This window comes from Phymastichus coffea, unplaced genomic scaffold, assembly GCF_024137745.1.
Source record: "Phymastichus coffea isolate CEN01 unplaced genomic scaffold, Cenicafe_Pcof_1.1 PCOF00004, whole genome shotgun sequence".
Lineage (NCBI taxonomy): Eukaryota > Metazoa > Arthropoda > Insecta > Hymenoptera > Eulophidae > Phymastichus > Phymastichus coffea.
This window is the reverse complement of record NW_026706815.1, coordinates 3184528-4337960: the sequence shown is the minus strand read 5'-3', so window position 1 is coordinate 4337960 and position 1153433 is coordinate 3184528. Positions and strand designations below refer to the sequence as shown.

At 37.7% G+C, this 1153433-nt stretch overlaps 3 protein-coding genes across 8 annotated transcripts in view; 2 read left to right on the top strand and 1 right to left on the bottom strand.

Annotated features, from left to right (window-relative positions):
- Positions 1-374232, bottom strand: part of LOC131666815 (large ribosomal subunit protein mL45) — a 417745-nt gene extending 43513 nt beyond the window's left edge. The window contains exons 1-6 of one of the 4 annotated variants that reach the window (XM_058939791.1): positions 373997-374193; positions 341218-341324; positions 234561-234866; positions 177651-177802; positions 70821-70869; positions 5135-5284 (exon numbers count right to left, since the gene is read on the bottom strand). In XM_058939791.1, the coding sequence (XP_058795774.1) occupies positions 5135-5284; positions 70821-70869; positions 177651-177802; positions 234561-234857 (648 nt within the window). In that variant the 5' untranslated portion in view covers positions 234858-234866; positions 341218-341324; positions 373997-374193. The other 3 variants (XM_058939763.1, XM_058939774.1, XM_058939782.1) reach the window with 3 other exon arrangements.
- Positions 374233-376273: 2041 nt separating this feature from the next.
- On the top strand, positions 376274-377722 carry LOC131667004 (uncharacterized). Its single transcript, XM_058940157.1, has one exon. The coding sequence runs from the start codon at positions 376274-376276 to the stop codon at positions 377720-377722; it is 1449 nt and encodes a 482-aa protein (XP_058796140.1).
- A 121767-nt stretch (positions 377723-499489) lies between these two features.
- LOC131666716 (alpha-1,3-mannosyl-glycoprotein 2-beta-N-acetylglucosaminyltransferase) lies at positions 499490-1151032 on the top strand. Of its 3 annotated transcripts, none has more exons than XM_058939578.1 (11): positions 499490-499771; positions 563600-563720; positions 635931-636036; positions 706503-706651; positions 776111-776326; positions 822888-823023; positions 919838-920066; positions 920146-920250; positions 1036467-1036557; positions 1036633-1036803; positions 1150675-1151031. In XM_058939578.1, the coding sequence occupies exons 2-11, from the start codon at positions 563616-563618 to the stop codon at positions 1150786-1150788; spliced, it is 1422 nt and encodes a 473-aa protein (XP_058795561.1). In that variant the 5' UTR covers positions 499490-499771; positions 563600-563615; the 3' UTR covers positions 1150789-1151031. The 3 variants fall into 3 exon arrangements, with proteins under 3 accessions (XP_058795561.1, XP_058795569.1, XP_058795577.1); XM_058939586.1 differs by lacking the exon at positions 1150675-1151031 and adding an exon at positions 1142402-1142509; XM_058939594.1 differs by lacking the exons at positions 1036467-1036557; positions 1036633-1036803 and having other exon boundaries at positions 1150675-1151032.
- Positions 1151033-1153433: the final 2401 nt, after the last annotated feature.

The following is a 1153433-nucleotide window of genomic DNA, read 5'->3' as shown; positions in this document are numbered from 1 at the left end:
AGGATCACCTGTTTTGCTACTTTCATATTTTAAACATAAAAGATTGTAACAAGTTATACACACATTATCAAACGGTTCAAATTTTTTTCTGCCAAACTTCAATTTCAATTTGTTAGCTAAGTCACCAAGGCTTTTAAATCGCTTGTTTTTAGTTTTATATACACATGATTTATGCCTTTTTAAAAAGTCACAACACTTAACTCTCTTATCTGAATATGTACTATGTGGAGTCATAATTATAAACACAGAAATAAAACACTCAGTTATGATCTAAAGTGATTTTTGTTATAACGTACACTTGCTTTAATATATAATATACATCTAGAAAGCATGCATGCTTCTCTGTGTATACACAATTTACGACTGATAGAATCTGAACTATGTGCTATCAGCAATGCGAGCACGTGTATATTTATAAGCTATTTATAGAAGAAGGAATGTAATTCTATCAAAATCGCAAGACTACTATCAAACGTACAATTCTTGTATATGTATGTATGGATGTATATATATATATATATATATATATATATATATATATATATATATATAAACACGTTTCACATGTTAAAACTATAATTATCAATGTTTTGGTCAAAAAAAAAACGAAAAATCGATATTTTATCACTAAAACGTAAAAGTACGCGATCACTCCTATACCAATTTAAAGGTCTTGTAATGCTTAATCTATCATAAAAATTTGAAAAAAAAACGATGGCTTTTTTGAGAAAATTGAGTTTGAAATTTTTTCGAAAAATTGAGTTTTTCCCGCCAATTTTCAATATTTTTTTATTCTGCATGGCGCATTCGAAAGAGTATAAGAAATACAGTAAAATAAGCTATAAATAACATATTAAGTAAAAAAAATTAGATAATATAAAGCATTTTTTTAAATTTTAATATTTGATTTTTAGAAAATTTATTTTTTAACCACTTTTTTAAAATACTCGTAAAAATGATGTAAAGGTCTAATCGAAAAAAAAAAAAAATACGTGTCGGCTTATTTTTGAAGTAGAATAACACTCCACAGCCGAGTCAATCGGAGATATCATTGCCGTAGGCCTGCCCGATCTGAAATGGATCCGGTCATTTATGTATTTTGCTAACTATGTAACTTATGTACTAACTCTGGTAATAAATAAAATAAATAATTAAATAAATATTCACGAAATAATACAGGAAATAAAAACGCACGCAGTTGCAACTAATAACATAGTCAATGAAATCGCGAGAGGAAGGAAAAATAATACGCAACAAATAATGATACTTTGCCCATTACTCGCGCATTGCACAGTTTGACAGCGATGGCGCCGACATGCCGCACCACGTATATCGTGAGAAAGAGAAAGGGGGGGGGGGGAGAAGAGCGATCTATCACTTCAGAAGCGAGAGATTAAGAGATTAGTGACAATGAAAAGCGGCCCAGTCGATGTAGATGCTAAATGGCAGGCAACGATTCTCTTTGATGGGTGGTCTACTTCACCTAATACAGCAAAGTTGTAGGATTGTCTCTCTCGGCCTTTATCGATCCTCCTTACTTCTACTTCCTTTTCACTCAAGACAACAATTGCATTTTTTTAAGTTTTATTGCGTGCACGTAATTGATTCAGTGCCTGTACAGTTTAACCTGACTCTTTTTTTTATGCACCCCTATGAACATGTTCGGAACCATGGTCGCCAAGGCTTATACTATCTCTTTCTAATCATGTAAGATATTAAGACAAGCAATGCGGTTGCAGTCGGATTTGGACCAACCGACAGGACTGTCAGTTTTCAACCGCCATGGCATACATTCGTCGTTCCTCAGTCAACAGTTAGTCTCGGCTGATGACCGTCGTTAGAGGTGTCGGAAGAACCACAGGTGGAAACGGATCAACGAGCTGGCCGTGTCACTGATATCACTCGTGGAGAATTCTAGCTCATAGCCTTGTACGCTCTAGGTTTCCGTCAGCCGAGACTAAATCCTACTTTTAGAGGTATCATATTTGGCCACAGCCTTTTCATGCTGTTCCTGATACAAGTATTCGGCCGGTGGATACTTACCCTGGCTATTACCCTTTGTGGAGTAGGCAACGCTGAGTTTGGGGCTTTGGAGAATCAAACTTCAAGGGTCGTGTTAGCGCTATAGATAGATATGAAGGAGACGGAAATACGGCAGAGCAAGATGTCTTTTCACAGAAGTAAATCCATTAAGCAAAGCATCGTTATTATATCATAAGGGTACTGTGCCGTACTATCTATTCGGTAATATAATAGGACTTTCCACCGAATGCACAAACTGGTTCGTGCGACCGTTTACCTAAGTGAAGAGCAGAAATGGTCAGCAATCGCATGCGAGCGGTAGGAGCAATAACAACAGCAATGGTAGGAGTAACAGGAAGAGTAGCAACCAAAAGGTGGTCGTTGGACTGTGGAGGTCGGTGTCCGTCTCTCTCTCTCTCTCTCTCTCTCTCTCTCTCTCTCTCTCTCTCTCTCTGTCTCTTTGCCTCTGTATATCTGGGGTCGCGTACACATGTGTGTGTGACCGTACATTTCTACTGGCCCCCGCGTCTGGAATAACAGTTGGTTGCGTGTTTATCAGGCTAAGAGGAAAAGGATTACCAAGCAGCCTGTCTATAATCCTATTAATGCATTTCATTTCATTTCAAGATCATCGTCAGAACTATGTTTAATCCTGTTTTGAATTTTGTATACGCACCAATGTACTTCATTTTTGGACTTTTCTTTTTCCATTTGCGTGAGCGTCGATTATCATGCGCCGTGAGCCGACCTCTCCTAATTAATTAACGCAGATAACTTCGGTTAAGAGAACAGGCGCTGACTCTCACAAGGAACTACACGCAATGGATATTGGTAGAGATGAAAGCGGAAAAGAATGATCCATTTACAGTACAAATTGGCGATCCCAAAACTTACGCCGTTTATTGATACATATGATTCTTAATGCTTGATTTACAATAATAAAATATTGCAAGTGAGCGCGTTCGCTCAAACTTGCGTTTAACGCAGCGGAGACTTGAGCGAGTTTGCGACGCTAATCACGTGGATTAATACAGAAAGGTATGCTGTGTCCGAGTGAGAGCTGGTATAAGAAAGAGAGTAAACCTAAAGACGACCCACCGTATTCTGCTAACTTGCTGAAGGAGAGGTAACGTCATTGGAAACGAATTCCTCTTGGCAGTTGGTATTGGCCAACTAGTGGCACGCGATCGACTAGAACCTCGTGCCGCGGTATGATGGTTGATGATTTTGACCACACGTGGCCCACGAATGACACCGGACATCTAGCTAATTGTCAATAATCCAAATCTTGGGCTATTCTTGATGAAGTGCGTAACTGTGGCTTTATTACGCCAGTCGACTTTTTTCCTTCTTCTCAAAACGTTTACAGGCTCAGACAACCAATCTACTCTTTAGCTTACGTCTGACTGCTTTTTTCTTTTTTTTTCGCCGCACGCGCCGCTCTCCTTACTCCTCATCAGTCAAATTTTCTCTCTTTCTTTTTCTCGCTCTTCACATTCTCTCCTTTGCGGCATTGCCTTGCCAGCCGCAACTCTCCCTTTCTAGATCCTGCAATGACACGAACATATACACTCTGTTGACAGAGTCATACTCGATCGCTGTGTTCGTACGAGAAGAGTGCCGTACACAGAGCCAGTGAACTCGCTGTAACCCTGACACATATTTATTTTTTTAAAAGAAGTATTATTAAACTGAAAGTCATTGTAATTAGACTATCAATTCTCATTGTCATGAGTTTCGTGCACGATTAATGTACACACCCGGTATATTATTCAACAATTGAACGTTCCGAATCCATTCCTTTTTCAATAATTTACGTTAATTATATTTCTCTGTTACATTTTGTATAACAATTTTTCTTGTCTTACCGCTTGGAATAGCATCATGATATTTCTAACAGCTACCTAGCAGATAATTTCAAACTAAAGGAAGAGAAAGAGAGTCGAATCTCACGTGGATTTTCTAGCTACGTACTTTCCCAGATTCAATAGGCAACTTGGAAAAAAGTTTATGCTCTAGCGAGTTGATGTACATTATATGAACAAGTCACCATAAAAATCCCACACGGTTACTTTTTAGTTCTCAGGTGGAACTAAGTCTGTAATTTAAAATGTCCACTTACTGCATCTATTATGATGTCTGTGATTTCAAATATAGTTTTGAATGAAGAAAAAATTTTAATGTATATTCTACAATTTTATTTGTATATTGGGTCTAAAACTTAATTAGTACGATTTTTTTTTAAATTTGAACATTTATTTAAGAAAAACATGTACAATAGTATTATTCAAAGTATTGTCCATCTGAAGCTATAACTTTTTCCTATCTTTCTGGTAATTTGTGGATCCCATCCAAAAAGAACTGTGCTGACTTGGCAGCCAAGAATGAATCAAGCCAATTTTTGATACTCTGCTCTGATGTAAATTGTATTCCAGTGAGGGCGTTCTGCATCGACCGAAACAAATGGTAGTCAGAAGGGGCAAGGTCTAGGCTATAAGGCGGATGGGGTAAAACTTTCCATCCACTGTTTTCCAAAGAGTTCTTAACCGGAATAACAACATGGGGCCGAGCGTTGTTATGCTGGAAAATTATTGCCTCGTGTCTGGTCGCATATTCCGGATGATTTTCGGCTATTGCTCTCTTCAAACGGATTAATTGTGTTCGATAGAGCTAGAGCATATTCAGCTTAAACTTCAACTAAAATACGATGACTTTTGGCAGCAGTTTTTTTCATTATAAAGTAATGAAGAAGAACTCCCCACAAAAACACTTTTTCAGGCACAATTTTCGACATATTTGAGTGAAAAAAAATTATTGTTGTTTACGCTTCAAATGAATGACATATAATAAAAAGACGCACAATGGCAGTAGCTTTCCAACGCAAGTTCGGAATATTGGAACGATGGAATAATACAAGTTACTTCATCTCTCAGCAAACCGCACGATTAAGTTATAGACCCAATAGTTGACGCTTTTTCTCATTCCTAAAATATGACGATGTCCATTCTATGCACAGTTTATTGAGTTTAAGTTATTGTGTTTTCTGCTCTATGACATTCAAATCAACATGAATAAATAATACAAATGAATGTTAAGATATTTTCTTTAATACCTGTTGAGTGTGAAACCTAGTAGTCACTTGTGCAAATATATTACTTTCTGTGAATAATGAGGTACATCTTGCATGGACAATTTTTGCTGGTTCTAATAGTTTCACTAATTTCCATATGAGGGTTTTATTCTCCAAATCATAGAGCATTTCCTAAAATAATTGTAAATATTAGTAACTTTATTATATATTATAATAAAATATAAAAAAGTAAAAAAATAAATAATATACTAATATCTAATATATAATAATATATAATATATAATATATACTGTAGTAAAACAGTAAGTAATAAGAAATAATGTACTAATTTCACTACCAGTGGAATTTAGTTTGCGATCATATATTCAAAGTTTCAATGCAATCGACCATATGCTTTTTAAGATATAATTTATTTAGTTCTTTTCTTTCATATGATTGATATAAGACAAGGCGTAAAAATAAAAGGGTTATTGTCGTAATATTTTTAATAACCATTTCTTTTGCAAACCTAAACATTGCTAGATAAGGCTATTTAATAATAGCTATTAGAATGTTGCAAATGAATGATTTACTATAGTTTTCCATTTATCTTTATATCATTAAATGTTTGTATTTCTGTTGCCATGATTTATTGATCAATTATTATGATAATTTGTAGTTGTAATAATTATCATTTCAATTATGTCTTTTATAATTATATTTTTCGATTTATGTTTATATTGTACAGTATTATATAACTACCTTGAAATGAGCAGTGATGCACAGGGTGATCCATTTTAGTTAAAGGGATTGAATAGCGGATTACTACTTTATAGTGAAAAATGACTTACACTAAATTTATAACAGACGGAAAAGGTCATCAAATGGTGACCTTGAAGTTGAGCTTGAACTAATTTTCAAGGCCCTTTGAAAGTCCAAGTAGTAACCTTTATTATTAATCTTATGTTCAGAATGGACAGAGTTTTTATCGTTCAGCTAAGGTATTGTGTACGAAGTAAGCCTACTTTCTGAGGTCGTTTAGGGATGATTTTAATAATGTTAATTTTTTCGTTTACATTTGATGAGAGTAAGGTTTAATAAAATTTACAATTATAAGTGGTTTGACTTATATTATCTTTGATCTTTTTGCTCATCTTTGTGTTTTCTCCATAGTAAATATTACATTTTATGATCAAAACTTTTATTTTTGATATCGGATTCAACATTTTGCATGTACAGTGCAAAATTTTTTCAATGAAGAATATCATCATAAATGAATTGGTCGCGCAAAAATAATTACCCCGCACTGGTTTGTCTGATATGACTTTTCCGGATTTTTATTTGTAAATATATTTACAACATCCATAACAAAGTCATTTTTTATTATTTTTAAATCTGAAATAACCATTAAAAAGGGCTACACTTCAGCTTTTCATACCACTATTTATATGTATGCTTGTCATTTTGAAGCCAGAAATATTGTCGATTGAAAAGAACTAAATTACAAGTTTCACAATGACGAATGGGGAGTGACGATTATAAGCCATGTATGCTTGTGATAAAAATGCTCATCAAAGTATTTTTTATGTAGTCAAATGGAGTTTGTCCTACACGTACAGGAATTCAATATTTCCATGAACAAATTTGTGTTCAAGAAGATTGCTATCGTTTCCAGAGAAGAAAATGCAATTCCTGAAGTTTTTCTATTCAAACTACCTTATCTGCAGAGGTAGTTATTGGTAAAAAATCAGTCTGAAAATCGTTGTTTGTTTAAGTAGAACATTTATAGCATTCCGCGGGAATCTGGTGATTTATCTTACGACAAGCTTAGAAAAAATAATACGAAAAACTCTTTGGAGCTACGAATTTTGTCAAGTCTCTGAAAAGTAAATTAGTTAAGGTCTTTGCTGATTAAAGTAGGCAAAATAAGTTTTTTCTTTTTCACATAAAAATATATATACATAATTATGAAATGAAATCAAACTCGTGAAAATATTTTTTCATAAATGCAAAGTATTGTACATAAGTAATAAATTTTGTAATAATGAAAAGAAGGGAAATAGTGAAAGATGGAAATTCACTTAATTTTAATTATATTCAGCAACGTTTCGTAAGCACATTTGCTGACCTCTTTAGGCTTTATTAACATAAAAACAACAAATTATTAACAATAAAATTGCAAATGTAATTTTAATGGCATATAATTATATGTATATTGTAACGGAGTAGATATCCATCTATTTAATTAAGCGCGCTATCGCATCGAAGAGCGCGCGGGATTCCCTAAACGTTCAAATTCCGTACGAGAGATTAGTTATTGACAATTATATAACAATCGCGAAATTAAGCTGGCCAGCTTACCTTATTAGCAGTCGCACAGAGAACGAGAGAAAAAGTTCGCACTCTAGTTGCGGGAAAGTCTGTCTTTGTCACGAGGTATCTCGCGTTTTCGGTTTCGCCCTCGATGGCGAAACCCCTCGCTCACGCACACTAGCACGTACTCGCTCTGGTCTGGCTCAGGCACAGCTCCTGTCGATCCTTATCAGTTGACTCCTCTTAGCACTCCAAGAAAACTCGGGAAAAACTCTAATTGTTACTAGCAGCAGCTGAGTGTGCGGGTTCTAATCTTCAAATGGTTCATTTTCATACGCGCGCGTTCCGTCCCGTCGCGTGCCGAATTCCCTCATTACATCTTTCCCCAACCGATAGGTGCTGCCCCCGCAGGCAGCCGCATGATTGGGCTGTCAGTGCTAATAAGATGTTTACCGTTACAATATGTGTACCTGATTCCTCTCGTAGTCAAATTATTATAGGCTGAAACGAATAGCTCGTGGACAGTCACGTTACAATAGAGTAAGAAATTAAATATTTCAACACATATATATATATATATATATATATTCTCCATCTATCATCCCTTCCTCATCGATATTAATAAAAGCTTATAAATATGACTAAGATATTGTATATCCTCTTTTCTATTTAAAGTGTTTTTATGTAAGCCGATGTGTAACATTTCGGATATTCTGCGTTTCTTATAATTCTTTTCATAATCCAATATCTTAGCTTTGTCCCAGTCAAATTCGTGTGAGAAAGTTCTTCTATGTGTAGCTACTACTGTATCTGAGTCAATGATTTTTTTTTGTGTTCATTTAATCTAATTTTTAAGGATCGCTTACTTTCACCTATGTAGACCGCTGAACATTGTTTGCAGTTAAAATTGTAGATAATACCAGTGTTGTCTAATAAATCAGATTTATCTTTTCCTAAACGGATAAACTCCTGTAATGGTTTTTGTAATAACGGGATAGGCATAATGCTATGTTTTTTTAACACAGATGAACATTTTCTGAAGATGTTGCAATTATTAGGAATAGCGACTGTAGGTAATTTTTTAATTTCTGTTTTAACTGTTCACTGTTTAAAATGTGAGAGTTCGGTTTATTTATTTATTTTTTTTATTTAACGTCGCTCTATATATGCTCCATCAGTGCTAATCAGCGACGGAGGCTTGCAATGTGTTTGAGAACAAAGCACATGAAACTTTTTTCAGTGGTGCTTGTATCAATCAGCAGGAACTGGGAATCGAACTCGGGCCTACCGGGTGCGAGTCTGTCGCCCTACCGACCGAGCCATTGCAGGCCTCTAGTTCGGTTTATTTATAACTGTTTTAAGAGCACTATATAAGAATTTTGCTACTCGTAATTTGTGAGTAGGTCTATTAATTGATGTAATTATTGGTTGTAGTGGCACATTTTCTTTATGTATTTTTGGTAATCCATAGCATTTTGCTATAGATGTGACGGTTTGAGTTAAATCATTATTATACTTAGAGTCAAATCATTATTATTATACTTAAATGAAGAATATCTATACATATGTGTTGAAATACTTCATTTTATACTGTATTGTAACGTGACTGGATACGAGCTATTCGTTTTAGCCTATAATAATTTGACTACGTGAGAAATCAGGTACACACATATACATATAATTATATGCCATTAAAATTACATTTGCAACTTCATTGTTAATAATTTGTTGTTTTTCTGCTAATAAAGCCTGAAGAGGTCAGCAAATGTGCTGACGAAACGTTGCTGAATATAATTAAAATTAAGTGAATTTCCAACTCTTACTACTACCCTTCTTTCCATTATTATAAAATTTATTATTTAAGAATATTATAAGGTGATCAAGACAGTATGTTACGTAATCTAAACTAGTGTGGGCCTCAAAAGTTGATCAAAGTAATTGGCAATATTTTTAGATACTTTATAATTATTCCAGGTTTTCTTGAAATGGCAATGAACAGTTTCCATTGCCTGCTCAGAATAGTATCAAGCATTTATTTTACTGCACGTCGCTATCATTCGCGCGAATCGCGAATTCAAAATCAATAGATCTTCTATCGGAAATTAGTAAAACACAGTGGAAAATTTTGACGGTTTCCCGCACAACAGCTTCGGCTTAACTGAAAAATGAACACTTGCGCGCTCCCCCTCTCTTACAAGGGAACCACCCCAACCCGACCTCATCGATTTGAATGATTTTGGGATATGTTGTAGTACTTGAAAAAAATTAGATACGGGTTTTTTTATCGGACCATAAGGGCTTTTAAGGGGTGAAATACACCCTGAAAATCAACCACTAAAATCAGTTTTTTTTAATTTCTCAGCATCAAATGAATATTTTTCCGTAAACTCAACGTTAAAAAATTTCTTATAAAAAGGCGCTTTTAAGGACATAACATTTATACCGAAGGGTTGCAACCCCCTTTTTAATAGGGTAAATATACTATTTTTTGTACTGTTTTACGACATGTAATATAGTAAATCAGCTTGAGTAATTTAAAAATCGCACTGATAATGAGAAAATACCAAAACTAAATTAACGTGTTTCCGGATTTTAAAAAAAAACATATGTTTAAGGGGTGTTTCACCCCATAGAAACCATCCCCGTTAAACTATCAGCAGGTTAATCTACCTAACCCTGGGATAAACAAGTTTAGTCGTTTGTTATTTCTTGAAATAATTTAATCCTATGCATGAGCAAGCTACCTCAACTTCCCAACCTGCCTCTAACCCATCAAACCCCCATAAACCACCCTTACCGAACCACATGCAGGCTAACCCACCTAATCCTGGGAAAAGCAACAATAGTGGTTTGTTATTTCTTGAAATAATTGAATTTTTCACCATAAGCGAGTCATCCCAGCTCAATCATATACCTCTTATCCACCTACCCCTAACCTGTCTAACCCCCCACCCTTATAAACTACCCTTACTGAACCACATGCGGCCTAACCTTATATATGTTACGTCCTGAGACGTAAATATTTCTTCATTTTAATTTCATCAGCAATCGATTGAAAACGAAATAATGTAGAAACGACGAACGGCATTTTTACGAAATACAAACTCAGCGAAATTAAAAGATAAGTAGTCCAAAAATTTGGGGCGCCCGACATTTTGATTTTCTGATTACTCAACACATTAATACGGGCCAAAGAGTTAATATAAAAACAGAGACTCGACTTTTCGGCAGCGGATTCGCGACGCGCGACTACTCAATAGCATTAAAATTTGTTAAAGTTCTTACGAGCTGATTCGTGAAGCGCGACGGCCGAATAACGTACAATTTACCTATTGTTATTTTTTTGAGAAATCATTTCTGTCTTTGAATAAATAAATAATTACTTGAATCGAGTGTTCGTGCATCATTACCGACCGACCTCACATATACTTCATCGAGATAGAGCTAAGCAGCCAATTTAACTCGAAATAATAACCCAGGTAAGTTTCTGTCACTATAATAATTTCTAATAAATGAATGATCATACATATTCTAAAACTACACGTCACGGCTACGTAGTCGCGACATAACAATAGGTCCCGGTACTAAATGGGTGTTTGTTTCATATAAAATAACATTCTAGATGAAATTACATTTTAATGAGTAACAAAAATCTCTCTAGCCCTATTGAAGCAAAACGACTCACGCGGCTTTAGGTAAAAAATAAACCAGAGTTAGAATGTGATATAGTGCAACCGAGCACATCCGTTATATATCCTTTCAAACGATCAAGGAAACTGGTACACTCTCCTCCTAAAGGAATTAGTAGGGAAAATACGGAAAAAACATTAAATAATATAGTAACACCTAACGAAAGCACGGTACAAGAAGTTCAAGTATTTAATACGTTGGACGTAAACAACTCTGTAGAAAATCCACTTCAACGATTAACACAAAATTTTGAACACTCAAATTCATTATTAGATTTGGACTTTACTCTTGATCAGAATTACGAATTTTCATTTAATAATAACGAATACACAGATATTGGTGGTATTTGTAACGAAGAGAGTATTTGCAAAGATGCGAAACGTACAATAAATACGAACGGAACGGACAGACAAGTAGTACTCTATAATCCAATCATTCAAACAAATAAATTTGAACAAGTTATAACGACGGTGTAGAAACAAGCAACAAAATGACGCAACCGTTACGTTTACCGCTTAAATATGTTGCAGATTTAGTTCCAAAGTTCGATGGAAAAAATATGACAACTAATGAATATATTGAAAAATTGAAACACGTAAAAACAATTGTTTCTGAGTTAGAGGAACCAAGTTTAATATCAATTCTGAAAATAAAATTGGGCGGAGAAGTTTACAAAGCATTAGTAAACATCAAAATAGATAAGATAAATGATTATATCAAAGTGATAAGGCAGCTATTTCCCTCCTTTGACAACATTCATAGTTTATATGGGAAATTTACAGAAATCATCCAAAAACCAAATGAACCCGTCTTAGCATATGCAAACCGTTTACAGGAAATAGTTTTGCAAATTAAAAAAATGAAAAAGTTAGAAGCAAACGTAACTGACGAAGATTTCAAAACGTACGAAACAGTATTAAATGCTGACGCGTTAAAAATTTTTAAACAAGGTTTACAACAAGACATTCGTTTAGAATTAGGAAATCACATTGATTTGGGTACTGCTTTACAAGACGCTATTGAAATTGAAACAAACTTAAAAAAACAAAGATTATTGAGGGGTGATATCGCTAGTCCTTTTCATAGTAATGTAGACTCGATTACTGCTTCAGCAAATGTTACTCACATATATAATTATCAAATTTGTCAGGACTATAACCATGAAGCCTTATTTTGTTACAAAGGAGCTTGTGTATATTGTAAAAACAAAGATCACCTGTCAAACAATTGTAAGATTGTAAATAAAAAAATCGAATTGATATGTAAATTCTGTAATGCTCAAGGGCATTCTATAGACGGTTGTAAATTTAACAGAGTCAAAGGAAATCATTGTCAATATTGTCAGGTGATGGATCATACGGTTACACAATGCCCGTTTATTATAGAATTTGAAGTATGTTGCAAATGTAAGGAAAGCGGACACGTCCCGCACAACTGTTCAAAATCTTTCAAATCAGCGAACTTTTGCGCTGCTTGCGATAGCAGCGACCATACGATACGCAATTACCCGAATGTGACATGCAGGCGTTGCAATGAAATCGGTCACTCAGTAAAATATTGCCTAAACGCGGACGAAACGAAAGAATGTAGATTTGCAATGTGTTGTAACGGTCTATTTATGAGCTATTTATTAAATCACTGAATTAATGCAACTAGTCTAACGTATCTATCTGCGGCGCTACCTCACTGTTTACGCGATTGTATACAAATAAGAGTCTAATTAAAATAAACAGCTTGACGTCACAAAGTAATAGATACAGATATAATGATTTTGGATATTAAGAAAAATATGTTAATCAGAGATAAATTTAATATAACAAAGTATTGATTATATAGATTTTAGCATGTAGATTCATAATAACAAAAATTACATTCAATTATGAAATAATAATGAATATCAATATGCAAAGTTGATTTATTTATTACGTTAACATATGAAATATTAGAAAAATGTAAATAATTCATATGCAAAGTGAATAAGCATAGAACATGAGTAAGAATTGGTTTCATTAATAACAGCTGAAAAATAACTGTTATTAGTAAATAAACAATTAATAATTTATTTAAACAATAAGCTATATATAGAACGAAAATATTAAGTTTATACTTGATAATGATAACTTTATGATTTAAAAATCTTATATAATTAATCTAATAATTGCATAATAAGATTATAAAAAACCGTTACAAATATGAAAAATTAGTCATAATTCAAATGTTATTAATTAATTTAAATAATTAATTTTGGAGAATACTTCCACAATTAATTAACTATAAAGTTATATGAAAATTTAATAATTTTCTATTGTGAATATTGTAATATCACATTAATTAACTTTATTAGTTAATAACTTTTGACGACACTATTGGCGATAATTGTATATTGTATAAAATCAACAAATAACAAATTCTGTAAAGTTCACATCTGTTAAAAACTTAATATTAATGGTTATTTAGTTGTAAATTAAGAAAACTCATTTCTCAAAATTCGCGAATGTCTCTCGAATTTTCGATGAAATCTCTCCTGCAAAAATAAGCGGGAAAATCTGTGTATAAATAGGCTTACCTCTGCACAGGCTAGCATTCACTTCTAGCCTTGCAAGGTGAGCGCATGAGTCTGAATAAACTTGGATTATACCTAAGTTCTTTCTCTCATTGTAATTAACTGAGCAAGACTGTCCCTTCCTTATAATTTGAGCTCGACTTATAGAACATCTCGCGCTATAAGAAACTTGGGCCGAATTATATCCTATCAAAGAAAGACTTTAGCTCTGCTTATGGGACAATTCGCACCATAAGAAACTAGGGCATTGTCTGACTTTCCTCGAAATATTGTACTCGTTTATGTATATTTGATTTACTTATTGATAACATTTGATTTATTTATCTCTTTTATTGACAATTAGAGTAAAATCATTGGAAACAAATTCTTACTCATTAGCTAGATACGAGAGTTCGAATTATTTTATTTATAAGTGATACGAACATCACAGTGTACAATCTGTAAAGAAAAAGGTCATGAAGCCAATAATTGTGAATTGGCAAGAATCCTGGTTAGCTATAGTAAGAACAATAGAAGTAACGATAATAAAATCAGTTCAAATACAAATTCTAGTGACGATAAACGCAGAAATGGAAATTTTAATCACGATAACGGACCTTCACGATTCAATAATTTTGGGAAAAGAAATAATAACACTAAGTGTGATTATTGCCACATGAATAATCATGTAATTGACAATTGTTTGAAATTGAGAGCTTTAGAAAGAAACGTAAAAACTACTAGTATTTGGACTTATTGCAAGGAATCAGGTCATAAAGTCGAATCATGTCCAATTATAAAATCACTAGAAAATAAACAAGAAAAATTTTGTACAATTTGTAAACGTACCGATCATACAGAGTCGACTTGTTTCAGACGTAATATTCAGGGAAACGAATAGATTCATCCGAACATGAGTGCACGGAGGAAATAAATAAAAAGTCACTGGCTGCAGAATTAGGAGACGAAAAAACGACAACACGAAACATGGACATTAATGACCAAAATGAAACTCACGCATTAAATTCAATAGGACAATATGAGTCGCAAACCAAAACGGAAAAAAATAATAAAGTATGCCTCCAAAATGATAAACAAAAGAAACTTTATAATGAATATAATGACAACATAGAACTTACAAATATTATTGAAACTAAAATGCCAATGTATTTCCTAAAATTAAAAAATTTGTTACAATACATACAGGTACCGAATCCGTTTTCGGGTGTTAATTTTAATTTACTTATAGATAGCGGAGCTCAAATCAATATCATAAAAAGCGATTGTATACCATCAAACGCTATTTTGGACTCAGAAAAAATTTCATTATCCGGTATTACTGATAAAACAATTCAAACATTACGTTTGATAAAAATAACAATTAATGGGTTGTTAATTGATTTTCATATTGTACCAAGAGAATTTTCAATCCCTTATCACGGCATTCTTGGTATACCTGTTCTGAAAGAAAATAAGTTAAGATTAGATGAAGGTTATTTGGAAATAAATAGTAAGAAAATAAAACTTGTATCAATACCGTTGACTCAAATGAACTCAATCGTTTTTACCGAAAACAAAAAGAAAGAGGAATCAAGGATAACAGAAGAACATAAGGGATTTTTAAGTCAAATTTTACATGGCATTAATAAGGAAAATAAAACAAAAAACGAAAAAGAAAAACACTACGAAGAATCGAAAATCATTGAGGAAAATATCAAATTTCATCCACTAGAAAGAGAAAATATACTAGAGGACCCCGAATCTGTTACATTTCCTTGCACAACAACAACGGATAAAATAAATAACGAAACAATGACTGTAAAGGATTTAAAAGTAGAACGCGAGATCGAAAGTTGTAAAAACTCATTACTAATACCTTTTTCTTCCAAGGGAATAACGAACTTGGAAGCTGAATTAGAGAAAGACCCTTCCAAAATAGAACACATGATTACCGATATAAATGTAGCAATGATTACTGATGAAATGATCAACACAAAGGATGATTATGCAGACAATTATGATTATAAACAATTTATATCGGTTATAAAAGAAAATATAGGAATAGAATTCCTTTCGGAAAATACTGTTTCAGAAGAAATCCTAACATATCAATATTTATCTTTCGACTTAGAAAACTTTCCAAGCAGTATTGAACGAACGGAAAACATAGATTTCAATGTAAATGAAAATGAAATTGTATACGCGGGTAGCATAAACCTTTTAGGAGAGGAACAAAATAAAATTGAAGGAAATCAATTAAGCCACAAGGAAAGAGTATTAGAAAAAATAAATTTGAGAGATTTAATCGGAAACAACTATAAGATAATGAAAGAACTTATTGAGGAAAACGAAATGTATTTTGGGCCGATGGCGACAGATTAGGTACATGTAATATAGAACAACATGAAATTAATTTAACAGACAACAAACCGATACACGTCAAACAATTTCCCTTGCCACACAAATTACGAGATATTGCTATTGAAGAAGTAAAATCATTAATATCTAATAATTTAATAAGGAAATCGAAAAGTGCTTTCAATGCACCAACATGGGTAGTGAAGAAAAAGAGCTTAGCAGACGGGAAAGCTAGATGGCGATTAGTAATTGAGTACAGGAAATTGAATGAAAAAACCGTTCCTGACCCATATCTAATTCCAAACATAACAGAAATATTTAATCAACTCGAGAAAGCAAAATTTTATCATGTTGTCGATCTAAAATCCGGCTTCCATCAGATAGCAATGCACCCGAAAGATATTTTCAAAACAGCGTTTAGCATACATCCATTAGGAAGATTTGAATTTCTCGTTTTACCATTCGGATTAGTAAACTCGCCTAGAACATTTCAAAGAATTCTTAATACAATTTTGGGGGACTTAATCGCCAATACATGCTTTGTTTTTATTGACGATATAATCATCTTTGGAGAAACAGTGGATGAGGTCAATAAACGTTTTTCTGAAATAGCTCAAAAACTAAGAGAAGCTAACCTAAAACTTGAACCTCAAAAATGCGATTGGCTCAAAACAGAAGTATCCTTTTTGGGACATATTATCAGTGAATATGGGATTAAACCAGATAAAAAAAAAGTACAAGCTGTTGAAGCTTTTCCAACACCGACAATTACGAAAAACGTTAGAGAGTTCTTAGGGCTGTGCAACTATTATAGACGTTTTATTCCAAATTTTGCAGAAGTAACAAAACTATTAACTATACTCTTACATAAAAACACAAAATTTTTCTGGAACAATGAACAACAGGAAGTTTTAAATAAATTAATAAAACTACTATGCGAAGCACCTATCTTACAATATCCACAATTTAACAAACCTTACATCGTTAGAACAGACGCATCGAATCATAGTTTGGGCGCAGTCCTTTCCCAGGGAGAATTAGGGTACGATAGACCCATTGCATACGCTTCAAGGGTTTTGAACAAAACAGAACAGAATTATATGACTTATGAAAGAGTGGCTCTTGCAATAATTTTCGCTATTAAAACATTTAGAACATACTTATTCGGAAATAAATTTACGGTAGTAACGGACCACAAACCTCTACTTTCATTAAAATCGGCTGATAATAATAGTAGAGTACAAAAATAGCGACTAAAACTAGTTGATTACGATTTTGACATAATTTATCGCCCAGGCAAAGAAAACGGTCCAGCTGACTGTTTATCGCGGATTGCGGTAGAATCAAAAATTTGTGTTATGTGTGGCATGACACGAGCACAAAGAAAAAGAACCTTAGAAGAGGTAGTACAGACAAAATCATTAAATATTGACAAAAAGGAACAAATTACAAATTACGCATGCATTCAGGAAAAGAGCAAACGGAAACATACATACAAATCCAACAATATAGATAAAAAATGTATCAAAAATAGTAGCATTAATTATGATTATAATAGAGGTCATGTCATTTATAGCAAAAGTTCTATACAACTTCGTAATGATAACATTATCCACTTAATCTCTGAAAAACATGAGGGGCTGGACAAAAATACGAGTAACATACTTGCAGAGAAAAATTTGAAAATAAACAAAAATTTATCCAGTAATAATTTGGAAACATTAAACTACGGTAAACGAAAAATATTTATCTTGTGCCTGAACACTGCCGCAGCGACGGAAACAGTAAAACAAAATTTAGCAGAATTGTTCAAAAATTTGAAAAGACTTCTATTACAAAATAAGATCTCTATGCTGAGTATTTCAAAAAACATTGACATAAGAAACATACAATGGTCAGAAATAGAAGAAATCATAAATGATACTTTCATAGGAACTAACATCAAGACTATTGTTTGTATGAATCATGTTGAATATATATGTGAGTTAGACCAGAGAAATAAAATTTTTGAAATATATCATTCTTCGAGATTAGGAGGTCATTCGGGAGTGAATCGAACTTACAATAGAATTAAAGATAAATATTGTTGGGAAAACCTAAAGAACGACATACAAAAGAGAATTTCCATGTGTATAGAATGTCAAAGAAACAAATTAAAACGTAAACCTACACGACAACCAATGATTATAACAGATACACCTTTCAAAACATTTGATAATGTTGCCATGGATATAATCGGGCCATTTGATATTACAAAAAGTAATAATCGGTACATACTTTCAATTCAAGACCAACTTTCAAAATTTATCACATTAGTAGCATTAAAAGACCAAACAGCGGAAGCTGTAAGCGAAGCTTTTATAAAAAGGTTTATTTGTACTTTCGGAACTCCAAAAATAGTACTAACCGACAGAGCACAAAACTTCAGAAGCAAAATGTTAAAACAAATTGCCAAAAGATTTCATTTCGAAAAAATTGAAACAACGTCGTTTTCACCTCAATCTAATGGATCTGTCGAAATAGCTAACTATCCGCTTTGCGAATACATCAAACAATTTACATAAAAAAAATGTGATTGGGACGAACTCCTAGAGTTGGCCCAATTCAACTACAACACCAGCGTACACACTAGTCACAATTTCACACCACATGAATTAGTTTTTGCTTTTTCAGCTAAACTACCATCTAGTGTACCATTAAAAAAATCCGAACAATTACCAACTTTTAATGGATACCTAGAGAATTTAATAAAAAACATGAATATAATATCACACATGGCTAGAGAAAATCTAATAACCTCAAAACAAAAATCAAAAAATTATTATGACCGATTTACAAACCAGTAAATTTAAAAATTGGAGATAAAGTATGGTTCATGAAAGAACCAAGACCGGGGAAATTAGAGAAAAATAAATATTTAGGACCTTTTGAAGTATTAAAAATAACTGAAAAAGGCAGTGTTGTAATCGATTACAATGGAAAACCAAAAACAATTCATGCCAATAAATTAAGCGTAGCAAAACAAGCATAGTAATCTTATTCTATTTCCAGGAAACACAATGGCGCAAAAATCAATGACTATCTTAATGGGTAATATCCAGCAAATTTTTTTTTTTTTTTCCATTTTATTTTATTGGCTTAAATCATGCTATGCGCGTCATTGGCATAGGCATCAACGGTATAAAAAAGTTTTGTGCGATGATGGATCTCGCAAAGCCTGTTTTTCAAACAACTTACAGTATGATCTGTCTGCTTGTAAGTTGATTCAATATGAATCAACTTACACAATGATGATATTTCCAATATCGCCACTGCTACTTCATCTGTTAAAATTATTTCTATGAAAAAATCAGCTAAAGAACTCAGCTCTGACAACCTTCTGTCACGCTGCTTGGGTGCGTATTCACAAAATAGTAACGAGTCCTTCAATGCTGTAGTGTGGTCAATTGCTCCAAAAACGATATCTAGCGGTAAGACTGTAGTTAATATTGCGACTGATGTAGCCGTTATTACCTTCAACGATGGCTTGTCGGGTCTGTTTGCCGTTTACGATGCTCTTGGGTTAACCGTTGGACCGAACATGTACGAGTTTTGCGTGAGATCGGACGCTAATCGCGTCAAAGTCGCTGAGCATCGTATGTCCGATATCGCGAAAGAGGCTAGGCGCAGCCTTACATCAGACAAAAAAAAGGAAGAAGAGGAATATAAGGTCCGGAAAGGACAACTTTACGGCGCAGGGATAGCTGAATGAAGGTAAAAAAATTATTAAGGACTATATTATTGCGATTCTTAAGATTTATAGCATTTTGAAACTTTAAACGCGTTTTTCTCAAAACCATTTTTTCAAAATCGGCGAGCAGTAGAACTGAAAAAGTTTACATCCAATTGACTTGAAATTTCAACTGTAGCTTCTTAATTAGATTATCTAGTAAAGTACACACGATTTTAGCGATTGATTAACAACAAAAAAAGTTATAAACAATTAAAGTCGATTTTTTTGTCGAAAAAAAATATTTATTTTCAAACCGTCGCCATTTTACGAAAAAAAATTCTAAAAATATAATCATGTGTACTTCACTAGCGACACTCATGTAGATAATGAAAAAATTTTTTTTTTGTTATAGGTGGAGTTGTACACGACTTCTACTGCTCGCCGCGGAAGAACTTTTTAAAAAAGCGGTTCACGGCAATCGCTGCAGAGCCGCCATTTTGTAAAAAAAATAACAATAAAAAATTTTTTTCTATTCTCTAAGAGTTACTTAATCCAATGATATATTATTTAGATACCTTACATCTCAAATGTCCTTTAAAAAATATCATGAAAAAAGCCTTGTTTTTTTAGCATTTGGTGGATATTACCCCTTAATCATAATCACCTCCTTTTCAACAAGCAAAGGACTTATTGGCTTCAATTGCGGCTCAACGAACCCTACCATTACAACATATTCACTTTTGGATGCAGGGGAATGCAACTTTCAAGAAATTCAAGTAAATAGCACACAAGCCACTATCGAACTATTACAAAAAACGGAATTCAAATCAATGAAAATCATACAATGTAAAATAGAAAGAAGGCGAACAATTTTTCATTGCGGTATGTTTAGTCATTTAGGCCCAATCGAAAATGCAATCCAAGAATACATTTACGAAATATCACACGACAACTGTAAAGCTATACATGATACGGGTATTTTTAAATATGATAACGCACACACAATAGCCGACCTAAGGATTAACTCGACAAAAAGTGTAGGTTTAGATCTAGCAGGAAACGTTAAGTGAAAAACTTGTTCAGGGGCAGCCTACGCCGACCGATTTGGTACGTGGAGCGATGTTCTCGTACAGGGACTTATAAAAATAACCTTGTTAGAAAGCTATGCAGCAGTCGAATTAAACAATGATAGATTAAGATTAAATTCGGGTACAGTATGTAAGTTTTCGGACCAACATTGTATCGATATGGAAGGGGCTTACACCTTTTGGTCATTACTAGCGCACGAGGACTGTTTCGAGAATCAATGCGATATACTGTATAGAGGAACGGTCACTAAAATAAGCTCACCCGATCATGAAACGATTTTTAGCATAAGTACGAACGAAGTATCCTTTGCATTGTTAACTAGAGGGAACATGAGTTTTTGCAACAGAATCTTAATCACAACTGAACATCCAAAACTTTTTATATATGAACGAACCCAATTCAATATTTTGTACGACAATGATATTCAAACGAAGCAAGGGATACTTAGCTATGATCTATTCACGTATTTCAATAGCAAATTTGTGTATGTAGAGAAACATTTTAGGGTCGAAATAAAAAGCCTCTATATAGATATATTGCAACAAAAATGTGAATTGGAAAGGAAAGTCCTATATAACTTCTTATCCCTGGCGTCCCTCTCACCAGATGAATTTGCGTACAACATCATGGAGAAGCCCGGGTACATAGCTCGCCTGGCAGGGGAAGCCGTACATATTATACAATGTACGCCTACAGAAGTTCAACTACTTCATACAGACAAATGTTTCTCGCAACTTCCAGTCATTTCAAGAAACGAAACATTTTACCTCACACCAAAAACACACATCTTAATGAAAACAGGAACAGAAATAAACTGTAACACAATCATTCCCCAATACTACAAAATAGGAAATGAATGGGTAAATTTGACACCAACACCGAGAAGAACATCCAACGTAGTTCTGATCTTGAAACCGACCACCAAAATAACATGGAAACCGACGGAACTAGAATCATTGGCGACCAGTGGGATCTACTCCCAAGAAGACCTACAAAAACTACAAAATCACATCCTATTTCCCATGGAGAAAGCATCACTCCTCAACGTAATCGCGAGAAGTATGCGAGGCGATGAAAGTGTAGAGGGAGGATTAGTATCAAACCTAATACTGACAGAACAAATACTAACCAACATCGCTGGAAGCACATGGAACAAGTTCATCACCAAACTAACTAAATTTGGTTCTATAAGTTCTGCCATCATAATGACCGCCATTATATTTCAATGCGGTAAAAGTTTAATCAATGTAATAATCAGAGGCTACACTCTACACTCTACATATGGAATTTCTGCATATTTGCTAGGAGCCATATTTAGTTCAATAACACAATTACTGGTGGCACTGAACAAACCACTGCTCAAACAGAGAAACCAAACTCCATCAAAAGATGAAAAATATGCATTGGATGAAATAGTAATAGACAAATAAAAAAATGAGAACCCACAAACAATAACCCCATTCACGAATCAGACCTCAAACACCACACCCCCCGTCCCTACTCCTAAAGAAATTTCCACCAGAAAGAAGCAATATATTCCAATTTTCACATTAGAATCACATTAGTTAAAAACACAAATCTGTTATATATATACATATCGAATCCTGAAATGAAGCTCTACTATACCACGATACGGAGTATTACTGTTCGCGTAGCATTAAAAGTACTATTAAGGCAAAATTAAAGCGTATTCAATTGATTGCCGAATAACCAAGAGTAATGTACATTTATTTATTTATTCTGTTTGTTTTGCGTTGATATCACAGCAATATACAACGATCTAGCCACGGAGGTGTTACGTCCTGAGACGTAAATATTTCTTCATTTTGATTTCATCAGCAATCGATTGAAAACGAAATAATGTATAAACGACGAACGACATTTTTACGAAATACAAACTCAGCGAAATTAAAAGATAAGTAGTCCGAAAATTTGGGGCGCCCGACATTTTGATATTCTGATTACTCAACACATTAATACGGGCCGAAGAGTCAATATAAAAACAGAGACTCGACTTTTCGGCAGCGGATTCGCGACGCGCGACTACTCAATAGCATTAAAATTTGTTAAAGTTTTTACGAGCTCATTCGCGTCGCGCGACGGCCGAATAACGTACAATTTACCTATTGTTATTTTTTGAGAAATCATTTCTGACTTTGAATAAATAAATAATTACTTGAATCGAGTGTTCGTGCATCATTACCGACCGACCTCACATATACTTCATCGAGATAGAGCTAAGCAGCCAATTTAACTCGAAATAATAACCCAGGTAAGTTCCTTTCACTATAACAATTTCTAATAAATGAATGATCATACATATTCTAAAACTACACGTCACGGCTACGTAGTCGCGACATAACATATAAATAGCGATAAATAAATGTATTTTTTGAATAACATTCATGTTGCATAACAAAATGTCCCAACTATTACAAATTTTATGTAATAATTATTATTTTCTTTTCATTGTAAATACAAAAAAGATAAAAATAATTAATAACGGCTTATAAATATAAGATTTGAGACTAAAATAAATTATAAATAATGATTAACTATTTTGTTTTCTCGAAATTAATAATAACAGTTATAGTATCAGTTTTTTTAAAAATATTATTTGCATTGTATTACATATAGCTTATAACGAATTTAATTCATTCGTTATGTCTCTCTCTTTTCCACACATGCATATACATAATTCATGTACTTATACTTGGATTCACATTATATTATACAGCAGCCTGCAGCAGCCGACTGCACTGTGTGGTCGCACAGCCGAAAAGCGCGATGAAAGAGTGGGGATGCCTCTCGCGGTAATTGACTGGCGGACGTAACACGGGCGACACGTGTTTGAGCGCGCGCTAAAGAGTTTGCCTTTTTTGCGGATCCGGACTTTCGATCTGGCGTTGCCTTGACTTGTTCGCGAGTGCGGTGGTGGTGCGGCATCTCGACACGACGGTGTGTGTGTGCAAGGGCATAGCGTTAGGTAGCCCACGTTTATTCAACCGGCGTCCGGGAACGCCGTTCAGCGAGCGAGCGTTTACAGTACGGAGGGCCTGGTCATTGTCGCCTCATTGTAAGTACCGACTCGATTAGCTCTCTCTTGCCTGCTTGCTCGCACCTCTCTCTCTTTACCGCTTTACCACTCTGTACGCTTTCTTTTTGAGGCCTCGTATAAATTATTTGTTTTTCCTTCTTGTTCTCTGCGTTTCTTTGACTTTACGCCCGACTCTCACTCCCAATCCTTGGCGAATTCTCTGCGCTCGTCACTACTTTTCGGGCTTTTCAGCCACTGCTACCTGCGACGCTCTACGCGGGCCACAAGGCTGCTTGATGTCGTGGCTGGTTAAAAAGGCTTGGCCACACAGGTGCCAGTGCACCAGTCTCGTGGCATTAGCTGTTAATTAAGCCGAGCTGTCAACTAATCCATCCTCTCGATTATAACGGCGGGTTAGCTAAAATCCCGTTATATTGGCGCCCAACCTCTGATTTGGCAATTTTTCTTTGTGTGGCAGATAGCGCGACGAGAGGAAATTTTCGTGAGCGCGGACGTTTTTCGAGAATTCCAGCGTCTATAGCGTCAGGAATTCGAAACTCGGCGCGGACAACAACAACGTGCGCGCCTTCCCCCCTTTGTTTACGCGCAAGAGTCAGGCCGCGCAAAGTAGTATATACGCAGCGAAGTATAAGCCGCGCTATACTTATAAGCTCCGAGCTTGGCCTTGAGGCATTTAGAAACAAAATTTTATATACTGAAAATTTCAGTTGTACGTCCTCAAGGCTTGGCCGAATTACGAGTAGAGCACGATAATCGACTCTACCGAATTTCGTTCGCCGGCCAGTCAATTCATACGGCGTGCGCACGGTTATGTGTATATATACATATGGGCAAATCCACCGAACCTTTCATTTTTTTGAAAAATGGAATTTAATTTTTTTTTTTTAAGCACACTTGTTAAACTTATTTAGACGTAATTGTAGACTACTAAAAGTGAAAAATTTACCCGCGTAACTCAGTTCTATAAAGACTTTACTGAGTTATCATAAAAAAATGAAAAAACTGACTATTTGGCAAAAAAGTTTTTTTTGACATTGCATTGTGATAATAGTTAGTAGTTTAATACTTGTTAAGAGGATACCAATGATTAATAAATTAGTTAGCATCCTCTAATAATTATTTATGAATATCAAGCAAGAAATTCTATGGAAATAATTAATTAGAACCTTCTACTTTAAATAAAGAACACACCTTTCATAAAACACTAAGATGTTTATTAACAACAAAATAAATGTAACATATAATTATTGATAGAGTAATGTATATCTATTACATAATAAACAAGAAAAACAATTTACTTAGTAAATATTGTATCATATTCACAATAAAAAAAAAGTAATATCTAACGCATTTACGACTTAGTTTTACGTACAGGACGTTTTGAAATTTTCGGGGCATTTGTTTCCGTTTTCGTTTTTTGTATACAACCTTTATTCTGCATACCTCTTTTGGTTTTAGTTACATTTTTTCTGCTCCCATTGACTTCAACTACATTTTCTTCACTTTCTTGACTATTTTTTTTTCTTTTCTGTCTATTAGTTTTTATTCGAGTTTGAGTTTTATCAATCTCTGAAGATTGATCAAGTTTTCTTTTCTTCTCAGTAGAATTTTGTTTCGGGGCAGTTGTAGGGCGTTTCCTAGAGTTTGGAGTGTCTATTAATGTGTAACTGTTTGGTTGAAGTGGAAAGTGTTTACAAGGCGAATCATATAATTTGTTAGCGAAGCAATATGAGCATGAAAATTCGTTCAAAAATAATTTATTCATGTCAGTTTTCAACCACGTTAATTGAAAAATCTTCTGAGTATTAGGAGCAGCTTTCAGTGACTCAGGAATCTTCGAATCTTTACGTTCAATATCAGAAGGTAATATTAGAAATGCTTGAATTTTAGAACTGTTTGAGTTAATGATCTTGACCATATCTTCAGCACTAGTAATATCCGCACCTTGAGCCACTGCTCGGTCGCACAACCCTTTGACTGATCCACCTACTCCATCGGCGATACTTTTGCCATGTCCAGGTGGAGTGATGCCCCAAATGGCAATATCGTATTGTTCATTACGACAATGTTCTTTGAATAAATAAAAATTTGTCTTGTTCTTATATTGAGTAGATGGCCCGTCGCTTTGAAAATGCACAACCTTTACGTCAGGTACAGTATCCTTAATAAGCTTAAAAACAGGATCTAGGTGTGCCCATACTGATGCGGCATTGTGTCGAAGACATTCAGAAGCAGAACAGAAAGATTGACACATTCTTGAGTTGGTTACTTTATCTTTATAAAAAAAAGCTCCAGTATGCAAGGATAATTGCTTTTTTGATGCACCAAAGTGCGCACTTTGAATTTCTTCGTGGGACTTGCAAATATAGTTTTGTGAGTAATCAATCACTAAAGAAACTTCATTTTCTTTTATGTCTTCAGATATACATTCGAGTGCTTTAAGCTGATGAGTAGTGAGGTAGACATGTTTAAAGAATTCAGGTATTTCTGAATTAACCTCTGATATTAATTCATCAATGGAGCAGTCAACTTTAACCTTTGAAGTTATTTTGACCTTATAAGTAAGTCCTTTTGAACCAGGTCGAGTTATTTCTTGCGTCGTCCATTTGTAGTATCATGTCGGTTGTTCACTGGATTTCGCTAGTACACTTTTTTGTTCGCATTTTTCACACTCATCATAAAAACATTCTTTAGTAGACATAGTGCAAACTCTTGATTTTACAAATGCAGTAATAGATCGACTGGGTATTAATTTTAGTTGAAATAGTTTTTGCAATAACAATCCCATATTAGTGTGAGACTTGCAGAGACAAGTATCTCTTCCAGTAACTTTTCTGTGTAACACCCAGAAGGGCTTTACTGTATAAAAAAGCGAACGTGAAATTTTAAGCTTCTCTTCTGTCACAAATTTCAAATATAAGTTTTCCATTGTGTCACATAAATACCGTTTTCTTTTAGTGATGCCATTTTTGGTTATTGTGTCTTTAACTCCTGGGGAAATCGAAGTGTTTTCGTCTTTTTCCAAGAAATTCTGAACCTTTTCACTAATTTGATTGTGGAATAATTTTCTTTTAGGACTGCATCTATTGAAATGTATGTTATTGGAATTCTTATACTTTCTCAATGCATAATTAGATACGAAAGGGGACAATTTTTTGATTCCTTTATATTTTTTTATTACTCTTCCAGCCAAACATTGAGTAAAAACGGATTTTTCTTTTTCATTTCTTAACAAAAGTCGTCTATCACGTATTTGTTTTTTCCAAATTCCAAATTTCAAATTGCAGATTTTTGTGTACTTCGTGACATCCTGCATTTTCTATCTTTTTTACATTTTCTATAATTTCATCAGGTTTAGAATACTTTTTCAAACATCGATAATATTTCATTTTCCATTTTGAAACTTGAGTATTATTTTTTTTTATTTGTTTTTGTAACTGAATTTCTAATTTTTTTACTTTTCTACGCAACTTAGCTTCGCGTCTTTTCAAACTAATAATTTGTTTTTCTAGTTTTGAAAATCTATTGTCAGAGTTCTCAAGTGTCCTTTCATCATATAACTGTTGTGTATTTACTGTCGGTTCCTCAAGCTCCTGTATATTACTTGTATTCTCGTCAGTACTAATAATCGAAATTGGCGTGCTTACCGACTTTTTTGTTTGTTTTGATGTTGAATTATTGCTTTTCTGACTAGGAGTTGTATTTTCTTTCGCTCTCAGTGAATATATTCTATTTGGACGAGGTTCTGTTGCTGATTGGCATCTATAGAATAGAATTTGTGGAATATTTAGACAGTATTTATACAATACAAAATTAAATACGTTGTAAAATGCTTACAAAGTTTTATTCAACTCTCGTGTTGATTTTTGACTTTTATTATATGCAGCCAGTTTAAGTGATTTTATTCTACGTTGTTCAGCATCACTCGCGCGTTTCTTTTTCACCTTTTGTTTTTTCAACTGCAATTGTGCATCTCTGATACTACTGTTACCACTTGTCCAGAAAAATAATCTTATTGAAATAAAACTTTACGTTAAAAAAAGTTACTCATACAATCCAACTTCAATTATGCAAACTTTTCACTATTATAGTAAAATATACAATAACTTACTCATTTTCTTTCATTGCCATAATGACATAAAGTGAAAAACGTGACCACTGTTATACAACTGACGCTATTTTCGCAGTCCGCAAATTATACTACTGTATATTTGTATTCATCGGTTCAAACGGTCACATATGTAAACAAAACTCTTTTTTTACTATGGCATAAAATATTACAAAATTTATTCATCGAGTAAAGCGTTGTAACTATAGTAGTTTTAATAATCTGATGTAAATATTTTAGCAGCAGACTCCTACAATGAGCATACATGAATTACAAGATGTTTTGGTATGTAAAATAAAAAATTCGAGTTGTGCCGATAGAAAAATATGATTTTGAAAAAAAGTTACGCAAGCATATCTTCAATATTTTCCATTCTAGCTTCACGGTTTTTGATGGTACATAACTTTTGAAATCACAGTTTTTTTTGTTTTTCAAAAAGCTATTATACCATATATTCAAAATCATAAATTTTGATGACTTTAAAAAGTTATACGTGAAAAAGTAAAAAAATTCTTAATGACCAAAAACAGAGTAACGCTTATATAACTGTAGACCATGATGAGGCATTGGACGGCACACTAATAAAGGAGTAAGTAGTTTAACTGTCTTATGTAGAGGAATATTTCCTCAAATTTTCAAGTCGATTGATGACGACTTTAAAAAATTACAGGCAAAAATCGAAAAAAAAGAGATCAGAGTAACACTTGAAATCAATGCGATTCTTAGTAATTTTCTTTTATTAAAGTCCTTTAAACGCAGCAGAGAATTTTTCGGTGGCTAGATATCATTAAATTGATTAGTATAGATGCTATACTTGAGGACTAGATGGTTTATATCCAGTTACAAAAATTATTTCTGACATAAAATAGCGAGTAACAGAAAAGTTAAAGGTTCGGTGGATTTGCCCATATATGCGTAGACACACATAACAGGTATAGTTTGTAAGTTGCAGCGCTCAGCCTTTACAACAGTTAGAATTTTTTTTTCTTTCTAAAAGTAACTTGTTGTCATTTTCTTTTTTTTTTCCTCTCCTTCGCTCTCTACTATTGTTGTTGTTACGAGTGCGTTCAGATACAAAACCTCCTGCGCATTAGATTTTTTTGTTACACTGACTGTACCGTATAGTCTAGTTGTCTTATAAAATCCACGTTATTTTGGCACTGCCTTTTTTGTTCTTTTTTTTTTCTTTTCCTCTGTTTTGTTTTATTGTTGCAAATAGCATAACTCTATTCTATAATAATGGCTTCCAATTGGTCGCTGAGCGAATTAACAATATTTAAAAAACAAATTGACGAAAAAATTTGCAAGTGGATAAAAGACCTTTCTAGTACATACGTGGATTGTATGCTAACTCAACTGGAACTACACACGAACGGTACACTATTCGAACGCGCGAACCGCTTGTATCGTAGATTGAACAGCGATTATACCGCAGAAGATTTTGTAGCGATTGAAAACCAGGATGAAAATATGGCGTACGAAAGACGCGAAGACCTCACCCGTATATTCTTCGAGTCAGAGGCCTTGCCAAAGGAAGTCCGCGCGGACTTGCGCGCGGCCATGGAGGTAAATGAACTTCTCGAGTCTTTTGAAAATTCAAAGCTCGAGACGGGCAATTGCGCTCGAGAGAATATTCAGATGAGTTCGCCAAAAAGTACACAAGACGATATGTCACTTACGTTAGGCGCGAACGCTACGCGCAACATAACAGATATGATCCAGCAACAAGAATCAAAGATAACACAGACTATCGGTTTGTATGAGCGCAATGCTTCAGCCGACCCGGCAATCGCAACATCACACGGCGCGCAAAAAGTGATTTTTATGACAGGCGCGCTGGCTTCAACATATGTGTCGACTTACACACATACAACGACGACAGCAACAACCGAACACAGCAAGACAGTACGAATAGGCTTGCCAAACGGTGCAGTAGAATATGCCTCCCCGGCCATTGCGCGCGAGCTAAACAGAACTTGGCGGAAAGAAGCTGAGGCCAAGAGGCATATAGAAGCTCAGGATATAGAAAGAGAGAATTTAAAGGCGCTGACCACTTAATACAAAAATTTAGCCACTGGGTTACAAGCTAACCTGGTCACGCTACAAAAAGAAAAAGAGATTGAAGTTGCACTCAATAAAGAGTTGCAAGAGCAGTTAAGACAAGTAGTGGCCACAACCCGACAACCAGCTGCAGAGCAGGCTAGGTTAGACGCTAACCAAAATAAAAATGTTCAGTTCGCGGATACATTCGAATTAAATTATTACGACGTATCAAACCAGCTCGACGGCTCGGAGAGATATAACATGCCGTTGTCCCTCGATCCTCAAGCGCCGATTTTTCATTCGACAACTAAACCTTCATCGGTGACTGCATCACAGCCGTCGCCGAACTTTTCGTCGGCCTTTTGTAGCGTCCCTGGGCCCTCTTACGCAAGCTCGCTCACCCCCGTAAGCTCGTGCTGGGGGAGGGAGGACTTGCCCAGCGCTACACCAGTGCCGCCGACACAGCAAGGGCCAAGAGGCACGCCTGCTAATGGCACAGAGGTCACGACATTCAACTCTTCGTCTCGCTTTCTTCCTAGCAAACATCTAGGAAAAACAGTCAGAGAATGGAAAATTAAATTTTCCGGAGGCGAAGGCCTTAGTATTGAGGAGTTCTTAGAGAGGATTGAGGACAACAAGCGATTAGATAAAGTAGCGGACGAGGAATTACTCGATTCTATGACTCCTTTATTCGAGAAGTCAGCTCTCTTTTGGTACCGTGCCATGAGGCCTGCGTGGTCCACATTTGTCGATTTCAAGGGAGCGGCTCTCACCGCTTACAGCAAGTCCAAGAGAAATAAAAGGACTATGACAGTGGAGGCTCACTTGCGCATCCAAGGCGCCGATGAGCCTGTACTGGAATACGCAGTTTCGCTACTCACCATACTAAGAAGGATGGATCTGCCTTGGGACATTCGGGATCAAATCAACCTCATTATTGACAATATGCTCCCTCCACTCAAGAAGAAGTTAAAATACTTCAGGGACAATCTCACTGACGTACAGCTGCTACTGACCCGGACCCAAGAGGCCGAAAACGATGAACAGGGGCAGTGGAAGCCACCGCCTGCGACAGACCAAAGTATGTGGCCCGAAGCGGCTTATAGGCCACGGACCAAATCTGCTAAGGCTAAGCCAGTGAATCTGTCGTCTTTGAACGACAAGGCTTCACCAGCCCACGAAGCCGAGCTGGAGAAGCTAATGTCAAAATTTTTTGATAAGAAAGCCAAGGAATTTGGCCTCAACAGGCCCTCCTCGGCAAATGCCGAGAACTCTGGTGAAAAATCAGAGGCGGCGACAAAGAAATCGCGGAACGGTCCAAGTGGTAACCCGTCTCGAGGTAGCTACCGTGGCCGCGGCCGAGGCGGCCAGGGAGGCGAAGGACGGCCATCGGGCAGTCGTGCTCTGACGGTCACCCCCAAATCAGATAAAAACAAAGATAAGGCATCTGGTCCTGACGCTGACAAGGTTTTCTGCTGGGAGTGCAGTTGGCCAGGCTACACCAAGTTTACCTATCCCGAATGCTCGCCCAAGCAGACAAACCAAGGAGAACCAAAAAACGCCAGCGGGGGCCAGTAAGTGAGGTCCAGACGGCTCCCCCTATCACCCGGACCTTTGAAGTCAGTGGCGTGACAGGAGTAGCGCAGGCGCTGTGCAACACGGTGGGCGACTCAATGCTAGCCCCGGTTAGCCCTTCCGACGTGCAGCCAGCCGGCGATGGAGGTACTGTCTCAAGCGCCCTGATCGATAAGTCACCTAGGTGGTGGCTGACAGTAAATGTTGGCGATTATAAGTTTAGAGGTCTCTGGGATACCGGAGCTTCCCGTACTGTCCTCGGCCCGAGTGCCATTTCGATGGCTGTAGCCTTAAATAGGCGTGTACATCGGTACGTGGGCCCTGGGTCAAGAGCGGTAGATGGTCATTACGTGCCCATTGTTGGTGGCGTAAAGTTACCCTTCACGATCGGAGGGGTGACTCATATTGTCGATGCTCTCATTCTAAAAGAAGTCGACACAGAGTGCACCTTTGGCGCCGACTTCAAACGCGCCTTTTCGGCTTATTTGTGTCCAAAAACAAATAAGCTGATATTTGATGGCTGCGAAGAAGGCGTGCCCGCAGTTCTCTCGTCGGAGAAATCTGAGGAGGCAACGGCCTTAGCCTCGCTGGGGATCGAAGATCTCACGGACGAGCAGAGAGCAGAGATAGAAAAAGTTATGCACGAGTTGCTCCCGGAGCCCTCCGGTGAACAGTTAGGCTGCACAGGATGGATCGCGCATGACATAGATCTCACTAGCACGCGCCCTATAAAACAAAAGTACTACCCAGTATCTAAGAAGATAGAGGACGAGATGCACGCTCAAGTGCACAAAATGTTAAGGATGGGAATTATCCGGAAATCCACGAGCGAGTAGTCAAGTCCAGTCGTTATGACTCTAAAGCCCGATGGTTCGTATCGATTCTGCATTGACTACAGAAAAGTCAATGCAGTGTCGAAAATTTCGGCCTATCCCTTGCCCTTTATGGATGTTATTTTGCGCAAAATCCAACACGCAAAGTACATCAGCGCTATAGATTGCTAAGGAGCCTTTTGGCAAATACCTCTCACGGAGAGATCAGTACCGATTACGGCTTTCACGGTTCCTGGCATGGGCCTGTTTGAGTTCGTGCGAATGCCATATGGCTTGGCCGGAGGCCCTGCCACTTTTCAAATGCTGGCAGATAAAATTATCACGCCAGAAATGGAAACTTTCGCTTTTGCATATTTAGACGACCTGATTGTAGCAGACGGTTAGGTAGAGCTAAGCGTGAAAAATTAAAATACATCTGACCGATAGATGTCGGGCGCGCTGGGAAAACTTCTAAGCAATCCCAATGTTTTCTACAGCAGATACCGACAGGTCTCGGGGTAATTATTAAGTAATTATATTGATATCTCAAAAAAAAATTAAGTGTAAGCTGTTTGATTTGACGTGGCAAGCGTTTGCCTGTTGTTTTATAAAAACGTATTAGATGCGGCATGCCTCTTCAATGTTCGCTCGTCTGGCGGTGTGGCGATTAGCCAGGGCCGCACGCAACAGCTTGTGTGAAATGAGTGCCGCGTTTTATGCAAGGCTGTCTCAGCCTCTATCAGTCTCGACTGCGATTCGGGGATAGCCAAAAGTTATCTCGAGATCGCTCAGCGACCCACGAGCGAGACAGAAGCTAAGGTAAAAATAAAAATTAAAAGGCCTCGCTTTCATACGAAGAGGGTGAGAGGTCCAGGTAAAAGGCGCTTGTGGCGAAGAAACAAGCAGCCAGTGAGTGGTGGTGTACTTTAGCCTGCGTACCGAGTTTGTTTTTTCGTTTTTCATGTATTTTAGCCTGCGTGCCGAGTTTGTTTCCCGGCTTTCATGTGTTTCAGGCTGCGCTCTGAATTTGGCTTTTCTTGCTTTTGGCCTGCGTGCCGAGTTTGTTTTCTTGTCGATATAAGTTCAGTCTGCGTGCAAGAACAGTGCGAAGCGGATGTAGTGCGAAGTGCGTGCGTACAAATTAATAAAATAAAATTTATAAAAAACCTGTTTTTGCCTTCATTATTACTTGCTTCCGTCCCCAACACTGATCATCGCCACCGAGACATTTGCCGACCATGTGAAGTGGCTCACGTTGATTTTAAAAAGACTCAACGAGGCAGGCCTTACGATAAATCGTAAGAAGTCAAAGATTTGCATGTCCGAGATTCGCTATCTCGGCGTGCTAGTTAATCGTGACGGCTGTCGCCCTGATCCTGAAAGGGTACAACCCATTTTAGACTACCCTGCGCCGAGGAATTTGCAACAATTACGTCGTTTTCTTGGCATGGCCTCTTGGTATCGCAAATTCTTAGGAGATTTTGCGACCTTGGCCGAGCCTCTTACTTCACTTACCCGAAAAGATTCTACTTACGTGTGGACTGACGAGCACTGGCGGCTTTCGAACAAGTAAAAGCCTTACTTGCGTCGGCACCCGTTTTGGCCAGGCCCGATTTTAACGCGCCATTCATAGTGGAGTACGACGCCAGTGATACCGGCCTTGGCAGTGTTCTTCTCCAGAAAATTGGCGGAGAAGAACGTCCTCTTTGTTTTGCTAGTCGTGTCCTCACAGCCACTGAACGAAGGCTATCGGTGACGGAACGTGAATGCCTCGTAGTTATTTGGGCGATAGAAAAATTTCGACCATATATTGAAGGCTATCACTTCACCGTCGTTACCGATCACCATAGCCTCGTCTGGCTGCAAAATTTGAGAAGCCCAAACGGCAAGCTAGGCCGATGGTCGTTGCGCCTGCAGGCCTACGACTTTGACATCGTGCATCGAAAGGGCAAAGACAATGCTCTGATGCTCTGTCTCGTATGTACGAGACCGACGAGGACGTCGAAACTTCCCTCGCCTCACTGAATGCCGACGAGCCCACTAAAGATAAGTGGTATTTGCGCAAGTTCAAGCAAATATCCGACGAGCCGCGGGCTCATCCCTATTGGAAAATTGTCGGCAGCCGCTTGTTCGTTTATCGGCCGGACCCTATCGTCGACGACTTGATGGGCCACGACGAGGAAGCGTGGAAGCTAGTGCTTCCGCGGGAACAGCGCGAGCAAGTTGCCGGATGAATGCCATGATGAGCCTACGACTGGCCATCTCGGCCGCTATGAGACTCACCAAAGGGCAGTGCTCCGCTATTATTGGCCGGCCCTTTACGAAGACGTTGCACATTTCGTACGCAACTGTCAAGTTTGCCAGCAAATAAAAGTTAAGCAAAAGCCGGCCGCTGGACTTATGGGCAAACATATTGTTACCCGTCCATGGGAGGTTGTCTGCGGCGATCTGATGGGCCCTTTCCCTCGTTCGCCTCAAGGCCATGAACATCTATTGATTTTCATGGATGTTTTCACTCGGTGGATAGAATGCATCCCAGTGCGTAAGGCCAATGCCAAGACAATTAAAAAGGAAATTAACCATCGTATTTTCTTACGTTTCGGGATTCCGGAACGATTCCTGTCTGACAATGGCACGCCTTTTAAAAACACGATGGTTGATTCGTTTTCGGAGGCTCATGGAGTTGTCCATGGGACCTGCGCTCCGTATTCACCAAAATCAAACCCGACAGAGCGGGTCAATCGCACGGTCAAAACCATGATTGCTGCATTCATCGAGAATCACACTTGATGGGATGAGCTGATTGACGAGCACGCGTTTGCTTATAACACGGCCATCCATGAAGCTACACGCTCTAGCCCGGCTTTCCTTAACTACGGGCGGCACCCAGAGCCGCCAAGTAATGCTCGACGCGTGGAGGAGCGCGCGGCTGTCGAACAGCTCGAGGCTGTCGCTCGAACCGACTGGCACTCCCGCATGAGCAAACTCGACGATTTTCGAGCAAACGCGCTCGAAAACTCTGGGACTGCTCAAGCCAGGCAGGAGAAGTACTATAACCAGAGACACCGCGACATCGATTATGGTGTGGGCGATAAAGTATGGGCGAGAAATCGCGTGCTCTCCTCGGCTGCCAAGGCCATAGCCGCTAAGCTTTGTCCTAAATACGCAGGGCCTTTTGTTGTAACGACCCGTCTAGGCATGAACTCGTACCAACTCCAAACGGAAAATGGGGTTGATATCGGAAAGGTGGCCGTATGCGACTTAAAGCCTTGCTTCGATGACGAGCAGTTCCCTACAAATGAGACATTTGACGGCGGAGACGCCTCTGAGAGTGAAACCGAAAAGCTCTTGGATGACCAGGCTGCTGAGCAGTCTAAGGCCAATGAATCAGTAGTGGCCCCTTCACCTTCTCCATCGGCTGACACCTCAATTCAGCTTAATAAGAGCCAGGCCTTGCCAGACCCGATAGTAGCCGTTCCGCGTAAGCGAGGACGGCCACTTGGCTCAAAAAAGGCGGCTCCGCCACCTGTCGCGGCTTTGCCCCGACGCTTACGTGCGAAAAACAAGCGCGACGCTTAAGTTTTGTTTTTTTTTCTAGCCGCTCCCGGCTACTCTTGCTTCTGCTTTTAACCCTTCTCACAGCCTATGCTTCCTGCTGCTTCTGCCCGCTTGAGCTTGCCGCTATATTTTCATTACTATGCCCTATAACGCTCCATCATTCCAACGCTTTGCAGAGAATGTGACCTGCTAAGAAGAACCAGGAGAGAGTCACCCTCACCTTGGAGGGACCGATGGAAGCGATGCTGAGGCTCCAGAATTGGGTCGCCCAGCAGCTCTTGTCGTTGGGCGATCCCCAAGACGCTCCCACACCCGGAGCCCCCAGCATCAGCGATCTTCTGCAGTGCTGGACACAAAGGCAAGGCCAACCGGCGGACAACAATACTCCCGCATCAGCCCCAGTCGGAGGGCATATGCTGATGGGCGGCACTGCCTCCTCCTCGACTCCAGAGGCACTGGCCCAGGGAGTCCAGGACGTAGAAGACATCAGCTGGTCGGACCGCTGGGCCGCCGTGGAGGCTGCTGCGCGCAGCGCCCGCAGAGCGAGGCTGGCTGCCGAGCAGGCCGAGTGCCTGGCATTTCTGGACGTTCTGAACTTTACAGAACATCCTGACGCACGCGTCAGGGCTTGCGCCTCCTCGGATTCTGTCAGGAAGGTCGAAAGAGAACTCGAGAAGAAGGCCTTCCTGGCAGAGGCAGCCACTCGATGGGTAGAGGCAAGAAGGGCCCAAGATGAGAGCGCCCACCTTGCGGCTGAACAGGAGCAAAAGCGTCAAGAGCTTTTGGTCCTTCAAGAGAGGATCGAGGCCCTCAACCTTCGGGCCTCGACCTTACTAGGTGCTCCCAGTTCTTCTGGCACTGCCTCTAGCGACCGACGATCCTCTTTCGGCTCGGCCTCCCAGAGGATCGCCCGTCCTTCTGGCACTGCCCCGAATACAGCAGGATCAGCTGCTCAGAGCAACGGGCCATGGACCAAGGAGCAGCGCCTTGAAGCGGCCAGGGCGGCCCAAGACGACCGCCGGACGTACTGCACGGCCAATGGAAACCTGGTCCCGCAGTACTTCGCCATGCTGAACCGTTTTAAGGAACAGCCTTGCGGCAAATTCGAAGGCCCTACTCCCACAAAATACGGGGTACGCTTCTGCTCCGGATGTAATCTGACTTCAGTGTCAAGGTCAGACAACTGCCCGAATTTCTTCCAACATTGGAAATTCGAGCAGGGCCTGGAGCAGAAGTACGATTACTCCGCCGAGCTAGGGCCTCGAGGCGTTTCCCGCTAAGGCCATTCCACCGCCGTCTTCTCTTCGTCGCCAAAAAGGAAGAAAGTAGATTGCGTCTTCAGCGCCTAGACTTTGACACGGCCCTGCCTCAATCAAAAGAAGAAAGAGAAGATTGCGCCTTCTGCGCCCGTTTTATTTGTTTATGGCCGTGACTATTTAGTTCCTTTTCTTTTGCGTTTTGTACTCTTATGTTTTTCCCCGCGCCGTTGCGCGTATAAACTATGCTTTAGTGTAAAATTGCTCTTGTAAAAAGAGAGAGAGAGAGCAACATATTTATGTACTAATTTTTTTTTATTTTTCAATAGACTTTATGAAATAAAATGCTAATTTTCTTCACAATTGGAGTTTTCCCTTTTTCTCAAGAGAGAGACTACTTTTCGAGTTGGTACCGCTCCCGCTACCAACGTCTGGGGGAGGGGCATATAACGAATTTAATTCATTCGTTATGTCTCTCTCTTCCCCACACATGCATATACATAATTCATGTACTCATACTTGGATTCACATAATATTATACAGCAGCCTGCAGCAGCCGACAACGTCGAAATATAAGGTAAGAGGGAGAGCGCGCTACGTCTATTAACGAGCCGATAAGCAGAGAGAGCCGCGTCCGCGTGTATGCATGTATGCGTGTGGTCGCGCTGCCGAAAAGCGCGATGAAAGAGTGGGGACGCCTCCCGCGGTAATTGACTGGCGGACGTAACACGGGCGACACGTGTTTGAGCGCGCGCTAAAGAGTTTGCCTTTTTTGCGGATCCGGACTTTCGATCTGGCGTTGCCTTGACTTGTTCGCGAGTGCGGTGGTGGTGCGGCACCTCGACACGACGGTGTGTGTGTGCAAGGACATAGCGCTAGGTAGCCCACGTTTAGTCACCACTGCAACCGGCGTCCGGGAACGCCGTTCAGCGAGCGAGCGTTTACAGTACGGAGGGCCTGGTCATTGTCGCCTCATTGTAAGTACCGACTCGATTAGCTCTCTCTTGCCTGCTTGCTCGCACCTCTCTCTCTTTACCGCTTTACCACTCTGTACGCTTTCTTTTTGAGGCCTCGTATAAATTATTTGTTTATCCTTTTTGTTCTCTGCGTTTCTTTAACTTTGCGCCCGACTCTCACTCCCAATCCTTGGCGAATCTCTGCGCTCGTCACTACTTTTCGCGCTTTTCAGCCACTGCTACCTGCGACGCTCTACGCGGGCCACAAGGCTGCTTGATGTCGTGGCTGGTTAAAAAGGCTTGGCCACACAGGTGCCAGTGCACCAGCCTCGTGGCATTAGCTGTTAATTAAGCCGAGCTGTCAACTAATCCATCCTCTCGATTATAACGGCGGGTTAGCCAAAACCCCGTTATAAGCTGTGTATAAAGGAGTAATAATAATAGTTATTATTTTTTAAACGTAGAGTTAATTCGTAATAAAGAAAAATAACAAGTAATAACAGTTAAAAATTATTAATTTCAAAAGTCGAAGTTTAATATAGTTATTATTTCTTTTTTAATTATTTACAATTTGTCAATGAGAAAAGAAATTATAATAAATAATTGATTATATTAATAGTTATAAATAGTTATTATAGTATCAATACCTATACTTATAAACTGTTTACTTTTTTCAATTTTCACTTGTGGTTTAGTTTACTTTTTGTTGGTACTTTACTTTGCTGTACACTTTATCTTATTTACAATTTTGTCTTATCAATGGCTCGAAGAAGATAAGTTATATCAAATCTACGCCCCTTACGATAATGAGATATCCGATACATATTTCATTATTCATAGTACTTGAAGAAAAGTCAAGTATTTAAAAAGTTAAAGTTTTTTATAGTGCTGGATTTATAAATAAACTTATTTCTATATTTACATACAAATTTCCCGAACACGAAAATATAGTACATAACAAGAAGGAAAATTTTTGTCTACTACGTAAGTATTTATGTCACTTTCATATATAATTTTATTCAAATATTTTGATTTGCAAACGTGTGAAATATAACTGTTAAAAACGTCTGATCGAATTCTATCTATAGACTAGGTTTTCTTTTGTTTTGTGTAAAATTATTCAACTGCAAAAAAGAGTATTTACATCTTGATTTAGTTTTAGATTTAAACATGAAGATCAATCCTTTGAACGTAGTCAATTTATTATTAGCATATTTTCAAAGTTTACAAATACCAGATACCGAGATTAATTTCAAAGAAATTAAATTGTCAGAAAAGCTGAAAGAAATATTAATAGATGCCGTGTATGAGTTTAATGATATTCATATGATTGTTGAAGAGACGTTAGATTTTCATGAAGATTATAAAGATACTGATACTAAAATAATTGAAGATGAAGTTCAACATCATTTTCCTGATCTTGATTTTGCACCAACAAATCAGTGCACAAATGATGAAGAAATTACATTTAATTATAAACCAAGAGCCGTAGAATTTTGGAGGAGCGGAAAAAACAAAAACTTAAAACTGGATACTGTACAACATAGATTCCAAAATGTTTCATATATAAGTTAACTTAAACGTTGGGCGAAAACAATTAATAAAAATGGACTTACCGAGAAAAAATTTCGCAAATTTGCCAATACACGTTTGATAATTTAAAAGCCGCTATTGCAGCTGGTACGATAGTGCATGATCGAGATATATGGATAAGGGCATTGCAAGCTCAAAAAATTGTTGGTCACGAAGATATAAGATTTAAGGTTTCTCAAAATTGGTTACTAAAATTTAAAAAAGCTCATAGAATAGTATCTAGAAAAATAAATAAATTTAACACCAAAAAAACATTAGAAAGTAAAGAAGAACTACAAACTAATGCTGATGCTTTTGTAGCTGATAATGAATCATGTATACCAGAAATCGGCATTGCAAATTTTATAATTCAGATCAGAGTGGTTTCCAATTAGAAATGCACTCGGGAAGAACATTAGCAGTTAAAGGAGAAAAGCAAGTGCAATGTCTGGTACAGTCGGTTTCATCGACAACGCACAGTTATACAATTCAGCCAACTATATCAGCAACCGGGAAAATTTTATTACTATTTTTTATAGTATTAATTGTAACGGGGGCAGCGCCTTATTCGTCACTGACGTCACTAATTTATTAAGGGGAGAGTAAGAGAGGCACTTTCGCTCTTTAACAATCGGGGAACGAGAGGATAGGTCGAACGAATAAATAATTTTCTTTGCTTGGAACGTACAACTTAAATCTATTCAGACAAACAAATACAAAATCAGTTACAATAACGTTTACATCACGCGCACATATACAGAACAACTTAAACTAACGCGGGAGGACGAATGGCCCGGCGACTAAATCGCCTTGGCCATTTACCTCCTTACAAAGGAAAGAATACGTTGAAACCTCTCTACCGCATTACCATGAGCGTAGCCGGCAAGTGATCGCCTGGCTACCTATCGTTCCTACGCGGCCGCGCATCACCATGAAAGAGAGAAACACCGGGGGAGAGAGATAACCTGACCTTTGTCCTTGGCGATGAGCCGGCAACGGGGAGTTGACCTGGCCGCTGGCTGGATGTCTTCCTCGGCATAGCCCGTGGTGAATCCCCTGGAAGTCATGCCGTGCATGGCGGCGAGGGCGACACTGAATGCCCTGCTGCAGGTGTTGCCTCCACACGTTGCCTCGGCTCGCCCTGGTCTGGTCACTGCTGCTCGTGTACTTCTTCTCTCATTGCGCTGCTACTTCCAACTTCTCTCCTCAACTTTCTTTCGGGAACTACCTCACTCTAGTAAGGCTCGGCTGCGACTCTCTCACGCACTAATTCTTGCGCGCATCTTGGAGTCGCTCAGCGGCGCTCGCTCCTCTCCCTACCTTGACCTATTAGTTAGGCGGCACGCGACGCGTCGCTTATCGGTCACGCGTTGCGCGCCTGCCAATCCCTGCATAGGCCTAATACTCTCTTTCTCTCTCTCTCTCTTTCTCACTCTCTCTCTCTCTCTCTGTCTCTCTCTCTCTCTCTCTCTCTCTCTCTCTCTCTCTCTCTCTGTCTCTCTCTACCTCATAGTCGCTGCGCTCTTGTTTCTTCGGGCGCTCTCAATCTTGCTCGGCAATCTTCGGCGGCTGGAAAAACATAAAGGCCAGTGGTTAGGCGCAATAAATATATGCGCCGAACGCTGACCACGTCGCCATGCCGAGCGATAAGAGGGAGAGAGAGAAGAAGGGCAGACGAAGAGCAAGCGTACTGCTTGCTCTCGTCACATAATAGAAAAAAGTGGTCAATTCGGTCCCATAGTGGAATCTTCATTATTTAGACCAGAAAATATGCATATGGAAGCATCTAAATCTGGAAAATTAACGACAAGTTAGTATATTTTTGTTTATTATAATGCAATGGCATAAAAAAATTTTGACATTTTTTTAATTTAGATCATTTTATTAGGTTGGTGCGTATGAAATGTCGGATTCTTAAGTGATTGTATAAAACTGCATATCTTTCTTCAAAAGCTGTTTATTCAATCAAAGTATGCTCCATTCCAATACACTTTTCCCAACGAGATTTTAAAGCGTAGATGTCTGTCTTAAAAAAATTTTGGTCTTTAGAATTAATAAACTCTGATATCGAGTTTTTTAGACTGTCTTCATTTTCATAGTGTTTGCCCCTTAAAAACAGCTCTAAATGCTTGAAAAAATGAAAATCGGTCGGCGAGAGATCCGGTGAATATGGTGGATGTTGCAAAACTTCATATTCCAGTTCGTTCAGTTTCGCAATTGTTTTGTGCGATGTATGCGGCCGAGCGTTGTCATGGAGCAGTAGCGGGCCATGCTGATTCACAAGCAATGGGCGTACAATTTTTAACTTATCGTGCATCTCATCAATGTACTGGCAGTACTTTTCGGCCGTAATTGTCTCCCTAGGTCGAAGGAACGAATAATGGATTACCCCAGCCGCGTTCCACCAAACTTTGAACAAAATCTTCCGTGGATGAAGCGATGGCCTTGGAGTATGGGCACAAACCTCATCCTTGTTAAGCCACCGAGCACACCTCTTTCTATTGTCATAAAGAACCCATTTTTCGTCACATGTAATGATCCGATCGAAAAATGGCTCTCGGTGAAATCGGGTTAGCAATTATGAGCATACGTTTAACCGATCCAGCTTATTTCGCTCTGTCAATGCGTGCGGTACCCACTTGTCCATCTTCTTAACCTTGCCAATCTCAGAAAGGTGTCTCAATATCGTTGTATGGTCAACTTTCATCCTGATAGCAAGTTCCCTCGTGGATACGACTGGATCCGCTTCCACTAGAGCCTTCAGGTCATCATTCTTCACAGATGTTTTGGGTCTTCCGCGCGGCTCATTTTGCAGTGAAAAATCGCCAGTCCGAAATTTTTCGAACCAACGCTGCACTTTGCGATCGTTAACTATATTCTCCCCAAACGCTTGGTTTATGTTGCGTGCAGCTTTTGCAGCACTATTACCAAGTTTGTACTCATATAAGAAAATGACGCGAATGTCGGCAGAATTCATATCAGCAATAAACTCAAAAGAAATAACAAAAGGGAAGACTTTCGAGAAAACCTATTTTGCTGAAATGAGTCTCTGGCAATGGACAATACGGCTATGAATGAGGTTATGCCAAAGACAAAAGTATAACGAAAACAGGGAGATAAACGTCCGCATGTAAAGAGAATCCGACATTTCATACGCACCAACCTAATAAAATTTGGTTGAAAGAAGTTTTTTACCCAAATGTTGGACCTCAATCTGTACTTTTACTCGACTCTTGGAGTGGACATTGTGATAAAGCTGTAAGGAAAATGATGCCGTCAAACAAAATTGTTAATATAAAAAAAATTCCCACAGGAACGACAGGGAACATCCATCCACTCGATGTTTATGGATTTCATATCTGGAAAAACTTCGTTCGACGTTTATCAGATCAAGTAATTTTGATGGACTATGAAATGAATCTACATTTAAGAAATAACATCATAAAAATGCAATCTCTTGTCCATAACCAGCTTTCTTCACCAAGATATACAAATATTTTTAAATACGCTTGGTATAAAAGCGGCTACATTGCTGAAAAACCAGCTAAAACAGATAACCCTGTTGATTTTAGTTTTGGAGATTCTTGCAATATACATTACGAAGTAGAAGCATGTAAAAATGTTGCTATAATACGGTGTGGTTGGTGTAAAAGATCATTATGTTTGAACACTTTTTCGATGATTATCATTTCTGTAAGGAATTCGTTGAATGATACATTTTAATTTACCAATAAATAAAAAAAAGAAAAAGATGAAAATTATTACGACAAATCAAAATATATATAGTATGGCGTACGATGGCTCTTACGTAAATATATTTATGTATCTACATACGAATATAAATACATATGTATAGATCTATAAATGATAATTAGACCTCGTGTTATTCTCGTGTTTATTTTTAAGAGATATTTCTCACCATTTTAGTACTATTAAAATAAAATGTATTAAACATATTTTTATTTGTCATAAATTATGTTTGAGCTACAGATATATTTTATCAAAAAAGAAATGGGATAGCCTACGTACGGTGTAGAAATCAATTATTTTAAGAAAAAGCAACTGACAAACTTAATTCTTCCAAAGTTAGTTCTATTAGCCTACATTTGGTTGGGTAAGGGTGGTTTGTGGGGGTTTGGTGGGTTAGAGGCAGGTTGGTTAGTTGAGGTAGCTCGCTCAGCCGTAGGATTAAATTATTTCAGGAAATAACAAACGACTTAACTCGTGTTTTCCAGAGTTAGGTGGTTTAGCCTGCTTGTGTTTCAGTAAGAATGGTTTATAAGGGTGGGGGTTAGATAGGTTAGAGGTAGGTGGATAAGAGGCATGTTATACAGCTGGAATAACTCGCTTATGTTGTCAAATTCAATTATTTCAAGAAATAACAAACGCCTAAAGTTGCTTTTCACAGGATTAGGTGAGTCAGCCTGCATGTGGTTCAGTAAGGGTGGTTTATGGGGGTTTGATGGGTTTGAGGCAGGTTGGTTAGTTGACGTTGCTCGCTCATGTATAGGATTAAATTATTTCAAGAAATAACAAACGACTAAACTTGTTTATCCCAGGGTTAGGTAGATTAACCTGCTGATAGTTTGACGGGGGTGGTTTCTAAGGGGTGAAACACCCCTCAAACATATTTTTTTTTTAAATCCGGAAACACGTCAATTTAATTTTGGTATTTTCTAATTATCAGTGCGATTTTTAAAGCACTCGAGCTGATTTACTATATTACATGTCGTAAAACAGTACAAAAAATAGTGTATTTACCCCTATTTAAAAGGGTTGCAACCCTTCGGTATAAATGTTATGTCCTTAAAAGCGCCTTTTTATAAGTAATTTTTTAACGTTGAGTTTACTGAAAAATATTCATTTGATGCTGAGAAATATTAAAAAAACTGATTTTAGGGGTTGATTTTCAGGGTGGATTTCACCCCTTAAAAGCTCTTATGGGCCGATAAAAAAAAACACGTATCTAATTTTTTTTTCAAGTACTACAACATATCCCAAAATCATTCTAATCGGTGAGATCGGGTTGGGGTGGTTCCCTTGTTAGACGTTAGCTCTAGCATCGTGAATGCTACCGATTTGCGAACGTATCGATTGATCGAATCGACTACCCTTGCATTATATACTTCAAAAAATTCATTAAATAGATAGGTTTTTTTCTTAATTTTTTTCTGAAAAATTTTTCAATTTTTATCAAGTCATTGCTCTCAGAAACAATTGCAGCTATACAACTCATGTTCTTTCTGATTCGTCGTGCCTGCGGAACTGCTCCGCACTAATGATCTTTATCTTAACTAACTTGATCACTAATTACTCAGCTCCACAAAAATAAAATCACCTGCACGCGAGATGAGAATAGATATACTATATGTTTTTGAGGTCGTTGCTCACGAATCTATACTCAGAATTTTTAGATGCATCAAAGATATCAGAAAAATGCAAAAAAAAAAGGTTGAAAAATCGATATTTTGCATCTATTCTAGACATTACATAGATATAATGGTAAATACAAATACATAAGAGTTTCTATCTTGAATTGTAGCTTGTATACTCACACACTCTTTACCTGTGGCCCCTAAACCATCAAATTCTAACTTAAAAACACCATAAACCCTACTCACCTCAAGTTCGTTCACGTAAAATTTTAACCAAACGGCAAACCTCAAGCTCACTCCACTCTTCTCACCTCAAGTTGAATCGATTGAACTTTCAACTTATTGTTGAGCATTCAAATCCACGAAACCATATTCATCTCTAGCTTACTCAAGTAAACTTTCAATCTAACCGTGCATCCTATTCTTCATATCTTTAAATCTTAACTATATCATCTGCTTTATTCTCCCTGAGTCTTGTACTAGCGCCACCGTTAATTTTGCGGCCAAATCTGTCTTCATGCTACTTGTATATGTATACATGGAGAGCAATACCAGTTAGAGGGCGCTTTTTGTATTTTTTACTTATTACCTATTCAGAAACTCAAAACGAATACCTACATATCTTATTGCAGAGTTTTGGTTTCTTTTTAAATCCCAATTGTATTAACTTCTAATTAAATTAGAGTCTGCTATATCGGCGAATAAAATATATATTCAAATTTCATTGTGACATGGGTTACCGTTATCCATCCTAAACTGCCTGGAGGTATCATTTCTTTTAGGACTTACACGAGACTGTTGGGGGCGCCTACCCTCGACCATTTTTCCTATTTCCTTTTAGCCATCTTCTTTCTCTCATTGCCTTCCTCCCTCTTTCTTTCACGTATATACCTCCTTCAATTATTAATCTTTTATTTTCTACCATTGTATCTAATCTTATCTCGCTTTTATCGCAAATCTTATTTATTTTTGTCTGTATCTTCAACATGAGTCAGCGTTTGATCAGTGAGGTGTGCAAACATGCCAACTCTGCACTCTACCCGAAAAGCTAGAGTATTAGCCACTCAGTAAAGTGACAGTTAAATTCAAAATTTGATTTCATAAACTCAAAAAAAAAAGAAAATAACGGTCAAAGTGTCCACTCAGTCAGGAAATAAGAAGACTATTCCTAATAAAAACAAATAAAACTGGAAAATCGTAAACAATAAAAGACAAAAAAACAGCTCAGAAAACCGAAATCAAAACAAAAAATGTCAAACACAATTATTAGATTACTGGTAAAATAACACAAGCAATAGATACGAAATACTTCAAAAAAATAGAGAAAATCATAGTGAAGAAGAAAACAACGAAGCAAATAAGTTGAAAAGTCAATGTTCTCCGATCTTAATTTACTATGTAGAGAATATCAAACCGTTAGAAAATATACTGAACACAATAGCCAAAGAAAATTATACCCCAAAAGTGATAGGACTAAACAAAATAAAAATTCAGCCAACAATTTTAGAAAAATATTTACTATTTACCAATTATTTTTGCATTGAAAGAAAAAAACACGCAATTTTACACTTACCAGTGCAAAGAACAAAAAGGTTTAAAAGTTATATAAAGAAGCATCTGCCTTTCAGTTGATACAGATGAATTAAAAATAGCCATAGAAAAACGTGGACATAAAGTAATAAGTATTCATAATATAAGGTATCGTATCAGAAAACTACCATTGCCGCTTTTCGCAGTTGAAATTGAGCCTTATTATAAAAGCCAAGATATTTATAAAGTAAACTGACTATCAAATGCGGTAATTAAATTCGAGCTACCGAATGTTGAAATAGAAATTCCTCAATGTCAAAACTGCCAAGAATTCGATCATACAAAAAACTTGTTACAAAAGTGCTTTTCCTAGACTACGAGAAAAAAACATTAAATCAAAACGTATTCAAGTTCATCAAAATGACATCCTTCTTGCTCCTATGTAGGATATTTCCCCTGATTCATCTCCTGCTATCTTTCTATTTTCTATGCTTAACTTTGTTTCTTTAGCTATTTTAGCATTGTCTCACCTTCCCTGTTTACCATTGTATCCTTCACCTTTATTTCTTCCGTTTTCTCTTTTAACTCATATACTCTTCCTTTATTTCTCATTCTCGCATTAAAGGCTCCATCCATTATCAGTCTACTGTATTTGTTCTTCTTTGCCATTTCACTTAATTCCTCGTAATTTTCTATCTTTTTCTGCCTCATGTATACTGCCGCTATTATGAATTCTTTATTGCCTATTATTATTTCCCCCCCTATCATCTCTTCATTTTTTTATTTCTATTTTACCTTTATTTTTTCCTTCCCATTTTTAATTACCATTATAACACCTCCTATTTTCCGCCCCCTTGTTCCTTCAGTTCTTGAATTCCTCCATTCTAAATTATATTTACTTAACTTCTTTTTAATTATACCGTCACTTTTTTCTTTCCTTGCTCATGTCTGCATTAGTCCTATTATCTTGTGCCATTATATAAATTCCCAGTCTTCGTTTTTCTTATTCCTCATTCCCGCCACATTCCAAATTTTAATTTTTTCTTCGTTTTTCTTTGCATTACTTTTCCTTTCACCCACCCTTTCCCTCAATCTCTTACCCTTTTCGAAATATCTTTGAGACCCTCTTTACTAACTTCTCTTCTTCATTACATCACCTTTTTTCTTTCTGTGTCTTAAATCTGTTATGCCATTGCTTAACTGTTTTTTCTCTATTTCTTAGCTCTTTTACTTTTCTTCTTATTTCTTTTATTTTTCTCTGCTTCAATGTCTAATCTTGATCTATATATATTTTCTTATCTCCAAATTTATACTTCTCTTTCATTATTCCCTTTCTGCTCCCAAGTTTCACATTTGACTACCTATATCTTCTTATTTCCCCTTTCCCCTTTTTTACCTTCCTTTAACTAACTCTTTTGTTTTTCTTTCACCCATACTCCTAATGTACACTATTTCTCCCTTTATTCCTGGTTTCTCTTCCAGCAACACCTCTGCGTCTTTTTTCCCCTTCCAGCACAATTCCCTTTTGAGATCCGTTATTAATATGTTTAACTTTCTATCTTTTCCATGACACTCGCAATCTGTCTCTCTCTCTCTCTCTCTCTCTCTCTCTTTCTTCAACTGCAGCGATTTCTTACGTTTTCCTTCGGCTTTCTCGGCCAAGCCTGGCGATTTATAGCGGATAAAAAAAAAAGACTTACAATATTAGGCACATAAAAAAAAGGTGCGCCCAATCTCTTTTTCTCAAACCTTTCAATTTTCTTCTTGTGTCTTCCTTTATTTTTCCTAATTCCTTCTCCCTCTTTTTATTGACATGTATCATCATTTTCATGAATTCTCTCATTTCTCTTCTTCATTCCTGCATTTCGTACTTCGAAGTCTTAATTTTTCTAATTGCTTCTATTATGTATTTCTTAAGATCTTCTTTCCTTATTTACCCTCCTCCTTTCTCTCTGTTTCTCTTATTGTTTCATCTAAATCGTCACTTTTCGTATCTATTCCTTAAATCTACTATCACTGTCACTCTTACTCATTTTTCTTCTGTACTCCACAGTGTTATTATTCTCTCTCTTGCTTCCATTCGTTCCACTTCCATCTTAGTGTTCTTCTCTTCCCTCTCCCTTTTCCTCTTAATTTTATCTACAAGGGTGGTCCGATAAGTACTTAGCCTCACCGCCCGATGGCGCCACTCTCGCAAAAGAAATATTATATCACGTAGTACAACCTTCTCGATGGTTACTGTCAAGATTTCAGCCGGATCTGAGTTGTAGTTTATTTTTGAGAGCGTGTGAAAGCAAGTGTGTCCGTTGATTTTGGAAAAATGGAAAAAGAGCAGTATCGGTCGGTGATTCGATTCTTGTTTTTGGAAGGGAAATCCAGCAGCGAAATCAAAAAGCGCTTGGATGCTGTGTACGGTGACTCTTCTCCTTCGATGGCGACCGTCAAAAATTGGTTTAACGAGTTTCAACGTGGTCGCACGTCGATTTTTGAAGAGCCACGTCCAGGTGCTCCGAAAACGGCTACCACGGAGGATAACGTGACAAAAATTCACGGTCTCGTATTGGCAGATCGACGATTGAAGGTGCGCAAGATAGCTAAGATCGTAGGCATGTCAAATGACCGCGTGGGTCATGTCCTGCATGAAATTTTGGGCATGAGAAAGCTATCGGCGCAATGGGTGCCGCGTTTGCTCACTCCGGACAACAAGCGCAACCGTGAGACAACTTCAGAGCAATGTCTGATGCTGTTTAAGCGCAATCCGAAGGAGTTTCTGCGTCGTTTCGTGACAGTCGACGAAACATGGATCCACTGGTATACACCAGTGACCAAGGAACAGTCGAAACAGTGGACTTTACCCGGCGAAAGTGCTCCGAAGAAGGTGAAGATTGCCCCATCGGCCGAAAAGGTAATGACCACCGTTTTCTGGGATTCATAAGGTGTGATCTACATCGACTACCTGGAGAGGGGCAATACGGTCACAGGGCTGTACTATACCGAATTATTGGGCCGATTCGACGTCGAATTGCAGAAAAAACGGCCCCATTTGGTGAAGAAAAAAGTGCTCTTCCACCATGATAACGCACCGGCTCATACCTCCGCCGTCGCCATGGCCAAATTGGTCGAATTAGGCTACGAACTGCTGCCCCATCCACTGTATTCTCCAGATTTAGCCCCGTGCGACTTCTTTTTGTTTTCAAACTTCAAAAAGTCACTCGCCGGGCAGAAATTTGAGTCGAATGAGGAGGTAATCGCTGCCATGGAAGCCTACTTTTCAGACCTCGAGGAAACGTATTTTTTAGACGGGTTAAAGAAGTTGGAGCATCGCTGGGCCAAGTGTATCGAACTAAAAGGAGACTATGTTGAAAATTATGTTGAAACAAAAGAATATCTTCTTTTGTAGGCTAAGTACTTATTGGACCACCCTCGTATTTCATCTATTCCAAATTTTTTGTTTTTCTTTTCATTTTTGTCTTCTAAGTCATTTTTATCCTTCTTCATTTCTTCCCTTTTATGCCTTGTTTCTACGGCAAACATGTATAGTTCTTCTTTTCCTTTCCTCTCCTTTTTCCATATTCTCCTGCAGTCTTCTCCTACGAACTCCTTATTGTATATTTTTACTTCCCTGTTTCTCTAATCCCTGCCTTAAACCTCACTCTCACTTTAGCGTCTTTCCTCTCTCTCTCTTTCTAACCTCTCCTTGCTATTCTATTCTTTTTTCTCTTTTTCAGGCCTAATTTTGCTGTTTTTTCCTCACCTTATCCAGCCTCTCTCTCTCTCTTTATACCTCTGCTCTTCTACTCTCATCTTTTCTCCCTTTTTCTCCTGATTTTTCCTTAAATTCCCTACTAATTGTTTACTGCTATGAAAACACGACCGACTTATCACACAAGCTTCGAATCAAAACTCTCATTACATAATTTATATAACATTATGTTTAAAATTATAAAATGTTTACAAGTATTTAAAATTTGAAATCTTCGAAACTCATTTTTTTCTATTATAATTTCCAATATTATTTACTATCTGTCTATTAAATAATGAGTAAATGGTATTGCAATAATAAGCGATTAGTAACAATAATATTTGTAATATTTTATGTAGGTACTTCACCAATTGCTGTACCAGTGCGTTAAATACTTTATGCTGTGTTAGTTTTTTATAAATAGTAATTTTTTATTTTTTGAATCTTGAAGTTGTGGTTGTTAAGTACATTAGTTGCTTGGTTAGGTGATTTGAATGCTCAGCTTCTATTATTTCTTCTTTTACTGCTTTTAAGCTAAACTCGATTGGAATGAAGACCTGCCCACGGTTTGGCACAACAAGTGACTTTCCTTCCAAACCAGCGTCCAAGGACCTTGAATTCTCGATCGTACGCTGGCTCGATTGTGGCCCTGGCTAAAGGAGCCAACTACACGTCTTTGCTAACGCCAGCCGATGCATCCTCGCTGCTGTCATGTACTTCAGAGTGACCGTCAAGGAAAGTGAGTTCATGACCACTATTATTCTCGCGAATTCCAATCTGGCGTCTATCAAGAGTCTTCTTCCGGTTACCGGCAAACAGGCACAGATGTCTATACTGTAACTTGAGCTCCAAGCGGCATTGATCGCGGTGCAACTACTTCGAGATACTGCCGCCGCCCTACAAATATCCATGACGGATTGTCATTTGTGGAGTGACTCGCAGGTCGCCCTCTACTGGCTTCACTCAAAGGACTTGGTCGACAACGACATCATAGACAATTACAGCATCCACATCCAGGAGCTCGCCGGCGAAGTCACTCTTCACCACGTGCCCACCAATTGCAACCTGGCGCCGCTTAACCTCTCCGCTACATGCCTCATGACTCGGACCACCAAGGAACCGCCGCAGGCCGAGCTGACTCAAATCTCAAGGTTCTCCTATTGGAAGCAGAGATCGATTAAGGCGCCGTCGAGGGAAAGCTCGCCATGAAAAGGATCACACGGAGATTCATTCGGAGGTCTGTCGGAAGCTGGGGTCAAATCTATAGATATCTCCAGTGGGTTATTGCTCCGCACCGCCTCACTTACTAAAAGTTTTCGACTTTCTTGGTCTCCGTAGAAATGACTCTTAACATCCGACCTCTCGCTCCTCCAGCCGGCGATTTGAAAGACCTCGAGTCGCTCACACTCATAGTCAGTCATTTCCGCATCAGGACGTTTGCCACCTTTATTCCCCAACCGGCCTCTAGTTCGAGTCATGGCAATTCATCTGGATCTGATGGTTTGGTCTGTGAAGATATACCCGACCGATAGCAAAATTACGCGACTGCCGGACAAAGATGACGAAACGCAGAGGATGGAGGGACAAGACACTCGACGTACGATATCGTTCCCGGAACGAGGTGGGCAAATGTTGGACTGAATCACGCTGTCGCACTTAATTAGGAAATGGAGGAGAGTAGGACGCAACGTCTCTCTAGGTAGAGAAATTAAAGCATCGTCCAAAAAATCTGAGCCTTGTTATTTGATATACCTATACTAAAAGAAACATATCGAAAATAAAGTAGCAGAGCAGCCAATATCATTAAAAAGAAAGAACCCCAAGTGATTCTTAACATTATAATTATTTACATCAACATAAATATATTTAAATTTTAAACCGTACTGTTTCAATAAAAATTTATTTATTCCAATATATATATGTCACGGTTACGAAATCGTGACGTAACATTATATTGACATTTTTTTTAATATATTCGTTTATGGCATTATGGTGCGTAGTGGAGCATAGTGTTTTATTTTGGAATATATCTATTATATCAACATTTGATTTTGAGGCAGTACCCTAGAGCTGTATGCCATATATCCTATCGGCTTAATTATGGATTTATATACCGGGTGTCCTATTTTAACTTTCACAGCTGATCATCTCGGAAACAAGCCAGGAAAACTAAAAAATGATTCATATGAAAGTTGTTCAGGATCGAGAGGGCCATGTGTTGATAAACTTGGATTCGACATTGAACGCGATCCATCAAGGTCATTTCAAGGTCAATGTTGTTTTTGAATAAGAACCCCAATTTTTTTACCACGGATTCGGATTCCTCGTGAAATTTTACATTGAGATCATGTAATATGTGTGGGGTCCCGGGGCCGCCCACCCCCTAATTGTCACTCTAAAAGGTTATTTCCAGGTCAATGTTGTTTTTTCAATAGAAACCCCTATTTTTTATCACGGAATTGAGTTCCTTGTCAAAATCTACGTTCAGATAAAGCTACATGTGTGGAAGCTACATGTACGGATGATCTCCCCCCCCCCAGGTCATTTCAAGGTCAATGTTGCGTTTTCAATTGGAACCCGTATTTCCAACTGGAGATTCAAATTTTGCATAAAATTCTACGTTCAGATGATATTTCAAATGATATGTATCAAGATAATATAGAAAGTGCTTCGGTTGCGCCTAAATAATATGGCTCATCATTAACCGATCAGAACCAAAAGTAAATCAACCTAGACTTTAGTGAATCTAAATCGGAGAATTCTCTCGATAAAATTATAGATGGAAACTAGCCCCGCAATAATCCATATATTCTCAAAATGAGCGAGAACGATACGCAAGGGGCAATGCTCGTCGTTCACGGATAAGTTGTGTCTTTGAAAGATACACTCAATGTAATTCCTCGACTTGATGGAAATCCACCAATGGACTCGATTTGCAGAAGAATGTAAAGAAGCCTTGGCAGTGATCCCGAACTCAATAGAAGGTAACTTAGTAAAATTGATAAGATCAAAATTAAAAGGAGAAGCTAGGGATACACTCATTGGAATCAATTTTCAAATACTTAATAAATTCTTAGAACATTTAACGGTCATTTTCAGATCTGCTCAAATGCATAATCAGCTCTTCAGAGAATTAGGAAATGAATTTCAATTTAATGATGAAAAAGTATTAACCTTCGCTAATAGGCTGCGATTACTATCAACAAAAATCATTGATGCTAAGAAAACAATAAATGAAATCAAATCAGTTACAAATGAATATAAGCATGATCTCGAAGACAATATCTTTAATGTTTCAAGAGAGGATTGAAATCCACAATTAAGTTATATTTTGCACCTGGACTAACCTCGGCGAACATACGACGGGGTGTCAATAAGTCTTCACAAAATGAAGGAAAAAAAAGTTTTGCGTATGTAATTTTATTTTATTTTTCAACATAATCTCCTTGAAGGTCGATACATTTTATTAAACGGCCTTCCAATTTTTTTAAGCCATCAGAAAAATATGATTTCTGAAAACCCTCAAAATAGGCATTTGTTTTGGCGATGACTTCTTCATTCGACGTGAATCGTTGTCCGGCAAGCCATTTTTTGAGGTTAGAAAATAAGAAAAAGTCACTGGGAGACAAATCAGGCGAATATGGTGAATGGTAAATTAATTCGAACTTAAAATCGTTAATTTTTGCCATCGAAAATGCACACGTGTGAACTCGAGCATTGTCTTGAAGAAAGAGGCATTTTTTTTTGTTCAAGTGAGGACGTTTTTCTCTGGTTTTTTCTTTCAGCTAACCTAATAATGACGCATAATATTGTTCAGTGATGGTCTGGCCCTTTTCCAAGTAGTCGATGTAGATGATTCCATACACATCCCAGAAAACCGTGGCCATAATCTTGCCAGTTGACTTTACTGTCTTTGCCTTCTTTGGAGCTGGTTCTCCTGCTGTAATCCATTGTTTGGACTGTTCTTTGGTTTCAGGAGTGTAGTGGTATACCCATGTTTCGTTTACAGTTACGAGACGACGCTAAAAGTCTTCCGAATTACGACGTATGCGTGATAAAAGAGCCTCAGAGGTGACGACGCGGGTTCGTTTGTTGTTAACAGTGAGCAAACGCGGTACCCATCTCGCTGATATTTTTTTCATCTCCAATTTTTCATGCAAAATTGAAATGATTGTACCCTTTGATACCCCTGTGGCCTCAACTAATTCTCGCAATTTTAATCTTCTATCACTCAACATCATATCGTGGATTTTGTTGACCATTTCGGACGTACTCACTTCTACGGGACGTCCTGAACGAAGTTCATCTTTTGTTGTTGTACGACCGCGTTTAAGTTCATTTACCCAGTTATAAACAGTCTTAAACACAGGAGCAGACTTGCCATGAACGGCGTTCAACTCAACTGTGATTTCTTTTAGTGTAAGGCCTTTCAAATGAAAATGTTTTATCACCGCTCGAAACTCTGTTTTTTCCATTTTTCAAATAAACCAATAACTTTTTGTTCAACCAACGCTCACAAAAAAACGACTTCATGAACCGAGCTGAAACTTTGTACGATATCTAGTTAGTAGTATTGCTTGCCAAGAACATCATAGTTTAAGCGTGACGAGCGCCATCTCTTGGATTTTGTAAAGACTTATTGACCCCCCCCCCTCGTATTCAAATTCGCTATAAATGCAGAAAAAGAGAGATACAATCGGTAGTGAGGTCAGGATTCAGGACTAAAACGTTAAAAGAAAAGGTAATAAGTTTATCCCAACTTTGTAATAAGGAAGGACATAAAGCGCTGAGTTACCTTAACATTTCAAAGCCTCCTAGAAAGCAATGTACATACTGTAAGAAGACTGGACATGAAGTAAATAATGGATTTTCTAAAAAAGAAATGACAATATTATGTGTCAAATTTGCGATAAGAAAGATCACAGTGCTCGTAAATGTAAATCGCAATGTAACCCTTAACTTGCACACCTCATTTTTTCCACGTAACTGCTCGGTGGGGTAAATCTACCCCAGCCCGAAAAAACATCGAATAAATTAGAGAATTTCAGATATTCTGCTATGAAAATTTTTTCTAGTATATTTCAAACCTTTTACTACAAAAAAAATATTCAGATTAACAATTTTTAATGTTACACACACTGAAAAAAAATTTGAAAAAAAAATAAATAAATTTTATTTATTGTTAAAAATTGTCTGGGGTAAATCTACCCGACATAGCAGTTAAGGGTTAAATGCCAAATTTATAATAAAACAGGTCACACAGAAAAAACCTATATACATCGCGCACAAGTTAACACAATCAACGAAACAGTTAGTCAGTTGTGCAATCAAGTCGGACATACTAGCAAACAGTTAGTGTATGCGTTGTTCATACTTTTCCGTTTTGAGGGTCGCAGAGCGTAATCAAACATTACCACCCCTCTCTCTGGGCGCCAATCGGTTGGCATAGCCCACTGTCTTTCACTCCTTCGCTTTCAAGTACTTTGGAGATCCGGAAGTCAAGTTTGCTACGACATCCCTGACGCTCACAGTGAGTCGGAGCCTTTTTAATCTAAGGCGGCGACCTCCTCGGAAGGAGTACCGATCTTTTCAAAGTTCGACGGTTAGGGAGAGCGAAACTAAAGGCTTGACCCTTGGTTTGGGCGCGACGGGATTCTAGTTGTCTTAACGTCTACCGCGTCGGAAGCACGCAGCATACAAATCTTACGAGATTTGCTTGACCAGGTACCACTGCCCCGCAAAGGCCAACCCAAATAGGGATGTCAGAAGACAGACTCTGCTAGTACAGCCAGAGGAAGTTTCTAAGACGATCAACCAGCTAAGCCTCCCCTCCTGGGCTCACGTTCGAAAACATCCCACCCTGCGTACCTGTATTAAGGGATTACTTCGACTTGCGTACGTTTTGGAAAAAAATGCCAAAGAGAAAAAAGTTTCATTTTGTGTCCAAGAACACGAAAATAAAGTCAAAATAAAGAAATAGAGAAAAAATTTTTTTTTGGTTTTTTAGCGCTTAAAACAATAAAGGAATTTAACTTTTTTTTTACGCTTCGTTTTAAAATGTCTAGGGACGTAGTAAATCACAAAAAAACTAAAACTAAGCGTAAAAAAAAGGTAAATTTCTTTATTTTTTTAATGCGCTAAAAAACCGAAAAAAACTTTTTCTCAACTTCTTTATTTTGACTTTATTTTCGTATTCTTGGACACAAAATGAAACTTTTTTCTCTTTGGTATTTTTTTCCAAAACGTACGCAAGTCGAAGTAACTGAGGATTGGAAAAAAAGGTTACTTTTTACAAAAAACGCCGTAACTCGGTTAAAAAACATCGGATAGAACTCCACGGGAGCTCATTTTAAAGGGAAAGACATTACCCTCCGAACCCCTCAGGTCGATTTGCCCTCCACTGCCTGGTTCTAAATTGGCATTGATTTAAGTCCAGGTTAAAAAAATTGAAATTTTTTTAATCAGTTTTTTTACTGTAAAAAACACATATTTTCATTTTTAAGACTCTATACGTTGTAACGGTTGTGATTTATCTGAATAATAAATCGGTACTCGTTAACAAAATAAGTCACCGCCACTCCCACGTTGCGAAGCTAACCGTCGCTTCTTTGAAGGAAGACTTACCTCCCGGCTGTGGTGTCGACTGCTTCGTCGAATGAGTGCTCGACACACTGCTTGCGCGGGGGAGCCGGTGGGTTCGGATGGCTAGGCAGAGGAGACACGTGTGCTTCTGCCCACGTCAGTGAACAAGGCGGCCGATTAATTGCAGACACCCTTTATTCATTCAGCAGTTTGTTTACATTCCGTAGAGAAAGAGGCCGAGAGCTTTACTGGGTGACGCGCCGCTGCGTCGCGCAATGACAATACGCGAGGTCTTACCGCAAGAGAGAAAGAGAGAGATAAACGGACCGATTCTCGCACGCTTAACAAAATGCAATGTTTTCGCAGATAATTGTACGCCGGTGAGATTACTCACTCCTTCTCGATGTAGTCCTGCGCAAAACCTAGCTATCAACTCTTCGGTTGCCGGGCTCGTGCGCTGGCTTTCGTCACCCAGGAGATGCTTCCTTCTCTCACTTTGAATTTCTTCAACACTCGTTGAACCTTTTGTGATTTGGGCGACGGCACTCACTCTTGACGCACTTAACTCGATGCACCTGTTGGATCCAGCTTCCAATTCTCGTATCTTTGCACTCCTTAGCTCTCCTCCTAGGACTCTCTTTTCTTTTAATTCTCAGTTTTCTTTCTTTCTTTATTCTAATCCTCTCGGCAAGCCGGTTCACACGTGAATGTCTCTCGCACCTCCTCCCGCCCCTCACGGTCCTCTCTCTGTTCTCTCCGCTCGCGAACAGTTTTCTGCGCAGCTGGCCCGCGCACGACACGCGCTGGCCCTCTATTAAGCTGATTTTTCCTGTAACGAGCCGGCTCGTTACAACGTCTTAAATGAAAGCTTTTGCAATTACCTTTAAAATGCCTTGCGGTTTTGTGTGATACGATGATTTTCGACCGAGATACAAAACTTTCAAGTTTGCCTAATTTTGAGGTAAGCATGGCAAAAGTGATTGACGGGCAGTGTACATTCGAATCAAGCTCCGATATTAAGCTAGATCGGGTATTCTAACTCGCGTTCAAATTATCGAACTTCGGAGGTTAATTCTGAAGTTCGATGCTCAAAAATTATAGTTCAAAGTTCAAGCTTTGTTAGCTTGCCAAAGTACAAAAATTAGATTAGTTATTGTGCGAATTTTTGTCCTTTGGTTAAGACCTTGTAAGAGGCGGCGTTTTTCTACCGTAGTTTGTAACTACTTTTCTGCGCTTTCTATTTCTTATAGGTACTCCTTACCTGGGCTCTATAACTTTTCTAGCAAAGTCTTCAAAGACTTTGTAGATTTTCCTGCTAGATACTAGAACTGTTTCCGGGCAAGGCCATGTGTGGCCCTCCTCTTCAACGGCCTCTATTAACCCATTAATACCCAAGCAGAATCTGGTAGAGATAGCCTTGAAATCACTATTGAGTTTATGTTATAGCTCAAAAATAATTTACACGTGTTTTTTCTTTTTGCATTTCCAATTGTTCATAAAAAGTTATTTAAACAAATTGACAAAAGTTTTAGTTTGTTGAAAAACTATTTATGGCAATCGTTTCTACGGGAAAAACCAAGGCGAAAACCTCTGTAGCGTTTTTTCGTCAGACTCGATTTTGTTGGTGTAATTTCGTTATAAACAATTTGAAACTGAGAAGTGATTCTGACCTCATTGTATCCCAAGCCGAATCTAGTCGAGATAGCCTTGAAATAACTATTGGGTTCATGTTATAACTCAAAAATAATTTATACGTGTTTTTTCTTTTTGCATTTCCAATTGTTTATAAAAAGTTATTTAAAGAAATTGACAAAAGGTTTAGTTTTTTGAAAAACTATTTACGGCAATCGATTCTACGGGAAAAACCAAGGCGAAAACCTCTGTAGCGTTTTTTCGTCAGACTCGATTATGTTGGTGTAATTTCGTTATAAACAATTTGAAACTGAGAAGTGATGCTGACCTTATTGTATCCCAAGCCGAATCTAGTCGAGATAGCCTTGAAATAACTATTGAGTTCATGTTATAGCTCAAAAATAATTTACACGTGTTTTTTCCTTTTGTATTTCCAATTGTTTATAAAAAGTTATTTAAACAAATTGACAAAAGTTTTAGTTTTTTGAAAAACTATTTACGGCAATCGATTCTACGGGAAAAACCAAGGCGAAAACCTCTTTAGCCTTTTATCATACAATTGTAATTAGAAATCATAAAGCAGTTTCCATCATTTGAATTTTACGAACCGAATGTGAACTAAAAATAACTTGAAAAAGATTTTCTACGGTTGTACTGAAATAATCACACCGTCAGTAGAAATTCCTCATAATTTTATAATTCTTTCTAATTTTCATTCCTATCTTCATTTCAAATGTAAATCGACTAAATAGTTCGGTGTCATATACTATTTCGACGATAGCTTGTCACTCAGTGAAATAAAAGACCATTCTATTATATTGAAGAAATTACTGATTTTGTTCTTTTTATATACTTCAATATAAAACTATAATACCATGACGAGGCGAAGAATTGCTGATTTAAATGAGATGGTTGACGGTGATGATAGATGGTGACCATCATGTTGATATTACATTTCTTCCAACAGAACATGAAAGCTCAGATGAAGGTTCAAGTAATAAAGAAGAAGAATATACTTCACTTCGGCCGCTTCCTACAGGATCGTACGAACATATAAAGAGTTCTTATACTAGTGACCAGAAGTTACTAGAACCGAATCATAAGTATGATTGGCGTGATAATGCTTTGAATTATGACGATCTTCCAGATGATGACTATAATCTTTCATCTATTTCATCATTTTACTCAAAAAGTTCTTTGGAATTGTTTGAACTCATTTTTTCTCAATCAATGAAAAACTTTATTATAGAAGCTACTTGCGAAAACCACTTTGAATTGACCAATGATGATTTAGACCGATTCATCGTGATCATTATGATTACTATAGTCAATTCTAGGAAAAAGCAGTCTGACTATTGGTCCAACAAACGACTTTTGCAGTGTCCAATAATAAAAGAACTTATGCCAAGGGAAAAATTTGTAAAAATAAAAAAAAACATTAGGTTTTATAAACTTCAAGACAAAGATGAAAAAGATAAAGTTTGGAAAGTCAGATATTTATTTGAATTATTTAGGGAAAATTGTATGAGATATGGATTTTTTGATTATAATTTGTCAATTGACGAAGTTATGGTCAAATATTTTGGAAGATTCAGCATCAAGCAATGCATTAGGAACAAACCTATAAGATTTGGGATAAAGCTATGGGCACTATGTTCTTCAGATGGATATATATATGATTTAGATATATATACGGGCAAGTTTGGTACTGAATCTAAAAATCCTTTATCTTCTGTTTGTTCGGGATCGAGAGTGGTTATCAAATTACTTCAAAGGTTCCTGGAGACGGTTAAAAATGAAAATCTGGCAAAATATCATTTACTTGTTGATAACTTCTTTACATCTCCAGATCCCATGATTCACTTAAGAAATATTAGATTATTGGCTACAGGAACTGTTCGTCAAAATCGCGTCAAAGCAAAAATCGATATGTCAATGAAAGCTGATAGAGAAACCACTATCTCAGTTCATGAAGCCAATTCAAAACTGAATTACATAACGGTGATGGACTCAAAACCCGTATCAGTTCTCTCAACTAAATATGGAGATGAACCGAAAGTTGACATGAAAAGATGGCATAATAAAACTAAACAAAAAATTCTCTTTCCTCAAGCTTTCTCAATGTATAATAGGCACATGGGTGGAGTAGACTTACACGACCAGCATTGTAATGCACTTATGCCTACAATTCGAAGCAAAAAATGGACGTGGTGTCTCTTTATGAGACTTATTCAAGCTTCATTAGCTAATGCTACTGTTATTTACAATAAACTCCAACCAGATGAGAAGAAAGGTTCAAAAGATATTGTGGAGGAAGTTTGTGAATATTATATTCGAAAATACTCATCGGCCCAAACGACAGAAAAAAGTTGAAACTCCGACAGAGGAACATCAGATAAAGATTGGTAAACGTAAAAAGTGTGATAACGAAAATTGTTCAGTATTGACTGAATATTGTTGTTCAACATGTGATATTTATTTTTGCAAAACTCACAGAGAAAATCATTCGTAATTATTTTTAAGGATCTGTTTTCAAGAAAGTAGTTCTTTTACCCATAATGATTAACAAAAACAGTTGGGTCGAAAAAAATAATGTTAGAGAGGTTTTTGTCAGCATCACTTCTCAGTTTCAAATTGTTTATAACGAATATACACCAATAAAATCGAGTCTGACAAGAAAATCTTACAGAGGTTTTCGCCTTGGTTTTTCCCGTAGAATCGATTGCCGTAAATAGTTTTTCAAAAAACTAAATCTTTTGTCAATTTGTTTAAATAACTTTTTATAAACAATTGGAAATGCAAAAAGAAAAAACACGTGTAAATTATTTTTGAGCTATAACATGAACTCACTAGTTATTTCAAGGCTATCTTTACCAGATTCGGCTTGGGTATTAATGGGTTAATGACTTTCTTAGTTCCCTTAATTCTTCGCAGTTAAAGAGAATATGACTTTCGCTTTCTATTTCTCCACAACTACATAGTTAGTTTTTGCATAATCCTCTTTAATGGAGGTATGACTTAAAAGTACCATGTCCAATCATGAACTGTACTGTGTAGTGATTGTGGTTTAGCCACCGCTTCTTTAATCTGTCCTTGAATACTGGGAAATAGCAGTACGTTCTCCTGCCATTTGTGGCTGATTGCCATCTCTCCTGCCATACCCTTTCGATTTCATCGTTGATGAGTTGTATGGCTTTCGAGATTTTCAGTCTGCCCGATCGAAGTTCCTCCGATTCTATTCGGATGCCGTGCAATGTGATCGATTTTCCTTTCCTGACGCAGTACTTTGCAACTCTCGCGTCGAGTTCGATAGCTATTGGTCGGGCGGCTGCAAGCACGTGCGCCGCTTCATGAGAAATCGATTTGTAGGCTTTGAGTGTTTTGCAAAGAACTGATCGCTGCAATCTTTCTAAAGCAGATTGTTGTTTGATGTTTAACCTTTGCCACCAGCCCGCAGCGGCATATATAAATTTCGATAGTAGGAAGCCATTATATATCTTTTTCAAAGAATTGAACTTTAGGCCCCAGTTCGCTTTTGCTATTTTACTTAGCTCGAAGTAGGTGTTGCTGCAGTCTTGAATCACGTTTCGAATGTGTTCTTCCAATCGGAAGCCCTTCAAGATCGTGATTCCTAGGTACTTGACTGTTTTGTGCGTTCTAATGTTGTCTTTCCCAATTTTGACTGTAGGGCTCCTGTTGTCGCTTAGTTGGCCTTTTAGCCATATTAGTGCTGACTTTTGTACGGCCAAGTTCATTTTGTCAGATTTGCACCAATCCGTCATTATATCAATGATTTCTTGGGCTTGTCTTTCAAAATCAATGCGTGTCGTCGCCTTTATGATGGGAAGCACGTCGTCTGCGTAGGCTAGTACTTCATATCCTGCGTCCCTGATTGCCCGAAGTAGTTTGTCAAAGATGACATTCCAACCTACCGGTCCAAATACTGAACCCTGATGGCACCCCTTTGTCACTGTTATTAGTGTTTCTTCGAAGTGAGCATATACGCCTACTTCTCGATCACTGAAGTAACTCTGGAGGAGCTTGTAGATGTTCTTCGGGTAATTTCTTTCTTTCAATTAGGAGAGCAGGCTTGGCCACCATAAGGCATCGAATGCTCCTGAGACGTCTAGTGGAATAGCGGCTACTTGATCGACGGATCAGATTCTGCCTCTTCTACTATTCCATATAGTCTTCTAATGGCATCCTCTGTGGATCTATTTGCCTTGAAGCCAAATTGATCCTCCGAAGACCAGTCCGAGCTGTTTAGAATATTGGATATTCTTGGAATCACAAGCCTCTCGAGTGTCTTCCCAGCTATGGGGAGTAGATATACGGGTCTATATGATTTAATCTCGTTCTCTGGTTTTTCAACCCCTTGGAGCAACGTAATTAGCATTCCACTTTTCCATCTTCTGGGGAACACTCCACATTTTAAGCAGGCGTTGAAAAGTCGCGTCAGTTCCTGGTGTAATGGTTTTGCATTAACAAGCATTTCTGACTCTATTCTATCTTTGCCTGGTGATTTCCCTACCCTATTCGTTTTAAGGGCCATTTCAACTTCTCTTGTTAGGAAAGGCGTTACGTCGCCGGTTACTGGAACCTCCCGCATATCTCTGCGAATCTTTGCATGTGCATCATTTTCGCAGTTTGGGTCGTCATCAGGCATTAGTCCTTCTAGTAGAGCCATGCTTGTTTCTTTCCAGTCTTTTGTAACTGAACCATTACGGTTAACCGTGCACATCGCTTTTGAGATTTCGACTTTGTTGGATGCTCCTTTGTATAGATACGCCCAAGCATTCTTTTCGCTTTCAATAGTGCATAAATCTCGCCAGCTTTTGCTTTTGGCTCTTTTAATAGCCGTTGCATATTCAGAATTCAATTGACTCAATTCTTCAAGTGATCTCTGGAGGGCTTTTCTTTGTTTTCTATTCGGCCCTTCCTTGTCTTTCACAGTGACGATTTTGCGTTGTCTTTGTATCGCTCGCTTCTTACTTCGCAAGTCAGGATTCCACCAGGGTTGAGAGCACATTCTTCTCATTTTTTATGGAATGGAGTCCTTTGCTGCTCTTATTAAAATCTCTTCAAATTTAGAAACATATGTTTCGATGTCTTCAGAGGTTTCTAAAGGGAGCTTAGATAGGTTCTCTTTCTCGAATTTACAAAGTCTCCTAAATTTCTCCTAATCAGCTTTTCTCATAATGAACCTTGGTTCTATTATTTCTACGGTTCGTATGAGTCTGGCTGGTTGTAAGGCAAAATCCAGTTCGATCACTATGGGCCTGTGGTCACTGGTGGTCCATTCTTTCACCGTCTAGCTAGCCAAGAGGTTCGACAGATTTGATATATGCAAGGTTACATCGATATCCGTCTCTCCCCTTGTACTACGGCAGGTTGGAAGTTGGCCCTTCCTGTTAGCCACTATTAGCCCGTATCGGTCTATGAATTCTTCAATGACTATTCCATTCTTATCCTGTGTGTTAGACCAGATCTTTGACTTGGCATTTGCATCCATTCCAACCAAGACTCTTTTGCCTTTCAATTGCTTCAGAGTCTCAGCTAGTTTGTCAAGATAGGTCTTCCTGCTGTGGCTGAACTGGCAATAGATGCTTATGAAATAAATTTCACCAAAGACTCCGACTACCTGTGCACAAACACAGTAGGAGTCACACAGATCAGAAATCTTGGTAGCTGTGACCTTGTGCGGATTGTAGAGTGTCGCAGCTTGAATCGTTTCGCCTTTCTCGGCTCCGTGAATGGCCCCGATACTGCCCATACCTGAAATCGCGTTATTCCAGTGGTATGGTTCTTGCACTAGTGCCACCTGTATGTCTAGATTTCTGTCTGTCATGATCTCTCCGAGCTCATCGTTGGCTACTTGCTTTTTGTTAAGGTTCAATTGTATGATCCTCAGTTTCTGGTCCAGTTCGGGGTTTTGTTGTGCGTTCCAGTTAAACCTCTTAACTGGTGGGCAATCGTCTTTGCTTTCGTCTAAATCGGTTGGTTGCGAAGGAAACTGAGTTGACGCCGGAGTATTAGAGCAATGCTCTGATTTCTCGACTGTCGCCTTCTGCTTACGTTTCCTCGTCCTTCTACGAGGTGTGTTCAAAAAGTAACGAGAATTTATAAATATCGCGGGTTTGGAGAGTCCGCTTGTATAAAATTTTTTTTTTATTATGTTGGTACACATGCCCCTGAAGTACGATAAAATTTTCAGCAATATTCATTGCTTACTTTTTAAGTGGCAGCCGCTAACGTTAGACGTGTTTTTCGAGCTCGGCGATTTTCGTTTGTGAAAAAAAATGGATCAAAGAATTTGTATTAAATTTTGCGTAAAAAATGAAATAAAGTGTAGTAAAGTTTGTCAAATGTTAACAAAGGCATATAGTGAGTCTGCTATGAGTAAAGCAAGGATTTATGAGTGGTATAAGCGTTTCCAAGATGGCCACGAAAACGTTGAAGATGACGAACGACCCGGACGCCCAAGCACATCAACAACCGATGAAAAAGTGAAAAAAGTGAAAGAAATGGTTATGAACGATCGCCGAATCACAATCAGAGAAGTCGCTGATGATGTTGGCATATCAGTTGGCTCATGCCATCAAATTTTTTCGAATGTTTTGGGTATGAAACGTGTGGCAGCAAAATTCGTTCCAAAATTGTTGAATTTCGAAGAAAAACAGCGGTGAATGGAAGTTGCTCAGGAGTCGCTAAATAAAGTCAATAACGATGCAGAACTACTAAAACGTGTTATAACAGGTGACGAAACATGGGTTTACGGATATGATGTCGAAACTAAGGCTCAATCGTCCCAGTGGAGGCATTCTGGATCGCCAAGACCGAAAAAGGCTCGACAAGTGCGGTCGAATGTGAAGGTTATGCTCACTGTGTTCTTCGATTTTAATGGCATAGTGCATTATGAATTCTTGCCACAAGGTCAAACAATCAATAAGCAGTACTACCTACAAGTTCAACGTCGTTTGCGTGAAGCAATCCGAAAAAAACGCCCGGATTTGTGGCAAAATAATTCGTGGCTTTTGCACCACGATAATGCGCCTGCTCACACTTCATTGCTCGTTCGTGAATTTTTGGCCAAAAACGAAACTGTAACGATGCCTCAGCCTCCATATTCGCCAGATATGGCTCCATGTGACTTTTTTCTATTTCCAAAAATAAAGAGAACATTAAAAGGCCGTCGTTTTACAAGCATAGATGACATTAAAAGCGAATCGCTGAAAGAGCTAAAAGCTATTACAGAGATCGAGTTTCAAAAGTGTTTCGAGGATTGGAAAAAGCGTTGGCATAAGTGTATTGTATCCGAAGGGGACTACTTTGAAGGCGACAACATTAATGTAGATGAATAAATAAATATTTTTTTCATAAAACGAAAACTCTCGTTATTTTTTGAACACACCTCGTATATCTAGAATGGTTGACAATATCGCTTTCGAGGTACAACGCAATGCCTAGTTATATTTTGTCTCCTTGGAATCGCTAATGGCGTTTCTGGAGTGTGGCGTTCGATTATTAGTTTTAACGTTAACGTGCGCGTTCAAATTAAGCGAGTAGCGTTCGAGTGCGAGCAGTGAGTGCGTTTGTGCGTGTTGACTTGAGCTTCGTTACCTCATCGAGTTTCCCCATGGTTTTCCATGGCTCTATTATTTACAATTGATCGAGCTAGCTATTTACCTAGCTTTTCTAACTTATTGTTAGTTAATCTATTTTATTTTTGTTTGATTTTGATTTTTGATTTTTGATTTTTGATGATTTGATTTGATTTGATTTGATTTTTGATTTTTAATTTTTAAATCTATAATTCTTTTTCTTGATTTTTTAATTTTTAATTGGTAACTTTTATTCTTATTCTTATTCTTAATACTATTGCTTAAATTACTGCTTAAATTACTGTTAACTGCTTAAAACTAATTTGATTATAATATAACTTAAAACTACTTACGAATGTACAGGCGTGTTTGTTATCACGCTAGATTTGATATTAATCAAACCTGGTTTAGGTCAGGGTTAGGTGTTTTGACGAATTGCAACCAAAGTAGCAGTTGAGTGAGCATATCGGGTTTTCTCCTTTTCTATCGTCTTAGTCTGTGTTCACTTTTAGCAGCACTGGATTTGATAAATATTTAGTGTATGGTTTTCGCTTTCAAAGAAAGCCGACAGCCACTAATTTCGCTTTCAATTGTAAAATTGCTTCGGCTATTAGGGCCTAAACAGTTCCTTAGCAGTAAGGATGCTGCCCTTCTGTGAAAATATTTTTCCTGAGGGTTTTGGCATCCATAGTGCGTTCTAATCATCGAGAGTTATTCGGCCCAATGGACTGTTTTCTCGCACAATGGTGTCGGGCCTTACTCCAGGAGCTCGAGGTAAAGAACTTTGGGTGGCTGCTATGACCACGACCGCGTCTCTTTACCCACAGTAGTGGCACCTACCGATTGCCAGTCGTTAGGGAGTAATTTGTTATCTCCCCGAATTATTTCCGAGTTGTTTATTTCGTTTGGCTGGTTGGCCTTTTGCCCTAGGGGCAAGCGTTGTGTTTTGCCTAGTGTTTCTTTACAGAGCCAGCGTTTTCAACCCCACCACGTGAAGATACATACATCCGCACTTGTGATTGCAAGTCTTTGTTCAAATACACATTGCATTCACTTCGGATCGACTAGCATTAGCTGCTTGTCGAGGGCAATCGGTGACGCATTTTGTACTTCAACATTTGCATTTGCATATGCCCGTACAGGAAAGAGAAGTTTACGATATCCTCTCCCAAAACAACGAATTGTTTGTTTGAGAAGTCTTCATTCTCTGTTGAGGAAGACAATTACTATCAGCCGCTTTGACAAAAATATTTTTGCCCAAAGTGACCTGGCCAGCCTCGCGGCTGGCCATGCGGTGCACTATGTGCATCATCTATGTTTTTGCTAAGCGGACCATAATCGAACTTCCTGAGAGCGTCGAGATTGCAACCGCCACTAGCAAACAATGTAAAATATTTCTGGTTCAGAATCCACCAACAATAGAGATTTCAAATATGATAAGCCAAATATTATGTTCTTACTGAAAAAAGCCGGGAAATAGGATAGCCGAGTTCTTAAAATGGAAAGCTAACTAAAATAAAGCCCGCAATCAAAATCAGACAAACGAATCATGATCCCCACAAATGAGTGCAATGCCAAGGACCAATACATAAGTGCGTCAATTGAATAAACACAACGAGATGTTGCTCAGCCTAGTTCGTTAAGTCTAAAAATCTTTGCAAAAGTTCCTTTAATAAACTTTCTAGGAAATAACCGTCTGAAAAATCATGATTTATACTAGGTCAGAAGCTAGGATACTTAAAATTAGTTTACTACAAAACCATTTAGAATATATCGATAATTTAAAATGTACTTTTCTGAAAGGAATTGGCTTGAAAACTATACCCACAGTGTGCACAATTACCTTATTGATTTTTAGAAAACTTACCGAATTTCAAATTGTCATAAGTAACTTTGCGATACCTTCTGAAGCAGTACTTCAAGCCGAAGATTCTCTGGACAATAAGGCAATTATCGATTTTTCCACCCATCAATTGATTGTTGTCGATCATAAACTCTACTTTGAAAAAATAAACTGTTCTGCTCGTACTAGTTCCTGTTTTGTTCACAATACCACAATAAAAGAATTTGATAAAGTATCGCTTAAAATCAGGATAATCAACCCACTTACTAATACCAAAGAATATTTCCTATTAGACAGAGGGTTAGAAGACAATCTTATAAAACAATATTAATTACCTTTGGGAAATAAGATAGATACCATTAAAATGATACATATAAGAAAAATCGTAAGCAACCTATAAATGACACTAGGAATTACAGAAATAAAATTATTTAGGACTAATACAGTTTTTCATGTTAATGATGATTTTGGTATGATAAGTGAAGGTATATTAGGCTTATTCTTTTTCAAAAATTCAATCGCTATACTCGATTTTAAAACATTCAGAGAAAGAAACTTTGTGGTACCGATGATACTTACCGAACATGAATTTAAGCCCGGACAGAATAAAGGATTGACTAATGATGAATTCGATAAACTTCTACAAGAACTCGTGCCTCTTAATCCACCTTGCAGTATGGTCGTCAAGCATGTTTTTACAATGGCATCAAGAGAAGTATGTGATAATCTCGACTTTCACTAATTAGACGAATTAAATGACTCTTATATGCCGAATTTATTTTTTGAAGACAAAAGTGAAGGGTCGAACGCCCAAATAGAAGAACACTTGGATTTAGATCATATGAACGAAAAAGAAAAAGAACATGTTGTCGAACTAGTAAATAAGTTCAGAAATATTCTACCATATTTACCTAGAGATGACCTACCTGGCACCAATTTAGTCATGCATGAAATTAACACTGTGGACAAAGTGCCTATTAATCATAAGCAATACCAATTCCCACATACTATGAAAGATAAACTAAATTATCATGTTTATAAGCTCTTAAAAGCTGGAATAATTTATGAATCTTATTCATCATATAATACACCGATTTGGATAGTACCAAAAGCTACTGATGAAAATGTTAGGATGGTACTTGATATGAGGGAGCTCAACGAAAAAACCATCGCCGACTCTTACCCAATAACAAACATCTGTAACATTTTTGATCAAGTTAATGGTACCAAATGGTACACCATTTTAGACCTAGCCATGGAATTTTTTCAAATTCAGATGCATTCTAAACACGCACATAAAACTGCTTTTAGCACTCCATTCGGTCATTACGTTGTTCGTATATGCCGTTTGGATTGAAGAACGCGCCCGTGACTTTTCAACGATTAATGGATATACTGTTTCACGGTCTACAAGAAATAAATCTATTCTTATACTTAAATGATATCCTGATTTATTCTAATACTATTGAGGAGCATGATCGTAAATTAGAACAATTAGCAGATAGATTAAGGAAAGCAGGACAAAAACTGCAAGTTATGGAATGTAAGTTTCTTAGACGTAAGGTTACATATTTAGGACATATTATCAGTGCAGAGGATTTAGAAGTTGATCCAATCAAAGTCATAGTTGGTAAGGAGTTTCCTAGGCCGAGAAACATTAAAAATTTTCGTTATTTTTTAGGTTTAGCTGGATTTTATAGACGGTTCATCAAAAATTTCGCTAAGATAGTTAAGCCCCTCACGAAACTTCTACATAAAGGAGTCCCATTTGAATGGAACGAAAAAGTCGAAACAGCATTTTTTGAGTTGAAAGACTTAATCTGTAATGCTTCCCTTCTACAATTTCCAAATTTGTCTAAAGGATATAACATCAGGACTGATGCTTCTGGCTATACCATTAAAGGAATTCTTTGCGAGAATTAATTGGTACCGATCGTCCTATCACAGACTTCTCACGGGTTTTTCGTAGACTTCATAATTCAGAATTGAATTATGAAGTCTACGAAAAGGAAGCATTAGCAGTAGTATAAATATATTTTTCTCGAAAGATGGTTACTGGGTTTGATTGAGACATTTAAATGTGGCATGAACTTGCATGTATTTAACATATTTTTTTTATGAAAGTACTGATCAATTCCTTTAAAATCAAGCAAAAATCAACTCAATTTGATGAAAAATGACAGAGTTACATGCATTTTAAAAAAGGCAATTTTTCAATAAAAAATTTGGTTGTGATTATTTTGTTGCGTAGTTTATTGTAGGGTCATTATGAACATTAGGTTCTATGAAGAATGTTACTTCCTTACCATCTTTGAGAGAAAGATCATAAAGAATCTAAAATTAATAAAAGAACAAAGTTACATGAGAATATATTCAAAATCAGTATGTTTTTCTACATACGTATTCAACAGCTGTTCAATATATTACAATATATTTCGGATTGGCAATTAAATTATCTTAGAAAATTAGAAGATAAAAATATGGTTAATAACATTGGAGTATTGCAATTTTTATGGGGTAAAAAGAGGCAAAAGAGGACAAAATGGTAAAAAAAAGGCCTGAAGGAATAACGGGCGCTTATATATATATCATGAAAGTATATATACTTCATAAAATATATGAAATAGCCAAAAGACTTAATATCTATTTATTATATACATAAGCGCTGGCATAATCATCTGCTCTATCTGTAGAAAAAAGTTGCAAATATATTGCAATAGCTTATATATGCCTCTATTCATCTACATAGATATTAATATTAAAAATACAATTAATACATACCGGAAAGACTTTTTCAGTAACATTATCAATTAGTTCACTCTTATCCTTTCTGCAAAAAAAAGTAAAGCCATATTAGTCATAATATTTATCTTTTATTACTCAAATTTAGAGAAAGTGTATATTGTGTACATAGTTTATAGATATATATACGGAAATATTATGGAAAAAAATAAGTACAAAAGATAAAAACGAACCTCATCATTTATCCAAATCATTTATGTGACAATAATTATTACAGGATAGACAAATTTTTAAATAATCTAGTCATTTCATTTTTATCACTGAGCCACAATTATAAATATGTCAATATCGAAATTATTTAGCTAATAAATCATTAACGAAACCTGTTAATATTGAATTTTTAAAAAGGATAGTGTCATTTGTTGTATCGAAAACTACCACTTATGTTAGTGCTAATTTGATAAGACTTTGAAATATAAATATTATATATGGGTGTATGTGTGAAGGAGGGGAGTGAAAAATAAGGTACATGTTTTATTTATATTATTATAAAAATTTGTAGTTAGTAATAAACTAAATCTTAGCCATATACGTCTACTATGTAAAGCACTACGAAAACCCTAGATTTGGTTTTTATCGTTAGATATCAAAAGCAATTCTAGTGATATTAGTAGTGGTTTACATAGCAGGAAGCTGAAAAGGCAACATCCTCACCTTTGGATTGTGTTTTTATAGTTAGTAACGTTCGAATGATTACTACACTTTGTAGAGATGCTTGTGTGACCCGAAGTATGATGCCGATGAAAACGTCCTTCTAGTCACTATCGCAAACTTTTCGTGATAAGCCGTCATGTTGGTGGCTACGGAAAGCTTTACCACTTTGATCTCGAGCGGTTTTTTTCGCAGCGGTAGACACATATATAATTGATGTACGGGAAAACTTACGTACTGTATACTGCTCTATTATAACAAAAGAAATCGAAATTTTTTTCAGTTCCAATAATGCTAGTCTTGCAGACAGGGAAAGAAGTTTTTTTATACTATATTATGAGATAATTTTATATTGAATAGTTTATCTTTTTCAGGTAAAGCGTATTTTTTTGTATTTCATTTCAATTTCTAATCTAATCTTCGCATCACTGTTTCATTCAGTTTAAAAAGTTTTCAATCATCCCTTACAGTTTGCAAGATACTTAAATATTCACATAGGCTTTCAGAATATATACGGAAGTAGAGAATGTAAAAAATTATGGTTATGAAATGGTAAAGCAAGGATATAAAAATAAACAATATTAAGAATAAATAGGATTACATTAAATTAGCTCACAAAAACAAAATAACTAAAATGATATTTGTGTTCGAAATTAAGATTAAAGAATAAGAAATGATGAAACTGCAAATTTTTTTCATAAAGTAACATGTAACGGTCCTATGTACGAGCGTGGTCCAATAAGTACTTAGCCTACAAAAGAAAAACTAAAATTTTGGAAAAGTGGCGTTTCATTTTTCATCAGAGTTTCCTTTTGAGTTCGATACACTTGGCCCAGCGATGCTCCAATTTCATTAACCCGTCTGAAAAATACGTTTCCTCGAGGTCTGAAAAGTAGGCTTCCGTGGCAGCGATTACCTTCTCATTCGACTCAAATTTCTGCCCGGCGAGTGACTTTTTCAAGCTTGGAAACAAAAAGAAGTCGCACGGTCCTAAATCTGGAGAATACGGTGGATGGGGCAGCAGTTCGTAGCCTAATTCGACCAATTTGACCATGGCAACGGCGGAGGTGTGAGCCGGTGCGTTGTCATGGTGGAAGAGCACTTTTTTCTTCGCCAAATCGGGCCGTTTTTTATGCAATTCAACGTCGAATCGGCCCAATAATTCGACATAGTACAGCCCTGTGACCGTTTTGCCCCTCTCCAGGTAGTCGACGTAGATTACATCTTGTGTATCCCAGAAAACGGTGGCCATCACCTTTCCGGCTGATGGGGCAGTCTTCGCCTTCTTCGGAGCACTTTCGTCGCGTAAAGTCCACTGTTTCGACTGTTCCTTGATCTCTGGTGTATACCAGTGGATCCATGTTTTGTCGACTGTCACGAAACGACGCAGAAAATCCTTCGGATTGCGCTTAAACAGCATCAGACATTGCTCTGAAGTTGTCTCACGGTTGCGCTTGTTGTCCGGAGTGAGCAAACGCGGCACCCATTGCGCCGATAGCTTTCTCATGCCCAAAATTTCATGCAGGACATGACCCACGCGGTCATTTGACATGCCTACGATCTTAGCTATCTTGCGCACCTTCAATCGTCGATCTGCCAATACGAGACCGTGAATTTTTGTCACGTTATCCTCCGTGGTAGCCGTTTTCGGAGCACCTGGACATGGCTCTTCAAAAATCGACGTGCGACCACGTTGAAACTCGTTAAACCAATTTTTGACGGTCGCCATCGAAGGAAAAGAGTCACCGTACATAGCATCCAAGCGCTTTTTAATTTCGCTGCGCGATTTCCCTTCCAAAAACAAGAATCGAATCACCGACCGATACTGCTCTTTTTCCATTTTTCAAAAATCAACCGACACACTTGTTTTCACACGCTCTCAAAAATAAACTACAACTTCGATCCGGCTGAAATCTTGACAGTAACCATCGAGAAGGTTGTACTACGTGATATAATATTTCTTTTGCGAGAGTGGCGCCATCGGACGGTGAGGCTAAGTACTTATCGGACCACCCTCGTAATGTCTCCCCGGAGTTGCGTGAACGATCCTAACAAGTTCTGCAACGTATGTGGACTTTATGCTACTAAAAACTAAAGGAGAAACATTACGCCTTCAATCGAAACTGCTTACAAAAACTATTTCGGCTATTTTATCGTGAATATAGACAAATGTTGGGTGCCAAACACAATTTGTCTAAGTTGCCATACAATATTAAGTCGTTGGAATAAAGACAACTCTTCGCAAAAATTGCCTTTCAGTTCTCCGATGATCTGGCGTGAGCCACGTGATCATAATGACTGTTACTTTTGTTCTATTGACCTGAAAGGTTTCAACAGTAAGAATAAATCTGCAATTCTGTATCCTAATGTCTTATCTGTTACTAAACCAGTTTTACGGGGGACTCTTGTCTGTGAGAAATCATCACCCCTCAAGAAAGCAGCATGTTTACCTACTACTTCCAGGAGCCCAGACGAAATAAATGATATCGAGGTGGACGACGAAGATCCGCAGTCAGATGATAGTGCACATTTCGATACAACCGAAAGTGCTCAATTGTTTACACAAGCTCGAAGAACTTTTTCTTCGTACAGAAACAGAGAGCAAGAATATATCAGATATTTCGCAGAGAAAGATGGATTGACTTACTGTCATGACATGACTGGCTTAATGACAAAATTAGGCTTGATATACGTCGCTATTGAATGGCATCTCTTCATCGATTCGTCTAAAAGAAGTTTGAAGACTGACCTCCTTCACAATGGAAATAAATATGCTTCGATTCCACTCGCCCATTTAGTGTATCTAAAAGAATCTTACGAGAATATGCAGATAATTCTTGAGAAAATTAAATATGAAGATTATAAATGGCATATATGTGGTGATTTAAAAGTTATAACTATACTTCTTGGACAGCAGTCGGGGTATACCAAATACCCATGTTACATTTGTTTGTGGGATAGTAGAGCTACTACACGTCATTGGGAAGAATCTAAGTGGCCACTTCGCGCGTCTCTGAAGCCAGGATCACACAATGTTCTCAAAAAACCTTTGTGTGATCCAAAAAAAATACTTTTACCTCCCCTCCACATAAAATTAGGATTGATTAAGCAATTCATCAAAGCCCTTGATCAGAATGGAAAATGCTTCCACTACTTATTGGATAAATTCCCAGGATTATCTAATGCAAAAATAAAGGAAGGTATTTTAATTATAATATAATTATAATATAATATAATGAATGTAATTTTCACAGGTCCGGATATAAGAAAGATGATGAAATCGGTTGATTTTCAACAAACGATGACAAGAAAAGAGAAGGCTGCATGGGTGAATTTTGCAGCGGTTATAGAAGGATTTTTGGGTAATAAAAAAGTAAAAAATTATCACGTAGTCGTTCAAAATATGCTTACCAGTTTCAAAGAGTTGGGTTGTAACATGAGTTTAATAGTACACTTCCTCAATTCTCATTTAGATTCTTTTCCTGAGAATCTTGGAGCCCTAAGTGAGGAGCAAGGAGAAAGATTCCACTAAGATATCCAAGAGATGGAAAGAAGGTATCAAGGTAGGTGGAATGTTAATATGTTAGATAACTACTGCTGGGCTCTTAAACGTGAAGATGATGGCCTACAGCATAAGAGAAAGTCAGGAACCAGAAGCCTAGACGAAAAAAGGAAACGATTCCACAAATCAGATAATTGATAACATTGAAGCATCTGACATAATGTGGTTAATAGCATTGCTATTTGGTAATTAGGGGGTTGCTAGCATTCTCATTGCGTTATTAGGGGCTTATTAGTTTATTTCATATTCGAGGGTTATTAGGGGAGAAGTATATAGACAGAGACAAGCTTGTATATGGATTGAGGTAATAGAGAGAGATAACATTAAGCACAAAAATCATTGAAATCGAAATTATATTGCGACTATGAAAATTTATGACTAGAGGAAAGAGGGAGGGGGAGAATTAGCCGGAGTTTGTCGATGGCTTTTACCCGATACAGATGTACAGTTCTGAGTCCTTGAAGTACTTTGCAGATTTTCCCCGTGATTTTCCTAGTATTGGAGTGCATTTATTTTGAAGCACCATAACTCACTCGTGATCACCGTGCCTGATTTGGAATTGTATAAAAATCATGTTGCTAAATACAAAAGCCGCTAAACTGACGATAGAAAATTGAGATTGAATAAAGATACCAAATCTACCCCAGTCTAAAAGTGAGTACTGCACGACTTACTGTTAACCAGAAATTTCACGTCTATTCATTTCACTGCATTGCACATCAGCGAAATTAAGAGTTAGGTAAATAGTGCAAAGAAGAGTACGTACTAACGCGTCAGCGTTCGAAACTCGTTGTACGTGTACCTAATTTCAAAGTTTAAATTTTTTATATTGTTATTAGCCTTAAGTTATGTGTGCCTCACCAAACGGTTATTCCAGTTGTTAATAGTTTTACACAAAACAATTACATAGATTGTTATTTAATAAATCGGCACAATTTTATACCACTCCAATTACTTTACTTATTTCACTAACCTGCTTCCTCTGTCTATCCGACCTTGAGTATTATTCAAATCCCACAGAGAACAAAGAAAGATAGTAAACATGTTGAGCTGAATTTTCTCCGACTGTTTGCTATCAAGGTAAGCCACGACCCAGCATCAAATTGAGCTTAGCTGCGGATACGTATCGCGGTTAATCATATCTATACACCTATTAATTCGTGAATAATATTTTGTCAAATTCATAGTTCAAATGGATTAGTCTGCCGAAATATTAGACTGCTTTATATAAAATCACTTGCAGTGTTAGCTAAAATTCTGAACACCAATTATTATTCAGGGCGGCACTTCCCTAAAAAATTAATTATACCCAATTAATTAGTAGTAGTGCCTGGCGCCCAAAAATCTGATAAATTAATTATCGAAATTTGTTATTTATATTACGCCAAGTACCGTGGTGATTGTTAGTCGGCAAAACACCATGTTACAAGTTGTTTACGTTTTTTATCAAAAATATATTTCATACTTGAATAACATTACTTAATATTATTACAATTATTATTATTATAACTGTTATTATTATTTTTTTTACAAATAGTTGCGGAATGCTTTTTGCGGATTTTCCTTAGTCTTGCGAACTAAGGCGTTATGTGATATCTCGTACGATATCTATCTATTTTTCAGGTAATCCTCCACAACCCGGACCAGGTATGGTGGAATTCCGAAGTTGCTTTTCAGCGTCTCCAAGATATCTCCCCATCTCGCCGAGTTGAAAGCATTCCTAATGTCGAGCGTCGCAAACAACACATAGTTCCAGGAAAGAGTCGACTACCTTTTGGATCGCTCCAATCGTCAATCGACCCTTCCAGAAACCGAACTGCAAATCTGATAAACCCCCTTCGGCCTGTATCACGTCCATCACTCTCGGTCTCAGTAGTTGTTCAAAGAGTTTACCAGTCGTGTTAAGTAAACTCAACGGTCCGTAAGTCGACGGCGTGCCAAGATCGCTCCTACCTTTTGGGATAAGAACGAACCTTGCCACATTCCACCGGTCACTGAACGTTCCTGTCGTCAAGCACGTGTTGTACAGGTCGAGGAGTATCTCCGGGTGTAGACGATCGACGAGCCGGAGGATCTCGCCCGGCACTCCATCTAGTCCCGGCGCCTTGTACATCTTCATCGTATTCATTGCTTTGGTAAGCTCCTTAACGGCGAGGGCGGGGGCATCACCCATCCACGTCGTCCATCACGTTCGTCCTAATCGGATGCGTCGGAAACAATCCGTCAACAATCCGTCCTATTATTTCGGGATCTTTGAGTTCCGGTGGAACTCGGGCCCCAAGTTTGCCGGTCACGATCTTGTACCCACTTTCCCAGGGATCCTCGTTCACCTCTTCGCAGAGCTTCCTCCAGCATCTCGTTTTGCTGTCCCGTATTGCTTTCGTCAGCGCCTTCGGTGCTGTTTTGTATATGGCCTGGAGGTTTTCCTTTCCTGTCCACTCTCATCCCTTGTCACTCGTCGCTGATTTGCCAGGTATGTCCTGCGTAGCACGGCTATCTCGTTCGTCCACAAGTAATGTGGTTGTCATTTTGTATCTATCGACGTTTCAGCATTGTGCTTTTGCACAAGCTATCTATTAGTTTGGCCGTCTCGTCTGTCAGTCCCTCAGGTCTTCGCCGCCCCGTCAGGGAAGAATTTTCTCTCCTGGAGAGCTGCTGCGGCCATCAACTCCTCTGAAAAGGTTGTCCGTCGAGTTTATGCAGGTTCCACCGCGGGAGTCGTGGGTTCCCCTTCGTCTCGTTTCCGTCAGTACCACCACTTCGAAGACGATGTAATGGTGATCGCTGGCTGTGTAGTGTTCAATTACCCGTCATCTCCTCAGCCGTGGCATGATTCTGTCCGCTGTTATCCTGACGTCGGGCATAGAGTCTCCGACACCTGGCGTATGTCCCGTATTTACCACTCGAGCCTTGCGGCCATTTCCAGCAGTAGTCGTCCGCGTCGATTCGTTTCGTTCGTTCCCCTCTCGGTTGCCCTCGCGTTAAAATCCCCCGCAATGATGACCTCCCCGGGCAGGTCCCTAGTCCCATCTTCTAGGTGCCGCCTTTTTTTCCAACTCCATCGCGGTGCAGTTAGGTGTCAGGTAATAATAATAATAATAATAATAATAATAATAATAATAATTATTATTATTATTATTATTATTATATGAGTAGCAACAACATCAAACAGGTATGCTGACAAAATATATCTGTTAATTTATACCTGCAATAAACTAGAGAACGATGTGAAATCACTCATCGACTTCAGACGAGTAGACTGATACGATTAATAAGTAACTGTTATACATTGTCTATTGAAGTGGTTCCTATATTCCCGCAATCAATGTTGTTGCTTTTAAATAGTAGGAAAAAAAATGTAAGGTACATATATAGTTTTATGCGTCTTGCATCATCGCTTATGTCGCTTATTTCTAACAAGGGAACCACCCCGACCCGACCTCACCGATTTAAAAGATTTTGGGATATGTTGTAGTACTTGAAAAAAAATTAGATACGTGTTTTTTTTTATCGGCCCATAAGGGCTTTTAAGAGGTAAAATCCACCCTGAAAATCAACCCCTAAAATCAGTTTTTTTAATATTTCTCAGCATCAATTGAATATTTTTCAGTTAACTCAAAGTTAAAAAATTTCTTATAAAAAGGCGGTTTTAAGGACATAACATTTATACCGAAGGGTTGCAACCCCCTTTTTAATAGAGGTAAATACACTATTGTACTGTTTTACGACATATAATATAGTAAATCAGATCGAGTGATTTAAAAATTGCACTGATAATAAGAAAATACCAAAATTAACCCATTAACGTCCAAAATGTCAAAATTTCTTGCACGATTTCAAAGTGATTTTTTCTTATGTAATTGGCGTTGAAAAAATTCTTGAACCACATATTCTGATGTAAAATTGCATGCTCTTTCAGAATCCGTTGCCAGAATCATGATAAAACTCACAGGAAAAGAGATATGCTCGATTGAAACATAAAAAATACCTAAATTTTCGAAAAAAAAAATTTTTAGGATTTTTTTTCGAAATGTTACGGTGAAGATATCACCTTGCGACCCTGATCGAAGGTGATCATGGGATTTGAAGTTTAACAGAAAATTTTTTTGTTTACCTTGAACCATCGCTTCTTTACAAAATGGCGAAAAAACGAATTTTTTTTTTTTCAATCTTCATCAACTTTTTTCTCAAAATCTATGGTCTTTAGAAAAAAATTCATAAAAACAAAAATGCCTTAGAATCGCTCGAGGAACATTCTCAAATTTTTTCAGAATTTTTTGAGACAATTTTTGATTTTCCGGGAAACTGGGGAAATGGAATTTTCAAAAATGTCTCCAAAAATTTTTTCAGAATTTTTTTTTCAGAATTTTTCAGAATGTTTCTCGAGTGATTCTAAGACATTTTTGTTCTTATGAATTTTTTTCTAAAGTCCATAGATTTCGAGAAAAAAATTGATAAAGTTGCGACGGGGGAGAGGGAGGGGAAAAATAATAGACGGTTATCTTTCCGGTCTCGCACTGTCGCCAGCGGCGCGCAGTCAGCCGAGACAACGTATGCAGCTTTATTTAGTTTTCGTTGGGCGCCAGCTACCGTGCTATCGCGTTAGGAGAGCGTGGTAGCGCTGCAACGTTGGCTGGTTCTCGGCAAAGTCCTGCTGCTCGCTGTGAGGTCGGATGGTTCCCCGTTGCCTCCCTCCTCGTCGCCGTCGGTGTTCTTGTGCGCGTGGCCGACTATCACCTGTGAAGAATGGAGCGGGAGCGCGAAGTCCTAGGCGACGATTCGTTCGAATCTAGATTGTATCGAGCGAAAGGGAAAGAAGGGGGCAACGGGTGGTTTACAAGGCCACCCACGGCTGCGGCTCGTTCGGCTAGCTAGATGCGGTTCGGGGCATGGCGGCTCCTAATCCAGAAGCGGGTACATCGAGGGGGGGCGTCGCAGGGGCGCCCCGGTTGACGGGCTAGTGGTTCAGGGGGGATAGCTCCTTCCCTGGACTGGCGGCGTAGTGGCTGCGACGGCGGCTATCGGCTGGGTGATAATCAGGGCAGTCGGAGAATTCGCGCACGCTCTTACCGATCTCAGACCGATCGCGGAAGCTACGGGGGATGAGGCGATCAAGTGGGTACAGTCAATAACAAGTCGGATATAAGATAATTCGAATTTATTATGTAAAAGAATTTCCCAGGTCAACCCCAGTGGTCTATCCCTCGCGATGGTCAGCCTGGTCTAGGTTACTGGGGGACGCGAGTGGCGTACTACGGCGCGAAGTCGGCTTAGACAAACAATAATTCGGTTGAATGTTTCGGACTTCAGATACGATTCGGATACACAACGTCGGTTTGTTTATTCACGGCGAAAATTCCAGCTTGATGGAAACAATTGCGCTCAGGAATTCGGTCGGTCGCGCGAAGGTTAACTACTGTTCGCGGTGTTGACGGTACTTGTAGCGACGATCGCGAACAAAATAAAGGCGAATATGTATCCGAATTCTACCGGTCGAACAAAGGTCTAGCACGATTCGTGTAATGTTTAGGTCGGCTCAAGAGAGGAATTCATAGGCGCACACTAAGGGAAACTCGTTCCTCGGATAACAACAGAACGGCGACACACAAAACTATGCTCGAAAGGTCGGTGGCGAAAACATGTACAGCAACGGCAACGGGCGCGCGAAAGGTCATACGGCATACCCGCGCGCGAACATTCGGCGGTCATGCGATGATTTCAGGTGCGGGACAAAGAAACGACGTAACAAAGAAAAAGCTCGGAGACAACGACAAACATGGTCGATCACGAGGCGTAATGCGCGCGAAGGTCATGCGGCACTCCCGTTCGGTAATTACGCGACAACTTCGTTTTGTGGACAATGATCATACATCGGCTCGACAAAAGGATTTTCGGTGGTCCGCAATAAATGGGCGCGAATGTTATTATCGGACGCGCGAAGGTCGTACGGCACTTCCGAAACGCGGCGGTCAGTAACTGCGCGGCAATTTCGCGATCATCGGTCATGCAACAAAAATCAGTAGTAGGGAAAGGTACTTACTTCTGATAAATTTTCGGCTAATTACCGTTGCGGCTAAGGTCGCCAAGGCCGCTGTAGCAGCCGCTACTATGGCTATCTGTCCTGCCGTTGTTGCTGTCGTAAATCCGCTATTATTATCGGCGGGTCCGTTGATGCTATTCTAATATCTTTCTCTCACTATCTGCTTTTCTCTCACGATCTGCTTTTCTCTCACTATCTGCTTTCTCTCACTATCAGCCTTTTCTCACTATCTGCTTTTTCTCTCACTATCAGCCTTTTCTCACTATCTGCTTTTTCTCACTATCGGCTTTTCTCTCACTATCTGCCTTTCTCTCACTATCTGCCTTTTCTTCTTTTCTAATTCTCACTTCTGCTTCTATCGGCTTTTTCACTTCTATCTGCTTTCTATGGGTACCGCGCGTCAGCGAGGCTCGGCGGGTCTACACACCGTCGAGGCTTAACGGTTACTGGCACGCCGTTTTTCGGCGACGCGCCGCTTCTCCTAGTTTACTTCCCCTTCGTTATTGTCGATTGGCTGGCTTGTTGCTAAGCCAGGTCTCAGCGCCGTCTATATTAATGCTTTTTGCCAGCGCAATTTGTTTATTGGTCGGCCCTTCGCGCCTAATTTGCCTACTGGTCGCGAAGATAGCGTCGGTTTTCACTCATAAGTCCAACCACCCCTAAGCTGATAACGATTGGCTGGTCAACTAGCGTCGCTTGTCTATCCTCTTCTATCTACCGCTCGTTGGTCTTACCGATTCCCCTCGCTCGCTTCCGATCGCTCTAGCATCGGCGGTCTCGCTTGCTCTCACGCGCTCGGCCGCTCCTACTTCTAGTCTAGCTAGGCCTGCCTAACTAACGGGGGCTTGCGATCAGCTGATTGCGGCTGGAAACTTAAGGGGCTTCTAGCTCCCCGGGGGAGTGTCGGATCGGGTCGTGAGTGCGCGAGGGGTTGTACGCGAGCGTAAGGGTCGTGCGAATCGGTCAGGGGGACTTCCAGAGGTCATAGTTCGCGAGATCCGGGAGTGTGTGGGCGGGTGTATGCGGTCATGGTTGTTTTGCCGCAAGTGCCGGTAATGTATAATTTTTGTGTGATGACGCATCATCACAAAGTTGAAAAAATAAAAATTCGTTTCGGCCGCTATGTTCACTTTATCAATTTTTTTCTCGAAATCTATGGACTTTAGAAAAAAATTCATAAGAACAAAAATGTCTTAGAATCACTCGAGAAACATCCTAAAATTTTTTCAGAATTTTTGGAGACATTTTTGAAAATTCCATTTCCCAAGTTTCCCGAAAAATCAAAAATTGTCTCAAAAAATTCTGAAAAAATTTGAGAATGTTCCTCGAGCGATTCTAAGGCATTTTTGTTTTTATGAATTTTTTTCTAAAGACCATAGATTTTGAGAAAAAAGTTGATGAAGATTGAAAAAAAAAAATTCGTTTTTTCCGCCATTTTGTAAAGAAGCGATGATTCAAGGTAAACAAAAAAATTCCCTGTTAAACTCCAAATCCCATGATCACCTTTGATCACGGTCGCAAGGTGATATCTTCACCGTAACACTTCGAAAAAAAATCCTAAAAATTTTTTTTTTCGAAAATTTAGGTGTTTTTTATGTTTCAATCGAGCATATCTCTTTTCCTGTGAGTTTTATCATGATTCTGGCAACGGATTCTGAAAGAGCATGCAATTTTACGTCAGAATATGTGGTTCAAGAATTTTTTCAACGCCAATTACATAGGAAAAAATCACTTTGAAAACGTGCAAGAAATTTTGACATTTTGGACGTTAATGGGTTAAATTGACGTGTTTCCAGATTTAAAAAGAAATATGTTTAAGGGGTGTTTCAACCCCTAGAAACCACCACCGTCAAACTATCAGCAGGTTAATCCACCTAACCCTGGGATAAACAAGTTTAGTCGTTTGTTATTTCTTGAAATAATTTAATACAATGCATGAGCGAGCTACATCATTTAACAAACTTGCCTCTAACACATCAAACCCCAATAAACCACCTTACCGAACAACATGCAGGCTAACCCACCTAATCCTGGGAAAAACAAGTTTAGTCGTCTGTTATTTCTTGAAATAATTAAATTTTACACCATAAGCGAGTTATCCCAGCTAAATCACATACCTCTTATCCACCTACCCCTGACCTATCTAACCCCCCACCGTTGTAAACCACCCTTACCGAACCACATGGGGGCTAACCTTTTATAAATAGCGAAAAATAAATGTATTTCTTGAATAACATTCATGTTGCATAACGATACGTCCCAAATATTACAAATTTTATGCAACAATTATTATTTTATATTGTAACGAGCCGGCTCGTTAAGGGAAAAATCAGCTTAATAGAGGGCCAGCGCGTGTCGTGCGCGGGCCAGCTGCGCAGAAAACCGTGCGCGAGCGGAGAGAACAGAGAGAGGACCGTGAGGGGTGGGAGGAGGTGCGAGAGATATTCACGTGTGAACCGGCTTGCCGAGAGGATTAGAATAAAGAAAGAAAGAAAACTGAGAATTAAAAGAAAAGAGAGTCCTAGGAGGAGAGCTAAGGAGTGCAAAGATACGAGAATTGGAAGCTGGATCCAACAGGTGCATCGAGTTAAGTGCGTCTAGAGTGAGTGCCGTCGCCCAAATCACAAAAGGTTCAACGAGTGTTGAAGAACTTCAAAGTGAGAGAAGGAAGCACCTCCTGGGTGACGAAAGCCAGCGCACGAGCCCGGCAACCGAAGAGTTGATAGCTAGGTTTTGCGCAGGACTACATCGAGAAGGAGTGAGTAATCTCACCGGCGTACAATTATCTGCGAAAACATTGCATTTTGTTAAGCGTGCGAGAATCGGTCCGTTTATCTCTCTCTTTCTCTCTTGCGGTAAGACCTCGCGTATTGTCATTGCGCGACGCAGCGGCGCGTCACCCAGTAAAGCTCTCGGCCTCTTTCTCTACGGGATGTAAGCAAACCGCTAGACGAATAAAAGGTGTCTGCAATTAATCGGCCGCCTTGTTTACTGACGTGGGCAGAAGCACACGTATCTCCTCTGCCCAGCTATCCGAACCCACCGACACCCCCGCGCAAGCAGTACGTCGAGCACGCATCCGACGAAGCAGTCGGCACCACAGCCGGGAGGTAAGTCTTCCTCCAACGAAACGGCGGTTAGCTTCGCAACGTGGGAGTGACGGTGACTTATTTTGTTAACGAGTACCGATTTATTATTCAGATAAATCACAACCGTTACAGTGGCGCCCAACTTAAAGTGACTGGGCACAGGAGTACAAAGTCTCCTACGAAAGTGTCAAGGGCGCGCGTGTTTTCTAGCTTTATTTTGATTCTGAGAGAGAGAGTCGCGGCGACCGACACACGTGTACACGTGAGTGCGAGTGGTAAACACCGCGAGGTAAGCGAAGCGTTGTTCGTCGCATATACTCTGGCCTAGGCATTTTGAATTTTATAAAACTCTTGTAAGGCCGAGAGTAATACTAATGAAGTGATAGCCAAGGCCAGAGGCGAACAGCAATCGGTGAGGCAAAAGCTGCGCGCGACAGACGGAACGTAAATACTGCTGCGCGCACAATTAGTCAGAAAGACGCACCGACACATGTTTACAAAAATAAACACACAAGTCAACAGGTGCCCATTTACAGATTTGATGAAATTACAGGGCTACTTGCGTTTTTTTTAGGCTACATTAAGAAAACGAATTAAAGAGTAAAATTTTTTTTCTATAATTTTTGTTTGATTGCAAATAACATTGGCAAAATTAAGATAACAAATTTCTTTATATTTTTTCGTATTTTTTTCCCCTTGCGGATAGTTCTCGCGCTAAAGTGGAAAGTAAAAATACAGGGAAAAACCTCAATTAAACCTACTGCTAAGAAGCGACGAACAATAGCGAAGAGGGCGCGCCCAACAAAAATTAACACAGCTTTACTAACAAACAGTATGATGATGAAGAAATCACATTTGATTATAAACAAAGAGTCGTAGAATTTTGGAGGAGCGGAAAAAACAAAAACTTAAAACTTGGGTGCCAAACATAATTTGTCTAAGTTGCCATACAATATTAAGTCGTTGGAATAAAGACGGCTCTTCGCAAAAATTGCCTTTCAGTTCTCCGATGATCTGGCGTGAGCCACGTGATCATAATGACTATTACTTTTGTTCTATTGACCTGAAAGGTTTCAATAGTAAGAATAAATCTGCAATTCTGTATCCTAATGTCTTATCTGTTACTAAACCAGTTCTACGGGGGACTCTTGTCTCTGAGAAATCATCACCCCTAAAGAAAGCAGAATGTTTACTTACTACTTCCAGGAGACCAGCCGAAATAAATGATATCGAGGTGGACGATGAAGATCCGCAGTCAGATGATAGTGCACATTTCGATACAACCGAAAGTGCTCAATTGTTTACACAAGCTCTTCTAAATAATTTGGTTAAAGATTTGATTCTGCCAAAAAATAAATCAGAATTGTTAGGTTCTAGGTTGAAAGAAATGAATCTGTTGGCTCCAAAAACAACTTTTTCTTGGTAAAGAAACAGAGAGCAAGAATATATCAGATATTTCGCAGAGAAAGATGGATTGACTTACTGTCATGACATGACTGGCTTAATGACAAAATTAGGCTTGATATACGTCGCTACTGAATGGCATCTCTTCATCGATTCGTCTAAAAGAAGTTTGAAGACTGACCTCCTTCACAATGGAAATAAATATGCTTCGATTCCACTCGCCCATTTAGTGTATCTAAAAGAATCTTACGAGAATATGCAGATAATTCTTGAGAAAATTAAATATGAAGATTATAAATGGCATATATGTGTGGTGATTTAAAAGTTATAACTATACTTCTTGGACAGCAGTCGGGGTATACCAAATACCCATGTTACATTTGTTTGTGGGATAGTAGAGCTACTACACGTCATTGGGAAGAATCTAAGTGGCCACTTCGCGCGTCTCTGAAGCCAGGATCACACAATGTTCTCAAAAAACCTTTGTGTGATCCAAAAAAAATAATTTTACCTCCCCTCCACATAAAATTAGGATTGATTAAGCAATTCATCAAGTCCTTGATCAGAATGGAAAATGCTTCCACTACTTATTGGATAAATTCCCAGGATTATCTGATGCAAAAATAAAGGAAGGTATTTTCACAGGTCCGGATATAAGAAAGATGATGAAATCGGCTGATTTTCAACAAACGATAACAAGAAAAAAGAAGGGTGCATGGGTGAATTTTGCAGCGGTTGTAGAAGGATTTTTGGGTAATAGAAAAGTAGAAAATTATCACGTAGTCGTTCAAAATATGCTTACCAGTTTTAAAGAGTTGGGTTGTAACATGAGTTTAAAAATTCACTTCCTGAATTCTCATTTAGATTCTTTTCCTGAGAATCTTGGAGCCCTAAGTAAGGAGCAAGGAGAAAGATTACACCAAGACATCCAAGAGATGGAAAGAAGGTATCAAGGTAGATGGAATGTTAATATGTTAGCTAACTACTGCTGGGCTCTTAAACGTGAAGATGATGGCCTACAGCATAAGAGAAAGTCAGGAACCAGAAGCCTAGACGAAAAAAGGAAACGATTCCACAAATCAGAAAATTGATAACATTGAAGCATCTGACATAATGTGGTTAATAGCATTGCTATTGGGTAATTAGGGGGTTGCTAGCATTCTCATTGCGTTATTAGCTTAGTTCATATTCGAGGGTTATTAGGGGGGAAGTATATAGGGGGGGGGCTATTAGAGTGTTGTATTGCCCTTTAGAGTAGGATTGCCATTGAGTCATTAGGGGCATTTTAGCATTGCCATTACGCTATTAAGGGGTTCATAGAACCGTTTATATTAGGGGGTTATTAGGGGGTTACTAGGGCGGTGATAGCACTGTCATTGCGTCATCAGGGAGTTATTAGCATAGTTTTTATTAGGGGGTTATTAGGGGGGTGAGTTATTAAGGGGTTGATAGGATTAACATTGGGTTTTTAGGGGGTTCCTAGCATAGTTTATATTAGGGGGTTATGAGAGGTTTATTAGGGGGTTGTTAACATTGCCATAGAAATATTAGGGGGTTGTTAACATTGCCATAGAAATATTAGGGGGTTATTGGTCAGATAAACCTTAAATTCAGGTTCATTCAATACAATTTTTTGGATTTTACCTTGACCTAACCTTGACTTTGAGCCGACCAGGTCAAACGCACTCCAGATTCGAATTCAGCGACCTCAAAAACCTATAGAAACAATACCTGGACCAAGATTAATGGGATAATCTTGATTTGACCTTGATCTGAATTTGACTACTGAGCTAATTGGGTCAAATGAATCGTGGATTCGGATTCAGTGACCCCAAAAACATAAATGTAATGGTATTACCTTTTGCACTTTTGTTCACATATGACTTTTTTGTGGGGCTGTCATATTTGTATTGTTGGTACTGTTGTTATGAAATGACTAAAGTGGTGAACTTCATTCGATGATATCTCAGCGAAAAAAAAAAGATTTGTTAAATTTGAAAAATGTGTTGGAAAGGGCAGAAGCAATACTTTCAGATGGTCAGATTAGTATTTAGTAAAAAAAAATTTTTTGCGGTGTAATATAGCTTCTAAAACAGCATAAATACGTGTTTTTCGCACTTTTAGGTTAGAATATCTCGAAAATGTGACGTGATAGAGCATTTTTGATGCCAGGTTCCTGTTCAGCGCATCAAAAAACTTCGGAATATGTTGCTCATGTTCGTGCGATATAAATCATGTTGACCTGTGTAATTAGACCACGTGTTATTCTCGTGTTTATTTTTAAGAGATATTTCTGGCCATTTTGGTACTATTAAAATAAAATGTATTAAACATATTTTTATTTGTCATAAATTATGTTTGAGCTACAGATATATTTTATCAAAAAAAAAATGGGATACCCCACGTACGGTGTACAAATCAATTATTTTTAGAAAAAGCAACTTATAAGCTCAATTCTCCCAAAGTTAGGTCTATTAGCCTACATTTGGTTGGGTAAGGGTGGTTTATGGGGGTTTAGTGGGTTAAAGGCAGGTTGGTTAGTTGGGGTAGCTCGCTCAGGCGTAGGATTAAATTACTTCAGGAAATAACAAACGACTAAACTTGTTTATCCCAGGGTTAGGTGGATTAACCTGCTGATAGTTTGACGAGAGTGGTTTCTAGGGGGTGAAACACCCATTAAATATATTTTTTTTTAAATCCGGAAACACGTCAATTTAATTTTGGTATTTTCTCATTAGCAGTGCGATTTCTAAATCACTCGAGCTGATTTACTATATTACATGTCGTAAAACAGTACAATAGTGTATTTACCCCTATTAAAAAGGGGGTTGCAACCCTTCGGTATAAATGTTATGTCCTCAAAAGCGCCGTTTTATAAGAAATTTTTAAACGTTGAGTTTACTAAAAAATATTCATTTGATGCTGAGAAATATTAAAAAAACTGATTTTAAGGGTTGATTTTCAGGGTGGATTTCACCCCTTATTGACCGATAAAAAAAACACGTATCTAATTTTTTTTCAAGTACTACAACATATCCCAAAATCATTTAAATCGGTGAGGTTGGGTTGGGGTGGTTCCCTTGTAAGAGATTGTACTTTCGTTCAATTTCGTTTTTTAACATTAACAACCTCATGCGTTGAAATCTTTCCAATGGTGGAAACAAAGTTGGAATAAATTTTATAAAAGTACTCGTCGGGCCCGTCCAACTGAAAATCAAGATGACTAAAACGATATGTATAATTATCCTAATATTACAAATAAGAATATTTTATTCCTTCTATCAATACAGCATAACATGAAAAGGTACAATAATATCTCGTACAGGAAATATCGTGTTTAGCTTTATAAATTGAGATATGGAAAGATTGTAATTGATACTTGTATTAGGCACGGTATCAATTCGGAATAGTCATAGCTATGTACGATTTTGTATCTTTATTGATTTTGATAACGATAGGCCCGACGAGTACTCTTATAAAGTTTATTCAAACTTTGTTTCCATCATTGGAAACATTTCAACGCTGGAAATTGTTGATGTTGAAAAACGAAATTGAACAAAACTACAATCTCTTAGAAATAAGCGACATGAGCGATGATGAAACACGCATAAAACTATTTATGTACCATACATCTTTTCTATTATTCAAAAGCAACAGCATTGACAGTGGGAATATAGGAACCAATGCAATAGATAATGTACAGTATATATAACAGTTACTTATTAATCGTATCAATCTACTCATCTGATATAGATGGGTGATTTCACATCGTTCTCTAGTTTATCACAGGTACAAACTTACATATATATTTTGTCAGCATACCGGTTTGTGCTCGGTGGAAACATCGTCCGTCGCCATTGATGTGCCCAACCATTAATCACTTACACATACCTACACTCACACATTACACAAACACTTACACACGCCTCTTGGCAAACCGGAATGAATGAATGCTCCGCAACACTATAAACGGGGCTTACCGAAAGAAGGAATGCCGGGGACCCCTATAAAGCGAGCCACCCGAAAGCGAATGAAGGAGATCCCTCTAATCGGGCTCTCCCCGTGAACGAAGCCCGGTTTTGCCACCATGGACACTCACAATCACGCACACTCTACAAGGGAAACACTGAAACACAGGGTAGAGGAGGGGGGACCTCAGGGGCCGTGCGTTGTTCCAGCGCGGTTCGTAGATTCGCGATCACGAGGGACCTTTAGTACAACGCAATGAAACAAAAATATGAACATGCACAAAAAAAACATAGATGTTACAGATGCCTGGGCTTCGTTCATGTGAAAGCTAAATGCACAGGAAAGGACAGGACGAAATGCTGCCGCAAGTGTGGCACATCCGGACACTACGCGACGGAATGTAAAAATGAACCGGTCTGCCCACTGTGCTGAAAGGCCGGGCACAAGGACATCGCCTACTTTGCCAGAAGCGGCAGGAGTGGCATGTTCCGAGTCGCACTGGAGGAGTGCAGGAGACGGGCCGGACGTCGGGCAGAATAATTGAGGGAAACGTGAATCGAAGTAGAACTGCAGACATAGTCCTACCTTATATAGCCGACGAATATGAAGCGGACATTCTGATCCTGAGTGGAGCATACAGGAGAAGGACGACGCAGACATACATCACAAACGAGACAGAGACCACTGCTATCTGGGTAAGTGATGGCACCCAATCTAGAGTCTTCAATCGAGGTGTCGGGGACGACTATGTCTGGGTCACAGTTGGCGCTGTAACTTATCTCAGCGTCTACCTGACACCCAACTGCACCGCGATGGAGTTGGATAGAAAGGCGGCACCTAGAAGACGGGACCAGGGACCTGCCCGGGGATGTCATCGTTGCGGGGGATTTTAACGCGAGGGCAACCGAGTGGGGAACAAACGAAACGAATCGACGCGGACGACTACTGCTGGAAATGGCCGCAAGGCTCGATCTAGCAGTGGTAAATACGGGACATACGCCAGGTGTCGGAGACTCTATGCCCGACGTCAGGATAACAGCGGACAGAATCATGCCACGGCTGAGGAGATGACGGGTAATTGAACACTACACAGCCAGCGATCACCAGTACATCGTCTTCGAAGTGGTGGTACTGACGGAAACGAGACGAAGGGGAACCCACGAACCCCGCGGTGGAACCTGCATAAACTCGACGGACAACCTTTTCGGAGGAGTTGATTGCCGCAGTAGCTCTCCAGGAGAGAAAATTTCCCCCTGACGGGGCGGCGAAGACTGGAGGGACTGACAGACGAGACGGCCAAACTAATAGATAGCTTGTGCAAAAGCACAATGCTGAAACATCGATACATACAAAATGACAACCACATTACTGGTGGACGAAAGAGATAGCCGTGCTACGCAGGACATACCTGGCAAATCAGCGACGAGTGACAAGGGATGAGAGTGGACAGGAAAGGAAAATCTCCAGGCCATATACAAAACAGCACCGAAGGCGCTGACGAAAGCAATACGGGACAGCAAAACGAGATGCTGGAGGAAGCTCTGCGAGGAGGTGAACGAGCATCCCTGGGGAACTGGGTACAAGATCGTGACCGGCAAACTAGGGGCCCGAGTTCCATCGGAACTCAAAGATGCCGAAATAATAGGACGGATTGTTGACGGATTGTTTCCGACGCATTTGATTAGGACGAACGTGATGGACGACGAGAACGAATGATGCCCCCCCGCCCTCGCCGTTAAGGAGATGAAGATATACAAGACGCCGGGACTAGATGGAGTGCCGGGCGAGATCTTCCGGCTCGTGGATCGTCTACACCCGGAGATACTCCTCGACCTGTACAATACGTGCTTGACGACAGGAACGTTCAGTGACCGGTGGAATGTGGCAAGGTTCGTTCTTATCCTAAAAGGTAGGAGCGATCTTGGCACGCCGTCGACTTACGGACCGTTGAGTTTACTTAACACGACTGGTAAACTCTTTGAACAGTTACTGAGACCGAGACTGATGGACGCGATACAGGCCGAAGGGGGTTTATCAGATTTGCAGTTCGGTTTCAGGAAGGGTCGATTGACGATTGGAGCAATCCAAAAGGTGGACCACTCTTTCCTGGAACTAGACAGACACTGCCACGCGGGGCGACCTATAGTGTTATTTACGACGCTCGACATTAGGAATGCTTTCAACTCGGCGAGATGGGGAGATATCTTGGAGGCGCTGAAAAGCAACTTCGGAATTCCACCATACCTGGTCCGGGTTGTGGAGGATTACCTAAAAAACAGACGATTAAAGTACGAAGGACAGGTAACGAAACAGGTCACCGGTGCCGTAGGTCAGGGGTCCAAACTGGGACCTGACTCCTGGAATGGCTTATACGATAGCTTGCTTCGACTTTGGATGCCGCTTGGAGTAACCCTCGTCGCCTACACTGATGACGTGGCGGCGGTGATAACGGAGAGGTCCCCCGAGCTAGCGCAACTGGCGTTGAACCAGATCATGAGACGAGTCAGACAATGGATGACAGACCACGGACTACAACTCGCAACAGAAAAAACGGAAGTGACGTTTCTCACGAGAAGAAGCATACAGACGATACTGCACATAAGGGTGGGAACATGCGAGATGGAGACCAAGAAGGAAGTCAAGTACCTTCGGGTAGCCCTCGATAATAAGATGACTTTCTGGCCTCATATACAGAAAACAACCCGGAACGCGGCAGAGAGGATAGCATCCTTGAGTCGCCTGATGGCAAATACGACGGGACCGAGATCGGGGAAACGACGACTGTTAATGGCGACAGTTCACTCGATCGTTCTATACGGTGCGGAAATATGGGCAAACTCCGTGAAGACAAAGAAATATGGTAAGACGATGATGGTGGCACGGAGACAGGGCGCACTGCGAATCGCTTGCTCCTACCGAATAGTCTCTGCGCAGGCTGTTTTGGTGGTGGCTGGCGTAATACCCGTGGATCTTCTGGCCTTTGAACGCAAAAGGATCTACGGGAGTAGCGCGGACAGAGCACGAAAGAACGCGGCAATCGCCGAGCGTGACAGGACAATTAACATATGGCAAGGCCGATGGACAGAGGAACGAGGTGGTAACTGGACGATACGACTGATACGGGACTTGAGGCTGTGGCTCGGAAGGAAATTTGGCGATGTAAATTTTTACGTCACCCAGCTCTTCACGCGTCACGGATGCTTCCGACGGTACCTTCACAATATGAAAAGAGTACGAACACCCGACCGCAAATACTGTGGAAACGAACGAGACAATGCGGAAGACCCGCTTTTCGCGTGTGACCGTTGGACAAGACTCAGACGAGAACTAGAGACAACGGTCAAGAACATTACCCCCGGTAACATTGTGGAGGTGATGCTGCATGAACCCGAATGGTGGCGCTTGGTCGCTACCTATACGGAAACTATACCGAGTCGTAAGAACGCGAACGACTGCCTGAACCACACGAACGGACAAACACAGACAGAACCTCTAGCCAGAAGTAATATCAACATAGTCCCTCGCTAGGGGAAGGTCATTAAGGAGGTGGCGGTTTAGTGGATAGGCCTGTTTTTTCTTGGGAGTCCCACATAACCCCTTAGTTCGCAAGAATAAGAGGAATCCGTAAAAAGGAGTCCGCAACTCCTTGTAAATAAAATGTATTGTTATTCAAGTACGAAATACTTTTTGATAAAAATCAAACAATTAGCTATGAATTTGATTTTCCTTATGATTACAGCATTATATTCAACAAAAAAGATTGGATTAATATTGTTCAAGGAAACCAATTTAGCATGCAAAACTATTGAAGATTGAAGAGTAAATTTGAGTATAATAAAAAAAATTGTATGATGGTCATGCCTACTGGCCTGCAAAACTTACTTTTCCTTAAAGTTGTAGGGGTTCCCTTTACATTGTTATTTGAAATATTTAATTTTCAAGTTATTTGTTTGATACCAAATTTTCTAGGAAATTCTAATTTTCTCTTCTAATTTTCTTTCTAAGTTCTCAGTTTCATTTTAAAAATAAACCGACTACCAAGGACCATATTTATATTTGAGATGTTTCCTATCAAAAGAAATTTATTATGAACTATAACTATTTTCTTGCGTTGATGTCTCACGAGTTCTGTTCAAAAAGTATCAGGAATTTTGTATGTTTTCAAATATTATTTATTTATTCACGAATATCTATTTTATCTCCTTCAAAGTAATCCTCCTCGGATATAAAGCACTTGTACCAAAGTTTTTTTCCAATCCTCGAAGCACTTAAAAAAATCATTTTTTGTGATCTTGTTCAGCTCCTCCTTCGATGCCATCATTATCTCCTCAATCGTGACGTAGCGTTGTCTTTTTACGGGCCTCTTCAGTTTTGGGAACAGAAAAAAGTCACAGGAGGCCAAATCTGGGGCTGCGGCACCATTACTGTGTTATTTTGGCCAAATATTTGCGCACAAGCAACGATGTATGAGGAGTGGCGTTATCATGGTGCAAAAATAATTGTTTGTTCTTCCACAAATCCGGACGTTTCTGGCGGATTGCTTCGCGCATATTGCGTATAACTTGCAGGTAATATTACTTATTGACCGTACTATCCTGTGGCAAGAATTCATGATACACCACGCCCCTGAAATCGAAGAAAACTGTGAGCAAAACCTTCACGTTCAACCGAACTTGGCGCGCTTTTTTCGGTCTTAGCTCATGTGGCAGCTTCCATTGTGATAATTAAACTTTGATTTCCACATCATAACCATAAACCCATCATTTATCACTAGTTATAATCCTCTGGAGTACATTTGGGCCGTCACGGACCGAGTCCAACATCTCCTGAGCAATATTAACGCGATGTTGTTTTTAGTCAAAATTTAGCAGTTTTGTCACGAATTTCGCGGGGATCCGACTCATGCCTAAATCATTGGTTAAAATCGAATGGCATGAGCCAACCGATATGTTTAGATCCTCAGAAACATCTCTAACGATGATTCGACGTTTAGCCCATACTATTTTCTTCACTTTATCAATGTTTTCGTCTGTTGTTGACGTGCTTGGGCGTCCGGCACGTTATTCGTCGTTCACATCTTCTCGGCTCTCCGAGAACATTTTGCACAACTGATAAACGTAGCTTTGCTTCAAGGTAGCTTCACCATATGCCATAGTCAACATTTGGAATGCGTCCGCGCACTTTATTTTGTTTTTTACACAAAATTTGATACAGATTATTTGATCCATTTTTTAGAATAGGCAAAAATCAAAGACGAGCCAAAACACATCCAAGAAAAACAGCTGTCAAAAATTAACTAAACATTCACAATGGCCGACCTTGTCAGCATAAATAAGGGACATGAGTACCAACATAACGCTACAGAGAAATCGAAAATCAAATTTACGTAGCCCGCAGAAATTCAAAATCCGCAATACTTTTTGAACAGACCTCATACATTGTTAAATAGAATATTATATATTGTTAACATGTGGATATTGTGTTCGTGGTAATACATGTCATTGTAAATTTGTAGATAAGTTTATAATTAAATAAAAGTAACTTTACTTACGCTGCTATATTTTTAACCTGTTAACCGAGCGGGACGTATAAATACGTCAAAAGTAAACAATATCGGGTACGGGTAGGACATATAAATATGTCCTCGATATTTATATTGCGTCCTGGAACGGACGGGACGTATATTTTATTACTACTATGGTAATACGTCATTCATACACGTCTTAGTGGAAAAGGACGCGCCCGTTATGTGTTGCGTAATTAGAAAGGGATTTCCCCGGTTAACAGGTTGATGTCATTCATCTGAAACATTTTTATTATTTAAATTTTTGGAATTTATAAATGATGCATATGATCGAAACGATATTTGCTCAAATTTATCATAGTTGGTTTAGCTTGCTAAACAAAATAAAGGAGATGAGTGACCTCTAAACCAAAGATTTCAAACCCGTGATAAAAAATGGAGGTTGTCAGTAAAAAAACAAAGTTGACCTTGAAATGATATTGAAAGTAACCAGGCTGTCTATATGCCACTTGGAATCGGAAAACTTGATTTTTTATAAATTTGACATATTTCAAAATACTTTTTAAGTCGCGTGCGTGTACACACACACACACTAAACGTTTTGAATTTATTATTAGATTACTTTCAAAATAAACACATACCTGAAAGTAAGGCAAATTATAAAGAGATAGAATTGTCGGAAAGTATTTTAAGATAGGCAGTAAATGATTTTATTGAAATTGATAAATATTGGACAAGTAGCGGAAAAAAAGAAAAATTTAAGCTCAGAGTCAACAATTTTAGAATAGTTAGATCTTTGTGTTAGTAAAAATAATGGGCTTACACATTTAATAAAGGTGGTAAATATAGAAAGAAAATGGCAAGATTTTGTCAATGCACTCTTGATAATTTTAAAGCAACAGTAGACGCAAACTACATTATTTATGATCGCAATATACGTCGATGGGCATTGCAATCTCTAAAGGATATAAGCGAGTATATTTTTTCCAACTGACTTTAGTGTGATTGTTTACAGCATTAATTATCTGAGAGGTTAGAGTAATTAATATCGGTGAGTGACCTGAAGTTAAGTCTAAACATGATGAAACTTCAAAATAATTTTTATTTATTCCTTTTATTATTGCAAAATCAATCAAATCCGAAAGCTTGTTTAAGTCTGTTGGTGTCTTGTTTAAGTGGATATTGGAATATAGTTGTTTGTTTGTAATATTTCGTATAGTACTTTGCTTCTGTATGTTGGAGTTGGTGATCTTGAACCCCACGACAAATGCTTGGCATTATCGCCTCCTGCTATAAAGCGATTTCCTAATGTGTTGAAAAAGTCTGTCCAATTTTCTTATGTAATTGTTTTGTTTGTAAGACAGTAAACAGCTGATATTGTTTTTTATCCGTCTTTATCCTTGATGATTACACTGATTGCTTTAAGTAGATTTCACTAGTGTAAGTGTGAATATAATGGTTTTTTGGTTTGATTATAATCGCAGTATCTCCGCGTGCTTTATTAAACGGGTGATTGGTATTGGTAACAAATACATGAGGAACCATGAAGAATCATGAATCCATCGAGATCCGTGAAACACCATAATACACTATAAAACACTATAAAACAATATAAACCACTATAAAACAATATAAAACACTATAAAATAATATAAAAGACTATAAAACACTATAAAACAGTATAAACACTATATAATACCGTGGAAGCCCATGGATTACAATAAGGAATAATGGAGGACTATGATCAAGATGCGTCGAACACCATATGTCTGCTTAGCTCTTCTTGAACAGCTGTTTGTTTTGTTATTTCTATTTCACTCTGATCATTTTGTTTTGATGTTATCTATGCATATGGTATGTTTGGTCTAACTTTATTGCCGCTTACATTTAAATTTCATTTAGAATTTTAATGAGTTTAAACATTGTTTTGATTTAACGTTTTTTCTCGTAGTCTAGAGAATAGTTTTTGCTGCAATTGCTTTCGAACTGGGATTCTTTATAGTTTGCGACATGATTTTCTTTGTAGTTTGCGCATGTTACGTTTGATATTTTTTGTTTAATATGACATTCTTTAGGTTTGTGAAGTTCAGCACATTTCACACACACAGCACTCTTGTAACAGTAGTTTTTGTATGCCCGTATTCTTGGCACTTTTGACATTGAGGAATTTCTTTCTTCACGTTCGGTGGCTCGAATTCGATTACCGTGCTTAATAGTCGGTGTATAGTACTTTATAAATTTCCTGGCTTTTAAAATCATGTTCAATTTTGATTGTGAAAAGCGGCAATAGTAGTTTAGTGATGCGATGCCTTATATTATGAATACTTACAAGGAAGGTACCCGAGGTGTACCTCACCGATTTTCTTGAAATTGTGATATGTTGTAGAACATCAAAAAATATTCGACGCGTATTTTTTTATACGTGCCCATAAGCCCATTTAAGGGGTGAAACCCACCCTTGAAGTTCACCCCTAAAAACAAATTTTTTTTAATTTCTCGAATACAATTCGTAATTTTTTACTGAAACAAAGTGGGTAACACTTGTTATTGAAAAGCACATATTTATGCATTGTTTTTAGTCATCAGACTCGTAACCCCCGTTTTTTATTAATGAAAAACTATATTTGATGACCATTTTTTTCACTATACACATTCCAAAATCTGTTAAATCTTGACAAAATTAATTGTTTTATGCACAATAATCAAAAATAAAGTTGACCTGTTCCGGCATTTTCAAAAAAAAAATCCCTTGAGGGGGTGAGCTACCCCTAACATTTATACTATTATATTTCATTATTCCATTACGATATCATGGTGTAAATCTCTTGGATACTATTAAAATTGTTAAGTAGTTGATGTAGTTTGAAATTTTCTGAAATCAGCCCTTACAAATGAATTCATCCCTAAAACTCAATCTCAAGTATTATTTTTTCATTACTTGAAAATACCCTAGGACTATTCAGTGGCGTAAAACGTGTAATAATATTAGTTCACATCCTTGGTATTGAATTAGAATTCTTCACCCCACTAATGTATCAACCCCTATTTTTCAATAAAAAAATGACACCCTTTTCCATATGAAAATACTAGTTTCTTGAGTTTGACGAAAAAAATTTTGGCAGTATGCACAATATTCAAATACGAAATCGACTGTTCTCACCTTAATAAAAATAACCTATAATAAGGGGTGTACCAGCCCCACAGGAGATATTGTCGTATCTCTATGATTTTATTCTTTTTCTATGGGACTTTCAAAAGTAATAAAAAATTAATGATTCAAAGTACAAAAAAATTTTAAATTTAATATTTCAATAGTTTCGAGTTTTAATGTTACTTTTTATAATCCTGGCAATAACGATAATCATTAAAAAAATGTTTGAAGCATAATGATTTCTTACACCAAGAGCATCTTACAATTGCTGAATTAGAGCAACCAGGAACTTCACAACGCTCATTACAATCATTACCTAAACTAAAATCTACGGGGTTATCAAATTTATCTGGCTTTGATTCAACGTAGCCACTTTTATACCATGAATATTTGAATAGGTTATTGTATCGAGGAGATGACAATTGATTATGTACCAAGGATTGGAGTTTTATAATGTTATTTCTTTTATGAAGTTCTATATCCTCATTCATTAATGTTACACTGTCCTCGAAGCGACGGACGTAATTTTTCCACACTCGGAAGCCGAAAGCATCTAGTGGCTGAATTTTGCCTGTTGTTCCTTTTGGAATTATTTTTACATCAACAATTTTGTTTGGAGGTGCTGCTTCCTTTACAGCATCAGGGCAATGCCCACTCAACGAATCAATTAATAAGACACTTGAATGCCCAACATTGGGAAAATACACATCCTTCAGCCATGTTTTGAAATGTTCTGTAACCATTGAAAAAACTCATTTTTATTCATATGACATAAGTTAAAAACTGTAATCATCAATAATAAATATCATACCTGAAGTCAGTTTGCCAGAAGCGGAAGGCATCACGTAAATATTTGATGGCTTGAATAATTTGGATTCTACTACCGGTCCAAAGGTTCCTTTACTTTCTTTTAAAACAATGAATAATGGGGAAAGCAGTCTCCTATCACCTGAAATGAGTGGTTGAATTGTGTAACTGTGAGTCGTCGAACTTACAGATTCTACAAGACATTCAATTTGCTTTTCGCCTTCAAGAGCTAGTGTTCTTTCCGAGTGCATTTCAATTTGAAATCCACTCTGATCTGAATTGTAAATTGATTCCAAACCTTTGCTTTTAATTATTTTTTTCACATCTGAAACAAAATCATCAGCTGTTTTTTGTAAATATTCTCTCCCTTCAACAGTCTTTTTTGTTACGAATTTATTTATCTTTCTGCTGACTATTCTGTGAGCCTTTTTAAAATTTTGTAGCCAATGACGTGACGCTTTAAACCTTATATCTTCATGTCCAACGATTTTCTGAGCTTGTAATGCCCATTTTTGTAAATCTCTATCGTGAATTATATAACCGGCATCGGAAGCCGACTGAAAATTATCTAATACAAATTTATTGATTCTTCCAATTTTTTCTTTATAAGTGCCTCCTTTATTCAAAGTATGCGCCCATCGTTTCAACTGTGTAATTGATTGGACTTTTCGAAATCTATGCTGCACAGTTTGCAGAGCGAGATTTTTCGTAACTCCACTTCTCCAATAGTCCACAGCTTTTCGTTTGTAATCCCAAGATAGATCTTCTGTATCCGCTGTACATACTAGTGAGTGTTCATCAACATCCGCTGACCAGATTTTATCAATATCTTCAACAATATGCATTTCAGTATCCTTAAATGGTTCTTGAAAAGCTAATGTAGATTCCACAATGAATTCTGGATCCTCAAAGTTATTTATACAATCAAGTAATAGTTTTTCTATATTATCCTTCAAAGCAATTTCATCTTTAGTAATGGGACTTTCTTGTATATTCATAGCTTGAAAAGATAATAATAATAATTGTATAATATTTATACGATTAATAGTCATTTTTCCAATACCTAGAAATAATAATTATTATTTGTTTTTTATATGATGAAATCCGAAGCGCATTAATTTGAATATTTTTTTACAAAGTCAGGCAATAATTTTTAATATCATTTAAATCAACATTACACTGACAATTACGTATCAATTTCATTTCTAATTTCTTCGAACGATAATTGAATATTGAAAATTCCAAAATTTCTTGTCCATCTTTGATCCCTCATTAATTCTGGAAAAAGACCACATAAAAATATGAAGTATTGCATTTTATAACTCTTTATAAGCTATATCTAAATCACTAATTAAAAAATTATTTTCGTCAAATACGATGTGAGTATGAAAATTTTTGAGCTTTTTTCTTCGGAAAAATATTTAATTCAAAAATGTAGAGTAAGTATAATGATGAAAATAATTTTTTATGGTTTCTTTAGATAGGGCTTGAAAAGAGCTGTAAAATAGAGTACTTTCAATTTCTGTGCGTTTTTTGAAAAATGGCGAGGGCATGTATACAATATCTATCAATTACCGCGTTAAGAAATTTTACGCAAAAGGAAATTTTACTTACAATCAGGAAATAAGTATTGACCAAAAATTATATGGTAGAATTAATATGTACGAATTCCAAAATACTATGTTATACTTTGATGAAATTTGAAGTTTGAAATTTGGTTGCACATTTATTGGATTCCAATGTAATTTCTTGTAAATTCAACAAACACTGCACTCACAATTAATATACTGATTCAAACGAGCTCGATGAAGCTCTGACTAAAGACTGATGATGAGAGGTAATATCGAGTATTCGAGTGTTGTTTTGGCGAGCTGATTGTGAGTTCAAGAGTGTGATCGCATCGTCGAAAAAGGTCTTATCTATCCAAAACATAGCAAGACGATAATTTAACCGTTGAGGTTTTTCCCACCGTCCGATCTCGACAACAACAACAAGAAAATGATAAATTTAATCTTATCTTGTTATTTTAAGCTGTTCACTTCTCTTAATTTGTTTTCCAAGCGTTTATACGTTTATTCTTCGTATGCATTTATTCGATAATTAGTTAGTTCTTCTTGCTTTGAATCATTAATTTTTTATTATTTTGAAAGTCCCATAGAAAAAGAATAAAATCATAGAGATACGACAATATCTCCTGTGGGGCTGGTACACCCCTTATTATAGGTTATTTTTATTAAGGTGAGAACAGTCGATTTCGTATTTGAATATTGTGCATACTGCCAAAATTTTTTTCGTCAAACTCAAGAAACTAGTATTTTCATATGGAAAAGGGTGTCATTTTTTTATTGAAAAATAGGGGTTGATACATTAGTGGGGTGAAGAATTCTAATTCAATACCAAGGATGTGAACTAATATTATTACACGTTTTACGCCACTGAATAGTCCTAGGGTATTTTCAAGTAATGAAAAAATAATACTTGAGATTGAGTTTTAGGGATGAATTCATTTGTAAGGGCTGATTTCAGAAAATTTCAAACTACATCAACTACTTAACAATTTTAATAGTATCCAAGAGATTTACACCATGATATCGTAATGGAATAATGAAATATAATAGTATAAATGTTAGGGGTAGCTCACCCCCTCAAGGGATTTTTTTTTTGAAAATGCCGGAACAGGTCAACTTTATTTTTGATTATTGTGCATAAAACAATTAATTTTGTCAAGATTTAACAGATTTTGGAATGTGTATAGTGAAAAAAATGGTCATCAAATATAGTTTTTCATTAATAAAAAACGGGGGTTACGAGTCTGATGACTAAAAACAATGCATAAATATGTGCTTTTCAATAACAAGTGTTACCCACTTTGTTTCAGTAAAAAATTACGAATTGTATTCGAGAAATTAAAAAAAATTTGTTTTTAGGGGTGAACTTCAAGGGTGGGTTTCACCCCTTAAATGGGCTTATGGGCACGTATAAAAAAATACGCGTCGAATATTTTTTGATGTTCTACAACATATCACAATTTCAAGAAAATCGGTGAGGTACACCTCGGGTACCTTCCTTGTTAGTACTTTTCTGATGATGCGTCATCACGCGAAAAGCCTGACCTACAGGGCTCTCGCGAAATCCTCTTCCGACAACAGGACGCGGACAAACGATCAGCTGATGACGTTTAGCTCACATAAGCGCATATAAACAGCCCTGAGACCTCACGAAAATACATCTCAGGATCCGCCCGATTGATGCGTACCACCCTTACACCCCCGCACACAAGCTTTGACATACAGGAACCCGAACAAGCGACTTCCAGACCAGGATGATGAGAAACGTCGCAGCCGATGCCAGCTGATCCGAGACACTGGCAGCAGACTATGGGAATATCATGAACACACACATACTCATGATCCGCACCGTCCCCTGCACATACCGCACTCAAACACACACGCACACGATTGACCACGCGCGACCAGGAAAGCGATAGGAACAACACCAACGTTGCGCGGCGCGAACGCTAAAGCGGAGCGGCAGCCATATGAGATCGCGACCGATAGAAGAGTGACCGAGTGCGAGAGAGGGGTGATCGAGCGTATGAGTGCGAGTGAGATAACCGATAGGAGAGTGACCGAGCGTTAGAGGGAATGAGGTAGAACATGCGTATGAGCGACATAGGTGCTACCGATACTCTCGTAGGAGAAATCGGTAGGACTGGAGAGTGCGCGCGTGAAAGAGATAAATGATAACGACGCGAAATTGACCGATGTGCGCGACTTCACCAGCCAATCATAGAGTAAGATAGGAGTAGACAAATAGAGATATTAGGCACAAAATCCCGACCAGTGATAAAATTACGAGGACTACTCGACCAAATAGACGGCGCTGATGATCGGCTTGAAGACAGTTTCGACCAATCAAAGAAAAAATCGCGGCGAAAAGAGGAGATATAACGGAAGAGACGCGACGCGATGCCACGCAAGCCGCGGCAGTATTATCTGAACAGCAGTGCCGTGCAGAAAGAGAGGACCAGACGAACGGATAAAGAGAAAAAGGATCGAGAATAGGAGTAGTGTGTGTGTGTGTGTGCCAGGAATGCGGAGCAGTATTAGGGATGAGCGATTTCGGAGAGCCAATTCGACGAAGAGTATTACTGCAGGATAAAGCGAGAGGAACCGCGAGGACGGTGTTCCCCCCTTTTCTTCTCATTGTCCATCTGTACCGATAAGAGTGAGTACCACCCTTTCTCTTCTTTGCTTCGCGTCCATCTGGAATCCAGACCGCCACCAACCGACCAGTGCCGCTTGACCTTCGCGATACCTCCGATTACATCCGGTTAACAGGAGTATCCGTTTAACCGCTCATCACGAGCTCCGCGACGTTGGCTGATGACCTGCTAGTGTACGGGAGTGCGTGAGGCCTTTCCGTGGCCATCATTCGCTTGAATCCTTCTCAATTTCCTTCTCTATCCCTCGACTTCCGACCCGAGCCGCGCTCGCCGCAAAGATAGATCGTGATCGCGTCGCGGTGCGTCATTCGCGGAATTCGCGGTGGAATTTGAACGTCGGGTAGACCAATGAGGGTGAAAATTGCCGCGTCTAACAAAGGACAGTTCGATCCCTATCGGGACGCGACGACTAGGCATCTTTAATATTTTCCTCCCGTGAGTTATGACGTGACCGATCTTGGGCTGACCTAGGGAAACCGGCTATAACTAGCCCAATAAAAAATAATTTTCGTGATAACTCTCGTGTTGTCATTGATTTAACCTTTTGCCTTGAGACTCCGAATTCACCCGTAGCTAACGATCGGATTACGCGGAGCCGGCTAGCGCATCAACGCTTTGACGCCATTTTGTGTATATGTGAAATCGAGCCCATTTATTCTTTCAATGCAGTAATAATTGGCAAATATTTTTCCGAATTTGTCAGCTAAATTTTAATTTTGTTTTGTGCCATTACCTTCAGTGTATAGTTGTCTTTTGCTATTTTATTTAGTAGATTTTTTAGTCGTCAAATATTTTCTACGTTATAGACGAAAATCGGCGGAGATTTGAGGTTTATTCTATTTAAATCATTTTATACTATGTTTTCGTCCTTACTTTGATTTTCTTTATTATCTTGTAGTAGCTCGTATTTATTTCTTGTGTTACTTAACCAGTAATCTGATAATTGGGCTTGCCGCTTTTTGTTTTGAATTTGGTTGTCTGCCTCTTCGTCTTTTGCTGCTCACGATTTTCTAATTTTCGTTGTTTTTATTAGGAGTAGACATTTCATCTCCTGACTGGGTAGCAATTTCGACCGTTATTTCTTTTTTATGTAATAGTTTGAGTAGATGAATTAAAATTTAAAATTTAATTGTCACTTCACTTGATTAGCTTATACTTTAGCTTTTTAGGTAGAGCAGAGTGTTAACACGTCTACACACCTCGGTGATCAAACGCTAACTGCTGTGGCTCAAATATCATGATAAAGTTTTCACAAAAATTACATATTGTTATGTATTTTTACTTGGCTAGATATTGAATTACGTTGCAGTTATCCCAATAACGAAATTCCCTTTATGACGTTTTTTAGTATACTAGAAGAAGAATATTCGAGAAAAAATGAATAAGCTTTCATGAATTTGAAATTTTTGCCCTGTTAGTAATCACGTTTTAGTGGGAGGGATGATGGTCAAAATTGCGTGGTCATAGTTTTCACTTTATGAAATATTTTCAATTTGATTAGTTGAATAAAAAACTCGAGTAATTTCGATACATCAGAAGATTTTGGCTATGTTAAAGATTACGCTTGAGTGAAGAGCTAACGATTGAAGTAACAATTTTCATCAATCAAAAATAAATGATTCTGAAGAAAAATATGAAGAAGATCAAATACCAACAGACAATGAATCTGTCGATCGAAATGACATCAGCGATGATGAAGGTTCTGACATGAATGTAGGTTTAGAAGACATTTTGCTAATTACACAGGTATACATGATTTTATATCACAAGCGAGCTATAGTATTCCCAAAGAATTTTGGTGCACTAAATCCAAATCTCGGCTTAGAATTGTTCCATAACGTCAGGTTTTTGAGATATCTTAACCCTAAAAGCGTAAAAACGCTGTTTTTTACATATTTGAGGTTATGTAGCATCGTAAATAAATTTTTTCACAAAAAACTATTTAAAGCATCTTAAAGTACAAATCATCTTCTTTTAAATATCGTTGAGTTTGCCCAAATATCTTTTTTTTTCGTCGAGATATTGCATTTTGAAATTTTTATATTTATGAATTTCTCAAAATTCGAAAATCCATTAACCTTTTGTTGCACGAATTTTTCTGTTCAGTGAATTTACTCAAACATTGTTACTCGGGGGTTTTTAGGGTTGCTCATCACGAATCTGAAGTCAGCACACATGCAGGCAGGCATATGCACACGCACTCGCACGCATTTTTTTTTTAATTCTAATAGCATAGATCCAAAGTTCAGACAATTTTATGTCAGAAATGTCTATTCCTGATTTCTATTCCTGATAAAAGATCAGTTGAAAAGTGTAAAAGAAAATCATCCACTTAGGACTTAATGGGTTAATGGATTTCCGAATGTTAAGAAATTCATAAATATAAAAATTTCAAAATGCGATATCTAAAAAAAAAAATATTCAGGCAAATTCAAAGGCATTTTGAAGGGAAAGATTTGTACTTTAAGATGCTTTGAATAGTTTTCTGTGATAAAGTTTATTTATGATGCTACATGACTTCAAATATGTCGACAAACAGTGCTTCTTGCACTTTTAGGTTAGGATATCTCAAAAACCTGACGTAAGGCCAGATTTGGATTTAGCGCAACAAAATCTTTCAGAAATACCATAGCTGGGTTGTGATACAGAAAATGATCGATTATTTGTATACCTGTGTTATTCTTGTAGGTCCGAAAATATTAGAGTTTCAATAGATAAAACTTGGTCAAACCAATCTTTACCTTTTAATGACTACCTTTCACGGCAATCCTTGGTCCAAAAAATATTCCAGATACTATCAGAACATCTAGAGATATTTTCTTAAATATCAGGATCATAGTTTAACAAATGAATCTATATTATCAACAGAATAAAATTCAGAATGACATTCCCGTGATTGCAGATGAAATGCAGAAATTTATTGGAGTGAACATAATGATGGGTGTCAAAGGTTTATCGCCTTATCATGATTATTGATCTTCAAATCCTTAGTTGAATGATGCTTTCTTAAGTTCGTCTTTGCTGGTCAAAAAATTCTCTTTCTTTCTTAATAATTTGCATTTGAATGACCAAACTGAAGAATTTAAAAAAGGAGAAACTAACTTCGAGAAATTATACAAAATAAATCCATTCACGATAAAACAATCCAACCAAAAAGTAATCTATAGATGAAAGCATGGTAAAATTTTACATTAAAATCACCTTAAAAGTTAAAGGTTCAAGATCAAAAGTAAAGAACCAATTGACCTCGTCGAAAATTAGTAATTGACTAACATTGAGAATATTTCTCATAAGTAATCCTGCATGATTTTCAGGGATACATTTATCTGTACAAATTTGAATTTTGTTTGATTTGTAGATGATCACCTTCATCTAGAATTTTGATAGGTATTTGAAAATATAATTTTTCGTTTGTTCTATTACTAGAGTCAATAAAAAGGTTTACAATTGAAAAAAAAATTCACATTGAAATAACTTTCAAGGTAATTTTCAAGGTCAAAATAAAGGTCACAATCGGATTTCTCGTTAAAAATGATTTAAAGTTGCAACTCAACACCTTCAAAAGTTAATATACCTCGTGAGTTCCGGGTGTCTCGGGACTTTTGAAACGCTTTGTAAATAAAGTACACAGATTAATAAATACTAAAGTTTAGTTCGGAACTACCGAATGAGAGAAGAGATATCCCTCAATGTCACAAATATCAATAACAGATAGAATAGATGCATTCAAATAGATATTAACATCATTAGAAATATACACACTTCCTCAGTGAAGAGTCTAAAGTGAATAATAAAGTATAATACACATACTAGCTTATCGATAGACTAGAATTAGACTAGAATTTTATAAAAATTTTATAGGAAATCACAGCTCTTGCTATGATAGCAAGACTAGAGTATCTTGGCTAAAAAAGAGTAGTGCAGTCCAAATATATACTTAAAAAGATTATTTTGTCAAAGTGAAGCAATTTATTCCAGCAGCACACCCGAAAGCCTATGCTTCTCGTTAAAAAAAGAATTCTCTCGTTAAGGAAATTACTGTAGTAAAATACAGTTTGTGTTTCATGTGCAAAACAAAACGCAATTAAAAACTGTCCGAACAGAAAAAAACATTAAAGTATTAAAGTGCGCAAATTGACAGGATAACCACAGTGCAAGTCATAAAAGATATCCAGTTCGCAAATAACTTTAACCAAAGTGATTTTCCACATCAAGAAAAAAAATAATAGACGTTGAAAAAAAAAGAAGTGATCATAATGACAATGAAAAAAAAGAAAGAATATATTTCCACAGAAAAAATATCACAAAACGACCGTTCAATCAAGGTGATCTGTATGACTTACAAGGGAACCACCTCAATCCTCCGCCTCCGCTTTTTCTGCAATTGAGATATATTATAGTTCATATAAAAATAAAAGACCCGTATTTTTTTATCGGCGGAAAAGCTATCTAAGGGATGAAACCCACCCCCAACAAACAGCCCCAAAAGCAGTTCTATAGCAATATCTTTAGTTGTAATGAATATTTTTTTATGAAACAAAAAAACAAAATATGTATAAAAAAAGTAACAGACACACATGAATTTCGTCCCCGGGGGTCGCAACCCCTACGTTGTATAAAGGAAAAACTGTATTTTTAAGTGTATTTTTACCTTACAAAATCAAAAAATTTTGTTAAAAAAACTTGAAAAATGGTATTCTAGTAGAAAATGATAAAAAAAATTGACGTGTTTCGGGGTTTTTCTATTGTCTATTATTTCGAAGGTGAACTACCCCTTAATAGTATTTATACAATATAAGCAGTTGTTAATCGCAGATTATGCTGGTTATTTCATGTTCTATGACGCTCAAAAAAGCCTAACACATGTATACTTTTGTTCTGCCGAATAAACTATTTAGAGGGTGAAAGCTACCCCAGAAAGTTACACCTCAACACTATTTTATAGCGAAATTTTCGTATTTTTTGCACAGTTTTCGACGAAACACACTCTAAAAAATTCATTTAACAAATTTCAGCTAAATATATGGATTTCGTCTACAGGGATTGCAACCCGAACCCAACCCCCTAAGTCGCCTGAAAGAAAAGCTATGTTTTCAAATATTTTCTTGCAAACTTTTTTCAGAAGAAATGAAGTTTATGACATTCGGTTTAAAATCTAACACAAAAGTATACAGTATTCGTCACCAGGGGCTGCTACCCCTTCATTGGAGAATGAACAGAACATTCATTTGTTACTCTGATTCCCTACTACCCTGAACTCAATTTTCCTAAGCCTCGAGCTGGTTACCTTGCCATGCTCTAACCCCCAACTCCTACACCCGAATTTCATCAATCCTCGAGTTGGTTTCCCTGCCACGCTCTAACCCCGAACTCCTACACCCGAATTTCATCAATCCTCGAGTTGGTTTCCCTGCCACGCTGTAACCCCAACTTCCTTAAACGTCGAGCTGGTTACCCTACCACACTGTAACCCGTAAATCCTAAACCCCAATTTCATCAATCCTCGAGCTGGTTACCCTGCCACGCTGTAACCCGTAACTTCTACACACGAATTTCATCAACCCTCGAGCTGGTTACTATGCCCTTTCCAATTTTCTAGTCCGAAACCCGGTTCTCTGTTATTCATAATCCTAATTTCGACATCTTTATAATATCTCTGACGAAAAGGACATAGGCGAAATAATTGTAGAAGATAACGTTAAATTTATTTTATTTTTATGTTACATTTACGTTATATTAATTTGTCATTTCATCTGATATTAAAATTACATTTTTTGAATATAAAAAGACGATCCGCGCTCATTATCACTGTACATATTGTAAATAATAATGATACTCTATAAATAAATGCTGTAGACATATTAGTTTCTTGCACCATGCACATTTTATAACAGCTATTTTCTCACAAATCTCGCAGATAGGCTGTTCTGAAATTTCGAAGCAATATTCAACAGGATTGTCGAACGAATCAGGTTTTTTATCCAAGTACCCACATTTGTACCAAGCATATTTAAATACGCATTTGAATCTAGGTGAATATAATTGATTATGTGTGATAGACTGTAATTTTGTAATATTATTCCTCTCATGTAAACTGATGTCTAATCCGAATAAAATAATGGCATCAGATATTTTTCTTACAACGTTTTTCCAAAATCGAAAACCGAATACATCCAGTGGTTGAATTTTGCCTGTCGTAACCTTAGGAATTGTCATCAATCGAAAATTTGTATCTGCTGGTGTCACTTCTCTTACAGTTCGTTCACACTGTCGACTCCATGAATCTAGTAATAAACCTGCTGTTTTCCTACAGTTAGGAAAAAATACATGTTGCAACCATGTTTGAAGTAATTCACTCGACAGTTTTCCTGATGCACTTGCTCGCAAAAATATATTAGGTGCATTGAATAGTTTTTTTGAAACAACGGGTCCAAACTCTTCGTTTATTTCTTTTAATACCATAAAAAGGGGTGATAGCAATGTACCTTCTGCAGATATTGTCGGTTGAATCGTATAACTATACGTAGTCGATGATACTGATTGGACTACTGATTCGACTGTCTTTTTACCTTTATCGCTCAATGTTCTGCCAGTATGCATTTCTAAATTGAATCCACTTTGATCTGAATTATATATGTTACTTTCACTTTTGGTTGATAATTCTGTTTTTATGAGGTTGATAAAATTTTGACAATCTAACTTTAAACTAGCCTCATTTGCAACAGATACTTTAGTCACATACTTAGTTATTTTACGCGATACAATTTTATGCTTTATTTTGAATAGTAATATTCAATTGGGTAAAGCTTTAAACCAAGGCATATCTAACTCATACTTTATTTGTAAAGCCCATCTTTTAAGATCTAAATCATGCACTGTTAACTTTCGATCGAAAGCATCTTTGAGTTGTTGTAAAGTACGCGAGTGATCCGATAAGTACTTAGCCTCAACGCCCGATGGCGCGACTCTCGCAAAAGAAATATTATATCACGTAGTACAACCTTCTCGATGGTTACTGTCAAGATTTCAGCCGGATCGAAGTTGTAGTTTATTTTTGAGAGCGTGTGAAAACAAGTGTGTCGGTTGATTTTTGAAAAATGGAAAAAGAGTAGTATCGGTCGGTGATTCGATTCTTGTTTTTGGAAGGGAAATGGCGCAGCGAAATCAAAAAGCGCTTGGATGCTGTGTACGGAGACTCTTCTCCTTCGATGGCGACCGTCAAAAATTTGTTTAACGAGTTTCAACGTGGTCGCACGTCGATTTTTGAAGAGCCACGTCCTGGTGCTCCGAAAACGGCTACCACGGAGGATAACGTGACAAAAATTCACGATCTCGTATTGGCAGATCGACGATTGAAGATGCGCCAGATAGCTAAGATCGTAGGCATCTCAAAAGACCGTGTGGGTCATGTCCTGCATGAAATTTTGGGCATGAGAAAGCTGTCGGCGCGATGGGTGCCGCGTTTGCTCACTCCGGACAACAAGCGCAACCGTGAGACAACTTCAGAGCAATGTCTGACGCTGTTTCAACGCAATCCGAAGGAGTTTCTCCGTGTTTCGTGACAGTCGACGAAACATGGATCCACTGGTATACACCAGAGACCAAGGAACAGTCGAAACAGTGGACTTTACCCGGCAAAAGTCCTCCGAAGAAGGCGAGGACTGCCCCATCGGCCGGAAAGGTGATGGCCACCGTTTTCTGAGATTCACATGGTGTGATCCACATCGACTACCTGGAGAGGGGCAAAACCGTCACAGGGCTGTACTATTCCGAATTATTGGGCCGATTCGACGTCGAATTGCAGAAAAAACGGCCCCATTTGGTGAAGAAAAAAGTGCTCTTCCACCATGATAACGCACCGACTCATCCTCCGCCGTCGCCATGGCCAAATTGGTCGAATTAGGCTACGAACTGCTGCCCCATCCACCGTATTCTCCAGATTTAGCTCCGTGCGACTTCTTTTTGTTTCTAAACTTGAAAAAGTCACTCGCCGGGCAGAAATTTGAGGCGAATGAGGAGGTAATCGCTGCCTATTTTTCAGACCTCGAGGAAACGTATTTTTCAGACGCGTTAAAGAAGTTGGAGCATTGCTGGGCCAAGTGTATCGAACTAAAAGGAGACTATGTTGAACAATAAAACGTAACTTTTCCAAAATTTTCGTTTTTCTTTTGTAGGCTAAGTACTTATCGGACCACCCTCGTATATTCTGGAACTTTAAACAGATTCTCTCGTTTGGTCCTGCCTGTCAAAATTTGCTGTTTCCATATTTTCAACTAACGTTCTGACGAAACTTGTGTATATTTATTCTGGACGGAACTTAAAGACAGTTTCTTTTTCTTACCACTTTCCCAGTATTCAACAGCTTTTCTTTTATATCCATCGTCGAGTACCGTATTTGTTACCGTACAAGTAGGTACCTCGGCATAGTCTACACCATGTATTTCTTCAAATTGATCGTCAATTAGTTCTGGATTAATATCAAAATCATCATCCAGGAAACATAAGTTCTGACTTGTCTCACATTCAATACCTGAATTCGTTTCAATTCTTTTTGTGAATATATCTTTAACATAATTGTATAGCTGCTTTTCTGCATCGTTTAATATAGGTATGCTTTTTACAACCGCACTTATATGGAATATTTTTAGTAATTTTTGAATGATATTGTGAATTCAAATTGCCGTTCTAACACAATTTTGAAATTCAAGAACGTAGATGTAAAGCAAAGTTCTATTACTAATTTACTGAAGTATTCTGATCGAATATGCTTATATATACTGTAAGTGAACAAAACATATTTTGAAGTTGGCATCACACAAACCGATATCAAATCAAGGTGTCCGAGGTTCCTCCACTGTTAGATCTTGGCTTATCACATACGTCAACGATTGCGATTTCTATCAAGGAAAAAAACAGTTGCAGTTCCAATCTTACTATTTGAACCACATAAACCGCATTCGTTGATTGTGGTTTCTATTAAGGAAAAAAACAGTTGTAGTTCCAATCTTGCTATTTGAACCACATCAACGGCATTCGTTGATTGTAGTTTCCACGTCATGCCACAGTTTGACTTTGTTTTGCCACGCACATACTCGAGTGTGTTTAAGGTGGAAAATAAGAGTAACATTATCTCATGTCAGTATTTTTATATCGGCTAAAACCACCTCGCGAAATACGTACATATACCTATTAGTATGGTAAAATCAGTTTGTCTAATGAATATTTTCGTAATAACATAATAATCGAATTTCCTTAGGGGTAGTAGTAATATTTGTTGAACATAATGATTTAAAAATGAAACTCACCGCAGCTATTTCGAACTTCAAAAATTTACATGATTTCGTAGTTGCATTTGCTATTCCCTACCTATACATAAAGAAACGTAATTAATTAAACGTTATCTTCTACAAAAAATGTGCATATGTCCTTTTATTTGAAGATACTATAAATATTTCGAAATCGGGATCATGAATAACAAGGAGCTGGGTTCCGGATTTCAGAAAATTGGAATGCAGAAGTTACGGGTTACAGCGTGGCAGGGTAACCAGCTCGAGGATTGATGAAATTGGGGTTTAGGATTACGGGTTACAGCGTGGCAGGGTAACCAGCTCGACGTCTAAGGAAGTTGGGGTTACAGCGTGGCAGGGAAACCAACTCGAGGATTGATGAAATTGGGGTGTAGGAGTTCGGGGTTAGAGCGTGGCAGGGAAACCAGCTCGAGGGTTGATGAAATTCGTGTGTAGAAGTTACGGGTTACAGCGTGGCAGGGTAACCAGCTCGAGGATTGATGAAATTGGGGTTTAGAATTTACGGGTTACAGTGTGGTAGGGTAACCAGCTCGACGTTTAAGGAAGTTGGGGTTACAGCGTGGCAGGGAAACCAACTCGAGGATTGATGAAATTCGGGTGTAGGAGTTCGGAGTTAGAGCGTGGCAGGGAAACCAACTCGAGGATTGATGAAATTCGGGTGTAGGATTTCGGGGTTTGAGCATGGCAAGGTAACCAGCTCGAGGCTTAGGGAAATTGAGTTCGGGGTGGTAGGGAATCAGAGTAACAAATGAATGTTCTGTTCACTCTCCAATGAAGGGGTAGCAGCCCCTGGTGACGAATATTGTATATTTTGTGTTAGATTTTAAACCGAATGTCATAAACTTCATTTCTTCTGAAAAAAGTTTGCAAGAAAATATTTGAAAACATAGCTTTTCTTTCAGGCGACTTAGGGGGTTGGGTTCGGGTTGCAATCCCTGTAGACGAAATCCATATATTTAGCTGAAATTTGTTAAATGAATTTTTTAGAGTGTGTTTCGTCGAAAACTGTGCAAAAAATACGAAAATTTCGCTATAAAATAGTGTTGAGGTGTAACTTTCTGGGGTAGCTTTCACCCTCTAAATAGTTTATTCGGCAGAACAAAAGTATACATGTGTTAGGCTTTTTTGAGCGTCATAGAACATGAAATAACCAGCATAATCTGCGATTAACAACTGCTTATATTGTATAAATACTATTAAGGGGTAGTTCACCTTCGAAATAATAGACAATAGAAAAACCCCGAAACACGTCAATTTTTTTTATCATTTTCTACTAGAATACCATTTTTCAAATTTTTTTAACAAAATTTTTTGATTTTGTAAGGTAAAAATACACTTAAAAATACAGTTTTTCCTTTATACAACGTAGGGGTTGCGACCCCCGGGGACGAAATTCATGTGTGTCTGTTACTTTTTTTATACGTATTTTGTTTTTTTGTTTCATAAAAAAATATTCATTACAACTAAAGATATTGCTATAGAACTGCTTTTGGGGCTGTTTGTTGGGGGTGGGTTTCATCCCTTAGATAGCTTTTCTGCCGATAAAAAAAATACGGGTCTTTTATTTTTATACGAACTATAATATATCTCAATTGCAGAAAAAGCGGAGGCGGAGGATTGAGGTGGTTCCCTTGTTAGTAAGACAGCTGGAACTCTTAAAAAATGAAGTAGATTTGCTAGCTCTGAGACTAAAAGAAAGAAACATGTTATCTAAAGAAATGAAAGTTTCAATTTATCGTACGACTAATAGAGATGAACCTTTCCAAAAATACTTTAGTGAAGAAAGGGACTTGATGAATTATAATGATATTTATGGTTTCATGAAAGAAATAACAGAGAATATATACGAATCCAATGACGGGATACTATTCACAGATTCCTTTGAACGGAGCCTCAAAGTGGTGATATCACATAATACAAATGTATACGAGTATACTTCAAAACCCGTAGCCCATTCAGTAACGTTGAAGGAAAAATATGAAAATATTGAGAGACGGTTTTAGATAAGATTAAAAATATATAATACATTTGGTGGATTTGTGGTGATCTTAAGATACTCAAAGGACAATGCTTTACATATTAAATTAACCCATTAATACCCAAGCCGAATCTGGTAGAGATAGCCTTGAAATAACTAGTGAGTTCAGGTTATAGCTCAAAAATAATTTACACGTGTTTTTTCTTTTTGCATTTCCAATTGTTTATAAAAAGTTATTTAAACAAATTGACAAAAGTTTTAGTTTTTTGAAAAACTATTTACGGCAATCGATTCTACGGGAAAAACCAAGGCGAAAACCTCTTTAGCCTTTTATCATACAATTGTAATTAGAAATCATAAAGCAGTTTCCATCATTTGAATTTTACGAACCGAATGTGAACTAAATATAACTTGAAAAAGATTTTCTACGGTTGTACTGAAATAATCACACCATCAGTAGAAATTCCTCATAATTTTATAATTCTTTCTAATTTTCATTCCTATCTTCATTTCAAATGTAAATCGACTAAATAGTTCGGTGTCATCTTCATGTTTCGGGATTAAATCTGATTTTTTAATCAATAATGACTGCAATGCATAGATACTATCATTCGCATTTTTTTCTTCTGTAGTCAGTAAAACGTTACAAATGTGTTGAAATATTTCGTCAATTTCAACAAGATTTCTGCACAATATTAATAAACAAATGCAATCTAACAAGAAACTCTGTACGTTCTTTTTTTCTTTTTGGTCGTGCATTTTATTATGTACAAAACGTGAAAAATTGACTTTCAAGGATCGTGAAACTGCGTGTGCAAAGTGGGCACAGCACATTTTTACAATAATAAATCCTTTAGGTGGTAATACACCTTCTGCACAGAAAGTATACAAAATGTCTATATACTTCGGTAATAGAATATTGTTCCATTCTAACAGCAATGAGTGAATGAATAACCATGACCAATCAGTAACTATACATAGTAAAATTGGCCATCTTTTTAACTTTTCCATTGCAAAATTTCTGTATTCTTTTAGCCATTTACTAATTGATGAAACGCCATGTTCAGATGTGATCATATGCGTTATTTTGACTATTGCTGCATCATGTCTTATTAATATTGTAACGGTGCCGGTGGATTTGACCTGCACCGTGCGTTCCTTATCTCTCCCCACCATCGGCAGAGACTCATGGCACACCTATAGCACATAATTCACGTGCCTGATGCCTGCTCTTATGTTTTCAGCATCGTCGCCGCAACGAGCAAGAAGAAGAAAGATGGAGAGAGAGAGGCAGTAGCATTGGTCGACAAGGGCGCATAGTAACAAGCGCTCTTATAAGAGAGAAAGAGAGAGAGAGTGAAAGAAAGAGAGAGATAAGAGAGAAAGAAAGAATCTGATTAGTGCAGGCAGGCGCGTGACACTGGTCGCACTTGACGGTGCCGCGTGCCGCCGATTAGGCAAGAGAGTGGGGAGAGCGTGAGAAGCAGTCTCTCACGCACTCGGAAGTATGCTCGCGTCAGTCAGAGTAGTAGAAAGTGACCATTAGCAGAGAGAGGTGCACGGACCCCCTGCAGTCAACCGCAAAGAAAGATACGGGGAAATCGAGACGGCATCAGCATCGGCCCGAATCTCGCCTATCTTCGTCGAGTCTTCTGACCACGGACAGATTTGCCTGCAGCTAGACGCTAATACCATCTTCGGCGAGGCCCTGTATCGAAGATCTTCAATCGTCAGGTCATTTCTCTTAATCTCTTTCTCTCTCTTTAATTCTCACTCTAAGGCTACTCACGGCTTGTGCGCTGCGCCAGGCTCTCACGGGCCGGCGCGGCTGGTTTGGTTATTAGCCTAAGTTAAATTATATCGAGTCGGTATCGAGGTGGCAAGGCGCTAACGTGCCGGCCATCTCCTTTCAGCGATCGTAGATTGTAGTGTAGATAATAAGACGCGTGTTTAATTGTCCGAACTGTATGCTCAGGGTAGCATGATGTAATAAAGGATTTATTAAGATAAAGGGAATGATTATTGCGTCCACCTTTCTCTTTACCTTGTCAGGAGCGATATACCGCCTCCCTTGCCCTCCCCCTTTTAAATAATTGGTAATAGCGATAGGTGCATCGGCGTTGCAAGCCGACTCTATTACATGGCATCCCTTGTGGGGAAAGGGGCAAGGTAAATGAGAAAGAGTGATTTTGAGAGTGCCCGTAAAATTTAGCTAAGTGTGTGCAGTGTGAAAGTGTCGCGTTCTTTGTGAACAAGGGCAAAGTGCGTAGATCAATGCTTCTTTGTTCAGAGGTGTCGGGTAGCGGCGTGTTGGGTCGTTCGAGCTGTGGCGTGTTCTTGTTGTGGAATTCGGCTAGTTGAGGTGTTCGGTTACACGCGTACGACGCATTCCTTTATGTTCTTGTGCGAGGCGATAACTTGCCAGCACATGACTCAAGGAATGCGCGGCTAGTTCAACTTACTGTATTTATCAGTATTTTTCTTTTTTTTGTATGTTATTTAATTCCTAGCGTTAGCTACCGCGTTCCGTGCGTTTCGTTGATTGTCTCTTGCCATTGCATCTGCGCCGTTGAGAGGAAGGGAATAACAAAATAATTTTTCTTTCTCTTTGACAACATGCCGCTCGCGTGCAAAGATCGGCTTGCGATGCGCAGATTGCAGATCCGCATCGATTCGACGGAGCCGGTTGCCCTACTTGAGTTGATGCGTTACCGTGGGTTAGCGTTGCACGACGACATGGACAAACTTAGGGAAAGGTACTTGCGCTTCACGATCGCGTCGGAGAGGCCAGAGCTTGGGTCGCCCTTACAACCGGGCGATTTTGCGTCGGGTCGCGTGCCTGATGTAACGCGCGACGAGTCAATGCATAGGGTAATTAATAGCGACGAGAGCGAGAACAGGACGGTCGAATCGGCTAAGGTCGCGCCGCCAAAGGCGGCAGAATGGCGATCACCAGGACAGGCGACACGATCACCCGACCGCGTTGCCGTTCTGCCTGAGCCAATTCGGCCGCAGGGCGAAAGGGTTATCACTCCCATCCCAGAGGAGGAAATTTTACCCGCCACCGCTACCGCTAGTGCGATAACACCAGAGGTAGGCGTACGCGCTGCGACTGCGCCCGACTTAGAAAGACGCAGCAACGGTACTCTTAGTCAGGTTTGGGACGCGATAACAGCTGTCCCACGATGGATTTACCGGCGGGAGGTGCAGCAAGGTATCACTGACGGTACTAAGGCATTATATAGGGTAGAGAGAGAAGCTGTGCAAGGAGGAGTGGATCAGGCCTTGCAACAGGCTCAACGGCCGTTTCAGGCCGATCCGTCGGCCGGCCGCGCGGCGCTGAACGTGCCAGCGGCCGCCGGCCTCGTCTATCAGATTCACCCAGACGTTCCTCCGCGGGGAGAAAGGCCGATGAATCAGATATTTTTCCCAAACGGCTCTCTCGAAACTATCTATAGATCGCCCCCGCAACCTGACACAGAGACCTGGGTTCGTGAATGGGAAAGAGCTGTACGCGCACCCTGTAGTGAATACGCGCGCGCATCAGGTTTAGACAAAGTAGGTTCGGGCTCGGAGTCTAGAGCTTCCACGAGAGTGTCAAAGAGCAGGCCGGTCAAGGCGAAAACAAAAATTTTGCCGGACCATGGCAGCACGGTTGACCTCTCGAGCTCCTCCGAGTCAGAGATTGGGGATCGCAAGGAAAGCGTGTCGCAGCATAGCGACAGGCCGATTAAAACCAAAACAAGAGGAAAAAGCCCGAAACGTGTTAAGTATATAAACGGCGTGCCGGCCGATGGTGTTAGTGCGTTGACAGCATGGTCGCTTCGTTTCTCGGGCGATGACGACATGAACGCGATGAGTTATTTATCAGGGTTAGAAGACTGTCAGCGCTACTATGGTATTTCGGACGAAGAAATGCTAAATGCTATTGGCACTACCTTTCGGGGCAAGGCGCGCTCATGGTACGAACTTAATCGTAAACAGTGGGCAAACTTCATAGAATTTAGAAAGAGTTTTTCGGCTAACTTTTGTCGTCGGCTTACTCGCGAACAGCTGTACCGAGAGCTGAGACAGAGGTCGCAAGGAGAGCGCAAACGCATTTCGGATTATGTAGCTGCTTTCCAATCAATTTTAAGACGCTTCGATCCTCCGGTATCCGATAAAAGACAGGTATCTATAATCGTGGAAGGGCTACACCCCCAGTACAAGCGCTTTCTAGAGACAAAAAGCTTTAAAAATTTAAGTCAATTTAAAGAGGCAGGATTAGCTCTAGAAGACCGTATGGCGGGCTGGAAAAGGTGGCAGCGCCCACCGAGCGCGGACGTTACGCTCGTGCCGGAGTCCGCTTATTCCGAGCCTAAGAAGCCGGCTGGAAAGAAAGCGATCGTGGCAGTAGAACAGGTCGCGGGCGAATTAGAAGAAGTTTTAACGCTAGAACCGGTTAAAGATACGCGCGCTAGCAGGAAAAGGGCAAAGGCCAAGGGCAAAGGCCCGAAAAACGAAGTTGCCGCGGCTAATGCCCAGAGCACGAAGCCGCAGGCCGCGCAACCGAACGTTGCAGCGCAACCAAATGTTGCAGTTCAACCGAACGTTGCAGCGCAGCCGCTGGCCGCCCAGGTGCCGATGTTCTCCGCGCCGAGCTTGATACCACAGCAACGTGGGCAAGCGAACGGTCCCCTAGTAGGCAACGCGAGAGGACAACGTCCCTTTGCTGGCGCGTGTTTCGCGTGTGGTCTGGTTGGCCATCAGAGGTCTCAGTGCCCGGCCGCGCAAAATGCGCAGCCGATTGTCTGCTACAAGTGCAGACAACCAGGGCATTATGCAAATAATTGCCCACTGAGACCGACGGAGGCCAAACCAGTATGTCAGGTGTGCGATACCGTCGGGTTTGTCTTCCGAAACTGCGCAGTCTGCAATCAAGTAAGACAGGGAAACTCGGGTGCGGGAGCCGCCGACCGCTCAGCGACTCCTGCTTAAAGCAAATCGAACGGGCGGTTTGGATAGACGAGTTGCTAAAAAGGAAGAGTAACTCGGTTGCTGCGTCGAAAATAAGGAATTTCGATCGCATTATTGATGTAGGTGAGAAGTTAGAGTCGGATGCAAACGAAAGAAAGCAAGTCGTTTGCAGGCCGGTAGTATTGGATGTAGACGAGGGGTTAGAATCGGGTACAAACGAAAGCAAGCAAGTCGTCTGTAGCCCGGATAGTGAAGTCGTTTACGATGTAGCTGACGAGAAGCTGGAGAGACCAGATCTCGCAGTTAGTCGAGAGTCTATTTCCTCGGCGTTGGACGGGCCCCTAAAGCCAGAGAACCAAAAATCGAGCATTTCGCACGGCGGAAAAACCTCGGTTCAACGTGTTAGTGCTAGGGCCGGTCGTGAACAACGGGACGAGGCGACAAGCGGAACTTTGTTTAAGTACGATGCGTGGGATGCGGTCGGAAAGAACAAAACCCAGCTGAATGTGGACTCTTCCACATCTGACGACACGGCGGGCTCAACAAATTCGCGCATAGATAATGCACACACATTTGACGAATCCGCCAACTCCGTGGTTTTGGGCAAGCGTCCGGTTGTCTGTACAGACGCACCGTCCGTTTCGGTGAGGGGGGAGACTGAGGATAGCTCAGTACCTTTGCTTAGAACGGAAGAGTCGGATCAAGCGTTAGTAGCCGTGACAGAAAATAGGTTTTTCTTGAAGGTGAAGATAGGCAATGAAGTCTATAACGCGCTGCTGGACTCAGGTGCTCAAGTATCAGTTATAGGACCGAAGCTTGCACAAAGGTTTGAGGAACGTATAAGGCCGCCTACGATATTTATTCAAGGTATTTCAGGTGAAAAGCCGCGAATATTAGGCGACCTTAGACTGTGTTTCGAAATCGGTGGTAGATTCGCCTGGCTAACCGTGACGGCCGTGTCAACTTTAAAACACGACCTGATATTAGGCGCGGATTTCTGTAAGAACTGGCAAATCAACATTGATTTCGGGAATCGCGCTTGGCGGTCAGGTGATCAGAGTGATTGGTGTCAATTTGCCGACGAAGGTAGTGAAGCAGTTGACGTGTTTGTTGAATGCGCAGGTTTGAATAGGTACGAAGAGACTCAGCGCGAGACGATCATGGCGCTTGTTCGCCGGATCGTCCCCGAGTCTGGTGATTCACCGGCAGTCACTAACGTTATCGAACATATTATCGATGTCGGTGACGCGCGCCCGATTAAAACGCCAATGCGTCGAATGTCGCCGAAAATCTTGGCCTTCCTGCAGGAAGAAACAATGCGCCTGTGGAATGCAAAGATAATCAGGCCGTCGAACAGTCAATGGTGTAGCGCGCCGGTAGTTGTACGGAAACAAGACGGAGGTTACAGGTTTTGTTTAGACTTTAGGCCGGTAAATAAAGTAACGAAGGTTGATGCGTATCCGATGCCGAGCATGGACTCGATTTTGGATAGGTTGCGTGGCGCGGTTCACCTTTCGAAAATCGATCTAAAGTCAGCATTCTGGCAAATTCCACTCTCGGAATCGAGCAAGCAGTATACGGCTTTTGCAATACCGGGATTAGGTCTCTGGGAGTTTGAAAGGATGCCCTTCGGTTTGGTGAACGCGCCAGCAACGTTCATGAGAGTCATGGACGCGCTTTTCGGGCCTGAATACGAACCGCATGTTTTCTGGTATCTTGACGATTTACTAGTGGTTAGCGCAGACTTTGAAAGTCACGTCTATTGGTTAGAAAAAGTGTTGAAAAGGCTAGTTAGCGTGGGTCTAGAAATCAATCTCGAGAAATCAGATTTCTTCTGCACAGAAGTGACGTACTTAGGCTATCGCTTAGACAGTGAGGGTTTGCGACCGGACGACAATAAGGTGCAGCCGATCGTAGATTATCCGGCTCCGAGCAACGTAGCTCAGTTGCGTCGCTTTCTCGGGATGGTAGGCTGGTACGCTAGGTTTATCGAACACGAAAGTGATATCAAAGTCCCTCTGACTAAATTGATTCGGAAAGATCAACCATGGGAATGGGGTGAGGTTCAGCAAGTTGCATTTGAGAGGTTGAAGCGCGCGTTGACTGAGGCGCCTGTTCTTGCGCGCCCGGACTTCGCGCGCCCTTTCTACTTGCACTGCGACGGTTCATCTTTTGCGGTAGGCGCGTGTTTAGTTCAAATATTCGACGATGGCGAGCATCCTATATGCTATGCCAGCCGAATGCTTAACACTCATGAGCGTAACTACACGGTTAGTGAGATAGAGTTTTTAGCCGTTCTATTCGCGGTAAAGAAATTTAGACCGTACATAGAGGGGTCACACTTTATAGTAGTTACTGATCATAGCGCGCTTACGAAAATTTTGAATAAGAGAGAACTTACAGGTCGGTTAGAGAGGTGGGTACTCGAGTTTCAGCAACACGACTGTGAGATAGTACATAGAAAAGGGGCATTACACCATGTGCCAGACGCGCTATCTAGGGAATTCGAAGATGAGTTTGAGGTATGCGCGTTTGAGGACACGAGCGATAAATGGTATCTGCAACGAATTCAGGATGTGTTGTATAGGCCGAAAAAGTATAGGACGTGGAGGGTAGAAGGTAACATGCTCTATAAGTTCATGCAGAACCATTTGCTCGATCCGATCACTAATAGAGAAGAGTGTTGGCGCATGGTAGTGCCGGTAGAGCATAGGGAACGCGTGTTGCGCGACGCTCATTGCGAGCCCTCCTCTGGACATTTAGGCCGGGAAAAGACTTACGATAGGATAGCACGTGAGTACTACTGGCCGGGCGTTTGGTACGACGTTAGTACCTTTACTTCCGAGTGTAAAAAGTGCCAGGAGTACAAGACTGTACAACAGGCGCCGCTCGGTCTGATGGGAAAGCGTGCAGTAGAACGCCCCTGGGCCGTAGTAGCCACGGACGTAGTCGAGCTACCGCGTAGCAAAAACAGGTTTCGGTACATGGTCGTGTTTCAAGACCTGTTCACCAAGTGGATAGAGCTGAAACCGCTTAGGTCGGCAGACGGGCCTGCTCTCGCCGCTGCCTTGGAAGAATTAATTCTATTTAGATGGAAAACGCCAGAGTATTTGATAAGCGACAATGCGAAAGCATACAAGAGCGTGATCTTCCAAGGTATGTTGTGAGAGCATGGCATTGAACACGTGTTGTGCCCTGCATATCATCAGCAGAGCGATCCGGTCGAACGCGTCAATAAGACGCTGAAAACTATGATCGCTATGTTCGTTGATAAAGACCACCGAAGCTGGGACCGTTATTTGCACGAGTTTAGGCACGCTTTGAATACCGCGACGCAATCGTCAACTAAGGTATCGCCGGCGTTCTTAAACTTTGGTAGAGATCCTCGGCCGGTTAAAAGTCTTAGAAGAGAGTTGGAAAAGAAGTTGCCTATCACGAAGATTGATACGCAAGCGTGGACGGATCGGTTAACGCGATTGAATGCGCTTCGAGACCTAGTGGCGAAACATATTGAGGAAGCTCAAGAAAGGCAGAAGCGTCAATATGATAAAGGTAGAAAGCAAGTACTTTTCCAAGTAGGCGATCTAGTCTGGCGGAAAGTCCACACGCTTTCTAACGCTGCCGCGGGTAAGAACGCGAAATTAGATCCGAAGTATGACGGTCCGTTTAAGATTATTAGCGTAGTTTCACCCGAGATTTACGAGTTGCAAACAGATAGCAAACACCGTAGTACGAGAGTACATGTATCGGAATTAAAGCGATACATACAGCCTCGCGGACTCAGAGGTTGTGAATAGACTGTATACCTGTTTATTTCAGTTGTTTAACGTATGTGCTGTTTTATTTCTTTTGTTTGTAGGTTCTATATTATTGTGGTACTATGGAAGGTACGCCGATGGAGTCAGGAGCAGCCGCACCCGTCGAGCCTGATCGCTCCGCGCAATCCGTTGCCGCGATCGGGTTGAGCGCCACGCTTCACGAGCGGCGTTGAATCTCGGTCGCCCAACGGATCAAGTTCGCTCTCGGCGGAAGTTGCCCCGATGGAAACATCGGAGGCGACCCCGCCGGTAGCAGCCGTCGCGAGCGGTCAACGGCTCAGTGGTGCTGGCTCCCTTACCCCGGTGGCGGAGGAATTAAGAGCCCTCCGCCTCAAGTATTTGGAGAGGAGAGATTAGTCTCCGAGCCGTAAGGTATGGTATTCTTTGGGGGTAAACACGTGCACGGTTCGACTTGGCGCGTTGTCGACCCGATAATTTAACTTGTTTTTCTTTAAACCATGTGGACTCCGCGTTTGCCCTTGTGATTAACCCTTGTAAATTTAGTCGTTATTATTAAGTTAAACCTTAGTTCGTTCTTATGCTAACCTAGAATTAAGCTAGTCATAAGCTTGTTAAATTACGTTAAGTTAAGCTATTGTTGCGCCGGGCCATGTCGTGAGTCTGTGCCGAGAGGGGAAGAGAGAGAGTCTGGAGGTTGGAGTAAGGCCTTGTTGTCCAGGGGAGAACTTCGGCCTTCGGAGGGGCTGTAACGGTGCCGGTGGATTTGACCTGCACCGTGCGTCCCTTATCTCTCCCCACCATCGGCAGAGACTCATGGCACACCTATAGCACATAATTCACGTGCCTGATGCCTGCTCTTATGTTTTCAGCATCGTCGCCGCAACGAGCAAGAAGAAGAAAGATGGAGAGAGAGAGGCAGTAGCATTGGTCGACAAGGGCGCATAGTAACAAGCGCTCTTATAAGAGAGAAAGAGAGAGAGAGTGAAAGAAAGAGAGAGATAAGAGAGAAAGAAAGAATCTGATTAGTGCAGGCAGGCGCGTGACACTGGTCGCACTTGACGGTGCCGCGTGCCGCCGATTAGGCAAGAGAGTGGGGAGAGCGTGAGAAGCAGTCTCTCACGCACTCGGAAGTATGCTCGCGTCAGTCAGAGTAGTAGAAAGTGACCATTAGCAGAGAGAGGTGCACGGACCCCCTGCAGTCAACTGCAAAGAAAGATACGAGGAAATCGAGACGGCATCAGCATCGGCCCGAATCTCGCCTATCTTCGTCGAGTCTTCTGACCACGGACAGATTTGCCTGCAGCTAGACGCTAATACCATCTTCGGCGAGGCCCTGTATCGAAGATCTTCAATCGTCAGGTCATTTCTCTTAATCTCTTTCTCTCTCTTTAATTCTCACTCTAAGGCTACTCACGGCTTGTGCACTGCGCCAGGCTCTCACGGGCCGGCGCGGCTGGTTTGGTTATTAGCCTAAGTTAAATTATATCGAGTCGGTATCGAGCTGGCAAGGCGCTAACGTGCCGGCCATCTCCTTTCAGCGATCGTAGATTGTAGTGTAGATAATAAGACGCGTGTTTAATTGTCCGAACTGTATGCTCAGGGTAGCATGATGTAATAAAGGATTTATTAAGATAAAGGGAATGATTATTGCGTCCACCTTTCTCTTTACCTTGTCAGGAGCGATATACCGCCTCCCTTGCCCTCCCCCTTTTAAATAATTGGTAATAGCGATAGGTGCATCGGCGTTGCAAGCCGACTCTATTACAATATATTATAGTAATAGATCTTACAATTCAGGTCCTGTGGATTACGTACTACAGATCCCGTCGCATCTATATGAAGTATTGCATTTTTTATTTCTGCTAATACATTCAACTCTTGTTCTGCATGCATGATAGCAGTTAATGGCAGTTGTACTATTCGCAAAAAAGGATCTTTTAGTTTTGCATGTTCCATCCACAATTGAAAAAGATCGGATAAGTCCATTGACTCCAATTTACACCGATTTTTTGTTTTTAATTCAGATACGGCCTTATAGACTGTTGACGTTTTTCTTAATTCTTGCGAGTGGCCGTCTTCGTACAGACCTGTGTCAATTTTGGTAATTATTTTATTCATATGATCTGAAATGCCTCCTCTTCCACATATTTCAGCCCATTCTTTGCGCAGTTGTTTTCTCAATGATTTAAAACATCGTGTCATCGGACTAACTTGATGAACTACTTTCAGTTCTTCTGTACACGATACTTCTAAGACAGCTACGAGATCATCCGTGTGATGAAACCTGAATTTATACTGTGCGCTGTGTTGAGCTTGACCACACTTAGCATATGCAACTATGTCTCTTTGATTATAACGCACACCTCCATAAAATTGTAATCTACATGTACATCTCATATCTTCGACTAGACATTGTTCAATGGCTACTCTGATTTTGTCATCGTCAAAAATCCCTATATCATCTTTTAATACTGCTGACGGCATTTGGACTGAACCTATATCATAAATAAATTTTTCTTTCTTCTTTGGTTTTATTTTAGAAATATCACTATTGACGCTTTCACATTCATCGAACTCAGACAATTCAAAGTCGCTGTCTATACTTTCTGACTTACGAAAGAAATTTCTGCGTGAAACTGGTTTTATTTCTCTCTTCCATTCTCTTGCCTTCATTTCACCAGTCGGGAATTTCACAACACTTTCTATATTAATCTTATTATTTTTATATACAAAGGAATAAGGATCATCAATTTCCTTTTCACTTGTATATTTTTCTATTTATGTATCTTCCAAAATTGCTGCAGGATCATCTTTATTTTCTTCAATAGTAAGGGTGTCTTTCAATATTTTATCCAAGACAACCCAATGACCTTCCACCAGATTACCAAGCAATGAAATATAGAAGCAAGGTTGATCTTCAGAGTCAGCTGTATTTTCATCTACTTTAGTTATATACAAGTCACCTGGTTTTTTAATAAAAACCTTCATATTAACTCCATATATCTTGATAAAAACTCCTATTTCATACAAAGTCCCGTATTCTCCTAATTTTCCCATTACGTTTTTATAATGAGTAGCATCACTATATTTAACGATACTAGGATTAGAATATATGACTGACGATAATTCTGATTCCCAGTTTTTCGTTGTGTAATCAACTATACATTGTCTCACTTTTTAATGATAAGATTGATCATCATACAAAAAGTCAGATAAACATCTAAATAAACAATTTCCATCACCAATAATATTTTTTTGTCTGTAATGGTGCAAGCCATCAGACTCAACGATATCTTCTAATTTATTTTCTATTTCATCACTTGAAACTTCACTATTTTTCATCACTTCACTTCTATCTTCAGCAAGTTGTTGCTCCTTATTAATATTATTAAATGAGTTAAGCTCATTATTAGATGAATACTGTAATTTACAGTCATCATCAAACTCTTTTCTATGGTCTTCAGTTACTCTACCGTTTTTACTTTTGTTTAAACAAACCGATTCTTTATTATTAACTATATTACATTTATCTACCATAAGATGTTCGACCTCAGCACGTAGTTCTGAGTTTGGTTTTGTCCATAGATACTTAATTTTTTTCACAAACCCGCTGTCACCTTTCTTCTTTATACTCTTACAAATCTACAGAGAAACAAAATTAAATTTTCCTATACTTCGTAATATATATCAAAGAGTGTAAGATTTCTATTTTAGCGATAAATTCAATTTATGAATAATTAACATGGATAATAAACTGCAAGAATAGAAATATGTTAGTAAATTGGTTTAAGAACATAATACGTTATGTTTTGAAATTATTTGTATAAATTGTTAATTTTATAACCATCTCCTATACTACAATCAATATCTTTGTGTTAAAATTTGGTAGAAAAAAAAGAGAATGAATAAAAATAAAATAGAGACTACATATTTATCTTTTATATATTTTAAATTAAAACATATGCGAACAAAGGAAATTAATTATCAAAATATTAAACCCGTTAAATTAGAAGAATATTCACGGGTGTTTTCATAGTGGCAGCAAAAAGTACACGATGTTAAATGTATTACTTATACTAATATAAGATTGAAGCCATAATCACTACTATTGAATATGTAAGTTTAGTGTTGTATAATAGCATTATTGATCTTAGGTCAAATTAATCTTTTGAATAATTTTTCCATTATATCTTGAAATGAGTAAAAGTTCATCGATTTTTGAGAAAAAATGGGTGCATTTTCTATTTTTATTCAGCAATAAATATTGACGTATGTAGTCTATTTTAAACAGCATGACTTACGAGGTGTGTTCAAAAAGAAAGGTGACTTTTCAAATCCCACGGGCAACGTACTTTCGATTATCGATTTTTTTGTTTTGTTATGTTGGTACACTCCTCCCGAACATCTGTACCAAGTTTCAAGTGTATAGCATTTTTTGTTTGGTTGTGAGAGGTGTAAAGGTTATAAGTGTTTTGCGAGCTCGGCGACTTCTTGCTATTGAAAAATATGGATCAAAGGATTTGCATCAAATTTTGTGTAAAAAATAAAATAAAGTGCTCCGAAACATTTGAAATGTTGACGGTGGCATACGATGAAACTGTTCTGAGTAAAAAAAATGTTTACAAGTGGTACAAACTCTTCCAAGATGGCCGGGAAGATGCCAATGACGAGCCTCGCTCCGGACGTCCAAGCACGTCAACAACTGATGAAAACGTTCATGCAGTAAAGAAAATTGTTCTGGAAAATCGTCGAATCACTATCAGAGAAGTTGCTGAGGATGTTGGTATATCGCTTGGCTCGTGCCATGAAATTTTTTCTAACGTTTTGGGCACGAGACGTGTGTCAGCGAAGTTTGTTCCGAAATTCTTAAATTTTGACCAAAAGAACCGTCGCATGAGCATCGCACAAGAACTGTTGAATGACGTCAACGACGACCCAAATTTACGCAAAAGGGTCATAACTGGTGACGAATCATGGGTATATGGTTATGATATCGAAACCAAAGTCCAATCGTCCCAATGGAAGAGCCCAGATGAGCCAAGACCGAAAAAAGCATGCCAAGTTCGATCAAATATCAAAGTTTTGCTCACTGTTTTCTTCGATTTTTTCTGTTTTTTTCATGATGTATTATATACTGCATGTATGTATAAGAGTTTATAACGGGGTTTTGACCCAGCGCGGGTCACTCGTTATATAAATTACGAGGGGAATAAACAGCTCGGTGTGGGCCTCGTAATAGGCTGCGCAAAGCCTAGCCCAGCGGCAACAGGAACGTCGTGGAGCAGCGTCTGTTACCTTGGCCCGCGGAGAGCGTCGTGTAGTCCTATGGGCGCTTTGGAATAATCACGAAATTTAGGTGCGAAAGCCGGACGGAACGGGATTGATTACGATAGGTAAAAGGAAGCATAAAAGAAGGAAACAGATATACGAATAACATCGAGTTTACTACGGAGTGTAATACAAAATTAATACGCAGCGTAAGCGGGAGAGAGAGCGGCGAAAAGCTAGCGAGAGAAACATGTATTCGAGAAGGTACTTACAATAACGTCTCGGCGTTAGCCCTGCAGGCGATATCCTCAGCCTCGCACGTGGCTCGCGATGACGCGCAGTGTACAGCTCGGGTGCAGTCAAGAAGCGGGCGGCCTTAAGGGCTCGCACGCGCGGTCGCAGGAACTAGCCCGCCAAAGGCACTAGGGGCAATCTCGGCACCGATATCTCACACCGAGTGGACACTCGCGTATTCGCAGGCAACCGAATGTCAGAAAAATGTCAGTCACAAGAGTTAGTCGCGAAAAGTCGAGTAACAAAAGGTCGCAAGCACAAGTATAGCCGCTCGTCACACGTCCACGTGCTTCGTAGTCGCCGGTACAAGAGCGAGTCCTTATCACGCGCCTCTCCGAACTCTTCTCCTCGCGCGCGTCGCGCCGGCCTCCCGAATTCTCTCTCTCTAGCTCGCCCTCTATTAGCGCTCTCTCTGACTTACCTTTGGCTGCCATACATGTGGGATAATTATAAGACAATTATATATATAAGAATAATTATAATTATGTATGGGGAGAGAGAGACATAACGAGGGTCTGGCCGCTCGTTATAAGTTATGCGATATTATTGTTAGGACTGAAAAAATACAGCTTAAACCTTATAATATATTAAGTGATATTACTCATGATTAAACGTTACTTGTAAATAGATTGAAAGTAAACGCTGTTTGATACTATATTGCAAAAATGTTTACGATAAACAAATGAATCACAATAACCTAAGAATCATTATGAGTAAAATCAATTACAATAATTTACTTCTAGATGAACTTTAATAGTTATAGAGATAGTGTTTTAGAACATTTTAAAATTAGAATTTTCAATAAACTATTATAGAGGGTGAAACTTTTAAATATTTAGGTATAACAATAGATTTTTATTTGGAATGGAGTTATATAAACATATAAACAATATAGCGAATAAAACCTAATGTCTGATATTTATTTTCTGCAAATAAACAATCATTTCCTATACTAAATTACTACTAACAATATATTACACTTACTTTCATAGCTTATGATATAATTCTATGAGGCAATGCAAATTTAATCCGTATTTTAGATCTGTACCATCTAATAAATCAAAAAAATTAATTTATACCCTTGTAGAATTTGAATTATACAATATTTTATGTTCAATTATAATAAAGATAAATTTGACTGGAAAATTATTTAATTTTTGAAAAAATATACTATCAGCGTTTCCTTAATCTGTACCATTGGGAAACATTTATTTTATAATTTGTATATCTTCCCAAATTTAATTAGATAAGTAAATAAGCAATCTCATCTTTTAAAGTATGTTCCTAAAGTTTCGCATCTATGTGAAGTTAGCTGTATTAATCGAATTTTTTAATTAATTTTTAGGGAAATAATCGATACATTATCGTGTACATCAGAGATGAATCTTTTATTTCTACCAGAGAATAATAAATAATAGAATGTAATAATAAATAATAGTAATAAATAATAGAAAAATTAAAAAAAAAGCGCGCGCAGCGCGCTAAATAACATTAGTTTTCATGAATTTCAATGAACGAGAGAGAGAGAGAGTTGACCGAAGAAGAGCGCGCACGCGAGTAATAGAGTGAAAGAAGAGAGAGAGAGAGAGTTGACCGAAGAAGAGCGCGCACGCGACTGATAGAGTGAAAGAAGAAAGAGCGAGAGTGAATTGATCGAAGAAGAGCGCGCACGCGACTGATAGAGTGAAAGAAGAAAGAGAGAGAGAGTTGACCGAAGAAGAGCGCGCACGCGAGTAATAGAGTGAAAGAAGAGAAAGAGAGAGAGAGTTGACCGAAGAAGAGCGCGCACGCGAGTAATAGAGTGAAAGAAGAGAGAGAGAGAGAGAGTTGGCTGACGAAGAGCGCGCACGCGAGTAATAGACAAAAAGAAGAGAGAGAGTTGACCGAAGAGCGCGCACGCGACTAATAGACAGAAAGAAGAAAGAGAGAGAGAGTTGACCGAAGAAGAGCGCGCACGCGAGTAATAGAGTGAAAGAAGAGAAAGAGAGAGTGAATTGATCGAAGAAGAGCGCGCACGCGAGTAATAGAGTGAAAGAAGAGAAAGAGAGAGAAAGTTGACCAAAGAAGAGCACGTACGCGAGTAATAGAGTGAAAGAAGAGAGAGAGAGAGTTGGCTGACGAAGAGCGCGCACGCGAGTAATAGACAAAAAGAAGAGAGAGAGTTGACCGAAGAGCGCGCACGCGACTAATAGACAGAAAGAAAAAAGAGAGAGAGAGTTGACCGAAGAAGAGCGCGCACGCGAGTAATAGAGTGAAAGAAGAGAAAGAGAGAGTGAATTGATCGAAGAAGAGCGCGCACGCGACTGATAGAGTGAAAGAAGAAAGAGAGAGAGAGTTGACCGAAGAAGAGCGCGCACGCGAGTAATAGAGTGAAAGAAGAGAGAGAGAGAGTTGGCTGACGAAGAGCGCGCACGCGAGTAATAGACAAAAAGAAGAGAGAGAGTTGACCGAAGAGCGCGCACGCGACTAATAGACAGAAAGAAAAAAGAGAGAGAGAGTTGACCGAAGAAGAGCGCGCACGCGAGTAATAGAGTGAAAGAAGAGAAAGAGAGAGTGAATTGATCGAAGAAGAGCGCGCACGCGACTGATAGAGTGAAAGAAGAAAGAGCGAGAGTGAATTGATCGAAGAAGAGCGCGCACGCGACTGATAGAGTGAAAGAAGAAAGAGAGAGAGAGTTGACCGAAGAAGAGCGCGCACGCGAGTAATAGAGTGAAAGAAGAGAAAGAGAGAGAGAGAGAGAATTGACCGAAGAAGAGCGCGTACATGAGTAATTGAGTGAAAGAAGAGAGAGAGAGAGAGAGAATTGACCGAAGAAGAGCGCGTACATGAGTGATTGAGCGAAAGAAGAGAGAGAGAGAATTTAAGAGAGAGAGAAACCGAACACAGTGCGCGCAAGTGAGTGAGCGAAATAGAGAGAGATAGAAAGAAAAACCAATACAGTGCGCGCAAGTGAGTGAACGAAAAAGAGAGAGAGAGCGCAAGAGCAAGTGAACCATAGAGAGAAAGAGAGAGAGAGAGAGGAACCGAACACAGTGCGCGCAAGAGAGTGAGCGAAAGTGAGAGAGAGAGAGAGAGAGAGAGAGAGAGAGAGAAACCGAACACAGTGCGCGCAAGAGAGTGAACGAAAAAGAGAGAGAGAGAGTAATCGAGAGAGCGCAAGAGCAAGTGAACGATAGAAAGAGAGAGAGAGAGAGAGAGAGAAACCGAACATAGTGCGCGCAAGAGAGTAAGTGAGAGAGAGAGAGAGAGAGAGAGAGATAGAGAGATAGATAAGAATTTATTCACCGTGATGGCAAAACATAAAATACAATAATATATAAATATATACAGTAATTGTCACAGCTTTAGTTTACATTATGCCGTACCGGCATCACATTTCATCACAGTTCGATTACAACTTTAGTTCCTCAGTCAATAAATAAAATTATGATTGTAGTTATTACGTTAAAATAAATAGACTAGGATTTGACTAGTTCACAGTTCGATATTCCAGAGGAAACAATAATTCTTATTACTACAGTCTAGCTTGCTTATAACTAGTAATGCAGTCAAAAGTTTAGGCTAGTTTTCGTCATACAGACACAAAACAGCACAAAAAATAAATAAACAAATATAATTCACTACAAACACGTAAATAAATAACTGTACAAACATTTATACAGTAAACTAATAGAAATAAGAATACTCCAGTGGTACCACCCTACGCCCTCAATGACGCAAAGTATCCGCGCGCCCCCCTCTTAAAGCTGCTAAGCGACGGCGCGTGCCGCAGGTCAGATGGAAGAGTGTTCCAGAGATGGGCACCCATCACCTGGAAAGACCTGCGAGCCGTCTCCGTTCTAACCTTAGCAACTCTAAGCTCAGCCTACCCCGCCCTACCCGGATACCTTGACTTGTGCCCTATGAAGAGCTTTAGCCAGGTAGCCAGGCTCGCGCATGGTCAAGCATCTGTACATTAGCAGGGACATAAAATATTCCCTGCGTACGTCCACGCGAAGCCAACCCAACCGCGACCTATATGGAGAGACCGAGACATCACGCGGGATACCATAGATGTATCTTACGCACGCGTTGCTCAGTCTCTGCAGCCGCTCCCTCTGCTCCGCCGAGGCCCCCAGACACACCACGGTGCAGTAGTCCAGGTGAGGCTGGACCATCGACTCCACCAGTCTGCGCCGGAGCAGCTCCGTAGTACACGGCCTAACAAAACGCAGGCCGTACAGAGCTCTCCAAACCTTCGCCGCGACCCGGTCAATGTGCGATCTCCACGACAGCTTGCTATCGAGAACGACCCCGAGACTGGTCACTTCATTACTAAAGGGAACAAATACTCCCTCTTGCACCTCAACACCAGGCAAGACCTCAGCGTAAATGTCATTGACATGTTTGTTAGTTCCAAACATGATAGCTTTGGTCTTGCCCGCGTTCAGGCGCAGATCCGAATCCCGGGCCCAGTTCGCCACCAATCTCGCAGCCTCCGTCAGCATTCGGATGCCCTTTGTCAATTCATTTTTATGTATATGCAGATAAATCTGCAAGTCATCCGCATAGAAGAGGTATGAAACCTCATGTCCACAGAGCACATCTTTTAGATCGCCGACATACAGGCAAAACAAGAGCGGTCCCAGCACCGAGCCCTGTGGAACCCCCAGATTCGTCTTCCGCCACTCCGAGCCCCCACCCCCAGCAGTAACCCTTTGCGAACGACCACCGAGGTAGGACCTCAGCCATTTGAGAGCAGAACCAGAAAAACCAAGAGCACGGAGCTTGCGCAAAAGTCTCGAGGGTGATATGTTGTCAAACGCCTTGCTGAAATCGAATAACAGCAAGAGCATCATCATCCTTTTGTCAACGCCCATTCGGATGTCATCCGTAAACTTTAATAACGCTGTCTGAGTACTGTGGCCCCGCCTAAAGCCGGCCTGGAGGGGATCAAAAAGATTTTCTCTATTCAGATACTCCGTGATCTGGTCATGGGCAAGCTTCTCGAGAACCTTTGAAAGAAAGCAAAGCAAAGCTATCGGACGAAAGTCCGAGGCCGAGGAAGGGGTGTTGTTCTTCCTCAAGGCAATCAGCTGTGCGCGCTTCCAGGCTCCTGGGAACTCCCCCTTAGCAAATGAGGAATTAAATATTAACCTCAGGTGCTCACCTATGACTGGAAGAACCTTCACCACCACCCCATGGGAAATCCCGTCCACGCCGCTCGCTTGTGATGTAAAATGGGAGACAGCTAGGATGACGTCATCGATGCCAACAGGTTTGAAGGTAAAACCTCGCTCATCCGCGACATCAACTCCAATCATCCCACTATCTATATCCTCAAGCGGCGAGGCCGAAACCCCAGCGAAGTGGTCATTCAGCTCGTCCAAGGTAAACCCATGAAGGCCATCCCCACCCGCCCCTGGCAAGAGGCCGAGGTTCCGCATTTCCTTCCAAATATTTTTACCTTCATCAAGAGCGCTAGACAGATGATTTTGAAGGAAATTAACGCGCTCCTGTTCCAAACGAACCTCGACCTCCTTGCTAAGCCTAAGAGACTCCTCTAAGACATCCGCCCGCCCGGTACGCTTATAGCGTCTTCGCGAGGCATCACGTCTGTCGACAAGCCTCCTCAGCTCTGGACCAAACCAAGGAGCATACTTTTTCCTAAGGTATATTGTCTTCTCAGGTGCAAATTTATTTATGGCCTCAGTTAAATTATGGTTGAGGCATTCCAGCGCTCCCTCCAAATCCGACTCAGCAGCGCCAACAGATGCCCAATCGCAGCGTGTCAAGAAGTCTAAAAGCATATCCGGGCGAATGCCACGAAAGCTGCGATAGGTAAAGCTACCCGCCGAAGGAGAAGGCACACGGATGTCAATCATGACCTCTATAATCGCGTGCTTACCGAATTCGGGGAGCAATTCGTTCTTCTGGTCCGTGATCGTGTCGCATGCGTCGGTCAGCATGACATCAATCCATGTGTGGGAATCACCCACGTGATGAGTCGGGCCATGCCGAACCAAACTCAGCGACAACTCCCCACCCAAACGCGCAATGGAGAGAGCATCATCCGAGCCCGAACTCATATCGGCATTAAGATCACCCATGATGATCTTATGACTGAAATCATCACAGAGATCCCTCAACACCTCAAAAAGATCCGAGCCCTGCTGCAAGGGCACCTTAGGCAGACGATAGATGACGCCTATAAGCACCGGAGGAGAATTGCCCGTCTCAATACTGCAAAACAGGTACTCTGGTATTCCCGGTTTCCCAGGCCCTTGAGTGGTGGATGAAGCCAGCCTTGTAAGTTTAAATTCTTCACGAGAGAGAGAGAGAGAGAGAGAGAGAGAGGCGTTTTTGAATGTAAAATAGCCACTTCTCCTGTGCTATGTTAGTTCAAAAGATTATATAATATTATAATTAAACTTTTCCTACATACCTTTTTAATTATTGAATCTCTTCCAACATTGTCAAAATTCACTTCTATAGTGGATTTATAATTATCTGCAATAATTTTTGCAGCAAGCTGAACGAATTTTTTATCGATCATTTGCCCTTCTCACTTTGTAAACTTGCACTATTATAAATAACAGTTTTTGTAATTTAACAAAGATGTAACATTCAAAACTTGAATATAGCACTATTCAAACAAAGTAAATTAAAGTAAAATTAAAATAATGAAATAAATAAACGAAACACACTGAATTGAAAATTAAAATCAAATTTGAACAATGAAAAAATCCACTGTGCACTGTTGTCGTGGCAAAAGTCACTGAACAACTGACTGCGACTATCGAGAAAAGACTATGTGTTGACATTATATACTATATGAACACATAGTTACATCTAGAAAACATAGGGTTTGAAAGACGATATATTTTTCAAACGGCGAATTCTTTGTGCCCGTACTACAGTCAATTGTCAGAAATCAGTCAGAGGCAACGGTTGTCGCGAGACTAAAAAGTGTAGTTAAGGTAAGTAGTTTACTATTTCGCTTCTTTATCTTAAAATTAAATTATTAATTTCATTAAATTTTAATATTGAATTTATGCAAAATATAGATGGCAGAATATTCGGACAGAGGTCAGATGCCCCCTGGCATTGATGGTGACGACATTCCCCAATATATGCCGCATGGAAGCGCCGCATCCTCACCGCCAGCACCACCACCATCACCACCATCAGCACCACTACCATCACCCCCACTACCACCACCACCACCACCACCATCACAAGTACCAGCCTACGGGTACTGGGGGACGGATAACTCCGCGGGACCTTCCGCATATCCCCAGGTACCCTACGGGCCACCGCCGCGTCAATCGCCAGCGCGCTGGCCACACCAGCGTCACCAACATTACGCATCACGCCAAGAGTAAGTTGACATATAAAATTGTTAAAGAGGAGAGAGAGAGTGAGTGAGAGAGAGAGAGTGAGAAAGAGAGAGAGAGAGAAATCGAACACAGTGCGCGCAAGAGAGTAAGTGAGAGAGAGAGAGAGTAATCAAGAGCGCAAGAGCAAGTGAACGATAGAGAGAAAGAGAGAGAGAGAGAGAGAAACCGAACACAGTGCGCGCAAGAGAGTGAGCGAAAGAGAGAGAGAGAGAGTAATCAAGAGAGCGCGCAAGCAAGTGAGCGGAAGTGAGAGAGAGAGAGAGAGAGAGAGAGAGAAACCGAACACAGTGCGTGCAAGAGAGTGATAGATAGAAAGAAGACAGAAAGAGAGTTGGCCGGAAAACAGCGCGCACGCGAGTAATAGAGTGAAAGAAGAGAGAGAGAGAGAGTTGATTGAAGAATAGCGCGCACGCGACTGATAGAGTGAAAGAAGAGAGAGAGAGAGAGAGAGTGTAAGAGAGAGAGAGTTGACCAAAGAAGAGCGCGCACGCGACTGATAGAGTGAAAGAAGAAAGAGAGAGAGTGAATTGATCGAAGAAGAGCGCGCACGCGACTGATAGAGTGAAAGAAGAAAGAGCGAGAGTGAATTGATCGAAGAAGAGCGCGCACGCGACTGATAGAGTGAAAGAAGAAAGAGAGAGAGAGTTGACCGAAAAACAGCGCGCACGTGAGTAATAGAGTGAAAGAAGAGAGAGAGAGAGTTGACCGAAGAAGAGCGCGCACGCGAGTGATAGACTGAAAGAAGAAAGAGAGAGAGAGTTGACCAAAGAAGAGCGCGCACGCGAGTGATAGACTGAAAGAAGAAAGAGAGAGAGAGTTGACCGAAAAACAGCGCGCACGCGAGTAATAGAGTGAAAGAAGAGAGAGAGAGAGTGAATTGATCGAAGAAGAGCGCGCACGCGAGTGATAGACTGAAAGAAGAAAGAGAGAGAGAGTTGACCGAAGAAGAGCGCGCACGCGAGTGATAGACTGAAAGAAGAAAGAGAGAGAGAGTTGACCGAAAAACAGCGCGCACGCGAGTAATAGAGTGAAAGAAGAGAGAGAGAGAGTGAATTGATCGAAGAAGAGCGCGCACGCGACTGATAGAGTGAAAGAAGAAAGAGCGAGAGTGAATTGATCGAAGAAGAGCGCGCACGCGACTGATAGAGTGAAAGAAGAGAGAGAGAGAGTGAATTGATCGAAGAAGAGCGCGCACGCGAGTGATAGACTGAAAGAAGAAAGAGAGAGAGAGTTGACCGAAGAAGAGCGCGCACGCGAGTGATAGAGTGAAAGAAGAGAGAGAGAGAGAGAGAGTGTAAGAGAGAGAGAGTTGACCAAAGAAGAGCGCGCACGCGAGTGATAGACTGAAAGAAGAAAGAGCGAGAGTGAATTGATCGAAGAAGAGCGCGCACGCGACTGATAGAGTGAAAGAAGAGAGAGAGAGAGAGAGAGTGTAAGAGAGAGAGAGTTGACCAAAGAAGAGCGCGCACGCGACTGATAGAGTGAAAGAAGAAAGAGAGAGAGTGAATTGATCGAAGAAGAGCGCGCACGCGACTGATAGAGTGAAAGAAGAAAGAGCGAGAGTGAATTGATCGAAGAAGAGCGCGCACGCGACTGATAGAGTGAAAGAAGAGAGAGAGAGAGAGAGAGTTGACCGAAAAACAGCGCGCACGCGAGTGATAGACTGAAAGAAGAAAGAGAGAGAGAGTTGACCGAAAAACAGCGCGCACGCGAGTAATAGAGTGAAAGAAGAGAGAGAGAGAGTGAATTGATCGAAGAAGAGCGCGCACGCGACTGATAGAGTGAAAGAAGAGAGAGAGAGAGAGTGAATTGATCGAAGAAGAGCGCGCACGCGAGTGATAGAGTGAAAGAAGAGAGAGAGAGAGAGTGAATTGATCGAAGAAGAGTGCGCACGCGAGTGATAGACTAAAAGAAGAAAGAGAGAGAGAGTTGACCGAAGAAGAGCGCGCACGCGAGTGATAGAGTGAAAGAAGAGAGAGAGAGAGAGAGAGAGAGAGAGAGAGAGAGAGAGAGAGAGAGTGTAAGAGAGAGAGAGTTGACCAAAGAAGAGCGCGCACGCGACTGATAGAGTGAAAGAAGAAAGAAAGAGAGAGTTGACCGAAAAACAGCGCGCACGCGAGTAATAGAGTGAAAGAAGAGAGAGAGAGAGTTGACCGAAGAAGAGCGCGTACGCGAGTGATAGAGTGAAAGAAGAGAGAGAGAGAGAGTGAATTGATCGAAGAAGAGCGCGCACGCGAGTGATAGAGTGAAAGAAGAGAGAGAGAGAGAGTGAATTGATCGAAGAAGAGTGCGCACGCGAGTGATAGACTAAAAGAAGAAAGAGAGAGAGAGTTGACCGAAGAAGAGCGCGCACGCGAGTGATAGAGTGAAAGAAGAGAGAGAGAGAGAGAGAGAGAGAGAGAGAGAGAGAGAGAGAGTGTAAGAGAGAGAGAGTTGACCAAAGAAGAGCGCGCACGCGACTGATAGAGTGAAAGAAGAAAGAAAGAGAGAGTTGACCGAAAAACAGCGCGCACGCGAGTAATAGAGTGAAAGAAGAGAGAGAGAGAGTTGACCGAAGAAGAGCGCGTACGCGAGTGATAGAGCGAGAGAGAGTAATCTAGAGAAGAAGACAGAGAGAGACAGTAAGCAAAAGATAGAAAAATGATAGGACAGGAAAAGCGCGCACGCGAGAGTGAGAGAATGAGAGAATGAGAGAGAGGAAGAGATAGAGAGAGAGAGAGAGAGAGAGAGGGAGAGAGAGATTGATTGATTGATTGATTAAACGTTTATTGAGCCATGGGGTATGACCCCGTTAGCTTAAGGAAGGATACAGTGCACGCAGGTAATATAATAGATTTACATGATGTAGGCAATTGAGTATGATATGTTGTAGATAAGTAATACAGTTTGTGTGAATAAGGCGTTACATTTCTAGTAGAGGCGAGCACGCTGGTTGCAACTAGAGGCGCCTCATAAAGAATACAATTTATACTTAAAACTAACTTAAAATTTCTAAACTTAGAGTAAGCGCAATGCAACGAGGGTACGCAGCGGGTGGCGCGGGGATGGGGGATGGAGACTTAGGCTAGAGCTTAGTAGACAACGCTGAGTTCGCATGGGCAAGAGCTTGAAGGTATGCGGAGGTTAGAGTTTAGGTGCGAGGGTATGTTGAGGTTGGTGGGGTAAGAAGTTGTACTGAAGATAGCGACCTGGAACAAGTAGGTAGGAAGGGTTGGGGGCGAAAGCCGATACATTATAGGGTCGCTGGACTTGTGGGAGAAGAGTAAGGGCATTCGTGTTGGACATATTCTCATGATTAGCACGTTGGGTGAACTCGTCAAGCTCCAGGAGAAAGAGAAGCTCAAATAGCCAGCGTTTGTATTCGGCGAGTCTGTTGAGGTCAAAGTTGGTGACCGCAAGTTGGTTCAAGAGGTCCATACCACGAATTGCGAAGGAGCATTTCCAGGCTTCAGTGCGTGGGGCTCGGAATTGAAAGGCGGCTGGAATGTTGCGGAGGGAGCGCCGGGTGCAGGTAACGTCATTTAGTTTAGTGATATGGGGGGTAAGGTAGGCAGGACCGTTATTACAGACAACTTTGTAGAAGAGTCTGGCTAACGCAAGAAGGCGCGAAGAAGACAAAGTAAGCCAATGAAGTCGGAGTCTGTGATAAGTGACGTGGGTGGTCACATCGCTGGTTGGGATGAAGGGTATGAAACCCGTGACAAAACGCACGCAGGCATTTTGCGCTACTTGGAGGTCATGAGTCCGCGTTTTGTCAAGGTCCATAAAGACAGTGGAGGAGAAGTTCAGAAGTGGGAAGACGAGAGCTTCAACTAGTGACTTGCGGAGGGAGAGCGACATGGACTTGCGGTAGAATTTCAGCGAGCTGAGTGAACCGTAGACCTTCTTCACTATCTCGGTAGTGTGGGCTTTCCATTGGAAGGTCGGGGAGAGAGTGACACCGAGGCTCTTTGCTGCTGCCACGAAGGGGATGATTGTAGAATTGATGGTGATGTGGGGCAGGATGGTGAAATCAAGGGAGGAGATAAACAGCTCGCTCCCCAGGATCATAGCTTTCGTCTTGGCCAGGTTCAGGTCGAGGTCGTTTTCAGTGGCCCAATCGGCGACGGCCTGAGCATCACGCTGGATCTGGGCAAGGCCACGCTCAATTTCGTGCGGTGAGCAGTGGAGGTACACCTGTGTATCGTCCGCGTATATTATATAGTTGGCGAAAGTCAGCACGGATGGGAGGTCATCAATATACACGGCGAACAACAGGGGACCAAGAACACTGCCTTGCGGGACGCCAGTAGCCACACGAAGCCACTCTGAGACGGCTCCTCCGCCGTCGACTACCGCTTGTGTGCGATCAGCCAAGTAGTTGAAGAACCACCTCAGAGCTTTATTAGAGACGTTCAGGTCACGAAGCTTCCGAATTAGGCGAGGGTGGGAGATGCGATCGAAAGCCTTAGAGAAGTCAAAGAGGATAAGGATGGAGACTTGCCTCTTATCGGTGGCGTAACGCACATCATCCAGGAGGCCAAGAAGCGCAGTCTCCGTTGAGTGGCCCTTCCGAAAGCCAGCCTGACGTGCGTCAAGTAGCCTGCGGGACTCAACATAGCCTGAGAACTGCCGGTGGACCAAGCGCTCAAAAATTTTTGACGGTTCACAGAGCTTCGCAATGGGTCGTGTGTCAGAGAGAGAAGAGGGCGATTTGACCTTTGAGACCGGGACGATTTGCGTCCGCTTCCATAGTGACGGGTAGAGCGAGCTGGTGATGGACTGATTGAAGAGTGCAGCGTAGTATTGAGCAACCGAGTCAGCAACCATAGAGAACATTCGAAGCGAGATCCCATCCTCACCTATGGATTTTGAGCTTGCTGCGCTAAGTGCATCGCGAACGTCTTTTGCAGTGACAGGATGGAGAGCAAACTGGGGGAAATCAAACTGCCGAGTACGTGGGGTTGAGAGGATGGTATCAAGGGTGCTGGCATCAATAGGCGGTAGCAGGTTTACTACGCGGGCAAAGTGTTTGTTTAAGCTCTGAGAGGGGAAAAACAATAGCGGTGAGGGCGTTTGCTTTTGAGCGATGCCAATAGAGCGAAGCTCACGCCATTTTGCTTTGGGGTCTGTAGCGGTGGCGAGTCGAGCTGAGAGATACGTGTTCTTGGCCGTGTCCAGGTTATTGGAGACTCGGTTTCTGAGATCACGATATCTCTGAATGTTCCCTAGGCATGGCGAGATTTTTGCGCGCTTGAAGGCAGCATTTCTGGCGCGCATAAGGATGCGGATATCGGCAGAAACCCAGGGTTTAGCTTTTTCAGATAGCTTAAGTGTGCGTAGTGGTGCCAAAACGTCGAACGCGTGAAGGACAGAAGACGATAGAGAGCGTTCAAAAGCATCGATGGAAACTTGAGAGATCTCCGTGCTCACTAAGCTTGAGGGGGCAACGCTGAGGCAGGCAGAGGCTAAGCAGCCTGCAACAAGCGAGTTCAGACGTAAAGGGTCAACAGCTTGAAGGTTCCTGGAGAGGATGAGTTTGTCACCGTCAGGGGGAACAGTAGCGTAGATTGCGAGCTCGATGAGATCATGGCAGTCAATGAAAGGAGCCACAGTTTTTGAGAACGAGTGAATGTCCGTGGTGTGCTTTACCAGGAAGAGGTCGAGAAGTGTATGCGACGAGCGATCTTCCTGAAAACGGTGGCAGGTAGGCAGACGCGACACTACCTTGAGGCCGAGAAGGTCAATGTGATCCTGGAGTGCTGCAGCGTAGTGTAGCGTGTCAGATAGCAAGTTCGTGTTCAGATCACCAGTGATTATCACGTCATGGTAGTTCGGGAGCAAAATGGGGATAGTCTGGAAAAGGTTATGGGGAGCAACGGCAGATGGGCGACGGTAAGCGACTACAACGAGGAGTGAGTAGTGATTGTGCTTTATTTCGGCCGCAAGGAATTCACAAAGATTGTAATCACACGCTTGTGATTTCGCAAGGATTTTAACATTGAATACATCACGTACATACAGAGCGACGCCTCCGCCTTCTTTCAGCGTTCTATCGTGTCGATAAAGGTTGTAGCCGCGAAGTATTAGGTGCGAGTCCGATATAGAGTCATTGAGGAACGTTTCGGAGAGCGCTACGACATCATAGTTAAAATTTGAAAGCCTGTCCTCGAGTAGCGCGAAGTGGCCGGAATGGTTGAGACGGTTTACATTTGCATGGGCAACAGTGAGAATTGGGGGTGGGTTAAGTGGCGGAACGCAAGGTGTCGTGGGTCATGGTGCTGGTGAATGGCCAGTTGAGACATCAAGACGCGATGCTGAGGGATCAATGGTGTCCATAGCAGAGGGCTCATTCTGCCCAACAGTATTAACGCTCAGAGTAGACAAGGAGTGTGGCGCGGTGGTATGTGTTGGCGACTTCCCAACAAGGGGTAATTGTGACTGAAGTGAGTTCGGTGAGGATTGTAAGAAAGGGGGTGGCGGTGGAAAAAGGGCTGGTTGGAGCGGGGGGGCAATGGGTGGTGCAAAGTAAGCTTGTTGGCAGCCGTGTGCTTTCTGTTGTTGCTCGTTTATTTGATGAGGGGCAAGATTCGGTTGTTGCAGTGGTGGGCGCCATTGGTTGACTGGATTTTGAATGGAAGGGTTTTTGTGATGTTTTTGAGCTGGCGGGTAGGCGCGAGCTTGCTAAAGGTATGGCGGATTCAAGAGCGAATGTTGGAGGGGATGCGGCGGTTGATGCTGAGATTGTTGAGGTAGTAGTTGAGGTTGTTGTTGAATGTGATGCTGTTGCTGTTGGAGTTGTGGTTGTTGGTGCCAATACTGTTGTTGTTGATTAGTCAGTTGTTGTTGCTGTTGGTTTTTGAGTTGATGTTGTTGTTGCTGCTGTTGTTGGGGGTGTGATGGTGGGAGCGAATACTGTTGCTGGGAGTGGGATTGTTGAGGTTGCAATGGTTGCGGGTGGAGCTGTGAGAGAGGTAGTTGCACGCGAGGCTGCTGAGCTTTAGATCGATTATGAGCGCGCTGGGATTGGCGGGGGATACGCGGCCTAGAGCCACGTGTGGGGGTGACAGCATTCAGGGTGCCAGTTCCATGGTGGCTAGGGTTTGGCTGAAGGTTCTGCAAGTCTTCTTCGGTGATGATGGGGATGAACTCCGAATCCGAGTTTTGGCGGACGAAGACGCGGAGGTTCCGAACGACTGGGCGAAGATAGCCAAGTGCAGTGCAAGTGAGACGAGCTTTGGTAAACAGCTCGAAGATAGGTTTCGGATAAATAGGGCGTACGTAGATAGGAGCATTTCCACCGCACCCAAAGATCGACTGAGCAGAGAGTTCTCGGAGGCGACCAGAGGCAGCGATGACGCGGTCACGCGAAGCGGTGGAGGAGAGGCAGAAGGAGAAAATGATTGAGGAGTCGTGAGCTGAGGGAGGGTGGCCATTTACGGCGTCAACTAGAGGTTCAGAGTTTTGGGAGTGGGCAGCTAGGTTCCATTGACGGGTAGCTTCGACGGTGGGCATGTCATGGCCATGGCCGAAGCCGAGGGCGCTGAGCAGAAAACGAGCAGCGTCATAAAGTGAGCCATTGAACTGACGGGGCAGGCCGCCAACCATGATCTCGGGGTTGTCAGTATGCACAGCGAGCCTTTCGACAACCTTCGAGCGCTGTGTGTAGCGCTGCATATAGTCCACGAGCGAGACGTAGTGCTCATGCGCGGTGGCTCGATCAAGGTCCCTCTCTTTTTTACCATCGTTGACATAGTCACTGAACCAAGTAGGGGGTTGATCAGACATAGTGGGGGAAGGTGGACAAGCGAGGTATTCGGGTGACGTGGGGGCAGTGACTGGTACGTGCGACAACACAGACAGCTCTGAGTGGTGCCCAGTGGGAGTGGTAAGGGTATGTCCAGAGAGAGGCACAGGTGACGAGTTGCAACGGAGTTTGGAAGCGCGAGAGGTGGCGAGGCTTGGTGATGCTAAGCGCTTTTTGGAGGCAAGCAATAGCAATATCGGCGTGGTTTCACTATTGGAGGGCGTTGCCAACAGGGGCGTGGTCAACGACAGGGGAGGGGCTGCTACGACAGAGTCAGGGGAAGAGTCAGTACTGCTGACCAGCACGTGTCGGCGACAGATGAATGACTCAGATTTCTTTGGGCGAAGAGGAGGCGAGACGCAATCAACGTGATAAAGAGCGTTACAATCGGTGCAGAGCAGCGTGTTATCGGCACGACGAAGCAGGTGATTACATTTAGCACACGCGGCGAACATAGAGATACTGTACGTAAGCGAACAACAGGAAGTTTTCCACTGTAGAGAGCTTGACAAAGAACAAGAAAGAGCGGATCTGCTACAGCCGAATTTCAGGTTTCAAAAGTCGCGCGTGGATTTATGCGTCTAGCGGCATCTGGCGAGAGTAGCATTTACCGACTGGATAGATGAACAGATCGGTGAACAGAACGCGAACATAACCTTACATGCGCATGACTCAGCAATAAAGCTATGTGCAGCACAGGGTGTATTTATTGAACATGCATAATGCTCCGGATATGGTCGAGCGAATAAATGTAAGCGACACCCAGGGAGTCCCGTTAAACATGCACGGGATATGATCAGAATTTCACTCTCTCTCTCTCCCTCACCTACATGTAGGCAAGGTGCAGTTGACGACGGCTACGGCGACTAGGAGACTAGTAGGATGCGTTGTGGTGATGTGGTAGTGTCAAGGTGCAGCCGATGCAGCGGGTAGAGCAGAAGTCACGACGTGTAGAAGCGAAGGTGTGCTGAGGCGCAGGCGTGTTAGGCGTTGGTTGTGTTGGTGTGTAAGACGGTGTAGTGTTTGAGGTTATGTAGTTGTAAAGCCGGTATTAAATCGCATCTGTGGCTCGAAAATGGCAATAATAGTTGCAATTTGTTGCCCACATATGAGAGCCGCAGATGACGATTCCCCTGCAAAGTTTTGTTTTCACTCCGAGGAGGAAAATGATGTGAGTATAGCAGATATTAGGCAGAGCGAAAAAGGTAGGTGTGATACGTACCAGAGAGAGAGAGAGAGAGAGGGAGAGAGAGAGAGAGAGAGAGTATAAATTTGAATAAAGATACTTACGAATGAAACTATTTATGAAACTATAATTAATGAAACTAATATAATTAATGAAACTATAATTTTAAATATTTACAGATCAATGGTACCGTATAGTGAGGTCCAGAAATTAAAATATGTAAATAATTGAAACATGGAAAACAGCTACCATAACTATAATTATAAAAATCTAAATATACATTTTTTTCAGAAACTGGCAGCTGAGCGACGTAAAGTCCGAAATCTCCAGGACGAGAATAAATCCTTAACAGCTCAGCTAGAGCTGTTAAAGAAAATGATGCCGTAAGTAAAAATCAAATTATTTCAATACTATCTGCGATAAACATTATTTTTTAATATTAAACTTTTTTTGTTTCAGATATAAGTTATAATTAATTAAAAAAATTAATATTAAATAATAAAATAAAATAATTTATAATAAAATAAATAAAATAATGTTCAACAAAAATTTATGTCTTTAATCAGATAATTTTTTAAACCTTTTAAATGTCAACTTCAAAATTTCCATGAACACGAATAAGTCATGCTGTTTAAAATAGACTACATACGTCAATATTTATTGATGAATAAAAATAGAACAAGCACCCATTTTTTCTCAAAAATCGATGAACTTTTACTCATTTCAAGATATATCGGAAAAATTATTCAAAAGATTAATTCAACCTAAGATCGATAAAGCTATTACACTATTATACAGCACTAAATTTAACATTCTTAATGGTTGTGATTATGTCTCCAATTTTATATTGGTATGTATAATAAATTTAACATCGTGTATACTTTTTGCTGCCGCCACTGTAAAAACACCTGTGAATATTCTTCTAATTTAACGGCATTAATATTGTGATAATTTCCTTTGTTTGCATGCGTCTTAATTTAAAATGTATAAAAGATAAGTATGTAGTCTCTATTTTATTCCATTCATTCTCTTTTTCTTTTTACCAAATTTTAACACCGATATTGACTCCAGTATAGGAGATGGTTATAAAATTAACAATTTATACAGATAATTTCAAAACATAACGTATTATGTTCTCAAACCAATTTATCAACATATTTTTGTTGCAGTTTATTATCCATGTTAATTATTCACAATTTTAATTTACCGATAAAATATAAATCTTACACTCTTTGATATATAACAATAGTAATATTTCAACGTATAGGAAAATTCAAAATTTCGGGCTCTATTTTTGCATCAACCAATCTCAACGCTGAATATCGGCGACTCATCTTTCCTTAAAGATAGGATTAACATTAAAATAAGATAGAACCATACCATCATTCTTTTAAAAAAGGATAGGAAGCGGAGAAAGAGAATAAAACGTGGAAAAAATATAAAAATCAAAAATAAAAAAATATAAGAGAAGGATAAAGATAGAATAGAACCGTCAGTTGTGCCTAACAATTTAATTTTGTTTATTTTTAACATATTGGTTCATGATATCAAGCTTTCCGTAAAAGGTGTCTGCATTTCAACAAATATATTATTTTAACTGAACTGTTTTTTCAATCGTTCATCCGGAACCATTCGGAGAAATTCTTAAAAAATTCCAAAATTTATTTAAAATAAATTAACGATGCCGAATACACCCAAATAAATTCACAGAATTAGATCACTAATGAAGTTACTTCAATTAGCATTACTTTTTCATATAGGAAAATAAAAATATATAGTATTAGATATATTTTTCACGCTCTTATCTTCTTTTTTATTTCGTACTATTATATTAATAGTAACAAATTTAACATAAATTCCTTTTTTCAAAGGTAGATATTTGAATTTTTTTACAAAACACTTGTCACAGCGGAAAAATGCGCATTAGTTGCGTAACACGTTTTTAAATTCATGATTTATTAGATTAAAAACTACAATAAATATAATCTTATACTAGTTGTTTTATCGACGAGTTAAATTATTATAACCTTTTATCCTACTTTTTGAATAAAAATTGCAACATTACAAACTTTATTTTACACATTCAAAAATCAGATTTTCGATTATTAATAGAAAATATTTAGAACAATTTCAACTCATATTATTTGAATGAAACGATTTCTTCGTCGTTAGTTTCATGATATAAGTGTATAAACAATAATAGTGCAATCTACTTTTTTTTACTTTTATAATCTTATAATTCAACTTAGGGGTAGTTGCGTATCGTTCCGATCGCTCAAACTTTGTACACCAGTTCTTTACATGACATTCAACAAGTTTATGCAAAAAAACTATAAAATGGAGTGGCGAATAACAAATGGCAGCCCGAAAACTGCGTATTCCCTATATGTGTTTAGTTGTTTAATTAACTTAGGGGTAGTAGCGTATCGTTCCGATCGCTCAAACTTTTTAAACCAGTTCTTTACATGACATTCAACAAGTTTATGCAAAAAAACTATAAAAAGGAGTGGCGAATAACAAATGGCAGCCCGAAAACTGCGTATTCCCTATATGTGTTTAGTTGTTAAATTAACTTAGGGGTAGTAGCGTATCGTTCCGATCGCTCAAACTTTTTACACCAGTTCTAAACATGACATTCAACAATAATATACAAAAAAATTTAAATATCGAGTGGCTAATAACAAATGGCAGCCCGAAAACTGCGTATTCCCTATATGTGTTTAGTTGTTAAATTAACTTAGGGGTAGTAGCGTATCGTTCCGATCGCTCAAACTTTTTACACCAGTTCTTTACATGACATTCAACAAGTTTATGCAATAAAACTATAAAAAGGAGTGGCGAATAACAAATGGCAGCCCGAAAACTGCGTATTCCCTATATGTGTTTAGTTGTTAAATTAACTTAGGGGTAGTAGCGTATCGTTCCGATCGCTCAAACTTTTTAAACCAGTTCTTTACATGACATTCAACAAGTTTATGCAAAAAAACTATAAAAAGGAGTGGCGAATAACAAATGGCAGCCCGAAAACTGCGTATTCCCTATATGTGTTTAGTTGTTAAATTAACTTAGGGGTAGTAGCGTATCGTTCCGATCGCTCAAACTTTTTACACCAGTTCCGTACATGACATTCAACAATAATATACAAAAAAATTTAAATATCGAGTGGCTAATAACAAATGGCAGCCCGAAAACTGCGTATTCCCTATATGTGTTTAGTTGTTAAATTAACTTAGGGGTAGTAGCGTATCGTTCCGATCGCTCAAACTTTTTACACCAGTTCTTTACATGACATTCAACAAGTTTATGCAATAAAACTATAAAAAGGAGTGGCGAATAACAAATGGCAGCCCGAAAACTGCGTATTCCCTATATGTGTTTAGTTGTTAAATTAACTTAGGGGTAGTAGCGTATCGTTCCGATCGTTCAAACTTTTTACACCAGTTCTTTACATGACATTCAACAAGTTTATGCAAAAAAACTATAAAAAGGAGTGGCGAATAACAGATGGCAGCCCGAAAACTGCGTATTCCCTATATGTGTTTAGTTGTTAAATTAACTTAGGGGTAGTAGCGTATCGTTCCGATCGCACAAACTTTTTAAACCAGTTCTTTACATGACATTCAACAAGTTTATGCAAAAAAACTATAAAAAGGAGTGGCGAATAACAAATGGCAGCCCGAAAACTGCGTATTCCCTATATGTGTTTAGTTGTTAAATTAACTTAGGGGTAGTAGCGTATCGTTCCGATCGCTCAAACTTTTTACACCAGTTCTGTACATGACATTCAACAATAATATACAAAAAAATTTGAATATCGAGTGGCTAATGACAAATGGCAGCCCGAAAACTGCGTATTCCCTATATGTGTTTAGTTGTTAAATTAACTTAGGGGTAGTAGCGTATCGTTCCGATCGCTCAAACTTTTTAAACCAGTTCTTTACATGACATTCAACAAGTTTATGCAAAAACACTATAAAAAGGAGTGGCGAATAACAAATGGCAGCCCGAAAACTGCGTATTCCCTATATGTGTTTAGTTGTTAAATTAACTTAGGGGTAGTAGCGTATCGTTCCGATCGCACAAACTTTTTAAACCAGTTCTTTACATGACATTCAACAAGTTTATGCAAAAAAACTATAAAAAGGAGTGGCGAATAACAAATGGCAGCCCGAAAACTGCGTATTCCCTATATGTGTTTAGTTGTTAAATTAACTTAGGGGTAGTAGCGTATCGTTCCGATCGCTCAAACTTTTTACACCAGTTCTGTACATGACATTCAACAATAATATACAAAAAAATTTAAATATCGAGTGGCTAATGACAAATGGCAGCCCGAAAACTGCGTATTCCCTATATGTGTTTAGTTGTTAAATTAACTTAGGGGTAGTAGCGTATCGTTCCGATCGCTCAAACTTTTTAAACCAGTTCTTTACATGACATTCAACAATAATATACAAAAAAATTTGAATATCGAGTGGCTAATGACAAATGGCAGCCCGAAAACTGCGTATTCCCTATATGTGTTTAGTTGTTAAATTAACTTAGGGGTAGTAGCGTATCGTTCCGATCGCTCAAACTTTTTAAACCAGTTCTTTACATGACATTCAACAAGTTTATGCAAAAACACTATAAAAAGGAGTGGCGAATAACAAATGGCAGCCCGAAAACTGCGTATTCCCTATATGTGTTTAGTTGTTAAATTAACTTAGGGGTAGTAGCGTATCGTTCCGATCGCTCAAACTTTTTAAACCAGTTCTTTACATGACATTCAACAAGTTTATGCAAAAAAACTATAAAAAGGAGTGGCGAATAACAAATGGCAGCCCGAAAACTGCGTATTCCCTATATGTGTTTAGTTGTTAAATTAACTTAGGGGTAGTAGCGTATCGTTCCGATCGCTCAAACTTTTTACACCAGTTCTTTACATGACATTCAACAAGTTTATGCAATAAAACTATAAAAAGGAGTGGCGAATAACAAATGGCAGCCCGAAAACTGCGTATTCCCTATATGTGTTTAGTTGTTAAATTAACTTAGGGGTAGTAGCGTATCGTTCCGATCGCACAAACTTTTTAAACCAGTTCTTTACATGACATTCAACAAGTTTATGCAAAAAAACTATAAAAAGGAGTGGCGAATAACAAATGGCAGCCCGAAAACTGCGTATTCCCTATATGTGTTTAGTTGTTAAATTAACTTAGGGGTAGTAGCGTATCGTTCCGATCGCTCAAACTTTTTACACCAGTTCTGTACATGACATTCAACAATAATATACAAAAAAATTTAAATATCGAGTGGCTAATGACAAATGGCAGCCCGAAAACTGCGTATTCCCTATATGTGTTTAGTTGTTAAATTAACTTAGGGGTAGTAGCGTATCGTTCCGATCGCTCAAACTTTTTAAACCAGTTCTTTACATGAAATTCAACAAGTTTATGCAAAAACACTATAAAAAGGAGTGGCGAATAACAAATGGCAGCCCGAAAACTGCGTATTCCCTATATGTGTTTAGTTGTTAAATTAACTTAGGGGTAGTAGCGTATCGTTCCGATCGCTCAAACTTTTTACACCAGTTCTGTACATGACATTCAACAATAATATACAAAAAAATTTAAATATCGAGTGGCTAATGACAAATGGCAGCCCGAAAACTGCGTATTCCCTATATGTGTTTAGTTGTTAAATTAACTTAGGGGTAGTAGCGTATCGTTCCGATCGCTCAAACTTTTTAAACCAGTTCTTTACATGACATTCAACAAGTTTATGCAAAAAAACTATAAAAAGGAGTGGCGAATAACAAATGGCAGCCCGAAAACTGCGTATTCCCTATATGTGTTTAGTTGTTAAATTAACTTAGGGGTAGTAGCGTATCGTTCCGATCGCTCAAACTTTTTAAACCAGTTCTTTACATGAAATTCAACAAGTTTATGCAAAAACACTATAAAAAGGAGTGGCGAATAACAAATGGCAGCCCGAAAACTGCGTATTCCCTATATGTGTTTAGTTGTTAAATTAACTTACGGGTAGTAGCGTATCGTTCCGATCGCACAAACTTTTTAAACCAGTTCTTTACATGACATTCAACAAGTTTATGCAAAAAAACTATAAAAAGGAGTGGCGAATAACAAATGGCAGCCCGAAAACTGCGTATTCCCTATATGTGTTTAGTTGTTAAATTAACTTAGGGGTAGTAGCGTATCGTTCCGATCGCTCAAACTTTTTACACCAGTTCTGTACATGACATTCAACAATAATATACAAAAAAATTTAAATATCGAGTGGCTAATGACAAATGGCAGCCCGAAAACTGCGTATTCCCTATATGTGTTTAGTTGTTAAATTAACTTAGGGGTAGTAGCGTATCGTTCCGATCGCTCAAACTTTTTAAACCAGTTCTTTACATGACATTCAACAAGTTTATGCAAAAAAACTATAAAAAGGAGTGGCGAATAACAAATGGCAGCCCGAAAACTGCGTATTCCCTATATGTGTTTAGTTGTTAAATTAACTTAGGGGTAGTAGCGTATCGTTCCGATCGCTCAAACTTTTTAAACCAGTTCTTTACATGACATTCAACAAGTTTATGCAAAAAAACTATAAAAAGGAGTGGCGAATAACAAATGGCAGCCCGAAAACTGCGTATTCCCTATATGTGTTTAGTTGTTAAATTAACTTAGGGGTAGTAGCGTATCGTTCCGATCGCACAAACTTTTTAAACCAGTTCTTTACATGACATTCAACAAGTTTATGCAAAAAAACTATAAAAAGGAGTGGCGAATAACAAATGGCAGCCCGAAAACTGCGTATTCCCTATATGTGTTTAGTTGTTAAATTAACTTAGGGGTAGTAGCGTATCGTTCCGATCGCTCAAACTTTTTAAACCAGTTCTGTACATGACATTCAACAATAATATACAAAAAAATTTAAATATCGAGTGGATAATGACAAATGGCAGCCCGAAAACTGCGTATTCCCTATATGTGTTTAGTTGTAAAATTAACTTAGGGGTAGTAGCGTATCGTTCCGATCGCTCAAACTTTTTAAACCAGTTCTTTACATGACATTCAACAAGTTTATGCAAAAAAACTATAAAAAGGACTGGCGAATAACAAATGGCAGCCCGAAAACTGCGTATTCCCTATATGTGTTTAGTTGTTAAATTAACTTAGGGGTAGTAGCGTATCGTTCCGATCGCTCAAACTTTTTACACCAGTTCTTTACATGACATTCAACAAGTTTATGCAAAAAAACTATAAAAAGGAGTGGCTAATAACAAATGGCAGCCCGAAAACTGCGTATTCCCTATACGTGTTTAGTTGTTAAATTAACTTAGGGGTAGTAGCGTATCGTTCCGATCGCTCAAACTTTTTACACCAGTTCTTTACATGACATTCAACAAGTTTATGCAATAAAACTATAAAAAGGAGTGGCGAATAACAAATGGCAGCCCGAAAACTGCGTATTCCCTATATGTGTTTAGTTGTTAAATTAACTTAGGGGTAGTAGAGTATCGTTCCGATCACTCAAACTTTTTACACCAGTTCTTTACATGACATTCAACAAGTTTATGCAATAAAACTATAAAAAGGAGTGGCGAATAACAAATGGCAGCCCGAGAACTGCGTATTCCCTATATGTGTTTAGTTGTTAAATTAACTTAGGGGTAGTAGCGTATCGTTCCGATCGCTCAAACTTTTTACACCAGTTCTGTACATGACATTCAACAATAATATACAAAAAAATTTAAATATCGAGTGGCTAATAACAAATGGCAGCCCGAAAACTGCGTATTCCCTATATGTGTTTAGTTGTTAAATTAACTTAGGGGTAGTAGCGTATCGTTCCGATCGCTCAAACTTTTTACACCAGTTCTTTACATGACATTCAACAAGTTTATGCAATAAAACTATAAAAAGGAGTGGCGAATAACAAATGGCAGCCCGAAAACTGCGTATTCCCTATATGTGTTTAGTTGTTAAATTAACTTAGGGGTAGTAGCGTATCGTTCCGATCGCTCAAACTTTTTACACCAGTTCTTTACATGACATTCAACAAGTTTATGCAATAAAACTATAAAAAGGAGTGGCGAATAACAAATGGCAGCCCGAAAACTGCGTATTCCCTATATGTGTTTAGTTGTTAAATGAACTTAGGGGTAGTAGCGTATCGTTCCGATCGTTCAAACTTTTTACACCAGTTCTTTACATGACATTCAACAAGTTTATGCAAAAAAACTATAAAAAGGAGTGGCGAATAACAAATGGCAGCCCGAAAACTGCGTATTCCCTATATGTGTTTAGTTGTTAAATTAACTTAGGGGTAGTAGCGTATAGTTCCGATCGCTCAAACTTTTTACACCAGTTCTGTACATGACATTCAACAATAATATACAAAAAAATTTAAATATCGAGTGGCTAATAACAAATGGCAGCCCGAAAACTGCGTATTCCCTATATGTGTTTAGTTGTTAAATTAACTTAGGGGTAGTAGCGTATCGTTCCGATCGCTCAAACTTTTTACACCAGTTCTTTACATGACATTCAACAAGTTTATGCAATAAAACTATAAAAAGGAGTGGCGAATAACAAATGGCAGCCCGAAAACTGCGTATTCCCTATATGTGTTTAGTTGTTAAATTAACTTAGGGGTAGTAGCGTATCGTTCCGATCGTTCAAACTTTTTACACCAGTTCTTTACATGACATTCAACAAGTTTATGCAAAAAAACTATAAAAAGGAGTGGCGAATAACAAATGGCAGCCCGAAAACTGCGTATTCCCTATACGTGTTTAGTTGTTAAATTAACTTAGGGGTAGTAACCTATCGTTCCGATCGCTCAGACTTTTTACACCAGTTCTTTACATGACATTCAACAAGTTTATGCAAAAAAACTATAAAAAGGAGTAGCTAATAACAAATGGCAGCCCGAAAACTGCGTATTCCCTATATGTGTTTAGTTGTTAAATTAACTTAGGGGTAGTAGCGTATCGTTCCGATCGCTCAAACTTTTTACACCAGTTCTGTACATGACATTCAACAATAATATACAAAAAAATTTAAATATCGAGTGGCTAATAACAAATGGCAGCCCGAAAACTGCGTATTCCCTATATGTGTTTAGTTGTTAAATTAACTTAGGGGTAGTAGCGTATCGTTCCGATCGCTCAAACTTTTTACACCAGTTCTTTACATGACATTCAACAAGTTTATGCAATAAAACTATAAAAAGGAGTGGCGAATAACAAATGGCAGCCCGAAAACTGCGTATTCCCTATATGTGTTTAGTTGTTAAATTAACTTAGGGGTAGTAGCGTATCGTTCCGATCGCTCAAACTTTTTACACCAGTTCTTTACATGACATTCAACAAGTTTATGCAATAAAACTATAAAAAGGAGTGGCGAATAACAAATGGCAGCCCGAAAACTGCGTATTCCCTATATGTGTTTAGTTGTTAAATGAACTTAGGGGTAGTAGCGTATCGTTCCGATCGTTCAAACTTTTTACACCAGTTCTTTACATGACATTCAACAAGTTTATGCAAAAAAACTATAAAAAGGAGTGGCGAATAACAAATGGCAGCCCGAAAACTGCGTATTCCCTATATGTGTTTAGTTGTTAAATTAACTTAGGGGTAGTAGCGTATAGTTCCGATCGCTCAAACTTTTTACACCAGTTCTGTACATGACATTCAACAATAATATACAAAAAAATTTAAATATCGAGTGGCTAATAACAAATGGCAGCCCGAAAACTGCGTATTCCCTATATGTGTTTAGTTGTTAAATTAACTTAGGGGTAGTAGCGTATCGTTCCGATCGCTCAAACTTTTTACACCAGTTCTTTACATGACATTCAACAAGTTTATGCAATAAAACTATAAAAAGGAGTGGCGAATAACAAATGGCAGCCCGAAAACTGCGTATTCCCTATATGTGTTTAGTTGTTAAATTAACTTAGGGGTAGTAGCGTATCGTTCCGATCGTTCAAACTTTTTACACCAGTTCTTTACATGACATTCAACAAGTTTATGCAAAAAAACTATAAAAAGGAGTGGCGAATAACAAATGGCAGCCCGAAAACTGCGTATTCCCTATACGTGTTTAGTTGTTAAATTAACTTAGGGGTAGTAACCTATCGTTCCGATCGCTCAGACTTTTTACACCAGTTCTTTACATGACATTCAACAAGTTTATGCAAAAAAACTATAAAAAGGAGTAGCTAATAACAAATGGCAGCCCGAAAACTGCGTATTCCCTATATGTGTTTAGTTGTTAAATTAACTTAGGGGTAGTAGCGTATAGTTCCGATCGCTCAAACTTTTTACACCAGTTCTGTACATGACATTCAACAATAATATACAAAAAAATTTAAATATCGAGTGGCTAATAACAAATGGCAGCCCGAAAACTGCGTATTCCCTATATGTGTTTAGTTGTTAAATTAACTTAGGGGTAGTAGCGTATAGTTCCGATCGCTCAAACTTTTTACACCAGTTCTGTACATGACATTCAACAATAATATACAAAAAAATTTAAATATCGAGTGGCTAATAACAAATGGCAGCCCGAAAACTGCGTATTCCCTATATGTGTTTAGTTGTTAAATTAACTTAGGGGTAGTAGCGTATCGTTCCGATCGCTCAAACTTTTTACACCAGTTCTGTACATGACATTCAACAATAATATACAAAAAAATTTAAATATCGAGTGGCTAATAACAAATGGCAGACCGAAAACTGCGTATTCCCTATATGTGTTTAGTTGTTAAATTAACTTAGGGGTAGTAGCGTATCGTTCCGATCGCTCAAACTTTTTACACCAGTTCTTTACATGACATTCAACAAGTTTATGCAATAAAACTATAAAAAGGAGTGGCGAATAACAAATGGCAGCCCGAAAACTGCGTATTCCCTATATGTGTTTAGTTGTTAAATTAACTTAGGGGTAGTAGCGTATCGTTCCGATCGCTCAAACTTTTTACACCAGTTCTTTACATGACATTCAACAAGTTTATGCAATAAAACTATAAAAAGGAGTGGCGAATAACAAATGGCAGCCCGAAAACTGCGTATTCCCTATATGTGTTTAGTTGTTAAATGAACTTAGGGGTAGTAGCGTATCGTTCCGATCGTTCAAACTTTTTACACCAGTTCTTTACATGACATTCAACAAGTTTATGCAAAAAAACTATAAAAAGGAGTGGCGAATAACAAATGGCAGCCCGAAAACTGCGTATTCCCTATACGTGTTTAGTTGTTAAATTAACTTAGGGGTAGTAGCGTATCGTTCCGATCGCTCAGACTTTTTACACCAGTTCTTTACATGACATTCAACAAGTTTATGCAAAAAAACTATAAAAAGGAGTGGCTAATAACAAATGGCAGCCCGAAAACTGCGTATTCCCTATATGTGTTTAGTTGTTAAATTAACTTAGGGGTAGTAGCGTATAGTTCCGATCGCTCAAACTTTTTACACCAGTTCTGTACATGACATTCAACAATAATATACAAAAAAATTTAAATATCGAGTGGCTAATAACAAATGGCAGCCCGAAAACTGCGTATTCCCTATATGTGTTTAGTTGTTAAATTAACTTAGGGGTAGTAGCGTATCGTTCCGATCGCTCAAACTTTTTACACCAGTTCTTTACATGACATTCAACAAGTTTATGCAATAAAACTATAAAAAGGAGTGGCGAATAACAAATGGCAGCCCGAAAACTGCGTATTCCCTATATGTGTTTAGTTGTTAAATTAACTTAGGGGTAGTAGCGTATCGTTCCGATCGCACAAACTTTTTAAACCAGTTCTTTACATGACATTCAACAAGTTTATGCAAAAAAACTATAAAAAGGCGTGGCGAATAACAAATGGCAGCCCGAAAACTGCGTATTCCCTATATGTGTTTAGTTGTTAAATTAACTTAGGGGTAGTAGCGTATAGTTCCGATCGCTCAAACTTTTTACACCAGTTCTGTACATGACATTCAACAATAATATACAAAAAAATTTAAATATCGAGTGGCTAATAACAAATGGCAGCCCGAAAACTGCGTATTCCCTATATGTGTTTAGTTGTTAAATTAACTTAGGGGTAGTAGCGTATCGTTCCGATCGCACAAACTTTTTACACCAGTTCTTTACATGACATTCAACAAGTTTATGCAAAAAAACTATAAAAAGGAGTGGCTAATAACAAATGGCAGCCCGAAAACTGCGTATTCCCTATATGTGTTTAGTTGTTAAATTAACTTAGGGGTAGTGGCGTATCGTTCCGATCGCTCAAACTTTTTACACCAGTTCTTTATATGACATTCAACAAGTTTATGCAAAAAAACTCAAAAAGGAGTGGCTAATAACAAATGGCAGCCCGAAAACTGCGTATTCCCTATATGTGTTTAGTTGTTAAATTAACTTAGGGGTAGTAGAGTATCGTTCCGATCACTCAAACTTTTTACACCAGTTCTTTACATGACATTCAACAAGTTTATGCAATAAAACTATAAAAAGGAGTGGCGAATAACAAATGGCAGCCCGAGAACTGCGTATTCCCTATATGTGTTTAGTTGTTAAATTAACTTAGGGGTAGTAGCGTATCGTTCCGATCGCTCAAACTTTTTACACCAGTTCTGTACATGACATTCAACAATAATATACAAAAAAATTTAAATATCGAGTGGCTAATAACAAATGGCAGCCCGAAAACTGCGTATTCCCTATATGTGTTTAGTTGTTAAATTAACTTAGGGGTAGTAGCGTATCGTTCCGATCGCTCAAACTTTTTACACCAGTTCTTTACATGACATTCAACAAGTTTATGCAATAAAACTATAAAAAGGAGTGGCGAATAACAAATGGCAGCCCGAAAACTGCGTATTCCCTATATGTGTTTAGTTGTTAAATTAACTTAGGGGTAGTAGCGTATCGTTCCGATCGTTCAAACTTTTTACACCAGTTCTTTACATGACATTCAACAAGTTTATGCAAAAAAACTATAAAAAGGAGTGGCGAATAACAAATGGCAGCCCGAAAACTGCGTATTCCCTATATGTGTTTAGTTGTTAAATTAACTTAGGGGTAGTAGCGTATAGTTCCGATCGCTCAAACTTTTTACACCAGTTCTGTACATGACATTCAACAATAATATACAAAAAAATTTAAATATCGAGTGGCTAATAACAAATGGCAGCCCGAAAACTGCGTATTCCCTATATGTGTTTAGTTGTTAAATTAACTTAGGGGTAGTAGCGTATCGTTCCGATCGCTCAAACTTTTTACACCAGTTCTTTACATGACATTCAACAAGTTTATGCAATAAAACTATAAAAAGGAGTGGCGAATAACAAATGGCAGCCCGAAAACTGCGTATTCCCTATATGTGTTTAGTTGTTAAATTAACTTAGGGGTAGTAGCGTATCGTTCCGATCGTTCAAACTTTTTACACCAGTTCTTTACATGACATTCAACAAGTTTATGCAAAAAAACTATAAAAAGGAGTGGCGAATAACAAATGGCAGCCCGAAAACTGCGTATTCCCTATACGTGTTTAGTTGTTAAATTAACTTAGGGGTAGTAGCGTATCGTTCCGATCGCTCAGACTTTTTACACCAGTTCTTTACATGACATTCAACAAGTTTATGCAAAAAAACTATAAAAAGGAGTAGCTAATAACAAATGGCAGCCCGAAAACTGCGTATTCCCTATATGTGTTTAGTTGTTAAATTAACTTAGGGGTAGTAGCGTATAGTTCCGATCGCTCAAACTTTTTACACCAGTTCTGTACATGACATTCAACAATAATATACAAAAAAATTTAAATATCGAGTGGCTAATAACAAATGGCAGCCCGAAAACTGCGTATTCCCTATATGTGTTTAGTTGTTAAATTAACTTAGGGGTAGTAGCGTATCGTTCCGATCGCTCAAACTTTTTAAACCAGTTCTTTACATGACATTCAACAAGTTTATGCAAAAAAACTATAAAAAGGAGTGGCGAATAACAAATGGCAGCCCGAAAACTGCGTATTCCCTATATGTGTTTAGTTGTTAAATTAACTTAGGGGTAGTAGCGTATCGTTCCGATCGCTCAAACTTTTTACACCAGTTCTGTACATGACATTCAACAATAATATACAAAAAAATTTAAATATCGAGTGGCTAATAACAAATGGCAGCCCGAAAACTGCGTATTCCCTATATGTGTTTAGTTGTTAAATTAACTTAGGGGTAGTAGCGTATCGTTCCGATCGCTCAAACTTTTTAAACCAGTTCTTTACATGACATTCAACAAGTTTATGCAAAAAAACTATAAAAAGGAGTGGCGAATAACAAATGGCAGCCCGAAAACTGCGTATTCCCTATATGTGTTTAGTTGTTAAATTAACTTAGGGGTAGTAGCGTATCGTTCCGATCGCTCAAACTTTTTACACCAGTTCTGTACATGACATTCAACAATAATATACAAAAAAATTTAAATATCGAGTGGCTAATAACAAATGGCAGCCCGAAAACTGCGTATTCCCTATATGTGTTTAGTTGTTAAATTAACTTAGGGGTAGTAGCGTATCGTTCCGATCGTTCAAACTTTTTACACCAGTTCTTTACATGACATTCAACAAGTTTATGCAATAAAACTATAAAAAGGAGTGGCGAATAACAAATGGCAGCCCGAAAACTGCGTATTCCCTATATGTGTTTAGTTGTTAAATTAACTTAGGGGTAGTAGCGTATCGTTCCGATCGCTCAAACTTTTTAAACCAGTTCTTTACATGACATTCAACAAGTTTATGCAAAAAAACTATAAAAAGGAGTGGCGAATAACAAATGGCAGCCCGAAAACTGCGTATTCCCTATATGTGATTAGTTGTTAAATTAACTTAGGGGTAGTTGCGTATCGTTCCGATCGCTCAAACTTTGTACACCAGTTTTTTACATGACATTCAACAATAATATACAAAAAAATTTAACTATCGAGTGGCTAATAACAAATTAGAGCTAAAAGATATCAATTTTGTTTTCTTACCTGTTTAAATGAAATTAGGGGTGGTTCGGGGTAGTACCAAGCGCTCAAAATTTTCAGTCATGATTTTACATAAGAATAAATAATTGTTGTTGAAAATAATTAATTATTTTGTACTAAATAACATATAACAATATTCGACAATGTCTTAATTTTTAAGGGTATTTTTTAGAGGGTGGTAGGTGATTCCAATAGTTTTGTTTTGGCTTTTTATCATTATTATATTGAATTTCAGCGATTTATTTTGATAAGAAGGCATTTTTCTAAATTTCGTTTTTTTCGTTCAAGTTGAACGTTCCAAACTTCAAACTCATGAAAATTAGCTAATTTTTCGTGTTTTTCTTTGTTTGTTCTGCAGCAGTAGCCAAGGCAAATTAAATTTCTCAAATTCAAAATTTGGCATATAATAGCAAATTATAATTTTAAATAATAAATTTAACGCTTTAAAATATTATTTCCTTGTATTTTATCGTACATATATGCATAGTTTACTAGTAAAATCAGAAAATATGTTGAATAATACACAATTTTTAGTACTTTTTTCATTTGAACATTTATTATAAAAAACGCAATGGGAAATTCGAGGTCGGGTGTTTTCTATCATATTCCTGAGCGATGCCATCAATAAAATACCTTTCTCAACTCACATCTATCTTCAATGACAATGGTACCGGACTAGTATATTTATCAGCCGTGGCAGCATTCGCACCTCCAAAATATATCCCTCTCTGTTTAATTATTATTTATTATCATTTTTACTGGCAGTTGCGGGTATAATCTTTCAAATTGCCTGTCGTATTTTTCTATTACAAAACAAATCACGAAAAGATTCAAAGTCGATAAGATAGAAACTAATTCATTCTTTTCGTACTCGAATGGTTCTATCGAAAGAGTAAATAATCATCTTTGCGAATATACGAGGCGGGGGGGGGTCAATAAGTCTTTACAAAATCCAAGAGATGGCGCTCGTCACACTTAAATTATAATGTTTTTGACAAGCAATATTATTAACTAGATATCGTACAAACTTTCAGCTCGATTCATTGATTCGTTTTTTTGTGAGCGTTGGTTGAACAAAAAGTTATTGGTTTATTTGAAAAATGGAAAAAACAGAGTTTCGAGTGGTGATAAAACATTTTCATTTGAAAGGCCTTACACCAAAAGAAATAATAGTTGAGTTGATCGCCGTTCATAGCAAGTCTACCCATGTGTTTAAGACTGTTTATAACTGGGTAAATGAATTTGAACGCGGCCGTACAACAACAAAAGGTGAACCTCGTTCAGGACGCCCCGTAGAAGTGAGTATGCCCCGAATGGTCGAAGATTAAAATTGCGAGAATTAGTTGAGATCACAGGGGTATCAAAAGGTATAATCATTTCAATTTTGCATGAAAAATTAGAGATGAAAAAAATATCAGCAAGATGGGTGCCACGTTTGCTCACTGTTGAAAACAAACGAACCCGCGTGGTCACCTCTGCGGCTCTTTTCGCACGCATACGTTGTAATCCGGAAGACTTTTGGTGTCGACTCGTAACTGTAGATGAAACATGGGTACACCACTACACTCCTGAAACCAAAGAACAGTCCAAACGATGGATTACCGCAGGATAACCAGCCCCAAAGAAGGCAAAAACAATAAATTCAGCTGGCAAGATTACGGACACGGTTTTCTGGGATGCGTATGGAATCATCTACATCGACTACTTGGAAAAGGGCCAGACGATGACTGGACAATATTATGCATCATTATTAGGTTAGCTGAAAGAAAAAAGCAAGAGAAAAACGTCCTCACTTGAACAAAAAAAATGCCTCTTTCTTCAAGACAATGCTCGAGTTCACACGTGTGCAGTTTCGATGGCAAAAATTAACAATTTCAAATTCGAATTAATTGACCATCCACCATATTCGCCTGATTTATCCCAGTGACTTTTTCTTATTTCCTAACTTCAAAAAATGGCTTGCCGGACAACGATTCACGTCGAATGAAGAAGTCATAGCCGAAACAAATGGCTATTTTGAGGGTTGTTAGAAATCATATTTTTCTGATGGATTAAAAAAACTGGAAGGCCATTTAATAAAATGTATCGACCTTCAAGGAGATTATGTTGAAAAAAAAAATTACATACGCAAAACCTTTTTTTCCTTCTTTTTGTAAAAACTTATTAACCCCCCTCGTATTCAACATTTCACGTAAAATAGATTAAACTATGTACTTGAATTAGCATGATTTACTACATAACACTACGTACGAACACTATAATGCAGTTCGTACAGACCATAACTTTATACCACATGAATTTGTTTTTTTTTTCACCAAACTACCTCTTAACACATCATTAGAAAAAAGAGAACGTGATCTTGTTATTAAAAAATCGAAAAAACAATTCAACTATTACGTCATAATAGATTGGTACACGCAAGGTCAGCATAGGGACACCGCCAATTCGCATGTCTTTGTTGCTGACTCTGTGAGAAGGCTTTTAAAAAGGTCTTCTCACGGAGTCGGACAGCAGGGGCAGGCGAAATGAATTTCTAAAGTGAAAGTCATAATTGATTCACGAACGTGGACTAGACTCCGTCTCCGTCTTCGATTCCGTCTGCAAGAACGTCGGAAAGAGCGGAGCGTACTCTCTCCACGCGCAAAATATCACATTTCCCTAACTCGCGATGAGCCAAGGTGAGGAAATCAGCATTCTCATGAGGCATTTTCTGTAGAACGACGGGTAGTCTAGCTCGGACCTCGCTCCTAAACAGCACAACTCTTTTTTGTCAAGTAGAATCTAAGATATAGTTTTGTTTCTAGTTTATCTTTTATCATTCTCTTATTGATGAGAAATAAACGTCTCCATCTATAAAAGAACAACGATATTTCCAGGTGTATTTATTTTACAATTGCAATTTATTCCACCAATCCCTCGACGAACTTGTGCTGAGTGTGACTGACTGTGACTGGCACACTCGTGCAACCATTGTCACCTACAGGAGGAACCACTTGGTATTCACAACATTTCATATAAGGAAGCTCGAGTGCAGTAGCAGATGAGAGGAATACAAGAGCCAGTACAGTGATACTATCGAACCCCAACTTATGGAATTTGTAGAAATCAACGATAGGTATTGAGGGCTAACATCTCTCATTACCTGAGGTTTAATTTGTATTTAATTTTTCATTACGACATTAACTTTTTTTTAATTTTGATGCATTCTACACCGCATTCTTTCAACATTTCATAATTTGCGCGTTCACGCGAATCAACACTAAATAGTAAGACGTAACACTGAAAAAACCATAAATCCAGTAGACTTTAAGATAGGAAACAAATTCATGTTTATAAAAGAATCTAAACCGGGAAAACTGAACAAAGACTGTTATTTGAATCCGCTTTAAATTTTAAACATTACTGATAAAGCTATTATAATAATCAATTTTAGTAGAAAATCAAACGGTTCACGCAAATATATTAAACTTAGTAAAATAAACATAATGTATATATATAATTTATTTACAACCTATGTTACATTTGGTTTACAATTCTTCTTTACTATGTGTGTCTCGTGTCTAGTTTGTGTAGTTGTTAATGTTTTGTGTGTGTACATGCGTGTGTGTGTGTTTTGTGTATATTGTACGTATGTAGGTAGGTCTCTTGAGTCTCTGTCTTCTGCGCCTGTCTGTTCAGCTTTTCTTCTCATTTTTCTGTTGCTTAATCATCTCTTCCTCTCTCTCTCTCTCTCTCAGAGATCGACCTTTTCCGCTTTTCTGTTTTTCTCTTTCTTACTTATTTTCTTTTTTTTCGACTTCTTCCTTTGCTACTTTCTTTTACCCCGTTACCTTTGCCTTTCTTTTCCTTTAGCTTTCCTTCTTGCTAATCATTTCTCTTGTCTTTCTCCTTATTAGGGCTTTGACACCTTTTTCTCATTTCGTATTGCTCCCTCTGTCTTTCATTTTCTCAACCTCACTTATTTTCCTTAGTGTCTTTTAATTTTATCTTCTTGTTTTCCTTTTTCCTTCTCTTCTTCTTTTCTTCTTCTTTTCCATTCTTGCTCCGTCGTCGAATACCTGCTTGCTCTCGCTTGTGTAGTTGCTATTACTTGTGTTTTGTGTGTGTGTGTGTGTGTGTGTGTATGTGTATGTGTATGTGTATGTTTGCGTGTGTGCGTGTTTTGTGTGTATGTGTGCGTATGTAGATGTGTTTGCGAGTGTTGTGTCTCTACCTTCTGTTTCCGTCTGTCCTTATGGTCTTGTAATTTCTTCTTCTTGTTTTTCTTTTTCTTTCTCCTCTTCGTTTCTTCTTCTTTTCCATTTTAGCTTCATCATTCACGCTATCATTTCTTTGCTTCTTAGTATTATTGTTTCCCATTTTTCCCCTTCGTTTTTGCTTTTTTCACATTTTTCTACTATGTGATTCCAATTTTCTTCCTCTTTCATACACATTCTACATCTCTTATTTTCTTCTTTTTCCCAATACCTGCTTCCTCTCGTTGCGTTACCTAACCTAAAACTTTCCCTTATTTGTAGGCTTTTTATTCATCCCTCTCCTTGAATTTCCTTTAACCTATACTTTTTCATTTCTTCTTTCAGTTCTTTTCACTCCTTTATGTATCTTACCATTTCTAGCTTTTCTTCTAGTTCTTTTTCTTCTTTTTTCTTTAGCTCTTTTCTTATTTCTTTCCAAAACTCTTCTCTCATATCGTATCCCTCTTCCCTCTCTCTCCTCCTTCTTACTCTTTTTATCTTTTTCATTTCTTTCCCTTTTCATTAGTTCTCTCCATGCTTCTTTTCTTATCGAGCTATCTCTTTCTTCTCTTATTTTGTTTTCATACCTCATTGCACTTTCTAATGCTGTTTCTTTCATTTCTTGTCTTCCTGTTTCCCATCGTATTAAGTAACTTGGCGTGTTTCTACCTAATCCCAATACCCTCTTTAATGTATTTTAGTTGTAATCTCTCTATTTCTTCATATCTCTTCCATCCCCAGATTTCTGCTCCATACATAATGACTCTTTTCACCAGTGCGTCGAACACGTTCATCCTTAACTCCCAATTTTCTCTAAATAGCTTTTCTCCTAGCCCCCATAATCTTCCGAGTCCCATATTTATTTTCCCTTCTACCTTCATTATCTGCTTTTTATTTCCGTTATTTCTGCTTATCACATATCCCAAGTAGTTGTACTCTTTAACCATCTCTATCTTCTCACCTTCTCATTCGAATTCCTCTTCCTTCCCCCTTTCTCCTCCTCACCTGCATTTCATCATATTTGATTTTCCTACATTTAGCTCTAATCCCCTTTCTTCCAGGTATCATTTTAATTTTTTCAGCATTGCTTCCATTCCACTTTCACTCTTTGCCATCATCACTATATCATCTGCATATCCTAATGTCCATATTTTCTTCTTTCCTATCACAACCCCTCCTTCTTGCACCTGTTTGATCTTGACTTCCAGGTCGGCGAAGGCAAGATTAAATAGCGTGGTGCTCAAAGGGCACCCTTGCCTTACGCCTTTAGAAGTCTCGAACTCCCCAATTATTTCTCCTCCAACTTTTACCTTACTCCGTGTTTTCTTGTATATTTCTTCTATTCTTTTCCTAATTTTTCTATTTATCCCTTTCTCTTTCATTGTTTCCTATATTTTCTTCTTCTTTATATTGTCAAAAGCGGCCTTTATGTCGGCAAAGAAATACAAACAGTTTTCCTCCTTTTTCCCTTATTTCCTTCCCTATTATTGTTTTTAATACATATATTGCGTCCATTGTTCCTCTTTTTTTCCTGAATCCCACCTGCGTATCGCTTTGCATTTCTTTAGCTTCTAGTTCTCTTTCCAGCTCTTTCCTCAGTATTTCCGCATATATTTTATATCCCGTGTCCATCAGCGTTATTCCTTTATAGTTTTCTACTTCTTCTTTCCTCCCTTTCTTATATATTGGTACTATTATTCCCTTCCTCCATTCTTCCGGATATCCTTCACCGTTCCATATTCCGTTTAAGCATTTTGTCATATCTTTTAACAAGCCTTCCGTGCCTTCCATCCACGCTTCATTCGCTATACCATCATCTCCTGTTGCCTTTTTTGTTTTATTTTTCTTATTACCTCTTTTACTTCTCTTACTTTGATCTCTTCACCTTTCTCTCCTTCGTTGTCTTCGGTTTCTTCCCCTTTACTTTCTTCCTTTTCTTTCTCTCCTAGTTGTCTCTTGAAGTGCTTTAACCATTCTTCTTTTCCTATATTTTCATCTAATCCAATTCTTTTCTTCCTATTGCAATTCACTTTATCCCAGAATTTTCTTCTCGTTTTATCTTTTTTTCATTTTTCTGCCACTCTTTTCCCCTCAGCTTCTTTCGCTTTTCTCATTTCCTCTCTGTATTCTCTCTTTGCTTCTAGGTATTTGCCTCTGTCTCCTTCCACTTTTCTTACCTTATTCAACTCTACCCTTTTTATCCTACATTCTTCTCTCCACTAGCTTTTTTTCAATCCTTTTTTTTTCCTTATCTTCTTTTTTACGACTGCGTTCCTCACTCTATTTTTTATCTCTTTCCATTTTTCTGTTCCCTCTATTGCATCTATCTATCTCTGATACTCTCTTATACCTTCTTCGCTCCAGTCGTCTATCATTCTTTCTTCCTCTTCTTTTCTTTCTTCTGCTCTTTTGTCTCCCAATTCCACTTCTACAGGTAAGTGGTCCGACTATACCCTCTCTTTTATTTAAACCATTTTTATTGCCTCATCACCTTCCTCGTTATCTACTACATATTCTATCGTTGACATTCCTCTCGCTCCTATATATGTTATGTCTCCCTCTTCATATCCCTCTTTTCTCCCATTCGTTATCACTGAGCCCATTTCTCCTAGCCATTTTATCATTTCTTCTCCCTCTGCGTTTAAAATTTTATCCTTGGCCTTTATTTCTTCTTGATTTTCTTCTGTCTCCCATTCTCTCCCTTCATTTCCTGTTCTTGCGTTGAAGTCTCCTCCTATAATTAATGTTTTTCCTCTGTTTTCCTCTATCTCTTCGCTTAAATATTCATAGTTTTCCTTTTTCTCATGTTGCATATACTCCGTTGCTATCATGTATTTCATTCCTCCGATCTTTATTTATCCTGCTATTATTTCTTCCATTCAACCTTTCTCATCCCTTTCCTCTCTCTTATCGTCATTATTCCTCCTCCTATTTTTCTCCCCTTCTTCCTTCCCTTCTTGAGTCTCTTCATTCTATGTTATACCCTTTCAGTTGCTTCTCCACCCCAGCTTTTGTTCCTTGCCTCTTCACCCAGGTTTCGGTTAGTCCTATTATATCAAATTCCCTAACATATTCCCAGTCGTCTTTCTCCATGCTCCTAATCCACGCCACGTTCCAGAATAGTATCTTTACTGCCTCTCTTCCCTCTCTCTCACTCCCCCTCTCTCTCTTTTCCCTATAGTTTTTGAAACCATTTGCCCTTTTTCCGACCATTTTTACATCTTTCTCGCTCCACCACCATTCTTCTTGCTTTGACTTCACCCCGTTATGCCACATCTTTACTTTTTTACTTTACTTTTTATTTCTCTCGCTTTCCATCTTACTTTCTCTCTTATCTTCCTCTGCCTCTACATCCAGTCCTAATCTATGTAGATCTTTTTCTGTCCCAGCTTCTTTTTCCTCTTCATAATTCCTTCTTTTTGTTCCCATGACGCGCATCTTATTTGCCACATGTTTTTTCTTCTTTCTCTCCGCTCATCTCTCTCCGTTGTTCCTCCTATTCTACTCAGATTCACTATCTCTCCTTTCATTTCTAGTACCTCCCTTAACCAGACCTCTGCCTCCCCCTTCTTTTCCCATCGTAACTCCCCCTCTAGGTCTGTCACTATTATATTGTTTATCCTACTTTCTCTATCCATTTTTTCTCTCATATGCTCTAGTTCTTCCTTATTGCCTACTTCTGTACCTCTTTGCTTCTTGTTTCCTCCTTCTATGCTTTCTTTTAGTTTCACGCATTCCTCTTCCAACTGGTCCATCTTCTCTCCCCATTTTTCCTGCAGTTGCTTTTCTCTACGTTCTGCTTTTTCTCTTTCTTCTTTCATCTCTTTCTTTCTTCCTTCTCTCTCTCTCTCTCTCTCTTGTTCTTTCCTAACTTTTCCTATTTCCTTCTCCCACCTTTCTTCTCTTCTTTTCCCCTCTGCCTCCATTCTTTCCATTTTTCCCATCATTTCTTTAAACATTTCTGTCTATTCTCTCCTTTCTTCCTCCCATACCTCCCTTTAATCCTTTATATCTGCCTGTATTTTTTTCATTATATCTTCTTCTCCACAACTTTTTCTCACTTCTCTTATCGTGTAGTCCAATCCTTCTCCCCCCATCCCTTCCATCTCGCTCCCCTCACTTTCACTCTTGCATCTTTTTGCCTCTCTCATTTCTCCTCTAATATTCTCCCTCAGCTCCTCTCCGATCCCTCTCCCCCTCACTACCTTTACTCTTGTCTTCTTTTCCTCCTCTGGGCCTTTCTTATCCATCCTTCCACCTTTATCTCTTAATTTTTCTGTTGTCACAAATCTGTCCATCACTATCCCGTACGCCTTAATTCGTCTCTCTAATTCTACTCGTGATCTCACCTTTATTACCTGTCTTTCCTTTTCTGTCTCCACCTTTACTTCTTACCGCCCCTCCTCTCTGCTTGCCTTTCCCGCTTCCTAATTTTCTCTCTTAACCTCAACTTTTCTTTTTTACTTTCTTCCCCTCTCTCTCTGCTTTTTGCTGTTCTTCTCCAATCCTCTCTCTTTCTCTCTATTCCACTTCTCTTCCGTCTCCACGCTTTTTCACCTCTGTCTCTCTCCTTAAACACTTTTCCTCTCAAACTTTCTCACCAAAACTCGCACTCATAGTCAAGACACGTCTACTCCCTTTCAAGAGTCGAAACCCACTCTCAATAAACATAGTGTATTAAAAAGAGTAAAATAAATGAGCAAATCTATAGAAATAGGCTAAATTGAAAATAAAAAAAAAAAAATTTTTTTTTTGGAGCACCGTTCTGAAAATTTGTATCGGAGTACAGTTTCGGCTTCCAAATGAGAACGTACAACCATAACTCATTTTTTATATGGGCACGGGGGTTAATTTCATGGAAATAAAAAAAAGACAATATTTTAAATCAGTAGTTTTGTAACGATATATTTCTTTTGAAATAACATAAATAACAAGTAACAATTGAAAATTGCAACATTTAACTATAATATAAATAGTAAATAATAATCACCAGTATTTATAATACTCATAACTCATTTTTTCCACTTGTTGATTTTTTTTCAGTACGAGCTTTCTCCTTTGATTGTCTTGTTGCTCTTGTACTTTTCTTAGTTGATTCCAATTTTTTTTTCTTTTTCGGCATTTTAGACGCAGATTTCATTTGTTTTTTCCCATTATTATTTTTACGTTTTTTCAGGTTGGTTGATTTTTTTAGTTCTTTTGACACGGGACGTTCAGCTTTTGTTTGCTTTTTTTTATTTTGATTCTTGTTAGATATTTTTGGCTTCGCGTTTTCTGCATTAAATTCAAATCCTTTACTAGATAGAGAATAATGGATGCAGGGTTTAGTTAAACATGACAGACAAGATAAATAATTAATGAACTGTGATTCTTCATTGTCTTTCATCCAAAATAACTGAAAAATTTTCATTGTGTTTGGAACTGGTTTCAAATGTTTTAGTAACATTGCGTCTATTCTATCAATATCTTCTGTAGTCACCACAAAAATCTTAGGTTTTCTTTCGTTAGAATTTTCAACAACTTTTACGACATCACTTGCAGACATTACATCTTGCCCATGCAGTACGGCAGGATCGCATAAGCCTTTGATGCAACCACCAATAGCATCCGCAGCACTTTTTCCATGTCCTGAAGTCGTAAAATTCCACGTTGCATTGTTCAATTGTAATAATTTATTGTGTTCTTTAAATAGAAAAAAATTACTTTTATTACGATACTGGGATGTTGGGCCGTCAGTCTTGTAATGCAAAGTTGTAACATGCGGTACTATTTCTTTTATTTTTTGGAGTATTGGTTGCAGGTGTGCCCAAATGGCTGAAGCATCATGACGTAGGTTTTCAGAAGTGGTACTGAAGGAATAGCACTGAACTTTTTTATCTGCCAAAGATTTATAAAAAAAGCACCTGTATGCATACTTATTTGTTTACTAGATGCCCCAAAGTGAACGCCTTGCACTTCTTCTGCATATTTCCCATTATAGTTTTGTGAAAAGTCACCAACCAGCATAACTTCATTCTCAGATAAATTTTTACACATGTTAGTGAGAATTTTGTATTGGTGAGTTGTATCAAAAACATGTTTCAAATAGTTTACTGTTTCTGAATTTAATTCTTTTATAAGTTCATCAATAGTGCAGATGATTTTTGTTTTACAAGTAAATTTAACATGATACATTAAACCTTTAGCTCCAGGCCTATTTTCAGTCTTCATTATTCATTTGTGATACCAGGTTTTGCTACTATTATTTTTTAATCCTACTTTTTTATGTTTACATTTGGTACATGTTCTCGTCATACACTCCTGGTTTCCTAAGTCGCAAACTATGGGTTGAATGAAATTTATAGAACTATTAGGAGACAATATTTTCAAACTTGAAGCTCGATTTAACAGGAATTGAAAATTACTGTGCTGTTTGCAAAGACAAGTGTCGCGCCCGCTTAATTTTTTCGTCACTATCCAGAACGGTTTTAACCTATAAAATAAAGCTCTAGATAATGTTACATGACCTTCACTTTTGTACTTTAAATATAGATTATCAACTGTATCGAGGATGAATCTTTTTCTTTTTTTATCTCCAAACTTAGTGATGGTATCTTTAATACCGGGTGCTATTACTGAATTCTTATCATCTTCAAAAAAACTTTGTACACTCATCCTCAACATTTTTTCATTAAGTTTTCTTCTCTTTTTCAACAGATCGAGGCATCCAAGTGTTTCATTTTTTCTTTGTTGCTTAGCAGAAACAAGGTGGGAGAGTGCAGATGATAATTTGTATGTTTTAATTATCCTTCCGCAAACTATTCGTGAAAACACAGTTTTTTCATGATCACTCTTCAAACAACTCTTATTTTCAAGCAACTGTTGCTCTAAAGCTTCAACAAATATATTAATTTCTTTCTGATAGCAGTTTTTCCTAATTTTTCTGTTTGTAAAACTTTATCTAAAATGGGATCACTTTTTTTCTTTTTAGCTTTGGATCTTTGTATTCTCCTTTGTAAAGTCTTTACTTTCTTTTTTAGATTTTCAATAACATTATTCAATTGTGCTTTTTCTCTGCGAATTTTGGCTTCCCTAATTTTCACTGCTTTCAATGATTTTGATAGTTGATCGACTTTTTTCAGTAACTTTGCCTTCTCATCTAATAATTATTTGTTCTGTTTTCTTAAATTTTCATTTTCGGTATAACCTTGCAATTCAGAGTTATCATTTACAACTGACGAGCTATTGTCTCTATTTAACAATTCTTTATCATTTGAGCTATTAGTATCAATAAATATCATATCGGTATTGCAGTTAGTTGTAACTGACTAGCTCAAATTGTCTACTTTGTTTTTCTTTGATGGAAAATAATACATTTGCCAGTTCAACGTACGTTTGTTTACATCTCTATTCGATACATTTTCTGTTCGAGTACGTCTAATGTCATGAGACGTTAGTTCATTTGATATATCAGTCTCTCCACAACTTGAAATCTCTATTGATAACTGATGCGGGTTAGCATTTACACTAAAAATTTAAATATTAATATTATTTTGAATGAATTCAAAGTATAGCATATATAGTTTTAATAGTTACGTGTTTCCTGCAAAAGATTTCGAAGCCTTATTATTTAATCTCCATTCTGTAGTAGATATTTTTTTTCTTTCTCGCTCCTGTTTTTCTCTTTCCCTTTTTTTTCATATGCATTCGCTATTTTCAAGCTTTGAATTTCTGTCGTTAACTGGGTCACTCATTTTCATCACTATTCACGCTTTTATTCACAATAGAGCTCCATTCCGACGATGTTGCTTGGTCAACTAACGTGGTAAGACTGATTTGTTTATTTACATTCGACGTAAGACCTATTACAATCGCGTATTATATGATACAATCAATCTATGGCCAAATACTCGTCATTTTGAACATCCAATAATTTTATTTTATCAAAGTATATCAGATAATACAATAATTTATGATTATAGAATGTTATGGAAATTTACATGAAAAAATCATTTTGAAAAACTATTTTATTTTACTATTTTATTTGACGCAAACAAGTGTACCAATGTTTTTATATCGTAATTCCATGTTAGTATAAGATTACACTATGTTTCTTGAATAAATTTTCAAAATTCGAAGTGTGCCATCGTTAAAACATCTTTTTTTTTATGAGTTACGCAGCAACACAATTTGTTAGAGTGGCTCGCATTTCGACCAATTGAAGAGCACATATTTCGAATGAAGCCCATTCTCTTCATTTTTTGCCGTAGAATACGATCCATTTATTTCCAAACTGAGAAACTGAAGGCACGAGGTTTAAAAAATCAGAAAACTAAAAAATAAAAATTTTCGTCAACATTGGCGACACAAGTTTAAGTCCCTATCACACCTTCAATATTGATTGCACCTATTCGGGATAGCGAGAATCGGTTTCAGCGTAGCAAAATGACTTAAAAACAATCTTGCACATATAATTTTTCTATGGGCACGATACTTTAAAACATTTGAAAAGAACAAAAAAATCGTTGGCGACATACTGTTTTTTCTAAAAATCGAAGGTTTTCACGTGTATTTTCACAAATTACTCAGGCATTATTAACTTGTAATACCTGAAATTCATAGTACACCCTCGATTTGATATGTATGTTCAACCATTAATGGTTATAATAACTAGAACATATTTGCATTGAAGAAAAATACTGGCGACACACGATGGCCCATTTCTGTAGATATGCTCAAATACACTATTTTCTTAATTTTAGGAAACATAATAAGAAGAACAGTGCTATTTTTACTCTATTTTACTTCTTTCAAACAATTGATAGCATAGTGGAATTCGACTGCGGCCCATCACAACATACTTTCTTCTAAACACAGCAAACTGCGATTTTTATGAAATGCAAATCAACTCAACAGTAGCTATAATAGAGCTTTTAAAATCAACGGAATTTAGATAAATTAAAACTCTACATTTTAAAATAAGAAGAGGCACAGCTTTTTACATTGCAAAATATTTTATTATTTAGGGCCTACATAAATGCGATTCAAGAATATATTTATAATATTTCATACGATTATTGTAGAAATATTCGTAATATAAGAATTGTCAAGTATCATAACATACATACAATAGCCGACTTGAAAATTAATTCAAACAAAGTGTAAGGTTAGATTTAGCTGGAAAAATTAGAAGAAAAATCTTATTCAGGAGCCATCTATTTCAACAGCATTCCATACAGCAATCCATTTCTACAAAATATTATAAAATTAACATTATTAGAAAGTTGTGTAGCAGATAGCCTAAACAGTGATAAATTACAATTAAATTCAGGGACTAATTGTAAATTTTCTGACCAACACTACATTAACATAGGAAATGGTTATTCCTTTTGGTCACTGTTACCACAGGAAAACTGCTTCCAAAGTAAATATGATATAGTAGACAGAAGGTTTGTTACCAAAATAAATTTGCCCGATCAGAAAACGACATTTAATATAAATACTGACACGGTATCATTTGCGTTATCAACTAGAGAAAACATAAGCTTTTACAATTGTGTTTTAAATAAAACAGAACGCTAAAAATTGTTTACATACAACATGGACTTCGCACGCACATCGTTACCGATATCAGAGATCGAGCAATAACAATCAGAAGCGCTCGCGTTGACAGTTAGTCCTATGCTCTCTCTCTCTCTCTCTCTCTATCTTTTTTTTATGCGCGTATTGGCGACCAGCCGAGTGTGCAGGAAAAGGTGCAGCTATGCCGTCGATCTGTAAATTCGGGACCAGTGGACTAGGGTGTGCGTGTGTTAAAATATGTGCGAATTGTTAGAGTGGAGCAGCATTGAACGTTACCCAATTCTCAGGTCTATTGCGCACTAGCATGTCGCCATTTTGTACATACGTGACAATATTGTACTCGAGATGAATAAAGCGTTTGTATCTTTAAGAAGTGCACGTCTATTATTGATCATCAGCTTACCTTTTTCTCACTATCTCCGAAATCGCCCGTGATACTGGACCCCGCAGTAGTCTAATAGCGAAGGCGTATTCGTGCAACCTGGGCTTGCGATTTAAATAATTTTGTACATATCTTATCCAAGGAAAACAACCCCGGACAAACAAAGACTTTAATCCGGAGAAAATTATTACAGTATGTAAATTGAAGTTGTATCAGTCGGAGCTTATACCGAATTTATATTACAGGGTAATCACGTTATATTTATTTACTGACTATTGCGTAATGATTGACTATTTTGAATTAATTATTGAATATTATTTGAGTTAAATAAAATATTTTATCAGTGTTGGAAATCGTGTATTCGTGTGAAATTATTTCTGACTCTCGACTATCTAATCGAAGCGGAGTCTACTGACAAAAACTGAGTTAATCAGTATGAGCAGACCAGAAAAATCGAGTTAGTAACTAACGAAGAGCTGTAACGACTAGGCAAGTTTTGCCTTAATGTCATACTAAGTAAATAATCGTTTTTTTTACAATTCTAGAGTAATTATGGTGAGAATAATTATACAATGTAAATAACATTACCTAGATAAATAAATGAACAGTAAGTCCTGATCATATGATCGGGATTTAATATATCAGTACTGAAGCTTTGAGTATAGCCAAAAATAAACTGAATGAATATGCGATTATTAAGGCTTTTTCATATGTACAGAGACATGAAATACTATTTTAACGTGATACACACACAGGTTACTAAAAACGATTGTGAGTTTCTTATTACGGTGAAAATATGTCATAAATTTTAATTTAAGTAATTTCAAGTTTATTTAGAAATATGTAGAGATTTGATTGTGACCAAAATATGAGAATGTGCAATTTTTACAATTTTTTCAGTCTTTGCCGTCTGAAAAATTATTTTGGTACGATGAATCTACACTGCCCGTCAATCACTTTTGCCATGCTTACCTCAAAATTAGGCAAACTTGAAAGTTTTGTATCTCGGTCGGAAATCATCGTATCACAAAAAACCGCAGGGCATTTTAAAGGTAATTGCAAAAGCTTCCATTTAAGACGTGCAGAGACTTAAAAATGAAAATTTGTGTTTTTTACAGTAAAAACTGATTAAGAAAATTTCAATTTTTTTAACCTCGACTTAAATCAATACCAATTTAGAACCAGGCGGTGGAGGGCAAATCGATGGGAGGGGTTCGGAGGGTAATGTCTTTCCCTTTAAAATTAGCCCCCGCGGGGTTCTATCCGATGTTTTTTAACCGAGTTACGGCGTTTTTTGTAAAAAAATAACCTTTTTTTTCAATCCTCAATTACTTCGACTTGCGTACGTTTTGGAAAAAAATACCAAGGAGAAAAAAGTTTCATTTTGTGTCCAAAAATACGAAAATAAAGTCAAAATAAAGAAATAGAGAAAAAATTTTTTTTCGGTTTTTTAGCGCATTAAAACAATAAAGGAATTTAACTTTTTTTTACGCTTCGTTTTAAAATGTCTAGGGACGTAGTAAATCACAAAAAAACTAAAACTAAGCGTAAAAAAAACGTTAAATTCCTTTATTTTTTTAATGCGCTAAAAAATCGAAAAAAATTTTTTTCTCTATTTCTTTATTTTGACTTTATTTTCGTTGTAACAGACTGTCGCTTAGTCGATAATCTCTAGAAAATACCTTTATTACGACTAGACGAAGCCTTGTTATCTCTGTGCTTAAAGCACAGTAACCTACCTTGTCTCGGAGTGCGCCTGCGCAGAGTCTCTTACTATTCCGAGTTGGGTTCCCTCAACTCACCGCTTGGCGGCGCTGTCGCCCCTTGCTAGTAGCGCTCGTGCGGCCGCCGCTGGAACTCGAGTTGTCGATTCGCGTCTATCGGTATTCGCACGATTCGTGCTACGCAACCGGCGAATTCGAATCCACTGAAAATAAACACTGACGCGACCTCCGGACAAAGGAAAGACTAAATAACCGAAACTCGTTTAAATAAAAATGATGATTGATTTATTCAACAAAATCAATGACACGGGGAATCTGCCGAGAGACTTACGCACGCTCGCGTGAATGACAAGACACGCTAAAATTGAGAGAGAGAGAAAACCGCGATCACCGCGAACTACCTGCTCGCACGCAACAAATAAATTCTTCGCGCTCGCTGCGCGGATTCGCACGCTAATTGTAACAACAATTAAAAAGGGGAAGAGGTGCACCTACCGCTAGAACGACGAGGATACGGTGGCCAACCGTATCCGAACAACAAATTGCTAAACGCCGCTTCGCTGCTCGCTGTACCGCCTTGTATACTGTTGCTGCGGTTGCTACTGTTGTTGTTGCTGCTGTCGCTGCTACTACGGTTGTTGCTGCTGTTTCTGCTGCACTCACTGCTGCTGCTGCTGCACTTACTGCTGCTGTTGCCGTTAGCACACCGCACGCAAGTTCTCAAAGTCACCAGGAAACGAAAAAACTCACGAAAATGGAGGTTAGCGCGACGCTGACAGACTGAATAACACAGTCATACTCCCGGTCGGAGCCTCCCCTCCCGGTCATTGCCCCTACGCGCTCTCTCTCTCTCTCTCGCGAACCGAACGCTCTCGCTCTTAATCCGGTACGCGGATCTAAACGATTTTCGATAACCGTTGCATCGTATTCTTGGGCACAAAATGAAACTTTTTTCTCCTTGGCATTTTTTTCCAAAACGTACGCAAGTCAAAGTAATTGAGGATTGAAAAAAAAGGTTATTTTTTTACAAAAAACGCCGTAACTCGGTTAAAAAACATCGGATAGAACCCCGCGGGGGCTAATTTTAAAGGGAAAAACATTACCCTCCGAATCTCTCCGATCGATTTGCCCTCCACCGCCTGGTTCTAAATTGGCATTGATTTAAGTCGAGATTAAAAAAATTGAAATTTTTTTAAACAGTTTTTTTACTGTAAAAAACACATATTTTCATTTTTAAGTCTCTGCACGTCTTAAATGGAAGCTTTTGCAATCACCTTTAAAATGCCCTGCGGTTTTTTGTGATACGATGATTTCCGACCGAGATACAAAACTTTCAAGTTTGCCTAATTTTGAGGTAAGCATGGCAAAAGTGATTGACGGGCAGTGTATGTAAAAACAATTTTCAGTCGCTTATTGAATTAAAAATATGGAAAATATGAGTAGCTTGAAGGTTATTTGAAAACCTTTAATTTTTTTATATTTTTTAAATATTTTTTTATATTAGAAAGTATAAAAAATAATTTAGATATATTTACCTCATTAATGCCGAATGGGCCATTATATAAATTTTCATAGCTTCCTCCGGAAATTCATTAATGTCAAACTCTTCTTCATATTTTTTAATTTTTTTATAAGCTCTATATGATTTGGTTTTTTTCATAAAAAATTCAATATTTTGTTTCGTTCCCTAAAACAGTATCAACATTTTATAGTATTGAATATAATATTTAATTATATTAAAAGACACAAAATTGGGGCTTTAAAATTAAAACTGTATTTTTTTCATGGCGTTACGGTATATATCATATTTTAGTATTTGAATGACAGTGGCTCAGTGAGTAAGAGCTCAGGCTTCTGCGCAAGAATCGTAAGTTCAAGACCCAAGTATGCGCAAGGGACCCCACACAATCCTGACGAAAAATAGGTTCCGGTCAATTTGTATGAAATTTTGCAAACTGATAGTTCTCAACACGCTGATTAAAAGTCTCAATGGCAGCAAAATTCGAAAACCCCTCAACCCCCAAAATAACCCCAAAAGGTCACGGTGATGCATCTGACCTGTGCATTATTGTTAATTGCCTTATGGAAATATTCAATGTTGCAGTCGAACCAACAGTAATGCCTACAATCACAAGGCCCAAAAGTTAGATATCAAAACACTCGGCCTCCCTACCCCCTTCCCCGCTTCCTATTTACCAGTTATTATTTGATTGCGAATTTCATTTCATGGCCAGCTACACGACTACTGTCCAAAGTCGTTGATTCCATTAATTAACTTTCTTTTTGAATTAGGACCTCACCCCTACACCCATTAATTAAGCCAGCAATCTAGCGAAATCACTCACCAGAGGCTGAACTCTTCTCTGGCCGAGGTGGTTTCGGATCAGCTTTCAAAGGGATGGCGCTGGTCTCGAACACAAAATAGTACCGGTGATTTTCGCTGAGTAATGGTGGGTTTCAAGCGTAGACAGTAGCCTTTGAAACCGCAAATCCAGTAACATACCTGCTTATGGTTTTGATGCACATGTTACGTCCCGAGACGTAACTATTTCTTCATTTTGATTTCATCAGCAATCAATTGAAAAACGAAATAATGTATAAACAACGAACGGCATTTTTACAAAATACAAACTCAGCTACGTAGTCGCGACATAACACACATACCTGACGATTCGAGTCCGTTAATGAACCGAACCCTTATTAGGCCGAGTCTCACAGGAGTAGAACCATTCCTAGGAATGATTTCACAAGTGGGTGACTGAGTGCGACGGTAGCCGGAAGACTGAAACTCGTCTGCCTGATCTAAATCGGCGTAGAGAGGGCGAATTACCAAACCAAGCTCCACTGAGCTTGCATGATGAAAACCAACCATTTTGAGGGGGAAATTCTGTCTTGTGGAAGTGACCTGGTGAAGAAAATATCTAGAACTCAAATGAAATAGGTAAGCAGCCCCCTTTCTCAGTAGGTGTTAACTAGCATCGTTCGGGGGTAAGCTCTCGAGCTCTGACCTAGGAGTCGAAAAGGAGACAGGGTGTTTCCCAAGCTGGCCACTCACTGCGGACCCTGAATAGGCGCAGATGAAAACTAATCATGTAAGTAAATGGAGACTGTTGGATGAGGAAAAGAGCGAAACAGCTAATGAGTGATCACCTTACGCTTGGGCAAGGGTTCTGTAGGGTAGTGGTACGAGGAACGAGAGCACTTCGAGCATGCGCTGTATGCTCTGAACGTTACAGTGTATCACAGACATAAATGATGTCAAGGACGCACTCAAACGAGAAACAGGATAAAACATGAACTTTAAAATCTATATTTCCAGATCGAATAAGAGCGATATTTGCTTAGACGCATGTGAAGTGAATAGAGACACAGGTCTATGACTACTCAAGAAAGGCAGAATCAAAATCGGATGGACCTATTGCTGGGTCAGCAATAGACTGACAGCTCCGAAATGCTACTGGTGACTTGGATATGGATACAAATGAACGGACTGCCAAGGACCGAACAGAGGACAGTGCTGTTAGAAATGAGGCTTGACCAGCTATGTCGGGTAAACCTGGCCAACTGATATATTTCTTATGCTTCGAAGTGCGGGGGGAAAGAACTGTTCACGTACCGGGAATGGTGAAGTGTGCAGTATATCAGGTTGGAATGAAAGAGAGTAAACCAAAAAGATAAGAATCCTACAACGGAACTTACGCAACTGTGAGACTGCTCAGTTATTGATTCCATAAATAGTGAAAACACGAAACGCAGACATACTGATACTAAGCGAGCAATTGTGGGACTTACGAGCACAAGACGGTTGGTTTTAAAATATCTCTGGCGCGTTTCCACATGGGTAAGGGAAAAACTAGCAAGAAGAATACGGACATTTGCAAAGAGGAAGGATTACGTGTGGATAAGGATGGACATCATCACTTACATTAGTGTATACCTGACACTAAACTACACGACAGTAGTGGTCGAAGAAAAAATCGGCAAACTGGAGGATGCCCTTAAAGACTTCCTGGACTATCTTGTCGTTGCGAGCGATAGAACTCCAGGGCGATGGAGTGGAACATGACCATGAAGAACAAACGTGGTAGGCTACTACTAGAGATGGCTGCAAGGCTCGATCTGAAAGTGACCAACCGAGGAACGACGCTGACAGACGGACGACCATGCTGCAGATACTTAATACCCGATGTAACAAGGACTTCAGATAAGATCTCATCATAGATAAGAAGTTGACGAGTGATCGAAGACTACATAACTAGCGATCATCAGCACAGTCTTTCAGGCGATGGATCAAACAATGATTCAACGTAACAAACAGACCAGATATAGGATCCCAAAGTACTGAAATCTATAAAGACAAGACAAAGTATGCCTTGAAGAACTGCTACAGGAAGCGACGGCACCCTCTGAAGTTGTTCCGGCAGGACTCGATATGCAGGAACGAACAAACTAGATAACGGATAAGATGATAAACCTGATGACACAACTATACGATACTACGATGACTCGACGCAAAGACAGAGTGAACAAAAAGACAATGTACTGGTGGACGGACAAAATCAAACTTCTCCACAGAGTGCATTGTCTGCTGCACGAGAGTATATCATGCGAAAAAAGGGGAAACCTCGACGGGGATTGAGTAGCGACTGCATACAAGACGGCGTGATGGATACTGATCACCGCAATCAGAGACAGTAAAAACCGATTAGCGCATCGATTTTAATTGTTGTTGAAACCTTAATCGGTTGAGCATGTAACTTGCGTCTTTCTATCTCTCTTTCTCTCCTCTTTACTTCTTGTGACTCTGTTACTCCACTCTACGTTCTCTTTTGCTCTGTCACCACTTTTGGCTTCGTTAATCGCATTGCACGGCATTTCAAACAAATAGAAAAGGCATGAAAGTCTGCACACATATGCACAATCACAGCATGGCACGACGCGCCCAACAAAAGCCCAACGATAGAATCGGCTGAGCTGTGATTATTTCTTACAATTGAAAAAACTCAGGAAAACTTCTCTATTATTGCTCACTGCAGCTAGGCTCTCGGATTGCTAATCCGCGACTCCTTCATTTATATTCGCGCGCGTTCCATCCCGTCTCGTGCCGAATTCCCTCGTTACTTTTTTCCCCAACCGGTAGGTGCTGCCCTCGCAGGCAGCCGCGTGGTTGGGCTGCTAGCGCTAATGGGACGTTTACCGTTACAATGTCGAACAAGAGTGTCACCAATTTGACTACCTCTCTTGCACATTTTCTAAAATTTTCTATTGAAGAATATGTAAATGGAGAGTCGGTTTTATTAAAATCAATGTTTGCCCGTGACTATATTTACTAAATTATTTACGCAGGGATTCGAAAAGTAAAAATGCTTTGGCTCTCGAGTAACCTGCCGGAAATGCCGGTTGCGACGTTCGCGCGCGAGAGAGCTTGGGATGGAAAGAAACGGAAAATTAAGAGTAAATCCAAATCTACAATTATAAATCACAATATTAACAATTTGTTTGATTACAAATAAAACAAAATTACAATTTTAATTAAAGAGAAAAAAAAACATTTTTCGCGGGCGGGTCCTGCCCGGACAAATGCCTGGGGCGAATCAGCGTTCACGAGAAGACGCTCAACCACCATAAATCGGCAATTCTGTACGGGATGTGGTGATGAGCCTCTTCAGTCGGCTTCGACAACCAAAGGTTGCTCAACGGTTGCATTGCTGCTCACCGTGGAGCACCAGATCGTCTGGAGTCCACAATACCGTAGTTGTCATGCGCACACCGGTGATGAACGGTGTAACTCAGTGCTATTTCGCGACCGTTCCCGATTTGGGTAGCTCGCCGCCGTCTATATAAAATTATTTAAATCTTCCATTCCTGACACTCTTCGATGCTCAAGTCCTCTCAAAACTATGGCCGCTTACGTGTGCACACCCGTGTCACCACACCGGAAACCTCACGCGCAGCAGTGTAGGTGGGTTTCTGAATAATACGTGGCTGGGAACCAATCTCCACTTCTCCACTGGACGATACTCCCGCACACTAAGGACGTATCGAACTTCGGTGAAAAATGGCGGAAATCAGTGGAATCAGTGAAATCAATGGAATCAGTGGAATCAGTGGAGCGCGAGCAACTTTTTTTCTTCTCTCTTCTGTCTGTTCTCTCTTGTGCCTGTCTGTCTGTCTCTCTCTCTCTCTCACCCTCTTTCTCTCTCTACCTGCCGCTTGTGCTCTCCTTCGCCGCTGCTCTAACACCACACCTCGTAAAAAGAAGACTTGCATAAGTGTGTATTCGCAACGCACACACTCGTAGCCTGGCGGGGCGCGCGGACCCCAACGAAAGCTCAACGACAGAAACGACGACCATGCACATCAATCCTTTCTAGAGGATCGGGAGCTGTTCTCCCGCTCTTGCCGTCCAAGCGTCTTGCCTTGGCTGGGATAATCTGCCTGTCCACACCCATCAGTGGTAACACCAAGAATACAGTCGGCACCTCGCCGTGCGCAAGAGGAATAGCTAACAGAGAATAATAAGATGAAGAAAAAAAAAGCTTAAGAAAATGAAAAACGAACGAAACAAAAACCCAAACAATCCTGTAAAATAAAAAAATCCTAAACCACTGACATCCCCAATGTTGTTGGCGACGCCAAAGTCTCTACTGGCAGTGGAGCACAAAGGGGCATACTCCCCGCTATCTTTGGGGCATGATAATCTGCCATCCGCGACCTCCAATACGCCCACCTCAGCGCTCCACTTAACCCGATTTCGGTCTGGCGGTCTGTCCCTGAGTAGAATGTTGCTGCCGCATTGGGCGGTGGCCTCGTCTGCTGGATGGTGGGCTCTTGGATCCCGGTGAGCGAGGCATCCGTGCCATCGACGTTGGAAGTTGAGGCAGTCTTTTTGCACCCCGGAACGCGTCCTACGCCGGTACACGTCTTTCGACGCCAACAGCCGTCTGGGTATACTTTCCGGACCATGCCGTCAGTGTCGGAGCCCCCGCCTCCGCCAACACCTCACTAACCTACTCTTCTCGTCCGCACTTCGCCATTGGAAGGTCTTCCATCTCCATCGAGTCAGACCGTCTCGCGTCTTTCTTGCCAGAAGAACCCTCGCTCGCCCTCAAATCCTGGGACTGTCCAACCTTCCCGAACGTGCCTCGGTCCGTTTTACATTGGAGTACCGATTCCTGCGCCGCATCAGTATCTTCCTGCAGAGCAGGGCCGTCTCCAATGAAACGGAACTCTAAGCCTCTGGAGAAGTTGCGGAGGCGTCCAGCATCCTTGAGGGCGCAGGGACCTTCTCGTCGTCGTAACCTGTTGAAGGAAAAAGATCCCGACCACTGGGTCGTATCGGCGGAAGTCAACTACGTGGTTTTTACTCCGTCTCGGCCGACGCCGGAAGGAACTGCACCTCGAGGAGGAGCAGTTCCTTCCTAGCACGGGCCCGGAGTTCACGAGACGCCGTCGAGCCAGGGTCTGCTGCAACGGGAACGACTGACGAGTTAGGCCTATATATGTGCTTATCCCATTCAGCCAGGCCACGAGCAGGAGCCGATTCTACCGGGACGAGACACGATCTTAATAAGTCCCTCTCCCAGCGTTCCTATGCTTTCTATCCTAGGCGTGGTGGAAGGCGGGCAACAGCCTGCGACGCCAAAGGCGCGCCACTGTTTTTCATCTTGCCCGCATCCCCAGATGACACGGAAGAAGAACAGGTTTCAATCTCGCAGCCTTGCCTGTTAGACCCGGACAAAAGGTTGGGCTCCGGCTCTTATGAAGAGTTCTCTACTATTGTAGCGGCATAGCTGCCAACCACAGCAACACTCAAAATCTTCGCTGTCCTCACAGGAGATCCCTCCTCCTGGCCCCCGTTCGGCCCCACCAAGGTGCGAAAACACCCGATTTCCTTCTCCATGTTCATCGCGTCGGAACTATCTGAAAAAAACCTCATAAAATATTAGGTCTCACGCCATTTCCTTCCTCTACAGAGTTAGACGTGTTAGCGGCCCTTATATATGGTTGTTCCCTCCACCAGGTTGTGATGTTAATATCACATATTATTTATTTTGTTCGTACTCTCGTGGTCTGTCGCGTTAATGAGTAAGACTTCGTTTTAACTTTGAAAATATTTATGAATATTGGGTTTGAAATAAAATTGTAAATGAAATATCTATGATTATTTGAATTGGGCTTAAGGAAAGATAGACTTTACCCTAGTTTCTTATGGTGCGAGATATCCCATAAGCAGAGCTCAAGTCTAAATCACCCTTCTGAAATTGGACAGACCGAAGGCCGCGATCATAACGCCTCTGTTGTTTCTCTTACGCCTACTCAATATGTTTTACAACAAGGCTTCACAGCGGGTTGAGGCATTTCATCCGGTCTGCCCATTCTTCAGTTTAGAGTCACGCGAATAGCCCTCGCTTCTCGATCTCTCTAAACAAGTTCTTCGCTTCATGCAGATCCCACAAAATTCAGAAACTCGGGCGACTCTCTCGTACAAGATTGTATCGTGTTTATCGCATGCCGAAACTCGAAGGTGCTCAATCTAGTCGCGGTTATCATGATCCACGAAAATCAAAATCACTGTCTTTAACGTTTTGGTTGCCTGTTGGTGGTAAGGTCGACAAGGCACATGTTCGATCCCGTATTTCTTGAGGATACCCTTTAAACTATGCCCCGCAGTAGTTCCTACGACTGTCACTAATGAAATATTCGGGTTCGACCTCGCTAAACAAGATCAACTCTTCAAGGGTACTCCCAAAGTCTTTCCCGTAGGGACCGTTAGTGGCTTGAATTCCACCCACTTGGTGAACAGGTCCTGGAATACTGCCAGGTATTTGTACCGATTCTTACTACGGAGTAATTCGATCACATCTGTGGCAATGACTTCCCACGAACGCTCAAAAACCCGCTTACTCATAAGGCCCTCTGGTACATACTGTTCAACCTTGTACTGTTGGTATAGTTGGCATGACTGTACAAATTCCTGCACACTGTACTACATACTTGGCCTGAAATACTCGTGCACGGTGCATTCATACATTTTTTCAAGACCAAAATGTCTAGACGGCGGCTCATTAGCTGAAGGTACCACTGGTCACTAATTGACTCAACTGCTGCAACTTTCTTCTGATTCCTGATTCCACGAGATAACACATCAGGAACATGAAGAAATGCCCTTTTGCGATACAACAACTCGAAGTCCCACTGCTGTAGCTCAAAATTCCAACGAGCCAGCGGATCCGTTGGATCTTTCTTATTTTTAGCCAAGTTAAGGCTGTATGATCGGTCACTGCGGCAAATTCCGCACCTACTATGTATGGCCTGAACTTCTGAATATCAAATAACAATCCTAGACAATCAAGTTCCAACACCCTGTAATTTCACTCGTGCTCATCAAGGGTGCGACTTGCGTAACATACCATGTGATCGTACCCATCGTCATCCTTCTGCATCAAACAGGCATTGGACGATGCAGTGCACATAGAAAATCTTCGTAAAATCTGGGCGCACTAGTACTGGAGCTTTTGTAAGAGCTCACTTCAACGACTCAAACGCATCCTGCTGTTCATAATTCCAGTCCCATGCCTCGTTCTTGTGCAACAGCTTTGTAAGGAGTACCTTCAGATGCAACTCATGCTGGATGAACCTGGAGTACACATATCCCCAGAAAACGCTGTTTGATGTACCAGGGAACTGGAAAATCTAAAACGGATTTCACGCGGTCGGGATCTGGCCGTAGCCCATTATCGTCGAGGAGGTATCCCAAAAACGTAACACTCGAGCACCCAAACTCACTCTTCCTAACGTTGATCTCCACCCTGCTTGGACCATGCGCTTCAGCGCCTTCTCGAGCAACACCAAATGATCCTCAAACGTCTGTGTGACAATAATCATATCGTCGAGGTACTTGAATATGTGCGGCACGAAATCTGATTCAAAAAGCGTATCCATCAAGCGCATGAAGGTTGCAGGAACTGTGACCAGACCAAAGATCATACGATTATAATCTCATAGACCACAGCCCAGCGCCTCAAACACCGTATACTTCTCGCTGTCCTCTTGTAAGGGCACCTGGAGATAGGTGTTCTTGAAGTCGATTTTGAAAATGTACCGAGCTGTCCGCAATCTATCGAATACTACATGCACTCCTGGCATTAGATAAGCATCGATGCGAGTGGTTTTGTTTCAGATATCGCAGATCGACAAACAGGCGATAGCTCCCATCGTGCTTCATGACGACTACCGGTACACTATACCTCTCGCTCTGAGATGGACGGATCAGTCCCTTCTTGTGCCAATCCTCAATCTCTTGGCGAATTAACTCTGTGACCTGCGAAGAGTACGTGCGCATAGGCGTCTTTATCGGTCTTGCACCCTGCACATCAATTAGGTGCTCCATCAAGTCAGTCTACGCAGATGACTCCTTCAGCACTACTCGCCACAAGCTCCTCAATCTGAAATCGCTGGTGTTTCCGTAGCGCCGACAGTCTCCCTACTTCCGCAGTTAGGCTGAGTTCTGTTGGCCAATCGGGAAAGTACACTCGATTTCCCGCTCTGAGGGCAAAGTGGTACTACATTTCCCGACCATCGAAATTCCATGCGTCTCCCATGGCGTCCATCCGAAAGCCAAATGAATGGATGAAGTCCTATCTGAGAAACATGTACTGCAAATCCTGTTCGCACGCATATAGTATGCTTCGATTGACCAGACATTCCCAGCATGCTAATTGGTGTCCGTAAGAAGTCATTCATCACATCAGAGACATTCATCTCCTTGACATGAACTCGAAAGTCTTACGTGATTTGGCAGATTACTACCAATACCTGTACACCAGTGTCGAACAGTACACTGTATGATCTGCCGCCGATAAGCAATACAAGTAGTAGACCCAACCCCATCCACAATAGGATTGTCACTGCCCGGCAGGATATCTGCTCCCACCGAAACCGTCGAAGCTTCCAGCATTGCGTTCCCAAGACCTGCGCCAGTCTCATCAAACAACTGCGAAAATCCTATTGTTTCACTCGTAAGAGCTCCTGGAATCTGCCCGGTGCTTTGCTCGAAAGGGTAACCCGTTGTGAAGACTCACTTACGGGCGCTGCCACGCATGGCTGGCACTTATAGATATCTGTCTATCACGCACCTCCAGGCACTCTTCGCCATTGTCCCCTGCAAGCGTCTCTAGTTGCCTCGTGAGCTCCTGCCAATACCTCTCGTTCATCTCCGATCTTCTTGTTTCCTGGGCGCTGATCCTTAAGTCGAGTTCGTCGTGCCCTGTGCCGACAGCTAAACCCGAGCCATCGCAGAAAATGTCGGGCCTCCACACCCTGCTAGCCTGTTTTTCACCCATCTGCGGACTGACTCGCAGTTAACACATGTACTAAGGGTACAATTTGGGGTCTGACAAACCTGGCACGACTCACTCTACCTACCCAGGGGACAACCCGGGGCGACACCGAAAACAGACTGGGCTTCTCGGTGCTTGATTGCCTTGGGCTCGACTAACATTTGGGTTCTCCGAAATCCTACGGCCCTTGCCATTGCAATCATAGCACCTACCCCTAAACGTTATCCAGTCTTGCCCATCCCGTGGGCTTTGTTGACGTTGCGCAGTCTGCGCGGGTGCCTGCAAGAATAGGGCTGCAGGCAAATTCTCGCTTGGTCTCTCACTGTTCCTTTGGGTCTTAATGTTAGGGTATTTTTTTAAATATGAGCTGCACGGTACTGCTTGTCACACAATGATCCACTCCCGAGTCGTTGCTCAACGAACCCCTAATAGGAATAGTACCAGATGCTATTCCCTTCTTCTTTTTTTTGATTTTTGACTTTCTCGCCGAAGGCATGTCCACCTGGGCAACCACGGGACTTGCTGCCACCTGGCTCTTCTTGCCCTTGCTTCCTATATGCTGCCTCTTCAATCGGCAGGTTTGTAATGGACTATTTTCAAAGCAATAATTTATTTATAAATGTAATTTTAATTTTGCGAAGCAGTACAACTAGCTAAAGGCTAGCTCGCTCCGCACTTCGTATTGCACTAGCGTTTCAGCTCTAAGAACTTAGTAATAATTATTTTTATATTTTCTTTTCATGTAAACGATGAGCACCAGCGTATCAACCATAAATTAAAGTTTCTCCGAACTGCTCCTCCAAATTTTATTGCCTTCAAGCCAACAGTAACTGCTCTAAACCTGCAGAAAATCATCAATAAAACAATTTGTTTTATTGCTATTACGCTGGATATCTTCATGAAGAAATACCCGCTAAATTAATAACTAAAAATCAAAATTATTAATTTTTACGCAAGAAAAATATATATCGATATCTCTAATTATTAATAATTGTAACATGCATAATATTGCTTTCAAATTAAAATATTTATATGCCTGTATTGCGTAGACCACGCGCACTTAAGAACATCAATAGTCTAGTTAGAAAGGGATAGCTCAATAAATTGTTGAGGACAGCGCATACACTTAGTGGGCCTAGACGAAATAATAGACAGAGTTAAGTAGATAGAGTAGAGGGATGAAAGAGATAGATAGCATTCCGTACCGAATTCAAATAAAATTGATACTGCTTGACTACAAATGTTAATGGCTAAGAGGGAAGTAAGGGAGGAGGAAAAGCCGGAGTTTGCCGTTGGCTTTACAGCTTTTGAAGAGAGTAGATGCATGAGTTCACTCATAAAATTTTTTAATTGCACTGCTCTGTAAATTTTCTCATTTTCCAATTAACATACCTATGTACATGTGTGCGATAACACTTTAGATTGCTTGTGTTCACCGTGCCTATAATTGCTGTTTAATTGTAATTTAGATTATAGCTTGATTACCATTACTTGATTGCCTATGCTTGAATTAACACAGGGAATTATTTTGGACGACTTGCTAATAATCAGCTTTGTTCACTTATTTAATTACTAAACGCACTAAGTTCGTGAAAGTATAGCGTTCTGGTAATTAATTCATTTATTTCTGATTTTCGCTAGTTTAATATTTTATTTAATGGTGCAATGCGGAGTATGTTGTGGCCTACTCGTTCAAACAGACATATACACAAGACATAATTTTGATTTTGTAAATTATAACACGTTACATCTATAAAACAGCTTAGATTTCATTTTAATTATTGCATGGAAATTTCTACAATCACCTTGCCTAATTCCTGCCTTACCTTGAATTAAAATCCCTTTATATGCAGAACCGTGTAGAGCAAGGTGAGTGTAATCAAAATATTCAAATCCGACTATATGCTATCGTGATAATCCGCGACCTAAAATGAAGTGGCTGAGTTTAGCTGAAATTCTGACCTCGACAACAGTGATGTCAACTTGATTTATCCTAGTCAAAATTATTAACTGTGGATTTATTTTCTTTCGGAATGGCACTCCTCCGATATTTAAATTGTTCTAAAATCTAATAATTTGTAGTGTTTGGCACCCATAATTCCGCAGGTTGTATCTAAGTTAGTCTTTCTACCCTATTTAAAAATTTCTTGGACGACTCAGCTCAATTAAACCAAATACTTAGTTTTTTACGTAATACTTCGTAGATACTTTGTAAATACTTCGTAATTTTATGAACGCCGTCACCGCATCAGCCCGCTTTCCATTTAATCGACCCCGATCACCTCGCTGGGGTGATTCATAGGAGTTCGAACGCGCCCTACTGTTGCGACATAACCTGCATCGGCGGCGGACACGCGGCCTCTCGTATTCACTAGTTGAACCAGTGTCACTTGCCTCACCAGAATCCGACGAACTCGCGTATCTGTCACGCCACCTTCTGCCTGGTCCCCGTCCGCCATGTGGTCTCGTCACCTGGTCCGTGTCACTCGACGACCTCGTTGACGAAGCAGGTAGGCCCAAAGTTGTCACTGGTCTTCTTCGTCGTTTCCTGCCACTCGCAACTGAAGCCTCAATGAATTGGTTCAGCTTTTGCGATAGACCATAGGGGGTCGTTCGCTCCCGAACCTCGGACAGCTTCTTCCGTTGCTGTGACACCAATCCCATTCGCGATACTGTCCCTTGGGAGGTAAGCGGTGCGATAGAAACCGCCACCGGCGGGGTCAGACACGTCGAATCCGCCTGGGCCCCCGCGCCGAACCCAAAACACTGCAGGACCAGCACCAGCTGATCAAGCAAAGCAGAGTCTATTTGCGAGATGGCCGGTGGCAAAATTAGATTCGACAATCCCGCCGCTCCCCCAACATCTCCACCCACTAAATCTGCTACACCACCCCGCGGCGCACCCGAGATAACCACGAAGGCCTCATTTCCCCTGTCTACCTTCGACTCCGACGACCGACTCTCAGTACCTCTTCTAAGAAGGGTGTGATGAGCATTATTCACTCTGTTGGTGGACCCACATGTCGACGGGGAGTATGGCTCTGTCTAACAAGTTATGGACTATATTACGTTTCTATTGTAGATTATGATTTAAAATAAAATTTAGCACTCTGCCTGAACTAGTTGGCTTTTGATACTAGTTACTTAAAATTCTATTATGAACTATAGATAATGACAAATTAAGAAAAAATAAAAACTGGATATTTTTTGTGAATATACCAGTAATTTAACCAATTAAGGCCCAAATGTCCTAAATTTTCAACGAATCTTCATGCAGTTATTTTTCATATTATCTGCAACAAAAAAAATTTCCAACACATCATATCCGACGTAAAATTTGATGTTCTTTCAGAATATGGCTTCAGAATTTGTCTAAAGTCACTGCTAAAAAAGTTATAATTAAATCTTTGCAAAAGAAAGCGATTTTTTCAACTTAAAAAGATTTTTTATTCAAAATTTTTTTAAGAAATTGATAAAGATGCACATCTTTTTACAGCTAGAAACGTGTCCTCGAGTCCTAAATTTTAAGACATATGGGGTACAAAATCGAAAATCCAACATGGCGGTTCTTAAAATGGCGTCCGAAGTGATAATTTTTTTGAAAAATTTCAGGATGCTATAACTTGAAAACTATGAGCTTTTTTGAAAAAATGCTTAGAATGAAAAGTTCTCAGAATTCATCAAGAAATACACTGGAATTTTTTCAGATTTTTTTTCATGAAATTTTGAAAATTTTTTTTTTTGGATTTTTGAAAATTTTTAAAAATTTATAAAAAATTCTGGAAAAATTCCAGTGTATTTTTTGATGAATTCTAAGTATTTTTTGTTCTTTCTAATTTTTTCCAAAAGTTGATAGTTTTTGAGAAAAAAATTTCAAACGTTTTGCATGCTGTATTCCGTAAATCCAAATACAGAAATCTGAAAGCATATATCATTAATTAGGAAAAATGAGGCGTTTTGTAAATTCCGTTAGCCGTTGATAAATTTCAACGTTGCCTAATCCTAACGGCGTGGAGGTGGAATCACAAGGATCTTTTATTTTGTTTTTTTTTCATTTGTTTGTTTTTTTGTTTTTTTTCTTGTGTTTTATTTCTTTTGTGTTTTTTTTAGTCCTTTCAGGTTTTTTCGATATTATTTTGTTTTCTCCCGTCATTACTTTCTCATTTGCTTTTTCTTTTCATATGATAATGCTAACATAAGTTTTGCCTTTCCGCGAATTATTCACCATAGTTTTCGAATAACTAATCACTTCTTATGTTTTGCTGTAAAACAAGATAAGCATTGGTAAGTATTACATTCAGTACATTTTTTTGTGGTCCTTTTACCACAACTTTTACTATTGGTAAAGTATTTTTTTCCCGGGGCTGTTTCATATCTATGTCTTTCCAAATTGCAACTTGATTTTGCTAAGTAGCTTTCAGCAACAGCCAGTGCTTGTCTTTCGTTCCTATTTTTTGTCATGAGTTACCAAATTCTTCAGAACAGTAGCATTCGTTATCGAACATTGAATGAGTCTCGTAAAAATAACCCACGTCCATTTTTTAGATCTTATAGGACTTCTCAAATTACTACAATGCGAGTCGTGAAGATCAACACCGCCCATATATTGATTGTAGAATGTGAAAGCTCTTGGAAATTCTAAGGTTTCTTTCTTTTTTTGCTCTTTAGAATATCTTCTCACCGTTCCGAAAGGCCTTACACTAGCACAAGTTGAAAGAACCGAAACGGGCTTCGAGTCCATAACGGTTATATAATTCAAACCACTGTTTTTATCATATTTTGAAACGAACGTTCCTCTCTTGGATTTTTTATCAATTTCATTCCTAGTTTTTATTCGGTTTGATCTCACAGTTCCTGTAGCTCGTAATCCTATATTTTTCAAATGTACCAATAAATCTGGACCAGTAAAGAAATTATCAAATGTAAGATGATATTGATACAATTTTCTTGGAGTGACTGTCAGAATCAAGTTTTGAACCATTTGAAGAACTACTCGGCTACCTAAAGCGCATTTACTAAGTTTTGGGTTCGTCTCTGAAGCATAAATATTCGTCCCTTTTCCGCAATAAATATCGCAGTCTAAGAGAAACCCATTGACTGTACATAAAGCCCACATTTTTATCCCAAAACGATCAGGTTTATTTTGTATGTACTGCTTCAAGACCGTTCGACCATAGAACTTAATCATCATCTCATCAACGGATAGAGCTGTTGAAAAGTAACCAAAGCATTTTATATTCTTTCTAAAAATCTCTAATGGCTTTCGGACACGCCAAGCTCTGTCATTTGAGTTACCATCGCTATCTTTAGACATTTTAATTTTTTCTTTGATAGTGGAATATTTATTTCTTGACATAGCAGCAGCTATAGGTTCACAACGTAAAAGTGGCAGTCTGGACCAATAATCCTTTTGGGATTTTCTGCCATTGAACATAGATGTAATTAATATCCCAACAAAAACATCTAGCTCTTCAATCGTAAGATCATATCCATTTTCACGAGTAGCATCAACAATAACTTCCTTCAACTCTAAAGAAAAAAATAGTTGAAATAGATCTACCAAAGAAGAATCGCGAATTTTATTTTGAACATTTGTTGGGAGCAATAAAGCATTATCAGGAGTATCATTGATAACACATTCACCATCCACCTATTCATACTCATGGTCTGGTTCTAATTTTCCTTGGTTCTCACCATAAGCGTCCAAAACTTTACGATAAGATATACCAGGAACATCACCCCATAATTCTGAGTACTCGTCTAATACATTTTCATCCTGAAAATCTGTAATAGCAACATGATCTGCGACACCTACTTCTTCAGATTCAACATCCGAATCTGACTCGCCGGAATAATCGGCAGAAGGAAGAATGATTATTCGAGAATTTTCATCTTCCTCAACACATACATTTGATTTTATTCGAGACGATTTCCTTTTTTTTGCCGTACTCGACATATTTTTTACACGGCAATGTTCAAAAAATTACGATAAAAAGGAAAATCTCTTTCAACTCCTATGAGCAGCACTGTTCAAGAAGATAAAAAATGGAATCGACTTATGCGTACTCTTGTTATTTTCGGAAATAATAAAATGAAAATTTTTCAAAGAACATAGAAAAAACGATAATGATTTCGCAATTCTATTCTCTCAAAGAAAAATGTAGTAAAAATCACTATTTAACGATTAACGGTCAAGTGACTTTAAAAGAATGGGTCTACTGTATTACACACTGTACCCTTTAGTCAAACTCATAATCTTATTGGGTAACTCGCTTTTACTTACAGAGTAAGCTTCTCTGTTCTGCTCATGGACGGCGACCCAGCGGAAGCCGATTAACATACTCGTATGCATGTATATTGCAACGGTAGTCGATTCAATTAATCGAACCGTTCGCGATTCTGATTTTCGCGCGTTAATTCTAAGTATTGAGAGAGAGAGAGAGGGGGCGCGCGATCTTTTGAATTAGCAGTTACGTCTCAGCTGTTACTTGTGTAGTACCGCCAAAATAGTTTAGCACAGTGTTTCACCGATTTGCCAATAAATAGTTTACTTGGATTTTGGATACGTGTGCAAGGGTGAGCGAGGAAGCAGCGACAGTAGCAGCATCACGGAAGCAGCAGCAAAAGCAACATCTATTATACAGCAGATTTGCGATCGAGGCAGCACAGCTGATTCTGATCTGAGGAGCACCTTTAATTTGCTTCAACAATTACGGCTGATCACCGTAATTGCACCACAGGGTAGGTGCACCTCCCTTAATTATCGCGTGACAAAATACATTTCGTATTTTGTCCAACCGTGTTAGCGTTAATTTTTTGTATTCGCGTCGAGCGTTAGATCGCGCCAATATTCGTATCTTCTCTCTCTCTCTTTCTCACCGAAAATTATTTAATTGTAAACCCTATTCGCGTGCGTCAGTCTTTCGGCCCGACAAAGACTGTAGAGATTTTTTATTAATAAAATCTATTAAACTTATTCGCCGATTTCGTCATATAATTTTTCCTAATAGTTTAAACAATTGAAAAAGGCTTAGGTTTTAATCCGATTATAGCTAGGGGATTAAGTGGATTAGGAGCAAAGTCGATTACACTTAAAACTCATCGAGTATCACAAGGCACGTGACTTAAGGTGAGTTCAACTCTGCTTGATCGAAGACAACTAAGTTAAGTCAGCTGACGTTAAGGCGAATACACGTATTGACATACGTGTTAACGGAGCGGCGGTTTGCTCTGCATCGTGGGAGTTTGTTCTTAAATAAATTTCTCATTTTTGCAGATTTACCCCCCCGTTACAATATACATACAGGGTGTCCCATTTTAATTTACCACCCCCTAAAACAGGTTAATAATTTGCTCTGAGAAAAAAATGTTTCAAATGAAATTTGTTGGGTTCGAAGGGGGGCATCTTTTGGCTATTTCAGCTGCGACCTTGAACATGACCTTCAAGGTCATTTGAAAGTCAAGACCAAATTTTCATATGAAATGTGCATATTTTATGGCGGATTCGGATTCTACTAAAAAAGAGAAACACTTTTTGTCTGAATCATTTTTTGATCATCAATAGGTAGGTAGCTCTCCCTTTAACTGAAAAGAGAATTTGTTCTAGAAATAAGATGTTTTAGATGAATGTTACTAGCTTCAAACAAAGACAGAGGTATCCTTTGGATCACTTAAGGCAAGACCTTCACGTCCAACCACTTAAGGCAAGACCCCTTCGTTCAGCTAGTCACAGAAATTTCAATGTCTCAAGTGCTCTATCAATTGCCCATTTTGTTGAATGCACATTTGTATTCTCTGCTGAAAACTTCTTTGGACATCTATTAATGTTTGTGGGGTTAATGCCTGGAATGCTGCAACAATTCTCTCCATCATATTTTGTGCCGTCGTCGGGGCTTCCGCGTAAACTCTCTGCTTCACGGCCCCCCACAGAAAGAAGTCCAATGGGATCAAATCTGGCGATCGCGCAGGGAATTCACAGATTGGACTACCAATTCCAATCCAACTATTTGGGTATGTCGCGTTCAGATATCTCGTGACAAGTAGTCGACGATGAGCGGGAGCACCATCTTGCTGGAATCACATGTCTCACCTTATTTCTAGCGGAATGTTTTCTAGAAGAGGTGGAATTTGGTTCTCGAGAATATCTAAATAAAGTTCGCCGTTTAAATTACGGTCATAAAAAATTGGACCCACAACGTATTCCCCAACTATGCCCACCCAAACATTAATTGACCACCGTCTTTGTGTACGGGGATCTCGCTGCCAATGTTGATTTTCTTCTGCATAATAATGCGCGTTATAAAGATTAACTCCTCCCATATTGTCGAACTTTGCCTCGTCTGTAAAGAGAGTCCGATCAAAGAAAAATGGATCTATGCACATTCGTGTTTCCGCCCATTGACAGAATCTAAGTCGCCTAGCAGGATCACCAGGCTCAATGGCATGTGTAAGGTGCAAGTGATATGGATGAAATCTAAAATGACGCAATACACGGGAAACTGTTGATCTGGGTACTCCATGCATTTGCTGAATTTGTCGCGTCGAAATATGAGGATCTTCAGCAATTACAGCACGAACCCCAAGCGCAATATGCTCTCTTGGGCCCGTCCGTCGCCTCTTCCTTCTTAAGTAACCTCCTTGAGCTCTTATCGTTAGAAGTTTAATATTCCTCCTAGTAGGATGACGAGCGTCCGGATACCTTTCAGCGTACAGCCTCGCTGCAGCCTTGTAATCGTGACATTCTCCCAGAATCTTGATCATGTTGACTATCTCTACTGGCGTGTAGTCAGCCATTATCTGTTGTAGGTAGATTTTTTAGGGAATATTTAATCTTAAATTAATAATTTAATTTTTATTTAATCTGAAATTCAGAAAGTCAATGAAAACCTAATGATGAGAAGCTTTGAGGAGCTGTAAGAATTTACAAGCCTTACCAATAGAACGATAACGAAGCAAAAAAATGTCTTTTAGCGAGAAATAAAGCATTTACGAGAAAAATATTCTAATTCTAATATTCTAATTCCTCGGATAAAATGTAATGGTTACCTGTAAATAAACATTTGACCTTCAAAAAATCTTGATGACCTTCAAATGACATTGATGGCTCTTAAGCAAGTTCGTGGTGAAGGTCACTACAGTATGTCCCTCATTGAATCTAGTAACATTCATCAAAATCATTCTTAACTGTGGGAAAAATTCTAACCTCAGTTTAAGGTAGAGATATCTAGTGATTTTTTCTACTTTTTTAAAGCCGTTTACAACAAAAATTTGGGATTTTTTCAAAAAATGATTCATACAAAAAGTGTTTTTCTTTTTTAGTAGAATCCGAATCCGCCATAAAATATGCACATTTCATATGAAAATTTGGTCTTGACTTTCAAATGACCTTGAAGGTCATGTTCAAGGTCGCAGCTGAAATAGCCAAAAGATGCCCCCCTTCGAACCCAACAAATTTTATTTGAAACATTTTTTTCTCAGAGCAAATTATTAACCTGTATTAGGGGGTGGTAAATTAAAATGGGACACCCTGTATATATAACATGTTTATGATTTTTTTTCTCGAAAACTATCAACTTTTGGAAAAAATTAGAAAGAACAAAAAATACTTAGAATTCATCAAAAAATACAGTGGAATTTTTCCAGAATTTTTTATAAATTTTTAAAAATTTTCAAAAATCCAACAAAAAAAAATGTTCAAAATTTCATGAAAAAAAATCTGAAAAAATTCCAGTGTATTTCTTGATGAATTCTAAGAACTTTTCATTCTAAGCATTTTTTCAGAAAAGCTCATAGTTTTCAAGTTATAGCATCCTGAAATTTTTCAAAAAAATTATCACTTCGGACGCCATTTTGAGAACCGCCATGTTGGATTTTCGATTTTGTACCCCATATGTTGTAAAATTTAGGACTCGAGGACACGTTTCTAGCTGTAAAAAGATGTGCATCTTTATCAATGTCTTAAAAAAATTTTGAATAAAAAATCTTTTTAAGTTAAAAAAATCGCTTTCTTCTGCAAATATTTAATTATAACTTTTTTAGCAGTGACTTTAGACAAATTCTGAAGCCATATTCTGAAAGAACATCAAATTTTGCGTCGGATATGATGTGTTAGAAATTTTTTTTGGTGTAGATAATATGAAAAATAACTGCATGAAGATTCGTTGAAAATTTAGGACATTTGGGCCTTAATGGGTTAAAATTTACACATGAAACAGCTATTAATAATACAATGCATTTTTGGATACGTCATCAATTTCACTATCTTCGCCTTCTTTGAAGTTGGTTTTTCTTCATCTTCATCTTCTTTCACAATTCACTGTTTTGACTGTTCCTTTGTCTCGGGAGTGTAGTGATATATTCATGTTTTGTCTGCAATTATGAATCAGCGTATGTTCATTCAATGAACGCAAACTTCAAATTACTGTCATACTTATTAAAAATATCTAAAATAAACTGTGAATGTTTTTCTTTAATTCATATAATTTTATCATCCACATATCTAAAGTGAAAAACTGAAATGCAATTGTGTAGTACTTTCAATCTGTTAAGGCAATAAGTGTCTAAGTCATAAATCACTATATCTACAATCAGAGGAGAAGTTGGAGATCCTATTGGTGTTCTAAAAAGGGTATAGATGACATAGTTAGTCAAATCGCCCCCCTCCCCTAGATATAAAAAAAGGGACTTAGCCATTATATTTGTATGTAGAAACTCCCTTTTTTAGATTTCCAAATATCTAAATCCCTTTATAAATCTCTGTCAATTTTATAGATAGAACAAAATTGTTCATATGAAAGTAGCAGAAACTTAAAGAAACTAAAAAATACCGTGTCCTCATGCCATCACTGGAGAAGAAAGGAAAAAAACAGTTGTCTTCAAAAGATGCAAATCACTCACGACGGGTTACCATGATTCGCTGAATCGTTGAAGCTGTGCATGGTATTGAATCATAAAAATATCATTTCTTCCATGAACAGTTGAATAATAGACACTTACCTCAAGCAAGTTTATCTCGTAAGATTGCTTGTTTTTTGATTAACGAATTTGGAAAGCGACTGATCTCAACTGCATCTTTGAATCAAGACATAATTGATTCTATATTCCTAAGAGATAAAAGTAAAAATAGCTTAGCTGACGACGTGACATGAGGGAAATGGAGCAAAAGAAAAAGTTTGTTCCAAAAATTGAATTCGTCTGACTTAGAGAACTTTCTTGAAATGACAGAAGCGTATTTGATTATATTTTTTTGGAACGTCTTAATATCAACAAGCAATATTTTACTTACAAATTATTCCATTAAATTATTTTCGTACTTGAATGGCATCTATAATGAATGAAAAACTTGGTTAATTTACACTTGCAAAAAATTATAGAAAAAACTTCAGTAAAAATAATTATGGAAGTTTTATAATAATGTGATACATGTTTTCGACTGTGTTTTCTTGTGCAAAACTCAGTCGTACTACTAATTAGATCCTAGGATTAACTTGGAAGAACCCGAAAACAAAAGCCACTGAAAAACTCAGTTTTTTGCTTCTAGCGCTTTACAGGTAGATCCTAAGATAAAGCCAATAACAACATCGTATTCTACGTAAAAAAATACTTGGAAAACATGTCATACTTTTATCATTGGTACATTATATGACAAGAAATCAACGATTGTATTCTGACCATTCCATTTCCCGAGTATTACATGAAGGTCGTAAATACAATTATCAATTCGTCATGATGTAATAGTGCTAATGATAGTGCTAATGATAAAATTTCCTCCCATTATGCCCTATAGTGGTCTAGGTGTCTGAAAATTTAAGAATAGGAATTTCTTTACATGCCAAACATAATGACCAAATCACTTTTTTTATATTTATGGAGATTGATTTTACTATCTTATTCAGCTAAGCCCTTTCTTAAAGTTTCATACAAAGGTAAAGGTTCATGAAATACTTTTCCCATGAGTTTATCATGGCGCTTGTAATAAGGTAGATTTTTTCATTACAGTACCTTTTTTCTGAAATACTTGCACGTTTAATTAAAATTTTTTCATATATATTCAGATATTTCAATTCATTTGAAATAAGTTATAATAGAGATTACTTAGAAGACACATTGAAGATATAATATACTTTTTAAGTTTCTCTAAACAAGTTTTACTAATTTTACCATTAACGAATGATTCTATCGAATTATTATTTTTATAATATTATACTAATTTATTTGGTTCGTTATTTTTAAAAAGTACTAGATTTTTTTCGTAATATAATCGTTCGTAGGAAATATAAGCAGTTAAAGATAGATTATTTAAAATTTTATAATAAATTTTATCATGTTCATAAAATTTATTTAATATTTCATTTTCATCTAAGGAAATTTCATTGTTATTTTTGAATGAGCAAAATGAAGAAGAAGAACAAGCATTTGATGCAATATCATTTAATTTTTCCAAATTACCATCACTCAAGACCTTGTTTACTTCTTCAACATCTCTGTAACACTTTTACAACGCATACATTATACCTATGATTGTTTGTAAAGTAGGAAAATAACTAAATACACTATAAAATATCAAAATATTAAATTACACAAGAAAATTCTAATGTGACCAATAATAGGATGACTAAATATTTTAGAATTTCGTGATTCAGCACAGCAAACATTAATAAATTTAAAAAAATCATAAGCATCAGCATAAGCTAAATCAATCAATTTTTCAAAAAGTTCTCGGGCCTACCTTGATATCTCCAAGCTAGCGTTATTCTTCATCATCAGGTAGCATGCTTCAAAAGAATCCCCATTTAATTGAATAACGCGGTTCTAACGATTTTTACATTTCTCTAAACAGTCCTGGAACTCACTTTTAAGAATGGCTTTGAGTACACTTGTCATATTATTTTCAACCGTCGTTTTATCATCGAAACGTTGTCTTTTTAGTGGGTATATGAATGTTGGAAACACCCAAAAGTCACAATAAGCTATGTTGGAACTGTACAGAGGTTATCGAAGCAATGTGATACTGCTTTTACTCAGAAGCTACTACGCAAGATTCAGTGTATGTACGAGGGTCGTTTGAAAAGTCCGTGCAAAGTCAGAGAGATGGCGCTACTAATGCGTATCAAGGTTATTTTCAGTTAGTGGCATATCTTGGAAGAGCACACACCAAGTTTCAGCGAAATCGGCCAATTACTTTGCGTTTTACATACGTTTCAATCAAAGAAATCGAGTGGTTGTAAAAAAATGGACGAAAAAGAACTTCGTGTATTGATTAAACATTACTTTTTCAAATGCAAAACGCCTCAGGAGATTAAACAGAAGCTTGAAAAACAGTATGGTGATTGCGCACCTTCGATTAGAATGGTTTATAAGTGGTTTCAAAATTTTCGGAGTGGCCATATGAGCACAAAAGACGCTGAACGTTCTGGACGCCCTGTTGATGTTACCACTTCAGAAATCATCCCCTTATAACAAAGTGACGGAAGCCATGTTGTAGCCTTTTTATTCGTAATCTGATTGGTTGAAACTGTCGTCATCTGTTAGTAAGTGAGTGAGAGAGAGAGAGAGAGATAGAAAAAGACGAAAAGTGACACTTCAGATTTGAGTTCAACAAGGTTGTACGATTAATGACACGAGGGATAGGTAAGTTGATTAATCCATTATTAATCTATCGTGATCTGAGTGATTATTAATTGAACGGAGCTTATATTTATTTAAATATTGTATTTAGAAATATAGAACAGTAATTAATCGATAATATTTTTGCATAATTTTTATAATAAAGAAAAAAATATTCCATAGAATGCTTTGCCGAACTAAAGGTTATGTTTTGTGTGCATTTCAGTGCATACATAATTGCTTTTAATTTGTATCAACGTAATTTGAAAATCATTAGAAATTTACACGGTAATCAGTGACGAAAGAAAGAAAAACACGCACAACTTTTTTTATCTTGTAATATATCAACTGTCTTTTATATCGCAGCTTTTTGAAATAACGACAGCATTCAATTCAACATGTAGGACAACGACGCTTCAATTTCATACACAACAGACGAAGAGTTTCTAGAAATATCCAACAATCACAAGAGCGTGTAAGTTCTTTTTTTATTTTATTTCGCGACATTTTCAACTTTTGACTTTTCTTTATTAGAGTTAAAAGTTTTAAAGTGCACGCTCAGTGAATATTTACAGAGTATTTTATGCTCTGATTTTTTTTTATAACCTTTAGTAGTTTGTTTGATTTTAAAAACAAAATCAATTGCATCAATTTTATGCTCTCATTTTGTTTTTTTTTGAAATTTTCAGTAGTTTGTTTTATTCTAAATATAATAATAATTATTAATGGTATTGAAAAAATAATATTTTTATTACCTGAAAAAAATACTATATATGATTATAGTACATACTATATGATGTATAATGAAAAATATACTATATATATTACTCTGCGTAACTCTCTTAATAAATTGGTTTCAGTGAAGTTGTTGGCTATGTGGAGTCTATAGTTGCTCCAACTGATGTGGGTAGTGGATATAAGAAGTTCAAATTATTCAAAATAAACTTAAGCAACGGCAGTAGAAAAATTACTCTACTTTTTTGGGGTCAAGAGGTGATTGATAAACACCAATCTAAAATTGATTTGAATCGTGTAAGTGTAAAAAAAAATAAAAATATTAAACTCTTAAAAATATGAATGGAACTATATTTTTCAATTTCAGATCCTACATGTTGAACGATCTACCTCCAAGGTTGTGAATCTTAATTAACACCAGGACGATTCATTTGTCCTTGTGTGTCCCTTCGAACTCATTGTTGGAAACGCAACTAGCATTGAATTCCATGGGTACAACGGTCAACGAAATGGTGAAGCAGCAAAGGTGCCTCCAAAAAAATTGGATTTTGTGGGTACGGTTGGTTATACAGGACCGATAAGTATGTACTTAATATTCAAATACTTTTAATTAATTTTCTTTTTATAATCATGCAACTAATTTTATGTCTGTTATTTCTATTTTTAGTGATCGAAGGATATTTGAAAACCGAATTTGCTTTGGTAACGAACGTCAAAAAAAACATCAAGTTGGGGAATCGGAAACACTGATGGTGTGTTTAAAATAAACATACAAATTACGCAATTTGAGAAGTGAACAATTAAGAAAGGGACCAAAATATCTGTTAGTGGTTTCATAAAAGACATTGGTAAGAATTGTAACGGGGGAGGTTATCTGAAAAATGGAAAATATTTTAAGAACAAACTCCAACGATCCAGAGCAAACCGCCGCTCCGTTAAACACGTATGATAGTAGGTGTATTTGCCTTAACGTCAGATGATTTATCCTAGTTGTCTTCTATCAAACGGAGTTGAACTGACCTTAAATCATGTGTCTTGTGACGCTCGATGAGTTTTAAGTGTGAGCGACTTTACTCGTAATCTTCTTAATCCCCTAGATGTAATTGGACTAAAATCTAAGCCTGTTTCAAATACTTAAGCTGCCAGGAAAATCAAATGACGAAAACGGCGAATAAATTTAACAGACTTTAATTAATGAAAAAATCACTACAGTCTTTGTTGGGCCGAAAGACTGACGCACGAAAATAGGATTTTACAATTTAATTGTGTTCGGTGAGAAAGAGAGAGAGAGAGAAGATTCGAATTCTACCGCGAACTAACGCTCGACGCGAATACAATAAATAACGCTAACACGATTAGACAAAATACCGAATGTATTTTGTATCACATATAATGACGGAAGGTGCACCTACCATGCGGTGCAATTACGGTGATCAGCCGTAATTGTTGATGAAAATTATCAACTGCCGCTGCCCCTCGATTAATCAGCTGCGCTGCCTTTTACTATCTCCAATTAGCTACGATACTTCTTCTGCACTGTTGCTGTTTTTTACCTCGGGAATACCGTTGCACTCACGCACGAAATTATCCCAGAAAACTATATATTCGGCGAAAGCAAAGTGCGACACAAATCGGCGGTAAATTCGCGTTCACAGCTGAGGCGTAACTGCTCATTCAAAACATCGCGCGCCCCCTCTCTCTCTTAATTGTTAGAACTAACGCGTGAGAAGCAGAATCGCGTACGGATCGATTAATTAAATCGATTAACGTTGCAGTATATAATCTTTTATTATTTATCTTATTATCTACAGAATATTTTACTAATATATTCGATTTTATTTAGAACCACCCACTACAATCCATTGCATGAGCAAGGTAGATATCTCTGCCCTTCTTGGTGAAAACCCAATGACATCGGAACAGGTGCGTAAAGGTGTAAAATCTCCTCGTCGTCCATTGACCCTTTTGCAAGAGGTTAATTCAGATAACTTGCACAATTTAACAAGGAAATCTGCTAAAATGGACTTCGAGAACACCGTTGACCGCACAATGAAGGATGATTAATGAAGTTCAGATTTATTTATTTCTTTTTACTATTTATTTATTAAGGTTAGATTTCACTCGAGGGGAGTGTGGACGTGTCTTGGATGTGAGCGCGAGTTTTGGTGAGAAAGTCAAAGAGGAAAAGTATTTGAGGAGAGAAATAGAGGTGAAAAGAGCGTGGAGGTGGAGGAGGAGTGGAGAAGAGAGAGAGGCCTGGAGAAGAGCAGGAAAAAGCAGACACGGTGCGCTGGAAGTGCCTTTGAATCGAAAGTGAAGAGCACATCCAATTTTATTGCATAAATAGATTCTACGGTACTTACTGAGTAACTCTCTGCAAAAATTAAAATAATCCCCAGGGCCGTTTTTATTTTTTTTTAGTTTTAAGCTTAGAAAATCAAATATTGAGACGTACACAAAAATTTGACGGAGCGTGGTCGGTGAAATAATTCGATGATGTAGAAAAAATCGTATAACATTTTATTAACTGAATAATTAACATCTGCGGACTGTATGTGCACATCTATATCAAATCTATACATATATACATATGTGTGTATATTTGAAATATATACATTAAATATCCAATAACAAACTATAACAAACAAAGAATAACGAACTATATATGTTGACTATTATATTCTTGCACCGCTTCGAGTAAATTTGCAGCATAATTTTCGTGGGATTTGAAAACACTTGGAAGAAATATAAGTTGAATAAATCCCACGAAAATTATGCTGCAAATTTACTCAAAGCGGTGCAAGAATATAATAGTCAACATATATAGTTCGTTATTCTTTGTTTGTTATAGTTTGTTATTGGATATTTAATGTATATATTTCAAATATACACACATATGTATATATGTATAGATTTGATATAGATGTGCACATACAGTCCGCAGATGTTAATTATTCAGTTTGTGACGGAGAATTTCGGTTTGCCGGCTTCTCCTTTGTCTCTCTCTCGTCCGTTCGTTGCGCCCGGGCTGAGAGTGTGTTTGTATACACTCTCATGCCTGCATTTTCTTTGTTTGAGGTGCGGTGAACGGGCATTGGCGGAGCTGGAGGCGGCCGACGAGGCGATGATCCGTTGCCAGGATCGTCATGCGGGAGGGCGAGCGGGATGGAGAGAGCGCGGGCTGCGCACGCATCCGACGCGTGCGCGGCCGGGGGGGGGGGGGGGGGGGGGGGGAATCGGCAGTATCGTTTGGGCTGGCCGATCGCGTGCGCGCGTTGTTTTCGTTCGTCGCCGATTTTGTTGGTTTTCCGTTGGTTTTGGAAGCGGTGCGGTACTTCGTCGTCGTTTTGTTTGTGGATGCGCACCCGGTGTGTGGGCGCGCATCGAAGGTTTTGTTTCTCGTGCGTGGAGTGAGTGGCTGGGTCGCGCCCAGCCAAGCCTTGCCGCCCAGCACAGGTGTGCGCGGGTAACGGCGAAGCCCGTACCGCCGGCGCGCGCGCGTTCGGCGAGCAGCTGGGGAACAGCCGACGGCAGCGGCAGCAGCGAGCAGCAGCGGCCGGTTGGCAACAACGGTCGACAGCAGCAACAACCAGGGGTAGCAGCAGCCGATTGCCAACAACAGCAACAACAGCGAGTAGCAGCGGTAGTAGCAGTAGCGAGCAGTAGCCGGTGGCCGGGTGCGGCCATTTTTGTTACAGTCTCCGTCGGCGAGGTCGGTGCCGGTTTTTTCTCTCTCTCCCTCTCCTTCTCTCGCTCTCTTGCATGTCCGGGGGTGTTCGCGGGTGCAACGGTGCAGGTCGGGCAGTGATGCCGGCCCCCGTTGCCGGGTTTTGAGGTCACGGGTGCGTTCGCGAGCGAATAGGCTTAGTCGGATTATCGGGCAGTGATTGCCGATAATCCGATTGAGCGGATTAAGCGGATTAGCGAATTTTGTGTTAGGCCGATTTGTGAGACGGAGCGTGCGTGCTCTGTCTATTTATTAATTTGTGTTTTTTTTTCCTTTTATTTTCTTTTATTGTGTTGTATTAATAAATTTTGTTATATATACATGTGTCATATGTTACTGCGTCAACCCGTTCGTTTTCCGACTTTCCTTTAATTCGTGCGCGATTGGCACACATGCTCGGTGTGCCATTCAGTCGTGGGAGCATTCGTGCCTCCCGAGTCCTCCTTTTGATAAATACTGTGCGGATGGCCGCGAGCAAAATATTCCCTTGAATAGTCGGCTTAAATAATTCCGTTACAAGTTAATAAAATTTTATACGATTTTTTCTACATCATCGAATTATTTCACCGACCACGCTCCGTCAAATTTTTGTGTACGTCTCAATATTTGATTTTCTAAGCTTAAAACTAAAAAAAAATAAAAACGGCCGTGGGAATTATTTTAATTTTTGCAGAGAGTTACTCAGTAAGTACCGTAGAATCTATTTATGCAATAAAATTGGATGTGCTCTTCACCTTCGATTCAAAGGCACTTCCAGCGCACCGTGCAGAGAGAAAGGAATAAAGAAAAAAAATAAAAGTTGAGGTTAAGAGAGAAAATTAGAAAGCGGGAAAGACAGGCAGAGAGGAGGGGCGGTAAGAAGTAAAGGCAGAGACAGAAAAGGTAAGACAGGGAATAAAGGTGGGATCACGGGTAGTTCTAGAGAGTCGAATTAAGGCGTACGGGATAGGATGGAAAGTTTTGTGACAACAGAAAAATTAATAGATAAAGGTGGAAGGTTGCAGAAGAAAGGCCCAGAGGAGGAAAAGAAGAAAAGAGTAAAGGTGGTGAGGGGGAGAGAGAGCGGGGAGGGGCTGAGGGAGAATAATAGAGGAGAAATGAGAGAGGCAAAGAGATGCAAGAGTGAGAGCGAGGGAAGCGAGATGGATGGGGAGCGGGGAGAAGGATTGGACAACACGATAAGAGAAGTGGGAAAAAGTAGTGGAGCAGAAGAAATAATGGAAAAGATACGGACAAACATAAGGGAATTAAGAGAGGTATGGGAGGAGGAAAGGAAAGAATGGACAGAAATGTTTAAAGAAATAATGGGAAAAATGGAATGAATGGAGGCAGAGGGGAAAAGAAGAGAAGAAAGGTGGGAGAAGGAAATAGGAAAAGTTAGAAAGAATAAGAGAGAGAGAGAGAAGAAAGAAAGAAAGAGATGAAAGAAGAAAGGGAAAAAGCAGAACGTAGAGAAAAGAAACTGCAGGAAAAATGGGGAGAGAGGATGGACCAGTTGGAAAAGGAGTGCATGATACTAAAAGAAAGCATAGACGGAGGAAACAAGAAGCAAAGAGGAACAGAAGTAGGCAATAAGGAAGAATTAGAGCATATGAGAGAACAAAAATGGATAGAGAAAGTAGGATAAACAATATAGTAGTAACAGATTTAGAGGGTGAGTTAAGATGGGTAAAGAAGGGAGAGGCAGAGGTCTGGTTAAGGGAGGTACTAGAAATGAAAGGAGAGATAGTGAGTCTGAGAAGAATAGGAGGAACAGCGGAGAGAGATGATCGGAGAGATAGAAGAAAAAACATGTGGCAAATTAGATGCGCGTCATGGGAACAAAAAGAAGGAATTATGAAGAAGAAAAATAATCTGGCACAGAAAAAGATATACATAGATCAGGACTGGACGTGGAAGCAGAGAAGGATAAGAGAGGAAGTAAGAAGGAAAGCAAAAGAAATAAGAAGTAAAGGTAAAGAGGTAAAGATGTGGCATAACGGGGTGAAATCAGAGGAAGAAGAATGGTGGTGGAGCGAGAGAGAGGGAAAAATGGTAGAAAAGGGGGTGGAAGGGTTTCGAAAACAATAGGGATAAAAGAGAGAGAGAGAAGAGAAGGGAGAGAGGGGGAGAAAGGCAGTAAAAATACTATTATGGAACGTGGCGGGGGTGAGGAGCATGGAGGAAGACGACTGGGAATATGTTAGGGAATTCGACATAATAGGGCTAACAGAAACCTGGGTGCAGAGGCAAGGGGCAAGAACTGGTGTGGAGAAACAACTGAAAGGGTACAGCATAGAGTGGAGGGACTCAAGAAGAGAAGGAAGTAGGGGGAGAGAAACAGGGGGAGGAATAATGGCGGTAAGAGAGAGGAAAGGGATGAATAAGGTGTAACGGAGAATTCCGGCCGTACCCGTCTGGGTTGCTCGCGACCGTCCGCACAAATTATTTATTCGGGGATTCGGGAAGCGAAAGACGTTCCCACGACTGAATAACGCGTCGAGCACAAACACGTTAAGCGCACAGATTCGAAGTCGGGATGAGGAGTGATACAGCGGCGAATAAACACAACAGCGGATTAATACGCTAGTCTTTAATTGTCAACAAACGATTACAATACGGCAACCTCGGACTTACACACTACGAGCGGTACAATAACAAACGCGAACGCGACGGTGAATCGGTGGCTGGTCAGCCTGCCGATTCCCTTATAAAAACTAGATATTATACAAATGCCCGACAAACACTTTTCGCTGATAGGCGATTAACGGGTAGCCAGCAGGTCTGCTGTGCTACCAACCATAGACTGACGCCCAAACATGCAAGAGAGAGAGAACCAAGAGAAAAATACGGCACCGACCTCGACCTTCAGCCTCTTCGACGGCTGGAGCGCTCTGCACCGTGACGTCACTGCTGTGCTCCTCGCTGACCGTATCGCTGGTATATCCTTTTGTCGTCGCTATCTGTCTTCTCGCTCGTCTCCTCGCGTGCTCCACAATATAGCTGTCTCAATCTCAACCCGCTCGTTGACCGTTGTTGCTGCTGTCTTCGCCGCCCTTTTATTGTCCTGGACGACAGCCCGTCCTGACTGCTTGCGCGCGCATCCGCGCACCTCGCCGAGAACTCACACGCACCGGTGCCGGGTATACTTCGGGACACGGCTGGGCGCGACCCAGCCTCACTCTCCGATACTCGTCCGCGCACCAGGCGTGTCTCCAAAAACGAATAAAACGTCGACGAGGTCGCGAGACCAACTCGAAAAAACCGTGGCCTTTTGGTTTATCCGCGCACGCGACTTTCTCTGCTCCTCGCTTAGCAGAGACTCCCCGAATTTTCCGCTGCGATCCGCAATTCGAGCGCTCTCTCTCTCTCTCTCTCTCTCTCTTTCTCTCTTCTTCTGCGCCATCTGCGTCGCTCCAGTCGTCAGCTCAGCCCGTGTTCAGCACCTCGCAAACAAAAGGTCCAAGCATGAGTGTGTGTGCCAAACGTACACACTCTCAGCCTGGCGCGGCGCGCGGACATTTGCGAGAGCTAAACGGACGAGATCGGCCTAGCCGAGATTCTCCGTCACAAAGGTTGAATGGAAGAAAGAAAGGATAAGTGAGGTAATAGTAGGAGAAATGAAGATCGGAGGGAGGGAATACATGATAGCATCGGTGTATATGCAACATGAGAAGAAGGAAAACTATGAATACCTAATTGAAGAGATAGAGGAGAGCAAAGGAAAAACAATAATTATAGGAGGAGACTTCAACGCAAGAACAGGAAACGAAGGAAGGGAATGGGAGACAGAAGAGAACCTAGAAGAAATAAAGGCCAAGGATAAAGTGTTAAACGCAGAGGGAGAAGAAATGATAAAATGGCTAGGAGAAATGGGCTTAGTGATAACGAATTAGAGAAAAGAAGGAGATGAAGAGGGAGAAATAACATATATAGGAGCGAGAGGAATGTCAACGATAGACTATGTAGTAGGTAACGAGGAAGGTGAAGAGGCGATAAAAAAGGTTTAAATAAAGGAGAGGGTAAAGTCGGACCACTTACCAATAGAGGTGGAACTGGGAGACAAAATAGCGGAAAAAAGAAAAGAAGAGGAAGAAAGAATGATAGACGACTGGAGTGAAGAAGGTATAAGGGAGTATCAGTGATGGATAGACGCAATAGAGGGAACAGATAAATGGAAAGATATAAAAAATAGAGTGAAGAACGCAGTTGTAAAAAAGAAGATTAGGAAAAAAAAGGATCAAAAAAAAGCTGGTCGAGAAAAGAATGTAAGGCAAAAAGGGATAGGGTGATGGCAGAGTTAAATAAGGTAAGAAAAGGGAAAGGAGACATAGGCAAATACTTAGAAGCAAAGAGAGAATACAGAGAGGAAATAAGAAAAGCGAAAGAAGATGAAGGGAAAAGAGTGGCAGAAGAAATAAGAATAGATAAGACGAGAAGAAAATTCTGGGAGAAAGTGAATGGCAATAGGAAGAAAAAAATTGGATTAGACGAAAATATAGGAAAAGAAGAATGGATAAAGCACTTCAAGGAACAATTGGGAGAGAAATAACAGGAAGAAAGTAAAGGGGAAGAAACCGAAGACAGCGAAGGAGAGGAAGGTAAAGAAATCAAAGAAAGAGAAGTAAAAGAGGTAATAAGAAAAATGAAAAAGAAAAAGGCGACAGGAGAAGATGGTATAGCAAATGAAGCGTGGGTGGAAGGCACGGAAGGCTTGATAAAAGATATGACAAAATGCTTAAATGGAATATGGAACGGAGAAGGATATCCGGAAGAATGGAGGAAGGGAATAATAGTACCAATATATAAGAAAGGGAGGAAAGAAGAAGTAGGAAACTATAGAGGAATAAGGCTGATGGATACGGGATATAAAATATATGCGGAAATACTGAGAAAAAAGCTGGAAAGAGAACTAGAAGCTAAAGAAACGCTAAGTGATACGCAGATGGGATTTAGGAAGAAAAGAGGAACAATAGACGCGATGTTTATATTAAAAACAATAATAGGGAAGGAAATAAGGGAAAAAAGGAGGAAAACTGTTCGTATTCTTTGTAGACATGAAGGCCGCTTTTGATAAAATAAAGAGGAAGAAAATATGGGAAACAATGAAAGAGAAAGGGATAAATAGAAAAATTAGGAAAAGAATAGAAGAAATATACAAGAAAACAGGGAGTAAGGTAAAAGTTGGAGGAGAAATAATTGGGGAGTTTGAGACTTACAAAGGCGTAAGGCAAGGGTGCCCTTTGAGCACCACGCTATTTAATCTTGCCTTCGCCGACCTGGAAGTGAAGATCAAGCAGGTGCAGGAAGGAGGGGTAGTGATAGGAAGGAAGAAAATATGGACATTAGGATACGCAGATAATATAGTGATGATGGCAAAGAGTGAAAGTGGAATGAAAGCAATGTTGAAAAAATTAAAAAGATACTTGGAGGAAAGGGAATTAGAGTTAAATTTAGGAAAATCAAAGAAGATGAAATGCAGGAGAGGAGGTGGAAGGGGGAAGGAAGAAGAATTCGAATGGGAAGATGAGAAGATAGAGATGGTGAAAGAGTACAACTACTTAGGATATGTGATAAGCAGAAATAACGGAAATAAAAAGCAGATAATGAAGGTAGAAGGGAAAATAAATATGGGACTTGGAAAGTTATGGGGGCTAGGAGAAAAGCTATTTGGAGAAAACTGGGAGCTAAGGATGAACCTGTTCGATGCTCTGGCGAAAAGCGTGATTATGTATGGAGCAGAAATCTGGGGATGGAAGAGATATGAGGAAATAGAGAGACTACAACTAAAATACATAAAGTGGGTATTAGGATTAGATAGAAACATGCCAAGTAACCTAATACAATGGGAAACAGGAAGACAAGAAATGAAAGAAACAGCATTAGAAAGAGCAATGAAGTATGAAAACAAAATAAGAGAATAAAGATATGACTCAATAAGAAAAGAAGCACGGAGAGAATTAAAGAAAAGGGAAAGAAATGAAAAAGATAAAAAGGGTAAGAAGGAGGAAAGAGAGGAAAGGCTGGAAAAAAGTAAAATATACAGAAAGAGAGAAGAGGGAGATGAAATGAGGGAAGAGTTTTGTGAAGAAATAAGAGATAAGCTGAAGAAAAAAGATGAAAAAGAACTAGAAGAAAAGCTAGAAAAATCAAGATACATAAACGAGTGGAAAAAGCTGAAAGAAGAAATGAAAAGGTATAGGTTAAAGGAAATTCAAGGAGAGGGAAGAATAAAAGGCCTGCAAATAAGGGAAAGGTTTAGGTTAGGTAATGAAACGAGGGGAAGCAGGTATTGGGAAAAAGAAGAAAATAAGAGATGCAGAATATGTATGAAAGAGGAAGAAAATTGGAAACACATGGTAGACAAATGTGAAAAAAGCAGAAAGGAAGGGGAAGAATGGGAAAAAATAATAATAGGAAGCAAAGAAAAGATAGCGTGGATAATGGAGATAAAATGGAAAAGAAGAAGAAATGAAGAAAAGAAAGAAAAAGAAAAGCAAGAAGAAGAAGCTACAAGACCCTAAGGAGAGGCGGAAACAGAAGACAGAGAAGCAAGACTCGCAGACACATCTACACACACATACATACACACACATACACACAAAACACAAACATACGCGCAAACATAAACATACACATGCACACACACACACAAGACACAAGTAAAAGCAACTACACAAGCGAGAGGAAGCAGGTATTGGAGGATGAAGCAAAATGGAAAAGAAGAAGAATCGAAGAAGAGAAAGAAAAAGGCAAACTAGAAGCCAAATCATAAGATACTAAGGAAAAATAAGTGAGGTTGAGGAAAGGAAAGGCAGAAGGAGCAATAGGAAACAAGAAAAAGGTGTCAAAGTCTTAATAAGGAGAAAGATAGATGAAATGATTAGCAAGAAGGAGGGCAAAAGCAAAGGAAAGGCAAAGATGAAAAGGTAAAAGAAAGTAATAAAGGAAAAGCTGAAAAGAAAACAGAAGAGCGGAAAAGGCACATCTTGGAGAGAGAAAGAGGAAGAGAAAATTAATCAGAAGAAAAATGAGAAGAAAAGAGGAACAGGCAGGCGCAGAAGACAGGGACACAAGAGTTGCAGACACACCTACAAAGGCACATATTTACACAACACATACACACACACACACACGCACGCGCGCACTCACACACACACACACAAAACACTTACATAATCAACTACACAAACTGGATACGAGACACAAATAGTAATTTAAGAAATGTAAACCAAATGTAACATATAAGTTGTAAATAAATAAACTAACTAACTACTATTTATTTATTTTTTTTTACTATTTATTTCTTTCTTTCAACGTTTTAAAAGTTCTTTTTTTTTAAGATGAAACGTTCTAATATATATTAGAATATATTTTGCTTCTTAAAGTTGAGCAGTATTAACTTCGTTATGCTATTAATCAGTTCCAAATAAAAATATGTGATGTTAATTGTAGTTGAAAAGATTGATATTATTATTGGAAAAAGATTATAGGCCAATTCCATCTCAGATCATGCAGAGCTCCCCACACACCTGTCACCAAGCTACTCCAAAGTATTTTTTTATTGTTCTAGGTCAAAAATAAGAGGACCCGTATTTTTCTTTTTTCTCTCAGATGCATAGTTCCGTCAATAATGCAATCGGAAAATGCACTGCTGAAAAGGGAAAATTGAGAAAATTTTTCCAATTAAATTTGGTTTCCTCAATATTTTTTTTATTTTTCGATACAATTAAATAATTTTTATGTCATCTATAGTAGAAACGAAGTTCTTCAAGTCTAATTTATCAAAAATATGAATGTATGCATTTTTCGGGAGAAAATGCATGTTTTCGAAAAAGTGCATCTTGGAGAAAAAATTGTGTATCTCAAAAAGGCCATAATTTTTTGCGCTCAAATTTTTTTTATATATTCTTAGTACCAATACCATCAAATCCATTCGATCAAAATTTGCTGTTTTTTCGTTATATCGCTTAAAAAAATTAAAAAAAAAAGTTTTACATTTTCAAGTCAAACGCGATAAATACATTCAGGAATTCATGTTAGCGACTATGTAGGTTAATAACTGAACTACAATAACATGTAACTCAAAGAAAAAGCTCACTTTTATTCAATCATATCTGCAAGAAATGTAAAATTACACGATCATTTTTTTCTGTTTGAGTTGATTACTTTTACAACTCTCTTCACTTTTTTAGATACAACTTTCACTTTCTTGCCCTTATTTACATTTTCGTTTTTCTTCTTATGAGTACTTTTCTTTTTTTTTTTCATCTTTTTTCACTTCAATCCATGACATGTGGCTTCAGAAAAAGATGAGACAAGTTCCCTCTTTTTTTTTAAAACATATCTTGCAACATTTGTATTTTTGAGATTACGTTTGCTACGTAAAGGTGATACTGGATATTCTAACTGACAGATTATTTCATTGTTGAATTCGTCAACACAGACTGAGGTATCTGGTACAAAATCATTATCTGGGCTTTCAACTTGCATTTCTTCGGGTTCATCTATTTCTTGTTTATTGTAGTTATCCAATTCTGTTATTTTGTAGTCATTGACTATAAGTTTATAACAATTGCTACACACACGATCAGTTGCATCAATATTAGTATTTTTGAACTTTATTTGCAAATAGTCAGCATAATCACCAATTTTTTGAAAAATCACATTTCGACACTGATATACACTCTTTTTGTGAACATTGAAATAATCTGGGCACTTCACTCTCTTTACAGAATAAATAGCTGACATGCTGACAACGAAACAGTCAAGCATACACTAACGCTGAATTCTAAATAAAAGCGGTGAAATTTTACATATTTCACGGTCTCTATTCGGTTATATATTCGATCGTCTGTGTTTATGAACTACGTACGTAAACACAAATGACCGAATGAAACAATGTTTTATTGATAAAGTACATACATATACAGAAATATTTGCTTCTCAATTCACTTAAATAGTCGCTAACATGAATTCCTGAATGTATTTATCGCGTTTGACTTGACAATGTAAAACTTTTTTTTTAAATTTTTTTAAGCGATATAACGAAAAAACAGCAAATTTTGATCGAATGGATTTGAAGGTATTGGTACTAAGAATATATAAAAAAAAATTTGAGCGCAAAAAATTATGGCCTTTTTGAGATACACAATTTTTTCTCCAAGATGCACTTTTTCGAAAACATGCATTTTCTCCCGAAAAATGCATACATTCATATTTTTGATAAATTAGACTTGAAGAACTTCGTTTCTACTATAGATGACATAAAAATTATTTAATTGTATCGAAAAATAAAAAAAATATTGAGGAAACCAAATTTAATTGGAAAAATTTTCTCAATTTTCCCTTTTCAGCAGTGCATTTTCCGATTGCATTATTGACGGAACTATGCATCTGAGAGAAAAAAGAAAAATACGGGTCCTCTTATTTTTGATCTAGAACAATAAAAAAATACTTTGGAGGAGCTTGGTGACAGGTGTGTGGGGAGCTCTGCATGATCTGAGATGGAATTGGCCTATATATAAATTTTTTTTTTAATTTAAGAAAACACCATATTTAAGCTCAACGTATAATATAATGTTTTTTTCTAAACAGTTGTCAAATAATTTATAAATTTGATAGTTCATTATCTATGTAATTTACTATTTTTAAAATCGAACGATTTAAGATTTCAAAATATGATTTAAATGATGCTGCATACCAATGTTAATTTAATTTTGACATGTAAAGTATAGTATATGTTAAAAATAGTATGTGCAAGGATTTGATACTAAGGTGTAATAACTAGAATTTAAAACTTCATCATATGTATCTCATAACTCATGAATAAAAATCTCACCTTCTCCTTCTTTTTTCTTTTAATAAAAAATGAATAACAGAAAATACGAGTATTGAAAATATTTTTCTAAGAAAAAAATATTACTGACATTTCTTTTCCAAAGTTATACTCAAACTTATTGTTTTTTTTAACAATAATTTTCCATTATTTCATCGAAATTCTTACGATGAATTCTTTTTTTTATCGTAACAAGAAAATCTATTGTAACGGTCCTATTTATGAGCTATTTATTAAATCACTGAATGACTGCAACTAGTCTAACGTTGTTGGATAGAGGAAACTCGGGGGAATTTCTTCGGCTTCCGGGCTCCTCGGCCAACGAGTGAGAGCGTTTCCCCGACTTTGTGAAGGGCGCCAGACAGCCGAAAATCGGTAGTCGTCGGGGAAAACGTCGGTAAGGCGAGCTTTTCGCAGCTCAAGCCAACCGACGTGAGTGGTACGCTCCACTCTTCCACCACAGCCTAAAAAACACCACAAACCCTTATCCTTGGTCCACGGCTAGCTCCACGCATGTACCTCGATCCAGGGGTAGGTATCGGCCTCGGCTATAAATCGCGAAAAGTGATGTCGGAACAATTAGCGCACGCACACAAGATGTCCGCCGGTCGTCCGTGGTTTTGGCTCCTTCCTAGTCCTGCTAAAGTCGGAAAAAGGGAAAGGTTGACAACAAAATCACGGCACTTTTGTCAGAAAATACTTTATTCCACTTGCGTTCCTTACAAACCGGCGCGACGGTTAACGCCTAAATACGCGAGGGGTGATGGCGGCCCAGCGTTCGCGCGAATTTGCAACGGTCGCGACGACGGAATTCGCACGTCTCGCGAACTGATAAATAACGCGCGCAACGCACCAAAAACACACTCGCGTTACACAATTAGGCGGCACTCGTCACCGCAAAGTCAGCCCTGCAAAGAAAATGTCGGCAACTTACAAAAATCTCTTAATTCCTCGGCGAATTGGTAGGGAGAGAGAGAGAGCTCTGTCGTGCTGTTGCTGCTGCTACGGCGGGTGACAAAATGGACGAGTCTTTTCGCTACTCGTCCTTCCCGGAAATCTCTTCCAAAATCGCGGATTTTCCCCCGCTATCGTCTGTTCATCATAAGAGGCTATGCAAATCAGCCTACCCCTACCGCGGGTCCTTTATCAGAGAGAGCGGAACAAACAAGTTTCAACGCCCTCTCGTCATGTACAAATTTTCACTTAAGTCAGCGGCGCTCGGTCTAAGTATAAAATTTCGCATAGTCTGAATCATTTGTCTAATAGTTGTACGTTTCGCTATACATCATTATTTCGCAGTTCTTGATTTATTATTTTTTTTCGCATGTCAGTTACAATGTTTTTGTCCAATTGTCCATTTATTTTGCCTGAATTAACAATAAATTCGCTCGCAATAATTTATTCAAGTTGTCAGCTCATTCAAATTTTCGTCAGTAGCGCCCCTGTAATTGATTTGCATATGTATAAGTCAGTGTGTCTGTTTTATCGGTATTCTCGGTAGTGCGCATGGTCAGTAATTTAAAATAGTCGTCGGAAACTTCGCGCCGCTAGCGCCTTTAATTAGTATTTTCCTTTATCTCTCTCTATCTCTCTCTCGCTCCCTCTCTCTAGTGCTATCTCGCGCGCTCCCCTCCTTGTCGGTCTCGCATACGCGTGCGCTCTCCTACTCTATCTCTCGCTCTCATACACGCTATCGCGGCACATGTGCGGCGTCCAAAATGGCCGCGCCCGCTCGCACACGTGCTCGTCGCGCCTCGCGTTCGTCGTTCTCGGCACCTCCTGGAGCGCTCGCTCGCCGTCCAGGTCCGCGTGTGTGTGTGTACGGTTGTTCTTCGTTGGCGACACCTGTGGCCACAGGTGTCGTCATCCTCAGCAGTGTCAGTATGTGTGCGCGCCACCGGTAGTAGCCGGCTGATCAGCTGATCGCCGGCTCCCGGTGGACTGTCTTCGTCGGCGGTCTCAGCCTCGTCCTGGCCAAGGGCGAGCTACGTCGGTGTGTGTGTGTGGCTGGAAGGCCACGTGTGGCAGCTTCTCGGGTACGTGCCTCGGGAAGCTGCACGTTTTGCATGTGTGTTGGTGCGGCCTCCTCGCGTCTGCCGTCGGACGCCGTCTGTGTCCTTGCAACGCCCGTATCTCCGGTCGTGAGCGTTGCAGGGAGAAGAAAAGGGGCGCGCATTAGAGGGTGGGCCTTGCCGCAATTTATGCGGCCGGTCGCGAGACAGGTGGGCATAGGGCAAGGGCGCGCACGGGCAGCAGAAGGTGCGAGCTTCTGCTGCGCGCCTCATTACAACGTATCTATCTGTTTATTCAAAACAATACATTAAGCGGTGCTACCTCACTGTTTACGCGACTGTATACAAACATAGAACATGAGTAAGAATTGGTTTCATTAATAACAGCTAAATAATAACTGTTAATAGTAAATAAACAATTAATAATTTATTTAAACAATAAGCTATTTATAGAACGAAAATATTAAGTTTATACTTGATAATGATAACTTTATAATTTAGAAATCTTATATAATTAATCTAATAATTGCATATTAAGATAGAAAAAAACCGTTACAAATATGAAAAATTAGTCATAATTCAAATGTTATTAATTAATTTAAATAATTAATTTTGGAGAATACTTCCAAAATTGATCAACTATAAAGTTATATAAAAATTTAATAATTTTCTGTTGTAAATAATGTAATATCACGTTAATTAACTTTATTAGTTAATAACTTTTGACGACACTATTGGCGATAATTGTATATTGTATAAAATCAACAAATAACAAATTCTGTAAAGTTTACATGTGTTAAAAACTTAATAATAATGGTTATTTACTTGTAAATTAAGAAAACTCATTTCTCAAAATTCGCGAATGTCTCTCGAATTTTCGATGAAATCTCTCTTGCAAAAATAAGCGGGAAAATCTGTATATAAATAGGCCTACCTTTGCACAGGCTAGCATTCACTTTTAGCCTTGCAAGGTGAGCGCATGAGTCTGAATAAACTTGGATTAATACCTAAGTTCTTTCTCTCATTTTGATTAACTAAGCAAGACTATCCTTTCCTTATAATTTGAGCTCGACTTATAGAACATTTCGCGCTATAAGCAACTTGGGCCGAATTATATCCTATCAAAGAAAGACTTTAGCTCTGCTTATGGGACAATTCGCACCATAAGAAACTAGGACATTGTCTGACTTACCTCGAAATATTGCACTTACTTATATATATTCGAATTACTTACATTTGATTTACTTATTTATTTGATTAACATTAGAGCAAAATCATTGGAAACAAATTCTTACTCATTAGCTATATTACGAGAGTTCGAATTATTTTATTTATAATTGATACGAATATCACACTATTAATAAATAGGATACGTATATTAATTTATTCTAATGATCATTAGTTATAACATTTGTGCAGGCGTATAGTGATCTATATGAGCCAACCTATATTGTATATAATATCAACGAATATAGACGCATTCATCGATAATATAGATTATATATGGTATAGTAAGGCTGATGGCGGCAACCAGTCAACCACGCTATTTTACATTGATAAAACGTTGTTAATTACGTACATTATTAAAATATTGATCTTAGCTTAAATAAAAAAAGAAGAAATACAATTCTTCAATAGCTATAGCTTACAGTGAGTATGACTCGGTTTTACTGAGTAGCATGAATAACCTGCTTGATCAACTATATATAATTTTATATTGAAAAAAAAGTCTAACCTGCTTTGTAATAACTAAATCAATCAATCAATATTCAACAATAAATTTAAATTGAAAATATATTAAAATCATAATTGACGATGTAAATAATTATTTTTTGCGTTATCTAAATATTAAGGGGATGTCATAATAAAATTCACACCTCAGTAGTTTCCGTTATACGCTAATAATTTATAGTTTACAATAAATATCGCCGTCATCCGCACTTCTTCAAATCAAGCCAAAACGCGGATAGTCCTTATTCGTATTAAAAACTGAATAATAAACACGCATAACGAAAACTATAATTGATTTTTCATTTTTAAATGAACATATATTGACCCAGCATCACTCTCCTAGATTATCTAATAATTTCCGCTGGAGCTTGCGACGCAGCTTGCAAGCACAGCTGAGACCACCTAAAATTCAAGAGATTTATGCTCGTGTCATTTCTGGATATATTCTTACAAAAAAATCGTAGAAATGAAAATTGAAGCAAATCTTATGCTCTTGAAGGTTATAACGAATTTAATTCATTCGTTATGTCTCTCTCTTCCCACGCATGCATGTACACAATTTATATACTTGTACTATATTTGAATTCACATTATATTGTACAGCAGCCTGCAGCAGCCGACAACGTCGAAGTGTAAGGTAAGAGAGAGAGCCCGGCATGTCTACTCACGTGCGTACAAGCAGAGAGAGTCGCGCTCGTATGTATGCGTGTATGCGTGTGGTCGCGCTGCCGAAAAGTGCGATAAAAGAGTGGGGACGCCTCTCGCGGCAATTGACTGGCAGACGTAACGCGGACGACACGTGTCTGGACGCGCATCGAGGCAAGGGCTTTTCCGTCCTCTTTTGCTTGGGCAATCGCCGCGATTTAGCGTTCGTCAACTTCGTCCTCTTTACCGGAGAGTTTGGACTTTCGGTCTGGCATTGCCTAGAAGTGTTTTGCGAGTGCGTACCGTAGTGCGGCGACTTGATAGAGTGGTGTGCGCGTGCTGGGACCTAGCGCTAGGCGGTCCCGCGCTTCTCCACCACTGCAACCGGCGTCCGGGAACGCCGTTCGGCGAGCGGATACTCTTTGTACGGAGGGCCTGGCCATTGCCATCGTATTGTAAGTACCTACTCGTTTGGCTCTCTCTTGCTGGCTTGCCGCTTCTCTCTCTCTCTCTTTGCCGACTTACTGCTCTGTGTACTTTCCCTTGGATGCTTCGTATAAATTATTTTTATCCTTATTCTCCGTGTTTCTCTAATTTTGCGTCCAACTCTCACTCCTTATCCTTGGCGAATTCTCTGCGCCCGTCGCTACCTTTCGCGCTTTTCAGCCACTGCTACCTGCGACGCTCTACGCGGGCCACGAGGCTGCCTGATATTGTGGCTAATTGAAGGGCCTGGCCACACGTGCTACAACGCACCCGCCTCGTGGCATCAGTAACTGGTTAAGCCGAGCTGTCAATTAATTTATCCTCTCGATTATAACGACGAGTTAGCTAAAACCCCGTTATAAGGTGACATAAATAGTTTTTTCAAAAAAAAATTTTTCGATCTTAAATTTTCAAAAATTATATTTTTGGCTGGTAATTATAAATAAAATATTAATATCGAGGTCAAAACATGGATAAACATAGAGGGAAAACTTCTAAAAATTTACATTTTTTCAGATTTGGAAAATTCAAAATGGCGGCTGCGCAAATTGGAAACAAATTTTTTTTTTCAATCGCGTCAAAATTTATGAACATTAACGATATTGAGAAACGGTTTGTTGCAATCGGCAGAGTCAAAGTTATATTTTTATAAATAACATAAACAAAATTTAAAAAATTTTTTTTACATAATTTTTTAAAACATTTACCGAAAATAAAAATTTTTCCATCTAGTTTTGTCTCATTTTGGCGTTGAAAAATTTGTTTAAAATAACTTTTCACGATATAAATTTGTTTGTCTTCGAAAGACGAGTATTTTGAAAAATTTTTTTAGATGCGACTTTTACAAGCTGAGATAAACAAATTCGAAGTCTGTTAGATACTGTGATAATATTGATTGAAATTTTCAAATTTTGATCACTTCGCTAGGTTTTCGAATCCCAACTCAACTTAAACACAAATTTTCATTTTTCTACCGTCAATTGGTCCATTCAAAAGAGAATAGTAATCCTAGCTCGCTCGGCCAAACGGTGCGGCGGCAGCTACTTGGCGTTGTGGTAGTGGGTCAGCGCTCGTTCGTAGTTAAACGAAACTCAAGCTTTTATTCTGGTTTTCTTTGTAAAAATTTTGCATTTGTGGTTTGCTAATAGTATGGTTATTATCAACCATTATATATTGCTAGAAATAAGGTACAATGATATTTATAATTTATATCTATAAATCCATTTATTATATATATTATACATAATTCGAAACGTAGATACTAAAAATAATATTTATTTACAAATTCACATCTATTTTCTACAAATTCTCGCCCTTTTTGGTCTCTGAGGAAGTGGCTCTGTACAATTTTCCTCGTCATTATCATTAGCAAACAAATCCTCATCGATATTATTGCTACTATCAATTGCAAGTTCACAATCGAGTAATTGACTCATATCAAAATTCGGCTTATCACTCAGAGCTTCATTATCATCCTTGTCATTGTCAAGTACGGTACTTACAATTTCGATGTTACAACAGTTTTTGCCTTCGCAATTTTTACATAATATCGTGCAATGTATGCCAACTTTTTTACAACCACACCTGGAAGTAGAGCACCCTGTGGTACAAGAACACGAAATAATTTTCAATAATTCGTCGGGTACAAGTACGTCGTCAGTCATTTCTGGTTTGAGGCCATAATTATCAATGAATTTCCAACCCCAGTCGGTAGGCTTCATTTTGTCAATAATGGTTTTATCCTTATCCCACAACCGGAGTTGATAAAACACTCTAAAAGAATGAAATTTCATTGCAGCTTCCGTTGGTGGCAAAGTTGCTAAATTAAAAGTTTTTTTAGCTGAAGATTTTAAAAAACATGTAAATCGTAGCATGTTTAACGATTCATTATGATTTGGTTTCGACACATATGCATATTTTATAAATTCTGTTCCAGCTTTTTCGACTTCAGCTTTCGTTGCTGTACTGTTGTAAAATATTTTTAGTTGATCGAGGAGTTGCATGTTGTTCCTAAGAAGATCTACGAATTTGAGTTTACCTTGGTTATAAAAAGCAGACGTGGTATCACAACCGCTAAAGGCATGTAATAGTGACACGTAATTTTGAAGCATTGGGTATTTGAAGCTGTCGCATCGATAAAATTTTTTCGCGTCTTTACCTTTGCCTAGTTGTAGAAAGTAAATATTAGTTTTTTCATGAGCCAGCTGACTTAATATAACTATAACGTCTACATCCTCAGCAATGATGCAAGCAAATGGATAGTTATTGGAATAGTTTATAGCCGACCGAACAAGCTCTGCATCGACATTTTCTTCTGCTTGGTTTACCAAAAATCCAGCATTGGTAAGTTTTCTTTTCAATAACTAAATAAAATTGTTCTTATTCATATCATTGCTTAAAAAGTTGCGTTGGTTAATTGTTGGACTATCATCAGTAACAGCATACGCAGGTGATGTACACTTTTTTTTCGCCGGATTCGTTCTACATTTTTTGTTCCCCGGTCATTTACACTTTTCCGTAGCCTTTATCGAATTTATACCTGCGCTCGCTTTCTTGCGACGCCACGCTATTTAGTTGTAACTGCTCCAAAAGTATTCTCTAGTCTCAAACTGAAAAAATATAAAAATGATTTTCATTCGCAGATTGGACAAGTACAATGAAATTAAATTACGTTAACTTGTAATACAAATTTGTGTTTATTATTTGAATAAAACAGAATAAATGGTGAGAATCTCCAAATCATTACTCGTATAAAACTGTAGAAAAAATACTATTTGGAATAAACTTTTTACATTTAACCCTTATGTAGGCAACCAGCTTTCTCCGCGTTGTTGGGCAACCGGGTACCCGGGTACCCACATCTGATTTTTCATGACTCTTGACTTCTTATATGATTGAAATCAATCCAAGTCGATTCCATTCGATAAATAAACATAAATAGAAACTATTTAGGATATTTTCACGGCATATAGATTAGTAGAAATATTTTAAAAGAAGATCGAAGCAGAGTTTTCGAGTGCACAGTGGGGAGCGCACGGCCGCTTCTCATATTCGGGGAATCGCAGCTGATCGAAATATTAGTAGTAGGGATAGCAACGTTGCCTACCTACGTTACTGTAGCACTCAGGCCCTTAAGGGCAGCTGCAGCACTGGTTGTACAGCTGTGCTTCAGTAGAGAGTGTATAGTCAGAAAGACAAGACGCACATAGCAACGAGAGCTGACTGTGCTGTTCGCTTATTCGCAGTACATACACCGACGCCTAACGCTATTTTTATTTTCATAGTTTACTTAGTGTATCTACGTGTGTTTTATAAACAATTTCAAGGAATATTTCATCATGCAGAATCATCTGTCACGTCCTGAGTTTGCAAGGTAAAATTTATTTTTTAGTACGATTTTGGAGTAATATTTTTTACGATTTTTGCCTGTCAGTAATAAAATTATTTTTTGTTCAATGCAGATTGACTAGAGCTAGGAAGACGGCTTATCTGAATAGTTTACTTGGAGAATCCGCTAGTGATAGTTCGGATTACGATGACGAAAGTGAAGACGACGACTGGCTGCCGAGAGGCGTTTTAGAAGCGGTGCCTGAAACCGACGCCGCCGAAGCGTCTGCGGGGGAGGGAGAGTACAGCTCCGATTCACAAGAAAGTGAAAGTGAAGATTCAGCATCAGGTATGGCGGATGAAAGGGGGGCGGAAGGAGCAGCTACAGAAAGTGCGGTAGAGTATATAGCGAAAGATAGAACGGTTTGGAAGAAAACTCCGCCCGAAGTCGGACAAACGGCTTCTCACAATGTTCTTCGTCAAAAAAGCGGTCCGGCAAAATCAACAGAGACGCTATCGGTAGGCGATACTTTCAAAAAAATCATTACCGTTGAAATGATTGATCAAATAATTCGATACACAAACCAGAAAGCGAAAAAGGTTTATGATGATTACAATGCAACAAATCCGGATCATGCTCGGTCGTGGCGGCCCGTGTCTACATCGGAAATTTACGCATTTATCGGAGTTTTAGTTTGTTCTGGAGTGAATAATTCGAACACCGATCATGCAAGTGAAATGTGGAAAAGTACTTCCTACCCTCTCTATCGTGCTGCAATGGGTCTAAAAAGATTTCGCGCTATACTGCGTTTTATTCGGTTTGACGATGCGAATACGCGCGAAGCACGTGCAGAAGAGGATAAAGGTGCTCCTATTCGAGATATATGGACAATGCTCAATGCCAATTTGAAAAGTGCTTACAAACCAACGGAGAATTTGACAATCGATGAGCAGCTTTATCCTTTTCGTGGACACACCAAATTCACGCAGTATATTCCTTCGAAGCCCGCTAAATATGGCATAAAAATTTGGTGGATCTGCGACGCTGAAAATGCGTATCCTCTAACGGGTATTATTTATACCGGTAAAATTGGTAACGTTCGTGAAAAAAATCAAGGAGAGAGGGTTGTAAAACAACTTGTTACTCCATTCAAAAATAGTGGCAGAAATATCACAATGGAAAATTATTTCACTACTTTACATCTTGCTAAGCATTTGCTATCATGGAAATTAACTATCACAGGAACGTTGAGAAAAAATAAACCCTACATTCCAAAAAAAATGGCTGCTAATAAATCTAGAGCAGAATACTCCTCTCTCTTTGGTTTTCACGATCGTTACGTTACCATTTGCTCGTATGTTCCCAAAAAGAAAAAAGCTGTAATCTTACTTTCTACAATGCATAACGATGCTGCTGTCAATGACGACGAGAAAAAGAAACCGCAGATGATTACCTATTATAATAAGTACAAAGCTGGGGTAGATACAATGGACCAGATGGTCGGTCGTTATACTACCCACAGGCGAACTCAAAGGTGGCCACTTGCCATGTTTTTCAACATTATCGACGTTGCTGCACTTGCCGCGTATATAATCTATTATGAAAATAGTAGTATGCTCAAGAAGCACACTCATGAGCGTCGCGTTTTCCTAAGACAATTGAGCGAAGAATTGTCTAAACCTTTCATTGAAGATCGATCTACGAATCAGCAAGTAATGCGCCACCGTTACACCAAGAATGCAATCGAAGACGTTCTTGGCGTCGAACTCGGTGCTGCTCCTATCGTAGAAAGAGATATGGAGCCCCGTGACAGCACCGGTAGGATAAAGGTCACTGGTTCTTGTCACCTGTGTTATCGATCTCAAATCAAGCGGCGTAGAAAGACTAGAAAAAGTTGTAACAATTGCGAAAAACCTGTCTGCGACGAGCATAGCACGAAACATGTTGTGTGTTTTGATTGTAACAAATAAATGAAAAATTATGATTTTTAACTTAAAAACTACAAATAAATCTCTTTTTTTTAACTTTATAATATGTTTATAATTAATTTATTTACCAATGTTGTATTCTCCTCATATTTGTCAAAAAATACTCATTTTTCAAGAAAAAAGTCATTTTTCATCTAGTGGGTACCCGGGTACCCGGTTGCCCCCACGGCCAACTTTTTTTAAACAGCCGAAATTTTATTGAAAAAAAATTTTTTTTATACGTTTCATGTAGCTAATGGCTTCTAAAATAGCCAAATCACGAGGATCCGGGAGCTCAGACCGGAAAAAAATTTTTTGAAGGAATAAACAACAAAATAGTGGCACGGTGGGTACCCGGGTACCCGGTTGCCTACATAAGGGTTAATATAATTAATGACTGACCATTATACATACCTTCCAAATTTCTTGTTTGCGTTTCCATGACAAATTATAAATGTATTTTTTTTTAGTTGTTACAAACTGAACGATGTGATGCTGACTGACTGTAGACACAAACTGAGCCGACCTTACAATTGCGTCTACCTGTTTCGGCTTTGCAATGCCAGTATGCAGGTAGAAAAGGTAACCGAAAAGTCTACGTGTGTTAGTAAGGGCCGTTCGGGCGCTCTACGAGAATGAGTGCTGACCCCCCACCACAACGCCAAGCAGCTGCTGCCGCACCGTTTGGCCAGGCGAGCTATAGAATTACTGTTCTCTTTTCAATGGACCCATTGACGGGAGAAAAATTAAAAATTGTGTTTACGTTGAGTTGAGATTCCACAAACTAGCGAAGTGATCAAAATTTGAAAATTTCAATCAATATTATCACAGTATCTAACAGACTTTGAATTTGTTTATCTCAGCTTGTAAAAGTCGCATCTAAAAAATTTTTTTTTTTTATAATACTCGTCTTTTGAAGACAAACAAATTTATATCGTGAAAAGACATCTTAAACAAATTTTTCAATGCCAAAATGAGAAAAAACTAGATGGAAAAATTTTTATTTCCGGTAAATGTTTTAAAAAATTATGTAAAAAAAATTTTTTTTATGTTATTTATAAAAATATAACTTTCACTCTGCCGATTGCAACAAACCGTTTCTCAATATCGTTAATGTTCATAAATTTTGACGCGATTGAAAAAAAAAAATTTGTTTCCAATTTGCGCAGCCGCCATTTTGAATTTTCCAAATCTGAAAAAATGTAAATTTTTAGAAGTTTGCCCTCTATGTTTATCTATGTTTTGACCTCGATATTAATATTTTATTTATAATTACCAGCCAAAAATATCATTTTCGAAAATTTTTTCAATTTTTGGAAAATTTAAGATCGGAAAATTTTTTTTTGAAAAAACTATTTACGTCACCTTCATGAGCATAAGATTTGCTTCAATTTTTATCTCTACGATTTTTTTGTAAAACACATCCAGAAATGACACGAGTATAAATCACTTGAATTTTAGGTGGTCTGAGCTGTGCTGCTGAGCTGCGTCGCAAGCTCCAGTGGAAATTATTAGACAATCTAGGAGAGTGATGCTTGGTCAATATATTTTCATTTAAAAATGAAAAATCAGTTATGGGAAAGTTTTGATAGTTAACAGATTTTTCGACCTTACTTTACCGGACTATAAACCGGACATTTTTCTTACAATGACTTACAATCCTAGATGGAAAGAGATACAAGAAAATCTTTTGGCTACATGCGCGTCGTTCGTGCATGCTTGAATGCGTACGAGGAGTCTCGAGAAAAGGTTGGTCGCAGTGTGAGCTAGCCAGGCTCACACTCAGGCGGTCGGTAAGGAAGAAAGCGTTTCGTCCCGATGCTACCGGCTGGACTCGTCAGTGAGGCTTGACGGCCGGTAACATCTGCCTCATACGCTCGAAGTGCGTGAGTCGCTATGCAGACTTATATATTCAACGAGCGTATGTCTTGCCGCTCGTGGCTGACCGATGCCATCTCGATAGGGATGGTCGAACCGTGGAAACGCCACAATCTTTTACCTGGTCAGCAGGCATCTGATAGACCTGATATTGTAGCTCGCATATTTCATTCGAAAAATAATCGTTTGCTTGATGTAATCATAAAGGATAGAAATATATGGAGAAGTAGCATCTTATCTATGTTGTTGAATTTCAAAAGCGTGGACTACCACATATGCATTTATTGTTAACTTTAATACTTTCTTATAAAATAATCACACCTGAAATTATTAACAAATTTATATCAGCTGAACTTTCCGATATTATATGGTATCGTTGTAAAAAACATGACTCATGGACCTTGTGGTGACTGGTGTATTACAGATAACAAGTGTTCAAAGAAATTTCCAAAAGATTTTCAAACTGAAACAACAATGGATGAAAACGGATATCCTCATTACCAAAGGAAAAATGACGGTGTTACTCATGAACTACCTAATGGTCACGTTATTGATAATCGATGGATTGTACCGCATTGCCGTGATTTATTAAAGATGTTTAACTGTCATATAAATGTGGAAATTGTTTCAAGTATTCGAGCTGTCAAGTATTTATATAAATATATTTATAAAGGTCGTGTATAAAGTCATGACGCAGCTATTGTAACTATTGGAACTGAAAATTCATCTAAAATTATCAACCATGATAAGGTTTCTAATTTTGTAGAAACTCGATATGTTGGACCCGTTGAAGCATGTTATCGAATTTTGAGTAAATGATTACACGGTAAAAGTCATATTGTAGAAAGATTACCAGTTCATTTACAAAATCAATAGAGTGTTATAATTTTTAATGAAGACAACTTTGTAGAAAATCTGAATCAAGCAAGTAGTAAGTTACTTGATTTTTTCAAATTAAACATTGAAAATGAAAATGCACGCCAGTACTTCTATAGCGATGTTCCATCTTTTTTTACTCATAAAAAAATAAAAATTAATGGGATCATGACATCTAAATGGGTTCCACGTAAAAAACAGTTTAACTGTATTGGACAAATGTTTCTGTCAGTCCTACACAAGTAGAGCTCTTTCACTTGCGATTATTATTGTTGCACGTAAAAGAAGCTACAAGCTTTGATTCATTAAAAACAGTTAATGGCATAGTCCAACCTAAATTTACAGCAGCGTGCTTAGAACTGGGCTTAATAGAGGATGATCATGAATGGGCTAAAGCAATGGAAGAAGCAACAATGTGGATGATGCCATGTCGACTTAGACAATTATTTACTAGAATTTTAATACACTGCCAACCGATACACCCTGAAGAATTGTGGGATAAATTCAAAGATGTATTATCTGAGGATTTTGCACGGACGAATTGACGGACGAATGCCATTTGATGACTCAAAACGTGTTTTGAGTCATCAAATGGCATTCGCTGAGATAAATAATTTACTAAATTATGAAGGTAAAAGTTTGTCTGATTTTCTTTCCATGGATCAAACAGTGATTACACATTATTAACAGAAAACGATAATAAATTATCACAAACAGAATTTGGAGATATCGGTAAAAAACAATATGAGCTGTTGAATGAACAGCAAAAAAAAATGTTGATATTGTTTGGGATAAAGTTATTGATACTAATAATCACGATACTAATTGTATATATATCAATGGCCCAGGATGATCCGGAAAAACTTTTATTTATACTACTATTTACAATTTATTATGCTCACAAAATATTAAAGTATCTTCAATGGCTTTCACTGGTATTGCAGCAACATTACTTCCAAAAGGAAAAACAGTCCACAAAACATTTGGTCTTCCTGTTCCAATGTTTAGCGATTCATCATCAAACATAACAGCACAATCTACGGAAGGTCTTCTACTCATGGAAACAAAAGTTTTTATTTGGGACGAAACACCTATGACTCCAAGATATGCTCTAGAAGTAGTAAACAGAACTCTACAAAATATCACGAACAAAGACAACTTTCGGTGGTAAAATTATGATTTTGGGCGGTGATTTTAGACAACTTCTTCCCATCAAAATTAATGCAACAAAAGCTGAAACGTTAAACCTTTCTATTAAATACAGTGCATTATGGCGGTATTTTATTAAATATAATCTTACCACAAATATGAGAGTCTTACCTCATGAAATTGATTTCGCTAAATTTTTATTATTAGTTGGTGATGGAACTCTGAATGACCAACACGACAATTTATTTTCACCTGAACATGGTATTCTTAAAAATAATGATATAGTTCGTACTGTGTTTCAACAATTGATCATAGACAAGAAATTCGATACAATGAGTAAATTTGCTATTTTGTTCGCCCGAAATATTGACGTAGATGAATTAAATAAATCAGTTATTTATTTGTTAGATAGATCTACTGAACATATTTATACCGGCATTGATAGCACCTAAAATTGTGACAATGGTGAATTTGACAAAGTACTTTTGCGGGAATACTTAAACTCATTGAATCCTTTCAGTTTGCCTCCACATGAATTACGATTAAGAAAAAATTGTATTGTAATGTTAATTAGAAATATAAGTATTCATAAAGGTTTGTGCAATGGTACACGTTTAAGGGTGTTAGATTTTTCTAATCATTTGTTGAAATGCGAAGTTCTGACGGGAGACAAATCAAATAATATTATATTCTTGAATCGTATTTCATTATTTTGTACAAATGAGTATCCATTTACTTTCAAAAGAGGCCAATTTCCCGTTAAGTTAGCGTTTGCAATGACAATCAATAAAGCTCAAGGTCAAACGTTTGAAAATATTGCTGTTGATCTTCGTAGGGATGTTTTTAATCATGGTCAATTGTACGTAGCAATGTCGAGAGTACGCTCATGGGATACACTTAAAATTGACCTTGGAAACCAACAACGGAATTAAACAATAATTATAACGTCAACAATCATGTTTTCAAAGAGCTCTATTCGTGAAAAGCTTATTGTCTAGCTTTACGCATGCACATATCTATATAATAATTTAATGAATTTTAAACAAAATACTCATAGCAATCATACTAATCTTAATTAGCAATGAAAATGAACGCGCGCGAAGCGCGCTGACTGGTTCTAGTTGATGAAATCCATGATATCGTGATGGCTGACAGAAGAGTGAAGGCGCGTGAGATTGCTAGTACTGTAGGCATCTCGAGCGAATGGGTACATAATATTTTGCACCAACATTTGGACATGAAAAAGCTATCCGCTAGATGGGTGCCGTGATTGCTCACGATTGACCAAAAACGAGATCGTGTGAAGTGTTGCAAGAATGGTTTGCAGCTGTTTCAGCAAAATCCGCAAGACTTTAAGCGTCGATTCATCACTGTAGATGAAACATGGATACATCACTACACTCCTGAAACCAAAGAACAGTCTAAACAATGGATTAGCAAGAGGGAATCTGCTCCGAAAAAGGCGAAGACAATTCCTTCGGCCGGGAAGGTTATGGCGACTGTCTTTTGGGATTCGCAAGGAATAATCTTCATCGACTATCTGGAAAAGGGTCAAACCATTATAGGCGAATATTATTCATCGTTATTGGATCGTTTGAAAACCGAATTGCTAGAGAACCGTCCACGATTGGCCCACAAAAAAGCCCTCTTCCACCACGACAATGCGCCAGCTCACGCCTCAGCAGTTGTGGCCGCAAAACTGATGGAGATAGGGTTCCAACTCGTTTCATATCCCCCCTATTCTCCAGACTTGACTCCGTCGGACTACTATTTGTTCCCTAATATGAAAAAATGGCTGGCGGGGAAAAGATTTTATTCAAACGAGGAGGTGATTGCAGAAACGAATGCCTATTTTATAGACTTGGACAAATCCTATTATTTAGAAGAAATTAACAAACTAGAGCAGCGTTGGATGAAGTGTATAAGCCTAAAAGGAGACTATGTTGAAAAATTAAAAAGATTTATTAAAAAAAATCAAGCAGTTTTTTATTTTGCACGGACTTTTCAAACGACCCTCGTACTAGCGCATTATCATGATGAAGCCAGTCACCACTTGACCAAAATTGCAAGCGTTTTCTTCTCACTGTTTCATACAAATATTTCCAAATTGAAACATAATATTCTTTATTAATTTTCTAATCCGTCAATGCTTATTTGTGGTACATAACACCTTTACAATTGAAATAAACAATCAACATTGACTTAACATTGCTCCCACTTTAACGTGCTCCTTTTGGTCTTGACTTCAACTGTGAAGACTATTATTTTGTTTCAGGATCATAATCATAACCCTATAATTCATCACCAGTAATAAACTTTTTAAACACAGTATCATTATTATTGACCATTACTAAGCTTGAAACGATTATACTAATCTTTTTTTCGTGTTTTGTTCATACAGTTATTCTTAAAGACCTTCTGTATCATCTGAACAGTTTCGGAATTCGTTTTTTCCGAGGTGACAGCTAAATTTAATGCAAATTCATTGATCTTGTTTTCCAGTCATTTTTAGCAATCAGAAAATCCAATCAATAGGTTTGTGAGGCTTTACTCCAGTGATGAAAATGCGATGACACTACAAAAACTTCATTTTCATAAAGTCGTATCGCTCTATATCATATATAACTATGCCCAAGATTGACAGTTGGCAGTGCCGAGCATCTTGGACGTAGGTGTATACGATATAGATCCAATATGACTTTATGAAAACGAAATTTTTTATAGCGTTATCGAATTCTCATCACTGCTTTACTGTTGACGTTTATGCTCCGCAGAGTTCACTCGAACACTAGTACGGAAATATAAAGGTTAGTCTGATACTTTCTGGATAAACTACGTATTGGTTGCGCAACCAAAAATTAGAATTCTTTTTTCAAGTAAAGGTATGAAATTAATTGCTTATCCACTTTCATTTAAGACTATAAGATTTATCATTTTCAGTGGAAAATTGTTTCGTCTGCGAATTTAGTTTAATGTTTTTAACTATTGGACCCTCAGAATCTACATTGGTAAAGTAATGTCTTCTTACACGTAGAAATTTCATATTATTACTGAATATTACAGTTTCCATAAATTAATGGTGCAGATAATAGTCACTCTTATTTAACTTTTGAAAAATGAGGTAAATATTAAATAAATAATTTAGCGTATTTCGTTTAATTATGTTAAAATTTTAAGAATCATCTTTATGAAGAATTACATTATTTACTGAATAAACTAAATTATTGACATAAAGATATCTATTAATGTTTTACAAATTGATACGAGATTATCAATTTTGATTACTTCTGTTCCATTAAATGTAACAATTTTAAGTTGCATCACTATAACTTCATTATTCCTAATAAAATTAATAAATTCATTAAATTTTACAAAATGTATAATATAGATAAGTGTGTGTGTGTAAGATTCAAGATTAGCATTCTATTAAATTGATTCACAATAAATAACATTAAAAAAAATCGTAAACCTTTTATTTCTACGTTTGTTGTAACATAACTAGACTGCAATATAAATTGTGGCATTATTCTAAACAATTGCAATATTTGTATTCAAGTTTCTTCTGATTGTATTGTAACGTCGGATAACTACTGTTAATTCTGAACTTTATTTTTACTTATTTTACGACTAAAGAGCATCAAATTGTACAAAATTTGAAACACTATTGGAAAGCGAAAATACGTTGGAAAGTTTCTCTTCTCAAGATTCCTTCAGATACCTAGAGAAGACAAGCTGACTAAATAGCCTGGAATTTGAAAATATCTATACAGAAAAAATCTAGTACTTCGTTACGCGCATCCATTCACTTAAACCCTATGCGGAGTACAGAGAAAAAAAAAGAGATAAAACTGTTCTCATGCGTTTCCTTTAAACTTTTCACTTTCCCGTTGAGCACTATATAAAAATTTAAGATAACAAAATTATGAATTTGTTCATTTAGATGAATTCATTTTATAGGTAAAAATAGTCGTAATAATAAAGTTAGAAAATTATTTTTTTCCAATGTATAGTTTTGCGTAAATAGATAAAATTAAGTTGTAAAATTTTAAGTTTTCAGCTAATTTCCGTTTAAGAAACGATTTCCATTAAGCAATAACATTTTTATTTTGTATATTCACTTCTGTTACTAAAATTAAGCAAAATTAAAGACGAAAACAAATCAATTTTAAGTTAGATTTTAAGATTATAAAGAAATAACATTTGAAAGTTAAAAATAACTCTCAAGTTATTATTTATATATTAAACAATAAAAATAAATAATAGTTAAATAATAAAGAATTTTTTGTTAAATCCTTGCACGTTAAAAGTTTAAACAATAGCGTATTATGCACACGATTTGGTATGAGTAACTCCATCTGTGTTGGAAAACTCGAGAGAAAAGTGCACTCTACAGTGTCTTTCACTCTTACGGGAAAATTTCCACCAATCATTTTTGGAGTTTTCATTCCCAAATCCTTCAGAGCCTCTTGCGGCCTTATTTTGAAAAAGAACGCATTCTGAGGGATTGTGTTAAGTAATGCACGAACTGTTTGCCACTGCTACGCCATCCACAATCAGGACTGTCACGCTCCCCAGACCGCCTCTCTCTCAGTGGCAAGGACTATTTTTGGGACAAAGATAATTTAATTTCTTTTTAAGTTGTGAGCATGCAAGGCTCAACTTTTAAAGTTTTAATTTTCATTTCAAATTGTGAGGAAGGATTTCAATTTTAATAAAAGTAAGTTCAAATTTAATTCATAGAACACATAATTTCCTATTAGTAACCTTTCTTTAAATCAATTTTCCCAATTTCGTATCGCTCGGTCCTCTTGTTGCAAAACAAGTTGGATAGAATTGATACTTAGTTTAACACTCAGAACTTGAATCAATAGGATCTTTATAGGTTTGAGTGGAATGTATAATTAAAAATTCTCTGTGCCTTCTGAAAAGATTGGTGCTAGAATAATTGATTTAGATTCAGGAATTAAATAAGCACCGGTGCCGTGCACGTCAAATTTTCTGTATTTTAGCTAACACCAATCTTTCCTTACCCGGGTGAAGTGAGAAATCACAGCCCGAAAAGGAATAAAAATTCCCGCCTCACAATTAGTGAGACGTAATAGTATAAAATACACTTGGTAAAATTATTAAAACAAACTAATACTTACGCCTGTGACAGTTGTAAATTTACCATCGCCTTCTGGTGGAACATATGATTCGAAAATATTCCCTGTACAACTTATATATGTTGGTTTTTCCAACCATGGCTTTGAAGGAAAAATTCCCTTTTCTTTCAACCTCAGACGCTTTTCATCCTCGGAAAGTTCTTGACTATTTTCACATTCTATAACTTTTTCTCGTCTTTCTTTTTTAAATTTGGGATTCCAATGTTTTGTATGACGATGACGTAAGAGCTGAGAGCCATAAAATATATTAATCCTCTTCAATAAGATAATGAACATCATATTATAGTACTGTAAAATTGTAAAATTTATCATTAGTAATTTTTTATTGTTATTAGTAATAGAAAACTAACACATGTTTATCAACATTTTTTCAATAAAATGAATAAAATATATACGAAAATTTAGATTTTGTCAGAATAAGTTTTATTAAATTTTTTTTTGTAAAACACATTCTTGTATGAAATTAGTAATGAAAGACACGTTGAAAACATTGATTAGTGCATTACAATGTTAATTAGTTTGTTATTTTTAGTTTGATATTATGTTGGAACTACTCATCAGTTTGATAAAGGCCATGTTTTTTCGGTAATAAGAAAAAGATTCTAATTCGGTAATATCAGCAAGTAAATATTTTATTTTAAGCGAGAATATCAATTATAAATCGTAAAAAATGCTTAAGATTTTATATTTAAAATACCGCCTATTACGCTTAATGATCAGAATTTTATTGATTTATTTAGCTTAAATAAATCCATACTATACCTAATGTTTGAGTAGAGATTTTATTGCTCGCTAAATACCGAGGAAAGAGAAAGATAAGAGTAAGCTTACTTAACCCATTAACGATCAAAATGCTCAGTTTTTTTGTCGATTTTCAACGCGTTTTTTTCGGTAGTCATAGGCCTAAGACATTTTTGCAAACACGCATTTGGATGGGAAATTTAACGCTCTTTCAGAATCTTTTTTCAAAATTGCAATTGATTGTGTTATAAAAAAGTTATAGCCAATTAAACAATAAAAATCTGAAAAATTTTGCAAAAATTCAAGTTTGCGATTTTTTTTAGCAATGTTACCGCTAAAAAATCATCAAACAAATATGATCAGAGGTGATCACGACTATCAAAGTATCTCCAGGAATTTTGGTGGAATTTTTGAACCACTTCTTCAAACAAAATGGTGGCAAAACAAAAAAAAATACATAAAAAACATTTCTCGTTTTTTATCTCGGAAACCATTAAGTTTAGATGAAAAGTTCATTCAACAAAAAAGTCTTAGAATTAAACGAGAAATACGCCTGAATTTTTTCATAATTTTCCGAGGTGATTTTTGAATTTTCGGAGAATACGGAAAATCCATTTTTCGAAAATCATCTCCAAAAATTCTAAAAAAATTCAGGCATGTTCCTTGATGAATTCTAAGACTTTTTGTTCTATAAACTTTTCCTCTAAACTCAATAGTTTTCGAGATAAAAAACGTTCTACTCTTAGCATGACCCAGAGACAACGACGAGGACGTAGTAGAATTTTGTCTCCTTTGGGGTGCTTGATTTGAGTGACTCCCCTTGCCTCTCACTTTTCGAGGTGCTTGATTTGAGTGAGTCCCCTTGCCTCTCACTGCAATACGAATTTTTCAGTGTTTTTTTTGAAACATTCAACACAAATCGATAAATCACATTTTTCACAGATAATTGTCGTTCTTACGGGACAATAAGAACAAAGTTTGAGTTTTGTTTGTTTGGACATATTGTGTTTCTCTTTTTTGCATTGTCTCTGCGTCATGTAATTTTTAGCTATTGAAAGTGCAAAATCTTTTGTTCCAACCCTTTTTTTCTCATCATTGACAGCATTGAATAGTACAGTAGCATTTACAATCAAAGCTTAAATTAGTCTTAAAAAAACTACCCACGTCCACTTTTTTGAACGAATACTCGGAAGTAAATTGTTACAATGTCCGTCGTGGACATCATTGCCACCCATAAAACTGTTATAGACGCTAATAGCCCTCGGAAAAGGTATTTCAACTTTTTTTCCTTCTTGCTTACCGCATCTCTTTGAAAAGGATAATGGAGTTACCCCTGCAGAAATAATCGAAACTGGTTTTGAATCCATCACAGTGATGTAATTTATACCACTGTTCTTATCGTGCTTCACGGCATACTCACCTCTTTGAGCTTTTTTATTTAGAACATTTTTATCTTTTACTCTATCTGCTCTAATAGTATCTGTACATTTTAGCCCAAGCTTCTTCGAATGCACAGCGAGATCGAAGTTTGTGAAATAATTATCAAAATAAAGATGGAACATAGATATTTTGACAAGCTTCTGTGTACGTTATATTAGAAATTTCATCATCCAAATCAGTATCGAAATCTGATTCATCAGAACCAGAATTGTCAGGATTTGGAAGGGTAACTATATCATCGTAAGTGTTCTTTGAAGTATCAATTTCGTACATTTCATGGGAGCAAGTGGAACGTCTTTTACGTTTTTGCGACATGTTATATAAAATAATAAAAATACCCAATGAAAATAATTACTACAGTTTTTAATGCTTCTTGTTAAACCTAGACTTTAGAAAGCGAAAATAATCTTTTCGATTCGATTTACTGTATGGTCTCAAAATAACAAGAGACTAGTAAGTAATAAAAATGAGTTCACATAAAATTTTCTGAATTGCTTTTTTGATATGTGTATATTAGTATACGCTATACAAACTGCACTTGTATACACATAAAAAGGCAAAACATTATTATATTATTGTTGAATAGCTGTTCTTTATTCTGTATCAAAAATATTAACGCTGCTAGGATTATAACCTAACTCACTTTTTATCTCGAAAACTATTGAGTTTAGAGGAAAAGTTTATAAAACAAAAAGTCTTAGAATTCATCAAGGAACATGCCTGAATTTTTTCAGAATTTTTGGAGATGATTTTCGAAAAATGGATTTTCCGTATTCTCCGAAAATTCAAAAATCACCTCGGAAAATTGTGAAAAAATTCAGGCGTATTTCTCGTTTAATTCTAAGACTTTTTTGTTCAATGAACTTTTCATCTAAACTTAATGGTTTCCGAGATAAAAAATGAGAAATGTTTTTTATGGATTTTTTTTTATTTTGCCACCATTTTGTTGGAAGAAGTGGTTCAAAAATTCCACCAAAATTCCTGGAGATACTTTGATAGTCGTGATCACCTCTGATCATATTTGTTTGATGATTTTTTAGCGGTAACATTGCTAAAAAAAATCGCAAACTTGATTTGTCGCAAAATTTTTCAGGTTTTTATTGTTTAATTGGCTATAACTTTTTTATAACACAATCAATCGCAATTTTGAAAAAAGATTCTGAAAGAGCATTAAATTTCCCATCCAAATGCGTGTTTGCAAAAATGTCTTAGGCCTATGACTACCGAAAAAAACGCGTTGAAAATCGACAAAAAAACTGAGCATTTTGGTCGTTAGTGGGTTAAACTGTGGGCTATAATCCTGTAGGTTGCAAGATAAACAGTTTGTTTAAACATATTTTAAATAGTAAGATAATAATAATAGCATTTAGAGAAATAGTTAGATCAGCAACGCAAATTTGGTAATCAATAGAAAATATTAATCGCATAACATAGTGAAAGTACAGTTTGAATCAAATTAATTTAATTAACAAATAAAAAGTAATATAAATTGAGATCAAGCTGAGCTTAATCGAAACAAATGTGTCATATTGCAATATTAGCATTATTAACGAAGAAAATTAGGTGTAGATACAATTATTAAGAATGGAGAGCTTGCGAGCATACCTTAAAACTAACTTAAAAACTAGCACCCTACAATGGCCTATAAGTTGGTGAATTTGGCAAATTTCTTATGTTCATAGATACTTTTGATTGGAAAAACTCTCTAGGAAGGAATAAGCGACTTCAAAAATTTGATTACAGGATGGAATTTTAGGTAGAAGTAGAGATTGAAGGTGGAAAACACAGGCTGGGAATGCATGAGAATGAAGAATAATAGTTTTATGAGAAGGTGGTATTGTCATGGAGGTTAATTGAAAAGGAGGGAGCGATATTATATTTGAGGTAGTGACTAGGGATTTCAAGATATTCTGTGGTAGAGGTAAAAGCACTGATGTTAAGAGAGAGAGACAGATGGCAAGAGAGATAAAGCAAAAGAGTTGGTGAGTTTTTCAGTCTCTATTCGCGTATGGAAGTGGTGAAGTACATGTACTTTAAAAAGGGAAAAAAGCCAGCGTTTGAGTTCCCGTATCACCTCAGCTTTGAAATCAGTGACTAAGAGCTGATTGAGAAGATGTATGCCATTTATGGTAGCAGATTGCTTCCAAGCTCCAGTCCTTAAAGCAGCATACTGGAAGACCATAGGTGGATTTCTGCTCGATTATCTATAGGACAGTTGATTTGATTTCTCTGAGACTATAGGGAGAGCCAGCCCAGACGTAATCTATAAAAAGAGACATGAGATTTTATGTTTTCTGTAGGAATGAAAGGGGTGTAGTCCGTTATGAAATGAACGCTGGTGTCAGAGAGTAACTGTGGTGTTTTAACCTTAGAGAGAGGGCAAATTAGAGTCCTTTTTCGCATATTTGGGAAAGTGTGTGTATGAATGGACTTGTTTATGATTACTTTAAGTTGTGGTGCCAGAGTTGAATAGCTAAGATCTAGCATTCTCGCAGTCAGCTCGTCTAAGGTCTCTGATTTCCCAATTTAATCTCATCCTGGACTTTTCTTAAAGTAACATTTCGTAGATAGAAAGGTGGAAATGAAAAGATATTTGATGAGAGGAGGATACAAATATCGTCAAATTTTTCTTGCGTTGTGGGTAGAAACAGTTTTGTAACTTGTGCATAGTGGTTGTTTAGATTTTCAGCGGTGAAAAATAAAAGTAGGGAGGGTAAAAGTTTGTTAGTAATCTTAATATTACGTAGTGTAGCTTAGCAAAATTTTTAAACTTTTGACACAACCGATAATTACCAATCAAAAACCAAAGATCCTTGATCATTAGGAATGTTGAATAAATTTTTGCTATTTTTGTATTGTGTTGTATCAATGTATTCCGACTACAATTATTTATAAAGTTAGGTACATAATTCTGATGCAAGTCTTCTATTGCCAAATCTAATTAGTTAGATATGATTCGTTCAGATTTTCCAATTAACAATCCCATTTTTTGATTAGTAAGAGATGTTCGCAACTTACATAAAAGTGTTGCTACATGCTCGGGCTTGCACTGTTGCATATAATTACAAATTTTATTACTGATTTTTGTCAAATCTAAACCATGCTTTACAATCAGTATCATAGAGTCTATTTTTTCAATATCAAATTCAGGCTTATTATTTTTTAAGTTTTAATGATAATACTCAAACATTAAATCACTTACTATCTTTTGTCTGTTATTTAGATCTTCATTTTTGATTGGGTTTACTAATTATCAGTAATTATCAACATTTTAATGCCGAGTACACACACGAGCATCTTCGAGAACGAGGCATTTATATTCCATCAACAGTAACTGGCGAATATTTCTAGGAACAGTTATCAAATTCTCTTGTTGCTTACAACCGAAAGTGCAATGAGTATGAGAATTAATTCCTTCTGTATAAATATTCAAGTTTTAAGTTTCATAATATACGGAAACTTGTGGATACCTTCTTACTTGATCGTGATATGATTTGCAAACTTTACTATTTAATGAAATATTATCAAGTTCTTCAAATAATTTTCTTTTAGTATTATATTTTTGTCGAATACTATTTATTCTTGTTAAAATATTGAGGATATTTGTTGAGAATAAAAAATATCAGACTTGCTTCGTGTATGAGTATCGCAGCTTAACCATTTTGTTAAAGGCATTATGATCCAACCTTAATCTAAATTATGTAAGAAATAATTAAAGATTCTTAAGTTTAATACAAACTTGCATAAATATTTTATTATAATCACCAATTAAAAAATAAAATAACCTATTCTTTTTTAATATTATAAATATTATACAGGAATAGTATTTGCTTGAATCAATATATTGCGGTTATGACCTGTACATAAAAGCAAGACTATATTAATTTAATTACGGTTAGTTATGCACTCCTATCGGTGAATCAAGTTACTACGAGGTCTGTCCGGAAAGTGTCGGGCCTATGTTTATATCTTCGCGCCATAGTGTTCGAGCGACCTCTACCGGACAGAAACGTCAACAGTAAAGCCTCACGAATCTATTGGTTACTTACTGACACCTGCCGGACGTATAGTTCATGGGCAGCGTGTCTTTGTTTACAGTGCCTTTTTCGCGTTCGTCGGATTTTGATATTATCAAAAATGACTGAAAAACAAGATCAACGAATTTGCATCAAATTTTGCTTTCAACTCGGAAAAACGAGTTCGGAAACTATTGAAATGATGCAAAGGCCTTCGGAAGCGAGTGTATGAGACAAAACACGAATAAAAGAGTGGTATAAACCTCTCGATAGTGATTCTCGTTCCGGTCGACCTTCGACGACAAAAACCGCAGATAATATTGAGCGAGTGCGACTTGCAATAGAACAAGATGGTCGTATGACTGTGCGAGAACTAGAAGAAGATCTTGGGATACCAAAATCTATCATTTCAGAAATTTTAACCGAAAATTTAGGAATGAAACGCGTGTGTGCGAAATTCATCCCAAAATTGCTCACAGCAGAGCAGAAGAACATTCGCTTAGAAATCGCTCTGGACAATCTGGAAATGGTCAATAATGATAATAATGTGCTTAGAAAAGTTATTACAGGTGATGAATCATGGGTTTATGGTTATAATCCTGAAACAAAACAACAATCTTCACAGTGGAAGCATTCTGAATCGCCGAGACCAAAAAAAGCACGTCAAAGTCGGAGCAATGTTAAGTCAATGTTGATTGTTTTTTTCGATTGTCCCGACATAGCTCCTTGTGACTTTTGGCTGTTTCCAAAACTAAAAAAAACACTCAAAGGACACCGACTCGATGACAAAACAACGGCTGAAAACAATGCGACGAGTGTACTTAAAGCTATCCCTAAAAGTGAGTTCCAGGACTGTTTTGAAAAGTGGAAACATCGATGGAACCGTGTTATTTAATCAAGTGGAGATTACTTTGAAGAATGCCACCCACCAGATGATAAAGAATAACGCTAGCACGAAAATATAAAGGTAGGCCCGATACTTTCCGGACAGACCGAGTACATTATTACAAATTGGCGATTGATGATAGTTCAAATTTCACAATAATGACATTGAATAAAAAAAATTATTAAATTATTTATAATTATTCAATATTTGGGGAAGGTTTGACCCCGTCAGAGGGTTTATTCTTTTTGAATATAACGTATTTGAAGTGTATAAGTACATGTTTATATACCTGTACATATCAGTTCTATTAATATATTCTGAAAAAGGATTTTTAAAATCCATTATGATTATTTCACGTACTTTCAAGTAGTTGAATGAAACTGTTTTGGTTTATTTGTCTTTGATAGATAATAACACCCCTTTAAACATATCCTTTAACATATCCTTTGAGTGGTTTTTTTAGTTTTGGAAACAGCCAAAAGTCACAAGGGACTATGTCGGGACTGTATGGAAGTTGTCGAAGCAATGCGATATTGTGTTTGCTCAAAAACTGCTGCATAAGATTAGATGAATGCGCTGGCGCATTATCGTGATGGAGAAGCCAGTCACAAAAAATTTTTGTTTTTCTCTTTGTATGAATAATTCTTTTTTATTAATTTATATGTAATGTAAGTTTATTTTTGATATTGTCTCTTCAAGTTATTTTCTAGTTACATTTTTTATGGAGTACATGCGTAAATATAATATTCTTCATCGACTAATTATGAGCCTAGATAAGATAAGTTGAAGATTTTTCTTGTATTTATAATTATTTTTACCAGCATTTCATGTTTAGTTTAGCATTCAAAATGAAAATCAAACCTCTAAACGTGATAAATATAATACTCGCTTATTTTCAACAACTATCCATTGAAGAAAGTAATTACAATATTAAGGAAGTGGAAATTAAAGATCTTTTTCAGTCAATATTATTAGATTTGATGGACTCAAGTAATAACGTCAATTCGATTATAGAAACTACTTTAAATTTCCGAGAAGAATTTGAGGAACCTAATGCTATTATTGTTGAGAATATTGATCTATATACACTTCCTGTTGATCCTGAATTCCCGACAGATGATTGCAAGAGCCAAAGTGAGCCATTGAGTTTTGAATACAAGATAAAAGCTGTAAAGTTTTGGAAGATTGGAAAAGGAAAGCGAAATTTGTCTCTTAAAATAGTACAAAATCGGTTTTGTAAAGTCACATCTGAAACACAGTTACATCGCTGGGCTCACCAAATTAACAAAGGTGGTACGTACCGGGAAAAAATTGAAAGGATTTGCGATTATACCTTGGAAAACTTTAACGCGGCTCTTCAATCTGGATTTATAATTTATGATAATGACTTGACAAGGTGGGCTTTCCAAGCACAAAAATTGATTGGGGACGAGGACGTGCGATTTAGAGCTTCTAAATGTTGAGTTGCAAAATTTGAAGAAGCCCATAGAATCGTTTTTAGAAAAATTAACAAATTTGTAACAAAAAAAGCATAGAAAATAGAGATGAATTGCACGGAAAAGAGATGGAATTTATAACAGACGTCCATCAATTAATAAAACAAATTGGTCTTGCGAATACCTTTAATTTAGATCAGAGTGGTTTTCAATTTAAAATACATTCTGGTCGTACTTTAGCACTTGAAGGAGAAACGCAAGTCAGTGTCTTGTACAATCTGTCTTGTCAATTACATACAACTATACATTACAATCAACGATATCAGCAGAGGGACAGTTATTATCACCTTTATTCTTAATTTTACAAGAACGAACCGGAGATTTTGGACCAACTGTCTCACAAAAAATATTTAAGCCTCCGAATGTGTATGTTGCCGCTTCAAAGTCTGGAAAAATGAATTCAGGTAAAATCATGTATCACGTACTTGTAAATATAGCAATTCAAAAAGGACAAATTTACAGATCTCTTCAAAACATGGTTGAGGGAAATATATTTTTCAAATGTTGGATCTACCACAATGCTATTACTTGATTCGTGGAGTGGACACTGTCCAGAGGCTCTGCATCATGCCACGCCACGTGATAAAACGGTCCATCTGAAACGAATACCTACAGAAACCACTGGAAATATTCAGCCATTAGATGTTTTTGGGTTCCGTGTTTGGAAAAATTTTGTCAAGCAATTTTTAGATAGTATTATGTATATAGATCACGATTTAGAGTTGCACAAACGAAATAACATTATCAAATTACAGTCACTAGTTCATAACCAGTTTTCATCCTCACGTTATAAGAATCTATTCAGGTAGCGTGGTATAAAAGTGGGTTTCTTGTAGATAAACCAGAGGCATTTGAAAATCCCATAGAATCCCTGAAATCCCGTAGATTTCAGTTTCGGAGATTCATGTGGAACGCATTGTGAAATAGACGGTTGTATAAACGTGGCTATTATTCGTTGCGATTGGTGTAAGAAATTTTTGTTTCAAGCAATTTTTTTGAAGAATATCATTATTGTTTTTCTTATAATCCATAAATTTATATCGATATTCTTAATGCATTTTGTAAGAATTTTTTTTATTTAAAAAAATTAATAATGTTGATAGATAAGTTTCCCAACAATAAGAAGTAATATGGAATATCAGCTAGTGAATTATTAAAATTTAATTCTGCTTGCTTATTGTAGCTATCTACTGTAATAAAAATAAATATTCAACCGGAGAGGATGGATAAGAAATAAATGTTCCAATAAAAATTTAACTCTTCACCCTGTAATATACAATTCAAAAAGAATATTCAAAATAGATTATCTGTAGTTTTCAATGTCCTTCCGAATAAAAGAAGTTTCATTTAGTTTGCAAGAATAAAATTAAAAAAAAAATACTTTCATCCTTGTGAAAAATAAGAGATGCAACCCCCTGGATCCGTGGTATAACTTATAACATTGTGCCATGGTAAAAATTAATTTTCAGTTGGTTTCAAGAAAAACTTTTTTATAGAAAAGGAGATATACTGAAAGAACGATTCTTGGGGGTAGTGATGAGTAGTTTCCACTCCTTAAAAGGTTTCTTCGCCTCACGAATGAATACTTCTCGTTTCTTGTTAGTCGTGCATAGTATATTTAACAGATTCAATGTTAGTTACATCAATTTCATTTATATAGTCAACTCAAAGCACTTAGTTTCAACGAAAATAAAAAAATTAATTTAAGGGTAGTTTAACCTTAAATTAGAAAAAATAGAAAACACGTCAACTGTGATTCTTAATGCCCTTGTAAATAAAAAAAATTAGAAGAGGATTGAATTAAATTAACAATTTTGGCAGACAAAAATGTAGGAAAAAAATGACTTCCACCTTTATAAAATGTATGGGCTGCAACCCTCTGGAGCTTTGGTACGCTACATGACACTGTTATTGAGTAACATAGAATATCCAGTTGGTTCCAAGAGAATATCTAATTTACAAGAAGAGATATATCCAAAAAAACGATTTTCGGGGGTGAACTTTAGGGGCAATTTTCACCTCTTTAATCCACGTATTAGTACATAAAAAAATACGTGTCGACTATTTTTCAGTCCTCTACCACATATCAAAGTTACATCGAAATCGGTTACTTACATTTGGTGTACCTTCCTTGTTAGAAGTTGATTTTTCACCAAAAAAGATAATAAGACGTAGTTCAGTTTTGATTACGATCTAAAACCTCCCTATGATATTTTATTGTTTTTTTAAATCTGATTTAGTTTCTATTTATGTCCAAGATAGGACTTTATCCCTTTACGGATTTTAGGGATAGATTTTCACATTCAATAGATGGTTACTTTATTATTTGTAATATTTATCACTTTCTAAAAGTATTCAATAATTTTTTATCGTTTTCGAAACTATTCTGGTTTTTCTTGATATTTGAGGGATGATTACCTCTTTTCAAGATTTTAAAGAAGGAACTGCCTACCGTCGCTTCTTTTCAGATATGAAAAGACACGCGGGAAATCGTCCTTACTCCTGAGGCCCTTGCGAATATCCAATCGGAGCCTCCTTTTAATAGTCAGAGCGGAGACGGCCCCATGGCCCGGGTTTACTACCTGCGCTCGTCGAACACGTGCACTTCTTACGTTAAAACGCTGTGCCCGCACGTCCTGACTCTTAGGTTTTCTCTAGGCATACTGAGAGAAAGTAATTGCTGGATCAGTGTAAACTTTTACGCTGACCGTACCCTTCTCATATTTTCTTGAGGAACAGGAGTTATGGTAACTAGGAGGCGCGCAGAGGTACAATAATAGTTAGTCGCAACACTACATAATGAGATGAAATACAAAGCAACACGTACGTAGAGAAGACAGTTCCCAGTATAAACAGTGATTTATTAGTGTACTACCGCACATTGTTCACTCTTTCACACTTTCTCCCTTTTTTTCACAAATAAAAACATGTGGAGCGCAAACAGCGCGAATAATAATTCAATAAGGTTTAAATCGGGCTATTAGGGTGATCACTGCATAACTTTCAACTTTTCTTGTTTTTCTAAATTAGGCAAATAATTTTTACACAATTTTGAGATATGCTCGACATCATTATCCTATTGGCATTCAAAATGTGGTTCAATCAATCGCAATCTTGATATTACTGCATGCCTTTGTAAAATTTTTTTGTAACTCTATTTTCAAGATACCGTCATTTTTAACGAGACCGCCTACTCTTCAATCAGCAATACATGAGTTTGAAGTTCGGAACGATTAACTATAAAGAAAAAATAAAAATTTCGAAAAATGTCTTCTATTCAAAATTAATTAATTTTTAATGCTAAATATGCATTCCAATAATAATCAAATGCCAACAAAAAACTTTTAGAATAACCTACCACCCTCTATAAATTACCTTAAAAAATTCTAACAATGTCGAATAGTCATGTGATATTCGATACAAAACAATCAATTATTTTTAACCATAACTATTTAATCTAATGTAAAAACAGATATCACAAATTCGGAGTTTTTATGACCCCCATTTGTTATTAGTCATAAAATTTACTAATTTTTTTGCATAGAATTGTTGACTGTCATGAATGGAGTTCGTGTACGCAGTTTGATCGCACGGAACCAACTGCAACTATCCCAAACTTAATTCAACAATAATCGCAATTAAGAGAATTTGCAGTTTTTACGTTGCCATTTATTATTAGCCACTAAATTTTTTAATTTTTTGCATAGAATTGTTGACTGTCATGAATGAAAGTCGTGTACCCAGTTCAAGCGCGCGGAACGACATGCAACTATCCCTATTTTAATTTAACAATAATCGTAATCAAGGGAATTTGTAGTTTTTACGCTGCCATTTATTATCAATCATAAATTTTCTAATTTTTTGCATAATTTTTTTTTTCATTCAGAAACGGCTTTATAGACTGTTGATCTTTCTCTTAATTCTTGCAAGTAGCCATCTTCGTAAAGACCTGTGTCAATTTTGGTAATTAATTTATTCATATGATATGAAATACCTTCTCTTTCGCATATTTTAGCCTATTCTTTCCGCAGTCGTTTTCTCAATGATTTAAAATGTCGTGCCATCCGACTAACTTGATGAACCACTTTCAATTCTTCTGTACATGATACTTCTAAGACGGCTACCAGATCACCCATGTGATGAAAACTGAGTTTATATTGCGCGTTTTGTTCAACTCGATCACACTTAGCATATACAACTATGTCTCTTTGATTATAACGCACACCTCCATAAAATTATAATCTACATGTACATCTCATATCTTCAGCTATATATTGTTCAATGGCTACTCTGATTTTGTCATGAACATAAATCCCTATTTCATCTTTTAATGCTACTGGCGGATTTAGATTGAATCTATGTTATGAATACATTTTTTTTCTTTTTTGGTTTTATTTTAAGAGTATCATTATTGACGCTTTCACATTCATTGAACTCAGACAATTTAGAGTCATTGTCTATACTATCTGACTTACGAAAGAATTTTCTAGTTGAAACTAGTTTTATTTCTCTCTTCCATTCTTTTGCCTTCTTCTCTCCAGTCGGTGATTTCACAAGACTTTCTATATTAATCTTATTATTTTTATATACAAACAAATAAGGATCATCACTTTCCTTTTTACTTGTATATATTTGTGTCTCTTCCAAAATTGCTGCAGGATCATCTCTATTTTCTTCAATAGTAAAGGTGTCTTTCAATATTTTATCCAAGACAACCTAATGACCTTCCATTAGATTGCCAAGCAATAAACTATAGAAGCAAGGTTAATCTTCGGAGTCAGCTTTATTTTCATCTACTTTAGTTATATTCAAGTCACCTGGTTTTTTAATATAAACCTTCATATTAACTCCATATAACTTGATAAAAACTCCTATTTCATACAGTTCTGTACTCTCCTGATTTTCCTATTAGGTTTTTATAGTGTGTAGCATTCATCACTGTATTTGACGTTACTGGGATTAGAATACATCACCAACGATAATTCTAGTTCCCAGTTTTTCGATTTGTAATCAACTATACATTCTCTCACTTTTTCATGATAAGATTGATCATCATGTAAAATGTCAAATAAACATCTAAATAACAGTTCTCATCACCAATAATATTTTTTTATCTGTAATGGTGCAGGCCGTCAAACTCAACAACATCTTCTAATTTATTTACATCACTTGAAACTTCACTATTTATAATCACTTCACTTCTATTTTCAGTAAGTTATTGCTCCTTATTAAAATTATTAGATGAGTTAAGCTCGTTATCAAATGAATACTATATTTCACAGTTATCATCAAACTCTATTTTATGGTCTCCAGTTACTCTACCGTCTTTACTTTTGCTTAAGCAAACCGATTCTTTATTATTAATGGTATTACATTTACCTACCATATGATGTTCGACCTAAACATGTAGTTCTAACGTTGGTTTTGCCCAGAGGTACTTAATTTTTTTCACGAACCTGCTGTCACCTTTCTTTTTTACACTTTACAAATCTACGGAGAAACGAAATTAACTAACATAAAGAACTTTTACATTGTTTTAATTTTTATGGACATCTACATTTAATCGGATGTCTATCTACATAAAATTGTTTAATAAAAAAATTTGTAGTTATATTTAAAGTTGATCGCATATTAACTGGCTGTTAAGTACCTATAATTATATAGTAAGAATGTAGGAAGAGATAATATTTTTCTGTTGATTATTAATGGAAATAATTTTGACGATTTCGTATCGATTAACAAGAATCTAACGAAAAAGGAATATGAAACATGAGTTTACCTCGTGGAAGGAAAATATATTAAGGGGTAATATCCAGCAAATTTTTTTTTTTTTTCCATTTTATTTTATTGGCTTAAATCATGCTAAAACTAACCTAGAATCAAAATCTACAACGCCTAAGTACTGATCTAAACTCATAATTCGTTTAAATCAATTTTTACCGAACAACTTTTATGCTCCAAAATTACATTTTTCGCTTATTTTAGCGTGTTTTGAATTTGAAGTATAGAGGTCGCCGCATCAAATTTCGACCGTTACAACGTCTGTACAGCACGTGTTTACTCACAATTTCCCTTTGTTTAGTAGATCAGCCGTTCTCGTTGTGTACGTTCTTAGTTTGAGTTTTGCTATACTTTTTAACTGTGAATTATAATCAAAAGTTCTTAATTATGAGTGACAAGGTGTACAGTGGCCAAAAAGGCAGTAAAACAAGAAGTACCAGAACAACCCGGAGTAAAATTAGTAACCGACACCCGCCTAACCGCCATGCGTTCGAAGACGATTCGGAGTACGTTAGTACCTCGGCGAAAAAATTAAAAACTTCTGATTTAAACCGTGATCGCGATGTTGATAGGGATTTCAGCTACTGTTTCATACATTTTTTCGCTGTATTTACTGCTCTTTCTGAATTATTAGTGTGTAAAAAATGTAATAGTGATGTGCAGTTTTCACAGTCGAGCATGCGTGGACTAGGCTTCAAGATTGTTGTGTCTTGTTCGAACTGTGGTGATGCCGATATTTTTAACTGTCCTCTAATACATGATCGTGCTTATGAGATCAATTGCCGTATTATTTTTGCTATGCGCGTCATTGGCATAGGCATCAACGGTATAAAAAAGTTTTGTCCGATGATGGATCTCGTAAAGCCTGTTTTTCAAACAATTTACAGTATGATCAATTCCAATATCGCCACTGCTACTTCATCTGTTAAAATTATTTCTATGAAAAAATCAGCTAAAGAACTCAGCTCTGACAACCTTCTATCACGCTGCTTGGGTGCGTATTCACAAAATAGTAACGAGTCCTTCAATGCTGTAGTGTGGTCAATTGCTCCAAAAACGATATCTAGCGGTAAGACTATAGTTGATATTGCGACTGATGTAGCCGTTATTACCTTCAACGATAGCTTGTCGGGTCTGTTTGCCGTTTACGATGATCTTGGGTTAACCGTTGGACCGAACATGTACGAGTTTTGCGTGAGATCGGACACTATTCGCGTCAAAGTCGGTGAGCATCGTATGTCCGATATCGCGAAAGAGGCTAGGCGCAGCCTTACATCAGACAAAAAAAAGGAAGAAGAGGAAAATAAGGTCCGGGAAGGACAACTTTACGGCGCAGGGATAGCTGACTGAAGGTAAAAAAATTATTAAGGACTATATTATTGCGATTCTTAAGATTTATAGCATTTTGAAACTTTAAACGCGTTTTTCTCAAAACCATTTTTTCAAAATCGGCGAGCAGTAGAACTGAAAAAGTTTACATCCAATTGACTTGAAATTTCAACTGTAGCTTCTTAATTAGATTATCTAGTAAAGTACACACGATTTTAGCGATTGATTAACAACAAAAAAAGTTATAAACAATTAAAGTCGATTTTTTTCTCGAAAAAAAAATATTTATTTTCAAACCGTCGCCATTTTACGAAAAAAAATTCTAAAAATATAATCATGTGTACTTCACTAGCGACACTCATGTAGATAATGAAAAAATTTTTTTGTTTGTTATAGGTGGAGTTGGGCACGACTTCTACTGCTCGCCGCGGAAGAACTTTTTAAAAAAGCGGTTCACGGCAATCGCTGCAGAGCCGCCATTTTGTAAAAAATATAACAATAAAAAATTTTTTTCTATTCTCCAAGAGTTACTTAATCCAATGATATATTATTTATATACCTTACATCTCAAATGTCCTTTAAAAAATATCATGAAAAAAGCCCTGTTTTTTTTAGCATTTGGTGGATATTACCCCTTAAGTAATGTTCATCACCCTATCTAAAAAACATACTTGAAATCTCAAATGATTGTGATTTGTCACATGACGGATCACGTGATGTAACAACGTAAAATTAGCGAGATATTTAAAGTTTTTCATAAATATTTTTCAATTTGAATTTGAAGTAAATTATTATAATGTGAATTAGTACTATTACTTACTAATATTCTAATTATAATTACGTTACAGATGGAACATTACATGATAATGAAGATTGTCTAAATATTCCATTACGTTGTTTGCTTACAGTTTAATCAACTATTATTAAAAATATTTTAGCAAACTTATTCGTGAAAAAAACAATGACATGAGCTAATGTGTAGTATTGTCAACTAAATATTGATTGATTGCGACATGAATTGACAAAGGCGACTTGAAAATAAAAAATACCAGTTTTTAGACACTACAAATGAATATTTATAAAGTACTATTGACGCTATAGTAAAAAATAATAATGGTGAAATATATGATGTTATAATGCTTAAACACTTAAAATTTATTTATTAATCCACCATATGAATCTACCGAATTAACCATCGTACATAGTTTCGAATATCTCATCAAAAGATAATATAATCGCGAATAGCTTAATGAGTCTTAAGTTCGCAACGTTGTTAAGCAACAAAAAAATAAGATATATATAAGTTCGAATAAGAAATTTTTATTGGTTCCTATTGATACTACTAATATAGTAACGACAAATAAAAAGTTAATAAACTTATTTTAACCCTTATCAAAATCCGTGTAGTGTATACGTATAAAAGTTCATTGATAATAATTTTTTATTAACTAACAATTATCAAAGCAACGGTGTTTTATACTTAAAATATCATCCAGTAGAAGTTACGACAAAAGATTCGCGCATCACATACCTTAAAAAAATAATGGACACGATTTCGTCGCTGACATCCAGCGTCGTGATTGGTCGGGCGTTCAAAAAGCACGAAAGTTAAAATGGTTTTTTATTTTAGTGTATAAATAATCAAATTTTTATTTTTTTAAAATAGAAAATAATAAATATATCATTTTAGATGGATAATGTATGAAGTAAGAATGACACGAACTCGATGTAATTTATTTTATTTATTTTATCTTAAAAAAGTCATGAGTCGCCAACATTCAGAGTTGTGATTGGTTGATGTTAAAAAAAATCACGAAATTTCATATTTTCCTATACTTTAAAATATTATTTATTAGGAGTGGGAGATTTATATTTCACCAGTAAATTCAATTTTTGAATAATTAACATAGATAATAAACTACAAGAATGGAAATATACCGTTAATAAATACGTATGAGAACGCAATATGTTATGTTTTGAAATCAGTACATTATCAGTACAAATCGTTAATTTTATAACCATCTGTAATACTGAAATTAATATCATGTTAAAATTTGGTAGGAAGTAAAATAAAATCAATAGAATAAAATAGAGATTACATATTTATCTTTTGTATATTGTAAATTAAGACGTACGCAAACAACGAAAACTAATTATTACAATATTAAATCAGATGAAATATTCACAGATGTTTTCATAGATGCAACAAAAAGTGCACGGTGTTAAATGTATTATTCATACTAATATAAAATTAGAGCCATAATAACTTGCAACGGTAGTCGATTCGATTAATCGATCCGTTCGCGATTCGGTACACTCGCGATGCTCGAACGAACGACTAAGAGAGAGAGAGAGGGCGCGCGTGGGTTTGAAATATTCAGTTAAGCCTCACCTGTTACGTGTGTAGTACCGCCAATTATTTTACACAGTATTTCGCCGTTGTTTGTTATAAAGTTTTCTGGAATTTTTAATATGTGCAAGTGTAGTGAGGAAACAACACAGCAGCAGCATTTACAACAACAGCATCTAAAGCAGCAGCAGATTTGTGAGCGAGGCAGCGCAGCTGATTGATTCAAGGAACACCTTCTACATTTTTCTTCGACAATTACGGCTAATCACCGTAATTGCACCGCAGAGTAGGTGCACCTTTCTTTTATTGCGCGACAAAATACTATCGAAAGTATTTTGTCTGTCGCGAGCGTTAATTTTTGTATTCGCGCCGAGCGTTAGTTTTCGCGGCAAAAGTTCGAATTCTCTCTCTCTCTCTTTCTCTCTCTCTCTCTATCCCTCTCTCTCGCTCTCCTTCGATAGTAGGGCGCTTAGTAAGCTTATGCTAGCTGAGTGTGGGCCCTCGGAGAGGGGGTAGCGTCTCTAGCTTGCTAGGCGCAGCCACCACCCACCCACCCCCCACCTCCTACCTTTCGCCTGACTACTCCCTCTTCAACCTACAGCGCCGAAACCGCTGCTTTCAGCGCCACCATAGTGCTTAAAAGCCGTGCTCGATGGGAAAAGAGCGCAGTCTTGCGAGACAGCCCGCTTCACTAGCTTTCTTAGCAGTTACAAGCAGTAGTAGTAGTAGTAGTAGTAGTAGTAGTACTAGTAGTAGTAGTAGTATTACTAGTTGACCTACGTGCATTTTCATTACAATGGCTTCTATTTCTTATTTTGAAAATACAGTACGCGATTTATGGAAAGCCTTTTACAACTCAGACGCTAATAAGGATGATTTTATTAGATGGAAAAATATAATAATTACCGCTTTGCATTCTCTTGAAGAATACATGTTACGGCCTAACTTAAGTAGAGCAATACGACAGAGATGTCAAACATGCGCTACTCATTTGAATTCAATCGAAATTAATTTAAATAATTCCATAAAAGTCGGAGGAAATGTTAATTCATTACGAGTAATTCCAAACCAAATTGAAGGGGACGGAGTTATTTGGCGTGAAATAAATTCAGCATTTGAAAAACGTATCATTACTGCATTCATAGCCAATCAAGAACATAGAGATATAAAGTCATTCTTAAAAGCAGCAAATAAATTATTACAACTACAAATACCAAAATATCTTTCAATTCATAATGCTCTAAAAATAAATATAGAAATGTCAGCTTAATTTACCGTAATAAAAGATAATGTAGAGGACATTCAAGTAAAGTATTTCAACACCGAAAATGTTTCTATTTATAAAACGACAGATCTTAAATTATGGTTTATAGAAAATATTGAAGATGTTATACTTAAAAATTTAGAAGAATTTCAAGAAAAAGATTCCGGTTGGACATTAAAAACTATCATCGGTATTACTGTTAATATAAATAAATTTAATCCTTTCAAACCTGGCTCATATATTCAACTACCAAAACAAATAGCAGATAAAAAAGTAATTATCAACGTTCAAAATACAGATAATGAATGTTTTAAATGGGCTGTGCTTGCCTGTCTTCATCCAGCTAGATTTCATAGCGAAAGAGTTCAAAATTATATGCCCTTTGCGAATGAATTGAAATTCGATGATATAAACTTTCCTGTTGAGGTAAAGAATATTCCTAAATTTGAAAAATTAAATAGTATTTCAATAAATCTATACATACTAAAAAAAATACGGTTTGAAATTCGAAGTCTCACCATATTATATATCAACTTTAAAACAAGATAAGCATGTAAATCTTTTGTTACTACAAAGCGATTATATTGATGAGAATGAAACAGAAAAATCTAATAGATCAAATAACAGTGATAATTTCAAATTAAAATTCCACTATGTATGGATTAAAAACTTATCTGCTCTTGTTAGAAGTCAAGTAACGAAACATACTGCACAAATTTATCTCTGTGAACGCTGTCCCCACTATTTTAATAATAAAGAAAAATTGAATATTCATGAGACAGATTGTTCAAAATTAAATAAATATAGAGTTAATCTACCTAATTTTCCTCTTCTGAAATTTAATCATTATGATCGAAAAGAAATGGTTCCGTTTATTATCTATGCTGATTTAGAGTGCTTATTGAAACCAGTAAATAACGGACGATCCTTCCAAGATCATGAAGCCTTTAGTGTGGGGCTTTATATAAAATGTAGTTATGATGATTCCAAATCAGTCTTTAAGATGTATAGAAAAAAACTGAATGAAGAACAATCACCCGCACAATGGATTATCAAACAATTTCAGATTTTTTTAGACGAAATGAATCAAATATATAAGAATGCAATAGAAATGAATCTTTCATGGCGTAATCAAATGGATTTCAAGATGAGCAAAATGTGTCATATTTGTAGAAAATATTTTCAACCTGATGAAACAAGAGTCAGAGATCATTGTCATTTGACGGGTCGATGCAAAGTCTACAGCCGAAAAGGCTGCGAGGGCTGCGAACGAAACGACAGCCGTAAAAGCAGCCAAGAAAAAATGTCTAAACACTGTTCCGTTAGCAGCGTTTACATCTCTTCCACCAAAGAAGAAATTTCTTAAGGTAAGATTATTTATTATAGATAAATACATTTTTTTATTTAATAACTAAATTTTTTTTTAAATAAATATTATTTTTAGATGAATGTTGCTACTGATGCTGTGGATCGAAATGAACCATCGAGATGCCCCATGAGTAGCATCGAAAATGCCCTTCCACCGGCAGTCATCGCTACCAGCAGTAGCAGCAGCAGCAGCAGCAGCAGCAACAGTATAATTTTACCTACCACGAGCAAGCAGAAAGTGGTACCTAAGGTAAAATGTATTAAAATAATCGAGGACCCTAGTGTATTTTCTTGTTTTAACAGGAAACCAACACGACCTACCAAACCATGTGGTAGGAAAAATAATTGAAAATTAAAAAATTTTTGTAATCTAATTAAATTTAATGTAATGTAATAAAATTAAATAAATTGATTTAAATTTAAAAAAAATATCTCTCTCTCTTTCTCTCCCTTCCTCTCTCACTCTCCTTCAACGGTAAACATGCTGACTAGATGCATGTCCTAGGAGAGGGGGTAGCGTCTCTAGCTGCTTGCTAGGAGCGTGCGCCGTATAGCCCTTGAAGAGGGGGATAGCGTCTCTAGCTTGCTAGACGCATACGCTGTATAGTGTAGATGCTGCTCTCTCTCTCTCTCTCTCTCACTCTCCTTTAATAGTAGGGTATTTGGGCCCTTGGGGAGAGGGTAGCATATAGCTTGGTAAGCTATATGCTGCTCTCTCTCTTTCTCTAAGCAAGCGCTATAGTATTTTCATTAGATTTCGGGAACCTTTCAACCTCGATTATTATTTTATTCGAATATTAATTAATAAAACTTATAGAATTTTCGTTTAATTATTAATTTATTGTTCATTCAACTATACATTGAATATAATACAGTCTGTCTATAATCTTTATTTTCAGTAGTTGACATCGCTATATTGAAATATTGAATTGAATTTTTATATGTAATATTGTCCACTTCATCAATACCTTCCATTTCAGATTGCTTCAGTCTAGCTTTTATCCAGGAAAACAATCTTTGTGCATTTGTAACGGCACATACAAAGTTAGCTGGTTTATTATAATGATATGTACATATTGTTTTTAATGGGTAAGGTAATGCGCTCATTGGCGGACATCTCATCTCGCTTTCAAGTTCTAAAATTTTTCTAAAAAAGGAAAAAAATTTTTAATTAATAATGATCTTAATTTCTAACAAAAAATAAATAAATAAAAATACTTACTTTTCAGGTAAAATTTTTTGTAACCATTGTTTCTTTGTTAATCCTTTTACATAAATATTTCTAGAATTATTTAAATGATTGTTTAGTACACGTGCTAAATTTTTATATGGAATAAGACCGGATCTCCATAATAAACCATGATGACACGTTTCTAAGAAATGATTCACTTTTTGATACTTGATAGGAAGTTGAAACCAATGATATGGTGGTTCGAAGAAAAACACAGTTGGAACAGTATCTATATCTAATGGTAGATATGCGAGTTCTTTACAAACAAAAGTCTCGTTTAAACTTTGAAAGCCTTGAAAATCTATTACGAAATCCATGACCGGATCCATTTCAGATCGGGCAGGCCTACGGCAATGATATCTCCGATTGACTCGGCTGTGGAGTATGTTATTCTACTTCAAAAATAAGCCGACATGTATTTTTTTTTTTTTTTCGATTAGACCTCTACATCATTTTTTATGAGTATTTTAAAAAAGTAGTTAAAAAATAAATTTTCTAAAAATCAAATATTAAAATTTAAAAAAATGCTCTATATTTTCTAATTTTTTTACTTAATATGTTATTTATAGCTTATTTTACTGTATTTCTTATACTCTTTCGAATGCGCCATGCAGAATAAAAAAATATTGAAAATTGGCGGGAAAAACTCAATTTTTCGAAAAAATTTCAAACTCAATTTTCTCAAAAAAGCCATCGTTTTTTTTTTTTTTCAAATTTTTATGATAGATTAAGCATTACAAGACCTTTAAATTGGTATAGGAGTGATCGCGTACTTTTACGTTTTAGTGATAAAATATCGATTTTTCGTTTTTTTTTTTGCCCAAAACATTGATAATAATAGTTTTAACATGTGAAACGTGTTTATATATATATATATATATATATATATATATATACATATATATATATATAGTAACAGGCTGCCGTTTAACCGTTAACCTATTAAACCTATTTGTTATTTCGGTCAAACGACGCCTTGTTATCTACGTGCCGAAAGCACGTCAACCTACCTTGTCCGGGAGTGCGCCTGCGCAGAGTTTCCTCGCCAATCCGAGTTGGGTTCCCCAGCTCGACACTTGGCGGCGCTGTCGCTCCTGCTTAGCAGCGCTCCTGCGGCTGCTGCTGGAAACCAGGTTGGCGATTCGCTTCTACCGATGTCCGCGTGATTCGTGCTACGCTACCGGCTTATTTGAATCGAACGTCAACAAACCCGAACTCCGGACAAAGGAAAGACAAAATAATGATTCGATTTAGCAATAACTATCGTTCACTTTATTTAAATGAATCAATTACACGGGGGGATGTGCCGAGAGACTTGCGCACGCAAATACAGTTGACAAGATAAACGGATGGAGAGAGAGAGAGAGAAAACCTCGCGATCGCCGCGAACTAACCGCTCGCACGCAACAAATTATCTCTTCGCGCACGCTGTGCGGGATCGCACGCTAACAACAATAAAGGGAAGGTGCACCTACCACGAGACCGATGAGGATACGGTGGCCAACCGTATCCGATACACAAGCCGCTGAGTAACTGCTCCGCCACTCGCTGCACTGCCACTGTTATTGCTGTTGTTGTTTGTGTTGCTGCTGTTATTGCTGTTTCTGTTGGTGTTGCTGCTATAGGCGATTCCAACTGCGGTTACGGCCGCGCACGTTCACCAGTGCACGCACCACTCGCTCACTTATCGTCAATTGTTTGCTGCACCCTTGGCTCTCGCTCGCAAAACCACAAGAACAACGTCTACACCACGTTCACGCACTTGGATGCTACCGGACTGGGTGACACAGTCGTACTGCTTACCGAACTCTCCCCTCCCGGTCATTGCCCCTACGTGCCCTCTCTCTCTCTCGAACCGATCGCGGCTATTCCGCTCAGCCGCTTGTTAACCTACGCGAGTCGAACGATTTTCGGTAATCGTTGCAATATATATATATATATATATAGATATTTATATATACATCCATATATACATATACAAGAATTGTACGTTTGATAATAGTCTTGCGATTTTGATAGAATTACATTCCTACTTCTATAAATAGCTTATAAATATACACGTGCTCGCATTGCTGATATTGCAAAATATGATTTCAATAAATATATGTTTTTGAAAACTCTATTCATAATATAATATTTTTAAAACGAAAATGTATTACTTTACAAAGATAAATTATTAATTGTGTGGGTATCTTACCAGTATCATCTTGCTCATCGCTTGAAAAAGGATCACCTGTTTTGCTACTTTCATATTTTAAACATAAAAGATTGTAACAAGTTATACACACATTATCAAACGGTTCAAATTTTTTTCTGCCAAACTTCAATTTCAATTTGTTAGCTAAGTCACCAAGGCTTTTAAATCGCTTGTTTTTAGTTTTATATACACATGATTTATGCCTTTTTAAAAAGTCACAACACTTAACTCTCTTATCTGAATATGTACTATGTGGAGTCATAATTATAAACACAGAAATAAAACACTCAGTTATGATCTAAAGTGATTTTTGTTATAACGTACACTTGCTTTAATATATAATATACGCCTAGAAAGCATGCATGCTTCTCTGTGTATACACAATTTACGACTGATAGAAACTGAACTATGTGCTATCAGCAATGCGAGCACGTGTATATTTATAAGCTATTTATAGAAGAAGGAATGTAATTCTATCAAAATCGCAAGACTACTATCAAACGTACAATTCTTGTATATGTATATATGGATGTATATATATATATATATATATATATATATATAAACACGTTTCACATGTTAAAACTATAATTATCAATGTTTTGGGAAAAAAAAAACGAAAAATCGATATTTTATCACTAAAACGTAAAAGTACGCGATCACTCCTATACCAATTTAAAGGTCTTGTAATGCTTAATCTATCATAAAAATTTGAAAAAAAAACGATGGCTTTTTTGAGAAAATTGAGTTTAAAATTTTTTCGAAAAATTGAGTTTTTCCCGCCAATTTTCAATATTTTTTTATTCTGCATGGCGCATTCGAAAGAGTATAAGAAATACAGTAAAATAAGCTATAAATAACATATTAAGTAAAAAAATTAGATAATATAGAGCATTTTTTTAAATTTTAATATTTGATTTTTAGAAAATTTATTTTTTAACCACTTTTTTAAAATACTCGTAAAAAATGATGTAGAAGTCTAATCGAAAAAAAAAATACGTGTCGGCTTATTTTTGAAGTAGAATAACATACTCCACAGCCGAGTCAATCGGAGATATCATTGCCGTAGGCCTGCCCGATCTGAAATGGATCCGGTCCCATTTGAAAAGATGCTGAAGTTAATGTGAACTCTACTAGTTCCCAAAACCGTTATGAGAGTAGAGGCACGTGTTTGTTCTATATAAAGCCTATACCTCACTATTCGAAAGTAGAGGGCGCCATAGTCACCATACCTCACCAATCGAAAGTATAGGACGTCATAGACACTATATAGTATGGTTATAGGTAGTTTTTATTAAATTCCAACAATATATATAATTTATTTTCTTTTTTATTGAAAAGCATTGTATACATTGATTACATAATGTCTTGTTAATTTCAAACTAATTTTTTAACATCACCACTAATCGGGTTATATTGTACAATACGATCGTGTAATATTAAGCAGTAGGCTGCAGTATCTTCAGGAAAATTAGTCCGAGTTTCAAATTCTAGGCGAACATCGACTGGCGCGCTTTTTAATGTTTCATTTTGTTTGGAGCAGTCTATAACTATTAGCGGCACTTTATTAATGAAATCTTTTTTATTGAGTAACGGCTCGTTTTCTTTACCATAATAAGCATTTTGAAAATTAGTATACATATCCTAGAGAACAGCATACTGATTTTGATTGATATTCAAATTGAGAATTCCATACGGATAGCATTGTGAATTGAGGAATAGCTTCACATTACTAATATTACAATGATCAAAATTACTAGAATTAACACTCGCTGAACTTTTACGTTTAGTTTGAAAAGCTAAAATAACAAAGCGAGGCTTTTCCAATTGATTGGAAGTCTTAACACTCCAAACATGCTTTGATGTACGTGGTAATTTTGGATACTCATACATTTCCCAAGTACGATAACTCATTGTAATTGCACGATCTCGTCCGATCTGATTGAGTAATTTGATTTTTTCTTTGTCTGCAACCAACACATATGGCATCAGCCATTCAACCTTAGTTAAAGTAATTTTTGTTTTTTCTGAAGCAGCAGGATTCCCAATTGGAGCAGACAAAATAGCATTCAAATCATCTCTTGATCTTGTGAGAATAAGTTCATGCTTGACATTGACTACAATTTTCCGATAATCTTCAGCAAAGCCCATCAACATACTGAGAGGTATAGTCACATCAAAAAAACCTTGAGCGTTACATATTAAAACTTCATTGTTATCACCATTCCATCCGGCATTTTCAGCGATAGAGCTCTGACATGGATTGAGTGAAAGCCAATTTTTCATGAGAGTTGTTAAGCCTACATTTTTCACTTTATCAATTTCAATAGCATTTATTTCATATCGTATTTCCTCGAACAAATGACAGAGGGCGTTGTCGACTAATAAAGTGTTCTCCACTGGCGTAGTACCGTCCGGCTTGGTTAACCTACCACAAATATGAATCATACTGCGCGATGGAAGCAGAGATAAATCTTGATGTTGAATTGCTATATGAATTTCATCGCTATTATTGAAATATGATAATGAATAAGGCTGATGCGCATGAACTTCATAATGAGCTATAGACTCATCGAAAGCGACAGCTGAATGAATGTCTAGAATTCCCTCCATATTGTTGTTGTTGTTTTATACAACACACTAATATGCACAATATTTTCTTCCACGATTTTCGACGACTTCTAGTCTCAAGCTTTTCAGGAATTGAATGTTCTGAGGTGTGAGCAGTCTGATAGCTCGCTGTTGACTGATTGCTGTTCGACATTTTTGTCTTTTAATATAGCCTCGGCCGCTCTTTATATTGTAAATGATACCCATTACTAAGATATGGTCTTTATATGCACTCGAACTGTGATGACTTCTCCTCGAAAGTTAACTAGGTTTCCGTCTTGATCAACTATACGAATTTGAAAATGATCAATGCTCCTCACAGCGACTGGAAGGTAAATGACGTGAGAGGGAACTTCTATAATCTTATATCCAGGTGGGACTGCTGGGAAAAATTCATGTATAGTATGTACTTTGCGATCGTTTATGTAAGAGCCTGTAGTAATATTACACTCTACACGTAAAGCATTGACTTTGAGTATAGTGACGGGTAAGTCAGAACTATGTGTTTCGTTTTCAACGAGCATGCGTTTAGTGAAGCCTAAAATTGATCCAATAGAATCTTCTGGTTCAAAATGTATTTTTTGACTGCACCGAATGACACTACGTAAAGTATTATTATTTGGTTTTAGGCTAAACGATATACCTTTAGGTGCTAATTCGTCTATGAGAAAGTTTTCAATATCTTCTATTTCGTAGCTACCAGTCGGTAAAGTGATAGCTTCTTGACCTTCAATGTAAAATTTATTACAACCAACGTCAATGTTTGGTATTGAATTAAATGTCAATAGCTCAACTAGAGCAAGAACGTATTTTTTGTTTGCTATCAATTCGATCGGTGGAAAATAATATGATTCGAGTACGGATGATGTTCCCGAGAGACTCAATGTTAGTGTATTCTCCATGACAGATTCATATCAAATGACAGTCATTCTTTAAATGAGTATTTTATATACTAGTCGTCTTTTCTATAGTTTGTTTAAAAGAAATTTGAGACAAAGATGGCCGCAATTATATCTATTAAAATCTTGATATCTAATATAATTATACATGATTCTATCAACTTTGAGATAAAGCAATAGATCTATAGGCGGCTGTAGATTACCAAAACTATCAAAATACATAACCTCATCGCCTTTCTTTTTATATGCTACCCAATGAGTACCTGGCCCCCGTTTATTATCCAAATTTACAATAGCTGTCTCTTGATATCGAGGCCCATCGGTCGGTAGAGCATCACGCATAAAAACACCTCGAAAATTTGAAATTTTTAGTATTTTAGCATATTTTCTTATATCATGATCTGTCAGTGCTCGATTAGGTAAAGTTATTTCGAGCTTTTTTTTTTAAACCTTTTCCACTTGAATATGGTTTCAGATGAAGACCATAACCTTTACGATGTGGTTTCAAATAAAGTCCTTTACCAATAGCAATAGCTTCCATAGTTTTATTGTGTCTATGAGCTTCTTTCAATTCATTTTGAGCGGCCTTAGCACTGTTAACGGCTTTTGCTATTGAAGCAGCTCCTCCAGCTAAAGCTCCAGTGGCGCTCAAAGCGGCAAATAATGGAATTAAAAAAGGAAGAGCTCCACCCACTCTACTAGGAATTGGTAGAATACGAGGAATATTTATTTTTCTTCTTCCTCCAGCCTTCTTCACAGCTTCTTTAGCACCTTTTATAGCCGAACGAATGACAAAGAGTGATTTATTACTAGGTACAACACTTCTCGAGGCAGCGTTAATAATTTTTTTCAATGCAATTGATAGATTTTTACTTTTTACATGTGTCTTTCGTCGCTGTCGTTGTTGTTGGCGATTTTTTAATCTCTTACCTCGTTTCTTTCCTCGTTTTAAAATTTTAACACCCATACCAAGTTTACTTTTAACTTTCATTATGTTGGCTACAGCAAATGCAGCAACTTTCTCACCAAAACTACTATCTTTCGCTTGCACTCTATCCCAGGCTTGTTTAGCTAGAATTTTGTCGGCTTCGTTTCTCACGTCAATGTTCTCTCGATTTTGAGAATAAGCAATATCGTGATCTTTACAAGCAGCGTCTAGCGGATTTTCTCCAGGATCACCTCGAGCAAGTCGTTTTTTCAATTTAGTTCCCGGTCCGCAATACTGATAACCAGGCAAATAAGCTTCGAATGGTAAGTTATTAATGATCTTATTCACTAAGCCAGCACCACCAGTCTTTCTTTTGTAACAAATGATCATACCTCATCAGAAGACAAAGTCTTAATGAAACTAAAAATATATAAACAGTCTTTTTATAGTTAGTAGTCTCATTCGTCCTTCGATCGGTGATTAGAAAACAATATGGACTTCAAAGAGCAACCACTTAAGTTGCAAGTCATAAATTTTGATAATGTGGTTGAGACGGAAAAACGAGAAAAAAGACATGATGAACTACTGCCTGATAGTATACGAGCAGTTGTCTGTGGTCCTAGTAACTGTGGGAAAACTAACTGTTTGCTAACACTAATCACACATCCTAATGGACTTAGATTTGAAAACATTTATGTTTATTCAAAGTCCCTCAATCAACCAAAGTATAAGTTTTTAAAAGATTTATTGGAACCGATTGATGGTATACAGTATTATGCATTCAGCGAGCATGAGGCAGTTGTTTCACCGGATAAAGCTAATCCAAATTCCATCATGATTTTTGACGATATAGCCACTGAAAAGCAGGACAACATGAGAGCATTCTTCTGTATGGGAAGACATAAAAAGGTAGATAGTTTCTATCTCTGTCAATCATACGCTTGCATACCGAAGCATCTCATTCGAGATAATGTGAATTTACTCGTTTTGTTTCGACAAGATGACGTGAATATTAAACATATTTATAACGATCATGTTAACTCAGATATGACTTTTGAGAAGTTTAAAGCAATTTGTTTAAAATGTTGGAGAGACGATAATCATGGATTTATAGTTATTGATAGAGATAGACCAATCAATCATGGACGGTATAGAAAAGGATTCGATTCTTTTGCTATAAATATAACGGAGTGAACGAATGAAGATTATTTAACTTTAGAAATTGCAAGCGTCAACATGGCTAATTTTGAAAAAGAAAAGAAGATGCTCGAGCAATTATCTGAGGCTCGTGATGCCATCAGACGTAAGTATCAACTAATAAAACGTAACAAAGCTGATTTAGAAAATACATTGAATGAAACTTTTAAACCAATGGTTGATCCATTGAAGAAACTTGTGGAGATAGCTATTGATAAAACTAACGATAATACTGAACAGGAAACGAACAAGGAAAAGAAAATTACGTTCGATAAAGTTTTCAAGTCAAAAACAACAGCTGACATTCCCTATAAATCTCGATATTTCTATAGTACTGTTAATGACTTAAATTCAACATTACATCCGCTTGATTCTACATTTGAATCCGCTATGTCTATTACTGATGATGGTGATGAAGACGAATTTAGTAAGACTAGTGAATCAACACTTGATAGAACCGCAATAAATTTAGACAATGTTAGTTCAAAACAACAAAAACAGCTATTGGATGACTAGATTGTAGGAAACTATATTCGACTATTGCATGAACCGCAACAGAAAAGTAATTTAGACAAGATATTTGGCGTTCGCTTGCATGAAAATACATATGTCATAGGCAATTCTCCAATTTCTTTCCAAAACGATAATGTGACTGTGAATGATAAAGCATTCAGCAAGACGCCTGGATTAATGGAACTTCTTTGTAGTAAAGAACCTAATTCTAAATTAATCAGTTCATCAGATATTGAAAATTATATAAAAATTCTTGAAATCACTAACGCTCATCGTAAGAGATATGAAACAAATGGAGAATATCGCAATAAGCATGTAAATAAATTCAAAAAGTATATTGGTCCAAATTTATCTTTAAGTGGTAGTGCTAAGAAGCGAAAATTGACTATTGATGGAAGAGGTCTTTTTCCTAACTATAAAATAGCAAGAAAAGGAACATTATTTGATTATGTATATTGGGATGATCCAAACGAGCTCGTTGATCGATTGAGATTGCTTATCGCCGAACAAACCGCTGGTAATCCTAGTCATATTAATGAAATTCATTCAATCATTGAAGAATTACGTGAAGCTGGCTATATATATTAAGACAATTCTAAATATTCCTCAGTAATAAAATGAGTGTTGATGTGTTTGGACGTACATTGAAAAAAAAGGAGGGTAATCAAGGTCCTCCTGGTATAGGGTATAATATCACTAAAGACGGACAATACGACGCGAATGACAAAAGAATTTGTTATATAGCCGATCCTCAGGAGAGTAACGATGCTGTAAACTTACGAACGTTGCAAAAAACTATTATAGCTAACGTTACTACGCTTACGAGTATAATAAATGATCTCTCAAAATCATTGGATACAATAAGATTAGAATTAGTAAAGCATCGAGTAATTATTACTAACAAGTAACCTTACCCAAGTGTCACTCACCGATTTTAACCAAACTTGGCACATCGTTAGAGCACTAAAAAATATTGAACCCGTGTTTTTTTTATTTTGGCCGAATCCACTGTTAAGGGGTAGAAACCTCCCCTAATAACCCCTAACTAGGCTAACCCACCTAACTCTGGGTAGAGCGAGTTTGATTAATTATTTTTTCACAAGAAAGTTAACTTCTCAACCCGGATAGGCTAACCCATTTATAACCTGATATAACCGATCCCCATAAATCACTATATCCCTTATACACCATCCCTATCAACCCCTAAGCAGGCTAACTCACCTAGCCCTGGGTAGAGCGAGTTTCATCAGCTGCTTTTCTATAGGAAAATAAAGATCATAACCAGAGAAAGGTCAACAAAATTTTACTTTGTAATAAAACTTTTGTATATAAAATGAATTAAAACCTGTAAATTTCATAGAAATAAATAAAACCGCAGCCAACTCGTTGGAAATAAGCTTCTTCAAATAAAATGTTCATTCGCAAGCTTTTTTTTGTAACAACGACTATACTTTTCTTGTATTATCTTTGTATTTTTTTTAAGGTTGATAAAGTTGAAAAAAATCTTTTGACCTCAAATATTTTGAGAATTACAGTAACTGTGATTTGAAATTACTTTTTGAAGAACCGTCGACATTAGCGTGACCCAATGTGCACCGCGTGGAGATTATCGATCGGATTTTGCACATCATTTGGCCATGAAAAGGGCCGTTTGGAATTTTAAAAGATTTTTTATAGTAAGTGGAGTTCGTTTAAATATCATAAAATTAGTGAAGACAAAAGTAACACGAAACAATAAAAAATGTACTATTATTTAAAATATAAAATATTCATAATGAAATTACTATTATTATTTTAATATTTATGTGGAATTAACGTATTGCTTACAATAGTGTGGTTTATCGACATTGTCAAGAGCAAAAAAGTGGTTTATACAAAGACATTTGGTGCACCATGCACATGTGACAATCCCAAATAGCATACAAAAGTGGCATTTAACATCAGTATGTTGAAAACAATACTGAACAGGGGTTTGCCAACTATTTGGTTTTTCAAGTACGTAACCACTTTTGTACCATCCATATTTGAACATGTTTGTAAATCGTGGTGAAGAAAACTGGTTATGCGTAAGAGATTGTAATTTTAAAATGTTATTACGTAAATGTAAGTTAATGCTAAAATTGTACAACATAACTATATCTGAAAAGTTTTTTACAAAATTTTTCCAAGGTCTAAATCCATAGACATCTAAAGGCTGTATCATTCCCGTCGTTCCAGCAGGTATAGTTTTAATTCGAATATTTTTCATACCTGTATCCAATTTTTCAAACACTTTTTCATTTTGTCCAGTCCAAGAATCTAAAATTAACAAACTATCCGTATCAGCTGCAAGTAAAAAAACGTTTTTAAACGATTCAGTTACAATATCAGATGTTAGTTTTCCTGATTTTGAAATATAAACATTTATGTAAAACATAAATATTATCTGCTTTATAAATAGTAGATTGTACCAATGGTCCAAATTTACCATCAGGTTCTTTTAAAACTATTAACAAAGGTGAGTGTAGTTTTCCATCTGCTGAAACGATTGGCTAAATTGTATAACTATGTGTTAAAGAATTTATCGACTGTGCTAGACATTCTACTTTTTGGGTGCCTATGATTGATAAAGTACGGCCAGCGTGAACCTCTAGATTAAACCCTGATTGGTCAGAATTATAAATATTTTTTTACCTCTTGCTTCCACTTCTGACCATACCTCGTCTACAAATTCAGAAGCTGCTTGTTTAAATTCGTATTGATTTGTCAACTGTGCAGTAGTAAAAAACTTATTAAGTTTTCTTGAAACTATTCCATGTTTCACTTTAAAATTATGCACCCATTTTGGCGACGCTTTAAAATATTTTGAAGCTAATTGTACACTTTCTTTTGCCAATAACCCCCATCTTTTTAAATCGATATCATGAACAGGTAAACGATTTTCTGTAGCATTATTGAATTGCTGTAAAACGTATTTTGAAATATTGCGTAACTTTTCTAATCTGGATCCTCCTTCTTCTATTTCTTTTTCCCATCTGTACAGCATTCTCTCATGTTTTACCATCTTAAAATTTTTCTTTACTGAATCCAAACTTCTCCTTTTTTTAGTACTACTTTTACGCCAAAAAGTAACTGCTCGTTGTTTATAATCCAAATCGACATCCTCTGATTGGTCAGAAATTTCTTTTTCTTCATAGTCATCGAAATCTTCTTCTACTTCATCTTCCACGCTTATAGCATTAGCTTCTACGCTATCATCATAGTAACATAAAGTTTCGTAATTTTCAACAAAAATTTTAGTATTCGATGAAACTTTTATTAGGTCTGTTAAATACGAAGCAAAAGATCGTTCTTCATCTGTTATTTGACTTTGGATATTATATGCTGGGTCATTAAATGCAGAATACAATAAATTCAAAATATTTTTTGGGTTCATCAGCATGGTGGGCTATTTGAATTATTATTGAATAAAAAGAAAGAAAAAGATACTCGTAAGTTATCAAATTATTTATTCCACACGGTTCTTCTGTTTATCTTTGAATTTATTTCTTATAAGTTGATATAAAAAATGATAGTATATAAATTTAAATTATGTTCTGTTTTTAGTTGGTATAGGTATTTTAAATGAAGCTTAAGGTTGACGTTTCGATATTATTCCTTAGAATCAATTAATATCATCTGATTGCGCGTAAACTTAACCCTGAAGGTACATACAGGACTAAAATACCCGGATGTAAAATTGAAAAATGTGTGAAAATTTCACTTTTGATCTTGTAAATCTCTAAATATAATATTTATACTTTAATAAAAAAATGTTTGTCATATTTCCAGAAAAATTTACTTTTGTTAAAAAATATTATATTGAATAAAATATAAAATATATTTAAATTTAATAAAATAGAAAATTAAATCAAGATACGAATTGTAAGAGACCGTAAATACATCCACAGTGTACCAAACTCGAGCTTTAGGATAGTACACCTTAAAGGTTAATTTAAATTAAGTTTTTTATATTTTTTATGTATTGAAAGATAGAAGCATTTTAATACTTGGAAATTGATAGGGGCGGTTTATGAGGATTGTACGGATTTGTGCGGATGAGGTACATCAAGGTTCAGGTTGTGTTGGCCTATCAGTGGTTATGATCTTAATTTTTTTACAGAAAAGCAGCTGATGAAACTGGCTCTACCCAGGGCTAGGTGAGATAGCCTGCTTAGGGGTTGATAGGGATGGTGTATAAGGGATATAGTGATTTGTGGGGATCGGTTATATCAGGTTATAAATGGGTTAGCCTATCCGGGTTGAGAAGTTAACTTTCTTGTGAAAAAATAATTAATCAAACTCGCTCTACCCAGAGTTAGGTGGGTTAGCCTGGTTAGGGGTTATTAGGGGTGGTTTCTACCCCTAATAACCCCTAACAGTGGATTCGGCCAAAATAAAAAAACACGGGTTCAATATTTTTTAGTGCTCTAACGATGTGCCAAGTTTGGTTAAAATCGGTGAGTGACACTTGGGTAGGGTTACTTGTAAGTTAGAAAAAGATAATATTAGTAATCATAAAGAGAAAGAGAAAGAGAAAGTGATAGAAAAAACTATTGGACCGTTAGACATTTTAAAAACTATTGGACTGTTTGAAATTAAAAAAAAAAACTTTAAAATGAAACATCAAAGAGTGGTGGATGAGTTACACAAACCAGCACGTCAAAACTATCCTCGTCGAAAAGTCGATATACGCGGAATAGATGAGACGTGGCAAGCTGATCTTGTTGAGATGCAAAACTATTCTAGAAAGAATAAAGGTTTTCGCTATCTATTAACTATTATAGATACGTTCTCTAAATATGCTTGGGGAGTTCCAGTAAAACAGAAAACTGCTACAGATGTCACTAACGCAATGGAGTCTGTATTAAAAAAGGGACGCATTCCTAAAAATCTCCAAGTGGATAGAGGCAAAGAGTTCTACAATATAAATTTTCAAAGTTTAATGAAAAAATATAAAATAAACCTTTATTCTACTTATAGCAATCTTAAAGCATCAATTTGTGAACGTTTCAATCGAACACTAAAAAATATTATGTGGAAAAAATTCAGTTTAATAGGAAATTATAAGTGGATTGACTTTCTCCCCAGTTTAATAGAATCTTATAATAATCAAAAACATCGTACAATAAATATGAAGCCTAAAGACGTGACTAAAGAAAATGAAATGCAGGTCTTGACACGATTCTCTTACGATCAACGTCTTTTCAAAAAACCGAAATTCCAGGTAGGAGATAAAGTGCGAGTAAGCAAGTCTAAACACGTTTTTGAAAAAGGATATACGCCTAATTGGTCTACAGAAATTTTTACTATTCATCGTATTTCGAGAACTAAACCTGTAACATATCACCTACTAGATTATCAAGAAAATCCCATTGTTGGAGGTTTTTATGAGCAAAAACTACAGAAAGCTATGTATCCTGATATTTATCTTGTAGAAAAAATTCTCAGAAGACGGGGTAATGAAGTCTATGTAAAATGGCTTGGCTTTGATAATACTCACAATTCTTGGATAAATAAGGAGACTATACAACAATGAATTACAAATATAAATTTATATTTATCTAGCTTTTATTTAAATAAATAATTGTTTTCATTTATAAATTGTAACGGGGTATGACCGTTTAATAAATTTATATCGCGCAATTACGTTAAGGGACGCGCGTAAATCGTCAATGCTCGCTACTATTCCGGGAGAACACGAGAAAGTATGCGTCAGTCAACCGATAATCGTTAATAACCTATACTAAACTGAGTGGAAGCTATGCGAAATGAGAGAATCAATGAAAAAACTTGTTAGTAATGTAGATCGGATCTTTTATTGTCCCTCAAAACTCACAAAAGGTCGGCCCGCGCGTTTGTTTACATGCACGCTCGCTCGTCGACGACACACTTCGCCGGTACGCTCGCTGCTCTTTGTTAATAGAGCCGACGCTACGTGCACGCATCGAATATCGAAAATCATTTATCAGTCATGCAATTCCGATCGCGTAATTAAGCTGGCCAGCTTACCTTTTACTCGCAGGCGATCGGAGAAAAACTACGGCAGGTCACACAGCACGGAACAGTGGTTTATCGTTTTATTGTTCGCGAGTCGCGAATGCGCGCACACACTGGTTTCGCCCTCGATGGCGAAACCTCACACACTCTCTCTCACTCTCGTTCTGGCCTCTGGCTCGTACTTGATGGCTCCTTGGAGGCTGCGATCCCGGATCACTGACTGCTGCTGCTCTGTCGCGTTATATTCGTCGAGGATGCGTGATTTGGCGGTGATAATAGCGATAGCGGGCGGACACTACGATGGTCTATGCTTCACTGGTTCGAATTCTACCGCGTGCGTTCCGTCTGCTCGCGTGCCGAATTCCTTCGTTACGTATTTTGTCCCCCCGGGAGGTGCTGCCCTCACAGACAGCAATGAAGTTAAATGGTTAGCGCTAACTTGACGTTTACCGTCACAGCCCCCTTCCAGTCTGGACCTCTAGGGTCCTTGACGATGATTCCGTTAGCGCTATACTTTCCGAGGAGGAGATGAGGAAGGATAATAAAGGATCATAGTCTGAGTACTGTCAAATTTATATTTTATTGGACGACAGGGTGATGTAACGGTGGTCCTGCCCACGGGGGCAGGACACTATCACCTAGCTGGCCTCGGTGATAGTTCTTGGCCCTGGTCGTCCAACGGGGGTCGGCCGCGCGCCTCCCACCCCAGTCTCTCTTGGACCAGGTCGGCGTGTTGCCGCACGCGTGGGCAGCGGTCCGCGCGGGTCACCCCGGGGTAGTGGCATACGTTGCACCCCTCCCACTGAGCGCGGGAAAGGGTGCCCCGTGAGAGCCCTCTCTCTCTAGGGGTCAGAGGCAACCCGTTCCTACGGTTCGGGGCGGACCACAATGGTCTTTCGACCATGGAGTCCGCACCCGTGGGGCCTAACACCACATTGATGTGGATGGGCCCCGTTGCTTGACCGCCTTGGCCCCCGTCCACATTGACCACCAGGATTACCCCTCCTTCTTGCGGGTCCTGGTGCGGCGTAATCCCCGACCTGATCTCCGGAGCCGTTGTTCTGGCTTCGGTGGTCGGAGACTGGGGGAGGCTTGTGGGATCGCCATTCGCCGGACCTTCGATGGCCTGGCGGTGACGTTGCTGGACGTCCCTGATCGCCGACGCGAACTGACGACGGCGAGACACCACCTTATTCCAATAGTCTAAGTCATCCGGGTGGTGTCCCGCGGCTGTGTACGCGTCAAATTCTGCGTACACAGTCCGCTGAAGGGTGTTGAGGGTCGTCCAGCCATGCTCGACTTCCCTCAACCCCTCGACGATGTCTCCCGAGGTCCTCCCGCCAGACGGGGGTGTCTGACTGGTGAACCTGGGGCGCCAGGTCGCGTCGGTGGCACCCTCCTCCGCCTGGGTGCCGATGGTTGCGGTCTGGACTTTCCGGGGAATTGGTCCCCCCGGGGGTCCGGGTAGCGGCGTGGTGTCGCCACGTGTGATGCCGTGGGTCCTCGACGGCATCTCGGTCGACTCTTCGGCCGTGAGCTCTTCGATGAGCACGGATGACGAGCTCTCGTGAGCTCGCACCCGTGCTCGCTCCTCTTCCTCCTTCCTATTGGCGAGTAGATGGAGGGCGGCATGTACCACCCCCTCGACGGCGGGACCTAAGTCCAAGCCGATGAGGGCGGCTGCCGCTTGTTCGAATTGTTCGAATGTATTCTGCATCCTGTAAATGTCCAGCGAGTTAGTATCCTGAAATAACTTTGGATATCGAAGGTGGGCGCCTGTTCGGCTGCCCAGGGCCTTCGTCGCCGGAGTCGAAGGTGGGGTCCTTGGCGTCGGTCTCCCAGGTCCTTCGTTCGCCGTGTATCATGCATCCACGGTTGTCGCTTTCGGTGGTCTGCCCCTCTTCCTCTTCACGATGATGGGAGGAGGGGCTCGTGTCGTTTGTCGATGTTGTGTAGTGTGTGTCGTTTGCGCGGACTTACGAGGTCTTCCTCGCGGGCGCTTCGTCGGGTTAGTAGGAGGGATATGTAGCGGGACTCGGCTGGGGGGGTTACGGCGAGTACGGCGAGGTGAGTTCGGAATTGTCGCGTCGTCATTTCGGAGTGTATTATCTGAAGTGTTGGCGCTCCCGTTTCCGTGTACCGATGTATCGCTCGCGTTAGGCGGGACGTTCATCGCCTCGTTTCCCTCGGTGGTAGGGGTCTCGTCGTCATCTCGCGTTCGGGGCCCATTTGCCGGTATGTCGTCGTCTCGTCCATAATAGGGTTTGAGGTCCTTAGCATGTATTAGCTCTGTGACCTCTTCCTGTTGGTTGGCGAGGCGATATGAGTTGGCGCCGAGTACCTTTGTGACGATAAAGGGGCCGATAAACTTGGGTGCTAGTTTCGCGGAAATGCCCTGTGCAGCGCAGGACAGTACGCGATTCTTTTTCCACACCCAATCACCTTCTTTAAACCTGTGGTCCCTGTGTTTGGCATTGTAGTACTTAGACTGCCTCAGGGACTCATCCGAGGCGCTCTCGTGAGCTTGTTGAATGGCGGAACGGCTATTCTGCATGTGCTCGTTCCATTGCCCGATTCGAAGCAAACTCTCTTCTTGCTCGGCGAGCTCGTCCATCCGTTTCCGGAGAGTATTCGGGGCTCCCGGTTGTCTGCCGTAATTGAACATGGCCGGACTAACCCCGGTGGAACTGTGGACGGCCGTATTCAACGCGAACATGAGTTCGGGTAGCGCTCGGTCCCATTCCCTATGATTCCCCTGCAGATACGACGTTATCATCGTCTTCAAGGTACGGTTAACCCTTTCCGTAGGGTTAGCCTGTGGGGTATAGGTTGGGGTGAAGGTCCGTTTTATCCCCTGGTCTCTCAGGTACCCGTCCACTAACTGATTGCGGAACTCGGTGCCGTTGTCGGACAAGAAGATCTTTGGCGTGCCGAAACGCAGGATTATTCGTTCCCGAAGTTCCTTCACTATCGTCTTGCCGTTAGCACTACGTATGGGTATACATTCGACCCATCGTGTGAATACGTCGATGAATACCAGGACGTATTCGTGCCCTCGTGGGCTCTTCGGAAAGGGTCCGGCGATGTCGCCCGCGACCACATGCCAAGGCATAGACCATGTCCGGTCTTGCATGAGCCCGCGCGGTGGCCGCTGCTCGACCTTGCACTGTTGACAGATCTGGCACTTTTGGACGTATCCCTTCACATCCGTGTACATTCCCGGCCAGTAATAGGACTGGGCGACACGGGCGAAGGTCTGCTCGCGTCCTAAGTGTCCTGCTGTCTCTAGGTCGTGATTTTCGAACAGCACCGCTTTGCGTTCTTCCGGGGGCACGACGAGCTTCCATTCGTCGCCATATCGGTCTCCTCCTTGATGATCATGGTTCGGCTTTTGGTGATACATCACCCGGCCGACAACCTTCCAATTCGGGTATTGTTCTGGACGGCTCTCGACGCGTCGGAATTGATCCGTGTACCAGGCGCTGTCCCTTGGCTTCGGCTGGTTCATTGATCCAACCTCTGCCCTCGTGGGCTCGAAAGCGCGTGATAAGGCGTCGGGCAATACATTGTCTGCCCCCTTTCGATATTCGATCTCGAAAGTGTGGCCTTGAAGTTGTAAGGCCCATCGGGCGAGACGTCCAATTGGATTCTTCAGGTTGTATAGCCATTTCAGGCTATTGTGGTCAGTTACCACCCTAAACGGGTACGCTTCTATGTATGGGCGAAATTTTTGGATGGCCCATACGACCGCCAAGCACTCGCGCTCCGTAGCTGAGTAGTTTTGCTCAGCCGGATTAAGGACTCTGCTAGCGTACTCTATGATTCGGTCGCCGTCTCCCGTTTTTTGCATCAGGACGGCCCCGATTCCGGTAGCGCTGGCATCTGTCTCCAGCACGTACTGCCCATCAGGTTCTGGCAATCCCAGGCATGGTGCGGACATCATGAGTGCCTTAATTTTGGCGAAGACTTGTTCCTGTTCCTCTCCCCACACATATTCGCTCTTTTTTCCTGTTAACCTCGTTAACGGTTGAGCGTGCGTGGCGAAGTCGGTCAAGAATCTGCGGTACCACGAAGCTACCCCCAGGAAGGTGCGCAGCTGTCGCACATTTCCTGGCCTTGGGTACTCCATGATAGAGCGCACCTTTTCAGGATCTGGCCTGATCCCCTCGCGGTTGATCAGCAGGCCGAGGTATTTGGTTCAGACTTGCAGAAGACGCTTTTCTCTCGATTGATCGAGAGGCCAGCTTCGCACACCCTGTCCAATACGGTTTTTAAATGCCGTAGGTGATCCTCGAAACTGGACGATACCACTATGATATCGTCCAAATAGGCGAAGGCGAACTCGCCTAATTCGGGGCCGATCACACTATCGATCAACCGCTGGAAGGTGGCACCGGCGTACGAGAGACCGAACGGCATTCGTACGAACTGGTAATGTCCCAGTCCGGGTACGGTAAAGGCCGTGATCGGCCGAGATTCAATCTTGAGCGGGATCTGGTGATACGCGCTACTGAGGTCGAGCGTGGATATGTAACGCGCGTTTCGCAAGCGTCTTAATATATCCTGCATAAACGGCAAGGGATACGCATTCGGCTCGGTGACTTTATTGACCTTTCGGAAGTCAATACAAAATCTGTATGAGCCGTCCTTCTTGCGTATCATAACCACTGGGCTCGACCAGCCACTGTCTGCTGGTTCGATTACCCCTTGGGTTAACATTTCCCTTACCAGTCGATGCATTTCCTGCTCGACCTTGTGCGATACCGGGTAGTAACGCTGTTTAATTGGCTTCGTATCACCGACCCGAATCTCGTGCTCGATGCCTGCCGCACATCCCAAGCCCAACGGGGCTCGGGATAGGGCCTCGTCGATGGTCTTCTGTAGCATGGTCTGTTGTGTAGCCGTAACCTCGGCTAGTCCGATTGTGGCTAATCTCGGACCAGCCTCCAAGCTAGCTACCTCTAGCTCCATTTTGGCCTGCGATCCCTTGAACAGCAACGTGTTATCGTCTGGATCAAGTACCGCTCTGAACAACCTGATGAAGTTCACTCCTAATATACATTCTTCGACGAGGGTAGGGAGGATGGCTACTCTCGTCGGCATTGTCAATCCTCCCACGGTGAAAGGTAGCATGGCGTGACCGACGATCATTAACTTGCGACCGTCTGGTAATCCTGCTGTTCCCGCGCGGGTGGTGTCTAATCTGACGCCCAGCACAGACGCTATTTGTAGAGCATTACTACCCATAGCTGTGGTGGAAGCTCCCGGATCGTAGAGGGCCCGTATTTGGAAGTCCCCTATCTTCACCGGTAGCCACCAACGCGTCTCCTGTTCCGGGGAATATCGGGAAACAGTTTCGACGGCTCCACAGCTTTGCTCTTTGTTCGTTATAGCGCTAACCATTGTGCTCTTGCGTGGTCGAGTGACGTTACTTGTCGTCCGAGCCCCTTTGGTTCGGACGATCGGAGTCTCCATGAGGTTCTTCTTCGACGGTTTATCTGCCTTAGCCCGTGCCCCCGAGGGCGTGTGCGATCCATACGTCACCGCCTCGGCTGGTCTAGGGTCTCTGGCTTTACTAGCGTCGCAACCTCTCTTCTCCGAGCACGTTCTTCAGCCACGCTTATCTTTGGCGTCAGCAAGGGAGTTCTCGTCCTCGACGCCCAACACGCTCGCTACTAACGGCATGGACTGTGTTGGCGGAGGCCGCGAGATCTCTTTGACGGGGTTTGGGTTACTGGATGAAGGAGTGGGGTCAACCCCACCTATCCACTCCTTTGCTCGTTTCCCTTATTACATTGGGGACAGAATTTCCTGTAGTAACCCAGTAGGCCGCACTCGGCACATTTGATCGGCCCAGAGAACTCTCTTCCTCGTTTGCGGGGAGTCTCCGGCCTTTTACTTCGGTCCTCGGAAGTCGAGCTTTTGTCGGCGCGGTTATTCTTCATTTCCGCCGATATTTCCTTAAGGGATAACAGCATTTGGTTGAACACGTCGCTGGGTGGAACCTTCTTCTCACCATCGACGGATTCCAGACTCGGGTTAGGTGCTGCCCCCGGGGGCGTCGGTGTGTAGACGACCTGGTGCGTAACCTTTTCGAGTACCTTTTCCATGCGTTCCAATCTATTGCTGACTTCCGGTTTATCACCGGACATGGAAGCCACTTTCCCTTTACGACCCTTGCTCGCGTCGGTGCGGGGATGATATGCCATCTCAGGATACAGAGTCGACTGAGGGTCTGGCATCGTCCGCTCCATCCTCCACTGATGCAAGTTGTGTTGGACCGTCATGGCCAGGACGTTTAGGGTTCGTACGGAGTCCACTTCTGACCTCCGTATCTGGCTTTGGATTTCCGGTAGGAGGTTGGTATGTAGCAGGTCCAGCTGGCTCTCGTGCGTCATTCTAGGGTTCAGCCGGCTCATTAGGCCCATCAGGTTCGCGATGTATACGTTCGCGGGTTCGTCTGGGCCTTGATATCGGCCTTGGACCTCTTTGGTTAGACGCTGCTGCTGTTGCCTGCTAGTTCCAAACCACGCTCTGGCGTCTGCCTCGAAATCCGCGTAAGAGAACCATTCATTCCGCATCGCCTCAAACCAGACGAGGGCAGGACCGGCGAGTAGCTCGGAGACAGCCGTGAGCATCTCGTCTTCCGTGAGTCCAGCGCTGCTCCTCGAGTTGTCTAACCTTGTTAAGAAGGTGTCGATGCTCGCGTTGCCTTCTCCGGAGAACCTGAGCTTCCATCCCCTGACGATGCGGCCGACGTCCCTTGTTGTCGATAACGGGCTTGACGTCTGTTGGGATGACCACATGCTCGGCGGGTGGTTGTTCACTTCAGCATTAACTCCACCGAGTTGATGCTGTCCACCCTCTCCGAAAGGGGGCGTTCGGCGGGGTGTCTTGCCGGGGGCCCCCGTGGGCCTCAGTCCGGGTTCGGCTGGAGTGCTCTGGGGTAGTCTTGCGTCGTAGTGGCATGTGAACGTGTCTTGGAATGCGACGCTCCTACGCGTGTTTTCGGGTTGCGGTTCCTCATTGGAACTGTTCGACTCGTCTTGCCGCGTAATTTTGTTTACGGCATTCTCCAGTTCCGTAATCCTGGTTGCTAGGTTGTCCATGTGTTCCTGCACCCTGATGTTGGTCTGGACGATTTCTTGCATTATTTGGGTTAGGTCAGACGCATTTCTATTTCGTGAGTCTTGTACCTCCCATTTCCTCTCATGTTCCCTGCACCGGAAAATGAGGTCTTGAACCATTATCGCGAATGCCGGCGGGAGTCTGAATTGGCTGCCATCATCAGCCGTAATAGTAATTTCCTTATTACTATTTGATTTTTCTCCGCTGTCGAGGTCATTCACGATGTTTATCGCGGTTTTTTGAACTCGCGATATCACGTCCGCACTCTGCAGTAATTGGGCTAGCGGATGTTCTCCCTCTTGCTCGGATGCTGTGTATTCCTGGCATATGGATACTATTAGCTCCGAGCGTAGGGCGGCTCTTTTGGCTGAGCTGCTGTTCTGGTTGTCGGTTTCCGCGAAGTCCGCTGCGGAATAGTCCCCGAGTAACCAGCTTTGTAGACGTGCAGCTCTCGAGAGCTTGGTTCCGCTTGTTTTGAGCTCCAGGTTCTCGAGGTATTCTTCGACTTCTTCTTCCTGGAGCGTCAATACCCAATTTTCTATTTCATTTTGAGTGCGGTCCATGATTGTCTGTTAGGTTGCTTACGTCTATTTTATGTAAATTTACAGGTATGTTACGCGCGTGCGAGTGTTATATTAAAATTCGTGCGCCGAATTGAAAAATAAAAAAATTTTATTTGTCAGCACTGGGCTTGATCAAGGGCGCTTTACGGATTAATTGCCGAAAGATTCTTTGCTCGTCAATACGCAATATAATGATCCTACCTATCAGGCGTACTAACTGTTTGTTAGCACGGCTGTGTGAGTTAGTATCTAAAATATTGTAATGAGCGTTGTGCGTAAACACCAATAACCGCAGTTACTAATATTAAAAAAAATTTTTACGTTACGACAATATGATATCAAATAAGATTATTCAATTAAATTAATCCCGTTTGAAAATTGCCGGTGTTAGTTTTCCCCGGGCCAACGGGTATAATATTATTTACGGCAACTTTCAAAATTCGTTGGTGTTTACGCTCGAGAATCTTTCGGTCGCACTCGCACGCGTTCACAGTCAATGTTTACAATTTTTCGCCGCGGCGGGCCTTCGCAAGCTAGCTAACGGGCTTTGTTTACTATTGTGGCTTTCGGTGTCGAGTGCGCACAACAACACTTGACTGCCACCTGAGCTATTGGTTGACCGAACGCAAGGTTAATATTAAGAACCGGTGTTTTGCACTATCAAAAACACCGTAGGTTCTTTAACGTTGGGCGCCATGTAACGGGGTATGACCGTTTAATAAATTTATATCGCGCAATTACGTTAAGGGACGCGCGTAAATCGTCAATGCTCGCTACTATTCCGGGAGAACACGAGAAAGTATGCGTCAGTCAACCGATAATCGTTAATAACCTATACTAAACTGAGTGGAAGCTATGCGAAATGAGAGAATCAATGAAAACACTTGTTAGTAATGTAGATCGGATCTTTTATTGTCCCTCAAAACTCACAAAAGGTCGGCCCGCGCGTTTGTTTACATGCACGCTCGCTCGTCGACGACACACTTCGCCGGTACGCTCGCTGCTCTTTGTTAATAGAGCCGACGCTACGTGCACGCATCGAATATCGAAAATCATTTATCAGTCATGCAATTCCGATCGCGTAATTAAGCTGGCCAGCTTACCTTTTACTCGCAGGCGATCGGAGAAAAACTACGGCAGGTCACACAGCACGGAACAGTGGTTTATCGTTTTATTGTTCGCGAGTCGCGAATGCGCGCACACACTGGTTTCGCCCTCGATGGCGAAACCTCACACACTCTCTCTCACTCTCGTTCTGGCCTCTGGCTCGTACTTGATGGCTCCTTGGAGGCTGCGATCCCGGATCACTGACTGCTGCTGCTCTGTCGCGTTATATTCGTCGAGGATGCGTGATTTGGCGGTGATAATAGCGATAGCGGGCGGACACTACGATGGTCTATGCTTCACTGGTTCGAATTCTACCGCGTGCGTTCCGTCTGCTCGCGTGCCGAATTCCTTCGTTACGTATTTTGTCCCCCCGGGAGGTGTGGCCCTCACAGACAGCAATGAAGTTAAATGGTTAGCGCTAACTTGACGTTTACCGTCACAAAATATTAAATTGTTTTTTTTATTTTAAGGATAAGAGCCCCAACCTTCGCTCTTACCTGTGAGGTACTTCCATTTTTTATATTCGACACTAGTGAGTCCATTAAGACAAGTCGAAACCTGCTTTAATAGAAACACTAATGACTCATTTACCTCTCCAGAAAATAAATTTATATAATACAATCTTTATTAAGATCTAATAAGATATACAAATACATTTACTTAATATTAAATTGAAATCGATCACATCCATAATATTGAATAAATAATGTATATTTTTGTACTCTATCAGAAAGATAAATAAAAAGATCAAAATGATGAATTATCGCTCTTGACATTCGGTCCGGTAGAACAATTTTGAACTCACAATCGAGTTCAAGAATAATTCGAGATTCATCTTGTCTCATGAATGTTATTAGATAATTCTCATCTTCATGCAATTCATAATGACTTTTTTCAGGAAGTATATCGAAAAGCTTCATTCCAATGTTATTCAACATTTCAAAATTCATCTTGCTGTAGGTAAAGAAATCTAGAATGTTACGTATTCTTCTTCTAATACTACTTCTACTACTACTTCTACTACTGCTCTCACTGCTGTTTGTACTGTTACTGCTGCTGCTGCTGCTGCTGCTGCTACTGCTGCTGCTGCTACTACTGCTACTACTGCTACTACTGCTACTACTGCTACTACTGCAACTACTGCTACTACTGCTACTACTGCTACTACTGCTACTACTCGATTCTTGAGGCAGAATGAAGCTCTTCGAGGCTCACAGCTCTTTTAAAACCTTTCCCCACTACTTTGGTTTTCGAGCCGCCACGACCGCCTCCCTCTATTTTAAATTAGATTTCCATTTTATTTAACATATATATAGTGTGATGATTTTCTAATATAGGACCAAGCATTCTATTCATCATCAATATACGTTTCTTGAGTAATACTCGTGATATAACTTTATTCAATTCAGCAATACGTCTTTGGAAACGTTCGTGATCTCGTGCTATTTGCTCCCAAATACCTTTTCTAGAGTCTTTTTCTTCGTATGGAAGATGATGTATTTTAACATTCTTCGCAAACCATACATGCTTAGAAGAGGAGTGAGATCTCCTGTTGGCTCTTATAGCTGGCATGGCTAAGCTTCTACTACTACTACTACTTCTTCTTCTTACCAATGCTTCGAACAGAATGGTATTCCTATTAACATCTTATCGATATTTTAGAATATAACCCCACTACTTCGCTTTTCGAGCCGCCGAAATCCCCCCCCCCCTCTTTTCTTATTTTTTTTGTTAGGGAATGGTGAGAGCCCCAACCATCGCTCTTACCTGTGAGGTGCTTCCACTACTAACATTGCTTATGAGACCTTTACACTAAGTCGAAACTCAGCAGAAAGAACGCATAAGTAATTTTACTTCAACCTCTCCAAAAAAAAAAGGATTTAAAGGAATAATTAAATTAGGATTAAAGAGATAATTAAAATTTTAAATATAAATTTATTTACTATTTATACATTTACATATTATGCTAGATTAATTTTTAAATTCAAAATTCGAGCCTTCTCGATGGTAAATAAACAACTCCTTTCTTTCCATGGTCTCGAATAATTTTTTCAGCATATCTTCATCTTTTTCTAATGCTAAGCTTACTCACTTAGGTAGAAATATTTCGAATTCGTCGTCTACTGTTATAACTACACTAAATCCATAACGAGTATTAAGCCATCTTAATCTCGTTATCATGTAGGTACAGTTATTTTCTAATTGTGCCATCGTTTTTCTTGGTAAAAATGCCGATTTGGCTATTCTATTAATTGATGAAAAGTCCATTCTACAATAACAAAAAATCAATCAATAATTAATACTACTAGGATATATAGTTAGAGAGCTATTAGTACACAAGAAACTTACTTTTAAGAGAAACTCTAGAAGTTTAATAGGAGAACTAGGAAGAGAGACTACTGCTGTTGCTTCAACCTACTGCTGAAGAACTGCGACGGACTGAGGTGTGTTCTCCGATTTGTACCATGCGTCCCCTCTCGGAGAACTCGAGCCGCCGTAATTTCCCTCTCTTTTCGCCTTATCCCCACTTGAGTAATTTCTCATAGATTCCATTTCCCATACTCCTCAGACTTCAGTCGCCATGTTTGCCGTTGTCCCCCACTCTACCGTTGTCCCCACTCTCTCACTATTCTATCCTTAGTCTTTTCCTAACTGAGCCTTCTTCCTCCCCACTATTACTACTCTGTTCTGAGCGACTTCTGTAGGAGGTTGGAAGAAGCTTACAACTTTCTTGAGGATTTTCTTTCATACTACTCTGTTCTGAGCGACTTCTGTCGGAGGTTAGAGGAAGCTTACAGCTTTCTTGAGGATTTTCTTCAATTTCTATGATCTTTCTTTTCCTGCGTTGTTCCGCACTCTTGATTTTAAGCTTTGACGTTTCAATAGTTTTGTAATGACCCCATGGAAGTGTATCAGGATTTTTATCGACTATACATCGTTTATCATCATATGGACTTAGTGCTACTTTCTGCACTCTTTCTGTTCTTACTTAATGTAATACACTTCGTATATTACATTGCTCACGCCTAATAATTTCTAAATCCAATAAACAGTTTCGAAAATCTTCATGATCTATTGTTTTTATGACAGTATGTGTTTTTACGCCTTTTGCTTTCTTTATTGCTTGATGGTTTTCTATTAGTATACTATACATTTTACTTCGAATGAATTCTCTCATAATATTACCATTGCATTCATCTTTCATAATACCGAGAACCTTTTTATTAACTAACGGCATATTAAACTGATTATTTTCTGAGTAATCTGATGTATCAAATTTATTGATATCTTCTTTCATTATTTCATATATATCAACATCTTTAAATTCATATACGAGGCTATCTGTATCAGTATAAAGTAATTTTGCTTTATGAGGTAGTCTTTCTTTTATGTAGCCATAGTGGAAGTCATATACTAATGTTTTTGAGAGATCTAGCACACAAAGTCCAATATATATTGGTTTTTTAATACTAATAGACGTCCATGATAACTGTATTGCTACTAAATTTTCATCAAAGATTGAACTACTATGAAAGTTGGGTTGTGCGATCCGTGCTTCTGCTCCATATCTACCACTCCATGTACTAATTAATTTAACGTCTTTTCGTTTCCTTTCATCCTCCATAGTCTTTCCGTATACTACATTAATCATGAGTTTATAGAATAACTTTTGAAATTCATTTTTAGCTTGTTTTCTTTTTTCTGTATTCAAATCTACATAAGTTTTAAGCCAAGGCTTTTGATTAAACTGAAGTGCTCTGTGTATTTGTTTTATTTTGAGTCCGTATTTAATAGCCTGCTTTAGCGCTCTATAATGAATGACATACCGTTCTTTATCATACAGTGTCGTTAAAAGTTTTTTTTGTCTTGATCCAAGTGGTGTGTTGTGTTCAGGACAAAGTGGAAGGTCCTTATGTTCGTCGTGTAGTTCTTTTGGATACTCTAGATCAACTTCTAAAATATATCCAACCTCATTGTTATCGGAAACATTGAAAAAATGAGGCTCATCGATGTTAGAGACCCACTTAAAATTTTTATATGGTAATGATTGCGTCATCGCCCATCCATATAAATTGTTAACGTCAAAGTACATCAAAGTCTTGCTAGGTTCTTTTTCATTATATTCTGAGCCCATATATCGATTATTAGCTTTTGAGTATCTATTATAGCATTGACTAATACCACCTCGAATGCCTTTTTGGATGAATAAAACCATGTCTATATCGGTTAAAAGTTCTAGCTCAATTTTTGTACACTTTAACATAGCATCCCATGTTAATCGAGGAGTAGTATAATAGTGTGCCGGGTCGAGTTGATACGCATCCATACACGTTTTACGAAAATTTTCAAAAATATCGGCCAAGAGTAATACGTCAGTTTTTAAATATAAATCAGAATACTGTCCTAAATCAATGATGTGAAATGCATTCCACACTTTTTGAGCATGCTCATAGTCAGCTTCAGAGATGTTGCTATCTATCAATTGACTATGAAAATCTTCGATAGGTGGTAATTGAGTCTGTTTTAATCTTTCAAAACTGTTAACATACTCATATGGAAAAACGCCTTTTCTCTTCAATAATTCTATTTGTGTTTTTGTATATTTATCTATCTTGAATTCATGCTCTACGATATTTAGTTTGGTTAAGTATGAAGACAGTTTTTCGAGAGATGATGGCATAAAACGAAACGAATCAATAAATCGAAAATTTATAGTACTACCGTCCACGTGTTTTGTGAAAGCTATATATCTTTCCTTGTTTTCAGCTAAAACAGTCACATTTCCCTCAAGATCAGAGCTAGTAGCTATTTCTTTTATTATAAAATGAGAATCATATCCAGTAAGGTTATGGAAGACAACTGGTATAAAATAAGGATTCTTATAATTTAAATTACAAGATGCGTGAGCAGCACCTCTAAATCGACCCGTCAAATGACAATGATCTCTGACTCTTGTTTCATCAGGTTGAAAATATTTTCTACAAATATGACACATTTTGCTCATCTTGAAATCCATTTGATTACGCCATGAAAGATTCATTTCTATTGCATTCTTATATATTTGATTCATTTCGTCTAAAAAAATCTGAAATTGTTTGATAATCCATTGTGCGGGTGATTGTTCTTCATTCAGTTTTTTTCTATACATCTTAAAGACTGATTTGGAATCATCATAACTACATTTTATATAAAGCCCCACACTAAAGGCTTCATGATCTTGGAAGGATCGTCCGTTATTTACTGGTTTCAATAAGCACTCTAAATCAGCATAGATAATAAACGGAACCATTTCTTTTCGATCATAATGATTAAATTTCAGAAGAGGAAAATTAGGTAGATTAACTCTATATTTATTTAATTTTGAACAATCTGTCTCATGAATATTCAATTTTTCTTTATTATTAAAATAGTGGGGACAGCGTTCACAGAGATAAATTTGTGCAGTATGTTTCGTTACTTGACTTCTAACAAGAGCAGATAAGTTTTTAATCCATACATAGTGGAATTTTAATTTGAAATTATCACTGTTATTTGATCTATTAGATTTTTCTGTTTCATTCTCATCAATATAATCGCTTTGTAGTAACAAAAGATTTACATGCTTATCTTGTTTTAAAGTTGATATATAATATGGTGAGACTTCGAATTTCAAACCGTATTTTTTTTAGTATGTATAGATTTATTGAAATACTATTTAATTTTTCAAATTTAGGAATATTCTTTACCTCAACAGGAAAGTTTATATCATCGAATTTCAATTCATTCGCAAAGGGCATATAATTTTGAACTCTTTCGCTATGAAATCTAGCTGGATGAAGACAGGCAAGCACAGCCCATTTAAAACATTCATTATCTGTATTTTGAACGTTGATAATTGCTTTTTTATCTGCTATTTGTTTTGGTAGTTGAATATATGAGCCAGGTTTGAAAGGATTAAATTTATTTATATTAACAGTAATACCGATGATAGTTTTTAATGTCCAACCGGAATCTTTTTCTTGAAATTCTTCTAAATTTTTAAGTATAACATCTTCAATATTTTCTGTAAACCATAATTTAAGATCTGTCGTTTTATAAATAGAAACATTTTCGGTGTTGAAATACTTTACTTGAATGTCCTCTACATTATCTTTTATTACGGTAAATTAAGCTGACATTTCTATATTTATTTTTAGAGCATTATGAATTGAAAGATATTTTGGTATTTGTAGTTGTAATAATTTATTTGCTGCTTTTAAGAATGACTTTATATCTCTATGTTCTTGATTGGCTATGAATGCAGTAATGATACGTTTTTCAAATGCTGAATTTATTTCACGCCAAATAACTCCGTCCCCTTCAATTTGGTTTGGAATTACTCGTAATGAATTAACATTTCCTCCGACTTTTATGGAATTATTTAAATTAATTTCGATTGAATTCAAATGAGTAGCGCATGTTTGACATCTCTGTCGTATTGCTCTACTTAAGTTAGGCCGTAACATGTATTCTTCAAGAGAATGCAAAGCGGTAATTATTATATTTTTCCAACTAATAAAATCATCCTTATTAGCGTCTGAGTTGTAAAAGGCTTTCCATAAATCGCGTACTGTATTTTCAAAATAAGAAATAGAAGCCATTGTAATGAAAATGCACGTAGGTCAACTAGTAATACTACTACTACTACTAGTACTACTACTACTACTACTGCTTGTCACTGCTAAGAAAGCTAGTGAAGCGGGCTGTCTCGAAAGACTGCGCTCTTTTCCCATCGAGCACGGCTTTTAAGCACTATGGTGGCGCTGAAAGCAGCGGTTTCGGCGCTGTAGGTTGAAGAGGGAGTAGTCAGACGAAAGGTAGGAGGTGGGGGGTGGGTGGGTGGTGGCTGCGCCTAGCAAGCTAGAGACGCTACCCCCTCTCCGAGGGCCCACACTCAGCTAGCATAAGCTTACTAAGCGCCCTACTATCGAAGGAGAGCGAGAGAGAGAGAGAGAACGGCATCCACACTATACGACGTACGCGTCTAGCAAGCTAGAGACGCTACCCCCTCTCTGAGGGCCCACACACACAGCCAGCATAAGCTTACTAAGGAGAGCGAGAGAGAGAGAGAACGGCATCCACACTATACGGCGTACGCGTCTAGCAAGCTAGAGACGCTACCCCTTCTCCGAGGGTCCACACTCAGCCAGTATAAGCATATAGTTTACCAAATACCCTACCGACTTCTACAGCATCCTACCTTAACAACCTCTGTGGGTGGGGGGGTGGGTGGGTGAAGCGCCCTACTATTGAGGGGGGGGGCTGGCCCCCTCGAAGGGCCCACTGGCACAAATGCCCCTTACCACTCAGCATGGGGCCCACTGGCACGCGGAAGGTGTCAAAGGTACATCAAATCCCTTTTAGACACTCACCATGGGGTCTGACCATTAATTAAAAGGTGTCACTACCTTCACACCTTCATCGGGCGGCTCCTTTGTGTCCCAGAACATACACGTATCCTTATACATTGGCGGCATCCTTTGTCGGCTCCTTTGTGTCCCAGAATATACATTGCTTATCTACTGTCACGCTATTTCAAAGCAGTTGAAAATGGACAGGCGCACAGTGGCTTATAATATTAAAAAGTTCTGTACATCTGGAAGTGTCGAAAATAGGCAACGCAAACCAAGAAGAAAAACTACTGCCAAAGAAGATGACTACATTTGTCGAACAAGTTTGCGTAATCGAAAAGCCACTGCCTCTAAACTTACCACAGATATCAACAAACATTTAGAAAAACCTGTGAGTGTGAGTACGGTAAAGAGACGTTTGCAAGAGAAAGGACTTTTTGGTCGAGTTGCCGTTAAGAAGCCACTTCTACGATGTGTAAATAAAAAGAATCGCTTACAGTGGGCAAAAAGTCTTAAAAATTGGACTATTTCTGATTGGAAAAATGTACTGTGGTCTGACGAGTCAAAATTTGAAATTTTTGGAAGTAGAGAGTGTATGTAAGAAGACGGGTTGGGGAGAAATATAATAGTTGTTTTGCTGGATCAAAAGTAGGTGATATTGTGAAAATTGATGGAATCTTAACCCATTAAAGCCCAAATGTCCTAAATTTTCAACGAATCTTCATGCAGTTATTTTTCATATTATCTATTATATTTCATATTACCAAAAAAAATTTCCAACACATCATATCCGACGTAAAATTTGATGTTCTTTCAGAATATGGCTTCAGAATTTGTCTAAAGTCACTGCTAAAAAAGTTATAATTAAATATTTACAAAAGAAAGCGATTTTTTCAACTTAAAAAGATTTTTTATTCAAAATTTTTTGAAGAAATTGATAAAGATGCACATCTTTATACAGCTAGAAACGTGTCCTCGAGTACTAAATTTTACGACATATGGGGTACAAAATCGAAAATCGAACATGGCGGTTCTCAAAATGGCGTCCGAAGTGATAATTGTTTTGAAAAATTTCAGGATGCTATAACTTGAAAACTATGAGCTTTTCTGAAAAAATGCTTAGAATGAAAAGTTCTTAGAATTCATCAAGAAATACACTGGAATTTTTTCAGATTTTTTTTCATGAAATTTTGAAAATTTTTTTTTTTGGATTTTTGAAAATTTTTAAAAATTTATAAAAAATTTTGGAAAAACTCCAGTGTATTTTTTGATGAATTCTAAGTATTTTTTGTTCTTTCTAATTTTTTCCAAAAGTTGATAGTTTTCGAGAAAAAAAATCATAAACATGTTATATATATGTATATACATGCATACGAGTATGTTAATCGGCTTCCGCTGGATCGCCGTCCATGAGCAGAACAGAGAAGCTTACTCTGTAAGTAAAAGCGAGTTACCCAATAAGATTATGAGTTTGACTAAAGGGTACAGTGTGTAATACAGTAGACCCATTCTTTTAAAGTCACTTGACCGTTAATCGTTAAATAGTGATTTTTACTACATTTTTCTTTGAGAGAATAGAATTGCGAAATCATTATCGTTTTTTCTATGTTCTTTGAAAAATTTTCATTTCATTATTTCCGAAAATAATAAGAGTACGCATAAGTCAATTCCATTTTTTATCTTCTTGAACAGTGCTGCTCATACGAGTTGAAAGAGATTTTCCTTTTTATCGTAATTTTTTGAACATTGCCGTGTAAAAAATATGTCGAGTACGGCTAAAAAAAGGAAATCGTCTCGAATAAAATCAAATGTATGTGTTGAGGAAGATGAAAATTCTCGAATAATCATTCTTCCTTCTGCCGATTATTCCGGCGAGTCAGATTCGGATGTTGAATCTGAAGAAGTAGGTGTCGCAGATCATGCTGCTATTACAGATTTTCAGGATGAAAATGTATTACACGAGTACTCAGAATTATCGGGTGATGTTCCTGGTATATCTTATCGTAAAGTTTTGGACGCTTATGGTGAGAACCAAGAAAAATTAGAACCAGACCATGAGTATGAATGGGTGGATGGTGAATGTGTTATCAATGATACTCCTGATAATGCTTTATTGCTCCCAACAAATGTTCAAAATAAAATTCGCGATTCTTCTTTGGTAGATCTATTTCAACTATTTTTTTCTTTAGAGTTGAAGGAAGTTATTGTTGATGCTACTCGTGAAAATGGATATGATCTTACGATTGAAGAGCTAGATGTTTTTGTTGGGATATTAATTACATCTATGTACAATGGCAGAAAATCCCAAAAGGATTATTGGTCCAGACTGCCACTTTTACGTTGTGAACCTATAGCTGCTGCTTTGTCAAGAAATAAATATTCCACTATCAAAGAAAAAATTTAAATGTCTGAAGATAGCGATGGTAACTCAAATGACAGAGCTTGGCGTGTCCGAAAGCCATTAGAGATTTTTAGAAAGAATATAAAATGCTTTGGTTACTTTTCAACAGCTCTATCCGTTGATGAGATGATGATTAAGTTCTATGGTCGAACGGTCTTGAAGCAGTACATACAAAATAAACCTGATCGTTTTGGGATAAAAATATGGGCTTTATGTACGGTCAATGGGTTTCTCTTAGACTGCGATATTTATTGCGGAAAAGGGACGAATATTTATGCTTCAGAGACGAACCCAAAACTTAGTAAATGCGCTTTAGGTAGCCGAGTAGTTCTTCAAATGGTTCAAAACTTGCTTCTGACAGTCACTCCAAGAAAATTGTATCAATATCATCTTACATTTGATAATTTCTTTACTGGTCCAGATATATTGGTACATTTGAAAAATATAGGATTACGAGCTACAGGAACTGTGAGATCAAACCGAATAAAAACTACGAATGAAATTGATAAAAAATCCAAGAGAGGAACGTTCGTTTCAAAATATGATAAAAACAGTGGTTTGAATTATATAACCGTTATGGACTCGAAGCCCGTTTCGGTTCTTTCAACTTGTGCTAGTGTAAGGCCTTTCGGAACGGTGAGAAGATATTCTAAAGAACAAAAAAAGAAAGAAACCTTAGAATTTCCAAGAGCTTTCACATTCTACAATCAATATATGGGCGGTGTTGATCTTCACGACTCGCATTGTAGTAATTTGAGAAGTCCTATAAGATCTAAAAAATGGACGTGGGTTATTTTTACGAGACTCATTCAATGTTCGATAACGAATGCTACTGTTCTGAAGAATTTGGTAACTCATGACAAAAAATAGGAACGAAAGACAAGCACTGGCTGTTGCTGAAAGCTACTTAGCAAAATCAAGTTACAATTTGGAAAGACATAGATATGAAACAGCCCCGGGAAAAAAATACTTTACCAATAGTAAAAGTTGTGGTAAAAGGACCACAAAAAAATGTACTGAATGTAATACTTACCAATGCTTATCTTGTTTTACAGCAAAACATAAGAAGTGATTAGTTATTCGAAAACTATGGTGAATAATTCGCGGAAAGGCAAAACTTATGTTAGCATTATCATATGAAAAGAAAAAGCAAATGAGAAAGTAATGACGGGAGAAAACAAAATAATATCGAAAAAACCTGAATGGACTAAATAAAACACAAGAAAAAAAACAAAAAAACAAAAAAATTAAAAAAAAAACAAAACAAAAGATCCTTGTGATACCACCTCCACGCGGTTAGGATTGGGCAACGTTGAAATTTATCAATGGCTAACGGAATTTACAAAACGCCTCATTTTTCCTAATCAATGATATATGCTTTTAGATTTCTGTATTTGGATTTACGGAATACAGCATGCAAAACGTTTGAAATTTTTTTCTCAAAAACTATCAACTTTTGGAAAAAATTAGAAAGAACAAAAAATACTTAGAATTCATCAAAAAATACACTGGAATTTTTCCAGAATTTTTTATAAATTTTTAAAAATTTTCAAAAATCCAAAAAAAAAAATTTTCAAAATTTCATGAAAAAAAATCTGAAAAAATTCCAGTGTATTTCTTGATGAATTCTAAGAACTTTTCATTCTAAGCATTTTTTCAGAAAAGCTCATAGTTTTCAAGTTATAGCATCCTGAAATTTTTCAAAAAAATTATCACTTCGGACGCCATTTTGAGAACCGCCATGTTGAATTTTCGATTTTGTACCTTATATGTCTTAAAATTTAGGACTCGAGGACACGTTTCTAGCTGTAAAAAGATGTGCATCTTTATCAATTTCTTAAAAAAATTTTGAATAAAAAATCTTTTTAAGTTGAAAAAATCGCTTTCTTTTGCAAATATTTAATTATAACTTTTTTAGCAGTGACTTTAGACAAATTCTGAAGCCATATTCTGAAAGAACATCAAATTTTACGTCGGATATGATGTGTTGGAAATTTTTTTTGGTGCAGATAATATGAAAAATAACTGCATGAAGATTCGTTGAAAATTTAGGACATTTGGGCCTTAATGGGTTAAAGAAAGAAAGTTACAAAAACATTCTACAAAGGCACGCTGTAACATTACGAATTCGACAAGTGGGAGCACAATTTGTGTTTCAACAAGGTAACGATCCAAAACATACATCCAAATTATGTAAAAATTATGTCTTAAATTTAGAAAAGAAGAAAAAATTGAAAGTTATGCAATGGCCAGCCCAGTCACCTGAGTTGAATCCCATCGAACTGCTATAGGAAGAGCTCGATCGAGCAGTCAGAAAATCCTGCCCAAGCTCTGTAACTAATTTATGGGAAATTTTACAAAGAGAATGGAACAATCTCCAAGAAACCATATTGGACAAACTAGTCGCAAGGATACCAAGAATATGCAAAGCTGTTATCAAGCATAAAGGAGGGCACTTTGATGAAAAAAAAGTTGAATTTGTTTGATAGAAGTTCTAATTATCGCAAGTTTATGTTTGTTCATTACAAAGTCACTATTGTTACGTGTTATTGTTATAAGACGGTGCATTTATTTATTCTAATTTTATTTATTTCGAATGATATTTAGCAAAAAATTTGGTTCATCGTCCTTCCGCATTTGATTACTTTTGTCTATTTTTTGTTATCTATTTTTTGTTGTCTATTTCTATGTTATGACATTCTACTAAAAACACGCTAGAATCAAATCCAGAGTAAAATAGCAGATAATCTTCAAGTTTTAGGCTAAATGAAACTTATGTAAAGTTATTATTTCAAATAAATAACTTTCCAGATTAAGCATGTATTTTCATTTGAATCATGACATATTATTATTGTTATTGAAAAACAGTGTTCTTGTAGGAAAAAAAATGGGAACAACAAGTTTTTGAAATCTACAATTTTTATTTTACAAGAAGACAATTTCACGTTGCAGATGAATATTTTACTATTTTTTTTTGACCGACCATAGAAAGATGGATAAAAAAAATATTTCTATTTAATTTAAAAAAATTCTGCAGTATTTTACATGAAAAAAGAAACATTTTCTTTCATGTACACTTTTTTCTAGGATGTTTATTTACAAAGTTATACAAAGTTGAAAAAACGTGTCAATTTTCAAGAAAATTTCTCATACAAGGGTCATATTTGATGGACAAAATTTTTTGACAAGTGATTTGGATAGGGTTTGGAAAAAGGAAGAAAATGCTCTCCTCAAAATTTTCGTGGGATTTTTTCCCTAGAATTGGCAAGTTATCAAAGATAGACTGAAAATTTCGGAATTTTCATTGATGAATATTCGATTGAAAAAATTAGAAACCCGATTTCATAAATTTTCCGATGCAAACTATTCGAAAGCTCTTGGAAAGAGCTTTCAAATGCGCTCCCGCTCGTCTCTGTATGTTGATTCTGACCAAAAGTATGAAACTTCCAAGTTCAAGCAATTTTGCTCGAGGGGGGGTAAAAGTGACTGACCGGTAGTGTACCTATTCAAATGTCCAATATCTTACCCATGCAGAGTATTTTTGCTGAAGATGATTATCAAGAATGTGGATTTGTCAAGATAACAATAGCCGGAAATGAAATAGTATTTTATGTTGTTGCAAATTGTCAAATGCCATATCACGGAATCATAGGTAAAAATTTCTTGTACGACACCAGTACGAGAATAAACTATAATAACAATAGCATAAACGAAAGTAACGCAATAAAACCTGTTATTAGTGAGAGTAACATGCAAAAATTTGGGAAAATTTATAATTTATATACGCCCCTCGTTGACGAAGAACCTCCTTTATTGAAAATATATAATCCTAAATACGGATGGACACAGTATATGATTAATATTTTATCTGAACAGAGTCTAATAAAGGAAAAGTATGCTTTAGGAATTCGTGATGAGATCGATCAAATTGACCTAATAGATATTAATGGTTTAACCCATAGAACTTTAGGATCAATAAAACTGAAATTATTTGAGATACCAATAAAATTCCATATTGTACTAAATGACTTTCCTGTAAATTGCGAAGGCATAATAGGATCTGATTTCCTCTTTTCTAGTAAAGCAAACGTTAATTTTGACACAAAGACAATAAAAATAGACGACACTTACATTCCTTTTAGAAGATGGGAAATACCAACACAAGAGAATGATAGTTACATATCAGTAATCACCGAAGCAGACAAAACTCATCAAATTCCTGAAGTAAATGTAGTCACTAGAAGGCAAAGACAACAAATGGAACAGTCATCTGACCCTGTGGTAGTTCAAAAGTTGGAGTTCCGTAGTTGTCCAAGCTAAAATAAAAGTAACTTTACAAGAATATACTGCTTCTGTCGACTTAGATAATAACCAAATAATATTACGTAGTGGGGGTAGAGGAAGGCCGGTGGAAGAGTGTGGACGTGTCTTGGCTGTAAGTGCGAGTTTTGGTGAGAAAGTTAAAGAAGAAAAGTGTTTAAGAGCGTGGAGGCGGAAGAGGAGTGGAGTAGAGAGAGAGAGAGAGGCTTGGAGAAGAGCAGGAAAAAGCAGAAAGAGAGGAAGAAAGAAAAAAAAAGTTGAGGTTAAGAGAGAAAATCAGAAAGCGGGAAAGGCAGGCAAAGAGGAGGGGCGATAAAAAGTAAAGGTGGAGACAGAAAAGGTAAGACAGGGAATAAAGGTGGGATCACGAGTAGAATTAGAGAGTCGACTTAAGGCGTACGGGATAGTGATGGAAAGATTTGTGACAACAGAATAATTAAGAGATAAAGGTGGAAGAATGGATAAGAAAGGCCCAGAGGAGGAAAAGAAGAAAAGAGTAAAGGTGGTAAGGGGGAGAGAGAGCGGAGAGGGGCTGAGGGAGAATAATGAAAGGAGAGATAGTGAATCTGAGAAGAATAGGAGGGACAGCGGGGAGGGATGATCGGAGAGAAAGAGGAAAAAATATGTGGCAAATTAGATGCGCTTCATGGGAACAAAAAGAAGGAATTATGAAGAAGAAAAAGAAGCTGGGACAGAAAAAGATATACATAGATCAGGACTGGACGTGGAAGCAGAGGAAGATAAGAGAGGAAGTAAGAAGGAAAGAGAGAGAAATAAAAAATAAAGGTAAAGAGGTAAAGATGTGTCATAACAGGGTGAAGTCAGAGGAAGAAGAATGGTGGTGGAGCGAGAAAGAGGGAAAAATGGTAGGAAAAAGGGCGGAAGGGTTTCGAAAACAATAGGGATAAAAGAGAGAGAGAGAAGGAAAGGGAGAGAGAGAGAAGAAGGGAAATAAAGATACTATTCTGGAACGTGGCGGGGATGAGGAGCATGGAGGAAGACGACTGGGAATATATTAGGGAATTCGACATTAATAGGGCTAACGGAAACCTGGGTGAAGAGGCAAGGGGCAAGAACTGGTGTGGAGAAACAACTGAAAGGGTACAACATAGAGTGGAGAGACTCAAGGAGGGAAGGAAGAAGGGGGAGAGAAATAGGAGGAGGAATAATGGCGGTAAGAGAGAAAAAAGGGATGAGTAAGGTTGAATGGAAGAAAGAAAGGACAAGTGAGGTAATAGTAGGAGAAATAAAGATCGGAGGGAGGAAATACATGATAGCATCGGTGTATATGCAACATGAGAAGAAGGAAAACTATGAATACTTAAGCGAAGAGATAGAGAAGAACAAAGGAAAAACAATAATTATAGGAGGAGACGTCAACGCAAGAACAGGAAATGAAGGGAGAGAATGGGAGACAGAAGAAAACCTAGAAGAAATAAAGGCCAAGGATAAAGTGTTAAACGCAGAGGGAGAAGAAATGATAAAATGGCTAGGAGAAAGGGGCTTAGTGATAACGAATGGGAGAAAAGAAGGAGATGAAGAGGGAGAAATAACATATATAGGAGCGGGAGGAATGTCAACGATAGACTATGTAGTAGGTAACGAGGAAGGTGATGAGGCGATAAAAAAGGTTTAAATAAAGGAGAGGGTAAAGTCGGACCACTTACCAATAGAGGTGGAACTGGGAGATAAAATAGCGGAAGAAAGAAAAGAAGAGGAGGAAAGAATGATAGACGACTGGAGTGAAGAAGGTATAAGGGAGTATCAGAGATGGATAGACGCAATAGAGGGAACAGATAAATAGAAAGATATAAAAAATAGAGTGAAGAACACAGTTGTAAAAAAGAACATAAGGAAAAAAAAAAAGATAAAAAAAAGCTGGTGGAGAAAAGAATGTAAGGCAAAAAGGGCTAGGGTGATGGCAGAGTTGAATAAGGTAAGAAAAGGGGAAGAAGACAGAGGCAAATACCTAGAAGCAAAGAGAGAATACAGAGAGAAAATAAGAAAAGCAAAAGAAGATGAAGGGAAAAGAGTGGCAGAAGAAATAAGAAAAGATAAGATGGGAAGAAAATTCTGGGATAAAGTGAATGGCAATAGGAAGAAAAGAATTGGATTAGATGAAAATATAGGAAAAGAAGAATGGTTAAAGCACTTCAAGGAACAACTGGGAGAGAAAGAAAAGGAAGAAAGTAAAGGGGAAGAAACCGAAGACAGCGAAGGAGAGGAAGGTGAAGAAATTAAAGAAAGAGAAGTAAAAGAGGTAATAAGAAAAATGAAAAAGAAAAAGGCTACAGGAGAAGATGGTATAGCAAATGAAGCGTGGGTGGAAGGCACGGAAGGCTTGATAAAAGATATGACAAAATGCTTAAACGGAATATGGAACAGAGAAGGATATCCGGAAGAATGGAGGAAGGGAATAATAGTACCAATATATAAGAAAGGGAGGAAAGAAGAAGTAGAAAACTATAGAGGAATAACGCTGATGGACACGGGATATAAAATATATGCGGAAATACTGAGGAAAAAGCTGGAAAGAGAACTAGAAGCTAAAGAAACGCCAAGCGATATGCAGATGGGATTTAGGAAGAAAAAAGGAACAATGGACGCAATATATATATTAAAAACAATAATAGGGAAGGAAATAAGGGAAAAAGGAGGAAAACTGTTTGTATTCTTTGAGAGAACTAAAGAAAAGGGAAAGAAATGAAAAAAATAAAAAGGGTAAGAAGGAAGAGAGAGAGGAAAGGCTAGAAAAAAGTAAAATATACAGAGAGAGGGAAGAGGGAGATGAAATGAAGGAAGAGTTTTGGGAAGAAATAAGAGACGAGCTAAAGAAAAAAGAAGAAAAAGAACTAGAAGAAAAACTAGAAAAATCAAGATACATAAACGAGTGGAAAGAACTGAAAGAAGAAATGAACAGGTATAGGTTAAAGGAAATTCAAGGAGAGGAAAGAATAAAAGGCCTACAAATAAGGAAAAGGTTTAGGTTAGGTAATGAAACGAGAGGAAGCAGATATTGGGTAAAAGAAGAAAATAATAGATGCAGAATGTGTATAAAAGAGGAAGAAAATTGGAAAGACATAGTAGAAAAATGTGAAAAAAGCAGAAAGGAAGGGGAAGAATGGAAAAAAATAATAATAGGAAGCAAAGAAAAGATAGCGTGGATGATGGAGATAAAATGGAAAAGAAGAAGAAACGAAGAGAAGAAAGAAAAAGAAAAATAAGAGGACGAAACTGCAAGACCCTAAGGAGAGACGGAAACAGAAGACAGAGAAGCAAGACTCGCAGACACATCTACATACACACACATACACACAAAACACGCACACAAGCGCAAACATAAACATACACATGCACACACACACACAAAACACAAGTACTAGCAACTACACAAGCGAGACGAAGCAGGTATTGGTGGATGGAGCAAAATGGAAAAGAAGAAGAATCGAAGAAGAGAAAGAAAAAACTAAATTAGAAGACAAATTATAAGATACTAAAGAAAAATAAGTGAGGTTGAGGAAAGGAAAGGCAGAGGGAGCAATAGGAAATAAAAAAAAGGTGTCAAAGCCCTAATAAGGAGAAAGATAGATGAAATGATTAGCAAGAATGAGAGCAAAAGCAAAGGAAAGGCAAAGGTGAAAAGGCAAAAGAAAGTAACAAAGGAAAAAGTTGAAAAGAAAATATGCAAGAAAGAGAAAAACAGAAGAGCGGAAAAGGCAGATATTGGAGAGAGAGAGAGAGAGAGAGAGAGAGGAAGAGAAGATTAATCAACAGAAAAATGGGAAGAAAAGAGGAACAGACAGGCGCAGAAGACAGAGACACAAGAGTTGCAGACACACCTACATACATACACACACAAAACACAAACTGGACACGAGACACAAATAGTAATGTAAGAAATAAAAAAAAACCAAATATAACATAAGTTGTAAATAAAATATATATACAATATTACGTAGTGGTGTTAGATGTATTTTAGGTAGTGAACATTGTATAGATTCTGAAGGAGGATATACTTTTTGGAAAAGTATACCTAAAGATGTATGCAAATTTAATCGTTATCAAATATTATATAAAGGAGTATCTAATCAGATTGAAGGTGAAATAGAACAAACTTTATACTCGTTAGTAATACAAGACATCGCTTTCGCGGTAATATCCAAATCCAAAGGTAATCTATGTGGTTACGAAATTATAGTTACCGAACACCCAAAATTATTTGTTTATGTTGTCGAAGATACTGCATTTTCCCTAAGTAAGAAAATATCAATGAATAACCTAGATATATTTGCGTAAGTAAATTCTAAATTTGTATATGTAGAACGTCATATAAAGGTAAAATTAAGTCGTATGTACAAGGATGTTGTCGTACATCGCTGTAAGCAAGAAAGAGAAATTTTGAAAAATGCACTTGCAATAGCTAGTCAATCTCCCGATCAGTTTACCTATAGTCTCATAAAAGGACCCGGATATATGGCTGTAATAGCAGGAGAGGTAGTGCACATTGTTAAGTGTATACCCGTTGATGTGAAAGTATCGCAAGGAGATGAATGTTATGTTGAACTAAAAGTAATCCATAACAACCATACCAAATTCTTATCTCCTAAAACACATATTTTGAAAGATTATGGGGAAGTAGTTGATTGTAATGCTCAACTACCCACATTCTTTTATTTCAATGACGACTGGTATAAGTTTTTACCAAGAGGAGTAGAAGCAAAAACTCCCACCACTCTTAAGCCTTTTTCTGGATTAACCTGAAAATACCAGAATATTCCCTCACTAGCCACCAGCGGAATTTATACAGAAAAGGATCTACAAGATTTAATGAACAAAATCCTGTTCCCTTTGGAACATCCTGCAGTAATAAATGATGTAACCCGAGAAATTCGTGGACACACCATTAATGAACGAGAATGTAATGGAGCCGTTAGTAACCAGTACGTGGAACTAAATGTGGATGAAATTCATGACCTTTGGCACTTTCAGTGCCGGTATACTTGCAATTATACTAATTACCCAAACTATTAAAAAATTAATAGAAGTCTTCATCAATGGAATAACTCTACATAGCATCTATGGATGGTCTTTTTATCTGATTGGGGGCATATGGAATAGTTTAAATACCTTTCTGATACATTTAGCACCAAAACCTACAGAAGCGAAAAGGGATATAGAATCATCAGTAAATATTGTCACCGCTCCTGGACAGGAATTATATCCGACTCTACGTACAAAAGAAAATAAAATAGCACAACACAACCAGAGTAATTCAATTCCAGCATCACAATCTCAAGCAGTTAAATCATCGTTTGGATTTCTCCCATGTTAGGGCAAGATCTTCGAGATTATAAAATATAAAATATAATGATAAAACCTTGATTACAGCATTATACGACAAGATCCTTATAATTAGAATTACAAGTTCGATTGCACTTCCTCGTTGCACTCCTCTAGCAATCGTTTAAGTGTGGGGGTGTGACGGCGGGCCATATGAATTAAAATTTTTAAATTTCACTAGAATAATTTTTCTAAGACCAACGGCAGAGTTGAAACCGCTTCCCATAAGCTGTGGGAACCGAGCCGAGTGTCGCAAGGAAATGCTTCTTGATAGTCTCCAAGCAATAGAATCTATAGTCTAAATTTATACAGCGTGCATTCATTTTTTCAATACGCTATTCTGCCCTTCGAACCTTCACACTTACATATGAAGTGCATGCAGCCTCCGAACATGTGAGCGCTGAGATACCGATGAGAGAAGAGGGCCATAAAACTGCAATATGTTTCCCGTTCTAATTTTTCCCACCGAATTCTTCTCTTTTAAGAAGACAAAAAAATTTATTACCATTCAAAGAGAATGAAATAAAAATATTGAAATTATAAAAATTAACCTTTCACCTTCTATTATAAATAATTATTTATGGCTCTCCTCATTCTTTTATCGACTCTCCATTTTCAAACATCAAAATATACAATTTAAGTTAAATAATATGGTCATAAGCAACAGCAGTCTATAGCAACTAATAACGTAACACTAAGTTCTGACAAATTCACAAATATTATAAATTCGTTTATAATAATTAATCATAGAATTTTTACATTTGTAGTATTATTTCAACTTGTAATCGATCACCTAGTATTAAGTGATAATGTAAAATTACAATTATGTACTATGATTAACATTCGTTTGCGTTAATTAATTAAAAATAATAGCATCACTCTTGCTCTCAAAAATGAAACTCTACGAGCCATCTCTGGAGAAAAGGGCCCAAGTTTAGAAAAGAACCGCCCTCTCTCTCTGAAAACTCACGCCCTCCGACCAATTATGTATTCCGGTTCGACCAAGAAAATTATTCGGCCAATACGGAAAACTTTGAGTTTGTCACTCCATGGGCCTGAAGAAGGGGATTTCCACCCAACCGCCCCCAGGTTATAAAAAACCCTGCACAAGAACGCGATAAGCAGGCTAGTAAAAATTAATAAAGTCAGATTATTTGAGAAGTCTAGTGAAAATTAATAAAGTCAGATTATTTTAAGCAGTTCAGTGGAAATTAATAAACTCAGATTCAAGTTCAAGTTATTAGAGAAGTTCAAGTTATTCAAGAAGTCCAGTGAAATTAAGTAAAGTCGAATTCAAGTTCAAGGACCCAAAACTACTTTAAGAAACATCGTCAGCCCGAAGGAAACTAGCCGGATTTAGAGAGAGCGAGAGCAAGATAGAGAGAGCAAGAATGACTTTAAAGAAAGAAATCTTCCTTATTTCGAAACAAATAAAAAAGTAAGTTACAAAATATATTTGGCTATCTTTTCCTTCCGTAATAGTTATCACTTTTCGGAGATCCATTAAGCCTGAGTCTGGTGGATTTCCATTCAAGACCCTTTAAGAACACATTAAGCTAGAAGTCTGGTGTGCTCATAATAACATTTGGTTATTATCACCCCCATAATTAGGAGTTTCTGGAGCAACAATATTGCTCGTCCCGGCTAAACTGTTACGCACCAGCCAAATCAGAGCAACCCTGAGTCTACGCTTACTCCAAGCGTACCTGAGAGTAACTTCGACGTCACAGTATAATAGGAAGCCGGTCCGCTTTTTCGAAAGTTAAATGTTTACGACCTGAAGCGCGACAAAGTTTCAACTTTGACTGTGTACCGCGGCTGTCCTGACCAAATTACGAAAAAAAGACTAAATGTAACCTAAGAACAATGAAATCTATCGGTAGAAAAAATTTGATAATTTTTCGATAATTAGTTTCCGAGAAAAAGACGAAAGACTAAAATTGCTTAGTTGTAAAATAGAATTTAACAATTATTTATACTTTTGAAAGTGAAACTTCCCCATTAAATAGAATATACTATAAAAATATAATTATAGATTCAAGTAGCATACGAAAATACTCTTGAGATAGAAAAGATTTTTTTTTACTCTAAATTTAAGTGGAAATTATGATTTTTTTCGTCTTATAAACTAATTTTTTTTTTATAAATTACATAAAATGGGTGTAAAATTATATGAGATTCATATTACAAAATACGAAATTTCAATAAATATTAATTTTCATATTTTATTGTGCAAATTGGGCAGGATAGATGATATTCAATGAAATTTGGATGAAAGAATCAGAATGTAGAGAAAAAATACTTAAAAAAAAAAAAAATTCTACCATATTTAGAAGTGGTGTAAATTAATTATGCAACTAAGATAGCTCGAAAGTCTCGAAGCCATGAGGAGAGGATCATTCCCCTGACCCCCACCACCGCCACGGCGGGTGCGCGCGGCTGCGTGGCGCGCTCAAATTGTTACAATTAACTTTGCTTATAGAAATGAAAATCCTGCATAGCTTAAAAAAATTCAGCGTATGTTAAATTCTTCTCAAATCGAAATCAGCAATTAAATTTGAAAAAAGTTATAAACAAGACGAGTTATGGATTAAAAACCAAAATAATAATATCTCGGCTCGTAATTATCGTAGAAAGATCCTTTTTTTTTAAATGAAAGGTCTTTCAATTGCCAATCGAATGAATTTTATTAGATTCCAATATGTTTATTGCTTCATTGTTAAATTCAATTTTACAACTAAACAATTTCAGTCTTTCGTCTTTTTCTCGGTAACTAATTATCGAAAAATTATCAAATTTTTTCTACCGATAGATTTCATCGTCCTTAACCCATCACGGCCCAAATGTCCTAAATTTTCAACGAATCTTCAAGCAGTTATTTTTCATATTATCTGCACCAAAAAAAATTTCCAACACATCATATCCGACGAAAAATTTGATGTTCTTTCAGAATATGGCTTCAGAATTTGTCTAAAATCACTGCTAAAAAAGTTATAATTATAAGTTATTATAAATAAGTTATTAACATATGCATGTATATACATATATAACATGTTTATGATTTTTTTTCTCGAAAACTATCAACTTTTGGAAAAAAATTGAAAGAACAAAAAATACTTAGAATTCATCAAAAAATACACTGGAATTTTTCCAGAATTTTTTATAAATTTTTAAAAATTCTCAAAAATCCAAAAAAAAAAATTTTCAAAATTTCATGAAAAAAAATCTGAAAAAATTCCAGTGTATTTCTTGATGAATTCTAAGAACTTTTCATTCTAAGGATTTTTTCAGAAAAGCTCATAGTTTTCAAGTTATAGCATCCTGAAATTTTTCAAAAAAATTATCACTTCGGACGCCATTTTGAGAACCGCCATGTTGGATTTTCGATTTTGTACCCCATATGTCTTAAAATTTAGGACTCGAGGACACGTTTCTAGCTGTATAAAGATGTGCATTTTTATCAATTTCTTACAAAAATTTTGAATAAAAAATCTTTTTAAGTTGAAAAAATCGCTTTCTTTTGCAAATATTTAATTATAACTTTTTTAGCAGTGACTTTAGACAAATTCTGAAGCCATATTCAGAAAGAACATCAAATTTTACGTTGGATATGATGTGTTGGAAATTTTTTTTGGTGCAGATAATATGAAAAATAACTGCATGAAGATTCGTTGAAAATTTAGGACATTTGGGCCTTAATGGGTTAAGTTACATTTGGTCTTTTTTAGAAATCTAGTCAGGACAGCCGCGGCACACCGTCAAAGTTGAAACTTTGTCGCGCTTTAGCTCGTAAACAAATAACTTTCGAAAAAGCGGACCGGCTTCCTATTATACATTTTTTAAAGATGTATCGGCCCTGAAAGTTAAAAGAAAATTCATTGAAAATTAAAGAAGACATTAGCGTTTGTTTTTTTTTTTTGCAATGTTGGAAATAACCCAAGATATTGTTATTACTAAAAAAATTTAATTTTCGATTATGCTTATTCTTATGTAGAATTATCTCAGGAATCGAATTTCGCTGAGCTCATATCAATAGGATAATTATGAAAAAAGATATAAGCGTATAACTAAAAAAAGTGCCTTTTTTTTACAATAAATCGTTAATAAAATAATGTTCCGGAAACTTTTCTCTCGCTGTTCGCAAAAAATATAGATCTTTTTTTTTTTTCGTACCAGAATGACCGGACTATGTACGAAGGAAAGTTGTCGTCTCTGAGCGCGGGCAAAGCCAGCATACGTTCAGGTTACCATTACCTTCAATGTTATTCACTAAGATTGAAAATAAAAATATAAAAACATTGTTTAAATAATTGAAAACCGCTAACATTGAGAAGTACGCGCCGTTTTCATTCCTTGGACGGAGGGAATCTATCATTTCCGAGCGCCGCGACAGCCAACGTAACTTCATATTAGCAAGATCTACAATATTATACAATTAAATTGCAAATAAAAGTAACAAAACATTGTTTAAAACAATAAAATCGGCTAAAATATAAAAATACACGCTATACATCTCTGTAGGGAGGTAAATTAATTTTTCTGAGCACTGACAAATATTCTGTACATACATTTTGATATGTAAATAAACTGGATGTCGAATAACATAAATTTCTAATACAGAGAGATTACTGTAAACATCTATATTATGTTAATTTTACGAGAACCTAAATGTAATAGAATTGAAAATCAAAACAACGTATCTTATTTAGAGAGAAAATTTATTAAATATTAGAGAGAAAATAATATATATTTCATAATTATAACGGTTGTGATTTATCTGAATAATAAATCGGTACTCGTTGACAAAATAAGTCACCGTCACTCCCACGTTGCGAAGCTAACCGCCGCTTCGTCGAAGGAAGCCTTACCTCCCGGCTGTGGTGTCGACTGCTTCGTCGAATGCGTGCTCGACGCACTGCTTGCGCGGGGGAGTCGGTGGGTTCGGATAGCTGGGCAAAGGAGACACGCGTGCTTCTGCCCACGTCAGTAAACAAGGCGGCCGATTAATTGCAGACACCCTTTATTCGTTTAGCGGTTTGCTTACATCCCATAGAGAAAGAGGCCGAGAGCTTTACTGGGTGACGCGCCGCTGGGTCGCGCAATGACAATACGCGAGGTTTTACCGCAAGAGAGAAAGAGAGAGATAAACGGACCGATTCTCGCACGCTTAACAAAATGTGATCTTTTCGCAGATAACTATACGCCGGTGAGATTACTCACTCCTTCTCGATGTAGTCCTGCGCAAAACCTAGCTACCAACTCTTCGGTTGCCGGGCTCATGCGCTGGCTCTCGTCGCCCAGGAGGTGCTTCCTTCTCTCACTTTGAATTCCTTCAACACTCGTTGAACCTTTTGTGACTTGGGCGACGGCACTCACTCTTGGCGCACTTAACTCGATGCACCTGTTGGATCCAGCTTCCAATTCTCGCACCTTTACACTCCTTAGCTCTCCTCCTAGGACTCTCTTTTCTTCTAAATCTCAGTTTCCTTTCTTTGTACTGATCCTCTCGATAAGCCGGTTCGCACGTGAATGTCTCTCGCACCTGCCCCCACCCCTTACCGTCCTCTCTCTCTTCTCTCCGCTCGCGCACGGTTTTCTGCGCAGCTGGCCCGCGCACGACACGCGCTGGCCCTCTATTAAGCTGATTTTTCCCTTAACGAGCCGGCTCGTTACATAATATATGAATTATTGAGGGTGGTTTTAGGGGATGTTAACCCTTTCAAGGGTAGCGTATCATATATGCACGTAAATTTTTTCAGTTTTTTATCCATATCGACCGTTTGGAACTCAATCACTATCGAATTTCTATACCATCATTAGTACTTAGGCTTCGAGATACTTTGATTAAAAATTTGAAAATTTAATTATTCATTTATTTATAAATGATCAAAAACGGAAAATTTTCAGTTTTTTTCGAATAAATTCGTTCTTGGACAGTATTTTCAAGATAATTATATGAAAATTTGTATAAAAGGGCTTTTGAAAGCGCTGATCACAAATCCAGTAAAATCGCTGTTTTCTGAGTATTTTACTTGAGAGATGGTATAAGGGTATTTATGGGCTTGCTCATTACGAATATGAATTCGGAAGCCAAAAATTCAAGATGGCCGACCCAACATGGTGACTAATTTCGGTTATAAAAACCCAAGTATAAAAATTTTAATTCATATAAGTATCAGTTTGAAAATTATGTCCGCTATATTGGGTCTGCCATTTTGAATTTTGAAAATTGGACTTCAGATTCGTAATCAGCGACCCCAAAAACCTTTATATACACTTTCGGGTTCGAAATAAGTGCAGCAGAAAAAAATGTCCCTGAAAGGGTTAAATTGACATTATTCTAATATTAATCAAGATCCAAATGGTGGTATGTTGCTCAATTGGAAGTTCAATCCAATGATACTATACGCTTACTATAATGTTGGTTTGTTATATCTTATATTGGCATAAGAAATATTCTGAGTCATTTGGTAAGAATGAAATAATTTTTTTTGTATTAACATCTTTGTAATAAAAAGATCAAGCAACAATATAAATTCAATACTTCAATTTCACTCAATGTTGGCATTAGCTGAATATTTTAGCTATTCAATAATGTGAGATTTCATCTAATTGCATACTTACGATTTGTCAGGGAGAAGATTATTATTTATATCATATGATTATAGTCAGAAATTGATCCAATATTAATAAAAATTCAATTGATTGTATATTGCTAAAGTGGAAGTTAAATTCAATGATACTATATGATTATTATAATGTTTGCTATTTCTTATATCGGCATAAGAAATATTGGGAATCATTTTATGTGATTTATACTCGTATTAGTATCTATTATTGCTCATTCCTTTCTTAAAAGAATGATGAGTCGCCGACATCCGACGTTGTGATTGGCTGTTGTATGAAAAGTGCGCAAATATTCAAAATTTTAATTTTAATTTTTTTTTTATTTTAATTAATTTTTAATTTTTATTTTAAATTTTAATAATTTAGTTATATTAAATTTATATCAAAATAGAATTGATTATTTTAATTTTGATACTCAAGATACTTAAGATTTAGATTAAGTGTGGTAAGTTGGTTTTAAAGTGCATCATCAAGTAAGTATTGCACCGTCGCACGCATTACTGTTACGTCACATGTGGTCAACAGTGCGTTAGTTTAGTACGTGTCAGTATAAGCAATTAGCAAAATCAAATATATTGTCGCATGGTCGATGAGATTAAGCCACGTTTAATTTAATTAATATAATCCATCAATATTGTTGACATCGTTTCATTTAGAACTATAACGGGGTTTTGACCCAGCGCGGGTCACTCGTTATATAAATTACGAGGGGATTAAAACAGCTCGGTGTGGGCCTCGTAATAGGCTGCGCAAAGCCTAACCCAGCAGCAACAGGGACGTCGTGGTGCAGCGTCTGTTACCTTGGCCCGCGGAGAGCGTCGTGTAGTCCTATGGGCGCTTTGGAGCGATCACGAAATTCGGGTGCGAAAGCCAGACGGAACGGGATTGCTTACGATAGGTAAAAAGGAAGCGAAAAAGAAGAAAACAGATATATGAGTAACATCGAGTTTACTACGGAGAATAATACAAAATTAATACGCAGCGTAAGCGGGAGAGAGAGAGCGGCGAAAAGCTAGCGAGAGAGACACGTATTCGAGATGGTACTTACAATAATGTCTCGGCGTTAGCCCTGCAGGCGATAGCCTCAGCCTCGCACGTGGCTCGCGATGACGCGCAGTGTGCAGCTCGGATGCAGTTAAGAGGCGGGCGGCCCTAAAGGCTCGCACGCGTGGTCGCAGGAACTAGCCCACCAAAGGCACTAGGGGCAATCTCGGCACCGATACCTTACACCGAGTGGACACTCGCGTATTCGCAGGCAACCGAAATGTCAGTCACAAAAGTTAGTCGCGAAAGGTCGGACAGCAAAAGATCGCAAGCACGTGTATAGCCGCTCGTCACACGTGCACGTGCTTCGAAGTCGCCGGTACAAGAGGGAGTTCTTATCGCGGGGCTTTTTCCTGCCCCACTCTCTTACTCGCGCGCGTCGCGCCGGCCTCCCGAATTCTCTCTCTCTAGCTCGCTCTCTATTAGCGCTCTCTCTGACTTAACTTTGGCTGCCATACAAGTGAGATAATTATAAGACAATTATATATATAAGAATAATTATAATTATGTATGGGGAGAGAGAGAGACATAACGAGGATCTGGCCGCTCGTTATAGAACTGTTACGTGCCAGTTTTGATGTCTCTTCAAAACTGGCGCGTGTTAGACCGTTTTTAGCTCCGAGTGGTCCTAGCTCGGGTGGACTAGGCCTTCAGTACGGTACCCCGACCGTGTCACCGAATGGATCGCGTCTTCACCGATAATATCCGGAGTTCGTCCTTGCGAGAGCCAGGCGGCAGTAATCAGGCGAAAAAGGGAGGGGGGGGGGCTTCGCCGATTGACTTAAATGAACTTACGCCGGTATGTTAGATAAGTTTATTTATATATATATTTTAGTACGTCGAATAATACTTCTAATAATAATATCGCGCTACTATGCGGTTCGCGATTTATTAAAATAAATATTTTAGTTTACGCGGTCAGTGGTGTTTACACACTTGGTCCCGGTACGCAATCACGTGGATTCACCGAAAGGGGAACCTTGATTATGCTTAGTAATATTAGAGCGAAGAGAGAGAGAGAGAATAAAATTACGATAAGGAAAAGATTTCACCTTATCGAGGATAGAGCTCAAAAGTACTCACTCTGTCGTCTAGGTCCGAGATATTGTTAGGTTCGTTTTATAGGTAATTACTGGTTTCGAATTAATTCAATAAGCTGGTCCAATATATTTTCTTTATCCAATAATATTCCAATAATATTCCAATGATATTCCAATAGTATTCCAATAGTATTCCAATAGTATTCCAATAGTATTCCAATGGCAAATAAAAGGTCGTTAGAAATAACGATACTCGGCACTTTGATATAATTTTTATTATAATATTCTCAAACTCTTGCAGGGAGCTCTTAGTCGAGCGGTGATTCCTGACTGACTAAGGATTGGATTCGTTGTTTACGCCGGTTCGTTATATATCTTTTGTCCCTCGCTTTTCGTCTCTCTCTCGCACATATACTTTAAACGTTTACGCTTCTCGTATCGGATCGTCTTACCTAGCTAAGCACGCTGACCGAAGCATGCCGTCGCAGCATGCTGGCGCAGCGTGAATCAGCCTCTGCCGCACGTTCCCACCGAGTCGCGCACACGAATACTGCTGATTATACTATGTCCGAACGGAAGTCTCGGGTCCGAAATATTATTTGACAAAAATAAAAAAAAATAATACAATGAAGCGTCACGTAACAAGAACCAAAGAAGGTAAGTTATTATTTCAAAATACAAAATATGCATTTATAATATAAATTATTTAGTTTTAGTGCGGGTACTATATGATTATAATATAAATCTATAAATTGCAAATGTTATAACCTCGAAATCTCTTTCATCGGCGAACGAACACGTGTTACGCATATATAGTATAAAAGCGTTTGGATTTTTTAATTTGTTTAAGTTTATATAAAAATATTCAATTCTATGTAATAGTGCTTGATTATGTATTTTTCTGAATTTCTGAATTGAAAAAAGAATTAAGTAATAAACTCATTATAATAAAATGATTGTTTCATAGTTATTGTACAAAACTAATTTTACATTTTAAAATATTATATTTATGGATATGAACGAGGAAAATTTTACTGCGGCTGATTGTACATCGTGTGAGGATTTGAAGGCAATTGAACCAGAAGACAAAACAGTGTAAATATAAATTTTTTCTTGATATTATATTACTTGAATTTTTTTATATTATATTATTTCATCGCTAAATAAATTGTTGTAATGAAATTATAGGTTATATTGAATCTCTTATTGCTCCATCAGAAGTCGGTAAAGAAAAAAAATATAACCTTTTTAAAGTAATTATCAGTAATGGCGCTATGAAAGTTACCCTTTTAATTTGGGGAAAAGAAATGATTAAGAAATACGAGGATCTTATGAAATTGAATAAGGTAAAAATAAAATAAGTATAATTTTGACTGATCACGTTTAAACTATTTTAAATATTTTCAGATTATTCATGTTGAAAAGGCGCATTCGAAAATAGCTAATGTCAATTTTGTGAAAGACGAGAAAATGTTAAAGATTGAACTTTTAATCAAACCTGAAACAATTATCAAGATCTGTGGAACACATGGTTTGGTTGATAATAAAGGTGAAGACATTCCAAACGTAGTAAATTTTTCTACAATAGCTGACATTACTGGACCAATAGGTACGTTTATGAAATTGGAATAAAAATACTAATAATTTAACTTTCTTAATACTTCTTAAACTTCTTTCTTATACTTTTTGAAAATTGCTTTTTTCTTTCTTATATAAAAAAATATATAACTATATGTATTCATAATAATTATCTATCTTTATTACCGCAGTTATCGAGGGCTATTTGAAAACAGAAATAAGCATTCATAGCAATAACAAAAATACAATGAGTTCTGGAATAGGAGCAATAACTAATGGCTCAGAAAAAGTCAACATTCAAATTACCCAATTTGCATCTTCTAATATTTCAAAAGGCACTAAAATCAAAATACATGAAACTGTAAAGAAAAATGGAAAATAAGCACAAATAATTTGATATTAATTATAATGATAGCAGAGTTTCTAAATTTTACGAATAAACTATTAATATAATAAAATTTTCATTGATTTTCAAAAATTCCTATTACAATTTATTGTCAAGATATGAACTGCATTCATGTTATGGAAAATGAGCCACCAATGTCTATGGAACAACTTAGGCGTGGCGTTAAGACACCAAGAAAAGCACTTGAAGAAGTCAATAGTAATTTAGTTTTACCGCCACTAGCCAAAAAAATGTATCATGGTGAAAATACTGAAAATGAAAAGCCAATGGAGTCAGCAGTTTAAGATTATTTAATTAAAAGAATTTATATTGTTTCTTTTGTCTAACATAAATTATGTTTGCATACTATATTCATATTATTCTAAATTACTTTTTACTATTTTATAAAAATTATTTATTTAATTTAACTTATATTTATTTAACTTATCTGTACATATTATAAAAAGATATGTAAATAATTATCATTAGTATATTTATTCTGATAGTATCAAGACTAACTGTTAATAGTCATAGTTATAGTTGAGATATATATTTATAAAAGTATATTAAAGGGTTAATTATGAACAAGTAGATAATGACTATATATTGTCAATTAAAAATATATTTGTGATAAATTATAATAACGAATATGTATTATTAATTGTTAAAAAATTAATTAAGTAGATAAAAAATTTAATAAAGTTTTCTACCCCTTCCAAAATAAAAATATTTATTTCTTTATAATTTCTATGAATACGTTAGTCTATTTCTATATGCGTGTGTGTGTGCTCTGAAATCGCCTAATAATCAAATATGAAATAATTTAAGCTGATTTTACTTTATATTTTCGTTTGAATATTAAAATTCTATTTATATCAACGTTAATGAAACATTTAGCCATATACAGCAATAACATGTATTCTAATTCTTTTCTGTAGATTATTGTCATTCTCTTATATATATTAAATTATATTATTATTATTAAATCGAATAAACAGTAAACACCTAGAAATATGAAACTATTAAAATATATACGAATAATTTACAAATAAAATGAAATCACCTGTCTTATATCTATCGATTTAATGGAATATTGTTATAATTTAAATTTCAACAAATTTAAACCATCACAATAGTTATCACCAATGGTTGTTCACATGCGTACTCCGATCAATATTACATTTTAATATTGTGATAATCGCTATTTATTTGTCTACAATATAAAAAGTGAAAAAAAATACAGGTTATTTAATATTTCAGTGTATCATAAAAATACAAATTTAATACCTGTGAATAGTAATAAAACAACAGTTAACAATATCAATAATTAAGCTGCAGTAAGTACTGAGTACATTTTTTGTGCGATTTCTTTTATTAACCTTAAAACGCAAAATTATGATGAAAATCATAACATGGTAAACTCAATTAGAGTTTTATCAAATATTGTATTGATATTTACTGCATACAATAATATATTTTGTTAACATTTCAATTACTATATTATATCAAAAAATATTATCATTATGATGGAAGACAGTTTACTAAAATATAACAAAATGTTTTTATCTGATATTCCAACATTTATTGTGAATATTATCAAAAGTACGATTTCTTCTATATATAATAATGATAGGTGACACCTCGCGGGAAAAGCGAAAAGACCAAGCCTGAAAACCACGCTCTGCTACCAATTGATAGGTGACAACTTGCGCGAGTCGAGTTTGTTCCGTACGAAGGCTCTTTTAACAGCCGAGCGGCCTTAGACTCGGGCGGTAGTCAGGCTTTCGGGCACCCCGGCCCGTTCGCGCGTCAATAATGAAATCTTTGTTAATTATAATTCGATACTCGATAACGTTTTTGTAAAATAAATAATTGAACATTTATAACGTTCTTCGCTTATTTATTAAAACCAAAAATGTAATAGCGATTCTCTTTAATATAGTGGGGAAGCATATGGATACACTTATGGATGTTTACAATTATAATATTTATTCTAGTTTCTTTCACAATATATATATATATATATATATAGTAACAAGCTGCCGTTTAACCGTTAACTTATTAAACCTATTTCGGTCAAACGACGCCTTGTTATCTACGTGCCGAAAGCACGTCAACCTACCTTGTCCGGGAGTGCGCCTGCGCAGTTTCCTCGCCAATTCGAGTTGGGTTCCCCAACTCGTCACTTGGCGGCGCTGTCGCTCCTGCTTAGCAGCGCTCCTGCGGCTGCTGCTGGAAACTAGATTGGCGATTCGCTTCTACCGATGTCCGCGTGATCCGTGCTACGCTACCGGCTTATTTGAATCGAACGTCAACAAACCCGAACTCCGGACAAAGGAAAGACAAAATAATGATTCGATTTAGCAATAACTATCGTTCACTTTATTTAAATGAATCAATTACACGGGGGGATGTGCCGAGAGACTTGCGCACGCAAATACAGTTGACAAGATAAACGGATGGAGAGAGAGAGAAAACTTCGCGATCGCCGCGAACTAACCGCTCGCACGCAACAAATTATCTCTTCGCGCACGCTGCGCGGGATCGCACGCTAACAACAATAAAGGGAAGGTGCACCTACCGCGAGACCGATGAGGATACGGTGGCCAACCGTATCCGATACACAAGCCGCTGAGTAACTGCTCCGCCACTCGCTGCACTGCCGCTGTTATTGCTGTTGTTGTTTGTGTTGCTGCTGTTATTGCTGATGCTGTTGGTGTTGCTGCTATAGGCGATTCCAACTGCGGTTACGGCCGCGCACGTTCACCAGTGCACGCACCACTCGCTCACTTATCGCCAATTGTTTGCTGCACCCTTGGCTCTCGCTCGCAAAACCACAAGAACAACGTCTATACCACGTTCACGCACTTGGATGCTACCGGACTGGGTGACACAGTCGTACTGCTTACCGAACTCTCCCCTCCCGGTCATTGCCCCTACGCGCCCTCTCTCTCTCTCGAACCGATCGCGGCTATTCCGCTCAGCCGCTTGTTAACCCACGCGAGTCGAACGATTTTCGGTAATCGTTGCAATATATATATATATATATTTATATATACATCCATATATACATATACAAGAATTGTACGTTTGATAATAGTCTTGCGATTTTGATAGAATTACATTCCTACTTCTATAAATAGCTTATAAATATACACGTGCTCGCATTGCTGATATTGCAAAATATGATTTTAATAAATATATGTTTTTGAAAACTCTATTCATAATATAATATTTTTAAAACGAAAATGTATTACTTTACAAAGATAAATTATTAATTGTGTGGGTATCTTACCAGTATCATCTTGCTCATCACTTGAAAAAGGATCACCTGTTTTGCTACTTTCATATTTTAAACATAAAAGATTGTAACAAGTTATACACACATTATCAAACGGTTCAAATTTTTTTCTGCCAAACTTCAATTTCAATTTGTTAGCTAAGTCACCAAGGCTTTTAAATCGCTTGTTTTTAGTTTTATATACACATGATTTATGCCTTTTTAAAAAGTCACAACACTTAACTCTCTTATCTGAATATGTACTATGTGGAGTCATAATTATAAACACAGAAATAAAACACTCAGTTATGATCTAAAGTGATTTTTGTTATAACGTACACTTGCTTTAATATATAATATACACCTAGAAAGCATGCATGCTTCTCTGTGTATACACAATTTACGACTGATAGAAACTGAACTATGTGCTATCAGCAATGCGAGCACGTGTATATTTATAAGCTATTTATAGAAGAAGGAATGTAATTCTATCAAAATCGCAAGACTACTATCAAACGTACAATTCTTGTATATGTATATATGGATGTATATATATATATATATATATATATATATATATATATATATATATATATAAACACGTTTCACATGTTAAAACTATAATTATCAATGTTTTGGGCAAAAAAAAACGAAAAATCGATATTTTATCACTAAAACGTAAAAGTACGCGATCACTCCTATACCAATTTAAAGGTCTTGTAATGCTTAATCTATCATAAAAATTTGAAAAAAAAACGATGGCTTTTTTGAGCAAATTGAGTTTGAAATTTTTTCGAAAAATTGAGTTTTTCCCGCCAATTTTCAATATTTTTTTATTCTGTATGGCGCATTCGAAAGAGTATAAGAATATACAGTAAAATTATACAGTAAAATAAGCTATAAATAACATATTAAGTAAAAAAATTAGATAATATAGAGCATTTTTTTAAATTTTAATATTTGATTTTTAGAAAATTTATTTTTTAACCACTTTTTTAAAATACTCGTAAAAAATGATGTAGAGGTCTAATCGAAAAAAAAAAAAATACGTGTCGGCTTATTTTTGAAGTAGAATAACATACTCCACAGCCGAGTCAATCGGAGATATCATTGCCGTAGGCCTGCCCGATCTGAAATGGATCCGGTCATATAGCCTTTGTCCCTAGCATACCGTCTCTCTCTCGCGCATATGCTTTAGACGTTTACTCTTCTCGTAGCGGCTCGTCTTACCTAGCTAAGCACGCCGACTGCAGCATGCTGACGCAGCGTGAATCAGCTTCTGCCGCTCATTCCCACCGAGTCGCGCATACGAATACTGCTAGCTATACTGTGTCCGAACGGAAATCCCGAAAGCAAAATATTATTCGATAGTATATAATTGTAATATAATAGGCCGTCACGTAACAAATAACAATTAAACAATAGAAAGCCAATTTTAAATGTTAAAATTTGCTTTCTATTTTTGATTCTATTATCATCTGCATAATATAAATTATTTTTTTTAGAGAATTGCAATCACTGGAAAATTTCCAGATTAAAGTATACTTTTCAAGCCCCATTATCAAATCACCTAATGAAGTCATTATGAGTTTGGTTGGAAACGAATACATAATTTGATAATCAAAACCTTCTGATTAATTATATGGTATGTCTTTCATATTTATTGTTTTATTAATTTTTTTATTCAACAATTTGGAAATTTTTTATTTTTTATCAATAAAAAGAAAGGAGATCTCCAAGTTATTATTACTTTCAAAAATAGATTAATTTCAAAACAATACATATTTATCATGTTTACCATAATTGTAAATGTCAAAAAAAAACGTACCGTAACTTACACTCATTATTTCACTGAATTATGAATGTGAAATTGAAAAAATATTAAAGTAAATTTCTACTAAAATTTACCAATTTTCTAATGTACATATTTTCATTGATTGACTTATTCTATTTTATAATTGATTCACAGCCTAACCTCATTTACATAATTTCTGAAACATAAACATATAAGTTTAGTTAACATATTTGATGTCAAATGTTCTATGAGCATTCTAATATGACTCAAATAATAGTTGGAAAATTTTTTTTCTTTTAAAATGAACAAAAAGTTTGATAATTACTTGAGATTATTAATTAAAACTAAATGAACTATAAAATATTAGAAAATAGTATAGTGTTCCACTGATTTTTCAAATTTTATTCATAATCTATAATGATTTATTTTAATTTGAGATAAATTTTTATAAAAAATTTTAAGCAACAACCAACTTATTTCACCAAAAAAATTAAACATTCAAACAGATGATTTAGTCAAATTAGTATACAGCATTTTAAATTTGTACTTGAAATATAAAATACATATAGTTATGAAGCTTTTCCATAACTGAAAACAGTATAGGAAAGATGTATGTTGTTTACAAAGATATATATGCTACATTATAAAGTTATATTCTAAGTCCAGAAATGAAAATAATAAATATCCTATAGAATTCCATCTTACATTTGCATAAAATAATACAAAGAGAATTTCATTATACTTTAATTAATTAATTTTTTTTCTTTTCAGGATTCCAAAATTTACTTCAAAATTACTTCACTTACATATGTAACGGTGCCGGTGGATTCGACCTGCACCGTGTGTTCCCCATCTCTCCCTACCATCGGCGTGGACTCATGGCAGACCTATAGCACATAATTCACGTGCCTGATGCATGCCTGTATGTTTTCAGCATCGCCACCGCAACGAGCAAGAGGAAGAAGGATAGAGAGAGGCAATGGCATTGGTCGACAAGAGCGCCTGTTACTATGCGCTCTTGTAGGAGAGAAAGAGAGAGAGTGAGAGAAAGAGAGAGATAAGAGAGAAAGAAAGAATACGATTAGTGCAGGCAGGCGCGCAACACTAGCCGCACTTGACGGTGCCGCGTGCCGCCGATTAGGCAAGAGAGTGGGGAGAGCGTGAGAAGCAGTCTCTCACGCACTCGGAAGCGTACTCGCAACGAGTAGTAGAAAGTGGCCATTAGCAGAGAGAGGTGTGCTGACCCCCTGCAGTCAACCGCAAAGAAAAGATTAGAGGAAACCGAGACGACATCAGTATCGGCTACGGATCTAGCTAATCTTCCGCCGAGTTCTTCCGACCACGGACAGATTTGCCTGTAATCAGACGCCATCACCATCTTCGGCGAGGCCCTGCATCGAAGATCTTCAATCGTCAGGTCAATTTCTAATCTCTCTCTCTCTCTAATTCTCACTCTAAGGCTACTCACGGCTTGTGCGCTGCGCCAGGCTCTCACGGGCCGGCGCGGCTGGTTCGGTTATTAGCCTAAGTTAAATTATATCGAGTCGGTATCGAGATGGCAAGGCGCTAACGTGCCGGCCATCTCTTTTAGCGATCGTAGATTGTAGTGTAGATAATAAGACGCGCGTTTGAATGTCCGAACTGTATGCTCAGGGTAGCATGATGTAATAAAGGGTTTATTAAGATATGAGGAATGATTATTGCGTCCACCTTTCTCTTTACCTTGTCAGGAGCGATATACCGCCTCCCTTGCCCTCCCCCTTCTAAATAATTGGTAATAGCGATAGGTGCATCGGCGTTGCAAGCCGACTCTATTACATCTTACTTGAACTTTACAAACAAAACTTAATAGAAAACCAAACAACCATACTAAACTATTAACAAACAAAACCTACTTAAATATCTAACAAACTATTTGTACAAATAAACCTTAACAGATATTTATTTCAACTACAAAGATTAATTTAACTTTTGGAATTGTAAAATTATTATTTTGATGTATGTACCTAAAATTGAAGTAATGGTGTATTAAAGGAAAATATTTAAATAAATTAGATTTATTAATTATTAAATGAATATGATTTTTACATTTTTTTGACAAAACAATTTCATTTTATTCATTAAACTATAATTTTCTCTAAAATATTATTCATATTAAACTTGTGAATTTTTATTATATTATATTATTTCATTTTACAAAATTGTGATGCCTTCTAGACACGTTTGGCGTACACCACAAGAACAAGAACAATATCAACAAGCTAAGCGGGTTCGTGATAGAGAAAATGCACGTCGCCGACGTCAAGCTGCTCGAGATGCAACTTACCAATGAAACGAAACAATAGAATCTGATTATTTAGGCCCTATGGATGTATTATGTTTACATTGTGAAGCTAAACATTTTTTTTTTTTTTTTTTTAGCTAAACATTTGAAAGATGAAAGAATTTCTAATAAAGGTTTATCATTTCACGAATGTTGTAATCACGGCTCAGTTTCATTAGATCCTTTACCCGAATTTCCATCTCAACTTTATAAACTTTTTACTAGCCAGCATCCGAAGTCAAATTTATTTATGAAAGATAAATAATATATAATAATTCACTTTCTTTTGCTTCTTTCAATGCAAATTTGTTTGATTTTAGACCAAATCGTCCTGGACCATTCTGTTTTAAAATACAAGGGCAAATATACTATCAAATAAACACAGCATTATATCCATGTGATACAGAAAATCCAACTTACGGACAACTTTTTATAGTTGATCAATTACAAGCATTAGATTATAGATTAAGTAATAATTTAACATTAGACTCTGAACTTTTATTAACTTTAGACGGAATTATACGTGAAAATAACATTTTTGCCCAATCTTATGAAATGATGAGATTAGAACTACAAAGGCAACAATCATTATTATATGATAATACTACTTTTCAACCAGAATTACAATTGCAATTTTCTTTAAAACCAGGTGTAGATAGAAGACGATACAATTTTCAACGGGTTAATGAAGTTGATGCAATATTTTCTACTACAGCAGATGGTGAAATTCCAGAATCATACGTTACAATTAAAAATAAAAATACAAAAAGTTTACAATACGTTAGTACTATGGATCCTAATGTAGGACCCTGGATATATCCTTTATTTTATCCTTACGGTACTCAAGAATGGCACAAAAATTTAACACGCGTTAATGATACTAAACGTATTTCTCGAATGGCTTATTATAGACATCGAATAGCCATACGACCAAATGAATTTAATCCATTCATAAGTGGTGGTAGATTATTTCAACAGTGGATAGTCGTGCGACGGCTAGCCGTAACTTAGTTTTTTTAAATTTAATTATTAAATATGACGAACGGAGTGGGAACCTTCCTGATTTCCCACGATGAAAACGCGTTCGAGATAAAGTGTTTATAGTGGCCCGAGCCTGCGTACTCGGCCTTACAATCAACGGTCTATCCTACTTTGTCCCACGCACATGTGTTGACAGGAGCCTACGATCATCGCGTATACATCGTGAAGTGCTATCACGCTGATAATGGAAGGGGACCTTAAAAATGCAATCTATCTTTTTTTTTCCACCGAATTTTAAGAAAATATCCGTAATATTAAATAGATTTTCATCAATTTTGTAAGTTATTATAATGCGCATCATTTTATAATAAATCGTAAAAGGTTTGGATTTTTCTGAATGTTTATAATAATCACTATGTATCGTTATAATTAATTAAGTTTAGTACGATTTTGTATAAGTTGTAACAGGCTGCCGTTTAGTCCAAAATCACGCAAACGTACCTTCAAGTGTGACTAAATGACGCCTTGTTATCTATGTGCTTATAGCACAGTAACCTACCTTACCCCGAAGTGCGCCTGCGCAGAGTCTTCTACTTCCCCGAGTTGGGTTCCCCCAACTCGCCGCTTGGCGGCGCTGTCGCTCGTACTAGTAGCGCTCGTGCGGCCGCCACTGGAACCTAGGTTAATGACTCGCGTCTAGTGATACTCGCACGATTCGTGCTTCGCAACCGGCGAATTCGAATCTCCTGAAAATAAACACTGGCGCGACCTCCGCACAAAGGAATGACAAAATAACGGAAACTCGTTTAAATGGAAACCTAGAGATGATTTATTTAATAAAATCAATTACACGGGGATTTGGCCGAGAGACTGACGCGCGCACGCGTGAATGACAACACACGCTATTTGAGAGAGAGAGAAAAAACCGCGAGTGCCGCGAACTACCTGCTCGCACGCGATAAACAAACTCTTCGCGCTCGCTGCGCGGATTCGCACGCCAAATCGTTATAACAATCAAAAGGGGAAGGTGCACCTACCGCGAGGATGATGTGGATACGGTGGCCAACCGTATCCAGACGACGAATCGTTAGAACGCCGCTACGCTGCTCGCCGCACCGCCTCTGATGCTGCTATTACTGTTGCTGCTGTCGCCACTGATGTTGTTGCTGTTGATGCTGCTGCTATAGCTGCTATTGCAGTTGCTGCTACTGCTATTACTGCTGCTGCTGCTGCTGCTGCACCTCACCGAAGTCCGCACTCTCACCAGGAATCAAAACGCACGAAAAACTGAACGGCTCGGTAAAACACGGAGGTTAGGCGCACGAACTGACTGAGTGGCACAGTCATACTAGCGCTCGGAGCCTCCCCTCCCGGTCATTGCCCCTTACGCGCTCTCTCTCTCTCGCGAACCGAACGCGGCTCACCTCGCTTAGCCGCTTATTACCTCGCGCGAGTCCTACGATTTTCGGCAATCGTTGCAGCCCCCTCCTAGCTTCGAACTACCGGATCGAACTACCCTATTGACTCGCGACCCCAAGGACAGGATTGGGAAAGGAGACAAATCAGCACAATCCATCCTCTATAAAACTCGGCTTTATTTGCCCATCCCGGGCCACCACCCCCCCACGTCACCTGCCGGAGCCCCCTGGCGCTTTGTGTCTTGGGTAGCGCCAGTGCTCCGACTTGTTGGGGCACTTCGACGTGGTCGTGATCCCGGGATGGCCGCAAATGTAGCAGCCTCTTCCCGGTCGCCTGACGAGGCTGGGCTCCGCCCCATGGCCCTGGCTTCCTGACGGTTGTTGGGGCGGCGTGGCTGCTGACGCCGGGGCGGCGATGAATGTAACGCCGCCCACCGTGGCGGATGTGCGTCACCCCTCGGTTCGCACCACCACGGTAGGGTCGGAAACCGACCCGTCCACGCGGACCACGAATTCCTGTCCGGCTCCGGGGGCCCCCGAGACTCTCTTGTGTTGAGTCTTGGTCGGGGGCTTGGCTGGAGTCCTGGCCGCTTCTCTACCCGTCGGGGCCGCTGGCGGTATCACCGCTGGCGGGCCCGCGGCCTCTGGGGACTCCAGCCCCCGGTCAACGCGCATGAGGGCCTCTCCGTAGGCCCTCTGCCGCCGGACGACCGGACCCCACTCCCCCAGCATTTCCTGGGCGCCGCGGAAGTCGAGGAACTCCCCCAGGTGTGCGTGCACCTGGCGCTGGAGTTCCCCGACGAATTCCCAGGCGTTCTCGAGCTCCTGGAGGCCCAACCTCACGTGCCTCCAGGAGTTTTCGAGGCCTACCTGCTGGGGGACTCGTGGGTGGGTGCAGACCCAGTGCTGTTGGCCGCAGGCCTCCCTTGGCCCGGGGCACTGGGTCGAGCTCTCCACCGTGGACGCGCTCGACCCTTGGGTCTGCGTACCCTGGTCCCGCGTGGACTGAGACCGGCGACCCTCTTCGGATGGGCCGTCGGTCTGGGTGGATACTTCCCGGGTCGAGGGCTTGGATGTTTGAGCCCTCATACCTTCCCGGAGGAAGTCATCCACCCGCTGGCGAGAGCGGCCCTCGCGAGCGGCCGTCTCGACCTGGGCCCGGACGAACCTTCGTAAATCGCCGATCAGCCGATCGGCGCCCGGACCCAATCCCAGGTCGAGCAGCAGCTGGGTGGCCGTCTCGAGGGCCTCCTCACTGATGACCAGCTTCCTCTCCATCTGTAAAAGAGAAGAAGTGGGGTCAAGGGATTTCTCAGGCTCAGCCCTTAACCTACCCGTCGCCGTGTAACGCTCGACGCTATTGTTTACGAGGACGTCCCGGTCCCCGGCGCTTTCCTCGTGAACATGGCCCATTTGCGGGGGTAGCTGGCAGTACCACCTTCCGCACGTGCTGAGCGGTTCTACGTGGTCTGCCTCTTCCCCTTACCGCATTGCCATCCAGGTCGTCTCCACCTGGTTCCCGAGGTTCGCACGCGGGGTTCTTGCGCGGCCTACCTCAACCTCGCTTAACCGGCGCCTCGATCGGTACCTCTGGAGCCGCCGCGGGTTTCTCACACTCGTTCGCGGGGGCTGCATTCGCGACGCGCTCGCATATCGGATCCTCGCTGGATTCCTCGATCTTCGCTGGCGGGTCGCCTACGCCCTCCTCTTCGTCCAACGGTGCTGAGTCCCCGCCTCCTGGTTCCTCGTCGTCCTCACCAGAGTATGGGCCGAAATAGGGCTTGAGGTCCTTGGCGTGGATCAGCTCGGGCAACTCTTCCTGCTGGTTACCTAGGCAGTAGGTATTCGTCCCGCATACCTCCAGAATCACGTAGGGACCAGCATACTTCGGTGCCAACTTCGCCGAAACGCCCTGAGCTGCGGAAGACAAAATGCGGTTCCGCTTCCACACCCAGTCCCCAACCCTAAAGTCGGCCTGACGTCTCCTCCGGTTGTAATAGACCGCCTGACGAGCCGCCTCCTCCCTGGACTTAGAGCCAGCGCGTTCCCACAAATTTGGTAACTGGCGCATGTGCTCGCCCCATTCGGTCAGTTCTTGGCCCTCGGAAGCTTCCCGAGCCAACTGATCCTGGGCCCTCCTAAAGATCGAGGGGGGAGTGGGCTGTCTACCAAAGACCAGCATGGCCGGGCTGTACCCTGTCGCGCTGTGAGTTGCCGAGTTCAACGCAAAGTTGAACTCAGGCAGGTGCTCATCCCAGCTCTTATGGTCCCGCTCCACATACGATATGAGCATGGCCTTGAGGGTTCGGTTCACTCGCTCCGTGGGGTTTGCCTGTGGGTGGTAAACTGGGGTAAGGGCGCGCTGGATGCCGTTCCTCGACAGGTAGGCATCGACCTCTTGGTTTTTAAATTCGGTCCCGTTGTCCGAAAGAAAAATCTCTGGCGCCCCAAACCTGGTTACCACCCTCTCGTGCAATTCCCGTACGATGGTCCTTCCGTTGGCCTTACGTACGGGCACGCACTCCACCCACCGAGTGAACAGGTCTAAAAAGACCAAAATATACTCGAACCCTCTCGAGCTCTTTGGGAAGGGGCCAGTGATGTCACTGGCCACCACCTGCCAGGGTCGCGAGACCTCTCGACGACCCATCAGCCCGCAAGGCGGCCTTTGCTCCGCCTTGCATTGCTGACATACCGGGCAACTCCTCACGTACTCTCTGACCTGCTCGTACATCTTTGGCCAGAAATACAGGTGCCTAGCCCGGGAGAACGTTTGCTCTCTCCCCTGGTGTCCCGCTGCTGGCGCATCGTGTACCTCCTCGAGTACTTGATGCCTCTTCTCGGCAGGAACCACTAGCTTCCAGGCTTCCTCGTTGTCGATGGACCCTTCGCTCTCCTCAGTCGGATTGTAGTGATACAATCTCCCTCCGACCACCTTCCAGGTAGGTTGAGAATGTGGATCCCGGCATACCTCTTTATACCTCTGAAGGTACCAGGCATCGGCAGTTTCCGGCTGATGAGTCATGGCACCCACTTCTACCACCCCCTCCTCATAGGCCCTAGATAAAGCGTCTGGCATCACGTTGAGGTCTCCCTTTCGATACTCTATATCGAAAACATGGCCTTGTAGGGCTAACGCCCAACGCGCTAGCCTTCCTGTAGGATTCCTCATACTGTGGAGCCACTTAAGGCAACTATGATCGGTGATGACTTTGAAGTGGTGCCCCTCAACATAAGGCCGGAACTTCCCGATCGCCCATACTACCGCCAGGCATTCTCGTTCGGAGACTGTATAATTCCTCTCCGCACTGTTTAAGGAGCGACTGGCGTACTCAACTACGCGCTCCTGTCCATCGACTTCTTGCGTCAATACCGCGCCTATCCCGCTATCGCTCGCGTCCGTTTGTAACACGAACTGCGCGTTGGGATCTGGCGACTGCAAGATCGGTGCCGAGACCATTGCGTCTCGTAACCGTTCGAAAGCCTGCTCCTGTTCCTGCTGCCACGCAAACGGGATGCTCTTCTTCGTCAGGCGGTTTATCGGCTCAGCGATTGTTGCGAAGTCGGGTATGAAGCGACGATACCACGACATCATCCCCATGAATCGCTTCACCTGTTTGATCGTCCGTGGTACTGGGTACTCCATAATGGGCTTGATCTTCTCTGGATCTGGCCTTACCCCTTCACGGTTCACTAGGTCCCCCAGGTACTTGACTTCCGACTTACAGAAGTGGCTTTTGGTCTTATTCACAGTGAGGCCCGCACCCAGGATTCGTTGTAAAACAAATCCCAGGTGTCGCTTATGCTCCTCAAAAGACGGCGAGATAATAATCACGTCGTCGAGGTACGCAAAAGCGAAAGGATCTAAATCCGGGCCAATCACTCTGTCCATCAACCTCTGGAAGGTCGCGCCGGCGTAGGACAATCCAAAGGGCATTCTCTTGAACTGAAAATGCCCCAGGCCGGGGACTGTGAACGCCGTAATGGGGCGCGACTCCTTTTTAAGAGGTATCTGGTGGTACGCGCTACTCAAGTCCAGTGTCGAGATGAACTTAGCATCCCTGATCCTTCGCAGGATGTCGCTCATGAAGGGTAATGGGTAGGCGTCCGGCTTGGTTACTGCGTTTACCTTCTGGTAATTTACGCAGAACCGATATTTGCCGTCTGCCTTCTTAACCATCACCACTGGACTTGACCACCCGCTGGTTGCTGGTTCAATGACGTCGTTGTCCAGCATGGCCTTGACCAGCGCGTGCATTTCGTATCGCACCCTGTCGGAGACCGGGTAGTATTTCTGTTTACAGGGTCGAGCGTCTCCGATGTCTATCTCATGCTCGACCCCCACAGCACAGCCTAAACACTCGCCTCCGTCTGGAATTAATCCATCGACGAGGCTAGCCACTTCTTGACGCTGTGCTTCCGTGGCTTCTACCAGGCCTACGGGTGGGAGGCACGACGTACCAGTGACGCTTGCCACTTCCAACGGTACCGCCACTTTGGCTTTCGCCAAGTACAGCTGGTCCGTGTCAGGGTTCAGGTTGGCGCTGAATTCCCTCACGAAAGTCGCGCCGACGTAGCAGTCATCAGACAGCAGTGGCGTTATGGCGACCCTTACGTCTTTTGTGATTCCCCCTACCGTGAAGGGGAATATCACATGACCCAAGATGGGACATGGGCGACCGTCAGCGAGCTTCGCTTCTCCCGCTCGCGTGACGTCCAGGCCCAGCCCCATGTCTGATGCCAACCTAAGCCCGAGTTGAACCATTACCGTTGATGAGGCCCCGGTGTCGTAGAGTGCCCTTAACTTATAGGCACCTATCCCCACCTGAAGCCACCATCTGGTCTCATCCTCGGGACTGTACCTGCGGGGAGCTTTCGTCGTCTCTCTCCCCTCAGTGGACGGGAGGCTTTCACGGCTCTTCTTGCCTTGGGCAGCCGCTACTCGCATAGACGTGCTCTCACCCGCAGGTGTCTGGGTCGCCGGCGTATCCTCCGGAGCGTCAGGTGGTCTCCTGGAGCTTTTGGGTCTGGTGGTCTCCTCTCCGGCCCATTCAAACCCCTGCTCCACCACCTGAATCCGACCTCCGTACCCTTCGAGGATACAAAATGCCCGGTTACCCAGATCAGGCATCTGTTCGGTCGCTGTCGCTTCTAACGCCGTGCACTGCTGGGTCTCGTGGGGTCCGATATCCCTGACGAGACCTTCCTGAACCCTGGGGTCGCTGACAGGCCTTTGCCACGTTCCAGCGACCCGCGACGAGAGGTCACCTTTACTGGGGACGCGGAGGGGACCTCCGTCCTCCGCTTCCCTGCCCGTTTCCCTTGTTGCAATCCGGGCAGTACCTTCTGGTAAAGCCCAGTTTGCCACAAGACGAGTACTTGATCGGTTGGGAGTAATCTATTTTCCTCCGCTGACCCTCTCGTCGCTGGCCAGGAGACCCTGGGGGGGTTTTAGTCCTCCCCTTTTCTTGCGGCCGACCCCTCGGCCGCCTGGGAGAGTTAGCCTTCCTCTCCTTAAAGTACCGGTCCATATCGCGCCGCAGGGTCGCAATCTGCGACGACAGATCCTCGATGGGGTCTGTTACCTGCATTGCAGCGATTGTGGGCCGGTCCTCGGGTCTCTTGGCCGGGGTTTTAACCGGCGACTCGGGTTGCCGCTGATCCCTACCCCGAGGCTTGTTGGACATGGCCGCCGTCCGGGGTCCTGCCCGGGGCGGTGGTGCTTTAACTGACACCCCCATGTGCTCGGGGTACAACGTGGACGTTGGCTCCAACCTGGTCCTCGGGCGCTCGTCGTCCCGCAAGGCGGTCTCGATTTCGGTCGCCCGGGCGTGGAATTCGTCCACGTTGGAGAACGCATTCCTCCGTAGCTGCATCCGGATGGCGGGTAGGAGATTTGCATGCAGCAAATCTAACTGCCTCTGCTCTGGTAACGGCGGACGTAGCTGGGCTAACATGAAGAGAAGGTGGCAGGCATATTCTCGTACCAGCTCTCCTTTCTCCTGGTACCGAGCTTGGGCTTCTTGCAGCAACCTCTGTTGCTGAAGCTCACTCGACCCAAACCAACGTCGAGCGCCTTCCACGAAGTCGGCGTAATTCCTCCACTTAAGCTTGTTAAGCTCGTACCAGGTCCTCGCAACGCCTTCGAGGAGCTCTGATACCGAGCACAAGATTTCGCCGTCTGTTAGCCCAGAACCCGCGCGTAGATCTTCTAGTCTCGACAAGAAGGTGTCTACGCACTCTGAAGCCGTGCCAGAGTATCGCAGCTTCCATCCTCTCACAATCCTACCCGCGTCCCGAGTCGCGTAGTACCCCGACGCCGCATTGGCGTCGTACCAGGCGGATCCTTCAGGGGTCGCCGCCCCTTCATCCATATCGGCGTCTCTTGGTCCTCTTCTCGGTGGCTGTTCCGTCCTTGAAGGCACCTGCCTTTGGGGAGCCTCTCGAGGTTCGCCAGGGGTCGGTCGCTGGGGTTCCGGGGTACTACCTGGTACCCTTGGGTCGTAGTGGCACGTATACGTGGATTGGAAATCTACGGTCCTCCGGGGCCGCTCTGGTACGACCGTTCGTCGATTGGTGGGGTCCCTGTTTCTCAACTGCTGGACCTCCACCTGCAGAGCGGTCACCTGGTCGCTCCACCGCGCGCATACCTGGTCGTGCCTTTCCAGCATCTCAAGTATGCGGTTGATCCCGACACGGTTGCGCTCGATCTCTTCTTTTACTCGTTCTGTCACGCACCGTTCCTCTTCTTCTTCTTGAGGTTGTAGCTCCTCATTTTCGAAGCGTCGAGCTCTGCGCCTATCCGGCGATCCGGTGGAGCCCTTGTGCTCACCTCTGACCCCCTCCGTGGGCCCCCTGACCTCGCCGGTCCCCCCTTCCTCTGCGGGCTCTCGCTCCCCCATCTCGCTCTGGCTCTCCTCTTCGAAGTTGTCGTAGATGGCGAGAGTCCGCGTCAGGTTTGCCTCCACCGCCTCATCCCTATATAGCAGCATGAGTGGGTGGGCGACAAGATCCTCGGCATCAGCTGCTTCTAGTTCTTGTCGCTTGGACTCCAGCCACCTCTCTCGACTCCGTCGCCTGCGTTGTGTGGCCTCCCTATCCAACGCCGCTCCTTGGAAGTCTAGGTCGATATACTCGCCTAGCAACCAATATGCTAATCGAACTGCCTGCATCAGCTTAGGACCATCTGTTCGCAACTCCAGTTGCGTCAGGTACCTGTCCAGCTGTGTCGAAGGCAGTTCCGAAGCCCACCGGGTTATCGCGTCGGCGGTTTCCTCCATGACGCTTACGTTGGGGCGTAGGTGACGGTTGAGGTTAGTTTTCCTATTCGACCACTACCGCCTCCTATCGCCCAAGGCGCGAGCGGGGTGTTGCGATTTTTATCGCCAACTACCCAATTACGCCTTTATTTACCAGGCAACAATACGCGTGGCTTGTGGGTGTGTGCAGGTATCGCGTAGTCTAAGGAAGTACGAACTTCCGCTTCGCAGCTACCTGCCTATAGGTGGAGGCTAACTGTTTGTTAGCTCCACCGGGTTAGTTAATCTAACCCTACACACACCCCAATTGCGCGCTCTGCTGGTACTGTCGCTCGGTGACTAACCCCCACTTAATTACCTTAATGTGTAATAAAACACTTAAAAAGCAAAAAGTTAACCCAAATACAATTAGTCACCTCTTTTAGTCGAGTTGGAGCGACTACGGACGTCTCTTCGACCCCTGGGGTTAGTGTGCTCTCGGCTCACAAAAGCAGTTATTATTGGGTCGGAGAGGCGTCTTTCCCCTACCGCAGAGCACGTACCGAACGAGCCACGCGTTACTTTACCCGCTCGCACCTTATTACGCACGCGCGCAAACGTCTCTCTCTCGCGCGCGTTGCTCTCTTTTTTTCGTGTAATTTCCCTCGTGTGTGAGTCCTAATTTAGTTGGGCGCCATGTAACAGGCTGCCGTTTAGTCTAAGATCACGCAAATATACCTTTAGATGCGACTAAACGACGCCTTGTTATCTATGTGCTTAAAGCACAGTAACCTACCTTGCCCCGAAGTGCGCCTGCGCAGAGTCTTCTACTTCTCCGAGTTGGGTTCCCCCAACTCGCCGCTTGGCGGCGCTGTCGCTCTTACTAATAGCGCTCGTGCGGCCGTCCCTGGAACCTAGGTTAATGACTCGCGTCTAGTGATACTCGCACGATTCGTGCTTCGCAACCGGCGAATTCGAATCTCCTGAAAATAAACACTGGCGCGACCTCCGGATAAAGGAATGACAAAACAACGGAAACTCGTTTAAACGAAACCAAGGGATGATTTATTTAATCAAACAAATTACACGGGGAATTGGTTGAGAGACTCACGCACGCACGCGTGAATGACAACACACGCTATTCGAGAGAGAGAAAAAAAACCCGCGATTGCCGCGAACTACCTGCTCGCACGCAATAGATAAATTCTTCGCGCTCGCTGCGCGGATTCGCACGCCAAATTAACAACGATTAACAACGGGAATTAAGGTGCACCTACCGCGATATCGGTGAGGATACGGTGGCCAACCGTATCCAACTAACACGTTGTTGATCGACTGTTCGATGCTCGCTGTGCTGCCTCTCAACTGTTGCCGCTGCTGTTGTTGCTGCCACTAATGCTGTTACTGCTGCTGCTACTGTAATTGCTGCTGCTGCTGCTGCTGCTGCTGCTGCTGCTGCTGCTGCTAGCACACCCACGCAAGTTCGCAATCTCACCAGGAACCAAACGAACTCACGAGAAAACTCGAACGGCTCGGAAAAATGGAGGTTAGGCGCACGAACTGACTGAGTGGCACAGTCATACTAGCGCTCGGAGCCTCCCCTCCCGGTCATTGCCCCTTACGCGCTCTCTCTCTCTCGCGAACCGAACGCGGCTCACCTCGCTTAGCCGCTTATTACCTCGCGCGAGTCCTACGATTTTCGGCAATCGTTGCAAAGTAATTATAAACTTTGGCGTTTCTCTTGCTCTTAAAAGTGGCACTCCGAGAGCCATCTCTCGGGAAAAGGGCCCAAGGTAAAAGGGGACCACCCTTTCTCTCTCTGAAAATTCACGCCCACAGACCAATAAAGAAATCCTAGATATGATTAGAAAATTTCCCACCAATACAATATTTGGCCGTTATCACTTCATGGGCCTGAGGAAAGGGATTTCCACCCAACCACCCACTGCTTATAAAAAGCTCTGTACAAGACTGGAGGGCAGTGTGGAGTGGGCATCAGGAAGTGATTATCACCTAACAAGAAGTGATTACCAGTGAGTGAGTGCTGGAGGAAGCATCAAAGAAGAAAAAGTCAGCCAAAATTCAATTAAGAAGCCACCCAAGTATATTCAGAATATATAGAGAGAGAAAGAGGCCAAATAGCAGAGAGAGCGCAGACTTAATAATAAGTAATTAGAAAAAATAAAAGTAAGTAAAATCTTACATCTGGCTATCCTTTTCTTTCTTTAAGCAATCCGCCCTTTTTTTTGGAAATTCATTAAGTGTGAGTCTGGTGAATTTTCATTAAAGTCCCTTAAGAACACATTAAGCGTGAGTCTGGTGTGTTCGTAATAACATTTGGTTATTACATTCCGCGCTAGCATACAGTTTTCTTAACGCAACAATATTGCTCGTCCCGGCTAATGTGTTACACGATAGCCAAATCAGAGCAACCCTGAGTTTACGCTTACTCCAAGCGTACCTGAGAGTGACCCCGACGTCACATAAAAATTTTGGAGGCCCCGGGGGGATTAAATTGTTGCAAGAAAACTGTTAGGGCTTTCATTTCTTGAATTATATCAGTGATCAGTTAGAGAAAAAGAAAATTAAAAATAGATACTACTTAAAGTAGTTTGTTGAATTTGAAATCTGTGAAGAATAAAATATAGTAAAGAGATAAAATTTTTTTTTTTTGAATAAGAATACAAATTTATTAGTCAGAAAATCACTGATTTAATTGAGAAAATAGAAAATAAGTTTTGTGTTAAACAAGGAGATGGCTTAAATTGAAAGTGAAAATTAATTGGAGTTTATTTGGATTGAACTTAGGAAAATTTTGGAAAATTAATGGGAATTTATTTTGTAATAAAGAATAGTGAAATAATTTAGAAAATTATTGAAATTTGAACGAGTAAATTAATAGAAGAGTTAGAGAAGAATAAAGAAAAGGCTTTGAAAAGTATTTGAAATTTGAAGAAAGTTTTCTGAGAGGAATCATTTTTTATGAAATTAAAATTATAAATCAGAATAGGAAAATTGTCAGGAAAAAAAAGTCTTTTGATCTTGAAAAGAAAAATTTGAAAAAGGATATTAATTACAAAAATGCCTGAGTCGCTAACTAGAAAAGAATATATTAGTAATAAAAATTAACTTTGAGGAATTTAAAAAAAAAAAAATTTTTTTTACGAATAAAACAATCAATATAGATAGAATAAAATCCGTCTTGGGTTTAATATAGAAAAGAATCAATTAATGAAAGATATATTTAAAACTATTGATCAAAGTAAGTTTTGAAAAATTACAAAATTGTGCTTATTGAAAATTGAATTTGAATTTGAAAATTATTGACTAAAAGTATATATTTATTTTACTCAGAAATAGGGAAAGATTAATGAATAAGTTTTAATAAAAATTTGTTGTTAGATAGATAAAATTTCTGGTTTTTCTTTTAGTTGTAATGCCACCGTTCGTAAGTTTTAATAGTTTTTCTAACGAAGTAGTCGACACAGTAGATGAATTAATCGAAGACATTACACATTTAAAGGACAGTCAAATATCCGTAATTAATAGGGTTAATAATCATAGTTCCGATATCACAAGAATAAACAATAACGGTCGTAGTCTTAGCGCACGTGTCGCGAAACTTGAATTAGTGAATAAGCATAGAATTGAACAAATAGCTAGTTTGGGAAATATTTGTGTAGACTTAATCAAAACAAATACTGCCCTAAAGAAACAAGTTAAAAATCTTAGGAAGCAAGTAAAAATTAATAACAAATTAATTAATAGGAACACGATTTCAAAAAGGGCTTTAGCAAATAAAGTAGATAAATTAGCAAAGGCATTTGAAAATTTAAAATTATAAGTAAAATAATTCGCGATAATTCTTAGTTTATACACAGAAATAGATAAGGTTTTATTACAATAAATTAGATTGAAATTTCTAGTAAAAGTATATGAAGTTCAGACTTTTTTTTTGAATCATTCTAATTATTGAAATATGGTATTAATATAAGGATGGTACAAAAGTAAACCCCAAGGTTTACAAAATTATACAAAAATCTTTAAGCGCAATAGAAAATCTGAAAATAAAGAAAATTATTAAGCCTGAAGCCCCTCCATTCCCAGAAGCCTTAGCGAACCCTCCTACATCTAGTTTAAATAATATTTTGCAATTCAAAAAATCGCTGTAAGTTGTGTAAAATAAATTCATAATAAAACTAGTAAAATTAATTTCCTTGTAAACATTTTTTTTTTATTTTGGGACCTAAAGCCTAAAATAATTCAATATTTAGAAAATAGAAAAGAACTCTATCTTTTAATTTTTTTTTCCTCTCCTCTGTCCTTTCTTTCTCACATATAGTAATATTTATGAGTGATAACGAAGATAATAAACCTTATACGCGTAGTCAATTGAAACATCAAAGTCTTAGTTGGACTATAAGGAAAACTAGCGGAAATTTAAGACGATCAACCGAGTCACTTCCTAATATAGAAAATTTAAAAGGTGAAGACATTTTTACTTCAAACCGGAATACAAATAGAAATTTGCATCGAAACAATTCACTAACTAGAATAGAAAAGAAAAGGACCGAAGCTGTGTCCACTACACAGTCCTTAGTTAATATTGATACAAGTATCAGTCCACCGAATCCTTCTTATATTTTAATCCCATCGAATAATAGTAAAATGCCGCCAAAATTGGATAATAGCAATAATGCTGAGGGAGTTACATATGCCGAAATGAAAGTAGTTCCAGGACATGTAGTATCATTAAATGATGCATTAAGTGTGGTGCCAACATTTGATGGAAGACCAAGCCAATGGACGCAATTTCTAGAAGGATGCAAAGAAGCACTAAGTATAATACCACCAAATATAGAGGAAAATTTAACCAAACGCTTAAGATCGAAATTAGAAGGAGAAGCACGTGCTACAGTAGTAGGACAAATATTTTCTAGTGTAGACGAATTATTAAATCACTTAGCTGACATATTCGGTCCTATCCAAACACTAAATCAATTATTAGGTGAAGTAGGCAATGAGTTTCAAAGGAACGAGGAAACGGTATTAACTTTTGGAAACAGGTTACTACTGTTAAGTAGTAAAATTATTGAAGCCAAAAAGAAAGAAGGGAATCTAGAATCTTTAACGCCTACACAAAAACAGATAATTAAACAAAACATATTTGAATGCTTTAGAAGAGGACTAAAGCCCGAAATTCGGCTAAATTTACCTAGTGACACCACTATCCTAAATGCGCTAAAGAATGCCATAAAAGTCGAAAAAGACCTAGAATTACAACCAACATTGCGAGCACGAGCCTCTAATAATTCTCGTTCTTTCAGTTCAATAACCCTCTGTCAAAATTGCAATAAAGAAGACCACAATGCCCTAAATTGCAATAGTATAATTAGAGAAAGTAATAATAAACGATGTAATTTCTGTAAAAAGGTTGGTCACGAAGAAAATTCATGCTTCTCTAAGTTAAGGAATAATATTACAACATGTCAAATTTGCAATAGGAAAGGTCACGTTGCTAGTGATTGTCGAACACATCTCAAATGTCAAATATGCAATAGAAACGGCCATATAGCTGCAGACTGCCGATCTCGAACACAAATAAGAATGATAAATCAAGTTATTTGTCAAATTTGTGATAAACCTGGCCACTCAGCGAAAGAGTGTCGCAAAAACTTAAGCAACAACCGTGATACAGAAGTTATTTGCCAAGTTTGTCGTAAGTCAGGCCATTCTGCAAAAGAATGTTATAATAGTAATAGTGTTACTTCAAACACTAATTGTTTTTACTGCAAGCAACCAGGCCATTATATCGCTAATTGTCCAAAAAGACAACCACATCGCCATCAGTTTCAGGGAAACGGGCAGCAGTCCTCTCATCAGAGCGCGATGCAGAGGACCAATTCGAATCAAGCGCATCATTTACAAGAGACGGAGGTATCGCTCAGTCTTATACCGTAACAAATGAACCAAAAATTTCAGCTAAAGTTCCAATAATTAATGCAAACTTCTTAGGTGATATCAAATTTCAAATTATGATTGATACAGGCTCAGAAGCTAACATAATGAAAATAGGAATGATTCAAAGTTACACAGAACATATAAATAGTACTAGATGCAAACAGTTAAAAGAAATAGGCTCAGAGGTCTTTATCACATTAGGAACAATTACACTATCGATATCTGGTTTACCGATAGAATTTCAATGAGTATCAGATTATTTTCCAATACCTTGTGAAGTAGTTTTAGGGACTACATATTTTTCAGAAAGCAATTCTGTAATAAATTTCGCAACACGACAATTTATTGTAGGAGATCATGTCATACGATTTCAAGAAAATAATGTTCACTGTAGCAATTTTTGTTATTTACATAGTACAGAAGGAATAGAAGAAGTTAGTATAAATGCAATACAAAAGGTTTCTCCAAAAGTCAAAGTTTTGAATCCATCAACTAGTATCAAAGAATATTTCCTAATAGACACCGGGTCCGAAGTCAATCTAATAAAGAAACGTCTTCTGTCACCTGGAAACGAAATTGATACCACGCAAAAAACACAAGTCCGAGGAATAGGAAAAGAAATAATATCAACTCTTGGTACAACCGAAATAAGGATATTTGACACTTACACTATCTTTCATGTAGTCGAGGATGCTTTTGGAATGACTTACGAAGGAATATTAGGCGCTTTATTTCTCGAAGAAGCTAAAGCCATTATAGACTTTGGATTTAATAATTTTAGAGGAGAAAACTTTGTTGTACCTGTATTATTAGAACGAGACCTCAGAAAAATCATGCCAAGACCATAAGTCAATAAAGTGCAGCTTAGTCCTGATGAGTTTGACAGAATATTAAACGAATTGATACCCTTAGATTTTGGAGTACCGTTTAATTCGGCCGTCAGACACGTTTATAGTATTGCACAAGACAGCGTTAACGAGGAATTAGATATAGAAGATATAGATAATGATTCAGGGATAGCCGACGTAATCTTAGACGAAGCCAACGAAGATAGTAATAAAAGCATAGAAGATTATTTAGATTTAAATCACCTGAACGAGACTGAAAAGAATTACATTGTCAATCTCATTAAGGAAGTACGAGATGTCTTCTATCTATCTAGCGACAAGTTACCGGGAACCGATTTTGTCTTGCATGAAATAAGAACAATCGATGACGTACCAGTTAATAGTAGACAGTATCAATTTCCTCACGCGATGAAGGATAAGATTAACTATCATGTCGAAAAATTACTAAAAGCTGGTATAATACAAGAATCTACTTCACCATACATCATCCCCATATGGATCGTAGCTAAGGCAACAGACAGTAATGGAAGAATGGTGTTGGACATGAGAGGATTGAACGAAAAAACAATTGCTGATTCGTATCCAATACCTAACATTACACAAATTTCTGACCAAGTAGGAGGTGCTAGATTTTATTCCATGCTCAATCTCGCCATGAGATCTTACCAAATCAAGATGCACCCAAAAGATGCGCATAAAACGGCTTTCAGTACTCCTTTCGGCCACTATGAGTTTGTGCGTATGCCATTCGGTTTGAAGAATGCACCCGCGACTTTTCAACGCTTAATGGATACGTTGCTTCGCGGACTTCAAGGGCTAGATCTGTTCGTGTATTTAGACGATATAGTTATATATGCAAATACACTTGAAGAACATGATCGCAAATTCCGAATGTTAGTGGAAAGGTTACGAAAAGCAGGATTGAAATTGCAGATTGGAAAATGCATATTTTTAATGCGACGAGTTAATTACTTAGGTCATATAATAAGTGAAAATGGTCTAGAGCCAGATCCGAAAAAATTGAAGAAGTTAAGGAATTCCCAAGACCAAAGTCGATTATAGCTGTACATCAATTTTTAGGGTTATGTGGCTATTATCGTAGATTCATTAAAGATTTTGCGAAAATTGCTAAACCTTTGACCAGACTTTTGCAAAAAGATACGGTGTTTGAATGGACAGATAAAATCGAAAGTTCATTTTGTGAACTTAAAGAGTTGCTGTGTAGCGCTCCATTATTACAATTCCCAAATCTTGATAAAGATTACATAATTCGTACGGATGCCTCTGGAATTGCAATAGCAGGAATACTTTCACAAGGCATTATTGGATCGGACCAACCTATCGCATTCACCTCTCGAGTACTACGTGGTCCGGAGTTGAATTACGAGGTTTACGAAAAAAAAGCGCTCGCAATTATTCACAGTATCAAAGCATTCAAATCATATGTCTTCGGAATGAAAATCACCATTATTACTGATCACCAACCTTTAGTTTGGTTTAAGTCAGCCGATCTCAATACCAAGGTTTTGAAATGGCGTTTCCAAATTTCTGAATATGACTATGAGATAATTTATCGCCCAGGTAAAGCCAATGCGACAGCCGATGCATTATCACGGAATCCGATAGAACCAGTCCCCTTATAAGAAAAAGACCCGAGCGAAAGTGAAGCCAATCTATTCGTGATGTGATTGGTTAAGAGGTAGTCACGTGATGCGTTAATGAGACGGAGATAGAGGGAGTGAGATACGAAGTAGGAAGAGTGAAATATAGTTTTAGAACAATAGAGGTCGCATTCAACATTCATCAGTGTCAGCGTACCGTGAGCAGTTATTCGTGGTCCTCCATCTTTAGTGAGCTGTTGAGAGTTGAGAGCAAGACAGGCCACGTTCCCCGAGGTAAGTTGAAAAAATATTTAATCCACCGTAATCACGGTAAACACATTCGTTGTGCATAATCGCGTTGTAGCGTGAAAGGTTATGTCTGCAAAAAATGTTATTTTCAAATTGCTTTTATAACATACGTATGTGTTATTTAACGATTATAATAATATTTGCAGTTGAAGTTAATTATGAAATGCGTTCATTGTATTTTTTATGAATTTTTAAGTTGAAGTTAACATAGAAAAAAAATTGTCATATCCGACACACCACGTGGTTAAATTGCATTTCTCATGAATCTGAGTAAGATGCTGAAACCTCCTTTCATTTAAAAATAATAATTTTTTCAGTTTCTATCCACTAATAATGGACCCTCCAAATAATCTTCAATACCAACTGACTGACGATGATGGCTTTGACGAGTTAGTGGACAAAGACAAGACCACGTAAGTGTCATAAATGTATAACTTCAATATTTTTTTGGAAATTTTTGTAATATATTTTGTAATTCGATTGTTCGCAGCGAGATTATTGGATATGTTGACGAAATAACTGCTGCACGTGACGTTGGAAAGCAAGGGCAATTTCGTTTATTCAAATTCGTGTTGAGCAACGGAACAAAAAAGGTTTCATGCTGTGTGTGGCAGCGAGAGCTGATAGCAAAGTACGAGCCTGAGATACAAATCAATAGAGTAAGTAGAAAAAAAAAAGAATAAATTATTTATTTTATAATTGCATGACTATAATACCATTCTTTTTGCAGGTACTACACATCATCGGCGGGCTTACTAAAGCTCAAGGCCAAAAGTACGCCAAGAAAGAAAGTGAAGGATATGTGCCTTATGAAATCATTATCCAAGCAGGCACTGACATTGAATACATAGGATTTCGCAACGTAAATGTTCCGTTCAATGAGGTACCACTTGACGTTGGGTTTGACACTATTGCAGAGCACACTTCTGGATTGATTAGTGAGTACTTTTTAATTTTTCAAGTTAATTTCTCTTTAGTTGTAAAAATTATCGCAGTTCAATGAAATTTTATTGTTTCGCTAAAATCATATTCAAGTGTATATCTATAATATGTAAATATTGTATTGTGAATGCATTATTTTTACAATTTTTAAACTGATCTGATTATTAAAAAGTTGTGTTTGTATGTAACTCAATTTGTATATAATGAAATATCTGAAATTCTTACAGAGTTAACTGGTTACTTGAAGCAGAAATTTCGATTGGTAGAGAATCATTACGGAGCAAGATCAAGCTACGGTAGCTCAGCAATAACTGACGGAACTTTGAAGGTGAACTTGGAAGTAACCAACTTCAACCCGACAGAGGAACTTCCTATTGGTGTTTTCGTGACTGTTACAGGACGAATCACTGAAAGTGGTACGTTTATTTTTGTCCCATTACTTCAGATAAAATATTGATTTTACTATTTTATATTTCTCAAATAAATTATCGTATTTTTTATTCACAGGTTCATTGACAACTATTACCTGCCCAAACATGACCGACATCGTTGCTGACTTCGATCATCAGCGTTTAACTCCACAGGAGTGTATGAACGTCAGAAAATTTCCCAAGCGCAGGGCTCCAGAATGAGGTTGTTTTCTTTTTCTTTTATAAGAAACAATAGCTTATATGCTATTTTCTTTTAATCAAAATAAGTATTGAGAATATTTTTACTTTTCATTTTTTTTATAATGCATTTACGTTCAAATTCGCTTCTTTTCTAATTTTCTACTATTTCTTAATACAATTACAACTAATTTTTTTGGTACGACTTTATATCTATTTAACGTTCAGTGCTCATTGTCCTCATTGACTAAATGCAAGCTCCATTTTTTACTGCATTATACACATAAGTCTGATTGATTGAGTTTCCTTGAAAAAAAGATGATAAGTAAAGTGAGATAGGAGTCATATACACGCTCATGAATATATTCTTTAAAAAACTCGCGAATTTATAGTACAAAAAATTAAAATAACGTTTTGTTAATGTTAACATTATCAAGTATTTCCTTTATCATAGTTTAAAATGTAACAATTAAAATAACTTTTTATAACAGTTTATATATGTAACGATTAAATAATACAAATTACGCGTTTGTAGTAGGAGTAAAAAAATTTTTATGACGTTTTTACATCGATTTTCGTACAAAACTTATCAGTCAATGACTGAAGTTTATACACAACTTTAATTTAACAAAATGCAAGCTCAAGTTCTCTTTAAGTAATACAGTACTGAAAAAACTGACTGAATAGCTTTTAGAATAGTGTTAACGCGGTCGAGTATGACCTTAGTCATTATTCATAATGAAAAAAGATATATAACGTTTCGTTTATATTAATGCATATAAAGATAATCTCTCATCTCTCACACTATTTATTAGCTATTTTCGTACCCTACTTATCAGTCACAGACTGGAGTTTGTACACGACTGATGTTTAAAAAAATGTAAACTCAAGTTCCTATTCGGAAGTGATAAAAAAAAGCTTTAAGCGAATGTAAGATGAGTGAGCATGTTGAGATACAATGAATGTTAACGCGATCGAGTATGGCCTTAGTCAATATTTATAATGAAAAATAAAAAAATAAATAACGTTCCGTATGTCTTTATGCATGTAAAAATAGAATATAAGAGCTTCAAATTTGTTTATTGTGCGTACATCGGTCGAACTGTTTGTGTAAGAAGTATATCGCATTTTTTGTATAAGAAGTAAAGTAAATAATGCTATAAGCATAATATTTTAGTTGTAATAACCGATACTTTGAAATAAAAACACATTTGTAAGTTCGTTTTAATAAAATAAATAATTTATTATGCCTGTAAGAAAATTGTCAAATTACCTAGAGAATAAAATGTTTCATTGGATTCAACTTTTGTATTCAAGACTCAAGTAATGTGTTAATTGATACTTATCAATAATTAAACTGTAATTTGCCAGGAATGTGATTGAAACATTTTTTTTCTCCGGTAATCATCAATGTGATGAAAATAACATTTGTAATGAACGTGATTCTAATAAAACTTTTCCTATCCCTCATGTGTCTTAAAAATAAAATTGTTTTAATATCAAAACATTTTCCTATATTTTCTTTTACAGAATTCATTTTTGAGAAGGTAAGTAATTAGTATTATTTTATTCTACAATATTTAGGGCAAACTAGGGAGTGACCTAACGTTTAATATTGCTACTAATTATTATTGCAAATGTTATTAATCGTTATTGCAAATATATTTTCAATAAAAAGATATACTCTATAAATTACATTGATTGAACGTTTAAAAAATGTTATATGGATTATCCGAAAGCACTAAATTTATATTTTTTGATATGTACATTCTTCAACTGTACAGTTTTGCTTAAAATATAAATAGTACTTTACTCTGTACTTGGCGATATTGGGTCTCCAATCGAGACGGTCATAAGACAATACGCGAACTCGGGCATGCGCATATGGTCATTGAAATCTATAGCAACCGTAATGTCCATGGTAATGGAACGGTCGTCACAGAAACCACGTTTATTTTTTAAAGCAGTAGTTGCTGTGCACTGTTGTGTAATCTTTGCATATAAGCATAATAAAATTATCGACATAGCTTTCAATTCATTCTTCTTCTGCAAAGCTGCATATTGCTGTTTTTAACAGCAGTAAAATATTACCTTAGGTAAGTTAATATAATACATTATTGGAAACAAAAATATTTAGAAGTTCTAACCTTATTCATGCACAGATATGATTTGATATTTTTGCTACTTGAAAATATACTAATATTGGTAGCATTTATAATAACATAATAAGGCATTTTTAGTTTAACATTTTAGCATGCCATGTTATATTGATGAACAGTTGAAGCAATTCCAATGTAATGACATTTCATTTGATAGAAAGTATCAATGATCGCTTTAAAATTGTTAAAAACAATTACTCAATTACTTACTTATTCTTGGAATAATTTGACTATTTTATTACTATTTCTTACATCCATCTCATAAATATTTTGATTACATGATTGTTTAGACTATAAATTGTGTATTGATAGCGAAAAATATGGCAATGTCTTGAAATTATTTAAAAAATCTCAGATGGATAAATGTTAGCCTAACGATCACTATAATGAGCTTTTCTACTTATATCCATCTTTTGTTATTGAGAAGAGATGTTTCATTTATTGATGAATATATTTCTTTCATTTCAGGTTCCTCAAGAGAAATTGATGCACTTATATAGGCACATTCAATTTGATCTGTTACGGTATAACGACATGCATAAGATTAGCCACAAAAATACATCTAATTTAGTTTTCTTTTCATATATTACTGGACAGAAATAAAGTCATATATCGCTCATAGTGATTTGATTGGAATGTTTAATTTATGAAAATAAAAAATAGCTTATAAATTGTTAACTTACATCATATATAGTTGTCGTTATTATTATTCATAAGTGCTTTCTATTTTATTGTTTTTATTCACACCTGCTTACTTAACAAAAAAATTAATTTCTTAAGAAAGAGATGCTTGAAAGAAATTGCAATATTCAAATATTGCTTTCTAGATAGACTTTTGAACACAATAGAAAATTTATGTAAGAATAACCAGAAGAAAGTATACTGACTGTTTGAAAGAAATTTTGAAAAACAAAGATTAAGAAAAAAACGAAACTGGATAATGAAATAAAGAAACAAAGAACACAGAAAAACGAAAATTTATTGAAAAAATAAAAAAGATAACGAACTTCAAGTAAAACAAAACCAAATTTGATAGTAGAATATGCACTAAGCCAAAAAAGTACATTTGTACTTGGCGTGTATTTGTACTATATCATTCTACTTTTCGGAACAGATTTTAACTGTTTTTTATTTTATACGAGAGAGACATTGAATATACTATTATTTTAATAACATCGAATACCTTATTATTTATACTTTGATTATTAAACAGTAAAATATTTATTTACCATTATTATCGTATTTTACTTTGTACATTCAAATTCATTTTTTTTTTTTTTATAATGGGGAGAACAAAAAAAAACGCACTCCAGGGGAAGAAGAAGTGTATCAAGCTCAAAGACGTTTGAGAAATGCTGAATGTCAGAGAATTAGGCGTCAAGTTGCGCGTAATCTTATAAATGATGAACGTAGAAATTCTACAATTGCCAAGATTATTTAGGAAAAATGAATGTTTTATGTAAGCATTGTAAAGCAAAACATTTTGAATCGGAAAAAGTTGATAAAAAAGGCTTATCTTTCAATGATTGTTGTTCCCATGGAGCAGTAGTTCTAGATGCTGCCCCTGACTTTCCTCAAGAATTATCATCTTTGTTTGATGGAACTCATGCAAATTCAAATGATTTTTTTGATAACATTCGTTATTATAATAATTCGCTTTCGTTTGCTTCTTTTAATGCCAATTTAGTTAACTTTCAACAGCGCCGTCCAGGGCCATATTGTTTCAAAATTCATGGGCAGATATATTATCAAATCAATACAGCACTATATCCCTGCCTGAATGAAAGTCCTGCTTATGGACAGCTCTTTTTTGTTGATCAAGAAGAGGCTCTTCATGTACGATTATCACAAAACCCGCATCTTAGACAAGAAACACTTACGACGTTAGACAGAATAATAAGAGAGAACAATATATTTGCACAGTCATACGCAATGATGAAACAAGAAATAAATGAGCAAAGATCTCGAATGAATGTCGAAGAGGAACTTGAATTGCAATTATTATTTACCTTGAAACCAGGAAATGATAGACGACGATTTAATTTTCAAAGAACAAACGAGGTTGCTGCTATTTTTTCAACGACAGCTGATGGTGAAATTCCAGAGTCGTATGTCACTATTAGAAACAAAAATACAAAGGTATTACAATATGTTAGTACTATGGATCCTAACGTGGAGCCATGGATATATCCTTTGTTTTATCCTTATGGTTCACGAGGATGGCATAGAAATTTAGAACGTATCAAGGTAAATGATAATGATTCAAGTAGACGAGTAACGCGAATGGCCTATACTAAATATAAAATGGCTATAAGGCAGGATGAATTTAATTCCATTTTACTAGGTCGTCGATTGTTTCAACAATGGGTTGTAGATTCATATGTTAAAATCGAAAAAGATAGAATTCAATGGTGTAAAGATCATCAAAGAGAGTTAAAAGCAGATACATACCAAGGATTACATGATTATTTGCAAAATTTTGCAAATGACATTAACGGTGAAGTAGGGAAAACAGTTATTTTACCATCGACTTTTTTGGGTTCACCACGTCACATGCAACAAAGTTATCAAGATGCCATGTCTTTAGTTGGTAAAACTGGGAAACCGGATATTTTTCTTACGATGACTTGCAACCCAAGGTGGAAAGAGATTCAAGAAAACCTTTTACCAGGCCAACAGGCATGTGATCGACCAGATATTGTTGCTCGTGTATTTCATTTGAAAAAAAATCGATTACTCGACGTTGTTATAAAAAAAAATGTTTTTGGAGAAGTAGAATCGTACGTATATGTTATAGAATTTCAAAAACGTGGGCTACCTCATATGCATTTATTAATTACCTTAAAATATGCTCATAAAATAACCACACCTGATTTGGTTAACAAATTTATATCCGCTGAATTACCTGATAAAGATATTGATCCTGATTTATTGAATATCGTTGTAAAAAATATGACGCATGGACCTTGCGGTGATTGGTGTATGGTAAATAACAAATGTTCAAAAAAATTCCCAAAAGAATTTCAAAATGAAACAATTATGGATGAAACTGGATATCCTCATTATCAAAGAAGAGATGATGGTGTTTCACATGAACAACCTAATGGCCATATTATTGATAATCGATGGGTTGTACCACATTGCCGTAACTTATTAAAAATGTTTGATTGTTATATGAATGTGGAAATTGTTTCAAGTGTTCGAGCTGTAAAATATTTATATAAATACATTTATAAAGGACATGACGCAGCTACTGTCGTTATTGGGACCGAAAATACATCTAAAGATGTTATCAACCATGATGAAGTTTCTAATTTCATAGAAACTCGGTATGTTGGACCTGTTGAAGCATGCTATCGAATTTTGAGTAAAAGTCTACAAGACAAAAGTCATACTATAGAGCGATTACCAGTTCATTTACAAAATCAACAGTGCGTTATCATTTCTACTGATGCAAACAATTCTGTAAACAATATCAATGAAGTAAGTAGTAAACTGCTTGATTATTTCAAGTTGAATATTGAAAATGAAAATGCACGGCAATATCTGTACAGTGATATTCCAAGGTTTTTTACGTATAAAAAAGAAAAAACAAATGGCATCAAAGTAACCAAATGGGTAGCACGTAAATCGCATTTCAACTGTTTTGGAAGGATGTTTTCGATCAGTCCTACACGAATCGAGTTATTCCACTTGCGATTACTACTATTGCATGTACGAGGAGCTACAAGCTTCGATTCATTAAAAACAGTTAACGGCATATTACAACCTTCATTCATAGCAGCATGTCTTGAATTGGGATTAATAGAAGATGACCAAGAGTGGGCTAAAGCTCTACAAGAAGCAACATTATGGATGATGCCACGAAGACTTAGACAATTATTTGTTCGCATTTTAATACATTGTCAACCAATTCATCCAGAAAAATTATGGGATGATTTTAAAGATGCATTATCCGAAGATTTTTCAAGGACAAACAATACTGATATAAGTCATCAAATGGCATACGCTGACATAAGTAATATGTTAAATCATGAAGGTAAAAGTTTGTCTGATTTTCCTGTTATGAATCAAACAGTAATTACTCATTTATTAGTTGAAAGTAGCGATCAGTTATCACAAACACATTTGGCAGATATCGGAGAACAACAATATAATTTATTGAATGAACAACAAAAAGAAATTGTTGATGTTATTTTGGATTTAGCAACTGCTACTAATGATAAGGTGAATAATAATAATTGTTTATATATTGATGGCCCAGGAGGCTCGGGGAAAACTTTTATCTATACAACTATTTATAATTTATTATGTTCAAAAAATATTAAAGTTACTTCAATGGCTTTTACAGGGATTGCTGCAATTTTGCTTCCAAAAGGAAAAACAGTGCATAAAACATTTGGCCTTCCAGTTCCTATGTATAGCGATTCATCTTCAAGCATTACGGCGCAATCTAAAGAAGGTCTTTTGTTAAAAGAAACAAGAGTTTTCATTTGGGATGAAGCTCCAATGGCTCCAAGATATGCACTGGAAATAGTTAACAGAACGCTTAAAGATGTTATGAACAATGATTTACCTTTCGGTGGTAAAGTTATGGTTTTAGGTGGTGATTTTCGACAGCTTTTACCAATTAGACTTCATGGAACAAGAAGTGAAACATTGAATCTTTCAATAAAATACAGTGAATTATGGAGGCACTTCATCAAATATAATCTTACAACGAATATGAGAGTTTTACCTCACGAAGTTGATTTTGCAAAATTTTTAATATTAGTTGGCGATGGAACATTAAATGACCAACACGATAATTTGACGTTGCCTGATCATTGCATTCTCGATATCAATAATGATGTTGTTCAGACTGTATTTGGTAAACTAATCTTAGAAAAGAAATTTGATAACATGAGTAAATGTGCTATTCTAGCTGCAAGAAATGCTGATGTCGATGAGATAAATAAATTAACTACTAATTTGCTAGATATCAGCACGGAACACATTTACACAGCAATCGACAGTACTGATGGATGTGATAATGGGGAATTTGATGAAGTACTTTTACCTGAATATTTAAATTCCTTAAACCCTTCCAGTTTACCTCCATATGAATTACGATTAAGAAAAAATTGTATCGTTATGCTTATTAGAAATATTAGTATTCATGAAGGTTTATGTAATGGTACACGTTTACGGATATTAGATTTTTCACATCATTTGTTGAAATGTCAAGTTTTAACAGGAGATAAATCTAATGATATAATATTTTTAAATCGCATCTCATTGTTTTGTACTAACGAGTATCCATTTTCTTTTAAAAGACGTCAATTTCCTGTTAAATTAGCATTTGCAATGACGATTAATAAAGCTCAAGGACAAACATTTGATAATATTGCAATTGATTTACGTAGAGACGTTTTCAATCATGGACAATTGTATGTAGCAATGTCTAGGGTACGATCATGGGATACCATTAAAATTTTTCTTGGAAGCCATCGACAAAATAGTTTCAAGGTTAAAAATTATGTTTACAAAGAGCTTTACTCATAAAAAACATATTCGACTGTTAAAAATTTGTTGTATATAACATCATATAATTATTTAATAACTTTCCTAACAAAAACTATAATTACAATGTTTATTCTACAACAATATGTTATGTCATGTTACTCCAAGGAAAATCGTATGAACGTTGCAGAGGTAAAGTAGGTACCGGTGCGCATTTGGTAACATATTATAATGATGAAAGGCATATAGGCAATCCCCCTCCCGCGCCTCTTTTCAAAGGGTAACGTAGGCTGAGTTTTTTTACATACATCATAAGTGAACGTTCAGTTTAAGGTGGAATCCGAACCACCAATTATGTTACAAATTATATCACGTAACAACGACAGCTTGAGGCGCGCGTAGCGCGCTGCGTGACTCTAGTTAATGTAAAACATATACGCCAGAATGATAGAGAAATTAAAAATCTAGTTTACTCTTATATTAGCAAACAGACAGGTGAAGAGTTTCAATTCTTAATTGATTCTACTTCCACTACCAATATAATTAAATCTTGTTGTGTACCGGACGATATACCTATCCAAATGTCCAATATCTTACCCATGCAGAGTATTTTTGCTGAAGATGATTACCAAGAATGTGGATTTGTCAAGTTAACAATAGTCGGAAATGAAATAGTATTTTATGTTGTTTCAAATTGTCAAATGCCATATCATGGTATCATAGGTAAAAATTTCTTATACAACACCAGTACGAGGATAAACTATAATAACAATAGCATAAACGAAAGTAACGCAATAAAAACTGTTGTTAGTGATAGTAACATGCAAAAATATAGAAAAATTTATAATTTATATACGCCACTCGTTGACGAAGAACCTCCTTTATTGAATATATATAATCCAAAATACGGATGGACACAGTATATGATTAATAGTTTATCTGAACAGAGTCTAATAAAGGAAAAGTATGCTTTAGGAATTCGTGATGAGACCGATCAAATTGACCTAATAGATATTAATGGTTTAACCCATAGAACTTTAGGATCAATAACACTGAATTATTTGAGATACCAATAAAATTCCATATTGTACAAAATGACTTTCCTGTTAATTGCGAAGGCATAATAGGATCTGATTTCCTTTTTTCTAGTAAAGCAAGTGTTAATTTTGACACAAAGACAATAAAAATAGGAGAGACTTACATTCCTTTTAGAAGACGGAAAATACCAACACAAGAGAATGATAGTTACATATCAGTAATCACCGAAGCAAACAAAACACATCAAATTCCTGAAATAAATGTAGTTACTAGAAGGCAGAGACAACAAATGGAACAGTCATCTGACCCTTTGGTAGTTCAAAAGGAAACTGAAGAAATCAAACCAATAAAACGTTCACGTGGACGACTCCGGAAAATTCCTGTTAATAATGATAATAAAAATATTATCCCACACCCAAAAACACCTCCTATAGAGAAGTTGCCCATACCTGAATCTGTCGAAGTTGTTTCAAAACTAAAAACTAAAAACCCCAAAAGAACTCGAAATGAGATACCTGATTACGTAGAAAGTGATCTAGACGATAGTGAATTTGAAGGTGAGGCACGAGTTATACCCAAAATACCTGTGCAATCCAATCAGAATCTGCCTCACAATATACAAGATCCTGATTCCGAAGAGGACTCAATGAATAATAGTTCGGGTGAGTCCGTAAATAACGACAATGACACCGCTAATATAATTAAGGTTAAAGAAGCCATACATGTGCGCAACGACAATGTTGCTTATTTTATAAGCAGTAATGGACAACCTTGTGATGAAGGCGCTCGAAAATTGATAGAAAATAAGAAAATTAATACTAAGGTAATCTTACAAGTGGGTGAAGTCTCAAAAGAAAAGAAGAAGAAGAACTATCATCAATTTGGACTCTGCATACGAGGAGACCGCCCAGAATCGTTAACTTATATTAAGGATTATATACATATTACTTTAAAAATATTAAGAGATTTGCTAATGAATACTAATCAAACTGAAGTCTGTATTGCTCAGAGTAAACATGTAGAGAATTTAAGTTGGTTAGAAATAGAGTATTTATTAGATAGTGTCTTTAGAAATAGTGGAATAAAATTAATAATATGTACAGATAAGTTAGAGTATGTACCCTTAGAACAACGCGACGGAATCTTTTATGAATTCCATAAATCCCCAATTGGAGAACATCGTGGCGTTTCAAAGACCTTTCATCGGATCAGACAAGAATATTATTGGGAAAATCTAAAAGACGATATACAAACGCGAATCCAACAGTGTCTAGAATGTCAATTGAAGAAATTAACTCGTTTACAGACCAAACAACCTATGATAATAACTGATACATGAGCTACAGTGTTTGATAAAATTGCTATGGATATTGTAGGCCCTTTAAAAAGAACAATAAAAGGAAATGAATACATTTTAACCTTACAGGATCAATTAAGTAAATTTTGTCTAGCTGTCCCATTAGCAGACACCTTATTATCAACAATAGCGGACGCATTTCTTAAGAAATTCATTTGTGTTTTTGGATGTCCGAAAGCTGTGCTGACTGATCAAGGCAGAAATTTTTTGAGTTCACTAATGGCGCGTATTTCCAAGCGATTCAAGATAAAGAAATTAAAAACCACAGCATTCATGCCTCAGTCGAACGGTTCCCTAGAGAGATCTCATCACGTATTAATTGAGTACTTAAAGCAATACACCGATCTTGACAACGATTGGAATGATTGGCTCGACCTAGCTATCCTAAACTACAATACCTGTGTACAAGAAAGTACCAAACATACGCCGTATGAAGTTGTATTTGGCCGTTTAGCTCGAATGCCCTTAAATAATCCCCTTCGTGAAAGCGATACGTTACCTACATATAAAGGATACATAATAGATTTAGTTGCGCGTTTATGTAGTATACGAAAATTAGCTTACGAAAATTTAGTTAGCTCTAAAGAAAAATCAAAAAAATATTATGATAGACATATAAATCCAAAAGACTTTAGTTTAGGTGATTACGTTTTCTCAAAATCAGGACCAAAACCAGGGAAATTCGGGGATCATTACTCAGGGCCTTATAAAATAGTTGGTATTCTTCCGAAACATAATGTAAAAATAGAGACTAAAAAGGGCACAAAAATAGTTCATTCAAATAGACTCCGAATTTCGCATATAAACAAATCAACCAAAGAAAATAAGCCGAAATAGACAAAAAGGGGAGAGAGGAAAAATATAATATAATATAAAATAAAATGAGATAAATCATAAAACAAAATATATATATTATGAAACAAACAATAAATAATTGAACAAAAGGAACATATAATGAAATATTTTCTGATTACAGAACCGAAAACATGATGCATTCTTCTCTGTTATCACTGATATTTTTAACAATAACTAATCCAGTTACAGCCATCATACGATACGACTGCGGAGCAAGATCTCTTAATATAACCACTATATCTTTATTAAGCGTGGAAGAATGTGAAATGCCTTCTACAAAAATAAACGTAACAAGAAAATACATTCAATTATTACAGTTAAATAACTATGAAACTGCTCAAGTGATTCAATGTAAAGTCCAAGTAGACCGAACTGTTTATTATTGTGGAATGCATTCACATAATTCTATAATAGAGAATGGCGCAATAGAATATTTAATGGATGTAAGCCAACAAACGTGTTATGATTTACACAAAAGCGGTACATTTTATTTTGACAATTCACATGTATTTCGAGATATTAAAGCTAATCAAACCACAGTTAGACCCGCTATACTTGCAGGAAGCGTAGATCATAATGGAGAATGTACCTATGGTAGTTATTCCGATGCTTATGGAAGCTGGAATTCCGTAGTTGTCCAAGCTAAAATAAAAGTAACTTTACAAGAATATACCGCTTCTGTCGATTTAGATAATAACCAAATAATATTACGTAGTGGCGTTAGATGTATTTTAGGTAGTGAACATTGTATAGATTCTGAAGGAGGATACACTTTTTGGGAAAGTGTACCTAAAGATGTATGCAAATTTAATCGGTATCAAATATTGTATGACGGAACAGCTAATCAAATTGAAGGTGAAATAGAACAAACTTTATACTCGTTAGTAACACAAGACATTGCTTTTGCGTTAATATCCAAATCTAAACGTAATCTATATGGTTACGAAATTATAGTTACTGAACACCCAAAATTATTTGTTTATATTGTCGAAAATTATGCATTTTTTCTAAGTAAGAAAATATCAATGAACAACCTAGATATATTTGCATATGTAAATTCTAAGTTTGTATATGTAGAACGTCACATAAAAGTACAATTAAGTCGTATGTACAAGGATGTTGTCGTACATCGCTGTAAGCAAGAAAGAGAAATTATGAAAAATGCACTTGCAATTGCTAGTCAATCTCGCGATCAGTTTGCCTATAATCTCATGAAAGGACCCGGATACATGGCTGTGACAGCAGGAGAGGTAGTGCACATCGTTAAGTGTATACCCGTTGATGTGAAAGTATCGCAAGGAGACGAATGTTATGCTGAACTAAAAGTAATCCATAACAACCATACCAAATTCTTATCTCCCAAAACACATATTTTGAAGGCTTATGGGACAGTAGTTGATTGTAATGCTCTCCTACCCACATTCTTTTATTTCAATGATGACTGGTATAAGTTTTTACCAAGAGCAGTAGAAGCAAAACCTCCCACCACTTTTAGGTCTTTTTGTGGATTAACCTGGAAGTACCAGAATATTCCCTCACTAGCCACCAGCGGAATATATACAGAAAAGGATCTACAAGATTTAATGAACAGAATCCTGTTCCCCTTGGAACAACCTGCAGTAATAAATGATGTAACCCGAGAAATTCGTGGACACACCATAAAAGACAATAACGGAATAATTGGAAGGTTAATGAACGAGAATGTAATGGAGCAGTTAATAGTCAATACCTGTAACAAAATGTGGATGAAATTTATGACCTTTGGTACTTTCAGTGCCGGTATACTTGCAATTATACTAATTGTCCAAACTACAAAAAAATTAATAGAAGTCCTCATCAATGGAATAACTCTACATAGCATTTATGCATGGTCTTTTCATCTGATTGGGGCCATATGGAATAGTTTAACTACGTTTCTGATACATTTAGCACCAAAATCCACAGAAGCGACAAGGGATGTAGAATCACCAGCAAATATTGCCACCGCTCCTGGACAGGAGTTATATCCAACTCTACGTACAACAGAAAATGAAATAACACAACACAACCAGAGTAATTCGATTCCAGCATCACAATCTCAAGCAGTTAAACCATCGTTTGGGTTCCTCCCATGTTAAGGCAAGATCTTCGAGATTAATAAAATATCAAATAAAACCTTGATTACAGCATGATACGACAAGATCTTTATAATTAGAATAAAAATTTCGATTGCTCTTCCTCGTTGCACTCCTCTAGCAATCGTTTAAGTGTGGGAGTGTGACGGCTAGCCGTAACTTAGTTTTTTTTAATTTAATTATTAAATATGACGAACGGAGTGGGAACCTTTCTGATTTCCTACGATGAAAACGCGTTCGAGATAAAGTGTTTATAGTGGCCCGAGCCTGCGTACTCGGCCTTACAATCAACGCTCTATCCTACTTTGTCCCACGCACATGTGTTGACAGGAGCCTACGATCACCGCGTATACATCGTGAAGTGCTATCACGCTGATAATGGAAGGGGACCATAAAAATGCAATCTATCTTTTTTTTCCCACCGAATTTTAAGAAAATATCCGTAATATTAAATAGATTTTCATCAATTTTGTAAGTTATTATAATGCGCATCTTTTTGTCACCGAATAACCAATAAATAGAACAATAATGTATTTTATAATAAATCGTAAAAGGTTTGGATTTTTCTGAATGTTTATAATAATCACTATGTATCGTTATAATTAATTAAGTTTAGTACGATTTTGTATAAGTAATTATAAACTTTAGCGTTACTCTTGCTCTTAAAAGTGGCACTCCGAGAGCCATCTCTGGAGAAAAGGGCTCAAGTTAAAAGGGGACCGCCCTTTCTCTCTCTGAAAATTCACGCCCACAGACCAATAAAGAAATCCTAGATATGATTAGAAAATTTCCCACCAATACAAAATTTGGCCGTTATCACTTCATGGGCCTGAGGAAAGGGATTTCCACCCAACCACCCACTGCTTATAAAAAGCTCTGTACAAGACTGGAGGGCAGTGTGGAGTGGGCACCAGGAAGTGATTATCACCTAACAAGAAGTGATTACCAGTGAGTGAGTGCTGGAGGAAGCATCAAAGAAGAAAAAGTCATCAAAATTCAATTAAGAAGCCACCCAAGTATATTCAGAATATATAGAGAGAGAAAGAGGCCAAAGAGCAGAGAGAGCGCAGCCTTAATAATAAGTAATTAAAAAAATAAAAGTAAGTAAAATCTTATATCTGGCTATCCTTTTCTTTCTTTAAGCAATCCGCCCTTTTTTTTGGAAATTCATTAAGCGTGAGTCTGGTGAATTTTCATTAAAGTCCTTTAAGAACACATTAAGCGTGAGTCTGGTGTGTTCGTAATAACATTTGGTTATTACATTCCGCGCTAGCATACAGTTTTCTTAACGCAACAATATTGCTCGTCCCGGCTAATGTGTTACACGATAGCCAAATCAGAGCAACCCTGAGTTTACGCTTACTCCAAGCGTACCTGAGAGTGACCCCGACGTCACAGTCGATAGTTACGTGAAAGTTGAAAAAGATCGTATCCAATATTGTAAAGATTATCAAAAAGAATTACGAGCTGATACTTATAAAGGTCTTAGTGATTTTATGCAAAATACAGCTGTTCAAGTTGGTGGGCAAGTTGGTAAAACTGTTGTTCTTCCTTCAACTTTTATTGGATCGCCACGTTACATGCAACAATGTTATCAAGGTGCTATGGCAATCGTAAATGAAAAAGGAAAACCTGATGTTTTTGTTACAATGACATGTAACCCCAATTGGCCTGAAATTAAAGAAAATCTTTTACCTGGTCAACAAGCTTCAGATAGACCAGACATTGTAGCAAGAGTATTTCATTTAAAAAAAGATCGACTACTTGATTTAATCACTAAAAAAAAATTTTTTGGTCAAATTGCTGCTTATGTTTACGTTATAGAATTTCAAAAAAGAGATTTGCCACGTATGCATTTATTGATAACTTTAAAAAGTGGATTTAAATGGACTACTCCTGATATTGTTGATAAATACATATCAGCTGAATTTCCCAATAAATCAAATAATCAACGATTATATGATATTATACTAAAGCATTTGGTACATGGACCTTGCGGTGACTGGTGTACGGAAAACGGAAAATGTTCTAAAAATTTTCCTAAGAATTTTCAAAAGGAAACTACTATGGATGAAAATGGTTACCGAAATTATCGCCGAACAGATGATGGCATTATTCACGAACGCTTTAATGGTCATCAAGTTAACAATAGATGGGTAGTGCCTCATTGTCGAGAAATATCAGAAATGTTCGATTGTCATACAAAACGTAGAAGCAGTATCAAGTATTTTAGCTATAAAATATTTATATAAATATATATACGAAGGTCATGATGCTGCTACAGTCATTATTCAAGATTCTGAACAAGGTGTAGGTATTAATCATGACGAGATTAATAAGTTTATAGAAACTCGATATGTTGGACCTGTTGAATCTGTCTATCGTTTATTAAGCAAACCATTACACGATAAAAGCCATAGTATTATTAGATTACCTGTGCATTTACCTAATAATCATTCTATTGTTACGTCTCGTGCATCAACTACGAATAGCTAATGAATGAGACGTTCCAATATGTTGACTAGTGGTTGGATATGTCTCACTTATAATAAATGTATGTGGAAATGTATGTCTGATAATTGCACTATCTTGATAATCGTAGCTTTTAATTGTTGACAGAAATGCAACAGGCTCTAACTGCTTGTTGAATTGTATAAATGTAGCAGGCTCTAACTGCTTGTTGAATTGTTTAAATGTAGCAGGCTCTAACTGCTTGTTGAATTGTTTTAGGTAGGTAGTTGAATAATTACTTGCACGATATTACTTTGTAACAGTCGCGAGTTTATTAAGTATAGTAACCATCAATTGTCGGACCGGTGTGTACGGAGTTGAGTCTTACAGGTACTTATTGACTGACTGACGGACTACTGATCAACTGCCGAGAGTAATTTGTTCATTCCTTTTTATATCTTTTATAGCTCTTTTCAGGTCAGTATTGCGATATGGTGTGACATTTTATTTTTGCTGAATATAAATTTTGCGTTTGGTGACTTTATTTAGGCGTGTCATTTACCTCGTGTTTCGTCAGCTTTTTGCTGACGTGCGAGTATTTTAACAGTTTTGAATTTCATGAATGTGCATTTGTTACAAAAAAGGATGCGTCGTAAGCCGTAACACTTATTTCGGAGTGTCATTCACCTTGCGTTTCGTCAGCCGACGTGCGAGTAGGTTAGCAGCTTTGAATTTCATGAATGTGCATTTGTTACAAAAAGGATGCGTCGTAAGACGTAACACTATCATAATTTCTGACAATGTCAACGATCCCTTGACATTAGAAAATCTATTAAATAGTACAAGTAGTATGTTGCTCGATTATTTTAAATTAAATAGCGAAAATGAGATAGCAAGACAATATTTTTATGCTGAAACTCCAAAACATTTTACACATAAAAAACAAAAAAATGAAAACATATGTTTAGATAAGTGGAGTACACGAAAAAAACATTTTAATGTTATTGGGCGTATGTATTCTGTCAGTCCAACGCAAATTGAATTATTTCACTTAAGATTATTACTATTACATGTTAAAGGAGCCGTAAGTTTTGAAAGTCTGAGAACTGTTGATAACGTAGCACATCCTACTTTTACAGCAGCTTGCCTAGCATTGGGTCTTATTGAAAATGACGATAATGGAAACACGCATTGGAAGAAGGATCAAAATGGATGATGCCTCAAAGACTTCATTATTTATTTGTACGAATTATGATACATTGTCAACCACTTAACCCAGAAGAATTGTGGAATCAATTTAAAAATCCAATGTCTGAAGATTTTTCTCGATATTACGAAGAAAGCATAAGCCACAAAATGGCATATTTTCATATTAACACCTTATTAAATGAAGAAGGTCGTACTTTAGCAGATTTTCCTACAATGAATCAATTTGTTGAAACGGAATTTCCATGTCCAAATCAATCATATAACGATATTTTATTAAATACCGTACAATTGACAACAAATCCTACACGTTTGCAACAAATTGAAGACCAAGGTCAACAACATTATATTAATTTAAATCTACAACAAAAACAAATAGTTGATACGGTTTTGGAAGCTGTTCATAATATCAATTATGTTGGTCCAAAATGTATTTATATGGATGGACCAGGAGGATCAGGAAAAACATATGTTTATGAAACTATATATCATAAGCTAACTTTAAAAAATATCAAAATATGCGCAATGGCATATACGGGAATTGCAGCAACATTACTTCCACAGGGAAAAACTGTACACAAAACATTTGGGTTGCCAGCCTATGTTTCAAGATTCTTCTTCCAATATCAGAGCACAATCTAAAGAAGCTTAACAATTACGAGAAACTACAGTATTTATTTGGGACGAAATTTCGATGGCTCCACGGTATGCATTGGAAATTGTTAATAAAACTTTACAAAATTTCATGAACAATAATTTACCATTTGGAGGGAAAATTATTATAGTAGGAGGAGATTTAAGACAATTATTGCCAATTAAAGTTCATGGAACTCGAAATGAAATATTAAGTCTTTGCGTTAAATATAGCACAGTGTGGAAAAATTTTACTAAATTTTCATTAAGTACAAACATGAGAGTTTTAACAATTGAAGTAGACTTTTCCAAATTTTTATTAGATCTTGGTAATGGTACATTAAATGATGAAGATGACAAAGTAATTCTTCCTGAATAGTGTATATTACCTCCAAATGATGACCTAATAGACGTTATATTTGGAAAATTAATTAAAGAAAAGAAATTCCAAGAAATGAGTAAATGTGCTATATTATCAGCTAGAAATATTGACATAGATGAGATTAATAAACAAATTACTAATTTATTGAATAATGACTGTGAACGTATATATACTGCTGTTGATTCCGTTAAACAAAATGTTGTAACAAATGTTTGTTCATAACAATGGTGAAATAGATGATGTTATATTACCAGAACATTTAAATCATTTAAATCCACCAAGTTTACCTCCTCACGAATTACGCTTGAGAAAAAATTGTATTATAATGTTAATTAGAAATATAAACATAAATGAAGGTTTATGCAATGGAACAAGATTACAAATAATAGATTTATCAAACCATTTAATAAAATGTACCATTTTGACAGGCGACAGAGCAAACCAAATTGTCTTTTTAAATCGTATAACTTTATATTCTGAAAACGATTATCCATTTACATTTAAAAGAAGACAATTTCCCGTAAAACTAGCTTTTGCAATGACCATTAACAAAGCTCAAGGTCAAACTTTTAAAAATACTGGTATTGATCTAAGAAGAGATGTATTTAATCATGGACAACTTTATGTTACAATGTCCAGAGTTCGATCTTGGAATTCTGTCAAAGTATATCTAGGGAACCAAATACAAAGAAGAAAAGTTAAAAATTGGGTTTACAAAGAATTGTACACAGAATGATGAAAATGTTCTTCATTCTTTGAAATCTAAATAATACATACAAATGAGATTTGTAATCTAATCGAATAAAAAATTGTTATATAAGTTAAACTAATAGTATATAGAAATATATGCAATATGTATAATTTTAATAGCAGATTCACGATAAACATAATTACACAAGTAATAATAATACTTAGTACAGTGTCATTATTATTTTTTAATCTTTTGGTATTGAATTTGAAAAGTAGATACGTTATTAAATTTTATTTCATTTAAACAAATAATGAAAAGTATACGTTCCATAGAAAGCATAAAAAAAGCGCGCGAAGCGCGCTTAATAATTCTAGTTGGAATAAAAAGTTCAAGCAACACTATAGTTTCAATATTTCAATTTTATTCAATGTTGGCATTAAAAATACGATCATTAATTTTATTGTACTTATTCAAAAGGCGAATTTAGTTAATCAAATTTATTTTACATTATAAGGCACAATATGTATGTGTAACCCCCCCTCCCTTACCACCAGGAATTGAAGGCAACGAACTATCTATATATTACGCGTGTGGAAGCGCCGCCTGCTTACCATCCTTTTTTCTTTTATTTTGTTTAACGTTGCTCTACTTATGCTCTATCAGTGCTAATCAGCGATAGAGGCTTGCAATGTGCTTGAGAACAAAGCACATAATACTTTTTTCAGTGGTGCTTGTATCAATCGGCCGAGACTGGAAATCGAACCTGGGCCTACCGGGTGCGGTCACCCTTACCGTCACCACCACCACCACCACCACCACCACCACCACCACCATTAGCACCGTCAGCACCACCAACACCAGAAGCAGCAGCCTATTTTTGGCCTGGGTCATTCTACGAGGGACCATACGGTTGTCCTCAGGTCCCCTACGAACCATCACCACTGCCATTCCTGGCGCGCTGGCTGCACCAGCGCAATCCAAGATTTTCATTACAAGAAGAGTAAGTAAGATTATAAAATTAGATTAAGCCAAAGAGAGAAAAAGAGAGAGAGAGTGAGCGAAAGAGAGAGAGGGAGAGAGAGAGTGAGCGAAAGAGAGAGAGAGAGAGAGAGAGAGAGAAAGTAAGCGAGAGATAGATAGATAGAAGAAGTTTATTTGCCATTCGCAAAACATATTTACTACAAGTATACTATACATAGTATACTTTGCCTAGTTACATATATACATCAGGCACATACACATATTTTTAGTCCATGTTGAAATTGGTCCTTGATGTGGCCAATTTCAACAACATTATAACATATAGAGAAGTGTTAAGTCTAGCAATAGGTTTATTGCAGTCAACTTAAAACTATAAATCACAAAAATCACATGTTACTGAGCATTGCAGTCATCTTAATACTACTTATCAGTCCTCCGCCAAGTTCCACTCGCGCTAAGCGGAAGAAAAAAATCCCCCCTACAATCGCTCCAGCGCGGCTAGGGATCGAGGTCGTAAAAATATTTGCGCACCGCCAACTTGAATGACTCCAAAGTTGACAGGCGACGAAGAGAGGTCGGTAAGGAGTTCCACAGACGAGCACCCCGCACCCGGAACGACCCCGCGGCGGTCTCAGTCTTGACCCTGGGAACCTTGAGCTCCTCCCTCACGCCCCTACTAGTAGACCTGGGCCGATTTTCCTCGAAATGTTCCGCCAGGTACCTTGGTTCTCGCGTCTTCAGGATTTTGTACATTAGTACGGCGGTGAAGTATTCCCTGCGCGAGTTTACACGTAACCAGCCCATACTTCTCCTGTAGGGAGTGATATGCTCATCCCTCCTGACACCATAAACGTACCTAACACACGAATTGCTAAGTCTCTGTAGTCTTAAACATTGTTCCTGCGAGGCATCCAAGCACACCACCGCACAGTAGTCAAGATGTGGTTGAATCAAAGATTCCACCAATCTCTTCCTAAGTGCTTCCGAGGTATAGGCACGGATGAATCTAAGGGTGTAAAGAGCCCTGTTTACCTTCTTGGTAATCATATTTATATGCGGATTCCATGTCATTTTACTGTCCAGCGTGACACCAAGGCTGGTAACCTCGTCACTGAACGGAACGAAGACACCCCTCCGCACCTCAACACCAGCAAGCCCCGACTCAGCGATCAGGTTTATGTTCCTTCTGGAACCACAAATTATTGCTTTAGTCTTACCGGCATTAAGGCACAGATCCGACGCCTCCGCCCAGTCCGCTATTAGGTGTGCCACCCTGGACAGCCTATCAATGCCGCCAGCAAGATCCTCCCTGGTGGTGTGCAAGTATACCTGCAGGTCGTCCGCGTAAAAGATGTATTTAACATCTAGTCCATCAAGTTTATGCCGCATATCGTTGATGTACAGGCAAAACAGAAGTGGCCCCAAAACAGATCCCTGCGGAACACCCAGGTTAGTCCCCAACCATTCAGAGCCACCCTCCCCGGATGCGACCCTTTGCGTGCGCCCCTGCAGATAAGATTTTATCCACAGGAGGGCCGACCGCGAGAATCCCATCGTCAAAAGTTTTCGCAGAAGCTTGGAAGGTGATATTGTGTCGAAAGCCTTGCTGAAGTCAAAAAGAAGCAGCAATGTCACCTTCCCTTTGTCGACGGCCATGCGTATGTCATCAGTAAGCTTCAACAAGGCTGTTTGCGTGCTACGGCCCTTTCTGAATCCAGTCTGGAGGGGATCATATAAATTTCCCGCGTTCAAAAACCCCGTGATCTGGTCATGGGCGAGCTTCTCCAGGACCTTCGACAGGAAGCATAATAGCGCAATCGGACGAAAATCCGACGCATTAGATGGTGTGCCGCTCTTTTTCAGGGCAATTAATTCTGCCTGCTTCCAGGCCTCCGGAAAAACCCCCCGGCGAAGGAGGTGTTAAAAATGGTGACAAGAGCAGCACCTATTACCGGAAGAGCCTTCTTCACCAATCCCTGGGGGACTCCATCCACTCCCTTCGCTTGCGAGGAAAAATGAGAGACTGCTTGGACAACCTCTTTATAGGTTACCGGTTTGAAAATAAAACCGTCCTCGCTTGCTGTTAAAATAAAGTCCATAGCATTGTCAATATTCTCTGAAGGTGAGATGGACACCCCAGCGAAATAGCCGTTCAGCTCATCCGGCAAGAAGCCATGCAAATCACCTCCCCCGCCCTTTGGCAGAAGGCCGAGGCTGCGCATCTCCCCCCAGACATCCTTCCCAGCATCAAGTGCGTTCGAGAGCCGGGTATGGAGATACGAGCCCCGATCCAGCTCAACGCGAGCATCCACCTCATTGCTGAGTCTTATAAACTCGTCGAGGAGTGACGCACGGCCCGTGCGTTTATAACGACGATGCACCGCATCCCTCTTATCGACAAGCAGTCTCAGCTCTGGACCAAACCACGGAGCATACTTGCGCTTGCAAGTAATAGTTTTAAGCGGTGCAAGCGCATCGGCCGCCATTCTTAAATTTGTGCTTAAATTGCACACCGCACCCTCCAGATCGGACTCAACGGAGTTTGCAGCCACCCAGCTGTAGCCCTGCAGCAACTCGGCCAGAGAGTGCGGGCAGATGTTTTTGTAATCTCTGAAAGAGAAGATAGGGCCCACTACTCTCGGCAGAAACATATCGATGGTGACATCGATAATTGCATGCTTGCCAAAACCGGGTAGCCACTCGTTAGTGTAGCCAGACAAACAGTCGTTTTCGTCGGTAAGGATCACGTCGATCCACGTTCGCGATGTTGCGGTGCGATGTGTGGGGCCGTGCCGAACTACCTGAAGCGATAACTCACTTGCCAAACGTCTGATGGTGTTAGCATCATCAGCATGGGTCATAAGATCCGCATTCAGGTCTCCCATAATAATTTTGTGACTATACTCACAACACAAGTCTCGAAGGGCACCAAAGAACCCGTCGTTCTTCTGCATTGGTACCTTTGGGGGCCTATATATAACCCCCACTAGTACCGGAGGGTGTCCGCTCCATTCCACGCTACAGAACAGATACTCGAGAGTGTTAGGCTTCCCGAGCCCGCTGGTTAGAGAAGACTCAAGGCGTTTAACCTTGAGTTCGTTCCGAACGTAGAGAGCTACCCCTCCACCATTCACATTTCTGTCGTTCCTGATTACGGTAAACCCCTCGATCCCTATGAGATGGTCGTCAACTATGGGTCCCAGCCAAGTTTCGGCTAAGCCAAATACGTGGTAAGAGGGATTTTCCGCCAGAAATAAACGGAGCCTCTCAACCCGCGCTCTGATAGAGTTTATATTGAGAAACCCCGCCCTTAGCGCAGCAGCTCCCTCCCTCCCTCGCGGAAACGATGCTAGTCAGCACGCCGATTGCTGACCCTTCCCACACACCGCAACCTCCGTCCCAGTTTCGGTCGCGCACGAATCCAACGGTGGGGTCCCCGCCCGCAATGACCCAACGCGAGTGCCAACGGCGCATGCCGATCCAATGTTCTGCAAATCAGCTAAAGAATCGAAGACATGCGCGCGTTCGCCAGTTCGACGCCGTACCAGGAACCTGCCTCCACTATGCCAGATGTACTTGAAGCCCAGCCCCCGTGCAACGGGCTTCAAATTGTTAAAGAGCTGGAATTTGTTATGGGGCAACATTTCATTAATCAAAATTTTTCTTTGTGGCATAAGGGCGGCAAGCTCCTGGCCCAGCATCTCTTTATTAATATCCCCGGTAGTGAGGTACCCGCCCGATGACCTCCTTTTAGCGCTTATAACGCTGGACACCATCCCCCTCTCCCTCAGCCTAACCACGCAAGAAGGAGGCGCAGACCACGACCCCAAGCCAGCACCCGACTTGCCGCAGTCCGGCCTCGCGGGCCTGCGTCTAGGTCGCAAGACTCGCACGTCAACGATGGACTGACGTTCTAATGCGGGAACCAGTGTTTTGAGGGCTGCGAAGGCAATGTCAGCCACCTGTCCAGAAGTGGCGCTGGTGTTCTCTTTTAGTATGCCATTAATTAAGAGTTCGCAGTCCTCCACACTGCCCCCGCACTCCGAGCCGCGACTGTCAACGCCCACCCCCAAGGGAGGACAAGATATTGTGTCTGCGGAGCGATGAGGGTGGCTATTACTAGCTAGTGCTGCGAAACCAGCACTGTTGTCATCACGTGAGCTTGGATCCGCTTTTCCAAGGTCAGTGTCGGCTTGTAACGGAGAACTGATATTATTTTTGCTGAAACTGCGACCAACCTGGCTGCTTTCTAACTGTGCCAATGCATTATCTAATTTGACCTTGAGGCTCATATTGTCATCCAGAATCAGGTCGCACTTGCCTTGCAGATCTTGCAGGCATGTACTCTGTTTGAGCATCAAATCCTCCAGGGCCCCAATTCGACTCTTTGCATCATTACACCCCACGCAACCAGTATTTTCTGGTCTAGTGGAGGCGCTCTGCATGCCGAATCCACGGCTGACCAGGGACTTAAGCTCATCACACTGATTCTGAAGCATCGAAAATTGCTTGAAAAGCAAATCCAAGGTGGTCGCTCGAATCAGTACATTCTTATCTGCTGGTATGTCGGCGGTCCCGAAAAAGTGGTCGCAAATACTTCTTCGGCCTGAAGAAGCATTCGACGGCGAGATGGATGGATGCGCCGTTGATAATGGACCGCCACCAGCATCGTCCGAAGATGTATTACTGACGCCAGCCTGCTTGTTGTTGCTTGCGGCGGCGCAGTCGTCATGGTCATTGGGCAATGGCGACTGGAAAGTCATTGCCTCCTCCTCATGTTGCATCACCAGCACCTCGCCTTGGCTAGCCGGTGTACACACCCGCGAGCCGGCAGTTTCCCCAGCTGAAGTTGAATTTTCGTCGACTTTCGAGGTGGTAGTCGACGATTTTCTTGACAGGCTTAGGGATACGGTCGAGTTTGCGAGAGGCGAGCGCCTAAGCGATGCTGCCGATTTTCCCGATATCACTAATCCGCTTAGTGATGAGCGATTACCGGATCTTGTAGTGCCGTGTTCTCGATGCGTTGATGCCGCGGAACTGCTCGCCTTACCGCCCGGAGTGGAAAATGCCGTTGACTTTGCCTTTCCAGGAAGAATCGCCGGTGAATTCCCTTCTGTCGAGGTCCTGGAGGTGCCCTTTTTAGGCATCCCCGCACTCTGCGAAGTAGTCACCGGTCTGCTATCGCCTTTACAAAGGTTGCAAAGGCGCGGATTCTTCCTATCCGAGCACTGGGAATGGCACTGTTTTTGACACCTCGCGCATCGTCCAAGTTTGCGCGAGGCTGCAATCCCGCACACTTCACACCTCGAGTCACTCATACTCACTCCCGGGTTCGTCTTCCGCTGTTTTAACTGCGTTAAATTTGTCCAGTTGCTAGTCTTCCAACCTCACTTTTGCTCGCCAAGATTAATATGGTCCTGGATTTTTTGCAAGTCGCGAATGCAGCCAAGATGTTAATTGCTGCAACGCCTTGCAATATTTTGCGTGCAAGCAACTGAAACAAAAAAGCCCGAAGGCACGTCGGCGGCAGTAAAAGGCGAAAAAGCGGGAGCTGCACGAAAATGCGTGCGTACAGCAGACTTACCCGGAGAGAGAGAGAGAGAGAGAGAGAGAGAGAGAGAGAGAGAGAGAGAGAGAGAGAGAGAGAGAGTAAGCGAAAGAGAGAGATAAGTAGAGATAGATAGATAGATAAATAGATAGATAAGCTTAATTGAGTCATGGGGTGTAATTTCGTAGGCTTTGAGCAAGATACAAAGCAGATACAATAAGTTAGAGCGTAGTAATACACAGTAAGATTACACAAATAATATAAATTTAAGGTGAATTTAAGAGTAAGCTTAATATGTAAAGAATATGAGAGTGAAGTTATGATGCATACATAAAAATAGAAATAATACAAAACTCGCATAGGGTAGAGAGAATAGAATTAGATTAATTGAGAAAAGGTTAGGTGATGAGATGAGGTGAGGTCGTGAATCGTGGCGTATAAGAATGAAATAAGATAAATTTAAAGTAACTAGATGAAAGCAAACGGACTTAATACAATACAATATACTAAAGAAAGCGGACAGTGCACAAAGTTGGATCGTCGGCCAAAGAGGGTAGATAAAGCTGGCGAACAGGATGATTTATACGTGATTGTCTGGTAGATTGAATTAAGGATGAATTCGTTCCGCTAGATGAGAGGTGAAGGTGACAGTGAAGGTAGACTATGGATCAAAGAATGAATGTAAGGATGAGTATTACACCGAAAAGTTGAATGGAGGAAAAGTGCAGACCAGGTGACGATCAGGTGTTTGAAGGTACTCTAATGATGAGGTGAAGGCGGAGACGTTGAAAGGAAGAGGGATAAATGGTAGTTTCAGGAGCAATGGAAGATTTGTGAAGTATTCGGTGTCGGCTCTGTGGCGAAAAAGGAGCTGTTCTATCTCCATGAAGTAGCCATACAACCAGCGTTTGAGCTCGGCATAGCGAGTAATATCAAACTCGGTGATGGTCAACTGATTGAAGAGGGATGTACCATAAACCTCTGCTGAAAACTTCCAAGCCTTATTTCTTGGAGGAGAGGAAACCGGCCTGCCTAGGGTCTAGAAGATTATTTGCTTCTAAATGGTTTAAGAATTGTCGGTGTAATAGTCGTTCAAAGATTTTTGAGGGTTCAGACAACTGCGCGATAGGCCTAGTATCAGAAGGGGACTGAGGTGATCTGAATTTTTGGAGAGAGGACGAATAAGGGTGCGCTTCCACGTGAACGGAAAAGTGGATGATTCAATGGACTTATTAAAAATTTCGGTCAGATAGTAGGCTAAAGTGGCAAGTTCAAGAAAAAGCATCCTTCCCATAAGTTCATCACAGCCTTTGCCTCAAGAACGCAAAGCCTTGATCTCGGTCTCAACGTCTGATTGTGTTATTTTTGAGAAAACAAAAGGAGGAAAAGAAAAGGTGATGTGCAGGGAGGAACTACAGATATTGTCAAATTTAGTAAGGGTCAGGACTGGAGATCTGTTGACAACTGTGGCATAGTGTTTGTTAAGTTCGTCAACTGAGAAATAGAACAGTGGTAATGGTAAGTGCCTATTGCTAAGCCGATATCATGAAAGGTCCTCCACTTAAATTTTGAACTATTGACATGCTCAATGTTTTTGCGGATGTGGATATTTTTCTTTGTGTCAAGCTCGTTTGAAATGGCAGTTCTTAGGGAACGATATTGTTAGGGCCAAGGATGAGCTGGAAGCTCGAAAGAGCTGTAGGCTGTATCATGGATGCGCATTTATCAGTTACCCAGGGCTTCTTTTTCACAGAGATGGTGGCTAGACGAGAAGAAGCAAGCTCATCGAAAGCAGCACAAACTGCTAGGGTGAAAATTCGCTCAAGTCGTTCGACGGAGGTAGTGTCTGAGATAAACTACCCGGATAGCTCGAGGAGACAGAGAGCTTGCTGGTAATGAGAATATTAAGAGCCGCTTTGTTAACATGATGGAGAGAGTGGGAGGTAAAGGTTTTTGGTTGTTCTTGAGGCGAGGAAAAGAACATAGTAAGTTCGATTAGATTGTGATACGGTACAAATGGCGAAAGCGACTAGGTAAAATTGAGAATCCGAGTTGAGGGATATATTATGAAAAAGTTAAGTGCTGTATGTATAATGACACCCATTTCAGTGATTGGATGATGTGTAGGCTCAGTAGAAACAACCCTAAGTGCATTTGTGACAATTAAGTCACGCAAGGCCAGGACATGAGGAAGATCTGAGGTAAGATCAAAGTTGAAGTCACCAGTAATAATAACGTCGTTAAAGAGAAGAAGAAAGAGTGAGATAGTATTAAAGAAGAAAGATGGGGTTTTAGAGAATGGGCGGCAGTAAACAACTACGAATAAAAATTTTAAGTGGCTGTTATTGTGGATTCGGCTATAATGAATTCTGGTGACTTATCGTATGTAGGATGGGAAGTAACAAGTAATTTTACCGTGAGACTATTGCGAGAATAGAAGCTAATGCCACTACCCTCCTTGCCCTCGCGATCTAGGCGGAAAAAATTATAATCGGCTAAGGCGAGGTGTTCATCGGAGATGACGTGAAAAAGTTTCGTTTCGGAAATGGCGATAATATCATATGCACTTGTATGTGCCGGTGCTTCTAGGAGAGAGAAGTGCCACGGGACATTCAGACCATTTATATTGATGTGCGCCACGGTTAGCGATGATCTAGACGGGTGACAGGATTATTCATCGAGATCGGTGAATGTCATGAGGTATCAACAGGGTCAAAGATTGGCGACTGAGAAAAGGAGGCAGTTGTTGTAGGTAGTAAGGTTCGGTGGATTTCCTAAAGATCGGGAATGATGGTCAGAACGAGGAGGTCGGCGATCGTGGTTGATGCCACCAAGAGGTGCTAATGGTGCAGCCCCAGAGTGAGGCCGATCACCAGCTCCTGCCGAGCGTGAAACTAGTTGGTGAGATGCCAGCCTCGAAAGACTACGTAATTCGGTATCGGAGACAATAAGGATGAGCTCCGAATACGGCGTGGAACGGCAGAAGACCCGCAAGTTTCGGACCACACACCATGCATATCAAGGCCCTTACACACTCTTCTGGCCTTGGACAAGAGCTCAAAAACGGGGTTAGAGTAGATTGGTCGCAGTAAGACTCGGAAGTTGCCTGCTCAGCTAAAGATCATCTGGGCAGTATGCTCTTTAAGCCTAGGCGTGTACTTAATTATTCTGTCTCGAGAGGATAGTGAATCGAGCAGAAAGGTGAACGACTTCCGTCAAGCGCTATGACTCAAGAGAGAGGACGGTTGCGACTGATTTGAGGACGCAGCAGAGCAAGCAGTAGTTGAGGGACTTCGTTCCCTCGTCCTAATAATCACGGGCAAGTTGTGTTCACCACCAAAACCAAGCTCGATGAGAATAGAGGTTGCGACCTGGAATAGAGAACCTCAAAATCCAGCAGGTAAACCATGGACCAGGATTTCTGGCTCATAAACCGCCGCAAACTGAGCTGCTCGTTCACGAAATTTCTCCTGCGTTTTGATCCAGAGTCCACAGAGCTTCTCAAACCGTTCAGAGATGAGTTGCGCTTCCTTCTCGTGACGCTCCGCGTTCAGTTGTGACTCCCTGTGAAACCACTCCGGTGTCTCGGATATAGCAGTGTAATTATCGTTAAGTCTATGCGCAGTCAAGAAGGTCTGTGACGAACCGACGAACATCTGCAAGGTGCATTAAGTTGGTGATGACACCATAAATCCAGGAGTCGAAAAAACCAGTTCAGATCTGTAATGTTTGGTGATCGGGAGTAGTGATGGTTGTGTTGGCGAGGCGAGACGTTTCCTGGCAAGTGCAATGGTAGAGGGGGAGTATCGTGTAGGCGTGGCGAAGATGTCCAAGGCGGTGTTAGCTAGAGGTGTGTCTTTAATTGGCGAGCGGTTAAGGCAGCAATTAAATTCGGCAGAATTATAATTGGCTGGTTTTGAGTTAGGTGAAATGCAGAGATTGTAATAAAGGAAATTACAAAATTTACAGAAGAGTAATTGATCAGGTCATCGCATGATTAATCCGCACTTGGCATACACGCGGCTTGACATCAATGGGTAAAATAATTTGAAGTAATTTGAAAATTCGCGCGCAAATTCGAGTGACCCGGGGGCGCGCACAAGTTCAAGTGACGCTGTGGCGCGCGCAACCTACCAGCTATGACAAACTCGGAGAGGTGACCTCTACCGAGGAAAAGCGAATTACGAGTATTATAGAGGGTGTGGCGGGGAAATCAAACTTCGCACAAAAGTGGCCCTCACAATAATGAGGAATGTGAAATTGAATTCAAGAGGAAATTTGATGCGGAAAATCCGCAAAGTGACGTAACCTCACTTTTGGAATCACTGACAACTTAAAGTTAATGATAAATAATAATGAAACTGAGAATGAAACTAAATGGAATGCAGTATAATTTTGTTTTAGATTAATAATGATAATGATTCGCATGATGATTCGCAATGATTGGCAACAAGTATGACAAATGCTAAGTGGTAGAATGAGCGCTACAGAGTGGCGATAAATGAGAACACGGAAAAATCTCCCTCACTTAACAAAAAAAGATGCATGAGCGATAATGTCCGTCGTTGATACGCTTGTTGGCCCCGTGGAAGATACGAGGGTGGTCCGATAAGTACTTAGCCTACAAAAGAAAAACGAAAATTTTGGAAAAGAGGCGTTTTATTTTTCAACATAGTCTTCTTTTAGTTCGATACAATTGGCCCAGCGATGCTCCAACTTCTTTAACCCGTCTGAAAAATACGTTTCCTCGAGGTCTGAAAAGTAGGCTTCCGTGGCAGCGATTACCTCCTCATTCGACTCAAATTTCTGCCCGGCGAGTGACTTTTTCAAGTTTGGAAACAAAAAGAAGTCGCACGGGGCTAAATCTGGAGAATACGGTGGATGAGGCAACAGTTCGTAGCCTAATTCGACCAATTTGGCCATGGCGACGGCGGAGGTGTGAGCCGGTGCGTTGTCATGGTGGAAGAGCACTTTTTTCTTCGCCAAATGGGGCCGTTTTTTCTGCAATTCGACGTCGAATCGGCCCAATAATTCGGCATAGTACAGCCCTGTGGCCGTTTTGCCCCTCTCCAGGTAGTCGATATAGATCACACCTTGTGAATCCCAGAAAACGGTGGCCATCACCTTTCCGGCCGATGAGGCAGTCTTCGCCTTCTTCGAAGCACTTCGCCGGCTAAAGTCCACTGTTTCGACTGTACCTTGGTCTCTGGTGTATACCAGTGAATCCATGTTTCGTCGACTGTCACGAAACAACGCAGAAACTCCTTCGGATTGCGCTTAAACAGCGTCAGACATTGCTCTGAAGTTGTCTCACGGTTGCGCTTGTTGTCCGGAGTGAGCAAACGCGGCACCCATCGCGCTGACAGCTTTCTCATGCCCAAAATTTCATGCAGGACATGACGCACGCGGTCTTTTAAGATGCCTGCGATCTTAGCTATCTCGCGCACCTTCAATCGTCGATCTGCCAATACGAGATCGTGAATTTTTGTCACGTTATCCTCCGTGGTAGTCGTTTTCGGAGCACCTGGACGAGGCTCTTCAAAAATCGACGTGCGACCACGTTGAAAGTCGTTAAACCAATTTTTGACAGTCGCCATCGAAGGAGAAGAGCCACCGTACACAGCATCCAAGCGCTTTTTGATTTCGCTGCGCGATTTTCCTTCCAAAAACAAGAATGGAATCACCGACCGATACTGCTCTTTTTCCATTTTTCAAAAATCAACGGACACACTTGCTTTCACACGCTCTCAAAAATAAACTACAACTCCGATCCGGCTGAAATCTTGACAGTAACCATCGAGAAGGCTGTACTACGTGATAGAATATTTCTTTTGCGAGAGTGGCGCCATCGGGCGGTGAGGCTAAGTACTTATCGGACCACCCTCGTACATCACCTGGAACAGTTTGCTTGAAAGCGTGATGCAGAATAGTTAACAAACTGTGAAAATGGAAGAGCCGTTTAAAGGATGATGCGATGTCTACCGGAGAAAGAGCGCCAGAGAGAGAGAGAGAGACAGAGAATAAGCGAGAGAAAGAGAGTATATATTTGGATAAAACTAACATAATTTGAAATATTTGAAGACCAGTAGGACATTACAATGAGGTACAGAAATCGAAAAATGATAGTTATAGAAACATATAAACGGCAGCAACTTAAACTATATATATCAAAATATAAATATAAGTTTTATTTAGAAACTGGTAGCGGAGCAATGAAAGGTGTAAAATCTCATCGACCAAAACTTATCTTTAAAAGCCCAGCTGGAGTCAATCAAGTTAATTTAATATCATCTACGATAGACAATATTTAATATTAAACAATTTCTGTTTCAGATACAAATACAATTGAAAAACTTAAATATTTAATCATAATAATATGTAAAAATATCATTATTTTTAATCATAAAATAAATGTCTCAATTTTATACTCCTATGTCAATTTATTTTTGCTCCAAATAATTAGAATATTTCATGGCTAATAACAACTAGGAGCGTATAAACTAGAAATTCCCTTAATTGCATTTATTGTTAAATTAATTTAGGGGTAGTTGTATGTCGTTCCACGCGCTCAAACTGCGTACACCAATTCCTTACATGACAGTCAACAATTATATGCAAAAAAAGTAAAAAGTTTAGTGACTAATAACAAATGGGAGCTAAACCATATAAATTTTGCTTATTCACCTGTTTAAATGAATTTAGGGGTGGTTCTGGGTGGTTCCGGGCGCTTAAAGTATCTACTCGTGTTTTTACATTAGAATAAATAATTATGATTAAAAATTGCAAGGGGAAAACTCTATAGCTACGGTGCGCCACAGCTATACTTCGCGATTTTGAGTTCTACTTCGGTTAAGGAAGCCAGCACTAACTCCAACAAACACAAATCCACCGCCAATGGCTGAAAAATTGAAGCCATACAATTAAGACACATTATACATCAATTTCATATATATATATATATATATATATACGGCGATCCCTTTATTACGCCCAACAAAATCGATTACAAATTAAATAAATAAGTATAGAGTGAGGAAACGGACCCGCTTAGTTCGGCGAAGAGAACACCAGCAAATTCGCTCAGTGCCTTCGACGCACAAGGACATAATCACGGCCGCAAAGTCCCGAGCGAAAAAGAGAAAGAAAATTGGATGATCTAGAGAGCGACCCACCAGGTTCCATCGTACTCCGCTCGCAAGTGACAGTCCGGAAGCGACGAAAAAGCAGCCGAACTAGCAGAGGCGATCGAGGAATGAATATACTTGCGCCGCAGTCCAGCCTCGATGATTGTAAAGAGGGGTGCCTTGCCAGGACCTCCTGGTGGTCTTTGCCTCGGCAGTGATGGCCGTGTGCCAAACTCGTGGCCTGATACCTCAGGACACTGCCCCTCCAAAGGGTATCCTCGACAGTTAAAACACCCAAGAACCAAGTTCCTGTCTCTACTTCCTGTCGGACTCTCTTACTAGGTTTGGCAGTATTTTCCTCTGGCTTTCTCTCGGCTCATCCTCTGACTTTCTCTCTCGATTCCTGCGAATTCTCTCGCTTAAGAATCCGCCGATTCACCCTCTTTCTTCGCTAATTAGCTGCTTTCCGTCTTGCTCTCGCCCTCATCTCGAGCCTCCTTCCTTCAGTCGTACTCACATCTTCCAAGCCCTGCAAAAAACCAAGCGTGAATGCCATGTTGCCACAGCCACGCTTGGTCGCTGCATCCGTACGAGGAGAATGCCACAAACAGGGCCAGCGATTATCGCTGTTAGCTCTGTCATAAAATAATTAATTTGAAAGGGTAATTTTTAGAGGGTAGTAGGTTATTCTAAAAGTTTTTTTTTGGCAATTTATCATCATTGTAATGCATTTTAGCAATTAATTTTGATTAGAAGGCATTTTTCATTCCGTTGAATATTTCGAACTTCAAACTTATGGCAGAACAACCCCATACCATAACTAAACCACCACCGTGCTTCTCACTAGAAACTAAACATTCCTTGTTATATTTCTCATTCGCCCTTCTTTTTACAAAAACTCTTCTTTTACGATCAAAAATATCAAATGTTAACTCATTGGAACACAGAACTTTCTTCCAATCATTAATTATCTAGTTTTTGTATACTCTTACACATTGCAAGCGTTTTTTCTTATTTACTAATCGTCGTAAAGGCTTTATCACGGTGAATCAACTAAATAATCCTATATCTCTTAAACGCCTTTTCATCGTGCGTACACTTATAGTTTTCTTCAAGCGTTCATTCACATGTGCAGTAGTTTCAGAAGCTGCCATCTTTCGGTTTTGCAAACTTACTTGGCAAATATAGTTGTCTTCTTTCGCAATAATTTTGCTTGTTAACTTTTGACTTGTATTTTCTACGCTGCCTGTTGTAGAGAATTTTTTAATATTATAATCTACTCTACGCCTATCAATTTTCAACTTTTTGGCAATTGCACAATTGCTTATTTGAAATTCAGGATCTATAAAAATCTTATGACGCTCATAAATAGACAAATTTCGTGATTTTACCATCATAATAGATAGTAAAACAATAATAATTATTAAACTGACAGTCTTCACTATTTTTGCTATATGTACGCTTATAATTACGTGTACGTAAATATTTGAGAAGATACACATGATTTGATGAGAGTGGATGCATTATGTTATTTTTTTTTTAAATCTGAAAAAATTCAAGGGTAACCTATGTAAAGAAACGAATATTTTTTTTCATTATTTGATTGTAAGAAGATCTGAAAAGGTGAAAAAAAATATTAATTTTCGGGAAATGGTTATACGCATGTTGGAATTGAGAAAAATAATTTTTAGACGAATAATTTACATAGGGATTGGAAATAACTACAAAGTGATGTTTTTCAATTTTCCTGCAATTATTTTTCAAAAATAAGCAAGAGGTTAAAGATGGATAAAAAATTAAAAAATTATCGATATTGAATTATCGCTTGCAAAACATAGACAACAAGTTTTATCCTTATTGTCATTACACTATTTTAAAGCTCTTTAAAAGAGCTTTCAAACGCGCTTCCGTCCGTTTCGGTACGATAATTTCAACCAAAGATATAAAACTTCAATGTTTGACTAATTTTACTCATGAGTGAGTAAAAGTACGTAACCGTCAGTGTATGTCGAGTACGAAATCTGAGCAGTGGAGCCTGACCATACAGCGTGAACTCAAAAGTATCGAAAAAAACAATACCTGAATACCTGTTGACTTACCAAAGGGCCGAGTTCCGGTAGGCACCGAGTAGATGTATAAAAAGAACATATTAATAGACAAGACATATCGCCAAGATGTCATCTACAATTAGACTATTATATGTCCTGGCAGCTGAATCAGGCCTAGATATTTATCATTATGACGTTGACACAGACTCCTTTTTAAATGAAAATCTTAAAGAAGTCTACCTAAAAAAACTTGATAGGCTTAAATTTCCTGGAATCAAATGTAAATTCCAACGATTGTAGAAATTCTGTATAGGTAACCGAGTGCAGAATCAAAAACTTCGTTGAATGAAAATAAACCTAATTCAACCAAATAACGATAATTGTATATATTATTTTTTATGTAACTTGTACATTATCATAACGACATTTTTGTCAATGACATACTGGCATTTACAAATAGCTTGATCTAGGCGACTAGATTTTTCAATCGGTAAAGAAATACCCATCAAGAAATGAAGCTGTCCAGAAATTCTTGGGAATCAAGATGAGTAGACATAGTCTACTCAAATATCCTTACCACTAGAGGCTGGCATGGCATCTACACTTAATCCAGATGAAGAACAAGAATTTATGTCAAATAATGATGTAGCCTATCAGAGTTTGATTTGTGTGCTTATTTATTTGTGTCAATGTATAAGATCCAATTAAGTTCTGGTTGTGAGTAGTAATCTCAATAATCATTATAAAACACATGGAAATGCAAATAAGAGAGTATCACAGTATTTGAAGATGGCCAACTTTAAACTCACCTACTGAAGAACTAATATAGATAAATTATGATATTATTGTGATGCCAACTGGTCTGAACTAAAGAGTGAACCCAATCTTAAGTGTTTTACTGATTATGTGTTTTAGTTCATGGGTGGTACAATTGTTTGGTGCAACAAGAAGTATAAACTCACTGCAAACTCAAGTAGACTAACTTACAAAATGATCATCTTACCAAATTTTCCTATACAGATTCTTTACTACAACAAAGCTATTATTCACCTAAACAAAAATGGGCAAACCAGTCAGTGAACTCGATACATAAGTTTGAGGCATTGATTCGTCAAAGGAATATAGATAAAAAATCTAAACATCATAGAACATCAATCAAAACATCAATGTGCCGTTTTTCAAGTTTCAAGCATTGGTTGATCTACTCACAAGATTAGTTAGTCGAATGAAACTACAAAAATTTTGTAACAGAATAGGTTGAAAGAAAAACTAAATAAGAATTTGTAAAAATTACTATTATTTTTTATTGTTTATTTACTTCTATTATAAAATCTCTTATGTAATTCTTTTCATAAACTATGAGGGATTTGTACAGTATTTCGACAAAGAAAAAAGTAATTTTTTCACTTGTTAACTGATGATAAACAAGATCTTTTCTTCCATTAAATATTCTAGATTATAGAGGTATGCTGTTAGTCTAATTTAGTTAGGTAAAATATATATATAACTGGCACACTGGTGTATAAATATTTCAAAAGAAACCAAATCCTACAATGTTTGTAATTGATTAAAGATACAATTTATCATGTTTTGAAATAAAATTATTGCCTACTTTTTATTATGTATCATCACTTGAAAATTTTTCTCATATTTTGAAAAGAAATTGGACCTACTGTCATCCACTAGTTTTCAAAATATAAATCAATTCACAAAAAATTTTTTCAATGATTAATAACTTTTTTTCTAAGTGAAAAATTTTACAATATACAAAAAAATATACAGATATATATAATGTACAAAATTAAAAAAAATCAATAAATTAATGTCAAAAATGAAATAGCTGAAAGTCATCCTAAAATCAGAAATAGATCTGACATTTCTCAGTAACTGTAATAATGTTACCAATCTTATTCTATAACTAAATTTAACATTTAACACATGAAAAAATCTATATATGATCATTAACTACCGTACAGCTATGTTAAAGAAGTATCAAAAAGCAACTTCGAAAAGGAGTATTTATTTCAATCTGAACTACATATTCTAGATCTTGATATACAGGATTTACAGATTTTACATATTTTAAATTAGATAAATATAAAATATTTCAAAATGGTTTGAAATCAACACTCAAATCATAAAATTTGAAATATGAAAATGAGTTAAGATTTTTCAGAATATATATTTTAATTCTCATAAAATAAGTTCTTGTAATATTTAGGATATACCATTTTTATTTAAATTATATTTATTCTATATCTAGATTAAAATTTACTGATTACTATATAAAATTTTTGTGAAAATTAGTATGTATTTATTAAATATATAAATATTGTTTTCATTTTACATCATCAAAAAAAAGTTATATTATTAAGCAACAGCAATGATAATTTTAAACTCTTTTATTTTATAATATAAAGTAATTTATTTCAATTTATTTAACCAAATTATATTACTCATTGGATTATTTTTTAAACTTTAAAATACTTAAAGTAATTAAATAATATCTACATAAATTAGTATATACATAAATTTAGCATATACTAATATATATACTAATATAAAATCATTATATACAAATTCAAAAAGTACTTCTTTAAAATATATTACAGTACACGTTTACAAATAATGATTTAAAACTCTATCATAATCCACATGAAAGATTATCCAAGCACAATGTCGTGATGTAAAAGTGAGATATTCATATTCATATTATTAGCTAGTAGGCAACTATCTTAATTGCAAAGCAAAATTAACAAGTAATCAAAAAAGTATATCCAGAAGTTGTTTCAAGACAAGTTCTTAATTTAAAATGCTTTATTCAATCTCTTGTATAATATATTTTAACCATAACATACCTAATAACTTCTCAACTTAAAATTGGTCCAGTGCTTTATCATTCATAAATAAAAACTTTTGCTTTGTAACTTCAAAATTTGATAACGTAAATTAAAATATTTTTTTTAACGGGACAATATTAGTACATTACAAAATTAGAATACATTATTAATTATTTCATTATACTATATATTATTCAAAAAATAAACGGTTGTTACATTACCAACATTAGTTGTTGCAGACAGGAACTATAGGGACCGAGGATTTTGGTTGGAGGGGATAGAAGAATCAGTCGAAGCGCTCGTAGTGGCCAAAAATGGCATTTTTAGATTAAACTTTTATATGTGTTGTTATGGAAAAAATTAAAAAAATGGCTTTTTCGTGTTGTATCGTTAATTGTAACAAAACGAGCATAAATAGTAATTGTAAATTTTATCGATTCCCAACTGCTATTCACAAAAAAACCAGAAAATGAAATGGATTCAAGCTGTGAAAAGAGTAAAGTGAGTAGATAGTAAGGTTATGTTTATGTTATTCTCAAACACATGTGAGCATTACCACAGACTTCTGCAACAAGAAACTGAAAAATTATATCATTCTATTTTTATTATTTATTTTTCAGTGGCGATGGTTCAACGTGGATTCCTAAAGATTCCCTGCTATAAAAGTTCCATTGAAAACCATTGAAGAATTTCTGAATGGTTTTCAATCTTCGATCTGAACACTCCAAATGACCATTGAATATGATTCCTCATCCAACAAGAAATGTCAAGATATTAAATACTATTGGTTCCAATAATATAGATTACTATTGATTCCTAATCGAGATTAATCATTATCAATAGAAAAATATACTATTAAAGTAATGGTTTTCAATAGGATTCAATGAAATTTCTCATGTATGTTACCCAATCGATTTCAATGGTAAAATTCGTGGTCAAATCGAAGATTTGAAACCATTCGAATGCGATAATCAATTTAATTGAATTGATATCAATGGTTTGTTATTGCAACATTCAAGTCTCGTATCGTTGAATAATTTTCAATAGTTTTGAATATGAAAGTCCTAACATTTCAATAATATGCAATAGAAAATATCAATCTAATTGAATGGGTATTAATGGTCTTTTATCGCATGATCAACTTTTTTTCTGACGTTGAATAATTTTGAATAGTTTTTAATGTGAAGATCACATCAATCCATTTATTTACAATTGAAAAAAAATCGAATAACCATTAAAAATTATATTCGAATATGTTTTTACTTAAAAACTATTAAAATTGATAAAAGTCTATTCAATCAAATCATATACGGAGTTTTTTCATTCATGACCTATATAAAATTATAATATCCAAAGCATAAGATACGATTCTTCAATTATAGTATCGAACAACTATTCAAATTTATAAAAAATCATTCAATTATGGAAATTTTTTCTTTCATCATCTAATGAAAAATTATAGAATAAAATTATATTTGATAAGTTTGTAGAAAGAAGGATTATTCAAAACTATACAAACAACTTCTCAATAGAATACGATTGAGTTTTACTTGCATTTACCAATCATTAGATTTCATTAAAAAATATTCAATTGAAAATATTTGAAATTTTTTTGTTTGCCTTTCATAAGAAATTATAGAATACTATACCTCATTGAATGCGATTGGGTTATTTTTATATTGACCAATCATTAAGATTAAAAAAAAAACTATTAAATGAAATATTGCTAAAGTTACAGTATTGCTTTTGCTCATATTGGCATATATGGAAAACCATTCTATAAAATATTATTGACCAACCGTGTAATTGGATAAAAATTAATATCCTTATAATATGATTCAATAAAATATGATTGGACAATTATTGTATCGAAAAATTATTAAAATTCATAGAAAGATATACAATAAAATATCATTGATTAATTATTTTATTGAACTGTGATTGATATTCATTCAATGCAATTGGATAGATTATCATTGAAACCATTCCTATACAAAGTATTATTCAGAAAGATTGAATTCTATTAAATTTAATGGTAAGTTTTACTATTAGTTATGCTTACCATGAAGTATTATTGAAAATCATTCAGTTTCAATCGTCATCGGAACATTGAACCATTCAGTTCATTGATTACCATTGAATATGAATGATCCCGAATAGGAATGAATGGAACTTTTTTAGCAGGGTTATGACAGAATATGCAGTGATCATTTCATTGGAGGAGTTAAATCAGATATAGAGATGAATCCAAGTTATATCCCAACTTTATTCCCTCCAGTATATAAAGTAAAAGAGATGAATGAAAAAGCTGCAATAGAAAGGTTGATGATTACATCTATGAGCAAATTATATTTCTGTGTAATAGAAGAAAATAGTTTAATGATTATTATTGTTTACAGGCATGCACGTTTCATGCAGCGTAGGGAAAATAGGGAGGTATTAAGCATGAGAACACTAAAACAGAAAGTAAAATTACTTGACGCTTATGAGTTATTGGAGTATGAAGTTGAAAATTTAGATCTATACCTTGGAGAAACGCATTTCAATAAAAGTTATGTTGACAAAGAATGTCAAGTAGATGACAGCCAATTTAGTAAGGAATCACAGTTGAAGCCCAACGGTACAGAAATAATATGCACAGCTGTTAGATTTAAAACAGTCATTATTGACAGTGCAACAAACAGTAGTACAGTTTTTAATGAGGTAGAGACCCAAACAAGTATTTTTATAGGCAAGACTATCATCATTCCCAGTCAAAAGACACTTGATAAAGGTTGTAATACGCCAATGAAAGTTTATGTTGACAGTTCAGTGAATGTTGATACCCCGGACTTGGATTTAAAAAGAAGAAGTTTTCATGGCTATGACACTGTGCGAGATGAAGAAGATCTATTGTATTTAGCTGGAGTGCATTATGACACATTTAACTTCTTATTAGAAAGAACACCAAAACCAGCAGCTGATAATTTTAAAGTATCTCATAAAGATAGATTATTTTTGCTTTTAATGAAAGTAAAAACTGGGCTTAGTTTTTCATCGTTATCAGCTATATTTGATGTTCATAGAACAACTGTGTCCAGCATTGTTATACATACACTAGTATATTTAGTATCGGCAACACAAAATTTAATATTTTGGCCTACGAAAGCTCAAGTTCAAGGCACAATGCCTAAATCCTTTTATCCAGATTATAAAAATACTCCAAATATTATTGACTGTACAGAGTTCAGAATGCAAAGACCTCATGATGCTGATGATAAAATTTTTTCATTTTCTCAATACAAACATGGTTATACAGCTAAAATTCTTATTGGAGTTACACCAGGTGGATACATTTGTTTAAAATCAAAAGTCGCTGGTGGACGTAAAAGTGATTCTCAACTAACTATTGAATCTGGGCTAATAGATTATTTAGAAGAAGGCGATGTTGTCCTTGCTGACAAAGGTTTTCCAGAATTTCGTAAGCTTTTAGACGAGTCCGGAAGAAGTGTTCTAATGGTATTGCCACCATACTTGGAAAACAAAACGGAATTCTCTCAAGCTGAGACTGAAGAAACATATAAAATAGCAAGAGTTCGGATTCACGTAGAAAGAGTAATTCAACGACTTAAGATATATAAAATTTTAGATGAAATACCTACAAGTTTATTTTCCTACACTGATGATATTGTGCATCTCATATGTGTACTTGTTAATTTTCAGGCTCCTATTCATGCCGATCAAAAGAATCAAAATGAGGAATAACAAATTGTACATATTTATATGAAATTTCAGTCTTTTCTTGACTATCATATTAAAATTTTATTTGTATCATTCAGTTCATAACTGAATTAACAACATCAATAAATAATTTTTCAGTTACATCAATGTTTTACAGCTTTATAAATTCTTTAAACAGTGTTGACTATGTTCACTCCGGTAAAAGTACGCTTTGGTGGAATGTTTTCATTTGGTTCAACTACAATTTTATAGTACAGCTTAGGTAAATAATGATCGAAGTAAAAATGCTCACAAACTCTTATTGTAGCTTTCAAAAATTCTTCATTTCTTTGTACAGCATGAACCATTTTGAATTGGTGACTATATCATTAAATCACAATTTTCAGTACCAGTCACATACATTAAGACTTGGCATTGTGTAAAATAAATATTACTTTCTCTTAACTCTATTGTATCACCTTTGAATTTCAAATAACTAACGTTGCATTTCTTATTTTTATAATCAACGATGGGTAACTTTGCACAACTATACGGACACTTAATTTCTAAAACTTTAACTATCTTATTGCCTTGGATAACAATGCCATCTGGACTAGCACAGAGCCAAGGTTGCTCTTCGCATATTACTAAACCACATTGTTGTACATGAATGCCATATAATCTTTGATATTCTTTACAAGCATGCTTTTCATACTTCTTCCCATAACGTGTGGCTGTAGTTTCCACCTTCTTAGGATAAAGCATGTCTTCGACAACAGACTCAATTGATTTTGTTTTCCTTGTTTTAATACTGTGTGCACTCTTGCTGGCTGAGATTCTCAATCGTCGAGCAGCATACCACTTATCACTATCAGATTGCGAGAGAGTATCACAACATAATCGAATGATCTCATATCTTGAAGCAGGTATAATGAATTTTATATAAAAGTCTTTAACCTCTTTTGGTAATTTTACAACAACCTTGTAAAAAACATGTTGTTCATAAAGTTTAAAAACTTTGTTTAATAAATCATTGCACTTCTCAAAGTTGTCAATAACTTTTTCTTGAGATGGGTTGGATATCATCAATTTTTGACTGTAATTCTCATTATTACTAATTGTAGGCACAAGAAGAAAGTTCACAATTGGGCATGAGTGATTAATTTTGTCCAATATATTCAAAGGAGGTGGCTCAAGATTAATTTTGACTTTCTTTTCTTTAAACATTGTTTCAAATGAAGCACCTTTAGAATATTTCTCTTGAGCAAACTGACGTGCAGTAGGATTACCCCATTTTTTATAAAAACTAGTCTTGGATAAACTTTCATGGTTGTTTATGTAGTGGATAAGAGCATAAATATGCTTACATCGGTTACTTTTGTTGTATACACAGGTGCATGATACGGCATATACAAACCGATTCTCATTGATCTAGAAAAAATAAGGTAAAAATTATCATATATAAAAACACTTTTATAATTGAATAAGTACTTGACAATCAATCTACCTTTAATTTTACTGCATAGGGTGGCTTAGTGACACTGACTTGTCGAACAACATTGGCTTGAATTAAATAACTTACTCTATCTTGTCTCCTTTCCTCAACATCTCTTACATGGCCAATATTTGCTAAATCTTTACCTTTACTTGGCGTTTGGGGTTGAAATTGAATGGCATGTGTAATTTTTTCGAAGCCAGTTTTAATTACTATATCCATCCTTTCTTAACAAAGTTGCGATAACAACACCTGTACCAAAAATGTTCATATACAGGGTGTCTAAAAAGTAACGATACACCTGAGAAATTTTCTAAGCCGGTTATTTTTTTAACCGGGTGAAGGTTGTTCTTGAAGTAACTTTTTACGAGGAATCCGAAGGTAATCTTGGATTTGACCTTGAACCTCATTTTCAAGGTTATTTTGAGGTCAACCTCATTTTTTTAAATGGAAACCCCTATTTTTTATGGCGAAATCGGAAAGAGCGGAAAATTTTACGTCCAGATATCTACTTAGATCATAAGTCAAGGGCGAACTTAAAGTTTAAGGTCAGTCGAAGGTCATCCAAACTTAAAGACGCCCTAAAATTTTTTAAAGTTTTTTTCATAATGGAGAAGGGTATTTATTTAATAATTGCCCATCGGAGATCCGTAACCTTGAATTTAACCTTCAACCTCATTATCAAGGTTTTTTCAAGATCAATTTTTTTTACTTTTAGCGTTACCCAGGAACAACGACGTGGACGTAGTAAAATCTGTCCCCTTGGGGTGCTTTATTTTCGTGAGTTCCCCTCGCCTCTCACGATCGGGATGCTTGATTTTCGGGAGTTCCCCTCGCCTCTCACGATCGGGGTGCTTGATTTTCGTGAGTTCCCCTGGCCTCTCACGTATGATTTATCTTACATCAGCACATCTTATTTTAAGTACTCGAATTGTTCACCGTTCACTTCTTGACAGTATCTTAATCAGTGGTAAAAAGCATCAACAGCATTTTGGATCATTTCAGTGGGAATGAGAGCTGATTCGTCTATGATCCTTTGACGTAATTCGTCCAAGTTTTGGGGTTTAGTTTTGTATACCCGATCCTTTAGATAACCCCAATAGAAATAATCTAAAGGCGTCAAATCGGGGGACCTAGCTGGCCATTCAATTGTGCCTCTCTTTCCTATCCACCGATTATCAAACACCTCATCTAAGTAAATTCGAACGTCTCGTCCATAGTGAGCTGCAGCACCATCCTGCTGATACCATGTATTTTCGAAGTTGTCTCCGACTATTTCTCTAATTGCTGGAACTATTTGATTACGAAACATCTCTTCATAATTTTGAGCGTTTAAGTTACCATCAATAAAGAATGGCCCTATGATTCGATTATTCACTATTCCAGCCCAAACATTCAACTTCTGCGGATATTGCGATTTATCTTCTCGCATCCAGTGTGGATTTTCCGCAGCCCAGTACCTGCAATTATGTCGATTTAATGTTCCGTCAAGTTGAAAAGTTGCTTCATCAGAGAAAACTATGTTTGATGGAAGATTTGGATTTTCAATTATGCGTGCCATCATATCTTCACAAAACTCAACACGACGATCGAAATCGTCTTCATTCAACTTGTGAACCAGGTGTACTTTAAACGGATGGAATTTTGCTGTTTTTAAAATGATATGTACGGACGATGTACTTATGTCATGCTCTTGAGCAACTCTGCGGATGGAATTATGTGGATTTTCAGTGAATGATAATAGAACATTTAATAAATTCTCTTCATTTGTTGCTGAGCGTGGTCTGCCTGACTTAGGTAGATTTCTGACATGGCCAAAATTTACAAACCTTGAAATAGTATTCTGAACAGTGGACACAGCAATTGGAGTTCTATTAACCCGAAATGTCTCATTAAAAAGATTTCTCACTGCCCTGTAAGATCTTTCTACTCCACCCCAGCCTCTCATCATAAGAAGTGATATTCTTTCTCGTTCAGTGAGGCGTTCCATTTTAAGTCAGGGAATCGAAATTTACTCAAAAATCAATCAGAATTAAAAACAAAAAGTTTGCAACCCAAATAAATGTTTTCAAAAAATGAAAATTATAATTTGAGTACTTTTACAAAAAAGTTCTACTACAGTCCGACTAATGCACTAATGCTTTATGGAGATTTTCGAATGGTAAAATCTTTTCAAATATGTTGCTTTTTTAAATATTAATTTTTGAAAATGTAATTGTCCCGAAGAATAAGCTCAAAACGATAAAGTTAGGCATAGTACATTTCCTAAGGATAGAACCAAGTGAAATTGTTAGTGGATTTTCAATGAATAGGTATGGGATAGTAACCTTAAAAAGTTTAACCGGCTAATCAAGTTATTAAGAAAATAAGCGTAAAAAATCATTGTTGATAGGCGAGGGGAACTCACGAAAATCAAGCACCCCGATCGTGAGTGGCGAGGGGAACTCACGAAAATAAAGCACCCCAAAGGGACAGATTTTACTACGTCCACGTCGTTGTTCCTGGGTAACGCTAAAAGTAAAAAAAATTGATCTTGAAAAAACCTTGATAATGAGCTTGAAGGTTAAATTCAAGGTCACGGATCTCCGATGGGCAATTACTAAATAAATACCCTTCTCCATTATGAAAAAAACTTTAAAAAATTTTAGGGCGTCTTTAAGTTTGGATGACCTTCGACTGACCTTAAACTTTAAGTTCGCCCTTGACTTATGATCTAAGTAGATATTTGGATGTGAAATTTTCCGCTCTTTCGATTGCCGCTGTCGAAAATGGGGGTTTCCATGACCTTTATTTGCTTCCTTGTACCACTAAAATCCCGGTACTATTACAAAGCCACAGTTCGACCTTCATCTGACCCCTAGATATCACATTAACCTCAAACCTCAACTCATCAATACGTGAGAGTCTTCACTTTTTTCGATTCCGCCATAAAAAATAGGGGTACCCATTAAAAAAAATGAGGTTGACCTCAAAATAACCTTGAAAATGAGGTTCAAGGACAAATTAAAGAGCACCGTTGAAAGTTACCTGGGGTTATCCTTTTGTTTGTTTTGTTTAACCACTGAATTCGCGAGATTTTTAAGAATTCATACTTTGACCTCCAGTTGACCTCTAGGGGTTACCTCAACCTCATACCTCAATACATATCTGGACGTAAAATTTTCTGCTCTTTCCGATTCCGCCATAAAAAATAGGGGTTTCCATTTAAAAAAATGAGGTTGACCTCAAAATAACCTTGAAAATGAGGTTCAAGTTCAAATCCAAGGTTACCATCGGATTCCTCGTAAAAAGTTACTTCAAGAATAACCTTCACCCGGTTAAAAAAATAACTGGCTTAGAAAATTTCTCAGGTGTATCGTTACTTTTTGGACACCCTGTATAATTAATTTATACATAGGATATTTTTTATCAAACAGATTTGTTTATACTTTTCATTTTCCCATACTATGTAATGCTGTTATCAAGATCTGTAGAAAACATAACCTTATAGGTTCAACTCTGATGAATAAATTTATTGTTTATTGATATTATACTTACTTTTTTATGATAACTATTGTTCTATTTACATTCGTGAAGAAGTGCCAGCTATAATAATTGCACTGAGACTGAATAATTTAAAATAATCAACGATTTACAAAAACTTTACATTGCACGTCTGTGTAAGCTCTACTCCAAAAATGCCGGTTTTGAGCCACCAGAGAGCGCTTCGAGCTTTCCTTGGTCCCTATGGAACGAACCCGTTAAGACGTTCACAAAACAATTCTGATAGGCTGTTTACAGAAGGAATCTTACACTTAAAAAATGACATGAATTCTGACATAGGACACGTACGTAATACGTTACTTCTATTCTAAAAAATACTAGAGATGTTTAAATTAGCGTCTTATAAATACAATAATAGCAATAGAATACATTCAACAACTTTCCGTAAAATGTTAGTCTTTAAATCATATATATGACACGAATAAAGCGGTTATCCATGTCATTCTGTGTAATTTCAAAACTGCGCTCACACAAAAATTATTGAGATATTTTATTATCATAATTGAGCCTTAAGAATGCTACTGAGATGATTATTTAAATATTTCGAGGGTTTTTCAAGCTAAAATATCCTTTTATGTATGTTTGTCATATCAGAATTAGTGTCATTTTCATTGTGTCAGTTTCTTTCTGTAAACAGCCATACTGTGAAAATATGACATGCTTGTTACGTCGACGACAAGCCAGACTAAATTATAGCGGTAAAATTTGAATTTTTTATGGAAGGGGAGTTCCCGTAATTGAAAATAATAGTCATTTAATAGCTGACTTTAATCTCAGTGGCGTACTTACCCTTTCTGGGATTAACCCTTTATTGATTAGTTTTTATGTATTTTGTACTATAAAAGAGGACGCAAAACAATTGTAACACACACTCTGTATTCGACTGTAACACTACGCACCTTCTGTAATTTAATCAATAAATATTTTAAATTTATTTCTATAACTTATTTGAGAGTTATGCCTAATTCTTATTTACGTTACATCTCTGGCTTCTGAGGTTCGAGTTTCTGGACCAGTTAAACTGCAGGTAAATTATTTAATTATTACTTTTTTACTCGGTACTTTAGATACGTTGCCGGCCTGCTTTCGTTTGAGTCTCGCACCCGTGGTAAAGCGCTTATGCGTTGGCCGAAAAGAGATAGTCGCGTTTGAGTAATTCTTGTCAATTCGCGGCCGTTACGTGAGACGTAACAATTGAGGACCCCTCCGGGTAAAATTTTTTTTAACGAAAAGCAGGATTAGGCAAAAGTAAATTTTTTTTTACAAACATCGCTACGGGAGCCGATTTGAGAGACAAATGAAATGAGGATGCACTATTAGTTTTAAGAAACTGCATAGGAAAAGTGGATCCGAATTTTATAACTAGTAGAGAACCAACATTACTAGAATGTATAAAATTTCTGCATGCTCGTCAGGATTTAGATTTCGAAATACAAGGCAAAAAACAACAACAACTAGTAAAATTAATAAAAATTTTAGAACATTATATAAATGAACAATTAATAAGGAATTCATGTCAAGATCCACTTTTACTACTCATTGTAGAAGATTTAACAAAATGTAATATAAGTCCAAAAGAAATTTTAGTAGCAGTAAATCGTACTGACAAACTAGTACAATTTGAAAATAAATTTGAACCAATAATTGAATCAAACGCGGAAATAACGGAAGACGAGTCAAGGGAATATTTCCAAGTTTTGACAAACTCGACAATTGACAATGATAACGAAGATGAAATAAATAAAACAAGAAGAATAAAACAAGAAAGAAACGAAATTCCTATTATAAATCATAAAAACGTTAAATTTTTAATACCAAAAATTACTGAAAAAAGTCAAAACGAGAAAAGTAGCAACTCAGAATACTTTACGCCAAAGTCAACATGCAGATCATTTGCCAGCATAAGACCGATTTATCATTCAACTCCACAAGAAGTAACCCGTACAGTACAAAATTGTACAATTAGCCCTTTGAGAAATGTAGGTTTGAAAGATATCGTAGATTTCATTCCTAAATACGATGGATACTGCATTCCACTACATGATTTTCTAAACGGTTGTTGGGAAGCTTATAATGTTATTCCACCCGGAAATCAAGCGGATCTAGCAAGATTAGTTAAAATGAGATTATACGGGGATGCATTAAAAAGTATGCGTGGAAAACATTTTGAGACAAGTAGCAAGATTGAAATGTATTTAAATCACCTTTTCGGATCAGACAAAACTTTCAACCAATTATCAGGCTATGCTCAAGCAAAAAGCCTCAGAAAATGTAGTAAAATTCTCAAACAGAGTTAAAACAGTAGCGCGAGAATTAGTAAGCGCAGTAATGTGCGAAAAAAGATATTAGGTCGGATTCTTAAATCAATTAGAAAAGGATAAAGTCAAGTTTATCATCCGCGGCTTACACTAGGTGATTAAAGCGCGAATGGGACAGGCAAAAAATCTCGAAGAAACAACAGCAAAAACGGTAAAGATTGAACGCAATTTCACAACACAAGAACCCAACGATCTCAACCAGACAGTAAAAGTACTTGCAGAAGCAAAAAAAGAATTAGCAAACATCAAAAGTGTAAAAGTAGTAAAAACTGATAACTCGCAAGTATGTCAAATTTGTAAGTTGTCAAATCATTTAGCAGATACTTGTTTTTACCGTAACAATGGCAGTACGAAATTTAGAAATGAAAGATTCAATAGTAACGAAGGCCAAAAACAAATGAATAGTCAAAATACAGCCAATAGAGAAAGAATGAGCCAGCAAGTAGCTCCGCCCCAAGCAAATCAGAACTCTGCATCAAAAAATCAATATCAGGGAAATTTTAATTCTAATGATCGCGGACCAGGAAATCCAAACAGAGATCTGACTATTTGTAATTATTACGGTATTAAAGGTCACTGGAAAATAAGATGTAACAAAAGAATTTTTAATGAACAAAAGAAATAACAGGGAAATGCCGGTAGTTTCCAGGTGAAAGGCGCGACCGGGGAAACGACCAGCTAAACGGAGCTCCGAGCTTAAGTACAAAGAAATTAGAAGTAACGAAAAAATTTACCGTCATTACTGATCATAAACCTCTAGATGGATTAAGATCGCACAAAGATCCCAACTCACGAGTAACTAGAATAAGACTGGAGGTGGAAGATTTTCAATATGAAATTAAAAACAAAAAAATTAGTACGTGAAAAAACTAAACAGAAGATGGTCGTCACCGATTTTACGCCAGTACCATTTTTCAAAACTGCAATGGACATTGTGGGACCAATGCCAACAACCAAACTATATAATCATTATTGTTTAACATTTCAGTGCATGTTTACACGTTTCGCTATAGGTATTCCAATACCTGATTAAACGGCTATTACTATAGTAGATGTTTTTATTAAACGCGTAGTCTGTGTTTTCGGAGCACCAAACGGCTTGCTTACCGATTGCGGGCAAAATTTTTTGTCAAAATTAATGAAAAGAGTTGCAAAATGATTTCGTATTAAACAATTTCGCACAAGTGCTTTTCATCCTGAATCCAATGGAGTAAAAGAAAGACAACACTCCTCATTAAACGAATATTTAAAAGTTTTTACAAATAAGTTTGAAGATTGGGATGAATTTGTAGAAATGGGAATGTTCAATTATAACACTACAGACATGAGGCTACCCATTATACTCCATATGAACTCATGTTTGCAAGAATTGCAAGAGTACCATCAGCAACTCCGCCAGAACCGGAAGATCTTGTGCTTACTTATGCCGAATATATGTCACAACTAATTAATCGTTTGAATGCTTAGCACCAAATTGCTCATGAAAAAATTACACTTGCAAAGATTAAGTCAAAACATTATTATGACAAAAAAATCAATCCGAGAGAAATTAAGGTAAACGATTATGTTTGTCTTCTAAGTGGCTCCGAACCAAAAAAATTCGATGACCAATACTCTGGTCCATATCTGGTATCGGAAGTATGACCCAACGAAAATGTACGAATTGAGATCGGCAAAAACCGCAGCAAAATTGTACATACAAACCGTTTACGCATATCGCATATATAAGGCCAACCGAATAATCGTTTCGCAAAATTTAATAGAAAATTGCTCAGATTGTATGTTCTAATTAAGATCTATTAAGGAATAACTTAAATTTATTGTTTACAGATGATGAATCTTCTAATTTGCCTACTGCTCTTGGAACTTGTCACCAAGGCGACGGCCTTCATTGCTTATGATTGTGCGCAAATGTTCGCAAATATTACATCTTTTTCTTTGGTAGATATTGCAGACTGCGAATTGCCACCACCAATCGTCAATTCTACGCGGATCGAAGTATCACTATTGCAACTCAATGAATATTCGTCGGTCCGAGTGTGCTATTGCAAAATAGAAATAGATAGGGACGCTAAGAGATGCGGCTATAATAATCATAATATGGAAGTTGGATTAGAAAGAATAAAATACCTACGCGAAACATCAAGAGACGAATGCAAAAGAATGCACGTACACAGATCAATATCTATAGGAGATCGTCTTTTTCAATCCTTTATAGTAAATAATCCAGTAGTACAAGCTACAACTTTCGCAGGATCAGCTGGTAGCACGGGTGGATGTAGTAACGCAGGTTACTATAATGACCCATGTGGCGAATTTCAAGACGTTTTTGTGACAGGTTATGTTAAAATTTCGTTGCAAGAATACTGGGAAACAATATAACTAGATAATAATAAAATCACATTATCAACAGATACGGTTTGTAAATTCGGTGACGCTAAATGCATAGATAACGTTCTCGGTTACGCTTTCTGGGACCCAATTCCCATGCACGAGTGCCAAGAAAATAAGTTCACAGAACTTTACACCGGATACGTAGATAAAGTCATGGAACAGGGTAGCGAAAGGCTACCACTATACGTATTAGATACACAAGGAGTGTTCTTCGCATTTAAAGATCTAGGAGCATTACCTAAATGCGGGTTTGCCTTAACCAGAACAGAACATCCGTGAACTTTTATCCTAGACGATGAAAATAAACATACCTTCCCGGCAATAAAAGATAAAAACATTAAAAACATCGACTTATTTGCATATTTTAATGCAGATACTTTTCTTTGAAAAATACGTAAGAGAAACCTTACAAAAGTTATATTATGACGTGTTATTTCAACAGTGCCAGTTAGCAAAGAAAGTCATAATGAATGCACTAAATATCACAACAATTAGTCCAAATTTATTGGCCTATTATTTGATGAACGGACCAGACTACATGAGCTTACTCGCAGGCGAGGTGATTCACATAACTAAGTGCTTACCAGTAAACGTTCGGACAAGAAACTCTTCAAAGTGTTATCTAGAACTACCTGTAGAGCGCGATGGTAGACCTATGTTTATGACACCTCGCACGCACATATTGAAATTTTTCGGTACAGAAACAGCCTGTGATGAGGCGTTACCAATAATGTTTAAGGTGAGAAGTGGATGGTTTAAGATGTTACCACGACCGACCTGTTTTAGCGATGGACCAGGAGTTTTAAAGCCTCAGACAAAACAAACATGGAAATATCTAGCACCCATTGACATAACTAACAGCGAAAATTATAGTTTGTCAGATATTGAAAAATTAAAAAGCTATATCATATTTCCAAACGAACAATCCGCGATTTTGAATAAAGTAGCAAAAAGTGTATCTTTGAACGGGCGTCCCGGAGCAGAATTATCATTTTATCATATGCTAGATGAAAAAGCGCTAGAGAAATTAGCTGAATCCACATGGTCGAAATTATGGGGAAGATTTATGAGTTTTGGTTCGGTAAGCGCAGGCATTATTTCCGTAATTATGTTTTTTCGCATGATTAAATTTATACTCGATACAATCATTCATGGATACACACTCTATTCGCTTTTCGGATGGTCTATCAAAATAATAGGTGCAGTGTGGAATTTACTTACAAATTTACTTATCCATTTAGCTAGGACTCCCACTGAAGAACGGGAACAAGATATGAATCAAAATAAAATCGAGCGGGGATCAGCGGCCAACAAGAGTTATATAAACGCCCCTCCAAATTCCTCATCTGCTCCAAGTTCCCCGGACGCACCAGCATTAAAAGCGAAAGTAATCGAGTGTACCTTTAAACCCAACACACAGCAGGTAGAAAACAAATTAATAGATGCTAGACTCTATCCCGTATTACAAGAGCCTTGCATTCGATAAATTCCTCCAAAGAACAAACGGGCTCGTTCAGATAGAGACGAATAAATTTAAAAAAATTTGTATTAAAATTAGATTTGTCATCATGAATGATTCAGAAAAAATCGAAGTATTAGAAAATCTAATTGGTATAAAGACAAAATTAATATGTATGTCCCAAAGAAATAACGAATCAACTCATAATTTGGAAAAAGAGCCATATACTTATTAAAATCATACAAGATTGCAGGCCATTTAGCTCAGTTACAGTTAGATAAAGTAACAGACACTATGGAAGAAAGAGAACAATTAGCAATGATGTATTTTGTTAAATACCTAAACAAAGGCACAAAAAGATATATGTGTCAATACAAATTTTATAGTTCATTACAGCAGGCAGTTGCGCACGCTGAACAAATTAGCAACAATCTAAATGAATTAGATAATATTGCAAACACAACAGATTTAGCAATTAATCAATTTCAAAACATTCAAAGATCTTTTTTTTAATTACATAATGTATTTGATTCATTAGATAAAATTTGTAAAAGAGTATTATTTAAGAAAATTTGTAATAACGATAATACACGATCTAACTCAAGCATGGACTAACAATAGTGTATTTGACATTAATGGTTCTATAAGCTTGTATAAAAAAGTATATAATTTATTGAATAATAGTTGTAATTTATATCGAATTACAGTTTGCAGAACACACAAAATAAACAAACAAGATGAAAAAAGCAGCAATTTGCCTGTATTTTCTTCTCGGATTTATGGTAGTTAGGGGACGAGAAGAAAAACCCGTCGTACATCTCATTAAAGACAATCCAGGGATTGCGTTTCATAAAATTGAACGTATAACCTTTACACGTGAAAATTGGAGTTTAGTAACAACCATTGACATGCAACACATTTTCATTTGGAACGAGGTGTTTACTAATCAAGTAACTATTTTAAATAACATCTTCATACAAGATAATGTATCCAACATAGAAGCAAGTTCGATTATACAGCATGTTATGGATCATTTGAGAGATATTAAACGTGTCGACGATTCCCTGAATCGTCTTGTCAACACTTTGCATGTTGACAACATTAACATAGGGGGAGGAAAAGCTTTATCTTTTCAAAACAGTTACGCATTGAGTAACACAAAAAAAGTTATAGAAAGAACAACTAACATGCGTATAAACGATCTATTTTATATTGTGGGCGATGAACCGAACACTTATTACTTTGACAATAGCCTGCATGAACAAATTAGATCAGTAAACTCGAAAACTGACTATATAAAAAGATGTGTACAACTGTTAAAACAGAACCCGAACATAACAGACAAAAATCAAACCGCTAATTTCCACAAAACAATTTCACTCATTAAAGAACTACAACATGAAAGTAAAGAAATTATGTTATTAATGGTTGATATAACAAATAAATATAACAAATATTTATTAGCTATGCACACTTTACAAGCAGTAGTACATGAAATTGAAAAGACATCACTTTTAAAATCCATTGTTAAACCTAATAGTGTTAATACAGCAAATATTCCTGACATAGCACAGTTACATTTTATGATGTATAAAAAAAATACTAATAGTAGAAATAGTACTACCATTCATAGATGCCGAACAGTTTGTCGTGTACAAAATGATGTCTTTTCCAGTTTTTCAACAATCTGAGACAAACAAATCAGTCGCTGCATACACTGAACCACGGAATGATTACATTGTTGTATCAGAAACTAATAATTCATATTTCTTTATGAGTGAAACGGCCTTTGAGTTATGTAACATGGTTATATATTATAGAATATGTAGTGTCGAATTAATAGAAAATACCAAAACATCTTGTGAGTTCAACATGGTAATAAAGCCAAAACTCAAAACTTCATATGAATATAATGTTAAATTAAGTCAAGATGAAGATTATTTCCTAATCAAAACTGCTAGCAGTCATCTCTGGTTATTTTCCACGAGAGGATATGATTCATTAAAAATTAAATGCACTAACAAATTGATATCTATTCCAAAGCTTTCTTGTGGCATAATTGAATTCCCAAGGTCTTGTAACATATGGGCCAACGGAAAAGTATAAAGAGGTGCGACCGGCAATAAAGTAATAAAAAATCTAATTATTCCGCCTTTTCGACTAACCCTTTTAAATATAGATCAGCGGTTAGACAGTACAACTAAAATTAAGATAAAACGGATCAATATCCTAACAACAAAAGTAGAATCAAAAACAATGAACTTGTCAACTTGGAACTATATTTGTATCAGCATTGCAATTTTATGTTTAATTATAAGTTCTCATATATAATATGAGATCTTATATAATAACTCATCAGAATTTCAAGAAATATGCAAGGAAAGTGTAACGAAGATGGGATATTCACTCCTAGGCCCAGTAATACCAGGACTCACAGTGGCACAACAACAAGCCAGAAGCAAACGTTTTACATTAAGAAACAATAATGAGATATTTCAATATCCTGAATATCCTACAGTACCAAAAGATAATTTATTCAGGAGCCAAAATTTGCTATTTCAAACCGTGAGTGAAAGTACTGATATCTTCATTCAGCATCTGTTTAAGCTAGATTATAGTAGTCTTAATACAGATAACCGCCTTAAGTTTGGATATTGTGCAGTGTGTCAAGTACCGTTATTAGCATTACGTAATTGCCCTATTGAAAAAATCCAGCTGGAAATCCAGGCTGGATTTCCACATGGATATCCAGGTAGATTTCCAGGTGGATTCATATGGATTCCATATGGATTTCATATGGATTTCCAGGCTGGATTTCCATATGGATTCAAGATGGATTTTTTTGGAAATCCAGGTGGATTTATCAATCTGGATTTGACGTGAAGTAAAATTTCCAATAATAAATAAATAACGTATTGGTTATCAGTATATAAAATTCTACTAATAGATTCTATGGAGGATGAATTATAAAAAAAAAAACAAAAAAAAAGTGTCTTGACCAAGGCTCGAACCTGGGATCTTTATATTATCAGACTTGTCCTTTACTACTTTGCTATCGATGACTGTAGGGATGCATTCTCTTTCTTTCCTATATCACGTGCAACTTGAAAGTTGCGAATAAGCCATATTTCTACTCATTGTATTGTTCATCTCTGATTATTTGCATGAGTTTCAAATTAAGGACATCGTCTGGTCCATTTCAAATAATGACAGAATTTACTGAAACTCAAACTGATCATCGTTTGAAGTCTTCTGTACTCACACCAGTTTTTTTGGGACATATAGTATAGTACTACATAAAGAGAAATATGATGTTTAACATGTGCTCTTATGAGACGGCATCGAAATTATGCGTAAAAAAATAAGTGCACTTATGGGGCAGCGTCAAAACTATAAGAAAAAAAGGTAAGCTGCTAACGCCGAGACTGCGATGATGACTTAAGAGAGCCTTCTTAAAATAAGGAAAAAAAAGTAAAAATAATGAGCGTTAGACTCGCAGGGTACTTCGGTTCTCGCAGGCTCTCGTGGTTTACCTGTCAGTGTTGTAGAGCTGTTACAGATTACGGTTTTCTTTCCAAAGGAAAAAAATTAAAATAATGAGCCTAAAACTCGCAGTGTATAGGGTTAGAAAAGAAAAACACTAATCCGAAATAACGCTACAACAGAGAGAGGTCAAACTCAAGAGCCAAAATCCAAGTACCCTGAACCCTGCAAGTTTTACGCTACATATTTTTTCTCACGCTCCCGGTGAAAAATAAAATTTTACGCTCGATATTCTTACACGCATTTTCCATTAAGAAAAAAAAATAGAGCCGACACTACACCTACGCCGGCTATTTCCGGGAGCCGATACCAAATTACCCTGGACCCGCCGAGTTTTACGCTCATAATTTTCTATTTTTTCCTGTAGAAAAAAAAACACTAATTTGAAACAACGCAACGACTCAGAGAGGTAAACCACGACAGTCATAACCCAAAAATCTTGTACCCTGCGAGTGTTACGCTCATGATTTTTACTTTTTTTTTAAAAAAAAAACATTAATCTAAAACACCGCTGTAATTTAGACATGCAAACCACGAGAGCCAAAATCCAAGAAACCTGTACCCTGCGAGTTTGGTGCTCATATTTTTTTTTATATTATACCTAATATTTCGTAAGTATATGTTATATTTTCTGTAGGTATTTCTATGAAAGCAAATAATTTTTGAATAAATAGAGCTAAATTTCTTAAAATTTTGTTGTTGATCTTGATCAACAATTAAAAGCCGAGATCAAATTCTTCAGATTGAACAAAATTTGTTCAAGAAGAAAGAAAAACTCGTGTAAAAGTCTGGAGCATAAAACTCGGCGGGTCCAGGGTGGTTTGGTTTCGGCTCCCGGAAATAGCCGGCGTAGGTGTAGCGTCGGCTCTATTTTTTTTTCTCAATGGAAAATGCGTGTAAAAATATCGAGCGTAAAATTTTATTTTTCACCGGGAGCGTGAGAAAAAATATGTAGCGTAAAACTTGCAGGGTTCAGGGTACTTGGATTTTGGCTCTTGAGTTTGACCTCTCTCTGTTGTAGCGTAATTTCGGATTAGTGTTTTTCTTTTCTAACCCTATACACTGCGAGTTTTAGGCTCATTATTTTAATTTTTTTCCTTTGGAAAGAAAACCGTAATCTGTAACAGCTCTACAACTCTGATAGGTAAACCACGAGAGCCTGCGAGAACCGAAGTACCCTGCGAGTCTTAACGCTCATTATTTTTACTTTTTTTTCCTTATTTTAAGAAGGCTCTCTTAAGTCATCATCGCAGTCTCGGCGTTAGCAGCTTACCTTTTTTTCTTATAGTTTTGACGCTGCCCCATAAGTGCACTTATTTTTTTACGCATAATTTCGATGCCGTCTCATAAGAGCACATGTTAAACATCATATTTCTCTTTATGTAGTACTATACTATATGTCCCAAAAAAACTGGTGTGAGTACAGAAGACTTCAAACGATGATCAGTTTGAGTTTCAGTAAATTCTGTCATTATTTGAAATGGACCAGACGACGTCCTTAATTTGAAACTCATGCAAATAATCAGAGATGAACAATACAATGAGTAGAAATATGGCTTATTCGCAACTTTCAAGTTGCACGTGATATAGGAAAGAAAGAGAATGCATCCCTACAGTCATCGATAGCAAAGTGGTAAAGGACAAGTCTGATAATATAAAGATCCCAGGTTCGAGCCTTGGTCAAGACACTTTTTTTTTGTTGTTTTTTTTATAATTCATCCTCCATAGAATCTATTAGTAGAATTTTATATACTGATAACCAATACGTTATTTATTTATTATTTGAAATTTTACTTCACGTCAAATCCAGATTGATAAATGCACCTGGATTTCCAAAAAAATCCATCTGGAATCCATATGGAAATCTAGCCTGGAAATCCATATGAAATCCATATGGAATCCATATGAATCCACCTGGAAATCCAACTGGATATCCATATGGAAATCCAGCCTGAATTTCCAGCTGGATTTTTTCAATAGGGTGTCGTTACTGTACGGCGTTACATTTAAGCAAGCGCTGTAAGGACGTGTTGGTGCAAATTTTGGAGTGCCCCTTTGCAGAACATCGGAAGTCATTAGAAAATAATGACGAAAGGTGCCGGTTCCATTAAGGAGGTAGTGAATTAATTTAGGCGTGGAGTAGGCAAGTAGACCAGTTATATTCAGAAAACAGTAGCTATTGGCTAAATCTTAGTGAATAAAATTTTTTTTGGGGGCTATTTTCATATAAAAATAGAAATAAATAAATAAATTATTATTAGAGTGAATTTATACTGCAATTTCCCAGCAAGGCTCCTCCAAAAACACTTGACATAGAATACACTAAATTCGACACCTGGTGTTCGAATTAAGTAGTATCTAGCAGTAGGAAAGAAATAAAATTAGAGTTTTATAGCTAGATTGGTGATTAAGCTCCCGGTTTGAAAGGTAGAGTGAAATAAAAGGGACTTACAAGGGAACCACCTGACCTTACTAATTTGATTGATTTTGGGATATGTTGTAGTAATTAAAAAAAAATTAGATACGTGTTTTTTTTTTATCGGCGGATAAGGGCTTTTAAGGGGTGACATCCACCCTGAAAATCAACCCCTAAAATCAGTTTTTTTAATATTTTTGAGCATCAAATGAATATTTTTCAGTAAACTCAACGTTAAAAAATTTCTTATAAAAAGGCGCTTTTAAGGACATAACATTTATACCGAAGGGTTGCAACCCCCTTTTTAATAGGAGTAAACACACTATTTTTTGTACTGTTTTACGACATGTAATATAGTAAATCAGCTCGAGTGATTTAAAAATCTCACTGATAATGAGAAAATGCCAAAATTAAATTGACGTGTTTCTGGATTTAAAAAAAAATATGTTTAAGGGGTGTTTCACCCCCTAGAAACCACCCCCATCAAACTATCAGTAAGTTAATCCACCTAACCCTGGGAAACACGAGTTAAGTCGTTTGTTATTTCCTGAAATAATTTAATCCTCTTGAGCGAGCTACCTCAACTAACCAACCTGCCTCTAACCCACCAAACCCCCATAAACCACCCGTACTGAACCACATGCAGGCTAACCCACCCAATCCTGGGAAAAGCAACTTTAGTCGTTTGTTATTTCTTACAATAATTGATTTCTACACCGTACGTGGAGTATCCCATTTTTTTTGATAAAATATATCTGTACCTCAAACATAATTTATGACAAATAAAAATATGTTTAATACATTTTATTTTAATAGTACCAAAATGGCGAGAAATATCTCTTAAAAATAAACACGAGAATAATACGAGGTCTAATTATCATTTATAGATCTATACATATATATTTATATTCGTATATAGATACATAAATATATTTACGTAAGAGCCATCGTACGCGATACTACATATATTTTGATTTTTCATAATAATTTTCATCTTTTTCTGTTTTTTATTTATTGGTAAATTAAAATGTATTATTCAACGAATTCCTTACAGAAATGATAATCATCGAAAAAGTGTTTGAAACATAATGATCTTTTACACCAACCACACCGTATTATAGCAACATTTTTACATGCTTCTACTTCGGAATGTATATTGCAAGAATCTCCAAAACTAAAATCAACAGGATTATCTGTTTTAGCTGGTTTTTCAGCAATGTAGCTGCTTTTATACCAAGCATATTTAAAAATATTTGTATATCTTGGTGAAGAAAGCTGGTTATAGACAAGAGACTGCATTTTTATGATGTTATTTCTTAAATGTAGATTCATTTCATAGTCCATCAATATTACTTGATCTGATAAACGGCGAACGAAGTTTTTCCAGATACGAAATCCATAAACATCGAGTGGTTGGATGTTCCCTGTCGTTCCTGTGGAAATTTTTTTTATATTAACAATTTTGTTTGTCGGCATCGTTTCCCTTATAGCTTTATCGCAATGTCCACTCGAAGAGTCGAGTAAAAGTACAGATTGAGGTCCAACATTTGGGTAAAAAATTTCTTTCAACCAAATTTAAAAATGATCTAGAATAAAAAAATGTCAACATTTTTTTATGTCATTGCATTGTAATAAACAAAAATATACTAACTTGTCGTTAATTCTCCAGATTTAGATGCTTCCACATGCACATTTTCTAGTATAAATAATGAAGATTCTACTATGGAACGGAATTAACCACTTTTTTCCTTTAATACTATAAAAAGTGATGATAAAAGTTTTCCGGTTGCTGATATAGTTGGCTGAATTGTATAACTGTGCATTGTCGATGACACCGACTGTACCAGACATTGCACCTGCTTTTCTCCTTCAACTGCTAATGTTCTTCCCGAGTGCATTTCTAATTGGAAACCACTCTGATCTGAATTATAAAAGTTTGCAATGCCGATTTCTGGTATACGTGATTTAACATCAGCTACAGAAGCATCAGCATTAGTTTGTAGTTCTTCTTTACTTTCTAATGTTTTTTTGGTGATAAATTTATTTATTTTTCTAGATACTATTCTATGAGCTTTTTTAAATTTTAGTAACCAATTTTGAGAAGCCTTAAATCTTATATCTTCATGGCCAACAATTTTTTGAGCTTGCAATGCCCATTTCCGTATATCTCGATCATGCACTATCGTACCAGCTGCAATAGCGGCTTTTAAATTATCAAACGTGTACTCGTATTGGCAAATTTGCACAATTTTTTCTCGGTAAGTTCCATTTTTATTAATTGTTTTCGCCCAACGTTTAAGTTGACTTATAGATGAAACTTTTTTGAATCTATGTTGTACAGTATCCAGTTTCAAGTTTTTGTTTTTTCCGCTCCTCTAAAATTCTATGGCTCTTTGTTTATAATCAAATGTGATTTCTTCATCATCTCTTGTGCACTGATTTGTTGGTGCAAAATCAGGATGAGGAAAGTGATGTTGAACTTCATCTTCGATTATTTTATCATCAGTATCTTTATAATCTTCATGAAAATCTAACGTCTCTTCAGCAATCATATCAATATAATTAAACTCATATACGGCATCTATTAATATTTCTTTCAACTTTTCTGACAATTTAATTTCTTTGAAATTAACCTCGCTATCTGGTATTTGTAAACTTTGAAAATATGCTAATAATAAATTGACTACGTTCAAAGGATTGATCTTCATGTTTTAATCTAAAACAAAATCAAGATATAAATACTCTTTTTTGCAGTTGAATAATTTTACAAAAGACAAAAGAAAACCTAGTCTATAGATAGAATTCGATCATACGTTTTTAACAGTTATATTTCATATGTTTACAAATCAAAATATTTGAATAAAATTATATATGATAAGTGACATAAATACTTACATAGTAGACAAAAACTTTTCTTCTTGTTATGTACTATATTTTCGTGTTCGGGAAATTTGTATGTAAATATAGAAATAAGGTTATTTATAAATCCAGCACTATAAAAAAACTTTATCTTTTTAAATACTTGACTTTTCTTCAACTACTAAGAATAATGAAATATGTAGCGGATGTCTTATTATCGTAAGAGGCGTAGATTTGATATAACTTATCTTCTTCGAGCCATCGATAAGACAAAATTGTAAATAAGTTAAAGTGTACAGCAAAGTAAAGTACCAACAAAAAGTAAACTAAACCACAAGTGAAAATTGAATAAAGTAAACAGCTTATAAGTATAGGAATTGAGACTATAATAACTATTTATAACTATTAATATAATCAATTATTTGTTACAATTTCTTTTCTCATTGACAAATTGTAAATGATTAAAAAAGAAATAATAACCATATTAAACTTCCACTTTTGAAATTAATAATTTTTAACTGTTATTACTTGTTATTTTTCTTTATTACGAATTAACTTTACGTTTAAAAAATAATAACTATTATTATTACTCTTTTATACACAGCTATATGTATGTAATACAATGCAAATAATATTTAAAAAAAAACTGATACTATAACTGTTATTATTAATTTCGAAAAAACAAAATAGTTTATAATTATTTATAATTTATTTTAGTCTCAAATGTTATATTTATAAGCCGTTATTAATTATTTTTATCTTTTTTGTATTTATAATGAAAAGAAAATAATAATTATTACATAAAATTTGTAATACTTGGGCCATATTGTTATGCAACATGAATGTTATTCAAGAAATACATTTATTTTTCGCTATTTATATAAGGTTAGCCTGCATGAGGTTCGGTAAGGGTGGTTTATAAGGGTGGGGGTTAGATAGGTTAGGGGTAGGTGAATAAGAGGTATGTGATTCAGCTGGGATAACTCGCTTATGGTGTAAAATTCAATTATTGTAAGAAATAACAAACGACTAAAGTTGCTTTTCCCAGGATTAGGTGGGTTAGCCTGCATGTGGTTCGGTAAGGGTGGATTATGGGGATTTAGTAGGTTAGAGGCAGGTTGGTTAGTTGAGGTAGCTCGCTTAATAGGATTAAATTATTTGAAGAAATAACAAACGACTTAACTCGTGTTTCCCGGGGTTAGGTGGATTAACCTGCTGATAGTTTGACGGGGGTGGTTTCTAGGGGTTGAAACACCCCTTAAACATATTTTTTTTTAAATCCGGAAACACGTCAATTTAATTTTGGTATTTTCTCATTATCAGTGAGATTTTTAAATCACTCGAGCTGATTTACTATATTACATGTCGTAAAACAGTACAAAAAATAGTGTATTTACTCCTATTAAAAAGGGGGTTGCAACCCTTCGGTATAAATGTTATGTCCTTAAAAGCGCCTTTTTATAAGAAATTTTTTAACGTTGAGTTTACTGAAAAATATTCATTTGATGCTGAGAAATATTAAAAAAACTGATTTTAGGGGTTGATTTTCAGGGTGGATTTCACCCCTTAAAAGCCCTTATGGGCCGATAAAAAAAAAACACGTATCGAATTTTTTTTCAAGTACTACAACATATCCCAATATCATTCAAATCGGTGAGGTCGGGTTGGGGTGGTCCCTTGTTATTTGCCAGTAAAACAGCATTGTGTCAACTAGTTTTGTATCTGTACCTCTACAAGTGATAGTATATGTTCGTGAGTAAGGTCTTTCGAAAGTTGGAAGAGGCTTAAGGAGAAAATCGTGGATTTGTGATCACCGAAAAAGGAGTGATAAGTGATCCCTTAAATTTATTCAACAGTCCGAAACCATACGATGACGTGGTTTTACCGGAAATATATCGACGAGGAATCGTCTTGTGGTTGAACAGTGAAGCAGTGAAAATGGGGCGGAATTCAGAGCGGGTAACCCTACAAATCAAGCACATGTCTTAGGCCAGATTTGTTATGAAAGCTCCGAGGACTACCGAAAGGCATCGGAGTATTGCGCTCGTATGATGGGATACGACCTAATCTTACCGATAGTACCCGGACCAGATGTAACAATCGAGCAGCTTTAAATCATCATGAAAAGATGGCAGTTAAGGTACAAGTATGATCAATTACAGTATTCAGAGTATGTTCCTTGGCCACCTGATGAATATACCAGAGAAGATATGCAAGTATGGATAGACTATCTAGTAGCATATTTTCATGGAGAAAAGATAGAACGCGGAAGAACATACGCCGAATTTGTGCATTTGCCTTATGGAGGTAGAAGCTTTGCGGACCTATTAACCTTTAATAACTGTGTACAATGCTCTCGGCCTCTAGCTCTGTGGCGTTTTTGTAAGCTTTGCATTTTAAAATACTGAAGCCACGGACCAAAAAATATTTTCCTCATCTGTTGGGAGTGCTGGTCAACTGCTCATCAGAATGCCTTTCAACCTGGAGAAAAGTGCCGTATATGTAAACCTGGCACCATAGGAGAAGAACTATTTTTAAGAAGATTAAATGTAGTGTGGAGTGGTGGTTTCTTGCCTTTTGAAAATTAGAGACTTTATGTTAAGTAGTGCTTCGAAGTGTTTCTCTTTCAAACATATATATATGTAAAATTACTTTGTGTTTATTACGTAGTATTTATTGTAACTTCGTTATGTACAAGGTATAAGTATAAGTATAATGTTTTGATGTACGAAATTTCAAATAGACAGGTGCAACTTGCGCCCTGCGTCGCTAGTCTTCAGGGGCGGGCGTGTTACGTCGAGGACGAGTCAGACTATTTTATAGCGGTAAAACTTGAATTTTTTATGAAAGGGGAGTTTCCGTAATTGAAAATAATAGTCATTTAATAGCTGACTTTAATCTCAGTGACGCACTTACCCTTTCTGGGATTAACCCTTTATTGATTAGTTTTTATGAATTTTGTACTATAAAAGAGGACGCAAAACAATTGTAACACACCTCTGTATTCGACTCTGTAACACTACGCACTTTTGTAATTTGATCAATAAATATTTTAAATCTTGTAACGGGGGAGATAAATCTGAAAATGGGAAATTTATTTAAGAACAAACTCCCACGATGTAGAGCAAACCGCCGCTCCGTTAAACACGTATGATAATACGTGTATTCGCCTTAACGTCAGATGATTTATCCTAGTTGTCTTCAATTAATTGGAGTTGAACTCACCTTAAGTCACGTGTCTTGTTACACTTGATGAGTTTTAAGTGTGAGCGACTTTACTCCTAATCTTCTTAATCCCCTAGACGGAATTGGATTAAAACCTAAGCCTGTTTCAAATACTTATGCTACCAGGAAAATCAAATGACGAAAACGGCGAATAAATTTAACAGACTTTAATTAACAAAAAAAAATCACTACAGTCTTTGTTGAGCCGAAAGACTGACGCTCGCGAATAGGATTTTACAATTAGTTATTTTCCGTGAGAAAGAGAGAGAGAGAGAAAGAGTAGATTTGAATTCTACCGCGAACTAACGCACAGCGCGATTACAAAAAAATAACGTTATCACGAATAAACAAAATATCGAATATATTTTGTATCGCTTAATATGACGGAAGGTGCACCTACCATGCGGTGCAATTACGGTGATCAGCCGTAATTGTTGTTGTAAAAAATCTCAACTGCCGCTGCCCCTTAATTATCAGCTGCGCTGCCTCGATCTGCCTCAAATTAGCTACAAAGCTGCTGCTTCTCCACTGCTACTGGTTATCTTGAAAATACCGTTGCACTCACGCACGAAATTGTCCCAAAAAAACTAATTATTCGGCGAAAACAAAGTGCAATACAAATCGGCGGTAAATTCACGTTCACAGCTGAGGCGTAACTACTTATTCAAATGATCGCGCGCCCCCTCCCTCTCTCAATAGTTCGAACTAACGCGCGAGAAGCAGAATCGCGAACGGTTCGATTAATTAAATCGACTACCGTTGCAATCTATTTCTATAATAACTTATTTAAGAGTTATACCTAATTCTTATCTACTCGTACGTTACATTTCAGGCTTCTAAGGTACGAGTTTCTGGACCAGTTAAACTGCAGGTAAATTATTTAATTATTACTTTTTCACTCGGTACTTTAGATACATGCTTTCGTTTGAGTCTCGCACCCGTGGTAAAGCGCTTACGCGTTGACCGAAAAGAGACAGTCGCGTTTGAGTAATTCTTGTCCATTCGCGGCCGTTACGTGAGACGTAACATGCTTACGACACATGACAGCTGGAAAATGAGCCATTGCGCAGACATTGTATTCAGACCAGATCTAAAGATTTTTGAGGTACGCGTATTTTTTAGAGAACAAAAGAAAGAATAATAAACTAATAAATACACTATGCAAGCCTAAAATACGTCGTCAACCACACGTACACTGGTGGTCACCTACTTTAGGCCCCCGCCGCAAAATGAGTCAAACTTTAAAGTTCAATGTCTCTGGTATAAATTAACGTTCAAAGTCGCTCGAAAGCACGTTTGAAAGGTCTTGTCAAATGCTTTCAAATGGTATGAACCATTGATGCCGTCGATTATTTTTAATTTTTTGCAAGCAATAATTCAACATTGAAAATTCGAAAAATTTTTTGCTTTGAAAAATTTGAAAATTTACCAAATATGGAAAAAAAATCTTATAAAAATTTGAGTTAAAGCATTTTTTAGCTTTTATCAAGCTCTATCTGAATCATTGCTGAAAAAATTAATTTCGTCAAAACCGACGTATGCACGGGCATTTTTTCCGGGAAGTGACAGTTTTTTTAAACATTTTATTTTCCTAAATTCTAAATATTCAAAAAATATATATAGGAGAAAAAATTTTTGCCGAATTAAAAAAATTTCTTTTTTCACAGCTGGTATGCCGAAAAGATAAAAAACTACATCAAGTTTTTTTTTTCACTCGTTCAATATTATTTCATAATAAACATCATGAATTTTGCAAATAAATGAATTTTCTCTTTTTTTTGGTCTTAGAAAAATTTTTCAGTTGCTCGAGCAACAAATGTCACTAATTTTATAAGGAGATGATTGCTGGGAGGCGTATTCGCTTCAGTGCTACGACGATGCTGGGCATCGTCACCTAAAATCCTAGCAGGATTATCAAGCCAGGAAAGGTTATTAAATAAATAGAGATAGATTCCTCTTATTCCTTATATTTATTACAAACTTAACCTACGATACATAAATTAACATAAGCATGCGATCAACGCACCCCTCGTACTATTGTTCGTGCGTTGTGAGATGCACTGAGACAATGCAAGAATGATGACTAAATGAAGTGTCGGATGGACCACGCACTGACCTCAAGTAATCACTGTGTGGTTCAAATAAACGCACCCACACTACGCAATCAAGAAACCCCCGAGATACGAGAGAGAATTTACAGAATCGTTACCGGACTTTAAGGGGAAGACGTCGTTGTTGCTTGCTAAGAGGCTTGCAGTTGATGCGGACACCACAAACAATTGATCACTTTTCTTTCTCTGCTGGACACAGTGGCCACGTGGCTGCTGATCTTGTCCTTCTCAGTGGGATCTTCTTTTTCACACTCCCGCGCGTTTTCTCGATTGCTTCCGCTCTTCTCTCTAGCGCGCGGGTTTTTTTTCTGACTCTCGGCACGCGTGCAAGATGACCCGCTCTCTTTTCCACTTGTTCAAGCAAAACCGGGAACGCACCATGCCGTGCGAATAAGCCGGCGTGCTCTCGCCATCTCGCTCGCACTCTGTTTTGTTTTACGAATGCTAAAATGCCACAGGCGGCATTTTTAGCAATGTTAATTAATTAGTGGTAGATAGGTTAAATAATTTACACGCACTTATTGGGAAAAAAGCCTCGAAGACATAAAAAAACCCAAATTTATTAGTGAGAAAAGAATAGAAAGATAAGAATAGGAGAGTTAATTTCACAAAGGCAATTACAAGAAATATGAGAAAGGATGTGTGCGAGTTCAACGTTGTTGACACTTCGCGCACGACCGTTAGATTCGAATTAAAGGAGAATTACACTGAGAATTCGCGGCACGCACGCGGAGGAATTCCTTCGCACAATTACACTCTTTCACACAATTGCACTCAATTGCTGACGTCGCTGATGTCTTACAAGATGTAGCTCACAATATATAGTCTCATTGACGCTCCAACAAGAGATTGACAAGATGTGAATGTCGTGGATATTTCACAAGATATAGCGTAGTTTACGATCCCATAATCTGATAATACAAGAATAGCGTAGTTTATGCTCCAAATAATCTAATGGCACAAGATATAGCGTAGTTTATGCTCTAAATAATCTGATGGCACAAGATATAGCGTAGTTTATGCTCAATAATATGATAGCACAAGTTGTAGCGTAGTTTACGCTCAATAATCTAATAGCACAAGATGTAGCGTAGTTTACGCTCAATAATCTGATATTACAAGATATTTATAACAGTGCGCAATACGTTGGTTTGCGTCTTTGTTCCGTTGGAATGCGCAGTTCGTTGTTCTGCGTCTTTATAGCTGCTGCTGCTGTTGCTTCTTTGACTGCTGCCGGTGGACTGACTCGGCGAGCATGCTTGCCGGTAAAGATGGGAGGAGCCACCGTTCCAATAAGACGACGTTGTCGTCATCGATTGCGCGCGCACGCGCTTACATATAGCCTACATGTTCGGCAACGTAACACTCTCGCATCATCGTGCCTCCTCCCCCATTGCCCATCTTGCCCGCCCGTCACTTGCTCGGCCGTATTTGCTCAAACAAACCAACGTCGAGCTTTAGCTGTATATCGATACAGCTGTTCGACAATGGCTCCGGTGGCATGGGCACTCAGGAGAAAGAGAGAGATGGAAGAGACAATCGATCAAGCAGACGGCCCCGTCATAAATTTATACAGTAGACTGGTATCACAATACGTTTTGAAAACATTTTCTTTTTGTTAAAAAATTAAGATAACTTACAGATAGTTTAGCTCAGTCCTTTCAAGCACGATGGTCCCTACAAGGACCAACAAGATAGTTTGTTATCTTTATTTATCTAAAACGTATTTATCCGCATTTATTAAAGGTGGTTGGCTTTGTTGATAGGTACGAGATCTTCCTGTAATATTCTTCAATATAAATTGATATTATATTTGTTTAGAAATTGTTTCAAATAAAGTGAAAAAAACGCGTATTTTTCGGAAAAAATAATTTTCCAGCTTATTTGCTGTTCAGTTATCATAAAAATTTACTTAAAGAGGTTTTTGGGGTCGCTAATAACGAAAATGCTGTCAAAATTTTGATTTTCCAAATTGAAGATAGCGGATTCAAGATAACGAATAAAAAATATTTTTGATAATCAATAGATTTTTGGCTATAAATGTTTACTCAGAGCTTTTTAGAGTCACTGATAACGAATATGCTATCAGAATTCTGATTCTTCCAGTCCAAGATGATGGATTCAAGATGGTAGATCAACAATTTTAGAAAATCAATATATTTTTGGCTAAAAATGATTACTTGGTAATTTTTAAAAGTTTGTAACGGATTTGTGATATGACCAATCCCGGATCAGCTTGCGGCCGAATGCATAAATTATTTCTTTTGATTAAAGGGAGGATTTGGCAGGCATCAATGCTTCCACAACTTTATCACGCGTTAAACCAACTGCGTTAAACGCACGGGCAGGATTCAGGGTAAGGAGCGACACTGATGACAAAAGAACGTGACAGCGAATTAATCCAAAGAACAATCTTTAATGTGCGGTAACAATGAATATAGATCCTATGCCGGTTTTCCTACGCGCGACATAACACGCGAACGTGCGAGCGAATCGATGGCAGATCTGACCGTCGATACCCCTTTCCTAACCTTTCAACCAAAAGCCCGACAATGTCAACAACGACCGACGTAGTCAGTCGACGAAGTAGCTGACAGATCTGCCGAGCTACGCGCCCGTCGACTAGCGCCCGAACGTGTGATAGAGAGAGAGCGAGAGAGAGAGAAATTGTACCAACATCGACTACCAGCTTTCTCGACGGATGGAGCATAGCGCTGAGTGACATCAATAGTGGTGTTCTACTCCATAATGGAGGCGCCTGGCCGAAATCGTTGTCACTATGCTGTCCCGCTGGTCCCTTCTTCACTTGAATTGCTCTCTGCGGTCGCTGTTGTGGCAGTACTCGCGATTCCTGGTATCATCCATCTTTCTACCTACGGTTAGTATCACTGGTTCTGTGGGATCTTAGACAGAAAATACACGAATTTTTTATCCATCCATTTTAGCAAGCAAAGTCCTTCATTTGAAGTTTGAAATTCATACTCTCCAATTTTCATATATTTATCGGGTATTTTATTTTTTTGGAAACCACGTCGATTTTTACGAGTTTTATCGGAAGAAAAAATGTTGTCCTTATTTAGTGATAACAGAAGTTCAGGATTCTGAAAAAGTTATCCTGGACTACGTGGTGATTATTTCCGACAAGTTCTCTTGTTCGATCTTTGATTACTCGAGTATCTAATAATTTTTCAGAATTATCAACTTTCTCAATGTATATTTGAAATTAGCAAATATAACCAAACAGATCAGCTCTCATCCAACCTATGAAACCGCGTTTCACTGGCTTTGCTAGCATATATTGCTTCAAACTGTTGCGATCTTTGAACTTTATCACTGATTCGTCTACTAACTAATATTTCCCGGTTTTCAATAGTTTTTCACAGTATTATTTATGATCTCTAGCATAGATCTTATTTTATATAGCTTATTATATCTTGGTTCACCTTTCTTAGCCTTTTTAGAATTATTATCATTTAGATACAAATTATTCAAAATGCATCCAAATCGATTTACTGGCCTAAGTGAAGAGATATATGAATTATGGAATTGAGGTTTCGAGGACCAGTAGTCACTATATGAAGGTAATTTATTGACACCCATTAGAATATTTATACCAAGAAAAACAAGCAATTCAGCTTTTGTTATAGAAGCTTGCTTACACTTGTTTTGATGCATGTGTAAATTAGTTTGTTCAACGATAATATCCAACAGGTTATCAGGAAAGAAACAAAAGTAAATATCTAACGGCGTAGTAGTTTTATCAAGAAAATTTATTCCAAAGTCTTTGGTTAAAGGAACATTACTTCTTGGTATGCTATTTTTACTCCATATGACATCTTTTCTGACTATACTGTTATCTTCGTCTTTTTCCGTTTCGTTTGAATGACTACAATCTAAAATATTTTCATATGCATTATGACCCCCCTTACCCCAGCCCACAAAGTATAATAGACAGTGAAAGAAAAACACCATTCGAAATATCTCTAATTGAATCCTCCAAAAATGCTCATTATTTAAATTGAACCCCTTCAGTTGTCCCAAAAAAAATTAAAAACTATGATAATTTTTTCCTATTTTGCAACTGCAATATCTTTATTAATACTAAATATTTTTGCAAAGAAACAAGGCAAAAAATTGAATCCTTACTCGTTTTAATTGCACCTCTTTTACTTTTTCAAAATTATTAATATAAACGGTGACCCATTTTAATCGCCACAGCCGGATTATTCGGAACCTAAACCGGATAGGGCAAAATAGTTCTGACAAAAGTTGTAGAGGGCAAAGGGGGCAACACAATAGGGCTAACGCTTTTGACCTTGACCTTGACCTTCAAGGTTATTTAAAGGTTAAAGTGTATTTTTAAATAGGAACCACTATTTTTGACATCGGATTCGGAAAGAGCAGGACATTTTACGTCCAAAATGGTATTTAGGAAATTTTTTTCATGAACTTAAAAAGGGAATTTCCATGTCAAGTGCTACAAAATCCTATGATTGCTATTTCCTAGCCTTTTCTCATGAATAGAAACCCCAATATTACAATGAGCTTGAAAATGTTGACCTTGAAAAGATTCTCCTTACTTTTACCGTTCCCCAGAAACAACGACGTGGACGTAGTAAGGTTTGTTTCCTTTGAGGTGCTTGTTTCACGTGAGTCGCCTTGCCTCTCACGATGGAGTACTTGTTTCACGTGAGTTCTCTTGCTTCTCACTAACCTCGAAGCAAGTGTTCGAAATGACGTTCATTTGCTTCAAGACACATTGTCAAACGCCTTTGAAAATGGCGAACGGTGTTTAACAAAGTTTGCCTCGGAATAGCAGCGCATGCTGTGTGTCCACCACGAGCTCTTTGGGTAAACGTCTGATAACTCTATCATCAGGGTGTCGCCTGCCAGGATAGCATTCAGTATAAAGTCGGGCGGCAGCAAGATAATTATTTTGGCTTACTCCTAAAACCAAAATCATATCAACGACCTCGTTGGGTGGATAGTCAGCCATTTCAGAACAGGCTATTAATTACTATTAAATGTAAATAAAAAACAAAAAATGTTAGAAAATTATGGTAACTTTATTTAGCTAACTGTATTGCCAAAAATAATTCGTTATACATTTTTTAATTTTAAATTTTCAATAAAAATAATCATCAAAAAATTCAAGGTATTCAATTCAATTAAGCATTATTTCTTATTTTGATTGTAAATAAAACTAAAACTTCTTTTTAATTTTTATTTTATGTGAAAAATGTGAATTAGTAGCGCTCGAATTACAAAAATTCTAATTTTGATAATGTAATTACACAGGCCGACAAAATTTGACCAAACTCCAGAACCTGAGACCGGACCTAGTGTACCCGAAGTATTTTGTTGCGCTGAAAACGAATCCGAGCTCAGAATTTAGCCTATACGTCTGAGTTCCGAGATATTCTAACCTAAAAGTGCAAAAAATACCGTTTTTTGCTCATTTTGAGGTTACATAGCATCTTGAATAAATTTTTTTTTCCAAAACGAGGAAAAGCATCACATAGGAGCACTCTTGTCTTTTGAAATCCATTTTTCAGATTCAAGATGCCTTTTTTTTTCGTCGAGATATCATTGATTGAAGTTAAATATTTTCGCAGTTTTGTAACAACGTTGAAACAGCCTATGTAGCATATGTGAGGCTATAAGCCCAATTTATAAGTGATCGTATTCGATCGAAAAAATCTATATATGGGTTTTTGAGGTTGCTGTTAAAGAATATAAGGACAGATTTTGAAAATTCAAAACGTGCGCCATATTGGATCCGCCATTTTGAATTTTCAAAATCTGTCCTTATATTCTTTGACAGCAACCTCAAAAACCCATATATAGATTTTTTCGATCGAATACGATCACTTATAAATTGGGCTTATAGCCTCACATATGCTACATAGGCTGTTTTAACGTTGTTACAAAACTCCGAATATATTTAACTTCAATCAATGATATCTCGACGAAAAAAAAAGGCATCTTGAATCTGAAAAATGGATTTCAAAAGACAAGAGTGCTCCTTTGTGATGCTTCTACTCGTTTTGGAAAAAAAAATTTATTCAAGATGCTATGTAACCTCAAAAATAGCAAAAAACGGTGTTTTTTGCACTTTTAGGTTAAGATATCTCGCAACTCAGACGTATAGGCTAAATTCTGAGCTCGGATTCGTTTTCAGCGCACCAAAATACTTCGGATACACTAGGTCCGGTCTCAGGTTCTGAGATTTGTTGGCCTGTGTTATTCACACATTATTATAGACACATCTGCAAAAAAAATACTTAAAAAATGCTATTTTTGAGCAACAACCCACTACAAGAGCAGATATGCAGGTCAGGATTAGTCAGGCATGCGCTGCTATTCGGAGGCAAACTTTGTTGAACACCGGTCGCCATTTTCAAAGGCGTTGGACAATGTGTCTTGAAGCAAATGATCGTTATTTCGAACACTTGCTACGAGGTTAGTGAGAGGCAAGGGGACTCACGTGAAACAAGCACCCTAAAGGAAACAAACCTTACTACGTCCACGTCGTTATTTCTGGGTAACGGTAAAAGTAAGGAGAACCTTTTCAAGGTCAACATTTTCAAGCTCGTTATAATATTGAGGTTGCTATTCACGAAAAAAGGCTAGGAAATAGCAATCATAGGATTGTGTAGCTCTTGACATGGAAATTCCCTTTTCAATGTGATGAAAAAAATTTCCTAAATACCATTTTGGCCGTAATATTTCCCACTCATTTCGGATCCAATGTCAAAAATAGTGGTTCCTATTTAAAAAAAAACACTTTGACCTTGAAATAACCTTGAAGATCAAGGTCAAGGTCAAAAGTGTTAGCCCTATTGTGTTGTCGTCTTTGCCCTCTACAACTTTTATCAGAACCATTTTACCCTATCTGGCTTAGGTTCCGATTAATTCGGCTGCGGCGATTAAAATGGGTCACCGATTATATTAATAATTTTGAAAAAGTAAAAGAGGTGCAATTAAAACGAGCAAGGGTTCAATTTTTTTGCCTTGTTACTTTTCAAAAATATTAAGTATTAATAAAGATATTGCAGTTGCAAAAAACGAAAGAATTATCATAGTTTTTAATTTGTTTTGGGACAACTGAAGGGGTTCAATTAAAATAATGAGCGTTTTTGGAGGGTTCAATTAGAAATATTTCGAATGGTATTTACTTTTCACTATCCATTATACTTTGCAGGCTAGGGTAAGGGGGGTTATTCTCCGTGTCTGAAGTGCAAAGACCATCTTCAGATTCACAATCACTTGAAATTTCTGCTAGTTCAATATCTCTAACCATTATTTTAGATAAAAAGTCTGATTTTTAATTCAAAATGTTAGAAAATCATCCATCTTCAATATAAGATTTCATCAATGTATTATTATTTTACTATAAAAAGTTAAAGAGAATGAAAATATGATAAATAATTTCAAAATTATATATTTCGCATAAATATTCTTTTTATTTTAAAACTGATTTTCGTTGAGTCGTTCAGAGATATTTAATATTCAATTTTTGTACTCGCTAAGAGAAGTTACATCGAACGTTTAGAAATTATAAATTGAACAAAAAATCAAATCATTCTATTGTAAAATAAATCTTATAGTAAATTTAGAAATAAGGATACAAAAAATATTTTAAGAATGGAACATTGTAATGAATACAATTTTTTTTATATTTATCCTCTTTGACCGCCAAAATCATGAATTTAAAATTTGAACTAAAAATGCATAATTTAAAAAATTTTGATTAACGTATTGTTATATCAGATTTAGAAAAATTAAAAGTCATTTGGTATTTATACACTGTCTCATTTGATATACTACTCAAAAACACTTACATAGATATCTTCTGACATTTTTGTGTAAAAATGTTTGGAATTATCAAAATTTATGGTTGAAAGACGGAAGGACATTATAAAATTAAAAGGCTTTGTCTTATCAACGAACTAAAACTTTATTTCCTTAGATGCTCTTTCTTAAAGAGGTAAATTGGAAGTGTTGCACAGGGCACTATCTCAAAGCCTCCGCACGCTAGCGCATGCGCACACCCAAAATCTGTACGTGCAAGCCATTTTCAACAATCCCTCCCTTATAAGTACGAGGGTGGATCAATACAGCCTTCAGAAAATCCAAGAGATGGCGCTCAAAGTATCCCAACTTCAGTTGTACTAGCAAACGTCATTATTAAATAGAGTATTACCGAAGTTTCAGCCAGATCCATCGAGTAGTTCCGTTTTTATCATCGATCAAACTTTTGTTTCTTATTAACAGTAGAAAAAAGTGAGTTCCGAGCGGTGATAAAACATTTCTATTTAAAAGGCCTTACACCTAAAGAAATCAAAGCTGAGTTAGATGTAGTTTATGGTGTATTTGCCCCTGTGTTTACAACTGTTTACAATTGGGTAAATGAATCTAAACGAGGCCGTACATTGACTGCAGATGAACATCGTTTAGGTCATCCTGTTGACGTGAGCACTCCGGAAATGATCAATAAAATCCACGACATGTTGTTGAGTGTCTGGAGAATAAGATTGCGCAAGATAGTTGAGGCCACAAGGGTTTCAAAAGGTACAATTATTTCGATTTAGCATGAGAAATTGGACATGAGAAAAATTTCGGCAAAATGTGTGCCACGTTTGCTCTCAGTCAAGAATAGACGCAGTCGAGTGGTGGCCACTGAGGTCTTCTTGGTGTTCATCCATCGTAATCCGAATGACTTTCTGCGTCGATTCACAACTGAAGACGAAACGTGGATACATCACTACACTCCTGAGACGAAGCCAGTGAAATCGACCGGCAAAGTTATGGTCACTATTTTTTGGGATGCACGTGGAACTATTTTAATCCACTATTTAGAAAATAACAAAAAATAACCGGGGATTATTATGTGTCGTTGTTAGACCGGTTAAGCGAGAAAATAAAGGAAAAACGTCCTTATTTGAACAAAAACAAATTCTGTTTCATGAAGACAATGCACGAGTGCACACTTACTTAGTTTCAATGGCTAAAATTAAGAAATTGAAGTACGAATTAGTAGACCATCCACGGTATACACCAGATTTGGCCCCTATTGACTTTTTTTTTATTCCCAAACCTAAAAAAATGGCTTGCCGGACAACGATTGATCTCTAACGAGGAGGTCATAACACAAATGGCTATTTTGAAAAACTTCCAAAATCTTTTTTTTTTTTTTTTGATGGTTTAAATTTGAAGGATGGCTGGTAAATTGTATCGAGCTAAAAGGAGATTATGTTGAAAAATAAAAAAATCTACCAAAAAAAATTGTTTTTCTATCTTTTTCTAAGGACTTATTCATTCATCCTCGTACATATACACTCTAACTAATCTAATAATAATTACAATATCTCTAAGATTATCTCTAAAATCAATTTCTTAAATACGAATATTTTAATGAAAATATGGTTAAATAGTATATTTTAAGCCGTTATATATTTATATATAGAACAAAATGAAAATGGAAGTTAAAGCAATACTGAAATCTTCTAATTCAAAGTCTTAACAACGAATGGACTATATCTATCTCTAAATTTATAAGTATCTTCACCTACTCTAACTCTAGTAACTATATTATTATGTAATAAAATGTAAATAAGTTAAATAAACAAAAGTATTTTGAATTACATAAAAATTACGTTTTAATATAAATAAAAACTCGCTTGTAGTTTATATAAATAAATGAAACTTATTTTTCTTATTATTATTATTATTCTTATTAGGTCATGTGGAATCCTGTTTTCTTCTGTGAATATACTGTAACGGGGAACTGTCCCATTAACATAATAATTAATTGATAACGATAAGTCGATGATAGAGATACAGGAATCCGGGCACGGTTAGACAGGAACAGCTCGGCTCGTCAGGTATTGTCGGGGCGTCGTGGCTCCAATGCTAGGTTGCGGCGCTAGACCCGCACCCCTAAACGCGAAATTGAAAGTTCGAGAGGATAGGTGGAAGGACGGAATAATAGAGACGCACGTTAAGAAGACAAACGTGTTATTTATTAGTATAAACGGGTAAATAATAACACAAAAATAATATAAGAGCGGCGAAACAAAAGGAGAGAGAGAGAAAGCAGGAAGATGAATTAGGAGAGAGAGATGAGGTATGCAGCAGTACTTACAAGTCGCTGCCTCGTGGAAGTCGGCATGCAGTAGGCGCTCGATTGACAAACTACTATTAACAAACTATAAGCCCGAATAGTCTGGCGCCGGTAGCAGAAGGCCGTCACTCCACACACTCCACACTCTCACGCTTTTTCAGTTTGATGTCTCTCACAACTGCGCACTCTTAATTCACGTTGTCAAGGATTCACAGTCTCAAGGCACGAATATCGTGTTGATAGCTAAATGCGTGCGCTCACGTTGAAGACCAGTCGCCCAATCTGTCGCACCAAGAAAATCGAGCGCCCTCCTCGCGGTCCGCACGTTCGATAGTCGAACCGTCTCTCTCTCTCTCTCTCTCTCTCTCTCTCTCTCTCTCTCTGTCCGATTCTCTCTCTCTCTCTCTCTCTGTCCGATTCTCTCTCTCTCTCTCTCTCTGTCCGATTCTCTCTCTCTCTCTCTCTCTCTCTTATCTACCTTGCTTCAGCCCAATAAAACTTAAATGACATGTTAAATACATTTGACTTATATAAGTTAGGACATGGGAGAAAGAGACATAACGAGTATCACTCACACTCGTTATATGCCCGTTCCCTAGTCACAGGTAGCCAGGGCGTACCGGTGCGAAACCTTGGTCTCTCTCTCTATAGGGTTGATAAATAAAATATATCATGTGTGTAGAAAAATAAATTTATTAATATTAAATTAGACTGAAATATATAAGATAGGAACATTAATAGATAGTAAAATGTACTACATGAAATAGGAAAATAAAAAAGGAACCATAGGCTTCATACCTGCTCTCTCTCTCTCTTACAAAGAAATTATGGCGTCTATGTCGAACGAAATTGAGGCATAGGAAATATCCTCGTTGAAGCATAGGACATTTCGCGCTTATGCGGCCAATGAAATTTCCTATCTTCGGGCGGAGAGCGACAAAACCGGAATACTTAATCATAAAAGTATCTGGCAATGGATGGCGGCGTTTAGACTGCTGGAGGCTTGTGCAACGTCCGTTAAATAACAAACGTTGCAATAACGTTTGTTGATTAAGTTCTTACGTGGACCGGCCCATCGGTCACAGGGGCGCTGGGCTGTCGAGGCTGTGGAACGGAGCGGTTCTGCAGGGCAAGTCGTAGCTGCAGCTGGGTGAGTACCGGCCCGGTCTCGGGTTGATGCTTGAGATCCCCGGGCCCGAGTCTCGCGCTAGAGAAGCTCTTGCTTCTTGCGGAGCTCAGCCAGCTGAGCTTGGATGGCTTCAATCTCCTTCTTTTTAGCAGCTCTTTCTTTCTCCAGCTCCTGATTCTCTCTTTCCGTCTCGCGGTGCTGCTCTCTTTCTGTCCGCCATTGGGTTGTGGTCGCCTCGAGTACCTTCCTGAGGTTTACCGCCCCCTGGACCCAGTCTATAAAGTCACCGGCTAGTGTCCATGCACGTCCTCTGTGGCGCTCAGCAAACTCAAGGACGCTGGCATAAGCCGCGTCCTCTTCGGCGGCAGCCGCTATATGGGCACGCCGGGCTGCTCAGGCTTTCGCCTCCAGCGGAGCCCACTCTTCTTGGAGAGCAGTCCAATAGCGCACTTCGGGAGTTGGTTTAGCCGTGGACTCTTCCTCTGGATCTTCCAGCTGGGTCTGCAGCATCTCGTGGATGCGGGCCATCTGGTCAATAACATCCGGCTTCTTGGTGCTCGAGCTTGGTGCTGGTTCCTCAGCGGCGGCGATGGCCCGTTGGCCAACCGGTATCGCGGTTTCTACCGTGGCATTAAGCCGGCCGATCAGCTCGAAGATATCTTCAAACGTTACTCCGGTATTCAATGGTGACGTGGGCCCTAGAGCATTCAATAACCCAGCTACGAAAGACTGGACCTTGTCAAGGTACCCCTCCCACAGGAGGACTGACTTCTTGGGGGTCATGGCCATAATGCTGCTGAAGAAAATAGAAGACGAATTAGAGGATCCCAACAAGGATAAATATATGTACTATAAAGCGTCAAGCAAGCATGCGAAAGTGAAAAAGCAAAACAAACGAAGCAAAACAAAAGAAAGAAAAAGACCGGCGGTTGTAATTGTTAGTCTCGCTGGCAGGGTTACCTTTTAGAGCAAAAACGTCACGGTAATGTGACAACTATCGCTGGCATGACTTTTTTGGAGCCGCGCGGTCGACCTCGTCTTTTCGGTGCTGTTGTCGCATGTGTTTTACTAGAGTCGGCAGGGCTCGAAGCACGGTCATGGGGAATCATCGTCTGCTGCTTCATCGGGAAACTTTTGCTCGACGTAGCAAGGTTTGCGATCGCATACGGCGGCTGTACCCACATCCACCCCATCTTCACTTTGGAGTTGGTACGTGTTGACACCCAGGCGCGAAGTTACGAGAAGGAGTACAGCATACTTCGGGCTTAACTTATCCGCGACAGCTTGTGCTGCAGAGGAAAGCACGCGATTTCGAACCTAGATTTTATCTCTGACGTTATAACGAAAAACACGTCGCTTCGCATTATAATAGTTCTCTTGCCTTGCTTGTGCGGATTGGGAGTTTTAATGGGCTTTAGCCCTAAATTCTTCGAGCTTTTGCATACGACGACGCCACTTTGCAAGCGCGTCAGACTCGAGTTGACCAGTAACAGCACGTTCTTCAACTCGACACGCTAAATGAGAAGGTTCGAAACTGCGTCTATAGTTGAGGAAGGCTGGGCTACTTTTCATAGTTTCTTGTATAGCTGTGTTATAGGCGAAGGAAAATTCAGCTACATGCACATCCCAAGTAGTATACCATTCCTCGATAAACGCGGCGATCATTGTTTTGATTGTCCGATTTACTCGCTCCGTAGCATTACTTTTGGGCGAATAAGGGGCGCAAGTCGCATGCCAAACTTCCTGTGCTTCGAGAAAATCGTCCACTAACGGATTTTTAAAAGGCGTGCCATTGTCGGACAAAAACACGTCCGGTACCCCGGTTTAGTGCGCGCTTATTGGTTTTGGCGTTTTCCTTACGAATAGGTATACATTCGACCCATCGAGTGTACAAGTCCAGGAATATGAGTAGGTATTAGAATCCCTGGGTCGACTTCGGGAACGGACCCATAGTGTCTTCGAACACAATTTCCCATGGACGCGATACAATTCGCTTGCCCATTAATCCGGCAGGGGCTTTCTGCTCAACTTTCACCTGCTGGCAGACTTGACAATGGCATAAATAGTGGGCGATATCTTTATAAATCTTGGACCAGTAGTAGCGCAGAGCAGCACGCTCGTGCATTTTATAGCGGCCTAGATGGCCTGCTGTCGGCTCTTCATGGCATTCAGATAAAATCTGCGCACGATGCTCGCGTGGCACAACGAGCTTCCGTGCATCGTCGTCGCATCTCAGCAAATCGTCGACTACGGGATTAGGTCGATAAATATATAGGCGACCTTCCACTCTTTTCCAGTAGGGATGAGCTCGTGGGTCGTCTAGTACTTGTCGAACTTTGCGAAGGTACCAAGATCTTTAATATCCTTGTCCACGCTCAATGAGGCTATGGCTGCAGGCTGATCTTCTTCAGTTTCAAACATGCACGAAAGTGCATCAGGTACTACGTTATTCTTGCCTTTTCTATGCACGATATCAAAATCATAGGATTTCAGTCGCAGGGACCAACGACCTAGTTTCCCGTTGGGATGTTGTAGATTTTTCAGCCAAACAAGACTATGATGGTCAGTGACTACTGTGTGTGGTAGCCTTCTATGTATGGTCGGAATTTTTCCACAGATCATATAACGGCTAAGCACTCTCGCTCGGTCACCGAAAACCGACGTTCAGCAGAAGTCAAAATGCGGCTCGCGTAACATAGCACTTGGTCTTCACCTTCCACGCGTTGGAGCAGAATACTACCAAGGCCAGTGTCACTCGCATCGCACTTGACAGTAAACGGGGCGTCAAAGTCCAGCCTAGCCAAGACTGGAGCAGTGGCCAATAGAGCCTTTATTTGCTCAAAAGCAGCCTGTTGCTCTTCGCCCCACTTATACTTCGCATCTTTAGGAGTAAGAGTAGTAAGTGGAGCCACTATAGAAGCGAAGTCTCTAATGAACTTTCGGTACCATGATGCCATGCCTAGAAACCTACGCAACTGCTTGAGGTTTGCTGGCGTCGGGTACTCAAGAATTGGCCTCACTTTATCTGGATCCGAACGGACCCCATCCTGATTAACCAACACGCCCAAGTAGCGTACCTCTGGTATGCAGATGCAATATTTGAGGCGATTTATTGTCATGTGTGCTTCGCTAATGGGCATAAGGACGAACTTGAGCCACTTGACATGGTCGACGAAAGTTTCTGTAGCAATAATCAAGTCGTCCAGGTACGGGAAGGTAAAAGACTCCATTTCAGGTGTAACTATCTTGTCAATCAACATCTGAAATGTAGTGGCAGCTCCTGCAAGTCCAAAAGGCATTCGAATGAATTCAAATAAACCCATTCCCGGTACAGTGAATACGGTAATCGGAATGGCTCTCTCTGTAAGAGTGTAACGAAAGCTTGTTCGTTATCAATTTTAAAGGTGGGCAATTGAGGCGTACTCGCTCATAGCAATCGAAACGGGAGGGGGGGGGGGGAAGGTGAAGAAATGAAAGTAATTAAAAATGACGTACACAACAAAAATTTGCATTCAAATCATATCTAATCTAATCAAAATCAAACTGAAATTACACTTAACTTCAAAAATACCGTACATTAATAAATCGCAAAATTATGCCTATAACCAGCTTTTACAAACTCTTAACCTAATGATCACAACGGTGTTGCAAACACGTCTTAACACTAACGAACAACGGTGTTCTTAACATCTAATACAATACCAGAATAGAGAATAAATTAACGAACTTATCGCGCTTACAAATCTAACAGACATACAGCACGCGTCGCCCGACAGATGACCGCCATGACGACGAACCGACTTAGCCTACTTAAACTAAAAGAAAAAGCCGCCCGGCGAGGGATCGCCTTGACGGTACTTTATCTGAACCATTTATGACGCCGACCGTAATTACGGCAGGTACCCGGCGCGTCCGCGCCTTGCTACCTACCTGATTCTTATGATTACACGCTGTGCCATACCGCTGAAGAGAGAGAAAGAGAGAGAGAGAGAGAGAGAAGGAGAGAAATTAGATTACGAGCCTTGACCTTCGACGAGGCCAGGCTGCGTCCTGCGGATGGTGTTGCTGGCCGGCCCTGGGCAACAAGCAGATGCTGGAAAAGTCCTCTGTTTCTTCTCGGCTCCTTGGCGGAGTGTGCGTTCGGCTGAACTTTTGTTCTCAACTGCACTTTTGACTCTGTACCACTGACCGATTAAACCGTCTTGACTGCAGATCAACTAGCTACCGTCTGTACTTCCGATCGACTGGAAACCTTCGCTCGTTCGCTTCCCCGATCGACACCTTCTTCCTCGTTCTTTCTCTCCCTACTTGACCTACTTATTAGGCGGCGCGCGACCATTAATTGGTCTTAACGCTAATTGGTTCGCGACATACGCCTGCCTAATCCTGCGTGAGACACGCACGCCCCTAACTCTCTCTCTCTCTCTATCTAACACATATATTTTCGTCGTCAACTTAATAGTTTCGGGCCGGTTCGGTCTCGCTCGGCAATCTCCGTCGGCTGAAACAAAGACTATACATTAGGCGCATTCTTAAATGCGCCTAACGCTGGTCACCGTGCCTTGCCGAAAGAGGGGGAATTGGGAAAAAATACAAGCACAACGCTTGATCGCGTCACAACTAATTCGGATATCGGTAGCGCTCTCCGAATATTCCAGTCAGTTGTCAATATGCAAGTTAAAATATTAGCAGCGCCTTCATCTTATCTCTTGCCGCATCGCCATTTACCCTCTCCCGATCCCCACTAACAATAAGTCGGTCAGCATTGATTGATGAGAGAGATCTACCCTTACTCTTATCTAATTTTTGGTGTGGACGGAAATCAAATTTTATTTTAATTCACATATTGGTCGTGACGTCACTAGTCACGTTCGTCAGAAGTTCAAATTTCATCAGTCAATTACGTTGATATAATTAAACTAACTATTTGTCACTTATGAGTACCCCTATGGAATTGTAGCGATCACGAATATGTATTTCCGTCTTTTCCTTTATAAGTCACATCATTATTATCGCTATGTATTATGCAGTATACATTATCCATTTCGCTATTTTCATGATAGTCATAAGTAAATTCATCTTCATAGCACTCTTACCATCGAGTTTGTCTCATTCGCTCATGCTTAATCGGTCTCGCTCACTCCCTCTCAGTCTGTTCCGGCGCCTCAAAATTTTCGTCTTCGCTCCTGAGTGTGAATATTGTGCTTCGCTACCGGTCTCTGGAGCGCCTCCTGGACCGCTCTCACTCGGTTGTGTATCGCGTGTGTGCATTAGAACGTTCGCCAGTGGTCAGCAGCGGTGTGTGTGGCGTTCAAGATGTTGTTGATGGTGCACAGCTAATTACACCGGCTTCATCTACGATTTCCTGGTCGCCCCCAGCTGCGATAGCTTCCCCGGAGTATTTGTGATTATGCCTGTGTGTGTAATACATCTGTGGATTTTGCTCGCATGCATATTTGCTGCGTTTTTCCGTCGATTTTCCAAGTTCTTTCCTCCAGTCGGTAACATGTGGTAGGGAGTGAATAGTACAGGCTATAAAGGTTCTAAGCCACTTTTACAAGGCGAGTTTTTATTCCTGCCTTACCAGCAGTCAGTAACATTATTAATCTCGTGTTACCGATCGATGGGATGTTTTATCGACAGATTTTTTATCAACGGTTTGCATTGTAGCCGACCGTTGTATGTGTGTGTCGATATGCAGGCCCCGCTTGTCGGTAGTTATCGACGTGGATGGATGATGCCTCCGACCCCATGCCTCAGGCCCCATTTTTTAAAATTAAACGATATGCAGCTGTTTCCGCAGGTATATCATTTTTTGTTTTAATCTCTAGACATACATCTACAGCAGCTTGTTTCAAAGATTCATTTTGCTTAGAACAATCTATTACTATTATAGGTGCATGCATAATAAATTATTTTCGAGACAAAAGTGGATACAGTCTTTGTTGTAATAATTCCTTTAAAAATTAGCATACATGTCATATATCATAGAATATTGATTATTACTTATATAAAGATTTAAATTTCCATACGGATATTGCTGAGAATTGAGAAAAATTTTAACATTTGTTATACTGCAATGATCAAATTTGCTGGGATTTTTAGTTTGATCAGACTTGCGGTATGTTTGAAAACCTAATATAATATATCTTTGTTTTTCTAATTAATTGGATATTTTTACTGTCTAACGATGTATTGACGTTTGCGATAATGCTGGATACTCATAAAGTTCCCACGATCGAAAACTCATAGAAATAGGAACATCTTTTTAAATGAAATTGAATAACTGTATTTTACACTTATCTCAAGTAATTACATGAGGCATCAACCATTCGATTCGTATAAGTTCTATTTTAAAAGGTTCATACTACTCAGTATTATCAATTCATGCCAAGTTTTGTATGACTGCGTTTAAATTATCTCTTGATCTGGTAAGAATAAGTTCTTACTTTACATTATCAACAATTTTGTGATAGTCTTCAGCGAATCCTAAAATTATAGAAAGTGGTATCGACACATCAAAGTAACCATTGTTGACAATTATGGTCTTAGTTTTTTCAATATCAATCCATCCGACAATTTCGAGGAATGCACTTTGATTTTGATTCAATGAAATCAAACCTTTCATAGTACTCGTCAATCCAACATTTTTACATATGTCTATCTCGATGACATTAATTTCATAGCGGATATCTTCGAATAGATGGTATATAACATTATTTACGAACTTTGTCCCAGTAACAGCATTACCATCACGTCTTCTTATTTTTCCTACAATGTGTAGAGAACTTTTCGATGGTAAGAGACATAAATCTTGATGTTGTATTAATATACGAATTTCATCGGTATTGTTAAATGTTTGTGAATTGTAAGGTTGATGTGCATGAACTTCATAATGAGCTATAGATTCATCAAAGATGATAGGTGCTTACACACTAAGTATTTCTTCCATCTTTGAAATTACAACAGCATACAAATATACACGTTAATTTTTTAAACTGTTGACGTTTCTTTTTCTTCTTTTTGTTGCGACGTCTCGAACAATCTTCAGCCCGAGACTTTTCAGGAACTGAATGTTTCGACGTGTTAGACCTCTGACTATCCGTCGATGACTGACTTTTTGAGCGCATGACAGTGTTGTTATATAGTCACTCCCTACTCTAGTATTATAAACTATTCCCATTATACTGTCTTTATTTGTAAACGAATCGTGATTACTTCTCCACGAAAGTTAATTAAATTACCGTTTTGGTCAATTAGTCGTAGCTGTAAATGATAATAACTCTGACAGTTAGAGGTAAATATATAATCTGTTTAAGAATTTCAATGATCTTAGATCCTGGTGGTAGAGCTGGAAAGAATTCATGAATGAAATGACCTCTATTTTGATTAATATAAGCTCCAGATGTTATATTACATTCAACACGTAGAGCATTTACTTTGAGAATGGTTACAGGCATGTCGGAGACATTGTTTATATTGGTTGGCAACAATCGTTTAGTGAAACCTAATAAATATCCTATAGAGTTAGTTTGTCGAAAACGACAAGTTCATTGCAAATTATTTCATTGCATGAAGCATTGTTATTAGGCTTTATTTCAATTTTTATATCTGTTGACTTTAACTTTTCTTTCAAATATCGATCTATGTCCCCAATTTTATAACTACCTGTAGGTGGTTCAATTTCAATGTCACCAACTTTGAACTTATTGTGTCCGACATCAATATTTGGTACCGAATTAAATGTAAGTAATTCTACCAAACCAAGAGTACAAGTTTTATCCTTATCCAGTTCTATAGGTGGAAAATATTATGTTTCTAATACAGATGATGTACCAGACAAATTGAGGATCAATGATTTAACCATGTTGAGTGATTGTACAAAACTGAATTCTTTATTTGCAATTCTTACTATTTACACAAATGATAATTGACATGATGTTCTAACAAATTACATAAAAATTTTAAACATTAATAGCCACAGATGTAAGTATTATAATTTTGATATTTGTTACAATTGTACTTGATGTGATCATCTTTGAAATATTTCAACAGGTCTAGAGGTGGTCGTAAATTACCAAAACTATCAAAGTAGAAGATATTTTTACCATTTTTTCGGTATACCACCCAATGTGTACCTGATCCAGAATTATCATTAAGGTTTACAACTGCACACTCTTTGACGTGTGGTCGCGTAGGTAGAGAGTTTCTCATAAAAACACCACGAAAGTTTAGAATTTGGAATTTATGAGCATAATTTTCTATATCGTAATCTGTGAAAGGACGACGTGGAAGTTTAAAATCAAAGTTTTTTTTAATGTCTTCGTAATTTTTTTTTCTTAATAACTTTATTTTTAGGCTTCTTGACTTTACTATTTGTACTGAAGGCTAAACCAGAATCTTTTTGATATGGTCTCAAATATAAACCTTTACCAAGAGCTAAAGCTTCAATACGTTTGTTGTGCCTCGACTGTTCTTCTAATTGTTTTTTAGCAGCGTTCGCTCGGTTTACAGCTTGTGCTATCCCTGCTCCATTACTTGCCAAAGATCCAAGTGCGCGGAGTCCCGCGAAAACAGAAACGAGTGCTGGTAGAAAACCTCTAACTTTAGGGATTGGAAGTATTCTTGGTAAATGAATAATTTTCTTTCCACCAACATTTTTTATGGTTTTTCGTGCTGCGTTTAAAGCACTCTTAATAACAACAATTTTCGCATCATTGCTGGGAGTTATACAATTTTTTGTCATGTTGATAAGTTTTTTCATTGTTAAAGTCTTTCTTTTTTAGACCTTTTTTGACGAAGTCTTTCTTTTCTTAGAACGCTTCTTGCTAAGTCCCATTCCGAACATTGATTTTTCTTTCATGATGTTTGTAACGGTATATGCTACAGCTCTTCTCAGAGGATTAATGCCAGGTTCTCCTCGAGCTAATCGCTTATATAGTTTTGTACCAGGTCCACAATATTGATAACCTGGTATGTGAGCCTCAAAGAATAGATTATTTATCAAGTTATTTTCTAAACCTCTACTAGTCTTCCTATTCTTTTTTCTCTCGTAGGCGATCATGGTTGAGTGTTTAGTAGTGAATGCGTTAAAACTTATAAATACACTCTTTTACACGAGAGGTGGTCAATAAGTCTTTACAAAATCCAAGAGGTAGCGCTCGTCACGCTTAAATTATGATGTTTTTGGCAAGCAAAACTACTAACTAGATATTGTACAAAGTTTCAGCTCGATTTATCAAGTCGTTTTTTGTGAGCGTTGGTTTAACAAAAAGTAATTGGTTTATTTGAAAAATGGAAAAAAACAGAGTTTCAAGCGGTGATAGAACATTTTCATTTGAAAGGCCTTACACCAAAAGAAATCACAGTTGAGTTGAACGCCGTTCATGGCAAGTCTGCCCCTGTGCTTAAGACTGTTTATAATTGGGTAAATGAATTCAAACGCGGTCGTACACCAACAAAAGATGAACCTCGTTCAGGATGCCCCGTAGAAGTGAATACGTCCGAAATGGTCAACAAAATCCACAATATGGTGTTGAGTGATAGAAGATTAAAATTGCGAGAATTAGATGAGGCCACAGGGGTATCAAAGGGTACAATCATTTCAATTTTGCATGAAAAATTGGGGACGAAAAAAATATCAGCAAGATGGGTGCCGCGTTTGCTCACTGTTGAAAATAAACGAACCTCTCAGGCTCTTTTGGCACGCATACTTCGTAATCCGGAAGACTTTTGGCGTCTACTCGTAACTGTAGATGAAAGATGGGTACACTCCTGAAACCAAAGAACAGTCCAAACAATGGATTACCGCAGGAGAACCAGCCCCAAAGAAGGCAAAGACAGTAAAGTCAATTGGCAAGATTATGGTCACGGTTTTCTGGGATGCGTATGGAATCATCTACATCGACTACTTGGAAAAGAGTCAGACGATCACTGGACAAGATTATACGTTATTATTAGATCAGCTGAAAGAAAAAATCAGAGAAAAACGTCCTCACTTGAACAAAAAAAAAATGCCTCTTTCTTCAAGACAATGCTCGAGTTCACACGTGTGCAGTTTCGATGGCAAAAATTAACGATTTAGGGTTCGAAGTAAATGACCATCCACCATATTCACCTGATTTGGCTCCCAGTAACTTTTTCTTATTTCCTAACTTCAAAAAATGGCTTGCCGGACAACGATTCACGTTGAATGAAGAAGTCATCGCCGAAACAAATGCCTATTTTGAGGGTTTTCAGAAATCATATTTTTCTGATGACTTAAAAGAACTGGAAGGTCGTTTAATAAAATGTACCCACCTTCAAGGCGATTATGTTGAAAAATAAAAAAAAATTACATACGGAAAAATTTTTTTCCTTCTTTTTGTAAAGACTTATTACCCCCCCCCCCCTCGTAGCATTGATTATCAGTTGTGATTCGGAGTTTAGAATGAAATGGATGTGGAGGAACAGTCTCTCAAGCTTCCTGTAATAAATTTTGATATGTTGACAGATAAAAGTGGAAAAAAAAGTAAAAGACATGGAGATCTATTGCCAGACAGCATACGTGCAGTATGCTGTGGTGCATCTAATTGTGGTAAGACGAATGCGCTCTTAGCTCTTTTAACCCATCCTAATGGTATAAAGTTTGAAAATATTTACATATATTCTAAGTCACTTAATCAACCAAAATACAAATTTTTTAAGCAACTTTTTGAATCCATCAAAGGTGTTGACTACTTACCTTTTAGCGAGCACGATCTCGTTGTATCACCAGACGAAGCACGTCCAAACTCTATTATGATTTTTGATCACATTGCTTGTGAGAAGCAAGATAATGTGAAAGCTTTTTATTGTTTAGGAAGACACAGAAATGTTGATTGCTTTTACTTGTGTCAATCATATGCTCAAGTACCCAAACACTTAGTGAGAGATAATGTGAATTTTTTAATAATTTTCCGCCATGATGATATGAATTTAAAACATGTCTATAATGTTCATGTCAATACTGATATGTCATACCAATGTTTTAAAGAAATTTGTTCTTCGTATTGGAAACAAGATTACAGCTTTCTTGTACTTGACAAGGATCGAAAAATAGATGCTGGCAGATTTAGAAAAGGTTTTGATAAGTTCATTATAAATGCAAATCATTCAACATAAAACCCACAGTAGGCAACAAGATTGCAGATTGACAACATGATTGAGTTATGACAACAGATTGGTATTCTTTGTTAAGTGGAAAAAATTCGCGAAGCAATAAAACATAAATATAATTTGTTAGTTTGACAAATTTGCAACTGAAAAATTTGTCAAAGAGACTTTCAAGCCTGTGATTGAACCACTTGAAAAGTTGGTAGATGAAACAACACTTAGTCGGCAGAGAAAAATCAAACGTAAAAAATTATTGCAACCTAAAAAAAAAAAGAAGATAGCTATGACATACGAGAATTATCTAAAAAAGAGGAAAATCCATTAGAAAAATTATATGATAGTGGATTGGAAAAAGCATTGAATGCTAATGAACAACTGAAAAATAATGATGTTGATATATGTCATACTCCTGAAAGTGATTAACTTAATAACTATTTATCAATGTTGCGGAAAAATCAAGTAAAAACATTAGATACTATCTGTGGAGTACGTTAAATTAAAGATGGTACTCTTAAGATTGGTGATAGGTCATTGAATTTTAAAAATAATAAAATTATTATAGGTACTTATGAAAAAAGCCTTGGATTGATTAAACTGTTATTCAAAATAAAGCCTGATAGCTCCATTGTAACTCAAGATGATTTAGGTATCTACGGTTGTATTATAAATAAAACGAATGCATATAAAAAGCATTAAAAACCTGACGAGGGAACACGCTATCAATCAAGTGAAAAATTTCAAGATATTATATCTCAGTTGATCAGAGTTACCCTTATAATTCATCAAGTGGCAGAGGGTTTTTTTTTGAAGTCACCTTATAAAATTGCACGACCTAATAATCTTACTGATTATATATATTGGAATGAGGTGCCCTTTGAGCACCACGCTATTTAATCTTGCCTTCGCCGACCTGGAAGTGAAGATCAAGCAGGTGCAGGAAGGAGGGGTAGTGATAGGAAGGAAGAAAATATCGACATTAGGATATGCAGATGATATAGTGATGATGGCAAAGAGTGAAAGTGGAATGAAAGCAATGCTGAAAAAATTGAAAAGATACCTGGAAGAAAGGGGATTAGAGTTAAATGTAGAAAAATCCAAGATGATGAAATGTAGGAGAGGAGGAGGAAGGGGAAAGAAAGAAGAATTCGAATGGGAAGGTGAGAAGATAGAGATGGTGAAAGAGTACAACTACTTGGGATATGTGATAAGCAGAAATAACGGAAATAAAAAGCAGATAAAGAAGATAGAAGGGAAAATAAATATGGGACTCGGAAGACTATGGGGGCTAGGAGAAAAGCTATTTAGAGAAAACTGGGAGCTACGGATGAACCTGTTCGATGCTCTGGCGAAAAGCGTGATTATGTATGGAGCAGAAATCTGGGGATGGAAAAGATATGAGGAAATAGAGAGACTACAACTAAAATACATAAAGTGGGTATTAGGATTAGATAGAAACACGCCAAGTTACCTAATACGATGGGAAACAGGAAGACAATGTTTAAATTATAAATTATAAATTTAAATTATAAACAAGAAATGAAAGAAACAGCATTAGAAAGAGCAATGATGTATGAAAACAAAATAAGAGAAGAAAGAGATGGCATAATAAAAAAAGAAGCATGGAGAGAATTAAAGAAAAGGAAAAGAAATGAAAAAGATAAAAAGGGTAAGAAGGAGGAGAGAGAGGAAAGGCTGGAAAAAAGTAAAATATACAGAGAGAGGGAAGAGGGAGATGAAATGAGGGAAGAGTTTTGGGAAGAAATAAGAGATGAGCTAAAGAAAAAAGATGAAAAAGAACTAGAAGAAAAACTAGAAAAATCAAGATACATAAACGTGTGGAAAGAGCTGAAAGAAGAAATGAAAAGGTATAGGTTAAAGGAAATTCAAGGAAAGGGAAGAATAAAAGGCCTGCAAATAAGGGAAAGGTTTAGGTTAGGTAATGAAACGAGAGGAAGCAGGTATTGGGAAAAAGAAGAAAATAAGAGATGCAGAATGTGTATGAAAGAGGAAGAAAATTGGAAGCACATAGTAGAAAAATGTGAAGAAAGCAGAAAGGAAGGGGAAGAATGGTAAAAAATAATAATAGGAAGCAAAGAAAAGATAGCGTAGATGATGGAGATAAAATGGAAAAGAAGAAGAAACGAAGAGAAGAAAGAAAAAGAAAAGCAAGAAGACGAAGCTGCAAGACCCTAAGGAGAGACGGAAACAGAAGACAGAGAAGCAAGACTCGCAGACACATCTACACACACATACATACACACACATACACACAAAACATGAACACACGCGCAAACATAAACATACACATGCACACACATACACAAGACACAAGTAATAGCAACTACACAAGCGAGAGGAAACAGGTATTGGAGGATGGAGCAAAATGGAAAAGAAGAAGAATCGAAGAAGAGAAAAAAAAAGGTAAACTAGAAGACAAATCATAAGATACTAAGGAAAAATAAGTGAGGTTGAGGAAAGGAAAGGCAGATGGAGCAATAGAAAACAAGAAAAAGGTATCAAAGCCTTAATAAGGAGAAAGATAGATGAAATGATTAGCAAGAAGGAGAGCAAAGGAAAGGCAAAGGTGAAAAGGTAAAAGAAAGTAATAAAGGGAAAGCTGAAAAGAAAATATGCAAGTAAGAGAAAAAAACAGAAGAGCGAAAAAGGCAGATCTTGGAGAGAGAAAGAGGAAGAGAAGATTAATCAGAAGAAAAATGAGAAGAAAAGAGGAACAGACAGGCGCAGAAGACAGGGACACAAGAGTTGCAGACACACCTACAAATGCACATATTTACACAATACACACACACACACGCACGCGCGCACTCACACACACACACATAATCAAATACACAAACTGGATACGGGACAGAAATAGTAATATAAGAAATGTAAACCAAATGTAACATATAAGTTGTAAATAAATAAACTAAACTATAAAAAGTGGTGATAAAAGTTTCCCGATTGCTGATATAGTTGGCTGAATTGTATAACTGTGCATTGTCGATGAAACCGACTGTACCAGGCATTGCACCTGCTTTTCTCCTTCAACAGCTAATGTTCTTCTCGAGTGCATTTCTAATTGGAAACCACTCTGATCTGAATTATAAAAGTTTGCAATGCCGATTTCTGGTATACATGATTTAACATCAGCTACAAAAGCATCAGCATTAGTTTGTAGTTGTTGTTTACTTTCTAATGTTTTTTTGGTGATAAATTTATTTATTTATCTAGATACTATTCTATGAGCTTTTTTAAATTTTAGAAACCAATTTTGAGAAGCCTTAAATCTTATATCTTCATGGCCAACAATTTTTTGAGCTTGCAATGCCCATTTCCGTATATCTCGATTATGCACTATCGTACCAGCTGAAATAGCGGCTTTTAAATTATCAAACGTGTATTGGCAAATTTGCGCAATTTTTTCTAGGTAAGTTCCATTTTTCTTTAGTGTTTTCGCCCAACGTTTAAGTTGACTTATAGATAAAACTCTTTTGAATTTATGTTGTACATCCAGTTTTAAGTTTTTGTTCTTTCCGCTCCTCCAAAATTCTACGGCTCTTTGTTTATAATCAAATGTGATTTCTTCATCATCATTTGTGCACTGATTTGTTGGTACAAAATAAGGAAAGTGATGTTGAACTTCATCTTCGATTATTTTAGCATCAGTATCTTTATAATCTTCATGAAAATCTAACGTCACTTCAACAATCATATCAATATCATTAAACTCATACACGGCATCTATTAATATTTCGTTTAACTTCTCTGACAATTTAATTTCTTTGAAATTAATCTCGGTATATGGTATTTGTAAACTTTGAAAATATGCTAATAATAAATTGACTACCTTCAAAGGATTGATCTTCATGTTTTAATCTAAAACAAAATCAAGATATAAATACTCTTTTTTGCTGTTGTATAATTTTACAAAAGACAAAAGAAAACCTAGTCTATAGATAGAATTCGATGATACGTTTTTAACAGTTATATTTCACATGTTTACAAATCAAAATATTTGAATAAAATTATATATGATAAGTGACATAAATACTTACGTAGTAGACAAAAACTTTTTTTCTTGTTATTGCAACGATTACCGAAAATCGTTAGACTCGCGCGAGGTTAATGAGCGGCTAAACGAGAGGAGCCGCGTTCGGTTCGCGAGAGAGAGAGAGCGCGTAGGGGCAATGACCGGGAGGGGAGGCTCCGACCGGCAGTATGACTGTGTCACTCAGTCCGCCTGTGTCGTTAACCTGTTTTCCCGAGCCGTTTCGAAGTTTTCCTGGTGATAGCGCGAACTTTGGTGTGGTGCGTTGGGTGCATAGCAGTAGCAGCAGCTATAGCAGCAGCAGCAGCGACAGCAACAACAGGAGTAGCAGCGACAGCAGCAACAACAACAGCAGCAACAGAAATCGCGGCGGTGCGGCGAGCAGCGAAGCGGCGTTTCAGCGATTTGTTATTCGGATACGGTTGGCCACCGTATCCTCATCGTTCTCGCGGTAGGTGCACCTTCCCCCTTTTTATTATTGTTATAGCGAGCGGTCCCGCGCAGCGTGCGCGAGGTAATTAGTTGTTGCGTGCGGGCGGTTAGTTCGCGGTAACCGCGGTTTTCTCTCTCTCTCATTTAGCGTGTGTTGTCATCCGCGCAAGCGTGCGCAAGTCTCTCGGCAAAACCCCCGTGTAATTGAAACGGTTAAATAAAGTGAGTATTAATCTTTATTAAGTCAAGCAGTCGTTATTGTGTCTTTCCTTTGTCCGGAGGTCGCGTCTATATTTGTTTACAGTTGATTCGAATTCGCCGGTAGCGTAGCACGAATCACGCGAATACCGGTAGACGGGAATCGACAACTTAGATTCCAGTGGCGGCCGCACAAGCGCTACTAGTAAGGGGCGACAGCGCCGCCAAGCGGTGAGTTGGGGGAACCCAACTCGGAATAGTGAAGAGACTCTGCGTAGGCGCACTCCGAGGCAAGGTAGGTTGATGTGCTTTGAGCACATAGATAACTAGGCGTCGTCTAGTCAATATAAAGGATCTTTCAAGTGATTATAGACTAAACGACAGCCTGTTACATGGCGCCCAACTAAAATTAGGACTCACACACGGGGTAATTTGCACAAAAAGAGAGAGCGACGCGCGGGAGAGAGAGACGTTTGCGCGCGTGCGTAATAAGGTGCGAGCGGGTAAAGTAACGCGTGGCTCGTTCGGTACGTGCTCTGCGGTAGGGGAAAGACGCCTCTCCGACCCAATAACACCTGCTTTTGTGAGCCGAGAGCACACTAACCCCACGGGTCGAAGAGACGTCCGGAGTCGCTCTAACGCGAATAAAAAAGGTGACAAATCGTATTTTGGTTTATTTTTTGCTTTTTAAGTGTTTACATACACATTAAAGTATTTAAGTGGGGGTTAGTCACCGAGCGACAGTACCTGCAGAGCGCGCAATTGGGGTGTGTGTAGGGTTAGATTTACTAACCCGGTGGAGCTAGCAAACAGTTAGTCTCCACCTATAGGCAGGTAGTTGCGAAGTTGAAGTTCGTACTTCCTTAGAGTACGCGGCACCTGCACACACCCACAAGCCACGTGTATTGTTGCCTTGCAATTAAAGGCGTATTTGGGTAGTTGGCGATAAAAATCGCAACACCCCGCTCGCGCCTTAGGCGATAGGAGGCGGTAGTGGTCGACTAGGGAAATTAACCCCAACCATCACCTACGCCCCAGCATAAGCGACATGGAGGATACCGCCGACGCGATAACCCGGTGGGCTTCGGAACTGCCTTCGACACAGCTGGACAGATACCTGACGCAACTGGAGTTGCGTACAGACGGTCCCAAGCTGATGCAGGCAGTTCGATTAGCGTATTGGTTGCTAGGCGAATATATCGACCTAGACTTCCAAGGAGCGGCGTTGGATAGGGAGGCGACACAACGCAGGCGAAGGAGCCGAGAGAGGTGGCTGGAGTCCAGGCGACAAGAATTAGAAGCAGCTGACGCTGAGGATCTTGTCGCCCACCCACTCATGCTGCTATATAGGGATGAGGTGGTAGAGGCGAACCTGACGCGGACTCTCGCGGTCTACGAAAATCTAGAGGAGGAGAGTCAGAGCGAGACGGGGGAGCGAGAGCCCGTAGAGGAAAGGGGGACCGGCGAGGTCAAGGAGCCCACGGAGGGGGTCAGTAGTGAGCACAAGGGCTCCACCGGATCGCCAGATAGGCGAAGAGCTCGACGCTTCGAGAATGAGGAGCTACAACCTCAAGAAGAAGAAGAAGAACGGTGCGTGACAGAACGGTTAAAAGAAGAGATCGAGCGCAACCGTGTCGGGATTAACCGCATATTTGAGATGCTGGAAAGGCACGATCAGGTATGCGCGTGGTGGAGTGACCAGGTGACCGCCCTGCAGGTGGAGGTCCAGCAGTTAAGGAACAGGGACCCCACCAATCGACGAACGGTCATACCAGAGCGGCCCAGGAGAACCGTGGACTTCCAGTCCACGTATACGTGTCACTACGACCCGAGGGTACCAGGAAGTACCCCGGAACCCCAGCGATCGACCCCTGGCGAACCTCGAGAGGCTCCCCAAAGGCAGGTGCCTTCACGGACGGAACAGCCACCAAGGAGAACACCAAGAGACGCCGACATGGGTGAAGAGCAGGCGATCCCGGAAGGATCTGCCTGGTACGACGCCAATGCGGCGTCGGGGTACTATGCGACTCGGGACGCGGGTAGGATAGTCCGAGGATGGAAGCTGCGATACTCTGGCACGGCTTCAGAGTGCGTAGACACCTTCTTGTCGAGACTGGAGGATCTACGCGCGGGCTCTGGGCTAACAGACGGCGAAATCTTGTGCTCGGTATTAGAGCTCCTCGAAGGTGTTGCGAGGACCTGGTACGAGCTTAACAAGTTCAAGTGGAGAAGTTACGCCGACTTCGTAGCAGGCGCTCGACGTTGGTTTGGGTCGAGTGAGCTGCAGCAACAAAGATTGCTGCAAGAGGCCCAAGCCCGATACCAGGAGAAAGGAGAGCTGGTGCGAGAATATGCCTGCCACCTCCTCTTCATGTTAGCCCAGCTACGCCCGCCGTTACCAGAGCAGAGGCAGTTAGATTTGTTGTATGCAAATCTCCTACCCGCCATCCGGATGCAGCTGCGGAGGAATGCGTTCTCCAACGTGGACGAATTCCACGCCCGGGCGACCGAGATCGAGACCGCTTTGCGGGACGACGAGCGCCCGAAGACCAGGCTGGAGCCAACGTCCACGTTATACCCCGAGCACATGGGGGTGTCAGCAAAAGCACTACCGCCCCGGGCAGGACCCCGAACGGCGGCCATGTCCAACAAGTCTCGGGGTAGGGAACAGCTGCAACTTGAGTCACCGGTCAAAACTCAAGCCAGGAAACCCGAGGACCGGCCCACAATCGCCGCAACGCAGGCGACAGACCGCATTGAGGATCTGTCGTCGCAGATCGCGACCCTGCAACGCGAGATGGACCGGTACTTTAAGGAGAGGAAGGCTAACTCTCCCAGGCGGCCGAGGAGTCGGCCGCAAGAAAAGGGGAGGAATAAAACCCCCCCTGGGTCTCCTGCCCAGCGACGAGAGGGTCAGCGGAGGAAAATAGACTACTCCCAACCGATTAAGTGCTCGTCTTGTGGCAAACTGGGCTTTACCAGGAGGTACTGCCCGGATTGCAACAAGGGAAACGGAGGACGGAGGTCCCCTCCGCGTCCCCAGTAAAGGAGACCTCTCGTCGCGGGTCGCTGGAACGTGGCAGGGGCCCGCCAGCGACCCTAGGGTTCAGGAAGGTCTCGCCAGGGATATCGGACCCTACCAGACCTGGCAGTGCGGTGGCTTTGGAAGCGACAGCGACCGAACAGATGCCTGATCTGGGTAACCGGGCATTTTGTATCCTCGAAGGGTACGGAGGCCGGATTCAGGTGGTGGAGCAGGGGTTTGAATGGGTCGGAGAGGAGACCATCAGACCCAAAAGCTCCAGGAGACCACCTGACACTCCAGAGGATACGCCGCCGACCCAGATACCTGCGGGGGAGAGCACGTCGATGCGAGTAGCGGCTGCCCAGGGCAAGAAGAGCCGTGAAAGCCTCCCGTCCACAGAGGAGAGAGGGACGGAGAAAGCTCCCCGTAGGTACAGACCCGAGGATGAGACCAGATGGTGGCTTCAGGTTGGGATAGGTGCCTACAAGTTGAGGGCACTCTACGACACCGGGGCCTCATCGACGGTAATGGGTCAACTCGGGCTTAGGTTGGCATCAGACATGGGGCTGGGCCTGGACGTCACGCGTGCGGGAGAAGCGAAGCTCGCCGACGGTCGCCCATGTCCCATCTTGGGTCATGTGATTTTCCCCTTCACGGTAGGGGGAATCACAAAAGATGTAAGGGTCGCTATAACGCCACTGCTGTCTGATGACTGCTATGTCGGCGCGAATTTCGTAAGGGAATTCAGCGCCAACCTGAACCCTGACACGGACCAGCTGTACTTGGCAAAAGCCAAAGTGGCGGTACCGTTGGAAGTGGCAAGCGTCACTGGTACGTCGTGCCTCGCACGCGTAGGCCTGGTAGAAGCCACGGAAGCACAGCGTCAAGAAGTGGTTAGCCTCGTCGACGGATTAATTCCAGACGGAGGTGAGTGTTTAGGCTGTGCTGTGGGGGTCGAGCATGAGATAGACATCGGAGACGCTCGACCCTGTAAACAGAAATACTACCCGGTCTCCGACAGGGTGCGAGACGAAATGCACGCGCTGGTCAAGGCCATGCTGGACAACGACGTCATTGAACCAGCAACCAGCGGGTGGTCAAGCCAGTGGTGATGGTTAAGAAGGCAGATGGCAAATATCGGTTCTGCGTAAATTACCAGAAGGTAAACGCAGTAACCAAGCCGGACGCCTATTCATTACCCTTCATGAGCGACATTCTGCGAAGGATCAGGGATGCTAAGTTTATCTCGACACTGGACTTGAGTAGCGCGTACCACCAGATACCTCTTAAAAAGGAGTCGCGCCCCATTACGGCGTTCACAGTCCCCGGCCTGGGGCATTTTCAGTTCAAGAGAATGCCCTTCGGATTGTCCTACGCCGGCGCGACCTTCCAGAGGTTGATGGACAGAGTGATAGACCCGGATTTAGATCCTTTTGCTTTTGCTTACCTCGACGACGTGATTATCATCTCGCCGTCCTTTGAGGAGCATAAGCGACACCTGGGATTAGTTTTACAACGAATCCTGGGTGCGGGCCTCACTGTGAATAAGACCAAAAGCCACTTCTGTAAGTCGGAAGTCAAGTACCTGGGGGTCCTAGTGAACCGTGAAGGGGTAAGGCCAGATCCAGAGAAGATCAAGCCCATCATGGAGTACCCAGTACCACGGACGATCAGACAGGTGAAGCGATTCATGGGGATGATGTCGTGGTATCGTCGCTTTATACCCGACTTCGCGACCATCGCTGAGCCGATAAACCGCCTGACAAAGAAGAGCATCCCGTTTGCTTGGCAGCAGGAACAGGAGCAGGCTTTCGAACGGTTGCGAGACGCAATGGTCTCGGCACCAATCTTGCAGTCGCCAGATCCCAGCGCGCAGTTCGTGTTACAAACGGACGCGAGCGATAGTGGGATAGGCGCGGTGTTGACGCAAGAAATCGATGGACAGGAGCGCGTAATTGAGTACGCCAGTCGCTCCCTAAACAGTGCGGAAAGGAACTATACAGTCTCCGAACGAGAGTGCCTGGCAGTAGTATGGGCTATCGGAAAGTTCCGGCCTTATGTTGAGGGGCACCACTTCAAAGTCATCACCGATCATAGTTGCCTTAGGTGGCTCCACAGTATGAGGAATCCCACAGGAAGGCTAGCGCGTTGGGCGTTAGCACTACAAGGGCATGTTTTCGATATAGAGTATCGAAAGGGAGACCTCAACGTGGTGCCAGACGCTTTATCTAGGGCCTATGAGGAGGGGGTGGTAGAAGTGGGTGCCATGACTCATCAGCCGGAAACAGCCGATGCCTGGTACCTTCAAAAGTACAGGGAAGTATGCCAGGATCCACATTCTCAGCCCACCTAGAAGGTGGTTGGAGGGAGATTGTATCACTACAATCCGACTGAGGAGAGCGAAGGGTCCATCGAAAACGAGGAAGCTTGGAAGCTAGTGGTTCCTGCCGAGAAGAGGCATCAGGTACTCGAGGAGGTACACGATGCGCCAGCAGCGAGAACGAACGTTCTCCCGGGCTAGGCACCTGTATTTCTGGCCAAAGATGTACGATCAGGTCAGAGAGTACGTGAGGAGTTGCCCGGTATGTCAGCAGTGCAAGGCGGAACAAAGGCCGCCTTGCGGGCTGATGGATCGTCGAGAGGTCTCGCGACCCTGGCAGGTGGTGGCCAGTGACATTACTGGTCCTTTCCCAAAGAGCTCGAGAGGGTTCGAGTATATTCTGGTCTTCTTAGACCTGTTCACTCGGTGGGTGGAGTGTGTACCCGTACGTAAGGCCAATGGAAGGACCATCGTACGGGAATTGCACGAGAGGGTGGTAACGAGGTTCGGAGCGCCCGAGATATTCCTGTCGGACAACGGGACCGAATTTAAAAATCAGGAGGTCGATGCCTACTTATTGAGGAACAGCATCCGGCGCGCCCTTACCCCAGTTTACCACCCACAGGCAAACCCCACAGAGCGAGTGAACAAAACCCTCAAGGCCATGCTCATATCGTACGTGGAGCGGGACCATAAGAGCTGGGATGAGCACCTACCAGAGTTCAACTTCGCGTTGAACTCGGCAACTCACAGCGCGACAGGTTATAGCCCGGCTATGCTGGTCTTCGGTAGACAGCCCACTCCCCCCTCGACCTTTCGGAGAGCCCAGGATCAGTTGGCTCGGGAAGCTTCCGAGGGCCAAGAACTGACCGAATGGGGTGAGCACATGCGCCAGTTACCCAATTTATGGGAACGCGCTGGCTCTAAGTCCAGGGAGGAGGCGGACCGTCAGGCGGTCTACTACAATCGGAGGAGACGTCAGGCCGATTTTAGGGTTGGGGACTGGGTGTGAAAGCGGAACCGCATCTTGTCTTCCGCTGCTTAGGGTGTTTCGGCGAAGTTGGCGCCGAAGTATGCTGGTCCGTATGTAATTCAGGAGGTATGTGGGACTAATACCTACCGCCTCGGTAACCAGCAGGAAGAGTTGCCCGAGCTGATCCACGCCAAGGATCTCAAGCCCTATTTCGGTCCATTCTCGGATCAGGACAACGAGGAGCCAGGAGGCGGGGACTCAACACCGTTGGAGGAAGAGGAGGGCGTTGGCGACCCGCCGGCGAAGGTTAAGGAATCCAGCGAGGATCCGATATGCGAGCGCGTCGCGATTGCAGCCCCCGCGAACGAGTGGGAGTAATCCGCGGCGGCTCCAAAGGTACCGATCAAGGCGCCGGCTAAGCGAGGCCGTGGTAGGCCGCGCAAGGACCCTGCGTGCGAATCTCAGGCACCAGGTAGAGACCACCCGGATGGCAATGCGGTGAGGGGAAGAGGCAGGCCCCGTAAAACCGCTCAGCACGTGCGGAAGGTGGTCCTGCCAGCTACCCCCGCAAATGGGCCATGTTCGCGAGGAAAGCGCAGGGGACCGGTACGTCCTCGTAAACAATAGCGTCGAGCGTGACGCTGCGACGGTTAGGTTAAGGGCTAAACCTGAGACATCCCTTAACTCCCCTCTTCTTCTTTTGCAGATGGAGTGGTAGCTGGTAGTGAGTGAGGAGGCCTTCGAGACGGCCATACAGATGTTACTCGACCTAAGGCTGGGTCCGGACGCCGATCGGCTGATCGGTGACATCCGAAGATTTGTCCGGGCCCAGGTCGAGGTGGCCGCCAGAGAGAGCCGCTCACGCCAGCGGGTGGACGACTTCCTCCGGGAAGAGATGAGGGCCCAGACCAGAAGGCCCGAGACCCGGGAAGCGTCCACCCAGACCGACGGTCCATCCGAAGAGGGCCGTCGGTCTAAGTCCACGACGGACCAGGGGGTGCAGACCCCAGAGTCGAGCAAGCCGGCGATGGCCGACGGCTCGACACAGTGCCCCAGGCCGAAAGAGGCCTGCGGCCAGGGGCAGTGGGTCTGCAACCACCCCCGAGTCCCCCAGCAGGTTAGGCTTGAAAAATCCTGGAGGCACGTGAGGTTGGGCCTCCAGGAATTAGAAAACGCGTGGGAGTTCGTCGGGGAACTTCAGCGCCGGGTGCACGCACACCTGGGGGAGTTCCTCGACTTCCGCGGCGCCCAAGAGATGCTGGGGGAGTGGGCTCCTGTGGTCCGGCGGCAGAGGGCATATGGAGAGGCCCTGCTGCGCGTAGACCGGGGACCGGAGTCCCCAGCGGCCGCGGGCCCGCCGGCGGTTTTACCACCCACGGCAGCAACGGATAGGGCCGCGGCCAGGACTCCGGCCAGGCCCCCGACGCAGACTCAAGCCAAGAGAGTCTCGGGGGCCACCGGCGCCGGGCAGGAGTTCACGGTCCGTGTGGACGGGTCGGTGTCCGACCCTACCGTGGTGGTGCGTACCCAGGGGGGACGCACGTCCGCCACGGTGGGCGGCGTTACATTTATCGCCGCCCCGGCGACTTCAGCCCAGCCGCCACATCCACCAGCGGGGGGCCAGGGCCAGGGGATGGAGCCCGGCCCCAGTGGAAGACCGAGGAAGGGCTGCGGCCATCCCGGGATAACCACCACGTCCAAGTGCCCCAACAAGGCGGAGCACTGGCGCTATCCCAGGCACAAGGCGCCAGGGGGCTCCGGCAGATGACGTGGGGGAGTGGTGGCCCGGGATGGGCAAATAAAGCATAATGTAAATGAGGATGGATTGTGTTAGTTTCTCTCCTTTCCCAATCCTGTCCTTAGGGTCGCGAGTCAGTGAGGTAGTTCGATCCGGTAGTTCGAAGCTAGGAGGGGGCTGCAACGATTACCGAAAATCGTTAGACTCGCGCGAGGTTAATGAGCGGCTAAACGAGAGGAGCCGCGTTCGGTTCGCGAGAGAGAGAAAGCGCGTAGGGGCAATGACCGGGAGGGGAGGCTCCGACCGGCAGTATGACTGTGTCACTCAGTCCGCCTGTGTCGTTAACCTGTTTTCCCGAGCCGTTTCGAAGTTTTCCTGGTGATAGCGCGAACTTTGGTGTGGTGCGTTGGGTGCATAGCAGTAGCAGCAGCTATAGCAGCAGCAGCAGCGACAGCAACAACAGGAGTAGCAGCGACAGCAGCAACAACAACAGCAGCAACAGAAATCGCGGCGGTGCGGCGAGCAGCGAAGCGGCGTTTCAGCGATTTGTTATTCGGATACGGTTGGCCACCGTATCCTCATCGTTCTCGCGGTAGGTGCACCTTCCCCCTTTTTATTATTGTTATAGCGAGCGGTCCCGCGCAGCGTGCGTGAGGTAATTAGTTGTTGCGTGCGGGCTGTTAGTTCGCGGTAACCCCGGTTTTCTCTCTCTCTCATTTAGCGTGTGTTGTCATCCGCGCAAGCGTGCGCAAGTCTCTAGGCAAAACCCCCGTGTAATTGAAACGGTTAAATAAAGTGAGTATTAATCTTTATTAAGTCAAGCAGTCGTTATTGTGTCTTTCCTTTGTTCGGAGGTCGCGTCTATATTTGTTTACAGTTGATTCGAATTCGCCGGTAGCGTAGCACGAATCACGCGAATACCGGTAGACGGGAATCGACAACTTAGATTCCAGTGGCGGCCGCACGAGCGCTACTAGTAAGGGGCGACAGCGCCGCCAAGCGGTGAGTTGGGGGAACCCAACTCGGAATAGTGAAGAAACTCTGCGCAGGCGCACTCCGAGGCAAGGTAGGTTGATGTGCTTTGAGCACATAGATAACTAGGCGTCGTCTAGTCAATATAAAGGTACTTTCAAGTGATTATAGACTAAACGGCAGCCTGTTACATTATGTACTATATTTTCGTGTTCGGGAAATTTGTATGTAAATATAGAAATAACTTTATTTATAAATCCAGCACTATAAAAAACTTTAACTTTTTAAATACTTGACTTTTCTTCAAATACTATGAATAATGAAATATGTATCGGATGTCTTATTATCGTAAGGGGCGTAGATTTGATATAACTTATTTTCTTCGAGCTATTGATAAGACAAAATTGTAAATAAGATAAAGTGTACTACAAAGTAAAGTACCAACAAAAAGTAAACTAAACCACAAGTGAAAATTGAAAAAAGTAAACAGTTTATAAGTATAGGAATTGAGACTATAGTAACTATTTATAACCATTAATGTAATCAATTATTTGTTATGATTTCTTTTCTCATTGACAAATTGTAAATGATTAAAAAAGAAATAATAACTATATTAAACTTCCACTTTTGAAATTAATAATTTTTAACTGTTATTACTTGTTATTTTTCTTTATTACGAATCAACTTTACGTTTAAAAAATAATAACTATTATTATTACTCTTTTATACACAGCTATATGTAATACAATGCAAATAATATTTTTACAAAAACTGATACTATAACTGTTATTATTAATTTCGAAAAAACAAAATAGTTAATAATAATTATTTATAATTTATTTTCGTCTCCAATCTTATAATTATATGCCGTTATTAATTATTATTATCTTTTTTGTATTTATAATGAAAAGAAAATAATAATTATTACATAAAATTTGTAATACTTGGGACATATTGTTATACAACATGAATGTTATTCAAGAAATACATTTATTTTTCGCTATTTATATAAGGTTGGCCCGCATGTGGTTCGGTAAGGGTGGTTTATAAGGGTGGGGGTTAGATAGGTTAGGGGTATGTGGATAAGAGGTATGTGATTCAGCTGGGATAACTCGCTTATGGTGTAAAATTTAATTATTTCAAGAAATATCAAACGACTAAACTTGTTTATCCCAGGGTTAGATGAATTAACCTGCTGATAGTTTGACGGGGGTGATTTCTAGGGGGTGAAACACCTTTTAAACATTTTTTTGTTTAATCCGGAAACACGTCAATTTAATTTTGGTATTTTCTCATTATCAGTGCGATTTTTAAATCACTCAAGCTGATTTACTATATTACATGTCGTAAAACAGTACAAAAAATATTGAATTTACCACTATTAAAAAGGGGATTGCAACCCTTTGGTATAAATTTTATGTCCTTAAAAGCGCCTTTTTATAAGAAATTTTTTAACGTTGAGTTTACTGAAAAATATTCATTTGATGCTGAGAAATATTAAAAAAACTGATTTTAGGGGTTTATTTTGAGGGTGGATTTCACTCCTCAAAAGCCCTTATGGCCCGATAAAAAACAACACGTATCTAATTTTTTTTCAAGTACTATAACATATCCCAAAATCATTCAAATCGGTAAGGTCGGGTTGCGGTGGTTCCCTTGTAAGAGAGAGAGAGAGAGAGGGCGCGCGAAAATTTAAAAATTTCAGTTAAGCCTTAGCTGTTACTTAGTAGAGTACCGCCAAATTATTTCACTGTGTTTCGCCGCTTTTGCAAATCAAAAGTTTTTCGATTTTTTGGATTCGTGCGTGAGTGAGCGAGGAAGCAACCACAGTAACAGCATCACAGCAGCAGCAAATAAAGCTGCAGCAAAGCAGCAAATTTGGAAGCGAGTGAGGCAGCGCAGCTGATCTGAGGAGCACCTATAATTTGCTTCAACAATTACGGCTGATCACCGTAATTGCACCGCATGGTAGGTGCATCTCCCTTTTACTGCGCGACAAAATACTAACGAGAGCTAAGTGTTTCTGTCGTTGTTGTTGACGATTAAAGAAGTTTCGAGCGATGATGTTTACTGGAGCAACAGCGTCTTGGATAGCCTGTCGAATGATTGCTCGATCATCTCGACGAGTCGTTGCTCGATGTCGTCCTTGTCCAGCATGTCGTTGATATCCATTTGCTTCCCGGAATCGATTGTACGCACGAGACACAACCAAAGCACTTACACCGAGTTCTTCACCAACCTGTCAATATCTGTATCCCTCCTGAACAAAGGTCACTAGCCGAGCGACTTCTGGGGCAGATAAATGTCGCCTGGGAGACATTATGGGATAAATTGGAATTTAAAAGCTGCTGTCGGTAATTCCTTTAAAAATAATGAAAAAAACTGTTGGTTGGTTTTTATTACCAGAAGTCGAAAAGTTTTGAAAAAAACTGTTTTGTGTCACGTAATGGCTCTGTAAAAAACGTAAAAAATATATCGCTCAGAATTTCGCGCAATGAGTACCATGGTCACCTTCGGGATATCGACTTTAATTCTATTCAATAAAATTTTTTTTAGAAAAAAAAGGTTTGAATATGTCCATAATTTCAAAGAGGTAAGTCAGAAATGGCCTCTTGGTTTTTTTTTTAATTTAAATAAATTTTTTAAATATAATTTTGCAAAAAATAAATTAGCGGGAAGTTAGGTAGACCTTTATGGTAAGCCGTTTTCCATATTTTTTATTGTTGACTTTTTCGATGTTTTATTAAGGAAATTTTATGGAATTTTTTTAAGTATGAGAAAACTTTTTTATTTCAAATTTTTTTTCAATTTTCAAAAAAAAATTTTGAGAAAATTTTCGAAATTTTTGAAAAAATTTTTTTGGATTTTTTTTTCGTTAATCAATCTTCAGAAAACTCAAAATTGAGTAAAAAGTCAAAAAAATGAAATTATTTATTTTTAAAAAGATTAAGTCAAGTTTAAGGAACAAAAATCTTATTCCTTTAATTTTTTCAAAATTTCAATCAATCGGTCCAGGAAAACCGCTGAACTGATCGATCTAAAAATTCAGGGGGGTCTTTGGTGTACGTTAGAATGTAAAATTTTTTTCTAACTTAAGTTTTTCCTCCAATATTGCCAAAGATACAGTAAATTAACCAAAAAAAGGGAAATTGGCACTTTTTTGCTCTTTTTTCACGTTAACTTTACAGGTTTAAAAAATTATTTTTATCAATCAACTATGACAGATTTTTGTAGGAAATCCTCTGCAGAAAGCGGAACCCTCTGTCCGTTCGCTGGGCGACCAGTAGTTTCAGAGATATCGGCAGTTGAGTGAAAAAGGATCCTTTTACATTCAAAATTCGATATCTTGAAGACAAATGGTCGTATCTGACTCTCGCAAAAAGCAAATTGAAGCTGAATAAACAGGTTATGCGAACTATGGATTGGTTCAGCTCGAAAAAAATTTTTCATGCCCGTAGAGTAAAATAATAAGGTAAAAATTTTGGAAAATTTTTTTTTGTTCTTTATCGAAGAATTGAATGGCTACGTGTGCTCCGAATAATTTGTAACCAAAAAATTCAAAATCTAGAGTCTTCAAGCTTCAAAAGCTATATTTTTTTATTTCCTGTACGACAATTTATCACTGAAATCCAGCCTGTTGAAAATTTCTAAAAAAATTAGAAATTTTTTTTGTTCCTTTAACTTATGCGAGAAGTGTATAAAAATTAAATAAATAAAAATGATTAATGTTAGAAATTAAAAAAATATTTTATCTCTAAAGAGGGAATATATTCATCGTATGACTGTGTATTTTCTTGATTTTTTTATTCATACCATTTTTCGTTGAACTTCTGTTGTTGCATGGAATTTGAAATATTGATGATAATAAATGAGCTGCAAATAAATTTTTCAATAAAATATGATTTTCAAAAAAACTAATCATTGATACGGGATAATATTCAGTTGCAGCCACTTTACTTTTTTCTTCCATGTACATCATTTTAAAATCCTCCTGCAATCAGAATAAGTCGTTATGCAAATAATTTTTTTTATAAAATAAAATAGTGTTTCAACATACCTTTTCATTATACGTGACATTGCCAATATCCAAAAGTGTCTAAAATTAGAAAAAAAATTAATTTAACATAAAAAAATTCAGTTTCTATTCCGACGTTAAAATTTTTTTTTTAAATTTACCATTGAAACGGGATCATATTGAGTTACCGACAATTCATTTCTTTGTTCAATGCACGATTTCTGAAAATCCTCTTGCAATCAGGATAATAAATCATTAGAAAAAAATTAATTTTACTTGAAAATTTCAGTTTCCATTGCGACGTTAAAATTTTTTTATACTTACAGCATCAGGAACGATGACTTCGATAGTGACGCTTTCTTTCAAAGTCACAAATTTTTCAAAATCTTCTACATCTGTTTGCGTTCCTATTTCTTTGATTTTTCGTTTATAAAAATAAAGTGGCTAAAATAATAAAGTAATCACTACACTGTTAAAACTACTTTTGAAAAACACATATATCAAGGCGTGAAAATTAACAAACTTACAATACACATATGTAACGGTGATAACTCTAATTGTTGAAGTCGTGGATCAATCAAATGTTCATTTGCATGATCACAATTTTCGTTTGAATAAATTTCATGAATGAAATAACGCCTCGAGTAACGCGACATTTTTTCAATTTCAAAAGTTCACAGACGTTTAAACAGCACCACTGCTTTATACTGACTGAAATTTTTCTTTCTTTCAAATCGAACTATGCACTAAAAATGAGATAAAGTAGGTGTGTTTTTGTTTTGGAAATTTATATTATAACACGAGCTACGGCGCGACGTTTTAAATTTTTACGACTATGGATCAGCTAAACGTAACCGCGAGCATTGGTTACTATACACATGTATATCATTGAAAAAAATTATCAAAGTTAAGTAAGGGTATTGACACTTGTAATTTCAAACGGGTATTGAAAAAATTTCAATTAATGAATTAACTGTATTAGACGTATAATTTCTAAGAAAAAATGATTGAAAAATTTTAATTTTTAAAAATTGTTAAAGTCAAGTGAGGGTATTGTAATTTATCATAAATCTCGAATATGCTTGCATGTAACTACCCTGCTAAAACAAGGACATTCAACAGGATTGAAAATCCAATCCGCTTCGGGTCTATTTTTGAATCCTACAAATGACAATTTAAATTTATCAAACTGGAATCGATCTGAATCCCCTTTAATATTTTTCTATTCTGAAATGAATTATTATAATATGTAAAATTAATTTCGGGATAAAAAAACATTAAAGTGAATTAAGATTCATTCTACTTTAATGAATTTCAATTATCATTTATAGGATTCAGAAATAGACTCAAAGCGGATTGGATTTTCAATCCGGTTGAATGTCCTTGTTTTGATAGGGTAAGTCCTAATATGTTCGCGCGCGACTAAGTTCCTACAAATCAATCAATGCATAGCAAGTCAAAGGTTACTTTAGGATGGGTAGCTTCACGCAGAGTCATTTAACTCTGAGCTCTCGCAGCGAGAGGATGATGTCATCAGATTGTGAACTTAGAAAATTTTCGTGCAAGGTGTTTATGCTAGCGCAACAAAGACCACGTATACTCGCGCGCGTGGCTATGTTCTGTCAAGCGTGCACGCTTCTAACTCATATCACACACTAAGTACCTTTTTCATCAACGTTAAAAAATTTTTAAGAGCAAATACATCACATTTCTCATAATTAGCAAGGTATAATCCTATTGCTAATTTACAAGTTCCAATGCTCATGAATGCTTAAAAATGTTTCAAAGTTAAAATAAGTGCGTTGATTTAGTAATTGATAAGGTGCAGTCTTGACGCTGTTCATTTATCGATTAACGCGCGTGCATTATGATCACACATTATATTAATTCGTGAATGAAGGAAATATGTGTGTGTGTGTGTGTGCATGAGAGAGGGAGAGAGAGAGAAAGAGAGAGCGCACGCACAGCTCATAGCCACGCGCTACTTGGCTAACTTTTGAGGGAGGGGAGAGTGTGACGCATCGCACTGCTCCACGGCTAAGACCGTATTACGTTCACACGTCTAAGTTCTCATATGACCGAAAACTTATCTTTCTCAGCGTGCGACATAACTAATGGTGCTATGTCACTTCGCAGACGCACAATTCGAAGTTCTTTTCTGTTTTGCATGCTGTAGAGACTAAGTATCGATAAGAGAGAGAGAGAAAGAGAGAGAGAGAGATGAAACTTAGCCGTGTGCGCATTGGAAAGAGAGGTTACAGTATAAGTCATGTAGCGTCTTGGTAGTAAATAATCACGTGTCACAAAAGCTCGTTTAAAGGAACTTAACTATATTCGCTGGGAGTTAGAGTTCTTGTAGCATATAAAAAGAACTTAGCCGCATTCATAAAAATTCTATTTTTTTTTTTTTTTTTTTTTTTTAACGTCGCTCTATTTATGCTTCATCAGTGCTAATCAGCGACGGAGGCTTGCAATGTGTTTGAGAACAAAGCACATGAAACTTTTTTCAGTGGTGCTTGTATCAATCAGCAGGAACTGGGAATCGAACCCGGGCCTACCGGGTGCGAGTCCGTCGCCCTACCGACCGAGCCATTGCAGGCCTCGTATAAAAACTCTTGATTGGACATAGACGTGTGAACGAATTTTGATTATCACACTGTTACTAACATATGTAATGATGGAAGTACAAAAAACGAGATTTTCAAAATGTAACATTCACACTGTGATGAATCACGTCAAGTGGGCACCCCAATTTCCAACCTAAGCAAATGTTATATAATTATTATATCAATCGAATCTACCGACAAACAGAAAGATAAAAATGATGGTCTTACGGCATTACCAATTGTTTAAATATTTTTTTTATGCAACTAAGATTTATGACATTTTTAAAATAATAATTCATTGTTCGCAAACTACTTGATATTTTTACATGAAAATTTCTGAGCATACCAATAAAAGCTAAATACTTCAGATCAAATATATTGCAATTCGCTATAAATAATTTTTCATGATTTTTAATAACTTTTTCATAAACAATTGGCATTATTATTAACTTCTCAATGCTCTAAGCGCCAGGGCTTTTGGTGATATGTACAATAACTAATTAGGAACGATAATGTGAAAAAAAATTCACTGCCCGCCATTAGTTTTTTCGGGAAATAAATGTGACGAGAGCAGGCCGTGTGCCGGTCTCTCGTCCGCGTTTCTCCCTCCCCCACTCGGCTAGGCGTGGTGGCCAACGTTGGACGCATTTAAGTATGCGTCTAACACTTGGCCTTTTGTTTCAGCGCCAAGGACGAGCCAGCGCAGTTGAGCGCAAGAAAAGTTGAAGAGCGCAGAGAGAGAGTGAGAAAGAGAGAGAGAGAGAGAGAGAGAGTATTAGGCCCATGCAGGGATTGGCAGGCGCGCAACGCGTGACCGATAAGCGACGCGTCGCGTGCCGCCTAACTAATAGGTCAAGGTAGGGAGAGGAGCGAGCGCCGCTGAGCGGCTGCAAGATGCGCGCAAGAATTAGTGCGTGAGGAGAGTCGCAGCCGAGCCCTACTAGAGTGAGGGAGTCGAAGCCTAGTCCTACTAGAGTGCGGAAGTCCGTGCCCAGCAGAGAGAGCAGTTTGGGATAGCCGGAAGGAAGCAAGATCAACCCTACCGGCAACGGCTTTGCCAGCAACTGCAGCCAGCCCACCTGCTAAGAGAGTCAACGTCGCCCACGGATACCTGGTCAGCGACAGCGGTTAGCGACGATCTAATCAGTGACGACACCCGGTACTTCCTGCGGCAGCGCATCGCTCAGGATTCTCGACGTTGCGAGGAACAAGAGATAAAAGGTCAAGCCTTCCTTTTCTTCTTTCTCTCTACACTCTCTCTCTGTTGATGCGACGACCGGTGCGCGTGGAAAGAGATAGCCTGGCACTCACGTGCCGGCTATCTGAAGGTTCGCGCTAGGTTTAATTCATAGTGACGTAAGCTGCGACCGGTGAATTGTCCAGGCGCCCACGTGCCGGGCAATTTACCCGGTATTAGTTCGCGTAGTTTTAAGTAAGTTTGTAATAGGTTAAGTACGCGATTAGGTATTAGTGAAATGCGAAATGTTCGTTTGTGATTATCTTAAGTAGTTTATTGTTCTATTTGCAGTTTGTAGGTCGGCAATTTAGATTATATTATGCGCGCGTATGTTCAGTGTGAATAATTATTAATAATAATAGGTTGTAAGTGAGATTTGAATTCTGTCTTTCTATAATTTATTTATCAACCTCCCCTCGTTCTTCTCCCTCAATTGTCATGAGCGAAAGTGCCTCACTTACCCCGCAAAAGAATTGGTAACAAGGAACGAGTTTTGTTACATGGCATCCCTTGTGAGTCTGGCAATTGAGAGATAAATGAGAGAAATGGTTTGATAATGAATTTTAGAAATAACGGTTAACTGATTTTCTTTGTGAACTAAGGGCAAAGAGTGCGCGTAAAAGAATTTCGAGTTTTCGGTATTTTGAATTCCTTGTTAGTGCTTGCCAGTGACCTTTCTTAATAGCGGTGTCGGATGACAACGGTGCGTCATTGAGTCGCTTTGACGCTAGACGACTGCGTTCTTTCCTCGCTTTAGTTTTTCTTTGTTTTAAGAATTTTACTAAACTGCCTATTCAAAAATTACGGTAAGTAAATTTTGATAAATTATAATTTCTTTCTATAGGCGTAAGCAAGGCGATTTCTTGCCGGCTTATAGCTCGGAAAGAAATTAGTTAGTAAGGTATCAGGTTACACGGACCGGTCGAGACTTGCTTAGCCCCATAAGCTCGCGTCGTAGTCAAGTTACGGATTTTCACTTTTAGAAATAACAATGTCGCTAGCGTGTAGAGATAAAATAGTCTTGCGCAGAATATTACGCGATGCGCATGCGAAAAAATTAAAACGCAAAATTGATTCCACAGAACTGGCTGTTCTGTTGGAATTAATGCGCTATCGCGAGCTTAGTCTACACGGTGATCTTGAGGAATTACAAACCCGGTACTTTCGATATATGCTGTTAAGAGAGCGGCCAGATTTGCAGCCACCGTGGCCCTCGAGCGATTTTGCGTCAGGCCGAATCCCGGAAAAGCTTTATGACGAACAGCAAGAAACAACGGTAAGCAGTGCGCGGAACGCGAACCTGGACGATGAGTTCGTGGTAGCTGCAGCACCTTTGGCGGCCGAATTATCATGTGAGCAAGAGCAGGCGACACAGGCAAGAGCAAGTGTTGCCGCTCCTTGCGAACAAGTTCGACCGCCGGGCGAAAATGCAGTCCCGCTCGGTGATAACGACATGTTACCGATGGCGACTCGCTCGCCGTCGGACAACTGGATCGAACGCGCACGCGAACAAATCGCGGAAAACCAAGGCGAGCGTAGCACTAGCGCGATAAGCCAAATCTGGGAAGCTTTAACTGCTGTTCCGCGTTGGATTTATAGACGCGAGGTTAGACAGGGCATCACGGATGGTGCGAATGCAGTTTTTAGAGTTGAAAAAGAGGCGATGCACAGTAGAGCGGCTCAGGCCGAACAGCAGGCTTCATTGTCGCCTCAGGCCAAGCCGCTCGGCGATCGCGAGACGCTAAACGCGCCAGCGGTTGCGACTGGGCCATCGGCCCACGCGAACGCACCAAACAATAGAGCAGGTAGTACATTCCTCTATGCCGATTCAAATAGATCGGCGAGCACAAAATATCACGCGCCTAGAGTAAGTTCATGGGTTGAAGACTGGGAGCGCGAGGTACGGGTAGCTACTAGAGAGGAAATGGAAATACCAGCTCCATTAGGTGAAGGTTCGATTATTAGTGAGAAGAGCGTAATGAGCATAAGGCGACCTAAACAAGAACAGGTGAGACAGGTAGAAAATATCAGTGGAAGCGACACTAGCTCGAGTCTATCGGATACTGATAGCTGCAACACCTATAAAGTTAAATCGCCGCGGAAAACCAAGCAAGTAAGAGCGGAAAGATCAAGCAAAAAGAGTGCTCCTCCAAGAATCAAGTATATAAACGGTATACCTGCGGATGGAGTAAGCGCGCTCAATGCCTGGTCTCTCCGTTTTTCCGGTAAGGATAGTACAAACGCACTAAGTTTTCTATCAGGTTTGAGTGATTGCCAGCGCTATTATGGCATCTCGGACGAAGAGATGCTGATAGCAATAGGCACTGCATTCCGCGATAAGGCGCGTCCGTGGTACGAGGTTAATCGTGGTATGTGGAGGACGCTGAAAGACTTTAAAAAGAGTTTTTCTAGCGAATTCTGTCGACGATTGAACAGAGAACAACTTTACGGTGAATTGCGTCAAAGAACACAGGGGGAGAATGAGAACATTACGGACTATGTCGCGGCTTTTCAGACGATTTTACGCCGTTTTGATCCGCCCGTTTCGGTGAGACGCCAGTTAGCTATGATCATAGAGGGTCTACATCCAAGATATAAGCGATATCTTGAAACTAAGACCTTCTCAGATCTAAATAGTTTTAAAGAAGCGGGTATGGCGCTCGAAGATCGCATGGCCGGTTGGAAAAGGTGGCAAAAGCCGCCCACGGCTGACGTAACGCTAATTCCGGAATCCGCGTACACAGAGACGAAGAAGTCACCCGGTAAGCAAAAATCGGTCGAAACTATTGACGGTTTAAACGACGCGATTGACGAGGTCTTAATAGTGGAATCTCCTAAAAAGAAAGCGCAGCAGCAGAACAAAAAACTAGGTAAAAAGGGCAAGAAGCAGAACGGTGAAATTGCCGTGGCTATTGCCGATAGGCAACAGCCACAGGCAAGAAACCAGCCTGCGAACGAAGCCGCGCCTGCTCGCCAGAGCGCGCAGGCTTCGTTGGCCCCGGCTGCAGGTGTAGCCCCTAGTCTGGTCCCGCAGCAGCGCAATCAGGGAGGTAGCAACTTAAATAGGCCATTTACGGGGGCTTGCTTCAATTGTAACGCGGTGGGACATAGGAGGGTGCAATGCCCGATAGCTCAGGTTAATCCACGAGTAGTTTGTTATAAATGCCGACAACCGGGTCATTACGCTAATAACTGTCCAACGCGAACTTCAGAGTCGACATTATATTGTCAGGTTTGTGGGACAATCGGTTACGTGTTTAGAGAATGCCCTACTTGTAATCAGGTGAAGCAGGGAAACCTCAGCGCGGGAGCCGTCGACCGCTCGACGACTCCTGCCTAAGATGGATTGAGCGGGCTATTGAGGTAGAAAAAGTGCTTCGCGCAAGAAGCGAAAGCACCGTAGAAGAAGGGAATAGAGTTGAGGTAAAAAGGGAAGGCGAGAACAAGGAAGAAACCGCCAGTTCTGCGCCTCCTTTTATGAATTTAGTAAAAAGGGAAGGCGAGAACAAGGCGGGAACTGCCAGTTCTGCGCCACCTCTCTTAGACGAGGTAATAGGAGAATATTTGAAAGTCAAGGCTAAGGTCAAGCCTGCAGTATTTGTAGAATATGAGGATCCGGAAAAAGGAAGTAAGGAAATCGTTGAGTTTAAAAACGTGTTTAAAGGCGAGTTTAGTCGTTCGACATTGAAAGAAGTTCAGGCGCAAAGTGACGAGGGCGTAAGTTTCCCTAGTAGGATCAGCAATGAACCCGAAGAGGCAAATAAGCGTGACTCGTTACAGCAGGACGCGGAAAGTCTTCAAAAAGATCGACACACTATCGCGCGAAAAACTTTGCCCGACAAGGATATGCATGATCCGATAGGGTTTAATAAATTTTGCGCGATAGCTAGCTCGCCTGAGAAGTGCCCAGCGAGGCAAAATGAGTTGCCATCGTCGCGCACGAACACGAATGAGGCAGGTTCAAGTATTTCGCCCACGGTTGGGCAGGCTTCGGAAAAGGCCGTTGCTTTAGGAAATCAGGGTGAACCTGTGAAAGAATCACTTGGTAAGGAAGCGAGCTCAGGCGCTGCGCTCCCGTCGGAGCGGGCTGCGACAAAGGTCATGGTCACGCGCGATAGAAGTGAGCTTGTTGATACTAGGGTTTTGTTGTTTGGACGTTCGGTCGTCGGTGCCGACGTACCTTCCGTTTTAGTGAGGGGAGGGTCTGAGTGGAACTCAGAAATCCCGAAGAAAACGGCAGATGAATCAGATACAGCGTTAGTCGCAGTAGTAGAGAATAGGTTCTTTATTAAGTCCGACATAGGCGGGCAAGTCTATACAGAGCTACTAGATTCAGGTGCTCAGGTATCGGTAGTAGGACCGAATCTTGGTTTACGTTTCAAGGACCGGTTAAGGCCGCCTACGATTTTTGTACAGGGCATCTCAGGCGAGAAGCCGCAAACGTGGGGCGACTTGAGTTTAAGTATTGGAATTGGCGGTAGGACGAATTGGTTAATTGCGACGGTAGTATCTACGCTTAAGCACGACTTGATTTTAGGAGCCGACTTTTGGATAGCGTGGAATATAAATATTAGCTACGGTAATCGCGCTTGGCGGGCAGGTGACCAAGGCGATTGGTATCCGTTAGCAGAGCAGAATAGTAACGAGATAGTTGTTTTTGCGGAATGTGCAGGTTTAAGCAGCTACGAGGAGGCTCAACGAGAGACAATCTTGACGCTCGTTCGCCGGATTGTCCCGGAGCCTGGTGAATCTCCGGCGGTTACAAAAGTTATCGAGCACGTCATAGACGTAGGCGATGCGCGCCCGATAAAGACGCCGATGCGCCGAATGTCGCCTCCTATATTAGCATTCACGCAGGAAGAAACCATGCGGCTATGGGAAGGCGAAAATAATTAGGCCATCAAACAGTCAGTGGAGTAGTGCGCCGGTAATCGTACGTAAACAGGATGGCGGCTATAGGTTCTGTCTCGATTTTAGACCAGTAAATAAGGTGACGAAAGTAGACGCGTATCCGATGCCTAGCATTGACGCTATTTTAGATAGGTTGCGCGGAGCAGTCTACCTGTCGAAAATAGATCTGCGAGCGGCGTTTTGGCAAATTCCGCTTTCAGAGAATAGCAAACAATATACGGCGTTCGCGGTCCCAGGTCTTGGTTTATGGGAGTTTGAGCGAATGCCGTTTGGTTTGGTAAATGCGCCGGCTACTTTCACGCGCCTCATGGACGCACTTTTCGGTTCAGAGTATGAGCCGCACGTTTTCTGGTATCATGACGATCTGCTAGTAGTTAGCGCAGATTTTAACAGCCACGTGATCTGGCTAGAGAAAGTTTTGAAGCGTTTAGTAAGCGTTGGCTTAGAAATCAACTTAGAAAAGTCCGATTTCTTCTGTACCGAGGTAACTTACTTGGGGTACAGGTTAGATAGTGAGGGTCTGCGTCCGGACGACGACAAGGTGAAGCCGATAGTAGATTACCCTGCGCCGAATAACGTAGCTCAATTACGCCGATTCCTAGGTATGGTAGGATGGTATGCGCGTTTTATCGAACACGAGAGTGAGATAAAGGTCCCGTTGACCAAGCTCATCCGAAAGGACCAGCCATGGGAATGGAAGGAAGAACAGCAAGTTGCATTTGAGAGGCTAAAGCGCGCATTAACGGAGGCGCCGGTACTCGCGCGCCCTGATTTTACGCGCCCCTTTTACTTGCACTGCGATGGCTCTTCCTTCGCGGTTGGCGCGTGTTTGGTCTAGGTATTCGACGACGGCGAGCATCCCATATGTTACGCCAGTCGGATGCTGAACATGCACGAGCGAAATTACACGGTGAGCGAAATCGAGTTTTTGGCAGTACTTTTTGCGGTAAAAAAGTTTAGGCCTTATATAGAAGGCTCACACTTTGTCATCGTTACGGATCATAGTGCGCTCACTAGGATTCTCAATAAACGCGAACTTACAGGTAGATTGGAAAGATGGGTATTAGAATTTCAGCAGTTGGATTGCGAAATAATACATAGAAAGGGAGCGCTGCACCATGTACCGGACGCACTTTCGCGAGAATTTGAGGACGAACTAGAGATTTGCGCATTTGATAAGATACAGGCTGCTTGGTTACTACAACGCGTGAAAGATGTTCTTCAAAGACCGAAGAAATTCGAGAATTTGAGAGTAGAGAATAACGTGCTGTATCGATTCATGCGCGATCACCTGCTCGATCCGATAACTAATCGCGAGGAATGCTGGCGCATGGTAGTGCCGCTGGAGTACCGAGAAAGGGTGTTGAGAGACGCTCATTGCGAGCCATTCGCTGGAAATTTCGGCCGTGAAAAGACTTACGATCGAATTGCTCATGAGTATTACTGGCCAGGAGTATGGTATGATGTGAGGACGTTCGTAAATGAGTGCTCTCAATGTCAGAAGTACAAGGTAGTCCAGCAGGCACCCCAAGGTCTAATGGGTAAGCGCGTGGTAGAAAGACCATGGGCCGTAGTAGCGACTGACGTCGTAGAGCTGCCCCGTAGCAAAAATAGGTTTAAATACCTGGTGGTTTTTCAAGACTTATTTACTAAGTGGGTCGAGCTGAAACCACTGCGATCGGCGGACGGCCCTGCTCTTGTTGCCGCGCTTGAGGAGTTAATCCTGTTCAGGTGGGAAACTCCGGAATATATCATTAGTGATAATGCGAAGGCATATAGGAGCAAAGTATTTCAAGACAGGTTGCGAGAATATGGTATCGAACATATATTTTGTCCTGCGTATCATCAGCAAAGTGAACCAGTTGAGCGCGTAAATCGTACGCTAAATACGATGATAGCGATGTTTGTAGATGCCGATCACGGGAGCTGGGATAGGTATTTGCATGAATTTCGTCATGCTATCAATACGGCGACTCAGGCGTCTACAAAGGTATCGCCGGCGTTTCTAAACTTTGGTAGGGATCCGCGTCCGGTAAAGAGTTTAAGGCGCGAGATCGAGACAAAGGCCCCTATTGTTAAGATAGATACGAAGGCGTGGGAAGATAGGCTATCACGTTTAAATGCATTACGCGACTTGGTAGCTAGGCACATTGATGAAGCTCAGGAAAAGCAAAAGAAACACTACGATAAGGGTAGGCGTCAGGTACTTTTTCAGGTAGGTGATTTGGTTTTGCGCAAAGTGCATACGCTTTCGAGCGCAGCGGATGGTAAAAACGCGAAACTTGATCCAAAATTTGACGGACCGTTTGAAATTATTTCAGTAATTTCGCCCGAGATCTACGAGCTAACGACGAACAGTAAGCATCGTACAGCTAGGGTATACGTCTCGGAAATTAAGCGATATATACCACCGCGTAAGGTAAATAAATAGTTTGCGAAATAGGACAGGTGTAATAACTGAATTGTTCTGTTTTAAAGGGACAAGAGGTGATGATGGCTGAAACCGAGGAGTCGGGCCGCATCGCTCAAGTCGCCGAGGCTCAAACACCTACAGGCGACGTGACCGCATCGGTGAACTCGGCGGGAATTGCTGAGGCTATGGAGGTAGACCGAGCGTCGGAGTCTGCCGCCCGGTTTTCAGGTCTTGGGCAGGCGGCCTCCTTTGACGTCGAGGTTGCCTCCTGTGTTTCATAGTTGGCACAGGCGTCGGTTGGCGGGGACAGTGACGGGCAGGCGAAGGGGTTCCCTTTGCCGCCGCCTTTGCCTTCGCCCTCGACGCCGTTCGTGAGCGACCGGCGAGGGGTCCGTTTGCTAACGGGAAACCGCCGTGCGGGTTCGATAATTCATCTGGCTGCGCCCACGCGTACCTGGGACGAGGCAGTGCGTCGCAGCGCAGCGTTTCGGCTCACGACGCTTTACATACGCGAAGCATCCGAGAAGTCGAGAAATATCGCCGCAAAAGAGGGAATTGTCTTCTCGCAGGCGGGCACGAGTAGCCAAGGCGAGAAATCGCCGGGCTCTCGAGCTGCCGCGGGAGGATATCTCGCGGGTAGGGCGGCAAATCGGAGCCGTACCGCGAGGGCTTGTATTGGAAGGGGAAACTGAAGTCCCACAAAGCGAGGCGCCACCAACGGTATACTGGAGGTGGTGCTAAGCTCAAGCGACTCCGAGGATGAGGCGATGCCGGTGCAGGAACTGCCTCGAGTGGCTCCACAACCACACGTCCATCCTAATCTCCCTTTCAAACCGCTCGCGTTACAGAGGCTAGACCCCACGTACCAATTCGTCCGCACGGGTGGGCCCGCGCAATTCCATCCAGCGGGGTATTTGGAGGACGAGAGAAGGAAGGAGGCCGAGGCTCGCCAGAATTCAGGTAGGAGGAAACGCACAATGCGTTTTAATCTATCCGCGTGTAATTTTGAGAGGCCATCCTCCAGTTCAACACCAACTCTACCCAAGATGGCGGAGGGAGCCGTTGCTGAGGCAACAGGCGCCCTCCAGTCACTGGTTTCATTGGCTGTTGGCAAAGGGAGAGCCTCGGGAGTTAGTGCGAGCATAGTCACCGAGAAGACGGGAGAGGCAGGCACAAGGATGAAAGTGGTGGTGCCGCCGACCCCACGAAGAGTGGAGCCGGTTGTGCCGGAGCGACCAATCCTTAGGCCGGTACGACCTGTCCCGACTCCTCAGGTAGCGAGCCCGGCCTCGTCCTCTGCGTCGCCGTGTTAGGTCGACGAAACAGGGTTTCGGTTGGTAAGGAGTAGCTTCCTGCAAAACCTGGCTCCGGTCCTCTGGGATGAGGAATTGGACGTGCCCTCGTTCCGCTGCTTTAATTGCAGAACTGGGTCACATCCCAGGTCGGCTTGCAGGAACCCGCCTCTCTCGCGTCCGGTTTGTAGGAACTGTGGGCGACTCGATGTCCACGTGCAAGATTGTCCGCGTTGCCGCGATGCCTTTATGGCAGACCAGGCGCGCGCACGATCGGTGGAGGAGGTAAGGGTTCGGGCTCGCCCGGGCGAACCAGTAGAGCTCCCGGCATCGCAGGAAAAGACTGTAGAGCCGGAGCTCGAAGTTTCTAGGTCAATGCCCGAGGTAGCCAGCCCTGAATCCTCCGTCGGGGAGCCCAAGGCGGAAAAGCCCAGGCACCGATGTGGCAAGCGTTTTCGCGCTAAGCTCGCGCGTAGGTCACAGGCGCTTGCTGCAGAGCCGGGACTGAAGCCGGTTTGGCTGAAATTACGGGGATGGGAGACGCGCCGCGGACGGAGCAGGCGTCGGTCCCCGCGGGCGAGCCGAGCGATCGGAGCGCCGAGGTGATTGGGTCCGAGGCGACTGATGATGCCGGCCAAAGACTATCCGGGGCAAGTGCCTCGTTTCCTTCGGCGGAGGAGCTTCAAACGCTCAGGCTCCGGTATTTGGAGTCGTTGGAGCGGCAGTGAATGGTAAGATTCTTGGTTTAATTGGATACTGAGTTAGTCGCGATCTTGGCGCAGTGGATTAGTCGGCTTGCTATGACGAAAGGTTAGGCATATCACTCGGATTAGACTATTGGGTTTGTTAGATTTTGCTCTTAGTTGATATGGTTGTTACCAACTTAGAATTAATTATGATTTAAGCTAGATCTAAGATATTATTATATAATTTAGCGTCTATCGTTGGTTGCCACTGCCGGTCGACAGGGAGAGAGAGAGGGAGTAGCGGAGTCAGGCCGTTCGCGGGTGCGAACTTTGGCCTTGGAAGGGGGTGTGACGAGAGCAGGCCGTGTGCCGGTCTCTCGTCCGCGTTTCTCCCTCCCCCACTCGGCTAGGCGTGGTGGCCAACGTTGGACGCATTTAAGTATGCGTCTAACACTTGGCCTTTTGTTTCAGCGCCAAGGACGAGCCAGCTCAGTTGAGCGCAAGAAAAGTTGAAGAGCGCGGAGAGAGAGTGAGAAAGAGAGAGAGAGAGAGAGAGAGAGTATTAGGCCCATGCAGGGATTGGCAGGCGCGCAACGCGTGACCGATAAGCGACGCGTCGCGTGCCGCCTAACTAATAGGTCAAGGTAGGGAGAGGAGCGAGCGCCGCTGAGCGGCTGCAAGATGCGCGCAAGAATTAGTGCGTGAGGAGAGTCGCAGCCGAGCCCTACTAAAGTGAGGGAGTCGAAGCCTAGTTCTACTAGAGTGCGGAAGTCCGAGCTCAGCAGAGAGAGCAGTTTGGGATAGCCGGAAGGAAGCAAGATCAACCCTACCGGCAACGGCTTTGCCAGCAACTGCAGCCAGCCCACCTGCTAAGAGAGTCAACGTCGCCCACGGATACCTGGTCAGCGACAGCGGTTAGCGACGATCTGACCAGTGACGACACTCGGTACTTCCTGCGGCAGCGCATCGCTCAGGATTCTCGACGTTGCGAGGAACAAGAGATAAAAGGTCAAGCCTTCCTTTTCTTCTTTCTCTCTACACTCTCTCTCTCTCTCTCTGTTGATGCGACGACCGGTGCGCGTGGAAAGAGATAGCCTGGCACTCACGTGCCGGCTATCTGAAGGTTCGCGCTAGGTTTAATTCATAGTGACGTAAGCTTCACGCAAAAGCTCTTTCAAATTTTCAATAGCTCGATCGAGTCCTGGACACATTTTGCAAGTAGATAGATAGCATTCTGACTTTGGATTTGGGCAAACCGAGCTTTTTATAAAATTTTGATAAGTTTCCGTGAAAACCACCCCTTTTCTTTTTAATGCTTGTTCTGCACCACATAGTTTTAATTTCATATTTTGGTGACACTTGCAAACGCAAACATTGTGTGTCCCTTTCTTTCCAGCCAAAATGCATTCAATAGGCTTTAAATTTCGAAACATCGTGCGTCCTATTTTATGTCCAGGATTTTTTTCGACGAATTCCTCACGGAGATTTGTCATGCTATTGAGTAGTAATCTTTTGGACGTTACAATTTTTTCGCCACTCTCATCATAATAAGTAACGCAATCTTTTCTTCCAGGCATCACACGACTAACGTCGTCAGATAAATAAAATTTTCGAACTTTTCGACGCGTAGAATCCGATATTCTCTTACCTTTTCTCATAGGGGGAAGTGCTGCAAATCCAGATTTAGTAATTAATTTTTTCGCACAAGTTACCATTCGACGCGATACTCCAAACTCTCGACGATTTTTTTTCATAGGCCAATCAGCTGGAAGCGTCGTCAATACTTGAATTTTTTCCGATCGTTTAGACTGTGCTGCTAAAGCTGTTTTTATATTTTCTATAAACTTTTGACTTACGATATCACTTTCATTATTAATCTGATTGTCATTGTTATGATTATTATTCAACAATTTATTCACACGCGCTTGTACATTTTTCCTCTCTGCAGCAGTAAAGTATGCATTCGCTTTTCTTTCAATTGGTGGTTCGCCCAACTCAGACAAAAGCTCATTGAGCTTACTAGTTTTGAGAGCATTGTCAACACTACTACATGTGTATGGAGCATCGTTTTTCACATCGTCGTCTGCTACAGCTTCTTGATCATCATAATACAATTCCACAGAATCAGTTATTGTTGGCGGAGGGTCAGGAGTAATTCGATTCTTTTGACTCTCGATCAACACCTTACTGCCTTTGTAGATTGACCTTTCGCAAGACTTACGTATGTGCAAACCCAATAAATCTTTGAATCTATCGTCCCGTTTGGGAGTTATCAAAACTAAGTTATTGCAAATGCATTTGTGATTTGCTTTATTTATTGGATTACAACAATAACGAGCTCGTACCATCGTGAAACTGGAATTCTTTTTTCGATGTTATCGAGTGTTTTATTTTGACGACATAGACGCTAAACTTTGAATATAATATACATTACCTCCAGGAAAGAAAGGGCGTACCAATAAACTTATTTCACATCACTTCTATATGTATTCTATGCAAAACTTTTTGTATTACACTTTATGGCAAAAATAGAAAGGTTATACGTTCGAAACACTCTGAATGTTCGACTTGTTGAGAGCTGCAGCTTATCTGCTCGTAGGCGCGTCGTGCCGTGGCTTCGCAATTGTCGACCGTTGAAAAACAAATGAAAATCGGACAATGGAATGTTTGTTACGGAGTATTTTAGTATAACAGACTGGACTGACACAAACAACTTAGTACTAAGAAACGATACGAAGAAAAAATCACGCGAATCTGAGTCTGAGTGATTCTCGGAAAATTCATACATTCGGGCTTTTTATTCTTTATTTTATTAACGATAATGCAAGTAATAGTAGTTTTAAATAAATATCTTTAAGGAATACTGTGTTGATTTATTACCTTTAGTATAAATGCTCTTCAATATTTAAAAATGATTTGTCTTGCGCGAATGTGCAGCCGAGAATGGAGTCGAGTAACAAATCCTCTACGCGTAGTCTGGCGACCGCGTGAGCGCGAGCCACGTGCTGCGCCGCGCGTCGCAATTATTTATTTCCCGAAAAAACTAATGGCGGGCAGTGAATTTTTTTTTTCACATTATCGTTCCTAATTAGTTATTGTACATATCACCAAAAGCCCTGGCGCTTAGAGCATTGAGAAGTTAATAATAATGCCAATTGTTTATAAAAAAGTTATTAAAAATCATGAAAAATTATTTATAGCGAATTGCAATATATTTGATCTGAAGTATTTAGCTTTTATTGGTATGCTCAGAAATTTTCATGTAAAAATATCAAGTAGTTTGCGAACAATGAATTATTATTTTAAAAATGTCATAAATCTTAGTTGCATAAAAAAAATATTTAAACAATTGGTAATGCCGTAAGACCATCATTTTTATCTTTCTGTTTGTCGGTAGATTCGATTGATATAATAATTATATAACATTTGCTTAGGTTGAAAATTGGGGTGCCCACTCGACGTGATTCACCTCACTCTAAGTTTTGTTCTGGTTTGCATGCTGTAGAGATAGAGATAATACAGAGAGATAGAAAGAGAGAGAGAGATGAAACTTAGCTGTGTGCACATTGAAAAGAAAGGCTATAGTATAAGTCATGTAGCATATAAAAAGAACTTAGCCGCATTCATAAAGGCTCTTGATTGGACATAGATGTGTGAGCAAATTTTGATTGTCGCGCTGTTACTAACATATATGAAAAAGGAACTTACATATATTCAAAAAGTGGAAGGAGGTAAATATTTAAAATGCGCGTCAAAATCGATACTTCATCATATTCAGTCGAGCACAGCGATCATGGTACGTTGCAATCCTTTAACAAGATATTGAAAAAATTTCAATCAATGAACTAGCTTTTGATTTAAACTATATTTATCTCTAATTTTTGCAATGATAAATCTCAATGACAATATTGAACCCGCCCATTGAAGTTTGAAGCCACCATGTCCTTGAGAAGAACTTTCCAGTCATTCAAAACGTGAAAATTCATGGTTTACAGTTAACTTTCATGGGCTTGATTGAAATACAGGAAACATACGATACGATTGCCATTCGCTTATTATATAAGACCTAGGTAGCTTAGCAGCTGGCACTGACGAAGTTCTTATTCATATAAAGGGACGTCAAAAAGTGGAGTGGCTCACTAGATTTGTTGATCATGTTTTCGAACTCCAAGATCTGGGTTGCCCTTCCTTACATCAGCCAGGATTTTGCGAACCTATAGTTTGCACATCATCCTCCAGGCTGGACAGAAAACTGTGCGCTTCAAAATGTCGTGGCTCTTAAAAACTGATTGAAAAACAGTTATAGTCGACAATTAAGTCAAACTTGCGACCTCTCTGACAGTGATTCTTCAACACCAGGGTTGAATAGTGATGATGATGATGATAATGATGATGTAATCAACAAACTAACAATGTTAGATTTAGAGGATGAAGAAGATGAAGTGGAGGTGGGGGATTAGTATAACACCTTTAATTAAAATGAGCGGTTTAACCTTATATATGCGACAGCATCAAAGTACAGATTCATTCGCTCGTCTACGCTTACAGTAAATACTTCATATAGCTTGAATACTCTTTTCAATCAAAAATTGTATGTCAACTTTTACTCATAGAATTTTTTCATTTTTTATATTTAGAATTTTACTTGTCACAGGTATCAATCTTCATCATACAAGCTATCAACGCTGCAATTTGCATCCTATCCTACTTGCCAACGAAAAAATTAAAAGAATTGAATCCTTCAATCCTTTATACAGTCACTGGCATGAAAAAAGTTCAAACAAAATTCGGAACAAGAGTTGTCGTCGAACTGGAGGCTGAGATTGACGTTTTCCTTCCGAACAAACTAAGCGAACATTTCATTGCAAACCCGGAATCGTACAATACTCTGCTCAGTCAATTTAAAAAAAGAATTGTTAAGCTTAAGTACCTTGGCGGCAGCTTATTAGAATTTATATAAGTGAAAATAATTCAATAAATAGAAAAAAAACTTAAAAAAATTAACCATTTTCAATTTACTAGTTATCATCCATTCATTTCCTTTTTTTTATTCAGTTTAACAATGAGCATTTGGTTCATTGTTATATTCAGTTTAACAATTGATGTGTTTGGACGCAAACTCAGAGGAGCTGACGAAGTAAATTTGAAAACTTCACATGAGATTCTTTTAACAGAGATTGAAAGTATTAAAGATTCTATTTTAAAATTGAAAGCTGAATTTAAAGAAACTTATACATTGATTAATCTTCATTGAAAAGAACTTGATATGAAAATCATAGAAGTTTTTTCCGACATTCATAAGTTGAATGAGTCATTTACCCTTTTCATGACTCAGTTGCCGTTACAAAAAGAGCGCGATTCATTCGCTGCAGCTCATTTACCGTATGCAATAGCATCAGACACATTATGAATTCATTAAGTAATAATATTCGAAGTCGGGCTATAGCCTGCTTGCGTGAATATCTTAGTAAACCGTACAATGTATATGATTCTACAGTTCAAACAACGATGGATTATGTACAGTCACTCATTGACGAAGGTGCGGAGCTGATACATTTTTCTAACATTTTCAACCTATCAACGAATGATCTCAGAATAATTGAATATTCTATAGCCTTATTGAAAGATATCTGGTACATGACAAAGGATAAGAAAACGAACAACTTATCTGACTATTTAACGGACCTTTGTCATAAATTTACTCAGGAAGATATTACTAGTTCTAGAACTGATAGGTTTGCTACAAAAGTAGTGATCAATGTTAGTCATTCCATACTAAACGTTTTTATACAATATGTTACTGAATGTGTTCGCATCACAATTGACAATTATCTCCGAAATGAATTGGTTATGGATGTTTATTTTATATTCCCAGTTTTCTATCTACATCGTGAATATACTAATTCCGATCTAAAATTCAAAGTTAAACTTTTCAAAATGAAAATTATTCCGGTTTACTCGGCTTACACATATCGAAGATGGTTCTGCGTAAAAGTGCTACAACCTCTGAAAACTAAGATTAAAAATTATCAAACACAGAATCCAGATTACTCTCTTGGCTGTGTAACTAACGTAATTGTCAACTATTATAAATAAGACGACGTAAGGATTAGATCATTCATCAGCCAGCATTTGAATAAAATATACCGCTACCCTTCAGTCAAGTACTCTTGTCTTCCCCAAAAAGACTCAGATGAAAGCAAAAAACAATCTACATGGAAACAAATCACTTCCAAATTTTCAACCAACACTAGTCATTTTCCAGAACAAAAAGGCTACCAATAGTTCGACAGTGAAAAGAAGAAATACAAATGATCATGTTGCAAAACTTGTATAAAACGTCGTTTTTCCAGGCGTGAATCGGTGAATTTGAAAATAAAGTAGGGTTTCTGTTAGGGCGCGGATAGGGTAATATTATTCAGCTGGTTAAGAGGCGGCAAGAGACGGGGATAGTTTCTCTGAGGTGTTGTAATTAGTGCAACACTTGCAGGCAAAGCCTTGTAATGCACTGCATTATAAACTAAATCGTGGATTTTTTATTCAACTTTTCGCTACGATGTGATAAATAAAGAAGTAAACAACACTTATAGATATAAAAAATCTGTGATGGTTGGCGTTCGACCTATGCCGTCATCGATAGAGCCCTAGGGCAGGCGCAAGAAGCATCTGCGATTTGAACGAATTTAGGGCCCTCGTGGATTGAGGAGGAGATAACTCTCTCATCACTCCTGAGACTCCTAAGGCTGGATTCGCTTGAGCCGCCTAAGCCTTCTAGGCTAGACCAGCTACCCAAGAAGGCTCGTAAGTATAAAAAAGGCACAGAGCTCCATCTAGTTCTGTTCAATTGGCAGACGAGTGGCTGCTACAACTCTGAGCTGCGCCAGTGACTTGCAGAATGTGCACTTTTCTAAGTCTTCACATACGCTCGGGCTCCGTACTGTTTCAAATAAACAATAGCCAACGAAACCACCAAGAATTTTTATCACTTTCTTCTTTTTGGTTCCTGACACATCCACATTGTCGAGTCCGACTGCACTCGAAAAGTAGTTACAAATCATCGCATATAACGATAGATTATTATAATTCGAAATAATTGTACGTGTAGATGGTTGCGAAACTTAGGCGCATCAAAGTGCTCATTATAATTATTGCGCAAGCACTGCTTTTCTCAGTCTATTCATTCATGATTAGAAAATACGACATTTATTTATAATTCAAAAAGCTTGATAGAAAAAGAAGACAGGTTTCGCTCGTCAAAAACACAATGTCACAATTATTAATACGTGCTGAGTAGAAATTGAGTTGAAAGAAATTCTACCTAATAATGTATACGACTCTGGTAGAAATAAAATATTCATATCTGATATAAGCGATAATGCAGAGATCAGTTCGATTATTCCCCTATAAATTAACTAGAAAATAGGATTAATGCTGCTAATTTCGCAAGTTTGCGGAAATTTAAAATACGATAAGAGACCAGATTTTTTATTTACGGTACAAATTAAGAAGTCATTCAAATTTTTTTCATCGAATATTTTCTTGCCGAAAGAGAGATTTTCCACGGCACGAAGGGCACGTAATTGGGATTATTGAACTAGATTACGAAAATTACTTTCTTCTGAATATTTAGGGAGGGAGGTGGAGTATAAATTCGAAAATAACTGTTTTCCGATGGTACTGATTAAGGCGAAGCTGGTGGTATTTTTTTTTTTGAGGAAAGAAATAATTTTTCTATCAGAATTATCTATTTTATCTCCTGAGTAAACAGCTGTTTTTGTGGATGCAGGAATTTAAGAATACACGTTAATATAGGATTGTATATATTAACTTGTCTAATTAAATTTTATGATGTAATAATTATAGTAAAACTATTTTCAGTTGCGTTATTGGGTTATTGTATATATAATTATGTGTATGTGTATACCTGATTTCTCTCTTAGTCAGATTATTATAGGCTAAAACGAATAGCTCGTAGCACAGTCAAGTAAATAAAGTGAGAGATCAAGTATTTCAACCCATATATGTATATACTCTTCATCCATTATTCCTTCCTCATCGATCTTAATAAAGGCTTATAAATACGACTAAGATATTCTATATCCTCTTTTCTATTTAACGTGTTTTTATGTAAGCTAATGTGTAACATTTCGGATATTCTGCGTTTCTTATAATTCTTTTCATAATCCAATATCTTAGCTTTTTTCCAGTCAAAATCGTGTGAGGACGTTCTTCTATGTGTAGCTACTACTGTATCTGAATCAATGTTTTCACCTATATAGACCGCTGAACATTGTTTGCAGTTAAAACTGTAGACAATACCAGTAGTGTTTAATAAATCAGATTTGTCTTTTCCTAAACGGGTAAACTTTTGTAATGGTTTTTGTAATAAAGGGATAGGCATAATATGTTTTTTAACACAGATGAACATTTTTTGAAGATATTGCAATTATTAGGAATAGCGACTGTAGGTAATTTTTGATTTTCTAATTTTTTAGAATTATTATTTTCTTTTTTATATTTATTGGTCAGTTTTTATATATGTTTTTTGATAAATAAAATTGGATAATTATTGTTTTTTAGGATATTAGCAATTATTTTTAAATTGCCGGAATGAAATTGTTTGTCAGCAAGTAAAAACTCTCGGTCAACTAAATTTGAAACTATATTAACTTTTTGATGAATTGTATGTTCTGAGTTAAAATTCAAAATTCTGTCAGTTTGTATTGTTTTTCTAAACCAGTCAAATTCTAATTTATTATTATTTCTGATTCATTTTAAGTCAAGAAATGGAATAAAATTAATCATTTCAATTTCAATCGTAAATTGTAGTCTATTATGGTAAGAATTGAACGTCTCGATAACTAAATCAATTTTATCTTTCGGAACGCACATCAAAGTATCATCAACATATCTGTAATAGAAAACAGGGTTAATTTGATATTCATTCCGCAACACGCTCAGGCAATGTTTCTCTAAGTCTTCCATCACAATATCAGCTAGTAGAGGAGAGATAGGTGAGCTCATCGGGCTTCCAAATATTTGTTTATAATAAATTTTGTTAAACACAGAATATGTGTTATTATATAAAAATTTTATACCTTTCCGAATCTTTTCTATTGGAAACTCACAATTTTTAATTTGTTTATAACGTTTGTTCAATCCCTCTAACATTATGAACAAATTAAAAATTGGGAGTTTCCAATAGAAGAGATTCGGAAAGGTATAAAATTTTTATATAATAATACATATTTTGTGTTCAACAAAATTTATTATATACAAATATTTGGAAGCCCGATGGGCTCACCTATCTCTCCTCTACTAGCTGATATTGTGATGGAAGACTTAGAGAAATATTACCTGAGCGTGTTACGGAATGAATATCAAATTAATCCTGTTTTCTATTACAGATATGTTGATGATACTTTGATATGCGTTGCGAAAGATAAAATTGATTTAGTTATCGAGACGTTCAATTCTTACCATAATAGACTACAATTTACGTTTGAAATTGAAATGATTAATTTTATTCCATTTCTTGAATTAAAATTGATCAGAAATAATAATAAATTAGAATTTGACTGGTTTAGGAAAACAACACAAACTGACAGAATTTTGAATTTTAACTCAGAACATACAATGTATCAAAAACTTAGCCTATAATAATTTGACGATAAGTGTTATAACGAGTTTGACGTTAACTCGTTATGTCTCTCTCACTCTCTATGCGACGAGAATATTAAGTATATCATATATCTATAATGTTACATTATTTGAATTATATTTTTCCTTAGCAGCAGCAGATGACGACTGCGGAGAAGGTAAGAGAGAGAGCGTCGGCAGAGAGAGACCACATGCGCGTGTAGGCATAGCGATATGTATGACGAGCCGCGCGCCGCGTGACCAAGGGCCAGCAATTAGCCGATAGGTCGCGAGCCGTACAGAGGCATTCGGTCGTGCGTGCGCTTGTATTAGCTTTTCTTTGTGAATCGCCTCGTGGCAAGAGAGTGACTTTTGACTGTGACAAGTTAGTGAGGTGCAACTGTGCGTGCAATACCTCCTCTTCCTCGCGACAAGCGACTGTACAGTTAGACGAATTCTGCAATCTTGCCGAATCGTAATTGAGAGGCTTCGATTAATGTAAGTACCGACCGTTCCTTGGATCTCTCTCTCACTTTGCCTATCTCGGCGCTCTCTCTGAACCGCCCTGTATATTGACTCGTATATAAACTATATATATTTGTATACTACTAAAACTGCATGGCTTTTCTTTTGAACTACCCTTTTCTTCCTATCGCTTTTCTCAACTTTAGCGATTTAAGCTGCGTGACCCACGACGCTCTCCGCGGGCCAGTTGGCGATCTGACCTACCGTGCCGGTCTTGCGTAGCAGAACGCAATCCCGCAAAGAGCTGCATTTGTGCCAGCCACTACTTGATCTCGGTTAATTAATATATTGTAGCAGTCGAAATCCCCGTTACAGTGTAAATTATATTTAATAATCCATATCTACTTCTGTAAATTTTACATGCTTTAGAATTTCGTTAGTGCTATCGTAAACAAGAGAAAATGATTTTCCATACTTGCGTAAACAGCTTAAAGAGGGCTGTCTTGCAAAAATAGGCGGGGAAATCTGTGCTGATTTTTGCATAAGCTGGTATTCTCTCCTAGCCTTGCAAAGTGAGCGCTCGAGATTGAATAAACTTGGCTTATACCTAAGTTATTTCTCTCAAGTGATTATCTAAACAATCCTTTCCTTTCCTATTGTGATTTACGCTCGACTCATAGAACACTTTGCACCATGAGAAACTAGGGTAAAGTCTATCTTTCCTTAAGTTCAATCCAAACAATTATAGATATTTAATTTATAATTTTACTTCAAACTCAATATTCATATATATTTTTAAAGTTAAAACGAATTCTTACTCATTAACGCGACAGACCACGAGAGTACGAACAAAATAATAAATAATAGGTAATATTAACATCACAGTACGACTATGAACTATAACATTACCCTGTTGAAAATAATAACGTAATTGAGAGACGCCATTAACAGTTGTTTTTTAATAACGTCATTGATTCGTGTCACAATTTTGAATAAAAAATGACATTATTTATTTACATTATTTCTGATAATATTGGAGTAATTTATTCGAATTATATCGTTGTTCATATGTTTAATAATTTATCTTTTATTTGTAAGATAGTCTTTCATTTTAGTATTACAACTTTGGGACACAACTTTCAGATATAGTCAGTTCTCTCTAGTATATAAAACAGAGAAGTTGTCTTGTATTCTCGTAATTAAAATAAAGTCATTATAATTGCAGCCTTATTTTCAGACTTAGGTATAAATGTTACTTCAAAAAATCACTAAGTTTTTTTTTTCATATCGAAGATTTTTGCACACAAAAAATATAGGGTGTAACGGGGGAGGTTATCTGAAAATGAGAAATTTATTTAAGAACAAATTCCCATGATGCAGAGCTAACCGCCGCTCCGTTAAACACGTATGTTAGTACGTGTATTAATTATTCGCCTTAACGTCAGATGATTTATCCTAGTTGTCTTCTAGTAAACGGAGTTGAACTCACCTTAAGTAACGTGTCTCGTGACAATCGTTGAGTTTTAAGTGTGAGCGACTTTACTCCTAATCTTCTTAATCCCCTAGATGTAATTGGATTAAAACCTAAGCCTTTTTCAATTACTTAATATACTAGGAAAATTAAATTACGAAAACGGCGAATAAATTTCGCAGACTTGAATTAATAAAAATTACTAAAGTCTTTGTAGGGCCGAAAGACTAACGCACGCGAATAGGATTTTACAATTAACTATTTTTAGTGAGTAAGAGAGAGAGAGAAGATTCGAATTATACCGCGAACTAACGCTCGACACGAATACAAACAATAACGCTATTACGAATATACAAAATACCGAATGTATTTTGTATCGCTTAATATGACGGAAGGTGCACCTACCATGCGGTGCAATTACGGTGATCAGCCGTAATTGTTGTTGCAAAAATTTCAACTGCCGCTGCCCCTCTATTATCAGCTGCGCTGCCTCAATTCGCTTTTATCTGCTGCTTGTGCACCGCTGCTTGCTGCTGCAATGCTGTTGTTGCACACACGCACGTCATCGACCCAAAGAAAACTTTACTTTTTGCGAAACAAAGTGCAAAACACAAAACGGCGGTATACTCTCGTGAACAGCTGAGGCGAAACTGCCTATTCGAAAGATCGCGTGCCCCCTCTCTTTCTTAATAATTCGAACTAACGCGCGAGAAGCAGAATCGCGAACGGTTCGATCAATTAAATCGACTACCGTTGCAGCCCCTCCAAGTCCTGACTACCCGGGCAGGACGAATACCCGCGATTCGCCGCCATCAGGAACCTGAAAAGTAAAGAAGGAAAGGAACTAAATAATCAACTCCCTTCTTTATTTCGGCTAATTTTATTGCCCTCCAGGGTCTACATCATCGTTTGGCTACACCTGGCGCTCAATGTTTCGGGTAGCGCCAGTGTGAAGCCTTCTTCGGGCACCGCTGGGAGTTAGTCACCCCAGGCTCCCCACAGATGTAGCAGCCCCTCAGCAGCGATCGAGATTGAGCAGCCTCCTGATCTTGTGTAGGCTGCTCAGCAGTCAGAGGGGACTACTGGGCGCTGACTCCCTGGGAGGCGGTAATAGTGACGCCTCCCACCGTGGCGGTCGTACGACCATCTCGGGATCTGACCACGATTGTGGTATCTGGAGCCATACGCCCGTCCACATGGACCGTGAGCATTGGTCCAGCGTCAGTAGCTCCCGGGGCTCTCTTCTCCTGAGCCGGCGCCGGAAGCGCTGCGGGGAACTCCTGTCCTTTGTCTACCCACAGCAGGGCCTCTTCGTATGCCCTCTGACGCTGAGCCATCTCTGCCCACTCCCCGAGCAGTTCGTCTGCACCCTAGCGGCACATGAAGTGCCTCAGGTGCTCCTGCACCTGAGACTGGAGTTCTTGAGCAAACCGCCAGGCACTCTCCACCTCGTTGATCCCCAGACGTACGTGTCTGAAGTCCAGGAGGAGAGTAGGCTGCTCCGGGATGCGGGGGTGGTTGCAGATGCCCCACAGGTTTCCCTGGGTCCTGGGCACTGGCTCACACTGTCCGACGTCTGGGGTACGCCGGACTTGAGGGTCTGCACCCCCTGGTCCACTGTGGACTTGGGACGCTCGACACTGTCTTTGTCCTCCGTCTGTGTCGAAGCGTCCCGGGAAGTCTTCTTCGGGGCGACCCACGATGAGTCCCGGAGAACGTCTGCCACCGAAGCATTATGTCGCTCCCTTCGGGTGGTCCCCTCCAACTGGACCCTGGCGAAGCTCCGCAGATCTTCAATTAACTGCGTCGCATCAGGGCCCAGTTGCAGATCTAATAGCATCTGAGTGACCACCTCGAAGGTCTCCTCTTCGACGACGATTCTCCGGTCCATCTGAAACATCCAAAACAAAAAAATCTCGGATAAATCTCCCTGCGCGAAGAAAAACCCTAATATACGCCGCATCCCACCGAGTTATACGTTCCCTCGCGATTCTTTGCGGGAACGTCCTGGCCCTCGTCGGTTACAGTTCGGGTTTATCGGCCCAACCGTCCTTTGCACAACGGGCACGGTCTTTTGAGGCCTACCTCTCCCTCTTGTTTCCTTCATGGGAAAGTTGTTGCCTCTTACTGGACCAGTGACCTCCTCTAGGACTTTTCGAGGTCGACCTCGACCTCTTTTGGTTGGGGCAGATACCGGTAAATCCGACATCTCGGTGGGATCCTTATCTACGGCCGTAGGGCTGCTAATTCGATCCGCTCGCTTGGTAAATCCCTTCCCGGATCTTCGCACGCATTCGCGGAATCGTTCTCCTCCTCCGACTGTTCAACTTGTGGCTCGCGAGGATCCTCCTTGCTTTCCTCATCCTCACCCGAACCGTGGTATGGTTTAAGATCTTTGGCATGGAAGAGCTCGGACAGGATCTCCAGCTGATTACCTAGTCTGTACGTGTTGGATCCACAAACCTCTTCAATCACGTACGAATCGGCATATTTCGGCGCCAATTTGGCTGAAATGCCTTGGGCATCCGAAGAGAGAATCCTGTTCCTCTTCCAAACCCAATCTCCGACCTTAAACTCGGGTTGCCGTCTCTTCCGGTTATAATAAGTCGCCTGACGCGCAGCTTCCTCCTTTGACTTGGAGTTGGCCCTCTCCCATAAATTAGGGAGCTTCTCCATATGTTCAGCCTAATACACCACAGCTTGACCCTCCGATCATTCAAGGGCCTGATGATCTTGGGTTCTTCTGAACGTCAAACGAGGTACCGGCTAACGCCCAAACATGAGCATCGCAGGGCTATATCCCGTGACGCTATAAGTTGCCGAGTTCAACGGGAAGTTCAACTCTGACAGGTGTTCATCCCAGCTCTTATGATCACGGCTTACGTAAGACGTGATCATGATTTTGAGTGTCCTGTTTACTCTCTCTGTGGGATTCGCTTGGGGATGATACACGGGAGTCAAGGCGCGCTGGTTGCCGTTCGTCTGGAGGTATGAATCGACTTCCTGATTCTTGAATTCGGTTCCATTATCCGACAGGAATACCTCGGGCGCGCCAAACCTAGTGACAATTCTCTCGTGTAATTCCCTTGCGATTGTCTTCCCATTGGCTTTGCGTATTGCAACACACTCTACCCAGCGAGTTAACAAGTCTACAAAGACTAAGATGTACTCAAAACCTCGAGAGCTTTTGGGAAATGGACCAGTGATATCACCGGCCACCAACTACCATGGTCGTGACACTTGTCTACGATCCATCAGCCCGCAAGGTGCTCTCTGTTCCACCTTGCATTGCTGACACACCGGGAAACTCTTTACGTACTCCCTGATCTGGTCATACATCGTAGGCTAGTAGTCCAAGTGCCTAGCCCTGGAGAACGTACGCTCTCGTCCCTGATGCCCTGCTGTAGGAGCATCATGGACCTCCTGGAGCACCTGGTGCCATTTCTCCCTAGGCACCGCAAGCTTCCACGCTTCATCGTTGTCGATGGACCCTTCACCGTCCTCATCAGGCTGATAATGATACAGCCTCCCTCCCACTACCTTCCAAGTAGGGTGAGAGTGTGGGTCTTGGCATACTTCCTGGTATTGTTGCAAATACCAGGCGTCAGTGGTCTCCGGCCGACTATTTATGGCACTCACTTCAATCTCCTCCTCCTCATAGGCCCTAGACAATGCGTCAGGCACCACATTGAGATCCCCTTTTCGATATTCAATATCGAATACATTGCCTTGCAATGCCAGCGCCCATCGCGCTAGTCTTTCCGTGGGATTTCTCATATTGTGGAGTCATTTCCGGCAACTATGATCAATGATGCCCTTCAATGTACGGCCGGAACTTTCCAATAGCCCATACCACTGCCAAGCACTCTTTTTCGGAGACCGTATAATCTCTCTCAGCGCTGTTGAGTGATCAGCTAGCGTATTCTATCACACGCTCTTCTCCATCGACATCTTGCGTGAGGACTGCCCCGATCCCACTGTCAGTAGCATCAGTTTGTAGTATAAACTGACCGTTAGGATCAGGAGATTGCAGTATTGGGGCGGAAGTCATCGCCTCCTGCAACCTCGTGAAATCTCGCTCTTGCTCCTCCTCCCAAGAGAAACGTACATTCTTCTTTGTCAGGCGGTTTATAGGTTCAGCGATCATGGCAAAGTCGGGTATAAAACGTCTATACCACGAGGTTATTCCCATGAATCGCTCCACCTATTTGACAGTCCGGGGTGTTGGATATTCCAAAATCGGTCGTATCTTCTCTGGATCTGATCTTACTCCGTCTTGGTTTACAAGAACTCCCAAATTCCTGACTTCCGTCTTGCAGAAGTGACTTTTGGCTTTGTTGATGGTTACGCCCGCACCTAGAATTCTCTTTAATACCATTTCTAGGTGCCGCTTATGTTCCTCAAAGGACGACGAAACCACAATCACGTCGTCAAGGTTAGCAAAAGCGAATGGATCCATATCCGGGCTTATCACCTTGTCCATCAATCTCTGGAATGTCGCTCCTGCGTATGACAGTCCAAAGGGCATTCTCTTGAATTGAAAGTGCCCTAATCCAGGTACTGTAAACGCTGATATCGGACGCGATTCTTCCTTTAGGGGAATTTGATGGTACGCATTGCTCAAGTCCAGAGTAGATATGAACTTTGCATCCCTTATCCATCTTAGAATGTTGTTCATATATGGTAAAGGGTGGGAATCAGGTTTGGTATTCGCATTTACCTTTTGGTAATTCATGCAAAACCTATATTTTTCATCAGGCTTCTTTACCATTACTATTGGACTTGACCATCCGCTGGTCGCTGGTTCGATTACATCTTTTTCCAGCATATCTTTGACCAGCGCGTACATTTCCTCTCGCACTCTATCAGAGACTGGGTAGTATTTCTGTTTGATGGGTCGAGCATTTCGAACATCTATTTCATGCTCAACCCCCACGGCACAGCCTAAAGCCTGACCTCCGTCCGGAATCAATCCATTAACGAGGTCTTCTATTTCCTCCAGCTGCGTTTCCGTGGCCTCCCACAGTCCTACCGGTGCGAGAAATGCCGTACCATCAATTCCATTGGAACTTTCACCTGGGCGTCCTTAAGCCATAACTCATGCTCGTCAGGATCCAAAACTGCGCGGAACTCTCTTATAAAGTTCGCGCCTACGTAGCAGTCGTCTGTGAGCAGTAGCGTAATGGCGACTCCGAAATCCTTCGTGATTCCTCCTACTTTAAAGGGGAACATCTCGTCACCAATTATAGGGCATGGGCGCCCATCAGCGAGCCTTGCATCGCCCGCTCTGGTCACATTCAATCCGAGTCTCATCTCCGATGCCAATTTCAGCCCTAATTAACCCATGACCGTGGATGAGGCGCCGGGATTATAGAGTGCTCTAATTTTAAAGTCACCTATGTCTACCCCCAACCATCACCTGGTCTCATCGTCAGGGTCATATCCACGAGTCGCATCTTTGCCTCCCATCGTCGTGCTTTTCAGCGGCTTTTTCCCTTCCGCTACTGCGACGACGGTGGGCTTGCTTCTACTCGTGGATCCCATCGGCAGAGGAGCTGTTTGTGTGGAGAGGCTCTCCCTGGAGTATTCCCCCTCCTCCACAATTTGTATGTGCCCATCTGGTCCCTCCAGAATGACCACTCCTCTATTCTGCCGAGGACTAGCATCAGGTTCGATCGCCTACTGCTCCAACATACCGCTAAGCCCCGGGCTTTCTTTATGCCCTTCCAGGACCTGTTTGGATCCCTGAGTCGCCGACAACTTGCTGTTTCCCATCGGCGACCAGCAGCGAGAAGTCGAATCTACTGGAGGCGCGAAGATAACCTCTTCTCTTCGCTCTCCTTGCCGTTTCCCTTGTTGCAATCTGGGCAGAATTTACTACTAAATCACAGTTTGCCAAAAGCGGAACACTGGAGAGACTTGGTGAAGTCGATCTTCCGCCTCTGTCATTCTCGCCGCTCGCCAGGAGACCTGGGAGAAGGAAAATTTTTCCTTCCACCACGCCATCGGCTCTTACGCTGTTCTGGAGAGCTGCCTTGCTTCTCATTGGCCAACTTGCGCAACATCCGCTCGATACCCTCCAGATGCTCTTCCATATTCTTATCAGAAGTGGAAGCTTGTGTAGCCGATACCGATGCTTGTTCGGTAGGCCTCCTGGCAGGGTTCTCCACGCCCTGTCCGCGCTGCGGATCTCACTCCTTCTTCGCACGCGCCTTCCCTTCGCTGGCCATTGCAGCGGTTTGGGATTTATTACCAACCGTTCTTTTGCTCGGCTGGTAGGCGTGCTGAGGGAAGATCGTCGAGTTGGGGTCGGCGAACACACGTGGACGACGACCGTAAGATAAGGTGTTCTGTACCTCGGTCGACCTCCTGTTGAATTCGCGTATCGACTTCATCTTTCTCCGACGCAGCTGAATCTGGATGTCTGGGAGGAGGTTTGCATGGAGTAGGTCAAATAACCTCTCCAAGGGCATTGGTGGTTCTAGTCTATTAACAAGAGCCACCGGGTTGGACACGTAGTCTCGCACTAGTGTGTCCTCACCCTGGAACCGGTTCTGGGCTTCCTGTAACAGCCTTTGTTGCTGTTGTGTACTAGTGTCGAATCAATCCCGGGCGTCAGCGACGAACTCTGCATAACTAAGCCACTGGTACTTGTTGTTATCGTACCAGGTCCTCGCGTTACCTTCGAGGATCTCTGATACGGAACAAAGCACTTCATCATCAGTTAGCCCTGCGCCCACGCGCAGATCTTCCAACCTTGAGAAAAACGTATCTACGCTCTGTGCCCTACTGCCCGCAAACCTCAATTTCCATCCGCAGACAATTTTTCCAACATCTTAGGTTGTGGAGAGCCCTGAGGATAGTTGAGGACCGGTGCCAGACGATCCGCATCGACTCCTCTGTCGAATAGGTGCGGATCTCCCATATTCTTCCGGATCCTCTTCACCTCCTCTTCTTCGGAGGGCTTCCGGTGGGGTGTCGTTCCTTCTTCTGGGTAGTGGTCTTGGAGGAGCCGGTGTGCTTCCCGGAATCCCATAATCGTAGTAACAGGTGAATGTGTCCTGAAAGTCCACATTACGTTCGGAGCGCGGTTGAACCGAGTCGCGCTGAGAAGACCGGCAAGCATTAGCCATCTTATGCATTGCGTCTTCCAGCTCTCGTATTCGTAGGCGCATGTCCTGTGCCTCTCGCTCCGCACACACCTGTATTCCCTGCAGAGTCTGAAGGGTTTCTAGGATTCGACCAACCAGCTTGCGGTTGCGGTCGACTCCCTCCTTCAGGTACTCTATTTCCCGGAAAGCTTCACTCAAGGATAATTCTTCCTGAGGTTCCTTCCGGGTGCAGGATTCCTGCGTCCTGAGATCCGGATTGCTCCATCTCCTCTCCCCCTCCTCCTGCTCCTGGGTGCGTAGGACCTTCTGGATGAGCTCATCCTCTTCTTGGCGGCTGGCTTCACCCTCAGAGTTTTCATCCGGGCAGGCGAATGTCCTTGACATATCTGTCAAGGATATTCCCCCCCTATTGATGATCCTCAGGGGATGGTCGCTGTTTTCGTCTGCGCTGTGGGTTTCCAACTCGTCACAGACTGTATCGAGCCACGTCGGGTACGCCTCCTGCGCCTAGCCACCTCTTTACTGTGCGTAGTCTCCACGAAATCTGTGACGGTGTATTCTCCTAGCAACCATCTCCCAAGCCTAGCCGCCTGCTGGATGACACTTCCATCCTTGCGCAGCTCTAAATCCGCCAAATAGCTTTCGCGCTATGCGGAGGTCAGTTCTAATGCCCAATTGTCGATCTGAGCTGACAACAGAGCCATCTTGCCTCCGCACGGGTGTAGGATACGGCCGAGGTTTGAAATTATCGGCCTAATTGACCACTACCGCTTCCTATCACCCAAGGTATGAGCGGGGCTTACACTATTTAGTGTAACTACCCTTAATGCCTCCTTTTTATAAGACATAAACTCGCGAGATTATGAGTGCGCGCAGTCTCCGCAAACTATCTATAAATATTATAAATATATCCTACCTAAGGTCGGAGCCTGCTGTTTTCTTGCTCCGCCTGGCTAATATTTTTGGTCTGCGCGCTTGGGTCGCGCTCTCTGCTTTTATCGTCGATCAGGTGCTTCCAACCCCCCTTTATCCACCAAACTATGTCTAAAATAGGTTAACATCTGACTAATCTGAACGATCTGAAATCACTTCGACTTACTAATAATTACTGCTTTCTACCCTTTTTACTATAAACTCAATAATTTATAAGCAAGAAGTTGAAGTGATTCCGTTTTTTCCCCTGTAGAGGGCGTACCGCTCACGATCTCGCGCTACCACCTGCTCAAACCTTCCTAAGCGCTCGTGTAATCGTCTCTTCCTCTCTCTCTCGTGCGTCGATTACCTTCGACGCACAAGCCTATTCGCACTAAACGGGTCTTAATACCAGTCGGGCGCCATGTAACGGGGGAGATAATCTGAAAATGAGAAGTTTATTTAAGAACAAATTCCCACGATGTAGAGCAAACTGCCGCTCCGTAAAACACGTATGTTAGTACGTGTATTAATTATTCGCCTTAACGTCAGATGATTTATCCTAGTTGTCTTCTAGTAAACGGAGTAGAACTCACCTTAAGTAACGTGTCTTGTGACACTCGTTGAGTTTTAAGTGTGAGCGACTTTACTCCTAATCTTCTTAATCCCCTAGATGTAATTGGATTAAAACCTAAGCCTTTTTCAATTACTTAATATACTAGGAAAATTAAATTACGAAAACGGCGAATAAATTTCGCAGACTTGAATTAATAAAAATTACTAAAGTCTTTGTAGGGCCGAAAGACTAACGCACGCGAATAGGATTTTACAATTAACTATATTTAGTGAGTAAGAGAGAGAGAGAAGATTCGAATTATACCGCGAACTAACGCTCGACGCGAATACAAACAATAACGCTATCACGAATATACAAAATACCGAATGTATTTTGTATCGCTTAATATGACGGAAGGTGCACCTACCATGCGGTGCAATTACGGTGATCAGCCGTAATTGTTGTTGCAAAAATTTCAACTGCCGCTGCCCCTCTATTATCAGCTGCGCTGCCTCAATTCGCTTTTATCTGCTGCTTCTGCACCGCTGCTTGCTGCTGCAATACTGTCGTTGCACACACGCACGTCATCGACCCAAAGAAAACTTTACTTTTTGCGAAACAAAGTGCAAAACACAAAACGGCGGTAAACTCTCGTGAACAGCTGAGGCGAAACTGCCTATTCAAAAGATCGCGCGCCCCCTCTCTCTCTTAATAATTCGAACTAACGCGCGAGAAGCAGAATCGCGAACGGTTCGATTAATTAAATCGACTACCGTTGCAAGGGTTAGGCTTCTTTTCAGAACAAGCTATAAAGTCGGCTCATAATGATTTCAAAAAAAATTTGGAAAAAGTACAAAGTCAAGAAATTATTGATAGCAGATTGTGAATATAATAGCAAATATCTTTAGAACTATACTATAAATTACACAAGCCGACAAGGTAAAATACCCAGAAACCAGACAGTACGTTCCCAAAGGTTTTTGGTGCGCTGAAACCGAATCTGACCTCGGAATTACTCCATCACCCTAGATTTTCGAGAAATCCTAACCTAAAAGTTCAAAAAACACGATTTTTCACTATATTTCGCGTAGTATTACGTCGTAAGCCAATTTTATTTTAAAAAACAAGTAATGCTATCTCAAAGTACTACTCTTACCCTTCAAAACCCTTTTTTCAGATTTAAAAATTCTTTTTTTTCCATCGAGATATCGTAGATTGAATTTGAGTGATTTAGCGATTTCGTTACAGCACGAAATAGTGGCGAATTTCCGAATAAGGAGTTATAGTGTAATTATATGTTTTTTGGGTCACTGAATCCAAATTTAACATCAGAATGACTCTATAATCTCAATTCCCTTAACCCTAGAGCCCCATAACCTGCGACGCTGTAACCCCTGACCGACATACCCCAATTTCCTTAACACACGAGCCCTTTAACCTGCTGCGGTATAACCCCCGACCCTCACACCCCAATTTCCTTAATCCTCGAACCCTTTAACCGGCTGCGGTATAACCCCCGACCCTCATACCCCAATTTCCTCAATCCTCGAGCCTTTAACCTGCGAAGCTATAGCCCCCGACCCTCACACCCCAATTTCCTCAAACCTCGAGCCCTATTACTCCGACGCTATAACCCCCAACCCTCATACTGTAATTCGCTACGCAGAATACCTCAAGACTCCAAATTATATTCAACCCCCGAGCCCTGCAAGTCTGCAACCTCAGACTCCTTTGCCAGAATTTCCTCAATCAGCACTTCAAGCTGCTATCGTATAACCGTATGTCTCTACATTTCAATCTCTTCAATATCCAAGCCGTGTATTCTACGCAGCTTTCAATTACGCGTTTTAAATCTCATTTATTCAGTTTGTGAGTGTTGCATCTGAATATCTGCAACCCTACAGTTTTTCACTTCTTTTTTTTATGAAAACGCTGTCGTTTATCTTGAAATGAACGTTTGAGAGATTTGCGTCTATGATTATCTGTCAATGTCGATACATGTAGAGCCCAGCAATAGTCAGCCATCATGCTCTCATTCCATCTACCTTGATAATGTTCCTCTTTGTTTCTTAAATCTTGATGAAATCTTTCACCCATTTCTTCACTGAACGCCCCAACATTGTTCGGAAAGTATTCCAAATGTGAAAACAAAAAGTTTATTCTCAGGCTCATCTAACACCCTAATTTTTGAAAATTCTGTAGCATTGTCGACACAATAGTTTTGTATTTAGGGTCCCGGTGGTTTCCGAGAAAATTCTCGGTGACACTTTTGAAACTTATTCAAGCATTACCCTCATTAGTCGTCATTGTCAAGAGGAATTCATCATCTTTCATAAGTTCTCGAATGTCTGGCCCTACAAATATGCCTTCCTTAATTTTCGCTTCAGACAATTTAGGAAATTTGCCCTGAAGATACTTGTAACATTCGCCTTCCTTATCTAGTGCCTTGACGAATTGCTTCATCAAGCCCAGTTTTATATGGAGTGGAGGTAACAAAATATGTTTAGTATTAACAAGGTTCTCATGGACGACATTGTGTGATTCAACAACCATTCCGATTCTTTTCGTCCATTCTTTCCGAACCCAATGTTCTTCTCGTGCACGACTGTCCCAGAGACACAAAAAACAGGGGTGCTTCGTATTTCCAGATTGCAAGCCAATTAATATATTGATCATCTTGAAATCGCCACAAACGAGCTATTTGTGTTCATTGTAATTGATTTTCTCAAGAAGGAATCAAAAGTCATCGTGAGACTCTTTCATCACAGTGGAATGAGCAATGGGAATAGCTGCATACTCATTCCCATTGTGCAGAAGTACTGCCTTAAGACTTTGTACATATGCATCCATGAAGAGTCACCAGTTCTCTGGATTATAACTTCCTTGCACTCCATATAAACTGATGAGATGCTTTATATCGTTGCAGTAAACAAGGTTATCCATGCAAGTAAAATATGACCGAAATTTAATATCTCTCTTCCTGTAAATAGAAACTTTTGTCTCAGGTAATAAAAAATTTCTTTCTTTTAGTCTTGAAGCTAAGAGTTCTGAAGAATCTTTCGGATGATTCAAATCACGGATCAGATCATCCAAAGAATTTTGGTCGAAAAGTTTGGGCTTTTCTGAGTCAGAAAAATCTTCTTCATCACTACTGCTGCTTTTGTCTGTTACCGAAACTTCTATTGGTTGAAGTTTTTTTGGCTCAGAATCAGAATTTTTTTTTCTTTCTATTTTTCCATACTGAGCTGCTGTTACACTAGAAACGTTCGGATAAAGGAGAGAAGCTTTGTTATTATGATTAAAACCTAAAGGATCACATTTACAAAAGTAGCAGTCATCATGGTGATTTTTAGGTTCACGCCATATTGTTGGTTGGAGAACAACTTCGGTTTTAGTTTGATTCCAGTTTTTCAAACTTCGGCGACAGTCTTCACAAATATATTTAGGAACCCATGGTTTGTCTAAATTCTTCATAGGTATCTCGTAACATTCTTCAAACTGATCTTTAATGATATCAGTGATTGATCGACGAAGTCGAGCAACCTCAAATTTACCGCAGATATTACAAAAGGAATCGATTTTTCCTTTGCATGGAATTCTACATGCCGACATCTTCAATAACTTATAAGTTAATTGGAAATCACGAGTAATATTATAAACTTATTCTAATAACGAAATGGGTAAATATAATTAAATTTATAGAAGACAAAGTAATAATAAAGATCAGTAAAAGTACTGCACGCAGTGTTATATGAAAAATAATAGAAAGTATTTAATTCCAGTGACTTCTCCGTTAGCCTACCGCTCAAACACGATCTCTAACGCGGATGAAGAGTAGAACACAAAAACTTGGAGTTTTCGAGCAGTGTTAAAACACGAATAATATTATAAACTTATTCTAATACCGGATTGGGGTATTAATAAAATTTCTGAAAAATAAAGTTATAATAAAAATCAATGAAAGTACTGCACGCAGTGTTGTACGAGAAATAATACCAAAAATTCAATTCCAGTGACTTATCCTTTAGCCTGCCGCTAAAACACGATCCCTAACACGGATGAAGAACGAAGCACAAAAATTTGTAGTTTTTGAGCAATGTCATACACGGTTATCCTCAACTAAGGAAATATAGGCCCTAAGTGAGTCCGATATCTGCTAACGTAGATACTTTCTTCATCGTTAGTAGACCAAGAAAAATGTAAGATTAAAAATCCTAGCTGATCGATTTCGCAAGTTATAGACACTTGCATATAAACATAAATTGTACTTATATACGTAAGTTGGATATGAACTTTCCTATCACAGATACAAATTCTTCTACCTTCTTTTACCGCAGAAATGACGTCTATCGTTGTTCCATTGACCCAGCGGTATTCCCCGTCCACCAAATCCAAATATCTTTAACCCTCGATAGGGCCGGGGGTTATAGCTTCACAGCTTAAAGGCTCGACGGTTAAGGACTTTGTACTATGTCGGTCAGGGGTTACAGCGTCGCAGGTTATGGGGCTCTAGGGTTAAGGGAATTGAGATTATAGAGTCATTCTGATGTTAAATTTGGATTCAGTGACCCAAAAAACATATAATTACACTATAACTCCTTATTCGGAAATTCGCTACTATTTCGTGCTGTAACGAAATCGCTAAATCACTCAAATTCAATCTACGATATCTCGATGGAAAAAAAAGAATTTTTAAATCTGAAAAAAGGGTTTTGAAGGGTAAGAGTAGTACTTTGAGATAGCATTACTTGTTTTTTAAAATAAAATTGGCTTACGACGTAATACTACGCGAAATATAGTGAAAAATCGTGTTTTTTGAACTTTTAGGTTAGGATTTCTCGAAAATCTAGGGTGATGGAGTAATTCCGAGGTCAGATTCGGTTTCAGCGCACCAAAAACCTTTGGGAACGTACTGTCTTTACTGGTTACTGGGTTTTCCATTTTTGAAATTTTGTCGGCCTGTGTTATGGTTGTAAAATATTATAATATTTTGTTAAATTATGGTGATATTTGTTTTGTGCTTAGTAATTACCAATGACAACAACAAAAAAAGTTGAAAAAAATTGTTAAGTTTATAATCAAACCGATCTCTTCGAAATAATTTAATCTTATAACTAAATTCATGTGACATTATCTTGATTTTTGTATTTTTTGTATAAATAGTGTGACGGGGTGATTGCTCCGTCTTTATATTTATGCGCGCGATTGCATCGAAGAGCGCGTGGGATTGTCGAAACGTTCAAACTTGTCAACCGGAGAGCAGGAAGGAACGGGAGTCAGTCAACCAAGTTGTTACTAACGAGAAATAATAAAAGCGAAATTATAATCTGTATCACATGCGAGTTAGTTTATTTCCCTTTTCTCTACAGTATACTTGGCCCGCGTGTTTATGTTTACAAAGCGCGCGCGCGTCAATAACATGCAGCGTTGGAGCGATCGTAGCTCTTTGTTCGCCGGATTAGCACATGCACGCTACCGATTCTTACAGAGTACAAGGTATTAGCAATTAATTCCGCGCAATCCTTAGACAAATAAAGCAAAGTCGCGATACAAAGCTGGCCAGCTTACCTTTGTATCGGTCGTACTACTCGCAAGGGGTAAGGAGAGAAGTTCGTTAATGTTCGTTAATGTCCTTCACTGGGACGGTCTGCTCCTGGTTTCGCCCTCGATGGCGAAAAACTCCACACACGCTCACTCACACACACTCGCTACCATAGCGACGAAAACGGTTCTCACAAGCTCGGAGGTGTCACTTCGTATCGTGTGGAAAATCGGCTCGCTCACTCCTTACTTCCCACGGAAACTTTGGCAGTGAAAACTTTGGTTTAAAGTTAGGCGGCTAGATGCTCGGATAGCTTATCCTCGACTTGTTCATTTATATTCGCCCGCGTTCCGTCTCGTCTCGTGCCGAATTTCCTAATTACATTTTCCCCAACCGGCAGGCGCTGTCCCCGCAGGCAGCCGCATGGTTGGGCTGCTAGTGCTAATAGGACGTTTACCGTCACAATAGATAGTTATGCGTCTTCGTTTGGTTTCCTTTATTTTTGTTTCTATGCTAATATATCGAAATGTATCAATTTTAAAATTACAATTTTAAATACATTTTATTACTTTCACACAAAAAATGTTTTTTTCGATCGCAAAAAATCATCTATGGAGATTATTTTCATTCGAGATTCTACGTCTTCTACAATACCTAAGAAATTGATTACTCCTTATAGTATCGGGTATTCTTTTCACTTTCGGTATTGTTTAAGACTACCATGATCTACCATTCTTATGGCAAAAATTTATACAGGCTTGTTTGATAAAATCAATTGTTTCATACTGTTTAGGATAGCGTTGATCCGAATCATCAGACTTTGTATTATCTGAAGGAGCGACTAATTCAAGAAGAAAATCGATTTAATTTTTACGGTGAAGAGGTAAGCGCACTAACTGCTATGACGATGCAATTGAATTTTAAAGGTAATAAGACAATTGAGAAGAAAAATTGGTACTAAAGGCGAAAAAGAGATGTTAAAGATTGTAACGGAGAATCTCGGCTAGGCCGATCACGGTCCGTTTGGCTCTCGCAAATGTCCGTACGCCGCGCCAGGCTGAGAGTGTGTGCGTTTGGTACTCACACTCATGCTTGGACCATTTGTTTACGAGGTGCTGAACACGGGCTAAGCTGACGACTGGAGCGATGCAGATGGCGCAGAAGAAGAGAGAGAGAGAGAGAGAGCTCGAATTGCGGATCGCCGCAGAAAATTTGGGGAGTCTCTGCTAAGCTATAAGCAGAGGAAGTCGCGCACGCGGATAAAACCGACGGTGACGGTTTTTCCAAGTTGGCCTCGCGACCTCGTCGACGATCGTTCATTTCGGAGACACGCCTGGTGCGCGGACGAATATTGGAGCGTAAGGCTGGGTCGCGCCCAGCCGTGTCCCGAAGTATACCCGGTACCGGTGCGTGTGGGTTACCGGCGAGGTGCGCGGGTGCGCGCGCGAACAGTCTGGACGTGCTGCAGTACCGAACGATAAAGAGGCGGCGAAGACAACAGCAACAACAATTAACGGACGAGAGGACGAGAAGGAGGAAAATAGCGACGACAAAAAGAAAATACCAGCGAGACGGTCAACGAGGAGCACACCAGTGACGTCACGGTGCAGAGCGCTCTAGCCGTCAGAGAGGCTGAAGGTCAAGGTCGGTGCCGTATTTTTCTCTTGTCTCTTTCTCTCTTGCATGTTTGGACGCCAGTTTATGTCTGGTAGCACGGCAGACCTGCTGGCTATCCGTTGATAGTTTGTCGGCGAAAAGTGTTTGTCGGGCATTTATTATAGTATTTAGTTTTCGCAAGGGAGTCGGCCGGCTGACCAGCCACCGATTCACCTTCGCGTTCGCGTTTGTTATTGTACCGCTCGTAGTATATAAGTCCGAGGTCGCCGTATTGTAATCGAGTGTTGACAATTAAATGACTAGTGTGTTAATCCGCTGTTGTGTTTATTCGCCGTTGTATCACTCCTCATCCCGACTTCGAATCTGTGCGTTTAACGTGTTTATGCTCGACGCGTTATTCAGTCGTGGGAACGTTTTTTGTTTCCCGAATCCCCGAATAAATAATTTGTGCGGACGGTGGCGAGCAATCCAGCCGGGTACGGCCGGAATTCTCCGTTACAAGATATTATCTGCTTCAAATGTCGCAGAAAAGGTCATTATGCTTGGAAATGTGCAGGCAAGAAACAAGTTCAAAAAAGTGATTTTTCAGGAAATTGTGTTTTAATAATTATTTGAAACAAATGATTGCGCAAGCTCTGGTAAAAGAAGATGACACGCATATGCGTTGTGATGAAAATGACACGTGGTTTCTTGAAAATGGCGCTTCCACTTTATAATTTTCCGTCACGACTGGCTGATGGATAATCAGCCAAATTCAGGTAAACATGCTGAAGCACAAATTTGAAGTTTTTGATCGTTTCAAAGAATTTCAGCATCTGATGGCGAACAAATTCAAACGACCAATAAAAGTACTGTGAACTGACAACGGTACTGAGTTTATCAATAAAAATATGTCAAGTTATTTGAAATCAGTTGGAATTAAGCATAAGACGACAGCTCCTAGTAACCTGAAAAAGGAAAACCGGAGAATGACAATCGTATTATTGTTAAATGCTCATGAACAATGTTACAGGTCAATAATATACCGAAGTTTGCTTTGGGCGAAAGCAGTAAACACGTCTGTTTATATATTGAATCGAGCGCTATCAAAGAAAAATGATAGAAGGATGTCTTGTGAAATTTGGCCGGGGAGAAAAATTAACCTGCACCATATGACAATGTTTGGCTCTGAAGCTTTTGTACATGTATCCAAGCAATTGACTGCGAAATTTGATGCTAGACCAAAGAAAGCGATTCTTGTTGGATATGATGGAAATTCATCAAATTATCGATTATATTATTCAGATACGAAAAGAATGTTTGTATTTAGACATGTATTTAATGAAAAATGCAATATTTTGATTTCTATAACAAATAGTGACGATAACAGAGAAATAAGTTTTTCTTCTCTTACTGCAAAAAACAACGAACCGAAGCAACAGTAACTATAGTAGTCAAAAGATGCAGTCGAGAATGTAAAATGAGAGTCGAACGACGATGAAACTATGCAAGCTTTGCAAACTCCTGAAGCAGGTAGATAATACAGGCCCACAAAAAAAACAAAAGTGTCCGTGCAATTGACCAGACCTATATATTCTTATGTATTATTCGACGCTAAATCCGAATTTGCAATAAAAAAGTAGGGTTCAGCTGCTTTTTTATGGGGTTTTGCTCGAAAAACCTCATTTTTTATGGTTTTTTCATGGTTTTTTTTTAATAAAAAAGAAATAAAGAAAAATTTTATTTTTTTGACTTCAGAATCGAATTCTACGGGAAAAAATACATCGAAAACCATGTTTTGAATTTTTTTTTACAGAAATTTCAAGCCACCTGAATAATATGGAGTAAATGTTATAGAATTGTAATGAAGGCTTGCTCGTTATCAAATTTTAAAGGTAGGCAAGTGAGGCGCACTCGCTCATAGCAATCGAGTGGGGAGGGGGGGGGGGGAGATAAAGAAATGTAATTAACCAAAAATCCCACATTTCAAATACCGTTAAATGAACATACCGTATAATTATAATCACAACAAGCTCTACAAACTCTTAATCTCTAACGAACATAACGGTTTTACAAACGCGCCTTAACTCTACTGAACACAACGGTGTTCTTAACACATACAATGTAATACAAGAATGAAGAACAAATTAACTAATTTACCGCGCTTACAAAGATCTGACCAACTTACAGAACATGTCGCCCGGCAGGTGACCGCCTTGACGACAAACCGACTTAGCCTACTTATACTGAAGGAAAAAGCCGCCCTCCGAGGAATCGTCTTGACGGTACGCTACCTTAACAAAATTAATGCCGACTGTAATTAAAGTAAGTAACCGGCGCGTACACCCCTTGCTACCTACCTGATTCTTATGATTACACGCTGTGCCATACCGCTGAAGAGAGTGAGTGAGTGAGTTCATTTATTTGCCTTGGGGTAGTACCCCGTCTGGCTACAAAGAAAAAATACAAAAGTTTATCAAGGGTTGCAAACAATTTAACATGCAACCATTAACCGTATGTAGGCGATATGCAGGTATACGGGAACAAGATATCCCGTATAGATTTAAGTAGTAATAACAGCGAGAAATTGAACTTAACAATTTACGAGATCAAATAAAGAATAAACGTAACTTAAAACTAATAAAATATATAGTAGGGCGAAAAATAATAACAGTGATGATAATAAAACATAGCGTATTATAAGCCGAGTACTGTCGTAATTCGAAAAGGCCTATGAAAAATAATCGAACAATGGTCATGGATCAACAGTATGACAACACCTCATGAAACAGACAACACATAAGGAATTATAGCCTTGCGAGTATGACTGCTGGGAGTTGGGAGGGATGAAGCAAGTAGATATCTAGATAGCGACCACGAACTTCCAGGTAGAGATTGAAGGTAGTAAATTGCTAGGCGTGGAAAGGTAGTATGGGAGCAGGAAGGTGGTAGAGGGCTTCAAGTGGAACAAAATTTTCGAAACGAGCAAGAGTACTCCAAGCAGTGATTTCGAGCGTGCACAAAAGTGAGCGAAACCAATTTTTAAATTCAGTTAGGCGATCGGGAGAAAAATCTGTTACACTGAGACGATTTAGTAAGCGAGAGGCACTGATGGTAAAAGAGTTATTCCAAGCCAGAGAGAGAGAGAGAGAGAGAGAGAGAGAGAGAGAGAGAGAGAGAGAGAGAGAGAGAGAGAAGGAGAGAAATAAGAGAACGAGCCTTGACTTTAATAATGCGGTAACGGGAAGGCCTGGCTGCGCCCTGCGGAAGGTGTTGCTGGTCGTCGCTGGGCAACTATTCGCTGGCTCCTTCCGAGTAGCGTCCCTGGCAAGATGCTGGTAATAAGACACTTGTCCTTTGTTCCTCTCGGCTTCTCGTCTCTCAGCTCGTTGGCGGCGTGTGCGTTCAGCTGACCTCTGCACTCTGCACTCTAACTAACTGCACCACTGACCGCCTAAAAAAACCATCTAACCGCTCGTTCACTTCCGCAATCGACAGCTTCTTCGCTCGCTCTTTCTTTCCCTACTTGACCTACTTATTAGGCGGTGCGCGACGAATGCGCTAATTGGTTACGCGTTGCGCACCTGCCTAATCCTGTGTGAGGCACCATTAGATGAGGCACCATACGAGAGGCACCATAGAGAAACACCATTCTCCAAACAAAAATTTTTTCGTAATGCAACATCAATTTTTTTCAAAATATCAGTCTGAGCAACAGTCAATTTATGAATATGTTGCAGAATTACGTAGTGTCATAGGTGATTGCGATTTTGTTTAATTGCAGATATTCTATTACGCACACAATTCATTCGTGGAATTAAAGACAGTTCAATTCGCAAAAAACTGCTACAATGTGAAAAGTTCAAATTCGACGACATTCTTTCGAAAGTAATTACACTGGAAGCGTCCAAAATCGATTCGAAAGAAATCGCGCAAAAGTAAAATTCAAGCTCAAATAATTTAAATAATGTTGATATCAACAAAGTATCACAGAACCAAAAGAAAATTGAGCACAAATTCAAGGGTCACAATCGAAATCGAAGTCATCAACTTTCCAGCCAGAATCACCAAAGCGAACGCTATTCAAAACAGAATTCAAGATCAAGAATCAATTTCAAGGAATTAGGGCTCGAAAGCATGTGTCTCCGGTGTAGACGCAACAATCATCTTATCAAAAACTGCCGAGTTGAACAAGCGTAAATCAAATGTACTAAGTGTGACAAAACAGGTCACGTGAGTAAAGTATGTATTCACACCTTACTACAAAAAAAATCGCATTTAAACAATTCATATTCAACAAACTATACGAGTTGTAGCGTCGCAACACGATGTATAAAAAAAAATAATTTTGGTTTGCGTACGCGCACGCGCAAATTCATATATACATGAGTGTATGTATGTATGCATGTGCTAACTCACAAAACGGTGAGTGTGAGGGCAGCACTTATCAGCGCTTCCTCCCTCCCGCCTACCTCCTTCTTCCCTTCTTCCGGCTGAGCCGGTAGTGGTCGACGGCTTCTTCCTACGTGCGGAGCTCCTACGTTCCCTCTACCTACTCACTCCCAACGTGTGAGGATAACTTCCACACGAACGTGTGGCGTGCATACTCTATACATCATCATCGTCTATCAACAAAACCAGCTACCAACGTGGCTTTTCTGCTTCTTTATCGTGTGTGTGCAGTGTGTTAACTAAACGCGCGTATCCGTGATAACCACGTGTGTTCTTGATATGCAGCCACTGCAACTCAGCGCGAAGTCAGTTGCATTCGGCTTGTGTTTCTCTCTCTAACTTTCAATGATTCAATAAAAAAGGTTTTTTATGCCTTTCGAGGCTTTTTCCCTAAATTGTGTGAATATTATTTTTCTAACCATTTAAAATATCAACTTTAAATAAAAATGCGCATTCCTAAATATATATAAAAACTTAACAATAAAATTCAGCAAAAAACACCAAATAATAAATTTGAAAACTAGGGCAGTTTATTTCGCCCAATAAGCTGCTCAAGGTAGAACACGAGTATACGGGAGGATGATGAATTTTCTCATATTTACGGTGTCAATAATATCGTAAATATATTTCAAATAAGTCAAGTAACTTCAAAAGATAACGAACGATTCTATGTAAATATAAATATGGAAGGACAAGTAGAACATTTTGAGGTTGACTCAGGTTAACAAAATTATTCTCAACTCGATCGTGATGCTCTAGCCATCGTTTACGCACAAGGGAACCACACAAACCCTCTGCCTCCGATTTTTCTGCAATTGAGATATGTTATAGTTCGTAATAAACTAAAAGACCAGTATTTTTTTTATGGCGGAAAAAGCTATCTAAGGGGTGAATACAACCCCCCAAAAACAAAAAAAATATTTTTTTATGAAACAAAAAAACACAAGATACTTATAAAAAAAGTCACAGACACACATCATTTTGGTCCCCGGAGGTACCAACCCCTATGTTATATAGAGGAAAAACTGTATTTTTAAATGTATTTTTACCTTACAAAAACGAAAATTTATGTTAGAAAAATTAAAAAACGATATTCTAGAAGGAAATAATAAAACAAAATTGACGTGTTTCGAGAATTTCCTATAAACTATTATTTCGAGGGAGAACTACCCCATAATGTTAGTAATACTATATAAGCAGTTGTTAATCGCAGATTATGATGGTTATTTCATGTTCTATGACGCTCAAAAAAGCCAAACACATGTATACTTTTGTTCTGCAGAATAAACTATTTAGAGGGTGAAAGCTACCCCCAAAATTTACCCCCCAACACCATTTTATAGCGAAATTTTCGTATTTTATACACAGTTTTCGACGAAACAAATTCTAAAAAATTCTTTTAAAAAATTTCAGCAAAATATATGAATTTCGTCTACAGGGATTGCAACTCCCTAAATCGCCTGAAAAAAAGATATGTTTTCAAATATTTTCTTACAAAATTTTTTCAGAAGAAATGAAGTTTATGAAATACCGCTTAAAATCTAACACAAAAGTATAAAGTATCCGTCACCAGGAGCTGCTACCCCTTCATTGGAGAGTGAACCGAGGATTCATTTCTTACCCAACACCCCTGCCACCCCGAACCCAATTTCCTTAAACCTCGAGCTAGTTACCATGCTACGCTATAACCCGTAAATCCTAAACCCCAATTTCATAAACCCTCGAGCTGGTTAGCCTGCCACGCTGTAACCCCAAACTCTTAACCCCAATTTCCTTATACCTCGAGCTGGTTACCCTGCCACGATCTAACCCCAAACTCTTTACCACAATTTCATTAATCCTCGAGCTGGTTAACCTGCCACATTGTAACCCCAAACTCTTAACCCCAATTTCCTTAACCCCCGAGCTGGTTACTCTGCTACGCTCAAACCCAGAAATCCTACACCCGAATTTCATCAGTCCATCGAGCTTGTTACCCTGCCACGCTGTAACACGTAATTTTTACACCCCAATTTCCTTAACCCTCGAGCTGGTTACCCCTCCACGCTCTAACCCCGAAAACCTACACTCTAATTTCACCAACCCTCGAGCTGAATAGCCTGCCACGCTGTAACCCTGAACTTTTAACCCCAATTTCCTTAACCATCGAGCTGGTTACCCAGCCGCTCTCTAACCACGAACACCTACACCCGAATTCTATCAATCCTCGATCTGGTTACCCTTCCACTCTGTAGCCCGTAACTCCTGCACTCCAATTTCCTTAACCCTCAAGCTGGTTACCCTACCACGCTCTAACCCCGAACACCTACACCCGAATTTCATCAGTCCTCGAGCTGGTTAACCTGCCGCAATGTAACCCCAAACTCTTAACCCCAATTTCCTTAATCCCCGAGCTATTTACCCTGCCACAATCTAACGCCGAAATCTTACACCCCAATTTCATCAGTCCCTCGTGCTGGTTAACCTGCCACGCCGTGACCCCAAACACCTACACCCGAATGGGTTATTGGAAGTTGGCACCACACAAACCGATATCAAATCAAGGTGCCCGAGGATCCTCCACTGTTAGATCTTGGCTTATCACATACGTCAACGATTGCGATTTCTATCAAGGAAAAAAACAGTTGCAGTTTCAATCTTACTATTTGAAACACATGACCCACATTCATTGATTGTTGTTTCTATCAAGGAAAAAAACAGTTGCAGTTCCAATCTGGCTATTTGAACCACATTAACCGCATTCGTTGATTGTGGTTTCCACGTCATGCCACAGTTTGATTTTGTTTTGCCACGCACATACTCGAGTGTGTTTAAGGTGGAAAATAAGAGTAACATTATCTCATGTCAGTATTTTTATATTGGCTAAAACCGCCTCGCGAAATACGCACATATACCTATTAGTATGGTAAAATCATTTTGTCTAATGAATTTTTTCGTCATAACATAATAATCGAATTTCTTTTAGGGATAGTAGTAATATTTGTTGAACATAATGATTTAAAATTGAAATTCCCCGTAGCTATTTCGAACTTCAAAAATTATTTCGTAGTTGCGCTTCCTACCTATACATAAATATACGTAATTAATTAAACGTTATCTTCTACAAAAAATGTGCATATGTCCTTTTATTTCAAGATAATATAAATATTTCGAAATCGAGATTGTGAATGACAGGGAGTTGGGTTCCGGGTTTTAGAAAATTGGAATGCAGGAGTTCGAGGTTACAGCGTGCTAGGGTATCCAGCTCGAGGGTTGATGAAATTTGAGTGTAGGAGTTCGGGGTTAGAGCGTGGCAGAGTAACCAGCTCGAGGGTAAAGGAAATTGGGGTTAAGAGTTACGGGTTTGAGAGTGGCAGGGTAACCAGCTCAAGGGTAAAGGAAATTGGGGTTAAGAGTTTGGGGTTACAGCGTGGCAGGGTAACCAGTTCGAGGGTTGATGAAGCTCGGGGTAAGAGCGTGGCCGGGTAACCAGCTCGAGGGTTAAGGAAATTGGGGTTAAGAGTTCGGCGTTTAGTATCATTCGTCGATTTAGTATCATTCCCTTCACAAACCAATGTGCCAAATATAGAAGTTCAACAACCAGCTCCACTAGAAATCATCAGCGACGAACCAGCAAAACAAGAAGCAAATCCAGACATAATACCAGAAGAACTTCATGAGTCAGCACAAGAAGTTGAATCATAAATGCAAGATCTAGTTATTCCACATCGTCGATCGACAAGAGCACGAAAAAGCCAGCTTATTTGAAAGAATATATCAAGAAATAATTTTTATTCATTTCGATTCAAGCGGTTATATATATTATATTATTCCAAATACTCGTAAGTGTGGGAGAATTTATTGTAACTTTTATAATGCTCCCTTCAGTCTTTTGTTTTAATGATTGATTAGTGTTATTCTTTGTTTCCATAAAAATAAACGATTTAATAAATGTTAATTAGTTATTAACATGTGCTTATTTATTCTAATTTAAGATATAATAAGTACCAAATTCGAAATCATTGTTGGCGATGCTAGAGTATTTGTCAGTTTACAAAAAAGTAGAAATCGCGTTAAAAAGCAAGTTTGGTCATCAAAAATAATATACATAATACGTTTTAAATCGTTTTAATACGAATAATTTAAAACCTGTTCATGTTTCAGCGGATCCGAATGTAATATTGAAACTTGTCAATTTTGAATGCAAGAGTGATGCAAATAATAACTCTAGACAAGTTTAGATCTAGAAGTAGGGTAGGGTCTTTAATATACTTAGTTTTTCTTACACAATCTGATATTGTATATAATAACGGGGAGGGAAATCGGGCGGTGCAATACCCCAAAAAAAGTGCCGAAAACGCGGAATATAAGAGGGGGGAGGGGTTAATAAGTCTTTAAAAAAGAAGGAAAAAAAAGTTTTGCGTATGTAATTTTTTTTATTTATCAACATAATCTCCTTGAAGGTTGATACATTTTATTAAACGGCCTTCCAGTTTTTTTAAGCCATCAGAAAAATATGATTTCTGAAAACCCTCAAAATAGGCATTTGTTTCGGCGATGACCTCTTCATTCGACGTGAATCGTTGTCCGGCAAGCCATTTTTTTACGTTAGGAAATAAGAAAAAGTCACTGAGAGCCAAATTAGGTGAATATGGTGGATGGTCAATTAATGCGAACTTTAAATTGTTAATTTTTGCCATCGAAACTGCACACGTGTGAACTCGAGCATTGTCTTGAAGAAAGAGGCATTTTTTTTTGTTCAAGTGAGGACGTTTTTCTCTGATTTTTTCTTTCAGCTGACCTAATTATGACGCATAATATTGTCCAGTGATCATCTGGCCTTTTTCGAAGTAGTCGATGTAGATGATTCCATACGCATCCCAGAAAACCGTGGCCATAATCTTGCCAGCTGACTTTACTGTCATTGCCTTCTTTGGGGCTGGTTCTCCTGCGGTAATCCATTGTTTGGCCTGTTCTTCGGTTTCAAGAGTGTAGTGGTGTACCCATGTTTCGTCTACAGTTACGAGTCGACACCAAAAGTCTTCCGGATTACGACGTATGCGTGTCAAAAGAGCCGCAGAGGTGCCCACGCGGGTTCGTTTGTTTTCAACAGTGAGCAAACGCGGCACCTATCTTTCTGATATTTTTTTCATCCCCAATTTTTCATGAAAATTGAAATGATTGTACCCTTTGATACCCCTGTGGCTTCAACTAATTCTCGCAATTTTAATCTTCTATCACTCAACACCATATCGTGGATTTTGTTGCCTATTTCGGGCGTACTCACTTCTACGGGGCGTCCTGAACGAGGTTTATCTTTTGTTGTTATACGGCCGCGTTTATATTCATTTACCCAGTTATAACAGTCTTAAACACAAGGCAGACTTGCCATGAACGGCGTTCAACTCCACTGTGATTTCTTTTGGTGTAAGGCCTTTCGAATGAAAATATTTTATCACCTCTCGAAACTCCATTTTTTTCATTTTTCAAATAAATCAATAACTTTTTGTTCAACCAATGCTCACAAAAATACGACTTAATGAATCAAGCTGAAACTTTGTACGATATCTAGTTAGTAGTATTTCTTGCCAAAAACATCATAATTTAAACGTGACGAGCGCCATTTCTTGGATTTTATAAAGACATATTGACCCCCCCTCATACAAACGGCTACGCAATAGAAAAGTATCAGGAGTGTGGAGGATTGGGCAGAAGTAAATGAAGCACAAAGTTGTAATATAATAGCTTTATATATGAAGAACAAATGAAAGATTATACACAGCGTAGGTGCAAGAAAGAGAAGATGCGCAAGCTAAAAAAGAGAGAGAGAGAGAGAAGTCGGGCTGACACTTACATACGATGTCTGTCCGGAAAGTATCAGGCCTACCTTTATATTTTCGTGCTAGCGTTATTTTTTATCATCTGCTGGGTGGCATCCTTCAAAGTAATCCCCACTTGATTGAATAACACGGTTTCATCGATGTTTCCACTTTTCAAAACAGTCCTGGAACTCACTTTTAGGGATAGCCTTAAGTACACTCGTCGTATTGTTTTCAACCGTTGTTTTGTCATCGAATCGGTGTCCTTTGAGTAGTTTTTTTTAGTTTTGGAAACAGCCAAAAGTCACAAGGGGCTATGTTGGGACTGTATGGAGGTTGTAGAAGCAATGCGATATTGTGTTTGCTCAAAAACTGCTCCAGAAGATTGGATAAATGCGCTGGCGCATTATCGTGATGGAGAAGCCAGTCGCCACTTTCCCAAAAGTGCGGCCGTTTTCTTCTTACTGCATCACGCAAACGTTTCAAAATTTGAACATAGTATTCTTTATTGATTGTCTGACCTGTTGGTGCATATTCGTGATGTACAACACCTTCACAATCGAAAAAAACAATCAACATTGACTTAAATTGCTCCGACTTTGACGTGCTTTTTTTGGTCTTGGCTATTCAGAATGCTTCCACTGTCAAGATTGTTGTTTTGTTTCAGGATCATAACCATAAACCCGTGATTCATCACCTGTAATAACTTTTCTAAGCACATTATCATCATTGTTGACCATTTCCAGACTGTCCAGAGCAATTTCTAAGCGAATGTTCTTCCGCTCTGCTGTGAGTAATTTTGGGATAAATTTTAAACACACACGCGTTTCATTCCTAAATTTTCGGTTAAAATTTCTGAAATGATGATAGTTTTTGGTATCCCAAGTCTTCTTCTAGTTCTCGCACAGTCATACGACGATCTTGTTCGATTGCAAGTCGCACTCGCTCAATATTATCTGCGGTTTTTTTCGTCGAAGGTCGGCCGGAACGAAAATCACTATCAACAGAAGTGCGACCATCCTTGAACCGTTTATACCACTCTTTTATTCGTGTTTTGCTCATACACTCGCTTCAGAAGGCCTTCTGCATCATTTCAATAGTTTCCGAACTCGTTTTTCCGAGTTGAAAGCAAAATTTGATGCAAATTCGTTGATCTTGTTTTTCAGTCATTTTTGATAATATCAAAATCCGACGAACAAAAAAAAGGCACTGTAAACAAAGACACGCTGCGCATGAACTATACATCCGGCAGGTGTCAGTAAATAACCAATAGATTCGTGAGACTTTACTGTTGACGTTCCTGTCCGTTAGAGGTCACTCGAACACTATGGCGCGAAGATATAAACTAGGCCCGATACTTTCCGGACAGACCTCGTATAAGAGGCGCGTTCGCTGAGGCTATTGTAGCCGTCGCTCTCTATAGGTATAGCGCGGACGCGTTTGCAGGTACACGTGCAAGAGAAGGCGGGCGACAACAATACCAGCTCGCCCGAATGCACCTTAAGTCACTCTGTCCACATGTGGGCACTGTCAAAGTTATCGCACTGCACACGGAATCGCAAGGACAATAAATTTACTTGAAAAATCAGTCTAGAGTAAATGAAGTTTGGCAAATTTATCGAAAGAAAAAGAAATAAAAAGAGAACCTGTCGTACCTTTTGGATTGTTGTTTCCTTTGCGATTTGTCGATATGCAGTCCGACGTTTAACAAGAAATGGAATGTGCCTAAAGCACTGCTCACAGCCAGTCACACTTCACAAGCGAGAGGGATTATCGGAAGTTTCAGTTTAAGCTGAACTTTACTGATTTTAAGAGATATCGACACCTTTTTACTTGGACGTTTCGCGCACCTTGTTACCGTTTCACTGCCATTTGCCGAGTGTCGCGAGTCCTCCTGTAATCGAGGTAAAAGCCCGGCGATGACCCGCCCACTGGTGTATTAACTAATGTCACCGGCCAGTGGGCTAATTGCTTAATCAGTTTCACTGCTTATTCTATTTAGCAATTCTCTCGAAAGGGTGAAAAAAGAGAACTGTCTCTCCCACCTTCGCGACGTGCTTTTGTCAAAAACGCATATTAGACGGAAAGCTATACGCGACTTCCGTTCTCCGCAGGAAACGGCATCGGCTTACATGCACATTCCGTCTGGAGGTCGATTCGTACCGAAGCTGCCGAAAGCGAGGAACCGCGCAGTTAGCCGTTTGCGTGAGAAAGACTAAAAGTTACACGCAAACTGCTACTTCGACAACATATCAGCGTCTGATGTCTGGCTTGCTTGGGACGTAACAGACCTGGACTCTACCACTGTGCTATTAACGACTGTTAGGGTTGGGTTAGACTATTTTTGTTCCACATATTGTAATTTAAGAAGCCTATTTTCTTCTATATATTTAGATAATCTTAATTTATTGTATTAAAGTATTGTGGTTTCCATGTGTCTTATTTAAGATATTATTATTTAGTGGAGCCAAGATATTAATAGATAAAAATAAAATATAAGTCTAATAAATACACATATAAATTACTTAAGCTTTCTTGAAAGTACTTTAATAATTGAAAAAGTGCAATCTCTGCAGCATCTATGATATAAAATTAATAGTATGTTACAGAAAACTTGCACAATTATCAAGACTAGTAGAATGTAATACATAACGTCGAAAAGGTCATTTTTGGACACTCTATGCGGAAAGTACTCGTACATATTTCCTACACGTTCGGCCAAAAACATGCATTCATTCAAAAACGAGCTTTCCATACGTCGTATAGAAAAATACGGTACGACACATGATCGAGAAAGAGTTTCTTGTCTCGTGTGCCTTTTTACCTTACCTTCTCTCAGTGATTATTTTCAACTCGGTACACAAACCTACCAACACGACTTTTGTTCTTATTGTTCTTCCTATTCCTTATATTTGTTCCTATTTCTTGGTATCTGTTGAGGGCTCTGGAGGAAGCATGCGCGACCACCCCCAGATCAGTCCCCGGTAAATACTCAAAATTAAAAAAAACTAATTTTTAATATAGTCGAATTTGGCTTAACTATGTTGGGCAAATAATTTGCTTGCATGACATTTTCCAAAAAAAGAAATATGAAAGTTTTTTTTTACGCAAACTTTAAACAATAATTTCTTATCAAAATATCAGTAATTATTTAATTCTAAGATCTTAAAAAATTGCTCACTATCACAAGAAATTTTCCCCGTTATAATTTTTTAAGGGTACATTATTTTTTATAAAGAAATTTGAATAATGAAATTGATATCGTAAGCAATTCAAATAATCGTCGTGCCATGCATCAACTTAAAGAGTTGGTTGCGGATGCTGAATAGTGTATGTAAATTATTTATATTTCTCAATAAAAAATAATGTATCCTCAAAATATATTATAAAGGGTCACATTTCTTATGATAGTAGGCAATCTTTTCAGATCTCAGGATTAAACAAATACCCGATTAGCACAAAACGTTCTAAAAACGTCTTAAAAAAGGTTTTCTGGTAAACTTTTAAACGTTGATGACTTTTAGTGAAAAAAACATTTTTAAAATGTTTTTAAAACGTAATATATGTCCGCGAGTAATACGTTTTGAAAACGCTTCAGAAACGTTTTAAAAATGTTTTTCATAAAAATTTTTACAATAGGCCGGTATCATAATACATTTTGAAAATGATTTAAAAACGTTTTTAAACGTTTTCAAAACGTTTTAAAACAGGTGTCACAACGTTTTATCGAAAATTTTCTATAATAGGCTGTGTAACGGGGAAGGTTATCTGAAAAATGGAAAATTTATTTAAGAATAAACTCACACGATGCAGAGCAAACCGCCACTTCGTTAAACATGTATGATAGTACGTGTATTCGCCTTAACGTCAGATGATTTATCCTAGTTGTCTTCTATCAAACGGAGTTGAACTCACCTTAAGTCATGTGTCTTGTGACACACGATGAGTTTTAAGTGTGAGCGACTTTACTTCTAATCTTCTTAATCCCCTAGATGTAATCGGATTAAAACCTAAGCCTTTTTCAATTACTTAAGCTACTAGGAAAATTAAATGACGAAAACGGCGAATAAATTTAACAGACTTTAATTAATAAAAATCACTACAGTCTTTGTAGGGCCGAAAGACTAACGCACGCGAATAGGATTCTACAATTAACGATGTTCGGTGAGATAAAGAGAGAGAGAGAAGATTTGAATTCTACCGCGAACTAACACTCAACGCGAATACAAAAAATAACGCTAACACGATTAGACAAAATACCGAATGTATGTTGTATTGCATATAATGACGGAAGGTGCACCTACCATGCGGTGCAATTACGGTGATCAGCCGTAATTGTTGATGCAAAATATCAACTGCCGCTGCCCCTCGATTAATCAGCTGCACTACCTCGATCTGCCTTTATCTGCTGCAGTTTGCTGCTTCTGCACCGCTGCTTGCTGCTGCAATACTGTCGTTGCACACACGCACGTAATTGTCCCAAGGAAACTTTATTTTGGCGAAACTAAGTGCGAAACACAAATCGGCGGTAAACTCGCGTGAGCAGCTGAGACGTAACTGCTTATTCAAAAGATCGCGCGCCCCCCCTCTCTCTTAATTATTAGAACTAACACGCGAGAAGCAGAATCGCGAACGGTTCGATTAATTAAATCGACTACCGTTGCAGCTGGTATCAGAATACTTTTTAAAAACGTTTTGAAGACATTTTCAAAATGTTTTTCAGAGAAATATATACAATAGGCTGGTATCAAAATACGTTTGTAAAACGTATTCAAAATGTATTACTCGCGGACATAGATTACGTTTTAAAAACATTTTAATAACATTTTTTTCACTAAAAGTCATTAACGTTTGAAAGTTTTCCAGAAAACGTTTTTGAAACGTTTTTATTGTTATTGGGGTATTGATTTTTCGGCAAGATATTATCGTTTAACGTTTGCATAAAAAAACACTTTGATATTTTTTTATTGGAAGATATAATAGGAGCAAATTATTTGACCAACATAGCTGAACCGAGCAAATTTGACTCTATTGAAATTTTTTTTATTTTGACTATTTTGCGGGACTGATCTGTATTGAAATAAGTATTCGGAGAAGCAGTGTATGTTTTAACATGGTTTTATTCTGAGTATAATCTGTCCTTAATGACGTTTACCCGTAGAATGAAAATTTTAGGTTGTTAAAAATGAAATTACATCGCGAATATCATCGTCAAGATTAATACAATTGTTTCATAAAACATATTAACATATTCGAACCCTACTTCAACAATCTGTGAGTAGGGTTTAGCTGTGTGTTAGCAACTCTAGATCGAAACATTTTTCAGTTATAATTTTACTTAAATATTTGATTTATCCTCGATTTGATCATAAAAGTCCTTAATTCGTTCCACGAACTAATGATTGACCTACAAATTATTTCTTTATAAACACATTTTCTACGATTTTATCGCAACTCTAATCGTAGATTTATTTTATTATTTTCAAAGAATTTTTCAAGCATAAACTAAGAGATAAAGAACAAAAAAGTTATAGCTTTTTTACAAACAATCTGATAGACTAATTGATTTATCAATTATCTTAAAAAAACTAATTCTGGGTACAACCTTTTGAAACCTGCTCAGTCCCGCGCTGGTCTCCTCACGCACTCTCCATGGCCATGCTTTATGGTTAATGGTTAATACCCATTTCTTTGATATCCGATTATCAATAATTCAGATATTTACAACGTATGCCGCAAAAACTAATATATTTTTTAGATGAGCAAACTTTGGGCATAAATCTGGTTTTCCAATTTACACATAACTGTTATAAAGTCGTCCGAAAGAAAATGTAGGAAGCATATTTACAACTATTTCTTTCAATAATTTAAAATTATTTGGAAGAGTAATTCTTTGAATGAATATAATGCATCTCATATGTATTACAGAAGGTTGGTTGTATAGCATACAGAAACTGTTGATTAAAATTAGATCAAATTTTCCATATACCTGATCTTAGTTAAATTGATTTCTTAGATACATTATATTTTGTAATGAATTTTTTTAATTCATTCATTTTTTAAAATTGTTTTATCTATGCATAGAAATGTTTATCCACTTATCTTCTTTACTACTTTTAGAGAAATTTGAAAACGGTAATGATTTATTTTTATGATTTAACATTTAATTTTTCATGAAATTTAACCCTATATACAGTATCTCAAATCTAATAGAAAAGCTTTTCAAAATAATTTATTACAAATTTTCGTTTTAAAATAATTAATAATTAATATGACAGAATTATAAATTTATAAGAAAATTTATATTGATTTAACTAGCTTATTTTCAAAGATGTACCCTATAAATTATAAAATTCCAAAAAACAAGAATTTTTATATAGGTTTGATGAATTGATCAATTTGCAAATAATATAATTATATTCTGATGAAAATGTTAATTATAATTATATTTATCCTTTAAATGACACATATGTTAAATTTACCCCAGACTATTATTGAATATAGGTTCTATGAGCCACTAATCAGGTATTTAACAATAGACTATATAAATAAATTATGAAATTATGCACAATAAGTCACACAATTTATTAGTATTTTTAATTAGAAATCATTTGGATAAATTAGATAGATTTTCCACCTTCATTAAAAAAGTAGATATTAATTATAACAAAATTGTTTTAATATATGAAAAAATTATTTTTAGATATTTCAATCAAAAATTTTGAATCAATAGTCAGATCTGATTTAATTACTATTTTTAACTACTTTATATTAATTGCTTTTAATTTAGAAGATTGTTGTTTTAGTAAAAGTTTTTGGAAATATTAAATAAAATTGTCATTATCTATAAAAGGTAAATACCATTCTTTGTATTTAACTATATAATATTATAATTACATATTTCGTTTTTAATGTAAAATATGAAATAAAATTAAATCTCATATGAAATTGTAACTTCAATTTCAATACTAGAGGAATAAAGTAAATAGTAAATAGAAAATTCTTTCTGTGATTTAATTGTAATCATTGAATGAAGATTGTTAATGATAGTATTATTATTTGTTTTGTTATGTTGCTTGTAATAGTATGTATTTTCAGTTGTTATCAAAAATCTTTTTAAATGTAACAAATTAAGTAAATTGAACAAGCTCTCATGCAGGCTTTCAGAACATATAGTAATAATAGGATGTTTCTTTCGTATTTTGAATTGTATATGGTATTCCTATAAAAAATATTTTTGACAAAATAAAAAGTTGCTTAAAGGTTTCATTAACAGTTTGACTTCTTTTTTATCTGCTTTATACTGTGCTAAAAGAATCTAAAAAAGTGTTTAATAAATTTCACATTTTGAATTTTCCTACCTATCGATTTTATCATTTGCTCAAAATTATTTGTGAATTTTTGAAAGCAATGAAATCTATTTAAAAATAACATAAATGCTGAAAATTATTTACAGATTTCTGAAACAAATTAAATAAATATGTATTAAATGATAGATTAAGAAAAACAGATCAACAAAAAATTAAAAAACTTTGTGTATGAAATTCTACACTTTAACTATTATTCAGACATATTCAATACCTAGTATTTATTTTATTCATTGAGATGTGAGTCAAAAGTTATTAATGAATTTTTGAACGTAATGAAAAGATATATTATATTATTGCAAGGCCTGTCATCATTGAGTGAACAATATTGCTTTGAAATATGAAAATTCATTTGATTTTAAAAAAATTATTATTTACTGATAATTCCTATGTATGTTTAAGTTCAATTTATGTCTGATATAATAGTAGGAGTGTGATAGGATTTTTATTATTATTTTATAAAAATATTAAGAGAAAAAAGAAAATAAAATTATGATTTTATTACATCTTCTCACATCTCAGTTCATATAAAAGCAAAGAAATAAAACTTATGATTTTTAATGGCACTTATAAGTTATTAGTGATATTCTTTCATGCAGCTTAATTTACTGGTTCATTGATATTTATACTACTTTTACTACATTCTATTAAAGAAGATTTTTTAAACTTCAATCATTCAGTTGTTATTTTTTTAATTATAGCTTTATCAACTCTTATTACATAAGTTATTTAGCTTGTATTACATACATTACTTAAATAAAATAATTACAAAATATTTAGAGAGGAACATATCTATCTAGTAGTTATGTACACTATATACATATTTGTTCACATGTGTAATATCATTTAAAAATTTATAAACTGTACAGCAGTACATTTTAATATACATTCTATACTATTTCCGCACGTTACAGTTACAGAAATTAAGCACAATGCGCATAATATTGAAATTTGGTTGTCCTAGAAAGCATTTGATATCTATGGGGAGGTATAGTTTTATTTTTGATAGTGCTTTAACTAAACTTGTTCTCTGTTGATCATACCTTGGGAATTGCCATATAATGTGATTCAGATTCTAGATAGCGCATCCGCATTCGCATTTGGTGTCTGGTACAGCTTTGATTTTAGCGAGAAAATCTCTCAGACTATTATGATTACTGCGGCACCTACATATCGTTACGATTTATTCCCTCAGTAAAATTTGTCTAACCCTACGTATGATCAGATCATATGTAAAAAACCAAACTTTTATAAAAATTTATAATAAACAATGGTGATTGTTTTGGTAACATGAACACTGTTATTTATTATAAAATTTTATAAAAGTATTGATCGTTACATATGATCTGACCATACGTCAGATCATATGTGAGGATACTTTCATGTATCAGATCTTTCATGAGAATAGAATACTAGTCATTTTTATATATTTTCGACACTCCGTGCGCAAAGTGCGTCTTTCCCGCACGCTCGGCAGAAAACGTGCGTTGAAAATCGCACTTTCCACACGTCGTATCAAAAAATACGGTACGGCACATGTTCGGGAAAGAGTTTCTCGTCTCGTGTCCCCTTCCACCCTCGCTTCGCTCGGGTGTAAACGCCACACGAGACCAGAATCTACTTTCCCGCACTTGTATCGTAATGTACTATTTCGACACTCCGTGCGGAAAGTGCGTTTTTCTCACACGCTCAGTGAAAAACGCGTATTGAAAATCGCACTTTCTACACGTCGTATAAAAAAATACGGTACGGCACATGTTCGGGAAAGAGTTTCTCGTCTCGTGTACCTTTCCACCTTCGCTTCGCTCGGACGTAAACGCCACACGAGACATCTATTTTCCCGCACTTGTATCGAAATGTACTATTCTTACGTTGAATCTTGCATGAGAAAAGGTTCAAGCATAAGAAGTAGGGGTCGGAAACCTACGGAATCTAGCGATGTTTCTTATATTTGAACTGATGTAAGTATTTTTAGTAGGGAAACGCTACATGCTTGAAAATCTAGAAAGAAAGCTTGTACATAGACCTATTGGTTGATGTTACCGGCTTATTCTCTTTGTTTACATTTTGTGCATGCCAAGTAGTATAGTAGTGCTGATACCTATAGAGTCGGCTGTGATTATTATTAAATTTATTTATTTAACTAAACTTAGTTAGATTTTCATTGTGCTTTTGTTTGTGCAAATATGAAAAAATAATACGTTACATACTCAAAAGACCATGTGTATACCTACGAAGAAAATAGAAAAAAATACTATTTATTATTCCAAAAAAAAAAAAAAAATATGTTAACAATAGGACCAAAGCTGATTGGTATAGTTAATACAACATAAAAACACATGTCTTTAGAGTTCAAAAAAGTTAGTGAGAAGTAGGCTCAAGATTGTAATGTTACAAGAGAAATAACTTATGGCGAACCTGCTTTGGCAGGAAATTCTTGTAAGATTTTGTTAAACAATACAAATGTTCTTTGTAGAAATTATAATATTAATTGTTTGAAATACGTTGAATGTTTTGTTGATTTGCGATCAGTCGTTGATTCGTGTTTTTCTAAAAAGTTAGATCCAAATTTATATAATAAAAGAATTTCTTCAAAGTTATTTAGATTTAAATATTAATGTTACTTCTAAAACTCTTGCAGTATTTTATCACATAATATATTTCTGTTTATTTCATTTGTATAAGAGATCTGAAAATAATTTTCAGCATGCTTGCTATTTTTAAATTGATTTCATGACTTTCAAAATTTGGCAAATCATTTTGAGCTAATAATTAAATCGATACAGAATGAATTTCAAAATGGAAAATTTATTACATTTTTTATTGATCTTGACAAAATAAACCAATTAATGCAACTTCTTACTTTGCCAAAAGTGTTTTTTATGTGTATTTCACTTATTTCAGTCAGCTATAATTATTTATTTCGTGAGTACAGTAATATAAAAATTTATTAATACTAATCTATCAGTCATTAGGTTCGCATTAAAAAAATAGAAAATAGTTTTTAAATCATCATATAACAGCTTTCTACATATCTCATTTAAAATACTTTTAAATAACTACTAATTTTTTCTACTTATAAAGTTTATGTGGTACAAAATATAAAATTCTTCTCATATTTTGTTCTTGTCATTTCAAAAAATACTTATCATAATATTTTGTATTGAAAGAGATTTTATATCTTATCATAACAAGGATCTGATATGACAGTATATCTTTAACATGATACTTTGTATTGAAAGAAATTTCTTAACTTACCATGATAAGAATTTAATGTATCAATAAATTTCTCTCGATCTAAAATATCACGATAAAAATTTTGTGTAATAAAGAACTATTAAATTTAGAATCTTATAGTAACTGCAAATGTAGTCAGTACAGTGATTCATTTATATCATATCGATTAATCTTTGTTATGATGCTTTATATCTTTTTTAGCTTTCACTTTTTTGACACATAACTTAAACTATTTCTTGGCTCATCTCAATTAAATAAAATCATCTATAATATTATTCGATTCAATATTATTAATTACAATTTCATTATTTAAAAATGTTTTTTATATTATAAATACGTAAATATATATTCATTTTGAATGATTTTTTATGTGTACGAGGTATGTTCAAAAAGTAAGGTGAATTTTTATTTTTATAAAAAAATATTTATTTATTCATCAATATTTTTGTTGTTTCCTTCAAATTAATCCCCTTCAGATATAATACACTTGTACCAACGTTTTTTCTAATCCTCGCAGCACTTCTGGTAAGCACTTTCTGGTATAGCCTTGAGTTCTTCCAACGATTTTTTCTTTATCTTCTCAATCGTTCCAAACCTCCGTTCTTTCATGGGTTTCTTAAGTTTTGGGAACAGAAAAAAGTCGCAGGGGGCCATATCCGGTGAATGCGGTACCTGAGGCATGATTATGGTTTTGTTTTTGGCCAAAAAGTTCGACACAAGCAACGATGAGTAAGCAGGTACATTATCGTGATGCAAAATCCATGAATTGTTTTCCCACAATTCCGGACGTTTTTTTCGTATTACTATCTCGTAAACAGCGCATAAATTCAAGGTAATACTCTTTATTGACCGTACAACTTCATGGTAAGAACTCTTGATGTACTACGCCACGATAATCAAAGAAAACAATGAACACAAGCTTAACATTTGATCGAACTTGACGTGCTTTTTTCGGTCTTGGCTCTTCTGGAGTCTTCCATTGGGACGATTGGGATTTAGTTTTGATGTCATAACCATAAGCCCATGATTCGTCACCAGTGCTCCGTCGTCACATGTGTGTATGTATGTGTGTGCGCGATGGCCGAACTTGGGAGAGAACCGCGGGAGCTGCACCACCAACTGAGCGGCCTGCCGCGGTTTCTCTGCAGGTTCGCGCCGGCTTGACATTCTGTCCGTTGCCAGTACAGCTCGAGCGGCCATTGTGTGCGCAGAGCTATCGCGAATTTCACATGCGATTATCCGCGAAAATCAATATAATCTGATAACATCAGTGATCGTTACAACTAAAATTGACAACAAAAGACAATAACAAAGACGCAAAACAACGTATTGCGCAAATATTTTACCGTATTCAACCTATGACAACAACGAATTAGTGTCCCTTGCTACGCGGTGATTACATATAGTAATCTACGGTCTTACTTACTATTATCCATTTGTATGATATCATCGATATCAAGCTAATATCATTTCGCCTATATTTTACTACCTACTATCTGAAACTCTCCGATATCTTCAATCAAGTGTGTATGTGTGTGTGTGTGGGAATTCCTCCGCGTGCGTGCGCGCGTAAAGCCCGCGTGATCACGTGATCGTTTCTTATGCGAAAATTATTTTCGACAACTTGTGTGTGTCTCACTTTGTGCTGCGTCAAATTTATTATTTTAAATCTTCTCACTTTTATTCAATTTGTCAAGTTTCAATAAATTGGGTTGTTTTATGCCGAAAGGCTTTTTACCCACAACATAGTGTTTTTTATTTTACCAGTGTCAAACTCTTAAATAAAGAAAAAGAAAAACGTAAAGGTCAATTCACAAGCGATTCTATTTTAACTCAAACTATATTTAAACTTCTGATAAAATATTGCTGGAATGACAACTGCAGTATTTTAGGGGAAACTTCAAAACAAAACAACCAGTTACGATTCTTTTGAGCATATCAGGATCATCATTGACGTCGTTTAACAGCTCTTGAGCGATACTCCTTCGATGGTCCTTTTATTCAAAATTAAGCAGTTTCGGAACAAATTTTGCTGCTACACGTTTCATGCCCAAAACTTCGGAAAAAATTGCACGGCACGAGCCAACAGAGATGCCGACGTCTTCAGCCACTTTTCTAATAGCGATTCGACAATTTTTTAACACCATTTGTTTCACTTCTTCAACACTTTCATCAGTTACTGAAGTGCTGGCGCGTCCCGAGTCAGGTTCGTCGTAGGTGTCTTCTCGACCATCTTGAAAGAGCTTGTACCACTTGTAAACATTTTTTTGACTTAAAGTAGACTAACCGTATGTCACTATCAACATTTCGAATGTTTTGAAGCACTTAATTCCATTTTTTACACAAAATTTTATGCAAACTTTTTGATTCATTGTTTTCGACAGCAGAAAATCGCCGAGCACAAAAAACATGTCTAACGTTTCTGTCTCGCAAAAAAAAAGTAAACATACAAACTGGCTGAAACTGTGAGCATATGTGAGGGACATGTATACCAACATAATAATAAAAAATATCGAAGATCGAATTTACGTAGCTCGCCCAATTTAAAAATTCACCTTACGTTTTGAATACACCTCGTATACCGTAGACGACGTCTAGGTATCAGGTGATCCCCAGATTGACCAGATATACTACTGTGGGCAAAAAGTAAGGTGAATTTTCAATTTAAACTTCGCGGGCTTAACATTTCGGGCTAGTTCTTTTTTTCTTGAGTTGGTAGGACTGCGAATGACATCTGGGACAAATTTCATGTCAATGTCATCATCAGTAATATATTTACGCTTCTGTTTACCAAACGACCAAGAGTGCATGTTTCGATTTTTACAATGTCTGATTTAATTGAGCAAAGAAGTGCCATCAAATTTTGTTTGCGGAATGAAATTTCGGCTGCGGAAACGTTGAGGATGTTGCGGAAGGCCTTTGGTGATTCTACCATGTCGCAGAAAAATATTTATAAGTGGTACAAAGACTTCAAAGAGGGTCGAGAACGTGTTGATGACTTGGAGCGCTCCGGAGGACCATCGACGTCAACAGATGACCAACACGTCAATAAAGTGAAGGAATTAGTGCTCGAAAATCGTCGGTTGACTGTTAGAGACTTTATTGATATGATCGGAATATCAGAAGGATCTGTGAAAACAATTTTGAAAGACCATTTGGGCCTACGAAAAGTCAAATCTCGTTTGGTACCGAAAACGCTCAATTTCTTGCAAAAAAGTCGACGCGTTGATGTGTGTGAAACAATGCTTTCTGACTATCAGGACAAGCTCAAATGCATGATTACGGGAGATGAGACTTGGATTTATGCTTACGACCCTGAAACAACCGACCAATCAAGCGAATATCGTGCTAAAGGCGAGGCCAGACCGAAAAGAGCACGTCAAAGTCGTTCAAAAATCAAGGTCATGATGACAGTTTTCTTCGATTTTCGTGGTGTGGTGCACTATGAATTCCTTCCACCCGGCCAAACTGTTAATAAGGAATATTATTTGAGCGTTATGCGTCGTTTGCGTGAAGCAATTCGTCTAAAAAGACCAGAATTATGGGCCAACAACTCTTGGTTTTTGCATCACGATAATGTACCATCTCACACTGCACTCGTTCTTCGTGACCATTTCGCCAAAAATTCGACGCATATCGTTCCGCAACCACCGTATTAGCCTGATTTGGCTCCGTGTGACTTCTGGCTATTCCCAAAACTCAAGAGACCACTCCGGGGAACGCGTTTCGAGTCGATTGAGGAGATAAGAGCTGAATCGAAGAAGGCGCTGATGGCTATACCGGAAAGGGACTATTTGGCATGTTTCGAGGATTGGAAAAAACTTTGGCATAAGTGTATTTTATCGGGAGGGGATTACTTCGAAAGGGATGACATTGATGTAGAAGAATAAATAAAGATTTTTCATTTTACAAACAAATTCACCTTACTTTTTGCCCACAGTAGTACTACGAGGAAAGCCAGAAAATATATAGTAATATTAATGAAAATGCCGCAAAAACAAGATAATATTCCTTCATTCTAAATATTTGCATTTTATCATGTAAGAAAAGAAAATCTTTGAAGATGTAACAGTTCTTAATTTTGTTTGTACACGTTAATATCATATTTTTTGTTAGACTAACGGGTGAATTGGACAAAACTGCTACTGTATTCAATCAAAATAATTAATAAGTTATTGCTTTTTTAAAAGGACACACCATTGCTAAAAATTTCTTTTCTTACATGATGTAATGTAAATGTTTGGTATGAAGGAATATTATCTCATCTTGCGATCAGCAATCGCTATCTTAAAGTTAAATAATGTAACGTAACTGTATGCCATAGTGTCCTGGAAAATTGGCAACATTCGATTGCTCTTTTAAATCCTGAATTTTTATTTATGAATCGTCTCCACTAATACTAAAAATCAAATCATTAGAATAAACCTGAATAGCAGTGAGTTGTTTTATTACTTTGACTACGAACGTATATAAAAAATTAATGTTTTTATTCCAATTGAAACTACATATTTACTTTCGTTAATATCTGCCAATGTGAATGTAAGAGAAAAAGCAAAATAATGAATTATAGAATTTAATATAATTCAAACAAAAATAATCCATTCTGAACATTAAAGCTTTTTTTTTTTTTTTTTTTTATTTTAACGTCGCTCTATTTATGCTCCATCAGTGCTAATTAGCGACGGAGGCTTGCAATGTGTTTGAGAACACAGCACATGAAACTTTTTTCAGAGGTGCTTGTATCAGCAGGAACTGGGAATCGAACCCGGGCCTACCGGGTGCGAGTCCGTCGCCCTACCGACCGAGCCATTGCAGGCCTCAACATTAAAGCTTATGAAACATTTCAGAATTTTTTGTTCATGAACTATTTATAATGATATTCTACATTTGTTCATGAACTATTTCTATACGTCTTGTATTAAATAAAATAAATAGAGAAAGATTAAACTTAACCTCTTTATCATCAAGGCAAGGATATTTTAACTAAGCTTTTGCTTGCCTTATTTAAATTTCTTTCTTTCTCTCTCTCTCTCCATCTCTCCTATATTTTATTAATAAAATTAATTTTTTTATTTGTCTGCTTTAGCTTAATTCTCTCTCTCTCTCTCTCTCTCTATCTTTCTATTTGTATCTCTCCGGAAGTAACGTAATTAAAAAATGGAACTTTTTTTGATTTTATTAAAAAGAAATATGAAAGTAAACGTGATAAGAAATGTTACATCGAAAAATAGTATTGAACGTTGATTTTCGTAGATTGGTCAGAAATTTAGAGCAAGTTTCCATAAAGATGCGATTCTCGGTTCAGAGATATCCACCTTAAAGTAGCCGGTCTTGCACGGTGTAACACGAGCTTGTTTTCATTTTCACTCTCTCTTTCTTTCTTTCTTTCTCTTTCTCCCGCTTCCTCTTTTTCATTTTTAGGTTGCGTGTTTGAAGCGTCGTAGCATCAGCTATTTCTTGTTGATGGAGAGTTTTGATTTATCTTTTGAATTTTGGAATTACTTACAGTGTTCTCTGTTCCAGTTTTCGATATTATTGTTATTTATTGAAAATTGTATGTGTTATCGGTGTAATGAAATGTAAGTTCTAACACAATAATATAATTATAGGATATTAATCAACAGTGTTACGTTTATGCGAGAAAATACGTTTATGAAATTAGATATAATATTGTAGAGATTGTGTACAAAAATACAATAAATAATTAGATAATCATAAAACTATTAAGACCTTTATAGCTTATTGTATATTTAATTAGTACGTGAAATATTAATTATTTTATTGAATGGTTAATAATAGTGAATACGTTTTCAATATGTCCGTTACATATAAATAAAAATGTAAATAATGCAATATCGTAATCGTTTGCCTAATGCATTTTATTATATTTTGCATTTTTTTGTTGCGTTTATAAACTATAAAAAGCAGTTAACGCCAAATCAGAAATAATTACAAAAGAATGTTTTGATGATAGCATTGGTTCAAAATAGACTCGCATTTTTTTGACGTCTAGGTAGTGTACTCCCAAATTTACGTTCCAGGTAGTAAGACCCTTATTTCGAGAGAACGTTCTTACCGAAACCAAATTAATTATTTTATTCGTATTCTATATAACTTAATAATTTCTCGATGAAAAAGTAATAATGTATAATTTTGATTTTGAATTATTTAATGTACAGTTGCGTGCATTAGCTTTTGGCCAGCTTATACTGAAATTGTCTAAAATTCTAAGTTTTTTTAGCTCGCTTGGAAATAGCAGTAAGTGAATCCGCGGGGGCTCTTTTTAGGGTAAAGCAATACTTTTCATGTTTCGTTAGTTTTTTTAAACGATTGAACATAGCATTTTTACGCTAAAAAACTGGATCACATTTTCTCTTTTTTTTTCAAACCGCAAAAAACAAAACTTTTGAAAAAATATGCAGTTTTTTGAAAAATAAAATGGAATGGATACGCATTTGCCTCTTCGTTGAAATCAGTCCAACAAAATTCTTTTTTATCTAGCTGATCTAAAATTACGCTGATTTCATTTTTTAAATCACTCTTTTTTCAAGTTCGTCTATCATCGAATGTGTAAACTGTAGAAAAAACTGCTTAGACAAAAAATGTTTGTTTAATAACATAACAAAAGAACATTTAATAACAAAACATTATTTAAAACATCTAAGTATGATAATTAATTTTATACGTCATTCTTCTAACCGGTTGGGCTAACGTCTTCTCTATTTAAAAAAAATGTTCACTTATATTACTTATTTGTAGCTGTTTCAGAGAATATGGATTCTGGAAAGTGTTCAGTTTGTGATAAAGAGATTCATCAAGATGACGTCACTCGGAAAGTACACTGCGGTGGTTTACAGACTTATCGAAAAAAGCAAAAAAAGCATTGACGAAAAGTGGAGAATTCAGGAAACTTTGGCTAAAGTTAAATACACTGTTTTTCATGATAATCGTTGAAAACGGTATTTAGGCACATCTGAAGTACCTCTATCACAAAGAAGAAAACCAAGATTAGCCGAACCAGAAGAAACCGTAACTACCAATGACGGTGATGATATCGATAAAGATAAGCTATTTAATTATTCTGAATTATGCGTGTATTGCAATAAATTATTAGATCGTAGGTACAATCAAGTAAAAACGATAGATTGTAGTCAGGATTAGTAGGCTCTTTTCGATCTGGTAAAATCTGCAAAGAGTTCGCGTGACAAAGTAGCTACTAGTTGTTTCAAATATTTATTAAAATTGGAAATGTCAGTGGATATTTATATGCGAAATGCTGAAAAACGTATACGTTATAGATGCAAATTATAATGACGAAATAAATACACTTTTTCAAGAAATAGTAAATTATATTGAGACCAGTGAGCAATATAAATTTGATATCAATAAATTTCATACTATCATGACAGAAAGCCAATGTAAACTTAGTCTAACTAATTATACTTTATATAAAAAATTAAAAGAAAAGTTTTGTTACAATATTTTAATTATGAAGCATGTAGGAAAATTGCCGATTTATTTTTATAAAATGAAGACAATTTTTGAAATTAGCAGCAAATAGTTAGCAAATACAGAATCTCTTTCTGATGTAATAAGAGAATCATATTGGATTTATCTGCAGGAATTATTAGCCATGGTATCAAAAATCAGCAGTACGTGACAAATTAATACCTGCCAGGAAAAATGTTTTTTAAAGATTTATTTTTCAATATTCGAAAATCATTACAAACATTTCTGTTCTGTTTATTGTTGAAAAAAGAAGAAACCATTTTTACAATTAAAAAGAATATTCAAAATTTTTAAAAACTGGTTCAATATTGATTGTAAGTCTTTTAAGTAAGTTATGAGTGTCCCTAATTTACCACAGCATTAACTGTATGAAGCATTATCAGTAAAAAATTCTCTAAAGGTTAGTAAAGAAGATTCATATCTGCAGTTTGTTCATGACAATAGAGACCATAATGCCAGCTCATTAGATGGTCATAAAACATTTCATTACTTGGGAGATATTGCCATTTACACGCCTCATCATTCAATCAGCTAGGAAAGAGGTATACAAAAATGTTTAAAGATGCCGTCCGCTTAACAAATAGCTAAAAAGAAGACTATTACCATTATTCCTTTTTCTTCAGTAAACATCAAAAACCTTGATAATAATAATTTTTGCGATATCATTAGTTTATCATTTGAATATGGGAAAGACTTAGTACTAACAGTTTTTATGGTATACTTATCGGCCAAAGGTAACGGCATACAAGATACACCATTATGGAAAGGATTTATGGAAATCTTATCGAAGAAACAGACATTCAATATTTTACATTAAATGTCTACCGTTTGTTAATGGACCACTATCAGATTTGAATACTTAAAATTCTGTATTATTGTACGCCATAAGAAAAGCTAATGAATACAATCAAGAAACAGTTTTTGTGAAGTTTGATTTGCCGCTATATTAGAAGACTCTTTCTATTTTGGAACAATTAGATAACCGTGATTTTAAACGTATAATTGTGCGTCTTGGCGGATTTCATTCGCTTTTATAATATATATAGGAGCAATATTCTAGAAGAAAATGGACTGTAAGACTTGTGGTCAAAAGCATACGCAGCAGAGACTGTAAAAACATTGATGTTCGCTTTTCTAGATGAGTAAGGGCTCGTATTTTAACATTCACAGTGATTGGAATAATTATTTTAAAGCGAATTAGCGACATGTCTTACGAATTAAAGACTGACCTAAATTAATTCATTTGAGGATGGAAAGGAGATAAATTATTTCAACTAGTGCCTGTAATTGCAATATTTTAATTCAATTTTCAATGACAAAATTCATAGAGAACTTGGAAATGTGGGAAAAAAGACGACACACCAACATTATAGATACTTTTTCGAAAAATGGAGCTTATCGTGATACAAGACATTGAAAGTTAACGGAAAGAAGAGTATCATAGATATACTAAGGACGGTTATTTTACTATAAAAAGATCTGGATAAAGCGTTGTTAAATTTGGAACGACATGATAACACAGGCCCACAAAAAAAACAAAAGTGTCTGCAATTGACCAGACCTATATATTCTTATGTATTTTTCGACGCTGAATCCGAATTTGCAATAAAAAAGTAAGGTCCAGCTGCTTTTTTATGGGGTTTTGCTCGAAAAACCTCATTTTTTATGGTTTTTTCATGGTTTTTAAAAAAAAAAAGAAATAAAGAAAAATTTTATTTTTTTGATTTCAGAATCGAATTCTACGGGAAAAAATACTTCGAAAACCATGTTTTGAATTTTTTTTTACAGAAATTTCAATCCATCATACGGCGATGAAAAGGCAGAAAATCACAAAAAGTGAAAATTTGCTTCAAATTTAATTAAAATGACACTAAAATCAAGTTTTACGATTGTAAACTGATTTATAAACATTGAAAATACTTTACTGGGGGTTTTTGAAGTCGCTTATCAATCGTTTTTAGCTTTTGTTAGCATGATGAACTTGAACTTTGCAATCATTACATACTCTCTGCAATTTGGATATTTGAATGAAACTATCTATAGTTTATAACTTATATTGCTACTCAATAGCAGTATTATCAAAAACCTGCTGCTACAAAGATGTTGGCCACGATGACAACTGCCCTGAAAATGGGATGTGTAGAATGATTCGTTGGTCCAACTCTTCGTAGTAACGAAACCAGCGAAGGCGCGTTGTCTTGCAGGGGAGCGCTAAGATGTGAGAATGATGCCGTAGTGTGTCTGACGACGAGTTGACATTGTCCCCGTCAAAGTCACAAAGCTCTCATACTTAGGCCTGGGGAGATACGAGAGTTATCACCCCCAGGACGGCTGACTAACCTGCGATCGAGACAGGATTCTTAGCGTGTGGGTTTTAGATATAATTTATGGCACATCACAATTCGTCATCTTCATTTAACTCCGCTGGAACTTCTGGTAGCAGATGCAATCATGAATGCACTGGTAATCTTGATAACTTTTGTTATGTATGTGCAAAATTTGTTGGGTCGAAAAACAAAAGAAAAATAACAGAAACAATAAATGATTTGTATAAAGTATGCTTTGACATTGAGATTTCACAGCAAGAGAAAAGCTGGGTACCCCAATTTGTCTGTAACTCGTGTTATATAATGATGAGTCGAGTTACTAAAAATCAGGACAAGACGTCCCTGAAATTCATTGTACCAACAAAATGGAAAGAACCAGAAAATGAAAACGATTGCTACTTTTGTACAACAAAAGTAGGGGGTATAGCTTATATAAAGAAAAAAGAAGTACATTATTCTAGTCCTACAACTGTTGAGTTTCCAGAAAAAATCCTTCTTGAAGGTTTAGAAAATGAAGAATCACGAGATAGTTTTACAACAGGTTTAGATTCTCTGCATGTGGACGATCATTCGACAAATCAGATTAATGTGAAAGAAATTGAACCAATCGATAACTCATCCTCCGAAGATCTAAGCAAATCCAACGAAAGTGAAGAAAAAAAAGCTCTTTTCGGATGATGATGAAGAATATGTACCTAAAGGTATGGAGAATTCTGTGAAAAAATATGATCAAAAGAGTCTGAATGATTTATTTAGAAAGGCTGGCCTATCTAAAGAGCAATCTGAATTGATGGCTTCAGACTTGAAAAAGCGAAATATGCTGAAAAAGGGAACTAAAGTAAGTGAATATCGTGACCCAGAGAAAACCTTTCAAAAATATTTTAAAGAAGATTCAGAGCTAGTTTACTGCATTGACGTAAAAGGACTTATTAACGAATTAAAACCAGGTATATACAAACCTGAGGATGGCGCCTGTTCATTGATTCGTCGAAGCGGAGCCTTAAAGCAGTCCTTCTTCATAACATAAAAAAGTACGCTCCTATACTATTAGCACATTCAACTGTTCTTAAAGAAGAGTATTCAATCATTGAATTGGTTTTGTCAAAAATAAAATACGAGGAACACAAATGGCAAATATGTGGTGACTTAAAAATTTTATCAATGATACTAGGACAACAATCTGGATTTACAAAATATCCTTGTTATTTGTGTATGTTTGATAGTGGAGATAGGGAAAACCACTACAAAAAGAAAATTTGGCCACTATTAGAGTCATTTGAACCTGGAAAATAAAATATTGTAAAAGAGCCACTTGTAAATTCGGCCAAAATTTTGATACCACCTCTTCACATAAAGCTTGGTATAATTAAACAATTTGTCAAGGCATTAGACCAAGATGGGAAATGCTATGAATATTTGAGCCAAGTATTTCATCGCAAAACAGATGGTAAACTAAGCGCAGGTATTTTTGATGGACCTGAAATTCGTACTCTATTTAGAGATGAAAACTTTGAAAGAACTATGAAAGATGATGAGGAAGCAGCATGGTCTAGTTTTAAAGATGTATCAACAAAATTTTTGGGTAGCACTATAGACGTAAATCACAAAACTATTGTAAAAAAATGGTACGTAACTCTGAAAAACTGGGTTGCCTTATGAACTTGAAGCTTCATTTCCTCGATTCACATATTGATCAATTTCCTGAGAATAACGGGGACTTTCGTGAACAGCAAGGAGAAAGGTTTCACCTAGACTTGAAGGAATTTGAACGCAGATTTCAAGGACGATGGGGTATAAATATGTTAGCAGATTACTGCTGGATGATGAAGAGAGAAAAATCTTCAAAAAGAGGTCAAAAGCGTGTCGGAAATCCTTTACGCCGGTCATTTGACGAGAAACGTGTGCGTAAGCGTAAAACACTTTAAAACTTTATTTAAAATATTTTTTTGGAAGACAAAAATAAAAATAGATATTGCCAATATCTAGCATCCAACATCTCACTATCGAAGTTGCAAAGTATTAGCGAAAATTGTACAAACTCAATTGATTAACCCATTAAAACTCTAAGACACTTCTTAAAAGAAGCTAAAAATATTATAATGGAGTTCATGAATATCGCTATACATAAGTTCTAAGTCTTACTTTATGATCAAGAGTCGAAAAAAGTTCTAGTTTTGTGATTCATATAGTGGAAAACCTCCAGAACAGTATCCGAAACATCGATTTTTTTAAAAAACGATCAATTTATCACGTTTCATGTCCACTTACGCCGACTAGGAGTTATTTTTTGAAAAAAATGACTTGAAATTCGTGTTTATAAATCGGTTTACAATCGTAAAACTTGATTTTAGTGTCATTTTAATTAAATTTGAAGCAAATTTTTTGTGATTTTCTGCCTTTTCATCGTCGTATGGTAGGTTGAAATTTCTGTTAAAAAAAATTTAAAACATGGTTTTCGATGTATTTCTTCCCGTAAAATTCTATTCTGAAATCAAAAAAATAAAATTTTTCTTTATTTCTTTTTTTTTTTTTTTAAACCATGAAAAAACCAAAAAAATGAGGTTTTTCGAGCAAAACCCCATAAAAAAGCAGCTGGACCCTACTTTTTTATTGCAAATTCGGATTCAGCGTCGAAAAATATATAAGAATATATAGGTCTGGTCAATTGCACAGATACTTTTGTTTTTTTTGTGGGGCCTGTGTAATCGAGTAAATTCTCAACAGATTTTTTGACACTGATTTGAAGCACGGTAGACGTGTGTCACTGAAAGTGTAGTAGTAAGATATTTATTAGAAATTGCCATGTGCTTTTAAAGTCATGCAAAGTTTAAAAGAATATATTGGCTTAAGTACTGAAAATATCGAACAACACATAGATATCACAAGTAGTAGTATAAATCATGACAGTGTTGATTTAAAAAAATTTATATTTTGGCTTGAAGAGTACGACCCATTCAAAGAAAGAAGGGGGTTAACGTCTTTTTCGACCGATATAATTAACAGCAAACATATCAATTTTCATATGGCTTTTGAGAAAGATCGTAACGGCATTGAAAATCGATTTTAGGAAAAAATATGACCATGGTAACGCTTATTCAAATTAAATCAAAAGTAAAAACTTTCGCTTCTGCCAGAAAAGGATTACAGATTAACTATCATTATGCAGTGGATACAAATATACTATTCCAACAAATTTTAAGATTTTATTTAATTTCATTTTATTTTCTGTAAATCAGCAACTGACAAGAGAAGCTTTAAGTTATGAATTAGCTTCTTACCCATTAAGTTTGTTTAACAAGGATGGATTCATGGGAAAACTGGCTAAGTCAGAATTATTTAAAGTGATTGAATCCAAAGCGCAGTCTACTTACAATCAACTTACAAAATAATAATTTTAAATCATAATTTATCTTTGCAAAATTTATTACAATTAACATAAAACCGTATGAAAGATATCGAAGAAAAAAAAAACAGTTAGCTTTGACATTGACATACAATTACACTATTTGGTAACGATAATTCCACAAAAGTTGCTTTCTAACGTTTCTAATAAATACTGTAACGTTGCTGTTTATTCAATAATGCACAACATGGCAAAATACGTTGATTAGGCGCCAGATATTGATTATTATAAAATTTTTAATTTTACTTCGGAGTAATGCCACTCGAATTGGATCGCGCATAATTGCTTACGATGTTATTCCAATATTAGCAGGTTTCCTGTTCGGCAATTTTCGTACTAAAAATGAAGGGGAAAGTAACAGGAAAAACTAAGATAATGCAGAAAATGAAATTAACGTTGTGAATAATTGCAACATAAATCGTAAAAAAATGACAAAATTTATTGCATTTTTCATAAGCAATCAAATTCAAAATCAATTTCAAAATAAGAAAAACAAACAAAATAAGAATAATAATGAATCAAAATCGCCATTACAATTTATGAAACGCTATTCGAACGCGCGACGAATAAGTTTTGAGTAGCTCTTGCTTGTGAGCGGTAGAATTAATAACGCACTATAAGTTGAACAAAGTGATCCGCGAGGATAAGTACGTGAAATGGAGCGAAAGCGTGGAATACTTCAAGACGGTAAGTCCTGTGAATTTAAAGACAGGCCGAAAAACAAAAAAATTTGGTTGGTAAAATGACGGACACACAGCCAGAATCGAAGAAAAATATAATCGCAGGAAAAATGAACAACAATTAAAATGAAATCGCTTAATACGAACTACCGTCGTCATTTATTTTAGCACAGGTATTACAACTGGTTGGGCCTCTTAACAATTGATAATTTCAGAATAATTCAAATTAGGCAAACAATCAAAAGGTGGCAAATCATCTGACAGCGTCAGTGCCATGTTAGACTTGATAAGTAAAATCGAGTATCGGAGAAAATCAAGAATCGCAACTTTGATTCGCGGCACTGACAAAGACTGATCTCAGCTGGAAACTCTCTCCTCGATTTTCTTAGTAAATTCCTTCAGCTCATACGGCTCCTTATTTCTTCTTTCTTATTTGCATAGATTAGAGTAAGCCTGAGTGAGTATGTGCGTGAGTAGTTGGGGCGAGGTCGATAGCAACCTCGAGTGTTTATGTTGACGAGCGTTTAGTTGGTGGGAGCTCATTTATTTGGGTAACTTGCTTCAGTGTCACCGAGAAAAAAAAAATAAGATTAGCATAAGTGTTACTAACTATCGCAAGTGCCCGTACGCAACCTTGAGCCTAGCTCATCGCAACGAGAGAAACTAGCGGTGGTCAACGACCAATTTTTGAGTGGCTGAGTCATCCGTTATAATACAGACTTGTGGAATTAATAGCAACTTATTTCAATGAACAAGATATTGAAATCACCATTGCGTTAGATGATGCTGACGTTGAAATAGTTGAAAAAGTTTCTACAAGTTAAGGAGGAACGAGTAGTTTCAGTTATTGGCAGTGATATTAACTTATTAATTTTACTTGTTGCTTGCACTCCAATTACATCAAATATATTTTTCAATGAAATGTCCACTGGTAAAAAAAAGTAAAATAATATTTTTCACGTCGTGGCAACAACACAGTGCAGCTGTGCCTGAGGCAGGGTTCACTCGTGGTCAGAACTGTGATTTCTTGCCTAAACTGGCTTGAATGACCATCAGAATTTTATTTTTTTTGGAAAAGGGTAGTGCCACAATTCCTATATTCTTGTCTTTGGATTCTAATCGATTGTAGTAGTATAAGGACGTGAAGTACTCTAGTTCCTATCAATGGTGTGACGAGAGCAAGCAGTACGCTTGCTCCTCGTCTGCCCTCCTACTCTCTCTCTCCCTCTTATCGCTCGGCATGGCGACGTGGTCAGCGTTCGGCGCATATATTTATTTCGCCTAACCACTGGCCTTTATGTTTTTCCAGCCGCCGAAGATTGCCGAGCAAGATTGAGAGCGCCCGAAGAAGCAAGAGCGCAGCGACTATGAGGTAGAGAGAGAGAGAGAGAGAGAGAGAGAGAGAGAGAGAGAGAGAGAGAGAGAGAGAGAGAGAGAGAGAGAGAGAGAGAGAGAGAGAGAGAGAGAGAGAGAGAGAGAGAGAGTTAGCGAGCATGCTAAAATGCGCGTCTATGCACGCACTATGCAGGTTTGGGCCGGCGTATGACGCGCGACCAATTAGCGCTTTTGTCGCACGCCGCCTAATGAGTGGACTTGGTGGGAGAGCCCGTCGAGAGCGCGAACGCTGACCATGCGTCAAGTCGCGTGAGGCAGTTCCCGGAAGAAAGTTAAGGAGAGAAGTTGGAAGTAGCAGCGCAATGAGAGAAGAAGAAGTACACGTGCAGGAGTGACCAGACCAGGGCGAGCCGAGGCAACGTGTGGCGGCAACACCTGCAGCAGGGCATTCAGTGTCGCCCTCGCCGCCATGCACGGCATGACTTCCAGTGGGTTCACCACGGGCTACGCCGAGGAAGACGTCCAGCCAGCGGCCAGGTCAACTCCCCGTTGCCGGCTCATCGCCAAGGACAAAGGTCAGGTTATCTCTCTCTCCCGGTATTTCTCTCTCTCATGGTGATGCGCGGCCGCGTAGGAACGATAGGTAGCCAGGCGATCACTTGCCGGCTACGCTCATCGTAATGCGGTAGAGAGGTTTCGACGTATTCTTTCCTTTGTGAGGAGGCAAATGGCCAAGGTGATTTAGTCGCCGGGCCATTCGTCCTCCCGCGTTAGTTTAAGTTGTTCTGTATATGTGCGCGTAATGTAAACTTTATTGTAACCGATTTTGTATTTGTTTGTCTGAATAGATTTAAGTTGTATGTTCCAAGTAAGGAAAATTATTTATTCGTTCGACCTATCCTCTCGTTCCCCGATTGTTAAAGAGCGAAAGTGCCTCTCTTACTCTCCCCTTAATAAATTAGTGACGTCAGTGCCGAATAAGGCGCTGCCCCCGTTACAATGGTATTACCCAGATTATTTTATAAGAGTAGTATCTGGAGCCTATCAATAGTAATCTCTTGATACTGAGGGAAGAGGGTTTTCGGTGGATTGCGAACTAACTCAGTGAAATAGAAAAGAAAGAGAGATGAATTAATTCTGCTTATTAGTTTCTTTCTTTTTAATCCTTAGGCACTCTTTGATATCTTCTTTGTGGTTTTGCTAGTTCTTTGACTTCTTATCTGCTGGCTCCTTGCTGGTAGCACGAAAATCTGCCTTTTAGGGTCGTACAGCCTGTTTTATATTCTAGAGGTGGTTAGTAGGCGAATCCCTGTCTCAGTCCCTTATTTTGCGGAATGTAGAGCGGATAGCGGTCCGCTAATTGAATCATCAGACTTTCGATTTTCCTACGTTCAATAGTTAGGCTCTGATTGGAGCGGGGGCGCGGGGAAAATTGTGGGCGCGGAAATAAGAATACGGACCTTAAGACAGAATATGTTTCTTAAAATGTCGTTTCGCGAATGAGAATATAAACTAAGTTTGCAAAAAGAAAATTATAATTAATAATACTTTTGTATGCAAAAATAATAAGTGGAGCTTGCAGGTTCTCAAGTTTTCAACTATTTATTAATTATATTGTTTAACTAATCAAGTGGAAAGTACATACAGCATATGCGTTCTATAATACGGTATTTACTAAAATAATTATTGTCTAATATCTTACATTAATAATCTATCAAAAGCTATTAAGATAATAGATATTTTTTTTTATTTTCTTTATTTTTTCCTTAACCAAGCTGCAGAATCAGACCTTAATAAGGGTTGGGTTTTAAGAAGTCATAATTATTTGCTACTTAATGCGAAAGTTAAATTTTCAATTTCTTTCTAATATTAAATTTCATAGCATCTTAAAAGGGAAAAATTCGGAAGGGAAGCTAAAGAACAGGAAATAATCGCAGTTTTATAGCCCTTTACCCTTATCGGCATGTTGACGCAATCTATTTTTTTTTGTATTGATTTAATTTTTGTTTGGAAACTTGAAAGAAAATTTCGGCTGTAACGCTCAACACAGTCCCTCTCTCGTTCGCAGGCACAGGTTTTCATCCTGTTTTTAGTTTTAAGTCTAAGAAATATAAATTAAAAAAAAAATTAAAATAATTTTAAATATACGGTCCGCCGTCACATCCAACGTCCAACAATCAAAATTCCAAACCATACATATTATTTTCTATGCTTTAGTTGCGATTCAACTAGTGCTTTGTATAAAAAAGAAAAGAGAAATGTCATAATACTGCTAAAAAAATGGAAATCTCCAACCATTTATTTCCATTTTTTGTGCATAAAATAAGACTATAGATGAATTATATCTTATTTCTGAAAGAATTGTTAAAGCTCTGTATGGTTCAAATATCGACGACCAAAGATCAATTGTCTAACTTAGATATGATATTTATTCAAAATGAGTGATAACAAGAGGCAAAGAATCCACTTAAGCAATTTTGCCACCCTCAGAATCGGCTTTCAATGTACATAGTCAACGTGTTTATTATCAAATTCAAGTATAGTTAAAAAGTAAAGAAATGCATCTGAAAGGTTAGAGATGGATTTCTAGTAGTTTTATGCTCATTTCTGTTATGTTAGAAAATGGAATTGTGGCTGCTCCAGATACATTACTTAAAAATGTAAGTATAGAAGTATTAAAATATTGTTATTATTTTATATTGAATTGTGCAATAAACCTAATTTATTTTGCAGGTATTTTGTAACTGCCAAGGGGACTGTAGTACATGTCAGTGTAGTTGTAAAAAAAGCAAGATTAAAATACTCACATTTTGGCAAGAATTCCAATGCTAGTAGTTGCAATGATATACAACACATCAGAGTTGACTTCGATTACGTTTTGAATTATAATGATACTTATGAGGACATAGGAAATACTATTGAATCGAAAAACGCTACCATCGATAGCGATAAAGATATTGGTTTATGATTTCCCTGATGATTAATGTATTTATATATTGTTTATGATTCATTTGAATAATTTTATTTTGAAAGTATTATTTATAAAAAGAAAGGTCTAATGTTTTATGTAACGTTTTTATGTAATTATTTATGTAACGGGGATTTAGTCCGCTACAATGTTTAATAACCGAGAGGTGCGTAATAGATGACGAAGCGGGCTCGCGCAACGGATTTGCACGACCGACCCAGTAGCACAGACTGCCGATGGATTCGCCGGGTGGCAACGGCCCGCGGAGAGCGTCGTAGGTCGCGTAGCTGAAATCGCGAAGGTGTAGGAGACGAAAGGAATGATAGAAGGCGTAGAGTGAAAGAGGCGATAGGTGTAATAGAAATATATATTCTACGTGTATTTGTACAGGGCGGTGCAGAGAGAGAAACAAAGCGGATAATGCGAGAGAGACGCAAAGAACGAATGGTACTTACATCAGCCGCCGCTGTCGGCGAGATTAGCCACGAGGCTCGACAATAAAAGTTCGGTCTATCGAACGCCGATACACGCTGCAACTGGTAGCACTCAATTTAGCACTCGATCTATCACTCAAACTAGCCACGAGGCGACGCAAAATCACAAAACGAATCTAGTCGTCAATGACACAGCCAAGCTATGAATTTCTAACGCAGTCGCACGCGTGTCACCAATTCGAGAGGCGTTAGCTAATTGCCTCCTTTGTCAAGCAGCACCTCTCTTTCGCGGCACCCCGGCTCGCCAGTCCTACCAACCTACGCGGTCTCTCTCTCTGCTAGCGTTCTCTCTCTTACCTAAGTTCAGCTGCTGTCGTCCACTTCGGCTGCTAGTAGTATAATATAAAAGTAGATACATGAATATGTACATATATTATTGTTATATAATTAATGTGGAGAGAGAGACATAACGAGTTGTTGACAAACTCGTTATATCCCCCACCCCAGACGTTAGTAGCACGGTACCAACTCGAACCGTAGGTCTCTCTCGTAATGAAGGTACAAGTTATAGATGGATAAATAGTTTATTCAAATAAATAATAAAATAAAATAAAAATAAGGGACTTTTCCTCATCGCTCTCTCTCTCTCTGCGATGACGGGGCCGTGCCAATAAACAAAAGGGGCGTCAATGCCTAATCATACAAGGAGGCACGGCTAAGCCCAATACCAGCGCAACGGCGCGAACAAGGTATGGCGTGCAGGCCAAAAGGCAGAAGGAGACGCGAGTATAGTAAGAGCTCGTCTTCTTCTCTCTTCTCCTCTGGTGGCGTAGCCTTGGGGCAGAAGAGACGACTATGTCGACGGCTCAGAGACGGTAGCGTTCACCGAACTCGTCGCCATAGTCGTAGCGCGTCTCTAGCCCTCGCTCAAATATCCAGTGGAGGAAGAAGTTGGGGCAGTAGGGCAAGCAGAAGCGAAGCAGTAAGCCAGCCAAGGGGCCAAGGGCCGACTTGGAGTATATGAGCATGGTGTAGCATTGTAGTGGCGTTATATAGTGTGAGGACGCAGTAAATTTGGGGAATTATTCGTCGAGCTTGCCCCTAGGACGCAAACGCCGAGGCGAAGTTGTGACCAGTAGCCACAGCTCTCGGTATCTGAGGGAACTGGCCCGAACTTGGGTGTGCCTTCGGGTCAGCGTCCACAGACGCCGGGATATTCGCCACTATCGAGTCACCCTTTATAGGTAGAGATACGGCTCGAAGGCTTTCATCGAGAGAAAGCTCTGGATCTTCCCTATCCGAAGCATCGTCTGCGTCACGTGTCTCGCCGAAGGGAAATGGCTCGGCATCGTAACGGGGTTTCATGTCGCAAACCGCGATTTTACCTATGTCGACTCCATTTTCAGTCTGTAACTGATAGGAATTCATGCCGAGACGAGACTTTACAATAAAAGGGCCAGCGTATTTCGGACACAATTTAGCTACTATGGCATTAGTGGCCGAGGAAGGTACTCTATTCTTCACCCATACTTTATGACCGATGTCGTAACTGACATCTCGGTATTTCTGGTTATAGTACTTCTCTTGTCGCAGCTGGGCGGCTTCACTCCTCTCCTGGGCCTCGGCCCGCAATCTGTCGAGCTTTTGCATGCGAGAGTGCCATTCCTCATGGGGAGTGCCATTCCACATGGAGGTTCAGGATTCCGTCCATAATTCGGAAAGGCTGGACTAGAACGAGTAGTTTCGTGGATGGCCGTATTGTAAGTGAACGCAAATTCACCAATGAGCTCGTCCCACTTATTGTGCTTTTCAGCAATAAATGCAGCGATCATAGTCTTGATCGTGCGGTTTACTCGCTCAGTCGGGTTCGACTTTGGAGAGTAAGGAGCGCAAGTGCCGTGAAAGACGCCATGGGCCTCTAGGAAAGAATCCACTAATGAATTCTTGAAAGGCGTGCCATTATCCGATAGAAATCTATCAGGAATTCCAAAACGTAGGAAGATCCGATGGTTGATCTCTTTCTTAATCGTTTTGGCATTGGCCTTACGGATCGGGATGCACTCGATCCACCTCGTGAAAATATCCATCAGGATGAGAAGGTGTTCATTGCCTCGAGGCGATCTCGGGAAAGGGCCCATCGTATCGCCACAGACAATTTCCCACGGACGGGAGACGACGTGTTTGCCCATAAGTCCAGCTGGGGCTTGTTGCTCTACTTTAATCTGCTGGCACACTTGGCAGTTACTCACGAAATGCGCAGTATCTTTATACATACTAGGCCAGTAGTAACGAAGCACTACCCTCTGGTGGGTCTTGTATCGGCCTAAATGGCCGGCCGTAGGCTCTTCGTGGCATTCAATGAGAACCTGCTCACGTTGTTCTCTAGGAACCACGAATTTTCAAGCGTCGTCGTCCCCTATCAAGTCATCAACTGTTGGGTCCGGTCGGTAAAGATACAGACGGCTACCGACTATCTTCCAATAAGGATGAACTTTCGGATCTTGTTTTACCTGCGAAAGCTTGCGTCGATACCAGGGATCCAGGATATCTTCGTCGACGGTGAGAGACGCTAGCGAAGCTTCCGTGTCTTCGTCTGTCTCATACATGCGAGAGAGCGCATCGGGCACGACATTATCCTTACCTTTGCAATGGACGATATCAAAGTCGTACGCCTGAAGGCGCAACGACCATCGACCTAACTTGCCATTGGGGCTCCGAATATTCTGAAGCCATACCAAGCTATGATGATCGGTTACCACTGTAAAGTGATAACCTGCTATATAAGGCCGGAATTTCTCTATCGGCCATATGACCGCTAGGCATTCGCGTTCGGTAACTGACAGTCGGCGTTCTGTAGACGTGAGAACACGACTAGCAAAGCAAAGCACGCGGTCCTCTTCGTCTATCTTCTGTAGTAGGCTAGTATCGCTAGCATCACACTCAAGGATGAACGTAGCAGCGAAGTCGGGTCTAGCTAGGACAGGAGCAGTAGCAAGAAGTGCTTTTATCTGCTCAAAAGCTGTACGGTGTTCTTCGGTCCACGTGTACTTTGTGTCCTTCGTGAGGGACGTTAGAGGTGCGGCTAGAGTAGCGAAGTCCTGCAAAAACTTACGGTACCACGAGGCCATGCCAAGAAAACGTCGCAATTGCCGTAGATTCCTTGGCGCCGGATACTCTAGGACGGGTCGCACTCTTTCAGGGTCTGGCCTGCAGCCCTCACGATTAACCAGCACGCCGAGATAACGTATCTCGGATAAGCAGATCTTCGACTTTTTCCTATTGATGGTAAGGCCCGCCTCGTTAATTCTATTTAGAATTAACGTGAGCCATTTTACGTGATCAGCGAATGTATCAGTCGCAATGATCAAATCATCTAAATAGGCAAAAGCGTGAGGCTCCATTTCGGGCGTGATTATTTTGCCAGCCAACGATTGAAATGTAGCAGGGCCGCCCGCCAAGCCGTAAGGCATACGAACGAATTCGTACAAGCCCATACCCGGAACTGTGAAAGCCGTGACTGGTATCGATCTCTCTGTGAGAGGTATTTGCCAAAAGGCTCCGGAACAATCTAGAGCACTTATATATTTGGCGTACTGAATTTTGCGTAAAATCACGTCCATATAAGGCAATGGATATGCTGAAACTTTCGACACCGCGTTGACTCTACGGTAATCGACGCAAAATCGATACGTACCATCAGGTTTCAATATCATAACTACGGGGCTTGACCATTCGCTCTGGGACTTCCGGACTATTCCCATTTGCAACATTTTGCGTACTTGCTCGTGCATTTCGTCCTCTATTCTCTTAGATACCGAGTAATATCTTTGTTTAGTTGGGCTCGGGCAGTTGAGATCTATGTCACGTGCGATCCAACTCGTGCAACCTAACCGTTCGCACGAGGGATCAGGCAGCAAATCCTGCATGACTTTTTCGATCGTCTCTCTCTGCTCAGCCGTGGGATCTTCAATCCCCAGCGAGGTTAAGGTCATTGCCTCTTCAGCTTTCCCCGAAGAGAGAACTGCAGGCACACCTTCTTTGCAGCCCTCAAAGTCAGCCTGTCAAATCTAGGGTCTAGCATGGCCGAAAAGGCGCGCTTGAAGTCGGCACCTAAGGTGCACTTAGTGTCAACTTCGTTTAAAATGAGAGAGTCAATCGAATGCGTTACCCCACCCAAGGTGAAGGGCAACTCAACGCTACCTACAATGGGTACGTAGTGGCCATCAACTGCCTTTGCTCCTGGGCCCACATACGGTCGCACGCGCTTGTTTAAAGCAACTGCGATTGAAATGGCGTTAGGGCCGAGGACGGTACGAGAAGCTCCGGTGTCCCAAAGTCCTCGACAAATATAATCGCTGACTTTACCAGTCAGCCACCACCTGGGGAACTTATCGATTAGGGCGCTCGCAACGGTACCCGCATCGCGGGTAGACTGCACGTCGGAAGAGTTAGCTCGGGCTAGCATTGAGTCATTCACCGTGTTGTGCGGCACCTGCGCTACTCCCATTATGCCGCTAACATCAAAGGTCCTGGTGATCAAGGGAGGAGTAAGTACCTCATCTACTGACTCCCTCGCTCTTTTTTTGAATCTTCATCATTCGGCTGTTTAGTCGAGCATTCTGGGCAAGTGGCTCGGGTGTAACCGGGCCAACTGCAATTCCAGCAGAGAAGATTGCCATCAGGGCCAGACTCCCTATCCTTGTTTTTACTGGATTTAGGGGAAATTACTGTGGTTCGATTGCCACCTGATCGTCCCCAGCTTCTTCTACCACCTCGGCCACGTCCGTTGCCGCGAGGCGAGTTCCCGCTCGAACGGTGAAAAGTTCCATTTGGGGCTGCTTTTCCGTTAGAACTTTCGTTCTTCTCGGATGAAGCAGGGAGCTTGGAGATGTCAGCATTTCCTTTGGCTTTCTTCTCCAGGATCTTCGTAATCATATCCTCTAGCTCTGACTTCTTCACTGGCTGAGTTTTCTCACTTAGAGAGGATAACGATGGCTTAACCTTGGTCGTTTTGACCCGCGGTTTGTAGGCCGTTTCATGGTATAGACTCTGATCGGCTGAGGGCGGTGTTCTCCATTGGCCATCTTCATCATCCTCGGCTTCTTGAGCTTTGGCCAGAAGTACTTGCAAATCTGTGAGATTGTCTCTAAAATGCTTTAACTTCTCTCTCAATTGAGACAGCAGGTTGTCGATGATGAGGTTAACTTTTTCCTGCACGCTCCATGGTTAACTCTTTTCATGATAGTAAGTAGTGAGACAATGTACTCAACTACAGGCTCATCAGTACCTTGTGTACGCAGCTGGGCTTCTACCTTCAGACTCCTCTTGTTCCTCTTCGATTTGCTGTAAGTCTTAAGGGCCGCTTCCTTAAAGTCGCTAAACGTTTTCCACGAGGACCTTAAGGCACGATACCAGAAGAGAGCTGCCTTCTCGAAAAGGGGAGTCATTGAATCTAGTAGCTCGTCATCGGCCACCCTATCTAACCGTCTGTTTTCCTCAACGCGTTCCAGAAATTCTTCGATGCTTAGTCCTTCGCCTCCTGAAAATTTTATCTTCCATTCTCTCACAGTTTTTCCTAAGGGTTTGCTGGGAGAGTACCTAGAAGACGTGGAATTAAACGTAGTCGCTTGCTGTGGGTTAGCAGTGAAGCTTTGACTACTTATGGGAAGGCTAATCGTCGTTTGTTGCGATGGCATTTCTGCTGACGTACTGGGCAGGACCCCCTCTCCCAGCTCGACGACACGGGGGTGAATGAGCTTGCGAGGGATGCCACGGGGCCAAGCGAAGAAGCAATGCTAAAGGACGTTCCCCTCCCCCTGATCGAGCTTGCAGGAAGAGGCATCGCAGGTAAAAACGACGTAGTAATCGGAAATGTCGACGGCATTGGCCTTATAGAAAAAACCGTAGAGGGTTGAGTTGTCGAATGAAACAACGGAGCTTGTGGGTTGAGCGATGATTGTATCTGTGAATGTGTAGTGTTGTCAAATTGGCTTGATAATTCATAATAATTTAATTCGAATGTATCTCGGAATTGTACATTCTTACTTTGCGCAGTAGCCAGTCGTTCCTGCTCTGCGAGATGAGCCTGTTACGTCTCAAGACGCATCTTTACTCATTCACATTCTTTAAAAAGTGCAATCCCGAATTTCGTAAAATCAAAACTATGTACACATCCACCAGAAAACTACACGGCAGCAAAATACAAAGACCATACTCAGCATTTCACAACACACATTGAACTCAAAAGGAAAAATTACCCAACTACACAGAAACATCAGCGATTAATTGAGCACAAATCTATGTATATAAGACGAACCACCTGTAAAGAGTTAGTCATCTTTTATTGTTACTCCGTACACGTCAGTTCGACAATTGACGAATAAACTCTACGTATCGACGCTACAGTCGCGTGCAAGCCTGTTCAACAATTTGGCTAACTATTCAATTATTACCTGTCAAACTATATTATTTGATCTCAATAAATACGCGATCCATTAAAAGTGAGAACGTGCAACTTCATTATTGAACCTATCCAAATACCGAGATCTACGATACTGAAAGTACTCTAGAAACTGTAAGTACAACAAAATAATAAAACACATTCATTCTTATTCATATATCGTATATTCCTCATTACTTGTGAGCCTTAATCAGCCACTAGTACTATATTGATACGTTTCGCACATTCGCTATTCGTAGTTTATGCACGAGACGTAACAATTGGTTCCGGTACAAAATTAGAAAAATCATTCTATTCTATCAATTCAAAGTGCAAAATCGGAATAAATTACTTTATCTTACCAATTCAAACTTTTCAATATAATCTTCAAGGCATTAATTAACAACAAATTAATAATTTCTAATTTTGAAAGAATTTTTCTTACAAACAAATTACATTTCAATCGTCTTCTCTTGAACTGAAAACACATAATATCAAATTGTGTCATTTCATAAGCGAAAACAGTGTAGTAAGTTGATCATCGCGAATAAATGACCTGGTAGAATCTACAACTCAGCAAAATTTTTTTTTTGGAACTCGAATTGAAATAAGGAAAGAGTAGAGAAAAAGTAGGTCAAAACAACAATTCCTTACTTACTCATATACGAATTTGTTACTTATATATATATATATATATATATATATGCATGCTTATATAATTATATGAATGCCATAATATTATAAATCAAACAATATACGAATCATTTTTCGTGACTCCCTCCTAATAACAGAACTAATTTTAACTATCGATTTTTAGTTTTTTTTTTAAGTCCACATTATTTTCTTTCGAACTTTCTTATAATGTTCAATACAATCTAAATTCAATACATTTACTTTTCCTTTTCTTTTCTCGAATAAAATGCCCAAATGAGTAAAAAAATTATCCCAACTAGCAGAATAACTTCAAACGACTCGAAGCTTACGCGATCCCAAACGCGCAGCAATCCCCAACTGAAAAGCCTCCTACACAAAGAGTTAGGAAAAAACGCATTCAGAAGAAGCAGCAAGATACAATACTCGCCTACAAAGAAAACCAAGGAAACACAAGCAGAAATTTCAAGAACCGAAGATTCATCAGCAACTCAAACAGAAGAACAAGATTCAGTTTTACAAGAAAACAACTTTTCAACAATAAATACCACAATAGACCTTGATAGAAATCAACGATACTCAGACTTTGGAGGAACTTACAACGAACAAAGCCTGATCTTAGGAACTTCAAAAGATATATTTTTAAATCTTGAACTACAAGTCAAGAGGAAGGAAAAACATTTCCCGAAAAAGATAAACAAGAAATCATAATTCAAAAAAATTTTGAAAATAATCTACAGAAGGAAAACCCACGGAAAAGCAATTTTCTAGCATTAGTAAACATCGACACACTCATCGAAGACCCGTCTACCACAAAGCAAAAAACAAAAATCATTAGAGAAAATTCTACGCCATCAATTAATAAAATACCTACAAATATGGATAACCAAGAAAAACCAATGAAATTACAATTGAAAGACGTAGCAGCCTTCGTCGCAGAGTTCGATGGCAAAAACATATCACCTATGGAATACATCTCCATGTTAAAAGAAGTAAAGGATATTATAGACGACATCGATGAGAGAAATCTTACAAAACTATTAAAAATAAAAATTAAAGGTGAAGTAAAAGAAGCCATAAGAGGAAGCAAAGTGGAAAATATAACAAACCTAATCAATGCAATCAGAACTCTATACCCCATCAAAGAAGACATACACGCATTATATGCAAAAGTTCGTCAGATATCACAAGAAGAAGATGAATCAGTTGTACACTATACTAACAGAATACGACAATTAGTATTGAGAATAAAAGAACTAAATAAATGGGAAGACACTACAGCAATAGAACGAACACAATTCGAAGCTACACTAGACAAAGAAGCAGCTAAAAGCTATAGAAAAGGATTAAAAGCAGAAATTAGATATGAAATAGGCCCAGGAACCACAGTACAAGAAATGTCGACAAGGGCAATAGACATCGAAAGCGACATAGAAAAAAGGAAATACACAACAAAACCAAATAGAAACTATACATATTCGAACAATAAAGAAGAATTTCAGGAAACAAAAATTCTCACATGTCAAATATGCAGAGAATTTTCACATGAAGCTCTATTTTGTCGCACGGCAGCCTACGTGTATTGTAAAGGAACAGATCATTTCTCGAATAGTTGCAAGAGAGTGTCAAAGAAAATTAATCTAATATGCAAATTCTGTAGCCAACCAAGCCATTCAATAAGTGCCTGTCGTTTAAACAAAAGACAAAATATACACTGCCAATATTGTCAAGAAATGGAACATGAAGTAGATCAATGCCCACACATCAGTAACTACGAAGCATGCTGGAAATGCAACGAAACAGGACACAACCCAACAAATTGTAAGAATGACCAAACTTCAAAACAAAACAAATGTGAAAATTGTGAGAAGATTGGACATACAATGCAACAATGCCCGGAAGTAATATGCAGAAAGTGCAATAATATGGGCCACCTCGTAAAAGATTGTAAAGCAGGAGAAATAAAAAAGTCCTTATACAAAATATGTGCTATTTGTGAAGAAGTAGGCCACGAACAAGACACCTGTGACCAAGTAAAAATCATGTTCACAGAATTCAAAGCTAAACAGAAATTTAAGTGCCAGTATTGCGAAGAGACAGGCCACACAGCTAAGTATTGCCCACTCCTAAAAACGCAATCGCAGCAAGTTCAACAAACCCAACACCTATCATATAATTCAAATCATAATGGATTCCAAAGGAAAGGCTGTGCCTACTGCAAAAGTCCAGGACATAATATAAACGAGTGTAGGAAACTAAGCGCATTAATGAACAACACACCAACAAATCAACAAAAGATATGCGAATTTTGCAAGAAACACGGCCACGTAATCGATGAATGCAAAATAATTTTGTCACGACAAAAACAAGTCGGCGAATTCTGTGAAAAATGTAAAATAGCTGGTCACACAACACAGAATTGCTTTAGAAATAAAGGAAGAGCGGGAAACTTCGAGGCCCTTTCTGGAGGGAACGCCTAGAAAGGGAACACAACGAAAAAGCGCTCCCACAACAAAAAGATATAAAAGCACAACAAATCGAAAACACAGTCAACATAGAAGCAAAAACATACGTATTGAAAATGGAAAATTTACTGCAATATATTGACGTCGATGATCCATATTCACACAAGAAACTCAAATTGTTGATCGATAGCGGAGCTCAACTAAACATCATACAAAATAACAGTATTTCAAAACGAGACATAAATAGCAATGAACAGATATTGATCTCCGGAATAACCGACAAGTCTATCAAAACCCTAGGATCTACGAAGATACCAATACAAAACACATACTTTGATTTCCATGTAGCCCCGGACACTTTCTCTATTCCATACGATGGAATTCTAGGAATAAACATTTTCTTAGACTACAAGGTGAGACTAGATGAAGGATACCTAGAAATCAATGGAGAAAAAATACTCGTAAAATCTACAAAAGATAAACACACAACTCCCACAATTACTACACTACAAGAAAAATCGATTGTTACTTCAAACCAAGAAGCCAACAATACAGAAGAAATTACAGGAAAATATGACACTACATCAAAAGATGAAGACATATCATTATATCAAGATCTAGAAAAAATATTAACGACAGTAAACGAAATAAACACGCAAGAAAAAGAAAAAACAGAGCAAGCACAAGAGGAAGGCGACGAACAAACGTATCAAGAAAATTTAGCAAAATTCATGGAAAATATAAACGAAGCTCTCGAAAATAAAAAAGAGCGAACAGAAGAAGAATACATCATGGACAACTATTATACCTTTTGTTCGATATTAGAACAAAAAATAAAAATAGAGGACAATACAAAACAAAATATACACATACAAGAAGCAGAATTATCAGATAATGAAACTATAGATACACAAAAAGAAATACAAAGGGAAATCACACAGGAAAAAGCCCCAGAAACTCAAGACACGAAAGAAAGACGAAACCGACTGATTGAGACAGTAAAGCTAGATCACTTAACCCACAATAAAAAACGAGCAATAGAGAACTTGATCATATCATTCGAAGACATATGCTGGCTAGAAGGAGATGAACTCGGCATGTGCAATATCGAAGAACACGAGATCAACTTAACAGACGAAAAGCCAGTATATATCAAACAATTTCCTTTGCCCTACACATTGAAACAAGTGGCATTAGACGAAACAAAAAAACTAATCGCAAACAAATTAGTTAGACCTTCAAAAAGCGCCTTTAATGCACCAGTATGGGTCGTTCCAAAAAAAGGACTCACCAAAGAGGGAAAAAAAATGGAGATTAGTCATAGATTACAGAAAATTGAACGCTAAAACAATACCAGACCCTTACCTGATACCTAACATATTGGAAATCTTTGATTGTATAGGAAAAAACAAATTTTTTACAATATTGACATGGTTTCTGGATTCCATCAAATAAAAATGAAAGAATCAGACATTCACAAAACCGCCTTCAGCATACCTGGCTTAGGACGCTTCGAATTTAAAGTGCTACCTTTTGGACTAATCAATTCGCCAAGAATTTTTCAAAGAGCACTAACAACAGTACTCGGAGATTTAAGAGAAAAAGGCTTCTGCTATGTATACATTGACGACGTAATCATTGTGGCAAATACAGTAGAAGAACACAACGCAAGATTCAAGCTCATAGCACAAAAGCTAAGGGAAGCAGGACTCAAATTAGAAACCAGCAAATGCAAATTCTTTTAAAAAGAAGTAGAATTTCTAGGATATATCATAAATGAAGAAGGCGTAAAAACTGACCCAAAGAAAATCGAAGCAATACAGAAATTTCCTATCCCTAAAACAGTTAAAAATATTAGAGAATTCTTTGGGACTTACTAGCTATTACAGACGCTTTATAGACAACTTTTCAGATATAGCCAAACCATTAATACAGCTATTACAAAAAGACATAGAATTTATCTGGAATACAGAGAGACAAAAATCATTCGAAAACTTAAAGAAAGCTCTATGCTCTGCACCAATACTGCAATATCCAGACATGACAAAACCCTTCATAATAATAACAGACGCATCAAATTTCGCATTAGGGTGTGTACTCTCACAAGGCAAAATAGGCGAGGACAAACCAATTGCATTTGCATCACGAGTGCTAAAACCAGTAGAAAAGAAGTACCACACATATGAACGCGAAGCATTAGGAATTGTATTCGCCGTGAAAACATTCAGAAATTACATATATGGAAATAAATTCACAATAGTAAGTGACCACAAACCACTGCTATCTTTCAAATCTGCCGACAATAACTCTAGAGTACAAAAATGGAGACTCAACTTACTGGATTACGATTATGATATTATCTACAAACCTGGGAAGATAAACACAAACGCAGACGCACTATCAAGAAATCCCGTAGAAAATACCATGGTAACAGTCGTAACCAGAGCATACAAAGCTAAAGAAACAGGAAAAACACAAACAACAGACATACAAAATAACAATACAGCAATAAAAAGAACAATTAAGAAAAAAAGAAAACAAAAAACAAGCCCAAAGGAAAAAACAATTGTAAACATTCAAGATTACCCACCAGAAATCATGACAAGCAAAGCAGATCTAGAAAAACAGAAACATGTAGTCTTCACAAAAAAATCCATAGAATCACGGAACGACAACGTTGCAATATTTGTAAACCAATCACGACAAATATTAGACAAAAAAATGGAACAATTTATAAAGTCAAAGAAAATCAATATCAATAAGGACCTTCGCACAGATGAAATCGAAATTATAAAAATAAATTCAAAAAAATTATTCATTCTATGCATAGACTCAGGCCAATCAGCAATAACAATAAAACAAAATATCACCCACATCCTAGGAACCCTGAAAGAAATTATGACACAACAAAAAGAAAATAGATTCAGCATTTCAAAAGACCTACAGATAAACAATATCCATTGGCAAGAAATAGAAGAAATAATCACGAAAACCTTTCAGAACTCAGGAATTAACATAGTTATTTGCTTAAACTATATAGAATATATCGAAATCGAAGACCGAGATAGAATATTCAATCTGAACCACTCATCCGCCTTAGGAGGACACTCAGGAGTAAATAGAACATTAAATCGCATCAAACTCAAGTATTATTGGGAAAATTTAAAAACAGACATAGAACAAAGAATAAAAAATTGCGAAGACTGCCAGAGAAATAAATTAAAAAGAGTAAAGACAAGACAACCAATGGTTATAACGGAAACACCGTTTAAAACTTTCGACAAAATTGCTATGGATATAGTAGGTCCACTAAATATTACCAAAAATCAAAATAAATACATCCTCTCCATTCAAGATTTATTATCAAAATTTCTAATAGTGACACCTCTACCCGATTAAACTGCCGAATCAATCGCAGACGCGTTCATAAAAAAATTTATATGTGTTTTCAGTTCACCAAAAATCGTGCTCACAGACAGAGGAGCAAACTTTACAAGCAAACTCTTGAAATGCATAGCGCGCAGATTTAAATTCACGAAAATAGAAACAACAGCCTTTTCGCCACAATCAAACGGTTCATTAGAAAGAGCCCATCACCCATTGTGCGATAACTTAAAAAATTTTTCAACCAAAAAAATTGAATGGGACAAATTACTAGAACTAGCACAATTTCACAAGCGTACACAGCGCCCACAGATTCACACCACATGAACTAGTTTTTGCTTATCCACCATGATTACCTTCAAGTGAAACTTTAAAAGCTTCAGAACAATTACCCACTTTCAATAATTACCTGTCACATTTAATCACAAATATGAAAGATATTGCAAATTTTGCAAGAGAAAACCTAATAACTACTAAGGAAAAATCAAAAAAGTATTATGATCGCTTCATAAACCCAACAGATTTCAAAATTGTAGACCAGGTCTGGCTCATAAAAGAACCTAAATCAGGCAAACTCGAAAAGAACCAAAACCTGGGACCATTTGAAATCTTAAAGGTTAAAGACAAAAATAATGTCATCATAAATAAAGGTGGAAAAGCAAATATAGTCCATGCAAATAAATTAATTATGCATAAAAAAAAAATCTAACAATAATTTATGTTCTAGGACCATTTCAATATGTATCAACAATTCTTAATAATAATTACAATTATCAAAACAACATCAGCCATCATTGGATACGACTGCGGGACAACAACGCCGAACATCACGACGTACTCCTTAGTAGACACGGGAGAATGCGACTTTCACAACACTCCCGTAAATAAATCAAATGTATATATAGAATTAATACAAACCGCGGAATTCCGCGAAATTTCCGTACTACAATGTAAAATAGAAATACATAGAACTGTCTCCACATGTGGAATATTCGGGCACTTAATACCCACACCAACTGGAGAACAGGAATACATTTACGAAATAAGTCATGAACAATGTAAATTTATCCATGAAACGGGAACTTTCGTATATGACAATATTCATAAAATCGTTAATCTAAAAATAAACGCAACTACTTCAAAAAGTATCGATTTCGCGGGTAGCGCAGAAGGAAACTCCTGCTATGGAGCAGCCTACGCTGATAGCTTCGGATCATGGAATAAGGTATTTGTTCATGGCTTTATCAAAATAACACTAATACAAAGTAGAGCTAAAGTAAATTTAGATAACGATAAATTAAGACTAAACACAGGGACCGTATGCAAGTTCTCTGACAAAACATGTATAGACATGGAAGCAGGCTATACCTTCTGGGATATTTTACCAGGAGAAGAATGCTTCAAAAATGAATTCGATGTACTATTTAAAGGTATAGCAACGAAATATTCTAGCGACTACGATCACGAAATAATCTACGCATTAAATTCTAGTGAAATAACATTTGCTCTAAGCGCCAGAAACAAAATACAACGCTGCAACAGAGAACTTGTAAGAACGGAACACCCGAAACTATTCATCGTAGAAAAAGACAATTACATAAACGCATATCAACTAGAAAATGACTTAGTAAGCATAAGAAGCACCGTAAACCTAGACCTATTTACATATGTCAATTCAAAATTTGTATACGTAGAAAAACATTTAAGGAGTCAATTGAACAAACTATACTTGAATTTAATAACAGAAAGATGCGAAGTTGAAAGAAAGGTAATACAAAATGCCCTATCCATTGCCACCCTCTCCCCTGACGAATTTGCATACGACATCATGAAAAAACCGGGATACATCGCAAGAGTTGCAGGAGAAGCAGTACACTTAATAATATGTGTACCAAAAACAGTAAAAATAATTAAATTAGAAGAATGTTACAACGAACTCCCAGTAACCTCTGGAAACGAAACATGGTTCCTAACACCAAAAACACACATCCTCAAAAAGAAAGGGGAACAGATAAACTGTAACGCACTCGTCCCAACGTACTACAAACTCGAAGAATAATGGGTAAGACTCACACCCAAACCTCAACCATGCGCAGCACCAAACACACTTAGACCTAACACAAAAATAGGATGGAACTTCAAATCAATAAATTCATTAGCAACAAGTGGAGTATATTCTCAAGACGAACTAGACGAACTACAACAACAAATAATGTTCCCTATGGAGAGAACATCAATACTCAATGACATAGCAAGAGAAATAACGGGAGACGTGACAACGAGTGGAAGCATCTTCTCAGAAAATACCATAAAAAACATTGCAGTCAACACCTGGAATATGATCATAAACAAAATGATCACTTGCGGATCAATCTCTTCAGTTATAATTATGATATTGATCTTGATAAACACAATAAAATTAATAATAGATACAATAATTAGAGGATACACACTACACGCAATCTATGGCTGGTCGCTCCACCTACTCGGAGCCATCTTCAGCTCTATTACACACCTCCTCATCAAACTCGAGAAACCAAGCAAAAACAGAATAGACAACGACAAAGAAAAACACATAGAATTGAAAGAAATCAAGATTATCCCTACAATACTTTATCTCAACACCTAGATGCATAACGCCACCTCCTCTACCAAACAGACCACCTTTTACCTTCAACAATCAAACCACTCTTTCAACTACAAATAAACATTTTTTTTCACTAGAATTAAACTAATACAAACATGACACTCCTCAAATGTAGCCTAATTTTAAGCGGGTAGGGAAGCGACATATTCGCTATAGGTTTACGACAATAAAAAAAAAAAATTTCTTCAAATTCAATTTCTGTATTTATAAAACACAAATAATCCTTTTTATACAAATCGTAAAAAGCCAGGAAAATGGGAATAATGACTCGCCATACATACTAGATACAGTTACAATCATACCGATGCGATATACTTGGCCCGATAAAAACCTTATAATCATCGTCAAACACTTCCATATAAACTCTACGAAATCCGTTACAATATGCACGCAATTCATAAAAAAACATATCACGAAGACCCCAAGTGTCCTCGTCCGGTCCATACTCCCCAAGGTAGTATGAAGTACGTGTCAGCCGGTCACATTGCCTTAGGGCCCGGATAACAGTCCAATCCTGAAACTCTATCCTACGATAGTTCCTCGTTCCAGGCTTCGGCGCAACGGGCATAGGCAAACCCTCCCTCCTGGCACGCCTGACAGCACGAGTATACTTCCAATCTTCAAACTAAAGGAAAGAAAAACCAAAATTATATATACACTATAGACACCTACATACAGCACTTACATATACACATACATACTATAAATAAGCAAAATACTTACGCAAACCATCGAACGACGTTTTCTCGAGAAACCATACATGTTAAATTCTATATTCTCGTCACAAGCGCAGAGAACATTTTGTAAATTATTGAAGCGACGCAGCCTTTATATACCAAATAATTTGTACATCTTGCAGAAAAATGATCCCACCGACGCAATCAAATTCCAACACTTCCGAAACTCGGAAATGCACATAATGAAATAATCTTTTCCATCGAAAACCAACCATTGCAATCAATACATATTAATTGCAATATCTTATGCCCCGAGGTGTTACGTCTCAAGACGCATCTTTACTCATTCACATTCTTTAAAAAGTGCAATCCCGAATTTCGTAAAATCAAAACTATGTACACATCCACCAGAAAACTACACGGCAGCAAAATACAAAGACCATACTCAGCATTTCACAACACACATTGAACTCAAAAGGAAAAATTACCCAACTACACAGAAACATCAGCGATTAATTGAGCACAAATCTATGTATATAAGACGAACCACCTGTAAAGAGTTAGTCATCTTTTATTGTTACTCCGTACACGTCAGTTCGACAATTGACGAATAAACTCTACGTATCGACGCTACAGTCGCGTGCAAGCCTGTTCAACAATTTGGCTAACTATTCAATTATTACCTGTCAAACTATATTATTTGATCTCAATAAATACGCGATCCATTAAAAGTGAGAACGTGCAACTTCATTATTGAACCTATCCAAATACCGAGATCTACGATATTGAAAGTACTCTAGAAACTGTAAGTACAACAAAATAATAAAACACATTCATTCTTATTCATATATCGTATATTCCTCATTACTTGTGAGCCTTAACCAGCCACTAGTACTATATTGGTACGTTTCGCACATTCGCTATTCGTAGTTTATGCACGAGACGTAACAAGCCGTTGACACAACTATTTTTAGTTGTTCCTGCAAACTTTTATTAATTGCATTTAAATCGATCTTTTCCCTTTCAGCTTTGGCTAATCTCTCTCGCAATTGTGTAACTTCTGCTATTATTTTATCCTTTTCTCGTTTTTCTGCTGCTACATGTCTGAGGAATTCTTTCTGTGCGGCAGAATAATCCAATTCTGCTTGCCAAGCTCGTCTTAGTTCGGATGCTGCGCCATAAGGCATAAAATGCACTTTAGTGTCTGGCATCGTTACTTTGACCATGCGCGTTTCTTCTGAAATAGCGTAGATTCCTGTGGAGTATCTACTTGCATTCGTTGCATTTATTGACGTTGTAACGGTTGTTGTTGCTGTTGACATTATATGTTGTCCTATATTTGGCTGTGGTTCGATTGTTGTGCTGTTGAAATCAAGTCTTCGACGTCTTGTATTCACCAGTTCATATGTACCTTCATTGTCATTATCTTTGTGTTCTTCTTGTATAGGCAGAGTTACAGAATTATCTATGGCTGTGCCATGTGGCGAGCTTGTTGTCAATTGTTCGTTGTCATCTAAGTTCACCTGTTCTGTTGCGTCGAGAGCTTCTTCTGCATCCCTTGCGGTTTGTAAATCTCTCTTAATTTCTGCTGGCAGAGTGTCTGACATGAAGAACATATGGCTAAGATTGTCTCGTCTTTCTTGTGCTTCTTCTTTATTTAAGTCTTGCGTTGCTATGAAATCTTCCGTTGTATAATCGCCGTTTAACCTACGGAATAGTCGATTCGCTCGCTCGTATAACAATCCGTCGGTTCGCAATTCTACTTGTGTCAATGCGCCGTCAATTTGTACACTAGACAAGTTTTTGATCCAGGTTGTTAATTTTTTATCAATGTCCTCTTTGAATATTGATAGATCGCTAATTGACCAATTTGTTGCCATTGTATATCTATTTAGCAATGGGTTAAACGCAACGTTGACGTTTTACAAAAGCAAAAAAAAAAGAACGAGAGCAAGATAATCCGACAGAAAAAAAAAACAACAACAATTAAATTATTGTAATATTCATGAAATATTTCTGCGTCAAACTGCAGCAATAATTACAATTGGTATAAAAAAAAATTATTTCATATTCACGTCAAAATGCAGAATCTATAATGGATAATAAGAGAAAAGAATGTAAAACAGTAAGACAATAATAGCGGGGAAAAAAAATTTACGAGATATTTGAAATAAATATCGGGCTTGTGCTGGTATTAGCAACGTAACGTATAAGCCAGAGTGTAACGGTTGTGAGAGAGAGAAGAGAAAACAAGAAAAAAAAATTTAATATTAATAATAATTATAATTAAAATTAGTTTAATTATTGTTTAAATATTATTATTTTAATTATGAGTTGCAATTGGACGCAGATTTAAATTAGCCAACGCCTCGCCAACTAAACTACTCAAAAGAGAATATCGGAACAAATTATAGATTAATTAATATTTGTTGAAATCACAAAAAAAATTGTATAAAATATTGATTATATAAGGCTTAGCCACGGAGTATTTACTGTGATTTGGAATCACGCATATAGCATTTGAAATGTACAGTTTTCGTGTATACGGCCAGCGTGGCAGCCTTGAAAATAAATATGATTTTCCAACTTCGAATATTCGAATAAAATCTATAATTCTCCTTTGCTTAGAATATCGGTGTATCGGTCGACGAGTTTACACTTGTTCGCTAGCGTCGCACATGTGGCTCGCCGCGCGGCTCGTGTTTGTCAACAACACGCCGCGAGAGATCGCGCACTCCTTGTCCTTGTAAGAACGCCTACGGAAAAATTTCTCTCGGTGCGATTTTCGCTACGCCGCCAGCACCAGAACGTTTGGGCGCTAAAATGTAACGGGGATTTGGTCCGCTACAATATTTAATAACCGAGAGGTGCGTAATAGATAACGAAGCGGGCTCGCGCAACGGATTTGCACGACCGACCCAGTAGCACAGACTGCCGATGGATTCGCCGGGTGGCAACGGCCCGCGGAGAGGTCGTAGGTCGCGTAGCTGAAATCGCGAAGGTGTAGGAGACGAAAGGAATGATAGAAGGCGTAGAGTGAAAGAGGCGATAGGTGTAATAGAAATATATATTCTACGTGTATTTGTACAAGGCGGTGCAGAGAGAGAAGCAAAGCGGATAATGCGAGAGAGACGCAAAGAACGAGTGGTACTTACATCAGCCGCCGCTGTCGGCGAGATTAGCCACGAGGCTCGACAATAAATGTTCGGTCTATCGAACGCCGATACACGCCGCAACCGGTAGCACTCAATTTAGCACTCGATCTATCACTCAAACTAGCCACGAGGCGACGCAAAATCACAAAACGAATCTCGTTGTCAATGGCACAGCCAAGCTATGAATTTCTAACGCAGTCGCACGCGTGTCACTAATTCGAGAGGCATTAGCTAATTGCCTCCTTTGTCAAGCAGCACCTCTCTTTCGCGGCACCCCGGCTCGCCAGTCCTACCAACTTACGCGGTCTCTCTCTCTCTGCTAGCGTTCTCTCTCGAACCTAGTTCAGCTGCTGTCGTCCACTGCGGCTGTTAGTAGTATAATATAGAAGTAGGTACATGAATATGTACATATATTATTGTTATATAATTAATATGGAGAGAGAGACATAACGAGTTGTTGACAAACTTGTTATAGTATTTACAAATAGCATTAATATTTAATTAATTTGTTTATATAACAGCGATATATTTAAAAAAATGTGAAGTATAAAATAATATTTCAGTTTTAACTTACTCTAAACAGACAAAAAAATTATTTATCATAAACAAATTTGAAAGAATTCATATTTTAGCTTCTTATATTTACTAAAAATAATAGCAGTTTATATATACTTATTAAAAAATTGAATATAAATGTCACAGAACAATCTTCAATAAATAGTAATAATAATAATAATATCGAAAACTATAATAACACTGCACATAATTCAAAAATATCAAAAATAAAACAAGTATCTTCATCAACAAGAAATAGTTTATGCTACAACGCTTTAAATAGGAAAACTATAAATGAAAGAGAGAGAGAGAGATAGAGAGAGAGAGAGAGAGAGAGAATAAAAACAGGATCAAATTGCGCAGTAGCGCATTGTGCACAGTGTGGGCTGCTTTGAGGTGGGCATCCGTGAACCGAAAATCATGTTGTTATGGAAACTCGCTCTAAAAGAAAAGTGTCTCTAGGGCGGGTTTTTGTCCCGGAAAATTTGAAAAAATTCCTACAGTATTTGCTAACAAAAAGAAGTCGATTTCATCCTAAACGGATCTCTCTCATCCCCCTACCCTATTTACCCTGAGCATCTCTTAAAAAAATCCAGAAAGATACATATAAAGGTTTTTAGAGTGAGTGATTTCGAGTCTGAGGTCCTTCATTATATCAGATTCAAGGTAATTAGAAGGCGAAAATGTAAAAAACCGGATGAAAAATTCGAAACAGAAAATCCACCCGTAGCTATATATACATATAAATTTTAGGAACGCTAAAGCGACTTGCCACGATGACACTATAATTCCTGAGAGAATGCTTACAATGAGTAAAAGAGGGAATACTCTTCAGAAAAAAGTTAAAGACAATGGTTGGAGTAAAAAAAGAGTAATGTAGGAAATTATAGCAGTAACTTCATTCATGGATTTTCCACGTTTAATGATTGATGACCTTCAGAGAATAATAATTAGTATATACCAATTTAAACAGGCTTCATTTTATACCAGAGAATACATCGGCGTGGATGGGAATTACTATACATACTTCAAGTTCATAGAGAACAAGATATTTTGAGAATTCTTATGCAGTCATATTACGCTACCTCAAAAAAATACCAGCCTTAGTTTCAATATAAAATAAATAGTTTCGATTCAATCAAAGGTTAGTATTACTAGTATAAAAATGGCGCTAGAATAGTAGGTTATTGTGCACATATAGCGTCTGCTCTCTGGTACTTAGGGTATTACAGACATTATGATAACCAACAAAACTTTAGTAATAGCTATCCTGATTTTTTAATTGATGCAGCTGATTTTGAAGTTTTAGATGAAGAAAAAGAAGAAGCAGAAGAAAAGGACAGAGAAAAAGTAAGAAAACAGGAAGGAGAAAAAATAGAAGAGAGTGATGAATAAATAAAAAGAGAACTCATGTTAAACGAACACTCCAATGAGAGGCAAAGGGATAACGTTAAATAATCACCCTAAAGGGATCACTTATCTACCATGATTAGCTTGTTGTTTTTGCGTAACGCAGAGTGTAGAATATCACATGTGCAGTAACTTTTATATTATATAAATTTTTTACCGATTGATCTTCAAATGACCTTGAATCTGATATGTTTAAGGTTAACGGACTTTGGATTTGAAATTAGAGACCTTAAAAACCTATATATGTATCTTTCAAGATTTTTTTACTGGGTCGAATTTTCTCCTAAACACACTACATAGAAGCAGTGACGTCTTTTATTTAAGAGATGCTCAGAATGAACTGGGAGGTTCAGGGGGATCCGTTTAGGAAATCGAATTCTTATTATTAGCAGATATTCTAGGAATTTTTTCGAATTTTTTGGGCAAAATACCCGTCTTAGAAACCCTCCCCCTTTTTTATCAACCCACAAAAATCAACGTTTAATACTATCTTTACATGTAAAATTTCAAGTGCTACAACTTTTTCCCAATCTTTTTCCGAAAATATCTGTCGTTTCGAAAATAATCGTAAAAAACAAAAAAATTCGTTATTTTTCACAATTTTCATCGTTTTTTCGGAAAAGTAGCACCTGAATATCGAATTTCCAGGGTCAAAATACATATAAAAGTGCCGTTGGCCAGTATGTCTTTTAATTTTTCATTTCAGGCTCACGTTGATTGGACTAAAAGTCATTGCGTATAGTGCCACGCTATCGGCGTCTCCGACATTCATGCCGTAAGAAAAAACTGATCACATTGTGATGAAAATCTGTCTGTCGGAGATATGACATGAAATTAATCATGTGACAGATTGTGTGATTAATGACAAATCTTGTGAAGAATAATGTGATGTATCTTACGACAGATCATATGATTAAACGGATTTTAATTTAAAAGTTTGTATGATCTGATATATATTTCTTCTCATTAATTATCACATGATTATTTGTTTGAAAAAATTACATGATACCCTTCTGGAAATATCAAGTAAGTTCTTGTATAAGATTTTAAGAACATATAACTCTACAAGCATCTTCTTGAGTAAGATCATATAAGCGTATTTCGAATAAGTTCTTAATCAAGAGCTTATTTATATTTTTCTGTAAGAAACTATTTCATATGGTAATTGAGTAGTTGATCAGATAATTTCTTATATTAGTTTTCAGTCAAATTCTTCTCTCCTGAAAATATATAAAATAAGTTATCTCAGAATTTATTCGATATGGAAAATGGGTAAGATTAAACTTAATAATGGGTAATCAACTTAAAATTATTTCTAATACGCTTAATTATGTGTATATTCTACAATCACACGGATGATACTCTCGTTTAAGTCCCAGTGCATAGCCATGTCACTATATTCGGCTAGACTTGAGCAAGGACATAGCTCGGATAAGTTTCACCTCAGTAAACTCTGACACTTGTACTCCCGGTGATCCCTAGTGGTGTCCGTTACTGATTGGTTCGGAAAAAGTCCGTTGACTATTGCATTCATGGTGTTTCTATCTTTAGGCTTGAAAGATCCAAGTACTCTATTTCTTGGTCATTATCTGGTACCCGAATCCTCAGGACTTTTGTTCCACTTCATCGCACAGCAGCAGTCTCGCATATCGGTTTTACTGCCTCTGATTAAGATGGTCCATGTCGTTCTTTTACCTATCTGCATCAGGGCTTTCCTTTTTTCGCGCACAATGTACCCTTCCTTAACAAGCGATACACTCCTCACGGAAAAGATTAATCTCATCTGTCCACCATTAAACTGACTTTGTGCCCAGTCCGCCCTTACGTTGAGTTATCGAAGCATCGCATAATTGCGTTATTAATTCCACTCTCCTGAAAATAAGTAGATAAGATATTTCGGAAGAATTTACGAAAGAAATTAAAAACTGTTATAAGAACTTACATAAGTTCTTCCGGAAAATCATGCAATTGTTTTTTGATTTGCACCGTTAACATATAGAATAAGTTTCTACCTAAATTCTTTCAAAATAACTTATCTTCTATATTGTTAACGTCCCTGAAAATTAGTTGATAAGTTCTTTCGTAAGAACTTGCATTAAAACTGATATAAGAACTTACATAAGTAACTTACATATGAACTTACTTACGTAAGGGCCTACAGGTTTCTAAATAGAAACTCAATCATTAGGGCAAGTTTGATTTAGTATTTATGATTCAAAGGAAGATATAACTTAAACTTACCTATCGTGGTCTGTAATAAGTATACTTAATTAGAAACAGCAAATTATTTATACAATAAATAATTTTCATTAATTAGTTATAATATTTTTAGTAAACAGAGTAACTGTGTATTAAAAGGCTTTGTCTGAGAGTGTTGCACAACTTGCAACACCTCAGAAAAGCCATCCCCGTCCCTTACCGCTTCGTAACCAACCGAGTAATTATGCCCTACTTTCGCTCTAACAGAAACACTACTTTATTTTCAAATGCGCTCACCCACGTCCGAAAAAATGACGCAACAAGTCAAAAAGCGTGATTCAACGGATGAGAAAAAAAAGGAGCGCACGCACACATACGTATTTCCGACCATGTGTTGCCGGCTGAAAGGAAAAGCACACAGAAAACCGACGGAAAAACGCAACGGAGATTTACGCGAAAGAAATCCACGGAGGCGTTACACACTTGGGCACAACCGCAGACACTCTAGGGAAGCTGTCACACCTAAGGTGACCAAGAAATCAGAGATGAAGTAGCAGCCGACAATCAGCTGTGCCTGGCTGTTGCGCATTATCGATAATACCCTGAGCGCCAAACACATTTTTGTTGATCACTGGCAAACAATCGAATACGTACACATACGACACACGACCAACGCGGAGCGCCTCAGAAGGCACTCCAGAGACCAGTAGCGAGGCACAAGGTGTACACGTGACATCGGTGGTGGCCATCTTAAGTCGCCCAGATGGACTGAGTGACAGCGAGCAAAATGCACTGAGCGAGAGCGAGCGAGACAGGCATATGAGAGCGAGCGATCATACTAAGATAAGACGGAATACGAATTCGAAACGAAATTTAAATTGGCGCTGAAAATTGACCATGCGTAATAGACGATACTAAATGACAGACATGACGACTCACACATTAGACCAAGGCCAACAAGTATGCGCGAGATACACGTAAATTTGAAATAAAGCGAGTTAGGAGAATGTCACTCACGTCACGTAATACCTAAGCCAATAAAAGAGCAGCTTCATGGAATTGATTTCCGCCTTCATTATATTTGCCCTTAGGAGTATGAGTAAAACCTATACATGCAGTGAAATACCTAGGAAACAAATCAGGACCAAGCGATTGCAAAGTTCTGCGAGGATGAGGGGCACACCCAACATCTTAATGACAATTTAGACCAATGACAAATTTTGTGCACCGACAAGGGGAGAAGAAACGATTTTCGGGGAAGACGAGTCGTATCTTGTCCATTTTGCCATTGTTCGTAGTCGAGTCTGGACCAGTTTTGTGGAAAACCGAGCCGCTGACTAGCCGAACAGAGATTTGTATTGAGAGAACTCAACGCAAAATAAGGTAAAGTGCCACTGTAGTTTTCGCGATAATTAATGCGCGTCGCGTTCGGGAATCGCGTGTACTGGAAATCCGGACGCGTTGATCTGTCGCTGAGAGAGAGAGATACGACGCAAATTTACTGCGCTGATTTCTCGCCATTTCCGTGAAGACGAACAGTGTAAATTGATAGGCAATAAAGTGTGTAAGGTTAACTGACTCTTCTCTTTGACCTAGATCACATACCTTTCCTGTGCATGCTGTTATTTCATTTTCAACCGTGTTCGGAAAATCAGACCTAGTTAGAGATTTGAGTGCTCGAGTGAGTTAATGGTTTTCGCGACTTCTTAGGTGGATCCGAGATTTCCGATAAAACCTCTGTTCGTTACGTGAATTAAAAAAGTATCAGAAATAATTGTCCGTTTTGCCAAAAATTCCGTTTGCATCCTACCTTGGAATTTGTTGCTTACCAGAGCTAGCCAAGCCAACACTAGATTCGTACGAGCAAGGAGTACAATCGAGCGTTGAAGTACCAACCGCGCTATTTTGAGAAGGACAACCCGGCCGTTAAACACCGGAAATCTCCAACCCCTGTTACAGTTGATAGGCGTTGTGGTAGGAACTGCGGCATTTTTCCGACTCCAATTTTCGACGGCTGCTGCGGCCCAGGAAGCGGCGGTCCGGCGCCCAATTAACAAGTCAGGAAAACGAGTCGCCTACGGCCATTAGGTGGCGAGACTTCGGCTGGTGGCTTATCCCCCCGAATTTCCCCATCATAAACTACTCGTATTTAAAAATATTACGATTGTTATGAGTCATTGTGGCTAAGTGGATTGAGTACAAGACTCTCATGTGGAGATATTGGTTCGATTCTGGGCAACTATTGTAAAACATTGTAATTGTATAAAAAAAATTGCAATTTCAACAAGAATACGAATTTTATTTATAATTTAATGAGGGGGTCGGACCCAGCTCAGCCAACATGGAAGGTTCGCCCTACACAATGGTAAAACACTTAATAAACGTTAAATCTCGCTCTCTGTAGTAATGCCGATTGGTGATCGGAAGGGCCCTTACTGCAGGGAGGGGGGGGGAGGAATGGTCGAGGCCATCGGACTCTAGGCACGCTCGGTCAGGAGGTCTACTCAGGAAAGATTGCAGGACCCACTATACCTGGTAATTAGTTCTGACCACTAACACATAAAACACGTATTAGAATGAAGGAGATGAAAAGGAGATGAAAGATAAAGAAAATTTTGCAGGTACTAGAGTGCTGCCTGCGCCCATCGACTCGGGAGCTGCCCGGCTCCCCCGTTACATCAGTAGGAAACCTGGCTGGTGGACGGGTAATTGCGACAGGAAAAAGGACAGGGTCGACGTCGCCAGAATCCTGGGACGCTGTGCGAGAGTAACTGGTCACCATAGACAGCGTCCTAGGACAAATGACGGAGAAGACGAACGTCCAAAGAAACGTGACTCGCGTGATTAGGAATGGTATGGCTGAGATATATGAGGCTGTAGAAGTTTGTATGTATGAACTGAAGCGAATGCGACAGATCAGACAAAAGACGAACGTAACGGAAAGATCGGCGAATGTAATGGAGGAAACTCCAGGATGTAAAAGGCTACGGCTAAAACAGACCCCAAGCCCAGACCAGGTAGATGACGAAAGACGGAGAACGCTCCTAGACGTTGCTTTCACACAGCAAACGCCGGGAGTGAATGCCGGAAACCGACAGACACCTGACCAGGAGGACACCACGAATACCACTCAACAGACTCCTTCGGAAGATGTTGAGATGAGAGCGGAGGTGCCAGAGGACCGGGCCACCGTCGTAAAAAAAAAAAAAGAAAAGGAACAAGAAAAAGACCAATAACGAGACGGTACAAAAGACGACAGACGGACACAGAAGCCGAGGATCGGAGTGTCCCAACCTGAAAACCAGGCGCGGGACCATTCTGATCAAGCCGGCGGAAGGACAAATGTATGCCGATGTCTTGCGGACTATCAGACAGAAGGTAGACCCCAAGACAGAGAAGGTAGACGTTCGGACGATTAGAAAAACCAAGGACGGTGCTGTACTGATGCGGCTGGAATAGTCGCAAGGATAGGACTTCCAAAGGACACTTCAGAAAGTATTAGGATAGACTGCGACAGTAAAAGACTTAACTTCTAGGGTGACGCTGGAATTTGCTGGCTTGGACTGCATCACGACGATACAGAACATCGCGAACGCGATAAATCGTGAACTAAATATGGACTCGGAACGGAAAGTGCATCTCTTTACGCCAAACGCATATGGGAATGCGCGAGCCGTTTGCGTATTCGGCACGACGGAAGCAACGAGACTGATAGGCAAAGAACGCATCAAAATAGGATGGGTGAATTGTCGAGTTCGACTCCGCATTCATCCTCAAAGATGCTTCAACTGCCTCGGGTACGGACATACGCGGAGGGAATGTAAATGGCCGGACAGAAAAAACTGCTGCATGAAATATGGACAGGCGGGTCACGTGGGCAAAGAGTGTAAAAACACTACTGGCTGCTTCCTCTGTAAGGGGATAGAAGGACAGAACCTGGCCCACGTGCCTGGATCATGCGGGTACGCCGTATATAGAGTAGCACTGATGGAACTGAAGACGAAACAGAAAAAATGAACCTGACGATACTACAATGCAATGTGAACAGGAGTAGCGTAGCACACATGCTCCTCCCTCAAATTACGACGGAGACGAACGCAGACGTGCTTGTTATAAGCGAACAATACAGGAACAGACCTGAGCCATCGTGGTTCGCTAGCAAATCGAACACGACGGCGGTATGGGTACGCGGAAATGAAGCAATGCAAGTCTCAGCAAGCGGGCCCGGGGCGGACTATGTTTGGGTGAGGGTAGGTACTGTCGTTATCGTCAGTGTATACCTGTCACCAAACTATTCCGCGTTGGAATATGCCAACAGACTCGAAGATATCGAAGACGCCGTGAGAGATATACCCGAAAATACGATCGTGGCGGGCGATTGAGTGGGGTATGCCCACGACAAACAAACGCGGACGACTGCTACTAGAGATGGCCGCGAGGCTGGAACTAGTAGTAGTGAACGAGGGAAAGACGGCGACATTTAGACGACCGGGGTGGGGTTAATCTATACCAGACGTGACCTTGGCCATAGACAGACTACTGACGCGAAAAAGAGGATGGAAAGTGATCGAGGAATATACAGCCAGTGATGAAAAATACATCATCTTTGAAGTGATAGACGAAAATACGACTAGACGAAGAGGTAACGTGTTACCCCCTCTACGATGGGACTACTGCAAAACACAGAGCCTTTTACGGAAATCACTCGAAGTGGTACGGACCGTGAGTCGGCGGAGAAGTTAGCTGAGGAGGTGGAAAAATACCTCCGTCACCTATGCGAAGCTACGATCCCGAAAATACGATACGGACACGACCGGCGACAGATGTACTGGTGGACGTAAGAAATTGCAGTCACTGGTGACGTGGATAGGCACAAAGACAAAGAAACAGACATGACAAAGAACCCTCAGAGGCATACAAACTTTCCAGAAAAAGGCTAAGACAAGCTATAACGGACAGCAAACGATAATGCTGGACACGACTAACAGACGAGGTGGACTCGGACCCGTGGGGGATGGGATACAAAATTGTGACCCGGAAACTAGGTGTCCGAGCTCCACCGGAGACAAAAGACGCTAGGATAAAGGAAAAGATAGTTGAGGGTCTTTTTCCGACGCGTCCTGACAGAACAGGTCAGAATCGATGACACGAACACGGACGAAGAAATGCTTCGAAAAAGAGTTCTTGCTTCACAAGGGAAGAGCTCATACGAGCGACAACCTTGTTGAAAATGAACAAGGCTCCTGGACCAGACGGTATATCGGGTGAACTGATACGGTATGTAACAACTCGACGGCCCGGCATACTTTTGCAGTTGTACAATGGATGCCTAACAGTGGGTGTTTTCAGTAAACTCTCGAAAAATGCGAGGTTGGTACTCATTGGCAAAGGCAAGGAACCCCGACAAGCCGAATTCGTATAGGCCCTTGAGCCTCCTCAACACGACCGGCAAATTATATGAACTGCTACTGAGACCATGACTGAACGCGGCGGTGCAAGCCGCTGTCGACCTATCGGACCGACAACACGGCTTCCGAAAAGGACGCTCAACGATAGGAGCAATCACAGACGTGAGACAGGTAGTTGACAGAATGAACGAGACTTGCTACGGAGCCAGATCAATAACGCTCCTAGTAACATTAGACGTAAAGAACGCCTTCAACTCTGCTAGGTGGGTGGATATTACCTTCTAAGAGTCTTGAAGGATTACTTAAAGGACCGAAGACTTATGTATGAAACGACGGAAGGCGGGGTGGCACAAGGATCCATACTGGGTCCCGAGCTCTGGAACGTACTGTACGACGGACTAATAAAGCTCGACATGCCCCCGGACACGCGTCTGGTCGCCTACGCTGATGACGTAGCAGCCGTAATAACGGCCCGCGATATACATCTGGCTCAGTTCAAAGTGAGTCAGGTGATGAGGCGTTTGGACATATGGATGACGGACCACGGACTGAGCCTGGCTCTTTTTAAGACAGGTTTACTGATACTGACGAGACAGAGAATAGACACGATAATACCGATGACCATAAGAACGGAACAACTGGAGACCAAAAGTGAGGTAAAGTACCTGGGGGTGACTCTAGATACGAAACTGAACTTTTGGCTCCACATACGAGACGCGACCTCCAGAGCCAGTGAAAGGATCTGAAGTGAAAGGCTTTGAACAGGCTGATGACAAACACAAAAGGACCGATATACGAAGACTGCTGATGGGCGTATCCACTCCATCATGCTTTACGGAGCAGAGGTATGGGCCGACTCGTTACGGATGAGGAGACGCGCCGAAACTATGACGAGCGTACAAAGAACGGCAGCGCTAAGAATCACGTACGCGTACCGAACAGTTTCGGAAAACGCGATATTCGCGATCGCGGGCTTTATCCCGATTGATCTCTTGGCAGGCGAGAGGAAACGCATTTACGACCGAAGTGTCAAGGGTTCTACATCTGGATTGTCATCTGAATTTTTTTCATTTAATCTCTTCTCGTAGTTTTCATCACTTTACGTGAAGTTTTCTTATTCATAGATGAATCCTTTTTACGAACAGATTGCTTTGAAATCATTTATACTTATTTTCCAGTAGAATACTGTAACAGATTTGCCCTGCTGTTACCTATTTTTCAAGGGGAAGGGCAAGAGAGGCATTTTCTTTCTAAATGCAATCGAGTAGAAGGCGAGTTAATAATAAAACAGACACTCCATAATTTATATTAGACATAAGTGATCCCTTATTATTAGACATAATTTAATACAGATGCGCGTCCTTAATTTAACAACACAAACAAACTATCTTACAGAACAATCAATGAACGACGCCAGAGTAGCCGGTTAGTGAAAGCCTTGCTACCCGAACCCAACCAACTATGCGTTACAAATATATAATCGGCAATGACCTACTCTAAGTAGTCGGCAAGCGAGAGCCTTGCTACCTAAACTTAACCTTATTTAATACGGATATCAGAATGCCATAGAGAGAGAGAGAGAAAGAGAGAGAGAGAGAAAGAGAGAGAGAGAGAGAGAGAGAGAGAGAGAGAGAGAGAGAGAAAGAGAGAGATTGCGATGAAAGAGAGAGACTCAACCTGATCTTTTTGACAATCTTCTGCAAGCGCCGACGTCGATCTAAGCAGAAAGTGCCCTGGGCGATCAGGGCCGCCTCAGAGGAGCAAATGAAACCTTGGAGGTAGCTGACCAGGTACCTCGATGGTCGGCTTTATTCTCTTCTTTTTTGCTTCTTGTTGACGATGGCTAATATAGAGGATGAGGTGCAAGTTATATCGCGCGCACGCGCGAGACGGCAAGGACAAATCAAACAGGAAAATGGGAGCCAGCCCATGACGAACAACTTGCTTAGTGAAGCAGGGCTGAATGTCGAATGTGACATCATGCGGCCAATGACTGCGCTCTTGCCAAGCTTTTCCTACTTAGCCTACTTATTACGTGACGTGCGACAAAAACGTTAATTGGTCGTCCGTCACACGCCTGCCTAAACTTGAATATTGCGTGAATACTCTCATCATAATACATAAAATGTAGCCTTTTAAAACGATTAAAATTAATCCGTAATGTTGAATTTGCTAATATAAATAATTTGATTATTATTTAATTATTATTAATCTATTTTTAGTGTTTTGTGGGATTTACCTATACAGGGTGTCCAAAAAGTAACGATACACCTGAGAAATTTTCTAAGCCGGTTATTTTTTTAACCGGGTGAAGGTTGTTCTTGAAGTAACTTTTTACGAGGAATCCGATGGTAACCTTGGATTTGACCTTGAACCTCATTTTCAAGGTTATATTGAGGTCAACCTCATTTTTTTAAATGGAAACCCCTATTTTTTATGGCGGAATCGGAAAGAGCGGAAAATTTTACGTCCAGATATGTATTGAGGTACGAGGTTGAGGTAACCCCTAGAGGTCAACTAGAGGTCAACTAGAGGTCAAAGTATGAATTCTTAAAAATCTCGCGAATTCAGTGGTTAAACAAAACAAACAAAAAGATAACCCCAGGTAACTTTCAACGGTGCTCTTTAATTTGTCCTTGAATCTCATTTTCAAGGTTATTTTGAGGTCAACCTCATTTTTTTTAATGGGTACCCCTATTTTTTATGGCGGAATCGAAAAAAGTGAAGACTCTCACGTATGGATGAGTTGAGGTTTGAGGTTAATGTAACCTCTAGGGGTCAGATGAAGGTCGAACTGTGGCTTTGTAATAGTACCGGGATTTTAGTGGTACAAGGAAGCAAATAAAGGTCATGGAAACCCCCATTTTCGACAGCGGCAATCGAAAGAGCGGAAAATTTCACATCCAAATATCTACTTAGATCATAAGTCAAGGGCGAACTTAAAGTTTAAGGTCAGTCGAAGGTCATCCAAACTTAAAGACGCCCTAAAATTTTTTAAAGTTTTTTTCATAATGGAGAAGGGTATTTATTTAGTAATTGCCCATCGGAGATCCGTGACCTTGAATTTAACCTTCAACCTCATTATCAAGGTTTTTTCAAGATCAATTTTTTTTACTTTCAGCGTTACCCAGGAACAACGACGTGGACGTAGTAAAATTTGTCCCTTTGGGGTGCTTTATTATCGTGAGTTCCCCTCGCCTCTCACGATCGGGGTGCTTGATTTTCGTGAGTTCCCCTCGCCTATCAACAATGATTTTTTACGCTTATTTTCTTAATAACTTGATTAGCCGGTTAAACTTTTTAAGGTTACTATCCCATACCTATTCATTGAAAATCCACTAACAATTTCACTTGGTTCTATCCGTAGGAAATGTATTATGCCTAACTTTATCGTTTTGAGCTTAGTCTTCGGGACAATTGCATTTTCAAAAATTAATATTTAAAAAAGCAACATATTTGAAAAGATTTTACCATTCGAAAATCTCCTTAAAGCATTAGTGCATTAGTCGGACTGTAGTAGAACTTTTTTGTAAAAGTACTCAAATTATAATTTTCATTTTTTGAAAACATTTATTTGGGTTGCAAACTTTTTGTTTTTAATTCTGATTGATTTTTGAGTAAATTTCGATTCGCTGATTTAAAATGGAACGCCTCACTGAACGAGAAAGAATATCACTTCTTATGATGAGAGGCTGGGGTGGAGTAGAAAGATCTTACAGGGCAGTGAGAAATTTTTTTAATGAGACATTTCGGGTTAATAGAACTCCAATTGCAGTGTCTACTGTTCAGAATACTATTTCAAGGTTTGTAAATTTTGGCCATGTCAGAAATCTACCTAAGTCAGGCAGACCACGCTCAGCAACAAATGAAGAGAATTTATTAAATGTTCTATTATCATTCACTGAAAATCCACATAATTCCATCCGCAGAGTTGCTCAAGAGCATGACATAAGTACATCGTCCGTACATATCATTTTAAAAACAGCAAAATTCCATCCGTTTAAAGTACACCTGGTTCACAAGTTGAATGAAGACGATTTCGATCGTCGTGTTGAGTTTTGTGAAGATATGATGGCACGCATAATTGAAAATCCAAATCTTCCATAAAACATAGTTTTCTCTGATGAAGCAACTTTTCAACTTGACGGAACATTAAATCGACATAATTGCAGGTACTAGGCTGCGGAAAATCCACACTGGATGCGAGAAGATAAATCGCAATATCCGCAGAAGTTGAATGTTTGGGCTGGAATAGTGAATAATCGAATCATAGGGCCATTCTTTATTGATGGTAACTTAAACGCTCAAAATTATGAAGAGATGCTTCGTAATCAAATAGTTCCAGCAATTAGAGAAATAGTCGGAGACAACTTCGAAAATACATGGTATCAGCAGGATGGTGCTGCAGCTCACTATGGACGAGACGTTCGAATTTACTTAGATGAGGTGTTTGATAATCGGTGGATAGGAAGGAGAGTCACAATTGAATGGCCAGCTAGGTCCCCCGATTTGACGCCTTTAGATTATTTCTATTGGGGTTATCTAAAGGATCGGGTATACAAAACTAAACCCCAAAACTTGGACGAATTACGTCAAAGGATCATAGACGAATCAGCTCTCATTCCCACTGAAATGATCCAAAATGCTGTTGATGCTTTTTACCACCGATTAGCTTACTGTCAAGAAGTGAACGGTGAACAATTCGAGCACTTAAAATAAGATGTGCTGATGTAAGATAAATCATACGTGAGAGGCCAGGGGAACTCACGAAAATCAAGCACCCCGATCGTGAGAGGCGAGGGGAACTCACGAAAATAAAGCACCCCAAGGGGACAGATTTTACTACGTCCACGTCGTTGTTCCTGGGTAACGCTAAAAGTAAAAAAAATTGATCTTGAAAAAACCTTGATAATGAGGTTGAAGGTTAAATTCAAGGTCACGGATCTCCGATGGGCAATTACTAAATAAATACCCTTCTCCATTATGAAAAAAACTTTAAAAAATTTTAGGGCGTCTTTAAGTTTGGATGACCTTCGACTGACCTTAAACTTTAAGTTCGCCCTTGACTTATGATCTAAGTAGATATTTGGATGTGAAATTTTCCGCTCTTTCGATTGCCGCTGTCGAAAATGGGGGTTTCCATGACCTTTATTTGCTTTCTTGTACCACTAAAATCCCGGTACTATTACAAAGCCACAGTTCGACCTTCATCTGACCCCTAGAGGTCACATTAACCTCAAACCTCAACTCATCCATACGTGAGAGTCTTCACTTTTTTCGATTCCGCCATAAAAAATAGTGGTACCCATTAAAAAAAATGAGGTTGACCTCAAAATAACCTTGAAAATGAGGTTCAAGGACAAATTAAAGAGCACCGTTGAAAGTTACCTGGGGTTATCCTTTTGTTTGTTTTGTTTGACCACTGAATTCGCGAGATTTTTAAGAATTCATACTTTGACCTCCAGTTGACCTCTAGGGGTTACCTCAACCTCATATCTCAATACATATCTGGATGTAAAATTTTCCGCACTTTCCGATTCCGCCATAAAAAATAGGGGTTTCCATTTAAAAAAATGAGGTTGACCTCAAAATAACCTTGAAAATGAGGTTCAAGGTCAAATCCAAGGTTACCATCGGATTCCTCGTAAAAAGTTACTTCAAGAACAACCTTCACCCGGTTAAAAAAATAACCGGCTTAGAAAATTTCTCAGGTGTATCGTTACTTTTTGGATACCCTGTATATAGAATAATGAAGTTTCGTATTCGATGTCAAAGGCTAACGAATTGCAAATAACGGTAACTTCAGATTATTTATCGAATCAAATCGTCAAGATAAAAATTACATTTTAGTCGTGTCTGTTCACTTAATGGATAATGTTCTTCCTCGTTTTCTAGAAAACTAGTGAGCCAGTGGAGTTTAATGTAGTGGCTACGGTACTGACAAAGAGGTATCCCAAAAAAATTTTGACTAATGAGTTTGCAGGAAATGACAAGATAATTAACTAAAGCATTCCTACGCACAATATACGCCCGTGTACGTAAACTCGTACATATAGCCTCAAATTACACACACATCTTGCAAGCTCGCATACAGCCGCGCATGCTTTTACATATTCGCATACCCACGCATTCTCCCAGACACCCAGCCACATACGTTCGCGCATACATACATACGTATACACATAACTTCGTTATGCTAGTCACAAGTTGTTAAAATAACCAAGGAACATTTGACTTGGACGTTAATACCTGGTCAAAGAGCTCCTTCCTAGGATATAGAATAGGGGAAGAAACCCCGAAGAAAAAATGAAAAATGAAAAATGACAGGAACATGTAACAAATATGAACTATCTCAGATGGGTATCAGTAATGCCGAGAATTCCGTCAACAATTCCAATTTAGTGCAAGCCCAACTGACTGTCGCTTAGTAAATTAAAGGCACTTTCATCACGGATCTGAAAGAGGTCACATCAAAACAGATTGAGATAAAGACTTAAAGTAGGTCCAAGAGAAACCCGAGTTGCCCTTGTTTCAGCACCGTGAATTGTAACAACAGCAAAGGTGTTAAAGCCAGGTAGAGTTAAGGTCAGCTGGATTAAGGCTTCTGCCGGCAAAAGGAAAAATTGGTCGTTGAATGTTTGAAGTATGTAGAATTTGGTCACAAAGCCCCAGAGTGTCCAAAAAAATAAATCCAAGAGAAGCTACGTTAGTGGAGAGTCAAGATATGTGGCCGCAGGAAGATATGTGCCAGAAGCCATATAAGTGCGTTACTTGTATGGCGGCAAGAAAACTTCATGGTCACAGAACAGGAGGCGCTGCATATACTCCATTCCGCAACAGCCAGAGAAAAGTTTGACTCCCACAAAGGGGGAGATGGAAAACCTTCTTAGCATATATATTCTTCAGATTAATCTTAACCGGTTCAAGGCAGCACAAGATTTTTCCATACGGACTGCAAGAGAAAGAAGAGCAGGCATTGAAATCATCTTGGAGCGGAACCGAAATCTTCAAGATACGATGTGGTTTCGAGATAAGAGAGGGAATACGGCAATCTGTTTCTGGAAAGATAGTTACTACGGAACTTTTTTATCGAAGATTAATACCATAGGTTGCAGAATTAAAAAGGTATTTTTGCCAACTTTTATTCTCCATTTTTTTTAATTTAATGTAACTCGACGTAATATTAACATTTACATAATCGTTTTTCATATAAATCCATTATTAACTATCGTAATTTTAAAATATTTTGATATCGGTCAGTATTTGTACAATATTATAAAATACGAGTATATGCTGTATAATTTATTAATAGCTATTTTTATTTAACGATAGTGTATTATTCGACATCTGCAACGGTAATCGATTAAAGTTATTGATTCGTTGGCGGTTCGGTAGCTTTCGAGGCGTGCGAGCTAGCAATTTGGAAAGAGAGGAGGCGAGCGCGGGAAGTACCGGTAGTATCGTTAGAGCTGGCAATCGAGACAGGTGTTGTGCTTTGAAAAGTGTCTGAGTGATATTTGCGTCAGACGTCAGTGGGGTTTCGTGTGCGGGAAACAGGTAGCAGCATAGAAGCATCCAGTTTTGAGCCACCACTTCACCAGTATCAGCGATTATCAACACTTGCCAGCATCATCCAGCGCACGGCAACAGGCGTAGCATCAACTCTTGTATTGAACAGAGGCGTCAGGATAGACGCATTGACACTAACGGTTACGGCTGATCACCGTAACTACAACTCGCGGTAGATGCACCTACCCTAACTGCGATTTTCGTGTTAAATAATACTGCATAGTAGGTAATATACGCGCTGAATTAACCCTTTAAGTACGCTGCACTGAGCGTTAGTTCGCGTCTTATTTGTATTTTCTCTCTCTCTCTCTCTCTCTTTCACTCTCTCCCTCGGTACTTAATCTTTACGCGAGCGAAAGACTTTCGGCCCGTATTAAAGTTATATAGTCAAGCTAATTAAAAGAATTTAGCTTAAATTGCCATTTTATAATCGTTAGCTTCCTGACTAATGCCTAGTGCAATCCCAGTATTTGAATTGATTTAGTCTAGGGAATTGTGAAAAGTAAACATAAGCCTGCTTACATGATACGAGTAACCAGAGTCAACAACCAAGTCACTTAAAGTAAGTTCACTATTGAGTGTTATTTGAAGTTGGAGCGAAGTGATAAATCTAAAGGGGAAGACATGTATACTTATACGTAATTAATAGAGTGGCAGTTAGCTCTGCACCGTGGGATTGTGCACTGCATCATTTTCTCCTTTTGAACGACTAATTTCCCCTGTTATATAGTATTAATAATAATTATGATTATAATATGATATACGTGTTAATATTATATATATACGGGGGATGGTTGCTGGGGGAATACAGCGCCGCCGACTTTGAAGAGGCCACGCTAAGTAAGTAGGTGGCGGGATGCAAGAGGCGCACCCGCCAGGCGTGTCTCAACACGATATACGGCGGGCTGGAGAGTGCCAACGCAGAGGACCCTAGCGATCATCCCTTAAGGCTCATCAATAATGAGAGGATTACCTTGGCAAATTTGTTAAGGACCTTCGACTGCCTGGATGGGGACCCGGAAATGGAGGCCGGCCTCCAAAGAGGACATCACTGAACAGATAAACCTCGATATGTAGGATTAGGAGGAGGGAAGCAGAAGATGGAGCAACCCTAAATTGTGGGTACAGGAGTCAGGTGCCCGGAAGGAGTCCGCAGGATAGCTATCGCTGAGTAACGCATTTAGAGAGATAGAGCAGCTGAAGGCGGGGGTCGATTGCAATCGGAGGTTAGTCGATCGAATCCTCGAGACCCTGTAAACTCTCCAGGATATGCTGATGTGGGCAGAGCGGGAGGCGAAAGATATGCGCCAGAGAATTGGAGAGCTGGAGGACGGAATGCATGGGTTGGTTAACCCAGTCCACATGCACCAGCAAGACTTCATTCAGCCGCGCTCGAGACGCATGTGGACTTCTAGGACACATACACCTGCTACTACGATTCTGGAATTTTAGGAAGCACACCTGCTCCGCCGAGATTCGTCCCTAGAGAAAGGGACGTGATCCCTCCATAAGCCCTCCGAGGAAGTAGAGACGAAGTCAACCAAGAGGATAGGGGAAGATCCGCACCAGAAAGGCAAAGGAGTCGAAGCCAATAGTCTGGCACCGACACGAATATGTTGACAGGGCTCTCCACAACCCGCGATGTAGGCAAGATAGTTCGCGGGTGGAAGTTGAGGTTCGTAGGTAACGGGGCACAGAGCGTCGACATGTTTCTGTCCATGTTAGAGGACCTGCGCGTGGGCGCAGGATCAACCTACGATGAAATGCTGTGTTCAGAATCAGAGATCCTCGAGGGCAACGCAAGGACATGGTACGACAACAAACACCAATGGCTCAGCTACGACGAATTCGCTGCCGACGCTCGAGAATGGTTTGGACTTATTACGCAATAGCAGCAAAAGCTGTTGCAGGAAGCGCAGAACTGGTTTCAGGCCGAAGACGAATTAGTCAGGGACTACGTGTCCAACCTGGTGACCCTCATAAACAAATTAGAGTCATCAATGCCCGTGGAAAGGCTATTGGACCTGCGCATTTTAACCTCTTACCCAATATCCAGATTCAGCTGCGTCGAAGTGAGTTGATGTCGATCCGCGAATTTAATAGAAGGGCGACCGAAGTACAAAAAACGTTGTCATACGATCGACGCCCACGCCTATTCGCGGACCGGAATTCGACAATCTTCCTTCAACACGCGTACCAGCTGAGTCAAAGGATGGCTGGTAATAAGATCCAAACCGCCGCAGTTTCGAGTGAAGGGAAAAGGCGTGGAAGGAAGGAGGGGGATCAGCAATGAGATCATGAGAAAGTGGAGAACCTTGCCAGGAGAGTCCTCCAATTGCGACAAGAAAATGGAGGAGCGACTGGAGGATATAGAGCAAATCTAGCAAATGTGAGACAGCCTTTCGGAACAGCCGATGGCGAGGGAGAAGGGGGAGTCCACCTTCTCCCGGGTCTCCTGGCGAGCGGCGAGAAGGTGGGAGGCGGAAGATTGACTTTACTAAGCCTCTTCAGTTTTCCGCTTGTGGCAAACTGGGATTTAGCCGAATGTTTTGCCTAGATTACAATAAGGGAAATGGCAGAAAGAGAGAGAGAGAGAGAGAGAGCGAAGAAAAGAGGTCGTCTTTGCGTCACCAGTCTCGAACTTTAACCGCGGGTTTTGACAGAGAAGAGTACATTGTTGGCGACCCATGGATTCGAATAGGTCCTAAAAGGGCATCAAGGCAGAGCGGTGGAACAGTTGTAATCCTAAAAGGACTAGGAGGACGTATTCAGATTGTGGAGAAGGGGAACGACGCGATCTATAAGGGGGGTGAGAGACCCGAGGATTCGAAAAGGTCCCACACAGGACGCTACCGTGCCTAAGCAGCCCGCGGATAAGGATAGACCCACCGCCATAGTAGCGTCTCAAAGGAAAAAGTCGCTGAACAGTGCGGCGGCCAGACGAGAAAAGGATGCTCGCGGATATGATCCAGAGGACGAAACCAGATGGTGGTTACGGCTAGATATAGGTGACTTTGAAATCAGAGCACTGTGCGAATGAACGCATCAACACTTTGATATCGTGAGGAACACGAGAGAGAAAGGCAATCTTACTTGATCTGGGGTGGGGAAGCTGTAGCTGCTCTGCTGCCGATGATGGTGCAGATGCTACCTGATGAATCTTGATGCAAATAGATTGGATGTGGCTGCTCTATGCTCGCTTCTCTGTTTGACTACTATCTCTCCACTTGGCTGCTGTTTCTTTAATTGGCAGCTGCTTCTCTACTTGGATACTGCATTTCTACTACTTAGCCTACACTCTGTCACGAATCCACTCATTCCCGGCGCGAGGCTCACGTCATAAAACTCCATCAATAGCTATCGATCTACTGCCTTGCGTAAACCTGTCTAAACGCATAGCTATTTATCTTGTATGCTCTCTCTCTTTCTGTCAACAACTGCTGTTCATTGACACTCTTGGCCTGCTAGTTACGCAGTCTGGCCGCTTCGCTGAAATAAGCCAACATCGAGCATTAACTGAGCACGAAATACAGCTGCTCGGCGTTGGCTCGGTGGTATGGGCTCGTCGAAAAGAGACAGACAGAGCTGGTCGGCAGAGCCAACGACCCCATCACAGTGTATAGAACCAATATTTTAGGGTACGAGTATAATAAAATTCTCATTTTCGCGCTCTCATCATGTATGAACCACCAATTCTAATGAAGAATGTTATCGATTTACCATTTTTTATTATAGTATAGTTTAGAACATGTTTTATTTTGATGTTAACATTTTCATAAGTTTAGTGATTTTATGATTTATTCTGATACAATTTTTCATGTAGAAAAATTTGTGCATTTTTTTCTTGGATAATTTTAGAGAATTTAAGAATGATAATAAAAAAAGTTTATAATAAAATTTTTCCATTACATTTATGTAATAAGTTATTTATATTTTACAGATGACATTGTGGTATAATGCGAAATAAAACAGTATTTTTAGTATTCATTTTACTGATATCTTCAGCTACCATAACGTATTTATTATTATTCCACGAATCTGAACATGTGAAAGGTGATAAGGTTAGTTACAAATTATTTACGTTTTATATATAAGTTCAATTATTTGACATATAAAAGGATGTAGGATAAAACAATATTTTTACATTGTAACGGGGTTGCTACCGTTTAATTAATTTTATCCGCGTAATCGTATTGAAAAGCGCACGTAATTACCTATGTTCAAAACGGAAGTCGGAGAGCAAGAGGGAACGGGTGTCAGTCAACCAACTATCTACAGGAGTGAAATCAATACGGCGTGAATAAGGTTAATATCACAGACGAAAACTCTTTATTACCTCTGAATGTTACATTACATTCGTCCCGTGTGTTTGTTTACATGCCGCGCGCACGACAACAACATGCAGTGTCGGATCGCTCGCCGCTCTTTGTTAGCCGAGATATTACATGCACGCTTTTTGTCGAATCGAGGTATTAGTCGCGTAGCAATTATATCGCGACCGCGAAATTAAGCTTAATTTAATTTATGCTTTCTCCCTTGTATTTAAACTTCATTTTCACAGACGTAAAGATATCTGAATAATTATTGCAAAAATGTGATTTCTGATGAATTTGTTTAACGTAAAAATTAAACTTCTTAATAAATTCGTCATACTTTATATCAGAGTCAGTTTTACTCCGATAATGATACATTTGCTTGGTATTTAACCCTTTGCGGCACACATTTTTGAAACAATAATATAAATATGAAAACGGTTACCCGGTAGGTTTTTGGGGTCACTGATTACGAATCTGAAGTCAGAATTTGAAAATTTTAATTTCCAAGATGGCGGATCCAATATGGCGGATCCATTTTTCAGCTAGATTGAAGTATCCTGAATGGAAGTAGAAAGCCGATATATGACAGACCCATGTGTTTGTTCAGTGTTTTTTTTACACTCGCCATTCCATACTATATTCTGCTATAATTTTTACATTTTTGATAATATTATCACTCTTAGCCGAACCCAGAGACACGAGCGAGGACGTGGTCGTAAGTCTCCATTTTTGTATTTTTGTTTATTTTTTATTTTTTTATTTTTTTTTTATTTTTTTCTTATTTTTTCTTTATTTTATTTTTTTTTTTTTTATTTTTTATTTTTTCATTTTTTATATATTTTATTTTAATTTCTGTTAAAAATTATATTTTATTTAGTTATGATACAAATGAAAGCAGTTTCTTGAAGGTGTTATACACAATGGTACTTCACAAATCTTACATATCCATGATGAACGTTTTTGATCCTTTTTTGTGCTACAATGAGCACAACGCCTCGATTTGTCAATGTAAATGGGTAAATGAGACGATTCACATCGTCTTTTTTCAATTGAAACCTGAGGCTTGGCTGTGGTTGTTACAATTGTTCTCAAACGTTTTCTACCTTTAGAAGTTAGGAATTTACCCTCAACCAGTTGGTCCACTAAAGTCAAGCGAAATTGTTTAGAACTCATGCAAGGTTTGAAATCTTTTTTGCTATATAAAATGAACGAATTAAGAATAGTTGTATCCAAGAGATGCCAAAATATTCGATGCCACCATTTTTTTGATTTTCGGTCAATTGTAAGTTGTAACAGGCTGCCGTTTAACCTGTAATTTTCCCTAGAATATACCTACTCAATAGCTAAACGACGCCTTGTTATCTATGTGCTCGAAGCACATCAACCTACCTTGCCCGGGAGTGCGCCTGCGCAGCGTCTCCTCGCCAATTCGAGTTGGGTTCCCCAACTCGCCACTTGGCGGCTCTGTCGCTCCTGCTTAGTAGCGCTCCTGCGGCTGCTGCTCGAAACTATGTTGACGATTCTCATCTACCGGTATCCGCGTGATCCGTGCTATGCTACCGGCTTATTTGAATCGAAAGTAAATAGAAACGACCTCCGGACAAAGGATAGACAAAATAACGATGACTCGATTAAGAATCTCGGTTAAACGCTTTATTCAAATTAATCAAGTACACGAGGGATTTGCCGAGAGTCTTGCGCACGCTAGCGCGAATGACAATACACGCTGAGGGAGAGAGAGAGAAAATCGCGATCGCCACGAACTAACCGCTCGCGCGCAACAAACAATTTCTCCGCGCACGCTGCGCGGGATCGCACGCCACCGACAATAAAGGGAAAGTCCACCTACCGCGAGATAATTGAGGATACGGTGGCCAACCGTATCCGAAGCACGCGTCGCTAATTAGCCGCTCCGCCACTCGCTGCACGCCGCTGTTATTGCTGTTGTTGTTGTTGCTGCTACGATTGCTGCTGTTGCTGTTGTCGCTGTTGCTGCTGCTGCTGTTGCTGCTGTTGCTGCTGTTGCTGCACTCAGCACACCGCACTAAAGTTCTCGCCTCTGACCTCGCACCACCAAAAGGAAACGCGTTAACGGCTCGGGAAAAAAAGGTTAGCTCGACGCAGACAGACTGAGTGACACAGTCATACTGCCTGTTGAACTCTCCCCTCCCGGTCATTGCCCCTACGCGCCCTCTCTCTCTCGTGAACCGATCGCGGCTTTTCTCGTTCAGCCGCTTATTAACCTCGCGCGAGTCGAACGATTTTCGGTAATCGTTGCAAAGTAGATATTAGTTGATCTGATTTATCAACAAAACCCATGTATTTATTATAGTCTGAACACATTACAGGACAACTAACATTTTTTGACGAGCCATCTTTTTGTTTACGCATGACTGTAGTTACTTCAGAAGGATTATGATAGTTCGATAAAAAATTAACTGGTTTTTTATTCATCCATTTTATCCACCGAACGCCTGTATTCGAGCATTTATATTTAAATTTACCAGGTTCTAAATTCTTGTCAGGTATATCACTCTTAGGTAGTCTTTTTCGATCTTTACGAACTGTCCCGCAAGCAAAAATATTGTCTCGTTTCAGATCAATCATTAATTTAACGCTTGTAAAGTAGTTGTCAAAATATACGTGATGATTATCACCAACAAGTTCTCGTGTAAGTTCTTTTACAACTCGTTGCCCAAGATCTTTTTCAGTACTTTCCTTTTTACCCGTGTATATCTGAAATTCACATATGTAACCCGATTCATCTGCACGAACCCAACATTTGTACCCACGTTTGATTGGTTTTTGAGGCATGTATTGTTTCAAGCTACTGCGGCCTTTGAATTTTATCATTGATTCGTCTATGGATTGGTATTTACTTGGAGTCATATATTTTTTTAAATTTTCATTCAGCTTATCTATCATAGGTCGCAATTTATATAATTTGTCATAATTTGGTTCTGTTCTTTTTGGTTCCTTGCTGTTATCAGTCATGTGAATGTTACCAAGAAAAAATCCGAAACGATTTACGGTCATCAATGAACTTATGTAAGGATCATTCAGTTTAGGGTCAGAAGACCAATAATCACGATACGATGGCATTTTTTTGATTCCCATAAGAATATTAATGCCTAAAAAGATGATCAGTTCATTTTTCGTTATAGGTATTTGTTTTCTATTATTTTGATAAGCATAATTATTTGTTTGTAGAACTATGAGGTCTAAAAGATCTTCTGAAAATAAATACGAAAACAAATCCAATGGAGTTCTAATATCTTCTGGTATATTAGGGCCAAAATTTTTAGTAAAAGGGATGTCGTCCTTCGATCTGGCTTTATTGACCCAGTTTTCTTTACTTTTTGCATCTTTTTCCAATACTTCCACCACTTCATCTTCCACCTCTTCATCTTCAGTTAAAACTTCATCTCCTACTTCCTCATCTTCATCATCTTCTTCCTCTTGTGCATCTTCATCTTCTTCTTCTATCTCATTTTCATTTCGTTCTATATCAGAATTGCATAATCCGTCAATAGATTCCGAATCACTAGGAATAACTGTCACAAGAACCCTACGTGCTCTAGTCATATTTTGATGTGTATCAAATTAATTATAACAGGAAAAATATTACCAAGCAAATACCAAAGATAATGAACATAAAAAATATATTAGCTATATATTTGAAAAACGACTAAATTTTTGTAGCTGCGAAAATGGTAAAATAAAGTACTTTAAAATTTATGAAAAATTTACTTGTAATTTTTATACATGGAAAATTTGGAATTGAAAAAAATTTAAATGAAAAATAGCCCGTTATTTTGAATTGTAAAATTCCAATTTCTGAATTTTGATTTGTGAACAGCAGGTTCTATCACCAAACAACAAATCAACTTACCCCAATTTTAACAAAAAAAATAGATATTTAAAATTGTTTCTGACTTTAGGCACAACATGCAAAACACTCAAATAATAATTTCGTCATAAAAAATGATAAATAATTTTTGAACACACATGGGATAATCAATGTACACCGAAACTTAGAATTAAAAAAATTTACTCTATCTCTCAATTTATATTATTAGGTGTACAAATAAGTTTCCGCGGTTTGTCAAAAGATGGCTCCACCAGAAGGTTATGGAGAAATTGTCAGATGTAAAATGTAATATCCCAAGTTTTGTCATCCGGCAACACCATAACCTTAAAGTACTAGTGATTCCGTATCAGCATCACGTAATTTTTTTCGTGCAAAAATGTCAAATTTTATTCCGAATAAGCATCATTTGCGGGAACTTTTGATTTACTTCTTTAATTTGAAAAAATCTGCAGCTGAGGCGCATCGATTGCTTCTAGAAGCATATGGTGAAGCTGCTTTAAGTGAGAGAAGTTGTCAGGAATGGTTTCAAAAGTTTAAGAACGGTGAGTTTGACGTGAAGGACAAAGAACGCAGTGGAAGGCCGAAAGTGTACAAAGACATGGAATTAGAAGTACTATTGGAGGAAGATTCGTCCCAAACGCAAAAAGAACTTGCACTTACTCTACAAGTGACTCAACAAGCAATTTCACATCGTTTAAAATCGTTAGGAATGATTCAAAAACAAGGAAATTGGGTTCCATATGAACTAAAGCCGAGAGACGTTGAACGCCGATTATGCATGAGTGAAATGCTGCTTGCCAGGAATAAAAAAAAAGAGTTTTTTGCATCGTATAGTCACTGGTGACGAAAAATGGATTCACTACGATAATCCAAAGAAGAGAAAGTCATGGGTTAAGCCCGGCGAACCATCAACATCGACAGCTAAGCCGAATATTCATGGAAAAAAACTCATGCTGTGTATTTGGTGGGATCAGCTTGGTGTCGTGTATTATGAATTGCTGAAACCAAGCGAAACCATTACTGGAGCTCTCTACCGAACACAATTGATGAGATTGAGTCGGGCACTTAAGGAAAAACGCGCCCATTACTACTCCAGACACGACAAAATTATTCTTTTACACGATAATGCTCGTCCACATGTTGCGGCGCCGGTAAAAACATACTTGGAAACACTCAACTGGGAAGTTTTACCCCACCCGCCGTATTCACCAGACTTAGCCCCTTCTGATTATCACCTGTTCCGGTCGATGGCACATGGTCTGTCTGAGCAGCGCTTCACATCATATGAAGACACCAAAAATTGGGTAGATTTGTGGATAGCGTCAAAAGATAAAGAGTTTTTTCGACGGGGTATCCGAATGTTGCCAGAAAGATGGGGAAAAGTAGTGGCAAATGATGGAAAATACTTTGAATAAAACGTAATGTACTTTTCCTTCACAATAAATTCCTAATTTTTTATAAAAAACCGCGGAAACTTATTTGTACACCTAATATAAAGTCGAAATATTGAAATCCGATTTTTAGGTAAAATTTCTTTTTACGATACATGAAATGTATTTTATAAAGAAAATCACCTAAACAATGGATCCGCCATATTAAATCTGCCAACTTGGAATTAAATATTTTCAAACTTTGACTTAAAAATCGTAATCAACGACCTTCAAAACCCCAAAGTAACGAGTTTGATCTAAAATATATGGAAAAAGCAAACTTAGCTGAAAAATGGATCCGCCATATTGGATCCGCCATCTTGGAAATTAAAATTTTCAAATTCTGACTGCAGATTCGTATTCAGTGACCCTGAAAACCTACAAGTAATTTTTTTTGCACGATTATAGTAACATTTGCTTTCAATAATGATTTTTTTTCTAAAAAATCGTCATTTTGGTGCACTTTTCAGCCATTTTTTAAAAAATGGCGACTAAAAATCGATAATTTGATATAGTTATACATTCATTAATATATTAGAAGGATAAAATATTAAAAATCCCCGTGAGCAACGATTTATTAGAGCCCTTCATACATGAAAATCTCATTTCAAAAAGGTGGTAAGTATACTTACCACTATGCCGCAAAGGGTTAAAATACAAGTGGCTTGTGAAGCTACATTCGAACTACTACGTTTCGCAGGAGTTCCTATGCCATCGACAGTACTTTTACCATGAGAAGTCATGAAAAAGTTTTAGGATTTTACTTTCATACCAAAATAATTTTCATGGCAGCAAACATTCATAAGATGACTCCTAAAAAAAGATATTGAAATATAAACTTTCTTATCCAATACATATACAGGGTAAGTCATTTTAATCTATAGACCCCCATATCTCAAATGCTATGCATAGTACAGAAACATAGTTCAGACAAAAATTGCTCAATACTAAGAGGGCCATATTTTGGTAACCTTAAGTTTGACCTTGAATATGATGGGTTAAGGTAATTCCAAGGTCAATGTTTTTTTTAAATGAGAACCCTTACTTTTTATCTCCGATTTAGATTCTGCGTTCAATTCTACATTTAAATTATGTAATATGTGTGGGATTCAAATGACCCCCACCCCATCCCAAAAGTCATTTCAAGGTTAATCTTATTTTAATGGAAACCTCTATTTTTCAAGCCGGATTTGAAAAAACCGGGAAAATATTCGTTCGGAATAATATTCAAAGGTTTATTTTCATGACCTTCAAGAGCAATATTTTAAAAAGTTGGATAGTAATTTTTTTAAGTTTTCTAACGAAGCAGTCGCTGTGAAAGTATCTATTTGAAAAATGTTAATTTAAGTGTGACCCCGTTGACCTCGAAAGTAACTCAAATAAGAAAATATCGACCTGCCCCTTCCCCTTTTCCTACCCTTTTCCTACCCTCCTCTTTCCACTCCCTCCCTTATTCATCACTCTCCCTATCCTACCTCCCGTATTATCCTGCTCCTCTTTCCCTCTCCCTTTTATTTCATGTGATTAGTCATATAAAGCTGCCTAACCGTGTTTGATTTAAAAGATAAATAAATTGAAAATTATTGGTTTCATCTTAAAGAACTTAAGATTTAATTAAATTTATTTAATTTTAATTTCAAACTTTCAGATTACTTTTATCACATGTATACAAGATACTTTTAACCTTTTTTTGCGGCCCGTTTCACCTTGGATTTATAAAATAGTGATTTATTGTCTTAACCTATTAACGCTCAAAACCATAGATCTTACGTCATGTTATCGACCACGAAATTCATACCGTATCTTATGTTTTTGGGCGTTCTAAATATGAATCCGGGCTCAAAATTCAAAACTGATAAATACAAAATTAAATATATCGGTTTGTTTATAAGAAAATCTCCCAAAAACCTGTTTTTCTCATTATTGTTTTTTTTTCTCAAAAACTTTAAAGTTGAGCAAAAAATTCTAAAGGCAAAGATGTATTATAATTCGTCAACGAACTCTCTTGAAATATTTTATATTTAAAGAAATTTTTTTGAAAATTTCATACTTTACTTATACGCGATGAACAAGTAAAATCTTCGTACCTATTCAATTTAATTAGTTTTTAACATTATCTTGTTCCTATCTTTTCAACTTGTCAAAAATAAAATAAACAATAACAGCTTAAATTTATTGGTTTTTAAGTTTTGTTTAATGAATGAGATAAGCGTATTGAATATAATATACTTATACATGTTTTCCAATTATCTTACATTGGTAATACAATAATGTGGTAGTTCATCGTATTCTGGACGAAAAAAATGATTTACACAGATGGATTTTATACACCAAGCACATCTCATGATTGCATTTTTTCTACAAAAGTCACAAATATTTTTGAATAGTTATTGAAGGAGTAATCAACTAGTGTATCACATGTCGATGGTTTTTGCAACATGTAACCACTTTTGTACCAGGCATACCTGATCATATTTACGAATCGAGGAGACGAAAATTGATTATAAGCTAACGAATGAAGCTTAAGAATGTTATTTCTCAAATTCAAATTAATGTTGTAGCCATGCGTAATAATCAAATTGGAAAAATATTTTATATAGTTCTTGTAAGGACGAAAAAACTATACGTCACATGGTTGAATAATTCAAGTGGTTCCAGCAGGAATCTTCAATATTTTAACTTTTTTATTGCTTTTATCGACGTGCTTCAGTTTTTCTTCTGTTTGTCCAGTCCACGAATCCCTGCAAAGAACTGATTTATTTTCAGAAATTCGAAGATAAATATCTTGAAACCATATTGATGTTAGGTCTGTGGTCATTTTATCAGATAAAGAAGCTAGTACATGTATATTATCAGCTTTGTACATTTTTTTTCTACTGTTGGTCCAAAACGACCATTTATTTCTTGCTAAACAATTAATAATGGAGACTTTAATTCTCCATTAGCAGAGATAATAGGCTGGATGGTATAAGTGTGTATTAAAGAATTGATAAATTGTACCAAGCATTCAACTTTCATAGTTCCTTTAAATATTAAAGTTCGTCCTGTATGACATTCTAAGCTAAAACCAGACTGATCGGTATTATAAGTATTTTGATTACTAAATTTTACGATTTCCGACCTACATTTAGTAACAAAATTATTTGCTTTTTGAATAAGCTCTCTTTTATTAGATAGTGTGCTTGCGTTACAAATTTATTGATTTTTCTGGATACAATACCATGTCTCGTTTTGAAGTTATGTATATATTTTGGAGAAGCTTTAAACAGTTTTTTAGACAGTAGCACATTGTCTCTTGCTTCAATGGTCCACCTTACAATATCTAAATCATAGACACATACTGATTTTTCAATTGCATTTTGAAAGTTTTCCAATATTTGTTTTCAAATCTCAAGCAGTTTTTTGAGCCTACTTCCTCCTTCGCTAATCAACTTTTCCCATCTGCACAATTGCTAAACACGTTTCACTACTTTAAATGTATATTGCAGCCTATTAAAATTAACAGGTCTGTTTTTGTTACTACGCCAAAAATTAACTGCATTTGTTTTGTATTCTAGATCTATGCATATTTTTCTACATTTGTTACCAAATTTTACATCAATATAATCATCTTCAAACTCTTCTTCAACCGCTAAAGGTTCAGGAACTTCATTTTCGTTCGAAAACGTTAAAGTATTCTAACTTTCTACAAACAGATCTGCGTCAATTGCTTCTTTTATTGAATTTTCTAAATTATTTACAAATTTGTTTTCATCAACTGTAATAATACTATCTATATTATATTCAGGACCATCAAATCTTTGATATAATAGACATAAAATATTTTTTGGGCTCATTCTTATTATTTTTAAAGAATGATATCCTGGCACTAAAAAAATTAATTAATGACATATTACATTATTTGAATTATATTTCCCCTTAGCAGCAGCAGACGACGACTGCGGAGAAGGTAAGAGAGAACGTCGGCAGAGAAAGACCGCGTGTGCGTGTAGGCATAGCGATATGTATGACGAGCCGCGCGCCGCGCACCGCGGGACGAAGAGCCGGCAATTAGCCGATAGTTTGCGAGCCGTGCAGAGACATTCATTCGTGCGTGCGTTTATATTAGCGTTTCTTTGTGAATCGCTTCGTGGCAACAGAGAGACTTTTGACTGTGACGAGTTAGTGAGGTGCAACTGTGCGTGCAATACCTCTCCTCCTTCGTGACAAGCGACAGCGCAATTAGGCGAATTCTACAATCGTGCCGAATCGTAATTGAGGGCCTTCGATTAATGTAAGTACCGACCGTTCCTTAGATCTCTCTCTAGCTTTGCCTATCTCGCCGTTCTCTCTGAACCGCCCTGTACACTGACTCGTACATAAACTTTATATATTCGTATACTATTTAAACTGCATGGCTTTTTTTTTCGTACTACCTTTCCTTCCTATCGCTTCCCTTTAAACTTTCGCGATTTAAGCTGCGTGACCCACGACGCTCTTCGCGGGCCAGTTGGCGATCTGACTTACCGGGCCGGTCTTGCGTGGCAGAACGCAGTGCCGCGAAGAGCTGCATTTGTGCCAGTCACTACTCAATCTTGGTTTCATTAATATATTGTAGCGGTCTAAATCCCCGTTATAACTGATATTAATAATAGTTTACACTCAATTTATTGAATTCACTTAATGAAAATGATTGGAAAATCTGTTAAACAAATATAAATTATTACTCAATATTAATTAATATCACTTCACATTAAATTATGGGAAAGGTGTTTTAACCAGCGGAGTAAATTGCAGAAATGTTCATTATTTGTGAATAATTGAACCTACAGCATTGCGGCTAATATCGATTATCTGTAATAGATTGAATAATATTTGTTTCGATTCCCAATCTAAAAACATCATTAGTCATGAAGAGAAATGAATGTACGAGGTGTGTTCAAAAAGTAAGGTGACTTTTCAAATTTCACGGGCAACGTACTTTCGATTATCGATTTTTTTGTTTTGTTATGTTGGTACACTCTTCCCGAACATCTGTACCAAGTTTCAAGTGTATAGCATTTTTTGTTTGGTTGTGAGAGGCGTAAAGGTTATAAGTGTTTTGCGTGCTCGGCGATTTCTTGCTATCGAAAAATATGGATCAAAGGATTTGCATCAAATTTTGTGTAAAAAATAAAATAAAGTGCTCCGAAACACTTGAAATGTTGACGGTGGCATACGGTGAAACTGTTCTGAGTAAAAAAAATGTTTACAAGTGGTACAAACTCTTCCAAGATGGCCGGGAAGATGCCGATGACGAGCCTCTCTCTGGACGCCCAAGCACTTCACAACTGATGAAAACGTTCAAGCAGTGATGAAAATTGTTCTGGAAAATCGTCGAATCACTATCAGAGAAGTTGCTGAGGATGTTGGTATATGGCTTGGCTCGTGCCATGAAATTTTTTCTAACGTTTTGGGCATGAGACGTGTGTCAGCGAAGTTTGTTCCTAAATTGCTAAATTTTGACCAAAAGAACCGTCGCATGAGCATCGCTCAAGAACTGTTGAATGACGTCAACGACGACCCAGATTTACTCAAAAGGGTCATAACTGGTAACGAATCATGGGTATATGGTATGATATCGAAACCAAAGTCCAATCGTCCCAATGGAAGAGCCTAGATGAGCCAAGACCGAAAAAAGCACGCCAAGTTCGATCAAATGTCATAGTTTTGCTCACTGTTTTCTTCGATTACTATGGCGTGGTGCATCAGGAGTTCTTACCATATGGACGTACGGTCAATAAACAGTATTATCTTGAAGTTATGCGCCGTTTGCGAGAAGCAATACGAAGAAAACGCCAAGAATTGTGGAAAAACAATTCATGGCTTTTGCATCACGATAATGCCCCTGCTCACCCATCTTTGCTTGTGAGAGATTTTTTGGCCAAAAACAACACCACAATCATGCCTCAGCCACCATATTCACTGGATTTGACCCCATGTGACTTTTTCTTGTTTCCAAAACTAAAGATACCTATGAAAGGACGGAGATTTGCAACGATTGAAGAGATAAAGACTGTATCGCTGGAAGAGCTCAAGGCTATACCGAAAAGTGCTTATGAGAAGTGCTTTGAGGATTGGAAAAACCGTTGGCATAAGTGTATTGTATCTGAGGGGGATTACTTTGAAGGGGACAACATGAATATTGATAAATAAATAAATATTTTTTCTTAAAAATACAAAGTCACCTTACTTTTTGAACACACCTCATAAATATGTATGTTAGGTAATGGTGAAGCTTTTTAAATTGATAATAAAGTGATTTATTCAGTATTGTAACAAGAATTTTTCCGAATAAGTTCCCCCTTACACTATATAATTTTTATTACCGGATTTCAGAAAAATATAAATATATATTTAAAACAAAAATGAATTTAAAATAATAATGATAAAAATATATTTAAAGAAAATATATGTAAATAATTTATAAAAATATATTTAAATATAAATAAGTTTTTTTTCGTGCACAATACGATGAACTACCAAATTATTGTACTACTTATGTATAAGATAAAAACAAGATAATCTTAAAAACTAATTTAACTAAAAATTAAATTAAGTAAGTACGAAGATTTTACTTGTTCATCGCGTATGAGTGAAATATGAAATTTTGAACAAAATTTTCTTTAAATATAAAAAATTTCAAGAGTGTTCGTTGACGAATTATAAGACATCTTTGCCTTTGGAACTTTTTGCTCAACTTTATAGTTTTTGAGAAAAAGAACAATAATGAGAAAAAAAGGTTTTTGGGAGATTTTTTTATATACAAACCGACATATTTAATTTTGTATTTAACAGTTTTGAATTTTGAACCAGGATTCATATTTAGAACGCCCAAAAATATAAGATACGGTATCTTCAATCTATGTATGAATATGGTGATCGATAACATGGCGTAATATCGATGGTTTTGAACGTTTATGGGTTAAGACAATAAATCACTATTTTATAAATCCAAGATGAAACGGACCGCTAAAAATGGTTAAAAGTATCTAGTATACATGTGATAAAAGTAATCTGAAAGTTACAGGATGATCGGTGATTAACACTTGGGTAGTGTAACTTGTCAGTACGTTCTGCCGAAAAAATCAACGCGAGGGTACGCGCGCAACTCCTTTCTTCTTCTTTCTTTCTGTCTTTCTCTCTTCTCTCTTCTGTTTCTCCTCCGCCGTTTACCCTAGCGCCACACCTCAGGAAAAGAAAAAGGCTAGCATGTTCTCTTAACGCACACACTCATAGCCTGCCGCTGCGCGCGGGCCCTGAAGAGAGCCTGACGGTTGAAATGACGGCTATACCGCGATTCTACGTCGTAAAATTAAATCGAAAAAAAATAATAGATATGAAACTTTAATGAATGTTATATCATACTCATTTTTGAATTATGTTTTTTTTAATAAAGCTTTATTAATTATTAGAGTTATTTAGCTACAAAAAATATATACATACTTCGTTGATATTTATATTTTTACATCAAGTTCGGTAAAGTTATAACAGTTACTCAGTTCAAAACAAACTAATGTTACGTTCATTGTTACAGATCAATTTTACGTAAGCTAAGGAAGTTACATATTATTTTCATAATTTTTATATTTGGTTTGATAAGGTAGCTTTTTACATCATAGGGTGGGAATTCTTTGCCTTTTCTGAGCACGTTTAACATTATGTTTCTATTAACATCATGTAGAGTACACTGCCATAGAACATGATTTAAGTATTGCGCTACGTGTCCACATTCACAAGTTGGTTGGTTTTTAACCTTAATTTTGGCAAGGAATTCATCTAAATTTATGTGTCCACTGCGGCTTCTTCATATCGTGACTATGATGTAACGAGATAGCTTTGTATTCTTAAATCAAGGCGTTAGAGATGAGTGAATCTACCATCAGTGAATATACGTATAGTATCATTATCAAGTTCATGTAACGTTTCGAACAGTAACTGAGCATTGTCGCTTTTTTGTAATTTTCTACCTGTTTCAAAATTAATATTTATGGGAGTCGACATTATATTGAATGGGTAGTTGTATATGGCTAGTAGAACGTCGCTTTTAGCTGGTAGAATTAGGTGTTCTTGTACTTTATCATTATCATAATCATCAGTTGTTATGTATATTACAATATCATCCGCGAATTGCAATACTTTTATTTTGTCATCTAAATTATCTACAGTAACAGCTACATATAATATGTATAGTAGAGGGCTGAGTACCCCTCCTTGTGGTATTCCTTTGTAAATATGTTTAGGCTTGGTCGTGTTAATTTCAGTATATATGATACGTTATAAATTTGATAAACTTTCATATTTTTGTTGAGCATCCATGGTTAGCTAATTTTGTTAGTAAGATGTGAGATTGAAGACGTCGTTGAAGGCATTGCTGACGTCTAAAAATACTGCTAGAACTTGATCGTTATTGCTTAGTGCGTTCTCAATATTTAATTTGAAAGTTGTTAAATTGTCTGCGCATGATAATCCTTTGTAAAATCTAGTTTGGCTGTCTGATAAGATTTTATTACTTTCTACTCACTACCTTAATCTATTAGAAATGATTAATTCAAAAGTTTTGCATAGACACGATGTTTTTCGACAAAATACACATATGTATCAATCCAGCTATTAGGATAAATGTCATTTTTATAAAAATCATTGAATATGTCGAGAAGTAAAAGGTGGTATTTAATAGGGATGTTATGAAGTATTTCGTAATTAATCCCGTCCATTCCTAGAGCGGATTTATCACCACGGCTGTATAATGCCGTGTTGAATTCCGTATAGGTAAACATCTCGTCAAAGAATACATCGGTTGAATCATGTAATGGCTTCGAATCAAAGAAAGTTGAATCTGAGCACATTTTGTTAAGCGTTTTTTAATTTCATCATTTTTATTTGCAAAGTCGTTTTTGCTTTTTGGTTAATTTTTGTCCATTTATTTTTAAGTAGCTTGGTTTTGTTTCCCGTATATGTAAGATTATTGTTTAGGTTAAACGTTTCTGTGAACTTTTGATAACATTCTTTTTTTTAACTTGAAGATTTATTTTGCTATAGCTCTGAGTTGTTTATATTCAATTAGATCTACAATATCGTTTGAGTGTTCCCATTTTTTGTGCGCAGCTTGGCATTTGCGTTTAATCCAATCGCAATCACTATCCCACTACGGCACGGGGTTTCTACGCTTCTTATTATTAAATATATTTTTTTTGGGGTACTTTTAAAGATCGTTTTTTTGATTACGTTAATAAATAATTCATATTTTTTAATAGGATCGAGTTCATCATATTCGTTGGAAAGAAATCGTGGATATTCAAGATCAAGAATATTTGTAACACTTTTTCAGCTGGTACGTTTAGACTGTAATTTAAAGGATTGTTTGCGATATTTTTCAACGTTGATGTTAATAATTATGGGAAAGTGGTCTGAACCCCAGGAATCATCTAGCACTTTGACATTAACTATTGAGCAATATCGATTGTAGAAAAAATTAAGTCCACATTAGTTTTTTCATTTCTAGCGCGATCGATTCGAATAAATGTTTCAGTGTTGTGCAAAAAAAGAGAATGGTTATTCGAAGTTTCTAATATTGCCTTGCCATCATTATCTATTTCAGAACAATTCCATGCCTCATTATGGGAGTTAAAATCACCCATCAATGAGGATTTATCGTGTACTTTAGCATTACTTAAAATAGTATCCCATTTTTAGTCATTTAACTAAATATTGGGAGGTCTGTAATAAGCAATTATTGTAATAGTTTCTGTTAGATTAGTTATTTTAATTCCACATAGCTCAACATGGTTGATAGTATTCAATACAGTAATTTCTCGATAATTGAGATTTTTGCGTATTAGAAATAATATGCCACCACCGCACAGTGTTCAAAATCAGAAACAAATCTCCAAAATGAAATAAATCGCGAACCAATACCCCTAGCGAAATGAACCCAACGGCATTTTAAAGCTGAAATGATGTAGAATAAAGGAAAAATGGTTGCGTATGAATCACTTAAACTTCTGACCTTCAAAATGAAGGTTAAAGTTCAAATTTTTACAAGAAAAAAGAGTTTATCGAGTTTTAAATATGGTTCAGTAATTTTTTTTTAAAAAGTAAATAGGCCATTTTGTAGCTTTTTCAATAACAAATAATAACCTGTCATTCAAAATTTTTTTTTGTTTATTTTTGAACAAAAAAAATTAGGTCAAAGTATCAACATTTTCAACGAGTCTATAATCTCAGCACACAAGACAGAAAATATCTATAACAAGCATATTATATATTACATAGATTATTTCTATGTAATTTTTCTCGCTGAACACCACTCCGTAGTCAGAAGTGGCCTACGACGTTCCGTTATCATTTTTAATGCGAAATACTCCTTAAAATACGGCTAATTCGCGATTAAAAAATGAACGGAGCATTACGAAGCGATTCTACTTCAGGTTCAGATTCAGCGAATCAAAATATATAAATATACTTAATCAATTAACTGCTTATTACATTTTTATTACTGAACTATTTTTTTTAAATAAAATAATCTGTTTTTTTTGTTCCACCTATTTCGCCTCTAGCATGAGACTCATAGATTTTGAATATATAACTACCTCGTTAATCGTAATCACTATAAGAATCTTCAAAATTGAAAACATCGTCAATTGTGCAATCCAAAGGATCTTTTAAGCTTCCATCCTCGATTTTATGTTTATCTTGAATTGTTACAGTGCTACAAATTATAAATCATTTCATAGATTTAAATAATATAAGTTAATAATTTATTATCACAATCGTAGAAAAAAATACCTTATAAAAAAACTTTCAATTTTTTCTAGAAAACATTGAGTTTGCTTTCGTGACTGTAAACGTTCTCCAAGATGTAAGAGTGATATTTTTGGATCTGATAAGTACATGGCTCGATTAAATACATCCAAAAGTCTATGTTGTCGACTGTCTTGGCGAGCCCTATGTATCATATTCCTCTTGTTTAATTTGTGCCATGCTTCACTCGAATCTTCGGAGTAATATGCTATAGGCAAGGAAAATTTCCGAGAGATTTCGCATCCATGTCTTAATAATTTATGCGTGGAAACGTTCATCCTACTCCACGAATATAATGTATAATGTAGTTCATATGTCTCAAAACAAAACTTTTCGAGTTTATTCAAATCTAATCGGTTTTTTGACTTGAAGCAAATTAAAATTTGTGCTATATTTTTAACTAAAGTATGATCCAACTCTAAACTATCAGCAAACAATATAGGATCACTGAAGCATCTTCTCGCTAGATTGCCCGTATTGGTCGTTCCGTGCCCTTGTAAGCATAAATCGACTTTAACTCCAAAGTTATCGTATAGTACAGTTTGAATTTTCCGTTTCTGTTGCTTGAAAGTTTCTAATGAAATAAAATCAAAAATTTAAGCAATAAGCAATCATCTTTAATTATAAAATCAAATAAGTCAACAAATATATAACCAATGATAGGATAATCTTATTATTAACGGATAGGAAACGGAACGTGGTAGGCCACGGTACTGTGGCCACGTGGTTCTGACTACGGAGTGGTGTTCAGCGGGAAAAATTACATAGAAATAATCTATATAATATGCTTATTATAGATATTTTCTGTCTTGTGTGCTGAGATTATAGACTTGTTGAAAATGTTGATACTTTGACCTAATTTTTTTTATTCTAAAAATAAACAAAAAAAAATTTTGAATGACAGGTTATTATTTGTTATTGAAAAAGCTACAAAATGACATATTTACTTTTTAAAAAAAATTACTGAACCATATTTAAAACTCGAAAAACTCTTTTTTCTTGAGAAATTTTGAACTTTGACCTTCATTTTGAAGGTCAAAAATTTAAGTGATTCATTCGCGACCATTTTTCCTTATTCTACATCATTTCAGCTTTAAAATGCCGTTGGGTTCATTTCGCTAGGGGTATTGGTTCGCGATTTATTTAATTTTGGAGATTTGTTTCTGATTTGGAACACTGTGCACCGTCACCGCTAGGCCCTCAAGGGCCCGGTCGGCGACACATTTAATGGCCCCACCCAGCCTCCAGCCGTCGGTGTTAGACCAGCGGCTCCAGAGGTCAGGTCGGAGGCCACGACGCAGCGAGGTCCGCGGACCTGCGGAGTAAACCTCGTGGTAAACGTGAACAGCCATAACGGAGGTCAAGTAACTGGACCCATCTACATAAACCTTGTGGTGGAGTTCGCGGGTGAAGACCACGCGGCCGAAAGACCGTTGTGGTCCACCCCGAACCGACGTGACGGGTTGCCGCTGACCCCCACGGAGCGAGACCTCCCTCGTGGTACCCTCTCCCGCGCACAGTGGGAAGGGTGCAACGTGTGCCACTACCCCGGGGTGACCCGCACGGATCGTTGTCCCCGGGTCCAACAGCACGTCAATATGGTCCAGGAGAGGCTGGGATGGAAGGCACGCGGGCGCCCCCCGTTGGACGCAGAAGGACGGCAGATATCCCAGTGACTAGCCAGGTTAAAGATCCCTGCCCCCATGGGCAGGGCCACACCCACACCAACGTCCAATAAAAACGAAATATCACAGAGAAGGTGACCTGTTATTATCCTTTACCCTCTTAACCTCTAAAAGAATAGCGCTAATGATTCTATCGTCGAGGACCCCATAGGTCCAGACTAGAAGGCGGCTGTGACGGTAAACGTCTTATTAGCGCTAACGACCCAACCATGCGGCTGCCCGCGAGGGCAGCACCTACCGGTTGGGGAAAACGTGACGAGGGTATTCGGCAGACGACGGAACGGAACGCGCGCGTATGAAAATGAACTAGTCGAGGAGTAGAACCCGATCGTAGAGCTGTGCAACAAAGACATTTGACGTTTTCCCGAGCTTTCCTGAGTGCCGAGACGAAATAATAAGGAGAGACAGGAACTGTGCAATCGCCCGATATAGAGGAGTGTGTGTAAGCGTGCGTATGTGAGGAGTTTCGCCATCGAGGGCGAAATCGACAGCGACAGCCGATCGATCGCAGAAGCGGGCTTCCCCGAGTCACGCCTACGAGCTTTTTCTTTCGTTCTCCATGCGACTGCTAATAAGGTAAGCTGGCCAGCTTAATTTTGCGATCGCGATAGAATTGTCTATAACTAATCTCTCGTACTCGACAAGAAAGACGTATGTAATAACTCTGCAAACAAAGAGTGGCGAGCGATCCGACACTGCATGTTGTTGTCGTGCGCGCGGCATGTAAACATAAACACGCGGGCCGAATACAGTGTAGCATTAAGAGGCAATAAACGATTCCGTATGTGATGTTAACAGTATTTTCGATGTATTTATTTCACGTTAGTAGATAGATGGTTGACTGACACACGTTCCCTTCTGCTCTCCGGTTTTCGTATTTGAACGTTCAGATAATCACGCGCGCTTTTCTATGCGATCGCGCGCTTGAAATAAATAAACGGTATTAACCCCGTTACAAACTTTAGTCGTTTGTTATTTCTTGAAATAATTGAATTTTACACCATAAGCGAGCTATCCCAGCTGTATAACATACCTCTTATCCACCTACCCCTAACCTATCCTACCCCCACCCTTATAAACCACCCTTACTGAAACACAAGCATGCTAAACCTCGTAACCCTGAGAAAAACGCGTTAGGTCGTTTGTTATTTCCTGAAATAATTTAATCCTACGGCTGAGCGAGCTACCTCAACTAACCAACCTGCCTCTAACCCACCAAACCCCCACAAACCACCCTTACCCAACCAAATGTAGGCTAATAGAACTAACTTTGGAAGAATTAAGTTTGTCAGTTGCTTTTTCTTAAAATAATTGATTTCTACACCGTACGTGGGGTATCCCATTTTTTTTTATAAAATGTATCTGTAGCTTAAACATAATTTATGACAAACAAAAATATGATTAATACATTTTATTTTAATAGTACCAAAATAGCGAGAAATGTCTCTTAAAAATAAACAGGAGAATAACACGAGGTCTAATTATCATTTATAGATCTATACATATATATTTATATTCGTATGTAGATACATAAATATATTTACGTAAGAGCCATCGTACGCGATACTATATATATTTTCATTTTTCATAATAATTTTCACCTTTTTCTTTATTTTATTTATTGGTAAATTAAAATGTATCATTCAACGAATTCCTTACAGAAATGATAATCATCGAAAAAGTGTCTGAAACATCTTTTACATCAACCACACCGTATTATAGCAACATTTTTATATGCTTCTACTTCGCAATGTATATTGCAAGAATCTCCAAAACTAAAATCAAGAGGGTTATCTGTTTTAGCTGGTTTTTCAGCAATGTAGTCACTTTTATACCAAGCGTATTTAAAAATATTTGTATATCTTGGTGAAGAAAGCTGGTTATGGACAAGAGACTGCATTTTTATGATGTTATTTCTTAAATGTAGATTTATTTCATAGTCCATCAAACTTACTTCATCTGATAAACGTCGAACAAAGTTTTTCCAGATACGAAATCCATAAACATCGAGTGGTTGGATATTCCCTGTCGTTCCTGTGGGAATTTTTAGTATATTAACAATTTTGTTTGTCGGCATCGTTTCCCTTACAGCTTTATCGCAATGTCCAGTCCAAGAGTCGAGTAAAAGTACAGATTGAAGTCCAACATTTGGGTAAAATACTTCTTTCAACCAAATTTTAAAATGATCTAAAATAAACAAATGTCAACATTTTTTTATGTCATTGCATTATAATAAACAAAAATATACTAACTTGTCGTTAATTTTCCAGATTTAGATGCTTCCATATGCACATTTTCTGGTCTAAATAATGAAGATTCCAGTATGGGACCGAATTGACCACTTTTTTCTTTTACTAATATAAAAAGTGGTGATAAAAGTTTCCCGGTTGCTGATATAGTTGGCTGAATTGTATAACTGTGCGTTGTCGATGAAACTGACTGTACCAGACATTGCATCTGCTTTTCTTCTTCAACTGTTAATGTTCTTCCCGAGTGCATTTCTAATTGGAAACCACTCTGATCTGAATTATAAAAGTTTGCAATGCCGATTTCTGGTATACGTGACTTAACATCAGCTACAAAAGCATCAGCATTAGTTTGTAGTTCTTCTTTACTTTCTAATGTTTTTTTGGTGATAAATTTATTTATTTTTCTAGATACTATTCTATGAGCTGTTTTAAATTTTAGAAACCAATTTTGAGAAGCCTTAATTCTTATATCTTCATGGCCAACAATTTTTTGAGCATGCAGTGCTCATTTCCATATATCTCGATCATGCACTATCGTGTATTGGCACATTTGCGCAATTTTTTCTCAGTAAGTTCCATTTTTATTAATTTTTTTCACTTAATGTTTAAGTTGACTTATAGATGAACCTTTTTTGAATCTATGTTGTACAGTATCCAGTTTCCAATTTTTGTTTTTTCCGCTCCTCCAAAATTCTATGGCTCTTTGTTTATAATCAAATGTGATTTCTTCATCATCATTTGTGCACTGATTTGTTGGTGCAAAATCAGGATCAGGAAAGTGATGTTGAACTTCATCTTCGATTATTTTATCATCAGTATCTTTATAATCTTCATGAAAATCTAACGTCTCTTCAGCAATCATATCAATATAATTAAACTCATACACGGCATCTATTAATATTTCTTTCAACTTTTCTGAAAATTTAATTTCTTTGAAATGAACTTCGCTATCTGGTATTTGTAAACTTTGAAAATATGCTAATAATAAATTGACTACGTTCAAAGGATTGATCTTCATGTTTTAATCTAAAACAAAATCGAGATATAAATACTCTTTTTTGCAGTTGAATAATTTTACGAAAGACAAAAGAAAACCTAGTCTATAGATAGAATTCGATCATACGTTTTTAACAGTTATATTTCACATGTTTACAAATCAAAATATTTGAATAAAATTATATATGGTAAGTGACATAAATACTTACGTAGTAGACAAAAACTTTTCTTCTTGTTATGTACTATATTTTCGTGTTCGGAAAATTTGTATGTAAATATAGAAATAAGTTTATTTATAAATCCAGCACTATAAAAATACTTTAACTTTTTAAATACTTGACTTTTCTTCAACTACTATGAATAATGAAATATGTATCGGATGTCTTATTATCATAAGGGGCGTAGATTTGATATAATTTATCTTCTTGGAGCCATTGATAAGACAAAATTGTAAATAAGATAAAGTGTACAGCAAAGTAAAGTACCAACAAAAAGTAAACTAAACCACAAGTGAAAATTGAAAAAAGTAAACAGTTTATAAGTATAGGAATTGAGACTATAATAACTATTTATAACTATTAATATAATCAATTATTTGTTATAATTTCTTTTCTCATTGACAAACTGTAAATGATTAAAAAGGAAATAATAACTATATTAAACTTTCACTTTTGAAATTAATAATTTTTAACTGTTATTACTTGTTATTTTTCTTCATTACTAATTAATTTCACGCTTAAAAAATAATAACTATTATTATTACTGTTTTATACACAGCTATATGTAATACAATGCAAATAATATTAAAAAAAACTTATACTATAACTGTCATTATTAATTTCGAAAAAACGAAATAGTTAATAATTATTTATAATTTATTTTATTCTCAAACCTTATATTTATAAGCCGTTATTAATTATTTTTATCTTCTTTGTATTTATAATGAAAAGAAAATAATAATTATTACATAAAATTTGTAATACTTGTGACATATTGTTATGTAACATGAATGTTATTCAAGAAATACATTTATTTTTCGCTATTTATATAAGGTTAGCCCGCATGTGGTTCGGTAAGGGTGGTTTATAAGGATGGGGGGTTAGATAGGTTAGGGGTAGATGGATGAGAGGTATGTGATTCAGCTGGGATTTCTCGCTTATGGTGTAAAATTCAGTTATTTCAAGAAATAACAAACGACTAAAGTTGCTTTTCCCAGGATTAGGTGGGTTAGCCTGCATGTGGTTCGGTAAGGGTTGTTTATGGGGGTTTGGTGGGATAGAGGCAGGTTGGTTAGTTGAGGTAGCTGGCTCATGCATAGGATTAAATTATTTCAAGAAATAACAAACGACTAAACTTGTTTATCCCTGGGTTAGGTGGATTAACCTGATGATAGTTTGACGGGGGTGGTTTCAAGGGGCTGAAACACTCCTTAAATATATTTTTTTTTAAATCCGGAAACACTTTAATTTAATTTTGATATTTTCTCATTATCAGTGCGTTTTTTAAATTACTCGAGCTGATTTACTATATTACATGTCGTAAAACAGTACAAAAATAGTGTATTTACCCCTATTAAAAAGGTGGTTGCTACCCTTCGGTATAAATGTTATGTCCTTAAAAGCGTCTTTTTATAAGAAATTTATTAACGTTGAGTTTACTGAAAAATATTCATTTGATGCTGAGAAATATTAAAAAAACTGATTTTAGGGGTTGATTTTCAGGGTGGATTTCATCCCTTAAAAGCCCTTATGGGCCGATAAAAAAAAACACGTATCTTATTTTTTTTTCAAATACTACAACATATCCCAAAATCATTCAAATCGGTGAGGTCGGGTTGGGGTGGTTCCCTTGTAAGATCGCTCTTATTTTATCGTCATCAACAACACCTAATTTATCTTTAAAAAATGTTGACGGCACCTTGGTTGAACCGATATTAAAATGAAACTTCTTTCGTTATTTTTTAAGTTTGTGGCTGTCCTTTTTCTTTTCACGCTTTTCTTCGAATCCGGCATTATTGCTAATTTCTAGGTTGGATTATATTCGGATAAATCAGATTCTTCACTTGTATCCTCTATGCTACTGTGTGGTTATTTGAAGGGCATTGATCTTTGTGTTTTTCGTTTATCTTTCGTTTCAGTATGACATTTTATAACGTCATCTTCTATCTTACTTGCTTTATTCATTTCATTAGAATATTTGACAGCCTGGTCAACTTCAACCTTATCATTTTTGTACGAAAATGAATAGATATTTTCAGCTTTCTTAATTACTAATTTCTGTCCATAGTAAGAGCTTTGTTGTCCAATCATATTTTTTCGCTTGAATTGCTCAATACCTGCTTTTATATGATGATTAGTAGACTTTTCTTTAGAATAATTTTCATTTCGTTCAAAATTATCTATTAATAAGCCTGCATTTACTGGTGTAAGACTCTCTTACATACCTTTATATTGAAAGTAATTTTCTTGCTCTACAATGTCTAAAGAAGCATCATTCATTGCTGTAACTGTTGAATTATTACTTAATTTTTGTAAAACCTCCTAGTGACCGTTAATATGTAATCCAGTAAATAAAATATAAAAACAGGTCTGATTACGCGAATGGCGTATTTATTACCCTTATTCTTTGCTTTAGTAAATACTTCCAAATTTATTTTGAATCATTTGCCTAAGACACCTACTTCATATAGAGTTCTAAACTCACCTATACTTCCTATAAATTTTTTATATTCATCTGAACTTGTGTACTGATGGGCAGGATTCGAAAATATTACGGCTGAAAATTCTTTATCCTGGTGTTTCAATGTATAATCAACAACATATTCTCAGTTTATGATGTTCCTGTGTATTGAAAAAAATTTTTGAAAATAATCGATATAAACAGTTACCATCACCAACTATTTTATTTAGTCGAAACTTTTTTTTACTATTCAATACAATTTTAGATTCATCAAATGAAAGTAAATCGAAATTATCTACGAAGACGTCACAATTAAAACTACTCTTATATGATACAAGTGTATCAAGCATATCGAACATTACTTCTAATGCAGTTATTCGTTTATTGTTTGTAATTGATTTCATAGATGAATCTTCGCTTGGATTATTTCTAACTTTATCAGAATTATTTGAAATACTTCCATCATTCTCAATTGACTTTTCTCCGAATTGTTGCTTTACTTTTCTATAGCTTTTGGATTTCTATTATTTATCAGTATTCATATTAGAAGTTTTATTTTGACCATCATTTTTATTCCCTATCATTCTACCAAATTCATTGCAAAATATTGGATTATTTTCTACCGCTTCTTCTAATTATTGATCAATCCTATTTATTCCACTTTTCTGTAAATGCTTTTCTAACGCATATAGTCCCGTACTGACAGACACACTTAACTTTTTCTTATCAAGATTTGATACTATTGTTGCATCTGAAGTCTTATTTACTTTTTTGTAACTTACAGAGGATCGTGATTCATTATTAAAAACTCTGTCACCATTACATGTACTCAAATTATTCTCAGAACAAATTATAACTTCAATAACAATAGCATTACAATTTTGATTTGTTATTCTATACATTGTATAACTGTTATCGTCATTGCTTCGATGCTGCATACAATTTGTTTTCGGATATGTTAGACTACTTTTATATGAAGAAGATTCTTGTTCTTCAATACCTGGCTTACACGTTGAGATTTCCAAGCGACTTCTTCGCGTAGCTAAATAATACTTAAAGCTTTAGCATCCTTAATGTTAAGTTCACTAATCTTATTTAAAAACGTCCAAAACAACTTGCAGATGTTCTTCTTTTATACACATAATTGTATTGTCAACATATCTGAAGTAAAAAACAGGGATGCAGTGATAATTCACTTTCAACCTTTCAAGACAATAAGTTTCTAAATCTTCCATCACTATGCCAGCAAATAAGGAAGAAATTGCAGAGCCCATAGGTGTTCCAAAAATTTGATGGTAAATGACATTATTAAATTGAAAAAATGTATTTCGAAACAAAAACTTCACACCATCAATAATATCAGTAAACGGAATCTTAGAATTAAAATGGATTTGGTTAAATCATTTATCTAAACTTTTGATAGTTAGGCTTTCTAGAATATTGGTAAACAAGGATGAAACATCAAGAGAAACCAAAATATGATCATTCGGAATAAATAGAGATTTTAGTTTATCTATTAATTATAAACTACTGCTGATATGCGAATGAGGCCTCGAAACACACTTCTTCAGTTCACTATTCAACACTCTTGATCAGAAATTTGTAGGACTATTAATAGTAGAAATTATCGGTCTAAGGGAAATTCCTTCTTTGTGAATATTAGGTAGCGCATAAGACTTTGCGACGACTGTGTTTGATTGAGTGAGATATTCATTATTATATTTTTTATCCAAATAATCATTGTCATTAAATTTCCGCAAAATTTTATAAAATTTTGTTTGTAACGATTGTATTAGATTTTTCTTTGTAATTTTATATGTATTAGCGTCTTGAAGTAACCCATTCATTTTTGCAATATAATCATCTTTATTAAGGCACACTGTGATGTTACCTTTATCTGCACGTGTGAAAAATATATTTGGATTAGATTTACAAAACTGTTTTGTGTACTTTAAATCTTTTGAGAACTGTTTTTCTTATTTTGTTAACACTAATGGGCGTTTTATTATCTTTTGTATATTTTCAATTAAAATGTGGCGAATATCTTGTACCGGTAAAACATGATTTTTTGAGTTAATTTCAAAATTCTTAACTGTATTAACCATATCTAATTTTGATAAAGACGTTTTTACATTATAACTTTCTCCCATAGATAATGTAACGGGGGAGGTTATCTGAAAAATGGGAAATTTATTTAAGAGCAAACTCCCACGATGCAGAGCAAACCGCCGCTCCGTTAAAAACGTATGATAGTACGTGTATTCGCATTAAGTCAAGTGTCTTGTGACACTCGATGAGTTTTAAGTGTGAGTGACTTTACTCCTAATCTTCTTAATCCCCTAGATGTAATCGAATTAACACATAAGCCTTTTTCAATTACTTAAGCTACTTAAATGAAATGAAAATTAAATGACGAAAACGGCGAATAAATTTAACAGACTTTAATTAATAAAAATCACTACAGTCTTTATAGGGCCGAAAGACTAACGCACGCGAATAGGATTTTACAATTAACTATGTTCGGTGGGAAAGAGAGAGAGAGAAGATTCGAATTCTACCGTGAACTAAAGCTCGATGCGAATACAAAAAATAACGCTAACACGATTAGACAAAATACCGAATGTATTTTGTATCGCTTATAATGACGGAAGATGCACCTACCATGCGGTGCAATTACGGTGATCAGCCGTAATTGTTGATGCAAAATTATCAACTGCCGCTGTCCCTCGATTAATCAGCTGTTCTGCCTCGATCTGCCTTTATCTGCTGAAATCTGCTGCTTCTGCACCGCTGCTTGCTGCTGCAATATTATCGTTGCACACACGCACGTAATTGTCCCAAGGAAACTTTATTTTGGCGAAAATAAGTGCGAAACACAAATCGGTGGTAAACTCGCGTGAGCAGCTGAGGCGTAACTGCTCATTCAAAAGATCGCGAATTAATTATCGCCCTCTCTCTTTCTTAATTGTTAGAACTAACGCGCGAGAAGCAGAATCGCGAACGGTTCGATTAATTAAATCTACTACCGTTGCAGCCCCCTCCAAGTCCTGACTACCCGGGCAGGACGAAAACCTGCGATTCGCCGCCATCAGGAACCTGAAAAAATAAAGAAGGAAAGGGACCAAATAACACACACCCTTCTTTATTTTGGCTAATTTTATTGCCCTCCAGGGCCTATATCATCGTTTGGCTACACCTGGCGCTCGGTGTTTCGGGTAGCGCCAGTGTGTAACCTTCTTAGGACACCGTGTGGAGTTGGTCATCCCAGGCTCTCCACAGATGTAGTAACCCCTCAGCTACGGTCGAGATCGAGCAGCCTCCCGATCTTGTGTAGGCTGCTCAGCAGTCAGAGGGGATTGCTGGGCGCTGACTCCCTGGGAGGCGGTAATAGTGACGCATCCCACCGTGGCAGTCGCACGACCATCTTGTGACCTAACCACGATTGTGGTATCTGGAGCCATACGCCCGTCCACATGGACCGTGAGCATTGCTCCAGCGTCAGTAGTTCCCGGGGCTCTCTTCTCCTGAACCGGCGCCGGGAGCGCTGCGGGAAACTCCTGTCCCTTGTCCACCCACAGCAGGGCCTCTTCGTATGCCCTCTGACGCTGAGCCATCTCTGCCCACTCCCTGAGCAGTTCTTTTGCGCCCTGGCGGCTCACGAAGCGTCTCAGGTGCTCCTGCACCTGAGACTGGAGCTCTTAAGTGAACCGCTAGGCACTCTCCACCTCGTTGATCCCCAGACGTACGTGTCTGAAGTCGAGGAGGAGAGTAGACTGCTCCGGGATGCGGGGGTGGTTGCAGACCCAGTGCGATGTCCCACAGGTTTCCCTAGGTCCTGGGCACTGGCTCGCACTGTCCGACGTCTGGGGTACGCCGGACTTGAGGGTCTGCACCCCCTGGTCCACTGTGGACTTGGGACGCTCGACACTGTCCTAGTCCTCCGTCTGTGTCGAAGCGTCTCGGGAAGCCTTCTTCGGGACGACCCACGATGAGTCCCGGAGAAAGTCTGCCACCGAAGCATTGCGACGCTCCCTTCGGGTGGTCCCCTCCAACTGGACTCTGGCGAAGTTCCGCAGATCTTCAATTAACTGCGTCGCATCAGGGCCCAGTTGCAGATCTAATAGCATCTGCGTGACCACCTCGAAGGTCTCCTCTTCGACGGTGATTCTCCGGTCCATCTGAAACATTTGAAACAAAAATCTCGGATGAAACTCCCTGCGCGAAGAAAAATCCTAATATACGCCGCATCCCACCGAGTTATACGGTCCCTTGCGATTCTTTGCGGGAACGTCCTGGCCCTCGTCGGTTACCGTTCGGGTTTACCGGCCCAACCGTCCTTTGCACGACGGGCACGGTCTTTCGAGGCCTACCTCTCCCTCTTCTTTCCTTCATGGGAGAGTTGTTGCCTCTTACTGGACGGGTGATCGTCTCTGGAACCTTTCGAGGTGGACCTCGACCTCTCTTGGTTGGGGCAGATACCGGTAATTCCGACGTCTCAGTGGGATCCTTATCTACGGCCATGGGGGCTGCTAATTCGATCCGCTCGCTATCCGATAAATCTCTCCCCGGATCTTCGCACGCATTCGCGAAATCAGTCGCCTTGGACGGCTGTTCAACTTGCGGCTCGCGAGAATCGATGACCTCCTCGCTTTCCTCATCCTCACCCGGACCGTAGTACGGTTTAAGGTCTTTAGCATGGAAGAGCTCGGGCAGGATCTCCAGCTGATTGCCTAATCTGTACGTGTTGGAACCACAAACCTCTTCAATCACGTACGGACCGGCATATTTCAGCGCCAATTTGGCTGAAATGCCTTGGTCAGCCGAAGAGAGAATCCTGTTCCTCTTCCAAACCCAATCTCCGACCTTAAACTCGGGTTGCCGTCTCTTCCGGTCATAATAAGCCGCCTGACGCACAGCTTCCTCCTTTGACTTAGAGTTAGCCCTCTCCTATAAATTAGGGAGCTTCTCCATATGTTCAGCCCAATCCACCACAGCTTGACCCTCCGAACATTCAGGGGCCTGCTGATCTTGGGTTCTTCTGAACGTCAAACGAGGTACCGGCTAACGCCCAAACATGAGCATCGCAGGGCTATATCCCGTGACGCTATAAGTTGCCGAGTTCAACGCGAAGTTAAACTCTGACTGGTGTTCGTCCCAGCTCTTATGATCACGGCTTACGTAAGACGTGATGATGGTTTTGAATGTTCTATTTACTCGCTCTGTGGGATTCGCTTGGGGATGATACACGGGAGTCAAGGCGCGCTGGATGCCGTTCAGCTGGAGCTATGAATCGAGTTCCTGTTTCTTGAACTCGGTTCCATAATCCGACAAGAATACCTCTGGCGCGCCAAACCTAGCGACAATCCTCTCGCGACAATCCCCTAGTGACAATTCCCTTGCGATTGTCTTCCTATTGGCTTTGCGTATTGCATCACACTCTACCCAGCGAGTAAACAAGTCTACAAAGACAAAGATGTACTCAAAACCTCGAGAGCTTTTGGGAAATGGACCAGTGATATCACCGGCCACCACCTGCCAGGATCGTGACACTTGTCTACGACCCATCAGCCCGCAAGGTGTTCTTTGTTCCACATTGCTGACATACCGAGCCACTCTTTACGTACTCCCTGACCTGATCATACATCTTAGGCCAGTAGTACAAGCGCCTAGCCCTGGAGAACGTACGCTCTCGTGCTTGATGTCCTGCTGTAGGAGCATCATGGACCTCCTGGAACACCTGGTGCCTTTTCTCCCTAGGCACCGCAAGCTTCCACGCTTCATCGTTGTCGATGGACCCTTCACCGTCCTCATCAGGCTGATAATGATACAGCCTCCCTCCCACTACCTTCCAAGTAGGGTGAGAGTGTGAGTCTTGGCATAATTCCTGGTATTGTTGCAAATACCACGCGTCAGTGGTCTCCGGCCGACTATTTATGGCACACACTTCAATCCCCTCCTCCTCATAATCCCTAGACAATGCGTCTGGTACTACATTGAGATCCCCTTCAATATTCAATATCGAAGACATTGCCTTGCAATGCTAGCGCCCATCGCGCTAGTCTTCCCGTGGGATTTCTCATATTGTGGAGCCATTTCAGGCAACTATGATCAGTGATGACCCTGAAGTGAAGCCCTTCAATGTACGCCCGAAACTTTCCAATAGCCCATACCACTGCCAAACACTCATTTTCGGAGACCGTATAATTTCTTTCAGCGCTGTTAACTGATCGGCTGGCGTATTCTATCACACGCTCTTCTCCATCGACATACTGCGTGAGGACTGCCCCGATCCCACTGTCACTGGCATCAGTTTGCAGTATAAACTGACCGTTAGGATCGGGCGATTGCAGTATTGGGGCGTAAGTCATCGCCTCCTGCAACCTCGTGAAAGCTCGCTTTTGCTCCTCCTCCCAAGAGAAACGTACATTCTTCTTTGTCAGGCGGTTTATAGGTTTAGCGTTCATGGCAAAGTTGGGTATAAAACGTCTATACCACGAGGTCATTCCCATGAATCGCTTCACCTGTTTGACAGTCCGGGGTGTTGAATATTCCAATATCGGTCGTATTTTCTCTGGATCTGGTCTTACTCCATCCTGGTTCACAAAAACTCCCAAGTACCTGACTTCCGTCTTGCAGAAGTGACTTTTGGCTTTGTTGATGGTTAGGCCCGCACCTAGAATTCTCTTTAATACCATTTCTATGTGCCGCTTATACTCCTCAAGGGACGACGAAACCACAATTACGTCGTCAAGGTAAGCAAAAGCGAATGGATCCATATCCGGGCTTATCACCTTGTCGATCAACCTCTGGAATGTCGCTCCTGCGTACGACAGGCCGAAGGGCATTCTCTTGAATTGAAAGTGCCCTAATCCAGCTACTGTAAACGCTGATATCGGATGCGATTCTTCCTTCAAGGGAATTTCATGGTACGCACTGCTCAAGTCCAGAGTAGATATGAACTTTGCATCCCTTATCCGTCTTAGGATGTCGTTCATATATGGTAAAGGGTAGGCATCAGGTTTGGTAATCGCATTTACCTTTTGGTAATTCACGAAAAACCTATATTTTCCATCAGCCTTCTTTACCCTTACTATTGGACTTGACCATCCGCTGGTCGCTGGTTCAATTACATCTTTTTCCAGCATATCTTTGACCAGCGCGTACATTTCCTCTCGTACTCTATCAGAGACTGGGTAGTATTTCTGTTTGATAGGTAGAGCATTTCCAACATCTATTTATTACTCAACCCCCACGGCACAGCCTAAAGCCTGACCTCCGTCAGGAATCAATCCATTAACGAGGTCTTCTATTTCCTCCAGCTGTGTCTCCGTGGCCTCCCACAGTCCTACCGGTGCGAGAAATGCCGTACCATCAATTCCAGCCATTTCCATTGGTACTTTCACCTGGGCGTCCTTAAGCCATAATCCTCGTCGGGATCCAAAACTGCGCGGAACTCTCTTATAAAGTTCGCGCATACGTAGCAGTCATCCGTGAGCAGTGGCGTAATGGCGACTCTGATTTCCTTCGTGATTCCTCCTACTTTAAAGGGGAACATCACGTGACTAATTATAGGGCATGGGCGCCCATCAGCGAGCTTTGCATTGCCCGCTCTGATCACATTCAATCCGAGTCCCATCTCCGATGCTAATCTCAGCCCTAATTGATCCATGACCGTGGATGAGGCGCCGGTATCATAGAGTGCTCTAATTTTAAAATCACCTATATCTACCCGCAACCACCACCTGGTCTCATCCTCAGGGTTATATCCACGAGTCGCATCTTTGCCTCCCTTCGTCGTGCTTTTCAGCGGCTTTTTCCCTTCCGCTGCTGCGACGACGGTGGGCTTGCTTCTACTCGTGGATCCCAACGGTATAGGAGCTTTTTTTGTAGAGAGGCTCTCCCTGGAGTCTTCCCCCTCCTCCACAATTTGTATGTGGCCATCTGGATCTTCTAGAATGACCACTCCTCTATTCTGTCGAAGGCTAGCATCAGGTTCCATCGCCTTCTGCTCCAACATACCGCTAAGCCCCTGGCTCACTTGATGCCCTTCCAGGACCTGTTTGTATCCCTGGGTCGGCGACAACTTGCTGTTTCCCATTGGCGATCCGCAGCGAAAGGTCGAATCTACTGGAGGCGCGAAGATGACCTCTTCTCTTCGCTCTCCTTGCCGTTTCCCTTGTTGCAATCTGGGCAGAATTTACGACTAAATCCCAGTTTGCCACAAGCGGAACACTCGAGAGGCTTGGTGAAGTCGATCTTCCGCCTCTGTCCTTCTCGCCGCTCGCCAGGAGACCTGGGAGAAGGAGAATTTTTCCTTCCCCCACGCGATCGGCTCTTACGCTGTTCTAGTGGGCTGCCTTGCTTCTCATTGGCCAACTTGCGCAACATCCGCTCGATGCCTTCCAGACGCTCTTTCATCTTCTGATCAGAAATGGAAGCTTGCGTAGCCGATACCGATGCTTGTTCGGTAGGCCTCCTGGCAGGGTTCTCCACGCCCTGTCCGCTCTTCGGATCTGCCTCCTCCTTCGCACGCGCCTTCCCTTCGCTTGCCATTGCAGCGGTTTGGGATTTATTACCAGCCGTTCTTTTGCTAGGCTGGTAGGCGTTCTGAGGGAAGATCGTCGAATTGGAGTCGGCGAATACACGTGGACGACGACCGTAAGATAAGGTGTTCTGTACGTCGGTCGCCCTCCTGTTGAATTCGCGTATCGACTTCATCTTACTCCGACGCTACTGAATTTGGATGTTTGGAAGGAGATTTGCATGGAGTAGGTCTAATAACCTCTCCAAGGGCATTGGTGGTTCCAGTCTATTTACGAGAGCCACCAGGTTGGACACGTAGTCTCGCACTATTTCGTCCTCACCCTGAAACCGGTTCTGGGCTTCCTGATTTGTTGCTGTTACGTACTAGTGCCGAACCAATCCCGGGCGTCAGCTACGAACTCTGCATAACTAAGCCACTGGTACTTGTTGTTATCGTACCAGGTCATCGCGTTACCTTCGAGGATCTCTGATACAGAGCAAAGCACTTCATCATCAGTTAGCCCTGCGCCCACGCGCAGATCTTCCTGCCTTGAAAGAAACGTATCTACGCTCTGTGCCCTACTACCCGCAAACCTCAATTTCCATCCGCGGACAATTTTTCCAACATCTTATGTCGTGGAGAGCCCTGAGGATAGTTGAGGACCGGTGCCAGATGATCCGCTTCGACTCCTCTGTCGAACAGGTATCTCCCATACTCTTCCAAATCCTCTTTACCTCCTCTTCTTTAGAGGGCTTCCCGTCGGGTGACATCCCTTTTACTGGGTAGTGGTCTTAGAGGAGCCGGTGTGCTTCCCGGAATCCCAGAATTGTAGTGACAGGTGAATGTGTCCTGAAAGTTCACATTACGTCCGGAGCGCGGTTGAACCGAGTCGCGCTGACAAGAACGGCTAGCATTGGCCATCTCCTGCATTGCGACTTCCAGCTCTCGTATCCCTAGACGCATGTCCCGTGCCTCGCGCTCCGCACACACCTGTATTCCCTGCAGAGTCTGAAGGGTTTCTAGCCTACCAGCTCTAAATCCGCCAAGTAGCGTTCGCGGTGTGTGGAGGTCAGCTCTAATGCCCAATTGTCGATTTAAGCTGACAACAGAGTCATCTTGACTCCGCACGGGTGTAGGATGCGGTCGAGGTTTGAAATTATCGACCTAATCGACCACTACCGCTTCCTATCACCCAAGGTATGAGCGGGGTATACACTATTTAGTATAACTACCCTTAATACCTCTTTTTTTTATAAGGCACAAACTCGCGAGATTATGAGCGCGTGCAGTCTCCGCAAACTCTCTATTAATATTATAAAAATATCCTACCTGAGGTCGGAGCCTGCTGTTTGCTTGCTCCGCCTAGCTAATATTTTCTGGACTGCACGCTTGGGTCGCGCTCTCTGCCTTTATCGTTGTTCAGGTGCTTCCAACCCCCCTTTATCCACCAAACTATGGCTGAAATAGGTTAACACCTGATTACTCCGAACTACCTGAAATCACTTCGACCTACTAATAATTATCGCTTTCAGCCCTTTTTACAATCAACTTAACAATTTATAAGCAAAAAGTTCAAAGTGATTTCGTTTTTTCCCCAGCAGAGTGCGTACCGCTCGCGATCTCGCGCTACCCCCGCTCAAACCTTCCTAAGCGCTCGCGCAATCGTCTCTCTCTCTCTCGTGCGTCGATTACCTTCGACGTTGTTACGTCTTACGACGCATCCTTTTTATAAAATAAACATTTGCGAAATTCAAAGCTACTAAACTATTCGCACGTCAGCAAAAAGCTAATTAAACGCGAGGTAAATGACTCTCCGAAATTAAGCCTTACGACGCATCCTTTTTGTAACATATGAACATTCAAAACTGCTAAGCTATTCACACGACAGCAAAAAGCTGTCGAAACACACTCCGAAACTAAGTCACCAAAACGCAAGTATTTATAATGAGCGAAAACAAAATGTCACACAATATCGCAATGCTGACCTGAAAAAGAACTATAAAAAATATAAAAACCAATGAACAAATCACTCTCAGCAGTTGATCAGTAGTCCGTCAGTCAGTCAATAAGTACCTGTAAGACTCAACTCCGTACACACCGGTCCGACAATTGGTGATCATTTTACTTAATAAACTCGCGACTGTTACAAAGTAATATCGTGCAAGTATTATTCAAACCTATCCTATTCAATTCAACAAGCAGTTAGAGCCTGCTACATTTATTCAACTCAACAAGCAGTTAGAGCCTGCTACATTCATACAATTCAACAAGCAGTTAGAGCCTGCTACATTCATACAATCCAACAAGCAGTTAGAGCCTGCTACATTTTATCAACAATTAAAGACTACGATTATCAAGGTAGTACAATTATCAGACATACATTTCCACATATATTTATTATAAATGAGACATATCCGACCACTAGTCAACATATTGGAACGTCTCATTCATTAGCTATTCGTAGTTGATGCACGAGACGTAACAACGTACAATCCTATTCGCACGAAACGGGTCTTAATACAAGTTGGGCGCCATGTAACGGGGGAGGTTATCTGAAAAATGGAAAATTTATTTAAGAACAAACTCCCACGATGCAGAGCAAACCGCCGCTCCGTTAAACACGTATGATAGTACGTGTATTCGCATTAACGTCAGATGATTTATCCTAGTTGTCTTCTATCAAACGGAGTTGAACTCACCTTAAGTCACGTGTCTTGTGACACTCGATAAGTTTTAAGTGTGAGTGACTTTACTCCTAATCTTCTTAATCTCCTAGATGTAATCGGATTAAAACCTAAGCCTTTTTCAATGACTTAAGCTACTAGGAAAATTAAATGACGAAAACGGCAAATAAATTTAACAAATTTTAATTAATAAAAATCACTACAGTCTTTGTTGGGCCGAAAGACTAACGCACGCGAATAGGATTTTACAATTAACTATGTTCGGTGAGAAAGAGAGAGAGAGAAGATTCGAATTCGACCGCGAACTAACGCTCGACGCGAATACAAAAAAGAACGCTAACACGATTAGACAAAATACCGAATGTACTTTCTATCGCTGATAATGACGGAAGATGCACCTACCATGCGGTGCAATCACGGTGATCAGCCGTAATTGTTGATGCAAAATTATCAACTGCCGCTGTCCCTCGATTAATCAGCTGCTCTGCCTCGATCTGCCTTTATCTGCTGCTTTTGCACCGCTGCTTGTGCTGCAATACTATTGTTGCACACACGCGCGTAATTGTCGCAAGGAAACTTTATTTTGGCGAAAATAAGAGCGAAACACAAATCAGCGATAAACTCGCGTGAGAAGCTGAGGCTAACTGCTCATTCAAAAGTTCGCGCGTCCCCTCTTTCGCTTAATTGTTAGAACTAACGCACGACAAGCAGAATCGCGAACGGTTCGATTAATTACATCGACTACCGTTGCGATAAGCATTAATTACTTTTGGTGGAATTTTCGTGTCAGAAAAAAACTTCAACCATTTTTCTTTGTTGTAATTACAAACATTAGATGGCTTTTGTTTTTTATTAAAAATTTAAATTTTTTTTCAAAATTTTTGATAACTTATTAAAATATTATTGCTCTTTCGTTCGATATTTTGTCTATCTAATTTTAAATTTTAATGACAATAATTACTTTAAAGTTTGGACTATTAGCAATGATAATATGAATTTTGAAAATTTGAATTTCTACATGTTGCGTTGGTATGTTGATTTTGCTGTTCTATTGATTTTTAATGTTTATTTATTTGAGTTTTCATAATGTATATTTTTGTATCAGTTGACAATTTAATAAAAGACCTGAGGAGGCTAGAAGGCAAACCAGTGAAACATTGTCATAATCAATTGTATATGATTATTTAGTTGGAGTTTGGGTGTCACTCTCAATAACTTGGTAATTTATTTTATTGAATGTATAAAAATGAGTTTTCAATTAATAATATTTCTATTTATTTGTATACATCTTTATTATAAATTGTCAAGTAGCAAGTGTTTATAAAATAAATTAAATTTAACTAAATTATATTATTATAAATAATTTTTACATTTTAAATAAAGACACTTTGTAATGTAAAAAATTCCACACAAAAAAATGAAAAAAAAAAAAGTTTTATAATTTCATAAATGATTTTTCTTATCAAAATACAACGACTTTTTTCTTTAGAGTTTTTTTGCCCCAACGGTCGTTCCAGCAACTCATCTCTACAGTCTAATCTCGCCATGTGCACCGAGGTTAGCCTAACCCTACTCACTGAGCTTTTCCGCTAATCCCTTTAAGTTAATTTTAACGGTCAGCCTTCTTGAAATAAAGTATGAGTTAAAGAAATTATAAATTCTTATAGGTATGTAATATATTTGACAAGTGGCATTACAGACATACTGACTCTAAAATTTCCGGCATTACATGTACTAGTTTATCTTTGTTCATCTTTTCTAAATATTTAATATTTACGTGACCTAAAATCTTATGATATCTTTTTTTTTATGTTATATTATTTTCGTTTTTCTTGATGTTGTAACATTTTTTTCCGCTAAAATAACTAATTATTTTATACGATCCGCGCTCTTTGTAAGCTACTGCAATTAGCTTATTCTGCTTGTTATAAATTTTTAAAGAATTTTCAACAGAAATAATTTTGTACTTGTTTTTTATTTTTGCAACGCTTAGCAAATTTTTATCCATTTCCTTAACATAAAATACATTGGATATTTATATTTTATTTGTAGTTCTATATACGTCAAAATAAGTTATAATACTATCGACTTTTGTTTCGAAATATTACCATCTCCAACTTATACATTTATTAGTTCATTTAAAATTACTGACTCGCAAAAGTAAGAGTCATTATTTATTATGTGGTCTGTACATCCACTGTCTAATATCCAATTTATTCTGTTTTCCTCACATTTATAAATTTCCGCAACGCTTTCACTTTTCTGTTTTACCTGTGTTAAGAATGTATCCATAGTAACTTGATTACTGGCGTTTTCGCCGTACTTCGCATCATGTTGCCCCGGTGCTTCGTAGTGTTGTTGACCTCTTCTGCTTCTGCCGGTATAGTACTGGTCTCGTTGTCCTTCTCTGCCTTCGTGATCTCGAAAACGCTGCGACTGCTGTTGATGATGTGGATTTCGTTCAACTCCTTGCCAGTGTATTCCACCTCTTCTACCGTTTCCTCAGGTCCAAGATGTCCAAGGATTTTTAAATGACCAGGTTTAATGCAGCCATAACAAATTTTTCTTTCATCTTGTTCTGCGAGAAATGCGCTACTATTTTCTTCCCATTTTCATTCGTGTTGCGACTTTTGACATACTTATTTTCGTTTTCAAAAATTCGCAATTTCGATCTGCTTCATTTACTACATCAACTAAGTCTCCAATATAACTTAATAAGTCTGGATGTGTTCTCAGAATGTCATTCAGCTGTTATCGCTCGTTAATTATTTCACTAGCATTTTTTAGTTTATTTATAATTTTTTCAAATTCTGTCAAAATAACTTTGAATCTTCAAAATCTTTCAATTTAATTTTATCTAACTTGTTACCAATACATATCTGTAATGGCGATGATTTTTTCAAATATATTTGATTGAGTTCTTCATTATATCTTGAGCCGTTTCTTGATCGCTCATAAATTCCATTTGATCATCGGTAATACAACAATAGATATAATTCATTGCTTTTAAATTCTAGTCGTCCCATACTACTTGACTTTCAGTAGCTTGTTTTCCTCTAGTTGCAGGCTCATCGCATTGTTTGCATTTGAGATATAACAAGATTTTCTTCTTCCATATGCTGTAATTCATACCATCAAAAATCTAAGGTTTCATATTATCGTTGCTTGTAATTGTGTCTTCTTTTTTATTTTCTTGCTTTGCTTCTTCTTCTTCTTCTTCTTCAATTTATTTATTTTTTACTGTTTCTGAATTCAAATTTTGTAGTGATTCTCTATGGTTCTGCCTATCTGTATTACGGTTTTCTTTAACGGATAATGTTTTATCGGCTTTTTCTGATTCTTCTATTTATTCTTTCTTTTTATTTTTTAATGCTCTTTCTATTATCTGCTTGATAGCCTTCCTTAAATCATCTAGTTTCAAGTCGTTATAAACTTCAACTTCATTATATCCTTTCAAAATTTCAATTAGTCTCGCTTTAGATACTGTTTTAGCTTCTTTATTTAGCTTGTTTTTCTCTGGTGTTTTTGCACACTCTGCTAAGATCATCAATGTTAACAAAGTTTAATACTGTTTCTATTCTAAATTTGCATACGTAGTCAATCAATACTTCTTTCAAAACTGTATAAGCCAATCCAAGACTTTTCCCTTGTACATACCAGTTTTTATCTTCAATATTCATCCAGTAGTTTTCCTCAAGACTTGCTTGAACTTGTTACTTGTTTTTGTCACATTTTAAACAAAGAAACTTCCTTTGAAACAATGCTCTGCTATTATGTTAAAATAAAGTATGAGTACAAGGGATTATTAATCCTTATAGGTATTTAATATATTTGACGAATGGTATTCGGAGCTTTTATATCAGATAATTGCTAAAATGTAATTACGCAACTTAGCATTCACTTAAATTTCAATGAGTGCATCGTACTGCTAAGCTATGCATTCTATGCAGTGCATTGTACTGCTGAGTTTAACATAAATTTATTTCATATTTTAACAAACCTCATCAACAATGTTAACTAATCTAACGATCAGAGTTTCCTGCGCATACGTCTTTCACACTCAGCGATATGTCAGATACCGTCTCACGCGCGCATGTGGGCAGATATCCGGTTGCTAAAAAAAAGGTCTGTATCATCCACCCATGAACTGCGTCGCGGTGGCGCTTCTTCTACTCGCTGTTGATACACACTCGTCAGAGATAAGCTCTCGCGCTCAAACGTGCGCACTCACACCAACACACTGTCACGAAACAAGTAGCGGTCAGGTATTGATGCGTTGAACTGCTTCACGCTGGTACAAGCGCGCTCACTGATATGCATCCACTCACTCGCATACTCACTCACTACAACGATTACAACACCTAATCCTTTTTCTTTCCGGCTCCCTCAATAACGCATCGTGTAGCTAATCCCACAAGAGATGCCATGTAAAGGGAGATATAAAAAAGCAAAAATAAAGAAACGCAATATAGATTCCCGTACAAATAAGTTTTTGATGCGAAGCGATGTTCCCGGAGAGTCGTTCAACCGTTGCGAAGTGGCAATCTTGCACACCACGGAACATCCGATTGTCCGGTGTCCACGACATCAACCGGAAAGAGAGAGAGAAGAGCTCACACTGTATTGGTTGCCCTAGCTGCCATACCTTTTCTTCCAATGGGCTCGAGTGTCAGAGTGATGTAGCAAATGCCAATAGATGTACTGCAGGAGCCGCGGACGATCCGTGTCACCAAATCATCGGCCAACAAAATCAAAACGGAGATTCTTGCAGCAATCCTCGCCGCACACCGAATTCACACCAAAGTCCTCTGTGCTGTTACCAATGGTAATTTCCCGAGCCGAATCTTTACGTACAACCCTTCTCTGCTACCACCGATAATACCCCAAGCTAAATCTTCACGTACAATAATCATCGTTCCTGATCCTTTGCTCTCTTATATATTCTCTCTCCTCCGCTCCAACGTACCTCTTTCCCTCCATGACCTGCCGGAAACTGTGTAGCTCTAATTCTCCCTAAGCTGCTAATCCGTCAACACATCATATAAACCGGGCATTAGTAATGCGCTAACGCAATTACATAGATGCGCGTCAACGACAATAGAAGCAGACAGTGAGCGGTCAGAAACGACGGGAAAATCGCTACTAAGCCGTTTTACCCTTTTCCGGATAGTCGATGAAGATTATTCCTTGCAAATCCCAAGAGACAGTCGCCATAACCTTTCCGGCCGAAGGAATTGTCTCCGTCTTTTTCGGAGCAGATTCCCCCTTGGTAACCCATTGTTTAGACTATTCTTTGGTTTCAGGAGTATAGTGATGTATTCATGTTTCATCTACAGTGATGAAACGACGCTTAAAGTCTTGCGGATTTTGCTGGAACAGCTGCAAACCATTCTTGCAACACTTCACACGATCTCGTTTTTGGTCAATCGTGAGCAATCGCGGCACCCATCTAGGGTGCCGCGAATCTACTTATTTTAAGAATGTTTCGTTTGAAGAATATTTTGTGAAAAAGTTATTTAGTTTATGCTTTTATTTTAATGTTGATGAACAGTCTACGTAAGGTAGTAATTGTAGTATTTCATATGAATATCTTATTTTAATTATGATACCTACTTACTTATTCATGCAAATTAAACGAGTTACCCAATTAAACAAGTGTTTTTATTTAAATTCCGATACTATAATTTTTGTCACCGAAAATTCTTCCAACAATATTATTATTATATTATTAACCAATTAATTTTTGTCACCGAAAAAAGACAAAAATTTGCTTGCACATATTGAAATTTATTACGTGAATTGATTTATGAGTGAAAAAGAACATTTTTATGACTCAGAAAATATTTTTTACATTTTATCTGATTTATGAAAAATTAAAAAAATATAGAAGCACCTGATCGACGATAAAGGCAGAGAGTGCGATCCAAGCGTGCAGTCCAGAAAATATTAGCCAGGCGGAGCAAGCAAACAGCAGGCTCCCACCTTAGGTAGGATATTTTTATAATATTAATAGATAGTTTGCGGAGACTGCATGCACTCATAATCTCGCGAGTTTGTGCCTTATAAAAAGGACGCATTAAGGGTAGTTACACTAAATAGTGTATACCCCGCTTATACCTTGGGTGATAGGAAGCGGTTGTGGTCGATTAGGTCGATAATTTCAAACCTCGACCGCATCCTACACTCGTGCGGAGGCAAGATGGCTCTGTTGTCAGCTCAGATCGACAATTGGGCATTAGAGCTGACCTCCGCACAGCGCGAACGCTACTTGGCGGATTTAGAGCTGCGCAATGATGGAAGTATCATTCAGCAGGCGGCTAGGCTTGGGAGATGGTTGCTAGGAGAGTACAGCGTCACAGATTTCGAAGAGACCACGCGCAGTAAAGAGGTGACGGGGCGCAGGAGGCGTACCCGACAAGCTTGGCTCGACACGGTCTGTGAGGAGTTGGAAAACCACAGCGCAGACGAGAACAGCGACCATCACCTGAGAGTCATCAATAGGGGGGGAATATCCTTGACAGATACACTGCCGGCCAAAACTTTGGAAACACTTCGTTCGGATTTCGAAATATGTATTTTTCCAGGAGTTTTGCCTCGAAAAAAGTATTTTTTGCTCATAATGACACAGAATCAAGCCTTTCCAGGTAACTTGAGGGTTAAGGTTTTAGATAAAAGTAGTATGAACTTAGAATTTTTGCCAGTCCGTTTGTTTTCATAATATTGACGATATGAGAGTTTATTATCGATGAGAAATTTATTGTGATGTTCTACTTTTGTTTCCTTTTTTGGCTTTAAACTTTTATCCATATTACTTTGGTTTGTCAGTATTGTTTTTTTATAAGTCTTGTATTTGATTTCCCTCATTTGAGTCAAAACTGTAAGCGTCTTTAAGTTGTCTCGAATATTTTTTTTTATTTAGGAATTTGTAAAAGTTTTGGCTTACATATTTATATTATACGGCTCAGTCATGGGAAAACGTAAAGAAATTCCACTTGAAAAAAGGGGAGCTGTATTGGCATTACATAATGAAGGTATCTCATATCGTGAAATTGCCAAAAAATTGAAAATTTCATTGAAAGGTGTGCATTCAACGATCAAAAGATTTGAAGACACGGGTAATCATCACGATCGTCCTCGAACCGGACGTCCAAAAGTAACTACTTCTCGCGAAGGTAAGCATATAGTGGTTACCAGTAAACGGAATAGACGGTTAACAGCTCCCGAAATATGCGCAGACATCAACAGAAGTCGTGAAAAACCGGTTTCACTAACAACTGTAAAAAGAAGATTAAACGCTGCCGGACTTAAAGGATGTGTTGCAGTGAAAAAACCATTACTACGTAAAGAGAATAAAAAGAAAAGACTACAATGGGCTAAAAGGCATCGAAACTGGACGATGGATCAATGGAAAAATGTGCTCTGGAGTGACGAATCCAAGTATGAAATATTTGGCTCTCGACGTAGAATTTATGTGAGAAGAAGTGCGTCCGAAAAAATGACACCTCAGTGTATAGTGCCTACTGTGAAGCATGGAGGTGGCTCAGTGATGGTGTGGGGATGTTTTTCTGGCCATGGAACCGGAGATTTAGTGAAAATTGATGGAATAATGAGAAAAGAGCAATATAAAAATATTCTCGTTCGTCATGCGATTCCCTCTGGATTAAGAGGACCCGGCCGTGGTTTTGTCTTCCAGCAAGACAACGACCCAAAACATACGTCGATCCTCTGCCGCAGTTATTTAGAGCAAAAAAAAGCTGATGGTGTCTTGGAAAATATGACATGGCCGCCGCAATCGCCAGACCTCAACCCGATCGAACTTCTGTGGGAAGATCTCGATCGAAAAATAAGAACATGTTGTCCAACATCCGCTGGAGACTTATGGGAGAAGCTAAGAGAGACGTGGGCTTCTCTGGAACAGGAAACTTTGGACAAACTTATCGAAAGAATGCCACGGTTGGTGAGAGCAGTCATCAAAAGCAAGGGTGGATTTTTTGATGAAAAAAAAATTTGATATATTAATACCTTTTCTTTATAGACTTTTGTATTTTTCTTTTTATGTCTAGATACACTTTTTCTTGTTGTCTAGATATATTTTTTCTTGTTGTAAAATATACATTTTTTGTTGTTATACTATGTTTCAAACAAGTGAATCAATAAATTTCCTAATTAATTCATGAATACATATTTTTTCAACACTGTTTCCAAACTTTTGGCCGGCAGTGTATGTCAAGGACATTCGCCTGCACGGATGAGATCTCTGAGGGTGAAGCCAGCTGCCAAGAAGAGGATGAGCTCATCCAGAAGGCCCTCCCCACCCAGGAGCAGGAGGAGGGGGAGAAGAGACGGAACGATCCGGATCTCAGGTCGCAGGAATCCTGCATCCGGAAGGAGGCTCAGGAAGAATTATCCTTGAGTGAAGCCTTCCGGGAAATAGAATACCTGAAAGAGAGAGACGACCGCAATCGCAAGCTCGTTGGTCGAATCCTAGAAACCTTTCAGACTCTGCAGGGAATACAGGTGTGTGCGGAGCGCGAGGCACAGGAGATGCGCCTACGAATACGAGAGCTGGAAGACACAATGAATGAGATGGCCAATGCTAACCATTCTTCTCAGCGCGACTCGGTTCAACCGAGCTCCAGACGTAATGTGGACTTTCAGGACACATTCACCTGTCACTACGATTCTGGGATTCCGGGAAGCACACCGGCTCCTCTAAGACCACTACCCAGGAGAAGGAACGTCACCCCACCGGAAGCCCTCCAAAGAAGAGGAGGTGAAGAGGATCCGGAAGAGTATGGGAGATTCGCACCTGTTCGACAGAGGAGTCGAAGCGGATCATCTGGCACCGATCCTCAACTATCCTCAGGGCTCTCCACAACCTAAGATGTTGGAAAAATTGTCCGCGGATGGAAATTGAGGTTTGCGGGCAGTAGAGCAGAGAGCGTAGATACGTTTCTTTCAAGGTTGGAAGATCTGCGCGTGGGCGCAGGGCTAACTGATGAAGAAGTGTTTTGTTCCGTATCAGAGATCCTCGAAGGTAACGCGAGGACGTGGTACGATAACAACAAGTACCAGTGGCTTAGTTATGCAGAGTTCGTCGCTGACGCCGGGGATTGGTTCGGTACTAGTACGCAACAGCAACAAAGGCTGTTACAGGAAGCCCAGAACCGATTCCAGGGTGAGGACGAACTAGTGCGAGACTACGTGTCCAACCTGGCGGCTCTCGTAAATAGAGTGGAACCACCAATGCCCTTGGAGAGGTTATTAGACCTACTCCATGCAAACCTCCTTCCAAACATCCAAATTCAGCTGGGTCGGAGCGAGATGAAGTCGATACGCGAATTCAACAGGAGGGCGACCGAGGTACAGAACATCTTATCTTACGGTCATCGTCCACGTGTATTCGCCGACCCCAACTCGACGATCTTCCCTCAGCACGCCTACCAGCCGAGCAAAAGAACGGGTGGTAATAAATCCCATACCGCTGCAATGGCCAGCGAAGGGAAGGCTCGTGCGAAGAAGGAGGGAGATCCGCAGCGCGGACAGGGCGTGGAGATCCCTGCCAGGAGGCCTACCGAATAAGCATCGGTATCGGCTACGCAAGCTTCCACTTTTGAAATGAAGATGGAAAAGCGTCTGGAAGGCATCGAGCGGATATTGCGCAAGTTGGCCAATGAGAAGCAAGGCAGCCCACCAGAACAGCGTAAGAGCCGATGGCGTGGGGGAAGGAAAAATTCTCCTTCTCCCAGGTTCCTGGCGAGCGGCGAGAAGGACAGAGGCGGAATATCGACTTCACCAAGCCTCTCCAGTGTTCCTTGTTTGAGTTTGTTCTTAAATAAATTTCTCATTTTTCAGATAACCTCCCCCGTTACAATGGATAGATAGAAGAGGTACAGTAGAGTGGGCTCCAAGATCTCCAAATTTCAGTCCTTTGGGCTATTTTTTGTGAGGGTATTTAAAAGATCGGGTATACAGAAGTAATCCACAAAATCTTGAAAAATCAAGACATAGAATAGTTCAAGAAATTAATGCCATTCCACGGCAGATGATCCAAAATGCAACTCAATCATTCTACAATAGGATTGGTTACTGTCAAGAAGCGAATGGAGAACAATTTGAACATCTGTTGTAAATTCATTCACGTGAAAGGCAAGGGGAACTCAGTATTAAAAAGTACCCCGACGTGAGAGGCAAGGGGAACTCACTATTAAACAGCACCCCGAAGTGAGAGGCAAGGGGAACTCACTAATAAAAAAGCACCCCAAAGTGAGAGGCAAAGGGAACTCACTAATAAAAAAGCATCCTAAAGTGAGAGGCAAAGGGAATTCACTATTAAGAAGCACCCCGAAGGAAACAGATTCCTTCTACGTCCACGTCGTTATTCCTGGATAACGCTAAAAGGAGGATTAGGAGTTACGATATCTTCGGACTTGAATCGCTCCCACCCGTAAAATTTATCGCTCTTTTTGATTTTAGTTTATAAAATAGGTGTTTCCATATGAAAAAATGAGGTTGATCTTAAAATAACCTTGAAAATGAGGTTCAAGGTCAAATCAGAGGTCACCGTTAGGTTATGACCTCTGATTAGGGTATGACCTTTGTTTCATGACTAACCTCATGCGGTTTTCTGAATTTTCGAAAAAAACAAAGCGATTATTATCTTATTTCCACCTTTTACTTTTGTTGATAAATATCAGTGTAAATTTTTATATTTGTTGTAGATATATATTTTCTTATTTATCTTACTTTTTTCTCTTAAATTGGTTTTGTAGTTATTGAGGATATCTCGTATGGAAGTTGGAGAAATAAATTTTAAATATAATATTTAAAGATACTAGTAAAACATTTCGTTTTATTTAATAAATAAAATTCACTCCGTGAGTGGCAAAGTAAATTAATACAGTGGAATTGTCGCGCGTCGCGAATCAACTGACTACATATCGATACCCTGTTTTACACATTGATTAATTCGCCTACATTGATTTGTCGAGTAATCAAGAAGTCAATATATCAGTGTTTCAATTTCTGGGTTCGGTCTATTGTTGGTTTGACAATTTTGTGTTTCGTAAAAGGCGAAATACATTTAGTTTTTAATTTGCTACATTAAACTCGCTTGATTGCCGTTAACCTCAAAATAAGTAAAGTTTACGTATCAGCACGTAACACTATCATTCAAATTACAAAAATTAACCTCAGGTAAACTGTATAATTCTTAACGAAAATTCAGGTTTACCAAATGAATGGCCTATTCTTTTTCGTAAGTTCGGTTAGGTGTTCGGCCATCTTTGAAAAACTAGGGAGTAGTTGGCGGTAATATCCGGAAAAGCAAATGAATTCTTATATATTTTTAGGAGTTTTGGGTGTTAATAACTCGGCGAGGACGTAAACGTAGGGTCCGATTTTATGCTATGTGTAGTTAAAATGTAACCTAAATATTTGACCTCATTTCGGTATGGCTTACATTTTTAGGGTTAAATTGTAGTCCTACTTTAATAAAAAGTTCTCTTACTTGTAGTTATTTATCATCGTGTTCATAAATATCTTTGGCGAAAATAAATCCGGAATCTTTTTTCTTGTACATTTCCAAGTACGTTATTGATCATGCGTTGAAATATACTTGAAAGATTTTTCAGCCCAAAAGGCATCTTTATAAAATTAAAGTGATCATATGAGGTTGAGCAAGCAGTTTTTTAGTGGGCTTCAGGGTGAAGTAATACTTGATGAAATTCTAAGACCATGTCTAGAATACAGTAGACGGTCGACGTAAATACGAGGGTGGTCCGATAAGTACTTAGTCTCACCGCCCGATGGCGCCACTCTCGCAAAAGAAATATTCTATCACGTAGTACAACCTTCTCGATGGTTACTGTCAAGATTTTAGCCGGATCGGAGTTGTAGTTTATTTTTGAGAGCGTGTGAAAGCAAGTGTGTCCGTTGATTTTTGAAAAATGAAAAAAGAGCAGTATCGGTCGGTGATTCGATTCTTGTTTTTGGAAGGGAAATCGCGCAGCGAAATCAAAAAGCGCTTGGATGCTTTGTACGGTGACTCTTCTCCTTCGATGGCGACTGTCAAAAATTGGTTTAACGAGTTTCAACGGGGTCGCACGTCAATTTTTGAAGAGCCACGTCCAGGTGCTCCGAAAACGGCTACCGCGGAGGATAACATGACAAAAATTCACGATCTCGTATAGTCAGATCGACGATTGTAGGTGCGCGAGATAGCTAAGATCGTAGGCATCTCAAAAGACCGCGTGGGTCATGTTCTGCATGAAATTTTGGGCATGAGAAAGCTGTTGGCGCGATGGGTGCCGCGTTTGCTCACTCCGGACAACAAGCGCAACCGTGAGACAACTTCAGAGCAATGTCTGACGCTGTTTAAGCGCAATCCGAAGGAGTTTCTGCGTCGTTTCGTGACAGTCGACGAAACATGGATCCACTGGTATACACCAGAGACCAAGGAACAGTCGAAGCAGTGGACTTTACCCGGCCAAAGTGCTCCGAAGAAGGCGAAGACTGCCCCATCGGCCGGAAAGGTGATGGTCACCGTTTTCTAGGATTCACAAGGTGTGATCTACATCGACTATCTGGAGAGGGACAAAACGGTCAGAGGGCTGTACTATGCCGAATTATTGGGCCGATTCGACGTCGAATTGCAGAAAAAACGGCCCCATTTGGCGAAGAAAAAAAACGTGCTCTTCCACCATGACAACGCACCGGCTCACACCTCCGCCGTCGCCATGGCCAAATTGGTCGAATTAGGCTACAAACTGCTGCCCCATCCACCGTATTCTCTCGGTTTAGCCCCGTGCGACTTCTTTTTGTTTCCAAACTTGAAAAAGTCACTCACCGGGCAGAAATTTGAGTCGAATGAGGGGGTAATCGCTGCCACGGAAGCCTACTTTTCAGACCTCGAGGAAACGTATTTTTCATACGGGTTAAAGAAATTGAAGGCTCGCTGGGCCAAGTGTATCAATCTAAAAGGAGACTATGTTGAAAAATAAAACGCCACTTTTCCAAAATTGTCGTTTTTCTTTTGTAGGCTAAGTACTTATCGGACCACCCTCGTAATTGGGATAGGCTGTTGATAAGGTTGGAAAGGAGATACGTATCTGCTTCTGTTTTCTTATTTAGTTTACGGAAATCTACTAAGACTCTCTATTCTTCCTTACGAGTATGTTTCAATTCTACTAGTAAAGGTGCGTTATAATCACTATCGGAGGGTTCTATTATATCTGTCGCTAGTAATTTCTTAACTTCTATTTCCTCTATTTCTTGCATTTTTTGCGCTATTGAGTATCGCCAAATTTTTAAGGGAATGTCATCTATGGTTGCAATCCAGTGGTACATTGTGTCAGTTGTTGTTAGGTGGTCGCTTGGTAAGTGGAAGCTTTTGTCAGTTTTTTCTACGAGCCTGCAAAAGCGCGTTTGTAGCTTGTTTGCAGTTCCGTTGGTAATAGTCAAGCTCATAACTTTATCTAATCGAATAAAGTTAGGGTTGAGATTGAGTTCATGAGATAGATAAGCATAATATAGTGAAGAGAATTTTTCTTTGGAATAATAAACGGAATTACTTTTGAGTGTATATTTAACATTACCTTTTGAATCCAGTTTTAAATGTACCTGGTCGTATTCCATTGATCCTTTTAAAGCAGTTGCGCTCTCGGAATGATAGACTATTACTAGAGCTTTCAATTAAATTTGTTTTATGAGTGTCGGGGGGTTGAGATTAAACCTTAAGTTTTTCGATCTGTACAATTTAGACCGTTATTTTCACTAGGTTTAGGCGAATGAGAAAAGTAAGAAACTGTAGTTACCGTGTCTGCAATAGGTTTCGGACTGCCTACAGCTGTGATATGTCATTCATCTGCCGATAGTTTTGATGCCACCAACGTGTTCACATAGTGCATAGTTGATACTTCATTACCGCTTAGTTTATTTAGAATTTGCGAAAAGATATCTTGATCCTTTAGCCTTTGTGTCGAGTCTTCGTTTTCAGTAGAATCTCTTGAATTTTTTGAGGTAAGGGAAATTAAAGTGACAAACTTCAATTCGTGAGAGCATATAGATTCGCGCTCGAAAAGATCACTCATAAAACTATCTGGCATGTTCAATTTAAAGTACACAGCTTTAGCTTTTACATATAGCGTTAATTTTGGGAATCTAATCTTGACCGGAGAATCATTGCTATTTTCTATTTGTATGTCTGTATAGCTATCTAAATCATACAGTGCCGCTCAGCCACTTTTACCCCCCCACGGGCAAAATCAGTCTAACTTCAAAGTTTTATATCTCTGGTAGAAATTAACGTACAGAGACGCGCGTGGGTGCGTTTGAAAGGTCTTTCGGAGAGCTTTCAAATGATTTGACTCACGGTTGCCATCGATTGTTTTTTTAAATTTTGCAACAATTATGCAAAATTGAAAATTCTGAAATTTTTTTATTATTTTTGACAATTAGCCAATTTTGGAAAAAAAATCGTACGAAAATTTGAAGTACACCATTTTTTAGCTATTACCAAGCCCTATCTGAATCACTCATCAAAAATTTATTTTCGTCAAATATGACGCGCGCACGGGCATTTTTTCCTGGAAGTGACAGTTTTTTTCAACATTTTTTATATCCGTCAAATTGTAACAATCGAAAAAAATTTATAGGAGAAAAAATGTTTGTTTTTTCACGTAGAATACTGCAATAATTTTTTTTTCGGTTTTTCGAAAAATTTTTTTTTTCGGTTTTTTTCAATTTTTTTTTCTCACAGTCGGTACGCTAAAAAGATGAGAAACCACAAAAAAAAATTTTTTTCCACCCATTCAATAATACTACATAACAAGTATCGTAAATTACATCAAAAAAAAATCTTTTTTTTTTCGACCTTGAAAAATAATTTAAACCGAAAAAAAAAATTTTTCGAAAAACCGAAAAAAAAATTATTGCAGTATTCTACGTGAAAAAACAAACATTTTTTCTCCTATAAATTTTTTTCGATTGTTACAATTTGACGGAGATAAAAAATGTTGAAAAAAACTGTCACTTCCAGGAAAAAATGCCCGTGCGCGCGTCATATTTGACGAAAATAAATTTTTGATGAGTGATTCAGATAGGGCTTGGTAATAGCTAAAAAATGGTGTACTTCAAATTTTCGTACGATTTTTTTTCCAAAATTGGCTAATTGTCAAAAATAATAAAAAAATTTCAGAATTTTCAATTTTGCATAATTGTTGCAAAATTTAAAAAAACAATCGATGGCAACCGTGAGTCAAATCATTTGAAAGCTCTCCGAAAGACCTTTCAAACGCACCCACGCGTGTCTCTGTACGTTAATTTCTACCAGAGATATAAAACTTTGAAGTTAGACTGATTTTGCCCGTGGGGGGGGGTAAAAGTGGCTGAGCGGCACTGTATATTATTTAATTTTCCGCTATAACGAGAGGGTTTTTGAATTTCAAGGTAATTAGATGTACCCTCTTTAAAATGAGGTTGAATTTTTGAGGGGTACCTTTAGGGTTAATTTAGTCCATGTTGGGTCTTCCTGGGTCATTTTATTCAAATAGGAGTATTAATTCATTGGAGTCTATACTACTTCCAGTCCAAAATGAATTACGGCGTTATTGTTTTGAAAAAATTTGCTTTCAAAAGAGCTTGGGTGCTGATGGGGAATTCAGTTACAATAATTAATTTAATTTGTGAGCCACCGATGCTTATATAGGTTGTACCTATGATTTCTATTTCGGTGTCTGAGACTCCTCTAATGTACGTCTTAAATGGAAGCTTTTGCAATTACCTTTAAAATGCCCTGCGGTTTTTTGTGATACGATGATTTCCGACCGAGATACAAAACTTTCAAGTTTGCCTAATTTTGAGGTAAGCATGGCAAAAGTGATTGACGGGCAGTGTATGTGACTCTCAAGATTGACGTTGGATCTACTTTTCTTCTCTCTGTTGCTTATTTGCCACCGATATCGTCTCTGTCTCCTACTATTTTCTCATCTTCTATGGATGACTATTGTGCAATCTTGGAAGACCTCCCACAGCTATATTCTACTCACCGTTACTTGTAATAGATGACTTCAGCCTTCCATGTTGTATATGGTCCAACATTGATTGTCTCCTTCACGTTGATTGTACACTCGCAAGTTCTGCAATACGTTCAACGGCGCATTGTCTTGAGAGCTGTATGAATTCTCTGCGAGTATATAGCAGGATCCGATGTGCTGCAGGGCTCTCACCTGGGTCCATTATTATTTATCATTTTTATTAATGATGCTTATTCTGTAATAAAATCCTCTAAAATCTCTTTTTACGCGGATGATGTGAAGTTGTTTACGTTGTTATCCACTTGCAGCGATGCAATGGAGTTGCAAGCTAATTTTCAAAGGTTCCATGATTGGTGTGAAGTGAATGGCCTATCGTTGAATATTAATAAGTGTGCAATTTTGTCTTTTTCACGCAACAAAGTACCAGTTGAATATTTCTATTTCTTTGGTTCAGATGCAGTAAACAGAGTTGCTGAGTTCAGGGACTTGGGTGTGGTGTTTGACGCCAGTCTTAACTTTGGTTCTCATGTAAGCCAATCCTGCGTATCGGCTTCACGAGCTCTCGCAGCGACATTTAGACAATGCCGTTCGTTCAGGCAACTAGACTCTATGATTGCTCTGTATTATGCTTTTGTGTGGTGTAAACTTACATATGCATCTATAATATAGGCTCCTCAATATAATTACTCTTCCAACGCATTAGAGATTGTGCAGCATCGTTTTCTACGTTTTTTCGCTAATAAATTTGGTTAACGTATGGACGTCTATTCTCATGACTATTCGGAGGTAGCTATAAAATTCAATATTTTTTCTGTTACATCTTTTATTAAATATCAGTCGGCATTGTTTATGTATAAACTGTGTCACAATCTCATTGTTTCATGCTTCCTTTACGATCGGATCTTGTATACTGTTCCACCCCGTATCCTTCGAGCTCGATAACATACTTTCTACATCCGTCCTCGTAAAGGCAATCTTAATCATGTTTCTGTTATTGATCGGTCCTGTATTATTGTTAATAATCTATCGGCTCCAATCGATATCCACTGTATTAGTGTTGGATTATTTAAAGGAGCTGTCAAGTCAGACATCTTTCAATTCCGATAGCTAATCCTCGTTTAATTGATTGCTGTTTTCTTCTTCATCCTAATTTTTCACTGCTAGTTTATTGTTATTTTTGTACTTTGTACTTTTATATCTAATTAAATTTTATTACTATGTTATTAATCTGTTAATTTTGTACTTCTAGTTAAGTTGTTACTATTTTCTTTGTAGTGTAATGGGGTTGATAACCGTCTTATTATTTATGCGCGCGATCGTATCGAAGAGCGCGCGGGATTATCTGAACGTTCAAATTCGTAAACCAGAGAGCAGGAGGGAACGGGCGTTGGTGTTTACGCTTTGGCTAAAGAGTCGTTCGGTCGCACTCGCACGCGCTTACAACGACTGTTTACAAATTATCCTCGCGGCGGGGCTTCGCAAGCTAACTAACAGAGAGGCGATGTTTACTATGTGGCTTTTGACTCAAAGTGTGCACAACAACACTTTGTGTTTAGAACCGGCGTTTTGAACAATCATAAACGCTGTAGGTTCTTTTATGTTGGGCGCCATGTAACGGGGTAGATATCCGTCTATTTAATTAAGCGCGCGATCGCACCGAAGAGCGCGCGGGATTACCTAAACGTTCAAATTCAAAAATCGGAGAGCAGGAGGGAACGGGTGTCAGTCAACCAACTTTCTACTAACACGAAATAATAATATCGAAATTACATACAATATCACATGCGAAATCGTTTATTTCCTCTTATCTCTACAGCTAGTCTATGCGTCGTCGTTCAACACTTTTCCGCTTTGAGGGTGGTGTGGCGTATTTAAACATTACCACCCTTTCTCTCTGGGCGCCATTAGGTTGGCATAGCCCACTGTCTTTCACTCCTTCGCTTTCAAGTATTTGGAGATCCGGAAGTCAAGTTTGCTGCGACATCCCTGGCGCACTCAGCGAGTCGGAGCCTTATTAATCTAAGGCGGTGACCTCCTCGAGAGGAGTACCGATCTTTTCAAGGTTCGACGCTCAGGGAGAGCGGAACTAAAGGCTTGACCCTCGGTTTGGGCGCGACGGGACTCTAGTTGCCCCGACGTCTGCCGCGTCGGAAGCACGCAGCGTACAAATCTTACGAGATTTGCTTGACGTGGTACCACTACCCCGCAGAGGCCAACCCAAATTGGGATGTCAGAAGAGAGACTCGGCCAGGACAGCCAGAGGAATTTCCTAAGACGATCAACCAGCTAAGCCTCCCCTCCTGGGCTCGTGTTCAAAAACATCCCACCCTGCGTACCTGTATTAAGGGATTTCTCCCACGACTCACAGGTCCATCGCTTCGACGTACCGTGGTATGTCTCCCCATTGCGTTTCGCTCATCCCCGCTCACGCTGGTGGGTATCCGTTATTCGAAAAGGTTATTTCCCGGTTCGGCCCCGATGTCGGGCTTCACTTTCTAGAGAATGGCTCTCAAGATCGGCAGATACCGATGTTTGCTCTTTCAATTTATTGTTTTGACTACTGGGCCTGGGCGGGGCTTCGTCTAGCCGACAAGGCGATTCCCCAGGCAGTTATTAGTATGCATGCCGGTCCCACGAGACACTCGAGTTAAAACTCCGCATCAGGGCCAAATCGGTAATTCGCGTTCAAATTGTCGAGCTTTAGAGTTTATTTCTGAAGCTCGACATTCAAAAATTATCGTTCAAGTTTCAAGCTTGTATGCTTGTTTACGTTCAAAAATTAGGTTATTGTGCGAGTTTTTGTCCTTTTGTTAGGGACCTTGTAAGAGGTGGCGTCTTTCTACCATAGTTTGAAACTATTTTTCTTCGCTTTCTCTTTCTGGGTACTCCTTCCCTGGGCTCTATGACTTTTCTAGCAAAGTCTTCAAAGACTTTGTAGATTTTCCTGCTGGATACTAAGGTCGTTTCCGGGCAGGGCCATACATGGTCCTCCTCTTCAACGGCCTTAATTAATGGCTTTCTTAGTTCCCGTGTATCTTCGCAGTTAAAGAGAATATGACTTTCGCTTTCTATTTCTCCGCAGCTACACAGTTGGTCTTTGCATAACCCTCTTTTGTAGAGGTATGACTTAAAAGCGCCATGTCCAGTCATGAACTGTACTGTGTAATGATTGGGATTTAGCCACCTCTTCTTTAATCTGTCCTTGATTACTGGGAAATAGCAGTATGTTCTTCTGCCATTTGTGGCTGACTGCCATCTCTCCTGCCATACTCTTTCGATTTCATCATTGATGAGTTGTATGGCTTTTGAGACTTTTAGTCTGCCCGATCGAAGTTCCTCCGATTTTATTCGAATGCCGTGCAATGTTACCGATTTCCCTTTCCTGACGCAGTACTTCGCAACCCTCGCGTCAAGCTCGAGAGCTATTGGTCGGGAGGCTGTAAGCACGTGCGCCGCTTCGTGAGAGATCGATCTGTAGGCTTTAAGTGTTTTGCAAAGAACTGATCGTTGCAATTGTTCCAAAGCAATTTGCTGTTTGATATTAGTTCTTTGCCACCAGCCCGCAGCAGCATATGTAACTTTCGATAGTAGGAAGCCATTATATATCTCTTTCATGGAGTTAAACTTTAGGCCCCAATTTGCTTTTGCTATTTTACTTAGCTTGAAATAGGTGTTATTACAGTCTTGAATCACGTTTTGGATATGTTCTTCCATTCGGAAGCCCTTCGAGATTGTGATTCCTAGGTACTTGACTGTTTTCTGCGTTCTAATGTTGTCTTTCCCAATTTTGACTGTAGGGTTCCTATTCTCGCTTAGTTGGCCTTTAAGCCATATTAGTGTTGACTTTTCCACTGCCAACTTCATTTTGTCAGACTTGCACCAGTTCATCATTATATTAATGATTTCTTGGGCTTGTCTTTCAAAATCAATGCGTGTTTTCGCCTTGATGATGGGAAGTACGTCGTCTGCATAAGCTAGTACCTCGTATCCTGCATCCCTTATTGCCCGGAGTGGTTTGTCAAAGATGACATTCCAGCCTACCGGTCCAAAGACTGAACCCTGAGGGCACCCCTTCGTCACTGTTTTCAGTGTTTCTCCGAAGTGGGCATATATGCCCACTTCTCGATCACTGAAGTAACTCTGGAGGAGCTTGCAGATGTTCTTTGGGCAATTTCTTTCTTTCAATTGGGAAAGCAGGCTTGGCCACCATAAGGCATCGAATGCTCCTGAGACGTCCAGTGGAATAGCGGCTACGTACTTGGTCGACGGATCAGATTCTGCCTCTTCTACTATTTCATATAGTCTTCTAATGGTGTCTTCTGTGGATTTATTTGCCTTGAAGCCAAATTGATCCTCCGAAGACCAGTCCGAGCTATTTAGAATGTTGGATGTTCTTTGAATCATAAGCCTCTCGAGTGTCTTGCCCGCTATAGGGAGTAGACATACGGGTCTATATGATTTAATCTCGTTCTCGGGTTTTTCAACCCCTTTGAGCAACGTGATTAGCATTCCACTTTTCCATCTTCTGGGGAACACTCCGTATTTTAAGCAGGCATTGAAAAGTCGTGTCAGTTCATGATGTAATGGTTTTGCCTTGACAAGCATCTCCGAATCTATTCTATCTCTGCCTGGTGATTTCCCTGCCTTATTCGCTTTAAGGGCCATTTCAACTTCCCTTGTTAGGAAAGGCATTGCGTCGCCGGTTGTTGGAACCTCCCGCATATCTCTGCGAATCTCTGCATGTGCATCGTTTTCGCAGCTTGGGTCGTCATCAGGCATTAATCCTTCTAGTAGGGCCATGCTTGTTTCTTTCCAGTCTTTTGTAACTGAACCATTACGGTTAACCGTGCATATCGCTTTTGAGATTCTGACTTTGTTGGATGCTTGTTTGTATGGATACGCCCAAGCATTCTTTGCGCTTTCGATAGTGCAGAAGTCTCGCCAGCTATTGCTTTTGGCTCTTTTAATAGCCGCTGCATAGTCGGAATTCATTTGTCTCAATTTTTCAAGTGATCTCTGGAGGGCTTTCCTTTGTTCTCTGTTCGGTCCTTCCTTTTCCTTCAGAGCGACGATTTTGCGTTGTCTTTGTATCGCACGCTTCTTACTTCGCAAGTCAGGATTCCACCAGGGTTGAGAGCGCGTTCTTCTCGTTTTTGATGGAATAGAGTCCCTTGCTGCCCTTATTAGAACCTCTTCAAGTTTTGAAGTATACGTTTCAATGTCTTCGGAGGTTTCCAAAGGGAGTGTAGCTAGGTTCTCTTTCTCGAATTTACAAAGTCTCCCGAATTTCTCCCAATCAGCTTTCCTCATGTTAAACCTTGGTTCTAATATTTCTTCAGTTTGGATGAGTTCGACTGGTTGTGAGACAAAATCCAGTTCGATCACTATGGGCCTGTGATCACTGGTGGTCCAATCTTTCACCGCCCAGCTAGTCAAGAGGTTTGACAGATTTGGTGTATGTAAAGTTACATCAATGTCCGTCTCGCCCCTCGTACTACGGCACGTTGGAAGCTGGTCCTTCCTGTTGGCCACTATTAGCCCGTATTGATCTATGAATTCTTCAATGATTTTCCCATTCTTGTCCTGTGTATTAGACCAGATCTTTGACTTGGCGTTTGCGTCCATTCCAACTAGGACTCTTTTGCCTTTCAATTGCTTCAGAGTCCTAGCTAGTTTGTCAAGATAGGTCTTCCTGCTGTGGCTGAACTGGCAGTAGATGCTTATGAAATAAATTTCACCAAAGGCTCCGATTATCTGAGCGCAAACACAGTGAGAGTCACACAGATTAGAAATCTTGGTAGCAGTGACTTTGTGCGGATTGTAAAGTATCGCAGCTTGGATCTTTTCACCCTCTTTGGATCCATGGATAGCTGCGATGCTGCCCATACCTGAAATCGCGTTATTCCAGTGATATGGTTCTTGCACCAGTGCCACCTGTATGTCAAGATTTCTGTTTGTCATAATTTCTCCCAGCTCATCGTTGGCTACTTGCCTTTTGTTGAGGTTCAATTGTATGATCCTCAGTTTCGGGCCCAGTTCGGGGTTTTGTTGTGCGTTCAATTGAACCCTTTTAACTGGTGGGCAATCGTCTTTGCATTCGTCTGGTTTGATTGGTTGTGAGGGAAACTGGGTTGATACCGGAGTGTTAGAGCAGTGCTCTGGTTTCTCAACGGTCATCTCCTGCTTACGTTTCCTCGCCTTTTTATACCTAGAATGGTTGACCATTTCGCTTTCGAGGTACAACACAATGTCTAGTTATATCTCCTCCTTGGAATCGCTAGTGGCGTTTCCGGAGTATGGCTTTCGATCGTTCGTTTTAGCGTTAACGTGCGCGTTCAAGATTAAGCGAGTGGCGTTCGAGTGGCGTTCAAGTGCGAGCAGTGAGTATGTTTGTGTGTGTTGACTTTGAGCTTCGATTGTTACCTTGTCGGGTTTCTCCATGGTTTTCCATGGCTCTAGTATATTTACAGTTGATTGAGCTAGTTATTTTTCTAGCTTTCTAACTTGTTGTTAGTTCTTTTATATGTTTTGATTTTTGTTTGATTTATTTTGATTTATTTTGTTTGATTTCATTTTTATTTCGATTTTAATTTTAATTTTTAATTTGATTTTTATTTTTGATTTTGATTATTGGTAACTTTCTTATTCTTATACTACTGCTTAAGATTACTGCTTAAATTATAGTTAACGGCTTAGAACTAATTTGATTATGATATAACTTAGAACTACTTACGAATGTACAGGCGTGTTTAATTCCACGCTAGGTTTGATATTGCTCAAACCTTGTCTTGGTCAGGGTTAGGTATTTGACGGATTGCAACCAAAGTAGCACTTGAGTGAGCATATCGGGTTTTCACCTTTTCTATCATCTTAGCCTGTGTTCACCTTTAGCAGCACTGGATTGATGGGCAATCAGTGCACGGTTTTCGCTTTCAAAGAGAGCTGACAGCCACTAATTTCGCGTTCAATTGTAAAGTTGCTTAGCTATTAGGGCTTAAGTCAATTCCATAGCAGGAAGGATGCTGCCCTTCTGTGAAAATAATTTTTCTGAGGGTTTTGGCATCCGTAGTGCGTTCTAGTCATCGAGAGTTACTCGGCCCAATGGACTGTTCTCTCGCACAATTGGTGTCGGGCCTTACTCCGGGAGCTCGAAGCAAAGAACTTTGGGTGGCTGCTATGACCACGGCCGCGACTCTTTACCCACAGTGGTGGCACCTACCGACTGCCAATCGATAGGGAGTAATTTGTTATCTACCCGAATTAAATTCGGATTGCCGGGACCATTCGCCCTCTGCAACTAACTCCCGGAGCGGTCTCCCGTCCTCTAAGAGGGCGCGCGGTACCACAATCCCAAGAGATTTCCCCTCAAGTGACTCCCGGATTTTAGCTTTTCTGGGCTCGAGTTGAGCTCTTGGGATGTGGTAGACTCCGCGTTAAATGTTTGGGCGTTTACAGGCCGCACCTCACCACGTATTGTTATGGTCCGTGTTGTTATGTTTTGTTTGGCCGGTTGGCCTGTAGCCCTAAGGGCAAGCGTTGTGTGTTTTGCCTACTGTTTCTTTGCAGAGACAGCGTTTTCAGCCCCACCACGTGAAGGTACACACATCCGCACTTGTGATTGCAAGTCTTCGTTCAAATATACATTGCATTCACTTCGGGTCGACTAGCATTAGTTGCTTGTCGAGGACAATCGGTGACGCATTTTGTACTTCAGCATTTGTATGCCCGTACACAAAAGAGAGAAGTTTCGACATCCTCGCCTAAAACAACGAGTTGTTTGTTTGAGGAGTCTCCGTTCTCTGCTAAGTAAGACAATTACCGTCCGCCGCTTTGACAAAAGATTTTTGCACAAAGTGACCTGGCCAGCCGCGAGGCTGGCCATATGGTGTACTATATGCATCATCCATGTTTTTGCTAAGCGGATTATAATCGAGCTTCCTGAGAGCGTCGTGATTGCAACCGCCCTTCTTATCTCTACAATGTATTAGGCCCGCGTGTTTATGTTTACAAAGCGCGCGCGCGACAATAACATGCAGTGTCGGATCGGTCGCCGCTCTTTGTTCGCCGAGTTAATACACGCACGCTTCTTATGCAATACGAGAGATTAGTTAGTAGCAATCATAGCAATCGCGAAATTAAGCTGGCCAGCTTACCTTATTATTGAGCGCACTACTCGCGATGGAAAAAGGAGATAAGACCGCTAGCGTTAGTCTTTCACAGGAACGGTCTGCTCTTGGTTTCGCCCTCGATGGCGAAACTTCCACTCACGCTCACTCACACACACACCCGCTAACACAGCGACGACAAAAGTACGGCTTTCGGTTAAGGTGGTTTGATTCAGCTGGCTCACTTCAGCACTTAGAAACTCTCGTCCTTGATAATTGCAGCTGGATGTTTAGATAGCTAATCCTCGACTGACTCATTTTCATACGCGCGCGTTCCGTCCCGTCTCGTGCCGGATTCCTTCGTTGCATCTTCCCCCAACCGGTAGGTGCTGCCCCCGCAGGCAGCCGCATGGTTGAACTGTCAGCGCTAATAAGACGTTTTCCGTCACAGTATTTACTTTGTATTTTTTTCTATTATATTATTATGTATTATTATTTATATTCATAAGGGATTATATCCAGTATAATAAATAAAAAAAAAAAGTAAATAAAATGCGTTTGTGAAAATAGAATTAACGTGTTAGAGTGTATATAGACATTCGCGAGCGACACGTTTTATAGTTGGAAGCTCGAGTATATTCACCTTGGTAACCTTTTGCGAGAATATAACAAAAGGAAAGAAAAAAGAAACAGAAAAAAATAAATAAAAAGGAATAATAAAAATAGATATGTATATAGAAAGGAAATAAAAAGTGAATAAAATAAGATACAATAAAATTACATACATAAGTGTAAAATATTTCTCGTTAATTTACACTGCTGCTCACGTACTTTTACCCCCTCCAAACAAAATTGTTCAAACTTTGAAGTTTCACATGTTCTTTCAAAACTAACGTACAGAGATCAGCGGCAGTATATTTGAAAGCTCTTTCTAACAGCTTTAAAATAGTATATATCACGAGTGGAATTAAATTGTTTTTCTAATTTTTTCAAACGATTATTCATCGATGAAAATTCCGGAATTTTAAGTACATTTCTTATCTCTTGCCAATTCTAGAGAAAAAATCGCAGGAAAATTTTGAGTACGGGATTTTTTTTCCTCTTTCCAAATCCTATTTAAATTATTGATTCACAAATGGTTTACATCAAATATAACTCCCGATTGACCATTATTCTCAAAAACTTACGTTTTTCTTCAAATATCTATAACTCTCTAATTTCAAATCATAGAAAAAAGTACACATGAAAGAAAATGTTCCTTTTTCTATATAGAATAATGTAGAATTTTCGCAGATTTTTTTTCGAAAAAAAAATTTTTCACTTTTTTTTCTATAGCTGGAGAAAAAAAGTTATGATAATGTTAATGTTTGTAGAATTTAGGCTGAATATATCTAATGTATATTTAGTATTTGAAGTAAATATGTTTTCCGATTAAGAATGCATTTTAATTGGAATCCTGAAAATATTATTAACAAATAATGTTTTTGTAATGAAAATAAAAGAGAAAAAACCTTTGTGAAAATTGTAATTTTTATTTTGAGTAATTCAATACGATGTTTTATCGATTTTTTTATGTGAAGAGAGATAGCTCAATTCTATCTATATATAATTCTTATTTCGAAAGTAAATTCAGTCACGATCATGACGCCGAGCCGCCCGACGGCTCACTTCTTAAAAACTACAAATGTCATCCTAATGTAAAAGTGGGTGTGGTAGTATGCATAGTTTATGGAAATTTCTATCACACATCTGAAATAGTGGCAAAAATAAATGCTGGCCGCTTCATTAAAATAATAAACAACTCTTTTGTGATATGGCAAGACCATACAGATCTGGTACTAATCTCCCAGCTACCATATGGCACACTAACAAAAGAAGCAACAAAATTCATAGCACAAATAACACAAATAAACTGTAACGGGGTGGATTAACTGGTGCAACTTGGGTTTATTAAAGAACAATCTCTCACGATGCAGAGCTAATCGACGCTCCGTTAATTACGTATGAGCATATGTGTATTCGCCATTACGTTTGATACTTTCGCTCCAATGTCTCCTTTCCAACAAAGTTGAACTCACCTTAAATCACCTGATTTGTGACACTTGCTCTATCTTAGGTGTGAGTAACCTAATGTTTACTCCAACTATTCCCTAGATGAAATCGGTTTAAAAAAATACCAATGCGAAAACAGCCCGACACAAATAACATTTTATTAAAAAAAATGATCACATCTCACGTGTGACTCAGGAGGTGAATTATCGATAATGATATTTTTTATTTTTTATGAGAAATATAATGGTACAATAACAAATAATTATTTTTTCGAGAAGTACAATTATGTATGTATAATTGTACTTCTCGAAAAAATAATTATTTGTTATTGTACCATACATTAAAAAATAATTATTTGTTATTGTACCATTATATTTCTCATAAAAAATAAAAAATATCATTATCGATAATTCACCTCCTATTTATTCACATAAAAGACATAATTAAGCAAAAATAAATTCACAGAAAAATTGTACCTTCTGTAGTCTAAATTGTACCATCAATACCGTTCTATAAATTTGTTTCTAAAAGAAATAATAGGACAATTACAAAGCTCTACGCCTGCGCAAAGTGCATTTCCGAATGACATCCTTGTAAGTTGTAACAATTAGTGGTAATTTATAATTGTCCTATTATTTCTTTTAGAAACAAATTTATAGAATTGTACTGATGGTACAATTTAGATTACAGAAGGTACAATTTTTCTGTGAATCTATTTTTGTTTAATTATGTCTTTTATGTGAATAAATAGGAGGTGAATTATCGATAACGATATTTTTTATTTTCTCTGAGAAATATAATGGTACAATAACAAATAATTATTTTTGCGAGAAGTACAATTAGACATACGTGAGATGTGATCATTTTTTTTTATAAAATGTTATTTGTGTCGAGCTGTTTTCGCATCGGTGTGACGGATCCGTTAAGCTAAAGGGAAACAAAATAACGTAATGCGGCGAATAAAATCACGACGTTTATAAATGATAAAAACTACAACTTTCGTTGGGCCGAAAGACTTGCGGTCGCGTATAGGTTTTACAATTTTACAGGGAAAGAGAGAGAGAATTCAAAATTCTACAGCGAAGTCTAACGCTCGGCGCGAATGCAAAAACGGTCGTGTTTGACAAAATACTTTTGTCGCGCAGAAAAAGGGAGGTGCACCTACCCTGCGGTACAATTACGGTGAACAGCCGTAATTGTTGTTGGCCAACCAATTCTTCACCCTGGAAAGCTGCGCTGGTTCTCCTTGCTACCAAATCGGTTGCTGCACGTTAAAGTCCTCTCTACTGCTGGCTTTTTTACTGCACCTCGTTGTCACTCACGTACGTATCCAAACTAATCAATTTATGGTCGACAAACGGCAAAAATACGAGAGAAAATTTTGGCGGTTTTCTTGCACAACAACTGAGGCTTAACTGAAAATTGAACTCTCGAAATCTATGGACAATACTAAACAACAAATTAGGAAAAACACTAGAAGAAAACCTAATAATATCGATTTCATTACTGAGAACAATATTAAAATTACAGACACAAAAAATAGCCGATAAAATGAACGAATTCTTCTACAACGTGGGAAAAGACTTAAGTAATAAAATCAATACGCCTAACAATAAAAACATAGAAATGCAAGAGATGAATACCAAAACTATATTTTTCAAGACAACAAATATATATGAAATACAAGAAATAATCCATAAAATAAAAAACAAAAAGGTGGTGATGACGGAATAAACTCAAAAGTACTTAAAACATTAACAAGTTTCATCTCAGCACCCCTAGTCCATATTATAAATACTAGCATAGAAAAAGAAAAATGGCCAGATACACTTAAAGAAGCGGACATAATTCCCATTCATAAAGCCAAAGAAAAACATTTACCAACAAATTACATGCCTATATCACTTATATTGAACTTAGCTAAAGTTTTGGAAAACTAATATACAAAAGAATAATTAGTTTTGTAAATGATTGCAATCTAATTTTTAACAAACAATATGGTTTCCAAAAAAATAAAAGTACAAAAGATGTACTCTGCCACATAACGAATATAATATGCAATCAACTCGATCAAGGAGATCTTATCATTATCACCTTCCTTGATTAGCAAAAGCTTCTGATACAGTAGATCACACTATATACTGCTAAATAAATTATACTTCTACGGAATACGAGGAAAAGCTTATAATCTTATTAAAAGTTACCTAACCAATAGAAAACAAATTGTGAAAGTAAATAACCACATCAGTAAACTTGAAACAATATACATGGGAGTACCACAAAGAACGATCCTAGGACCCCTGCTTTTCCTACTCTACTTAAATGATATTCTTTCGAATATATCAGAAAATTCTATCCTATCTTTTGCAGATGATACAGCAGTCATCGCATTTGGTAGGAGTTGAATAGAAGTTGAAAGAAAGATGAATATTCAATTACGAAAAATAGGTAAATGGTTGATTATCTTTGAATAGACTATCATTAAACATTGATAAAACAGCCTATCTTCAATTTGGAAATAACTGTAATAGCACACACAAAAACTTGAATATTTCTATACAAGGTAAAACAATTCAAAGATAAGACTACATAAAGTGCCTAGGTGTAACTTTTGATAGCAATATGAGATGGGACCTTCACTTACAAAATTTAAACAAAAGAAACAAATATTGAACCTTTATCTTTTTCAAATTATCGAGAATAATGAGTACGGACGTGCTCAGGATGATCTATTAGCCCTATTCCATAGCATTGCATTTTACGGAATTATTGCATGGAGAGAAGCTTATTCTGGCAGATTTAAAGGACTACAAAATTTACAAAACAGATTACTTAAAATAGTTAATAAAAATAAATTCATAGTTGAGAAACAACCACTTGATGTAGAAAAAACCTTCTTATTAGAATCACTACTGTACCATTACGATGAACTTTCTATAACATACAATAATAAAAACAAGAAAACAAGAAACAACAGTCTACAAGTACCAAGAAGATTGAGACAAATCAGTATCAAAAATAGTTATATTAGGGCTATTACATTATTTAATAAATTACCTAAAGAACTTAAATCAATAGAAAATTTACAAACTAGGAAAATAAACTCAAATTATGGATACAACAGAACCTATAAAACTTATTATACCGAGTAAGAAAACTAACAATAAGAAAGATAAATACAACTTCAAGAATTTACTCATATCATTGGAAAAATAGCAAAATGGAATTGATTATCCAACATCGGAAGTCCATAAGGATACAATTTTCCCAAATAACATACGTATTACTAGATATTAGAACATACATATGTGCTCAAGGTAATTGTAACCTACATAATAATAGATAGACTATTTACTCTAGAATGACTATTTACAATTATAAAAAAATGCTAAACAGACCAACTGAAGAAATGGAAAACATAATTAAGTTAACCAACAAATTCATTGAGACATATAATATAACAATCAATAAAACTATACTAGATATAAAGAATGACGACTGCTATAAGCCCTACATTAAAGGTTTTAAACCAATAACTTTTTTAAAAGCATTACACTCATAACCGGAATTATCACCTGATGAGAACATTACAAAATATAATCCTATAGAAACGGTTTTTGATATAATAGATCAAATGGATGAAGTCAACAACATTAAAGCAATAACAAACAAAGTTGTGTCAGCCCCAGGCAAGGCAATAGAACAACCAAATTGTATTAGAATGACTTATGGTAACATCAATTCTCTAGGCAATAATAAAGCTATTCTTTACTTCTGCAGAAACTCCTCTGCAGTACAAGGCACCCAAATTTATATCAATTTCGTTTACGGACTAAAATTACAACCTAAGCATAAAGATACGATAGTTGTTGATGACAAATATTCTATAATTTTATATAATAAATACATATAATAAAACTATATATAATAAATATCCATAATATTTAATTTTATGTCTTTACATCAAATTGTAAGTGCTACTCATCTCAACAACATCAAAGCATGTTTCACCATTATAGGGTTACATATGCAGTAGGATTTACATGCCCAGCGAGACTTAATCACATAGAGCAAATCTGCTACGCAAGTGATAGGAAAGCAACTTACAGCAATAGAACTATGTCCAGAACAATGCTTACTCGATTTTGGTGATAAGTGTACAATATTGTGAAGTACATTAATTGAATTATAATAGTTTGCTTGACTTGATAGTTTTTGATTATCAAATTTCAAGCGGACTATACAAATATCTTTTTTGTTCCATTAATTTATTTTATTTTATTAGTTTTAAGTTTAAGTATGTCCAGACCGGCAAACAGAAATACTATTTCCTCTGCTGGTATACAATTTATTAGTTGTTTAATGTATGTATGTTTATTACGACTATGTAATTAATGTATATATACTCTGGTAAATAAATAAATAAATAAATAAATAAATAAATAAATAAATAAATAAATAAATAAAGAACACCTCATGTTCCAGACAATTTTTTTATTTATTTTTGCATCAATTATATATGAAAAACGTGATAAAAATCTGTGAAAATTCTACAGTATTTTATATAGAAAAAGGAACATTTTCTTTCATGTGCAAGTTTTTCTATGATTTGAAATTAGGGAGTTATAGATATTTGAAAAAAAAATATGTAAATTTGCGATTAAAATGCTTATACGCGGGTCATATTAGATATAAATGATTTTTGAATGAGTGATTTAGATAGAATTTGGAAAGTGGAGGAAAATTTCCGTTCTCAAAGTTTTTCTGCGATTTTTTTCTCTAAAATTGGCAAGAGATAAAATATGTACTTATGTTCAGGCCGTTCTTTGTTTTTCTTTTGTTTTAATTGCAGGGATATTTTTTCTCATTCTTTGGTTTTCCCTTTTTTTATTAAGAGTGGTTCGAGCCAGCAATTTTCTTTGTCAATCCTTGTTGCCAAAATTGAAGAGAGAGTGATGTCACTGTTTTGAAAACATTAAATATAAATGTTTTCTACGTTATCCCCTTTTTAACATTGCATTTTTTGAACAAGTCGAATCCTGCAATTGGTTAACGCACAACACGATTGTTTGTGATACTTGTTATCTATTTATTGAAACAAGTCTCAACCAGCCATTGACGTCACATAATCTCCCTAAGATACTAGAACTAGTCGAATGGGGGCGACACTTTTCGGACCAATTTCGCCTTCTTCCATTGAAACTGAAGGGAGGACCAGGAGCGCTATTATGCTTCAGCCCTCTGTATAAATGTAGGTGCATCGTCGTCTTACGACTAATTCTCACTCTAACAGTGGCTTAGAGTAGATGGATCTCTCCAGACCATCCAGTCAAGGCATCATCTAGACTAGTGTAGGAATCCATCATCAGGCATTCATCGAGAGGACTAAGCGACACATCATCAAGGGTTTTCTTCGGGGAAGAAGAAGATCGAAGAGATTGTTCCCGGACTACTCATCTGATTTTCATCAACTTCGCTGCTACTCTACCTTCAATTAATTTAATTTTTACCGTGACTTAAACCTTTTAGAAATTTTCTAAGGAAAAGGCGCGTTTGTGAACAACTTAAAATTTCGGAATTTTCATCAATGAATAATCATTTGAAAAAAATAGAAAAACCATTTAATTGTACTCGTGATATGTATCATTGGAAAGTTCTTGGAAAGTTGCATACAGTGCGGTTGTAATATATAATATTTATAATAGCGATGCCAATGTGTACGTATAGATTGACTAGCGAAGTCGTGGTCCGCCCCTACGAGTCTTATTGTATAGTATAATTAATTTTATTAATATGGCTACATTTTAGAGAAGCGCCATTTGTTGAAATAAGTCTTTCTGAGTTTTCGTATTCCGAATCCCACCAGGATACCGGATTTCTGTGAATATTATTATTAACGGCTTTCATTACAGGAGTCTTAATAGTGCTTAATAAGGCAAGCTACACTTTCGGTAAAAATGGAGTATTTAGCCTTAGTACGTAATTATTTTTCAAGTTAGACGCGATTTTCTTGCAATCAGTACGAACTTTAATATTAAATATATATGTACGAGGGTCGTTTGAAAAGTCCGTGCAAAAATAAAAACTGCTTGATTTTTTTAATAAATCTTTTTTATTTTTCAACATAGTCTCCTTTTAGGCTTATACATTTCATCCAACGCTGCTCTAGTTTGTTAATCCCTTCCAAATAATAGGATTTGTCCAAGTCTGTAAAATAGGCATTCGTTTCTGCAATCACCTCCTCGTTTGAATAAAATCTTTTTCCCACCAGCATTTTTTTTCATATTAAGGAACAAATAGTAGTCCGACGGAGCCAAGTCTGGAGAATAGAGGGGATGTGAAACGAGTTGGAACCCTATCTCCATCAGTTTTGCGGCCACAGCTGCTGAGGCGTGAGCTGGCACATTGTCGTGGTGGAAAAGGACTTTTTTGTGGGCCAATCGTGGACGTTTCTCTAGCAACTCGGTTTTCAAAGGATCCAATAACGATGAATAATATTCGCCTGTAATGGTTTTACCCTTTTCCAGATAGTCGATGAAGATTATTCCTTGCGAATCCCAAGAGACAGTCGCCATAACCTTTCCGGCCGAAGGAATTGTCTCCGTCTTTTTCGGAGCAGATTCCCCCTTGGTAACCCATTGTTTAGACTATTCTTTGGTTTCAGGAGTATAGTGATGTATTCATGTTTCATCTACAGTGATGAAACGACGCTTAAAGTCTTGCGGATTTTGCTGGAACAGCTGCAAACCATTCTTGCAACACTTCACACGATCTCGTTTTTGGTCAATCGTGAGCAATCGCGGCACCCATCTAGCGGATAGCTTTTTCATGTCCAAATGTTGGTGCAAAATATTATGTACCCATTCGCTCGAGCTGCTTACAGTACTAGCAATCTCACGCACCTTCACTTTTCTGCCAGCCATCACCATATCATGGATTTTATCAATGATTTCTGAAGTGGTAACCTCAACAGGGCGTCCAGAACGTTCAGGGTCTTTTGTGCTCATATGACCACTCCGAAAATTTTGAAACCACTTATAAACCATTCTAATCGAAGGTGCACCATCACCATAATGTTTATCAAGCTTCTGTTTAATCTCCTGAGGCGTTTTGTTTTTGAAAAAATAATGTTTAAGGGGGTATCCTGCTTTGGAAGGCCTAAAAAAACCGTTTTTTAGGGAATTTTTTTAAGATAGAAAAAAATAACCAACTTCAGCAAACTTTCAGGAATATTTTAGTATATAATTGAACATTATAAAAAAATTTTTTTAAAGAAAAATATCAAAATGCAGCCGATTTGTTGCAGACACATTTGTTGGGCAATCCGTAATCCGAGTCTTCTATTGGCGGGAGTGATAGAGCTCTTAATTTTGATCTGAAGCAGAAAGTCAAAAAATTATTTCATTTTCATACATGTATTTTCTATTTGAACCATGAAAAATCCGAAGAAATTGTGAAATTTAAAATTTTTTCCGAATTTGAAGCAAAAAGTGTTTTTTACGAGAAAAAAAAATCTCTTCAATGTGCTGAAAAAGTCTTTTAGAAATTTATTTCCAAAAACCTTTTTAGTTCATATAGGAGAGTAGATAAAACTGAAGCTAAAAAACTTCGGATCGTTACGATAGCTTATTTATTTTTTTGCAAACACGCCCGCAAGTTTAGAAAAAGTGGAAAAACGAAAACTCGAGAAAAAGTGCTTTGAGTTTATGAACTGGAAAAATGTTAATTTTCGACTACTTACGGCAATCATTCGCTAATAAGCTATTCCTGCGCCATACAATAGACCTTCAGCTTCCTCATGGAACTCATTTTGTTGAGGTTGTTCAAATCTACGGGCCGTACGAGCTTCCTTACTGGAAAGAGACGAACGTCGTCTTTCTCGTTCAATCCGTTGTATGTCAACATTATCCGCAAACATTTTACATTGCTGGCCAATTTTCAAATTGAGTAATTGTATGTTATGCAGAACTGCTGAATGTCCTTCATTGAACATTCCTGCAGCCATATACGCAGTAATTTCTACGATTTTTTTACCAGAATTGAGATGTTTCGGAGTTATGCGCCAGACAGTGGAGTTAAACGATTCGTTCGAATTTTGCGTGTGTCCACCGAAGCATCACGTCATGAGATCGTCATTCGAAAGTTCTTCGTAGATTGAACGAATATGTTCCTCCACTTTTTCGTCAATCAATCGAGCAGAATGTTTGAACAATACTGATCCAGCGTTGCCATCACAGCTTTTTTCATATCATGGACAGAATGAATATTCCTTCGAATTGCTAAACCATAATATATTGTCAACTTTTTGATGAGACTCTCTGTTAGACGCTTTTTTCCTCCAAGCTTCTCTTCCTTCCTTTTATTTCGGAGTCGAGTACCCATGCGCTTTTGTACGTGTCCCACGCAGTCATTTTTTGTCACAGGGTAATCATCACCATATGGATTCAGTTTTACAATACCATTGAAAGTTTTCGAATCACCGTCGCCGATGTAATTCGTATACTTTACATTTTCAACAGATCTCAAGAACATCTCCAAGATTGAAACTACCTCCATCTTCCCTGCTGAACCATCGTGATTTGAAGAACATGATTCTTTATGATCATTATACCATTCTTCAAATTCTTCTTCGTCTAATATATTCTTTTGTAAAGCACATGAATGACAATATGCACTTTTTACAATAAGATCGACTACTTTGCCAGAGTAACATGCAATGAGCGTTGTAACACCAAACAATGAAGTAAAACCTCGTTTTTTCCAGGATCCATCGCCAGAAACTTTCAAACAGTCAGCAGATCTATCATGTTCTATATTTTTTTCTTTCTCTTCTTTGACAGCTTTTTCACAAACGCTTTTGAACATTGATTTTGACACTGTATATAAATGCTGCACAATTTGATCATACGTTGATTTTGCTAAACCTTGACATATATCCATAAGTCCACAAAACACATTAATACCTTCTCGTCCAACACCGAAAAGCCTCATAACAAAAACAATTTGTCTATTTATTTCGAATCCAGTGTTTATAAACGGTCCTGAATTTATTTCTCTATGACCACACATACACGATAATACAATTTTGAAACCTAAGCCTCGATGTCCGCTCTCTGAAAATGGTTTATTTTGTTTGCAATATCTGCAAATTACGATATCAGAAATTGCAAAAAATACTGTGACAAACTCGATTATTCGATAGCAGTGAGTTAGATGCACAATGATGTTCTCGGTGCTAGCGGTGGCTAATTTTCTCTCAGTACTACTTGTGTTGCACTCTGTATCGTCTGATTCTGTTGTGAATTGATTACCATGGAATTTTCGTTTCCGTGGTTTTGCAGCACGATTACTACTCAATTTGTCACTTTTCGGATAACTAGACAAGATTATATTGAACTAAACGTTACGCCACAAACAGCTCTATAGAAAACAGGTACACACAGATTATATACCGATGACACATACTAAGGTTCAAAAGACGCTTCTATGAAAGCAAAATATAATTTCGAACAACTGCTGAACCTTTTCAGGTATATAGTTTCGAGTTTAGAGACGAGGGGAGAAGCGAGCGCGTTTCAGTCTGACCGAGGACTGGCACTTGCTCGATGCCCCGCTGCGCTTAGTGCTGTATCTTCAGAAATATTGCAAATCCGATTCTATAACTTCGGATATATGTAAGAATATATAACATATATCTTATACATATATTCCTTATAAGTATAAGATATACATATAAGGAATAGATTTAAGCAATAAAAAAAAATCGATTTTTTGAACGTTCTAAAGCAGGATACCCCCTTAATCAATACACGAAATTCTTTTTCGTCCATTTTTTTACAACCACCCGATTTCTTTGATTGAATGCGAATGTAAAACGCAAAGTAATTGGCCGATCTGGCTAAAACTTGATGTGTGCTCTTCTAAGATATGCCACTAACTGAAAATAACCTTGATACGCACTAGTAGCGCCATCTCTCTGACTTTGCACGGACTTTTCAAACGACCCTCGTATATATAAAACAACCAAGAAACTGTCGTTTCATATTTATACAACATTCACATCTAAAAGAGAGAAATATTGCTTTGCGAAGCTAACACACGCAAAACGCCTAAAAGAACAATTTTACGTAACACACAAGGTACTCATACGGAGTTGATGTCAAGAATCGCAAATGAGAATGGCTGGGGAAATCAACACTTGTGTTAATGTCTATTAATCACCTGTTTGCAGTGGTCGCTTTTCTAGCTTTCTATGGCGGTAACAGATACTATTACCCCTAGTCGTTGAATCTGCCCCTGGTCACTTTCCTCTTCGCCTCACTGGCTCAGTGCACCACACTGTTTTTCTTTTTATTCTTTTTCGGAAGCTCGGCTCAGTTGTCGTGACTATTTTCCTGAGCTAATAAAAAATTTTACTCTCTTTTGTTTCTCATTTACTCCAACTTGCGGTGCGCGCCATTTTCGATAACCGCTCACACAGATACTATATAGTAATGCATTTGAACGCGAATCTCACGCTGCTACTGTCGACTGTTAGAATATCAAATAAAGCAAAAATATATGTTCTATATTTGAAAGTCTATTAAAAAAATAATTGTTTCACAACAATTTAACAGACGGTATGTCTTAAATAGAAACAATTTTGATTTATACATTCAACTAAAAACAATAATTTTAGATTTTTTCACAAAGATAAAAAATATCGCCATTAGCTTTGATTTCATGTAAACTCTAACCATATTCACTTCTATTATTTTTAGTTCAGATAAGCATTAATACATTTTTAGAGCATAGTAATGAGTCAAATAATTTTCATTTATTTCAGATTAGTTTTCACTTACAAATAAAAAAACTTGAAAAGGAAGTTCAGCAACTACTACAGTATAATAAAAATATTTTATTGTCACTGAAGAATCATACAAATTATGAAAGTAAGTTTATCACATCAATATTCATACAGTAAAAATCAATTTAATTTCATTCAATTTTTACTTTTGCAATCAAAGCAGTTTTATTTACAGAACTAAGTATTTTTAAAATATTGTATATCATGAGTGTGTGTGTTTGTATGCGTGTGTGTTTAATATATAGTAGAATAAGTATTTTACAAATACTTCTATTTCTGTACAGTTTTACTTCTTTAGTTTTATGAATAAAGTATGTATTTATAAAAGTTCAGTTACATAAGAATATTTATTCCCGTATTGATATTTGATAGCTCACTTACCCTTATTTTGCTTATAGCCATTTTCTTGGTATTCCGATTTTGGAGGAAAGAAATTAAATTTAGTTTATTCAGAAACATACGAAATTAGGAAATACAGGTCTGCCAACAAAACGTTGACTAATGTCTCATTGATCTCAATTTATTGCCTCCAAAAATCGAATACATACAAAATAACTACAAATATTTATTATTATGTAACAAAGTTGTCGCATCACCTACGTGCTTTGTCATCAATTCTTTAAAAGAAAGATAAGATAGGCGTTTTCACTCTTAATGATCAAAAGAGAGAGGAGGAAGGAAGATAGGTAATAAATGATTTCGCGCGCAAACTCTCGAAATTTGTCGTAAAATAATTATTAACATAAACCTTACAACAAAGATAACTCGCAAGACTTACTACTAATACAAATGATTCGTTCGGCTATCATCGGTGGCTGAAAAAAAGGTCACTAGTTAAATGCATATTCTCTATGCGCACGATGCTGGCTGACTACTATGTCATGTCGAGAGCAGGGGAAATTTGAGGGAAAGCAGACGAAGGGGAAGCAAACTGCTTGCTCCTGTCACATCCTCTCCGAAGGCTAAAGTTCGCTCTACGAATGTCCTGACTCTCTGCCTCTCATAGTTTCTCCCTCTCTCTCAACCGGCAAGTGGCAACCAACGCTAAACGCTTACTAAAATAATACCTGAACTACCATCTTAAATTATCTTCAATGAATACTTCATTCTATTTTATTAACAATCAAAATAAACTAAGAGTAAACCAATTACAACCTTTAAAGCCGAAAAAAAACATAAAAAAAATTTAATAATACGATTCGAAACATAAAATCAGATCGCTTTTCCCAGCCGAGGGAACAGTAACAGCGCGTCAAATTGCCATCGCTGATGACTCAAATTGAATACAAATGACAGAAGAAAGAATACACTTTACCATTTACTAATACCGCTCTAATGACTTTAAATATCGGAGCCTGAGCGCCTGAAGTTCTTCCGCCGACGGTGACGAGGCATTAGCTCCACAGAGTCGATGGCCAGCAGCGTTTGTCGCCTCAGAACCAACAACCCGAGAAGTCCCAACAACCGAAGTCCCTACGAATACCAGCGCGTCTTCTACTTGCGACGTGATTTCTACTCGCGACGCTCTACCTACAATGACCTCAACGCCGGATCCCCCAGGATGAACATTTGAGCTCGGCGCGCGAGTTTCTCGTGAACACGCCTTCTACATTCGTGCCTGGGCATTTTCGCCTTGGGCTCTCCGACAGAGGGTTCAAGGCATGTCACTCCTGGCACTGCCCGATTCCGTATCCTCTTTGCGGCTTGCCCCTCAAAAGTGTTACGGCAATGCGGGCAGTTGTGGACGGAGACGTCGAGTCGCCCATAGTTCCGGCTTACTGGTCGGGTAATAGGTGGTCCAGACCGTGCAGGAAAATTTCCCGAACCAGCCTCTCACCCAGCTCATCTGCCCAGGTTCTTATCTTGAAGGATAAAACCAAACTCACCGCCTGTGGAGACATGGCAGATTGTACCTGCAGCGGAATCGGCCGCTCAGGTATGATTGATTCTATTTTTTGCGCAGTTAGCCTTGTCCTAACTGCCACTCTCTAGTCTTCTGCCGTCGTCTCTTCGGCAGCGACGCCCGTTTCCCCTCCCAAGGTCTCGACTGTAACAGCTTCAGTAGACGTCGGCAATGCAAGAATACTCATTGCTTCTACAACGGTTGATAGGTTGAAACACATAGTGCTCTTCTTCCTATCCGTGTTCTGGCGGGTCTCGGCATCCTCTCTCCTTTTCTCCTTCGCATAATTTGCATAACAGCATTTCATAATGGCTTGAAAGGGAGAGGAGCATGTGGCTACAGAGTTACATGAGACAGCTTCTGAGCCGGCACTATCTCGTCTTCGGAGTTGCTCGAGCTCAACATCATCTCAAAATACCATTGATGGTGCTTAGCATCAAGGGACTCCAGCCTCCCCTCCCAATCATAGCACTCGTGATACAGTTCCTGTTAGCCGCTTTACCCGCGAAATATCCAGTTCCGGCGGGTCAAGAACCCGGCGATTTCTTGCCTTGGCAACTCGTTTCCACCAGCGGGAGGACAATCCTTTTCTTTGCGCCGAAAACCTTCAAGTTCTCCGCCGCTTTACGAAAGCTACGCTTCGACGCACTGCTTCGTCCCAAGTACAAGTCAGTGCAGCTAAAGGGATTATCGATCCTGGCTTCCTATGTCCAGTCAACGAACGGACCTCATACCTGTCACTTTGAAAGGGAAACGGTGGCGAAGGTAGCAGCAGCGGCAGGTTGACCCTTAGCCTGTTCGCACACAGCTTCAACCACAGATACCTCGACTAACTGTAAGGTACAGGAGGTGTCCTCAGAGGTCAACTGCCCTACGCTCAAAAGCGGAGCGGCGAGCCTCAGCACTTAGTTAACCTCCATATAACCCTTGCAGTATCCTGAAGGCGCATCGATGCCGCCGAAACATCTGAAGTGACCTGCGCCATAGCAAACTCGATTATGCAGCTTGACTCTCCGTCTGCTTAGCCATCATCATCTGACGTCGTTGGATCTTTTGAACTTTCAATAAAAATTACAAATGTCATTACACTTATTATACCTGATAAATCATGTTTTAACTTTACGCGGCGGTACGTAACGCTAAATTTTTAGTACATGCATCCTAGTGGTACGATGTTTACTGTCCGTTGTTAACTCATATAATCTCTGGCGAATTGCGATAATCTTAATTGGTCCATCATATTTCGGATCAAGTTTCGCGTTCCTACCTGCCACCGCGTTCGACAGCGTATGCACATTGCGACAAACCAAATCGCCTACAAGAAAGAGTGCCTGATGCCTACCTTTGTCGTAATGGTTCTTTTGCTTTTCCTATTCTTCGTCAATGTATCTAGCTATCAAGTCGCACAGCGCATTTAAACGTAACTAACTTTCTTCCCACACTTTCATATCTAGCTTGAATATTGGCGCTTTCACCTCAATTTCACGCCTTAAACTCTTTACCGGTCGCGGATCTAGCATAAAATCAAAAACGCAGACGAAATTTTTGTAGGCACCTGAGTCGCAGTGTTTCTGGCATGACGGTATTCATGCAAATGCCTGTACCAGCTCCTATGATCGGCATCATCGTTTTCAAAGTCCGATCGCTTTGTTGATGATACGCAGGGTAAAACAAGTGTTCAATACCGTATTCTTGTATCCTATCATGGAACACGTTACTTTTGTATTCTCGGGGATGCTTGTATATATTCAGGGATCACTCACCTAAAAAAAATTAAATCTTTGAGCGTCCGCCGACCGCAGCGGTTTTAATTCGACCTACTTAGTAAATAAGTTCCGAAATACCATCATGTATTTAAACCGATTCTTGCTATAGGGCAGTTCTATCACATCAATCGCTACCACTGTCCATAGTCTTTCTACTACCCGTTTACCCATTAGACTCTGCGGCGCTTGTTGAACTACCTTATACTCTTGACATTGAGGGCACTCATCTACGAACGTCTTCATATCATACAACCCTCCCGGCCAGTAATATTCACGATATATTTGATCGTAAGTCTTTTGCCGGTCAGCATTCAGAAAACAGTTCGCAATGAGCGTCTTTCAAAACCCTTTCTCTAAATTCAAGCGTACCATCATACGCAAACATTTCTCGCGAAATGTTATCGAGCAGGTAATCGCGCATATAGTGATACAGAACATTACGTTCTACTCTCAAATTCTCAAATTTCTAAGGTCTTTGGAGAACGTCTTTGATGCATAGAAGATACCATTTGTCCTGAATTTTATTAAACGCGCATACATCCAGCTCGTCCTCAAATTCTCGCGAAAATACATCCGGTACATGATATAGCTCTCCCAAAATTCGATTTCGCTATCCGTGTAATTTCGCTCGTGTGCACTTAGCATTCGACTGGCGTAACAAATTAGATGTTCACTATCGTTGAATATATGAACCAAATACGAGCCAACCGCGAAGGACGAGCCGTCGCAGTGCAAATAAAAGGAGCGCGCAAAATCAGGGCGCGATAATACCGTCGCCTCTGTTAATGTGTGCTTCAACCTTTCAAATACAATCTGCTGTTCCTCTTTCCACTCCCACGGCTGATTATCCAAATAAAATGTTGTAATCGTAATTTCATCTGTAAACTATAATTTGTAACGGGGTGGTTATCTCACAAAAATGAGAAATTTATTTAAGCACAAACTCCCACGATGCATAGCTAACCGCCACTCCGTTAAACACGTATAGTTATACGTGTATTCGCCTTTACGTTTGATGATTTCGTTTCAGTGTCTTCTTTCCAACCGAGTTGAACTCACCTTAAGTCACTTGACTTGTGACACTCGAACTTTCTTCAGTATGACTGACTTAATGTCTACTCCGCCTAATCCCCTAGACGAAATCGGATTATGACTTAAGCCTTTATAGATCTGTTAAGCTATTAGGAAACGAAATGACGTAAACGGCGAATAAAATTAACAAAGTTCAATCAATAAAAAACTACAAGTCTTTATGGGCCAAAAGACTAACGCACGAGATAGGATTCACAATTTTAAATTATAATTCGGTGAGAGAGAGAGAGAGAGAGAATTCGAAAATTGCCGCGAAATCTAACGCTCGGCGCGAATACAAAAAATACGATCAAGATTGACAAAATACTTTCGAAAGTATTTTGTCGCGCAACAATAAAGGTAGGTGCACCTACCCTGCGGTGCAATTACGGTGATCAGTCGTAATTGTTGAAGCGAAGTTGAAATATGCTCCTTGGATCAATCAGCTGTGCTACCTCGCTCTCAAATCTGCTGTTACTTGCTGCTACTGCAATGCTGCGGCCCGCTGCTAAAATGCTGCTACTACTGCTTCCTCGTAATTCACGCACATATCAAAATCCCAGGAAACTTTCGGTAAAACACGGCGAAACACAGTGCAAAATATTCGGCGGTACTTTCGCGAAAGCAGCTGAGGCTTAACTGAAATTTCAAACCCTCGCGCGCCCCCTCTCTCTCTTAGTCGTTCGAACTAACATCTCGAGTGTACCGAATCACGAACGGACCGATTAATCGAATCGACCACCGTTGTAGCCCCCTCCAAGTCCTGACTACCCAAGCAAGATGAATACCCGCGATTCGTCGCCATCAGAAACCTGAAAAAGAAAGGGAGGAAAGGAACCAAAAGAATCAAACTTATCTCCTTTATTAAGGGCCACTTTATTATCTGCCCTCCAGGGCCTACATCACTTTTTGGCTACACCCGGTACTCTACGCTTCGGGTAGCGCCAGTGTGTACCCTTCTTCGGTCACCCCTGGGAGTTGGTCATCCTGGGCTCTCCGCAGATGTAGCAGCCCCTCAGCTCCGATCGGGACTGACCAGCCAGTCATCATATGTGGTCTGCTCCGCAGACCGAGGGGACTGCTGGGCGCTGACTCCCTGGGAGGCTGTGTTCATCACACCTCCCACCATGGCGGTTGCACGTCCAACCTGCGTCCTAACCACGATCGTGGTGTCGGGAGCCACGCGCCCGTCCCTGTGGACCGTGAGCATCGGCCCAGCACCAGTAGCTCCCGAGGCTCTCTTCTCTTGAGCCGTCGCTGGAAGTGCTGCGAGAGACTCCTGTTCATTTTCCACCCGCAGCAGGGCCTCTCTGTAAGCCCTCTGGCGTTGAAGAACCTCTTCCCACTCCCCGAGCAGTTCTACGCCCTGGCGGTTCATGAAGCGTCTCAGGTGCTCCTGCACCTGAGACTGAAGGTCCATTGCGTACCACCAGGCACTCTCCATCTCGTTGATCTCCAGACGTACGTGTCTGAAGTTGAGGAAAGGAGTTGGCTGCTCCAGGATACGGGGGTGGCACTGGCTTGCACTGTCCGACGTCTGGGTACAAGCGTCCTGGGAAGCCTTTTTCGGGGCGACCCACGATGCGTCCCGAAGAACGTCCACCACCGGTGTATTGTGGCGCTCCCTTCGGGTGGCCCCTTCAACTAGACCCAGGCGAAACTCCACTGATCTCCTATAAGCTGCGTTGCATCAGGGCCCAGCTGCAGGTCCAGCAACATCTGCGTGACCAATTCGAAGGTATCTTCTTCCACGACGATTCTCCGGTCCATCTGTAACATCCAAAACAAAAGAAAATCTCGGATGAAATTCCGTGCGCGAAGAAAAACCCTACTAAATGCCGCATCCCACCAAGTTATGCGTTCCCTCGCTATTCATTGCGGGAACGCCGTGGCCCTTGTCGGTTACCATTCGGGTTTATCGGCCCAACCGTTCTTTGCATGACGGACACGGTCTTTCGAGGCCTACCTCTCCAAAACAAAACTGTAGTTTGAAATGTACGCATACTTAAAAAAGTTATAAATGTTTCGATATTACTATTTAGAAAATAATTTAAATGAAAGAATCACTATGTAAGCTGGCACACTTATATATCTATTCTGATCCAAGTCAAATCCTAAATAATCGATAATATTTATACTAAGAATTTTTCCATTAAATTGTTAAATTTTTCATTCGTGTTGTTAATGTTAGAAAGAAGAAAAAATGTAAAACTGCTTATAGATATACGTTTCAATATTTTCTAAATTTCTAGATAAATAACAATGTAATTTTTAGATCTCCGCTTTTCGCCTCGTTACTAATTATTTTATTATCGAGCAGATAAAATAATAAAAAAGGAATTGATCTTTCCTGCAATGCGAAACTGGCCGCCGCCTTAATCGTAGTTACCTGCCGCTGCGCTGCTCTTCTGTAGTACTTGAAAGAATGTGCTCCTAAGCGCGCGGGTTCGGTTCGGGCTAGGATACAGAATAAACTCTGAATGTAGGTGTTTGTCATTGAGGTAAACGGCATACGTTTATTTTTTATGTAAGCTACGTGGCTCTTCGCATAGTTAGGCCGTGAGATTTACCGACATTATTATCCTATGACATGCACACGTCATGCGGGCCGACCGAGTATGGGAGAAAAATCACTAATTCCTTCAACGCGGGTTACACATTTCACTTCGCTCGCGAATATAATATACGACTTTCTTGGTGTTTCTGTCGTGCTACTGCAGACAGCGATAACAGCGGGGCTTTGTGGTAGTACGAGGTTGTCCTCTACCAGGGGTTTCTCAACGTGGACGGCATGAACTTGGAGAGCCACCTTTGCTGTGCCTTGGCCTTCATTGCGGTTCATGGGTGGCTATGACGTGCACGTATTCGCCCCCGGAATCTTTGAAAGTCCGTGTTTGCGGTAATGACGATCATGCTCGAGATCCCCTTTTCTACCTCTACTATTGCGGCTTCGACAATCAAACGGTGCGCACCCTAGCTTTGTCGCTGCTTTTTTTTCTTTCGCTCTAACCACGTTCTCTCTCTCGCACTCACTCTTTCGTGTTTTTCACCATACTGCCGATTCGGCCAATACTTCTCCCTTCTCTCTCTGCCTAAACATCGCATGTCAACCGGTAATCCTATCTCTGTCACTCTCTCGCTTGTCTCCTCGTCTACCTGTCTTTTTCTAATTTGATACATTCTCTCGGGTGGCCATCCTAACTCTAGAATATCGGTCTCCCTCTCGTAAGCGCGTGAAAAACTCTCATTGAACGAGTTTATTCGTTGTAATCTATAGCACAAGGATCTGTAGCTTAAGTTTAATTTGGAGAAAGAAATTTTTTTCGATTTCTTAGCGTATAAAAAAAAAATTTTCAATGCAGTGTAGCTTATAAAGTACTTGCAAAATTATATTTATTTTGTTTTTGCGAACGATTCTTACTCAAAATTATTATATTTTTATGCCAAATCAAAGAAAGTCAAATTTAAACTGCAGATTTTTGTTTTATAAATAAAACTATATTTTCATTTTTGTTAGTTTCTTATCTATATCGTTTATTTTTTAATGCATTTGCATTCTAAAAAAAATCTCGTTTTTTCAAAAAAAATGCTCAAACGTGGTAGAAAATTGTCGAAAATAAGTGCTTGACGTCTCGTTTTAATGTTAAAAAAATTCTATTTTTAATTTGCGAACAATTTTTTTCCGCCTATGGGATCTAAATCTGCAGCATGTTAAAGTTAGATGAAATTTTGTATATTTTTTAACTTTTTTTATTGGTCTTAAAAAACTCAAATTAGATATTTTGAAAATCTGCAATAGCGTCTTTGAAAGGTTTTCACCTACTCTTTCGAATGCTTGTTGATTTTTTAAGATAAGACTTTTGAGTGCCGGGTATTAATATTTTTTAGCTCTGCCCATTTTTCTGTTGAGTTCCCAAAAAATGGTCAGAAACTGAAAATATTATCTCCAAACTTGGTCAGATTGAAATTATTCAAATTTGGTCAGAATTCTGAAAATAATGAATTTAATGATATACATAAAATTATATATATATATATTCTGAGTGTGTGTGTGTATGTGTGTGTATGTGTCAGAATTTGAAAAATTATTTTGCATAAATTTATCTCACACAAATCTAAAATGTATATACAGATGCAATTATTATCTTAATGGATTTCTAATATTTATGCACAAATTTGTTAACGTCAGATTGTCCGGTTTCGCATTATTCCAACAGCTAGGCGCCAAAATTGTAACGGAAAATTCGGCGGATTAAACCGCCAGTCAAAATCTCGCCACCGAAAGGGCGTTGGCGACTCGTTTTCCCGATTCAATTATTAGGCGTCAGACTGCTTTTCTTGGGTGCAACGGTTATCGGGAATCGGAATCGGAATAACGCTGGAAAAACCTCACACAATCCCTATTAACTGCAACAGAGGTTGAAAGTTTCGATGTTCAACGGCTAGGATGTCGTTCACAAAATAGTACGACGCTCGTTCATACTCCTTACTCGTGCGGATATTAAATGTTGGTTGGGCTAGTTCTCGTGGGTAACTCTATATTTCAGATCAAAGTGTGAGCGAAATTTATCACAAAATGGACAACTATTTCTTTGTAGCTAGCCGATTTCGTCGGAAATCTCGGATCCGCTTGAGAATTCATAAAAACCATTAACTCGCATGAGCACATAAATCATTAACCGAGCTTTGCTTTCCAGTAACATCTGAAAATAAAATGACAGTATACATGGAAAAGGTACAAAATTGAGGTCAGAGAACAGAGTTAATTTAATCTCATACACCTTGTTAGTTACTAAACTTACACTGTCATCCCGTCGCGAAAATGGCGGAAGGACAGCGCAGCAGATTCCCGTTTCGTCTTTCTTGGCGACTGATCCACGTGCCCCATTATCCTACTTTACACCATTTTTCTTGGGTGTGATGAACATCAACCATCGTGGGAATTCATAGCGGCACTTCACCTCGATTTGCGTCGAATCCAAACAACGGCAAATACTCTAATGTACTGGTCAGCTTCTCGGTTTTCAACTGTGAAAAAATCCTGCGCGTGTACTCTTCAGCAAACAATGGAAAAATGGACGAACCGTTATTTTTTTCGTCGAAAATCGTTTCACTCACCCTTCTTAGTGGCTAAAATTTTGTCATTGGTGTAAATTTTCATTCGGATGTCCCATGCGCCTTCTCATCCTTGAAAATTTTGCAATCGTCTGTTCTTGATTTGTTCCCCCACTTGGTCTATCAATATATTTTGCCGTATATATAATATTTACTCTCACCCTTTAGAGAATTGATAGTAGTATAGCAATGTATGTTTTGAGCCAGGAAGGGAACACGTGGTTGGGAAAAGTTTCCAGGGACCCTAGTGCTTTCTGCCTCATTTAGTAATTTATTTGAATGTCTTTAAATATTATTAATAAATTAAAATGTTGAATTGAAAATGAAGAGAAAGGGGTAATTGAAAAAAAATTAAGGGATAGATTGGGGAATTGAACCCGCGTGCTATGGATCGGCAGGCCAGTGTTCTACCACTAGAGCCACTGTCACATCTACGTTGAATCGTCCTTATTGTTTAGGCAAGTTGGCTTGGCAGCGCATCCTGGTTTGGAAATACGCTGTGGTAGGAAACGGATGCTCTCTCTTGCTTTCTCTTTCGCTCTGGCTTAGCATGGCTTGGGACCATTCTCTCTCTTGTAGGGAAGCTACACCTACTTATATTCCCTAAAATCTGAGATAGAGCTCACACTTATGTTTAATATCTAGCCTGTTATCTTAAGTCGAATATGTCTGAGGTTACTATCTTATTCAAAGAATATCAATGTATGCCTGTAGCGTTATTCATGTAGAAAAGTTGTACCTGACAATATTGCGAGCGATCGGTAGGATTTTTGATGGTCAGTCTCAAGGAAAACTTCAAGCTATTAATAGTGAAGTGTCCTTCCGTCTACTTATAAATATTTATATATGAAGCTTTTATATATTTATATATAAAGCTTTTATATATTTTTATATATTTCCTATATATTTTTATATGTTTCTTATATATTTTTATATATTTCTTATATATTTTTATATATTTTTTCATATACGAGGTGTGTTCAAAAAGTAAGGTGACTTTTCAAATTTCACGGGCAACGTACTTTCGATTATCGATTTTTGTGTTTTGTTATGTTGGTACACTCTTCCCGAACATGTGTACCAAATTTCAAGTGTATAGCATTTTTTGTTTGGTTGTGAGAGGCGTAAAGATTATAAGTGTTTTGCGTGCTTGGCGATTTCTTGCTATCGAAAAATATGGATCAAAGGATTTGCATCAAATTTTGTGTAAAAAATAAAATAAATTGCTCCGAAACACTTGAAATATTGACGGTGGCATACGGTGAAACTGTTCTGAGTAAAAAAAATGTTTACAAGTGGTAGAAACTCTTCCAAGATGGCGGGGAAGATGCCAATCACGAGCCTCGCTCTGGACGCCCAAGCACGTCAACAACTGATGAAAACATTCAAGCAGTGAAGAAAATTATTCTGGAAAATCGTCGAATCACTATCAGAGAAGTTGTTGAGGATGTTGATATATCGCTTGGCTCGTGCCATGAAATTTTTTCTAACGTTTTGAGCATGAGACGTGTGTCACCGAAGTTTGTTCCGAAATTGCTAAATTTTGACCAAAAGAACCGTCGCATGAGCATCGCTCAAGAACTGTTGAATGACGTCAACGACGACCCAGATTTACTCAAAAGGGTCATAACTGGTGACGAATCATGGGTATATGGTTATGACATCGAAACCAAAGTCCAATCGTCCCAATGGAAGAGCCCACATGAGCCAAGACCGAAAAAAGCACGCCAAGTTCGATCAAATGTCAAAGTTTTGCTCACTGTTTTCTCGATTACCGTGGCGTGGTGCATCAGGAATTCTTACCTTATGAACGTACGGTAAATAAACAGTATTATCTTGAAGTTATGCGCCGTTTGCGAAAAGCAATACGAAGAAAACGCCCAGAATTGTGGAAAAACAATTCATAGCTTTTGCATCACGATAATGCCCCTGCTTACTCATCTTTGCTTATGAGAGATTTTTTGGCCAAAAACAACACCACAATCATGCCTCAGCCACCATATTCACCGGATTTGGCCCCATGTGACTTTTTCTTGTTCCCAAAACTAAAGAGACCTATGAAAGGACGGAGATTTGCAACGATTGAAGAGATAAAGACTGCATCGCTGGAAGAGCTCAAGGCTATACCGAAAAGTGCTTATGAGAAGTGCTTTGAGGATTGGAAAAACCGTTGGCATAAGTGTATTGTATCTGAGGGGGATTACTTTGAAGGGGACAACATAAATATTGATAAATAAATAAATATTTTTTCTTAAAAATACAAAGTCACCTTACTTTTTGAACACACCTCGTATTTGTGATGTTCGTATCACTTATAAATAATAAAAATTCGAATTCTCGTATCTAGCTAATGAGTAAGAATTTGTTTCCAATAATTTTACTCTACTTGTCAATAAAATAAATAGATAAATCAAATGTACTCTAATAATAATAAATAAATCAAATATATATAAATAAGTACAATATTTCAGGGAAAGTCAGACAATGCCCTAGTTTCTTATGGTGCGAATTGTCCCATAAGCAGAGCTAAAGTCTTTCTTGGATAGGATATAATTCGGCCCAAGTTTCTTATAGCGCGAAATGTTCTATAAGTCGAGCTCGAATTATAAGAAAAGAACAGTTTTGCTCAGTCAATCACAATGAGAGAAAGAACTTAGGTATTAGCCAAGTTTATTCAGACTCATGCGCTCACCTTGCAAGGCTAGAAGTGAATGCTAGCCTGTGCAAAGGTGGGCCTATTTATATACAGATTTTTCCGCTTATTTTTGCAGGAGAGATGTCATCGAACATTCGAGAGACATTCGCGAATTTTCAGAAATGAGTTTTCTTAATTTACAAGTAAATAACCATTAATATTAAGCTTTTAACACATATAAACTATACAAAATTTGTTATTTGTTGATTTCATATAATATACAATTATCGCAAATAGTATCGTCAAAAATTATTAACTAATAAAGTTAATTAACGTGATATTATAATATTTACAATAGAAAATTATTAAATTTTTATATAACTTTGTAGTTGATTCAATTTAGAAGTATTTTCTAAAAATAAATATTTAAATTAGTTAATAACATTTGAATTATAACTAATTTTTCATATTTGTAACGGTTTTTCCTAATCTTATAATGCAATTATTAGATTAATTATCTAAGATTCCTAAGCCATAAAGCTATCATTATTAAGTATAGAATTAATACTATCGTTTTATATACAGCTTATTGTTTAAATAAATTATTAATTGTTTATTTACTAATAACAGTTATTATTCAGCTGTTATTAATGAAACCAATTCTTACTCATGTTTTATACTTATTCCTTTTGCATATAGATTATTTACATTTTTTTAATATTTCATAATGTTCGCGTAATAAATAAATCAACTTTGCATATTAAAATTCATTATTATTTCATAATTAAATGCAATTTGTGTTATTATATTCTGAATCTACGTACTTAAATTTATATAATAAATACTTTGTTATATTAAAATTATCTCTAATTAACATATTTTTCTTAATATCCAAAATCATTATATCTATATCTATTACTTTGTGGCGTCACGCTATTTATTTTGATTTGACTCTTATATGAATACACAATCGAGTAAACAGTGAGGTAGCGCCGCTTAATGTATTGATTTGAATAAACAGATAGATGCGTTAGACTGGTTGCAGTGATTCAGTGATATAATAAACTAGCTCATAGATAGGACCGTTACATATTTTATACATAAATTTTTACGTATAATACGAGACAAAAAATGGAAAATATCGTAGCTACTTGCCAATTTTTAGAAAATATAAGTATATTGTAAACTATAACTTTTTTAACATATTTTAAAATAATGTAGAATCAATTTTAGTATTTTTAATACTGTTCTGTACCATCATCATCGACTTACAGTATTTCTTTGTCTTCGGGGAGTCTGCCCATATTTCTGCGCCGTATAGAAGGATCGAGCGAGCTGTCGCCATTAGCAGTCGTCGTTTTTCCGATATCGGTCCCGTCGTATTTGCCATCAGGCGACTCAAGGATGCTATCCTCTCTGTCGCTTTCCGGGTTGTTTTCTGTATATGAGGCCAGAAGGTCATCTTCGTATCGAGGGTTACCTCAAGGTACTTGACTTCCCTCTTGGTCTCCATCTCGCATGTCCCCACCCTCATGTGCAGTATCATCTGTATTCGTCTTCTCGTGAGAAACATAAGTTCCGTTTTTTCTGTTGCGAGTTGTAGTCTGTGGTTTGTCATCCATCGTCCGACTCGTCTCATGGTCTGGATCAACGCCAGTTGCCCTAATTCGGGGGATTTCTTCGTAATCACCGCCGCCACGTCATCAGCGTAGGCGGCGAAGGTCACTCCGAGCGGCATCCCAAGCCGAAGCAAGCTATCGTATAAGCCATTTCAGAAGTCAGGTCCCAGTATCGACCCCTGTGCCACCCCAGCGGTGACCTGTCTCGTTACTTGTCCTTCGATCGTCTCGTACGTTATCCGTCTGTTTTATAGGTAATCCTCTACAACCCAAAGCAATACTGATGAACTCCCTCCGGTCTGTATCGCATCCATCAGTCTCGGTCTCAGTAGTAGTTCAAAGAGTTTACCAGTCGTGTCAAGTAAACTCAACGGTCGGTAAGCCGAAGGCGTGCTACGATCGCTCTTACCTTTTTGGATAAGAACGAGCCTTGCCACTTTCCACCGGTCCCTGCACGTTCCTGTCATCAAGCACGTGTTGTACAGATCGAGGAGTATCTCCGGCCGTAGACGAGCCACAAGCCGGAGGATCTCGGATGGTACTCCGTCCGGTCCCGGTGCCTTACCCGTCTTCATCGCATTCGTTGCTCTGATGAGCTCCTGAGCGGCAAAGGCGGGGGGGACGTTATTATTATCGGCATAATTGAAGTTATCATCGTTGTCGACATCAAGATCCTCGTGCTCTCAAAGAATGAAAGCACAAGTCGACATACCGGTTGATTTATCAGCTGGGGTAAGTATTTCAAACATATAAATGTTTTTTATACGTTTACAAATTGAAATTAATATTCAACTTTCTTTTTGTTGGAGACAAATGAAAATGGAAAAGAAAAATATTTCAAAGGTACCGTCAATCAAGAAAGTTGAGGCGGTACCTCAAAAAATTATTCTCATACCAGCTGAGTCCACAATTCAAAAGCTAATTCGTCCTATCAAAATAGCAGGATCGAAGAAGACCGAAAAAGATAAAGAAAATATATAAAAATATTTATGTTAATTTTAAAATTAAAATATTTTTTAATTTTTTTGTAATTTTTCAAAATAAAATAAAATCATTAAATAAAATATTATGATATTTATTTATCTATCTCGAATAGTGACAGACAGAAATGTGATCATTTGAGTGCCTACAGCAGTATAAGTAGCTATACCCTATAAAATGCTGTGAAATAATAAAATCCAATTGATTTGACGTTTTCACTGGCCTAGACATTAATTATTTTTTCTGTTACTTAGCATTCGGGCCGAGTAAAAATAACTCTTATATGCTCTAAAAACAATGTCTGCATTGGTTTTAGATCGAAAAAATTTTATCTTCACGTGTCGCAAAGTACCTGAAGTTTGTTATGGATTTTACGTGTAAAAAACAGAATCATTCATCCCAAAACGTTAATTTTTATTCAAATATATATTGAATATACAACAGTTTACGTAAAATAATGTTTATTCAAATAAATATCACAATGGTAAATAATTTTTGGTTAATTTTTTTATCGTATGAGCCCCAACCTTTCGCTCTCACCTTTGAGGTACTTCCATTTCAGCATCAACACTTGTGAGTCCATTAGAACAAGTCGAAACCTACTTTAGTAGAAACACCTATGACTCATTTACCTCTCCACAATATATTATATAATAAATTTATTGTACAAGCTTTGTTGAAATAAAATGGGGCCTTTATGAGGCTTCAAATAAAGACCTTTTCCTATAGCAATAACTTCCATAGTTTTGTTATGTCTTTGAGCTTGTTTCAGCTCATTTTGAGCAGCTTTAGCGCTGTTCACTGTCAAAAATACAGCGTTTGTCATCATGAGGGCTTATTTCTGTTTTTTCCTCTCTTTCTCTCTGTTATTACTTGATATAATTAATATCGAATATTACATCGGGTACATTTAATAATTTCTAATTCGTTTAAACGCTTTCGATAATCTGAGTGAGTGATTGTATTTTTCCCTGTATGTTTTTTCAATCCTTTTGCTTTTTTCAGGGGCTCTTTATGTATTATTTCAATACTGTACGTACAGTTTACTTCGTAACTCAATGTATCCTCTCATAATAGCAGCATTGCACTCATCCTTCATGACTAACGAGAACTTTTTTATTAGCGAGAGGCATACCAAATTGATTATCAGGTGGGTAGTCTGATATGTCAAATTTATCAATATCCACTTTCATGATCTCATACATATCAACGTTTTCAATTTCATAAATGAGGCTGGATCATTGAATAGCTGTTAAATTTTCATGAAAGATGGAACTACTATGGAAATTTGACTGTGCAATTCGAGCTTCAGCGCCATATCTACCACTCCACAGATCAACCAATTTGACATCTTTTCTTTTCCTTTCGTCTTCCATCGTTTTTCCATATACTGCATTAACATAAGCTTGTAAAATAATTTTTCAAACTCATTTTTAGCTTGCTTCCTTTTTTCTGTATTTAAATCAATGTACGAGGTGTGTTCAAAAAGTAAGGTGACTTTTCAAATTTCACGGGCAACGTACTTTCGATTATCGATTTTTTTGTTTTGTTATATTGGTACACTCTTCCCGAACATCTGTACCAAGTTTCAAGTGTATAGCATTTTTTGTTTGGTTGTGAGAGGCGTAAAGGTTATAAGTGTTTTGCGTGCTCGGCGATTTTTTGCTATCGAAAAATATGGATCAAAGGATTTGCATCAAATTTTGTGTAAAAAATAAAATAAATTGCTCCGAAACACTTGAAATGTTGACGGTGGCATACGGTGAAACTGTTCTGAGTAAAAAAAATGTTTACAGGTGGTACAAACTCTTCCAAGATGGTCGGGAAGATGCCAATGACGAGCTTCGCTCTGGACGCCCAAGCACGTCAACAACTGATGAAAACGTTCAAGCAGTGAAGAAAATTATTCTGGAAAATCGTCGAATCACTATCAGAGAAGTTGTTGAGGATGTTGGTATATCGCTTGGCTCGTGCCATGAAATTTTTTCTAACGTTTTGAGAATGAGACGTGTGTCAGCGAAGTTTAATCCGAAATTGCTAAATTTTGAACAAAAGAACCGTCGCATGAGCATCGCTCAAGAACTGTTGAATGACGTCAACAACAACCCAGATTTACTCAAAAGGGTCATAACTGGTGATGAATCATGTGTATATGGTTATGATATCGAAACCAAAGTCCAATCGTCCCAATGGAATAGCCCAGATGAGCCAAGACCGAAAAAAGCACGTCAAGTTCGATCAAATGTCAAAGTTTTGCTCACTGTTTTCTTCGATTACCATGGCGTGGTGCATCAGGAGTTCTTACCATATGGACGTATGGTCAATATACAGTATTATCTTGAACACGGTGCGCTGGAAGTGCCTTTGAATCGAAGGTGAAGAGCACATCCAATTTTATTGCATAAATAGATTCTACGGTACTTACTGAGTAACTCTCTGCAAAAATTAAAATAATCCCCAGGGCCGTTTTTATTTTTTTTAGTTTTAAGCTTAGAAAATCAAATATTGAGACGTACACAAAAATTTGACGGAGCGTGGTCGGTGAAATAATTCGATGATGTAGAAAAAATCGTATAACATTTTATTAACTTGTAACGGAATTATTTAAGCCGACTATTCAAGGGAATATTTTGCTCGCGGCCGTCCGCACAGTATTTATCAAAAGGAGGGCTCGGGAGGCACGAATGCTCCCACGACTGAATGGCACACCGAGTGTGTGTGCCAATCGCGCACGAATTAAAGGAAAGTCGGAAAACGAACGGGTTGACGCAGTAACATATGACACATGTATATATAACAAAATTTATTAATACAACACAATAAAAGAAAATAAAAGGAAAAAAAAACACAAATTAATAAATAGACGGAGCACGCACGCTCCGTCTCACAAATCGGCCTAACACAAAATTCGCTAATCCGCTTAATCCGCTCAATCGGATTATCGGCAATCACTGCCCGATAATCCGACTAAGCCTATTCGCTCGCGAACGCACCCGCGACCTCAAAACCCGGCAACGGGGGCCGGCATCACTGCCCGACCTGCACCGTTGCACCCGCGAACACCCCCGGACATGCAAGAGAGCGAGAGAAGGAGAGGGAGAGAGAGAAAAAACCGGCACCGACCTCGCCGACGGAGACTGTAACAAAAATGGCCGCGCCCGGCCACCGGCTACTGCTCGCTACTGCTACTACCGCTGCTACTCGCTGTTGTTGCTGTTGTTGTCAACTGGCTGCTGCTACCCCTGGTTGTTGCTGCTGTCGACCGTTGTTGCCAACCGGCCGCTGTTGCTCGCTGCTGCCGCTGCCGTCGGCTGTTCCCCAGCCGCTCGCCGAACGCGCGCGCCAGCCACTCACTCCACGCACGAGAAACAAAACCACCGATGCGCGCCCACACACCGGGTGTGCATCCACAAACAAAACGACGACGAAGTACCGCACCGCTTCCAAAACCAACGGAAAACCAACAAAATCGGCGACGAACGAAAACAACGCGCGCACGCGATCGGCCAGCCCAAACGATACTGCCGATTTTCCCCCCCGGCCGCGCACGCGTCGGATGCGTGCGCAGCCCGCGCTCTCTCCATCCCGCTCGCCCTCCCGCATGACGATCCTGGCAACGGATCATCGCCTCGTCGGCCGCCTCCAGCTCCGCCAATGCCCGTTCACCGCACCTCAAACAAAGAAAATGCAGGCATGAGAGTGTATACAAACACACTCTCAGCCCGGGCGCAACGAACGGACGAGAGAGAGACAAAGGAGAAGCCGGCAAACCGAAATTCTCCGTCACAAACTGAATAATTAACATCTGCGGACTGTATGTGCACATCTATATCAAATCTATACATATATACATATGTGTGTATATTTGAAATATATATATTAAATATCCAATAACAAACTATAACAAACAAAGAATAACGAACTATATATGTTGATTATTATATTCTTGCACCGCTTTGAGTAAATTTGCAGCATAATTTTCGTGGGATTTATTCAACTTATATTTCTTCCAAGTGTTTTCAAATCCCACGAAAATTATGCTGCAAATTTACTCAAAGCGGTGCAAGAATATAATAGTCAACATATATAGTTCGTTATTCTTTGTTTGTTATAGTTTGTTATTGGATATTTAATGTATATATTTCAAATATACACACATATGTATATATGTATAGATTTGATATAGATGTGCACATACAGTCCGCAGATGTTAATTATTCAGTTAATAAAATGTTATACGATTTTTTCTACATCATCGAATTATTTCACCGACCACGCTCCGTCAAATTTTTGTGTACGTCTCAATATTTGATTTTCTAAGCTTAAAACTAAAAAAAAATAAAAACGGCCTGGGGATTATTTTAATTTTTGCAGAGAGTTACTCAGTAAGTACCGTAGAATCTATTTATGCAATAAAATTGGATGTGCTCTTCACCTTCGATTCAAAGGCACTTCCAGCGCACCGTGTGAAGTTATGCGCCGTTTGCGAGAAGCAATACGAAGAAAACGCCCAGAATTATGGAAAAACAATTCATGGCTTTTGCATCACGATAATGCCCCTGCTCACTCATCTTTGCTTGTGAGAGATTTTTTGGCTAAAAACAACACCCCAATCATGCCTCAGCCACCATATTCACCGGATTTGGTCCCATGTGACTTTTTCTTGTTCCCAAAGCTAAAGAGACCTATGAAAGGACGGAGATTTGCAACGATTGAAGAGATAAAGACTGCATCTCTGGAAGAGCTCAAGGCTATACCGAAAAGTGCTTATGAGAAGTGCTTTGAGGATTGGAAAAACCGTTGGAATAAGTGTATTGTATCTGAGAGGGATTACTTTGAAGGGGACAACATAAATATTGATAAATAAATAAATATTTTTTCTTAAAAATACAAAGTCACCTTACTTTTTGAACACACCTCGTATGGTTTCAGTCATAGTTTTTGTTTGAACTCTAGCGCTCTATATATTTTTTTAAATTTAACTCCATATTTAAGAGCTCCATATTTAAGTTTTTTTTTGTTTTAATCCAGGCGGTCTAATATATTCAGGAAAAAGAGGAAGGTCTTTATGATCATCATGTAGCTCTTGTGACTACTCTAGATCTACTTCTAAAATATAGCCAACGTCACTGTCATCTGTGACATTGAAAAAATTCGACTCGTCTACATTTGAAACCCATTTAAAGCCCTCATATGGTAGTGATTGAGTCATAGCTTAACCATAAAGATTATTTATGTCATAATATGAAAATCTATTGCAGCATTGACTAATACCTTCGCGAATACCATTCTGAATGAATAATACTATATCTATATCTCTGTTAATAGTTCAAGCTTCATATTTGTATATTTTAACATTGTGTCCCATGTTAATCTAGTGCTGGTGTAATAATGAGCAGGATCGAGATCATATGTATTCTTACAAGTTGATCGAAAATTTTCTAAAACAGTAGCTAGCAAAACCACATCCGGCTTCAAATAAAGATCAGAATATTATCCTAAATTTATCTTTTTCCAAATGGTGCCAATAATGTTCCATACATTTTGTGCATGCTCACAGTCTTTAGCAGAAATATCACTGTCAATTGACTATGAAATTTTTTGATGGAAAGCAACTCTGTCTCAGTTAGACTATTCAAATTTTGAACATATTGGTATGTAAAAATTCCTTTTCTTTTAAGTAAATTGATTTAATTGACAGTATAGTTATCCTTCTCAAATTCAAGTTATAGCCTGTAAAGTTATGAAATATTACTGATATGAAAGCAGCATTTTTATAATTCTAATTGCAACGATTTTTATCTGCACCTTAAAATTTCTCTGTTAAATGACAATGATATCGAACTCTATTTTCATTCTCTTGAAAATATTGATTACGAATATGTCATTTTCTTGCTGTTATGAATACTTGTTCATTAATAAACGATAAATCCGTTTCTATAGCATTGTTATACTCTTCTTGTATTTGAGGTAATAAAAATTTCAATTGTTTGACATTGATAGTGCTGGCGATTCGTCTTCATTTTTTCTATAAGATTTATACTGTTTAATCTGTACGATTAATTAGTTGAAATAAAGGGGGAGGCAAGGGTAAGTTATTGAAGTAGGTGGATGTGTGAGGTTGTAAATAAAGATTATTTTAATAAAAGAAAGATACAGAGTGTTGACACTTAGTCGGCATAAGAACCCCAGTCGTGAGTGGGGGAAAGCCATTTAAACTGCCACTCGTATAATGATTTATAAATACAAGAGAAGCTACTATTTGTTGTGCTACGTACAGATGGTTCGTGTAGCCTTTAAACAACTAAACGCTAAACTTACATGAATGGCCATTCACTAAACGAAACATTGACCGAGCGATGCCGCATGCACGACTCGTGCGAGAAGTAAGACGTCTCCTGGAGAAGCGTAGTACCAACGTCTTGGTCACGGGCACGGCCCGCACTACGCGATTCCTAGTGTTCGAGGTGGGCCGAGTGCCACTGATCGGGCTACCCTGGGTTCGGAGACGTCTCCGAGTGTACCGCATGTACTCTCAACTAGGCTGATGGTTGCCGTAGCCCCTTTTGAAGCGGTCGCCGGCGGAAGGGAGAGAAAGGCACACACAGGTACCCGCGTACCAGTTGCTCGATGCAACACAATAATAGCACTTATACACTAAGGCGCGCGGTATACAACACCTGAATATAACAATGAAGCGCACACAACGATAGAAACTAACTGAACGCAACGATCTGCACTTGATGCAGAGTGAGGAAGAAGTCTGCTGAATTAGGCTGTCAACCCATAGAGCCGAAAACTGGCACGATATGGTCTCATTAGAGCCAGCCAATCAGGGAAATTAAAACAAAGAGAAAGAAAACGCCCCTCCTTATCTTGGGCCGTGAGAATCGGACCAAACAGCAACTGGGGTTATTCCAATATGCGTCAGTGTGGCCCTCGACCGCCAGTGTGCAATCGGACGCTCGAGTGTGACCGCGCTCAACACGTGAGCCACACACCGTCGTATTCGTCCACGTATTGGGTCTTTCTCACCTATCCGGAAGTGTCAAGACGCGAAAGAAAGCGAAACCAGACACATGCGGTCGGCTCGCAGTAATTACAAAAAAAAATAAAAATGAACGTCCGCTCCTGCGTCGTTAGGAACGCAGAATGTCGCGAATATATACATAGACTAACTATTGTCATAAAGACATTTTACACATAATCCTACAATAAAAGCTTCGTGTTCTTGAAAAGTGTATCTTGGAACATTGGTTTGTCTATTTGAATTTTCTACAGGTTTTGATAAACATTCAAAATCAGCGTATATATCAAATAGAACCACCTCTTTACTTTTATGATTTTTAAATTTGAGAATGGTATCGTCAGGTAGATTAATCTGCGAGAGGGTACAGCCACCGTGCGCCTTTGGCTGAGCTCTGCTAATTTTTTTATCGGGTTCAATCGCGGTAAAGAAAGCCGGCGCTGACTTTCACGGGCCGCCGTTCGCTCTGGTTAGGTGATGATTCAATTAAATAACTCGTTAATTAAAATATAATACACTTGGCGATCTCATTTATTGACGCCTTTACAAACATTCGCTACAAAGTTCTCTACGCCGTGCCGAGCGCGCTTACTTAGCCTTTTTCGCGACCAGAATTCGCGGGATCACGCGAACGAGATCGCTCAGCGTGCGCTATAAAATACGCTTTAATTTCAGAAGATCCGTAACCGAGCGAGAGCTGGCGCGAGAGAGACAAAACTAGGTATGGACCCACCGGGCACCAACGATCCGTCGGTGGAGAGACGACGCAGCCTGCCTCGTGGACGGCGAATGGTCGCTGCTTGAATTGGCTTGACTGCAAACGAATTCCTCCTCCTGGCAATCGTGGCAATGGCACTTGTGGCAGCAGTTCACTTGCAGGAATCTTGGCCCGATTCTGTCTCTCTAGGCGGCCCTAATCGTTTGAAACCTCACGCCTAACTGCCTTTGTTCACAGCTAATTTCTAAGCCACGCGCCGCCGCGCTCACACTTTCTCGCCGCTAAAAATCGGCCGATATCGGTTTCTCTATATATAAAAACTTCATTGTCTTCATTTTTAACATTGATATGTGCTTTTTTATTGATTAAGCATGATGATAATGAATATTTGAGCTTGATCTGAGAGAATTTAACTTAATTAATTATCATTAAACAATTATGTAATAATTAATAATTATGTGATAACTTATTATATAATTAGTATATTATAAGTATATTATATTAATAATCAGCCTAACAATAGTTTTTTATGAACAGCCTGAGTCTCTTTTTGAAATTCATCTAAATTATTAATTAAAACATCTTGGTATTATAAATACAAATATTTTCAATATTGAAATATGTACTTGATTTAAATATCTTTTCCTTCTTTATTTTTTTTCATACTAAATTGTCCTGCCATTTCTTTATTTATCTTGAAAGCATTATGAATACCTAGAAATTGTAGTATTGAAATTTATAAGAGTTGATTTGTAGCAAATAGAAATGTTTTTATGTTTGAGTGACTTTGATTAACTATGTATGCTGTACTAATACTATCTTCAAATGTGGAATGAATTGATTTCCAAATAATTCCATCTCTTTGAATTTTATCAATAATAGAGTGTAATGGCTGTTTACTTACGCCAACTCTTATAGAATTACTCAAATTGACTTAAAGAGAATTCAAATGAAAAGCACAAGTTTGACGTCTTTGTCGAATTACTCTATTTAAATCATGACGTTTCATAAATTCCTTCAGTTAAATTATAGCGTTAGTTGCTAGACTAGCTGTTCCTCGCTCTCTAACGGTCGCACGGTTAATATTCAACCAAGACTTTCTCAAAAAAATGTAATAATATGTCTGAGAAAGAAATTGAAGTTATATTGGCGAAAAACATACGAAGTAAGATACCATACGTTATAACGTTGGGTTGAGAGGTAGAGTGCACCGATATAAGTATATTGATATGATAAATGCAATTAATAGTATGCGACGGGAAGAATGCGATAACACGAAGCGGGCCACGCTGGGAGTTATGCATAACTCGGCCTGGTAGCAGTAGCTATATTACTTATACGACTTTTCTGTCGATGGGCCCGCGTATTCTGCCGTGGTCGCGCGGAAGGGCCGAAGTTGACCGATAAGTCGTCGAAAAAAAAGGACGCGTAAGCGCACTCTGTCACTCTCTCTCTCTTTATCCAGTCAATGGTGATTGATCTGTGGACTCTCGCGCTCTTTCGCACTTACTTCTTCATGGTGCTGGAAGAAAACACGCAGAAAGAGTATCAATGTATTTACAGTAAATTATGATTTGAAAGTCCGGGGAAAGAGAGAGACAAAACGAGGGAAGTTCTCACTCGTTATAACGTGATATATATGTTGAATAACAAATGAAATACAATTTCAATGTAAATAAATAGTATTATACAACTATTATGCTATTCGTATAAATCAAATAAAACAACATTAAATGCATAATATTGGAGAGCATTTACAAATAGTAAAATATCAGTCATTCTAAAATAATACAAACAGACAACAATAAAAATATAACAATCAAATAAAGCGGTTTAAAATAATATTCCAAAGTGCTATTGATTTCCTTGTTATAAATTTATATTGTAACGGGGTTGATACCGTTTAATTACTTTTATTCGCGCAACTTTATTGAAGGGCGAATGTAATCATCTATGCTCAATACATAATCCGGAGAGCATGGGGAAACAGGTGTCAGTCAACCAATAGATCTACTAATCTACGAAAATGTGAGTGGAAGCGATACGGAATAAGCGAGTCGAAAGCACTTGTTAATAACACGAACAGAACCTTTTATTGTCTATCAAAAGTTACATTGGATCGGCCCGCGTGTTTATGTTGACATCGGCGCTCGCTCATCGACAACACGCAGTGTCGGGACGCTCGCTGCTCTTTATTAACAGAGCTATTGCATGCACGCTTCGAACACGAGAAATTAATTGTTATGCATGCGGTCACGATCGCGAGATTAAGCTGGCCAGCTTACCTTTGTGTTGCGGACACTCGAAGATAACACCAATAAGTCGCACTCGGAAAAGGTCTATAGTTTGTTTGTGTCGCGAGTCGCGAACTTAAAAGCACGTGGCTTCGCCCTCGATGGCGAAACCTCACGCACGCACTAGCGTTATCACAGCGCACGGTGTTTTTGTCTGTCGGCTCAAGCCTTCGCCCTCAGGAGTTGCACGGCACCTCGGCTGCGACAATCTCTGGCACTCTCGTCTGGCTGCTTTGCGAATGGAATTCGGCTCCGGTAACTCGGGTAGCGACAGTTGATCTCCTCTACACGGGCGAACTCGTTGATGGTCAATGCTTCACTCACGGGCAAGCGTGATGGTGGTTAGAGCTTCACTGGTTCAATTTCAAGCGCGCGCGTTCCGTCTGCTCGCGTGCCGAATTCCTTCGTTACGTTCCTAATCTCCCCAGTAGGTGCTGCCCCCGCGAGCAGCAATCAGGTTATTTTATTAGCGCTAATTCGACGTTTACCGTCACAATATATACAAATTTTGTATAACAATATAAAACTAATTTTATAACGACTCAGAAAAGTTTAATAGAATGTAACGGTCCTATCTATGAGCTCTTCTTCTATTATCACGGGATTACTGCAACCCGCTAAACTCATTAATCTACATATATCAATTAGTATATTAAACGGCATCATCTTACATATTATATGATTATATTAGTGCCAGAGTCAAATTTCATGACCATAAAGAGAGCGTGACGTCACTACACTTATAGATATTGATAAGATAATTTTCATTGTTCAATTAAAATGCGTTATTAAGAGTAATTTCAATTATAACGAGTTTGACATCAACTCGTTATGTATCTCTCTCTATACGGCGATAATATTAAGAATATCATATATATAAATGTTATATTACTTGAATTATATTCCTCCTTAACAGCAGCAGACGACGACTGCGGAGAAGGTAAGAGAGAGAGAGAGCCGGCAGAGAGAAACCGCGTGCGCGTGTAGGCATAGCGACATGTATCACGAACCGTAGCCGGCAATTAGCCTATAGCTCGCGAGCCGTGCAGAGGCATTCGGTCGTGCGTGCGCTAGTATTGGTTTTCTTTGTGAATCGCCTCGTGGCAAGAGAGTGACTTTTGACTGTGACAAGTGAGAGAGGTGCAACTGTGCGTGCAATACCTCCTCCTCCTTCGTGACTAGCGACTGTACTGTTAGGCGAATTCCGCAATCGTGCCGAGGTGTAATTGAAGGGCTTCGATTAATGTAAGTACAGACCGTTCCTTGGATCTCTCTCTCTCTCTCTCTCTCTCTCTCTTTGCCTATCTTGCCGCTCTCTCTGAACGGCCCTGTACACTGAACCGTACATGAGCTATATATATTTGTGTACTGCTCAAACTGCATGGTTTGTCTTTTGAACTACCCTTTCCTTCCTATCGCTTCCCTCAACTTTCGCGATTTAAACTGCGTGACCCACAACGCTCTCCGCGGGCCAGTTGGCGATCTGACCTATCGGGCCGGTCTTGCGTAGCAGAACGCAGTGGCGCGAAGAACTGCATTTGTGCCAGCCATTACTCAATCTCGGTTTAATTAATATATTGTAGCGGTCTAAATCCCGTTACACAATGATACAAAGTGTTTTTTTATATAAATTTTAGGGCATAGATTAAAATTATAATAGTTTTAATTACTTTTAACTATTAAATCGTATTGAATTTTAATGTGCAAACTTACTTTGCTTATTATGTTGTAAATGTTAATTATTATATTAAAGCGGATGCTCTGAACTCAAGATAACTATCTGAGAAACATGACTAAGAATTCGTTTTATTTATAACAAATTAGTTACTACTGTTATCAATTAATAAACAATTAATAATTTATTCAAATATATAATTATATATAGATCGAAAGCGTCAATTCTGTACATAATGACAACAATATAATTTATTAATCTTAATTAACCAATTTTATATTTACATTATAAGATTTTACAAAAATACGAAAATTGATTATTATTTGAATGTTATTAACTAATTTAAGTAGATCTTTTTTGGAATTACTTCTACAAGCGATAAACTATTTTAATTTGTAAAATTTTCTTATTATTTTATTGTAAATATTGAGCTATTGTATTAGCTAACTTCATTAGTTAATAACTTTTAACTCCACTTTTTGCGATAAGTGTAAATTATACGTAAATTATCTATATCAACATCTCTATTTTTTACATAATGTAGACTATCATTAGCGTTCATTCAATAGGTCGTTAGTTGTCTTATAAAGGATTATTATAAGGAAAAGGAATAGGTATCGAACAGCTTTAAAAAGAGCTCTTTCTTAATAATCTATGAATATTGATTTGATTAACTAATCAGTAAGGATTTGATTAACTATTATGGATTCTTACAAAAGGAGTAGGTAAGGCAAGCGTAGCTCGCTGGCTGTTTCGAGAGACTGCGCTTCTTTACTAGACTGAACCGGTTTTAAACAAACGGTTTTTTCAACTGACTGCAAACAAAGTAATGGCGCTGTAAACAGCAGATCGGTGCTGTAGAACTCGATGGTGATAGCTAGAAAGAAAAGTGGAGGGGGGGAGTGAATCGTATAAGTTTGAAGTTCGGAACGTTCAACTTGAACGAAAAATCTAAATTTCGAAAAATGGCTTCTAGTCGAGATTAATTGCTAAAATGCATTACAATAATGATAAATTATAAAAAAAAACTTTTAGAATAAACTACCACCCTCTAAAAACTGCAATGCAAAATTCTGACAATGTCGAATATTGTCTTTGTTATTTGATATAAAATAGTTGATTATTTTCAACCATAATTATTTATTTTTATGTAAAAATACGAGTAAAAACTGTAAACGACCGGAATCACCCCGAACCACTCCTAAATTCATTTAAATAGGTGAATAACCAAAATTTATATATTTTAACTCCCAATTATTATTAACCACTAAATTTTATAATTTTTTTCCATAGAACTGTTGACTGTCATGAACGGAAGTGGTGTACGCAATTTGAGCGCGCCGAATGATATACAACTACCTCTACCTGAATTTAACAATAAACGCAGTCAAAGGAATATGTAGTTTTTACGCTCCTATTTATTATTGGCCACTACATTTAAAAATTTTTTTGCATATAATTGTTGACTGTCATTAACCCATTAACCCATTAAGTGACAAACGTCCATGGCTGCAATGCTTTGATTTGACATTATGCCATTCGTACAATTCTCAATAGATTTGGATGAAATTTGGTTTTCTTATGTTTTAGTGTATGCTCTTTCGAAAAATCACCAAGTTTTTTTGAAAATCTTGACAGAAAAAAAAATATGGCCGATTTTTTCGAAAATCCAAATTTTTTTCAATTTTTCTCCAAATTTCGCTCTGCTGAAAAGAAATGGACCGTAAAATAGGCTCCCTAAATAATTGTTTTCGCGACATGGGACAATTATCTTTCAAGCGCATTCGATTTTATTAAAAAATGTTGATTAGAAAAAAAAATATGGCGGTTTTTGTATCGTAGTGTAATTTAGAAATTCATGATTTTTTTACTCGAAAAATATCAACTTTTGAAAAAAATATTATAGAACAAAAAGTGCTTAGAAGTGGTCAAGAAACATGTGAGAATTTTTGAAATTTGAAAATTTTTTTAAAAATAAAAAATTGAAAATTTTTGAAAAATTTTATAATAATTAAGTTTCTCTCTAAACATGTTTTTTTGACAATTCTTAGTGATTTTATGGCTGGTATGTATTTGAATTCAACCGAAAATGTAACGGAAATACAATCCAAGTTTTGCGAATTTACGCAGCTAAATAAAATTTTTTAAATTAAAAAATCTCCACTTTAATAGTTTTTTTGTTTGTATTGTGACGAGAGCAGGCCGTGTGTCGGTCTCTCGTCCGCGTTTCTTTCTCCCCCACTCGGCTAGGCGTGGTGGCCAACGTTGGGCGCATTTAAGTATGCGCCTAACACTTGGTCTTTTGTTTCAGCGCCAAGGACGGGCCAGCGCAGTTGAGCGCAAGAAAAGTTGAAGAGCGCAGAGAGAGAGTGAGAAAGAGAGAGAGAGAGAGAGAGAGAGTATTAGGCCCATGCAGGGATTGGCAGGCGCACAACGCGTGACCGATAAGCGACGCGTCGTGTGCCGCCTAACTAATAGGTCAAGGTAGGGAGAGGAGCGAACGCCGCTGAGCGGCTGCAAGATGCGCGCAAGAATTAGTGCGTGAGAGAGTCGCAGCCGAGTTCTACTAGAGTGAGGGAGTCGAAGCCTAGTACTACTAGAGTGCGGAAGTCCGAGCCCAGCAGAGATAGCAGTTTGAGATAGCCGGAAGGAAGGAAGATCAACCCTACCGGCAACGGCTTTGCCAGCAACTGCAGCCAGCCCACCTGCTAGGAGAGTCAACGTCGCCTACGGATACCTGGTCAGCGACAGCGGTTAGCGACGATCTGACCAGCGACGACACCCGGTACTTCCTGCGGCAGCGTATCGCTCAGGATTCTCGACGTTGCGAGGAACAGGAGATAAAAGGTCAAGCCTTCCTTTTCTTCTTTCTCTCTACACTCTTTCTCTCTCTGTTGATGCGACGACCGGTGCGCGTTGAAAGAGATAGCCTGGCACTCACGTGCCAGCTATCTGAAGGTTCGCGCTAGGTTTAATTCATAGTGACGTAAGCTGCGACCGGTGAATTGTCCAGGCGCCCACGTGCCGGGCAATTGACCCGGTATAGTTCGCGTAGTTTTAAGTAAGTTTGTAATAGGTTAAGTACGCGATTAGGTATTAGTGAAATGCAAAATGTTCATTTGTGATTATCTTAAGTAGTTTATTGTTCTATTTGCAGTTTGTTGGTCGGTAATTTGGATTATGTTATGCGCGCGTATGTTCAGTGTGAATAATTATTAATAATAATAGGTTGTAAGTGAGATTTGATTCCTGTCTTTGTATAATTTATTTATCAACCTCCCCTCGTTCTTCTGCCTCAATTGTCATGAGCGAAAGTGCCTCACTTACCCCGCAAAAGAATTGGTAACAAAGGAACGAGTTTTGTTACAGTATTTTTGTTTGTATTTTTGTATTTTGTAATTTTTGTTTTTTTGTATTTTTTTGTATTCAATTTTTATGTTTTTAGAAATATTTCTTTTTGACAATCATTTATTACCAATTATTTACTTGTGTAAATTAGCAAAGCATTGACTACAATAATACTTTTTACACTCTTTGCACATGTAAAACGTACGAGTAGCACATCCTTGTCCATTGCAAGCTCTTCTTCTGATAGTTAGGCTCAAATTGTGGTTTTTCAAATCACCTAATTTAGCGTTTTTGACATAACTATCTACAATACTCAAAGCGAATTTCTTTGCGCTTACTTTTTTTTGCCTGAACAAGCATTATAGAGTATTACTGCATTTGCAATAGAAGACTGGATAATTCTCATCAAGATTGGCCAAGTCCATCTCTTACTTCTAATAATAGGTAATAAAGCACTACAGTACTGATCGTGTAGGTCAACACCTCCTATAAATAAGTTGTAAAGTGAAAACACAAGTGGCATAGAAATGTCAGTTCTCATTTTTTTTTTCTTTGGAGTAGCGTTTCACTTCTTTTGTTGGTGTAACACCAGCTGTAGTTGAAATAATCGAAACTTGTTTAGAATCTACCACGGTTGCGAAGTTCATTCCGCTATTTTTTTCATATTGAACTTTAAAAGTTCCACGAGGAGCTTTTTTATCAATTTCATTTTTTACTGGTATACGATCTTTCCTAATTACACCAGTAGCTCGTAAGCCAAGCTTTTTTAAATGAACAAGTAAGTCTGGATTTGTGTAGTAATTATCAAACCAAAGATGGTATTCTTCAATTTTCTTTCTAGAAATTGATGAAAGTAAAGCTTCGCTCATAGATAAAACAGCTTGGCTTCCTAGAACAATACTTGACAATTCATCATTATGAGTGCCTTTGCCACAGTATATGTCACAGTCAAAGAGGTATCCATCAGCACCACAAATTCCAAACTCTTTTATTCCCCATCGAGTTGGTTTATTTTTTATAAATTGTTTGATCAACAGTCTACCAAAAAATTTAATCATCATTTCGTCTATGGATAATCCTGTCTGAAAAAAACCAAACTATTTTATATTTTTCCTAAAAATTTCTAATATTGCTCTAACTCTTCAAGCACGATCTTTTTCATTTTTATCTGTAGGTTTGGAGCATTTGATTTTTGATTTGATTTTCAAAAACTTTTTCAACGACATCAATGATCTAACTACTGGGGACTCGAGTAACTCATTTTTGGACCAATAATCTTTTTCAGATGTTCTTTTGTTGAACGCAGAAAGAATAATAATGGCAACAAATTTATTTAGTTCTTCTATTGTTATATCTAAACCGTTAATTTTTGAAGCTTCAATGATATATTCTTTTATATTTTTACAGAAGAACATTTCAAATAATTCAACAGGGGTACTATTAGCAATCATTTTACGATCTTTATCTTTTAACAAATATTTATTAGATGGAATTTCATCATACTTTTTCTCTCCATCTATCCAATCGTATACATGATCTTCTTGCAAACGTTTCTGAGTGTTAGAGTAACTTTTTTTAACTTCATGGTACGATAACAATTTTTCAACAATTTCTTGAACATCCTTTTCATCATCAGCGTCGTCATTTTCATCAGCATTATCTTCATTTTCGTCATCATTATCTTCATCACTAACATCTTCAGAATTGTTAGATTCGTTTTCAGATTCTGAATCTGAACTCTCAGGATGTGGTAGCATAACAACATCTACCGTGTCATCATTTTCAGACACTTCACAAGATTCACTTGAAAATGCAATTTGTTTTTTATTTTTATTACACCTTCTTTGAGGTAAAATGCGTTTTTTTCCAGACATAATACCAGCAACTATTTAAGAAAACCAAAATTAAAAAGAAAAAACTTAATTACAAGTAATTGCCTTTTAAGGTTTACAAAATATTTGAATGAAATGGTTGGATATCTCACCACCTCAAACTAAAAATGTTAAGTTGATAAACTACACGGCATACGACAATCCTAAATTTTTTGAAAATATACTTTCACACAAAAAGAAATTTTGTTTGAAATAAATCCCTTCTAAAAGGCTTTCAAAATATCGCTGTAGTAAAATTGCAGGGGTAACTCGAATTACATTTTTCAAAATAGCAAATGCTACAAAAAAATATCGACAATAGATATAAGATTATGATATTTTTGTAATTGATTTTTATAAATTAAAACTGAAGTTTATTATTATTATTTTTTTAAACTTGCTTAGTAATGTGTTACGGCCAAGGCCTTTATTCATAACATATGTAAAATTAGTAATTTGAAGTAAACAAATATTTCTAAAAATGAACTATTATAGAACTATTCTGCTCAAAATAATGAAAAATACTTATTAAAAAATGTTATAACACATACATTTATTTAAAATTGGCAAAAATAAGCACTTCCAAAAAAAGTATAAATATTTTTGGATTTTCGGGAAATTCAAATTTTCAATTTTCCAAAATTTTTCCAAATTATTTAGTAAAAATTTACACGTGTTCCTCGACCAATTCTAAGCACTTTTTGTTCTACATGAATTTCTAAATTACACTACGATACAAAAACCGCCATATTTTTTTTTCTAATCAACATTTTTTAATAAAGTCGAATGCGCTTGAAAGATAATTGTCCCATGTCGCGAAAAAAGTTATTTAGGGAGCCTATTTTACGGTCCATTTCTTTTCAGCAGAGCGAAATTTGGAGAAAAATTGGAAAAAATTTGGAATTTTTTCGAAAAAATCGGCCATATTTTTTTTTCTGTCAAGATTTTCAAAAAAACTTGATGATTTTTCGAAAGAACATACACTAAAACATAAGAAAACCAAATTTCATCCAAATCTATTGAGAATTGTACGAATGGCATAATGTCAAATCGAAGCATTGCAGCCATGGACGTTTGCCACTTAATGGGTTAAGTAAATACAAATGTATGATGGCTAGTTAATATTATATTTAAATTTTGGTTTTTAATTTTTTATTATATTTAGTATGTAACGAGTGTCGCTCGTTAAAGGTAAGGCCTAAGCGCCTCCATCGCGTGGGGCGACGCAAAAGCCGGCCCGTGAAAATAAATCAGAGAAGGAGAAGCGCCCGGGAGACGAACGAACGAAAAAGTGAGAGAGAGGAGAGAGATTAGGGCGCCGGCCAGCGCGTGTTAGGCGCGCGTAGCACGGGACAGTAGGAATAAGGGGAAGGGGAACGAGAGCGATTAGGCCGCCGGCCGGCGTGCGCGAGAGAGGAGTGAGGAATGCGTACGAGTAGTCAAGTCCGGACCTGCGGGCAAGAAAAACACGAGTGACGAGTGAGTGCATTGGAAATTGAAGGAGCTTCTCGACCGATATTACGCGAAGACTCGGTGGTTCCAAGGTCGCTGAGAATCATGCCCCAGGGAAAGGTCATTCGCTGCCCATTACTGCCAGTTGCCCAGAGCGATCTGAGGCAACAGTCGAGGATCGCGGGCAACTGCGAATCCGGGCAGAGAAAACCTTAACTGAAAGGCGTGCCGCGAGGATGGGCCAGAAACCGACGCAACTCGCGAATACCGTCGAGGATACCTTTGGCAGCAGCAACTCGAGCCCGCAGCGTAAGTTCCCGACATTAAATGTAAGTGCGCGCGGCCAGAAAGCGAAACTAGATAGTGCGCGTCTTTCTCTCTCATCGACAGCGCGATATACCCTGCGAAAATCTCTCTGCCACGGTGTTACCTTTGTATGATCTAACGCGGCAAAGGAGAATAAATCTGTAAATCTTGCGACAACTGGCTGAGACTTTTCCTTTCGAACTCCTTCTGGTTTTCCTCTTCTATCGCCCATAACAGAACCTGCCCGACCTCGAGTCACTGGGCAATCCGGAATCACCGCACGTGTCCTCCACGTATGGGCTTTCTCGGGCTCTGGGGCGAGAGGTCAGAAGATCGAGCTGATCCGAACGAGCTGATCGAGGTGGCGGTCAGCCTCGCAACGCAAGGAATATCTTTTCTCTAACGGGTGAGATTTCTATTCGCGCCCCGAACGAAATCCCCCGTTACAAGTAATAATAAAATAGTATTTAAAGTGTGTGCAATATATTGTAACATAAAAATTTTTAATTTTATCATTCAAAAATTTGCTATTCGAGCTTTATTCTGTAAAAGTATTTTGCATACAAAAACATCCTAAACTAATGTTTTTAAATTTGAGAAATTCTGTACAATTTCGAAGAAGAAAATTGCTGCTTTATTACAGTAATTTACCTTTAACCAATTCAATCACTTTCATATATTATTTCACAAGGTATGGAAAGAAAAATTAAAATTTTATTCTAAACATTTTGGCAAGTGAGGAAAAGTGTGAAGTATCACTGCTAGATTTGCTAAACCATACCACTATGCGATCGACGAGTTATTTAAGTATTAATATACCGAATTATGAAGAGTTTAATGCACGTAATAATATAAAATTTGAGCTCAAACTAAAAGTTGGCTATGATGGACAAAGGGTTGAGCCATATCGATAAGAGTGGATTCATGAAAATGACTGAGATGACCACATATTATTTACATCAATCGTTGCATTGGCTTTAGGCGGACTAAATGGTGCGCAATTATGTGTTACGTCCTGAGACGTAAAATTAAATCATTTTGAGATCAATGGCAATCATGCGAATTGAAAATAGCAAAATAAGCACAAAATGTATATCACCCTTTTATTTTACGAAACGCAAAAATTAATTCAGCAGAAAACCCAATTGAGAAATTGAAACATCAACTTGATTACTCGACAACTAAATGTAAGTCAGTAAGTCAATGTGTAAAACAGCGTTTCAATTTTTAGTCAGTTGATTCGCGACTCGCAACAATTCTACTGTACCATTTGACTCTGCCACTCATTGAGTGAAATCCATTTATTAAATAAAGTGTTATTAAATATTATTAAATAAAGTGTATCAAGTTCATTTCTATAATTTCCATACGAAATATTCTCAATAATAAAGAAACCAAATTAAGAAGAAAATAATATAAAGGAACAAAGAGTAAGATAATAATTTATCAACATCTTCAACAATATATATATAACCCAGGTAAGTCCTGCCATTATACATATTATATCATAACCATACCGTGGTAAAATAAATTTTACTCATACTAAACAAATACATGTCACGGCTACGGAGTCGCGACATAACATATGAATAAACCAAACAACAAACAGTACTCGTTTGTGTAGACCGATGAATCTTGAATTTATAAAAGAAACACGAGAAACCACTGTAAAAGACAAACAGTATTTGGATGAACAGATGAATTTACAAGATTTTATTTTACCAGGATACATAATTTCTTAGAAAGTTATAATATCAATGATTGATGGGACGGTGAGTAAGAAAGGTGAAATTCGTACATTAAAAATAAATTGTTGCATACGTTCATTACACAAAAATTATACGGCATATTCTATAACAATTTAAGTGATTTACATATTTATAATTTTCAAACGGGAACTAACACACTATTTATCGTGTACTGTAAAACTATCAATTGAAAATTTTAAATTATGTAATGAATTTTTAATAATTTTTTAACAATATTCATGATTTTTTTCGATTGTTTGTTATTTGTACCATGAATATAAATTTCAATATTAATTATAAATTTTAGGTTCGTAATTTTATTCCCGATACATCTAGTATGACTTGTAACATTTATGGATTGATAATCTCATTATTGAATTAATTAATCTGGACAAATGTAGGACACAAGAAGTGGAGAATGTAGTTTTACAATTGGTTTTACCTATTTTATACACCTGGATAAGATTGCTTGAATATGTTTTGTTAAATATTGTTATGCAGGATCGATAAATAAATCTTCATTAATTTAATGTTTCATACTTTAAGTAATAAACAATTTAGAATTTATTATATAACTACAAAGTTTTATATATTTTAGTTATGTTACGTTTCATTATACCTCGTATATATATATAAGAGCCATTACGAGATGCGCTCGCTCTAGGGCAAGGTGGCAGACTAACTAAACTGCTCGCGCTCTATTTACACATACATACGTCACTGCGTGCGCATCCTCATACTCATACTCGCTTGTATACAATATATAGATACACTCTTTATACAGCATACACAATTACTTCAAAACCAACATGTTTTACACATCTCATATCCTTCACATATAAAAAAGTTTCAATTACGTTAAAAAATTATTGTTATTTAAAATAACAATAATCTTTATCATTAATTAAAGTATTTATATAGGTTGTAACGGGGTTAATACCGTTTATTCAATTTAATGCGCACGATCGTATCGAAGAGCGCGCGTGATTACCGGTATGTTTAAATTCGCAAATCGGAGAGCAGGAGAGAACAGGTGTCAGTCAATCAACTATCTACTATTGAAATAAATACGATGAAATTCTAATCAATATCACATGAGAGATCGTTTATTTCCTCTAAACTGTACACTGTATTCGGCCCGCGTGTTTATGTTTACAAGACGTTCGCGCGACAATAACATGCGGAGTCGGATCGCTCGCCGCTCTTAGTTTGCCGAGATAATGCATGCACGTTTTCTAGCGAGTACGAGAGATTAGTTATTTAACAATTCTTGTGTTCACGGTTTCGTCCTCAATGGCGAAACTCCTCACTCACACACTCTTGCACACACTCGTATCGTTCAATATCAGGCACGGCTCCTGCAGGTTTGGATCGGCTCGTCTCGGTACTCAGGAAAGCTCGGAAACTATCCACTATATCGCCTCGCACAGCTTAGCGGCCGCGTGCTAATCCTCGACTCCTCTCAGGCGATATCGATAGCTGATCCTCGACTGCCTCATTTTCATACGCGCGCGTTCCGTCCCGTCGCGTGCCGAATTCCCTCGTCACATTTTCCCCAACCGGTAGGTGCTGCCCTCGCGGGCAGCCGCACGGTTGGGCCGTTAGCGCTAATAAGACGTTTACCGTCACAGCCCCCTTCCAGTCTGGACCTATGGGGTCTTCGACGATAGAATTATTAGCGCTATTCTTTTGGAGGTTAAGAGGGTAAAGGATAATAACAGGTCACGTTCTCCGTGATATTTCGTTTTTATTGGACGTTGGTGTGGGTGTGGCCCTGCCCATGGGGCAGGGATTTTTAACCTGGCCGGTCACTGGGGTATCGCCCGGCCTTCTGCGTCCAACGGGGGGCGCTCGCGTGCCTTCCATTCCAACCTCTCCTGGACCAGGTCGACGTGCTATCGGACCCGGGGACAACTAACCGTGCAGGTCACCCCGGGGTAGTGGCACACGTTGTACCCTTCCCACTGTGCGCGGGAGAGGGTACCACAAAGGAGGCCTCGCTCCCTGGGGGTCAGCGGCAACCCGTCACGTCTGTTCGGGGCGGACCACAACGGTCTTTCGGCCGTGTGGTCCTCACCCGCGGACCCCACCACAAGGTTTATGTGGATGGGTCCAGTTATACCTTATACCAGACCTCCATTACTGCTGTCCACTTTTACCACGAGGTTTACCCTGCACGTCCGCGGACCCCGCTGCGTCGTGGCTTCCGACCTGACCTCTGGAGCCGCTGGTCTGGCTCCGACGGCTGGAGTGGGTGGGGCTATTAGGTGCGTCGCCGACCGGGCCCTCGAGGGCCTGGCGGTGACGGCGCTGAACCTCTTTCAGCGCTTGTGCGAATTGGCGCCAGCGGGACACCACCTCGCTCCAGTAATCCATATCACTGGGGCGGTGTCCCGCAGTCATTTACGTGTCGTATTCCGCGTATACGGCTCGTTGGAGGATATTGAGGGTGGTCCAGCCTTGTTCGACCTCCTTCAAACCCTCCACTATCTCCTCCCAGGTTCGTCCCAGGTTCGCATTGTCGAAACCTCCCTCCGTCTGCGTGCCTACGGAGGTAGGTGGAGGCCTCATGGGGATTGCTCCCCCTGGTGCTGTGGGTAGCGTGGTCGAGTCTTCGAGCACGACGCCCTGCACTGTCGAGGGGCGCAGTGATTCTTCGCCCGCGACCTCCTCGATAATCACAGATGACGAGCTCGCATGAGCTCGCATCCGTGTTTGTTCTTCTTCCTCCTTCTTCTCTCCGAGGAGGTGTAAGGCGGCGTGCACGACTCCCTCGACGGCGGGACCTAGTTTCAGCCTAATGAGGGCGGCTGTCGCTTCTTCGAATTGCTCGAAGGTGAACTTCATCCTGTAACAGTCACGCGTGTCAGAATCTATAACCCTTTCCTCGGGTATCGAAGGTGGGCGCCTGTTCGGCTGCCTACCTAGGGCCTTCGTCGCCGGGATTGAAGGTGGGGTCCTTTGCGTCGGTCTCCCAGGTCCTTCGTTCACAGAGCCCCATAAATCCACGGCCGGTGTTCTCGGCGGTCTACCTGTCTTCCTTTTCCCTACGATGGGAGGGGGAATACGTGGATTCTGTCGATACGGTGTAGTATGGGTGATTAGCGCGTTCTTGCAAGGTCTCCCTCGCGGGCGCTTTGCTGTGTTAGTTGGAGGGGCGGTTATCAGGATCTTATCGGAAGGATCGGAAGGGACGTGACGAGGTTGGCTCGAAGTTGTCGCGATATCATTCCGGCTTGCGTTATCCGTAATAACGACGTGCCCGCTTCCGCGTGTCGTCGCATCGCTCGCAGTAGGCGGAATGCTCGTCGCCTCGGTTCCCTCGTGTATAATCAACAAACCAAGGTATGTGGCCTCGGGCTTGTAGAAGACACTCTTCTCTCGCTTAATCGAGAATCCGGCTCGACATAACCTATCCAATACGGTTTTAAGATGTTGTAGGTGATCTTCGAATTTGTACGATACTACTATGATATCATCCAAATAGGCGAAGGCGAAATCGCCAAGTTCAGGTCCGATCACGCTATCTATTAACCGTTGGAAGGTAGCATCGGCGTACGAGGGACCGAATGGCATTCGTACGAACTGGAAATGTCCCAGTTGTTGTGTAGTGGTTTTTGGCCCTTGGCTCTCGACCAACGGCAGCTTAGGTAAAACTAATGCCACCATCGTATTCTACGGGATAAAATACATCAAAAACATGTATTGTATGATCTCTCTACTATTTTCTACTCTGCGACAAACAAAAGAATAACAATGCCGGCTACGCCAGGCATGCCAAAATGGCCTGCCACCTCTCATGACTCATACCTTTAAAGCTAATTATCAAAGACTTTATCGATCCTTACATATATTCTTTCGTAATTTTTCCCGTACAATACGATGGCGATATTAGTTTTACCGTTATTGAGTTTCGTGAACAGCTAACGGACGAAAAATAAATCATGTTTTTAATCGTTTATCAGCAGCTTTTCGCTGTTAGCGCTTCACAAAAGTGAGCTTCGGTAAAAATGACGTCACCATCATATTATATGGAATAAAAGATATTGAAAACATGTGTAACTCCATTTACAGATCTATTACGACCATCTAAAGAATCCAATGACGCAAAACCGCACTGCTGTAGAACCACGAAAAAACTAATCTTCTTCTCGTCGATTCCCTCATTGTTTCCAAAAAACAGTCTTACCTCGTGCTACACGTATATTTTTCATATAGTCTTTCTAGAATACGATGCATCGTATCGTCAGCATTTACGTATCTATAATTAAAAATTAAGTAAAAGTGAAAAATAAACTTCATTAATCAATTATTGATATTTTTTTATATATTATTGATCTACAATAAATAACCTTCAGTGATGATTATGAGTATTCAATTGGATTGTTGAATGTTATTACCAGAATTTGATCATATATATAATTTTATTGATACATATAAATTATTAGTCGTGTCTCGAATCCATAATCTCAGCAAAACTTACTAATTGATATAAAATTATATTATTTGCCCATAACTGATAGATATTCAAGTATAATTGTTTTTCAAAAAAAGAATTACTGTCAAAGAATGAAATAACTCAGGGATTACGAGCTTGCAGCGATTGAGATGTGTCGGCAATGAGGTTTCGATTTGATATCGATTTTTCATGAAAATATAAGAATGGCCATGGTACAACTGTATATTACAAATAGGAAATACAATCTTCTTCTTCGCTATTGTCTTCGATAACTGGTTCAACTTCCTCATAATTGAATAACTCAGTTAGTACTCTTGCTGGATTAATTATCCTCGACAAATATCGAGCGTGACTCAAGTAAAATATTGCAACTGCTATATGTAAACAACATCCTACGGTACGGTTCCCATTGGCACAACTACAGCAATATCGTTTGATGCCACTGATGCCAACAGTATTCGAACAGTAGTTTACGTAACACTTGTATGTTTTGCTGTTGATATGACTAGAGCCTATTTCAAATCGTACTATGTTCGGCTTTTCTTTGGCGTAACTTAGCATAAGAGTATTATCGTTTTGAATCATTTCGGTTAGATAAGAAACAGATTGTGACAACTGATATGATCCTGTAAAAAGTACTTTCATATCTCTTTTCGTCATTTCAGGAAAGTCAAATAAGTCATTTGAAAACAATTTCTGAAATGGCAATTTCTTTTGATTCCAATTTTTATCTCGAACTTTATTTGCTAGAGTATTTTCTACATTCTTGGTGAAATTTATTCTCTGTATGATTTCGTCCAACAAGCCTACTTCAGAATTCAATATTTTTTCAAATCGATTGTTCAAGAAGTACGCAATTTTACAATACAGCCCGGCTTTTGGAAATGAAGCATTATAGAATTGATGATGTAACAATTTAAACTTCTGTTCTATAATCCCATGAACGGCTTCAACAACCCTCCTGAGTTTGGTTACCAAGCGAGACGAATTTGATTCTTGTGTAGTGAGTTGAGATCGTTTACCTTTTAGTGCTGGCATTTATACTTTGAATTCTTGCTCGATCAACCAATCTACAATATCTCGGAATCCCCTGTCAAGAATAAAAATATCACCTTTTTTTAAAATCCGTTTGAGATCATTTGGTTGACCCAGTAAAAGCTTTAGAATTTTCGCATCATTAAGATTTGCTGTAAATGGACCAGGTTCATCCATTACATAACCATTGGTTGTGGCAACAGTGAATGGTTTGCATAATGGAATTTTTTTCTGGCCGGAATACGATTTACGCTGATAACCATTATTGCTACTCTTTTGATGACGTAGATATGTACCATCGCATATTATATATAGCGTATCGATTTCAGAATCTTGGAGCCTTCTGACCGCTTTAACTGTTTGGGGAAGAAAAAAATCTCTATTGTGAGAGTCAAATCGGAAATTGCCAATATATCTTCTTCAAAACATTGCAATACACTATCTATGATGTTTTTAACTTGTTGTTCCTGTAGACCAAAAATCGCAGAGATACATCTGTTTAAGTTACCAGCCCTCATCTTGAATAAGAATATAACTAAGACTTGCAATATGTTTCGATTATGGGATGTTCTCATTGATTTCATCATACTTTCAAGTTCCTTAACCTGTTAACCGGGGAAATCCCTTTCTAATTACGCAACATATAACGGGCGCATCCTTTTCCACTAAGACGTGTATGAATGACGTATTACCATAGTAGTAGTAAAATATATGTCCCGCCCGTTCCAGAGCGCAATATAAATATCGAGGATGTTTTCATATGTCCTACCCGTACCCGATATTGTTTACTTTTGACGTATTTATACGTCCCGCTTGGTTAACAGGTTGATATTGTGCAACGTATAGCCTGTTAGAGTTTTTATACACACTTCTGTGATTACATACGTACCAATTTGGTCGTGAAACCTTGAGTCTGCTTTGTCTGATAATTTATCCATAAAGTTCAAGAGCTCTGTTTCTGCAATTTCACAATCTTTGGAGTTGATCTGTATTTTTTCGACCTCGTTATCATAAAATTTTTTGTTTAACAAATGAAGACTAAAACATTAATTTTTTTGTGGGATAAAAATTTTTCGAGCAATAAAAACTTGCATTCGAGCTTCAAATGGCACATCTTGAATATTTTCTGTACATTTACATATGAAGCAGTACCGATGACTAATGACGACTCTTGAAAATGGCATAAGTACGTATTTAACTTCAGGTTTACTGGCTGGAACGAAGCCTGGTGTATCGTTAGAGCTTTGGCTAGAGCTTTCCCTCGATTTCTGAGTAAAACTTTGGCTATCAATTTCATTCAAGTAACCTCGATTAGAACTCGCTTCTACTTCTGGTGAGCTATCATTTAATAAAGTGAGGTTACCAATGTACTTTTGCATTTCACTAGGGTTTGAAATCACATCACTTGTATCCACATTATTAGTGACTGGATCTAGTATCTGTTCTTCAACGGGTACTGCAACAGTTTCTCCTTGCTTTCTTCTAAGATTTCTATGAACACAATGACACTTTAAACAAATAACTGCATCTTTCTGAACGAAGAAACTATATTTTTTATTAAAATCTTCAGCATCTTTTCGACTGGTAATATACAAAGCCGCTCCATTCGTTTTGCGAATGAACTTATCACATTTAACGCATTTAGCATTATTTGTTTTTATGCATTGTTTTTTTTTTCATCGGCGGCTCTTCTGTGTCGTCCATTGTAATGGTCAACCTGCGGTTGCGATCACGACGCTCTCAGGAAACTCGATTATAATCCGCTTAGCAAAAACATGGATGATGCACATAGTGCACCATATGGCCAGCCGCGAGGCTGGCCAGGTCACTTTGTGCAAAAATCTTTTGTCAAAGCGGCGGACAGTAATTGTCTTCCTCAGCAGAGAACGGAGACTCCTCAAACAAACAACTCGTTGTTTTAGGAGAGGACGTCGAAAACTTCTCTCTTTTGTTTACGGGCATATACAAATGCTGAAGTACAAAATGCGTCACCGATTGCCCTCGACAAGCAACTAATGCTAGTCGACCCGAAGTGAATGCAATGAATATTTGAACGAAGACTTGCAATCACAAGTGCGAATGTGTGTACCTTCACGCGGTGGGGCTGAAAACGCTGTCTCTGTAAAGAAACAGTAGGCAAAACACACAACGCTTGCCTCCAGGGCAATAGGCCAACTGGCCAAACAAAAGAAACAACACGGACCATGACAACACGTGGTGAGGTGCGGCCTGTAAACGCCCAAACATTCAACGCGGAGTCTACCACACTCCAAGAGCTCAACTCGAGCCCAGAAAAGCCAAAATCCGGGAGTCACTTAAGGGGAAATTTCTTAGGATTGTGGTACCGCGCGCCCTCTTAGAGGACGGGAGACCGCTCCGGGAGCTAGTTGCAGAGGACCAATGGTCCTGGCAATCCGAATTTCATTCGGGTAGATAAGAAATTACTTCCTATCGACTGGCAATCGGTAGGTGCCACTACTGTGGGTAAAGAGTCGCGGCCGTGGTCATAGCAGCCACCCAAAGTTCTTTGCCTCGAGCTCCTGGAGTAAGGCCCGACACCATTGTGCGAGAGAACAGTCCATTGGGCCGAGTAACTCTCGATGACTAGAACGCACTACGGATGCCGAAACCCTTAGGAAAAATATTTCCACAGAAGAGCAGCATCCTTCCTGCTAAGGAATTGCTTAAGCCCTAATAGCTAAAGCAATTTTACATTTGAAAGCGAAATTAGTGGCTGTCAGCTCCCTTTGAAAGCGAAACCCATGCACTAAACGTCCATCAGATCCAGTGCTGCTAATGGTGAACACAGGCTAAGATGATAGAAAAGGCGGAAACCCGACATGCTTACTCAAATGCTACTTTGGTTGCAATTCGTCAAATACCTAACCCTGACTTGACCAAAACGAGGTTTGATTAATATCAAACCCAGCGTGAAAGATAAACACGCTGGTACACTCGTAAGTAGTTGTAAGTTATATTATAATCAAATTAGTTCTTAAGTAGTTAACAATAATTTAAGTAGTAAATAGTATTAAGAAAGTTACCAATCAAAGTTCAATTAAAACTAAAAATAAGAAAAAATTAAAAATTACAGATTAAAAATTAAAAATTACAGATTTAAACCTATAAATTTAAAATCATTAAATCCAATCAAAAGAAATAAAACAAAATCAAAATAAATAATCTAATGACAGATTAAAAAGCTAGAAAAATAACTAGCTTAATCAATTGTAAATAAAAGAGCCATGGGAAACCATGGAGAAACCCGTCAAGGAAGCTCACGTCAACACACACAAGTACTCACTGCTCGCACTCGAACGCCACTCGCTTCATTGAACGCGCACGTTAACGCCAGAACTAGAATTGAAAGCCACCCTCCAGAATCGCTAGCAGCTATTCCAAAGGAGGAAATATATAACTAGACATTGCGTTGTACCTTGAAAGCGATATGGTCAACCATTCTAGGTATAATAAGGCGAGGAAACGTAAGCAGGAGGCGACCGTTGAGAAACCAGAGCACTGCTCCAATACTCCGGCGTCAACTCAGTTTCCTTTGCAACCAAACAACCTTGACGAAAGCAAAGACGATTGTCCACCAGTTAAGAGGTTTAAATTGAACGCACAACAAAACCCTGAACTGGGCCCGAAACTGAGGATCATATAATTGAACCTCAACAAAAGGCAAGTAGCCAACGATGAGCTGGGAGAAATCATGACAGACAGAAATCTTGACATACAGGTGGCACTGGTGCAAGAACCATATCACTGGAATAACGCGATTTCAGGTATGGGCAGCATCGCAGCTATTCATGGAGCCAAAAAAGGCGAAAAGATCCAAACTGCGATACTTTACAATCCGCACAAAGTCACTGCTACTAAGATTTCTAATCTGTGTGACTCCCACTGTGTTTGTGTACAAGTAGTCGGAGCCTTTGGTGAAATTTATTTCATAAGCATCTACTGCCAGTTCAGCCACAGCAGGAAGACCTATCTTGACAAACTAGCTGAGACTCTGAAGCAATTGAAAGGCAAAAGAGTCTTAGTTGAAATGGACGCAAATGCCAAGTCAAAGATCTGGTCTAAAACACAGGACAAGAATGGAACAATCATTGAAGAATTCATAGACCAATACGGGCTAATTGTGGCTAACAGGAGGGACCAACTTCCAACGTACCGTAGTACAGGGGGTGAGACGGACATCGATGTAACTTTACATACATCAAATCTGTCAAACCTCTTGGCTAGCTGGGCGGTGAAAGAATGGACCACCAGTGACCACAGGCCCATAGTTATCGAACTGGATTTTGCCTCACAGCCAGCCAGACTCATACGAACCGAAGAAACATTAAAATCAAGGTTCAATATGAGAAAAGCTGATTGGGAGAAATTCGGGAGACTTTGTAAATTCGAGAAAGAGAACCTTTCTAAACTCCCCTTAGAAACCCCTAAAGACATTGAAACATATGTTTCAAGATTTGAAGAGGTTCTGATAAGGGCAGCAAAGAACTCTATTCCATCAAAAATGAGAAGAACGCGCTCTCAACCCTGGTGGAATCCTGATTTGCGAAGTAAGAAGCGAGCGATACAAAGATAACAAAAAATCGCTGCTCTGAAAAACAAGGAAGGACCGAATATAAAACAAAGGAAAACCCTCCAGAGATCACTTGAAAAATTGAGTCAAATGAATTCCGAATATGCAACGGCTATTAAAAGAGCCAAAAGCAATAGCTGGCGAGACTTCTGCACTATTGAAAGCGAAAAGAACGCTTGGGCGTATCCATACAAACAAGCATCCAATAAAGTCAGAATCTCAAAAGCAATGTGCACGGTTAACCGTAATGGTTCAGTTACAAAAGACTGGAAAGAAACAAGCATGGCTCTACTAGAAGGATTAATGCCTGATGACGACCCAAGCTGCGAAAACGATGCACATGCAGAAATTCGCAGATATATGCGGGAGGTTCCAACAACCGGCGACGCAATGCCTTTCCTAACAAGGGAAGTCGAAATGGCCCTTAGAGCGAACAAGGCAGGGAAATCACCAGGCAAAGATAAAATAGAGTCAGAGATGCTTGTTAACGCAAAACCATTACACCAGGAACTGACGCGACTTTTCAACGCCTGCTTAAAATGCGGAGTGTTCCCCAGAAGATGGAAAAGTGGAATGCTAATCACGTTACTCAAAGGGGTTGAAAAACCCGAGAACGAGATTAAATCATATAGACCCGTATGTCTACTCCCTATAGCGGGGAAGACACTTGAGAGGCTTGTGATTCAAAGAATATCCAACATTCTAAACAGCTCGGACTGGTCTTCGGAAGATCAATTTGGCTTTAAGGCAAATAGATCCACAGAGGACGCCATTAGAAGACTACATGAAATAGTAAAAGAGGCAGAATCTGATCCGTCGACTAAGTACGTAGCCGCTATTCCACTAGACGTCTCAGGAGCATTCGATGCCTTATGGTGGCCAAGCCTGCTTTTCTAATTGAAAGAAAGAAATTGCCCGAAGAACATCTACAAGCTCCTCCAGAGCTACTTCAGTGATCGAGAGCTGGGCATATATGCTCGCTTCGAAGAAACACTGAAAACAGTGACGAAGGGGTGCCCACAGGGTTCAGTATTTGGACTGGTAGGCTGGAACATCATCTTTGACAAACCACTCCGGGCAATCAGGGACGCAGGATACGAAGTACTAGCCTACGCAGACGATGTGCTTCCTATCATTAAGGCGAAGACATGCATTAATCTTGAAAGACAAGCCCAAGAAATCATTAATATAATGATGAACTGGTGCAAGTCTGACAAAATGAAGTTGGCAGTGGAAAAGTCAGCACTAATATGGCTTAAAGGCCAGCTAAGCGAGAATAGGAACCCTACAGTCAATTGGGAAAGACAACATTAGAACGCACAAAACAGTCAAGTACCTAGGAATCACGATCTCGAAGGGCTTCCGATTGGAAGAACATATTCGAAACGTGGTTCAAGACTGTAATAACACCTATTTCAAGCTAATTAAAATAGAAAAAGCGAACTGGGACCTAAAATTCAATTCCATGAAAAAGATATATAATGGCTTCCTATTATCGAAAGTTACATATGCCGCTGCGGGCTGGTGGCAAAGAACTAACATCAAACAACAATCTGCTTTAGAAAGATTGCAGCGATCAATTCTTTGCAGAACACTCAAAGCCTACAAATCGATCTCTCATGAAGCGGCGCACGTGCTTGCAGCCTCCCGACCAATAGCTCTAGAGCTTGACGCGAGAGTTGCAAAGTACTGCGTCAGGAAAGGGAAATCGATTAAAATGCACGGCATCGGAATTAAATCGGAAGACCTTCGATCGGGCAGACTAAAAATCTCGAAAGCCATACAACTCATCAACGATGAAATCGAAAGGGTATGGCAGGAGAGAATGCAGTCAGCCACAAAAGGCAGGAGAACGTACTGCTACTTCCCAGTAATCAAGGATAGATTAAAGAAGAGGTGGCTAAATCCCAATCACTACACAGTCCAATTCATGACTGGACATGGTGCTTTTAAGTCATACTTCCACAAGAGAGAATTATGCGAAGACCAACTGTGTAGCTGTGGAGAAATAGAAAGCGAAAGTCATATTCTCTTGAACTGCGAAGATATAAGGGAACTAAGAAAGCCATTTATAGATGCCGTCGAAGAGGAGGGCCATACATGGCCATGCCCGGAAACGGCCCTAGTATCCAGCACGAAAATCTACAAAGCCTTTGAAGACTTTGCTAGAAAAGTCATAGAGCCCAAGGAAGGAGCACCAATAACAAAGAGAAAGCGTAGAAAAATAGTTACAAACTATGATAGAAAGACGCCGCCTCTTACAAGGTCCCTAACCAAAGGACCAAAACTCGCACAATAACCTAATTTTTAAACTTACAGAAGCGTATAAGCTTAAAAATTTTTTTTTTGAACGATAATTCGAACATTGAACTTCAGAAATAAACTCTGAAATTCGACAATTTGAACGCGAATTCCCCTACTTAACCTGATATCGGAGTTTTGAATTAAATATGTGGCATGACCGGCATGAATACTGAAAACTGCCTGGGGATTCGCCTTGTCGGCTAGACGAGACCCCGCCCTGACCTAAAAGTCAAAACACTAAATCGAAAGAGCAAACACCAGTATCAGCCAGTCATAAGAGCCGCTCTTTGAAAGAGAAATCCGACGTTGGGATGAAATCGGGAAACAACCCTTTCGAATGACGGATACCCACCAGCGTGAGCGGGGATGACCGAAACGCAATGGGAAGACGTGCCTAGGTACGTCGAAACGATGGGCCTGTGAGTCGTGGGAGAAATCCCTTAATACAGGTACGCAGGGTGGGATGTTTTTGAACGCGAGCCCAAGAGGGGAGGCTTGGCTGGTTGATCGTCTCAGGAATCTCCTCTGGCTGTCCTAGCTGAGTCTCTCTTCTGACATCCCAATTTGGGTTGGCCTCTGCGGGGTAGTGGTACCAGGTCAAGCAAATCTCGTAAGATTTGTATGCTGCGTGCTTCCGACGCGGCAGACGTCGTGGCAACTAGAGTCCCGTCACGCCCAAACCGAGGGTCAAGCCTTTAGTTCCGCTCTCCTTGAGCGTTGAACCTTGAAAAGATCGGTACTTCTTTCGAGGAGGTCGCCGCCTTAGATGAAAAAGGTTCCGACTCTCTGTGTGCGTCAGGGATGTCGCAGCAAACTTGACTTCCGGATCTCCAAAAATGTTTGAAAACGAAGGAGTGAAAGACAGTGGGCTATGCCAACCTGTTGTTGCCCAGTGAGAAGGGTGGTAATGTTTGATTACGCTGTGCCTCCCTCAAATCGGAAAAGTGTGACAACACACAAACACTAACTGTAATGGTCAACCCTGTTTGAGAAATATATTATATTAATTTAATCAAATGATAATAAATCAGCACTGATATAAGATATGATTATAAAGACTATGAATGTATTGATTACAAACAGAAGATATGTACTAATTGTTCTTAGAAACAATAGGGAACTTGAATGAATGAGAAAAAAGCAAACTAACTGCACATATGGGTATAATACATATGTACGGTCTACCACAAACTAATATTTATCGCAATTGACAAGTAACTATCTTATATTATATTTGAGATGAGGCCATTAATGAGTTCGAATTAACAAAAACTTTACGTTTTTGTGTCATAAGCACATCACACTTAAGTAAGAGTGTTCGTGTAACAGTCGTCAATGATAAGTCCTAATTGTTATCGACATTAAAACTACCTAAACGAAAACACTACATCATCGATGTTAAACATGAGATTTGTCGTCCAACAAAAGTGATCGTTACGAAATATTGTATGTTACCTGTCGTATTGCAGAACACACCGGTTTAGATATATACCTATATAAGGCACTTTCATGTATAGTCTTTACAATTATTTTTTGTACTGAAACAGATTGTTATTGAAAAAAATTAAGCATAAAAAAATGGTAATTTTCTTTGTTTCAATAATTAATTTAATTAATTTTTCAAACCAACCGGATTGTTTTTAATTTTAAAATCATCGGTGAAAAAGCCAAGTTCTGTATTTAAAACAAATCAATTTTTATCAGTTCATTTTTATCAATTTCAATCAGTTTTTGGGTATGTTTGTATGTATGCCCTTATTGGATATCCATATTTTATACTCTATATTAAATGTGTTTGATTTATCGAGGATTGAGGCAGTGATTGTAAATTCATATCTTATTTCAAAGAAGAATCTTGCTGTATAAGGTTCACCACCAGTTATGAGCAACCGGCCTTTTTAGTCGGATTACTATATAACTCAATATACATTGAATGGGTATGGATATTAAAGATCTTTTATTTCTTGTAAGTTTCAATTTCAATTAATTTTAATATATTACCTTTCCGTACTTCCCCATTTCTGTCAAATATCAATTTCTATTAATATTATTTTTTTATAAATTTTAAATTGAAGATTACATACGCTATAATAAACAAGTGTTTTTTTGAAAAATTCGTATCTCAGAAAATTTTTCATATTTTTCGACATGCGAGGAGTCATTTGATTTGTCAACTCTTCTACTTTCAAGAAAAAAATTGTCCATTTATAAAAAGTGACAGCTACCGGGTGTACTCTGACGATATTGGGACGCTTTTAGGGTCAATTTGATGCTCATATTCCGAGCACTGTAACTTGGCCAATTTTCAATATTTTTGAACCAACCGCGTGCCATTTTTTTTGTCTTTTTAAGACCTGATATTTGAGACCCGGCGCATCGCAATGGACGCATCAAAACTAGAGATATAGCCGTTTGAAAATGACCATTTTTTGAAAAAATCGAAATCGCCAATTTTTGAAATCGTTTTTTTTGAAAATGAAAAAGGGTCATATCGTGAAAATTTCAGAGCATGTTCTACTCAATTTGAGCTAACTAAAACCGCCTCAAAGTAGAAAAAAAATTGAATGCGTTTTTTTTGTCGCCTTTGAAAATGTCTATTTTTAAAAAAACGGCCAAATTTTATTGGCTATATCTCTGGTTCTAATGCATCGATTGAGGTGCGCCGGGTCTCAAATTACAGGTCTTAAAGACAAAAAAAATGACATGCGGTTGGTTCAAAAATATTAAAAATTGACCAAGTTACAGTACTCGGAATATGAGCATCAAATTTACCCTAAAAAGCGTACGAATATCGTCAGAGTACACCCGGTAGCTGTCACTTTTTATAAATGAACAATTTTTTTCTTGAAAATATAAAAGTAGACGAATCAAATGAGACGTCGCACGTTGTAAAATATTGAAAACTCGCGGAGCTACGATTTTTCAAAAATAGCCAAAAACAGGCAGATTTTCAGACTTTGAAAAAATATATATGGACATATATATATTTTAACGAAAATCTGAGATAGCCAAAAGGCTCTTTTGACATACTCTATCATAGAAAAAATCGCCGAGAAGATCGGCTGACCCCCGCGCAGCCAATTTTAAAAAACTGCTGGAATCACCTATATATATATATATATATATATATATATATATATATATATATATATAGGGAGGCTATAGGAAGGCCTGGTTGGCGGCAAACCTAATCTTTTTCGATGTAGAATGTTACTAAAAACCTAGTTTCAAGATTCATTTCGGATGTTTTTTTCACTATCTTAATGGAGGATACCCTTTGTGTAGAAAAACATGAAAAATTGACTGCAAATATGAAACGTTTGCTTTATATTGATCAATAGCATGAAAGCTAAAAGTATAATAAGAAAAATATCTAAAACTTTTTTTTGTAGTTCTACATCGATTTGAGCAATTTTTCAATACTGACCCTAAAAAAATTTGACGATTTATCCAAATGGTAAAGAGTTAAAGAATGGTAGATTTATAAAAGAACCGTATTCTTTAAAATTTGGACACGGTCATAGGAGAAATTGAAAATTTTTTTACATTACTGATTTCAGAAAACAATATGCAATGGATTACAAATTTAATAGTTTTGCGCTATTTCCATTTTTTAAAAGATATTCGATGTAAGATAAAAGTTGTGAAATAATAACGTTTACAAATTTAAAAAATTTGTTTTTTACATTTAGCTTGAGTTTAACCCGATCGATTACCTCCTCGTGAAGTTTATTGGATAACACTAAAGTCGACGGTAATATTCGTTTCACTCGAATATACACTGCCGTCCATATTTATTTGCCCACCCAGAGAAAAAATTACATAAAATTAAAAGTTTTGTTACTAAGGAAGTATTCACCCTATCGAAGCCTCCGGGAACTCATTTTGTAGGTTCTGGCGAGTACTTTAAGATACATGTCCTCCCGAATCGATTAATAATTTTTTTCCATGTTTTATCAAGACATAAAGGTAAGTAAAAAATCAAAAATTTTTTGCCCACTTTTAAGTCCGAACATTTTTATGGGAAAAATTTCCACGATAAATCTAAAAGGAGTATTTCGAAGCTTGTTCGAAGAGCTTTCGAATGCGAGGTAGCAGGATGTTTTTTCATAATTAGCTTAAAAGTTACAGACGTTTGAAAGAAAAAAAAACACTTTTTTTCGAGAATTATTATTTTGGTACCATCTACTCGCATGGAAAAACTTTACTCGGAAAAAACGTGTAATTTGTAGCGTAGAATCAACCTAAATTTTCTCAGATTTATTTCGTAAAATTTTTTTTCCTACATTTTGGAGTCGATTATTGTACGACTTTGTGGTATTCTGTAATAACTGGAATACTTTATTATAGATTGAAATGATCATTTTCTTAACAAGGAACAATAAAAAAATCAATAGTATAGAAAATATCAAATATTCAGTTTTTATTAGTCCATTATCGAAATAAATATAATAAATAAATAAATTATCAATCCATACGTTTTGATAGCTTTAGAAATTCATGTTTCTTGGTAGTAATAATAATAATAGTAATAATAATAATATATATATGTATATATAAATATTAAGAGAAACATCTAAACAGTCAAGTCACTCCTAATAACATAACAGTATGAGAATCTCACAAAAAATTATCTATTTGAATTTGATTGAACTATAAAATTATAATACTGTAATTAAATGTTTTTTTCATCAAAATGCCAACCTTTGTTCTTGATAACTGCTTTGCAGATTCTTGGCATTCTCAGGATCAAATTTTCCAAGGTGGAAGCTGGAATCTTTTTCCATTCTTCTTGCAGGATCGTCCATAAATGTTCTCTAGACGTAGGGCAAATTTTCCGTACTGCTCGGTTGAGTTCTTCCCATAATAATTCAATAGGATTCAGATCAGGTGATTGAGGAGGCCATGTCATGACTTGTAGTATTTGCCGGTTCTGCAAGCTCTCCAAATAATTTTTACAAATGTTCGAGGTATGTTTCGGATCATTGTCCTGTTGGAAAATAAAATTGGGACCGAGCAGACGTCTTCCAGAAGGCACTACGTTCCTTTGAAGTATACTTTTGTATTTTTCTTTATTTAATATTCCTTCAATTCGGATGCAATCCCCTACTCTGGACCCTCCAAAACATCCCCAAACCATCACAGATGTGTTTGACAGAAGGTACAATGCACTCCCGAGAATGACTCTCATTCTTGCGCCTCCTAACATAAACTTTTCTTTTTGAACCAAAAACTTCAAATTTCGATTCGTCACTCCACAATACTTTCCTCCAATCGTTCACAGTCCAATCCTTATGCTCTTTGGCCCATTTCAATCTCTTAGCCACATTTACTTTTCTTAAAAGTGGTTTTTTGACTGCTATTCTTCCATGAAGCCCTTTTTCTGCGAGCCTTCGTTTGACTGTAGTGACACTAATCGATTTACCAATACTTTTACTTACTTCTGATGATAATTCTACAGCTGTTAGGCGGCGATTTCGAGTACTCAAGTGAACTATATTATCATCTTGTTTCTTCGTCGTTTTCCTCGGTCTGCCTGCATTTTTTCTTGTGGTCACTGTGCCAAATTTTAAAAACTTTTTTACGTTATAATCAACCGTACGCCGTGATAACTTGAGCGTTTTAGCTATATCCCTATTGCTCTTTCCGATTTTGTGAAGAGCCACGATCTCACTACGGCTCTCTATTGATAAATTCGCAGTTTTTCCCATGCTGGCGACTAAAGAGATTGTATGAATGAACTGGCAGTTTATTAACTGAGTTTACCTAGAGTATCACGGTGTCATCGTATGTTTATAAACAAAGCTGAATTACGCTTGAAGTGAAGTGACCAATTCTTAGAGTCTATCTTATTTTTATGATTCCGAAAGAATTCAACGTTGTTGATTCATTGGATATGATTTTATATTACTTATACTTTGTAATTTAGAGATGATAAAAACCTTTTGTGATAATTTTCTTGCTGTATTTATGAAAATTCCTAGATTGCTTTCGGCTTCAAAGAATTGAAAAACCGTAGAAAATAAAAATAACGATTTTTTCATTCATGGAATACCACAAAGTCGTACAATAATCGACTCCAAAATGTAGGAAAAAAAATTTTACGAAATAAATCTGAGAAAATTTAGGTTGATTCTACGCTACAAATTACACGTTTTTTCCGAGTAAAGTTTTTCCATGCGAGTAGATGGTACCAAAATAATAATTCTCGAAAAAAAGTGTTTTTTTTTCTTTCAAACGTCTGTAACTTTTAAGCTAATTATGAAAAAACATCCTGCTACCTCGCATTCGAAAGCTCTTCGAACAAGCTTCGAAATACTCCTTTTAGATTTATCGTGGAAATTTTTCCCATAAAAATGTTCGGACTTAAAAGTGGGCAAAAAATTTTTGATTTTTTACTTACCTTTATGTCTTGATAAAACATGGAAAAAAATTATTAATCGATTCAGGAGGACATGTATCTTAAAGTACTCGCCAGAACCTACAAAATGAGTTCCCGGAGGCTTCGATAGGGTGAATACTTCCTTAGTAACAAAACTTTTAATTTTATGTAATTTTTTCTCTGGGTGGGCAAATAAATATGGACGGCAGTGTAAGTTTTCCATATCGATTCAATCAGAATCAACCAAGAAATAACAATTGAACCCATGCATATGACATTTTGAACCTGAGATATCGATCTACGAAGTTCAGTCATTCTACACCGCTGATTCAATCGTAGGATGCATCGAAATTATCAAATTTTTCACAAAATAATGTGTTTTTAAATACAATTTTTAATACGCTACAAAATCGTCAAAAAATCGTAGCAGATCTTTTTTTTTGAATTAAAGAAAAAAATCTTTACTTTAAGATGTAATGATCAGAATTATCGAAAAAAAAATCACCCACGTGCAGGCGCACTGCGAAAGTTTACGGTTTTTGAGCTTTAAAAATTGACTTTGAATTAAAAGGTCATATTAGCTGAGGTTAACTCAAATAGAAAATCGAGTTCCATCATCTTAAAGTAAAGACTTTAACCTTTAATTAAAAACAATTGACCACATTACGATATTTTTTACCTGAGATATCGATCTTCGAAGTTGCGCCCTTGTAACGTCGGACCGTTTAATTTAGCGAAAACGTTTTATTGTGTGCATTGTAACGGAGTAGATATCCGTCTATTTAATTAAGCGCGCGATCGCATCGAAGAGCGCGCGGGATTACCTAAACGTTTAAATTGAAAAATCGGAGAGCAGGAGGAAACGGGTGTCAGTCAACCAACTTTCTACTAACACGAAATAATAATATCGAAATTACATATAATATCACATGCGAAATCGTTTATTTCCTCTTATCTCTACAATGTATTAGGCCCGCGTGTTTATGTTTACAAAGCGCGCGCGCGACAATAACATGCACTGTCGGATCGGTCGCCGCTCTTTGTTCGCCGAGTTAATACATGCACGCTTCTTATGGAATATGAAAGATTAGTTAATAGCAATTATAGCAATCGCGAAATTAAGCTGGCCAGCTTACCTTATTAGTAGTTGCACGGAGAACGAGAGAAAAAGTTCGTGATTAAGTCTCGGGGAAGTTCGCGTCTGTGACCAAGCGGTTCACGCTTTCGGTTTCGCTCTTGATGGCAAAACCCCGCACTCACGCACTCGTCTCAGTCAGGCGAAGGCACAGCTCCTGTCGCTCCTTATCAGCTCGTCTCGACACTACAAGAAAACTCGGAAAAAACTCTTATTAATTTCTGCTGCAGCTGAGTGTGCGGATTCTAATCCTCGATTGGTTCATTTTCATACGCGTGCGTTCCGTCTCGTCTCCTGCCGAATTCCCTCATTACATTTTCCCCAACCGGTAGGTGCTGCCCTCGCAGGCAGCCGCATGGTTGGGCTGCTAACGCTAATAAGACGTTTACCGTTACAGCATCTAACATGTACTCGTAACTTAGGTTTTAATTTGAAGTGAGTATAAGAAGAGCATTCGGAGCTGAAATAAAGAAAAGTAAAGATTTCAAAGTCGAAAAAGATGCTACTTTGTCGCGCACGTTCTGATTTTACTTCGTAAAGTCGTAAAGTTTTTTTTGAGTAGGTTTAGATACAGAGCAAGGAAGTTGCGAAATTTTATTTAAAGCCTGTTACACGATTTCTCCCAAGAGTTTTCACTTTTAGAAGCCAAAAATTTATCATAGGAAAGAAAATTCGACAATAATTTTTAAATAAATGAATTAAGAAAATAACAGAATGATAGGAAAAATTCGTAGCTTCCTGAAATCTCCCGCACGTTTTTTGATCAGAGACATAATTTCAGCACAATTAACGAAAATATCCGAAAGTTTTGAAAGTATTTTTTCTAAATAAGTTAGAAAACTCAATAAATATTCAAGAAATAATTACATTAATAAACAGAAGTCTATTAGTTTATTATGCAACACAAATTAAAATTATAATAAATTTATAATAAATTTATAATAAACAAAATTAATTTCAATAAATAGAATAACAAATATAACTTTTTAGACGATTTTTCTTTTATGTTGAAATTTTAAAATTAATTGTGCAGAAATTAAGTAAATCAAAGGGCCAACAAAACTCGAAAACACAATCTCCAAACAATAACTTAATTAGATAGTTTACACTCGACAGTTAATTTATGTTAGGAATGTACCAAGTTTAATGTAACGGCTCTAGTACGATCCATGAATAATGCACAATTTTTCCCTTCTCATTCCAAAATTATTCAAACAACGAATTTAGTTAATTACTTAAATTACAAATTACAAACACGTAAAATTTTCGATTTTCGCATAAAATATAATTAGATATTATATAAGCTACACTATTATTAAAAATAATCTATAAAAATGTATATAATAAATAAACTTTTAATTATACGATAAAATTGTAACGAAAATGGTACTTGGAGAGCCATCTAATAGATAGGGCCCATACCCTTGAACGCACACCCCCGATTTCCACCACGCCCCCGAACTAGTTATAGGGCCCGAAAGCCGAGAGGGAAAAGTATAAAGATCTCAGTTAGTCAATTAAAAACTGCTGCCATTTCCACTCTTCCCAAATTTTGACGGGCTGAGAAAGGAATTTCTCACAAGCACACAAGTGCACAAGCGAAAAAAGCTCAATCTAGTTTCAGCCCCAGTTCCAATTCGAGTTAGGTCCAAGTAGTAAAAAGCCAACTTTCCAAGTACCAGAAAACCACGTTGAATAAAAAAAAAGTAAGTTGAAGCCAAATTTTTCTTTGCTATCTTATTTCCTCTTCCAATCACTCCTAGCTTAGATAATTGAAATGCGAAAAATTCAAGTCTTCGAGAAATATTTCAGCAAGATCTGGGATATTTCTCAATAAGACAACCGCGCCGTTTAAGAGTTACTTAAAAAAATTTTTGTGACTATTCCAGCAAGGTCTGGGATACTCGCATACAAGTCGCGATTCCATTGGATCATGTTGTTTAATGGGAGACTTGTAGTAAGAAACTTTTTTTTATAACGCGAATCACGCAGTAGAAGCTCTAATTCTCCAACTGCTCATCCTGGTTTAGGCGTATGCACGCAAACCGAAAAGAGCACCTGAGAAAGCGTCTGCCTCAGAGGTTCCTGAGAAAGTGACCCGGACGTCACACCATTATTAATCGAAATTACGTTATGTGTTAATTTTGTAATAAAGTGTGTGTGTGTGTGTGTGTGTGTGTGTGTGTGTGTGTGTGTGTGTGTGTGTGTGTGTGTGTTTTATTAAAGAGAGTTGGAGAATGCTTTATGCACGTAACGGCCTTCCGACTCGTCCTGTGTGGGAATCCCTAAGCATGGTATACCCACTAAACTCCCATCTCTCTATGTCCTGCCTGTATCCCCCGCGGGAACCGCCGCTAGGCATTACTTCGCGGGGGGGCTTTTGCTATATTAGCCTTGTCTTCTTCATTACCTTTCGGCTGTGTCGTTTTCTTCGATCTTCATCGTCTTCGGCTATGTTAGCCTCGTCTTCTTCTTACGGCATCGATTTACACGTCTTCTTCCAACGGCATCGTCCGGTCGTCTTCTTCTATCGGCATCGTCCAGTCATCCTCTGGACAGACTCCACCTCGACACCTACGTTCCTCTGCATCGGGTGAGGGAGTCTGGGCTCAACCCAATGTCCTTTACTCTCTCGCAAAGGCAGGGGAGCCCTTAGGATAGGCTGGCGCCTTGTTATCCTATGGACATAGGTGACCCCAGATCCTACGTTCCTCTGCATCGGATGGGGTGACCGCGCTCTACCAACTACTCTATGGTAGTTTAGGAGCGCTTTTTAGTCCCATATTCTGGCACCTCGCTCTATCTATGCATGATAGACCTGTCGCGTCTTCTCTCTTCCTCCTTTCTTACTTCGGTCAGCCGGTTTACCACTGACGTGGCAAAGGTCACTACCGTTTCCCATCCCTCTGGCGAGCCGAGCAGGCAAGCTCCGAGCCCTTCCGGACTCATTGGATCATTCCACTCCGTGCGGAAATGCATCCGTTCTTCAACGAAGCGGGGACACACAAATAGGACATGTTCTACGTCCTCGTCAGTGCCTGGACAGGCTGGGCATTCGGCACTCGCATAGACACCGATGCGTTGGAGATAACTGCGGAAGCAGCCATGACCGGTGAGCACCTGTGTCAGTTGGAAGGTGAGGTGTCCGTGGCGCCTGCCTGTCCACTTGTCAATGTTCGGGATGATGCAATGCGTCCAGCGACCTTTCACTGCGTTGTCCCATTTTCTCTGCCATTCTCGCATTAAATTTTGCGTCCACCGTTTGCTGTGGACATGTCTATCAGCATTGTTCTCTTCGTTACGACCTCCTTCACGGTATATTTCTGCTCTGTCGCATGCTAGTAGGTCGATAGGCGCTATTCCAGCGATTACCGAGACTGCAATGTCCGATACAGTTCGGTATGCACGGGCAACTCGTAGCGCTGCTGCTCTGCAGGCTCTTCGACACGTCCTTCCGTAGCTTGCATTATTTCTTAGCGCATCTGCCCATATAGGAGCTCCGTAGAGAATTACCGAGCTTACGACCGACGATAGGAGGGTTCTACGTGGTTGCTTTGGCCCCCCGACGTTTGGCATGATACCTGCCAACGCCCTAGCAACGTTAGTGGCTTTGACACCTGTTTTCGAGAGGTGTTCCTTAAACGATAGCCGCGCATCTAGTATAACTCCCAGGTACCTCACCGTGTCAGTCGACTGTACTCGCTTATTTTCCACCGTGAATGTGGCATACTTCCGAGCTTTCGTGCGGGAGATGAGCACCGCTTCCGTCTTTTTAGCCATCGTGCCACCACCTCGATGGAGGCGTTTCCTATATATTCTATTTCCTCAACGCTCTTTACCGTGACCACTAGTGCTACATCATCGGCAAAAGCTATTATCTCTGTTCCCCTTGGGAACTGCTGTCTTATTAGACCGTCATATAGGACGTTCCATAGCAAGGGGCCAAGCACCGATCCCTGCGGCACTCCTCCCGTGATGTTGTATGAGTGTGTGCCATCGTCGGTGTTATAGTGCAGGATTCGGTTGCTTAAGTAGCTCGATAGGGCTCTACGCAAATACAGCGGCACCCTCAGTCCTTCCATGGCTGTCATAATGATGTCCCATTTTGCCGAGTTGAACGCATTTCGGATGTCTAATGCGATCACAGCGCACATGCGTCTTGCGCTCCGTCCTCCGCTAATGGCATCTTTGGCCAGGTCCACAACTCGACCAATAGCGCCTAAGGTTGAACGGCCTTTTCTGAAGCCGAACTGGTTTCCAGACAGGTCCCCCGCTTCGGCTATAACTGCCTCCAATCTGGCATGGATTACTCTTTCCAGCAGATTTCCTATAATGTCCAACATGCACAGTGGTCTGTAGGACGAAGGCTGCTCGGGAGGCTTATTTCCCTTGGATAGCAGGACCAGTCTTTGCAGCTTCCACGAGTTTGGGAAATGTCCTTCTCGCAGGCACGCACTAAATGTATCGCGAATTATTTCCGGGGCATTCAGTGCTGCCGTCTTGATTGCAATTCCCGGTATCCCATCCGGCCCTGGCGCTTTCCGGGTTCGAATTTTCTTCGCGGCTACTATCAGTTCTGCTTGGGTTACTTCTGTAAACTCGGTTTCATCGTCTCTTTCCATTAGGCCTGTTTGTTCTGGTCTCTCCCGATGTCTTGGGAACAGATGTCGCACTACTTTGTCGAGGAATAATGGGCAAGATGGTGGTGCGCCACTCCTGGGCTTGATCTTGCGCATGACCGTTTTATACGGCCGGCCCCAGGGGTCCTTATCTACTTCCTCGCAGAAATCTCGCCAGCACTGTCTTTTAGCTGCTTTGATGGTGACCTTGAGCAGTGATCGCAGCTCCTCATATTTTTCGGTCAGAGCCTGGAAGTTGGGCTTGTTCCGTGCTCTTTGATGGCGCCTTCTGGCTGTGAGACATTTATGTCTCAGGCTTGCGATGTCCTCGTTCCACCAATATACCGGTAGTCGACCTCTTGCGTTATTTTTTGCTGCCATGGATGCATCACATGCAGTTTTCAGAGCACGTGTGAGACCCTGCGCCTTTTCCTCCGCGGTTCCGGACACTGATGTTCCTTCGAGGGAGTAGAGAAATGACTCTCTGTCGAAGGTATTTGGTGCCCATCTCCTCTTGTTTTCCGTTGTCCTGATGGATACCGCTGGTTTGGTCAACTGGAGCCGGTACGTTATGGCTTGATGGTCACTGCCCGTGTACCGATCGCTGACTCTCCAGTTGAACTCCTCCGTCAATAGTTTGGCATCTATGAAGGTAACATCCACTATGGACGATTTCCCCGCCTTGGAATAGGTCGGGATCGTTCCTCTATTGGCTACCTCGAGCTCCAATACTCCAAACGCCTCTAGAAGTGCATGCCCGCGAGCATTTGTTTTCGCGCTTTCCCAGTTTACGGCCCATGCATTAAAATCGCCTGCGATGACTACCGGTAGGCGTGATGTCATTGCGCTGGTAACAATGTCATCCAAGGATTTCTTAAACTCGCTTATCTCTTCGCTATGTGGGAGATAGCAACTATATATACGCATGCCAGCCACTTCTATCCACGTAAAGTTTGAGGTTGGATCGATCATTCTTGCCGATACGTGTAGGTGTCCGCATACCCAGACACCCGCTCTACCAGTCGCATCTTTCACCCAGTTCGGCTCATCGAGATCACGGTACTTTTCGCTAACTATGACGATGTCGGCCCTTTCCTCCCTTACCAACTGGTGCAGCAGGTCTTGAGCCGCTGCACAGTGGTTGAGGTTGATTTGGAGTACTTTAGTCATTTTTAGCGTGAGGTCCCTCCGTCTTTGCTTCCGTGCAGTCCGCTGCCTTATGCCCCTCCCTTCTGCACCTGAAACACTGCTTGGAGCGGTCTTCATCGCTTTTGCAGTCCTTTGCGATGTGACCATTCTCCAGGCACCGGTAGCATCTTTGTGTCGGTGTGAAAGGCTGAACTCTATAATTCACCCATCCTATTCTCAGCTTCCCGTTTTCAAGTAGCTTTCTGGCCGCTGCTACCGGGAGCTGGATATGTGCCGCTTGTGTGCCGTTTTACAGTCCTCTGATTTTTATGCTGCTTGTGTGTGTGTGTGTGTGTGTGTGTGTGTGTGTGTGTGTGTGTATGTGTGTGTGTGTGTGTGTGTGTGTGTGTGTGTGTGTGTCCTTAAATAACCCGAATCCATCCTCTGAGGGATAATCGCTCAACTTCCAAGCTGGTTTCATTAAGATAACATTATGAACAAACAGGCATCTATCTAAGAGTCATCGAACGTGGAAAGCATAAACGAGATACATATTCAGTCGCGATGTCGCCGTCGAGCGGTACGGAGGTGCAACCGCCTGACGCATCATCGCTACATAAGCATTTCAAGTGTCATCCAAATACAAAAGTTGGAGCAGTTGTGTGTTTAGTATGTGGTAATTTCTATCATACGAGTGAAATAGTAGCAAAAATCAATGCAGGAAATGCAATCAAACTAATAAACAGCTCTTTCATAATATGCCAGGAGCATCCAAATTTTGCACTAACATCAAACTTGCCATATGGGGACTTAAGTGAACAAGCTAGTGCTTTTATAACACAATTCAAACTTGTAAGTAGAGAGCAATTAAAACAGGAAATATTAAATGAGCTTGTGCATGAAAAGCAAATTTTAAATGAAAACGATGATAATATGGACGTAACACAGATCAGTGATTTGGATAAATTACAACAATTAAAAGCCGAAAATAACCTATTGAAAGAACTGTACAAAGAAACAAAAGAAAAAAATGAATTGCTCAATGAACTACTAATTAAAGAAAAACAAAATAAAAATGCAAATACTAACATTATGAGAAAAACATATGCTGAAACAATTGCACTACCAAAACCTAAACCCAAAAGAATACCAAGATTAATAATAAAGAAAAAGAGTAATGATAACATAAACTTAGAAAATCTAGTAGCACATTACTTAATTAAAGACAAAAACATACAAACAAAAAGTGTACAAGTTAAAAATACTGACACAATAATTGTCAACTGCATGACCGAAGAAAATGTCACAGTATTAGAAAAAACTTTACAAAAAAAACTACCGGCACTTACTGTTCTAAAAGAAGAAATACGTAAACCGATAATTAAAGTAGTAGGAATTTCTAAAGCTTTCATAACAAATGTAAAAGATATAGAAACTGATATTAATGCAAGAAATTTTAGTCAATACGAAGAAAAATGCAAAGTAAATCATGTATTTACAAATGAAAAAAATAAAACAGTAACTGCAATAGTAAAAGTTCCATCTATTTTATATAAACATATAAAAAACAATAGTAACAAATTATTTATTGGTTGTCAAAACTGCAGAGTCTTCGACGTCATCAATACATATCCGTGTTACAACTGCTCAGGTTTTGGCCACGGCGGCGGAAAGTGTGAAAAAGCAAAAAAAGAGCCAACGTGTTATAAATGTGCAGGCAAGCACCAAGCAAAAATGTGTAGTAGCAGCATACTCCAATGTCCAAACTGCATTTTCCACAATGAAACATATAGTAAAAACTACAACGTAAACCATAGTGCAATCGACAGCGAAATGTGTGAAGTTTTAAAAATGAAAATAAAAAGGTATATTGAAATGACAGATTATCCAATTCAACCAACTTATCAAAGATATTTTGGTAGAATAAACTTTGAAACAAACACACGCAAGATATATAACCGTCCGAGAATAAATAACAGTTTATCGTTATCATCGTTATCTACACCAAGTCCAACAGGTAATAAAACCAGGAGTACTAAATAGTTTTCTGCAATATTACAATATGGATAACAATTTATATGATATTATATTTGAAAATGAACATAAAACAGATAATATTGATGATCTAAATAAATATATATGTAAAGAAAATAATATCATTCTATGTATAAACATCAGAAGCCTAAAAAAAAATTACAATAAATTGCTAGTATTTCTGAAGAACCTCGATAAAAAACCATGTATAATAGTATGCACAGAAACATGGTATTTAGAAAATCATGAAATCTTCAATATTCCAGACTATAAAATATATTATAATGAAAGTAAAATAAACAAATCAGATGGAGTTGTTTTGTACATGAAAGAAGAAATCATCGAAATTACAGAAATTCTTGAAATAGATAAATTAAAAATAATTAACTCTAATATTACACTAGAAAACAACAAAAATTTGATGCTGTCTGCAATTTACAGATCCCATGATTTATCTAAATCTGAATTCCTTTTGAATCTCAAAGAATTATTGAAAATAAACAAAAAATATAAAAACAATATTTTAATGGGAGACTTTAATTTTGATATATTGAGAGAAGAAATACTAGATCAAGATTTTCTACAAGTACTGCTAGAAAATGGATATTGCCCAGGTCTACATACCATAACAAGACCATCCAATATTGATATTAACAAAGGTACATGTATAGATAATTTTTTTGTTAGGCTAGAAAAAGTCAAATATAAAACTTACGTCCTCAACGTACCCTTCAATGATCACTACCCAATAATGATGAGTCTAAGGAATAATTATAAATGTACACAAAAAACCCATTTCAAAATAATAAACTATTTTAAACTAAAAAATAAAGCCAAAAGAACTGTTTGGACTGACATACAAATAATAAAAGACCCTAACCTAGCTACGAACAAATTAATAGAAAAAATACAAACATGTATCAAGGCATCATCTAATAACAATAAACACAATAAGAATAAAATGAACCCAAGGAGTAATTGGATAACTAAAGCAATAATGATATCATGTGCACACAAAGAAAAACTTTATAATAATTGGAAAAAAGATCCCAATAATACAATAAAAAGACAAAAATATAAAAACTATGCAGAAACTTTAAAAAAGACCATAGATCTAGCTACAGAAAAATATGAAAAAAATCAAATCAAAACAAATCAACACAATCCACGAAAATTATGGAAAATAATCAACAACAAAATTGGGAAGAAAACCATAAAAAACAATAACATAAATCATCTATTAATAGGTAATAATAAAATTACAAACTCAAACGACATTGCAGAACAAATGAATATATTTTTCAGTACAGTAGGCAAACAGATATGTGATAATATTAGACAACCAATAAATAGTAACATTACTCTACCATCTATGAACAACAACAGTATTTTTCTACATTTAACAAATAGAATAGAAGTTCAACAAACAATAAGAAAAATGGGCAACAAAAATGGAGGATCTGACGGCATCAACACTCAGGTACTAAAGATGATAATAAATCACATAAGTGATCCGTTGACCTATATCTTTAATTAATGCTTACAAAAAGAAATATGGCCTGATGAATTAAAAAGTGCTGAAATTATTCCTATCCATAAAACTAAAGAGAAGTATCTACCAACAAATTATAGACCTATATCTTTAATATCAAATATTGCCAAAATTTTTGAAAAATTAATACAAATCAGGATTACAAGTTTTTTCAACAAACATAATTTATTTTCTAATAAACAATTTGGTTTTAGAAAAGGTCTTAGCACCAAAAATGCCCTATACTACCTAACTAACTCAATATACAATCAACTAGACAAAAGTAAATCAATAGCAGCAACTTTCTTGGATCTAGCGAAAGCTTTTGACACTGTGGACCACAAAATTCTACTCAAAAAACTTTACAGATATGGAATTAGAGGAAGTGCGTATGAACTTATCAAAAGCTATCTAAGTAATAGGAAACAAAGAGTTAAAATCAATGGTGAATATAGTCAATATCAACAAGTTAACATTGGCGTACCACAAGGTACAATATTGGGACCTTTATTTTTCATAATCTATATAAATGATATGTTACAATTGCTACCAAATGATAGTGTGTCGGCTTTTGCTGATGACACGGTAATTATCGTGAAAGGCGAAACATGGCATGAAGTCGAAAGAAATATGAATTTCTACTTAAACAAAATATCCATTTGGCTAGCATTGAATAAACTGTCACTAAACATTGACAAAACAGTTTATATGGCTTTTGGAAATAACTGCAATAGCAACTCAACATATCTACATATAAATATAAAGGGTGCACCCATTCGAAAAGTTGATAACACTAAAGTACCTTGGAGTGCATTTCGATAGCCATATGAGATGGGACCTGCATACAAACATGCTATACAATAGACTAAAATATCTAACTTATATTTTCCACAAATTATCTAGGATAATGAGCACAGATAATCTACGTATGATTTACTATGCACTTTTCCATAGCATAACAACCTATGGTATTATAGCATGGGGTGGAGCATACATTGGAAGACTCAAATATATACAAACACTACAAACGCGACTATTACAAATAATAAATAAAAACAAGTTTATAAATGAAAAAAATCCACTAAACATAGATCAAACATTTCACCATGGAATCTCTAGTGTATCACTATGTCAACCTGCAAGATATGTTCCTAAAGAAAAATTCCGTAACAAGGAAAAAAACTATACAGCCCCTTAAAAGAAAATTAACAATCAGCATTAAAGATAGCTATACAAGAGCTTTAGCCACCTTCAATCAACTACCTTCTCACCTCAAAACTTTAAATAGCAATATAAAAACAATAAAGGACAAAATAAAAAAATGGATCAAAGGCCATCCGTACTAGATACTAGATACAGGAATACAATGAACCACAAAATACACTGCAACAATTTACAACAAATCTATTACAAACTAAAGCAACAAGGGAACTTTGATAGTCTAAATTCAGCATTGGAAGTCCATGTGGATGAGGATAAGGATAAGTTTCTCTTGGACGTAAGGACATATTTATGTTCACAAGGCACTCGTACACTTCATCAAAATCGTTCTCATCGTCGAATGTCTGAATATAACATGAAAAAAATGAAAGTATCAGATAACTACAGAAAAATAATTGAAACAATTGCAAATGTGATTGATAAAGCATCAATGACGACAATTGTAACGGCCAGACAAATGTTAATCAGATATTGGAGATAGAAGAACACAATTGAAGATATTAGTGAAGTAAGCTTTTATAGGAAGCATTCTTGCTACCAATATTAAGCCATACTTCATTTGTGAAATATTATAAACTATTATACAAAATGTCTCTTAGTTTTAAATTTTTTTTTTCCTTTAATTTCTTTAAGTGTTAGTAGTTTTATAATACCAGACCAGCGAACAGGTTTATCCTCTGCCGGGTTACAAATTTGTAATGTATAATTGTATAATTATTACTACTTGTTGTAATATTTTGTACTATACTCTGGTTAATAATAATAATAATAATAATAATAATAATAATATTAACTGATATATAGGGATAGCTAGCTGGTATTTTACTTCGAGCACCTCGGCTTTATTGAGCTTGCAGATAGACGGCCCACTATGGACCATTTTTTTGAGTGTGAAAAAATCAAATATCTCGGCTCTGAGTGAAGTCAAAAATATGAGCTGGAAAGCAAATGAAACCGAGACTAATATAAAATCCGACAAAAATACTATAAAGACGATAGTTGTATTATATGACCTGCAAATGACCTTCGAAATCTGATACAACCAAATTTTTACGATTTTTTTCTACTTTTACCAGTCTTAACCGTTTCAAAATTAATTTCAAAGCACAGTATTTTATACAATTTGCTACTACAAATCCAAATCTGGCATAAAAAATCGTCTAACATTTTTCTAACGCTGAAAAAACGCCTACAAAGCTTTGCTTCTACTTACATTTTTTTCGATATTGTTGACTACGAAAATTTTAGAAAAATAAGGCATCATTTATTGAAATGCAACTTTTAATACTTGTGACAATCATAGAACCTATTCTTGATCACCGGCTCGATTGTGGATATAAACTTAGCTTGGACAGGTTCAGACTTTCGCCCCCCGCTCGCTAGGCTGGCATCGCCTACGATTTCCGTGCTAACAATTCGTGATGAATTTCTTGCGCATATCGAGCTCACCTCGGCAAACCTAAGCTGACCACTCGTCGACCCCCGCTTACAAGTTTTTCTGAACAGCGATACCACCGGCATACATAGGGAAATCCCGAAAGACGAAACCAACGGTACCGTACACTTGAATACTCACTGCCACGACCTGGCACGCGTTCGTAAAATGCTTGCACTGATAACATGTGGGCGGTGGTCTATCTCTTCCATGATTATTCCAGCTTGAACATTACGAGCTCCTATGCTCCTTACCTGCGCAAGAGTAACAATTACCGCTAAAAGTTGAGCTAACGTTCGAATTTACATCCTAGTCATTTCAGCTCTCACAAGGAGATCTTTTTCCAGTATAAAAATCGATCGAACGTGGAGAGTAAGCCCTCCTTACAGATCACTACCTGCTTTCTATCCAATAGGGGCCTATCAAGCCGTCGGATGATGCACTAGAAGATAGTTAGGTAGTCACACAGAGACTCCCCTTCCGCCTAAGTGCGCAAGCGCAACTCCTGGTATAGGTCAGTCCTTTTCAAATGCTTTCCAAATTCTTCATTGAAATCCGAAAAAAATTCGTCTGAATTATCCCAACTCTAATCATTATTTCTATATCAAAGAACCGCTTACTGCGTCAGTACCACTCCGATAGTCTTCAATACCTCGTCATTTCCCAGGTGATAGAAAGCCTAGAACCGCACTACGACCCCCAGGAATCTATCAGCGTTTAAATCTTCCTGACCATTTCAATCCTCACAAGCGAAAGGCAGTCACCGCGATGATTGGTTTGCCGTTAATATATTGCCGCGGCCTGCGTAGGTCCGAGCGTTCTGGACCCCTCCATTGCTGGTATCTATAAACTGTCGGTCTCTTGAGTTAGTCTCATATTCGTCCGAATGTGACGAATCATCCTTGCCGTTACCAATCTTGCTGGTCGATTCGCTCTGCGTTCTTGATTTCAGCTTTCTCCGGCCCCGGACTCTAGGCTCGTCCAGCCTATCGGTTATCCCAATCATCCATCCAAATCTATCTCGCGCAGTGCTTTCGTAAATACGTGCCTATAACTTAGGCACATTCTCATTATTCTACCTGCTTCGCTGCTTCTGTAGCTCGTTCCTAGCGTTGAGATCAGCCTCATAAGAGATTCTTGTTTTGAATCGATAATGCTTATTTGTTAGTTTACAATAATTTATAATTGTTATAAACGTATTATATTTGCACTTCTAAGTTGAAAAATATTGAATTATAATCCTTTCAGCCACGCAATTTAATTTTTATTTTGGAAATGCGAGTATACGACCCCTAGTATTTTTTGACACTGAATCAGAATCCGACATAAAAAATGAAATAATTCAAAATCAACCCCAATAATAAAGTAAAAACTACATCTTTGTTCATAATATTAGTTTTTTTATTTATTAATTTATAATTTTTTTTACAATTATTACATTTAAAATTTTTACAGAAAAATTTTAATGAAATTTTTAATTTAAGGAATTAATAAAATATTAATTTCTCTATAGAAATCATAAATCGAACATTTAAAATTACTTCATTTTTACATCTACAATAAACAAATTTGAATTTTATGACTGAAAGGGTAGGTTTTACCTCATTTTAGTTCTTTTGGGTTGTTTTTATTTTGTATTTTAATTTTAATAACAGATTTGGATTTTGCGTTGAAAAATACATCGGAAACGTATATAATCACTTTCATAACGAAGTAAATTGAACTACGTGACTGAAAAGGTTAACATACAGTATTTCTAAAAATACACTCCATATTTCTTAGCAGAATGATTAGGCAGAAATTAGTTTCTTTCCTGCAGATACTATTTTGTTTTGAGCCGTGTACCTCAGATAATTCGCTTAAGAAAGCTTGAGGTGAGTTCGCTATAGAATAATTGCCTCAATACCAGTTCTCTGAGTTAGTTTCTGATCCTATTGGAGCCGTAGTTTTCGTTCATATTACTTTGGTAAATCAACAATTATTCTTAAATTAACTTACCAGCTGATGGAGCATCTGCTAAAAATTTTGCCCTCAGATTTTAAGATTATCTGCTGAAGAATCTTCCTTCCGTATTATGCAGAATTATTGGGTGATGATTAAAAACTTGTCTTGACATACACATTTGATCTGAATACGCATTTGAATTACCACGGACGGTTCGATATTTACCCGACTAATTTATGCGTTGTATCATATAGTATTCAATATTACTCATGTTATACATCTGAAAATATATCGGGATGCTTATTATCTTCTAGAATCTTGAGCGACCATATAAAAGAGAAATCGATTGAAATGAAAATTATGAATTTTTTACTCAGTTATCTACGTTGTATTGTCAATATGCCACTATTTTTTACTCTTAGTATTAGATTAGATTCTTTCTTCAATTGTTGGTCGAATCATGAGTTATTTTTATAATATTTTCTTTCTATTCATGTGAGTTACACAATGCTTGAAACTCAGATAAACAATTATTGGAAAATCCCGCTAATATATAAATTCTTTAATGGATTTTTTTTCTCGCATGATTTATCAATTTTTACAACCATAAATAAGACATCTATTATATCTTTTATATGGAAAATATTATTACTATGATAATTGCACTATATTTCAAAATACGAAGTTATTTAGTTTTGTAACAATACAATATATTACAATATATACAATTACGTTCATATAATTTGCAGGATAAAGAAAATACTGAAAATACGGATTTTTTAGAAAAATAGAAATATGTACAACAAATGATTTTATTAGTTTCTTACTTGAGCGGATTAATAAAATTTTTAATTTTAGGAATGGTAATATTTTTTTACAATGGCGAATTCCTATACACTCAGTGATCGAATAGGTACAAAAAGTGTCAGATGTAAAGAAATGTTTGATTCTAATCTGAAAAGTTATTTTTTTATAAAAAAAAATCAATTTTTTTAATTTCTTGTCCTATATTTAAAAATACAATTTCCTATAGAACTCAAAATATAACTAATTAGAATTTAATTTAATGATTAAAATCAACGAGTGTTTCGAAAAATCTACTACGTATTATTAAATTTGTTTTATTAATTCATATTATTAAGTACCACAAAGATCAAATTGACTATAAAAAACTATATCTACACACATTAATTTTACTTTTCAGCAGTAATTTCTAAAATTAATAAGTTGGACGAAGGTGTTCATAACACAAAACCTTTCTGGAAATTAAAAGAAACTTTTTTAACAAAAAAAATGAGTGAAAGAGATATAAAGAAGACAATTCAGGATCACTATCGAACCAGAAATCCACAGGTATCATTATATGAAATCATTACATTGACTTTTACATGCACTGTAAATATATTCATAATTACATAATTATCGAAAACAATCTTTTGGGCCTTTACGCCATTTTTTATGTTTCTCTCCCTCTCTCTCTCTCTCTCTCTTTCTCTCTCTTCCCGCCCCCTCTTTTCAATACCACTGATCTGCGAGTATATCAATGAATCGAGTCTCAATGAATATAGTTTCATTTTTTTCAAGTTATAGGCTAACCCAAGATCTTAATAACCCTGTCGCCCTAAGTTTATTAAACTTAAGTTTATTAAACTCTTAGGTGAACCTGCCGTAGGATTAGCATTTACTTCAACTCTTGAGTGAAACTGGTGGGTTTTCTCATCGGCTGGTTACAGGGTGTTTTGGCTGGTCAAGTAGTTCTTTAAGGATAATTGGTGAAATGTTGACAATTGCATAGGGTGAGTCTACTCTGAGTAAGAAAAATGTGTATAAGTGGTATAAGCTGTTCCAAGAAGGCCGAGAGAATGTCGAAGACGAACCTTATCTTGGACGTCCCAGCACATCAACAACAGATGAAAACGTTGAAGCAGTGAAAGAAGTTGTGTTAAAAAATCATCAAATTACCATCAGACAAATTACAGAAGATGTTGGCAAATCAGTTAGCTCATGCCATGATATTCTTTCGAATGTTTGAGGCATGATACATGTGTCGACGAAATACGTTCCAAAATTGCTTAATTTTGATCAAAAGAACCGTCGCATGATCATCGCTCAGGAGATGTTGAACAAAGTAAATGAAGATTTTCTCAAATGTGTTATAGTGACTTTTTTCTTTTCCTAAAATTTAAGAAACCCATGAAAGAACATCGATTTTCAACGATTGAGAAGATATAAACTGCGTCACTGAAAGAACTCAAAGCTATACCTCAAAATGATTATCAAAAGTACTTCGATGATTGGAAAAAGCGCTAGTATAAGTGTATTATATATAACGGGCATTACTTTAAAGGGGATAACATAAATTTTGACCAATAAATAAATAGTTTTTGAGAAAACCATAAATTCATCTTACTTTTTGAACACCCCTCGTATTTTGAATAGTAGAAGATATAAACCTGAAACGTGTGTAAACATGTAGTAGACGACATCATGAATCCCAAGCTCACAAACTTCAAGTACACATACTTTTTTAGTATGATTTATGTCTTAAGTGTGGATTTATTTTTATACTTACAATGATTTACTCTTCCGCGTGTTGTTCGATTTAGAATATCTTAGTAGATTTTATTTACGTTTTCTTCCTCTTAAAACAATCTCTCTTTTTAGACATCAGCAAAAATCGGCCATCATGTGATTGTACTATTTTTCTTGATATCGTGTTTTTATTGCTTTTATATTCTGGTGAAATCATTCACTTTATTTCTTACTAAAGTAGTAGAAAAGTAATATAAATGAGAATAAATAAATGCAACTTCAGATTCATTTAACAATCTAACTTTTCAGTAATTTTCCTACGATACCTCTATAATTTTACCTTTATTTGTTATCTAAGAAGTTCTTAATAACATTTTTGAAACTAAGCAAACACATTTTTCGTCCTTAAACATTTTATTAACAAAGTTATTATCATTTAGCAGAGTGCGTATTTGAACTCCATCGAAAATTTCTTCTTTTAATTTAGTGTCTGATGTATTAGAAAGATTCATCTCTGTAGTGATTTTGTTTTTTGTAAGCAGTATGTACCAGATATTGTTAATTGATGACCTCGAACTTCGCATTTTTTTGTGATGGAGGAATCCCGTCGCACTATATACGGTTTGTAAAACAAAAGTTACAAAATAAAAAAATTTTACGATTGAAAAAAGATATCATGGCGATTTTTCTTTCATTTTGCAGTTTTTTTGATGTACTTTGAGGAAAAAAGATTCTCGAATCAGGCATATCAGTGCAAAGCCGTTAAAAAACGCGAGAAAAACGAACTGTTTTAAAAAAATTTTATTATATCAATCGGCTTTTTTCTCCAAATTAAGGAAAGTGAAAAATCATTATAAAAGTAAAATCTAAAAGAGAAAACCTACATTCTTCTATTTTACGATTGTTCTATACTCATTTTTAGCAGAGATATTCAGCTTTGAAAAGGGAATTTCAGTTTTTCCGCAAAAAACATAATTTAAAAACTGAAAGCATACATATAATACATCATACATATAGATCTTTGCAATCATCTTTGTATGTGGGCTTCATTTTGGCAAGTTTTGGATGTACTAAAATATTGAATAGCTCCCAAAAACGAATAAAAACAAGTCTTCATACATATTCTTTGATACATATTAAATGTAGCGCTTTGATGCATGACGTCATTAAAATATTGACTCCTCTTCTATTTTTATGATAATGAGTCGTAATGAACTTTGAATCAACCTAATCAAAAAATATATTTGAATATAATCATTGCTGTTTAGTATTCTATGTATAAAAGAATATTTAGAGGTTATTATTCTTTTTTAGGAACTAATCATTATTTTAATGCATCCAAAACTTGCCAAAATGAAGTACACGTATAATTTTGGTGCATTTTATGCATCTGTATTTGTGCTTTTGATTTTTATCTCATGTTCTATTTTAAAAAACTGAAACTCCATTTTCAAAGCTGAATATCTCGGCCGGAAATGGGTCTAGAAAGATCAAAAAAAATGTGGGTTTTTTCTTCTAGTTTTTATTTTTATATTGACTTTTCACTTTCCTTGAATAAGGGAAAAAAGCCGAACGAAATAGTAAAATTTTTCGAAAAAAAATTCATTTTTCTTGTATTTTTAAATGGCCTAGCACTCATATGCATGATTAGGGAATAATTTTACTTCAAAGTACATCAAAAAAGCTGTAAAATGAAAAAAAAATCATCTCGATATCTCTTTTTAATTATGACATTTTTTATTTTGAAACTTTAGTTTTACAAACCGTATGTAGTGCACAATGCACTAAATCGTGATTTTTTTTTTTTCAAAATCGTCGAACATTGGGTAGAACGATTATAGGCACGTAAAAACAATTATTTTTGATATGCAATTGAATTACGTTTACAAGAAAAATAGTCGTATTAACTAGGAATGACCTTTGGACCTTAAATAAAATTATCGAAATATCAATTTTTTAGCAAAATTTTGGTTTTTTTGTTTTTTTAAACTATGCTGTTATAGCGATGCATTTTTTAACTGGCAAGGCTTAAAGTACTCGGTGAGAGGTATCCAAAATGGTCATTAAAAATTGTCAAACATTATTTATTACTAGAGAAAAGGATGCTCAAAATAAAACTTTTTATGATACTTTTCGTTATAAATAATATATGACATGACACGATTACAGTAGCTAGAGATATAAAAATATGAAAATATACCACAAAAATATTGTTGAAGAAAACACTCTACAACCCCAATAACCAAATAACCAAGTGATTTTCTTTAATAAGAACCCCCATTTTTTATCATGAATCCGGAAAGAGCGGAAAATTCTACTTTCAGGTAAGGTATTATGTGTGGGGTGCGGTCAACCCCCCCCCCCCCCCTCTTAACCCAGGGGGGCAAGGGTGAGGTTAATAATAATAATAACAAGAATTATAAATGAAGGCAAGGTATTAATTACCCAGCCAATTAAGGCAAGGTGGGAATGCCCAGCCAATGAAGGCGAGGTATAGATTACCCAACCAATGAAGACAAGGTGGGAATGCCCAGCCAATGAAGGCGAGGTATTGAGTACCCAGCAAATTAAGGCTAGGTGGGAATGCTCAGCCAATGAAGAAAAGACGATTACTACAGATAGAGTTATGGTCAAGGCTGTAACACAAACATTTATCTCATCAATTGTTCAAAAATACCGCCGTTCAAATTTATACGGTGTTGAATTCTACGTTCGAAGTTTTCAACTGTGGACAACAAAACGTAACGCGGAATAGCTCTACAAGCTTGTATGATGCGTTACATCATATCTTGCCGTGTTGTTGGTTGCTGTGCATCAACAACAAGTTTTGAAATAGCCCCATAAAAAGAAATCTGGACTTATTAAATCTGATGATCTTGGACACTACACAGTAATGTCACTACCAATGCCTATCCATCGTCTTCGGTATCGTTGCTTCAAGAAGTGACGAACTATTAGTGAGCGATGACACGGTGCACCGTTCTGTTGAAGCCATAATCGTCGTCTTGTTTCCAAGTCCACATCTTCGAATAATTCTGGTAATTCATTCTGCAGGAAATTAAGATATGCTGCGCGCCGTTGACATTTCTATCGAAAGAATAAGGTCTTATTAGATAACCATTTATTATACCGGACCAAACTAGAGGCTCCATCTATGCTGATTATCAACATAACGTACCCAATGAGGGTTCTGGATAGACCAATAATGACTATTATGGCGATTGAGTTGCCCATTACTATGAAATGTAGCTTCGTCCGAAAACATTACGTATCTGAAAAATTCAGGATCTTTACGAATCCTTGCTTGTGCCCAATTACAGAATTCGAGTCTACGGCGGAGCTCATCTGGCATCAAAGCTTGAGTCAAAGTTATGTGATACGGATGAAATCTATGAAGCCGCAAAATTCTACCGGCTGTTGTTCTTGGGATTCCAGTACGTCTCTGAATTTCACGCAAAGAGATATGATGATCCAAATCAACCATTGCCAAAACAACGAGAATTCATGGGTCATCGTTGTTCTGTCTCATAATGCGACGTCGATTTCTGCATAGTCGTGGTCGACGTCTCTCTCTTCGTTTAATGATTCGGATTCTCACGTGGTTTGGGTACCGAAGCCTCCCTGGGTAATTTTGACGGTAATATCTTGCTGCAGCACGATATTGGCCTTAACATGCCCCGAGGGATAACAGAATGTCAACAATTTCGTTTCTGGAACAATCTGGCATATTTGGCCTTTTTGAGTCGCTAAACACTAAGAAATTTCAATGTTTAAATGCTCAACCGAGCAGCTGGTGCTATGATTCAAATTATAGAAAGGAATTAATCGGAAAAACAAAAGCTTTTCTTTTCATTCAAGGATCTTTTTCGAGCGTCACTTTATTTAGCAATAATTAATTTGCCAACGTTTCGGGTGTATTATTGACACCCCTTATCAAGGCTGTAAAGCAACAAACATACAAATAACTCACAAAATACATCACACATGCATAATTGAAATTTTACAACAAAATAAAAAACATGATATCTTACCAATTAAAATTAAATACAGTACGCTTGCACGATCATAATCCAAAATTTGCAGAGAGTGAGAGGTGAAAGTTGCGGTAACAACAAACACCTTACTAAGAAAACCGTTTTTAATTTAACGTGTGCTGACATCGTAAAGAGATATACAAGAGGATGTACAAGGAAGATATCCCCTGGCCGTTAGTCTCACCGTTCAATGAACGAACAAAAAGAAAATTCAGCGGACGCAGGGGGCACCTATATCGAAATTCTGAGGGGAAGAAAAAGACAGAGGCAAAAATAAAATGAGGGAGTAAAGGAGAGGAAATTTAAAAGTGGTAGGGAAGGAGTGAGGTGAACGGCCGTCAAGCTCGCACACACCTTCGACAACTGCTCCTGCAGTATACATCACCGCGACGCCAACATCAAATTAATACACACAATAAAAATACTCCTAATACCTCTTCGTTCCCAAGCGTCGCAAGTTATAACGTGGAAGAGTGTTAATGCTAGGTAGTGGGCAGCAGATACTGTCAACAATTGTCTTATAGCAACTTTTTAATTTGATCGTATCAGTCTGTCTATTCATGTTATCCCTCGTATCATAAATATGTAGCATTTCCGAAAAAAGACGACGACCTAAGTACTGTTTACAATCGAGAACTCGTACTTTATCAAAGTTAATTTTGTGTCCTGTATTATTTGCATGTTCGGCTAAGGCCGACGTAGTGTCCTTATTAATAACGCTGCGCTTATGTTCGTTAATACGTTGTTGCAATTGTCGGCTAGTTTGTCCCACGTATGACGAAGTACAATCTTTACAATTAATTTTGTACACTACGTTACTCATATCATTGTCGATGATAGCGTCTTTCCCCAATTTTACAAAACAATGAAAACTATTAACTGGTTTATGTATCACTCTGTAGTTATCCCGTTGCAAAATTGATTGTAGCTTACAGCTAAGATTTTTAATATATGGTAATACAATAAGTTTCTCTCTTTCCTTATTACGGTTTGTAAGTTGACTATTATTATTAATACTATTGTTACAATTCATTATACTAAGTCTTTTTCTAATATTATTGTCAATAAACTTAGAAGGATAGTCATTCTCACGGAGAAAATATTTTACCAATTTCAAATTATCATGGTGAAAGCGTGGGTGTGACAATTTTATCGCTTTGTCCACCAAACAATATACTATTGCTCTCTTTTGACTAGTCGTATGATGCGAGAAATAATTAACAAACCTGCCAGAGTATGTGGGTTTACGGTACCAATTTGAAATTACACTATTGTTTTCTCTTGTTAATTCTACCTCAAGATAACTAATCTTATTGTCCTTTTCTCTCTCCATAGTAAACTTTAAATTGTCGTTGTAGTTGTTAAAAATCGAGAGGCAATCTTCAATATCGTCTGTTTTTGCCACCAAAATACAATCATCGACATAACGTTTATAATACAAAATCGAGTTTGTCAATAAATTTAAGCAATGTGTTTCCAAACATTCAAGGGCCAATTCACCAACCACTAAGAAATTTCCACGTGAACTATCCTGAGAACTATTCACGAGTCACCTCTTTCATAAATAATATTAAAGAAGTGTTATTTTCTGATTTAGTTGAAACTCTGTAGGCTTGTCCGGAATCACACCAGAAAAGAGAATAAAAATAATTTGTTTTCCTACAAAACTATTATCAAAAATTGATTCTACGGGAAAAAATATGAAAGAAACGTATGTAACGTTTTTTTGTCAGACTTCAAATGATTACCTTTCGATAATTTGTTTAAATAACTTTTGATAAATAATTGTAAATGGCAAAAGAAAAAACATGGGTATTTTTTTTCGATTTACCTACGATTGGCATAGTTAGCTTGACGCTTGCCCAGGTTTGGCAAGTGCCTTAATGGATTAAGACAATGTGGGAGTGACCAGCTTAATTTTCTTTCCAAAGTCGAAATAAAAAATGAGGTGTTTTGAGTAGCTGACTTGGTAGCCAGCCAAGTTAGGCAAACTTGTTAATAATAACGGAAGCTTATTTTCCATTTTTTATCCATTTTTCAAAGCTTTATTCAAGATTTATTGAAGATTACGTACAATTTCATTTCATTTAACAAACGAAAGCTTATTTTCCATTTTTTAGCTTAGACGCCGTATAAAATTCTTAATTGTTGACATTTTGTTATCTCTCGGGGCGTAATCGTGGTCGACGTCTCTCTCTTCGTTCAACGATTTCGATTCTCACATGGTTTGGGTACCGAAACCTCCCTAGGTAATTTTGACGGTCAAGGCCGATATCGTGCTGCAAGATATTACCTTCTAGTTATTGGGTTGGGGTGGGCGGGGCAAAATATTATCAGCAAGTTATTCGGTTATTATAATTAATCTTACCCTTGCCCGATCATCTCTGTGCATAGATGAAGAGAATAATAAATTTGACCCCTACATGACCTTACGCAGGGTGGGGTGGGGGGGTTAACCGCACCCCATACATAATACCTTATCTGAACGTAGAATTTCTCGCTCTTTCCGAATCCGGGATCAAAATTATAAGTTCCTATTCAAAAAATAACTTTCACCTTCGAATGACCTTGAAAGTAAATCTCAAGGTCAAATCCGATTTCTGGGAAAGGTGACCCTCATTTTCCCAAACAACTTTTCCGTGAATAATTTTTTTATAGAACGCCAACCGCAGAAAATTTCTGGGTGGTTCCTTTAAAATGGGACACCCTGTATAAGAATATAATACAAATTTTCTTAATATATGTTTGAATGATAGATTATTATAGTTATTATTTGAAAGATAAACAATAAACTTTTTACTGCAAACGAGACGGAAATACATGAATAGACGCAAATAATTCGATCTGGCTGCAATTACATTGCATTATCTTGCATACTTGATATTGAGTCTCTGAAAATAAAAATTTATAGCGAATTAAATAAATATAATAGATATGAAAAATTAACTTTTATCGTTCAACTTCTTCTGAAATGAATAAGCAATACAAAATCAAATATATTAATATGAAAAAGAGATATACGAGGTCTGTAAAATATCCGACCTACGTTCATATCTTCGCGTAAAAAGACTCAGGTGACTTTTGAAGGGTATGAACGTCTCCAGTAACTCTTAACCTTCTCGTCAGTAGCCCGAGATACCGATAAAGCACCTTAGTTCCCACGGAACGTGTATTTGTTTACGACTTTTTTGCGTTCGTCGCAATTTGTTGCTAAAAATGACAGAAAATACCAAACAGCGAATTCGCATAAAGTTTAGCTTCAATTTTGTTAAAAGTTGTACGAAAATTATTGAAATGTTGGAAAAGTCCTTAAAGATGAGTGTATGGTCAAAACACGAACAAAAGAGTGGTATAGTCGGTTCGTCGCAAGCAGCTATATCGAGACTGTATGGAGGCTGGCGGAGCTGCGAAACACTGCGTTTCAATAAATATTGCTGCACAAGGTTTGTTGCTTGTGCTAAAGCATTGTCGTGATAAAGAAATCAGTTACCGGTTTTCTAAAATAACGGTAGTTTTCTTCTAATTACATGAAGCAATCTTTTTAAAACTTCTACTTTATACTTTTTGTTGATTGTCTGGCCTGTTGGAGCATATTCGTGGTGCACAACGCCCTTATAATCGAAAAAAAAAACCAGAACGAGGATCACTATCAACGACCGCCAATACAAGCATACAAATACAAATTCAAAAAAGAAATAATATTTCTAATTAGAAAGGAAAACGAACAGTTTAATCTTAATAATACTGGCTTCAATATACAATTTTTATACCGACTCACATTGGAATCGAGGGAAATGAATATATATTGACTGAAGTATTCACTAAAAAGATATTTATAAATGTAGTAAAAATAGCGTACTCTAATTGTGCGCGCGCGTGTGTATGTGTGTGTGTGTGATGAAGCTATTATAAAAACAAATGCCACTATTCTAAAACTAAGACTTATGAAAGGAAAAAATAACTGTCAATTAATTATACTACAAAGAACGAAATAAATCTTGATTTCATAATGTAGATCTAAGCAGAGAAATAATAGTTTTAATTTACCGAGTAAGAACAGGACATTACCATTTAGCCGAATGGCTAAAAAAATAGAAACAGCTGCTTCAGCTAGATGCGCCTGTGAGGAATACAGGAAGAAAATGCATGAGCAACAGTGACACGAACAAAAAACAACAACAGTCACCGTAACAAGAGGAACAACCACAGTAACGGTTAATAAATTTAGCATTGCATCTATCTAAAATGGCACAATGAAAAATCTGAAAATTGTTATCTCGAATGCATACGGTATTAAGCAGAGAAATTTCGAAATAAGAGCATTTCTATTTCACGAAAATATCGAAATAATGCTATTATCAGAAACACACTTTACAAGCAAAAACTCTCTATACATTCCAAAATTCACGATACACAATTCAAATCATCCACTCGATAAAGCACACGGAGAGACTACAATAATTATCATTAAAAAAAATATGAATCATTACGTACACACATACATTAAGGAAATATACATGCAAACAACAAGTGAAATTATAACTGATAATAAAGGTATCTAAGCTTACAATAGTTTCAGCTGTATACTATCCTCCGAACAAAATAATAACAAAGGAAAATTAGTGAGATTTCTTTCATTTACTAAGAAATCGCTTTGTAGCAGGAGGCTATTATAATGCTAAGCATCCACGGTGGGGATCAAGATCACAAACTGTAACTCCTAGAGATAACATATTATATGAAATGTTACGTAAAAATAACTGCATTCCGATATCTACTGAAGAACTAATATATTGGTCAACATATTTAAATAAGCTACCAGAACTGATAGATTTTGCAATTGTAAAAGGCATAAATAAAAAATTTTTCGAAGTGTCCTTATGTTTAGACTCAACATCAGATCACTCGCTAGTATTAATGATACTAAAATCGCAAGTGATCAAGACAGCTAACAGTTATATGAAAATAAATTTAAAAAAATATTCTTTTTCTATTTATGAAAGTCTTGCATATAAAATACCTCTCAAGTCAGATACTAAAACAGAAAAAGGTATTAAACGTTCAATCTACTATTAACTGAAGTTCTAGATAAAAGCTCCATTATTGTAAATATTAAAAAATCTCAACAATTCGCTTCCAATAAAATAGCTTAAAAAATTAAAGAAAAAGATACCACAAAACACAGTCAAGTTAAAATAAAACTAAACTAAATCAAATTTTTTGAAGCCGAATCCGAATCTGAGCTATTTCTCCATCATTCTCAGTTTTCCATATTAGATTACCTATTAGATATTAGATACCCTAACCTAATAAAGTAAAAAATACGCTTTTTGCTATTTGCCAACCCCTGTAATTTTGTAAAAAAATATTTTTGTGCAAATTTGACGACGGAATCATAAAGAACAGTTCCTATCCTTCAAATGATAATCCTTATGTTTTTCAATATCATTTTTTGACAAAGATATGACACAATGAAGTATGAGAAATTTGTATTTTCGCAAATGTCTTTTAAGCAAAGGAAAGTTTCGTTCAAAGATAATCTTCACTAAAAAATAAAATATAATCCCAAGTACCTTAATCGAAGAACCCTGTATTCTGCTCGGCAATATCCCTGACCACTACATCCCAATGCCCTTAACCAAAGAACCCTGTACCCTGCTAGATAATAATCTCAGTTCGCTACATTCCAAGTAGTTCCACCTAAGATGTCTATGCACTGTAATAACCCCCGACCACTATATCTCAAGTTCCTTAACCCAATTATCCTGTACCCTAATAGTTTTACCACTGTTATCTTTCAGCAAAATTTTCCTGTGCTTTAAATGACACTTACGAAAATGCAAATTTATGTGTCATATCTCTGTCGAAAAAAATGATATTTAACACAATGAGAAGTATCGTTTGATGGGGCAAGAACTGTTCTTTATTATACCTTCACCCAATTTGCATAAAAATATTTTTTTACAAAGTTACAGGGGTTGACAAATAGCAAAAATCGTATTTTTGACGTTTTTAAGTTACGGTTGCTTTGTATAAAGTATGGCATAAAGGTCGTCCATATAAATTAAAAAAGTTTCCCAGAAAAACATTATAAATTACTTAAGTCATACAAAATAGAGAATATTTAAGTCCACAAAATAGAGAATTTTAAGTCAAAATAAATAAATAAAACATTAAAAAGATGGATAATAAAAGCAGGAGTACCGCAAGGTAGCGTACTAGGACCAATATTGTACTTGTTATTCACCTATGATCTGTCAAAATCTCCAGGTATTATGACGGCAACATACGCAGACGACATAGTCATTGTCACATCACACTCGTAAGTAAAAAATAGCAACGGAAATGATACAAAATTATATACATAATTATCTACAAAACTGGGCAAACTCAATGAGATTTGAAGTAAATGAAAGTAATCAACGTATGCAACTTTTATATTTACGAAAGACATTTGCCCACTTATTAAGCTTAACTGCTTTGTGGTAGAGGCTTATATGGAAAGAGCATATATTTAAAAAGCGTAAACAACTCGGGCTAAAATGGAGAAAAATGTACTAGCTCATTGGAAAAAAAATTCAGAGCTTACAACAAAAAATAAAATAATGATTTACAAAACGATCATTAAACCAATCTGGACTTATGGCATTAAAACAGCTTATTTTCGAAATAGAAGTAGAAAGATTCCTATCTAAAGTATTAAGAAATATCGAACGGACCCGGTGGTTTGTACCATATGACATAAGGAATGATCTGCAGATACCATCAGTAAAAGAAATAATCAAAATATTTCATGAAAAATACAACACCAGATTAGAAAACCACCAAAACCAACTTGTTAGAAAAATTCTCATGCCAACGGTCACTACGATCAAACTAAAAAAACATGACCTGATTAATATATAATAAAACCAATATTAATAAAATATCATACACATATAAATTAGAAATAAAAACATAATACTGCTGATCCCCTGAGTTGATGCCCGTGCTTCTTTAGCTCAGCACTGTCAACTCGCCTTCCCTCCTCTTACGTGCTTCTACACTATCGATTCACCTCCTTCCCCCCTTACTAAGCTGAAACCCGTGCGTTCTGTGTTCCACACTTTCAGTTCATTGTGCCCTCCTCCCCTACTGACCTGATGCGCTCTCTGAGCTGATATCCGCGCGTTCGTATGTTTTTCGTTCATCGTGTATGTGTGTGTTAAATTTTTTAGACGTAATAAGATAAATTTTTATCGAAAAAAACGAACGGACCTCCTCATGATCCGCAAGCCGATGTTTTACCGCTAGAGCCACTGCCACTAGTACCCCGGACAGTTCTTATTGTGTATATTAGCTACACGATTAGTATAACAAAACGACTCTAACTGTGAAACTCCATATCTCGGCTGAAAATAAACCTACAGAGCTTTGCGACCGCTCATTTGAAAGATATTTTTACGTACTTTTGAATGGTGTATATTAAAATGATGTTAACATATTTCCTTTCTGTATAGGGGGGCGGGCAAATTTTTGTTGTTTCTTTAACCGCTCGCCATTTTGAGAAAAGAAATCGTAGAAAAAATCTAAAAAAAGCATTTTGTAGCTCTTTTAATATACTATCCAAAACACTCATTTATAAATGCTGTTGATATAAATTCAGCGATTATGTGAGCATTTCATTCAAAAATAGCGTCTATATTCATTGCTCTTTATCTCGGAAAATTCGAATCGTAGAAAAAAATTTACTTAGAAGAAAATGCTGTATTTTATAACGAGAATGCATAAACGAAATATAATCATATGAAAACATTTTTTTTCAGTCATAATATCAATTAGCCTAATCTTTTCAATATTTCATTTTTCTTCACTTTGGAAGAATAAAAAAGACCATTTATACGTGAAGCTATTCTATTTATTATAGACAAATTTTAACTGTATGCCTAACTCAATAAACGAAAAATCTGAGTCAGTGTAACAACTATTAAGAACCAGTCGTAATGCGATATAGGTTTATTGAAACTCAACAGTCATGAAAATAATATTTGATTCGAAATAAGAACATTTTTGTTTCTCTTCTTTGTCTCAATGTCAGTAGAAAAATTAATCTATTCTATTAAAACTTATCTCATAACTAATGATTAGAAAAAAAATACAAAATAAATGTTCTTGTAACCTTTATTTATTATTTTTCACCATAGTAATATATTGTTGATATATTATTGGAAGTATGGTACACAGAAATTAGAGTAAAAAATATTACGTGGAAATAGAATATGCAAATTTTTTTATTTTCAAGAAAATTTAAATATGTACATCAAAACTCATTAGCCGAGATATTCATAATTATTCGACATTACTTGAACAATTTTGTAAATTTAATTTTAATAAACTTGAATTTGAAACGAAGAAAAATAATATTCAGATGAAGCTTTTTGCAGACGCATTAAACCTTCTTTTCGTAGAAATGATGACCTTTGCTTTTTATAACAGCTTTACAAAGTCTAGGCATTCTCTTGATTAGTTTTTTCCGGAGATCTGGGGATTGAGGTGTCCACTCCATCATTTTTAACTTCTTTTGTCTTTCTAAATTCTTAATATAATTTTTGCATATATTCAAAGAATGTTTGGGATCTTTATCTTGCTGGGAAATAAATCCAGGACCAATTAAGCATGAGCCTGAAGGAATAACATTCTTTAAATAATCTGTTTGTATTTTTCTTTGTTCAAAATTCCATCAATTTTTTTAATATCTCCTATGTTTGATCCACTAAAACAACCCCAAACCATAATAGATCCTCCACCGTGGTTTACCGTTGGCACAATACAACTTTTAAATATTTTTCTGCAATACGTCTTCGAATAGTAATTGATCTTTTAGTACGAAAAATCTAAAATTTAGACTCGTTGATCCACAATACGTTATTCCAATTTGCTACAGTTCAATTTTTGTGTTCATTAGCCCATTTTAATCTTTTAGTGATATTGTTCTTCCGCAGAAATGTTTTTTTACAGCAATTCTTCCAAACAATCCGTCCTTATTTAGTCTACGCTTTACGGTTATGCAACTCACTGATTATCTTAGATGCCGATTTACATCAGCAGTGATTTGTCAACCTGTAAGACGTCTGTTACGCAAACATATATTTTTTATAAATGCGTCATTAGACTTTTTTATTTTTCGTCGTCTACCAGAGTGTTTTTTATCTTCAACACTGCCGCTACTTTTAAATTTATTTACATTATAGTATACGGTTTGACGAGGAATATTGAGAATATTAGCAATCTGACGATTACTTTTACCATTTATGTGTAATCCAATAACTTGATAACATTTACCCAAATCTCTTGGTGCCATACTTCAATAATACTTCAACAATATATTACTACGGTAAAAAATAATAAACATAGATTACAAGAACATTTATTTTTTATTTATTATTTTCTAATCATTAGTTATGATTGGTTTTAATAGATTAGATTAATTTTTCTACTACCATTGAGAAAAAAAGAGCAACAAAAATGTTCTTATTTCAAATCAAATATTATTTTCATAACTATTGAGTTTCAATAAACCTATATCGCATTACGACGGGTTCTTAATTGTTACACTGACTTAGATTTTTCGTTGATCGAGATATGCATACAGTTAAAATTTGTCTATAATAAATAGAATAGCTTCACGTATAAATGGTCTTTTTTATTCTTCTAAAGTGAAGAAAAATGAAGTATTGAAAAGATTAGGCTAATTGATATATTGACTGAAAAAAAATGTTTTCATATGATTATGATATTTCGTTTATGCATTCTCGTTATAAAATACAGCATTTTCTTCTAAATAAATTTTTTTCTACGATTCGAATTTTCCGAGATAAAGAGCAATGAATATAGACGCTGTTTTTGAATGAAATGCTCACATAATCGCTGAATTTATATCAACAGCATTTATAAATGAGTGTTTTGGATAGTATATTAAAAGAACTACAAAATGATTTTTTTAGATTTTTTCTACGATTTCTTTTCTCGAAATGGCGAGCGGTTAAAGAAACAACAAAAATTTGCCCGACCCCCTATACAGAAGGAAAATATGTAAACATCATTTTAATATACACCATTCAAAAGTACGTAAAAATATCTTTCAAATAAGCGGTCGCAAAGCTCTGTAGGTTTATTTCTATCCGAGATATGGAGTTTCAAAGTTATAGTCGTTTTGTTCTTGGGTGAGCAAAGATTATTGGGCGAGAGTGTACCTGTGGAGAACAAGATGAAAAAAAAATGAAACACATAATCCCACTTACTTTCTTTTATTAGTAGCCTTCGTGGTTGTAAGCTACTATAAATAGCATAACGTAAGATGTTAATCCATGATAGTAGAGTTCTAACCAGTGATTTTGTCGCTTATATTTCTCCGTTAGTCTTCGCCATGGAAAGGGAGGTTTGAACAAGCTTACGAGTGGTTCTTCGTTGTAGTGAAGTGGAAGTATTGTTAACTCTTTAACAGCATAAGTTTTGCCAGATATCATGAAACCTTGCATATCTAGTACATACTCCATTGCGTTAGAGAGCTACTACTGAGCTGCTTAAGAAAGGAGTCAATTCTTTAATACTCCTCTCCCCTCCTAAATAAGTTTCTTCACATCTTCATTTATCGGATTATACTAAACGATGCGATCGTGTAGAATAAAACAATATGCTGTAGATCCTTCGGATATATTTACTCTGGTTTTGAACTCCAAGCGCACATCTAATAGAACAGTATTTAATGATTTGTTTTGTTTCGAACAGTCAATCACTATGAGTGGCATGTAATTTTTATATTCGAGTTTTTTGAGCTTCGTCATAGTATATGTTTTGAAAATTGGCATACATATCGTAGATCATTGCGTACTGGTTTTTACTGAAATCAATATTGAGATTTCCATATGAATAGCACTGAGAGTTGAGGTACAGTTTTACATTTCTGATGTTTCAATGATCAAATATACTAGCGTTAGAGTTTGGTTCATTTTTTCGTTTAGTTTGGAAGGCTAAGATGACGTGGCGTGGTTTCTCGAACTGATTTGTTGTTTTAACTGTCCAGACGTGATTTGTGTTTGCAGGTAGGGCTGGATATTTGTACAGTTTCCAACTACGAAAATTAATTGAAATACTTCGCTCACTTTTTAGAAAGTCGAGTAGACGTATTTTCTTTGCATTCGATACTATCATACTCGTATAGGGCATAAGCCATTTGAGACTTGTTACATCCATCTTGAATTCTTCGTAAGCTTCAACGTCGCTGACGGTCTTCTTCGTTTGATAAATTTATTTACATCTATATTCGATCTTATGAGAATTAATTCATGTTTTATATTCACCAGCACTTTGCGATAGTCTTCAGCGAATCCGAGTATGAAGCTCAGAGGAATCAAAATATCAAAGTCGCCATTCACATTAGTTATTTTATGGTCCTCTTTTTATATATTTATCTATCCGGCAGTTTCGGCAATCAAAGTGTGACTTGGAGTGAGAGATAACCAGTTCTTCATAACTGTTGTGAGACCAACGTTCTTACATTTAACTTATTTCTATAGTGTTCAGCTCATGTCTAATTTCTTCGAACATGTGACAAATGGCTTTATTTACAAAATTAGTATTCTTTAACAAAATGTTATTGTTGCTACGTAATCGTCCATGAATGTGTAACGAGCTACGAGATGGTAAAAGACAAGTCTTGATGTTGAATTGATATACGAATCTCGTCACTATTTTTGAACGATGAATTGGTATAAGAATGATGAGCGTGGATCTCGTAATGAGCCAAAGATTCATCGAAGATGACATGTGACTGTATTTCTAGAATGTTCTCCATTGTTTCGTTGAAAGCAGCAAAAAAATTAGCCAATTTATTTTCTATCAGGAACTATCTATCTATCGCCGTTTTGACGTTTTCAATTTTAGTTGACGACTGATGGTGGGTTTGCATTTTTCAGTGCTTATATAGACCTTACCACTCTTTGAATTGTAAACAATTCCCATCATACGCTTTTGAGGTGTAATCTAATGATTATGACTTCACCACGAAAATTAATTAAATTTCCGTCTTGATCGACTATGAGTAATTGTAAATAATCTACAGACGTTTTCGTAACTGGAAGATAAATCACGTGAGAGGAAATTCAATAATTTTATATCCAGGCGGTACTGCTGAAAAAAATTCGTGAATATCGTGAACAGTGTTTCCGTTCAAGTAAGCATCAGCGGTTATGTTACACTGGACTATGACAGCGTTCACTTTGAGAATGCTGTGATCAGAATTGTGAGAAACGTTTGTCTCTAATATAGGTTGTGAAAAACCCAACAATCGCCCAATAGAATTCTGCGGACGAAAGTCGATAGGTTCAGAACACTTGATTGTACAATGCAAGGTGTTGTTGTTTGGTTTCAAACTTAATGTTATATTATTATTATCAGTGCGTAGACGCTACCCAGCTCTGCGAAGAAATTTATCAATGTCGTCGATCTCGTAGGTCCCGATAGGTATGTCGATAATTTGATTTGCGACGTAAAATTTATTAATATGTACGTCAATATTAGGTATCGAGTTGAACGTTAGGAAGTCCACTAAGTCCAACTTGTAATGTTTATGCTGTGATAGTTGAATTGATGGAAAATAGTGCGCTTCCAACAGTGAAGATTTACCCGCGAGAGTCAGAGCTAACGAATCCTCCTTGACTGTCTGAACATGACTACAAATATTTTCAGGTTGCCTTTACTTTTATACCCTCGCACAAAAACTGTAAACGAATATGACCGCATAGGTGAGATTTGAAAACTTGATATCTTTTCGTATTATATTTTATCTCGATATCACCAAGGTACATCATTAAATCAATAAGTGGCCTAAGATCTCCAAAGCTATCAAAATATGTGACGTTTTTTCTGATTTTCCGATAAGCCAACTAGTGCGTCCCTGTTCCTTCGACATCATCAAGATTGACTATAGCTAATTCGTGATAATATAATCCAGAATTCGATAAGTCATTTCTCATGAAGACTCCGCGAAAATTTGGTATATTCAAAATTTTTACATAATTCATCAAGTCAATGTTGATGAAGGCGCTATCTGGTAAATTTATTTCGAAGTTTTTTTTTAAGCCTGATCCTAGATAAGGTTTGAAATAAAATCCATAGCCTTTTTTATAAGATTTAAGATACAAGCTTTTTTCCAGAGAAATGGCCTCCATCGTTTTGTTGTCTCTTGTTCTCTTCCAATTGCTGTTTTGTAGACTTTGCATCGTTCACAGCTTTTGCGATTGCCGCGGCGCCGCCACCTAGAGCACCAGTTGCACTCAAGCCTGTAAAAAGTGGTATGAGGAAGGGCAAAGCTCCACCCATCATAGTTGATATTGGCAGAATTCGTGAAGCGTTGATGTTTGCTTTTCCACCAGCTCTTTTAACGGTTGTACGAGCTTTTTCCAAAACAGAACCGATGACTTTGCGCATACATTTACCATTGGACCATTTGAATATGGCTGCTTTGATCACGCTTTTCAAATTAATTAACTTTTTAATTTTCTTGCGACCTTTCGGCTTGGTCCTTTTTCTCTTTTGGAGATCCATATACCAAACTTTGATTTTAATGTCATGGCGTTAGATACAGTGTAAGTACGAGTATCTGCTTTCTCTCCAAAACTAGAATCCTTAACGAAGACTTTATTGAACGCTTTTTGAGCTAAAATTTTGTCTATGATATTTTTAGCCTGTTTATTTTCTCGATTTTTCGAGTACGCTATATCGTGTTGCTTGCAAGCTGCATCTAGAGGATTGATTCCTGGATCGTCGCGAGCTAAACGAATCTGTAATTTAGTTCCTGGTCCGCAATATTGATAGCCTGGAATGTGTAGCTCAATAAAAGTTCATTGATGATATCATTGACCAATCCTCGTCCTTTCTTTGCTCTTTGACGTTTGCATATGATCATTACTCTATCAAGTCCAACATACGACTAACGTCTGAAATAATAAAAGCAGGTATATATATAGCCATGTGGCCAGTTATCGTTCCAACTTTGTCTCGTGAGTATGAATTTCAAAGAACACACTGTGAAATTTCCCGTAGAAAATTTTGATATCATCGTTTTGACATCACAGGAAGATAAGATAACAATATATTAAAAAATATATATTTAATATATAATTTTTAATATATTGTTATATATATAAATATTTTTTTCTTCTATAATTTTTAATTCTATAATAACCTCGTATGTTGTCCAACTATATTAATAAACTAGCTGTGATTCTCATTTTCATTACTAAATTGCTAGTCCAAAAAAAATAAAAGTTACTCAAAATTAATATATAATTATTAAAAATTTTAACAGATAAATGCAAATTGTAAATAATATAGATATCCTTTGAAATGGTAATCTGTATTATGGTTTGAGTACCTTAATGTTTTGTTGATTCAATGGATACAGTTGACATTTGTTATATATGATAAGTTAATGTAGAACGTATATGGATTTTTTTAAATAAGTGAACTGTTTTGTTTAATTTTAAATTTATAGTAAATTACACATTGATACAGTTAGTGTATGCGTTGTTCACACTTTTCCATTATGAGGAAGGCACATCGTAATCAAACATTACTACCCCTCTCCGAGCGCCGAAGGTTGGCATAGCCCACTGTCTTTCACTCCTTCGCTTTCAAATATACTTTGGAGATCCGGAAGACAAGTTTGCTACGACATCCCTGACGCTCACAGAGAGTCGGAGCCTTGTTAATCTAAGACAGCGACCTCCTAGAAAGGAGTACCGATCTTTTCAAGGTTCACGCTCAGAGAGAGCGGAACCAAAAGCTTGACCATCTGTTTGGGCGCGACGGAACTCTAATTGTCCCGACATCTACCGCGTCGGAAGCGCACGGCATACAAATCTTACGAGATTTGCTTGACCTGGTACCACTACCCCGCAGAGGCCAACCCAAATTGGGATGTCAGAAGAAAGACCCAGCTAGGACAGCCAGAGGGAATTCCTAAGACGATCAACCAGCTAAGCTTTCCCTCCTGGGCTCGTTCAAAACATCTTACCCTGCGTACCTGTGTTAACGGATTCGCTCCCACGACTCACAGGTCCCTCGCTTCGAAGTACCAGGGCACGTCTTTCCACTGCATTTCTGTCATCCCCGCTCACGCTGGTGAGTATCTGTTACTCGAAAAGTTGTTTCCTGATTTTCGCCTCAATTTCGGATTTTGCTTTCTATGGAAAGGCCTTTATGACTCGCTGATATTGATCTCTGCTCTATCGATTAATATTTGCTGACTTTGGGTCAGGATCGGGGTCTCACCTAGCCGACAAGGCGACTCCCCAGGCAGTTTTCAATATTCGTGCCAGTCATGCCATTCATTCGAATCAATTTCGGAAATTTAGACTTAAATCAGGTGTTTAATTAACGTTCGAAATTAGCGTTCGAATTGTTATGTTGACCATATGGCCTGCGTTCTCATAGGAGAGCGTTGTGTGTTTTGCCTCCTATCTCCTTGCGGAGATAGTGTTTTCATCCCCACCGCGTGAAGGTACACACATCCGCACTTGTGACTGCAAGTATTCTTTCAGTTCACATTGCATTCACTTCGGGTCGACTTGCATTTACTGCTTGTCGAGGGCAATCGGTGACGCATTTTGTATATCAGCATTTGCATGTGCCTGTACAGAAAGAGAAGTTTATGACATTCTTTCCCAAAGCAACAAATTGTTTGTTTGAGAAGTCTCAATTCTCTGTTGAGAAAGACAATCATAATCCGCCAATTTACGAAAAGATTTTTGCACAAAGTGACCTGGCCAGCTTCGCGGCTGGCCATAAGGTACATTATGTGCATCGTCTATGTTTTTGCTAAGTGGATCGTAATCGAACTTCCTGAGAGCGTTCTGATTGCAACCGGCACACATTGATACATTGATACGCTGATAATGAAGTCTTTTATAAAAAGACCAGTGAAGAACTTAACCCCAACAACTTCTCTCGTCTGAGGTAATACGCAGCCGACTTGTATTATATAAGATCATACCATTTACTAGAAAAGTAAATGAGTGTTTTATATCTAAAAAGTCTAAAGAATCTAAAAAAAATAATTTTCATCAATATTTTCATAAAATTGCTTTAAACTATGCTGATTAACCCATTAACGACCAAAGAGGTCAGTTTTTGGACATATTTTTGATCGCAAAATTCATTTGTAAAACGAAACAATAAATTGATCCAGGGTACCATACCCTGATTTTTTCGAAAAACGTCAAGATCGAAGAGAACTGTTTGAACATTTTTTTCTATTGAAATGAAAAATTATATTATCGATGCACGGAAGGAAAATCATTTTGACTTATCATTAGTCGATCTAAATACATTCATTGGAATCATTATAACAAGTTCATTCAATAAACGAAAATTTCAAAGAGATTATTGGTCAACTGACCCTCTTTTATCTTGTGAAAAAATTTCTTCAGCAATGTCACGATCTTATTTTGAAATGATAAAGTCTAAATTGAAATACTCAAAGGCCAAAGATAAAGATCCACAAGATAAGTCTTGGCGAGTTCGTGCTTTGTTGAAACTGTTTCAAAAGAATATTCTGAAATTTGGCTTTTGGAAATCAGCTTTATCAGTGGATGAAATGATGGCTAAATCGTATGCTAGAACGTGTTTGAAACAGTTTATACGAGGAAAACGTACACGATTCGGTCTTAAATTTTGGGGTTTCTGCGCTGCTAATGGATACTTATTCAATATAGATTTATACTGTGGAAAGAACTCTGTAATAGGAGATAAGTTATCTAAATGCGCTTTAGGATCTCGCGTGGTTTTACATTTATTGAAGCTTTTTTTTGAATTGACTTCTGATGCAAAAATTCCTCTTTATCATCTTTATTTTGACAATTACTTTACAAATTTAGATCTTGTTGTGTATTTAAACCGATTTAAATTGAAATGTACTGGAACTGTTAGAGACAATCGTGTCCCAGGAAAAAATGTCATTCATAAAAAGGCTCCACGTGGAACAAATACAGTAAAACATGAAAAAAACTCTGGAATAAATTACATCACGGTTATGGATTCAAAGCCAGTATTAATACTATCTACCCCTGCCACTCCATTATCATCAGCAAAGAGATACAGTTCGAACGAAAAAGAAAAAGTCGATATACCAGTTCCGCAAGCTTTTCACCTTTATAATCAGTCCATGGGTGGAGTTGATGTATACGACGGTCACTAACAATTTTTTGTAACAATTAAGTATTCGTTTAAAGAAGTAGACGTGGGTGGTTTTCATTAGACTTATCCAAACAGCAATTACAAATGCAGTTGTAATATTCAATGCTGCTGATAATAGAAAAAAAAAAGTTGGAACTAAAGAATTTGCAATGTCAATAGCGAAAAGTTACATTCATGATGCTGAAAAAAATAAGGAAAAGCATACAACAATTGGAAAAAAGAAACAGAACAAGTGTTCCATTTGTCCAACAAGAACATATGTGTACTGTGAGAAGTACAATTTGTTTTTTTGCAGTGCATGCATGAAAGCAAAGCATATCTGATCACAGTGAGAGGCCAGGGAACTCACTATAAAAAAGCACCTCGAAGGAGACATGGTGTTACTACGTCCACGCTGTTGTCTCTGGGTTACGCTAAGAGTAAAATATAAATATAAACTGAAAGTAGTCACACTTTAGAGGTACTTACGCAATACTTTATTTAGAACCTCTTGTTAAATTAAACTTCGGTACGTTTATATCCCAACTTATCTTATGAAATTCCAAAAGTTGAAACGGTTGAATAGAATTTCCACAATTGTTTGAGAATTTTTTTCTCAAAAACTATAGGCTTTCGGGAAAAATTTATGAGATCAAATATGTCTTATAATTAGTCAAAGAATACTCTCTAATTATTCCAGAATTTTTCGAAATTTTTTTGAAATTTTCAATTCTGTAATTTTTTGAAAAATTAAAAAAAATTTTCAAAAAATTTGAAAAAATTTTAAAGTGTTCCTTGACAAATTATATGACATTTTTGTTATATAAAACTTTTTCCTTAACCCATTAAGTCCCAAACGCACAAAATTTTAACGTTGACTTTGACCGTGCATCATTTTAAAATAAACGAGGGACTTTGAACTCAAGGCACATATACTTATGTTTTTGAGGTCGCTCTTTCGATTAGCGGTGTCGAAACTTCCGAAAAATAACGTTTAACCTATTATTTTTCAACAAATATAAAAAAAAATGCACTTTTTGGATTCGGATTTTTTTTTCAAACCTAATTTCAGCAATCTTCCGAATGGCTAGGCAACTTCTAATACAGATAAAAGGTGTTCCCGATATTTGCACTTCAAAAATATGTATCTTTTCTCGAAAACTATAGACTTTCATAAAAATTTCCTAAGAATAAAAATATTTTAAATTTAGTCAAAGAATATACTCAATTTTTTTCAGATTGATCCGGTACGATTTTGGATTTTTCAAAAAGTCAAAAAATCGAAATTTCGAAAAACGTCCTTAAAAAATCTGAAAAAAATTGAGATCATTCTTTGATGAATTCTAAAACATTTTTGTTCTTTCCAAAATTTTATAAAAGTTTATAGTTTTTGAGATAAAATTCTGTAAAAATTTTTTGTCGTAAACGTCCCTTTGCCTTTATTTATAATAAAGTTTCCCGATTCTTACCGCGAGGAGGTGGACGATTGAGAGAATCATGTTTTCTTTTTTTTTTTAATATTTATTTTGTTTTTTTTAATTTTATTTATTTTGTTTATTTTTCAATTTTATATTTTTTAGAGAAAAAAACGCTAATCATTAGTATGATTCTTTTCAAAGCATGGTTGACAATAATACGAGGAACACGTATTAAAAAATTTTCTTGTTCGTGTCTTACAGGTTTCAATACTACACTTTCTTGGCAAGAAATTTTTTTCTATTGTATGCTTACTTCGTTTTTTGGATTTGTTCAAATACGTTTTACTCACACTTATAGCAAAATCTTTTGTACTCATTGGAGCTTTCTTACCTTTAGTGCAGATATTATATAATACGTTAGCATTGACGAGAGAAGTTTGTATAATTCTTAAAAAGATTATCCATGTCCATTTCTTAGACCTTATTATAGGTTGTATGTTATTACAGCGTTGATCTATTACAGCGTGCAAATCAATGCCACCCATAAATTCATTATAATTTAGAAATGCTCTGGGAAAATCTAGATCTTTTTTTTGCTTTTCATCTTTTTGGCGACGTTTCACAGCACCTAGTGGTGTTATTCCAGCAGCGTGGTTAAAACAGAGACAGGTTTAGAGTCCATTACGGTTATGAAATTCATGCCGCTATGTTTATCATGTTGAACGTCATACTTTCCTCGGTCATCTTTTTTGTTAATTGTATTTTTAACAGCAACTCGGTTTTCTCTAACGGTACCCGTCGCGTGTAATCCATATTTGTTCAAATGAACAAGAAGATCTGGGCTCGTAAATAAATTATCGAAACATATGTGTAATCGATCTCGGTTACGCAGATGTACTGTATTTATGACAACTTGAATCAGATTTATTACTACGCGACTACCAAGGGCACAATTAGATAATTTATCATCCTTATTAGAAGATTTCCCACAATATATTTCAAAATCAAAGAGGTAGCCACTGGCACTACAAAGAGCCCACAATTTTATTCCGAATCTTATTGGTTTTCCCCTTATGAATTGCTTCAAAACCGATCTGCCGAAAAATTTCACCATCATCTCGTCTATCGACAATGCCGTTTCAAAAATTCCAAATCTCATCAAATTTTGTCTAAAAATGTTTACAAATTTTCTTACGCGATAAATTCTATCATTATTATTTTGATCTTAAAGCTCGTGGAATTTAATTTTGGATTTGATATCATAAAATTTGTTACGGCTCATTGCAGACGCCACCAGTTCACTTCTCAAGCATGGATCTAAGGACCAATAATCCTTCTGAGATAGTCTTTTATTATACATTGTAAAAATAATAATACCTATAAATATTTCTAGATCGGTAACTGTGATATCATAATCATTTATTTTTGAGCATTTGATAATGTAAGATTTAAGTTCGAGTGAAAAGTAGTATTCAAATAATTCTGTCGGAGTACTTTTCAATATAGCAGACATATTATTTTTACTAAGGAAAAGCTCATTTGATAAAGTATAATTGTGACTATATTCTCCTTTGATCCATTCATACTTGTGATTATCTTCCAATTTTTTTTGTGAACTGGTATAACTGTCATACACATTATTATAAGATTGAACAGTAAAGTTAGAATCGCAATTATCCATTATCTCAGAAGAATCAAATTTAGAATAATCATCATCCTCATAAATATTGGATGCATCTGAATCGGAATGTTCACAGGCCGTAAAGTCAATAGATGGAATAATGCATCCGTTCACGAAATGTTCGTGCTCATCATACTCGACTGAATTGAATTGTAAGTTATTTGGCCGATGTTGATTGGCAGGTGCTGTATTAGATTTCCTTTTAGACATTATGTTCTCTGTTTTATATAAAACTTAGTAGAGATTTTATTCAAATTGAAATGAACAAAAAATTACGCTCAAGTTTATGACAGGAATTTACTTTGATTTGAATAGTGGCAGTGCGTTGTTAAATTCTGAAACGTAGCAATTTTTTTTTGGTTCTTGCATAAAGGTAATTGTGCAGTTTGACAGAAACGCAATTACTGCGTAGGAAAATAATACATGTACAGCCTACACCTATAAACTATATTCTAATTCCTTGACAAACTTCGTAAAATTAATCTCCATTTGATATGTTGAAGTCACTGATATGTAAAGTTTTCTTTTCGAATTTTTATTCAAATTTTATCTCAAAAACTGTAAACTTTTATAAAATTTTGGAAAGAACAAAAATGTTTTAGAATTCATCAAAGAATGATCTCAATTTTTTTCAGATTTTTTAAGGACGTTTTTCGAAATTTCGATTTTTTGACTTTTTGAAAAATCCAAAATCGTACCGGATCAATCTGAAAAAAATTGAGTATATTCTTTGACTAAATTTAAAACATTTTTATTCTTAGGAAATTTTTATGAAAGTCTATAGTTTTCGAGAAAAGAATCTGTGAAATTTAAAACAAAAATTTGGCGTTCGGACGCCATTTTGAATTGGATAACACTATATATCGAAATGTTTCGCTGCATATTTTTGAAGTGCAAATATCGGGAACACCTTTTATCTGTATTAGAAGTTGCCTAGCCATTCGGAACATTGCTGAAATTAGGTTTGAAAAAAAAATCTGAATCCAAAAAGTGCATTTTTTTTTATATTTGTTGAAAAATAATAGGTTAAACGTTATTTTTCGGAATTTTCGACACCGCTAATCGAAAGAGCGACCTCAAAAACATAAGTATATGTGCCTTGAGTTCAAAGTCCCTCGTTTATTTTAAAATGATGCGCGGTCAAAGTCAACGTTAAAATTTTGTGCGTTTGGGACTTAATGGGTTAAGGAAAAAGTTTTATACAGGGTGTCCCATTTTAATTTACCACCCCCTAAAACAGGTTAATAATTTGCTCTGAGAAAAAAATGTTTCAAATAAAATTTGTTCGGTTCGAAGGGGGGCATCTTTTGGCTATTTCAGCTGCGACCTTGAACATGACCTTCAAGGTCATTTGAAAGTCAAGACCAAATTTTCATATGAAATGTGCATATTTTATGGCGGATTCGGATTCTACTAAAAAAGAGAAACACTTTTTGTCTGAATCATTTTTTGATCATCAATAGGTAGGTAGCTCTCCCTTTAACTGAAAAGAGAATTTGTTCTAGAAATAAGATGTTTTAGATGAATGTTACTAGCTTCAAACAAAGACAGAGGTATCCTTTGGATCACTTAAGGCAAGACCTTCAAGTCCAACCACTTAAGGCAAGACCCCTTCGTTCAGCTATAGTCACGGAAATTTCAATGTCTCAAGTGCTCTATCAATCGCCCATTTTGTTGAATGCACATTTGTATTCTCTGCCGAAAACTTCTTTGGACATCTATTAATGTTTGTGGGGTTAACGCCTGGAATGCTGCAACAATTCTCTCCATCATATTTTGTGCCGTCGTCGGGGCTTCCGCGTAAACTCTCTGCTTCACGGCCCCCCACAGAAAGAAGTCCAATGGGGTCAAATCTGGCGATCGCGCAGGGAATTCACAGATTGGACTACCAATTCCAATCCAACTATTTGGGTATGTCGCGTTCAGAAATCTCCTGATAAGTAGTCGACGATGAGCGGGAGCACCATCTTGCTGGAACCACATGTCTCGCCTTATTTCTAGCGGAATGTTTTCTAGAAGAGGTGGAATTTGGTTCTCGAGAATATCTAAATAAAGCTCGCCGTTTAAATTACGGTCATAAAAAATTGAACCCACAACGTATTCCCCAACTATGCCCGCCCAAACATCAATTGACCACCGTCTTTGTGTACGGTGATCTCGCTGCCAATGTTGATTTTCTTCTGCATAATAATGCGCGTTATGAAGATTAACTCCTCCCATATTGTCGAACTTTGCCTCGTCTGTAAAGAGAGTCCGATCAAAGAAAAATGGATCTATGCGCATTCGTGTTTCCGCCCATTGACAGAATCTAAGTCGCCTGGCAGGATCACCAGGCTCAATGGCATGTGTAAGGTGCAAGTGATATGGATGAAATCTAAAATGACGCAATACACGGGAAACTGTTGATCTGGGTACTCCATGCATTCGCTGAATTTGTCGCGTCGAAATATGAGGATCCTCGGCAATTACAGCACGAACCCCAAGCGCAATATGCTCTCTTGGACCCATCCGTCGCCTCTTCCTTCTTAAGTTACCTCCTTGAGCTCTTATCGTTAGAAGTTTAATATTCCTCCTAGTAGGATGACGAGCGTCCGGATACCTTTCAGCGTACAGCCTTGCTGCAGCCTTGTAATTGTCGTGACATTCTCCCAGAATCTTGATCATGTTGACTATCTCTACTGGCGTGTAGTCAGCCATTATCTGTTGTAGGTAGAATTTTTAGGGAATATTTAATCTTAAATTAATAATTTAATTTTTATTTAATCTGAAATTCAGAAAGTCAATGAAAACCTAATGATGAGAAGCTTTGAGGAGCTGTAAGAATTTACAAGCCTTACCAATAGAACGATAACGAAGCAAAAAAATGTCTTTTAGCGAGAAATAAAGCATTTACGAGAAAAATATTCTAATTCTAATATTCTAATTCCTCGGATAAAATGAAATGGTTACCTGTAAATAAACATTTGACCTTCAAAAAATCTTGATGACCTTCAAATGACATTGATGGCTCTTAAGCAAGTTCGTGGTGAAGGTCACTACAGTATGTCCCTCATTGAATCTAGTAACATTCATCAAAATCATTCTTAACTGTGGGAAAAATTCTAACCTCAGTTTAAGGTAGAGATATCTAGTGATTTTTTCTACTTTTTTAAAGCCGTTTACAACAACAAATTTTGGATTTTTTCAAAAAATGATTCATAAAAAAGTGTTTTTCTTTTTTAGTAGAATCCGAATCCGCCATAAAATATGCACATTTCATATGAAAATTTGGTCTTGACTTTCAAATGACCTTGAAGGTCATGTTCAAGGTCGCAGCTGAAATAGCCAAAAGATGCCCCCCTTCGAACCGAACAAATTTTATTTGAAACATTTTTTTCTCAGAGCAAATTATTAACCTGTTTTAGGGGGTGGTAAATTAAAATGGGACACCCTGTATAACAAAAATGTCATATAATTTGTCAAGGAACACTTTAAAATTTTTTCAAATTTTATGAAAATTTTTTTTAATTTTTCAAAAAATTACAGAATTGAAAATTTCAAAAAAATTTCGAAAAATTCTGGAATAATTAGAGAGTATTCTTTGACTAATTATAAGACATATTTGATCTCATAAATTTTTCCCGAAAGCCTATAGTTTTTGAGAAAAAAATTCTCAAACAATTGTGGAAATTCTATTCAACCGTTTCAACTTTTGGAATTTCATAAGATAAGTTGGGATATAAACGTACCGAAGTTTAATTTAACAAGAGGTTCTAAATAAAGTATTGCGTAAGTACCTCTAAAGTGTGACTACTTTCAGTTTATATTTATATTTTACTCTTAGCGTAACCCAGAGACAACAGCGTGGACGTAGTAACATCATGTCTCCTTCGAGGTGCTTTTTTATAGTGAGTTCCCTGGCCTCTCACTGTGATCAGATATGCTTTGCTTTCATGCATGCACTGCAAAAAAACAAATTGTACTTCTCACAGTACACATATGTTCTTGTTGGACAAATGGAACACTTGTTCTGTTTCTTTTTTCCAATTGTTGTATGCTTTTCCTTATTTTTTTCAGCATCATGAATGTAACTTTTCGCTATTGACATTGCAAATTCTTTAGTTCCAACTTTTTTTTTTCTATTATCAGCAGCATTGAATATTACAACTGCATTTGTAATTGCTGTTTGGATAAGTCTAATGAAAACCACCCACGTCTACTTCTTTAAACGAATACTTAATTGTTACAAAAAATTGTTAGTGACCGTCGTATACATCAACTCCACCCATGGACTGATTATAAAGGTGAAAAGCTTGCGGAACTGGTATATCGACTTTTTCTTTTTCGTTCGAACTGTATCTCTTTGCTGATGATAATGGAGTGGAAGGGGTAGATAGTATTAATACTGGCTTTGAATCCATAACCGTGATGTAATTTATTCCAGAGTTTTTTTCATGCTTTACTGTATTTGTTCCACGTGGAGCGTTTTTATGAATGACATTTTTTCCTGGGACACGATTGTCTCTAACAGTTCCAGTACATTTCAATTTAAATCGGTTTAAATACACAACAAGATCTAAATTTGTAAAGTAATTGTCAAAATAAAGATGATAAAGAGGAATTTTTGCATCAGAAGTCAATTCAAAAAAAAGCTTCAATAAATGTAAAACCACGCGAGATCCTAAAGCGCATTTAGATAACTTATCTCCTATTACAGAGTTCTTTCCACAGTATAAATCTATATTGAATAAGTATCCATTAGCAGCGCACAAACCCCAAAATTTAAGACCGAATCGTGTACGTTTTCCTCGTATAAACTGTTTCAAACACGTTCTAGCATACGATTTAGCCATCATTTCATCCACTGATAAAGCTGATTTCCAAAAGCCAAATTTCAGAATATTCTTTTGAAACAGTTTCAACAAAGCACGAACTCGCCAAGACTTATCTTGTGGATCTTTATCTTTGGCCTTTGAGTATTTCAATTTAGACTTTATCATTTCAAAATAAGATCGTGACATTGCTGAAGAAATTTTTTCACAAGATAAAAAAGGGTCAGTTGACCAATAATCTCTTTGAAATTTTCGTTTATTGAATGAACTTGTTATAATGATTCCAATGAATGTATTTAGATCGACTAATGATAAGTCAAAATGATTTTCCTTCCGTGCATCGATAATATAATTTTTCATTTCAATAGAAAAAAATGTTCAAACAGTTCTCTTCGATCTTGACGTTTTTCGAAAAAATCCAAATTGACGGAGCTACGGGTCCTTGAATATGACCATTACCGTAGCCGGATACCATTCGTTTACATTAAGCGGGCGCTTAGGGAACTGTTCTTGCAGGTTTTGAACCGTAATGTTTGGAGAAGTACGTGAAAAGACGAATCGAATGCGAGGTCGCCCGTCCCGGTATCTTAAAAACTCGCGGAGTTACGATCCTTCAAAAATGACCAAAAAAAGGCTCTTTTTTTACCTATTTATATACATAACTGGCTATATATATTAAAAAAAAAAAAAACTGAGATAGCCAAAAGTCCTTTTTTTGCATGTACAACAACAATCCAAGGCCTCGGGCAGGATCGGTGACCCCCCGGAATTGCGAATGTTAAAAATTCTATGGAATTACCCATATATATATATATATATATATATATATATATATATACGTCTTTATTACACACACACACACACACACACACACACACACACACATATATATGTGTGTGTGTGTGTGTGTGTGTGTGTGTGTGTGTGTGTGTGTGTGTGTATATATAATAAAGACGAGGAGGTTAGATTTCACTCGAGGGGCGTGTGGACGTGTCTTGGATGTGAGCGTGAGTTTTGGTGAGAAAGTCAAAGAGGAAAAGTGTTTGAGGAGAGAAATAGAGGTAAAAAGAGCTTGGCGGTGGAGGAGGAGTGGAGAAGAGAGAGATAAGAGAGGAAGTAAGAAAGAAAGCGAATGAAATAAGAAGTAAAGGTAAAGAGGTAAAGATGTGGCATAACGGGGTGAAATCATAGGAAGAAGAATGGTGGTGGAGCGAGAGAGAGGGAAAAGTGGTAGGAAAGGGGGTGGAAGGGTTCCGAAAACAATAGGGATAAAAGAGAGAGAGCGGAGAGAAAGGAGAGAGAGAGGGGAGAATGGCAGTAAAAATACTATTCTGGAACGTGGCGGGGGTGAGGAGCATGAATGAAGACGACTGGGAATATGTTAGGGAATTCGACATAATAGGGCTAACGGAAACCTGGGTGAAGAGGCAAGGAGCAAGAACTGGTGTGGAGAAACAACTGAAAGGGTACAGCATAGAGTGGAGGGACTCAAGAAGGGAAGGAAGAAGGGGGAGAGAAATAGGGGGAGGAATAATGGCGGTAAGAGAGAGGAAAGGGATGAATAAGGTTGAATGGAAGAAAGAAAGGACAAGTGAGGTAATAGTAGGAGAAATAAAGATCGGAGGGAGGGAATACATGATAGCATCGGTGTATATGCAACATGAGAAGAAGGAAAACTATGAATACCTAAGTGAAGAGATAGAGGAGAACAGAAGAAAAACAATAACTATAGGAGGAGACTTCAACGCAAGATCAGGAAACGAAGGAAGGGAATAGGAGACAGAAGAAAACCTAGAAGAAATTAAGGCCGAAGATAAAGTGTTAAACGCAGAGGGAGAAGAATTGATAAAATGGCTAGGAGAAATGGGCTTAGTGATAACGAATGGGAGAAAAGAAGGAGATGAAGAGGGAGAAATAACATATATAGGAGCGAAAGGAATGTCAACGATAGATTATGTAGTAGGTAACGAGAAATGTGATGAGGCGATAAAAAAGGTTCAAATAAAGGAGAGGGTAAAGTCGGACCACTTACCAATAGAGGTGGAATTGGGAGACAAAATAGCGGAAGAAAGAAAAGAAGAGGAAGAAAGAATGATAGACGACTGGAGTGAAGAAGGTATAAGGGAGTATCAGAGATGGATAGACGCAATAGCGGGAACAGATAAATGGAAAGATATAAAAAATAGAGTGAAGAACGTAGTTGTAAAAAAGAAGATAAGGAAAAAAAAGGATCAAAAAAAGCTGGTGGAGAAAAGAATGTAAGGCAAAAAGGGATAGGGTGATGGCAGAGTTAAATAAGTTATGAAAAGGGGAAGGAGACAGAGGCAAATATTTAGAAGCAAAGAGAGAATACAGAGAGGAAATAAGAAAAGCAAAAGAAGATGAAGGGAAAAGAGTGGCATAAGAACAGATAAGACGAGAAGAAAATTCTGGGATAAAGTGAATGGCAATAGGAAGAAAAGAATTGGATTAGATGAAAATATAGGAAAAGAATAATGGATAAAGCACTTCAAGGAACAATTGGGAGAGAAAGAACAGGAAGAAAGTAAAGGTGAAGAAATCAAAGAAAGAGAAGTAAAAGAGGTAATAAGAAAAATGAAAAAGAAAAAGGCGACAGGAGAAGATAATTTAGCAATTGAAGTGTGGGTGGAAGGCATGGAAGGCTTGATAAAAGATATGACAAAATGCTTAAAAGGAATATGGAACGGAGAAGGATATGCGGAAGAATGGAGGAAGGGAATAATAGTACCAATATATAAGAAAGGGAGGAAAGAAGAAGTAGAAAACTATAGAGGAATAACGCTGATGGATACGGGATATAAAATATATTCGGAAATACTGAGAAAAAAGCTGGAAAGAGAACTAGAAGCTAAAGAAACGCTAAGTGATTCGCAGATGGGATTTAGGAAGAAAAGAGGAACAATGGACGCGATATTTATATTAAAAACAATAATAAGGAAGGAAATAAGGGAAAAAGGAGGAAAACTGTTCGTATTCTTTGCAGACATGAAGGCCGCTTTTGATAAAATAAAGAGGAAGAAAATATGGGAAACAATGAAAGACAAAGGGATAAATAGAAAAATTAGGCAAAGAATAGAAGAAATATACAAGAAAATAGGGAGTAAGGTAAAAGTTGGAGGAGAAATAATTGGAGAGTTTGAGACTTACAAAGGCGTAAGGCAAGGGTGGCCTTTGAGCACCACGCTATTTAATCTTGCCTTCGCCGACCTGGAAGTGAAGATCAAGCAGGTGCAGGAAGGAGGGGTAGTGATAGGAAGGAAGAAAATATGGACATTAGGATACGCAGATGATATAGTGATGATGGCAAAGAGTGAAAGTGGAATGAAAGCAATGCTGAAAAAATTAAAAAGATACCTGGAAGAAAGGGGATTAGAGTTAAATGTAGGAAAATCAAAGATGATGAAATGCAGGAGAGGAGGAGGAAGGGGGAAGGAAGAAGAATTCGAATGGGAAGATGAGAAGATAGAGATGGTGAAAGAGTACAACTACTTAGGATATGTGATAAGCAGAAATAACGGAAATAAAAAGCAGACAAAGAAGGTAGAAGGGAAAATAAATATGGGACTCGGAAACTTATGGGGGCTAGGAGAAAAGCTCTTTAAAGAAAACTGGGAGCTAAAGCTGAACCTGTTCGATGCTCTGGCGAAAAGCGTGATTATGTATGGAGCAGAAATCTGGGGATGGAAGAGACATGAAGAAATAGAGAGACTACAACTAAAATACATAAGGTGGGTATTAGGATTAGATAGAAACACGCCAAGTTACCTAATACGATGGGAAACAGGAAGACAAGAAATGAAAGAAACAGCATTAGAAAGAGCAATGAAGTATGAAAACAAAATAAGAGAAGAAAGAGATGGCTCAATAAAAAAAGAAGCATGGAGAGAATTAAAGAAAAGGGAAAGAAATGAAAAAGATAAAAAGGGTAAAAAGGAGGAGAGAGAGGAAAGGCTGGAAAAAAGTAAAATATACAGAGAGAGGGAAGAGGGAGATGAAATGAGGGAAGAGTTTTGGGAAGAAATAAGAGATGAGCTGAAGAAGAAAGATGAAAAAGAACTAAAAGAAAAGCTAGAAAAATCAAGATACATAAACGAGTGGAAAGAGCTGAAAGAAGAAATGAAAAGGTATAGGTTAAAGGAAATTCAAGGAGAGCGAAGAATAAAAGGCCTGCAAATAAGGGAAAGATTTAGGTTAGGTAATGAAACGAGAGGAAGCAGGTATTGGGAAAAAGAAGAAAATAAGAGATGTAGAATGTGTATGAAAGAGGAAGCAAATTGGAAGCACATGGTAGAAAAATGTGAAAACAGCAGAAAGGAAGGGGAAAATGGGAAAAAATAATAATAGGAAGCAAAGAAAAGATAGTGTGGATGATGGAGATAAAATGGAAAAGAAGAAGAAATGAAGAGAAGAAAGAAAAAGAAAAGCAAGAAGACGAAGCTACAAGACCCTAAGGAGAGACGGAAACAGAAGACAGAGAAGCAAGACTCGCAGACACATCTACACACATATACATACACACACATACACACAAAACACAAACATACGCGCAAACATAAACATACACATACACACACACACACAAGACACAAGTAACAGCAACTACACAAGCGAGAGGAAGCAGGTATTGGAGGATGGAGCAAAATGGAAAAGAAGAAGAATCGAAGAAGAGAAAGAAAAAGGTAAACTAGAAGGCAAATCATAAGATACTAAGGAAAAATAAGTGAGGTTGAGGAAAGGAAAGGCAGAGGGAGCAATAGGAAACAATAGGAAACAATAAACAGGTGTCAAAGCCTTAATAAGGAGAAAGATAGATGAAATGATTAGCAAGAAGGATAGCAAAAGCAAAGGAAAGGCAAAGGTGAAAAGGCAAAAGAAAGTAATAAAGGAAAAGCTGAAAAGAAAACATACAAGAAGGAGAAAAAAAAAAACAGAAGAGCGGAAATGACAGATCTTGGAGAGAGAAAGAGGAAGAGAAGATTAATCAGAAGAAAAATGAGAAGAAAAGAGAAACAGGCAGGCGCAGAAGACAGGGACACAAGAGTTGCAGACACACCTACAAAGGCACATATTTACACAACACATACACACACACACACGCGCGCACTCACACACACACACACAAAACATATACATAATCAACTACATAAACTGGATACGAGACGCAAATAGTAATATAAGAAATGTAAACCAAATGTAACATATAAGTTGTAAATAAATTAACTAACTATATAATAAAGACACATATCGTACAATGTATGTGTTTTCCTATATTTTTTTGTAACTATTTTAGTCACTAAATTTTGCCAATAACTTTTCATTAGTAATTTCGACGACTTCATCATGCTTTATGAAATCAAAAAACAAAAAAGAAACAACATTAATCAAATACGACAATCAATGATTGTAATTCAGTATTATAAAATTATATGCTTATTTCCCTATTTGTTTGAACAGTAAATGTGTATGTAACTACAGAATGTAACTCATTTCCAGTCCAATTATGAATGAGAAATTTTATGTACTCGTAGTAACGACTATTATATGGTTTTGAAAAATCGATTATACTTTTTTCTATTCAAACTGTTATTAAATAAACAAATGTCTAACATCTCAGATATTTCGTCCTACTTGTAATTATTTTCCTAATATACTATCTTTATGTCGTTCTAGTAAAAATCGTGCCGAAACAAGGACTTATGCAACGTAACTACAGTTTTGCCTCTGATATTCTTTTGGTGTTCATTGAATTCCATACCTAATGGTATGTTACTTTCACCCACATAGACTGCAGTGTAAACATTGTTTACATTGTAATCTATACACAACGCCAGTTCATTCCATTAACTCACTTATCTTTACCTAAACGTATTATTTCTTGTAGAGGTTGAATTAATAATGACACTACTGTAATGTTATGGCTCTTAAGAATATATGAACATTTTTTTAAGATATGATGTTAATGCTATTTGGAATGCTACTGAATTCTCATTATTTTTCTTTATTTGAATATACTTTTATGTATGTACTTATTAATGACACTGATTGGATATTTATTAGAAAGTAAGGTCACTCTATCGTCGGTATTATAAGTAACATCAATTTTTGGTTGGTTTTCGATACTAGTAGAATTTCAGTCTATTATTGTTATTTTTAATCAGTTGCAAATCCAAAAATGATTTGTTTCAAGTTTGAAGGTGAAATATAATCATTGGTGATAAGAATTAATGGTTTGTAAAAATACATTAATCTTATATTTCAGAATACACATGATAGTATCTTTAACATATCTGTAATAAAACAATTGGGATATATTGAAATTGTCTTTTTATTTTTTCTAAGCAATTTTTTTTCTAAATTTTACATAACAATATCAGCGAACAATGAAAAAATTTGTGAACCCATTGGGCTTTCAAAAATTTATCTATTGTACATGTCATCGAAAATAAAGAATATATCATTGAATATAAATTTTGTCAATTTTATTCAATGGTATATTATATCGGTTAATTATCCAAAATACGTTCATCAAAACTCTCAAACACCAATTCATATGATATATTTGTGAATAAAGCGTTAACATCTACAGATAGAAAATAATAGTCAGAAATATAAATGTCTTTTAAATTTTTCTTTTACTTTTTAACACATGCAACCAGTTTTAAATAACAGATTTTACTAAATTATACAGGATTTCGACTAGTTTATACGCAGAAATATTAACTTCCGAAATAATAGGACGTAGTGTAGCATTATCTTTGTGTATTTTTGAAAATCTGTAATATATTTCTATTGTAATATAAATTTTTGTTAGTTCATTATCGTGGATATGTTTATGTAAAAATTTACTATTGTACCATTCTTTGAGAATACTTTGAACCTCTAATCGAAATCTTCTTAAAGGGTTTAGTTTGAATGTAAGTATTTTTGTCTTCCAGCAAGCTATTTATTAAAATAAATTTATTAATATTTATCTAAGTATACTTGCTTGTACGTAGCAACAATTATATTCCCCTTATCTGCCTTAGTAAACAATTTTAGGATTATTATTAAGTAGGTGAAAACACCTAGCGGAGGCCTACTTTCTCTTTTCCATCGCTGCTCAAAGGTCTGATGTGATGGTCCCAACACGCGGAGCGCACTCTAGCTTCTCGAGAATAGAGAGAAAAAGGTTCAGTTCAGCACAAGAGGTGACCAACTGTACTTCTCTCCCGTACCTAGTCTCTGCCGTTTTTATGTATTGCGTGTTTGTTTTCTTTAATGCATGTGTGTATCTAACAGTGCTGCGATTGCTGGTATTGAAAGAACACGAGTCCAAAGCGATTGGAACGACGATCCAGCGACGACTTGAGGGCCAGGAGTAACCGATGGCCTGACAGAAGTATACGATTCGTGCTCTCAGAGACGCCTCCAACCTACAGGGTAGCCCGGACGACGGTAACTGACCCACCCCTCTACGCGACGAGCGACGCAGGGCGCACTGAGTACTGTGTTGCTCTAGGGAGCGTCTTACTCCTCTTCATAAGTGTGCAAGTTTCGTCCGGTAAGCGATCGTCGCAATATTTAGTGGCCACTCGAACCCAATCTTACGCGCACGTGTTCCGTCCGTTTAAATATATATATATACGTTTTTTATGTATAAAAGTCCTATCTCTACTTTCTGATAATCCAGTCTTTCTTAGTAAACATTCAAAGTTACGATTGAAAATAGCATCTATCATTATTCTGCGAGAGGGAACAGCCATCGTCTGCAAGAGGGAACCAGACAACGACGCCGGTGAAAACGTAGTCCGGCTGAAAACAGCGCCCTGACGATGATAGGCACTGCTGCAGGAAGGGCCGCAATACGGCCTTTGCCTCTTTGACGTGGAATGGTCACTGCTCGAGGTTGCTTAGCTGCAGACAATTTCCTTTTGCCGGCGATCGTAACAGTGACGCACTTGTGACAGCAGTTGACTCGTAGGAATCGTAAACCGATCCTCTTTTTTTCCCAGATGGCCCTAATTGCTCAAGAGCTCACGCCTAACTGCCTTTCTTCACACCTATTTTCTTAGCCACGCGCCGCCGCGCTCCCACTTCTTTCGTCGCCAAAAATTGACCGATATCGCTCTCTCTCTCTCTCACTCTTCTCGCTCTCGCTCGCACTCACGGCGACATCTCGCCGACCGTCGTGTTCCTCTCTCCCAATCCTGCAACGACACAAGCATGTAGCCGTTGTATGAGACACGCTCGGTCGCTGCGCTCATGCGAGGAAAGTGCCGCATACAGGGCCAGCGTACTGGCTGTAGTCCTGACACACTTCTAAGTAAATCATAGTTTTCTCAAAGAAATAGTGTATTTATCTTTTCCATATCTGCTATTAAATATAATATTTTCTAAATGTTTTCGATGTTATATTGAACACTAGCACTTAAGCCAACGATGAATACGTTTCAATATGTAACCTAGTAGCTAGGCTCTGAATAGTAAATATTTAAGTAATATAAGGTAATTACTTTCTGTATCTTGAAATGGAAACGATCAGACGAGGTATAGGTTCGATAAAATAAAGCGCTATCAAATAAACTATGACACATAGGCAGAATTTTAATGTTTATTAAACTCTTCATTTAAATTATTAAGTTACTAAATATAAAGTAATTTGTTATAACAAATATAACGAAAATATATACATAATAAATGTTACATAAATATGAGCGATTGAAAATAAGTATCTAACGCGAGGAAATTGCAATACAGTAGCCATTTGGCAAAGTATAATACCATTCGTCAGACTGATGCTGTACGAAGCGCGCGATTTGATACTGCACTTTGAGACGTTCATAACGAGATTTAAACATGCGATATGCTGACAGTGCATGATTGAATGATCAAATTACGAAATTAAATAAATGTCTTGCGACGTTACACTTCGGAAGCCAAGTTTATTGCAATGGTTCGTTTGCAATAAAAAGAACCTCTTCTATCATTCAATTATAATTTTGTTTCACTATAGCGTATTTGAATCATGGCCAGCTTCCTCGTAATTGCAAGATAGTTCATAAATCTTAGTTTTTTGTTTTTTTTTTTATTATTTAACGTCGCTCTATTTATGCTCTATCAGTGCTAATCAGCGATGAAGGCTTGCAATGTGTTTAAGAACAAAGCACATGAAACTTTTTTCAGTAGTGTTTGTATCAATCAGCAGGCACTGGGAATCGAACCCGGGCCTACCGGGTGCGAGTCCGTCGCCCTACCGACCGAGCAATTGCGGGCGTCACATTATAAATCTTAGTATATGGAAATTGATCTATTTTATCTCGAAAGTCTTGACAATATGACAATGCATGTTTTGTCCTTTATTTAAATGACATGCACTTATTAAGTAATTAGATTGACTACAAAATTTGCACATCATTTTATTTTGTTCTTGAAATTTTTACAATTATAAGAAATATGATCTGTTCCTTTGCAATATACGTAAGCGGAAAAAAGGTTTACATTCATCATGAGTAGACCTACAGTTTAAGGTGGATTCCAAACCACCAAAATCAGGGTAACAAACAAATAACAATTTCATTTTTGGAAATCCTCGTATACTTGAGACTTGAACTACAACTTCTTGCATAGAAACTTGAGTTTTTATCCACTATCCTAAATATTAATTGTACTCGTACATGTATAATTGATGGCAACTCTACTTATGGATTTTCTTCTTCTAATATCATTTTTTATTTCTATGCCCATTATTAAAATAGTCTGTACTGCTGTACTGTAATTTCTTGATATAATTCATATTTAATTTCTGATTCAATCGTCTGGCAAGGTAACTCCTTATTCTTTGATGATTTTTTGATGAGATTTGAATATTATGTACAGATGATTTTTAAATGTGTACATTTTTTTTTTATTTTATCTGATGGGTGAAATAAATATAGTTGGTCTTTTGTCTCTTGATATGTTTTCATAATGAGTAATCCGTTGCTTTTGTTGAACTTAGTACTGTAAGTTTTTCCATTTGGGAGTTTTTTATGTGACAATGTATTTTCTTTATATCTTTAATTGCTTTATCTTAACTCGATCTAGGTTTATGGTATTTTTTTCCTTAGTGATATTTTTTCTTTAATTTTTTTAACTATTATATTGGAGGTGAATTGTTCGGTTCCTTTAATATTTACTATTACTGAGTATTAATCTCGAGCTTTAGTTAGTATGTAACCTGTTCAATATTGAATTGATCGGAGTTCGGAAACCCGATGTAAATCGGGTAATAAATATAGGAATAAGGATATTTTCGAGAATAGCTTTCGCTCCACGAATAAACAGCTTTGTTACATCGTCGCGTGAAAACTATTCACGAAATAAGTTTATATAATAATGTAATTTTCGAAAAAGGGATCTTTCGTTCAATTGGTCAGAATAGAACGACGAAGCTCCAATTTCTTCTCTGCCTCAAATCTGGCCACAAGAATGATTTAGGATTTCTCATATCTTCTCTCATTTAGCAACAAAATATATTCGCACGCTAGTAAAGATGATGACGACGTGCAGAAAGGACAACGAAAAATGCCTCATTTTAAACTTTTTTGTTAAAGAAAAAAGAAAAATACCATGAAAAATTAATAAAAAACTTTTATTATACTGATTTTACTTCGAGAATCTCTGACAAAGTTAAATCTTACACCTTAAAATTAGTATATTTTTGTCCGCTGAACACGAATTCGCAGTTTATTTGAAGCTTGCAGAACAAGAACTGTCTCGCTTTTTGAGCATTTACATAAATTTAGCGAAAATATTGTTGAAAACTTTTAAATAAATCTATGTAAAATTGTTATATTTTTATAAATTGAACACGAATCAAATTTGAGTTATTGTTTTCAATTGTTTCTTTGTCTACAAAATCCTTTTTCAACGTCGAAACGAAGTACTAACTGCGAAATAAGTATCATCTCGAGCTTAAATAGAGAAAGAAATTAAACATTTATCAAAATTATAAGAAAAAACTTACGTTAAACTTGAATGGCTTTACAATTTTGAAAGGACTAACTTCTGAAAGGTTTTTTTGACTTATATTTCAATTCACTTAGAATATTTCGGAACTTCAATCCAAACTTTAATGGTGAAAATCTAATTGGTTTGAGCTTTTTACACGAAAGTAAACACATAACTTATAAATACATTTCAATAAATAAAAGCAAAGAAAACAACAAAGTTTTAAAGAAATTTATGAGAAATGTAATATTAAAATTTTGTTTAATAATCATTCATGTACTCTTCATAATGTTACGCAGAGAAATAAAAATATTCAACCACGAAAAGTACCTTGATGTTAAATTTCGTTTGCAGTGATTTCAATTGTCAGTAAATAGAAAGCGAATCATGTTACATTTTTTATTTTAATTTTCTCTCTGTATACGTATCCATGACATGCGATTCATACATTATTTATGAAAAAAGTATGATCATTCATAAAAAGTTTATTTACTTTTTATAAGAATCTTTATAACACTTTTCTCCTAATTTTAAAGAAAAAACTATCCTTTGAAAAAAATTTTTCAGAAAGATTGAATATGAACGTACCTTTCACCCACCCATTCAAATTTGTTTATATGCGTAATATAATGTAAAAAAAGCGCGGAAGAACAGTATAAATGTTAATAACAATAACAAAGATATTATAGATAGAGATAATTTGTAGGTATTTTTTCAAGTTATAACGAATTTAATTCATTCGTTATGTCTCTCTTCCCACGCATGCATATACATAATTCATATACTTATACTATATTTGGATTCACATTATATTATACAGCAGCCTGCAGCAGCCGACAACGTCGAAGTATAAGGTAAGAGAGAAAGCGCGGCATGTCTATTAACGAGCCTATAAGCAGGGAGAGTCGCATCCGCGTGTATGCGTGTATGCGTGTATGCGTGTGGTCGCGCTGCCGAAAAGCGCGATGAAAGAGTGGGGACGCCTCCCGCGGTAATTGACTGGCGGATGTAACGCGGGCGACACGTGTTTGAGCGTGCGTTGAAGATCCGGTCTTTGCTTGGGCAGTTGCCGTGATTTAGCGTTCCTTGACTTCTCTTTTTTTTTTGGCGTATTCGGACTTTCGGTCTGGCGTTGCCTTAAATTATTCGCGAGTGCGTGCAGTGGTGCGGCGTTTTGACAGTACAGTGTGCGTGTGCAAGAACCTAGCGCTAGGTAGTCCTACGCTTCGTCACCACTGCAACCGGCGTCCGGGAACGCCGTTCAGCGAGCGAAAGCTTATTGTACGGAGGGCCTGGCCATTGTCGCCTCATTTTAAGTACCGACTCGTTTAGCTCTCTCTTGCTTGCTTGCCTGTTTCTCTCTCTCTCTCTTTGCCGATTTGCTACTCTGTACGCTTTCTCTATGACACTTTATATAAATTATTCTTATCCTTCTTATTCTCTGCGTTCTTTGACTTTGCGCCCGACTCTCACTCCCAATCCTTGGCGAATTCTCTGCGCTCGTCACTACTTTTCGCGCTTTTCAGCCACTGCTACCTGCGACGCTCTACGCGGGCCACGAGGCTGCTTGATGTCGTGGTTGGTTAAAAAGGCTTGGCCACACAGGTGCCAGTGCACCAGCCTCGTGGCATTAGCTGTTTATTAAACCGAGCTGTCAACTAATCCATCCTCTCGATTGTAACGGCGGGTTAGCCAAAACCTCGTTATAAAGTTCAGAAGCCGAAAACAATAACAAAAATCAATTGTAATTATCTATTCATTAATTTGTAATAATTCAGTATTGTTTTAGTTTCTGAATGTACTACTTCAAGTAACACGTCAAAATGATTAATGTAACTTTCAAAGTTAACGAGTTGTCATTAGAGATGAAAGTGATCTTGATTTTGATAAAAGAGAAAGGCTGATACTGCAATATGGTGCAAAAAACTTTGTCGTTAAGTTGCAAATTTCAAATAAGTAAAAGATTAAGGCAAGGTTGTATTTTTTTATCATTACAGCAGCAAAATGTAAGTAGTAAAAAAGTTTAAAAAAGGTAAAGAATATTTTGAGGAAGCTCATAGAAATTAGCTACAAAGTAATTTTATTTTTAGTTTGCAATAAAGATGAGATATGTAAACTAAGTAAGTATTAATGAAAAATATTAATGTGAGAGCTTTTAAGTAAACGTTGAATGATTCTTAAAAATGTTTATATAGTTATTTGTAGTCGAAGTAGTTTAAAAAAAATACATGTTTTATTTTTTAAGTATTTGACTTTATCGTATAACATTAAGAAAACTTTTGAAAAATTATATTTTATTCAAAATAAGCTGTTGCCAAAAAAATATTGAATCTTATGTACACAGCTTTTTAAAACTTATTTAAATAATTTCTTCATTTTTTTCTAAAAATTGAGTTGTCTATTGTCTATATTGATTGCTCAAAATTACTTTTTCTCTGAATGAAATATAATCTAATGAAACATTTTCTGTAAATTACGTCCTACATTTGATTAAATTAAAGTCACAAAAATGATGATTACTTTTTCAGCAGTAGCAAAGAGGTCGACCAAGTGCTGATACATCCATGTACAACGAAGTTTGTAAGCCGACTCATAAAAAGCTCAGGCGACAAGTAGAGAATGAAATGTCTCAAGATATTTTGTTCTGGTTGCAAGGATAAATTAATTGAAGACGGTAACATCAGTGGTGCTAAGCTCTTGGATATAAGAGTTCATCCAGAGAGATCAAGTCATTTGTGATGATGCATCATCACGCGAAAAGCTTGACATACAGGGCTCGCGCGAAAAGCCTGACATACAGGGCTCGCGCGAAATCCTCTCCCGACAAGAGGACGCGGACGGACGATCAGCTGATGCCGCTTAGCTCATATACGCGTATCCTTAGCACCTCAAGATCCCGCAATCACGACATTTCAGGACCCGCCTGATTGATGCGTACCACCCTTACATCCCTGCACACACACTTTCATACACAGGAACCCGGACCAACGCTCCTCCAGGAAGTCAGGCGACGAGGAAGTTTGGAGCCGCACACTAACACCTCTTGTCAGCACACCCGAAGGACAGTCCGAAGCACACATATACGCACACACTAACCGACCTTCCGAGCACCGGGAAGCAGGTACGAAGAACGGTAACGGAATGCGACGCTAACGCGTGAGCTCAACAGCGGCCATGTTGCGACGCAATCGGTAGCAAGCTTGAGCTAGAGTGAGAGTGGGGAGGGAAGAGAGAGAGAGAGTCAGTGCGTGAGTACGAGTGAGACAACCGGTAGGAGAGTGATCGGATGCAGGCGGGGAATGGAGAAGAGCATGCGTGTGAGCAAGATAGATGATACCAATACTTTCGTAGAGGCAACCGGTAGGGCTAACGATCGTGTTTGCGTAAAGGATAGGTAATAACGATGCGAAAATGACCAACGCGCGCGACTTGACCAGCCAATCATAGGACGAAATAGGGGTAGACCGGCAAATAGGAAAATTAGGCGCCAAGAACCGACCAGTAACAAAATTACGCGGGATAACATAATAAAATAGATGGCGCTGATGATCGAGTTGACGACACTCGCGTCCAATAAGATAAAAATCCGTACGAAAACAGGAGAGGTAATCGAGGAGATGCGAAACGACCCCTGGAAGCCGCAGCCGAGATCGGACGCATTCAGAATGAGCCATACAAGTTTCACAACTGGGAATGAGAAAGAGAGAGAGAGAGAGAGAGAGAGAGAGAGAAAGGCAAAGGACGATAGCCCTGTGGACCTGACAACTTAACGGTACCTGTGAGTACATCTTCCATTTGAATCGCGAATGGGAGTGCGCAAAATAGCTTAGGCCTCGCGGACCCGTGACTCGTTTCGATCGATTCATGGCTAACCTGCGGTACATGAATAGTTGTCGCCTTTATTTCCAAGTTTTTTCTAACCGACCAACCGATCTGACCTGTGTCTACCGCAAGTGCGGTCTGCGATCGCGTTGCGGTGCGCTTAATAGGAAACGACTCGTGTGCTGCAAATGGGAATAGCGTTGGCGTGGATACTTAGGTTGACCCTGCATCCTCTGATAAATAACGGAATAGGAATCGTAGGAATAGAGTAAATTGGAATTGGGCAGACTAATAAGATTAGGACAATAGCAATAGATAAGAATATCGCGTAGCTTGACTTTGGCATATAGCTTAGTATGAGAAAATAGCACAAGTAGGAATGTAACATAGCTTGACCTTGGTCCGACAAGTAACAAAAAAAGCATAGCAATAGTTAGACGAACGAAATTACGTTCAAAGGGATCATTCGTTCAATAGGTTAGAATAGAACGGCGAATCTCCGATTTCTTTTCTGCTTCAAGTCTGAATTGAATCAAGTTATGTTAGTAACTTTACCTTGAACGACTAACGGGAAAAATAGGCCTTGAAGTAGTGGGAAAATCACAGTAGCTTGATTTTGGGCAGACAGCTTAGTAAGATCTTGACTTTATGAATAAATAACCACTTTACCCACTTTACGAAATCATTTCGTTTCCGTTCTTTGACTCGACCCTGACTATAATATTCCGCACCCCCCCCCCCTGCATTTAATGCGATTGGGCTGCGTGGAACTGGCTAGCGTGCGCCGACGCTTCGACGCCATTTTATGTGTGCAATGATTTACACACTATCCATCGCTACTGTGGATTGCTGACGAGGACGTAAGACGCCGCTCCGAGGATCTGCTGCTGAGGAGAGCTTCCTACCGACATTTCGACTAGCCGCCACCCACATTTCCATTTGCACGGTAAATAGGTCTTCGCGCTCCCTTTTATATATATTTATAGGTGGCTAGTGCGAGGAGAAACGACCAGCAACCCGACTTTCAGTGACCAGAGCCAGCCGACTTGCAGCGTTATCCGTCCTCCTAACGCGAGGACGGTAGCCGACGCCCAACAAATTCAACTACGAACTCGGCTGACTGTGTCACTGGTGGCAGTTGAGGCCACGAAAATGAATAAATTACTTTTCTCCCTGCCCTCTCCGGCACACAATTATTGGAAAAAATCAAAGGGTTAGGTCGAAACCGACGAATCATGATCAGTGGAACAAACTGTAAATTTCCTAAATAACGCAAAGATGACTAAACATAGATTTAAGACTCTGAAAATAAAATTAAAGTTGATCGATTCAAAAGCTATTCCCAACTACCACAATAGATCAGTAATTTACAATATTTAATTTAACCAGAATACACAGTTTCATACAAAGTTGTAATATCTATGATTAATGAAGGTAAGTAAAGAAGATGAAATTCGTACATTAAAAATAAATCGTTGCATGCGTTCGTTATACATAAATCATACCGCATATTCTTTGGTGTTTCGGTTTCGGGGAGAATGAAACGCAAACACTTTCCTTAATTTTCTTATGATTATTTATTCCTAAATTATAGAGCAAAGTGCAGAAAGCTTGACAATAGTTGAAAGAATACTGAAGACGTGCGTGTACTTTAGACATGTTGCTTGAACTGGGAAAGAGGGCGGATAGAGAAGCAGCCTCGCGGCTACAATGACTGCTTCTGGTGGTGTTATTGTCAGTGCTTCCGCCCGGTGTCCGTGTTTAGAGTAGGACTAGTTTCCACAATTCTATAACAATTTAGTGGTTTACATATTTATAATTTTTAAACGTTAACTAATACACCTTTTATCGTGTACTATAAAACTCAATTGAAAATTCAAAATTATGTAATGAACTTTCAAAACTTTTTTAAGAATACTAATGATTTTTTCAATTGTTTATTATTTGTACCTAGGATATCAATATAAATATTAATTACAAATTTTAGGTTCGTAATTATGTTACAGACACATATATATGGCTTGTAACATTTGTGAATTGACAATCTCATTATTAAATTATCTAGACAAATGTATGGCATAAGAAGTAGACAATGCAATTTTACAATTCGATTTATTTACTTTACACGCCTGAATAAGATTGCTTGAATATGTTTTACACATCCTATATCGTTTACATATAAAAAAAGTGGCAAGTACGTTAAAAAATTATTGTTATTTAAAATAATAATAATCTTCATCATTAATTTAATTATTTATGTGTGTAGATTCAACAAGGAGATAAGCCAGCAGTCAAAGAACGTATAGAAGCTATATAAAGAGAGTTAAAACGTTCATTCAATCTTGAAGTGGATCAACCCAAGCAAAGTAGCTTAAACAACAGCTATACTGTCAGAATTTTCTTCAAAAAAATCACAAAGTAGTTGCTCGTATAACAGGTATGGAAAAAAGTTACTTGAGTAATTTATTTTCTATTAATATTAATTATTCTCCATTATAAAAGTTAAAATACGTACTTGTTACTCTGAGCAAAAAAGTTTTTCAATAATTTAATTAATTTACATAAGCCTTAAACAAATTTAAATTTATTAAGAATTTATTTTTGCTATCTTTTCGTTTGAAATATAAATTTTCGTTCGTATTTTATTTTCATGTGAAATGTACTTAAAATTAAGTTTTTAATATTGTAATAGTTCGTATAACATTTGATGGACTATTATTGAAAATTTTTTACGTTATCTTGATAGTTCTTTCTTTTAAGCAAAGAATTCGGATTAATGTTTATAAAAATTACTGTAATGCAGCAGCAAACCTTTACAAGAAAAACTACAGCTGATATCATCACCTTCCATGCATAATATTTTCATTCACAGTCACCTTATAAGTGATAGATTTGAGCTACCAATCGGTAAATAATCCGAAAAAGCCTAAGAGAGTTACATTAAACTTATTAAGGAATTTAAAGCAAATCTTAGTCGTAGATCATCAATGTACGTAAGTATGCATAGTTCTTTATCGAAATTAGAAATAATTTTTTTTTTTCAAAAAGATCTGTTTTTATCTCTAATAACTATTTTAAACATTTATAGACAATAAAAATAATACCATAGAAAAAATATAATATGAAAATATTTTTATTCTGGTTTAGATCAATTTAAGTAAAAATTAAATTAATTTTGTAGAGTTGACAACAACAGAGACATATTTAACAGTTATATTTAAAAGTATAATAAAAAAGACAACCAAAACTTTTTTTATAGTTATATTTTTTGTAGTTTTTTCAATTAAATAGCGAAGTCAATCGTCATAACTTTAGATATTAGTCCAACACAAATCCTTATTGGATAAGAGAAAGTCACAGTCAATATCCTAAAAAATTAAACGTGTGGGCAGAAATAGTAGGCAATACAATAATAGGTCCCTTTTTTATCACAGGAAATTTGAACGCTGTAACTTTTGTGAAATCAGATTGTTTCAGCTATCCAGGCCTTAAATGGTGATGATTTTGAAAATACATGGTTTCAGCAAGATAGTGCTGCAGCTTATTACGGTGTAAATGTCAAACAATACCTCAATAAAACATTTTTTGATAGATGGATAGGTAGAAGAGGTACAGTAGAGTGGACTTCAAGATCTCCAGATTTAAACCCTTTGGACTATTTGATGTAGGGGTATTTAAAAGGTCGGGTATACAGAAGTAATCCACAAAATCTCAAGAATTAAGACGTAGAATAATTCAAGAAATTAATGCCATTCCACAGCAGATGATCCAAAATGCAACTCAATCATTCTACAATAGGAATGGTTACTGTCCAGAAGCGAATGGAGATCAATTTGAACATCTGTTGTAAATTCAGTTACGTGAAAGGCAAGGGGAACTTACTATTAAAAAGCACCCCGAAGTAAGAGGCAAGGCAAACTCACTAATAAAAAAGCACCCCGAAGTGAGAGGCAAGGGGAACTCACTATAAAAAAGCACCCCGAAGGGAACAGATTCCTTCTACGTCCACGTCGTTGTTCCTGCATAGCTCTAAAAGGAGGATTAGGAGTTACAATATCTTCGGACTTGAATCGTTCCCACCCGTAAAATTTATCGTTCTTCTTGATTCCAGTATAAAAAATAAGGGTTCCCACATGAAAAATTGAGGTTGATTTTGAAATAACCTTGAAAATGAGGTTCAAAGTCAAATCAGAGGTCACCGGTGGGTTCCTCGTTGAAAGTTACATAGGGTATGACCTTTGTTTCATGACTAACCTCATTCGGTTTTCCAAATTTTCCGGGGTTTCTATACTTTTTCCTCACCCTGTATAAGTGTAGAAAAAAAAAAATCATTACGATGTTTAAATATAAAGATAATTAATTAAGTAATTCAACGAATGTATTAATTACATTATAATTCATGTACAAATAAGATTTCTCATGATTTCTTTAACATTTTGTTTGTTTTTATTTATTGAAATGTATTTATAAGTTATTTACTTACTTTCGTGTAGAAAGCTCAAATCAATTAAATTTTCACCGTGAAAATTTAGATTGAAGTTCCGAAATGTTTTAAGTGAATTGAAATATATGTCAAAAAAACGTTTCACAAGTTAGTTCTTTCAAAATTGTAAAGCCATTCAAGTTTAACGTAAGTTTTTTCTTATAATTTTGATAAATGTTTAATTTCTTTCTCTATTTAAGCTCGAGATGATACTTATTTCGCAGTTAGTACTTCGTTTCGACGTTGAAAAAGGATTTTGTAGACAAAGAAACAATTGAAAACAATAACTCAAATTTGATTCGTGTTCAATTTATAAAAATATAACAATTTTACATAGATTTATTTTAAATGTTTAAACAATATTTTTGATAAATTTAAGTAAATGCTCAAAAAGCAAGACAGTTCTTGTTCTGCAAGCTTCAAATAAACTGCGAATTCGTGTTCAGTGGACAAAAATACGTAAAATATGATACTGGGATGTACGTATGTATCTCTGTTTTGTGTTTAATTATCCGTTTCTGATAATTAGACAAATTTTTTTGATTTTTTGTACAAAATCATATGACTTCAGTTCGCGCCGAATTTGCCTTAGTACGTAGAAACGAAAAAGCTGTATCCTAATCTCTTCATTATATCTTTAGCTTTAATTTCAGCATAAACCCAGAATCCTAGCTTGCAACAGAAGTTCAAGCAAAATTTTTTTTACAATGCTTAAAATAGAACCAACGTACGTCGGTTCCCCTTTCCTGGTCAACCACATCAATGAGGTGTGGTTGGTAATCGCAATGAAATGAGATTTTTATATATACGGTTGGAATTTCTTGATTCTAAACGACAATCTTAGGCATTCCAGCTTTGAAACAATATAGTTCTGGTTATACATATTTATTATGCGACTAGTGGAACAGCCCGGATGAATATGGTACTCATCGTTCTTCTGCATTAGGGATGTGCCCACCGCATAAGATGTCACATTAGAAGGACCTACTAAAGTCTGTTCGAGTCAACATTGAAGTTTTCGACAGGGCACCTATTAACAATTCGAATACCGATTCGAATATCCATTGTTTCTTATAACACCACTACCAGATCACCTGTTTATGCAAGAGCTTTGTGAAAAGCACCTTTCAGTCGGATTCATATTCAATTAATCGAGCGTGCCACCTACACATTCCCATGAAACAACGTAATATCTTGATATTTCGCTATATTTGAAATTCAAATACCGCTTTCACTCGGTCAGGATCTGGACGATAACTTTCATTATTCAATAAGTAACCCAAGATCAGAACGCTCAACAGAACATTCAAATTTGCTTTTTACGACGTTGATCTCAAATTAGCATCCATCATTCATCGGAGAGTCTCTTTAAACACATGCGGTTCGTATTATAAATCAAATAGTGCATTGATTAAGCGCATTAACGTTGCAAATGCTTTTAATAGTTCGATGATTATCCAGCTATATCCCCACAGGCCATTTCCCGGTACACTCAAAGTCTTATAATGCTTACATTCTTTCATCAGAAAAACTTGTAAATATGCATTTTTCAGATCGATTTTCAAGATGTAATGTGCACCATGCAACCTATCTAGCACCAAATTTACATTTAGAGTCAGATAGCGTCAATGGGAGTTGTCCGATTTATGGATCGTAAGTAAATGCACAGGCGGTTGGTATCATCATGCTTCATGACTACCCTTGGCGCGCTACACCATGCACTTTGCTACAGCCACATTCAATCTTCTGTGATCTACTTCTGGATGAGTTCGATTACCTATGTTAAGTAGTGGTGCATTGAAGTTTTTACCGATCTCTCATTCTGGACGTTAATCACGTGCTCTATCGGATTCATTTGCATCGTATATTCCTTCGATACTGTTCGTTTCAATAATGTCTCGAATTGTTTTTATTTCGGGACCTGTAGAACTGATAGACTTACCACCTCTATTATAATTTTTACTAATGATTAATTCTATTCAGCGAGGAAGAAGATACAATCGCGCTTCTCTTTGCAAATACATGCTAATCGCCTCGCCTTTCAACTTGCCATCTGTTGTTTTAAACTCTTAAATTTAAGACAATTAGGTATCCGACAATCTCCATAATCATAACACTATATTTTTTGAAAAAAATTGATTTGTCATATTAGAGCTAATGAACACCATTTTTGAAGAGCTCATTTTCTTTGTATATATTAGTATTCGAGATTAAGTAAACGATTTTTCGAAATAGTAAATTTTATTAATTTTATGCGAACTTTTACAAATTTTATGTAAAAAAGGTTTTGAAAAATGTTTGTAAAAGTTATCATAAAAATTATAGAATTAACTATTTCAAAAATTCCATCATTTAATTTTGAGTACTTGTAACGGTCCTATCTATGAGCTACGAGTATTTTCTTATTTTCACTAAATTACTGCAACCCGCTAAATTCATCAATCTATTTACGTCAATTAGCATATTAAACGGCGCCACCTCATATATTATGATTGTCTTAATACCAGAGTCAAATTTCATGACCATATAAGGAGCGTGACGTCACCTACTTATAGATATAGATATAATAGTTTTTGTTATTTTTATTAAAATATATTAATTAAGAGTAATTTTGATGAAACAAAGCATTTTTTATATAGATTTTAGGGCATAGATTTAGATTATAATAATTTTAATTGCGTTTAATTACTAAATTATATTGAATTTCAATATGCAAAGTTAATTTGTTTATTACATTGTAAATATTAATTATCAGAATAATACGGATACTTTAAATTCATGATAAATATTATAGAAACATGAGCAAGAATTTCATTGATAACAGCTTAATTATTACTGTTATCAATAAATAAACAATTAATAATTTATATAAACATATAATTGTATATAGATCTAAAGCGTTAATTTTGTACATAATACTAACAACTTGATAATTTATGGATATAAATTAACTAATCTAGTATTTGCATTACAAGATTTTCCATAAAACCGTTACGATACGAAAATTTATTATAATTCAAATGTTATTAACTAATTTAAGTATTTCTTTTTAAAAATTACTTCTACTTGTGATAAACTATTGATTTATGTAAAATTTTATCATTATTTTATTGTAAATATTGCGCAGTCATATTAATTAACTTTATTAGTTAATAACTTTTTACAATACTTTTTGCGATAATTGTAAGTTATACTAAAATGATCAATATCTACTTTTGTAAAGTTTACATATTTTAAAATGTCATTATTACTATTTATTTTCTTATAAATTTGGAAAAATGATTTCTCAAATTTGCGTAAACAACTCGAAGAGAGCTGTCCTGCGAAAATAGGTGGAAAAATCTGTGTATGAATACGCTGATTTTTGCACATGCTAGCATTCACTCCTAGCCATGCAAAGTGAGCGCATGATATTGAATAAACTTGGCTAACACCTAAGTTCTTTCTCTCAAGTGATTAACTGAGCAAATCCTCTCTTTTTCCTATTGTAATTTGTGCTCGACTCATAGAACACTTCGCGTTGTGAGAAACTTGGGTTGAATTACATTCTATTATAAGAAAGACTTAAGCTCTGCTTATGGGACACTTCGCACCACAAGAAGCTAGGGTAAAGTCTGTCTTTCCTTGAAATCTCACTCATATAATCATATATATTATTTATTATTTTATTTCAAAGTAATAATTAGAAGCATTTGAAAAACGAAATAAATTCTTACTCATTAACCCATTAATACCCAAGCCGAATCTAGTAGAGATAGCCTTGAAATAACTATTGAATTAATGTTATAGCTCAAAAATAATTTACACGTGTTTTTTCTTTTTGCATTTCCAATTGTTTATAAAAAGTTATTTAAACAAATTGACAAAAGTTTTAGTTTTTTGAAAAACTATTTACGGCAATCGGTTCTACGGGAAAAACCAAGGCGAAAACCTCTGTAGCGTTTTTTTGTCAGACTCGATTTTGTTGGTGTAATTTCGTTATAAACAATTTGAAACTGAGAAGTGATGCTGACAAAAACCTCTTTAACATTATTTTTTTCGACCCAACTGTTTTTGTTAATCATTATGGGTAAAAGAACTACTTTCTTCAAAACAGATCCTTAAAAACAATTACGAATGATTTTCTCTGTAAGTTTTGCAAAAATAAATATCACATTTTGAACAACAATATTCAGTCAATACTGAACAATTTTCGTTGTCACACTTTCTACGTTTCCCAACCTTTATCTGATGTTCCTCTGTCGGAGTTTCAACTTTTTTCTGTCGTTTGGGTCGATGAGTATTTTCGAGTTTTTAAATATAATATTCACAAACTTCCTCCACAATATCTTTTAAACCTTTCTTCTCATCTGGATGGAGTTTATTGTAAATAACAGTAGCATTAGCTAATGAAGCTTGAATAAGTCTCATGAAGAGACACCACGTCCATTTTTTACTTCGGATTGTAGGCATAAGTGCATTACAATGCTGGTCATGTAAGTCTACTCCACCCATGTGCCTATTATACATTGAGAAAGCTTGAGGAAAGAGAATTTTTTATTTAGTTTTATTATGCCATCTTTTCATTTCAACTTTCGGTTCATCTCCGTATTTAGTTGAGAGAACTGATACGGGTTTTGAGACCGTCACCGTTATGTAATTCAGTTTTGAATTGGCTTCATGAACTGAGATAGTGGTTTCTCTATCAGCTTTCTTTGACATATAGATTTTTGCTTTGACGCGATTTTAACGAACAGTTCCTGTAGCCGATAATCCAATATTTCTTAAGTGAATCATGAGATCTGGAGATGTAAAGAAGTTATCAAAAAACAAATGATATTTTGCCAGATTTTCATTTTTAACCGTCTCCAGGAACCTTTGAAGTAATTTGATAACCACTCTCGATCTCAAACAAACAGAAGCTAAAGGATTTTCAGATTCAGTACCAAACTTGCCCGTATATATATCTAAATCATATATATATATCCATCTGAAGAACATAGTGCCCATAGCTTTATCCCAAATCTTATAGGTTTGTTCCTAATGCATTGCTTGATGCTGAATCTTCCAAAATATTTGACCATAACTTCGTCAATTGACAAATTATAATCAAAAAATCCATATCTCATACAATTTTCCCTAAATAATTCAAATAAATATCTGACTTTCCAGACTTTATCTTTTTCATCTTTGTCTTGAAGTTTATAAAACCTAATGTTTTTTTTTATTTTTACAAATTTTTCCCTTGGCATAAGTTCTTTTATTATTGGACACTGCAAAAGTCGTTTGTTGGACCAATAGTTAGACTGCTTTTTCTTAGAATTGACTATAGTAATCATAATGATCACGATGAATCGGTCTAAATCATCATTGGTCAATTCAAAGTGGTTTTCGGAAGTAGCTTCTATAATAAAGTTTTTCATTGATTGAGAATAAAAGAGTTCAAATAATTCCAAAGAACTTTTTGAGTAAAATGATGAAATAGATGAAAGATCATAGTCATCATCTGGAAGATCGTCATCATTCAAAGCATTATCACGCCAATTATACTTATGATTCGGTTCTAGTAACTTCTGGTCACTAGTATAAGAACTCTTTATATGTTCATACGATCCTGTAGGAAGCGGCCGAAGTGAAGTATATTCTTCTTCTTCATTACTTGAACCTTCATCTGAGCTCTCATGCTCTGTTGGAAGAAATGCAATATCAACATGATGGTCACCATCTATATCATCACCGTCAACCATCTCATTCAAATCAGCAATTCTTCGCCTCATCATGGTATTATAGTTTTATATTGAAGTATATAAAAAGAACAAAATCAGTAATTTATTCAATATAATAGAATGGTCTTCTATTTCACTGAGTGACAAGCTATCGTCGAAATAGTATATGACACCGAACTATTTAGTCGATTTACATTTGAAATGAAGATAGGAATGAAAATTAGAAAGAATTATAAAATTATGAGGAATTTCTACTGATGGTGTGATTATTTCAGTACAACCGTAGAAAATCTTTTTAAAGTTATTTTTAGTTCACATTCGGTTCGTAAAATTGAAATGATGGAAACTGCTTTATGATTTCTAATTACAATTGTATGATAAAAGACTAAAGAGGTTTTCGCCTTGGTTTTTCCCGTAGAATCGATTGCCGTAAATAGTTTTTCAAAAAACTAAAACTTTTGTCAGTTTGTTTAAATAACTTTTTATAAACAATTGGAAATGCAAAAAGAAAAAACACGTGTAAATTATTTTTGAGCTATAACATGAACCCAATAGTTATTTCAAGGCTATCTCGACTAGATTCGGCTTGGGTATTAATGGGTTAACGCGACAGACCACGAAAGTACGAACAATAATATAAATAATAAGTGTTATGAACATCAAATACTACTGGATCTGAAGAAAGAAAATCAGACATTCAAAAATGACTTCTGTTTGCTCTAATAGTCTGAAAAGCGTAGCAAACTAATTTATTCAAAAAATAAGGTGTTACGGTTAAGAGGATTTTATAGAATTTCCAATTAAGATTTTAAGCGCTTTGAAGAAGAAAGTAAAAGCATTTTTTATTAGTTTAAATGAAAAAATTATCATGAGGATAAAGTAATTCCAATTTTTACATCATAGTAAAGGAAAGCTATAAATTTTCACTGTTTATTATCGTAGATAAATTAGGGATGAGGTGTAAATAAGGCAGAAAGTAACAAAAAATACTTTATATAACGGAAAATAACAAAGTAACAATACAAAATGGCAATCCCGACACCGATTTCCCTACGATCTACAATATAATCTACAACAATAGCGAAAAATGAATCGATGGCAGGACTGCCGCTCGATTTGCCTTGTCCTGTTCTCACAACTACCACAACAAAGAAGATGACACCCGTACATAATTCACTCGGTGACCACGGCCGAGGGTATAACTGATAGGTCTGTCACTTTACCTGCGAGATGTAGACGCCCGAAACATGCGATAGAGAAAGATCCCCTGCTTCAATTCTACCTCTATCGCTGTCGTCAACATCATCTCCTCAGTAGTTGTCGTGATCGCTATCCTTGTCGTTGATGTTGCTGTCGCTTCTGTTGTGGTTGTTGCTGTAACTCCTGTTGTCGCTGTTTCGTTCCTCACTATCAGTTACTGCTGTTGCTCTGCGCTGTTGGTTATCGTTCTGCGCACTGGTGCTGGATAAGACTACAATTACAGAACCAATACAGTTCTGTAGCTGGGCGTGACCCAGCCCATAACACAAAAACACTCTGCGCACTAGGCGCGTCTCTACCAATATACTCGTCGGCGAAAGCGTGAGGAACACTCTCCAAGAATAATTTTCAAATACGACGTGTGTGATGACCTCTGCTGAAACTCAGCAAATATTGCCGAAAATCAGCGTGAGAATGTGCACGCAACTCGTAATCTCTCTCTATCCTCCCTTTTCCTCTCTCTGTCTCTTTCTTCTTTCTTCTGTCTCTCTTTCTGTTCTAACTCTTCCTTCTTCTGTCGCTTACACCTTCCTTCGCTAGCGCCGTACTTTAACAAAGAAAGAACCAAGTATAAGTATGTGCTCTCAACGGACACACTCGCAGTTTATGACAGCGCATAGACCTCGATAAGAGCCCAACGGTAGAATGATTGCGATGCCGCGCTTCTCCGTCACAACTTCCACGAAGGAACCGATCTCTTCGATATGATCGGGGGCTGTTTTCCGCTCTCGTCGTTCATGTACCCTGCTTCGGCTGGGGTATCCTCCCAAACTGCACCCGTCGGTGAATACACCAAGAGTGCAGATGGCATCCCGCCGATCACAAGTGAGTTAGCTGACAGAATAAAATAAACAAATGAAAATAACATAAAATAAAATCATATCAAATAAGAAATGAACGAAAGTAACCTACACTCAAAAGAAAGATAAAAAACACGTGGCAAAACCAAACTCAAAATTAAAAACAAAACAAAATAAAAACACAACCCGAAAACGAAATAAATTCATCATCTAAAAATAAAATCAAAAGAAAATTATAAAAAACCAAATCAAATAGACTATCACCAAGGCTCGACTTACCTTATCGCTTTCCCGCCTTATTCGACCGTCTTCTTGACGGGTCGGAAGCGGTGAGAGCTCGTTTGTCTCAGCGACGAAGCGCAGACGATCTCTTAGGGATAGCTCTGTAACATATGCCACGACTATGGACCCAGGAGAAGGCGGTGATGGCGCTGGTTGACCTGGTGACGCCAAAGAGAGTAAAGCCACTGGACGGGCAACTGTCGGTAAGGCCGCCCCTGGCAGCACTGACGTCGCCGATGTTGCTGGTGATATCAGGGTCTCCGCCAGCGATGGAGGACACAGGAGCATGCTCCCCGTCATTCTTGCAACATGCTGCTTGGCCACCCGTTGCATTCTGGTGGCCTGCCGCAGCGTGCTGCAAAACCTGGTTCCAGCCTAGTGGCCTGTCATCGTGTCGGCTACCGTAGCAACCTCGGGATGTGGCTTGGGGTGTGGAATGGTAGACTCCTGGACCATGGCGGGTGAAGTGTCTTCGATATCCTGGCTGGAGGGGGAGATGGTCTTCTTGCGCCCTTGTATGCGCCCTACTTCAGCGCGAGTCTTTCGATGCCGAGGATCATCAGGATAGATTTTCCAAACAATCCCGTCTGCGTTGACTTCATAGGCCTCTTACTCACCGCCACATCTTACCCGGATTGTCCTAACGAAGTGCTCTCCAGCTCCATGGGCTGGGACCCCGTTTTCGTCGAGAAGGTATTTCAAAAACGTGTCACTCGAGTAACCAAACACGTTTTTCTTGACATTGATCTCCAACCCGGCTTGAACAATTCGCTTCAGCGCTTTCTTGACCCACACCAAGTGATTTTCAAACGTCTCTGTGACGATAATTACGTCATCGATATACTTGTACACGTTGGGCTCGAAATCTAGTCCAAACGGGGCATTCATCAAGCGCAAAAATATTGCAGAAGTGTTGACCAGGCCAAATATCATTGGATTACATTTCCACAGATTACAGCCCAACGCCCCAAGTGACGTATAATTCATGCTGTCCCCCTGCAAGGGCACCTGGAGATAGGTGCTCTTGAGATCGATATTGGAAATGTACCAGGTTCTTCGCAACCTATCGAGTACTCCATCCACACCCCGCATTAGGTAAACGGCGGTACAAGTGGTCTTGTTCACCAGTCCCAGGTCGATGGACAGACGGTAGCTTCCATCGTGCTTTTTGACGGCCAGCGATGCACTACACCACTCACTCTAAGACGGACGGATCAGTCCGTTCTTGTGCTAATCCTGGATCTCCTGGCGGATAAACTCTGTGACCTGCCAGGAATATCTGTGCATAGGCGTCTTAATCGCTCTCCATGCGTCTTTCGCGGCATTCATCCGGAAGCCAAATGCCTGAATAAAGTCCTGTGCGTGAAACATATCATATTACAATTCCTGCTTGACCTGGACTCCGGAGTCCTGCGTGATTCAGCGGCTCACTACCGATATCTGTGCACCCATGTTGAACAATGCACTGTATGGTTTGCCGTTGATAAGCAATATGAGTAGTGTACGCTTTTCAGTGACCACACCCTCAATAGGATTACACTACCAGAGACTATCAAATACTCAGTCGTGCTCTCCACGACTTCCACCCCCACTGAAACCGACAAAACTTCCAGCTCTTTCGTCACGTTCCCGAGACATAGACCAGCCTCACCTTGTGCACCAAGGGCTCTTCTTGTCCTTAGCCCAGTAGACTGCATCGTCGATCGGCAGTTGACCTAGGGAGATGCCACCTTTTCTCGTACTCACGATGCTTCTTCAGCTTCTCCCCGTAATACTCTATATCGCACAGGGAGTAAACTGTCTTCTGCCGGGTGTAATTTCCGTACTCCAGGTTCAGTTCTGCCTTCGACAGTCGGACTTGTTTCCTTTCTGACGGGAGAGGTCTCGTTTGCCTCACGATGCTCTCGAATGTAGTTAGGCAATCCCCTATCGTTTAATCCACATCCTGCTGTAACATGGGACAAGATCAGGCAGCGGTAGGCTAATTGACCGCTGCTGACTCTCTCATGCGCAATGAGTAATATTGGCTCTCGCGACGTATTTGACAAAGTACAGGTCACACGATATTTTCATATTTTGTATTTATTTCATGTTTCCCTGAGTCAAGGCCATATGACGTCACACCACACTTACAACACACTTACCAAGTACACACAAACAATTACCAAGCCCACTCTCGGAAGCTAAGTACAACGAGATGAGGGGCAATGCTAGCAAAGACGGAGAAGAAAAGGAATTCGACAGAGAGTTCTAGGCTGCGGTCAACGCCGGACGTTCTAAACCCGCGCTCATCATACTGCGCCGAGATAACGCTTTCTCCGGCATTCGAAATTGCATTGCAAATTCAGTCTTTGATTGGCTAAAGTGTGCCTCATTCAATCATAAGTGATCACAATGCATTGTTTGCCGTTATTTTGCCTAAATAATCACCTACCGTCAAAGGTCTTGTTCCGTGTTAATCAGCGAGCATGTATCAGTAAGTGAATTATCAGAGCTTTGTAAGCAATTAAGGTAACAGTCATTTCAAGCTTATTAAATTGCTTCAATCATTCATGTGTGTGACTCAAATCTTACTCTAAATGGAAATTTGACTATCGGCGAATCAATTATATTATTAGCGATTGTAAGTGACCTCGCGTTATTAGAATCTTTTGTTTTCCTCTATGCCTGGCTTGACTATCGTACGGTCAAGCCGAAGAGAGCCAAAGTCCTAAAATTACAATTTTGAGATATTTAATTTAATTAGCCGTTGAATTAAACGAGTAAGTCGAAGCTCATTATCATGTTATTATTCGTTCAAATACCATATTAATTGCCTAGTTTAATTAACGAGTATTTGTTTGTTCAATCTATAATAAATCTCATATTTATCATTTACTTTAATTTTTATTATAGACATTTAATTGTATGCAATCCCCAGTTCCTTATCCCATTCTCTCTAGGTAAATTCACAGGAACCTGCTCCCGCTCTTCAATATTAGAGCTAGCCATATCTAAAGGAGAGGCACTGCTCCCTCACTTCCCCTCAGTGCCTGGCGCCCTTGCGCTAATCGCGTGAATCATCGTACATTTCTTGCCTTACCGTAACCACGCTGTTATACTGCATTCGATGAGTCAACACGTCGTAAATCTCCTCCCTCAACAGCGCCCGACAATAATGATGGTGGAAACTTATCGCAAATTCCCGGAACGAGCGCCAAGTTCCCAATTTGTTGACCTGCCACATCTCCGAGCGATCAGAGAAGATAACGTCTAAAATCGGAAGCCGACACATCCGCACACAATGCTCGGGTTTCTCCAAGAAACGCTCCACTGATGAACTCGAAACTCCGTTGAACTTCTGATTCCACGTGCAGAATACCGTTACAACATTAGCCCATTTCCCATTTAAACGACCCCGATCGCCCCGCCGAGGTAATTTACAGAAGGTTGAACACGTTCGGCTATTGTGACATGACTGGCATAGACTGCACATGGTCTCTTGCCCTCACTGGTGGACCTGACATCAGTCACCTCGATTGAATCCCAGGAGTTCACGTGTCTGTCTCGTTGCTTACTGCTTAGCCTACTCCTGCAACGTGGTCGCGTCTGGTCAGTTCTGCTTGACGATGCCGGTAGGTCCAAAATTATCGTTGTCGTCGTTCGGCGCTCCATACAACTCGTACCCGAGATTGCGATGAGCTACTCCGATTTCCGCGACAATTCATAAGGACTTATCGCCTCTAGGTCTCGGGCTGTTTCCCTGCCTGATGTGACACAAAACATGCACGTGTCGGTGTCACTCGGTAGATAGGTGGAGCAATAGGAACCTGAGCCAGCGGGGCTACACTTGTCGAACCGGTTCAAGTTCCCGCACCGAACTCGAAAACGCGCAAGACAAGCACCAACTGGTCAAGCACTGCGGGATCGATCTGCGAAATGGCTAGCGGCAAGATGGGATTTGACAATTAAACCGCTCCCCTACCATCTCCACCTCGTTTCCCCCTTCCACCGTCGATTCACATGATCCACTGTCAGCACCTCTTTCAATAAGTGTGTGATAATTATCGTCATGAGTAGGCTCCGGCAACCGGCCAGACAGAAAATCTTCGGGGTACAGGGGAGCGTTCGTCTTCGGCCGCGACGCCATCACAAAAGCGCGGAAAAAACTTTTCTCCAAGCATGGCTAGCTCTCCTTCTAGGCTATAACCCTCCTAGAGCATCAACTACTGTGGCGGCATCTTCAGGATGCAGGTTAACAGTTATGGAGCTCCAGCTGCCTCGATAAATGGCGGATGTATAGATCCGGTTTTCCTGAGATGAGTGGCATTTTGCCTAATCTCCCAAATAAGGATAGGACTCGTTAGCCAACCCACAGACCTATAAAAATGAAAACGGCAACAAGGGGTAAGCTATCCTGGTGTCGGTGCAAAACGCTGATACGAGTATGTCTGCCAAACGCGGACACCTTCTGTGCGTACTCTAGGCCCTCCCTAATGGACTGCGCATGCTCACATGGCAGGTCTGCTGTACTATAGCAATCTAGACATCGATCCAATACTCGTTCCTTGCTATAACAGCTCCACGCCCATGTGAAGACATGCGCCTCTTACGACCAGATACCAACAACCCAAAATAATGAAAAACAAAATAAGACTCCAGCAGTACCCGCTCGGCATTGCGTAGCAGCACCTCAGTCACAGTACCCCTACTTGCCATATTGCAGACAAAAAAATAAAAAAAACTATGCTAAAGCCTTTCTACGCATGTGCCTGAGATACTCCACTCACCTTAGAGTTGACTATATACTATCAATCAACTGCGCCCCTAATGCGCATGCGCCTTGACCGTGCGTCGCCTTTTGGTATCTCGATTGCTACTGCATACTTAGGCCGGCCACTTCTCACCTTAACTTTTCGTTGCGCACACTACCAAGCTACTGCGTAATCAATTGCGCAGCTGATCTGATACTGCGCACACTACCTACCACTGAACAGCCAAACCTTTCTTACTCAGAACGACAATTGCGCACCTAAATGGCGTGTGCTCAGGTTAGCCCAGACACTCAGGCGAAGCACTGAAGCTTACTCGTAGCTAGAGACTCCTATTCTATTTCCCTGATGCTACCATGCACGAGCACATGAATCGCGAACTTTTTCTTTGCCACTACCCGCTGATTCGATCAATTTAGGTAAATATTTTTATTCTTATTTCTGAGCAAAGTATTCTCAAACATTCTGCGAATTCTTTTTAACCATTTCACCTTTTTTTCAAAATCAAAAATTTTGAAAAAATTGAAGCATTCCTTGATAAATTTTAAGATATTTTTCTTCTATAAAACTTTTTCCTAAACCTGATATTAAAAAAAAAAATGATAACGAGAAAAGAATTTTTTTTTCGGGTTTTTACACTTTTTTGTCTTTTACAAAAAAGGTCATTTGTATAAATTTTTTTGTTAAAGTTCAATAATTTTGTGCACCGATGGTTGAAGAAAGACTGCGATATTAGCGCATTTATGCTAGAAAAAAATTGATAAAAAAACATTTTTGAATTTTTCACTAATTTTTTTGTAAAAGACCTGTCATATTTCATTTTTCAAGCAAAATTTTTTAATTTTGAGCACGGATTGGTATTTAGTAAATCCAAAAACATAAAGAGCGGTATCTTGGATCAATTTTATGTTTAGTTTTACACATGAATTTTGATATAAAAACATGTCCAAAAAATTACGTCTATGGTCGTTAATGGATTAAGGTAGAATTGAAATCATCGGAATCATATGTAAACATATTGTACTTCATTTGTAAAAATTTTCACATGTCTGGGGCTGACATCAATGACATCTTGCAGAGAAATCTAAGCTATTACCCACGGAGTCGCCCTGACTTACTTTATCAAATGTACATTTAATAAAAGAATTAAACAATAGTAAATAAGTCAAAGTTGACTCAAAAATATAAGCCTATTTATATAGTTACTAAAATAGATGTTATTTTAATACTGGAACGTTTTGCTACCATTTTCCATTTCATTATCTGACTTGAGAGGTATTTTACATGTAAGACTTTCATCAATAAAAGAAGAATACTTTACCTAGTCGGTTTTCGTGTAGCTATTAACTGTCGTAATCACTTGAGTTTGTAGAGCTATTAGTACTGGGAAGTGGTCTGAAGTTACGTTCAAACATGATGATACTTTGAATAATTTTTTATTTATATTTTTTACAGTTGCAAAGTCTATCAGATCTGGTACGAGTATCTTATTTGAATCTGTTGACCAATATGTTGACTCTTTAGTAGATATTGGAACGTAGTTGTTTTTATGTAGTATTTCATACGGTATTTTTCCTCTAGGGGTTGCAGTTTGTAATCTTGATCCCCACTATGGATGTTATAATCGCCACCTACTATGAAACGATCACCTAGAAAAAGGAAGAAATATGTCCAATTTTCATTTGTTATTGTTTTATTTGGAGGACAGTAAAGAACTAACACTATAATCGGGTCTTTGTTGTGGTTTATAATTACATTTGTTGCTTGCAGAAAATTTTTACTAGTATATTTGTGAATTTAATGATTTATTTTTGTTTTGATAATAATAACAGTACCTCCATGTACTTTATCTAGCGGATGATTTGTTTTATGTACTGTGTAATTAGGAATGTAAAGAAAGTTTCTGCTAGTAAAATATGTTTCTGTTACTAACAGAATGTTAATATTTTCGTGGATTAGAAATGATCTTAACTCGAGATGTCTCTGCATAAGTCCATTTGTGTTCCAGATACTTATTTCCAATACACTCGTTAAGCTATTTTGCTCACTAATGTCTTTAGCAGATTTAGCATGGTGTCCATTCTTTCCATTAATTTTTCCATCATCTGTTCGGATTTATTTATATTTACTTCTTTTAAGTGTTTATTTGTTTCTGGCTGGTTATTTATTTGTTTTGATTCTTCTGTTATACTCTGTATGTTTTGATTAGCCGTTACTTTGCCATATGATATGTTCGTTCTTACTCTGTTTCCATTTGAATTTAAATCAAGCTGAATTTGGCTGTTTATTGGGTTGACTGATTTTACTTTCAATCTAGGAAATAATTTTTGTTGTAACTCCTTACGAAATGGGCATCCGTTATAGCCCGCCCTGTAATTACCTTTACAATTTGCAAATCTTACTTCTTTCATTTTTTCATTAATTGGGCATTCCTTAGTTTTACGGCTTTGTGCATATTTGACACAAACTGTTCTGTTATAGAAGTAATTTTTTCTGTGCCCGAATTCTTGACAATTTTGACATTGAAGGGTGTCTTTTTTTAAGTTAGGCGGTTCAAATTTAATTACTGTGTTGTAACGGTGCCGGTGGATTCGACCTGCACCGTGTGTTCCCCATCTCTCCCTACCATCGGCGTGGACTCATGGCAGACCTATAGCACATAATTCACGTGCCTGATGCATGCCTGTATGTTTTCAGCATCGCCACCGCAACGAGCAAGAGGAAGAAGGATAGAGAGAGGCAATGGCATTGGTCGGCAAGAGCGCCTGTTACTATGCGCTCTTGTAGGAGAGAAAGAGAGAGAGTGAGAGAAAGAGAGAGATAAGAGAGAAAGAAAGAACGCGATTAGTGTAGGCAGGCGCGTGACACTAGCTGCACTTGACGGTGCCGCGTGCCGCCGATTAGGCAAGAGAGTGGGGAGAGCGTGAGAAGCAGTCTCTCACGCACTCGGAAGCGTACTCGCGACGGGCAGTAGAAAGCCTTTAGCAGAGATGTGCTGACCCCCTGCAGTCAACCGCAAAAAGATAAGAGGGAACCGAGACGACATTAGTATCGGCTACGGATCCAGCCCATCTTTCGTCGAGTTCTTCCAACTACGGATAGATTTGCCTGCATTCGGACGCCATCACCATCTTCGGCGAGGCCCTGCATCGGAGATCGTCAATCGTCAGGTCAATTTTCTAATCTCTCTCTCTCTAATTCTCACTCTAAGGCTACTCACGGCTTGTGCGCTGTGCCAGGCTCTCACGGGCCGGCGCGGCTGGTTCGGTTATTAGCCTAAGTTTAATTATATCGAGTCGGTATCGAGATGGCAAGGCGCTAACGTGCCGGCCATCTCTTTTAGCGATCGTAGATTGTAGTGTAGATAATAAGACGCGCGTTTGAATGTCCGAACTGTATGCTCAGGGTAGCATGATGTAATAAAGGATTTATTAAGATAAAGGGAATGATTATTGCGTCCGCCTTTCTCTTTACCTTGTCAGGAGCGATATACCGCCTCCCTTACCCTCCCCCTTTTAAATAATTGGTAATAGCGATAGGTGCATCGGCGTTGCAAGCCGACACTATTACAGTGTTCAGTAATCTGTTAATTTTGTACGTATTTAGGCTCTTGTGGTTATGTTTTGTTCCAACTGTAAATAAAGGAATCAGAAGTTTTGTGACTCGATGTAGCATATTGCGAATACTTATCACGTTGTGTCCGTATTCTTCAATAGCTTTTTTTATGTCTTCAATGTCGACTGATGAGTAAATACTTCTTAAGATGACTTAGAAACCATTGTCCTCTTTTCGCTGATAAGCGTAGAATTAAGTGTTTTTTTCTTTTAGTGCACTTACGATCGGCGGGTACTTTTTAGACGTTGTAGGTAGGATTTTCACTTTGTTGGATGCTAGCACTTTCAAAGTATAACCGTCTTTGGCAACTACATTAAAAACGTTTTCCAAGGGGCACATATTCTTGACATAATAAACAAATATCGGCGGTACTTTATTTTGTATGAATCTTTAAGTTTGCTTTCTTAGATTTTGCTGTATTCTCTTCTTGGCTTTGTATTTCGTTGTCATCTTGTTGAAGTACTGAAAATCTATTTACTGATTGGTTTAGCTAATAATCCATTAGTTGCGCTTGCTTTTTACTAGAGATTTGGTCTCCTGGGCTAGTACTTAACCTTTTGTAATTTCCGCATTTCCACTTAATATTGTTGTTTGTTGTTGGGGTTGATATATCATCTCCTAATTATTTGGCCATTTTTGGCTATCACTATTTGTTATGCTCCTTCATTATTAACCGAGCGCAATAGAACGTCTGATCTTCTTGAGTGTCAAACGTAGACTGGAATGCAAGCATGGCATTGATTATTATTGTCGTATCAATATTGAAAATGTAAATTATATATGTGAGGCATTATTTCTGAACGTTACCCCCCGCCCCGGCTTATTTTTCTATACAATGGCATGTATTACCATGAATACAATATCCATATATTAACAATATATAATGCTATATTTAACAATATATTATGGTACTACCGCAAAAAATAGCTATAATTCATAGTAAATTTTATTTGATAGAAAACATGTGAAATATGAACATGTATATATTTGAAACGTTTATATTATACACATCTTTATATTTCAGATGTTTCCTATGAAATGAAATTTATTATGAATTGTAACTATTTTCTGTGGTGGTGCATCGAGAGCAGGATATATTGTTAAATAGAACATAATACCTTATTAATATGTGGATATTGTGTTCGTGGTATTACATGTTATTGTATAATTGAAGATAAGTTTCGAAAATAACAAAATTATTTTACTTACGCTGCTGTTATTTTAATGCCATTCCTCTGAAACATTTTTATTATTTATGTATTTCAAATTTATAAATGATGCACATGCCCGAAACGATTTTGCTAAAACTTGCAATAGTAGACTTAAATGGATGAAACAAATAAAGAGGATGATTGACCTTCATACCTTATTATGATACCTTATCTGACCGTACAATTTCCGAAGAATCCGAATCCGTGATACAAAATTCGGGTTGTTAGTTAAAGAACAAAGTTGACCTTAAAGTGACCTTAAAAGTGACTTCCACTGTCAATATGCCACTCGGCAACCGAAAGCTTCATTTTTTTAAATAAATTTTAATATTAAAAAAATTCTTTAAATTAAAAAAAAATAGGTAGAGAGGGGTAACGTTCAAAAAGAATGCAATATATATAACACACATATGTGTGTTATACAGGGTGTCCCATTTTAACTTGCCCAGTAGGATATCTCAAAACTTGGCAAGGTAATCGAAAAATATTTCAAACCAAAGTTATATGGTTTCGAGGGGGTCAACTTATGATAACCTCAAACTTGACCTTGAATTTGATTTTTAAGGTCATTTCAAGGACAACTTCGTTTTTTGAAGTAGGAACCCCAATTTTTGACTCCGGATTCAGAATCTACGATGAATTCTACGTTCCAATGATGTATCATATGTGGGGTCCGGAAGACCCCCAAGATCACTCAAAGGTAAACTTTGTTCTTTTGAATAGGAACCCCTACTTTTGACGTCGGATTCGGATAGAGCGAGAATTTTGAGATTAAATGAATTATTAAATTATAACTTTTCAGATTGAATGAATTATAATTTCAACCTCTCAAAGTTATGTGAAAGTCAAAAATGGGATTTCAAATTTATAATTCAGGTAAGTAAAAAAGCAAAGGGAGTTTGTAGCTTAGATTCAATTTATTCATGTATCAATGAACAGAGTTCAGCAAGCAACTTATTTGGGATACAGCTCGTCATAGCGAGTAACATTATTTATTTTCAAATAAAAAATAATTTTAAATTGATTATAGCAAGTGTTCAATTGGTCCTCCATTATTTTCTAAACACAATTCCAATCTACGACAATAATTGTTTATGATAGCTCTGAGTACTTCTGGCGTGACTGCTACACAAGTCCTCCTGATTCTTTCCATCATGTCTAATCTAGTAGTGGTGCATCTCCATAAACAGCATCTTTACTGAAACCCCAAAAATAACTATCTTATAGATTGAGATCAGGTGATTTTGGTGGCCATGGGATTGATCCAACACGACTTAGCCAATGATTTCCAAACTGACCATTCAAAAATACCCTAACATTGCCCGCAAAATGAGCTGGAACACTATCTTATTGGAACCACATAAGCTGTCTAATATTCAACGGAATGTTCTCTAAATATGCGGGCAAATGGTTATCTAGAAAGTCAAGATGTCGGGGGCCATTGGCTGTACCATCAAAAAAATGTGGATCAATTATATGCCCATTAAAAATTCCGGCCCAAACATTAATACTCTAACAATATTGATTGATAATTTGACGATGCCAGTGAGAATTAACAAGGGACTAATAATGACTATTGTGTTTGTTAAGCTTGCCATCACTTTTGAAAGTGGCTTTGTCAATAAATCAAACGTTTATCATTTGAACGTAGAATTCATCGTACATTCTGAATCCGGAGTCAAAAATAGGGGTTCCTATTGAAAAAACAAAGTTGACCTTGAAATGACCTCGAAAATAAAGTTCAAGGTCAAGTTTAAGGTTATCATAAGTTGACCCCCCTCCGAACCATACAACTTTTACAAAGTTTGAAAAAATGTTTGAAACATTTTTCGATTACCTTTCCAAGTTTTGAGATATCCTACTGAGCAAGTTAAAATGGGACACCCTGTATATAAACACACACATACACAAGTACAATGCAAGTTGATACTTTAAACTTACATTACTTCTGTATTCTACAATTATAAAATAAATTTCAAAACGATGACATGCAGTATCGATATCTGAATCCTTAAACATTGGATTATTATCATAAATCGTGAACACTTATTGACTATAAACGGGGATATTGACACTACATAATGCGGTGGCGAGAAATTGATTTTACAATAATTAATCCACGCACATATGCATGCACGCGAACATACACACACACACAGACACACACACATATGTAATAGATTGAAATTTTGGGAAATTTCCAGGAAACAGAAGTAGAAACAAGCCCAGTCAGTCAATCACCGATTATAGCTATCTTAGTTATTTCTTGTAATCGAGTAACTGTCAAAAGATGTCTTGATCGACTTCTGAAGTTCCGTCCCAATGATCAACAATTTCCTATTATAGTTTCTCAAGATTGTGGACACTATCAAACTAGCAACGTTATCAAAAGCTATGGAAAGAAAATAGTTCATATTCAGGTAAACTAGTTATCTAATAATTTTTATAATTTACTCCGAAAGTGATCCTTTTGATTACGCTAATAAAATGTATAATTACTTTTATTTTTATACATTATAACGGGGTTTTAGCTAACTCGTCGTTATAATCGAGAGGATAAAATGATTGACAGCTCGGCTTTACCAGTTACGAATGCCACGAGGCTAGTACGCTGGTGCACGTGTGGCCAAGCCCTTCAACTAGCCACAATGTCAAGCAGCCTCGTGGCCCGCGTAGAGCGTCGCAGGTGGCAGTGGCTGAAAAGCGCGAAAAGTAGCGACGAGCGCAGAGAATTCGCTAAGGATAGGGAGTGAGAGTCGGGTGCAAAGTCAGAGAAGCACAGAGGATAAAAAGGGTAAAAATAATTTATATAAAGCATCCAAGGGAAAGCATACAGAGCAGTAAGTCGGCAAGGAGAGAGAGAAGCGGCAAGCCTGCAAGAGAGAGCTAGACGAGTCGGTACTTACAATGCGATGGCAATGGCCAGGCCCTCTGTACAATGAGTATTCGCTCGCCGAACGGCGTTCCCGGACGCCGGATGCAGCGGTGAAGAAGCGAGGGACTGCCTAGCACTAGGCTCCAACACGCGCACACCACTCTGTCAAATCGCCGCACCACTGTACGCACTCGCAAACGATCCCAGGCAAAGCCAGGTCGAAAGTCCAAGCACTCCAGTAAAGAGAACAAAGTCGAGGAATGCTAAACCGCGGCAGCTGCCCAAGCAGAAAAAAAAGGAAAAGCCTCTGCTTCAATGCGCGTCCAGACACGTGTCGCCCGTGTTACGTTTGCCAGTCAATTGCCGCGGGAGGCGTCCCCACTCTTTCATCGCGCTTTTCGGCAGCGCGACCACACGCATACACGCATACACGCGGACGCGACTCTCCCTGCTTGTAGGCTCGTTAGTAGACATACCGGGCTCTCTCTCTTACCTTACACTTCGACGTTGTCGGCTGCTGCAGGCCGCTGTACAATATAATAATATAATTCAAATATAGTATAAGTATATAAATTGTGTACATGCATGTGTGGGAAGAGAGAGACATAACGAATGAATTAAATTCGTTATAACATATGATGATAGTAAAAGAATATAAAACTAGAAGAAATGAAAAATATTGAATGAAACTTAAAATAAATATACTATAGCTGAGCAGAGGATTAAGTATTTTATAACGTTGAAACAGTGCAGGGCGTTTCGCCCTTTAGCATTCGTCTTTTTTTATGACGTACCTGCCGTCACCTCACTAAAAGTATATATATTGTTTATCTTCCGACAGCATTAGTTATTGGCCGTCGAAAGAGCAGTGTACCAGTAGTGTCAATTTGGCCGTTTAAGGATTAAAAAGGATCGCGGAAGGGTTATTTTCAACACAGAAACCGCGGTTTAATTTCTCAAATGAAGCAAATAAATACAACAGAATCAAAGGGTGAAGACCCTGCAGGAATTTAGGACTACAACGATTAGCCTCAGGAAAAGCTCCGGAGTCGATGGTATTGTTACGTCTTGGGCGTTAACTACTTGTAAAACCTAACATTTAAGACGTACTAATATGAAATCTAGTGGGCAAGGCTCACTTATATTTTCCATACAGGGTGAGTCATTTTAATCTATGGACCCCTATATCTCAAATTCTATGCATAGTACAGAAAAATAGTTCAGTCAATAGTTGCTCAATACCAATACCATTTTGGTGATCTTAAATTTGATCTTGAACATGGTAAAGGTTATTCCAAGGTCAATATTATTTTAAATAGGAACCCTTACTTTTTATTTCGGATTCGGATTCTCCGTTAAATTTTACGTTCAAATCATGTAATATATGTGTGTGGGGTCCAAATGATCTACACCCCCCCCCCCCAGTTATTTCGAGGTCTACCTTACTTTTTAAATGAAACCCCTCATTTTTCGTCGCAGATTTAAATTCTACGTGAAATTGTACGTTCAGATGATGGGATATTTATAGGGTCCGAATGACCCCCAATCTACCCCTATTTCTCACACAGGATTTGGAAAACGCGGGAAATTATTCGTCCGGAATAATATTTAAAGGTTTCTTTTCGTGACCTTCCTAGGGTTAATTCAAGGAAAAATTTTTAAAAAGTTAGATAATAATTTTTTCAAGTTTTTTGACGAAGAGTCGCAGCAAAAGTAGCTTTCTAAGATATATTGAGAGGTTATTGAGGTATTATTGAGATATTATTGAGAGATTATTGAGAGGCATTATTAAAGGGTTGACTCTTACGTGCGGGATGCTTATTTAACGTGAGTCTCCTAGTCCCTCACGTTCGGAGTGCTTGTTTAACGCGAATCCCCTTGCCTCTCATGTTCGAGGTGCTTGTTTAACGTGAGTCCCCTTGCCTCTCACGTTTGCCACAATTGATTTCATTAGCAACGGATAAACTGTTCAAAGTTTCTTCCGTTGTTTTCAATACACAATCGTATTATTCTTTCAAAACTATCCACAATTTCAAGCAAGACTACTCGAGGGATGGCTTCACAAGCTATTCGAATTCTGTGCCTCATATCTTCTATGGCCGTGGACTTTAGAGCATAAACAACATTTTTTAAGTATCTCCACAAATAAAAATCAAGCGATATTAGATCCGGAGAGCAAGCAGGCCATTCAACTAAGCCTTGTCGTCCAATCCACCTGCCATTGTAGTTTTCATTCAAAAACTGACCTACAACGAGTGAAAAATGCGCTGGAGCACCATCATATTGAAACCACATTCTTACTCGCGTTGCTAAGTCAACGTCTTTTGACAGTCTCGGCAGGTAATCCCGTAGCAAGTAAGTATGTCTATCAACGTTTCCGTCAAAAAAATAGGGTCCAATCAAATAGGCATTTACCACATCATACCACTGGACTCCATCGATTCTTATGTTCAAAAGCTCTATACCAGTGGGGATTTTCGTCCGAGCAATAGTGACAGTTATGCCTATTGAGCTGTTTATCATTGTGAAATATAGCTTCATCTGAGAAAAGTACATTTCGAAAGAAATGAGGATCATTGCCTATCATTTGCAAAGCCCATTGACAGAAATTAACACGCGCCAAAAGATGATGTGATCTCAAGGCTTGCGTCAGAGTAATGTAATAAGTGTGAAAGCGATAAACTCTTAAAATTTTTGAGACTGTACGTTGTGGTATTCCTGTTTCTCTTTCAATCTGCCTGGTACTAATGTGTGGATCAAGATGAACAGCTGATAGAACAACCAATACTCGTACCTCATAGTCGTCGTATTGATGATGTCGGCGTTAGTGCACCACCTGTCCGGTACGTGCTCTTTCAGACAAGTTTCTTATTATCATATCAGTAAGATGTCTTCAGTCTCGGTACCATTCAGCGTACAGTTTCAATGTAACAGCATAATTGTTATGACGTTCCCCTAAAATTATTATCATATCAACAATTTCAGTAGGCGTATAATCTGCAATCTCTATTGAGTAAGCGTTCACAAAATAACTCAAGAACTTGGAACCTTAACTTACATATGTAATAATCTGATCAAATTTTAACCCATTAAGTCCCAAACGCACAAAATTTTAACGTTGACTTTGACCGCGCATCATTTTAAAATGAACGAGGGACTTTGAACTCAAGGCACATATACTTATGTTTTTGAGGTCGCTCTTTCGATTAGCGGTGTCGAAAATTCCGAAAAATAACGTTTAACCTATTATTTTTCAACAAATATAAAAAAAAATGCTCTTTTTGGACTCGGATTTTTTTTTCAAACCTAATTTCAGCAATGTTTCGAATGTCTAGGCAACTTCTAATACAGATAAAAGGTGTTCCCGATACTTGCACTTAAAAAATATGCAGCGAAACATTTCGATATATAGTGTTATCCAATTCAAAATGGCGTCCGAACGCCAAATTTTTGTTTTAAATTTCACAGATTCTTTTCTCGAAAACTATAGACTTTCATAAAAATTTCGTAAGAATAAAAATGTTTTAGATTTAGTCAAAGAATATACTTAATTTTTTTCAGATTGATCCGGTACGATTTTGGATTTTTCAAAAAGTCAAAAAATCGAAATTTCGAAAAACGTCCTTAAAAAATCTGAAAAAAATTGAGATCATTCTTTGATGAATTCTAAAACATTTTTGTTCTTTCCAAAATTTTATAAAAGTTTACAGTTTTTGAGATAGAATTTGAATAAAAATTCAAAAAGAAAACTTTACATATCAGTGACTTCAACATATCGAATGGAGATTAATTTTACGAAGTTTGTTAAGGAATTAGAATATAGTTTATAGGTGTAGGTTGTACATGTATTATTTTCCTACGCAGTAATTGCGTTTCTGTCAAACTGCAGAATTACCTTTATGCAAGAACCAAAAAAAAGTTGCTACGTTTCAGAATTTAACAACGCACTGCCACTATTCAAATCAAAGTAAATTCCTGTCATAAACTTGAGCGTAATTTTTTGTTCATTTCAATTTGAATAAAATCTCTACTAAGTTTTATATAAAACAGAGAACATAATGTCTAAAAGGAAATCTAATACAGCACTTGCCAATCAACATCGGCCAAATAACTTACAATTCCATTCATTCGAGTATGATGAGCACGAACATTTCGTGAACGGATGCATTATTCCATCTATTGACTTTACGAACTGTGAACATTCCGATTCAGATGCATCCAATATTTATGAGGATGATGATAATTCTAAATTTGATTCTTCTGAGATAATGGATAATTGCGATTCTAACTTTACTGTTCAATCTTATAATAATGTGTATGACAGTTATACCAGTTCACAAAAAAAATTGGAAGATAATCACAAGTATGAGTGGATCAAAGGAGAATATAGTCACAATTATACTTTATCAAATGAGCTTTTCCTTAGTAAAAATAATGTGTCTGCTATATTGAAAAGTACTCCGACAGAATTATTTGAATACTACTTTTCACTCGAACTTAAATCTTACATTATCAAATGCTCAAAAATAAATGATTATGATATCACAGTTACCGATCTAGAAATATTTATAGGTATTATTATTTTTACAATGTATAATAAAAGACTATCTCAGAAGGATTATTGGTCCTTAGATCCATGCTTGAGAAGTGAACTGGTGGCGTCTGCAATGAGCCGTAACAAATTTTATGATATCAAATCCAAAATTAAATTCCACGAGCTTCAAGATCAAAATGATAATGATAGAATTTATCGCGTAAGAAAATTTGTAAACATTTTTAGACAAAATTTGATGAGATTTGGAATTTTTGAAACGGCATTGTCGATAGACGAGATGATGGTGAAATTTTTCGGTAGATCGGTTTTGAAGCAATTCATAAGGGGAAAACCAATAAGATTCGGAATAAAATTGTGGGCTCTTTGTAGTGCCAGTGGCTACCTCTTCGATTTTGAAATATATTGTGGGAAATCTTCTAATAAGGATGATAAATTATCTAATTGTGCCCTTGGTAGTCGCGTAGTAATAAATCTGATTCAAGTTATCATAAATACAGTACACTGCGTAACCGAGATCGATTACACATATATTTTGATAATTTATTTACGAGCCCAGATCTTCTTGTTCATTTGAACAAATATGGATTACACGCGACGGGTACCGTTAGAGAAAACCGAGTTGCTGTTAAAAATACAATTAACAAAAAAGATGACCGAGGAAAGTATGACGTTCAACATGATAAACATAGCGGCATGAATTTCATAACCGTAATGGACTCTAAACCTGTCTCTGTTTTAACCACTGCTGCTGGAATAACACCACTAGGTGCTATGAAACGTCGCCAAAAAGATGAAAAGCAAAAAAATGATCTAGATTTTCCCAGAGCATTTCTAAATTATAATGAATTTATGGGTGGCATTGATTTGCACGATCAACGCTGTAATAACATACAACCTATAATAAGGTCTAAGAAATGGACATGGGTAATCTTTTTAAGAATTATACAAACTTCTCTCGTCAATGCTAACGTATTATATAATATCTGTACTAAAGGTAAGAAAGCTCCAATGAGTACAAAAGATTTTGCTATAAGTGTGAGTAAAACGTATTTGAACAAATCCAAAAAACGAAGTAAGCATACAATAGAAAAAAATTTCTTGTCAAGAAAGTGTAGTATTGAAACCTGTAAGACACGAACAAGAACATTTTGTAATACGTGTTCCTCGTATTATTGTCAACCATGCTTTGAAAAGAATCATACTAATGATTAGCGTTTTTTTCTCTAAAAAATATAAAATTGAAAAATAAACAAAATAAATAAAATTAAAAAAAACAAAAAAAATATTAAAAAAAAAAAGAAAACATGATTCTCTCAATCGTCCACCTCCTCGCGGTGAGAATCGGGAAACTTTATTATAAATAAAGGCAAAGGGACGTTTACGACAAAAAATTTTTACAGAATTTTATCTCAAAAACTATAAACTTTTATAAAATTCTGGAAAGAACAAAAATATTTTAGAATTCATCAAAGAATGATCACAATTTTTTTCTGATTTTTTAAGGACGTTTTTCGAAATTTCGATTTTTTGACTTTTTGAAAAATCCAAAATCGTACCGGATCAATCTGAAAAAAATTAAGTATATTCTTTGACTAAATTTAAAACAAAAATTTGGCGTTCGGACGCCATTTTGAATTGGATAACACTATATATCGAAATGTTTCGCTGCATATTTTTGAAGTGCAAATATCGGGAACACCTTTTATCTGTATTAGAAGTTGCCTAGCCATTCGGAACATTGCTGAAATTAGGTTTGAAAAAAAAATCCGAGTCCAAAAAGTGCATTTTTTTTATATTTGTTGAAAAATAATAGGTTAAACGTTATTTTTCGGAATTTTCGACACCGCTAATCGAAAGAGCGACCTCAAAAACATAAGTATATGTGCCTTGAGTTCAAAGTCCCTCGTTTATTTTAAAATGATGCGCGGTCAAAGTCAACGTTAAAATTTTGTGCGTTTGGGACTTAATGGGTTAATAATGAATACAAGATTTTAGAAAAAAGTAATACTAATCAGAAACTTCCTAGTTTACATTCATGACAGTATTTTACATAACTTTGCGTATTAACAATATTACTGGAAAATTTTTTATCCCTCGCAATTTATTATTTTGCAATGCATAACTAGAAGATATTTACATCTACATTTTTTTGTATTGAAATTAAACTTAAATAAACTTAATTAAAACTTAAATTCTTTAAGATGAAACCAATAATTTTCAATTTATTCATCATTCAAATCGAACACGGTTAAACAGCTTCATATGACTGATCATATGAAGTGATAGGGAGGGGGAAAGAGGAGCGTGATAATACGAGAGGTAGGGTAGGAAGAGGGATGAGTAAGGGAGGGAGTGGAAAGAAGAGGATAGAAAAAGAAAAGGGGAAAGGGACAGGTCGATATTTTCTTATTTAAGTTACTTTCGAGGTCAGTACTGTCACACATAAGTTAACATGTTTTAAATAGATACTTTCACAGCGACTGCTTTGTCAGAAAATTTGACAAAATTACTATTCAACTTTTTAAATTTTTGCTCTTGAATTCACGCTCTGAAGATCACGAAAATAAACCTTTGAATATTATTCCGAAAGAATAATTTCCCACTTTTTCCATATCCGGTGTTAGAAATAGGGATTTCCATTAAAAAAGTAAGGTTAACCTTGAAATGACTTTGAGGGTGGGGGTAATTCGGACCCCATAAATGTCCCATTATCTGAACGTCAATTTCACGTAGAATTCAAACCTGCGACGAAAAATGTGAGGTCCGATTTAAAAAGTAAGGTTGACCTCGAAATGACTTTGGGGGTGGTGTGGAGGTCATTTGGATCCCACACATATTACATGATTTGAACGTAAAATTGAACGCAGAATCCGAATCCGAGATAAAAAGTAAGGGTTCCTATTTAAAATAACATTGGCCTTGGAATAACCTTTACCCATGATATTTAAGATCAAATTTAAGATTACCAAAATATAGCCCCCTTGGTATTGAGCAACTATTGACTGAACTATTTTTCTGTACTATGCATAGAATTTGAAATATGGGGGTCCATAGATTAAAATGACTCACCCTATATATATTTTATATATGGTGTAGAAGTATGAACAAAAAGAAAGCAGAGAAATGAATGAATGAGTATTATAATACCTGGAATCTTATTGTAGAGATATCTCGTAGATCGGGTTTAAAAATTCCGGAAATTGACTAGTTGAATATTTTCTAACCAAGTACTATTTATTTAAAATTTAACAAAATGTGTTAGACACATTGTAGCTGTATTGCAGTTATCAAATACACGAGATTTACGTATAGGTAACAAACGGAGGCCTGAGATGCAAGTTGTAACTTGAACTCTTACAAACTGCTCGCTGCAATGCTTTGCGGGCTTTTATAGCTGCCGAATTTCGTTAAATCTTCAATACTTGTAATCTTAATTAAGTTTTGCTTGCTTTATCGCAACTTGCAGAGTAAGACTTTTTAGTTTGCTACCTGTCTGAGAGTTCTTGAGAGTGCAATGACTTTTTCTGACTTAATCAGAATTTGAGTTTCTTTAAGAGCTCGAGTTTCGGAATTTTATATAGGAATTTGGCAAACATAACACCTAAGGGCCCAATATTTTGTGGTTAATATGTATTAATCGCAATCCTTTGTTAAATAAAAATAAAAAATGTAAAAAAGTTATTGTATTTTGAACGTTCAAGCTCTTAAATTTTTACAATTCAGCGAGTGTCGAGTTTATTTTCGTTGGGTTGTGTTTCGCTTTGTGCGCATATTTTCTGTATATAAGTGGTATGTTGGGTCAATTTTACGTAGTTTGGTTTTATCCTCTGTGAGCAAGTATAAAGACAATGTCTTGATTAGAGAGAAGGAAATATTCGCTTCTTAGCCTGAGTATTTATGTGTATATTTTAATGTATTACGTATGTTTGTAATGTATTATGTGTGTATGTATATGCATTAAAATTATAGTTCGAGGAATGGCAGCATGCTCATGCTGTAAACCGGACTAGCAGGAGTGGCTTGCCTGATCCTGCTGAATTCAAGGCGGGAATGAGGAGGTGTCGTCGGGTATGCGTAAGTACATAGTTAGTGTATTGATGTTGTTTGGATTGTTGAGTTATTTAATTCTTTTACTTTTTTTTAGTTTCAGAATTGGATTGTTTTAAGGACCTTAAGGCAGTGTGATCGCCTGTGTCGGGAGGTATTCTACATGGGTTATGATTCTGACAAGGATACTTGGAATCTGAGAAGCTTATTATTCTACGAGTTGCAGGTATACTGTAATGGATTTCGGCGAGTGTACATGGAAATGTTTATTGATTATTAAAATTTATTTATTTGTCCTAGTATAGTGCATCGATACGACTGTAATAGTATATAAATTTTATGTGCGTGTTAAATTACATTTGTAATAGCATCCTTCGGCGATGGAGTGTGTCGCGCGGAGGTGAATGTAGTGTAATAGTTTAATGAATTATAATATGTACAAAAAAAATTGTTATCTGTATAATGTGTCCTTATCCGATTCTGTAGTTGGTCTAATTCTTCTTGAGAGTATAAGCCGTTTATTGCATGAGATTCAATTGATTCGAACGTCTATCCAGTTTTGGTATTTGGTTTGAGTATGTGTGGGAGTGTTACTCTTGATGGTGTGACGCGAATTTGATCCATTGTTCCCGATCTTGTAATAAGTAGGTATGATTAAATTGCAGTTTACCGAATTTCCTTATTTTTTCAGAATGTGAGTTCTGGGTATCAGAAACGAGATTTCATTTCCCGTGGGGACAGGTAATCCGTTGTTGCACTCTTTGAGGTGTAATATCTTGACTCTTGTAGGTATGAATTTTATTATATGTACTGCTTTCCCTGCAATTATTGCCATGTATCCTGATTTTTTCATAATATTATGTACAAATTCATCCGGGGGAAAGATTGCAATAGATAGGGAATTTTTGATTGCTTTCTTTTCGATTTTACATTTACTTCTTATAAGATCTGTACAAGGTCTGTCCGGAAAGTATCGGGCCTACCTTTATATTTTCGTGCTATCGTTATTCTTTATCATCTGGTGGGTGGCATCCTTCAAAGTAATCCCCACTTGATTGAATAACATGGTTCCATCGATGTTTCCACTTTTCAAAACAGTCCTGGAACTCACTTTTAGGGATAGTCTTATGTATACTCATCGCATTGTTTTTAATCGTTGTTTTGTCATCGAATCGGTGTCCTTTGAGTGGTCTTTTTAGTTTTGGAAACAGCCAAAAGTCACAAGGAGCTATGTCGGGACTGTATGGAGGTTATCGAAGCAAAATGTTAGGAGTTGTTGATATGCCCTAAATGGTTTGTTTGATGGTTGTTCCGGAAGATAGTCGAAAACTATTTCGTGTGGGGTGAATTTGTGTGCGATGTGTGTGCTTTTATTGTAATAGAATTGTGTTAATTCCAGTAGGTTATGCCATTCTATTTTCTTTGAAGCGAAATTTTTTAGATATTAGTACAGTGATTGATGGGCTCTTTCTAGTGAGCTATTTGATTGGGGTGAGAATGCTGTTGTTTCGATGTTTAAAAATGTGAATCTTTTAGCAATTGCTTTTAATAATTTAGTTGTGAAATTTGCACTGCGATCTATTAAAACTATCTTTGAAGAGCTGAAAGTACGTATGAATTATTTTATGAATGCGTCAGCTACTGACTCGGCGGTTTAGTGGGCTTACGACGAGAAATTTGGAAAGTTAATTTTGTATTGTTAAAATGTATTTGTTGTTGTTTTTTGTTATATTCAATGGTCCTACTATGTCTATTGCTATTTTATCAAATGTTTTGAATGGTGTATCTGTGATAATCATTGGTTGTCTGGTTTTGATTCTTTTTAGTTTATTTCTTGGCAACATTCACAGTTTTTGATACGGTTTTCTACATCGTTTTTCGTATTTTCTTAAAAGTATTTGCATTTAATGCATTTTGTTGTTCTATTTATTCCTGAATATCCGCCAAGCGTAGATGTATGATGTACACTGCCCGTCAATCACTTTTGCCATGTTTACCTCAAAATTAGGCAAACTTGAAAGTTTTGTATCTCGGTCGGAAATCATCGTATCACAAAAAACAGCAGGGCATTTTAAAGGTAATTGCAAAAGCTTCCATTTAAGACGTGCAGAAACTTAAAAATGAAAATATGTGTTTTTTACAGTAAAAAAACTGATTAAAAAAATTTCAATTTTTTTAACCTCGACTTAAATCAATGCCAATTTAGAACCAGGCGGTGGAGGGCAAATCGACCGGAGGTGTTCGGAGGGTAATGTCTCCCTTTAAAATTAGCCCCCGCGGGGTTCTATCCGATGTTTTTTAACCGAGTTACGGCGTTTTTTGTAAAAAAATAACCTTTTTTTTCAATCCTCAATTACTTCGACTTGCGTACGTTTCGGAAAAAAATGCCTAGGAGAAAAAAGTTTCATTTTGTGCCCAAGAATACGAAAATAAAGTCAAAATAAAGAAATAGAGAAAAAATTTTTTTTCGGTTTTTTAGCGCATTAAAAAAATAAAGGAATTTAACTTAGTTTTAGTTTTTTTGTGACTTACTACGTCCCTAGACATTTAAAAAAAATGCGTAAAAAAAAAGTTAAATTCCTTTATTTTTTTAATGCGCTAAAAAACCGAAAAAAAATTTTTTCTCTATTTCTTTATTTTGACTTTATTTTCGTATTCTTGGGCACAAAATGAAACTTTTTTCTCCTTGGCATTTTTTTCCGAAACGTACGCAAGTCGAAGTAATTGAGGATTGAAAAAAGCAGGTTATTTTTTTACAAAAAACGCCGTAACTCGGTTAAAAAACATCGGATAGAACCCCGCGGGGGCTAATTTTAAAGGGAAAGACATTACCCTCCGAACCCCTCCGGTCGATTTGCCCTCCACCGCCTGGTTCTAAATTGGCATTGATTTAAGTCGAGGTTAAAAAAATGAAATTTTTTTAATCAGTTTTTTTACTGTAAAAAACACATATTTTCATTTTTAAGTCTCTGCACGTCTTAAGTGGAAGCTTTTGCAATTACCTTTAAAATGCCCTGCGGTTTTTTGTGATACGATGATTTCCGACCGAGATACAAAACTTTCAAGTTTGCCTAATTTTGAGGTAAGCATAGCAAAAGTGATTGACGGGCAGTGTAAGTTGAATATGTTATCTCGATTAATAATATTTACGTATTATATATAGTTGAGTCATATAATAACGTTAATGACTGTATTTTTGAAAGTATCTTTAAGGATTTTTTCTAATGTGTTTCCTTTAAGATTTAGTATTATTAAATTTTTTGAAATACTATATTGTTTAATTTTTTTTTATCATAAGTTCTTTAAGAGTTATGATTATTTGTGTGATATAGTTTATTATTGAAGATGTTTATTTTTTTGTATTGATACATAACGTAAATAGTAATTTTTTTCAATGTAGTTGCGTAACTTGTAATTTATTCGGTTTTTAATTATTATTAATTTTTATTGTTTTATTAGATATTAAATAGTTAGTTTTTTCATCAAGTGGTTTGTGTAGATTATCGATAAAAATGACGATATTGCCTTTCTTGAATTCGACAGGTATTTTCGTAAAAATAATGTTATTGTCATTTTCTGTAGTACATTTGTCGTTATTGTTTCCTTTTGTTTTATTTGGTTTAATAATTAACTTTTGTGTTGTCGCTTAGTTTTTCTGTATCTGATTGTTCTTTGATGTGTTTTGCTTACTGAGCTCTAGTTAGGATGTCCACTTTGTCATTTTGTATTAGGTTTCTTAATAGAGCGTATGCATTAGTGTTAGTATATCCTGGTTTGTATATTATGTCATAATTATAATCTAGCAATTTTAGTCTTCACTTTTGTACTCATGTATTGATATCGGCTTATCTAAATTATAGTAGTGGTTTATGGTCGCTAACAGTTGTACGAGGGGGGATCAATAAGTCTTTACAAAAAGAAGGAAAAAAAGGTTTTGCGTACGTAATTTTTTTTTTATTTTTCAACATAATCTCCTTAAAGGTTGACACATTTTATTAAACGGCCTTCCAGTTTTTTTAAGCCAACAGAAAAATATGATTTCTGAAAATCCTCAAAATAGGCATTTGTTTCGGCGATGACTTCTTCATTCGACGTGAATCGTTGTCCGGTAAGCCATTTTTTGAGGTTAGGAAATAAGAAATAGTCACTGGGAGCCAAATCAGGTGAATATGGTGGATGGTCAATTAATTCGAACTTTAAATCGTTAATTTTTCCGATCGAAACCGCACACGTGTGAACTCGAGCATTGTCTTGAAGAAAGAGGCATTTTTTTTTATTCAAGTGAGGACGTTTTTCTCTGATTTTTTCTTTCAGCTAACTTAATAATGGCGCATAAGATTATCCAGTGATCGTCTGGCTCTTTTCCAAGTACTTGATGTAGATGATTCCATAGGCATCCCAGAAAACCGTGGCCATAATCTTGCCAGCTGACTTTACTGTCTTTGCCTTCTTTGGGGATGGTTCTCCTGCGGTAATCCATTGTTTGGACTGTTATTTGATTTCAGGAGTGTAGTGGTGTACCCATGTTTCGTCTACAGTTACGAGTCGACGCCAGAAGTCTTCCGGATTACGACGTATGCGTGCCAAAAAAGCCTCAAAGGTGACCACACGGCTTCGTTTGTTTTCAACAGTGAGCAAACGCGGCACCCATCTTGCTGATATTTTTTTCATCTCCAATTTTTCATGCAAAATTGAAATGATTGTACCCTTTGATACCCCTGTGGCCTCAACTAATTCTCGCAATTTTAATCTTCTATCACTCAACACCATATCGTGGATTTTGTTGACTATTTCGGGCGTACTCACTTCTACGGGGCGTCCTGAACGAGGTTCATCTTTTGTTGTTGTACGGCCGCGTTTAAATTCATTTACCCAGTTATAAACAGTCTTAATTACAGGGGCAGACTTGCCATGAACGGCGTTCAACTCAACTGTGATTTCTTTTGGTGTAAGGCCTTTCAAATGAAAATGTGTTATCACCGCTCGAAACTCTGTTTTTTCCATTTTTCAAATAAACCAATAACTTTTTGTTCAACCAACGCTCACAAAAAAAACGACTTAATGAATGGAGCTGAAACTTTGTACGATATCTAGTTAGTAGTATTGCCAAAAACATCATAATTTGAGCATGACGTGCGCCATCTGTTGGATTTTGTAAAGACTTATTGACCCCACTCGTAAATTTATTTCCATAAATATAATTTCTAAAAGTTTTTACTGGGAATACTATTCCTAATGCGTTTCTCTCATATGTATGATATCGTTTTTCTACTGGTTTCAGTACTCTTGAAGCAAACGCGATTGGTCTCCTCCTATTTCGCCTTGAGAAGGTATGCATCCTAATGCAAAGTTTAATGCGTCTGTGGTTATTATAAACGGTTTTTTCATATTTGAGAATTGTAAAATTGCGGCTGTACATAGTGCCTTTTTCAACTGGTCGAATGCTGCTTGTCTTTTCGTTATTCGAGATGAATTTGGTATCTTTTTGAAACAATTCTATTAAAGATTTAGCTTTCTGTGAGAAATCAATTATGAAATGTCTATAGTAGCTCGTTAGTCTTACAAATTCTTTGATATTTTTTATGTTCTAAAGATTGGAAATTTTTCAATTTTTTTTGTTTTCTTAGGGTCTGCTTTAATGCCTTTTTTACTTATAATGTAACCGAAGAATTCTACTTCTTTTTAAAAGAATTTAAATTTGCTTGTTTCGATTTTTAGTCCGGTTTTTTTAAGGTTTTCGGTGACTATTTTAAATCTTTCATTATGTTCTTCAACTGTGTTGGAAACTGTAATTCTGTCATCTATACAAACGTAGTAGAAATTTTTGTCTAGTAGATCACCGAGTACCTTTGTCAGGACTCTTTGTCCTGACAATGAGAGTTTATCAATCTGAATAGTAGCACTTTCAATTGAAGTCGTCCTAAAGCCGATATACTAAATGCAGTTTTGTGTATGATCGATTGTTGTAAAGGATCTATTTCTTCCTATACAATCAAAAACATCTGTTATATTTGGTAGCAAATAGGGATCTGGTATTGTTTTAGCATTTAATTTTCTGTAATCAGTTACTAATCTCTATTTCTTTTTCCCGTCTTTTGTTAAACCCTTTTTCGGTACGATCCATGCAGGTGCATTAAATGCGCTTATTGATGGTCTGATTAGGTTATTATCTATTAATTTTTTTGTTTCTGAGACAGCTAATCGTTTCAATGTGCTGTGGCGGGGAATTTCGGGGGGTCTTAGTCGCGCTGTCGAAGCTCTTCCGCCACAAGGCCTGATTGGCTCTTTATCCCCGATTATTTTAGGGCGCCAGACCGCCGTGTGATTAGGACGATCTTCGGGGATAGGGCCTAGAATCGCGACGGTGTGGGCAAATGTACGTGAACTCGCGATCTCCTCTATTTCAGGCCTTTGATGTCCAACAATTTGGTTTCCTTCCGTCCTCTCGTCCGTAATATGCCGGCAGCTCAGGTTGTGACACTCTACCTCGGGTCGGAAGTTCGTTCGAATTCGCGCGTATGTTACCTATCATGGGAACTAAAAAATGACGAACCAGTGTTTCCCGATTACAACCGTCCGCAGCTGAAAATAATCAGCATGCAAAGAAGGTAGGGTAACAAGAAGCAAAATTTATAAAGAAAAATTGATCCCTCTTTATTAATTTTATTTGAACTTACATGTACAAATGGTCTAATTAGTGAAAGGTCAGTATAACTCAACACGATTCTACGCAACAATAAGGACGCGAATTAATAGAGACTAAAATTCTTTTCATTCGTTCTTCGATTAAACGAGAATGGCGGAATGATCAGCGCGACGTAATCGAAGAATTAATACCTGGTTTGATTAGGTTTAATATTCAAGCTACTAATAACCGAGCAATTGGTTAACGCGACCTAACTCAAACACCAACTGACTTCCGATTAATCTAACACTCGCATTAAATTCGGATAAAGGCGATAGGTCGGCGCGAATGAACTAAACACTGAATTTCTATATCTTCGATTATAACACTCATGGTCTGATTCGGGGAGATAGCGAAGATCAACGTGAATTATCTAGATCACTGATTTCTTCTTCGATCACCTTCTTCTAATTTCGTCAGTTGAGGGAAATGGCGGAATGGTCAGCGCGAATCACTTTACGTACCAGAGAAATCGGCGTCGACGGATCCACACGTCGCGGCGACCTGTTAGGCCGAGGAATTTACGCCCGTACTCCGCAATAATAATAATGAGTGGCACTTTACCTACTTCCGATTTCGGTGGAAGATTCTGTGAGCGAAATTGGACGATTAGGCTGTTTGACACAGGTCACTCGTTCCAGCTCGAGAGATAGCGGCAAAATGAACGAGAATCGGCTTTCCGCGGTAAAAGATCACCCTTCCTCTCCTCTTACCGAGAATAAAACTTATTATTGGCTGATATGTTATTCGGATATCGGTAGCGCCCTCCGAATTTTTCATCATTGGTCAGTATGTAGATTAGAGAGATACAGCGCCCTCATTTTATCTCCTACTTTTGTCGCTATTTACTCTCTCTCACCCCTCACTAAGTCGGTTAGCATTGATCGATCAGAAAGATCTACCCTTACTCTTATCTATTTTTCGATACGGACGGAAATCAAATTTTATTCTAATTCACTTATTGGTCGTGACGTCATCAGTGAGTTTCGTCAGAAGTTCGAATTTCGTCAGTCAATTTATCAATTTAATTTATTGGAATGTTTGTCGCTTATCATTACAATAAAAGGGTGTGTCGGTCGCATACGAATTTTCCTACTTCTATATTTTTCCATTTCTCATACTTAAATTCAACTTTAATTAATTGTGGATAAGAAAAAAATTAAAGTCGTTTCATTTGTAGCGCCCTCATCTTCGTATTTACATTTAATTCTATTTATCATTTCGCTCGCTTCATATAATCTATCTCGCTCGCTCTTATTTAGTCTATCTCGCTCGCTATTGTTTAGTCTGTCTCGCTCCCTCATGTTCAGTCTGTCTCGGCGCTTTAAAATGGCCGCTCGGTCTCTCGCGCGTTCACCTGGTGTTCTGATACCAGTCTTTGCAGTCTTTGGAGAGCCTCCTGGAGCCCTTCTGTTTCGGTCAGGTGATGTGTGTTCGAGTGTTGTTTGTGTCTCCGGGTATAACTAGTGATCAGCATCAGTGTGAGTGTGTGGCGCTCCGGATATCGCCGATGGTGCGCGGCAGCCTGACAGCTGATTACCGGCTGCCTCTTCATCGGCAATTTTCTGCTCGCCCCAGGTGTGCCAGCGTTCTACGAGTGTCAGAGCCAGTGTCTAGGAGTGTAACGGACCTGCATGTGTCATCAACATGCATTTTCGTTGTATTTCCCAGTCAAGTTTCCCGTGATTTCTCTCCGGTCAGCAACATGTGGTCGTGAGTGTTTGCGTGCGTGCGCTCTCTTATTTTAGTAATGCGCTCCATTTTTAAGTATCCATCGGATCGCGTTTGTCGGCTTGCTTCGTTAACTTCTTCGGTGTTGGTGTACGGACATAAAAAGAGATAAGTGTTTGTGTTAGGGCACGTCTGGGTTCGCATTATACGGCAGGTTACGGGGCGGCAAGGGCCGGGATGGCTTTTTTGAGGTGTTGCAAATAGTGCAACACTCTCAGGCAAAGCCTTGTACTGTACCGCATTACACTGCACACAGTACATCGTAGTAAAAATTGCCCAACATAAATTGACGTATCATCTGTTAGGTTGATTTCTTATTCTTCTATTTTGCACATGCCGACTTTTTTCCCTTCTAACCGGCATGTATCTTCAAATGCAATGTATGTTGTATTTAGTAATGCTGATCTTCTTTTTTGACTATAATATCTTCATTATTTGAGTTTATTTTTAATTCATTTTTCATTAAAAATATATAACCACAAAGCAAGATTTCTGATTCTTGACCATCAAGTCTTTTAGACATATTTTCAATGTCGAATATAAGATAATTTTTTTTTTCCTCCATTATTATATTTATCTTATTTTATAGTCTCAGAATTATTTTGTAATATTTAACAAAATATAGAGTATTTTGTATGCTATGTTCATCATGTATGATGCTATTTTTACTCTCTTGTGCATTATTCAAATTTTCTAAGAAATACCCTATGTGAAGCTGATATATTGGTGTTGTAGTTTCTTCGACATTGGTGCGTATTTTGGAGGTTTCTATTGTGTTATGATTTATGTTTTGATAATCTATTATATTTATTGTAAATAGCATCATCTGTATATCATTATGTAATGTTATAATTTCTCTGTCTTCCTATATTTCTAGAATATTATTTGTTTTTATAAGTATTTTTCTGGACTTATTATTTGAATGGTTTCCTTTTCATTTATTGAAGCGTTTGCACAGTATTTAGTGACGGTTGATTTTAATAGTAATTTTTTTCCGTTTATCTCTAAATATCCTTCATCTAATCTTATTATATATTTTATGATCTAGTAATGCTTTTGTATCTAATATTCAATCGAAAGTTATATTAAAAATTTTCCGAGGCTAAGTGAAAGTCCAAATAAATATCATGAATAGGTCTCTGTGTAGGCTCGAGGGTTTTTATAGAATTATCTGTAATTCCTGAAATGAGTATTTGTTCATTACTATTAAAGTTAGTCGTTAAAATGCTATGTTGTTGTATTATGTTTAATTGAATGGTACTATCTATCAATAGTGTAAGATTTTTACCCATAAATTTTTCGTCTCTTACTATATATTGTAGTAGGTTTTCAATTTTCAGTACATATGTTAAAGATTTATTGTTGATTTCAATTACACAGGCCGACAAAAAATTTTACCAAGAACCCGAGTATAGTTTTCCGAAGGTTTTTTGCGCGCTGAATCCGAATTCGAGGTCAGAATTACTCTGGTGGCTCCGGTTTTCGAGATATCCTAACCTTAAAGTGCAAAAAACGCGATTTTTGCCTATATTTGAGGTTATGTAGCAAAGAAAAGAAATTTTTTTTCAAAAAACTGTATACATCAAATTAAAGTATGAGTTTTCTTCTTTCAAATGCCGTTGAGTATGCTCGGATATCTTTTTTTTTCACGAAGTTACACAAATTTGAAATAAAAAGCACTTGGCTAACTTGCTCTACCCAGCGTCATGTGGGTGTGCCTGCTTAGGGGTTGGGAGGGCTGGTTTTAAAGGGTTGAGGAGGTATTTGGGGATGAGGCCTATCTAGATCATATTAGTACGCATACCTGTGATTAGAAAATGAGTTTTTTTATCAAAAAGCAGTTAATTAAACTTGCTCTACCCAGGGTTATGTGGGTGAGCCTGTTTAGGGGTTGGCAGGGGTGGTTTCTACCCGTAAGAGAGCATTTTGTAAATAGAAGCACGATGCTCACAATATTTTTTAGTGTTTTGTCATATTTCCAAGTTTGGTTTAAATTGGTGAGTGGCTCTTTAATATGGTTACTTGTTAGATAGCTTGGGCTGAATGATGTGGTGCTTTTTAAATTCATAAAATTTGAAATTTTCAAATTTGTGTAACTTCGTGAAAAAAAAAGATATCCGAGCATACTCAACGGCATTTGAAAGAAGAAAACTCATACTTTAATTTGATGTATACAGTTTTTTGAAAAAAAATTTCTTTTCTTTGCTACATAACCTCAAATATAGGCAAAAATCGCGTTTTTTGCACTTTAAGGTTAGGATATCTCGAAAACCGGAGCCACCAGAGTAATTCTGACCTCGGATTCGGATTCAGCGCGCAAAAAACCTTCGGAAAACTATACTCGGGTTCTTGGTAAAATATTTTTGTCAAATTCTGTCGGCCTGTGTTATTGTATTTACGTTCGAATGTGAGATATTTTCGTTAATGCGATTACTATTTTTTTCTGGCTGTTTTTGAGTATTATCAGTTGTTAGGGTAGTTTGCTGTGGAATGTTGCAGAACTTGCAGAATGTTCTGATTTATAATTAATTAATGCTTCTAATTCACAACATTTTTTTCCTATTTAAATTTGTGTTATTTGTATGTAATTGCATTGTTGGTATTTGTTTTAAAGTTGAACAGAATATTACTGTATGACCAGATTCTCCGTACAATTGGCATGTGTATTGCTGTTTGGTTTTATACTCTGCTACTAATATTTTAGTTTGTTCACCATTTTTTTCCATGTGTCTTCCGTTTTTACAGATGGTGTATACTTTGAGTGTTACTTGTTGTTCATCTACTTTATAGTTTTTTATTGCAAGTCCTCTGTTATTGTATTTGCCACAGATCGCATCTGGACAATTTAGATTCATATGACCAAAATTATCACGAAATTCGCATTTAATTACATTCGCTTCTGGTTTCTTTGCACATACGTTTGGATAGTGACCTACTTCATAATCTTTGATGCTTGGGCATTGGTCTACCACGTACCCTAGATCTTGGTAGTATTGACAGTGCATGTTTTGTCTTTTATTTAGTCTACATGGGCTAATTGAATGACTAGGTTGACTGCAGAATTTACAAATTAATTTTATTTTATTTTTTGTATTTTTGCAGTTATTGGAAAGATGATCTTACTTTTTGCAGTATACACACCTCCCTTTTTACAAAAAAATGCTTCTTGTTGAAAATCCCTTTAAATTTGACAGATCAATATTCTAGTTGGTTCTTATTGTCTGTCTCGGCTGTATATATAAGTGTTGTTAATTGCAACTTTGTCCATTGTTTTCCTTCTTTTGATATCATTTTCTATTTCAATAGCACTAAATGATATCGCATTAACTGTATTTTTTTGGCCGAATTCATATTATTTTTCTGGTATAAGTCCTTTTTTGAAACTTTTAGTAGCATCCTCATTTGAATTATCAAAAAATGTTTTTAAATTTTCTGTTGATTTACATTCTGATTTTTTTTTGTTCTTTTATATTCATTGCCAATTCTCTTAATCTGTTGGTATATTGTACTACTGTTTCATTTTCTCATTGAATAATCCTTCAAAGTTTTGCATATAGTGAATGTTATCTTCTATTAGGTATACAAAAAAATGATGACGGTATGATCAGCTGTAAAAATCATAGTCACAATTTTTTAGGTTTCAACTGATATAATATTAATCGATTATTTACGGACAGAAAAAATTATTACATAAGAATATTAAACTTCATTATTAGATCGATTTAATACTAAATTGAAAGAGAAGCAGTTGCATCTGACGACAAAAAGTTCTTTTTCATCACAACAAACTATATAGTGAAAGAGTAATTTAATTAAAGTCTAAGGTAATTGTTCATAAAATCGGCCTCATTGTTCATTTCTCGGGACGGCGAGAAAGGGGAAGGGGGCGGAGAATCCTCGGCCGCTGCGCGGCTTCGGACTCTCCACTGCCCCCCTCCACTTCTCAGCGTCCCTCGACGTAATACAACGTGCTACAGTCCAAGGTGCATAAATAACTATTTAAGTGAGAAAGAGCGAGACAGAAAGAGCTACAATTTTTTAGAGAAAGCGCGTAGACCGTTAAATTTTGAGGAACGAACGCGACAAGTTGTAGAGAGAAGATCTTTTCCGCGTCAATTAGAGCTATTAATCGGAGCCGCGAACACATGTCGCTTGTTGTCCGAGCTACATATGACTTGTGTATCGACATAACTGAGTTTCGCGTCCGTATTTTGCTGTATCGACAACTTTTGTCTCCTCGTGCGTACTTCGCTTGTGCTTTTTAGCTTATACTCGATACCACGAGCCATTACCTGTATGGTGGACCGACCGGCGAGATTCTATTCTCCAAGACTGCGTTTTCGCTATCACTGAAGTACCAGCGCATTACTAAGCTCTGTCTGAATTTTCTATACATATTCTCTCTCACGAGTTGCTATTATATAAGTCTTTTTCTGTTAATTAAAGACTTTATTCTACTTTATTCTACTAGCTTTAAAATCCACGTCGCGATTCGCGGGCCTTTTGGCATTCTATCCATATAAGAGGAAAATCTGACGCTATCGATCCGAGCTTCCTACAAACCACGCCGAGGTCTGAAACGAGCTGTATCTTCACCTAAACAATTCTTGACTTATTTTTATTATGATCTCGTTATAAAATTAATATATAATTATATAACCAAAGATTTGAACTCACGCCGAGTAATATCCTAATTATAACACATTCATTATTATGTAACGAGAAAAACGGCTTTGCTAGCGATTTCCCTTCGCCTATTGCCACTCGGTACCTATGTATAATTTGACATATAGTATGTATAATTGTATTGGTGATGGATGCATGTCTGATCCTCATTTACTACAGATTTAATATACCTCTTTGTTAAAGAAATTAATGTGGAACTTTACATCTGTTATTTCACTTTATAATATTTACTTTTCTAAATAAATAATTATCCTTTCACGAGAAATAACTGAAAAAAATTAATAACCACATAAAAATTAAACAACATAACAGCTTACCAGATAAAATCTTAAATCAAAAAAATTGTTCAAATTAAATCCAGATATGTTTTCAACAAAACCTGATAAAGGCAATTGCACAGTTGCTATAAAATAATCTGACTAACTTAGTAAAGTAGACAATAGCTTACTAGATACAAATCAATATGAAATAATCAATAATAATCCATTAAAAATCACAATTAGACATGACTTTACTGATCGAAATTTGGAGCAATCGAGAAGTATTCGATGCAACAAAAATTCTAATAAATTACAATATTCAAAATACGACTCTTGTGAGAGCTATGGCTTAGTCAAAATGCACTAAAATAGTTTTCCAATACGCATAATAGTTTCTGTAGTTCAAAATCTCTCACATGTATTTGATCAATGGATTTCAAAATTATTAAAAATATTTTTTTTCAATCCATTATTATCAATAAAAAACACCAACAGCTTAATGTAAAATTTAAAAAAACTCAGTCATTCCAGAAAATTATTCATTTCGGTCTTTTAATATCGTAAATATGTTTCCCAATCTTCCAAGATACTTGATTTTGAAAGTAGTGGGTAAACAAAGTACCTAAAATCTTGCATTCCATTTACAGAAAAAGAATTCATTAAAAATATTGTATTTCTAATTGACTGCACTTATTTACAATTCAATCAAAAAATTTACAGATAAAATAATGGTACTTCAATAGATTTTTGATTAAGTTATTGGTTGGCAGAGCTTACTCTTCAAGTACTGGAAACACATAGCTTAAATATTTTAAAAAATTCTATGTTTTTATTCAAAAGATACGTAGATCTTTCTTTCTTTCTAGTAGTATGTACCTTTCTTATAGTATGTACCGTAACGGTTCAGTCTCATCTGTTTCTTTTTCCGCTTTTCACAGCGCAATAGTACCCTGCCTTACATCCGAAAACTGAGAAAAAGCGCTATTGAAACTAAGGTGCTACCTCACATACACGCTTGAATGTGTTTGGACACTTGATCAAAATCAAAACTATATAAGGAGCGTGACGTTACAATTGTGGGAAATTCATTGTTTACTATGCAAAATCAATAATTGCAAGTTTTTCAAATGAACAAGAGCACTTTTTTAGTCAATTTCAATTGGATAATTTCGAATTTCAATTTATTATAATCATTTATTACGTAATAGTTAACTTAATTTAATTTGCAAGTTAATATCACTACAATTTTGGAATTAATAAATATAACGCAAATTTGAATATAAAACAGTGATACTAGTACCTTAAGAAAGAGAAGCAAGATTTTGAAATTTTGGTAACGATTTTTTTGACAGAATTATCAATAAATAAGAAAATTATAATTTATTTAAATATTTAAAATTGCGTTGCGAGATAGTGATTCAATTGTACATACATGTAAAATGACTGAAAACGATTGTTATTCGATTGTTGATTTTATAATGGCAAAAATAATAATTAGTGATTCATTATTTAATTATTATTCAAAAGCTATTTATTAAATTGGTGATTTTGATTTTAAATAATGTTCCGCGTATCATAAGTGATTTTTTAGTGTAAAAAATTCCAATAATTTTATTGTAAATTTTGTGCTATTCACTTATTTAACTTTAATCGTTTATAACTTTAAGAAGCGATTTTTCCTTGAGAAAAGATTTATACTAAAAAATTCGTCATCTTCAACTTAATTTTTTAAATTTCCAACTTTTAACTCCATTTTGCGACAAAACTTGTTTGAAATTTGTACAAATATAAAAAATAGCTTTGTAGAGGCTACCAATCATAAAAAAGAGCCTTTCTGGCAAGTATAAATTCGCTCGCCGCTTAGCAGCGCGATCACATTTTGGAAATAAAGATTCAGCCATTTTCTAAGATCGGTTTTTATTATTCAGTAGTTAACTTTGCTACTATCCTCTCCTAAGTAATAGTCTAAGATCTCAACTCATAACACCTTCTCTCTTATAAGAAAAATCAGCCTTTCCTAATTATATTAGTACAGCCTAGAAATTGAGCTGAGTATTTGTTGCAGCGCTGTCTGGCCTTTTCCTAAAAGATGTAACAATACTTAGCTGCAGTTCAAACCGCACGTTGGAGTAGCGAACCATGTAGATTGATACTATGTTTGCTACTTAATGATTGACTTCACTAACTATTTTTGAAATATACAGACAACTATTATTTCTATCATTTCGACTATCTAATTTTGTTTGTCAACTTCTTGCTTGCTCTTGGAAACAATTTTTAATAATTATGATAATAAAATTAACATCACAGCAGAAATAATAATAAATAATAGTTTAAACTTTTTGGACTTGAAACTTATAAAAAATTAGCTAATAGACGAAACTTATCCCAAATTTGAATTCGACAGCCTCAAAAATATAGGAATCCAATAGTGTAGTAATAACTTAACCAATTTTTTGATGAAAGAGCTAATTCATCTAATGTAAATTAAAAATTCTGAACAATTTTAAAATTTTTTCTAAAGTAAATAAATTATTTATGATAAACCTAGTTATACAAAGTTGTAAAAAATAAATTTACTTACAAATTAACAAAAATATATGGAAACGATGATCCATACTTCCGAGAAGATTCTTTGTCAATTATCTTTATCTATATTCTATTTACAAAAACAACAATAAGTAAATTTTATATAAATAACGTTTTATAAACCAAATTATACATGAATGTACTTTTTTAGTAATTCTTATCATTATAATACATATTTACATTATGATTATAAATAAATAAATAACAATACAAGCATTAAATTTACACAAATAATAATTTTGAAGGTTATACAGTGTCGAACACCTTACTAAAGTTAAGTAATAATAGTTACGTCACGTTTCTTAATATAAATGGCCATACGAATATTATCAGTTAGTTGAATTAGGACTATCTATGTATTATGATGTTTTCTAAAACTAAATATTAGGGTTCAAAGTAGTCAATAGTACGCCATAGCGATCGAATTTGCAAGTATCGCAAGGTATAGCTTTCCAGTAAGTATTGCCGCCTTCGCCATCGATACAAAATTCAATAGATAATACTCATCTGGTTCCTGAACGTAGTCTTATAAATCTATTCTCTAAATTGATGACTCCATAATAATCTTGCAATGTAATTTTAACAAATCCCTGCACGATTACATCACTCCAAGCACCATAGGCATTGGAGTATAAGATTTCCGCATAGGTTCCATCAATAGATCCTGCTAGGATTACAGGTCAACTTGTTGTTTGATTTGTTTTAATATGATGGAATACATGGGCGTCGTCCAAACGTGAGGTACCAGAAGCCTATAATTTCAAGGACCGTTTCCGACTTATTTCTATCATATATTCTAAAGTTCCGAATTCCACATCGAAATTATACGAGTGCATTCTGCAATATTTAATAGTTCTTTGTAATATTACATTACATTGCACTACATGTCTTTCTTTAAATTGATTTAATTCCAATAACTGTATACGAATTTTTGTACTATTTATGAAAGAGAAAGGCACATCACATGACACGATATCTAATAAAGAAACTGTAGTTATGCTCAAGGAGTGAGCTCCATAGTCATAAGCTATTCTGGCCTGGCTCTTGAAGGCGCAGAATAAAAAAATGAAGAGATGAAGTAGGTAATACATGGCTTAACTGCAAATCCGAATATACTTTCGTCTTTCTGTAATAAAAAAGGATTCATTATTTATTTTCTTAAAAATCGAATTAAGCTTCTAGTATTATCTGCACTTGTATGAAAGAAGTCTTGAGCCTATTAGCATAGATAACTTTCGAGTATTTCTTTATTTGTATTTGTATGTTATTTCTAGGCAGTATTCCTACAATGTTATATGATCCTGCCCAATGATCCTCTAGTTTTCCAGGCTTAGGGCCAGATTTAAAAAAAACATAATCACTTAATTCAAAGTTTTTAGGATATTTAAGGTTTTTAGGATTTTTAGGGTTAATATATTGCTTAAACAGTTTTTTTAATTTTTTTTTCGAAGCTGTCAAGTTATTATAGGCTAATTTTCTAATATTGATTAACCTAGTTACAAGATTAGTAATGTATCCTTTATAAGTTGGGAGGATATCACCTACGCGTAATGGAACATTGGACGGTAATCGAGCTAATTGACCGAACACCACTTCGTACGGGGTATGGTTGATATTTTCCAGTACACAGATGTTATAATTTAACATGGAAAAATCCAGCCACTCGTTCCAATGATTATTTTTGTCCATATATGGTTTCAAGAACTCCGCGAGCAGATGATGGGAACGCTCTAGTAAATCATTTGACTGTGGTCTAAAAGCCGTAGTCCTTAGTCTGTTAAGAATGATCGTGGGGAACCGAAAAAACATAAATTTCTTTACGAAAGCATCGGCGTTAGTGAATGCTAAGGTGTCCAATAATCGAACCGCTAAACAAAACTTACTAAGTTGATCTTGTATGGTTAAGATATACTTATTATAATTACGTGTTCTCTTTAGAGGATCTACTATATCCATAGCTATTTTATCAAATATAGTAGCGCAAGTGTCAGTGATTATCATAGGATGTTTAGTCTGTAACCTTGTAAGTTTTTTCAATTAATACTGTAGACATTGTTGTATACGTTTCTGAATATCTTGTTTTAGCGTTTTCTAATAAAAATTCTGTCTCATTCTTGAAAAGATTCTGGATATTTCACGATTACCTCCAATAAGCGATGTATGTAATTTATAAAATATCGCGTCGCGACGTTCTACGGATTTATACGATACTCTAAGGAAATCATGCAAGGCTGATTCCACCTCAAATCATGCAGGGCACCGGGTGACCGGTAACGAAAGAACATCAAAATACTTGGATAATGTTCTAGGCCCAAAATAAGACGACCCCTATTTTTTCTTTTTCCCCCAAGATGCATAGGTGCATCAACAACGTACTTGAAAGATGCACTTTCAGAAAACAGACTAACAAAAAAAAATATCGTATTCAATTTCAATCGATTTGCGCATGCTTATTTATCATCGGAATCGAATAAATCTTTTTTTATACGATAGAGAAATACAGAGCCTTCAAATCTATGCATTAAAATAAATGCACTAATGCATTTCCGAGAAGATTATGCACTTTTTCCAAAAAAATGCATCTCATAAAAAACTCGATTTATTTAAAAAACCCCACTTTTTTTTGCGCTCATAATTTTTATGGAGATTCTCTGATACGCTACCTTCAATCTAGTATAGGTCCCATTTTCGGTTTCTACTTCGTTACTGAGAAAAAAAAATGTTTCAACTAGAAAAATTTTTGTGTTGACAATCATGCACTCATACTCGCACGCTTATGAATAAAGAAGTACAACAGCTTTTTATTGATTATATCACATTTTTTTATTGTTTGTCTTGTTTCTTTTTACATTCTTTTTCTTTTTAGCCTTCTTGACATTCTTAGGTTTCTTAGACATTTTTCCAGCTTTAACCGAAACTTTCTTTGTTTCACGTTTCCTTTGATTTTTTTTCTTTTTATTTTCTTCTATTTTTACTCAAGAGTGAACAGCAGTGCGAGCTATGAACGATGTCGATTTACCTTCAGATATCACTGACTTCCACATATGACATCGTTGAATGCCTTCGAATTTGTTTGACACCATTCGTTCTGCCATTTTCTGATTACGAAAGTTTTGAACCTCAAATGCTTCCATATAAATCAATTTAATCGACGTAGTGTACTTTTGAACATGTTAAACGAAGCACTTCGCATCTTGAATGGCTTCAAGTTCAGAACTACGTAAATTATGCACTGTGGCATAGTGCTTCACCAAACCTCCTATACCATCAACAGCACCTTTACCATGTCCAGTCGCAGAAAATAACCATTTCTTAAATATTTTTGAATTTTTGAATTCGTGCATTTGAAAGCGGTTTTTAAAATGACTCGCAGCTCCATCAGATACTATACTAATAGAATTGATTGAACCACCATTAATTTCCTCCATTTCGCTAATAATTTCGATAATTTTTTGCATCGCTAGTAAAGCGTGGGAATAATCGTGCTTTAAGTCATCGCTTACTACCACAAAACTTTTTGTGACATTGCCTACATAGCAGACAGCAGTGAAGAGAGAGACTTGTTTATTTACCCAGTGATTGCCTTGAACTGGATTTTTTGAAATCACTGACCAGTTCTCAGCAAAATCTATATGTATTAGCAAATGTTGGGGATATAATTTTACTCTTTCTTTTTCATTTTTAATTGCTAACCGCTGTACTTCTTTGATTCGTAAATGTGACGTTACTGTAATTACATGATTAGTAAATTCTTCTTTGAACGTAGCGACGGATACTGTTCTAGTTTCTAAGTTTCCTTTATTCCACAGCGCAAACGTTATATTATTATCATTCTCTGTTTCATCTATATGCAAAACGTCAAATGTGACACCCGCAGCACCTGGACACAACTCGCATTCTTGATAGTAACACGTTTCTTGAGGTGCTGGACATACTACAGAAGATAAAACTGTCGAACGTAAACGGCAAACGTCAACACTACTTTTACCAATAAAGTTTTTCAATGCAATTAAGTACAGCTCAAAGTTGGCACAATAAATACATAAGCATACGTCATTCATTGGTTCGATTAGAACATGCTTTGGACGCATGGAATAGAACTTAGATTTGCTAATTTTTATACCCGGATTCTCTTCTTTCAAAGTGTGATATACTTCCTTTAAACTTCGGGTTAAAAAACGCTTGACTTTTTTAACTTTCGTGCCATTTTCTCTTACTGTTATAACATCTGCTTTATTAGGACTTCGTCTCGAACAATTGAAGTCATCATTCAAATAATATTGCATGACAATATCGCTTGTTTTTTTATTCAGTGGATGACCATTGTACTGCTCTGGTTTAGTATAAATACCTGGATTAGAGATAATATAACAATAGCTATAAAAATAAAACACGCAAAAAAATTGTGCATTCATTGTTATTACATAACAAAAAATTTATATTTTTACCTTGATTTGAAACAATTTTTCTTGCCTTATCAATCATGTAAATAGTAACTTCAGGAAATAACGTCAAAATTTCGAACTTTGTTAACAAAGGAACGATAATTGTTAAGAGTTTGATCACCTCTGAAAAACATGAGCAATTACTGAAGGCCTTAGAGAAATTTTCTCTCAATTCTTGAGGGAAATAATCATTTAACTTTTTTACAGGCTCCTCAATAGGTACATCATAAATCTTTTGTAATTTACAATTTGTAGCTTCAGAGAATGATGATACAAGCTCTCTCTTTTTTTTCATAACATATTTTTCAACAATTGTATTTTTTATGTTTCCTTTCTTACGTAAAGGAGATACTGGATTTTCTAAATTAGCAATTATTTTATTATTAAATTCATCCATGAAAATTGAGGTGTCTATAAACTTGTCTTCTTCGTCATTCCCTTCCATTGAAATATTGTCATCTGACATTGTTTCTTCTTCTTTTTATGCTTGTATTGCATCGCAAGCTTTAACGATACGTTTATAGCAGTTACTACACACACTGTCACTAGCTTTTATATCAGGATTTGTAAATTTTCCTTGTAAAAATACAGCATAGTCACCAATTTTTTGAAAATTCACTTTGTTGCTATTATACACCACTTTAGTATGTACTTTGAAATAATTGGGGCATTTTAATCTTTGCGTAGAATACGTTAACATAGCTGACATGTTGTCAAGCAGAAATTCAAACACGCACTGTCGCTACTTACTGAATAAATGATAAGACTATTTATAAGTATCATGGAATTTGTATACACAAACAGGACTACACACATAAAGGTCTATGACAACAGCTGACATCATAACAAGTCAATACTCGCCGATTATCATGTTATTTAAATGCTCGTGAGTGTGAATGCAAGATAGTCAACATAAAAAATTTTCTAGTTGAAACATTTTTTTTTCTCAGTAACGAAGTAGAAACCGAAAATGGGACCTATACTGGATTGAAGGTAGCGTATCAGAGAATCTCCATAAAAATTATGAGCGCAAAAAAAAGTGGGGTTTTTTAAATAAATCGAGTTTTTTATGAGATGCATTTTTTTGGAAAAAGTGCATAATCTTCTCGGAAATGCATTAGTGCATTTATTTTAATGCATAGATTTGAAGGCTCTGTATTTCTCTATCGTATAAAAAAAGATTTATTCGATTCCGATGATAAATAAGCATGCGCAAATCGATTGAAATTGAATACGATATTTTTTTTTGTTAGTCTGTTTTCTGAAAGTGCATCTTTCAAGTACGTTGTTGATGCACCTATGCATCTTGGGGGAAAAAGAAAAAATAGGGGTCGTCTTATTTTGGGCCTAGAACATTATCCAAGTATTTTGATGTTCTTTCGTTACCGGTCACCCGGTGCCCTGCATGATTTGAGGTGGAATCAGCCGCAAATTAAAACTTTTATACTCGAATTTCTAAAAACTATGTCTAGTAAATTCAGAATTTCCGACCAATCTAAGTTTTCAATATCCTTATTCTTAGCGAAACAAATTTCAGTCTGATTAGAGCTAATTAATAAGTCGCGTAAAATATACAGCGTAGAAAGAATCTAATCTCTGATATAACTTATGGATTCGTGCTGTTCACCATAAATAGAAAGTGTAAAATGGTAATACTTCTTTCCCTTGTTCTCTTTTGATACTTCACTAACATTCTTTAATTGTTGGATCATAGTTTCATTATCTTTTATTAATATTGAGCACCTTCGTCGCAAGGTTCACCTACACTATTCACAAAGTAGAAAACATTATTCGTTCGCATATGCAATCCATCTTTGACCTTGACTAAATTTATGTATTCATTCTCCAATGAAGCTTCCGAGCATTCACTAGCGACAAATTCTTCATCAGAACTTTCAACATTAAATTCATCTTCAGAGTGACTGTCACGATCAGGAGTTTCTAAGCAAATTGATTTTTTATCGTTTACAGGTGGGTTATTTTCCACCTCATTATCAGAATCTTCTCTATTGTAACTTCGAGGATCTTTCTGTGAACGTGTAGGATATTTGCGCTGAGATTTTTCAATAGGTTTTTGCGTCTCATTGTCAAAAAATAATGACTTATTTATGATATCATGCCGAAGCTCTGGAGCTACAGTAATTTTCTTCGGCCTGACTCGTTTCCCTTTCGGCTATTCGTCTATCTCAGTTCAAGATTTAGGAATTTAGATCGTTTCGACGGCCGCATTACGAGGGCGTCCACGCGTTCTTTTTATAGTCGTGGGTTCTTTGAGAGTTGGTGAAGGTGCTGGTGTGTCGCGAGCAGAGTTTTCAATGATTTGTTTCTGTCTTCTGGTAAATATATTTGTATCTAAAACCGAATACTCTATATTATTATCGATAAAGATTTTCAGGTTAACCTTTTGTCTTCTTAATAACGTATCAAGAAGTTTAGCCCTTTTATATAAAGGTGAAGTCATTATATCAACTCTTGTGCAATGTGTGTTGAAATTGATTGTTGGTCCACATTGAACGAGGGGTCAAATTCTATTAGGCTCTCAGAATTGATAGAAAAATCGTCACTACAACATAGAATCTTACTGCTAGTCCGAAAATTTTAACGACAGTATCACCTAGAGTTTTATATTCTTTTTCCGTGATGTCTTTTATAATTAGACTATCAATCGATTTTATATAGTGATCATTTGGCATTGCTTTATTAATTTTGGAAAAGGTACCAATTAGAAATTGAATAGTACATTCAAACTTAGAGTTATACATGTCTATATGAGGGTGGTCCGATAAGTACTTAGCCTACAAAAGAAAAACGAAAATTTTGGCGTTTTATTTTTTAACATAGTCTCCTTTTAGTTCGATACACTTGGCCCAGCCATGCTCCAACTTCTTTAACCCGTCTGAAAAATACGTTTCCTCGAGGTCTGAAAAGTAGGCTTCCGTGGCAGCGATTACCTCCTCATTCGACTCAAATTTCTGCCCGGCGAGTGACTTTTTTAAGTTTGGAAACAAAAAGAAGTCGTACGGGGCAAAATCTGGAGAATACGGTGGATCGGGCAGCAGTTCGTAGCCTAATTCGACCAATTTGGCCATGGCGACGGCGGAGGTATGAGCCGGTGCGTTGTTATGTTGGAAGAGCACTTTTTTCTTCGCCAAATGGGGCCGTTTTTTCTGCAATTCGACGTCGAATCGGCCCAATAATTCGGCATAGTACAGCTTTGTGACCGTTTTGCCCCTCTCCAGGTAGTCGATGTAGATCACACCTTGTGAATCCCAGAAAACGGTGGCCATCACCTTTCCGGCCGATAGGGCAGTCTTCGCCTTCTTCGGAGCACTTTCGCCGGGTAAAGTCCACTGTTTCGACTGTTCCTTGGTCTCTGGTGTATACCAATGGATCCATGTTTCGCCGTCTGTCACGAAACGATGCAGAAACTCCTTCGGATTGTGCTTAAACACCGTCAGACATTGTTCTGAAGTTGTCTCACGGTTGCGCTTGTTGTCCGGAGTGAGCAAACGCGACACCCATCGCGCCGACAACTTTCTCATGCCCAAAATTTCATGCAGGACATGACCCACGCGGTCTTTTGCGATGCCTACGATCTTAGCTATCTCGCGTACCTTCAATCGTCGATCTGCCAATACGAAATCGTGAATTTTTGTCACGTTATCCTCCGTGGTAGCCGTTTTTGGAGCACCTGGACGTGGCTCTTCAAAAATCGACGTACGACCACGTTGAAACTCGTTAAACTAATTTTTGACGGTCGCCATCGAAGGAGAAGAGTTACCGTACACAGCATCCAAGCGCTTTTTGATTTCGTTGGGCGAATTCCCTTCCAAAAACAAGAATCGAATCACCGACCGATATTGCTCTCTTTCCATTTTTCAAAAATCAACGGACACACTTGCTTTCACACGCTCTCAAAAATAAACTACAACTCCGATCCGGCTGAAATCTTGACAGTAACTATCGAGAAGGTTGTACTACGTGATAGAATATTTTTTTTTGCGAGAGTGGCGCCATCGGGCGGTGAGGCTAAGTACTTATCGGACCACCCTCGTATATGGTAGATCTTCAATTATTATATGTAAATCCGTACTACGTATACTTCTATGTTTTCCTACATTACTATTAGTATCTGATAATCTTCAAGAAATTAGTGATCCTGGTAAAGTCAAATGCATTTTTGCAAAATTTATCTTTGCTTTAGCATCGAGAATGTAGTTGAAGTTTACAATGCCATCGTAAGGTAATTCACAATTTTCATCTATAACGTAAAATTCCATAGTTTGGCCTAATACAAATATTTCTACACTAAACTTTACTTCTATACCCTCAGTAAATAATCTTTGTAATACTATAACTTTATTCAACTAATGTAGCAATTCTTCAGGAACTGAACTTTACTTCATAATATTTACTGAGGATATTGTATCTATCATAAATTCTATCTCCTTATTAGTTAAATTGTTTTTTACCGAAAAAACAAAATTTTTAACTATTTCACGATCGTGATATTCTTTAAAGTCTTCCATAGTGTTGATTTGTGTAGTCTCAATAGGGTTTCTTGATAAGACATCAGCAGCAGAATTAGAGGCTCCTAGACGGTATATTATCTCATAATCGTATTCTGAGATCCAAAATCGCCACTTATGTACTCTAGTGTTAAGGTCAGCCGTTTTAAACTATACTGAAGGTTGATGATCAGTAATAATGGTTATGTGTCTGTCACAGACAATGATTTGAAATCTTTTATGCTGTGTACAATCGCTAAAGCTTCCTTTTTATAAACTTCATAACTAAATTCTCCACCACGTAAAACTCGTGAAAAATAGACAATGGATTTATCAGAGCTGATCGGGCCTTGAGATAAAATACTTGCTATTGCTATTCTAAAAGCATGGGTTCTTATGTTGTATCCTTTGCTTAAATTAGGAAATTGTAATAATGGCGCATTGTACAAAATTGCTTTAAGCTCATTAAAAGCCTTCTCGGTTTTGTCGTTCCATTCAAATTTGATATTTTTTTGTAATAATTTTGTTATAGATTTGGCTATTTTGGTGAAGTCTTCAATGATACGTCGGTAATATCCGGCTGAACTTAGAAATTGAAGAACGTTCTTTACAGTTTTAGCTTGAGGAAATTCTTTTACTGCCTCGATATTTTTCGAATCGACTTCCAATACATTTTCACTAAGAATGTGTCCAAGATAGGTAACACGTCGCATTAAGAATTTGCACTTGTTAATCTGAAGTTTCAATCTAGCTTTCCTTAATCACTTCACCAATAACCTAAATTTTTTATCGTGATTTTCAATAGTGTTAGTATACATAACGATTTCATCCAAATATACGAACAATTACAATTCTTGAAGTCATCGCAATGAAGAATCCATTAATCTTTGAAATGTAGCCGGAGCGTTTTTCAACCCAAATGGCATTCTTATAAATACGTAATGGCCAAAAGGCTTGCTAAATGCTGTCTTGTGAGCATGCTTTGGGTGCATTTTTTACTTGATAAAAGCCCATAGTTAGATCTAAAATTGTATAATATTTCGCACCCCCTACTTATAAGGGAAGGCAGGGAGGTGTCCGTCACCGATTTTCTTTAAACTTTGCATACGATTAGAGTATCGAAAAATATTAGACACGTATTTTTTTTTAGCGGCCCATACGGTAATTTAGGTGGTAAAAACAGGGTTGCCAATTATAATTATCTACATACGCTTGAAGTGCATAAGTTAGCGAGACGCTAAATTCAAATTATCATATCTCGGTGAAAGAAAAAGATATCTGAACGATTCGAAATTCATTTTGAAGGGAAAGACTCATACTTTAAGATATATTAATTAGTTTGATCAAAAAAAATTATTTTATGATCTCATATAACCTCAAATATGTGTAAAAGTCGTGTTTTTTGCACTTGAAAAGATTTACAGTGTTTCTTTTGTAATGTTTTCCGTTCTTTCAAATAGGAAACTCAGTTTTTTGGGTCCAATTCCAAAAACTGGCCCAAATCTGGCTCAACTTGAAAATTTCAAATGGAAACTACTGTTGCTTATGGCAGATTCGAATTATGGGGGAAATTACACGTTCAAAAGTGATATCAAATTTTACCGAAAAAATTTGTATTTTGAGTCCTAAAGTGGCAATAAAAAAACATTTTATTATATATTTTGTTTATTATAAATATTATTTATTTATTTTTTTTAATAATTACATTCCTATACATATTATCATATATAAAATACAACTTTCTATTTATCCCGTACATATGTTTGATATTTTTGAGAATTATTTTATATAATTATAGTATATAATTCTTACAATAATGATACTCTGTAAAAAAATGATTGAAGCATCACTTTTTTTTACACCAACTACAAATTATAATTGCAATGTTATCTTCGTAGGTACATACAGGTTCTTCTTTTGTGGCAAAGCAAAATTCAACAGGATTATCAAATTTTGGAGGTCTATCAATATAACCACTTTTGAACCATGCATACTTAAAAGTATTATGATACCTCGGAGAAGATAACTGATTATGTACGAGGGATTGCATTTTTGTGATAAAATTTCTTTCGTTTAAATTGATATTGAATTGCATTAAAATAATAAAATCAGAGAGCTTTCTTACAAAATTCTTCCAGAATCGAAAACCATAAACATCCAAAGGCTGAATTTTACCTGTAGTGCCAGGCGGTATTGTCATTACCATTAAACTTACTTGTTCCGGTACAACTTCTTGTACGGTATTATTACATTGCCCACTCCAAGAGTCTAAAAGTAAGACCGATGAATTCCCAGTATTTTTTAAAAATACTTCTTGCATCCACGTCTAAAGCAGTTGCTTAGAAAGCTTTCCAGATGTAGAAGCTCGTATTAATACATTTTCTGGTGTAAATAATGTCTGTCTAACTCGAGGCCCAAAGTCTCCACTTGCTTCTTTCAATACTAAAAATAAAGGTGAAAGCAAATTACCCTCTGCTGATATAACAGGTTGAATAGTGTAGCTGTGTGTTAAGGATGACAGTGATTGTGCTATGCTTTGAATTTCTTTCAGTCTTCTATAATTTAATGTTCTACCACTGTGAATCTCCAAATTAAATCCGCTCTGATCAGAATTATATAGATTGCTTGCACCGTATCTTGTAAGCAATTTTTAATTGCAACTCTAAAAGTTTCACATTGATTTTCAATTTCATCAATATTTTTCAATGAATCTGTTGTAACAAATTTAGTGATTTTTCGAGATACTATATTATGTTTTTTTTTTAAATTGCCAGATCTACCAATTCGATGCTTTGAACAAAGGCATAGCTATTTCAGCTTTTTTTGTAAAGCCCATCTTTTCAAATCAATATCATGTACAGTCATCTTCGATATCATAGCTTCATTAAAATTATTAAAAACATATTCTGATATCTTGAATAATTTATCATATCTACTGCCTCCTGCTTCAACTTGCTGTTTCCATCGTCGTAATTGTCGCTCGCTAGTTACTTGTTTGTATTTGTGCTTTACAGTATTAAATGAATAAGGCTTACCTTTTCCACTCAACCAAAACTTTACTGCTTCTTCTTTATATTTAAAGTGAATTTTGTCTTGCTCACATGGATTATTTAATTCTTCTAGAAAATCCTCAGATTCTTCGTTTTCCATGTACTCAATAGCTTCTGGATAAATTTCATTTTCATCGCAAAAATACAATGTCGTTTCTTCTTGAACATCAACATCAGAATTTTCTGCATGCTGTCTTATTATTTTCTCCAGTATGTTGTGCAATTGCATTTCTTCGTCACTGATTAAAAACTTTGGCTTGCCATTATTGCTCCGATCAAATATCATTGAAAGTAAGGTTGTTACAACTTTTGCATCAACAGGCATTTTTTAAATATATATAGTATCCAATATGTACGAATAGTGAAAAGTTTGATTGAAAAGTCACGCAATCAAATTCTGAGCACAGAATTTTCGATCATAGTAAAACTAATTATTTTCAAGTAGTCTTAACAATTTTATGAACAATCTTTTATATGAATTGTATATCTAAATGCATTGGCACTTATTGAATATATACAGGTGTTATGTGATACAAGTACAATTTTAAACTAAACTCGACCTTTCATAAAACGTGTTTTTATATTTTTCCTTATGAGCAAAATAAAATAATATTATAAAGATAACAAAAACCGAACAACATTGTCAAAAATATCCAGTGGTTAACTATTGCGGCACTGCTTCCGCATATTAGTATCGATATGATTAATCAATCGCGGTTTCCGCATTTGCAGTGGTCAATAAAAGAATAACAACAAAGTGTCTGCAATATTTTTATTACTATTATTGTTATATATATAATTAATGCTGTCAAAATACAAAATTATTTATTTGGTGATAAGATTTTATATTTATATGCACATCAATGTAATACATGGATTATAGGTATACAATACGATGAGGAACATAAGAAAATCAATAACAATTCATAATAATACATCTCCTAATAATAACAATATAATAATAATAATAATAACAGAAATCATAATAAACTGTTAACTGGTTGATAATAGTTTTTTCAAAAAAATTTTTAACTAAAACAAAATTATTTTTTGAGCCAGAAAAACTGCGTAAAAATCATTTTTTTAAAAAATTTGCATAATATTTATAATAAACAACAGAAAAAAATTAAGAAACAAAAAGAAGTGAAGTTTGTGAAATTCAAAAAGTCCCAAAAACCACAGGTTTTTATTTTTGGTGCGACTTTGGGACTCAAAATACAAATTTTTTCGGTAAAATTTGATATCACGTTTGAACGTGTAATTTCCCCCATAATTCGAATCTGCCATAAGCAAAAGTAGTTTCCATTTGAAATTTTCAAGTTGAGCCAGATTTGGGCCAGTTTTTGGAATTGGACCCAAAAAACTGAGTTTCCCATTTGAAAGAACGGAAAACATTACAAAAGAAACACTGTAAATCTTTTCAAGTGCAAAAAACACGACTTTTACACATATTTGAGGTTATATGAGATCATAAGATAATTTTTTTTGGTCAAACTAATTAATATATCTTAAAGTATGAGTCTTTCCCTTCAAAATGAATTTCGAATCGTTCAGATATCATTTTCTTTCAACGAGATATGATAATTTGAATTTAGCGTCTCGCCAACTTATGCACTTCAAGCGTATGTAGATAATTATAATTGGCAACCCTGTTTTTACCACCTAAATTATTGTATGGGCCGCTAAAAAAAATACGTGTCTAATATTTTTTGATACTCTAATCGTATGCAAAGTTTAAAGAAAATCGGTGACGGACACCTCCCTGCCTTCCTTTGTTAGTAAAAAATGTCATTAATATTCGGAATAGGATAAGAATCGTCGATTGTTTCTTCATTAAACTCCCTCATATCAAGCACCATTCTTCCATTCTCATCATTAGCTTTAGGCACTATCCATATTGGAGTATTATAAGATGAGTTGGATTCTCTTATAATTCCCGCTTTTAAAAGCTTATCAATATGATATTTCAACTTGTCTTTCATAACATGAGAGAATTAATATTGCCTACAATTGACTGGTTTATCTGTTTTTGTTCTGATCTCGCGTGTAACTAAATTAGTACTAGGTAGTTCGTCACCAGGAAGATAAAACACGTCTTTAACTTCGTTTACTAAGTTAACAGTATAATCCTTCTCTTCCTCACTCATATGATCAAGCTTCAAATAATCTTCTTTATTGGATTCAGTATTGCTACTGTTATCCTCAAAAATTAAATCAGCTTTGTTAGCTTCGTCTAAGTCTTCGAAGTTTTCTACGTTAAGTTCTTGAAATATTTTTCCCTGAGAAATTGTATGTACATAACGAGTTGGAAAAATTGAAAGCTCTTGTTTTTTTTTGTAAAACCTCAATTAGTTCATCGATTAGGACAAGCTTTTTTAACATCTTATCTATTTTATCAGCATTTAGTATGGCCTGAGTTGCTAGCTCTACGTTAGTGTCCTTCAAGATCATAGACACAGAAGAAAACAACAATCGTCGTTGTTTTGTCTCATAATGCGACGACGATTTCTGCGTATTCGTGGTCGACATCTCTCTCTTCGTTTAATGATTCGGATTCTCATGTAGTTTGAGTACCGAAGCCTCCCTGGGTAATTTTGACGGTAATATCTTGCTGCAGCACGATATCGGCCTTGACATGCCTCGAGAGATAACAGAATGTCAACAATTTCGTTTCTCGAATAATCTGGGAAATTTGGCTCTTTTAAGTCGCTAGACTCTAAGAAATTTCCACGTGAACAATCCTGAGAAAGACTGTTCACGAGTCACCTCTTTCATAAATAATATTAAAGAAGTGTTATTTTCCGATTTAGTTGAAACTCTGTAGACTTGTCCGGAATCACACCAGAAAAGAGAAAAAAAAAATTTGTTTTCCTACAAAATTATTCTCAAAAATTGATTCTACCGGAAAAAATATGAAAGAAACGTATGTAACGTTTATTTGTCAGACTTCAAATGATTACCTTTCGATAATTTGTTTAAATAACTTTTGATAAATAATTGTAAATGGCAAAAGAAAAAACACGGGTATTTTTTTTCGATTTACCTATGATTGGCATAGTTAGATTGGCGCTATTTTGCCCAGGTTTGGCAAGGGCCTTAATGGATTAAGAGAATGTGGGAGTGACCAGTTTAACCTTTTTTCCCAAATCCGAAATAAAAAAATAAGGTGTTTTGAGTAGCCGACTTCGTAGCCAGCCAAGTTAGGCAAACTTGTTAATAATAACGGAAGCTTATTTTCCATTTTTTATCCATTTTTCAAGGCTTTATTCAAGATTTATTGAAGATTACGTACAATTTCATTTCATTTAACAAACGAAAGCTTATTTTCCATTTTTTAGCTTAGACGCCGTGTAAAATTTTTAATTGTTGACATTCTGTTATCTCTCGGGGCGTATTTGTGGTCGACATCTATCTCTTCGTTTAATGATTCGGATTCTCATGTAGTTTGAGTACCGAAGCCTCCCTGGGTAATTTTGACGGTCAAGGCCGATATCGTGCTGCAGCAAGATGTGATCATCTAGTTATTGGGTTGGGGGGGGGGCAAGATATTACCAGCAAGTTATTGGGTTATTACAATTAATCTTACCCTTGCCCGATCATTCCTGAGCATAGATGAAAAAAGTGATAAATTTGATCCCTACGTGACCTTACGCGGGAGGGGGGGGGTTAACCGCATCCCACACATAATACCTTATCTGAATGTAGAATTTCTCGCTCTTTCCGAATCCGGGATCAAAATTATAGGTTCCTATTCAAAAAATGACTTTGACCCTCAAATGACCTTGAAAAAAATTTCGATAAAAAAAAAATCAAATTCGATTTCTAGGGAACGTGTTCCACATTGTTCCAAACAACTTTTGTCTGAACAATTTTTTTATAGAACGCCAACCGTAGAAAATTTCGGGGTGGTTCCTTTAAAATGGGACACCCTGTATAGGAAAAATTTTTTCTACTAAATGACTGATTTTTAGCAATTATCTCTTGGTTATAAGTTACTCTATGATGTTGGCCAAGGAAATGATTCTTGAGAGATTGTATTTTATTTTTACAAAGTTCAAAACGTTTAGTCAATACGTTATCGATTTCGACTCACGGATTGTTCAGATTTTATTCAAACTACAACAAAACTTAAAAATTACGCTTGTGTTTTCCTATTTTTCTAACTTATCTATACTTAGAATAAGAAACTCGATGAGATGTAATCAAATGACATAGTCTCGGTCTATAACATGTCATAAAAATATTTGAAGAATTGTAATATTCATTCCTTCTTTTATTACAATATTAAAAATTAGGAGGTTTAGAAAGTGGGTTTTCGAAGGAAAAATGTAGCAGCAGGGTACGGCTCGCAATTCGACGGTTTGCACGTGAGAGGATCCAAGTTTTTTTCATATAGGGTTTATTAGTGAAAGTTTTCTAATATACGGTTTTCATCTCGTTTCTTATCCGATTTGTTGGATATGATCTTTAAAGTGTGTAAAAAATTCATGGTTGCTTACATGCTTAGTAAGTCTACAGTGATTTTTGACAAGAATAGTGTGAGTATTAATGATTTTAAGTATCCAAAAACAAATAGTTTATTGAAGTTACTTATGTTGAAGCAGCTTAATAGAAGTCGAATAATTCTAGTTAATTTAAGAAAATATCAATATTGGGAAAAATTCTAGCGTATATAGAAAAAAAAAATAAGCCTTATAAAGCGAGTTTGTGAAGGAAATATGTAGCGACAGGATGCGGTTCGCAATTTTACGACTTGTACCAGGAGCGACCATATGTGTAGGCATATCGGCTCAAGTTTTTTTCATATAGGATTTCCTAGTGACCTCTGGCTTCTCTTTTTAACTCAGATACTGGAAAGTTTTCGAATATACGGTTCTCATCTCGTTTCCTATTTTATATTTTTTTTCGAAAGAGGCTCTCAACTTATTATTTAATTGCCTTTTAAATTAGTTAGTCTTATAAATAAAATCTCAAAGCTTAGGGATACATAAAAATTCTTATAAAAGGAAAAGTGTCCGCGTCACACCATCGTTCACATTACGACCATTCCTAAATACAGAGAAAATCTTTATTAGAACTAAGCTGCGTAGTATACGATCCAAACACGATTTCATTATTCTAAAAATATGATAGAAGAAGTTATCAATCGAAAACAATCAAAGTCCATCAATGCGAGGCCTTAAAAGAGTTAATATTGATTTCTACCCCTGTTTTTCAGTCGCAATGACAGTGTTCGAGTAAATTGGTATTTATAGTAAACTGTTTTGCCAAGTAAATGTTTATTCAACGGAGAAAGATATGCTGATTTGATGGCTAATAGATCAGCAGTCAACGAAAAGTCGTGTGCACGCTTACTGGTAGAGTGCTTCACCATAAATCTTTCGCTGCTATGCTACATATATCTGAAGCCAAACTTCTTTGTAATGAATTTATGCAATTTTAAACCGAATTAATAAAATTTCATGAGACAGAAAATAATTAATAAGGATCTTTGAACGTGGCACAAAAGCGGTAGATTCAGGCATTAGAGCCGTAGGGCCGTGATCCCCATTTATAATATAATTTTTTTATTTAATATGTTAAGTTGAAAAATTTTTGTAAACCGTATCTTATACAATAAGATTTAAAAATTAAACACAATTTTTTTCTTGCAAAAAACAAATTAATTTATTTAAAATAGATGAATATGTGACTAGGGTCAAAAATATCCTAGTATGGTAGTTAAACTGAACGTCAGAAGTATGTCAGCTAAGGGTTCATTGTATCTTCGTAATACTCTTTAGCACTGACATCCAGATTTGGATCCCTACTTTTGACATTCGTCTGAGGATAAAAGTGCTCGTCATTACCCAGAAAGGCACCAAAGTGATCGGTTTCAGGCGCAGATGTGTTATTAACACTTTAATCTCCTACATGAAGGGTACTCAATTCTTCCTGGTGACGAAGCGTCATGTATATATTTTATAACCACTGCATGGAACTGCATCCATGCAAGCACTCTGATTACCACCAGTGTATGTTAAAGAAATACTTCAGCTTCTCTTGAAGAGCTTGATTATTAACTAAAAGAGAGTTGTACTTGTTTTATAGCTCTTTCAAAGTCGAAGATTAGATACCAATCAAACTCTTCAGTGATGTGCGACCAATCAGCATCTCTTTTTCTTTAGGTTTAGGTAATAAATGACAGTTGATGATGAAACCATGAAGTGTCCTGTGAAAGACTGTTGGTAGAAAGTGCAGAAGTTCATCTCAAGTTAAAATAAAAGTAAAACTTCAGATTTCATGTATCTTAAATGAAAGAGTGAAGGTTAGATCTGAATATAAGAAGGCTGTTGTCTACAAAATTTTAAGCACTTATGATATCTTACGATATATGACGACTAAAAGTCATAAAACAAAGAAGAGAATGTATCAGTTTTGCGGGAGCATAAGTGGAATGGATTGTTGATCCATTAAATTATATAAAATTAAATTTCTACGATCAAGTCGCTTGTAGAAAACATTAAACTCTTAACTCAAACATTGTTTGAGTTAAGATTTCATAAGTTATAGCACGCTTAGGTTACCTGTTGAAGGATTAGCTCTTGTTGAATACAACGCATCTAGGCTTATCTATCTTGAATTTAACGTTTGTAGGTTACAGCGTACCTAACTTGACTGGTCTCGGTTTAACGTTTGTAGGTTGTAGTGAACGGTAGTAGGTTATGTTGACGTGTCGTAAGTTTAGCTCTCGTAGGTAACAGCGTGTATTGATACTTATGTTGGTGTTTATAAAGTATAACTTTTAAATAACCAAAAGAGAGTGTTTTACACAATTTTAGGTTCGGAAATCTTGAAAAGTTTAGTTTATGGTAGTATTCTTTCGTGGAATAATTAAGACAACTAAAAAACATAACAGGTTACGTTATCCGCTTTTTGAAAAAATCTTATTTGTTATTATACTGTGACGAAAACAAAAAATTATTAAATTTTAATTAACATCTGAAGAAAATACAGATTTTTGAAAAATTAAAAAAGTATTTAAAATTATCACAGTGATACATTCAAATAACATTTCGTTTTTAAGAAAAAAAAATTAATTTACGATATAATATATACTCAAACATGACAAAAAAAAGTGCTTTTTTTCATTTTTAGATTATGATATCTCAGAAACCTGATGTCGTAGAGAAATTCTAAGGTTGGATTTGGATTCAGTATATCAAAAACTTTCAAAATATGTTGTAAGTATCCTTGCGATAATCTAAACTGCTTATTTTGTATACCTGAATAAAAATACTATTAATAAAAAAACTTAATTTTCTTTTTTAAAAGTAAAGGTGGCTACTCTTACAATTGAAATGAATGCTTTTTTTAATCTTTTTTTATTCTTTAACTTTTAGCGTTGGTTTTACTGAGCTATCTTTATTTATTTCTGAAATATTTGAAGAAAACCGTTTTTGGTGGTTAAATTTTGGAATGAATTTCACCCCCTAAGATTGCATATGAGCCCGTATAAAAAATATATATGTCTTATTTTTCAGTGTAATATAGCATATTGCAATATCATCCAAATCGACAACATACACTTAGGGTACTTTTCTTATCATAGTGAGCATATGTGGCTCGGTGGATCGTTCACCGAGTTTTTCTTTTCTCTTTCAATGCAATCACGAAAATTATACATATGTATACATATATACACTATAACGAATTTAAATTTCATTCGTTATGTCTCCCCCCCTTATGTATTAATATATATATATATATATATTGCAACGGTAGTCGATTCAATTAATCGCACCGTTCGCGATTCTGAATTTCGCGCGTTAGTTCTAAGTATTGAGAGAGAGAGGGGGCGCGCGATCTTTCAAATTAGCAGTTACGTCTCAGCTGTTGTGACAAGTAGATATCGCCGAAGTTATTTGCACTGTTTTTTTCTCGCCGACTAATAATTACTGGTCCATAATAATTACGCGCGTGAGTGCAACAACGAGACCTACAGATTGCAGCGTTTTGGTAGCAGCAGATTTGCAGCTGATAGGTGGTACGAGGCAGCACAGTTGATAACCTGGGACCGGAGGCAGTTGATATTTTGCTGACATCAACAATTACGGCTGATCACCGTAATTGCACCGCAGGGTAGGTGCACCTCCCTTTATTATCGCGTGTCAAAATATATTTATTATTTTGCTCAGCCGCGTTAGCGTTGATAATTTTGTATTCGCGCCGAGCGTTAGATCGCGCCAATATTCGAATCTTCTCTCTCTCTCTTTCTCACCGGAAAATTATTTAATTGTAAATCCTATTCGCGTGCGTCAGTCTTTCGGCCCGACAAAGACTGTATAGATTTTTTATGAATAAACTTTGTTAACTTATTCGCCGATTTCGTCATATGATTTTCCTAATAGTTTAAGAAATTGAAATAGGCTTAGGTGTTAATCCTATTACGCCTAGGGGATTAAGCGGAGAAGGAGTAAAGTCGCTCACACTTCAAACTCATCGAGTGTCACGATACATGTGACTTAAGGTGAGTTCAATTCCGTTTGATAGAAGACAACAAAGAGAAATCATCTGACGTTAAAGCGAATACACGTACTTACATACGTGATTAACGGAGCGGCGATTTGCTCTGCATCGTGGGAGTTTGCTTATAAATAAATTTCCCATTTTTGCAAGATATCCCCCCCGTTACAATATATATATATATATATATTATACTATATTATACTATATTATACTATATTATACTTAATATATATAGCAGCAGCCGACGCAGCTGAAAGGTGAGAGTCGCGTTAGAGAAAAAGAGAGAGATCGAAATGCCCTAACATACGTCGCATAGAGAGCGTTTCGATAGATCAGGACGCGCGCGACTTGTAAGACTAAGGGAAAGAAGGGACACCATGAGCGGCAATTAGCTGATGGACCTGAGGCCGACAACACGTGTCTCTCCTCGCGCGGATAACTTTAGCCTTTTTTTTTATTGTACGGCAGTGCCTTGTACGGACTTAGCCAAGAAACCTGTCAAGAAAGCCAGCGAGGAGATTTGGTGTAGATACTAGGGCATCGATATTTATAAAGGGCATACCCGACGAGAATGAAAGTACCATCTCGTGATTAGGCTCTCTCTCTCTCTGTTTATCCACCTTCTCTGTTTTTGCTGCGCTATTTATGTATGATGCCTTGTACCCTCTGAATATTTTCTTTTGTATAAATCCGATGTTATTTGCATTTGTTGCGTCTTTCTCAATTGTCTGAATCTTTTCCTATTTCCCAGCGGTTCAACTACGCTCGTGTATATATATTTCGCGCTTTCAGCTATGCCAATCCACGACGCTCTACGCGGGCCACAAGGCGAATATATTATAAGTGCGAGTTATGAGGCTTGGTCACACACGTGACATTGCACTTGCCTTATGGTGTTCAACTGATAATTTTTGTCGAGCAGTCAACCAAATATTTCTCTCGATTGTAACGGTGAAGGAATTATAAAACCCGTTATAACATACACACACGCACACACATATATATATATATATGAATATTATATTTATTATTTTTATTTCAGTTACCAGATCAGACTGATATTGAAGTTCCAATAAAGGAAAAAAAATTTAAAGGATATTTCAAAATAGCTCGACATTATGGATGGGCATTGAATGAAACGTTTAAACAAGGATTTCAAGCAGTTGTTGTCGTTGAAGGTAAACATGGTTTAAAAATATAAGTTTATTATTTATTATTACTTTATTATTATTGATAATAATTTTCAACCTTTTCTGTCAATATTATTCATTTTATTTATGAATGAAATTTTTAGTCAGATATTGCTAGTATTGTTCATTAGAGATGATTTAATGTTCTTCAGAATTTTTATTCTGTAATAAAGTTACTAAGTTACGATAAAAAACAGCTTTGTCAACACTCGATATCACTTATGACCTTTGATTACCTGTAAATTTCAAAACTGATACTTTTTCTTGGAAAATATTTTTTCTTCAAATTGAATATTTTGTGAATGGCTTACATTATCAATGGAATTTGAAATACATAACTTTTTAACCATAGATTGTGTATATGTTAATAAAAAAAATGTAGCCGCATTTTCATATCATCATTAAAGTATTTTTAAAATGTAAGGCCGTGTCACCAAGTTAATTCCTTAAAAATATATTAAAAACTATTACTTCTCTATCAACAAATGATTTACTAGTTTATTATTGATCTATTTCGATCAACCTATGTTAGATAAATGAATATTAAATTGTAATTTGAACTTCAAATTTCCTGGATTATTAAATTTTTCAAGATATACGTCCATATAGCCATTTATACCATACAAAAACATTGAAGTTAAATAATATAATTTCTCAAATGAAGATTTATTTTTTTATCAGGCTACCTAAAAACTAAATGCATCCAATGGTTGTATTTTACCCGTAGCTTCTTTTGAAATAATTTTTAAATTCATTTCTTTATTAATAGATTTTACATTTTGTATAGGCAAAGAACAGTGCCCACTTCATGAGTATCGTAAGTCAATATTAAGCTTGATAAGCCAACGTTCGCTAAGTATATTTCTTTAAACTATTCCTCAAAATTATCTAAAATTAGAGATTTCAAATATTTGAAATACCACGAACAAGAAATTAATACAATTAATATGTAATATGATAAAGGATATACTTAATTACCAATTTTCAAGTGTATTTAAATAACGACGCAGGGTGCTCGCAAGTTGCACACACTATTACTCGTCATACAATTTGTCATAAATTTTATTTGAAACGTCCTCCGATACAATAATATAAAAGTAACCTACTAACATACCTTTAATAATTACCTGATACACACTTATAATTCACATACAGTAATTTACTACACATATACCAACTCAAGATTAAGACTAATACGCATACATATTTATTTATTTATTTTTTTATTACAATTTGCACAATCGTTAGAAAAAAACCTAGCATATATTACTCATCACGTTCTTCAATAATCTCTACTTCTCGAAGGGTAGAAAATCTCCTCTCCACACAATGTTGATCTACACTGGATCAGCTCTTCACCGATATTCCCACGCTTGCATGTAGTTACACAACCCCTTCTTTGTTAAAGATGAAACCGTAGCAATACCTTCTTTCACTAAACTATTTCAAATCACTTGCTTTACTGTTTCGTCTAGACTAACGAATTTTTTTTTCTCTTTTTCTTGTCGCACTTATATTTTCTAATTCCCTACTCCATTTTTTTGTTTTTATATCCCTAGATAATTAACATTTTACAATCAACTACCTACTCTAATCACACAAGGAAAACTTTTACACACACCTGGCCTAGTACTGCAAGCGACGTTCCCTGTGCTATAGTCTGCAGCATTAAAAATTTCCCCACGTTAATTAAAAAAAAATTTAATAATTTCAAGTTAATTATCAAGCTTACATCAAGTGCTAATCGTCAATACTATGACAAAGAATGTTACTAATCAGTCGACTCCTTTAAGATATATTTATATACTTTTGTAACGACAAACATGCTTATTTAACTATGATTAGTGCTTATTTTGCGCTAATTGTCGGCTCAAAGTTTTCAACACATAATTGTCCTGTTGAATTTACTGCCACTTCTACTTTATTGGCTGTTTCTAAATGATGTGGTAACATATTTTCGTAAACATGGACTCTCTTAGCGGGCGTTTGAGGTATTTCATAAAACGGTAGCCTTGAAAAATTGTATCAAAATCCGGTATCTAATCTTGACATTAGTATGAATGCTTCACTTACCGCAGTGCTCTTTTCTTTTTTGCCTTTTGCTGAAATAACGATATACTACCAATACAATTAGAGAGCTCGTGATTAAACATATACTTGCAACACCGATACACATAAAGTTCCTAAGTGATATGTCAATTATTTTTATTTCCACCTTTGTTGCCGAATTACTGATTAGCTTTATGTCGTCCTTAGCCGTACTCGCTAACAATTGATCAGCTTTTAAAAGAATTAGTCGAATCGGTGGAATAACTAGATTTTTTATTACTTGATTACCTGCCGCGCCTCTATAAATTTTTCCGTCGGCCCATAAGTTGCATGATCTTAGGAGTTCAATTACGCCAGAAGAAAGTTTTAGAATTGATACTAATTTGTTTGTGCATTTAATTTTTAATGAATCATATTCTCGCGTGGAAAATAACTAGAGATATCTGATAGCAGTTTTGATTAAAAAATAATTTTCGTATAATGTTTTGATTTTTGGTTTTATTAGGATATTAAACTTGTAAGATGTTTTAATATTTTCTATTAACTCAAAGCTAAATATTTTATAATACTTTACTATATTACATGATTCAAACGCCATTCTGCTCATAAAGAAATGCGAGCTATTACTTTCTGACACTACAATGTAATCATTCTGTGGTTCAATATATGCAGTGATTGACTTATTTGTCTTAGATTGTTGGAGTACGGGGAAAGATATATTTTTCTATACAATAAACTGTTCCGCATCTATGAAGGATAGCACTATTTCGGCTATTGACACCTTTTCATACATCATAAAATGTAGTTGTGCTATGTCGGCGATATTTGCTGTATTAATACTACTTGGTTTAACTATGGACTTTAGAAATGATGTCTTTTCAATTTCATACACTACTGCTTGTACCGTCTGCATAGCCAATAAGTATTTATTATATCTAAACATTTCCACTATTAAAAACATGATTTCTTTCTCTTCATGCTGTATTTCTTTAATAAGTAAAATTGCTTTGTGAAAATTAGCAGCAAAGTTTTTGTCTGTTACGTTCGAATTCTGTTCTAGTAATTGCAGGTAGTCGGTTTTTAAGTTTACTGATTTAATTTGTTTTTCTAAACCATTGTCATAGAAATAAGTTTTCGGGTTTTCATCTATTATATAAGATAGATCGATTATACGCATGTTAATTACTCTTTCTATAACTTTTTACTGTTACTTAATGCGTAACTATTTTGAAATGATAAAGCTTTTCCTCTCTCCTTAATTTTGTTAACATGCAACATGTTAACAAGACGATTCAGGAAATCGTCTACGCGTTGAATATCTTTCATTTGTTCTTTAACATGCTAGATTATCGAACTTGCTTCTACATAAGAAATGTTATTTTGTAATACAATATTATTTAGACTAGTCATTTCATTTGAAAGCACTTTGTTCCAAGTAAATATGTGCTGCAGGTCAACGATTGTTAGTAAACTCCAATTTTTCCGAGTAAAAGCTATACGTTCAATTTTATGAAAGGCAATATCTGGATTGTCTTCGATCAGATGTACAACGGAGGTTTCTTCTCATCCTCTGACTGCCGTAAATCCGATAAGAAAACAAGCAAATTACAGTTTTTTTCATCTTGAACGGTATTTTGATTGTAATGAAAACTGTAATACGATACAAATTACAATTATTATTTAATAACTTATACCATTATTGTAAGACTATAGGACCACTAAGATCAACTACACCGTCGTTAATCACGGCTTAACTTAGATCATGTATTGCTCCGAAACATTTTTCACACTTATTACAATTTTCGTAAGTAAGCAATACTGTTCTACAAATTTTACATAATGGATCTAACACATTTTGTTTATAATGAATGACGTGTAAATTTCTTTTCTTTGTGTAACGATTAAAAGGATCGATAAATATTGATATAACACGACACACACATTACATATTTATAGCCTTTTTATTACATGGAACAAAAATATTTTAAAGAAAAAGAAGCAAAGGGCTGAAAATTTATCTTAATGGATTAATTGTTCAATATGTTATGTTTACCAACTTTTCTAATTTTCTTAGATTATTGCTAATCTGTTCAGCGTGCATAATCGCCTGATGTAATGAACTATAAAATTCGTATTGACAAATATATCGCTTTAGGTCTTTGCTCAGGTATTCTACAAAACACATTGTTGCTAACTGTTCTCTCTCTTCCATAGTATCTGTTACTTTGTCTAATTGTAACTGAGCTAAAACTAAGCCCTATAGCCTTATATAATTTTAATAAGCTTATTGCTCTTTTTCCAAATTTATAAGTTGATTTGTTACTCGTTTGAGATATACTTATTAATTTCATCTTTATGCAAAATAAATCCTTCAAAAATTCAATTTTTTCTATATTATTTATAATGAAATATGATCAAGCAATGAACTGAATATAATTATTTGTCGACATGTATACGCTTGTTACATTATTGCAAAAAAATTTAATTTCACATTAATCTTTACTCTTCCGTATCTGTGCAAGCGCGTTTTTTCTGCGATGGAATTAATGGAATGCAAGGGTCTTGTAATACGGGATAGAGTTTAGTATCCACAAAGCGGTTTACTATATGTTGCGTGTTCGGTTTAAAGGTACACTTAATAACTTTCATTTTTAGTGATGGTGTGTCCGGGGAGCTCGAAGAAGTTGGATAATTTGGAGGGGAATTGAGTTGTTCCTGTTGGCCACTGATCCCTGCTCCATATTGTTTTGATTCTTATCTCGTTCCCCGTTCTTCCGTAGGAGTCCGAGCTAGATGGACAAGTAAATTAGTCAGTAAATTTCCCACTGCACCTATTATTTTAATAGACCATTCAAAAAGCGGGTAGAGCGCGTACTCATGAATAATTGTATCGAATATAAACTTTATCACGCAAAAAAGCATAATTACGGAAATAATGCCTGCGCTTACTGAGCTAAAACTCATAAATCTTTCCCATAATTTTAACTATGCAGATTCAGCTAATTTTTCAAGCACTTTTTCATCGAGCATATGATAGAACGATAATTCTGTTCCGGGATGTCCGTTCAATGATACACTCTTTGCTACCTTATCAAAAATTGCGGCCTGTTTATTTGGAAACATGATATAACTTTTTAACTTTCCAATATCCGACAAACTATAAATTCCGCTGTTTGTTATATCGATGGGTGCTAAAGATTTCCAAGTTTGTTTTGTTTGTGGTTTTAAAATACCTGGTCCATCGCCAAAATAGGTCGGTCTCGGTAACATTTTAAACCACCCACTTCCTTCTTTAAACATTACTGGTACTGTCTCGTTGCAAGTAATCTCTGTACCGGAAAATTTTAATATATACATGCGCGATGTCATAAACATAGATCCGCCATCTTGTTCTACACGCAGTTCTTGATAGTACGACGAAAAGTTTCTTGTGCACACTTCTACAGGTAAGCTCTTAATTATATGAATGACTTCGCCTGCTAGTAGACTCATATAGCTTGGTCTGTTCATCAAATAATAGGATAATAAATTCGGACTAACTGTTGCGATATTTAGTGCATTCATTATGACTTTCTTTTCTAACTCACACTGTTGATATAAAACTTCATAATATAATTTTTGGAGACTTTTTCTTATATGTTTCTCAAAACAACAGTATTTTTGCATTAAAGTATGCAAATAAATGAATATTCATAATATTTTTATGTTTCCTTGCCGGAAAGGTACGTTTATTTTCATCTTCAAGGATAAAAATTCTCGAATGTTCCGTTCTAGTTAAAACAAACCCGCATTTAGGTAATGCTCCTAGATCCTTAAATGCGAAGGATACTCGTTGTATGTCTAATACGTATAATGTTCGCTTTACGCTACCGTGTTTCATTACTTTTTCTATGTATCCGGTGTAAAGATCTGTGAACTTGTTATCCTGACACTCGTGCATGGGGATTGAATCCCAAAAAGCGTAACCTAAAATGTTATCAACGTATTTATCGTGACTAAATTTGCAAACCATACTTGTTGATAACGTGATTTTATTATTGTCTAATGATACCGTTTCCCAATGTTCCTGTAATGAAATTTTAATGTAACCAGTTACAAAAACGTCTTGAAATTCGCCATACGGGTCATTATAATAACCCGCGTTACTACATCCACCCGTGCTACCGGCTGATCCTGCGAAGGTTGTGGCGTGCACTACTGAACTATTCACTATTAAGGATGAGAAGAGGGGATCTCCTATAGATATTGATCTGTGTACGTGCATTCTTTCGCATTCATCCCTCGATGTTTCGCGTAAAAATTTTATTCTTCTTAATCCTACATCCATATTATGATTATTATAACCGCATCTCTTTGCATCTCTCTCTATTTCTACTTTACAATAACGCACTCGAACCGACGTGAACTCATTGAGTTGCAATAATGTTACTTCTACCCGCGGTAGTTGTAATTGCTGATGGGAATTCACAGTCGGCTATATCTACTAAAGAAAAAGATGTACTATTTAAGAACTTCTGTGCGCAATCATAAGCAATGTTGACCGTCGTCTTGGTAACAACTCCCAAGATCAGTAGGCAATTTAGAAGACTCATCATCTGTAAACAGCAAATTTAAATTATTCCTTAATAGATCTTAGTCAGAACATGTAATTAGCGTGACCGTCTATTATATTTTTACAAAACAATTATTCCATTGGCCTTATGTGTGATATGCATAAGTGGTTGCTATGTACAATTTTGCTGTGGTTCTTGCCGGTCTCAATTCGCACATTTTCGTTCGGTCATACTTCTAATACCAGGTACGGACCTGAGTATTGATCGTCAAATTTTTTTGGTTCGGGGCCGCTTCAAAGCCAAATATAATCATTCGCCTTGATTTCTCTGGGATTGATTTTTCTATCATAATAATATTGTGACTTAATTTTAGCAAGCATAATTTTTTCACGAACAATTTGATGCAAGCATTCAAACGGTTAATTAATTGTGACATATAATCCGTATATGTAGGCAATAGATCTTCTGGTTGCGAACATAAGTTCATACGGAGTATAATGCTTAGCCCCGTAGCTGCTAGTATTACAATCAAACATTGCCATTTCAATAAATTAATCCCAATCTTCAAATTTATTTGTAAAAACTTTTAAATACTTATTTAACGAAGAGTGCTGTCTCTCTTTTACTCTATTAGATTCGGAATGAAACGCGTTTGTGCGAAGTTTTTTAATGCGAAACCTTTTTACAACTCTTTTTTTTTATTTTGACAAAAAATTTTGTCCATAGTCAGTAAGCAAGCCGTTCAGTACTCCGAATACACAGACCAAACGTTTAATAAAAGCGTCTGCTACAGTGATAGCTGTTTGATCTGGTATTGGAATACCTATAGCGAAACGTGTAAACATGCGCTGAAATGTGTAACGAAAGGGTCTAGCCGTATAAAATGGTCAAAACTGCCCCGACGGCATAAAAAACACTCATTATGCCGTCATGTTCCTCCTCGAAAATTATCCTTCGGAACCGATTTTTAGATTTTAAATCTCATTTTTCGGCCCTCTAGACCGTAAAGCGTCATTTTCAATTTTCCGACGATATCTTGGTCAATTTTTGAGCTAGAAAAAATTTCTTTTTTAAATTGTAGAGTTTTTTAAACCCTACCAAGTGATATGATACAAAAAATGTTTGGCACGCAATTCAAATCTTTACAGGTGTTCGAAATTTTTTAAATTCAATATTTTAAAAACAAAAAAACACTCATTTCTGAAAAAAATATATATTGTGTATTTGTAGCTCAGAAATGTCCGTGAATTTTTCCAGATTTTTAAAAGTGATGGAACGACCTCAAAAAAAAAAAAATAAAAACCAATAAAAAATACAGTTTTTTGACTCTAGAGCCTTTTAGGTTGAACCTACGATAAAATAAATATCACCACTGTATTCTACGGGAAAAACATACATTGATAACATATATAATATGTGTTACAATATTTCAATAATGACAGTGGGCTATAATAAACTTAATACGCGCGTTAGGCACACTGTGCACTAAGGTAGAGTTTAATAATTTTTATTCATATTTATCATTTGGGTCGAGTGAAGCAACCTTCTAGGGGTCTTAAAAATCTTTTGGAAGGTTTGGAAGCCTTACAATCGATTTAACACGTACCTCAATAACGCACCTGAATGAAACACTCCTAGGAAAAATGTATTGAGGAAAATAGTCCTTGATGTATTGAGAAGTCCTCGTGGGGCTTGGAGGTACGAATTGGTCAACACTGGTGCCGTTAAGCCGTGGAATATCCCGTTTATAAGACGCTGAAATTCTCGCATTCCAAGATGCAAGTGGCCAGGCCAAGGATCGAGGAACTCACGTTACTATAGAGCATAGACGCCTGTTCGTCCGGTTGGTTCAAAAAAACTTGTTGATACAGAAGAAGAAGCCGCAAACCTTTCCGAATATTTCACGACTACAGTAGTAGTGGATGATTTTCTCAAAATGCAGTGGTATGGCACGTATTGCAAATTCAAAGATTAGAAAACTTGCACAAGTTCCTCAAACAGACAGTCAATCATCTACATCATCATCAGATCCGCCTTCTCAACCTTCTACAAAGGATCCAGAACATAAACCAGAGAAATCATTGCCTGATAAAGAAGAAGAAGAAATAGAGAAAATTGAGTTGCCTTACGGGAGAGTAATTTCAACGCACAATTGTTGTTTTTGTGGAAAAAAATCTGGGTTTGTTGTTGTACCTCTTGAAGCACGCCATCATGTTTTTTTGAGAGACAAATCTTCATCTCTGAAGGAAACAGATGTTGCAAGAGTCATCTGATAAAAAAAAAATTCTTTGCAGATGAGATAAAAAATTTGACTGTCGTTTCCCATTCATCCTTAGTCACTGTCAAAGACATAACAAAATTATTTGAAGCTATGACTATAACTTCGGACAGAGAGCTGCATGAACGAATTGGTTTTGCTATCTCTGAAGAAAGAATTCAAACTTTCACTGGACTGCAATGGGATCATCTGATTCACTTACGTGAAATGATGACTTCTTTGAGAAATTCGGATAAACGTTCGGTCACACAAGCTCTCGTAATTTTGTTATTCAAACTGCATACTGGAAATTCTAATCAAATGATGTGCTCTATTCTTGGTCTGGATCGACATGAGCGAGTATTTGATTTTTCGAAATCCATTTTGACCTCTTTTGAAAGCGACGTATTACCTTCTCGCTTCGGTCTGAAAGCTGTTAATACAGATAAATTAATTCGAAATCATTCAACGATCCTTCTGAAGAAACTTCACAATGTAAGTGAAGATAATCTTGCTGTAGTTGGTGATGAAACATACTTAAAACACCAAAAAGCTCGAACAATGAGTATCAAAGAAAGTCTTATTCAGGACATAAGAAATTACCTCTTTGTAAACCATTCACTATTTGCACTACTGATGGTTACGTAGTTGACGTGTTAGGGCCATTCAATGCTAAGGATAACGATGCCAAGATATTGGAACAAGAATTAAACAAGATTGATAGTGACTTAAAAAAACTTATGTGCAGAGAGGACGTTTTTGAACTTGACCGAGATTTCGTGACGTGTGCCGTTATTGGAACAACAGAAGTATCGTGTGCTCATGCCATCTCTAAAAAAACTAGGACAAAAGCAGTTGATAGATGAAGAAACATATAAGTCTTGCCGAGTAACAATGATTAGGTGGGTCATGGAAGCTGTACACGGTGCTGTAGCACAGAAATACAAATTTTTTCACCAACAACTAGACAATCGCTGGTCTCTACTGCAAGATAGTTTGCTTTCTAATTAATGAATTTGGAAAACCGCTGATCTCTAAGGCTTCAGCAAATGAGGCTGTATTCAAACAGATAGTTTCAAAAAATATCATGGAAAACACATTAGCTACAGAAGCAGAGACCGGAAGATGGAGTCGTAGAACAAGCAAATTCAAAAAATTGAGTTCACGTGACGTTGATGACTTTCCCGAACTAACTAAATAAGACCTGATAACATTGTTCACTGGAACTTATCAGCTGAAGCGAGCAATTTCTTATTTAGCTGAAATGAGAGACGCTAATAATGCGATAGATTTGTAGTATCATAAGGAATCTAGTAATATTCTCAAATTGCGAGTAAGACCCAGGCATGTTGAAAGAAAAACTTAGAACTCTTATATAAACTACAAGCCTAAAACGATTGGCTTGGCTGGAATTAACCGATATTGCTGTGAATGTGCTAATGGGTTGCGAACCATTGGCTGTTCCTCTAATGTGGCCGCCATTATCTATTATTTATCACATGCTCGTTAACTTTCTCGAATTTTTCGGCCTGCAGAACATCTTACAAAGATTTTCGAACACGATGGCTTTGTTCCCGTCGTAGAAGAAGATAGTGATGAGGATTAATGAGTGCTTTACAGTCATAGCTTATAAAATTGATGTACATATGTAAAATTGAAATAAGTTATAAAAGCTTTTGAACTCAAAATCAATATTATTTTGTTCAAGATTGCATTACCCCAGGAAGCCAAAATAAGACTAGTTCTATGATATCGAGCTGTTATATATTATTATCATGATATATTATTATTACAGACAAAACGGTGTGTAAGTTTCTTCCACTGAAATTCTACAACAACTCATCAATATTTTCCAAAGAATCATATGTATTTTTGATAAATTATAATTATTAGTAAATAATTTTTTTATTTTAAATATCAGATATAAGCGATAGAAGGTTTTAAGAACAAGAAAACTGATCAACAGTATGCAGCGATCCAATAACGGTCGAAATCCTCAATAATGGAGGATCAGGGAAACTTCAGGTGCGTTATTGAGGTACGTGTTGAATTGATTCTAAGGCTTCTAAACCTTCCAAAAGATTTTTAAGACCCCTAGAAGGTTGCTTCACTCGACCCAAATGATAAATATGAATAAAAATTATTAAACTCTACCTTAGTACACAGTGTGCCTAACGCGCGTATTAAGTTTGTTATAGCCCACTGTCATTATTGAAATATTGTAACACATATTATATACACTACCGTCCATAAAGATTTGCCATCCCCTTGCTGAAATCATCAAATCATCAAAACATCAATCTTTTTCAAAGATTGAACAAGACATTGAGTGATAAGTTTAAAATGATATACAGAAAGAAATATTTTATTCGTAATGTTGAACATCGTGAAAAATGGGTTAAAAATCTTACTAATATTGTGCTACCTACTGAAGTAATAGATGTTGTATCGATGGGCCCTAATTTTAATACATCTGAGTTTACAAAAAAAGATATTATTTTGACAATAAAAAATGTCGAGTATTTTTTACGAAATAAATCACATGATAATGAGGTTGGTGATGTTAATATTGTGGATGATACTGCTTCGCGGAAAAAAGGAATAACAAATAGCTATATAATCAGAGACACTATAATAAAGAATTTGAAGAGAGTTGCTAGCAATACTTTGCATGTATCGAAGTTTGAGAGGGAATTGAAACAAAAAATAGATCACACTAAGCAATTTCTTAGAGATAATGACAATATATTTTTTACAAGAGCTGATAAGGGTAATTTAACGGTTTGTTTGGAAGTTTGTGATTATAAATCAAAAATGATTGAATTATTAAATGACGTGAATACATATAAAATTGTAACTACTAAAAATGTTTTGAGATCGTTGCAGTTGAGGATTTATAAAATTCTTCGCGATTTTAATGAAAAGGGCTATTTACATTTTAAGTATAATAAATATGCTCTCACGCAAACTAACACGGTACTTTCCAAAGCTTATGGCCTTCCTAAAATTCACAAATATGGATATCCACTTAGAACTATTATTTCAACTATTAATAGCCCGGTTCATTTTTTATCTACAGTTTTAGACAAAGAAATAAAAAAATGTAACTTACGTCCACTTTCACATATTGACAATAGTTTTCAACTTTTAAAAAAACTTCAGAACATAATAGTTCCGTCAGATTATATTCTCATTTCATTAGATGTAAGCTCTTTGTTTACAAACGTTCCGTGTGATTTAGTCATTGAGAGTCTCGATAGGCGATTTAATAAGATTCACTCTGTTTCTGTGATACCTTTTACTGAAATAGTTGATACGGTAAAGTTTTTGTTTGATAATACTTTTTTCCAGTTTGATGGAATAGTTTACAAACAGATTTTTGGTACACCGATGGGTTCTCCAATATCACCGTTGTTTGCTGATTTAGTTATGGATGATTTGGAGACAGATTGTTTAAATGTTTTGCGAGAAAAATATAATTTTTCACCACTTTTTTATTTTAGATATGTAGATGACACTATTTTATGTATAAAAAGGGATAATTTACAATTGGTTTTGGATATTTTTAATAATTATAATAGTCATTTAAATTTCACACATGAAATCCAATTTAATAATAGTATAACTTTTTTAGATATTTCGTTAATAATTAAGAACAGTAAAATTGTTACTAATTGGTACCAAAAACCGACTTGTTCAGGCAAAATTTTGAATTTTTATTCCAACCATACAACTCAGCAAAAAAGAAACATTGTATGTAATCTGATTGATAGATCGTTATTACTATCTGATGCAACCTTTCATGAAGATAATATAGAAATTGTTAAGAGTATTTTAAAAAATAATGATTACCCGGAAAAATTTGTCAATACATGTATATTGGATCGCATTCGTAAACATAGATTTTGTAATAGTATTGCTGCTCAGGATGATAGAAAAAATACGAATATTAAATCGATGGTTTCAACGTTGCCTTTTCATAAAAGATTTTTTAACTTATGTAACCATAGTTTAAGAAAATTTAATATTCATTGTATACCATTAATTAATCATAAGCTGGCCAATATTATAAAACTGGGTAAAGATGTTACAGATAAGTGGAATGAGACAAATATAGTATACAAATTTTGTTGTGATAGTTGCCCGTCTGTATATATTGGTCAAACTAAGAGAAGTTTAAAAAAACGCATAAATGAGCATAGTAAGACACCTTTAGATAAATCTCTTCCTGTGCCTATGCATTTGAAAAATTATCCTACACATTCGTTTGACTGGGACAACACAATAATTTTAGATAGAGTCTAATTATAGTAAGAGATTAATTTCGGAAATAATATATATTAATTTGTCTGATAACACTATAAATAGACAAGAGGACACTGGTTTATTGAGTAAACAATATAAAGGTTTATTTGATGTTTTAGCTAACTGATCTCACATTTATTTATAATATTTTTTAAAAAATTTGTTTTGATGTATAATGATGCTTAGTGTACCGGTTTTCTTGGCATAGTAGAGGGGATACATTTGATTGTGTGTCTACCTGTGATTTGTTTTGGTATAAAAGGTAGCAGACACTGTTTGATTTGCATTATTTCATAGTCGTTGTCTGATTTGAATTTTGAGTATTTGAACGAATGTTAAGTTATAAGATGAGTTTAACAATTTATTTTTGACTTTGTGGTGATATTTGATTTGATTGTGACTTGAGAATTGAGGTAAATGTTTTGTTAGCGTGATTTTTATTTGTTTGTGTTTATATCTGTAACTATTCTCTTTTTGTTTTTTAATAAAGATCTGATGAGGTTGGATATTTACCAACGAAACACACGTGTGTAACCACCTGAGATGATTGTTTGATTATTATTTTTTTACAACGGGTTGGCTCTAAAATTGTATTAAAGAATTTTTTGCTGAACAAAATGGAGAGTGCTAATAACAACATAAAACTTTAGAGTTTTATGGCTCAGTTTCTATAAAAGCTAGAAAATCCTGCGGGGTCTCATTTGAAAGGTCTTGCCAAGACCTTTCAAATGTTGTAAAACATAATTGATTTTATTTATTTTTTGTACAACTTGTGACGTCATAAACAAATTGTTTTTTTTTAATTTTTTCACATCAACTTCGACCCCGATTTATTTATATAACGGATTCTACGATGGAAAAACTGTATAAGCCATTCGATAGAGCTTTCAAAAAGCTACAAAATCCATATCCGGAAAATTTTTTTACCTTTATTTTTTATGAGTTATATAGTGTTTTATACAAAGACAAAGATTTTAAAAAAATGGGCTGTATTTTTTTTATTTTCAACTCTAAAGAAAAAACTCTCAGAAGAAAAATGTAGTATTTTGCAAGAACTATCAAATGCGCCACTCAGAATTAAAAAAAAAAAAATTTTTTTTTTCACGTTTTTTAGAATTGAAATTTTTCTAGAAAAAAAACTGTAATTACATATATTTAATAAAATTAGTAAGTAACTAGTATTTATAACTGAATGGGCTTACAAACAATGATAACAAGATACATTTATTGTATTCGACGTTTGTAACAGAGGAATTTGCATTGTTTTCATTTTTAATGACTTTCTACAGTATTGTGCTCACCGATCATCACTGTGATAATCACTGAGTGTTTACGTGGTTTGATTTACTTGACTTTCATGAATGTATACATATAGCAGAGAATACGTGTGGAAATTCAGTCTCTTATCAGCTTTAATGAGTGAAATATCAATGTGTCCAATCTAGTCAGTAAATTATGCATATATTTTTTGATCATTAAAAATGACGAAAAAAAGAAACTTAAGCATTGAAGAGCGATCTGAGATAGTAGCCTTGCATAAAGTGAATGAAAGTAATAATGAAATTTCCAAAATTTTGAATATTCCAAGAAGAACAGTTGATTATAACATTAAAAAATACATAACTCAAGGAAATATCAAAAACAAAAAAATTTCAGGAAGGCCTAAGAAAACTACGAGCGCTACTGATAAATACATTTGTAGTACAAATACACATAATCCAAGATTTACGGCACCCGAACTTGCTGTTGAAACTCAAAAAGCGTATGATGTTAAACTTAGTGTTACTACGATAAAGAGACGACTTCATGAAGATGGACTATACGGTCGAATAGCAATTAAAAAGCCTTTACTAAAACCGATTAATAAAAAGAAACGATTGGCTTGGGCCAGAAAACATAAAATTTGGACCATTGATGATTGGAAAAAAGTTTTGTGGTCTGATGAGAGCAAATTCGAGGTTTTTGGTAGTAAACGCAGATGTTTTGTGCGGAGAAAAAATAAGCAAAAACATTTAGAGAAAAATATGTGTGCTTCGGTTAAACATGGTGGCGGCTTAGTAATGGTATGGGGTTGTTTTGGTGGTTCTAAGTTTGGTGACCTTAAAATTGATGGCAAGTTGAAAAAAGATGGTTACAAAAAAATTCTTAAAAAAAATGTTGTATCTTCCGGAACAAGAATAATTAGTCGCAAATTTACGTTCTAACAAGATAACGACCCAAAGCATACTTCAAAGTTATATAAAAGTTATCTTGCTCAATTGGAGAAGAAAAAAAAATTAGTTGTGATGGAATGGCCACCGTACTCTCCTGATCTTAACCCTATCGAACTGTTGTGTGATGATCTAGATAGAGCTGTAAGGAAGGTAGGACCTACTTCCCAGAAGGATCTTTGGAATATCTTAGAAAATGAGTGGAAAAAAATAAGTGCAGAAACTTTAGAGAAACTTGTAGCACGAATGCCTCGAATTTGTAAAGTAGTTATAGCAAACAAAGGTGGACATTTCGATGAAAAAAACGTTTAAATAATTAGTATTGTTTCGTTTTTGTTTACAACTGAAATTTATATTCAGATTGTGATAATATATTAATTACAAGCGTTATTAGTATTATAAAAAATGAAATTATTATTGTTATGTTATTATTGAAACGTTGTAATAAATAAATTTTGTAGAAAAATTGTAACCAAATTATGTTAATCTATTCTGAGTAATATAACGGCCGGGGCCGTTTTCGCGGAGGATTGGCCGCGCACGAGTCCGAGCGCGACCAAGCGGACAAGCGAGCGAGGAGCGAAGGAGAGAGAGATAGCGAGACTAGAGCAGGCGCGTGCCGTAGCGGGAGAGTGGGGGGAGAAAAACTATTTGACGACACTTCGAGTGGGACCGGCAAGCGAGATTGATCGCCACGTGCGCGCGCGAACCCAAAAGAAAAAGGTGTGAAGAGAAAAGAAGGAAAGTGTCCGAGTAAGGAAGAAAAGTGCGAGTGCGCGAGGAAAGAAGGTCGATCCCCAAAGGTCGTCGCAGGCTGTGGACAGTCGTCTAAAGCGGGCAATCACCAGGGGCAGACTTTGCCCGCCCGAGCAAGGGCGACGACGCGAGTGACAAATAGGAAGTAGTCTGTCTGCAGCAGCTACTTCGCGGTGAGTTCCTCCCTGTTAATAAGTGTCGAATTAGCGTGCGATTAGTCCCGCGTGCGAGCGAATATCTCTCTCTCTTTAGATTGTTACGCGAAGCGAAACCTCGGCGTGCGATACTGTACAGATAGTTCACGTAAATAAAGCCTGGTTTAACCCGTTTATGTGTTGACGTTGTGTTGAGTGTACTTAGGGAGGCACCTCTGTCCCTTCCTACGCCCGTGATTGAGACTCACGCACGCTCTCGTGCATTAGCCGTGCTTTCGCGATCCCTTTTCAGGGCAGCGCGTGCCCGCCCGTATTCGGCGGAACGCCAGCAAGCGGCTAGCTGATCGGGGCGGCGGTGAACCCCGCACCGACCAGTTAAATTAAAATCTTTAACGGGCCACCAAAATAATTTGATTATTTCTCGGACCGTTACAGTAAGTAATAAATTATGGTTCAATAAATGTATCTTGTTATCATTGTTTGTAAGCCCATTCAATTATAAATACTAGTTACTTACTAATTTTATTAAATATATGTAATTTCAGTTTTTTTTCTAGAAAAATTTCAATTCTAAAAAACGTGAAAAAAAAAATTTTTTTTTTTTAATTCTGAGTGGCGCATTTGATAGCTATTGCAAAATACTACATTTTTTCTTCTGAGAGTTTTTGCTTTAGAGTTGAAAATGAAAAAAATACAGCCCATTTTTTGAAAATCGTTGTTTTTGTATAAAACACCATATAGCTCATAAAAAATAAAGGTAAAAAAATTTTCCGGATATGGATTTTGTAGCTTTTTGAAAGCTCTATCAAATGGCTTATACAGTTTTTCCATCGTAGAATCCATTATATAAATAAATCGGGGTCGAAGTTGATGTGAAAAAATTTAAAAAAAATAATTTGTTTATAACGTCACAAGTTGTACAAAAAACAAATAAAATCAATTATGTTTTACAACATTTGAAAGGTCTTGCCAAGACCTTTCAAATGAGATCCCGCAGGATTTTCTAGCTCTTATAGAAACTGAGCCATAAAACTCTAATTTTTGATGATTTCAGCAAGGGGATGGCAAATCTTTATGGACGGTACTCTCCTTTACTCTCTAAATTAACCCCACTCTATTCGGAATTAAAAACGTTTTGAGCACCGTGAACTCTTATAAGATTTTTAACTTCGTTAACAAAATTTTCTTTGTTTTGTTCTTGATCTTGTACCTTCTGTATAGATGAAGTAGTAATAAATTTTGTTATTTTACGTGACACAATGTGATGTTTTTTTTTTAATAGTTCTATCCATTTATGTAAAGCTTTAAGCCATGGAATTATGACTTCTGCTTTCTTTACAAGAGCCCATCTTTTTATATCAATATCATGCAAAACCATCTTTCCTTCAATGGCTTCTTTAATTTTTTCAAGTACAATAATTGTTATTGCATATAGTTTAGTTTTTCTATCTCCTCCTGCTTCAACTTGCGATCTCTACTCTTGCAATTGACGTTCGGATGTCACTTTTCTATACTTCAACTGTACATTTGTCAAGGAGAGTAATGGTTTTCTTTTTCCACTTTGCCAATAGTCCACTGCTTGTTCTTCGTATTCAAAATCTACGCCTTCTTCATTCCGTAAAGAAGTTGGAATATCTTCATAACCATTCTATAATTCGTCTGTTTCATCAACATCTTGTGGAAGTATATCACTATACTTCCACATATATAGTCTTCTTCAAAGCGTAAAGTATATTCTTCTTCTGTATGCTCGTTATTATTAACACTATCCTGTATTATGTTTTCAAAAACCCTATATAACGCTAAATCCTCTGTATTAGCTTCTGATTCTTTAACTTTATCGTTGCGAAGATTGAACGTTACAGATAGTAATGCTAATATAACCACTGGATTGACAGCCATTTTAATTAAATTTCAACAGACGAATATTACTTATCTTGCAATTGACATTTTACTTTGTTACGTGCCAGTTTTGATGTTTCTTCAAAACGGGCACGTGTTAGACCGTTTTTAGCTCCGAGTGGTCCCGACTCGGGCGGACTAGACCTTCAGTACGGTACCCCGACCGTGTCACCGAATGGATCGCGTCTTTACCGATAATATCCGAAGTTCGTCCTTGCGAGAGCCAGGCGGCAGTAATCGGGAAGGAAAAAGGGAGGGGGCTTCGCCGATTGACTTAAATGAACTTACGCCGGTATGTTAGATAGGTTTATATATATATATATATATTTTAATACGTCGGATAACACTTCTCATAATAATATCGCGCTACTATGTGGTTCGCGATTTATTAAAATAAATATTTTAATTTGCGCGGTCAGCGGTGTTTACACACTTGGTCCCGGTACGCAATCACGTGGATTCACCGAAAGGGGAACTTTGATTATGCTTAGTAGAATTAGAGCAAAGAGGGGGAGAGATAATAAAAAAAAAAACAATAAGGAAGAGATTTCAGCTTATCGAGAATAGAGCCCAAAAGTACTCACTCTGTCGTCTAGGTCCAAAATATTGTTTGATTTGTGATATGTCCGATATATTCTTTTCCTTTGTATCCGATCGGATCAACTGGTCCAATATATTTTCTTTATCCAATAATATTCCAATAGTATTTCAATAGCAAATAAAGTGAGTCCTGGTATGGCTTTCGTTCACGCAAAAAAAATCGTTAGAAATAACGATACTCGGTATTTCGATATAATTTTACTGTAATATTCTCAAACTCTTGCAGGCTTCTTAGTCGAGCGCTGGCTCCTGACTGACTAAGGATAGCTTCGTTGTTTACGCCGGTTCGTTATATATCTTTTGTCCCTCGCTTTTCGTCTCTCTCTCGTACATATACTTTAAACGTTTACGCTTCTCGTATCGGCTCGTCTTACCTAGCTAAGCACGCTGACCGAAGCATGCCGTCGCAGCATGCTGGCGCAGCGTGAATCAGCCTCTGCCGCACGTTCCCACCGAGTCGCGCACACGAATACTGCTGATTATACTATGTCCGAGCGGAAATCTCGGGTCCGAAATATTATTTGACAAAATTAAAAAAATAATACAATGAAGCGTCACGTAACATACTTCAAATAACTTTATAGTATTTATCATTCCATAAATTTAATAACTTTATCTTCCTTTTTGAAGTAAGGATTATATTTCCCTAAAACAAAAATATTATAATTAACAATATTATGTGACAGATAAGGATACACGTACACACGCATGCATAGATAAATTTAAAAAAAATGAAAACATACCCCTAGGGGCCACTCACTCTTTTAAGCATTGAATTCCTGAGCAAAAAATTAAAGAATTTTTTTCAGTATTATACAGAATAAAAAAAAATATTCACAATAGGATTGAGAAAATTTTCATAGATTTACGAAGGGTTTTACATAGAATAGTCAGGGTTTATACAATCTTCAGAATTTTCAGAAGAAGAAAAAAGTTTATATAATAATATAAATTATATAATTTTATATAATTATATACAATATAAGTTATATTGTAACGGGGAGTTTTATTCGGGGTGGAAATAAAAATCTTACCCGTTATAGAAAAGAATATTCCTTACGTTGCGAGGCTAACCGCCACCTCGATCAGCTCGTTAGGACAGCCTCAATCTTCTGACCATTCGCCTCAGAGCCTGTAAAAACCCACACGTGCAGAACACGTGTGGCGATCCAGGTTGCCCAGTGACTCAAGGTCGGACAGGTTCTGTTATGGGCGATAGGAGAGGAATACCAAAGGGGATTCAAAAAAAAATCTTAACCAATTGTCACAAGATCTACAAATTTATTTCTCTTTGCCGCGTTCAATTGTACAAAGAGAAAGTTATGGCCGAAAGATTTCGCTAGATATGTCGCGTTCGCGATGAGAGAGAGAAAGATGCGCACTTTCTAATTTTGGTATTCGGCCGCGCGCATTTATAATCAATATCGAGGACTTACGTCACGGGAACAAGTTGCTGCAGATAACGGTTCCTTCCTTGCGGCACTTTTCTCAGCCGAGGTTTTCTCTGCCCAGATTCACAGTTACCCGCGATCCTCGACTGTTGCCTCAGATCGCTCTGGGCAACTGGTTATAATGGGCAGTGAAAAGTCCTTTTCTTCGCCACGATTTTCTGCTCCCTCGGAATTATCGGCCCTCTGCACGATGTCGGTCGAGGAGTTTTTTCGTTTCTTGTCACGATCACTTGTCTCTCGTGCTTTCCTATTCGCAGGGCCGGACTGGAATGCCGCCACGCGCTCCTCTCCTCTCTTCACGCCTCGCGCACGCCGGCCGACGGCCCAATCGCTTTCATTTCTCTTTCCCATTTTTCTACTGTCCCATGTTACGCGCGTTTGACACGCGCTGACCGATGCCCTAATCTCTCTCCTCTCTCCCACTCTCTTTCATTCGTTTGTTTCACGCGCGCTTTCCCCTTCCCCTTCTCTGCTTTATTCTCGCGGGCCGACTTTTGAGTTGCCCCACGCGATGGAAGCGCTTAGGCTCTACTTTTAACGAGCGACACTCGTTACAATATAATATATAATATAAATTATATAATATAAAATTAAATTATCTAATATAAAATATAAATATAAGTTGTAACGGGATGGATTAACTGGTGCAAATTGGGTTTATTAAAGAACAAACTCTCACGATGCAGAGCTAACCGCCGCTCTGTTAATCACGTATGAGTATACGTGTATTCGTCTTTACGTTTGATACTTTAGCTCCAATGTCTCCTTTTCCAATAGAGTTAAACTCACCTTAAGTCACTTGACTTGTGACACTTACTCACTTTTAGGTGTAAATGACCTAATGTTTACTTCAACTATTCTCTAGATGAAATCGGTTTCAAAAAATAACTGGTGACGGATCCGTTAAACTAAAAGAAAACAAGATAACGTAATGCGGCGAAGAAAATTAAAACGTTTATCACAAAAAAACTACAGTCTTCGTTGGGCCGAAAGACTTGCGCACGCGTATAGAATTTACAATGATACTGGGAAAGAGAGAGAGAGAGAATTCAAAATTCTGCCACGAAATCTAACTATCGGCGTGAATGTACAAACGGTAGCGATTGACAAAATACTTTCGCAAGTATTTCGTCGCACAGAAAAAGGGAGGTACACTTACCCTGCGGTGCAATTACGGTGATCAGCCGTAATTGTTGTTGGCAAATATCTATTGCTCCCGAGTGATGCTGCAACGGAGCTGCCCTTCGTTTCCAGATCGGTTGCGGCTCTTCCGATTCCTCACTGCTACTGGCTCAACTATTTATTTCTGTCTCTTCGCTATCACACTCTCGCACGTATCAAAACCAAAGAAAAACTATATTTCGGCAAACGGCAAAGCAAGAGATGAAAATTTTCACGGTTTCCCGAACAACAGCTGAGGCTGAACTGAAAATTGAACTCTCGCGCGCCCCCTCTCTCTCTTAGACGTTTGCTCTAGCATCGCGAGTGCTACCAAATCGCGAACGTATCGATTGATCGAATCAACTACCGTTGCCAAGTTTATATAATTATATATAATTACATTCAAAATGAAAAATAAAGCATTTTTAACAACAAATGTAGTTGATAGTATTTATTCATTAATGAAAAAGAACTGTTCGTAAAATTCAATGATTATTATTAAAAAGATATATGATAAACTTATGTATGTACAATGTATGAATTTGAAAAGTCAAACAATTTTTTTTATATTAAAAGAAAGAATAATTAAAGTATCTTTAAATTAATAACAAAATTAATTAGTATCAATTTTATTTTATGTCAATAATAGACATATTTTTATCAATATATTTTATACTATTAAAATTATTATTTTACTTACTTCTTAATAATGCTCCTATTTTCATTGTATTTAAAAAAATTAAACTTATTATTTAATATTTAAAAAAATTTTTTTATTTATTTTTACGTTTCGTTTAAACCCATATACAGAATCCCCGCAAACAGATTATACTCAAACAAAAATATATCTTGTTTACTTCATAAATATTTCGTGTTACCTAATCAATAATTTTATTTTACCTAATCAATGTTTGTTTAGCTTATCACTATCTATATGCATATCATTAAGCACTGTAACGGGGTAAAACCGTTTAATTATTTTATTCGCGCAATTATACTAAAAGGACGCACATAATTATTTATGCTCGATACATAAATCGGAGAGCATGTGGAAACGTGCGTCAGTCAACCAGTAAGTCCTCTAATCTGGGAAAAGTGAGTGGAAGCTATATGAAAAGAGCGAGTCAAAAATACTTCTTAATTACACGGACGGAGCCTTTTATTACCATTCAAATACTACACAAAGTCGGCCCGCGCGTTTGTTTACATTGACGCTCGCTCATCGACAATACGTTTTGCCGGGACGCTCGCTGCTTTTTGTTATTAGAGTCGCCGCATGCACACTTCGAATGTCGGAAATTAATAATTAATCATGCAACCGCGATCGCCAAATTAAGCTGGCCAGCGTACCTTATTATTGCAGGCGATCGAAGGAAGCACAGACAAACCGCACAGCGCGGAACAGTTGTGAATGTTTATCGCCGGTCGCGGACACGCGCACGCGGTTATGGTTTCGCCCTCGATGGCGAAACCTCTCACACACTTTCTTGACCTGGCTCCGAACTGGCAATCGTATGGCACCTTGGCGGCAACGATTGCAGATAACTGGCTGTCGCTGCTCTGGATATTCTTCTGGTAATCTAACTCAAGCGGCACTCGAATTGACAACGGTGAAATAGCAAAGGCGAACGGGCGTGTTGACGGTTGACGCTTCACTAGTTCGGTTTCAATCGCGCGCGTTCCGTCTGCTCGCGTACCGAATTCCTTCGTTATGAATTTCGTCCCCCCGGCAGGTGCTGCCCTAGTGGTAGAGGTCTCGTCGTCATCTCGTGTTCGGGATACATCTTCCGGTGTATCGTCCTCTCGCCCATAATAGGGTTTGAGGTCCTTAGCGTGTATTAGCTCCGTGACCTCCTCCTGTTGGTTGGCGAGGCGATATGAGTTGGCGCCGATTACCTTCGTGACGATAAAGGGGCCTATGAACTTGGGTGCTAGTTTCGCGGAAATGCCCTGCGCCGCGCAGGACAGTACGCGATTCCTTTTCCACACCCAATCACCTTCTTTAAACCTGTGATCTCTGTGCTTGGCGTTATAGTACTTGGACTGCCTCAGGGACTCATCCGAGGCGCTCTCGTGAGCTTGCTGAATGGCGGAACGGCTATTCTGCATGTGCTCGTTCCATTGCCTGACTCGAAGCAAACTCTCCTCTTGTGCGGCGAGCTCGTCCATCCGTTTCCGGAGAGTATTCGGGGCTCCCGGTTGTCTGCCGTAATTGAGCATGGCCGGACTAACCCAACCCCGGTGGAACTATGGACGGCCGTATTCAACGCGAACATGAGTTCGGGTAGCGCTCGATCCCATTCCCTATGATTCCCCTGCAGATACGACGTTATCATCGTCTTCAAGGTGCGGTTAACCCTTTCCGTAGGGTTAGCCTGCGGGGTATAGGTTGGGGTGAAGGTCCGTTTTACCCTCTGATCTCTTAGGTATCCGTCTACCAACTGATTGCGGAACTCGGTGCCATTGTCGGACAAGAAGATCTTTGGTGTGCCGAAACGTAGGATTACCCGTTTCCGAAGTTCCTTCACTATCGTCTTGCCGTTAGCACTACGTATGGGTATACATTCGACCCATCGTGTGAATACGTCGATGAATACTAGGACGTATTCGTGCCCTCGAGGGCTCTTCGGAAAGGGTCCGGCGATGTCGCCTGCGACCACTTGCCAAGGCATAGACCATGTTCGGTCCTGCATGAGCCCGCGCGGCGGTCGCTGCTCGACCTTGCACTGTTGGCAGACCTGGCACTTTTGGACGTATCCCTTCACATCCGTGTACATTTCCGGCCAGTAATAGGACTGGGCGACGCGGGCGAAGGTCTTCTCGCGTCCCAAGTGTCCTGCCGTCTCTAGGTCATGATTTTCGAACAACACCGCTTTGCGTTCTTCCGGGGGCACGACGAGTTTCCATTCGTCGCCATATCCGTCTCCTCCTTGATGATCGTAGCTCGGCTTTCGGTGATACATCACCCGGCCGACAACCTTCCAGTTCGGGTATCTCTCTGGGTGGCTCTCGACGCGTCGGAATTGATCCGTGTACCAGGCGCTGTCCCTTGACTTCGGTTGGTCCATTGCGCCAACCTCTGCCTTCGTGGGCTCAGAAGAGCGTGATAAGGCGTCGGGCAACACATTGTCTGCCCCCTTTCGGTATTTGATCTCGAAAGTATGGCCTTGAAGTTGTAAGGCCCACCGGGCGAGACGTCCAATTGGGTTCTTCAGGTTGTATAACCATTTCAGGCTATTGTGGTCAGTTACCACCCTGAACGGGTACGCTTCTATGTATGGGCGAAATTTTTGGATGGCCCACACGACCGCCAAGCACTCGCGCTCCGTAGCTGAGTAGTTTTGCTCAGCCGGATTAAGGACTCTGCTAGCGTAGTCTATGATTCGGTCGCCATCTCCCGCTTTTTGTATCAGGACGGCACCGATTCCTGTAGCGCTAGCATCTGTCTCCAGCACGTACTGCCCATCGGGTTCCGGTAATCCCAGGCATGGTGCGGACATCATGAGTGCCTTAAATTTGGCAAAGGCTTGTTCCTGTTCCTCTCCCCACACATATTCGCTCTTTTTTCCTGTTAACCTCGTTAACGGTTGAGCGTGTGTGGCAAAGACGGTCAAGAATCTGCGGTACCATGAAGCAACCCCCAGGAAGGTTCGCAGCTGTCGCACGTTTCCTGGTCGTGGGTACTCCAAGATAGAGCGCACCTTTTCAGGGTCTGGCCTGATCCCCTCGCGGTTGATCAACAGGCCCAGGTATTTGGCTTCAGACTTGCAGAAGACGCTTTTCTCTCGATTAATCGAGAGGCCAGCTTTGCACAACCTGTCCAATACGGTTTTTAGATGTCGTAGGTGATCCTCAAAACTGGACGATACAACTATGATATCGTCCAAATAGGCGAAGGCGAATTCGCCTAGTTCGGGGCCGATCACGCTATCGATCAACCGCTGGAAGGTGGCGCCGGCGTACGAGAGACCGAACGGCATTCGTACGAACTGGTAATGTCCCAGTCCGGGTACGGTAAAGGCCGTAATTGGCCGAGATTCGGTCTTGAGTGGGATCTGGTGATACGCGCTACTGAGGTCGAGCGTCGATATATAGCGTGCGTTTCGCAAACGCCTTAATATATCTTGCATCAACGGTAAGGGATACGCATTCGGCTCGGTGACTTTGTTGACCTTTCTGAAGTCAATACAAAATCTGTACGAACCGTCCTTCTTGCGTATCATAACCACTGGGCTCGACCAGCCACTGTCTGCTGGTTCGATTACCCCTTGGGTTAACATTTCCCTTACCAGTCTATGCATTTCCTCCTCGACCTTGTGCGATACCGGGTAGTAACGCTGTTTGATTGGCTTCGTATCACTGACCCGAATCTCGTGCTCGATGCCTGCCGCACATCCCAAGCCCGTCGGGGCTCGAGATAGGGCCTCGTCGATGGTCTTCTGCAGCATAGCCTGTTGTGTAGCCGTAACCTCGGCTAGTCCGATTGTGGCTAATCTCGGATCAGCCTCCAAGCTAGCTACTTCTAGCTCCATTTTGACCTGTGATCCCTTGAACAGCAACGTGTTATCGTCGGGGTCAAGTACCGCTCTGAATAACCTGATGAAGTTCACTCCTAAAATACATTCCTCGACGAGGGTAGGGAGGATGGCTACTCTCGTCGGCATCGTCAATCCTCCCACGGTGAATGGTAGCAGGGCGTGATCAACAATCGTTAACTTACAACCGTCTGGTAATCCTGCTGTACCCGCGTGGGTGGTGTCCAATCTGACGCCCAGCACAGACGCTATTTGTAGAGCATTACTACTCATGGCTGTGGTGGAAGCTCCCGGATCATAGGGGGCCCGTATTTGGAAGTCCCCTATTTTCACCGTTAGCCACCAACGCGTCTCCTGTTCCGGGGAATATCGGGAAACAGCTTCGACGGCTCCACAGCTTTGCTCCTTATTCATCATAGCGCTAGCCATTGTGCTGTCGCGTGGTCGAGTGACGTTACTTATCGTCCGAGCCCCTTTGGTTCGGACGATCGGAGTTTCCATGGGGTTACTCTTCGTCGATTTATCCGCCTTTGCCCGTGCCCCCGAGGGCGTGTGCGATCCATACGTCACCGCCTCGGCTGGTTTAGGGTCTCTGGCTCTGTTAACGTCATTACCCTCATTCTCCACATGCACTCTACCACCATGCTTATCTTTGGAGTCACTAAGGGAGTTCTCGCTCTCGTCGCTCAACACGCTCGCTACTAACGGCGTGGGCTGTGTTTGCGGAGGCTGCGAGATCTCTTTGACGTTACTGGTTACTGGGTTACTGGATGAAGGAGTGGGATCAACCCCACCTATCCACTCCTTTGCTCGTTTCCCTTATTGCATTGGGGACAGAACTTCCTGTAGTAACCCAGTAGGCCGCACTCGGCACATTTGATCGGTCCTGAGAACTCTCTTCCTCGTCTGCGGGGAGTCTCTGGCCTTTTGGCTCGGTCCTCGGAAGTTAGACTTTTGTCGGCGCGATTATTCTTCATTTCCGCCGACATTTCCTTGATGGACAACAGTATTTGGTTAAACATGTCGATGGGCAGAACCTTTTTCTCGCCATCGACGGATTCCAGACTCGGATTAGGTGTGGCCCCCGAGGGCGTCGGCGTGTAGACGACCTGGTGCGTCACCTTCTCGAGTACCTTCTCCATGCGGTCCAATCTATCACTGACTTTCGGTTTGTCACCGGACATAGATGCCACCTTCCCCTTACGACCCTTTCTCGCGTCGGTGCGGGGGTGATACGCCAACTCAGGATATAAAGTCGACTGACGGTCTGGTATCGTCCGCTCCATCCTTCGCTGATGCAAGTTATTCTGGGCCGACGTGGCCAGGTCGTTCAGGGTCCGTACGGAGTCCACCTCTGATCTCCGTATTTGGCTCTGGATTTTCGGTAGAAGGTTGGCATGTAGCAGGTCCAGCTGGCTCTCGTGCGTCATTTTGGGGTTCAGCCGACTCATTAGGCCCATCATGTTCGCGATGTATACGTTCGCGGGTTCGTCTGGGCCCTGGTATCGGCCTTGAACCTCTTTGGTTATACGCTGCTGCTGTTGCCTGCTGGTCCCAAACCATGCTCTGGCGTCTGCCTCGAAATCCGCGTAGGAGAACCATTCGTTTCGCATTGCTTCGAACCAGACGAGGGCAGGACCGACAAGTAGCTCGGATACGGCCATGAACATCTCGTCTTCCGTAAGTCCAGCGCTGCTCCTCGAGTTGTCCAACCTTGATAAGAAGGTGTCAATACTCGCGTTGCCTTCTCCGGGGGAACCTGAGTTTCCATCCCCGGACGATGCGGCCGACGTCCCTTGTTGTCGACCACGGGTTTGATGTCTGTTGGGAGACCACATGCTCGGCGGGTGGTTGTTTACTTCAGCATTAACTCCACCGAGTTGATACTGTCCACCCTCTCCGAAAGGGGGCGTCCGGCGAGGGGTCCTGCCGGCGGCCCCCGTGGGCCTCTGTCCGGGTCCGGCTGGAGTGCTCTGGGGTAGCCTGGCGTCGTAGTGGCATGTGAATGTATCCTGGAATGCGACGCTCCTACGCGTGTTTTCCGGTTGTGGCTCCTCGTTGGAACTGTCCGAATCGTCTTGCCGCATATCTCTGTGTATGGCATTTTCCAGTGCCTTTATCCTGGCTGACAGATTGTCCATTTGTTTCTGCACCTTGATGTTGGTCCTGACGATTTGTTCTACTATTTGGGTTAGGTTAGACGTATTCGAATTCGGTGAGTCTTGTACTTTCAATTTCTTCTCATTTTCTCTGGACCGGAAAATGAGGTCTTGAATCATCAGCGCGAATGCCGGCGGGAGTTTGAACTGGCTGCCATCGTCAGCCGTTATAGTAATTTCCTTATTACTATTTGTGTTTTCTCCGCTGTCCAGGGCATTCGCGATGTTTATCGCGGTTTTCTGAACTCGCGATATTACGTCCGCACTTTGCAATAGTTGGGCTAGTGGGTGTTCTCCCTCCTGCTCGGATGCTATGTGTTCCTGGCATAGGGATACAATTAACTCCGAGCGTAGGGCGGCTCTTTTGGCTGGACTGCTGTGTTGGTTGTCAACTTCCGCGAAATCTGTTGCGGAATAGTCGCCGAGTAGCCAGTTGTACAGTCGTGCAGCTCTCGAGAGTTTGGTCCCGCTTGTTATGAGCTCCAGTTGTTCGAGGTACTCTTCGGTTTCCTCCTCCTGGAGCGTCAATACCCAATTTTCTATCTCTGTCTGAGTGCGGTCCATGATTGTCTGTTTGTTTACTTGCGTTTAATTTCTTTGTAAAAATACAGGTATGTTACGCGAGTGCGAGTGTTGTATTACAATTCGTACGCCGAATGAAAATAAAAAATTTAGTAGCCAACACTGGGCTTGATCAAAGGCGTTTTACGATTTGTTTGACGAAAGATTCTTCGCTCGTTAATACGCAATATAATGATCCCGCCTATCAGACGCACTAACTGTTTGTTAGTACGGCTGTGTGAGTTAGTATCTAAAATATTGTAACGAGCGTTGCGCGTAATCACCAATAGCCGCAGTTAATAATATTTAAAAAAAACACATTTACGTTAAGACAATACGATGTCAAATAAAATTACTTAATTGAATTAATTTTGTTTGAAAATTGCCGGTGTTAGTTTTCCCCGGGCCAACGGGTATAATAATATTATTTGCGGCAACTTTCAAAATTCGTTGGTGTTTACGCTTGAGAATATTTCGGTCGCACTCGCACGCGTTCATAGCTATTATTTACAATTTTTCGCCGCGGCGGGCCTTCGCAAGCTAGCTAACAGGCTTTGTTTACTAACGTGGCCTTCGGTATCAAGTGTGCACAACAACACTTGATTGCCACCTAAGTCGCTGGTTGACTGGGCGCGAGGTCACTATTGAGAACCGGTGTTTTGAACAATCAAAAATACCGTAGGTTCTTTTGCGTTGGGCGCCATGTAACGGGGTAAAACCGTTTAATTATTTTATTCGCGCAATTATACTAAAAGGACGCGCGTAATTATTTATGCTCGATACATAAATCGGAGAGCATGTGGAAACGTGCGTCAGTCAACCAGTAAGTCCTCTAATCTGGGAAAAGTGAGTGGAAGCTATATGAAAAGAGCGAGTCAAAAATACTTCTTAATTACACGGACGGAGCCTTTTATTACCATTCAAATACTACACAAAGTCGGCCCGCGCGTTTGTTTACATTGACGCTCGCTCATCGACAATATGTTTTGCCGGGACGCTCGCTGCTCTTTGTTATTAGAGTCGCCGCATGCAAACTTCGAATTTCGGAAATTAATAATTAATCATGCAACCGCGATCGCGAAATTAAGCTGGCCAGCTTACCTTATTATTGCAGGCGATCGAAGGAAGCACAGACAAACCCCACAGCACGGAACAGTTTTGAATGTTTATCGCCGGTCGCGGACACGCTCACGCGGTTATGGTTTCGCCCTCGATGGCGAAACCTCCCACACACTTTCTTGACCTGGCTCCGAACTGGCAATCGTATGGCACCTTGGCGGCAACGATTGCAGATAACTGGCTGTCGCTGCTCTGGATATTCTTCTGGTAATCTAACTCAAGCGGCACTCGAATTGACAACGGTGAAATAGCAAAGGCGAACGGGCGTGTTGACGGTTGACGCTTCACTAGTTCGGTTTCAATCGCGCGCGTTCCGTCTGCTCGCGTACCGAATTCCTTCGTTATGAATTTCGTCCCCCCGGCAGGTGCTGGGAGCATCCTTTCTTTAACGGGTGAGACTTTTGTCGACTCCCCGACCGAAATCACCCGTTACAAAATAAACAGGAGTTGATTTTATCAAGAAATTCCGATGCAATCTCGAAATATTAAAAAAATTTATTTTTTATATTGGTTTTTAGAAGAAATAATATTTCGTAAAAAATGTTGATTCAATCTTGAGTGACTGAATAAAAACGGGTTCAAGGGATGAACTTTAAGGGTGGTTTTTACCCTTTAAATATAAATTCCAGTAGATAAAAAAAATACGTGTCAAATATTTTTCACAACTCTACCCCTCTACCAAGTTTCAGAAAAATCGGAGGCAGAGGGCAAATATTTCTCTCTTGTGAGCAAGAACAGGCTGTCAATAAAACTAAGGCGGCAACAAATGTAACTGAGAGTTAACATAAATAGAATTACCTATAAGTTGATTTCCTTTTACAAACTCGTGCTGCAGACTTCAGAGATGGAGTGTAATTCTGAGTAAGAGGCGCGAAAACCTTACGACTTTGAAATTAATGACACGGTGTGGAGTTTATTTTAGCGATTTATTAAGCAAATGACAGATCAGAGTAATACGGAGTCTTCCGGAGTCCTCCGGAGTGAAGTAGTAATACGGGCGCTCGCTGCGCTCTTTTATAGGGCAAAACACATAAAATTCTCCCCCATAAGAACATGCGCGCATCGTCTAGAACAAGGTTGGGGCTTAATTATACATCAATTAGACTGAAGGGATTATCGATCCATAAATATTCAAATTTCCCACTTTTCTATCAGCTGATCTGTTCCCGACGTCTCAAAATATTCATTAGATGGTTTTAATAAATTTTGTGTTATGACTGGTCCAGTTGCTCTACGTTTTCTTTAAAAAAAATATGTAAAATAGAGAGGTCACAAATCTGAGGTGCCTCAGACTAGTGCAGGCCTCAGATTAGTGTTCTAAAGTGCCTGAGTTATCATATCAGCACTCCTAGATCATACGTGAGAGCCCTCCCCCCGACTAAAATACGTTTATTGAAACTAAGCTTTTGAAGCTTCTTCTCGACACCCACCTTATATTTGAAGCTTTTTCGAGGTCTTGAAGAGTCTCCTCATAAACTCACTTAAACGAATCTTTTTTCATGAAGCGGCGAGGAAATTAAGTAATGCGAAAAGGAATTTGAAGCTGTAGTCCAATATTAGTACATTTGAAGCCTTTAGCCTCATGTGAGTATATTTGAAGATTTATTTTCGAAATTTATTAAACTAAAAAAGTATGTTTAATGAAACGCGGAAAATGCGTAGCTATGATCTGATGCGTGTTGACAATTCATATAGGAGTCTCGTTTTAGATCCATATATAGATTTCGTCGGTCGGAAAATTTATAAAAAAAGTGCTTTACCAAAAAGCGTCCAAGAAAAATTGAACAAACATTCGTTAAATACTTTCCAGTGACTCTTGAAAATATAAAAATACTGAATAATGACTTAACATAGATTGTTATAAATGAAAAGCTTTTTTAAGATTTTAATCTTCGTTTTTTAAGTATTAAATTCCATTTTGAAATCTTACCTTCAGCTTATTTTGTCCAATTCACCGATTACAGTTAAGGAACGTAATCGCTTTAAAGGCGACAATTACAAAGGCTTTATGGTGATAGCTAATAAATGTATACGAAAAGGTATACAATAAAATTTAATTAGATTTTATAGCTACATAGATAATGATACAAAAAGTTACTTAGAGCCACAGAATTTGGATTTTTCTTTGATGCAAAGCAATAGAACAAATGAAGATGTTTTTGTAACAAAAACTCGTTCGTTATCAATTTTAAAGGTGGGCAAATGAGGCGCACTCGCTCATAGCAATTAAGGCGGGAAAGGGGGGGAGGCAAAGAAATGAAAGTAATTAAGAAATTACAGACACCACAAAATTCACATTTAAATCAAAATCTAATCTAATCAAAATCAATATTAAAATTACACTTAAACTTTAAATATTGTAAAAGAACAAACCGCATAATTCTACTTATAACCAGCTTTTACAAACTCTTAACCCAATGAACACAACAGTGTTGCAAGCACGTCTTAACACTAACGAACACAACGGTGTTCTTAACACCTATTACAATACGAGAACAATGAACAAATTAACTAACTTATCGCGCTTACTAATCTAATAGACATACTGCACGTGTCGCTCGGCAGGTGACCGCCATGACGACAAACTGACTTAGCCTATTTAAACTGAAGAGAAAGCCGCCCGGCGAGGGATCGCCTTGACGGTACTCTACCTGTACAATTTAATAACGCCGACCGTAATTAAGGCAGGTAGCCGGTTCGTGTACACCTTGCTACCTACCTGACCCTTACAATTACACGCTGTGCCATACCGCTGAAGAGAGAGAGAGAGAGAGAGAGAGAGAGAGAGAGAGAGAGAGAACGAGAAAGAGAGAGAAAGAGAGGGAGAGAGAGAGAAATTAGATTACGAGCTTTGACCTTCGATGCAGTAAGGGGAAGTCTGGCTGCGCCCTGCGGATGGTGTTGCTGGCCGTCTCTGGGAAACTCTTGCCGGCTCCTCCGAGTAGCGTCCCAAGCAGATGCTCGAATAAGGCACTCGTCCTCTTTTCCTCTCGGCTTCTTCTCGGCTCCTTAGCGGCGTGTGCGTTCGGCTGACCTTTTGTTCTCAACTGCACTTTGCACCGCTGACCGACTAAACCGTTTTGACTGCTGATCGACTAGCTACCGTCTCGACTGTTGATCGTCTGAAAACCTTCTGTCGATCATTCGCTTCCGCAATCGACAGCTTCTTCCTCGTTCTTTTTCTCCCCACTTGACTTATTAGGCGGCGTGCGACCAATGCGCTAACTGGTTCACGACACGCGCCTGCTTAATCCTGTGTGGGGCACGCACGCCCGCTGACTCTCTCTCTCTTTCTAACACCTTTATACTTTGTCGTCCACTTGACGACTTCGGGCCGGCTCGGCCTCACTCGGCAATCTCCGTCGGCTGAAACAAAGACCATGCATTAGGCGCATTCTTAAATCCGCCTAACGTTGGTCACCGTACCTTGACGAGAGAGGGGAAATTGGGGAAAATACCGATGAAAACAAGCGCATCGCTTGCTCTCGTCACATTTCAATGTTTGGGTCGGCAGCTCTTATTAACGACGATTATAATTCTAATAGCAAGTATGAATCATTGTCCAAATGTACTATAAAAATCATCACAATAAAAAAAATTATGGAACGAGAAGATCTACTAATTTATTATGGAGCTGATGATTACTTTGGCTACCAGAATAGTGAATGTGAATGCATGACTTGTCAAAATAATTTCAATAACGATTGTAATAAAGATAAAATTGATTTATATAGATTTACAGATAAAATAAAAGATTTCTTTGACCATGCGAGAATCAAGTAGCCGTCAAAAAGTTCTTTAGAATTTACGAAAAGAAAAGTTTAGTTTTGAAAAAAACTGTTGAGTGGTTTTTTGATTTTTTCAAATCAATTTTTTTTAAGCGTAATTGGGGCTTGAATGTATCCATGACCTAAATGAATCAAAATGAGTGACTAATCTATTATTAATTTTTTTTCAGTAAAGAAATTAAAAATGTTATTTTTTTTCAAATAAAAAAAAAATTTTTTTTTCAGGGGTAAATCAGTCATCAATCACGATGGCTAAAGAACTATATTTTATAGTCAGTGGAGAAATTGACAAAAAAATTTTTTTTTGATTTTTGAAACATTTTTTTTTTTTTGAAATATTTTTTTAGATTTTTGATAAATGTTTTTTTGATTTTTGAAAAAAAATGTTTTTGTTTTCCATTTTTTCAAAATTAATCGTAAACAGACATAAAATTGTGTAAACAGACAAAAAAAAATGGAATTTTTTTATTTTTAAAAAGTTTGCTTCAAGTTAAGGAACAAAAACCTTGTTCCTTTAATTTTTTATAAATTTTGATCAATTGGTCCGGAAAAACCGCTCAACCGATCACTCCAAAAATTTAGGGGGTTCTTTGAGGGACATTAGACTGTAAAATTTCTCTTTAACCGTACCTTTTCCGCCTATATTACTGAAGATACAGTCAAGGAACCAAAAAAGGGGAAAATGTCACTTTTTTCACTTTTTTCAATTCAATGTTAGAGATGGAAAAAAATTTTTCTCTTTACTAACGTTTGACTGTATTTCATCGGAAATTTTATGCAGATAATGAAATTCGGTGTCCGCTCGCTGTGCGACCAGTAGTTCCAGAGATATCGAATTTTGGATGCAAAAGGATCCTTTTGTATTCAAAGTTCGATATCTCGAGACAAATCATCGTAATTGAGCTCCGCAAAAAGCAGCGTGAAGCTGAATAAACAGGCTAAAAGATCTATGTATTGGCGTAGCTCGAACAAATTTTTCCATGCCCGTAGAGTAAGAAACAAAATGTAAAAAATTTTGATAAAATTTTTTTTGCGTTTTGTATAAGGATTGCATGAAATACGGAGCTTCAAAAAATTTTTAACCGAAAAGCTAAAAACTAGAGTCTTCAAGCTTCAACACCTTTATTTTTTTATTTCCTGTACGACCATTTCTCACTGAAATACCACCTGTTGAAAATCAGCCAAAAATTTGACAAATTTTTTTGTTCCCTTAATTTTTGCGAGGAGTGTAGAAACATGATTAAGAATTTGTATCATTGATAACAACTGAATTATTATTGTTATCAATAAATAAACAATTAATAATTTATTTAAGCAAACAAGAGTATTGTAAAATTATTATTAATTATAGTCGATCATATGTGAAATAAGTCATATAATAAATGAATTTGCCGGGCTAGAAATTAGGAGCGAGACTATGAATGCTGAGCTGGATTGCATAACAAGAGGAAGGTCGCTAGAATGACAAAATCGTTATTATGAATACATCATATTTATTGGTTGCAACCACAATAAACTAAACACCTCATTCTTAACTCGACAATACCACCTTCAATAGTGTATCATTAAATTAGACGATAAATTACAAGTTGATAGTTGAATGTTAAATAAAATCCAGAGAACAAACACTCGAAACAAGATATGCGGTTTCGTCAATTCACACGTAAATAAAATCTATGTTATATCTAAGTTCGAACAACATTCAAATCTAATTACGGAGATTATAACGAATATTTCCTTACTTTGATTCGTAATTGAAGAATAATAACTCGCAATGCTCGGCTTTCTTGTACCACACACGGATATATATTGAAATCCGCAGCCGCCGCGTGGCTCGACACTGGCGAAAAAAATAGTCCGGGCCGGCTAAGCGTCGTTACCTCCAATGCACGACGAGATGTTCGATGGAGAATACTCGGTAATGGCGCAGTTCTTGATTTGATCTCTTGAACGATGTCGACTAGCGTGAGAGGCTTGATGTACGAGGCGTGCTCACGGTGATCCTTGTCCAGCGAGAAGCGTCGTCGCGCAGGTCGGAGCTGTTATCTCGTGTGTGGCGGCCGAGCAAAGAAGAAGGAGCGCTGCCGTAGCTCGAGTCTTATAGCATGCTCGAGTTTTGGGATTGCGGCAGACCCACATGTGACGAACTGCCACGTACACATGCGAATATGATTTGAGTCATTCAAATCATCAAATCGATGCGTTACAGTATATGTATCGAAAGCATTAATTCTGCACATAATGACAACATTGTCAAAATTTATTGATTTTAATTAACCGAATTTATTGCTTTGTAACAAGGCAGGTTATCTGAAAAAATGGGAAATTTATTGATTCACATGGACCGTGAGCATTGGTCCAGCGCCAGTAGTTTCCAGGGCTCTCTTTTTCTGAGCCGGCGCCGGAAGCGCTGCGGGGGACTCCTGTCCATTGTTCACCCGCAGCAGGGCCTCTCTGCCCACTCCCCGAGCAGTTCTTCTACGCCCTGGCAGTTCATGAAGCGTCTCAGAAACCTGCACCTGAGACTGGAGATTCTTGGTGAACCGCCAGGCACTCTCCACCTCGTTGATCCCTAGACGTACGTATTTGAAGTCGAGGAGGAGAGTGGGCTGCTCCGGGATACGGGGATGGTTGCATACCCAGTGCGATACCCTACAGGTTTCCCTGGGTCCTGAGCACTGACTCGCACTGTCCGACGTCTGGGGTGAGACTTGGACGAAAGACTTGGACATTGTCCTGGTCTTTCATCTGAGTTGAAGCGTCCCGGGAAGCCTTCTTCGGGGCGACCCACGATGCGTCCCGGAGAACGTCCGCCACCTAAGCGTTGTGGCGCTCCCTTCGGGTGGTCCCCTCCAACTGGACCCTGGCGACGATACTCCGGTCCATCTGAAACATCCAAAACAAAAATTCTCAGATAAAACTCCCTCGCGAAGAAAAACCCTATTAAACGCCGCATCCCACCGAGTTATGCGTTCCCTCACGATTCTTTGCGGGAACGTCCTGGCCCTCGTCGGTTGCCGTTCGGGTTTATCGGCCCAACCGTCCTTTGCACGACGGGCACGTTCTTTCGAGGCATACCTCTCCCTCCAGGATCCTTTAAGGGAGAGTTGTTGCCTCTTACTTTACCGGTGACCGTCTCTGGTACCTTTCGAGGTCGACCTTGACCTCTCTTGGTTGGGGCAGATACCGCCAAATCCGACGTCTCGATGGGATCATTATCTACGGCCGTGGGGGCTGCTAATTCGAGCCGCTCGTTATTCGATAAATCCCCCTCTCGGATCTTCGCACGCGTTCGCGGATTCGTTTGCGTCCGACGGCTGTTCTTTTTGCAGCTCGAGAGGATCGATGACCTCCTCGCTTTCCTCTTCATCACCCGTAGTACGGCTTAAGGTCTTTAGCATGGAAGAATTCGGGCAGAATCTCCAGCTGATTGCCTAGTATGTACGTGTTGGAACCACAAACCTCTTCAATTCCGTATGGACCGGCATATTTCGGCGCCAATTTGGCTGAAATGCCTTGGGCAGCCGAAGAGAGAATCCTGTTCCTCTTCCATACCCAATCTCCGACCTTCAACTCGGGTTGCCGTCTCTTCCGGTTATAATAAACCGCCTGACGCGCAGCTTCCTCCTTTGACTTGGAGTTGGCCTTCTCCCATAAATTAGAGAGCTTCTCCATATATTCAGCCCAATCTACCACAGCTTGACCTTTCGAATATTCAAGGGCCTGCTGATTTGGGTTCTTCTGAACGTCAAAGGAGGTACCGGCTGACGCCCAAACATGAGCATCGCAGGTCTATATCCAGTGGCGCTATGAGTTGCCGAGTTCAACGCGAAGTTGAACTCTGACAGGTGTTCGTCCCAGCTCTTATGATCACGGCTCACGTAAGACGTGATCATGGTTTTGAGAGTCCTATTTACTCACTCTGTGAGATTCGCTTGGGGATGATACACTGAAGTCAAGGCGCGCTGAATGCCGTTCATTTGGAGGTATGCATAGACTTCCTCATTCTTGAATTCGGTTCCATTATCCGACAAGAATACCTCTGGCGCGCCAAACCTAGTGACAATCCTCTCGTGTAATTCCTTCGCGATTGTCCTCCCATTGGCTTTGCGTATCGCAACGCACTCTACCCAGCGAGTAAATAAGTCTACAAAGACTAATATGTATTCAAACCCTCGAGAGCTTTTGGAAAACGGACCAGTGATATCACCGGCCACCACCTGCCAGGGTCGTGACACTTGTCTACGACCCATCAGCCCGCAAGGTGTTCTTTGTTCCACCTTGCACTGCTGACATACCGGGCAACTCTTTACGAACTCCCTGACCTGATCATACATCTTAGGCCAGTAGTACAAGCGCGTAGCCCTGGAGAACGTACGCTCTCGTCCTTGATATTCTGCTGTAGGAGCATCATGGACCTCATGGAGCACCTGGTGCCTTTTCTCCCTAGGCACCGCAAGCTTCCACGCTTCATCGTTGTCGATGGACCCTTCACCGTCCTCATCAGGCTGATAGTGATACAGCCTCCCTCCCACTACCTTCCAAGTGGAGTGAGAGTGTGGGTCTTGGCATACTTCCTGGTATTGTTGCAAATACCAGGTGTCAATGGTCTCCGGCCGACTATTTATGGCACTCACTTCAATCCCCTCCTCCTCATAGGCCCTAGACAATGCGTCTGGAACCACATTGAGATCTCCCCTTAGATATTCAATATCGAAGACATTGCCTTGCAATGCTAGCGCCCAACGCGCTAACCTTCCTGTGGAATTTCTCATACTTTCGAGCAATTTCAGCCAACTATGATGAGTGATGACCTTGAAGTAATGCCCTTCAATGTACGGCCGGAACTTTCCAATGGCCCATACCATTGTCAAGCACTCTTTCTCGGAGACTATGGTATTCCTTTTAGTGCTGTTGAGTGATCGACTGGCGTATTCTATTACACGCTCCTCTCCATCAACATCCTGCGTGAGGACTGCCCCTATCCCACTGTCACTGGTATCAGTTTGCAGTATAAACTAACCGTTAGGATCGGACGATTGCAGTATTGGAGCGGAAGTCATCGCCTCCTGCAACCTCGTGAAAGCTCGTTCTTGCTCCTCCACCCAAGAGAAACGTACATTCTTCTTTGTCAGGCGGTTTATAGGTTCAGTGATCATGGCAAAGTCGGGTATAAAACGTTTATACCACGAGACCATTTCCATGAATCGTTTCACCTGTTTGACAGTTCGGGGTGTTGGATATTCAATATCGGTCATATCTTCTCGGGATCTGGTCTTACTCCGTCCTGGTTCACAAGAACTCCCAAGTACCTGACTTCCGTCTTGCAGAAGTGACTTTTGACTTTGTTGATGGTTAGGCCCGCACCTAGAATTCTCTTTAATACCATTTCTAGGTGCCGCTTATGCTCCTCAAAGGACGATGAAACCACAATTACGTCGTCGAGGTAAGCAAAAGTGAATGGATCCATATCCGGATCTATCGCCTTGTCCATCAACCTATGGAATGTTGCCCCTACGTAACTTTGCATCTCTTATCCGTCTTAGGATGTCGTTTATATATGATAAAGGGTAGGCATCAGGTTTGGTAATCGCATTTACCTTTTGGTAATTTACGCAAAACCTATATTTTCTATCAGCATTCTTTACGATAACTATTGGACTTGACCATCCGCTGGTCGCTGGCTCGATTACATCTTTTTCCAGCATATCATTGACCAGTGCGTGCATTTCCTCTTGCACTCTATCAGAAACTGGGTATTACTTCTGTTTAATGGGTCGAGCATTTCCAACATCTATTTCGTGCTCAACCCCCACGGCACAGCCTAAAGCCTGACCTCCGTCAGGAATCAATCTTCTAACGAGGTTTTCTATTTCCTCCAGCTGTGTCTCCGTGGCCTTTCACAGTCCTACCGGTGCGAGAAATGCCGTACCATCAATTCCAGCCACTTCCATTGGTATTTTCATCCGGGCGTCCTTAAGCCATAATTCATCCTCATCGGGATCAAAACTGCGCGGAACTCTCTTATAAAGTTCGCATCTATGTAGCAGTCATCCGTGAGCAGTGGCGTAATGGCGACTCTGATTTCCTCCGTGATTCCTCCTACCTTAAAGGGGAACATCATGTTACCAATTATGGGGCACGGGCACCCATCAGCGAGCCTTGCATCGCCCGCCCTGGTCACATTCAATCCGAGTCTCATCTCCGATGCCAATCTCAACCCTAATTGACCCATGACCGTAGATGAGGCGCTGGTATCATAGAGTGCTCTAATTTTCAAGTCACCTATGTCTATGTGGAACCACCACCTGGTCTCATCCTCTGGGTCATATCCACGAGTTGTATCTTTGTCTCCCTTTGTCGTGCTTTTCAGCGGCTTTTTTCCTTCAGCTGCTGCGACGACGGTAGGCTTGTTTCTACTCGTGGATTCCTTCGGCAGAGGAGCTTTTTGTGTGGAGAGGCCCGAACCTTTCAGGTCATCGGGTTGTTCCATCCTCACATCAATCGAGTCTTCCCCCTCCTCCACAACCTGTATGTGGCCACCTGCTCCTTCCAGGATGACCACTCCCCTATTCTGTCGAGGGCTGGCATCGGACTCGTTCGCCTTCTGCTCTAACGAACCGCTGGGCTCTCTTGATGCCCTACCAGGACCTGTTTGGATCCCTGGGTCGCCGACAACTTGCTTTTCCCATCGACGACCCGCAGCGAGAGGTCAAATCTACTGGAGGCGCGAAGATACCCTCTTCTCTTCGCTCTCCTTGCCGTTTCCCTTGTTTCAGTCTGAGCAGAATTTACGGCTAAATCCCAGTTTGCGACAAGCGGAACACTGGAGAGGCTTGGTGAAGTCGATCTTCCGCCTCTGTCCATCTCGCCGTTCGCGAGAAGGACATCGAGTTTTTTTCCTTCCCCCACGCCATCGGCTTTTACGCTGTTCTAGAAGGTTGTCTTACTTTTCTTTAGCCAATTTGCGTAACATCCGCTTGATGCCCTCCAGACGCTCCTCCATCTTCTTATCAGAAGTGGAAGCTTGCGTAGCCGATACCGTCGCTTGTTCGGTAGGCCTACTGGCAGGATTCTCCACGCCCTATCCGCACTGCGGGTCTCCCTCCTTCTTCCCACGTGCCTTCCCTTTGCTGGCCATTGCAGCGGTTTTGGATTTATTACCAGCCTTTCTTTTGCTCGGCTGGTAGGCGTGCTGAGGGAAGATCGTCGAGTTGGGATCGGCGAATACACGTGGACGACGACCGTAAGATAAGGTGTTCTGTACCTCGGTCGTCCTCCTGTTGAATTCGCGTATCGACGTCAACTCGCTCCGACGCAACTGAATTTGGATGTTTGAAAGGAGGTTTGCATGGAGTAGGTCTAATAACCTCTCCAAGGGCATTGGTGATTCCAGTCTGTTGACAGGAGCTATCAGGTTGGATACATAGTTCCGCACTAATTCGTGCTCACTCTGAAACCGGTTATGGGCTTCTTGCTTTGCTGGGCTGCCTTTGTTGCTGTTGCATACTAGTGCCGAACCAATGTCGGCGTTAGCGACGAATTCTGCATAACTGAGCCACTGATACTTATTGTTATCGTACCAGGTCCTCGCGTTACCTTCGAGGATCTCTGATACGGAACAAAGCACTTCGTCATCAGTCGGCCTTGTGCCCACGCGCAGATCTTCTAACCTCAACAGAAACGTATCTACATTCTGTGCCCTACTGCCTGCAAACCTCAATTTCCATCTGCGGACGATTTTCCCAACATCTCGAGTTGTGGAGGGCCCTGAGGATAATTGAGGACCGGTGCCGGACGATCCGCTTCGACTCCTCTGTCGAACGAGTGCGGATCTCCCACACTCCTCCGGATCCTCTTCACCTTCTTTTCTTTAAAGGGCTTCCGGTGGGGTGATGTCCCTTCTGCTGGGTACTGGTCTTAGAAGAGCCGGTGTGCTTCCCGGAATCCCAGAATCATAGTGATAAGTGAATGTGTCCTGAAAGTCCACATTACGTCTGGAGCGCGGTGGAACCGAGTCGCGCTGTGAAGAACGGGTTGCATTGGCCATTTCATGCATTCCGTCTTCTAACTCTCTTATTCTTTAGCGCATGTCCTGTGCCTCGCGCTCCGCAGACACTTGTATTCCCTGCAGAGTCTGAGGGGTTTCTAGGATTCAACCTACTAGCTTGCGGTTGCGGTCGATTCCCTCCTTCAGGTACTCTATTTCCCGGAAGGCCTCACTCAAGGATAATTCTTCCAGAGGTTCCTTCCGCGTGCATGATTCCTGCGACCTGAAATCCGGATTGCTCCGCCTCCTCCCCTCCTCCTCCTGCTCCTGGATGCCGAGGGCCTTCTGGATCAGTTCATCCTCTTCTTCGCGGCAGGCTTCACCCTCAGAGCCCTCATCTGGGCAGGCGAATGTCCTTGACATATCTGTCAAGAATATTCCCTCCCTGTTGATGAGTCTCAGGGGATGGTCACTGTTCTCATCTGCGCTGAGGTTGTCCAATTCGTCACAGACTAAGTTGCGCCGCGCTTGTCGAGTGCGTCTTCTGCGCCCCGCCACCTCTTTACTGCGTGTGGTCTCTTCAGAATCTGTGTCGGTGTACTCTCCTGATAACCATCTGCCAAGCCTAACCACCTGCTGGAAGACACTTCCATCCTTGCGCAGCTCTAAATCCGCCAAGTAACGTTCGCGCTGTGCGGAGGTCAGCTCTAATGCCCAATTGTCGATTTGAGCTGACAACAGAGCCATCTTGCCTCCGCACGGGTGTAGAATGCGGTCGAGGTTTAAAATTATCGACCTAATCGACCACTACCGCTTCCTATCACCCAAGGTATGAGCGGGGTATACACTATTTAGTGTAACTACCCTTTTTAATGCCTCCTAATGTCTCCTTAATGCCTCCTTTTTATAAGGCACAAACTCGCGAGATTATGAGCGCGTGCAGTCTCCGCAAATTATCTATTAATATTATAAAAATATCTTACCTGTGGTCGGAGTCTGCTGTTTGCTTGCTCCGTCTGGCTAATATTTCCTGGACTGTACGCTTAGGTGGCGCTCTCTGCTTTAATGGTTGTTCAGATGCTTCCAATCCCCCTTTACCCACCAAACTATGGCTGAAATTGATTAACACCTGACTTGTCCGAACGATCTGAAATCACTTCGACTTAATAATAATTATCGCTTTCGGCCCTTTATACAATAAACTTAACAATTTATAAGCAAAAAAGTTCGACGTGATTTCGTTTTTTTCCAACCCCAGCAGAGGGCGTACCGCTCGCGATCTCGCGCTACCACCCGTTCAAATCTTCCTAAGCGCTCGCGCAATCACCTCTCTCTCTCGTACCTTCGACGCACAATCCTATTCGCACGAAACGTGTCTTAATACCAGTTGGGCACCATGTAACAGGGGAGGTTATTTGAAAAAATGGGAAATTTATTGAAGCACAAATTCCCACGATGCAGAGCTAACCGCCGCTCTGTTAAACACGTATAGTTGTACGTGTATTCGCCATTACGTCAGATGATTTCGCTTATGTGTCTTCTATCTAACGGTGTTGAACTCACCTCAAGTCACGTGACTTGTGACACTCGTAGGTGTGGGCGACTTTACGCCTAATCCGCTTAATCCCCTAGATGTAATCGGATTAAAACCTAAGTCTTTACAAATCGCTTAAGCTTTATGGGAAATTAAATGACGTAATCGACGAATGAAATTGACTAACTTTAATTAGTAAAAATAATTACAGTGTTTTATGGGCCGAAAGACTAACGCACGCGAACAGGATTTTACAATGAATTATTATTCGGTGAGAGAGAGAGAAAGAGAGAGAGAAGATTCGAAATTTACTAACGCTCGGTGCGAATACAAAAAATCGCTATCACGGTTGACAAAATACCGAATGTATTTTGTCACGCAATAATAACGGGAGGCGCACCTACCCTGCGGTGCAATTAGGGTGATCAGCCGTAATTGTTGATGACGAAGAATCAACTGCCGCTGCCCTCCTGTTAATCAGCTGCGCTGCCTCGCTCTCCTATCAGCTTTAACTTTGCTGCTGTCAATCTGCTGCTGCTTGCTGCAATAACTTTGTTGCACCCACGCACGTAAAATTTGTCCCAAAAAAACTTATCAAGCGGCGAAACACAGTGCAAAATAAAATTTGGCGGTATCGACACGTAAACAGCTGAGGCGTAACTGCTTATTCAAATGCTCGCGCGCCCCCTCTCTCTCTTAATTGTTCGTACTAACGCCCGTGTTACAGAATCGCGAACGGATCGATTATTGAATCGACTACCGTTGCAATTTACATTATAAGATTTTGCAAAAATAAGAAATTTAATTATTATCAATTATTATTAATTCAAATATTATTAACTAATTTAAGTAGTTCTTTTTTAGAATTATATCTACAAGCGATAAACTATTTTTATATATAAAAATTTCTTATTATTTTATTGTAAATTTTGCACTACCGTATTAACTAACTTCATTAGTCAATAACTTTTAACTCCGATTTTTGCAATAAGTAAGTGTAAATTATGCTAAAATTATCTATATCATCTTCTGTATTTTTGATATGATATAAATTTTCTTTATCGCTGTCTATTTCATTGTAAATAAGAGAAAATGATTTTGCACACTTATATAAACAGCATAAAGAGGGCTATTTAGCGAAAATGGGCGGGAAAATATGTATATAAATACGCTGAATTTTGCAAAGGCTGGTATTCTCTCTTCGGCTTGCACAGTGAGCGCTCGAGATTGAATAAACTTGGCTTATACCTAAGGTGTTTCTCTCTAGTGATTCGAAAACGAATTCTTACTCATTAACGGGACTCCCAGGAGAGTACGAACAATATAAAAAATAGGTGACCGCAACATCACATATTAGTTAAAATAAAAAATTGATTATAACTAACTGACTATTTATTTTGATATGTCATTAATCATTAATTGTTCTGTCAGCTTTATCTTCAAATACACATTTTTATGGATTACCTGACCTGAGTTCTACTACAAAAATTGTTAAATATATTCAGTTCGAAACTATCTACAATTCCAAATTAATCTAATAAGATACAGATGGTATGTTATTTTTAATTCGCTTAACTAATGTGTAATTGGTATTATTTTGAAACTATCATGAGCTTAGATTTTTGTAAATTTTCTAAATATGTTAAATTAGAAAAAAGTTAAATTAGGCATATCTAAAACCTGAGAGAATTGATTCTAAACTAATTGAGCTAATTGAGCAATACATAGGAAAATTAAAAAATGGATCTGCACTTTATATCTTGTGAAAAGTTTACCACAAAATTATCATCCAGATAATAACTTGAGAACTGCTACAATCAATATTGTACGCCACCAAGGCTTAGCTCTTTGTTAGCAATTAACTGGAATAATGATACCTGTCATGAATACATGAATAGGTGCGTGTTGTAAATAAAGTGCAATGTGATAATTGCTATGCACACTTTTAAAATAAAACATTATAGAGCTATTAACTAACTTGTAAAAGAATTATTATATTGAACATTCAAAATAGGTACCAAAAAGAAAAAATATTTTATAGCAACTTTGTATCTAAGAACTGCAACGGTAGTCGATTCAATAAATCGATCCGTTCGCGATTCTGTTACTCGCGCGTTAGTTCGATCGATTAAGAGAGAGAGAGAGAGGGCGCGCGAGAGTTTGAAAATAGTCAGTTAATCCTCAGCTGCTTTTGCGAGAGTATCGCCAATTTAGTTTTTGTACTGTGTTTCGCCGTTGTTTGCAAATCAAAAGTTTCCTGGATTTTTGAGCGTGCGCGAGTGATAGCAAGCAGCATCACAGCAGCAGCATTTAAAGCAGCAACAACAAAAGCAGCAAATATTTGTGAGTGAGGTAGCGCAGCTGATTGATTCAAGGAACACAATCTACATTTTGCTTCAATTATTACGGCTGATCACTGCATTGCACCGCAGGATAGGTGCATCTCCCTTTTATTGTGCGACAAAATACTATTGAAAGTATTTTGTCTATCGCGAACGTTATTTTTTTTGTATTCGCGCCGAGCGTTAGATTTCGCGGCAAAGTTCAAATTCTCACCGTATTATTATCAATAATTGTAAATCCTATTCGCATGCGTTAGTCTTTCGGCCCGTAAAAGACTGTAGTTTTTTATGAATTAGACATTATCAATTTTTTTCGCCGTTTACGTCATTTCGTTTCCTGTTAGCTTAACAGATCTTAGGTCACTCACAACTAAGATAGATCGAGTGTCATAAATCAAGTGACTTTAGGTGAATTCAACTCGGTTGGAAAGATGACACTGAAACGAAAGTATCAAACTTAAAGGCGAATACACGTATAACTATACGTGTTTAACGGAACGGCGATTAGCTTCGAATCGCGGGAGTTCGTGCATTAATAAATTGCCTATTTTGTTAGATAACCACCCCGTTACAGTTTATATAATAATAGATGAATTTGTTACTAATTTCCATTGTTGTGATAGACAGTGGCAGACTGACATTTATAAATGTAAGATCATGTCAGCAGAGACTGTAGGTATAATTTTGGGTGTATAGACTTACTTAAATGTATATAAATGAATTTTTGTGAATGATTATTGAAAGTTCGGTAAACATTTGTGTATTATAGCAATTGTCCATTAAAAAATACGTCACACTGAGAAAAAAAATTTGTAACAATTATCAAGTCATGCATAAAAAAATTAATCATATGCTAGTTGACCTCAAAAACATGCTAATTATTAATATTTTTGTTAGCTACCCCTCCAAAAAAAATTTTCAAATCGGATGATAAGTTTCCGAGTTAGAGCAGTTCGTTTTCCGCGCGATTGATTTGAACTGGTGCGTTCAGCTTTCAACCGCATCCCCCCCCCCCCCACTAGGTGTTAAGGCCGCGTGGAGACCACGTCATGGTATTGCAATGATTTTTCCATATAAATAAATAAATAAGTTTCAAGTATAGAATATGTAAATATAACATTAAAAATGTAGGTTGAAAGTATTTTCGTTTCTTAATCTCAATAATTAACATGCTGCGATTTTTTCAAAAAAATCGGAACGTCGTTCCTAATAAAGCTACTGAGTCCGTTGTGGGCTTAAACTATAATATGAATGATCTGTAATTGAAACAATATTATTGCAAATAGCTGTGAAAAAATCCGACAAAGATTGGTTTTATACGTTGTTTAAAATTAGTGCCTAATTGACATCAATTGTTCAATAGAAAATAAATAGAAATGACAATGTTTCTTATAGGATTCAAGAACTATAATTCAAAAGAAATCGAACGAGACGTCGATGAGCATTGTACAATATTTATCGAGAAAGTTATGGCAATGGGAAATGAAGCTTTTTTTATGTGAATAATCTCATAGCTTATTCAATATTTAAAATTTTGAAAAATAAAAAAATCACACTTACTTTTATGACAAGAACGCAATTTTTGAACTTATTTGAGTATAATTAGCTTTTTTAATGTAAATGAAAAAAATTATTAAAAAACATCATTTATGATAATTTTTTGTTAATAACTTATTATTTTATTTACAGATTTTGACCCACGACCTCTCATTTGATGTGAATGTTTATTGGAAAATAAGGGTTTAAATTAATTTTATCTAAATTCATAACCGGTTGAAATATTGCAAAAAAAACCAATTTTTCAATCAAAACGTATTATTTAAGGACGTTAACCCAATTTTCACTTTTCTATATTTTTTTGTGAAATCGGAAATATATGTTCTTTATTACCTACTTTATTTCATGGGAATTTTGTTTGATGGAGGTACTGGACCTAACTTTTGAGTTATCGCAATTTTAATTTGCCTGTTTTAACACAGGACCTTATGGAGTATCGCTTTCATGTAGTAATTTTCAAAGCATTTTCGTTTCTTGCGGCACGAGTTTTGTATAACTTTTCTTTAAAAATAAATATATTATAGCTGACAATACATCGATTAGGATGGTGTTTTACTAATTACGGCAAGCGGCATTAATTTTTGAGATACAGCCGTCTAAAATGAACTATCTCGATAGTTTTTCGCTCGCCTTAGCGGACGGAGCAAGAGAAAAGCAGATGATTTAGCAACGCTGTAATAACAGACGCACGGCGTAACACGTATGCTTCTAAATTTTTTTTATGCATTCGTGTTGCAATGAATGTAAGTGGAAAATAATGAAAAACTTTTTATGTATTTATTTCATTAAATTTATTAATATTTAAACAAACAATCGTATACATATTGAAAATAAACCTTATGTATAGTTGAACGAAAATACACTAATGTAACTAACTATTTTACTTTTCTGTCTTTTCCTTTTAAAAAATTTAATACTTTAGTTATAATTTTTTTGTTTTTTGTAACTTTTACTTTTGTTTCTACCTTCTGTGTAAATAATTTGATTACGCCTTCCTCTCCTTCTTTTTCAAATATTTCAACAATAGAAATATAATGTATTTCATGAGCTGCTAATCTTTTTAACATTCCTAATGAAATTACATTACGCAATTGATCAACAAAGTGTTAATTATTATTAATCCTCTGTTTCTATAATATATCATTAAAATATTATTCCAAGGTTTTGCAGCTTTTTCTAAGATTGTTTCCAACTTCAAACTTATCGATTAACTTATTTAAAATAATAACATCGTAAACAGCATTGTGAAAAAGCTGAGAATCATCTAAAATTAAAGTCTTTGGCTATATTTTCTAATTTAAACATACTTTTACTTTTCCTTTGAAGTAAATGTTTTTTAAATACTAATAAAGTATCTGAAATCCAACAATATTATTAAATTTTTTAAGCATATTGTTATTCAGTATCGCTCTTAATAAATTACGCGAATCAAAAGCAACATTGTGTGCTATTAATAAAGCTTTAATTTTTTTAGATAACTTGCTTAAAAATTTCTGGAATAAAATTAATGCATCTAGTATTGATAAAGTTTCAACTTTTGTTTCGCGTAAATACAAATTTGTATCTACAAGGTGAAATCCTGTAACATCCTCAGAACTAGGACTAATTTCTTTGGTAGATTTTACATAAACATTAAACATGTGCTCTTCGCATTTCGCAGCGATTTGCAGAATTTCAGCCTCTTTATGCAGTCCACTCGTTTCTAAATCGAACACAACCATTTTAGCAGTAACAGCGTCAACGTCAACGTTATTATTTTTATCACAATTGCTTATTGCCGTGATAATACTTTGTAACGGGGTTGCTACCGTTTAATTAATTTTATCCGCGTAATCGTATTGAAAAACGCACGTAATTACCTATGTTCAACACGGAAGTTGGAGAGCAAGAGGGAACAGGTGTCAGTCAACCAACTAACTACGAACACGAAATAAACATGTCAAAAGTACTGGTTAATATCACAGACGAAAACTCTTTATTACTTCTGAATGTTACATTACATTCGGCCCACGTGTTTATGTTTACATACCACGCTCGCACGACAACGACATACAGTGTCTGATCGCTCGCCGTTCTTTGTTAGCAGCGCTATTACATGCACGCTTCGCCTCGAGTACGAAAAATTGATTATCAGGCATGCAATCGCGGTCGTGAGATTAAGCTGGCCAGCTTACCTTAATGACGGGTGTTCGGCAGCGAGCGAAACTTAGCACACACACGTTCGGATAAAGTCTGTTGTTCTCCCTTTCTTTTGGGTCGCGAACTTGCGCACGCACGGTTTAGCCCTCGATGGCGAAACACTTCACACACACTCGTGGTGGCAGGGGAGAACACCGCGTTTGCAGGCTCTGGTCAGCACACTCTGGATGCTTCGGCGACAACAATCACACGATATCTGCCGTGCGTTCAGGCGATCAGGTTACGAGCCTCGATTTTTGCGGTCGCTGTATCGGTAGCTAGTCCCATACTGGTTCGTTTTCAATCGCGCGCGTTCCGCCTCGTCGCGTGCCGAATTCCCTCATTACGTTTTTCGTATCCCGTTAAGTGCTGCCCCCGCGGGCAGCCACTAGGTTAGGCTATTGGCGCTAATATGACGTTTACCGTCATAACTTTTACCATAATAAGTTATATTATCGATCCCACAATTTGATTTATGCATTACCCTCTCTACTTTTTCATTAGACTATCTTAATTTTTCTCTACATCTTTTTAATTCGAGCCTCCGTTTTTTCTTCGAGATTAACTTATCTGTGCCTGCCTTCTTTAACCTTTTTCGGTCACTTCGTAGTGCATATTTTAATGTATGTGTACCTTCTGGTAATCCTATTTGACGTCGCAGATTTTTTAACTTTCCTCACCATCATTAAAAATACATAAAGCATCGGCAACTCTATAATCACAAGCAGCACTCTTACCAAGGCATTTATTTTTGTGAGCTTTATTCGCTACTATATTATTACACTTTCATGACGCTGACTCGATGCTGCAACTGAAAATTTATGGGCATTTGCTGCATATTTATTAAAGAGTGTTTGCAATTCCTTTAATAAAGTGTCGTCGGATAGCTTCACTGTGTGTGCATCTATAGGTTTACACCAATTTTCACAATTTACGTGATAACCAAACAGATGCTGATGAATTACTTTTAAATTCTTGGCTAAATTCCGACTGTTGCCTTTATTTTGAGCAACTGCGTAGGACAGGCATTTTATAATGTGAGGGATGTAATTTTTTTATTTAATTGTTTGTATGTATTGGTTAACTTATATATTTCATTTGAAAAATTTTTAACTAGATGATTTTTATCAGATAATTTATGTATATTAACTGTAGGGTCATCCTTTCTCACACCTGCTATTATAGAGCTATCGTCATCTTCAATAATAACTTTAACTTGCAGATTATTTTCTTTAAGAATGTGGTTCTATGATTAATCAGTTGAATACCAACATTAGCCTCCGTTGCTTTGGCACTGCTGTGAAAATACAAACGACATAGATGATCGTCTTGTGAATGTCCCGAATCGCACATTTTGCAAAGCCACACTAAATATGTAAAACATGAGCAGATAGAATGATGAAAGTCTCTCTATACGTATAGAAACTTGGAAAAATATTTTATAACTATTCAGAAGAATCATATGATTCAGTTTTGTATGCCATTTGTAGGTGGTTCGTTGTTAGACTAACGATTCTCACCTTTGCACAACTATAATATCTGAATAAGGTAACTCCGATTATTGGATAATGACTAGCTAATGAGACCAACGATCGTTAAAAGAAGCCGTTAGCAAAGCAGATAAAATATCCGTTATTTTAGACGAGGGTATCTACCTAAAGAAGTATCCTGGGAATTCGGCTAAACGAAATGACAAGAATGAGCATATATAAGATGGGACACATTTCCCTCTAGTTAGTTTAACGACTGTTTTTAATGACGATCAGGCAAATCACAAGTCTTGAAGAATCGTTTCGCCTAGTCTAGTATGACGTCTGTAGGTGGTTTGTTAATAAACTAATAATTTTCGCGACTACACAACTATTACCTAATAATGTAATTCACAATGTGTCAAAATGTCGATCGAATCAAACGAGGGTATCGGCCTCGAGTGTTCTTAAAGTCCGGTCTGATGTGGATATTATTATCATCAATAACACTTACTCTAGATCACGGTATATGTAGTTTTTTAACTGACGTCTAACCTGAATCCATCTCTGTATACTCTGCGAAGTATACGGGTGATGATAATCGGTTCCTATATTTTACGCAGAACTAATCGAGTATTCTTCATGATATTCTAGTTATTTAGAAGTCAAGAATGGCTTAATAACACGACACCCGAATAATAGCAAGTCAGGATTGACCCCAAAAGAGGAAATCAGTAAACAATACTTAATCCAAAAGTACGGTGAAATTGAAAAGCGGAAAATAACACAGTGATAATCAGTTTAGAAGTCTGGAGTTATCCAAAAGCGAGAAATAACCCAGCGCGTTTCAATTCAGAGGCCGTATAGTTAAAGTATGTGTCGCTATAATCCGCTGAAATAATATCTGTATTATCTACGAGAAACTGATATAATAAAAATGAATAATTGAGAATACTAGCACCTCGTTAGTCAATACTAATCAGGTATTGTTCATGGTAATTATGGTCGACCACAAGCTATGATAATAACAATAACGGTGAATAATCCAGCCTATCGTAGTACAGAAGTGAGAAGATTATATAAATTGTTCGAGTCACGGTAATCCGGTGGCGTAATTTACCCATTTTTTCAGAGAAACTGGTTTAATAAAAATGGCTTCAATATGAATATTAAATAGAACTAGTCAAGTGCGAAAAATGATAAATTTAGCTGGACATTAAAAAAAATGCAACTATAATATACTATTAAGCCGTGTTTCGGTAATCCAGTCGAGTAATTTGCGATGTTCTGCTGAGACAGTGATTAAATAGAAATATTAAAATGATACTATTAGCTGGGGGTTCGACCAAAACCAGACCTACGAGGTGTGTTCAAAAAGTAAGGTGATTTTTCAAATTTCACGCGCAACGTACTTTCGATTATCGATTTTTTTATTTTGTTATATTGGTACACTCTTCCTGAACATCTGTACCAAGTTTCAAGTGTATAGCATTTTTTGTTTGGTTGTGAGAGGCGTAAAGGTTATAAGTGTTTTGCGTGCTCGGCGATTTCTTGCTATCGAAAAATATGGATCAAAGGATTTGCATCAAATTTTATGTAAAAAATAAAATAAAGTGCTCCGAAACACTTGAAATGTTGACGGTGGCATATGGTGAAACTGTTCTGAGTAAAAAAAATGTTTACAAGTGGTACAAACTCTTCCAAGATGGCCGGGAAGATGCCAATGACGAGCCTCGCTCTGGGCGCCTAAGCACGTCAATAACTGATGAAAACGTTCAAGCAGTGAAGAAAATTGTTCTGGAAAATCGTCGAATCACTATCAGAGAAGTTGCTGAGGATGTTGGTTTATCGCTTGGCTCGTGCCGTGAAATTTTTTCTAACGTTTTGGGCATGAGACGTGTGTCAGCGAAGTTTGTTCCGAAATTGCTAAATTTTGACCAAAAGAACCGTCGCATGAGCATCGCTCAAGAACTGTTGAATGACGTCAACGACGACCCAGATATATTCAAAAGGGTCATAACTGGTGACGAATCATGGGTATATGGTTATGATATCGAAACCAAAGTCCAATCGTCCCAATGGAAGAGCCCAGATGAGCCAAGGCCGAAAAAAGCACGCCAAGTTCGATCAAATGTCAAAGTTTTGCTCACTGTTTTCTTCGATTATCATGGTGTGCTGCATCAGGAGTTCTTACCATATGGACGTACGGTCAATAAACAGTATTATCTTGAAGTTATGCGCCGTTTGCGAGAAGCAATACGAAGAAAACGCCCAGAATTGTGGAAAAACAATTCATGGCTTTTGCATCACGATAATACCCCTGCTCACTTATCTTTGCTTGTGAGAGATTTTTTGGCCAAAAACAACACCACAATCATGCCTCAGCCACCATATTCACCGGATTTGACCCCATGTGACTTTTTCTTGTTCCCAAAACTAAAGACACCTATGAAAGGACGGAGATTTGCAACGATTGAAGAGATAAAGACTGCATCGCTGGAAGAGCTCAAGGCTATGCCGAAAAGTGCTTATGAGAAGTGCTTTGAGGATTGGAAAAACCGTTGGCATAAGTGTATTGTATCTGAGGGGGATTACTTTGAAGGGGACAACATAAATATTGATAAATAAATAAATATTTTTTCTTAAAAATACAAAGTCACCTTACTTTTTGAACACACCTCGTATATACTATACATAATATACGTGTCTCTTTAATAAAGTAGGATAATTTGAAAATTTTTTCCGAGATAATTAATAAAGATGGCTAAAATATAGATATTTCAGCAGACTATTAGAGAGCGATGTATGCCATTATTCGATGAATTCCATATGAAAAACAACTATAATATAGTACTAAAAACATACGTGTCACGGTAATCCGGTAGGGTAGTTAAGGAATTTTTTCCGAGATACTGATTTAATCAAAAGGAGCTATTTAAGAGTACTAGTCGAGCCTATTAAAGAGTAACGAAGCGATTCGTTGGTCAAAAGCCAGGAGACTACTCAAATCATACTAATTTCAGAAACACGACTGAAATATGGTTATTTTAAAAGAATAGTCGAGAAGAACATATGCAATAATTCGATGGAGATCATACGGAATCCAATTATAGTATACTACTAGAATCATATGTGTTCCGGCAATCCGGTCCGGTAACTTAGAAATATCTGCCGAGATACTGATGATTTAGAAATATATGAATTATGGATATTTACGAGTACTACTCGAATACTGTATATGCTATTATTAATTGTAGGGTATCACTAACTCCAGAACTATATACTATTCATAGTATACGTGTCGCGGAATCCGGTCGAGTATTTTAGGAATGTTTCGCGTGATTCTTATTTAATCAAAATGGTTCAGAAAGAGCTATTTCAAAGTACTAATCAAGCCTATTAAAAAGTAATGACGTCAATTGTAGGTCAGAAGCCAGGAGACGTTTTTCATAATCCGTTGGAGAAATTTGCAGTTTTTTCCGAGATACTTATTTATTAATAATGGCTGCAATATAGATATTTGAGAGGAATGAGATACATAGTATACTTTGCGTTATAATTTGGTCAGAACTCTTCTCATTTTTCCCGAGAAATATATTTAATAAAATGGATGATACAAGTACATTTTCTACCACTTTTCAAAAACTGTAGACGTTTATAATGCACAAGTCATTCGTGTTGCGGTAATCTATACGTGACCGGCCTGTTTTCCGACATCCTGATTTCATATAAATGGCTAAAATTTAAATCTTTTTGTAGACTAGTAGAGTAAAATATATATTTTTTAACTTTCTAGAAAGATAGGAGAACCATTTCAATGGCGTTGAAATGAATGGAAAAATCTAGTCTTGCAGGTTCCTTTCCTAATAAGTTTAATCACTGTTTTTAATGATCCTCAAAAAAATTATAAAATCGTTTCTTATCCGAATTAAACATCAGTATTACCTCATAGAGGTATCCCGGATATTTAGTCAGGTTTGTATATTAGTATTATTATATAATACATAGTTAAAAGCTATGAGAAATGACTCGAGAATGAGCGAATAGTTTGAAATAGGACAGTTTCTTCTTTTACACCATCAAACGAACCTTTTAATAATATTGTTCAGTTGAATTATATATCCTGTAGCGCGTTCGTTGCTAAGCAAATGATTTTCGCAACTATCTGTATTATGATAAGGTGATCAGAAATAATGGAAGGTGACTATCTAATAAAGCCTTAGCAGTAATCATGTATAGCAGTAGTTAGAGTAAGCAGTTTTAAAATATTTATCAAATCAAACAATGTTTCATTCTAAAGGAGTGATCTCAGCTCTGGTCTGGTTTTTGTATGGTTGGGGTATCATTATTGAAAATGAGCAGATAAATTTAAATAGGATAGATTTCTCTCTTAGTAAGTTTAACGATCGTTTTTAAAGACGCTCTGATGAATCAAATGGTCGAGACTTGTATATCATCAGTACGGTGTTCGTTATAAGGCTTGTGATTCGTATAACTGTTCAATTGTGTGTTTATCCAAATAAGGAAATTCAGACTGCTCAAAAGTGACTTTAGAATGGGAGTCTGTCATATAGTACCCATTAGACTAAGCAGTGTTAAAATATTTATCGAATCAATCGATGGTGTTGACTTTAAGGGGTGCCTTGCAATTCCTGTTCGATGTAAATTTTAATATCATCTCGAGTAACTGGATTAAATTACTCCAAAATGAGCAGCTAGAATGGTGTAAGGCTCGCTTTTCTCATATAAACTTCTTTATACTTTGTTAAAGTCTTTAGAGAAATCATAAGATTGAGTCTGGCATGAGTCAGTAGGGGGTTTGTTCTAAGGGTAATGATTCTTCATATTACTAAACTATATTCGAGTAACGTAATTCAGACTAACAGACGGTGACTATAGAAACGGAGCTTTTCGACCAGAGCGATCTGCAGCCGTAAAAATAAGCAGTATTAAAATATTTTATTCAAATGAGGGTATCGACTTAGAGAGTGCATTTAAACTTTCATTTTTTTAAAACTAGTATCACAATATCTAATTAAAGGTATCAGAGAGGTGGAAAATTGAAAATTGAAAGCTTTATTTTTTGTTCATTGAATAAACATGACGTCGTTTTTACATATGATTTTGTCTGATTCAAATAAATAATCTCCTTACATAAATCACAAATTTATCATAAATATGGTAGAACTTTTATTTATCATAAAGACATAGAACTAACTGACTGAAATCTACTTAAAGCTATTTATTATTGAAGCTTCTTTATCTTCTTAACTTATTATTATTTTATATAATATTAAAAAAAGTAAAATAACTAAGGAAAAATAGTTATTCGTTATCATTGGACTCGAAACTGTTATTATATAAGATAACTTACTTAACCCGTTCTTGTATGTCTTTTGAACTTGATATTGCAAAATCCGATTTTCGCAATTTGCAATTTTTTTAGATGATGAATGCGCACTTAGTTTGTCTGTTGTAAATCTCTTGGTTGGCACTCTAGCACTTGATTCTTCAATTTTTCGTTGACGTTTTGCATTCCATTGAAAGAACTACCGTACATTTTGGACTGTTCATCCATCTAAACAGGGATGTTTTTGAATAACCTTCATTATCTCCATACCTAATATTGAGATGTCATTAAGGTATCTATCATTAAGAAGATTTCTTAAGATTTTTCTGCTATCACCGCACCAAGGATTCTTTGTAGTTTCTGATTCTAGGGTCGATGCAACTAGAAAAATGAAAAATATATTTCTCTATATTCAACATGATTGTATTAAGCTATTAATTAAAAGTATTTGAAATCATATTCAAAGTGAATTTCCGATACGACTAAATATGCGAAATATTAAATAGGAGTTGTCATTTATTTTTTATTAACTTTGTTCAAAATCTATCTAGTCTTAATTTACATTAAAGTAGTTGTCAACTTATGCATACAATGAAAAATTGTAGGGTGTATCACGTATGTTTGCATCGCGGGACACGATAACTTAGTATATGAAGTATATATTTTAAATCAATGTAACATACGTATAAGAATGACAGAAAATAACGAGGAATTGCGATTGGTGCAAGTGCGCGGTGACAGCCGTGTCTTAGTAATAAAGACGTCAGACTTGCAAATCTGGGGTTATGATTTCGAATGCCGATTTTATCATATGTTTTAAAATTTAGTTGTAAGGATTTATTCACACAAAACATATACAAATTTTAATTTTAAATTACTATGATTACAATTTATTTGAAACCCGGAAACGAAAAGGATATTTCACTAAGTAAAAAATGCTGATATAAAAGTCGTGATAAATTAACGAAAGCAGTCATTCAAATCAACATAAAGGACGTTAATTACATATTTATATAATTTTTTGACAATACGATCTATACAAATAACCATAGAATTCGGGAAAAAATTATTAGCGACTCGGTAATGAACAAAACTATTCATCAGGAGACCCAGAAACGATAGAATTAATGATAGCAGTTTTCCAGATCAAGATGGAGGACTTTAGATGCCAATATAGTTTTCAAAATAGGATTTTTCACTCTAAGTTGTCCTTGAAATGACCTTGGGCATGGGGTGGGAGTCTTAGAACCCCACACATGTTACATTACCTAAACGTAAAATTTTCCGCCGAATCTAAATCTGCCATCAAAAATAGATGTTCCTATTTAAAAAACAACATTGATCTTGAAATAACCCTGGAAAAACATATTCAAGATCAAATGCAATATCACCAAAACATGGTCTCCTCAAAGTTAAACAAATTTTGTCTGAAACTTTTTTCGTGAAAAAGCTTACTAATCGAGATACTTTAGTGAGGCGATTAAAATTAGCCACCCTGTATATATTATGTAAAATATACAACTCACCATTTTCTTTCAAAGTTGTTTTTGGTATAGTCTGAAATCCAACATTTTTCTCTCTTGAACTCGTCGGCGTCCCTGTTTCAGATCTTTCGTTATGAATCTCAATGTCACCGTTTTCTGTTTGAACAATATTTTTTACATCTCGTTTTCCAGTTAAATCGTATTTTCTTCTCTTCCTTGAATATATTCTAACCATTGTGCAACTTCAAGTATATCTTTTGTGCAGACACGTTGTCTGTAAACATTTATATGAATGTCTTTGTTGTGGGCAAAAATTTAGAAAAATTAGTTATTTGTCCATCTGTTAAATGCATCCATACTTCTTGAGTGGCTGCTCGTTTTCTTGGATTGATCCTGCGAATTAAATGAGGTTTGGAAGTTCCCGACAATTGTGCTTATGAGTCAAGAACTTCGCTTGCTTTTATGTACGGATCATTTAACTCATCTTTAGGTAAAGTAAATATATAAGGGTGATTCCAGCAGTTTTTTAAAATTGGCTGCGCAGGGGGGTCAGCCGATCTTCTCGGTGATTTTTTCTATGATAGAGTATGTCAAAAGAAGCCTTTTGGCTATCTCAGAATTTTGTTTAAATATATATATGTCTATATATATTTTTTCAAAGTCTGAAAATCTGCCTGTTTTTGGCTATTTTTGAAAAATCGTAACTCCGCGAGTTTTCAATATTTTTCAACGTGCGACGTCTCATTTGATTCATCTACTTTTATACTTTCAAGAAAAAATTTGTTCATTTATAAAAAGTGACAGCTACCGGGTGTACTCTGACGATATTCGTACGCTTTTTAGGGTCAATTTGATGCTCATATTCCGAGTACTGTAACTTGGTCAATTTTTAATATTTTTGAACCAACCGCGTGTCATTTTTTTTGTCTTTTTAAGACCTGTAATTTGAGACCCGGCGCATCTCAATGGACACATTAAAACTAGAGATGGTGGTGGTGACTTGGGAAAGTCACCACTTTCCCAAAAGTGCGACCGTTTTCTTCTTACTGCATCACGCAAACGTTTCAAAATTTGAACGTAGTATTCTTTATTGATTGTCTGACCTGTTGGTGCAAATTCCTGATGCACAATACCTTCACAATCGAAAAAAACAATCAACATTGCTCCAACTTTGACGTGCTTTTTTTGATCTTGGTGATTCAGAATGCTTCCACTGTGAAGATTGTTGTTTTGTTCCAGGATCATAACCATAAACCCATGATTCATCATCTGTAATAATTTTTCTAAGCATATTATCATCATTATTGACTATTTCCAGATTGTCCAGAGCGATTTCTATGCGAATGTTCTTCTGCTCTGCTGTGAGCAATTTTAGGATGAATTTCGCACACACGCGTTTCATTCCTAAATTTTCGGTTAAAATTTCTGAAATGATAGTTTTTGGCATCCCAAGGTCTTCTTCTAGTCACGGGTAGCCTGAACTGAGTCCAACCTGAAATTTCTGTCACGACAGAAATTTCAACGGAGCTCCATTCCCACATGTTTACTGAGCCTAAATCTGCTCGAACCAAAATCGTAACACGTGCCCCTCGGAAATGCGACCACATTTTCATTTTTTTGTCAAACAAATTTTCAACTTCGTAAAATAATTATAGAATTAAGTTTGAATACCAAATAAAAACTTAATATATACGCAACATGCAGGTACACATTTAGACACACGAATACACACACGCACACGTGAAAGAAATTAAATTAAGATTTATAATTCAATAGCTTGAAAGCGATACCTTGATTACCGATATCAAATTGATCGGAGCTGATAGTATATTCCAAAACGGTGTTTGTATACAAACACACATGTGTGTTCTTGCTTAGATTAAGTCGGCCTTATCGGCAGAGCCTTTGTTTATGTTTTGCGAACCTCAGTAAGGTGTGCTTTTTATTCTCAATCACATTTCGATTCTTCTTGTCTGAGTGCAGACCTACTATCATTCTGGTGCAAAGTTAAAATGGAAGTCAATATATCAAAAAGGCATGCATGTTCTCACGAAGCGAATCGGCACAAAATTTGCTTACTGTGTTGTGGTAAAACTAGAACTATGTTCAAAATTGAAGGAAAATTGTTAACACTTCTAGAAAATTTGCTGAAACCTAATAAGTTTATTGATGATCGTTACCCTGCTGCTTTGTGTAGTGCGTGTAGAAGAAAAGTGTATTTTTCGAAGTCAAGTGAAAATTCAAGGTCGAACACAAAATTAAAACTGCCAAATTTATCCAAATTTAAAGGTGAAGAAAAAATTACAAGATCCAATGAAAAAGGAATATGTTTTTGTTACTTGTGTGAGCTAGCTAGAAATTCTAAATGCAAAAAAAGGAAACGAGCAAGTGAGTAGCGTTGCAAATTGAGTTCTGAATATTACGTACATTATTATTGTTATTGTAGCATTTGATAAAAACATATATAGACATTTGAAGTTAAACTTTTGAAGCAAAAAATCATTACGCCAAAAAGATTCCTCTGCAAATAAGTTTCTAGTAAATAAATATATGCTTTCAATATGTTCCAGGTAAAACGAAAAAAAATTCAGTCAGACGTTGTAATGATTGCTTCGTTGAAGTGCAAAAAGGTCATACTCATCGTTGCACTAAGTCTGATCAAGTTCATAACATTACAAATTATATCAAAAGTGGTTTGAATGAACAGCAAAAACAACAAGTAGTTTCTGGAATGCTTAAAAATGATATTCTGAAAAACAGTAATAGTTCCAAAAAGGATCCGGATGTGTGTCTCAAGCTTTCACAACCAAAAGGAGGACAGCCATTGCCAGTGACAGTGAAACCCAAAAATAAAAGTGACCCTCAAGTGATATCTACAAGCGATATGTGTACGATTCAGACCAAATACAATTTGAGTAGTAAAACTACGGCAGGAATAGCATCAGACCTTCGTGCAGCAACTCGAAAACGTAAAATAATTGAACCAGGATTAAAAAACTCATTAATAAACAATGCCCATAAGGTGGACAGTTTTTTTGATGTGAAAAGGATTAATTTTCACAATGTGCTAAAAAACGAAGAAACTATTAATAATCAACCTGTTGTTTACTGCAAAAATCTTGCTGCATTTATTTCATACGTTAATACTGAAAGAAATGCTACTAATCTGCATTATAAATTTGGGATCGATGGTGGTGGTGGTTTTCTTAAGGTTTGCTTATCAATTCAATGTAAAGACAAGTCTGATTCTGCTACTGTTAGGAAACGGCGGAAATTGGTAGATGGTATAGGTCAGGACAACTTCAAAGATTCTGGAGTAAAAAAAGTATTCATTATTTCGTTATCACCGTGCACGCAAGAGAATTATCAAAACGTGTCAGAATTATGGCAATTGTTAGGAATCAATCAATTTTCCAATACCCTGTCTACTGATTTGAAACTTGCTAATATTTTATTAGGAATAATGAGCCATTCTTCAACATACCCCTGTACTTGGTGTTACGTGAAGAAGGATCAATTAGAAAGGCGTGGCGAATTCCGTACAATTGGCAATTGTGAAAGTAATTATAGAAATTGGTACAATGCAGGATCGAAAAAAGAAAAGGCTAAACAATTTGGAAATTGTATTCATCCTCCTCTCTTTTCTGGAAAAAGTGATACAAAAATTTTGGATATTGTCACTCCCCCTGAATTGCACTTGATGATAGGAGTCGTAAATACTATTGTTGATAGTATGTCTAAAAAGTTTGAAGTTAAAACAAATGAATGGATTAAAAAGTGTGCTGTTCAACGAGAATTTTTGTATGGTGGTACTGGATTCAAAGGAAACTCGTGTAAAATCTTATTGGACAAGACTGATATTCTTCGAGCAATATGTAGCTTGAGTTGTCTAAAATATGTTGATGTATTAGAACGATTTAACAACGTTGTACAGAAATGCTTTGGAAACAAACTCCAGACAGGATATAAATCAAGCATCGATGAATTCAAAAAGAGCTATTTAAGCTTGGAAATACGTGTTACTCCAAAGGTTCACGCAGTTTTTTATCACGTAGAAGACTTTTGTGAACAGACGAAAATGGGGCTTGGCTTTTACTCTGAACAAGCCATGGAATCTGTGCACTTTGATTACTTAGCAACGTGGGCAAGATTCAAAGTATCATCTAACAATCCAGAGTACGAAAATCACTTACTAAAATCAGTTTGTGACTACAATAGCAAGCACGTTTAAACGCAGTAAAAAATTAACGAAACGCCAAAGAGAAATTACTGTAAGAATCGGCTGTTCATTTTTGGTTAAAATCGTGTAGAATAATTTTTTTGGTAGATAAATTATATTGTTTATTTATTGTTGTTTCAATTAATATACTAGCCACATTTTTTGTTTTAAAAATTGTATTATTTATTGAAATTTTTGTTAGAAATAAACAAAATTAAAAATAGTTCTACTCTTGTTTACTTACTGTTTGGTGTATATATATGTATGCTTAAGCGTCTCTGCATGCGCGTGCGTACGTGAGTGTGTGCATTATGTTTTTATTTGGTATTCAAACTTAATTATATAATTATTTTACGAAGTTGAAAATTTGTTTGACAAAAAAATGAAAATGTGGTCGCATTTCCGAGGGGCACGTGTTACGATTTTGGTTCGAGCAGATTTAGGCTCAGTAAACATGTGGGAATGGAGCTCCGTTGAAATTTCTGTCGTGACAGAAGTTTCAGGTTGGACTCAGTTCAGGCTACCCGTGTGCAAAAATCTTGCTGCATTTATTTCATACGTTAATACTGAAAGAAATGCTACTAATCTGCATTATAAATTTGGGATCGATGGTGGTGGTGGTTTTCTTAAGGTTTGCTTATCAATTCAATGTAAAGACAAGTCTGATTCTGCTACTGTTAGGAAACGGCGGAAATTGGTAGATGGTATAGGTCAGGACAACTTCAAAGATTCTGGAGTAAAAAAAGTATTCATTATTTCGTTATCACCGTGCACGCAAGAGAATTATCAAAACGTGTCAGAATTATGGCAATTGTTAGGAATCAATCAATTTTCCAATACCCTGTCTACTGATTTGAAACTTGCTAATATTTTATTAGGAATAATGAGCCATTCTTCAACATACCCCTGTACTTGGTGTTACGTGAAGAAGGATCAATTAGAAAGGCGTGGCGAATTCCGTACAATTGGCAATTGTGAAAGTAATTATAGAAATTGGTACAATGCAGGATCGAAAAAAGAAAAGGCTAAACAATTTGGAAATTGTATTCATCCTCCTCTCTTTTCTGGAAAAAGTGATACAAAAATTTTGGATATTGTCACTCCCCCTGAATTGCACTTGATGATAGGAGTCGTAAATACTATTGTTGATAGTATGTCTAAAAAGTTTGAAGTTAAAACAAATGAATGGATTAAAAAGTGTGCTGTTCAACGAGAATTTTTGTATGGTGGTACTGGATTCAAAGGAAACTCGTGTAAAATCTTATTGGACAAGACTGATATTCTTCGAGCAATATGTAGCTTGAGTTGTCTAAAATATGTTGATGTATTAGAACGATTTAACAACGTTGTACAGAAATGCTTTGGAAACAAACTCCAGACAGGATATAAATCAAGCATCGATGAATTCAAAAAGAGCTATTTAAGCTTGGAAATACGTGTTACTCCAAAGGTTCACGCAGTTTTTTATCACGTAGAAGACTTTTGTGAACAGACGAAAATGGGGCTTGGCTTTTACTCTGAACAAGCCATGGAATCTGTGCACTTTGATTACTTAGCAACGTGGGCAAGATTCAAAGTATCATCTAACAATCCAGAGTACGAAAATCACTTACTAAAATCAGTTTGTGACTACAATAGCAAGCACGTTTAAACGCAGTAAAAAATTAACGAAACGCCAAAGAGAAATTACTGTAAGAATCGGCTGTTCATTTTTGGTTAAAATCGTGTAGAATAATTTTTTTGGTAGATAAATTATATTGTTTATTTATTGTTGTTTCAATTAATATACTAGCCACATTTTTTGTTTTAAAAATTGTATTATTTATTGAAATTTTTGTTAGAAATAAACAAAATTAAAAATAGTTCTACTCTTGTTTACTTACTGTTTGGTGTATATATATGTATGCTTAAGCGTCTCTGCATGCGCGTGCGTACGTGAGTGTGTGCATTATGTTTTTATTTGGTATTCAAACTTAATTATATAATTATTTTACGAAGTTGAAAATTTGTTTGACAAAAAAATGAAAATGTGGTCGCATTTCCGAGGGGCACGTGTTACGATTTTGGTTCGAGCAGATTTAGGCTCAGTAAACATGTGGGAATGGAGCTCCGTTGAAATTTCTGTCGTGACAGAAGTTTCAGGTTGGACTCAGTTCAGGCTACCCGTGTGCAAAAATCTTGCTGCATTTATTTCATACGTTAATACTGAAAGAAATGCTACTAATCTGCATTATAAATTTGGGATCGATGGTGGTGGTGGTTTTCTTAAGGTTTGCTTATCAATTCAATGTAAAGACAAGTCTGATTCTGCTACTGTTAGGAAACGGCGGAAATTGGTAGATGGTATAGGTCAGGACAACTTCAAAGATTCTGGAGTAAAAAAAGTATTCATTATTTCGTTATCACCGTGCACGCAAGAGAATTATCAAAACGTGTCAGAATTATGGCAATTGTTAGGAATCAATCAATTTTCCAATACCCTGTCTACTGATTTGAAACTTGCTAATATTTTATTAGGAATAATGAGCCATTCTTCAACATACCCCTGTACTTGGTGTTACGTGAAGAAGGATCAATTAGAAAGGCGTGGCGAATTCCGTACAATTGGCAATTGTGAAAGTAATTATAGAAATTGGTACAATGCAGGATCGAAAAAAGAAAAGGCTAAACAATTTGGAAATTGTATTCATCCTCCTCTCTTTTCTGGAAAAAGTGATACAAAAATTTTGGATATTGTCACTCCCCCTGAATTGCACTTGATGATAGGAGTCGTAAATACTATTGTTGATAGTATGTCTAAAAAGTTTGAAGTTAAAACAAATGAATGGATTAAAAAGTGTGCTGTTCAACGAGAATTTTTGTATGGTGGTACTGGATTCAAAGGAAACTCGTGTAAAATCTTATTGGACAAGACTGATATTCTTCGAGCAATATGTAGCTTGAGTTGTCTAAAATATGTTGATGTATTAGAACGATTTAACAACGTTGTACAGAAATGCTTTGGAAACAAACTCCAGACAGGATATAAATCAAGCATCGATGAATTCAAAAAGAGCTATTTAAGCTTGGAAATACGTGTTACTCCAAAGGTTCACGCAGTTTTTTATCACGTAGAAGACTTTTGTGAACAGACGAAAATGGGGCTTGGCTTTTACTCTGAACAAGCCATGGAATCTGTGCACTTTGATTACTTAGCAACGTGGGCAAGATTCAAAGTATCATCTAACAATCCAGAGTACGAAAATCACTTACTAAAATCAGTTTGTGACTACAATAGCAAGCACGTTTAAACGCAGTAAAAAATTAACGAAACGCCAAAGAGAAATTACTGTAAGAATCGGCTGTTCATTTTTGGTTAAAATCGTGTAGAATAATTTTTTTGGTAGATAAATTATATTGTTTATTTATTGTTGTTTCAATTAATATACTAGCCACATTTTTTGTTTTAAAAATTGTATTATTTATTGAAATTTTTGTTAGAAATAAACAAAATTAAAAATAGTTCTACTCTTGTTTACTTACTGTTTGGTGTATATATATGTATGCTTAAGCGTCTCTGCATGCGCGTGCGTACGTGAGTGTGTGCATTATGTTTTTATTTGGTATTCAAACTTAATTATATAATTATTTTACGAAGTTGAAAATTTGTTTGACAAAAAAATGAAAATGTGGTCGCATTTCCGAGGGGCACGTGTTACGATTTTGGTTCGAGCAGATTTAGGCTCAGTAAACATGTGGGAATGGAGCTCCGTTGAAATTTCTGTCGTGACAGAAGTTTCAGGTTGGACTCAGTTCAGGCTACCCGTGTAGTTCTCACACAGTCATTCGACGATCTTGTTCGATTGCAAGTCGCACCCGCTCAATATTATCTGCGGTTTTTGTCGTCGAAGGTCGGCCGGAACGAGAATCACTATCGACAGAAGTGCGACCATCCTTGAACCGTTTATACCACTCTTTTATTCGTGTTTTGCTCATAAACTTGTTTCCGAAGGCCTTTTGCATCATTTCAATAGTTTCCGAACTAGTTTTTCCGAGTTGAAAGCAAATTTTGATGCAAATTCGTTGATCTTGTTTTTCAGTCATTTTTGACAATATCAAAATCCGACGAACGCGAAAAGGCACTGTAAACAAAGACACGCTGCGCATGAACTATACGTCCGGCAGGTGTCAGTAAGTAACCAATAGATTCGCGAGGCTTTACTGTTGACGTGTCTGTCCGGTAGAGGTCGCTCGAACGCTATGGCGCGAAGATATAAACGTTGGCCCGACACTTTCCGGACAGACCTCGTATAAATATTTCAAAATGCGATATCACGGTGAAAGAAAAAGATATTTAGACAAGCTAAGTAGCATTTAAAATGAAATAATTTGTATTTTAAGATTCTTTAAATAGTTTTTTATGAAACAATTTATGTACGATGCTACATAACCTTATATATATCAAAAAAATGTTTTTTACACTTTTAGGATTAGGATATCTCAAAAATCTGACGTGATGGAACAATTTTGTGGCTACATTTGGATTCAGCGCCCCAAAATCCTTCGAGAATACTATAGCTTGCTTGTGATATAAAATCTTGTATACCTGTGTTATAGTAGCGAGATGTGTTAATTGTCCCAAAAGCCTCGATGAACACAGTCCATTACTGTGTCTTCGAGTGTTTCTTTAAACAAAATTTGTAAAACGTTGAGAAAATAATAAAAAATTTTATACGTGAAAAACTATATTTAGAGGCAGATGTAGTGAATGCACGAAAACAAGGAAGAATTATTCTGGTAATATTGGATTGTAACAGTGTTAACGCGCTGCTACCTATTTTTAAAGGGGAAGATAAGAAAGACGCTTTCACTCTAGATGCAATCGGAAGAGTAGGCGGGAAAATAAACCAATTTTATTCAATGCCAACTGACAAACCTTTTATTATCTTATAATTAATAAATTATTATAGATTATCTTATAATCATAAACTAATCAACTATGAACACCTTATTCGTACGTCTACAATATGAAACTAATAAAAAAAAACTAATTATCATAATAGTAAACGCGACTTATTCTAATACAAAGAAACTCGTAAAGTAACCGGCGAGTACCTAAGAATTCGCGCGGCCACACATCACTGCGAGAGAGAGAATAACCGGGAGAGAGAGATAATCTGACCTTTGTTTTCTCCTTGATGATCCCTGGGAGGCGAAGGTGGCAACTGTAGGGCAGGCCTACTGTCCGACTTCTCGCCGTTGACGCTGCTGTCGATGGTGTACGCTTTGATGGAAGACCATTGCGTGGGTTCGCTAAGGATGGAAGGCAGCCAACCTCTTTTTCGCAGGGAACAATGGCAGATAATGGCAGCGTGATGTAATTCCTTGGTCGACTGACCTTGATTGATGGCTGACGTAAAGTGAATGACGGCATGCAATACTCCTTCACAGGCAGTGACCACTCTGTTACAAACTATCCTTACTTAGCCCTTTTTTAAGCAGCGTGCGACGAAGCGCTAATTGGTCGTGCGTCGCCCGCCTGCCTAATATCCGGTTAGTATGCGCTCACGTGAATGCTCTTTCTCTCTCTCTCTCTCTCTCTCTCTCTCTCTCTCTCTTTTGAACTGCAGCGTCTTCTAACGTTTTTCATCTACAATGCTCTCTCTCGTTCTCCTTAGGCTATCTCAGCCGGACCTGGTAATTTATGGCAGCTGAAAAAGAGGTACAATATTAGGCGCATAGAAAAAGTGCGCCCAATACAGACCACTGAGCCTTACCAAGGGCGAAGGGAGGAGGCAGAGGGACTGACGAGAAACAGGCAACTGCTTACTCTCGTCACAGGATGAAAATACAAAGATGGAGATAATGCAAAGTGAAGAGAAATTAGAAGCTACAAGACTTTTTATTAATAATGATCTTACGCCAACAAACAGATTATAGCAAGTGAAAATAATTAAATGGGTCAAACTAAAACCTCGATTAGAATGTAATATAAGGACGGACTTTGCAAAAATGTAGTTTAAATAAAATGGGAGGAAAAAGAGATGATGAAGAAATGAAAATGGGTGACAAGCGCTTCAAGGTACAGTAATGAAGCAGTAAGGTTAATCTGATAGTAACAAACAGGATTTTTAGCAGTCCAGAAATTTATAATACATGCTTACAATATAAAAAAAATGATATTTTAGAAATATGTAGGTACGTGGAAAATGAACAGAGTTTTTTAAAATTAGGTTGAATCAGCGGATTTTATAAGTCCAAGCAAAATGTGAATAGAAAAGAATATAACAAAAAAGGTTGATAAGTATGCTATCGAAAAATTTCTGTTGGTAACTAATTGGCTGTGACAAAAAACGAAAAAAAAAGCATGCAGCGCAAGTTGCAAATTATCAATGGGAAAGCTTTATACCTATGACCAATACTTAAAAGAAAAAGTAAATTATATTTGAACATTCAGACTAAACAAACAGAAATAGATGTAGTTTAAAAGAAACACGAGAAAATGTAACAGAGCTGTAAGAGTGCATGAATGAGTGCGTGACATTAGACAGACTAATATAAGTGTTTAGGTCAATAAATATTTTTCACATATTTCTGCATATGGGTGTTGGTCAAATTGAAACAGGCTATTTTATTAATGTTCAAATGATAAGAATTTTAAGTAAGTGTTCAATGGGTTTATTTTGTACGTTATTAGACTAAAAAAAGTTTGCAATACCACTATTATGACATAAAATTTGATAGTTTTTAGACCATGAAAATTCTATGAAAACGTTAGCTATTGTTTTTCTTCAGAATCTATTAGTTTAGGAAAAATTATTTAGAACAAAAATATTTTAAAATTGGTCAAGTTTTAGAGATGATTTTTATTTTTCATAAATGACAAACAATTGAAATTATAAAGAGTATGCTTGTTAGCTTGTTATATCTCTCCCTACATTATTTAATTATTATTGTTATTTAATCATTGCATATTATGTTGTTTTTCTTATCATATGTATTATACCTAGATGTGCTCCCGTACACACTAAGAGAGAGGACAAGAGAAATGCGTTATTGCATCTATGCGCGTATTGGGTAAGAACGAGAGAGAGACGCATATTCACGACGTTCGAGTAATCGCGCGCCCTAATTGGTAAAATTTGATGCATCACGATAAGAAGTAGGGCAACGCCCGCGAAGCCGGGTAATCTGACTACTCGAAAGAAAAAGTACGATATGCTACCGAAATACACCATAGTTTGATATTTTCTGACAATATTCACTCTTAATGTCGAACGACTATTTTACTTATCCTGTGCCGTCGCCTGTGAAGGAGAGACTCTAATTAGTGCTGATAAATAAGAGAGATGGTATCGACACGTGCGGTGGACTGTCCGAGTGCTAAGCTACCTTGCGTATACGCATCTCATACGCGCGATTGTTTTCCTAGTGCGACAGAATAGGCGAAAGCGCATTAAGAATAAATTGTAAGTACCTGTTCGGATTGTTTTCTTTCTCTCTTGATTTTGTTCGTATTTTCTCTCTTACTCACTCTACAAATTTAATTATACTGCTGAACGTTCATTAAATTTTGCTTTTATTGTAATTTGCTATTGGTATTATGTTTTATTACTCTTTGCTCATATCCCTGCATTTGCCATAATTCGCTCACAACGAGTTGTACGCGTTTACAGCTACATACAAACAATTTATGCTACTCTGTACGCCTGCATTAAGTAGACGACGTCAACGCATGCTAATAGGTTGCGATAGATGATTAAGTGAATTTATTTCTATCGATATGTACACGGGATAAACCGCGCTAAAATGTCCCTATTATCCCGTATCCCCGTTATAAAAGATTCAGAAAAAATATTTTCAACTCTAAAATATTCAATGAAATCTGTTTTTTCTGAGAAAAATATTACTATACAATTTTATTATACATATTGTAGTACACTTCTCGTATAAATTAAAGGCACAAAAAAAATTATTTTAGCAATTTTCAACAGGCTCTATTTCAGTGATAAATTGTCGTACAGGAAATAAAAAAAATATAGCTTTTGAAGCTTGAAGACTATAGATTTCCAATTTTTTGGTTACAAATTTTTCGGAGCACCTGTAGCCATGCAATTCTTGGATAGAGCACAAAAAAATTTTTTCCACAATTTTTACCTTATTATTTTACTCTACGGGCATGAAAAAATTTTTTCGAGCTAGACCAATTCATAAGTCTCATAGCCTGTTCATTCAGTTTCAATTTGCTTTTTGCGGGAGTCAGATACGACCATTTGTCTTTGAGATATCGAATTTTGAATGCAAAAGGATTCTATTTCACTCAACTGCCGATATCTCTGAAACTATTGATCGTCCAGTGAACGGACAGTGGGTTTCGTTTCCTGCAGAAAACTTCCTACAAAAATCTGTCATGGTTGATTGGAAAAAAAATTTTTTTTCCACCTGTAACGTTAACTTGAAAAAAGAGCAAAAACGTGCCAATTTCCCTTTTTTGGTTAATCGACTGTATCTTCGGCAATATTGGGGGAAAAACTACAGTTAGAAAAAAATCTTATAGTCTAACGTACCCCAAAGACCCCCTAAATTTTTAGATTGATCAGTATAGCGGTTTTCCTGGACCGATTGATTGAAATTTTGAAAAAATTAAGGGAACAAGATTTTTGTTCTTTATCTTGACTTAATCTTTTTAAAAATCAATAATTTCATTTTTTTCGACTTTTTACTCAATTTTCAGTTCCCTTAAGATTGATTAACGAAAAAAAAATTCAAAAAAGTTTTTTCCAAAATTTCGAAAATTTTCTCAAAATTTTTTTTTGAAAATTAAAAAGAAATTTGGAAAAAAAATGTTTTCACGATTAAAAAAATTCCGTAAAATTTCCTTAAAAAATATCGAAAAAATCAACAACAAAAAATGTGGAAAACGGCTCACCCTACACGCCATTCCTGTAACTTTCCGCTGATTTATTTTTTGGATAATTAAATTTTCAAAATTAAAAAAAACCAAGAGGCCATTTCTGACTTACTTCGTTGAAGCTATGAACATATTCAAACCTTTTTTTTTTCTAAAAAAAATTGCGTGAAATTCTGAGCGATAAATTTTTTACGTTTTCTACAGAGCCATTACGTGACACAAAATAGTTTTTTTTTCAAAACTTTTCGACTTTTAGTAATAAAAACCAATCAACATTTTTTTTCATTATTTTTAAAGAAATTACAGACAGCAGCTTTTAAATTTCAATTTATCCCATAATGCCTCTCAGGCGACATTTATCTGCCCCAGAAGTCGCTCGACTAGTGAGAGAAAGCCGCCCGGTAAGGGATTGCCTTGATGGTTCTCTACCTGACCAATTTATGACGCCGACCGTAATTACGGCAGGTAGCCGGTGCGTTTACGCCTTGCTATCTATCTGTCCTTTATAATTACACCCTGTGGTACCATACCGCTGAAGAGAGAGAGAGAGAGAGAGAGAGAGAGAGAGAGAGAGAGAGAGAGAACGAAATTAGATTACGAGCCTTGACCTTCGATGCAGGAACGGGAGGCCTGGCTGCGCCCTTCGGATGGTGTTACTGGCCGTCGCTTGGCAACTCCTGCCGGCTTCTCCGGGTAGTGTCCCTAGCAGGTGCTGGAATAAGGCACTCGTCCTCTTTCCTCTCAGCTTCTTCTCGGCTCCTTGTGCGTTCGGCTGACCTTTTGTTCTCAACTGCACTTTGCACCGCTGACCGACTAAACCGTCTTAACTGCTGATCAACTGAAAATCTTCTATACTTTCGATCGACTCACTACCGCCTGAGTCGCTCGTTTTCTTACGCGATCGACAGCTTCTTCCTCGTTCTTTCTCTCCCCACTTGACTTACTTATTAGTCCGCCCGCGATCAATGCGCTGATTGGTTCGCGACGTGCGCCTGCCTAATTCTACGTGGGGCACGCACACCCCTAACTTTCTCTCTCTTTTTCTAACACCCCTATACTCTGTCGTCCACTTGACGACTTCGGGCCGACTCGGCCTCGCTCGGCAATCTCCGTAGGCTGAAACAAAGACCATGCATTAGGTGCATTCTTAAATGCGTCTAACGCTGGTCACTGTGCCTTGCCGAGAGAGAGGGGAAATTGGGGAAAATACCGACGAGAACAAGTGCAACGCTTGCTCTCGTCACAGTCCCATAGTTGCTTACGGTGGAGGATCGGTGATGATTTGGGCTGCAATTTCACGGGATTGTCGTACTCCTTTAGTAATTGTTCGAGACACTCTCAATGCTAGGCGTTATATCGACTGAATCTTGCAAACACACGTGTTACCGTTAGCACAAAACAGGAGAGGATTTGTTTTTATGCAAGATAATGCTAGACCTCATATAGCGAATATTACCCATCAATTCTTTCAGAGGAACACCATCAGACTGTTGAGGCATCCTTCAACAATTCCTGATCTGAATCCTGTAGAGCACGTCTGGGACATATTGGGAGGCCGATTGCGTCAAAATTAGAGAACGCTCTAATAAGAGTTTGGCGTCAGATCCCTCAACGGATGATCCGAAATAGCATTTCGAATATACGACAAAGGTTGCAAGCTGTAATTAGGAGTAGAGGCGGGAACACTCGATACTGAACACATACACATTACACACTTTAGAAAATGAGTTTGGAGTCGTAAAATACTGTGGAGTTAACGTCTCATTTCTTCTAAAAATTGCTTACACGACACTAACACACACACCCTTCGGAAAATGAGTTGGAATCGTTAAATACTATGAAACTGAGAAACCACAGGGTCTCATATTTTCCGAAGAATCTAACACATGTACGTAAGCACAAAAGAAGCGTAAATCCGACCGCATAGTATGCTTTGGATAACACTAATGCCGGCGGTAAATCAGTAATTAATCAGAAACCTTGTTTGTCTTGAAAACAAAAAAAATTTTTTTTTCCAATCAACCATGACAGATTTTTGTAGGAAATCTTCTGCAGAAAACGTAACCCCCTGTTCGTTCGCTGGGCGACCAGTAGTTTCAGAGATATCGGCAGTTGAGTGAACTATGATCCTTTTGCATTCAAAATTCGATATCTCGAAGACAAATGGTCGTATCTGACTCCCGCAAAAAGCAAATTGAAACTGAATGAACAGGCTATGCGACCTATGCATTGGTCTAGCTCGAAAAAATTTTTTCATGCTTTATCCAAGAATTTCATGTCTACAGGTGCTCCGAAAATTTTGTAACCAGAAAATTCGAAATCTAGAGTCTTCAAGCTTTAAAAGCTATATTTTTTTATTTCCTGTACGACAATTTATCACTGAAATACAGCCTGTTGAAAATTTCTAAAAAAATTTTGTTTGTGCCTTTAATTTATGCGAGAACTGTATATTTTAGTTTAGTAAAAATTTATAAATAACAAAAAGAGGTCGATTGAACAAATTACTAGCATTGATTTGATTTTCATTTAGCATCTTAGCATTACAGTCTTTAGATAAAAAACGTCTAAATTGAATCTTTGTAATCAAGTATTTTATTTATGTTCTTAGAAATAATAAGACGAGTAAATTTACGACAGAGATATCTCGGACCAGCATTGAAAAACTTTTAAATGAGTATACATTTTATATACAGGGTGGGCCACTTTAAATGACCCAGTCGATTTTCTCGGAAACTATGGGGGTTAGGGAAAAATAGTTCAGATGAAAGTTGCCCAACTTTGAGGGAAAATATCCCTGTGACCATGCCTTTGACCTCTAAGGTCATGTTCAAGGTCATTTGTAGGTCAACTTTGTTTTTTTAAATAGGAACCCCTATTTTGACCCCGGATTCGAAAAGAGCGGAAAATTCTACGTTTAGATGAGGTAATATGAGTGGGGTCAGGGTTCGAAATTAGAACTAAGTAAAATTGTAATGTTTATTTTATTGTACCGGAGGATTACAAGGTCAAATACAAATTATGTCTGCTATTTATGAAGACATTTATTAAGCATATTCTAAATATCATTCATTTAACCTCGAAGCAAATGTTCGAAGTTACCTCCATTTGCTTGGAGGCATAAATCGAACCGCCTCTGGAAATGGCGCACAGTGCCAAGCAAAGTTTCTCTTGGTATTGCAGCGCATGCTCGGCGAATGCGATCCTGCATGTCTTCTCTAGTTGTCGAGTGCTCTTCAAAAACAACATTTTTCAAATAGCCCCATAAATAAAAGTCTGGGGATGTGAGGTCAGGTGAACTTGCAGGCCAGTTAACTGGACCTCCTCGTCCGATCCATCTACCATTATAGTTTTCATCCAAAAAAGCCCGTACAATTCGAGCGAAATGTGGTGCTGCTCTTATTAGCTGTAAATAACTATTCCCGTTAACGTTTTCTTCAAAAAAATAAGGACCGATCAAATAATCATTGATGATTCCACACCAAACCATCAGGTTTCAACGCCTCTGGTGATTCACAGTTCTGTGCCAATGAGGATTTTCATTCGACCAACAGTGGCAATTATGCCTATTAAGTTCTCCGTCACTTTGGAATTTAGCCTCATCAGAAAAAAGGACATAGTTGAAAAAAATTGGATCATTCTGTATCATCTGTAAGGCCCATTGGCAAAACGCAATTCGCTGTTGGAAATGTGCAGGATGTAACTCCTGGACCAAAGTAATACGATAAGCATGATATTTTAGGACTCTGAGAATTCTTCAAACTGTTCTTCTTGCTATACCATGCCCTCTTTCAATTCGGCGACTGCTGATATGAGGATCAAGGTGAATGATTACAAGAACAACCAGAACACGTACATCATTTGCGTCATACACGTGACGCCTGCGTTACCTAACCAAACGTCCACGACGAGCTCTCTGAGTTATGCGACTTATTTGTCTATGATCTGGGTGTTGTTGGTGATGAAAGCGTTCAGCGTAAAGTCTAGCTGCAGCACGATAATTATTATGACTAGTCCCTAAAACCAATAACATATCCATAATCTCATTCGGCTGATAGTCAGGCATTTTTAGAGGTTTCAATCACTCAAACAAAATTAAGATCACGTAATTTCAATCGGAACTTCCAAGACTGATGGAAATAGAAAATTTGAAAAATTACTCAAATTTCATGATTAATTTCCTTTTGATGGTTTTTCAAAATTTGGATCGTAAAGGAATTGAAGTTATTTTGTTTTTGTTAAGTTGAAGAATTTTTCATACATTTGTAGTATGATGTTGCATTAGTAATTTTTTGCAATGAATATTTAATTTACATGTAACATCATTCTGATTTTATGTAATTACAAAATACAAATAATAACTTTAAGATTATCATCTGAATTTTGGAATGGTGATGTCAGAATATGACAATAAATATCTACATAATTCTTTAATGAGAAAAATATAAAAACGAAAGCTTAGTCTGTAACCGAAGATGAAGGCGGAATGACCTTGAACATAACCTAAAAGTTCAAAGGCGAGGTTATATAGATATGTACCCTTGAAAGTTGAAGAAACTTGTTTGAAGAGTTTACGCTTAACCTTAGGCGTCCCAGATTATTCGGGCCGGAAAAATGACCTGTACATGGCCTTGGGGTTCATGCGGACCCCACACATATTACCTTATCTGAACGTAGAATTTCCCGCTCTTTCCGAATCCGAGGTCAAAAATAAGGGTTCCTATTTAAAAAAAACAAAGTTGACCTTCAAATGACCTTGAACATGACCTTAGAGGTCAAAGGCATGGTCACAGGGATATGTCCCCCTCAAAGTTGGGCAACTTTCATCTGAACTATTTTTCGCTAACCCCCATAGTTTCCGAGAAAATCGACTGGGTCATTTAAAATGGCCCACCCTGTATAATTCAAAAAGATTGGTTACGTAGTGCAAGGAATCCACGTCGTACGAGTAATAAAATTCCAATTAATTAATTTATTGAAATATATCTAATGTTTGCTAATTATTAAATAAAAAGAAACCCGAAGATTTTGGTTTTCGCAGTGCCGAACTTTTCATCAATTCGGGGATTTTATGGTTATAATATGATATAATGGTTATAATATAAAATTAATTATAATAGGTGAAACGAGGGATCGTTAGGCCATGAATCCTCGCGATTTTTTGGATTAAGCAATTAGAGTATAGCCCACGAAAACGGAAGAGAAAATAAGATACTGATGCGAAATCGAACTCGCGTCCTATTAATCCATAGATCGTAGCTCTACCAACTGAGCCATGGCTGCTTTTACCTAGTGATAGTTCTAACTGTCTGTATTAGCTAAATAGCTAAATAGACTGGAATGGCGCCCCCCTGCCCTCCACCTTGGTAATCTTATTTGCGTTTTAAGGTCATGCATTATATATGCTTGTATGCATATATTCATGTATGTTTGTATGTACAGTTGCATGCAAAATTATCCGGCCAACCATATTTCTATATTTAACTGTGGTTTGAATAATATGAAATGAAAACTGTCATACATCATCATAAAGTACATTTATTGTACCACAGTACTACATAGTTAGATGATTAAATACAACAACTAATAATAATTATCTACAACAAAAACAAAAATTTTTGATATTTCATAAATATTCAGCTAAAAAAAATGACTCAATATATGTATATACAAAAAACTTAAGAAAAAGTAGTTACAAATTATTATATCAATATTTAGTAGCCGTACACTTTACACCTATCACCGCAGTACAATGGTGAGGCATCGATTCAATCAGTTCAACAATTCTTTTGTGAGAGATATTTTACCACTATTCTTAAACTTTTTCCCACAAATCAGCTTTATTAGTACAAGTTTCAGTCCCTATTCTTAATTTTAACTCTTGCCATAAGTGCTATATTGGATTTAAATACTCTAAAACTCGGACTTTTTTCTGAGAAAAAACTTGTTGAACGACTTGTAATCGATGTTTTAGATTATTGTCTTGCTGAAAGATCCGTCTTCTTGGCATATTTTTCCGTGCGTAAGGCAGCATTCTATCTAATATAATATCACTTTACTTAGTAGAGTCCAAAATTCCGTCAATTTCCAAAATTGGATCAATGCCTTTCCAAGAGAAAATTACCATAGCATATTTCCGCCACCGTGTTTCATAGTTCGTATTTGATATCGTGGATCATTTCGTTTTTAAAAAAATTAATGTTAGAATAGAACTTTTTTCCAATCGCTAATAGTCTAGAACTGGTATTTTTCTGCAAATTCCAATCTATCTTTTTTATTTTTCTTACTGATCAATGGTTTCTTAATACCAATGATCCAAAAAGTCTCACTTCGTTTAGTCTTCGAGACACGGTACTTTGACTAATGTCAGCTATATTTTTTTCGCGTAATTTACATGCAATAATAGCAGAATTTTTCTTCACGTCTGAGACAGCTTTTCTTTTGACCAGGTTATCAATACGCTTAGTCTTTTTTACAGATCGCACAGGATAATGTTTAGCTTCTATAGTACCAGTAGACTCAAATTTTTTAAGTATATCATTAACAATCGATTTTCTTATAGCCAAAGTTGACGATACGAGGTGTGTTCAAAAAGTAAGGTGACTTTGTATTTTTAAGAAAAAATATTTATTTATTTATCAATATTTATGTTGTCCCCTTCAAAGTAATCTCCCTCAGATACAATACACTTATGCCAACGGTTTTTCCAATCCTCAAAGCAGTTCTCATAAGCACTTTTCGGTATAGCCTTGAGCTCTTCCAGCGATGCAGTCTTTATCTCTTCAATCGTTGCAAATCTCCGTCCTTTCATAGGTCTCTTTGGTTTTGGGAACAAGAAAAAGTATTTTTGGCCAAAAAATCTCTCACAAGCAAAGATGAGTGAGCAGGAGCATTATCGTGATGCAAAAGCCATGAATTGTTTTTCCACAATTCTGGGCGATTTCTTCGTATTGCTTCTCGCAAACGGCGCATAACTTCAAGATAATACTGTTTATTGACCGTACGTCCATATGGTAAGAACTCCTGATGCACCACGCCATGGTAATTGAAAAAAACAGTGAGCAAAACTTTGACATTTGTTCGAACTTGGCGTGCTTTTTTCGGTCTTGGCTCATCTGGGCTCTTCCATTGGAACGATTGGACTTTGGTCTCGATATCATAACCATATACCCATGATTCGTCACCAGTTATGAACCTTTTGAGTAAATCTGGGTCGTCGTTGACGTCATTCAACAGTTTTTGAGCGATGCTCATGCGACGGTTCTTTTGGTCAAAATTTAGCAATTTCGGAACAAATTTTGTTGCTACACGTTTCATGCCCAAAACGTTAGAAAAAATATCATGGCACGAGCCAAGCGATATACCAACATCCTCAACAACTTCTCTAATAGTGATTCGACGATTTTCCAGAACAATTTTCTTCACTGCTTGAACGTTTTCATCAGTTGTTGACGTGCTTGGGCGTCCAGAGCGAGGCTCGTCATTGGCATCTTGCCGGCCATCTTAGAAGAGTTTGTACCACTTGTAAACATTTTTTTTACTCAGAACAGTTTCACCGTATGCCACCGTCAACATTTCAAGTGTTTCGGAGCACTTTATTTTATTTTTTACACAAAATTTAATGCAAATCCTTTGATCCATATTTTTCGATAGCAAGAAATCGCCGAGCACGCAAAACACTTATAACCTTTACGCCTCTCACAATCAAACAAAAAATGCTATACACTTGAAACTTGGTACAGATGTTCGGAAAGAGTGTACCAACATAACAAAACAAAAAAATCGAAAGTACATTGCCCGTGAAATTTAAAAAGTCACCTTACTTTTTGAACACACCTCGTATGTATGTGTTTTTTTTTAACGGGCGTTAGTGGCTCCCTTTTTGTGAGCGGAATATTGCACACCCATCAGAGTTGTCCTACGATACCGAGCATCCATCGGTACTCCCTTTCAGTATTACTTCGGTGGGGCTTGTTCTGATCTTAGTGATCCCTCAATATATGCTGTTTTTACTTCTTACTCCCCCTTCCCCTTTACAGGGATTAAAGTTCTGGATTAGTCTATGATTCTTAGCCTATCAGTTGTTTCTTCTTTTTTCTTTCTCCTTTTCTTTTTTGGTCTTGATGGCTTTCTTAATGGAAGTAGCTACCAGATTCCAGCTCTCCTGTGATGCGAGCATAGTTGTAACTAGATTTCCTTTCATCAATTTGTTTAAACCTACTTTCGTTGCTAGATCTAATCGCTTATGCTCGTTTGAAGAACAAGCGAAGAGCATATGTTCCGCGTTGTCGTCTATTTCTCCACACAATCAACATTTGTTGTCAGGCCTGTGTTTTCTGTTAACTAGATATATCCCAAAACAGCCATGGCCACTGAGGACTTGTGATAAGCGATATTCCATATCGCCATGTTTTCGGAGATCCCACTCTCTGATGCATGGTATGATTGAGTGAGTCCATTTTTCAATCTTTCGACGCATCCTACTCATCTTGCCATCTTATATTTATCGACTCTTCTGCATGCGTCTTGATGCGATTTTTCTCTTCCAGGGGTGAATTTTCGTGACTGTGGCGATACTGCTTCTGCTCGTCCTCGTCCTATATCTCCTTTCTTTCACATGCCATCAGCCTTATTAGGAGAACTCCGGACAACACGTTGGCTGCATCTCTTGACATTGAGCACCAACCACTTATGAGGCGCAGGTTCATATTCAGCTGGACTGCACCCATGTGCTTGTCCACTACGTGTTTAGAGATGCTATTCGTCCAGATTGGCGCGCCATCCAAATGGATCGACTCAACTACTGTTGATAACAGTTGCTTCCAATGACCAGGGTCCTCCGATGATGGGCATGAGTCGCGATAGCGATGTGCCCACAATCGAAGCTTTCATTACTGCCTGCTTGACTTGATACTTAAATAACTGGTTCCTGTCTAGTCAGAAACTCAGGTATTTGATCGCTTCAGGTGAATCGCTTTTCCATTGATTATAAACTGTGATGTGTCGTACTTTCTTCGGCGGGTCACCGCCACTGCTTCATATTTGCGTACTGCTAATTGTAACGATCTGCTCTTCAGCCAGCTAGCGATCAAGTTCAAGATCTCGTTGGCAAACAACTCAACTTCTGGGGCGACTACGAGCCAAGGCAAGGTCGTCAGCAAATCTGACTAGATATGCTCCTTCAAGTAACTGAAGACTCAGTAGACCATCATACGAGGTGTGTTGAAAAAGTAAAATGAATTTTTAAATTGAGCGGGCTACGTAGATTCGATCATCGATATTTTATTTTTATTATGTTGTATATGAGGTGTGTTCAAAAAGTAACGAGAATTTTTAAATTTCGCGGGTTTGGAGAGTCCGCTTGTATAAAATTTTTTTTTATTATGTTGGTACACATGCCCCTGAAGTACGATAAAATTTTCAGCAATATTCATTGCTTACTTTTTAAGTAGCAGCCGCTAACGTTAGACGTGTTTTTCGAGCTCGGCGATTTTCGTTTGTGAAAAAAAATGGATCAAAGAATTTGTATTAAATTTTGCGTAAAAAATGAAATAAAGTGTAGTAAAGTTTGTCAAATGTTAACAAAGGCATATAGTAAATCTGCTATGAGTAAAGCAAGGATTTATGAGTGGTATAAGCATTTCCAAGATGGCCACGAAAACGTTGAAGATGACGAACGACCCGGACGCCCAAGCACATCAACAACCGATGAAAACGTGAAAAAAGTGAAAGAAATGGTTATGAACGATCGCCGAATCACAATCAGAGAAGTCGCTGATGATGTTGGCATATCAGTTGGCTCATGCCATCAAATTTTTTCGAATGTTTTGGGTATGAAACGTGTGGCAGCAAAATTCGTTCCAAAATTGTTGAATTTCGAACAAAAACAGCGGCGAATGGAAGTTGCTCAGAAGTCGCTAAATGAAGTCAATAACGATGCAGAACTACTTTAACGTGTTATAATAGGTGACGAAACATGGGTTTACGGATATGATGTCGAATATAAGGCTCAATCGTCCCAGTGGAGGCATTCTGGATCGCCAAGACCGAAAAAGGCTCGACAAGTGCGGTCGAATGTGAAGGTTATGCTCACTGTGTTCTTCGATTTTAATGGCATAGTGCATTATGAATTCTTGCCACAAGGTCAAACAATCAATAAGCAGTAGTACCTACAAGTTCAACGTCGTTTGCGTGAGGCAATCCGAAAAAAACGCCCGGATTTGTGGCAAAACAATTCATGGCTTTTGCACCACGATAATGCGCCTGCTCACACTTCATTGCTTGTTTGTGAATTTTTGGCCAAAAACGAAACTGTAACGATGCCTCAGCCTCCATATTCGCCAGATATGGCTCCATGTGACTTTTTTCTTTTTCCAAAAATAAAGAGAACATTAAAAGCCGTCGTTTTACAAGCATAGATGACATTAAAAGCGAATCGCTGAAAGAGCTACAAGCTATTACAAAGATCGAGTTTCAAAAGTGTTTCGAGGATTGGAAAAAGCGTTGGCATAAGTGTATTGTATCCGAAGGGGACTACTTTGAAGGCGACAACATCAATGTAGATGAATAAATAAATATTTTTTTCATAAAACGAAAATTCTCGTTATTTTTTGAACACACCTCGTACATGTCCCTCACATATTCTCACAGTTTCAGCCAGTTTATATGTTTACATTTTTTTTTTTTGCGAAACAGAAACGTTAGACGTGTTTTTTGTGCTCGGCGATTTTCTACTGTCGATAACAGTGGACCAAAGAGTTTGCATAAAATTTTGTGTAAAGAATGGAATTAAGTGCTCAAAAATATTTGAAATATTGACAGTGGCATACGGTGAGTCTATTTTAAGTCAAAAAAATGTTTACAAGCGGTATAAGCTCTTTCAAGATGACCGAGAAGACATCGACGACGAACCCGCTCTGGACGCTCCAACACTTTCATAACTGGTGCAAGTGTTAAAGAAGTGAAACAAATGGTGTTAAAAAATTATCGAATCACTATTAGAAAAGTGGCTGAAGACGTTGGCATCACTGTTGGCTCGTACCATGCAATTTTTTTTCAAACTTTGGGCATGAAACGTGTAGCAACAAAATTTGTTCCGAAACTGCTTAATTTTGAACAAAAGAACCGTCGAAGGATCATCGCTCAAGAACTGTTAAACGACGTCAATGATGATCCTGATGTGTTCAAAAGAGTCATAACTGGTGACGAATCATGGGGTTTATGGTTATGATGTCGAAACTAAAGCCCAGTCGTCCCAATGGAAGAGTCCAGAAGAGCCAAGACCGAAAAAACCACGTCAAGTTCGATCAAATGTCAAGATTTTGCTCACTGTTTTCTTTGATTATCGTGGTGTAGTACATCAAGAGTTCTTACCACAATGTCGTACGGTCAATAAATTACCTTGAAGTTATGCGCCCTTTGCGAGAAGCAATACGAAAAAATCGTCCAGAATTGTAGGAAAACAATTCATGGATTTTGAATCACGATAATGCACCTGCTCACTCATCGTTGCTTGTGTCGAATTTTTTGGACAAAAACAAAACTACAATCATGCGTCAGGCACCATATTCACCGGATATGGTCTCCTGTGACTTTTTTCTGTTTCCAAAACTCAAGGAATCCATGAAAGGACGGAAGTTTTGAACGATTGAGGAAATAAAGAAAAATCGCTGGAAGAACACAAGGCTATACCAGAAAGTGCTTACCAGAAGTGCTTCGAGGATTGGAAAAAACGTTAGCACAAGTGTATTATTTCTGAGGGGGATCACTTTGAAGGGAACAATATAAATATTAATGAATAAATAAATATTTTTCCATAAAAATAAAAACTCACCTTACTTTTTGAACACACCTCGTACATGTAAATCCACAAAAATGGACCCTTAATCGAGCCTTGAGGCACTCTAGCCGATAAATTGCTCACTATTTCTCCTTTCTCAGTAATTTATAACCAGCTTTCCGTATTTCAAATAGCTGTTCAGTACCTTTAGTAGGTACTACGACATCTTTTTCTCTTCGCTAAGAGATTGGTAGATGCGTTCCTAGCTGGCCTAGTTGAATGTATTCTCGACGTCTAGCGCTATTATTGCAGAAGCCACCTTGATTTGGCAGCTTGTATGGAATTTGTGTAACTGTTTTATCTCATTTTTTCAATGCGTGGTGCGTTGAAAGATCCTCACGGAAGTCATATTTGTTTGGAGAAATTTCTTCGTTTGTTTCTCCTTCAACCACTCTCTCCATTATGTTTAGAATCATTCTTTCAAACAGCTTTCCTGTAGAATCAAGAATCCCTAAAGGTCTGTATGACACTCTTGTTGGGTAGAGGATAGCTACGAAGCCTTGGGTATCAGTACTAATTTTTACCTCTTCCACTTAACCGGAAATATTCCTTAGTCCAGACATTTATTGAAGATGTTTAACAGCATCTGAGGATTCTTCTGTGCTAACATTCGTATAACCTTGTTCGTGATTCCGTTCAAACCTGGGCTTATTCCAGGGCTTAGTCTTGTTGCTTCTGCCTCAAGCTCTTGCAAGCTGAAGGACTCATCTGCTGGCTCGTTTTTTTTACTAGGGAATCTGGTTTGTAATTCTCTTTTATTAAGGAATAGTACGTTCGCAATTCCACGCAGACTTGGTTCGTCGCTTGGCGCCTGCAACCCTTTTGCCTTACGCAGCTTACATATCACGATTTTATACGGCAGACCCCATATTTTTTTTAGCTTGCTTGTATACTCTTGCGCTTCTAGTGTATTTGGTCTATTCTCTTTTCATGAGCGATGGTGTATTCTGCGCCACTTATTGCACTCTCTTCTCAACCAAGCCAGTTCCTTACTCCACCAGTGCACTGGCGTCTGGCGATACTTCGATGGCTGCCATGGCATGGATGCGTTACAGGCCTCCGTTATAATTCGCATAACGTTACTTATTGTTTCTTCGACTTCTTGCTGCTTTTCCTCACAGAATGTGCCAATTTTCGTTAGGAATGTATCCCTGTCCATCTTGCGGAGAGACAATACTCTTTTAATCTCAGGTTTGACTTGCTGACTCTTCTTCTTTTAGATTTTCGTCAGTACGTATCGGTGGTCATTGAGCGACTACTCTTCTAGAATTTTCGAGGACGAGATGCGTGACATTGCCTCGGAGGATGCGAATGTCAGGTCGAGAACTGACCAAGAGCTACCCTTCTCGAATGTATGTACGCCTGATTGAATGGCGACGAGTAAGTTATGAACCGTCATCATTATCTTGAGGCTCAACGGTCTACACTCTTTGGCGTGAAATCACCGGCAACAATGAATGACCCATTCCAAGCACCAATCAACTTCTTCAGTGTCCTTAGGTTCATTTCCGCCAATGCATCACTGACTTTCGGAGAAAACAGCAGCTGTATATAACCAGTTATCCGATAGCAACAGCCACGAAGCCGCTGCCACATTCACGTAACTCAACCATTACTGTTGGGACAAGAAGTCTTATCGCTACCAACAATTGCTTGAATGGCACTGCTAACTTTCTCAAGGTTTGAGCCCTTTTGGAGTTCTATTAAGAGATTTCCGTCTTATGTTTCACGGATATGACCAACTTTATTGTCAACTTCTGCTTTGTTCGTCTTTTGCTTCACGGTTTTAAGCAGATCCGCGAAGGTCAACTGGCTGTTATTGCCTCTCATGACTATCACTGCTTCAGGCTTAGGTCTGGGAGTTTTTATCTTTTGTGACTCTTTCCCTGCTGTGCCCTGCTGATTCGTCTCTTGGGCTTTTCTATTTTTTTTCTGGTTCTTCTTCTTTTTTCTTGATAGCTTACCCTTCTCCCAATCAGCATTTCCATTCTTCGTCGTCGTTATCTATTCGCCGATTGGTTGCTGAGATGATGGTGATGATGATTCATTGGTCTTGCCTATTTGACTTAATCGCCTAATGGCGCGGTTACTGGAAATGCTCATCTTCCTGACTCTGTCGTCCTCAGTTGGGGGCTCGATGATACCCTCCTTTTATTTGGGCGGTAATTCTGCGCTGCTTATGACTGCAAGAGTCTTTACCAGTACCGTAGCGAGTACCGCTTTTGTTTCATCCCCTTCCTCTCTGGATTTTTTTATCCATCACATGTATGACCTCACAGCTGCTAGGTCCACCTTGAGCTACTTGTAGATGTTAGTTGCGCTACTAGCAAGCGTGGTCATGGCTTTCACGTGCTGTTGGTCAAGTTTTCGAACAACTTTTTCTCGATTTCTTGAGTGGTTATCATTTCTTTTCACTACTTCCAGAAAAGCGACTCCTGTTGGCTGGGCCTAACCTCACCATCTATTGCTTCTCCTGTTGCTGTTATTGGGATGCTCCGGGTTTTCCTCCGTCGACCATATACGCAGCTTCTTTATTATTGTTCTTTATTCTGCCACGTGTTTATTATTTTATAATTAGCCCCCCCTCCTTACACCGAATCGAAACCATCGGTAGGATTTTCGGCTAAGCTAGTACCTACTTGGGGTAATTTCTTCCTTTGTTCACACATTTCATCCATCCTTCCGCATCTAGAGTGCTACCACTTGAAGAAGGGGGGGGTCCCTCGTTTTTTATAGAGGTATGCTCCTCTCTTGGGAAGCCAATTGACTCTCCCGAGGAACCGTTTCTATATCTTCTTACCGTTACCATTGGTGTCAAGGTGACGAGTTGGCACGGTTACTCACGCCTCCCTGTTCAGGGGAATGTATGTCTGTATGTATGTATGCATGAATATATGTATGTACGAGTTTTGTTCTAAAAGTATCCAACCTACGTTTATATCTTCGTAGTAGAGTAGAGTACGAACGTCATTAGCAACTCCTTATCATCTCATCAGTAATCCGAGATACTGATGAAATGCTTTAGTTCCCGTAATAGAAACTTAAAGAACGCGGTTCACTCTTATAGAGAACTGCTAAATGATTGATTCTGGAAAAGATTTTCTAAAATATCAGGATGCTTCCTACTCTCCAAAAGAAACTCTAGTCAAATTACGAAAATATCTTTAAAGGAAAAGGAACATAGATTTTGCTTTAGACGCTAAGCATGTAGCAGATTGTTAAAACGATTCAAAAAGAGGCTAAACTAAATACCATATCTTTAAATAAAAAAAACATTAAGATAACTAAGGGGAGACATACATAGATTTACTTTAGTCTCTCAAGATGCATTTCATACTACTTCTACTATACATAGCTATAGCTTGTTGAAGAGAGAGAGAGAGAGAGAGAGAGAGAGAGAGAGAGGGAGAGAGCAGCTCCACGCTATATGGTGTACGAGCCTAGCTAGCATATAGCTTAGCAAGCTAGAGACGCTACCCTCTCTTAAAGGATTTACACCCAACAAGAATATAGCTTACCAAATTAGAGACGCTATCCCCTCTTCGATGGCTTACATCTAGCCAGCATAGCTACTCCGGAATCACCCCAACCCTCCGCATCCGATTTTTCTGCAATTAAGATATGTTATAGTTCGTAAAAAAAGACCCGTATTTTTTTTATCAGCGGAAAAAGTTATCTAAAGGATGAAACCCACCCCAAAAAACAGCCACAAAAGCAATTCTATAGCAATATCTTTAGTTGTAATGAATATTTTTTTACGAAACAAGATACTTATAAAAAAAGTAACAGACGCACGTTAATTTAGTCCCCGGGGGATTGCAACTCCTACGTTATATAGAGGAAAAAGTGTATTTTTAAGTGTATTTTTACCTTACAAAATCAAAAAATTATGTTAAAAAAATTAAAAAAATGATATTCTAGTAGAAAATGATAAAACAAAATTGACGTATTTCGGGGGTTTCCTATTGTAACGTGGTAAGCGATAGCTTACGACGTCACACATATTAATACCACAGACAAGCGTCAGGAGCCGCGCACACGAGCTGCTGACGAACTCACGACCTGTACAGAGAGAGAGAGAGAGAGAGAGCTAGGACCGAAGAGAAGGCAGCGCGCTCGCGACTATCAAGCACGTATAGGTAATCACGAAGCGCGAATTAGAAACAGAGTGGGGAGCGGCGAAGATATCGGCCGCCGAATATCACACGTGCGAGGCCCCGTGGCTTTTTCGCTCCGTTCGCGGCACGCGACGCATCTTCCGCGATAGCACCGAAGACTCGTCGCTCGCGCGTGACCTTGACGACGAACGACCCTAACAGACGGCTTCATCGTCGGCCCAGCAAGCGCACGCGGCGAAGGCCCCTCCTGGCAGCGCATATCGAGGAGGTAAAATATCGGACGAGCGAGTGCAAACCGAGGGAAGGAGCGCGATGTCCATCGCATAAGCGTAAGCATCGCCGTACTTTACTCTCTCTCTCTCTCTCTCTCTCTCTCTCTCTCCCAATAAGCACATAGCTGTGCGAGAGTCGGCTCGGCGGAGCCGACTGGTTTTTTACATTAGCGAGGCGAGGCGAGCCCATGTGGAATTAGCGACAACCGCTGCGAAAGTTTGACGCGTGCCTCTGGCACTGTAAGAGTAACAATTCAATAAAGGGATATGAAAGTCAATTCCGGACCGTCTTTTACTGGACGCTCGCACTCCTCTCCAATTGCATGTACATTACAGGTTTAAGCAGGAGTACGAACGCACGCCTTTCCGCGAGCAATCGCTAGCGCTGCGATTGTGTACACCTGAGTTAACCGGAACTCCTTCTGCGACGTGTGGTGCGATGCTAATTGTTGTCGACATTAACTAGTCCGGGAGTACTAATACTATCGTACCGAGCACGTTACACTATTATCTATTATTTTGAGGGAGACCTACCCCTTAATGTTATTAATACAAAATAAGCAGTTGTTAATCGCAGATTATGCTGGTTATTTCATGTTCTATGACGCTCAAAAAAGCCAAACACATGTATACTTTTGTTCTGCCGAATAAACTATTTAGAGGGTGAAAGCTACCTCCGAAAGTTATCCCTCAACACCATGTTATAGTGAAATTTTCGTATTTTATGCACAGTTTTCGACGAAACAAATTCTAAAAAATTATTTTAAAAAATTTCAGAAAAATATATGGATTTCGTATACAGGGGTTGTAACCCCCTAAGTCACCTGAAAAAAAAGCTATGTGTTCAAATATTTTCTAGCAAAATTTTTTCAGAAGAAATGAAGTTTCTGAAATTCCGTTTGAAATCTAATACAAAAGTATACAGTATCCGTCACCAGGGGCTGCTACCCCTTCATTGCAGAGTGAACAGAGCATTCATATGTTACCCTGATAACCAAACACTCCGAACCCAATTTCCTTAAACCTCGAGTTAGTTACCCTGCCAAGCTCTTACCCCGAAATCCTACACCCGAATTTCTTTCACTCTGGAGCTGGTTACTCTGTCACGCTGTAATCCCAAACTCGTTAGCCCAATTTCCTTAATCCTCGAGCTGGTTAAACTGCCACACTCTAACCCCGAACTCCGACACCCCAATTTCATCAATCCTCGAGCTAGTTACACTGCCACATTCTAATCCCGAACTCCTACACTCCAATTCCATCAACCCTCGAACTAGTCACCCTGCCACACTGTAACCCAAAACTCTCAACCCCAATTTCATCAACCCTTGAGCTGGTTACCCTGTCACGCTGTAACCCCGAACTCCTACACCCCAATTCTATGAACCCTCGAGGTAGTAACCATGCCACGCGGTAATCCCTAACATACAACCACAATTCCCTCAATCCTCGAGCTGGTAACCCTGCCACGCTCTAACGCCGAACTCCTACGCCCCAATTTCATCAACCCTCGAGCTAGTCACCCTGCCACGCTGTAAACCAAAACTCTCAACCCCAATTTACTTAACCCTAGAGCTGGTTACCCTGCCACGCTGTAACACATAAATCCTGCACCCCAATTCTATGAACCCTCGAGGTAGTAACCATGCCACGCGATAATCCCGAACTCCTACACCCCAATTCAATCAACCCTCGAACTAGTAACATGCCACACTGTACCCAAAACTCTCAACCACAATTCCCTTAATCTTCAAGCTGGTTACCCTGCCACGCTCTAACCCCCAACTCCTACACCCCAATTCCATCAACCCTCGAGCTAATCACCCTACCACGCTGTAACCAAAACTCTCAACCCCAATTTCCTTAACCTTAGAGCTGGTTACCCTGCCACGCTCTAATTCCGAACTCCAACACCCCACTTCTATAAACCTTCGAGTTAGTAACCCTGCCACGCGTTAATTCCTAACATACAACCACAATTCGCTTAATCCTCGAGCTAGTTACCCTGCCACTCTCGAACGCCTAACTCCTACACCCCAATTCTATCAACCTTCTCTAATCATGAAATCCTACACCCCAATTCAATCAACCCTCGAACTAGTAACATGCCACACTGTACCCAAAACTCTCAACCACAATTCCCTTAATCTTCGAGCTGGTTACCCTGCCACGCTCTAACCCCCAACTCCTACACCCTAATTGCATCAACCCTCGAGCTAATCACCCTACCACGCTGTAACCAAAACTCTCAACCCCAATTTCCTTAACCTTAGAGCTGGTTACCCTGCCACGCTCTAATCCCGAACTCCTACACCCCAATTCAATCTACCCTCGAACTAGTAACATGCCACACTGTACCCAAAACTCTCAACCACAATTCCCTTAATCTTCAAGCTTGTTACCCTGCCACGCTCTAACCCCCAACTCCTGCACCCCAATTTCTTCAACCATCGAACTGGTTACCCTGCCACGCTGTAGCCCAAAACTCTCAACCCGAATTTCTTTAACCCTAGAGCTGGTTATCCTGCCACGCTCTAATTCCGAACTCCAACACCTCACGTCTATAAACCTTCGAGTTAGTAACCCTGCCACGCGGTAATCCCTAACATACAACCACAATTCCCTTAATCCTCGAGCTAGTTACCCTGCCACGCTCGAACACCTAACTCCTACACCCCAATTCTATGAACCTTCTCTAATCATGAAATCCTACACCCCAATTCAATCAACCCTCGAACTAGTAACATGCCACACTGTACCCAAAACTCTCAACCACAATTCCCTTAATCTTCGAGCTGGTTACCCTGCCACGCTCTAACCCCCAACTCCTACACCCTAATTGCATCAACCCTCGAGCTAATCACCCTACCACGCTGTAACCAAAACTCTCAACCCCAATTTCCTTAACCTTAGAGCTGGTTACCCTGCCACGCTCTAATTCCGAACTCCATCACCCCAATTTCTTCAACCATCGAACTGGTTACCCTGCCACGCTGTAGCCCAAAACTCTCAACCCGAATTTCTTTAACCCTAGAGCTGGTTATCCTGCCACGCTCTAATTCCGAACTCCAACACCCCACGTCTATAAACTTTCGAGTTAGTAACCCTGCCACGCGGTAATCCCTAACATACAACCACAATTCCCTTAATCCTCGAGCTAGTTACCCTGCCACGATCGAACACCTAACTCCTACACCCCAATTCTATGAACCCTCGAGGTAGTAACCATGCCACGCGGTAATCCCTAACATACAACCACAATTCCCTCAATCCTCGAGCTGGTAACCCTGCCACGCTCTAACGCCGAACTCCTACGCCCCAATTTCATCAACCCTCGAGCTAGTCACCCTGCCACGCTGTAAACCAAAACTCTCAACCCCAATTCACTTAACCCTAGAGCTGGTTACCCTGCCACGCTGTAACACATAAATCCTGCACCTTTATTTCATCAATCCTCAGGCTGGTTACACTGCGACGTTCTAATCCGCAAATCCTACACCCCAATTCCATCAACCCTCGAGTTAGTCACCCTGCCACGCTGTAACCCAAAACTCTCAACCGGAATTTCCTTCACCCTAGAGCTGGTTACCCTCTCACGCTCTAATCCCGAACTCCTACACCCTAATTGCATCAACCCTCGAGCTAATCACCCTACCACGCTGTAACCAAAACTCTCAACCCCAATTTCCTTAACCTTAGAGCTGGTTACCCTGCCACGCTCTAATCCCGAACTCCTACACCCCAATTCAATCAACCCTCGAACTAGTAACATGCCACACTGTACCCAAAACTCTCAACCCGAATTTCCTTAACCCTAGAGCTGGTTACCCTGCCGCGCTCTAATCCCGAACTCCTACACCCCAATTCAATCAACCCTCGAACTAGTAACATGCCACACTGTACCCAAAACTCTCAACCACAATTCCCTTAATCTTCAAGCTGGTTACCCTGCCACGCTCTAACCCCCAACTCCTGCACCCCAATTTCTTCAACCATCGAACTGGTTACCCTGCCACGCTGTAGCCAAAACTCTCAACCCCAATTTCCTTAACCTTAGAGCTGGTTACCCTGCCACGCTCTAATTCCGAACTCCAACACGCCACTTCTATAAACCTTCGAGTTAGTAACCCTGCCACGCGTTAATTCCTAACATACAACCACAATTCGCTTAATCCTCCAGCTAGTTACCCTGCCACTCTCGAACGCCTAACTCCTACACCCCAATTCTATCAACCTTCTCTAATCATGAAATCCTACACCCCAATTCAATCAACCCTCGAACTAGTAACATGCCACACTGTACCCAAAACTCTCAACCACAATTCCCTTAATCTTCGAGCTGGTTACCCTGCCACGCTCTAACCCCCAACTCCTGCACCCCAATTTCTTTAACCATCGAACTGGTTACCCTGCCACGCTGTAGCCCAAAACTCTCAACCCGAATTTCTTTAACCCTAGAGCTGGTTATCCTGCCACGCTCTAATTCCGAACTCCAACACCTCACGTCTATAAACCTTCGAGTTAGTAACCCTGCCACGCGGTAATCCCTAACATACAACCACAATTCCCTTAATCCTCGAGCTAGTTACCCTGCCACGCTCGAACACCTAACTCCTACACCCCAATTCTATCAACCTTCTCTAATCATGAAATCCTACACCCCAATTCAATCAACCCTCGAACTAATAACCTGCCACGCTGTACCCAAAACTCTCAACCCGAATTTCCTTAACCCTAGAGCTGGTTACCCTGCCACGCTCTAATCCCGAACTGCTACACCCTAATTGCATCAACCCTTGAGCTAGTCACCCTATCACGCTGTAACCAAAACTCTCAACCCTAATTTCCTGAACCCTAGAGCTCGTTTCTCCGCCACGCTTTAACTCCGAAATCCTACTTCCCAATTCCAGCCACCCTACAGTTGGTTCCCCATCCACGCTGGAACCCCAAACTCATAAGCTCTATTTCCATAATTATCGAGCCGGTTACCCTGCCACGCTCTAACCCCGAACTTCTACCCCCCCAATTTCATCTATTCTCGAGTTAGTTACCCTGCCACCCTGTGATCCTATACTCTGAACCCCAAACTCCTTAACCCTCGAGCTGGTTACCCTGCCACGCTCTAACCCCAAACTCCTATACCCGAATTTCTTCAGTCCTCGAGCTGGTTCCCCTGCCTCGCTCTAACCCCGAACGCTTAACCCCAATTTCCTTAACCCTCGAGCTGGTTACCCTGCCACGTTCTAACCCCGAACTCCTCCACCCGAATTTCATCAACACTCGAGCTGGTTACCTTGCCACGCTTTAACCCCAAACTTCTACCCCCCAGTTTCATCTATTCTCGAGCTAGTTACCCTGCCACCCTGTAATCCGATACTCTGAACCCCAATGTCCTTAACCCTCGAGCTGGTTACCCTGCCACGCTCTAACCCCGAACTTCTACCCCCCAATTTCATCTATTCTCGAGCTAGTTACCCTGCCACTCTGTAATCCGATACTCTGAACCCCAATGTCCTTAATCCTCGAGCTGGTTACCTTGCAACGCTCTAACCCCAAACTCCTATACCCGAATTTCATCAATCCTCGAGCTGGTTACCCTGCTACGCTCTAACCCCGAACGCTTAACCCTAATTTCCTTAGCCCTCGAGCTGGTTACCTTGCTACGCTCTCACCCAGAACTCCTATACCCGAATTAATTTTAAATGAAATTTCAGAAACTTCATTTTTTCTGAAAAATTTTTGCAAGAAAATATTTGAAAATATAGCTTTTCTTTCAGGCGACTCAGGGGGTTGCAACCCCTGTAGACGAAGTCTATATATTTAGCTGAAATTTTTTAAAAGAATTTTTTAGAGTTTGTTTCGTCGAAAACTGCGCATAAAATATGAAAATTTCGTTATAAAATGGTGTTGAAGGGTAACTTTCGGGGGTAGCTTTCACCCTCTAAATAATAGATAATCGGAAAACCCCGAAAGCCGTCTATTTTGTTTTATCATTTTCTTCTATGATATCATTTTTTAAATTTTTTTAATAGAATTTTTTGAATATGTAAGTTAAAAATACACTTAAAAATACAGTTTTTTCTCTTTATAACGTAGGGATTGCAACCCCCCGGGGACCAAGGAGGGTTGGGGTGGTTCCCTAGTTAGTAAGCTAGAAACGCAACTCCCTCTTCGAGGGCCCATACATAGCCATTATATAGCTTACCAAGCGCCCTACCAACTTGTGCAGTGTCCTACCTTAACAATTTCTATAAGAAGAATCTGTTTTGGTAATTGATATAATAAAATGCCTCATTTACTAATCGGGGGAAGGATCTAGAGGGTCACGACTGAGTCAAGGAAGGGCTCTGGGGGTGATCGGGAGTCACCACCCACTCCCTGATCACTCACGACACGTGGACAGCGCGCGCATTCGCAAACCTCTCTGTATGTTTCAAGCCACCTGGACCCCCCACAAAGTGGCTTGAAATATACATTACTTATCTACTAACCAAGTTTTCTATTACCGAGGATCTACGGTTACGGGAGTTATTAAACAATGAGTAGAATCTTTTAACAAAGGTGGACGATGCTATAAATATCTCTCAAATCAGTTTCGCAAATTAAGTGATGTTAAAATAAATTAAGGGATTTTTATCAAACCTTAAATTCGTAAGATGATAAAGCGTGATAGTTTTGTTACAAAAATGAATAAATAAGAGAAAACATCGTGGCTGCGTTTCAAGGACGTAGTCAAAAACTTTTTAAGAAATCATTCGAAATTTTACCAGGATATCAAGAAAATGGGCCGTAGGTATAAAAAAAAATAGGATGTTAATATGTTAGTAGATTATTGCTGGTCTTTGAAAAGAGATTTACCACCAGGACCAAGAGAGGCGGAAGAAAAATCTACTTCATAGTTCATTTGATAATAAAGTTAATCGATATTATGATAAAGAATAATAAATTTTAAGCGATTTCCTATGATTTTTAATGGTGAAAATTATCTTTATCGCTTGAAATATAGCTGACTATGATTCATTTTGAATATGTAGTATTCATTTTTTTGTTGCTGTTATCACTCTTTGGATTCTGTGTTTTTAGTTTGTCTGTACGTACCTATGTTAACATGTGAAAATATATCATGTCTGTTGTCTTAGCTATGTTTGACTATTTATGTCGAAGACATGAAATTGAACTTAACACTTATCTAATAGTCATACCAACTTCATATACGAAATCAGCTATTCGAAAAACATATAGATCCGTTATTTTAACTAATATTTAATGAATTCTGTGGATTTCATCTTGAAATGATCTTGAACCTGATATGATTAGATTAAACCGACTTTGAATACAAAATTAGTGACCTCGAAAATATATAGATATCTTGGTCTAGTTTTGGTATTTAATATTTATTAAAAAAATTTTTTTTTGTGGGTCTGTGTAATTTGATAACGTAGAACCTCGGCATATTTAAAATTGATCAGTGCGTCTGCCATAATGATAATTTTCAAGAAATAGAATCTATAGAAATAGGTTCAGAGGCAATGGAAATTGATAATGTAGATTCAGAGTAAATCCTCTGTATACAATTCAATCAAACTTTGTCAATCACTAAATAGTGACGAAAAGACTTTCAGCATTCAGCCATAATTGCAACCATCGAAGCATTTTATCATGAAGATGATATTAATAGAATCTGTTTTGGCTGAAATGATTTTACCATTATAAAATAAAACGGTGAACGTATGCAAGTTCAAAGTCGTTTATTGTTTCACACACTATACGAGGCCTCCGCTCTTTTTAAAAATCAATACCTAACGTGAAAAAAGCTTTTTCCGTCTTTTTATACTTTTCGATCAAAAGATTTTGTTTGGTTAATGATTTAAGAGTGTTTAATAATATTTGCGTATGTATTCATCACTAAAGTTTCAAATTAATATTGAATGCCGCAAAATTAAAAATGAAGGGCAATATAACGGTTCTGTTAAAAATACGTAATATTTTTGAACAATCATTATGTGATAATGTAACTGAAGCGTGTAGACTTAATGCGTATTGGGAATGCTCTGGCTTTAAGACTTAAGAGTAAAAGACTTTCATTCGCTCATTAATAATAATCGGTGGTCTTCAGCTTCGATAAACGCAGAGAGAAAACATTATCATTTATTTGTTATATTCTATTTCCAAAAATATTCTCTTTTCATGAATAATTGGATAATTAAACATGCTAACTATTAAATATATGGAAGAGTAATAACAGTAACAGCTTGGTCAAGATTTATCTAAGAAAACCATTTAAAGATCTAAAAGATAGCCGAGAGGTGGTTTACTGTCAGGGGCGATCACAACCATACGTGAAGGTGTCTTCTTTGTATTAGTGCCATGCCTTACGATTTGAGCCCTTGAATTTTCATAGCACAAGCTTTTGAAAAAAGAATTTTATTATTTATTGTTATAATTATTTCAAAAGTATAAGGTATAATATGTATTTTAGAAAAAATTCGATTTCGATATTTGTATTGGTTTTTTAAAATGCAGCCTTTTGAAATGTTGTTATCACTTTTCTTTAATTTTTAATAAATGTTGATTGCTATGAAAGTCTGGGAACAAAATCATTTCTATATGTACAACGATACTGCTAAATTAAAAAAAATTCATAGCCTAAGGCGTGTGGACCCATCAAAATTACCATGAATCACTCATACGTATTGGTATTTATTGCGTCGTTATTTAACTTTTGTTTACGTGTGATTTATACGATCTTCTAATTTGCGTTATGATGGCGTTGTTATATACACTAGGACTGTATATGTGCTGGGTGTTGAATCTACCTGAAGTGCGCACAATTAAACGGTGTATTTTACAAATATCACGCCTTGTCAGGCATACGAGGGATTCAAGCATTAGTAGATGAATCTCCGGCCTTTGCTTAGTATTCGTGGCGTCCAGAAAGCAACGGCCCAGACGACGAATTTCTTCATCATAAAAGTGCAAGACGTCCAGCTCCCGATGGATGCAACTTCATTTGGCCGGTCACCACAGGCACTCAACACCACCACGTGCAAGCTGGATTGCACCATCGAAAAAGGAACAGCACAAAGAAACTTCACAATGAAAGAAATATCTTTGTCTTTTCTTTACATTTTCCTGGTTAGTTGCTCTCTCCCTTGCACTAGGTGTCTCTATGTTTTTTCTTTCGATTTTCTAGCCAATATTTTTCTTACGTTTACTCTCGCTATATTCCTTCGCTGTCGCTCTTTAGTCTATGCGTGTGCTTCAGCGAATCTTTATTTGTTACTATATATATATATATATTTATTCGTAAAATAAATCTGTCCACATTGTTAGTCAATTTGTATGAATTGGTATGTTGAGAATTACTAAGTTGTGTGAAGGATAGTACTTAACCCTTAAATTGCACACCTCATTTTGGCCACGTAACTGCTCAGTGGGGTAAATCTACCCCAGCCCGAAAAATATCGAATAAATCAGAGAATTTTAGATATTTTGCTATGAAAATTTTTTCTAGTATATTTCAAACGTTTTACTACAAAAAAAATATTCAGGTTAACAATTTTTAATGTTACACACACTGAAAAAAATTGTTGAAAAAAAAATTTTATTTATTGTTAAAAATTGTCTAGGGTAAATCTACCCCACATAGCAGTTGAGGGTTAAATAATTTCTGATACGTGTTATGTCATATCCCGCAAAAATTTTGAAATGGAATATATTAGGTGTACATAGGTATTTTATTTAAACAATCTAGTGAAATTGTTATGAATTAACTAAAATACCTTTTAAGCAACTTGTTTATTACATAAAGAACATAAAAGATACAGTTTCTTTTGAATATGATAAATAAAATTAATGTTATATTAGAACAAGCAACATGATTGCGACTAGAAATTTTTACTACAATTTTGGAATGATGATTTAGATTAGTTGGGTATATAAGAACTTTTTTTTTAATCAAGTTAAAAAATATCATATCCATGAAATATTTTATTTTTTCAGATGATTTAGATATTGCTCCAGATTTTTTTGAATATTTTCTTGGAACATATCCTATTCTTAAAGCAGACCCTACATTATGGTGTGTATCAGCTTGGAATGACAATGGCAAATCTGAATTGATTGATTCTGAAAGTACTCACTTGTTATATAGAAGTGATTTTTTTCCGGGATTAGGATGGATGCTTACTAAGAAACTTTGGATAGAACTTTCTTCTAAATGGCCTCAGTCGTAAGTTTTTCTGCTTCCTAATTTTTTATTATCAAATGATTGCTATAAGCATGATTAAAATAAAGTTAATTTTGTTTAGGTATTGGGATGATTGGATACGTCAACCAGAGCAAAGAAAAAATCGGGCTTGCATCAGACCAGAAATATCACGTACACGTACATTTGGAAAACTCGGTGTGAGCAAGTAAGTAGATGGTATGAATTGTGTTCTAGATAATTATTTATTTTATTAAATAATAAAATGTCTGTTAATTTAATTTTCGGACTGATACGTTTCATTCTTTCTATTAACAAAAAATACTTAAAGTTTCGACTATTTAAATGTGACGGAGATACATGCATCATGAATCAATAATATTAGGCAACGTCAGGAGCGATTTATCAACTGTATGTTTACAATCAACATCAAACATGTGACATATTTGAATTATTTTATTTGCAAAGTTATAGCTAAACCTAAAATTTCTTATGCGTCTCAATTAATTAAACCAAACAGAAAAATTTTTATTCCTTAGAACTATATTATATTTCATTGCGACGTTTTTTAGATGCTATCAGTAAGATTCATTCGCAGCCCATTACTAATTTTCAGCAATAGTGCAGATTCCATGTGTGTTTATATGACAGGCAATTTTTGATTTTGGGTCTGATGGCCTTCGAAGATATTAATAACACCTCTGACCACGTTTCACTCGGATGAATAGAAAAATACTCCATCTCTCCTTTTTGGGCTCTTTTTTGTGACTGTGCCTCTCTCAAATGTACCTCTCTATCTTTAACCAAATCTGAACATTAGATCTTCGGTATTATTGGATACTTTGGGTGATGTAAAGGGATTTAAATACAGAATCTGGCATCGCGTATAGATCCAAGAGTTATTAAGATAGATTGTGTCTATTAATGACACTATTATCGCCTCAATCACAATCATTATTAAGAGCCCAAAATTATTGAAAGAGTATTGTGTTCCATCAAACGCTATCCTCAGTCCACTCCTCTCAGCTATCCACTTTAGAATTATCGCAGCTTAATTTCGTGACAAAGACAACAGATTTGCGTTTGTAAACATATGCAATTAACAGTTAGTAATAGCTCATGTAAATAAAATAAAAAATTTGCTCACATGACTCGAGTTACCCATACCTCCAATGCGTATATCATCCACTGTCAATTTATCAGTCATTAATGCAGTATGAATCTACGCAAGTACTACACTGTATAAGAAGTGGTGTTACTTCTGAATGATATCAAAACTATAACAGGTGACTTTCTTTGATAAACTATCATCCTTGCAAGCGGATTTCGAGACTGGAAGCACATACGTGAGAAGTTAGAGGAAAGTTATGTTTTTATACTCTGGAAAAACAGTAATTTGAGATAAAGTTACGCTCACGTTTTGCCGAAATTATGAAGCTATGACGATGAACTTCAAGTATCTGTCTGATGGAGTCATGCCTTACCAGCACGAAGTAACCCTCAGGTACAGACAAAATACACAAATATCTATAACAACTCGAACGAAATTCGCTGGTGACGTCACGACCAATAAGCGAATTAGAATAAAATTTGATTTCTGTCCGCATAGAAAAATAGATAAGAGTAGGGGTAGATCTTTCCTATCAATTAATGTTAGCTAACTTAGTGGGGGGGGAGGGTAAATAACGACGAAAGTAGGAGAATCAAGGAGGGCACTGTAGCTTTCTAATTTACATACGGACCAGTGATGAAATATTCGGAGGGCGCTACCGATATCCAAATTAGCATACCGACCAATAATAGTATTTATTCTCGGAAAGAGGAGAAGAAAAGCGATCTTTGACCGCGAAAAGCCCATTCTCGTCCATTTTGCCGTTGTTCTTCTAGCCAGGAGTGATTGCGCCAGCATATTTCTCGCTAAGCAGCATTAATTGTGCTAATAAATTTTTTTCACGCTAATTTCGCTCGCCAAATTTTCAGCAGGAAAACCGTAAGTAGGCAAAGTGCCACTCATTACTAATAATCGCGGAGTGCGGGAGTGGACTTCTTGGTGCAGTAGGTCATCGCGACGCGTGGATCCGTCGATGCCGGCGCCTATTGTTTCGAGTGATTCGCACTGACCTTTCCCCCATTGCGTAGAATCGAACGTGAGTGTTAGGATCAGACGAATTAAAAGCAGTGATCCAATTATTCGCGTTGACCTTTCGCCAATATAGTAGTTATTGCGAATGTAGGTTTAGACGAATAAAATCAGTGATCCAATTATTCGCGCTGACCTTTCGCCAATATGGTAGTTTATTGCGAATGTTAGAAGTAGACGAATTAAAATCAGTGATTAAATTATTCGCGCTGATCTTTCGCCAAAATATTAGTTGTTGCGAGTGTTTGAATCAGACAAAGAAAATCGGTGATTAAGTTATTCGCGCAGACCTTTCACCAATATGGTAGTTTATTGCGAATGTTAGGCTTACGAGTAGACGAATGAAATCAGTGATCCAATTATTCGCGCTGACCATTCCGCCATCTTCGTCAATCAAAGACCGACCGGGAGAACATAAACTTTTCTATTATTTCGTGACCTTGCTATTACGTATAATTATGCAGAATCATATTGACCCTAATTAATCAGACCACATGCGTATGAATTATGAAATAAGTCAATAAAAGTGATTAATTGTTCTTTATAAAAATTTTTGCTTCTTGTTACCCTGCCTTATTTGCATGCTGATTATTTTCAGCCGTGAACGGTTATAATCGGGTAATACTGATTTGTATATTTTCGATTTCCACGATAGGTAACATACGCGCGAATTCGAACGGACTTCCGACCTGAAATAAAGAGTTATCATCTGAGCTGCCGGCATATCATAAACGAGGAGACAAAGAGGAAACGAATTGTTGGACACCGAGGTCTGGAGTAGAGAAGATCGCAAGTACCCATCCGTTTGCCCACCCTGCGCAGTCGCCATGAAAGCAAATCGGGATTCGCAACGACCCTTAGGCCCTATCCCCGACGATCGCCCTAGTCAAACGGCGGTCTGGCGCCCTAAATAACCGGAGGTAAAGAGCCAAACAGGGCTTGTGGCGGAAGAGGTTCGGTAGCGCGGTTAAGACCCCCGAATTTCCCCGCCACAATATATAAAGAGTGTACTGGTGTATCTATGTTTCGTCTACTGTTATGAATCGACACAGAAAGTCGTCCGGATGATGGTGGATGCGCGCCAAAAGGGCCTCAGCGACCATCACTCAACTACGTCTGTTCTCGACTGAGAGCAAACGTGGCACCCATCTTGCCGACATTTTTCTCATGTCCAATTTCTCATGCAAAATCTAAATGACTGTACCTTTTGAAATCCCTGTGGCCTCAACTACTTCGCGCAATTTTATTCTTTAGTCACTCAACACCATGTCGTGGATTTTATTAATCAATTCCGGTGTGCTCACGTCTACAGGATGGTCTGAACGATGTTCATCTGCAGTTAATGTACGGCCACGTTTAAATTCATTTATCCAATTGAAAATAGTTGCAAACACAGGAGCTGATACACCATGAACTGCATCTAACTCAGCTTTGATTGCATTCGGTATTAGGCCTTTTAAATAGAAATGTTTTATCAACGCTCGGAACTCACTTTTTTCCATTATTAACAAGAAACAGAATTGAAAAGTTGTTCAATTTAATCGACGATGAAAACGGAACTAACTACTAGATGAATCTGGCTCAAACTTCGGCAGCACTCTATTTAATAGTGACGCTTGCTGATGCAACAAAAGTTGAGATGCTTTGAGCGTCATCTCTTGGATTTTCTAAGGACATATTGATCCACTCTCGTACATAAGAGTTATGTGATCTGGTTAAATAGTCATAAACATTTTTTATTTTGTAAACTTGTGTTATTAATCCGTCGTTTATATTAAATACACAGGGCAACCATTTTTAGTCCCCGAAGCCAGTCTCAGTGTATGCAAAATAATTTAAGGTGTTAAATCTAAATCTTGTAATAGTGTTGGCCGTCCTTGGCCGATAATCCTTTCCCGCTATCACCAAATTCTTTAAGGGGGAGGTAAGGGAGGCGGTGTATCGCTCCCAGCAAGGCAGAAGAGGAAACGCGATCGCAATAAACATTCAAACCTTTTACCAACTAAATACGTTTATTATAAAATCGCTACCTTGAGCGATGACGAACAAAACAATCTATCAAACCTTAACCTAATACACAATAACTTCTTACCACTAAATGAGATGACCGGCACGTGAGCACCTTGCCATCTCACAACCGACTCGATACATAATAAAGAAAGAAAACTTAATCACTAATTCAGCTGTGCCAGCCCGCGAGAGCCTGGCACAGCGCACAAGTCGCGAATAGCCAAAAAGGTTAAAACCGATTAAGGAAGAGAAACGAGAGGAGAGAGTATGACCTGTTAATTGGCGAAGTCCTCAGGGCTGGCGAATTGATCGTCTTTCTGCCGGCCGGTGACCTCCTTCGATAATAATAAACTCGTGGACAAAGGGCCGCTCTCCAGAATACTTTGCTGGTGCGTTAGCTGATATGCTCTCGCTCGCAGGGTCACTTCCTTAATGCTCGCGAGAAGCGATGCAATAGTTCATGAGAGACTGCTTCTCACGCCCTCCCCACTCACTTGCCTAATCGGCGGCACGTGGCAACGCCAAGCGTGGCCAGTGTCGCGCGCCTAGCTGCACTATAGTTGCACTATAGCAACACTCTTTCTTTCTCTCTCTCTCTCTCTCTCTCTCTCTCTCTCGCTCGATGACTAACGAGAGAATTAGACTCCTGGCCACTAATACTGCTGCTGCTCTCTCTTTCTTTCTTGATGAAGAGAGAAACCGATGCTGAAACAAAAGTCTGGCATCAGGCACGAAACATACGTGCGCCAGATGCCCGCCATGAGCCCTTGCCGATGTCGGAGAGAGAGAAGGAACGCACGGTGTAGGCTATGACCAACCTACACCGTTACAATCTGGATTCAAATATGCTCCATTACCATAAGTATTTGGGTATCCTTACCTCAAAGTTGACTGTTTAAAAACTTTTCTCATATCAGAATTTTTTATTTTACTGCAAATTCAAACAAAATATTGGAAAGAGCAAGTTTTGTACTTTTACAAACATTATCAATTTTTCTTTATTGGAATTTTATAAGCTGCGCTCTCGTAGTTTGAAATAGTGAAAATTTGAGTTATGAATAGTACCTCAATACAGACGATTGTTTTCAGGTCTGTACTTATTGATTATATTGTCTAATTTTGATCAGAAAATCACAGTTTAAAATGAAATCTACTTTGACAACACTTAACTTTGAATCCTGGGAACCTCAATCCTACGACAGTAGGTTGAGGTTTTATCTGATATCTCAAGATCTCTTTCTACATCCTGTACTTCTTGTGGCTCAAAGTCGTAATAAGTATTCCTTTTAATAAATTCATAGCCTGCATCATTAAGATTTTTTTGCATAGAATCCTTGTTATTTCATTTCAATTCACCTTTGTTTAATTCCTCGCCGTTATTATTAAGGCTCAGCGATCAGTATTGTGTACACTTTCACCATGCGCCTTATATTGTACATCTTTTTCAGTCGCCATAAATTACCAGACCCAGCTGAGATAGCCTAAGGAGAGAGAGAGAGAGAACGCTACAGTCGGGAAACGAGAGGAGACGTTGCAGTTGAAAAAAGAGAGAGAGAGAAATAGAAAAAGAGAGAAAAAGAGAGCGCACGTAAGTACACACTATGCAGTTATAGGCAGGCAGGCGACGCGCGACCAATTTTGTCATACGCCGTAAAAAACTGGGCTAATGAGGACAGTTCACGAGAGCGCGGTCGCTGGCCGCGCGAGAGTATTGCGTTGCATCACTCAACGTCAGCCAATAATATAGGTCAGCCAACCAAAAGAATAACCTTGCGCTGCCGATTATCTTGGCGGTTGTTCTTCCCTGCGAAGAAGAGGTTGGCTGCCTTCCGTCAAAGCGTGCACCACCGGCAGCAGCGTCAACGACGAGAAGCTGGACAGTCGGCTTGCCCTACAGTTACCACCTTCGCTTCCCAAGGATCATCGAGGAGAAATAAAGGTCAGGTTATCCCTCTCTCTCCCAATTGCTTTCTCTCTCGCAGTGATGTGCCACCCCGCGAATTTATAGGTAGCCGAGTGATCACTTACCGGCTACCTTTGTTTAATTCCTCGCCGTTAATTATATGTATTACGTGTTTGATTTAGTTGTAAGTGTGCAGTAGCCAGGCGATCACTCGTCGGCTACTTTACAAGTTTCTTTGTGTTAAAATAAGTCGCGTTTGTTATTCGATTAGTGTACATAATGTTGTAGCCGTATGATTAATGTGTTTGGATTTTTGATTAGTTTTAGCGCGCGTTTGTTTTGAATTATAAGGTAATAATAAGGTTTTGTCATTTTATATTAATAAAGTGGTTTATTTACTCACCTACTCTTCCGATTGCGTCTAGAGCGAAAGGGCCTCTCTTGCCCTTCCCTTTAAAAATAGGTAGTAACGCGTCAAAACTGTTAATTCAAACTGAAAAATGCTAACTCATTTTTTGTAGAGTTTCAAGCTTCCGAGATAAAAATGAAAAACTTGAAGTTTTGATTACTAATTTTTAATATTTTTTTTTCAAACAAATCGCTCCAACTTCGCTAAAATTGAGCCGAATCAGGCGATTTTTCAAAATGCGTGTAATTACCTAGTGTACACGTTAAGCTTGTAAAAAATTTAATATTTAATAACTGTAATTATTTATTTATATCTGAGTGAATAAGATCAGGTCACACTGTTTTAATATTTTTAACAGCAAAAAGTATGCAGAGAGGTTCGGATCTGATATGACTTTCAGCGAAACATTTGTTCGTTGATATTTAAGGACGATTTCTACAAAGTTTCAAACCAATTCAATAAACAATGACAGAAATAGAGTTTTTTAACCAAAGCTGTTCGCGCGCACGGTAAGGCACGGCTGCTCCGAGTGAATCGAAAGAAAAATGGCGCGTGACGGCAGCGTCTCGATGGAAAGATTACTGCTTGCGCTTCATGTGTTTTAACACAATAATTCTTGGGAACATGCAAAAAACAAAACACAGGATCACCTCACACGCGAGTACTGTTATGGTTTTCAGCTACTCTTGACTACTGTCAACGTATAAATAAAACGAAGGTGACTCACTAACACCTTTTTTTTCATGACCGTATGCTTTCAAATTCTGTGTGAAATTAATTAAGCTGTGTACGGTTGATAAAATAAAGTGAAATATAGGTAGTAAATTGAACAAAGGACGAAAAAAAAATGAAAGACGAGAAATGATGAAAAAGAAATGTCGCAAAGCTTTTGAGAAATGAGGTAAATAGAGCATTTTTTAATTTGCTATCGAAGGCAAAAAAAGTTAGAAAGATGGATTTTTGTATAGGAATTTAGAGTATAAATCTGTACCTGGAAAGAAATTCGTTGAGAAAATCGTCACTAAAATGACGAGCTGCTGTCTGAAAAAGTGTTTTGATAAAATAAATATCAAAGGACAAAGAAGTATGTTTGATAAGTTCTGGAAGAGCGAAAGTTCCCATGTGCAAAATATTATGCTCGAAAATATGATTGAGCAAACTGATTCTTCAAAAGATCGTAAGCGATCGAAATGAAATTTTAAGGAAAAAGAGAAGAAATATGGTTAAACAAAAAATAATTACTGGAAAAATGGACAATGACAGGAGAAAGTATAAAAATCGAGTTGTAAAATAAACAGAAGACGTTAAGACTTCAACTTTTATGCTTCGGAACTAGAATGGACCAACAAGAAAACCGAACGCAATAGATATTTATATGGTCAATTTAGTGCCCTAAATTTAGCAAAAATATTGAAAAAAATCTTGGTTACTTTTTTGATCTTCAAATTTAACTTTGAAGGTCAAACAATGAAAATGCGGATTTAAGCTTGAAAATTGCTTATCTACATTTTATGAGTCGCTAAATACAATAAAATAAGTAAAATAATTCTAGTGACTTCCTTAACCTTGAACTTTGAAGGTCAAAGTATGAAAATGTGTATTTGCGCTTAAAAACTTCAAAATTGGTGTACCTAGATTTTATCTGCTATAGTAAATCCAAATATTAGTAAATAAATTTAACTACCTCACTGACTTTGAAGTTTGAAGATCGATTTGTGAAAAAAATAATCTTATCTGAAAATCAATAAACAAACTTTTTTGGTACGGTGAGGTGACAATAGATCTATCAAAATAGTCTTGTTATCTTTGTTTAGTAAGTTCAGGATATAAGTACTGAATGATAACATATGTATTTGAATGTTTTTTATTGTGTAGTATCTAGAAGTAATAGCTATGTCAAGGTCAATTTTTTTTCATTTTAATTCTATAAAAACGTTTCTCTGTGCACTTGTGGAAAAACCTGATTTTATAGGTGAACTCCAGGTAAAAGTATCGGAAAATTGTCATTTTTAGTAGCATCTGACAACAAGATTTATTTATTTAATTTTGTCACACTTCCACGTATATATTGTAATTAGCATAGTAGTTGTTCGTTATTTTTATTACATTTTGCTATTCATGAAGTGTTTCATCAATTATCCTTGAGATAATGGCTGACGAAGCTTGAAGCGGCGAATCTGAGCCAGAGGAAAGAGCCCTGACGATGAAACAACATATGGTATTGATTTAGAAGATTTAGAAGATGTGTAGTATATCGAATATCAAATTTATGAAGACTCGTGGTTTTTTCCGTCAATAAAGGATTTCAACGGTACCTCTGAAATCAATTAAAACATCAATGCAGCAGGTTATACACCTACAGACTTCTTCAATTATTTTTTCAACTCCTCACTGATTGAAATGATTATTGAAAAAACTAATCGTTATCATTTTCAAAATCCTGGAATTCAAAGTAACCATATGAAGCTTTGAACTCCCCTCACGAAAGATGAATTCAAAATTTTCTTGGACTTTTGGTTCTCATGGGACATGTTCAGAAAGGCGAATTGCATAGTTATTGGACAATTGATCAATTAGTACAAACTCCAATTTTTCGTCAGATGATGTCTTGTGACAGATACTTGCAGATTTTGTGTTATATTCATTTTCACGACAATGAAAATACGACATTGGATATTGCAGGTCATACTTTAGAGAAAATCAAGCCAATAATTGATTTTCTTCAATCTAAATTTTCAGCAGCTCTCACTCCAGGGAAAAAAAGTCTGTATTAATGAAAGTCTATTACTTTGCAAAGGACGGCTTAGATTCAAACAGTATATACGTTTGAAGAGAAATCGGTTTTACATCGAGCTGTTTGAGCTAGTTGACTGTGAAACAGGATTCATTTTAAACTTTATTGTGTATACCGGAGCAGATACTGACTATAGAAAGTTCAAATTAGGTGATACTGGAGATATTGTTGCCCACTTTTTAGAATCGTATCATCGTCACAGTCGCGTTGTATATGTTGACAATTGGTACACATCTCCTGCTTTAGCGGAATATTTGCATAATCAAGAACCTGGTCTATGTGGGACAGTAAGAGCAAATAGGAAGAAAATGCCAAAACTGAAAAATAAGTTATGACGAGGACAAATACAAGTTGCTCACACTGATGTCTAGATGGCAATGAAATGGGAAGAGAAAAGAAGTGTGCATATGTTGTCAACTGTGCACGAGGTTGATTTTTATCCAACTGGTAAGAAATAAAATATAGTAGATGTAGACCACGTAGACAGACAACTATCCATTACTGAAACTGTACGAAAAACAATGAAATAGTACCGCAAACTATTTTTTCATCTAGTGGATTTGTGCTTCTCAAACGTTCACGCCATGTATAAAATGAGAAATGCAGGATCTTCTTCATTTCCAGAGTTTCGATTAGAGGTTGTCAGGACTTTGTTGAAGTGTGTTTCTGAGAGCATTCCTTAAAACGTTAGTCACCCTAATCGATTAATTGGACGTCATTTTCCGAAGGACAGTACACGACGAAGATGCCGCTTATGCAGTTTGTGAAAGATAACGCGAAGAACCTCGTACATTTGTTCTACATGTGATATTCTTCTGTGCGTAATTATGCTTTACAATATTATGTTAATATCATCTTTTATTTATAATATTGTTCGTACTATCGTGGTTTGTCGCGTTAATGAGTAAGAATTTGTTTCAATTTTGAAAAATGCTTATGAATATTAACTTTGAAATAAAATTATAAATGAATATCTATGATTATATGAATTGGATTTCAAGGAAAGATAGACTTTACCCTAGTTTCTCATAGCGCGAAGTGTTCTATGAGTTGAGCGTAAATTACAATAGGAAAGAAAGAATTTGCTCAGTTAATCACTTGAGAGAAAGAACATAGGTATAAGCCAAGTTTATTCGATCTCGAGTGCTCACTTTGCAAGGCTAGGAGTGAATGCTAGCCTGTGCAAAAATCAGCGTATTTATACACAGATTTTCCCGCCTATTTTAGTAGGACAGCCCCCTTCGAGTTGTTTACGCAATTGTGCCAAATCATTTTTTCTAATTTACAAGAGAAAATACTATACAGCGATAACGAAGTTCTAAAACATGTAAAATTTACAGAAGTAGATGTGGATTATTTAAGTATAATTTACACTTTACGCAAAAAGTATAGTCAAAAGTTATTAACCAATAAAGTTAGTTAATATAATCCTATATATGAAAAGTGATGGCTTGGCGAGTGAAGTCATTTTATTCGTGATTTGATTGGCTGAGAGATGGTCACGTGAGCACCTGTACCAGAAGTGGCTATTATAGTGTGATGTGTTAATTGATGTGCGCATTAATTGATGTGCGCATTGTCTTGCGCAGTAACAGTCGATGGCTGTATATGCATATGCATTGGCACGCAGTAATTAGTTCCGGGTGTTTAAGCTGATTTAATCTATTGTAATCGTCGACATCGTCGCTTAAAATTTTAAAATATTTATTTTAAAAGTTATTGCGACTGTTGAAGGTGAGTATAAAACAAAAATTTTGTACTAAATATATAATTATTTTTTAAACTTTTTTGTGGTAGGTTAGGGTGACCGCGTGTCATTTTTTAGTTTTTTCCAATCTGATTGAATTCAAAATTTGTTTATAAAGTCACGTAAAAAATTAAATTTATACAATCACAACTTGAGTGCATTAAATAAACACATGTTCATCTTAAATATTTTTATACCAATAACTTTTAAGTGCAAAAATCACGTGAAAAATTAAAATCACAACAACGTGATTGCATTAAATAAACACATGTTCATCTCAACTATTTTTCGCACATTCACACGTTAGTTAACAAAAATCTAAACTATGTTATCGCACTGCATTCGCACGTTATTTAAAAAAATAATATATATTACATAATAAACAAACCAATTTATAGAAATATTGATTTTTGCACTTGAAAGTTATTGGTATAAAAATATTTAAGATGATATAAAATATTTAAGATGAACATGTGTTTATTTAATGTATTCAAGTTGTGATTGTATAAATTTAATTTTTTACATGACTTTATAAACAAATTTTGATAAACAAATTTTGAATTCAATCAGATTGAAAAAAAACTAAATGATTTTATTCTCAGATAAATTACAAATTTTATGTACATGTATTAGACAACGGAAAATATGGATTATCAGCAAGACGGAGGTAATCCTAACGCTGGACTTTGTGCTGGAGTCAATGGTCAGCAAGGTAGAGGTAATCCAAACGTTGGACTTCGTGCTGGAGTCAATGATCAGCAAGGTGGAGGTAATCCAAACGTTGGACTTTGTGCTGGAGTCAATGGTCAGCAAGGTGGAGGTAATCCAAACGCTGGACTTGCTGCCGTAGCTAACATTCTCCAGGATCAGGACGATATGAATAGTAATCCTAATGAAAGTGGTGGAGAGGGCGAAGAGCTTTTACCTTTCACTACCAATGAGCATTTCAAAGAACTAAGGGATACAGATAGAATGGCGTAAGTGATGGTCTGAATTTTTTTTAATTATTACAATTAGTGGTAGTTAATTAATGGTAATGTTTTTTTTTTCAGTGAGATTGTTGCTTACGTTGATGAAGTTCATGCTCCTGCAGTAGTAGGATCGAGAGAGAAAATTGATTTATTCAAATTTACTTTGAATAACGCTAATGGCAGTAGAATCCAATGCTTGGTATGGGGCAAAGCCCTGATTCATCGACATGTTGCTTCTATTACCATTGGAAAGGTAAACGTACTATGGAATTGATTTCTGTCTTTTTCAATTATTGTAATTACTAAACATTTTATATTTTTCGATTCAGATTTTTCATGTCGAAGGAGCAACTGTGAAGTCTGTAGCATCAAATTTCTTCAAGGAATCCAAAAAGTTGGTTCCCTTTGAGTTGCTGATTAAAGATGTTACCATTTTAGAGCATATTGGTGATTACAATCCAAACCAAGCAAATTTGGAAATGAATATTCAAGAGGTTACTTTTGCAGATGTAGGAAAAAGTGAAGGCTTAGTCCGTGAGTATTTATTTTTTACATTTAGTCATTTTTTCATTTTTAATCGATATAATAATTCAATAATTTTTAACAGGCATCGAAGGCAACATCAAGTTCAAGTTTGCGAAGACTGAGAACAAATACACAAAGGAAGTTTGTGGCTGCGGAGCCATTACTGATGGATATGCCAAGGTCTGTGTGAACATAAGCAACTATACCGGTATAACCTTTGGCAAAGGAGTTCGTGTCATAGTAATCGGTGAAGTTGATACATCTGGTATGTATAAAATAACCCAACAAAATAATAATACATAACACCTTATAATATAATAAAAACATGGAATTTATATTTCAAACTTTCAAATTCATTTAATCTGCATCTATTTTAATGTGATTCGTTTAATTGATACTTTTCAGGGGCTGGACCAATCACTATAAAATGCAGGGATGAAAACTCAATCATCGTAGTTCCTGGAGCTCCGGTTATGTCAGCTGCTCAAGTGGCTCTTGGTGTTAAAACTCCAAAACGTGGCCATGAATAGTTCTGCTTTCAATTTATGTTTCTTCAAATCATTCCAGTTTTCATTTAGCGTTATGATCATTATTTATTTTCACTATTTATTTTTTTCATTTAAATGTAAATTTCAAATATGTCATATAACAAATTAGCATTATAATTAGGTATCATTACCATTCAGTATTTTTCTTATCATAAATTAGTTAAAGTGCTCCAAACCTTTTCTTTAAATACTCTACGATCTACAAAACTTCTCAAGATTTTTTAATGTGCCAAATGTTAAAAATTAAAGTTAGCTTTAAATGTATATAAAATATACAACTACTGTAAATTGTAACTGTAACATTGTAAAAATGTATAATAATGTGTAAACCTAATATTTATATGATGTACAAATGTAGATTCAGATAGGTTTTTAACGATTATGCAATAATTTGCATATCATATTTTTTTATAAGGTAAAGATTATAACGAATTTAATTCATTCGTTATGTCTCTCTCTTCCCACGCATGCATGTACACAATTTATATACTTGTACTATACTTGAATTTACATTATAATGTACAGCAGCCTGCAGCAGCCGACAACGCCGAAGTGTAAGGTAAGAGAGAGAGCCCGGCATGTCTACTCATGTGCGTACAAGCAGAGAGAGTCGCGCTCACATGTATGCGCGTATGCGTGTGGTCGCGCTGCCGAAAAGTGCGATAAGGGAGTGGGGACGCCTCTCGCGGCAATTGACTGGCAGACGTAACGCGGGCGACACGTGTCTGGACGCGCAAGGGCTTTTCCTTTCTTTTTTTGCATTCGCCGCGATTTAGCGTTCGTCAACTTGTCCTCTTTACTGGAGAGTTTGGACCTTCATTGTCTAGGAGTGTTTGGTGAGCGCGTACCGTAGTGCGGCGGTTTGATAGAGTGGTGTGCGCGTGCTGGGACCTAGCGCTAGACGGACCCGCGCTTCTTCACCACTGCAACCGGCGTCCGGGAACGCCGTCTGGCGAGCGGATACTCTTTGCACAGAGGGCCTGGCCATTGCCATTGTATTGTGAGTACCTACTCGTTTGGCTCTCTCTTGCTGGCTTGCCGCTTCTCTCTCTCTTTGCCGACTTACTGCTCTGTGTACTTTCCCTTGGGCGCTTTGTATAAATTATTATTTTATCCTTATTCTCTGTGTTTCTCTAATTTTGCGCACGACTCTCGCTCCCTATCCTTAGCGAATTCTCTGCGCTCGCCGCTACTTTTCGCGCCTTTCAGCCACTGCTACCTGCGACGCTCTACGCGGGCCACGAGGCTGCCTGATATTGTGGCTAATCGAAGGGCTTGGCCACACGTGCACCAGCGTACTAGCCTCGTGGCATTCGTAACTGGTAAAGCCGAGCTGTCAATCATTTTATCCTCTCAATTATAACGACGAGTTAGCTAAAACCCCGTTATATTGGCGCCCAACCTCTGATTTGGCAACTTTTCTTTGTGTGGCAGATAGCGCGACGAGAGGAAATCTTTGTGAGCGCAAACGTTTCTCGAGAATTCCAGCGCCTACGGAATTCGAAACTCGGCGCGGACAATAACAACGTGCGCGCCTTCCCCCCTTTGTTTACGCGCGAGAGTCAGAGACATTCGCCGACCATGTGAAGTGGCTCACATTAATTTTAAAAAGACTCAACGAGGCAGGCCTTACGATAAACCGTAAGAAGTCAAAGATTTGCATGCCCGAGATTCGCTACCTCGGCGTGCTAGTTAATCGTGACGGCTGTCGCCCTGACCCTGAAAGGGTACAGCCCATTTTAGACTACCCTGCGCCGAGGAATTTGCGACAATTACGTCGTTTTCGCGGCATGGCCTCTTGGTACCGCAAATTCCTAGGAGATTTTGCGACCGTAGCCGAGCCTCTTACTTCACTTACCCGAAAAGATTCTACCTATGTGTGGACTGACGAGCATTGGGCGGCTTTCGAACAAGTAAAAGCCTTACTTGCGTCGGCACCCGTTTTGGCCAGGCCTGATTTCAACGCGCCATTCATTGTGGAATGCAACGCCAGTGATACCGGCCTAGGCAGTGTTCTTCTCCAGAAAATTGGCGGGGAAGAACGTCCTCTTTGTTTCGCTAGCCGTGTCCTCACAGCCACTGAACGAAGGTTATCGGTGACGGAACGTGAATGCCTCGTAGTCATTTGGGCGATAGAAAAATTCCGACCATATATTGAAGGCTATCACTTCACAGTCGTGACCGATCACCATAGCCTCGTCTGGCTGCAAAATTTGAGGAGCCCAAACGGCAAGCTGGGCCGATGGTCGTTGCGCCTACAGGCCTACGACTTTGACATCGTCCATCGAAAGGGCACAGACAATGTCGTTCCTGATGCACTGTCTCGTATGTACGAGACCGACGAGGACGTCGAAATTTCCCTCGCCTCCCTCAATGTCGACGAGCCCTCTAAGGATAAGTGGTATTTGTGCAAGTTCAAGCAAGTAGCCGACGAGCCGCGGGCTCATCCCTATTGGAAAATTGTCGGTAGCCGCTTGTTCGTCTACCGGCCGGACCCTATCGTCGACGACTTGATGGGCTACGACGAGGAAGCGTGGAAGTTAGTGCTTCCGCGGGAACAGCGCGAACAGGTTCTCGCGGAATGCCATGATGAGCCTACGGCCGGTCATCTCGGCCGCTATAAGACCCATCAAAGGGCAGTGCTCCGCTATTATTGGCCAGCCCTTTACAAAGACGTTGCACATTTCGTACGCAACTGTCAAGTTTGCCAGCAAATAAAAGTCGAGCAAAAGCCGCCTGCAGGACTTATGGGTAAACATATTGTTACCCGTCCATGGGAGGTTGTCTGCGGCGATCTGATGGGTCCTTTCCCTCATTCGCCTCAAGGCCATGAACATCTATTGATTTTCATGGATGTTTTCACTAGGTGGATAGAATGCATCCCAGTGCGTAAGGCCAATGCCAAGACAATTAAAAAGGAAATTAACCATCGCATTTTCTTACGTTTCGGGATTCCGGAACAATTCCTGTCTGATAATGGCACGCCTTTTAAAAACACGATGGTTGATTCGTTTTTGGAGGCTCATGGAGTCGTCCATGGGACCTGCGCTCCGTATTCACCGAAATCAAACCCGACGGAGCGGGTCAATCGCACGGTCAAGACCATGATTGCCGCATTCATCGAGAATCACACTCGATGGGATGAGCTGATCCACGAGCACGCGTTTGCATATAACACGGCCATCCATGAAGCTACTCGCTCTAGCCCGGCTTTTCTTAACTACGGGCGACACCCGGAGCCGCCAAATAACGCTCGACGCACGGAGGAGCGCGCGGCAGTCGAACAGCTCGAGGCTGTCGCTCGAGCCGACTGGCACTCCCGCTTGAGCAAACTCGACGATTTTCGAACAAACGCGCTCGAAAACTCCAAGACTGCTCAAGCCAGGCAGGAGAAGTACTACAACCAGAAACATCGTAACATCGATTATGGTGTGGGCGATAAAGTATGGGCGAGAAATCGCGTGCTCTCCTCCGCGGCCAAGGCCATAGCTGCTAAGCTTTGTCCTAAATACGCAGGGCCCTTTATTGTAACGACTCGCCTCGGCATGAACTCGTATCAACTCCGAACGGAAAACGGGGTTGATATCGAAAAGGTGGCCGTATGCGACTTAAAGCCTTGCTTCGATGACGAGCAGTTTCCTATAGACGAGACACGTAACGGCGGAGACGACTCTGAAAGAGAAACCGAAAAGTTCTTGGGTGACCAGGCCGTTGAGCAGTCTAACACTCGTGAATCAGTGTTGGCCCCTTTGCCCTCTCCAACGGCTAACACCTCGACTCAGCTTAATAAGAGTCAGGCCTTGCCAGATCCGATAGGGGCTGTTCCGCGCAAGCGAGGACGGCCACTTGGCTCGAAAAAGGCGGCCCCGCCACCTGTCGCGGCTTCGCCCCGACGCTTACGTGCGAGAAACAAGCGCGACGCTTAAGCTTTGTTTTTTTTTGCCGCTCCCGGCTACTCCTACTTCTGCCTTTAACCCTTCTCACAGCCTATGCTTCCTGCTGCTTATGCCCGCTTGAGCTTGCCGCTAATTTCTTCTTCTATGCCCCATATCACTCCATCATTCCAACGCTTTACAGAGAATGTGGCCGACTAAGAGAGATCAGGAGAAAGTCACCCTCACCCTAGTGGGACCGATGGAAGTGATGCTGAGGCTCCAGAACTGGGTTGCCCAGCAACTCTTGTCGTTGGGCGATCCCCAAGACACTCCCACACCCGGAGCCCCCAGCATCAGCGATCTCCTGCAGTGCTGGACGCAAAGGCAAGGCCAACCGGCGGACAACAATACTCCCGCATCAGCCCCAGTCTGAGGACGTATGCTGATGGGCGGCACTGCCTCCTCCTCGACTCCAGAGGCACTGGCCCAAGGAGCCCAGGACACAGCGGACGTCAGCTGGCCGGACCGCTGGGCCGCCGTGGAGGCTGCTGCGCGCAGCGCCCGCCGAGCGAGGCTGGCTGCCGAGCAGGCCGAGTGCCTGGCATTTCAGGACGTCCTGAACTTTTCGGAACATCCTGACGCCCGCGTCAGGGCCTGCGCCTCCTCGGACTTTGTCAGGAAGGTCGAGAGAGAGCTCGAGAAGAAGGCCTTCCTGGCAGAGGCAGCCACTCGATGGATAGAGGCAAGAAGGGCCCAAGACGAGAGCGCTCGCCTTGCGGCTGAACAGGAGCAGAAGCGCCAAGAGCTTTTGGTCCTCCAAGAGAGGATCGAGGCCCTCAACCTTCGGGCCTCGACCTTACTAGGTGCCCCCGGCTCTTCTGGCACCGCCTTTAGCGACCGACGATCCTCTCTCGGCTCGGCCTCCCAGAGGATCGCCCGCCCTCCTGGCACTGCCCCAAATGCAGCAGGATCAGCTGCTCAGAGCAACGGGCCATGGACCAAAGAGCAACGCCTTGAAGCAGCCAGGGCGGCCCAAGACGACCGCCGGACGTACTGCGCGGCCAACGGAAACTTGGTCCCTCAGTACTTTGCCATGCTCAACCGCTTCAAGGAACAGCCTTGCGGCAAATTCGAGGGTCCTACTCCTACAAAATACGGGGTACGCTTCTGCTCCGGTTGCAATCTGACTTCAGTGTCAAGATCAGATAACTGCCCGAATTTCTTTCAACATTGGAAATTCGAGCAGGGCCTGGAGCAGAAGTACGATTACTCCGCCGAGCTAGGGCCCCGAGGCGCTCCTCGCTAAGACTATCTCACCACCGTCTTCTCGCCGTCGCCAAAAGGAAGAAAGAAGATTGCGTCTTCGGCGCCTAGACTTGGACACGGCCCTGCCTTAATTAAGAGAAGAAATAGAAGATTGCGCCTTCTGCGCTCGTTTTCGTTTACGGCCGTGCCTATTCAATTCCTCCTATTTTATGTTTTGTACCCTTACGCTTTTCCTCGCGCCGTTGCGCGTATAAGCTATGTCTCGTTTTAAAACCCTTCTTGTAAAAAGAGAGAGAGAGAAAACATATCCACATAATAATCCTTTTTTTTTACTTTAAGAAATAAAATGCTATTTTGCTTCATAACTGAAGTTTACCCTTTCTTTTCCTTCTTCAAGAGAGAGACTACCTTTCGAGTTGGTACCGCTCCCGTTACCAACGTCTGGGGGAGGGGCATATAACGAATTTAATTCATTCGTTATGTCTCTCTCTTCCCACGCATGCATGTACACAATTTATATACTTGTACTATACTTGAATTTACATTATAATGTACAGCAGCCTGCAGCAGCCGACAACGCCGAAGTGTAAGGTAAGAGAGAGAGCCCGGCATGTCTACTCATGTGCGTACAAGCAGAGAGAGTCGCGCTCGCATGTATGCGCGTATGCGTGTGGTCGCGCTGCCGAAAAGTGCGATAAGGGAGTGGGGACGCCTCTCGCGGCAATTGACTGGCAGACGGAACGCGGGCGACACGTGTCTGGACGCGCAAGGGCTTTTCCTTTCTTTTTTTGCATTCGCCGCGATTTAGCGTTCGTCAACTTGTCCTCTTTACTGGAGAATTTGGACCTTCATTGTCTAGGAGTGTTTGGTGAGCGCGTACCGTAGTGCGGCGGTTTGATAGAGTGGTGTGCGCGTGCTGGGACCTAGCGCTAGACGGACCCGCGCTTCTTCACCACTGCAATCGGCGTCCGGGAACGCCGTCCGGCGAGCGGATACTCTTTGCACAGAGGGCCTGGCCATTGCCATTGTATTGTGAGTACCTACTCGTTTGGCTCTCTCTTGCTGGCTTGCCGCTTCTCTCTCTCTTTGCCGACTTACTGCTCTGTGTACTTTCCCTTGGGCGCTTTGTATAAATTATTATTTTATCCTTATTCTCTGTGTTTCTCTAATTTTGCGCCCGACTCTCGCTCCCTATCCTTAGCGAATTCTCTGCGCTCGCCGCTACTTTTCGCGCCTTTCAGCCACTGCTACCTGCGACGCTCTACGCGGGCCACGAGGCTGCCTGATATTGTGGCTAATCGAAGGGCTTGGCCACACGTGCACCAGCGTACTAGCCTCGTGGCATTCGTAACTGGTAAAGCCGAGCTGTCAATCATTTTATCCTCTCAATTATAACGACGAGTTAGCTAAAACCCCGTTATAAGATATTTAAAGAAAATATAATTTTGTATTTATTGTTTATGACATTTTTTGTACTAGAGTTGTGTAGTGGAATAAAACTCAAATAAAAAAATTTTTTGATAGTAGTTACTGATAATAAATATTTGTTATCGACCCTTTAAGAAGTTTTAAATTAACGAGTTGAATTTTGTGGCAATGAATTATTATAAACAAAAATTTATTGATATTGGTATACCGGGATCATATTTTTAAGATTGTTAAGAATCTTAATATAATTCTAAAAAAAGGTTCTTTTTTTTCTATTCAGTTTATCAATCATTCAAAATTATGATTCATCAAGCAGTGACCTTAACCTCATTCAACGTTGTTTACTCCGTCTTTGTGAACACGCGACACGCTACTCCATAGCCATTGAATTTTTCTGTTAATAATATCTACATCGATAAGTAAGTGCCGTTTCTTTATTGTTATATAGTGCAAAAAGATTTAATTTTTTTTAATAATAATTATCAGCCAGTATAGATGATTATGTGTGTTATTATGGTATACGTCAGGGTTATTTTGAAAATTATAACCTTTCTTTCTTAATTTTTCTTAAAACTTTGTAAAATAAATGCAATTTTTTAAAACATTCGAGAAATTATTTTATTAATATGATAGCAACAACATTCAAATTTAAATGTGTACATTCAATTTTTATAATTTGATAATTGCACATGATCATCTAACAAAAACATCAGTATCATAGAGAGAGTTAATACAAACGTAAGTATATATGTTTAATATTTTCCAATAACAACTTCATTTATTCATTAATATTGGGAGTACAAATAGAACATCGCCGTTTTTTCTAATAATTTGAGGTTTTATTGTAAAAAACTCGTTACAATCTTATTCTTCAAAATAATTTCCATCCTTAGTCACAACTTTTTTCCATCTTTCTGGCAGCTTCTGAATTCCTCTTCGAAAAAACTGTTCATCTTTTGACGCGATCCACGAATCGATCCAATTTTTGGTTTCTTCGTAAGAACGAAAGTGCTGTTCGGCCAGGTCATGCGTCATCAATCGGAACAAGTAGAAATCAGAAGGGGCGATGTCAGGAGAGTACGGCGGGTGCGATAGGATGTCCCATTTCAAAGTTTCCAGGTATGTTTTCACGACCTTGGAAACATGTGGCCGAGCGTTGTCATGCAGAAATATGACCTTGTCGTGCCTTTCCGCGTACTTTGGGCGTTTTTCCTTTAACGCTCGACTCAAACGAATCAATTGCGTCTGATAGAGGGATCCTGTGATGGTTTCGCGTGGTTGCAGGAGTTCATAGTAAATTACGCCAAGCTGGTCCCACCAAATACACAGCATCAGCTTCAAGCCATGAATGTTTGGTTTCGCTGTCGAAGTTAATGCATGGCCGGGAAGACCCCACGATTTTCTCCGCTTTAGGTTGTCATAGTGTATCCACTTTTCATCGACGGTCACAATGCCATGCAAAAAACCCTTCCTTTTTTGCCATTGGAGGAGTTGTTCGCACGTGATAAGACGCCGTTCGATGTCCCTCGGCTTCAGCTTGTACGGCACCCAACATCCCACTTTCTGGATCATTCTTAAGCATTTCAAGCGATGGGAAACGGCTTGCTGAGTTACGCCCAATAAATCCGCAAGTTCCTGTTGCGTTCTGCAAGAATCTTCATCCAGCAAAGCTTCCAATTTCGCATCCTCGAACTTTTTTACGGGTCCGGGACGATCCTTGTCATCTACGTCATACTCGCCATTTCTAAACTTTTGGAACCATTCCCGACACGTTCTTTCACTAATACAGCTGTTACCATAAGTTTCTACAATCATTCGACGCGCCTCAGCTGCATTTTTTCCCGAATGAAATGCAAAAAGCAACACTTCCCGCAAATGTCTCCTGTTCGGCTCGAATTTTGCCATTTTTGCGCACGAACAAAACAAAGCACAGTAAAAATAGACAAGCGAGGTGATGAAGAGTTGTTGACAAATGCCTTAGCTGGCTATGTAACGTTCCTGTTAACAATTTTTTACCGACGTGCAATGCTGACGCCACCTATGGGAAAACGGCGGTTTTCTATTTGTACTCCCAATATATAACATTCCATGTTTCAGCTACTCTGTTGCTTTACAATTTGTTTACGTCAGTTGGAATTTAAGATCTAAGATTCATATAGTAAATACAAACGTAAGTATATGTATATTTCATATTTTACAATACTTTTTTTAACTGTTGTGTTCATATACGATTCGTTTATTCATTAATTTGTAATAATTAATGTTTCAGTTATTCTGCTGCTTCAGAATCTATTTACTACTGGGATTTAAGTCTACTTTGAATTTTGATTCTATTTACGCCTGTGTAATAACTTCAGCCTTAGAAGCACAGTTAATTGAACGATAGTGAGTAAAATATTAATTTTTTTCATGTTTAATTTTTGCTATTGTGAATACACGAGAATTGACTTATTCATTTTTTTTCAGGTATTGATTAAACGACAAGCACATATATTTTTCCAGTTTATAATCTAGATATCATTATAGTTCTACGAATTACATTACTCAATAAATTAACTTTATTTCAAAAGTATTTTTATTTATACATTTATTATTGATTTTTATCACCTAACTGTATACTTAACTTGAACCACCAAGCCTCATTGAAACTGCAAAAACCACAACCAAACTAAACTAAAAATACCAAAAACTACATATGCCAGAAACCAAAATGTAATCAACCTAATTGATGAACTTATAATCGATTCATTAGATAATGAAATTATTTAAATCGTTCTTATAAGTTTGAATATTTAAATAAGCATCTATTCTCTTAGTTTTTAATTCTATTACTTATGATCTGTGTTGAACGGTTTTAAAAAAAAAAATTTGCATTTGATACTTATCAACTTTCATCGGATGGAGGGATTAAAAAAAAACCATTTTGCACACACGGACGTTTATAGCGCTGGAGAGTTTACAAATTCGACCATCGCGTAATTAATTAAAATTATTGTGATAACATTTAAATTCCTTTACAAAAATTAAGGAAGAAGTATTTTTGTTGATTTAATGAAGTGACTAATATTCAAATTTTATTGAATATTCGGTTAGTGAAAAGTCCGTTGTGAAGTATAAAATTTAGGAAAATTTTATAGTATAATAAGAGATTTCTTTTAATTGTGAATTCTTCCAATATTTGAATAATTGTTATAACAAGAAATAACTATGGGTCGTCGAAAGATTACTGGTGAGGAAACAGCGGTTGCACAGAAAAAAAGACGATTTCAAGAAACTGAAAATCAACGTCGCCGACGACAAGTCGCTCGCCAAAATATTATTGATATCAATCGTAATTTACAACAAACAGTAGAACCAGATTATTTAGGACCAATGGATGTTATATGTAAACATAAACATTGTAAAGCTAAGCATTTTAAAGACGAAAAAGTATCGAATAAAGGATTATCGTTTAATGTTTGTTGCGGCCATGGATGTGTTCAATTAGATACGTTTCCAGATTTTCCACCAGAACTGTCAAGATTATTCCAAGGGGAACATATTAAGTCACCCACATTTTTTGAAAATATACGTAGTTATAATAGTTCTTTATCATTTGCCTCATTTAATGCCAGTTTAGTAAATTTTCAAATACGTAGACCAGGACCATACTGTTTTAAAATACAAGGTCAGATATATTATCAAATAAATACAGCACTATATCCTAGCGATGGCGAAAATCCGTCATATGGACAACTTTTTATAATGGATCAAAATGAAGCTTTAAATTATAGAATGCAGAAAAATAATGTTATAGATTATCAATTAATGACAGTTTTGGATAGTATCATTCGTGATAATAACATTTATGCCAAATCTTACGCAATGATGAATGAAGAAATACAATTGCAGCAACTAATAAGTGATATACACGGTGATTCAGCGCAACCAGAATTGCAATTATTATTTTCATTAAAGCCTGGTCAAGACAGCCGTAGATATAATTTTCAACGCGTCAATGAAGTTGCTGCAATATTTTCGACAACTCCTGATGGAGAAATACCAGAATCATATGTAACTATTAGAAATAAAAACACAAAATCATTACAAATTGTTAGTTCTTTAGATCCTAATATAGAATCATGGATTTATCCGTTATTTTACCCCTACGGTTCACAAGTATTACTGCAGTCAAATATTTGTATAAATACATCTACAAAGGCCACGATGCTGCAACGGTTGTAATTGGACAATCTGATAATGGTAACGTTATTGAACACGATGAATGTCGTAATTTTATTGAAACACGTTACGCTGGTCCTGTGGAGGCATGCTACCGCATTTTTAGTAAAAAACTACAAGATAAAAGTCAGTTAGTCTCAAGATTACCAATACATCTACCTAATGAACAACCCGTCATAATAACAGATAATGAAGATGCTAATTCAATTTTAGCCAATTTAAATAATTCAAGTAGCATGTTACTTGATTATTTTACTTTGAATTCTACACACGTCGAAGCACAACAATATTATTATCGTGAAATCCCGACACATTTTACGCATAAAACATCAAAAGTTGATGGTCAACGAGTATCTCTATGGACACCTCGAAAGAGTCATTTTAATTGCATTGGTCGTATGTATTCTGTAAGTCCTATGCAACTTGAATTATTTCATTTAAGATTGTTATTGTTAAACGTGAAAGTTGCAACGAGCTACAATGACTTAAAAACAGTTGATAATGTATTACACCCTTCTTTCACAGCAGCATGTTTAGCATTAGGAATCATTGAAGATGATGATGAATGGGCCAAAGCTATGAAAGAAGCAGAAACTTGGATGATGCCTAGACGCTTGAGGCAGTTATTCGTTCGTATACTGATTCACTGTCAACCAATTTATCCGGAAAAACTGTGGGAAATGTTTAAAAAACAAATGTCGGAAGATTTCGCGCGTAACTATGAATTACATATATGTTACCAAATGGCTTATTCAGAAATTAATGATATTTTAATTACAGAAGGACGAAGTTTAGCAGATTTTCCAACAATGGAACAAAATGTTATGGATGCTATAGTCCACGACAATAATCATGATGAAGATAATAATCACTTAGAAATTGGCAATCGACAATATCAAATGTTAAATCCAGAACAAAAACAAACAGTTGATGAAGTTCTTATTGCTTCCCGTTCAAGTAATTACACTGCATCGAATAGCTTTTATATAGATGGTCAAGGAGGCTCTGGAAAAACTTTTCTTTACACAACCATTTATCATCTTTTAATGTCAGAAAACATCAAATGCTCTACAATGGCTTTTACTGGTATTGCTGCTACTTTGTTGCCAAACGGAAAAACAGTACATAAAACTTTTGGTTTACCAGTTCCTATGTTTAATGATTCGTCTTCAAATATTAAAATACAATCAAAGGAAGGTATACTTTTAAAAGAAACTAAAGTATTCATTTGGGACGAGGCACCAATGGCTCCGAGATATGCTTTGGAAATTGTAAATAGAACTTTGAAATATATCATGAATAATGATCTACCGTTCGGAGGCAAAATACTGGTTTTAGGTGGTGATTTTAGACAGCTTTTGCCAATTAAAGTAAAAGGAACACGTGATGAAATATTAAATTTATCTATAAAAAACAGTCATTTATGGACACATTTTGTAAAATACCAATTACACACAAATATGAGAGTTTTACCGCACGAAATTGAATTTGCTAAATATTTATTGGATGTCGGAAATGGAACATTAAATGATCAGGATAACAATATAGAATTACCACAACATTGCATACTTCCTGCGAATGAATGTATTGTTCAAAACATTTTTGGTACACTTATCACAAATAAAAAATTTGATGAAATAAGTAATTGTCCTATTCTTTCTGCCAGGAATGCTGACGTAGATGACATGAATGACAGAATTACTAATTTATTGGATAAAAACAGTGAGCATATATATTCTGGTATTGATAGCACGGAGAATTGTGATAATGGTGAAATGGGAGATATTCTTTTACCAGAGTATCTTAATTCATTAAATCCACCAAACTTCCCTCCTCATATATTACGTTTAAGACGATTTTGCATAGTTATGTTAGTGAGAAATATAAGTCTCAGTGAAGGGTTGTGTAATGGGACAAGATTACAAATAATAGATTTTTCTAATCATTTACTAAAATGTAAAATATTAACGGGCGACAAAAGCAATAACATTATTTTTCTTAATAGAATTACATTGTATTGTGAAAATCTATATCCATTCACTTTCAAAAGGAGACAATTTCCGATTCGGTTGGCTTTTGCTATTACCATAAATAAATCGCAAGGCCAAACTTTACAAAAAATTGGCATCGATCTTCGAAGAGATGTTTTTAATCATGGACAACTTTACGTAGCTATGTCCCGAGTTAGATCGTAGGATTCATTGAAAATTTATCTAGGAAACCAGAGGGAGACTTCAATAGTTAAAAACTATGTATACATAGAATTGTATAAGTGAGCATATCTGATCGAAGAACAGGGTACTATAAGAAGTTTATATAAATATATTTATATTTAAAAACATACACCTACTTAGAACGTTTACGAGTTTCAGTGTCTACTAATATATACTTCTTCAATAATTATTTCTTTATATGATATATTACTTCCTGAATTTACGAGGATTATTCAGTTACAATTAATTTAATTTTATCCGAATTTTCGTAGTGAAATGAGATTATGCGCGCGCGTAGCGCGCTGTCGTGTTCCTAGTAATGCAATATTTACAATAAAATAATAATAAAATTTGACATACAGCAATAGATTATTGTTTGTAGAAGTAATTCCAAGAAAATAACTACTTAAATTAGTTAAGGGGTAACATCTATGTAGAGACGTGTTTTTGAAGGACATTTTCGGAATTTTTTTTTAGAAAGACATAATATTTAATGCAAAATCTAACAAGTTGTCTTTATTATACATGGTTTGAACTACACAAATTAATTTTTACAATGGATTTAAAAACAAAATGGCGCCTGTATAGAGCTATAAGTAGAGCAGCAATTTTTAGAGAGGCCTCCACTACCACCAATTTTTTATCGTCGCTATTGATCTGAAACACATAAATTAAATTTTTATTTATTGTATGGACTAAAAACAAGAGAACTACGTAGGGGTTTTCAAAAATATCAAATTTTAAAATTTTTGCAAAAGTTCGAAAAAAAATTTTTTTTTTTCGTTAAAAAAAGCATGAAAAATCAGCCGTAAAATAAAAAGTTTTCAACTTTTCATCAAAATCCTACGCTTTTCTCTAGAAAATGCTGTTTTAAAACTTGTACTGAAATTTGAAATCGATCGGATCAAAATTGACTGAATAATTATGGTGGTAAAGTGAAAAAAAGTCGTTTCGAGAAAAACACTTTCAAAGTTAGAAAACGGGAAAAATCGAACATAGTTTTAAAAATATTCACTATAAACGGTTTTCACCTTCATTCAGCGATGCCAGCACCATAAAGTTGACCTTCCAAGTTGGTATGTCCTTGCTGTTCTTCTCTTCTTGACGATTTCAAAGCCAGGCGAGCCTCCCTCGCCGCGTCAGTTAGCGAGCGCTCCGAGGACTGGATACGCTTCTCGTCAAATTCGGCGCAATAATTGTAGCAATTGTCTCCAATTTTGAGGTCCAACACACTCATCACGTCCATAACACTTGAAATACCGTCATTGAAGATGCAAACAGCAAGATCAGCGCAAACAGAGAGCACGTTCATGCCACTCGACACATGTTTTGGCGCCATCGACCACAGGAGCGCGTTGAAACTTTCGTTGCTGTTTTGTGTGTAGCCCCCCAGGCAGCGATCCAATAACTCATCCTTGGTCAAATCTTCGTATATTGGTTTGATGGCATCGTAAACTTCGTTGTTGAGGGGCTTCACGTGCTCGTAATTGTTTAAAGTACCCTCTGCTTTCGCTCGTTGCCATGTTCACCACGAGTCCACGCCGATCGGACAGTGGTCATGCTGTGGGTTCTCGTTCGTGGATATTTTATGAGAAAGTGTTGTCCAAATAGCATTCTTCATATTCTCTAATGAATGAGGGTTACGACGAATCGCCAAGCCATAATATTTATTGAGTTCGTCAATCAACTTCCCAGTAAGTTTTCCTCGTCCGCCCAATCCTTTCTTCGTTTTGACAAGATTTCGCAAGCGAGTGCCCATACGTTTTTGTACATGACCGATGCACTCCTTTTTCTTTATTTTTATATTCAATTTCTTATACGGATCTAATTCTTCAACCCCTTTGTAAGTCTTACAGTCGCCGTCTCCAACATAGTTCACGTAAGGCACACCGTGTAAAAGGATAGACCGACCAAACATTTCTTTTGCAGCGTCCACTTCCATTTTTCCTGCAGATCCTTTATGATTCGCTTGGCATTCATTTTCATGCGTTTCGAACCACTCTGCATATTCTTCTGTGCCTTCTTTCTTCTTCCAAAACTCGCAAGACTTACAATAGCTAGATTTCACAACAATATCTACAACTTTTCCGGTTGTCCAACCAATCAAAGTCACTATACCAAACAGCGATGAGAAACCTCGTTTTCTCCATGTTCCGTCGCCAGAAACTGTGATCCCCTCTGTTTGTTCATTTTCAGCAGATAATTTTATTTCTTCTTGAGCTGCTTTCTTCATACTTGCGTCCCGCACGCTTGCTGTTGCTACCAAAATTGTCTTCACAATAAAGTCATATACGGACTGAAACATTGGACGAGGAATTTCCATAAACGCACAGAATTTTGACAAGTTATTCAAACCCACTCCTATCAAACGCATTGCCAATATTATCCGACGATTAATATCATAGGCATTTCTGATAAATGGACTATTGGGCACACTAGCTATCACTTTTTTTTCACTTTTTTTGGCACAAGTAGAACAAACGATGTCAATTTTGAAGCCCAAGCCACGTTTTGATGATTGGTAGAATTGCACTGTTGAATGGCAAATACGACACACAACATGCTCTGAAATTTCTGAAAAAACTGACACAAAAGCAACGAAGCAATACATGAACGCCGGATCAACAGTCGCATCGCACGGGGAAGCATTTTTCAGTTTTTTCGCTGACGCGCTCACTCCTGACAAATCAGCTTCTGCTTCGTAACGATTCATAGGACGATGCTTTCCCATTTTTCGTTTGCGATTCGTCGATATGGTGCCTTTTTTTGTAGCAAACACTGGTTTATTCGACGCCATACTCATGAAAACTTTCGCTGCAATAGTATTTGAACTCTAGAACACAACTGTCAGTTAGCGTGGTGCCAACGGTCAAACTGACGCCACACTTACACTAACACAAATACATTTCAAAATCGCACTAGTGCCACTCTTGGGCAGCCTTGTGTACTATTTTCGAGTAGAAACAGTCGTAAAGGGATATCTCAGGTAGGTAAGCATTTCGGAGCGAAGGGCGCACCGCGGGACCGCGACCGCGCAGCGGGATACCTAGCGTATAATGCTCACAACTCAGAGAAAAATTTTTTTTTCGTAAAATCACTTTGGGACGTTCTTTTTAACATGTTTCTCTACTATATTAGCTTAAAAAAAAAAATTGAATTTTTGAAATTTCTACATAGATGTTATCTCTTAATAACATTTGAATTATAATCAATTTTCGTATTTGCAACGGTTTGTTGTAAATTCTTCTAATGCAAATAATAAATCAGTTAATTAAAATTAATAAATTATAAAAATGTCGTTGTTATGTACAAAATTAACGCTTTCGATCTATATACAACTATTCGTTTAAATAAATTATTGATTGTTTATTTATTGATAACAGTAATAATTAAGCTGTTATAAATGAATCAACTTCTTTCTCAAGTTTCTTAGATATTCATCTCGGATTTAGAGTATTCGTTTTGTTACAATATTTAATATTTACAATGTAATCAATAAATTACATTTGCACATTAAAATTTAATATAATTTAGTAGTTCAAAGCAACTAAAATTATTATAATCTAAATCTATGCCTTAAAAGTTATATAACAAATGCTTTGTTTTATTGAAATTACTCATAATTAACGTATTTTAATTAAAAAACAAAAATTATTATATCTATATCTATAAGTAGGTGACATCATGCTCCTTATATGGTCATGAAATTTGACTCTGGTACAAAGACAACCATATAATACGAGGGTCGTTTAAAAAATCCGTGTAAAAATAAAAACTGCTTGATTTTTTTTAATAAATCTTTTTTATTTTTCAACATAGTCTCCTTTTAGGCTTATACACTTCATCCAACGCTGCTCTAGTTTGTTAATCCCTTCCAAATAATAGGATTTGTCCAAGTCTGTAAAATAGGCATTCGTTTCTGCAATCACCTCCTCGTTTGAATACAATCTTTTCCCCGTCAAGCCACTTTTTCATATTAAGGAACAAATAGTAGTCTGACGGAGTCAAGTCTGGAGAATAGGGGGGATGTGAAATAAGTTGGAACCCTATCTCCATCAGTTTTGCGGCCACAACTGCTGAGGCGTGAACTGGCGCATTGTCATGGTGGAAGAGGACTTTTTTGTGGGCCAATCGTGGATGTTTCTCTAGCAACTCGGTTTTCAAACGATTCAATAACGATGAATAATATTCGCCTGTAACGGTTTAACCCTTGTCCAGATAGTCGATGAAGATTATTCCTTGCGAATCCCAAAAGACAGTCGCCATAACCTTGCCGACCGAAGGAATTGTCTTCGCCTTTTTCGGAGCAGATTCCCCCTTGGTAACCCATTGTTTAGACTATTCTTTGGTCTCAGGAGTGTAGTAATGTATCCATGTTTCATCTACAGTGATGAAACGACGCTTAAAGTCTTGCGGATTTTGCTGGAACAGCTGCAAACCATTCTTGCAACACTTGCTATATGTCAAATTTTATTATTATTTTATTGTAAATATTGCATTATTATATTAACTAACTTTATCGGTTGATAACTTTTGACTATACTTTTTGCGTTAAGTGTAAATTATACTTAAATAATCCACATCTACTTCTGTAAATTTTACATGTTTTAGAACTTCGTTATCGCTGTATAGTATTTTCTCTTGTAAATTAGAAAAAATGATTTGGCACAATTGCGTAAACAACTCGAAGGGGGCTGTCCTACAAAAATAGGCGGGAAAATCTGTGTATAAATACGCTGATTTTTGCACAGGCTAGCATTCACTCCTAGCCTTGCAAAGTGAGCACTCGAGATCGAATAAACTTGGCTTATACCTATGTTCTTTCTCTCAAGTGATTAACTGAGCAAATTCTTTCTTCCCTATTGTAATTTACGCTCAACTCATAGAACACTTCGCGCTATGAGAAACTAGGGTAAAGTCTATCTTTCCTTGAAATCCAATTCATATAATCATAGATATTCATTTATAATTTTATTTCAAAGTTAATATTCATAAGCATTTTTCAAAATTGAAACAAATTCTTACTCATTAACGCGACAAACCACGATAGTACGAACAATATTATAAATAAAAGATGATATTAACATAATATTGTAAAGCATAATTACGCACAGAAGAATATCACATGTAGAACAAATGTACGAGGTTCTTCGCGTTATCTTTCACAAACTGCATAAGCGGCATCTTCGTCGTGTACTGTCCTTCGGAAAATGACGTCCAATTAATCGATTAGGGTGACTAACGTTTTAAGGAATGCTCTCAGAAACACACTTCAACAAAGTCCTGACAACCTCTAATCGAAACTCTGGAAATGAAGAAGATCCTGCATTTCTCATTTTATACATGGCGTGAACGTTTGAGAAGCACAAATCCACTAGATGAAAAAATAGTTTGCGGTACTATTTCATTGTTTTTCGTACAGTTTCAGTAATGGATAGTTGTCTGTCTACGTGGTCTACATCTACTATATTTTATTTCTTACCAGTTGGATAAAAATCAACCTCGTGCACAGTTGACAACATATGCACACTTCTTTTCTCTTCCCATTTCATTGCCATCTAGACGTCAGTGTGAGCAACTTGTATTTGTCCTCGTCATAACTTATTTTTCAGTTTTGGCATTTTCTTCCTATTTGCTCTTACTGTCCCACATAGACCAGGTTCTTGATTATGCAAATATTCCGCTAAAGCAGGAGATGTGTACCAATTGTCAACATATACAACGCGACTGTGACGATGATACGATTCTAAAAAGTGGGCAACAATATCTCCAGTATCACCTAATTTGAACTTTCTATAGTCAGTATCTGCTCCGGTATACACAATAAAGTTTAAAATGAATCCTGTTTCACAGTCAACTAGCTCAAACAGCTCGATGTAAAACCGATTTCTCTTCAAAGGTATATACTGTTTGAATCTAAGCCGTCCTTTGCAAAGTAATAGACTTTCATTAATACAGACTTTTTTTCCCTGGAGTGAGAGCTGCTGAAAATTTAGATTGAAGAAAATCAATTATTGGCTTGATTTTCTCTAAAGTATGACCTGCAATATCCAATGTCGTATTTTCATTGTCGTGAAAATGAATATAACACAAAATCTGCAAGTATCTGTCACAAGACATCATCTGACGAAAAATTGGAGTTTGTACTAATTGATCAATTGTCCAATAACTATGCAATTCGCCTTTCTGAACATGTCCCATGAGAACCAAAAGTCCAAGAAAATTTTGAATTCATCTTTTGTGAGGGGAGTTCAAAGCTTCATATGGTTACTTTGAATTCCAGGATTTTGAAAATGATAACGATTAGTTTTTTCAATAATCATTTCAATCAGTGAGGAGTTGAAAAAATAATTGAAGAAGTCTGTAGGTGTATAACCTGCTGCATTGATGTTTTAATTGATTTCAGAGGTACCGTTGAAATCCTTTATTGACGGAAAAAACCACGAGTCTTCATAAATTTGATATTCGATATACTACACATCTTCTAAATCTTCTAAATCAATACCATATGTTGTTTCATCGTCAGGGCTCTTTCCTCTGGCTCAGATTCGCCGCTTCAAGCTTCGTCGTCAGCCATTATCTCAATGATAATTGATGAAACACTTCATGAATAGCAAAATGTAATAAAAATAACGAACAACTACTATGCTAATTACAATATATACGTGGAAGTGTGACAAAATTAAATAAATAAATCTTGTTGTCAGATGCTACTAAAAATGACAATTTTCCAATACTTTTACCTGGAGTTCACCTATAAAATCAGTTTTTTCCACAAGTGCACAGAGAAACGTTTTTATAGAATTAAAATGAAAAAAAATTGACCTTGACATAGCTATTACTTCTAGATACTACACAATAAAAAACATTCAAATACATATGTTATCATTCAGTACTTATATCGTGAACTTACTAAACAGAGATAACAAGACTATTTTGATAGATCTATTGTCACCTCACCGTACCAAAAAAGTTTGTTTATTGATTTTCAGATAAGATTATTTTTTTCACAAATCGATCTTCAAAGTTCAAAGTCAGTGAGGTAGTTAGATTTATTTACTAATATTTTGATTTACTATAGCAGATAAAATCTAGGTACACTAATTTTGAAGTTTTTAAGCGCAAATACACATTTTCATACTTTGACCTTCAAAGTTCAAGGTTAAGGAAGTCACTAGAATTATTTTACTTATTTTATTGTATTTAGCGACTCATAAAACGAAGATAAGCAATTTTCAAGCTTAAATACGCATTTTCATTGTTTGACCTTCAAAGTTAAATTGAAGATCAAAAAAGTAACCAAGATTTTTTTCAATATTTTTGAACAGCAACGTGTTATCGTCGGGATCAAGTACCGCTCTGAACAACCTGATGAAGTTCACTCCTAAAATACATTCCTCGACGAGGGTAGGGCGGATGGCTACTCTCGTCGGCATCGTCAATCCTCCCACGGTGAATGGCAACAGGGCATGACCAACGATCGTTAACTTACGGCCGTCTGGTAGTCCCGCTGTACCCGCGTGGGTGGTGTCTAATCTGACGCCCAGCACAGACGCTATTTGTAGAGAATTACTACCCATGGCTGTGGTGGAAGCTCCCGGATCATAGAGGGCCCGTATTTGGAAGTCCCCTATTTTCACCGGTAGCCACCAACGCGTCTCCTGTTCCGGGGAATATCGGGAAACAGTTTCGACGGCTCCACAGCTTTGCTCCTTATACGAGGTGTGTTCAAAAAATAACGAGAATTTTCGTTTTATGAAAAAAATATTTATTTATTCATCTACATTAATATTGTCGCCTTCAAAGTAGTCCCCTTCGGATACAATACACTTATGCCAACGCTTTTTCCAATCCTCGAAACACTTTTGAAACTCGATCTTTGTAATAGCTTTTAGCTCTTTCAGCGATTCGCTTTTAATGTCGTCTATGCTTCTAAAACGACGGCCTTTTAATGTTCTCTTTATTTTTGGAAATAGAAAAAAGTCACATGGAGCCATATCTGGCGAATATGGAGGCTGAGGCATCGTTACAGTTTCGTTTTTGGCCAAAAATTCACAAACAAGCAATGAAGTGTGAGCAGGCGCATTATCGTGGTGCAAAAGCCATGAATTGTTTTGCCACAAATCCGGGCGTTTTTTTCGGATTGCTTCACGCAAACGACGTTGAACTTGTAGGTAGTACTGCTTATTGATTGTTTGACCTTGTGGCAAGAATTCATAATGCACTATGCCATTAAAATCGAAGAACACAGTGAGCATAACCTTCACATTCGACCGCACTTGTCGAGCCTTTTTCGGTCTTGGCGATCCAGAATGCCTCCACTGGGACGATTGAGCCTTAGTTTCGACATCATATCCGTAAACCCATGTTTCGTCACCTGTTATAACACGTTTTAGTAGTTCTGCATCGTTATTGACTTCATTTAGCGACTCCTGAGCAACTTCCATTCGCCGCTGTTTTTGTTCGAAATTCAACAATTTTGGAACGAATTTTGCTGCCACACGTTTCATACCTAAAACATTCGAAAAAATTTGATGGCATGAGTCAACTGATATGCCAACATCATCAGCGACTTCTCTGATTGTGATTCGGCGATCTTTCATAACCATTTCTTTCACTTTTTTCACGTTTTCATCGGTTGTTGATGTGCTTGGGCGTCCGGGTCGTTCGTCATCTTCAACGTTTTCGTGGCCATCTTGGAAACGCTTGGATCACTCATAAATCCTTGCTTTACTCATAGCAGACTTACTATATGCCTTTGTTAACATTTGACAAACTTTACTACACTTTATTTCATTTTTTACGCAAAATTTAATACAAATTCTTTGATCCATTTTTTTTCACAAACGAAAATCGCCGAGCTCGAAAAACACGTCTAACGTTAGCGGCTGCCACTTAAAAAGTAAGCAATGAATATTGCTGAAAATTTTATCGTACTTCAGGGGCATGTGTACTAACATAATAAAAAAAATTTTATACAAGCGGACTCTCCAAACCCGCGAAATTTAAAAATTCTCGTTACTTTTTGGACACACCTCGTACTACTGTGGGCAAAAAGTAAGGTGAATTTTCAATTTAAACTTCGCGGGCTTAACATTTCGGGCTAGTTCTTTTTTTCTTGAGTTGGTAGGACTGCGAATGACATCTGGGACAAATTTCATGTCAATGTCATCATCAGTAATATATTTACGCTTGTGTTTACCAAACGACCAAGAGTGCATGTTTCGATTTTTACAATGTCTGATTTAATTGAGCAAAGAAGTGCCATCAAATTCTGTTTGCGGAATGAAATTTCGGCTGCGGAAACGTTGAGGATGTTGCGGAAGGCCTTTGGTGATTCTACCATGTCGCAGAAAAATGTTTATAAGTGGTACAAAGACTTCAAAGAGGGTCGAGAACGTGTTGATGACTGGGAGCGCTCCGGACGACCATCGACGTCAACAGATGACCAACACGTCAATAAAGTGAAGGAATTAGTGCTCGAAAATCGTCGGTTGACTGTTAGAGACCTTACTGATATGATCGGAATATCAGAAGGATCTGTGAAAACAATTTTGAAAGACCATTTGGGCCTACGAAAAGTCAAATCTCGTTTGGTACCGAAAACGCTCAATTCGTTCACTCGTTCTTCGTGACCATTTCGTCAAAAATTCGACGCATATCGTTCCGCAACCACCGTATTCGCCTGATTTGGCTCCGTGTGACTTCTGGCTATTCCCAAAACTCAAGAGACCACTCCGGGGAACGCGTTTCGAGTCGATTGAGGAGATAAGAGCTGAATCGAAGAAGGCGCTGATGGCTATACCGGAAAGGGACTATTTGGCATGTTTCGAGGATTGGAAAAAACGTTGGCATAAGTGTATTTTATCGGGAGGGGATTACTTCGAAGGGGATGACATTGATGTAGAAGAATAAATAAAGATTTTTCATTTTACAAACAAATTCACCTTACTTTTTGCCCACAGTAGTATATCATAGCGCTAGCCACTGTGCTGTCGCGTGGTCGAGTGACGTCACTTGTCGTCCGAGCCCCCTTGGTTCGGACGATCGGAGTTTCCATGGGGTTACTCTTCGACGATTTATCTGCCGCTACCCTTGCCCCCGAGGATATGTGCGATCCATTCGCCACCACCTCGGCCGGTCCAGGGTCTTGGGCTTTATTAACGTCGATACCCTTTGACGATTTATCTGCCTTTGCCCGTGCCCCCGAGGGCGTGTGCGATCCATACGTCACCGCCTCGGCTGGTCTAGGGTCTCTGGCTTTATTAACGTCATTACCCTTCTTCTCCGCGTGCACTCTACCGCCACGTTCATCTTTGACGTCACTAAGGGAGTTCTCGCTCTCGTCTCTCAACACGCTCGCTACTAATGGTGTGGGCTGTGTTGATGATGGCCGCGAGATCTCATCAACGGGGTTTGGGTTACGGGATGAAGGAGTGGGGTCAATCCCACCTATCCACTCCTTTGTTCGTTTCCCTTATTGCATTGGGGACAGAACTTCCTGTAGTACCCCAGTAGGCTACACTCGGCACATTTGATCGGCCCTGAGAACTCTCTTCCTCGTCTGCGGGGAGTCTCCGGTCTCCTGGCTCGGTCCTCGGAAGTCAGACTTTTGTCGGCGCGGTTACTCTTTATATCCACCGATGTTTCCTTAAGGGACAACAGCATTTGGTTGAATATGTCGGTGGGTAGAACCTTCTTCTCGCCATCGACCGATTCCAGGCTCGGATTAGGTGTCGCCCCCGAGGGCGTCGGCGTGTAGACGACCTGGTGCGTCACCTTCTCGAGTACCTTCTCTATGCTGTCCAACCTGTCGTTGACCTCCGGTTTGTCGCCGGACAGGGCTGCTACCTTGCCCTTACGACCCTTGCTCGCGTCGGTGCGGGGGTGGTACGCTAATTCAGGATATAAAGTCGACTGAGGGTCCGGTACCGTCCGCTCCATTCTTCGCTGATGCAGGCTATTCTGGGCCGCCGTGGCCAGATCGTTCAGGGTCCGTATGGAATCTATTTCCGACCTCCGTATTTGACCCTGGATGTCCGGGAGAAGGTTGGCATGTAGCAGGTCCAGCTGACTCTCGTGCGTCATCTTGGGATTTAGTCGATTCATCAGGCCCATCATGTTTGCGATGTAGACGTTCGCAAGCTCATCTGGGCCCTGATATCGGCTTTGAACCTCTTTCGTTAAACGCTGCTGTTGTTGTCTGCTGGTCCCAAACCATGCTCTCGCGTCTGCCTCGAAGTCCGCGTAGGAGAACCATTCGTTTCTCATTGCCTCGTACCAGACGAGGGCAGGACCGACGAGTAGCTCGAATACAGCTATGAGCATCTCGTCTTCTGTGAGTCCGGCGCTGCTCCTCGAGTTGTCCAGTCTTGATAAGAAGGTGTCAATGCTCGCGTTGCCTTCTCCGGAGAACCTGAGTTTCCATCCCCGGACGATGCGGCCGACGTCCCTTGTTGTCGACCACGGGTTTGAAGTCTGTTGGAATGACCACATGCACGGCGGGTTGTCCACTTCAGCATTAACTCCACCGAGTTGATGCTGTCCACCCTCTCCGAAAGGGGGCGTCCGGCGGGGGGTCCTGCCGGCGGCCCCCGTGGGCCTCAGTCCGGGTCCAGCTGGAGTGCTCTGGGGTAGCCTGGTGTCGTAGTGGCATGTGAACGTGTCCTGGAATGCAACGCTCCTACGCGTGTTTTCCGTTTGCTGCGCTTCGTTGGAACTGTTCGCATCGTCTTGCCGTATATCTCTGTGTTCGGCGTTTTCTAATGCGCTGATCCTGGCGGATTGGTTGTTCAGTTGTTCCTTCAAGTCGATGCTGTTCCTGAGGATCTGGTCTACTATTTTTGTTAGACCGGATATATTCGAACTCCGTGATTCTTGTACTTCCAATTTCTTGTCATTTTCTCTGGACCGGAAAATGAGGTCTTGAATCATCACCGCGAATGCCGGCGGGGGTTTGAACTGGCTGCCATCGTCAGCCGTTATAGTAATTTCTTTATTACTATTTGTGTTCTCTCCGCTGTCCAAGGCATTCGCGATGTTTATCGCGGTTTTCTGCACTCGCGATATTACGTCCGCACTTTGCATTAGTTGGGCTAGCGGAAGTTCCCCCTCCTGTTCGGATGTTATGTGTTCCTGGCATAGGGATACGATTAGCTCCGAGCGTAGGGCGGCTCTTTTGGCTGGACTGCTGTGCTGGTTGTTGACTTCCGCGAAATCTGCTGCGGAATAGTCGCCGAGTAACCAGTTATGTAGTCGTGCAGCTCTCGAGAGCTTGGTCCCGCTTGTTTTGAGCTCCAGTTGCTCGAGGTACTCTTCGATTTCCTCCTCCTGGAGCGTCAATACCCAATTTTCTATCTCTGTCTGAGTGCGGTCCATAATTCTCTGTTAGTTTACTTGCGTCTAATTTCTTTGTAAAATTTACAGGTATGTTATACGAGTGCGAGTGCTGTATTAAAATCCGTGTTCAAATAAATAATCAAAATTTTCTTAGCCGACTTTAGGCTTGACCAAGGGCGTTTAATAATTTATTTGCCGAAATATTCTTCGCTCGTTAATACGCAATATAATGATCCTGCCTATCAGACGCACTAACTGTTTGTTAGCGCGGCTGTGTTGGTTAGTATCTAAAATATTCCAACGAGCGTTGCGCGCGATCACCAATAACCGCAGCTAATAATATTTAAAAAAAATGTTTACTTTAAGGTAACACGACATCAATTAAAATTACTAAATTGAATTAATTTCGTTTGAAAATTGCCGGTGTTAGTTTTCCCCGGGCCAACGGGTATAATAATATTATTTGCGGCAACTTTCAAAATTCATTGGTATTTACGCTTAAGAATCTTTCGGTCGCACTCGCACGCGTTCACAGCTATTATTTACAATTTTTCGCCGCGGCGGGCCTTCGCAAGCTAGCTAACAGGCTATGTTTACTGTTGTGGCCTTCGGTATCAAGTGTGCACAACAACACTTGATTGCCACCTAAGTCGCTGGTTGACTGGGCGCGAGGTCACTATTGAGAACCGGTGTTTTGAACAATCAAAAACACCGTAGGTTCTTTAACGTTGGGCGCCATGTAACGGGGTAATACCGTTTAATTATATTTTTATTCGCGCGACTTTGTTAAAAAGGGCGAACGTAATAATCTATGCTCAAAATATAGTCCGGAGAGCATGCGGAGAAAGGCGTCAGCCAACCAGTAATTCTAATAAACCTGTAAGAAAGTAAGTGGAAGCTATAAGGAGTAAGCGAGTCGAAAAACACTTGTTAGTAACACGAACTGAATCTTTTATTATTACTCAAATACTACATACGGTCGGCCCGCGCGTTTGTTTACATCGACGCTCGCTCATCGACAACACGTATTGTCGGAACGCTCGCTGCTCTTTGTTATTAGAGCCGCTACATGCACGCTTCGAATGTCGGAAATTAATTATTGAACATGCAACCGCGATCGCGAGATTAAGCTGGCCAGCTTACCTTGTTATTGCAGGTGTACGGAGCGGACGAAAAGTAGTCGCACTGCGCGGAACTGTCTTATTTATCTTTGCCGGTCGCGAATTCGCGCGCACACGGTTTCGCCCTCGATGGCGAAACCTCACACACTCTCCTTCGGCGGCTCGTGCTCCTTCCCTCTTTAGGTGTGTGGCACCACGTCAACGGCGGTTACTGTCCTTGCACTGGGCTGAATGTTCCTCCCTTATTATATTAGGGTTAACGGCACGTGGATCGGCGATAGCAACAACGAAAGCGGGCGGACGTAATGATGGTCAGTGCTTCACTTGTTCGGTTTCAATCGCGCGCGGTCTGTCTGCTCGCGCGTCGAATTTCTTCGTTACGTATTTCGTCCCCCCGGTAGGTGCTGCCCTCCCAGGCAGCAATTAAGTTAGGTTATCAGCGCTAATTTGACGTTTACCGTCACAACGTCTTCTGTTTATTTTACAACTCCATTTTTATACTTTCTCCTGTCATTGTCCATTTTTCCAGTAATTATTTTTTGTTTAACCATATTTCTTCTCTTTTTCCTTAAAATTCCATTTCGATCGCTTACGATCTTTTGAAGAATCAGTTTGCTCAATCATATTTTCGAGCATAATATTTTGCACATGGGAACTTTCGCTCTTCCAGAACTTATCAAACATACTTCTTTGTCCTTTGATATTTATTTTATCAAAACACTTTTTCAGACAGCAGCTCGTCATTTTAGTGAAGATTTTCTCAACGAATTTCTTTCCAGGTACAGATTTATACTCTAAATTCCTATACAAAAATCCATCTTTCTAACTTTTTTTGCCTTCGATAGCAAATTAAAATATGCTCTATTTACCTCATTTCTCAAAAGCTTTGCGACATTTCTTTTTCATCATTTCTCGTCTTTCATTTTTTCTTCGTCCTTTGTTCAATTTACTACCTATATTTCACTTTATTTTATCAACCGTACACAGTTTAATTAATTTCACACAGAATTTGAAAGCATACGATCATGAAAAAAAAGGTGTTAGGGAGTCACCTTCGTTTTATTTATACGTTGACAGTAGTCAAGAGTAGCTGAAAACCATAACAGTATTCGCGTGTGAGGTGATCCTGTGTTTTGTTTTTTGCATGTTCCCAAGAATTTTTGTGTTCAAACACATGAAGCGCAAGCAGTAATCTTTCCATCGAGACGCTGCCGTCACGCGCCATTTTTCTTTCGATTCACTCGGTGCAGCCGTGCGTTACCGTGCGCGCGAACAGCTTTGGTTAAAAAACTCTATTTCTGTCATTGTTTATTGAATTGGTTTGAAACTTTGTAGAAATCGTCCTTAAATATTAACGAACAAATGTTTCGCTGAAAGTCATATCAGATCCGAACTTCTCTGCATACTTTTTACTGTTAAAAATATTAAAACAGTGTGACCTGATCTTATTCACTCAGATATAAATAAATAATTATAGTTATTAAATATTAAATTTTTTTCAGGGTTAACGTGTACACTAGGTAATTACACGCATTTTGAAAAATCGCCTGATTCGGCTCAATTTTAGCGAAGTTAGAGCGATTTGTTTGAAAAAAAAATATTAAAAATTAGTAATCAAAACTTCAAGTTTTTCATTTTTATCTCGGAAGCTTGAAACTCTAGAAAAAATGAGTTAGCATTTTTCAGTTTGAATTAACAGTTTTGACGCGTTACTACCTATTTTTAAAGGGAAAGGCAAGAGAGGCCCTTTCGCTCTAGACGCAATCGAAAGAGTAGGTGAGTAAATAAACCACTTTATTAATATAAAATGACAAAACCTTATTATTACCTTATAATTCAAAACAAACGCGCGCTAAAACTAATCAAAAATCCAAACACATTAATCATTCGGCTACAACATTATGTACACTAATCGAATAACAAACGCGACTTATTTTAACACAAAGAAACTTGTAAAGTAGCCGACGAGTGATCGCCTGGCTACTGCACACTTACAACTAAATCAAACACGTAATACATATAATTAACGGCGAGGAATTAAACAAAGGTAGCCGGCAAGTGATCACTCGGCTACCTATAAATTCGCGGGGTGGCACATCACTGCGAGAGAGAAAGCAATTGGGAGAGAGATGGATAACCTGACCTTTATTTCTCCTCGATGATCCTTGGGAAGCGAAGGTGGTAACTGTAGGGCAGGCCGACTGTCCAGCTTCTCGTCGTTGACGCTGCTGCCGGTGGTGCACGCTTTGACGGAAGACCAGAGCGTGGGGCCATTTAGAATGGAAGGCAGCCAACCTCTTCTTCGCAGGGAAGAACAACCGCCAAGATAATCGGCAGCGCAAGGTTATTCTTTTGGTTGGCTGACCTATATTATTGACTGACGTTGAGTGATGCAACGCGATACTCTCGCGCGGCCAGCGACCGCGCTCTCGTGAACTGTCCTCATTAGCCCAGTTTTTTACGGCGTACGACAAAATTGGTCGCGCGTCGCCTGCCTGCCTATAACCGCATAGTGTGTACTTACGTGCGCTTTCTCTTTCTCTCTCTCTCTCTTTTCAACTGCAACGTCTCCTCTCGTTTCCCGACTGTAGCATTCTCTCTCTCTCTATTTATGCTATCTCAGCTGGGTCTGGTAATTTATGGCGACTGAAAAAGATGTACAATATAAGGCGCATGGTGAAAGTGTACACAATACTGATCGCTGAGCCTGACCGAGGGCAAAAGGGAGAGGCAGAGGGACCGACGAGAAGCAGGCTACTGCTTACTCACGTCACAGATTATAAAGGTATTTTCTTTTTTTCGATTCCTCAAAATTGAAAAATCTTCAACCTATGACTCATACGTTAGGGTGTTCGAGCGCTAAGTCCCCTTTATGCATCCGGGTCCTCAATATGTATCTGGAAATATATAAATAAGAGTCTTATAAAAGGCCCAGTTCGGTTTGAAGTTTTAATTGTATCACATAGGCATAAGTATGTCAATTTATTGGTAATACATTGCTCTTATATAAATGATTCGTATTTTTGACTTTTAAATTTATATTATAAATTTTTTTATGTCAAAAAAAGCTATAAATTAAATATATATTTCTTCAGTTATTGTAGTACAACTTGTTTGCACAGAGTTATATCATATAGTAATACGTATAGATAATAAATAATAAATAAAATAATACAATGCCTGTCAGTGCGGTCGTCGTAATAACATTATTATCAGGAACCTTAAATCCGAACTATGATGGAGAAATTAAGTTTACAGATAATGGAAAAGGAAGATCATTACACAATATGCTCGCAGAAATAATAACGTATTGCTTAATAAGTTTTGATTGTGTAGAAAAAGAAACAATGCTATATTTTTACGATGACAATGAAGTTATTGCAGTAGATGTTGAATACAAAGAAAATGAAACAGGCGCTTACAAAGTATGATGCACAAAACGTACGAGGTCTGTCCGGAAAGTATCGGGCCTACCTTTATATTTTCGTGCTAGCGTTATTCTTTATCATCTGGTGGGTGACATCCTTCAAAGTAATCCCCACTTGATTGAATAACACGGTTCCATCGATGTTTCCACTTTTCAAAACAGTCCTGGAACTCACTTTTAGGGATAGCCTTAAGTACACTCGTCGCATTGTTTTCAACCGTTGTTTTGTCATCGAATCAGTGTCTTTTGAGTGGTTTTTTTAGTTTTGAAACAGCCAAAAGTCACAAGGGGCTATGTTGGGACTGCATGGAGGTTGTAGAAGCAATACGATATTGTGTTTTCTCAAAAATTGCTGCACAAGATTGGATGAATGCGCTGACGCATTATCGTGATGGAGAAGCCAGTCACCACTTTCCCAAAAGTGCGGCCGTTTTCTTCTTACTGCATCACGCAAACGTTTGAAAATTTGAACCTAGTATTCTTTATTGATTATCTGACCTGTTGGTGCATATTCATGATGTACAACACCTTCACAATCGAAAAAAACAATCAGCATTGACTTAACATTGCTCCGACTTCGACGTGCTTTTTTTGGTCTTGGCGATTCAGAATGCTTCCACTGTGAAGATTGTTGTTTTGTTTCAGGATCATAACCATAAACCCACGATTCATCACCTGTAATAACTTTTCTAAGCACATTATCATCATTATTGACCATTTCCAGATTGTCCAGAGCAATTTCTAAGCGAATGTTCTTCTGCTCTGCTGTGAGCAATTTTGGGATGAATTTCGCACACACGCGTTTCATTCCTAAATTTTCGGTTAAAATTTCTGAAATGATAGTTTTTGGTATCCCAAGGTCTTCTTCTAGTTCTCGCATAGTCATACGACGATCTTGTTTGATTGCAAGTTGCACCCGCTCAATATTATCTGCGGTTTTTGTCGTCGAAGGTCGTCCGGAACGAGAATCACTATCGACAGGTTTATACCACTCTTTTATTCGTGTTTTATTCATACACTCGCTTCCGAAGGCCTTTTGCATCATTTCAATAGTTTCCGAACTCGTTTTTACGAGTTGGAAGCAAAATTTGATCCATATTCGTTGATCTTGTTTTTCAATCATTTTTGACAATATCAAAATCCGACGAACGCGAAAAAGGCACTGTAAACAAAGACACGCTTCGCATGAACTATACGTCCGGCAGGTGTCAGTAAGTAACCAATATATTCGTGAGGCTTTACTGTTGACGTTTCTGTCCGGTAGAGGTCGCTCGAACACTATGGCGCGAAGATATAAGCGTAGGCCCGATACTTTCTAACACGGACAAAAATTCACATACATGAAAGCTTGTTTTTTCTTTCTCAGATATTCTTTTTCTAGTACACTAAAAATCGTAAAAAAAAAATTATATCCATCATATTGGGATAATTCGGATGCAATCATATATCTAGCCGAAAAGAAATACATAATAATAAGTAAATTTTATGAAAACTTTACCACTATATTTGAACCACCGTTTTGAGGTTTCTACATCCAAGACTCATTTCATCATCAGCGAGCTCAAAAACAAGTGATAACATCTAAGATAACAGAATTTTGTGTATTTTCCTTACAATCAGGCTGTAATCAGCACTTCAAAAACCCCTACATAGATACCAACTCAAATAATTAAATTTTTTTAGTTTTTCCTTACAATCAGGCTGCCATATTAGATCTGCCATTTTGAATTTTCAAAGTCTGATACTGGATTCGTAATCAGCGACCTTGAAAACCTCCGTATACCAAATATTAGCGGATTTAGTCGTAAAATGAGCTCAAAACCGAATTTCATTAAAAATCTCTCCTTTTTTCGTTTTTTAATTGTTAATAAAGAATTATATACAGGGTGTCAATTAAGTCCCGGGACGCCTGAATATTTTCTGAAGTACTTCAGTTCTGAAAAAGGTCAAGGTCATTCCTACAGTAACTTTGAACAAGGAATCCGATGGTGACCTTGGATTTGACCTTGAACATCAATTTTGAGGTTACAGTCGAACCTCTGCTACTGCACCCTCCGCAACTTCCCGACCTCTGCCACTGCCCCTTACCTAGCCTCTCTAACTGCCCGATTTATGACTCGAGCGCAGTGTCGTACGCTCTCGGTCGCTTACCTGGCACCTGCCGGCGGCGCACTTTTATGGGTCTGACGCCGACGCGTCGCTCTTATATCTTGCATATCTTCAAGTATAAGATGACTCCTTGTAATTTGTGACTTATGATTTACACTCCTTGTAATTTATGACTCTTGTAATTTGTGGGGGGGGGGGGGGGGGATATGTACCTAAATTTGTAACATTTTCTCCGGGCCCCCCTCGAGACCAGCGCGGCACGCCACTCAATGCCCGTACCTGACGGAGCGCTCTTATTGGCTAACGCCAGAGAGCCCGTAGCGGGCAGTGGCGGAGGGCAGCAACTCCCGAAAACGTACAGTAGCAGAGGTCCGACTGTATTTTGAGGTCAACCTCATTTTTTTAAATAGGAACCCCTATTTTTTATTGCGGAATCGGAAAGAGCGGGAAATTTTACGTCCGGATATGTATTGAGGTTTGAGGTTGAGGTTGAGGTTGAGGTTTAACCCCTAGAGGTCAAATAGATGTCAAATAATGATATTTTAAGAATCTCGCGAGTCCAGAGGTAACAAAAAACAAACAAAGGTCATACCCTAGGTAAGTCTTGACGAGGAACCCAACGGTGACCTTGGATTTGATCTTGAACCTCATTTTCAAGGTCATCTGAAGGTCAACCTCATTTCTTCTAACAAAAAAACTTATTTTTGATACCGGATTCCAAAGAAGCCAAAAATTTAACGTCCAAATATGTATTGAGGTATGAGGTTGAGGTTACTCCTAGAGGTCAAATAGAGATCAAATAATGAATTCTTAAAAATTTCGCGAGTTCAGAGGTAAAAAAAACAAATAAAGGTCATACCATTGGTAAGTCTTAACGAGGAACTCAACGGTGACTTCGAATTTGACCTTGAACCTCATTTTTAAGGTCATTTGAAGGTCAACCTCATTTTTTCTAATGGAAACCCCTGTTTTTGATAGCGGATTCGAAAGGAGCCCAAAGTTTTACGTATCGATGTGTAGAAGAAGGAATCCAATTGTGACCTTCAATTTGACCTTGGACTTGACCTTACAGGTTATTTGAAGGTTAACATTTTTTTTTAATAGGAACCCTTATTTTTGACACCGAAAATCTATAGAGCGGGAAATTTTACGCTCAGGTATGTACTTAGGTCGCAGAAAAAGTTTGACATTGGGGTTTACTCCAAGGTCATTTACCCACAACGGTTCAATCTCCACTTGACATTTAAGGTCATTTAAAGGTCAACTAGTTTTTTTTATTGGAAATCCCAGTTTTAGTACAAGGAATCGATAGAGGGGGAAATTTTTCATTCAGACAGCATTTTTTAAAATTATGACCTTACTATCGTCCTTATTCTTACTCTTTGCGTTACCCAGAAACAACGACGTGGACGTAGTAAGATCTGTTTCCTTTGGGGTGCTTGATTAGCGTGAGTCCCCATGCCTCTCACGATTGGGGTGCTTTATTAACGTGAGTCCCCTTGCCTCTCACTTAAAGGTTGAAAGTTTAATGGCAATGCCATTTTAGATTTGAGAAAATCTAAATTTTGTCAGTAGATTCGAACTCAGTGACCCCCAAAACCCCCGGGTACTGATTTCCAGCCAAAAATGTGCTATTTCTATTTTCATCCGCCATCTTGAATTTGCCATCTTGAATTGGATAAAATCTAAATTTTGTCAGTAGATTCGAACTCAGCGACCCCCAAAACCCCCGAGTAAGAAATTTCAAGCCAGAATAGTCAGTTAAAAGGAATGTTTATAAAAGAACATGATTGTTGATAAAATAAACGTTTGTTTAAACCGTTTTCAAACTTATTTCAAATTTGTAAGTGGGTAAAGACAAAGATTAATGTCCAGAAGTTTGCATTACAGTATATGAGTTAGGGATTCCTGAATTTAACGACTCTTGCTATTTAAGCATTTACAAAAAAAAATAGAATTTATTTGATCTTTTTTGTTGTTCCTGGATTGTATTTCCGGCTGATAGTTTACGAACATAATAAGTTCCAGAGTTAAAAACATTCTAAAGTTTAAAACATTCTAGAGTTCTAAACATTTCTTTTTGAACAACTCATTTTTCTTTGCAGCTCATAAGTTTTTCTTTTGGTTTTAATTCGTGTACTATTCTTATCTAATTAAAAAAAATGGCGTATGCTAAACTTTCGGAGCGAGAACGGATAAGTTTGTTGATGATGCGTGGTTGGGAAGATCGAGTTCGATCTTACCTTGAAGTGCGCACACTGTTCAATAATAATTTCCGTAATCAAGATGGACAAACACCTATTTCAAAATCTACAGTCGAAAGGACTGTACGGCGCTTCGCAGAATTTGGGACTATTAGTGATCTTCAGAGAACTGGTCGCCCAACATTTGTTGCAACTGAGGAGAAGCAGATTGAAATTGCTCAAGCATTTATTGAAAATCCGCATCTTAGTTTACGTAGAGCTGGGCATGAGCATGACGTTTCTCATGAATGCGTACGAAAAATTCTGAAAAGCATTCATTTTCATCCTTATAAAATCCATTTGGTACAGGAGCTTAATGAAGATGATCCGGATCGTCGGCTCGAGTTTTGCGAAACGATGATGAATAGAATAGATGCAGAGCCTAATTTTTTATACAATATAGTTTTTTCAGATGAGGCTACTTTCACTTGAAATGGTGAGGTTAATAGACACAATTGCAGATATTGGTCTGACTCAAATCCTGCATGGATGTTGGAAAACCGCACACAATATCCACAAAAGTTGAACGTGTGGGCTGGTATCTTTAATGGTACTCTTGTAGGCCCTTTCTTTATCGACGGTAATCTCACTGCAGCTTCATACGAACAGTTACTTAGGGATCAAATAATACAACGAATTAGAGAGATAGCAGGTGATGATTACGATGTAACTTGGTTTCAGCAGGATGGAGCAGCCGCTCATTTTGGTCAAAACGTTCGAGCATATTTGGATGCTCAGTTTCCTCGAAGATGGATTGGAAGAAGGGGTGAAATCGAGTGGCCGGCTAGATCTCCGGATCTGACACCACTCGATTACTTTCTCTGGGGTTACCTTAAGAATAAAGTTTATGCCACTAAACCAAACAACATAGAGGAACTGTGCAATCGAATTCTGGAAGAGGCTGCAAGAATCGATAGAGCGATGATTCGCGATGCTGTTACTCATTTTTACAATCGTCTAGCTTTTTGTCAAGAAGTTGAAGGATTTCAGTTTGAGCATCTCCATTAAACTTTGAACCTTTAAGTAAGAGGTAAGGGGACTCACTAATCAAGCACCCCAATCGTGAGAGGCAAGGGGACTCACGTTAATAAAGCACCCCAATCGTGAGAGATAAGGGGACTCACGTTAATAAAGCACCCCACCGTGAGAGGCAAGGGGACTCACGCTAATCAACCACCCCATCGTGAGAGGCATGGGGACTCACGCTAATCAAGCACCCCAAAGGAAACAGTTCTTACTACGTCCACGTCGTTGTTTCTGGGTAACGCAAAGAGTAAGAATAAGGACGATAGTAAGGTCATAATTTTAAAAAATGCTGTCTGAATGAAAAATTTCCCCCTCTATCGATTCCTGGTACTAAAACTGGGATTTCCAATAAAAAAAACTAGTTGACCTTTAAATGACCTTAAATGTCAAGTGGAGATTGAACCGTTGTGGGTAAATGACCTTGGAGTAAACCCCAATGTCAAACTTTTTCTGCGACCTAAGTACATACCTGAGCGTAAAATTTCCCGCTCTATAGATTTTCGGTGTCAAAAATAAGGGTTACTATTAAAAAAAAATGTTAACCTTCAAATAACCTGTAAGGTCAAGTCCAAGGTCAAATTGAAGGTCACAATTGGATTCCTTCTTCTACACATCGATACGTAAAACTTTGGGCTCCTTTCGAATCCGCTATCAAAAACAGGGGTTTCCATTAGAAAAAATGAGGTTGACCTTCAAATGACCTTAAACATGAGGTTCAAGGTCAAATTCGAAGTCACCGTTGAGTTCCTCGTTAAGACTTACCAATGGTATGACCTTTATTTGTTTTTTTACCTCTGAACTCGCGAAATTTTTAAGAATTCATTATTTGATCTCTATTTGACCTCTAGGAGTAACCTCAACCTCATACCTCAATACATATTTGGACGTTAAATTTTTGGCTTCTTTGGAATCCGGTATCAAAAATAAGTTTTTTTGTTAGAAGAAATGAGGTTGGCCTTCAGATGACCTTGAAAATGAGGTTCAAGATCAAATCCAAGGTCACCGTTGGGTTCCTCGTCAAGACTTACCTAGGGTATGACCTTTGTTTGTTTTTTGTTACCTCTGGACTCGCGAGATTCTTAAAATATCATTATTTGACGTCTATTTGACCTCTAGGGGTTAAACCTCAACCTCAACCTCAACCTCAAACCTCAATACATATCCGGACGTAAAATTTCCCGCTCTTTCCGATTCCGCAATAAAAAATAGGGGTTCCTATTTAAAATATGAGGTTGACCTCAAAATAACCTCAAAATTGATGTTCAAGGTCAAATCCAAGGTCACCATCGGATTCCTTGTTCAAAGTTACTGTAGGAATGACCTTGACCTTTTTCAGAACTGAAGTACTTCAGAAAATATTCAGGCGTCCCGGGACTTAATTGACACCCTGTATAGTGCTATTCTGAATTTTGATCTAAGAAATCTGTTCCCCAAGCATCCAGTGTTTAAACAAAAAAAATTAAAGCGATCTAGATCTCAGATTATTCAAGCTATAAAGAAAAAACTGAGGAAAAATAGGGTGCCAGAATACTGGCACCCACCTCTGAAAGAGTTAATGAACACAGATAATTTAATTTCTAATAAGTAGTACTTATTTGAAATTAAAGTGGGGAAAAACCCTTTAACTACTACTTTAATAAAAGGTACAAACGGATGCAACAAAATAAGACAGTTGAGTAACTAAATTTTTTTTTTTTTATTCCAATTTATTTATTTACAATCTGTCTGCTAACAATGAGAAAATTTTATTATACAATTACAAAATTGGTTACAAAAATATTTTATATAATTTCATGAGGGTAGTTCACCATTGTTCTGTACCAATATACTATTGCCGTGCTCCTTTAATTATGAATAAATGGCGTTGTATGAATTAGTTCATTTGCTAGACGATTTGAATGTTCCATTATCCTACTGATATATTTTTTGCAAGTTGATTCAATTTCTTCTGTTACAGTCTTAATGTTGACATCCTTCCTTAAGTATTCATTTGTTACATACCATGGTGCATCAGTGATGTATCTTATTGTATTATTTTGAAATCTTTCTATGATATCGATGTTAGACTTTGTAGTTGTGCCCCACAGTTGTATGCCGTATGTCCATACTGGTTTAATTATGGATTTGTATACTAGTAATTTGTTTTTGATTGACAGTTTGGATTTTCTTCCTAGTAACCAGTAAAATTTCCTCGTTTGTAGATGGAGTTGTTTTCGTTTGGTCCAGATATGATCTCTTCAAGTAAGTCTTCGATCCAGGTGCATTCCAAGATATTTAGCTTTCTCTCCCTGTGGAATTGGGTGATTATTTATGTATACCGATGGACAGTATCCTTTCTTTTTTGTATAAGTTACTTCAATTGATTTAGTTTCATTTATCATTATCCTCCATTTGTTGAACAATTTAAGAACTATGTCTAGGTATTTCTGCATTATGTTGGAGGCTGTTATTTCATTAGCATGTGATATTAATATTGCTGTATCATCTGCGTACGTGGCTATGCTTATGTCTTCCATTTTGGGGAGATAATGGGTGTAAATTAGGTATAATATAGGACCAAGAACACTTCCTTAGGGGACACCGGCTTTTATTGGATAAAGTTCTGTTCTTTCATTATTTACTTTTACCTAAAAGGTTCTAAAACTTAGATATGATTCCAGTAGTGGATAAAGTTCTTTTGGTAAAATTTTTTTTAGTTTATATAATAGCCCTTCGTGCCAAACTTTATCAAATGCTTGTGCTACATCAAGAAATACTGCATTACAGTATTCGTTTTTTTCAAAGGTATTTCTTATTTTTGTGGTTACTCTATTTATTTGTTCTATTGTAGCATGATTATTACGGAAACCGAATTGGTGATTTGGTATTATATTTTGTTCTGCTAGTATTTTATGTAGTCTTTTAATTATTATTTTTTCACAGATTTTGGATAACGTTGGCAGTAGATTGATTGGCCTGTATGAAGTTACTTGTTGGGGCGGTTTACCCGGTTTTGATATAAGTATTATTGTTGCTATTTTTCATACCGTAGGGAAATAGTGTAAGCAAAAATTGAATATAACAGAATGGTTATATATCTTACCGCTTTTATTGGGAGTTATTTTAATAACCTTACATTTATATTATCGTGTCCCGGGCTTTTTTTATTTTTTAAATGGCGAATTATATAATTTATTTCTTTAGTTTTAATGCTCTTATGTGTGTAATTATTTACATTATTATTTTGAATGTTTTTTAATAAATTTTGTTCTTGATCTTTTGTTATTTTACGTTGCGGTGAGTTGAATACGTTTTGTATATGTTTAGCAAAAGTATTAGCTTTATCGATATCTGTTCTAGCCCATGTCATGTCATTTTTTAAAATAGGAGGAGAGAAACTTTGCGGTTGGTTTATTTTTTTTTTGTTGCTTTTCAAAATGAATATTCAGTTGCCTCGGTTGCAGTTAGGTTCGTTAAGTAGTTATTTATATTCTAATTTTTTTCGTCGTGGAAAATTCGTTTAAATTCTTTGATTGATCGATTATATTTCGATTTATCTATTTGTAATCTAGTTTGCTGCCAAGTTTTTCTTAATCTTCTTTTTTCTTTAATTTTGTCAGATACAGCTTTAGAGTTGGTTAAATTTGTTTTTTTATTTATAGGGTATATTGGAGTCGCGTTTTAACAGCATTATAAATAATATTATTTACATTTTCAATTGCAATATCAATATCTTGTTTTGTTTTTAGTGGTATGTTACGCGAAAGCTTTTCATTTAATATTTCCCTGTATAAATTCCAATCTGTTTTTTCATTGTATAAGGGGCTGTTTTTCTTTAAGTTTAATTCTATTGTTGAGGCGAAATTAATAATAATTGGGGAGTGATCTGAAGTTAATTCGAGGCATGATTTAGCTGTTATATTTTTAGAACATAAGCTTTTATGAACCTTTTATAATTGCAAAGTCTATTGAGTCCGGTAGTTTATTTATATCAGAGGGCCAGTATGTAGGTTCGCCTGTTGATATTGGCGTTAAATTTTCGGTTTTCATCACTGTGTATAGAATTGCTCCTTTTGGATTCGGCATTATCAATCAGACCCCCACCATGGATGTTTAGCGTTATAGTCGCCTCCTGCAAGAAAGCGATTTCCCAGGCTATCAAAATATTTTTTGTATTGTTTCTTGGTTATCTTATGTTTTGGAGGGCAATGCAATGTTGAAACTATTATTTGATCGTACTTGTCTATGATTGCGATGTTGGTTGCTTGTAGATAATCATATTTATATGGTTCAATTTCGTGGTGTTTAATAGTATTTTAAATTAGTATAGCCGTTCCTCCGTGTGCTTTACCGTCTGGATGATTTGTAGTGTATAACATATATCGTGGTATTTTTAGAAAATTTTTATCGGTGAAATGTGTTTCAGATATTAGCATTATATCTATATTGTTTTCTATGAGAAAAGGTTTTAATTCCATACTTCATTGCGATAAACCGTTAGCTTTCCATATTGCTATTTTTATTCCTGTATTCATTTAATCTTGTTTATGAGCATTGTAAGCAGATTTTACATCGTGTCCATTCTATTCATTAGTTAAGTCATCATGTTTACCAGCTGACTGTCATTGTTATTGTTTACGTTTGATTGAGTTGGCTGTGTTTGATTGGGTTCTTCACTTGGTATGAATACATTACCGCTAGTAGCCTGTGCATACGAAACATTTGGTCTAACAGTATTTTCTTCTTTCGACACTGCAAACTGTTTTGGCCTTAATGCTGGAAAAAGTTTTTGTTGCAGGAGTTTTCTTGTACAGCATCCTTTGTAGCTAGCTACATGGTTTCCCCCGCAGTTTGCACATTTCACATCTTTAATTTTGTGTTGGATGGGCGAATTTGATGTTCAATGATTATTAGCGCATTTTACGCAGACTGGTATTCTGTGGCAATTTTTAGTATGGCCAAATTCTTGGCAACTCATGCACCGAGGAATTTTTCTTTTCTTTCGCGGAGGCTAAAAACTAATTATTTGTTGAATTAATTTATTGATTTTATGTATTTCTTTATTATTTTCTTTCAATTTAATTTCTATGAAAAATATTGGTAACGGTTGTCTTGAGATTTTATGTTTAATGTTTATTTTTATCATTTCATGATTATATGATTCTAATTCATTTTTAATTCATCTAAATTTACCGATGGGTGTATATTTTTTAAAATCATTTTATATGGTTTGTTTTCTTTTTGTTGGAAAATATAAAAATCAGTGGTTTTTCCCTCTAGTTCCGATATAATTGGGGAAAAATGTTCCGAATTATTTAATTGAATTTTTAATTCATTATTTTTAAGAACTTTCAATATATATTCATTTTTTGCGACTTACTCAAGTAAGGTTTTTAACAGGCTGATATTTAAAACTCCGTTTACAAAAATAGGTGGTGGTTTCGCGACTTTAGATATTGTAGGTGTTGAAGGTGGGTTAATTATTTTACCTGTGTTTTCATTATCGTTTTTTTCTAGTAAGATTTCGTACTGGTTGCTTATTTTGATTACATTGTCACTATTTCCAAGCCAGTAGTCCCTGATGTGCGTTTGTCTTCTCTTTATAATTTTATGTTCATCTGGGCTATTTCTCTGTCTTTTTTTTTGCACTGTTTTCTATTCTGTCAGCGTTTTGCTCTCTATTTCTTCCAGATTTTTTACCGGTATTATCTGCACTTTTTGTTTTGATATATCAGCCATATTGGCTGATTTAATGACTCAATTTTCCTGTATTTAATTTTGTTTTGTTTTGATACACATTGTTTGAATTTATTTTTATTTTGATCACTAATTAACGGCCACTCGAATATAGGAGAGCGACTCAACACACGTCCGAACTGGCCAAGCGTTACAAGTGAAGTAAGTGACTAAATGTAATACAAAATTTATGAATGACTAATTTATAAGAGAGCTACTAACGAAATCAAGTACACGAGAACTTATCGGAAGCTCGCTGAGCCTGTGCAATATTTGTACGTGTTGAACGGCCACTCAAATGACGCTCGCTTAACCGTTACCCGTTGGCTTCCTTGATGAGGTGATGAGAGGGCAGATGCTGCTCATACACACACACACATACGGACGCACCGCAGCCCCAACATCTTGGGCACAAGTGAACTGTGGCAACGCCTAGGTTATTGAGTTATTGGACAGGCAAGGATTTTGGGTAACACCTCGGAAGACTTGATCGTCCTCCGCTGACGCAGTCAGCCCTCGTCGCACAATGCCACCGGGCTTGCGTCGCTACCCTGACCTCCTTTTCTAGCGGATAGTGATTCTCACTGGTGTGTGAGATTGACTCGAATGCTCAAGGAGAGAACAACCAAGCCTACACACTCAGTCGCGCAGAGAGGACGAATAACCTCAATATTCCGAAAGGAACTGAACTCGTAATCATTGGATTCCGTTTAAAACGAGAAGCGCGAGACTCCTCCTTTACTTTTGATCCATCATCCAGGACCAATCATACTTTGACGATCGAGAGGGCGGTCAGATTAGGTCGGCTGCCTGCCCGGGAGGCCAGCAGCCGACCTCTTTTTCTTATATGACCTATCCTTTTATTACTGCGAGTGAGTTCTAAAGCAATTTGGGTTTTCCCCAAACGTACTGAGAACGGACATCTATTTTTAACAACAAGCAAAAACAGATGTGCCCCAGTAGCCATGCGCCAGCCGGGAAGTATTATAAATTATTGCACGCTTCAGTTCGATCGCTTTTGCTAAGGCCCTTGCAGTCATAAAGCAGACCATTAATGCGCCGAGACACATCATCGTCACGGGTACACTTTCCGTTTTTTTCTCTCTATGCCGCAGCGTAAATAGCGCGAATAAAAGCAACATCTAACTAATAGAGGTCATGACATCGTTAAATAAATAAAGCACTTCGAATATAATTAATCTTTGCCTATCTGGTGTCGGGCATCAGTACTGCAGACAATGAAGGTGATCTAACTTTGCAGGTGTGCGAGTATCGGTGGCGTTAGTAGGTGACTTGATGAGTCCTCTCGCAATCAGTGTACAGGGCATCCGGAGATGACGATCCGGTGAATCACATCTTTTCTTCATGGCTTGGCTGTCGAAGCGATACTAACTATCTAGCCTAATCGCGTACTCCTTTCCCCCTTTCATCGCTCGTCCGCGTGATTCTGCTCAGTGCGCTCCCAAAATTCAGCAGGTTTCTCTCTCTCTCTCTCTCACACACACAAGATAATACCATACAAAAAAAAGATCAAGAGGATCAATAAAGATACTATAATAACAAATATCTATAATAAATACAGTCAACATAATAAATATTATAATAAATATGTGCTGTATTGGGGCAGAGTATGCGAAGCGCGCTTTAGCTGCCGCCGCTAGAAAAGGGAGTGAATAAACACAAAGTAAATATATACGCTGCGAAGACGAAAAAAAAGTCATTTCTAACGAGCGTTGGATGCAGGCCTCGACAAAAGTCAGCGAGAGCACGGCCCAGTAGCATAGCTATGCCTGTCTTTCCGCGCTGAAAAAACGTGAAGTAAGCGAAGCGTAGTCGCATCGAGCGACGGGGATAGAACGATAAAGGCAAGGACCAAATAAGAAAAAGAACTAAGTAAAAGAATAATAGGATTATGTAATAGAAAGCAAATAAGTACAACTATTAATACACATTTGCGGTATACGCAGCATGAAAGAGTGAGAAGCGGTAAGCCAGGAATGAGAGATAAAGTAATACCGGTATTTACAGATCCAACAATTGCTTTCTGAATCTCGCTAAAGCACTGGCGAGTTGATGCTAGACGCACGGGGCGACCTCGACAAAGATGAGTTCGCATGCGATACACGACGGCAAGTCACTTACGACGTAGCGCGAGAAAGATGCAACGCACAGTACCGGCTCGTACAGGAAAATAAAAGAAGTCCACACAGCCATAACCATCAACACATGCACAAGCGATGACGCCTACCAGGGGATGGCAGACACAAGGGCAGCAACAACCTGCGGCCGGACCAACATACAGGGCTTAATTCGATGAGAGGTTGGCCTCTTCTTTGTGGCGACAGTAACAAAGAATCTCTCGCATGAGCGTATCGTGGCGCGGCAGAAACTGTTCCTCCCTTTCTACGCGGCCACACCTACGCAAACTCTCCCTCAAATCAGCGGTGGTGACCCTTATAAGTGTCGCGACCTATGAATCTATCTTTCTCTCTCTCTTTCTTTCTCCTTCTCACGACTTACCGTGATCGGCTACTTCTCTCTAGCTGATGATGGTTGAGCTAGAGCGTAGTAAACAGCTCTTGTACATACATTTATGTTCCATCAATTATAGAAGTTTCGGAAACGTACTAGAATGCTGAGAGAGAATCTAACTACAGAGTCTACATAACGAGAGTCGCGATCGTTATAGTATCAATCACAACAGCGTCATTTAATAGAAAATCATTATTAAATAAATTTATTAAATAATTTCAAAATAGAAAAAGAAAGAATAAAAAATCTAATTATGAAAATAATAGTGTGACGAGAGCAAGCAGTACGCTTGCTCCTCGTCTGCCCTCCTTCTCTCTCTCCCTCTTATCGCTCGGCATGGCAACGTGGTCAGCGTTCGGCGCATATATTTATTGCGCCTAACCACTGGCCTTTATGTTTTTCCAGCCGCCGAAGATTGCCGAGCAAGATTGAGAGCGCCCGAAGAAGCAAAAGCGCAGCGACTATGAGGTAGAGAGAGAGAGAGAGAGAGAGAGAGAGAGAGAGAGAGAGAGAAAGTTAGCGAGCATGCTAGAGTGCGCGTCTATGCACGCACTATGCAGGTTTGGGTCGGCGTGTGACGCGCGACCAATTAGCGCTTTTGTCGCACGCCGCCTAATGAGTGGGCTTGGTGGGAGAGCCCGGCGAGAGCGCGAACGCTGACCATGCGTCAAGTCGCATGAGGCAGTTCCCGGAAGAAAGTTGAGGAGAGAAGTTGGAAGTAGCAGCGCAATGAGAGAAGAAGAAGCACACGTGCAGCAGTGACCAGACCAGGGCGAGCCGAGGCAACGTGTGGCGGCAACACCTGCAGCAGGGCATTCAGTGTCGCCCTCGCCGCCATGCACGGCATGACTTCCAGTGGGTTCACCACGGGCTACGCCGAGGAAGACGTCCAGCCAGCGGCCAGGTCAACTTCCCGTTGCCGGCTCATCGTCAAGGACAAAGGTCAGGTTATCTCTCTCTCCCGGTATTTCTCTCTCTCATGGTGATGCGCGGCCGCGTAGGAACGATAGGTAGCCAGACGATCACTTGCCGGCTACGCTCATCGTAATGCGGTAGAGAGGTTTCGACGTATTCTTTCCTTTGTAAGGAGGTAAATGGCCAAGGCGATTTAGTCGCCGGGCCATTCGTCCTCCCGCGTTAGTTTAAGTTGTTCTGTATATGTGCGCGTGATGTAAACTTTATTGTAACCGATTTTGTATTTGTTTGTCTGAATAGATTTAAGTTGTATGTTCCAAGTAAAGAAAATTATTTATTCGTTCGACCTATCCTCTCGTTCCCCGATTGTTAAAGAGCGAAAGTGCCTCTCTTACTATCCCCCTAATAAATTAGTGACGTCAGTGCCGAATAAGGCGCTGCCCCCGTTACAATAGAAATAGACAAATCTACCACAATAAATAGATTAATTACTGATTATTATAAATGTAGAGTGTATGACTATATTAAAGAAAGTCTATGTTCAAAATTCTCGCATTTCGACCTCAGTAGCAATAAATGACGCATCCAAGCCATGTGCTATAAATGTGTTGATAATCGCCCAGCTGATCAGCGCAAAAATACCATACTTAAAAGTCCTAACTATGATTTTCATAACAAAAAATTTAACATTACATATGATGTCAATCATAGCGTAATTGACAATGAATTATGTATAATAATAAGAAAAATTAATAAATATATTGAACTGATTAATTATCCAATACAACCTCGTATATCTTAAGATACTTCGACAAAAGCGAGCGTAATTCAGTGACTCACCCGGCAACAAACAATAGTCAGAATATCAAGCAGTGCATATATCACTCCTTTTTTTTTATTTTATATCATGCCTTTATCATCAAATAACAACAGAAAATAAGCATAACCAAAATCAAATAATACGCAATAAAAAAATATCGATAAATTTGAGTGCATTTAATAAATATTTACAAACAAAAAATGAAATATTATTATGCCTAAATATAAGAAGCATAAGTGGAGAGGTTATATTGTGAATTGGAAGAGAGTAGACGTGTCTTGTGTGAGTGCAGAATATAAGCCGATTCTGGAGTGAAGGAGAGCAGGAAGTGAAGAGAAAAGCGGAGAAAAGGTGCAGGAGGAGTGGAAGGACGTTCGGAGAAAAGAAAAAGTGAACGAGATAAAGAGTGAAGGAAGAAAGGTGAAAAAGAAATAAAGAGAGAAAGGATAGGTTAGGGGGGATAAGTTAGAAGGCGGGAAAAAAGGAGCGTAGAAGAGGGGCATAAAGGCGAAGATAGAGGGAATAAGACAGAAAGTTAAGGCGGGAGCAAGACGGGGAATAGGAATAGGAAACAGGAACGAGATGTTTACAACACCAGGAACAGCAAGAGAGAGAGACGTTAAAGGGGATAAGAGGAAGGCAAAGGGGGTGAGGGGTAGAGAGAGCGAAGAGGGCATGAGAGGGGGAAACAAGGAAGAAGTGAGACAGGCGAAAAGGTACAAAAGTGAAAGCGAGGGGAGTGAGACAGAGGGGGACGAAGGGAATGAAATGGACAGAACATTGATAGGGGTGGGGGAGAGTAAAGGAGAAGACAATGTATTTGAAAAAGTTTTAGCAGAAATGAGAGAGTTGAGAAGAGAGGGGAAGAGAGAGAGAGAGAGGAAATGATGAGACGAATGGAAGAGGCGGAGAAAAAAAGAGAGGCAAAATGGGAGAGAGGTTTGGAAAAACTTAGAGAAGAATTAGAGAAAGATAGAGAGGAAAGGAAAAAAGAGAAAAGAGAAGAAAAAAGAAGACAAGAGAAGTGGGAAGAAAAAATGAAAGGATGGGAAGAAGAGATGAATAAGATGAAAGAATACATAGAAGGAAGAGAGACAAGGGTAGAAGTAAAAGGAGTAGACAATAGGGAAGAAATAGATTACATGAAGGAGAGGATGGATAGAGAAAATAGGGTAAATAATATAATTGTTACAGATCTGGAGAGAGAACTAAAATGGGAAAAAAAAGGAGACGCAGAGGAATGGTTAAAGGACAAAATGGGAATAAAGGGAGAAATAATAAGCCTAAGGAGCATAGGAGGCTCAGAAACAAAACAGAACCAAGAAGGGATGGAATATAGAAGGAAGAGGATGTGGCAAATAAAGTGTGCCTCATGGGAGCAAAAAGAGGGAATAATGAAGAAAAAAAGTAAATTAGGGGAGAAAAAAATATATATAGATCACGACTGGACGTGGAAACAAAGGAAAATAAGAGAGGAGGTAAGAAGAAAAGCAAGGGAATTGAAAAATAAGGGTAAGGAAGTTAAAATATGGCACAATGGGCTAAGAGCAGGGGAGGAAGAGTGGAGGTGGAACGAGAGAGAGGAGAGAATGACAAAGAAAGGAAGGGAGGGGTTTCGGAATTAAAGGGTGGAGAGGAGAGAGGAGAGAGGAGGTGAAGGGAAGGAAGGCAGTGAAAATGTTATTTTGGAATGTGGCGGGAATAAAGAGCTTAGAAGAAGAGGACTGGAAATATATTAGAAATTTTGATATAGTAGGACTTACGGAGACATGGGTGAAAAGAGAAGAAGCAAAAATAGGAATAGGAAGAAATCTGAATGGGTATAACATTGAATAGAGGGATTCGAGAAGGGAAGGAAAAAGGGGTAGGGAGATAGGGGGGGGACTGATGGCAGTAAGAGAAAGACAAGGGAGAATAAAGGTAAAATGGAAGGAAGAAAGGACAGAAGAAGTCATAGTAGGGGAAATAGAGATAGAGAGAGAGAAATGCACGGTTGCATCAGTCTACATGCAGCACAAGAAAAAAGAAAATTATGAGTACCTAACCGAAGAAATAGAGGAAAATAGAGGAAAAATATTAATAATAGGAGGAGACTTTAACGCTAGAACAGGAGGCGAAGGAAGAGAGTGGGACAGCGAAGAACAGATAGGAGAAATAAAAACAAAGGATAGTAGGTTAAACGCAGAAGGGGAAGAGATGGTAAAATGGCTAGGAGAGACGGGATTAGTGATTATGAATGGGAAAAAAGAAGGAGATGAAGAAGGAGAAATTACATATATAGGAGCGAGAGGGATGTCGACAATTGACTACATAGTAGGAAACATAGGAGGGGAAGAGAGTGAAGAAAATGCAAATGGGAGAGAGAACTAAATCGGATCACCTACCAGTAGAAGTGGAACTAGTAAACAGGATTGAAGAAGAAAAAAACAGAGAAGAATAAAGGTTAAGAGAAGACTGGAGCGAAGAAGGAATAAAAGAGTATCACAGATGGATAGGAGCAATAGAAGGAACGGAAAAGTGGGAAGAGATAAAAATCAGAGTGCAGAACGCTGTAACAAAAAAGAAAATAAGAAATAAAAAAGGAACAAGGAAAAGCTGGTGGAGAGAAGAATGTAAAGTAAAAAGAGACAAGGTAATGAATGCTCTGAAAGAGCTAAGGAGAGGAACTGGGGATAGAAGCAGATACTTGGAAGCAAAGAGGGAATACAGAGAAGAAATAAGAAAGGCAAAAGAAGAGGAAGGAAGGAAAGTGGCGGAGGAAATAAGCACGGATAGAACGAGAAGGAAATTTTGGGAAAAAGTGAGCGGAGGAAAGAAAAAAAGAACAAAAATAGACAAAAAGATAAGTAATGAGGAATGGCTAAATCACTTCAAGAAGCAGCTGGGAGAAAAAGAAAAGGACTACAATCAAAAAGAAGAAAGAGAAGAATGGGATGAAGGTGAAAAAGAAGAGGGAGGGGAAATAAAAGTAGGGGAGGTAGTAGAAGTGATAAAGAGAATGAAAAAGAAAAAAGCATCAGGAGAAGATGGGATTGTAAACGAAGCGTGGATGGCAGGGACAGAAAGCCTAATAAAAGACCTGACAAAATGTCTAAATGGAGTATGGAACGGAGAAGGATTCCCGAAGGATTGGAGAAAGGGAATAATAGTACCAGTCTACAAGAAAGGGAAAAAAGAAGAAGTAAGTAATTACAGGGGCATAACGCTGATGGACACAGGTTACAAGATATATGCAGAAATAGTAAGGAAAAGACTAGATAGAGAGATAGAAGAAAAAGGAATACTAAGCGATACGCAAATGGGTTTCAGAATAAAAAGAGGAACAACAGATGCAATATACGTGCTAAAAACGGCAATAGGAAAAGAAATCAGGGAAAAAGGTGGGAAATTGTTTGTCTTCTTCGCTGATATGAAAGCAGCGTTTGACAGGATAAGAAGAAAGAAGATATGGGAAATAATGAAGGAAAAAGAAATAGATAAAAGAATCAGAAGAAGCATAGAAGAAATATACAAGGAAACAGGATGCAGAATAAAAATTAGAGGAGAGATAATAGGTGAATTCGACACAGAAAAGGGAGTAAGGCAAGGGTACCCGCTGAGCACCACGCTATTTAATCTTGCCTTTGCGGAGTTAGAAGAGAAAATGAGTAAAATTCAGGAAGGAGGAGTGGTAATAGGAAGAAAGAAAATTTGGACGATAGGATACGCGGATGATATAGTAATGATGGCAAAAAATGAAAATGGGATGAAAGAGATGCTGAAAAAACTAAGGAGATTCTTAGAGGAAAGAGGGTTGGAATTAAACGTAGAAAAGTCAAAAATGATGAAATGTAAGAAAGGAGGAGGAAGAGGAAAGGAAGAAAGTTTTGAGTGGATAGGAAAGAAAATTGAAATGGTAAAAGAATATAACTATCTGGGATTCACAATAAGCAAAAATAATGGGAATAAGAGACATATAAAGAAAACAGAAGGTAAAATAAACATGGGACTAGGAAAAGTATGGGGGTTGGGAGAAAGATTATTCAAAGAAAATTGGAAGCTAAGGATGATGTTATTTGATGCGTTAATGAAAAGCGTGATAATGTATGGAGCAGAAATATGGGGATGGAAAAGATACGAGGAAATAGAAAGACTTCAAATGAAATATATAAAATGGGTACTGGGTTTGGACAGAAACACACCGAGTTATCTGATAAAATGGGAAACAGGAAGGAAAGAAATAAAAGAAAAAGCAATAGAGAGAGCGATGAGATATGAAAATAAAATAAAAGAAGAGAGGGATGGAACAATAAAGAAAGAAGCATGGAGAGAAATGAAGAGAAACGAAAAAAAAAGAGAAGAAAGAAATGAAAAAAAAGGAGAGAGAGAAGAAAGACTAGGGGAAAGTAAAAAATACAGAGAGAGAGAAGGAGACGATGAAAGAGAAGAGTTCTGGGAAGAAGTAAGAGAAGAACTGAAGAAAAAAGAAGAAAAAGAAATGGAAGACAAGATGGAAGAATCAAGATATATAAGAGAGTGGAAGGGGATAAGGGAGGAAATGAAGAAGAGTAGACTAATAGAAATACAAAATGAAGGGAAAATAAGAGGGCTACAGATAAGAGAGAGGTTTAGATTAGGGAACGAGACAAGAGGGTGTAGATACTGGGAAAAAGAGGAAAATAGGAAATATAGATTATGCCAAAAAGAAGAGGAAGACTGGAAACACATAGTTGAAAAATGCGAAATGACAAGAAAAGAAGGAGAAAAGTGGGAAGAAATAATGGTTGGGAGCAAAGAAAAAATAGCATGGATGAGGGAACTAAAGTGGAAAAGAAGAAGAAAAGAAGAAGAAAAAGAGAAAGAAAAAGAAAAGTGAAAAGAGAGAAGAGAGAAAACGGTAAGAGAGAACCGTAGTAAGCATGAGTGAAAGCAGAGGGAGCGGAGGATATCGCAGTAAAGGTGCAAAAGCCCTAATACGGACAGAGGAAAGAAGAGGAAAAGGAAGCACAAAGAAAAAGAAAAAAAAACACCAACTCATCAAAGCACAATCACACACAAATACAACACAAAACACTAACAAGAAACAAGACACGTCACTCAACAAAATTGAAATGTATATTGTAAATATCATTGTAACATTAAGTTGAATAAACTTAATATATAAGTAGCATAAGTGCTAACTATAATAAATTACTGATTTTTATGAAAAGTCTTAAAATGAAATCTTGCATAATTGTATTTACAGTCTTAAAATCTTGATCATTGTTTATTTTCCAATAATAAGGGATATAAAATATATTATAACAATAGTAAAATATACAAGCCAGATTTTGTAGTAGTATATTGTAACGACAATACATCAACACGTTATAAAAATTAAAATCAAATTCTAAAATAAATTTGCAACTTAACTTTTCGAGAGCAAGTAAGAATTTGACAAAGAAAATATATAATCGAAAATAATAAAAATGATAATTGTTGAATGGTTTAATGATACATATTGACGCATTCTTACACGAACATCGACAATCTCTACTGAAACTTTGAAAATTCGCTGCTTAAAGTCAAAACCGTGAGGATAACACTCCTCGATGACTATGTGACATAAAGTAAGCAAATTTCAATAGCAACTAGAATTGTCGTTCATCACCACAGTTTGATTGCAAAAGTTCTTCCAATCATAGGTGACTACCTTATGGCTATCTTTAACTACTTCTTCGTGCAGGGCATTTTTCGGCCACCTGGAAGTAGGCGTAGCTCATTGCTCTTAAAAAGAGCAATACACCATCAGCTCCCTCGAACTTTCATCTCGTATCACTGCTTTGTTTTATATCGAAGGTGCTGAAAAAGGTTACCCATGACTAAATCATGGAATATTGAGATAAAAATAATATTTTGGATCCACTCCAGACCGGATTAAGAAAGCACCATAGTACATAGACAATGCTACTGAAACTACCAGACGACATGCGAATGGTCATTGACCAAAGGAAGGTGACTGTATTATTTTTATTTGATTTCAGCAAAGCTTTTAACCATTTCACTTCCCAACCTGAGCTTAAGCTTTGTAAAATAAGTTTCTTCAGGGTAGTTTTTCTCTGGATTAAATCTTATTTTCAGGGAAAATGTCAGAGGATCTCTTCCAAGGATTGAAAGTCTAGCTGGCTAAAAATAAATCTGAGTGTTCCACGTGGTTCCATTCTGGGATCTCTACTATTTTTTTTATATGTCAATGACTTATAGCTGTTACTACAAGGACTAAACGGCAGAGGCACCTATCAAGATTTTCTTCATTCAATTTTTGTATCAATTTAACTTTATAGGGATGCAACTTTAGTTTTTTTTTTTGTTAAAATTTATTGTGTCGAACCGTAAGACAAGTCGTGTTGCTGTTGTAATTTTCTAATGGAGTAACGCTGTTACTGGAAGACTTGATATATAAAGATCTGTTACATTTCCAGTTTCATTAAATCTTCGTATCGTTCTATAAACAGTAGATTTTGATACTGAAACTTGCCCTACTTTGAATGGTTGGTTGAATTGGTTAAATAAATTTGTAACATTCTCAAATGATCGTTCATTATTACTCTACCTTCTCAACATAAGAAAAATAATTATTCGCTCTCGTCCATTTAGCAGAAACATTGTAGTTTTATAAATTCTGGTTATAAATTTTAATAAATGAAACAAAAAAAACATTGCAAATAAAAAAAAAGAGAAGAAGAAAAGCCCCTAGAATATAATAATTACAATACAGTGCAATAGAGCAGAATGATATAGCGATTAATTAAAGTGGAACAAAATAATAAAGCTAAAGAATTTGTACACAATAAATCAAATTCAGTATTTATTCATTAAGAAAAATTCATTTAGTGTTACACGATTACTGTTTACACATTATTAGATTACATGATTATTAATTACAAGATACTGTTAAATCTTACAATTACTAATTATGAAAAACTTAAAACAATGTTAAAATGTAAATAAAAAAATTAGAGAAGGGGCTGTAAAATGTAAATTTTTCTTTTTAAAATAGAGAGAGAGAAATAAAATTTTCAAAAAAAAATATTTGTATCACTGAATACAAAATAATAATTATAGAAATCGTGGATAAAAACTATTGAGTCCCATGCTAAAATGTAACGTTGACCTCTAAATGTCCTTGAAGATAATGGTTGAGGTAATATCCGAACGTAAAATTTTACGCAATTTTTGCTTCATGGATGGAAAATATGGGGTTCCATTACAAAAAAATTACCTTGACTTTTAAATGATCTTGAACGCCATGGTTAAGGTCATGGTGAAGGTCATATCTGAATGTAAAATTTTATGTTCTTTTCATTCCATGGATAAAAAGTAGGGAGGTCCATTTAAAAAAATCACTTTAACTTCTAAAAATGTCTTTGAAGGTTATGGTCATGGACATGATAAAGGTCACCATTAGATAGCTAAGGAGAAATACAATAACTTTTGTTTGAAACATATTATGTTAAAATGCAGTCCTGCCGAGTTATTCTACCATTTCAGAACTTTTAGATCATCGTGTATGAATGGTGATTTTTATTTCTTAAATCTTGATATTTTTGGTGTTGTGTGAGTTAATTTTTTCGCTAAATAATTAAGATGTTCTATAAGTCGTATAGTATACCTTTTATAATCCATTTCTGTTTCTTCTTTAACAGTCCGTATAATGATGTCCTTTCTGATTATATTGTTTGTAACAATTATCGGTACATTTATGGTAGATCTTAAGGCATTATTTTAGAATTTTTCAATATCAATGTTCGATTTTGTACCTGTAACCCAAAGTTGTTACGTACTGGTTATGAAATTAATAATCAACGCGTACCAATATGAATTTAATGGGTAAGGCTCACTTTAGAGAAAGTAATTAAAAATCCCGTCTGTTTATAATATGAGTAGAGTAAATAATTATTTGTTACTATACTTTGAAAGACTTGTTGAAAGGGATATCTGTTGATCCAGTTAGAGTTCGGGTACCGATATTTAGAATAAACCTTAAACAGATTTCACTTTTAGAATAATATTTATTGAAAAGGTGGCAGATGTTTACAATGTTTCGTTCGCAATAAATTAATAAGAATAACATCGAAATTTGTCGGACTGGCGTATTACGGAGTTCCGCGTATAAAATATTTCAAAAGAAACGTGCTATGAGAACTGAACTCTAAGAGCGCATTCAAAACTTTTTATACTCTTTTTAAGTTGAGTATTGCAATTATAAGTAGTCCTTGTTTATTACATTATAATTTGTTGAATAGTTGAATAATTTTACGTTCAAATATGAACTTGACCTTGGATCAAAGTAACTCCTGAGGGTTATTTCAAGGTCATATTTGATTTTAATGATGAATTAAATAAATGAAAAAACGATATTAAAAATTTAAAAAAAGCGGTTCCATAGGAGACGACGGAACAATCATCTAACACTAGATATATGATGTAGATTGAATATATTATCGCAATCATTTGCTTTTACATATTCTATGTATTTTAAACACAGTGTAATATTAATTTTGGTATCTTTGAAAGTATCATATAAGTATTTTTTTAATATTTGCTAGCCAAATTTTCGTATTAGTAAGTCTTTAGAAATGCTGAAGTTTTTTATTTTCCTTTTGATTATGAGTTCCTTGAGGATTTTGAGTGTTTGTTTGACGTTTTCTATTATTAAGGGGAATGATTGTCCCGTATCGATGCATATTATGAATAACTCCTTTGAATTTAGTTTTAGAATTTCTATTTCATTTGGTTTTAAATTTTCATTAATTGTTATTCTTTTTTCTTGTTATAAATCAAGTGCCTTAATTTTTCAAGTGGGTTATGTAGCTTATCGACAAATTTTGTCTTTTCGATATTCTATAGGCATTTTTGTAAGGATGATTTTATGTGTTGGGATTATTATTATTGTTAGATGTTAAGTTTTGTTTGCTATTATTTTCATGATTATTCTCAACTTTCTTAATTTGTTTTAATTTTATATTAATATTTGTACCTTCTGTGTTTATTTCTTTTTCCATTACTTTCGCTTTTTGGGTCTTTGTTAAAACATTTATTATACTTTTTTCAACCGTATTTCGCGGAAGTACATCTGCATTAGTATTGAATTTCCCAGGTTTGTATACAATGTCATAATCATAATCTAGTAATTTTAATCTCCACTTTTGTACTCGTGCATTATTATCTGCTGATCTGAACGATAGTAGTGGCTTGTGATCGCTATTAGTTGTAAATTTATTTCCGTAAAAATAAAAGGTGCGTGGTTGGATGGTAAAAGAAGCTTGAAGACGTTACGTGATTAGAAGTTACAATTTATTTCACCAATAACATGTACATGACCCGAAGGTCGGGGCACCGCGTGCCGTCCGGAGCAAGAGCCGAATTCTTTCTACCGTGTGTACGCGACGCGACGCTCGCAGATGCTTCACTGTACAATGTCGCTCAGTCATACCTTTATTCATACAAGTATTACTAAGATAAATTTATTCATAACTCTACAGTGTAATTTATGAAAGTTTTGACTGCGAATATGATACTTTGTTAATGGTTCCTTTTCATATGTGTGATATCGCTTCTCTGTTGGTTTTAATACTCTTGAAGCGAATGCAATTAGTTTGTCTTCACCTATTTCGCCTTAAGAAAGTACACATCCCAGCGCGAAATTTGATGCATCGGTTGTTATTATAAATGGTTTTTTTATATCTGGATATTGGAATATTAAAGCTGAATGTAGACATGTTTTTAAGTTTTGAAATGATTTTTGTCTTTCTTTATTCCATGTAAATGATACATCCTTTTGTAACAACTGTATTAGAGGTTTCGCAATTTAAGAAAAATTTTCTATGAAACGTCTGTAGTAGCTTGTTAGTCCTCAAAATTCCCTAATGTTTTTGACTGTTTTTGGAACTGGAAATAAAAGCTCACTGCTTCTATTTTCTTTGGATCTGTTTTGATACCTTTTTCACTTATTATGAGTCCTAGGAATTCCACTTCTTTCTGAAAAAATTTGCATTTACTTCTTTCTAATGTTAAGTTTGCCTGTCGTAGAGCTTGCGCTACTTTAGTAAAACTTTCATTGTGTTCTTTCACTGTATTTGAGACAATTATAATGTCATCAATATAGATATAACAAAATCCTTCTTCTAGTAATTTTTCGCGTACTTTTATCAGTACTCTTTGAAATACTCTTGGTGAGCTTATTAATTCGAATGGTAGTACTTTGAATTCAGAACGTCCTAGGCCGGGTATACTAAATGCAGTTTTATGAATGTCTGATTCCTTCATTCCTATGTGGTGAAATCCTGAATCAATGTCATAGATAGTGAAATATCTATTTTTCCAATGCTATCGAAAATTTTAGTTAAATTTGGTATTAATTAAGGGTCTGATATTGTTATGACATTTAATTTTCTATAAGCAATCACTAAACTCCACTTTATTTTTGGTGTTCTGTTAGGCCTTTCTTTGGAATGATCCATGCTGGTGCATTAAATGCGCTTGTTGATGACCTAACTTATTCGTTTTCTATTAATTTTTTTTTTCTGTAACAACTTGTTTTAACCCATTAACGACCAAAATACTCAATTTTTTTGTCGATTTTCAACGCGTTTTTTTCGGTAGTCTTAGGCCTAAGAAATTTTTGCAAACACGTATTTGGGTGGGAAATTTAACGCTCTTTCAGAATCTTTTTTCAAAATTGCGATTGATTGCGTTTTAAAAAAGTTATAGCCAGTTAAACAATAAAAACCTGAAAAATTTTGCGAAAAATCAAGTTTGCGATTTTTTTTAGCAATGTTACCGCTAAAAAACCATTAAACAAATATGATCAGAGGTGATCACGACTATCAAAGTATCTCCAGGAATTTTGGTGGAATTTTTGAACCACTTCTTCCAACAAAATGGTGGCAAAATAAAAAAAAATCCATAAAAAACATTTCTCATTTTTTATCTCGGAAACCATTAAGTTTAGATAAAATGTTCATTGAACAAAAAAGTCTTAGAATTAAACGAGAAACACGCCTGAATTTTTTGCAGAATTTTCCGAGGTGATTTTTGAATTTTCGGAGAATACCGAAAATCCATTTTTCGAAAATCATCTCCAAAAATTCTAAAAAAATTCAGGCATGTTCCTTGATAAATTCTAAGATTTTTTGTTCCATAAACTTTTCTCCAAACTCAATAGTTTTCGAGATAAAAAACGTTCTACTCTTAGCATGACCCACAGATAACGACGAGGACGTAGTAGAATTTTGTCTCCTTTGGGGTGCTTGATTTGAGTGAGTCCCCTTGCCTCTCACTGCAATACGAATTTTTTTTTAAACATTCAACACAAATCGATAAATCACATTTTTTACAGATAATTCTCGTTCTTACAGGACAATAAGAACAAAGTTTGAGTTTTGTTTGTTTGGACATATCGTGTTTCTCTTTTTTGCATTGTCTCTGCGTCATGTAATTTTTAGCTATTGAAAGTGCAAAATCTTTTGTTCCAACCCTTTTTTTCTCATCATTGACAGCATTGAATAGTACAGTAGCATTTACAATCGAAGCTTGAATTAATCTTAAAAAAACTACCCACGTCCACTTTTTTGAACGAATACTCGGAAGTAAATTGTTACAATGTCCGTCGTGGACATCATTGTCACCCATAAAACTGTTATAGACGCTAATAGCCCTCGGAAAAGGTATTTCAACTTTTTTTCCTTCTTGCTTACTGTATCTATTTGAAAAGGATAATGGAGTTACCCCTGCAGCAGTAGAAATAATCGAAACTGGTTTTGAATCCATCACAGTGATGTAATTTATTCCACTGTTCTTATCGTGCTTCACGGCATACTCACCTCTTTGAGCTTTTTTATTTAGAACATTTTTATCTTTGACTCTATCTTCTCTAATAGTACCTGTACATTTTAGCCCAAGCTTCTTCATATGCACAGCGAGATCTAAGCTTGTGAAATAATTATCAAAATAAAGATGGAACATAGATATTTTGCCCGGAGGTATAACACGAAAAAACTTTTCTAGTACGAGGTGTGTTCAAAAAATAACGAGAATTTTCGTTTTATGAAAAAAATATTTATTTATTCATGTACATTAATGTTGTCGCCTTCAAAGTAGTCCCCTTCGGATACAATACACTTATGCCAACGCTTTTTCCAATCCTCGAAACACTTTTGAAACTCGATCTTTGAAATAGTTTTTAGCTCTTTCAGCGATTCGCTTTTAATGTCATCTATGCTTGTAAAACGACGGCCTTTTAATGTTCTCTTTATTTTTGGAAATAGAAAAAAGTCACGTGGAGCCATATCTGGCGAATATGGAGGCTGAGGCATCGTTACAGTTTCGTTTTTGGCCAAAAATTCACGAACAAGCAATGAAGTGTGAGCAGGCGCATTATCGTGGTGCAAAAGCCATGAATTGTTTTGCCACAAATCCGGGCGTTTTTTTCGGATTGCTTCACGCAAACGACGTTGAACTTGTAGGTAGTACTGCTTATTGATTGTTTGACCTTGTGGCAAGAATTCATAATGCACTATGCCATTAAAATCGAAGAACACAGTGAGCATAACCTTCACATTCGACCGCACTTGTCGAGCCTTTTTCGGTCTTGGCGATCCAGAATGCCTCCACTGGGACGATTGAGCCTTAGTTTCGACATCATATCCGTAAACCCATGTTTCGTCACCTGTTATAACACGTTTTAGTAGTTCTGCATCGTCATTGACTTCATTTAGCTACTCCTGAGCAACTTCCATTCGCCGCTGTTTTTGTTCGAAATTCAACAATTTTGGAACGAATTTTGCTGCCACACGTATGAAACCCAAAACATTCGAAAAAATTTGATGGCATGAGCCAACTGATATGCCAACATCATCAGCGACTTCTCTGATTGTGATTCGGCGATCGTTCATAACCATTTCTTTCACTTTTTTCACGTTTTCATCGGTTGTTGATGTGCTTGGGCGTCCGGGTCGTTCGTCATCTTCAACGTTTTCGTGGCCATCTTGGAAACGCCTATACCACTCATAAATCCTTGCTTTACTCATAGCAGACTCACTATATGCCTTTGTTAACATTTGACAAACTTTACTACACTTTATTTCATTTTTTACGCAAAATTTAATACAAATTCTTTGATCCATTTTTTTTCACAAACGAAAATCGCCGAGCTCGAAAAACACGTCTAACGTTAGCGGCTGCCACTTAAAAAGTAAGCAATGAATATTGCTGAAAATTTTATCGTACTTCAGGGGCATGTGTACCAACATAATAAAAAAAAATTTTATACAAGCGGACTCTCCAAACCCGCGAAATTTAAAAATTCTCGTTACTTTTTGAACACACCTCGTAAATTCATGACAACGCGAGAACCTAATGCACACTTACTAAATTTACTTCCCGTTGTAGAATTTTTACCGCAGTATAAGTCAAGACCTAATACAAATAATACATCGGAAGTACAAAGACCCCAAAATTTGAGACCAAATCGTATGGAATTTTCTGGAATGGATTGTTTTAGAATCGTCCTCGCATAAGACTTAGCCATCATTTCATCGATGGAAAGAGCAGTTCTCCACACACCGAACTTCATAATATTAATTTCAATAAACTATTAATAGGTTTAATAGTGAACGGACACGCCAAGCATAGTCAGTTGGATTTTTATCTTTCGTTTGTGAATATTTTAATTTTGATTTGATCTCTTCAAACTATTACGTGACATAGCAGAAGAAACAACGTTACAAGATAAAAAGGGATCACGTGACCAGTAATCCCTCTGAGATTTCCTTTTGTTGAATGAAGTCAAAATGATTATTCCCACGAATGTATTTAAGTCTTTTAACTTTAAATCAAAATTATTTTCTTTGCAAGCATCCATAATATATTGCTTCATTTCAATTGAGAAAAATGTTTCAAACAGTTCTACTGGCTCCATTTCTTGTATTTTATTTTTTATCGAGTCTTTCAATAAAATTTTGTCTTTCAAATTATTATTATACTTTTTTTCTCCTTCCATCCACTGGAGTTCATGCGTTCTTTCTAATTTAGTTTGAGTTTCAGTACATATTTTACAAGCTTCTGTGTACGTTATATTAGAAATTTCATCATCCGAATCAGTATCGAAATCTGATCCATCAGAACCAGAATTGTCAGGATTTGGAAGGGTAACTATATCATCGTAAGTGTTCTTTGAAGTATCAATTTCGTACATTTCATGGGAGCGAGTGGAACGTCTTTTACGCTTTTGCGACATGTTATATAAAATAATAAAAATACCTAATGAAAATAATTACTACAGTTTTCAATGCTTCTTGTCAAACCTAGACTTTAGAAAGCGAAAATAATCTTTTAGATTCGATTTACTGTATGGTCTCAAAATAACAAGAGACTAGTAAGTAATAAAAATGAGCTCACATACAATTTTCTGAATAGCTTTTTTGATATGTGTATATTAGTATACGCTATACAAACTGCACTTGTATACACATAAAAAGGCAAAATATTATTATATTATTGTTGAATGGCTGTTCTTTATTCTGTATCAAAAATATTAACGCTGTTAGGATTATAACCTAACTCACTTTTTATCTCGAAAACTATTGAGTTTAGAGGAAAAGTTTATGGAACAAAAAATCTTAGAATTTATCAAGGAACATGCCTGAATTTTTTTAGAATTTTTGGAGATGATTTTCGAAAAATGGATTTTCGGTATTCTCCGAAAATTCAAAAATCACCTCGGAAAATTCTGCAAAAAATTCAGGCGTGTTTCTCGTTTAATTCTAAGACTTTTTTGTTCAATGAACATTTTATCTAAACTTAATGGTTTCCGAGATAAAAAATGAGAAATGTTTTTTATGGATTTTTTTTTATTTTGCCACCATTTTGTTGGAAGAAGTGGTTCAAAAATTTCCACCAAAATTCCTGGAGATACTTTGATAGTCGTGATCACCTCTGATCATATTTGTTTAATGGTTTTTTAGCGGTAACATTGCTAAAAAAAATGGCAAACTTGATTTTTCGCAAAATTTTTCAGGTTTTTATTGTTTAATTGGCTATAACTTTTTTATAACGCAATCAATCGCAATTTTGAAAAAAGATTCTGAAAGAGCGTTAAATTTCCCATCCAAATACGTGTTTGCAAAAATTTCTTAGGCCTATGACTACCGAAAAAAACGCGTTAAAAATCGACAAAAAACTTGAGCATTTTGGTCGTTAATGGGTTAATGTATATGGTAATGGGAATTGTTATATGGAATGGGAAACATTTACATAAATCGCTGTATCATCTGTTAGATTGATCTTATGTTCTTCTATTTTGTAAACACCAACCTTTTTCACTTCTAACCAGCATATATCTTCAAATAAAAATATTAGAATTTCTATAATTTTCTGTTGCTTTTCTTCTAAATGATTTAGATTTATGATGTTTAATAACAATACTTTCTTTTCTTCTCTATTTTTATTTCGTCTAGGTTTTCTTTTAATTCTATTATTAAGTATATGAAGTCACCGTGCATAGTTTCTAAACACTCATATGTTGAGTTCATTTTTGTATTTTTGAATTCGCTGGTCATATCCTCTATATTAAATGTGAGACAGTTTATTATGTTTTTTTTAATCTTATATGTAAGCATATTTGTCATTATAGAGTTGTTTCGTAATATTTCGTAAAAGGTAATATAATTTTTTATACTCTATTAGTCATTTATGAGCTCATTTTCCTTTTCGAGTGCTTTATGCAGATTTTCCATAAACTGTTCCATACGAAGATATATAGATTTTTTCCCATTACTAATGAACTCTTGATAACTTGCATTTATACTGTTATTTTCCATCTTAATCATTGTGTAAAGTAATTTTTGAACGTCATTATGTATGGTTATCTCTATTTTTTGTTAGGATTTTTACTAAAATTTGTGACTTTTATTGTATTCTCTAGATTTACGGTTGAGAAATTGCACGGTGTATTTTCTTTTTCTGTGATTTTCATATCAGATTCTATTAATAAGTTTATTTGATATTTCGTATTTGTTGATTTCAGCTGTAACTTTTTTCCATTTATTTCTAAATATCCTTCATCTAATTTTAGTTTATGATCTAGCAGTGCTTTTATACCTAGTATTCCGTCAAAGGGTATAGAAAATTCCTAAGGTGGTATATGGAAATTAAAATAAATATTATGTATTGGTTTTTGTGTGGAGCCAAGGATTTTTATCGAGTCATCTGTTATACTAGAAATGAGTATTTGCTGGTTATTATTGATATTAACTCATTAACGACCAAAGAGGTCAGTTTTTGGACATATTTTGAATCGCAAAATTCATTTGTAAAACGAAACAATAAATTGATCCAGGGTACCATACCTTATGTTTTTGGGTATGCTGAATCTAAATTCGGGCTCAAAATTCAAAAACTTTGCTTACAGAATTAAATATGGCCGATTTTTTATAAAAAAATAGGGAAATTTTGAAAAAAAAAATTTTTTGGAATTTTTTTTCTACTATAACACATGTCAGTCTCGAAATTTTTCTTCAACCATGAGTGCACAAAATTATTTAATTTTAACAGAAAATTTTTATATTCAAAGTTTTTTTTCCAAAATGGCGGAAAAAATGCCAAAATCTGGGTAAAAATACGTTTTCGGTTACTATTTTTTTCCTCTGTGAGGTTCGGGAAAAAACTTTATATTACAAAAATGACTTATAATTTGTCAAGAAAAACTCTGATATTTTTTTAAATTTTTAAAAATTTTTTTTAATTTTTCAAAAAATTACAGAATTGAAAATTTCACAAAAATTTCGAAAAATTCTGTAAAAATTAAAGAGTATTCTTTGACTCATTCTAAGACATATTTGATCTTATAAATTTTTCCCAAAAGCCTATAGTTTTCGAGAAAAAAATTCTCAAACAATTGTGGAAATTCTATTCAACCGTTTCAACTTTTGGAATTTCATAAGATAAGTTGGGGTGCAAATGTACGGGATTTCCATTCTCCATGAGGTTGAAGGAAAAAATCGTATTACCTGAGTATTACCTGAGTGCTCATAACATTTATATTTAGATTTTACTCTCAGCGTAGCCCATCTCTTCTCTTAGAAAAGTTTTACCAAAACCTATTTGGGCAAATCGATTGAAGTCGATAAACATAACGCGGTTTTTCAACTCAAAAGTTATTCAAATTTATCCTGTGAAATTAGGAGCTTTTCTTAACACTTTCGTGTTTATACTAGCAATGCCTCGAAAGAGATCGAGAAGTGCTGTTTCTTCTGAATCTGGAAGTGAATCTGAATCATGCACCACAGACGATGATGAAAATTGCATGATACCAAATGCAGAATATTCTAGTTCGTCAGATTCTGAAAATGAATCAGATAGTGATTCAGATAATTACCGTGATAAAAAAATACCGAAAGCTACTTACAAGAGAATTTCAAAAAGTTATCAAGCTGATCAAGCTAAGCTTGAAAAAGATCATAAATTTGATTGGGTAGATGGTGAAAAGATATATTCTGATATAATTGAAGATAAAATATTATTTTCTAGATCTACAAAAGAAAAAATTAGAAAATGTGATCCAAGAGAACTGTTTGAACATTTTTTTTCTATTGAAATGAAAAATTATATTATCAATGCATGTAAAGAAAATCATTTTGACTTATCATTAGTCGATCTAAATACATTCATTGGAATTATTATAACAAGTTCATTCAATAAACGAAAATCTCAAAGAGATTATTGGTGATTGAAGTGAATTGGTGGTCAACTGACCCTTTTTTATCTTTTTTTTTATTTTTATCTTTAAATTTTATAAAAAAATTTCATCAGCAATGTCACGATCTCATTTTGAAATGATAAAGTCTAAATTGAAATACTCAAAGGCCGAAGATAAAGATCCACAAGATAAGGCTTGGCGAGTTCGTGATTTGTTGAAACTGTTTCAAAAGAATATTCTGAAGTTTGGCTTTTGGAAATCAGCTTTATCAGTGGATGAAATGATGGCTAAATCGTATGCTAGAACGTGTTTGAAACAGTTTATACGAGGAAAACCTACACGATTCGGTCTTAAATTTTGGGGTTTGTGCGTTGCTAATGGATACTTATTCAATATAGATTTATACTGTGGAAAGAACTCTGTAATAGGAGATAAGTTATCTAAATGCGCTTTAGGATCTCGCGTGGTTTTACATTTATTGAAGCTTTTTTTTGAATTGACTTCTGATGCAAAAATTCCTCTTTATCATCTTTATTTTGACAATTACTTTACAAATTTAGATCTTGTTGTGCATTGAAATGTACTGGAACTGTTAGAGACAATCGTGTCCCAGTAAAAAATGTCATTCATAAAAAGGCTCCACGTGGAACATATGCAGTAAAGCATGAAAAAAACTCTGGAATAAATTACATCACGGTTATGGATTCAAAGCCAGTATTAATACTATCTACAGCTGCAGGGGTCACTCCATTATCATCAGCAAAAAGGTACAGTTCGATCGAATAAGAAAAAGTCGATATACCAGTTCCACAAGCTTTTCACCTTTATAATCAGTCCATGGGTGGAGTTGATGTACACGACGGTCACTATAACAATTTGTTGCCAAGTATTCGTTTAAAGAAGTGGACGTGGGTGGTTTTTATTAGACTTATCCAAGCAGCAATTACAAATGCAGTTGTAATATTCAATGCTGCTGATGATAGTAAAAAAAAGTTGGAACTAAAGAATTTGCAATGTCAATAGCGAAAAGTTACATTCATGATGCTGAAAAAAATAAGGAAAAGCATACAACAATTCGAAAAAAGAAACAGAACAAGTGTTCCATTTGTCCAATAAGAACATATGGGTACTGTGAGAAGTGTAATTTGTTTTTTTGCAGTGCACGCATGAAAGCAAAGCATGTCTGATTACAGTGAGAGGCCAGGGAACTCACTATAAAAAAGCACCTCGTAGAGTGAGAGGCGAGGGGACTCACTATAAAAAAGCACCCCGAGGAATGAGAGGCAAGGGGACTCACTATAAACAAACACCCCATAGAGTGAGAGGCAAGGGGACTCACTATAAACAAGCACCTCGAAGGAGACACGATTTTACTACGTCCACGCTGTTGTCTCTGGGTTACGCTAAGAGTAAAATATTGAAAGTAGTCACACTTTAGAGGTACTTACGCAATACTTTATTTAGAACCTCTTGATAAATTAAACTTCGGTACGTTTATACCCCAACTTATCTTCTGAAATTCCAAAAGTTGAAACGGTTGAATAGAATTTCCACAATTGTTTGAGAATTTTTTTCTCAAAAACTATAGGCTTTCGGGAAAAATTTATAAGATCAAAAATATCTTAGAATTAGGCTAAGAATACTCTCTAATTTTTTCAGAATTTTTCGAAATATTTTGAAATTTTCAATTGTGTAATTTTTTGAAAAATTAGAAAAATTTTTAAAAAATTTGAAAAAATTTTAGAGTGTTCCTTGACAAATTATAAGACATTTTTGTTATATAAAACTTTTTCCTTAACCTCATAATTTTTGAGAAAAAAATAGTAACCTAAAACGCATTTTTTTTTCCAGATTTTGGCATTTTTTCCGCCATTTTGGAAAAAAAATTGTGTTAAAGTTCAACAATTTTGTGCACTCATGGTTGAAGAAAGATTTCGATATTGACATGTGTTATGGTAGAAAAAAAATTCCAAAAAATTTTTTTTTTCAAAATTTCCCTATTTTTTTATAAAAACGGGCCATATTTAATTATGTAAGCAAAATTTTTGAATTTTGAGCCCTGATTGAGATTCAGCACACCCAAAAACATAAGGCATGGTACCCTGGATCAATTTATTGTTTCGTTTTACAAATGAATTTTGCGATCAAAAATATGTCCAAAAACTGACCTCTTTGGTCGTTAATGGGTTAATAGGTAAGATACTATTTTTTTGTATTATATTTAAACGGGCTCCACTGTCTATCAATAGAATTAATTTTTTGTTTGACATTGTTTATTTCTATATATTGTAATACATTTTTAATTTTAAGTATATAGGTCAATGATCTATCAAGTCTAGTTATTGCTTTTTTATTAGTTTGTTCTTCTAAAACTTGTGGAATTTTCCCGTCCGTGTCATCCATAATTTTAATATCTTCTATTTTTAAATTATTTTGTACATAATTTTCATACCTACGTAACTTTTCATAATAGTTTTGATTATTATGTGATTGCTTTACAGTAGTCTTCAAATATGTATTAGATTGTCACGGGAACGTTATTACTTTTTGTTCTCTTTCTAGGCGTTCCCTCCAGAAAGAGTTTCGTAGTTTCTCGACTTATTCCTAAAACAATTATCTGTCTTATGTCCTACTACTTTACTAGTTTCACAAAAATTTTCTATTTCCTTTTGTTTTTCGAGTAATTTACTGTGATTGGTGATTGAGTGCCCCTGTTCATTACAAAATTTGCAAAATTTTTTTGTGTTTCCTAGTGTGTAGTTAATTATTGCTTCCAATTTTCTACAGTTATCCACTGTATGACCGAGTTTTTTACGATATTCATATTTGTTACCAGTTCCCGTAGTCTATTAGTATACTGTACTACTGTTTCATTTTCTCCTTGAATTACACAGGTTTACAAAATAAAAAAAGTTGATGCCTATTTGACGAGACCATATAACTTTTATGTATTTCGATGCGCTGAACACGAATCCGAGGTCCGTTGATCTCCATCACGTCAGGTTCAAGGTCTTTTGAAGGTCAAATGTATTTAATACAACGGAATTTAAAATTTGACTACGGATTCGGAAAGAGCGGGAAATTTTACGTTCAAATACATATTGTTGGTTTTTACCAACATGACCTTTGAAGGACATCTAGAGCTCAAACAAATAATAAATAGACCTTATTTGCTTTTTATCCATATGAACTTGTTTTTGAGACGTCCGATGGGCTTCTATTGTATACTGTCATGTATCTTTGTATTCTGAATACAAACCTGGAATCCATTTGACCTCATCCAGTTAGGATCAAGGTCATTTCAAGGTTAATTCGTTAATTTTGCACAAAAAAACAAATATAACCCTAGTCTTTGAACCCTGATTGCTTTATCCCTCGAGCCCTGCAACTCTCTATGACTTTCGACCTCCGCATCCTAATTTCCTAAAACCCCGAGAACTTGACCTTAAAACGCCTTGAACCAATCCCTCATACCCCCAATTCCATAACTACCGAGCACTTAATCCTAAGACCCGATTCCCCATACTCCAATGTTCTTAACTCCCCAGCACTTAACTCTGAGACATCTTACACCCAATTCCTAATACTACATTTTCCTTATAAACCGAGTCCTATAAACTATAAGCGTGCATCAGCGGCTCCGTCCGACAGTCCTTTTCAGGATAGTTGGATATCCGGTGCAGCAGCGGCTCCGTCCGACGGTCCTTTTCAGGATAGTTGGATATCCGGTGCAGCAGCGGCTCCGTCCGACGGTCCTTTTCAGGATAGTCGGATATCCGGTGCAGCAGTGGTTCCGTCCAACGGTCCTTTTCAGGATAGTTGGATATCCGGTGCAGCAGCGATTTCTCCAGTTTTTATTTAGTTATTTTGTACAAATACAGCAGGACTTGATTTATGATCTGCAAAAATGGATGAGTGCTCAAAAAGTTTCTGTGTTCTGTGCGGCAAATACGACGTTCATAGAAACTTAATTTCTTTCTCTAAGAAACTTCGCATGATCTACAACGAGTGTTTTAAAACCACTGATGTGGATCTAAACCAACCCTGGATTCCAAAACTCATCTGTCGAGTTTGCGATTCACGTTTAAGATGTTGGAAAAGTGGAGAGCGGCAAATGATATTTTCATCGCCTATGATTTGGCGCGCACCTCGAGATCATGATAATGATTGCTATTTTTGTATAAACACCAAATTTGGATTTAATTCAAGAAATATTCGATCTGTGCCTTACACAACTACTTTGTCTGTCACAATGCCAGTCTTAGTAAGCGATACCAGTCATGATGAAGATGAAGCAATGGAAATCGATATAAGTGATGAAAACATTACAGAATCTTTGGGGAACACGGACCAAGAAAATGACAAAGAAGATAAAGAAGAAGATGACGCAGAACATGATGAAATGAATGACCAAGAATGTTACGAAGAAGATGACGAAGAAACTGATTGTGATGTTAGTACAACGGGTAACGAGATAACCCCTTCAAAGTTCAATCAGAGTGAACTCAACGATTTGGTAAGAGATTTAGGGCTATCTAAAGCGCAATCGGAACTATTGGCATCACGGCTGAAAGAAAAAGGTTGTTTACACAAAAAAACAAAAGTAACATACTACAGAAACAGAGATGAGCCATTTCGAAAATATTTTGTTCAAGGTGGTTCTTTGGTATATTGTAGTGATATAGACGGGTTGTTTAGAACATTTGGAGTTGAACATGATCCTAAAGAATGGCGGTTATTTATTGATTCTTCTAAGAGAAGCCTTAAAGCTGTATTACTAAACAATGGGAATAAACTAGCTTCTGTTCCATTGGCTCACTCTACGACAATGGATAAAAATTACGTGAATATGGAATATTTACTTGATAAAATTAGTTACGAGTTGTATAAATGGAAAATCTGCACGGATTTAAAAGTTGTCACAATCATTTTGGGACAACAATCTGGTTTTACGAAATACCCATGTTTTCTATGTGAATGGGACAGCAGAGCTCGTGAAAAGCATTATGATGTAAAGGAATGGCCAGCAAGGGATAGTTTTGTTGTAGGGAACAAAAATCTCAAATACAATAAATTGGTTGATCCTGATAAAATAATACTGCCTCCTCTTCATATAAAATTAGGCTTGATTAAACAGCTGGTAAAAGCTTTAAAGAAAAGAGATAGTAAAGCTTTTCAATATCTCTTCTTGAAATTCCCAAAGTTATCCGAAGCAAAACTCAAAGAGGGAATTTTTTATGGATCAAATAAGAGAACTCATAAAAGATCTCAAATTCCCGAATAGAATGTCAGAAGATGAACGAAAAGCTTGGCAGAGCTTTATTGACGTTTGTACGAAATTTTTAGGTAACAACAGAGATCAAAATTATAAAGAAATAGTCAACGACTTGGTCGTAAACTACAAAGCTGTTCAATGCCTCATGAGTCTGAAGCTCCACTTTTTAGATTCTCATTTGGACAAATTTCCAGAAAATCTAGGAGATTATAGTGAAGAGCAAGGTGAAAGATTTCATCAAGACATTAAAGAGATGGAAAGGCGCTATCAAGGATTTTGGGATGTCTATATGATGTCAGATTACTGCTGGAACCTTAAGAGGGATACTTCAGTTAAGCACAAGAGAAAAGCGCTGAAAAGAACATTCGATGAAAGATGTAGACCTAGCAAGAAAGCACGTTTACATTAAAGAGTGGTGGCTTAACAGAGTAAGAGACATAAACCTCGATGTTAAGAAGTACCCTCCATGAGATTATAATAAAAAATGATTGTTTCACCATGACATTGAAATACTTAATATAAATTTCAGAGATTTCCGAATTTTCATACCTTTAACTGACTTTAGAAAATTAGAAGATCTTAAATTTCGATTGGATTTCAATTCGATTTCGAGAATATCAAGGTCGGGGCGTGTAGAATTTGCTATGCCGTGTTTGGGATTTTTTATGCGGTGGTAAAAAGCAAGCGAATCCTCCTATCTAGAATCCTGTTCTCTACTTTACTATTCGGAGAATCCCGGTAGCATTACCCATAGCACGTAAGCATCTGCGTAAGGTAGAAGTTCACTTCTCCGAAGCTCCTCTCCATCCACGCCCTAATGTCGGGAATTGAGCTTCTCATCCATACGCCTTTACCATCTCTCGACCACCGTTCTCGTCATACCTCTATTGTTCTATCACTCTCCTCCTTGGCTACTTCTACTTTATTTTCGTTTAACCTTCTGTCATAGATCCTCTTGCGCTCCCTAGCAAGAAGATCTACGGGGATTACACCATCGATAACCAGAATAGCTTCCCTCGAGACCGTCCAGTATGCGCTAGATGTCCTCATGGCCCCTCGCCTCTGTACGCTAAAAAGCCTTTCGCAATATAGATCGAAGTTCATCGCATCAGGGGTTCATGAAATTAGGATGTGAAGGTCGGGGTTGTAGAGTTGCAGGTTACCGGGCTCGGGGCTAAGAAAATTATGATATAGAGATCGGAGGTTGAGAGTCCAGGGTTATAGTCACGCAGAGATGCAGGGCTCGAGGGTTAAAGCAACCAGGGTTCAAAGACTAGGGTTATATTTGTTTTTTTTTGTGCAAAATTAACGAATTAACCTTGAAGTGACCTTGATCCTAACTGGATGAGGTCAAATGGATTCCAGATTTGTATTCAGAATACAAAGATACATGACAGTATACAATAGAAGCCCATCGGAGGTCTCAAAAACAAGTTCATATGGATAAAAAGCAAATAAGGTCTATTTGTTATTTGTTTGAGCTCTAGATGTCCTTCAAAGGTCATGTTGGAAAAAACCAACAATATGTATTTGAACGTAAAATTTCCCGCTCTGTCCGAATCCGTAGTCAAATTTTAAATTCCGTTGTATTAAATACATTTGACCTTCGAAGGACCTTGAACCTGACGTGATGGAGATCAACGGACCTTGGATTCGTGTTCAGCGCATCGAAATACATAAAAGTTATATGGTCTGGTCAAATAGGCATCAACTTTTTTTATTTTGTAAACTTGTGTTATTCTCCGTAACTTTGCATATAACTCATAGATGTCCTCCAATATTGGCTATAGTAACCTTATTCTAGCTATTAACTTGTCAATGTTGTTTATTCTGGTACCACCAACTACCTCACCGACTTGACCTTTCAGTCTTACTTTCAGCAAATTTGTGATATTTGCCTCATCTACATCATGAATAAGGCTTTTTACTTGTTTCAATTATTTATATATTCCGATGTTGTCATATTTTTTTTTTGAGACCTTTTTATTGTTTAGTTTTTTTTGAATGCACTTTCTTTTAGTACGTCACTAAGTTGATTTCTAAGTTTTGGATTTTGGCTGACTTGTTGACGTGTAAGTTTAATCTGATCTGTTAATTTATTATCTGCTTTTTCGTTATTGCTCATTTGAACATTTCTTATATAAAAGGTACTCTTTAAATGTTGAGTTTATAATTTTGGTGACCTAGTTATTGTATTTCTCCAGAGTGCAGCATTGTATCTTAATTTTGTTTCTTTTTTTCTTTTTTTTTTTTGCTAGCGTTGTCGTTTTATGTGAGTCATTTACCTCTACAGCTGTTGTTTGGGAATGTTATCACCCCTATTGAGTGTGCACTCATAAGCGATGTGAGTGGTTCTTTAAAGTCTTTTTAATTTATTGCATTTACTGCATTAGTTGCAGATATTATATTATATATAGAAAATGAAGCTACGATATTTCGGTTTATGCTTATTTTATGTTATTTGCGAAGCTACAATTTTTTCGATTTATGCTTAGAAGCTACGTTTTACGGTTTATGCTCGTTTCATTTCAAAAGACACGATTTACGGTTTATGCTTGTATTTTAGGAGCTACGATACTTCGGTTTATATTCATTTATTTCTGAAGCTATGATTTACGGTTTATGCTTGTATTCATTTGTCTATTCTTTAAAGTTGCACACGAAAAAGAGAAAAATGATAGTGTGACTAAATAATTCGGTACCGGAACCAATTGTTACGTGCTGGTTATTAAATTAATAATCAACGCTTATCAATATGAATCTAATGAGTAAGGCTCACTTTAGAGAAAATAATTAAAATCCTGATTATTTGTAATGTGAGCGGAGTAAATAATTATTTATTACTATACCTTGAAAATCTTCTTGAAGGAGGTATCTGTTGACCCAGTCAGAGTTTGCGTACTGATATTAGAATAAACTTTAGACAATTTTCACTTTTTAAATGATATTTATTTAAATGGTGGCAGATTTTTACAATGTTTCATTCGCAATAAATTAATAAGAATAACATCGAAATTTGTTGGACTGGTGTTGTACGGAGTTCCGCGTATAAATTATTTCAAACGAAACTTGCGATGAGAGCTAAACTGTAAGAGCGCATTCAAAACTTTTTATACTCTTTTTAAGATGAGTATCGCAGTTAAAAGTAATCCTTGTTTATTACATTATAATTTGCTGAATACGTGGTTTTGTTACTGGTGCGCGTTCGCTTGTCCCAGTTTCGATCGGATGTATACATAAATTTGGTCTCTTTTTGATTTGTGAGAAAGAAATTCAAAACTTCTGCAAAAATACGTTGCAAGACGTAACAACTCATACTAGTTTAAGTATCCTCTTGTATATCAATAGTTTATTTACAATTAACATTTTAGATTTTATGCCTAGTAGCCAGTAGTATTTTTTGAGTTGTAGATTTAGTTGTTTTCGTTTGATCTGTATGTGGTTTCTCCATGTTAGGTGATGATCCAGATGCATCTCAAAGTATTTGGCTTTGTCTGCTTGAGGTATTAGTTCGTTTTTTTTATGTACTGGAAGACAAGTTTCTTTTTTGTAAGATATCAGTTACTTAAATTTATTTTGTTTTATTAATTTTTATTCTCCATTAATTAAACAAAAGTGTAGCTTCGTTTGGATGTATTGGTATATTATTAGAGACGGTTGTTGCATTTAAGTGAGTTGTTAATATAGCTGTATAGTCTGCGTGAGTGACGATATTAATGTTGTTGTGACAAGAATTTAAACATTATTAATCTTCAGAATAATTTATTTTTTGAATTTTAATTATAATCAGAGCACGACGTCACTATCTTACGTATGTGCATTGAAAGAGAGCTAGCGCGCCTTTTATTGTCTCTCGTGGCTATAGTAATAACAATTTTGTCTTCTTAGCAACTAAGCAAACTGATTTTGTTTTAATAAAGAAAAATTTGAACATTTGTTTAATTACTAAGGAAACGAGAAACAGTGATATGTCATTTTTTTTTACATGCGTATAAAATTATTATGGCTATCTGGAACATTCTCCCCACCTGCTAAATTCTCGTTTTAATTTTGCACAATTCAACTACAAAAAAATATGTATTAACTAAACTTCAAATGACATTCACTCCAAATGAGTTTCAATAATGTTTACCATGACTACCCAGCCTTCTGTCCGAATTTGAGCATCTGCGCTTAAATTCCACGTAGTCTTACCTTTTATCGATTATTCTAATCTAAATCGGTGGTAAGGATTCTGCGCCCATTAAAGCACTCTTCTCTAATGACGCGGCCTTGACGCAGTCTGATAAATTACAATAATTATTTATGAACATTTTTATGCAAATTTAATTAACTTATTACTTGGCCTTGTTAATGTACCGTTTTCCGTACGTAATTCGACTACACGAATTCTACCATCTTGCCCTGGTAAACTTTGAGTTACAACACCTTTTTTCCAACAATTTCAGGGAATATTCTCATCTATAATTATAACTAAATCATTTTCTTTTAATTGCGGCTGGTCTTTTTGCCACTTTTTACGTGTATGTAAAGTCGGTACATATTAACGTAGCCATCTTGGCCAAAATTTATCCGCATATATTTGAGCAATTTTCCATTATTTTTTTAAGTTTATATTTTCATAATTATAACGCGGGAGGTGTAATTGACCTAATGAAGAATTCAATAGAAAATGATTCGGTGTGAGTGCTAAAATTCGGTATGAACTTTACTAGCCCAAATATTTTGCATTAAGAAACGCGCTTGTACAGTAAAAGGCAACAAAAAACCTAAGGGATCATATACTGACATAATTATCCCGAGGAATTCTCTTTTTGTCGGTCTCTTTAAACCCTGTAGAATGTCGGGTAAAATTTTCTTACTATTAAAGTTGAATGTTAATACATCTGATGAACTTAACCATTTCAAACCTAAAACCTTTTCTACATTGTCGATAGCATTTAAAACTTGTTTTGCGCGATCTAACGGATGAATATTTAATAAGGCCGAATTACAGTTACTTGCTCAACTATGCATTTTAAAGGAAGTATTATTATTTATTATTATTATTTGACGATCTATTTCATTTGCTTCTTCAACCGATTCGAAACTATCTAGATAATCATCCATGTACGAATTTTCATTTAATTTTTGCACAGCTACAGGAAATTGAGATTGCAATTTCATTGCATTCTTATTTTTTATATATATAGCGGTACTGGGGGATGATTTTGCTCCAAACAATACAACGCGCATTCTTGCTATTCTAGGTTTTATTGATCTATTTTCTCGGCGCCATAAAAATCTTTGCGCATCTCGATCAGACGGAATGATAAAAATTTTTATAAACATGTCTTTAATATCGGACTTTATTGCGACCTTGAACTGGCGAAAACGCATCAAGACTCCAGGTAAAGATTTTAAATAGTCAGGACCGGGTAATAAAAGTTCATTAAAGCTTATTGATTGAGATGTCGTGGCTGCGTAAAATACAAGTCGGTTTTTCCCAGGTTTATTTACATTTTAGACTCTGAAATGAGGTAAATAATATATTCGATTGTTAGTTGATTCTTCGGCGAAATTACATTCGAATAACCTATCCATTTCTTTATAATATACCTCGGCATACTCTTAATCGCGATCTAATTTTTTTTCAAGCTTATTCAAACGAGATAACGCGTGAACTTTTCCGTCGGGAAAATTTGTTTTATCGGACTTCCAAAGCAGTCCTACTTACTAAGCACCATTGACGAAATTACTAGTAGAATCTCATATATTAATTGCTCGTGATATACTTGGATCAACGCATTTGCAATGAGTTATATCTATAGATTCAAGAGAAAAATATTTATTAACTAAATCATGAAGTTCTTTATTATTACGAGATGAATATTTTTTCGGAGAGATTCTAATCGATTTTTATCGCACATATTAACTTGTGCGTTCATAGAATTGTCAAAATGGCCGTGAATTAACCAGCCTAATAAGCATCGTGAAACTACTAAATCGTCTCTGAATATTCCACGTATTGCTCGAATTGTTATTAATCTACAATTGTCTTGTCCGATTAAAATACACGGTATCGCATTGAATGGCTCTACGTAAATATCTGTTTACTTTTTACATAATTCTGCAATTTGAATGTCAACTATTTTACGAGATAAAGGAATTTGATCCACTACAAGAATATTTTTAATTTCGAATGAATCAGAATCAATTTTGATATGAATATTAGTTCTATAATTTGATTTTAAAAGCGCCTTTTTGCCAGCAATTCTTTAAATATATATATATTTGTTTCTATCTTCGGTGCGCATAATCGTTTTACTATGGATAAATCAATTAATGACACAGACACTCTGTCGTCAATTAACGTATAAGATAATTCAGATTTCTCATTTACCGACTCTATAACTGGTACACATTTTTATAAGAACCAAGAACATAGTCACAAGTTACTACTCGTGATATTATTAACAGGCTTTTCCTGATTCGAATTATCATCTTTTAATTCATCCTTATAAATTCCTAATTGTTCAGAAAGGTTTTCTCAAGGTGTAAAGTGTAAGAATGTATGGTGATTTCGCCCACAACGATTACAATTTTGTTTTGATTGACAATCATTTCGCTCATGACCCTTTTGAAGACACAGAAAACATAAACGCTCGGCTCTCGTTAATCTCCATTTTTGGTGTAATTTTTCTTTCGCAAAGTTGCGATAATTATCACAGGTCAACACGATTTATATCGTACGAACATGAGCAACATATTCCGAAGGATTTTGATGCGCTGAACACGAACCTGGCATCAAAAATGCTCTATCACGTTACATTTTCTAGATATTCTAACCTAAAAGTGCGAAAAACACATATTTTCGCTGTTTTAAAAGCTATATTACACCGCAAAACATTTTTTTTGCTAAAAACGAATCCAACCATCTCAAAGTATCGCTTCTGCCCTTTCCAACGCATTTTTCAAATTTAACAAATCTTTTTTTCGCGAAGATATCATCGAATGAAGTTCACCACTTTAACGATTTCATAACAACAGTACCAACAACACAAATATGACAACCCCACGAAAAAAAGTCATATGTGAACAAAAGTGCAAAAGGTAATACCATTACATTTATGTTTTTGGGGTCACTGAATCCGAATCCACGATTCATTTGACCCGATTAGCTCAGGGGTCAAAGTTAGATCAAGGTCAAATCAAGATTATCCCATTAATCTTGGTCCAGGTACTGTTTCTATAGGTTTTTGAGGTCGCTGAATTCGAATCTGGGGTGCGTTTGACCTGGTCGGCTCAAAGTCAAGGTTAGGTCAAGGTAAAATCCAAAAAATGCATTCAATGAACCCGAATTATAGGTTTATCTGACCAATAACCCCATAATATTTCTATGGCAATGTTAGCAACCCCCTAATAACCCTCTAATAACCCCTAATATAAACTATGCTATGAACCCTGTAATAACATAATTACGATGCTATAAACCCCCAATAACGTAATGACAGTGCTATCAACCCCCTAATAAACCTCTAATAACCCCCTAATATAAACTATGCTATGAACCCCCTAAAAATCCAATGGTAATCCTATCAACCCCTTAATAACTTACTCCCCTAATAACCCCCTAATAAGAACTATGATAATAACCCCCTGATGACGCAATGACAGTGCTATCACCCCCTAGTAACCCCCTAATAACCCCCTTAATATAAACGGTTTTATGAACCCCTTAATAGCGTAATGGCAATGCTGAAATGCCCCTAATAACGCAATGAGAATGCTAGCAACCCCCTAATTACCCAATAGCAATGCTATTAACCACATTATGTGAGATGCTTCAATGTTATCAATTTTCTGATTTGTGGAATCGTTTCCTTTTTTCATCTAGGCTTCTGGTTCCTGACTTTCTCTTATGCTGTAGATCATCATCTTCACGTTTAAGAGCCCAGCAGTAGTCAGCTAACATATTAACATTCCATCTACCTTGATACCTTCTTTCCATCTCTTGGATATCTTGGTGGAATCTTTCTCCTTGTTCCTCTCTTAGGGCTCCAAGATTCTCAGGAAAAGAATCTAAATGAGAATTCAGGAAGTGTACTTTTAAACTCATGTTACAACCCAACTCTTTGATAATGGTAAGCATATTTTGAACGACTACGTGATAATATTCTACTTTTCTATTTCCCAAAAATCCTTCTATAATCGCTGCAAAATTCACCCATGCAGCCTTCTCTTTTCTTGTCATCGTTTGTTGAAAATCAGCCGATTTCATCATCTTTCTTATATCCGGACCTGTGAAAATACTTTCCTTTATTTTTGCATCAGATAATCCTGCGAATTTATCCAATAAGTAGTAGAAGCATTTTCCATTTTGATCAAGGGCTTTGATAAATTGCTTATTTAATCTTAATTTTATGAGGAGGGGAGGTAAAAATATTTTTTTTAGATCACACAAGGGTTTTTTTTAAGAACATTGTGTGATCCTGGCTTCAGAGACGTGTGAAGTGGCCACTTAGATTCTTCCCAATGACGTGTAGTGGCTCTACTATCCCACAAACAAATGTAACATGGGTATTTGGTATACCCCGACTGCTGTCCAAGAAGTATAGTTATTACTTTCAAATCACCACATATGAGCCATTTATAATCTTCATATTTAATTTTCTCAAGAACTATCTGCATATTCTCGTAAGATTCTTTTAGATACACTGAATGGGCGAGTGGAATCGAAGCATATTTATTTCCATTGTGAAGAAGGACAACCTTCAAACTTCTTTTAGAAGAATCAATGAAGAGACGCCATTCAGTAGCGACGTATATCAAGCCTAATTTTGTCATTAAGCCAGTCACGTTATGACAGTACGTCAATCCATCTTTCTCTGCGAAATATCTGATATATTCTTGCTCCCTGTCTCTGTACCAAGAAAAAGTTGTTTTTGGAGCCAACCGATTCATTTCTTTCAACCTCGAACCTAACAATTCTGATTTATTTTTTGGCAGATCCAAATCTTTAACCAAATTATTTAGAAGAGCTTGTGTAAACAATTAAGGACTTTCGGTTGTATCGAAATGTGCACTATCATCTGACTGCGGATCTTCGTCGTCCACCTCGATATCATTTATTTCGTCTGAGCTCCTGGAAGTAGTAGGTAAACATTCTGCTTTCTTTAGGGGTGATGATTTCTCACAGACAAGAGTCCCCTGTAAAACTAGTTTAGTAACAGATGAGACATTAGGATACAAAATTGCAGATTTATTCTTATTGTTGAAACCTTTCAGGTCAATAGAACAAAAGTAACAGTCATTATGATCACGTGGCTCACGCTAGATCATCGGAGAATTGAAAGGTAATTTTTGCGAAGAGTTGTCTTTATTCCAACGACTTAATATTGTATGGCAACTTACACAAATTATGTTTGGCACCCAAGATTTGTTTACATTCACGATAAAATAGCCGAAATAGTTCTTGTAAGCAGTTTCGATTGAAGGCGTAATGTTTTTCATTTGGTTTTTAGTAGCATAAAGTCCACATACGTTACAGAACTTGTTAGGACCGTTCACGCAACTCCGGGGAGACATTTTAAAATAGATCTCAGGAACACGAGGACGATGAAGAGTACTAGAAACTTCAACTGGGATTCTCAACTATCCTGAAAGGGATTATCGAGAAAATGCCGCTCGATAGCAAGAAGTACGCCGAATCTTTCAACTATCCTGAAAAGACTGTTGAAAAGATTCGCGTAAGGTGGACCAAAGCAGAATTCTTAACTACCCTGAAAAGGACCGTTGAAAAGAAGTGCGTATGATCAACGGAAACCGGACTCACAACTATCCTGTTGTGAAAATCCCGCTTGATCGAAAGGAGTAACGTTTGCTTTTGTACTATTAAGGGGTTGATAGGATTGCTATCGCGCTATTAGGGGGTTCATAGCATAGTTCTTATTAATGCGGTTATTAAGGGGTTCATAGCATAGTTCTTATTAATGCGGTTATTAGGAGGTTATTAGGGGTTGATGGCACTGTCATTGCATTATTGGAGGTTGATAGGATTGCCATTGGGTTATTAGGATGTTTATAGAATAGTTTATATTAGGGGGGGGGGGGTTATTAGAGGGTTATTAGGGGGTTGCTAACATTGCCATAGAAATATTAGGGGGTTATTGGTAAGATAAACCTTAAATTCGGGTTCATTCAATGCAATTTTTTGGATTTTACCTTGACCTAACCTTGACTTTGAGCCGACCAGGTCAAACGCACCCCAGATTCGAATTCAGCGACCTCAAAAACCTATAGAAACAGTACCTGGACCAAGATTAATGGGATAATCTTGATTTGACCTTGATCTAACTTTGACCCCTGAGCTAATCGGGTCAAATGAATCGTGGATTCGGATTCAGCGACCCCAAAAACATAAATGTAATGGTATTACCTTTTGCACTTTTGTTCACATATGACTTTTTTTCGTGGGGCTGTCATATTGGTGTTGTTGGTACTGTTGTTATGAAATCGTTAAAGTGGTGAACTTCATTCGATGATATCTCCGCGAAAAAAAAGATTTATTCAATTTGAAAAATGCGTTGGAAAGGGCAGAAGCGGTACTTTGAGATGGTTGGATTCGTTTTTAGCAAAAAAAAAATGTTTTGCGATGTAATATAGCTTTTAAAACAGCGAAAATATGTGTTTTTCGCACTTTTAGGTTAGAATATCTAGAAAATGTGACGTGATAGAGCATTTCTGATGCCTGATTCGTGTTCAGCGCATCAAAAACCTTCTGAATACATGAATAGCGTTCTTGTGATAACTCAAAACTATTTTTTTGCAGACCTTGGAATGGTTTTTACGATTGCAATTGTAACATAGAATTTCTTTTTTTTGTCTTTTTGTGGAAGGTTCATCGACCTCACTATCTCCTTTCCGTAAATAGTATGTTTTTAGTATTATTATGTAAATGCCCAAGACACGATGCGCTGGAAGTGCCTTTGAATCGAAGGTGAAGAGCACATCCAATTTTATTGCATAAATAGATTCTACGGTACTTACTGAGTAACTCTCTGCAAAAATTAAAATAATCCCCAGGGCCGTTTTTATTTTTTTTTAGTTTTAATCTTAGAAAATCAAATATTGAGACGTACACAAAAATTTGACGGAGCGTGGTCGGTGAAATAATTCGATGATGTAGAAAAAATCGTATAACATTTTATTAACTTGTAACGGAATTATTTAAGCCGACTATTCAAGGGAATATTTTGCTCGCGGCCGTCCGCACAGTATTTATCAAAAGGAGGGCTCGGGAGGCACGAATGCTCCCACGACTGAATGGCACACCGAGCGTGTGTGCCAATCGCGCACGAATTAAACGAAAGTCGGAAAACGAACGGGTTGACGCAGTAACATATGACACATGTATATATAACAAAATTTATTAATACAACACAATAAAAGAAAATAAAAGGAAAAAAAAAACACAAATTAATAAATAGACGGAGCACGCACGCTCCGTCTCACAAATCGGCCTAACACAAAATTCGCTAATCCGCTTAATCCGCTCAATCGGATTATCGGCAATCACTGCCCGATAATCCGACTAAGCCTATTCGCTCGCGAACGCACCCGCGACCTCAAAACCCGGCAACGGGGGCCGGCATCACTGCCCGACCTGCACCGTTGCACCCGCGAACACCCCCGGACATGCAAGAGAGCGAGAGAAGGAGAGGGAGAGAGAGAAAAAACCGGCACCGACCTCACCGACGGAGACTGTAACAAAAATGGCCGCGCCCGGCCACCGGCTATTGCTCGCTACTGCTACTACCGCTGCTACTCGCTGTTGTTGCTGTTGTTGGCAACCGGCTGCTGCTACCCCTGGTTGTTGCTGCTGTCGACCGTTGTTGCCAACCGGCCGCTGCTGCTCGCTGCTGCCGCTGCCGTCGGCTGTCCCCCAGCCGCTCGCCGAACGCGCGCGCGCCGGCGGTACGGGCTTCGCCGTTATCCGCGCACACCGGTCCTAGGCGGCAAGGCTTGGCTGGGCGCGACCCAGCCACTCACTCCACGCACGAGAAACAAAACCACCGATGCGCGCCCACACACCGGGTGCGCATCCACAAACAAAACGACGACGAAGTACCGCACCGCTTCCAAAACCAACGGAAAACCAACAAAATCGGCGACGAACGAAAACAACGCGCGCACGCGATCGGCCAGCCCAAACGATACTGCCGATTTTCCCCCCCGGCCGCGCACGCGTCGGATGCGTGCGCAGCCCGCACTCTCTCCATCCCGCTCGCCCTCCCGCATGACGATCCTGGCAACGGATCATCGCCTCGTCGGCCGCCTCCAGCTCCGCCAATGCCCGTTCACCGCACCTCAAACAAAGAAAATGCAGGCATGGGAGTGTATACAAACACACTCTCAGCCCGGGCGCAACGAACGGACGAGAGAGAGACAAAGGAGAAGCCGGCAAACCGAAATTCTCCGTCACAAACTGAGTAATTAATATCTGCGGACTGTATGTGCACATCTATATCAAATCTATACATATATACATATGTGTGTATATTTGAAATATATACATTAAATATCCAATAACAAACTATAACAAACAAAGAATAACGAACTATATATGTTGACTATTATATTCTTGCACAGCTTTGAGTAAATTTGCAGCATAATTTTCGTGGGATTTATTCAACTTATATTTCTTCCAAGTGTTTTCAAATCCCACGAAAATTATGCTGCAAATTTACTCAAAGCTGTGCAAGAATATAATAGTCAACATATATAGTTCGTTATTCTTTGTTTGTTATAGTTTGTTATTGGATATTTAATGTATATATTTCAAATATACACACATATGTATATATGTATAGATTTGATATAGATGTGCACATACAGTCCGCAGATGTTAATTATTCAGTTAATAAAATGTTATACGATTTTTTCTACATCATCGAATTATTTCACCGACCACGCTCCGTCAAATTTTTGTGTACGTCTCAATATTTGATTTTCTAAGCTTAAAACTAAAAAAAAATAAAAACGGCCCTGGGGATTATTTTAATTTTTGCAGAGAATTACTCAGTAAGTACCGTAGAATCTATTTATGCAATAAAATTGGATGTGCTCTTCACCTTCGATTCAAAGGCACTTCCAGCGCACCGTGAAGAGTGAACGAGGCAACTTTTTATGAACATCGTCAATTAGTTCAGGATTATGCAAGTACCCGGGACAATCACTCATAGTTTTGATTGCAAACACAGTATTTTTTAAATTTGTTGCAAATTCTACAATGTCAGATTCATCCTTGTTCAAATTTGGTAAATTACGTATTTCTGAGGTTAATTTACCTAGGATTAATTTTGAAATGCCAAAACGCATTTCTAAAGTTTGCATTATTTCCATAGTATTTTGACACGACATAAAGAGAGATTTTACGGCTTCATACGCTTTGTCCTTTAAAACCTCAGTAAGACGTAATACGTTTTCTATTTTCGAGTAATTTCCAGTAGTCGTTGATGTCTCTAACGCGTTCTTAAGTCGAAACCATTCGAGAGGATCCCCTTTGAAAACCGGTAAAGATTTAGTAGATGGCATTCTGCTGATCAAAGTAGAATTTTCACTTGATGATGAAGAATTTCGTAATGGAAGTGAATTTTGTAATATGTCAGCTAATCGATTTATCGGATCGGTACTCGAATGTTTTTGATTTAATCTATCTCTATCGAAAGTATCGCTCGTGGTGCTATGTAAATGAACATTGAAACTATCGTTTTCGATCTCGGAATCGGAATCGGTGTTTTCGATTTCGGAATTACCGCTCGTTTGTTCGTTGTCGTGCAGCTTGACGTGGAGCCTGTGTGGCTACGTCAGTGCTGCCTGCAGTTCGACGTGGGACAGCAACTCGTGCGTGAAGTGCACGCACAGGGATGCGCACAGCGGTGCGATATGAAATCGCGTTGCAAACTGCGGCAGGAGTTGGAACGTTCCCGACTTGGTTGTGAACGAGATCGGGCTCCTCTTCGTATTCTATCATATCACCAACACGTTAGCTCTCCGCACTGGCCATTTTAAATACTAACACTGCACTTAAACTTTCTTTCCCGAGATTTGGCACCAAAATGTTATGTCAAGAATTGAAACACTATTAATCTTCAGAACATTTTATTTTTTGAATTTTAAATATAATCAGAGCACGAAGTCACAGTCTCGCGTATGTGCATTGAAAGAGAGCGCGCCGAGGAGAGGCCTTTTATTGTCTCTCGTTGCTATAGTAATAACAATTATGTCTTCTTAGCAACTAAGCAAACTGATTTTGTTTTAATAAAGAAAAATTTGAACATTTGTTTAATTACTAAGGAAGCGAGAAACAGCGATATGTAATTTTTTTTTACATGCGTATAAAATTATTATGGTTATCTGGAACAAATGTTTTCCACAATTGAAAAATCATGAGTGTCGATTAAATATAAGATAATGCAAAAACACTACCCTGTTTTTATTAGATAAAGTTTCATGGTATCATTATTTATTTTAACCTTAAAAGTTCTTTGATTCAGGTATAACTTTAAGAGTAGATAGATATTTTTTGGTACTATTTTATTAAGTTGATACAACAGGTCTTCTTGCCAGACTCCATCAAAAGTTGGAGCTACATCAAGAAATACAGTATTACAATCTTCGTTTTTTTCGAAATTATTTTTGATTTTAGTTGTAATTCTCTTAATCTGTTCTATTGTTATTTAAAAAACCGAATTGGTGGTAAGGTATTATATTTTATTCTGAAATAGTTTATTTAATCTTTTGATTTTTATTTTTTCACATACTTTATACTTACGAAATCTTGTTAGAATAATGTTTTTTTCTTGGTCAACCATTAGAAGTAACTGGAGTCAATGATACACACTGACAATATCTCTGCCCTTAAGGTCTAGGTCCACATGACTTCATTTGACCATCACGAGATAGTAAGGGGATACAAAGGACAATATATTTTCACACGTTAATGAGATGACGCTACTGTCCGTGTCGAGATTATTTTCAGTCAGTAGTATATCTTAGACGAGCACGTACCAAATTTCAGCCAGATTAGTTTATTACATTAATTTTTACATTCGTTTGAATCAAAGAAATAGAGTGATGGTAAAAAAATGGACAAAAAAAATTTCATATGTTGATTAAACATTACTTTATTAAAAGCAAAACACCTCAGGAGACTAAGAAGAAGCTTAGCAAACATTATGGTGATTATGTACCTTCGAATAGAATAGTTTATAAGTCGTTTCAAAATTATCGGAGTGGCTATATGAGCACAGAAGATGCTGAACGTTCTGGAATCCCTGTTAAGGTCACCACTCCACAAAGTATTTATAAAATCCATGATATGGTGATAACTGACAGAAGAGTGAAGACGAAGATTAAAGTGATAAAGATGTCGTAGATAGTGCAGAAGATGCAAATGATGAGGAATATACTCGACTTGATAAGGACAAAGAAAAAGATCCAATATCACAAGAAGTTATAAATGATTTCATTCGGGATTTGGGTTTGCCAAAGGCTGAAGTAGAGAACCTAGCATCATGGCTAAAGAAAAATACTAAGAAAGTTGAAAAAATTAAATGTTCGTAATATCGAAATAGAGATAAGAAATTTCGTAAATATTTTTCAAAAGATGAAGAATTCTCATTATCGTACTGTAGTGATATATTTGAATTAATAAATAAATTCGAAATAGGATGATACAAACTAAATGAATGAAGGATTTTCATTCATTCATCGACAAAAAGTATAAAATCCGTTTTTTTATATGCATGAGTGTCTGCATTCCATTGTGAGTGTCGCACCATATTTCATCTAGAACAAGTTCTCTCACACACATGCTCTATCTACCTATCTACAAGGTGTCAAATAAGTAACGGAACAAGGCTGTAGCTTTTTAGGTACAGATTATTAGACCAAGGTCAAGGTCATTCCTTTAGTAACTTTCAACACGGAATCCGATGGTGACCTTGGATTTGACCTTAAGATTGACCTTCAAGGTTATTTCAAGGTCAACTTTGTTTTTTTAAATGGGAACCCCTATTTTTGACAACAGCAATCGAAAGAGCGGGAAATTTTACGTCCAAAACGGTATTTTAAAATTTTTTTTCATGGCCTTGAGAAGGTCGATTTAAGGTCAAATGTTTGAAAAACTGCCTAAAAGCGTTTTTTTAAAAATTTTTAAGATATCGAAAAATGACCTCTAGAAAATTTGTTCAGAACAAAGTGGGCCACTCAATGCACCAAAAACTTTTGACCTTTAACCTCATTTTGAAGCTCATTTCAAGGTCGAAGTGTTTTTTGTAATGGAAACCCCTATTTTTGACCCCGGATTCGCACATAGCGTGAAATCAGAAAGAAACATTCAAAACGCAGTGAGTGGAAAAAACTTATCCGGCAAAAAAACTGTACCTATGTCTCTGCTTGCTCCTCATTTAAAACAACTTGACTTTCGGTTTGGATAACCCGTTACTTTATTATTCAAACAATCAAAGGTGACCTTGAAATAACCTTAAAATGATCTTGAAGGTCAAAGATAAGGTCACTGTAACATGCTCCCAGTAGAATTTAATAAATTTAGCCCGAAACATTTTGTAAATGTTTCGCGAATAATATTGGATCTGAATTTCACATGACCTTAGCGATGAACGTCGTGGATCAATCGAAACTCAACATAATACCTTATCCAAACGTCGGATTTCGCGCTATGTGCGAATCCGGTGTCAAAAAGAGGGGTTTCCATTACAAAAAACACTTCGACCTTGAAATGACCTTCAAAATGAGGTTAAAGGTCAAAGGTTTTTGGTGCATTGAGTGGCCCACTTTGTTCTGAACAAATTTTCTAGAGATCATTTTTCGATATCTTAAAAATTTTTAAAAAAACGCTTTTAGGCAGTTTTTCAAGCATTTGACCTTAAATCGACCTTCTCAAGGCCATGAAAAAAAATTTTAGAATATCGTTTTGGACGTAAAATTTCCCGCTCTTTCGATTGCCGTTATCAAAAATAGGGGTTCCCATTTAAAAAAACAAAGTTGACCTTGAAATAACCTTGAAGGTCAATCTCAAGGTCAAATCCAAGTTCACCATCGGATTCCGCGTTGAAAGTTACTAAAGGAATGACCTTGACCTTGGTCTAATAATCTGTACCTAAAAAGCTACAGCTTTGTTCCGTTACTTATTTGACACCTTGTATATATCTCTATTTATATCTCTCTGTCTTTTGTTGTTTCTATTTCTGTCTCTGTCGGTCTTACTACCTCTCTCTCAGATCAAATTTCTGAAACTTATGTGTATTTTCTATAATAAAGTTTTGATATTTGAATTTACGTATTTTTCTAGCCATTTATTTCGTTCCATCAAGGTTTTCATTCATAGCACTTAGTTTATTTTGTTGATGACTATAATGAATTTTAAGAATGAAGTTATATAAATAGGCAAAGTAATTGTATGGAGGTAAGTAGGGTAAAGTAGGAAATATTTTAAAAACTTTAAAAAATTCTAGAGAGCACAAAAGTACATCTGCACGTATCGATATAACATAAAGGTTTGCTTATGGTCATTACAAATACATGTCAATAGCTCATGACAAATATACTTTGATAGTTTGCTTGGAATATCTACCTTTTTTAATTTTCAAATTAGGCGGGCTACTTCGATTCGATCATCGATATTTTTTTTATTATGTTGTTATACAGGTCCTTCACATATGCTCACAGTTTCAGCCAGTTTGTATGTTTACTTTTTTTTTGAGATAAACGTTAGACATGTTTTTTGTCATCGGTGATTTTCTGCTGTCGAAAACAATGGATCTAAGAGTTTGCATGAAATTTTATGTAAAAAATGGAATTAAGTGCTCCAAAACACTTGAAATGTTGATAGTAGCATACGGTGAGTCTATTTTGAGTAAAAACAATGTTTACAAGTGGTTTAAGCTCTTTCAAGATGACCGAGAAGACACCGACGACGAACCTCGCTCTGGACGCCCTAGCACTTCAATAACTTATGAAAGTGTTGAAGAAGTGAAACAAATGGTGTTAAAAAATCGTCGAATCACTATTGGAGAAGTGACTGAAGACGTCGCCATCTCTGTTGGCTTGTACCATGTAATTTTTTCCAAAGTTTTGGGCATGAAACGTGTAGCAGCAAAATTTGTTCCAAAACTGGTTAATTTTGAACAAAAGGACCGTCGAAGGAGCATCATTCAAGAGCTGTTAAACGACATCAATGATAATCCTGATATGCTTAAAAGAGTCGTAACTGGTGGCGAATCATGGGTTTATGGTTATGACGTCGAAATTAAAGCCCAATCGTCCCAATGGAAGACTCCAGAAGAGCTAAGACCGAAAAAAGCACGTCAAGTTCGATCAAATGTCAAGGTTTTGCTCACTGTTTTCTTTTATTATCGTGGCGTAGTACATTAAAAGTTCTTATCACAAGGTCGTACGGTCAATAAAGATCATTGCCTTGAAGTTATGCGCCGTTTGCGAGAAACAATACGAAAAAAACGTACGAAATTGTGGTTAAACGATTCATGGATTTTGCATCACGATAAAGCATCTGCTCACTCATCGTTGCTTGTGTCGAACTTTTTGGCCAAAGACAAAACCACAATCATGCCTCAGGTACCATATTCAACGGATATTGTCCCCTGCGACTTTTTCCTGTTCCCAAAACTCAAGAAACCCATGAAAGGACGGAAGTTTTTTGAATTATTGAAGAACTCAAGGTTGTACCAGAAAGTGCTTACCAGAAGTGCTTCGAGGATTGGAAAAAACGTTGGTACAAGGGTATTATATCTGAGGGAGATTACCTTGAAGGGGAAAACATAAATATTGCATAAATAAATATTTTTTCATATAAATAAAAATTCACCTTACTTTTTGAACACACCTCGTATATGTGATGTTTTATAATTTTATTTGAAAAAAATTTGTTTTATACACACTTCTCGCATAAATTAAAGCCACAAAAAATTTCTAATTTTTTTGGCAATTTTCAAAAGGCTGTATTTCAGTGAGAAATTATCATATAGAAAATAAAAAAATATATTTTTTGAAGCTTGAAGACTCTAGATTTCTAATTTTTTGGTTACAAATTTTTCGGAACACCTGTAGCCATGCAATTCTTGGATAAAGCATAAAAAAAAAATTTCCAACATTTTTACCTTATTATTTTACTCTACGGGCACGAAAAAATTTTTTCTAGCTAGACCAATGCATACATCGCATAGCCTGTTCATTCAGCTTGAATTTGCTTTTTGCGGGAGTCAGATACGACCATTTTTTTAAGATATCGAATTTTGAATGCAAAAAGATTCTTTTTCACTCAACTGCCGATATCTCTAAAACTACTGGTCGCCCAGCGAACGAACAGGGGGTTTCATTTTCTGCAGAAGATTTTCTACAAAAATCTGTCATGGTTGATTGGAAAAAAAATTTTTTTTTCATTTTCAAGACAAACAAGTTTTCTGATTGATTACTGATTTACCGCCGGCATTAGCGTTATACAAATCATACCATATGGAAGTTGCACGGTTGGATTAACGCTTCTTTCGTGCTTACGCACGTGTGTTAGATTTTTCGAAAAAAATGAATCCCTGTGGTTTGTCAGTTTCACAGTATTTAACAACTCCAAACTCATTTTCCGAAGGGTGTTTGTGTCAGTGCCATGTAAGCAATTCTTAAAAGAAGTGAGACCCCGTGGTTCGTCAGCTCCACAGTATTTTACGACTTCAAACTCATTTTCTAAAGTTTGTAATGTGTATATGTTCAGTATCGAGTGTTCTCGCCTCTACTCCTACTTACAGCCCGCAATCTTTATCGTATATTCAAAATGCAATTTCGGATCATCCGTTGAGAGATCTGACGCCAAACTCTTATCAGAGCGTTCTTTAATTCTGCTAAATTCAGATAGGGATAATTTTGATGCAATCGGCGGCCTAATATGTTCCAGACGTGCTCTATGGGATTCAGATCAGGACTGATTGCAGGATGCCTCAACAATCTGATGTTGTTCCTCTGAAAGAATTGATGGGTGATATTCGCTGTGTGAGGGTTAGCATTATCTTGTATAAAATAAATTCTCTCTTATTTCGTGCTAACGGTAACACGTGAGATTTCAAGATTCGGCCGATGTAACGCCTAGCATTGAGAATGTCCCGAACAATCACTAAAGGAGTACAAGAATCCCGTGTAATTGTAACCCAAACAATCACCGATCCTCCACCGTAAGCAGCTATGGGACGAATAAAACGCTGTTGATAACGTTGACCTGTACGACGCCAAGCTCGAGGTCTTCGGTCGTTACCATGCAGGCAAAACCGAGACTCGTCAGAAAAAAAACACTATTCCAGTTTCTCATTGACCAGTTCATATGGTTGTGAGCGTACTGCAGACGAGCTCTATGATGTGCAACGGTCAACATCGGTCCACAGGCAGCAGTTCGAGCACGGAGTCCAGATTCGCGAAGACGATTTCTTACCGTCGATCGAGAAATGTTTCGCGGGTGTCGTTTTTGTTGTTGTTGTTGTCGCTGTTGTTGACCATTCGAAAAATTTCAAGCGATGACGTTTGCGAGAGCAAAAGGGTCTTGAATAGCCTGTCGAATGATTGCTCGATCATCTCGATGAGTCGTTGCTCGATGTCGTCCTTGTCCAGTACGTCATTGGTATCCATTTGTTTCCCGGAATCAGTTATACGCACGAGATACAACCGAAGCACTTACACCAAGTTCTTCACCAACCTGTCGATATCTGTACCCCTCCTGAACAAAGGTCATTAGCCGAGCGACTTCTTGGGCAGATATTTGTCGCCTGGGAGGCATTATGGGATAAATTGGAATTTAAAAGCTGCTGTCAATAATTTTTTTAAAAATAATAAAAAAAACTGTTGGTTGGTTTTTATTACGAGAAGTAGAAAAGATTTGAAAAAAACTATTTTGTGTCACGTAATGGCTCTGTAGAAAACGTAAAAAATGTATCGCTCAGAATTTCGCGCAATGAGTACCATGGGCTTCGGGATATCGACTTTAATTCTATTCAATAAAATTTTCTTTAGGAAAAAAAAGGTTTGAATGTCTCATAGCTTCAACGAGGTAAGTTAGAAATGGCCTCTTGGTTTTTATTAATTTTGAAAATTTTGAAAATTTAATTTTCCAAAAAATAAATTAACGGAAAGTTACAGGGATGGCCTTTAGGGTGAGCCGTTTTCCACATTTTTTGTTGTTGATTTTTTCGATATTTTTTTGAGGAAATTTTACGGAATTTTTTTAAGCTTAAGAAAATTTTTTTTTTAATTTTTTATCAATTTTCAAAAAAAATTTTGAGAAAATTTTCGAAATTTTTGAAAAAACTTTTCTGAATTTTTTTTTCGTTAATCAATCTTAAGAAAACTGAAAATTGAGTAAAAAGTCGAAAAAAATGAAATTATTGATTTTTAAAAAGATTAAGTCAAGATAAAGAACAAAAATCTTGTTCCCTTAATTTTTTCAAAATTTCAATCAATCGGTCCAGGAAAACCGCTGAACCGATCGATCTAAAAATTTAGGGGAGTCTTTGGGGTACGTTAGACTGTAAAATTTTTTTCTAATCTAAGTTTTTTCCCCAATATTGCCGAAGATACAATCGATTAACCAAAAAAAGGGAAATTGGTACATTTTTGCTATTTTTTCACGTTAACGTTACAGGTGGAAAAAAAATATTTTTCCAACCAACCGTGACAGATTTTTGTAGAAAATCTTCTGTAGAAAACGAAAACCCCTGTCCGTTCGCTGGGCGACCAGTAGTTTTAGAGATATCGGCATTTGAGTGAAAATGAATCCTTTTGCATTCAAAATTCGAAATCTTAAAGAAAAATTGTCGTATTTGACTCCCGTAAAAAGCAAATTGAAAGTGAATGAACAGGCTATGCGACCTATGCATTGGTCTAGCTCGACAAAATTTTTTCATGCTCGTAGAGTAAAATATTAAGGTAAAAATGTTGGAAAAATTTTTTTTTTGCTTTATCGAAGAATTGCATGGCTACAGTTGCTGCGAAAAATTTGTAACCAAAAAATTAGAAATCTAGAGTCTTCAAGCTTCAAAAGCTATATTTTTTTATTTCCTGTACGACAATTTCTCGCTGAAATACAGCCTGTTGAAAATTGCCAAAAAAATTGGAAATTTTTTTTGTTCCTTTAATTTATGCGAGAAATGTACATAACACAGAAACAGGCTTGGTACAAATTGAAGTTCATTAAACTTATTTATATTGAATTTACCTCTACTAAAAAGAAATCTTCTAATAGGTTATATATTCAATAAGAACTCTATTGCATCATTTCTGTAGAGTTAATATGAGTGTTATACATTCGTTATTTTCCTATTTGACTTGATAATAAATAAATTAGTTTACATTAGTAGATAAGTATGTTATAATTAGTAGATAATATAAGTTTCAGGACAGACTTGTCCCTAGGAACTATGGCCCTATCCTGGTAGTTTTTGATCAGTATAATTAATTATTTTATAGATAGATTGATTACATTTTAATTATTATTTTTATTATAGAATTGAATAATGAATATAGAAAGAACGCTTCGTCACGTTCAGCTGAGCTACAATCTTTTTAAAAAATGAACGGACGCGTCGGGTAATTGTACCAGCGTTCTCTGAATCCACAGACCCGTACTTTACCATTGGAGCCACTGCAACGTGTATCTTCTACAATTTTTAGTGTGCATACTAGCTACATATTTGGCATAGGGCCCGAGCATGTGGTAGTGATGGGGTGCGCACACTATAGTTATAACTCTAGGTGGCTTGGAAGTGCGCGGAGGTGGGGAGCGTGTGTTCTCTCTCTCTCTCTCTCCTTCTGATTAAGCGTGATTTGGTAGCGCGCGTGGTGGGAAGCACGTACTCTCTCTTTCACTCTTCCACTCTCTCTTTCTCTCTCTCGCTCTCTATATGTACATATAATATATGTATATCTCGTACATATGTTAATATGTGGTTTCCTGGGCGAAGGTTTTCTGGGTGGACGCTGGTGTATAGCGTTACTCAGTATATGTATATATACTAACTACATATATCTTATAGCGTGCTAGCTCTCACTCTCTCTCTCTCTCTCTCTCTCTCTCTCTCTAACTAATTCAGCGTTGCTTGGTGGTATGCATGTATGTTTCAGGACAGATTATTATATTCCCTAAGCACTAGAAAGATTTGTTTTTTAATTAGTAGAATTTATAGATAGATTAATTTGGAGATGGAAGGGAGACGCTACTCTTTCACTCTCTTTCTCTCTCTCTCTCTCTCTCTCTCTCTCTCTCTCTCTCTCTCTAGCCTGTTCACTCACTTACCTTATAATTCTCAAGAGCCATAACTCATAGTGTAACGGTCCTATCTATGAGCTGTTTATTAAATGACTGCAACTAGTCTAACGTATTTATCTGTTAGTCAAAACAATACATTAAGCGGCGCTACCTCACTGTTTACGCGACTGTATACAAATAAAAGTCGAGTCAAAACAAATAGCGTGACGTCACAAATAATAGACATAGATATCATGAACCATAATATTGAGAAAAATATGTTAATTATAGATAATTTGAATATAACAAAGTATCAATTATATAGATTTTAACATACAGATTCACAATATCTCATTCAATTATAAATTTATAATGAATATCGATATGTAAAGTTAATTTATTTATTAACATATGAAATATTAGAAAAATATAAATAATTTATATGTAAAATGAATAAGCATAGAACATGAGTAAGAATTGGTTTCATTAATAACAGCTAAATAACAACTGTTATTAATAAATAAACAATTAATAATTTATTTAAACAATAAGCTATATATAGAACGAAAATATTAAGTTAATACTTGATAATGACAATGTTAGGATTTAGAAATCTTAGATAATTAATCAAATAATCGCATGTTAAGATTAGAAGAAAACCGTTACAAATATGAAAAATTAGTCATAATTCAAATGTTATTAATTAATTTAAATAATTAATTTTGGAAAATACTTCCAAAATTAATCAACTTTAAGGTTATATGAAATTTTAACAATTTTCTATTGTAAATAATGTAATATCACGTTAATTAACTTTATTAGTTAATAACTTTTGACGACACTATTGGCGATAATTGTATATTGTATAAAATCAACAAATAACTAATTCTGTAAAATTTACATGTGTTAAAAACTTAATATTAATGGCTATTTACTTGTAAATTAAGAAAAATCATTTCTCAAAATTCGCGAATGTCTCTCGAATTTTCGATGAAATCTCTCCTGCAATAATAAGCGGGAAAATCTGTGTATAAATAGGCCCACCTTTGCACAGGCTAGATTCATTCACTTCTAGCCTTGCAAAGTGAGCGCATGAGTCTGAATAAACTTGGATTAACACCTAAGTTCTTTCTCTCATTGTGATTTACTAGGCAAGACTAACCTTTCCTTATAATTTGAGCTCGACTTATAGAACATCTCGCGCTATAAGAAACTTGGGCCGAATTATATCCTATCAAAGAAAGACTTTAGCTCTGCTTATGGGACAATTCGCACCATAAGAAACTAGGGCATTGTCTGACTTTCCTCGATATATTACAATTACTTATATATATTTGATTTATTTATTCATTATATTTATTTAATTTATCTATTTTCTTGAGAATTAGAGTAAAATCATCAGAAACAAATTCTTACTCATTAGCTAGATTACGAGAGTTCGAATTATTTTTATTTATAAGTGATACGAACATCACAATAGTGACTGCTCTATCACGATTAATTTGATTAAATAGTTTAATTTTTGCTCTATCGGCTGCTACTACGTATGGCATTAACCATTAAATTTTATTTAAAGTAGTATTAATTTGTTCATAAGTATTTTCTCATTGCGAATTGATAGGTGTAGTTATTACAGCATTTAAATCATTTCTTGATATTACAGTAGTAATGATAACCTCATGTTTGACATTTAGTACAATTTTTCGATAATCTTCAGTAAATTCTAACAGCATAGTCTAGCCAGCATTTTCAGCAATTAAACTTTGACTTGGATTGAGTAATAATCAGCTCTTCATAAAACTCGTTAAGCCAATATTTTTAGTTTATCTAATTTCAATAGCATCTATCTCATATCGTATATCCTCAAATAAATGAAAGATGACGTTATTAACCATCTTAGTTCTATCTACTGCATCACCATTTTCCTTAGTTAATCGACCACATATGTAAATTATACTGCGAGGTGGAAGGATAAATCTTGATGTTGAATTCCGATACGAACTTCATCATTATTATTGTAACGTGATCAAGAATAAGGTTGATGTGTATGAACTTCATAACGAGATATCGATTCATCGAAGACGTCACCTGAATGAATATTTAGAATTTCGTCCATTTTGCTGTAAACAACACACCAATATGCAAGATACTTCCCACCACGAGCACAATTTTCGATAACTTTTATTTTAAGCTTTTTAGAAACTGAGTCTTGTGAGGTATGAGCTGAGATAGCTTGCTCTTGACTGATCACTGTCTGACATTTCAGTCTATTAATATACTCTTGTTCAATCTTAACATCCTTGTTATTGTATAAAATATCCATTATGATATTATAGCTGCTTATATGTGCAATTGTACAGTAATAATTTTTTCACGAAAATTTACCAAATTTCTGTCTTGATCAACAATACGTATATGTAAATAATCAATGCTTTTCACGGTGACTGGGTGATAAATGACGTGTGAAGAAACTTCTATAATCTAATATCCAGGTGGTACGGCTGGACGCCTGGTAGGCGAGACGTCGTGCACCTGTCAAACGCCGCCTATATTCGATTCTGTGACTTAGCTCCAAGGTTCGAACTGATGGGCGGAGGTGACACGACAATAGGAGATATAATGAATATAACTATTCATTATAACCCGACCGTTATATAAATAACGGTTATATATAAACTGACGATTATTTTTTACTTGCTTTCTATCAACAATACAAGTATAAAATTGGTAACATTTTTCAGCTCAAAACTTTGCTATAAATTGACGGTATAATTTATTGAAAAATAGTTTCCAATAGCATTTTTTAAGTCCTTTTAGAATCTTTTTTCAGAATTATTCTATCTCTAATATTGAAAACACTACAGCTGATTGAATAAAAATGAAAAAGTGCAATAATTTCTGGAGTTTTTACTCGTTTTAATCTTACTACTCACAAAAAAATCTTTGAGATAAATAAAGAAAACCTGAAAAATAGCTTTTGGAGAGAGCTTGAAAATAACCGGGTCAGAATTTTTTTAAAATAAAAATTTATGGAGTTACGCTTGCTCAAAGTCGGAGAAAAACATTAATTACCTGTTCAGAATTATTAGCTGGCACTGTATGTATTTTTTGGGATCGATGAATTGAAATATGTTATTTGCTTGACCTTATGAGGTCATATAGAGGTTAATTAATTCAAAGGTTTGTTTGAAGTTAATTTTGGAAAACCTTAAAAAAATTTTAAAAAGTTCATATTAAGGTACTTCGAGTCTCTGATCTCGAGTCTGAGATCAGTTGAACTCCATCACGTTAGGCTTAAAGTCATTTAAGTGTCAAATCTCTGTTTAACTACAATCGCATACCCCCTCCATGACTGCACTCGTATTTTCCCTGATTAACTCCACTTCCATTCTTCTTGATATACTCCACTCGCTTACTTCCTGAATACCCTCTAAGTAACTTTAGTCGCATACTCCTAGACAGCTCCACTTGCACACGGCCTAGATAACTCCACTCACATATCCCGTGAGTACCTTTTAATTAACTCCACTAAATTTTCCTATGCTGATTTCCATTAAACTAAAATTTTGTTAAAAATTTACAAGATTCCCATTATCATTCGATTTATGAAATCGTTTTTTCTTTATATCTAGGATTCTGCTTTCTGATTTTTTTATACTGTATTCCATCATCTTCGCATGTCAGATTCCAGCAGTAATCTGTCAACATGCTCTTATTCCAACTTCCTTAATACCTTATTTCCATTTCCTCAGTGAAATCTTTCTCCTTGCTCTCCACCGAGATCTCCAAGATTTTCGGAGAAAGAATGTATGTGAAATTTCAAGAAAAATACTTTTAAGCTTATATTACACCCTAATTGTTTTTAACTGGTTTGTAAGTATATTCTTAACTACTGTTTTTCAGTTTTCTACTTATGTATTGCCTAAAACTCCTTTTACAACCACCTTAAAATTGATTCATGCCTTACGCTCTTTTTTCGTTATTGAAAGTTCGAAATCTTTCGATTTCATCAATTTTTTTTATGTCAAGGTCTGTGAAAATTCCTTCCTTTATCTTTACATCAGACAAACCTAGGAATTGATCTAATAGACACTTGAAGCATTTTTCACTTTGATCAAACGCTTAGACAAATTGCTTTATGAATCCTGATTTATTGTGCAGAAGAGGTAAAAGTATCTTTTTTGGATTACAAAGCGGATTTTTTAGAATATTGAGTGATCCTGAATTAATTTTTATATGGATATTTACTTTTTTCCATAAGCCTAATTTTATCATCAAGCCATTCACGTTATGACAGTAGGTTAATTGATCTTCCTCTGCGAAAAATTCAATATATTCTTGCTCTCTGTTCCCGTACCAAGAAAAAGTTGTTTCTGGAGACAGCAGATTCATCTCTTTTAACCTGACACCTAGAAGTTCAGATCTATTCTTGGATACATCTAAATTTTTGACTAAATTAATCAGAAGAGCTTGCGTGAACAATTGAGGTAATTCATTTGTATCGAAATGTACACTTTCATCTGCTTGTTCATCTTCTTTCTTCTTGATGTTTCTCTTTGGGGTTTATAAATCAGTGAGTATAGATTTAGTATTTATAGATCTGGGATTTAACGGTCTAGAGAGTAGAGATTAATAGATTTAGGATTGATAGATATTGGGTTAATAGGTTTAGGATTTGTCGAGTAGGGTAAATGAGATTAGAGATATTAAAGTCTTATTTTTATTGATTCGAAATTCGTAGGTTTATTTGTTTGAGAGTTATAGATTTGGAGTTGACAAGCAGATAGGATAGGAGGTTATAGAAGGTTGAAGTTGATGTATTTAGGGTTGGGTTCGGTGGAGTTTGATAAATTTGGGATATGACACATTTATTAATAAGTAAATGCATTCAATGACAAGACAAAAATGCAATCGAGTTAGTGTTTACAAATGAGTTCAATTTTCGCTAGTATTTAATTAATACCCAATTAGTGCAATGGATACACTTTTTTCCTGTAGAACGTGTATGGAGGCTTTTTTAAAATTACTCAATACCCGGTAAAGGAATTGTATTTAATTATGGCGTTACGGTATAAGAATGCATTAGATCACATGAACCCGACAAAGGTAATAGTTGAGGTACGAAAACCAGGAAAATCTTTATCGCAGTAGAGCAATACGATCAAAATATTGGAATATATTCAAAATCTAAATTCGGACACACCTATGTTTTATATGGGGAAGTGCACCTGAGTTTTTGTTTATCCTGTGACGTAATTATCTTTTGTCATCATCGATCTCATAATCGACTCGAACACAGCATTTATAATTATAAACATATTCATGTGATACTTGGCTTTTAATGAATCAATTACTTCAAAATTGTGTCTTCGGGCTCTCTCATCCATATTGCTAAATAGGAAATATGTTAGAATGTTATAATTCAGTTGAAACTATTGATGATAATTTATTTAATTCAATTAGAAATACGGTATATATTTATATATTTTTCTATCTCTTTCTTTGATACATGTCAATAATTTTTCTCAATCATTTCAGTATATTTTTACAATCTCTCACAATTTTATAGTCCCTCCCCTGTAACCTAGAACGTGCATTAAGGTGTTTGAGATGTTTGTGTGCACTTTTAAGATTCCTCAATACCTACTAAGAAATAGTATTAAATCAAGACGGTATGGTATAAAAACACCGTAGACTAGACTATCTCGCTAATGATGATAATTAAATATCCATAACTCTATGACCCAGTAGACACACATCTCGAAACTTGTCTTTTTAACACCAAACACTTATAGATGTTCTTTTTCCTAAAAACGACTCCAGCAAAATTAACATCTTCTTTTAAATACTTATTTATAGGCTTCGCCCATTCGTCACTTTATTCATACTTATAAATCATTATAATATGCTATTGTACGAAAACGTTGCACACCTCACAAGTCGAGTCCGATGGGACCCTGCTACAATGCATCACTGTAATGCAGTGCCGTTCTTTTTTACCAATTACCAAGACGCAAATAATCGCTTTTCTGTACCGTATTGCGTTTATTTACCTGTTCGAACCTATTATTAGCCTTACTGGAGAAACCTACACTTGCGCTACCCTGCCCCTGAATTTTCTCTATTTTCGAAATAGGAAGCTCATCCTTTATCACGCTTTTAACCGCTTCATTATGCTCATTACTCAATCCTACATACTCTATGTTACTTTCTTCCGAATCCTCGTACTCTATAATAATTGCACGCTTAACGTTAGGATTCTCATCTATTACTCTATCTAACAGAGGAGACGCTGAACTGGCAGTTTCTGCCTTGTTCTCGTCTTCCCTTTTTACCTCGGCATTCATTTCTGCACCTGTAGTGCATTTTCTCCGCAAGCAAAGCACTCTCTCTATCTCAATGGCCCGCTCGATCCATTTTAGGCAGGAGTCGTTGAGCGGTCGACGGCTCCTGCAAGGATATTTCCCTGCTTTACCTCATTACAGCTAGGACAATCCCTAAAAATGAATCCGACAGTCCCGTTCAGCCGATCGAGTCGGGCAATTATTGGCATATTACTCTCGTTGCTGACACTTGTAGCAAACAACAAGTGGGTTAACTCGAGTTATCGAGCATTGCACCCTTCTATGACCTACCACGTTGCAATGAAAATCAGCCTTATCAAACGGCCTATACAAATTGCTCCTGAATGCATTATCTTTTTGATTGTGCTGCTGCGGAATCAAGCTATGGGCTACTGTTGTAACCAGGGTATCGAAGTCTGCGCGCTCTGCTGAGCGGGCGCGGCTTCTTGGCTTCTTTCGCAGGTTGATTTGTCGCCGGCGGCTGCTGCCTGCCGCAGCCACGGCAACCTTCACCTTCCTGGTTTTCGCCCTTTTTACCTGGCTTTTTCTTTGACTACGTTTTCTTTTTTGATGGCTCTATCGCTAAAACTTTTTCTATACCGTCGCTAACGTCCTCAATAACTCCTACCAATTTCCAAATAACTTGAGACTTTTTGATCTCAGTGCATACGGATTCTGGTGTTAATGTTGCGTCGGATGTTGATGGCCGTTGCCACCTTTTCCAACCTACCATACGATCTTCTAATGCCATTCCTGTCTCTTTAAACACGTTCAAATCTTTAAACGTTTTCTTCTCGAGGTACCATTTGTATTTTGAATGTAAGCCTTCCACGAGAATGGCTAATTGACGCTTAACCGAGACCGGCGGATCGAAACGGTGCAAAATTGTTTGACAAGCCGCGATATAATCCGTTGTTTTCTTGTCTTCGCCTTGTGTTTTCTGCCTAAGGTCATCGTAAAGCTATTTCCTGTTCAATCGACGGCAAAATTCACCAGAAAAATTTTTTTTAGTCTTTCATCATCTTCCAATTGCCGCGATTTACTTCATATCACGAACGCCCCTTGTCATGGAACGCGATGTCTATCGCGATAAGCATCTCTTCGCCCGCAATGCCGTAGTAACGCTGATAATCGCTTAAACCTGACAAGAAACTCAACGCGTTCATATCGTCTTTACCTGAAAAGCGGACAGACCAAGCATTGAAGCATTGACCAAGGTCTCTCTTTTCGCGTATTGTAGCTATCGGTATCTGACAGATACGTACTCGTATCGCTTACCCCGAAAGTCTTTACTTTTTCTACTTACTTTTGCCTGTTTACTTCACACTAACCACACTTTTCTTATCCGCAACTGAACCTTTCCGTAACGAAGCCGGTGTTCGCGTTTTATTTCTCGTGGCTACCTGTACCTCGTGCTCTCAGTCTTCAACCCAAGAGTTGACCCTTGGCGCTCGGTACTTCGTGCTCGCTGACCTAATAAAATCAGCGTTGATACGCGTACTACCTACCCTACTCATTGGTGCGCTCATATACGCTGATTGCTCAACCGCAGTCGCGGGCATGTTTAGCGCCGAACGGTCGTCGGACGGTCTGGCCTGAGGCGGCAATGAAGTCTGCTGCTCGGCCTGAATCGCCCTACTTCTTTTTCCACTCAAAAAACCACATTCACATTATTCGTGATTCCCTGTCTGACTTCTCGCTTATAAATCGAATTAGACACGACTGTAAGGTCCTCTGACATTTGGCTTAACGTACTATTGCTACGCTCACCTTGATCTCGCGCGCGTATCCATCTGCGTTAGCTGATGGCAGACGAACCGCAGACGGCAACACATTTTCATCGTGCGTAGCCATGTTTCTGCCCGACGACTGGGTTTGCTTGCGAGGAATGGCCGCGCAGATTACTGTTGCGGCCTGTTCTTGCTTGCGCTGCAATCTAGCCGCCGAGCTCAGCAGCCATCGCGAGTTCGTCGCCGAAATTTTCGTTTCGCACATCGTCCGCTGCTACTTTCTGCTGTTCATCGCACACCAAATCGGGGATTAGGTCCGACGCAAAATCATCTAAATGCAGCGACGCTCGCAAATCTGGTCGCTCCTTAATTAATAAATATCTGACATATCGATCACGTAGCTCTTCCAACTCGTCGCGCAAGGTTAGTCTGCGATAGCGCATCAATCCTAACAGAACAATCGGTTCTGTTGAATCAATTTCGCATTTTTAATTTTTCGCAAGTGTATCACTTAATATTCTGCGCATGATTATTTTATCCCTACATGTCAGCGACATGATTGCGTTTGGAAAAAAAAAAATTCCGTGATCGAACTATAACGCGAGCTATTGGGACAAAATGTGCCTTGACCGCGAGCTACGTAACCCGTCACCCCTAAATACCTTATCTAAAATTCCGTCTAGTCTCTGAGCCAGCGAAAGGTTGCCGTGTTTAAGCCTAAGAAGAAAACCGTTCAAAAAAAAAATATCGTAAATAAGATACACAAAAGAAAACACTCTAAAGAAAATTCCTGCAGCCAAAACCAAAACAAAACAGAGAATTGTAAGCGGTACTGTGTCTGCATCTGACTTCAACGTGACTCATCATCGCACATGCTATTACCCGATTCCTCGATAAGAAAAGGTCACAAAGAAATCCAAACTTTCCAGAAACAACTAAATTCCTTCGCGAAAAAGCGTAATGAGCATGAATTTTTGCGGTTGGTTTACAATGAATGTACCATAATTTATTAATTTAACCGGCATTCGCTTTCTCTACCGATTTGCATCCTTCCCTACAAGGGATGCCATGTAACAGTTTTGATGTGCTATTACCTATTTTTAAAAGGTAAGGCAAGAGAGACACTTTCGCTCTAAATGCAATCAGAAGAGTAGGCGAGTAAATAAACTATTTTATTAATCTGTTAACCGAGCGGGACGTATAAATACGTCCAAAGTAAACAATATTGGGTACGGGTAGGACATATGAATACGTCCTCGATATTTATATTGCGCCCTGGAACGGGCGGGACGTATATTTTACTACTACTATGGTAATACGTCATTCATACACGTCTTAGTGGAAAAGGACGCGCCCGTTATATGTTGCGTAATTAGAAAGGGATTTCCCCGGTTAACAGGTTAATATAAAATGACAAAACTTTATTATTACCTCATAATTCAAAACAAACGCCCGCTTAAATTAATAAAAATCCAAACACATTAATCGTACGTTTACAACATTATGTATACTAATCGAATAACAATCGCGACTTATTCTAACACAAAGAAACCAGTATTCGTCTGGCTACTACGCACTTACAACTAAACCAAACACGCTATACAAATAATTAACGGCGAGGAATTAAAAGAATGTAGCTAGCAAGTGATCGCCTGGCTATCTATAAATTCCCGCGGCCGCACATCACTACGAGAGAGAGAACATCCGGAAGAGAGAAATAACCTGACCTTTATTTTCTCCTCAATGATCCCTGGGAGACGACGGTGGCAACGGCAGCGCAGGATGATCGCCCCGCTTCTCGTCGTTGACGCTGCTGCAGGTGGTGCGCACAATGACGAACGGCCAGGGCATAGGAATGGAAGGTAGCTAAACCTCTTCTTTGTAGGAAAGAATAATCGCCAAGATGATCGGCAGCGCGAGCTAATTCATTCAATCGTCTGACTTATATTAGTGGCTGACGTTGAGTGACGCAACGCAATATTCTCGCGCGGCCAGCAACCGCGCTCTCGTGGACTGTCCCCACCTAACCCAGTTTTTAGGCGGCGTGCGACAAAATGCTAAGTAGTCGCGCGTCACCCGCCTGCCTATAACCGCATAGCGCGTGCTCACGTGCGCACTATCTCTCTCTTTTTTTATAGTTCTCTCTCTCTTTCTTTAATTGTAGCGTCTCCTCTCGTTTTCCGACTACAGCGTTCTCTCTCACTCTTCTTAGGCTATCTCATCCGGGTCTGGTAATTTATGGCTGCTGAAAAAGAATTATATTATTAGATGCATAGAGAAAGTGTGCCCAATACTATCCACTGAGCCTGACCGAGGGCAAAGGGGAGAGGCAGAGGGCCCGACGAGAAACAGGCTACTGCCTATTCTTGTTACAAGTTTTTGCATTAAATATTTCAGAAAATGTACTTAAAGAGTGTTCGAGTGAAAAATAAATTACTTATCCAGAATTAATAGCTAGTTCTGCGTGTTAAGAACAGAATAAGAATTGTAAATCGCAACTGCAATTCATCTGACGACATATTACGTAAAATTATATAATCTATTTCTCAATAGTCTCATCTTTTTTATTTTATTTTGCGAGTGATCATATAGCCATACATTATGTATGATAACCCCCTGGAGATCTTCACTCTTCATTTTCTACTCTTCTTCTTGTCACGCTTTATGCCTGACTACTTCTCTTCTTGTCGTGTTCTAAAATAAGTAATAGACACAGATGAATATACATGTAAACATATGTATCACATGCACGACTTAGCTCTACCTCTGTGAGAAATCGGAAGATTAACAACTATGAGACATAGTGTTATTCGCTATTATTTTTTGTCACATCGTTTTTAAGCGACTGATAACTCGAAAAGATTATACCGGTAGTCATCCTTACAAATTATTCAATGCGCGAATTCGGCAAATGCTCCCATGAATAATATACCAAGCGTGTATATTAATCGCGCGCGAAACTAACGTCGGGATGAGGTTCGGTAACGGGCAAGATTCAACGACATTTATTTAATATAACTCACATTATTTATAAAAAAGAACATCTATATAGATGTGTGCCCTCAGTGATATCGCACTACCCAAACATAATTTAATTAGTGGCTCGAAATATGCAGCCCCCGCAAAAAGTTACTAGAAATTTACTCGGTAACCTCCTTCCTTTAAACTCGCTGAAACGCGACCAATAGATATAATAGTCACAGAGGCCCGTAAATCTTCTCGGCTATACATATATAAATTCAACGCTCGAATATGGAAGAGAGAGAAAGAAAGAGAGAAAGAATGGAGTAGAGTAAGCTTTATTTAGTCGTAGGGTATAATTCTGTAGACTGCAAATATATTTTGTTTAAACATGTATTAAATAATACAATAATAATAATAGTAATAGCATTCAGAGAAATGATTCGATCAGTAACGATAATTTGTTAATCACTAGAAAATATTTGAATTAAAACAGTTTGAATCAATTTAATTCAATTAATATCTAAAAAGAAATATACAGGGTGAACCATTTAGTCCAGGTGGCCAATTATTTCGTTCTGGAAGCATGATAGCGAAAGATAGTTCGGATAAAAGTTTTAGGGTTTGGAGGGGAACAGTCGACAGTGACCTTTAACTTAACCTTAAACTTGAGTTTTAAGGTCATTTGAAGGTCAACTTTGTTTTTTTAAAAGGAAACCCCTATTTTTTATCCCGGATTCGGATAGAGCGGGAAATTTTATGTTCAGATAACATTTAACTTCTAATATTTTTGTTACAGCGGTTTGTTTTTCGAGAAACATTTACAATACATTAAACTTAATGAACAGTTTATACCCTTCAGCAAGTTAAATTTAACGTTTTTAATAAAAGTAAGTAATAAAAGTAAGTAATTTATGAGTTTTCATGCTGTGATGTCTTTATTTCATAGTAAAATAATTTTACAGGAATATTATGACGTTTCATTCGTGAATAAAGTATACAAATCGGAAGTTGTAAGTTATACAGATTTGATAAATGAAAAAGTTGGGTTCGATGAATCTGTAAGGATTTCTTACTATACTCGTCAATCTTATAAAAATACTGCCCGACTATTTGGTTTAATGGATGACTTTAAAGTAAGTATCAATATTTAAATTCCTTATATAATAAATTTACTCCGATATATTAATTAGTACATTACGATACACATGCGGAAAAGTAGATTCTGGTCTCGTGTGGCGTTTACGCGAAACGAGGGTGGAAAGGTACAAGAAATGAGAAACTCTTTCCTGAATATGTGTCGTATCTTATTTTTTTATACGACGTGCGAAAAGTGTGATTTTCAACGTAAGTTTTTTGCCGAGCGTGCAAAGCTGCACGTTGTGCACGGAGTGTCGAAAAATGTATTAAAGATTTTCTTATTTCACGTTTATTATCTTCAACTATTAAAAATGTACTTTAATGAGAAATATTTGTTCCTTTGTGTTGTTAATCCCTCGTCAATAGAAAATCAGTAACAAAATTCTGAAATCAATAGGCTAAATCTGTCTCTTATCACAGTCTTGCATAATAATCAATATCAATCAGCTGTGGACTTTTACTACTTATTCATCAATCAACTTTAAAGTTCAAATATCTCAGAATTTTGTTTAAAAATGATTATGTTCGTGTAGAGATACTATGAAGTATTTTGACCTAAGTGAGTTCACGGCAACTTAAAACATAGAGTAAGTTGTTGTTTACTATGAATAATACGATACATTCAAGTTAAATAGTAACGAGCATGATCACTTTAAAGTTAAGGTATAAATATTTTAGCAAAGTATTCAATTTGAGTGCATAGGTTGTGAAAGTAACTTACTGCGCCTATATGCATTCTATAAAATAAAAATGATCCATTATCGAAATTTCCTTTAAGGTGATTGCGTGTGTGCAATGCATTAGTCGCATAATTACAGCTCCTTTCCAATAAAATAAATTGTAAGTATAAAACTTACATTTTTTATATAGTTTTAAAAGAAGTAGATTAGTAAGTAAAAGCAAGATTGACAAATATCTTGGCATAAAAAACATCGAATTTATTAATTTTGATAACTACTGTGTACCATACACAGCTGTATTGCAATGAGGGACGGTAGTCTAAAATGTGAACCTTCTAGTTGCCTCTTAATCTACTAGATTACTAAGACTTAATAAGTTATCTTTCAGTGGTGATAAATATACAGCGTGAATCATTTTAATCGAGGTGTGACATATGCATATATACATAATACTAACGATGAAGAGCTCTCCAGGAAGCACTATGAAGAGCGGTACAAGGGCGCGATGTGCACACAGAGTAACGGCTATTTTGAGTCGCTTAAATCGCCTAAGTAAGAGAAAACGACACAGACTAAACAAGAGCGAGCAAGACAGACTAAACTACTATAAGCGAGATAGACTAAATGAGAGCGAATGAGACAAACTAAGTGAGATCAACAGAGATAGAATACAGGAAATATTGCGAATAATGCGAATTAAAGCATTAAAGCAAAATTAAAATTGGCGCTGCAAAATGAACCATGCAGTGGAATATGTCAATGACATACGTATGATTCATATATTGTATCAAGGCGATTAAATAAAATAAAAATGAAACGACTAACTAACAACAAAATGAAATAAAATAAAAACAATAAATTTACCGGTAATTGACTGTCGCTATATATACTCATCAATGAATACTTAATGAAACGTATGAAAATTACAATGCACAAGCAAATATATCAAAGAAAATCTAGTTACATACATACAAAATATTTGAAATAGAATAATCATATGAATTAAGACTCTAATGTTATATGATTCATAAATAGGATACTGTATCAAACGAATAGGTAGATATACAGGGTGTCCCATTTTAAAGGAACCACCCCGAAATTTTCGACGGTTGGCATTGTACAAAAAAATTGTTCAGACAACAGTTGTTTGGGACAATGGGGGCAACCTTTCTGTGAAATCCGATTTGACCTAGAGATTCATTTTCAAGGTCATTTGAAGGTCAAAGTCATTTTTTGAATAGGAACCTATATTTTTGATCCCGGATTCGGAAAGAGCGGGAAATTCTACGTTCAGATAACTGATCTTTTTCAGGTACATAATTGTAATGAGAAATAATATTTATTTCTTGAACGGTTATAATATTTTAATTGCATAGAAAAGTGCGCGGGATTTCCCTAACTATTAAACACATACGAGTATATATCTATAAAAATTGAATTAATATTTTACATAGATTCAATTTCTACTGATCTCGGAATGTTCAATTTTTTAAATTTTTATGAACAAAAGTTAAAATGCGCGTAATTGTTAATAAGTTTTGTTGGTCCTTGACAATCATGTGCAGTTTTTATATAATTTTTCTACGTCAATTTTCATCAATTTTCCGCTCAGTTCCTTCATCCACACTTAGAATTTTTTTCTTTTTTTAAATAGACATGACTTTGACATTTATAAATTTTCGCGATAAAAATAGAATTTTATGTGCCAAAATAATGATAGAGTGCATTGCATTGCCTAATTTATTTCTTCACAAGTGGCTGGACAAAAGGCAACGTTTAAAATAAGACTACTAGTAAGTATTTGTGTATATACAGGGTGTCCCATTTTAACTTTCGAATGAAGATTACTCGGAGATTTAATGGATATTGGAAAAAATGTTTCAGATGAATGTTTTTCAACTTTGAGGGGGCCATATTATGGTGACTTTTTCATGACCTTGAAGGCCATTTTTAAGGTCATTTCAAGGTTAAATTCATTTTTTTAAATGGCAACCCCTATTTTTGACACCGGATTCGGAAAGAGCGGGAAATTTTACGTCCAAAACGGTATTTCAAAATTTTTTTCATGGCCTTGAGAAGGTCGATTTAAGGTCAATTTCTTGATAAACTGGCTACGGGTGATTTTTTTTAATATTTAAGATATCGGAAAATGACCTCTACAAAATTTGTACATAACAGAGTTGGGCCCCTGAGGGTATCAACAACTTTGACCTTGAACTTTATCTACAAGGTCATTTCAAGGTTAAAGTGTTTTTTTAATGGGGATCCCTATTTTTGACATTGAATTTGAAAAAAGCGAAAAGTTTTAAATGTAAACTCACATTTTAAACTTTTTACAATTACCTTCAGAAGATCAAATCAAGAGTAAATACTGAAAATTTGCTAAAAATCGTTTACTTTAAGCTTTTAAAGTTTATGAACGAGTAAATATTAAGATGAACTCGTGAACCAATGCCCTTGAGTATTTTGCTCTTGAATGCAGTTTTTAAGATTATTTTAAGATCAAAGTAATATTTTTTAAGGCAACGCCTATCTCTGACACCGGATTACCACGATTGGAAACAATAATAATTTTTAGGCTCTAAATAACTAAATTATTATTTTTAAATTGTAACAAAATAACATAAAATTGAACATGAAATAATTGTCAAAAAATAATGATCTACGGCTATTAATTAATATTACTAAACTAATATTTAAAATTATAAATTTGACTCGAGTGTAGTTCAATGTATTTACGACGGTACGTGTTTATTTTCATTGTCAGTGCTTTTTGTTAATAATAATTTTTACTTAATCAACTGTCAAGAATTGAGTTGGTATCCCTTATTAGAAAATTTGCTATGACTAGTATTGTTATGTGCGCTTCATGCAATCTTTCATAGGAAGCATGATTCTTTCGGCGTATCTTAGTTTCTACGATACTATTTTGTTCCTCATTATTAAAATACTATGACTTCCGCAAGTTTTTGAATTTGCGATATTTTGAAAAAATATAGCAAATTATTCAGCAAATGAATGCGTTGAAATACTACTGATTCTTGGAGAATGCCGTCGTTATTATACTGCTGTTGCTCGGCTGTATGCCGAACGTTTTCCCGACCAGCGTCATCCGAGCAATGTGCAAATAAGAAATATTGAAAGACGCTGTCATACAAATGAGCTACATCGACAGAGACGTAGACAAAGAAATTTAAATAGTAATGATGGAAGACTTATTACCGTATTGGCTATGGTTCATTTAAGCCCTCATATAAGTACAAGAACAATTGAACGTCAAATCGGAATTCCTCATTCTACAGCTCATCGTATGTTAAGATCAGTGCTTTACCACCCATATCATATTACACTGCATCAGGAGTTGATTGAAAATGACTATTTACTCAGAATGGATTTCTGTAGATGGGCGCTCAATCAACTAAATGAGGATCCAGATTTTTTTTGGAATGTTTGTTTCGGTGATGAGGCTACCTTTAAAAGTGATGGTACCCTTAACAGGCATAATTCTCACTACTGGTCTCCTGTTAATCCTCATTGGCATCGAGAAGTAATTAATCAACATCGCTGGAACGTTAATGTTTGGGTCGGAATCTGTAATGGACAGATCGTTGGCCCGCATTTTTTTAATGGTACTGTCAACGCTAATAGATATATCGACTTTCTGGAAAATGATCTACCTGGATACTTGGAAAACATTCCGCTGAATGTTCGACAGCAAATGTGGTGGCTACAAGATGGTGCTCCAGCTCATTTTGAAAGAAACGTAAGAGCATTTATAAATAATCGATTCCCAAATCGTTTGATAGGTCGTGCTGGGCCAGTTCCTTGGCCATCAAGGTCACCGAACCTTAATCCATTAGATAGTTATTTCTAGGGATATTGTAAAAATGTTGTTTACGAAGACGCGCCTACGACTAGATTAGATATGATCGCGAGGATCAGAAGAGCTTGTGCAGCAGTCACTCCCGAAATACTTGAAAATGTTATGAATAATTATCGACATAGACTGGAAATTGGCTTGGCGAATAATGGAGGACCATTTGAGCATCTTATGTAATTAAATTTTACAAATATTATTAGTTCATTTAATTCTAATTGAAATTTTTTTTGTCGATTTGGAAAATATTGTTTAATTAAATAATTATCATTATTCGTTAAATGAAATATTTATCGTAATTTTAAGTTTTTTAAGAAACCAAAATTACTGTAAATTTAATAAAGTTACCTTATTCTAAAATCTCTATCAACATTTATTTTATTCTACCCATTCAACTTTTCCAATTACGAAATCAGAAATTAAAAAGATCGTTTTATGCAATAAGAAACTAAGTGATAGCATTATGATTTGAAGAATTTTCACGCAAATAAAATAACCCAATAATTTACCTTAAAAGGTTAAATAGTCCTACAGTAAAATTTATAATTTTATAATATTAGTTTAGTAATATTAAAAGACCTTGGCCTTGAAATGACCTTGAAGATGAAGTTCAAGGTCAAAGTTGTTGATACCCTCAGGGGCCCAACTCTGTTATGTACAAATTTTGTAGGAGTCATTTTCCGATATCTTACATATTAAAAAAATCACCCGTAGCCAGTTTATCAAGTATTTAACCTTAAATCGACCTTCTCAAGGTCATGAAAAAAATTTTGAAATACCGTTTTGGACGTAAAATTTCCCACTCTTTCCGAATCCGGTGTCAAAAATAGGGGTTGCCATTTAAAAAAATGAATTTAACCTTGAAATGACCTTAAAAATGGCCTTCAAGGTCACGAAAAGGTCACCATAATATGGTCCCCTCAAAGTTGAGAAACATTCATCTTAAACATTTTTTCCGATACCCATGAAATCTCCGTGTAATCTTCATCTGAAAGTTCAAATGGGACACCCTGTATATCATTTAGAAAATGTTTCCTAATACAAATCGAATATTTGCTCGTCCTCAAATAATCGTCAGAAACTTGTAATTATTACTCTTAAAGATACGAGCTCTCTAAGTGTATATTCGTATATGTTTGTTTTTTCAAGTTGGAGCCGTGATTCACTAAAGTTTCGTATTCTCGTTGCGTTAAGTGTGATATAACCGTCCAATAATTAATCTAATTACGGGAAGAAAATGATGTTAAATATATTAATGTTTATAAAATAAACTTTAATGCGTCTTTTACATAGATGTATTTTCATCAGACCTTATTTAGTCAGGAATGCTTTTAGAAAAGATTTTCTTATCACTTTAGAGCAATCAATAAGTCATACTTAAACTTCAGAGTTGATTTTATGTCCAGAGAACATATTCGTACACGTGTTTTGACTTCAAATTTCGAATGTAGAAAGCATCTGACATTGACGTTAATATTTTAAAGATCAGATGTCTTTTTATACGTTATAGTCAATAGCGTTTCGATAATTATTAGAATTGATACTTTGCAAATAGAGCATTCTTCTGTTAATCTGCGTGCTTTAACATAATACACGCGTTAAGATTAATAATTTAATAAACAAATCAATGTAATAAACAACATAATAAATTATAGCTTTTACAGTATACATATACAGATGTTACATCCAAATAATATAAATGGGTAACGTAGATATATCAATATACTTTTGTTTATGTAGAAAACTAAATAACACTATCGCATAACAGCTAACAGCCATTGCCTTAATTCATGTATACGCCACTCCTATAAATTATTTCCTCTATTATTAATAATATTACTTCGATCATTTGCATAATTATGTAAAAAAACGAAAAAATTCCATTATATCCGTCTTGTAAATTATACAAAAATAAAAGACACGTATTTTTTCTTTTTTGGATTAATAGAAAATTGACCGAGTTGCGGCGTGCCAAAGGTACCCACGACTATTCGGATATACGAGTATGCAAATGCTATGTTATCGTGATGTCACGGAAAGCTTTCTCGCGCTGTTTCTCGGCCAGTTTTTGATTGATTAAATAGACAAAAAATACGTGTCTTTTATTTTTTAAAGTTCTACAAGACGGATGTAATAGATTTTTTTCATTTTTATACGTAGTTTACTAGTTACACTGCATCTCATGAACTTACTTAAAGATAGGGGATTTGAAAATAAATATGTTAAAAAACAGATAACTTGCGTAGCAATGATAAAAATCTTTTCATCTGCAACAAAATACCTACAGAAACACACCTATCTCTAGAAGAACGCAAGTGAAATTGAAAAATGTCTTGTAAATTTTATAGAATCGTCTAAACAATGGACAACGCGAACTGTACACGCGAATAAAAGTAATAAATCGGAAAAAAGAGAGACGACCGTGTTTTACGGGTTTATCTTTGACCACGCCGGCTTTATTAGAATTTTATAGAAACGTAAAAAGTGAATGTCCATCTTTTGAGTTAGCAACTGACTTCTGTAATCAAGATAGCGTTGAGCATACTCATTCGAAGATTCGAGGAAGAAATGGATTCAATCCAAATCCGACATGTAGAGCTTATCGTTTAACAATTAGATACATTGTGTGCACTTCATTAATTCATACTAGTCAACGGGGTAATGTTAAAATAGATAAAACTATTTCTTTAATCAATCAAGATGAGGACTCAAACAATGAAAGTACCGAATCGTTAGCCACTGCCGCATTGTATATACCCGGTATAGAAACTGTACAAAAAGACTTAGAAATAGATCAAGAAATGCTCGAACTTTTAGAAGCCGCGGAACTTATAGTGACATTTCAACCCGTGGATTCGAGTACATTCATCAACTTTAAAAAAAAAACTTGTACGAGAAAAATGCTATAAATTCTTTCAGTGGTTATACGGCTAAAAAATCTATTCAAAAAAGTAAACGTTGCGAGTGTAAAAAAGTATTTATGAAACCGGTAGAAAATGAAATAACTGATTATGAATATTACCTTCAATGTAGAGAATATGAGCATTCCGATAAAAATCTTCCTGAAATTCCGTATTCAACAAGATCGAGTTTAATATTTAATAAAGTTGTGACTTGCCAGCTTTTTGGTCTTCAACAACACTGTACAAATCTTTGGCATAAAAAAAAATTAGTTGCTAACTTAACCGACGTAGTAGAAAAAATAACAAATGATCACTTTCCAGATTGGTTTGACAGAAGTAATACTTGTTACAAACATAGAGTAGAAGCTTTGCAATTTTTAATGAGATTGAAAGTAATTAACACTACGAAGGTTAATAATCAAAAGCGTCAAATAGAGACCAAAGCCAAAATACAATCAAATAATATACTTTTTTCAAATGCTTTAATAAAATACTTTTTTTAAATGTTTCGGAAAAATATTCACTTTAATTTAATTCATTTTAATTTAATGCATTTTTAATTCGCTTTGATTCACGTAATTAATAAATTAAAATTTTTATTATTGGATTAGTTAGAAATCATAGTCATGATTAAAATAATTTTTTTATTGTTCCTGTTTTATTGGCTATTAATAATATAATGCGTTTTAACTATTAGTGTTATTATTTATATTATAATAATAATTATTATAATTTTATTTCAGATAAGTACACATTAATAGCTTACTTCACCACATTAAATACTCGTAACACAACCTCATGACATCAACTGTCCTACTTTGATACGTAGATTTCCGCAAGCTAATATTAATATTATTTTTCGGTCCACAATACTCCATTTAAACGGTCTTCTTCCTCTTCTTTCTTAACTTTTCTTCTTCGCTCTACTTTTCCTAGTTCCCTATCTTGATCTGTAAACTATTAGTCTCTCAATTTCATCCCCCTATCCTCTCTCATTTATTTTTTATTCTCAGATTTCTTGTTTCTTTCAATTATTTTCTCGAAAGCCCTTACATATTGACTCGTATCACGATCTATCTTTCCCTCAAGCATTTTTCCCAGTTTTCTTATTAACTCTTCTCCCCTACTATCCTCTCTCCAGTCGTCCACAGCCTTTATCCATTCTTTTCTTATAATCTTCCTCGCCGCCTCGCATATCCAGATGTGCTGTGGGTCCTCTTCCCCATCTTGTAGGATTGTTATTCCTTACCCCTCTCATTTCCTTTTTTAAACGTATTTTCTGGAGTCTTTTGTCGTCCATTTCAACGATTTTCCCTATGTAGTTATCGCCCTCTTTATCGTTTCGAAATATAAGCCTTCTATCCCTGCCTCTATTTTCCATATATAAGCTAGTGTATTCATATTGCTACCTAGTGCCATTTTGACTACCTTTGCTTGAATTTTTTCCATTTCTTCTTACGGTGTTCAGCTCCATAACTCCGATCCATATAGACATCCCGCTCTCCCATTGAATTTAGTATTAGCAGTCTTCTTTCCAGTGTATTCAGTCTGGCTCTCTTCATTAGACCCCATGTGCTATTCACCGCCCTTTACACTTTTTGCTTCATCTTCTTTATATGCTTTCCGTATCCACCCTTCGTAGTAAACCGAAATCCTAAATATTTGAATTCCTTTACTACTCCCAGTCTTTTTCTTTTATCTATTATTTATATTATATTATAATTGCGTTAATTTTATATAACTTGTATATATATGTTTAATTATGTTATTCATTTAATTATATCATATTGTTCATTTAATATTATATATATGTTTATATATCGTTTATATTATGTTTGTATATTTTAATTTGTAAATTAAATTCTATTTATTTACTCTTGTACATTTATAGCTTTTTTGGTCTTTCACATCAGTTCCCTTACATCTAAATTACAAATACAGTTTTATTTAATAAATTTCCTAAAGCGTTAGCGTGACTCACAGTCTTAATCTTTATTATCGTTACTCATCGGACATTTTTCTTCGGTTTCTTTATAATTGGCTATCTTTTCGAAAACGCTTATGTATTTGCATAATATTATATTGGGGTCGCCGTTTAATATTCTAATCAATGCGTTAGTTCTATTTTATTCCCTACCCATTAGCTTTCCCAGTTTGTATATCGTAACTGTTCTTATTGCCTCTTTCGCCGCTTCACAATTCAGTATATGCTCTAGCGTTTCCTCGTATTTTCCACATATTCTACATCCTAACTTCTTGTAACCCTTTCCATATGATTTTCCTATATTTCCACACCGTAATCTAGCCCATTGTTCTTTAATCCACCCTGATATACTCGAATTTTCCTAATACCGCTACTTTTAACTTTTGGTATTGTTCATTATATGTGGACTTATCGATCTTACTCCAATTTTCTTGCACTTCTTGCTCTGATTTTACTCTTACTGCCTGTGCTATTTTTCTTTCAATGTCTTCCTTCGCTTTCCTCTCCCATATCATTTTAATCACTTCACCGTCCCCTCCCACTTGCAGTGCCTTTTTCAAACCTTCTACCCATTTTGTTGGCATCCTATTCAATAGCCCTCTCACTTCTTCTTTCAAACAAACCTTTAGTCCTCTATCTTCCTCCATTTTCAAAATGTAGCTTATGTAATACGCCGCCCTTTGCCTCGCCTGTATTGTTAGTAATTCCCTTCCTGCCTCCATTGCCCATATATAGTTTAGTGTGTTTTTATTCAACCCCATTGCCATTTTAACAAATTTTTCTTGTACTCTTTCTATCGTTTTCCATTTTCTGCAACCCCATATTTCTACCCTGTACATACATTTCGCTTTGATAATACTATCCATGAGATATAGCCGCTTTCTTAAGCTATCAATTCTTGCTCTTTTCAAAACCCCCTATACTGTGTTGATTGCCCGACTTGCTTTTTCTGCCATTCTTTTAGTATGTGTCAAGTACGTTTTTTTTGTGTAAACCGGAGTCCTAAATATTTAAATTCTTTAACTATTCCTAATTCCGGATCCTTGTATACAAATTTTTCATTCTTCTTCACTCTCCCTCATGCAGATTAATATCTTTGTTTTGCTCCATTTCATTCCGATCGCTATACCTTAAAAATTAAAAAAAAATAATAATTCTTTTAGTAATTGAAGTTTTCACTTTACAATTATTTGAGGTATGGCATAAAAATGTTTAGTGAAAACAATAATTAAAATGAATATTATTCTTTAAACATTCCGCTGAAAAAAGTTACGAGCAATACTAAATTTATTTTTGATATTTCATTGGGATACATTTGTAACGGGGGTTCTGACTTCCCCATGACGGGTGATGCTAAATAGCTACTCGGCTTGTTGCAGGCTTGGTATGGGGTTATGCGGAACCCAGCCCAGTGGCTCAGCTATGCCACTTGAAGGCGTCCTTGCCTTCGGCCCGCGGAGAGCGTCGCAGGTCAGGTAGTTGCTGGCGGTGCGAGTCAGCACGTGTATAGTGCGGGAGGGGAGAGTACCGAAAGGAAAGACACAGTGGTTAAGAGAAATAGCATTTACTAAAATGAAGGAAATAAGGAAGCGTACAAATGATATGCGCCGTGAGAGAGACAAGCAGGAAGCGAGCGAGAGAGAGATAGATAATCGAGTAAGTACTTACACATCGGCTTCGCAGTAGCCTAGAGCTCGCTTCCGAAATACACAAATATTCGGCCTCGGGGCAGCCTTCTTGACAGCACGCACGCATACAGCACACAGTCCGTAGGATGCACTTCGGTGCCACGGTCTTCCACGCGATCATGCACACTCTGCACTCTCGGTACCTAACGACAAAAATGCAGGCTACGTAGCACAAAGGCATCTACCGATCAAACGTTGACGGCAAGGCTTGCGTTCCTCGCGAAAGCGGGCAGCTAATTGTTCTTCGCACGCGGAAGAGGTCCCCCTCTCTCTCCTTGGCTATGCGGCAGCGGCGCGTCTCAGCCAATTAGGCAAACACGCGCGACACTCATGCGTCCACGCACTCAAGCATACACGCGGTTCTCTCTCTCTGCTCGGCGCTCTCTCACTTACCTCGTGCCGCGTCAGCAGCTGCGGCAGATAGGAAAAATACATAAGAGAGTTATTAATAAATTATAATTGACTTAAGGGAAGAGAGAGACATAACGAGACTCAACTCGTTATACATTTATTTTGCATCCGATTAAAATATCAGAATCATATGTAAATACTCACAAGCTTTTCTGAGTAGAATGTTCAAGCGCACGCTTCTTCTAGAAGTTCACATAGAGATATCTGGTTGCTGTTTCTTTTCGTACTTAGATATCTATAATTACACGTACCTACTTTTATGTAGGTGCATGAAAGTATAGGTAGAACTTTCGTACATAAAATAATCAGTATACCGGATTAATCAATGTCTACTTCTTCTAGAAACGTACGTTATCCTTGGAAGGCTAGAGTCGTGGTTGGGAAAGAGACTCTCGTGGTTACAGTAGGGCTCTAGGCGAGTTTTCCACGGTTTTATTTCAAATATTTTCATGAAAAAGTATTTAATAATTTTATTATTGCAGCGTACCATGCAATTAATTAAATTATTAATTTATAATTTTTTATGCAATGTTTTGAAGTCAAACAAAAAAAAACAACGCGCCGAGTGTGTTATAAGGAACAACGAGAGAAAAAAAGTAAAAAACTAAAAAAGATACAAATATTATGTATAATTTTATTCAAATTTAATTTTAATGTTTTAAGCAGTCTCGCCTTCTTATAACATGCTACTTGACAGTAACTCTGTGGTGGTGTGGAAACCTGTCAAAATTAGAAAAAAACTTAAATAATATGCTGTAAACTGTTCTGCCTGAACGTATCATTGGAGCAAAAAAGATGCAATATAATAATTATTGTTATTCATTAATATTATGTATCTATTGTACATGTACTATTTCTACCGGTACTTTTATGTATTTCAAATATTATTTAGAATAAACATTCATGCTTATAATATAAAAAAAAAGTGTATTCGTGTAATTTATTGTCTGATAAATATACAGCGTTCCATTTTAACTTGGACAGTAATATAATTATAAACTTTGCAATGTATTCGAAAAAGTAGAAAAAATGACTTATATCACATCATGCAGCTCGAAAACAAAATTGCCCTTGAAATGACATTGAAATGATCTTGAAAGTCAAAGTGGATGCCCCTCTTAAAGTAAACTAACTTTTGTCTTTAACATTTTTCGTGAATCTTTAAAGTTCTTATGTAATTTAGTTACAGATTGAGTGAAAAAAAGATTGAACTTCTATTACCTCGAAATGACTTTGCAGGTTCTCCAGGATACATTATATAAACATAGAATTTTCCACTCTATGGAATCCTGGGTAAAATATCGGATTCCTACTTTAAAAAGAAAATTAACCTTGAAGTAACTTTGAAAATAAATTTCAAGGTCAAGTTTGAGGTCATCAGAAGTAAATCCCTTCATAACTTACAACTTTTTATTGAAAAATTTTTCGAATACTTTCCAAAGTTTGGAGTTGTCTTATAGCCCAAATTAAAGTGGGACGCCCTGTAGAGGGTGTCCAAGAAGTCCGGAAACTCCTATAACATTTTCTATGTAAATTATTTTTAAAAAAAGATTAAGGTCACTTTTTTAGTAATTAACGAGAAATTTAACGGTGGCCTTGGATTTGATCTTGACGATATTCTTGAAGGTTAATTCAAGGTCAACTCAATGTTTTTAAATCGAAACTGATAGACCGAGGATGATAGACCTCTCAAATAGTATATAAGTAATGATAATACTTGATGAAATAAAACAAAGCCAACTGAACTCCGAATTATTGTCCCCACCATGTAAATTAATAATTTTTCATTAATCAATCAAAGAAAAAAAATATATGTCTTTTATTTTTGAAAGTGTAACGACAAAAACGTTTGAATTGCGGCATCGTACTAATCCTTCAAATTTGTTTCTCGAGAGAGTTTTAACGTTAAATGTTTTACTCATTTCATTACCATAGGCCTCGATTGTCCCAGCAAATCCGAGTATTTTTTTAAAAGGCAGACCTACGGCATAACAATTAATATTTTTTAGTGTTCTTTACACTTGCGTTCTTCTAGAGATAGGTGTGTTTCTGTAGGTATTTTGTTGCAGATGAAAAGATTTTTATCATTGCTACGCAAGTTATCTGTTTTTTAACATATTTATTTTCAAATCCCCTATCTTTAAGTAAGTTCATGAGATGCAGTGTAACTAGTAAACTACGTATAAAAATGAAAAAAATCTATTACATCCGTCTTGTAGAACTTTAAAAAATAAAAGACACGTATTTTTTGTCTATTTAATCAATCAAAAACTGGCCGAGAAACAGTGCGAGAAATCTTTCCGTGACATCACGATAACATAGCATTTGCATACTCGTATATCCGAATAGTCGTGGGTACCTTTGGCACGCCGCAACTCGGTCAATTTTCTATTAATACAAAAAAGAAGAAATACGTGTCTTTTATTTTTGTATAATTTTCAAGACGGATATAATGGAATTTTTTCGTTTTTTTACATAATTATGCAAATGATCGAAGTAATATTATTAATAAAGGAGGAAATAATTTATAGGAGTGGCGTATACGTAAATTAAGGCAATGGCTGTTAACTGTTATGCGATAGTGTTATTTAGTTTTCTACATAAACAAAAGTATATTGATATATCTACGTTACCCATTTATATTATTTGGATGTAACATCTGTATATGTATACTGTAAAAGCTATAATTTATTAAGTTGCTTATTAAATTGATTTGTTTATTAAATCATTAATCTTAACGCGTGTATTATGTTAAAGCACGCAGATTAACAGAAGAATGCTCTATTTGCAAAGTATCAATTCTAATAATTATCGAAACGCTATTGACTATAACGTATAAAAAGACATCTGATCTTTAAAATATTAACGTCAATGTCAGATGCTTTCTACGTTCGAAATTTGAAGTCAAAACACGTGTACGAATATGTTCTCTGGACATAAAAATCAACTCTGAAGTTTAAATATGACTTATTGATTGCTCTAAAGTGATAAGAAAATCTTTTCTAAAAGCATTCCTGACCGGATCCATTTCAGATCGGGCAGGCCTACGGCAATGATATCTCCGATTGACTCGGCTGTGGAGTATGTTATTCTACTTCAAAAATAAGCCGACACGTATTTTTTTTTTTCGATTAGACCTCTACATCATTTTTTACGAGTATTTTAAAAAAGTGGTTAAAAAATAAATTTTCTAAAAATCAAATATTAAAATTTAAAAAAATGCTCTATACTATATAGCTTATTTTACTGTATTTCTTATACTCTTTCGAATGCGCCATGCAGAATAAAAAAATATTGAAAATTGGCGGGAAAAACTCAATTTTTTGAAAAAATTTCAAACTCAATTTTCTCAAAAAAGCCATCGTTTTTTTTTTTTCAAATTTTTATGATAGATTAAGCATTACAAGACCTTTAAATTGGTATAGGAGTGATCGCGTACTTTTACGTTTTAGTGATAAAATATCTATTTTTCGTTTTTTTTTGCCCAAAACATTGATAATTATAGTTTTAACATGTGAAACGTGTTTACATATATATATATATATATATACATCCATATATACATATACAAGAATTGTACGTTTGATAGTAGTCTTGCAATTTTGATAGAATTACATTCCTTCTTCTATAAATAGCTTATAAATATACACGTGCTCGCATTGCTGATAGCACATAGTTCAGTTTCTATCAGTCGTAAATTGTGTATACACAGAGAAGCATGCATGCTTTCTAGGTGTATATTATATATTAAGGCAAGTGTACGTTATAACAAAAATCACTTTAGATTATAACTGAGTGTTTTATTTCTGTGTTTATAATTATGACTCCACATAGTACATATTCAGATAAGAGAGTTAAGTGTTGTGACTTTTTAAAAAGGCATAAATCATGTGTATATAAAACTAAAAACAAGCGATTTAAAAGCCTTGGTTACTTAGCTAACAAATTGAAATTGAAGTTTGGCAGAAAAAAATTTGAACCGTTTGATAATGTGTGTATAACTTGTTACAATCTTTTATGTTTAAAATATGAAAGTAGCAAAACAGGTGATCCTTTTTCAAGCGATGAGCAAGATGATACTGGTAAGATACCCACACAATTAATAATTTATCTTTGTAAAGTAATACATTTTCGTTTTAAAAATATTATATTATGAATAGAGTTTTCAAAAACATATATTTATTAAAATCATATTTTGCAATATCAGCAATGCGAGCACGTGTATATTTATAAGCTATTTATAGAAGTAGGAATGTAATTCTATCAAAATCGCAAGACTACTATCAAACGTACAATTCTTGTATATGTATATATGGATGTATATATAAATATCTATATATATATATATTGCAACGATTACCGAAAATCGTTCGACTCGCGTGGGTTAACAAGCGGCTGAGCGGAATAGCCGCGATCGGTTCGAGAGAGAGAGAGGGCGCGTAGGAGCAATGACCGGGAGGGGAGAGTTCGGTAAGCAGTACGACTGTGTCACCCAGTCCGGTAGCATCCAAGTGCGTGAGCGTGGTGTAGACGTTGTTCTTGTGGTTTTGCGAGCGAGAGCCAAGGGTGCAGCAAACAATTGGCGATAAGTGAGCGAGTGGTGCGTGCACTGGTGAACGTGCGCGGCCGTAATCGCAGTTGGAATCGCCTATAGCAGCAACACCAACAGCAACAGCAATAACAGCAGCAACACAAACAACAACAGCAATAACAGCGGCAGTGCAGCGTGTGGCGGAGCAGTTACTCAGCGACTTGTGTATCGGATACGGTTGGCCACCGTATCCTCATCGGTCTCGCGGTAGGTGCACCTTCCCTTTATTGTTGCTAGCGTGCGATCCCGCGCAGCGTGCGTGAAGAGATAATTTGTTGCATGCGAGCGGTTAGTTCGCGGCGATCGCGAGGTTTTTTCTCTCTCTCTCTCTCCATCCGTTTATCTTGTCAACTGTATTTGCGTGCGCAAGTCTCTCGGCACATCCCCCCGTGTATTTGATTCATTTAAATAAAGTGAACGATAGTTATTGCTAAATCGAATCATTATTTTGTCTTTCCTTTGTCCGGAGTTCGGGTTTGTTGACGTTCGATTCAAATAAGCCGGTAGCGTAGCACGGATCACGCGGACATCGGTAGAAGCGAATCGCCAACCTAGTTTCCAGCAGCAGCCGCAGGAGCGCTGCTAAGCAGGAGCGATAGCGCCGCCAAGTGACGAGTTGGGTTCCCCAACTCGGATTGGCGAGGAAACTCTGCGCAGGCGCACTCCCGGACAAGGTAGGTTGACGTGCTTTCGGCACGTAGATAACAAGGCGTCGTTTGACCGAAATAACAAATAGGTTTAATAGGTTAACGGTTAAACGGCAGCCTGTTACAATATATATATATATGTATATATAAATACGTTTCACATGTTAAAACTATAATTATCAATGTTTTGGGCAAAAAAAAAAACGAAAAATTGATATTTTATCACTAAAACGTAAAAGTACGCGATCACTCCTATACCAATTTAAAGGTCTTGTAATGCTTAATCTATCATAAAAATTTGAAAAAAAAAACGATGGCTTTTTTGAGAAAATTGAGTTTGAAATTTTTTCGAAAAATTGAGTTTTTCCCGCCAATTTTCAATATTTTTTTATTCTGCATGGCGCATTCGAAAGAGTATAAGAAATACAGTAAAATAAGCTATAAATAACATATTAAGTAAAAAAATTAGAAAATATAGAGCATTTTTTTAAATTTTAATATTTGATTTTTAGAAAATTTAGTTTTTAACTACTTTTTTAAAATACTCGTAAAAAATGATGTAGATGTCTAATCGAAAAAAAAAAAAATACGTGTCGGCTTATTTTTGAAGTAGAATAACATACTCCACAGCCGAGTCAATCGGAGATATCATTGCCGTAGGCCTGCCCGATCTGAAATGGATCCGGTCTCCTGACTAAATATGGTCTGATGAAAATACATCCATGTAAAAGACGTCTTAAAGTTTATTTTATAAACATTAATATATTTAACATTATTTTCTTCCCGAAATTAGATTAATTATTGGACGGTTATATTACACTTAACGCAACGAGAATACGAAACTTTAGTGAATCACGGCTCCAAGTTGAAAAAACAAACATATACGAATATACACTTAGAGAGTTCGTATTTTTAAGAGTAATAATTACAAGTTTCTGACGATTATTTGAGGACGAGCAAACATTCGATTTGTATTAGGAAATATTTTCTAAATGATATATATACACAAATACTTACTAGTAGTCTTTTTTTCAAACGTTGCCTTTTGTCCAGCAACTTGTGAAGAAATAAATTAGTCAATGCAATGCACTCTATCATTATTTTGGCAAATAAAATTCTATTATTATCGTGAAAATTTATAAATGTCAAAGTCATGTCTATTTAAAAAATGAAAAAAATTCTAAGTCTGGATGAAGGAACTGAGCGGAAAATTGATGAAAATTGACGTAGAAAAATTATATAAAAACTGCACATGATTGTCAAGGACCAACAAAACTTATTAACTATTATGCGCATTTTAGTTTTTGTTCAGAAAAAAATTAAAAATTTGAACATTCCGAGATCAGTAGAAATTGAATCTATGTAGCATATTAATTCAATTTTTATAGATATTGTAACGGGGTTGATATCCGTTTATTTAATTATGCACGCGATCGCATCGAAGAGCGCGCGGGATTACCTAAACGTTCAAATTCGAAAATCGGAGAGCAGGAGGGAACGGGTATCAATCAACCAACTTTCTACTAACACGAAATAATAATATCAGAATTACGGTCAATATCACATGCGAGATCGTTTATTACCTCTTATTTCTACAATATTTTCGGCCCGCGTGTTTATGTTTACAAAGCGCGCGCGCGACAATAACATGCAGTGTCGGATCGCTCGCCGCTCTTTGTTCGCCGGTTAATAGATGCACGCTTCTTATGGAGTACGAGAGATTAGTTATCGGCAATTATATAGCAATCGCGAAATTAAACTGGCCAGCTTACCTTATTAGCAGTCGTACGGTGAACGAGAAAGAAAAAGTTCGCAACCAAATCTCGGGGAAATCCGCTTCCGTGACCAAGCGGTTCTCGCTTTCGATTTCGCCGTCGGTGGTGAAACCTCACACTCACACACGCTCACACGCGTTCGTCTCCGTCAGGCGAAGGCACAGCTTATCTCTGCTCTAATCAGTTCATCTCGGCACTCTGGAAAACTCGGTGAAAACTCTCTTTTGTCACTAGCAGCAGCTGAGTGTGCGGGTTCTAATCCTCGACTGGTTCATTTTCATACGCGCGCTTTCCGTCTCGTCTCGTGCCGAATTCCCTCATTACATTTTTCCCAACCGGTAGGTGCTGCCCTCGCAGGCAGCCACATGATTGGGCTGTTAGCGCTAATAAGACATACGATTGGATAATTATTCAGTCACTGATTAAATGACATTTTTAAACACACAAACATATACACACAATGTGCACCAAAAACACGGTTCAATATTTTTTTGCTTTATCGATGTGCAGAGTTTGGTTGCCATCAGTGTTTAACTGTTTAGGGTAGGGTTACTTATTAGTCGCGTGCACCCAATAAGAAAAAAACTTACGCATATGAATCTAGCTCTTAGTACAAAATAATTGCGTGGAGTAAATTCTTTTTCTGCTTCTCTACTCGCTGCGGCTAAGTAGTAATATTCGAGTGAACATTTTTTAGTATCGCGCTATCACACTAGCATGAGTAAATGGACGATGCTTAAAATCGACATACGATTAGCGAATTACTTAGACGTATTGATCACATAACGAGACTTATTGAGTACTAATTTTTAGTAAGAAATAATCGTATGAGCGTATTTAAGTATTGCCCTACCATTATACGTATAGAAATTTCTTTTCTCTACACATTTTATTTGCTTAAGTGTAATGAGTGGGGATAAATAAATAAAGAGTAGTATAGCAATGTATGTTCCAGCACACCTGCGGGGGGTCTGTAACCCTTTGGCCCCACCGGGCTTAACCCTTTGGCCCCCCTGGCTTAACCCTTTCATGTTAATAATAATTATTATTGTTAACAATTACACAGGTTTACAAAATAAAAAAAGTTTATGCCTATTTGACCAGACCATATAACTTTTATGTATTTCGATGCGCAAACATTCGATAACACGAATCCGAGGTCCGTTGATCTCCATCACGTCAGGTTCAAGGTCTTTTGAAGGTAAAATGTATTTAATACAACGGATTTAAAATTTGACTACGGATTCGGAAAGAGCGGGAAATTTTACGTTCAAATACATATTGTTGGTTTTTACCAACATGACCTTTGAAGGACATCTAGAGCTCAAACAAATAATAAATAGACCTTATTTGCTTTTTATCCATATGAACTTGTTTTTGAGACGTCCGATAGGCTTCTATTGTATACTGTCATGTATCTTTGTATTCTGAATACAAACCTGGAATCCATTTGACCTCATCCAGTTAGGATCAAAGTCATTTCAAGGTTAATTCGTTAATTTTGCACAAAAAAACAAATATAAACCTAGTCTTTGAACCCTGATTGCTTTATCCCTCGAGCCCTGCAACTCTCTATGACCTTCGACCTCCGCATCCTAATTTCCTAGAACTTAACCTTAAAACGCCTTGAACCAATCCCTCATACCCCCAATTCCATAACCACCGAGCATTTAATCCGAAGACCCGATTCCCCATACTCCAATGTTCTTAACTCCCCAGCACTTAACTCTGAGACATCTTACACCCAATCCCTAATACTACATTTTCCTTATAAACCGAGTCCTATAAACTATAAGCGTGCACCAGCGGCTCCGTCCGACGGTCCTTTTCAGGATAGTTTGATATTCGGTGCAGCAGTGGTTCCGTCCAACGGTCCTTTTCAGGATAGTTGGATATCCGGTGCAGCAGTGGTTCCATCCAACGGTCCTTTTCAGGATAGTTTGATATCCGGTGCAGCAGTGGTTCCATCCAACGGTCCTTTTCAGGATAGTTTGATATCCGGTGCAGTAGCGGCTCCGTCCGACGGTTCTTTTCAGAATAGTTGGATATCCGGTGCAGCAGCGGCTCCGTCCGACGGTCCTTTTCAGGATAGTTGGATATCCGGTGCAGCAGCGGCTCCGTCCGACGGTTCTTTTCAGAATAGCTGGATATCCGGTGCAGCAGCGGCTCCGTCCGACGGTTCTTTTCAGAATAGTTGGATATCCGGTGCAGCAGCGGCTCCGTCCGACGGTCCTTTTCAGGATAGTTGGATATCCGGTGCAGCAGTGGTTCTGTCCAAAGGTCCTTTTCAGGATAGTTGGATATCCGGTACAGCAGCGGCTCCATCCGACGGTCCTTTTCAGGATAGTTGGATATCCGATGCAGCAGCGGCTCCGTCCGACGGTTCTTTTCAGAATAGCTGGATATCCGGTGCAGCAGCGGCTCCGTCCGACGGTTTTTTTCAGAATAGTTGGATATCCGGTGCAGCAGCGGCTCCGACCGACGGTCCTTTTCAGGATAGTTGGATATCCGGTGCAGCAGTGGTTCTGTCCAAAGGTCCTTTTCAGGATAGTTGGATATCCGGTATAGCAGCGGCTCCATCCGACGGTCCTTTTCAGGATAGTTGGATATCCGGTGCAGCAGCGGCTCCGTCCGACGGTTCTTTTCAGAATAGTTGGATATCCGGTGCAGCAGCGGCTCCGTCCGACGGTCCTTTTCAGGATAGTTGGATATCCGGTGCAGCAGCGGCTCCGTCCGACGGTCCTTTTCAGGATAGTTGGATATCCGGTGCAGCAGCGGCTCCGTCCGACGGTCCTTTTCAGGATAGTTGGATATCCGGTGCAGCAGTGGTTCTGTCCAAAGGTCCTTTTCAGGATAGTTGGATATCCGGTATAGCAGCGGCTCCATCCGACGGTCCTTTTCAGGATAGTTGGATATCCGGTGCAGCAGCGGCTCCGTCCGACGGTTCTTTTCAGAATAGTTGGATATCCGGTGCAGCAGCGGCTCCGTCCGACGGTCCTTTTCAGGATAGTTGGATATTCGGTGCAGCAGTGGTTTCGTCCAACGGTCCTTTTCAGGATAGTTGGATATCCGGTGCAGCAGTGGTTCCATCCAACGGTCCTTTTCAGGATAGTTGGATATTCGGTGCAGCAGTGGTTCCGTCCAACGGTCCTTTTCAGGATAGTTGGATATCCGGTGCAGCAGTGGTTCCATCCAACGTTCCTTTTCAGGATAGTTTGATATCCGGTGCAGTAGCGGCTCCGTCCGACGGTCCTTTTCAGGATAGTTGGATATCCGATGCAGCAGCGGCTCCGTCCGACGGTTCTTTTCAGAATAGCTGGATATCCGGTGCAGCAGCCGCTCCGTCCGACGGTTCTTTTCAGAATAGTTGGATATCCGGTGCAGCAGCGGCTCCGTCCGACGGTCCTTTTCAGGATAGTTGGATATCCGGTGCAGCAGTGGTTCTGTCCAAAGGTCCTTTTCAGGATAGTTGGATATCCGGTATAGCAGCGGCTCCATCCGACGGTCCTTTTCAGGATAGTTGGATATCCGGTGCAGCAGCGGCTCCGTCCGACGGTTCTTTTCAGAATAGTTGGATATCCGGTGCAGCAGCGGCTCCGTCCGACGGTCCTTTTCAGGATAGTTGGATATCCGGTGCAGCAGCGGCTCCGTCCGACGGTCCTTTTCAGGATAGTTGGATATCCGGTGCAGCAGCGGCTCCGTCCGACGGTTCTTTTCAGAATAGCTGGATATCCGGTGCAGCAGCGGCTCCGTCCGACGGTTCTTTTCAGAATAGTTGGATATCCGGTGCAGCAGCGGCTCCGTCCGACGGTCCTTTTCAGGATAGTTGGATATCCGGTGCAGCAGTGGTTCTGTCCAAAGGTCCTTTTCAGGATAGTTGGATATCCGGTACAGCAGCGGCTCCATCCGACGGTCCTTTTCAGGATAGTTGCATATCCGGTGCAGCAGTGGTTCCGTCCAAAGGTCCTTTTCAGGATAGTTTGATATCCGGTGCAGCAGCGGCTCCGTCCGACGGTCCTTTTCAGGATAGTTGGATATCCGGTGCAGCCGCGGCTCCGTCCGAGGGTTCTTTTCAGGATAGTTGGATATCCGGTGCAGCAGCGGCTCCGTCCGACGGTTCTTTTCAGAATAGTTGGATATCCGGTGCAGCAGCGGCTCCGTCCGACGGTCCTTTTCAGGATAGTTGGATATCCGGTGCAGCAGCGGCTCCGTCCGACGGTCCTTTTCAGGATAGTCGGATATCCGGTGCAGCCGCGGCTCCGTCCGAGGGTTCTTTTCAGGATAGTTGGATATTCGGTGCAGCAGTGGTTCCGTCCAACGGTCCTTTTCAGGATAGTTGGATATCCGGTGCAGCAGTGGTTCCATCCAACGGTCCTTTTCAGGATAGTTTGATATCCGGTGCAGTACCGGCTCCGTCCGACGGATCTTTTCAGGATAGTTGGATATCCGATGCAGCAGCGGCTCCGTCCGACGGTCCTTTTCAGGATAGTTGGATATCCGGTGCAGCAGTGGTTCCATCCAACGGTCCTTTTCAGGATAGTTTGATATCCGGTGCAGTAGCGGCTCCGTCCGACGGTCCTTTTCAGGATAGTTGGATATCCGATGCAGCAGCGGCTCCGTCCGACGGTTCTTTTCAGAATAGCTGGATATCCGGTGCAGCAGCGGCTCCGTCCGACGGTTCTTTTCAGAATAGTTGGATATCCGGTGCAGCAGCGGCTCCGTCCGACGGTCCTTTTCAGGATAGTTGGATATCCGGTGCAGCAGTGGTTCCGTCCAAAGGTCCTTTTCAGGATAGTTGGATATCCGGTGCAGCAGCGGCTCCGTCCGACGGTTCTTTTCAGAATAGCTGGATATCCGGTGCAGCAGCGGCTCCGTCCGACGGTTCTTTTCAGAATAGTTGGATATCCGGTGCAGCAGCGGCTCCGTCCGACGGTCCTTTTCAGGATAGTTGGATATCCGGTGCAGCAGTGGTTCTGTCCAAAGGTCCTTTTCAGGATAGTTGGATATCCGGTACAGCAGCGGCTCCATCCGACGGTCCTTTTCAGGATAGTTGCATATCCGGTGCAGCAGTGGTTCCGTCCAAAGGTCCTTTTCAGGATAGTTTGATATCCGGTGCAGCAGCGGCTCCGTCCGACGGTCCTTTTCAGGATAGTTGGATATCCGGTGCAGCCGCGGCTCCGTCCGAGGGTTCTTTTCAGGATAGTTGGATATCCGGTGCAGCAGCGGCTCCGTCCGACGGTTCTTTTCAGAATAGTTGGATATCCGGTGCAGCAGCGGCTCCGTCCGACGGTCCTTTTCAGGATAGTTGGATATCCGGTGCAGCAGCGGCTCCGTCCGACGGTCCTTTTCAGGATAGTCGGATATCCGGTGCAGCCGCGGCTCCGTCCGAGGGTTCTTTTCAGGATAGTTGGATATTCGGTGCAGCAGTGGTTCCGTCCAACGGTCCTTTTCAGGATAGTTGGATATCCGGTGCAGCAGTGGTTCCATCCAACGGTCCTTTTCAGGATAGTTTGATATCCGGTGCAGTACCGGCTCCGTCCGACGGATCTTTTCAGGATAGTTGGATATCCGATGCAGCAGCGGCTCCGTCCGACGGTCCTTTTCAGGATAGTTGGATATCCGGTGCAGCAGTGGTTCCATCCAACGGTCCTTTTCAGGATAGTTTGATATCCGGTGCAGTAGCGGCTCCGTCCGACGGTCCTTTTCAGGATAGTTGGATATCCGATGCAGCAGCGGCTCCGTCCGACGGTTCTTTTCAGAATAGCTGGATATCCGGTGCAGCAGCGGCTCCGTCCGACGGTTCTTTTCAGAATAGTTGGATATCCGGTGCAGCAGCGGCTCCGTCCGACGGTCCTTTTCAGGATAGTTGGATATCCGGTGCAGCAGTGGTTCCGTCCAAAGGTCCTTTTCAGGATAGTTGGATATCCGGTGCAGCAGCGGCTCCGTCCGACGGTTCTTTTCAGAATAGCTGGATATCCGGTGCAGCAGCGGCTCCGTCCGACGGTTCTTTTCAGAATAGTTGGATATCCGGTGCAGCAGCGGCTCCGTCCGACGGTCCTTTTCAGGATAGTTGGATATCCGGTGCAGCAGTGGTTCTGTCCAAAGGTCCTTTTCAGGATAGTTGGATATCCGGTACAGCAGCGGCTCCATCCGACGGTCCTTTTCAGGATAGTTGCATATCCGGTGCAGCAGTGGTTCCGTCCAAAGGTCCTTTTCAGGATAGTTTGATATCCGGTGCAGCAGCGGCTCCGTCCGACGGTCCTTTTCAGGATAGTTGGATATCCGGTGCAGCCGCGGCTCCGTCCGAGGGTTCTTTTCAGGATAGTTGGATATCAGGTGCAGCAGCGGCTCCGTCCGACGGTTCTTTTCAGAATAGTTGGATATCCGGTGCAGCAGCGGCTCCGTCCGACGGTCCTTTTCAGGATAGTTGGATATCCGGTGCAGCAGCGGCTCCGTCCGACGGTCCTTTTCAGGATAGTCGGATATCCGGTGCAGCCGCGGCTCCGTCCGAGGGTTCTTTTCAGGATAGTTGGATATTCGGTGCAGCAGTGGTTCCGTCCAACGGTCCTTTTCAGGATAGTTGGATATCCGGTGCAGCAGCGATTTCTCCAGTTTTTATTTAGTTATTTTGTACAAATACAGCAGGACTTGATTTATGATCTGCAAAAATGGATGAGTGCTCAAAAAGTTTCTGTGTTCTGTGCGGCAAATACGACGTTCATAGAAACTTAATTTCTTTCTCTAAGAAACTTCGCATGATCTACAACGAGTGTTTTAAAAACACTGATGTGGATCTAAACCAACCCTGGATTCCAAAACTCATCTGTCGAGTTTGCGATTCACGTTTAAGACGTTGGAAAAGTAGAGAGCGGCAAATGATATTTTCATCGCCTATGATTTGGCGCGCACCTCGAGATCATGATAATGATTGCTATTTTTGTATAAACACCAAATTTGGATTTAATTCAAGAAACATTCGATCTGTGCCTTACACAACTACTTTGTCTGTCACAATGCCAGTCTTAGTAAGCGATACCAGTCATGATGAAGATGAAGCAATGGAAATCGATATAAGTGATGAAAACATTACAGAATCTTTGGGGAACACGGACCAAGAAAATAACAAAGATAAAGAAGAAGATGACGCAGAACATGATGAAATGTTACGGACCGAGAATGTTACGAAGAAGATGACGAAGAAACTGATTGTGATGTTAGTACAACGGGTAACGAGATAACCCCTTCAAAGTTCAATCAGAGTGAACTCAACGATTTGGTATGAGATTTAGGGCTATCTAAAGCGCAATCGGAACTATTGGCATCACGGCTGAAAGAAAAAGGTTGTTTACACAAGAAAACAAAAGTAACATACTACAGAAACAGAGATGAGCCTTTTCGAAAATATTTTGTTCAAGGTGGTTCTTTGGTATATTGTAGTGATATAGACGGGTTGTTTAGAACATTTGGAGTTGAACATGATCCTAAAGAATGGCGGTTATTTATTGATTCTTCTAAGAGAAGCCTTAAAGCTGTATTACTAAACAATGGGAATAAACTAGCTTCTGTTTCATTGGCTCACTCTACGACAATGGATGAAAATTACGTGAATATGGAATATTTACTTGATAAAATTAGTTACGAGTTGTATAAATGGAAAATCTGCACGGATTTAAAAGTTGTCACAATCATTTTGGGACAACAATCTGGTTTTACGAAATACCCATGTTTTCTATGTAAATGGGACAGCAGAGCTCGTGAAAAGCATTATGATGTAAAGGAGTGGCCAACAAGGGATAGTTTTGTTGTAGAGAACAAAAATCTCAAATACAATAAATTGGTTGATACTGATAAAATAATACTGCCTCCTCTTCATATAAAATTAGGCTTGATTAAACAGCTGGTAAAAGCTTTAAAGAAAAGAGACAGTAAAGCTTTTCAATATCTCTTCTTGAAATTCCCAAAGTTATCCGAAGCAAAACTCAAAGAGGGAATTTTTGATGGATCTCAAATAAGAGAACTCATAAAAGATCTCGAATTCCCGAATAGAATGTCAGAAGATGAACGAAAAGCTTGGCAGAGCTTTATTGACGTTTGTACGAAATTTTTAGGTAACAACAGAGATCAAAATTATTAAGAAATAGTCAACGACTTGGTCGTAAACTACAAAACTGTTCAATGTCTCATGAGTCTGAAGCTCCACTTTTTAGATTCTCATTTGGACAAATTTCCAGAAAATCTAGGAGATTATAGTGAAGAGCAAGGTGAAAGATTTCATCAAGACATTAAAGAGATGGAAAGGCGCTATCAAGGATTTTGGGATGTCAATATGATGTCAGATTACTGCTGGAACCTTAAGAGGGATACTTCAGTTAAGCACAAGAGAAAAGCGCTGAAAAGAACATTCGATGAAAGATGTAGACCTAGCAAGAAAGCACGTTTACATTGAAGAGTGGTGGCTTAACAGAGTAAGAGACATAAACCTCGATATTAAGAAGTACCCTCCATGAGATTATAATAAAAAATGATTGTTTCACTATGACATTGAAATACTTAATATAAATTTCAGAGATTTCCGGATTTTCATACCTTTAACTGACTTTAGAAAGTTAGAAGATCTTAAATTTCGATTGGATTTCAATTCGATTTCGAGAATATCAAGGTCGGGGCGTGTAGAATTTGCTATGCCGTGTTTGGGATTTTTTATGCGGTGGTAAAAAGCAAGCGAATCCTCCTATCTAGAACCCTGTTCTCTACTTTACTATTCGGAGAATAGTATTGTAACGTTTGAGTGTTTCTCGCGTTATGAAAATAAAAGTTCGGACTCTTTACAGTAAATTCGCAATAACGTTTCCGAAAAAAGCAAGAATTTGACACGCGCGCAATCTAAATGATCAAAAGAAAGTCTTTCGAGTGGGAAACCACGAGGCTTCCCAACTCGATGAGTTGTTTTCGAGATGCGATTGAGAGCAATTGCATCTATCGGGGAAAGGCCCGACAGCGCCGCAATTACTGCTCAATCTGATCTCTCAACAGCAAGTATATTTCAGAAGGGAAGTTCTACAAAGGCTGCTTTTTTCTCATGAGAGAGATGGTCTCATGAGTTGAGCGCTTAGAGATCTGTAGGATGGGAGTTTAACAGGCTAACCACTGTTCAAGAAATTCGTCTCAGGAGATAGCTAAGGCTTTATTTCAACAACAGTGCTCGCGCTGCTAAGCAAGGTAGGAAAGTGAGTCCTCTTGCCGCAGCGACGAGCGAATTTATACATGCGAAATGGGCTCCTTTCTACACTTGGTAGCCCCTACAACGCTATTTTTGTCTTTGACGCAAATTTTGTACACGTTTTATTGCAAAATGGCTCGATCGAATTTACAATTATACGATTTAAAAAATTAAACTGGAAAAGATGAATTTTTTAATATAAATTGCATCTCTGGGAAAAATCGCCTCTTAAAGTTATAAGCTATACAATTTAATAATCAAATTACGCCATTTTTACAATAAAATTATGGAAAATTTTTACATGGAAAAATCGCTTGTGGTTAGAAGATTGTTATCTATATAAAAGATGATTAATGTTGCTCTCTAATTTTGAATAATAATTAAAAAACAGATTTGCAATTTTCTTGTTTAGCGGTTTAAAAATCAGCAAATTAGTAACAATCATAATCATCAATTTTACAGATACTTATGATCGATTTTCTATCTAACCGTGTCATTTTAATTGTTTAAAAAAATTATAAATTGTTTATTTATTGATAACTCAGTTAATAATGGGTTATCAAAGTGTCAAATTCTTGCTTTTCTGTTTTAATACGTCGAGATTGTAATCGCATACTTGAAATAACAATATCGTTGTTTACTGCAAAATAACTAACAATGTTAACTTGTAAATTAGATTTGACTAACAAATATCGATTTGAGAGTTAAATTAACATGAAATTCAGGATCAGCACATCAAATTTAACTAAGAAATACTTTTGTTCGTTCAAAAAATTTTATAATTAACGATTTTCTGTTGTAAACAATAAGTTTTCCCACGGTCGTGACGTCACGCTCCTTATATGGTAATGTTTTCGCAGAGTTGCCCTAACACATTTGCATATACGTGTGAAAAGCGCCTACGCTCAATTACCGATTTTCTCTAATTGTCTCGTGTGTGACGGGTTGCCGTGCAGAGGAAAATAGGAGACAAATCAGACAGGACCGTTACAGTATAGTATAATAGTCCATCCACGCCCTAATGTCGGGAATTGAGCTTCTCGTCCATACGCCTTTACCATCTCTCGACCACCGTTCTCGCCATACCTCTATTATTCTATCACTCTCCTCCTTGGCTACTTCTACTTTATTTTCGTTTAACCTTCTGTCATAGATACTCTTGCGCTCCCTAGCAAGAAGATCTACGGGGATTACACCATCGACCACCAGAATAGCTTCCCTCGAGACCGTCCAGTATGTGCTAGATGTCCTCAAGGCCCCTCGCCTCTTTACGCTAAAAAGCCTTTCGCGATATAGATCGAAGTTCATCGCATCAGGAGTTCATGAAATTAGGATGTGAAGGTCAGGGTTGTAGAGTTGCAGGTTACCGTGCTCGGGGTTGAGAAAATTAAGATATAGAGATCGGAGGTTGAGAGTCCAGGGTTATAGTCACGCAGAGATGCAGGACTCGAGGGTTAAAGCAACCAGGGTTCAAAGACTAGGGTTATATTTGTTTTTTTTGTGCAAAATTAACCTTGAAGTGACCTTGATCCTAACTGGATGAGGTCAAATGGATTCTAGGTTTGTATTCAGAATACAAAGATACATGACAGTATACAATAGAAGCCCATCGGAGGTCTCAAAAACAAGTTCATATGGATAAAAAGCAAATAAGGTCTATTTATTATTTGTTTGAGCTCTAGATGTCCTTCAAAGGTCATGTTGGAAAAAACCAACAATATGTATTTGAACGTAAAATTTCCCGCTCTGTCCGAATCCGTAGTCAAATTTTGAATTCCGTTGTAATAAATACATTTGACCTTCGAAAGACCTTGAACCTGACGTGATGGAGATCAACGGACCTCGGATTCGTGTTCAGCGCATCGAAATACATAAAAGTTATATGGTCTGGTCAAATAGGCATCAACTTTTTTTATTTTGTAAATTTGTGTTATTATTAACAATATTCGTGGGGGTCGCTGTTTTAACCCTTTGATTCCCTGGCCTAACCCTTCCATGTTAATTACTATTAATGTTAATAATTGTTTATAATTTTTTGCGGAAGGTTTCTAGGGCTCCTAGTCCCTAGGGACCCTATACATAGTGCTTTCAGTCTAATTAAATTTAAATGTTTTTTTTTTAAAGTTATAAATATATATTATTGACAATTTACTTGCTACATTGAGAATGAAACGAATAGAAAATAGCGACGATTTTTTGAAAAAAATGATGAGACAGACCGGAGAATCGAACCGGAGTCCTCTGGGTTGGCAGGCTAGCGTTCTATACTAGAGCCAATGCCACATGTACCTTAGAGGATGCATATTGTGTATATTAGCTACACACGCATTCTTTTGGTATAGAGCCTGAGCGTGCGGAGGAGGAGGGGAGCGCATGCTGTCTATAGTTCTGGCCTGATGGGGATGCGCTACTATAGTAGTAAACGTATGCTCTCTCTTTCTTTCTCTCTCTCTCTCCTTCGCTCTGACTCAGCATGGACCACAGTGCGCGGAGGAAGAGGGGAGCGCATGCTGTCTATAGTTCTGGCCTGATGGGGATGCGCTACTATAGTAGTATCAAACGTATGCTCTTTCTCTCTCTAACTCTGACTCAGCGTGGACCACAGTGCGAGGAGGAGGGGAGCGCATGATCAGCTATGCTTACTAACTACCCTATTATCTTAAGTTGATTATGTCTATCATAAATGTAGATCACAGCTGGTTTGAGGGTGATCAAGCTTCTCTACTACTTTCAGAAAGAGAGAGCATCTATGCTTACTACCTTCCCTCTTATCTTATGTTGCCTATGACTATCGCAAATGTAGATCATAGACGGTTTAAGGATGGTCAAACAAACTCATTAGCGCGGACGCGTGACCATCTGCGTTTAATGTGTTTTTTTGCGGATGACCATAAAGTCAGCGGGACGTCAAGATTTATAGAGTTTTTAGAAAGTGACAAACTTTCTAGCCTACATGGGGAGGGAAAGGGTACACCAAACGTCCTATCTCACTCAAAGAATGTCTACGTTTGTGTGTACCGTTACATATATTGTAGAAAATTCGTACCTGATAATAGTGTGAGTGTTCAGTAGGATTTTCATTGGTCAGTCTTAAAGGAAACTTCGAGCTGTTCCCAGTGAAGTGCTGATTATTTAAACATCAGTAAGTTTTTATATTTTTTATAAAGTTTATTAATAAAAAAGAAAAACAAAAACTATGGAAAATATTATCAAAGCGTGTGAGTTTTTAGAAACTGTAAGTATAATGTTAAATAATTTAAAAATAATTAAAATTACTTTTAGAATTTTTTTAATAATATTATTATTCAATTTCAGCTTACTATTCCTTCCGTACAGAATGTAGCAAAAGAGCCGTTATATCGGCTCTTAATATTAATATTAATAACTGTAAGTATTTTTTTCACATATATTTATTTATTTATTTATTTATTTATTATCATTTATTTTTCAGTTGCAACGATTTGTGGAGGAGAGCAGTCCTCAAGGACTGCAAATCCGAGAGATAAAAGCTACTGTTCAACAAGTAAGTATTATTATAAAATTATATCAATTTATATTTTTTATTAATATTTAATTGTCTTATCTCTTTTCAGTGGATCAAGGAATCTATGGCGGCCAGAATGATGGCGCATCAAGTCGCATATCAAATTGACAAGATTGTCAATGATCGCGTCAAGGCAAAGTTGAAGCAACATAAGCGTGCGGACGCTATGAGGAAGCAGCAAGAATGCGCTCGATTGGAGCGGAAACGGAAAACCGACTTAGCTAAAGCGGAGCAAGATGAACTTGCTGCGAAAGTTAAGCGAAGGCTTTCCAGCATAAACAAGATTGCTGTACCATCAACAACCGCCATGATAAATGAAGTTAATGCACCACCTTCGAGGATGTCAACATCATCTGCATCGGTGACATTATCATCGTCATCAGCAACGTCGAGGTCAACATCACCAGCGACGTCAACAGCAACCTCATCTACAGCAACATCCGCAGGCTGTCAAAGAGGAGAAGATACCCAAATCGATATACCACTCGATTTAACTGCTAATGTAAGTAATTACATTATAGAAATAATTAATAAATTTAAATTAAAACAATAATTAAAAAATTTTTTTTTACAGAAAAAAATTCCGTTGGTGAAGAACGTTGAGTGTGTTCGACGGTAAGTGATTTTGATTCCGGCTCAATCAACAGTGAGGAAGCCGACTCGCCCCTCTAAGGTCGTCGGATCTAAAAAAATTAAATAATAATAATATTAAAAAGAAAAAAAATTGTATTTTTAATTTTGTAAAATTCAATGTCTGTCAATCATACGCTCGCATTTCGAAGCATCTCATTCGAGATAAAGTGAATTTACTTGTTTTGTTTCGACAAGATGGCGTGAATATTAAGCACATTTACAATGATCATATTAACTCAGATATGTCTTTTGAGAAGTTTAAAGCAATTTGTTTAAAATGTTGGAGATAATCATGGATTTTTGGTTATCGACAGAGACAGACCAATAAATCATGGACGATATAGAAAGGGATTTGATTCTTTTGCTATAAATATAGATGAGTGAGTGGATAAAGATTATTTAACTTCAGAAATTAGAAGCGTAAACATGGCTGACTTTGAAAGAGAAAAGAAGGTGCTCGAGCAATTATCCATGGCTCGTGATGCCATAAGACGCAAGTATCATCTAATAAAACGCGGTAAAGCTGATTTAGAAAAGACATTGTATGAAACTTTTAAACCTATGGTTGATCCATTGAAGAAACTCGTAGAGGCAACTACTGATAAAAGTAACGCTACTACTGCTGAATAGCCAACGAAAAAGAAAAAGAAAATCGAGTTCGATAATGTTTTCAAGTCAGAAGTAGCAACTAACACTCCCTACAAATCTAGATATTTCAATAGTACTGCTAATGAATTAAATTCTACATTACAACCACTTGATACTACATTTGAGTCTGCTATTTCTATTGATGATAATGATGATGATCATGATGAATCATCACTTGATACAACTGCTATAAATTTCAACAAAAGTAGTTCAAATGTAACTACAGAACAGAGACAACAGCTATTGGATGATTCGATTATAGGAAACTATGTTCGATTATTGCATGAACCTCAGCAGAAAAGTAATTTAGACAAGAAATTTGGTGTTCGCTTACATGAAAATACATATGTCATAGGCAATTCTCCAATTTCCTTCCAAAACGATAACGTGACTGTGAATGATAAAGCATACAATAAGACGCTTGGTTTAATGGAACTTCTCTTTCATAAAGAACCTGATTCTAAATTAATCAGTTCATTGGATATTGAAAATTATATAAAAATTCTCGAAATCACTAACGCTCATCGAAAGAGATACGAAACAAATGGATAATATCGCAATAAGCATGTAAATAAATTCAAAAAGTATATTGGTCCAAATTTATCTTTGAGCAGTAGCGCTAAGAAGCGAAAATCGACTATTGATGAAAGAGGTCTTTTTCCTAACTATAAAATAGCTAGAAAAGGAACGTTATTTGATTATGTATATTGGAATGATCCAAACGAGCTCGTTGATCGATTGAGATTGCTTATTGCCGAACAAACCGCCGGTAATTCTAGTCATGTTAATGAAATTCATTCAATTATTAAAGAATTACGTGAAGCTGGTTATATATATTAAGAGAATCCTAAATATTACTCAGTAATAAAATGAGTGTTGATGTGTTTGGACGGATATTGAATAAAAAAATGGAGGATAATCGATGTCCTTCTGGTATAGGGTATAATATCACTGAAGACGGACAATACGACGCGAATGACAAAAGAATTTGTTATATAGCCGATCCTCAGGAGAGTAACGATGCTGTAAACTTACGAACGTTGCGAAAAACTAGTGAAGCTAATGTTACTACGCTTACGAGTATGATAAATGATCTCTCAAAATCATTGGATACAATAAGATTAGAATTAGTAAAGCATCGAGTAGTTATTGCTTAGTTAGAAAAAGATAATATTAGTAATCATAAAGAGAAAGAAATAACTATTGGACCGTTTGACATATTAAAAACAACTTTAAAAATAGTTTAAAATGAAACATCAAAGAGTGGTGGATGAGTTACATAAACCAGCACGTCGAAACTATCCCCGTAGAAAAGTTGATGTATACGGAATAGATGAGACATGGCAAGCTGATCTTGTAGAGATGCAAGGCTACTCGAGAGAGAACAAAGGCTTTCGATATCTATTAACTGTCATTGATATATTTTCAAAGTACGCTTGGGCAGTTCCTGTGAAACAAAAAACTGGTGTAGATGTTGCTTATGCAATGAAGTCTATATTAAAAAAAGGACGCACTCCTAGAAATCTACATGTGGATTATGGCAAAGAATTCTACAATTCAAATTTTCAAAGACTAATGACAAAGTATAAAATACATCTATATTCAACCTATAGCCATCTTAAGGCATCTATTTGTGAACGTTTCAATCGCACACTAAAAAATGTTACGTGGAAAAAATTCAGTCTTCAAGGAAATTACAAATGGATCAACATTCTAGCTGATTTATTGAAATCTTACAATAATCGAAAACATCGTACGATAGATATGAAGCCTAAAGACGTAACTAAAGAGAATGAAATGCACGTGTTGAGACGATTCTCTTACGACCGACGTCTTTTCGTTAAGAGCCCTAAATTTCAAGTAGGCGATAAAGTACGTGTGAGCAAGTCTAAACACGTTTTCGAAATAGGATATACTTCTAACTGGTCTACTGAGATTTTTACTATTCAACGAGTTGCGAAGACAAAGCTTATCACTTATCATTTAAGAGATTATAAAGGCAATCCAATTGTTGGAGGTTTTTACGAGTAAGAACTACAGAAAGCTATGTATCCTGATGTATATCTCATTGAAAAAGTTTTAAGGAAACGTGGTAATCAAGTATACGTTCAATGGTTGGGATTCGACAATTCGCACAATTCATGGATAGATAAGACTTTATACGTATGAAAGAATAAAGATGTTTATGTAAAGTAACTTTTATTCAAATAAATATCATAATAATAATAAAATAATTTTTGTTTTATTTTAATGGTAAGAGTCCCAACCTTCGCTCTCACCTGTGAGGTACTTCCATTTGAGCATCATCACTTGTGAGTCCATTAGAACAAGTCGAAACCTGCTTTAGTAGAAACACCTGTGACACATTTACCTCTCCACAATATATTTTATAATAAATTTATTGTACATAAATAAACTAAACACTTATTTTATTATAGTATTTAAAAAAATTACCCATAATTCCCCAATGGAATCCGATCTTAATTTTCAATCACAGATCGTATGATATAAATTATTGTTAATTTTTTCCACACCTGATGTTTGATAATTATATTAGTAATCTTGATCTTAGGAGTCGTCCCTATAAATAAACTAAACACTTATTTTATTATAGTATTTAAAAAAATTACCCATAATTCCCCAATGGAATCCGATCTTAATTTTCAATCACAGATCGTATGATATAAATTATTGTTAATTTTTTCCACTCCTGATGTTTGATAATTATATTAGTAATCTTGATCTTAGGAGTCGTCCCTATAAATAAACTAAACACTTATTTTATTATAGTATTTATAGTTTATTTATAGGGACGACTGCTAAGATCAAGATTACTAATATAATTATCAAACATCAGGAGTGGAAAAAATTAACAATAATTTATATCATACGATCTGTGATTGAAAATTAAGATCGGATTCCATTGGGGAATTATGGGTAATTTTTTTAAATACTATAATAAAATAAGTGTTTAGTTTATTTATAGGGACGACTGCTAAGATCAAGATTACTAATATAATTATCAAACATCAGGAGTGGAAAAAATTAACAATAATTTATATCATACGATCTGTGATTGAAAATTAAGATCGGATTCCATTGGGGAATTATGGGTAATTTTTTTAAATACTATAATAAAATAAGTGTTTAGTTTATTTATAAGGACGACTCCTAAGATCAAGATTACTAATATAATTATCAAACATCAGGAGTGGAAAAAATTAACAATAATTTATATCATACGATCTGTGATTGAAAATTAAGATCGGATTCCATTGGGGAATTATGGGTAATTTTTTTAAATACTATAATAAAATAAGTGTTTAGTTTATTTATAGGGACGACTCCTAAGATCAAGATTACTAATATAATTATCAAACATCAGGAGTGGAAAAAATTAACAATAATTTATATCATACGATCTGTGATTGAAAATTAAGATCGGATTCCATTGGGGAATTATGGGTAATTTTTTTAAATACTATAATAAAATAAGTGTTTAGTTTATTTATAGGGACGACTCCTAAGATCAAGATTACTAATATAATTATCAAACATCAGGAGTGGAAAAAATTAACAATAATTTATATCATACGATCTGTGATTGAAAATTAAGATCGGATTCCATTGGGGAATTATGGGTAATTTTTTTAAATACTATAATAAAATAAGTGTTTAGTTTATTTATAAGGACGACTCCTAAGATCAAGATTACTAATATAATTATCAAACATCAGGAGTGGAAAAAATTAACAATAATTTATATCATACGATCTGTGATTGAAAATTAAGATCGGATTCCATTGGGGAATTATGGGTAATTTTTTTAAATACTATAATAAAATAAGTGTTTAGTTTATTTATAAGGACGACTCCTAAGATCAAGATTACTAATATAATTATCAAACATCAGGAGTGGAAAAAATTAACAATAATTTATATCATACGATCTGTGATTGAAAATTAAGATCGGATTCCATTGGGGAATTATGGGTAATTTTTTTAAATACTATAATAAAATAAGTGTTTAGTTTATTTATAGGGACGACTCCTAAGATCAAGATTACTAATATATTTATTGTACATACTTTATTGAAATAAAGATACATTGATGTTTCATTAAATAATAAATTGAAATCTACCAGTGCTATGATATTCAATCTGTAAACAATATTTTTGTACATGATCTGAAAGTAATATATAAAGATCATAATGTTTCATGATGGCTCTTGAAATTCGATCTGGTAAAATAAGTTGGAATTCACAATCGAGCTCGAGAATGATTCGATTGTTATCTTCTTCCTTAAAGTTTGTTACTAAATAACAATGATTTTCTTCAAGTTCATAATGATTTTTCTCCGGTAGTGGATCAAAGGGCTTCATAGCTATTTTATTTAACATTTCTAAGTCCATCTTGCTATCGAAGACTTGAGAATAGTGGAGAAGGAAGTGGATACTACTGGTAATGATTCTTCTAACAGAATGACGTTTTCCGAGCTCTTCTCTCTCTTAAGACCTTAACCCCACTACTACAGTTTTATCTAGCCGGCACGACCGCCTCCCTCCACTTACTACTTCTTCCACCTCCACTTGCTGCTTCTTCCACCTCTACTTAGATTTTTAGTTTGTTAAGTGTATATACTATACCATGATTTTTTAGTATAGGTTAAAGAATATGATTCATCATTATTATACTTTTTTTAAATAGTGCTCGAGATATTATACTACTTAGTTGCATAATACGACGTTGGAAGCGTTCTCGATCTCGTGCAAGCTGCTCCCACACTCCTTTCCTCGAGTCATTGTCTTCAATAGGAAGATGATGAATTTAAATATTATCTGAGAACCATACATACTTCGAAGCGCGAATGCTCTTCTTGTTTCTTCTAATAGACGCCATGATGAATCACAAGAGGATAGTCTTGCTATAGCTATTTCTTCTCACTGAATGATGGTAAAGCAAACTATGCATCCTTCTTATAAATATATTAGAACTCGAATGATGCCCTCTATCGAAACTTAAGGTTAATTATAGGAATAGTGAGAGCCCCAACCTTCGCTCTCACCTGTGAGGTACTTTCTTTCGAATCATCGCTCATGAGTCACCTTTACATTGAGATAAAATTCATTGGAAAGGGCTACATTAAGAACTTTTTTTTTTACATCTCCACAAAAGGAAATAAGAGGATAGTTAAATAAAGGAAAAAAGACTATTCAATTAGTTATATTTTTTTTTATTATTCATAGTGCAGCTATTTACATTAGTATTTTAATACATTTAATTACTATTCGTTGAAAATACAATTATGTTTAAATTCGAAGTTTGAACCGACAATATGGTAAATAAATAACTCCTCCTTCTCACTAGTCTGATGTAGGTTTTTCAACATTTCTTCATCTTTTTCGAGTACTATATTAACCCTTTTAGGCAGGAACACATCAAATTCGTCATCAATTGTAATAACAACGCTAAATCCATATTTAGTTGTTAATGATCTAACTTTAGTAACTTGATATAATGTGTTCGATGTTAGTTGGGACATCGCCTTCCGAGGAAGGAAAGTCGTCTTGGAAATTTTATTTATTGCTGAGAAATCCATTCTGTAAAATAAAAAATCAAAGAATTAATTATTTATTTATTTATTACTAAGGTATTAATAAACTAAAATTATTTAAATATCTTACTTGTTTCAATAGTTAGTGGCAGATGTATTAGAGGTTGAGGTAAGACTGTTGTTTGAGTGAGAGCTGAGCAACTATTTCGAACAAGAGTGAGCTCTTAGTTTTATAAGTAGCATCACCACTCTTAAAGCTCAAGCCGCCGTCGCCGCTTCCCTCTCTTTGAGTCTCCCCTCTCTCATGATTCTTCATCTAAAACCATTCTCCCACTCTGTAGACTCAGGTATCCATTGTTTCTTCCTCTCCATTACTAGTCATCAGCGCCATCTAGTAACTGTCGAAGGAGTAGAATTCTTTCGCTAGTGCTGCCCTCTAGAATTATTTTCTTCAATTCTAAATCTTTTCGTATTACTATTTTGTTCTATCACTTCGTCTTCTTCTCTATACCTCTTTCTTCGTAGCTGTTCAACTCTTTCTTTCATTTCAGCAATTTCGAGAGTTTTATAATGCCCCCGTGGAAGTGTGTCCGGATTATTATCAAAAATACAACGTTTATCATCATGAGGGCTTAGTGCTGTCTTTTCCTCTCTCTCTGTTATTACTTGATGTAATTTAGATCAAATATTACATTGAGTACGTTTAATAATTTCCATTTCGTTTAAACACTTTCGATAATCTGAGTGAGTTCTTGTATTTTTTACTGTATGATTTTTCACTCCTTTTGCCTTTTTCAAGGGATCCTTAGATATTATTTCGATACTGTATAGTTTACTTCGTAACCCAATGTACTCCCTCATAATAGCAGCATTGCACTCATCCTTCATAACACCAAGAACTTTTTTGTTAGCTAGAGGCATTCCAAATTGATTATCAGCAGGATAATCCGATGTGTCAAATTTATCAATATCTACTTTCATGATCTCATACATATCAACATCTTGAATTTCATAAATGAGGCTGTCAGTATCAGTATAAAGTAATTTACATTTTTCACCAATTCGTTGCTTCATGTAACCATAATGAAAGTCATAGACTAATGTTTTTGAAAGATCTAATACACATAGACGGATGTATATAGGTTTTTTAATACTGATAGTTGTCCAGGATAATTGAATAGCAGCTAAATTTCCATGAAAGATGGAACTACTATGGAAATTTGGTTGGGCAATTCGAACTTCAGCGCCATATGTACCACCCCATTGATTGATAAGTTTGACATCTTTTCGTTTTCTTTCGTCTTCCATTGTTTTTCCATATACTGCATTAATCATAAGCTTGGAAAATAATTTTTCAAACTCATTTTTAGCTTGCTTTCTTTTTTCAATATTTAAATTAACATATGGTTTCAGCCATTGTTTTTGTTTGAATTCTAGCGCTCTATATATCTTTTTGAGTTTTAGTCCATATTTGAGAGCTTGTTTTAACGCTCTATAATGAATAACGTATCGTTCTTTATCATAAAGCGTTGTCAAAAGTTTTTTCTGTTTTGATCCGGGTGGTTTAGTATGTTCAGGACAAAGAGGTATGTCTTTATGATCATCATGCAGCTCTTGTGGATACTCTAGATCTACTTCTAAAATATAGCCTACGTCGCTATCATCAGAGATATTGAAAAAATTTGACATATCCACATTTGAAACCCATTTGAAGCCCTCAAATGGTAGTGATTGAGTCATAGCCCAACCATAAAGGTTATTTACGTCATAATACATTAAAAATTTGTTTGGCTCATCCTTATTGAATTCTTCACCCATATTTTATTGTTTGCTTTTGAAAATCTATTGCAGCATTGACTAATACCTCCGCGAATACCTTTTTGAATGAATAAAACCATATCTATATCTGTTAATAGTTCAAGCTTCATATTTGTATATTTTAACATCGCGTCCCATGTTAATCCAGGGGTAGTGTAATAATGAGCAGGATCGAGATCATATGCATTCTTACAGATTGATCGAAAATTCTCAAAAATATCAGCTAGTAAAAGTACATCAGTTTTCAGATAGAAATCAAAATACATTCCTAAATCTATTTTCTTCCAAATACTACCGAAAATATTCCATACGTTTTGAGCATGCTTATATTCTTCAGTAGGAATATCACTATCTGTCAATTAACTGTGAAATTTTTCAATAGATGGTAACTCTGTCTTAGTTAGTCTATTTAAATTTTGTATGTATTCATATGGGAAAACTCCTTTCTTTTGAGTAAATTAATCCGTTCTAAAGTATAATTATCTTTCTGAAATTCTCTCTGTACAATATCTAGCTAAGGTAAATAATATGCTAATTTATCTAGAGATGTAGGGATAAATCGAAAGGAATCAATGAAACGAAAGCTAATTCGACTGTTTGCAACTTCTTTTGTGAAGGATATGTATCGCTCCTTGTTTTCAGCGAGAACAGAGATCTTTCCTTCAAATTCTAAGTTAGTAGCAATTTCTGTTATAATAAAATGTGAGTCATAGCCTGTAAAGTTATGAAATACGACTGGTATGAAAGCAGCATTTTTATAATTTAAATTGCAATGATTGTGAGCTGCACCTCTAAATTTTCCTGTTAAATGACAATGATCACGAACTCGTTTTTGGTTATCTTGAAAATATTAATTGCAAATATGACATCTTCTTGCCGTTTTGAATGTCTGTTCATTAATAAATTATAAATCCATTTTTATTGCATTATTATATATCTTTTCTAACTGAATCACTAGGGACTTCAATTGCTTTATAAACCATAATATTGGTGATTCGTCTTCATTTAATTTTTTTCTATATGACTTATATGACCGGATCCATTTCAGATCGGGCAGGCCTACGGCAATGATATCTCCGATTGACTCGGCTGTGGAGTATGTTATTCTACTTAAAAAATAAGCCGACACGTATTTTTTTTTTTTTCGATTAGACCTCTACATCATTTTTTACGAGTATTTTAAAAAAAGTAGTTAAAAAATAAATTTTCTAAAAATCAAATATTAAAATTTAAAAAAATGCTCTATATTTTCTAATTTTTTTACTTAATATGTTATTTATAGCTTATTTTACTGTATTTCTTATACTCTTTCGAATGCGCCATGCAGAATAAAAAAATATTGAAAATTGGCGGGAAAAACTCAATTTTTCGAAAAAATTTCAAACTCAATTTTCTCAAAAAAGCCATCGTTTTTTTTTTCAAATTTTTATGATAGATTGAGCATTACAAGACCTTTAAATTGGTATAGGAGTGATCGCGTACTTTTACGTTTTAGTGATAAAATATCGATTTTTCGTTTTTTTTTTGCCCAAAACATTGATAATTATAGTTTTAACATGTGAAACGTGTTTATATATACATATATATATATTGTAACAGTCTGCCGTTTAACCGTTAACCTATTAAACCTATTTGTTATTTCGGTCAAACGACGCCTTGTTATCTACGTGCCGAAAGCACGTCAACCTACCTTGTCCGGGAGTGCGCCTGCGCAGAGTTTCCTCGCCAATCCGAGTTGGGGAACCCAACTCGTCACTTGGCGGCGCTATCGCTCCTGCTTAGCAGCGCTCCTGCGGCTGCTGCTGGAAACTAGGTTGGCGATTCGCTTCTACCGATGTCCGCGTGATCCGTGCTACGCTACCGGCTTATTTGAATCGAACGTCAACAAACCCGAACTCCGGACAAAGGAAAGACAAAATAATGATTCGATTTAGCAATAACTATCGTTCACTTTATTTAAATGAATCAATTACACGGGGGGATGTGCCGAGAGACTTGCGCACGCAAATACAGTTGACAAGATAAACGGATGGAGAGAGAGAGAGAAAACCTCGCGATCGCCGCGAACTAATCGCTCGCACGCAACAAATTATCTCTTCGCGCACGCTGCGCGGGATCGCACGCTAACAACAATAAAGGGAAGGTGCACCTACCGCGAGACCGATGAGGATACGGTGGCCAACCGTATCCGATACACAAGCCGCTGAGTAACTGCTCCGCCACTCGCTGCACTGCCGCTTTTATTGCTGTTGTTGTTTGTGTTGCTGCTGTTATTGCTGTTGCTGTTGGTGTTGCTGCTATAGGCGATTTCAACTGCGGTTACGGCCGCGCACGTTCACCAGTGCACGCACCACTCGCTCACTTATCGCCAATTGTTTGCTGCACCCTTGGCTCTCGCTCGCAAAACCACAAGAACAACGTCTAGACCACGCTCACGCACTTGGATGCTACCGGACTGGGTGACACAGTCGTACTGCTTACCGAACTCTCCCCTCCCGGTCATTGCCCCTACGCGCCCTCTCTCTCACTCGAACCGATCGCGGCTATTCCGCTCAGCCGCTTGTTAACTCACGCGAGTCGAACGATTTTCGGTAATCGTTGCAATATATATATATATATATATAGATATTTATATATACATCCATATATACATATACAAGAATTGTACGTTTGATAGTAGTCTTGCGATTTTGATAGAATTACATTCCTACTTCTATAAATAGCTTATAAATATACACGTGCTCGCATTGCTGATATTGCAAAATATGATTTTAATAAATATATGTTTTTGAAAACTCTATTCATAATATAATATTTTTAAAACGAAAATGTATTACTTTACAAAGATAAATTATTAATTGTGTGGGTATCTTACCAGTATCATCTTGCTCATCGCTTGAAAAAGGATCACCTGTTTTGCTACTTTCATATTTTAAACATAAAAGATTGTAACAAGTTATACACACATTATCAAACGGTTCAAATTTTTTTCTGCCAAACTTCAATTTCAATTTGTTAGCTAAGTAACCAAGGCTTTTAAATCGCTTGTTTTTAGTTTTATATACACATGATTTATGCCTTTTTAAAAAGTCACAACACTTGACTCTCTTATCTGAATATGTACTATGTGGAGTCATAATTATAAACACAGAAATAAAACACTCAGTTATAATCTAAAGTGATTTTTGTTATAACGTACACTTGCCTTAATATATAATATACACCTAGAAAGCATGCATGCTTCTCTGTGTATACACAATTTACGACTGATAGAAACTGAACTATGTGCTATCAGCAATGCGAGCACGTGTATATTTATAAGCTATTTATAGAAGAAGGAATGTAATTCTATCAAAATTGCAAGACTACTATCAAACGTACAATTCTTGTATATGTATATATGGATGTATATATATATATATATATGTAAACACGTTTCACATGTTAAAACTATAATTATCAATGTTTTGGGCAAAAAAAAACGAAAAATAGATATTTTATCACTAAAACGTAAAAGTACGCGATCACTCCTATACCAATTTAAAGGTCTTGTAATGCTTAATCTATCATAAAAATTTGAAAAAAAAAAAACGATGGCTTTTTTGAGAAAATTGAGTTTGAAATTTTTTCAAAAAATTGAGTTTTTCCCGCCAATTTTCAATATTTTTTTATTCTGCATGGCGCATTCGAAAGAGTATAAGAAATACAGTAAAATAAGCTATAAATAACATATTAAGTAAAAAAATTAGAAAATATAGAGCATTTTTTTAAATTTTAATATTCGATTTTTAGAAAATTTATTTTTTAACTACTTTTTTAAAATACTCGTAAAAAATGATGTAGAGGTCTAATCGAAAAAAAAAAATACGTGTCGGCTTATTTTTGAAGTAGAATAACATACTCCACAGCCGAGTCAATCGGAGATATCATTGCCGTAGGCCTGCCCGATCTGAAATGGATCCGGTCATATATCGACTTACTATCATCATAACGGCATTTTACATATAATCCAATGCTACAGGCTTCATGTTCTTGGAAACTATGTCTCTTAACATTGAGATTTCTATTCGGATCTTCTATAGGTTTTAACAGACATTCAAAATCAGCGTATATAATAAATGGAACTTCCTCTTCATGCTTAAAATTTTTAAATTCTAAAGTAGCATCGTCAGGTAAATTAATCCGACACTTATTTATTTTGGAACAGTCAACTTCATGAGATTTCAAATTTTCCTCGTTAGTAAAATAATGAAGGCAACGTTCGCAAAGTTAAATTTTTTCAGTATGTTGAGTAACTTGTCTACGAAGAAGAGCAGATAAAGTTTTAATCCATACGTAGTGAGTTTCTAATTTGAATTTTTCATCATCTATTGATATTCGTGGTTTATTAGTATCATTTTCATCAATATATTCGTTTTGTATTAAGAGTAAGTTCACATGTTTAGTTTGTTTGAATTTCATTATATAGCACGGTGAGACTTCATATTTCGATCCATATTTTTTTAGTATATATAAATTTACACTTATATTATTCAACTTTTCAAATTTAGGAATACTTTTTATTTTTACAGGGAAGCTTATACCATCAAAATTCAGTTCATTCTCATAGGGCTTGTACTTAATTACTCTGTTTGGATTTCTTTCAACTAGATGAAGGCATGAAAGTATAGCCCATTTAAAATATTCATTGTCTTCATTTTTAACATTAACACAGGCTCTTTTATTATCTATGCTTGACGGTAATGGTATATACGAGCATGATTTAAATGGATTATACTTATTTATATTAATAGTGAGACCGACAATAGTTTTTAACGACCAGCCTGAGTCTCTTTCTTGAAATTCTTCGATTTGTTTAAGTATAATATCTTTAACGTTATTTTGAAACCATCTATCAAGATCAGTAGTCTTATAAATGCAATCATTTTCTGTATTGAAATACTTGATTTGAATATCTTCTTCTTGATTTTTCTTTATGATAAATTGTGATGCCATTTCTTTATTTATTTTTAAGTTATTATGGATAGCAAGAAATTGAGGTATTTTAAGTTCAGTGATGTATTTTCAATTGGAATCTGAATCTTTGACTGGAGATTTAATTTCTGCATAAAATTCTACGTTCAGATGATATTTTGAAAATGAATGATGAATCTTTAGTACCCTACTTTTAACACTTTTTAGCATATTTTACACATATCACATGGTCTGAACGTAAAATTTCACGAGGAATCCGAATCCGTGGTCAAAAATAGGGATTTCTATTCAAAAACAATATTGACCTTGAAATGACCTTGATGGGTCGCGTTCAAGATTAAATCCAAGTTCATGAACACATGGTCCCTTCGATCCTGAACAATTTTCATATAAATCATTTTTTAGCTTTCCGGATTTATTTCCGAGATATTCAGCTGTGTAAGTTAAAATGGGACACCCTGTATACAGCATCGATGAGATGAGCTCTTATTCACTTTTTTATAACGACTCAAGACATTCCATCGAGCATAAATATATCATGTCAATGGTAAATCGAAAATAAATGTAGAAAAGATTGACTTATTAATAATTATATTTACTCAATACTCTTCTATTTTTTCTATTACAGTTTTATCGTCATAGTTCTATAAACCTTGCAGCGAAAACTCAAAGCTACCTTCCATCTAAGAGAAGTAGGAACTTACAATTAGACTCTCAAGGTTTAAATAAGATTACTGGAATCAAACAAGTCAAAACATATTATAGTACTAAAGTTGTAATTTAAGTGGATGATGAATTTGACATATTCCTCCTATCCAAGCTCATTCATCATCTTCTTATCAATCAAATTTCGTATGAAAAATTGGTTGATGAGATAACTATGAAAAATCTCAAACTACAATATCTTGATTTCAGAAATGTATTCATCGCTTGACAAAATAAAAAACTTTTTTCTATAAATTACATATCAGCTTATGATTTTTATTTATATTTAGAAAAAAAAACCCATTTATAAGCTATATATAATGTACTACATTTTTTTCAATCATTATCCTTGTTCCTTCATTGCACAATCACATCTGTAACAAAACTTGATCCTTGTTACCAATTCTTTTGCGGGGTAAGTGAGGCGCTTTCGCTCATGACAATTGAGAGGGGAGAATGAGGGGAGGTTGATAATAAATTATATACAGACACGAATCAAATCTCACTTATAACCTATTATTATTAATAATCATTCACACTAAACAAACGCGCGCGCATAATATAATCTCAATTACCGACTAACAAACTAAAAATCGAACAATGAACTACTTAAGATAATCACAAATGAACATTTCGCATCTCACTAATAACAAATCGCATACTTAACCTATTACAAACTTCCTTAAAACTACGCGGATTAATACCGGGTAGATTGCCCGGCACGTGGGCGCCTGGACAATTCACCGGTCGCAACTTACGTCACTACAAATTAATCTTAACGCGTACCTTCAGATAGCCGGCACGTGAGTGCCAGGTTATCTCTTTCACCGCGTACCGGTCGTCGCATCAACAGAGAGAGAGAGTATAGAGAGAAAGAAGAAAAGGAAGACTTGACCTTTTTTCTTTGTTCCTTGCAACGTCGAGAACCCTGGGCGATGTGCTGCCGCAGGACGTACCGGGCGTCGTCGCTGGTCAGACCGTCGCTACCCGCTGTCGCTGACCAGTTCTCCGTCGGTGGCGTTGACTCTTTTTTGGCAGGCGGGCTGGCTGCTGTTGCTGGCAAAGCCGTTGCCGGTAGGGTTGATCGTCCTTCCTTCCGGCTGTCCCAAACTGCTCTCTCTGCTGCGCTCGGACTTCCGCACTCTCGCAAGACTAAGCGTAGGCTCCCTCACTCTCGTAAGGCTCGGCTGCGACTCTCTCACGCACTAATTCTTACGCGCATTCTTGCAGTCGCTCTGCGGCGCTCGCTCCTCTCCCTACCTTGACCTATTAGTTAGGCGGCACGCGACGCGTCGCTTATCGGTCACGCGTTGCGCGCCTGCCAATCCCTGCATAGGCCTAATGCTCTCTTTCTCTCTCTCTCTTTCTCTCACTCTCTCTCCGCGCTCTTCAACTTTTCTTGCGCTCAACTGCGCTGGCTCGTCCTTAGTGCTGAAACAAAAGACCAAGTGTTAGGCGCATACTTAAATGCGCCCAACGTTGGCCACCACGCTTAGCCGAGTGGGGGAGGGAGAAACGCGGACGAGAGACGGGCAAACGGCCTGCTCTCGTCACACATCTTTATTTTTTTAATAATGGGGCATATGGTATAGAGCTTGCGTGTCGATATACAAGAGTCGGTAACAAGCGATATAGACGGAGGGCATATCGGTACATACACAAGAGTTGGTAAAAAGCGATGCTAGTCAAGCAGATTGCTTGTCAATAAACATCTGTTGGTAAACCAGCATCGGGCTCAAAGGTCAGTAACATGGGGTTTGACAACGTTTACCGACTGCCGGTAAAGAAATTAATTCTCATTTGGTAAGTGGATCAGGATCCCTTAACCCGCAATATCTTTGTTTGTGTATGCAGTATTTGCAGTCGTGACTGTTCACTTTTTCTCTGTCGAATAAGTATTTCCTGAAGTATCCGTGGTCGATAAGGAGCTAGGTTAGGAAAAAGTTCACTTGTCCAAATCTCCTCATTCACGGTCTCAAGTCGTTGATTAGACGTCTCATCCACGTGTTAATCGTGTTCGTCCTCAATCGTCCATTGTAGTCCGTCATTGTCCTATTTCTTTCGTCTCCTGCAACTTCTGTTCTAGTTATGTCTGGGGTTAGTTCGTACTCGTATATGTGCTTTCGCTCTTTTGCATACATTTCTATCAGAATTACGCCCGCTACCACTAGAACAGTCTCGGCCGAATCCATCTATAGGCGCAAGTGATCCTCAAAACACCCTGTCTCTGTACATTCATCAGTCGTTTGCTGTATGTTCTGACCTCTAGCGCGTCGACCCGCACCTCCGCCCCGTGTAGTATAATCGAGTGGGTCGTAAACATGAGCATCTTTTTTTACAAAATAAATCTGTCTTGGTCCAAATGTGCTTGCTATTAGGTGACTGAGTGCGGAAGTCCTCTCGACCGCTTTTTTGGCTGTCTCTTGTACATATGGCCAGATTGTCAGCTTTATGTCCAAATTCACCCATAGCTACTTTAACGTCTTTTTAATCGGTATTTTTATTTTTCCAACTAACATTGAAATAAGAGTTAATCCTGCTTTCCATCAGAAGAATTAGTTCTATCTTAGCTAAGATCAAGCCTGCCCATATCTGTCTATCCATCTATTGATTCGCATCATCGCGCGGTTCAGCAGTAATTGTGCAAGTTCTTGTTTCATGTCGTTATCATGACTGCCACGTCGTTAGCGTAGGCGAGCAGCCTAACCCCTGTTCATATGTTCAGTCTAAATAACATATCATACAATATGTTTCAAAGGTCTGCACCAAGAACGAACCCCTGAGCGACTCCTACAATGATCCATCTGGTCATCGTTCCGTTTGTCGTCTAGTATCTGATGCATCTATCTTATAAGTACTCTTCTATTACCCACATCAGGTATAACGGGACTCCGAAGGTTAGGAGCGCCTCTAAAATGTCCCTCAACCTAGCGATGTTAAAGGCATTTCTAACGTCTGGCGTTGCCTGAGTAACTATGGGTTTCACCCCATAGCATATTCCGCAGACAGGTTTCCGTGACTTTCCGGATCACGTCTATAATTCAATGGTCCTTTGGAATTCATGTTCATTTCCTATTAATCAACCGTTTGCCGTTATTGTGTCCGCCATCCATTTATCTGCACCGAGATCATACCCAAAATCATTCTTACATCTAGTACTAGAACAACCGAATCCCGGTCGTCTATAAATAGGTGATTCAAAAACATTCAAGAAAATTGGTATTGATGTTTTGTATTGCCGTATTACTATTAGTATTCCGCTTGAAAAGTTATTTAAGATGTAATGATTATCTTTTATATAATTAAGTAATTAAACAATTAGCTTCGAAGATCGACCAATAAGCGCGTGACTTTAGAAGTATGTGGACTCAACGGCGAGCGGGGAGTGATGAAAAGAAATCTATCATGCCAAAGAACTAAAATATGAATCTATATTAATTTCGTATGCGTAATTATTGCACATCGATGATATATATTCAAATGTGGAAAATCCAACAAAATAAAATATAAAATTTGCCATCATACTCAAAATGATAATTGCTATTTTTTATAGTTTTCCTTTTGTAGTAATTTGTCAAGTTTATGAGTAAAGAATTAAAATTGAATTGAAAAATTATAAAATTTAAATTTGAACTTGATTTGTATACTTTTTTTCAAATAACTCGCTCTACCATTGTTTCGTCGAAAGTATTTCCTATATAGTAAAGGGGAAGTATAAAGTTGTAATATAGTCGCGCTTTCTCCTCCCTCCTAGTGGCCACGTACTATTTCTTTTTCTCTCTTTTCTCTTCTCCTTTATCGATATCCTTACTCAGCATGCCTAATTACGATCTAACTATATGACTTTTCTTTCTTTCTTACTTAAGGAGAGTAGGGGAGAGTATGTGTTTCGGGTGACAGCGCGTTATCGGTTAGTTGTGGAGGTCAGGCAGTACAAATCATTCGTCCGAACTAATCGCACGTTTTGAATTCTACATTCGTTAAACAGAATTTCTTTAACTTATTTAATTTGTCAATTAAAATAGTATTTAATAGACGCGTATTTATTCTAGTTTCTAAAGAACTCTACCAATCAATTCTCTTTGTTTGAGTCGTGCTATTTTAGCAATCGCCGCGAGACAAACCCTCCTCGAACTCAGGTAACACAAACACAATTTACACAAACATTTATACGGATCATTGGTTAACTAGCCAGAGAATAGTTAATCAAGTCCACAGTGACTAAAAAACTATCAATTACGTACATTATATTGATCGACTAGCCACAAAGTAGTCAATCGACATCACAACGCCACGTGTTTCATTTCACATATCATTTGGTCGGTTAGCCACAAATTAACCAATTTCAATTTCTTGTACATCCGACATACACTGCCCGTCAATCACTTTTGCCATTCTTACCTCAAAATTAGGCAAACTTGAAAGTTTTGTATCTCGGTCGGAAAACATCGTATCATAAAAAACCGCAGGGCATTTTAAAGGTAATTGCAAAAGCTTCCATTTAAGACGTGCAGAGACTTAAAAATGAAAATATGTATTTTTTACAGTAAAAAACTGATTAAAAAAATTTCAATTTTTTTAACCTCGACTTAAATCAATGCCAATTTAGAACCAGGCGGTGGAGAGCAAATCGACCGGAGGGGTTCGGAGGGTAATGTCTTTTCCTTTAAAATTAGCCCCCGCGGGGTTCTATCCGATGTTTTTTAACCGAGTTACGGCGTTTTTTGTAAAAAAAAAAACCTTTTTTTTCAATCCTCAATTACTTCGACTTACGTATGTTTTGGAAAAAATGCCAAGGAGAAAAAAGTTTCATTTTGTGCCCAAGAATACGAAAATAAAGTTAAAATAAAAAAATAGAGAAAAAATTTTTTTTCGGTTTTTTAGCGCATTAAAAAAATAAAGGAATTTAATTTTTTTTTTACGCTTAGTTTTAGTTTTTTTGTGATTTACTACGTCCCTAGACATTTGAAAAAAAATCAGCAGACGTTATAATAAAGTCAGAGCTTTCTTTGCAATCGTGCACAGAATCGAGGTAGTTTTTCCCGTTTAAAGTTCATGGTTTTGGTATTTTTTTATTTTTAAGCGACTGTAAAGGCTTAAAATAGTTTATAATTACATTTGCTTAAAATATAAATTTGTCAGAAATCGGATGGTGAATTGGAATTTCGGTAGTATAATTTGTTGGTTTTGGGTGGTATTAATATAATACATGTCTTGCTGAATTAAATATAGGTAAGTAGTCATATTTTTATAATGTTTATCAAATTTGACAATACCTCATATTGAGTCATTTATAAATTTATGAAAAAGTCTTTTATTCTATTTTTTTTAATACATCAATATTGAAGCGAGACAAAAATAAAGTAAGTACAACTTTATATATTAAAGATTACACGAACAATTCAAATAAATCAAATTTTTCAACAATAACATTCTGATTTATTAATGTGGAAAATATGAAATAATTTCAATTCATTCGCCTTCGAACTCAAATTTCTTAAAGCATTCGCTTTTTTTCTCTATTCGTTTAATTACTATTGCAACCAAAAAGTATAATACCTCATATTGTTTATACTGCAGGAAATATACCGATATGCTATTGTGCCTTGGCTGGGCTCAAGGTAATTGGGAAAAGTCTGCTCGAGATTATCGTTAACGTTTCGAGCACTTGCGGGAAAACATGCCAACGACTGAGACTATCGGCAGAACAGAACAGAGGTTACGCGAGACAGGGAGCGTTGTCGTGTCCAATCGAGACCGAGTGATACGAGGAATCGGCTCCATGAACCAAACGTTGAAGCTTTCGAGAGTGACCCTATCACCAACTTACGGCGAGTTACTACGATAATAACTGAAGTCATAGCCATATTTGTACATATAGTATGGTACAATGAATTATGGCGGACAATGAACAGCACGCTTATCATTGAAGACGCGTCCAAGAACTTTGTACCCGTTAACTACCCATTAACTATCTCGCTATTGCCGCTATTATGTGTAATACCACAATACAATATGATATATACTAAATATTTTAATTATTTTAATGATTATAATAGCCTAAAAACCTGTAGTCTGGTAAAACAAGGAACAAGATGAATTTTAATCAAAGATGTTTTCCATAAAAGCTTTTCGCTTAAATCGCTTTGGCATGATGTCTAGGTTCACCGAAAAAAATCGTTGGTTTTTGTGCAAGTGACAGTAAATTTGTTATTAACAATCAAATGTCTATTTTTCGTTTTTTTTTTAGTTTTTTGTTAGTATTTTGTTAGTATTTTATTTTTTTCTGCTATAAAAATTTAGTGGATGTCATATAATTATCTATTCACTAATATTATTAAGTTAGTTAAAAAAATTGTTTTTGATAATAATATCCTGTAAATACCGAAAAAAGTGTAATTATTTAAATCTTTGTAAACTTTGAATAGGCAGTTACTAAAGCTCGAAACTCTATAAAATGATATCTTTTCATAATCTGAAATAACAGACCCCAGTACGGTCTTGACAATACAATAGTTTATTGATAATAAGCTATTAAAGTTTTGAATTTGACATATTTCCGAAGATTTTGAAGCAATATTTTTTAAATTCTAATACCAGGAATCCTAAATCTGTGATTATTATCAAATTCAGTTGTTCGATCGTCCGATACCCCTGATCTAAAAAGTGCGTAGTTGTTAAATAAAATATATCTGTAAATAAGGAGCTTACAAAATACAGCTTAATGATAATCGCTTATTAATAAAATTATCGTTCAGATACAAAAAAAAGAATTAGTCTATCTTTATTAGGAGCCGTGATAAATTTTTTTTAATACTGTAACGATGAACGTATACGAGGTGTGATCAAAAAGTAAGGTGAATTTTTATTTTTCTAAAAAAATATTTATTTATTCATCAATTTTTATTTTATCTCCTTCAAACTAACCCCCCTCGGATATAATGCACTTGTGCCAACGCTTTTTCCAATCCTCAAAGCATTTCAAAAAATCATTTTTTGTGATCTTGTTTAGTTCATCCTTCGATGCCGTCTTTATCTCCTCAATCGTGGCAAAACGCCGTCCTTTCATGGGCCTCTTCAGTTTTAGGAACAAGAAGAAGTCACAGGAGGCCAGATCTGGGGAATACGGTGCCTGTGGCATCGTTACTGTGTTGGTTTTAGCCAAAAATTCGCGCACAAGCAACGATGTGTGAGCAGGGGCGTTATCATGGTGCAAAAGCCAATTTTTATTTTTCCACAAATTCGGACGTTTCTGGCGGATTGCTTCGCGCAAATTGCGCATAACTTGCAGGTAATATTCCTTATTTACTGTTCTACCCTGTGGCAAGAACTCATGATGCACCACGCCCCTGCAGTCAAAGAAAACTGTAAGCAAAACCTTTACATTTGATCAAACTTGGCGTGCTTTTTTTGGTCTTGGTGATCCAGAATGCCTCCACTGGGACGATTGAGTCTTAGTCTCGACGTCATAACCGTATACCCATGTTTCGTCACCTGTTATAACCCTGTTGAGTAAATCTGGATCATCGTTGACGTCATTCAGTAGCTCTTGGGCGATGCTCATGCGACGTTTCTTTTGGTCGAAATTGAGCAATTTCGGAACAAACTTCGCTGACACACGTCTCATGTCTAAAACACTCGTCAAAATTGTTTGGCACGAACCAAATAAGATGCCAATATCATCAGCAATTTCTCTAATGGTAATTCGACGATTTCCCAACACTATTTTCTTCACTTCTTCAACATTCTCATCAGTTGTTGATGTGCTGGGGGGTCCAGAACGAGATTCGTCGTCGGTGTCTTCTCGGCCTTCTTGGAAGAGTTTATACCACTTGTAAACATTTTTTTGGCTTAAAGTAGACTCACCGTATGCCACTTTCAGCATTTCAAGTGTTTTGGAACATTTGATTCCATTTTTCACACAAAATTTAATGCAAACTCTTTGATCCATGTTTTCAGACAGCAGCAAATCGTGGAGCACGCAAAACACTTCTAACCTTGATGCCTCTCACAAACAAACCAAACATACTACAAAGCTGAAATTTGGAACGTATGTTCTAGACGAGTGTACCGACATAACCAAATAAAAAAGTCGAAGATCGAACGGACGTAGCCCGCTAAATTTCAAAATTCACCTTACTTTTTGATCACACCTCGTACATACATTCACGCTTTCACCTCGTCAGGACGGCTACCCGCGAGGGGCAGCACCTGGCGCACATGAATTGAGGGCGCGCATGGTGTAAAAAGAGAGAGAAGCATAGACGGAAATGAGTTTAAGTGATTCTTGAGGCGTCCTTTGCTAGACGCGACTTTACCTTGAGAACAACAAAAAAAGTGCCATGATTCTGCGTGAGATTATAAACGGAGAGGAGAGAGCTCCTGAGAAACAGGGCTTGCGAGAATTTCGGTGGACACCCCATTTTTGTACGGCTAACCTCTCGAGTGACACCTAGAGATCAAGCGGGATTAGCCTAAGCGAAGAATGAACAAGGAGCTATTCTCGCGAGGTAAGGTGGCCAGTTTCGCGAATAGATTCACGAGTTAAAAATAAGATTGCGGGTTGACCTCACGTGAAATCATAAAACAATCAACGGCGAGCATGCGCATACCGCGATTACTGCGAAAGCGAGCAACGTAGCTTGAAGGCGGTAGCGGATGAGATGGTGTATATGCTACGTGTTAAAACTCGTAATAACAGTGTAGACCCAAAGTTTATAGATGAATTCAAGCACAATAAAGAACGCCTTAGTAATAAATAAAATTCGTGCGGACTAATCATTGACTGGCCCATTGATACCGCCCATTTCCTCATTGGTACGTTCATTTTGTCAAAACGACTTTGTGCTTTCGCGCCCGTTTTCAGCTAACGGAATTTACCAAATACTTCCGAGCGAGGCTAAGACTGCCGAATAAAATAATGGCAACAACCAACGGGGACATCGCCTGGAGGCTAGCGCCTACGCCCGAGGTAAGATAGCAGAGTGAGAATTAACGCAGTGAAAGCGATTGTGATGCAGCTCGTACACGGCGTAGCCCTCTCAATTTCATACTCCGTTACAAGTTATAAGGCTGAGCTATATTCTGTTGTAATCTAAAGAGGTAATTAACAAAAATAATAATGTCAGCGAAAAAGACAAGGTGCTTCAAAAGTAAAATAGTTTTCGAAAATATCTTATAAAAAATAATTTTCTGAATTCATAGACATTTCAGAAAAATTTTTACCTTTAAAATTTTCTGAGAAAATGAATTTTAAAAATTGATAATTTTACTCGGTAAATCGTTTTAAAGTCGAGCGAGTGAACGTTAGAGAGCGAGGAAAACTGCAGTTAGTTATTCATAAAGACATAAATTCATAAAGAAAAAGTCGATAAATATTTCATTAAAATTTGTTTCGACACATGTTAAGTTCTTTTTTTGTAATACGCACGTTATTATATAATTTATTTTTATATAACTTTTTTTTTTTAATTTCTAAAATGCTATTAATTATTTTCAGATAACTTTCAAAATCGTTTCTCAGCAAATCTTTAGATAGGCCTGTACCGTGATCGCATTATTGGACCCTTTAAACTTCCAACTTCGCTAACTGGTCAGGATTACCTCGATTTTTTGCAATACAATTTGCCAGGTTTATTAGGTATTCATTTGACGCATCGACAACAGAATGAACTGATATTTATGCATGACGGGGGAAATTTTATTTTATTATTTATTTTATTTTATATATTTAACAAGGAGTGGGTTTCGACTTGTGGAAGGGAGTGGACGTGTCTTGGCTATGACTGCGAGTTTTGGTGAGAAAGTTAGAGAGGAAAAGTGTTTGAGGGGAGAGATAGAGGTGGAACGAGGGTGGAGGCGGAAGAGAAGTGGAGTAGAGAGAGAGGGGGGTTTGGAAAAGAGCAGGAAAAAGCAAAGAGAGAGGAATAAGGAAAAAGAAAAATTGAGGTTAAGAGAGTAAAATCAGGAAGCGAGAAATGCAGGCAAAGAGGAGGGGCGGTAAGAAGTAAAGGCGGAGACAGAAAAGGTAAGACAGGGAATAAAGGTGGGATCACGCGCAAAATTAGAGAGACGAATTAAGGCGAACGGGTTAGTGATGGAAAGGTTTGCGACAACAGGAAAAATGAGAGATAAAGATGGAAGGATGGATAAGATAGGCATAGAGGAGAAAAAGAAGAAAAGAGTAAAGGTGGTGAGGGGGAGAGAGAGCGTAGAGGGACTGAGGGAGAATATTAGAGGAGAAATGAGAGAGGCAAAAAGATGCAAGAGCGAAAATGAGATGAGCGAGATGGAGGAGGAGGGGGGAAAGGGATTGGACAACACGATAAGAGAAGTGGGAAAAAGTAGTGAGGCAGAAAACATAATGGAAAATATAAGGGTAGATATAAGAGATTTAAGAGAGGCATGGGAGGAAGAAAGGAGAGAAAGGACAGAAATGTTTAAAGAAATAATGGAAAAAATGGAAAGAATGAAGGCAGAGGGGAAAAGAAGAGAAGAAAAACGGGAAAAAGAAATAGGAAAAGTTAGGAGAGAATAAGAAAAAGAGAGAGAGAAGACAGGAAAAAAGAGATGAAGGAAGAAAAACAGAAAGCAGAACTTATTGTTAGAGAAAAGAAACTGCAGGAAAAATGGGGAGAGAGGATGAACCAGTTGGAAGAAGAGTGTGTGAAAGTATAGAAGGAGGAAACGAGAAGCAAAGAGGAACAGAAGAAGGCAATAAGAAAGAAATAGATTATATGAGAGAAAAAATGAATAGAGAAAGTAGGATAAACAATATAATAGTGACACACTTAGAGGATGGGTTAAGATGGGAAAAGAAGGGAGAGGCAGAGGACTGGTTAAGGAAGGAACTAGAAATAAGAGGGGAGATAGTGAATCTGAGAAGAATAGGGGGGACACCGGGGAGGGGGGATCAGGTAGATAGAGGAAAAACGATGTGGCATATTAGATGTGTATCATGGGAACAAAAAGAAAAAATTATGAAGAGGAAAAAGAAGCTGGGACAGAAAAAGATCAACATAGATCAGGACTGGACGTGAAAGCAGAGGAAGATAAGAAAGGAAGTAAGAAGGAAAGCGAGAGTAATAAAAAGTAAAGGTAAAGAGGTAAAGATGTGGCATAACGGGGTGAACTTAGAGGAAGAAGAATGGTAGTGGAGCGAGAAAGAGGGAAAAATGGTAGGAAAAAGAGCGAAAGGGTTTCAAAAACAATAAGGAAAATAGAGAGAGAGAGGGGGGAGGAAGAGAGAGGGAAAAGAGCCAGTAGATACTATTCTGGAATGTAGCGGGGATTAGGAGCATGGAGGAAGACGACTGGTAATATGTTAGGGATATAATTCGATATAATAGGGCTAATGGAAATCTGGGTGAAGTGGCAAGGGGCAAAAACTGGGATGGAAAAGCAACTGAAAGGGTATAACATAGAGTGGGGAGACTCAAGAAGGGAAGGAAGAAGGGGGAGAGAAATAGGGGGAGGAATAGAGGCGGTAAGGTTATAGGAGGAGACTTCAATGCAAGAACATGAAATGAAGGGAGAGAATGTGAGACAGAAGAATATCTAGAAGAAATAAAGGACAAGGATAAAGTGTTAAACGCAAAGGGAGAAGAAATGATAAAATGGTTAGGAGAAATGGGTTCAGTGATAACGAATGGGAGAAAAGAAGGCGATGAAGAGGGAGAAATAACATATATAGGAGCGAGAGGAATGTCAACGATAGATTATGTAGTAGGTAACGAGGAAGGTGATGAGGCGATAAAAAGGGTTTAAATAAAAGAGAGGGTAAAATCGGATCACTTACCAGTAAAAGTGGAATTGGGAGATAAAATAGTAGAAAAAAGAAAAGAAGAGGAAGAAAGAATGATAGACGACTGGAGCGAAGAAGGAATAAGAGAGTATCAGAGATGGATAGACGCAATAGAGGGAACAGTAAAATGGAAAGAGATAAAGAATTGAGTGAGGAACGCAGTCGTAAAAAAGAAGATAAGGAAAAAAAAGGATCGAAAAAAAGCTTGTGGAGAAAATAATGTAGGATAAAAAGGGCTAGGCTGATGGTAGAGGCAAATACCTAGAAGCAAAGAGAGAATACAGAGAGGAAATAAGAAAAGAGGGGAAAAGAGTGGTAGAAGAAATAAGAAAAGATAAGACAAGAAGAAAATTATGGGATAAAATGGTTTGCTAATGGAAAAAAAGAATTGCATTAGATGAAAATATAAGAAAAGAAGAATGGTTAAAGCACTTCAAGGGATAACTGGGAGAGAAAGAAAAGGAAGAAAGCAAAGGGATAGAAACCGAAGACAGCGAAGGAAAGGAAGGTGACGAAATCAAAGTAAAAGAAGCAGAAGAGGTAATAAGAAGAATGAAAATGAAAAAGAAGATGCTATAGCAAATGAAGCGTGGATGGAAGGCACGGAAGGCTTGTTAAAAGACATGACAAAATATTTAAATGCAATATGGAACAGAGGAGGATACCCGGAAGAATGGAGGAAGGGAATAATAGTACCAATATATAAGAAAGGGAGGAAAGAAGAAGTAAAAAATTACAGAGGAATAACGCTGATGGACACGGGATATAAAATATACGCGGAAATACTGAGGGAAAATCTGGAAAGAGAACTAGAAGTGTTACGTCCCGAGACGTAACTATTTCTTCATTTTGATTTCATCAGCAATCAATTGAAAAACGAAATAATGTATAAACAACGAACGGCATTTTTACAAAATACAAACTCAGCGAAATTAAAAGATGAGTAGTCCGAAAATCTGGGGCGCCCGACATTTTGATTTTTTGATTACTCAACACATTAATATGGGCCGAAGAGTCAATATAAAAACAGAAGACTCGACTATTCGGCAGTTGATTCGCGACGCGCGACCACTCAATAACATTAAAATTTGTTAAAGTTCTTACGGGCTGATTCGCGACGCGCGACAGCCGAACAACGTATAATTCACCTACTGTTATTTTTGAGAAACCATTTCTGTCATTGAATAAATAAATAATTACTTGAATCGAGTGTTCGTGCATCATTACCGACCGACCTCATATATACTTTATCAAGATAAAGCTAAACAGCCAACTTAACTCGAAATAATAACCCAGGTAAGTTCCTGTCACTATAATATTTACTAATAAATGAATGATCATACATATTTTAAAAATACACGTCACGGCTACGTAGTCGTGACATAACAAATTGGTTCCGGTACTAAATGGGTGTTTGTTTTATATAAAATAACATTCTAAATGAAATCACATTTTAATGAGTAACAAAAACCTCTCTAGCCCTATTGAAGCAAAACGACTGACGCGGCTTCAGGTAAAAAATAAACCAGAGTTGGAAAGTGATATAGTGCAACCGAGCACATCCGTTATAGATCCTTTTAAACGATCAAGGAAATTAGTACACTCTCCTCCTAAAGGAATTAGTAGGGAAAATACGGAAAAAGCATTAAATAATATAGTAACACCTAACGAAAACACGGTACAAGAAGTACAAGTATTTAATACATTGGACGTAAACAACTCTGTAGAAAATCCACTTAAACGATTAACACAAAATTTTGAACACTCAAATTCATTATTAGATTTGGACTTTACTCTTGATCAGAATTGCGAATTTTCATTTAATAATAATGAATACACAGACATTGGTGGTATTTGTAACGAAGAGAGTATTTGCAAAGACGCGAAACGTACAATAGATACGAACGGAACGACCAGACAAATAGCACTCTATAATTCAATCATCTAAACAAATAACTTTGAACAAGTCGATAACGACGGTATAAAAACAGGCAACAAAATGACGCAACCGTTACGTTTACCACTTAAATACGTTGCAGATTTAATTCCAAAGTTCGATGGAAAAAATATGACAACTAATGAATATATTGAAAAATTGAAACACGTAAAAACAATTGTTTCTGAGTTAGATGAACCAAGTTTAATATCAATTTTGAAAATTAAATTGGGCGGAGAAGTTTATAAAGCATTAGTAAACATCAAAATAGATAAGATAAATGATTATATCAAAGTGATAAGGCAGCTATTTCCCTCCTTTGACAATATTCATAGTTTATATGGGAAATTTACGGAAATCATCCAAAAACCAAATGAACCCGTCTTAGCATATGCAAACCGTTTACAGGAAATAGTTTTGCAAATAAAAGAAATGAAAAAGTTAGAAGCAGATGTAACTGACGAAGATTTCAAAACGTATGAAACAGTATTAAATGCTGACGCGTTAAAAATTTTTAAACAAGGTTTACAACAAGACATTCGTCTGGAATTAGGAAATCACATTAATTTGGGCACTGCTTTAAAGACGCTATTGAAATTGAAACAAATTTAAAAAAACAAAGATTATTGAGGGGTGATATCGCTAGTCCCTTTCATAGTAATGTAGACTCGGTTACTGCTTCAACAAATGTTACTCACATATATAATTGTCAAATTTGTCAGGACTATAACCATGAAGCTTTATTTTGTTACAAAGGAGCTTGTGTATATTGTAAGAACAAAGATCACCTGTCAAACAATTGTAAAATTGTAAATAAAAAGATCGAATTGATATGTAAATTCTGTAATGCTCAGGGGCATTCTATAGACGGTTGCAAATTTAACAGAGTTAAAGGAAATCATTGTCAATATTGTCAGGTGATGGGTCATACAGTTACACAATGCCCATTTATTATAGAATTTGAAGTATGTTGGAAATGTAAGGAAAGCGGACACGCCCCGTACAACTGTTCAAAATCTTTCAAATCAACGAACTTTTGCGCTGTTTGCGACAGCAGCGACCATACGATACGCAATTGCCCAAATGTGACATGCAGACGTTGCAATGAAATCGGTCACTCAGTAAAATATTGCCCAAACGCGGACGAAACGAAAGAACGTAGATTTGCAATATGTACAATCTGTCAAGAAAAAGATCATGAAGCAAATAATTGTGAATTGGCAAGAATCCTAGTTAGCTATAGTAAGAACAATAGAAGTAATGATAATAAAATCAGTTCAAATATAAATTCTAGTGACAATAAACGCAGAAATGGAAATTTTACTCACGATAACGGACCTTCACGATTCAATAATTTTGGGAAAAGAAATAATGACACTAAGTGTGATTATTGCCACATGAATAATCATGTAATTGACAATTGTTTGAAATTGAGAGCTTTAGAAAGAAACGCAAAAACCACTAGTATTTGTACTTATTGCAAGGAATCAGGTCATAAAGTCGAATCATGTCCAATTATAAAATCACTAGAAAATAACCAAGAAAAATTTTGTACAATTTGTAAACGTACCGATCATACAGAGTCGACTTGTTTTAGACGTAATAATCAGGGAAACGAATAGATTCTTCCGAACATGAGTGCACGGAGGAAACAAATAAAAAGTCACTCGCTGCAGAATTAAGAGACGAAATAACGACAACACGAAAAATGGACATTGATGATCAAAATGAAACTCACGCATTAAATTTAACAAGACAATATGAGTCGCAAACCAAAACGGAAAAAAATAATAAAGTATGCCTCCGAAATGACAAACAAAAGAAACTCTATAATGAATGTAATGGCAATATAGAACTTACAAGTATCATTGAAACTAAAATGCCAATGTATTTCCTAAAGTTAAAAAATTTGTTACAATACATACAGGTACCGAATCCGTTTTCGGGTGTTAATTTTAATTTACTTATAGATAGCGGAGCTCAAATCAATATCATAAAAAGCGATTGTATACCATCAAACGCTATTTTGGACTCAGAAAAAATTTCATTATCCGGTATTACTGATAAAACAATTCAAACATTAGGTTTGATAAAAATAACAATTAATGGGTTGTTAATTGATTTTCATATTGTACCAAGAGAATTTTCAATCCCTTATGATGGCATTCTTGGCATACCTGTTCTGAAAGAAAATAAGTTAAGATTAGATGAAGGTTATTTGGAAATAAATAGTAGGAAAATAAAACTTGTATCAATACCGTTAACTCAAATGAACTCAATCGTTTTTACCAAAAACAAAAAGAAAGAGGAATCAAGGATAACAGAAGAACAAAAGGGATTTTTAAGTAAAATTTTACATGGCATTAATAAGGAAAATAAAACAAAAAACGAAAAAGAAAAACACTACGAAGAATCGAAAATCTTTGAGGAAAATAACAAATTTCATCCACTAGAAAGAGAAAATATACTAGAGGACCCCGAATCTGTTACATTTCCTTGCACAACAACAACGGATAAAATAAATAATGAAATAATGACTGCCAAAGATTTAAAAGTAGAACGCGAGATCGAAAATTGTAAAAACTCATTACTAATACCTTTTTCTTCCAACGGAATAACGAACTTGGAAGCTGAATTAGAGAAAGACCCTTCTAAAATAGAACACATGATTACCGATATAAATGTAGCAATGAGTACTGATGAAATGACTAACACAAAGGATGATTATGCAGACAATTACGATTATAAACAATTTATATCGGTTATAAAAGAAAATATAGGAATAGAATTCCCTTCGGAAAATACTGTTTCAGAAGAAATCCAAACATATCAATATTTATCTTTCGACTTAGAAAACTTTCCAAACAGTATTAAACTAACAGAAAATATAGATTTCAACGTTAATGAAAATGAAATTGTATACGCGGGGAGCATAAATTTTTTAGGAGAGGAACAAGAAAAAATTGAAGGAAATCAATTAGAAAAAAGTATCATTAGGAAAAAGTATTAGAAAAAATAAATTTGAGAGATTTAGTCGGAAACAACTATAAGATAATGAAAGAACTTATTGAGGAAAACGAAGATGTATTTTGGGCCGATGGCGACAGATTAGGTACATGTAATATAGAACAACATGAAATTAATTTAACAGACAACAAACCGGTTTACGTCAAACAATTTCCCTTGCCACACAAATTACGGGACATTGCTATTGAAGAAGTAAAATCATTGATATCTAATAATTTAGTAAGGAAATCGAAAAGTGCTTTCAATGCACCAACATGGGTAGTGAAGAAAAAGAGCTTAGCAGACGGGAAAGCTAGATGGCGATTAGTAATTGACTACAGGAAATTGAATGAAAAAACTGTTCCTGACCCATATCTAATTCCAAACATAACAGAAATATTTGATCAACTCGGGAAAGCCAAATTTTATCATGTTGTCCGTCTAAAATCCGGTTTCCATCAGGTAGCAATGCACCCGAAAGATATCTTCAAAACAGCTTTTAGCATACATCCATTAGGAAGATTTGAATTTCTCGTTTTACCATTCGGATTAGTAAACTCGCCTAGAACATTTCAAAGAATTCTTAATACAATTTTGGGGGACTTAATCGCCAATACATGCTTTGTTTTTATTGACGATATAATCATCTTTGGAGAAACAGTGGATGAGGTCAATAAACGTTTTTCCGAAATAGCTCAAAAACTAAGAGAAGCTAACCTAAAACTTGAACCTCAAAAATGCGATTGGCTCAAAACAGAAGTATCCTTTTTAGGACATATTATCAGTGAATATGGGATTAAACCAGATAAAAAAAAAGTACAAGCTGTTGAAGCTTTTCCAACACCGACAATTACGAAAAACGTTAGAGAGTTTTTAGGGCTATGCAATTATTATAGACGTTTTATTCCAAATTTTGCAGAAGTAACAAAACCATTAACTATACTCTTACATACTACTGTGGGCAAAAAGTAAGGTGAATTTTCAATTTAAACTTCGCGGGCTTAACATTTCGGGCTAGTTCTTTTTTTCTTGAATTGGTAGGACTGCGAATGACATCTGGGACAAATTTCATGGCAATGTCATCATCAGTAATATATTTACGCTTGTGTTTACCAAACGACCAAGAGTGCATGTTTCGATTTTTACAATGTCTGATTTAATTGAGCAAAGAAGTGCCATCAAATTTTGTTTGCGGAATGAAATTTCGGCTGCGGAAACGTTGAGGATGTTGCGGAAGGCCTTTGGTGATTTTACCATGTCGCAGAAAAATGTTTATAAGTGGTACAAAGACTTCAAAGACGGTCGAGAACGTGTTGATGACTGGGAGCGCTCCGGACGACCATCGACGTCAACAGATGACCAACACGTCAATAAAGTGAAGGAATTAGTGCTCGAAAATCGTCGGTTGACTGTTAGAGACCTTACTGATATGATCGGAATATCAGAAGGATCTGTGAAAACAATTTTGAAAGACCATTTGGGCCTACGAAAAGTCAAATCTCGTTGCACCATCTCACACTGCACTCGTTCTTCGTGACCATTTCGCCAAAAATTCGACGCATATCGTTCCGCAACCACCGTATTCGCCTGATTTGGCTCCGTGTGACTTCTGGCTATTCCCAAAACTCAAGAGACCACTCCGGGGAACGCGTTTCGAGTCGATTGAGGAGATAAGAGCTGAATCGAAGAAGGCGCTGATGGCTATACCGGAAAGGGACTATTTGGCATGTTTCGAGGATTGGAAAAAACGTTGGCATAAGTGTATTTTATCGGGAGGGGATTACTTCGAAGGGGATGACATTGATGTAGAAGAATAAATAAAGATTTTTCATTTTATAAACAAATTCACCTTACTTTTTGCCCACAGTAGTAAAAACACAAAATTTTTCTGGAACAACGAACAACAGGAAGCTTTAAATAAATTAAAAAAACTACTATGCGAAGCACCTATCCTACAATATCCACAATTTAACAAACCTTACATCGTTAGAACGGACGCGTCGAATCATAGTTTGGGCGCGGTCCTTTCCCAGGGAGAATTAGGGTACGATAGACCCATCGCATACGCTTCAAGGGTTTTGAACAAAACAGAACAAAATTATATGACTTATGAAAGAGAGGCTCTTGCAATAATTTTCGCTATTAAAACATTTAGAACATACTTATTCGGAAATAAGTTTACGGTAGTAACAGACCACAAACCTTTACTTTCATTAAAGTCGGCTGATAATAATAGTAGGGTACAAAAATGGCGATTAAAACTAGTTGATTACGACTTTGACATAATTTATCGTCCAGGCAAAGAAAACGGTCCAGCTGACTGTTTATCGCGGATTGCGGTAGAACCAAAAATTTGTGTTATGACACGAGCACAAAGAAAAAGAACCGAGAACTTAGACGAGGTAGTACAGACAAAATCATTAAATGTTGACAAAAAGGAACAAATTACAAATCACGCATGCATTCAAAAAAAGAGCAAACAGAAACATACATACAAATCCAACAATATAGATAAAAAATGTATAAAAAATAGTAGCATTAATAATGATTATAATAGAGGTCATGTCATTTATAGCAAAAGTTCCATACAACTTCGTAATGATAACATTATCCAGTTAATCTCTGAAAAACATGAAGGGCTAGACAAAAATACGAGTAACATACTTGCAGAGAAAAATTTAAAAATAAACAAAAATTTATCCAGTAATAATTTAGAAACATTAAACTACGGTAAACGAAAAATATTTATTTTGTGCCTGAACACTGCCGCAGCAACGGAAACAGTAAAACAAGATTTAGCCGAATTGTTCAAAAATTTGAAAAGACTTCTATTACGAAATAAAATCTCTATGCTGAGTATTTCAAAAAATATTGACATAAGAAACATACAATGGTCAGAAATAGAAGAAATCATAAATGATACTTTCATAGGAACTAATATCAAGACTATTGTTTGTATGAATCATGTTGAATATATATGTGAGTTAGACCAGAGAAATAAAATTTTTGAAATATATCATTCTTCGAGATTAGGAGGTCATTCGGGAGTGAATCGAACTTACAATAGAATTAAAGAAAAATACTGTTGGGAAAACCTAAAGAACGACATACAAAAAAGAATTTCCATGTGTATAGAATGTCAAAGAAACAAATTAAAACGTAAACCTACACGACAACCAATGATTATAACAGATACACCTTTCAAAACTTTTGATAAAGTTGCCATGGATATAATGGGGCCATTCGATATTACAAAAAGTAATAATCGGTACATACTTTCAATTCAAGACCAACTTTCAAAATTTATCACATTAGTAGCATTAAAAGACCAAACAGTGGAAGCTGTAAGCGAAGCTTTTATAAAAAGGTTTATTTGTACTTTCGGAACTCCAAAAATAGTACTAACGGACAGAGCACAAAACTTCAGAAGCAAAATGTTAAAGCAAATTGCCAAAAGATTTCATTTCGAAAAAATTGAAACAACGTCATTTTCACCTCAATCTAATGGATCTGTCGAAAGGGCTAACCATCCGCTTTGCGAATACATCAAACAATTTACATCAAAAAAATGTAATTGGGACGAACTCCTAGAGTTGGCCCAATTCAATTACAACACCAGCATACACACTAGTCACAATTTCACACCACATGAATTAGTTTTTGCTTTTCCAGCTAAATTACCATCTAGCGTACCATTAAAAAAATCCGAACAATTACCAACTTTTAATGGATACCTAGAGAATTTAATAAAAAAAATGAATATAATATCACACATGGCTAGAGAAAATCTAATAATCTCAAAACAAAAATCAAAAAATTATTATGACCGATTTACAAATCCAGTAAATTTTAAAATTGGAGATAAAGTATGGTTCATGAAAGAACCAAAACCGGGGAAATTAGAGAAAAATAAATATTTAGGACCTTTTGAAGTATTAAAAATAACTGAAAAAGGCAGTGTTGTAATCGATTACAATGGAAAACCAAAAACAATTCATGCCAATAAATTAAGCGTAGCAAAACAAGCATAGTAATCTTATTCTATTTCCAGGAAACACAATAGCGCAACAATCAATGACTATCTTAATCATAATCACCTTCTTTTCAACAAGCAAAGGACTTATTGGTTTCAATTGCGGCTCAACGAACCCTACCATTACAACATACTCACTCTTGGATGCAGGGGAATGCAATTTTCAAGAAATTCAAGTAAATAACACACAAGCCACTATCGAACTATTACAAAAAACGGAATTCAAATCAATGAAAATTATACAATGTAAAATAGAAATAAGGCGAACAATTTTTCATTGCGGTATGTTTAGTCATTTAGGCCCAACCGAAAATGCAATCCAAGAATACATTTACGAAATATTACACGACAACTGTAAAGCTATACATGATACGGGTATTTTTAAATATGATAACGCACACACAATAGCCGACCTAAGGATTAACTCGACAAAAAGTGTAGGTTTAGATCTAGCAGGAAACGTTAAGGGTAAAACTTGTTCAGGGGCAGCCTACGCCGACCGATTTGGTACGTGGAGCGATGTTCTCGTACAAGGACTTATAAAAATAACCTTGTTAGAAAGCTATGCAGCAGTCGAATTAAATAATGATAGATTAAGATTAAATTCGGGTACAGTATGTAAGTTTTCGGACCAACATTGTATCGATATGGAAGGAGGTTACACCTTTTGGTCATTACTACCGCACGAAGACTGTTTCAAAAATCCAAAACTTTTTATATATGAACGAACCCAATTCAATATTTTGTACGACAATGATATTCAAACGAAGCAAGGGATACTTAGCTATGATCTATTCACGTACTTCAATAGCAAATTTGTGTATGTAGAAAAGCATTTCAGGGTCGAAATAAAAAGCCTCTATATAGATATATTGCAACAAAAATGTGAATTGGAAAGGAAAGTCCTATATAACTCCTTATCCCTGGCATCCCTCTCACCAGATGAATTTGCGTACAACATCATGGAGAAGCCCGGGTACATAGCTCGCCTGGCAGGGGAAGCCGTACATATTATACAATGTACGCCTACAGAAGTTCAACTACTTCATACAGACAAATGTTTCTCGCAACTTCCAGTCATTTCAAGAAACGAAACATTTTACCTCACACCAAAAACACACATCTTAATGAAAACAGGAACAGAAATAAACTGCAACACAATCATTCCCCAATACTACAAAATAGGAAACGAATGGATAAATTTGACACCAACTCCGAGAAGAATAACCAACGCAGTTCTAACCTTGAAACCGACCACCAAAATAACATGGAAACCGACGGAACTAGAATCATTGGCAACCAGTGGGATCTACTCCCAAGAAGACCTACAAAAACTACAAAATCACATCCTCTTTCCCATGGAGAAAGCATCACTCCTCAACGTAATCGTGAGAAGTATGCGAGGCGACGAAAGTGTAGAGGGAGGATTAGTATCAAACCTAATACTGACAGAACAAACATTAACCAACATCGCTGGAAGCACATGGAATAAGTTCATCACCAAACTAACTAAATTTGGTTCTATAAGTTCTGCCATCATAATGACCGCCATTATATTTCAATGCGGTAAAAGTCTAATCAATGTAATAATCAGAGGCTATACTCTACACTCTATATATGGAATTTCTGCATACTTGCTAGGAGCCATATTTAGTTCAATAACACAATTACTGGTGGCACTGAACAAACCGCTGCTCAAACAGAGAAACCAAACTCCGTCAAAGGAGGAAGAATATGCATTGGATGAAATAGTAATAGACAAACAAAAAAATGAGAACCCACAAGCAATAACCCCATTCACGAATCAGACCTTAAACACCACATCCCCCATCCCTACTCCTAAAGAAATTTCCACCAGAAAGAAGCAACATATCCTAATTTTCACATTAGAATCACATTAGTTAGAAACACAAATCTGTTATATATATACATATCGAACCCTGAAATGAAGCTCTACTATACCGTGATACGGAGTATTATTGTCCGCGTAACATTAAAAGTACTATTAAGGTAAAATTAAAGCGTATTCAATCGATTGCCGAATAACTAAGAGTAACGCACATTTATTTACTTATTTATTTATTTATTTATTTTTTTTCTCTCTCTCATTTCTCTCTGTTTATTTTGCGTTGATATCACACCGATATACAACGATCTAGCCACGGAGGTGTTACGTCCCGAGACGTAACTATTTCTTCATTTTGATTTCATCAGCAATCAATTGAAAAACGAAATAATGTATAAACAACGAACGGCATTTTTACAAAATACAAACTCAGCGAAATTAAAAGATGAGTAGTCCGAAAATCTGGGGCGCCCGACATTTTGATTTTTTGATTACTCAACACATTAATATGGGCCGAAGAGTCAATATAAAAACAGAAGACTCGACTATTCGGCAGTTGATTCGCGACGCGCGACTATTCAATAACATTAAAATTTGTTAAAGTTCTTACGGGCTGATTCGCGACGCGCGACAGCCGAACAACGTATAATTCACCTACTGTTATTTTTGAGAAACCATTTCTGTCATTGAATAAATAAATAATTACTTGAACCGAGTGTTCGTGCATCATTACCGACCGACCTCATATATACTTTATCAAGATAAAGCTAAACAGCCAACTTAACTCGAAATAATAACCCAGGTAAGTTCCTGTCACTATAATATTTACTAATAAATGAATGATCATACATATTTTAAAAATACACGTCACGGCTACGTAGTCGCGACATAACAGAAGCAAAAGAGACACTAAGCGATACGCAGATGGGATTCAGGAAGAAAAGAGGAACAATGGACGCAATACATATATTAAAAACAATAATAGGGAAGGAAATAAGGGAAAAAGGAGGAAAACTGTACGTATTCTTTGCCGACATGAATGCCGCTTTTGACAAGATAAAGAGGAAGAAAATGTGGGAAATCATGAAAGAGAAAGGGATAAAGGGGAAAATCAGGAAAAGAATAGAAGAAATATATAAGAAAACTGGGAGTAAGGTAAAAGTTGGAGAAGAAATAATTGGAGAGTTTGAGACTTACATAGGCGTAAGGCATGGGTGCTCTTTGAGCACCACGCTATTTAATCTTGCCTTCGCCGACCTGGAAGTCAAGATCAAACAGGTGAAAGAAGGAGGGGTAGTGATACGAAGAAAGAAAATATGGACATTAGGATATGTAGATGATATAGTGACGATGACATAGAGTGAAAGTGGAATAAAAGCGATGCTGAAAAAATTAAAAAGATACCTGGAAGAAAGAGGATTAGAGCTAAATATAGGAAAATCAAAGATGATGAAATGCAGGAGAGGAGGAGAAATGGGGAAGGAAAAAGAATTCGGATCGGAAGGTGAGAAGATAGAGATGGTTAAAGAGTACAACTTATTGGGATATGTGATAAGCAGAAATAACGGAAATAAAAAGCAGATAAAGAAGATAGAAGGGAAAATAAATATGGGACTCGGAAGACTATGGGGGCTAGGAGAAAAACTATTTAGAGAAAATTGGGAGCTAAGGATGAACCTGTTCGACGCACTGGCGAAAAGCCTGATTATGTATGGAGCAAAAATCTAGGGATGGAAGAGATATGAAGAAATAGAGAGATTACAACTAAAATACATAAAGAGGGTATTGGGGTTAGGTAGAAACACGCCAAGTTACTTTATATGATGGGAAACAGGAAGACAAGAAATGAAAGAAACAGCATTAGAAAGAGCAATGAGGTTGAAAACAAAATAAGTGGAGAAAGAGATGGCTTAATAATAAAAGAAGCATGGAGAGAACTAAAGGAAAGGGAAAGAAATGAAAAAGATAAAAAGGGTAAGAAGAAGGAGAGAGAGGAAAGGCTAAAAAAAGTGAAATATATAGAGAGAGGGAAGAGGGAGACGAATTAAGAGAAGAGTTTTGGGAAGAAATAAAAGAAAAAAGAAGAAAAAAACTAGAAGAAAAGCTAGAAAAGTCAAAGATACATAAAGGAGTGGAAAGAACTGAAAGAAGAAATAAAAAAGTATAGATTAAAGGAAACTCAAGGAGAGAGAAGAATAAAAGGCCTACAAATAAGGGAAAGGTTTAGGTTAGGTAATGAAACGAGAGACAGCAGGTATTGGGAAAAAGAAGAAAATAAGAGATACAGAATGTGTATGAAAGAGGAAGAAAATTGGAAGCACATAGTAGAAAAATGTGAAAAAAGCAAAAAGGAAGGGGAAGAATGGGAAAAAATAATAATAGGAAGCAAAGAAAAGATAGCGTGGATGATGGAGCTAAAATGGAAAAGAAAAAGAAACGAAGAGGAGAAAGAAAAACAAGAAGACGAAATTACAAGACTCTAAGGAAAATAAGTGAGGCCGAGGAAAAGAAAGGTAGAGGGGAAAGTGGGAAGGAAAGCAGAACAGACGGACATAGAAGACAAAGACACAAGACTCGCAGACACATCTACATATGCACACATATACACAAAACCCGCACACACACGCAAAGATATACATGCACACACACACAAAACACACGTACTAGCAACTACACAAGCTAGAGGAAGCAGGTATTGGATGATGGAGCAAAAATGGAAAAGAAGAAGAAACGAAGAAGAGAAAGAAAAAGGAAAACAAGAAGACAAAATTATAAGACACTAAGGAAAATAAATGAGGCTGAGGAAATGAAAGGCAGAGGGAGCAATAGTAAATTAGAAAAAGGTGTTAAAGCCCTAATAAGAAGAAAGACAGGTGAGATGATTAGCAAGATAGAGAGCAAAAGTAAAAGAAAGGCAAAGGGTAAAAGGCAAAAGAAAGTAGCAAAGGAAGAAGTCGAAAAGAAAATAAGCAAAAAAGAGAGAAACAGAAGAGTGGAAAAAGCAGATCTTGAAGAGAGAGAGGAAGAGAAGATTAAGCAACTGAAAAATGGGAAGAAAGGCTGAACAGACAGGCACAGAAGACAGAGACACAAGATTTGCAGATACACCTACATATACATAAAATACGCGCACACGCGCACATACACACACAAAACACATACATTAGCAACTACATAAACTGGACACGAGACACAAATAGTGAAGTTGAAAATGTAGAGCAAAATGTAACAAAAGTTGAAATAAAATAATATGTAATATATATATTTAACAAAGAGAAAATCATTTTGAGCAGTGTTTAAATGGTGATGATGATAATAATGATGTTGATGACGATGATGGAGATAATGATAATGGTGACGGTGATCCTGATTGGCAGATGAAATTCGTTTTATATGTGTGAGTGTGCACATTGTGTGTATATGTTTGTGTATGTAAAAATATCACTTAATCAGTAACTGAATAATTACCCAATTCAAAAAAGTAACTAAAATAGTAACCGGAAAAGTAACCAAATAAGTGGTCGGAAAAGTATCCGAATAAGTACCGGAACATGTGTCCAAAAAAATAACCAACCAGGTACTTATTCGGTTATTTTTTCAGGCACTTTAATGGACATTTTAAGGTACATTAGCGGTTACTTTTTCGGGCATTTTTTCAGTTACTTATTCGGTTATAATTTTTTCAAGTACGTATTCGGATACATATCCGGTTACTTTTTCGAGTACTTTTCGGTTACTCTTTTAATTTCTTTTTCGAGTACTTGTTCTGGTATTTCAGTGAATTTGTTTTCTTGTACCTATTCTGGTACTTATTCGGTTAGTTTTTCGAGCATTTCTTCGGTTATTTTTTGGTATACTTATTCAGGCATTATATTTGCGTACATTTTCTGATACATCCAGGAAAATATTCGAAAATTGATAAAAATTTAGCGAATTCGCAAATGATTCAATATTCTAGTCAATATTATGCTATATCTGTCTTATGAAAGTTTTTCGTCCTCACTCATTGCGCTGTTAACAAATTCCAAAACGGTAATAAACATTTGTATTAAAATTTATGAATATATTTTTTTAAATATATATTGTTTTGTATACTCACGAAATACTCCGTCGAAAATCGTTATTGGAATTCCGGGCCTGTTCCCTTTGCTAGTTGCTGTCATAGTAAAGAGAGCCTCTTTTTTTAAGGTACTTATTAATTTTGATACCATCTGAGAGCTACTATTAACATGTTCTTGCTAGATGTTACCAAGTTCTACCTTTAGGGCGTATATATTTGCACCATCAACTAAACAGATCTGAAAATATTGTTAAGATTGATTATGTGTCATGAGATGATTTCTCAAAAAAACACATTTATATTTGTTTGTGTACGAGTTCGTGATAATTTGCATATGCGTATATACAAACGCATAAGCATTATATGTACGAGCCCAATCTCATACTTTATATTTTATGGATAAAAAGATGTAATTATACATACTAAAATCTGCTTTTTCAGTTTTAGAACCTCCTAATCTGTTTTCTCCTTCAATTTCTTCGCCTCCTCCTTCTCCCTGCTCTGCAAGATCTACTCTTCTGGCACCTTCACCTAAAAATAGAAGATTAATTTTATTTATTTTGTTTTGTATAATAATCCGTGAAATTCGAAACTGAATGTAACTCTCTACCTTTTTTCTGGTCTTATTCTTTTATTCTTTCTGCACCTTCTCTTCCTTCTCCTTACATCAATTCTCCCGTTTTTCCGTCTCTTTCCATCCTTTCTCTGGTTTTTCCGTTTCCATCCATATCTTATCCCTTTTGTTCTCTTTCTTCTCCCAATTCTTATCCCTTGTATTCTCCTTCTTCTTCTATTTCTTCTCCGGTTTGTCTTTCTGCTTCCTCCATTCCTTTTCCTTCTTGTCCTCTTTCTTTTTCCAATCCTTTTCCTTTGTGGGCTCCATCTTCTTCCATCCTTTATCCCTTTTGTCTTCTTTCTTCTTCCAATCTTTCTCCCTTCTGTCCTTCTTCATTCATCCCTTCTCCCTTGTCTACTCTTTCATACCTTCATTCTTTTCTTTTTTTTCTCTTCCTGCTCCTTGACATAAAAATAATTTTATAATGCGTGAAATTTTTGAAGTTCAATAGAAAAAATAGAAGTATAATTAAGAGTGAATAAAGGCATAAATATTAATCTCGATTTTTCAGTAGCACCATTCCATTCGTAAAAACGTCCACACTTTAGCGGTATATTTCATCATTTATAAAAAAATTTGTTTCAACGTCATCCATATTATACGTTCAAAATAAATCAAGTAGACATATGCGTGTGTAGGTATTTGATATGTATGCATATGCATCAGTATATTAATGGTTATCCTACAACGAAAAAAGAATACATTTATTTCGGATAACAAGCACGAAGCAAGGTCCATAGACGTAGCAAAGCTTAGGTCAGACCTGTCTGTCAGAAATCTAGACGCGCTAATATGACCAAGAAATTGAACCGCTCAGTCTTTTTTGTCTTTTATTTAATTAGTTTCCATTCAAGCACGCTCGGAAATAAAGGTGATCCACGTGCAGATAACGAGAGGCAGCGCCAATTCGCTCCTTGTAAAACCAACCAGATGTGTAGGCCTATGTTTTTCATAAACGCGTAGTGAACACACGGTGCGACGACGCTCGATAGAGCGGTCGGTAGGTAACGGATAGAATTTGTGTGATGTACTCGTATAGGTTATAACAGAGGCACTCTTTGGCAGCTAACGAATGCGAGCAGTGTGAGAGTGGAAAATGTAAGTTGCGTTGTAAGGTCGGTCTGTCGTTTGTGATTTCTGCCCTCCATTATGGCCAATCGTGTGCACAAGTGCCGGGCGAGCTCTCCAGGCTGTTTTGACCATCAGCAGAAGGTAACCAGGTCACAGTTCGAAACCGAAAATCGATTTATTGAAGGCATTTCAACGTAAATTTTCGAATTCTACATGTCAAAAAACATAAATAGAAATTATAGTATCGCAGAGACATGTCAATGAATCTCAAAATATCTTAGGTTCTAAATTAAGACCTACCCGAAAAATCATGTTTGTCTTTGAAGTGGGACTTCAAGCGCACTACGGTTGGCGCCCTACGTGTTCTGCACCTTGGTACGCAAAAGTTACTGAATGTAAAAATAATAGCGCGTTTTATCGGTGCAAAAACATTTATAAATAATATAAAAAGTTTTAAATTATAAAAGAAATTATACATAAAGTCTGTAAATAATATAAAAAATAGTCACCGCTATTCCTTATTATGTCCGCCACGAACCACTCTTTCCCGAATTTTGCTTCAATTCGCTTTCCCACACGCCTCAAATTTCACACCTTACGACGAAACCAAACAGTATTTTTTCATTTCATTCGCTATAATCGGAATGCAATAGCTAATTAATGACTTTTGCAATTTGGTTATAAAAAGAACATAGTTACCGACAGATTTATTTGTTTTGTACTTTTTTTTTCGTTCTGAATTCAGTAAAATATTATCAAAATTCATTCCTTTTTTTAATACGCGTCATTATCTAATATATACATTGAACGTATAAAAAAGATAATAGAGATTAATGTTAATTATTTCTTTCAACAATATCGTATCACATTGGTTCAGTACATTCGATAAAGAAAAGTATGCAGGGAAATGTAAGACTGAAATAGCTTTCAGCGAAACGTTTGATCGTTAATAAACAAGAAAGATTTCTGTTCAATTTTAGATAGATTCGATAATTAATCACTGAAATAGATCATTTCTACCACAAATACGCACTCGCTGTAACAACCAAGTCATGCTTACTAGTGTAGCACGATGTCACGTACGAGACCGTACGTTTGTGGTAAAAACGCTCTATTTCAGTGAAAATTTATTAAATCGATCTGAAACTGTTCGCGATAATTTATAACATTTTTTAGTAATGTCCTTTATTTGTGATTTCTTTCAAGGTCACACAAATTAAGGATCTAATCTAAAAAATTTTTTCAATTTTTAAACTGATCTATAATAGGCCCATTGAACGCTTCAAGCTCAAATTTTTTTGAGGAGGTCTAAGTTCCAAATCTCTAAAAAGGGTGGGCCATAGTCAAAAATTCAAAGAACCCGTTTTTTTAATGGTTTTTCGATGATAGTGCTTGAACTAGAACGACTAGGATAAAACCAATATCACCATTGTATTCTACGGAAAAAATACATCGAAATCATGTACAACTTTACCTGTCAATCATTCGCGACTAGGCAATACACGCGTAAACCGAATTGTGGGATGTAGTAGGCTTGCCAAAAAAACTTCCTTTTTTATAATTGGCTTAATCAATATTTATGGCGATTATTATATATGAGTGATTCCAGCAGTTTTTTAAAATTGGCTGCGCAGGGGGGTCAGCCGATCTTCTCGGCGATTTTTTCTATGATAGAGTATGTCAAAAGAAGCCTTTTGGCTATCTCAGATTTTCGTTAAAATATATATATGTCCATATATATTTTTTCAAAGTCTGAAAATCTGCCTGTTTTCGGCTATTTTTGAGAAATCGTAGCTCCGCGAGTTTTCAATATTTTTCAACGTGCGACGTCTCATTTGATTCGTCTACTTTTATACTTTCAAGAAAAAAATTGTTCATTTATAAAAAGTGACAGCTACCGGGTGTACTCTGACGATATTCGTACGCTTTTTAGGGTCAATTTGATGCTCATATTCCGAGTACTGTAACTTGGTCAATTTTTAATATTTTTGAACCAACCGCGTGTCATTTTTTTTGTCTTTTTAAGACCTTTCATTTAAAATCCAGCGCATCTCAATCGATGCATTAGAACCAGAGATATAGCCGATAAAAGTTGGCCGTTTTTTCAAAAATAGACATTTTCAAAGGCGAAAAAAAAAACGCATTCAATTTTTTTTCTATTTTGAGGCGGTTTTAGTTAGCTCAAATCGAGTAGAACATGCTCTGAAATTTTCACGATATGACCCTTTTTTATTTTCAAATAAAACGATTTCAAAAATTGGCGATTTCGATTTTTTCAAAAAATGGTCATTTTCAAACGGCTATATCTCTAGTTTTAATACGTCCATTGAGATGCGTCGCATCTCAAATTACAGGTCTTAAAAAGACAAAAAAAATGACATGCGGTTGGTTCAAAAATATTAAAAATTGACCAAGTTACAGTACTCGGAATATGAGCATCAAATTGACCCTAAAAAGCGTACGAATATCGTCAGAGTACACTCGGTAGCTGTCACTTTTTATAAATAAACAATTTTTTTCTTAAAAGATCTTTCAATCTTTCTTAGGTCAAGAGTCTGCTTTATCTGACAATACATTCATGAATTTTTTAAGTTCTGTGGCTGCTCTGCTACTTTCATTTGAAAAAAATTTCTAACTTTTATAATTCATCTTTATAAAATCGTTTATTTATTAGATGATTACGACAATATCTATTAATTTGTATGATGAAAACTTTTCAGGCAACAAATGCTTGTATTCGAGCTTCAAATGGCACGTGTTCAATTTCCTCTATACATTTGCACATGAAATAAAATCTATGGCTTATAGCCGCCTTGGAAAAGGGCATGGTGACGTATTCAACTTCATATTTTGTAGATAGATCGTATACAGAGCTATCACTAGAGTGCAGATTACTTTGTGTTTCAGTTGATTGTAAAACTTTATTACTTTGATGATGATAATTGATTACTGATGATGTTATATTGTTTATTAAATCATGATTTTACCTGTGGATTGATGTTTTATCAGAAATTGGAATCAATTCACTACTGGCTATTTCATCAATTGCTTCTTCTAATGGTTACAAGGCATCGTCTTTAATTTTTTTGAACGATGAATCAGATTTTTTTTAACTCGCAAGAACACGTAGCAGAGCTCGACAACTATAGAAACTGGAATCACTATTTTCAACATGAAAATCGTATGCTTTTCCGAAATTCTCAGAGGTTTGTCTATCTTTAAATAATATAGCAGAACCACGAGTTTTGTGAATAAACTTGTAACATTTGGTGTACTTTGCTTTGTTCCTTTTCATAGCCACTTTTCTGGGCGACGGTTCATAATCAACATCATCCATTTTCTTTTTATATTGTGGAAAACAATAAATGTTATAAATGAAAAATACATTTAATAAATCACGGGAAGATTTTATAAAATTAACGTTTGTTGGAATGGCAGCCAGAAAATTCTCATAAATGACTGTTTTAGAGGACGTATAGAACTGAAAAAACCAATTCCATAATTGCGAAATTTCGAATTTTCGTTTTATACACAATTGAGTGTTCATTCAAAATTTTTGACATTTTCATCATTTTGTATATCTCTAACAAGAATAAAATCCAATTCAGATCGCACATTTTCAAAAATATTTTTTCACACATACATACATGCACACACATATTTAATAGGATGAATGAACTTTAACTGTTAGTACTGAATAATGACCTAAATAAAGTCGACTCTCTCGAAGTGCAAATGAAGGGCGTTTGAAAAATCTACTGATAAAAATATCCAGAGCACAATTAATAAGTTTGGAAGACTCTGTATCGTATCGAAGGAATAGTTTAATTTAAATTAATATCTTTAATTTCTTCAAGGATTTGGTTACTTATTTTTCAAAAAATTCTTTAAATATTTTAGCTATAAATGTAATTTTCTATCAACTACTCCGTTTATACATGGTGTCCAAAAAATCTGGAAATACCCAGATAACTCTCCAGGTGATTTATTTTTAAAATATATCAAGGTCACATTTGAAGTAATTTTCACCAAGGAATTCAACGATGACCTTGAATTTAATCTTGATGATGGCCTTGACGATTTTTTCAATGTCAGGTCACTTTTTTTAAATGGAAATTGCCTTTTTTAACATCAGTAATCGAAAGAGCGGGAAATTTTACGTTCACAATCATTGAGGTAAAAAATTTCCCGTTGACCTTGAAGGTCATTTGGAGGTCATTTAATTCTGAGACCTCTCAGAAGAACTCGATTGATGGGAATAGACCAAAGCTTGCTTTAGTTGTTTTGTTTTACCGCAATGAACAGTGACCTCAAACTCGATCTTGCTTGTATCCTGCAAGGTCATTTCAAGGTCAAAGTTTTTTTTTCTGATTTCCTCCTCATCTGATATCAGCAATTAAAAGAGCAGAAGTTCCTCCCATACTTTTACTTTTATCGTTACCCAGGAGCAACGGCGTGGACATAGTAAAAACTGTTCTTTTTGGGGTGCTTTATTATCGTGAATTCCCTTGCCTCTCACGTGATTCAATAAATATTTTCTAGCTGTATTTATCGCAGATGCTCGAACTTCTCTCCATTTACTTCTTGACAGTATTCTAATTAATGGTAAAAAGTACCAACAGCATTCCTGATAATTTCAGTGGGAATAAGAGTGGGAATAAATTATTCAATTTTTAAATAATTGACGTTATCTTTAAATTTAAGTGTATAAAGTTAGTGAAGATATTTCTTAATTCTCCCGAAACTTTTGCGCTAACTATTTAATAATGATTTATATGTTCGAATAAAGTATATATTTTATAATCTAGTATATTCACCGTTATCTTCATATTTCTTGCTCTAAAATTGCTACTGTAAAAATTAAGTTTCTACATTAGTAATAGTAAACACTGCGAAATTAATGTTAATCAATTTTAGCGAAGAATATGGTAGAAAGTTCATGTTGATTAAGAATTCTTTTTCCCTTAGACGAAAGTTCACGAAAGCTGTTTATAATTTGAAACTAATTAAACCATAATAAACTATTAAATAATAAATAAACGCATGAGCTTTAGACCATATTTGTTTCTTTTATGATACAATACCATTATATATTCCTATGTTTAGCTTTGAGTAGTTTAATTAAACGTAGCTTTGCGTGCAATTGTTATTAATAATTATAGTTAAAATTTTGACCGAAACGGCATGAGTGAGTCCATTTCTTAAAAAAGCCCAAACTTCAATATTCGTTCCGTCCCGCTCATGTCGGAAAACTCCCGCCTCCAGTCCAATTAACGCCGCCAAAATTGGACAAGAAAATCCTCCTGCTAATAAGGAAAATGGGGCCAACTTCATAATGAAGCTTTTTTGAGAGGATGAGGAAGCGAAAAATCATCCAACCATCCTTAGCTGATAAAAGAACCTGTACGCCTCAGAGGATAAGTTTTTCTGCCGTCCGGTCTCCAACTCAAAAGTAAGCCCTAGATCAAGCTTGCAGTCATCCCCATATGCCAAGCAACAAAAGAAGATTGTGAAGACAAATTAAACTTATTATAAGCGCGTAAAGCTACGATAAGTGGATTGCATAAAATAAAAAAAGGAATAATAAAAGTAAGTCGAAAAATTAAATCAAATCATCTTTCTCTTCTTTATTTAGCATTCGCGCAGTCGTTTCCCCTCTTTAAACATCGTTGTGGCAAGAGTCGCACTTCGTTTTTTCTTCTGCATCCGTGCTTCTGTTGCGTTTAATTCGTACTTTACCAAAGTTAAAATACGCGCGCCAAAACTTTCTCAACAATACACACGCTAATCCCGGCTTACATGGCATGCATCATAGAAATCGATTATCGACGGCACAAGGTTACATAACAACCCGAATAAATTCTTTTTCCAGAAATAAGTTTAAATAAGAGTTATAACAAAGCAGCATTCTTTAGCATTAAACCTATTTTTTGGGTTAGAGTTATCTTTTTTTTATCAATATATCATTAATTGAAGTTAAGTAATTTAGCAATTCTGCAACAACATTAAGAATCCGACGGGGCCTGTGAGGCCTATTTCCTTAGATTTTATTATTTAGTTAAAAAATTCAGCAGTATGTTTACCATTATTAATTTTCTAATTAAGAACCTAAATAATGATACGATTGCCTAAATATGATGTACCATAGATACCGTCGTGGTGACGTGTAACTCAAAAAACCTATATGAAAAACCGCTGGGAGCTCGGAAGCCCTTAATTAGTTTTTAATTTTTTTAATTTTTTTAATTTCTTTAATTTCTTTAATTTCTTTTTTAATTTTTTAATTAATTAAATTAATAATTTAAGGTAAGGTTCATTTGTGATTGAATTTCCAGTGTTTCAAATCATTGGAAAAGTATTCTTTTCTACATTAGTTGCCAAAATAAGTCGTCATTCACGTAGAATTCAACAACAACAATTGTTGGACAAAGTGCCGCTACCAAGACCAACGTAGACAATAATAACTACGATCATGAGACAGAAGAAGAACAATTTGACGAAACAACCAACAGTGAATTGGATATTGAAGAAATTTATAAACATGTCCATTTGTCAACAGAATTTAAAAATGAATCTTTGGATGAGGAAATGCCAAATGCGAATGAGCCACTTCTTTACGTGTCGCGTAATGAAACTGATCACATGTTTTTTGATGATCAATGTAATTCATTATCAATGTTATTGTGTGATACACAAATATTGAAGCCTTTTCGCGGCATTTGTGCTCTTCTACAGCCTCATATATCTCAGCCATACCGTTCGTAATCACGCGGCTCACGTTTCTTTGGACGTTTGTCTTCTCCGTCATTTGTCCTAGGACGCTGTGTATAGTGAGCAGTTTCTCTCGCATCTTACTCTCCACAGCATCCTAGGATTCTGGCGACGTCGACCCTGTCCTTTTTTCTGTCGCAATTACTCGTCCACCAGCCAGGTTTCCTACTAGTGTAACGGGGGAGCCGGGAGCTCCAGTGACTCTCCTGAATCGATGGGCACAGGCGGCACTCTAGTATCTGCAAAATTTTCTTTACCTTTCATCTCATTTTCATCTCCTTCATTCTACTATGTGTTTTATGTGTTAGTAGTCAGAACTAATTACCAGGTATAGTGGGTCCTACAATATTTCCTGAGTAGACTCCCTGACCGAGCATGCCTAGAGTCCGGTGGCCTCGATCGTTCCTCCCCCCCCCCACCCTGCAGCAAGGGCCCTTCAGATCGCCAATCGGCATTACTATAGAGAGCGAGATTTGGCGCTTGAAAAAAATACCCGTTTATAGGGTTCCATCTCATTCGTAGGCAATACCCGTTTATAGGGCCCTTCATTCATGCTCCCAGAGAATTTTCGGACAGTCAATCAGATAGTTTTGTCAATGTAGGTTTTGTGTAATGAGTGGTTGTATACAGCCTTACTGCCTACCACTATTGGCGGGTGTAGCCAGTGCTTCCGTTAGCCGTCTCTATTATAGCGCTGCTGCAAAGAGCATCGACGCGATATTGACGTTTCCAGCGGGCGCGACGTGGACGCCGGAAGTTAGCGTTTCTCTATTGTGGGTGTGATCCACACAATAGAGTACCCACTAACAATGTTATACTTGTCGAAGCTAAGCTTCCCTTGATTGTAAATCGAGTTGAATATCTGTTCTACTATTTTCTCGTAAAATCTATCTTTAATTGCAACAATTTAACCACACAAATATTTTATAAATTTTACAATATCATCCAAGATGAAAACAAATAAACTTCGGTTGATTGATAAATACCTGATTTCCAAAATTGAAAATACAATATGATTGCGCTAAGTGTTAATAGTTCAATATATCACTTTGATTATTAAACAATAGTTACGTCTATTCCCATTAACACTGATTTAGGAAACGAAATCAATAGCATCTCTAATGCGAACCAATTTCTGAAACAATTTTTAGAGAATAGCGATGCAATCATATTTTACATGGATGTTCTTAGATAAAAAAGCATCCGTGTACACTGCCGAATGCGATTATTTCTGACTCTGAGTGTGCTTGAATCATTACGGACGCCAAACATAATTTCAGTCACCAACACCTGTATTTTATAAATCAAAGAAAAATATAATAAGCTAATAAAGCTCAAAAAAAATGTTAGTTTCTTTTGGGTCCCAGCACACAAAGGCATTGAGGGGAATAAAATAGCTGATACTCTTACAGAGGAAGCTACTTTAGGCCTAGAGGCAGATATCCGATTTATTTCATTCACTGATTTTTACGAAAATTTTAAGGAGCAAGAGTACCAAGACTATGAATTGATTCATCTTGTAAATAATGAATTCACAGACTCCTATTATTTTGAAAATTCCATAAAAACAGTAAAAAGCCATGATATGCCTTAAATAGTCTAAGCAGAGAATTAATTGTCACAATCAATAAATGTCAATCCAATCATTACAACCTCGCTACATCGCAAAGGAATAATAAATGACTCTATGTGTAGTTGTTAAACCTCAAGCGAGAACTTACATCACATATTATGGCAATGTAATCTATATGTAGAGCAGAGAGTTAAATTACTTAAGTCTTTAAGGAGTCTAAAACTTTTTCCGTCTCGATGTATCGAATCGGTCATTGCGGAACCCAACATCAAAGCTTGCATATACGTATTCGAATTCATAAACAGATGTTCATTAAAAGTGTAACGCATAACAAATAAGTTAGCTCAATAGAGCCATTACATATGTTCACTCTGTATATGTACTCGATGTACATTTTTAGAGCACATATACAATATCTCATCTGAGATATAAAATGCTTAAAAAATAAAAAAAAATGAGTTTCAGCTCATGCTACAGCGTTTTAGTCACTGCCCCGCAGAAAACTCATGCGTTTGAATTGAGAAAAACTTTCTAGGCTCGTAGTTCCACCCTGCGTACTTACGTATATGTACTTATTGCACTTCCAGATCGTTAGTTACGCTGGATGGTGGCCGGAGTATTTGTAGTCCAGAGACTTTTTCTAAGGATTTGATTGTAGTGTTTTTTCTTTATGTTTTATGGTCGCCTCGATATTATGTACATGTTTTTGATCTCGTGTTCTTGGCTTTTATGTTCTTTTGCAGTTCGAATTCCCCTGTCTTGTGCTTTCTAAAGGCTTTATATGTTTTCTTGCAAAATCACTGAACCTTTTGAAGATCTCTGTGCTTGAGACTATGATAGTTCAGAGTAGGGCCATTTATGACCCTCTTTTTCGATCGCTTCTATTAAAGGTTTACTTGAATCTTTCTCAATTTCACAGAAGAAAAGAACGTGCCTTGACGTTTGTACCCTTACATAGCCACACCTAGGAGTTTCGCTTAAACCCATCTTACGAAGATAAGACTTAAAGATGTAGTTGTCTGGGTTTAGTAATTTTTTTTCTATTCTTTTTTTGATTGAAGGAAGAAATCTATGAGTTATTCGGACATCTTCTCCGAATCCCATTTTTGTTGCCAGACTCTGTTGATTTCTCCATCAATCATGAGTTCTGTATTCTTGATGTTGATTCTACCAGAACTTAGCTCCTCAGACTCTATTCTAAGATTGAATAGTAATATATTTTTCCCTTTTCTGATGCAGAATTTGACGACCTTTCTGTCCAATTCCAGATCGATTGGATATGTGGCAGCAAGAACCTGCATAGCGGTCAAAGAGGTTCCTTTGCATGCCATTGTGGTCTATTTCAACGCTTTGTATTGAGCTGAGTTCAATGCCTTTCGAGTCTTGTAATCTGATCTGATTCACTATCTGGCTGCAGCATATATTAGCGTTGATAGGATGAAATCTTTATATAAATGGTTTAGCGATTTGAACTTGAGTCTTTATGTTGCTCTTGCAATGTTTCTTATTACATTGTAAGTTTGGTCACAGGCCTCCCTACAATTTTAGCTTGGGTCAGAATTTTGAAGACCCTTTCAATTGTTACTCCAAGGTATTTTATCATCTCTTTCATCTTTAAGTTTCCTGCTTCAATCTTAACTGTTAGGTATCTTGTTTGGCTTAAACTTCCTTTTAATAATATTAGACCTGATTTTTCTATCGCTAGTTTCATCTTATCCGACCCGTATCAGTCTGTCATTATACTTATAATTTCATGTGCTTTTCTTTTAAAATTCACTCTATTGCTCACCTTTATGATGGGTATTAGATCGTCTGCGTAAGCTAGTACATCGTATCTTACTTCTCTCAGGGCACGGAATGGCTTATCAAAGATGATGTGCCAATTCATCTGGTCCGAAGACTGACCTTTGTGGGCACTATTTAGTTACTTTCTTTCTACCTACATCGAATAATTCTGTGATACATACTTCTCTGTCATTAAAGTAACTTTTCAGGAACCCAGAGATATTCTTTGAGCATTTTCTTTTTTTTATTTCGACAAGCACAGGCTGACCCACCGTAGGGCGTCGAATACTCCTAAAATGTCTAGTGGAATAGCTGTGACATACGACATATCATTAACTATTCCAGTGTCTTGCCTATTATGAATAATAGGTAGACCGGATGGTATGATTTTATCACATTCTCTATTTTATTAGAGCCTTTCAATAATGTAATTAGTCTTCTAATAATAACACAGTCCGACAAGATTTTTGCACAAGCAAACCGTATATGGTTCCCCGAAGAATTTTTGGTGCTGAAACCGAATCCAGCCTCAGAATTTCTCCAACGCGTCAGGATTTTGAGATATAACCTAACCTAACCTAAAAGTGCGAAAATAGCGATTTTTACCTATATTTGAGATTATGTAGCACTACGACATTCTCTATACACAAAAAACTATAAACGACATCTTAAAGTAGCAGCCTAATCCTTTCAAATGCCGTTGAGTTTGCTCAAATAGCTTACTTTTTCTTTGAGGTATTGTATTTTAAAGTTTTTCGATTTCATAAATATTGTACCTCTCAGAACATACTCGTACAGCTTTGAAAGTTTCGACGTCGAATTTTATGTCAAACGACTTCAATCAACTACTGTTCTTCAAGAAAATTAAGATATATACCATAGACAGGCTAACCTACCTTTAACCTTAATTATATCATTCCCACAAATCCTTACAACCCTTAAAAATCACCCCTGCCAACCCTCAAACAGGCTAACCTACCTACGATAAATCTGGGTAGAGCGAGTTTAATCGACTGCTTTTCTATGAGGAACCTAAGATCTCAACCACAGATAGGTTTATCTGTTTTCTCCTTGACGTACTCTATCTCCAGTTACCCTTACAACCCTCATAAACCACCCTACCAACCCTCAAGCAGGCTAACCTACCTAACGTTTGTTAGAACGAGTTTAATCGATTGCTTTTCTATGAGGAACGTAAAATCTCAACCAGATAGGCTTACCAGTTGTCTCCTTGATGTACTCTATCCTCAGAAAACCCTACAACCCTCAGAAACCCCCTCTACCAACCCCCAAGCAAACTAACCCACCTAACCCTTGATAGAGCGAGTTTAATCAACTGCTTTTCTGTAAAAAAATGAATATCTCATTGACATTGTCTCTGATATACCCCTCCTCAGGTACGGGTGGTTTATAAGGGCTGTAAGGGTTCGTGGGGATGACGTAATTTAGGTTGAAGTTGGGTTAGCCTGTCCATGGTATATATCTTAATTTTGTTGTAGAACAGTAATTGATTGAAAAAATTCGACGTCGAAAAGTTCAAAGATATATGTTCAGAAAGGTACAATATTCATGAAATGAAAAACTTTGAAATTTAATATCTCAAAGAAAAAATAATAATAGTAATACTCTTTATTGATCGTACAACCTTGTGGTAAGAACTTTTGATGTACTACACCACGACAATCAAAGAAAACAATGAGTAAAACCTTGATATTTGATCGAACTTGACGTGCGTTTTTCGATCTCGGCTCTTCTGGAGTCTTCCATTGGGACGATCGGGCTGTAGTTTCGACGTCATAACCATAAATCCATGTTTCATCACCAGTTATAACTCTTTTGAGTAGATCAGGATCATCATTGACGTCGTTTAACAGCTTTTGAGCGATGCTCCTTTAAAATTAAGTAGTTCTTTTATTCAAAATTAAGTAGTTTCGGAACAAATTTTGTTGCTACACGTTTCATGCCCAAAACTTCGGAAAAAATTGCATGGCACGAGCCAACAGAGATGCCGACGTCTTGAGCTACTTCTTTAATAGTGATTCGACGATTGTTTCACTTCTTCAACACTTTCATCAGTTATTGAAGTACTGGGTCGTCCAGAGCGAAGTCCGTCGTCGGTGTCTTCTCGGCCATCTTGAAAGAGCTTATAGCACTTGTAAACATTTTTTTCACTTAAAGTAGACTCACCGTATACCACTGTCAACATTTCAAGTATTTTGGAGCTCTTAATTTCATTTTTACGCAAAATTTTATGCAAACTCTTTGATCCATCGTTTTCGACAGCAGAAAATCGCCGAGCACATAAAACAAGTCTAACTTTTCTGTCTTAAAAAAGAAAAGTAAACATACAAACTGGCTGAAACTATGAGCATATATGAGGGACATGTATACCAACATAATAAAAAAAATATCGTTGATCGAATCTACGTAGCCCGCCCAATTAAAAAATTCACCTTACTTTTTGAACACACCTCGTATTTTGTCTACCCCTGGACTTTTCCCGTTTTTGTTCGCTCCTAGAGCTGCTCTAACCTCTTTGAGTATGAACGGTGGTGCGTTGTTGGCTTATGGGGCCTCATGTATGAGTCTTCGTACCTTCGCATGTACCTCGGACTCCGTACTCATATCGTCATCGGGGACAAGCACATTCAACAGGACGTTGTTGGTTTCAGCCCACCATTTGATGGTTGCTCCATTTAAACTTACTGTGCATATGGCTTTCGTACTACTGACTTTACCTAGCACCTGTATGGCAGGGACAAGATATTTTTCTTGCTTTCGGTGGTACAGTAGTCTTACCAGCTTTCTATTTTTCGGCGTTTTACTGCCTTTGGGTAATTGAAGTTCATCCTTCCTAGCCTTTTGATTGATTTTTTATGGACATCTCTCTTATTATCTGTTATTATCGCCTCTTCTAGTTCTGAAATATAAGTTTCGATTTCTAGTTAATTTGATAGTGGCAGTTTCACTAGGTCTTCTTTTTCGATTTCGCATTATCTTTCAACTTCCTCCCGTTCTGCCTTCCTTGTATTGAATCTCGGTTCTGAGATTTTTTTCTAGAGAAAGAGCTGGGCCTGAAAAGTGATTCATGGTTATAAGAATAGGTCTATGATCACCTGTTGTTCTATCCTAGTTTATTACCGACCAGTCGTTAAGGAGATTCCTCAAATTTGTTGTGTGAATTGTCACATCCACATCTGATTCTTTTTTGTACTGCGGTATGTCCTAGGCTGACTCTTTCTATTAGCGACCATCAGGCCGCGGTAAGGATAAGTTCTTCAAGATTTTTTCTCTTGTCAGTCTTATCCGACTAGAGCTTTGCCTTAGCGTTCGCATGTATTCCTATCAGTACTTTCTTTTCTTCTAAGTATCTGTGCTAAGTATTCTTGTAAGTTCTAGGTCATGGCTAAACTGGCAATAGGCATAGTTCTGAGATCTGAATAGCGGTTATTTCGTTTAAATTGAAGAGCCGCTATAATGCTTTTATTTATTTCGGTTCCATGTATTACACCAATACTGCTTCCTAGCCCTATGACATTGCCTTTTCAATTAGAGGGTTCTTAGACTAATGCTTCCTTAATAATTAAATCTTTATCTACCATAAGAACATGGAGTTTATCATTCACTAAAGATTTCCTGCCAAGATTTAGTTATATTACTTTTGAGCATGGAATCCATCTCTTTCTGTGCAGATTTCTCTGATTTGTTTTTTTCGTGAAGGAACCTTCTCTAGCTTATATATTGGCAGGAAATAGAATGTTCAACGTCGTGCACTAAGTTTCCGTTATCTGCGTTCGATTTGGATTCTATTTTGCTTCAGATCGTCTCCTCTTTCAACTATTTCAGTTGTTTTTCGCAATCACAATTGCTTCACTATCTATAATTCAATTTTTCTTCGTCATTAATCTTGTTCTTTTGTCAATTTTTATATGTAGATCCATACAGCATGTACGGATAGCAAATGCGACGCTATTCTTTCTATTGGTAAGTACTACCTATCGATAGAGTGAGCTGGCAAGTGAATAAGTTTGAGAGATTTCGTGCTTATTGAACTTAGCTTGGTTACCTTATTGCCTCGTTGCCGCTGCAGCGGCTCTATAATATACAATAATTATTGAATATTCTTATAGATTGTATATTTTCTTTGATTTGATTTGATTTATCTTAATTTTTATTTTTATTTTTATTAATTGAATTCTAGTTTCCTCAGAACTAGATCTGTAATCTTTAATTCAATGGGTTTTCCTTAATTTGTTTCTAGTTTTAATTTAATCAGTTTTGGAGTAAGGGAATCTGGTTTTATCTATCGCTTTCGAAAGTCGTACAAACTATTGAGGGCTGTGCTCGATCTATTATCTTGCTCTAGTTTACTTACTTTTAATCGTATTTATTTAATCTTATTCGATAAAAGCGCGTATGCGATTCGCTGTCTTACAAACTACGACTTAAGACTACTACATGACTAATGATGAGATTTTGATTGTAGACCTGTATTCAGGTGGTTTTTTGCTATCTATTTTGTTTTGTTTTGGCTATAAATACCTTATAGTGAGTGAATGAGGATTAATCGTGAACAACGAGTCTTAAACGTGTATAATCTTTCAATTCAGGAGTTAAGTCTTTGATACTTCCTCCGTTCGCTTTTCCAGGATATATTCAGCTACTAAAATAACAATTTCCAGATACCTTTCGAGTCAATTTTCCATCGTTCTTATTAGCACCACGGTTACAGTAGGAATCAGGATTGTATGGCACATCACCCTTCTCTATCTTCTTCTTATTTCGATAATAGAGGATAGATCACAATTAATTATGCTCACCGGAGTTGATTTGCTTTGGCCTTCTTATTGTCTTCCCTAGGATCATTGATTGCAATGGACCGGCATGGGTTAGTCTCATATCGAGATTTTTGCACAATGAACCCAACCCAACCCTAACCAGCCCGGCTAAATATTTATACATTTTTTTTCGATCTGCAGCATACGCATTGATTTCTAATTATCCGTTTCCTTTATCTATCCGGGGTTTTTTCTAGCTTACTAGAAGGATCCCGAGTGTGTACGTCAATATCGACTTTACGATTTACTTAGTTCTTTCAAGATGAATTTAGGGAACGTCTAGCTCTAACAGCTTACGTATTGCTTTAAAAATTTGTTTTGCAAAAAGAAGCTCACATCTAACCAGATGTGCGCCCTCCCAGTTAGACTCTTCTATGTTATCACGTTCGAGTTTTGGTCCAGTTGATCTTACAGGTCAACTATATGACTTATGAGATCTAAAAAATTGTTCAAAAAGTTAATTTTTATAATATATGAATATATATCACTTCTCGAAGACAAATAGCCTTACGAAGTTATAATATAAACAAATGAAAATAATTAAATGAATAGGAGGAAATTTACGATAAAATCATAGGAATTTTGTACATCAAAAAATTATTTATGATACACGGAACATTATTCAAAATCCAGTTTTCCAATTTAACAGATAGCATTAAAATAATAATTAAATAACTAACTAAATAACAACTGTTTTTACTAATTTTACAAGTATGTACAGTTGGATCGCTATCTCCAACGTAATTTGAAATGTTTCAATAAATTATTAAATTTTTATTTATTGATTACTTCATAAAAAATTAACTATCAACGTGTTAAATTCTCTTCTCTTTCTTGAGATTTACTGTGCAGTATTTCAATAATTCAAATTTATATTGCATTTATTTATTGCAAAATTGTTCGTGATTTATACTTGTAAATTAAATTTCGCCAAGTATTACTTAATTAATATTCTTAACCAGTTTAAATTCGAGATCAATACATAGAATTTAACTGCAAAAGTGCTTTTGTTCATTGAAAAAGTTTGATATTACAGATTTTGCATAGTAAATAACGGATTTCGAATAGATGTCCCGCTCCTTATATGGTAATAATTGTTATCAAGTGCCTTAACACATCTAAGCGTACGAGTATATGTGAGGTAACGCCTTAATTTTGATAGCACTAGAGTTATTTACGAACGTTAAATTTATGGTTTGATTCAGAGAAGCTCACTGTGTTGAAAATCGCTTCAGGCCACACGAATACTACCAAAATATATGCAGAAATGTGCAAATTTCAGTGAAAGACAAAAAAAAATTTTCAACCTATGAATAAATCGTTGGCACTATATTATTGAATTCGATATCTTATTAGAAGTTGACACTAAGCTTGAATCAATGAATTTTTTTGAAGCAAGTATAAATACAAGTAGTATGTATAAGAGAAAAAGTAAAAACATTAATAAATATATATGATTCTAGCCACACATCTCGACGACTCTCAATGATTTACTTACAAAATATTCAGACAAAGATGCACGTCATAACCATCATGTAATATAAAACCAGACACTTACTGGAGTCACATAGAATTAATCAGATTTTAAAAGCAAATACTTTTTCTTATGACTGGCAATTTAGTGATCCTCTAAGAATTAGATAGACAAATCTAAATAGTGATTTGAAGTACTACAAGTTGATTTTACGTATATTAGACATATTTAAAATTATCTTTCTCCGATATTTCATGGAATTGTAATGAGTAAACAAAGTTTGAAAAGTTCTCTTTACGGCGAATGCCTCCAGACCTATATGTCATCGATTTTCATGAAACTTGGTAGGATGATTGTTTATATGAAGAACAATATTCGTACAAATTTTTAGGTCAATATATTAATTATTTAAAAAGTTATTAACAATTAAAAAATTTCAACGAATTTTTTTTTTCTATTCATATCTCGCTAACCGCAAAAGCTATCGACACGAATTTTTTTTTAAAATACGCACAAAACTTCATACTTTGAAGATAATAATATAGAAAACCATTTTTTTTATTTTTTCAAATGTTATTAACTTTTGAATATAAAAAGTAAATTTTTTTCGATGACGGTAGTCTTGGATTTCAAAAATTCTTTTTCCATTGTATTCCTTGGCCCTTTTTCTATGAAAAACCGTTTTAACATTTTTGTAATCGGCACTTCCAGCCTCGTAATAAACAATAAACTAGTGACGGCGCCGACGCGCCGTTCGGACGGCCGCAGACGCTCGAGCGGCACACTAACCGATTGTAGCTTTCTTGTTGTATTTGTATTTTTTTTTTACTACAATTTAGTCTTTATTACCTCTATTTTATTATACTATTGTTAACCTAATATCAAATTCAGCTTTTATATTAATAATGAAAATGGGGAAAGCTCTAAATAAAATATTCACTTTAATTTTTGTTTTATTTTGAATAAATACATTTGTACGTTTATTATAGATATAACAATGGAATTATAATTAAATAACTGTACAATAAATTCATTTAATTAAATTTCTGTACAATAAATTCATTAGAATATGATACTTTCTTAATTTTTATCTGTTTTTCATTAAGCGGAATAAAAGCATGAGACATTTGTGTTCCACTAATAGTCTTAGCTTTTGCGAAATCTAGTTTTAGTTCTTCTGTTATTTTTGCGTGCTCTTCATTTGTACAATATGCAAAAGTCATATTCGGTAATGCTGACACTACTCACTCGTACAATTCTACAGCACTGCTTATATATTTGCCTCTTAAACTAGCTCGGCGGGCTCATCTTTTCACAGTTCCGCCTACTCCATCACACGGACTTTTTCCGTGGTAACTTGCAAAAAAGTGCCACTCTGCATGGATACAATACTTTTGATGATGATGGGCTAAATTAAAAAATTTGTATCGATTCTTGTACTGACTCGCAGCTCCATCAGACACATAAAAAATTTTGTGTACATTGTAGTTCTTACTTTTGATATAATTAATAAGTTTTTCTTGAAACAACGACACTGCTTGTACGTTGTGTTGAAGGTTTTCGGAAATTATCACAAATGATTCCTTCTCTACCTTACCATTTACTTTTCTATAAATAAAAAATGGATGTACCGTTACTTGAGTGTAACGCCAGTGAGCAGCTTGGACTTCATCTTGATGGGTGCAAACATAATTTTCTGCAAAGTCTGACATCACAACTATTTCATCTTCACTCAAATTTTCTATTGTTTTTCTTACAAAGTCACCCTGACTTTTAGCGATATAATTATGCAGTCTAAACTCTTTCATAAATTTTTGTCGGAAATGTTGAATGAATTCATTTTTTGTATACTGCACATCAATTAATTGACATCTATTGTCAGTAGTAGCCCATTGCTTAAATTCAAGTGTCTCTATTGAATGTGATTGAAGTACATCGAGGATCTTACTTAGTATATTATTTACACCAGGACAGTCAAATCATTCATCATAGTGACATGCTTCCGTTGTCTCTGAACATAATGCTTCATCTAAAATTTGTCGATAATTGAAAGGAATGTGGTCTTGCAATTTGAATTTTCTACATATTTTAAGTATAGGTTCTAGTAGCAGTTTAATATTTTGATGACTGATGCAAACACAAACATTATGAAAACGTTTTGATTCGTCTACTAAAATACATTGCGGAGGGCGATATCGACAAAATGTAGAAAACCCAAGGAACTTACCGTGTTCCTCAGTAAAAAGAGCAAAAATTTCTTTCATACTGTGTAGCAGTAAACGTTTTTGGAGCTTTTCTGATGACTGTCCTAGTTTTACAGTTTTGGTATCCCTCATACCAGGACATTCTCTACTTATTTCAAAATTGAAGAAAAAATCTATTACCATCTTGAATTAAACATCTGTTAGAGCTGATGACCTATTGCGTTGCACGGGCTGATAAAATATAGTTTCAGTTTCACGAATTTTTTTTGACTCACGAGCAGCATACATTGTACAACCTATTTTTTTCTGCATTTCAGATAGATTCCAAGTAGAAGGTGCAAATAACAAAATGTTAATTTTTTCTGAATAATTTTCAGCTTTATGGTACTTTAATTTTAAATTCTGCGTAAATTTTGTTTCAAAATGACTTTGATTATCTGTAATGGCATTTTTGGAGTCTTTGAGGAATAACTTACTGAGACTTAATGTGACAGTATGTAGCTTTTTCTGTATAACTTCAGAATTTTTCTTATCGGCTGTGCTTATAATATCTATGTTCAATTGTTTGCACAATTTATTCACTGTTTCAAGCACTTCATTTTGTTGCTGACACAAACTTAAACTAAAATCTTCGTCTCTAGTGCCATCAGTATCAATGAATGGATTTTGAAATGATTCCGAATCGCACGAGTCTATCTCCATTGGCTTACCTTCCTGGCCTACTGGAGAAACAGATCTATTAATTTCTGATTCAACTTTGCTCTGCTTGTCTTGCTGTATATTTCTCACATAATCTTCTATCGAACGTGGAGTCTGATTATTATTGATCAGATTTTTTCGTTCTTTCATGATCCGATAACATACTACTCGGCAACTTTCACACAAAAATTCACCACTTTGCAAAAATGAAGAAAAGGCAGCATAGATCTCATCTGACAATTTTTTGAAATTCCCTCTACGGGCTTTTTCATGTTTATCAAAAATATTTTTGCAAAATTTAATGCTTATGGGGCTCTTTCTTACCATTTTGAAAGCACAAAACTTCACTGGAATGGCAGACACAACCTTCTACGTGAACGTTCACGAGAAAACTAAATTTGGAGGACGAACCTCAGAGACTTATATTTCGGCCAGCCTACCTCACACCTACAAATTTTCTTAATAATAAATATTGTCACTCTCACCTACACTATCTATGAAGCCATAAATTAGAACTGTCATTAGTGCGACATCAGCTAATTGCCAGGTGCTTAAGCCTGACGCCAAGAAGCTGTCCAACCGGCGCGTCTTAGGGCCCTTAATTATTATAGATTTGTATCACTAATACAAAAGCTGAATTTATTTGATATTAGGTTAACAATAGTATAATAAAATAGAGGTAATAAAGACCAAATTGTAGTAAAAAAAAAATATAAATACAACAAGAAAGCTACAATCGGTTAGTGTGCCGCTCGAGCGTCTGCGGCCGTCCGAACGGCGCGTCGGCGCCGTAACTAGTTTATTATTTATTACGAGGCTGGAAGTGCCGATTACAAAAATGTTAAAACAGTTTTTCATAGAAAAAGGGCCAAGGAATACAATGGAAAAAGAATTTTTTAAATCCAAGACTACCGTCATCAAAAAAAATTTACTTTTTATATTCAAAAGTTAATAACATTTGAAAAAATAAAAAAAATGGTTTTCTATATTATTATCTTCAAAGTATGTAGTTTTGTGCGTATTTAAAAAAAAAATTCGTGTCGATAGCTTTTGCGGTTAGCGAGATATGAATAGAAAAAAAAATTTCGTTGAAATTTTTTAATTGTTAATAACTTTTTAAATAATTAATATATTGACCTAAAAATTTGTACGGATATTGTTCTTCATATAAACAATCATCCTACCAAGTTTCATGAAAATCGATGACATATAGGTCTGGAGGCATTTGCCGTAAGCGAGAATGGGCCAACTATAATATTAATCTTTATCTCATTGCTGAATATCAAGATATTATAAGTACGTACACAGAATTTCGGCGATATTCTCGACATGAAGAAATGGAAATTTAGAAATAATTCCACATAATCAGAAATTTAAACTCTAACAAATTGCAACTCTAAATTTAACAAATTGCAATTCTAGATACAGAAAAGACCATTGAAAGTTATGGGAATGAATTATTTTTTGTATTCAATATAACAGTCCATTAAGAATTCATAATTTTGACTCAGTATCTTATGTAGAATTCCATAGGTAAATAGTATCTTTGAGGATAACTCAATGAAATATCAATGTCTCAAAGGTGTCTTAGGTCGAGCTGGTGTAGATAATACGAGGGGGGGGGGGAGGTCAATAAGCTTTTACAAAATCCAAGAGATGGCGCTCGTCACGCTTAAATTATGATGTTTTTGGCAACCAATACTAATAACTAGATATTGTACAAAGTTTCAGCTCGATTCATAAAGTCGTTTTTTTGTGAGCGTTGGTTGAACAAAAAGTTATTGGTTTATTTGAAAAATGGAAAAAACAGAGTTTCAAGCGGTGATAAAACATTTTCATTTGAAAGGCCTTACACCAAAAGAAATCACGGTTGAGTTGAACGCCGTTCATGGCAACTCTGCCCCTGTGTTTAAGACTGTTTATAACTGGGTAAATGAATTTAAACGCGGCCGTATAATAATAAAAGCTGAACCTCGTTCAGGACGCCCCGTAGAAGTGAGTACGCCCGAAATGGTCAACAAAATCCACGATATGGTGTTGAGTGATAGATGATTAAAATTGCGAGAATTAGTTGAGACCACAGGGGTATCAAAGGGTACAATCATTTCAATTTTGCATGAAAAATTGTGGATGAAAAAAATATCAGCAAGATCGGTGCCGCGTTTACTCACTGGTGAAAACAAACGGACCCGCGTGGTCACCTCTGAGGCTCTTTTGACACGTATACGTCGTAATCCGGAAGACTTTTGGCGTCGACTCGTAACTGTAGATGAAACATCGGTACACCACTACACTCCTGAAACCAAAGAACAGTCCAAACAAAGGATTACCGCAGGAGAACCAGCCCCAAAGAAGGCAAAGACAATAAAGTCAACTGGCAAGATTATAGCCACGGTTTTCTGGGATGCGTATGGAATCATCTACATCGACTACTTTGAAAAGGGCCAGATGAACACTGGACAATATTATGCGTCATTATTAGGTTAGCTGAAAGAAAAAATCAGAGAAAAACGTCCTCACTTGAACAAAAAAAAATGCCTCTTTCTTCAAGACAATGCTCGAGTTCACACGTGTGCAGTTTCGATGGCAAAAATTAACGATTTAAAGTGGATGAAAAAAATTTAATTTGCCTGATTTGGCTCCCAGTGACTTTTTCTTATTTCCTAACCTCAAAAATGGCTTGCCGGACAACGATTCACGTCGAATAAAGAAGTCATAGCCGAAAGAAATGCCTATTTTGAGAGTTTTCAGAAATCATATTTTTCTGATGGCTTAAAAAAACTGGAAGGCCGTTTAATAAAATGTATCGACCTTCAAGGAGATTATGTTGAAAAATAAAAAAAATTACACACGCAAAAATTTTTTTTTCTTCTTTTTGTAAAGACTTATTGACCCCCCCCGTACATATACGAATCTTATCAAAATATAGTTTTTATTCTCATTTGATGCCAAGTAGTAGCATTGTGTGTGTGTGTGTGTGTGTGTGTGTGTGTGTGTGTGTGTGTGTGTGTGTGTGTGTGTGTGTGTGTGTGTGTGTGTGTGTGTGTGTGTGTGTGTGTGTGTGTGTGTGTGTGTGTGTGTGTGTGTGTGTGTGTGTGTGTGTGTGTGTGTGTGTGTGTGTGTGTGTGTGTGTGTGTGTGTGTGTGTGTGTGTGTGTAAGACAGGAAGTTTAAAGCTCATTTTTATAATAAATATAATGAGATCTAGCATGTACGAGGTCTGTCCGGAAAGTATCGGGCCTACCTTTATATTTTCGTGCTAGCGTTCTTCTTCATCATCTGGTGGATGGCATTCTTCAAAGTAATCTCCACTTGATTGAATAACACGGTTCCATCGATGTTTCCACTTTTCAAAACAGTCCTGGAACTCACTTTTAGGGATAGCCTTAAGTACACTCGTCGCATTGTTTTCAACCGTTGTTTTGTCATCGAATCGGTGTCCTTTGAGTGGTTTTTTTAGTTTTGGAAACAGTCAAAAGTCACAAGAAGCTATGTCGGGACTGTATGGAGGTTGTCGAAGCAATGCGATATTATGTTTGCTCAAAAACTGGTGCATAAGATTGGATGAATGCGCTGGCGCATTATCGTGATGGAGAAGCCAGTCACCACTTTCCCAAAAGTGCGGCCGTTTTCTTCTTACTGCATCACGCAAACGTTTCAAAATATGAACGTAGTATTCTTTATTGATTGTCTGACCTGTTGGTGCATATTCGTGATGTACAACACCTTCACAATCGAAAAAAACAATCAACATTAACTTAACATTGCTCCGACTTTTACGTGCTTTTCTTGGTCTTGGCCATTCAGAATGCTTTCACTGTGAAGATTATTGTTTTGTTTCAGGATCATAACCATAAACCCATGATTCATCACCTGTAATAACTTTTCTAAGCACATTATCATCATTATTGACCATTTCCAGATTATCCAGAGCGATTTCTAAGCGAATGGTCTTCTGCTCTGCTGTGAGCAATTTTGGGATGAATTTCGCATACACGCATTTCATTCCTAAATTTTCGGTTGAAATTTCTGAAATGATGATAGTTTTTGGTATCCCAAGGTCTTCTTCTAGTTCTCGCACAGTCATACGACGATCTTGTTCGATTGCAAGTCGCACCCGCTCAATATTATCCGCGGTTTTGGTCGTCGAAGGTCGGCCGGAATGAGAATCACTATCGACAGAAGTGCGACCATCCTTGAACCGTTTATACCACTCTTTTATACGTGTTTTGCTCATACACTCGCTTCCGAATGCCTTTTGCATCATTTCAATAGTTTCCAAACTCGTTTTTCCGAGTTGAAAGCAAAATTTGATGCAAATTCGTTGATCTTGTTTTTCACAATATCAAAATTGTCATTTTTGACAATATCAAAATCGGACGAACGCGAAAAAGGCACTGTAAACAATGACACGTTGCGCATGAACTATACGTCCGGCAGGTGTCAGTAAGTAACCAATAGATTCGTGAGGCTTTACTTTTGACGTTTCTGCCCGGTAGAGGTCGCTCGAACACTATGGCGCTAAGATATAAACGTAGGCCCGATACTTTCCGGACAGACATCGTATATCGCTGATATAATGGTGGGACGCGTGTACTCGATTATGACCAGCTCATCAAAGTACGCAAGTTTGAGTGCATTCGCGGAGAGTGATTTCTTCTCGCCGTTGACCTGGATCACATAGATTTTGCTGCTAATATGACGAATTACTTGAAAGGGATTTGCGTACTCCGACCAACTTCTGGAACATATGCGAGCATGTATTGAGGTTCTTCTATTGGATCGCTCGATACAAAGCGTATCTCGATGCAGGAACGATTGAGTTCTACCTTATGAGCTTTCGGAGTTTTGGAAGCTGGAGACCGTTGAGTCCCCATAGCTATTTGTATAGGATAGTAAGATGTTTTTGGATCGGTCACCCATTAAATATCTCATGTTGCTGAAATCCGATCTCACAAGATTATTTACATTATTTACGCTACAAGAGAATATTTTTGACGATATAAAGCTATGGTTACACAATCACCGTTCATGTCGCCTCTAGAAAACTTAATCTTTTTAGGCTGGCATCCAAAGCTCTCAAGTTACTCAAATCTAGATAATTCAGTAGATCTAACTTTACAATCTGTAAAGTAATTTTTTAGATGTTATTGAGTATGGAATAGCCTATTCCTATGTATGTCACCCCGTAAAATATCTATGGATATGTCATCGATAATATCTCTCGTGTCGCTAAAATCCGGACCGCGATAAGATCACTCGCATATTAACGCTAGAGTAAAATATTCTTGACTATTTAGACCTATGGTTGCAATTTTAATCTTCAAATTACACCTCTGTAAAAATCATTCTTTATAAACCGGCATCTAAAGCTCTCGTGTCGCCGGAATATCAAAAGTTACTGAGTTGAGAATACTATATTTTTATATATGTCACCCCGTCAAATATTTTTAAACAGGTCACTGCCTAAATTACTCGTTTGGCGAAAATCCGGTACCCATGACCACTTGTTATATACGCGATAAGAAAATCCGGCTAGTCCGGTAGATCTGATTTTCCACTCTATATCATAATCTTCGAGCAGTTAATAAGTTGAGAACATACTATTTTAATGCGAATTCGCGTTCTGAAAATGTTTTCGAAAAGATTATTGATGAAATTTCTCGAGTCGCCAAATTTTGATCTCACAATATCACTTGCGCGTTAACGCTACAAGAAAATCCGGCTAATCCGGTAGAACTGACTTTCCACTCTGTAAAATAATTTTGTAGACATTATTGAGTTGAGGACACTCAATTTTTATATAAATTTACTTCGTGTAAATGTTTTTGGAGAGATTACTGATGAAATTTTTCGTATCGGCAAAATCCAGTCCCTCAAGACGACCAAATCATTTACATTACGAGAAAATATTCCTATCAATATAGAGCTATGGTTTCAATGTTACCATCAAAATTACTACAAAAATAGACGACCTTTATAAACTGGCATCCAAAGCTACTGTGTCGCCGAAGTCCATTTTATCCGGTAGATCTGACTTTCCGCTCTATTTACCACCCGTTAATTAAAAATGAAAGTAATTGAAAATGAAATAATCAACAATCTGAAACTATTTGATGGATGATTCCAAAACTCCTTAAAGTTCCAGTCTACTGCTGGAATGAAATCCTCAAATTTCCTCTTGCGTACTTTATAATAGTTAAGTAAAATGAGTGATTTACAATTAAGTAATCAATGATCTCAAATGTCCTGATGAATCTTTTCAAATCTCCTCAAACTTCCAGTTTACTACTGAAAACTCCTCAAAGTTCGTTTTGCGTGCTTTGTAATCATTCATCAAGAAATTTGAGACTCTTCATTATTTTGTTATAAATCACTGCATTCAACTTTCTAATTTCGTAAGTTGGCCTAAGGCTATGCTCAAAGTGTCTATTGAAAACTATAAAAGTTTATAAGATTTATCTTAAGTTCAATCTTTTATTCGCATCATGAGAAATTGTTTCAAAAATTCAGGTGTAATACATCCGAAAGTGTATCAAACTTCCTAGTTTCAAAGTTCCGTATGTAGGTCTGAAGCTATGCTCAAAGTTCCATATGTTGTTCTGAAGTCATTCTCAAAGTTCCTACCGAATGCTGTGGAAGTTTGAGGATAGGCTTCAAACTACCGGATTAGGTTCAAACTTCTAGTCGCATGCTTTGAAATCGCCTCAAAGTTCCGGATATTATATATAAACAAGAGTCCTTCGCCGCCGTCGCGAGCATCAATCAGTGGTGTGCACTGCTTTACTGTGCTAGACTACCTGCTGCACGCATATCGGCGAAGTAGGGAGAGAGAGAATGTGCGAACAGGCGAAAACCGGCATTTGTTGTTTTTCTACCAGAGCGGGGAGATGATACGTACTTTTTCTAACAAAAAACTAAGTGATTCGAGAAGCCAGAAGAATTCAAGAGGAAAATACAGCGACGAGAAGCAATGAACACATCATATCGCCAAGGCCAACAGCGGAAACGTTTGAAGGCTACGTCTGAGTGGAGCGGCATCGGCCTTCTTTCTATGCGATCGGCCCACTCATCCTCGGCGATCCACTCTATCAGCGATAGCCGTATCTTTCGGCAGTTTTTTTGGTCTTTGTCAAGTAATGTCGCGTACATCGGTCCGCGGCGCTGAAATAACGAAGCCGTGCGGTCGCGTTCCTTTTATTGTCCTATCATTCCGCGTAACCACCTTAGCTGCACCTCTGTTTACGCTAATAAATTCCTTCTCTCTTGATACAGCGTTAACAATAAATACAGCTCCCGACAAATATATGTAAATTCATTTGTAGGAAATGAAGTACTAAGGAGATCAGTTAATAAAACCTCGTATGCTGCAATAAAGTGTTCGCTTGATTTTCCCGTTTCCCACTTCCGGTAAGTCGATGAAATGAGTGCCGAACCTGATTCCCGTTTGCGCGCACATTGTACGATTCGTGTACGACTTTTCAAACTGGCCATTTTGCTGCGAGAAAACGTATGCGCGCACACACTTTAACAGGTGGCAATCAAAGTGAGTCGGCGATATAGGAATCGACGACGAAGGTGATAGACGAATGATTTATTCATCGTAATAGAAAGCACACCGCATTACTATATTTATTTATTTATTTATTTATTTATCAGAGTATATATACATTAATTACATAATCGCAATAAACATACATACATTACACAACTAATAAATTATGTAATCCAGCAGAGGAAACAATATTCCTGTTTGCCAGTCTGGACATAATTAAACTTAAAAACTAATAAAATGAAATAAAAGTAATGAAAACAGAAAATATATTTGTATAGTCAGCTTGAAATTTGATGATCAAGTGAAGCAAACTACTATAATTTAATGACTGTACTTCACAATACTATACACTTATCACCAAAATCGAATGAGCATTGTTTTGACTGTAGTTCCGTTGCTATAAGTTGCTTTTCTATCACTTGCATGGCAGATTTTCTCTATGTGATTAAGTCTGGCCGGGCATGTAAATTCTACTGCACATGTGACCCTATAATGGGGAAGCATGCTTTGATGTTGTTGAAAAGAGTAGCACTTACAGTTTGATGTAAAGACTATATCATCAACAACTATTATATCTCTGTGCTTAGGTTGAAATTTTAGTCCGTAAATGGAATTGGTATAAATTTAAGTACCTTGTACTCCTCTGCTAAAGTAAAGAATAGCTTTATTGTTGCCTAAATAATTGATATCACCATGAGTCATTCTAATGTAATTTGGTTGTTCTATTGCACTGCCCGCGGCTGACTCAATTTTGTTTGTTATTACTTTAATGTTGTTAGCTTCAGCCATTTGATCTATAATATCAAAAACCATTTCTATAGGATTATATTTTGTAATGTTTTCATCAGGTGATGATTCTGGTTCTGAGTGTAATACTTTTAAAACTGTTATTGGTTTAAAACCCTGAATGTAGGGTTTATAGGAGTCGTCATTGTTTGTATCTAGTATAGTTTTACTGGTTGTTAAATTATATGATTCAGTGAATTTGTTAGTTAGCTTAATTATGTTTTCCATTTCTTCAGTTAGTCTGTTTAGTATTTTTTTATAATTGTAAATAGTCATTCTTGAGTGTGATCTATTATGAAGTTTACAATTACACTGCCGTCCATATTTATTTGCCCACCCAGAGAAAAAATTACATAAAATTAAAAGTTTTGTTACTAAGGAAGTATTCACCCTATCGAAGCCTCCGGGAGCTCATTTTGTAGGTTCTGGCGAGTACTTTAAGATACATGTCCTCCCGAATCGATTAATAATTTTTTTCCATGTTTTATCAAGACATAAAGGTAAGTAAAAAATCAAAAATTTTTTGCCCACTTTTAAGTCCGAACATTTTTATGGGAAAAATTTCCACGATAAATCTAAAAGGAGTATTTCGAAGCTTGTTCGAAGAGCTTTCGAATGCGAGGTAGCAGGATGTTTTTTCATAATTAGCTTAAAAGTTACAGACGTTTGAAAGAAAAAAAAACACTTTTTTTCGAGAATTATTATTTTGGTACCATCTACTCGCATGGAAAAACTTTACTCGGAAAAAACGTGTAATTTGTAGCGTAGAATCAACCTAAATTTTCTCAGATTTATTTCGTAAAATTTTTTTTCCTACATTTTGGAGTCGATTATTGTACGACTTTGTGGTATTCTGTAATAACTGGAATACTTTATTATAGATTGAAATGATCATTTTCTTAACAAGGAACAATAAAAAAATCAATAGTATAGAAAATATCAAATATTCAGTTTTTATTAGTCCATTATCGAAATAAATATAATAAATAAATAAATTATCAATCCATACGTTTTAATAGCTTTAGAAATTCATGTTTCTTGGTAGTAATAATAATAGTAATAATAATAATATATATATGTATATATAAATATTAAGAGAAACATCTAAACAGTCAAGTCACTCCTAATAACATAACAATATGAGAATCTCACAAAAAATTATCTATTTGAATTTGATTGAACTATAAAATTATAATACTGTAATTAAATGTTTTTTTCATCAAAATGCCAACCTTTGTTCTTGATAACTGCTTTGCAGATTCTTGGCATTCTCAGGATCAAATTTTCCAAGGTGGAAGCTGGAATCTTTTTCCATTCTTCTTGCAGGATCGTCCATAAATGTTCTCTAGACGTAGGGCAAATTTTCCGTACTGCTCGGTCGAGTTCTTCCCATAATAATTCAATAGGATTCAGATCAGGTGATTGAGGAGGCCATGTCATGACTTGTAGTATTTGCCGGTTCTGCAAGCTCTCCAAATAATTTTTACAAATGTTCGAGGTATGTTTCGGATCATTGTCCTGTTGGAAAATAAAATTGGGACCGAGCAGACGTCTTCCAGAAGGCACTACGTTCCTTTGAAGTATACTTTTGTATTTTTCTTTATTTAATATTCCTTCAATTCGGATGCAATCCCCTACTCTGGACCCTCCAAAACATCCCCAAACCATCACAGATGTGTTTGACAGAAGGTACAATGCACTCCCGAGAATGACTCTCATTCTTGCGCCTCCTAACATAAACTTTTCTTTTTGAACCAAAAACTTCAAATTTCGATTCGTCACTCCACAATACTTTCCTCCAATCGTTCACAGTCCAATCCTTATGCTCTTTGGCCCATTTCAATCTCTTAGCCACATTTACTTTTCTTAAAAGTGGTTTTTTGACTGCTATTCTTCCATGAAGCCCTTTTTCTGCGAGCCTTCGTTTGACTGTAGTGACACTAATCGATTTACCAATACTTTTACTTACTTCTGATGATAATTCTACAGCTGTTAGGCGGCGATTTCGAGTACTCAAGTGAACTATATTATCATCTTGTTTCTTCGTCGTTTTCCTCGGTCTGCCTGCATTTTTTCTTGTGGTCACTGTGCCAAATTTTAAAAACTTTTTTACGTTATAATCAACCGTACGCCGTGATAACTTGAGCGTTTTAGCTATATCCCTATTGCTCTTTCCGATTTTGTGAAGAGCCACGATCTCACTACGGCTCTCTATTGATAAATTCGCAGTTTTTCCCATGCTGGCGACTAAAGAGATTGTATGAATGAACTGGCAGTTTATTAACTGAGTTTACCTAGAGTATCACGGTGTCATCGTATGTTTATAAACAAAGCTGAATTACGCTTGAAGTGAAGTGACCAATTCTTAGAGTCTATCTTATTTTTATGATTCCGAAAGAATTCAACGTTGTTGATTCACTGGATATGATTTTATATTACTTATACTTTGTAATTTAGAGATGATAAAAACCTTTTGTGATAATTTTCTTGCTGTATTTATGAAAATTCCTAGATTGCTTTCGGCTTCAAAGAATTGAAAAACCGTAGAAAATAAAAATAACGATTTTTTCATTCATGGAATACCACAAAGTCGTACAATAATCGACTCCAAAATGTAGGAAAAAAAATTTTACGAAATAAATCTGAGAAAATTTAGGTTGATTCTACGCTACAAATTACACGTTTTTTCCGAGTAAAGTTTTTCCATGCGAGTAGATGGTACCAAAATAATAATTCTCGAAAAAAAGTGTTTTTTTTTCTTTCAAACGTCTGTAACTTTTAAGCTAATTATGAAAAAACATCCTGCTACCTCGCATTCGAAAGCTCTTCGAACAAGCTTCGAAATACTCCTTTTAGATTTATCGTGGAAATTTTTCCCATAAAAATGTTCGGACTTAAAAGTGGGCAAAAAATTTTTGATTTTTTACTTACCTTTATGTCTTGATAAAACATGGAAAAAAATTATTAATCGATTCGGGAGGACATGTATCTTAAAGTACTCGCCAGAACCTACAAAATGAGCTCCCGGAGGCTTCGATAGGGTGAATACTTTCTTAGTAACAAAACTTTTAATTTTATGTAATTTTTTCTCTGGGTGGGCAAATAAATATGGACGGTAGTGTACCTTGAACACATATGTATGTTCTAATATCTAGTAATGTGTTATTTGGGAAAATTGTATCCTCATGAACTTCCTATATCGGATACTCAATTCCATTTAGCCATTTTTCCAATGATATGAGTAAATTCTTAGAGTTGTATTTATCTTTCTTAGTTTTCTTACTCAGTGTAATAAATTATATGGGTTCTGTTGTATCCATAATTTGAGTTTTGTTTTTCTAGTATGTAAATTTTCTATTGATTTAAGTTCTTTAGGTAATTTGTTAAATAATGTAATAGCCCTAATATAACTGTTTTTCGTACTGATTTGTCTCAATCTTCTTGGTACTTGTAGGCAGTTGTTTCTTGTTTTTATTATTGTATATTATAGAAAGTTCATCATGATGGTACAGTAGTGATTCTAATGAGAAGGTTTTTCCTACATTAAGAGATTTTTTCTCAATGATGAATTTATTTTTATTAACTATTATAAGTAATCTGTTTAAACGAATGATTTAGTCTTATTCGTTGTAATAGAAAGCACTCCCCGTTACTATATATAGTTAGATATATATATAACATCTATCTTCAACCTACTAATTACTATAAATAACAGTAACCTATCCTTCTTTTCATTTAGTGATCTTCTGGAGTTTTTATTCTTCAAAAAATAATGAAAAAATCTTCATACAACATTTCAAAGATTTCAATAATTATGTCAAAATTAAAATCATAAAATGAAAAGATTTGTCCTATTGAAATCAAATTATGTTTCCTTGTTAACCAGAAACAAAAAGGGAGATTGCTACAGAGCATGTCCGGTGAAAGTCGCTGGTTCGAGCGCCTCTCATGGCCAAAGCATCGAACGTGCGTATAAAAGAATATAGGAGAAGCGAATATGCGTCTCAACGCGACATGGGGAACTAAGCGTACGTATGTTTTGTAGCAGCATGTGGATGTTAGCCAATAGGTGGAACAAAGAGCAACGCAAATTTGCACACTTGAAGACGATTGAAGACTTTGGCCAGCTTTTGACAATCGGTCAGCTTCTCAACGTTCTTGTCACCGGTTTGAGATCCGATCGAAGCAATTTTTTATTTTTTATATTATTTATTTTATTATTAATCGAAATAATTGTATAATACGTTAACTACATCCTTGACAGCTTATTTCATCTCGAGTCCCTACGCCTCTCGATTAACATATGCGACATTCATGATAAGTGCACTCAATACTTCGATAGCCGAGATGGCTAATGCTCGTATCGCATTTCTTTGTTTTTGCTGTTTCTGGTTTTGCCGAAGCCTTTTTTTTCTTTTTATAAAATTAATCACTTTTATTGAAATCTATTTTTTCAAGTGTACTTTGCGCGCTCTTATCTTATTTATATTAATATTCAATTTGATAATTGAATTAAATCATAACAGTTGTAGCCTAATTGAAGGAAAAAAGACGCTATATACGTGATAAAATTTTCTATCATTTCAAATATGTTAAAAAAACTAAACAATTCCATCATATCCGTATTGTAAATCGTGAAAAAATAAAAGGTACGTATTTTTTGTTTTTCCGATGAATAAAAAATCAGCTGAGATACAGCGTGGAAGAGTTGTCTCTGACGTCACGATAGCATAGACTGGATATCTGTATCATTGCAGGCAACTTTGCCACGCTGTAACTCGGTTAATTTTGTATAAATCTAAAAAAGAAAATATACGTAATTCTTATTTTTCAAGATTTACAATACGGATATAATAGAATTTTTTCGTTTTTTAAACATATTTATATGATTTACTGAAGTACCGGTTTAGCAGAATACTGAAAGACAAAAATGGCAAATAACAATATCAAAAACAGATGTTTTCGTTTGAAAAAAATTTGTCATTTATGTCCTTTACTAATCCTGCGACATTTCCAGATGTTTCCCTAACAACACATGTTTGACCTTTATTTTACTTCTACGGTTGTCCTTGACCTTGGACCTCGATACATATTTGAACGTAAAATTTTCCGCTCTTTCAATTACCGCTATGAAAAAGAGGGGTTTCCATTTAAAAAAAAAGTTGACATTGAAATAATCTTGAAGGTGAGGTTCAAGGTCAAACTCAAGATCACCATTGAATTCCTTGCAAAAAGTTACGAAACATCTGACCCTGACCTTTTTCAAAATACCTTACCTGAAAAAATACAGGACCGTTGCGGTACTTTTGTTATGCCCTATATATCAACATCCTAAGTATATATATATCATATACGAGGTTTTAATATTGATTAAAAATTATTGCAGAATAGATTTATAGTGACATGATGTCACGCCGACTTTTAACTATATAAGTGTCTATAACTTACGAAAAAAGATCGTTATCTAAATTATTTTAAGTATCAATTACTTTAGAATTTAATAAGCTTAATTCTGTCAAAGTTCAGCGAAATTCTAAAGAAACTTTCTATATTGCTTGTGGAAAGTATATAAGGAAAATTCACTTCTTATAAAGAATTACATAGAAACTACTAAATTTTAAGTTTTTAACTAAAAAAAATAATATATAAAGCTTTTTCAGAATTTCGCTAAATTTGCACAAAATAAATCTTATTCCATTCTGAAGCGATTCTTATGTTACAGTGCGGCAAAGGTGTCGCAATGATACGGATATCGTCCAGTCTATGCTAGCGTGATATGACAAGTAAATTTTCCATGCTGTATTTCAGTCAAGTTTCTATTAATCGGAAAAAGAAAAAATACGTACCTTTTATTTTTTTAAGATCTTCAAAGATGGCATACGAGGTCTGTCCGGAAAGTATCGGGCCTACGTTTATATCTTCGCGCCATAGTGTTCGAGCGACCTCTACCGGACAGAAACGTCAACAGTAAAGCTTCACGAATCTATTGGTTACTTACTGACACCTGCCGGACGTATAGTTCATGCGCAGCGTGTCTTTGTTTATAGTGCCTTTTTCGCGTTCGTCGGATTTTGATATTGTCAAAAATGACTGAAAAACAAGATCAACGAATTTGCATCAAATTTTGCTTTCAACTTGGAAAAACGAGTTTGGAAACTATTGAAATGATGCAAAAGGCATTCGGAAGCGAATGTATGAGCAAAACACGTATAAAAGAGTGGTATAAACGGTTCAAGGATGGTCGCACTTCTGTCGATAGTGATTCTCATTCCGGCCGACCTTCGACGACAAAAACCGCAGATAATATTGAACGGGTGCGACTTGCAATCGAACAAGATCGTCGTATGACTGTACGAGAACTAGAAGAAGACCTTGGGATACGAAAAACTATCATCATTTCAGAAATTTTAACCGATAATTTAGGAATGAAACGCGTGTGTGCGAAATTCATCCAAAAATTGCTCACAGCAGAGCAGAAGAACATTCGCTTAGAAATCGCTCTGGACAGTCTGGAAATGGTCAATAATGATGATAATGTGCTTAGAATAGTTATTACAGGTGATGAATCATGGGTTTATGGTTATGATCCTGAAACAAAACAACAATCTCCACAGTGGAAGCATTCTGAATCGCCAAGACCAAAAAAAGCACGTCAAAGTCGGAGCAATGTTAAGTCAATGTTGATTGTTTTTTTCGATTGTGAAGGTGTTGTACATCATGAATATGCACCAACAGATCAAACAATCAATAAAGAATACTACGTTCAAATTTTAAAACGTTTGCGTGATGCAGTAAGAAGAAAACTCCCCAAATTTTCCAACCAATTAAGTTAAGAAAATTTGAGTTCTTCCTGATCAAAAATGACAAAGATTTTCGAGTGGGAGTCTCTTGCGAAAAATATAAAAGGGAGCTTTTCAAGAAAATTATGCAGTTATTCTTCTAATTTAGTTCGTGCAACCATTTCAAATTCGTTAGCTATTTTTCAAGTTCGTCCAGCTTAGTTAGTTTTAGTTATTCTTTCCAGTGTGTGTGTGGGAAACTAAGATAAAAGTGAGTAAGGAAAATCAAATAAAATTTTTTTCATCCTAACTTCTTTCTACATTCTTTTCTCTCCTTATTCTTTCCTATTTTAGTTTCGCGTACGGTTTGTTCTTTTAGATAGTTACACTCGATTGCCAAGCGTGTGGTCGAGTGCATATTAGATAGGCCCCCCCTTTACGTTATTTTATTGCCAAGAGTGTGGTAAAATAATGCGAAACATTGCTATATTGCCAAGCGTGTGGTATAGTAAAGCTTTGATCCTCCGTCGCCGAAAAAAGAATTTCCCGTGATAGTGATGACGTACGTCCCGGTTATTTTCCGTAAGGATAGACCAAAAAAGTGCGCCTGAGAATTGTTTCATCAACCGACGTTACACTTGTATGAGAAATTTTCTTGAAAATTGACACGTTTTTTCAACTTTTTATAACTTTGTAAATAAACATCCTAGAAAAAAGTGTATATAAAAGAAAATGTTTCTTTTTTCATGTAGAATACTGTAGAATTTTTTCAGATTAAAAAAAAATATTTTTTTTTATCCATCTTTCTATGATCGGTCAAAAAAAAAAGTAAAATATTTATCTGCAACGTAAAATTGTCTTGTAAAATAAAAATTGTATATTTCAAAAACTTGTTGTTCCCATTTTTTTTCCTCACAAGAACGTTGTTTTTCAATTATTTTTCATCGCTGTTTTTATAGCCGGTGCAAAAAAAAAATATATATTATACAGGAAACGGTAGTGAGTATACGTGTGTGTGTTCACACCCAGTTATCACAGGCTTATTTAGTAGATACTCAACACGCTGTATACTCAGGTGTTTACAAATAAAGTTATATACGAACGCTCACCATATGAAATGTGGTATCTTCTTAAATATTTCTATGTCTACGATTATGAGCAAACTAGTCGATCGCGAGCCTTTCAAGTGTGAACAACTGTTTGTATAATGTGCAGTGAACATGGCAAAATCGAAAAATTTGTCCGTTCGTGAACGTAATAAGATCATTGCCCTTCATGAACTGCAAATGAGTAATCACGATATTTCAAAGTAGTTGAAAATCGACAGGCGCACAGTGGCTTATAATATTAAAAAGGTCTGTACATCTGGAATTGTCGAAAATAGGCAACGCAAACCAAGCAGAAAAACTACTGCCAAAGAAGATGACTACATTTGTCGAACAAGTTTGCGTAATCAAAAAGCCACTGCTTCTGAACTTACCGCAGATGTCAACAAACATTTAGAAAAACCTGTGAGTGTGAGTACGGTAAAGAGACGTTTGCGAGAGAAAGGACTTTTTGGTCGAGTTGCCGTTAAGAAGCCACTTCTACGATGTGTAAATAAAAAGAAACGCTTACAGTGGGCAAAAAGTCATAAAAATTGGACTATTTCTGATTGGAAAAATGTTCTGTGGTCTGTCGATTCAAAATTTGAAATTTTTGGAAGTAGAAGGAGAGTGTATGTAAGAAGACGGGTTGGTGAGAAATATAATAGTGATTGTTTAGTTCCATATGTGAAGCATGGTGGTGGTTCAGTTATGGTATGGGGTTGTTTTGCTGGATCAAAAGTAGGTGATATTGTGAAAATTGATGGAATCTTAAAGAAAGAAAGTTACAAAAACATTCTACAAAGGCAAGCTGTAACATCAGTATTTCGACTAGTGGGAGCACAGTTTGTGTTTCAGCAAGATAACGGTCCAAAACATACATCCAAATTATGTAAAAATTATCTTTCAAATTTAGAAAGGAAAAAATAGTTGAAATTTATGCAATGGCCAGGCCAGTCACCTGATTTGAATCCCATTGAACTGCTATGGGAAGAGCTCGATCGAACAGTGAGAAAATTTTGCCCAAGCTCTGCAACTAATTTATGGGAAATTTTACAAAGAGAATGGAACAATCTCCAAGAAACAACATTGGACTAACTAGTCGCAAGGATGCCAAGAATATGCAAAGCTGTTATCAAGCATAAAGGAAGGCACTTTGATGAAAAAAAAAGTTTAATTGTTACGTGTAACTATTGTTACGTGTTATTGTTATAAGACGGTGCATTTATTTATTCTAATTTTATTTATTTCGAATGATATTTAGCAAAAAATTTGGTTCATCGTTCTGTCGCATTTGGTTACTTTTGTCTATTTTTTGTTGTCTATTTCTATGTTATGACATCCTTCTAAAAACACGCTAGAATCAAATCTAGAGTGAAATAGCAGATAATCTTCAAGTTTTAGGCTCAATGAAACTTATGTAAAGTTATTATTTCAAATAAATAACTTTCCAGATTAAGCATGTATTTTCATTTGAATCATGACATATCATTATTCTTATTGAAAAACAGCGTTCTTGTGAGGAAAAAATGGGAATAACTAGTTTTTGAAATTTATAATTTTTATTTTACAAGAAGACAATATCACGTTGCAGATGAATATTTTACTTTGTTTTTTTTTTGAACGACCATAGAAAGATGTATAAAAAAAATATTTTTTTTAATCTGTAAAAATTCTACAGTATTCTACATGAAAAAAGAAACATTTTCTTTCATGTACACTTTTTTTTAGGATGTTTATTTACAATGTTATAAAAAGTTGAAAAAACGTGTCAATTTTCAAGAAAATTTCTCATGCAAGGGTCATATTTGATGGACAAAATTTTTTGACGAGTGATTTGGATAGGGTTTGGAAAAAGGAAGAAAATGCTGTGCTCAAAATTTTCGTGAGATTTTTTCCCTAGAATTGGTAAGTTATCAAAGATAGACTGAAAATTTCGGAAATTTTGTTACGTCTCGTGCATCAACTACGAATAGCTAATGAATGAGACGTTCCAATATGTTGACTAGTGGTTGGATATGTCTCACTTATAATAAATGTATGTGGAAACGTATGTCTGATAATTGTACTACCTTGATAATCGTAGCTTTTAATTGTTGATAAAATGTAGCAGGCTCTAACTGCTTGTTGAATTGTATGAGTGTAGCAGGCTCTAACTGCTTGTTGAATTGAATAAATGTAGCAGGCTCTAACTGCTTGTTGAATTGTTTAAATGTAGCAGGCTCTAACTGCTTGTTAAATTGAATAGGATAGGTTGTTGAATAATACTTGCACGATATTACTTTGTAACAGTCGCGAGTTTATTAAGTAAAATGATCACCAATTGTCGGACCGGTGTGTACGGAGTTGAGTCTTACAGGTACTTATTGACTGACTGACGGACTACTGATCAACTGACTGAGTAATTTGTTCATTGCTTTTTATATCTTTTATAGCTCTTGTCAGGTCAGTATTGCGATATTGTGTGACATTTTGTTTTCGCTGATTATAAATTCTTGCGTTTTGGTGACTTAGTTTCGGAGTTTGTTTCGACAGCTTTTTGCTGTCGTGTGAATAGTTTAGCAGTTTTGAATGTGCATATGTTACAAAAAGGATGCGTCGTAAGGCTTAATTTCGGAGAGTCATTTACCTCGTGTTTAGTTAGCTTTTTGCTGACGTGCGAATAGTTTAGTAGCTTTGAATTTCGCGAATGTGCATTTTATAAAAAGGATGCGTCGTAAGACGTAACATTTTCATTGATGAATATTCGATTGAAAAAATTAGAAAACCGATTTCATAAATTTTCCGATGTATACTATTCGAAAGCTCTTGAAAAGAGCTTTCAAATGCGCTCCCGCTCGTCTCTCTACGTTGATTCTGACCAAAAATATGAAACTTCCAAGTTCAAGCAATTTTGCTCGAGGGGGGGTAAAAGTGACTGACCGGCAATGTACGTTGTCTTCATTCATGCACTTTATTATAACTGTATCTTTATTTTTATTTATATGTAACGTCATAGTTTGTAGTGTTTTATCCTTGGTACTCAATGGGTACATTGGTAATAATGGGCTACAACGTTTTGAAGATTAGTATTGTCGTTATTATTTGTTTTTTTAACTATTAATCTTGATACTCTTTTTGCAGTAGGTATTATGATAACTTCAGCATATGAATTTTTGAATAGTGTTGTAATTTTATTTTGTTTTTCGTTCAGTGATTGGTTTTTTTCTTTTGTTTCATTATGTAGTTCTTTTAATAACTTGTTTTCAATTTTAAGAGCTTGCAGTTTTTCGAAATTTTCATATGTTGTTGTTTTCATAATTTGTCTATATTCTATTTGTTTTTCGTGTATGATTTCATTTAATATTCCTTGTTTTATCTTTTCTCTACTTACAAGTTTGAGTTGAGCTATCAGTTGTCTTGCTTCCTCACTCAAGTTACTACATGGTAGATTGATAGGCTAGGTTAGGATGATCTCGACAGACCACGAATGACACTTTTGAACACGAATTCACTAGTGCAATCGAAATTCTCACACCATACGCAAACCACTACACCAACTTTTGAAAACGGATAAAATTTATAATATTTGTGTAGAGTCGAGTGGTTTCGAACCGTACAACGTCATGATGACGAAATGAATATTATATTGATCAGTTTATGTTTCTTTAGTCTGGTAGAGGTGATCATTGCCGTGAAAAGTTTGCTTAAAATCTTTGAAAATTATCCCTCCCCCCCCAAAAAAAATTACATAAATAAATAAAAATACTAATGGCTTCACATTTCGTAACAGCATTTCGCTTATATGGCTTCCAACCTCCTCAGGTCTGAATTAAAGAAAACGTACAAAAGTTACAATTGAAAATGAGAAGGTGATGCGGTTATCAAAACAATATTGTACAATATTATAAAACATACCAATAAACTAAACTATATCATTTTTTTAACGTTGGTGTGTTTCATAATTTTGTACAATAATGTATAGATAACCGTAGTTTTCTCTAATTTTTAATTTATCTTTTGTACGTTTTTTTCACTTAAGATCTAAGAAGGTTGGAAACTATACCAGTGAAATGTTATTACGAAAGATGGAGCCATTTTTATATTTATTTATTTTTGTAATTTTTTTGGATCACTCTTAAGAATCTTTGTTATTTACTTATAACTTCATATTTATTTCTATTTTTGATACATAGTTCCTCTAAAAATTGAACAAAGGCATTGATACTTTAATTTTATAACATTTAAATATTAGAATACAGTATTTTTTTAAATTAATACTTTTTTTATATAATAAAATCTTCAATTTCTTTCAGAGTGGAGTTCCAAGAACTGGATATCGAGGAATAGTTACTTTTTATTACAAAAAACGAAGAGTATATTTGGCTCCGAATAAGAACTGGTCTGGATACGATATATCTTGGAGTTAAACTATTTAATTTATAAAATCCTTGGCGCTGGTCGCATCACAGATAAGAAAGAATTTATGAACCTTTGAATTTCTTAATAAATATTCAATAAAAATTTTATTTATCGTCAAATGATTCTTTGGTAGATATTTTTAAGCTACTTTGCGGATTTTATCCTCCATGATTTATGTATTAAAATTTTTTAATTTTTGCTAAAATGTATACAACTCAAATAAATATACTTCGAAATTGAATTAAATGAGTGACGTCCCAACAAAAATTGTTAAGTTTAAATTTGATAGAATTTACTTTGAGATAAGATTTTTATTATTTGAGATTATGAGATTTTTATTAATATTCTTTTTTGAATGTATCATATGTACCAAAATTAAAAGTTAATTGAAACCCCTAAAATTCATAATACGTAGTTAATCTGTTTTCATAAAAATCTTACGCTGTAATATCAAAATAGTCTGTATCTAATACTTCTAAAGTAAATATTTTATAATATTTGCAACGGTAGTCGATTCAATTAATCGAACCGTTCGCGATTCTGATTCTCGCGCGTTACTACGAACAATTAAGAGAGAGAGGGGGCTCGCGATCATTTGAATAAACAGTTACGCCTCAGCTTTTACGCGAGTTAACCGACGATATTGTTTTGCACCGTGTTTCGCCGTTATTAAAGACTTTCTGGGACAATTACGTGCGTGAGTGCAACGAAGGTATTGTAGCAGCAATTAGCAGCAGTGCAGAAGCAGTATTGCAGCAGATTAAAGGCAGAGTGAGACAGCGCAGCTGATAAATAGGAGGGCAGTGGCAGTTGATATATTTCATCAACAATTACGGCTGATCACCGTAATTGCACTGCAGGGTAGGTGCACCTCCCGTAATTATTGCGTGACAAAATACATTTGGTATTTTGTCAAACTAGATAACGATTTTTTGTATTCGCGCCGAGCGTTAGTTCGCGGTAAATTTTGAATCTTTGCTCTCTCTCTCTCTCTCTCCCTCTCTCTCTGCCGGTGAGTAACGACACGTACTATCTATGTTCTCCGCAAACCTTCAATAATTTAAATATTTCTACGCATCTCTTGAGCGGCACATCTGGCAGGTGAGATCATCTGGTTGGCCTCCTTCACGCTGGAATAGATTTCCTAGTTTAAACCTAAAATAAACAGGCCACTGGTTGATTTTCATTTCTGCTCTCACAACCTAACCTCACTTGTCAACTCAAATCAAGACACACACCTTCCATTGGCTTACTTGCTCACCATGGAGAACGAGCCTGCACCAAGAAATCAGCATTTTTACAAGCTACTTTAATCAACATGCACTCCAGCTTTATTTACGGCTACCTGCACATCCTGCAAATGACCAGCTAACATTCAAAATTGTCTAAGTATAGCTCCACTGTCTTTCAGCGTACATCTCAGTCTGTCTGAAATTTATCTACAAAAGTGTCGCATACTTAAATCATACTTAAATCATTCTTTAACGTAAAATTTGTGAAGTTTTTGTTGCTTATAAACAATACATATTCAAGTGAATTGAGTCAACGATAACAAACAGCCGATCATCGCTCCTTTTCTCATTTAGCATAAATTTCAAAAACTAAAGCGAGTAAATTCATGGTCGCGCCGAGTTATCATCTGCGTCTGTATTAGACAGCACTCGTATTCGTTCGTTTTTCATCTATTTTATATCATCTGTGGCAAAGTGTCTCATCTCATTACATTTTATATTCTTGTCATCGTCTTTTTGTCTTAAGTCTATCCGTTTCAAGTTCCATGTAATGTTTACATCCTGTTCGAATTTAAATCCGTTGTTTACATTTTGTAATCTCGATGCTATCGTCCGAGTGTATTTCTACCACAGCGATCTATGTCACTTGCGCTATCATACATAAGCTTCTATACTCTGTCTATTACTCTCAGTCGATAATCATTTAAATTGCGCCAAATTCAAATATCTTAAATCTTAATTTCATTTACATTGCTTGTTTCGTGTAACGGTCTCGTTCGTTTTTTGACTTGAATATGCTTGCATAGTCTTTCGTACTTGTCTGATTGCTTTATCTCTCTGTCACACGTATTCAAATTCAGGTCAAGAGATTTCTCATTTCAATTTTACATAATTATCAAACCGTTTTCGCATAAAAATTTTTCTCTTTCTACCCATTGTACACTAGTTTATATTTATCTCCGGATTGATTTTATAATATTTGTCTCATGGTCTTGTCCACTTGCTCCGTGTGTGGCGATGCACTGAGTCGTCAAACCGACAGAGTCTTGCAGTGTGTTCATTGTGCCAAACTCTCTCATAGTTTTTGCTCGGATTTAGCACTCTCCTCTGATCCATCTGTTTTCTCTTGTCGCGACTGTTTGTCTGTTCCAATTTCCACAACCATTCCAAATCCCACTGCTCCAAATCTTATCCCTTCTGTCACATACTCGTCCTATAACACCACAGATTCTCTGGCTTCCACTCAACCTGCTCAAAATCGCAAGCGTATTGCCTCGCCATATTCACCATCTTCATCTCGAGTCACCAAGCTCCTCTGTCCTGCGAATCCCTTGTCTACCAGCCCTTCCACTCTTTCATCACCAGCTTTACCTGACAAACCACTAATTCTTCCTCACCGTTCCAGCCCCGCCATGGATAAC

What these genes read in the sequence shown, in the direction of transcription:
- LOC131666716 (XM_058939578.1), top strand. Translation starts at nt 563,616, where the DNA reads ATGCGAAATAAAACAGTATTTTTAGTATTCATTTTACTGATATCTTCA. An exon ending in AGAAAATAGTTCATATTCAG is followed by an intron (nt 776,327 to 822,887) that starts GTAAACTAGTTA and finishes TTTTTATTTCAG; the next exon opens with TTACCAGATCAGACTGATAT. An exon ending in GGAAAACTCGGTGTGAGCAA is followed by an intron (nt 920,251 to 1,036,466) that starts GTAAGTAGATGG and finishes TTTTTGTTACAG; the next exon opens with CGGTTTGTTTTTCGAGAAAC.
- LOC131667004 (XM_058940157.1), top strand. Translation starts at nt 376,274, where the DNA reads ATGAATGAAAAAGCTGCAATAGAAAGGTTGATGATTACATCTATGAGC.